Source organism: Coregonus clupeaformis, chromosome 19 (assembly GCF_020615455.1).
Source record: "Coregonus clupeaformis isolate EN_2021a chromosome 19, ASM2061545v1, whole genome shotgun sequence".
NCBI classification, from domain to species: domain Eukaryota; kingdom Metazoa; phylum Chordata; class Actinopteri; order Salmoniformes; family Salmonidae; genus Coregonus; species Coregonus clupeaformis.
Window position 1 is genome coordinate 15,899,285 of NC_059210.1, and position 1,153,433 is coordinate 17,052,717.

General features: G+C 43.4%; 3 protein-coding genes and 2 long non-coding RNA genes across 6 annotated transcripts in view; 2 read left to right on the plus strand and 3 right to left on the minus strand.

Annotated features, from left to right (window-relative positions):
* The first annotated feature begins 60,416 nt into the window (after positions 1–60,416).
* brsk2a (BR serine/threonine kinase 2a) lies at positions 60,417–676,483 on the plus strand. Its single transcript, XM_045227105.1, has 20 exons — positions 60,417–60,729; positions 407,788–407,882; positions 467,544–467,629; positions 475,839–475,979; positions 506,217–506,333; positions 533,290–533,323; positions 535,488–535,556; positions 537,231–537,377; positions 569,078–569,109; positions 585,603–585,767; positions 588,887–588,984; positions 592,262–592,412; positions 621,796–621,856; positions 630,476–630,683; positions 631,002–631,050; positions 632,681–632,719; positions 653,450–653,573; positions 656,049–656,229; positions 656,962–657,051; positions 675,045–676,483. Exons 1-20 carry the CDS (start codon positions 60,636–60,638, stop codon positions 675,197–675,199), a joined length of 2,136 nt encoding a protein of 711 aa, XP_045083040.1. The 5' UTR covers positions 60,417–60,635; the 3' UTR covers positions 675,200–676,483.
* LOC121531991 lies at positions 93,113–97,422 on the plus strand. The gene is made up of 3 exons (XR_005994222.1): positions 93,113–94,350; positions 94,666–94,740; positions 96,553–97,422. It is a non-coding gene; the product is annotated as an uncharacterized LOC121531991 (long non-coding RNA).
* Positions 676,484–686,698: 10,215 nt separating the features above from the next.
* Positions 686,699–833,766, minus strand: abtb2b (ankyrin repeat and BTB (POZ) domain containing 2b). Of its 2 annotated transcripts, none has more exons than XM_041837619.2 (17): positions 832,366–833,766; positions 743,469–743,636; positions 720,394–720,604; positions 703,337–703,489; positions 700,737–700,902; positions 700,391–700,480; positions 698,233–698,334; positions 697,788–697,884; positions 693,341–693,476; positions 691,984–692,249; positions 691,293–691,471; positions 690,693–690,798; positions 690,116–690,218; positions 689,749–689,830; positions 689,330–689,398; positions 688,776–688,889; positions 686,699–688,491 (listed from the first exon to the last, which is right to left on the minus strand). In XM_041837619.2, the coding sequence occupies exons 1-17, from the start codon at positions 833,258–833,260 to the stop codon at positions 688,252–688,254; spliced, it is 3,177 nt and encodes a 1,058-aa protein (XP_041693553.2). In that variant the 5' UTR covers positions 833,261–833,766; the 3' UTR covers positions 686,699–688,251. The 2 variants fall into 2 exon arrangements, with proteins under 2 accessions (XP_041693553.2, XP_041693552.2); XM_041837618.2 differs by having other exon boundaries at positions 697,767–697,884.
* A 16,230-nt stretch (positions 833,767–849,996) lies between these two features.
* Positions 849,997–1,153,433, minus strand: part of b4galnt4a (beta-1,4-N-acetyl-galactosaminyl transferase 4a) — a 476,874-nt gene continuing 173,437 nt past the window's right edge. Inside the window, exons 3-21 of the mRNA XM_045227106.1 lie at positions 1,077,709–1,077,807; positions 1,032,608–1,032,703; positions 1,032,399–1,032,489; positions 1,030,405–1,030,505; positions 1,004,096–1,004,163; positions 950,933–951,011; positions 900,909–900,975; positions 875,526–875,690; positions 874,945–875,054; positions 866,211–866,311; positions 865,792–865,865; positions 864,227–865,698; positions 860,818–860,990; positions 857,819–858,192; positions 853,452–853,605; positions 853,160–853,232; positions 851,705–851,858; positions 851,459–851,585; positions 849,997–851,186 (exon numbers count right to left, since the gene is read on the minus strand). Of these exons, the coding sequence (XP_045083041.1) occupies positions 851,066–851,186; positions 851,459–851,585; positions 851,705–851,858; positions 853,160–853,232; positions 853,452–853,605; positions 857,819–858,192; positions 860,818–860,990; positions 864,227–865,698; positions 865,792–865,865; positions 866,211–866,311; positions 874,945–875,054; positions 875,526–875,690; positions 900,909–900,975; positions 950,933–951,011; positions 1,004,096–1,004,163; positions 1,030,405–1,030,505; positions 1,032,399–1,032,489; positions 1,032,608–1,032,703; positions 1,077,709–1,077,807 (3,699 nt within the window). The 3' untranslated portion in view covers positions 849,997–851,065. The remainder of the gene's footprint in view (positions 851,187–851,458; positions 851,586–851,704; positions 851,859–853,159; positions 853,233–853,451; positions 853,606–857,818; positions 858,193–860,817; positions 860,991–864,226; positions 865,699–865,791; positions 865,866–866,210; positions 866,312–874,944; positions 875,055–875,525; positions 875,691–900,908; positions 900,976–950,932; positions 951,012–1,004,095; positions 1,004,164–1,030,404; positions 1,030,506–1,032,398; positions 1,032,490–1,032,607; positions 1,032,704–1,077,708; positions 1,077,808–1,153,433) is intronic.
* Positions 980,741–986,039, minus strand: LOC121531994. Its single transcript, XR_005994224.2, has 4 exons — positions 985,919–986,039; positions 985,602–985,771; positions 983,534–983,607; positions 980,741–983,336 (listed from the first exon to the last, which is right to left on the minus strand). It is a non-coding gene; the product is annotated as an uncharacterized LOC121531994 (long non-coding RNA).

The window sequence follows — 1,153,433 nt, forward strand, 5'->3', positions numbered from 1 at the left end:
CGTTGTCACGGTTTCGGCCGAGGCTGCTCCTCCTCCTGGTTCGGGCAGGCTTCGGCGGTCGTCGTCCCCGGAGTACTAGCTGCCACCGATCTATGTTTCATGTTCGTTTGGTTTTGTCTTGATGTTGTACACCTGTGTCTTGTTAGTCCTCGTTAGTGTCCTATTTAGTTCTCGTTGGTTGTGTTTGTCTTTGTGTGTGATTGCTCTTCTGTTTTCGTGTTGGAGCTACATACTTCCCTCCAGTGTTTTGGAGAGGTTTTTCGCACATGTTAGTGCGCCGTTTATTTGACGCCTGTGTGCGCCGTGATTTCGCCTTCGGGCTTATTGTGCTTATTTCTCTACGTGAATATTGCACTAAAGTCTTTTGGACTGAGCCTCTGCGTCCTGCGCTTGATTCATGCACCACACCCACCTTCAGCACCCCTGACAGAATCACACACCAGAATGGAATCAGCAGGATCTGCAGTTACGCCTGAGTTGCTCGAGGAGCATGTCCGTGGGCAAGATGACCAGATACGACAACTGGGGACTGCTCTACAGGACGTCATCAACACCTTGCACCGATGGGAGGCCAGCGGGGTACCCACACCTCCACCTACCCTGCCAACCCCATCGGCCGGTCCACCAGTCCCAGGTCCGGAACCCAGGAGGATTCGGCTCTCGCTCCCGAGGGCGTATGACAGAACAGCTGCCGGGTGTCAGGGGTTCCTCCTGCAGGTGGAGCTCTACCTGGCCACTGTACACCCGGTGCCCTCGGGACACGAGAGCGTTTCCGCCCTCATCTCCTGTCTCACGGGCAAGGCGTTGGAGTGGGCTAACGCTGAGTGGAGGAAGATGGACGCCAATACCATCTCCTACGCCGAGTTCTCCCGTCGCTTCAAGGCCGTGTTCGACCATCCACCTGAGGGCAAAGCGGCGGGGGAGCGTCTAGTCCACCTGAGACAGGGGAGGAGGAGCGCACAGGCGTTTGCTCTAGAGTTCCGGACTCTAGTGGCGGACGCAGGGTGGAATGAACGGGCCCTCATCGACCATTTTCGATGTAGCCTACGGGAGGATGTTCAACGTGAGTTGGCCTGCAGGGATACCCATCTTACCTTCGACCAGTTGGTCGAGATGTCCATCCGTCTGGACACCCTGCTGGCCACCCGTAGACGTCCCGAGGGGGGTCCGTCCATTCCGCCCTCCGGCACCTCCAAGCCGAGCCCTATGGAGCTCGGGGATGCCGGCGCTAGAGAAAGGAGGAGGAGGAGCCCGAGGGGGCCTGTCTCCTGCACCAAGTGCGGTCGTGGAGGGCACACTGCGGCCAGGTGCTGGGGAGGGTTCTCCGGGGAGAAGACAACAGGCCACGCACTGGGGGACCTCCCAGGTGAGTAGACGTCCCACTTACCCAGAGCTTTCTGTTGCGCACTTTTGTATACCTGTTTGTTTTCCACAGGTTGCACCTCATTCCCAGCATAAGGCGCTAGTAGATTCAGGCGTAGCTGGGAATTTTGTTGATCGGAAGTTTTGTTTAGATTTAGGGTTCCCTCTCCTACCTGTTGACAAACCTTTTCCCGTTCATGCCTTAGATAGCCGCCCGTTGGGGTCGGGGTTGATTAAGGAGATCACAGCGCCACTTAGGATGTGTGCGCAGGGGGGTCATGAAGAGACTATACAGCTGTATCTGATCGACTCTCCTGCGTACCCAGTGGTGCTGGGAATTCCTTGGTTAAGCACCCATAACCCTGCTATTTCGTGGCAACAGAGGGCTCTCGATGGGTGGTCTGCTCAGTGCGAGGGGCGATGTCTGGGTGTTTCCGTGGGGGCGACTTCGGTGGAAAGTCCAAACCAAGTGCCCGCACTGCACATTCCGCCTGAATATGGGGATTTAGCTCTCGTGTTTAGTAAAACTAGGGCGACGCAGTTGCCTCCTCATAGACAGGGGGATTGTGCGATTGATCTCCAGGCAGGAGCAGCGCTCCCACGGAGCCATGTGTATCCTTTGTCTCAAGAGGAGAGAAAAGCTATGGAGACTTACATAGCCGAATCTTTGAGACAGGGATACATTCGGCCCTCCACTTCTCCCTCCTCCTCAAGCTTCTTTTTTGTGAAGAAGAAAGATGGAGGGTTGCGCCCGTGCATTGATTACCGTGGTCTCAATCAGATTACTGTGAAGTACAGTTATCCACTCCCTCTGATTGCGACCATGACGTAGTAATTGCATGGAGCGCGGTTTTTCACAAAATTGGATCTCAGGAGCGCGTATAACTTGGTGCGCATTAGGGAGGGCGATGAATGGAAGACAGCGTTTAGTACCACGTCAGGTCATTTCGAGTATCTTGTCATGCCATATGGGTTGATGAATGCTCCATCAGTCTTCCAATCCTTCGTAGATGACATTTTCCGGGATATGCAGGGACAAGGGTTGGTCGTGTACATTGATGATATTCTGGTGTACTCGTCTACCCGAGCCGAGCATGTAACCCTGGTGCGTCGTGTATTGAGGAGGCTGTTGGAGCACGACCTATATGTCAAGGCAGAGAAATGTTTGTTTTTCCAGGAGTCGGTCTCCTTTTTGGGTTATCGGTTGTCCGCGTCAGGGGTGAGAATGGAGGTGGATCGTGTGTCCGCTGTGCGTAATTGGCAAACCCCAACCACTGTAAAAGAGGTGCAGCAGTTCTTGGGCTTTGCGAATTACTACCGGAGGTTTATCCGGGGTTTTGGACAGGTGGCAGCTCCCATCACGTCTCTTCTGAAAGGGGGTCCGGTGCGCCTGCAGTGGTCAGCTGAGGCGGACAGGGCCTTTGGGAGACTGAAGGACCTGTTTACGTCGGCTCCGGTGCTGGCGCATCCGGATCCCGCATTACCCTTTCAGGTCGAGGTGGACGCGTCTGAGGCAGGTATAGGGGCCGTTCTCTCTCAACGGTCCGGCACGCCACCTAAACTCCGCCCCTGTGCTTTTTACTCTAAAAAGCTCAGCCCGGCGGAGCGTAACTATGACGTTGGGGACAGGGAGCTGTTAGCTGTAGTTCAAGCCCTTAAGGTGTGGAGGCATTGGCTTGAGGGGGCTCAACACCCTTTCCTCATTTTGACTGACCATCGGAACCTGGAGTACATCCGGGCAGCGAGGAGACTGAACCCTCGCCAGGCTCGATGGAGTATGTTTCTCACCAGGTTCGTATTTAAAATCACGTACATCCCTGGGTCCCAGAATGGTAAGGCAGATGCGCTGTCCCGGCGGTATGACACGGAGGAGAGGTCCGTTGAGCCTACTCCCATACTACCGGAGTCTTGCCTTGTGGCACCGGTGGTGTGGGAGGTCGATGCCGAAATCGAGCGAGCGTTGCATACCGACCCCAGCCCTCCACAGTGTCCTGAGGGTCGGAAGTAGGTTCCGCTCGAGATTCGGGATCGACTCATTTACTGGGCTCACACGTCACCCTCCTCTGGACATCCGGATATTGGCCGGACAGTGCATTGCCTTAGCACTAAATACTGGTGGCCTACTTTGGCTAGGGATGTGAGGGTTTATGTCTCCTCCTGCTCGGTGTGCGCCCAGTGTAAGGCGCCCCGACATCTGCCCAGGGGTAAGTTACAACCCCTGCCCGTTCCACAACGACCATGGTCCCACCTCTCGGTGGATTTTGTGACAGACCTTCCCCTCTCTCAGGGGAATACCACCATCCTGGTCGTTGTGGACCGGTTCTCTAAGGCCTGTCGTCTTCTCCCTATGTCGGGTCTTCCTACTGCCCTACAGACCGCTGAGGCCCTATTTACCCACGTCTTCCGGCATTACGGGGTGCCCGAGGATATAGTGTCTGATCGAGGCCCCCAGTTTACCTCCCGTGTTTGGAGAGCGTTCATGGAGCGTTTGGGGGTCTCGGTTAGCCTTACCTCAGGGTACCACCCGGAGAGTAACGGGCAGGTAGAACGTGTCAACCAGGATGTGGGTAGGTTTCTGAGGTCGTATTGCCAGGACCGGCCTGAGGAGTGGGCACGGTACATTCCCTGGGCCGAGATGGCCCAGAACTCTCTCCGCCACTCCTCTACCAACCTAACCCCCTTCCAATGTGTATTAGGTTACCAGCCGGTTCTGGCACCGTGGCAGCAGAGCCAGATCGAGGCCCCTGCGGTGGATGATTGGATGAGGCGCTCGGAAGAGACGTGGAACGCTGCCCACGTCCACCTGCAGCGGGCCGTCCTTCGTCACAAGGCGAGCGCCGATCTCCACCGCAGTGAGGGGCCGGTGTACGCACCCGGAGATCGAGTCTGGCTCTCTACCAGAAACCTACCCCTCCGCCTGCCGGAAGCTGGGTCTGCGGTTTGTGGGGCCCTTTAAAGTCCTGAGAAGATTGAACGAGGTGTGTTATAGGTTACATCTACCTGTTGAGTATAAGAATATTAACCCCTCGTTCCATGTGTCTCTTCTCAGGCCGGTGGTAGCTGGTCCACTCCAGGACAATGAGATAGGAGAGACTCCTCCGCCCCCACTAGACATCGAGGGGCTCCCGGCGTACACCGTTCGGTCCATCTTGGACTCCAGACGCCGGATGGGGGTCTCCAGTATCTCGTGGAGTGGGAGGGGTACGGCCCGGGAGGAGCGGTGCTGGGTGCCGCGGAGGGACATCCTAGACCCATCTCTCCTGTCGGAGTTCCACCGGGACCATCCCGCGCGCCCTGCTCCGCGTCCTCCTGGTCGTCCCCGAGGCCGGGGTCGGCGCACGGCTGGAGCCGCGCGTCAAGGGGGGGGGTACTGTCATGGTTTCGCCCGAGGCTGCTCCTCCTCCTGGTTCGGGCAGGCTTCGGCGGTCGTCGTCCCCGGAGTACTAGCTGCCACCGATCTATGTTTCGGTGTTTGACTTGTTGTGTCCTGATTGTGTACACCTGTTCCCCATTATGTTGTATTGTATTCCCTATTTAACCCTCTGTCGTGTATTGTGTGTTGTGTGTTATTGTTTGCGTCATCGGCAGTGTGCGGGTTGTTTGTTTTCTCTGTTGTTTGGAGACAGTTTCTTTTCACTGGCGACTTTCATTAAAGAACGGTTTCCAGTAGCTCTGTGTCCTGCGTGTGACTTCGCCTACCGCATTTCACTGTCGCCGTTCTGACAATTTCACCCCCCCCCCCCATTCCTTTTTCCACGCAACTTCATCTAGAATTGTTGAATGAGTTTCCTGTAAACAATAGATATTATATTCCTTCTCTTTGAGCCATGTAAATATTGTTCTTCTTTTGTTATTATCAGCTAAGCCATTACAATTATAACTGGCTATACTTATTTCACCATACACCATAATGAGATATAATTGTCAAGTCTATTTATCATTATATATGTTTGTAAATTTACCAATAAAAAATACCGTAATGATTGAGTGTCCATATAGCTGTACCGTGATATTTGCATTGCTACTAAGTATCCCTTCAATTGTTCTCCATTAATTCCCCCGCTAAAGCCCCTCCCCATCCCAAGTTGAGCCGTCATCCCAGTTATCGGCATCCCACCCACATCCCTCCGGATCCCTAGGGCCCCGAGAGGCCAGGACCCATCCTTCGAAAACAGCACACAGTGCCACGCACAAAACAGAAGCAGATTAACCGCCAAAAGCATTTCCAATGCTGTCACCTCTATATATAACTATTAAAAAATATATATCTATTCAAATATCTTGCGTATCTTATTTTCCATCATTATCAATTAATATGCGTAATAATGTCGGCAGTTCATGCATAGGATTTTAACATATAACCCGGATTGCCATTGTATTACGTTTAATTTATTGACAAACAATTATTATCCGAGCAAATAATTACCGCGGTCATGGAGTAGTCTTTGTGTCTCTGAACATTTGCTTGTCAATATATAGTTTATCGACAACGAGTGCAACACGTTTCCCTTTTAATCTATTTTCCTTGAAGATTGGATACAGAACTTTGCGCCTTTCTGCAATCTCCCTCGGGAACTGATCAGTCATGCCTATTTTTGTGCCAGCAAGCCTTTTACCGAGGCTTTTAACCATTGCTTTATCCTTAAAAAACGCAAATTTGGCAACGATTGGGCAATCATATTTCTGTCCTCTTTGTCCAAAACGGTGTACACGTTCGAGTTGGATTTTATCGACAGCCTCGAGTGGGAGTTGAAGCGCTGTATGCAGGAAATCCTTCATAATATTCTCGGTTATTTCTCCCTCCTTTTCCTGAATACCCGTAAGTACTAGATTTTCTCTCATCGATCTAGTTTGGATGTCTAGTAAGGCTTCTCTCAGAAGGTTGTTCTCCTTTTTAAGTTCCCTAACGTCTGTTTCCATCTTAGAGACTGTCACTTTTAATTTGTTGGTTTCTGTTTCCATTATCGCTGCTTTTTCGTCACTCATTTCAAGACTCGCTTTCAACTCTTTTACGTCCTTACTGACCAATTCTAGTATGCCCAATTTGTCATTTATCGACTTCAACAGGTCGCTTTCCACACTTACCAGACCCAGTGGTGAAAAGCTTATATCATCTGTATCAGTCGACGAGTCACGTTTTCTCTTGGGATTGGTTCTCCTCGTTTATCTTCCGCCATGTTTGGTTGTTGCGTGTTATTGTAATATTTGTCGATATATTTCTCTAGCCTTATGATTTGTTTTGTGTTATTATCCAGATTGAATTTTATTTACTGCGAATATATGAAATGCTAATATTTAGTCTAACTTACTGATTTTGAATATAATGTTTTTATGTTGAGGTGGTTTGTACCGCTTTCTATTCAATACGCCATCTTGCCTCTCTCTTTCTCGCTCCCTCGCTCTCTCCTCTCTCTCCTCGTGTTTCTTGGCTCAAGCAGGTCTCTTCTTCTTATTGGTGTCCTTTAGTAGTGGTTTCTTTGCAGCAATTCGACCATGGCCTGATTCATGCAGTCTCCTCTGAACAGTTGATGTTGAGATGTGTCTGTTACTTGAACACTGTGAAGCATTTATTTGGGTTGCAATTTCTGAGGCTGGTAACTCTAATTAACTTATCCTCTGCAGCAGAGGTAACTCTGGTTCTTCCTTTCCTGTGGTGGTCCTCATGAACTCTGGTTCTTCCTTTCCTGTGGTGGTCCTCATGAGAGCCAGTTTCATCATAGCGCTTGATGTTATTTGCGACTGCACTTGAAGAAACTTTCAAAGTTTTTGACATTTTCCATATTGACTGACCTTCTTGTCTTAAAGTAATGATGGACTGTCATTTCTCTTTGCTTATTTGAGCTGTTCTTGCCATAATATGGACTTGGTCTTTTACCAAATAGGGCTATCTTCTGTATACCCCCCTACCTTGTCACAACACAACTGATTGGCTCAAACGCATTAAGAAGGAACAATTCCACAAATTAACTTTTAAGAAGGCACACCTGTTAATTGAAATGCATTCCAGGTGACTACCTCATGGAGCCAAGAGTGTGCAAAGCTGTCATCATGGCTACTTTGAAGAATCTCAAATATAAAATATATTTTGATTGTTTAACACTTTTGTTGTTGCTACGTGATTCCATGTGTGTTATTTCGTAGTTTTGATGTCTTCACCATTATTCTACAATGTAAAAAATAGTAAACATTTCGAAAAATCCTTGAATGAGTAGGTGTGTCCAAACTTTTGACTGGTACTGTACATCATAATAATAATAATAATAATAATAATTGGTCATTTAGCAGACGCTTTTATCCAGAGCAATTAGGGTTAAGTGCCTTGCTCAAGGGCACATCGACAGATTTTTCACCTAGTCGGCTCAGGGATTAGAACCAGCGACCTTTCGGTTACTGGCACAACGCTCTTAACCACTAAGCTACCTGCCGCCCATAAGGATGTGGTTGCCTAATCCTAATGGTGATGTTAAACACTTCTCCAATCATTGTTGAGATCTGATATTCTGTGCAGAGCAAGACGAGAAGTAGGCCAATGTCATAGGCATATTGTCAACCAATATTTCTCTAATCGTTTCTTATTTCCAGCTAAACTTGGAGAGGACAGTTAGGTCTCCTAGCTACTTACAAAAAGTATGCTTCTGATGAAAAGCTACAAAAGTAAGTAAATAGCCATATTAGACTGAAAGATATTAGGTAATTCCGTTAAATTTATGAGGCTCTCCAAGCTCATTAATTGCTGATTCAAACTATTTGCTGCTACTTCACTCAATCCCTTTTTAAAAGTCTCAAATTCCAACTGTTTTACATTCCCTGAGACCAACCAGAAATGTTTATTCTGCCAAATATTCACAGGTTTTTATAAAAGAGCCACACGTGGTCAAAACATTTACATTTTAGTCATTTAGCAGACGCTCTTATCCAGAGCGACTTACAGTTAGTGAGTGCATACATTATTTTAAAAAATTCATACTCGCCCCCCGTGGGAATCAAACCCACAACCCTGGCGTTGCAAACACCATGCTCTACCAACTGAGCTACATCCCTGCCGGCCATACCCTCCCCTACCCTGGACGACGCTGGGCCAATTGTGCGCCGCCCCATGGGTCTCCCGGTCGCGGCCGGCTACGACAGAGCCTGGATTCGAACCAGGATCTCTAGTGGCACAGCTAGCACTGCGATGCAGTGCCTTAGACGACTGCGCCACTCGGGAGACGTAAAAGAGTTGGCTATGCTTCAATTGCTCGTTCGGTGCAGCAGACTGCAGGGTTGTAGTGCTGCCAGAGCACACCGGGTCTCTCCGCCACTTCTCACAATGGTGCTCATTTAGTAAAGTTAGATGAAAGCTGAATCAATGTCTTGGAAGATCACCTAATGATTAATTAGTATTCTACACAACATAATCAAATATAATAGCATTGTATAACATTACTGTTTCACCAAAAAACACCACCTCGTTTTTTAATGAGATTTAAGGATGGTTAGCTGAATAGTCCCCAAACATTATCGTGGGGCCAAGGCTCAACAGCACGCACCACTAGGCAGAATGTGCTCTGATTGAATCAAAATACAGGAAGGTTATATAGTTTGATAACACCATCTCCTGTAATTTGCTCACAAAACAGTAATTCAAGAAGATCTAAATGCATATGCAAATGCTACCAAATGTTTTTATTCATGTAGGCTACACTGTACCTTGAATGTCCCGCAAAATCATCCTGTTGTCCTGCATTTGGGTATTTAAAATGTGGTCACCCTTTTTGGTGCAGATGTAGGGGAAGAAATAAGGATCTTTAAACAATAGCGGAGGTGCATAAAGATGGCGGCCCACCCCTATTCCTACCCGCCATATTGTACATTGCTGTTCGTTACTCTTTTTTTGTATGGTCATTAGCAAAGTGCTCATGATCCCAATTTTAGCTTGAAGACGCCGGCAATTTGAAATGCCCAAAAAGTTTATTTTGTTGATTTATTGGCACATTGAACCATATACCATATGCCTTACGCCGTAGTTTAAAGGGATACTAGCAGATGCCCATAGACTTCTAGTCATTGTGCTAACGCTAGTTAGATTGGCTCGTGAAACTACTTCTAACTTCCTTCATACTGGACACAGAGACATAAATGGTATCCACGAGTTCATCTGACTCTGGGGAAGTAGATAAAGGGTATAATTTCCAAAATCCCGGAGTATCCCTTAAAAAATTTCAGTGGATGTTGCTAAAACTTTCTTTACTGATTTCTCTGACCTATTGTCTATTGTCCTTGAGAACTATGATAAAATCATTGTGTTGGGTGATTTTAATATTCATGTTGACAAAGAAACTGACTCTAAGGCCACAATGTATTTTTTACTACCTTGTTGCCCATAACACAGGGTAATACTGAACGCATTATAAAGAAACGCTATCTTACATCTGAAGTTGCTGCAGATTTTATTGTGTATGAACAATACTCCATCACCTATTCTGCCTTCCTCATTTGAGCCAATTGTAATTTTCCTAAATCCTTCTTTGTGGCACCTGACCACACGACTGAACAGTAGTCTTGTTGGAGCCAAAGCACAGAGAGAAAATCTGGCCGCACATTTTAATTCACAGGAAATAAAGACAAAACACCAGGTAACAAACATAGGTGTTAATTTAGATTCTGAACTCAGTTTCGAATCACACATTAGGAATGTGACAAAAATAGCTTTTTACCACCTGAGAAACATTGCCAAGGTGCAGCTGTTTCTCTTTCAGCCTCAGTGGCAGCCGGTGCCGTTTAAAATGAGGGAGGACAAAAAATGTTTTCTCATGAGCATGTCCTTATTTCTATTACAGCATATTGGATGACTGTCATTCATATTCCATTCACCCAGTTCGATGTAACAGTGATAGGTTTAGGCTACTACATGATACTGAAATGTTCCCTATACCCATCATGAGGTTGCTACAACTTAGACTATGAATTAAAGTTTACAACTTAGGTGCGCACAGGTCGAGAGAAAAATTTGAATGCACAACACATCAGCTGTATGTGACCAGGCGAAAAAACCTTTCCAAGCCAAACCATATCATAACCGCTACACAGCCTACATCGTTGTCACCATATTAGCTAAAGTAACGTCATAGTCAACATAGCTAATAGAACTAACGCGTTAGTAAACCTGCTACAAACATGCAGTAACGTTACAGTGTACAGTCAGTAAGCAGTTCAGCACTTACACTGGCGGGCCCCGGTGGCAATAAATTAGTAAAACCTAAAGCTTATCTTGACTTGGAGGAGTTCCAGTGTTGTGTTGGAGGGTCATAGCCAGCGAGCTAACATAGCATCCCTCTGTTTGGGCAGGGTGTTTGAGTAGGCTAAACTAGCTAGCTGCATTTGTTAGCTAAGTAAGTGGAACTGAAAGTGAAAAAAAATGACAATCTCTCTCTCTCTTTTGCTTGTCCTTCATTTTGGAATAAATTAATTTGTTCAAAACTGTTCAACTATTGTCTTTCTCTCTCTTTGAGTCAACTACTCACCACATTTTATGCACTGCAGTGCTAGCTAGCTGTAGCTTATGCTTTCAGTACTAGATTCATTCACTGCAAAAGCTCTGATAGGTTGGACGGCGTCCTCTGGAAGTTGTCATAATTACTGTGTAAGTGTATGGAAGGGGGTTATAACCATGAGCCTCCTAGGTTTTGTGCTGTTGAGGCTACTGTAGACCATTGCAAAACAAGTGCGTTTTAATCAATTATTTGGTGACATGTTAATATATTTATTATAGTTTTATACAAAAAGTATAACTTTTATTTTTATGAAATTCACTGAGGAGGATGGTCCTCTCCTTCCTGCTCTGAGGAGCCTCCACTGCTCAGGCTGATACAGAGAGACTCATCCATGCTTTTATTACAAGCAGGCTTGACTACTGTAATGCTCTCCTGTCTGGTCTACCCAAGAAAGCCATTGGTCACCTGTAAAACATACAGAATGCTGCAGCACGGGTACTGACCAAGACCAGACGGAGAGCACACATTACACCATTTTGAAGGTCTCTGCACTGGCTGCCTGTGAGTTTTAGAATTCATTTTAAGATTATTCTATTGGTTTTTAAATCAATCCACGATTGTGCTCCCCAATACATGACAGACATACTTTTAAGTTATGCACCTAGTAGGTCCCTCAGATCTTCTGGCACTGGCCTTTAACTATCCCAAAGCCTAGGACCAAGAGGCATGGAGAGGAAGCCTTTAAATATTATGCCCGAGTGTCGCGGTCGTTGAGAGACGGGTCAGACCAAGGTGCAGCGTGGTATGCGTACATGTTTATTAAGACGAATAAACACTTGACAAAATAACAAAACAACGAAAACGTGAAGTCCTATGGGCTATACACACAACAAGCCTAACAGGAACACAAACAAGATCCCACAACTAAGGTAGACAACCAGGCTACCTAAGTATGATCCCCAATCAGAGACAACGATAGACAGCTGCCTCTGATTGGGAACCACACCCAGCCAACATAGAAATACAAAACTAGATATACACATAGAAATTCACACCCTGACCAAACCAACTAAAGACAACCGGGCTCTCAAGGCCAGGGCGTGACAGTACCCCCCCGCAAAGGTGCGTACTCCGGCCGCACCAACCTGACTCATTAAGGGAGGGTCAGGGTGGGCATTCAGCCTCGGAGGCGGCTCCGGCTCCGGGCGTGACGACCTCTCCCTCTCTGCCTCCCCATTGCACCCCTGGTCTGGTCTGGACCTCGGTGCGATGCTTCCCCTCTCCTTCATCCCACGATGCACCAAGCCCTGTCTGGACCCTAGTGTGGGAGACCCCGAACCTGGAGAGGGGCTGACGTCTGGGCCTGGATCGGCAATCCTCCCGCGATGCACCAAACCCTGTCTGGACCCTGGTGTGGGAGGCCCCGACCCTGGAGAGGGGCTGACGTCTGGGCCTGGAGTGGAGCCGCTGACCGGAGCTGAACTGGACCCCGGTGGAGCGGACTGCTCTGGCTCTTGAGTGGAGCCACTGACCGGAGCTGGACTTGGCACCGGTTGAGCGGACTACTCTGGCTCCGGAGTGGAGCCGCTGACCGGAGCTGAACTGGACCCCGGTGGAGCGGACTGTCCTGGCTCCGGAGTGGAACCGCTGACCGGAGCTGGACTGGGCACCGGTGGAGCGGACTGTCCTGGCTCCGGAGTGGAACCGCTGACCGGAGCTGGACTAGGCACCAGTGGAGCGGACTGCTTGGTTACCAGCCGTACCGGACTGGGAACACGCACCACTGGTCTGGTGCGAGGAGCAGGCACGGGCTGTGCCGGACTGGGAACACGCACCACTGGTCTGGTGCGAGGAGCAGGCACGGGCCGTGCCGGACTGGAGACACGCACCATTGGTTTGGTGCGAGGAGCAGGTACGGGCCGTACCGGACTAGAGACACGCACCACTGGTTTGGTGCGAGGAGCAGGTACAGGCCGTACCGGACTGGATACACGCACCACTGGTTTGGTGCGAGGAGCAGGTACGGGCCGTACCGGACTAGAGACATGCACCACTGGTTTGGTGTGAGGAGCAGGTACGGGCCATACCGGACTGGATGCACGCACCACTGGTTTGGTGCGGGGAACAGGTATGGAGTGTAGCAGGCTGGGGAGGCGCACTGGTGACACAGTGCGTAGAACCGTAGCAGGATATACTGGACCGTGGAGGCGTACTGGAGGTCTGGAGTGTACAGCTGGCACAACCCGTCCTGGCTGGATGCCCACTTAGCACGGCACGTGCGGTGCGCTGGCACAGGACGCACTGGGCTGTGAACGCGAACTGGCGACACAGTGTGTAGGACTGGCGCAGGTTATACTGGACCGTGGAGGCGCACTGGAGACCAGGAGCATTGAGCCGGCACAACCCGTCCTGGCTGGATGCCCACTTTTGCACGACATATGCGGGGCGCTGGCACAGGACGCACTGGGCTGTGAATGCGCACTGGCGACACAGTGCGTATCTCCGCATACCTTGGTTCCTCAATGAACATACGCTCCTTTTGTTGCCTGACCAGCTCCTCTCTCCGTGCATCCACTACTTCCTTCTCCCTACGGGCCTGCTGCAGCACCTCCTCTTGAAGGGAGCTCTCCTGCTCTATTCTCGCTATCAGCCCCCGTAATGTGGTGGCCTCCTCTCTTAAACTGCAGATCCGCAGGTCTTGGAGGACCTCTAAAATAGCGGCCTCCTCCTCTACAGTCAGCCCTTTCACGGCCTCCTGCTGCCTCGTCATCCACCCCATGTGCCCCCCCAAAAACATTTCTTGGGGCTGCTTCTCAGGCTTTCTTCGTGACCGAGTCCTTTTAAGTCGCGTTTCTCCTCCCTTGCTGCCTCTGTCTGCTCCCAAGGAAGGCGATCCATCCCAGCCTGGATCTCTTCCCATGTCTATGATCCCTTACCATTTAATATCTCCTCCCAAGTCCATGATTTCTGCTCCTCCTGGGCACGCCGCTTGGTCCTTGTTTGGTGGGATCTTCTGTCACGGTCGTTGAGAGACGGGTCAGACCAAGGTGCAGCGTGATATGCGTACATGTTTATTAAGACAAATAAACACTTGACAAAATAACAAAACAACTAAAACGTGAAGTCCTATGGGCTATACACACAACAAGCCTAACAGGAACACAAACATGATCACACAACTAAGGTAGACAACCAGGCTACCTAAGTATGATCCCCAATCAGAGACAACGATAGACAGCTGCCTCTGATTGGGAACCACACCCGGCCAACATAGAAATACAAAACTAGATATACACATAGAAATTCACACCCTGACCAAACCAACTAAAGACAACCGGGCTCTCAAGACCAGGGCGTGACACCGAGCCTCTGGAATAGCCTGCCAGAGAACCTGAGGGGGGCCGAAATTGTGGACATTTTTAAAAGAGATCTTAAAACACACCTTTTAACATTGCTTTTCCTTAGGGTTCTTTTTAGTTGTTCAGTTTTTTTTTGTTATTCTTTTGTTTTTTATCCTCTTATGTTTGTTGTGTAGTAAATATTTCAGTTTTTATTTTCATTGTTTTTATTTGTTTTTTTTCCCAGTGAAACACATTGTGTTGCATTCCATGTCTGAAATGTCCTGTATAAATAAAGTTTGATTTGATTTGATTTTAAAACAATTGCATCATATCTGAATTTTGCCATCTTTATGCACGTTTGCCATTGAGATCCAGTTTATTTGTGGGGACCATGTATATGATCTCTCAGCCCTATGTTCCCTCAGCCCTATGTTCCCTCAGCTCTATGTTCCCTCAGCCCAATATTCCCTCAATTACATCTTCTAAACCAGGGATTGGACCAGGGATCGGAGATGAATATACATTTTTCTAATTCTCTCAATGTCTAGTGTTTTTGGAGCTGCACGGAATGTACCCCTGTTTAAGAGGGGGGATGGAAAAGAGGGACATTATACACAAACCTTGATGTTATGTGATAAAAAATATTTTTCACAAACTTTATGTACAGTGGCTTGCGTAAGTATTCACCCCCCTTGGCATTTTCCCTATTTTGTTGCCTTACAACCTGGAATTCAAATGGATTTTTGGGGGGGTTGTATCATTTGATTTACACAACATGCCTACCACTTTGAAAATGCAAAATATGTTTTTATTGTGAAACAAACAAGAAATAAGTAACGTACAAATGTTAATGTAAAAAATGTCATAGTCAACATAAGTAAGTCAATACTTTGTAGAGCTACCTTTTGCAGCAATTACAGCTGCCATACTCTTGGGGTATGTCTCTATAACTTGGCACATCTAGCCACTGGGATTTTTCCCCATTCTTCAAGGCAAAACTCTCCAGCTCCTTCAAGTTGGATGGGTTCCGTTGGTGTACAGCAATCTTTATGTCATACCACATATTCTCAATTGGATTGAGGTCTGGGCTTTGACTAGGCCATTCCAAGACATTTAAATGTTTCCCCTTAAACCACTCAAGTGTTGCTTTAGCAGTATGCTTAGGGTCATTGTCCTGCTGGAAGGTGAACCTCCGTCCCAGTCTCAAATCTCTGGAAGACTGAAACAGTTTTCCCTCAAGAATTTCCCTGTATTTAGCGCCATCCATCATTCCTTCAATTCTGACCAGTTTCCCAGTCCCTGCTGATGAAAAACATCCCCTCAGCATGATGCTGCCACCACCATGCATCACTGTGGGGATGGTGTTCTCGGGCTGATGAGAGGTGTTGGGTTTGTGCCAGACATAGCGTTTTCCTTGATGGCCAAAAAGCTCAATTGTAGTCTCTGACCATAGTACCTACTTCAATATGTTTGGGGAGTCCCACATGCCTTTTGGCGAACACCAAACGTGTTTGCTTATTTATTTTTTTAAGCAATGGCTTTTTTCTGGCCACTCTTCCGTAAAGCCCAGCTCTGTGGAGGGTGCGGCTTAAAGTGGTCCTATAAACAGATACGCCACTCTCCGCTGTGGAGCTTTGCAGCTCCTTCAGGGTTATCGTTGGTCTCTTTATTGCCTCTCTGATTAATGCCCTCCTTGCCTGGTCCGTGAGTTTTGGTGGGCGGCCCTCTCTTGGCAGGTTTGTTGTGGTGCCATATTCTGTCAAATTTTTTATAATCTATTAAATGGTGGTCCATGGGATGTTCAAAGTTTCTGATATTTTTTTATAACCCAACCCTGATCTGTACTTTGTCCAAGACCTGTTTGGAGCGCTCCTTGGTCTTCATGGTGCCGCTTGCTTGGTGGTGCCCCTTGTTTACATTTACACATGCTTAGTGGTGTTGCAGACTCTGGGGCCTTTCAGAACAGGTGTATATACAGTGGGGGAAAAAAGTATTTAGTCAGCCACCAATTGTGCAAGTTATCCCACTTAAAAAGATGAGAGAGACCTGTCATTTTCATCATAGGTACACGTCAACTATGACAGACAAATTGAGGAAAAAAAATCCAGAAAATCACATTGTAGGATTTTTAATGAATTTATTTAAAAATTATGGTGGAAAATAAGTATTTGGTCACCTACAAACAAGCAAGATTTCTGGCTCTCACAGACCTGTAACTTCTTCTTTAAGAGGCTCCTCTGTCCTCCACTTGTCACCTGTATTAATGGCACCTGTTTGAACTTTTTATCAGTATAAAAGACACCTGTCCACAACCTCAAACAGTCACACTCTAAACTCCACTATGGCCAAGACCAAAGAGCTGTCAAAGGACACCAGAAACAAAATTGTAGACCTGCACCAGGCTGGGAAGACTGAATCTGCAATAGGTAAGCAGCTTGGTTTGAAGAAATCAACTGTGGGAGCAATTATTAGGAAATGGAAGACAAACAAGACCACTGATAATCTCCCTCGATCTGGGGCTCCACGCAAGATCTTACCCCGTGGGGTCAAAATGATCACAAGAACGGTGAGCAAAAATCCCAGAACCACACGGGGGGACCTAGTGAATGACCTGCAGAGAGCTGGGACCAAAGTAACAAAGCCTACCATCAGTAACACACTACGCCGCCAAGGACTCAAATCCTGCAGTGCCAGACGTGTCCCCCTGCTTAAGCCAGTACATGTCCAGGCCCGTCTGAAGTTTGCTAGAGTGCATTTGGATGATCCAGAAGAGGATTGGGAGCATGTCATATAGTCAGATGAAACCAAAATATAACTTTTTGGTAAAAACTCAACTCGTCATGTTTGGAGGACAAAGAATGCTGAGTTGCATCCAAAGAACACCATACCTACTGTGAAGCATGGGGGTGGAAACATCATGTTTTGGGGCTGTTTTTCTGCAAAGGGACCAGGACGACTGATCCGTGTAAAGGAAGGAATGAATGGGGCCATGTATCGTGAGATTTTGAGTGAAAACCTCCTTCCATCAGCAAGGGCATTGAAGATGAAACGTGGCTGGGTCTTTCAGCATGACAATGATCCCAAACACACCGCCCGGGCAACCAAGGAGTGGCTTCGTAAGAAGCATTTCAAGGTCCTGGAGTGGCCTAGCCAGTCTCCAGATCTCAACCCCATAGAAAATCTTTGGAGGGAGTTGAAAGTCCATGTTGCCCAGCGACAGCCCCAAAACATCACTGCTCTAGAGGAGATCTGCATGGAGGAATGGGCCAAAATACCAGCAACAGTGTGTGAAAACCTTGTGAAGACTTACAGAAAACGTTTGACCTGTGTCATTGCCAACAAAGGGTATATAACAAAGTATTGAGAAAGTTTTGTTATTGACCAAATACTTATTGTCCACCATAATTTGCAAATAAATTCATTAAAAATCCTACAATGTGATTTTCTGGATTTCTTTTTCTCATTTTGTCTGTCATAGTTGACGTGTACCTATGATGAAAATTACAGGCCTCTCTCATCTTTTTAAGTGGGAGAACTTACACAATTTGTGGCTGACTAAATACTTTTTTCCCCCACTGTATACTGAGATCATGTGACACTTTTTGATTGCACACAGGTGGACTTTATTTAACTAATGATGTGACTTCTGAAGGTAATTGGGGTTGAATACATATGCACGCACCACTTTTCCTTTATTTATGTTTTAGAATGATTTGAAACAAGATATTTTTTTAATTTCACTTCACCAATTTGGACTATTTTGTGTATGTCCATTACATGAAATCCAAATAAAAATCAATTTAAATTACAGGTTGTAATGCAACAAAATAGGAAAAATGCCAAAGGGGATGAATACTTTTGCAAGGCACTGTACAGATGTCTTTTGGTGAGTTGATCCACTGTTGCATAAATGAAAAAATAAGGACCATCAATCAGATCTATGTTTATTGTAATAGATACCTTTTCAATAAACGTGATGGTCAGGCCCTATATAATACACTGAAGAAAAATATAATGCAACATGCAACAATTTCAAAGGTTTTACTGAGTTACAGTTCATATAATTAATTCAGTCAATTGAAATAAATTCATTAGGCCCTAATCTATGGATTTCACATGACTGGGAATACAGATATGCATCTGTTGGTCACAGATACCTTAAAAAAAAAAAGTAGGGGCGAGGATCAGAAAACCAGTCAGTATCTGGTGTGACCACCATTTGCCTCATGCAGCGCAACACATCTCCTTCACATAGAGTTGATCAGGCTGTTGATTGTGGCCTGTGGAAAGTTGTTCCACTCCCCTTCAATGACTGCGTGAAGTTGCTGAATATTGGCGGGAACTGGAACATATCGATCCAAAGCATCCTAAACATGCTCAATAGGTGAAATGTCTGGTGAGTATGCAGACCATGGAAGAACTGGGACATTTTTTGCTTCCAGCAATTGTGTACATATCCTTGCAACATGGGGCTGTGCATTATTATGCTGAAACAAGAGGTGATGACGGTGGATGAATGGCATGACAATGGGCCTCAGGATCTCGTCACGGTATCTCTGTGCATTCAAATTGCCATCTATAAAATGCAATTGTGTTCGCTGTCCGTAGCTTATGCCTGCCCATACCATAACCCCACCGCCACCATGGGGCACTCTGTTCACAACGTTGACATCAGCTACCCGCTCACCCACACAACGCCATACACGCGGTCTGCCATCTGCCCGGTACAGTTGAAACCGGGATTCATCCGTGAAGAGCACACCTCTCCAGCTTGCCTGTGGCCATCGAAGGTTGAGCATTTGACCCCTGAACTGCAGAAATGGGTAGGTTCTGCAAACAGACAGTTTCATCAGCTATCCGTGTGGCTGGTCTCAGACGGTCCCACAGGTGAAGAAGTCAGATGTGGAGTTCCTGGGCCGGTGTGGTTATACGTGGTCTGCGGCTGAGGGAACATAGGGATGAAGGAACATACACTATATATACAAAAGTATGTCGACACCCTTTCAAATTAGTGGATTAGGCTATTTCAGCCAGACCCGTTGCTGAGAGGTGTATAGAATCAAGCACACTGCCATGCAATCTCCATAGACAAACATTGGCAGTAGAATGGCCTTACTGAAGAGCTCAGTGACTTTTAACATGGGTCCGTCATAGGATGCCACCTTTCCAACAAGAGCTGCCCCGGTCAACTGTAAGTTATTGTGAAGTGGAAACGTCTAGGAGCAACAATGGCTCAGCCGCGAAGTGGTAGGCCACACAAGCTCATTGCTTGTGCTGAAGTGCATAAAAATCATCTGTCCTCGGTTGCAACACTCACTACCAAGTTCCAAACTGTCTCTGGAAGCAACGTCAGCACAAGAACTGTTCGTCAGGAGCTTCATGATATGGGTTTCCATGACTGGGAAAACGCACACAAGCCTAAGATCACCATGCGCAATGCCAAGCGTCGGCTGGAGTGGTGTAAAGTTCACCGCCAATGGACTCTGGAGCAGTGGAAACGCATTCTCTGAAATGATGAATCATGCTTAACCATCTGGCAGTCCGACGGACGAACCTGGGTTTGGCGGATGCTAGGAGAATGCTACCTGCCCCAATGCATAGTGCCAACTGTAAAGTTTGGTGGAGGAGGAATAATGGTCTGGGGCTGTTTTTCATGGTTCGGCTAAGCCCCTTAGTTCCATTGAAGGGAAATCTAAAACGCTATAATATACAATGACATTCTAGATGATTATGTGCTTCAAACTTTGTGGCAACAGTTTGGGGAAGGCCCTTTCCTGTTTCAGCATGACAATGCCCCCAGGCACAAAGCGACGTCCATACAAAAATGGTTTTTCGAGATCGGTGTGGAAGAGCTTGACTGGCCTGCACAGAGCCCTGACCTCAACCCCATCGAACGCCTTTGGGATGAATTGGAATGCAGACTGCGAGCCAGGCCTATTCGCCCAACATCACTGCCCGACCTCACTAATGCTCTTATGACAGATTGGAAGCAAGTCCCCGCAGCAATATTCCAATATCTAATCGAAAGCCTTCCCAAAAGAGTGGAGGCTGTTATAGCAGCAAAGGGGGTACCAACTCCAAAATAATGCCCATGATTTTGGAATGAGATGTTCGACGAGCAGGTGTTCACAGACTTTTGGTCATGTAGTGTAGTATTTGATCCCAGGTTTGCAGCCAACATTCATATATTTTTTTTATTGCAGTATATCCCACTGAACCTTCCTTGTTTATCAGTGAACTGATAGAGCTTGACTTTATACTGTAGAGCAGTAGCCAACTTCATATCAAATAACATAAAATAAAATATTATTGGTCACATACACATACAGTGTGTCACGTTCGTTCATAGACGGGACGGACCAAGGCGCAACGTGATATGCATACATGTTTATTTAAACTTAATAAACACTCGACGAAACGAAACGTGAAGTCCAAGGTAGACACAAACAACATACCTTTCACAGAACAAGATCCCACAACCCACTAGTGCCAATAGGCTGCCTAAGTATGGTCCCCAATCAGAGACAACGAGCGAAAGCTGCCTCTGATTGGGAACCACACCGGCCAACATAGATCTAGAACATACTAGATCCAAACATAGAAAATACAACATAGAAAATCACACCCTGACTCAACAAATAAGAGTCCCCAGAGTCAGGGCGTGACACAGTGGGGAAAATGTTTTATTTAGTCAGCCACCAATTGTGCAAGTTCTCCCACTTAAAAAGATGAGAGAGGTCTGTAATTTTCATCATAGGTACACGTCAACTATGACAGACAAAATTTGAGAGAAAAAAATCCAGAAAATCACATTGTAGGATTTTTTATGAATTTATTTGCAAACTATGGTGAAAATAAGTATTTGGTGAATAACAAAAGTTTCTCAATACTTTGTTATATACCCTTTGTTGGCAATGACACAGGTCAAACGTTTTCTGTAAGTCTTCACAAGGTTTTCACACACTGTTGCTGGTATTTTGGCCCATTCCTCCATGCAGATCTCCTCTAGAGCAGTGATGTTTTGGGGCTGTCGCTGGGCAACACGGACTTTCAACTCCCTCCAAAGATTTTCTATGGGGTTGAGATCTGGAGACTGGCTAGGCCACTCCAGGACCTTGAAATGCTTCTTACGAAGCCACTCCTTCGTTGCCCGGGCGGTGTGTTTGGGATCATTGTCATGCTGAAAGACCCAGCCACGTTTCATCTTCAATGCCCTTGCTGATGGAAGGAGGTTTTCACTCAAAATCTCACGATACATGGCCCCATTCATTCCTTCCTTTACACGGATCAGTCGTCCCGGTCCCTTTGCAGAAAAACAGCCCCAAAGCATGATGTTTACACCCCCATGCTTCACAGTAGGCATGGTGTTCTTTGGATGCAACTCAGCATTCTTTGTCCTCCAAACACGACGAGTTGAGTTTTTACCAAAAAGTTATATTTTGGTTTCATCTGACCATATGACATTCTCCCAATCCTCTTCTGGATCATCCAAATGCACTCTAGCAAACTTCAGACGGGCCTGGACATGTACTGGCTTAAGCAGGGGGACACGTCTGGCACTGCAGGATTTGAGTCCCTGGCGGCGTAGTGTGTTACTGATGGTAGGCTTTGTTACTTTGGTCCCAGCTCTCTGCAGGTCATTCACTAGGTCCCCCCGTGTGGTTCTGGGATTTTTGCTCACCGTTCTTGTGATCATTTTGACCCCACGGGGTGAGATCTTGCGTGGAGCCCCAGATCGAGGGAGATTATCAGTGGTCTTGTATGTCTTCCATTTCCTAATAATTGCTCCCACAGTTGACTTCTTCAAACCAAGCTGCTTACCTATTGCAGATTCAGTCTTCCCAGCCTGGTGCAGGTCTACAATTTTGTTTCTGGTGTCCTTTGACAGCTCTTTGGTCTTGGCCATAGTGGAGTTTGGAGTGTGACTGTTTGAGGTTGTGGACAGGTGTCTTTTATACTGATAACAAGTTCAAACAGGTGCCATTAATACAGGTAACGAGTGGAGGACAGAGGAGCCTCTTAAAGAAGAAGTTACAGGTCTGTGAGAGCCAGAAATCTTGCTTGTTTGTAGGTGACCAAATACTTATTTTCCACCATAATTTGCAAATAAATTCATTAAAAATCCTACAATGTGATTTTCTGGATTTTTTTTCCTCAATATGTCTGTCATAATTGCTCCCACAGTTGATTTATTCAAACCAAGCTGCTTACCTATTGCAGATTCAGTCTTCCCAGCCTGGTGCAGGTCTACAATTTTGTTTCTGGTGTCCTTTGACAGCTCTTTGGTCTTGGCCATAGTGGAGTTTGGAGTGTGACTGTTTGAGGTTGTGGACAGGTATCTTTTATACTGATAACAACTTCAAACAGGTGCCATTAATACAGGTAACGAGTGGAGGACAGAGGAGCCTCTTAAAGAAGAAGTTACAGGTCTGTGAGAGCCAGAAATCTTGCTTGTTTGTAGGTGACCAAATACTTATTTTCCACGATAATTTGCAAATAAATTCATTAAAGATCCTTCAATGTGATTTTCTGGATTTTTTTTCCTCAATTTGTCTGTCATAGTTGACGTGTACCTATGATGAAAATTACAGGCCTCTCTCATCTTTTTAAGTGGGAGAACTTGCACAATTGGTGGCTGACTAAATACTTTTTCCCCCACTGTATTTAGCAGATGTTATTGCGGGTGTAGCGAAATGCTTGTGTTTCTAGCTCCAACAGCGCAGTAATATCTAACAATTCACAACAATACACACAATACACACAAATCTAAAATTAAAATAATGGAATTAAGAAATATATAAATATTAGGACGAGCAATGTCGGAGTGGCATAGACTAAAATAAAGTAGAATAGAATAGAACACAGTATATACATATGAGCTGAGTAAAGCAAAAAATATGTAAACATTATTAAAGAGACTAGTGTTCCAATATTAAAGTGGCCAGTGATTCCAAGTCTATAGGGCAGCAGCCTCTAAGGTGCAGGGTTACGTAACCGGGTGGAAGCCACCTAGTTATGACTATTTAACAGTCTGATGGCCTTGAGATAGAAGCTGTTTTTCAGTCTCTTGGTCCCAGCTTTGATGCACCTGTACTGACTTTGCCTTCTGGATGATAGCGGGGTGAACAGGCAGTGGCTTGGGTGGTTGTTGTCCTTGATGATCTTTCTGGCCTTCCTGTGACATCGGGTGCTGTAGGTGTCCTGGAGGGCAGGTAGTTTGCCCACGGTGATGCGTTGGGCAGACCGCACCACCCTCTGGAGAGCCTTGCAGATGCCGTCCAGGCGGTGATACAGCCCGACAGGATGCTCTCAATTGTGTATCTGTAAAAGTTTGTGAGGGTTTTAGGTGCCAAGACAAATTTATTCAGCCTCCTACTGTTATGATTTAACTGGATAAGAACCCAAATGCAGACAAGTACACCAAGCCAGAGAAGTTTTAACAGGTTTATTTACAATGTTCAAAGTCCAGGTTTCCAAATATATGGGAAGAGCAAGTCCAGGTACAGGGAGGGTAACAGATCCAGATCAGGGCAGGTGTGGTACCGTAATGTCCTAGTGTCCGTGGTGAGTCCAAAAGAGAGGTCCGGTAATGGAGAGCAGGATGGTGGTGGCAGGAGTGAAGCGGAGGCAGGAGTCAGGTTCCAAATATCTGTGGCACAGGAGAAAACGTAAATAGAACAGACCAAAAACACAAAGAGCAAAAATAACCAGGTTGAGTCGGCAGCGAGACTAACATGGTCGTCTTGACTATGATCTGACGATGAGTGGTAAGTTTGACCGGGTCTTAAAGGCTGAGGTGATTATGGTGAATGAGCTGCAGCTGGAACCCTGACTCCCGCACACCAGACTTCACTCCTGCAATCAAGGACAGACAGAGGGGAGGGAGAGAGCAGAGAGAGCTACCTATCAGCAGTAGGCCTAACAGTACCCCCCCCTCTACGGACGCCACCTGGCGGCCGACGGGGTTTATCGGGATGTAACCTATGAAACTCTCGGACCAGAGCAGGATCCACAATGAAGCTCCTGGGCACCCAGGAACGTTCCTCGGGACCATAACCCTCCCAATCCACCAGGTACTGGAAACCACGACCTCGGCAGCGAACATCCAGAAGTCGCCGGACAGTGTAGACCGGACCCCCACCCACGATCCTGGGCGGAGGAGGGGGACGAGAGGGCGGGCACAAAGGGCTAACCGACACAGGCTTAATCTGGGAAACATGAAAGGTGGAATGAACCCGTAGGGAGGCAGGAAGCTGTAGCTTGACCGCGCAGGGGTTAACAATAGACAGTATCTTGAACGGTCCTATAAAACGAGGCGCCATCTTCTTAGACTCCACCTTCAATGGAAGGTCCCGTGACTTCAGCCATACCTCTTGACCAGGAGAGTAACCGGGAGCCTGGGACCGGTGACGGTTGGCTTGCCTCTGCATGTACGCCGAAGCTCGGGACAGAGCTACCCTGGCCTTCCTCCAGACCTTGAAGCAGCGGCGCATGTGGGACTGCACCGAGGGTACCGCAAGTTCCCTCTCTTGGGAAGGGAACAGGGGAGGTTGATAACCCAGAGCACACAGAAAAGGAGACAAACCAGAGGAAGCGTTAGTCAAGGTGTTATGAGCATATTCCACCCAGGGGAGCATGGAGCTCCATGACCCAGGGTTAGACCCAGTGACACAGCGAAGAGCGGTCTCCATCTCCTGGTTCGCTCTCTCGGCTTGCCCGTTGGTCTGGGGGGTGATATCCAGAGGACAGGCTGGATGTAATGCCCAAAGCTTTACAGAAAGCTTTCCACACCTGGGAGACAAACTGGGGACCCCTGTCAGAGACAATATCCGTGGGTAGACCATGAGAGCGGAACACATGTTCAACCAAAATATCAGCCGTCTCTCTGGCAGTGGGCAGTTTAGGTAGGGCCAAAAAATGAGCGAACTTAGAAAAACGATCAATCACCGTAAGAATGACAGTCTTACCAGACGAGGGGGGAAGTCCAGTGACAAAATCCATAGCGATATGCGACCAGGGCCGGCTGGGTATAGGTAGAGGTCGTAGATGACCAGCGCTGGCCTGGGTGGAGTTTTTACTTCGTGCACATACCGTACAAGCAGCAATGAAGGCTCGAGTGTCCGCCTCCATCGTGGCCCACCAGAACTTCCGTCGCACAAAGTCAAGGGTCCGCGAAACTCCAGGGTGACAGGTAAGGGGAGACGAGTGAGCCCACTGAAGTACCTGGGAGCGAGCAGACTCAGGGACAAACATCCGGTTAGGAGGACCCCTCCCAGGGTCAGCTTGATGATGTTGAGCCTGTCTAACAATCCCCTCGATGTCACATGTGATGACTGCAATACTGCAGGTAGGAGGCAAAATGGGTTCAGGGTTACTACCAGTATCAACAGCCGAATGAACACGAGACAGGGCGTCAGGCTTGACGTTGCGTGACCCAGGACGGTAAGACAGAGAAAAATTGAATCTCCCAAAAATAGTGCCCACCTGGCTTGACGGGGGTTGAGCTGCTTCGCTGACTGGAGGTAAGCCAGATTCTTATGATCCGTCCAAACGATGAAGGGTTGTTCCGCCCCCTCCAACCAATGTCGCCACTCCTCGAGAGCCAGCTTAACGGCCGAGCAGTTCACGATTTCCAACATCATAATTCCTCTCTGCCTGAGAAAGTTTCCTTGAGAGAAAAGCACAGGGATGCAGTTTGTTATCTTCAGGAGAACGTTGTGACAACACTGCACCTACCCCAGTGTCGGATGCATCCACCTCCACGACAAACTGGCGGTCGGGGTCCGGCTGCATCAGAATGGGAGCCGAGGCGAAGCGATGTTTCAGTTCTTCGAACGCTGATTCGGCCCCTTCATTCCAAGCGAACGGTCGTGAGATGGAGGTGAGAGCGGTGAGTGGCGCCGCAATGCGGCTGTAGTCCTTGATGAACCTCCTATAGAAGTTCGCAAACCCCAGGAATCGTTGAAGTTGTTTGCGGGTAGAGGGAGCTGGCCAGTCCGTGACAGCAGAGATCTTAGCTGGGTCCATCCGCAACTCCCCCTGAGCTATAATGTAACCCAAAAAGAGGTCTCAGACACATGAAATTCACATTTCTCCATCTTCACAAACAGTTTGTTCTCCAACAACCTTTGCAACACCTGGCGCACATGCAGTTCATGTTCCTGGGAGGACTCTGAGAAAATCAAGATATCATCCAGATAGACAAAAACAAACCGATTCAACATGTCCCGAAGGACATCATTGACTAGTGCCTGAAAAACAGCAGGGGCATTAGACAACCCAAAAGGCATAACCAGATACTCAAAATGTCCCAAGGGTGTGTTGAAGGCAGTCTTCCATTCATCACCCTTACGAATGCGCACCAGGTGATACGCATTTCGTAGATCCAGTTTCGTAAAGATGGTAGCACCATGAAGGAGGGGAAAGCAGAATTAATCAAAGGCAGAGAATACTTGTTCTTAATGGTGATGTTGTTAAGTCCACGGTAATCAATACAGGGTCTGAGGGTCTTATCCTTCTTAGCAACAAAAAAGAATCCCGCTCCTACAGGTGACGAGGAAGGACGCATAATACCTGCCGCCAAGGAGTCCCGAATGTAGTTCTCCATAGCCTCCGTCTCCGGCCGGGAGAGATTGTACAGGCGACTGCTGGGGAGCGGGGCTCCTGGCTGGAGGTCAATGGCGCAGTCGTAAGGCCGGTGAGGAGGAAGAGAAGTAGCTCTGTGTTTGCAGAAAACGGATGCCAGGTCATGATACACGTCAGGAACAGCAGAAAGATCCATGGACTCCAGTGGAGGTTGAGGCACAGTACTGGCAGGAGTCTGAGCAGAACACAAACAATTCACATGACAAAATGTGCTCCATGAAACAATGCTACCTGTCACCCAATCAATGTGTGGATTGTGTTTTATGAGCCAGGGGATACCAAGGACCAGGGGAGTCTGTGGGCAGTCGATAATATGGAATTGAATGTTCTCCTGATGATTTCCCGACACTCTAAGACAAACAGGAACAGTCTGATGGGTAATGCGGGTCAACAATTGTCCATTTAGACCCTTAGCCTGCAGCGGACAGTCCATAGGAACAGTCTCCAAATCCATTTGTTGAGCCCACTCTCTATCCAAAAAGCTTTAGTCGGCACCAGAGTCAATCAGCGCACTAACAGAGAAATTCTGAGACTGCCACTGGAGGGATGCCTGGAGCAGAATGCGGGGAGAAGAGGAAGAATCCGCTGCTCGGCTCACCAAAACTTCTCCCATTAATGATGAGCCGGCCCTTTTCCCCGGACGAACTGGGCAGGAAGGAACGAAATGACCAGCTTCTCCACAATACAGGCAGACCCGAGCCTGAATACGACGTGCACGCTCCTCTGAGGACAACCGTGCACGACCCACCTCCATGGCTTCGGGTTCAGTGCTCCTCGTATCGACTCGGGAAGACACGGCTCTCTCCGTAGGGACGATGCAGGGAGGAGTTTGTTGATGACAGACAGGTTGCTTGGAACTAACACTCCTCTCCCGGCGGCGCTCCCGAATCCGATTATCCAACCTGATAGTGAGTGAAATAAGATTATCCAGCGTAGGCGATTCATCATATGACACCAATTCATCTTTTAAGGTCTCAGACAAAGCATTGATGAACACTCCTTGTAATGCCTCGTCATTCCAACCACTCACTGCTGCTAAAGTCCGAAACTCCACTGCCATCTCCGCCACACTACGAGCCCCCTGCCGAAGAGAAAACAGCCGTTTCGCAGCCTCCTTGCCTCGTACGGGGTGGTCAAAACCTTCCTCATCTCCGTGGTGAAGGCAACGTAAGCGTTGCAAATGTCCGACTGACTCTCCCAGACCGCGGATCCCCAGGCACGAGCGGAACCGCTAGTAGAGTTGATAAGGTAGGCAATACGGGCTCTTTCTGAGGCGTAGGTGAGGGGCTGTTGTTCAAACACTAACGAGCATTGAGTCAAAAAATCGCCACAGGTTCCCATGTTCCCGTCATAGCGCTCTGGAGCAGGAACAAAAGGCTCTCTGATCTGGGCTGAAGGGGTAGTAAGGGCAGATACTTGATTGGAGAGTAATTGAACCTGATTAAGCAGCACCTGACTGTCCTCAGCAATCGTTTTAAACAGGGTATCATGTTGGCCAAGTAAAATGCCCTGATTGGCTATGGCAGTCCAAATTTGAGTGCACTCTGGGGTGGTATCCGAGCTACTGTCTGCTGGGTTCATGTTGGTCAGATCATACTGTTATGATTTAACTGGATAAGAACCCAAATGCAGACAAGTACACCAAGCCAGAGAAGTTTTAACAGGTTTATTTACAATGTTCAAAGTCCAGGTTTCCAAATATATGGGAAGAGCAAGTCCAGGTACAGGGAGGGTAACAGATCCAGATCAGGGCAGGTGTGGTACCGTAATGTCCTAGTGTCCGTGGTGAGTCCAAAAGAGAGGTCCGGTAATGGAGAGCAGGATGGTGGTGGCAGGAGTGAAGCGGAGGCAGGAGTCAGGTTCCAAATATCTGTGGCACAGGAGAAAAAGTAAATAGAACAGACCAAAAACACAAAGAGCAAAAATAACCAGGTTGAGTCGGCAGCGAGACTAACATGGTCGTCTTGACTATGATCTGACGATGAGTGGTAAGTTTGACCGGGTCTTAAAGGCTGAGGTGATTATGGTGAATGAGCTGCAGCTGGAACCCTGACTCCCGCACACCAGACTTCACTCCTGCAATCAAGGACAGACAGAGGGGAGGGAGAGAGCAGAGAGAGCTACCTATCAGCAGTAGGCCTAACACCTACTGCCTGGCCATGGTGCTGTAAAGCCTTGCAGAGCTATAGATACAGTACATTTATGAGACTGTGTGAATCTTCTCAACTCTAATCTCTTTTAATGCTGCAAAATATGGGTGAAGTGACCTTGACCATCCACTTGTGCTCAATGCAGGTCTACTAACGCGTACACACACACACGTAGGCAGGCAGGCACACACACTTGCACGGGCACACATGCTCGCACGCTTGCAGACACACTCCAAAGCAGTCCCTTCTTTCTGGTCAGGGAGAATGAGTTTGTTTGCGCTCACGTGCCTGTATGTGTGTAAGCCATTGAGCCATTTTCAAGTGTAGATGCTTTGTACACAGCCTATGTAGGAGGACAAACAATCAGTCGTAAAGGTCACCCATGTAGCCACATGTGCTACTGCTTTACCATCATCTCTTTGGCTGTATGTCCATGTGAAGTAAAGGATTCAATGGGAGGAGGATATAGGCTAAGGAAAGGAGGTCGCCAACGGACGGGGGAGGGGCCAGTGTTATAAAATACAGGAAAGGGGCTATGGGCATAGGGAGGCCAGAGGAAGTCTGTAGGGATTGAAATGGAACTGGCCAGCACCGTATTACTGCTCACAGTGCACTTCATTAATGTAATATCAATACAGCAGTTATAACCGTGGAGTGATAAGCTAACATATGGAATTACTTTTAAAATGTTCATACCATGGATCATTTAGCTATTTGATTTTGAATTTTAGGACCCCTTTTAGGTATACAAACAAAAATGAAACAAATATTTGATCAAATTGAATAATCTGAATAACATTTATAAATGGCAAAAAAGATAGTAAAAAATAAAATATCATAAGGAATAAGATGTGTCCGTCCTATATCTAGGAGATATAAGAAAGCTCAGGAAATATTTTTCTTGGACACATATTTAACCTTTTTGGGGCACAAAACTACCTCCATACTTCCATTCATTTGTATAGGTTACCTTCAGACGAGAACACCATCGTGTTCGTGAGCATCTCCCCTTTCCACAGTGGGGTCATATTAGTTTGTAGGCCAAAACTTTTTCGTGAGAAGACTGATTTTCAGGATCACTCATGGTCTGACAAACACCACTGTAGCTCGGCCACCTTCACCGCAGATGCGGAAGGCAGACATAGGTAGATTTGGTGGATTGAGATGGAAAAAACATATATCTAGCTTAAACTGACAGATTTGATGGGGATCTTTTTATTATGTTACTTAGATTGATACACTGGTGTGTCTCTAGTTGTCCTGCCAACTTTTGAATTTTGAACTACTTATAAAGTTAATGCTCAATAAACAATCAATGTTTTTGTTATGTCAATACTTTACAATCAAGTTGCTAAAAAAGTAATAATTTCTTATCAACAGTTGATTTGACTTTGAATTCAACTTGCTAGAAGTTTGAGGTAAAAAAGCTTTGGGGTTTACAGTGTTGTTAGGGACAGTACATAATTTATAGTAAGTAATTAAAATGGATAACCCTCCCTTACCCCCTGGAGTCGATTGACGCACCGGTATAATATGCCATTTAGAAGATGGTTTATTCCAAAGTGATTTTTCGCATGGGTGGGCCCAGCGGGAATTGAACCTGCAAGCGTGATGTTGCCAATGCCATACTCATACCAACTGAACCACACAGGACCACTCCAGGACCACCACAAATAACATTGATTATTAGTAAGTAATAATCACAGTGATAATAGCTGTGTCCTAACACAGTGATCATAGCATTCTGATTTTAGCAATGAAGCCCTTTATCTACTTCCCCAGAGTCAGATGAACTCATGAATACCATTTTTATGTCTCTGCATCCAGTATGAGGTACTTTTCTGCATATGCTTAAATTTTTGGATATCAAACCAACCACTGGTGTGCGTGGCCAAACAGCTCTATTTTCATATCATCTGACCATAGCACCGGCTGGTGTACCTTTGATAAGAAAGGTCAAGGAACCCATCACACTTGTCTGTAGGCCTGTATCTCATATTGATAGAAAGGTATTGAAAATTAGAAATATTAATGTAAAATCAGTGCAATTAAAAATGGCCATTCTAATGGGTGTACTATGGAGGAGGGATGTCAGTGACCTAACTCAAGTGGTTTTAGATGAATATGTCATTTGGACTGGAAGCTATTGAAAATGAGATCTGTTCTTGAATTAATAACCACAGCTGTAATAGGATAAATATTTGTAGAAAACACAAAGTTGGTTTAAGATCTCTAGATCATTTGAATGAGACAAAAAAATAATAATCTGTAAATACCAGGTTCTGCTGCACTTTTAAGGCGGTCCCTTAGCTGCGAGTGCGTAATATTCCCCCATTGAAACCAACGTAGAGTAACTTTTTGAAAATGGAACAGAGAAAAAAAAGGCGGTACCTTGCACCCTATCATCATCTGATTCTAGATATATCACTCTCATCACCCTAAGGCCTTCCGTCGTAGAGGTATTAACGAGCAAACTCAGAATATCAAATAAATATCCAAACTAAAAACAAATGTACTGCGGTGATGTATTTTTTTGTTTCTGAAATGTCCCTTTAATAATTCTGTTTTACTTGTTGCGGCCCACACACATCCAGACTACAGAGAGGAATCTGTTTTTAATCTTGTTTACCCCATTTGTTTACTTCTACAGGCTGGTGGCAGTGTGTTAACACACACACACATACACACTGATTAATTCCACTGCAGCAGAAAGCGTGTACGAGAGAGAGTGTGTGTTAGGGATTGAGGGACGGTGGGAAGGAGGGAGAGAGGGATGGAGGTGCAGTGAATATGATTTAAAACACCAGGTACAGATGTTTCTAGAAACTTCAAAGTGGTTTGATGCGATTGCTGGGCCATGCATTATTGAGATATCAGTGTGTGTGTGTGTGTGTGTGGGTGTGTACGTGTGTGCATGACTGCGTGTGTGAGTATGTGTGGGTGTGAGCTAGTGCCACCTGGCACCTGGCTATGGCATTATACGCCCACTCCACTTGGCACAGTCACATGGGCACTGCTTAGGGTCACAACCCCAACAGGACGCTTGGCCAGTCACCTTGTCCCATTGGTATAACTGCGTTATGCACGGGCACACCCTCTCTACTCAGAAATGCTAATAAGAGTCTCTATAACATGGGGTATACAAATATTACTCTACGAGGTCTGAACTACTGCTGGTTTTCTGTTCTACCTGATAATGAATTGCACCCACCTGGTGTCCCAGGTTTAAATCAGTCCCTGATTAGAGGGGAATAATGAAAAAAAGGCTCTAGCCTTTTGGGGGCCCTAAGCAAGATGTGGTTGCTGATCGGTATTCGGCCATGACTACTACAAGTTTAGATAGCTGGCTAGACTAACTTAACAATATAAAAATTGTTAGCTGACATGGCTCATTGAGTGACTGTCAGTGACTGACATAACAAGAGAAAAAATGCTGATGCACAACCAAATTTCAAACTTGCACCTTGTGTATTCTACTATTCTAACTTTTAACAGGAAGTTGAGACCTCCGAGCGGGGGTTCAGTGTGTGTAGATGAATTTTGGAGGAGAGATGCTCCATGCTCAAGCCCTCCTCTGTGAGTGACATCTCCACTGGCATTTAAATAGATGGATAAAAGGCCTATAGTAAGTTGCATGGACTCACTCTGTGTGCAATAATAGTGTTTAACATGATTTTATGAATGATAATGTGATGGAAATGTTATTGTGTGTATGAACGTATGTTTAGTTCAATGCTGCTTTTCTAATTACCAACTTGGTTGGGTTCATGCGAGTGACTGATTGATTGTACATGGGAGGAATCCACACTATCACTGATAAGCAATTTGGCAGTACGCCCAGAACATTGTTCTGGGAACTATAAGGAGTATCACAGTTTCAAGGTAAGAAGCCTGGTGTGGTGTCAGTCTCATGCAGGAACCAACCATGCTTATATTACTTGTTTGTGTAGCAGTATAAAGGGACTGAAAAGGGAACACCCCTTTTCAGAGTTTCTTCAAGCTTTTATTGAGTTTGTGAACCTCTCCGGTCATGATAATAAAGATTGCTTCATTTACTTTGAATTTGAGTCCTTAGAGGTGAATTTCCACAACAATTATCTAATCTTTGTACCCCACACATGCAATTATCTGTAAGGTCCCTGTGACGAGTACTGATATACGAAGAGGTAGGACACAGACGCAGGAATTAACAAGGTCAAGGTTTACTTAATAATGGGAAAGAGAATAACAAAGAGAGAGTAAACGACACAACGTTTAACAATCACACACAACACAATACTGAACAGTCCAGGGCTAAATAGGGGTGGTGATGAGATGAAGAGGTGCAGGTGCACTGGAGGTGATTAGGGTGCATTGGGTTTCCATTCCGGTGTTGTCGAGGTGGTGCGCTCAGACCGGTGGCTCAGTAGACCGGCGAATTAGAGCGCCGGAGGAGAGCAACGGGAGGAGACGTGACAGTCCCTCAGTCGAGCAGTGACTTTGAACCACAAAGACCAGGGAGGTTTTCCAATGCCTCGGAAAGAAGGGCATCTATTGGTAGATGGGTATAAAAAAAAATACGACATTGAAAATCCCTTTGAGCATGGTGAAGTTACTAATTACACTTTGGATGGTGTATCAATACACTCAGTCACTACAAAGATACATGCGTCTTCCTAACTCAGTTGCTGGAGAGGAAGGAAACTGCTCAGGGATTTCAGCATGAGGCAAATAGTGACTTTAAAACAGTTACAGAGTTTAATGGCTGTGATAGGAGAAAACTGAGGATGGATCAACAACATTGTAGTTACGCCACAATACTAACCTAATGGAAAGAGTGAAAAGAAGGAAGCCTGTACAGAATAAGGCATTAAAGTTGAGGTGACTAAACTGCAGTTGAGGTGACTAAACTGCTTGGTGTAACCCTGGATTGTAAACTATCATGGTTAACCCTCCCGTTGTCCTCGGGTCAAAATTACCCACCACTGTGTTGAACCAACTTTTATTTTATAATAAAAGTTGGTTCAACACAGAGGTGGGTCATTTCACCCGAGGACAACGGGAGGGTTAAAACATGTTGATACAACAGTAGACAAGATGGGGAGAGGCCTTCTTAACAACACTATCAACAAGAGGTCCTACAGGCCCTAGTTTTGTCGCACCTGGACTACTGTTCAGTCGAGTGGTCAGGTGCCACAAAGAGGGACTTAGGAAAATTACAATTGGCTCAGACCAGGGCAGCACGGCTGACCCTTAAATGTGCATGGAGAGCTAACATCAATGATATGCATGTCAATCTCTCATGGCTCAAAGTGGAGGAGAGATTGACTTCATCACTACTTGTTTTTGTAAGAAGTGTTGACAAGCTGAAATCACAGAGCTGTCTGTTTAACCTCTACTGGATGGGTGTCCCGAAATCGGGACAGTTGTTTCTCAATACAGATAATGTGACTATAATGGCGTTGTAAACAAAAGCACATTTTCAAAGACATATACATGTCTTATATGGGCAGAAAGCTTAAATTATTGTTAAGCTAACTGCAGTGTCCAATTTACAGTAGGTATTACAGCGAATAAAAAATACCATGCTATTGTTTGAAGATAGTGCACAACAACAAAACACTTTTAACAAGGAAACTGGTTTGATACATTCACCTCTGAAGGTAAATAATGTACTTACATAGAGTAATCTTGCTCTGATTTGTCATCGTGAGGGTCACAGAGATAAAATGTAGAGTTGTTTTGTTTGATAAAATCAATTTTCATATCCTAACACGATCCATGTTGTATTCAGCGTTTCGCCTGAATTCTGACTCGTTCAACTTGCAACAAAACATTTCGACATAATATAAACGCTACACCTTGTTTCACCCAGTGAAGTTTTTTTCATCATTCTGCATGACGTATAGGCTACACAAAAGCTATTTGAGCCCAACAAGAACTGACATGATTACGCACCAATGATATGAGCGGTGTTCACTTGATTGACTGTATCTTGGTCCAATGACCATCTATCGTTTTGAAACAAAGCTAGCTAGATAGCCAATGAGCTGGGCTTTACGGGAGTATGAGATGGCCCTTTGTCTTAGGAAAAGCCTGTGTATTCAGCTTGCGCGCAACGCGGTTTAGAGTCCATTGGAAATCTAAACAAGGAAGTGGCGCATCGAGTTACGCACAGTTCGATTTAGTAAACTACGTTTTTCTGCACATTTTGAAGGTACAATATGGCTATTAATACTCGAAAAGCTAAATCAAAGTCCAGGTATACAGATTAGGAAAGTGTCAAAGAACCAGTAGATGAGGACTTAGTGAATATAGTTTAGAGATATGTTTATGGAAGGAGAGGACGCCACTTTAGACTGGTAAGTGATATATGTTTTTTCTACTCATGCTAATGCAGTTGTTTGAATGGTTGCATATTATTCATTTGAGAGATTTTTGAGATTTTTTCTTTGATTGCTATATATATATATATATATATATATATATATATATATATATATATATATATATATATATATATATACACTGCTCAAAAAAATAAAGGGAACACTAAAATAACACATCCTAGATCTGAATGAATGAAATAATCTTATTAAATACTTTTTTTTACATAGTTGAATGTGCTGACAACAAAATCACACAAAAATTATCAATGGAAATCAAATTTATCAACCCATGGAGGTCTGGATTTGGAGTCACCCTCAAAATTAAAGTGGAAAACCACACTACAGGCTGATCCAACTTTGATGTACTGTCCTTAAAACAAGTCAAAATGAGGCTCAGTAGTGTGTGTGGCCTCCACGTGCCTGTATGAACTCCCTACAACGCCTGGGCATGCTCCTGATGAGGTGGCGGATGGTCTCCTGAGGGATCTCCTCCCAGACCTGGACTAAAGCATCCGCCAACTCCTGGACAGTCTGTGGAGCAACGTGGCGTTCGTAGATGGAGCGAGACATGATGTCCCAGATGTGCTCAATTGGATTCAGGTCTGGGGAACGGGCGGGCCAGTCCATAGCATCAATGCCTTCCTCTTGCAGGAACTGCTGACACACTCCAGCCACATGAGGTCTAGCATTGTCTTGCATTAGGAGGAACGCAGGGTCAACCGCACCAGCATATGGTCTCACAAGAGGTCTGAGGATCTCATCTCGGTACCTAATGGCAGTCAGGCTACCTCTGGCGAGCGCATGGAGGGCTGTGCAGCCCCCCAAAGAAATGCCACCCCATACCATGAATGACCCACCGCCAAACCGGTCATGCTGGAGTATGTTGCAGGCAGCAGAACGTTCTCCATGGCGTCTCCAGACTCTGTCACGTCTGTCACATGTGCTCAGTATGAACCTGCTTTCATCTGTGAAGAGCACAGGGCTCCAGTGGCGAATTTGCCAATCTTGGTGTTCTCTGGCAAATGCCAAACGTACTGCACGGTGTTGGGCGGTAAGCACAACCCCCACCTGTGGACGTCGGGCCCCCATACCACCCTCATGGAGTCTGTTTCTGACCGTTTGAGCAGACACATGCACATTTGTGGCCTGCTGGAGGTCATTTTGCAGGGCTCTGGCAGTGCTCCTCCTGCTCCTCCTTGCACAAAGGCGGAGGTAGCAGTCCTGCTCCTGGGTTGTTGCTCTCCTACGGCCTCCTCCACATCTCCTGATGTACTGGCCTGTCTCCTGGTAGCGCCTCCATGCTCTGGACACTACGCTGACAGACACAGCAAACCTTCTTGCCACAGCTCGCATTGATGTGCCATCCTGGATGAGCTGCACTACCTGAGCCACTTGTGTGGGTTGTAGACTCCGTCTCATGCTACCACTAGAGTGAAAGCACCGCCAGCATTTAAAAGTGACCAAAACATCAGCCAGGAAGCTTAGGAACTGAGAAGTGGTCTGTGGTCACCACCTGCAAAACCAGGCCTTTATTGGGGGTGTCTTGCTAATTGCCTATAATTTCCACCTGTTGTCTATTCCATTTGCACAACAGCATGTGAAATGTATTGTCAATCAGTGTTGCTTCCTAAGTGGACAGTTTGATTTCACACAACTGTGATTGACTTGGAGTTACATTGTGTTGTTTAAGTGTTCCCTTTATTTTTTTGAGCAGTGTATATACACTACCAGTCAAACGTATGGACACACCTACTCATTCAAGGGTTTTTCTTTATTTTTACTATTTTCTACATTGTAGAATAATAGTGAAGACATCAAAACTATGAAATAACACATTTGGAATCATGTAGTAACCAAAAAAGTGTTAAACAAATGAAAATATATTTTACATTTGAGATTCTTCAAATAGCCACCCTTTGCCTTGATGACCGCTTTGCACACTCTTGGCATTCTCTCAACCAGCTTCACCTGGAATGCTTTTCCAACAATCTTGAAGGAGTTCCTACATATGCTGAGCATTTGTTGGCTGATTTTCCTTCCCTCTGCCATCCGACTCATCCCAAACCATCTCAATTGGGTTGAGGTTGGGGAATTGTGGAGGCCAGGTCATCTGATGCAGCACTCCATCACTCTCCTTCTTGGTAAAATAGCCCTTACACAGCTTGGAAAGTGTGTTGGGTCATTGTCCTGTTAAAAAACAAATGATAGTCCCACTAAGCCAAAACCAGATGGGATGGCGTATTGCTGCAGAATGCTGTGGTAGCCATGCAGGTTAAGTGTGCCTTGAATTCTAAATAAATCACAGACAGTGTCACCAGCAAAGCATCCCCACACCATAACACCTCCTCCTCCATGCTTTACGGTGGGAACTACACATGCGGAGTTCATCCGTTCACCCACACCGCGTCTCACAAAGACACGCCGGTTGGAACCAAAACTCCAGACAAAGGACACATTTTCACCTGTCTAATGTCCATTGCTTGTGTTTCTTGGCCCAAGCAGGTCTCTTCTTCTTATTGGTGTCCTTTAGTAGTTGTTTCTTTGCAACAATTCGACCATGAAGGACTGATTCCACACAGTCCTGTTTGAACAGTTGATGTTGAGATGTGTCTGTGACTTGAACACTATGAAGCATTTATTTGGGCTGCAATTTCTGAGGCTGATAACTCTAATGAGCTTATCCTCTGCAGCAGAGGTAACTCTGGATCTTCCATTCCTGTGGCGGTCCTCATGAGAGCCAGTTTCATCATAGCACTTGATGGTTTTTGCGACTGCACTTAAAGAAACGTTCAAAGTTCTTTAAATTTTCCGTATTGACTGACCTTCATGTCTTAAAGTAATGATGGACTGTCGTTTCTCTTTGCTTATTTGAGATGTTCTTGCCATAATATGGACTTGGTCTTTCACCAAATAGGGCTATCTTCTGTGTACCCCCCTACCTTGTCATAACACAACTGATTGGCTCAAACGCATTAAGAAGGAAAGAAATTCCACTAATTAACTTTTAAGAAGGCACACCTGTTAATTTAAATGCATTCCAGGTGACTACCTCATGAAGCTGGTTGAGAGAATACCAAGCGTGTGCAAAGCTGTCATCAAGGCAAAGGGTGGCTATTTGAAATATAAAATATATTTTCTTTGTTTAACACTTTCTTGGTTACTACATTATTCCATATGTGTTATTTCATAGTTTTGATGTCTTCACTATTATTCTACAATGTAAAAAATAGTAAAAAGAAAGAAAAACCCCTTGAATGAATAGGTGTGTCCAAACTTTTGACTGGTAGTGTATATATAATCACTAATGAAATTTGTGTATGAATAGCAAGCAAGGCACACGAAAACCTCAGCCACAGCATGTCAAAGTCAACATAAAATAAACATTGGCTATACATATACATAAAAGCCTGTGGGGGCTGGTGACGGGAGGACGGCCCACATCAATGGCCGGAATGGAGTGGAATGGCTGGAATGGAGTGAATGGAACAACACAAAACAGACGATTGCTTGATACCATTCCACTCAGCCCACCCCGGCCACCACTACGAGCCATCCTCCCCTCACCAGCCTTATTTACCATTGATACACACACTTCACCACAGTGATTGTGTTCCTCCTGCTCTATAAAAAATATATGTTTATAGATATGTGTTGTTTATTTGATTTATTTATGCAGGGCTCATCCGTAAAAATAGTCTTACTGATTTTCTTATTTTATTCAGTCCGACCCCTGCTGCTGTCTCTGGATCCACACCTACCCCCGCCCAGCCATCTAGAGGTGTGAAGAGGCCAGCCCAGAAGCGGCACACTGTTTCGACCGAAAAGGCAGCCAGGACCTCAGCTGGACATGACTGGAAAGTACAGCCTCCTTCATCTTCACCTCTCTACTCCTGCACCAGTAGTGTTCACCTGCCAAAATACATAACTTCTGACATGAATGTGCCTCAGGGCTAAAAGAGCACAGCAGGGAGGCGTCGTTGTATTTGTATTTGTATTTATTATGGATCCTGGGGTCTATACAAGTTTATACAATTTTTAAAACATTACAATACATTCACAGATTTCACAACACACTGTGTGCCCTCAGGCCCCTACTCCACCACTACCACATATCTACAGTACAATATCCATGTGTACGTGTGTGTATAGTGCGTATGTTATCGTGTGTGTGTTTGTATGCATGTGTCTGTGCCTATGTTTGTGTTGGTTCACAGTCCCCTCTGTCTTATAAGGTGTATGAATGAGGGAGCTACATAACATTTAGTATAAAGTCACCCAGGTGTCTTCACAAGAAATCTCCCATCACCTGCACTACTTTTTCTGTTACCCTCTGCTTTACAGCAGAAAGAGACTGCTATGGGACATGGCATCAGTAGCACAATCTTGTGTAGAGGACTGAGGGTGTTCTAAATACTGTAATTGTAAATGGTGTGTAAAAAAAAAATATATATATATATACAGTGGGGAGAACAAGTATTTGATACACTGCCGATTTTGCAGGTTTTCCTACTTACAAAGCATGTAGAGGTCTGTAATATTTATCATAGGTACACTTCAACTGTAAGAGACGGAATCTAAAACAAAAATCCAGAAAATCACATTGTATGATTTTTAAGTAATTAATTTGCATTTTATTGCATGACATAAGTATTTGATACATCAGAAAAGCAGAACTTAATATTTGGTACAGAAACCTTTGTTTGCAATTACAGAGATCATACGTTTCCTGTAGGTCTTGACCAGGTTTGCACACACTGCAACAGGGATTTTGGCCCACTCCTCCCTACAGACCTTCTCCAGATCCTTCAGGTTTCGGGGCTGTCTCTGGGCAATACGGACTTTCAGCTCCCTCCAAAGATTTTCTATTGGGTTCAGGTCTGGAGACTGGCTAGGCCACTCCAGGACCTTGAGATGCTTCTTACGGAGCCTCTCCTTAGTTGCCCTGGCTGTGTGTTTCGGGTCGTTGTCATGCTGGAAGAACCAGCCACGACCCATCTTCAATGCTCTTACTGAGGGAAGGATGTTGTTGGCCAAGATCTCGCGATACATGGCCCCATCCATCCTCTCCTTAATACGGTGCAGTCGTCCTGTCCCCTTTGCAGAAAAGCATCCCCAAAGAATGATGTTTCCACATCCATGCTTCACGGTTGGGATGGTGTTCTTGGTGTTGTACTCATCCTTCTTCTCCCTCCAAACACGACGAGTGGAGTTTAGACCAAAAAGCTCTATTTTTGTCTCATCAGACAACATGACCTTCTCCAATTCCTCCTCTGGATCATCCAGATGGTCATTGGCAAACTTCAGATGGGCTTTGGCATGCGCTGGCTTGAGCAGGGGGACCTTGCGTGCGCTGCAGGATTTTAATCCATGACGGCGTAGTGTGTTACTAATGGTTTTCTTTGAGACTGTGGTCCCAGCTCTCTTCAGGTCATTGACCAGGTCCTGCCGTGTAGTTCTGGGCTGATCCCTCACCTTCCTCATGATCATTGATGCCCCACGAGGTGAGATCTTGCATGGAGCCCCAGACCGAGGGTGATTGACAGTCATCTTGAACTTCTTCCATTTTCTAATAATTGCGCCAACAGTTGTTGCCTTCTCACGAAGCTGCTTGCCTATTGTCCTGTAGCCCATCCCAGCCCTGTGCAGGTCTACAATTTTATCCCTTATGTCCTTACACAGCTCTCTGGTCTTGGCCATTGTGGAGAGGTTGGAGTCTGTTTGATTGATTGTGTGGACATGTGTCTTTTATACAGGTAACGAGTTCAAACAGGTGCAGTTAATACAGGTAATGAGTGGAGAACAGGAGGGCTTCTTAAAGAAAAACGAACAGGTCTGTGAGAGCCGGAATTCTTACTGATTGGTAGGTGATCAAATACTTATGTCATGCAAAAAAATGCAAATTAATTACTTAAAAATCATACAATGTGATTTTCTGGATTTTTGTTTTAGATTCCGTCTCTCACAGTTGAAGTGTACCTATGATAAATATTACAGACCTCTACATGCTTTGTAAGTAGGAAAACCTGCAAAATCGGCAGTGTATCAAATACTTGTTCTCCCCACTGTATATATATATATATATATATATATATATATTTCACTTTGTGTGTGGTTTGTGGTGTGTTCACTTATGACATTAGATCAGTGTTGGATGCTAACTTGGCCCTTATCTTAAATTGTTCACTTCTGTGTTGGGAGTCATTGGATCAGCGTTCTCGTCACATCTTCTGTTAGTACCTTTTATGTAGGGAAGCTAATGATCCATCATGTATGACATTCCTGGGAGTGTGTAAACTTGTATTTTTTATTACCATAGCATTTTTGTATGTTCTCCATAGTTATGTACACCCAGGTGTCCCTCACAAGTTTGCCCAAATGTACCCAAGTGGCCTCCAAGTGGCCGAATTGGTAAATTTATACATTTTACATTTACATTTTAGTCATTTAGCAGACGCTCTTATCCAGAGCGACTTACAGGAGCAATTAGGGTTAAGTGCCTTGCTCAAGGGCGGCAGGTAGCTTAGTGGTTAAGAGCGTTGTGCCAGTAACCAAAAGGTCGCTGGTTCTAATCCCCGAGCCGACTAGGTGAAAAATCTGTCGATGTGCCCTTGAGCAAGGCACTTAACCCTAATTGCTCCTGTAAGTCGCTCTGGATAAGAGCGTCTGCTAAATGACGTAAATGTAAAATGTATAAATTTACCAATTCGGCCACTTGGAGGCCACTTGGGTACATTTGGGCAAACTCGTGAGGGACACCTGGGTGACTTCATACTAAATGTTATGTAGCTCCCTCATTCTTGACGGTATCAGTCTGAGACTTTGCACACACACTGTTGCCCTCTTGTAGACAACACCTACATTACCTCCAGCTTCCTCTCTGAATTTATGGCTTTTCTTTTTCATGTCAAATATAAATAAACAAAAATAAAAATAGAAAACATATGTTTTTTTCTTTGTTTTATCTTTTACCAGATCTATTGTGTTATGTTCTCCTACATTAATTTCACATTTCCGCAAACTTCAAAGTGTTTCCTTTCAAATCAAACCAAGAATATGCATATCCTTGCTTCAGGTCCTGAGCTACAGGCAGTTATTTTAGGTGGAAGTTGAAAAGAAGGGTCTGATCAGTAAGAGGTTAAACTAGAAGCACACAGCTCGGACACCCATGCATACCCCACAAGACATACCACCAGAGGTCTCTTTACAATCCCCAAGTCCAGAACAGACTATGGGAAGTGCACAGCACTACATAGAGCCATGACTACATGGAACTCTATTCCACATCAGGTAACTGATGTAAGCAGTATAATCAGATTTAAAAAACAGATAAAAAATACACCTTATGGAACAGCAGGGACTGTGAAGAGACACACACACAAACGCTAGCACACGCACTCTACACACACGTACATTGTAATATTGTTGGATGGTGGTATTATACATTTTGTAGATATGTAGTGGTGTAATAATGTTATATGATGTACTGTTTTATATTTTGTTTTATGTGTAATGTAAGTGCCTTAATGTGTTTGGACCCCAGGAAGAGTAGCTGCTTGTCACGCCCTGGCTCTGGGGACTCTAATATGTTGAGCCAGGGTGTGTAAAATATATGTGTTTTGTTCTAGGTTTCACATTCTGGTATTGTTTGTCTATGTTGGCCAGTGTGGTTCTCAATCAGAGGCAACGTGATTCAGCTGTTGCTTGTTGTCTCTGATTGAGAACTATACTTTAGCAGCCTGTTTCCCCACAGAGTTTGTGGGATCTTGTTTCTAGTCTGTTTATGTTAGACCGTGAACTGTCACGTATCGTTTGTTGTTTTTGATCGTGTCTCTAAATAAAGAGTATGTTTGCCTGCAACGCTGCGCCTTGGTCCTCATCTGTTCTAGACGATCGTGACAGAAGATCCCACCACCACTGGACCAAGCAGCGGGTCGAGGAGCCATCGCCAGGGAAATCCCTAGTGGATATCCAGCGCCTCCTCGACTGGGTCAAGCCGGTTGAGGAAGAGAGGGGCTTGACGTGGAGGCAGAAGGGCGAAAGGCTGGCGAGAAGCATGGAGACCTGGTCCACGGGTAGGAGTGAAGCCCATACATTTTTTAGGGGGGGGCTAACGCCGTGGACGACGGGGCAGCAGGAGGCCGCCAGGTTACGGGAGTCACTGGTCACCAGGAGGAAGGAGGATGTAGAGGCACGGCGAGAGGTACTGGGGTGTGTTGCCAGTCCGGTCCGGCCTGTTCCTGATCCCCACGTAGGGCCAGTGGTGTGTGTTCCCAGTACGGTCCGGCCTGTTCCTGCCACTCGCACCAAGTCTACGGTGCGCGTCGCCAGCTCGGCCCGGCCTGTTCCTGCTCCCCGCACCAAGTCAGTGGTGCGCGTCGCCAGCTCGGCCCGGCCTGTTCCTGCTCCCCGCACCAAGCCTGTGGTGCTCGTCGCCAGCCCAGTCTGGCCCATTCCTGCTCCCCGCACCAAGTCAGTGGTGCGTTTCGTCAGCCCAGCTCGGCCCGTTCCTGCTCCCCGCACCAAGTCAGTGGTGCGCTTCGTCAGCCTGGCACGGCCCGTTCCTGCTCCCCGCACCAAGTCAGTGGTGCGCTTCGTCAGCCCAGTCCGGCCCGCTCCTGCTCCCCGCACCAAGTCAGTGGTGCGTTTCGTCAGCCCGGCTCGGCCCGCTCCTGCTCCCCACACCAAGCCAGTGGTGTGCGTCGTCAGTCCGGCACGGCCCGTGCCTGTTCCACCGGTGGCTGGTCCGGCACCGGTCAGATGCTTCACGCCGGAGCTAGAGCAATCCGCTCCACCAGTGTGCAGTCCAGCTCCGGCCAGCGGGGCCAGACCGGACCAGGGGTACTTTGGGGGGTTGGAGAGGGAGCGGGGATCAGGCCCGGAGCCGGATCCGCCGCCTAAGCGGAGTGCCCACCCGGTCCCTCCCCTGTGGTATTTGGTGGGCGCGGTCGGAGTCCGCGCCTTTAGGGGGGGGTACTGTCACGCCCTGGCTCTGGGGACTCTAATATGTTGAGCCAGGGTGTGTAAAATATATGTGTTTTGTTCTAGGTTTCACATTCTGGTATTGTTTGTCTATATTGGCCAGTGTGGTTCTCAATCAGAGGCAACGTGATTCAGCTGTTGCTTGTTGTCTCTGATTGAGAACCATACTTTAGCAGCCTGTTTCCCCACAGAGTTTGTGGGATCTTGTTTCTAGTCTGTTTATGTTAGACCGTGAACTGTCACGTATCGTTTGTTGTTTTTGATCGTGTCGCTAAATAAAGAGTATGTTTGCCTGCAACGCTGCGCCTTGGTCCTCATCTGTTCTAGACGATCGTGACAGAAGATCCCACCACTACTGGACCAAGCAGCGGGTCGAGGAGCCATCGCCAGGGAAATCCCTAGTGGATATCCAGCGCCTCCTCGACTGGGTCAAGCCGGTTGAGGAAGAGAGGGGCTTGACGTGGAGGCAGAAGGGCGAAAGGCTGGCGAGAAGCATGGAGACCTGGTCCACGGGTAGGAGTGAAGCCCATACATTTTTTAGGGGGGGGCTAACGCCGTGGGACGACGGGGCAGCAGGAGGCCGCCAGGTTACGGGAGTCACTGGTCACCAGGGGGAAGGAGGATGTAGAGGCACGGCGAGAGGTACTGGGGTGTGTTGCCAGTCCGGTCCGGCCTGTTCCTGATCCCCACGTAGAGCCAGTGGTGTGTGTTCCCAGTACGGTCCGGCCTGTTCCTGCCACTCGCACCAAGTCTACGGTGCGCGTCGCCAGCTCGGCCCGGCCTGTTCCTGCTCCCCGCACCAAGTCAGTGGTGCGCGTCGCCAGCTCGGCCCGGCCTGTTCCTGCTCCCCGCACCAAGCCTGTGGTGCGCGTCGCCAGCCCAGTCTGGCCCATTCCTGCTCCCCGCACCAAGTCAGTGGTGCGTTTTGTTAGCCCAGCTCGGCCCGTTCCTGCTCCCCGCACCAAGTCAGTGGTGCGCTTCGTCAGCCTGGCACGGCCCGTTCCTGCTCCCCGCACCAAGTCAGTGGTGCGCTTCGTCAGCCCGGTCCGGCCCGCTCCTGCTCCCCGCACCAAGTCAGTGGTGCGTTTCGTCAGCCCGGCTCGGCCCGCTCCTGCTCCCCACACCAAGCCAGTGGTGTGCGTCGTCAGTCCGGCACGGCCCGTGCCTGTTCCACCGGTGGCTGGTCCGGCACCGGTCAGATGCTTCACGCCGGAGCTAGAGCAATCCGCTCCACCAGTGTGCAGTCCAGCTCCGGCCAGCGGGGCCAGACCGGACCAGGGGTACTTTGGGGGGTTGGAGAGGGAGCGGGGATCAGGCCCGGAGCCGGATCCGCCGCCTAAGCGGAGTGCCCACCCGGTCCCTCCCTGTGGTATTTGGTGGGCGCGGTCGGAGTCCGCGCCTTTAGGGGGGGGTACTGTCACGCCCTGGCTCTGGGGACTCTAATATGTTGAGCCAGGGTGTGTAAAATAGATGTGTTTTGTTCTAGGTTTCACATTCTGGTATTGTTTGTCTATATTGGCCAGTGTGGTTCTCAATCAGAGGCAACATGATTCAGCTGTTGCTTGTTGTCTCTGATTGAGAACTATACTTTAGCAGCCTGTTTCCCCACAGAGTTTGTGGGATCTTGTTTCTAGTCTGTTTATGTTAGACCGTGAACTGTCACGTATCGTTTGTTGTTTTTGATCGTGTCTCTAAATAAAGAGTATGTTTGCCTGCAACGCTGCGCCTTGGTCCTCATCTGTTCTAGACGATCGTGACAGAAGATCCCACCACTACTGGACCAAGCAGCGGGTCGAGGAGCCATCGCCAGGGAAATCCCTAGTGGATATCCAGCGCCTCCTCGACTGGGTCAAGCCGGTTGAGGAAGAGAGGGGCTTGACATGGAGGCAGAAGGGCGAAAGGCTGGCGAGAAGCATGGAGACCTGGTCCACGGGTAGGAGTGAAGCCCATACATTTTTTAGGGGGGGGCTAACGCCGTGTACGACGGGGCAGCAGGAGGCCGCCAGGTTACGGGAGTCACTGGTCACCAGGGGGAAGGAGGATGTAGAGGCACGGCGAGAGGTACTGGGGTGTGTTGCCAGTCCGGTCCGGCCTGTTCCTGATCCCCACGTAGGGCCAGTGGTGTGTGTTCCCAGTACGGTCCGGCCTGTTCCTGCCACTCGCACCAAGTCTACGGTGCGCGTCGCCAGCTCGGCCCGGCCTGTTCCTGCTCCCCGCACCAAGTCAGTGGTGCGCGTCGCCAGCTCGGCCCGGCCTGTTCCTGCTCCCCGCACCAAGCCTGTGGTGCGCGTCGCCAGCCCAGTCTGGCCCATTCCTGCTCCCCGCACCAAGTCAGTGGTGCGTTTCGTTAGCCCAGCTCGGCCCGTTCCTGCTTCCCGCACCAAGTCAGTGGTGCGCTTCGTCAGCCTGGCACGGCCCGTTCCTGCTCCCCGCACCAAGTCAGTGGTGCGCTTCGTCAGCCCGGTCCGGCCCGCTCCTGCTCCCCGCACCAAGTCAGTGGTGCGTTTCGTCAGCCCGGCTCGGCCCGCTCCTGCTCCCCACACCAAGCCAGTGGTGTGCGTCGTCAGTCCGGCACGGCCCGTGCCTGTTCCACCGGTGGCTTGTCCGGCACCGGTCAGATGCTTCACGCCGGAGCTAGAGCAATCCGCTCCACCAGTGTGCAGTCCAGCTCCGGCCAGCGGGGCCAGACCGGACCAGGGGTACTTTGGGGGGTTGGAGAGGGAGCGGGGATCAGGCCCGGAGCCGGATCCGCCGCCTAAGCGGAATGCCCACCCGGTCCCTCCCCTGTGGTATTTGGTGGGCGCGGTCGGAGTCCGCGCCTTTAGGGGGGGGGGTACTGTCACGCCCTGGCTCTGGGGACTCTAATATGTTGAGCCAGGGTGTGTAAAATATATGTGTTTTGTTCTAGGTTTCACATTCTGGTATTGTTTGTCTATATTGGCCAGTGTGGTTCTCAATCAGAGGCAACGTGATTCAGCTGTTGCTTGTTGTCTCTGATTGAGAACTATACTTTAGCAGCCTGTTTCCCCACAGAGTTTGTGGGATCTTGTTTCTAGTCTGTTTATGTTAGACCGTGAACTGTCACGTATCGTTTGTTGTTTTTGATCGTGTCTCTAAATAAAGAGTATGTTTGCCTGCAACGCTGCGCCTTGGTCCTCATCTGTTCTAGACGATCGTGACACTGCTGCCTTGGCAGGAACTAATGGGGATCCTTAATAAATACAAATACCTCGGTCTTGTCTTGATTTAGCTGGAGGAAGTTGTGAGCCATTCAAGTATTTAAATCCCTAAAACAGTCTAATAATAAAATGTGGCAAAGCAATTCACTTTTTGTCCTTAATACAAAGTGTTATGTTTGGGGCAAATACAATACAACATATTACTAAGTACCACTCTCCATATTTTCAAAAATAGTGATGGCTGCATCATGTTATGGGTATTCTTGTAATCGTTAAGGACTGGGGAGTTTTTCCAGGATAAGAAAAGAAACAGAATGAAGCTAAGCACATGCAAAATCCTAGAGGAAAACCTGGTTTAGTCACCTTTCAGCAGGACAATAACCTAAAACACAAGGCCAAATCTACACTGGAGTTGCTTACCAAGAAGACAGTGAATTAGTGGCCGAGTTACAGTTTTGACTTAAATCTACTTGAAAATCTATGGCAATACCTGAAAATGGTTGTCTCGCAATGATCAACAACCATTTTAACAGAGCTTGAAGAATTGTGAAAATAATAATGGGCAAATGTTGCACAATCCATGTGTGGAAAGCTCTTAGACTGACCCAGAAAGACTCACAGCTGTAATCTCTGCCAACGGTGCTTCTGTTGACTCAAGGGTGTGAATACTTAAGCAAATGAGATATTTCTGTATTTCATTCTCAATAAATTTGCAAAAATTTCTAAAACATATTTTCCCTTTGTCATTATGGCATATTGTGTGTAGATGGGGGAGAGAAAACATCTATTTAATCAATTTTGAATTCAGGCTGTAACACAACAAAATGTGGAATAAGTCAAGGGGTATGAATACTTTCGGAAGGTACTGTATTATGCATTTATGTCTCTGGGTGTAGCTATGCATTGTGCAATAACTAGCTAAAAAATATGTGAACTGAATGAGATGCTGATTTGATCGATTTTCCCTTACTGACATCTTGCCTTGCATGTTATGGCCATGGCTACAAAATCATTTAGATTTATAGAATGGCAAACTTGAATAGCTGTTACATGAAATAGAAGCGCTATTAATTATTTTTTTCATTTACCAGTGCAAAAGATACCCAAGTATATGATCTATGAAAACTGCTTCTAACAACGTCTGTGCCACTGAGAAGAATTTGAAGGGGACTGTACTGAATTGTGCCTTCATCATGTCCTAAGTCCCTACAACGGGAGATTTCCATTGCTATTTGTGCTTGAGTCGCTGTCCATTTCAGTACCATGGAGTTTTGTTACTTGATGTCAGCATTAGAGGTCGGCCTTGTTGTGCTTAGCCCGTATTTAGTGGCTCTAATATGCATATATTCGTTTCGTAACATTGTCTAGAAGTTAATGGTTTTGATTTATGAGTAATTTTCCTGTCATTCATTCGATTTATCCAAACAGCATGTCATTGTTCTGAGATACACTTTTTGACGTTTAACTTGTGTTTAACAGAAAATTTGTTTGTTTATATGAAGATTTCGTTAGATCCTTTTACAATATTATTTATGCATATGTGTTTATTAACAAGATGTTTATAGATTTAATACTATTAATTGATTGAATATAATTATTGTTCAAAATAAAACAATGGTTCTTCTAAATCTCCTGACTCCTGTGTGTGTAATTGTGTAGCTCTATTTGAACTGCAAATCTACTCCAGTGACATTCATAGCTGTGACTCAGAGATGCCTCCGCTGTGAGTACAGTGGGAACTGGAGAAGCAAACTTATAGGCAGCACACCCTGCAGTGAATTTGTAGTACCTGGCGCCGACGAGGATGGCGGCCTCGCGACTAGCTCTTAGGAAACTTTGCGGTATTTTGTTTTTATATGTATTATTTTTGACATTATTAGCTCAGAAAGTGTTTTGTATCATTACATACAGCCGGGAAAAACTATTGGTTATCAGAGCGGCGGTAACTCACCAGCATTACAACCAGGAATACGACTTTCCCGAAGCATATCTGTCACAGTTGAGTGTAGAAGTGGTGTGGAATCAAGCGCAGGACACACAGAGGCTTCGTACTGACGTCTTTAGTGAAGACAAAAAGAACAAGCCAAACACGGCTACATACAACCTGGCAGGCAAGCGAACTTTACGCACACCGGTAAAGTACATACAAAGGCACAAAAGTGCGGAGCTCTCTACTACACCGAACAGAGAGACAAAAACGAACTAGCATACCACAGTGACAACGAACAATTACACACAACACATGACAAAACTCAAGAGAACTTATAGGACGCATAATGAACACTAACAAGGAACAGGTGTAACAAAACAGACAAAACCAATCAAACATCGAAACATAGAACGGTGGCAGCTAGTACTCTGGAGACGACGACCGCCGAAGCCTGCCCGAACAAGGAGAAGGAGCAGCCTAAACCGTGACAGTAACCCCCCCCTTGACGCGCGGCTCCAGCCGTGCGCCGACCCCGGCCTCGAGGACGACCAGGAAGACGCGGAGCAGGGCGCGTGGGATGACCACGATGGAACTCGGTCAGAAGAGACGGGTCTAGGATGTCCCTCCTCGGCACCCAGCACCGCTCCTCCGGGCCGTACCCCTCCCACTCCACGAGATATTGGAGACCCCCCATCCGGCGTCTCGAATCTAGGATGGACCGAACAGTGTACGCCGGAGCCCCCTCGATGTCCAGCGGGGGCGGAGGAGTCTCTTCTATCTCATAGTCCTGGAGTGGACCAGCTACCACCGGCCTGAGGAGAGACACATGGAATGAGGGGTTAATATTCTTGTAATCAATTGGCAGTTGTAACCTGTAACACACCTCGTTCAATCTCCTCAGGACTTTAAAAGGCCCCACAAACCGCCGACCCAGCTTCCGGCAGGGCAGGCGGAGGGGCAGGTTTCTGGTCGAGAGCCAGACTCGATCTCCAGGTGCGTACACTGGCCCCTCACTGCGGTGGAGATCGGCGCTCGTCTTATGTCGACGGATGGCTCGCTGCAGATGGATGTGTGCAGCGTTCCACGTCTCCTCCGAGCGCCGCACCCACACATCCACCGCAGGGGCCTCGATCTGGCTCTGATGCCAAGGTGCCAGAGCCGGCTGGTACCCTAACACACACTGGAAAGGAGTTAGTTTAGTGGAGGAGTGGCGGAGAGAGTTCTGTGCCATCTCGGCCCAGGGAACATACCTCGCCCACTCCTCCGGCCGGCCCTGGCAATACGACCTCAGAAACCTACCCACATCCTGGTTGACACGTTCGACCTGCCCATTACTCTCCGGGTGGTAACCCGAGGTAAGGCTCACCGAAACCCCCAAACGCTCCATAAACGCTCTCCAGACTCTGGAGGTAAACTGGGGGCCTCGATCAAACACTATATCCTCGGGTACCCCGTAATGCCGGAAGACGTGGGTGAATAGAGCCTCAGCGGTCTGTAGGGCAGTAGGAAGACCCGGCATGGGAAGGAGACGACAGGCCTTCGAGAACCGATCCACAACGACCAGGATGGTGGTATTCCCCTGTGAGGGGGGAAGGTCTGTAACAAAATCCACCGAGAGGTGAGACCAGGGTCGTTGTGAAACGGGCAGGGGTTGTAGCTTACCCCTGGGCAAGTGTCTGGGCGCCTTACACTGGGCACACACCGAGCAGGAGGAGACATAAATCCTCACATCCCTGGCTAACGTTGGCCACCAGTACTTTGTGCTAAGGCAGTGCACTGTCCGGCCAATACCTGGATGCCCAGAGGAGGGTGACGTGTGAGCCCAATAAATGAGTCGATCCCGGACCTCGAGCGGGACGTACGTCCGACCCACCGGACACTGTGGAGGGCTAGGGTCGGTGCGTAACGCCCGCTCGATCTCCGTATCGACCTCCCACACCACCGGTGCCACCAGACAAGACTTAGGTAGTATGGGAGTGGGCTCAACGGACCTCTCCTCTGTGTCATACCGCCGAGACAGGGCGTCTGCCTTCCCGTTCTGGGACCCAGGGATGTAAGTGATCTTAAACACGAACCGGGCTAGAAACATAGTCCACCGAGCCTGGCGAGGATTTAGTCTCCTAGCTGCCCGAACGTATTCCAGGTTACGGTGGTCAGTCAAAATGAGAAAAGGGTGTTGAGCCCCCTCAAGCCAATGCCTCTACACCTTTAGGGCCTGTACCACGGCTAACAGCTCCCTGTCCCCTACGTCATAATTTCGCTCCGCCGGACTGAGCTTTTTCGAGTAAAAAGCACAGGGGCGGAGTTTAGGTGGTGTGCCGGACCGTTGTGAGAGAACGGCCCCGATACCGGCTTCTGACGCGTCCACCTCCACTTGGAATGGTAAAGCGGGATCCGGATGCGCCAGCACCGGAGCCGAAGTAAACAGGTCCTTCAGTCTCCCAAAAGCCCTGTTCGCCTCAGCTGACCACCGCAAGCGCACCGGACTCCCCTTCAGAAGGGACGTTATGGGAGCTGCCACCTGTCCAAAACCCCGGATAAACCTCCGGTAGTAATTTGCAAAGCCCAAGAACTGCTGCACCTCTTTCACTGTGGTTGGGGTTTGCCAATTACGCACGGCTGACACACGGTCAACCTCCATCTTCACCCCTGACGCGGACAACTGATAACCCAAAAAGGAGACCGATTCCTGGAAGAACAGACATTTCTCTGCCTTGACATACAGGTCATGCTCCAACAGCCTCCTCAACACTCGGCGCACCAGGGCTACATGCTCGGCTCGGGTAAACTGTACACTAGAATATCGTCTATGTACACGACCACTCCCTGCCCCTGCATGTCCCGGAAGATCTCATCCACAAAGGATTGGAAGACTGATGGAGCATTCATTAACCCGTATGGCATGACGAGATACTCGTAATGACCCGAGGTAGTACTAAATGCTGTCTTCCATTCATCGCCCTCTCTAATGCGCACCAAGTTGTATGCGCTCCTGAGGTCCAATTTTGTGAAGAACCGTGCCCCGTGTAATGACTCCGTCATAGTCGCAATCAGAGGGAGTGGATAACTATATTTCACCGTAATCTGATTGAGACCGCGGTAATCGATACACGGGCGCAAACCTCCATCTTTTTTCTTCACAAAAAAAGAAGCTCGAGGACGCAGGGGAAGTGGAGGGCCGTATGTATCCCTGTCTCAGAGACTCGGCAATGTATGTCTCCATTGCCCTCTTCTCCTCTTGTGACAAAGGATACACATGGCTCCGTGGGAGCGCAGCTCCTGCCTGGAGGTCTATCGCACAATCCCCCCGTCTATGAGGTGGCAATCGTGCCGCCCTCGCCTTGCTAAACACGAGTGCTAAATCCTCATACTCGGGGGGAACATGCATTGCGGGCATTTGGTTTGGACTCTCCACCGAGGTCGCCCTCTACGGAAACACCCAGACATAGCCCCACACACTGGGCAGACCACCCCTTAAGAGCCTTCTCTCGCCACGAAATGGTAGGATCGTGAGTAATCAACCAGGGAAGCCCCAGCACCACCGGATACGCAGGAGAGTCAATCAGGTATAGCTGAATCGTCTCCTCATGACCCCCCTGCGTCTCCATCCTAAGTGGCACTGTGACCTCCCTGATCAACCCGGATCCTAACGGACGGCTATCTAGGGCATGTACAGGGAAGGGATTATTAACCGGTAGGAGAGGGATCCCTAACTCTATACAAAATGTACGATCTACAAAATTCCCAGCTGCGCCTGAATCTACTAGCGCCTTATGCTGGGAACGAGGTGCAACCTGTGGAAAACAAACAGGTATGGTTATGTGCACGACAGAAAGCTCTGGGTAAGTGGGGCGCCTACTCACCTGGGAGGACTCCCCAATGTGTGGCCTGCTGTCTCTTCCTCCAGGAGACCCTCCCCAGCACCTAGCCGCGATGTGCCCTCCACGGCCACAGTTGGTGCAGGGGACGGCCACCCTCGGGCTCCTTCTCCTCCGTTCTCTAGCGCCAGCACCCCCGAGCTCCATAGGACTCGGCTCGGAGGTGCTGGAGGGTGGAATGGGCGACCCCCACCCAGGACACCAGCGAGCAGGGTGTCTAGCCGAATGGCCATGTCAACCAATTGGTCAAACGAAAGAGTGGTGTCCCTGCACGCCAACTCTCTACGGACGTCCTCCCTGAGGCTGCAGCGGAAGTGATCTATGAGGGCCCGCTCATTCCACCCTGCATCTGCCGCTAGAGTCCGGAACTCCAGTGCAAACTCTTGAGCGCTCCTCATCCCCTGCCGGAGGTAGAATAGACGATCCCCCGCCGCCTTCCCCTCAGGTGGATGGTCGAACACTGCCCGGAAGCGGCGGGAGAACTCCGCATAGGTGATCGTTGCAGCGTCTATCCCCTCCATTCGGCGTTGGCCCACTCCAACGCCTTGCCAGTGAGACAGGAGATGAGGGCGGAAACGCTCTCGTGTCCCGAGGGCACCGGGTGTACGGTGGCGAGGTAGAGTTCGATTTGCAACAGGAAACCCTGACACCCGGCCGCGGTGCCGTCGTACGCCCTCGGGAGCGAGAGCCGAATCCCACTGGGTTCCGGAAGTTGGACAGGTGGACTGACCGATGGTGATGGTGTGGTAGGTGGGGGCGTGGGTACCCTGCTGGCCTCCCATCAATGGAGGGTGTTCATCACCCTATCCAGAGCGTGCCCGCTCTGGTTGATCCTGTCCTCCTGTCCACGAAGGCGCTCCTCAATAATCTCGGTAGGTGCGGCTGCTCCTGCTGATTCCATAGTAAAGGTGTGTAATTCTGTCACAGTTGAGTGTAGAAGTGGTGTGGAATCAAGCGCAGGACACACAGAGGCTTCGTACTGACGTCTTTAGTGAAGACAAAAAGAACAAGCCAAACACGGCTACATACAACCTGGCAGCAAGCGAACTTTACGCACACCGGTAAAGTACATACAAAGGCACAAAAGTGCGGAGCTCTCTACTACACCGAACAGAGAGACAAAAATGAACTAGCATACCACAGTGACAACGAACAATTACACACAACACATGACAAAACGCAAGAGAACTTATAGGATGCATAATGAACACTAACAAGGAACAGGTGTAACAAAACAGACAAAACCAATCAAAGATCGAAACATAGAACGGTGGCAGCTAGTACTCTGGAGACGACGACCGCCGAAGCCTGCCCGAACAAGGAGAAGGAGCAGCCTCGGCCGAAACCGTGACAATATCCTTTGTTTGCTCTCCCCAGGGCAATTTAACTGATTCCAACGGCTGACCCAAAACATCGCCGGCGGAGGAGAGGCACTCGGAGCGGCCTGCTGGTTCGACTTAGGAGGTGCGCACACCACCCACCGCTTGCAAGTATACTACTCGCTAATGTTCAGTCTCTGGTTAACAAACTCGATGAGCTCCGGGCAAGGATTTCTTTCCAGAGAGATATCAAGGCCTGTAACATACTTTGTTTCACGGAAACATGGCTCTCTGGGGATATTCTGTCGAAATCGGTCCAGCCATTTGGGTTCTCAGTTCATCGCACAGACAGGAATAAATATCTCTCAGAAGGGCGGAGGTGTGTGTTTCATGATTAACGACTCATGGTGTAATTGTAGTAAAATACAGGAACTCAAGTCCTTCTGTTCACCCGACCTAGAATACCTCACAATCAAATGCCGACCGTATTATCTCCCAAGATAATTTTCTTTGATTATAGTCACGGCCGTGTATATCCCCCTTCAAGCCGGTACCACGACGGCCCTCAAAGAACTTCACTGGACTTTATGCAAACTGGGAACCACATATCCTGAGGCTGCATTTATTGTAGGCAGGGATTTTATCAAAGCAAATTTGAGGACTAGGCTGCCGAAGTTCTATCAATATATCGACTGTTGTACTCGCGCTGCTAAAATCCTTAGCCATTGCTATTCGAACTTCCGGGATGGTTGTAAGGGCCTCCCCTGCCCTCCTTTCGGCAAATCTGACCACGACTCCATTTTGCTCCTCCCTTCCTACAGGCAGAAACTAAAACAGGAAGTACCCGTGCTAAGGACTATTCAATGCTCATCTGACCAATCGGAATCCACATTTCAAGATTGTTTTGATCACGCGGACTGGGATATGTTCCGGGTAGTTTGCAAAAAATAATTTCGACAAATACACTGAAACGGTGACTGAGTTTATCAGGAAGTGTATAGGTGATGTTCTGCCAACTGTGACTATTAAAACCTACACTAATCAGAAACCGTGGATAGATGGCAGCATTCGTGCAAAACTGAAAGCGCGAACGACCGCATTTAACCATGGTAAGGTGACTGGGAATATGGCAGAATACAAACAGTGTAGCTACTCACTCCGCAAGGCAAAACATCAGTATAGAGTCGCAATTCAACGGCTCAGACACGAGACGTATGTGGCAGGGTCTACAAACAATCACGGACTACAAAAGGAAAACCAGCCACGTCGCCGACACCGACGTCTCGCTTCCAGACAAGCTAAACACCTTCTTCGCCCGCTTTGAGGATAACACAGTGCCACCGATGAGGCCCACTACCAAGGACTGTGGCCTCTCCTTCTCTGTGGCCGACGTGAGTAAGACATTTAAGCATGTTAACCCCCGCAAGGCTGCCGGCCCAGATGGCATCCCTAGCCGCGTCCTCAGAGCATGCGCAGACCAGCTGGCTGGTGTGTTTACGGACATATTCAATCTCTCCCTTTCCCAGTCTGCTGTTCCCACATGCTTCAAGATGGCCACCATTGTTCCTGTACCCAAGAAAGCAAAGGTAACTGAACTAAATGACTATCGCCCCATAGCACTCACCTCTGTCATCATGAAGTGCTTTGAGAGACTAGTCAAGGATCATATCACCTCTACCTTACCTGTCACCCTAGACCCACTTCAATTTGCTTACCGCCCCAATAGATCCACAGACGATGCAATCGCCATCACACTGCACACTGCCCTATCCCATCTGGACAAGAGGAATACCTATGTAAGAATGCTGTTCATTGACTATAGCTCAGCATTCAACACCATAGTACCCTCCAAGCTCATCATTAAGCTTGAGGCCCTGGGTCTGAACCCCGCCCTGTGCAACAGGGTCCTGGACTTCCTGACGGGCCGCCCCCAGGTGGTGAATCTCCATTTCGCTGATCCGCAACACTGTGGCCCCACAAGGGTGCATGCTCAGCCCCCTCCTGTACTCCCTGTTCACCCATGACTGCGTGGCCAAGCACGCCTCCAACTCAATCATCAAGACGACACAACATTAGTAGGCTTGATTACCAGCAATGATGAGACCACCTACAGAGAGGAGGTGAGGGCTCTGGGAGTGTGGCGCCAGGAAAATAACCTCTCACTCAACATCAACAAAACAAAGGAGATGATCGTGGACTTCAGGAAACAGCAGAGGGTGCACCCCCCCATCCACATCGACGGGACCGCAGTGGAGAAGGTGGAAAGCTTCAAGTACCTTTGCGTACACATCACTGACAAAATGAAATGGTCCACCCACGCAGAGAGTGTGGTGAAGAAGGAGCAACAGAGCCTCTTCAACCTCAGGAGGCTGAAGAAATTTGGCCTGGCACCTTCACAAACTTTTACAGATGCACAATTGAGAGCATCCTGTCGGGCTGTATCACTGCCTGGTACGGCAACTGCACCGCCCACAACCGCAGGGCTCTCCAGAGGGTGGTGCGGTCTGCCGAACGCATTACCAGGGGCAAACTACCCGCCCTCCAAGACACCTACAGCACCCGATGTCACAGGAAGGCCAAAAAGATCATCAAGGACATCAACCACCCGAGCCACTCACTGTTCACCCCGCTATCATTCAGAAGGCGAGGTCAGTACAGGTGCATCAAAGCTGGGAGAAAGAGAATGAAAAACAGCTTCTATCTCAATGCATTCAGACTGTTAAATAGCCATCACTAGCACATTAGTGGCTGCTGCTGCCTATTGAAATCACTGGGCACTTTAATAATGTTTACATATCTTGCACTACTCATCTCATATGTATAGACTGTATTCTATTCTATAATATTCTACTGTATCTTATTCCATGCCGCTCTGTCATTGCTTGTTCATATATGTATATATTCTTAAATTCCATTCCTTACTAGATTTGTGTGTATTGGGTATTTGTTGTGAAATTGTTAGATATTACTTGTTAGATAATACTGCAATGTCGGAGCTAGCACAAGCATTTCACTACAATAACATCTGCTAAACACGTGTATGTGACAAATACAATTTTATTTTATTTAATTTTATTTGTACCTCTCGGAAGCCATTGTCTTCTCAGCCTCATCTGTACAATCAATACACTGACATATATGTAATAACATAAAAATGTTTAAATCTGTGAAGACACCAAGAATGGCAAAGATTCAAACATGTTTCAACTCACAAATCTGATGGAATATTGCTATATGTTCCTGCTTTAAAGCATATGTAATAGCATAAAATGAAAGCATTGACAGGTCAATGGCTTTTTAACATTTAACCTACCTAATGTAGACACAATGAACAATGTTATAGTGTGGTTAATGTGCCGTGTTTATTTAAAGGCATTATAACCCCCACCTTGACAGATGATAGAAAGTGCAGTGGTCCTGTTAGTACAGTGGCTATTATATTCTGGAGTGAATTATATTAACGCAACTGTTAGGAACTGAATTAATCAGACTTTCACAGGTCATGCAGGCATTAGACATGCATTCAATAGTCACACTTTGAGCTGGGAAGTGACAAGATTAGAAAGGGCCAGGTCATCCAGTTCTAGGCTGCGGCTCGATGTATTGGACGGACTTCTCATTTTTTTCAATAAATGTAATGAAATTGAACGTGTGAACGCATGAACGCAGAAGAAAAATGTGAATGTGTGAACGTGTGATTGTTTGATATATATATATATATACTACCGTTCAAATGTTTTGGGTCACTTAGAAATGTCCTTGTTTTTGAAAGAAAAGCAATTTTTTTGTCCATAAAAATAACATAAAATTGATCAGAAATACAGTGTAGACATTGTTAATGTTGTAAATGGCTATTGTAGCTGGAAATGGCTGATTTTTAATGGAATATCTACATAGGCGTACAGAGGCCCATATTCATCAACCATCAGTCCTGTGTTCCAATGGCACGTTGTGTTTGCTAATCCAAGTTTATCATTTTAAAAGGCTAATTGATCGTTAGAAAACCCTTTTGCAATTATGTTAGCACAGCTGAAAACTGTTGTGCTGATTAAAGAATCAATAAAACTGGACTAGTTGAGAATCTGGAGCATCAGCAATTGTAGGTTCGATTACAGGATCAAAATGGCCAGAAACAAAGAACTTTCTTCTGAAACTCGTCAGTCTATTCTTGTTCTGAGAAATGAAGGCTATTCCATGCGAGAAATTGCCAAGAAACGGAAGATCTCGTACTACGCTGTGTACTACTCCCTTCACAGAACAGCGCAAACTGGCTCTAACCAGAATAGAAAGAGGAGTGGGAGGCCCTGGTGCACAACTGAGCAAGAGGACAAATACATTAGAGTGTCTAGTTTGAGAAACAGATGCCTCACAGCACCTCAACTGGCAGCTTCATTAAATAGTACCCGCAAAACACCAGTCTCAACGTCAACAGTGAAGAGGCGACTCCGGGATGCTGACCTAGGCAGAGTTGCAAATAAAACACTGGACTTTTTCCAGCATGGCTACCACAGCATTCTGCAGCGATATGCCATCCCATCTGGTTTGGGCTTAGTTGGACTATCATTTGTTGTTCAATAGGACAAGGACCCAACACACCTCCAGGCTGTGTAAGGGCTATTTTACCAAGAAGGAAAGGGATGGAGTGGTTTTTTAAACACTTTTTTGGTTACTACATGATTCCATGTGTGTTATTTCACAGTTTTGATGTCTTCACTATTATTCTACAAGGTAGAAAATAGTACAAATAAAGAATATTCCTTGAATGACTAGGTGTGTCCAAACTTTTGACTGGTACTGTATATATATATATATATATATATATATATATATATATATATATATATATATCACACGTTCACGCATTCCAAAAATATTCTGTGTTCAGGCGTTCACACATTCAACAAGATGTTAGTTAGGCGTTCAGTCGCCCCCTTCAGTTCATTTATGGCCTTTATCACCCCTAATATCCGATGCTGTTCTGTGTGTGCTTGTGCTTGTGCATATGTGTGTCTGTGTGTGTATGCATGTGCTGTCACACTTGAAAAGCCTGACATTGGAAAGGCGTCCCCTGACACCTGTACCTCTCAGGGTGTCGGGCCAACACAGGACCAGGTCACAGTCACAGGTCTCAGACCAGTGGGTTGTGAAATGAAACCCAGGGCTAACACACAAACACAGACAACACCATTCCCACCTGAACAAGGCTATATTTTTTTTAAAGGAGGACCCTGCTGCTTCATTGAGGTACATTTTCATGGGATGTGGGAATGGTGGGTGGTAAATTAAATTCAAACTGAATGGCAATGCTGGTACTGTGGTAGTAGATTTATTACATTGAATAGCACCTATAGGCCCAGGCTTAGTACACTTTTTCAGATATTGGAAAACATTGACAATACCACACAACAGAAACTTAGAATGTAGCCTACAGTACGATTAATTGATTTACATTTTCAGAGGAATACTGGTCTGAGAGTCTGAGACTCTGAAGTGAAAACTGTGGGGGAAAAATGTGTTACCCTGAGATTTCATTAAATGTCTGCAACTATTTTTGCAAATAGAAGTTGCTCCAGCAACAAGGTGGGTGGTGCGGCAGGGTTTTCGAGCTACGTGTTTGTTCGGATTCCCTGTCAATCATTCTTAAATGCTGCGGACCTTCCCTGGCTGCACTTTCAGCAAGTGTGTTCCAACCGCCTCTACAGCATCCCGACAGGCGAACACGTGCACTGCAGGCTCAACCAACAATGATATTCGGATCCTAGGCTAAAGCACTCTCGGTTCATCTGCAGCAAACCGAGAGGAGAGGGGTAGTGAGAATCCTACGTACCCAAACAGCGAGAGAGAGAGAGAGTCCTAGTGAGAGCAGAGCTAGAGAGAGACGGGAAGATAGGCAAGCGGGTTTGTGGAGTAAAAGAACGGCTGGACCTGCCAAGATCCAAGAGGATTGTGTTATTCTCGGAATAACTGCAACTGCGCTAATTTGTAAAGTGTTTTTTTTTTCGCCAATCACAATGTCATCGTCTGGGAAAGACAACAGTGCTGCTCAACATGCCAATTACGTGGGACCGTATCGCTTGGAAAAGACGCTCGGCAAAGGACAGACAGGTTGGTTGAGCTTTCTCATAACCTAACCGCATCCACCTCTCTCGCCTTCACTAATTGCATAATCGTGGTATAGGCTGGGCTATCGGACCGCTCTCTGCAGTGAGTTAATTTCGCCTGCTGGGTTGACAAAGCTGATGATTGAGTGTGGTTTATTGTGTTTGTGGACAATTCTCTGCCCCCATATTAAACGAATTTGGGTGTTTGTTTTTGGGAGTTGTGCTGCTCACACGATTGTGCTGGAACAGTGTGCGGGATAGGAGAGGGGATTTGGGTGATAATGATGGTGGCTGCTCAGTTGATATGTGTTCTCTCTGTGAATCCCTGGTCGAGATTGGGTGTTTCCAGTCTCCGCACAGCGAAAATGTGTGTGTGTTTGTGTGAGGAAAACGAACTTGTTCCCTGCTCCCTCCTTGTGCGCCTTATTGCCTCACAGTGTGTCCTGTGATTTGAGCACACAACGCAGAACTAATCCTGATCTGCCTTGATACCTTGATCTATTCTTAGTAGGCAACGCAACGTTTCTCCCGGCTGTGTATTTGTCCATGGTGAGCTCTCCCATAGAATGCCTAGCGTATAGGATTGGTCTCAGAAGAAGGCAAACTGTTCAACGGTTTATTTTAAGGGCTATATTCCGTTGTCAAATAGGAGTGGATATCAAGGCTATACACCGGGCATGTTAAAGGATCATATAAGAACGCATTAGTTTGAGTCTGTATAGGCTATACCTGTCATAGACTGCTGCATAGCCTTAATGATCTATTTTGGTGGTCTATTTAGCAGAGATTTACATAAATGACCAGCAGCCTCCTTGTTTTACCAAGGCTTCTGTTTTATTGTCACATTGAAATACACTTATATCATCAGGTTAAGCCTACTGTAGCTATGGATGTTTGCTAGAGTCCTTTGCAGTCAGTGACTGTTGCTACAGCAGCGTAGTGCTGGGGACAGACCCAAAGGCAGGCGCAGACCCTACCCGGCAGAGATGAGAGGAGGAGAGTGATGCAACACCCTCTGTGCGCTGCCCCAAAAAGGAGAGAGAGATTTTCTCTGTCCATCTGTTGTCTAAAGCGGCCACAATAGGCGTCACTTCTCCTACCCAGGCCAGCTGGTCCTGCTGTGACGCTTGATACTGTATGCTATGGCTCCTGGGTTAAGTTTCCCCTATGTACAGATCTAGGATCAGCTTCGACCCACCCATTCATCATCTTTACCATTAGAGGGGGAAATGCAAAACTGACCCAAGACCAGCGTATAGGGCCAACTATACCCTACACCGTAGTCTATGTATATGGATGGATGGATGGATGCCCCTTTCTTAAAAAAGAGTCAAGTAATATTCACTTTGGACTCTTCAGATGTAAGAATGATAAGACTTATTTTATTTCAGCATTTTGGTAGATTTGATATTGCAGATGATATGTCAGTGGGACGTGGGTTATCTTATCTCATATTCTAAGCTTCTGTTTGATGGTTATCAAATATGTAATGGTGATTGTCTTGTCTTATGCAGTTTGATTCTACTACTGTACTTGTGGATATGAAGCTACTCTCTCACAGTGTAAGTGTTTATGTGTGTGTGTGTGTGTGTGTGTGTGTGCGCGCGTGCGTGCATGCGTGCCTATTTGGTATTTGTGTGTATGTGTGTGCGCGTGTGTGACCTGCACTTTTAACATCTTGACATGACTCCTACTGTCCACCCTGTGTTGATATTGAGTTTATATTGAATCATATACATCCAAGTCATCAAAGTAAGGTGCTAGGCAGGTTTACTTTGTGTTTATACAGAATAATGGTAACCAACTATGTAGCAGTGGTCTGCTGGGTGTAAACATAAAGAGAGAGAGAGAGAGAGAGAGAGAGAGAGAGAGTGTGCATTTCAGCATTTCCATGCTGTGTGTCTGTCTGTGCACATGTCTGTGTTTCTGTCTATGTGTATGCATACAGTACTTGCATTCTATGTGTGTGTAACTTTGCACGCATGCATGCGTTGCATGTTTGCAGCAGGACCATGTGTGTGTATGATGGTGTGTGGTTAGCGTGTGGTGTGTTAGCCCATTCAGATAAATGATAGTGTGCTGTTGCTCCATTTAACCCCTCGTTAATCTGTCTCCTCTCTCGGGAAATGCTCACTGGACTGGATTGGCGGCTGGGTTCAGCCAATGGTATTGTTTTTGATGAGGAAGGTGACCGTTTCTGTCCAATGGGATTGTCGGGTCTCTGGTGAGAATAGCGACAGGATTTGACCAATGGGTTGGACTTTGGTGATTGTCCCAGGCTCTGATTGGTGACTGATTGTTCAGTGATTTTGTCTCTGGTGAGATTGACGGTTGTGTTTAGCCAATGAACTTGTCTTTGGTGAGATTGACGGTTGCGTTCAGCCAATGAGCTTGTCTCTGGTGACTCTCCCAGCCAAGCTGTGAGGGGTTGGTATTAATAGAAGAGAGAGCGGATGGGAGGCCTATGGTGTCTTGCCGGCCTGCACTGAGCCATGGAGCTGGTTCCTGTTCATTAAGTGATTAGGGCTGGTCACACGCACACACACACACTCACACTGCTCTAGCTCTGCTTCCTGGCCTAATCCCCTGCACAGCCAAAGTCCCCTCAGCTCTCACTCACGCACTCACATGGTACACAGGGGACCAAGGCTGCTACAAGCTTAGCTACAGTACACTGCTATACTGCTACACCAAACACGCTGATACATTGGCTACAATAATACACCACTAAACTAGTACATTGATACACAGCTACACCCATGACACCGCTCTACAAGAGATCATAGATCACTCTCTCCCACTTTCCCTGTCACTCTTTTCCTCAGTTTTTTCTCTCTCTCTCTCTCTCTCTCTCTCTCTCTCTCTCTCGCTCTCGCTCTCTCTTTCTTTCTTTCTTTTTCTTTCTTTCTTTCTTTCTTTCTTTCTTTCTTTCTTTCTTTCTTTCTTTCTTTCTTTCTTTCTTTCTTTCTTTCTTTCTTTCTTTCTTTCTTTCTTTCTTTCTTTCTTTCTTTCTTTCTTTCTTTCTTTCTTTCTTTCTCTCTCTCTCTCTCTCTCTCTCTCTCTCTTTCTTTCTTTCTTTCTCTCTCTCTCTCTCTCTCTCTCTCTCTCTCTCTCTCTCTCTCTCTCTCTCTCTCTCTCTCTCTCTCTCTCTCTCTCTCTCTCTCTCTCTCTCTCTCTCTCTCTCTCTCTCTCTCTCTCTCTTTCTCTCTCTCTCTCTTTCTCTCCTCTTTTCTCTTCATCTCTCTCAATTTTTCTTTCTCTTTCTTTACCAGCCCTCCATGTAGACATGAGGGTCCTCCTCCAGGTGTATTGCTTTTCTGTGTCCTGAGTACCAGAGCCATTCCGGCTGTAGCCTTTCTGGTTTCTCCAGACTCTATTCTCCCTGCCTTTGTAAGGTGTGCACTGGGGCCTGAAGGATCCATATATGCTGACTTCCTGCATGGCTGGGTCCTGATTGGGGCTGAATCCACAGAATCATGGAAGCCATTTTGAAGCCACTGATACAGTTGTCGTGCTCGAGTGCCGGAACCATGGTGGAATCTAGGGCTAGGGCTGTGGCGGTCATGAAATTTTGTCAGCTTGTGACTGTCATGCAAATTACTTCCGGTCTCATGGTAGTTGACTGTTAATTAACATAAACACATTTAACATCTCCAGGCCTCCACGCATAGAAGCCGCTGATGCATGCCATTGGAACATCTACTTAAAAAGAAAAAGTATAATAAATTAATGTAATATACACCATCATAATAAATCCATTATTTATTTTAGGCCGGTCTAAAGAAGCATTATATCAAGAAAATAAATTTCCAGAAGAACAGAATAGCTTATTCTGAGTCGGCCTAGTGTATGTTATCTGGCAATGCGTCATGCCAATGACAGCCTATGCTGAAGGCTAGTTCATTTAGCAGACAAGATATGCTTATGTATTATGTGCCATTATTTTATATTATATGATTTTATAGTAAGAAGAATATAATTGAACTGAGATGAATAAAATAGAAATGATATTTTTCCTGTTCCCGAGCGCTGTACGCATGTAAAGTGGCTATGTTGAGCGTAAAAGTGATAATTTGAAGCAGGTCCTATATGCTAGAATTAGAGTTATATGGCAACTTTAGTTGTGAATGATACAAACCTTAGAATCTCTTAGAAATCAAAACATATAGGCCTATGGGCTGCATGATGTAACTTGATGATTGAAAAAGTCGCAAAAAAAGCTTGCACTCTGTTCCTTGCCTCTGGCTGCACACACTGTTCTCTCATCAAGTGAGAATATTTGCACCCATCAGATTATTCTCAATTTAATCTTGTCTTTACTAATACACTACATTACCAAAAGTATGTGGACACCTGCTCGTCGAACATCTCATTCCAAAATCATGGGCATTAATATGGAGTTGGTCCCCCCTTTGCTGCTATAACAGCCTCCACTCTTCTGGGAAGGCTTTCCACTAGATGTTGGAACATTGCTGCGGGGACTTGCTTCCATTCAGCCACAAGAGCGTTAGTGAGGTCGGGCACTGATGTTGGGCGATTAGGCCTGGTTTGCAGTCAGTGTTCCAATTCATCCCAAAGGTGTTTGATGGGGTTGAGGTCAGGGCTCTGTGCAGGCCAGTCAAGTTCTTCTACACCGATCTCGACAAACCATTTCTGTATGGACCTCGCTTTGTGCACGGGGGCATTGTCATGCTGAAACAGCAAAGGGCCTCTTCCAAACTGTTGCCACAAAATTGGAAGCACATAATCATCTAGCATGTCATTGTATGCTATAGCGTTAAGATTTCCCTTCATTGGAACTAAGGGGCCTATCCAGAACCATGAAAAACTGCCCAAGACCATTATTCTTCCTCCACTAAACTTTACAGTTGGGCACTATGCGTTCGGGCAGGTAGCGTTCTCCTGGCAGTCCGCCAAACTCAGATTAGTCCGTCGGACTGCCAGATGGTGAAGCGTGATTCATCTCTCCAGAGAACGCGTTTCCACTGAGTCCAATGGTGGCGAGCTTTACATTACTCCAGCCGACGCTTGGCATTGCGCATTGTGATCTTAGGCTTGTGTGCGGCTGCTCAGCCATGGAAACCCATTTCATGAATCTCCTGACAAACAGGTATTGTGCTGATGTTGCTTCCAGAGGCAACATCAGTGTTGCAACCGAGGACAGTGAATTTTTACGCGCTACGTGCTTCAGCACTCAGTGTTCCTGTTCTATGAGCTTGTGTTGTCTACCACTTCTTGGCTGAGCCGTTGTTGCTCCTAGACATTTCCACTTCACAATAACTGCACTTACAGTTGACCGGGGCAGTTCTAGCATGGCAGAAATTTGACGAACTAACTTGTTGGAAAGGTGGCATCCTATGACGGTGCCACATTGAAAGTCACATCTCTTCAGTAAGGCTATTCTACTGACAATGTTTGTCTATGGAGATTGCATGGCAGTGTGCTCGATTTTACACACCTGTCAGCAATGGGTGTAGCTGAAATAGCTGAATCCACTAATTTGATGTCCACATACTTTTGTATATATAGTGTATGTGAAATTAGTTTTAATTTAGAATGTGCCATTATCAACTGGGCAGGAGAAAAAAGTAATCCTTAAGCACTCGAATAGCGAATGGAGGCTGCGCTTTCCCATGGTTCCTTTTTCAATCATGCCGGGTAGGCTAGTCCGGTTTCACAGCAGAGCAATGTGCTTAATATTAGCAGCTGAGAAATATATTAGCAGTAGAAAGCTGAGATCCTTCTCTTTTTGTGGCAACCATTAAAACTCTGCTTTCACACGGGATTGCATATAGAAATGTTGGGTCTTATTTCACTCCACGCGTCAACCACCATTTGAGGAGCAGCCTCTCGCTGCGCACAGGTGATATTCCGCCCAAACTCTGTATGCCATGGGGTCTCCAACCCTTTTCCTGCAGTTACCCAGTGCTTAATTTGTGAAACCAAGTGAAATCTGTTCGGGAACATTTTCACGACAACATATTTCATTAAACTGTTGACAGCTTCTCTCTCTGTGCGCTGGAAAGGTACAGTAGTGAGATATTCTGTAGCTAAAGGTAATGTGTCGGACTATTAATTATAATAATATTTAAAAAAGCCTTATTACTAGGCTATTCAAAATCAAATACATATCGTCTAGAATTGTAGGTTAACTATACTCTGTAAGCTGCCCTGCACAATACAATTGACATTTTAGTAATTTAGCAGACGCTCTTATCCAGAGCGACTTACAGGAGCAATTAGGGTTGAGTGCCTTGCTCAAGGGCACTCGACAGATTGTTCACCTAGTCGGCTCTGGGGTTCAAACTAGCGACTTTTAGGTTACTGGCCCAACGCTCTTAACCGCTAGGCTACCTGCCACCCCACAATAGGCCTATACGTTCTTTCACAGACTCATAGATAGAAAGTTTGGAGCGTAACATAAGGTAACCATTCCATCCAGTATGCATAATAATACAGTCCACACTCTAAGGAAATGACTAGAGTTTGTTTAATTTCTGAGTATAGGCTAGACCAATTCCGTACAAAAGCATCTTTAAAAAAAACTGTTTTATGTGTTTTTGTTGTGCGTATATGCGGTAGGCTATTAGGCTATGCATTTTATAACGGCACAATCATTATTTTAATTTGGGCTTGGGCTCATACAGTATATAATAATATAATAATAATATGCCATTTAGCAGACGCTTTTATCCAAAGCGACTTACAGTCATGCGTGCATACATTTTTGTGTATGGGTGGTCCCGGGGATCGAACCCACTACCTTGGCGTTACAAGCACCGTGCTCTACCAGCTGAGCATAAGCTCTAATATGCGTATGTGTAAATGCAACGTCTCAAATGCTTTGAATTGATCATCACCTTAGAAAGCCCTGTCCATTTCGTTGTGTTTGGCTTTGAAACAAGATCCACAACAACCATGTTTTCCACTCAATTTCAACTTGTTGTTGAACTTCTTTCTTCAAATTGATCACAGTGAGGTCAAACAATGTAGCTGAACGGTGAGCGTTAAAAGCGTGATACTGTTTTGATGATAAGTGTTAGATGATATTTTCGAATGCATTTGCATTGATGTCAGAGTGATTAGTGGGACAATAGAGGGCTGAGTACCAGGCCATTAGCGACCTGACGGTCGTTAGCGAGTTGGGTACTACCAACACATCAGCGGCATTCTTCTGCAGAGCGCATAGGATGAGATTACCGTGACTCAACGGTCACATGAAATTTTACAGCGGTCATGACTAATGACTGCCGGTGTGGCGGTAATACAGTCACCGCCCTACCTAGGGCCATTGTGACCGTGATCTGCACTCCTGTGTGTGTGCGTGTGTGTATGTGTGTTAGAGAGAGATAGAGAAAGTGTGTCTCCATGTCAATCAACTCAATCAAATGTGTTTATAAAGCCATTTTTACATCAGCAGATACAGTTGAAGTCGGAAGTTTACATACAACTTAGCCAAATACATTTCAACTCAGTTTTTCACAATTCCTGACATTTAATCCTAGTAAAAAGTCCCTGTCTTAGGTCAATTAGGATCACCACTTTAGTTTAAGAATGTGAAATGTCAGAATAATAGTAGAGAGAGATTTATTTAAGCTTTTATTTCTTTCATCACATTCCCAGTTGTCACGGAATCTGCCGAGGCTGCTCCTCCTCCTTGCTCGGGCAGGTTTCGGCGGTCGTCGTCCCCGGAGTACTAGCTATCACCGTTGTATGTTTCTATGTTCGTTTGCTTTTGTCTGATTGTTGTACACCTGTGGTTAGTTAGCGTTGATTATGTGTCCTATAAGTTCTCGTTTTGTTAGTCATGTGTTGTGTGTTATTGAGCGTCCTGTCTACGTGTCGGTATTGGTTTTCCCTCCTTGTGTTTAGGAGAGGTTTTCGCACTTTGTGCGCTTATGTATTTTTTCCTGTTTGTTTACGCCTGTGTGCGTATCGCTCGTCTCCGGGCACGTTTGCTCGGATTTAATCACTAAAGACTTTTGTACGAAGCTTCTGTGTCCTGCGCCTGATTCCCGCACCTTCCACATACAGCACACCTTGACACCAGTGGGTCAGAAGTTTACATACACTTAATTAGTATTTGGTAGCATTGCCTTTAAATTGTTAATCTAGGGTCAAATGTTTCGGGTAGCCTTCCACAAGCTTCCCACAATAAATTGGGTGAATTTTGGCCCATTCCTCCTGACCGAGCTGGTGTAACTGAGTCAGGTTTGTAGGCCTCCATGCTCGCACACGCTTTTTCAGTTCTGCCCACACATTTTCTATAGGAATGAGGTCAGGGCTTTGTGATGGCCACTCCAATACCTTGACTTTGTTGTCCTTAAGCCATTTTGCCACAACTTTGGAAGTATGCTTGGGGTAATTGTCCATTTGGAAGACCCATTTGCCACCAAGCTTTAACTTCCTGACTGATGTCTTGAGATGTTGCTTCAATATATCTACATTATTTTCCTTCCTCATGATGCCATCTATTTTGTGAAGTGCACCAGTCCCTCCTGCAGCAAAGCACCACCACAGCATGATGCTGCCACCCCCGTGCTTCACGGTTGGGATGGTGTTCTTCGGCTTGCAAACGTCCCCTTTTTCCTCCAAACATAACAATGGTCATTTTGGCCAAACAGTTCTATATTTGTTTCATCAGACAAGAGGACATTTCTCCAAAAAGTACGATCTTTGTCCTCATGTGCAGTTTCTGGCTTTTTTAAGGCGGTTTTGGAGCAGTGGCTTCTTCCTTGCTGAGCGGCCTTTCAGGTTATGTCGCTATAGGACTCGTTTCACTGTGAATATAGATACTATTACCTGTTTCCTCCAGCATCTTCTCAAGGTCCTTTGCTGTTGTTCTGGGATTGATTTGCACTTTTCGCACCAATGTACGTTCATCTCTAGGAGACAGAACACGTCTCCTTCCTGAGCGGTATGACGGCTGTGTGGTCCCATGGTGTTTATACTTGCGTACTATTGTTTGTACAGATGAACGTGGTACCTTCAGGCGTTTGGAAGTTGCTCCCAAGGATGAACCAGACTTGTGGAGGTGTACAATTTTTTTTCTGAGGTCTTGGCTGATTTCTTTTGATTTTCCCATGATGTCAAGCAAAGAGGCACTGAGTTTGAAGGTAGGCCTTGAAATATATCCACAGGTACACCTCCAATTGACTCAAATGATGTCAATTAGCCTATCAGAAGCTTCTAAAGCCATGACATCATTTTCTGGAATTTCCCAAGCTGTTTAAAGGCACAGTCAACTTAGTGTATGTAAACTTCTGACCCACTGGAATTGTGATACAGTGAATTATAAGTGAAATAATCTGTCTGTAAACAATTGTTGGAAAAATGACTTGTGTCATGTACAAAGTAGATGTCCTAACCGACTAGCAAAAACTATAGTTTGTTAACAAGACATTTGTGGAGGGGTTAAAAAACAAGTTTTAATGACTCCAACCTAAGTGTATGTAAACTTCCGACTTCAACTGTATCAGAAAGTGCTTATACAGAAACCCAGCCTAAAACCCCAAATAGCAAGCAATGCAGATGTAGAAGCAAGGTGGCTATGAAAAACTCCCTAGAAAGGCAGGAACCTAGGAAGAGACCTAGAGATGAACCAGGCTCTGAGGGGTGGCCAGTCCTCTTATGGCTGTGCCGGGTGGAGATTATAAGAGTACATGGTCATTAAGGCCAGATCGTTCTTCAGGATGTTCAAATGTTCATAGATGACCAGCAGGGTCAAATAATAATCATAGTGGTTGTAGAGGGTGCAACAGGTCAGCACCTCAGGAGTAAATGTCAGTTGGCTTTTCATAGCCAAGCATTCAGAGGTCGAGACAGCAGGTGCGGTAGAGAGACAGAGGGAGGGAAAGAGAAAGAGAGAGGGTTCGAAAACAGCAGGTCCGGGACAAGGTAGCACGTCCGGTGAACAGGTCAGGGTTCCATTGCCACAGGCAAAATAGCAGAAACTGGATCAGCAACACGACCAGGTGGACTGGGGACAGCCAGGAGTCATCAGGCCAGGTAGTCCTGAGGCATGGTCCTAGGGCTCAGGTCCTCCGGGAGGGGGGAGAGAGAGTGAGGGGAGAATTAGAGGGAGCATACTTAAGTTCACACAGGATGTATGTATGAGTGTGTGTGTGTGTGTAGGTACATTGTTTCTGTAGGCTTCATAATAACTCCTCCATGCTCTCTCCCCCTGCTTGACCATATCTGTAGCTCCATTGTCTCTCAGACTGTCTGTATGTCTGTGTTGTGTAATGTTCTTTATTAGCTACACCACTCTGTAACCAGAGTTGCATTCAAAAATGGAAAACGTTTGTGAACGCTAACGTTTGCTAACATATTTGTTTTGTGTTAGCCACAAACATTTGTTAACAGTCTTAGAAGGTAGTGTGTGGCAAAGGTAGCTGTTTGATGTTTCACTGTAATATTTAGAATATTAGAACACTTAGAGTAGTTCGATGTCTGCGAGATGCTGGCCTAGGTTCCAGCTACTTCTGTCTGTCGGTTGTCTATGTCAGACTTAAGACACCTGGCCACTTCATGTGTTTTCCACTCGCTCTCTCTCTCTCTCTCTCTCTCTCTCTCTCTCACTCTCACTCACTCACTCACTCACTCACTCACTCACTCACTCACTCACTCACTCACTCACTCACTCACTCACTCACTCACTCAGTCTTACCACAAAACCTACCCACACAAACACGCACATACACTTGGTGTATAGTGTAGGGCCGGGACGATACCAGTATCGCGATACTCATTAGTATCGTGGCAAGGAAACAAAACACGAAGCGGATTTAACTTCTTTATGAAAACAGCCCTTATGTTGGAAACAATCATCATTATGTTGTCATCCAAAGTCACATTTATTTATTTTCCAAGCTATAACACACAATATTATACATACAGCAGGTTTTTAAAGAGTTTTGTGTAAAAAAGAATTACCATGTAAAAACATATTTCAATATGCTATTGTCACAGCCCTAATATATTGACTATCTAAACAGCAGCACGAGGCAACATAAAACCATTAATTTGACATTGATTGAAGGCTGGAGATAGGTGACAGGGTTGGGGAGTAACTGATTATGTTACCAGCATAAATATTGTAATCAGATTACGGATACTTAAAAAAACAAAGATGACTACTTATTGGATTACTTTCAAATTCAGAAAGGATGTTTGCGAGATTTTTGTATTTTTATGAAACCTTTCTGTTTTCTCAATGAAATTAAATTCAGCATTGAAAAAAGGCGCAAGTTTAAGTTTGTTCCACCTGAGCGAGTCAGAGACCACTATAATGACACAACAAATGCGTTTGATGGATATTTTTGGTCTTCTTCTAATGCCTCTTAAGGGGAAAGTAATCCAAAAGTAAGGGCAGGGGGAGGGGGTTGCGTGTGTATGTGTCTGTGTGTGGCTGACAGGTTGACCCATATTCTGGAAACAATATTTTTGTTTTGGATAACAATGAGTTTTTGTTGAATATATATCAGGTGGTTTTGAGCCATATATTTGCAGATTGGACATCTCTTTTTGGCTTGGCTAGCTAGATGGCTAAGGTTTTTGTTTGAAAAAGGCATCTGGACACAGTACAACATTTTTATTTCACCTGGCTGCGAGTTCCTGATCTTTGAGAACATCATGTGAGGAGTCGCTTGAAGTGTGAGAGGAATGGGAGATGGAGGGATACAGTGCTAAGGCAGAGGGCTCGTAGAGAGGACGACTGGCTACTATTCTGAACTTTGTGTGGTGAGCTTTCTGGTATGGCAAATGCACCACCCTCAACCGCAAAACGCTACATACGGTGGTGCGGACAGCCCAGTACATCACTGGGGCTGAGCTCTCTGCCATCCAGGACTTCTATATCAGGAAGTCTCAGAGGAAGGTCAGAAAAATTGCCAAAGCAATAGACTGTTCACTCTGCTACCATCCGGCAAATAGTATCGGAGCATCGGCTCTCAGACCAACAGGCTCCAAGACAGCTTCTACCTCCAAGCCACAAGACTGCTGAATAGTTAATAAAAAATTTGCCCGGACAATCTGCAAGGACCCTATCTTGCACTGACTCTCTCTATGCACACTCACAAGACTATACAGTTCATTCGGAAAGTATTCAGACCCCTTTACTTTTTCCACATTTTGTTACGTTACAGCCTTGTTCTAGAATGGATTAGAAGTTTTTTTTCCCCCTCATCAATCTACACACAATCACCCATAATGACAAAGCAAAAACTGGTTTTTATAAAACAGAAATCTCACATTTACATAAGTATTCAGACCCTTTACTCAGCACTTTATTGAATCACCTTTGGCAGAGATTACAGCCTTGAGTCTTCTTGGGTATGACGTTACAATCTTGGCACACCTGTATTTGGGGAGTTTCTCACATTCTTCTCTGCAGATCCTCTCAAGCTCTGTCAGGTTGGATGGGGAGTGTCGCTGCACAGCTATTTTCAGGTCTCCCCAGAGATGTTTGATCGGGTTCAAGTCCGGGCTCTGGCTGGGCCACTCAAGGACATTCAGAGATTGTCCCGAAGCCACTCCAGCATTGTCTTGGCTGTGTGTTTAGGGTCGCTGTCCTGTTGGAAATTGAACCTTCGCCCCAATCTGAGGTCCTGAGTGCTCTGGAGCAGGTTTTCATCAAGGTTCTCTCTGTACTTTGCTTCGTTCATCTTTCCCTAGGTCCTGACTAGTCTCCCAGTACCTGCTGCTCAAAAACATTTCCACAGCATGATGCTGCCACCACCATGCTTCACCGTAGGGATGGTGCCAGGTTTCCACCAGACGTGACGCTTGGGATTCAGGCCAAAAAGTTCAATCTTGGTTTCATCAGACCAGAGAATATTGTTTCTCATGGTCTGAGAGTCCTTTAGGTGTCTTTTGGCAAACTCCAAGCGGGCTGTCATGCCTTTTACTGTGGAGTGGCTTCCGTTTGGCCACTCTACCATAAAGGCTTGATTGGTGGAGTGCTGCAGAGATGGTTGTCCTTCTGGAAGGTTCTCCAATCTCCACAGTGGAACTCTTGAGCTCTGTCAGAGTGACCATTGGGTTCTGGGTAACCTCCCTGACCAAGGCCCTTCTCCCCCGATTGCTCAGTTTGGCCGAGCGCCCAGCTCTAGGAAGAGTCTTGGTGGTTGCAAACTTCTTCCATTTTAGAATGATGGAGGCCACTGTGTTCTTGGGGACCTTCAATGCTGCAGACATTTTTTGGTACCCTTCCCCAGATCTATGCCTCGACACAATCCTGTCTCGGAGCTCTATGGACAATTCCTTCGAACTCATGGCTTGGTCATTTTTAACTGTTGCGTGAATTTGACACACAATATCTGCGTGCGACATTTCTGAAAATAATGCATGTGCAAGAACAAGAACACTGCGCACACACAAAAATATTGAGATTTATAAACTTGGTGCACGCCATACTTACGCATGTTTCCCGTTATAAATCAGACGTGGTAAAACTGTGCGCGTGTGAACTAGCATTATAACGCAGCTTGAAAATCGTCCATCATTCACCTTTTTATGGTGACAATAATGCCCTTATTTGCTGTAGGCCTATACTTTGGAAGTTGGAATTAGGCCAAGACAGTATCTAAAGGAAATAGCAATGGTGAACTTGATCAAATGTCTTTGGAGGTGTTGGCAGAATGTTTTCTTTTGACATTTGCTGTATCTGACCATTTCTGAAAGACAAAAACAATTACAAATTGTTGTGGACCTGTAAACAGATCGTTTGAATTCAATAATGTTTTACATTGACTTTTTCCCGAACCTAAATATGCTGCACTGCCCGTGAATTATGAGACATTGTCTACTCTGATTTCTTTTTAAACTACAGTAGCCTAGGCCTACTTACAGTGGTAGCCTACACGCTTCAATGCAAAAGATCAACTGTCTATTCACCTGTTAAATTATACTGTATGATATATACCGCGCTCCCTTTTGGATGCATAGATCAAAAAATTTACATTATAATCTAATGAGACCAATTAAATGAGAGATGTGCATGGTCATTTCTTGTATGACTACTTCGGGATATGAACTCATCATAGCCAGAAAAGGTGAGGAATTTATTATTGAATGGTTATGATATATGTATTTATATATGAAATGGTCTAATTGAGAAATTTTACATTACAGTATTCAGACGTAGCCTACAAACATAAATGGAAAAGGTGAACCGTCTGTTCTACCGTTAAACTGCACTTCGGATCAGATCGCATTGAGCAAAATACTGGAAAAAGCGTATCTATTTACTACTATGAAGTGGGTCCAATTAAATGAGAGATGGGACAAATTGTAGCCTATCCTAACTTTTGTAGACCTATAGGCTATTTCGTGAGTATGAAGCCATCACAGACAAAAAAAGGTGAGGAATTGTATCTTGTTATTATATTTAGCTTACAGATTTTTTTATGAGTAAGGGTCATCATATATTCCTGCACAAGGCTACTTTTGCCTTAATTGCAATTCAATACTTCAATCACTAGGAACTGTGCGTACGCATGTTCTAAGCACATTCTCACTTCAAGCGTAGGTTTTTATAAATGCCAACCTTTGGGTGAAAAGTGGTGCACGCATGTTTTGGGGCATATTTTGTACGTACGCAATGTTTATGAATGAGGCCCTTGGCTTTGAGCACAGACACAGAAACAGCCCTGACCTGCTCTCTCCTTTAGCTTGTCACCTCAAGGCCATTGCTGTACTGCTTCACACACACACACAACCACACACTCCTGTCCTGAACTCTCATGCTTTTGCCTCCCTGCATGTTTCTCAGTGAATCTGACCGTAAATGAGCCCCCCTCGCCCTGTCTGCCACTTCATCAGATATTATATAAGCAAGGTCTCTGTCAATGACTGTTACACCCTCTTCCCTCCCTCCCTCCGTTCCTCCCTCCATCCCTCTCCCTTTTCTCAGTCAGGATTCATACAGCAACCCATTGGTGTGTTAAATCAGACAAGGTCTCTGCGGAATAGCATCGATTAGAGTGATTGTATGTAGCCAATGATTCTCCCAGATTAGTGATGGGGAAAGAGGAGTAGGGAGATCGAGGGGAAAGGAGGAGAGAAGTAGAAAAATCTTGGGGCGTGAAGTGGTCTTGATCGTCAGTTCTGACTGCCTGTGTCCCAAATGGCAGTGCACTACATAGGGAAGAGGGTGCCATTTGGGACGCCACTGACTAGCGGATTGGAGGTTATTACTTAGGGCACTTTATTGATCATTTTCTTCATTATTATTTTATCCCTCCTCCCCCCTTATTCCCTTCCTCTTAATATGTCCATCCTTTTGGGTGAAGGTCATAGGAGGAGTTGGAGGCGGGTTAATGTGTGTCTGTGTGTGTGTGTGTATTTGAGAACCCATCAATTCAAGTATCTTCAATGACGTCTGAAATATTTGGGTCCTTTGAAATCACAGTGTTTCATGTGCAGAGTGCGTGTGTGTCTGTGCGTGTGTTTCGGAGGCTTGGTCGCGGTCTACCCCATTGTGTTCTATTTGGGCCCTAACTCAGCGCATCCACAGCTTGTGTTCGTCTCACCTCTTCTAAAGCCAGGCGACTAAGAAAAGAACGAGAAGAAGCTACAAAAAACACACACACACACACACACACACACCCTGTGCTGTGGAGTGTTGTTGTTCAGTTATCGCCTGATGTTATTTGGAATTTTACGGCAGCCGTCTTTGGACACAGCAGAGAGAATGGTAAACAGATACATTGTCTGTGTCCCAATTGGTACCCGATTCCCTAAAGAGTGCACTGGGATCTGGTGAAAAGTTGTGCGCTAAATAGGGAATAGGGTGCCATTTGGGAGGCAGTCACAGTGTTTTGCCTTTCCTTTCTCTGGCAATATGAATTGCTACAATTATTTAGGAGCACACTTTGTTGCCCCAATAAAATATGGCAGGAGTGACAGTCCCGCAATCTGTGTGTTTGAGACCGCCAGTAAGGAAGTTACTGGTATTTCTTTGTGTGTTTGTGTGTGCCATTAAAAACCAGTTTTCAGTCCTTGCTGGTATTTCTCTCTGTGTGTGTCTGTGTGCCAGTCACTGCTAGTTCCTAGTAGCTGGTATATGTTGGCAGTGGGGACATCCAATATTAAATGTCTGTGCACTCAGTAGTGGCATTAATGCCTTTAAGACCCCTATGTCCACACACATATTAACCCTCAAAAGACTTACTGTCTGGGTCTGTGAGAAATGCTGGGTTGGTTGCCGAGGCTGGTTGTCATGGTTTCCCTGCTGATTCCCAGTCTGGCCTCACAAAATCCCTCTCTCTCTCTGTCTCTCTCTCTCTCTCTCTCTGTCTCGCTGTCTCTCTGTCTCTCTGTGTGTATGGGTTTTTCAATATGGTTTTGCATCAGTGTGTCTGTGACTGAGTATTTGTGCGGACGTGTTTAACTATTCTTGTGGGGACCAGAAGTCCCCACAAGAATAGTAAACGAACAAACATTTGGTAAAATGCTATTTCTAGGGGGTTTAGTGTTAGGGTTAGAATTACGTTAAGGGTTAGGAGCTAGGGTTAGTTTTAGGGTTAGGCGCTAAGGTTAGGGTAAGGGTAAGAGTACGGGTTAGGTTTAGGGTTAGGAAAATAGGATTTTGAATGGGACTGAATTGTGTGTCCCCACAAGGTTAGCTGTACAAGACTGTGTGTGTGACAGACTATTTGTGTCTTGTTGCAGATCAAGCTGGCCGGCCCTGCTCTCTGCTCTCTTTCTCAGTGCTGTGTGTTCTAGTTAAAGCCCTCAGATTAGCACATGCGGGGAGCCCAGGCTTTGGCTGCTGTCCTGTCAGCTAGCATTTAGCATTGGCTTGTTACTGATGGCCTGCCTGGCTGTCCTCAGATTGAGGGGTTAGCACAAGGAAGAGGCGAAGGGGAAGAGCTGAAAAGGAGGGTCTGTTATAAGTCAATATTTAATTAATCAATCCAACAATCAATCAATCAATCAATCACATTTTAGTTGTGCAGACCTGGAGAAACAGGAAAACTAAAACGGAACTAAAATCTTGCCTAATTGCGTCAGATGCTCAATTAGGTTCTGGGGGAGATGTATGAGAAAAGATGCTAACGAGACTAGTGAAGTCTCCACCCCCTAAACGAAAACTCTCAGCCAAAGCATGGGCCAAATGTTCCCTTCCTTTCCGAAATGTTAAAGTTCCGAAAACTTTGTTAATCGTGATTTGTCCAAATGTTCAGTGACTAAAAAATCTCTGCACTGCAACAAAGTTCCTCCTTAGTCGTCGCATCCATCAGTCTGTTGACAGTCGCTACAATACCACCCTATGTTACATGCATCTATCCACGAGAGATTACAAATACATAACCATTTGTTGCAAAGTGCACTAGCCTGTGTCAGGGGCATTGCTAGGATTTGAGGACATTGGAGGATTAGCCCAAAGCCAGAGGAGAACCCTAGTACAGTGGGGAGAACAAGTATTTGATACATTGCAGATTTTTGCAGGTCTGTAATTTTTATCATAGGTACACTTCAACTGTGAGAGACGGAATCTAAAACAAAAATCCAGAAAATCACATTGTATGATTTTTAAGTAATTAATTTGCATTTTATTGCATGACATAAGTATTTGATCACCTACCAACCAGTAAGTATTCCGGCTCTCACAGACATGTTAGTTTTTCTTTAAGAAGCCCTCCTGTTCTCCACTCATTACCTGTATTAACTGCACCTGTTTGAACTCGTTACCTGTATAAAAGACACATGTCCACACACTCAATCAAACAGACCCCAACCTCTCCACAATAGCCAAGACCAGAGAGCTGTGTAAGGACATCAGGGATACAATTGTAGACCTGCACAAGGCTGGGATGGGCTACAGGACAATAGGCAAGCAGCTTGGTGAGAAGGCAACAACTGTTGGCGCAATTATTAGAAAATGGAAGAAGTTCAAGATGACGGTCAATCAACCTCGGTCTGGGGCGCCATTCAAGATCTCACCTCGTGGGGCATCAATGATCATGAGGAAGGTGAGGGATCAGCCCAGAACTACATGGCAGGACCTGGTCAATGACCTGAAGAGAGCTGGGACCACAGTCTCAAAGAAAACCATTAGTAACACACTACGCCGTCATGGATTAAAATCCTGCAGCGCACGCAAGGTCCCCCTGCTCAAGCCAGCGCATGTCCAGGCCCGTCAGAAGTTTGCCAATGAACATCTGGATGATCCAGAGGAGATATGGGAGAAGGTCATGTGGTCTGATGAGACAAAAATCGAGCTTTTTGGTCTAAACTCCACTCGCCAAGTTTGGAGGAAGAAGAAGGATGAGTACAACCTCAAGAACACCATCACAACCTTGAAGCATGGAGGTGGAAACATCATTCTTTGGGGATGCTTTTCTGCAAAGGGGACGGGACGACTGCACCGTATTGAGGGGAGGATGGATGGGGCCATGTGTCGCGAGATCTTGGCCAACAACCTCCTTCCCTCAGTAAGAGCATTGAAGATGGGTCTTGGCTGGGTCTTCCAGCATGACAAGGACCCGAAACACACAGCCAGGGCAACTAAGGAGTGGCTCCGTAAGAAGCATCTCAAGGTCCTGGAGTGGCCTAGCCAGTCTCCAGACCTGAACCCAATAGAACATCTTTGGAGGGAGCTGAAAGTCCGTATTGCCCAGCGACAGCCCCGAAACCTGAAGGATCTGGAGAAGGTCTGTATGGAGGAGTGGGCCAAAATCCCTACTGCAGTGTGTGCAAACCTGGTCAAGACCTACAGGAAACATATTATCTCTGTAATTGCAAGGTTTCTGTACCAAATATTAAGTTCTGCTTTTCTGATGTATCAAATACTTATGTCATGCAATAAAATGCAAATGAATTACTTAAAAATCATACAATGTGATTTTTTAGATTCCGTCTCTCACAGTTGAAGTGTACCTATGATAAAAATTACAGACCTCTACATGCTTTGTAAGTAGGAAAAATCAGCAGTGTATCAAATACTTGTTCTCCCCACTGTAGGTCCCCCCAATAAAAAATAAATAAGAAAAATACATTTTCAACAGCTAAATGCATCAATCTGGTGCACTTTGAGATTTAACATTGAGAGATTAAATCTACTAAGAATAAAAAAAGACTAAAATGTCAATTCTATTCAAAAGCCAATACAATATAAATGCAACACAAGCCATTCAGGTAACCTTCCCACCTGCCACAGCAGACACTGCCAGTTTCAATTACATTAGGTACTGTAGATCTTTCTACTCAAAAACCTCCATACCACTCAACAACTTCAAACATAGACACTAACCTGTCCAATTATGAAAACTGCGTAAAAACCACTTAATTGTAATTACATGTCATCTAAAAATATAATCTACGTAATCCCTGAAAGTAATTATTTATCATGAGAGTACCATAAACAATGACTAGTAATGCTGCATACTCCAAGAAAGGTTAAAATCTCACCTTTGTGATAAAAATAGTTATACATTGCTGAGGTGTAGTCACTTTTGAGGACACAAGCTCAAGTACACGGTACAGATATAATACAAACATGAAAATATGAAATATTTTATGACGTATTTCCTATTTAACAAAACTGTATGAATAAGGCTTGAAATTACTTATACAGTATGCTTTCTAAATATAGTATAATCAAATTATAAAACCACTAACTACACTACCCCTCAAAAGTTTTAGAACACCTACTCATTCAAGGGTTTTCTTTATTTGTAGTATTTTCTACATTGTAGAATTTATTAAAGAATCCAACAGTTACCCAAGCACCCTCTCACTCGTTCTCTCTCTCTTACTGTCTGGCTCTGGCTTTCTGAGGAATGCTAGGTTGGTTGCCGAGGCGGTTTGCCGAGGCTGGTTGTCATGGTTTCGCTGCTGATTCTCCTCTCTGGTTCGCAAACTGGCCTCACAAAGGCACAGCTCACTCACTCACTCACTCACTCACTCACTCACTCACTCACTCACTCACTCACTCACTCACTCATATACATATACACACACACTACGGCTGGGCGATATGGCCCACATATCATATCACGATATAAAAATAAAGATGATATATGAAGGGTATTTGACAGTATTTTATTGTTTTTGAATAATACAAGTTCCAAATGTGCTTTATGGGTAGTGCGTGACCCTAGGGTGGCAACACATACATTCTAAGTGATTTCAATATGTATTTCTCCATTCTGATTGTTTTATACTGTTCAATTCAACTTAAACCCAAAATGTATATTTTCATAAATTCTTGTATTTCCTGCACTCATTTGAAATCATTTCCACACTGCCACTTAGGGCTGCACAATATGGGCAAACAATCTAGCCCTTATTTTTTACCAAATGTTGCAATTGCGATTTGACTTGCGATTTAGAGCAAAACACTTGGAATCATGGAAATAGAAGGATTATTCTAATTATATTGTTAGAATGTAATAGTGGGCACAATGAATACAATGTTGTTTGACATGACAACGAATGAAAATGCCAGGGAGGAGTTATTGTGACCGGGTAGGAACCAAAGTGTTGATAAGTGTTTCCAAGGGGACCGTATAATCTTTGTTTACATTGACATCATGTTTTCTCTTAGCTACCTTTTTCTCTTAGCTATTTTATATAGCTAACATATTCATGCTTTGCGTATTCCTCTTTGAATTAGAAGATACTGTTGCACAAACAACATGCTGATTTAGGTCTATACCATCACTGGTATTATCAGACTGTATAGCTAGTTACGTTTGCTCTGCATTAGCGGCTAACACAATTTAAGCCTAACTTGCTAAGAAAAGACAAACTAGCTGTTTGCAGATATAAGAAACACAAACTAATAGTGTAATGATAGAATATAGGATTTATATTAAGACGCAAAGTGAAAACCGCATCATTGTCATCAACATTGTTGCATGTGCTGCATTGACCATGCAGACTAAACGCAAGTGACTTGTGGTAACAACAAATGCGCTCCTTGAGTGACAAGGGGCGGGGCTAGGTCTGTGTGTAAAGCGGTATGGAGAGAGAGATGACTCCAAGTAGTGGAGTAAACTATAAAAATTGACATTACACCCCGCGTATCACATTTAACAAACCAAACATTCAAATACCGTTATAGAAGGTAAAGTAAAAACCCAAACCGGTTTATATCCAACCCCCCCCCACACACACACACACACACACACACACGCACAGTACAATATACATTTCAGTAAAATGTAATAATAACATGCTTACAATTGTTGCCATACTCACAGCACAAGACGATGGGGCTTGGTGTTGAAATTATTATTGAAGATAATATCATATTAGTTATCTTACAAATCAGAAATGTGGCATACAGAAATGTGGCAGACATGCATTTTCTGCACAGTGCATTCCACTGAATACATGCATTTTCTGTACTATATTTACTGCCCTATTAACACATTTGTTTTACAGTAGTGATAACATGGACCATCACACAATTGTATTTTGTATTTTAGGACCCTGGGCGTATCTGAAACAAGAAAAATGTAAAATAAAAATGTATTAAGCTTTTGAATCTGGCCTTAAAAATAACACAAATAACTTCAAATCAGGTAATGCTAAATGTACATCTGAATGAAGTATATTGTCAAGTGATTGAAATGTATCATACAGCTATTGGACTATTCAGGAAACCAGAAAGAAGATCATCAGATAATAATTGTGTATTTAATCTTTCTTAGAACTGAAGATGTGTTTCTGAGAGTCTTAGGGAATTCCCATGAGCACCAACATGTACACACTTCATTAGAATATTTATGAACTGCACATTGTTATATTTGGTAACACGTGTTTATTTGTTCTTGACTCCAACCCCATTCAATGCACTGAACGGATGTGGGTGGACCAATGTCTACATAAGGGTGCAAATTAAAAACAATCACAAAAGCTCTGATGAAGGCCTTGAGGCCAATACGTAAAGCTTAATAAAGAACAGTGAAACTAGCAAGAGCAGCATGTGGGTTTCTCTTTTCTCTCATGTTATTCAATTGTTACCATGCACTTGCAACAAAGATAGCTCAAATGTGCGAGTGCCTTTAGAATTGTCCTAATAAATTACACAAAGATGCACTACACTACTGGTCAAAAGTTTTAGAACACCTACTCATTCAAAGGTTTTTCTTTATTTTTACTATTTGCTACATTGTAGAATAATAGTGAAGACATCAAAACTATGAAATAACACTTATGGAATCATGTAGTAACCAAAAAGTGTTAAACAAATTAAAATATATTTTATATTTGAGATTCTTCAAGTAGCATCCCTTTGCCTTGGTGACAGCTTTGCACACTCTTGGTATTCTCTCAACCAGCTTCACCTGGAATGCTTTTCCAACAGTCTTGAATGATTCCCACATATCCTGAGCACTTGTTGGCTGCTTTTCGTTCAATCTGCGTTCCGACTCATCCCAAACCATCTCGATTTGGTTGAGGTTGGGGGATTGTGGAGGCCAGGTCATCTGATGCAGCACTCCATCACTCTCCTTCTTGGTAAAATAGCCCTTACACAACCTGGAAGTGTTGGGTCATTTTCATGTTGAAAAACAAATGATAGTCCCACTAAGCCCAAACCAGATGGGATGGCGTATCGCTGCAGAATGCTGTGGTAGCCATGCTGGTTAAGTGTGCCTTGAATTCTAAATAAATCACAGACAGTGTCACCAGCAAAGCACCCCCACACCATAACACCTCCTCCTAATGCTTTACGGTGGGAAATACACATGCGGAGATCATCCGTTCACCCACACAGCGTCTCACAAAGACACGGCGCTTGGAACCAAAAATCTCCAATTTGGTTTCCAGACAAAAGGACACATTTCCACCGTTCTAATGTCCATTCCTCGTGTTTCTTGGCCCAAGCAAGTCTCTTCTTCTTATTGGTGTCCTTTAGTAGTGGTTTCTTTGCAGCAATTCGACCATGAAGGCCTGATTCACACCGTCTCCTCTGAACAGTTGATGTTGAGATGTGTCTGTGACTTGAACTCTGTGAAGCATTTATTTGGGCTGCAATTTCTGAGGCTGGTAACTCTAATGAACTTATCCTCTGCAGCAGATGTAACTCTGGGTCTTCCTTTTCTGTGGCGGTCCTGAGCCAGTTTCATCATAGCGCTTGATGGTTTTTGCGACTGCACTTGAAGAAACTTGAAAAATTCTTGAAATGTTCCGTATTGACTGACCTTCATGTCTTAAAGTAATGATGGACTGTCGTTTCTCTTTGCTTATTTCAGCTGTTGTTACCATAATATGGACTTGGTCTTTTACCAAATAGGTCTGTATACCCCCCTACCTTGTCCCAGCACAACTGATTGGCTCAAACGCATTAAGAAGGAAATAAATTCCACAAATTAACTTTTAGCAAGGCACACCTGTTAATTGAAATCCATTCCAGGTTGACTACCTCATGAAGCTGGTTGAGAGAATGCCAAGATTGTGCAAAGCTGTCATCAAGGCAAAGGGTGGCTATTTGAAGCATCTTAAATATAAAATATATTTTGATTTGCTTAACACTTTTTTGGTTACTACATGATTCCATATGTGTTATTTCATAGTTTCGATGTCTTCACTATTAATCTACAATGTAGAAAATAATAAAACCCTTGAATGAGTAGGTGTTCTAAAACTTTTGACTGGTAGTGTACATGACCAAAAGTATGTCGAAAATCTCATTCTTAAATCATGGGCATTAATATGGGATTGGTCCCCTCTTTGCTGCTATAACAGCCTCCACTATTCTGGGAAGGCTTTCCACTAGATGTTGCAACATTGCTGCGGGGACTTGCTTCCATTCAGCCACGAGCATTAGTAAGGTTGGCTACTGATGTTGGGCGATTAGGCCTGGCTCGCAGTCGGCGTTCCAATCATCCCAAAGGTGTTCGATGGGGTTGAGGTCAGGGCTTTGTGCAGGCCAGTCAAGCTCTTACACACCAATCTCGACAAACCAGTTCTGTATGGACCTCGCTTTGTGCATGTGGGCATTGTCATGATTATACAGGAAAGGGCCTTCCCCAAACTGTTGCCACAAAGTTGGAAGCAAAGATTAATCTAGAATGTCATTGTGTGCTGTAGCATTAAGATTTCCATTCACTGGAACTAAGGGGCCTAGCCCGACCCATGAAAAACAGCCCCAGACCATTATTTCTCCTCCACCAAACTTTATAGATGGCACTATGCATTGGGACAGGTAGCATTCTCCTGGCATCTGCCAAACCCAGTGATCCATCACTCCAGAGAACGCGTTTCCACTGCTCCAAAGTCCAATGGCGGCGAGCCAGCGCTTGGCATTGCGGATGGTGATATTAGGCTTGTTTGCGGCTCCTCGGCCATGGAAACCCATTTCATGAAGCTCCCGACGAACAGTTATTGTGCTGACGTTGCTTCCAGACGCAGTTTGGAACTCCGTAGTGAGTGTAGCAACCGAGGACAGACGATTTTGGTGCGCTACGCAGTTCAGCACTCGGCGGTCCAATTCTGTGAGCTTGTGTGGCCTATCACTTCGCGGCTGAGCCGTTGTTGCTCGTAGACGTTTCCACGGCACAATAACAGCACTTACAGTTGACTGGGCAGCTCTAGCAGGGCAGAGATTTTACGAACTGACTGGTTGGAAAGGTGGCATCCTATGGCGGTGCCACTTTGAAAGTGACTGAGCTCTTCAGTAAGGCCATTTTTTTTTTTTTTTTTTTTATTTCACCTTTATTTAACCAGGTAAGCCAGTTGAGAACAGGTTCTCATTTACAACTGCGACCTGGCCAAGATAAAGCAAAGTAGTGCAATAAAAACAACACAGAGTTACATATGGGGTAAAAAACATAAAGTCAGAAATACAACAGAAAATATATATACAGTGTGTGGAAATGTAGCAAGTTATGGAGGTAAGGCAATAAATAGGCTATAGTGCAGAATAATTACAATAGTATTAACACTGGAATGCTAGATGTGCAAGAGATTATGTGCAAATAGAGATACTGGGGTGCAAAAGAGCAAAATAAATAACAATATAGGGATGAGGTAGTTGGGTGGGCTAATTTCGGATGGGCTGTGTACAGGTGCAGTGATCGGTAAGGTGCTCTGACAACTGATGCTTAAAGTTATTGAGGGAGATAAGAGTCTCCAGCTTCAGAGATTTTTGCAATTCGTTCCAGTCATTGGCAGCAGAGAACTGGAAGGAATGGCGGCCAAAGGAGGTGTTGGCTTTGGGAATGACCAGTGAGATATACCTGCTGGAGCGCAGACTACGGGTGGGTGCTGCTATGGTGACCAATGAGCTAAGATAAGGCGGGGATTTGCCTAGCAGTGATTTATAGATGGCCTGGAGCCAGTGGGTTTGACGAGCGAACATGTAGTGAGGACCAGCCAACAAGAGCGTACAGGTCACAGTGGTGGGTAGTGTATGGGGCTTTGGAGACAAAACGGATGGCACTGTGATAGACTACATCCAATTTGCTGAGTAGAGTGTTGGAGGCTATTTTGTAAATTACATCGCCGAAGTCAAGGATCGGTAGGATAGTCAGTTTTACGAGGGCATGTTTGGCAGCATGAGTGAAGGAGGCTTTATTGCGAAATAGGAAGCCGATTCTAGATTTAACTTTGGATTGGAGATTCTTTATGTGAGTCTGGAAGTTGAGTTTACAGTCTAACCAGACACCTAGGTATTTGTAGTTGTCCACATACTCTAGGTCAGACCCGTCGAGAGTGGTGATTCTAGTCGGGTGGGCGGGTGCCAGCAGCGTTCGATTGAAAAGCATGCATTTAGTTTTACTAGTGTTTAAGAGCAGTTGGAGGCTACTGAAGGATTGTTGTATGGCATTGAAGCTCGTTTGGAGGTTTGTTAACACAGTGTCCAATGAAGGGCCAGATGTATACAAAATGGTGTCGTCTGCGTAGAGGTGGATCTGAGAGTCACCAGCAGCAAGAGCGACATCATTGATATACACGGAGAAAAGTGTCGGCCCAAGAATTGAACCCTGTGGCACCCCCATAGAGACTGCCATAGGTCCAGACAACAGGCCCTCCGATTTGACACACTGAACTCTATCTGAGAAGTAGTTGGTGAACCAGGCGAGGCAGTCATTTGAGAAACCAAGGCTATTTAGTCTGCCAATAAGAATGCGGTGGTTGACAGAGTCGAAAGCCTTGGCCAGGTCGATGAAGACGGCTGCACAGTACTGTCTATTATCAATCGCGGTTATAATATCGTTTAGGACCTTGAGCGTGGCTGAAGTGCACCCGTGACCAGCTCGAAACCGGATTGCATAGCGGAGAAGGTACGGTGGTATTCGAAATGGTCGATGATCTGTTTGTTAACTTGGCTTTCGAATACTTTCGAAAGGCAGGGCAGGATGGATATAGGTCTGTAGCAGTTTGGATCTAGAGTGTCACCCCCTTTGAAGAGGGGGATGACCGCGGCAGCTTTCCAATCTCTGGGGATCTCAGACGTTATGAAAGAGAGGTTGAACAGACTAGTAATAGGGGGTAGCGACAATTTCGGCGGCTAGTTTTAGAAAGAAAGGGTCCAGATTGTCTAGCCCAGCTGATTTGTAGGGGTCCAGATTTTGCAGCGCTTTCAAAACATTAGCTGTCTGAATTTGTGTGAAGGAGAAGCGGGGGGGGCATGGGCAAGTTGCAGCAGAGGGTGCAGAGTTGGTGGCCGGGTTAGTGGTAGCCAGATGGAAAGCATGGCCAGCTGTAGCAAAATGCTTGTTGAAATTCTTGATTATTGTAGATTTATCGGTGGTGATAGTGTTTCCTAGCCTCAGTGCAGTGGGCAGCTGGGAGGAAGTGCTCTTATTCTCCATGGACTTCACAGTGTCCCAAAACTTTTTGGAGTTAGTGCTACAGGATGCAAATTTCTGTTTGAAAAAGTTAGCCTTTGCTTTCCTGACTGCTTGTGTATATTGGTTCCTAACTTCCCTGAAAAGTTGCATATCGCGGGGCTATTTGATGCTAATGCTGTACGCCACAGGATGTTTTTGTGCTGGTCAAGGGCAGTCAAGTCTGAGGAGAACCAGGGGCTATATCGGTTCTTAGTTCTGTATTTTTTGAATGGGGCATGTTTATTTAAGATTGAGAGGAAATTACTTTTAAGGAACAACCAGGCATCCTCTACTGACGGAATGAGATCTATATCCATCCAGGATACCTGGGCCAGGTCAATTAGGAAGGCCTCCTCGCTAAAGTGTTTTAGGGAGCGTTTGACAGTGATGAGGGGTGGTCGTTTGACCGCGGACCCGTTACGGACGCAGGCAATAAGGCAGTGATCGCTGAGATCCTGGTTGAAGACAGCTGAGGTGTATTTAGAGGGTATGTTAGTCAGGATGATATCTATGAGGGTACCCATGTTTACGGATTTAGGGTTGTACCTGGTAGGTTCGTCGATAATTTGCGTGAGGTTGAGGGCATCTAGCTTGGATTGTAGGATGGCTGGGGTATTAAGCATATCCCAATTTAGGTCACCAAGCAGTACAAACTCTGAGGATAAATGGGGGCAATCAATTCACATATGGTGTCCAGGGCACAGCTGGGGGCTGAAGGGGGTCTGTAGCAAGCGGCAACAGTGAGAGACTTATTTCTGGAAAGGTGGATTTTTAGAAGTAGAAGCTCAAACTGTTTGGGCACAGACCTGGATAGTATGATAGAGCTCTGCAGGCCATCTCTACAGTAGATTGCAACTCCACCCCCTTTGGCAGTTCTATCTAGACGGAAAATGTTATAGTTGGGGATGGAAATTTCAGAATTCTTGGTGGCCTTCCTGAGCCAGGATTCAGACACTGCTAGAACATCAGGGTTGGCAGAGTGTGCTAACGCAGTGAATAACTCAAACTTAGGAAGTAGACTTCTGATATTTATGTGCAAGAAACCAAGACTTTTGCGATTACAGAAGTCATCAAATGATAGCGCCTGGGGAGTAGGAGTGATACTGAGGGCTGCAGGGCCTGGGTTAGCCTCTACATCACCAGAGGAACAGAGGAGGACTAGAATAAGGATATGGCTAAAGGCTTTAAGAACTGGTCTTCTAGTGCGTTGGGTACATAGAATAAAGGGGGCAGATTTCCGGGTGTTATAGAAAAGATTCAGGGCATTATGTACAGACAAGGATATGGAAGGATATGAGTAAAGTGGAGGTAAACCTAAGCGTTGGGTAACGATGAAAGAGATAGCATCGCTGGAGGCATCAATTGAGTCGGTCTCCACGTGTATTGGGGGAGGTGCAAAGGAGCTATCTAAGGTAGGTTTAGCTAGGCTGGGGGGTCTACAGTGATATAGTACAATTAGAAATAACCGAAACAACAATAAACTAACCATGTTTGGGCTGAGGCTAAACATAAACAGGATGTAGTACCGTAAAAAGGAACAGGTCAGCAGATATCAGCTGTATAGCTGAGTTATCATAAGGTCCGGTGGTGAAGTACTAGTGAGTAAGAGGCCACGGCTAGCGGGCCAGGGCTAGCAGATGGATGGAATCTTCGTGGTTAACGTCGTAACCACATCAGACGATTTCGTCGGCAGACCAGTCGTGTAGGATCGGCGGGGCTCCGTGTCAACACTAGGTGGTCCCGTCCGGTTGACAGAGAGGTAGATAGCCGGGAGATGGGCCTAGCTCAGGATGATTAGCCAGACCACAGCGTCCGTTTTGTTGTAGCTAGCTGGTAGCGACGAATCCGGAGTTAAAGGTCCAGTGATTCAGTGATTCCGGCTGAAAAACTGATATGTTCTGGGTCGATAACGCGCTGTGCAGACTGGCCGAATATCCGGTGATCAATGTCCAGTGATTAAAATTAATCCCGCAGAAAAAAATCCAATGTTCTGGGTGAAACACCGCTAGCTATGGCTAATAGCAAGTAGCTAGTTAGCTGGCTAGCTGGCTAGCTAGTTTCACTGGAGATTCTAGATAAAAGGTAAGTCAATAATAGAATCCGTTCCACATTGAGTGAGGCGGGTTGCAGGAAAGTATATTTTGTAGAAGGATGAAAAGTCTGATAGGGAAATAGGTACGAAAAATACAAAAAAAACAAGGTATTTACAGGCTATTTACAGACACACGACAGAAACAGGACTGCACTACTTCGCCATCTTGGAATCAAGATGCTGCCAATGTTTGTTTATGGAGATTGCATGGCTTTGTGCTCAATTTTATACACCTGTCAGCAACAGGTGTGGCTGAAATAGCTGAATCCACTAATTTGAAGGTGTGTCCACATACTTTTGTATAGATAGTGTTTGTCAAATCAGGTAAAGCCAATTTTACGTCTGAATTAAGTATGTTTTCAAGTGATTGAAATGCATCATACCAGTATTGGATATTTCAGAAAACCAAAAGGAAGATAATCAGGTAGTCATTGTGTATTTCATCTTTCTTAGAACTGAAGATATGTTCCTGAGAGTCTTTGGTAAGTTCCATGTAAAATGACCCATGAGCACCAACATGTGAAGTTCATAGGAGCATGTCAAAATATTTTTGTGAATGAGGAATAAGCCAAGGCTTTGATTTCTTGTCAAACAGATGGAAAAGGAGTCTTAGAAAACATATATCATCAAAAGTCTTAAAAGGTATTAGAAATACATCAAAACACAATAATGTTGTAGTAACGTCCCCTGCCAACTAATATCAACAACTATATTTAGTTCAGGATAAAAGATTCTGCATGCTGTAAGCTTAAAAACATTGCATTGTGCCTTGACAGGATTATGAAAGTTCACAGAAGTAACGAGGAAAGGTAGACCTATTAATTAGTAGGTGATTAAAACCAAATCGGTAACAGAATTTCCCAAAAGTCATTAATGGAATTTCTGCTATTGAATTGGCTACAATAGGAAAACGTAGTAGTCACAAACCACAGTTGGGTCACCAGCTACTTTCCACACTTCTACTGGCATACTGATATGTTCAACTGATAACTGTTTTCTTTCTCTTTCGGTGGTCTGGTGGTCAAAGCAAGAAAAGTGAAAAGTATTTCTCTCTCTTTCTCTCTCACCAATTAATGTCACCTCTCCTGGCTTTTACTGACACCTACCCATGACAGTAACGTAGACAGAAATTTGGTGCTCGGTGGGCCTGAAAATGTTTAATAATTGCAGTTTTATAGCTAATTTCATGTAATTCCACACATTTCGTCATGAGGCTGAGAGGAAATGTTGGTGTTTTAAAGCTAATTTCTACACATTTTGCCATGTGCACATTTTGCCATATCTGATGGTGTTTGCATGTTTAGGTAAAAAGACAAGTAATGTCCTGTGTCTTTTTCTTTTTTTTTTTTCTGCTCAATCTGATTGGATGGGCCTGACTCCCCAGTGGGTGGGCCCGGGCCCACCCGTGCCTATGCGGCTGACCCATGAGCACCCTCTCTTTCCATCTACTGTAACCAGCATCCTCACCTACTGAGCACTGACCGGCACCGGACGTCCATGGACGTTGAAAAGTAGTTGAAATTTGGTTAGTCCGCCCGGAACGGATCAAATCTGAACCAATCATAGACGTCTGTTTCACAAATTTGGACAGCACAGTACAGTACAGTACATTCCAGTACAGTAGAGCACAGTAGAGTACAGTACAGTCCAGACCAACCAACTTTGGTATTGTTGGATGGCGGAGCTCAGACAAATGATAGCCAGTGTGTAGAATATGACCCAAATATGCGCATTTCTACCTTTGTGTACATATGTAGGATACATCACCATGAAGATAATTACTTTCATATCCATAATTATTTATTTCTATGTTAAAATTCTGTTACCACAATTCTGTTACTGGGTGTAAATCCACTTTTTTTCAAACTGAAGGTGTCGTGTCATAGCTGACACCCATTCTTTCTGCAGACATCTTTGAGTCTTAATTCAGAGCAGATACAGTGGGGGAAAAAAGTATTTAGTCAGCCACCAATTGTGCAAGTTCTCCCACTTAAAAAGATGAGAGAGGCCTGTAATTTTCATCATAGGTACACGTCAACTATGACAGACAAAATGAGGAAAAAAATTCCAGAAAATCACATTGTAGGATTTTTTATGAATTTATTTGCAAATTATGGTGGAAAATAAGTATTTGGTCAATAACAAAAGTTTCTCAATACTTTGTTATATACCCTTTGTTGGCAATGACACAGGTCAAACGTTTTCTGTAAGTCTTCACAAGGTTTTCACACACTGTTGCTTGTATTTTGGCCCATTCCTCCATGCAGATCTCCTCTAGAGCTGTGATGTTTTGGGGCTGTCGCTGGGCAACACAGACTTTCAACTCCCTCCAAAGATTTTCTATGGGGTTGAGATCTGGAGACTGGCTAGGCTACTCCAGGACCTTGAAATGCTTCTTACGAAGCCATTCCTTTGTTGCCCGGGCGGTGTGTTTGCGATCATTGTCATGCTGAAAGACCCAGCCACGTTTCATCTTCAATGCCCTTGCTGATGGAAGGAGGTTTTCACTCAAAATCTCACGATACATGGCCCCATTCATTCTTTCCTTTACACGGATCAGTCGTCCCGGTCCCTTTGCAGAAAAACAGCCCCAAAGCATGTTTCCATCCCCATGCTTCACAGTAGGTATGGTGTTCTTTGGATGCAACTCAGCATTCTTTGTCCTCCAAACACGACGAGTTGAGTTTTTACCAAAAAGTTATATTTTGGTTTCATCTGACCATATGACATTCTCCCAATCCTCTTCTGGATCATCCAAATGCACTCTAGCAAACTTCAGACGGGCCTGGACATGTACTGGCTTAAGCAGGGGGACACATCTGGCACTGCAGGATTTGAGTCCCTGGCGGCGTAGTGTGTTACTGATGGTAGGCTTTGTTACTTTGGTCCCAGCTCTCTGCAGGTCATTCACTAGGTCCCCCGTGTGGTTCTGGGATTTTTGCTCACCGTTCTTGTGATCATTTTGACCCCACGGGGTGAGATCTTGCGTGGAGCCCCAGATCGAGGGAGATTATCAGTGGTCTTGTATGTCTTCCATTTCCTAATAATTGCTCCCACAGTTGATTTCTTCAAACCAAGCTGCTTACCTATTGCAGATTCAGTCTTCCCAGCCTGGTGCAGGTCTACAATTTTGTTTCTGGTGTCCTTTGACAGCTCTTTGGTCTTGGCCATAGTGGAGTTTGGAGTGTGACTGTTTGAGGTTGTGGACAAGTGTATTTTATACGAATAACAAGTTCAAACAGGTGCCATTAATACAGGTAACGAGTGGAGGACAGAGGAGCCTCTTAAAGAAGAAGTTACAGGTCTGTGAGAGCCAGAAATCTTGCTTGTTTGTAGGTGACCAAATACTTATTTTCCACCATAATTTGCTAATAAATTCATTAAAAATCCTACAATGTGATTTTCTGGATTTTTTTTCCTCAATTTGTCTGTCATAGTTGACGTGTACCTATGATGAAAATTACAGGCCTCTCTCATCTTTTTAAGTGGGAGAACTTGCACAATTGGTGGCTGACTAAATAAATAATTTTTTTCCCCACTGTATATATGTGTACCTTTATCTAAACAAGGAGTCACCATTTAGACCAGCGGGTATACAATTCATAAGACAAAATGAAATCAAAATCAGATACAATATAAAACAAACTACATCACAACACAAATATTCAAGAAAAACAGTTACATTCCTCAGTACGAAGATCCCCAATCAATATTTTAAATTTCCCGAGCGGCACCATAACATCCAAAGGACTTTTGCTTGGATGTTAAGCAAAAATTGTCAATGTTATTTTGTCCAATTAAGTCTGTATGAACAGTAATGGTGCCAACATATTTTGACATGTGGACTAGTTACCATTTAAAGGCCCAGTGCAAGCAAAAACTGGATTTTCCTGTGTTTTATATATATTTCCACACTATGACTTTGGAATAATACTGTGACATTTTGAAAATTACGATGATGCCCTTTTGTGTAATAGCTGTTTGAAAATACTGTTTGGTGCTGACTTCAGGCTACCAATTTAAGGTAAACTTTGGATTAAAGATCTGAGATGCACAAAATAATACCCTGTTGTGACATTGCTTTTTCGAAAGGGTTGTACAGAGGAGAATCTCAATTGCATTTCCTTGATTCCTCACGTCCCCTTTCCTCCCTTCTGACCTTCTCATCCAATGGGTTTTGAGATGGAAGCAAGGAGAGAGGATGCAGGGAATCAAGGTAACACAATGGAGATTCTCCCCATGACACTCAGAACTTCAAGAAGACATTGGCAAACAGACACCAGTACATGATGACCTCTCCCTATCATCTCTGTGCACCGTCATTTTTCAAACCGTAGACACATACATGTACTGTTAACTCTGTCCCAGTTTCAACACTACCACCTGTAAAGGAGTTCATTGATCTCTGGCCTAGTCTGCACATGGAGTTGCAGGTAAAATTTCATAGAAGTTTTTTTACTCAAATATGACATGCTTTAATATATTAGTTATACTAAATTGAATTGTTAAACTGTGTTGCCGAACTTGTGATAATACTGCTAAATACTGTCCTTTGCGGTCTGTCATTTCCAAATATATCTGTATGCAGAGTTCCGCCGAATTAGGAAACAGAACTTGCCGAACAGCTTCTATGCTGCACTCGACTGTCACACCCCTCGTTTGATAAACAGACGGCATCGAAGACTGGAAGGATCACTGACGCTTTAGATGACATTCTGAGGTGTCAAGATCTACGCTATAGGTAAGACGGAGGACTCAGATCTTTAGGGCACTGCACATAATGCTGGAATCAGATCTGGGTCTAATGCAAAGATAAACTTGTTAAACCTTCAAAGTATAATAATAGTATTTGAAAGGCAATTAAGAGTTTGCCCTTTTGTAACTATTCCATTGGTTCCATTGTACCAGGCAAATTAAACCAAGCCCAGCTAAATATACAAAGGTTTCTCTGGTGGATATTTTGTCAATTTTTAACAATGACATATTGTTGTTTTACCAGGTTATATTAGTAATCCTATGTTTCATAAAATTTATTTCTGATTATTTATATATTTAGGATCTACATGATGTTCTCCGTGCTCTTCCTTTGTTGCTGCGTGAGGAAGTCTTAGGATTTTTCAAAACATGCAAGGTAGGTTTCTTGTCATTCTGGTTACTATTGATTATTGTGCCCATTCCCAATTAACCCACCCCTAGTCCCTATACACCTGTAGTGATCTGAGAGGATTAGATGGGTGAGTATGGTGTTTACTTTATCTAACCAACCATTAGGTCACGGTGGATATATTATTGCAGTGTCTTCAGAAAGTATTCTCACCCCTTGACTTTTTCCACATTTTGTGGTGTTACAGCCTGAATTAAAAATTGATTAAATTGAGATTTTGTGTCACTGGCCTACACACAATACCCCATCATGTCAAAGTGGAATTATGTTTTTTGAAATTTTTACAACTTAATTCAAAATGAAAAGTTGAAATCTCTTGAGTCACTAAGTATTCAACCCCTTTTTTTTATGGCAAGCCTAAATAAGTTCTGGAGTAAAAAATTGCTTAACAAGTCATATAATAAGTTGCGTGGACACACTCTGTGTGCAATAATAGTTTTTAACATGATTTTTGAATGAATACCTCATCTCTGTACCCCACACATACAATTATTTGTAAGGTCCCGCAGTCAAGCAGTGAATTTCAAACACAAAATCAACCACAAAGACCAGGGAGGTTTTCCAATGACTCGCAAAGAAGGGCAACTATTGGTAGATGGGTAAAAGAAAAATGATAACAGACATTGAATATCCCTTTGAGCATGGTGAAGTTATTCATTACACTTTGGATGGTGTATCAATACACCCAGTCACTACAAATATACACGTGTCCTTCCTAACTCAGTTGCTGGAGAGGAAGGAAACCGCTCAGGGATTTCACCATGAGGTCAATGGTGACTTTAAAACAGTTACAGAGTTTAATGGCTGTGATAGGAGAAAATTGAGGATGGATCAACAACATTGAAGTTACTCCACAATACTAACCTAAATGACAGAGTGAAAAGAAGAACGCCTGTACAGAATACAAATATTCTAAAACATGCATCCTGTTTGCAATAAAGCACTAATTTGGCAAAGAAATTTACTTTATGTCCTGAATACAAAGCATTATGTTTGGGGCAAATCCAACACAACACATCACTGAGTACCACTCTTAAATTTTTCAAGCATGCTGGTGGCTGCATCATGCTATGGGTATACTTGTCATCGGCAAGGACTAGGGAGTTTTTTTAGGATAAAAATAAACGGAATAGAGCTAAACACAGGCAAAATCCTACAGGAAAACCTGGTTCAGTCTGCTATCCAACAGACACTGGGAGACAAATTCACCTGTCAGCAGGACAATAACCTAAAACACATGGCCAAATATACATTGGAGTTTCTTACCAAGACAACATTGAATGTTCCTGAGTGGCCTAGTTACAGTTTTGACTTAAATTGGCTTGAAAATGTATGGCAAGACATGAAAATGGCTGTCTAGCAATGTTCAATCAACATCTTGACAGAGCATGAATAATTTTCAAAAGAATAATGTGCAAATATTGTACAATCCAGGTGTGCAAAGCTCTGGGAGACTTACCCAGAAAGACTCAAAGCGGTAATCACCGCCAAAGGTGCTTCTACAAAGTATTGACTCAGGTGTGTGAATACTTATGTAAATGAGATATTTCAGTATTTCATTTTCAATATATTTTAAAAAATGTCTAAAAACATGTTTTCACTTTGTCATTATGGGGTATTGTGTAGATGGGTGAGGAAAACAATACATTTAATCCATTTTGAATTCAGGCTGTAACACAACAAAATGTGGAATAAGTCAAGGGGTATGAATACCTTCTGAAGGCACAGTATATAACGTCTGTCTAGTATTCTCATCTCAAGTGCATTTGTGTATTTCAGGGGGAGGATTCCGACGAGTCAGATCTTGTTGACGCACCGGTATCCCTACTTACAATCGTCAGTGACGACACCGAAAATCAAGTCCATTACAGTCAAGATCTCCGTTGTCCTGGGGAGTGAAGTTGTGGTGACCGACTTCGCCAGACTGGCTGACATTTAACTGGTAATGTTCGGTCTGATCTGTGCTATACATCTCAGTTATTCCAAAGAACTGTCCAACACTTTTGAGTTCAGTCAGAAAATCCTGCTCGCCTTAGAAGATGGGAAACTGAAGCCAAGAATAAAGGGTCTGAATAATGATTTGATGATACATGTGTAGACATTCACCAAATGACAAACATTTTCTGAAAACACCATTTGTCCTTGTTTCAACTTTATGAATGTGGCTTAAGGCTAGAGTTTGCTTTATTTCATTTTTTCTTTCACAAGACATTGGGTTGGATTCCATAAGAACTGTTATGTTGAGCTGTATCTAGAATACAGTACAAAGATAAAGTTGTCAAGAGTATTTGGTTTGAAGTAGGAATAGAAAATGAAGTCTTTGTGAAGCCTTTGTCATAAGTTATTGCCTACATCTATACTTCTGAGGGCCTATAGGAAGGAGAATCTCAATTCCGGTTCCTTGTCTCGCGTTCTCTCTCCTCGTCTTTTTCTCAAAACCCATTGGATGAGAAGGTCAGAGGGGAAGGAACTCTCACTATCTCATTCAATGGGTTTTGAGAAGGAGGCGAGGAGAGAGGGCACAATGAATCAAGGAAATGCAATTGAGATTCTTCCAAGAAGTTGATTTGGTATTCAGATAAGGAGAGACCATATTTATTTTATTTGTAATAACCTATTCTTATTCAATGGGAGAATCTCAATTACATTTTCTTGATTCCTTGTGTCCTCTCTCCTCGCCACATCCTCAAAACCCATTGGGGGATGCGAGGAATCAAGGAAATGCAATTGAGATTCTCCCAATGAATACTGTCTGTGTTCGTATTGCACAGAACAATAGGAGAAGCTTGTCACCATGATGTTTTATTCTGCACAGAATCTATTGTCTTGATGACACTCGGGGACCGAGTGGCGCAGCAGTCTAAGGCGTCACTACAGACCCGGGTTAGATCGGGAGCCCCATAGGGTGGCGCACAATTGGCCCAGCGTCGTCCGGGTTAGGAGAGGGTTTGGCCGGGGTAGGCCGTCATTGTAAATAAGAATTTGTTTTTAACTGACTTGCCTAATTAAATAAAGGTTAAATAAAATAAAAAATTAATATGACCACTGACCTTTTACTGATGCATCTGTATTTTCACTGATCTAGGAAGTGTTGAGAATTTGTAAAATAAATTTAAACTTTATTCTTTAGATAATGTTAATGTTTTCTGATTCATTTAGATGTAATTACTTTGTTTTAAGCACGTTGTCCATTCTCCAAACATGGCACTTGGATAGGCCTACCACTTCCATGCTTGTTCAGGAAACACTGTTTATTGGATATTTTGTTATTGTTACTGAAACAATACATTTATATTATTCATGTTTAGAAGCATGAGCAATATAGAAATTGAATATTGTCTCCTAATAAACAGTTTTATTTAATTAAGACCATGTTGTTATGTCATCTCTCCATTATGCATGTGTTTAAGCCATTTCTGATGAAATTACTGTATGATGAGTTGCCACAACTTAATTGGTTCAAAGCGTGTTAAATCAATCAATCAAATGTATTTATATAGCCCTTTTTACACCAGCAGATGTAAAGGCCCAGTGCAGTCAAAATTCTTCATATTGTAAAACAGCTGACACTGTAAAAGTGAGAACAAATGGATCAGTGTTATTTCCTGATATTTGCTGGTTGAAAATACAATCTACACATTACCTTCTAATCAGCAGGTTTGCATGGGCAGGAGTTTCAGCTTTCCATGGTGACATCACCATGAGGGTAAATTGGTTAATAGACCAATAACAAAGAGAGTTACAAACCTCTCTGCCAACAACAGCTATTTTTCTGTTTTCCTCTCACCACTTAGACCACTCCCAGACAGTCCTAGCAAAATTCTTGCTTGAGAAATAGTTTTTTGCTAAAAAGCTATTTTTGCCAGAAATGATTTGATATTGATATAAAAATGGCTGCATTGGGCCTTTTTAAGCTGTTGCAATTGAACAGGTTTAAGGCAATACTTTTTCCTTAAAGCATTTGAGTATTAAGTGAGCTTAACTCATTTGTGTTTGTCTACTTCACTCACAAGGGTTATGTTACAATAACATAGTATATTCAAGTAAAGTCAACAACATTTAATTAAGCTTCACTCAATGTTGTTTATTCAAGTACCGTTAACAAGAACACTCGTTGTGCTTACTCAAACATTGTTTTTTGCCGATATGACCGTGCATTTGTACATGTGTCTCTAGGCACATAGGCAGGTATGAATCTATTGTAATGTGTGTGCGACACATACATATGTATGCGTCCATGTAGTGTATATGGTTAAGAAATGTATGTGTACTACTGTATGGTACTCTGTTTCCACCCCATTCAACCTGTTTCTCCCCTCCCCCCTCTCCCATAGCCTGTAGGCACAGATCTAGGATCAGGTTTTACTCCCCAAATCCTATTATGGAAAAAATGCCAAACGGACCTTGGATCAGTGTCTAGTAGTGGTGTGCGGGTCAGCTGTTTGTTCACCCACACCCGCTTGCAATTGCTAATAACCCATCCGCAACCGCCGACTATATGTGATAAAGTGAAAATCTGAGGCTGGAACCCGACCCTAACCCACAGAAATATAAAATGCACTGTAGGCTGCAGCCAGAGACGACGGAACGATAAAAAAAAAAGAATCACCCCCGATATACTGTACCAGTCAAAAGTTTGGACACACCTACTCATTCAAGGGTTTTTCTTTATTTTTACTATTTTCTATATTGTAGAAAAATTGTGAAGACATCAACACTATGAAATAACACATATGGAATCATGTAGTAACCAAAAAAGTGTTAAACAAATCAAAATATATTTATATTTGAGATTCTTCAAATAGCCACCCTTTGCCTTGATGACAGCTTTGCACGCTCTTGGCATTCTCTCAACCAGCTTCATGAGGAATGCTTTTCCAACCGTCTTGAAGGAGTTCCTACATAAACTGAGCACTTGTTGGCTGCTTTTCCTTCACTCTGCGGTCAAACTCATCCCAAACCATCTCAATTGGGTTGAGGTCGGGTGATTGTGGAGGCCAGGTCATCTGATGCAGCACTCCATCACTCTCCTTCTTGGTCAAATAGCCCTTACACAGCCTGGAGGTGTGTTTTTGGTCATTGTCCTGTTGAAAAACAAATAATAGTCCCACTAAGCGCAAACCAGATGGGATGGCGTATCGCTGCAGAATGCTGTGGTAGCCACGCTGGTTGAGTGTGCCTTGAATTCTAAACAAATCACAGACAGTGTCACCAGCAAAACACCCCCACACCATCACATCTCCTCCTCCGTGCTTCACGGTGGGAACCACACATGCGGAGATCATCTGTTCACCTACTCTGCGTCTCACAAAGACAAGGCGGTTGGAACCAAAAATCTCAAATTTGGACTCATCAGACCAAAGAAAAGATTTCCACTGCTCGTGTTTGTTGGCCCAAGCAAGTCTCTTCTTCTTATTGGTGTCCTTTAGTAGTGGTTTCTTTGCAGCAATTAGACCGTGAAGGCCTGATTCACGCAGTCTACTCTGAACAGTTGATGTTGAGATGTGTCTGTTACTTGAACTCTGTGAAGTATTTATTTGGGCTGCAATCTGAGGTTCAGTTAACTCTAATGAACTTATCCTCTGCAGCAGAGGTAACTCTGGGTCTTCCTTTCCTGTGGCGGTCCTCATGAGAGCCAGTTTCATCATAGCGCTTGATGGTTTTTGCGACTGCAGTTGAAGTAACTTTCAAAGTTCTTGACATTTTCCGTATTGACTGCCCTTCATGTCTTAAAGTAATGATGGACAGTCGTTTCTCTTTGCTTATTTGAGCTGTTATTGCCATAATATGGACTTGGTCTATTATCAAATATGGCTATCTTCTGTATAACACCCCTAAAGACAACTGATTGGTTCAAACGCATTAAGAAGGAAAGAAATTCCACAAATTAACTTTTAACAAGGCACACCTGTTAATTGACAGCATTCCAGGTGACTACCTCATGAAGCTGGGTGAGAGAATGCCAAGTGTGTGCAAAGCTGTCATCAAGGTAAAGGGTGGCTACTTTGAAGAAACTCAAATATGAAATATATTGTGATTTGTTTAACACTTTTTTGGTTACTACATTATTTCATATGTGTTATTTCATAGTTTTCTTTTTGTCTTCACTACTATTCTACAATATAGAAAATAGTAAAAATTAAGAAAAGTCCTTGAATGAGTAGGTGTGTCCAAACTTTTGACTGGTTCTGTATATATATATATTTTTTATCAATTAGTATATTTGAATTTAACCATAATATTTTCAATAACCGAAAGTGAGAGGTTGTAATCTGAATAAAATGAAAAAGGCAATTTTTGAACACAGGTTGATCCATTCTTACTAATCTACTAGAGAACCAGTTCGGATTTAAGTATAGCTGTTGCATGACTGAAGCCTTTAGTGAGAGGTCCAATGCTTTAATATTTAATCATTTCTGCCCTCCGAGTTCATATTCATTATATAAATAGGCCCGTTTAATTTTGTCTGGCTTGCCGTTCCAATTAAAGTGGAATATTTTTTGCTCATATAATTTAAAAACCAAGTCAGGCAGGGCCAGAAGTAAATAGGTAAACTGGGATATGACTAAAGAGTTATAATTGTCTATACTTAGATAGGCCTAAATGCAGCTTATCTTCTGTCATTATATGTTGCCCTAGAAGCCTAAATAAACCCTTGCTCACCAGAATAATGTCATAAATTAAATGAATGCTTCAATCTAGTTGACATCCGTAAAGTTTTGTTTGTCATCTCTGCTTCTTTCACAGAGCAAAGACATTTAGGGACCGGGGAGAAAATGCAATAGTGTAACAAAAAATTAAAAAGGTTTTAAGGAAATAGGAACTTGTGGAAATGACCCAACATGTTTCTGATAAGATTTCAGTATGGCTTTGATGCATATTTTATGTGGTTAAAATACTATCAGATATTATAATGTTGATTAAGATAGCACCTCTACAGACGGTCCCTAGCTGCGCATTCACATTCTCTTAAGATGCTGAAAGAAAGAAATAATATATGTTTCCGGGTAAAAATGTACATTTGGTGTATTATTTTACTGCAAGAAATGTTTAATTCTCAAGGAGTTAATATTTGACCGACCGGCTCAATTCGGTCTTATGTAGCAAAATTTGAAATAGTGTTTTTTACATTGGATAAAGTTAGAGACTCAGAGCTAGAAAGTGGTATATCAAATACTACAGTTGAGGAACAACGGGAAAGTAATTCTGCTTTGAAAGTTGATAAACTTGTAACTTCACTTTTGAGAAAATGGCCTTTGAATGTTTTGGTACACCCACTGGAGAGCTCTTCTTTGTCTACAACCATTCAGCATCCTTCACACCCTCTTAAGCTATAGCCCTGCCCATAACCTCAGAGTGTTGTCATATTGTCCGTTCGTAAATTCAGAGCGTTTTGCTCTCTGAGCATTCAGATCGCACACTGGATGCTCTGGCCAAGGAGTAGGGTTGATCCGAGCGTTCTGTCCTAACAACAGCAGTCAAGCACCCAAGCTAACTGGCTAACGTTGGCTAGTTACTTCCAGACACAAATGAGAGAACATGCGTTTTTCTGGATTTATTTGTTGTTATTCTGTCTCTCGCTGTTCAAATAAATCTACCATTCAAATTATAGACTGATCATGTCTTTGTCAGTGGACAAACGTACAAAATCAGCAGGGGATCAAATACTTTTTTCCCTCACTGTATATATATACTGTATATATTGTGTATATTTATATTGTATTATAAAGGGCGCATTTGGAAAAGAGACCTAGGTCTCAATATGTCTTCCCTGTTAAAAAATAAAAATACCTTGCACAAAGGTTCTCTCTCTCTCTCCCTCTCTTTCCCTCTCTCTCTCATGGCACGATAGGGACTGTGAAATAACACAGACAAACACACACACACACACTCTATCACACTGTAACACACAATCTACACACACATTATTTTTTAATTGTATTGTTTGTTTATCGTTTTATTTTAAATTTGTGTGACTCCTTGTCTGTCAGTGTATCAGTGTTTTGTTACTTGTGATGTTTTGTGTGGTTCTGCAAAAGCTAACGGGGATACAAATAAATAAATAAATACAAATATCGGCTATCGGCCCTTGAGTATCGGCGCAGCCAATGTCCCCTATGTAGCACTAGCCTTGTGTCAAAGGGTTGCAAGTCTGTACCACTTATAATAATAATAATAATATGCCATTTAGCAGACACTTTTATCCAAAGCGACTTACAGTCATGCGTGCATACATTTTTGTGTATGGGTGGTCCCGGGGATCGAACCCACTACCTTGGCGTTACAAGCGCCGTGCTCTACCAGCTGAGCTACAGAGGACCACTTACATTGTTAGCTGTCACGAGGAACCTCTGGCTGTACTGCATCTTGTTAGCTACCCACTCATGCTGCATATAATTTAGCTTAAGCACACGTCAATAATGACACCCGGCATCTAGACATTAAATTACTGTTCGGCAAAACAATGTCCGTATACAGGCTACAGCACTTTAGTAAGATGGCTCCATACTGTACTGCTGCGTCTTGCGAGTTCCCACCCAACTTAGTTTTTTTGGCGTATATCTTTTTTTTTGTACAAAATGTATCTACTATCGTTTCTTATGAAAGGCAAGAACTTTTGAACTTCAAATCGGCAATTACTAACCTCAATTGCGGCTTCAACTTCGACTCATCTGCCCATGGCTAGCCAAGAGGAAACAGCGGCGTAAAAGAGGCAGGAGAGTCCTGGCGAGATTAAGGGAAAAAGGAAAACGGGCCACCTCTTCCCTCCATTCTATTGGCCTCCGATCGCGGATTTGCTATCAATGGGACTCTGGTCACTGCAATATTCTCTGCTTTTCTGAAACATGGCTTTTGGTCAAGATATCCACCCCCATGTCTATCCAAATCAATGGATTCTACAGTCACCGAACGGACAGAACACTGGATTCAGGGAAATTGAGAGGGGGAGGGGGATGCCTCTTTATCAACAGCAAATGGTCTGCTGACTCAAGCGTAGTGGGAGTCTCCTACCTGTCTTGGAATACCTGATGGTCAAATGCCAACCCTTCTACCCTCCGAGAGAGTGTTCAGCTGTTATTCGTGACTGCTGTATATATTGCCATTAGGGGCAATAAAGTCCTAGACCACTGTTACTCTACCCACAAGCAAGCATACAAAGCCCTCCTTCGTCCCCCCTTCCGCAAATCAGATCATGACTCTATACTCCTGCTTCCTGTCTACAAGCAGAATCTCAAACAGAAAGTACCTGTGAAGCGCTCCGTAGAGAATTGATCCTCTGTATCCGCAGTGGTCTAAGGCACTGCATCGCAGTGCTAACTGTGCCACTAGAGATCCTGGTTCGAATCCAGGCTCTGTCGCAGCCGGCCGCGACCGGGAGACTCATGGGCGGCGCACAATTGGCCCAGCGTCGTCCAGGGTAGGGGAGGGAATGGCCGGCAGGGATGTAGCTCAGTTGATAGAGCATGGCGTTTGCAACGCCAGGGTTGTGGGTTCAATTCCCACGGGGGGCCAGTATAAAAAAAAAAAAAATGTATTCACTAACTGTAAGTCGCTCTGGATAAGAGCGTCTGCTAAATGACTAAAATGTAAATGTATCGGAGGCTATGCTGCAGGACTGCTTTGCTAGTGTTGACTGGAATATGTTCCGGGACTCCACTGATAGCATCGATGAGCTAACCACCTCCGTCACCGGCTTCATTAGGAAATGCATCACCGACGTTGTCCCCACAGTGAAGGTTCGCTGCTTCCCCAATCAACAGCTCTGGATTGACACTGAGGTTGGCACTAAGCTAAAGGACACAGGGCTATCATAGCCAGCCCAGAGGCTACGGCTGAGGACACAAACAAGTTTCAAGTTTTATAAGTCGTACGGGATACGCATGGTATGAATCGTCCAACGAAATGCTTACTTGCAGGTTCCTTCTCGACAATGCAACAAGAATGGCAAATAATAAAAGATAAGAATACAAACATAAAGTAAATGGCTGGGTGTATAATCTGAGCAGTATAATAAGGGTCTGGTAGCAGCAGTTGTGTGTAGCATGAATGTATATATGTGTGTGTATGTCTGTGTGGGTGTGTATGAGTGAGTGCATGTGTGCTAATCTGAGGAGGTGGTCAGTCCAGCTCAAGTTTTCAGCAGTCTGATGGCTTGTAGATACAAACTATGTATCAGACCTCATGCACCAATACCGTCTGCCCGACGGTAAGGGAGAGAAAAGCTTGTGGCTGGGGTGTGTGGGGTCCTTGATGATGCTGCATCTATTCCTCAGGCACCGTTTCGAGTAGATGTCCTGGATGGGTGGGAGCACCCTCTGGAGGGCCTTGCGGTCGTCGACGGAGCAATTCCTATACCAGGTCGTGATGCAACAGTTTAGGATGCTCTCGATGGTGCAGTGGTAGTATTTGGAGAGGACCCGGAGCAGCATGCCGAATTTGTTCAACCGCCTTACGAAGTAGAGATGCTTTTGCGCCCTCTTGACAAGTGTGGTGGTGTTGTTGGTCCAAGACAAGTCCTCTGGATGCCGAGGAACTTAAAACTCATGACTCTCTCTACTGCAGTCCCGTTGATGTGGATTGGGGCATGTTTCCTCCTCTGCTTCTTGAAGAAAACAATCAACTCCTTTGTTTTGCTGATGTTGAAGGAGAGGTTGTTGTCATGACACCAAAATGCCAGTTCACTTACCTCCTCCCTATAGGCTGACTCGTTGTTGTTGGTTATCAGGCCTACAAGCATGGTGTCGTAAGCAAACTTGATGATGGAGTTGGTGTCGTGCAAAGCCACGCAGTTGTGGGTGAACAGGGAGTACAGAACAGGACTGAGGACAAACCCCTGGGGGGCCCCTGTGTTAAGAGTCTGTGTGGAAGAGGTGTTGCTGCCAATCCTCACAGCCTGTGGTCTTCCCGTCAGGAAGTCCACGGTTCAGTTGCAGCGGGTGGTGTCCAGACCCAGGGATTTGAGCTTGGTGTCGAGCTTGGAGCGAACAATAGTGTTGAACGCTGAACTGTAGTTAATGAACAGCATTCTCATATAGGTGTTCCTCTTGTCCAGATGTGTTACGGACGTGTGAATAGAGATGGAAATGGCATCTTCAGTGGAGCTGTAGGAGCGGGTGGAGGAGTGGGTCCAGTGTGCCTGGATGCCATCTGGGCCGGCGGCTTTGTGAGTATTTAGTCTTTTTGGAGAGTTTTCCTCATGTCAGCTTTGGAGAGTGAAAGCACCTCGTCGTCCGGAGCAGCGCAGAGCCTTTCTGGATGGCTCGGTATTGTCTGCCTCGAAGTAAGCATAGGATGTGTTAAGCTCATCTGGAAGGGAGGCTTCGGTGGGCACCGCACAGCTGGATTTGCCTTTGTAGTCTGTGATAGTCTGTAGTCCTTGCCATATGCGACGCAAGTCATACCTGCTTGCCTTGTACGCGGCGTACGCCACCGAGTCATCGGGGTTCGTTCTGCTGACATTGAATGCTGCCGTACGGGCTCTCAGCATTGTACGGATATCTCCGTTCATTCAGGGTTTTTGGTTGGGGTATGTCCAGATTATTATTGTGGGTACAACATCATCAACATATTTCCTAATGAAACCTGTGACTGACGATGCACACTGAGTATACAAAATATTAAGATGCTCTTTCCATGACATAGACTGACCGGGTGAATCCAAGTGAAAGCTGTGATCCCTTATTGATGTCACTTGTTAAATCCACTTCAATCAGTGTAGATGAAGGAGAGGAGACAGGATAAAGAAGTCAGTCACCGGGGGCTGATACTGTCATGGTTCATGTGGGGTCAAATTACATTATGAAGGGCAGCTCAGAACAGTTGAAGATGGATTTTAAAGAACTAATTGGGTCTCTACTTGACACCAATAAACGCCCCATAATATCTGGCCCACTGCCCTCCCTAAATCGTGGCATTGAACAGTTCAGTAGACTTTTAGCCCTCCATAACTGTCTACGAGACTATTGCAGATCTGTGGGTTTAACATTTATTGACAATTTGTATACCTTCTGGAAACAAAGCTTGTATTATAAGGAGGATGGGATCCACCCAAATAATTTGCGTTCCTGGATCCTTTCACATCATTATAAGGCTTCGTTGAGACAATGACTTATCAATGACCCAAGTCCAGCTGTCAGAGTGCTGTGTGTGGATGAGTGAAAGGAATCAAGCGCAGGAACAAGGATGACTTCAACAGACTTTAGTAAGGTCCAATACAGGAAAATGAGTCGCCAACCCAACCGGGCGGCGCGAACAATTACGCACAAATCACAGTGCGGAAAACAAGAAAAGCGCACGCAGTGTGAACTCTCGAAAAATACAACAACGAGAGAGACAAACTCCTCGGAGGCAGGCTGACAATAACAATCACACATAACACCTGACCCAAACAAACGAAACTAAATAGGGAACACAATCAAACACAAACAAGGGACAGGTGTTACAAAGAGACAAAACCAAACGAACATGAAACATAGAACGGTGGCAGCTAGTACTCCGGAGACGACGACCGCCGAAGCCTGCCCGAACAAGGAGGAGGAGCAGCCTCGGCCGAAACCGTGACAGTACCCCCCCCTTGACGCGCGGCTCCAGCCGTGCGCCGACCCGGGGCTCGGGGACGACCCGGACGACGCGGAGCAGGGCGCGCCAGGATGACCCCGATGGAACTCGGTCAGCAGGGACTGGTCCAATATGTCCCTCCTTGGCACCCAGCACCGCTCCTCCGGGCCGTACCCCTCCCACTCCACGAGATATTGAAGACCCCCCATCCGGCGTCTCGAATCAAGGATGGACCTCACAGTGTACGCCGGAGCCCCCTCGATGTCCAACGGGGCGGAGGAGTCTCCTCTATCTCATACTCCTGGAGTGGACCAGCTACCACCGGCCTGAGGAGAGACACATGGAACGAGGGGTTAATATTCCTATAGTCAATAGGCAGTTCTAACCTGTAACACACCTCGTTCAACCTCCTCAGGACTTTGAATGGCCCCACAAACCGCCGACCCAGCTTCCGGCAGGGCAGGCGGAGGGGCAGGTTTCTGGTCGAGAGCCAGACTCGATCTCCAGGTGCGTACACAGGCCCCTCACTGCGGTGGAGATCGGCGCTCGTTTTCTGCCGACGGATGGCCCGCTGCAGATGTACGTGGGCAGCGTTCCATGTTTCCTCCGAGCGCCGTACCCATTCATCCACCGCAGGGGCCTCGATCTGGCTCTCGTGCCAAGGTGCCAGAACCGGCTGGTACCCTAACACACACTGGAAAGGGGTTAGTTGGGTGGAGGAGTGGCGGAGAGAGTTCTGTGCCATTTCGGCCCACGGAACGTATCTCGCCCACTCCTCCGGCCGGCCCTGGCAATAAGACCTCAGAAACCTACCCACCTCCTGGTTAACACGTTCAACCTGCCCATTACTCTCCGGGTGGTAACCCGAGGTAAGGCTTACCGAAACCCCCAACCGTTCCATAAACGCTCTCCACACTCTGGAGGTGAACTGGGGGCCTCGGTCAGACACTATATCCTCGGGTACCCGTAATGCCGGAAGACATGGGTAAACAGAGCCTCAGCGGTCTGTAGGGCAGTGGGTAGACCCGGCATAGGAAGGAGACGACAGGCCTTCGAGAACCGATCCACAACGACCAGGATGGTAGTATTCCCCTGTGAGGGGGAAGGTCGGTAACAAAATCCACCGAGAGGTGGGACCAGGGTCGTTAGGGAATAGGCAGGGGTTGTAGCTTACCCCTGGGCAAATGTCTGGGCGCCTTACACTGGGCACACACCGAACAGGAGGAGACATAAATCCTCACATCCCTAGCTAACGTTGGCCACCAGTACTTCGTGCTAAGGCAGTGCACTGTCCGGCCGATACCCGGATGGCCAGAGGAGGGGGACGTATGAGCCCAACAAATGAGGCGATCGCGCACCTCGAGCGGAACGTACGTCCGACCCACTGGACACTGTGGAGGACTTGGGTCGGTGCGTAACGCCCGCTCGATCTCGGCATCAACCTCCCACACCACCGGTGCAACCAGACAAGACTCTGGTAGTATGGGCGTGGGCTCAACGGACCTCTCCTCCGCGTCATACCGCCGAGACAGAGCATCTGCCTTCCCGTTCTGGGACCCAGGGATGTAAGTGATTTTAAACACAAACCGGGCTAGAAACATAGTCCAGCGGGCCTGGCGAGGATTCAGTCTCCTAGCTGCCCGGATGTATTCCAGGTTACGATGGTCAGTTAGAATGAGGAAAGGGTGTTGAGCCCCCTCGAGCCAATGCCGCCACACCTTTAGGGCCTGTACCACGGCTAACAGCTCCCTGTCTCCTACGTCATAATTCCGCTCCGCCGGACTGAGCTTTTTAAAACGCACAGGGACGGAGTTTAGGTGGTGTGCCAGAACGTTGGGAAAGAACGGCCCCTATACCGGCCTCTGACGCGTCCACCTCTACCTGGAAAGGTAAAGAGGGATCCGGATGCGCCAACACCGGCGCCGAGGTAAACAGGTCCTTCAGTTTCCCAAAAGCCCTGTCCTCCTCAGCTGACCACCGCAAGCGCACCGGACCCCCCTTCAACAGAGACGTTATGGGAGCTGCCTCCTGTCCAAAACCCCGGATAAACCTCCGGTAATAATTTGCAAAACCCAAGAACTGTTGCACCTCCTTCACAGTGGTTGGGGTCTGCCAATTACGCACAGCTGACACCCGGTCTACCTCCATCTTCACCCCTGACGCAGACAACTGATAACCCAGAAAGGAGACCGACTTCTGAAAAAACAGACATTTCTCTGCCTTGACATATAGGTCATGCTCCAACAGCCTCCTCAATACTCGGCGCACCAGGGCTACATGCTCTGCTCGGGTAGGACTGTACACCAGAATATCGTCGATGTACACGACTACTCCCTGTCCCTGCATGTCCCGGAAAATCTCATCGACGAAGGATTGGAAGACTGAGGGAGCATTCATTAACCCATATGGCATGACTAGATACTCGTAGTGTCCGGAAGTCGTGCTAAACGCTGTCTTCCATTCATCGCCCTCTCTAATGCGCACCAAGTTATATGCGCTCCTGAGATCCAATTTTGTAAAGAACTGCGCACCGTGCAGTGACTCCGTCATAGTCGCAATCAGAGGAAGTGGATAGCTGTACTTCACCGTAATCTGATTGAGACCACGGTAATCAATACACGGGCGCAGACCTCCATCCTTTTTCTTCAAAAAAAGAAACTCGAGGAAGCGGGTGAAGTGGAGGCCCGTATGTATCCCTGTCTCAGAGACTCAGCGATGTACGTCTCCATTGCCTTCCTCTCCTCTTGAGACAAGGGATACACATGGCTCCCGCGGGAGAGCTGCTCCTGACTGGAGATCTATCGCACAATCCCCCGTCTATGAGGCGGCAGCTGCGCCGCCCTAGTTTTACTAAACACCAGTTTCAAATCCTCATACTGGGGGAATATGCAGTGCTGTCATTAGATTCGGACTTTCCACCGAGGTCGCCCCTATGGAAACACCCAGACACCGCCCCTCACACTGGGCAGACCACCCTTTAAGAGCTTTCTCTCGCCACATAATAGTAGGGTCATGGGTCATCAACCAGGGAAGGCCCAGCACTACCGGATACGCAGGAGAGTCAATCAGATAGAGCTGAATCGTCTCCTCATGACCCTCCTGCGCCATCATTTGAAGGGGTGCTGTGACCTCCCTAATCAACCCAGACCCTAACGGACGGCTATCTAGGGCATGAACAGGGAAAGGCTTATCAACTGGAAGGAGGGGAATCCCTAACTCTATACAAAACTGGCGATCTACAAAATTCCCAGCTGCGCCTGAATCTACCAGCGCCTTATGCTGGGAACGAGGTGCAACCTGTGGAAAACTAACAGGCAAGGTTAGGTGAACGACAGAAAGCTCTGGGTAAGTAGGGCGCCTACTCACCTGGGGGACCCCCAATGCGTGACCTGCCTTCTCCTCCACCGGGGACCCTCCCCAACACCTAGCCGTGGTGTGCCCTCCACGGCCACAGTTAGTGCAGGGAACGGCCCCCTCGGGTTCCTACTCCTCCGTTCTCTAGCGCCAAGCACCCCCGAGCTCCATAGGGCTCGGCTCGGAGGTGCTGGAGAGTGGAATGGGCGAACCCCACCCGGGACGTCCACGGGTGGCGAGCAGGGTATCCAGCCGAATGGCCATGTCGACAAGTTGGTCAAAGGTCAACGAGGTGTCCCTGCACGCCAACTCTCGCTGGACGTCCTCCCGGAGGCTGCAACGGAAGTGGTCTATAAGGGCCCGCTCATTCCACCCTGCATCGGCCGCTAGAGTCCGGAATTCCAAGGCAAAGTCCTGGGCGCTCCTCATCCCCTGTCGGAGGTAGAACAGACGCCTTCCCCTCTGGTGGATGGTCAAACACAGCACGGAAGCGGCGGGAGAACTCCGCATAGGTAGTGGTAGCGGCGTCCATTCTCCTCCATTCGGCGTTGGCCCACTCCAACGCCTTGCCGGTGAGACAGGAGATGAGGGCTGAGACGCTCTCGTGTCCCGAGGGCGCCGGGTGTACGGTGGCGAGGTAGAGCTCCACTTGCAGCAGGAACCCTTGACACCCGGCAGCGGAGCCGTCGTACGCCCTCAAGCGCAGGAACAAGGATGACTTCAACAGACTTTAGTAAGGTCCAATACAGGAAAATGAGTCGCCAACCCAACCGGGCGGCGCGAACAATTACGCACAAATCACAGTGCGGAAAACAAGAAAAGCGCACGCAGTGCGAACTCTCGAAAAATACAACAACGAGAGAGACAAACTCCTCGGAGGCAGGCTGACAATAACAATCACACATAACACCTGACCCAAACAAACGAAACTAAATAGGGAACACAATCAAACACAAACAAGGGACAGGTGTTACAAAGAGACAAAACCAAACGAACATGAAACATAGAACGGTGGCAGCTAGTACTCCGGAGACGACGACCGCCAAAGCCTGCCCGAACAAGGAGGAGGAGCAGCCTCGGCCGAAACCGTGACACCAGCTCATTTAATCCCTACCATTATGTCACTAAGTTGTCATAATGCTTCAGCAAATGTACATTATCCTAGGGGCATTGGAAGACACAATGTAAGTAACCTAATTTATGTCCCTCTTACTGACCTGAAAGCCTCTGCTGATCCTACAGCTATTGTATGCAGTAATCATATGCATATGAACCAGAGTAATACTGTTAGCAATGAATAGAAGAAGAAACTACACTATGAAACAAAGATAAATGACATAAAGAATGATAGTAAAAATCTTTGGAGCACCTTGAAGACATTTTGGGCAAAAAGGCGAACTCCGCTCCATAATTCATTGAATCAGATGGCTCATTTATCACAAAACCCACTGATATTGCCAACTAAATTCTTTTTTCATTTGCAAGATTAGCAAATTTAGGCATGACATGCCAGCAACAAACGCTCACACCACACATCCTAGTATATCTGACCAAATTATGAAAGACAAGCATTGTAATTTTGAATTCCATAAGGCAAGTGTGGAAGAGGTGAAAAATGTTTTGTTGTCTATCAACAATGACAAGCCACCGGGGTCTGACAACTTGGATGGAATATTACTGAGGATAATAGCGGGGGCGATACTGCCACACCTATTTGTCATATCTTCAATTTAAGCCTATTAGAAAGTGTTTGCCCTCAGGCCTGGGGGGAAGCTAAAGTTATTCCCCTACCTAAGAATAGTAAAGCCCCCTTAACTGGCTCAAATAGCCGACCAATCAGCCTGTTACCAACCCTTAGTAAACTTTTGGAAAAAATTGTGTTTGACCAGAAACAATGATATTTTACAGTAAACAAATTGACAACATACTTTCAGCACGCTTATAGGGAAGGACATTCAACAAGCACAGCACTTGCACAAATGATTGATGATTGGCTGAGAGAAATTGATGATGAAAAGATTGTGGGGGCTGTTTTGTTAGACTTCAGTGCGGCTTTTGACATTATCGATCATAGTTTGTTGCTGGAAAAACGTATGTGTAATGGCTTTACACCCCCTGCTATGTTTTGCATGAAGAGTTGCCTGTCTAACAGAACACAGAGGGTCTTCTTTAATGGAAGCCTCTCCAACAAAATCTAGGTAGAATCAGGAATTCCCCAGGGCAGCTTTCTAGGCCCCTTACGGTTTTCAATCTTTACTAACGACATGCCACTGGCTTTGAGTTAGTGCTGGCCCTTGGATGTACACAGAGAGCTACTTGTATTTGTGAGAGGTATTGACATGTTGAATGCACTGAGCTGTCTGTTTGAACTACTGGCACACAGCTCAGACACCCATGCACACCCCACAAGACATGCCACCAGAGGTCTCTTCACAGTCCCCAAGTCCAGAACAGACTATGGGAGGCGCACAGTATTACATAGAGCCATGACTACATGGAACTCTATTCCACACCGAGTGGCGCAGTGGTCTAAGGCACTGCATCAAAGTGCTAGCTGTGCCACTAGATATCCTGGTTCGAATCCAGGCTCTGTCGTAGCTGGCCGCGACCGGGAGACCCATGGGGCGGCGCACAATTGGCCCAGCGTCGTCCAGGGTAGGGGAGGGAATGGCCGGCAGGGATGTAGCTCAGTTGGTAGAGCATGGTGTTTGCAATGCCAGGGCTGTGGGTTCGATTCCCACGGGGGGCCAGTATGAAGAAAAAAAAACTCACTAACTGTAAGTCGCTCTGGATAAGAGCGTCTGCTAAATGGCTAAAATGCAAAATGTAAATGTAAGTAACTCTGACAACAACTCTGCTGGCATAGCAGTAAAATTAGATTTAAAAAACAGATACAAATACACCTAACATAGACACATGGACACATGTATACAAACACACAATAACATACGCACTATACACACATGTACACATGGATCTTGTGTTATAGGTATGTGGTAGTAGAGTAGATGCCTGAGGGCACACACTTAGTATGTTGTGAAATCTGTTATGAATGAATTGTCACCAGCTAATGGGGATCCATAATAACTACATATACAAATACAAATTGAAGCAAGTCCAAGCAGCAATGTTCCAACATCTAGTGAAAAGCCTTCCAAGAAGTGGACGCTGTTTTAGCAGGAAAGGGGGAACCAACTCCATATTAATGGCCATGATTTTGGAATGAGATGTTCGACGAGCAGGTGTCCACATACTTTTGGTCATGTAGTGTATTCCAATCAGTATTCTCAAAACAATCCTGCAGCATTGAGTCTTTCTCCTCTTTCCAATGCCTCACTATTCTCTGTGTTGGTGGCTCCCTCTTGAGTTGCTGCTTGTAGGCGGGTTGTAGTAACAGAGACTTGATCTGATCTGGGGGATGGCTTTGTACGCATCATGGATGTTTGTGGATACATGGTCAAGCACGCTGGATCGTCTTGTGGGGCAGGATACATGATGGTAATATTTTTGGAAGATTTGTTTTAGACAGGCTTGGTTACAATCACCCGCAACGACATAGTGTCACGATCGTCGAACACAGTGGACCAATACGCAGCGTGATAAGTGAACATACTTTTATTTAGATTCACCACACGAACAAACAACAAAACGATAACGTGACGTCCTTGGTTACAATACAAAATGGCAATTTGCATATACTATGTCATGAAGAGTGATCAGATGAATTGCAATTACTTGCAAAGTCCCTCTTTTTCATGAAAATGAACTTAATCCCCCCCAAAAAATGTCCACTGCATTTCAGCCCTGCCACAAAAGGACCAGCTGCCATCATGTCAGTGATTGTCTCATTAACACAGGTGAGAGTGTTGACAAGGACAAGGCTGGAGATCACTCTGTCATGCTGATTGAGTTAGAATAACAGACTGGAAGCTTTAAAAGGAGGGTGGTGCTTGAAATCATTGTTCTTCCTCTGTTAACCATGGTTATCTGCAAGGAAACATGTGCCATCATCATTGCTTTGCACAAAAAGGGCTTCACAGGCAAGGATACTGCTGCTAGTAAGATTGCAGGGCGCCCAAGAAAGTCCAGCAAGCGCCAGGACCGTCTCCTAAAGTTGATTCAGCTGCGGGATCGGGGCACCACCAGTGCAGAGCTTGCTCAGGAATGGCAGCAGGCAGGTGTGAGTGCATCTGCACGCACAGTGAGGTGAAGACTTTTGGAGGATGGCCTGGTGTCAAGAAGGGCAGCAAAGAAGCCACTTCTCTCCAGGAAAAACATCAGGGACAGACTGATATTCTGCAAAAGGTACATGGATTGGACTGCTGAGGACTGGGGTAAAGTCATTTTCTCTGATGAATCCCCTTTCCGATTGTTTGGGGCATCCGGAAAACACCTTGTCCGGAGAAGACAAGGTGAGCGCTACCATCAGTCCTGTGTCATGCTAACAGTAAAGCATCCTGAGACCATTCATGTGTGGGGTTGCTTCTCAGCCAAGGGAGTGGGCTCACTCACAATTTTGCCTAAGAACACAGCCATGAATAAAGAATGGTCCCAACACATCCTCCGAGAGCAACTGCTCCCAACCATCCAAGAACAGTTTGGTGACGACCAATGCCCTTTCCAGCATGATGGAGCACCTTGCCATAAGGCAAAAGTGATAACTAAGTGGCTCGGGGAACAAAACATAGAAATGTTGGGTCCATGGCCAGGAAACTCCCCAGACCTTAATCCCATTGAGAACTTGTGGTCGATCCTCAAGAGGCGGGTGGACAAACAAAAACCGACAAATTCTGACAAACTCCAAGCATTGATTATGCAAGAATGGGCTGCCATCAGTCAGGATGTGGCCCAGAAGTTAATTGACAGGATGCCAGGGCGGATTGCAGAGGTCTTTGCAGAAAAAGAAGGGTCAACACTGCAAATATTGACTCTTTGCATAAACTTAATGTAATTGTCAATAAAAGCCTTTGACACTTATGGAATGCTTGTAATTATACTTCAGTATACCATAGTAACATCTGACAAAAAGATCTCATAACACTGAAGCAGCGAACTTTGTGAAGACCAATACTTGTGTCATTCTCAAAACTTTTGACAACGACTGTACAGTTCGCTGAGTGCCGCCTTGCTGTTTGTTGTGGCGGTATGTACACAGCTGTGATAATAACACACGTGAATTCCCTCGGCATATAGTGGGGTCGGCATTTTAGCATCACAAACTCCAGGTCGGGTGAACAGGAGCTCATGATGTTTTCAACTTCGGTACACCAGTACAAGAGGACCCACTATGACCTCCGCAGAGCCATAAAACAAGTGCAAATGGATGTTGCATTTTGCTTTATGGGTTGATTATGTAGGCTTCTTCTAACCCATTACTTTCAGCTACAGATAATAAAACGATTAGGCTATATCTTTAAATTACAAACCAAAGTCTGTCAGATTTCCAGTCATTCCAATTAATTTAATACCATCTTCAAGAATATGACATAGAAATATAGATTAGCCAAATTGTTTTACCTGAGCATAACACCAAAACTAAAGACTTATTACCCTACTCTGTTGTTTATGATTTTGTTGTCATGGAGGACTGATTGGGCTCATTGCTTTGAGTTGAAAAATAAATGTTGACCTGTTTGCAATCATATCACGAGAAACAATGCATAGGAGCACTGTCAGGATGGAATAGTCCATTATGATCCAGTCCGTGGGTGATTGACACTTGTTTCTACTATTATGAGAAAAACTTGGATTACATTAATATTGATATGAAATATACAGTATGTAGCATGTTGATTATTTTTTCTTCATTTGGCTGTAGCGTTTGTACAGTTTAAGCTACAAAATATTATGACCCCATTCCTGAAAGCTACGACTCTAAGGAACACGTATTTTTACATTTACATTTTACATTTTTAGTCATTTAGCAGACGCTCTTATCCAGATCCAAACATTTTTTATTTTTTCATACTGGCCCCCCGTGGGAATCGAACCCACAACCCTGGCGTTTCAAACACCATGCTCAACCAAATGAGCTACATCCCTGCAGGCCATTCCCTCCCCTACCCTGGACTACGCTGGGCCAATTGTGCGCCGCCCCATGGGTCTCCCGGTTGTGGCCGGCTACGACAGAGCCTGGATTCAAACCACTTATGTTTCCCACTCTGATACTCACAAGGCCTCGTTAGAAGGGAGTGTGACCAAAAACACCTAATGACTGAGGGAAATGAATTCAAAGCATACTTCCTTCAGACTGGAATTTGGCATTACCTGATTTGACATATTTTTGTGTTATTTATTGAGATGCTTGTTTTCAGGTTATTTTTAAATGACCTAATTACTTTTAGAAGCTTTTAATAGTTGTTTAAAAAGAACACAATAATGGTGAGTGAGCATTGCAACCTTTTCCTTTTCAATGATGTTAAAGATTTTTGATTGCATCCCTACTCACATTGGCTGAGGGCCCTCCACTTCTTCCCTAATTACTTTTAGCAACATTACATTTTAAGAAAAGTGTTGTCACGCGACGTGTATGCGGTCAGCGAAGTCAAACGCAGGACACAGAGCGGCTGGCAACGTACTTTTACTGAACACAGTAATAAACGTACAAAAACAACAAACCTCCAAAACAGGGAGGAAAACACAATACCCGTACACAAGCAACTGCCGGAATGACAAAGAACAATCACACACAATAACCAATGAGAGACAGGGGTTAATATAGGGAATACAATACAACATAATAGGAAACAGGTGTAAACAATAAAGACAAAACAAGACAAACACCGAAACATCGATCGGCAGTAGCTAGTACTCCGGGGACGACGAACGCCGAAGCCTGCCCGAGCAAGGAGGAGGAGCAGCCTCGGCTGAATCCGTGACAAGTGTTTTGTTGGTGGTTGTGCATTGCTTTTTTATACAGTTCTTCCGAAGAATAATCACATGTAGAAAATGTCCGGCCCCCATGCATTTAACCTTTTTTACATCTGGCACCCGTAAGAATATAGTTGAATAGTTCTGGTCTATTACCTAATTTACCACCTGGTGATGTCACCAGGCTGGCTAAAACTTCATCCCACCATAAAAAGCTGAAATTTCAGGCATTATCATCATCTTCACAATTTCACAGTATTACTCCAACTTCATTATGTGGAAATATATATAAAACACAGGAAAATCACGTTCTCGGCCTCTTTGACCCCTAAAAATTGGTATCTGCATCGGCCTTAAAAAACCCATATTGGTAATTCTCTACGCACACACACACACTCACACACACTCACTCCCCCTTCATGTAAAGCCCAGAGCGGACGGCCTGAACTTGTCCTTAAAATGAAATGGGCCAGTAGTGTCCTCAATTCCCCCTCCGCCTCATCCCTGGAGAGCTAATATATCTACTATTCCAGGTTGACTTAAGGAAGAGAGCTTTCCTTCCTCTTCCTTTATCTTCCCTGTCAGCTTTGACCTCCTACCTTTGGCCTCTTTGAAGTCCTCTTTAAAGTGTGCTGCAGCTTATATGTCACGTATGTGCTCCAGTGTGTGAGAAAGGGAAAGGGGGGGAGAGGGGGAGAAGGAGGGAGAGAGACAGGGGGAGGTGAAAGCTCAGCACTAGGGGCTTGCTGAGGCTGGTCTCTTGAGGCCCAGAATGTGTGTCTAGTAGGGCTGTCCCCGACCCAAAAAAATCTTGGTAGACTGAAAGTTGTCTGTTCTTTCGACAAATCGATTGGTTGAAAATTTTAAACGTGTATTTTTCCATATATAGAAACACCCTGTGTGTTTTAAAATCAACTATATGTATTGAGCTTGTCTGATGCTTTAAGCTAACTGTTTGATGAAATAAGACACAAATGACTCAAGAGGGAGCCAGAGATCAAGATAACCAGAAGAAAGAAAACATAACCTGACCCGACCATCCTCCTCACACTCCTGCTGGCTTTCACTGCCATTACTCTCCTGAAGTTGCTGGTAATAGGCTACACAAGGAGTTGGCAACCTTTCTCATGTGGAATGCCAATTAATCTTACAATTTCTACCGATCTGTGTGTCAGTTATGGTTTTCATATGCGTATTTTTGTGGAAAAGTTTTATTGCATTTATAATAACCTATTCCTATCTCAAAATCATTGTCATGTGGTTAATCAAAATTCTATCCAAATCTAAATGAAAATTATACAAACCTAAAAAGTAACTTCTATTGCAATTGCCAACTATGTCAAAATAGCCTACATAAAGCCAACAAATAAAAACTTTGCACCCTGCAGATAGAAAATACAATGATAAAAAGAAATATCCTATAAATCACATTGGCTATGCATGGCCTGTCTGCAACGAACCTGAAACATTGTATCAACTATTGACTTGAGTCCGGCCCGAAGTTTGTGCTAGCAAACTAGTATAAGCTTAGGGCGGCAGGTATTCTAGTGGTTAAGCGCGTTGGGCCAGTAACCGAAATGGTCGCAGGTTCGAATCCCCGAGCTGACTAAGTGAAACATCTGTTGATGTTCCCTTGAGCAAGGCACTTAACCATACGTCGCTCTGGATAAGAGCATCTGCTAAATTACTAAAAAAATAACTTTCAACATTGTATAAAATATTCTGGGCCCTCAGAGTTTCCAGCGCCAGTGTACTCGGGACAGACACAGCTGTAGGCTATTTGCACAAGGGATAAGAAGTAATCAGGTAGGCTTATTTTATGACTTTTCCATTGGATCAGAGCATGACATGTTTCCCTTTCACACTGAGTGGTTATCGAAAGGGAGAGAGCTGGAAAGATTTTTCAAATACATTGAGGAACTATTGTCATTCTCAATGGATGTAAAAACAGACTTTGTTTGCTTGCTGTTTGAGGTGAAGAAAACACTACATTGAGAAGCTCCACAGCTCATTAGTGGTGGTGCATTAAGCCAATCAGAAATACTATCAGATCCCCAAATGGGCACATTTATATGCCTACATTTACGCTCAGGCCAGGTAGCTTATAGGCCTACTCCAAACAAAAGACAATGACTAAATTGCCAAAACTCGTAAATAGAATGAAATAAACCTAAACTTGTTTCTCACAAGTGTAGCATAGGTTGTGCGCTCTGCAAACAAAGTGTCCCCTCCAACAATGAGAACGGTAAAAGACAGGATTAGAGACAGAAATTACTGTAACCAAACAAACATTTTAGATGAGAAATTATAGGAATTAACGGTAAATGTACTACTGGTGATATACAGTGTGTAATGGGGAATTGATAGACACTAACAATCAAACTCAAACAATTGACACAATTAAGTTATGAAACAATGAATGTGCACAAATTGGCGGGAGAGAGCGCATTCTGGAGAGAGATGTGCATCAACGAAACAAGAACGGGCGTGTACATGCTGGAATTAGAATGCAAGGTAGTGAATGACAGAAAAGCATAATGCGCTTCAAATCGTCTACGCGAAGCAATGCTTGTTTGCGTTTCGTTTGATTTGGCCTTCAGCCACCCTCCCCTTCTTCTTGGACTGTGCCATCCCTGTGGCCTCCGCAATGGATAAGTTCACTGAGATGGGCGTGAATAAGACAGGCGTCTCGTGTGCCATAACAAATATATATTTATTTGGTACTGCTCGACCAAAAAATCTTGGTCAACCAACAGCCTATCGACCAGTCGACTAATTGGGGTCAGCCCTAGTGTCCAGACTATGGAGGGATTCATAAGGTGAATCCCAGGGCTCGTATCAGGCCTGTCCTGGTTCATTCAGTTATTATACTGCTACAGTGTTTGCTCTGTCTGCCCCTCACCTCCACCTCACCTCCACGTGCACTCTTATACCCCCTTAGTATCAGGGATAAATGTTGCACTCAGTTGGTAGAGCATGGCGCTTGCAACGCCAGGGTTGTGGGTTCGTTTCCCACGGGGTCCAGTATGAAAAATGTATGCACTCACTAACTGTAAGTCACTCTGGATAAGAGCGTCTGCTAAATGACAAAAAAATAAAATAATGAAGAGCTGGGGAGGGGTGGGACGAGATGAGACCGTAACAGCTGGTAAGGGACTGTGTAGACAGAAAAGTTAGGGACAATGTAGACAGCAGCCCTCAAAAGGTAATCACATTGCTGTCTTGCCTATTTATTTTAAACTGTCTATTTGAATAAATGATTCATTGTTTCATCATTGCATTTCTTTACATTCTTTACATCTGTACTTTCCTCACGTATGTACACACACGCACACACGTACACACGTGTGTGTGTGCAACCTCATGTTTAACTTTGTTCGTGTGTGTAGCCCTCAGACCCTGGCTCTAACTGAACCTGAATCATGTTCATTAAAAAATATATTTTGCGATGGAAACTAAACTTTCTTATTGTAAAACTCCAGGTAATGGCATTTTCTTCCATTACGTGCCTAATGAACACGACCCTAGAGAAGACCTGTGATTATTCCAACAGGTACCAGGGGGTCAGGGGTGACGGTTTGAGCTGACCGCGGAGCTAACGACAGTGATTAAGATATAAGTGGACGGAGCCATTCCGGCTCTACTGAGGCTTAAGAAGTCTGCATGCTTCCCAGCCGAAACGGAAGCCGGAAGAGTTCATGCATATATGTGACCGACCGCCTCGATTCGGTCTTATGTAGCAAAATTTGAAATTGTGTTTTTTACATTCGATTAAAGTAAAGACTCAGTGCTAGACAATGGTATATCAAGCACTGCAGTTGAGGAACAATGGGAAAGTAATTCTGCTTTGAAAGTTGATTCACTTGTAACCTCACTTTTGAGAAAATGGCCTTTGAATGTTTTGGTACACCCACTGGAGAGCTCTTCTTTATCTACACCCATTCAGCATCGTTCACACCCTCTTAAGCCTTAGCCCCAACCATCTCTTTAAGGATTCACGTGAGGCCATGTGGTAAACACACGCTATATCAAATAAAATCTATGTTTATTTGTCACATGCACAGGATACAGAATGTGAAGTGGTTACTTGCATAGTAGCAATATCAAAAACAGAAAGTGTCCAGATAAAAATATTTTATTATTAGATGACTCTTACTCAATACACTTGTCTATATTGATGGGTCATGTGAAGGAAATGCTATAACCACCCCCAGCCACATCTAGTTAAGTGAATCGGTCACTATTGTCTAGACATGTACACATGTTCATGAAATACAATAGATGGCCATAATCACTCCCAGACACACCTGCTAATTTGATTGGTCATGTAATAATCAGGCCGAAGTGGAGTCTTTTGTTTAGACATGTAGCTAGCTAGGTAGCTAGCTAAACAATGAACCGGCATAATCCCAACTCATACTACTACCAATACAAACATTGTCATAGCTGTAGTATGTATCTGCAGATAGCTAAAGCTAACAAACTAGGTTCAATGTTACCTAGCTAACATTAGGCTATAACTAGCAATGCAAATGGATTTCTGATTCAAATAATATTACTACACAGATCATGCATGTAACGTTAGCTAGCGAGCCAGCAAGCTAACATTTGCTAGCTAATTAACAGTACGCTTTAACTTGTAATAAAAATGACTTCCTGACAAAATTAGAATCTTATATCTGAAAATGTAGCTAGACTCTTACCCATATATATTGATGAATGCTTCACAGCAGACTGGAACCATTTAACTCTGTTTTGTTTGTAGCTACATCTTGTTTGGCCAGCGTTGTGTCAAGTCACTCCGGTTCACACTGACCGTGGTGTGTGCAGAAAGTAGCCCATCACTTTTTCCAACTGATCTGTCAATAGCGCCTGCTAAATTCAGGGCATCAATGTTGTTGAGAAAAGTAGGAAAACTTTTGTAGTTCTTGATGGCTAACGTTATATCTTTTAAAAAACGGTGCGGTAGAAAGGACCGTCAAACACATACTGAACAACTCATGTTCCTCCATCCTACAATCCAAACTAGATGCCCTCAATCTCACACAAATTATCAACGAACCTACCAGGTACAACCCTAAATCCGTAAACATGGGTACCCTCATAGATATCATCCTGACTAACTTACCCTCTAAATACACCTCCGCTGTCTTCAACCAGGATCTCAGCGATCACTGCCTTATTGCCTGCGTCCGTAACGGGTCCGCGGTCAAACGACCACCCCTCATCACTGTCAAACGCTCCCTAAAACACTTTAGCGAGCAGGCCTTCCTAATTGACTTGGCCCAGGTATCCTAGATGGATATAGATCTCATTCCATCAGTAGAGTATGCCTGGTTGTTCTTTAAAAGTAATTTCCTCTCAATCTTAAATAAACATGCCCCATTCATAAAATACAGAACTAAGAACAGATATAGCCCCTGGTTCTCCTCAGACTTGACTGCCCTTGACCAGCACAAAAACATCCTGTGGCGTACTGCATTAGCATCAAATAGCCTCCGCGATATGCAACTTTTCAGGGAAGTTAGGAACCAATATACACAAGCAGTCAGGAAAGCAAAGGCTAACTTTTTAAAACAGAAATTTGCATCCTGTAGCACTAACACCAAAAAGTGATGGGACACTGTAAAGTCCATGGAGAATAAGAGCACTTCCTCCCAGCTGCCCACTGCACTGAGGCTAGGAAACACTATCACCATCGATAAATCTACAATAATCGAGAATTTCAACAAGCATTTTGCTACGGCTGGCCAATCTTTCCACCTGGCTACCACTACCCCGGCCACCAGCTCTGCACCCTCTGCTGCAACATGCCCCCCCCGCTTCTCCTTCACACAAATTCAGACAGCTGATGTTCTGAAAGAGCTGCAAAATCTGGACCCCTACAAATCAGCTGGGCTAGACAATCTGGACCCTTTCTTTCTAAAACTAGCCGCCGAAATTGTCGCAACCCCTATTACTAGCCTGTTCAACCTCTCTTTCGTAACGTCTGGGGGGTGACACTCTAGATCCAAACTGTTACAGACCTATATCCATCCTGCCCTGCCTTTCGAAAGTATTTGAAAGCCAAGTTAACAAACAGATCACCGACCATTTCGAATCCCACCGTACCTTCTCCGCTATGCAATCCGGTTTCCGAGCTGGTCATGGGTGCACTTCAGCCACGCTCAAGGTCCTAAACGATATTATAACCGCGATCGATAATAGACAGTACTGTGCAGCCGTCTTCATCGACCTGGCCAAGGCTTTCGACTCTGTCAACCACCGCATTCTTATTGGAAGACTAAATAGCCTTGGTTTCTCAAATGACTGCCTCGCCTGGTTCACCAACTACTTCTCAGATAGAGTTCAATGTGTCAAATCGGAGGGCCTGTTGTCTGGACCTATGGCAGTCTCTATGGGGGTGCCACAGGGTTCAATTCTTGGGCCAACTCTTTTCTCTGTGTATATCAATGATGTCGCTCTTGCTGCTGGTGACTCTCAGATTCACCTCTACGCAGACGACACCATTTTGTATACATCTTGCCCTTCATTAGACACTGTGTTAACAAACCTCCAAACGAGCTTCAATGCCATACAACACTCCTTCAGTAGCCTCCAACTGCTCTTAAACACTAGTAAAACTAAATGCATGCTCTTCAATCGAACGCTGCTGGCACCCGCCCACCCGACTAGAATCACTACTCTCGACGGGTCTGACCTAGAGTATGTGGACAACTACAAATACCTAGGTGTCTGGTTAGACTGTAAACTCTCCTTCCAGACTCACATTAAGAATCTCCAATCCAAAGTTAAATCTAGAATCTGCTTCCCTATTTCGCAACAAAGCCTCCTTCACTCATGCTGCAAAACATGCCCTCGTAAAACTGACTATCCTACCGATCCTTGACTTCGCGATGTCATTTACAAAATAGCCTCCAACACTCTACTCAGCAAATTGGATGTAGTCTATCACAGTGCCATCCGTTTTGTCTCCAAAGCCCCATACACTACCCACCACTGTGACCTGTACGCTCTTGTTGGCTGGTCCTCACTACATGTTCGTCGTCAAACCCACTGGCTCCAGGCCATCTATAAATCACTGCTAGGCAAATCCCCGCCTTATCTTAGCTCATTGGTCACCATAGCAGCACCCACCCGTAGTCTGCGCTCCAGCAGGTATATCTCACTGGTCATCCCCAAAGCCAACACCTCCTTTGGCCGCCATTCCTTCCAGTTCTCTGCTGCCAATGACTGGAACTAATTGCAAAAATCTATGAAGCTGGAGACTCTTATCTCCCTCACTAACTTTAAGCATCAGTTGTCAGAGCACCTTACCGATCACTGCACCTGTACACAGCCCATCTTAAATTAGCCCACCCAACTACCTCATCCCTATATTGTTATTTATTTTGCTCTTTTGCACCCCAGTATCTCTATTTGCACATAATCTCTTGCACATCTAGCATTCCAGTGTTAATACTAATTGTAATTATTTTGCACTATAGCCTATTTATTGCCTTACCTCCATAACTTGCTACATTTGCACACACTGTATATATATATATATATATTTTTTTTTTAGACTTTTTTTTTTACCCCATATGTAACTCTGTGTTGTTGTTTTTATCGCACTGCTTTGCTTTATCTTGGCCAGGTCGAAGTTGTAAATGAGAACTTGTTCTCAACTGGCTTACCTGGTTAAATAAAGGTGAGAAAAAGAAAAAAAAAATTATAGACAGAAGCATGCTACATGGCAGACCAATCCAAACTCATCCATTATCTCAGCCAATCATGGCTAGCGTGAAGGTTCCTGTCTTTTTCCGTGTCTAAACCAACTAGGCTCATAATTTAACAATTGTATTCGTATTTATGGATGGAAAACAAGTTTGTTATTAAGGCACATGAAAGTTCACATGTTCCAGAAGGAATTTTTCTGCTAAAAACATAATTCTTTAATGTTTATGTTGAAATGTTGCTCTTGTGAAGTAGTGACGTGTGACATGCGCCTAATTTCCTGAAATGAGTCACATATTATGATGACATTTTGTGACGTTTTTGTTCATTTTGGACTTATGTAAGGTTTTTCTTCGGTTGTTTGGGCACACTGCATTTTTTTCCCCTTCATCCTTGATTGGTCAACTGTAGGGATTCTTCAATAAAGTATTTGTTGTCATTCAATGAGATACGACTCGTTTTCATGCATATTTTTTCATTGAGAAATACTGCACCAAACATCTTAGTTAGATGTACAATTGCGTAATTAAGATCTCTTCGGCAAAAACGTAAAAAAATTATAACATTTCTTGAGTTATCTTAGATTAATTCTGACTATTTTGAGAAAGTGTTTACTGGCTACGGCGTCTCAAAATGGGCAAACAGTACTTTTGCTATTTTTTCTAGTTTTTCAAGCGAAGGTCTTTTATGGAAGTATGCAAGCATGCTAACCGCCAGCCGAACTGAAGTAAACCTTAACCAGTTTCCCCCCATGCTCTTCTCTTCAGGACTGAGGTAACCATATAAATAGATAGAGGACTCATCTTTGTATCTGTGCCATTGTAGCGTCTGAGACAGCATGGGCAGCGCCATTAAGGTAATCTCCATTTTGAAGTAGTACATTTTCTTCTTCACGATTGGCTGATCACTCCTGTTGACCTGGTTGGACATGACTCCAACAGGGTCACCAGAAGGGAAGCAGCCAATGAAGTTGGAAGTCCCACCCAGTTGACTACATTAAAATAGTGAAACCCGTTAATGTCGCTGCCCATGATAATACAGCCTTTTGGCCACTAGAGGCCTCTAGCATTCTTTATGGAGGTAACCTTATTGCTGGGTGGAAATGATGGTGTTGAAGGCACTGGATCTTCTCTCTTTGAAGTTAAATGGACCTCCATCCCTGCTTTTCTTCGCCTTCCAATACTCCTACTTCTCCTATCTTTTCCCTCCATTCCTCTTCCGTCTCTCCTTTACACTATGATACTGTATGTCTTTCCTTTCTGGGGTTAATATCATGCCTTACCCTCCCTTACCCAGCACTGCTCTGCCCAAACCCAGATACCAAACCCAAGCACAGGGAGAGGGGAATGAGGGATGAGAGAGGAGTCCGTCACCTCTCTCCCTATCGCTCTTACTTTTTTTTTCTCTCTCTCTCTTGCTGCACTCTTTCAATTCAATTTCAATTGAATTTAAGGGCTTTATTGGCATGGGAAACGTATATTAACATTGCCAAAGCAAGTGAAGTAGATAGTAAACAAAAGTGAAATAAACAATAATATTAACAGTAAACATTACACTTAGAAGTTCCAAAAGAATAAAGACATTTCAAATGTCATATTATGTATATATACAGTGTTGTAACAATGTGCAAATAGTTAAAGAACAAATGGGAAAATAAATAAACATAAATATGGGTTGGAATTACAATGGTGTTTATTCTTCACTGGTTGCCCTTTTCTTGTGGCAACATGTCACAAATATTGCTGCTGTGATGGCACACTGTGGTTTTTCACCCAGTAGATAAGGGAGTTTATCAAAATTGGGTTTGTTTTCGAATTCTTTGTGGATCTCTGTAATCTGGGGGAAATATGTGTCTCTAATATGGTCATACATTTGGTAGGAGGTTAGGAAGTGCAGCTCAGTATCCACCTCATTTTGTGGGCAGTGTGCACGTAGCCTGTCTTCTCTTGAGAGCTAGGTCTGCCTACAGCGGCCTTTCTCAATAGCAAGGCCATGCTCACTGAGTGTACATAGTCAAAGCTTTCCTTAAGTTTGGGTCAGTCACAGTGGTCAGGTATTCTGCCACTGTGTACTCTCTGTTTAGGGCCAAATAGCATTCTAGTTTGCTCTGTTTTTTTGTTAAAACTTTCCAATGTGTCAACTAATTCTCTTTTTGTTTTCTCATGATTGGGATGGGTCTAATTGTGTTGTGGTTGTTGTCCTGGGGCTCTGTGGGGTCTGTTTGTGTTTGTGAACAGAGCCCCAGGACCAGCTTACTTAGGGGACTCTTCTCCAAGTTCATCTCTCTGTAGGTGATGGCTTTGTTATGGAAGGTTTGGGAATCTCTTCCTTTTAAGTGGTTATAGAATTTAACAGCTCTTTTCTGGATTTTGATAATTAGCGGGTATCGGCCTAATTCTGCTCTGCATGCATTATTTGGTGTTTTACGTTGTACACAGAGGATATTTTTGCAGAATTCTGCATGCAGTGTCTCAATTTGGTGTTTGTTTCATTTTGTGAATTCTTGGTTGGTGAGAGGGCCCCAGACCTCACAACCATAGTGGGCAATAGGTTCTATAACTGATTCAAGTATTTTTAGACAGATCCTAATTGGTATGTCAAATTGTATGTTCCTTTTGATGGCATAGAAGGCCCTTGCCTTGTCTCTCAGATCGTTCACAGCTTTGTGGAAGTTACTTGTGGCGCTGATGTTTAGGCCGAGGTATGTATAGTTTTTTGTGTGCTCTAGGGCAACGGTGTCTAGATGGAATTTGTATTTGTGGTCCTGGCAAATGGACCTTTTTTGGAACACCATTATTTTTGTCTTACTGAGATTGACTGTCAGGGCCCAGGTCTGACAGAATCTGTGCAGAATATCTACAGTGAGGGAAAAAAGTATTTGATCCCCTGCTGATTTTGTACGTTTGCCCACTGACAAAGACATGATCAGTCTATAATTGTAATGGTAGGTTTATTTGAACAGTGAGAGATAGATTAACAGCAAAAAAATCCAGAAAAACGCATGTCAAAAATGTTATCAATTGATTTGCATTTTAATGAGGGAAATAAGTATTTGACCCCTCTGCAAAATATGACTTAGTACTTGGTGGAAAAACCCTTGTTGGCAATCACAGAGGTCAGACGTTTCTTGTAGTTCGCCACCAGGTTTGCACACATCTCAGGAGGGATTTTGTCCAACTCCTCTTTGCAGATCTTCTCCAAGTCATTAAGGTTTCGAGGCTGACGTTTGGCAACTCGAACCTTCAGCTCCCTCCACAGATTTTCTATGGGATTAAGGTCTGGAGACTGGCTAGGCCACTCCAGGACCTTAATGTGCTTCTTCTTGAGCCACTCCTTTGTTGCCTTGGCCGTGTGTTTTGGGTCATTGTCATGCTGGAATACCCATCCACGACCCATTTTCAATGCCCTGGCTGAGGGAAGGAGGTTCTCACCCAAGATTTGATGGTACATGGCCCCGTCCATCGTCCCTTTGATGCGGTGAAATTGTCCTGTCCCCTTAGCAGAAAAAACACCCCCAAAGCATAATGTTTCCACCTCCATGTTTGACGGTGGGGATGGTGTTCATGGGGTCATAGGTAGCATTCCTCCTCCTCCAAACACGGCGAGTTGAGTTGATGCCAAAGAGCTTGATTTTGGTCTCATCTGACCACAACACTTTCACCCAGTTCTCTTCTGAATCATTCAGATGTTCATTGGCAAACTTCAGACGGGCCTGTATACAGTGGAGAAAGAAAGTATTTAGTCAGCCACCAATTGTGCAAGTTCTCCCACTTAAAAAGATGAGAGAGGCCTGTAATTTTCATCATAGGTACACGTCAACTATGACAGACAAATTGAGAAAAAAAATCCAGAAAATCACATTGTAGGATTTTTCATGAATTTATTTGCAAATTATGGTGGAAAATAAGTATTTGGTCACCTACAAACAAGCAAGATTTCTGGCTCTCACAGACCTGTAACTTCTTCTTTAAGATGCTCCTCTGTCCTCCACTCGTTACCTGTATTAATGGCACCTGTTTGAACTTGTTATCAGTATAAAAGACACCTGTCCACAACCTCAAACAGTTACACTCCAAACTCCACTATGGCCAAGACCAAAGAGCTGTCAAAGGACACCAGAAACAAAATTGTAGACCTGCACCAGGCTGGGAAGACTTAATCTGCAATAGGTAAGCAGCTTGGTTTGAAGAAATCAACTGTGGGAGCAATTATTAGGAAATGGAAGACATACAAGACCACTGATAATCTCCCTCGATCTGGGGCTCCACGCAAGATCTCACCCCGTGGGGTCAAAATGATCACAAGAACGGTGAGCAAAAATCCCAGAACCACACGGGGGGACCTAGTGAATGACCTGCAGAGAGCTGGGACCAAAGTAACAAAGCCTACCATCAGTAACACACTACGCCGCCAGGGACTCAAATCCTGCAGTGCCAGACGTGTCCCCCTGCTTAAGCCAGTACATGTCCAGGCCCGTCTGAAGTTTGCTAGAGTGCATTTGGATGATCCAGAAGAGGATTGGGAGAATGTCATATGGTCAGATGAAACCAAAATATAACTTTTTGGTCAAAACTCAACTCGTTGTGTTTGGAGGACAAAGAATGCTGAGTTGCATCCAAAGAACACCATACCTACTGTGAAGCATGGGGGTGGAAACATCATGCTTTGGGGCTGTTCTTCTGCAAAGGGACCAGGACGACTGATCCGTGTAAAGGAAAGAATGAATGGGGCCATGTATCGTGAGATTTTGAGTGAAAACCTCCTTCCATCAGCAAGGGCATTGAAGATGAAACGTGGCTGGGTCTTTCAGCATGACAATGATCCCAAACAAACCACCCGGGCAACGAAGGAGTGGCTTCATAAGAAGCATTTCAAGGTCCTGGAGTGGCCTAGCCAGTTTCCAGATCTCAACCCCATAGAAAATCTTTGGAGGGAGTTGAAAGTCCGTGTTGCCCAGCGACAGCCCCAAAACATCACTGCTCTAGAGGAGATCTGCATGGAGGAATGGGCCAAAATACCAGCAACAGTGTGTGAAAACCTTGTGAAGACTTACAGAAAACGTTTGACCTGTGTCATTGCCAACAAAGGGTATATAACAAAGTATTGAGAAACTTTTGTTATTGACCAAATACTTATTTTCCACCATAATTTGCATATAAATTAATTAACAATCCTACAATGTGATTTTCTGGATTTTCTTTTCTCATTTTGTCTGTCATAGTTGATGTGTACCTATGATGAAAATTACAGGCCTCTCTCATCTTTTTAAGTGGGAGAACTTGCACAATTGGTGGCTGACTAAATACTTTTTTCCCCCACTGTATGTGCCTTCTTGAGCAGGGGTACTTTGCGGGCGCTGCAGGATTTCAGTCTTTGACGGCGTAGTGTGTTACCAATTGTTTCCTTGGTGACTATGGTTGTTTGTGTGCTGGATTTTACAATGTCGTATGTTTTTCCCCCAACACCACTTTCCATCAATTTGTATAGCAGACCCTCATGCCAAATTGAGTCAAAAGCTTTTTTGAAATCAACAAAGCATGAGAAGACTTTGCCTTTGTTTTGTTTTTGTTTGTTTGTCAATTAGGGTGTGCAGGGTGAATACGTGGTCTGTCGTACGGTAATTTGGTAAAAAGCCAATTTGACATTTGCTCAGTACATTGTTTTCACTGAGGAAATGAACTAGTCTGCTGTTAAGGATAATGCAGAAGATTTTCCCAAGATTGCTGTTGAAGCATATCCCACTGTAGTTATTGGGGTCAAATTTGTCTCCACTTTTGTGGATTTGGGTGTTCAGTCCTTGGTTCCAAATATTGGGGAAGATGCCAGAGCTAAGGATGATGTTAAAGAGTTTAAGTATAGCCAATTGGAATTTGTGGTCTGTATATTTTATCATTTAATTGAGGATACCATCAACACCACAGGCCTTTTGGGGTTGGAGGGTTTGTATTTTGTCCTGTAGTTCATTCAAAGTAATCGGAGAATCCAGTGGGTTCTGGTAGTCTTTAATAGTTGATTCTAAGATTTGCATTTGATCATGTATTTATTTTTTGCTGTTTGTTCTTTGTTATAGGGTCAAAAAGATTGGAGAAGTGGTTTACCCATACATCTCCGTTTTGGATAGATAGCTCTTCGTGTTGTTGTTTGGATAGATAGCTCTTCGTGTTATTCCCCCTCAGGAGACTAAAAGGATTTGGCATGGGTCCTCAGATCCTCAAAAAATTATACAGCTGCACCATCGAGAGCATCCTGACTGGTTGCATCACCGCCTGGTATGGCAACTGCTTGTGCTCCGACCGCAAGGCACTACAGAGGGTAGTGCGTACGGCCCAGTACATCACTGGGGCAAAGCTTCCTGCCATCCAGGACCTATATACTATTTGCACTGCCCCCCCACCCTATCCTTTTTACGCTGCTGCTACTCTGTTGAGTATTTATGCATAGTCACTTTAACTCTACCCACATGTACATATTACCTCAACTACCTCAACTAGCCGGTGCCCCCGCACATTGACTCTGCACCGGTACCCCCCTGTATATATAGCCTCCCTACTGTCACTTTATTTTACTTCTGCTCTTTTTTTTCTCAACACTTTTTTTTGTTGTTGTTGTTTTCTTTTTTTCTTTTTTTTGTTTAAAATAAATGCACTGTTGGTTAAGGGCTGTAAGTAAGCATTTCACTGTAATGTCTGCACCTGTTGTATTCGGCGCATGTGACCAATAAAATTTGATTTGATTTGATTTGTTTAGTGTTTTCCAATTTTCCTAGAAGCGGTTAGAGTCTATGGATTCTTCAATTACATTGAGCTGATTTCTGACATGCTGTTCCTTCTTTTTCCGTAGTGTATTTCTGTATTGTTATAGTGATTCACCATAGTGAAGGTGTAGGCTCAGGTTTTCTGGGTCTCTGTGTTTTTGGTTGGATAGGTTTCTCAATTTCTTTCTTAGGTTTTTGCATTCTTCATCAAACCATTTGTCACTGTTGTTACTTTTCTTCAGTTTTTTGTTAGAGATCTCTCCCACTCTCGCTCTCACTTTCTCCTCTATCTCTCACTCTCTCTGTGGCCTGAGTATCTTCGTTCGTGGCAAGGAAGTTAATGACATTTAGTGCAGGGAGCGACCCTTTTCCCCTCCCCTTCTCTCTTCTCTCTCTTTCTGTCTCTCGCTCTCTCTCATTGTGGTGTTCTTTATTCTTTCTCTTTTCCCTGACTTTGCATTTATATTCCATTCAGTGCAGAGCTGCAAAGCGGGCCAAACAAATTACATTTTAAAGATTTATATTTTTCTCCCTCCACTCTCCTCTGCAGTTAAAATCTGGCTTGCCTACTACTTACTTAAACTGCATACTGTGTACTATTTAGCACACACTGTTTAGTAAAAAGTATGCAGAATGCCACAGCCGAAACATACTACTTTTGGTGCATTCAAGACAACTGGTAATTCTGAAACAAAACGAGCTCGGACTGGGAAAAACTGACGTCGGTCATCTTCAGGTTGGAGAAGTCAGAGCCTGAGTTTCTGACTTGTAATTCTGAGTTCGATGTCGGAGCACATTTCTTGAATCAGTTACAGGAACTGGAAAGGATCATTTGTATAGCTCCAGCAAGTTATCTTCTTTTTTAATTTTTTATTAAATTAAATGTTTTACCAAGTGACCTTTCGTGTTGTTGTTTTGGGCTAATGTTAGCTAAGTAGCTAGCAATTGAAACGACGTATTTGGACTAAACTTGAGTGTACTGTAGGCCTACGCATGTATCAGTTGAAGAGTTACCTGAAGCTTGAGGTGAATGGGAGATGCAGTAGAGGAATGCAGTGCTGAGGCAGAGGGCTCGTAATGAGGACGACTAATTACTACTCTGAACATTTTTTAAATGTTTTACCTTTATTTTACCAGGGAAGACATATTGAGACAGACCTAGGTCTCTTTTTCAAATGTACCCAGCACAATACAACACAAATATATACACAATGTATTCAGACCCCTTCACTTTTTCCACATTTGTGACTCGTTTCAAGAAACTAGGTGTATGTCGCGCGTCACAACTTCACAGGAGAGACATTCGAACGTAAACTTTTTTAAAGCATCAAAATGCGTTTTTGGGCAGAAAAGCCTTCTGGAACATGTGGAATTTCAGTGGAATTTCATGTGCCTTAATAACAAACTTGTATGCCATCTGTAAATATAAATACAATTGTTAAATTATGAGCCTAGTTGGTTTAGCCACGGAAAAAGACAGCAACCTTCCCGCTAGCCATGATTGGCTGAGATAATGAGTGGGCTAGGCATGCCAAGAGATGAGTTCCGATTGGTCTGCCATGTAGCACGCGTCTGTCTATAACATGAGCTGGTCAGTATGTGTAGGTAATCCATTCTAATGTGTCTTTTTTGAAAGTAGAACTGCATGTGTTGATCTCCACTTTCTGGAGGACCGAGTTTTGAAATCAGTGGAATTAGAGTATGATAGCTAAGGAGATGGAGAAAACTCTGGCGTTTGATTGCAAATATGCAGACGGAGTCGAAAAGAGAACACACAGAAGGCTGTTGTATAAAACACCTGTCTCCGGAGAACATCTTCAAACTAAGGGCAACCATGGCATCCGTGACAAGAGAGGGAGAAGCGTCCATCCATGTATACGGGTAAGATAGTTTAGCTAGCTACATTTTCAGATATAACACATTTCTAATTTAGTCAGAAGGTTGTTTTCATTTCAAGTTAATGTGTACTGTTAGCTAGCTAGCTAACATTAGCTGGCTGGCTCGCTAGCAAATGTTACGTGTATGATCAATCAATCAAATGTATTTATAAAGCCCTTTTTACATCAGCAGATGACACAAAGTGCTACACAGAAACCCAGCCTAAAACCCCAAACAGCAAGCAATGCAGATGTAGAAGCACGGTGGCTAGGAAAAACCAAGCTCTGAGGGGTGGCCCTTCTGGCTGTGCCGGATGGAGATTATAACAGTTCATGGTCATTAAGGCCAGATTTTTCTCCAAGATGTTCAAATATTCATAGATGACCAGCAGGGTCAAATAATAATCACAGTGGTTGTAAAGGTTGCAACAGGTCAGTACATCAGGAGTAAATGTCACTTGGCTTTTCATAGCCGGGCATTTAGAGGTTGAAATAGCAGGTGCGGTAGAGAGAAAGAGTTTAAAACAGCAGGTCTGGGACAAGGTCCGGTGAACAGGTCAGGATTCCGTAGCCGCAGCAGAAGTTGAAACTGGAGCAGCAGCACGACCAGGTGGACTGGGGACAGCAAGGAGTCATCAGGCCAGGTAGTCCTGAGGCATGGTCCTAGGGCTCAGGTCCTCCGGGAGGAGAGGGAGAGAGAGAGAATTAGAGGGAGCATACTTAAATTCACACAGGACACCGGATAAGATAGGAGAATACCACCAGATATAACAGACTGACCCTAGACCCCAGGCACATATACTATTGCAGCAGGCTGAGACGGGGGGGTCGGGAGACACTGTGGCCCTGTCCGATGATGCCCCCGGACAGGGCCAACCAGGCAGGATATAACCCCACCCACTTTGCCAAAGCAAAGCCCCCACACCACCAGAGGGATATCAACAGACCACCAACCTACTACCCTGAGACAAGGCTGAGTATAGCCCACGAAGATCTCCTCCACTGCATGAGCCCAAGGGGACGACAAACCAGACAGGAAGATCACATCAGTGACTCAACACACTCAAGTGACACACCCCTCCTAGGGACGGCATGGAAGGCACCAGTAAGCCAGTGACTCATCCCCTGTAATTGGGTCAGAGGCAGAGAATCCCAATGGAGAGACGGGAACCGGCCAGGCAGAGACAGTAAGGGCGGTGTGTCGCTCCAGTGCCTTTCTGTTCACCTTCGCACCCCTGGACCAGACTACACTCAATCATAGGACCTGCTGAAGAGATGAGTCTTCAGTAAAGACTTAAAGGTTGAGACCGAGTCTGCGTCTCTCACATGGATAGGCAGACCATGTTTAGCACTAACTGAAGTTTCTTTAGTGCTTTATCCGGGTAGCCAGAGAGTAGAGCATTGCAGTAGTCTAATCTAGAAGTGACAAAAGCATGGATTAGCTTTTCTGCATAATCTTTGGACAAAAGGTTTCTCATTTGTTCAATGTTAGGAAGATGGAAAAAAGCTGTCCTTTAAATATTCTTGATATGTTCGTCAAAAGAGAGATCAGGGACCAGAGTAAAGCCAAGGTCCTTCACCGTTTTATTTGAGATGACTGTACAACCATCAAGATTAATTGTCAGATCCAACAGAAGATCTCTTTGTTTCTTGGGACCTAGAATTTTCCGCCATCCACTTCCTTATGTCTGAAACACAGGCTTCCAGGGTAGGCAATTTTGCGGCTTCACCATGTTTCATCGAAATGTACAGCTGTGTGTCATCCGCATAGCAATGAAAGGTAACATTGTGTTTCCGAATGACATCACCAAGAGGTAAAATATATAGTGAAAACAGTAGTGGTCCTAACACGGAACCTTGAGGAACACCGAAACGTACAATTGATTTGTCAGAGGACAAACCATCCACAGAGACAAACTGATATCTTTCCAACAGATAAGATCTAAACCAGGCAAGAACTTGTCCGTGTAGACCAATTAAGGTTTCCAATCTCTCCAAAATAATGTGGTGATCGATGGTGTCAAAAGCAGCACTAAGGTCTAGGAGCACGAGGACAGATGCGGAGCCTTGGTCTGACGCCATTAAAAGGTAATTTACCACCTCCACGAGTGCAGTCTCAGTGCTATGATGGTGTCTAAAACCAGACTGAAGCGTTTTGTATATATTATTTGTCTTCAGGAAGGCAGTGAGTTGCTGCACAACAGCTTTTTCTAAAAATGTTGAGGGGAATGGGAGATTCGATATAGGCCGATAGTTTTTTTACATTTTCTCGGTCAAGGTTTGGCTTTTTCAAGAGAGGCTTTATTACTGCCCCTTTTAGTGAGTTTGGTATACATCCAGTGGATAGGGAGCCATTTATTATGTTCAACATAGGAGGGCCAAGCACAGGAAGTAGCTCTTTCAGTAGTTTAGTTGGAATAGGGTCCAGTATGCAGCTTGAAGGTTTAGAGGCCACACAAAATAACTGTCAATCTCCCTCGGCCTGGGGCTCCATGCAAGATCTCACCTCATGGAGTTGCAATGACCATGAGAACGGTGAGGAATCAGCCCAGAACTACACGGGAGGATCTTGTCAATGATCTCAAGGAAGCTGGGACCATAGTCACCAAGAAAACAATTGGTAACACACTACGCCGTGAAGGCCCGCAAGGTCCCCCTGCTCAAGAAAGCAGATATACAGGCCTGTCTGAAGTTTGCCAATGAACATCTGAATGATTCAGAGGAGAACTGGGTGAAAGTGTTGCGGTCAGATGACACCAAAATGGAGCTCTTTGGCATCAACTCAACTCGCCGTGTTTGGAGGAGGAGGAATGCTCCCTATGACCCCAATAACACCATCCTCACCGTCAAACATGGAGGTGGAAACATTATGCTTTGGGGGGACAGGACAACTTCACCGCATCAAAGGGACGATGGACGGTGCCATGTACCGTCAAATCTTGGGTGAGAACCTCCTTCCCTCAGCCAGGGCATTGAAAATGGGTTGTGAATGGGTATTCCGGCATGAGAATGACCCAAAACACACGGCCAAGGCAACAAAGGAGTGGCTCAAGAAGAAGCACATTAAGGTCCTGGAGTGGCCTAGCCAGTCTCCAGACTTAAATCCCATAGAAAATCTGTGGAGGGAGCTGAAGGTTTGAGTTGCCAAACATCAGGCTCGAAACCTTAATGACTTGGAGAATATCTGCAAAGAGGAGTGGGACAAAATCCCTCCTGAGATGTGTGCAAACCTGGTGGCCAACTACAAGACATGTCTGACCTCTCTGATTGCCAACAAGGGTTTTGCCACCAAGTACTAAGTCATGTTTTGCAGAGGGGTCAAATACTTATTTCCCTCATTAAAATGCAAATCATTTTATAACATTTTTGACATGCGTTTTTCTGGATTTTTGTTGTTGTTATTCTGTCTCTCACTGTTCAAATAAACCTACCATTAAAAATATAGACTGATCATGTCTTTGTCAGTGGACAAACGTACAAAATCAGCAGGGGATCAAATACTTTTTTCCCTCACTGTATGAGTTTAAAATAAAATCCATTTTAAAAGAAGGTTGTAACGTAACAAAATGTGGATAAAGTGAAGGGGTGTGAATATTTTTCGAACGCGCTGCATAATATGCCATACATGTTAAAGAATGGCCTTTTCCCTTTTATTCAGATTACAACCTCAATTCCGGTTATTTGAAAAATGCAATTATCCCAAAAATATAGCTATTTTTAAAACAAGCCATAGAAAGTGGGTTACAATTTCAGTTTAATCCACCAGAAAAGACAGAACAAATAATACAGCACATAGTGTTTAAACTGAAATATACTAATTGATAAAAATACATTATTTAAAAAATAAAACAGTTTTAAAAAAGGTATTTGTAAATGATATAAATAGGACTGGTGGAGTTGTCACACATGAGGCTAACAAAAATATGTGGAAATGTTTGCTCTACCCAAAATTACAACCAATTAATTGCAGCATTACCGCAAAAATGGAAGAGGCAAGTGGAAGGAGGAAAAAGTAATTAACTTGTCTGTCGGCCTTGCATTAAAGAACATAATTGGTTAAGGAAAACTGTGATAAATAAAGAATTATATCAGTTTCATTTAAGGACCAAAGGATTGACAGCCGTCCCATATAGATTGCAAAATAGTTGGGAAGAGATTTTTGTCGTACCGATCCCATGGCATAGTGTTTATGAACTGACACGCAAAACGACACCGGATTCAAAACTTAGAATCTTTCAATTTAAATTATTATATAAAATTCTTGCTACCATTAGAATGTTATTTATATGGGGGATACAATCTTCCCAGCTCTGCAGATTTTGCTCTCCAGCTACATGAGGTCTAGCGTTGTCTTGCATTAGGAGGAACCCAGTGCCAACCGCACCAGCATATGGTCTCACAAGGGGTCTGAGGATCTCATCTCGGTACCTAATGGCAGTCAGGCTACCTCTGGCGAGCACAAGGAGGCCCCCCAAAGAAATGCCACCCCACACCATGACTGACCCACCGCCAAACCGGTCATGCTGGAGGATGTTGCAGGCAGCAGAACGTTCTCCACTGTGTCTCCAGACTCTGTCACATGTGCTCAGTGTGAACCTGCTTTCATCTGTGAAGAGCACAGGGCGCCAGTGGCGAATTTGCCAATCTTGGTGTTCTCTGGCAAATGCTAAACATCCTGCAAGGTGTTGGGCTGTAAGCACAACCCCCACCTGTGGATGTCGGGCCCTCATACCACCCTCATGGAGTCTGTTTCTGACCGTTTGAGCAGACACATGCACATTTGTGGCCTGCTGGAGGTCATTTTGCAGGGCTCTGGCAGTGCTCCTCCTGCTCCTCCTTTTACAAAGGCGGAGGTTGCAGTCCTGCTGCTGGGTTGTTGCCCTCCTACGGTCTCCTCCACGTCTCCTGATGTACTGGCCTGTTTCCTGGTAGCGCCTCCATGCTCTGGACACTACGCTGACAGACACAGCAAACCTTCTTGCCACAGCTCGCATTGATGTGCCATCCTGGATGAGCTGCACTACCTGAGCCACTTGTGTGGGTTGTAGACTCCGTCTCATGCTACCACTAGAGTGAAAGCACCGCCAGCATTCAAAAGTGACCAAAACATCAGCCAGGAAGCATAGGAACTGAGAAGTGGTCTGTGGTCACCACCTGCAAAACCAGTCCTTTATTGGGGGTGTCTTGCTAATTGCCTATAATTTCCACCTGTTGTCTATTCCATTTGCACAACAGCATGTGAAATGTACTGTAGCCGGCCGCAACCGGGAGACCAATGGGGCGGCGCACAATTGGCCCAGCGTCGTCCAGGGTAGGGGAGGGAATGGCCGGCAGGGAGGTAGCTCAGTTGGTAGAGCATGGCGTTTGCAACGCCAGGGTTGTGGGTTCGATTCCCACGGGGGGCCAGTATGAAAAATAAAAAAGAATAATGTATGCACTAACTGTAAGTCGCTCTGGATAAGAGCGTCTGCTAAATGACGTAAATGAAAATGTAAATGTATTGTCAGTCAGTGTTGCTTCCTAAGTGGACAGTTTGATTTCACAGAAGTGTGATTGACTTGGAGTTACATTGTGTTGTTTAAGTGTTCCCTTAATTTTTTTGAGCATAGGTTGTATTTTGGGAGCTTTTGGGAAAGAGCACAGTTAGAAAGATATGGCATATAGAAGCAAACCGGATGGACATCATGAAAATGATCGGAGAGGTTGAGAGCAGAAGAAGTTCAGGAGCAAAAACAAATAAAATAGAATTATTGTCAAATTGACTGTGTCCATAAGATGTAGATAGTAAGTAATAGCTGGAAGTAGAGGCCTAAGCATTGTTGTTCACTAATTTACCCCAAGGAGGGAAAGGATGGTGGGGTTGAAAAGTAAAACATTTACATTTACATTTTAGTAGACGCTCTTATCCAGAGCGACTTACAGTTAGTGATTTTATTTTTTATTTTTATACTGGCCCCCCATGGGAATCGAACCCACAACCCTGGCGTTGCAAACGCCATGCTCTATCAACTGAGCTACATCCCTGCCGGCCATTCCCTCCCCTACCCTGGACGACGCTGGGCCACTATTGCGCCGCCCATGAGTCTCCCGGTCGCGGCCGGCTGCGACAGAGCCTGGATTCGAACCAGGATCTCTAGTGGCACAGTTAGCACTGCGATGCAGTGCCTTAGACCACTGCGCCACTCAGGAGTTGGGGGAGTATATATATATAAAAAACATGGGGGATTGGAAGTGATGCAGACAATTACATTGATGGAAGTTACAATCTATCTGCAATTTTAAGCTGATCTACCCCCCAAAAAAAATAATATATATATATATATATATATATATATATATATATATATATATATATATATAATTGGGAGAACAAGTATTTGATACACTGCCGATTTTGCAGGTTTTCCTACTTACAAAGCATGTAGACGTCTGTAATTTTTATCATAGGTACACTTCAACTGTGAGAGACGGAATCTAAAACAAAAATCCAGAAAATCACATTGTATGATTTTTAAGTAATTAATTTGCATTTTATTGCATGACATAAGTATTTGATCACCTACCAACCAGTAAGAATTTTGGCTCTCACAGACCTGTTAGTTTTTCTTTAAGAAGCCCTCCTGTTCTCCACTCATTACCTGTATTAACTGCACCTGTTTGAACTTGTTACCTGTATAAAAGACACCTGTCCACACACTCAATCAAACAGACTCCAACCTCTCCACAATGGCCAAGACCAGAGAGCTGTGTAAGGACATCAGGGATACAATTGTAGACCTGCACAAGGCTGGGATGGACTACAGGACAATAGGCAAGCAGCTTGGTGAGAAGGCAACAACTGTTGGCGCAATTATTAGAAAATGGAAGAAGTTCAAGATGACGGTCAATCACCCTCGGTCTGGGGCTCCAAGCAAGATCTCACCTCGTGGGGCATCAATGATCATGAGGAAGGTGAGGGATCAGCCCAGAACTACACGGCAGGACCTGGTCAATGACCTGAAGAGAGCTGGGACCACAGTCTCAAAGAAAACCATTAGTAACACACTACTCCGTCATGGATTAAAATCCTGCAGCGCACGCAAGGTCCCCCTGCTCAAGCCAGCGCATGTCCAGGCCCGTCTGAAGTTTGCCAATGACCATCTGGATGATCCAGAGGAGGAATGGGAGAAGGTCATGTGGTCTGATGAGACAAAAATAGATATTTTTGGTCTAAACTCCACTCACCGTGTTTGGAGGAAGAAGAAGGATGAGTACAACCCCAAGAACACCATCCCAACCGTGAAGCATGGAGGTGGAAACATCATTCTTTGGGGATGCTTTTCTGCAAAGGGGACAGGACGACTGCACCGTATTGAGGGGAGGATGGATGGGGTCATGTATCGCGAGATCTTGGCCAACAACCTCCTTCCCTCAGTAAGAGCATTGAAGATGGGTCGTGGCTGGGTCTTCCAGCATGACAACGACCCGAAACACACAGCCAGGGCAACTAAGGAGTGGCTCCGTAAGAAGCATCTCAAGGTCCTGGAGTGGCCTAGCGACAGCCCCGAAACCTGAAGGATCTGGAGAAGGTCTGTATGGAGGAGTGGGCCAAAATCCCTGCTGCAGTGTGTGCAAACCTGGTCAAGACCTGCAGGAAACGCATGATCTCTGTAATTGCAAACAAAGGCTTCTGTACCAAATATTACGTTCTGCTTTTCTGATGTATCAAATACGTATGTCATGCAATAAAATGCAAATGAATTACTTAAAAATCATACAATGTGATTTTCTTTTTAGATTCCGTCTCTCACAGTTGAAGTGTACCTATGATACAAGTTACAGACCTCTACATGCTTTGTAAGTAGGAAAACCTGCAAAATCGGCAGAGTATCAAATACTTGTTCTCCCCACTGTATATATATATATATATATATATATATTATTATTATTATTATACCAAAGATGGTTTATTTAGTTTAGTAGAGTAAAAAGCTCTGACGAAGGCCAAGAGGCTGACATGTCATCTTTAAAAAAAGTTATACTAGCAAGAGCAGTGTGCCAGTATTTCAACTTATCTAATCAGATCAAATGTTATTTGTCACATGCTTTGTAAACAACAGGTGTGGTGTAACTGTCACGGTTTACTAAGCCAGAACCCAGAAGCAGACCAGGACAAGGTAGGTTGAAACAAAGGTGAGTGTTTATTTAATAGATCCACGAGTGAGGCTGAATAATCCAGGGAACAGAGCGGGTGGCGTGGATGGGTTGTTGAGGGTGCAGTGGTAGGTCCAGTAATGGCTCGGCAGCCGCCGACCATCAGGCAGAGGTTGGGTGAAGGTTCCGGATGAGTGACTGCAGATGGAACAAAACGGAGGTAAGTACAAAACAAGCAAACAAGGTGCAAAACAACAAAACTAACGCTACATGCTCTAAGGCTGATCCACTGATAAACATACTGTTCATGGCTAACGATCCGGCAGGGAATGGATGTCAGGTCAGAGCTTATGAAGGTGATGATCAGGGCCAGGTGTGCAGATTGCTGATGGAATGCAGGTGTGGAAATCAGGAGAGCTCCCGCCTAGCAACGTAGCCCGGCAACCAGGCAGGGAGCGTTTCCAGAACCCCGGGAAACTGGAGATCCCGAGCAGAAAAACTAATACACAGACAGGAACCGACTCAGACTGCCGGAATCGTTACAGTACCCCCCTCCGACAACGCCACCGGGCGGACTCCCCGGAGCGCCAGGATGGAGGCGGTAGAAGTCACGAATGAGGTCAGCATCTAGGATCTGTCGCCGTGAATCCAACTCCTCTCTTCAGGACCATACCCCTCCCAGTCCACGAGATACTGGAAACCCCGGCCCCGCCGTCTGGAATCCATGATGCGTCGCACCGTGTAGGCAGGACCACCTCCGATCATCCGAGGAGGAGGAGGAGGAGGCGGAGGAGGCAACAGAGGACTGAGGAAAACAGGCTTGAGGCAGGAGACATGAAAGGTGGGATGGACTCTGAGCGTCCTCGGTAGTTTGAGTCGAACTGCCAGCGGATTGATCACCTTCTCCACCACAAACGGACCAATGAACTTCGTAACAACTTCCTAGACTCAGTCCGTAAAGGAAGATCCCGTGTGGCCAACCAGACCCTATCTCCGATGGTATAGGTGGGAGCGGGGATCCGGCGACGATTCGCCTGGAGCTGATACCGGTCCGAAACTCTAAGGAGTGCCTTTCTGGCCCGATGCCAGGTCCGGGTGGCAACGACGAATATGGGCCTGAACAGAGGGCACTGAGAGCTCCTTCTCCTGAGAAGGGAACAAGGGAGGTTGGTAGCCATACAGGCACTGGAAGGGAGACATCCCAGTGGCAGATGTAGGGAGAGTATTGTGGGCATACTCAACCCAAGGCAACTGAGAGACCCAGGAGGTGGGGTTGGAGGAGACAAGGCAGCGTAGCGTGGATTCCATCTTCTGGTTGGCTCTCTCCGCCTGACCATTAGATTGGGGGTGAAAACCAGATGTGAGACTGACTGTAGCTCCAATGGCCAAACAGAAGGACTTCCAGACAGCAGAGGTAAACTGAGGGCCACGGTCGGAAACGATATCACTGGGCAAACCGTGGACCCTGAAAACCTCCTAACCAGGATCTCGGACGCCTCCGAGGCAGAGGGAAGCTTGGCAATTGGCACAAAGTGGGCGAACTTGCTGAATCTGTCCACGATAGTCAGAACGACCGTGTTCCTCAGAAGAGGGCAACCCAGTGACAAAGTCCAGGGCCAGATGCGACCATGGTCGCCGGGGAATAGGAAGGGGGGTGAAGTAGTCCAGAGCTGGGCCGATTGGTACTCTTATTCTGCGCACACACTGGACAGGCAGCAACAAAACCCCGAGTATCCTCGGCCATGGCAGGCCACCAAAAACGTCTGCGAAGAAACGCCATCGTCCGAGCCACGCCAGGGTGACAAGCCATCTTGCTGGCGTGGGACCATTTGAGGACAGCAGGACGAACCGACTCAGGCACAAACAACCGACCGGGTGGACCGCTACCGGGACCGGGCTGCGTCCCGAAGGGCCGCCATCACCTCCTCCTCAATCTTCCACATAACTGCTCCCACGACGCAGTTCCGGAGGAGAATTGTCTCGGTCTTGGACCCACTCTCTTCCGTCTTGGAGAACATCCGGGACAAGGCGTCCGCCTTGCCGTTCTTAGATCCAGGTCGAACGTCAGGAAAAAATTGAATCGTCCGAAAAACAACGCCCACCTGGCCTGACGGGAGTTGAGACGTCTAGCCGATTGCACGTAAGCAAGATTCTTGTGGTCAGTCCAGACAATAAACGGTTGCTCCGCCCCCTCCAACCAGTGGCGCCACTCCTCCAAGGCAAGTTTCACCGCGAGAAGCTCCCGGTTACCCACATCGTAGTTCCTCTCCGCAGGCGAAAGGCGACGAGAGTAGTAGGCGCAGGGATGGAGTTTACTGTCCGTGGAGCATCGCTGCGACAGGATGGCGCCAACTCCCACATCAGACGCGCCCACTTCAACGACGAACTGACGGGCCGTGTCCGGTTGAGAGAGAATCGGTGCGTTGGTGAATCGCCTCTTCAAATCCAGAAACGCTCGATCCGCCTCCGGATTCCACTTGAAGGTCCTGATACTGGAAGTCAAGGCAGTTAACGGAGCGGCCACACGGCTGTAATCCCGGATGAATCTGCGGTAGAAATTCGCAAACCCCAAAAATCTCTGGAGCTGCAATCTCGTACCGGGCTGGGCCCATTCCAGAACCGCTCTAACCTTCTCCTGGTCCATCCTAATCTCTCCCCTGGAGATGATGTACCCGAGGAAGGATGTCGTGTGGGCGTGAAACTCGCACTTCTCGGCCTTCACGAACAGGCGATTCTCCAACAATCGCTGCAGAACCTGCCGGACATGCTGGACGTGGTCGGAAGGTTCCTTCGAGAAGATCAGAATGTCATCCAGGTAAACAAACACAAAGAGACCGATCATATCTCTCAGGACGCCGTTCACCATACTCTGGAATACCGCTGGAGCATTGGTCAGTCCAAACGGCATCACCTGATACTCAAGTGACCCATCGGTGTATTGAAACCCGCCAACCACTCGTCCCCCTCTCGATCCGGACCATGTGATACGACATTGCGTAGGTCTAGCTTGGTGAACACCGTAGCACCCTGTAAGGAGTCGAAGGCAGAACTCATCAAGGGCAGGGGATACTTGTTCTTGACCGTGATGTCATTCAACCCCCGATAATCAATACACGGTCGAAGAGAGCCATCCTTCTTACCCACAAAGAAGAATCCTGCCCCCAGGGGGTGATGACGAGGGACGAACGAGACCAGCAGCTAGGGACTCCTTGATGTAGGTCTCCAAAGCCTCACGTTCAGGTCGGGAGATACTGTATAACCTTCCCTTGGGGTAGACAGCTCCAGGGAACAGGTTGATGGCACAATCATATGGTCGGTGGGGAGGGAGTGACAGAGCCTTCTGCTTACTGAACACTTCCCCAAATCGTGATATGTCTCGGGAACCAGGGACAAATCTGGGGGTTTAGCCTCAATCACCTGACTGGGAACCGAATGGGGACAGGCAGTCTTGAGACAGTTAGCATGACAATCAAGGCTCCAACTCGTTACCTTGCCCGTCACCCAATCGAACGTGGGATTGTGTTCCTTCAGCCAGGGGTATCCAAGGACCAGAGGAACATGGGAAGACGGCAGAATGAAGAATGAAATCATCTCAGAATGATTCCCCGACAACAGCATCTTAACCGGTTCAGTCCTCATCGTGATACGTGCCAGACTACTGCCGTCCAGAGTGGTAGCTTCAATGGCTTCCGGCAATTGCTCCTTGGAAAGCCCCAGCTGTTCCACCAACTCGGCATCAAGAAAGCTTCCATCGGCACCTGAATCGATAAAAGCGTTAATCGCTAAGTTCTGATTCCTGTTCATAAGGGTAGCCGGAAACGGGTCTGACAGAGGTATTGAGAGGTCGAAACTGGCTCGCTAAAAGTCCTCCCAACTTTAGCGAGCCGCGCAGGTTTGACGACCGCCGGGAACAAGTGGCGAGGTAATATCCCGAACCACCACAGTAGAGGCAACAGTTAGTCCTACGTCTGTGTTGGCGCTCCTCCTTGGTTAACCCGTGCCGCCCACTTGCATGGGTTCAGAATCGAGACAGGACCTCTCCACTAATCCTGTGTGGTGGACGATGATCGACGTATTCTGGTCCAATCCCCGACCCGACTGGAACCTGAGAAGCTGATCGGTTGGACGGGACCCATTGCTTCTCCCTCCTTCGCTCTCGGACTCGATTATCCACCCGAATAGACAAGGCTACCAAGCTGTCCAGGTCACTAGGCTCCGGATAGGAGATCAACTCATCCTTGAGCTGCTCCGACAGACCCTGGTAAAAGGCCGCTTGCAGAGACTCCTCATTCCACCCACTCTCCACAGCCAACGTCTTGAACTCGATCACGAAGTCGGCCACGCTGCGAGTTCCTTGGCGAAGCGAAAACAGGCGCCTAGCTGCGTCCCTCCCTCGGACGGAATGGTCGAAGAGCTTCCTCATCTCGGCCGTGAACCCCTGGTATGAAGCCATGCCGGGATCCTGTCGTTCCCAAACGGCTGAAGCCCACTCCAGCGCTCGACCACGCAGCAACTCAATCACAAAGGCTATCCTAGCCTTGTCTGTGGCATAAGAGTAGGGCTGTAGATCGAACACTAACCCACACTGCATAAGGAAGGAACGGCATCTTCCCAGCTCCCCTCATATTTATCCGGCGCCGGAACCTTGGGCTCACGGAAGGACACAGCTCCAGAAGCGGCAGGCGAGATGGGTGAAACCGGTAGTGGATCCTCCACCGAAACTTGCGCTGGTTCTGGACCTCCGTCAGACCGGTAGAAAGGTTCCGAACTGACAACGCGATCTCCTGTAGTACCGTGCTATGATGGCCCAACATCTTCTCCTGATGGGTAATGGCATGGCGAACAGAGTCCAGGTCCGCTGGGTTCATTACTGGCCGGATCGTTCTGTCACGGTTTACTAAGCTAGAACCCAGAAGCAGACCAGGACAAGGTAGGTTGAAACAAAGGTGAGTGTTTATTTAATAGATCCACGAGTGAGGCTGAATAATCCAGGGAACAGAGCGGGTGGCGTGGATGGGTTGTTGAGGGTGCAGTGGTAGGTCCAGTAATGGCTCGGCAGCCGCCGACCATCAGGCAGAGGTTGGGTGAAGGTTCCGGATGAGTGACTGCAGATGGAACAAAACGGAGGTAAGTACAAAACAAGCAAACAAGGTGCAAAACAACAAAACTAACGCTACATGCTCTAAGGCTGATCCACTGATAAACATACTGTTCATGGCTAACGATCCGGCAGGGAATGGATGTCAGGTCAGAGCTTATGAAGGTGATGATCAGGGCCAGGTGTGCAGATTGCTGATGGAATGTAGGTGTGGAAATCAGGAGAGCTCCCGCCTAGCAACGTAGCCCGGCAACCAGGCAGGGAGCGTTCCAGAACCCTCGGGAAACTGGAGATCCCGAGCAGAAAAACTAATACACAGACAGGAACCGACTCAGACTGCCGGAATCGTTACAGTAACAGTGAAATGCTTACTTACGGGCCCTTCCCAACAATGCAGAGAGAAAGAAAATAGAGAAATAATAGAAAAGTAAAACACGTAATTAGGGCTGACCCCACCCGACTGGTCGATTGTTTGGTCGATAATGTTTTAGTCGATCAGTTCTCAAAAGGTTAATAATCTATGGCACGTCTTGATTGACGCCTGTCTTAGTGGACTAATCTATCACGGAGGCCGCACACCGGTATCACCAGTAGTACAGTCGTGGTCAAAGGTTTTGAGAATGACACAAAAACTAATTTTCACAAAGTCTGCAGCCTCAGTTTTGATGATGGCAATTTGCATATACTCCAGAATGTCATGAAGAGTGATCAGATGAATTGCAATTAATTGCAAAGTCCCTCTTTGCCATGAAAATGAACTTAATCCCAAAAAACATTTCCACTGCATTTCAGCCCTGCCACAAAAGGACCAGTTAACATCATGTCAGTGATTCTCTCGTTAACACAGGTGAGAGTGTTGACGAAGACAAGGATGGAGATCACTCTGTCATGCTGACTGATTTAGAATAACAGACTGGAAGCTTTAAAAGAAGGGTGGTGCTTGAAATCATTGTTCTTCCTCTGTTAACCATGGCTACCTGCAAGGAAACACGTGCCGTCATCATTGCTTTGCACAAAAAGGGCTTCACAGGCAAGGATATTGCTGCTAGTAAGATTGCACCTAAATCAACCATTTATCGGATCATCAATAACTTCAAGGAGAGAGGTTCAATTATTGTGAAGAAGGCGTCAGGGCGCCCAAGAAAGTCCAGTAAGCGCCAGGACCGTCTCCTAAAGTTGATTCAGCTGTGGGATCGGGGCACCACCAGTGCAGAGCTTGCTCAGGAATGGCAGCAGGCAGGTGTGAGTGCATCTGCATGCACAGTGAGGTGAAGACTTTTGGAGGATGGCCTGGTGTCAAGAAGGGCAGCGAGGAAGCCACTTCTCTCCAGGAAAAACATCAGGGACAGACTGATATTCTGCAAAAGGTACAGGGATTGGACTGCTGAGGACTGGGGTAAAGTCATTTTCTCTGATGAATCCCCTTTCCGATTGTTTGGGGCATCTGGAAAACACCTTGTCCGGAGAAGACAAGGTGAGCGCTAACATCAGTCCTGTGTCATGCCAAACAGTAAAGCATCCTGAGACCATTCATGTGTGGGGTTGCTTCTCAGCCAAGGGAGTGGGCTCACTCACAATTTTGCCTAAAAACACAGCCATGAATAAAGAATGGTACCAACACATTCTCCGAGAGCAATTTCTCCCAACCATCCAAGAACAGTTTGGTGACGACCAATGCCTTTTCCAGCATGATGGAGCACCTTGCCATAAGGCAAAAGTGATAACTAAGTGGCTCTGGGAACAAAACATCAAAATGTTGGGTCCATGGCCAGGAAACTCCCCAGACCTTAATTCCATTGAGAACTTGTGGTCGATCCTCAAGAGGCAGGTGGACAAACAAAACCCCACAAATTCTGACAAACTCCAAGCATTGATTATGCAAGAATGGGCTGCCATCAGTCAGGATGTGGCCCAGAAGTTAATTGACAGCATGCCAGGGCGGATTTCAGAGGTCTTGAAAAAGAAGGGTCAACACTGCAAATATTGACTCTTTGCATAAACTTAATGTAATTGTCAATAAAAGCCTTTGACACTTATGGAATGCTTGTAATTATACTTCAATATTCCATAGTAACATCTGACAAAAATATCTCATAACACTGAAGCAGCGAACTTTGTGAAGACCAATACTTGTGTCATTCTCAAAACTTTTCACCACGACTTTACAATTACGGTTAATTCCCATAATTTCTAATCTACAATGTTTGTTTGGTTACCGCAATTTCTGTTAATGTATTCAATATATTATTATTACAGTTTTTTACAGTTCTGATTGTCGGAGTGGACACGTTGTTTGCAGAGCGCACAACCTAGGCTACAGTTGTGAGAAACAAGTTATGGCCTAAGGCTGGAAGTACAGGCCTAAGCGTTGTTGTTCACTAGTTTACTCCAATTGGGGAAGGGGTGGTGGGGTTGGAAAGTAATGAAGGGATAAAAAGGATATGTGTGTGTGTGTGTGTGTATGTATATATGTATACATGTGGGGGGAGTTGTCCATTTATTATTGTGTTAATTTTTTTGCGCTCCTGTTAATGTTGTGTAAGAACGCGCACCTGATTACGCATAGAAGTAGGCCTAGGCTACATTTACATTTGTCATTTAGCAGACGCTCTTATCCAGAGCGACTTACAGTTAAGTGAGTGCATACATTTTTATTTATTTTTTCATACTGGAATCGAACCCACAACCCTGGCGTTGCAAATGCCATGCTCTACCAACTGAGCTACATCCCTGTAGGCTACCTGACCTGCGTGCAAATGTAGGCTTATAAATGTGCCTATTTGGGGATCTGATAGTATTTCTGATTGTCTTAACTCACCACCACTAATGAGCTGTGGAGCTTCTCAAAGTAATGTTTTCTTCACTTCAAACAGGAATTAAACAAAGTCTGTTTTTACATCCATTGAGAATTACAATAGTTCCTCAATGTAGCCTATTTGAAAAATCATTCCAGCTCTCTCTCTTTCCAGCTCTCTCCATGCTCTGATCCGGTGGAAACATCATAAAATAGGCCTACCTGATTACTGTAGGTAAATAGTTTACAGCTGTGTCTGTCTGGAGCTCACTGGAGTGGGAAACTCTGAAGGTCCAGAATATGTTATACAATGTTGCAAGTTTGTTAGCACAAGCTTTAGGCTGGACCAAGTTGATAGTTGATACAATGTTTCAAGTTCCTTGCAGACAGGCCATTCGTAGCCAATGTGATTTATTTTTCTCAGGATATGTTCTACCTGCAGGCTGCAATGTTTTTATTTGTTGGCTTTATGTAGGCTATTTTTACATAGTTGCCAATGGCAATAGAAGTGACTTTTCGATTTGTATAATTTTCATTAAGATTTAGATATAATTTGTATTAATCACATGACAATGATTTTGAGATACGAAGACTTTATTATAAAATAAATGAAACTGTTCCACGAAAATGTGCATATGAAAATCATAACTGACAATCAGATCAGTAGAAATGGCAAGATAAATTGGCACTCCAAATGGAAAAATTTAGCCTATTACCGGCGTAATGGCAGAATCTGTGAAGGCCACTAGCAGCGGGAGGAGGAGGTTCGGGATACGTTTTTTTCTTCTGGTTAGGCTATCTTGATCTCAGGTTCTCTCTTGAGTCATTTGTGTGTCTTAATTATTTAATCACAGTGTGCTTAAAGAATCAGACAAGCTCAGTAGCCTACATATAGGCTAGTTGATTTTACTAAAACACATAGGGTGTGTCTATATATGGAAAAATACACGTTTCAAAATTTCGACCAGTCGATTGGTCGAAAGTACCAATTTCTTTTGGCGGGGGCAGCCCTAAACATAATAATAAAAGTAATAATAGATACACAATGAGTTACAATAACTTGGCTATATACAAGGGGTACCAATACCGAGGCAATGTGCAGGGGTATGAGGTAATTGAGGTAGATATGTACATATACTGTAACTAGGAATACAGTAATTGATAGTAAACAGTAGCAGCAGCGTGTGTGACGAGTCAAAAAAGTTTGTGCAAATAGGGTCAATGCACATAGTCCTGGTAGCTATTTGGATAACTATTTAACTATTTAGCAGTCATATGGCTTGAAAAATATGGATGCATCAAACATATACTACATGTAAAGCCCTGTAAAAGGTATTATGCCAATTAGAGTACATTTCACTGGAATTATTGCACCTTTCTTACATGAATGTGTCGGTGAAGCATAGGAAATAGATGGGAAAGTGTTGTTGCTATCAGAGAAAATATGAACTTTATTTGCCAAGTACAGCACAGTAAATAAATGTCAAGATACTGTGTATTTTTGTGCATGACTTTAACCATAACAGGTTATGTGCAATGAAACTAACTAGCTAGCTAACTCGGCTAATGTTAAATATGAAGTTGTCGCTCACCAGCCAGTAACGCTGTAGCTATTGTTACTGTTCGAAAAGTTATAACTTCTAGTCTTACTAAAGCACGTAACAGGCTAAAGGCACGGCAGGCAGCATGCTGCAAATCTGTTTTCATAGATTTACGATGAAATAATCATAATCATTTTAAGGAAAACAAAAACGACATACATTTGAACACCACCGCAGAAGCTTAGCTATTCGCCATCTTTCAAGTTGTTTTAGTTTACTTGAAGAGATCAAGCTATCAAAACTCGCAGCCCCCTTTTCCAATACATTGTGGCTGTGAAATTCCCGAAAAGTGTGCAGCGAATTCTACTTGATGAAAAGACGAAATTAGAATAACATCCTGACATTTAAAGCATACTCGATTTTAGAAATTTCACATACTATAAAACGTTATATTTTCCCATACTGAGAATGCATCAAGCGCCATTACGTTGTTTTCTGCTATTTGTTTATTTCAGTAGCACATCCCCATATCTAATTGACAGCTGATTATCAGCTGTTCTCAAAGCTGAAATTAGTATGACATCCGGTCATTTAAAGTATACTAGATTTTCGAAATGTCACATACTATAAAACTGTATTTTTTGGCGTACTCAAACGGCTTATATGACGCAAGTATGGGTATTCAGACAATACGTCTGGAAATATTTTTCATTTTTCGGAACCCCGCCCTGTTCAACTGGGTTCTGGACTTCCTGACGGGCCGTCCCCAGGTGGTGAAGGTAGGCAACAACACCTCCACTATGCTGATCCTCAACACAGGGGCCCCACAAGGGTGCATGCGCAGCCTCCTCCTGTACTCCCTGTTCACCCATGACTGCGTGGCCACCCATGTCTCCAACTCAATCATCAAGTTTGCAGATGACACAAAAGTGGTAGCCCTGATTACCAACAATGACAAGACTACAGGGAGGAGGGGAGGGCCCTGGCGGAGTGGTGCCAGGAAAATAACCTCTACCTCAACATCAACAAAACGTAGGAGCTAATCGTGGACTTCAGGAGACAGCAGAGGGAGCACGCCACCATCCACATCGATAGGACCGCAGTGGAAAACGTGAAAAGCTTCAAGTTCTTCGGCGTACACATCACTGACAATCTGAAATGGTTCACCCACACATACTGTGTGGTGAAGCAGCTCAACGGTGCCTCTTCAACCTCAGGAGGCTGAAGAAATTTGGCTCCTAAGACCCTCACAAACATTTACAGATGCACCGTTGAGAGCATCCTGTCGGGCTGTATCACCGCCTGACAACTGCATCGTCCGCAACCGCAGGGCTCTCCAGAGGATGGTGCGGTTTGCCCAACACATCAACTGGGGCACACTTCCTGCCCTCAAGGACATCTACAGCACAGGAAGGCGAGGACCTCAGCCACCCGAGCCACAGGCTGTTCACCCACGACCATCCAGAAGGTGAGGTCAGTACAGGTGCATCAAAGCTGGGACCGAGAGACTGAAAAACAGCTTCTACCTCAAGGCCATCAGACTGTTAAATAGTCACCACTAGCCACCCTCCACCAAGTACCCAGCCCTGAACTTTAGTCACTGTCACTAGCCGGCTACCACCCGGTTACTCAACCCTGCACCTTAGAGGCTGCTGCCTATGTACATAGGCATGGAACACTGGTCACTTAATAATGGAACACTGGTCACTTTAATGATGTTTATATACTGTTTTACCCACTTCATATGTACTGTATATACTGTAGTCTAGTCAAGGCCTATCCTATTTAACTATTGCTGTACATATACTATTCTATCCTACGTATTTTTCAGATATACAACACGTCTATATAGGGAAAAAAGTATTTGATCCCCTGCTGATTTTGTATGTTTGCCCACTGACAAAGACATGATCAGTCTATAATTTTAATGGTAGGTCTATTTGAACAGTGAGAGACAGACTAACAAAAAAATCCAGAAAAATGCATGTAAAAAATGTTAGAAATTGATTTGCATTTTAATGAGGGAAATAAGTATTTGACCCCTCTGCAAAACATGACTTAGTACTTGGTGGCAAAACCCTTGTTGGCAATCACAGAGGTCAGACGTTTCTTGTAGTTGGCCACCAGGTTTGCACACATCTCAGGAGGGATTTTGTCCCACACCTCTTTGCAGATCTTCTCCAAGTCATTACGGTTTCGAGGCTGACGTTTGGCAACTCGAACCTTCAGCTCCCTCCACAGAGTTTCTATGGGATTAAGGTCTGGAGACTGGCTAGGCCACTCCAGGACCTTAATGTGCTTCTTCTTGAGCCACTCCTTTGTTGCCTTGGTTGTGTGTTTTGGGTCATTGTCATGCTGGAATACCCATCCACAACCCATTTTCAATACCCTGGCTGAGGGAAGGAGGTTCTCACCCAAGATGTGACGGTACATAGCCCCGTCCATTGTCCCTTTTGATGCGGTGAAGTTGTCCTGTTCCCTTAGCAGAAAAACACCCCCAAAGCATAATGTTTCCACCTCCATGTTTGACGGTGGGAATGGTGTTCTTGGGGTCATAGGCAGCATTCCTCCTCCTCCAAACACAGCGAGTTGAGTTGATGCCAAAGAGCTCGATTTTGGTCTCATCTGACCACAACACTTTCACCCAGTTCTCCTCTGAATCATTCAGATGTTCATTGGCAAACTTCAGACGGGCCTGTATATGTGCTTTATTGAGCAGGGGACCTTGCGGGCGCTGCAGGATTTCAGTCTTTCACGGCGTAGTGTGTTACCAATTGTTTTCTTGGTGACTATGGTCCCAGCTGCCTTGAGATCATTGGCAAGATCCTCCCGTGTAGTTCTGGGCTGATTCTTCACCGTTCTCATGATCATTGCAACTCCACGAGGTGAGATCTTGCATGGAGCCCCAGGCCGAGGGAGATTGACAGATCTTTTTTGTTTCTTCCATTTGCGAATAATTGCACCAACTGTAGTCACCTTCTCACCAAGCAGCTTGGCGATGGTCTTGTAGCCCATTCCAGCCTTGTGTAGGTCTACAATCTTGTCCCTGACATCCTTGGAGAGCTCTTTGGTCTTGGCCATGGTGGAGAGTCTTTTATACAGGTAACAAACTGAGATTAGGAGCATTCCCTTTAAGAGTGTGCTCCTAATCTCAGCTCGTTACCTGTATAAAAGACACCTGGGAGCCAGAAATCTTTCTGATTGAGAGGGGGTCAAATACTTATTTACCTCATTAAAATTCAAATCAATTTATAAAATTTTTGACATGCGTTTTTCTGGATTTTTTTGTTGTTATTCTGTCTCTCACTGTTCAAATAAACCTACCATTAAAATTATAGACTGATCATTTCTTTGTCAGGGGGCAAACGTACAAAATCAGCAGGGGATCAAATACTTTTTTCCCTCACTGTACATCCCATCATATATACAGTGTATATATATATATATATATATATATATATATATATATATATATATATATATATATATATATATATACTCCGGACTCTGACATTGCTCGTCCTAATATTTATATATTTCTTAATTCCATTACTTTACTTTTTTAGATGAATGTGTGATGTTGTGTATTGTTAGATATTACTGCACTGTTGGAGCTAGGAACACAAGCATTTCGCTACACCCGCAACAACATCTGCTAAATATGTGTATGCGTCCAATAAAATTGTATTCGATTTGATTAGACTTTTCCCTTTCGTTCTCTTTTGTTGCTAGCTGTATGGACATCCTACATACATTTCGGAAGTCGGTGTGGTAGTTGTTTTCATTGGGCCGAATGAACTTGATGCAAACAACACTGTGCGCTCAGAAAGCACAAACACCAATACATTTCTGTATCAGTTAATAATTCTCCCTCTTTCTCTTTCTCTCTCTCTCTCTCTCTCTCTCTCTCTCTCTCTCTCTCTCTCTCTCTCTCTCTCTCTCTCTCTCTCTCTCTCTCTCTCTCTCTCTCTCTCTCTCTCTCTATTGTTGTCATGGTGCTAGTTGTAAGGATGTAGTGTTAGCCATGACCCAGAGAAGTAGTGTGTGTGTGTCGGTGGGTATGTGTGCCTCACATGAGGTTGGTGGGACCTTAATTGGGGAGAACGGGCTCTTGGTAATGACTGGAGCGGAATTAATGGAATGGTATCGAATACATCAAACACATAGTTTCCAGGTGTTTGATGCCATTCCATTTGCTCCGTTCTGGCCATTATTATGAGCCGTTCTCCTGTGGTGTGCATGTGCGTGTCTCCTGTGATCTCTCATCTCTTCCTGTCACAAATGTCATGCATGGTGTGGTCCACACAGATAGGCTGTATCACTGATTCATGTATGTGTTTGTGCCTTCGTGTGTGTGCATACGTGCGTTGGTGCGTGCATGTGTTTTTGTAATTTTCTACAACATTGTAATTAGGTACGTTTTATAACTTCCTGAAACATTTTGAAAGATTCCTGAAACATTTTAAACCGCTCCCTTAAAAAATTCCTGAAACATTCCTGATACATTTTAAGCATTTCTTAAACTTATATAATCCATATTCTAATCTTCCAGCAACGTTGCTTGTAACATCTGGAGAACATTATTGGTACCCTGCAATTTTTTTTTTTTACATCTACAACCTTACAGCAACATTTATTTTTAACAGTTGGTACTGTAGGTGATCTATTGTCAGAATTAATAGGGTTCCTTGGTGGTTGAATCTAGGAGTAGACTGTATGTGGGTAAGGTACATTACATTTACATTTTTACATTTTAGTCATTTAGCAGACGCTCTTATCCAGAGCGACTTACAGTTAGTGAGTGCATACATTTTTCATTCTCTCCAGAACCAGGGGAGAAGACCAGTGTCTGTTCAGAGTATGGTTACCTGTCCAATAAGAAATCAACATTTTGGTTTCAGAACATTTACAGTTACGTTCCGACTGTAATGGCACCGACAGAGATGGCTGCCTTGCTTCTAGCTCTTAGGAAACTTTGCAGTATTTCATTTTTTCAACTATTCTTTCTTTCGTTATTAGCCCAGAAAATGATTTGTGTCATTACATACAGCCGGGAAGAACTATTGGATATCAGAGCGACGATAACTCACCAGCACTACCAGCATTACGACCAGGAATATGACTTTCCCAAAGCGGATCCTTTGTTCGCACTCCCCAGGGCAATTGAACTGATTCCAGAGGCCGACCCAAAACAACGCCGGCGGAGGAGAGGTACTCGGAGCGGTCTTCTAGTCCGACTTAGGAGGCGTGCACACCACCCACCGCTTCAGAGTATATTACTCGCTAATGTTTCAGTCTCTGGATAATAAAGTTGACGAGCTCAGGGCGAGGGTTTCTTTCCAGAGAGACATCAGGGATTGTAACATACTCTGTTTCACGGAAACATGGCTCTCTCGGGATATACTGTCCGAGTCGGTCCAACCAGTTGGGTTCTCAGTTCATCGCGCAGACAGGAAAAAATATCTCTCCATGAAGCAGAAGGGCGGAGTTGTATGTTTTATGATTAACGTATCATTAGTGGTGTGAAAGGTTTCTCTCTGGAAATATAGTATATGATTTGTATTTACACAGGTTCATCAGTATTCACAGAAAGAGTGAGACTAATTCTTCATGTCAATGGATGTATAGATGCCTGTGTGCACCTGTGCATTATATGTCTGTGTGTTTGTGCATGTTTCAAGTTTCAAGTTCTATTTGTCATATGCACAAGTACAGTGAAATGCTTAACTTGAAACCCCTACTCAACAGTGCAGTATTCAATATCAACATAGTATAAGTAATATTGAATACAAAAACACTGAGAAATAAGAGAAGAAAAAAACCAAACAGAAGAATGTAAGCTATATACAGGGTCAGTGCCAGTACCAAATGTACAATGTGCAGGGATACTGGAGTATTGACGTAGATATGTATATGTAGGCCGGGATTAAAAGAAAGTGACTGGTAGCAGGATAAATAATAGTAAACAGTATAGTTAAAGGAATGAGACCATAACTCCTAGCAACAACAGAACATCTACATGTCATTGAAAATGTCACATGAAACATGTTTCTTTGTCATGCCTAGTCGCAAGGTCTGTTTGTGCTTTAGTCAACTTATCTATAATTTATACCCATGCAAAATCTTTCAGGAGAATGAAAAAGATAAACAGCATTTATATATATATATATAATGTTTTAATAGTTTATATAATAATTTAATACAATAATACAATTGGTTCTGTCAACAAAATCATTGAAAATAGTAATAACAAATAATGAAATCAGTAAACTCTTCAAGCAGTGTGTGTGTGTGTGTGTGTGTGTGTGAAAACTAGACATCACATTCTTGCTTCCTCTGTCCTCGTTCCCTCCACTCTTTTCCTTACATTTACATTTTACATTTTAGCAGACGCTCTTATCCAGAGCGACTTACAGTTAGTGAGTGCATACATTATTTTATTTTTCATACTGGCCCCCCATGGGAATTGAACCCACAACCCTGGCGCCGCCCCATGGGTCTCCCGGTCACGGCCGGCTATGACAGAGCCTGGATTCGAACCAGGATCTCTAGTGGCACAGCTAGCACTGCGATGCAGTGCCTTAGACCACTGCGCCACTCTAATTGAAAGTGCATTGGAGCCCGAGGGGAGGAACCTTCCCTCCTCTCCCCCAATGTGCTTTGAGAGGGAGGTGAGGAATGGAGGAAACAAGTGGAGAATCTCAATTGCATTTCCTTCATTCCTCACGTCCTCTCTCCTTGCTTCCTTCTCAAAACCCATTGGATATGAAGGTGAGAGGGAGGGACCTATGTCCTTCTCATCCAATGGATTTTGAGAAGGAGACGAGGAGGGAGGATGCAACTAATCAAGGAAATGCAATTGAGATTCTCCAAAGGACAGAGGAAGCAAGTATTTGACAGCTATTAACATTTTCTGACATTGCCAGACTGACTGACTGACTGACTGACTGAGCTACCATAATACGCATGGCCTGTCCAGAAACAACCCCTAGCCCCTACTGCCCAGAGTCTAGACACGTGGAGATCTGAGAGGGATTGATGGGTAGTGACATGGTGAGAGCTCCACCTTACCCTCTGATAGACTTGGTGGATTTTTGGTGGTATTGCTTACACCGGTCCGATTCTCTCAGATCTCCACAAGTGTCCAGGGGTAGGGGCTAGGGGTTGTTTCTGGACAGGACTCCACAACCCTTCCGGTGTGTGGTGGACCTACAGCACGACACTTGAGGCATTGGTTGGATGTTTAATTCCATTGCTATACACACACAGATTTGCACAGGTTTAAGCTGGACACACCCACGGCACCCTATCAGGCTGATCAGACAGGTAGCTGGAGACCTGCTGTAAACAGTGAAAGGATATATTTACATGTCTACTATTCACACCCTTGCTTCATTCCAACTAGTTAGATGTGCAACCACTGACTAACTATAGCTAGGGCATATCTCTAGTCTAGCAATAGATACTGTTGTTTTGGCTGTATAGCATCATTTGATAAGATTATCAATGGTTAGCTAGGTAGCTAGGATATATCAGTCAGCTAACCATTTACAGTAACATCAGTTCATTATTAAGTCAATACACACTAAATCTTACGCAGAAATTGAGAAATCTTACCTTATCTTGGCACAGTATGGTCCGCTATTAATCAATTAATTAATAGGTATTAGATTCATAGAATGGAGTTAGAAGGGTGATCTCCTACTTTGAAAGGACAGGAAGTGTTGGCTGTGCACTTGACCAGGCATTCCACATTTAACCCCATCCACATTTGAACATCGAAATATCAAGTTGTTTTTTGGTATTCTATGCAAAAATGACATTTTTTGAAAACAGACATTTTCAAGTTCCCGATTGTTCCGTTTTAACTCGGGGAAAAAAGTGATAAAAATGTACACGGACTGTAATCTTACCTCAGGAATCTTGATTTAATGTCGTCCACGAAGTAGGCTAATTATCTTGACCACCGTAACAACATAGACACCAAAATGTTCTGTCAATCCCCGAGATCAACATTAATGGCTGTTGTTAAATCACTTGCAGTATCACACGAGCTCTTTATCACTTGACTGTCATTCAGAAAACCCTTTCCTGAATCAGCTAATGTTGTGCGATAACAGCTAGACATCAAACGTGCATCAAACAACTATTATGCGTTATCATTTAAGAACCACGTTAATGACAGTATCGATTTTTGTTTTATTAATCATATTTCAGTTTCTCTTTCTGTTTGAAGCATTGGAATTTGCAATCACATACATTATTTGGGATATGTGTGCCATTGAAAACTGTTTTCACACCGTAACATAGGGAGATACGAAATGTTACAAGGTTACAGTACACTTCCGAGATCTCCATACAAAAAAACAGTCTGAGCAGTATCCAGGAAATTCACAGGGGAATTGAACCCACTACCCTGGCGTAACAAGCGCCATGCTCTACCAATTGAGCTACAGAGGACTACTGTAGATCTTCATTGCTAAACAGTGTGTTTTAATTAATTATTTGGTGACGTGAATATAATTTTATCTAAAAAAGGATTACTTTTTTAATGCTTCACTATTTTTATTTTATGAAATTCACTGAGGAGGATGGTCCTCCCCTTCTTCCTCCGAGGAGCCTCCACTGACACTGAGTATACAAAACATTAAGAACACCTTCCTAATATTGAGTTGCACCCCCTTTTGCTCTCAGAACAGCCTCAATTCGTCAGGGCATGGACTCTACAAGTTGTCGAAAGCGTTCCACAGAGATGCTGGCCCATGTTGACTCCAATGCTTCCCACAGTTGTATCAGGTTGGCTGGATGTCCTTTGGGTGGTGGACCATTCTTGACACACACAGGAAACTGTTGAGCATTGGAAAACCCAGCAGCATTGCAGTTCCTGACACAAACCGGTGCGCCTGGCACCTACTACCATACCCCGTTCAAAGGCACTTAAATATTTTGTCTTGCTCATTCATCCTCTGAATGGCACACATACACAATCCATGTCTTAATTGTCTCAAGGCTTAAAAATCCCTCTTTAACCTGTCTCCTCTCCTTCATCTACACTGATTGAAGTGGATTTAACAAGGGACATCAATAAGGGATGATAGCTTTCACCTGGATTCACCTGGTCAGTCTATGTCAGGGTTTCCCAAACTCGGTCCTCAGGACCCCAAGGGGTGCACATTTAGGTTTTTGCCCTAGCACTACACAGCTGATTCAAATAATCAACTAATCAGCAAGCTTTGATAATTTGAATCAGCTGTGTAGTGTTAGGGCAAAGAGACTTTCAATCTCCATCATTTAAATGTTTTGTTTGTTGTGTTTGTTTTTATGTGCTTTGAGATCCTTTGAAGAGCGCTATACAAGTACCAAAAACAGGAGTAATAGTGACCAGTAGCAGGATAAATAGATACTAATGGTAATGGCAATCAATAATCAATAAGCAGCGTAGTGGTTGTAATAAATCTAATCAATAATCATTTTAGCAACAGCGTAGTGTGTGTGTGTGTGTGTGTGTGTGTGTGTGTGTGTGTGTGTGTGTGTGTGTGTGTGTGTGTGCGTGCGTGCGTGCATACATGTTTGTGTGTATGTGTGTTTATGTGTATGTGTTCACGCCTGTGTGTGTGTATATATTATTCAGTAAGGTAGTGAGCTATATGGCTATAGGCTGGCCCATGGGTTAGTCATTAAGGGATATATCTATACCCTCTGGAAAGGCTGTGTGTCAGAACTCCAAATTACAGTAACTAAATGTCTGTCTATCTGACACACACACACACACACACAGACAGACAGAAAGACAGATAGACAGACAGAGACAGACAGACAGACAGACATACTGTCTGGCTGGCAAACTAGCTCTAACCAGAATAGAAAGAGGAGTGGGAGGCCCCAGTGCACAACTGAGCAAGAGGACAAATACATTAGAGTGTCTAGTTTGAGAAACAGACGCCTCACAGGTCCCGCAAAACACCAGTCTCAACGTCAACAGTGAAGAGGCGATGCTGACCTAGGCAGAGTTGCAAAGAAAAAGCCATATCTCAGACTGGCCAATAAAAGGAAAATATTAAGATGGGCAAAAGAACACAAAAACTGGACTTTTTCTTTGCAACTCTGCCTAGGTCAGCATTCCGGAGTCTCCTCTTTACTGTTGACTGGTGTTTTGGAGTTTCTCAAACTAGACACTCATATATTTGTCCTCTTGCTCAGTTGTGCACTGGGGCCTCCCACTTCTCTTTCTATTCTGGTTAGAGCCAGTTTGCGCTGTTCTGTGAAGGGAGTAGTACACAGCATTGTACAAGATCTTCAGTTTCTTGGCAATTTCTCGCATGGAATAGCCTTCATTTCTCAGAACAAGAATAGACTGACGAGTTTCAGAAAAAAGTTATTTGTTTCTGGCCATTTTGATCCTGTAATCGAACCAACAATTGCTGCTCCAGATACTCAACTAGTCTCAAGAAGGCCGTTTTTATTGCTTCTTTAATCAGCACAACATTTTTCAGCTGTGCTAACATAATTGCAAATGGGTTTTCTAATGATCGATTAGCCTTTTAAAATGATAAACTTGGAATAGCGAACACAACGTGCCATTGGAACACAGGACTGATGGTTGCTAATAATAGTACGCCTATGTAAAAATCAGCTGTTTCCAGCTACAATAGCCATTTACAACATTAACAATGTCTACACTGTATTTCTGATCAATTTGATGTTATTTTAATGGACAAAAATATTGCTTTTCTTTCGAAAACAAGGACATTTCTATGTGACCCCAAACTTTTGAACGGTAGTGTATCTGATGTATATTAATTTGGGTGCCACTCTGTGAGGTGTCTGCTACCTACAGGTACATCGAGGGTGGTGGGAGTGGGAGCTCCAGTTAGACTGACACCCCTTGAACATACATCAGAGAGATGAGGGAAGTGTGCGTGTGTGTGTGTGTGTGTGTGTGTGTGTGTGTGTGTGTGTGTGTGTGTGTGTGTGTGTGTGTGTGTGTGTGTGTGTGTGTGTGCGTGCGTGTGTGCGTGCGTGCGTGCGTGTATGTACAGTATGTGTGTCAAAGCAGTTTGAGCTACTTTTTTGATTGAATACCTTTATTCAAACTTCCCCATGGAAGGTTCAGAAAGATGAGTAATACAAATGGAAATGGGAGTTGAATAAAATTGCTTCTTTATGACTAAATGCTTTTCTATCCTTTGCTACTTTGTGCTGTACATGTTGCACCTGTTTGCTTTGCTTCAAATAGAACACAGAGAGGCACAGTTTCACTTGTGGACATTTCCTACATCCATAGCTACATGTTACATGGTTGCTGCCATAATTATATGATTATATATGTGATTCGTTTTTGATTCCAACTCCACTGTACCTCTCCCCCTACCTCCCATTTACTCTCAATCCATCTCTCACTTTTTCCCTTCTCCCCATCTCTCTCTTTCTTTACCTTCTTTTCTTTCTGTATTGTTTTTTACTTCCTCCTCTTACCTCTTGTTGTCTCCCTCCCTCAGATTGGCTTACCTCGGCCTCAGACCATTTTAAGAATATTGGTTTTGACTTTAACCTGACTCATTGATTGCAAAACCCACACAGATAAATGTAATATAAATCAGTAAACGCCTCACTGAGTGAGGGCAAATCCACAGTAACGGAATTGCGCTGCGACTCAGATCTTTCAGTTAAAATTAATGCCAAACAAAAAACATTGACTTCAAAGTTTAACAAACCATACATTTCTATGCACAAGGATTACTTCTAACAATTTACACTGAACAATTTACAAAAACACATTTACTGGAAGAACAGTGCAGATGCAAAGTTTGGTAACAGAATTGTGTTATTTATGTCTCAATTTTTTTTATTTTTGTTATTGAGTGAATTGGATTTACATCCAGTAATGGATTTGAGGTAACGAATTTCAGATTCAGATCAACTTTATTATCCCACCAGGGGGAAATTCATTTGGTCATGTGCTTAAAAGGATGGTACATAAAACATGAAAACACAGAAACTACACAATATAATTCATTCAAAGTGCTATAGCTACACATATAAAGTGAAAGTGCAATATGCTGTATACACGAGGGACCAACAGACTATGTATTATACAGCATAATGGCTGTTGGAATAAAAGAGGCCCAATATCTATCTGTTTTGATTTTCCCTTTGTCCGGCTGCTGCTGTGACTGAATTTTGATTGAAGGGGATGAGTACTGTCCTGTAAAATGCTTTCAAGTTTTAGGAGGATGAGTTCTGTTTACAGGTTGGTGGCTGATTCTTGATCTAATTATACTAATTATCCTTCCCGCCATCTTAATCAAGCGCTGAAGCTTGACCTGGTCTTGTTTCCAAACACGCATATCAGACCAAAGGACAGTACACTCTGCAGGACAGATTTATAGAACATTTGTAAGATATGGGGGTCGACGTTAAAATGGTCAGTTTGCGTTAAAAAAAAACATTCTCTGTTGCAATTTCTTTATCTTTGCAAAGGCACAGTCATTGAATTTCAGTTTGTCTATTTCAATTCCCAGGTACGTATATGTGGTCACTCTATCGACTGATTCCCCATTGATCTTTGTAGGGGGTAGTGGAGTTTTGTTCCTTCTGATATCAATTTCCATCTATTTTGTTTTCTTAACCTCTTAAGGATCGGACCCTTTTTTTCAATTTTCGCCTAAAATGACATACCCAAATCTAACTGCCTGTATCAGGACCTGAAGCAAGGATATGCATATTCTTTATACCATTTGAAAGGAAACACTTTGAAGTTTGTGGAAATGTGAAATTAATGTAGGAGAATATAACACGTTAGATCTGGTAAAAGATAATACAAACAAAAAAACATGTGTTTTCTATTTATATTTTTGTTCCATCATCTTTGAAATGCAAGAAAAAGGCTTCAACATAATATTGCAGTTTAGGCGCAATTTAGAGTTTGGTCACTAGATGGTAGCAGTGTGTGTGCAAAGTTTCAGATTGATCCAGTGAAGCGTTGCAATACTGGACTATTTTGTATCAAGTCTACAGAGAACATACAACAATGATATGGTAATACAAAATGTAAGTTTTCACACTCCCAGGAATGTCATACATGATGGATCATTAGCTTATACACTAACTTTCACACATCTAGATTACCGGGCGGGGTGGGTGTGGAGCCAGAAACAGCAGGGGTTCAAACTGTAGAACCCAGTTCCTACATTTGAATATAAAAATGGATTTTATCAAACAAAACGATGCTACATTTTATCTATGGGACACTTAGGATGACGAATCAGAGCAATATTACTGAATGTAAGTACATTATTTACCTTCAGAGGTGAATGTATCAAACCAGTTGCCGTGATAAGTTTTTTGTTGTTGTGCACTCTCCTCAAACAATAGCATGGTATTTTTTCACTGTACTAGCTACTGTAAATTGGACAGTGCAGTTAGATTAACAATAATTTAAGCTTTCTGCCCATATAACACATGTCTATGTCCTGGAAAGTTTGCTTTTACTTACAACAGTCATGCTAATCACATTAGCGCACGTTAGCTCAACCGTCCCGTATACAGGACACCGATCCCGTAGAGGTTAACATTTATTTCAAGAACGTTATCTGCGCACAACTAGACGAATGTTGCCATTTCTCTGTCAAAACCTTGAAGAAAGGCTTGGTCTGGGTGGAGGAAACCCACAACAGTGGTGTCATCTGCATATTTAAACCAAGCTGCGTCAGAGGCTTGACAATCGTTTGTGTACGGTATCGGTGAAAATACACAACCTTGAGGGGCTCTCATATTCACCGTTGTAGATGTGGAGTTGCCAAGGCAGCAGCTACTCTTCCTGGTGTCCAGCAAAATTAAGGCAGTTATACATTTTTTTAAACATTACATTACATTCATTACAGAATTCACAATACACTAGTGTGTGCCCTCAGGCCCATACTCCACTACCACATATCTACAACACTAAATCCATGTGTATGTGTGTACAGGTTGTGTACAGTTCACAAGGAAACTTGATCAGTAGAGAGGACACGCAAATGCACCAGCTTATCCACCAGTAGGTGGGGTTGGATGGTGTTAAACGTGCTACTGAATACCATTTTCACTAGGCTGTTTGCCTTTTCTAAATGTTCGTAGAAATTGTTCAGCATGACCGGTAACACATCATCAACATACCTGGAGAAACGTTGAAAGTATTGCTTGATGTCATTCACAGAGATCTGTATATCAACAGCTGGTATGCTGTCTATACTGTCCATGGCCACTTTCTGCTGCGATGTAAAATCACACAAGTCAAACCTACAATAGAAACTGTTCAAATCATTTGCAAAAGCAAGGTCATTTTTGACGCTCATACAATGTCTCTTTGGTTTGGAGCCTGTGATGGTTTGTAGCCCTTGCCAGGCTTTCCTACTGTCCTTGAAAATGTTTTCAAATGTGTCTTTGTATGCTGCCTTGCACTCCTTGATTTTGCTTTTGAGTTGCCTCTGAATATTTTTCCTTTCCTCTTTACTGACACCTGATTTAAACACTCGTCTTTCTGGTTGAGGAGCTCTTTTATTTCCCGAGTTACCAACGGTTTACTATTGGGGAAGATGTTGACTTTCTTTTTGGGAATAACGAGATCCTCACAGAAACGGATGTACTCCGAGACGGTAGCCGCTGCCTCTTCCAGGTCATCGGTGCTGTCCGTCAGGGCCACCCAGTCAGGGGACTCTCTTCCAGGTCATCGGTGCTGTCCGTCAGGGCCACCCAGTCAGGGGACTCTCTTCCAGGTCGTCGGTGCTGTCCGTCAGGGCCACTGAGTCAGGGGACTCAAAACAGTCCTGGAGGGCTTCAGTAGCTTCAGGAGTCCAGCTTTTCATTTCATCATGGGTCCCTGAAAGTCATTCTCTTCATGGTGATGTATCTTAAACAGGTACACTAAGTTAGAAATATTATTCTACACACTGGCTATTATTTTAATGAGCTCCGCTACCGGACCAAATCTGAACCAATCATAGACGTCTATGTTTCACATGTTTGGACATCAAAGTACAGCACAGTAGAGCTTAGTAGTGAAGAGTAGAGTACAGTACAGCACAGTACAGTAGAGTTCATTACAGTAGAGTATAGTCAAGTAGAGTGTCATTCAATAGAGTACAGTACAATACATTATAGTGTACTCAACTCTAGTGTGCTCTACTGTGTACTGTACTGAACTCTACTCGGTAACAATTTATATTAAGGTGCCTTAATAAACCATTTATAAACGGTTTGTAAAGACTTTACTTTCCATTTATTAATTGTTATTCCTACATTTATAAATGTCAATAAGCAGTCTAAATAGTAAATTAGGCATTTATAAACACTATTTTAAATGATTTATTATGTGATCATTAATAAGGTGTTTGGTCATATTATGTTTACAATTTGTAAATTATTACTAATAACGTACTTATAAACCAGTTATAAAGGAGTTAATGTCAACTCTTAATATTATTAAGGTATTTGTTCATGGTTAATTAATGGCTTGACTCAACATTTATATACATATTTGTAAATGTATTTATATATATATATATATATATATATATATATATATATATATATATATATATATATATATATAATGAATGGTGTATTTATTAATTGTTAATGAGTGTATTTATAAATGTGAGTACATGCATTTACTAATACTTCAGTTGATGATTTATGTAGATCCTTATAAACCATTTACTAATTATTAATAAACTATTTTGCAGCCCCTAATCTAAAGTGTGGACTATATATACTTTATACAATTATAAATGACTTGTTACTCCCCAAAAGCTGGCCACATTAGTAGACAGTACCTCATGTTCCACCAATGGCTGAACATTTCCTAAAACATGCAATGGTAAAAGAAGAAGTACATCACACAAGGATTTTAATGGAAAACAGAGCATCTCCAGAATCCCAACAAAAAATATGCACATAAAGTCAGTCAACTAACACATACATTTCTTAACCCAGGTCTGACCCACACTATATGTTTGTTCAAAAGGGTAAACGTAAGGTGGGTGCTTCGAACATCCACTGATCTCCCAACCACTTTGAATATTCTACAATCTGGCCTTAAGGACAGTGGGAAGATCTGAATTGCATACTCCTTGCGCTCTCTCTCCTATCTCCTTTTCAAAACCCATTGGATAAGCTCCAGTGCCGCCTCCTCTGACCTTCTCGCCCAATGGGTTTTGAGAAGGAGAAGAGAAGAGAGGACATGAGGAATATGCAATTGAGATCTTCCCAGTGACTCACTGTGAAAACATGAGGGAGACCTGAGAGAGAGAGACAGAGAGAGAGAGAGTGAAAGAGAGCGAGAGCGAGTGAAAGCGAGCGAGAAAGTGAGTGAGAGATTTCAGTTAAATATTTCATAAGCTTCATAACTGCAGCCATTAACAAAGGTGTAGTTTCGATGAGCCATTATCAACTGGGCAGGCAACTGTCAGTGAATGAGGGGTGGGGGGGGGGGGTAGACATGTTGTCCTAAAACTGCTTATAACACAAATTATGTTTGTGATATCAAAATTCAAACAACACTAGTGTGTTAACAAGACTTATTTAGGAAGAGTGAATGACGAAGGGGGATATGACTTTAAAAATGGCAGAGATATTAGCATTTTAAATTCAAAATACGTTGTTGGTGTCATGGAAAATTACCCCTAAACTTAATAAAAATCAAAGTTCTTTTAGAGTTTTTGTAGAATCAAGATAGACTTTATTACACAACGCAACACAGAATAGCTGGTCTGCAGAGCAACTGAATTCCCAACACTCGGCCCTCAGTTTATATACAGTTCTATTCCTGCACATTTTACATACTTTTTAGCTTAGTCTCCTGAGTGGCGCAGTGGTCTAAGGCACTGCATCGCAGTGCTAACTGTGCCACTAGAGATCCTGGTTCGAATCCAGGCTCTGTCGCAGCCGGCCGCGACCGGGAGACTCATGGGCGGCGCACAATTGGCCCAGCGTCGTCCAGGGTAGGGGAGGGAATGGCCGGCAGGGATGTAGCTCAGTTGATAGAGCATGGTGTTTGCAACGCCAGGGTTGTGGGTTCGATTCCCACGGGGGGCCAGTATAAAAAAATATGTATTCACTAACTGTAAGTCGCTCTGGATAAGAGCGTCTGCTAAATGACTAAAATGTAAATGTAAATCCCTCCCTGTTTGTTTCTTCCACCATTGTCTCCAAATCTTCCTCTTTTGACCGCTCCGCCCACTCTCTTAATTTATGATAGTGGCGAAATCTGACTTCTCCTCCTCCTATCTATTCAGACTTGGAAACAATAGTGGCAGGACCAAGCTTTCTCATGTATAAAAATAACAGAGCCATCTCCTGGCTCTGCTCTGTTTATTCTAAAACATATAAATCGATACTTAAACATGGTTTAAACATGGCAGGTCCATTTTCTGAGCATAATTCTCAACTATATACAGTAACATGCATAGTGTACATTTCCCTCACCATATTGAGATTGCGTTGTCTATGGATCTGTTGAGGGGGTATGCAAATTGGAGTGGGTCTAGGGTGTCTGAGGTGCCATAACCAGCCTTTCAAAGCACTTCATGATTACAGATGTGAGTGCTACAGGGTGGTAGTCATTGTGGCATGAAGCCTTAGAGTTCTTGGGAACAGGAATGAAGGTGGTCAGCTTAAGACATGTGGGTATTACAGATTGGGACAAGGAGAGGTTGAAAATGACCGTGAATATGCCTGGGAGCTGTTCTGTGCATGCTCTGAGAACGCACCCTGGAATACCGTCTGGCCCTCTGGCCTTGCGAGTTTTGACCGCGGTGCTATAGGCATCACTACAGACCCGGGTTCGATCCCAGGCTGTGTCGCAGCCGGACGCGACCGGGATACCCATGAGGCGCCGCACAATTGGCCCAGCGTCGTCCAGGTTAGGGGAGGGTTTGGCCAGCCAGGATGTTCTTGTCCCATCGCGCTAGAGCGACTCCTTGTGGCAGGCCAGGCGCATGCACTCTGACTTTGGTCGCCAGCTGTATGGTGTTTCCTCCAACACATTGGTGCGGCTGGTTTCCGAGTTAAGCGAGCAAGTGTGTCAAGAAGCAGTGTGGCTTGGCAGGGTCGTGTTTCAGAGGACGCATGGCTCTCGAGCCTTCGCCTCTCCCGAGTCCGTACAGGAGTAGCAGCTATGGGACAAGACTGTAACTACCAATTGGATATCACAAAATTGGGGAGAAAAAGGGCTAATAAAAAATTAAAATAAGAATAAACGTACTCACGTCGGCCTCAAAGAGCAAGATCACCCAGTCCTCTGGGTCGGTGGGGGACCTCACGCACAGCACGGTGTTGTTATTGTACACCTTTTTCCTATATTGTCCTTTTGCTGGTTTGATGACTCTGCGGAGGTCCTAGCGGGACTTCTTGTTGTCTGCGATAGCGCTGTGTGTGGTAGCCCTGTCCTTTAGTTTAGCGCCAACCTCAGTGTTAATCCAGGTTTTTTGATTGGGGAAGCAGCGTTATATTCACTGTGGGGACAACGTCACCGATGCATTACCTAATGAAGCCGGTGACCGAGGTGGTTAGCTCGTCAATGTTAACGGCGTAGTCTCGGGAACATATTCCAATCAGCGCTAGCAAAGCAGTCCTGTAGCATAATTCTGATTGCCAGATTGTTATATGTATTTTCCTGAGGTGGAATGTATACAACAGTCACGATAACAGCTGAAAACTCCATTGGGAGGTAGAAGGGTCAGCATTTGACCATCAGGTATTCCAAGACCGGTCGAGACTTCCACTGCGCTCGAGTCAGCACACCATTTGTTGTTGATGAAGAGGCAAACCCCTCCCCCTCTCGAGTGTAAAGTAACAAAACAATAATGCATTGAAGTCGTTTTTGAAGTAGTTTTAGAAGTAGTTTTTTGGGGTGTCTCTACCTTACTTGTGTATTTATCTTTTTCACAGGTAAATATGTACTTTTTTACTCACATACATTTTCTCTGGCAAACAAAAGTACTCATTACAATCTCCCCCGTAGATTTAGAAGGAGCTTGTAACTTGTCTGATCTAGTAACTGGCATATCAGCCATTGCAGTGAGTTATGCGAATGAAAGACAATGAATAGAGGATGTGCATGCTGTGTCCGTGGACCACAACGACTATCTAGGCTTATGCCACATTTTTAAGATGGAAAATGGTTGAAACATTTATCTATGCCTTATTTTCCCAAAAATATAGACTCTCAGCTTTCATTTGACACCCAATTTGATATGCTCCTATGAATGTCACATGTTGGTGCTCATGGGTTCTTTTCGATGGAATTGCCTGTGTATAGAGTAGGGCTAAGGGACAGAAGGTTGAGAGTTAGCCTACAATCACAAACAAGCTCACTGGCCTACCTGTCTTATTACGCTGTTGTCAGAAGTGGGATAAAACAGGTGGGAGAGTGAGCTTGTAGCCCTGTGCCTAATCCATGCCCAAAGTACCACAAACAACCTGACTGATGGAGTATTGACTCCATGTACTAACTTAGGGAGAGTAAACCATATACTTTAGGTTATAGAGGTTGTTTCATCCTAATTTCCAACTACAGTGGGGGAAAAAAATATTTAGTCAGCCACCAATTGTGCAAGTTCTCCCACTTAAAAAGATGAGAGAGGCCTGTAATTTTCATCATAGGTACACGTCAACTATGACAGACAAATTGAGAATTTTTTTCCCAGAAAATCACATTGTAGGATTTTTTATGAATTTATTTGCAAATTATGGTGGAAAATAAGTATTTGGTCACCTACAAACAAGCAAGATTTCTGGCTCTCACAGACCTGTAACGTCTTCTTTAAGAGGCTCCCCTGTCCTCCACTCGTTACCTGTATTAATGGCACCTGTTTGAACTTGTTATCAGTATAAAAGACACCTGTCCACAACCTCAAACAGTCACACTCCAAACTCCACTATGGCCAAGACCAAAGAGCTGTCAAAGGACACCAGAAACAAAATTGTAGACCTGCACCAGGCTGGGAAGACTTAATCTGCAATAGGTAAGCAGCTTGGTTTGAAGAAATCAACTGTGGGAGCAATTATTAGGAAATGGAAGACATACAAGACCACTGATGATCTCCCTCGATCTGGGGCTCCACGCAAGATCTCACCCCGTGGGGTCAAAATGATCACAAAAACGGTGAGCAAAAATCCCAGAACCACACGGGGGGACCTAGTGAATGACCTGCAGAGAGCTGGGACCAAAGTAACAAAGCCTACCATCAGTAACACACTACGCCGCCAGGGACTCAAATCCTGCAGTGCCAGACGTATCCCCCTGCTTAAGCCAGTACATGTCCAGGCCCGTCTGAAGTTTGCTAGAGTGCATTTGGATGATCCAGAAGAGGATTGGGAGAATGTCATATGGTCAGATGAAACCAAAATATAACTTTTTGGTCAAAACCCAACTCGTCATGTTTGGAGGACAAAGAATGCTGAGTTGCATCCAAAGAACACCATACCTACTGTGAAGCATGGGGGTGGAAACATCTTGCTTTGGGGCTGTTTTTCTGTAAAGGGACCAGGACGACTGATCCGTGTAAAGGAAAGAATGAATGGGGCCATGTATCGTGAGATTTTGAGTGAAAACCTCCTTCCATCAGCAAGGGCATTGAAGATGAAACGTGGCTGGGTCTTTCAGCATGACAATGATCCCAAACACACCGCCCGGGCAACGAAGGAGTGGCTTCGTAAGAAGCATTTCAAGGTCCTGGAGTGGCCTAGCCAGTCTCCAGATCTCAACCCCATAGAAAATCTTTGGAGGGAGTTGAAAGTCCGTGTTGCCCAGCGACAGCCCCAAAACATCACTGCTCTAGAGGAGATCTGCATGGAGGACCAAAATACCAGCAACAGTGTGTGAAAACCTTGTGAAGACTTACAGAAAACATTTGACCTGTGTCATTGCCAACAAAGGGTATATAACAAAGTATTGAGAAACTTTTGTTATTGACCAAATACTTATTTTCCACCATAATTTGCAAATAAATTCATTAAAAATCCTACAATGTGATTTTCTGGATTTTTTTTCTCATTTTGTCTGTCATAGTTGACGTGTACCTATGATGAAAATTACAGGCCTCTCTCATCTTTTTAAGTGGGAGAACTTGCACAGTTGGTGGCTGACTAAATACTTTTTTTCCCCACTGTATGTATTTACAGGTTTTCACAGGATCTGCGGTTACGACAGATTGACATGATGACTGATGACATAGCAGGGAGTACAGCAACCTTGTCAAAGATGGCCCAAAAGTCAGAGAGTCCTGTGTGATGGCAATGGAGAAACAGAGAAGACGAAAAGGACGAAGACCGTTCGTGGTCATAGATTAGAACCACTTCAGACACAAAAGAAAGGCATGTACTGTTTTGATAAGTATTAACAGAAGAAAATCCAGCCACCACAACTGCTTCACTTTCGTCGAACCATAGAAGTGAATGACAAAAAAATGACCTCTCATTTCTACTCGCCTCTTTAATTGACCTGAATAAATGTGATCTTTTTTTTTTACCTCAACATATTACGGAAGGGGAAGAATGGCTGGTGGATGAAAGAGGAGGAAGTGGGTGATCGGGATGTTGGGCATGAGACATGGAGGGACGAGGCCTGGAAAACCTTTTCTCCGCTTGGTCGTTAGGAGAACCAGAGGAGAACTGGTTCCACTTATTGCTCACCATGTGAGGAAGGAATCCACCATCATCAGTGATGAGTGGCGGGCCTATCGAGTGTGTCTACCTGAGCTTGGCTACAGACATTTTACTGTTAACCACAGTGTGTCATTTGTAGATGCCCAATAGATAGACCACCTGACTGTAATTGAGTGGTATGAGTGGCTTGTGAATTAACATCGCAATGGGCCCCTAGGGCGGTTAATTCATGACATTAGGAAACAGTTGTCAGTTAGGAGACATTAAAATTGATCCTCCAACGACATCTTTTGAACATCATGTGAATTTAAAAAATGTATATCTCTGCCATTTTTTAAGTCATGTCCCCTACCGTCCTTCACTTTTCCTAAATAAGTCTATTTAACACACTGGTGGTGTTAGAATTTTGAAATCACAAACAGAATTTGTGTGATAAGCAGTTTTAGGAGGACATGCCACTGTCCTTAAGGCCAGAATGTAGAATTTTCAAAGTGGTTGGAAAATCAGTGGATGTTCAAAGCACCCACCTTTGGTTGATCCTTTTGAACAAACAGATAGTGTGGGTCAGACCTGGGTTAAGAAATGTGTGTGTTAGTTGACTTTATACTGACTTAATGTGCATATTTTTAGATGGGATTCTGGAGATGCTCTGTTTTCCATTAAAACATGTTCATATACTTCCTTGCGTGGTGTACTTCTTCTTTTACCATTGCATGTTTTAGGATATGTTTTTGCCTCAGGTACTGTCTACTAATGTGGCCAGCTTTTAGGGAGTAACAAGTAATTTATAAATGTTTATAAAGTGTACAGTGCCTTCAGAAATTATGCATACCCCTTGACTTATTCCACATTTTGTTGTGTTACAGCCTGAACTCAAAATGGATTAAATATATTTTTTTCTCATCCATCTACACACAATAACCAATAATGACAAAGTGAACACATGTTTTTTTAAATGTTTGCAAATGTATTGAAAATTAAATAAAGAAATATCTCATTTACATAAGTATAAACACCCCTGAGTCAATACATGTTAGAATCACATTTGGCAGCGATTACAGCAGAGTCTTTCTGCATAAGTCTCTAATTGCACATTGTTCTTTAAATAATTCTTCAAGCTCTGTTAAGTTGGTTGTTGATCATTGCTAGACAGCCATTTTCAAGTCTTGCCGTCAATTTTCAATCCGATTTAATTCAAAATTGTAAATAGGCCACTCAGGAACATTAAATGTTGTCTTGGCAAGCAACTCCAGTGTATATTTGGCCTGGTGTTTTCGATTATTGTCTTGCTGAAAAGTGAATTTGTATCCCAATGTCTGTTGGAATGCAGACTGAACCAGGTTTTCCTCTAGGATTTTGCCTGTGCTTAGCTCTATATCGTAGCATTTTTCTACGGCTGGCCATGCTTTCCACCTGGCTACCCCTACCCCGGCCACCAGCTCTGCACCCTCCGCTGCAACTTGCTCTGGCAGTCTCTATCGGGGTGCCACAGGGTTCAATTCTCGGGCCGACTCTATTCTCTGTGTATATCAATGATGTGGCTCTTGCTGCTGGTGACTCTCAGATCCACCTCTACGCAGACGACATCATTTTGTATACATCTGGCCCTTCATTGGACACTGTGTTAACAAACCTGCAAACGAGCTTCAATGCCATACAACACTCGTTCTGTGGCCTCCAACTGCTCTTAAATGCTAGTAAAACTAAATGCATGCTCTTCAATCGAACGCTGCTTGCACCCGCCCGCCCGACTAGAATCACTACTCTCGGCAGGTCTGACTTAGAATATGTGGACAACTACAAATACCTAGGTGTCTGCTTAGACCGTAAACTCTCCTTCCAGACTCACATTAAGCATCTCCAATCCAAAGTTAAATCTAGAACTGGCTTCCTGTTTTGCAACAAAGCCTCCTTCACTCATGCTGCTAAACATGCCCTCGTAAAACTGACTATCCTACCGATCCTTGACTTCGGCGATGTCATTTACAAAATAGCCTCCAACACTCTACTCAGCAAATTGGATGTAGTCTATCACAGTGCCATCCGTTTTGTCACCAAAGCCCCATATACTACCCACCATTGTGACCTGTACGCTTTCGTTGGCTGGCCCTCACTACATATTCGTCGCCAAACCCACTGGCTCCAGGTCATCTATAAATCACTGCTAGGCAAATCCACACCTTATTTTAGCTCATTGGTCACCATAGCAACACCCACCCGTAGTATGTGCTCCAGCAGGTATATCTCATTGGTCATCCCCAAAGCCAACACCTCCTTTGGCCGCCATTCCTTCCAGTTCTCTGCTTCCAATGACTGGAACGAACTACAAAAATCTCTGAAGCTGGAGACACTTATCTCCCTCATTAACTTTAAGCATCAGTTGTCAGAGCAGCTTACCGATCACTGTACCTGTACACAGCCCATCTGTAATTAGCCCACCCAACTACCTCATCCCCATATTGTTATTTACATTGTTATTTATTTTGCTCATTTGCACCCCAGTATATCTATTTGCACATCATCTTCTGCACATCTATCACTCCAGTGTGAATACTAAATTGTAATTATTTTGCACTATGGCCTATTTATTGCCTTACCTCCATAACTTACTACATTTGCACACACTGTATATAGATTTTCTATTTTCTATTGTGTTATTGACTGTACATTTTTGTTTATTCCATATGTAACTGTGTTGTTGTTGTTTTTATCGCACTGCTTTGCTTTATCTTGGCCAGGTCGCAGTTGTAAATGAGAACTTGTTCTCAACTGGCTTACCTGGTTAAATAAAGGTGAGAAAAAAAATGGGGGAAAAAATTGTTTATTTTTATCCAAAAAAAAACTCCCTAGTCCTTGCTGATGACAAGCATACCCATAACTTGATGCAGCCAACACCATGCTTGAAAATATGAAGAGTGGTACTCAGTGATTTGTTGTGTTGGATTTGCCATAAACATAACTTATTGTATTCAGGAAAAAGTTAATTCATTTGCCACATTTTATTCAGTTTTACTTTAGTGCCTTATTGCAAATAGGATGCATGTTTTGGAATATTTGTATTCTGTACAGGCTTTCTTATTTTCACTCTGTCATTTAGGTTAGTATTGTGGAGTAACTACAATGTTGTTGATCCATCCACAGTTTTCTACTATGACAGCCATTAAACTCTGTAACTGTTTTAAAGTCACCATTGGCCTCATGGTGAAATGACGTATGTTTCACAAGTTTGGATAGCACAGTGACGAGAGAGAGAGAGAGAGAGAGAGAGAGAGAGAGAGAGAGAGAGAGAGAGAGAGAGAGAGAGAGAGAGAGAGAGAGAGAGAGAGAGAGAGAGAGAGAGAGAGAGAGAGAGAGAGAGAGAGAGAGAGAGAGAGAGAGAGAGAGAGAGAGAGAGAGAGAGAGAGAGAGAGAGAGAGAGAGAGAGAGAGAGAGAGAGAGAGAGAGAGAGAGAGAGAGAGAGAGAGAGAGAGAGAGAGAGAGAGAGAAATTCAAAAAGAAATTATCTCAACTGAGAAAAATGTCCTCCTGTGTGCTACCTATATCCCCCCACTAGAATCCCCATACTTTAATGAAGACAGTTTCTCCATCCTGGAGGGGGGAAATCAATCATTTCCAGACCCAGGGACATGTACTAGTCTGTGGCGACCTAAATGCCAGAACTGGACAAGAACCTGACACCCTCAGCACACAGGGGGACAAACACCTACCTGGAGGTGACAGCATTCCCTCCCCCATATGCCCCCTAGGCACAACTATGACAACATAACCAACAAAAACGGGTCACGACTCCTGCAGCTCTGTCGCACACTGGGTATGTACATAGTCAATGGTAGGCTTCGAGGGGACTCCTATGGTAGGTACACCTATAGCTCATCTCTTGGCAGTAGTACTGTAGACTACTTTATCACTGACCTCAACCCAGAGTCTCTCAGAGCGTTCACAGTCAGCCCACTGACACCCCTATCAGACCACAGCAATATCACAGTCTACTTGAACAGAGCAATACTCAATCATGAGGCATCAAAGCCAAAGGAACTGAATAATATTAAGAAATGCTATAGATGGAAGGAAAGTAGTGTTGAAACCTACCAAAAAACAATTAGGAAACAACAAGTTCAATCCATTCTAGACAACTTCCTGGACAAAACGTTCCACTGTAATAGTGAAGGTGTAAACTTGGCAGTAGAAAACCTAAACAGTATATTTGACCTCTCAGCTTCCCTATCAAATCTAAAAATCTCTAACAGAAAACCAAAGAAAAGTAATAACAGTGATAAATGGTTTGATGAAGAATGCAAAAACCTAAGAAAGAAATTGAAAAACCTATCCAACCAAAAACATAGAGACCCAGAACACCTGAGCCTACGCCTTCACTATGGTGAATCACTAAAACAATACAGAAATACACTACGGAAAAAGAAGGAACAGCATGTCAGAAATCAGCTCAATGTAATTGAAGAATCCATAGACTCTAACCACTTCTGGGAAAATTGGAAAACACTAAACAAACAACAACACGAAGTGCTATCTATCCAAAACGGAGATGTATGGGTAAACCACTTCTCCAATCTTTTTGGCCCTATAACAGAGAACAAACAGCAAAAAAAATATACATGATCAAATGCAAATCTTAGAATCAACTATTAAAGACTACCAGAACCCACTGGATTCTCCAATTACATTGAATGAACTACAGGACAAAATACAAACCCTCCAACCCAAAAAGTCCTGTGATGTTGATGGTATCCTCAATGAAATGATAAAATATACAGACCACAAATTTCAATTAGCTATACTTAAACTCTTTAACATCATCCTTAGCTCTGGCATCTTCCTGAATATTTGGAACCAAGGACTGATCACCCCAATCCACAAAAGTGGAGACAAATTTGACCCCAATAACTACCGTGGGATATGCGTCAACAGCAACCTTGGGAAAATCCTCTGCATTATCATAAACAGCAGACTAGTTCATTTCCTCAGTGAAAACAATGTACTGAGCAAATGTCAAATTGGCTTTTTACCAAATTACTGTACGACAGACCACATATTCACCCTGCACACCCTAATTGACAAACAAACAAACCAAAACAAAGGATAAGTCTTCTCATGCTTTGTTGATTTCAAAAAAGCTTTTGACTCAATTTGGCATGAGGGTCTGCTATACAAATTGATGGAAAGTGGGGTTGGGGGAAAAACATACGACATTATAAAATCCATGTACACAAACAACAAGTGTGCGGTTAAAATTGGCAAAAAACACACACATTTCTTTCCACAGGGCCGTGGGGTGAGACAGGGAGGCAGTTTAAGCCTCCCTGTCTCACCTGTAAGTCGCTCTGGATAAGAGCGTCTGCTAAATGACTAATTATTTATTATTTATTTATTCAAGCCCCACCCTCTTCAACATATATATCAACGAATTGGCGAGGGCATTAGAACAGTCTGCAGCACCCGGCCTCACCCTACTAGAATCTGAAGTCAAATGTCTTCTGTTTGCTGATGATCTGGTGCTTCTGTCACCAACCAAGGAGGGCCTACAGCAGCACCTAGATCTTCTGCACAGATTCTGTCAGACCTGGGCCCTGACAGTAAATCTCAGTAAGACAAAAATAATGGTGTTCCAAAAAAGGTCCAGTTGCCAGGACCACAAATACAAATTCCATCTAGACACCGTTGCCCTAGAGCACACAAAAAACTATACATACCTCGGCCTAAACATCAGCGCCACAGGTAACTTCCACAAAGCTGTGAACAATCTGAGAGACAAGGCAAGAAGGGCCTTCTATGCCATCAAAAGGAACATAACATTTGACATACCAATTAGGATCTGACAGCCATTAAACTCTGTAACTGTTTTAAAGTCACCATTGGCCTCATGGTGAAATGACGTATGTTTCACAAGTTTGGATAGCACAGTGACGAGAGAGAGAGAGAGAGAGAGAGAGAGAGAGAGAGAGAGAGAGAGAGATGACTTTTTCACATTCTTTCTTTGAACCACCAGATTACATAAAGAGAAAGAAAACAGTTATCAGCTGAACATAACAGTATGCCAGTGGAAGGGAGGACGGTAGCAGATGACGCAACTGTGGTTTGTGGCTACTATGATTTCCCATTGTAGCTAATTCAATTGCAGAAATTCCGTTACCTATTTTTGGGAAATTCTGTTACCGATTTGGTAACATAATTTTAAGTATTAATCACTTACAATTTACATCAGTAAAAACACTATAACTAATTGATAGGTCTACTTTTACTTGGATCCTGAAGATCCATCGAAATCTACCCTGATTTGATCTTATTTTGACAAATACTCCAGCTAAATATGTTGCTCGTGGGGTTTTCCCACTGGATTTTAGTGACCATTGCCCAGTTGTCAGAGATGTGAAAATGCATAAATCTAAGCCTTGTGTTACCACTAAGAGGAAGACATGTTTTTTTTGGGGGGCCGATAAATAAAATTGCCACTGGTCAATTGTCCGGAAGAAAAAAATTATCACATTTTTAGCCTATTCATTGATAGAAATATCAGTTGATGTAAATACATTTGACTGGTCATGCTTATCGGTGTATTGGTTAATTTGCATACTTTAGTGGAATTAAATTGCCGCATGTGTATATTCGTTATGTATCTTATTCATCACACGCGGACAGCATACATATACAGAGCCTTTGAGCAGAAAATCTATCAGACAGCGCTATTATAAGCCCAATCATTGCGCAACAATTCGAAATGCAATCGTGCGTAAAATAAAAATAAAATGAGGGCCATGATTAAAAATAGCTACTCTTTTTATAGTTTATTACGCGCCCGATAGATTTCTCAAATGTCCGGTAAATTAAAATGCTGCCGGTCAAATGTCCAGCACCACATTTTCATAACGGAAACCCTGTGGGGATTATGGGTCCTTTTACATAGAAATTACCTTGACCTAATTCTGACAAATAGCCCCCACAAGTATTTGTCCAGTGGTGTCTTTGCTAATGATCTCAGTAATCACTGTCCTATTGCATGTGTTATAGATATCAAGCGGATTAACACTGATCCTTGAAAATAAATCCCCACAAGCTGTTCTTCATTATATGTATTACTATGACTGTTCCTCTATCAGCTGCATCACTGATCCTAAATTAGCTCTAGAATTGAATCTTTTTTTGTCTCTCTGGCAAACAAATACACTCCCTTTAAACACCTTAGAGTACAAAAAAATATATAACAAATCCTTGGTTCTCTATAGAACATTCAGATCTTGTTATGATGAAAAATCAGGCCTGGGCCAAGGCTAGAAAACAGACTATGTAGCTGATTGGCAGTTTTTCAGGCTATTGTGAAATAAATGCACTTCCTCAATCAAGAAAGCTAAATCTAGCTACTTTCTAAATTCAATCTCAGACTCTGCTGGTGATCCGTCCAAATGTTGAAGCGTGGTAATTCCTCTCCTTCCCTGCTTAAGCAAGTTGTGTCAGGGGTGCTGAGGAGTATCTTTTGTTATAATAATGTTAGATTTTTTTGCTTAATCTGATTGGGTGGGCCTGGCAGGGCTCCGCAGTGGGTGTGCTTGATTTTGAGTGATATGCAAAAATAATGCACTAGTGTCTTTTGCAGGTGATGTTGTCTACTGGGATTTTCCCGGGGGACAAATCCCAGAACTAATATCCCTACAGGTGGAGCCTACATGTGAGTCATGTCCCTATAGGTGTAGGCTCTGGAGAGTCATGTTTTGTGGTCATACTGTTGGACATTCTTTGAGAAATGTCAGACTGTAAAGCTAGGTTTAGTAAAAAAAATTATTGGGTTATGCATTAGTGAAGGGTGAGGGGAGTTGAGACAGAGAGAAGAGGATGTGTGTTTGTGTGTGTTTGTCTATGTATAAAAGGACTGTGTGTGTATTTGTGTTTGTTGTATTGAAAGGGGGTGTGTTTTTGAGACGTGTGCTAATATGTGTGGACAATTCTCAGAGCGTTTCCAGCGATACAGTTCAACTCGACATGAAAAGGAGTGAAGGATCAGTGAAGTAGAAGATGAGAGAGAGATGGAGGGATGGAGTCAGAGGAGAGCAGACAGACGGGCCTTCAGGTGGTGGGAGTCTGTTGGCACCAAACCAGGCTGTTGGCATGACGCCAGACTTGCAGATCACACAAACACACACACACACTCACAGGACCTTTGAGGTGTTTCGGGACACTTTGGGGACCTTGAATCTAGACATTTGAATGTCTTTTTGATGGAGTCTTGCTCTTGGACTGTATGTTGACAACTTTGACATTGAGGAGGGCGGTAGAGGACTGTATGAGGGGGATTTTAAGGTGAGACAGATTTAGGATAACCTGGGATTTTTTGTGTGCTTGATATTGAGTGTTATGCAAAAATAATGCACTAGTGTCTTTTGCAGGTGATGTTATCTACTGTAATGAGATTTCAACAACAGAAAGAAACAAAACAAGTGTTTTTCAAAGTGGACTTCTACTAGACGTTAGACTTTTCTACTAGACAAATGCATGCAATCAAACGTGGTGAATTCTTAGGTGTAAGCATTCACTGTCTTTTCATATATCACCTCAATCTCCCTGTCATGTCCCTTGTTAGTGGCAGCTGGGGGTTTATAGAGAAGCCTGTCTCCATCCTCTGGTCCCTACAGGTTTACCGGAAATGCAGGAAACTAATTAGAACTATGAATCCATTACAGATGACACACAGACAGCAGAGGGATTCATCCCCCCCACAGGTCTGAACTTGATTTAGTTTGCCTGTCTGGCACAATGGAGCCAGTGGAAGTCACAAAGTGCAAAGTCCAAGCTAAGTCAAGCTCAAAACCCTTTGTTTTTGAAGTATTTATTGACATCTTGTTGACCATATGAACTCTTATTACAATCTGAGAATGCACAGATGATTTTGCTTCTTGACATGCTTCATATTTTGACCCAGATGTGGGAAGAACATGTTTTAAAGGTGAACTACACGGTGCTCATTAAGAAATGTGGCAGCCATTACTGAAGTCCAAACGAGAGTTGTATTTGGGGTGTGGTTTAATGTGGGGGTTTCTTGGGTGTGTATTTGACATACAATCACAACAAACAAACAAGGGCATTAGTGAGTATGTTGAGGACTTCTCCCCTCCTGACTGACTCGCCATCTGAAGATATTCTAATAATTCAGTTCTAAATCCTGTGCTGACCTTGTGTTAAGCCAACCTGACAGCAGCTAACTAGCTAGCATAGCTTGGGGATAGCTACAACTGGCTAGCCTATCTAGTTAGCTGATATTTCTCTGTCAAATCACAGTAATGCCAAGATAGCAAGTACCAGTGTCTGGAATGTGTTTCATGAGACACTCGTTCTACAACACCTTGCTACGAAAGTAGCTTTCAACTTGAAGTTTTATCACGTCATGTAAAGACATGTTACCTTGCAAACAATATTAAGAACTGCAAGTTGAATGCCCGATCTTCAGTCAGCTCAGCTGTCAACACAATATTCTATAACTGGCTAGTTTTGTCTCATCTCTCCTTATGTCCGCTGTTAGATCTTTCCCAGGGGACAAATCCCAGAACTAATATCCCTACAGGTGTAGGCTACATGTGAGTCATGTCCCTACAGGTGTAGGCTCTGGAGTGTCATGTCTTGTGGTCATACTGTTGGACATTCTCTGAGAAATGTCAGACTGTAAAGCCAAGCTTAGTTTTAAACGTATTGGGCTAGGCATTAGTGAAGGGAGTTGAGACTGAGAGAGAAGAGGATGTGTGTTTGTGTGTGTTTGTCTATGTATAAAAGGACTGTGTGTGTGTTTGTTGTATTAAAAGGAGGTGTGTTTTTGAGACGTGTTGTATCAAGTTTTAGCACGTCATGTAAAGACTGTGCAAACGATATCAACAACTGTGAGTTGAATGCCCGGACTTCAGTCAGCTCAGCTGTCAACACAATATTCTAGAACTGGCTAGTTTTGTCTAGAGTCTCCTTATGTCCGCTGTTAGATCTTATCCGGGGGGCAAATCCCAAAACGAATATCCCTACAGGTGTAAACTACATGTGGACATTGCACAAACATGACCAGCTTGGGTGTAGATGTACACATTTATCAACAACACAAAAATTTATGGGTGTGTTTGTGTTACAAAGACACAACATTTTCTGCTGTAAATAGGCTATCAAATTGATTTGCTTATAAAGACGGTGTGTCTACACTTTACCTATCAAAAGACAATAAGTTGTGTGTAGAGTACAACCACAGATAGTGACAACCACAGATACAGACAGTGACTTTCAACTTGGCACCTTCATAGGATGCAAACTTTCCAACAACTAAGTTAGTCACATTTCTGCCCTGCTAGAGCTGCCCCGGTCAACTATAAGTGCTGTTATTGTGAAGTGGAAACGTCTAGGAGCAACAACGGCTCAGCCGCAAAGTGGTAGCCCACACAAACTCACAGAACGGGACCGTCGAGTGCTGAAGCGCGTAACGCGTAAAAATCGTCTGTCCTCAGCTGCAACACTCACTACAAAGTTCCAAACTGCCTCTGGAAGCAACGTCAGCACAATAACTGTTAGTCGGGAGCTTCATGAAATGGGTTTCCATGGCCGAGCAGCCGCACACAAGCCTAGAATCACCATGCACAATGCCAAGACGTCTGGAGTGGTGTAAAGCTCGCCGCTATTGGACTCTGGAGCAGAGGAAACACGTTCTCTGGAGTGATGAATCACGCTTCACCACCTGGCAGTCCAACGGACAAATCTGGGTTTGGCGGATACCAGGAGAACGCTACTTGCCCCAATGCATAGTGCCAACTTGTCACACCCTGGCTATGGGACTCTAGTTGTTGAGCCAGGGTGTGTTTGTTCTATGTGGTGTGTTTCTATGTTGGGGGTTCTAGTTCGTCTATTTCTATGTTTTGCCTGAGTGACTCCCAATCAGAGGCAACGAGTGTCAGCTGTTGGCTGGTTGTCTCTGATTGGGAGCCATATTTAAACTGTCTGTTTTCCCTTTGTGTTTGTGGGTTTTTGTTCCGTGTTCGGTCATTGATACCGTTGGACGTCACGAGTCGTTTCTTGTTTTGTATTGTGTTTAAACTTTAACTATTAAAGTATGTTTGTTCATCACGCTGCGCCTTGGTCTCTCCCCTGACGATCGTGACAGAAAAACCCACCAAAACTGGACCAAGCAGCGTGAAGAGGAGAGAGGAAGGACTTGGGATCGATGGAGTAGGGGTCTCGACTGGGCTAAGCCGAGTGAAGAGCAGAGAGGGTGGACTTGGGAACAGTGGAGGAAGAGTCTCGACTGGGTCAAGCCTAATGAAGAGCAGAATGGCTGGAGTTGGAGGCAGAAGAGCGAGAGTTGGGCGAAAACTATAGAGGCCTGGCCCACGGGGAGGAGAGACCCCCAGAAAATTTTTTAGGGGGGCTCACGACGTCGGGGCAGCAGGAGGCCGCGAGTAGAGCGGTCCAGCGGGTTGGCAGAGGAGGCCGCCATGTTAAGGGGGCCACTGGTCACTAAGGGGAAGGAAAGTGTGGAGGCACGGCGAGAGGTACTGGTGTGTGTTACCAGTCCGGTCCGGCCCGTTCCTGATCCCCGCGTAGGGCCAGGGGTGTGTGTCCCCAGTGCGGTCCGGTCTGTTCCTGTTCCTCGCATCGAGCCTGTGGTGCGCGTCGCCAGCCCGGTCCGGCCTGTTCCTGCTCCCCGCATCGAGCCTGTGGTACGCTTCGCCAGCCCGGTCCGGTCCGTTCCTGCTCCCCGCACCAAGTCAGTAGTGCGCTTCGTCAGCCCGGTCCGGCCCGTTCCTGCTCCCCGCACCAAGTCAGTGGTGCGCTTCGTCAGTCCGGCACGGCCCGTGCCTGCTCCCCGCACCAAGCCTACGGTGTGCGTCGCCAGCCCGGTAAGGCCCGTTGCTGCTCCACGCACCAAGCCTACGGTGCGCGTCGCCAGCCCGGCCCGGCCTGTTCCTGCCACTCGCACCAAGTCTACGGTGCGCGTTGCCAGCCTGGCCTGTTCCTGCCACTCGCACCAAGTCTACGGTGCGAGTCGTCAGCCTGGTCCAGCCCGTTCCTGCTACTCGCACCAAGCCAGGGGTGCGAGTCGTCAGCCTGGTCCAGCCCGTGCCTGCCACTCGCACCAAGCCAGGGGTGCGAGTCGTCAGTCCAGTGAGGCCCGTTGCTGCTCCACGCACAAGCCAGGGGTGCGTATCGTCAGCCAGGTCCGGTCCTTTCCTGCCTCACGCACCAAGCCAGGGGTGCGCGTCGTCTGTCCGGCACAACCCGTGCCTGGGTCACCGGTGCCTAACCAGGTACCGGTCAACGGCTCCACTACGGAGTTGAAGCTAACCGCTCCTGCTACGTCCAGTCCAGCTCTAGCCAGCGTGGCCAGACCGGACCAGGGGCGCTATGGGGGGTTTGTTGGAGGGTGGTGGGCAAGCCCGGAGCCAGAACCGCCGCCGAGGAGGTATGCCCACCCAGCCCCCCCCTGTTTTGCTCTTTTTTGAGGCGCGGTCGCAGTCCGCGCCTTTAGGGGGTACTGTCACACCCTGGCTATGGGACTCTAGTTGTTGAGCCAGGGAGTGTTTGTTCTATGTGGTGTGTTTCTATGTTGGGGGTTCTAGTTCATCTATTTCTATGTTTTGCCTGAGTGACTCCCAATCAGAGGCAACGAGTGTCAGCTGTTGGCTGGTTGTCTCTGATTGGGAGCCATATTTAAACTGTCTGTTTTCCCTTTGTGTTTGTGGGTTTTTGTTCCGTGTTCGGTCATTGATACCGTTGGACGTCACGAGTCGTTTCTTGTTTTGAATTGTGTTTAAACTTTAACTATTAAAGTATGTTTGTTCATCACGCTGCGCCTTGGTCTCTCCCTGACGATCGTGACACAACTGTAATGTTTGGTGAAGGAGGTATAATGGTCTGGGGCTGTTTTTCATGATTCGGCTAGGCCCCTTAGTTCCAGTGAAGGGAAATCTTAACGCTACAGCATACAATGACATTCTAAACGATTCTGTGCTTCCAACTTTGTGGCAACAGTTTGGGGAAGACCATTTCCTGTTTCAGCGGTACAATGCCCCCATGCACATAAATGGTTTGTCGAGATCGGTGTGGAAGATCTTGACTGGCCTGCACAGAGCCCTGACCTCAAACCCATCGAACACCTTTGGGATGAATTGGAACCCCGACTGCAAGCCAAGCCTAATCGCCCAACATCAGTGCCCTACCTCCCTAATGCTCTTGTGGCTGAATGGAAGCAAGTCCCCGCAGCAATGTTCCAACATCTAGTGGAAAGCCTTAAGAGTGGAGGCTGTTATAGCAGCAAAGAGGGGACCAACTCCATATTAATGCCCATGATTTTGGAATGAGATGTTCGACGAGCAGGTGTCCACATACTTTTGGTCATATAGTGTTTATCGGCATCTAACTCTTTTAGCACTAATAGCAGATGAAGCCCCCAAATGCTAGCTAGCTGGTGCTAACTAACCTAGCCCTTGATCATGAATGCCGCCAGGGCCTGAGATATCGAGAGCAAGTGCTAACCCAAACAACATGCCTGTTCTAATAAAAGTAGATCATTTAAATTAATTGGGTAGCTAGCTAACGTTAGCTAGCATAGGGAGCTTCTTAGATAGCCTGTTTGAATTGTAACATTATCAATAGCAAGCTGGCTAACTTTACATCCTATCAAACCTTATCGTCAGGTGCAACGTTAGCTATGCAAATCTTTGTCTCTAAGACATTACATCACATTACACATTAGGGAGAGGCTATGTATTAAGCTAGTTACTTCACATGATCATAGCTAGCTAGCTACTCACCACACACCAGTCACACTGAATGCATTAGAACGTTGCACCATTACAATGTAATGGACGGCGACATTAAGCGAAGTATGATTGGTGATACATTTAAATGATGGACTGACCAGGTATTATCAGATGTTCACAGACAAAGGGATAAATACATTTGAGAATCTATCAAAAAGGTTCAACCTCCAGAACTCTCAGTTTTACAATTATTTACAAGTAAGAAGCTATCTTGCTAAAGCAGTGGGACCTAATAAAACGTTTAGTGATATACATCCCTTAATTAAATATATAGCAAAGACATATAACAAGGTAAATGCTTAGAATGTGCTGGGGCACATATACAGAATTATCGAAAAATAAACAAAAAATCAGAATATGATTACGGTAACTAATTGGGAAGATGAGCTGCCAGTAGTAATAACCTGGACAGGGAGGACATATCTAGAAACACATCCAAGACAACCAACACTCTACTCTGGAGGGAATACTCTTGATAAATTCAGTCAAGATTTGTATGTTCTATAATACAATCAAAATACAGCTGTGACATCACACCAAGTTGCTGACGTAACTGTGGGGAGAGCAGAGCTAACCATACTCAGATGTTATATTCCTGCCCAGTCCTCAATCATTTCTGGATCGAAGTATACAATTGGATGACACGTTCGAACGTTCGCTTTCTCTAAATCCAAAACACATCATCCTGGGGATAACCCCTCATGCTCTGGTAATGCACTGGTCCTCGAATCGGATAAGTACCAGTTCAGAATTCTGAGAATAACAGCACTTAAACAGATAACTAGAAACTGGCTTAAACTGCTGGCACCACAAATAAACAATTGGAAATAAACAATTAATGTATATATATATATATACAAATATATAATATAGAAATTAGAATAAGAATCCAAATGACTCTATTTGAAACCAAATGTCTATATTTGAGATACAATTAAAAAAAATACAGACATTATAGTATGAAATATTTATAGGCCCCAACAGGAGATCAAATGTACATGTTTTAAACGGTGTGGGTGGAAACGTGTGTGTGTGTGTGTGTGTGGATGCCTGCATGTATGTATGCGAGTGTAGAAGTGCAAGTGTGTGTATGCATGAGTGTGCCATGCACAAAAAGATGGTGAAAATGTAATGTAGATAGGGGATGGCAGGATGCCAACACAACACCAGGTGATTTAACCAACAAAAAAATGAATACATAAATGAAAACATGAACACTTCAGATGCATGTCCACTGTCCAAGCCAACGCCAAACAAAGGATATACATGTTTGTATTATTTTAGTGTTATTATTATTTCTTAGAGTCAACAATGACTTAGTACCAATTGCAGTGTCTTATGAAATGCTGATTGTTGGCCTGTTTTGGTTAAATATTTTCTTTTTAGGTTGGGGGGGGGGGGTAAACGTATATATAATTTGTTGTGATTCTGTTGTGATCTAAAACCAATAAATAAATAAAAATAATTTAAAAAATAAAGAAGATCTTTGCACCAACTTTAGGGAAGCCCATTTTCACTTCTATGCCGAGCAAGTGTGCGTGCGTTGCAGAGTTGACAACATGTCCACAACACATGGCAGCTGGAGGCGTGACGCACTCACTTCCAAATCTCGTTTTGGATGAGACTGACTTTATGACCAAAATTATCTTATTTACACTTTGTAGTCAATTTTGAGACTAGAATTAATGTTTCTGACTCACATCGATGACACATAGGCCGTTTATAACCAGAGAAGTTGGTTCTAGGAGGGAGTTCCCCTTTAACACAATAGTAAGGTCTTTCATCATCTCCCTGTGTGTGAGCTCTCTAGTGGAGGAGGGAGACTTCATTTAGCAGGCCTCTCTGTCCTCCCTCTCTCCCTCCGTCTGACTGCTGCTAGTCTATGCTCATCTCATCTTATTTATAAGTACATACATGCATAAACACATACAGTGAGGGAAAAAAGTATTTGATCCCCTGCTGATTTTGTACGTTTGCCCACTGACAAAGAAATGGCCCATCTGAAGTTTGCCAATGAACATCTGAATGATTCAGAGGAGAACTGGGTGAAAGTGTTGTGGTCAGATAAGACCAAAATCAAGCTTTTTGGCATCAACTCAACTCGCCATGTTTGGAGGAGGAGGAATGCTGCCTATGACCCCAAGAACACCATCCCCACCGTCAAGCATGGAGGTGGAAACATTATGCTTTGGGGGTGTTTTTCTGCTAAGGGGACAGGAAAACTTCACCGCATCAAAGGGACGATGGACGGGACCATGTACCGTCAAATCTTGGGTGAGAACCTCCTTCCCTCAGCCAGGGCATTGAAAATGGGTCGTGGATGGGTATTCCAGCATGACAATGACCCAAAACACACGGCCAAGGCAACAAAGGAGTGGCTCAAGAAGAAGCACATTAAGGTCCTGGAGTGGCCTTAGCCACTCTCCAGACCTTAATCCCATAGAAAATCTGTGGAGGGAGCTGAAGGTTCGAGTTGCTAAACGTCAGCCTCGAAACCTTAATGACTTGGAGAAGATCTGCAAAGAGGAGTGGGACAAAATCCCTCCTGAGATGTGTGCAAACCTGGTGGCCAACTACAAGAAATGTCTGACCTCTGTGTTTGCCAACAAGGGTTTTGCCACCAAGTACTAAGTCATGTTTTGCAGAGGGGTCAAATACTTATTTCCCTCATTAAAATGCAAATCAATTTATAACATTTTTGACATGCGTTTTTCTGGATTATTTTGTTGTTATTCTGTCTCTCACCGTTCAAATAAACCTACCATTAAAATTATAGACTGATCATGTCTTTGTCAGTGGGCAAACATACAAAATAAGCAGGGGATCAAATACTTTTTTCCCTCACTGTACATACTGAATACATACATATTCTAGGGCTGGGGCTGAGATGGTAGGGTCTCACATTTCCTTACTCTCATGGTGCAATGTTTTCCTAACACAAAACAGCACTGAACTGTACAAAAAAAAATTGTTAAACACAATACCCTGCAGCATGATCTAAGTTGTAACTTTCCTTATGAAGGAGTCCATGACCAGGACACGATGATTTAACCATTACCAATCACTAGTTGAAGTATTCAGAACCTACCTTGGATAATGCGCCAACAGTTCTTTTCCTCAAAGCCTGCACTTTGTTTGCAAATGAGGTACACAGAACCCCTATACAGTGTCTCTTCTCCAAAGGAGTCACCACTTCAGTTTAATAAAGATGACAAGCTAAACCTACAGATCCCTAGCACCTAGATCAACCCTTGCCCTGTGTGTGTGTGTATTTTTTATTTATTAGGGATCCCCATTACTCTTCCTGGGGTCCAAACACATTAAGGCACTTACATCACACATAAAACTAAATATAAAACATTACATCATATAACATTATTATACCACTACATATCTACAATAAAAAAAAAAGTATAATACCACCATACAACAATATTACAATGTACGTGTGTGAAGAGTGCGTGTGCTAGCGTGTGTGTGTGTGTGTGTGCGCGTGTGTGCGTATGCGTTTGTGAATCTAAACCTACAGATCCCAAACACCTAGATCAACCCCCCCCAAGAAGTGGCAGACTCCCTAACGTCACAGACACACTCCTGTCTGAAGAAGAGAGAGACCCATTTCAAACAACACCATGACTGAGAGGTTCACCTTGAGTTAAACACTTTGATCATCGCAGTGTGTGTCTGACTAGTGTGTGTGTGTGTGTGTGTGTGTCTTATGTGTCAGTGTTTCAGGGAACTAGGACAAGGTAGAGAGTCATATACTAGTTCAAGAGGATTTAGGATTTAGGAGGTTGCAGTATGGAGAGTGAAGCGTTTGTGAGTGTGTGTGTGTGTGTGTGTGTGTGTGTGTGTGTGTGTGTGTGTGTGTGTGTGTGTGCGCGCGCCTGGAGCGATTCTGCCTGAAAGGTACCATCGTTTGGGTCAATTCGAATTCAAAATCGTTAATTAATGAAGGGATTTAAATTAAAAATGTAAGCCATTGAAAATAGATGCCCTCTTTTCAACTAATAAATTGGAATTTCAGTTTATTGCCTTTAATTCAAAATGACCCAAACCCTGCAAGTTATTATAAAATAAAATAACAGTTTTAACACATTCAATTTAGAAACGTAAAGTTGTCAATCATCTCTCTACTCTGCCTGTATGTTTTGAGCCCTCGCTCTTGCTAGCGAACTTGTTATATTGTGTCAGCTGCGTCTAACACGCGCTCTCGCTAGTGAACTTGTAATCACTTGTGGACAGACAGACTTACCATAAATGGTAGAAGCATCTGTCGACAGACTGTGGGATTCGACGACTAACGAGGGACTTTGTTCTGGTAGACTTTTCGCCACTGATCCTTTGGACAAATTACGATTTTGCAGGTGCTCGCATCTTTAGAATTTTGGAAAAAGAGGGGGCAGAGAATTTCCATTTAGTCTCGTTAGAACACGTCTCACCCCAGAACTTAATCGAGCATCTGAAGCAATTACGGAAGATTTTAGTTCTTGGTGTCCGAGATTAGCGAATTTGCAATACTGTATCAAGTGCGAGGTCCGGTCCGCATTGTTTCCCACCAATTAGTTTGTAACTCATGACAGATACAGCTGTAGTAGGCTTTTTGCGCAAGCCAGGGGTGAAGTGTTCAGTATTTTTATTAATGTTTTGCTAGATTAATCTCCTTAAACGAGAACTGACATAAATGTCATAAAAGTCCACCAAGGAAGAGTATCCTATCTAGATAATTTAAAGCTTACTTCCCTCATCTGCTCAAGTAGTTTAGCTATCTTTAAAATGCTGAAAAGGTGCAAATCAAGCTAGCTAGCTACCTAAGCTAACCAGCCACTGGCATTAACAAGCATGAAAATGTGGTGACGCTGAAACAGAGGATGTTACAATCCAGAGGGACTGAGGGAAACATGCATTGAGCAAGGAGCCAGCGTTGACTTCGTAGGACATCTCTCTCACACACACACACACACACACACACAAAACACACCCACACACACACACACACACACACACACTCGTGGCCGGTGATTTTAATGCAGGGAAACTGAAATGTTTACCAGCTTGTCACCTGTGTAACTAAAGGTGACAAAACTCTAGATCACCTTTACTCCACACACAGTAACGCATAAAAGGCCCTCCCTTTGGCAAAAACTCAAACAGTCAATACGGAAGTGGTCCAATGAGGCGGGTGCTAAACTGCAGGACTGTTTCGCTAGCACAGATTGGAATATATTCCAGGATTCATCCGATAACATTGAAGAGTTTACCACATCAGCCACAGGCTTCATTAATAAGTGCATTGACGACATCGTCCCCACAGTGACTGTAAATATCCCAACCAGAAGCCATGGATTACAGGCAACATCTGCACTGAGCTAAAGGCTAGAGCTGCCGCTTTCAAGGAGCAGGACACTAATCTGGACGCTTATAATATATCCTGCTACGACCTCCCATGAGCCATCAAACAGGAAAAGTGTCAATACAATACAGGACTAAGATTGAATCCTACTACGCCGGCTCTGATGCTCGACGGATGTGGCAGGGCTTGCAAACTATCATGAATCACAAATGGCAAACCAGCCGTGAGCTGCCCATTGATGCAAGCCTACCAGATGAGTTAAATGCCTTCTATGCTCGCTTTGAGAGCACCAGCTGTTCTGGACGACTGTGTGATCTCGCTCTCCATAGCCAATGTGAGTAAGACCTTTAAACAGGTTCACATTCGCAATGCCGCAGGGCCAGACGGAATACCAGAACACGTACTCAGAACATACACTGACCAGCTGGCAAGTGTCTTCACTGAAATGTTCTACCTATCCCTGACCCGGTCTGTAATACCAAGTTGTTTCAAGCAGACCATCATAGTCCCCGTGCCCAAGAATGCCAAGGTAACCTGCCTAAATTACTATCGCCCTGTAACACTCACATCTATAGCCATGAAATGCTTTGAAAGGCTGGTCATGGCTCACATTAACACCATCATCCGAGACACCCTGGACTCACTCCAATTCACATACCACCCCGACAGATCCACAGATCTCTATTCCATTCCACACTGCCCTCACCCATCTGGACAAAATGAATACCTATGGAAGAATGCTGTTCATTGACTACAGCTCAGCATTCAACACCATAGTCCCATCCAAGCTCATCACCAAGCTCAGGACCCTGGGACTGAACACCTCCCTCTGCAACTGGATCCTAGACTTCCTGACAGGCCACTCTAGGCAGTGAGGGTAGGCAACAATACATCTGCCACGCTGACCATCAGCACGGGGGCCCCTCAGGGGTGTGTGCTTAGTCCCCTCCTGTACTCCCTGTTCACTCACGACTGGGTGCGACTCCTACACCATCATCCAGTTTGCTGATGACACGACGGTGGTAGGACTGATCACCGACAACGACGGGCAGCCTATAGGGAGGAAGTCAGAGACCTGGCAGTGTGGTACCAGGACAACAACCTCTCCCTCAACGTCAGCAAGACAAAGGCGCTGATCGTGGACTACAGGAAATGGAGGGCTGTAGTGGAGCGGGTCGAGAGCTTTAAGTTCCTTAGTAACCACATCACTAAGGAATGAACATGGTCCACACACATCCATACAGTTGTGAAGAGGGGACGACAGCGCCTCTTCCCCCTCAGGAGGCTGAAAAGTTTTGGCCCTCAGATACTCAAAAGGTTCTACAGCTGCACCATTGAGAGCATATTGACTGGCTGCATCACCGCTTGGTACGACAACTGCAGGTCAATTGACCGCAAGGCGCTACAGAGGGTGGTGAGTACGGTCCAGGGCTGTGTGCTTCGGCAAAATTGTGAGTGAGCCCACTCCCTTGGCTGAGAAGCAACCCCACACATGAATGGTCTCAGGATGCTTTACTGTTGGCATGACACAGGACTGATGGTAGCGCTCACCTAGTCTTCTCTGGACAAGCATTTTTCCAGATGCCCCAAACAATCGGAAAGGGGATTCATCAGAGAAAATGACTTTACCCCAGTTCTCAGCAGTCCAATCCCTGTACCTTTTGCAGAATATCAGTCTGTCCCTGATGTTTTTCCTGGAGAGAAGTGGTTTCCTCGCTGCCCTTCTTGACACCAGGCCATCCTCCAAAAGTGCAGATGCACTCACACCTGCCTGCTGCCATTCCTGAGCAAGCTCTGCACTGGTGGTGCCCCGATCCCGCAGCTGAATCAACTTTAGGAGATGGTCCTGGCGCTTGCTGGACTTTCTTGGGCGCCCTGAAGCCTTCTTCACAACAATTGAACCTCTCTCCTTGAAGTTCTTGATGATTTAGGTGCAATCTTACTAGCAGCAATATCCTTGCCTGTGAAGCCCGTTTTGTGCAAAGCAATGATGACGGCACGTGTTTCCTTGCAGGTAACCATGGTTAACAGAGGAAGAACAATGATTTCAAGCACCACCCTCCTTTTAAAGCTTCCAGTCTGTTATTCTAACTCAATCAGCATGACAGAGTGATCTCCAGCCTTGTCCTCATCAACACTCTCACCTGTGTTAACGAGAGAATCACTGACATGATGTTAGCTGGTCCTTTTGTGGCAGGGCTGAAATGCAGTGGAAATGTTTTTTTGGGATTAAGTTCATTTTCATGGCAAAGAGGGACTTTGCAATTCATTGCAATTCATCTGATCACTCTCCCTAACATTCTGGAGTATATGCAAATTGCCATCATAAAAACTGAGGCAGCAGACTTTGTGGAAATTAATATTTGTGTCATTCTCAAAACTTTTGACCACAACTGTACTTACAGTACACTGACAACCCAACAGACACATACACACACTACATACACCCACACATGAATACTGACGCAACACACTCACTCACCACATACACTGTTGCTACTGTTCAGTCTATTATCTATCATGTTGCCTAGTCACTTTACCCCTACCTATATGTACATAGTTGGTAGGCCGTCATTGTAAATAAGAATTTGTTCTTATCTGACTTGCCTAGTAAAATATATATTTTACCTTGTACCCCTGCACATCGACTCCAGGAAGAGTAGCTGCTGCTTCTGCAGGAGCTAATAGGGATACAAATAGACTCAGTAATGGTACTCCCTGTATATAGCCATGTTATTTTTACTCATTATTGTTAGTCGTTATTCACTGTGTCACTATTTCTATTATTTTTTTTATTTTTTATCTTTAACTCTGCATTGTTGGAAAAGGACCCATAAGTAAGCATTTCACTGTTGTTTACGAAGCATGTGACAAATAGCATTTTATTTTATTTGACACACACACAAACACACACACACAGTCAAACAAATGTTTGGCCTATTGTTCTATTGGCTTTCTCAGTTTATGTTAACTGACTTGCAATTTCAGAGAGGCATTGGGTGGTTTACTGTGTCCAATAAGGACTAGTTAAATTGGGTGGATTTAGTCTTTTATGGGGGAGTATCCTCTTGTAAGGGATTTGTCTCCTTGTCCGAGATCAAGTGTGTGTGTGTGTGTGTGTGTGTGTGTGTGTGTGTGTGTGTGTGTGTGTGTGTGTGTGTGTGTTTGTGTGTATAAGTGTGTCTATAAGCCCCAAGGCAAGGGAAAAGAGATGTGATGTCTTTCCTGTCAAGACCTGGAGCACCACAGTGATTTAGGGGTTAAGGTTGACCAAGCGTCTAAGCACGGCTCTAGGACTCTAGCTGGGTGATAGAGAGTGTGTGTGTGTCTGTCTATCTGTCAGTTGGGGTGTCAGTGTGACAGTAAATAAACAGGGGGCAAAGCAGTTCAAATGGGGAGGAGAAAGAGATACAGGAGGAAGATAGAGGGAGGCGAGAGAAAGGGACAGAGAGAAAGAGAGAGGAGGATGAAGAGGTAATGAGAGGAAAGAGAAAAGGAGAAAGGATGGTGAGAGAGAGGGACAAGCGTGCCATTGAGGATAGGGGTGAATTAGGAAGCAGAACAATGTGATTTGTTGCCTCAAGGACAGGATTAGGGTTAGAGAGAGTTGCAGTACGACAGAGACTGGCTTGGGGGCAAGGAGAGCCTCTGACTGCCATGGACTTGACTGACAATGACATGGACTTGATAAGGGCTACAGGGAAGGGTTAGTGTGGGGAGCGTGGAGAGTGTCATCACAGTGCTTGTGTGGTGGTGGGGGACTGGTGTGGTGGTGGGTTGGGGATGAGAGGAGAGGGGCAGTGGGGTGTGGAGAATGAGTAGGGTGGCCACATTGAAAATAACCAAATGTTGGGTTAGCATTGGAGTCAACATGGACCAGGATCCCTGTGGAATGCTTTTGACACCTTGTAGAGGTGTTGCAACTCAATATTAGGCAGGTGTTCCTAATGTTTGGGATACTCAGTGTATTTTCAGTCTAACGGATATTTACTTAATTTATTAGCTCTTCGCCAGAAGTCCGCTTTTTGTACGTAGTTACCTGTCCTTGCCAAGTTTAGCTGGATTTTAAACCAAAAGGATTTGAAAATGTGGTTGGCTGACAATATTACATTGGCCTACGTCTCGCCTTGCGCTGCACAGAATATCAGATCTCAACAATAATTGTAGAAGTGTTTAACATCACCAGTCTTCTTGTCAAAAGTGCAACGTGACTGCAAACAGAGATCTGTATATGACAAGATGCTCATGTCTCCATTCTAACTATGGGAGTTGTTGTCCCAAAGGAGGAAGGCAGGTGACATGTCTATGTCCAAAATGGACCTATGGCCTATTTATTGCCTTACCTCCATAACTTACTACATTTGCACACAACTCCCATAGTTAGTTTTGTTTATTCCATATGTAACTCTGTGTTATTGTTGTTTTTATCACACTGCTTTGCTTTATCTTAGCCAGGTTGCAGTTGTAAATGGGAACTTGTTCTCAACTGGCTTACCTGGTTAAATAAAGGTGAAAAAATAAATACAAATAAGCTCATAGAAATTATTTTGGACATATTTGGCGAGTGAAACCTCTCGCTTCGCCTCTTCCTTTCTGCTGCAAAAGATACAAGTTGGAATCTCTGACTGAAGATTGTGGACTACAGGAAAAAAAGAGGACTGAGCACGCCCCCATTCTCATCGACGGGGCTGTAGTGGAACAGGTTGAGAGCTTCAAGTTCCTTGGTGTCCACATCACCAACGAACTGTCATGGTCCAAACACACCAAGACAGTCGTGAAGAGGGCACGACAAAGCCTATTCCCCCTCAGGAGACTGAAAAGATTTGGCATGGGTCCTCAGATCCTCAAAAAATTATACAGCTGCACCATCGAGAGCATCCTGACTGGTTGCATCACCGCTTGGTATGGCAACTGCTTGGCCTCCGACCGCAAGGCACTACAGAGGGTAGTGCGTATGGCCCAGTACATCACTGGGGCCAAGCTTCCTGCCATCCAGGACCTCTATACCAGGCGGTGTCAGAGGAAGGCCCTCAAAATTGTCAAAGACTCCAGCCACCCTAGTCATAGACTGTTCTCTCTGCTACCGCACGGCAAGCGGTACCGGAGTGCCAAGTCTAGATCCAAAAGACTTCTCAACAGCTTCTACCCCCAAGCTATAAGACTCCTGAACAGCTAATCATGGCTACCCGGACTATTTGCACTGCCCCCCCACCCCCACCCCACACCCCATCTTTTTACGCTGCTGCTACTCTGTTAATTATTTATGCATAGTCACTTTAACTCTACCCACATGTACATATTACTTCAACTACCTCAACTAGCCGGTGCCCCCGCACATTGACTCTGCACCGGTACCCCCCTGTATATATAGCCTCCCTACTGTTATTTTATTTTACTTCTGCTCTTTTTTTCTCAACACTTTTTTGTTGTTGTTTTATTTTACTTTTTTATAAAAAATAAATGCACTGTTGGTTAAGGGCTGTAAGTAAGCATTTCACTGTAATGTCTGCACCTGTTGTATTCGGCGCATGTGGCCAATAAAATTTGAATTGATTTGATTTGAAGTACGGGACAAGTCAACTTTTTAGCAAATTAGAGGTGTTTGAATTTGTTGATAAAATGCGGGACATGATTGTTTGGCTGCGGGACGCAGGACAAAGGGACAAAATACGGGACTGTCCCGCACAATCTGGGACATGTGGTCACCCTAAGAACGAGAGTGGGGTAAGGATGGTGGGTGACGGTGGGGAGAGTGTCAGTTTGGTGTTTGTGTCTCTAGGACGGGCAGTAAGAGCTGAGAGGAGGCCTCTTCAGGGAGACTGACAGTGGGATGGAGGAGAAGAGAAGAGGGGGCAGGTTGGGTAGGGTTGATGGGGAGAGTGAGTGAGGGGTAGGGGGTGGAGGGGAGGATTGGTAGGGTGGAGTGGGTGATGGGGCCTGTGACTGAAGTTTGATGTGAGGGGTAGGGGTGGTGGAAAGGAGAGAGGGGGTCATGGGTTTGGGAGGTAGGAAAGGCTTGGTTGATGTGGAGTGTAGGGTTGGGTTGTAGTGGCTTTCTGGCAGGTGGTTGCTGAGCTGATGGTGGTGGTGTGGTGTGTGTGTGTGTAAGTGTTGAGGGGGTTACAAGGTCAACCTATTCTCCATGGTTGGGCAGTCGCACCGCAGGCGGCTTTGAGACATCTGGGATCAGTGTGCTTGTGTGGCTTTGTGTTTGTGTGCATGTGTGTGTGTCAGTGTGTGAAATCCCTGGAAAGCAAGGGGAGGCAGGGGTGGGGGTTGTCACTGGTGTGTGTTTTTTTTGTGTGTGTGACTGTGTGTGTTTGAGTGAAACGTCCTTGATGTCTGTGATTCTCTGTGCGTGTGTGTGTGTGTGTGTGTGCATGTCAAGCAGCTGTGTGTAAAGAAGTAATGAACACCAAATTTCTGTAGGGATAGTAGGGCATTTGTGTATGTGTACGTGTGTGTGATGAAACTGATAAAAGTGTGAATATGCAAATAGTATTTGTTGTTCTGTGTGTGTGTGTGTGTGTGTGTGTCTCTTGAATTAGACTGCTGCTGCATGATTTAAATGATCATGGAGGCATTGACCCTGAGAAGTGCTGCATTTTCTTGAATGCCTTTCTGTTACTATGATGAAGAACAGGAGAGCAAATGCTGTGTGTGTTTGTGTGCGTGTGTGTTTGTGAGTCCGGCTTTGTATGCATGTGTGTTTTCGTTATTTTTCTCCAATAGTGCGCGAAAGAAAGTGTGTGTGTGTGTGTGTGTGTTTGGCTGTATGTTTTTATTGTGCAAACACAAAAATTAACTATTGTGTAGCAGACGGCTGGCTGATATAGTAACACTACAAGCACAATGTTGTTACATATATCAAAACAATCAGTGATGCTGATAGCACAGGACTATTGTGGCGTGTGTGTGTGCATCTCTTTTCTGCTTTGTGTCTTTGGAGTCACACACACTTGCTTTTCTCATTCACCCTTGAAACAGCTTGAACCGTTCTCTCCACTTTCTCTCCCTTTTCTTTCAACCTCTGTCTTGTCTGTCCTTCCTACCCTTTTTTCTCATCCTTCTTCTCCTTTATTTCTATTTTCCATTCATCCGATTCTTCCCCGCTCCACCTTTCATTTGAATATCCAGACTCTGTCTCTTTCCCGTTCCTTTTTTCCCATTGGATGTTTGGACATGACATCATTTTAAGGACTACTCACATTTTCTCTTCCCTCTCTCCATCTCTCAATTCAATTCAAAAGGCTTTATTGGGATGGAAGGTGTTACTACATATAGTGAGGGAAAAAAGTATTTGATCCCCTGCTGATTTTGTACGTTTGCCCACTGACAAAGAAATGATCAGTCTATATTTTTAATGGTAGGTTTATTTGAACAGTGAGAGACAGAATTACAAAAAACAAATCCAGAAAAACGCATGTAAAAAAAATTATACATTGATTTGCATTTTAATGAGGGGAATAAGTATTTGACCCCCTCTCAATCAGAACGATTTCTCGCTCCCAGGTGTCTTTTATACAGGTAACGAGCTGAGATTAGGAGCACACTCTTAAAGGGAGTGCTCCTAATCTCAGCTTGTTACCTGTGTAAAAGACACCTGTCCACAGAAGTAATCAATCAATCAGATTCCAAACTCTCCACCATGGCCAAGACCCAAAGAGCTCTCCAAGGATGTCAGGGACAAGATTGTAGACCTACACAAGGCTGGAATGGGCTACAAGACCATCGCCAAGCAGCTTGGTGAGAAGGTGACAACAGTTGGTGCGATTATTCGACAAATGGAAGAAACACAAAATAACTGTCATTCTCCCTCAGCCTGGGGCTCCATGTAAGATCTCACCTCGTGGAGTTGCAATGATCATGAGAACGGTGAGGAATCAGCCCAGAACTACATGGGAGGATCTTGTCAATGATCTCAAGGCAGCTGGGACCATAGTCACCAAGAAAACAATTGGTAACACACTACGCCGTGAAGGACTGAAATCCTGCAGCGCCCGCAAGGTCCCCCTGCTCAAGAAAGCACATATACAGGCCCGTCTGAAGTTTGCCAATGAACATCTGATTGATACAGAGGAGAACTGGGTGAAAGTGTTGTGGTCAGATGAGACCAAAATCGAGCTCTTTGGCATCAACTCAACTCGCCGTGTTTGGAGGAGGAGGAATGCTGCCTATGACCCCAATAATTAACACCATCCCTACCGTCAAACATGGAGGTGGAAACATTATGCTTTGGGGGTGTTTTTCTGCTAAGGGGACAGGACAACTTCACCGCATCAAAGGGACGATGGACGGCGCCATGAACCGTCAAATCTTGGGTGAGAACCTCCTTCCCTCAGCCAGGGCATTGAAAATGGGTCGTGGATGGGTATTCCAGCATGATAATGACCCAAAACACACGGCCAAGGCAACAAAGGAGTGGCTCAAGAAGAAGCATATTAAGGTCCTAGAGTGGCTTAGCCAACAAGGGTTTTGCCACCAAGTATTAAGTCATGTTTTGCAGAGGGGTCAAATACTTATTTCCCTCATTAAAATGCAAATCAATTTATAAAATTTTTGTTTTTCTCTCACTGTTCAAATAAACCTACCATTAACATTATAGACTGATCATTTCTTTGTCAGCGGGCAAACGTACAAAATCAGCAGGGGATCAAATACTTTTTTCCCTCACTGTATATTGCCAAAGCAAACATATAGAAACATGTTAAATCAATGATGGAAACAAATAATAAGAAACATAATACTCAATTAATAATAATGATTAACATGATGTTAATGTTCTCTCTCTCACCCTCTCTCTTTCCATCTCTCCCTCACCCTCTCTCTCTTCCTCTTTCTTTCTTTCTTTCTTTCTTTCTTTCTTTCTTTCTTTCTCTCTCTCTCTCTCTCTCTCTTTCTCTCTCTCTCTCTCTCTCTCAATTCAATTCAATTCAATTCAATTCAATTTCAATTTAAGGGCTTTATTGGCATGGGAAACGTATGTTAACATTGCCAAAGCAAGTGAAGTAGATTGTAAACAAAAGTGAAATAAAAATAAATATTAACAGTAAACATTACACTCAGAAGTTCCAAAAGAATAAAGACATTTCAAATGTCATATTATGTATATATATATATATTGTGACGTCACGAGAGGCTACACAGCTTTCAGCGGGATTGCTCAAGTAGTGCAAGGAGACAAGGTTCAAACAAAACAAGGATTTTATTATAGGTCTTGGGAAATTAACGAAAATATAACAAAATTCTGTTCTCTTGTGGCTCTTTAAGGGTTAACAGTTCAGGGATGTCTCTTCCACATCCAAAGTCATAATTCTCACTCGCTCCGATAACTTTTCCCCAGCCTTACTGTAGTCCACGTTGCAGCTAGTGGCCAACCCAGCAAAAAGTCCTTCCAAATGTCTCTCACGTATTTCCACAGGTGCATATATCCAAAGGTGAGTATTTCCCAAAGGTAAGTATCTCCAAATCCTTATATTCCTCATGGAAGTGGACGTGCAGCACTCTTGTCCTCCAGAGAGCCCAGGTTGGAGACTGTGTCTCTTCCCTTCCCAAACCTTCAGCTCATCAGCTCCTCATTTGTTTCAGCTGCGTGGGAAGATTGGCCATAGAGGGGTGGAGTTCCCGACCATACCAGCAGATGGAGCCATAGCTGTCTGGGTTTGCAGCCACCTCAGGGGGATGTAACGTCCCTCCAGGACACAGCCTCTCGTGACATCACACATCCCCCCTCCTCGGGACCGACGTCCTCGTCGGGTAAAAGGCAGCGAAGAAGGCATCACGCCGGGAGAGGGCGTCCGCATTGCCGTGGTGCTTGCCAGACTGCTCTCTCTTCAACTCCTCCAACTCTAGGACCAGGGACTCAGCCTCCTGTTGTCTCTCCTTGAGTTTCTTACTGAACGCATCAGCCTTGGTTTTAGCAGAGTTTAGCTTCTGTTGAGCAGCTTTCAGTTCCTTCTCTCTCTCTGCCTCCGCATTCTTCATCTTGTTCTCCAACACCTTGTACTTCTCCTCTGCCTTCTTCTGGACCTCCTTACTACTGCGCAGGGTCTCCTCACACTCCTCGATGGTCCTGCGCAGCCTCTCCAGCTCCTCCTGTTGCTTAGGGAAGGAGCTCTGTTGGAGTTTAGCCTGGAGGATATCTAACTCTTCTGTCTTCATGTCTAACTGTTGCTTTAACAAACGATACCTCTCAGCGGTCCCCTTCAGACCAGACAGTTCTTTGTCCAGATTCTGTAGCTCCGTCTCTGTGTCGGTCTGGCCACCTGCCATCCCTATCAGAGCCCGGGCGGGAGTGAGTAACTCGGAGGATTGCACCGGAGCCTTCCCAGGATGAGTCTTGCCTCTCCGTTTCCGAGGTACTCGGGTTATCCTCTCCTGAGACTCTCTCCAGAGTGGGTAAAAGGCTGGGCAGTCTCGTCCAATTAGGACAGGGACGGGGAGGGAATCAACCACCCCCCGCCGTCGTGTGTATGGTTCCCCGTGTGCTGGTCATTGTAAGTTCAGTAATGGGGTATTCTCTGGTGTCCCCATGGACACAGGAAACTGGGAGGACTTTCCCCGGGGGTCAGACACGTTGGGCCCACCAAATCCTTACGCACCAGGGTGGCCCGGCTACCAGAATCCAGTAAGGCCTCCACATCATGGTGATTCACAGTTACCGGGCAGGTGGGGTCGATCTGGGCCGCCATCTACGACTCCCAAGAGCGAGGCAAAACGGTGTGTGGGTGCTGAGCTGGAGGACTCCGCAGTGGGCATAGGTTCATCGGCTGGTTTCCCACACTGCCAGGAGATATGTCCCATCTCCCCACACCGGTAACACTGTCGAGTTTCCCCCTCCTGGTGTACTCTTCTTGGACCCGTCTGGTTTCTGGCTCCCCCTGGAGCCGGGATAAGTCCTGACGTGGCTGGGTTCGAGACCTTGGGGTCCTTTGGACGGGTTCTTCCCATTTGTGGTGGGGCCGCACTCCTGGGGTCTTTTCGGGAAGCATTCAGCATCTCCGCTGTGGCCTGGTACTTTTCCACAGCTTCCACGGTCAGATCAGCCGTGGTCAAGGCCTGTTGACTGATGAACCGTTTTGCCTCATAAGGCAGGGCGCGTAGGTAACGATCCACCACAACGGCCTCCACCACCGCCGCTGCTGTATTCCTCTGCGGATCCAGCCATTTCCTTGCGATTCGGACAAGTTCATGCATCTGCGCCCGAGGAGGTTGGTCTGGTTGGAAGGTCCAGCTGTGAAAGCGCTGGGCCATACCAAACTTTGTGAGTCCATATCTGCTGAGGATCTCAGACTTCAGGGCATCATAGTCAGTAACCTGGTCAGGGCCCAGGTCCCGGACAGCATTCAGCGATTCCCCGGTTAGAAAGGGGGCTAACAGACCAACCCACTGTTGCTTGGGCCAGGCTTCCCTAGTGGCCGTGGCCTCAAATGCATGCAGGTATGCCTCAATGTCATCGGTAGCTCCCATCTTAGATATAAAGTCACTTGCCTTTATTGGGCGGGTATTTTGGACCACCCTCTGTCTCTGCAACTGCAATTCCTCTGCCTTCAGAAGGTTGGCTTTCTTTTGCTCCTCCAAGAGAGCCACGTTTGCTTGCATCTGGGCTTGCTGGCCAGCAACAAGGGCTTTCAATATGTCCTCCATTTCAGTCGGCGGGAGCCTACGTCCAACTTGGAAAACTGGGTGATCAAACCTTCGGTATCCTCCTCTGACATGCACTATTAACGCTTGAGCGTGCCCGTATTCTCCACCATCTGTGACGTCACGAGAGGCTACACAGCTTTCAGCGGGATTGCTCAAGTAGTGCAAGGAGACAAGGTTCAAACAAAACAAGGATTTTATTATAGGTCTTGGGAAATTAACGAAAATATAACAAAATTCTGTTCTCTTGTGGCTCTTTAAGGGTTAACAGTTCAGGGATGTCTCTTCCACATCCAAAGTCATAATTCTCACTCGCTCCGATAACTTTTCCCCAGCCTTACTGTAGTCCACGTTGCAGCTAGTGGCCAACCCAGCAAAAAGTCCTTCCAAATGTCTCTCACGTATTTCCACAGGTGCATATATCCAAAGGTGAGTATTTCCCAAAGGTAAGTATCTCCAAATCCTTATATTCCTCATGGAAGTGGACGTGCAGCACTCTTGTCCTCCAGAGAGCCCAGGTTGGAGACTGTGTCTCTTCCCTTCCCAAACCTTCAGCTCATCAGCTCCTCATTTGTTTCAGCTGCGTGGGAAGATTGGCCATAGAGGGGTGGAGTTCCCGACCATACCAGCAGATGGAGCCATAGCTGTCTGGGTTTGCAGCCACCTCAGGGGGATGTAACGTCCCTCCAGGACACAGCCTCTCGTGACATCACAATATATATATATATATATATATATATATATATAGTTTTGTAACAATGTGCAAATAGTTAAAGTACAAATGGGAAAATAAATAAACATAAATATGGGTTGTATTTACAATTGTGTTTGTTCTTCACTGGTTGCCCTTTTCTTGTGGCAACAGGTCACAAATCTTGCAGCTGTGATGGCACACTGTGATTTTTCACCCAGTAGATAAGGGAGTTTATCAAAATTGGGTTTGTTTTCAAATTATTTGTGGATCGCTGTAATCTGAGGGAAATATGTGTCTCTAATATGGTCATACATTTGGCAGGAGGTTAGGAAGTGCAGCTCAGTTTCCACCTCATTTTGTGGGCAGTGTTTTCTCATGATTAGGTTGGATCTAATTGTGTTGTGGTTGTTGTTGTTGGCCTGGGGCTCTGTGGGGTCTGTTTGTGTTTGTGAACAGAGCCCCAGGACCAGCTTACTTAGGGGACTCTTCTCCAAGTTAATCTCTCTGTAGGTGATGGCTTTGTTATGGAAGGTTTGGGAATCGCTTCCTTTTAAGTGGTTCTAGAATTTAACGGCTCTTTTCTGGATTTTGATCATTAGCGGGTATTGGACTAATTCTGCTCTGCATGCATTATTTGGTGTTTTACGTTGTACACAGAGGATGTTTTTGCAGAATTCTGCATGCAGAGTCTCAATTTGGTGTTTGTCCCATTTTGTGAATTCTTGGTTGGTGAGCGGACCCCAGACCTCACAACCATAAAGGGCAATGGGTTCTATAACTGATTCAAGTATGTTTAGCCAGATCCTAATTGGTATGTCAAATTTTATGTTCCTTTTGATGGCATAGAAGGCCCTTTTTGCCTTGTCTCTCAGATCGTTCACAGCTTTGTGGAAGTTACCTGTGACGTTGATGTTTAGGTAGAGGTATGTATAGTTTTTTGTGTGCTCTAGGGCAATGGTGTCTAGATGGAATTTGTATTTGTGGTCCTGGCAACTGGACCTTTTTTGGAACACCATTATTTTTGTCTTACTGAGACTTACTGTCAGGGCCCATGTCTGACAGACTCTGTGCAGAAGATGTAGGTGCTGCTGTAGGCCTTCCTTGGTTGGTGACAGACGCACCAGATTATCAGCAAACAGTAGACATTTTACTTCAGATTCTAGTAGGGTGAGGCCGGGTGCTGCAGACTGTTCTAGTGCCCTCGCCAATTCGTTGATATAAATGTTGAAGAGGGTGGGGCTTAAACTGCATCCCTTTCTCACCCCACGGCCCTGTGGAAAGAAATGTGTGTGTTTTTTGCCAATTTTAACCACACACTTGTTGTTTGTGTACATGGATTTTATAATGTCATATGTTTTTCCCCCAACCCCACTTTCCATCAATTTGTATAGCATACCCTCATGCCAAATTGAGTCAAAAGCTTTTTTGAAATCAACAAAGCATGAGAAGACTGTAGTTCATTCAATGTAATTGGAGAATCCAGTGGGTTCTGGTAGTCTCTAATAGTTGATTCTAAGACTTGCTTTTGATCATATATATTTTTTTGCTGTTTGTTCTCTGTTATAGGGCCAAAAAGATTGGAGAAGTGGTTTACCCATACATCTCAGTTTTGGATAGATAGCTCTTCGTGTTGTTGTTTGTTTAGTGTTTTCCAATTTTCCCAGTAGTGGTTAGAGTCTATGGATTATTCAATTACATTGAGCTGATTTCTGACATGCTGTTCCTTCTTTTTCCGTAGTGTATTTCTGTATTGTTTTAGTGATTCACCATAGTGAAGGCTCAGGTGTTCTGGGTCTCTATGTTTTTGGTTGGATAGGTTTTTCAATTTCTTTCTTAGGTTTTTGCATTCTTCATCAAACCATTTGTCACTGTTGTTACTTTTCTTCGGTTTTCTGTTAGAGCTTTTTAGATTTGATAGGGAAGCTAAGAGGTCAAATATACTATTTAGGTTTTCTACAGCCAAGTTTACACCTTCACTATTACAGTGGAACGTTTTGTCCAGGAAGTTGTCTAGAATGGATTGAATTTGTTGTTGCCTAATTGTTTTTTGGTAGGTTTCAACACTACTTTCCTTCCATCTATAGCATTTCTTAATATTATTCAGTTCCTTTGGCTTTGATGCCTCATGATTGAGTATTGCTCTGTTCAAGTAGACTGTGATTTTGCTGTGGTCTGATAGGGGTGTCAGTGGGCTGACTGTGAACGCTCTGAGAGACTCTAGGTTGAGGTCAGTGATAAAGTAGTCTACAGTACTACTGCCAAGAGATGAGCTATAGGTGTACCTACCATAGGAGTCCCCTCGAAGCCTACCATTGACTATGTACATACCCAGTGTGCGACAGAGCTGCAGGAGTTGTGACCCATTTTTGTTGATTATGTTGTCGTAGTTGTGCCTAGGGGGGCATATGGGGGAGGGAATGCTGTCACCTCCAGGTAAGTGTTTGTCCTCTCTCTCTCTCTCTCTCTCTCTCTCTCTCTCTCTCTCTCTCTCTCTCTCTCTCTCTCTCTCTCTCTCTCCCCATCTATCTCCCTCCCTCTCTCTCTATTGTGATGGTTAATCTGTCCTGTTCTTTTGCTGTCCCATGGTATGCAGATGATGCAGATGATGCATTCATTACGATTACCCTGCTCATTGTTCATATAGTGCCCTGCCCCTCCCTCTCCCCCCTCGTTCTCCCCCTCACACACACACACACACACACACCACACAACATCACAAGCAATCAATGGACTAATGACAGTCTCAGACTCCAAACAAAGACATCAAAGACAGTACGCACTAAGGACAGAGGGATAGAGGGAGATGGAGAGATAGGAGAGTGAAGGAGAGTGAAGGTCTGCTCGTGCATGCCTATATGGGAGAGAGAGATAGATTTGTTGACCATTAGGGTTTAATGGCGGAAATCGGGTTACCGAGATTTCCTGCCCAAACCCACTCCCTTTTCCCGGGATAAATAACTGCGAGAAAACGGTAAATTATAATACATTATTTATATGAACAGCGTGATGTGAAATGGAATCCCTCCACAGCCTCATAGAGGATCTAGATACATTTTCTAACCTCTCTGGATTACAACCAAATTATGACAAATGTACTATATTACGTATTGGATCACTAAAAAATACAATTTTTACATTACCATGTAGTTTACTAATAAAATGGTCTGATGGTGATGTGGATATACTCGGAATACATATCCCAAAGGAAATAAATGGTCTCACTTCAATACATTTTAATAGAAAGATCTTGCTACCATGGAAAGGTAAATACCTGTCAATTTGTGGAAAAATCACCCTGATTAACTCTTTAGTATTATCCCAGTTTACCTATTTGCTTATGGTCTTGACTACGCCTAGCGAACAGTTTTTTAAATTATATGAGAAAAAAATATTCCATTTTATTTGGAACGGCAAGCCAGACAAAATTAAATGGGCCTATTTATATAATGAATATGAATTCAGAGGACATAAATTATTAAATATTAAAACATTAGACCTATCACTAAAAGCTTCAGTCATACAAAAGTTATACTTAAATCCGAACTGGTTCTCTAGCAAATTAGTAAGATTGTCTCACCCAATGTTCAAGAATGGCCTTTTTTCCTTTATTCAGATTACAACCTCTCACTTTCAGTTATTTGAAAAGGAAATAATCTCCCAAATATCACTATTTCTAAAACAAGCCATAGAAAGTTGGTTGCAATTTCAATTTAATCCTCCAGAAACGACAAAACAAATAATGCAACAAATATTGTGGTTAAACTCAAATATACTAATTGACAAAAAAACTAATTTTTTTGACAAAATGTAAAAAAAAAGGTATAATCTTCGTACATGATATCATCGGTAGGACTGGTGGAGTTATGTCGCACATGCAGCTAACAAAAACATATGGAAATGTCTGCTCTACCCAAAATTACAACCAAATAATTGCAGCCTTACCGCAAAAATGGAAGAGGAAAGTGGAAGGGGAAAGTGGAAGGGGGAGAAAGTAAGGAACTTGTCTGTCGGCCTTGCATTGAAGACAAACAATGTATACGAAATGCTTCAGTCTGGTTTTAGACCCCATCATAGCACTGAGACTGCACTTGTGAAGGTGGTAAATGACCTTTTAATGGCGTCAGACCGAGGCTCTGCATCTGTCCTCGTGCTACTAGACCTTAGTGCTGCCTTTGACACCATCGATCACCACATTCTTTTGGAGAGACTGGAAACCCAAATTGGTCTACACGGACAAGTTCTGGCCTGGTTTAGATCTTACCTGTCGGAAAGATATCAGTTTGTCTCTGTGAATGGTCTGTCCTCCGACAAATCAACTGTACATTTCGGTGTTCCTCAAGGTTCCGTTTTAGGACCACTATATTATTTTCACTATATATTTTACCTCTTGGGGATGTTATTCGAAAACATAATGTTAACTTTCACTGCTATGCGGATGACACACAGCTGTACATTTCAATGAAACATGGTGAAGCCCCAAAATTGCCCTCGCTAGAAGCCTGTGTTTCAGACATAAGGAAGTGGATGGCTGAAAACTTTCTACTTTTAAACTCGGACAAAACAGAGATGCTTGTTCTAGGTCCCAAGAAACAAAGAGATCTTCTGTTAAATCTGACAATTCATCTTGATGGTTGTAAAGTCGTCTCAAATAAAACTGTGAAGGACCTCGGCGTTACTCTTGACCCTGATCTCTCTTTTGACGAACATATCAAGACTGTTTCAAGGACAGCTTTTTTCCATCTACGTAACATTGCAAAAATCAGAAATTTTCTGTCCAAAAATGATGCAGAAAAATTAATCCATGCATTTGTTACTTCTAGGTTAGACTACTGCAATGCTCTACTTTCCGGCTACCCGGATAAAGCACTAAATAAACTTCAGTTAGTGCTAAATACGGCTGCTAGAATCCTGACTAGAACCAAGAAATTTGATCATATTACTCCAGTGCTAGCTTCCCTACACTGGCTTCCTGTTAAGGCAAGGGCTGATTTCAAGGTTTTACTGTTAACCTATAAAGCGTTACATGGGCTTGCTCCTACCTATCTTTCCGAGTTGGTCCTGCCGTACATACCAATACGTACGCTACGGTCACAAGACGCAGGCCTCCTAATTGTCCCTAGAATTTCTAAGCTAACAGCGGGAGGCAGGGCTTTCTCCTATAGATCTCCATTTTTATGGAACAGTCTGCCTACCCATGTGAGAGACGCAGACTCGGTCTCAACCTTTAAGTCTTTACTGAAGACTTATCTCTTCAGTAGGTCATATGATTGAGTGTAGTCTGGCCCAGGAGTGTGAAGGTGAACGGAAAGGCTCTGGAGCAACGAACAGCCCTTGCTGTCTCTGCCAGGCCGGTTCCCCTCTCTCCACTGGGGTTCTCTGCCTCTAACCCTGTTACAGGGGCTGAGTCACTGGCTTGCTGGTGCTCTTTCATGCCGTCCCTAGGAGGGGTGCGTCACTTGAGTGGGTTGAGTTACTGACGTGATCTTCCTGTCTGGGTTGGCGCCCCCCTTGGTTTGTGCTGTGGTGGAGACCTCTGTGGGCTATACTCGGCCTTGTCTCAGGATTGTAAGTTGGTGGTTGAGGATATCCCTCTAGTGGTGCGGGGGCTGTGCTTTGGCAGAGTGGGTGGGGTTATATCCTTCCTGTTTGGCCCTGTCCGGGGTTTCTTCGGAATGGGGCCACAGTGTCTCCGGACCGCTCCTGTCTCAGCCTCCAGTATTTATGCTGCAGTAGTTTATGTGTCGGGGGCTGGGGTTAGTTGGTTATACCTGGAGTACTTCTCCTGTCTTATCCAGTGTCCTGTGTGAATTTAAGTATGCTCTCTCTAATTCTCTCGTTCTCTCTTTCTCTCTGAGAACCTGAGCCCTAGGACCATACGTCAGGACTACCGGGCATGCTGACACCTTGCTGTCCCCAGTCCGCCTGGCCTTGCTGCTATTCCAGTTTCAACTGTTCTGCCTGCGGTTACGAAACCCCTACCTGTCCCAGACCTGCTGTTTTCAACTCTTAATGATCGGCTATGAAAAGCCAACTGAGAGACCTGAGCCCTAGGACCATGCGTCGGGACTACCGGCCGTGGTGACTCCTTGCTGTCCCCAGTCCGCCTGGCCTTGCTGCTATTCCAGTTTCAACTGTTCTGCCTGCGGTTATGGAACCCCTACCTGTCCCAGACCTGCTGTTTTCAACTCTTAATGATCGGCTATGAAAAGCCAACAGATTTATTCCTGATTATTATTTGACCATGCTTGTCACTTATGAACATTTTTGAACATCTTGGCATGGTTCTGTTATAATCTCCACCCGGCACAGCCAGAAGAGGACTGGCCACCCCTCATAGCCTGGTTCCTCTCTAGGTTTCTTCCTAGGTTTTGGCCTTTCTAGGGAGTTTTTCCTAGCCACCGTGCTTCTACACCTGCATTACTAGCTGTTTGGGGTTTTAGGCTGGGTTTCTGTACAGCACTTCGAGATATTAGCTGATGTACGAAGGGCTATATAAAATAAAATTGATTGATTGATAATTGGTTAAGGAAAACTGTGATAAATAAAAAAGTATACCAGTTTCATTTGAGAACAAAAGGATTGACAGACGTCCCATATAGATTACAAAATAGTTGGGAAGAGATTTTTGACATACCGATCCCATGGCATAGTGTTTATGAACTGATATGCAAAACGACACCGGATTCAAAACGTATTATATAAAATTCTTGCGACCAATAGAATGTTATTTATATGGGGGATACAATCTTCCCAGCTCTGCAGATATTGCTGTGAAGAGACAGAATCATTAGATCATTCGTTTTGGGACTGTCCATTTGTAGCTTGTTTTTGGACACAGGTCCAGGAATGGCTAAAGGATTGCAATATTTACCTGGAGCTAACCTTGCAGATAGCATTACTGGGTGATCTGAAAAGTCATAGTCAATCTATCAATAATATAATAATACTTTTAGCAAAAATGTTTATTTTCAATTCACGATCTGTAGAAACAATGAGAATAGAAAGGTTCAGAACTTTTGTAAAACATCACAGTACAGTTGAAAAATATATGGCAAATATAAATCCAATATGGATGGTGTTAAGAGAAAAATGGGTGGTGTTGAATGGAATTGAAGGATGGGACTAATAACAACTAACAACAAGATAACTAATAATGTAAGCATACTGTGTCCATAATAAGTATATAGGTTGTAGGTTGGGAGCTTTTGTGAAAGAGCACAGTTATATAGAAGCAAACCGGATGGACATCATGAAAATAATTGGAGAGGTTGAGAGTAGAAGAAGTTCAGGAGAAAAAACAAACAAAATATAATTATTGTAAAATTGACTGTGTCCATAAAATGTAGATAATAAGTATAAGCTGGAAGTAGAGGGCTAAGCATTGTTGTTCACTAGTTTACTCCAAGTAGGGAAAGGGTGGTGGGGTTGGAAAGTAATAAAGGGGAATATCTTTTTTTAAAGGATATGTATATATATATATATGTATTTATGTATGTATGTATCTGTGTATGTATGTATGTATGTATGAATGTATGTATGTATGTATGTATGTATGCATGTATGTATGTGTGTATGTATGTATGTGTGTATATATATGTATGTGTGTATGTATATATGTGTATATATATATATATATATATATATATATATATATATATATATATATATATATATATATATATATATATATATATATATATATATATATATATATATTTTTACATGGGGGATTGGAAGTGATGCAGACAATTACATTGATGGAAGTTACAGTCTATCTGCAATATTAAGCTGATCTACCCCTTAAAAAAAATACAAAAAAAAATGAAAAAATACATACAAAGAAAATAGAAATGGAACTGTTCAATTATATGCAATGTCTAAATCTGTCTTTATACGACCTTCTCTGCTCTGCTATCTGCATTATCAATAATTAATGCTCAGTGTGTGTGGGTTGTTGTAGCCTACCGTATTAACTTACACAAAGTTGCCATAAATGCAAAGCGCACGCATTGTTTATGCTGAAACTCTACACACGAAATTGAAATGCAGTTAATACGGTAACAACATTTTCCCTACTTTAGAGCTAACTGTAGGCCTACCTACTTTTATTCATTCAAAAAATGTCTGTAGGGCAAAGCTTTACTAAAATTAATTCCAACGAGGCCGAATACAAAACCAACCTGCTGAAAATCCTGTCTAAGTAACAAACAAAGGTCAAAATGCCTGCAGCACCTGTTTGAGGTGCTTACCAGGATCCAGGCCACCTCTGTGGAGGCCGAGAGAGCCTTCTCAGTCTGTAGCCAATTTGTGACGAAGGTCAGAAAATGCCTTAGTCCGGGAAGCATTGATGCACTGTGCTTTTTGAGAGGCCACTTCAGCATAACATTTTTTTAAACAGCCTATGCAAAAAAAGCATAGGCCTACCAGGTTATTTTACATAGCCTATGGCCTAATTTTGTGTGTAGAACGTTATTCTACATTTATTTGGCTGAGTCTTGAGAATCAGTCAGCTGGGTAAATCCATTTGAATTCAATCACTTTTTGACAGCACCCCTTTTGATTTGAACGAAACGTTCCATACATATTTGCCCATTGTAGAAGTGCTCAGAAAGTGACATTTTGGACCTGAATAAAGGTGCTCAAAGTAGACACATTTTGCATACCCCACAATACCATGAGACATCCATGTCTTCATCACTGGAAAAGATAATCGGTTGAGATTGATATCATTTAAAAGCTTACAAACAGGGTTGTCAAACTATTATACAGTACAGTATAATGCCGGAGTCTGGTCGAACGGTAGTGCTCTCGACTCCCGATCACATATGCTCACTTCGAGCCCTGTCTCGGCCACTTCATGTCTACACCCCTACTATCTGTCTCCTATGTCACTTTACTGCTGTATCTTTAAAAAGAAAAGTATACGTTGTATTGAATTTCAACAGAATTCCATACACAAGAGCCTTACATACAGTGGGGAAAAAAAGTATTTAGTCAGCCACCAATTGTGCAAGTTTTCCCACTTAAAAAGATGAGAGAGGCCTGTCATTTTCATCATAGGTACACGTCAACTATGACAGACAAAATGAGAAAAGAAAATCCAGAAAATCACATTGTAGGATTTTTAATGAATTTATTTGCAAATTATGGTGGAAAATAAGTATTTGGTCAATAACAAAAGTTTCTCAATACTTTGTTATATACCCTTTGTTGGCAATGACACAGGTCAAACGTTTTCTGTAAGTCTTCACAAGGTTTTCACACACTGTTGCTGGTATTTTGGCCCATTCCTCCATGCAGATCTTCTCTAGAGCAGTGATGTTTTGGGGCTGTCGCTGGGCAACACAGACTTTCAACTCCCTCCAAAGATTTTCTATGGGGTTGAGATCTGGAGACTGGCTAGGCCACTCCAGGACCTTGAAATGCTTCTTACGAAGCCACTCCTTCGTTGCCCGGGCGGTGTGTTTGGGATCATTGTCATGCTGAAAGACCCAGCCACGTTTAATCTGCAATGCCCTTGCTGATGGAAGGAGGTTTTCACTCAAAATCTCACGATACATGGCCCCATTCATTCTTTCCTTTACACGGATCAGTCGTCCTGGTCCCTTTGCAGAAAAACAGCCCCAAAGCATAATATTTCCACCCCCATGCTTCACAGTAGGCATGGTGTTCTTTGGATGCAACTAAGCATTCTTTGTCCTCCAAACACGACGAGTTGAGTTTTTACCAAAAAGTTATATTTTGGTTTCATCTGACCATATGACATTCTCCCAATCCTCTTCTGGATCATCCAAATGCACTCTAGCAAACTTCAGATGGGCCTGGACATGTACTGGCTTAAGCAGGGGGACACGTCTTGCACTGCAGGATTTGAGTCCCTGGCGGCGTAGTGTGTTACTGATGGTAGGCTTTGTTACTTTGGTCCCAGCTCTCTGCAGGTCATTCACTAGGTCCCCCCGTGTGGTTCTGGGATTTTTGCTCACTGTTCTTGTGATCATTTTGACCCCACGGGGTGAGATCTTGCGTGGAGCCCCAGATCGAGGGAGATTATCAGTGGTCTTGTATGTCTTCCATTTCCTAATAATTTCTCCCACAGTTGATTTCTTCAAACCAAGATGTTTACCTATTGCAGATTCAGTCTTCCCAGCCTGGTGCAGGTCTACAATTTTGTTTCTGGTGTCCTTTGACAGCTCTTTGGTCTTGGCCATAGTGGAGTTTGGTGTGTGACTGTTTGAGATTGTGGACAGGTGTCTTTTATACTGATAAAAAGTTCAAACAGGTGCCATTAATACAGGTAACAAGTGAAGGACAGAGGAGCCTCTTAAATAAGAAGTTACAGGTCTGTGAGAGCCAGAAATCTTGCTTGTTTGCAGGTGACCAAATACATATTTTCCACCATAATTTGTAAATTCATTAAAAATCCTACAATGTGATTTTCTGGATTTTTTTTCCTCAATTTGTCTGTCATAGTTGACGTGTACTTATGTTGAAAATTACAGGCCTCTCTCATCTTTTTAAGTGGGAGAACTTGCACAATTGGTGGCTGACTAAATACATTTTTTCCCCACTGTATAGGAAGCATGTATGAGCAATATAGTGTGTTGGCCTCTTCACTCAATATGGCCTTGGTAACCAGACAATGTAGAGCCTGTCAGAATCCATTGATTATTTGGAGTAAACACCCACCCTTCGACTCATCAACCCCCACCCCTGAGGCCCGTGTGTGTGTGCGCGTGGGCATGCACGCTTGTGTGTGTGTGACAGAAGACACAAACTCCCCCCTCCCCTCGAGCTGATGCCTACCCGTTAACCCTTTAGAGAATGGTCATCACTGACAACGCGTCGACAGGGTCAGACTCAAAGCATCAGCTGTAGTGAAGACCTGACACTTCTGATGACAATATCAGAGCATCACACCTCCACATGGGGCCATTGACATCCGATCATCATCAGTGTGTGTGTTGCATGCGCCATTGACATTGATAGGGTTGAATCATCATCAGTGCGGGTGTGTGTGTGTATGCATATGAGTCAGTGTTGTGCCATTCACATTGATAGGGTTGGGGCTATCAGTTTGTAGTAAAGTCCATAGAAGCCTCTAGACTAGTCATTGTAGTAGACAGGAGTACATTGGTCTCTTTCTGGCTGGTCAACAATGACGAGGTCCCTGGGAGTAAACCATGGAGCTGTCAATGGAATAATAGTAGAGGAGGGGGTAGGTGGTTGTGTGTTTGGGCAGAGGGATCACTCCAGATCCAAGGTGAAATTCAACGTTTGTGCAGGTCTCCCGGGTCTACAGAGCAGGAGCTCACGGCTAAGACCACTCCACCATCCATCCACAACAATTTAGCAAGCCCATTCAGAATTCATGCCTAAGGTTTTAACCCAATCACAAACCTTAATCCTTAACTTAACAAGTCGGAATTAATGCCTAAACTTAACAGTAGAGTTGTTTCTGGGTGCCTAAATGTAACACATTTGTCACAGAACGTCAGGAGATGAAGTCAGTATACGTTTGTCCAAGGACATCGGGACATGAAATCAGACTGTGATATCTTGTTGGTGTGTGTGTGTGTCATCATGGCAATTCTATTTGTGATACTATACAGTGAACTTCAAATAACCATGTTTTTCGTCTAGTGAATATAAACTGGAATTGGTTTTAGTGAAATGTGTTGTATTGGAATTGGTTGTATATTGGATTCCGTTGTACCAGAATTGGTTATGTGCTGGAATTTTGTTGTACTGGAATTGGTTGTATAGTGGAATTTGTTGAACTAGTGGTTGAGCCAGTGGTGCGTGCCGCTAGCCCGGTACGGCCCTGTTCCTGCTCCTCGCACGAAGCCAGTGGTGCGTGTTCCCAGTCCGGCCCGGCCCGTTCCTGCTCCTCGCACCAGGCCAGTGGTGCGTGTTCCCAGTCCGGCCCGGCCCGTTCCTGCTCCTCGCACCAGGCCAGTGGTGCGTGTTCTCAGTCCGGTCCGGCCCGTTCCTGCTCCTCGCACCAGGTCAGTGGTGCGTGTTCCCAGTCCGGCCCGGCCCGTACCTGCTCCCCGCACCAAGCCAGTGGTGCGTGTCGCCAGCCCGGTACTCCCCGTACATGCTCCCCGCACCAAGCCAGTGGTGCGTGTCGCCAGTCCGGCCCGGCCTGTTCCTGCTCCTCGCACCAAGCCTGTGGTGCGTGTCGCCAGTCCAGCCCGGCCTGTTCCTGCTCCTCGCACCAAGCCAGTGGTGCGTGTTCCCAGTCCTGCCCGGCCCGTTCCTGCTCCTCGCACCAGGCCTGTGGTGCGTGTTCCCAGTCCGGTCCGGCATGTGCCTGCTCCTCGCACCAGACCGGTGGTGTGTGTGTCCAGTCCGGCACGGCCCGTGCCCGTTCCAGCTGCTCCACTCCGGAGCCAGAGCAGTCCACTCCACCGGTGCCTGATCCAGCGTTGTATGGGTTTTGACTGACAGCCGTTCCTAACTTGAGCACTGTGTGTGACAAGAAATTGCCCCATCCCTTCCGGTAATTGGGCAACTTTTATGGGGGAAATGCTGTAAATGTATTTTGAAAGATGAGATGTTGAGGATAATAATAAATACCGCTTTGATGTCATACAAGCAAGCCAAATCCCCATGAGTCCAAATGTGCACTTAACATTTCCAAATCATAAAACTCATATACAGTGTCAATGATCACTGTGTTTTATGTACAGTAACAAAATGACATTGCGTCATACCCTGGGTTGTTCTGAACAGAATGAGGCTATGTTTGCTTATTGTGAAGAACATTTGTGCAGCAAACGCAACTGAATGCACTCATGACTCCGATCTATGTGCACTAAAATTACTTAGCTAGTCATGTTGGCAATAGAACAAGCTTTCAAATCATGCCCACCTGACCTGTTTTTGAATTGCGTAAACAACTAAAGTAATTATGTGATATCGGGGGATGCGGGGTTGTCTGCTTGTTCTTGTTCTAATTCCTCAACGGCACAGCTAGGAGAGCTAAAAAAAAGTACCTTATAGTTGAAGACTTATTTTTGAGTCATAAAAGTGCATTGAAATTGCTTAGTAACTGTGCACACTTTGGAGAGGTGTGTGGCCACTTGGATACATCAGTTAGTCATCTCAGTCAAACCCTTGTAATTTTTTTGTCTACCACACATTTTCCAGGAATAGTCTTATCATGTTACTGAATGTATCAAGAGTATTTTCAGATGTAGTTATCAACAAATGCGGCGAAGAGTACAGTAATTGTAAAATGCACATAAAATAAACAGTGTAATGTTTTGATTCAGTCTTGTGTCAGGTGAACTGTTTTGTTCTCAACTTTGGTCTAATAATTTTTTCTTTATCTCCAAACTGTTCCCTTTCAATTGCTACCATGGTTATGCATATGCTTTTCATATTACTTCTTTAAGGAATATTTCAATTTAGCCCTGTCCATATAGGCCAATTCCCACAAGTGTTTTTTTTTACCTTTATTTAACTAGGCAAGTCAGTTAAGAGCAAATTCTTATTTACATTGACGGCCTACACCGGCCAAACCCGGACGACGCTGGGCCAATTGTGCGCCGCCCTATGGGACTCCCAATCACGGCCGGTTGTGATACAGCCTGGAATTGAACCAGGGGGTCTGTAGTGACGCCTCAAGCACTGAGAGTAAAGGGTGTAAAGGCTCTGGTGTAAAGGGTTAAAGGCTTAAAATTGGATACGCCAGCAGAATATTCAGAGAGCAGTTACACCAACTAAAGAGTGCAGTGAAGAGTGAAGAGTTAATGGGGTAATTTCCGTTAAAAACGGCAGCATGGAACCTGTGTGATAGCGTAGCGTGCTAGGCTAGGCGCTAGCACGGCGGAACGTTAATTAGCTCTGATTTGCTTTACATTTCATCCATTTCCCTGTTCACAAACCTTGATCAGCGCTCATTCATTTCAACCCATTACCATTTCTTCTCTCCCCTCTCTTTCTCTCTATCTCCCCCATCTCTCTCTTTCCTTCTTTCTCTCTCTCTCCTCGCTGTTTTCCCCAAGCTTCTTGAGATGTTAGTCATTACCCTGTTAATTTAAACAAGAGAGGGATATAGGAGGGATAAGGAGAATGAGTGAAAGAGAGAAAAAAAAGAGAAACAGACAGAGAGAGACAGGGCACAGAGACCCTCCTCTGTTCTGTATCCCTGTATGTATCTGTTCTTCCTAATGGGTAAATGTTTCCCTGTCTCGTTCCGCCAGCTCAGGAAGCTCTCCTCGACACCAGCAGTTCAGGATGAAACATAGGAAATTAAGCACCCTTAATCTGTTTTACTGAGTGAAGTAATAAAAGTTTCATTAAGCCATAGATCACAACAGAGGCTATCGGATATGGTGTACGGAGAGAGGGGAATAGTGGGAGACAAACACAAGCGGAAACGAACACACACACACACACATGCATGTATGCACACACAGGCACACACATGGGTGGCACGTAGCCACAAGGTTAGAGCGTAACCGAAAGGTTGCTGGTTTCGAATACCGGAGCCAACAAGGTGAAATAAATCAAATAATCTGTCACTGTGCCCTTGAGCAAGTCACTAAATCCTAATTGCTCCAGGGACACTGTACAATGGTGATCCTGGCTGTGACCCCACTCTCTGCGGGTGTCTCTGGGGAGTTGGTATATGCAAGAAAACACACAGGAAATGATTTTCCTTTTATTCATGCAATTCTACTACACTTTATATGATATGCACTGCTCAAAAAAAATAAAGGGAACACTTATACAACACAATGTAACTCCAAGTCAATCACACTTCTGTGAAATCAAACTGTCCACTTAGGAAGCAACACTGATTGACAATACATTTCACATGCTGTTGTGCAAATGGAATAGACAACAGGTGGAAATTATAGGCAATTAGCAAGACACCCCCAATAAAGGACTGGTTTTGCAGGTGGTGACCACAGACCACTTCTCAGTTCCTATGCTTCCTGGCTGATGTTTTGGTCACTTTTGAATGCTGGCGGTGCTTTCACTCTAGTGGTAGCATGAGACGGAGTCTACAACCCACACAAGTGGCTCAGGTAGTGCAGCTCATCCAGGATGGCACATCAATGTGAGCTGTGGCAAGAAGGTTTGCTGTGTCTGTCAGCGTAGTGTCCAGAGCATGGAGGCGCTACCAGGAGACAGGCCAGTACATCAGGAGACGTGGAGGAGGCCGTAGGAGGGTAACAACCCAGCAGCAGGACCGCTACCTCCGCCTTTGTGCAAGGAGGAGCAGGAGGAGCACTGCCAGAGCCCTGCATAATGACCTCCAGCAAGCCACAAATGTGCATGTGTCTGCTCAAACGGTCAGAAACAGACTCCATGAGGGTGGTATGAGGGCCAGACGTCCACAGGTGGGGGTTGTGCTTACAGCCCAACACCGTGCAGGACGTTTGGCATTTGCCAGAGAACACCAAGATTGGCAAATTCGCCACTGGCACCCTGTGCTCTTCACAGATGAAAGCAGGTTCACACTGAGCACATGTGACAGACGTGACAGAGTCTGGAGACGCCGTGGAGAACGTTCTGCTGCCTGCAACATCCTCCAGCATGACCGGTTTGGCGGTGGGTCAGTCATGGTGTGGGGTGGCATTTCTTTGGGGGGCCGCACAGCCCTCCATGTGCTCGCCAGAGGTAGCCTGACTGCCATTAGTAACAACAGGTTTTTAGACATTTTATTAGCAAATGTATTAACAATAAAAAACGTAAATATCACATTTACGCTCTGGAGCAGGTTTTCATCAAGGATCTCACTGTATTTTGCTCCGTTCATCTTTCCCTCGATCCTGACTAGTCTCCCAGTCCCTGCCGCTGAAAAACATCCCCACAGCATGATGCTGCCACCACCATGCTTCACCATAGGGATGGTGCCAGGTTTCCTCCAGACGTGACGCTTGGCATTCAGGCCAAAGAGTTCAATCTTGGTTTCATCAGACCAGATAATCTTGTTTCTCATGGTCTGAGAGTCCATTAGGTGCCTTTTGGCAAACTCCAAGCGGGCTGTCATGTGCCTTTTACTGAGGAGTGGCTTTTGTTTTTGCTCTGACATGCACTGTCAACTGTGGGACCTTATATAGACAGGTGTGGACCTTTCCAAATCATGTCCAAGCAAGTTGTAGAAACATTTCAAGGATGATCAATGGAAACAGGATGCACCTGAGCTCAATTTTGATAGCGTCATATCTCTCCTCCTCTTTACCATTAGCAAGCGTGCAAAATGTCAGTCACCTATTAACTTCAGCCAATGAGTACAGCACACTAGGCTTCCAACTAACCTATGGGCTCACTAGTGCAATAATACTAGGGGAGTTTTTAAATGTCGACTCACCCCTTGTCTCTCACTTGCTGTTTTGCAGCAACAGTCTTCCAACGATCATCCACCTTCCCACCAACTGAAGGCCCATCATCGGAACCTGTCATTACGATCCGGCTCAGAGGAGCATACCTCGGAGACAAGGCCATACCGCAAACTATTCAATAAAATTCCATATTTCATTCTGTCTTTGTTGTCACTCAGTTAAGCCTGTACTCAATTGAACATCTGTTTGACCAGAAATCAAACCCATTACGTATGCCTAATTTTTAAGATGGTTGCATCCTAGCTACATGTAAATAGTGCTGATAAGGTTTTTGGAAGGAAAGAGGGATGATGCTTTGTTGGTGTTTCTTGGGTGAAGTAAGTCTTCCAGCAGTCAAATTAGTGGGGCTTTTGGAGCGTTTTTATGTTAATGCTGCCAGATACAGTTCCTTAATCTGGTGTAATTCCCAGAGAGGCTGTTATTACTGCTTAAGAATACCCTGACTACTCTCCAGTAGCATACATTAACTTTTACTACCCCTGCGAGCCAGTGGGAGAGAGGTGCCAAGTTTTAAGAGGGAGGGAGAGAGAGAGAGAGAGAGAGACATAGAGGAAAAAAGAGATGAGGCCATCACTAAGAGGAAGAGGTAGTGTCGGAGTCAGAATTGGAGAAGAAGAGAAGACAAAGGAAAGAAGATTGACTGACAAACATGGAAGTTAAAGGGGTTGTGGACTTTTCACCTATAAGAGATTCCTGTTAGCTATAGCTAACTGTATCTCAGTGTGTTAAACGTTATAGGGTAAATCCATTTCAATTCAATCAATTTTTAACAGCATCCCTTTTGATTTAAACAACAGTTTCCATACATGTCTGCCATAGAAGAAGTGGTCAAAAGGTTACTTTTTGGACCTGAATGACAAAACATGCGGGAGATAAAGGTGCTCAAAGTTGACACATTTTGCATACCCCACCATAACTTACAATTAGTGCATTCATCTTAAGATAGCTTGGTGGGCCAGCCACATATCACAGTCATAGTAAGTACATTTTCCTCAATAAAATAGCTATCAGCAAGGTCAGAGCTAGAGAGGGGGAAAAAAGTCAAGTTCAAGTGTTAGTTCACAAAAGTGGGGGGCAGGGGGAGGTGTTGCGAGGGGGAGGTAGGGTTTCAGATGTTTTCGGAAGATGGGCAGGGACTCTGCTGTCCTAGCTTCAGAGGGAAGCTGGTTCCACCATTGGGATGCCAGGACAGAGAAGAGCTTGGACTGGGCTGAGCGGGAGCTGCCCTCCCGTAGGGTTAGAAGGGCCAAGAGACCAGAGGTGGCAGAACCGAGTGCTCGAGTTGGTGTGAAGGGTTTGAGCATAGCCTGAAGGCAGCTCCGTAGGCAAGTACCATGGTCTTGTAGTGGATGTGAGCTTTGACTGGAAGCCAGTGCAGTTCTGGATAAGTTGCAGGGACTTGATGGCACAAGCGGGGAGCCCAGCAAACAGTAAATTGCAATAGTCCAGATGGGAGATGACAAGCTCCTGGATTAGGACCTGCACTGCTTTCTGTGTAAGGGAGGGTCGTATTCTGCGGATGTTGTAGAGCATGCACCTGCAGGAGCGAGTCACTGCTTTGATGTTTGCAGAGAACTACAGGGTGTTGTCCAGGGTCATGCCAAGGTTCATTGCACTCTGGGAGGGGGACACCGGGGAGTGAAATAGTGAGAGAGTTGGTCAGAGACAGCATGCTCAAGTGTTTGGAAAGAAAAGAAAGAAGGGATACCGGTCTGTAGTTTTTTACGCCAGATGAGGCAAGTGTTGGTTTCTTGAGGAGGGGAGTGACTCAGGCCATTTTGAAGTCAGAGGGGATGCATCCAGTGGTCAAGGATGAGACGATGAGTGGAGGAATGGGAGAAGGTCTCCAGAAATGGTCTGGAAAAGGGAGGAGGGAATGGGGTTGAGTGGGCAGGTTGTCGGGCGGCCGGACCACACTAGTCGCAGGATTTCATATGGAGAGAGAGGGGAGAAAGAGGTCAAGGCATAGGGTAGTTCTGTGTGAGTGGGACCATTGGACTCAATAGGCTGAGTGAATGAGGAGTGGATGTCGTCAACCTTCTTTTCAAAGTGGTTGACACAGTCATCTGCAGAGAGGGAGGAATGGTGGAGGATTAAGGAGGGAGGAGAAGGTGGAAAATAGTTTCCTATGGTTAGAGGCAGAAGCTTGAAATTTAGAGTGATAGAAAGTGGATACAGAGGAAGAGAAGGTAGAGAGGAGGGAGTGAAAGTATGATAGGGCTGAGCCGGCAGGGAGGAAAGGGGATAGTGTGAGTCATAGGATGTGGCAAGGGAGGAGATTAGGATCGAAGAGGCAGAATAAGGAGACAGGAGGGAAAAGGATTTAGCAGAAGAGATAATAGGATAGAAGAGGAGAGAGTAGTGGGACATAGAGAGTGAAGATTCGACGTCACATGACCATCTGGGTAGGGGCTGGGTGGCTAGGGTTGGAGGAAAGGGACACAAAAAAGGAAACAAAGTAGTGATCAGAGACCTGGAGAGGGGTTGCAGTGAGATTAGTAGGCGAACAGCCTCTAGTATTTGTATTTGTATTTATTATGGATCCCCATTAGCTAATGCCAAGGCAGCAGCTACTCTTCCTGGGGTCCAGCAAAATTAAGGGAGTTATACAATTTTAAAAACATTACAATACATTCACAACAGATTTCACAACACATTAAGTGTGTGTCCTCAGGCCCCTACTCTACTACCACATATCTACAACACAAAATCCACGTGTGTATAGTGCGTATGTTATCGTGTGTGCCAGGAGAGATTGACATGCATTTTATTAATGTTAGCTCTCTGTGTACATCCAAGGGCCAGCCCTGCTGCCCTGTTATGAGCCAATTGTAATTTTCCTAAGTCCCACTTTGTGGCACCTGACCACACAACTGAACTGTAGTCCAGGTGCGACAAAGCTAGGGTCTGTAGGACCTGCCTTGTTGATAGTGTTGTTAAGAAGGTAGAGCAGCGCTTTATTATAGAAAGACTTCTCCCCATCCTAGCTACTGTTGTATCAATATGTTTTGACCATGACAGTTTACGATCCAGGGTTACTTCAAGTAGTTTATTCACCTCAACATGCTCAATTTACACATTATTCATTACAAGATTTAGTTGAGGTTTAGGGTTTAGTGAATGATTTGTCCCAAATACGCTTTTCGTTTTTGAAATATTTAGGAGCAACTTATTCCATGCCACCCATTCTGAAACGAACTGTAGCTCATTGTTAAGTGTTGCAGTCATTTCAGTCGCTGTAGTAGCTGACGTGTATAATGTTGAGTCATCCGCATACATAGACACACTGGCTTTACTCAAAGCCAGTGGCATGTCGTTAGTAAAGATTGAAAAAAGTAAGGGGCCTAGACAGCTGCTCTGGGAATTCCTGATTCTACCTGGATTATGTTGGAGAGGCTTCCATTAAAGAACACCCTCTGTGTTCTGTTAGACAGGTAACTCTTTATCCACAATATAGCAGGGAGTGTAAAGCCATAACACATACTTTTTTCCGGCAACAGACTAGTGCGTACGGCCCAGTACATCACTGGGGCAAAGCTCCCTGCCATCCAAGACCTCTATACCAGGCGGTGTCAGAGGAAGGCCCTCAAAATTGTCAAAGACTCCAGCCACCCTAGTCATAGACTGTTCTCTCTGCTACCGCACGGCAAGCGGTACCGGAGTGCCAAGTCTAGGTCCAAAAGACTTCTCAACAGCTTCTACCCACAAGCCATAAGACTCCTGAACAGCTAATCATGGCTACCCGGACTATTTGCACTGCCCCCCCACCCCATCCTTTTTACGCTGCTGCTACTCTGTTAAGTATTTATGCATAGTCACTTTAACTCTACCCACATGTACATATTACCTCAACTACCTCAACTAGCCGGTGCCCCGCACATTGACTCTGCACCGTTACCCCCCTGTATATATAGCCTCCCTACTGTCACTTTATTTTACTTCTGCTCTTTGTTTTTCTCAACACTTTTTTTTTTTGTTGTTGTTTTATTCTTACTTTTTTTGTTTAAAATAAACGCACTGTTGGTTAAGGGCTGTAAGTAAGCATTTCACTGTAATGTCTGCACTTGTTGTATTCGGCGCATGTGACCAATAAAATTTGATTTGATTTGATTTGATTTGATTTGATCGATAGTGTCAAAAGCCACACTGAAGTCTAACAAAACAGACCCCACAATATTTGTATCATCAATTTCTCTCAGCCAATCATCAGTAATTTGTGTAAGTGCTGTGCTTGTTGAATGTCCTTCTCTATAAGTGTGCTGAAAGTCTGTTGTCAATTTGTTTACAGTAAAATAGCATTGTATCTGGTCAAACAGTATTTTTGGCAAAAGTTTACTAAATGTTGGTAACAGGCTGATTGGTCCGGCTATTTGAGCCAGTAAAGGGGGCTTTACTATTCTTAGGTAGTAGAACGACTTGTGCTTCCCTGCAGGCCTGGGGGCACACACTTTCTAGTAGGCTTAAATTGAAGATATGGCAAATAGGAGTGGCAATATCGTTTGATATTATCCTCAGTAATTTTCCATCCAAGTTGTCAGACCCCAGTGGCTTGTCATTGTTTATATAGAACAATACTTTTTTCACCTCTTCACACTGACGTTACGGAAGTAGTTGGCAATATCATTGGGTTTTGTGATGAATGAGTCATCTGATTCAATGAAGGATGGAGCTGAGTTTGTCTTTTTTCCCAACATTTCCTTTAAGGTGCTCCAATAGCTATCTTTGTTTCATAGTGTAGTTTCTTCTTCTTTTTATTCAGTTTAGTTACATGATTTCTCAATTCGCAATACGTTTCCCATTCGGTTGTGCAGCCAGACTTATTTGCCATTCCTTTTGCCTCATCCCTCTCAACCATACCATTTTTCAATTCCTCATCAATCCATGGGGATTTAACAGTTTTTATAGTGATCTTCTTAATGGGCCCATGCTTATTAGTGACTGGGATAAGCAATTTCATAAATGTGTCAAGTGCAGCGTCTGGTTGCTCTTCATTACCCACCACAGACCAACAAATAACAAATATTCTTTACATCAACAACATAGGAATCACTACAGAACTTTTTGTCTGACCTCTTATACACTATATTAGGCCCAGCCTTTGGAACTTTGGTTTTCCTAGATATGGCTACTATATTGTGATCACTACATCCGATGGAATTGGATACTGCTTTAAAGCAAATGTCTGCAGCATTAGTAAAGATGTGATCAATACATGTTGATGATTGCATTCCTGTGCTGTTTGTAACTACCCGGGTAGGTTGACTGATAACCTGAACCAGGTTGCAGGCACTAGTTACAGGTTGAAGCTTTCTCTTGAGTGGGCAGCCTGATGAAAGACAGTCAATATTTAAATCACCCAGAAAATATACCTCTCTGTTGATATTACATATATTATCAAGCATTTCACACATGTTATCCTGATACTGACTGTATGCACTTGGTGGTATATAGCAGATTCCCACCAGAATGGGCTTTAGGTGAGGCAGAGGAACCTGTATTCATATTACTTCAACAGTATTTAACATGAGATCCTCTCTAAGCTTTACAGGAATGTGGTTCTGAATATAAACGGACAAACCTCCACCTTTGGCATTTCTGTATTTTCTGTTGATCTTATAACCATGTATTGCTACCACTGTATCATCAAAGGTATTAGTTTCAGAGATTGACAGAATATGAATGTCCTCTTTTACTAGCAAATTATTGATTTCATGAACCTTCTTTCTTAAGCTACATATATTAATGTGAGCTATTTTTTTTAGCACTTTTCTGGGATGTTTGATTGTTTTTATTGCTTTACTGGGAAGCTTAGCAAAGGTAGACATGCTCATGTTATTTATGTTAGTGCAGGGTGAGCTGCACACAGTGGACTTCCTGCTAGGGCACACTGCCTCAGTGCTAACAGTATCACTCTGGTTCATAGGCACATGATTACTGCATACAATAGCTGTGGGATCAGCAGAGGCATTCAGGGGAGTAAGATGTTCATAAATTAGGTTACTTACATTGTGTCTTCCAACACCCCTGGGATAATGTACATTTGCTGAAGTATTATGACAACTCAGCGACACAATGGTAGGGGTTAATTGAGCTGGGCTTGGGTCATTGATAAGTCATTGTCTCAACGCAGCCTTATAATGCTGTGAAAGGATCCAAAAAATGTTTTGGGTGGATCCCATCCTCCCTATAATACAAGCTTTGTTTCCAGAAGGTATACAAATTGTCAACAAATGTTACACCCACAGAGCTGCAATAGTCTCGTAGCCAGTTATGGAGGGCTAAAAGTCTGCTGAACCGTTCAATGCCACGATTTAGGTAGGGCAGAGGGCTATATATTATGGGACGTTTGTTGGTGTCAAGTAGTGACCCAATCTGTTCTTTAAAATCCATCTTCAGCTGTTCTGAGCTGCCCTTCATAATGTAATTTAATCCCACATGAACTATGATAGACTCAATTTCCTGATGCTGGTTTAAAATGTTTGGGAGCAGCTTATTGATGTCCTTTACTCGTGCTCCTGGATAGCACAATGTTTTTGCTAGAGGGACTGAGACATTTCTCACCCTTGAACTGCCCAATACAACGGCTGGAGAAATCGGAATGGCGAAATCCTCCCATTCCGACCTCTCACAAATTCGTTGAGTCTTTCATGGGCTCACGAGATGCAGGATGGCGTACGCCCGCTGCTCCCGGTGTCAAGTCCAGACCTCCCACAGCAGGCAGCGCCCCGTCAGATCCAGAGAGAGGGAAAGGAGCCGAACTCGACGACGAAGCCGCTGTTGGCGTCAGCGTAGTTGGAATCAGCACCGCCATATCAGACACAGGCAATCCCAGCGATGAAGGCGCAGGTAGATCAGGCACCAGTGCATGAAGCTATTCTTTATGTCAATCTGCTCCGAAAAGTAAAGATGAGCTCAAACGTATTGCCTGCCATGTGAATGGGAGGGGACTGGGAAAGGCTGAGGGGAAAGAGAGAGTTGGAAATAAATTAATCGAAGGCGGACATCGGGAGGTTAAAGTCACCCAAGTACGAAGAGCGGTGAGCCATCGTCAAGAAATTAGCTTATGAAGGTGTCAAGCACATTGAGGAACTCTCTTAGGACACCTGGTGGGCAATAGATGATAGCAATGTTAAGCTTGAGTGGACAAGTGACAGTGACAGCATGGAACTCAAATGAGGAATGGACAGGTGAGAGAGGGAGAAAAGACAACATTTCCACTTAAGAGAAATTAGTAGCCCTTTGCCACAACTGCGACGACCAGATGCGAGACTACAGTATGAGAGAAAACCTAGTCAGATGAAGAGAGATCCATTTCTCCGTCAGGGACAAAAAGTCAAGGGACTGAAGGGCAGCATAGGCTGACATGAACTTGGCGTTCTTGACTGCAGATCGGCAGTTCCAGAGACAAGGAATTCCACATGTGTTGTGCGCACAGGGTACACTAAATTAGAAGGTTTGCAGCCAAGAGGTGGGGAGCGTCTGTAAAGTCTACAGGGAGAGGAGCAAACAGGTATAGAAAACACATAGATAGTTGCCAAAGCTATAAAAGAGCAAAATGAGATCTGAAAATAAGATACCAAAGTGAGAGAGTGGTGTGAAACCACTCTCCCTCCAATACAGCCACTGGTTACCAAAACAACAACAGTCACAAATTGCCCTGCCCCTTAATCCTGGTCCTGGTTGATGTGTTGATGTGTCGACAATCATCTGCAAGTTAATAACTGTCAGCAGTTCACACACAGTTTTTACATTTTAAAATTTTTAGTCATTTAGCAGACGCTCTTATCCAGTTAGTGGGTCACAGTTAGTGAGTGCATACATCATTTTTTTAAATAATTTTTTTATACCCCTGTGGGAATCGAACCCACAACCCTGGCGTTGCAAACACCATGCTCTACCAACTGAGCTACATCCCTGCCGGCCATTCCCTCCCCTACCCTGGACGACGCTGGGCCAATTGTGCGCCGCCCCATGCGTCTCCCGTAGGCTGCTGGGAAGACAGGCAGCACTTTAAGTGGATGGCCCTATCTATCAAAAAGACAGTACTAGACAACAACAGATAAAGACTGTCTTCATCAGTGGAAAATATAAACGGTTGAGCCATTTGAAAGCTTACAAACAGAGTTGTCAAACTATTTTGTAATAAAATGTATGTCATTAAAAAATAAAATAACGTCAATTATCTAAAAACTCGTGAACTTAGATTTTTTTCTTATTCACATATGTTGTAGCTTATACCCTATTACACATCATCTGAACTTTTTGTGTTGTGCCGCAATCGTTTGAGACACAACATGCTCTTGAATGCAGGTTAGGTGTAATTTCAATCATAGAAATATAATTCATAGAATGAACCTATCCCTTCAGACTACTGCAATTTAGCTGGTACACCATTGAACTTTAAATCAAATTGCATTTTTTTACTTATAATTATTATCGCAAAGATGACCGCTGGTCCACCCACCGTCGAATGTCAACTTAAATGGTCATGTCTATTCTATTATCTATATGTCTATGATTCCATTAGGTTTCCTATGGAGGACTGACAGTATAATTTAAAACAGCAAATATTCCCATTGAAGTCAAGATTTCTGATGTGTTGACCTCCAAACATCTTTATCATACATTTTGAAAGTTGACATTTCTATTTTATTCCCATTTTAGTACATTTATCAGCCAAAACATGACACCCACCCTGTACTGAAGAGCATGTTGCGTCTCAACCGATGGCGGGCACAACAACAAAAAACTCAGACGATGTGAAATAGGGTCTACGCACAATTTTGTATATGTGAGGAGTGCCTGGGGCACACAGTAATTTGACTGACAACTCAAACTGAATTATTCTGCTGCTGTATGTTTGCTACATACACTTCATGGCCAAATGTATGTGGACAGCCCTTCAAATTAGTGGATTCTGCTATTTCAGCCACAGCCGTTGCTGACAGGTGTATAAAATCAAGCACACAGCCATTCAATCTCCATAGACAAACATTGGCAGTACAGTGGCCTTACTGAAGATCTCAGTGACTTTCAATGTGGCATCGTCATAGGATGCCACCTTTCCAACAAGTCATTTTGTCAAATTTCGGCCCTATTAGAGCTGCCCCGGTCAACTGTAAGTGCTATTATTGTGAACTGGAAACGTCTAAAAGCAACAACGGCTTAGCCGCGAAGGGGTAGGCAACACAAGATCACAGAACGAGACCACCGAGTGCTTAAGCGTTTAGCGCATAAAAATGGTCTGTCCTCGATTGCAATACTCACTACTGAGTTTCAAACTGCCTCTGGAAGCCGCACACAAGCCTAAGACAACCATGCGCAATGTCAAGCATCAGCTGGAGTGGTGTAAAGCTTGCCGCCATTGGACTCTGGAGCAGTAGAAATGTGTTCTCTGGAGTAATGAATCACGCTTCACCATCTGGCGGACTAATCTGGGTTTGGCGGATGCCAGGAGAACGCTGTCTGCCCGAATCCATAGTGCCAACTGTAAAGTTTGGTGGAGGAGGAATAATGGTCTGGGGCTGTTTTTCATGGTTCGGGCTAGGCCCCTTAGGAACAGTGAAGGGAAATCTTAACGGTACAGCATACACTGACATTCTAGACGATTCTGTGCTTTCAACTTTGCGGAAACAGTTGGGGAATGCCCTTTCCTGTTTCAGCATGACAGTGCCCCCGTGCACAAAGTGAAGTCCATACAGAAATGGTTTGTCGAGATCGGTGTGGAAGAACTTGACTGTCCTGCACAGACTCCAGACCTCAACCCCATCAAACACCTTTGGGATGAATTGGAACCCCGACTGCGAGCCAGGCCTAATCGCCCAACATCACTGCCCGACCTCACTAATGCTCTTGTGGCTGAATGGAAGCAAGTCCCCGCAGCAATGTTCCAACATCTAGTGGAAAGCCTTCCCAGAAGAGTGGAGGCTGTTATAGCAGCATAGGTGGGACCAACTCTATATAAATGCCCAAGATTTTGGAATGAGATGTTCGACAAGCAGGTGTCCACATACTTTTGAGTTGACACATTTTTAGATAAAGGTTAAAACATGACATAATAGTTATAAAACAATATTTGTTTCCACAAATTCTGAAATAGTTTTACAACCCTGTTTGTAAGCTTTAAAATGATATCAATTGCTCCAGTGATGAAGTCCTGGATGTCTCATGGTTTGGTATGCAAAATGGGTCAACTTTGAGGACCTTGAATGTTTTGGCTTTCAGGTCTAAAAAGCCACTTTCTGAGCACTTCTACAATGGGCAAATATACAGTGCCTTCAGAAAGTATTCATACCCCTTGACTTATTCCACATATTGTTGTGTTACAGCATGAATTCAAAATTGATTAAATCGTTTTTTTTCTCACACCCATCTACACACAATAACCCATAATGACAAAGTGAAGTCATGTTTGCACATTAGTTTTTTATTAAATACAGAAATACAGGTATTTCATTTACATAAGTATTCACACCCCTGAATCAATCATTTGTAGAAGCACTTTGGCAGTGATTACAGCTGTGCATCTTTCTGGTTAAGTCTCTAAGAGCTTTGCACACCTGGATTGTAAAATATTTGCCTATTATTCTTTTGAAAATGATTCAAGCTCTGTCAAATTGGTTGTTGATCACTGCTAGAGATCCATTTTCAAGTCTTGCCATAGATTTTCAAGCCGATTTAAGTCAAAATGGTAACTCGGCCACTCAGGAACATTCAGTCTTCTTGGTATGCAACTCCAGTGTAGATTTGGCCTTGTGTTTTAGGTTATTGTCCTGCTGAAAGGTGAATTAATCTCCCAGTGTCTGGTGGAAAGCAGACTGAACCAGTTTTTCCTCTAGGATTTTGCGTGACCTTAATTCCATTCAGTTTATTTTTTATCCTGAAAAAATCCCCAGTCCTTTAACGATTACAAGCAACATGATGCAGCCACCACTATGCTTGAAAATATGGAGAGTGGTACTCAGTAATGTGTTGTATTGGATTTGCCCATAACATAACACTTTTTATTCAGGACAAAAAGTTAATTGCTTTGCCACATTTTTTTCAGTATTACTTTAGTGCCTTGTTGCCAACAGGATGCATGTTTTGGAATATTTTTATTCTGTACAGGCTTCCTAATTAGGTTAGTATTGTTGAGTAACTACAATGTTGTTGATCAATCCTCAGTTTTCTCCTATCACAGCCATTCAACTCTGTAACTGTTTTAAAGTCTCCATTGGCCTCATGGTGAAATCCCTGAGCGGTACGACACCTACGAGTTTCCTTTTGTTTAAAAGTTTGTTTCTTAAATCCTTTGTTGTTGTTGTAATGAATTCTTTAGAGTCATGTTTTTTAAAATCATATTTTAAATAACTTGTAGAAAACAAAAACGTTATGACACTGTCATGAAGCATTATGACCATCCTGTGTCACTTTACTTGGACTAACAAAATACACTTTATGACACTGTCAAGAAGCATTTTGACCGTCATAATGCCAGATAGGCCTGTCACGTACATGCCTTTATATCGGTTATCTGTCAAAAATAGGGTGTTTTGTCCTGTTTCTGAAATCTGCTCCTGCATTCATCCCAGTCATCCGCAACAGAGCATTGGAGTAGGTGCATGTCTGACATCAATGTGTGCGCAATTACAATGATAATTTAACATGATCAATTAAAAAAATATATATATATGTAATGGAATGTTTTGCCTTGTGTGGTAGGTTTTGTGGGTTTTGACACTCATTTGTAGGTGTAATAACCAGCCATAAAATAACTATTGTGGTAGGTTTTGTGGGTTTTTACACTCTTAAGTAGGTGTCATAACCAGCCATAAAATAACGCAATATATGTCACAACAGATCTAAATATATGTTTCATGACAGTGTTATGACCATATTATAACAGGTTATGACAAGTTATGTCAGCTGTTATGACATATTATGACATGGTCATAACGTGTTATGACGCTGGCTGTCAAGTAAAGTGTTACCCCTGTTTGCAGAAAGGCACTAAAGTAATACTGAAAAAAATATGGCAAAGAAATTAGCTTTTTGTCCTGAATACAAAGTGTTATGTTTGGGGCAAATCCAACACATCACATCTTCATATTTTCAAGAATGGTGGTGGCTGCATCATCTTATGGGACAAATCCTAGAGGAAAACCTTGTTCAGTCTGCTTTCCAACAGACAATGGGAGACAAATTCACCTTTCAGCAGGACAATAGCATAAAACATAAGGCCAAATATACACTGGAGTTGCTTACCAAGACGACACTGAATGTTCATGAGTGGCCTAGTTACAGTTTTGACTTAAATCGTCTGGAAAATCTATTGCAAGACTTGAAAATGTCTGTCTAGCAATGATCAACAACCAACTTGACAGAGCTTGACAAATATCTTGAAGAATAATGGGCAAATATTGTACAATCCAGGTGTGCAAAGCTCTTAGAGACTTACCCAGAAAGATGCACTGCTGTAATTGCTGCCAAAGGTGATTGTAACATGTATTGATCAGGGGGCTTGAATATTTATCTAAGTGTTTAATATATATCTTATTTTTTCTTTCACTTCGACATTAGAGAGTATGTTCTGTAGATCTTTGACAAACAATGACAATTAAATACATTTTAATCACACTTTGTAACACATCAATATGTGGAAAAAAGTAAAGGGATGTGAATAATTTCTGAAGACACTGTAGGTACGTCTAAAACAAGGTGTTGTCTCTTCAATGTTCTCAATGAGTAACTCTGCTGCATGTGTTCAGTTGGCCCACAGCCATGGTACTGTTACTGACATTGGGATGTGGGCAGAGTGAGAATGGGTGGTGTGAGCTAGTAGGAGTGTGTGTGTTGTGTGTGTGTGTGTGTGTGTGTGTGTGTGTGTGTTTTGTGTTCCGTGTCTGTCCACCCTAATTCAGCTGAATAGTAAGAAAACAGAGCAAAAGCTTCAGAGAGGTTAAGACATGAGAGAAGAGAAAACCTCCCATACTGTGTGCAGACAGCAGTCAATGCAGCTGGGCTTTGAGTGTGTGTGTGTGTGTGTGTGTGTGTGTGTGTGTGTGTGTGTGTGTGTGTGTGTGTGTGTGTGTGTGTGTGTGTGTGTGTGTGTGTGTGTGTGCGTGCGCACGCCTGTGTGTGTGTGTGTGTTATATAGCAGCAGTGTTACTCAGTCGTGGTCCTTATGGTCCTCTCTCCAATCAGCTTCCTGATCCATCTAATCATGGGCTGGATTGAATCAATTTGTCCTCCTCTATCTGTGATTACAGAAGAGAGAAGCAGCAGAGGAGGGAGGGAGGGAGGAAGGGAGAAGTGGGAAGAGATATGAGGGTTAGAGCGACAGAGAGCGAAATAATAAGGGAGGGAGGGAAGGAGGAAAGGGAGAGGGAGAGGGTAGGGAGTAGAGGTCTTCACGGATCCACTTGTACCCGAATACCCGAGACCCGGTCCGGGACCCGAGCGGGTCCGGATCCAGAAATCTTAATAATGACATGGGTCTGGGTCAGATCTGATATGATTGTCACGGGTCCGTACAGATCCAAACGCGACTGCTACAGTAGAGAGAGAAAGATACATTTCATAATTTATGCTGCTGCTCTTGCTTTTCAAAAGAGTGGAGCGTGGCACGTGTAGCTTGTGGTTGGCCAATCATAAGTCATCGAAGCGGCAATAGGCGACAGTCATAGAGCCTCGCTCCATGTGTGGCAAAAGTTAGGAGATATCTAATCAATAGAAAAAGGAATTAAAATGACGGAATTCAAAGTTACAGGAGAAGGATAGGCTACAACGGCCAAGAGCCAACAGGTAGGTTGCTACTTAATATTTGAATGGAGTTCCTGTTATTTGTAACAGTAGGATGAGAAAGTGCATGCACTGCAGCCTCAGTTAACCTAGCTAGCTAACGTTAGCTAGCTTAATTAACTTCTCCCGATTGAATGCAGTCAAGACAGGTACTACATACTCATATTTGCTGATAAATAACCTAGCTATGGTAGCTCGTCTGCTATAGTGTGAGTTGGCTTGGTTAATAAAGTAGCTTCCAAAAATGACTTTTCTACTGATTCCATCACTCTAGCAGGCAAGGGAGGGTCTGTACTGTGAGTGAGTGACACGGTGAGCAGGGAGGAGGGAGGGAGAGATGAGAGACAGCAACCAGGTCTATACGGAACGGGTCTAGTTGTCTTCGGGTCCGTTCAGAACAGGTTTCTATTCTTTTACATCTGTATTTATGCGTATCGAGTCGGGGTGGGAAAGCCCCAGGTCCATTTCAGAACGGGTCCAAAAAGTTGGTGCTGGCAGTACAGTGGTCCTGAGAGAAACATGGCGCTCCGATAACTTTGGTTCCACTTTACAAGGTTGCAGTCTCATTCCGGGCCATATAGGTCTACACCTCAATAGTAGAATGCTCCAAAGCCCATATGAGGTAATATTCCCCAACTCATTTTCAGAGATGGTAGTTGCCATGTTATTATTTACCTATATCTTCATCACTCAAGTTCGAATATGACATATGATGATTGCAAAGCAACATTCAGTTTATTGGACCCATGCATTTGATTGAGTTCCCCCCTCTATCCCAAGTCATCTAATGCCCTTTCTTTCTTCTTCCCTCTCCTCTCCTCCCTTCTCTTACCTTTCCTCCTCTCTCTCCTCTCTCTCCTCCCCTGTGTAGAGGAAAATGTCAGGTCATATATACCTCCCCTCCCTCCCCCCTCCTGCTACCCTGGTTGGACCCCTATCTCTAGCCTGAACTCCAGAGAATGAGGGGGAGGTACTGATGAGTTAACCCAGAGTCGGGGGCACCTTGGCAGGGAGATTATTATGGGATTTATCTACATTTTTATTTTCTAAATGCCATTTATTTAGTGATATGTAGCCTATAAGTAATGTTATTTCGATTTACAGTAGATTGGAAGTCTATTTAACAGACAATGACAATGTTAGTGCCTAAGCAGATCGTCAAATATCTTTTGTGGGTTTTTCTTTTGTTGGTGTTATATGATGTGTGTTTGGTGTGTATATCGGTCAGCACTTGGCTGCATGTGTGTGTTTTTTTTATTTGGGGTGGGGGAAGGTGGGGGTTAATGCCACAGAGAGATGAGAGATGTGAGGGACAGAGAGAGAGAGAGAGCAAGTGTGTGTGTGTGCGGTTGGGTGTATGTGGGTGGATCAGTGGGTGGGTGTGTGAGTTGGTATGTATGTGCTGTGAAGCTAATCAGTCTGCATGACAGAGCCAACGTCCTGCAGAGAGGAGATCTGTTATGTCTGGGGCACACCATGGGGTTCCACTTTTATCCCCACACACAGGCACGCACACACACCCACATACACACACCCACACACAGGCATTTACATATACAACAAAAACAACACACACAAAACAACTCAACTCCCCCCAAACCCTCTACCACACTTCTCACCCCCTCACTTAACTCTCCATGTCTGCCACCTGCCCCCCTCAAATGAAGTTTATTGGTCCCGTAAACAGTTTAGCAGATGTAATAGCGGATGCAGCAACATGCTAATGTTGCTTGCTCCGAACAATGCAGTAAAATGTCAAAAAAGTAAACAAATAATACAATTTAAAAAAACTAAAAATCTTTACATTTCAGAACGAATCCAATTAACAACCCAAATAGCACTGTAACTGTAATGCAAATGCATTCTATAGATACAGCTGTGGAAAAAAATTCAGAGACCACTGCAAAATTATCAGTTTCTCTGGTTTTACAATTTATAGGTATGTGTTTGGGTAAAAATAACATTTTTGTTTTATTCTATAAACTACCGGTACTGACAACATTTCTCCCAAATTTCAAAAACAAATATTGTCATTTAGAGCATTTATTTGCAGAAAATGACAACTGGTCAAAATAACAAAAAAGATGCAGTGTTGTCAGACCTCGAATAATGCAAAGAAAATAAGTTCATGTTCATTTTTAAACAACACAATACTAATGTTTTAACTTAGGAAGGTTCAGAAATCAATATTTGGTGGAATAACCCTGATTTTCAATCACAGCTTTCATGCGTCTTGGCATGCTCTCCACCAGTCCTTCACATTGATGTTGGGTGACTTAATGCCACTCCTGGCGCAAAAATTCAAGCAGCTCGGCTTTGTTTGATGGCTTGTGACCATCCATCTTCGTCTTGATCACATTCCAGAAGTTTTCAATGGGGTTCAGGTCTGGAGATTGGGCTGGCCATGACAGGGTCTAGATCTGGTGGTCCTCCATCCACACCTTGATTGACCTGGCTGTGTGGCATGGCGCATTGTCCTGCTGGAAAAACCAATCCTCAGAGTTGGGGAACAATGTCAGAGCAAAAGGAAGCAAGGTTTTTTCCAGGACAACCTTGTACGTGGCTTGATTCATGCGTCCTTCACAAAGACAAATCTGCCCGATTCCAGCCTTGCTGAAGCACCCCCAGATCATCACCGATCCTCCACCAAATTTCACAGTGGTTGCGAGACACTGTGGCTTGTAGGCCATTAGACAACCAGGTGTTGGGCAAAGCTGAAAATTGGACTCATCAGAGAAGATGACCTTACTCCAGTCCTCTACGGTCCAATCCTTATGGTCTTTTGCAAACCTCAGCCTGGCTCTTCTTTGCTTCTCATTGATGAAGGGCTTTTTTCTAGCTTTGCACGACTTCAGCCCTGCCCCTAGGAGCCTGTTTCGATCCGTCCTCGCCGTGCACTTCACCCCAGCTGCCGTTTGCCATTATTTTTGTAGGTCACTTGATGTCATCCTACGGTTGTTGAGTGACATTCAAATGAGTTGGCGGTCATCCCGGTTAGTAGAGTCATTTTCGCCCTCTGTCAGTCTGTAGCTTTGTTGTCCCCAATGTCTGCTGCTTGACCTTGTTCTTATGAACCGCCGTCTTTGAAATGTTAAGGATGGCAGCAACCTGATGCTCACTGTATCCCTCTGCCAGTAAAGCCAGAATTGAACCCTTCTTTTCCTCACTCAAAACATTCCTTTTCAACTCTTTTGGCATGGTCAATTGTTATATTTGGATTAATATTACTTTTGAGGTACTATTAGCACTGTTTCGGCCATCCAGCTGGTCCTATTGCAAGAGGATAGTGATGACCACAGCAGTGGTTTTTATACTTTACCTCGTTAAATACGTTTTGGTTCAGGTGATCACCTAATCAGTACCTAATTCAGTAGAATGAGGTGTGCCTGTGTTGGAATTCAAAAGACACTGGAATGGAATGGCTGTCATACATGTAGAGATGCTGATTTAAGAACAATTTGCAGTGGTCTCTTAATTTTTTCCACAGCTGTATATACACTGGATGAATATACACAAGATATACTAAGAATGACACGTACAGCAGTAGATACAGTATATTAGAGTGAGCTATGTCAATAATCCACTATATAAATAAATATGTGGTGTATATAAATAAAAATGTAGTAGAAATATTAGAATATTAAAATGAGCTACTGTATGTCGAAAATACTGTATTTAAATACACAGTACATGGCAAAATGGATATAATTGCAGGAAATTAGCTTCCGGACCGGAGTCCGGAATATATGTGAATGGTATGTATGGACAGTATGGACAGTATGTGAATAGAAGGTGTGTACAGCAATGGTTATATAGCAGGGGTACTCAACTACTATTTGAGAAGGTCCAGTGACACACATTTCCTAGTTGGCAAAGGTCCGGAGGGATATCGTCCTTTATCGGTGCTGTGGTACAGTGTAGTAACAAACATAGTTGTCTACGACTTAGGAAACATGTTGTTATATGAAATATAAATTAAATAAATTAAATGAGACCATTAGAAACATTTAAATGAATTACAACTTCTTTCTTTTCAATGTAAACATGCATCATTGCATCAACATTGCTGAAGAACAAACGTGGTTGCATAGTTATCTATGCATGAAGTGCACTGTGAACCATTTTTCATGGGCCTTGAATTATTAAATAATATTTAAATTAAATAAAGTGCATGTCTTCTGGAGAACAAAGGAGAGTTGAAAAAATATATATAATCTGAATGGACATAAATTCACTGTGAGCAATGCAATATTCATGTATGTCACTCAGGGCCTTGTCCTTGCATCAATGAGAGAAATTACAGTTTTTCTCCTGCCAATGCTTTGAAAGTTGGCACAAATGTGACCGACTGGCTCGATTCGGTCTTATGTAGCAAAATTTGAAATTGTGTTTTTTACATTGGATATAAGTAGAGAGAGCTAGAAAATGGTATATCATACACTACAGTTGAGGAACAATTGGGAAAGTAATTTTGCTTTGAAAGTTGATAAACTTTTAACCTCACTTTTGAGAAAATGGCATTTCAATGTTTTGGTACCTACTGGAGAGCTCTTCTTTGTCTACACCCATTCAGCATCGTTCACACCCTCTTAAGCTTTAACCCCACCCATCTCTTTAAGGGTTGATCTGAGTGTTCTGTCCTAACAACAGCAGTCAAGCACCCAAGCTAACTGGCTAACATTGGCTAGCTTGCTAGCTACTTCCAGACACAAATGAGAGAACAGCTCACTCTGACCATTTTACTCGCCCTAGCAGAGCTGGTTAGGCTGTTTTTATGTTATCCAGAGCGTTGGTGACTGCAACTGTGCTGCTGGCAACAATTTACGCTTTTTTGCCAACGTTTACTGACACCGGCCATATTCAACAGGTGTTGAGCGTTCGTAAATTCGTCAGTTATTCTGCACAAATTTACCAGCTACGTCTATCAACAGCTGTCGCAGTGACATCATGAACATTCTATTGAAATGGATACATGCATAGTGGAGTCTTTTGTTAAGACATGTAGCTAGCTAGCTAAACAATGAACCATAATCCCGACTCATGACGTTACTACTGTTAGCTAGCTAACAGTACACTTTAACTTGAAATGAAAACGAATTTCTGACAAAATTAGAAATGTGCAATATCTGAAAATTTAGCTAGCTAGACTATCTTACCCGTATACATGGAGGGACGCTTCTCCCTCTCTGTCACGGATGCCATGGTTGCCCTTAGTTTGAAGATGTAATCCGGAGACAGGTGTTTTCTCCGTCTCGTTAGCTATCATACTTTAACTCCACTGATTTTAAAACTCGGTTCTCCAGAAAGTGGAGAGCAACACTTATGCAGTTCTACCACGCAATATATTTGTAAAAAAGCTGCGTTAGACAGGATCGCCTACACATACTCATCAGCTCATATAGACAGAATTGCGCTTCATGGCAGACCAATCCAAACTCATCTCTCGGCATGTCCTGCCCAATCATTATCTCAGCCAATCATGGCTACCGGGAAGGTTGCTGTCTTTTTCTGTGGCTAAACCAACTAGGCTCATAATTGAACAATTCTATTCATATTTACAGATGGCATACAAGTTTGTTATTAAGGCACATGAAAGTTCACGTTCCAGAAGCCTTTTCTGCCAAAAAAACGCATTTTGATTTAGAAAAAAGTTTACGTTCAAATGGCTCTCCTGTGAAGTAGTGACGCGCGACATACGCCTAGCTTCCTGAAACAAGTCACAAATGGTGTGAGAGCAACTCTGGGACACTGGTGCAGGTGTTCATTGGTGAGTATTTGTTTTTAATAAAGTTCATTGTGGAGAAGGTTGATTCACAGCTGTATGTGGAGCCGAACATGATCAGGATGTGTAGTGCCCGTTTTTTGAGAACAGGGACATTAGCTGCAGGCAGCATCTTTCCCCAGAAAGTGACAGGGTGACAATCACCAGCCTGCTCCTTCAAAATCCACATTTTCTTGCAGCTCAATCAACTCCATTTGCAATGATGCAACATCTACCCATCTGAAGATCTGTTTAGCTTCTTCTGACAACTGAGCAGCAGTAGTTCTCTTCCAACAGTGAAGTCATCAAAGTGAGCCTTGAAGTTATCCATCAGCTTCTGGATGAAATCAACATGGTTGGGAACATCTTTGTCTCCCTGTGTTTGCACCAGAAGATTGGGGACAAGTTCTCCCTGGAGATCATTCTTGAAAAGTTCAATTTTTTTCTGAAAAGCCCGGACTGCCGATATCATATCACACACTGTGTTGTGCCATCCCTGCAGCTTAACATTCAGTTGATTAAGGTGTGATGTAATGTCTGTCAAAAATGTAACTGTTTCCATCTTCTCCTCATCTTCCAAAAACTCAAAAAACTGAGTTGCCTTGTCACTCATTTGCTCTGATAAGAAAGCTTTGATTTATTCCCAAATGGGCCAAAAGCATTCCAAAACCCTGCCTTTGGTGAGCCATCTGAAATCGTTGTGCAGTAGTAAGTAATCAAAGCTGGCGTTGGCCTCTGTCAGAAAGCCTCATAGCAGGCGGTGTTGTGGGGATGATGTTGCTCTCAAAAAGTTGAGACTTTTCATCATCGTTGTCACCACCTCAGAATACTATTTTCCCAGACTGGCACACAGGACAGATTGATGGATGATGCAGTGGTATGATGTCAGGTCAGGGTGGTCCTCTTTCAAACGTTCAGTCCCCTCCCTCTTCCTATCATGGCTGGAGCTCCATCTGTGGTGATGGAGACCACTGACTTCAGCTCTCTCCCGTTTTTGTCAGCATCCCTTTGGTGGTCTCATAGATATCTTCTCCCCATGTGTGTTTTTTTAAGGGCTTTCGTCACCTTGTTGTCTATACCCTGACGAATTGAGGCAAAAGGGGGTGCAACTCCATATTGGGAAGGTGTTCTTAATGTTTTGTACACTGAGTGTATATATACACACACATGCACACATGCTCATCCACCATTCAGGCCCTGGCCTGTACCCCGTGATGTAGTGGTGCCTGGAGAAGTGGCTACACTCTAATTTTGTCATACATTTTCCCAAACGGCCCGCCCAGCAAAAGAAAGGCGCCCTATGCAAAAACATTTATGTTTTCCTATAGTTTTGTCAGGTTTTCACTCTCAAAATCACACTTTTTAATAGAAAAACGACAAAAATGTGATTTTCGAAGTCCACAAGAATGCTTGCACCATATCAGGAGACCATGTTTTAAGTCTGTGAAAAATCAAGGTGCAGTTGACCTTTAATTCAATTGCACACCTAGCAAGAGACCATTTGGCTAGAGGTGTTTTTACTGTACAACAATGTCCTACCGATTTATAAAAATCATCATGATATCATTCTGCCAGGTAGGCCTACTTTGCAGTCAACATTTAATTGGGAAGCTTTTTTGGGAAAGCGTTTAGAAATGTTCATTCAAACAGCGCATGATGACTGAATTGTGCATCGCAAAGATTCAACTAAGACTTCGGAACAAACTTTTTCAATACCTGGGTTGCATACCTATTGTTGCCTTAGTTCGCATTTACTGGTAGATATCATATGTCTTTCGTACTGGCTACCGATGTCGTTCTTCTGTGATGCCTGTCAATGCGACAACCAGTTGAGAGCTGCACAGTCTCAGATGATCAACCTGGACTCGGGCGATATAACATAGTAACATCCGGGAAACTCAAATTAGTATCCAGGCCATGCAGTCATGGGTGGAGTACAGGAGGGGACTGAGCATGCACCCCTGAGGGGCCCCCGTGTTGAGGATCAGTGTGGCAGATGTGTTGTTACCTACCCTTACCACTTGGGGGCGGCCTGTCAGGAAGTCCAGGATCCAGTTGCAGAGGGAGGTGTTTAGTCCCAGGATCCTTAGCTTAGTGATGAGCTTTGAGGGCACTATGGTGTTGAATGCTGAGCTGTAGTCAATGAATAGCATTCTCACGTAGGTGTTCCTCTTGTCCAGGTGGGAAAGGGCAGTGTGGAGTGCAATAGAGATTGCATCATCTGTGGATCTGTTGGGGCGGTATGCAAATTGGAGTGGGTCTAGGGTTTCTGGGATAATGCTGTTGATGTGAGCCATGACCAGCCTTTCGAAGCACTTCATGGCTACAGACGTCAGTGCTACGGGTCGGTAGTCATTTAGGCAGGTTATCTTAGAGTCCTTGGGCACGGGGACTATGGTGGTCTGCTTGAAACATGTTGGTATTACAGACTCAGTCAGGGACATGTTGAAAATGTCAGTGAAGACACTTGCCAGTTGGTCAGCACATGCTCGGAGGACACGTCCTGGTAATCCGTCTGGCCCTGCGGCCTTCTGAATGTTGACCTGCTTAAAAGTCTTACTCACATCGGCTACGGAGAGCGTGATCACATAGCCATCCGGAACAGCTGGTGCTCTCATGCATGCTTCAATGTTGCTTGCCTCGAAGCGAGCATAGAAGTGGTTTAGCTCGTCTGGAAGTGTTGTGTCACTGGGCAGCTCGCGGCTGTGTTTCCCTTTGTAGTCTGTAATAGTTTTCAAGCCCTGCCACATCCGGCGAGCGTCAGAGCCAGTGTAGTACGATTCAATCTTAGTCCTGTATTGACTCTTTGCCTGTTTGATGGTTCGTCGGAGGGCATAGCGGGATTTCTTATAAGCGTCCGGGTTAGAGTCCCGCTCCTTGAAAGCGGCAGCTCTACCCTTTAGCTCAGTGCGGATGTTTCCTGTAATCCATGGCTTCTGGTTGGGGTATGTACGTACGGTCACTGTGGGGACGACATCATCGATGCACTTATTGATGAAGCCAGTGACTGATATGGTGTACTCCTCAATGCTATCTGAAGAATCCCGGAACATGTTCCAGTCTGTGCTAGCAAAACAGTCCTGTAGCTTAGCATCTGTGTCATCTGACCACTTTTTTATTAACCGAGTCACTGGTGCTTCCTGCTTTAGTTTTTGCTTATAAGCAGGAATCAGGAGGATAGAGTTATGGTCAGATTTGCCAAATGGAGGGCGAGGGAGAGCTTTGTATGCGTCTCTGTGTGTGGAGTAAAGGTGGTCTAGAGTTTTTTTCCTCTGGTTGCACATTTAACATGCTGGTAGAAATTAGGTAGAACGGATTTAAGTTTCCCTGCATTAAAGTCCCCGGCCACTAGGAGCGCTGCATCTGGATGAGCGTTTTCCTGTTGATTTATGGCCTTATACAGCTCATTCAATGCAATCTTAATGCCAGCATTGGTTTGTGGTGGTAAATAGACAGCTATGAAAAATATAGATGAAAACTCTCTTGGTAAATAGTGTGGTCTACAGCTTATCATAAGATACTCTACCTCAGGCGAGCAAAACCTAGAGACTTCCTTAGTATTTGATTTTGTGCACCAGCTGTTGTTTACAAATATACACAGTCCGCCACCCCTTTTCTTACCGGAGTCAGCCGTTCTATCCTGCCGATGTAGCGTATAGCCCGCTAGCTGTATGTTATCCATGTCGTCGTTCAGCCACGACTCGGTGAAACATAAGATATTACAGTTTCTAATGTCCCGTTGGTAGGATAACCGTAATCTTAGGTCATCCAATTTGTAATCCAATGATTGAAGATTGGCTAATAGGATTGATGGAAGAGGCAGTTTACTCGCTCGCCGTCGGATCCTTACAAGGCACCCCGACCTACGTCCACGATATCTCCGTCTCTTCCTCACGCGAATGACGGGGATTTGGGCCTTGTCGGGTGTCTGTAGGATATCCTTCGCGGCCGCCTCGTTGAAGAAAAATGCTTCGTCCAATACGAGGTGAGTAATCGCTGTCCTGATATCCAGAAGCTTTTTTTGGTTATAAGAGACGATGGTAGAAACATTATGTACAAACTAAATTACAAATAACGCGGAAAAACACACATAATAGTACAATTGGTTAGAGGGCTGTAAAACGGCAGCCATCTTCTCCGGCGCTTCTCCGGCGCTGTTATCTTCAGCACTCGGCGGTCCGCTTCTGTGAACTTATGTGGCCTACCACTTCACGGCTGAGCTGTTGTTGCTTCTAGACATTTCCACTTCACAATAACAGCACTTACGGTTGACCGGGGCAGCTCTAGCAGGGCAGAAATGTGTCGAACTGACTTGTTGGAAAAGTGGCATCCTATAACGGTGCCACATTGAAAGTCACTGAGCTCTTCAGAATGGGCCATTCTACTGCCAATGTTTGTCTATGGAGATTGCATGGGGGTGTGCTCAATGTTATACATCTGTCAGCAACGGATGTGGCTGAAATAGACAAATCCACTAATTTGAAGAGCTGTCCACATACATTTGGCCATGAAGTGTATGTAGCAAACATACAGCAGCAGAATAATTCAGTTTGAGTTGTCAGTCAAATTACTGTGTGCCCCAGGCACTCCTCACAGATACAACATTGTGTTTTGGCCAAGAGATGGCTCTTTCACTCTAGGAATACCTGGCTAGTCATAGTAAGCGCTCTAGTGGGAGGTCCCAGTGCATCAGCAGTTCCCAGTATAGTTAGACTGTTCTGGTTGGCAGTAATCAGTAAGTCCTTTCTCTGTTCCTGCCAGCCCTTTGATATAGTTAGCTTAGCACAGTGTCAGCTTTTTTTTCTTTTTCTTTTCGTCAGTCCCACATATGTTTTGTTGTTTACTGATAGGAGACAATTAGAGAGGGATTGGGACGGATTCAAACCTATGCTGCAGCGGTATACCACCCTAGCCCATACAGCTTTTAACTACAAAATAATGTTATAGTTTTAACAATGAATAAGTATTTTTAAGTCAATTTCCATTGTCTTCCAGGAGTTGCTGAATATTTTCCTATTTATCAGCTCTCTAAACACATAGGACTTTGGGCACTACAGACTAGAACATAAAAGTATATTCAAGTATATTTATCTGATCTCTCTCTCTGTTACTTTCTGCTCTATTCAGTAGGTTCAATTTTCACAGAAAAGGCATTTCTAAAACAGTGGGATAACTCTAGGGAGGTGGAGTGTAGTGTAGGCCAGTGGTTCCCAACTCCAGTCCTCAAGTACCCCAAACAGTACACATTTTTATTGTTATTTACTTTGACATGTTTGACACTTTTATCAAACCATAGAGCCATTACTTCTGATGGGTAATTCCATGTTAACAGAGTGCTGCTGAGACTCACTTTTTCACTTTAAAATGTATGCCAAACAAAACCATTGATTGCTAAGTTTAACAAACCATACCCCTATATGCAGAAGTCAACTTCTAATTGCCGCTGAACATTTTACTAAAACACATTTACTTAAGGAACAGTGCAGATGCGAAGTTTGGTAACATGATTTTATTATGTGACTGTGCTTTCCCAAAACCTTGTTAAATATCAACTCTGAATTGAGTTTCAAAGACATCTGCAGAAAGAATGCGGTGTCAGCTATGATATGACACCTTAAGTTTGAAAAAAATATATTTTGGTTATTGAAATACAGTAAGTGGATTAACACCTGGTAACAGAGTGATGATAACAGAATGACATCATGGGTCCCTGATCTGTACTATACAGAATGTCATTTTGTACTATATTATGAATGTCATTATCTTCATGATGAATGGACAGTAGTGTCAAAGAATGGAGCAAAAAGAAAATGGTCAAATTGGAGTGGATTTGTTTCTTTTTGGACTGTGTTTTTTGAATAAAGATGTGTATCTGGGAATTCCGTTTGAGGCATCAAAGAAGGTGAAGTAGGTGTTGGGAAAAGTGGACTCAATCAGAGTGACCAGGAGTGGGCTTGTTCTGGTTAATTGTGTTTCTGAAGATCGGAAGAAGACGACTTTGGGAATCACAAGAATAGCAAATTCTGAAGTATCATGCTTTGAACTGCGGAGTAGAGGACCTGTTAAAGGAGTCATCGCCAGGGTGTTGACGGAGGTTGAGATTGAATGCTTCAAGAGAATCAAAGGTGTGGTTGGTGCCGTCACCTGAACCACATGGTGAATGGAAAAAGGAAGAAAGTCTGTCGGTTCTATCGTTTTTTGATAAAGAGCACATGTAAAGCTAGGTTATGTAAAGTATGCAGTAAGAGCATTTGTCCACAATCTCGCGCTGTCACGTAATTAAAGTTGGCCATTTTTTAATGTTCAGACGAAAACTTGTATTTATATATAGCAAAAGTGCTTCCTTACAATCATGCTTACATTTATTTATTTTTGTATTTATTTGAATCTTTGCAGGATGAAATCTCTTGAGATGCACCATCTCGCTTTCAAGTGTCCCCCCAAATAAACATATATATATATTATTAGTAGTAGTATGAATAATAATATGGCAACTACTGTTTAAAAATAATAACAATGAAAAAAATAAAAATAATAATAATAATAATAATAATAATGATAATAATTTGGGCTCCTGAGTGGCGCAGTGGTCTAAGGCACTGGTCTAAGGCACTGCATCGCAGTGCTAACTGTGCCACTAGAGATCCTGGTTCGAATCCAGGCTCTGTCGCAGCCGGCCGCGACCGGGAGACTCATGGGCGGCGCACAATTGGCCCAGCGTCGTCCAGGGTAGGGGAGGGAATGGCCTGCAGGGATGTAGCTCAGTTGATAGAGCATGGCGTTTGCAACGCCAGGGTTGTGGGTTCGATTCCCACGGGGGGCCAGTATAAAAAAAATTATGTATTCACTAACTGTAAGTCGCTCTGGATAAGAGCGTCTGCTAAATGACTAAAATGTAAATGTAATAAAGCTTACAATAACGCCTACAACTAATACAAAGTACTGCTACAACTACTAATAAAACTAATACAAAGTACTGCTACAACTACTAATAAAAATAATGCAAAGTACTGCTACAACTACTAATAAAACTAATACAACTAAGTAGGCTACCTATAATAGGTAGAACAAACAGTTTGTTCTTAACTGGGCGGAGACCGGCTAGTGGTGACTATTTAAGTCTGGCCCCTGGAGATAGAAGCAGTTTTTCAGTCTTTTGGTCCCAGCTTTGATGCACCTGTAACTGTCTCCGCCTTTTAGATGGTGGCTCAGCTGGCTGAGGTCCTTGATGATCTTCTTGGCCTTCCTGTGACACCGGGTGCTGTAGATGTCCTGGAGGGCAGGCAGTGTGCCCCTGGTGATGCGTTGGGCTGACCACATCACCCTCTGGAGAGCCCTGCGGTTGCGGATGGTGCAATTGCCGTACCAGGCAGTGAGATAGCCCAACAGGATGCTCTCAATGGTGCCTCTATAGAAATGTGTGAGGGTCTTAGGGGCCAAGCCACATTTCTTCTGCCACCTGAGGTTGAAGATGTGCTGTTGCATCTCCTTTACCACTCTGTCTGTGTGGATGGACCATTTCAGGTTGTCGGTGATATGCATGCCAAGAAACTTGAAGCTTTTCACCCTCTCCACAGCGTCCCTGTCAATGTGGATGGGGGCGTGCTCTCTCTGGTGCCTCCTGATGTCCACGATCAGCTACTTATTTTCGTTGACGTTGAGGGAGAGTTATTTTCCTGTCACCATTCCACCAGAGCCCTCACCTCCTTCCTGTAGGCTGTCTTGTCGTTGATGATAATTAGGCCTACCACTGTTGTCGTCAGCACACTTGATGATTGAGTTGGAGACGTGCATGGCCACGCAGTCATGGGTGAACAGGCAGTACAGGAGGGGGCCCCGTATTGAGGATCAGCGTGGCGGAGCTGTTGTTGCCTACCTTCACCACCTGGGGTCGGCCCGTCAGGAAGTCCAGGAGCCAGTTGCACAGGGTGGGGTTCAGACCCAGGGCCCTCAGCTTAGTGATGAGCTTGTAGGGCACTATGGTGTTGCAGACTGTGCTGTAGTCGATGATGGATACAGTAAAACCATTCTTATATCTGTATAGTAACCCAAGCTTATGGTTAATTACTTTTCTAATACAATGTCCTCTTTCATATGCTTTTCCCCCTGAGTTGATAGACCCAACTGTTAAATTGTTTTGTCCAAATGTTTGATTACTGTACCAACGTCATAAATCAATACAATTATGACATTTTATTACATTTATGCATATCTTTGCTAATCTTTAGCCAAACTTCAGATCACGGTCCCTCGGTCTCTGAATATCACAGGGAAAACATACTTATATCCTTGTGATCATCATGGATAGATCTTTACTGCACAAAGGTCAAGGTCAGAGGTCAAGGTCAAATTGACTTAAAATATATTTCAGATCAGTGTTGCTCAGCCTCTGAGCATCACCAGGACATCATACTGATATATATGTGATCAGCATGGTCGCCCCATTCCTGTGCAGAAAGCAACTTGTTTCTAGGACACACCGATCAAAGGTTATATAGACCAAGGTCAATGTCAAATTGTGGGGGTCAAATTGTGGGTCAAATTGACTTCAGATCTGTGTTGCTCAGCCTCTGAGCATCATAGGGAAATTGTACTTATATATATGTGATCAGAATGGTTGCACCGTTCCTGTGCAGGAAGAAGCTTGTTTCCAGGACAAACCATTCAAAAGTTATATAGGTCAAATTGCCTGTCAAATTAACCCAGAACATCATGGATGTCACTATTCCGGTACCGGGTCTAATTATTATAATATTGGTTTTTATTACGTGTTTTACAAGTTTGAGACCCATACTTAGGAAAGTAGATGAAGGGCCATGGTGGAACAATTACCTAAAATGTTATTTTAGTGATTTCAAACTCTGTTCTGGGTAAAATTGACCCGGAACATAAGGGACGACTTACAGGTCCTCAACTGGCAGCTTCATTAAATAGTACCCGCAAAACACCAGTCTCAACGTCAACAGCGAAAAGGCGACTCTGGGATGCTGACCTAGGCAGAGTTGTAAAGAAAAGTCCAGTGTCTGTGTTATTTTGGCAATCTTAATCTTTTCTTTTCATTGGCCAGTCTGAGATATGGCTTTTTCTTTGCAACTCTGCCTAGAAGGTCAGCATCCCAGAGTCGCCTCTTCGCTGTTGATGTTGAGACTGGTGTTTTGCGGGTACTATTTAATGAAGTTGCCAGTTGAGGACCTGGGAGGCGCCTGTTTCTCAAACTAGACACTCTAATGTAGTTGTCCTCTTACTCAGTTGTGCACCGGGGCCTCCCACTTCTTTTTCTATTCTGGTTAGAGCCAGTTTGTGCTGTTCTGTGAAGGGAGTAGTACACAGCGTTGTATGAGATCTTCAGTTTCTTGGCAATTTCTCGCATGGAATAGCCTCAGAATAAGAATAGACTGACGAGTTTCAGAAGAAAGTTATTTGTTTCTGGGCATTTTGAGCCTGTAATCGAACCCACTATTGCTGATGCTCCAGTAACTCAACTAGTTTCAAGAAGGCCAGTTTTATTGCTTCTTTAATCAGCACAACAGTTTTCAGCTGTGCTAACATAATTGCAAAAGGGTTTTCTAATGATCAATTAGACGTTTAAAATGATAAACTTGGATTAGCAAACACAACGTGCCATTGGAACACAGGACTGATGGTTGCTGATAATGGGCCTCTGTACGCCTATGTAGATATTCCATTAAAAATCAGCCGATTCCAGCTACAATAGCCATTTACAACATTAACAATGTCTACACTGTATTTCTGATCAATTTGATGTTATTTTAATGGACAAAAAATAGCTTTTCTTTCGAAAACAAGGACATTTCTAAGTGACCCCAAACTTTTGAACGAAGTTTGTATATATACAGTGGGGAAAAAAAGTATTTAGTCAGCCACCAATTGTGCAAGTTCTCCCACTTAAAAAGATGAGAGAGGCCTGTAATTTTCATCATAGGTACACGTCAACTATGACAGACAAAGTGAGGGAAAAAAATCCAGAAAATCACATTGTAGGATTTTTAATGAATTTATTTGCAAATTATGGTGGAAAATAAGTATTTGGTCACCTACAAACAAGCAAGATTTCTGGCTCTCACAGACCTGTAACTTCTTCTTTAAGAGGCTCCTCTGTCCTCCATTCATTACCTGTATTAATGGCACCTGTTTGAACTTGTTATCAGTATAAAAGACACCTGTCCACAACCTCAAACAGTCACACTCCAAACTCCACTATGGCCAAGACCAAAGAGCTGTCAAAGGACACCAGAAACAAAATTGTAGACCTGCACCAGTTTGGGAAGACTGAATCTGCAATAGGTAAGCAGCTTGGTTTAAAGAAATCAACTGTGGGAGCAATTATTAGGAAATGGAAGACATACAAGACCACTGATAATCTCCCTCGATCTGGGGCTCCACGCAAGATCTCACCCCGTGGGGTCAAAATGATCACAAGAACGGTGAGCAAAAATCCCAGAACCACACGGGGGGACCTAGTGAATGACCTGCAGAGAGCTGGGACCAAAGTAACAAAGCCTACCATCAGTAACACACTACGCCGCCAGGGACTCAAATCCTGCAGTGCCAGACGTGTCGCCCTGCTTAAGCCAGTACATGTCCAGGCCCGTCTGAAGTTTGCTAGAATGCATTTGGATCATCCAGATGAGGATTGGGAGAATGTCATATGGTCAGATGAAACCAAAATAGAACTTTTTGGTAAAAACTCAACTCGTCGTGTTTGGAGGACAAAGAATGCTGAGTTGCATCCAAAGAACACCATACCTACTGTGAAGCATGGTGGTGGAAACATCATGCTTTGGGGCTGTTTTTCTGCAAAGGGACCAGGACGACTGATCCGTGTAAAGGAAAGAATGAATGGGGCCATGTATTGTGAGATTTTGAGTGAAAACCTCCTTCCATCAGCAAGGGCATTGAAGATGAAACGTGGCTGGGTCTTTCAGCATGACAATGATCCCAAACACACCGCCCGGGCAACGAAGGAGTGGCTTCGTAAGAAGCATTTCAAGGTCCTGGAGTGGCCTAGCCAGTCTCCAGATCTCAACCCCATAGAAAATCTTTGGAGGGAGTTGAAAGTCTGTGTTGCCCAGCGACAGCCCCAAAACATCACTGCTCTAGAGGAGATCTGCATGGAGGAATGAGCCAAAATACCAGCAACAGTGTGTGAAAACCTTGTGAAGACTTACAGAAAACGTTTGACCTGTGTCATTGCCAACAAAGGTTATATAACAAAGTATTGAGAAACTTTTGTTATTGACCAAATACTTATTTTCCACCAAAATTTGCAAATAAATTCATTAAAATCCTACAATGTGATTTTCTGGATTTTTTTTTCTAATTTTGTCTGTCACAGTTGACGTGTACCTATGATGAAAATTACAGGCCTCTCTCATCTTTTTAAGTGGGAGAACTTGCACAATTGGTGGCTGACTAAATACTTTTTCCCCCACTGTATATATATATATATATATATATATATATATATATATATATATATATATATATCACACACACAGTGCCTTCGGAAAGTATTCAGACCCCTTGACCTTTTCCACATTTTGTTACGTTACAGCCTTATTCTAAAATTGATTCAATTGTTTTTTCACCCCCATCAATCTACACACAGTACCCCATAATGACAAAACCAAAACAGTTTTTTTTTTATATCACATTTACTTAATCATTCAGACCATTTACTCAGTACTTTGTTGAAGCACCTTTTTGCAGCGATTACAGCATTGAGTCTTCTTGGGTATGACGTTACAAGCTTGGTACACCTGTATTTGGGGAGTTTCTCCCATTCTTCTCTGCAGATCCTCTCAAGCTCTGTCAGGTTGGATGGGGAGCGTTGCTGCACAACTATTTTCAGGTCTCTCCAGAGATGTTAGATCGGGTTCAAGTCCGGGCTCTGGCTGGGCCACTCAAGGATATTCAGAGACTTGCCCCGAAGCAACTCCTGCATTGTCTTGGCGGTGTGCTTAGGGTCGTTGTCCTGTTGGAAAGTGAACCTTCGCCCCAGTCTGAGGTCCTGAGCGCTCTGGAGCAGGTTTTCATCAAGGATTTCTTTGTACTTTGCTCCGTTCATCTTTGCCTTGATCCTGACTAGTCTGCCGGTCCCTGCTGCTGAAAAACATCCCCACAGCGTGATGCTGCCACCACCACGCTTCACTGTAGGGATGTTGCCAGGTTTCCTCCAGACATGATGCTTGGCATTCAGGCCAAAGAGTTCAATATTGGTTTCATCAGACCAGAGAATCTTGTTTCTCATGGTCTGAGAGTCTTTAGTTGCCTTTTGGCAAACTCCAAGCGGGCTGTCATGTGCCTTTTACTGAGGAGTGGCTTCCATCTGGCCACTCTACCATAAAGGCATGATTGGTGGAGTGCTGCATAGATGGTTGTCCTTCTGGAAGGTTCTCCCATCTCCACAGAGGAACTCTAGAGCTCTGTCAGAGTGACCATCAGGTTATTGGTCACCTCCCTGACCAAGGCTCTTCTCCCCCGATTGCTCAGTTTGGCCAGGCGGCCAGCTCTAGGAAGGGTCTTGGTGGATCCAAACATCTTCAATTTAATAATGATGGAGGCCACGGTGTTCTTGGGGACCTTCAATGCTGCAGAAATGATTTGGTACCCTTACCCAGATCTGTGCCTCGACACAATCCTGTCTCGGAGCTCTACGGACAATGCCTTCGACCTCATGGCTTGGTTTTTGCTCTGACATGCACTTTGGGACCTTATATAGACAGGTGTGTGCCTTTCCAAATCTTGTCCAATCAATTGAATTTACCACAGGTGGACTTCAATCAAGTTGTAGAAACATCTCAAGGATCATCAATGGAAACAGGATGCACCTGAGCTCAATATCGAGTCTCATAGCAAAGGGGCTGAATACTTATGTAAATAAGGTATTTCTGTTATTTATTTGTAATACATTTGCTAAAATGTCTAAAACCTGTTTTCTCTTTGACATTATGGGATATTGTGTGTAGATTGCTGAGGATTTTCTTTATTTAGTCCATTTTAGAATTTACCTAACAAAATGTGGAAAAAGTCAAGGGGTCAGAATACTTTCCTAAGCACATTCGGAAAGTATTCAGACCCCTTGACTTTTTCCACATTTTATTATGTTACAGCCTTATTCAAAAATTGATTAAATTAATTTTGTTCCTTATCAATCTACACACAATACCCCATAAAGACAAAGAGAAAACAGGCTTTTAGAAATCTGAACATATTTATAAAAAATAAAAAAAACTGAAATACCTTATTTACATAAGTATTCAGACCCTGCCAACATTTTACATTAATCATAAGAATATTTCATATACAAAAAATCAGCTCCTCTCTCGACGTAGATCGGTCAACTTCGCTGTTTTCGGCGTCGGCCCACCACCTAATCTGCGTGATGTCAAATCCCCTGATGAGACTGACGAGACACAAGCAGGGAATAGTGGAGAGGATTGGGAAGACACACACACAGTGGGAAGGTAGAGGGGAGGGAGAGGTGCCATGGGAGATCTGAAGGAATTAGCGACACATCGTAGAGGGTTGGAGTGGTAGGAGATGGCTTGGGGAATTTCGGTAATCGACATGGAGACTTACAGAGTAACGGGTTGAAAGATGGAGCATTGGGAATTCTGTATAGGGAATGTCAGATGTAGGTGAGAGGTCTTCATGATTTTGTTTTTTGCCCTAGCACTACACATCGGATTCAAATAATCAAAGCTTGATGATGAGTTGGTTATTTGAATCAGCTGTGTAGTGCTAGGGCGAAAACCAAAACGTGCACCCAGGGGTGGCCCCAGGACCGAGTTTGGGAAACCCTGCTGTAAGGAATGCCAGAAGTAGGTTGGAGGGAGATTGGTAGGAGACACATCAGATGTGAGTGTGGTGGAGGGTGGAGGGAGTGTAAGAAGACCCTCAGGGACTGTTGATGGGAATTCACTAAAAGGGGCGCTGTGGCTGTACTGAGATCTGTAGGAACCCTATTGACATGGGAAGGGAGTATTGGGAGATCCATAGGGACTGTACCAGGGGCAGGGGTCCAATTCTTACCCGAGAAAGGGGGGCTCTGGATGAGCTCGTTGGATGTGTGATTCCCCAAGGACTTGGTCCATATACTGAACATAATCATTGTGCAGTGAGGATGGAGAGAGGAAAAATATGGGTGATCTTGTAGTTCTTTTTATTGTCTTCTGACTTTTGCCTAAGTAGGGCGTTGAGATAATTCTGTAATGAAAAGTGCCATACAAATTCCACATATTATTTTTATTTATTTTTACCATTGGACTGTAACTTATTGCCTTTCTATTGCTTTCTTATTTGTGATGTTTGGACACCACACATGCATGTCAATATGAAGATACAAATTCGTCAACAGCCATTTTTTTTTTTTTTTGAGAAAGTGGGGGATGTTTTTACTCATAGTGCTGTAACTAATTGTTGCTCTCTCCCTCTCTTCTTTTCCTCTGTTTGGATTGGATCCTTCACCTGCCTGATCTCCTGTCTCTCTCCACAACAGGTAAGACCAACAAGATCTCATAGATTCTCTTCGAAATTCAATGGATGATCGTCTATTTTTTATGCATTAATTCTGCATGGTTACAGGATTAATTCCATGTGGTTACAGGGTTAAAACAGAAACAACTCAACAGGTTAAGTTTAGGTATTAATTCCAAGTGGTTAGGGTTAGGGCTATGGTTTGGGGAAGGGCTTAAAATAAAAATAATTAAAAACAACGTGCTATTACCATCAAGTATCATCAAATATTATTTATGTTTGCTAGAGCATCATGAACTGCGATAGCTCAGTGGTCTAAGCAGAGCTCTCTGGCTCTGAGCATCACGAGTTCGCTCCCAGTGCTGGGCAATTGTTTTTCTTTTATAATTTTTTCACAGAGGAAGGTGTTCTGGGGACCTTTTCAAACGTCTGAAATCTGTCTATTTCTATTGATCAGTCTGGGTAAGACACCATCCTCAATTAGTAAACTATAGAGCCAAAAACAGTAAGAGACATGTTGTGTAAATTTTTGCTATGTGGTGTAGTCTAAAGTGGTTGTGGTACAGTGGCACTGACACAAGATAGTATGTGTCACAGTGCTTCTGAAGTGATCAAGTTCGATAGTCTTTCACTCAATAGTCTTTCTGCTCCATTTGTTTGATTGTTTGTTTGTGTGTGTGTGTGCAGGGCCGGCTTAATGCAGGGGCTTACCGGGGCTGAAGCCCCTGGACCTAGGCCTGTGGGGGGCCCAAGAAGCAGCCAAAAAAATAAGGAAACATATACTGTATATTATATGTAGTATATATTTTGCATTTTTTCACTGCAACCGCCAACCACAGGAAGACTCAGGAGCCAGCTCTCAATGAGTGTAGACCAGCTGCCGCTGTGCTAATCATCAGATGGGGGGAGGAGAGGAGGAAGGGGGCCCAAATCAAATCAAATTGTATTTGTCACATGTGCCGAATACAACAGGTGAAATGTTTACTTACAAGCCCTTAACCAACAATGCAGAGTTTTAAAAAAGTAAGTAAGAAAAATGTGCTAAATAAACTAAAGAAAAAATAGTAACACAATAAAATAACAATAATGAGGCTATGTAGAAGGGGTACCGGTACCGAGTTTATGTGCAGGGGTACGGGTTAGTCGAGGTAATTGAGGTAAAATTTACATGTAGGTAGGGGTAAAGTGACTATGCATAGATAATAAACAGAGAGTAGCAGCAACGTATATGCAGAGTGTGGAGGAATGTGAATGTATGTATGTGTGTGTGTGTGTGTGTGTGTGTGTGTGTGTGTGTGTGTGTGTGTGTGTGTGTGTGTGTGTGTGTGTGTGTGTGTGTGTGTGTGTGTGTGTGTGTGTGTGTGTGTGTGTGTGTGTGTGTGTGTGTGTGTGTGTGTGTGTGGCGTCAATATGCATGTGAGTGTGTGGTTAGAGTCCAGTGAGGGTACATTATACAAATAAAATAAAAAATAAAATGAAATAAGGGGGTCAATGCAAATAGTCTGGGTAGTTAATTGTTCAGCTCTCTTATAGCTTGGGGGTAGAAGCTGTTAAGGAGCCTTTTGGTCCCAGACTAGGCTCTCCGGTACCGCTTGCTGTGCGGTAGCAGAGAGAACAGTCTATGACTTGTGTTGCTGGAGTCTTTGACAATTTTTTTGGGCTTCCTCTGACACCACCTGGTGTAGAGGTCCTGGATAGCAGGAAGCTCGGCCCGAATGATATACTCAGCCGTATACACTAGCCTCTGTAGCGCCTTACAGTCAGATGCCGAGCACTTGCCATACCAAGCGGTGATGCAACCCGTCAGGATGCTCTCGATGGTGCAGCTGTATAACTTTTTGAAGATCTGAGGACCCATGCCAAATCTTTTCAGCGTCCTGAGGGGGAATAGGCATCGTCGTGCCCTCTTCAAAACTGTCTTGGTGTGTTTGGACCATGATAGGTCCTTAGTGATGTGAACATCAAGGAACTTGAAGCTCTCGACCCGCTCCACTACAGCCCGTCGAGTTGAATGAGGGCGTGCTCAAACCTCCTTTTCCTATAGTCCACGATTAGCTCCTTTTTCTTGCTCACGTTGAAGGAGAGGTTGTTGTCCTGGCACCACACTGCCAGGTCTCTGACCTCCTCCCTATAGGCTGTCTCATCATGGTCTTAACTTAATGATGGTCTTGCAGTCGTGTGTGGCCACACAGTCGTGGGTGAACAAGGAGTACAGGAGGGGACTAAGCACACACCCCTGAGGGGCCCCCATGTTGAGGATCAGCGTGGCAGATGTGTTGTTGCCTACCTTCACCACCTGGGGGCAACCCGTCAGGAAGTCCAGCATCCAGTTGCAGAGAGAGGTGTTCAGTCCCAGGTCCTTAGCTTAGTGATGAGCTTGGAAGGCACTATGGTGTTGAACGCTGAGCTGTAGTCAATGAACAGCATTCTCACATAGGTGTTCCTTTTGTCCAGGTGGGAAAGGGCAGTGTGGAGTGCAATAAAGATTGCGTCATCTGTGGATATGTTGGGGCAGTATGTGAATTAAAGTGGGTCCAGGGTTTCTGGGATGATGGTGTTGATGTGAACCATGACCAGCCTTTCAAAGAATTTCATGGCTACAGATGTGAGTGCTACAGGGCGGTTGTCATTTAGGCAGGTTACTTTGGTGTTCTTGGGCAACTGGGGGGCCCTGCCTTGATTGGGTAACTGACTAATAAAACAATTAAAATAAACTGCATAATAAATTCATGTGACTGGTCACTGAGTGTACAAAACACATTTTGCAGCCTTAAAATTAAATATAAAAAGGATTACAAGGATTACATTTGATAATTTTATAGAACATTTTTTCTAATTAATAAACAATAAATTAAAATGTATTGATTGCATATGTCTTCACACCCCAGAGTTAATACTTGGTGGAAGTGCCTTTGGCAGCCATTACAGTTGCGAATACTTTTTTATAAGATTCTACTAACCTTGTACAACTCTTAAGGTAACATATAAATATTTTTTGTCAAAATGACTCAAGCTCAGGAAATTTGGTTGGGAATCATTGATGGACAAAATAATAAATGCTTGTCACTGATTTTTAAGCACATTACTAGACCATTCAGGAACACTCAACACCTCTAGGAATGCCATTCTGGTGTGCTTTTGGTATTCTAATTATTTTCAATAAAATGTTTTGTTATTTAGTAGACACTCTTATCCAGAGCGACGTACAGGACCAATTAGGGTTAAGTGCCTTGCTCAAGGACGCATTTTTTTCACCTAGTCGGCTCGGGGATTTGAACCAGCGATCTGGCCCAACGCTCTGTACCGTTAGGCTACCTGCTACCTGACATGAACTTATTAATCTTTTGTGTGGGTGGGGAGGGGAGTGTATGATGGGGTGTTATTCTCAATTGATTCTATGTACTGTATTTATGTGGAAGCAGCAGCACTCTCTATTGTCCCATTCAAATAAAGTATATAATATGAACTATGGGGTGTGAAGACATAAAGTACGCAATGAAGACATCTTAGATTTTAGAAAACATTTATGTAATTTTTTTGACTTTAGAAATATGGAGTAGACAAATACATCGGTAGAAAAATGTATCAGATTTAATACTTTTTTTTATAAGATTTTAAGGCAACAAAATGTGAAGACTGTTTCTCGGTGCACTCTCCACCCTCCTCTTCATTAACATTCAAGGCACTTTATATCAAAAATGTAATTATTGATATCAAATTTTTTTTTTCTATAGAAAATTTGAATTATTGGTATCCTAAAAGAAGATAAAAAAAAAAAAACTGAATTACCGATATAAAAATGTGTTTCTCCATTGAATCCTATGGGGAATTATTAATCTATAATTACATATAAAAATGTAATTATTGATATCGATAATTCCATTTTTGATATCAACATTGTACTTTTTAAATATTGATAATTAAATTTTTTATATAAAAAATGATATTATGATATGGTTAAGTACTTTTTTTATATAAAACATTTGTATTATTGATATAGATAAGTCTATTAGTGATATAAAAAAATATAATTATTGATATAAACAATTCTATGAAAATATGTTAAAACGGCTTTCTATAGCTTTCCATAGTGTGTGTTAAATGTGGCGGCGGGTTGCAATCGTCACGCTGTAACACAGCATTTCCCATCTCTGCTTTGATTAAGAATGAATGCTCTGGCTCTGATCTTCTCTCTCTCTTAATATCTCTCTCTTTCTTTTTCTCACTCTCACACACTTTCTCTAACTCTCTCACACTCTCTCACAGTCTACCTATTTCTTTCTCTCGCTGCTCTTCCTCACTCTCTATCCCTCACTCTCTATCCCTCACTCTCTCCTCCCCTGCATTCTTTGGGAGCCAGATGATGAGATGAGAGGAGGGGAATGACAGAGAGAAAGAGAGAGAGGAGGAAGGCTCTCTTACATAAACCAGTGAATAATTAAGGTGCAGATGATGTGGCAGAAGCCGTGTGCCAACTCTCAGCCAATCGTATTGCAGCGTGGCTGTATTTAGGTCATAGCTATGTGTTGCTGTCGCCCACCTAGCATATGCATTGTGGTTCTCTGAAATTGTAATTTAGCATACATTTTCATACTTGTCCCCCGTGGGAATCAAACCCACATCCCTGAAATTGCAAGCACCATGCTCTACCAACTGAGCCACAAGTGATCTCTCTCTCTCTCTCTCTCTCTCTCTCTCTCTCTCTCTCTCTCTCTCTCTCTCTCTCTCTCTCTCTCTCTCTCTCTCTCTCTCTCTCTCTCTCTCTCTCTCTCTCTCTCTCTCTCTCTCTCTCTCTCTCTCTCTCTCTCTCTCTCTCTCATGAGCACACACACACAGACAAGACAGGTGAGGGGGCACAGTCAGTGATGTTGGTAAATCCTTAATGGATGAGCAATGGTTTTGTATTGAGTGGTTCTTCCACACTGTAAGATGATCTACTATCCAGCTGCCACACTTGCTCTTTTCAGTTATGTACAGTTTTATATACCTTTGTCTGTTTTCTCTATTTCTACTATATCTCCTTTACTATCTATATCTATAGACGTATCTGTCTCTGTCTCTCGTTCTCTCCATCTCTCTCTCTCTCTCTCTCTCTCTCTCTCTCTCTCTCTCTCTCTCTCTCTCTCTCTCTCTCTCTCTCTCTCTCTCTCTCTCTCTCAGATTCAGACTGGGCAGATGTTTAGCAGGTACAGTGGGATAGACCAAGGAGAGAGAGAAGGAGAGACAGAGACAGAGAGATAACTACAGTATACAGACGGGCAATTTTCTTTCCCAAAATTTGAAACCAAAACAGAAATGGAGAAAATCCAATATCTATTGGGAGAAAAACCCCTTTGTGCCATATTAGCTGCAAAATATGTAGCTTCCTGCCACACCCGTAGGGACAGCCAGTGGAACGAACAACCAGAAGAATAACATTGTCTTTCTCTCTATTACATTCATGTCCTCATTCATTTCTTACTGTTGTGTCCTCTTAATTATTACTACTCATTGAGTATAATTATTTTTCCTATTATAATCTATTTGCGTCAGCATTGATTTGATGTGTCTATATGTTTTCTTTGGCAATGTATGTGGTATCACTTTCCATGCTAATAAAGCCATTTGACTTTTGAGAGAGAGAGAGAGAGAGAGAGAGAGAGAGAGAGAGAGAGAGAGAGAGAGAGAGAGAGAGAGAGAGAGAGAGAGAGAGAGAGAGAGAGAGAGAGAGAGAGAGAGAGAGAGAGAGAGAGAGAGAGAGAGAGAGAGAGAGAGAGAGACGGAGAAATGGAGAGAGAGAGACAGATACAGACAGATAAATATATACACTACATGACCAAAAGTATGTGGACACGTGCTTGTCGGACATCTCATTCCAAAATCATGGGCATTAAAATGGAGTTGGTCCCCCCTTTGCTGCTATAACAGCGCCCACTCTTCTGGGAAGGCTTTCCACTAGATGTTGGAACATTGCTGCGGGGACTTGCTTCCATTCAGGCACAAGAGCATTAGTGAGGTCGGGCACTGATTTTGGGCGATTAGGCCTGGGTCGCAGTTGGCGTTCCAATTCATCCCAAAGGTGTTCGATGGGGTTGAGGTCAGGGCTCTGTGCAGGCCAGTCAAGTTCTTCCATACCGATCTCGACAAACCATTTCTATATAGACCTTGCTTTGTGCATGGGGGCATTGTACTGCTGAAACAGGAAAGGGCATTCCCCAAACTGTTGCCACAAAGTTGGTAGCACAGAATTGTCTAGAATGTCATTGTATGCTGTTGCGTTAATATTTTTAAAGATTATTATTCCTCCTCCACCACACTTTACAGTTGGCACTATGCATCGGGGCAAGTAGCGTTCTCCTGGCATCTGCCAAACCCAGATTCGTCCGTCGGATTGCCAGATGGGGAAGCGGGATTAATCATTCCAGAGAACGCGTTTCCACTGCTCCAGTCCAATGGCGGCGAGCTTTACACCACTCCAGCGCTTGGCATTGCACTTGGTGATCTTATGCTTGTGTGCGGCTGCTCGGCCATGGAAACCCATTTCATGAAGCTCCCAAGGAACAGTTCTTGTGCTGACGTTGCTTCCAGAGACAGTTTGGATTAAATTAATCATGTAACAATTAACTCATTAGGATTTGGGGCACCGCGAGAGCGGTTGTTTAAAGAGTTACCATCTCCTGAATCAAACTCTAGAAGGTCTATACCTATCACATCGATAAACAGACAACTTATTAATCATAACCTCTAATCATATCATCATTCTGAACGTCGTAACCTCCTTGCATCTGCAAAAAACCCAGCCTTACTTATGATTCAGTTCGACAAATTGGTTTAATTATTTATTTACTAGCTAACTAAATAATAACATAGGATAAACACACACACACATTTTAGGTTTTGACTAGAAACTTAATACGATGGTCCCTAGTGGACTGACACAATATGACGGCTTGTTACAAAAGAGATGGGAGAGTGGGGGCAGAGGGACAGAGACATAATACTTCGGTACATTTAAAAAACTACTCTCACAATAACCATATACTTTGCACGCGAACCGCCTCCCTCTTGGAGTAAGAAATCATGAATGTATTTACATGAGAATGCCTTGGTTCTTTGTTTATTTCTGTCGGAACCAATACTTTTTGGAAAGGGGGTTGGTTGGGCCTTTCCGCGGCACACTTGTAAGGCTCTGATTGTCCACAAGGGGTCTCAATATCCTTCTTCTTAGTTGTCCGGTCTCCAATCTTTGTCATTTAGTCCTGAACTGAACTACAGAATAGATTTTTCTTCCCGTCGCTCTTGAAGTTGTGTCTTTGAAGACTTTCTGGTCTGAAGGTTAATTTCTCTACCAAGCCTTTATGCACTCTGGTCGAAAGGGGCTGTTCCGTCAGGCTGACACACTCTCAGACCTCACTCGGGGCGTGGCTACTTACTGTGCGAAGTTTATAGAGAGCCATTATCTCTTTTGGCTCCTAAAATCACATTCCTATCTTAGCTAAAATACTTTCATCATTTTGTATATTTCATACACAACGCATCGGATGAAAACTTTGTATATGCGGGAGGTATAATTACTATGTTACAGTATTTCCTTTATAGCATTTTTAATGGCATCACAAAATAACAACCTGCCGGGAAAAGTCTGTTAACAAAGACATTCCTTTCATTAATACTGATGGGGGAAAGAGAGACTCCTTCTTCTTAAATTTACGACAGGCCGTGTGGTGTCAAAACCCCACAGTTCCCTCCTCCCCCCTCTGCGGGTGGGAGCGGGTCTGGAGGAAGCTCTCCCAGCAAACCTGATCTGCCCATTTGGATCCTCCCAGGACAGTCATGACAGGCTGGAATAGAAGGTATATAAAACTGTACATAACTAAAAAGAGCAAGTGTGGCAGCTGGATAGTAGATCATCTTACAGTGTGGAAGAACCACTGAATACAAAACGATTGCTTACCCATTCATGTTTTACCGACATCACTCATTAGACTTTCTTGTCTGACCTAGTGGTCTACCCATGCTGTAGTTTCACTATCCGACCACTCTGTTCCTTGTGACTGGGCTTTACCACCGTGTTAACTGATCTCAAATGCTCTGTCTAACCACGCTATCCGACTATGAGTGAGGTGACTGCACCCTGAGTGTGTATGGCTGACTGTGCCCTCTCACCTGTTTTGTCTGTGTGTCTATGTGTGTGTGTGTCCGTGACCAGGTGAAGATGGACAGTGAGCCACTCACTCATAGCATGCACATGTAGCGATCAAAGTTGGACTCACAATGTCATAATGAGATCAGTGTAAAATCAGTGTCACCCTCGGCCAGAGGTGGCACAACAGGTTAAAAAGTGACGTGGTACAATTTGTATGTGTCTTTTCTGGGGACTGGAGTTTTTCCTGATCTCATGACCTGGTCCGGTAAAACTCTAGGTCCTATTCCTAGGCTATGACAAAATATTACTATAGCTTCCCTTTTCATCTGGGCTATGACTACAGGGCGGGGGTTTTTCTTGTCGGGCCATGTGAATTGGAAACACTCCTGGCCTAAGCTGGATCAAACACTTTCAAACTACCACAAACTGTGTTATTATTCATTCTGAATCTGTAATCAAAAGAGCCGGAGACAACAACTTCAATGGACAACACTCTGTAGTTTAGTGAAATACTATAGCAGGGCTGAATGTTATGCAAAGAATGGTTCCAATGTATTTAAATATACATTTCACTCTACAGTCGTGGTCAAAAGTTTTGAGAATGACAGAAAGTATTGGTCTTCACAAAGTTTGCTGCTTCAGTGTTTTTAGTTATTTTTGTCAGATGTTACTATGGTATACTGAAGTATAATTACAAGCATTCCATAAGTGTCAAAGGCTTTTATTGACAATTACATTAAGTTTATGCAAAGAGTCAGTATTTCCAGTGTTGACCCTTCTTTTTCAAGACCTCTGAAATCCGCCCTGGCATGCTGTCAATTAACTTCTGGGCCACATCCTGACTGATGGCAGCCCATTCTTGCATAATCAATGCTTGGAGTTTGTCAGAATTTGTGGGTTTTTGTTTGTCCACCCACCTCTTGAGGATTGACCACAAGTTCTCAATGGGATTAAGGTCTGGGGAGTTTCCTGGCCATGGACCCAAAATGTTGATGTTTTGTTCCCCGAGCCACTTAGTTATCACTTTTGCCTTATGGCAAGGTGCTCCATCATGCTGGAAAAGGCATTGTTCGTCACCAAACTGTTCTTGGATGGTTGGGAGAAGTTGCTCTCGGAGGATGTGCTGGTACCATTCTTATTCATGGCTGTGTTCTTAGGCAAAATTGTGAGTGAGCCCACTCCCTTGGCTGAGAAGCAACCCCACACATGAATGGTCTCAGGATGCTTTACTGTTGGCATGACACAGGACTGATGGTAGCGCTCACCTTGTCTTCTCCGGACAAGCTTTTTCCGGATGCCCCAAACAATCGGAAAGGGGATTCATCAGAGAAAATGACTTTACCCCAGTCCTCAGCAGTCCAATCCCTGGACCTTTTGCAGAATATCAGTCTGTCCCTGATGTTTTTCCTGGAGAGAAGTGGCTTCCTCGCTGCCCTTCTTGACACCAGGCCATCCTCCAAAAGTCTTTGCCTCACTGTGCGTGCAGATGCACTCACACCTGCCTGCTGCCATTCCTGAGCAAGCTCTGCACTGGTGGTGCCCCGATCCCGCAGCTGAATCAACTTTAGGAGATGGTCCTGGCGCTTGCTGGACTTTCTTGGGCGCCCTGAAGCCTTCTTCACAACAATTGAACCTCTCTCCTTGAAGTTCTTGATGATTTATGTGCAATCTTACTAGCAGCAATATCCTTGCCTGTGAAGCCCGTTTTGTGCAAAGCAATGATGACGGCACGTGTTTCCTTGCAGGTAACCATGGTTAACAGAGGAAGAACAATGATTTCAAGCACCACCCTCCTTTTAAAGCTTCCAGTCTGTTATTCTGACTCAATCAGCATGACAGAGTGATCTCCAGCCTTGTCCTCATCAACACTCTCACCTGTGTTAACGAGAGAATCACTGACATGATGTCAGCTGGTCCTTTTGTGGCAGGGCTGAAATGCAGTGGAAATGTTTTTGGGGGATTAAGTTAATTTTCATGGCAAAGAGGGACTTTGCAATTAATTGTAATTCATCTGATCACTCTTCATAACATTCTGGAGTATATGCAAATTGCCATCATAAAAACTGAGGCAGCAGACTTTGTGAAAATTAATATGTGTGTCATTCTCAATACTTTTGACCACGACTGTACACTCTTAGAAAAAGGTGCTATCTAGAAACTGAAAGTTATTTGGCTGTCCCCGCAGGGTTCCATGTAGAACCCCTTTGAGTTCCATGTAGAACCCTTCACATAGAGGTTTCTACCTGGAACCAAAAATGGTTCTCCTATGGGGACAGCCACAGAACCCTTTTGGATCCCTTTTTTTAAAGAGTGTATACACACACAATGTTAAGCAGTGCACTTATTTGTTCATCTGTTTACAGTGCTCTTCTGCAATTATTAATTCTGTAAGCTTTATGTAAGGCAGAGTTACATTTAACACTATACACAGTAGACTTTGTAACAACATTTTTAGTATGTGTAAGTCATAAAACCTTGAGTTGTTGTCCTGGGCCCGTATCCACAAAGTATTTCAGAAAAGGTCTTAGGAATCCTGTTAAAACCTGTTTTAAGACAAACTCCCAGCTCAGAGTAGGTTTTAGGATGATGTTAAGACACTGCCCAGACAAAGTCTGAGCCAGGAGTAAAATCAACTCATAAAAGTTTATATCAGCTGGTAATCATAACAGTTTGAGGTACCGCAAAGGAAAGATAGTGATGACGCTCTTTGACATTGTTGCAAATGATGGGGAATAACCAATCGCGATAATGCATCGCCAGCTGTGAACTCTATTGCACGCTTCCGACAACTATTTTGAATGTGACTGTAGGCCTATATCTGATGTTGCAATGAAAATAACATTTGATATAATTTTTCGCCTGACATGATCACTTTGTCTAGGCCTACTCTTAATTATTTCCTAATATATTGGCATGCGTACATTTAATAAAAAAAACAATTCTGATGGTTGTCAAAAGTGGAATTTGGATAATATTACAGGTATATCAAGACTCTAGTCATTCCCGTTTAACAACTCTAAATCACTTTGGCATAGCTAGGCTACTCTAAAGCTAATGTTAGTAGTTTTGTTAGCTAGCTAGAGACTGGATAATTCTAGCTAGTAAAGAGATTTTATGAACTACTTTTATTAACATACCTTGTTTTCCATGAACATTTGTGTTCGCTCTCTCATGAGGCAGGCAACCAGGCAGGCAGGAGAGGATATTTTCTACTAGATAACACAGCCACAAAGTCAGATTACACAGACCGGAGAGGAGTGTGAGCGAAGAAAGAAATTAGATTGCAGAGTCAAACAACGAGGTGTAACCATACATATCTGTTGAGAGGCGTGGTTGATGAGGCTCTGTAGGCTGTAGCTAGGAGACCACTGTGATTGACAAGTGAATCCACCTGTTGCAGCGAGCGTGGGGGTTACTAAGTGAAATCCAGGGGACGGGATTGTATTCACTAGAGAAAACAGGCAAAGGGGCTGAAATTGAGGAAGGTACTATGTCAACTTGTCCAATAAGAAATACCTGCTTTCCTTTTCATTGTAAAACATTTTCCAACATTTTTCTATGACGTGAACTCATGAATATGTCTGCTAAACGTGTCGGTGCTGCTGCTTTGACACTGTCACACCAGGCTACCAGTATCCCAGGGTGCATTGCGGGCGTGTGTGTGTGACTGATTTCTTAGAGAGTGTGTGTGTTGAGCTGGAAAATAATGTCCCCCCCAAAGGCTCCTTTATACAGTTTATTATACATCAGTCCCCTAACAACCTCTCTCTCTCTCTCTCTCTCTCTCTCTCTCTCTCTCTCTCTCTCTCTCTCTCTCTCTCTCTCTCTCTCTCTCTCTCTCTCTCTCTCTCTCTCTCTCTCTCTCTCTCTCTCATATGTTGGAACCACTCCATGACATATACATGCCTCAGCACTCACTCTGGTGGCAAAGATAATGAGCGAGGGAGAGAAGGAGGGAGGGATTGAGGGACTAGCCCTCTGCAGCAGTGACTGCCAAATAGTGCATTAGGCTACAGTCTCACTGACACCGAAGTGTCTGTATGAGATAGCGATTGTGTGTGTACGTGTGTGCGTGCATCTGTGAGTGTGTCTGTGAGTGCATGTGTGTGTGCAGACATACAGTGGGGGAAAAAAGTATTTAGTCAGCGACCAATTGTGCAAGTTCTCCCACTTAAAAAGATGAGAGAGGCCTGTAATTTTCATCATAGGTACACGTCAACTATGACAGACAAAATGAGAAAAAAAAATCCAGAAAATCACATTGTAGGATTTTTAATGAATTTATTTGCAAATTATGGTGGAAAATAAGTATTTGGTCAATAACAAAAGTTTCTAAATACTTTGTTATATACCCTTTGTTGGCAATGACACAGGTCAAACGTTTTCTGTAAGTCTTCACAAGGTTTTCACACATTGTTGCTGGTATTTTGGCCCATTCCTCCATGCAGATCTCCTCTAGAGCAGTGATGTTTTGGGGCTGTTGCCCAGCAACACGGACTTTCAACTCCCTCCAAAGATTTTCTATGGGGTTGAGATCTGGAGACTGGCTAGACCACTCCAGGACCTTGAAATGCTTCTTACGAAGCCACTCCTTCGTTGCCCGGGCGGTGTGTTTGGGATCATTGTCATGCTGAAAGACCCAGCCAGGTTTCATCTTCAATTCCCTTGCTGATGGAAGGAGGTTTTCACTCAAAGTTTCACGATACATGGTCCCATTCATTCTTTCCTTTACACGGATCAGTCGTCCTGGTCCCTTTGAAGAAAAACAGCCCCAAAGCATGATGTTTCCACCCCAATGCTTCACAGTAGGTATGGTGTTCTTTGGATGCAACTCAGCATTCTTTGTCCTCCAAACACGACGAGTTTAGTTTTTACCAAAAAGTTATATTTTGGTTTCATCTGACCATATGACATTCTCCCAATCCTCTTCTGGATCATCCAAATGCACTCTAGCAAACTTCAGACGGGCCTGGACATGTACTGGCTTAAGCAGGGGGACACGTCTGACACTGCAGGATTTGAGTCCCTGGCGGCGTAGTGTGTTACTGATGGTAGGCTTTGTTACTTTGGTCCCATCTCTCTGTAGGTCATTCACTAGGTCCCCCCGTGTGGTTCTGGGATTTTTGCTCACCGTTCTTGTGATCATTTTGACCCCACGGGGTGAGATCTTGCGTGGAGCCCCAGATCGTGGGAGATTATCAGTGGTCTTTTATGTCTTCCATTTCCTAATAATTGCTCCCACAGTTGATTTCTTCAAACCAAGCTGCTTACCTATTGCAGATTCAGTCTTCCCAGCCTGGTGCAGGTCTACAATTTTGTTTCTGGTGTCCTTTGACAGCTCTTTGGTCTTGGCCATAGTGGAGTTTGGAGTGTGACTGTTTGAGGTTGTGGACAGGTGTCTTTTATACTGATAACAAGTTCAAACAGGTGCCATTAATACATGTAATGAGTGGAGGACAGAAGAGCCTCTTAAAGAAGAAGTTACAGGTCTGTGAGAGCCAGAAATCTTGCTTGTTTGTAGGTGACCAAATACTTATTTTCCACCATAATTTGAAAATAAATTCATTAAAAATCCTACAATGTGATTTTCTGGAAAAAAAAATCCTCAATTTGTCTGTAATCGTTGACGTGTACCTATCATGAAAATTACAGGCCTCTCTCATCTTTTTAAGGGGGAGAACTTGCACAATTGGTGGCTGACTAAATACTTTTTTTCCCCACTGTACACTACCGGTCAAAAGTTTTAGAACACCTACTCATTCAAGGGTTTTTCTTTATTTTTACTATTTTCTACATTGTATAATAATAGTGAAGACACCAACACTATGAAATAACACATATGGAATCATGTAGTAACCAAAAAGTGTTAAACAAATCAAAATATATTTTATATTTGAGATTCTTCAAATAGGCACCCTTTGCCTTGATGACAGCTTTGCACACTCTTGGCATTCTCTCAACCAGCTTCATGAGGTAGTCACATGGAATGCATTGCAATTAACAGGTGTGCCTTCTTAAAAAGTCATTTGTGGAATTTCTTTCCTTTTAATGCATTTGAGCCAATCAGTTGTGTTGTGACAAGGTAGAGGGGGTATACAGAAGATAGCCCTATTTGGTAAAAGACCAAGTCCATATTATCGCAAGAACAGCTCAAATAAGCAAAGAGGAACGACAGTCCATCATTACTTTAAGAAATGAAGGTCAGTCAAGAAGGAAAATTTCAAGAACTTTGAACGTTTCTTCAAGTGCAGTCACAAACACCATCAAGTGCTATGATGAAACTGGCTCTCATGAGGACCACCACAGGAATGTAAGACCCAGAGTTACCTCTGCAGCAGAGGATAAGTTCATTAGAGTTACCAGCCTCAGAAATTGCAGCCAAAATAAATGATTCACAGAGTTCAAATAACAGGCACATCTCAACATAAACTGCTCAGAGTATGTGTGAATCCGGCCTTCATGGTGGAATTGCTGCAAAGAAACCACTATTAAAGGACACCAATAAGAAGAAGAGACTTGCTTGGGCCAAGAGACACTAGCAATGCACATTAGATCGGTGGAAATGTGTCCTTTGGTCTGGAGTCCAAATTTGAGAGTTTTGGTTCAAACCGCCGTGTCTTTGTGAGACGCGTTGTGGGTGCCCGGATGATCTCTGCATGTGTATTTCCCACCGTAAAGCATGGAGGAGGAGGTGTTATGGTGTGGGGGTGTTTTGCTGGTGACAAGGTCTGTGATTTATTTAGAATTCACTTACCCAGCATGGGTACCACAGCATTCTGCAACGATACGCCATCCCATCTGGTTTGGGCTTAGTGGGACTATCATTTGTTTTTCAACAGGACAATGACCCAACACACCTCCAGGCTGTGTAAGTGCTATTTTACCAAGAATGAAAGTGATGGAGTGCTGCATAAGATGACCTGGCCTCCACAATCCCCCAACTTCAACCAAATTGAGATGGTCTGGGGTGAGTCGGACCGCAGACTGAAGGAAAAGCAGCCAACAAGTGCTCAGCATATGTGGGAACTCCTTCAAAACTGTTGGAAAAGCATTCCAGGTGAAGCTGGTTGAGAGAATGCCATGAGGGTTCAAAGCTGTCATCAAGGCAAAGGGTGGCTATTTGAAGAATCTCAAATATAAAATATATTTTGATTTGTTTAACACTTTTTAGTTTACTACATGATTTCAAATGTGTTATTTCATTGTTTTGATGTCTTCACTATTATTCTACAATGTAGAAAATAGTACAAATAAAGAAAATCCCTTGAATGAGTAGGTGTTCTAAAACTTTTGACCGGTGGTGTACTTGTGTGTGCATGTTCGTTTGTGTCTTTAGGCATACTGTATCTAAGCATGTGTAGGTGTGAGAGTGCGAGGGTATTGTGTCTATTTATGACTGGTTACTTTAGTATATGTGAATGTGTGGGGGAGGGGGTCGATATAGTTATATATCGGGATATTATTATTTGCGATATATCGTATCGTTTTGACAATATGGTAATATTATTATTAATTCCAGTATTTTTCCTTCGTAGCTTTTTCTTCGTTTTAAATAGGGAGCCAATTTGTTTCCTGCTCTTTTATTTCCATGACTGATAAAAACTCATTCTCATGGCTCTCCCTCGTCCCTCTGCAGCAGCAATATGTTTGGAACATTGAATCGCAATAAAATCAATAGTATCGAAACGCAATACATATAGAATCGCAACAAAAGCTGAGCTACCCAACTCAGTGGAGATCGGTAGCCCGTACATCTATAGGTTAACAATTAGGTAAGGTATGGCGGAAGTTTATGCAAGAGGGCTTTATAGGCAAAAAGAGCGCAATGCAACAATCTACGATACTTCAAGGAGGGCCAGCCCACATTCTGCTACAAAATGCAATGATTTTTACTGAACCTGTCGCCTGTAATAAAATGCAATGCGCTATGATAAACTTCATTCAATGTCTTCAGTACAGTGGCAGCTGCATTCATATCGATATCTGCCATAGTCAATAACCGGAATGAATGTTGACTGAATGATTTGTTCCTATAGAATAGGAAAAAAAGAGGGATAAAAAAGAGGACTAGAGAGGACTTGTGCTCCCTACAGCAGAGGCCCTTGTTTTCCCAATCAATTAGGTTTTTAACAGGAGAGTTGGTGGTGCGATGGGACATATTTGTTTGTTTGTTGTCGTTTTGGAGATGTTAGTATATCTGCTCTTATCTGATGGGCACAAACTGTTCTGCTCACTCCCTCTCTTTTTCTCTCCACCTACTCCCTTCGCTCCTTCTTTTATTCTATTTCTACTTCCCAATCACTGGTGGGTTTTGTTGCGACAGCTTGTGAATACGTGCTGCGAACGTGGGATGAAATTATGCATATAGGTGTGTTTGTGTGCGTGTTTGTGTTTGTGGTTCGGCGTGTCCTTTCATTTTGTTTCGCTTAGCGACAGAGGAAAGGAGGAGAAAAGATAACTAGATCCAAATTAAAACATGGTGTGACATCAAGTTGGGCGACATATCATTCCCGATGCTGTGTCCCTTTTTAATTTGTTTCCTTGAATTGTCACTATTGTGACTCTTTGTGTTGTAGTGGTGTTTTTTGTATGCTGGTGTTTTCTCTTCCTGGTTTTGGTGTGAATATTAAAAGAATGTGGATAGATGAAATGGGTCAAATAAAAACAGGTTTGGTGCTGGCTTGTGGAGAACACACACACACAGGAGTGAGATTAACTCTGACCTTGTTCCCCCCCTCTGGTCACCAGACCCTACAGAGAACAGGAGGGAGAGAAGGAGGGATGGAAGGAGTGAGGGATGGAGGGAGTGAGGGACGAGGGTGGTGGTAGACAAATGCAGACACCATGATGAATGTGTTGCCCTAGTCCCGGTTTCCCTCACTTGCTGGGGTTGGTCAAGTTCACAGCTAGGACAATCTCATGGCCTTGGCCTAGATGTGTGTGAAATCCCTACTATATTCTCTCTCTCAATCTATCCAACTCAACCCCCCATCCTCCATACTCCCCCCTCCTCATTCACCAACCACCCCATTTCCCCCTCTTTACTTTCTATCTTCTATCCCCCTTCTTCCTTTCCTCCCCCATCTTCCTTACTTCCTTTCTCCTTCTCTTTTCTTCCTTACTTCCTCTGTCCTCCCACTTGTTCCTTTCCTCCTTCCTTTCCTCCTTTCCCTTTTTTCCTTACTTCCTCTGTCCTCCCACTTGTTCCTTTCCTCCTTCCTTTCCTCCTCTCCCTTTTTTCCTTACTTCCTCCTCCCCTCTTCTTCCTTACTTCCTCTCTCCTCCCCCTTCTTACTCACTTCCTTACTTTCTCTCCTCTACCCCCTACCATTAAACCCATTGACCATTGAAGGATGCACTTCCCTGCACTGGTTCACTGTTGGGAGGTTATATTTGGTGCTGTGTTATAAGGGCTTGATGATCCAGTGCTACATGGTTGTATTAGACTGGTTCAATTGGTTGACCCAGCTTGAACTGGAGTCTGGCGGAGTGTGTGTGTGTGTCTGTGTGTGTGTGTGTGTGTGTGTGCGTGCATGTGTATGCGTGTGTGTGTGTGTGTGTGTGTGTGTGTGTGTGTGTGTGTGTGTGTGTGTGTGTGTTAGGGTGGAATATTTTCCCTGTTTTTTACAAATGTTCCATCCCAAAAATAAATCACTTTTCTCCCAGGGAAACTGGTATTTCCCTCCAAAACCGGAGGTGTCATTCTAAAGCATATACAGTACATGGTGTATTATACATAAAATCATTCATTATCATTCGTTAGCCTAAAAATATTAAATTAAGTAATTGATAATCACGCAAGGTCTGGTTTTAAAATGTTTATTAATGTTGTTGGGGTTTGAAACAGCCTGAATCAATAAGGCAAAAATAGAACAGGTTCAAATTAACAAACCACTTTATAAAGCATTTAGGGTACATCTGGGCCTTCTTTGCTAATGTAGGCTTAGGCTGTTCATAGGTATGCTATGATAATTAATTACATAAATAAATCAACACCCGACATACAGTAGGCCAAGAAGAAATCAGGCTTTTCACAAAATAAAATGTTGTTGAAAACACATAGTATCCAAATATAGCCACAGCATAAAATCAATTAAACATGAGCCTTCTGGCTACATAAACTTGATGTTGATGTTGAAGAAGATGGGGAGCGAGAAGAAACAGACACCCAGTAGGCTACGAGCTGAGAGTGGAGCTAGCAGCACAGTTGAGAAAGTGAAACTCACAGCTATGCCCTCCGTAAGGCAATCATAGAGGCAAAACGACAGTACAGGGATGAAATGGATTCTCAATTCAACTGCTCAGACACTAGACGTATTTGGCAGGGACTCCAGACAATCACGGATTATAAAGGGAAAGCCAGCCACGGCGCGGATACCTCACTCCCAGACAAGCTAAACACCTTCTTCTTCGCCTGCTTTGAGCCGCCGATGCAGGCCACCTCCACTCACGAGGACTGTGAGCTCTTGCTCTCCGTGGCTGATGTGAGTAAGATATTTAAGCGTGTTAACCTTGCATGGCTGCCGGCCCAGACGGCATCCCAAGCTGCGTCCTCAGAGCATTTTCAGCCCAGCTGGCTGGAGTGTTTACTGACATATTTAATCTCTCCCTATCCCAGTCTGTTGTCTCCACTTGTTCAAGATGTCCAACATTGTTCCTGTACCCAAGAAAGCGAAGGTAACTGTATTTATGGAATAAACTGAACTAAATGTAGCACTCACTTCTGTCATCATGAAGGGCTTTGAGAAGCTAGTTAAGGATCATATCACCTCCACCTTACCCGACAGCCTAGACCCACTACAATTTCCATACCGCCCCAACAGATCCACGGATGACGCAATCTCCATCGCATTGCACGCTGTCCTATCCCATCTGGACAAGAGAAATACCTATGTAAGAATGCTGTTCATCAACTACAGCTCAGCCTTCAACAGCATAGCGCCCTCCAAGCTCATCACTAGGCTCGGGGCCCTGGGTCTGAACCCCGCCCTGTGCAACTGGGTCCTGGACATCCTGATGGGCCGACCCCAGGTGGTGAAGGTAGGCAACAAAACCTCTGCCATGCTGATGCTGAACATGGGGGCCCCACAAGGGTGCGTGCTCAGCCCCTCCTGTACACCCTGTTCACCCATGACTGTGTGGCCACACACATCTCCAACTCAATCATCAGGTTTGCTGACATCACAACAGTGGTAGCCCTGATTACCAACAACGATGAGAAGGTGAGGTCCCTGGCGGATTGGTGACAGGAAAATAACCTCTCCCTCAACATCAACAAAACAAAGGAGCTGATTGTGGACTTCAGGAGACGGCAGAGAGAGCACATCCCATCCACATCGACAGGGCCGCAGTGGAGAGGGTCAAAAGCTTCAAGTTCCTCGGCGTCCATTCACACAGACAGTTTGGTGAAGAAGGTACAACAGCGGCTCTTCAACCTCAGGAGGCTGAATAAATTCATCTTTGCACCTAAGACCCTCACAAACTTCTACAGATTCACCATTGTGAGCATCCTGTTGGGCTGTATCACCGCCTGGTACGGCAATTGCACCGTCCGCAACTGCAGGGCTCTCCAGAAGGTGGTGCGGTCAGCCAAACGCATCACCGGGGGCACACTGCCTGCCCTCCAGGATATCTACAGCACCCGGTGTCACAGGAAGGCCAAGAAGATCATCATGGACCTCAGCCACCCAAGCCACGACCTGTTCACCCCGCTACCATCTATAGGCAGAGACAGTACAGAAACACAGCTTCTATCTAATTAAATAGCCTCTGCCCAGTACCCTGCCCTGAACCTTAGTAACTGTTAGTATCTGGCTATCACCCGGTACTCTACCCTGCACCTTAGAGACTGCTGACCTACAGTACAGTGCATTCTGAAAGTTTTCAGACCCCTTCACTTTTTCCACATTTTGTTACATTACAGCCTTATTCTATAGTCATTGAACACTGGTCACTTTAATAATGTTTACAAACTGTTTTATCCACTTCATATTTATATACAGTACTGTATTCTAGTCAAGGCTCATGCTATATAACTACTGCTGTACACACCTCTTCTATTAATATACTGTCCATACACACCATCTATATTTTATATACAGTGGGGAGAACAAGTATTTGATACACTGCCGATTTTGCAGGTTTTCCTACTTACAAAGCATGTAGAGGTCTGTAATTTGTATCATAGGTACACTTCAACTGTGAGAGACGGAATCTAAAACAAAAATACAGAAAATCACATTGTATGATTTTGTAAGTAATTAATTTGCATTTTATTGCATGACATAAGTCTTTGATAACCTACCAACCAGTAAGAATTCCGGCTCTCACAGACCTGTTCGTTTTTCTTTAAGAAGCCCTCCTGTTCTCCACTCATTACCTGTATTAACTACACCTGTTTGAACTCGTTACCTGTAAAAAAGACACCTGTCCACACACTCAATCAAACAGACTCCAACCTCTCCACAATGGCCAAGACCAGAGAGCTGTGTGAGGACATCAGGGATAAAATTGTAGACCTGCACAAGGCTGGGATGGGCTACAGGACAATAGGCAAGCAGCTTGGTGAGAAGGCAACAACTGTTGGCGCAATTATTAGAAAATGGAAGAAGTTCAAGATGACGGTCAATCACCCTCGGTCTGGGGCTCCATGCAAGATCTCACCTCATGGGGCATCAATGATCATGATGAAGGTGAGGGATCAGCCCAGAACTACACGGCAGGACCTGGTTAATGACCTGAAGAGAGCTGGGACCACAGTCTCAAAGAAAACCATTAGTAACACACTACGCCTGGGAGAGTTCACATGCTTTCCAGACTTCACCAGTGATATTGGATGCCCTGTGCCAACTGCTTAGCAAGGAAGATCCTTAATAGCTGTGTCTTTTGCAGGCTGATGCAAGCCAGACCTGGAGAACAGAAGATGGCCGACCTTCCACAAGATTGCGTATCCCCTGATTTTCCCCCTTTCACCCATGTGGGCATAGATTACTTCGGCCTCATAGAGGTGAAGCGAGGCCACACTCATGTGAAGCAAAAATGACCCCAGCCATTATCACCTTGGCTACAGTAGGTTAATTCACCTCAGTCGATCTACAAACACATAGCCAATTAGCTATACAATTGTAATGTTATACCCCTGAAAGGGGGGAAATATGAGAAATGATTCACACTGACACATAGCATCAGCGACTGTTCATTCAGTTGTAATGATGAATTGCATAAAAGCATCAAGTCTTTACATAGATATCTCTTTTCTCAAAATTGCATAGCATTCACGTTTGTGTTCCTAGGCATTACTAATCAAGTTCTGCACAAACAGACATCAATGGAGAACACAGATGATCTTATTATAACATTTACTGTACATTAATTATTAGAATATAACTTGCGATTCTGTATTAACATCAGTGATAGTGGTAAAACAAAAGTTGGGTCATGGGTAAACAATAAACTTCAGTGGGCGATCGAGATGACGAACAACCACAGATATAAACAAAAACAGAGGACATTTCTAGAACTGTATTGTTTGCATTTTGATTGCATTTTAATGCAGGCCGCTAGGGAAGATAGGCCATGAGGAGATGTTCATATTGAAACATATCTTCATTTTTTAAGTTCTTAACTTGTTTGATAAGATTAGTACAGATTTTCTCAGGGGAACCCACACAGGGCCCAGACCACTGTACTAACCATTCTCTCTGCTTGCTTCCTTTTCTCCGTCTCTGTCTCCTCTGCTTCCTCCTGCATGCATTGCAGCCTGCCTCAGCCTCACCACTGAGCGCCACATCCCTGTCCGTGTCAGTAGCCTACTCTCTATAAAGTTATTATGAGAACTTAGCCTAGTTTTTGCTCCAGCTGAGGTAGGCTCTGTTCAACGTTAGCTTCTTACTTTATCCTTCTAGCTGGCTAAGTAATCCTAGCCAGAGCCCTTTAATGTTACTGCAATAGAAGTCTCTGCTGGCAGCTAGCCACCTGACTGACATATCTATAAGGGACTATTTACCAGTTACCAGTCGGTTTTTGTTTGTTTGGGGGATGTCTTTAGACACGGCAGGTGTCGCGGGACGGTTTTAAAATTGCAAAATGCTTGGGATTGTACAAAATTAACTCTATAACTTAAAAAGATGATCTCCGCTGTCAAGAGGGGGGCTGCTAAAATGTTTTGCTTGCAATGTGGTAGGGGAGGGGGCAATGCACATGATGAGTTCAGATTTTTTGTGGCCCCCACCCCTATCAAAGTTGACCATCCCTAATGTAAACCATATGCCATGGCCGTCTCAGTCACCAGATCTCAACCAAATTGAACAGTTATGGGAGGATTCTGGAGCGGTGCCTGAGACAGTGTTTTCCACCACCTTCAACAAAACACCAAATGATGGACTTTCTCATGGAAGAATGGTGTCTCATATCTCCAGTAGAGTTCCAGACACTTGTAGAATCTATGCCAAGATGCATTGAAGCTGTTCTGGCTCGTGGTGGGCCAACGCCCTATTAAGACACTTTATGTTGGTGTTTCCTTTATTTTGGCAGTTACATGTATTTTGTAACAAGGGCTGTAAAATGAAGTGGTGTCTGTTTCCAGGTAGATTCCAGGTAGATCCCAGGTAGATCCCACAAAACCGACAGCAAATATGTCCGTGATCTTACCCTGTTGTCACATGATACCACCTTAACACTTACAGTGGCTTGCGAAAGTATTCACCCCCCCTTTGGCATTTTTCCTATTTTGTTGTCTTGTATCATTTGATTTACACAACATGCCTACCACTTTGAAGATGCAAAATATTTTTTTTTGTGAAACAAATAAGAAATACGACAAAAAAACAGAAAACTTGAGCGTGCATAACTATTCACCCCCCCAAAGTCAATACATTGTAGACCCACCTTTTGTAACAATTACAGCTGCAAGTCTCTTGGGGTATGTCTCTATAAGCTTGGCACATCTACCCACTGGGATTTTTGCCCATTCTTCAAGGCAAAACTTCTCCAGCTCCTTCAAGTTGGATGGGTTCCGCTGGTGTACAGCAATCTTTAAGTCATACCACAGATTCTTAATTGGATTGAGGTCTGGGCTTTGACTAGGCCATTCCAAGACATTTAAATGTTTCCCCTTAAACCACTCAAGTGTTGCTTTAGCAGTATGCTTAGGGTCATTGTCCTGCTGGAAGGTGAACCTCCGTCCCAGTCTCAAATCTCTGGAAGACTGAAACAGGTGTCCCTCAAGAATTTCCCTGTATTTAGCGCCATCCATCATTCCTTCAATTCTGACCAGTTTCCCAGTCCCTGAGATGAGAGGTGTTGGGTTTGCGCCAGACATAGCGTTTTCCTTGATGGCCAAAATGTCTCATCTGACCAGAGTACCTTCTTCCATATGTTTAGGGAGTCTCCCACATGCCTTTTGGCGAACACCAAACGTGTTTGCTTCATTTTTTCTTGAAGCAGTGGCTTTTTTCTGGCCACTCTTCCGTAAAGCCTAGCTCTGTGGAGTGTATGGCTTAAAGTGGTCCTATGGACAGATACTCCAATCTCTGCTGTGGAGCTTTGCAGCTCCTTCAGGGTTATCTTTGGTGTCTTTGTTGCCTCTCTGATTCATGCCCTCCTTGCTTGGTGGTGCCCCTTGCTTAGTGGTGTTGAAGACTCTGGGGCCTTTCAGAACAGGTGTATATATACTGAGATCATGTGACAGATCATGTGACACTTAGATTGCACACAGGTGGACTTTATTTAACTAATTATGTGACGTCTGAAGGTAATTGGTTGCACCAGATCTTATTTAGGGGCTTCATAGCAAAGGGGGTGAATACATATGCACGCACCACATTTCCGTGATTTATTTTTTAGCATTTTTTAAAACTACTTATTTTTTGCATTTCACTTCACCAATTTTGACTATTTTGTGTATGTCCATTAAATTAAATCCAAATAAAAATTAATTTAAATTACAGGTTGTAATGCAACGAAATAGGAAAAACGCCAAGGGGGATGAATACTTTTGTAAGGCACTGTACGGGATAAAAGGGCTGTAAAATGAAGCTATTACTAATACCATGTAAATACCAAATACCTTAAAGTTTATTACAGTGCAATTTGTCGAAGTGGAAATATTTTACAATTAAGACAAGCACACAACTCGTGAGCGAAGTTTATTTATTGAAAATCAACCAGAGGTAGCTAGCTAGCTAAGGACAAGCACATTGCATTAGTGGGCTATACAATCATATCAAAGAGCTAGCATAACAAGACAAGTGAATTGCATTCATTTCTATGTGCATATACAGTACCAGTCAAAAGTTTGGACACACCTACTCATTCAAGGATTTTTCTTTATTTTTACTATTTTCTACATTGTAGAATAATAGTGAATACATCAGAACTATGACATAACACATATGGAATCATTTAGTAACCAAAAAAGTGTTAAATACTGTATATTTGAGATTTGAGATTCTTCAAAGTTGCCACCCTTTGCCTTGATGACAGCTTTGCACACTCATGGCATTCTCTCAACCAGCTTCATGAGGAATGCTTTTCCAATAGTCTTGAAGGACTTCCCACATATATGCCAGGGTTGTGGGTTAGTTTCCCACGGGGGGCCAGTATGAAAATGTGTGCACTCACTAACTGTAAGTCGCTCTGGATAAGAGCGTCTGCTAAATGACTAAAATGTAAATGTAATATGCTGAGCACTTGTTGGCTGCTTTCCCTTCACTCTGCGGTCCAACTCATCCCAAACCATCTCAATTGGGTTGAGGTTGGGTGATTGTGGAGGCCAGGTCATCTGATGCAGCACTGTATGACTCTCCTTGGCCAAATAGCCCTTACACAGCCCGGAGGTGTGTTTTGGGTCATTGTCCTGTTGAAAAACAAATGATAGTCAAGGTGCAAACCAGATGGGATGGTGTATCATTGCAGAATGCTGTGGTAGCAATGCTGGATAAGTGTGCCTTGAATTCTAAATAGATCACCGTCAGTGTCACCAGCAAAGCACCCCCACACCATCACACCTCCTCCTCCATGCTTCATGGTGGGAACCACACAATACGGAGATCATCCGTTCACCTACTCTGCGTCTCACAAAGACATGGCGGTTGGAACCAAAAATCTCAAATTTGGACTCATCACACCAAAGGACAGATTTCCACCGGTCTAATGTCCATTTCTCGTGTTTCTTGGCCCAAGCAAGTCTCTTCTTCTTATTGGTGTCCTTTAGTAGTGGTTTCTTTGCAGCAATTCAACCATGAAGGCCTGATTCACACAGTCTCCTCTGAACAGTTGATGTTGAGATGTGTCTGTTACTTGAACTCTGTGAAGCATTTATTTGGGCTGCAATCTGAGGTGCAGTTAACTCTAATGAATTTATCCTCTGCAGCAAAGGTAATTCTGGGTCTTCCTATCCTGTGGCGGTCCTCATGAGAGCCAGTTTCATCATAGTGCTTGATGGTTTTTGCGACTGCACTTGAAGAAACATTCAAAGTTTAGAAATGTTCCGGATTGACTGACCTTCATGTCTTAAAGTAATGATGGACTGTCGTTTCTCTTTGCTTATTTGAGCTGTTCTTGCCATAATATGGACTTGGTCTTTTACCAAATAGGGCTATCTTCTGTATACCACCCCTACCTTGTCACAACACAACTGATTGGCTCAAATGCATTAAGAAGGAAATAAATTCCACAAATGAACTTTTAACAAGGCACACCTGTTAATTGAAATGCATTCCAGGTGACTACCTCATGACGCTGGTTGAGAGAATGCCAATAATGTTTAAAGCTGTCATCAAGGCAAAGAGTGGCTACTTTGAAGAATTTCAAATATAAAATATACACATTTTTGGTTACTACATTATTCCATATGTGTTATTTCATAGTTTCGATGTCTTCACTATTATTCTACAATGTCAAAATCCCTGGAATGAGTAGGTGTGTCCAAACTTTTGACTGGTACTGTATATTTTTTTACATTACATACATAATGTTTTTATTCACATAACATGACATCAATATAAAGCATACAAATAGGATTGAATAGAATAACTACATAGTCCTACATTCAAAACACTAGCTAACATAGAAGATTGCTAGCCAATGAAGCAGATGAGAAGGAAAATATCTGTCTATTTCACAAAATTATGATTTATTTATTGGCCCTTATTTTACCAGGTAAGATAACTGAGAACATATTCTCTTGACAGCAACAACCTGGGGAAGAGTGTGGATGAATGAGCCAATTGAAAGCTGGGGATGATTAGGTGGCATGAGGGCCAGATTGGGAATTTAGCCAGGACTCCAGCTTTAACACCCCTAGTATAATGATAAGTGCCATGGGATCTTTAGTGATCACAGAGTCAGGACACCCGTTTTAACGTCCCATCCGAAAGAAGGCACCCTATGCAGGGCAATGTCACCTTCACTGCCCTGGGACATTGGGATCTCCTTAGACCAGAGGGAAGAGTGCCCTCTACTGGCCCTCCAACACCACTTCCAGCAGCATCTGGTCTCCCATCCAGGGACCGACCAGGACCAAACCTGCTTACCTTGAGGTAAGCCAGCAGTGGGATGCAGGGTGGTATGCTGCTGGTGCAGAGTATGCACAAACTATGGGTACATAAAACCTTTCCACAAGCATATTATCTCATAACAAGACAATATCTAAAGACTCAAAAGAGATGTACAAAAACAAGCTAAGTTACAAAACAAGCTAGCTAGCATGCAATGTCAAAAGCCATTTGTTAGCTTAAATGTGGTAGCATGCTAGTGTACTTTCAGATCTAGTATTTACATCATCAAACTCTTATCCAGAGCAATTAGGGTTAAGTGCCTTGCTCAAGGGCTCATCAACATATTTTTTGTTACCGCGTCGGCTTGGGGATTAGAACCAGCAACCTTTCGATTACTGGCACAACGCTCTTAACCACTAAGCTACCTGCCGCCCAAATATAAACATATAAAAAAGTAATTCTGCCATAAATCACTGCTTGTACTAACGAAAGTGTGTTGTTAACTCTCGAAACCAAAAGGTTTGCACTCACAAGCATATATTTTCAAGGCCTGTGAGAAAGATTTGTGGAGCTCATCCATCAATGCTGCAGCCCATGGCCACAACTGGCCACATTTAAACGTCCAGTTTTCAGATTTGGCCTTCAAAATAAAAGTCAGCGGTAAAACACTATGTGTATGATACAAAATCCAAAAAAAATTCAGTGTTGCATAGTGGAAAATGTTAAATTAGGATACACAATTATAATTACATTGGGGGGGAAATTAAGCTAACATTTTTATATATGTTTTTCACACTTTTCTACTATGACAAATATCCAAAATTACGTGACCCGGAAGTGACTCGGTAGTGTTGTGCTTTTACAGGAGTTCAAAGATCGCTATCTACGATCACATTAGCCGTCCATTCAAATTAATGTTGTTTAGCCAGGCAGTTCAGTTTTCACATAGAAATGAATGCAGTTCACTTTTGTTGTTGTGCTAGCTTGTATGATTGTACATGAATACAAAATATGTTGCTACTTACCTCTGGTTGATTTTCAGTAAATAAACTTTACTCTGAGTTGTGTGCTTGTCTTAATTGTGAAATGTTTCCACTTCGACAAAGTGGATCACTTTGTTATATTACATTGTAATACACTTGAAAGTATTTGGTATTTACATGGTATAAGCAACAGCTTTATATTACAGTCCTCTTACCCTGTCCCTACCCTGTAAGTGTAAAGGTGGTATCATGTAACAACAGGGTAACATCACTGACATATTTGCTGGATCTACCTGTAATCTACATTACATGACCAAACGTATGTGGACATCTGCTCATCGAAAATCTCATTCCAAAATCATGGCCATGAATATGGAGTTGATCCCCCCTTTGCTGCTATAAAAGCTTCCACTCTTCTGGGAAGGCTTTCCACTAGATGTTGGAACATTGCTGCGGGGACTTGCTTCCATTCAGCCACAAGAGCCATTAGTTAGGTCGGGCAATGATGTTGAGCGATTAGGCCTGGCTCGCAGTCGGCGTTCCAATTCATCCCAAAGGTGATCAATGGGGTTGAGGTCAGGAGTCTGTGCAGGCCAGTCAAGTTCATCCACACCGATCTCGACAAACCTTCTGTATGGACCTTTCTTTGTGCACGGGGGCATTGTCATGCTGAAACAGGAAAAGGCCTTCCCCAAACAGAATTGTCTAGAATGTCATTGTATGCTGTAGTGTTAATATTTCCCTTCTAAGGGAACTAAGGGGCCTAGCACAAACCATGAAAAACAGCCCCAGACTATTATTTCTCCTCCACCAAACTTTACAGTTGCCACTATGCATTGGGGCAGGTAGCGTTCTCCTGGCATCTGTCAAACCCATATTCATCCTTTGGACTGCCAGACGGTGAAGAGTGATTCATCATTCCAGAGAACGCGTTTCCACTGCTCCAGAGTCCAATGGCGGCTAGCTTTACACCACTCTAGCTGATGCATGGCATTGCGCATTGTGATCTTAGGCTTGTGTGTGGCTGCTCGGCGAACAATTATTCTGCTGACGTTGCTTCCAGAGGCAGTTTGGAACTCGGTAGTGAGTGTTGCAACCGAGGCAGACGATTTTCACTTTTTAATGCAAACATACATGGTAACTAAAGGCAAAGTACATAGAAACCACGTGAGAAAATACCAACGCCAGGATGATTGACTTGAAGATATTTATGTGGTAAGTATGTGATAATAAATGAATAAAATATCACATATATCTTGTGACTAGGTGTTTACATAGTAAGTACCTTCTACTTATAAGGTTCTCAATACTAACCTTTGTGACAGAAAATATACTATGTAATAATTACATTTTGTTACTTTGTATTTACTGTATGTAGTACTTGCTTGGTTCCTAGCAATTACGTTTGGGACTAAATAGTTACTATGTATTTACTTTTTGTTGTGGTCCTCTGTAGCTCAGCTGGTAGAGCACGGCACTTGTAACGCCAGGTAGTGGGTTCGATCCCCGGGACCACCCATACTCAACAAAAAAAATGTATGCACACATGACTGTAAGTCGCTTTGGATAAAAGCGTCTGCTAAATGGCATATTATATTATTATTACTAGGTATTTACCTAGCTATTACCTAGTAATTACCATGCTGCAAAATGAAGGGTTACTGTTTATCCCAAATTTAACTCTATTCCCTATATAGTGCACTACTTTTGACCAGAGCCCTATCAAACTCCAACCTGGATAAAAAACGTTTTATTATTTTTATTCAACAAGGTTTATTTATTTAAATACAGGTTGAATTCATAAGATAAACATTTAGAGGCTTGGAGCTGTATGAGTGTAAAGCAACAGGTTATGAGTGCTGTAACCTTATTAGCGAAACAGCACAACAGCACAACTGATCAACACTCCGACTCTGAGATGGATGGTACATATTGTTATTCTTACAACAGGAATGGGGAAGGGGAATTGGCTTGTTCTGATATTGAAGCATTTTACAGTGCCTGCGTACTTCAGCATTACATTCATGCATTTACATTCCCCTTTCAACTCCCTTCCCCCTCACACCCACCAACGTCTTCTGTATTCCCCTAATTGATTTTGGACGGGCTATTTGTCACCCACTTACTCAAGTCAAATTAGAATGCATTGTACTGCCCCAATAAACAATCAAATTGATTAGAGGCTACGTCCCAAAACAATCAATGTCCCAAATGGCATCATTTTCCCTACATAGTGCACTACTTATGTCCAGAGCCCTATGGACCCTGATCAAAAGTAGTGCACTTTATAGGGAATAGGGTGCCATTAGGGACGCAAACTAAAGGCGTCAGCATGCTTCAGTTTGTCTGGCGGCTAGCCGAAGTCGGCTAGGCGGACCGAACGAGTGTGCTCGCATACTCCCTTAAAAGAAAGACCTTCGCTTGAAAAACGAGAAAAAAGCGACAATAGTACTGTTTGTCCATGACAACCAAGACTTTACTGAAGAATCCCTACTGTTGACCAATGACCGATGAAGGGGTGTAGACTTCAGCTACCGACTTCGGCTTGCCTCAAGAAAAAAATGTCGTGTGCCCGAACAACCCAAAAAAAAAAAAAAAGTCCAATACGAACAAAAACGTCACAAAATGACTAAATTATATATGCTCTTCCGGACTCTTCCGGACTGTTTCTGATGGGAAGGAAGCATTCGGACCCCTTTAGGCCATTGAATATAATGGTTAGAGGTGGGCAAAAGCCCTCATGGATACAGTGGGGTTGTATGGAATTGTGTGTGTCGACTGTTGAAGAAAGGGAGCTATGGAACAGTGCTAGTAGGTGTAATGTACATTAGCACTAGTCAGTGACTACCATGGCCACCTGCACAAACACACACACATGCTCACATACTTATACGCATCACATACAAACAATTCACTTCATAATGCACAAATGCACTGCGTATTATTCATACAATTATGCATATCACACACACATATTTCAAAAAATGTCTCACAACACAAACTCACACTAACATGCTGACCAGACCGGACACGTCATGTGCACGAGCGTCGCAAAATAAATTTACACACATGTTATTCAATTATTGTGCGCGTCAGCGATCGTCTGCGTGGCCAGGCGCTAAAATAGAACTTGGTTCTATTTGTGACGCTCGATGCGCTGCAAGTCCTGCCTCTCCCATCTCCTCATTGTTTTTTAGGAGCTTATACCCATGTGGGTGATTGAAAGATGAACTGAGGTCCACACTCCAGTCCAGTTGGTGGTGGTAATGCATCTTAAAGTTGGTTACCAACTGACATATAAAGTCCAAAGAAGAAGAAGAAGAAGCCTGAAGGAAGCCTGAACTTGGTTTACCGTTTTAACTGTGGATTAATTGTTAGAGTAGAGGACCTTGTGCATTTCAGGTAAAATAACAACCCAATATTTATATCCCAGGACAAATTAGCTAGCAACAGCAAGCTAGCTAGCAAAATTTCCATAAATGTTTAATGCTTTTTGACCTGTCCCCAAGTTAATATAGTTGGTTCAGAGTTTGTTTTGATATTTCAACCTGCGTGTCCTGATCGTGTCTGGTGTGGGAGGAAAAAAATCAAGATGCTCGCGATGGCGCACGCTGACACGCGTGCGGTCTGGTCAGCATGTTACCCTTCAGGTTACAAACGCACACACGCACACATGCACACATGCATGGCACACGGACACACGCAGTCACACACACACCTGACTTGTGTACCATAATTACGCAGATGTGATAATTTGCCATTATACACGGAACCGACTCCAAATTGTATTCCTCACTTACCTTTCACATTTGCATAAGAATATACAGATTTTCATTGAAAAACAAATGAATACCATACTCCATTAAACACAATGACTGAGCAGAGGACAGGCTTTGTCACATTTAACATTCCTTTTACATTTAAGTCATTTAGCAGACACACTTATCCAGAGCGACTTACAAATTGGTGCATTCACTTTAGGATAGCCAGTGGGACAACCACATCTTGATCACAGTAAGTACACACACTACTGTGTGTGTGTGTGTGTGTGTGTGTGTGTTTTACACACACAGTAATATTGGAACACTAGACTAAATATTGTCTGTCATGAGACATGTGTGCTTACTTATGCATGCCATGCACTTTCTCTTACATGCACACACACACACACACACACACACACACACACACACACACACACACAAACAGTCACACACACACTTTTTGTGGTTAAGCAGTGTTAATGAAGCCCTCCATTGGAATGATCGTTGGATAAGCTGTGTCATCCCCCTCTCTCCACTCCTCCAGCCCCCCATCATTATAAGGACCCCATTATAACCAATTAGCCCAACTCTTAGGCCCTAATGGGGCCCATCTCTCACACACACACACACACAGAGACAACACACACACACACTTTCTATCCATACCTCTCGAGTCTAATTTGGGCCTGAAAACCACTGCATGTAATTGGTGCCATTAGTCCTACAATGCACAGTACAATGGATATTTGTATGAATTGATTCCCTGTGTTAACCTTCCCAGGCCAATTTAGTCCAGTTGTGTTATTACTCAGAGTTCTGTGTTGCCATGGTTTTTTATTTTTATTTTTTTATTTCACCTTCATTTAACCAGGTAAGCCAGTTGAGAACAAGTTCTCATTTACAACTGCGACCTGGCCAAGATAAAGCAAAGCAGTGCGATAAAAACAACAACACAGAATTACATATGGGGTAAAAAAACATAAAGTCAAAAAATACAACAGAAAATATATATATATATATAGTGTGTGTAAATTTAGCAAGTTATGGAGGTAAGGCAAAAAATAGGCTATAGTGCAAAATAATTACAATTAGTATTAACACTGGAATGCTAGATGTGCAAGAGATTATGTGCAAATAGAGATACTGGGGTGCAAAAGAGCAAAATAAATAACAATATAGGGATGAGGTAGTTGGGTGGGCTAATTTCAGATGGGCTGTGTACAGGTGCAGTGATCGGTAAGGTGCTCTGACAACTGATGCTTAAAGTTAGTGAGGGAGATAAGAGTCTCCAGCTTCAGAGATTTTTGCAATTCGTTCCAGTCATTGGCAGCAGAGAACTGGAAGGAATGGCGGCCAAAGGAGGTGTTGGCTTTGGGGATGACCAGTGAGATATACCTGCTGGAGCGCAGACTACGGGTGGGTGCTGCTATGGTGACCAATGAGCTAAGATAATGGGGGGGATTTGCCTAGCAGTGATTTATAGATGGCCTGGAGCCAGTGGGTTTGACGACGAACATGTAGTGAGGACCAGCCAACAAGAGCGTACAGGTCACAGTGGTGGGTAGTGTATGGGGCTTTGGAGACAAAACGGATGGCACTGTGATAGACTACATCCAATTTGCTGAGTAGAGTGTTGGAGGCTATTTTGTAAATGACATCGCCGAAGTCAAGGATCGGTAGGATAGTCAGTTTTACGAGGGCATGTTTGGCAGCATGAGTGAAGGAGGCTTTGTTGCGAAATAGGAAGCCAATTCTAGATTTAACTTTGGATTGGAGAGTCTTAATGTGAGTCTGGAAGGAGAGTTTACAGTCTAACCAGACACCTAGGTATTTGTAGTTGTCCACATACTCTAGGTCAGACCTGTCGAGAGTAGTGATTCTAGTCGGGTGGGCGGGTGCCAGCAGCGTTCGATTGAAGAGCATGCATTTAGTTTTACTAGTGTTTAAGAGCATTTGGAGGCTTCTGAAGGAGTGTTGTATGGCATTGAAGCTCGTTTGGAGGTTTGTTAACACAGTGTCCAATGAAGGGCCAGATGTATACAAAATGGTGTCGTCTGCGTAGAGGTGGATCTGAGAGTCACCAGCAGCAAGAGCGACATCATTGATATACACGGAGAAAAGAGTCGGCCCAAGAATTGAATCCTGTGGCACCCCCATAGAGACTGCCATAGGTCCAGACAACAGGCCCTCCGATTTGACACATTGAACTCTATCTGAGAAGTAGTTAGTCTATTTAGTCTGCCAATAAGAATGCGGTGGTTGACAGAGTCGAAAGCCTTGGCCAGGTCGATGAAGACGGCTGCACAGTACTGTCTATTATCGATCGCGGTTATAATATTGTTTAGGACCTTGAGCGTGGCGGAAGTGCACCCATGACCAGCTCGGAAACCGGATTGCATAGCGGAGAAGGTACGGTGGGATTCGAAATGGTCGGTGATCTGTTTGTTAACTTTCAAATACTTTCGAAAGGCAGGGCAGGATGGATATAGGTCTGTAACAGTTTGGATCTAGAGTGTCACCCCCTTTGAAGAGGGGGATGACCGCGGCACCTTTCCAATCTCCGGGTATCTCAGACGTTACGAAAGAGAGGTTGAACAGGCTAGTAATAGGGGTTGCGACAATTTCTGCGGCTAGTTTTAGAAAGAAAGGGTCCAGATTGTCTAGCCCAGCTGATTTGTAGGGGTCCAAATTTCGCAGCTCTTTCAGAACATCAGCTGTCTGAATTTCACATCAGCTGTCTGAATTTGTGTGAAGGAGAAGCGGGGGGGGGGCATGGGCAAGTTGCAGCGGAGGGTGCAGAGTTGGTGGCCGGGGTAGTGGTAGCCAGGTGGAAAGCATGGCCAGCCGTAGCAAAATGCTTGTTGAAATTCTCGATTATTGTAGATTTATCGTTGGTGATAGTGTTTCCTAGCCTCAGTGCAGTGGGCAGCTGGGAGGAAGTGCTCTTATTCTCCATGGACTTTACAGTGTCCCAAAATGTTTTGGAGTTAGTGCTACAGGATGCAAATTTCTGTTTGAAAAAGTTAGCCTTTGCTTTCCTGACTGCTTGTATATATTGGTTCCTAACTTCCCTGAAAAGTTGCATATTGCGGGGGCTATTTGATGCTAATGCAGTACGCCACAGGATGTTTTTGTGCTGGTCAAGGGCAGTCAAGTCTGAGGAGAACCAGGGGCTATATCTGTTCTTAGTTCTGTATTTTTTGAATGGGGCATGTTTATTTAAAATTGAGAGGAAATTACTTTTAAAGAACAACCAGGCATCCTCTACTGACGGAATGAGATCTATATCCATCCAGGATACCTGGGCCAGGTCAATTAGGAAGGCCTGCTCGCTAAAGTGTTTTAGGGAGCGTTTGACAGTGATGAGGGGTGATCGTTTGACCGCGGACCCGTTACGGACGCAGGCAATAAGGCAATGATCGCTGAGATCCTGGTTGAAGACAGCGGAGGTGTATTTAGAGGTGAGTGAAGATTCTTCTTCACTGTGTGTGTGTGTGTGTGTGTGTGTGTGTGTGTGTTTGTGTGTGTGTTTGTGTGTGTGTGTGTGTGTGTGTGTGTAGCGCAGTATGGAATCCCATCTGTGTTGTTCAGTGGGACACACTTGAGCCTCTCTCTTAGCCAATCAGACGCTTCAGATTCAGGTCATGCTCTTCACCTCAGGTGGCCTAGCAACAGAGCTGTAGTGAGGGAGGGAGGTGACGGTAGCCACTCCAAAACTCACTCACACATGCATGCAAACACACACACACACACACACACACAAATGTGCATACATGCACACGCATGCAGAAACACAGGTCATCAACCCGTTTTTCCTCAATCCATCCCTCTTTCCGTCTCTCTCCCCCCCACTCTCTCTCTCTACCTCATCCACTACTTGTAAGTAGTATTCCAGATACAGAAATAATAAACTAGCCATAACAAAAGGTATCTTGTCAACGAACCTCCCTGATTTGTAAGTCATCTGAGGAATAATCTGTAATCGACACTGCGACTCGGCCTTTAATATGGGAATCAGGGGCCGTATGTATTAAAGGGGAAATGCACCCTCTGATTTGGCCTGTTTTCTGGCGGCCATGACAGAAGTTGGCTTGGGGTGTGGTTTGATGTGGGTATTTCTTGGGTGTGTCCTTGCCACCACCAAGACACACCCATCTGTCAGAACCTTGCCCGCAGCTGTTTCCCCCCACTCAATCACAACAACAAAAAACTCCTGCAAGTTGAGTTAAATATCTACAGGCAGATGTATAGTGAGATGCCGGAGGAAGCTTTGAATAGGATGAGTAGCCTACATAGTATATAATATGAGAACAATGCATTTGCTGAATTTATATAGATATTCTAAACTAAGTGTTTTGATAATGTTCAAATGAAGGAACAGGTCCATGTAGAATAAACAACCCTTTACATAATACCATAGAATCAGTGTTCTGTTAATATAACAATGTGCACCTTTCACCTTTCATTGTCATCCCCAGATGATACAGATACTGTGCCTATCTGCATTTTGTCTGGTGATAATGGAATTGTCTTGGCAAACATGTCAGAGTGGTCATACCTTACTGTGTGGTGTCCCGTTTACAACAGGAGTTCCCTTAACCTGGTGCAGAATACACAGGGTTTCTCCCTCCCCATATTGACTAATACCATTCAATTCAATAATTTAAAAAAGACAATACAAGTAAAAGTTGTGTCTAGTAAAATTGTTATGCTGAGTGCCAGGTGTCTCTCTATTTAGAGATATCAGAATCAAGCAAAAGCATCTACAGTCCTCTCCATCTGTAGAAATAGGCAGTTGAGGCAGAGTTCATCAGTGACACATGAAATGAAAAGGGTGTTGCAAATACTGGATATTTCTTCTGTACTGAATTATTAATAATCTTACCAGCTCTCAGTCTCACGTCAGAATTAGATGTTCATCCATGTTTCTCAAACGTCAAATTTCGATGTTGTTCCAATAGTTACATTTCAAAGTGTTTAAAGAGGAATTTCACACAGGCTCTGCCAAGGCATATAGTCATAACTATATTAACAACATTACATTTTTATCATAAACATCACAATTATCCAAACCACAAGCTAGAACACGCACATTTTCATTTCACTGGTAGAATTGGGAAGTTTCGACTCCCTGTGTATTCGTCTGCTCATAGTGAACCACAAAGTCTGGCATTCATAGAGAATGCTGTTACAGGCCGCTAGGTAGAGGGGGCGTGCCCACAAACTGGAATAATGGCGTTGTTTACTTCGAACGACCAACACACAGTCATCTCAGAACTTCTCTAGGCAAGATTATTTTGAAAATGTTTGTTTTTCACTAATGTTTGTCATCATGCCCGTGTGGTGTTCTGTGCCTGGCTGTGCTAATTGCAAACAAGGGCAAAAAATGTGTTGCCTTTTACCGTTTTACCTAGCAGAGATTCACCCCGATTCTGCCAGTGGCTTGCGGCTATCAAGAATAACGAGGTGACCAAAGATTATCAGAGGGATTTTCAGGCTGAACTGATGGGGAATCCATTTCGACGACAGTGGAGAAGTGATGTGATACCATCAATGTTTTTCCTTCAGAACAAAATGGAAGATTCTCAATTAGAGGTAACCTAATGTTAGCTAGCTTGCAAGCCTAGCTGGACTACGTTAAAGTCCTGTGTTGAACTCTGAAAAGCATCAGCTAAATCATATAGCTAATATTTAGGTATACACACTGTTAATCAATTTAGCTTATGTCATGGTAGTCACTGCTAGACTGGTAGCTACCTTCAGCAGCGTAAACATGTTTGTTTGTTCTATCATTGACTGACTTTAGCTAATGTAAGCTAGCTAATGTTGCCCTTATTTGACATCTCAATTTGGTAGCCATCTATTCCACCCTTGTCTGAAAAACACTCTGTTACTAAAAATATAATTGTCGATATAGCTAACTCACTCTCTGTTTGTGTGTTGGTAGCAATGATGAATGTGTATAAATTGTCTATGGTCGGTTAGTTGGTTCTTAGCCAGTCTCTTGCTGCCAATTTAGTGACACTAGTTAGCTAACAGCAAGCCGACAATATTTAAATGTCCATGTTAGGTATGCTTAGCTAGCCAGCCTAATAGAGATCAATACAGTTAGTGGGGTTATTCAATTGTGTATTGTTCTGTATTTTGTTGTAGGTGGTACAGATTCTGATTCCACCAACATGCGCTTCCAACCCCTAGCTCTCCACAAGGTGAAGGTAAGTTGGCCAACATATTTGCAAGCTGACGGCAAAGATAGCTAAATTTACAGTAAGCAGGGAATAAACATGAATTGGGTAGTGTTTGTATGGTTTGTGTTTGTGTTATGGGGGTTACAGGTGGTTAGACGTAGCCTGAGGACCACAGAGTACCTTCCAGACCATGTAATCAATTTAATCTACCCCTCTTCTCTTTTTACAGCAATGGCCACTGAAAGATATAAAATCAAGACTACAATAGTAATGACACAACCACCTCATTCCTCTCTCTGCAGATTCTCTAAACACAATACAAAGACATGTCTACAAAGTTCCCCTGCCAAAGTCAATGGGCTGCGGGAGGTTTACAGACAGTTCTTTGAGATGAGGAAGGGCATTTTGGTTGTGCAGGGTTGTGCTTAGACAGTAAATGTATTGTTGTGTATGACAGTGATTGAGGTACCATTTCTCCTCAATCTCCCATACACAACAATTCATACGATGTAAGAACTACCCTCCTAAGACTTTTCACACCTTCTTTAGCTTCCCAGCCCATTCACTTTGTTGACTGATCTTTCCTCTCAAAAGCAGCTCCCAATGTCCCCTCATTGTCCCTAAACAATACGCTAGCCGGTCCCATTCGGTTGATTCCTTTAGCAACCAAGGCGTGTTGCTCTACATCCCTTCCAAAAAAAGTGTAAAATGCTAACACCACAACCATGTCTTTCTAGGAGACGTGCAGTACCAGCAAATCTTCTGCAAGAGGACCAAACAGTTGGTGGTTAAGAAGCCCTACACCACTTTTGGCAGAGTCTTATCTAGCTGCCCGTTCACCGCAGACAGGACAAGCCCCATCGCCATAAGCACAAAGAGTCTCAGCTTCCTCAGCCCACCATGCCGAACACAATTGCCGAATAAAGGACTGTGGCTACGTTTACACAGGCAGCCCAATTCTAATATTTGTTTCACTAATTGGTCTTTTGACCAATCAGATCAGTTCTGAAAAAGATCTGATGTGATTAAGACCAATTAGTGGAAAAAATATCAGAATTGGGCTGCCTGTGTAGACGCACCCAGTGTGGCTCAGCTTAAGACCATGTAGAACAGGGTTCTCCAACCCTGTTCCTGGAGAGCTACCCAACTCCAGTTGTAACTAACCTGGTTCAGCTTATCAACCAGCTAATTATTAGAATAAGGTGCTAGATTAGGGTTGGAGTGAAAACCTACAGGACAGTAGCTCTCCAGGAACAGGGTTGGAGAGCCCTGATGTAGAACCACCATAAAATAAATATGGATATTTTCTATCAATCTTTGATATAATTCTTCCCTTATGGATTCACATAAGATATTTATATAAGCTGTACAGTGTGCTGTAGCATCAAACACATGCTAGACATTCAGATATCCAAATAATGTTTGTTTATTTGTCAAATTCAAAAATACAGGGAGTGTACACTATTTAATGCTAACTCAAGAGAACTGGGTATTCAACAAGATTGTTATATGATACAATAAAATAAAAATTGTAGGAACAGTGTAGTACAGTTCAGTGTGTCCGAGTGTGTCTCAGGTGTAGAGACACACAAGTGCAGAGAACTGTAGCTACAGATTGTTACACCAGATACACACCAGATGCACTAGATACCCAAAGATGTAAAGTCTTCTCTCATTGATCGAGACAGGTGGATGTCCACCCCAAAGTGCTGCATATCATGATGACAGAGACCTGTCTCGATCAATGTGTGAGAAGACTTGAAATAGACATGATGGTGGCGCACATATTGTTTGATTACTTTACGGAGCAAAACATGTATTTATTTTAATAATGGAGCATTTTCTAAATTCAAATGGACCCCCTGAAACTGGACACTGACATTCTATGAGACTCCTGTTTCCCCGAATTGAGGACGAAGATGGCATCGCTAAGGTTGGTCGAAAATTCTCTGTGCTACACCAAACAGTACCTATCCTGTAACTCCCAGTAATGGATACCAAAAATACTTAGTTAAATCACATTATCTGGCGTAACAAACTGTAGCTAAGAGAACAGGTAATCAGCAGATGATGGGAGAGGTGGTCATGATGAAATTGCTATTCCAAAGAAACATACAGTAAATTCAGGGAATACTTGTAAAGCTGTGGGAGGAAACTTCCATTCAGCTCCTTATGAGTCATCTGCTTGAAATCCAGTATAATGTCTAATCCCTCGAGAGGGACAAAGTTCACGGGAAACAGTTCTGCTACAGTGACACTCGCAGGCAAATGAATTCTGTTTCTGTATCTATAATCCACTCCAGGAAGAAGCCCAGGCACCTCAGAGTATTGTCCGTAAGACCAAAAACTAAAAATATACACTACCGTTCAAAAGTTTGGGGTCACTTAGAAATGTCACTTAGAAGCTGCCAGTTGAGGACCTGTGAGGGGTCTGTTTCGCAAACTAGACACTCTAATGTATTTGTCCTCTTGCTCAGTTGTGCACCGGGGCCTCCCACTCCTCTTTCTATTCTGGTTAGAGCCAGTTTGTGCTGTTCTGTGACGGGAGTAGTACACAGCGTTTTATGAGATCTTCAGTTTCTTGGCAATTTCTTGCATGGAATAGCCTTTATTTCTCAGAACAAGAATAGACTGACGAGTTTCAGAAGAAAGTTATTTGTTTCTGGGCATTTTGAGCCTGTGTCACGATCGTCATAATGATTGATATGTGTACATCTCTTTTTAATAGTGTACTAGCAACACGATACAAAATACAAAAATAACAAAACGAAACGTGAAGTCCTCGGTTAACAAACACAAACCTACACGGAACAAGATCCCACAAAACACAAGTGCACAACAGGCTGCCTAAGTATGGTTCCCAATCAGAGACAACAAGCAACAGCTGATTCACGTTGCCTCTGATTGAGAACCACCCCGGCCAACATAGAAACACATAACCTAGAACAGAACATAGAAAACGAAACAGACACTACACAAAGAAACCAACACCCTGGCTCAACATACAAGAGTCCCCAGAGCCAGGGTGTGACAGTACCCCCCCCCCCCAAAGGAGCGGACTGCGACCGCGCCAACATAAACCCAACAGGGGAGGGGCCGGGTGGGCATTCCTCCTCGAAGGCGGATCCGGCTCCGGGCGTGACCACCACCCTCTAACAACCCCCCCGTAGCGCCCCTGGTCTGGTCTGGCCCCGCTGGCTGGAGCTGGACTGGACATCGGTGGAGCGGATTGCTTAGGCTCCGGTGTGGAGCAGCTGACCGGTACCTGACCAGGCACCGGTGAACCAGGCACGGGCTGTGCCGGACTGACGACGCGCACCACAGGCTTGGTGCGGAGAGCAGGGACGGGCCGGACCGGGCTGACGAAGCGCACCACTGGCTTGGTGCGGGGAGCAGGAACAGGCCGGACCGGGCTGACGACGCACACCATTGGCTTGGTGCGGGGAGCAGGAACGGGCCATGCCGGGCTGACGAAGCGCACCATTGGCTTGGTGCGGGGAGCAGGAATGGGCCGGACCGGGCTGACGGCGCGCACCACTGGCTTGATGCGGGGAGCAGGACGGGCCGGACCGGGCTGACGACGCGCACCACAGGCTTGGTGCGGGGAGCAGGAACAGGCCGGGCCGGGCTGGCGACGCGCACCATTGGCTTGGTGCGAGGGGCAGGAACAGGCCGGGGCTGGGCTGGGGACGCGCACCACAGGCTTGGTGCGGGGAGCAGGAACAGGCCGGACCGGGCTGGCGACACGCACCATTGGCTTGGTGCGGGGGCAGGAACAGGCGGGGCCGGGCTGGCGACGCGCACCATTGGCTTGGTGCGAGGGGCAGGAACAGGCCGGGCCGGGCTGGCGACGCCCATCACAGGCTTGGTGCGAGTGACAGGAACAGGCCGGACCGTACTGGGAACACACACCACTGGCCTTGTGTGGGGATCAGGAACGGGCCGGACCGGACTGGTAATACACCTCAGTACCTCTCGCCGTGCCACTACACTCTCCAACCCTCTACTGACCAATGGCCCCCATAACCTGGTGGCCTTCTCTCCTCGTCCACAAACTCGCCCTTTATCTGCCTCCAGCAGCCCCGTCGTCCATGCCGTGTGCCCCCCCCCAAAAAATGTATTGGGGGTTCCTCTCGCCTGTCCGACGACGGCCCGGTTGGCGCCACTTCTCCTCTCCTGCCTGGGTCTCCCCCTTCATCGCCCTCCGGTAACGGACGGCCTCCTCCTCCGTGATCTGCCCCCAACCGAGGAGGACATCCACTAACGTTACCTCCGGCGTTTGCTCCTGGACACGCTGCTTGGTCCTGTATTGGTGGGATCTTCTGTCATGATCGTCATAATGATTGGACCAAGGCGCAGCGTGATATGCGTACATCTCTTTTTAATAGTGTACTAGCAACACGATACAAAATACAAAAACAACAAAATGAAACGTGAAGTCCTCGGTTAACAAACACAAACCTACACGGAACAATATCCCACAAAACACAAGTGCACGACAGGCTGCCTAAGTATGGTCCCAATCAGAGACAACAAGCAACAGCTGATTCACGTTGCTTCTGATTGAGAACCACCCCGGCCAACATAGAAACACATAACCTAGAACAGAACATAGAAAACGAAACATAGACACTACACAAAGAAACTAACACCCTGGCTCAACATACAAGAGTCCCCAGAGCCAGGGCGTGACAGCCTGTAATCGAACCCACAATTGCTGATGCTCCAGTAACTCAACTAGTCTCAAGAAGGCCAGTTTGATTGCTTCTTTAATCAGCACAACAGTTTTCAGCTGTGCTAATATAATTGCAAAAGGGTTTTCTAATGATCAATTAGCCTTTTAAAATGATGAACTTGGATTAGCAAACACAACGTGCCATTGGAACACAGGACTGATGGTTGCTGATAATTGGCCTCTGTATGCCTATGTAGATATTCCATTAAACATCAGCCGTTTCCAGCTACAATAGCCATTTACAACATTAACAATGTCTACACTGTATTTCTGATCAATTTTATGTTATTGTAATGGACAAAAAAAATGATTTTCTTTCGAAAACAAGGACATTTCTAAATGACTCCAAACTTTTGAACGGTAGTGAATATACTCTATTGTACTGTTTGAACAACAGTTGAACTGTGCCAGCATAACATCAACATTCGGGTAGACTAGTTGAACATGCATACATGTGCACAGGCACAGAGATTACATGTACCACAATATCTAGCCTAATAGAAAGAAATATGGCATAACCCTCAACCTTTGCACAGTGACCAGACCATACAAATGAGCCTAGGTAGGTAGGCAGACAGTATCTACCTACAGTCATGTCTATCAGGCATGCTTAGGCAAATATTTGTGTAGTAAAACCAGCTTCAGCTTTAGAGATTTACAACAGTAAATTGTTGTATTATTGTTTCTCCTCACTGTTTGCTAGTAAACTTAGCTGGATAGCTAGCTTGCTGGATATGCAACACTTGTTATTTACATCTGTTTGGAATCCTATCTTGCGTCATGCCTATAATTTTTTTAGATTAAAAAGCATCCACAGTCATAATCAGAACCAATAACCAATGTCAACATAGCTAGCTAGTAAAAATTGTACAGTTGCTGATGTTACACATTTGCCAACAAGTTACAAATGTGAGGCGTGGCACATAAGTTAGCAGGCACCAGGCTAACTAGCTAGCCAACTCCAGTCATGCAATAACATTTGCTGGTAAACCTAGCTTTAGGTGGCTGGTTGTAACGTTGTAGCTTGCTGTTCAGTAGCTAGCCATATCTACGACTAAAAAGAGAAGAGGTTTTACAATCGAGATACAAAAGATCTCAGATTGTAAAACCTATTCTATTTTCAGTCATAAATATGGCTACCAGTAGTTGTTTAGCTAGCTAACTTAGTTAGTTAGCTAGCTACCTAGCTAGCTAAGTTAGCAAAAATAAATTTTGTTTGATTTCCCCCCACTGTAACACAGTAGTATGTTAGCCAGCAATACACAATATGGGTTTCAGTAGATAAACTAAAGCTAGCTAGGTGGCTTGCAGGGGACAAAAAGTACTTGGGACTCTTGGTGCTGACATTGGCTGTAGCTTAGCTTCTAACGTTAGCTAAATCCAACTCTTTGCTATGTTCTGGTTGAAACATTTATGGTTGAATGGCACCATGTACTGTAGCTAATAGATGCTCCATTGTCAAATTTTTGTTGATGGCAGGAATCACTTGAAGTCATTGCTTCTGGTCATTTTTTTTCAGTTTTGCCCAAAGGATTGTTGTTAGTGTCCTCCTGCTTTTCAAAAAAGCCCACCTTGGAGGAGGGACGGGGGCCAGAGCATGAAGCACCGCCCAACACAAAAAAACATTTGTCTGCTTGTATATTTAGCAGGGAATCTGCCGATACGAACATCGCTGATAGACGTCCAATGGCTCTATTGAACATAGGCAACCATATCTACAACCACAAAAACGTATAGTGCGATCAGTACAACATAGAACCTTCGCAAAAATGGCACAAAGCAGGACTACATTCATTTTTAGAGTGTTGGCTCCATAGATGCATCTGTGAATACATACTGTACACAGTCACTGTTCTATTACCAATGGCAGTTAGGATCAGGGTTGGAACCAAAATGATCTTCCAATAGTTTTGTTCTGAACGGAACCACTATTTTTTTCCATTCTGTTCCAGTGATCCATCTAGCAAAATACAGTTCTGAACCGGTTCAAACCCCAAAAATGTACCGGTTTATATCGTTCCTTTCCCTTTTTTAACTTGTGAAATAAACATTTTTTTATATTTAGCTAATTAAATTACTTCACTAATCAGAGAGGATACAGCAATTAAGCTAGTTGTTTACATGCGTGAGGAGGAGGCTTGAAGCGCTGGGTATCTTGTTATGACATCCATTATCTGAATGAGGCCCATGGAATTATACCTAGGAGGAGCAACTTCTATGGAGGAACTTTGAATGTCCTTTGAGCTAGCTAGCTAACAAGCTTGAGCTAGCTAGCGAACAAGCTTCTGTGTGCAGAGCGGCACCAGAATTAAAAACACGTCTTACCTTTTTGTAGTTGATAAATCCAACGTGAAACGTGATAACTAGGCCTATAGTATCCTTAACTAGCATTGAACAAGTTAATCTATTATTCTCTAGCTAATAAAAAAATCTCTCTCCCTATCTTCAGAATCAGCTTGTAACGTCAGTACAGTAGCTAATGCTTCGAAGGGGGGAGGTGCAGGTAGCCTAAATCAAATCAAATCAAATTGTATTTGTCTCATACACGTATTTAGCAGATGTTATAGTGGGTGTAGTGAAATGCTTGTGCGTCTAGCTCCGACAGTGCAGTAATATCTAACAATTTCACAACATATACCTAATACACACAAAACTAGTAAGGAATGGAATTTAAGAAAATATACATATATGGACAAGCAATGACAGAGTGGCATGGACTAAGATACAGTTGAATATTATAGAATATAATGCAGTATATACATATGAGATGAGTAGTGCAAGATATGTAAACATTATTAAAGTGACTAGTGTTCCATTTCTTAAAGTGCCCAGTGATTTCAATAGGCAGCAGCAGCCTCTAATGTGCTAGTGATGGCTACATAACAGTCTGATGGCCTTGAGATAGAAGCTGTTTTTCATTCTCTCGGTCCCAGCTTTGATGCACCTGTACTGACCTCACCTTCTGGATGATTGCGGGGTGAACAGGTAGTGACTCGGGTGGTTGATGTCCTTGATGATCTTTTTAGCCTTCCTGTGACATCGGGTGCTGTATGTGTCTTGGAAGGCAGGTAGTTTGCCCCCGATGATGCGTTCGGCAGACCGCACCACCCTCTGGAGAGCCCTGCGGTTGTGGGCAGTGCAGTTGCCGTACCAGGCGGTGATACAGCCCAACAGGATGCTCTCAATTGTGCATCTGAAAAAGTTTGTGAGGGTTTTAGGTGCCAAGACAAATTTCTTCAGCCTCCTAAGGTTGAAGAGGCTCTGTTGAGCCTTCTTCACCACACTGTCTGTGTGGGTGGACCATTTCAGTTTGTCAGTGATGTGTACGCCAAGGAACTTGAAGCTTTCCACCTTCTCCACTGCGATCCCGTCGATGTGGATAGGGGGGTGCACCCTCTGCTGTTTCCTGAAGTCCACGATCATCTCCTTTGTTTTGTTGATGTTGATTGAGAGGTTATTGTCCTGGCACCACACTCCCAGATCCCTCACCTGCTCCCTGTAGGCGGTCTCGTCATTGTTGGTAATCAAGCCTACTACTGTTGTGTCGTCTGCAAACTTGATGATTGAGTTGGAGGCGTGCTTGGCCACGCAGTCATGGGTAAACAGGGAGTACATGAGGGGGCTGAGCACGCACCCTTGTGGGGCCCCAGTGTTGAGGATCAGCGAAGTGGAGATGTTGTTTCCTACCTTCACCACCTGGGGGCGGCCTGTCAGGAAGTCCAGGACCCAGTTTCACAGGGCGGGGTTCAGACCCAGGGCCTCAAGGATTTTGGCAGCGTGAGTACAACAGTCGATATGTTGATAGAACTTCGGCATCCTAGTCCTCAAATTTGCTTTGTTAAAATCCCGGCTAAAATAAATGCAGCCTCAGGATATGTGGTTTCCAGTTTGCATAAAGTCCAGTGAAGTTCTTTGAGGGCCGTCGTTGTATCGGCTTGAGGGGTGATATACACGGCCGTGACTATAACCAAATAAAATTATCTTGGGAGATAATACGGTCGGCATTTGATTGTGAGATATTCTAGGTTGGGTGAACAAAACGACTTGAGTTCCTGTATGTTACTACAATTACACTATGAGTCGTTAATCATGAAACACACACCTCCACCCTTCTGCTTCCCGGAGAGATATTTATTCCTGTCTGTGTGATGAACTGAGAACCTCTTTTGGCTGGACCGATTTCGACAGAATATCCCAAGAGAGCCATGTTTCCGTGAAACAAAGTATGTTACAGGCCTTGATGTCTCTCTGGAAAGAAATCCTTGCCCGGAGTTCGTCGATCTTGTTAACCAAAGACTGAACATTAGCGGTAGTATACTTGGAAGTGGTGGGTGGTTTGCGCACCTCCTAAGTCGAACCAACAGGCCGCTCCGAGTGCACTTTCTGAGCTAATAACATCAAAAATAATACTTAAATAAACTAAATACTGCAAAGTTTCCTAAGAGCTAGTTGCGAGGCCGCCATCTTCGTCGGCTACAGGTTGATGGCACAGACACTGGCAAAGATGTTCAGCTTGTGACAGAGTCAGGCTTTGCATATGTGCTTTGTTGCTTTTTTTTTGTGAGACTGGAAAAATATACCTGGAACGTAAAATAACTTTATTAACCAGTTCCATGTTTTTAAAATAACGGTTTTGTTCTGGAACCGTATGGATCACTTTCGTTCCCGGTTCCATTTCTGTTCCTTGAAAAATGTCATTATTTTCCTGTTTTCGGTTCTGTTCCTGAACAGGTTCCAACCCCTGGTTAGGATAGGTGATATCTGACAAACAAACATATACTATGTTGAAGTTTGAACAGGTCAGAGTAAACCTACATAATTGTGGTCTCCACATCGACAATCATTGATGAGCAGGCAAGAGGTGAGGCTGGAGGTAAGGTCTTAGCCAGTGCCCCGTTGATGGGCATGGCAACGTAGATCAGCTCCTGGCCCCTCATCAAAGATACTGGTCAGGCACACGCAAACACACACACAAAGTACTGATTACATTATCAATGGTTGTTATGATTAGATTTCATGATATGAAGTGAAATAGAATGGTAAATGCAGCGATCAGGCTGGCTCTACCAGGCTAGGTTATGAAGGTGAATTGGGACAAAACTCAAAACTGTGACCAAGTAAAATGTCGCCAACCTGATTCAAGTGTCCTCCCTGTTCCATATATAGGAACGCTGACAGGGCATGTCCGCGTGATGTTGAGGTTCCCCTTGCTGGTCTTCTCTATGTTGCATGTTCGGCTGCAAACTGGACATCTCTCAAACAACTGCAGCATGCAATCCTCCTAAACAATATACTTCCTCATGTTAGCAGTTGATGTTATTCTTCAATAACACAGACCCCTAAGAAAATCAGGGGGAGAAAAATAGATTTATTCAAAGAGAACAAATCATAGTTGTTCTGCTGGAAAGTAGATGGTAGATGTTCATTCTTCCCTGTCCTCAATGTTTTCTCCACTGAACAAAGAGACAGGATGTAATTTATAACCTCAAGCCTAGCATGTGGCTGACCAATTAGAATTCTTTGCAATAAAATTGGGCCAATGGCCAAACCCCCAAATATCCTGTTTCATGCTCAATGTATAGACAATTTGGACCAATGAGAACTTGCCACATGTAGCTATGAGTCCCTGGTTGGAACACCTAGACATATTCTAAACAGATGTTGAACTGAAAAACAGTTATTTCCATTGATCGTTAATTCCCTCTTGACTTCTAGTCCTCTGTGTTGTGTATTTATCTTTGAATATTCTTACACTCATCTTATGAGGTGGTGTTGACTGGGAGGGCCTGTGACAGGATGATACAATAGACAGCCAAGTGGTAAATTGCATTTTGTTACAAAGAAAGGAAAAAGCTTTTTGATAATGCACTTCACAACCAAAATGACTCAACTGCTTGCATCTGCTTGGCTGGGTAATTAACCTACTAGTTTATCAAACCGGGTATTTTTTTTATACAACTTTTCACGTAACACACATTACCGTTGTTGATGAAGCCGTCTGTGTCATTAGGAAAGTAACTTGGGTCAAGCTAATTCTAGGTCGTCACTAGTTACCACAGCCACAAAGTCATAAGCCCCACCTATTTCTACATTTTCTCTTCTTAACCTAAGGCTGATGTCCGCGCCCCCGCTGAAATCTAATTAGCATAATAAACAAATCCCCATCAAAATGTGTTAGTTTAAGCTAGAGATATCTCTCTTTTTGAATTGGATGCGTCTCAATCCACCGCATCCGTCTATGTCGCACCTCCGCATCTGCGGTGAAAGGTGACTGAGCTAGAGCTGTGTTTGTCAGACCATGAGATCCCGAAAATCGGTCTTCTCACAAAATTGTCTGTAGCGTCCAAAGGGTTTGGCCTACAAAACTATTATGGTAAGATGAGACTACAAACCCGCTATGGAAAGATGAGACTCTCACGGACATGATGGTGTTCTCCATTTTGCTCTATGACCCCCACAATTTACATTTTAGTCATTTAGCAGACGCTCTTATCCAGAGCGACTTACAGTTAGTGAATACATATCATTTTTTTATACTGGCCCCCCGTGGGAATCGAACCCACAACCCTGGCGTTGCAAACGCCATGCTCTATCAACTGAGCTACATCCCTGCCGGCCATTCCCTCCCCTACCCTGGGCCAATTGTGCGCCGCCCATGAGTCTCCCGGTCGCGGCCGGCTGCGACAGAGCCTGGATTCGAACCAGGATCTCTAGTGACACAGTTAGCACTGCGATGCAGTGCCTTAGACCACTGCGCCACTCAGGAGACTACTCAGGAGACACAATCATTTAGGCTACACACTAATATGTGCAAAGGTGAGACTCTCACGAACACGTGCAGTACCTGTCAAAAGTTTTGACACACCTACTCATTCAAGGGTTTTTCTTTATTTTTACTATTTTCTACATTGTGGAATAATCGTGAAGACATCAAAACTATGAAATAACACATATGGAATCATGTATTAACCAAAAAAGTGTTCAACAAATCAAAATGTATTTTATATTTTAGATTCTTCAAAGTAGCCACCCTTTGCCTCGATGACAGCTTTGCACACTCTTGGCATTCTCTCAACCAGCTTCACCTGGAATGATTTTCAACAGTCTTAAAGGAGTTCCCACATATGCTGAGCACTTGTTGGCTGCTTTTCCTTCACTCAGCGGTCCAACTCAATTGGGTTGAGGTCGGGTGATTGTGGAGGCCAGGTCATCTAATGCAGCACAACGGAGCACCATTCAATGAAGGGAAGTGAAGTGGATGGAGGGGTGATTTGCACGTGGAGTTTGGCAAAATGGAGTAAGATTTGCTGACATAATTGGAATCCAAACCCAACCTTCATTTACTCGTTTTGACACACTGAGGTTCCAAACTCTGTTTTAGACAAGACTGACTTTATGACCAAAATTATCCTATTTACACTTTGTAGTCAATTTTGTCACTAGAATAAATGTTTCTGACTCATATCGATGCTTTTTAGGGGCAGTCTTTAAGTGTCTCAGAGTAGGAGTGCTGATCTAGTTTAAGTTCCTCCTGTCCATGTAAACGTATTCATTGTGATCTAAAGGGAAAAACTGATCCTAAATGAGCACTCCTACTCTAAGATGCTTGATACATACGGCCCCCTGAGACTTTTGTATGTTCTGAACAACAGTGTGCCCCTTTACACTCTGCTAACATAGATACCATCACAAATAGTGTTTTCCTAATGTAAATTTAGCCTATACATTATCATGTCCTCAGATATTGGTTGGCTGGGATAAGGAACTAATTGCTCCCTATCACTTGTTTCCCCCTGAAGGATTAGAGTCTGACGTCTGAAGCCGTTGCCTGGCGATCAGAACAGCCAGGGTTGGATTAATCTCTAAAGAGACATGGCCCAATCCGATTAGACGTGCAATTGACTCATAAAAAAGAAAATGTATGCTTGATTTCAAAGTTTAACAAACAATGCAACTCTATGCACAAGGACTACTTTTAGCTATTTCAAAAACGAATTTAGTGTAAGAACTGTGCAGATGCAATGAAGCAATAATACAAGAGAGGCCATAATACACTCGGCTTCGCCTCGTGGCTAAGACCACGTCACAGCCATGATAAACATTTCCTAACACATGGACTTGAGTGTATTATTGATTTTATACAACGGGTTACCAGCATTAAGAAGCAAGGTTCTTTCCCAAGCATTTTTTTTATTTTTATGCGATGCTACATTCACTAACACTGGTTTTAGGCGTTCTCTGGTCATAAGTTCTATTCGTATTGACTGCTATGTAAAGCAAAACTACCCAAGCACTGGTTGATAGTTCCAGAACTTTGCAGGTTGCTATGGCAAACCAAAATGGTTGCTATGGAGGCTCTTCCCACCTAGCTAGCTAGCCTACTACACAGCTAACGCAATCACTTCAGACTGAGTCTGGAAAGACAGCAAACTTGCTGCATTTCGTTTAGTTTTTCCTGTTGACATTTCTTTTTATAGATCAGGGGTGTCAAACGCATTCCATGGAGGGCCTAGTGTCTGCAGGTTTTTGTTTTTTCCTTTCAATGAGGACCTAGACAACCAGGTGAGGGGAGTGTTTTACTAATTAGTGACCTTAATTCATGAATCAAGTACAAGTGAGGAGCGAAAACCCGCAGACACTCGGCCCTCCGTGGAATGAGTTTGACATATGCGGTATGATCCATAAAAATTATGCTGATTCATGATTTTGACTGGCTAAGAAAAGCTGCCTGTCTGTCTCGTGATGACTCCCGACATGTTCATTACCATGGGACACAGTGGAGATCACATTTCAATATTGCAACAATGTTGCAAATGTCGGAGATACAGTGAGCTCCAAAAGTATTGATTTGGCACTGTACTATAGTACTTTGGATTTGAAATTATACATTAAAGTGCAGACTATCAGCTTTAATTTGAGGGTATTTTCATCCATATTGGGTGAACCGTTTAGACATTACAGAACTTTGTGTACATAGGGGACCTAAAATATTGGGACAAATTCACTTGTATCCCAATTCATATCACTTGTATGTGTATTAAAGTAGTAAAAGTATTTGGTCCCATATTCATAGCACGCAATGACTACATCAATCTTGTGACTTTTTCTTTTTGTTTTGGTTGTGTTTCAAATTATTTTGTGCCGAATAGAAATTAATGGTAAATAATGTATTGTGTCAATTTGTAGTCATTTTTATTGTAATTAAGAATAAAATATGTTTTCTAAACATTTCTATATTAATGTGGACGGATAATCCTGAATGAATAATGAATAATTATGAGTAAGAAAGTTACAGATGCACAAATATCATACCACCGAGACATGCTAACCTCTCACCATTACAATAACAGGGGAGGTTGCAATTTGTGCGTCTGTAACTTTCTCACTCATCATTATTCACGATTCATTCAGGATTATCCGTAATCATTGTAGCATACGCATCAATGTAGAAGTATTTAGAAACATATTATATTCTTACTTACAATAAAAATGACTCCAAAATGATACAATACATTATTTACCAGTCATTTATTTTGGGCACAAAATAATCTGAAACACAACCAAAACAAACAGAAAATGCATCCAACAAATTTGTAGAGCCACAAGCTTGATGTAGTCATTGCTTGCTATGAATATGGGACCAAATACTTAACTTTTTACTACTTTAATAAACATATAAGTTAATTTGTCACAATACTTTTGGTCCCCTAAAATGGGGGGACTATATACAAAAAGGGCTCTAATTTCTAAACGGTTCACCCGATATGGATGAATATATCCTAAATTTAAAGCTGAAAGTCTGCACTTTAACCGCATAGTCATTGTATCATTTCAAATCCAAAGTGCTGGAGTACAGCGCCAAAACAACAAAACATGTGTCACTGTCCCAATACTTTGGGATCTCATGGTAATGTCTAGATGATTTTTACAGTGGAGATCATGTTTATAAATTGAATGGCTGGGCAGTGGATCTGTAAAAGTACTAGTAGCATTAGTAGTGCGTTGCTAGGTAACAACGTAAATGATGGTACTTTTTATGAATGTACTGGCCATGTGTATGTTGTCTGGTATATCATGGGCAGGCTAGCAATGGGAATCCAAACCACCCGTTGTATAAACTTTTGGTAACGTAATTATGGTAAAATCTCCCTCAGGTTTTTATGCAACCACGTTTTCCAAAAGCTCTGTTAAATATCTGCTCTGAATTAAGATTCAAAGATGTATGCAGTAAGAATGGGGTGTCAGCTATGAGTAAGAGAAGTGGATTTACACCCAGTAACGGAATTACGGTAACGGAAATACTTCATGGGTCCCTGATCTGTACTACACAGAAATGGAAATGAATGTCATTCTTCTCATGTTTCACATGTTTGGACATCACAGCGCAGTACAATACAGCACAGCAGAGCAGGGTTCAGTACAGTGCAGTAGAGTACAGTAGGGTACAGTACAATATACTATACTGTACTCTACTATACTGTACTTTTCTTTACTTTACTGTATTGTACTGTACTACTGTACTGTATTGTACTGTACTTTACTGTGCTCTACTCCCTGTATAGTCATGTGCTGTTCTGTTCTGTCCTGTACTTTACTGTACTGTACTGTAATGTACTCAGTACTGTATTGTACTGTATTGTACTGTTCTCTACTGTGCTCTATTCACTGTACTGAACTATGTTATCCAAACTTGTGAAACATCCGTCTATGATAGGTTCAGATTTGGCCCAGTCTGGTTCGTCTGTGGATGTTAACATCAAGGCCAGGGTGGACTTATCATATTTCAACTACTTTTCAAAGTCCATGGATGTCCGGTGTCGTTCGGTGCTCAGTGGGATACTGGTTACAGTAAATGGAAAGAGAGGGGGCTCATGGGTAGGTGTCAGTAAGAGCTGGGAGAGGTGATGTTAACTGGAGAGTGAGAGATAAAGAGAGAGAGAGGAGAGAGAGAGAGAGAGAGAGAGGGATAGAGAGAGAGGGAGGGGTTGTCCAGACTGTTTTAACACTCTTGGTTTGACCACCAGACAACATAAAGACAAAGAAAACAGTTATGAGCTGAACATAACAGTATGCCAGTGGAAAGGAGGACAATAGCAGGTGATCCAACTGTGGTTTGTGACTATTATGATTTCTCATTGTAGCCAATTCAGTTGCAGTAATTCTGTTACTGATTTTTTGGTAATTCCGTTACCAATTTTGCAACGGAATTATGAGTTTTAACAAAAAAATTCATGAACAAAATTTATATCAGTAAAATCACTATTGGTAGGTCTACCATTACTTGTTATTTCTGTGAACTTTCATTATCCTCCCTCCTCATGAGGGAGAGAAATTATAAAATATCTTAAAGATATGTGGGTTTTTGCTAACGGAATTATGAGGCACAAGGCAATAAACAATCAAATACAAATACAAAATGTGTTGATATTAGTTGCCAGGGGTCTTTATGTCAAATGTATTGTGCTTTGATGTATTTCTGATACGTTTTAATACTTTTTCTGTTAGATGTTTTCTAAGACCCCCTTCCATCTGTTTATCCAGAAATCAAAGCCTTTATTTATGCCACATTTTTTTGTGGGGAAAATGGTTGAAAAATGTGTCTACTGAATGCCTTGATTTCCCCAAAATATAGACTTTCATTTGTCACCCGATTTGATATGCTGCTATGAACTTCACGTGTTGGTGCTCATGGGTCCTTTCTTTCTTTCTTTCTTTCTTTCTTTCTTTCTTTCTTTCTTTCTTTCTTTCTTTCTTTCTTTCTTTCTTTCTTTCTTTCTTTCTTTCTTTCTTTCTTTCTTTCTTTCTTTCTTTCTTTCTTTCTTTCCCTCTTTCTTTCCCTCTTTCTCTCTATCTGTTAAAACACAGTGGGGCTTTCTTCTCTTAATTAGTTTGTGTTGTTTCCTCTCTCCCCCCTCTGCCGGGAACCATTCATATTCCAAATAGATCCCATGGATTATTTAATACGGAACCTTTGTTCTTCCCTCCGCGTTGGACTGTGGCCCACATTCAGGGTTGCGTGTTGCGCCGCAGAATACTGTCTGTGTGATGAACAGTTCTGTTTTAATAGAAATGAAGAAGAACAAGAAGAAGAAGGGGGGGGGCAAGCACACTCAATATTAGGAAGGTGTTCGTATACTCATTCATTTTAGTAGAGCTTCTGGTGATTTATGTTGGTGGATGTGTCTGTTCCCTTTCTTTCCTCTCCTCATTTCTGTTTTCACTCTTCCCTGTCTCCTTTCCCATTCATCCTTCCCCCTCTCTGTCCCTGTATTTATTTCCTTTCCTCCTTCCTCCTCTCACTCTCTCCCATCTCTGATTCCTCTCTTCCTCTCCTCCGTCCTCTTCTCCCCAGGTTTTTTTCTCTCCTCTCCTCCCTCTCTCCCCTATCTCTGTTCCCTCCCCTCCCTCCTGCTCTTCCTCGCCTTCCTCTCCATCCTCCTCTTGCTCCTCTCTTTCTTCCATCTATCCTCCCACCTCCTCTCCCTCTTTCCCCTGTCTCTCTGTTCCCTTTTATCTCCCTCCCCCTCTCTCTTTCTCCCCTGTCTCCTCCACTGCCGGCCTGCCCTTGGGGAGGTTGTAAAAGGCGATTGATTTCAGCGGTTTGACCGCACTGTTAAACACTAAATTCTGGCATACGTGGAGATTCTAGGATTTGCGTACGCAACAAATTATTGGTATTTATGAAACTGGCACACAAAACATATACACATGTTTTGATTGATAAATCAGAGCCATACTATATTTTAACACATATGAACAAGTGTTACAGCCCCGCCTGGTAAATGCACTCCATTTACCTTTTATGGTTCCACATGAAACCAATAGAAAATGCATCTGTTTTATCATGATGTGTTCATGTTTTTAATTAATTCCCATGCCTGTCAACACTTCCACTTTCTCAAAAGAACAATATTTGTTTGCATCCACAAGAGGTTGTGTGTACTCATGGTCTAAGGTTGTGTGGAGATATGCACACATTCCCGTCACGTTCAAAATGGATAAATACCAACCTTTGCTGGAAAACATCTCTCAACTATGAGCGAGACGTAGTGCCTTTTCAGCCCTCCAATTGAAGTGAATTGAGTTGCTGACATGCTAGCGAGTGGTACCCAAAATTCCCATGAAGCTCTGTGACCCAAGGCTGGAATGTTGCTTCAGGAATGATGGCTGCCAAAAATACTAGGATGGAAGCAAAAGTAATTCTAACTTCATAACGAATCATGCAAAAAAATGTAAGTTAATAATTTACAGTCGTGGGGATTGGCCTACAGTATCTCAAAAAAGGGAGTACAGCCCTCACATTTTTGTAAATATTTGAGTATATCTTTTCATGAAGAAATGACACTTTGCTACAATGTAAAGTAGTGAGTGTACAGCTTGTATAACAGTGTACATTTGCTGTCCCCTCAAAATAACTCAACACACAGCCATTCATGTCTAAACCGCTGGCAACAAAACTGAGTACACCCCTAAGTGAAAATGTCCAAATTGGGCCCAAAGTGTCAATATTTTGTGTGGCCACCATCATTTTCCAGCACTGCCTTAACCCTCTTGGGCATGGAGTTCATCAGAGCTTCACAGGTTGCCACTGGAGTCCTCTTCCACTCCTCCATGATGACATCACGGAGCTGGTGGATGTTAGAGACCTTGCACTCCTCCACCTTCCGTTTGAGGATGCCCCACAGATGCTCAATAGGGTTTAGGTCTGGAGACATGCTTGGCCAGTCCATCACCTTTACCCTCAGCTTATTTAGCAAGGAAGTGGTTGTCTTGGAGGTGTGATTGGGGTCGTTAACATGTTGGAATACTGCCCTGCGGCCCAGTCTCCGAAGGGACGGGATCATGCTCTGCTTCAGTATGTCACAGTACATGTTGGCATTTATGGTTCCCTCAATGAACTGTAGCTCCCCAGTGCCGGCAGCACTCATGCAGCCCTGGACCATGACACTCCCACCACCATGCTTGACTGTAGGCAAGACACACTTGTCTTTGTACTCCTCACCTGGTTGCAGCCACACACGCTTGACACCATCTGAACCAAATAAGTTTATCTTGGTCTCATCAGACCACAGGACATGGTTCCAGTAATCCATGTCCTTAGTCTGCTTGTCTTCAGGAAACTGTTTGCGGGCTTTCTTGTGCATCATCTTTAGAAGATGCTTCCTTCTGGGACGACAGCCATGCAGACCAATTTGATGCAGTGTGCGGCGTATGGTCTGAGCACTGACAGGCTGACCCCCCACCCCTTCAACCTCTGCAGCAATGCTGGCAGCACTCATACGTCTATTTCCCAAAGACAACCTCTGGATATGACGCTGAGCACGTGCACTCAACTTCTTTGGTCGACCATGGCGAGGCCTGTTCTGAGTGGAACCTGTCCTGTTAAACCACTGTATGATCTTGGCCACCGTGCTGCAGCTCAGTTTCAGGGTCTTGGCAATCTTCTTATAGCCCAGGCCATCTTTATGTAGAGCAACAATTATTGTTTTCAGATCCTCAGAGAGTTCTTTGCCATGAGGTGCCATGTTGAACTTCCAGTGACCAGTATGAGGGAGTGTGAGAGCGATGACACCAAATTTAACACACCTGCTCCCCATTCACACCTGAGACCTTGTAACACTGAGTCACATGACACCGGGGAGGGAAAATGGCTAATTGGGCCCAATTTTGACATTTTCACCTAGGGGTGTACTCACTTTTGTTGCCTGCGGTTTATACATTAATGGCTGTGTGTTGAGTTATTTTCAGGGGACAGCAAATGTACACTGTTATACAAGCTGTACACTCACTACTTTACATTGTAGCAAAGTGTCATTTCTTCAGTGTTGTCACATGAAAAGATATACTCAAATATTTTCAAAAATGTGAGGGGTGTACTCACTTTTGTGAGATTATGTATATGGATAGGGCTAAATAAGAAATGTGAAAAGCATATGCGTAACCAAGGTAGTAATTGAAAGGGAACAGTTTGGAGACACTGTCTGATGCTAAGAAGATACACTGTGGCGTCCCCCAGGGGAGCATTTTGGGGCATTTTTGCTCAACATAAATGACATGGACTCTGCCTGTTCATGCCCTCTGTTCCTGTATGTGGATGATTCTGCTCTCTTGGTTTCACATAAGAATTAGGAGACCGTTGAAAAGACCCTAAGCAGCGAACTAACTAAAGTCAGTAAGTGGTTATCCGACAACAAAATGCCTCAGTTAGAAAGATATGGCATTTAGAAGCAAACCGGATGGACATCATGAAAATGATCGGAGAGGTTGAGAGTAGAAGAAGTTCAGGAGCAAAAAAATTAATAAATATATATATATATATATATATATATAGAATTATTGTAAAATTAACTCTGTCCATAAGGTGTAGATAGTAAGTATAGACCGGAAGTAGAGGCCTGGGCGTTGTTGTTCACTAATTTACTCCAAGTAGGGATGGTGGGGTTGAAAAGTAATAAAGGGGAATATATATATAAAAAATAAAAATAAACATGGGGGATTGGAAGTGATGCAGACAATTACATTGATAGAAGATACAATCTATCTGCAATATTAAGCTGATCCATTCCCCCCCCAAAAAATAATAATAATAATAATAATAATTTGAAAAAAAAATGCCTCTGCATTTAGGCAAGACAGAATGTATCCTGTTTGGTTCCAAACACAAAAAAAGTGAGAAACTCTTCCAACTTCTCGGTCAAGTGTAATGGTGTAGCGGTGAAGGAAAAATGCTCTGTTACATACTTGGGATGTGAAATGGACCAACACATGATAGGTCATTGGCAAGGTTCACTCCAGGGCAAGGTTCCTGGCAAGGGTAGGACATAGACTATGAGGACCCTGGCAACATCTCTGATACAGTGTCACTATGACTATGCTTGTATCTCATGGTTCAGTGGCATAACAACAATTCTGAAGGACAAACTTTGAACGTCCCAAAACAAACTCATGAGAATTATACTCAAGCTCAGCCATAGGATGCACATTGGTCCTAATCAGTTCAGGGAACTGAACTGGCTTCCAGTTGATCTCCTGGTGGTGCAGTTCAAACTGTGGATGGTTTTTAAAGTTATACATGACCTTGCCCCCAGTTATCTGACTCTCATAGTCATCACACCAGAACCAGTGTTGCCAATAACAGACCGCTGTGCTATAGGTGCATGGCTGGAAAAAGCTATTTCCTTAACACTGTTGCAGAGGAATGGAATGGTGTACCAATTCATATAAAATCCATCCCTACGCTAGAGTTTTAAGATAAACCTTAAGAAATGGTTTAAGGGCAAAATTCTTTAAAACTGCAAAGGCTTAAAGAAAGTATAATTGTTTCAATGAACGTAAGTTACTTGGTCATCTATTTGATTCCTTTTACGGTTTCCTCCCTATTGATGAGCTGTATTTAGTTTTCATGTTAGAATCTTGTGTATATGTATTTTCAATGGAAATATACTTTTTTTTTCTTTTTTGTGTCATCCTCAATGATTTTAATGTCATTGTACTGTATCCTCATGTGTTGTTGTATTATGCTTTAAATGGTCAAATAAATACAATTAATAAAAGTACACAGTTCATCTGAAACAAGTATGAATCCAAACATTACACTGTTGATTGTGTGTGCATTTTACATTTACTGTACTTTTCGCTGCATTTGTTGAAAGTGAAAGCTGAACACTACTCTCGGTATATTCAGTAACATGATAAGACTATTCCTGGAAAATGTGGGGTAAGGGCAACATAAGACAAAACAAATACAAGGGTTTGAGTGAGAAAGACTAACTGGTGTCTCCAAGTGGCCACACACCTCTCCAAAGTGTGCACAGTTCCTAAGCAATTTCAATGCACTTTTATGACTCAAATAAGAGTCTTCAACTATAAGGTACTTTTTTGAGCTCTCCTAGCGGTGCGGTTGAGGAACTAGAGCAAGCACACTTGTAGTTGTTTAGTTTGGAACACAACCTTGCATCCCCGCCATCACACAATTACTGTTGTTGTTTACGCAATCCAAATTGTCCATTATGAATCGCATTCTGGCAGAGACTTCTATTGCAGTAACGTTGAAGGGCTCTGGCTAGTATTACTTAGCCAGATAGAAGGATTAAGTAAGAAGCTAACATTAGGAGCAAAAACTATGCTACTAAGTTATCATAATAACTTTGCTTTACTAAGAGTAGGCTACTGAGACAGTGTGGCACTCAGTAGTGAGGCTAAAGCATGCTGCAATGCATGCAGGAGGAAGAAGAGGAGACAGAGAGAGAGAGGAAGCAAGCAGAGAGAGAGGTTAGTACAGTGGTTCCCAAACTTAGAAGAAAATATGTTTCAATATGAACATCTCCACATGGCCTATCTTCCCTATAGGCCTACATTAAAATGCAATCAAAATGCAAACAATGTCATACGCTTTCATTTATATTGGTGGATGTTCGTCTTATCTCGATCACCCACTGGGTTTATAGTTTACCACTACATCACTGATATTAATACAGAATCGCAAGTAATATTAAAATAATTCATGTGAATGTGATAATACCACAGAATTTCTAAACCCAGAGGTGCAAAATCACGAGACATCCGGGAACACTTGCGAGACAGACCAAGCAGACCAGGCCGGGGGTTTGGGGTTTGAGAAGTAAAAAATTATTCCTTAGTTGTTAATTTTCTCGAAATCTAAAGGCACAACCTAGATTTGAGCCAATGTCTTAAGTACATAATTGAACATGTTATTACTCCAACCTTGTGAAAGTGACAAAATGTTTTCATTTTTGTCAAAAACAACTTTATATCGAAGGAGTGACTTCGATTTGACCCGATGACGTATTTCTATGCATGAGCTTAGCTAGCCAACGTCGCCATGACATCGCCTACAAGTGTGATCGGGGATTTCTATTGGAGAAGCAGTTTCTACCTATCTTCATACTGTACTGTCTTTGATAATACGATCATCTAGTGCCCTTTTGATGTATATTTTTGCAGAGCTGGATTAGTAATGCCTAGGAATACAAATGTGAACACTATGTAATTTGAGAAAAGAGATATCTATGTAAAGTTGATGATTTTTTGCAATTCATCATTATAACTGACTGAACAGTCGCTGATGCTACGTGTCAGTGTGAATTATTTCTCATATTTCCCCCCTTTCAGGCGTATAACATTACAATTGTATCACTAATAGGTTATGTGCTTGTAGATGGACTGAGGTGAATGAACCTACAGCGTCCAAGATGATAAAGGCTGGGGTAATTTTTTCTTGCTTTTGCTGTTCTCCAAATAGCATGTACAAAAAAACATTGTATAGAAATGCAGTAAATGGGCTTCAACTTTCAAAAAATGTCCCCCTTCCGGACCTCACTAAATCTAAAACCCTGTTTACGGCCCTGTCATACACTGGTTTATCATTAATCCCCAAGAAATTGCAGAAAATGACTGTTACATGTCAAGCTGCTATTATGGAATGAAAGTACTGCTTCAGGACTACTCCACATTGAACCACAGCCAGAGGATGGGTACTTTACAGGCACATTGTTGTTTTGCTGTTCTCATTTGTTGCTCATTATGGTAAAGATGTATTTGTTTCATGAGACATATAAGGAAAGCTATTACTGCTGCCATTACAGGCATTGTGAAAAACACAACGCTCGTCATCAGTGAATTGCGTGGTATCCGTTGGCAGCTTCTGATGTGCGTGAGTGATGTAGTGATGTCCCATTCCCTAGGGTTATTTACCTCTCCCTACCACTAGTTGCTCCGTTTTCGAGTGCTACTCCACCACCGAGGGACAATCAAAAGCGTGGGGGAGGGACAACGGGCAGTATTGGGACGAAGCCCTTAAATCTTGCCATCACACTGGGAATCCATCGGGTCTGATAGAGGGCAGAACTGCGTGGGCTGAGGTTAGCATGCTAATTAGGTGGGGAAAAGAGCAGAACCTCACCAAAGAAGAGGGGGGGAAACAAACCTGCCACAAACTACAAAAACAACATCTGTGTGGAAACACTCTTTGAAATGGGGAAATCACATTCCGCTCTGAATTCTCCAGTCGGCAAACAGAAGGGGTTGTCATTTCGGAATGAGTGGGGATGTTATGAAAAAAATAAAAAATTGAGTGTAGGGAATGAGGGACTGACAGTGCTACAGAGGGGGAATATGGAGTATTCCCTGTAGTCTAGAGCAGCAATGGGCAACTGGCGGGCCGCCTGTGGCCCCCCTTTAGTAGGTCCGCAGACCAATTAAAAAAAATATATATATATATATATATATATATATATATATATATATATATATATATATATATATATATATATATATATATATATATATATATATATATACAGTGGGGAAAAAAGTATTTAGTCAGCCACCAATTGTGCAAGTTCTCCCACTTAAAAAGATGAGAGAGGCCTGTAATTTTCATCACAGGTACACGTCAACTATGACAGACAAAATTAGAAAAAAATTCCAGAAAATCACATTGTAGGATTTTTAATGAATTTATTGGCATATGATGGTGGAAAATAAGTATTTGGTCAATAACAAAAGTTTCTCAATACTTTGTTATATACCCTTTGTTGGCAATGACACAGGTCAAATGTTTTCTGTAAGTCTTCACAAGGTTTTCACACACTGTTGCTGGTATTTTGGCCCATTCCTCCATGCAGATCTCCTCTAGAGCAGTGATGTTTTGGGGCTGTCGCTGGGCAACACAGACTTTCAACTCCCTCCAAAGATTTTCTATGGGCTTGAGATCTGGAGACTGGCTAGGCCACTCCAGGACCTTGAAATGCTTCTTACGAAGCCACTCCTTCGTTGCCCGGGCGGTGTGTTTGGGATCATTGTCATGTTGAAAGACCCAGCCACGTTTCATCTTCAATGCCCTTGCTGATGGAAGGAGGGTTTCACTCAAAATCTCACGATACATGGCCCCATTCATTCTTTCCTTTACACGGATCAGTCGTCCTGGTCCCTTTGCAGAAAAACAGCCCCAAAGCATGATGTTTCCAACCCCATGCTTCACAGTAGGTATGGTGTTCTTTGGCTGCAACTCAGCATTCTTTGTCCTCCAAACATGACGAGTTGAGTTTTTACCAAAAAGTTATATTTTGGTTTCATCTGACCATATGACATTCTCCCAATCCTCTTCTGGATCATCCAAATGCACTTCAGACGGGCCTGGACATGTACTGGCTTAAGCAGGGGGACACGTCTCGCACTGCAGGATTTGAGTCCCTGGCGGCGTAGTGTGTTACTGATGGTTGGCTTTGTTACTTTGGTCCCAGCTCTCAGCAGGTCATTCACTAGGTCCCCCCGTGTGGTTCTGGGATTTTTGCTCACCGTTCTTGTGATCATTTTGACCCCACGGGGTGAGATCTTGCATGGAGCCCCAGATCGAGGGAGATTATCAGTGGTCTTGTATGTCTTCCATTTCCTAATAATTGCTCCCACAGTTGATTTCTTCAAACCAAGCTGCTTACCTGTTGCAGATTCAGTCTTCCCAGCCTGGTGCAGGTCTACAATTTTGTTTTTGGTGTCCTTTGACAGCTCTTTGGTCTTGGCCATTGTGAAGTTTGGAGTGTGACTGTTTGAGGTTGTGGACAGGTGTCTTTTATACTGATAACAAGTTCAAACAGGTGCCATTAATACAGGTAACGAGTGGAGGACAGAGGAGCCTCTTAAAGAAGAAGTTACAGGTCTGTGAGAGCCAGAAATCTTGCTTGTTTGTAGGTGACCAAATACTTATTTTCCACCATAATTTGCAAATAAATTCATTAAAAATCCTACAATGGGATTTTCTGGATTTTTTTTTCTCAATTTGTCTGTCATAGTTGACGTGTACCTATGATGAAAATTACAGGCCTCTCTCATCTTTTTAAGTGGGAGAACTTGCACAATTGGTGGCTGACTAAATACTTTTTTGCCCCACTGTATATATACACTGAGTGTACAAAACATTAAGCACACCTGCTCTTTCCATGACATAGATTGACCAGGTGAATCCAGGTGAATATATGATCCCTTATTGATGTCACTTGTTAAATCCACTTCAATCAGTGTATATGAAGGGGAGGAGACAGGTTAAAGAACGATTTGTAAGCCTTGAGACAATTGAGACATAGATTGTGTATGTATTGTCCTTAATGTTTTGTACACTCAGTGTATCAGTGTATATATACCCATGAGCCACTGCTGCCCCTCATGATGAGTTCAGATTTGTTTGTCATGATGGAAACATCAACGTTTTCTGGTCTAGAGCATCACAGACCGACAATGCTTTTTGTGGGTTTAGAACTTTAACCCCTGTTTGTCTGCTGGTGTGGTCTTTGGAAAAGCTGCCAAATGTGTTCGTCTGTGTGTCTGTGTGGGTGCAGTCAAGGTGCTGTGTAAGCTTTATACATGATTGATTTGTTGTCAACATTTGTGATTATCCCTTCACCCTAAGGAGATGTCTATAGTCTTTGGCTTCATGGTTTATTGGCCCACACTTCTGGTTTTGTAGCGTGTGGTGGTTGGACGTTGAAGAACAGCCATTTTGAAAAGAGTATAATTGCACTGTAACTAATCCTTCTTGTTTTCTCTCCCTCTTCTCTCTCTTTTCTCCTCTGCCTCTTCTATCTGGATGGGATCCTTCACCTGCCTGTTCTCCTCTCTATCTAACTCAGGTAAGACACAGTCCCCATGAAATTATAAATCCACAGATAGTAAGAAGGTATAATCCCTGACAAGCCATTGAGAATGACAACTTCAGGCTACATGATCGCCAAGCAGACCCAGAGGACGTGGTTCCTCTCACCAAGCTATTACCAGTGGTGGAAAAAGTACCCAATTGTCATACTTGAGTAAAAGTAATAGACTCAAGTAGAAGTGAAAGTCACCCAGTAAAATACTACTTGAGTAAAAGTCTAAAAGTATTTGGTTTTAAATATACTTAAGTATCAAAAGTAAATGTAACTGCTAAAATATACTTAAGTATCAAAAGTAAAAGTATAAATATTTTCGAATTCCTTATGTAAAGCAAACCAGGCGGCACCATTTTCTTGTTTATTAAGTTTACGGAAAGCCAGGGGCACACTCCAACAATCAAGACATAATTTACAAATGTGTGTTTAGTGAGTCCGCCAGATCAGAGGCTTTAGGGATGACCAGGGATGCTCTCTTGATAAGTGTGTAAATTAGACACTTTTCCTGTCCTGCTAACCATTCAAAATGTAACGAGTACTGTTGGGTATCAGGGACAATGTATGGAGTAAAAAGTACATAATTGTCTTTAAGAATGTAGTGAAGTAAAAGTAGTCAAAAATATAAATAGTAAAGTAAAGTACAGATACCAAAAAAATGTGACTTAAGTAGTACTTTCAAGTCTTTTTATTTAAGTACTTGACACCTCTGACTATTATAGAAGACTTTCTCTTCAGTGGTGGCGAAGTGGAGTTTTTGTCAGATTGAGCTCCAAGGTGTTACTACCCCCTCTTTTTTCATTGTCCTTTGCTCCATCCCTCTGTCATTGTTTCTCTCATTATCTACCCCTTCCCCTCTCACTCACTCACTCACTCGCTCTATCCTCATCTGCTTCCATCACTCTCTCAGCCTCTAGCTTTGGTAACATTGAGATACAATCACATATGTCTCTTTTTTTATTTGTGGGAATACTTGGTGAATAGATTTCCTAAATGACATTTAGCTGAGTTCCTGGTGATTTTTGTCTTTTAAAAAAACAAAACAATAACAAATAAGAATCTGTGCATATACATATAGGGTTTGCATCAGTGTATGTATGTTTGTGTGTATAATTACTTGTGTGTGTGTTCTCTGATTCTCTGAAGAGGTGCTGCTTTCTTTCTTTCTTTCTTTCTTTCTTTCTTTCTTTCTTTCTTTCTTTCTTTCTTTCTTTCTTTCTTTCTTTCTTTCTTTCTTTCTTTCTTTCTTTCTTTCTTTCTTTCTTTCTCTGTCTCTCTCTCTTTCTCTCACGATTTCTCTCTCTCGCTCTCTCTCTCTCTCTATCTCCCTCCCATCTATCTCTCTCCCTCCTCTCTGTCTCTCTCTTTTTCTCTCTCTCTTTCGTTCCACTGCAGCAACATCAGAAGCACTGGGATTGCAGTGGATGTAGTGAAAAGGGGAGTGAAAAGAGAGAGATGGAGAGAGAAGAGGTAGTAGTGGGAGGGGGAGAGAGAGTGATGCGGGGGGAAGAAGCCAAGTGTTGGAGGGAGAGGTAAAGAGGGACAAACAGAGAGTGGGATTAGTGAAAGGTGCATGTCAGGGTGAGCCCCCTTCTAGATAGAGCTGGTAGCTGGTAACTCTCTCTCTCTCTCTCTCTCTCTCTCTCTCTCTCTCTCTCTCTCTCTCTCTCTCTCTCTCTCTCTCTCTTTCCATCTCTCCTTGTCTGTGTGTGTGTATTCATAGGACAGATGACACAGTGTTGTGCAAAGTCACAGATTATATTCCCATGCAGATTACGGTCAGGCTTCCTAATCGGAATCTGCTCTACTGAGTGAAAGTGTGTGTGTGTGTGTGTGTTTGTTGCAACTGCTGTATCCTCTTATAATCTCCTATCCTACCAGCTCTCCCTCATCCCTCTCTCTTTCTATATGTTGCGGTGCTGCTTTGTGCTCAGGTTTATAAGGCTGTGCGTCATCAACTCTAGCACAGACTGTGAATGTGTGTGTAACCCTGTGAATGCAGTGCACTGATTGCTTGCTGTAATTCCCACCATTGCAGCAACAGCAGCACAATCACAAACACGCACACATACACACACACACACATACACACACACACACACACACACACACACACACAAACACAAGCCAACCTACTCAGGGGAAAGCAAACTGTCCCACAGGGATTAATACACCAGAGATTTCACAGCAGATCAAGCATGATATTGACACTGTGTGTTTGTGTGTGTGTTTGTGTGTGCGTGCGTGCCTGCGTGCGTGCGAGAGCGTGTTCACCATGAACTAAGCAGCTGTCTTTCTGTGTCCACTGTGTAGTTTGGCTTAGTTTTCTGTACAAACGTGTTTATTTGTTGAGTAATTCATGTGCAGGAATGTGTTGGGATTTGAAGTGATAGTGATATAATGGCAACTGGAACAGAGAAAAGAGGAGAAAGATCAGAAAATATACATCATCAAAGGCAGTTAGGCCAGGGTCCTGTGTGAGAGAAAGTAGTGCCTGGGCAGGGTTACAAGGCTGTGCGTCAGAGAAAGTAGTGTCCACATCCATTCTGTGCTTCGGTGGTCCACCTTCCAGCATCCATCAACAAACTACCTCACCTCACCCACCGCTCTGTCTCCATGGCAACCACTTGACAAACCCATAGCAACCCCATGCTGACCCAGCCAGCCACTGAAGAGGCCCTTGACATGAACCTGGCCCGTCCCCCTGAACCCCTCCATCTGTCACCAATGGCTGAGAGGCCTGTTTGTCAATCACTCTGACACTTTGATTAGCAGCCGCTGCTTACTCATGCACTCCCGAGGCCTCCAGATCTGATATATGGCAGAAGTGTGGGCAGGGGATATTTTTCTGAAAATATCGTAGAGGATATTTAGTATGTGAACATGTGCATGCTTATGAATGTGATCTCCGCAAACGGCAGGGAAATTGCCTTTAAAGGTCAAGTGCACTTTTCTAGTCCTGGACTAAAAAGTATTCTTATTGGAGATGTTCCACTGACCATACATTTTAATTCCAAGGATAGGCTTATGGGTCCAAGAAACCCTGTGCCCTGGACACCATATGTGAATTGATTGCCCCCCATCTATCCTTAGAGTTCGTACTGCTTGGTGACCTAAACTGGGATATGCTTAACACCCCGGCAGTCCTACAATCTAAACTAGATGCCCTCAATCTCACACAAATTATCAAGGAACCTACCAGGTACAACCCTAAATCCGTAAACATGGGCACCCTCATAGATATCATCCTGACTAATTTAACCTCTAAATACACCTCTGCTGTCTTCAACCAGGATCTCAGCGATCACTGCCTCATTGCCTGTGCCCGTAATTGGTCCGCGGTCAAACGACCACCCCTCATCACTGTCAAACGCTCCCTAAAACACTTCAGCGACCTGGCCCAGATATCCTGGATGGATATTGACCTCATTCCGTCAGTAGAGGATGATGTTCTGAAAGAGCTGCAAAATCTGGACCCCTACAAATCAGCTAGGCTAGACAATCTGGACCCTTTCTTTCTAAAATTAGCCGCCGAAATTGTAGCAACCCCTATTACTAGCCTGTTCAACCTCTCTTTCGTATCATCTGAGATCCCCAAAGATAGGAAAGCTGCTGTTGTCAATTTCCTCTTCAAAGGGGGTGACACTCTAGATCCAAACTGTTACAGACCTATATCCATCCTGCCCTGCCTTTCGAAAGTATTTGAAAGTTAACAAACAGATCACCGACCATTTCGAATCCCACCGTACCTTCGCCGCTATGCAATCTGGTTTCCGAGCTGGTCATGGGTGCACCTCAGCCACGCTCAAGGTCCTAAACCATATTATAACCGCGATCGATAAAAGACAGTACTGTGCAGCCGTCTTCATCGACCTGGCCAAGGCTTTCGACTCTGTCAATCACCGCATTCTTATTAGCAGACTAAATAGCCTTGGTTTCTCAAATGACTGCCTCGCCTGGTTCACCAACTACTTCTCAGATAGAGTTCAATGTGTCAAATCTGAGGGCCTGTTGTCTGGACCTCTGGCAGTCTCTATGGGGATGCCACAGGGTTCAAATCTCGGGCAGACTCTATTCTCTGTGTATATCAATGATGTCGCTCTTGCTGCTGGTGACTCTCAGATCCAACTCTATGCAGACGACACCATTTTGTATACATCTGGCCCTTCATTGGACACTGTGTTAACAAACCTCCAAACGAGCTTCAATACCATACAGCACTCCTTCTGTAGCCTCCAACTGCTCTTAAACGCTAGTAAAACTAAATGCATGATCTTCAATCGAACGCTGCTTGCACCCGCCCGACTAGAAACACTACTCTCGGCGAGTCTGGGTTGGAAAATGTGGACTACAAATACCTAGGTGCCTGGTTAGACCGTAAACTCTCCTTCCAGACTCACATTAAGCATCTCCAATCCAAAGTTAAATCTAGAATCGGCTTCCTATTTCGCAACAAGGCCTCCTTCACTCATGCTGCCAAAATAGCCTCCAACACTCTACTCAGCAAATTGGATGTAGTCTATCACAGTGCCATCCGTTTTGTCACCAAAGCCCCATATACTACCCACCATTGTGACCTGTAGTCTCTCGTTGGCTGGCCCTCACTACATAATCGTTGCCAAACCCACTGGCTCCAGATCATCTATAAATCTCTGCTAGGCAAATCCCCGCCTTATCTTAGCTCATCGGTCACCATAGCAACAACCACCCGTTGTATGCGCACCAGCAGGTATATCTCACTGGTCATCCCCAAAGCCAACACCTCCTTTGGCCGCCATTCCTTCCAGTTCTCTGCTCCTAATGACTGGAATGAACTGCAAAAATCTCTGAAGCTGGAGACTCTTATCTCCCTCACTAACTTTAAGCATCAGTTGTCAGAGCAGCTTACCGATCACTGCACCTGTACACAGCCCATCTGTAATTAGCCCACCCAACTACCTCATCCCCATATTATTATTTATTTTGCTCATTTGCACCCCAGTATCTCTATTTGCACATCATCTTCTGCACATATATCACTCCAGTGTTAATACCAAATTGTAATTATTTTGCACTATGGCCTATTTATTGCCTTACCTCCATAACTTACTACACACTGTATATAGATTTTCTATTGTGTTATTGAATGTATGTTTTGTTTATCCCATGTGTAACTCTGTGTTGTTGTTTTTTTCGCACCGCTTTGCTTTATCTAGGCCAGGTCGCAGTTGTAAATGAGAACTTGTTCACAACTGGCTTACCAGGTTAAATAAAGGTTAAATAAAAAATCAAATAAAAAACCCAGAGCCTTAGTTCTGCGAATGTGTGCCTGGATTTATTTTCTGTGAGAAGTTGTGCTGCATCTCGCAGACAAGTGCACCAATGTATGACAGTGATAGATGCATAAATAAATATTGGTGCTCAAAGGAATGGCTTGTACACTGTGTGTACTACCCACATGCTTGTTTTAGACCGTATCTGGTATCTGCAGCAATGTTTAAATGTCAACTGATGCTCTCTTTATATGCGTACCCTAACGCATTCGTCATTTCAGGGCAACATGTACAGTGAGGGAAAAAATTATTTGATCCCCTGGTGATTTTGTATGTTTGCCCACTGACAAAGAAATGATCAGTCTATAATTTTAATGGTAGGTTTATTTGAACAGTGAGAGACAGAATAACAACAAAATAATCCAGAAAAATGCATGTAAAAATGTTATACATTTGGCAACTCGAACCTTCAGCTCCCTCCACAGATTTTCTATGGGATTAAGGTCTGGAGACTGGCTAGGCCACTCCAGGACCTTAATGTGCATCTTCTTGAGCCACTCCTTTGTTGCCTTGGCCGTGTGTTTTGGGTCATTGTCATGCTGTAATACCCATCCACGACCCATTTTCAATGCCCTGGCTGAGGGAAGGAGGTTCTCACCCAATATTTGACGGTACATGGCCCCGTCCATTGTCCCTTTGATGCGGTAAAGTTGTCCTGTCCCCTTAGCAGAAAAACACCCCAAAGCATAATGTTTCCACCTCCATGTTTGACGGTGGGGAAGGTGTTCTTGGGGTCATAGGCAGCATTCCTCCTCCTCCAAACACGGCGAGTTGAGTTGATGCCAAAGAGCTCAATTTTGGTCTCATCTGACCACAACACTTTCCCCCAGTTCTCCTCTGAATCATTCAGATGTTCATTGGCAAACTTCAGACGGCCCTGTATATGTGCTTTCTTGAGCAGGGGGACCTTGCGGGCGCTGCAGGATATCAGTCCTTCACTGCGTAGTGTGTTATCAATTGTTTTCTGGGTGACTATGGTCCCAGCTGCCTTGAGATCATTGACAAGATCCTCCTGTGTTGTTCTGGGCTGATTCCTCACCGTTCTCATGATCATTGCAACTCCACAAGGTGAGATCTTGCATGGAGCCCCAGACCGAGGGAGATTTACAGTTATTTTGTGTTTCTTCCATTTGCGAATAATCACACCAACTGTTGTCACCTTCTCACCAAGATGCTTGGCGATGGTCTTGTAGCCCATTCCAGCCTTGTGTAGGTCTACAATCTTGTCCCTGACATCCTTGGAGAGCTCTTTGGTCTTGGCCATGGTGGAGAGTTTGGAATCTGATTGATTGATTGCTTCTGTGGACAGGTGTCTTTTATACAGGTTTTCAAACTGAGATTAGGAGCACTCCCTTTAAGAGTGTGCACCTAAAATCAGCTCGATACCTGTATAAAAGACACCTGGGAGCCAGAAATCTTTCTGATTGAGAGGAGGTCAAATACTTATTTCCCTCATTAAAATGCAAATCAATGTATAACATTTTTACATGCATTTTTCTGGATTATTTTGTTGTTATTCTGTCTCTCACTGTTCAAATAAACCTACCATTAAAATTATAGACTGATCATTTCTTTGTCAGTGGGCAAATGTACAAAATCAGCAGGGGATCAAATACTATTTTCCCTCACTGTATCACATGCCAGGGCATGTATCACACACACACACACACACACACACACATACACACACACACACACACACACACACACACACACACACACACACAGGCAGAGACACAAAATACAATTCTGATTAATGCAACAGTTGGACAATGGATAAAGATACTCGAAACCATCAGATATTGACTGAATTATAACACATAATACATTGTACTGCCACGGACAAATAATGAATGGAGTTCAGGTATTTTTGTTGGCATTCAGGTATTCAATTTCATTTCAAAGGTTATTTTCTTATAATGCACTCATATATACATTTTCTTAGTATATCAGGTGTTTGTTTATACGCTGTGATGAAACAAAGAAAAGTATATTCACCTCATTTGCATATATACACTGGGTGTATTTGTAGACATTAATACATTTGTATACAGTGGGGGGGAAAAAATTTTTGTCAGCCACCAATTGTGCAAGTTCTCCCACTTAAAAAGATGAGAGAGGCCTGTAATTTTCGTCATAGGTACACGTCAACTATGACAGACAAATTGAGAATTTTTTTTCCAGAAAATCACATTGTAGGAATAATAATGAATTTATTTGCAAATTATGGTGGAAAATAAGTATTTGGTCACCTACAAACAAGCAATATTTCTGGCTCTCACAGACCTGTAACTTCTTCTTTAAGAGGCTCCTCTGTCCTCCACTCGTTACCTGTATTAATGCCACCTGTTTGAACTTGTTATCAGTATAAAATACACCTGTCCACAACCTCAAACAGTCACACTCCAAACTCCACTATGGCCAAGACCAAAGAGCTGTCAAAGGACACCAGAAACAAAATTGTAGACCTGCACCAGGCTGGGAAGACTGAATCTGCAATAGGTAAGCAGCTTGGTTTGAAGAAATCAACTGTGGGAGCAATTATTAGGAAATGGAAGACATACAAGACCACTGATAATCTCCCTCGATCTGGGGCTCCACGCAAGATCTCACCCCGTGGGGTCAAAATTATCACAAGAACGGTGAGCAAAAATCCCAGAACCACACGGGGGTACCTAGTGAATGACCTGCATAGAGCTGGGACCAAAGTAACAAAGCCTACCATCAGAACACACTACGCCGCCAGGGACTCAAATCCTGCAGTGCCAGACGTGTCCCCCTGCTTAAGCCAGTGCATGTCCAGGCCCATCTGAAGTTTGCTAGAGTGCATTTGGATGATCCAGAAGAGGATTGGGAGAATGTCATATGGTCAGATGAAACCAAAATATAACTTTTTGGTAAAAACTCAACTCGTCGTGTTTGGAGGACAAAGAATGCTGAGTTGCATCCAAAGAACACCATACCTACAGTGAATCATGGGGGTGGAAACATCATTACATTTACATTACATTTTAGTCATTTAGCAGACGCTCTTATCCAGAGCGACTTACAGGAGCAATTAGGGTTAAGTGCCTTGCTCAAGGGCACATTTACGTCATTTAGCAGACGCTCTTATCCAGAACGACTCACAAATTGGTGCACTCACCCTATAGCCAGTGGGAAAACCACTTTACAATTTTTATTTTTTGGGGGTAGAAGGATTACTTTATCCTATCCCAGGTAATCCTTAAAGAGGTGGGGTTTCAAATGTCTCCGGAAGGTGGTGAGTGACTCCGCTGTCCTGGCGTCGTGAGGGAGCTTGTTCCACCATTGGGGGTGCCAGAGCAGCGAACAGTTTTGACTGGGCTGAGCGGGAACTATGCTTCCGCAGAGGAAGGGAGCCAGCAGGCCAGAGGTGGATGAACGCAATGCCCTCGTTTGGGTGTAGGGACTGATCAGAGCCCGAAGGTACAGAGGTGCCGTTCCCCCTCACTGCTCCATAGGCAAGCACCATGGTCTTCTAACGGATGCGAAGCTTCAACTGGAAGCCAGTGGAGTGTGCGGAGGAGGGGGGTACGTGAGAGACCTTGGGAAGGTTGAACACCAGACGGGCTGCGGCATTCTGGATGAGTTGTAGGGGTTTAATGGCACAGGCAGGGAGGCCAGCCAACAGCGAGTTGCAGTAGTCCAGACGGGAGATGACAAGTGCCTGGATTAGGACCTGTGCCGCTTCCTGTGTAAGGCAGGGTCGTACTCTCCGAATGTTGTAGAGCATGAACCTGCAGGAGCGGGTCACCGCCTTGATGTTAGCGGAGAACGACAGGGTGTTGTCCAGGGTCACGCCAAGGCTCTTCGCACTCTGGGAGGAGGGCACAACGGAGTTGTCAACCGTGATGGCGAGATCATGGAACGGGCAGTCCTTCCCCGGGAGGAAGAGCAGCTCCGTCTTGCCAGGGTTCAGCTTGAGGTGGTGATCCGTCATCCATACTGATATGTCTGCCAGACATGCAGAGATGAGATTCGCCACCTGGTTATCAGAAGGGGGAAAGGAGAAGATGAGTTGTGTATCGTCAGCGTAGCAATGATAGGAGAGGCCATGTGAGGATATGACAGAGCCAAGTGACTTGGTGTATAGGGAGAAAAGGAGAGGGCCTAGAACTGAGCCCTGGGGGACACCAGTGGTGAGAGCACGTGGTGCGGAGACAGCTTCTCGCCACGCCACTTGGTAGGAGCGACCGGTCAGGTAGGACGCCATCCAGGAGTGAGCCGCGCCGGAGATGCCCAGCTCGGAGAGGGTGGAGAGGAGGATCTGATGGTTCACAGTATCAAAGGCAGCAGACAGGTCTAGAAGGACAAGAGCAGAGGAGAGAGAGTTAGCTTTAGCAGTGCGGAGAGCCTCCGTGACACAGAGAAGAGCAGGGAGGAAAAAGTGGCAAAGAGCTTCCTAGGGTTAGAGGCAGATGCTTGGAATTTAGAGTGGTAGAAAGTGGCCTTAGCAGCAGAAACAGATGAAGAAAATGTAGAGAGGAGGGAGTGAAAAGATGCCAGGTCGGCAGGGAGTTTAGTTTTCTTCCATTTCCGCTCAGCTGCCCGGAGCTCTGTTCTGTGAGCTCGCAATGAGTCATCAAGCCACGGAGCTGGAGGGGGAGGACCGAGCCGGCCGGGAGGATAGGGGACACAGAGAGTCAAAGGATGCAGAAAGGGAGGAGAGGAGGGTTGAGGAGGCAGAATCAGGAGATTGGAGGGAGAAGGATTGAGCAGAGGGAAGAGATGATAGGATGGAAGAGGAGAGAGTAGTGGGAGAGAGAGAGCGAAGGTTGCGGCGGCACATTACCATCTGTGTAGGGGCAGAGTGAGTAGTGTGGGAGGAGAGCGAGAGAGAAAAGGGAAACAAAGTAGTGGTCGGAGACATGGAGGGGAGTTGCAGTGAGATTAGTAGAAGAGCAGCATCTAGTAAAGATGAGGTCAAGCGTATTGCCTGCCTTGTGAGTAGGGGGGACGGTGAGAGGGTGAGGTCAAAAGAGGAGAGGAGTGGAAAGAAGGAGGCAGAGAGAAATGAGTCAAATGTAGACATAGGGAGGTTGAAATCCCCCAAAACTGTGAGGGGTGAGCCATCCTCAGGAAAGGAACTTATCAAGGCGTCAAGCTCATTGATGAACTCTCCAAGGGAACCTGGAGGGCGATAGATGACAAGGATATTAAGCTTAAATGGGCTAGTGACTGTGACAGCATGGAATTCAAATGAGGAGATAGACAGATGGGTTAGGGGAAAAATTGAGAATGTCCACTTGGGAGAGATGAGGATTCCTGTGCCACCACCCCTCTGACCAGATGCTCTCGGGGTATGCGAGAACACATGGTCAGACGAGGAGAGGCAGTAGGAGTAGTAGTGTTTTCAGTGGTAATCCATGTTTCCGTCAGCGCCAGGAAGTCGAGGGACTGGAGGTTAGCATAGGCTGGGATGAAGTCAGCTTTGTTGGCAGCAGAACGGCAGTTCCAGAGGCTGCCTGAGACCTGGAACTCCAGGTGTGGGGTGCGTGCAGGGACCACCAGGTTAGAGAGGCAGCAGCCACGCGGTGTGGGGCGTTTGTGTAGCCTGTGCAGAGAGGAGAGAACAGGGATAGGCAGAGGCATAGTTGACAGGCTGTAGCAAATGGCTACAATAATGCAGAGGAGATCGGAATGAAATGAGCTAAACATCAGGGAGAGGAGAGAGCAGGGCCCTCTCACCAAAAAACTTCTACCTCAGAAACTATAATTGTTTCACTGAACCACCCGAACAAAAACTCGACCAACTTCCACCTTTAGAAATTAGAATTGTTGTGAACCACAGCGGTTCAATGTTTAAAGGAATAGACTCAACCCACTTTATTCAGCTAGCTAACTATGACACCATAGCTAACTAGCATGCTAGCATCCAATAACACACCGTTTAGCACCAACACTTGGTCACAACAAACCACCAATAGTGTGTTAACACACTAAGCAGATAGTTCGTGTCCGTGTCTAGTTCCTATCATAACGCAGCAATGATTAAACGTTGGCTAGCTAGCACAAATATATTGTATTTTAGCTACTACAGTACAGTTAGCTGGTCGTGTTGGCTAGCTAGCAATGGCCACTGTGTTGACCTTGCTTGAAGAACGGCCAGCTTCGTGCTACCCCCGGCACCGCCAAAAAACAATGCCAACCTACAGTAGCTACCCACAACAGCCCACGATGCCTAGCTATGACGCCATGGCTAACTAGCATGCTAGCATCCAATAACACACAGTTTAGCACCAATACTTGGTTACAACAAACTACCAAGAGTGTGTTAACACACTAAACAGATAATTCATGTCCGTGTCTAGTTCCTTTCATAACGCAGCAAAAATTAAACGTTGGCTAGCTAGCACATTAACACTGGAAACAACTCTCCACCGTTGCACTAAACAGATAATTACCAATAAACGTTACCAGTAGCTACCCGCTAGCTAGCTAGCCTCGTGCTTCGCCGTGCTCAGCCGTAAACAATACTTACCTACAATAATTACCTACGGAAACCTACAATAACTACCTAAATAACTACCTAAATAAACTACCTACAACTACCTACCTACGATCTAAATACATGGTTTAAGCTTTACTCAACACCATATGAGAAGCCAAGCTTACCTCCTGCTAGAGAAAACACAACCTCTCCCAACGAAGCTCAGCTTGGTGTGTTGGGGCTGTTTTTCTGCAAAGGGACCAGGACGTCTGATCCGTGTAAAGGAAAGAATGAATGGGGCCATGTATCGTGAGATTTTGAGTGAAAACCTCCTTCCATCAGCAAGGGCATTGAAGATGAAACGTGGCTGGGTCTTTCAGCATGACAATGATCCCAAACACACCGCCCGGGCAACTAAGGAGCACCAAAAACGTCCTCTGTCTATCTCGTTCTCTTGCATAATTCAGCAAGTGTGTCAAGAGAAGGATACCCAGTGATTTAAAATGAAAATGCTTGGCTATAGATTACACCTATCTATACATACTTTACATTGTTTGCGAGATCAGAGATTATTACTACAATACGAGTGTTGCTTTAATTTCAGCTCATCTAATTTGTAAACATTTTAAATGTATTAAATCTTTACTTTTTTCAATTGCACAAATAACCAACACCCACCAAAATAAAGTTATCTTTCTCTTCTTTCTTGTGATATAATTGTTGAGACAGTGTGTTAAATCCCTGACCAAGAATTGGCGTTCTTATAGATGCAATGAAAACATTGTTTTCAAATGAGACGATTTCAGCCATTACCGGAGTCTCTTTGTCAGGTCATTACAAACGTTTCGGATGTCACAACGTTAACGGCAATGTTAACCAGCAAGAGTGGGAAAGAGTCACCAGAGTAAAATGAAAACAATCAATCCAGCGAGATTTAAGTGACAACTGGATTTTGCACCCTTCAAACACTGGAAATAGACAGCTGAAAAGGAGACCCAGCATACCGGGAACATTCCAAGAACATTAGCTAATATTCCCAATAAGTTGTAGTTAGGGTTTTATCTAACATTAGGATGATAACATCCGAACAAAATCTTTAATAACAAAATATATACTTTTTTATGTTTTAAGTGAAATATATTTTGAATGTTCTTCTTCTCATTAGGTTTCCAGATAATGTAATAGCACATTGTACCAGTAATGTTTTCCCATCGAACCAAAACTGGTCATGTGAAAGTTCCCAAAACATCTGTTAGGCCGCAGCAAATGTTCTCATAACACAAAAACTGTCCAGTTGTACTGATGATTATATGCCTGATGTTGCAAGAATGTTCCTAGAACACATTTAATCTGTTATTTAAAGGTTCCCAGAATGTTTCATTAGGGCAACAGGAAGCCTAGCGGTTAGAGTGTTGAGCCAGTAACCAAAAAGTTGTGAGTTCGAATCCCAGAGTCGACTAGGTGAAATCTGTCGATCTACCTTTGAGCAAAGCACTTAACCCTAATTGCTCCAGGGTCTCTGTCAATAATGGCTGATCCCTGGCCGTGACCCCACTCTCTGAGGGTGTCTCAGGGGGAGTGGGATATGCAAAAAAATAAAAAAATAAATCACACCACACACTTTTACAGGTTACACACTTGTACATGTGTGAAACAGGACAGATATAATCATCCCTATTTAACCTTTTAACATTCTGTTGAGAACATTGTGGGGACATCACAAACATCACAAATATATATCTGCTGTTCAAATGTCCTATGAATTAAATAATGTGCAGATTGTCAACACATGACGTCATCAGAGTGCGCTGCTGAACACTGTATGCTGGAAACACTCGGTTTGTTATTTAAACTTAAACATAACCAATCTTTGTTAAACATAAATACCAAACGTTTTTTTGCATGGATTCCGCATCGCTGTTAGCTTTTACCAGCTAGGACCACTATCTCTTGTCCTGGAATCTTGCTTAACTGACAGGTTAAAGTCTGCTTGAAAGAGCAGCTAACCTAGCTAAGCTGCTAGCCATCAAGTGGCAGGTTGAAGCCTGCTTAACAGAGACGCTAAGCTGCTAGCCATCAAGCTAACGAAGTTGGTACCTGATGAGTTTTGCAATGGAGCCCTCTTTGTCTGGAGAACTAAATGAACGGTTCCAACGTTGTAGGAGCTGTTTCTATTACGCTTTGTTTTGGGACAAACCGGATCACTCGGAGTTCCAATGCAGCAATTGTTTACTTACCGAGGATTATAGGCTTGAGGTGGCTTGATCACGCAGGTCGCCAGCCTATGTAAGAAACTGGGGAAAACGCAGAGTGGAATGTTTACATTTTCTACGCCGGTGGCTGGACGGCGTTCACACTTGTTGGATACATCTCCACCTTGTCGTTTGTTGTTATCCGACTGGCCGGTGTTACCCGGAGCTCCACCATTTGATAGCGCCGTTGAAGGAGCACAGCATGAGGAGAAAGGCAATCAACGATGTCGCATGTCACGAGCCGTGGAAGCTGAAGACAGCGACTTCCCGCAAAGCACTCCCAACGAGAGGCCCGGAGCGGATACAAACAACGAATAGTTTTGCCGTACTGGAGACTGATCTTCCTGCACCTTCGTCACTGTGGGTGCCTGTGGCTGCGGCCACAGTGCCTACTACTACGATTTCGAAGTTGACGTCGGCAACCTTCCGTCGTCAACTTCGATCGAGCGGGGCTTCTCCATCTGTCTGAGGCCTGTATCCTGTGAAGCGTGTGAGTGGGCGAATTTCCTCGTCCTTCTCGCCAGCCGTGATTTGGGCAGCTCCATGGAAAGAAATGTGACCGTTCCTGGTGCAATAAAAGTGTCCTATCCCGGAGCTCGAGTAAATGACATTACTAAGCTGCTCCCGAATGTACTATGTCAGGACATGGAAATCGATTATATCGTAGTCCATGTGGGTTTTAATGACATTTTGAAGGGCAGCTCTGAACAGTTGAAACTGGATTTGAAAGAGCTGATTGACTCTCTGCTAAACACTAACAAAAACCCCATCATATCTGGCCCTGTGCCCTCTCTGAATCGTGGCATTGAATGCTTTAGCAGGATTCTGGCTCTTCACAACTGGCTACGTGATTATTGCAGCTCAATGGGTGTAACTTTTGTTGACAAGGAGGATGGGATCCACCCAAATCATTTGGGTTCCTGGGTCCTTTCAGAGCATTATAAGGCTGTGTTGAGACAATGACTTAGCAATGACCCAAGCCCAGCTCAGCTAATCCCTACCATTGTGACGCAGATTTGTCAAAATGCTTCAACAAATGTACATTACATCAGGGGCGTCGGTAGTCATAATATCAGTAACCTAATTTATGTCCCTCTAACTGCCCTGAATGCCACCGCTGATCCTACAGCTATTGTGTGCAGTAATCATGTGCCTAAGAACCAGATTTATACTGTTAGCACTGAACCGGTGTACCCGAGGAGGCAGTCCACTGTGTGCAGCTCACCGTGCACTAACATAAAGAACATGAGCACATCTACTGCTACTAAGCTTCCCAGTAAAGCAATAAAAACAAGTAAGCATCCCAGAAGAAAAGTGCTCAAAATAGCCCACGTTAACATATGTAGCTTAAGAAACAAGGTTCATGAAATCAATAATTTGCTAGTAACAGATGACATTCATATTCTGACTATCTCTGAAACTCACTTAGATAATACCTTTGATGATACAGTGGTAGCAATACAAGGTTATAACCTTTACAGAAAAAATAGAAATGCCAATGGTGGAGGTGTTGCTGTTTATATACTGAACCACATTCCATATTAGAGAGGATCTCATGTTAAATACTGTTGAAGTAATATGGCTACAGGTTCATCTGCCTCACCTAAAGCCAATTCTGGTGGGAAGCTGCTATAGACCACCAAGTGCTAACAGTCAGTATCTGGATAACATGTGTGACATGCTTGATAATGTATGTGATATCAATAGAGAGGTATACTTTCTGGGTGATTGAAAAATTGTATGGTTGAGAGGGATGAGGCAAAAGGAATGGCAAATAAGTCTGGCTGCACAACCAATTGGCAAACGTATTGCAAATTGAGAAATCATGTGACTAGAGTGAATAAAAAGAAATAACACTATGAAACAAGGATAATGATAGTAAAAAGCTTTGGAGCACCTTAAATTAAATGTTGGGATAAAAGGCAAACTCAGCTCCATCATTCATTGAATCAGATGGCTCATTCATCACAAAACCAACTGATATTGCCAACTACTTTAATAATTTTTTAATTGGCAAGATTAGCAAACTTAGGCATGACATGCCAGAAACTATTGCTGACACTACACATCCAAGTATATCTGACCAAATTATGAAAGGCAAGCATTGTAATTTTTTATTCCGTAAAGTGAGTGTGGAAGAGGTGAAAAAATTATTGTTGTCTATTAACAATGACAAGCCACCGGGGTCTGACAACTTGGATGGAAAATTGCTGAGGATAATAGCGGACAATATTGCCACTCCTATTTGCCATATCTTCAATTTAAGCCTACTAGAATGTGTGTGCCCTCAGGCTTGGAGCGAAGCAAAAGTCATTCCGCTACCTAAGAATAGTAAAGCCCCCTTTACTGGTTCAAACAGCCGACCAATTAGCAGTTACCAACCCTTAGAAAACTATTGGAAAAAATTGTGTTTGACCAGATACAATGCTATTTTACTGTAAACAAATTGACAACAAACAATTCAGCATGCTTATAGAAAAGGACATTCAACAAGCACAGCACTTACACAAATGACTGATGATTGGCTGAGAGAAATTGATGATAAAAATATTGTGGGGGCTGTTTTGTTAGACTTCAGTGTGGCTTTTGACATTATCGATCATAGTCTGCTGCTGGAAAAATGTATGTGTTATGGCTTTACACCCCCTGCTATAATGTGGATAAAGAGTTACTTGTCTAACAGAACACAGAGGGTGTTCTTTAATGGAAGTGTCTCAAACATAATCCAGGTAGAATCAGGAATTCCCCAGAGCAGCTGTCTAGGCCCCTTGCTTTTTTCCATCTTTACTAACGACATGCCACTGGCTTTGAGTAAAGCCAGTGTGTCTATATATGTGGATGACTCAACACTATACACGTCAGCTACTACAGCAACTGAAATAACTGCAACACTTAACAAAGAGTTGCAGTTAATTTCAGAGTGGGTGGCAAGGAATAAGTTAGTCCTGAATATTTCCAAAACTAAAAGCATTGTACTTGGGTCAAATCATTCACTAAACCCTAAAACTCAACTACATCTCGTAATGAATAATGTGGAAATTGAGCAAGTTGAGGTGACTGAACTGCTTGGAGTAACCCTGGATTGTAGACTGTCATGGTCAAAGCATATTGATACAACAGTAGCTAAGATGGGGAGAAGTATGTCCATAATTAAGCACTGCTCCACCTTCTTAACAACACTATCAACAAGGCAGGTCCTACAGGCCCTAGTTTTGTCTAACCTAGACCACTGTTCAGTAGTGTGGTCAGGTGCCACAAAGAGGGACTTGGGAAAATTGCAGTTGGCTCAGAACAGGGCAGCACGGCTGGCCCTTAAAAGTACACGGAGAGCTAACATTGATGACATGCATGTCAGTCTCTCCTGGCTCAGAGTGGAAGAGAGATTGACTTCATCAAATCAAATCAAATCAAATCAAATCAAATCAAATTGTATTGGTCACATGCGCCGAATACAACAGGTGCAGACATTACAGTGAAATGCTTACTTACAGCCCTTAACCAACAGTGCATTTATTTTAAACAAAAAAGTAAGAATAAAACAACAACAAAAAAAGTGTTGAGAAAAAAAGAGCAGAAGTAAAATAAAGTGACAGTAGGGAGGCTATATATACAGTAAAATAAAGTGACAGTAGGGAGGCTATATATACAGGGGGGTACCGTTGCAGAGTCAATGTGCGGGGGCACCGGCTAGTTGAGGTAGTTGAGGTAATATGTACATGTGGGTAGAGTTAAAGTGACTATGCATAAATACTTACTTAACAGAGTAGCAGCAGCGTAAAAAGGATGGGGTGGGGGGGCATGATAGCCATGATTAGTCCGGGTAGCCATGATTAGCTGTTCAGGAGTCTTATGGCTTGGGGGTAGAAGCTGTTGAGAAGTCTTTTGGACCTAGACTTGGCACTCCGGTACCGCTTGCCGTGCGGTAGCAGAGAGAACAGTCTATGACTAGGGTGGCTGGAGTCTTTGACAATTTTGAGGGCCTTCCTCTGACACCGCCTGGTATAGAGGTCCTGGATGGCAGGGAGCTTTGCCCCAGTGATGTACTGGGCCGTACGCACTACCCTCTGTAGTGCCTTGCGGTCAGAGGCCAAGCAGTTGCCATACCAGGCGGTGATGCAACCAGTCAGGATGCTCTCGATGGTGCAGCTGTAGAATTTTTGAGGATCTGAGGACCCATGCCAAATCTTTTTAGTCTCCTGAGGGGGGAATAGGCTTTGTCGTGCCCTCTTCACGACTGTCTTGGTGTGTTTGGACCATGATAGTTCGTTGGTGATGTGGACACCAAGGAACTTGAAGCTCTCAACCTGTTCCACTACAGCCCCGTCGATGAGAATGGGGGCGTGCTCAGTCCTCTTTTTTTTCCTGTAGTCCACAATCATCTCCTTTGTCTTGGTCACGTTGAGGGAGAGGTTGTTGTCCTGGCACCACACGGCCAGATCTCTGACCTCCTCCCTATAGGCTGTCTCATCGTTGTCGGTGATCAGGCCTACCACTGTTGTGTCGTCGGCAAACTTAATGATGGTGTTGGAGTCGTGCCTGGCCATGCAGTCATGGGTGAACAGAGAGTACAGGAGGGGACTGAGCACGCACCCCTGAGGGGCCCCCGTGTTGAGGATCAGTGTGGCAGATGTGTTGTTACCTACCCTTACCACCTGGGGCGGCCCGTCAGGAAGTCCAGGATCCAGTTGCAGAGGGAGGTGTTTAGTCCCAGGATCCTTAGCTTAGTGATGAGCTTAGAGGGCACTATGGTGTTGAATGCTGAGCTGTAGTCAATGAATAGCATTCTCACGTAGGTGTTCCTCTTGTCCAGGTGGGAAAGGGCAGTGTGGAGTGCGATAGAGATTGCATCATCTGTGGATCTGTTGGGGCGGTATGCAAATTGGAGTGGGTCTAGGGTTTCTGGGATTATGCTGTTGATGTGAGCCATGACCAGTCTTTCAAAGCACTTCATGGCTACAGACATCAGTGCTACGGGTCGGTAGTCATTTAGGCAGGTTATCTTAGAGTTCTTGGGCACGGGGACTATGGTGGTCTGCTTGAAACATGTTGGTATTACAGACTCAGTCAGTCCCCCCATCGCTGCTTGTTTTTGTGAGAGGTGTCGACGAGCTGAATGTACCGAGCTGTCTGTTTGGAATACTGGCACACAGCTCGGACACCCATGCGTACCCCACAAGACATGCCACCAGAAGTCTCTTCACAGTCCCCAAGTCCAGAACGGACAATGGGAGGCGCACAATACTATAAAGAGCCATGACTACATGGAACTCTATTCCACATCAGGTAACTGATGCAAGCAGTAGAATCAGATTGGAAAAACAGGTAAAAATACACCTTGTGGAACAGCGGGGACTGTGAAGAGACACACACACAGATACATACACACATACATATAGACACTCACTCTACACACACGTACACATGGATGTTGTAATGTAAATATGTGATAGTGGAGTAGTGGCCTGAGGGAACACACTAAATGTATTGGGTAAAGTGTTAAGTAATATTTTTAATTGTATATAACTGCCTTAATGTTGCAGGAGCCCAGGAAGAGTATCTGCTGCCTTGTCAGCAGCTAATGGGGATACTTAATAAATACAAATATTAAGTGTAAAAAATATGTTTGTGTTTGTATGATTAAATGCTGTCCTATGAATGAATTTAGAATACCATGTGTCTCTATATAACTATACAGTCCTCAAATGTGAGTTAACATTAAATATGAAGAGAAACATTATTGGGATGTATTCCAATCTTAGGAGCTAAAAATGTGCATGTTGAGAATGGTAAGGTAAAACTTAAATTTAAAATGTTCTACATTTTCTTAGAAAATTATGAGGACCTCCAAGCCAAGGTAAAATATATATTGCTTGAACATCAATGGAATATTACTTAAAACCTAAAACACATATGCTATGAACATCATAAAAACTGACATAAAGTGGGAAAAAAAAGTATTTAGTCAGCCACCAATTGTGCAAGTTCTCCCACTTAAAAAGATGAGAGAGGCCTGTAATTTTCATCATAGGTACACGTCAACTATGACAGACAAAAATAGATGTTTTTTCTCCAGAAAATCACATTGTAGGATTTTTAATGAATTTATTTGCAAATTATGGTGGGAAATAAGTATTTGGTCAATAACAAAAGTTTCTCAATACTTTGTTATATACCCCTTGTTGGCAATGACACAGGTCAAACGTTTTCTGTAAGTCTTCACAAGGTTTTCACACACTGTTGCTGGTATTTTGGCCCATTCCTCCATGCAGATCTCCTCTAGAGCAGTGATGTTTTGGGGCTGTCGCTGGGCAACACGGACTTTCAACTCCCTCCAAAGATTTTCTATGGGGTTGAGATCTGGAGACTGGCTAGGCCACTCCAGGACCTTGAAATGCTTCTTACGAAGCCACTCCTTCGTTGCCCGGGCGGTGTGTTTGGGATCATTGTCATGCTGAAAGACCCAGCCACGTTTCATCTTCAATGCCCTTGCTGATGGAAGGAGGTTTTCACTCAAAATCTCACAATACATGGCCCCATTCATTCTTTCCTTTACACGGATCAGTCGTCCTGGTCCCTTTGCAGAAAAACAGCCCCAAAGCATGATGTTTCCACCCCCATGCTTCACAGTAGGTATGGTGTTCTTTGGATGCAACTCAGCATTCTTTGTCCTCCAAACACGACGGGTTGAGTTTTTACCAAAAAGTTATATTTTGGTTTCATCTGACCATATGACATTCTCCCAATCCTCTTCTGGATCATCCAAATGCACTCTAGCAAACTTCAGACGGGCCTGGACATGTACTGGCTTAAGCAGGGGGACACGTCTTGCACTGCAGGATTTGAGTCCCTGGCGGCGTAGTGTGTTACTAATGGTAGGCTTTGTTACTTTGGTCCCAGCTCTCTGCAGGTCATTCACTAGGTACCCCCGTGTGGTTCTGGGATTTTTGCTCACCGTTCTTGTGATCATTTTGACCCCACGGGGTGAGATCTTGCGTGGAGCCCCAGATCGAGGGAGATTATCAGTGGTCTTGTATGTCTTCCATTTCCTAATAATTGCTCCCACAGTTGATTTCTTCAAACCAAGCTGCTTACCTATTGCAGATTCAGTCTTCCCAGCCTGGTGCAGGTCTACAATTTTGTTTCTGGTGTCCTTTGACAGCTCTTTGGTCTTGGCCATAGTGGAGTTTGGAGTGTGACTGTTTGAGGTTGTGGACAGGTGTCTTTTATACTGATAACAAGTTCAAACAGGTGCCATTAATACAGGTAACGAGTGGAGGACAGAGGAGCCTCTTAAAGAAGAAGTTACAGGTCTGTGAGAGCCAAAAATCTTGCTTGTTTGTAGGTGACCAAATACTTATTTTCCACCATAATTTGCAAATAAATTCATTAAAAATCCTACAATGTGATTTTCTGGATTTTTTTTCCTCTATTTGTCTGTCATCGTTGACGTGTACCTATGATGAAAATTACAGACCTCTCTCATCTTTTTAAGTGGGAGAACTTGCACAATTGGTGGCTGAGGAAGGCCCTCAAAATTGTCAAAGACTCCAGCCACCCTAGTCATAGACTGTTCTCTCTGCTACCGCACGGCAAGCGGTACCGGAGTGCCAAGTCTAGGTTCAAAAGACTTCTCAACAGCTTCTACCCCCAAGCCATAAGACTCCTGAACAGCTAATCATGGCTACCCGGACTATTTGCACTGCCCCCCCACCCCATCCGTTTTACGCTGCTGCTACTCTGTTAATGATTTATGCATAGTCACTTTAACTCTACCCACATGTACATATTACCTCAACTACCTCAACTAGCCGGTGCCCCCGCACATTGACTCTGCAACGGTACCCCCCTGTATATATAGCCTCCCTACTGTTATTTTATTTTACTTCTGCTCTTTTTTTTCTCAACACTTTTTTTGTTGTTGTTTTTTTATTTTTTATTTTTTACTTTTTTGGTTAAAAATAAATGCACTGTTGGTTAAGGGCTGTAAGTAAGCATTTCACTGTAATGTCTGCACCTGTTGTATTCGGCGCATGTGACCAATAAAATTTGATTTGATTTGATTTGACTAAATACTTTTTTCCCCACTGTATTTGGAAATTGTGGAACGATGTGCAACATTGTGGGAATGTTTTGATTAATATCACAAGAATATTCTTGCAACATCCCAGACAACTCCCATAACTTAATTACATGCTCTGGGAACATTTAAATAACTTAGACTACATGTTCTGTCAACATTCTTACAACATTATAGGAATGTCCTGTACAACCTAACTTAAACATTATATAAATCACAACTAAATATGTGTATGTATGTGTTTTGGGAACTTATCTCTTTTAATGTACCCACACTGTTCCCACAACCTAATGACATATTCTGGGAATATTTAAATAATTCAGAAAGGCTGTTCTGTCAACATTATTGCAACATCAAAATAATGTGTGCACCCTGGCACAAACATTATCTGAATATCAGAACAACTTGATAGTTTTAGTGTTTTGGGAACCTATGTCTTGTCATATCCCCACAATGTTCCCACTACCTAAAGAAACATTCAAGGAACCATTTGGGGAACCTATCTCTTGTCATATCCCCACAATATTCCCAAAACATAAAGAAACATTCAGGGAACATTTAAACAATGTTCTCACCAGACTGTTCCCACAACCTAATGAAACATTCTGGGAACCTTTAAATAACAGTCAGTATGTGTTCTGGGAACATTCTAATAGTATTAGGTGAGTGTTTTTTGTACCCTAAAATAAACATTGTAGAATCATCCGCACAACTGGACAGTTTTTGGGTTTTGGGAACATATCTTTTCTAATGTTCCCACAATGTTCCCACCACACTGTTCCCACAACCTAACCTTTAAATAACAGGTTAATAAATGTGCTCTAGGAACTTTCTTGCAACATCAGGCGAATGTTTTATACAAACATTCTATAATCATCAGCACAACAATTGTTGTGTAATGAGAACATTTGCCGCGACCTATCATCAGGCGAATGTTTTATACAAACATTCTATAATCATCAGCAAAACAATTGTTGTGTAATGACAACATTTGCCGCGACCTAACAAATGTTCTGGGAACTTTCACATAACCAATTTTGGTTTGCTGGGGAGATACTCAGGTAGGTGGGGCATGCATGTTGCTACAGACACACACACACACACAAACACATGTATGATTTACAGCACACTATAAGCGTGTCAAGGATCCATCTCTTCTCTGCTCATATGACACGTGAATAGACATGAATATCTATTAAAACCCATGATCACAACCATCATATTGATTTATACTCCTCCAGTGTTTGCTCTGACAGCAGTCGTGTGTTTGTGTGTTTGTGTGTTTAGGTGTGTGTAGCGTGCTTGTGTATGATCTTATCCATATAAAACACTGAACAAAAGACAGCTCATCAAATGGCAGGGTGACTGTTATGGTACTACACTGTAGGGCCGTGGATGAGGGAAGCTGTATTGTGAGTGATCAATACCTCGTCAGGAGCCGTTATCAAAGTAATGACTGCAGTATTTTCTCTGTTGATGTGCTCTGAAGGAGAGTGGAGAGAGTTAAGAGTAGGACCATATACACTATATATACAAAAGTATGTGGACACCCCTTCAAATTAGTGGATTCGGCTATTTCAGCCACATCTGTTGCTGACAGGTGTATAAAATCAAGCACACAGCCATTCAATCTCCATAGACAAACATTGGCAGTAGAAAGGCCTTACTGAAGAGCTCAGTGACTTTCAACATGTTGGTCAAATTTCTGCCCTGCTAGAGCTGCCCCGGTCAACTGTAAGTGCTGTTTTTGTGAAGTGGAAATGTCTAGGAGCAACAACGGCTCAGCCGTGAAGTGATAGGCCACACAAGCTCACAGAACGGGACCGCATAGTGCTGAAGTGCGTAGCGCGTAAAGATTGTCTGTCCTCGGTTGCAACACTCACTACCGAGTTCCAAACTGCCTCTGGAAGCAACGTCAGCACAATAACTGTTCTTCGGGAGCTTCATGAAATGGGTTTCCATGGCCGAGCAGCCGCACACAAGACTAAGATCACCATGCACAATGCCAAGTGTCGGCTGAAGTGGTGTAAAGTGTGCCGCCGTTGGACTCTGGAGCAGTGGAAACACGTTCTCTGGAGTGATGAATTACAATTCACCATCTGGCAGTCAAAAGGACTAATCTGAGTTTGGCGGATACCAGGAGAACGCTACCTGCCCGAATGCATAGTTCCAATTGTAAAGTTTGGTGGAGGAGGAATAATGGTCTGGGGCTGTTTTTCATGGTTCGGGCTAGGCCCCTTAATTGTTTTGTCGATTGGTGTGGAAGAACTTGACTGGCCTGCACAGAGCCCTGACCTTAACCCCATCGAACACCTTTGGGATGAATTGCAACGGCGACTGCGAGCCAGGCCTAATTGCCCAACATCAGTGCCCGATCTCACTAATGCTCTTGTGGCTGTATGGAACCAAGTCCCTGCAGCAATGTTCCAACATCTAGTGGAAAGCCTTCCCAGAAGAGTGGAGGCTGTTATAGCAGCAAAGGGGGTACCAACTCCATATTAATGCCCATGATTTTGGAATTAGATGTTTGACGAGCAGGTCTCCACATACTTTTGGTCATGTAGTGTACCATATTGAATGGTGTAGCAACCTTATCATCTAGAACCTCATCAAGAGATTTGGATTGCTTGGCGTATTGGCTAAAGAGTAGGCTTGACTGGCGCTGGACCCGAGTTCGAGTTCCAGTCAGAGATATCCACGAATTCGCTGCAATATGAAGCGGCTAACAAATGCAACAAACTACCTGTTTAATAAAACAGATAAGGTTCTACCTGAATTTATATGTAATATTACTTAGATCCAATAAGAACACTTCTGTTCGATTTCCATTCTTAAATGTCCTCTTCAGTCTTTGAATGATTACGAGCTTGTGGCAATAGCTCTAATCATGGATTAATGTAAACAATGATATGATGATCTGTGTGTTCTTGTTCTTTATGTAATGTGGACCTTTATGTAACAACACTGAGTGCTGACAAATGCTTGGATTGCAATCCTCTTACAGTGCTTTTCATGGCCTCGGCCTAGCAGACTGTACTGTACTCTGACTGCATCCCAAATGGCACCCTATTCCCTATGGGCCCGGTTCCAACCCGAGTTAATGGAACGTAATTCCCTTTTCATGCACTTGTCTCTCTATGCATATTCTGACCCTGAATTTAAGCATGAGAATAACATGCTATTCACCCACTATTTGTTTGGGGTGGAGATCGAATAAATGAAGGAGTGGCAGAGGTGTGTCTACAGATACGCTGTATTCTGACCTTGACTTAATTCCATAATAATTCCACCACCTTTTTGCGTGAGTAAACCATGAATAAGGTCTAGCGAGCCTGCCAGTTCCAAGTGGAAAAATATCTACTTTATTATTTCCGATAGAAATACCACCATTCCCCGTGCACTGTAATTTACAACTTGATAAGAGCTATTGATAAGAGCTCGGTAAATGAGTAATCAATTTGGATAAGAGATTTGTAAATATAAATGACACTTGTTTTAGAACTATTTTACCTTATAATTGCTGGAGACAAAAGTGAAACCAGTCATATGGCAGCAAACTGAAGCATATCAACATATCAACTTTCCCACAGTAAAGTTCATGAAATGCTGTGCCATTATGCAGAATTGTAATTGTACAGCCTTTTAACTTGCAGGGATGGGCACCATCGAATGTCTTAATTATAGGCTACCCGACTATCTCTGTCTCCTATTTCTAGCATGTTAAATATTATCAGTGTCGACCGTCAGTAGACCTAATAACCACACATATTCAATAGCCAATTTATTGTTGGTTCCCTTCAGTTGATATAGCCTACATTATCATTCCATTTCATTACATTGTTTCATTTACTTTCATTTTCTTCCTCTGTAAATGCTGTCACGGCCGTGTGGTTGTTGCTGAGGATCATTAGTAACAGTTGATCATATTTAAAAAAAGACATGCAGGCTAATTAAATCGTAATGGAGTGGTGCGCAGTCCAAGCCGTAACTGTTTGAACCCAAGGCATTGTGCAATATTTGGCCGTGTCATCACACAGTTCCGTGGTTAGTGCAGACAATAGACGAGGGTATAGCCTACTATTGAACACTATTCTCGATATTATAATTCTATGTACACTAATCTTCCAACATTACCATGGGTTGAAGAACTGAATGTGGCAATTTTCAGAATGAATCAAACCACAGTTTTCTTTCTTTCGTGCGTAAAGGCTCTCCAAACCTGTTTTTTTATGATTCATAAATACTTTCCTAAACCTAAATCATCTACAAGATCATTATTTTTAAATCTACCAAAGGAAAATGCATATATTTAGATGGCTTTCTTTAATTGATCCCTAATATTCTGAACCCATTCTCTCTATATATTATATTGAGTCTGTAGACAAAATTCTAACTAAAAGGTACACCATATTTAGGGATGGCTTAAGATGAATGTACTGAAAACTATTGAATGAAAACTGTGTTATCCAGCAAGTGGGAGGGTTTTCAGTGGTTAAATTAAATGTATTCAGAGTGCGCAAGGTAGCCACACCTGCAGAGCGTGTTACGCGCCTGAATAAGGTAAGTCTGAATACCAAATACTGAGAAGTGCATAGAAAAGGCGATTCCTAAGTCGGAATCGGCCCCTATGGGCTCTAGTCAAAAGTAGTGCACTATACATGTAATATGGTGCAATTTGTGATTCACATTCTGACTCAGATGTACCAAGTCACAATGACTAACTTTCAAACTGTAGGTTCTGTTGTTGTAATTTAGTTGTTGTTTAATAAAGGATACCATATTGTAGTCTGCTTCCCAAATGGCACTCTATACCTTATATAGTGCACTACTTTTGCACAGGGTCCATAGTGAGTTAGTGTGCCATTTGGGATGCAGAACATAGACTGGCAAACTGGAGTAGTTTACTACTATGAAAAAAAAAAAGGGAAGAGCATTTAATGGTCATTAGCTGGCTCCAGTGGAATTTGTTATGTTGTCTGAGAGAAAAACAGTGTGTGTGTGTGTGTGTGTGTGAGTGTGTGTGTGTGTGTGAGACAGACAGACAGATAGACATCAGAGTGAAAGCCCCCTGAAGTCCTGTTGAGCAGATGTATCTCTCCCTGGTGATAGATTACTCTTTCTCTTTCTTTCTCCCTTCCTCCCCCCTCTCTTTATTCCTCTCTCTCTCTCTCTCTCTCTCTCTCTCTCTCTCTCTCTCTCTCTCTCTCTCTCTCTCTCTCTCTCTCTCTCTCTCTCTCTCTCTCTCTCTCTCTCTCTCTCTCTCTCTCTCTCTCTCTCTTTCTCTCACACACAAACTCTCTCTCTGTCCCCCCCACTTATTTCTATCAATCTTTTCTCTTCCCTCTTTTCCATCATGTAATTTCCTCCCTCCCTTTCTCCATAGAAATCCCTCTCCCTCCCTCAATCTCTCATGTTTTTTACTGTCTCATAATGTTTGTCCTTGTTTCACTCTCAGTCCATCGTCCTCGTATCCTTCCTATCGTTCCTCCTTTCCTCTTCTCCTCTTTTCTCTTTTTATATTTTCTTGTAAACGACAGGTGGAATAAAGTCAGGCTACTATAGTGTTACAGTGCCCCTGGTGCGTGGGTGCGTGTGAGTGAGAAAGACGCGTGAGCATATGTGTACTTTATTTATTTTATTAGGATCCCCATTAGCTGACGCCAATGGCGACAGCTAGTCTTACTTGGGTCTGAGACATACTGAAAAAGACATTACAGACAAAATACTTTACAATTGACATACATTAAAAGAACACACATACATAGTGTGTGTTCTTGGAAGCAGGCTTCCAAACATAGTGACGTGGGCTCAGTCTCTCAGAAAGCTTGGCCAGAGTCCAGAATCCCTTTAATCTCCATTCATCAGTGGGATATTACTCACTGGTGCTGGCACACACACACACACACACACACACACAAGCACACACACACGTACGTGTGAGGGAGGGACAGTGTCCGCCTCTCTGTCTTTCTCTCTGTCTCTGTCTGTCTTTCTTGAAATGAGCTCCTGCTGTCTGTCTAACTTTACCTCATCACACACACACACACACACACACACATCTACAGGTGCACAAAACACTCACTCCCCCCCAACAGAGCCATTCCTATATTATCCCTCTGGAGTGAGAGAGTGGGAGCGTCAGAGAAAGAGAGAGATTGATAGATCAAAAGAGAGAGAGAGAGAGACGGGGGAGAGAGAGAGAGAGAGAGAGGGAGCAGAGTGAGTGAGTAAGAAATAGAGTGATCGTTTTTGTTGATGTTGTTTTTGTTTTTGTTTGTTCTCACTTTTGTGATTGTTTATTTCACTTGCTTTGGCAATGTAAACATATGTTTCCCATGCCAATAACGTCCCTTTGAATTAAATTCACAGAGCGAGAGAGAGAGATGGGGAAAGAGAGAAAGAGAGAGAGAGATGGGTAAATTCGTTTTTAGTAGGAATGAAGAGGTATTCAGAGAGAGAGAGAGAGAGAGAGAGAGAGAGGTAGTTAAGTGGCTATAAGAAATCCCCATCAGGTTTTGTCATTGAGATGCATTGTGATGGTGTTGGTAATTAGAGGAAGGAAGGCCCTACAACTCCAGCCACCCTAGTCATAGACTGTTCTCTCTGCTACCGCACGGCAAGCGGTACCAGAGCGCCAAATCTAGGTCCAAAAGGCTTTTTAACAGCTTCTACCCCCAACCCATAAGACTTCTGAACAGCTAATCATGGCTACCCCACCCCAACCACCTCTTTTATGCTGCTACTCTGTTTATTATTTATGCATAGTCACTTTAACTCTACCTACATGTACATATTACCTCAATTACCTCGACTAACTGGTGCCCCCGCATATTGACTCTGTACCGGTACCCCCATATATAGCCTTCCTACTGTTATTTTATTTTACTGCTGCTCTTTAATTTTTTTATTTAATTTTTATTTTATACTTATCTATTTTTTACTTCCTTTCTTAAAAACTGCATTGTTGGTTAAGGGCTTGTAAGTAAGCATTTCACTGTAAGGTCTACACCTGTTGTATTCGGCGCATGTGGCAAATAAAATGTGATTTTACTTTATTTTATTAGCTTGCCGTAGATGACTTAGCATTGATTTAGCCATGAGAGCCACCAGCACTTATTCTCCATCCCCTTATTCCCTGACCCACCCCCAACCAAGAAACCTTTCCCTCCATCCCTCTTTTTACCGCTTCTCTCCCTTTCCATATTCAAAACAAATCTGAACAACGTGCATGCATTTTTTTTAAGGGACCTGAAGCTAAATAGAAAACATGCAGACGTGTTGTGCCTTTGACAGCGAGCAGAGAGCCATTGAAATGCTATGTGAAGCTCACCTTCTAAGTCAGTCACTCTCTCTTACCTTCTGATCATCAGATATGTTGCTGTTTCATCCAGACAGGTGTCCTTCCTATAGCTGTCTTTTCTTCAATCATGTTCATTATAGTGAAGGTTCTATAGTCTGGGCCAGAGTGCGAATTATACCGTGACATTCGAAAAAAGCTAAAGTTCACAGGACGTCCTATGTGTATTTGTTTATGGATCTAATAGTAAAGATCTCTTTTTGTTATTACCTTTTAATTTAACACAACCAGTCATGATGTTTTCATCTTATTGTCAAACAAATCACTTAAAAAATAGGCTACCTGTGCATGTTCGTCCCCAACTAGCTCTCACAGTCTCACGTCCATGTTTCTCAAACGTCAAATTTCGAAGTTTTTGCAAATGTCATATTTCTAAGTGTTTAAGGTTAAGTTTAGGCATTAACTCAGAAATATTAAGGTTAGGCATTAACTCAGAATGGTTAAGGTAAGGGTTAAGGTTTTGGATGGGCTTAAAACAAAAATCTCAAAAACAACTTAATGTGGCTAGATTCGAACTTGCAACCTTTGGAATCAGAGGTAGAGGCTTTCGGCCATCCCTATCCACAACACCCTAGCACAACCGAAACCTACTTGAAGGTAACAGTGCTCACTGTTGCCCCTAGTGGCCCGTTTCCACGTCATCTCCCGACATCCTCAGACATGGATGGACTTCTAATACTGACTTGTATGACGGGTGACCTGGCTGGTTCATCCACTGTGCACTCCTGCCATTTGATGAATGGAATAAAGAGACATCCTTAACAAAACACCAAAAAGTGTAATGACATTCAGCAATTGTCATTGGGTCTACACTAGAGGGCTGCATTCCCGCTGTAGGTCCGACCCTAATGGTCGACTGTCAAGTGCTCTAATGGGGAGTGGAATGGATTGGGGAACCAATGTAATGCCTAGACTATGTGAAAATGACCTGTCCATAAAGTTTCCAGCTGCGCCTGAATCGACCAGCGCCTAACACTGGAGAACTACAATGTAATCAGGAAAGTGGATGGGTAGGGTACAGTGTGCAGCAGAGGGTTCTGAACGAGTGTGGGTGTTCAATACCTGGGGTGACGCGAGAGTGCCCTGCTTGCCGCCTCCAGACCCAAAAGAATGCTGATGACATAGTGCAGTGAAATGTCCTCTCGTGCCACCAGATTAACACTGGCGCTGTCGTCCTCCACTCTCCCGGATCGCCACTCCACCCAGCTCCATCAGCTGGTGATCCGGGTCGGGCGGGGTTGGAAAGGGCAGGCCCCCTGCAGGACGTCCTCTGGCCGCCAGCAGGTTGTCCAACCGGATGGCCATATGCACCAGTTGAGTGAAGGACAACATGGTGTCCCGGCAGGCTAGCTCCCTTCAGACGTCCTCCCGTAGATGGCACCGGAAGTGGTCAATGAGGGCCCGCTCGTTCCACCCCGACCCACAGCTTTCCCCGAGAGGCAGGAGACGAGGGCGGACACCTTCTCCCGCTCCAATGGGGCTGGGCTGATGCTTGAATAGTAAAGCTCCAGTTGGAGGAGGAATCCCTGGCAGAGAGCAGCTGTCCCGTCGAAATCATGTGGTCGGGATATATGGATCCCTCTGGGTGCTGGGGTGTGGGTGGCTGGATCCGGTCGCCCAGCTGGTTCCGACAGATCGGGTCCTCTCCTCTCCAGGCGTTGGACGACCTGGAGAACCCGATCCATCGCATCTCCCAAGCGGGCTAGCATCGTCGAATGCTCCCGGACCCATGCCACGACTCCAGGCATATGCTCCTCTCCTACTGACTCCATGACGGGTGTGTGATTCTGTGATGGGTGATTTGAAGGAGTCAGGCGCAGGAGGGTAAATCACAGAATAACATAGTGTATTCCGGAATACAGAGTTACACAGTAATGTGTCAAAACAGTCCAGTGCGCAAAACAGGCGCACTGGAACCAACAAGGCAGACGGGGAAATACCCCGGCAATACAAAATACAAGGAGCTCAACCGAGCTTCACTCTCCTCACAATAAACAATCACACACAAAGACAAGGGGGCAGAGGGAACACTTATACAGGTACTGATGACGGGATATTAACTAGGTGTTCAACAAATGGAATGATGAGATGAGGAGCGGCAGTGGCTAGAAGGCCGGTGACGACGAACGCCGAAGCCTGCCCGAACCAGGAGAGGCGGCAGCTTCGGAGGAAGTCGTGACAGATTGCCCATTTATTTGTCTCTGCCTGCAAATCGTCCCGCTCTTAAAAGGTAGGCTAAATCCTATATGCAAAACGTAGCTCAAGAGAAAGTTCAAGTGTCCACTCTAATCATTCAGTTATCGTTCCAAGGAAATTAACTTCCTAAATATGATTAGGCTATAGTTTACTACATTGCCTAGAAATACATATTGATCACCCAAACATAGCTCAAGAGAAAGTGCAATTGTTCCCTCTCTCCAACTCTACTCTCTGCAAACTATGTCTAGCCTATTGGCTGATATAGCCCAGTAATACAAATAAACTAATATAATGGACCACATGAGAATCTCTGATAATTTAACACATTTCTTATGTGGCTCAGTTGGTAGAGCATGGCACTTGCAATGCCAGGATTGTGGGTTTGATTCCCATGGGGGACCAGTACGAATGTAAATGTATGCACTCACTACTTACTACTGTAAATTGCTCTGCTAAATGACTAAAGTTTAAAATTTACAATTTTGCGCATTTTGATATTACCTATAGGACGCAAAATTGATGGGACCATGGCTGGCAAGCGAGCTGCGTCACTTACGTCTACAATAACATTGCGGGATTGCGGTTGGGTTCGGGTCCAGTTCTTGCAGTAGTGGGTGGAAGTTGGACAGAAAGCCAGCTAGTGCGGGCAGGTGCAGTATGAAATGCTGCAAGTGCAGGCGGAAGCGCAGCACAGACCACTACTCTTCACTCTTGTAGCCTGAATTAATTGATTTGTCTTGCTAACAAAAGGACATTTTTTGTAGAAAGAAAAGTTGGGACACGAGAAAAGGGGCTGATATACAGGACTGTCCTGGGCTAACAAGTGCAGCCACATGGATTTTTAGTTTAATTTGGAATGCTTTTACTGTAATAGTAAAAATACCAATCTAAACAAATAGGAGAACGGTCAAATTTGCATTATTTTGAAAGTAACCTACCCAACCCTGTGTGTCTGTGTGCTCACTCAATTGTGTGTTTGTGTGTGTGTGTGCACTCACTCAGTTTTGTTTTTGTTCTCTCTAAGATGTGTCTCAGCTTGTCTTTAATCATGTCTCAGATAGAAAAAGTCATTGGGAGCAGCTCTCTCTCTCGCTCTCTCCCCCCTTTCCCTCTCCCTCTCTATTTTTCTCTCTCACTGTTTCTGTCTGTCTATCTTTCTCTCTCTGTCCAAACTTTCTCATCTCGCCACCTCTCTCTCTCTCTCTCTCTCTCTCTCTCTCTCTCTCTCTCTCTCTCTCTCTCTCTCTCTCTCTCTCTCTCTCTCTCTCGCTCTCTCTCACTGTGTCTCTCTCTTTCTATATTTATCTCTCTGTACAAACTTTCTCATCTCTCCATCTGAGTTTAAATTGAATCCCCTGTTTGGTAATTAAAGCTAATGAAGACAGATTGAGAAAAGAGACAAAACCAATATCCCCTAACACACTCTGTGCAAGGTAGGAATTGACTTTCAATTAAGGACGGCCAAGATGAGGGGAGTGGAAGATGGTAAAACAGCCAACTTCCTCTCTATGACTGCGTCCCAAATGGTACCCTATTCCCCTATTGTGCACTACTTTTGACCAGGGCCCATATGGCTCCGGTCAAAAGTAGTGTAGGGCAATTCCATGGTAACGGAATTACACTGAGACTCATATTTTTCACTTTAAAATGTATATCAAACAAAAACTATTGATTTTAAAGTTTACGCACAAGGACTGCTTTTAACAATTTCCACAGAAAATTTTACAAAAACACATTTACAGGAAGAACAGTGCAGATACCAAGTTTGATAACAGAATAAAACTGAGGGAGATTTTACCTTTATTCTGTTACCAAACATATATTCTTTTTAGGGGGTAGATCAGCTTTAATATTGCAGATAGCATGTGGCTTCTATCAGTATAATTGTCTGCATCAATTCCAATCCCCCATATATTTCTGTAAATATATATATAATATTTCAAATATTTTCTTTTCTTTATTATTTTCCGCTAACCCTGACACCCTTCCCGTAATTGGAGTAAACTAATCGACAACAATACTTAGGCTTCCACTTCCAGCTTATACATACTACGTACATTTCACGGACAGTATATTTTACATTAGTTATCTTTTGTTTGTTTTTAGTCCCAGCCTTCATCTACCCTCAACCCCTCCCATCTACTGTATCTCTGAAGACCATCCAGTTTTGATTTCTAGCTGCCATATATTTGTCTACTGTGCTGTGATGTTTCACGAAAGTTCTGAATCTTTCTATTTTCATAGTTTCTACAGATTTTAAATGAAAGATAAACACCTTTGCTCAGAGTATTATTATATTATTGATCGATTGACTGTGACTTTTCAAAGCACCCAGTAGTGTTATTTGCAGAGATATCTCCAAGTAAATGTTGCAATTTTTCAGCCATTCCTGAACCTGTGACCAAAAACAAGATACATATGGACAGTACCAAAACAAGTGATCTAATCTGTCACTTCGCAGCAAAATCTGCAGAGCTGGGATGGTTGTATCCCCCATATATATAACATTCAAATGGTTGCAAGAATTCGGTGAAAAACGTTTTGAATCCGACGTCGTTTTGTATATCAGTTTATAAACCATGTGCCATGGAATCGGTACATCGAAAATCTCCTACCAACTATTTTGCAACCTGTATAGCACAGCTGTCAATATTTTGGTCTTTAAATGAAACTGGTATACTTTTTATTTATTAAAATTTTCTATAGCCAATTTTGGTCATTAATGCAGGGCCGACAGACAAGTTCCTTACCACTTGCCTCCTGCAATCAGTTGGTTGTAATTTTGGATAGAGCAGATATTTGCATACATTTTTTACATAACTCCACCAGTCCTACAGTGGGGAAAAAAAGTATTTAGTCAGCCACCAATTGTGCAAGTTCTCCCACTTAAAAAGATGAGAGAGGCCTGTAATTTTCATCATAGGTACACGTCAACTATGACAGACAAATTGAGAAAAATAATTCCAGAAAATCACATTGTAGGATTTTTAATGAATTTATTTGCAAATTATGGTGGAAAATAAGTATTTGGTCACCTACAAACAAGCAAGATTTCTGGCTCTCACAGACCTGTAACTTCTTCTTTAAGAGGCTCCTCTGTCCTCCACTCGTTACCTGTATTAATGGCACCTGTTTGAACTTGTTATCAGTATAAAAGACACCTGTCCACAACCTCAAACAGTCACACTCCAAACTCCACTATGGCCAAGACCAAAGAGCTGTCAAAGGACACCAGAAACAAAATTGTAGACCTGCACCAGGCTGGGAAGACTGAATCTGCAATAGGTAAGCAGCTTGGTTTGAAGAAATCAACTGTGGGAGCAATTATTAGGAAATGGAAGACATACAAGACCACTAATAATCTCCCTCGATCTGGGGCTCCACGCAAGATCTCACCCCGTGGGGTCAAAATGATCACAAGAACGGTGAGCAAAAATCCCAGAACCACACGGGGGTACCTAGTGAATGACCTGCAGAGAGCTGGGACCAAAGTAACAAAGCCTACCATCAGTAACACACTACGCCGCCAGGGACTCAAATCCTGCAGTGCAAGACGTGTCCCCCTGCTTAAGCCAGTACATGTCCAGGCCCGTCTGAAGTTTGCTAGAGTGCATTTGGATGATCCAGAAGAGGATTGGGAGAATGTCATATGGTCAGATGAAACCAAAATAGAACTTTTTGGTAAAAACTCAACTCGTCGTGTTTGGAGGACAAAGAATGCTGAGTTGCATCCAAAGAACACCATACCTACTGTGAAGCATGGGGGTGGAAACATCATGCTTTGGGGCTGTTTTTCTGCAAAGGGACCAGGACGACTGATCCGTGTAAAGGAAAGAATGAATGGGGCCATGTATCGTGAGATTTTGAGTGAAAACCTCCTTCCATCAGCAAAGGCATTGAAGATGAAACGTGGCTGGGTCTTTCAGCATGACAATGATCCCAAACACACCGCCCGGGCAACGAAGGAGTGGCTTCGTAAGAAGCATTTCAAGGTCCTGGAGTGGCCTAGCCAGTCTCCAGATCTCAACCCCATAGAAAATCTTTGGAGGGAGTTGAAAGTCTGTGTTGCCCAGCGACAGCCCCAAAACATCACTGCTCTAGAAGAGATCTGCATGGAGGAATGGGCCAAAATACCAGCAACAGTGTGTGAAAACCTTGTGAAGACTTACAGAAAACGTTTGACCTGTGTCATTGCCAACAAAGGGTATATAACAAAGTCTTGAGAAACTTTTGTTATTGACCAAATACTTATTTTCCACCATAATTTGCAAATACATTCATAAAAAATCCTACAATGTGATTTTCTGGATTCTTTTTTCTCATTTTGTCTGTCATAGTTGACGTGTACCTATGGTTAAATTTACAGGCCTCTCTCATCTTTTTAAGTGGGAGAACTTGCACAATTGGTGGCTGACTAAATACTTTTTTCCCCCACTGTATGTATGATATCATTTACAAAGATTGTACCGTTTTTAAACATTTCTTTCCCAAAATAACATTTTTTTGATCAATTAGTATATTTCCGTTTAACCATAATATTTGTTCTAATATTTGTTTAGTATTTTCTGGTGGATTAAACTGAAATTACAACCAGCTTTCTATTGCTTTTTAAATGTTTTATATTGATATTTTGGAGATTATTTCATTTTCAAATAACCGAAAGTGAGAGGTTGTAATCTAATTGAAGGGGAAAAGGCCATTCTTGAACACGGGGTGAGCCATTCTTACTAATCTACTAGAGAACGAGTTTGGATTTAAGTATAGTTTTTATATGATTGAATCCTTTAGTGAGAGGTCCAATCCTTTAATATTTAATACTTTTTCCCCTCCAAATTCATATTCATTGTATAAATAGGCCCGTTTAATTTTGTCTGGTTTGCCGTTCCAAATAAAGTGGAATAATTTTTGCTCATATACAGTACCAGTCAAAAGTGTCACAAGTGTAGAGAGGAGTAGGCAGGAGGCAGTCACAGGTTTAGAACTACTGAATTTATTAAAGCACCATCGCTTAAAGCGGGACGAAACCCATGGTGCAAAATATAAAGTACTCAGGAAATAGTAGGAGAGATTCCTCTCAGGAAAACAAGCAACATATACAAAGACCGACAAAGACAAATGACAGAGGGAGTATATATACAGTGATAGAGTGGAGATTGGAACCAGGTGTGTGTAATGATGAAGAGCCAAGTACGGGGTTGTTGATGAGTGAAGGGCATTTGCCAGCAGCAGGTTTGGCAGCAGCTAAAAGGCTGGCAACGCCGAATGCCTGAGCTGGACAGGAGGGGGAGCCAAAGCGAAGGCTGTGAAAGACTGGGGCCACGCTGCGGTGACGATCGGCCTGCACCTTCTGCCGGAGGACGACGTGCTGGAAACGGGCGTGCGCTGTGTTCCATACCTCCTCGGCGTGCCAGAATCGTCCACCGCAGGAGCCTCGATCTGACTACGGTGCCAGGGTGCCAGGGCTGGCTGATAGCCTAGAACACACTGAAAGGGTGTGAGGTCAGTGGAGGAGTGACGGAGGGAGTTTTGTGCGTATTCTGCCCAAGGCAGAAACGCATTCCACTCCTCCAGCCGGTCCTGACAGTAACTACGAAGTTCCTGATTTACCCTTTCCACCTGCCCATTTGATTGGGGACGGAACCCGGAGGTGAGGCTGACCGTGACCCTCAGTCATTGCATGAAGGCCTGGTGCTGTGTGTGCCCAGGCGAGGAGACGGTCCCGCACATCAGAGGGCACGTAGATACGCCACGTGGCAGAAGTCTTCGAAAAGTATTCGAAAAGAAATGGGAATCGTGGTCTGGCACTACAGTCCTGTTCCTAGGGGACGGTTGTCTAGGGCATGGACTGGGATAGGGGGTTGTAAAGAGACTAGATGAATGCGTAATGATAAGGCCACTGACCGGTCTAGGAAATTGCCTGCAGCACCTGAGTCTACTAGGGCAGGACTCAGTGGGGGACCAGGATAGTCCGGGAAGGTGACAGGGAGGAGGACGGGCTGGGTGGACAGAGAGGAGCAAGGCACATCCACGCCTACCTGGGAAGGTGCAGGAGCGCTCCTCTGCCTGTCGCTTCCTCGCCTGGTTCTCCTTCTGGGACTTGTGTTCCAGGGGTGGTCCGACTCCCCGCAGTAGGAGCAGAGACCCTGTTGACGGCGGCGTTGACGTTCCTCTGGGGGAAGTTGCATCATGCCCACCTCCATGGGCTCAGTCTCGCTGGAGGTTCCTGGGAGAGACCCGAACCCCTGGGAAGGGCGACGTCGGGCACGCAGGAGATTATCCAGGCGGATGGCCATGGCGATGAGCTGTTCCAGCGTGAGGTCCTCATCGCGACAGGCCAGCTTGGTCTGGACATCCGCCTGTAGCCCGCTGCGGAAAACCGTCAACAGGGCCTGGTCGTTCCAGCCAGTGGACGCAGCCACCGTCCGGAAATTCTTGTCTATACAGTTTATCCTGGAACAGGAAGACACTGTTCCAGGATCAACTGCATAGACCTTTTCCCCATACACACACCGAGCCCCCATTGAGCGCTTCAGATAATTTTTTGGTCACATCGTACTGGCGTGTCTTTTTCTACTCATAAGACACGTTTTTTGTGAAAGTATTCAGTGTGGAGTTTGTATTAGTGGGTAGAAAGGTGGACTTAGGTTAGAAGGAAGAGTTTATCTGTGGCTCACTACTAGTGGAGGGCTCACTAGTAATGGAACGGGCAGTCACATTGTAGGGATTTTGGTGGAAGCAGCCCAAACAACGTTACAAGACACACTTAGTTGAACAATAGATTTGTTTCCATGTGTGTTAACAGATCAGGATTTTTAACCTCTCTCCTCAGCCTTAAATTTGTCCACTCACGTCGCCGAATTGCTAGCTTTTCAGTGGTGCAACTGGCTAAGAAAGTTTTAGGAGGGCAGTCACGTGTGTTTACGAGACAGAGGTCCCGGGTTCTAGAAGAAGAATGGCGCCAGAGGAGATGGCTGCCGTTTTACGGGCTCCTAACCAATTGTGCTATTGTGTGTGTGTTTTCGCTTTATTTGTAACTTATTTTGTACATCATGTTTCTGCCACCGTCTCTTATGAGCTTCTGGATATCAGGACAGTGATTACTCACCTCGTATTGGACAAATTATTTTTCTTTAACGAGTCGGACACAAAGGTTTTTCTTCAGACACCCGACAAGGCCCAAATCCCCATCATTCGCATGAGAAAGAGACGGAGATATCGGGGACGTAGGTCGGGAGCCTTGTACGGATCCGACGGCGAGTGGGTAATCTGCCTCTACCATCAGTCATATTAGCCAATGTACAGTCATTGGATAACAAAATAGACTAACTACGATCGCGGATATTCTACCAATGGGACATTAAAGACTGTAATATCTTATGTTTCACCGAGTCGTGGCTGAACGACGACATGGATAACATACATCTGGCGGGATATACGCTGCATCAGCAAGCTAAAACAGCTGCCTCCGTTAAGACAAGGGGTGGCGGTCTGTGTATATTTGTAAACAACAGCTGGTGCACGAATCTAATATTAAGGAAGTCTCGAGGTTTTGGTCGCCTGAGGTCTCATGATAAGCTGTAGACCACACTATTTACCAAGAGAGTTTTCATCTATATTTTTCGTAGCTGTCTATTTACCACCACAAACCGATGCTGGCACTAAGACCGCACGCAATGAGCTGTATAAGGCCATAAGCAAACAGGAAAATGCTCATCCAGAGGCAAAGCTCCTAGTGGCCGGGAACTTTAATGGGAAACTTAAATCCATTCTACCTCATTTCTACCAGTATGTTAAATGTACAACCAGAGGAAAATAAACCCCCAGCTCAATTTTCCCCAAAATGTTTTTACACATTCTGCACGAAACACTCTCTGTATTTGTGTAACACAGTGATCAGTGTGAGCTACCCAGCAGGGTTTGGGAAGTGAGTAGAGAAACTATTGGGTGAATATTGAAACGGCGGAGGCAGCGGGAAGCCAAGACAAGAGTAAAAGAGCCTGAACTATCAGTGTGAACGCTGAAAGGGCTGAGGAAGAGGGAGGCCAAGACAGTAGTGGAAGAGCCTGTGGAAGAAACTTCCTGCAGACACCACTGTGATCTGAATGGCTTTAATTTCATGAAACTATGTGTACTGGCCCGGTTTGCGTGTAGACGGTGAGCAGTGTTTACACACAAAATCTGCACTTTTGCGTTACTTACTTTTGGCCCTGTGTTTGCCTACCTTCCTACTAGGGTTGTCGTGATACCAGAAGTATCATGGCAAGCAAACAAAACATGAAGCAGACTTGAACTCTTGAGGAAAACAGTCCTGATGTTGGAAACAGAGTCTTATGTGTTCACCCAGAGTCACAGATCCTTTTTGCCATTGAAAATCGATATCGTAATATCACGATACTAGTATTGTGACATCCCTACAATATTGCTATAAATTTGCTAAAATATCAAGCTCACCTGAATGTTCCATAATTCATATTTAAGGCTTGTCTAACAAACCGCAGTCAGACAGTAGCAGTAGAAGTCAGACAGTGTGAGTGGTGTCTGGGGGATGCTTCTAGTTTGTCTACTGTATGAAGTCACATGATCATCAATAGGCGTTCTGCTAGACTGACTAGACTGTTAGACTGTTTATAATGTTGATTGATCTTTTGCTCATCTTCTCCTTGGGATGTTTGTGTGTGTATGTGTCTGTGTTTGTGTATTTGTCTGTCTGTCTGTGTGCATACGTGTGTTCGTTTGTGCGTGTGTTTGTGCGTGTGTTCGTTTGTGCGTGTGTTCGTGCGTGTGTTCGTTTGTGCATGTGTGCCTGAGTGAGTATGTGTGTGTGTGTCTGTGGGTATGTGCGTGTGAGTGTTTGTGTGTGTGTGTGTTTTTGTGTGTGGGGGTGTGTACAGGTGTGTGTCTGTGCGTGTGCCTACCTCAATGTATTTAGGCTACATGTTACTGAAGACAGTATCACGTGCAGGTTGAACACACACAACACACACACATGCACAGTCTCAAGTACTGTACCTGTCCTCTCTTGCCCTTCTGTTCATATGTGTGTGTCTATGTCTCTATACATGATTGTGTGTGTGTGTGTGTGTGTGTGTGTGTGTGTGTGTGTGTGTGTGTGTGTGTGTGTTTGTTTATGCCGTCTGGTGTGATGGGTGCTCGGCTAGATAATTAAAGAATCCTGATTGCATATTCATGAGTATGGTAATTAGGAATTCCTTTTGCTGATCCACAGTCAGAGGCATTAAAAATAGATCAAACTGCAAACCCCGCCCCTACAGGCCTCCCACTCCCTCTGTTATGACTGCATCTCTCCATCCTCTCTCAATCTCTCTTTCCATCCCTTCATCCACTAATGCCTCCATCCTGTCTTCTTGTTTGTCCTCACATTCCCTCTGTTTTGGGTGCATCACTCTCTCTCTCTCTCTTTCTCTCTCTCTTTGTCCATCTATCTCTCCATCCTGTCTTATTTCCAGCCCCCACATTCCCTCTGTTCCTCTGTCTCTCTCTCTCTCTTCATCTCTCTCTCACCTTCCGACGTCCCCATTCCTTTTTTTAGGAGATTCCAGTGCCTGTCTCAGTCCTCTCTATCTCCTAGCCCCAGTCAGGACCGATTCTGATAACCAGGAAATTGTTCTACCAATGCTGCGGCACAGCCTCACTTTCTAGTGCCCACAACTGTCCTCTTTCACATTTTTGGTTCTGTTTCAAATTAAGTTACACACATCTGCTCACACTCTTACGTATTTGTCACTTTGTCACATGCCCTGTCAAGTAGCTGCCAATCCCGCTTACCTTTAACTGCCAATTCCCCCTCTCCGTCTCTCTTTTCCCCCCTCTCTCTGATCTTTGGTTGGCATGTGTCAGGTGCACGCCCCATGCAGCACCCAGTCATCAAAGCCTGGGAAACTTATTTATTTGCATCGTCAAGGCAACTTGAACTTCCTGAGTTATTTTCGACTGCATAATTGTGTTTACGTGTACACATGGGTTGCTGTTGATGACAGAGCCCAGTCGCCGTGGCAGCTCAAGGAGAGAGAAAGAGAGAGGAGAGATGGCTCTCAAACAAAGAAAAAAAACTGAATTGGAAAATCCTGGGAGGAGTTGTTGTGACAGGGTAGGAACCATAGTGTTGGTCAGTGTTTTCTAGGGGACCCTCATTATATTTCAATTGATGTTACATTTTTCTCTACCGTCTCTGATTCATGTAACATTTATGCTTTACCTATTCCTCTCTTATTCAGAACATACCGTTACACAAACAACATGCTGATCTAGGCCTACACCACCACTGGTATCAGGCTGAATTAGCTAGACAAGCTAACATTTGCTCTGGCTCAGTTCATTTAGCCAGTTAGCCAGCTAACTAGCGATTATTAGCGTTAACACACATGTTTTGGGCACAACTTGCTAAGAAAATACTAACTAATTAGCTTTCTGCAGATTGTAAGACACACAAACTAATAGAATAATATAGATATTTAGATTAAGAAGCAAAGTGGAAAGCAGCATCATTTTCACTAACATCTTGTTGCATCTGTTGCATTGACCATGAATGCCAAGTGGTTGAGCAATTTCACTGCTAAAGGGTTTGTTGTATGGGAAGCATACTCAAGTAGCAAATGGAGTAAACTATAATGCTGTGTTCATGACATGTCGTAAATTTGTAAATACGAGCATATACAACTCTGAAAAATCCACTTGAACTCCCCTCCAACTCGTAATTACTAGCGGGAAACTGGTTTATCATTCCTGTGCTTCGACTTCTCCCACATGCTGAAGTCTAAGGAAATTACCTTGATGACAGCATTTTTCAGCAATTAAATGCAACAACAAAACATACAGTATTTTATAAAAAACAAGCTATTTATATGTTTTTTGAACACTATAATTTGTTTACGAGCATGATAGCTGTACTTTCCGTTTATGGTTGATACATCTTGTTTGCCATTAGCTGATCAGTGTTTCAAAGCATGTGAATTGTCAGGGCGTGTTGTAGGTGTAGTGTAGGAATCAAACGCAGGACGCAGACTGAATGTTCCAAAAGCTGTATTACTGGCCCAAACACAGGCAACAGGACAACTAAGCCCGACAGCAAAAACACGCACGAAGGCGAAAGGTAAATGCGCACTAACAGGTGCGACAAAATGAAACGGTGCACACACAAGTGCAAATAAGCTCCAGCACAGTGGAGAAATACGCTCAACCGAGCAAGACACAACACTGACGGAAACAATCATATACAACACTAGACAAACACAACGAGAAACCAATAGGACACTAATTACGTCAAAACAGAAACAGGTGTGGAAACAAACAGACAAAAGCAAACGAACATGAAACATCTATCGGTGGCAGCTAGAATTCCGGAGACGACGAACGCCGAAGCCTGCCCAAACAAGGGAGAGAGGCAGCCTCGGCCGAAACCGTGACAGTACCCCCCCCTTGACGCGCGGCTCCAGACGTGCGCCGACTCCGGCCTCGGGGACGACCAGGGGACGCGGCGCAGGGCGCGTCGGATGCCTCCGATGGAACTCCGTCAGGAGCGACGGGTCCAACACGTCTCTCCTCGGCACCCAGCACCGCTCCTCCGGACCGTACCCCTCCCACTCCACTAGATACTGGAGACCCCCCATCCGACGTCTCGAATCCAAGATGGATCTCACGGAGTACGCCGGTGCCCCCTCAATGTCCAACGGGGGCGGAGGAGTCTCCAAGATCTCATCTTCTTGGAGTGGGCCCGCTACCACCGGCCTGAGAAGGGACACATGGAACGAGGGGTTAATACACTTATACTCCACAGGTAGCTGTAATCTATAACATACCTCGTTCAACCTTCTCAGGACTTTAAATGGCCCTACAAACCGCCGACCCAGTTTCCGACAGGGCAGGCGGAGGGGCAGGTTTCTGGTAGAGAGCCAGACTCGATCACCAGGTGCGTACACCGGTGCCTCACTGCGGTGGAGATCAGCGCTCGCCTTCTGACGTCGGAGGGCCCGCTGCAGGTGGACGTGTGCAGCGTTCCAAGTCTCCTCCGAGCGCCGCGCCCACTCATCCACCGCAGGAGCCTCGATCTGGCTCTGCTGCCAGGGTGCCAGAACCGGCTGGTAACCTAACACACATTGAAATGGAGTTAGGTTAGTGGAGGAATGGCGTAGGGAATTCTGGGCCATCTCGGCCCAGGGAACGTACCTTGACCACTCCTCCGGCCGGTCCTGGCAGTATGTTCTGAGAAACCTACCCACATCCTGGTTTACGCGTTCCACCTGCCCATTGCTCTCCGGGTGGTAACCCGAGGTGAGGCTCACCGAGACCCCCAACCGCTCCATAAACGCTCTCCAGACTCTGGAGGTGAATTGGGGACCCCGATCAGCCACAATGTCCTCGGGTACCCCGTAGTGCCGAACACATGGGTAAACAGTGCCTCGGCAGTTTGCAGGGCCGTAGGGAAGACCCGGCATGGGGAGCAAACGACAGGCCTTAGAGAACCGGTCCACAACGACCAGGATGGTAGTATTCCCTTGGGAGAGGGGAAGGTCTGTTATAAAGTCCACTGAGAGGTGGGACCATGGCCGTTGTGGAACGGGCAGGGGTAGCAACTTACCCCTAGGTAGATGTCTAGGCGCCTTACACTGGGCGCACACCGAGCAGGAGGAAACATAAACCCTCACATCCCTTGCCAACGTGGGCCACCAGTACTTGGCACTAAGACAGTGTACTGTCCGGCCGATACCCGGATGTCCAGAGGAGGGTGACGTGTGAGCCCAATAGATCAATCGATCCCGAACCTCGAGCGGAACGTACTTCCGACCCTCCGGGCACTGTGGTGGACTAGGGTCGGTGCGTAACGCCCGCTCGAGTTCGGCATCGACCTCCCACACTACCGGTGCCACCAGACACGACTCAGGCAGTATGGGAGTGGGCTCCACGGACCTCTCCTCCGCGTCATACCGCCGAGACAGCGCATCTGCCTTGCCATTCTGTGACCCAGGGATGTACGTGATCTTAAAAGTAAACCTGGTCAAGAACATACTCCATCTTGCCTGGCGAGGGTTCAGCCTCCTCGCCGCCCGGATGTACTCCAGGTTACGGTGGTCCGTCAAAATGAGGAAAGGGTGTTGAGCCCCCTCAAGCCAGTGCCTCCACACCTTTAGAGCCTGTACCACGGCTAACAGCTCCCTGTCCCCTACGTCATAGTTCCGCTCCGCCGGACTGAGCTTCTTAGAATAAAAAGCACAGGGGCGGAGTTTAGGTGGCGCGCCAGATCGTTGTGAAAGCACGGCTCCTAAACCGGCCTCCGACGCGTCCACCTCTACTTGGAACGGCAAAGAGGGATCCGGATGCGCCAGCACCGGGGCCGAGGTAAACAGGTCCTTCAGCCTCCCAAACGCCCTGTCCGCCTCGGCCGACCACTGCAGACGCACCGGACCCCCCTTCAACAGAGACGTGATGGGAGCTGCCACCTGTCCAAAACCCCGGATAAACCTCCTGTAGTAATTTGCAAACCCCAAAAACTGCTGCACCTCCTTCACAGTGGTTGGTGTTTGCCAATTACGCACGGCCGACACCCGGTCTACCTCCATCTTCACCCCTGACGCAGACAACTGATAACCCAAAAAGGAGACCGACTCCTGGAAAAACAGACACTTCTCTGCCTTCACATACAGGTCGTGCTCCACCAGCCTCCGCAACACCCTGCGCACCAGGGCCACATGCTCGACACGGGTAGGTGAGTACACGAGAATGTCATCAATGTACACCACCACCCCCTGCCCCTGCATGTCCCTGAAGATCTCATCCACAAATGATTGGAAAACTGATGGAGCGTTCATCAACCCGTATGGCATGACCAGATACTCGTAATGGCCCGAGGTGGTACTAAAGGCTGTTTTCCATTCATCACCCTCCCTGATGCGCACCAAGTTGTACGCGCTCCTGAGATCTAATTTCGTGAAGAAACGCGCCCCATGCAACGACTCAGTCATGGTCGCAATCAGCGGGAGTGGATAACTATACTTCACCGTAATCTGATTGAGACCACGGTAATCGATGCACGGGCGCAAACCACCATCCTTTTTCTTCACGAAAAAGAAACTTGAGGACGCGGGGGAAGTGGACGGCCGTATGTATCCTTGTCTCAGCGATTCGTCTATGTAAATCTCCATAGCTTTCTTCTCCTCCTGAGACAGAGGATACACATGGCTCCGTGGGAGCGCAGCTCCTGCCTGTAGGTTTATCGCACAATCCCCCTGCCTATGGGGTGGCAACCGCGTCGCCCTCGCCTTACTAAACGCGATAGCCAAATCCCCATACTCAGGTGGACCGAGGTAGCCCCTACGGAAACGCCCAAACATCTACCCACACACTGAGCAGACCACTCCATCAGAGCCCTCTCCTGCCACGAAATCACTGGGTTATGGGTACTCAACCAGGGCATGCCCAGCACCACCGGATACGCAGGAGAGTCAATCAGGAACAGCTGAATCATCTCCTGATGATCCCCCTGCGCACACATCCTAAGTGGCGCCGTGACCTCCCTGATTAAGCCCGTACCCAACGGACGACTATCTAGGGCGTGAACAGGAAAAGGAACATCAACAGGAATGAGGGGAATCCCTAACGCTAAACAAAACTTTTTATCAATAAAATTCCCAGCCGCGCCTGAATCTACCAGCGCCTTATGCTGGGAATGAGGTGCTACCTGTGGAAAACGTACAGGCATACAAAAATGGGCAACAGTGAGCTGTGGGTGAGTGGGGCGCCTACTCACCTGGAGGGAATCCCCAGTGCGGGACCTGTCGTCATCTCCCCTAGGAGGCCATCCCCAGCACCTAGCCGCGGTGTGTCCTCCCCGACCACAGTTGGTGCAGTGGATGGACCCCCTAGCCTGCCGACTCCTCCTCTCTCTAGCGCCAGCGCCCCGAGCTCCATAGGACAAGGCTCGGAGGCGCTGGAGGGTGGAATGGACGGACCCTCCGCAGGACGTCCCGCGGGTAGCCAGCAGGGTATCCAGCCTGATGGACATATCAACCAGCTGGTCGAAAGTGAGGCTGGTGTCCCTACAAGCCAGCTCCCGACGGACGTCCTCTCGTAGGCTGCATCGGTATAGATCGATGAGGGCCCGATCATTCCACCCTGCATCTGCCGCTAGAGTCACGGAATTCGAGCGCGAATTCCTGGGCACTTCTCCTCCCCTGCCGGAGGAAGACCAGACACTCCCCCGCCGCTTTCCCCTCGGGGGATGGTCAAACACCGCCCTGAAGCGGCGGGAGAACTCGGTGTACGTAATCGTCGTGGCGTCGATCTTCCTCCACTCCGCGTTGGCCCACTCCAACGCTTTCCCGGCCAGGCAGGAGATCAGGGCGGACACGCTCTCATGCCCTGAAGGTGCCGGGTGCACTGTGGCCAGGTATAGCTCTACCTGGAGCAGGAATCCCTGACACCCAGCCGCGGTCCCGTCGTAGGCCCTCGGGAGAGATAGTCGGACTCCTCGAGGTTCCGGCGCTGGAATGGGCGGGCTGGCCGATGGTGCTGGCAGGGCGGGCGGCGGTGGAGGCGAACCCCAGCCTCGGAGTGTGGTAATCACCTCCTGCAGGGCGGTCCCCATCTGCAGGAGCTGCTCTTGCTGGTCCCGAACCTGGGCTTCCAGTCTCGTCTGGGCTGCTTCGGCTCCTGCTGATTCCATTGGTGGTATATGATTCTGTCAGGGCGTGTTGTAGGTGTAGTGTAGGAATCAAACGCAGGACGCAGACTGAATGTTCCAAAAGCTGTATTACTGGCCCAAACACAGGCAACAGGACAACTAAGCCCGACAGCAAAAACACGCACGAAGGCGAAAGGTAAATGCGCACTAACAGGTGCGACAAAATGAAACGGTGCACACACAAGTGCAAATAAGCTCCAGCACAGTGGAGAAATACGCTCAACCGAGCAAGACACAACACTGACGGAAACAATCATATACAACACTAGACAAACACAACGAGAAACTTATAGGACACTAATTACGTCAAAACAGAAACAGGTGTGGAAACAAACAGACAAAAGCAAACGAACATGAAACATCTATCGGTGGCAGCTAGAATTCCGGAGACGACGAACGCCGAAGCCTGCCCGAACAAGGGAGAGAGGCAGCCTCGGCCGAAACCGTGACATGAATGCACACAACTTGTTGCCCCCAGTTTACAAGTAGCCTTTTCCGAGTTTCCCACAACGCATTTCATGCACCAGAGTGGCGTTTCAAAATATTACAGATTTGCAGCCTCTTGGAATATGGATATTGCACATGTCAACATCACAATTTCGATAAGAATTCAATTAATTGTGCAGCCCTAAGCGGGATCATGTGTGGACAGCCAATCAGACAGATGGGTGGATCAGGTATCCAGGGTAAGAGTAGAGAATATGTTTTTTACTCTTCCCTGAGCGGTATGACGGCTGCGTGGTCCCATCGTGTTTATACTTGCGTACTATTGTTTGTACAGATGAATGTGGTACCTTCAGGCGTTTGGAAATTGCTCCCAAGGATGAACCAGACATGTGGAGGTCTACAAACTTTCTGAGGTCTTGGCTGATTTATTTTGATTTTCCCATGATGTCAAGCGAAGAGGCACTGAGTTTGAAGGTAAGCCTTGAAATACATCCACAGGTACACCTCCAATTCACTCAAATTATATCAATTAGCCTATCAGAAGCTTCTAAAGCCATGCCATTATTTTCTGGAGTTTTCCAAGCTGTTTCAAGGCACAGTCAACTTAGTATATGTAAACTTCTGACCCACTGGAATTGTGATACAGTGAATTATAAGTGAAATAATCTGTCTGTAAACAATTGTTGTTAAAATGACTTGTGTCAAACACAAAGTAGATGTCCTAACCGACTTACCAAAACTATAGTTTGGTTGAAAAACAAGTTTTAATGACTCCAACCTAAGTGTATGTAAACTTCCTACTTCAACTGTATGTTCGCCCTCTGGTTGGTATTGAAACATGATTTATCTATTTTACAAGCATTATGTACTATATAAATAAAGTATTTCCTTGTTTACCATGGCAAATCGACTGTGGCAATTTACCCCACACTTTGTATGAATGGAAACTAATTTTGGTGTACTGTTATTTTATTTGTTGACTGCTCATGTTATCCAAAAGTGTCTTGTATGGTCATTTCTTATCAAGAAAAATAAGAAATGACCCTGGACAGTCCATATTTGAAATGTCTAACTACATCAAGTCAATCTGGAGATTGCGTTATTTCTGCCATAAGGGGTTGGGCCAGAATCGAACCCACGCCAACGTGGTAGGCCTATATGTGCACACTGAAGGCAGTGGCCCTAACTGCTAGACCTCCCCAGGCCACAATTGAACTCAATTTTGACAGTAAATTCGTAACCTTAGGATATACTAGACACTTGTATGTCGTAACCTAGTGGAGACCTATAACTATATTGTGTTATTAAGCTATATAAAACAGTGATTATGTTAAGGTCTGACATCTGTACATCTACAACACACACACACACCAGATTTTGGCTGCGGTATGTACATATTAGTGGTGTCTGGCCCGCAGGCTCTCTGGAATCGCCCCTGGTCATTTTGTAATCTGGCGACAGTCTCTGTGGCAGCAGTGTGGTATACCCACGACAGTGGTACGCTCATGGGATATGTGTTTGTGTGTTGGTCTGCGTACATGTTTGTGTGTGTGTGTGTGTGTGTGTGGAATAATGGTAGTGCTGTTGGTAGTCGTCTCATGGTTGAAGCAGTGTAATTGCTGCAACTCTGTTACGCCATAGAACAGAACACTGGAGTAGCGTCCCAAATGGCACCCAATTCCCTACATAGTGAACTACCTTTGACCAGCCCTTGTCAAAAGTAGTTCACTGTGACAAGAAAAAGGTGCCATTTGGGACGCAAGCTGGACCTACAGTACTACTACTACTAGACAGGACTGGAAAGAAATCCCTGATCAGCGGTTGCAGTTAGGCAAATCCACGGTAACAAAATAATGCTGAGACTCAGATTTTTCTGAGCATCTTTCTGTTACTGTGGAATTGCCCAGTTGCGTAGTCGTCATAACATTTAAGTGACTGAGAACATGATGCACATTACATCCATTACATTTCCTACAGTGCTTTACTCAAGCTCAGTAGCAACTCCCTCAATATAGCTTCATCAAGGTTTTTTATCCCCAACAATGAACTGGAATACTCCTGTAGTGCTTATCTAGGATACGTTTTGCCTTTTAAATCATCATGAATAAGAGGTGGGACCTGATCCTAGATCAGCACTCCTACTCTGAGACACTTTGTAAATACGGACCCAGATCTTTTAATTACTTCCCTAAATCTTGAACGTATTGCCCTCCTACTACTAAGCAACAGCAAAAGGAAAGAGAGAAAATATGTGTTGACCTCATTCCTGAGCACTCCTCCTCTGAGACGCTTTATGAGTAGGGCCCCCAGATCCCTGTGTTCAGTCAGGGGGTTAACGACTAAACGTCAGGGTGCTGCTTTTTCCTTTTCACGTCTTCTTTTGTTGTTTTCATACCCTGTTTCATCAAGCCTTAGCACACACCTCCCTCTCCAAGTCAACTTCCTGCTTTTGAAGATATTTCGTTTCGGTGCTGCTGCTGTTGTTGCAGCGTTGCTGGGTGAATTTCAGGCTTGCCTCTTGCCTCACTGAAAAGTCAATGACAGATGGAGAACAAAAAGAGAGAGAGGGGGAGCAATGGAGTAAGAGGGTGAGGGAAAGAGAGGTTGAGCTAGCTAGAAAGAGGGAGAGAGACAGGAATAGAGAGTAGAGAAAGGAAGAGAGAGAGAGAAAGAGAGTAGAGAGAGGGGGAGAAAGAGAGATGGGGAATGAGAGAGAAAAAGACAGAGAGAGTGAGGGCTCTGTTTTTCGGCTGGAGGTAAGGAGGCGCAAGTGTCAAATGCACGTTAGTTTGCAATCTCGGCATGTAAAAACTGCCGCACTGGCATTTTACAGCTCTTACGCCAGGTTTGGCAATTTACCTGTCTAACATCAGCTGGCTTGCACTGACGTGGGAGGGGTATAATTATTTGAGGTATGTCCTTCAAAACGTGCGCCAATATGCCAATTTCAGTGAGCGCAACTAGGGATATTTAAGACCGACCAAAAGCTGGTCTTAGTGGTAACGCAAATGGTTATGTCATTGATCTTGATCCTCTGTAGCTCAACTGGTAGAGCACGGCGCTTGTAACGCCAAGGTAGTGGGTTCGATCCCCGGGACCACCCATACACAAAAATGTATGCACGCATGACTGTAAGTCGCTTTGGATAAAAGCGTCTGCTAAATGGCATATTATATATTATTATTATCTTTCCAGTGGAGGATCGCCAATGTTTTATTAAAATGTCATGAACAGCAAAACAGTCAACAGAATTTCTCATTTTATTTATTTATATTCAACATTATTTTTTTCCAGCTTCTGTGAAACGTTTGGAGTCATTATGTGCAATGCCCATTGCATGAAAGGTATCAGTGATTGTAGGAAGCCTGTTTAGGAACATAAAGTTATTTAAAAAGACTGCTTATTGTTTTTTATTTTTTATTTTAATGCATCCTCCACTTTCCTCTGTTGGACCTTCTGATCTCTGTCAATGGTTGTCACGCCCTGGCCTTGAGAGGCCTGTTGTCTTTAGTTGGTTTGGTCAGGGCGTGAGGATCTATGTTAGAATTTCTATGTTTAGGATCTAGATGTGTATTTCTAGGTTTGGCCGGGTGTGATTCCCAATCAGAGGCAGCTGTCGCTCGTTGTCTCTGATTGGGGATCATACTTAAGTAGCCTGGTTGCCTACCTTAGTTGTGGGATCTTGTTCCGTGTTTAGGCTTGTATGTGTATAGCCTGAGGACTTCACGTTGTTTCTTGTTTTGTTTATGTTTATTGAGTTTATTAAACATGTTCGCATACCACGCTGCACCTTGGTCTGACCCGTCTCTCAACGATCGTGACAATGGTGCTGAATCCGCTATATTTGCCTGTTTGTTTGTTTACCTTTCACATGGTATAGTCTCTACCGGCCATATCAATGGCAATGGTAGGCTATAGCTGTATATATTGTATTCGGAAAGTATTTAGACACCTTCCCTTTTTCCACATTTTGGACATTTTCACTTAGGGGTGTACTCACTTTTGTTGCCAGCGGTTTAGACATTAATGGCTGTATGTTGAGTTATTTTGAGGGGACAGCAAATTTACACTGTTATACAAGCTGTACACTCACTACTTTACATTGTAGGAAAGTGTCATTTCTTCAGTGTTGTCACATGAAAAGATATACTCAAATATTTACAAAAATGTGAGGGGTGTACTCACTTTTGTGAGATACTGTATTGCTAAAATAAAGGTTTAAGGAAATACAGGCAGGCACCACATTACTACAAGACAAAACAGCTTGCTCAATCAAGCATGATGGTCTTGTAAGTATAAAAGCAATGCTTGCTTTCATATAATAAAAAAGCTTAAAGGTAGTGGAATGGGATTAGTGTGATGTGTGAAGAATCCCAATCATTTAACTTGTATGTGGTAAAAATCACATTTTTGTGGGAGCACCTCCTAAGAGTATGAATTAGGCTGTTGAGAAGGTTTGTATCCTAATCAACCTACATAGCTACTGTAGTAAGTCAATGTTCTGTACTGGAAAACCTTGGTAGAGCATGGGTGGAGTAAGCATTGTGGTTCTCATGTGAATTTCCTTTCTTTTTAAGCTTCAGACCAATGCCTACTTCTCACATAAAACATATTTTTTTTGCAAAAATAAAAGACTAAACAGTACATCTTACTTACCTTAGAGTATAATTAAAAGACACTCCAGCACATGGTGATCTTGATCTTAGATGTAATGGAGTTTCTTTACACTATAGTATACTGCTTTTCTTCATGCACCTGGTTACACAATATAACCTTTATCAATAACTTACCTTAGAGTGACAGCTAGTCGTTGCTTTGGCTCTATTGGGGTCCTGTAGTTTGTCGTCTGCTTGGTGAGGTCTGGTCCAACAAAAGACAGAAGAGTCTCCATCACTTCTGCACTCATCCGGAAGTATCTGTGATGTCCAGTACGGTCCAGGAGCAGCTCCTGGACAAGGTAGTAGTTTTCCCCATGCTCACTCCTCAACACATGTATGCGATGCACCCATAACGCCCTCCTTCCCTGTCTGCGCCTCAATAATTCAAGGGCAACCAACTTCTTCTGTCTTAGTAGGTGGCCTCTGTTGATCCACACTGTTTAGAAAAGCATACATAACGTATTGTACATTTTTTTGCTTTGTTTGGATGAGTAGAATGTTACAGTTTCTTATTACATGAGCTTTTGTTCATGAATGCATCATTTACGTCTCATACCAGAGTGGTAAAGTGGTGGTAAGGTGAAAGACACTGGCTAATTATAGTACTCAGTCACAGCCTATCATATATACTACATGCATATGGGAGTCTGTGAGAGGAGAGTGCCTGTGACACACACACACACACACACACACACAGGTATTCTTGGAAGACTAGCTAGCTTTTAGCTAAAAGCCTAAATGTGTAAAACTAATAGCCTACAATGTGCATTGCATATATTATCTTCCTGGCAATAATATCACTACTGAACAATATGCAATCATGTACTTACATATGTTACCACTCCTCAATCGCGGTGAAATCAGAAAATCAAATAAAATGTTATTCTTCACATGCTTTGTAAACAACAGGTGTAGACTAAGAGTGAAATGCTTCCTTACGGGCTCTTCCCAACAATGCAGAGAGAAAGAAAATAGAGAAATAATAGAAAAGTAATAGCATCTAATAATGAAAGTAATTATAAAAACACAATGAGTAATGATAACTTGGCTATATACAAGGTGTACCAGTACCGAGTCGATGTACAGGGGTACGAGGTAATTGAGATAGATATGTACATATAACTAGGAATAAAGGCAACAGGATAGATAATAAACAGCAGCAGCGTCATCAATAAAAATAGTTTGTGCAAAAAGGGCCAATGCAGATAGCCTGGGTAGCTAATCGGTTAACTATTTAACTATTGTCTTATGGCTTGGGGGTAGAATCTGTTCAGGGTCCTGTTGGTTTCAGACTTAGCCCATCGGTACCGCTTGCTGTGCATTAGCAGAAACAACAGTTTATGACTTGGGTGGCTGGAGTCGTTGACCATTTTTAATGCCTTCCTCTGACACCAGAAGTCCTGGTTGGCAGGGAGCTCAGCCCCAGTGATGTACTGGGCCGTACACACTACCCTATGTAGCCCCTTGCAGTCTGATAACAAGCAGTTGCTATACCAAGCAGTGATGCAGCCAGTCAAGATCCTCTCAATTGTGTAGCTGTAGAACTTTCTTGAGGATCTGAGGGCCCATGCCAAATCTTTTCAGCCTCCTGAAGATGACGAGGCATTGTCGTACCCTCTTCACAACTGTGTTGGTGTATGTGGACCATGATGTATCCTTAGTGATATTGACACCGAGGAACTTTAAGCTCTCGACCCTCTCCACTACAGCCAAGTAGATGTGAATGGGGGCATGCTCGGCCCTTCATTTCCTGCAGTCCACAATCAGCTCCTTTGTCTTGCTGACGTTGAGGGATAGGTTGTTGTCCTGGCAACACACTGCCAGGTCTCAGACCTCCTCCCTATAGGCTGTCTCATCGTTGTCGGTGATCAGGCCTACCAGCGTCGTGTCGTCAGCAAATGTAATGATGGTGTTGGAGTCGTGCACGGCCACGCAGTCGTGGGTGAACAGAGAGTACAGGAGGGGGATAAGCACGCACCCCTGAGGGGCCCTGTGTTGAGGGTCAGCGTGGCAGATGTTGTTGTTGCCCACCCTCAATGCCTCCATCAGGAATTCCAGGATCCAGTTGCATGAGTTCAGTCCCAGGGTCCTTAGCCTAGTGATGAGCTTGGAGGGCACTATGGTGTTGAACACTGAGCTGTATTCAATTAGCAGCATTCTCATGTAGGTGTTCCTCTTGTCCAGGTGGGAGAGGGAAGTGTGCAGTGCAATAGAGATTGCATCATCTGTGGATCTGTTGGGGCAGTCTGTGATTTGGAGTGGGTCCAGGGTGTTGATGTGAGCCATGACCACCCTTTCAAAGCATTTCATGGCTACAGGTGTGAGTGCTACGGGGTGATAGTCATTTAGACAGGTTACCTTGGCGTTCTTGGGCAGAGGGACTATAGTGGTCTGCCTGAAACATGTAGGTATTACAGACTGGGTCAGGGAGAGTTTGAAAATGTCAGTGAAGACACTTGCCAGCTGGTCAGTGCATGCTCTGAGTACGCATCCAGGTAATCCGTCTGCGCCTGCGGTATTGTGAATGTTAACCTGTTTAAAGGTCTCACATCGGCTACGGAGAGTGTGATCACACAGTCGTCCGGGACAGCTGGTGCTGTCATGCATGGTTCAGTGTTGCTTGCCACAACGCAAGCATTCAAGGTATTCTATTTTACATTTTAATCATTAGCAGACAGGTTAAGTACCTTGCTCAAGGGCACATCAACAGATTTTTCACCTAGTCGGCTCAGTGATTCGAACCAGAGACCTTTCGGTTACTGGCTCAACACTCTTAACCACTAGGCTACCTGCCCCCCTAACCTCGTCTGGTAGGCTTGCGTCACTGGGCAGCTCGTGGCTGGGTTTCCCTTTGTAATCCATGATAGTTTGCAAGCTTTGCTACATCCAACAAGCGTCAGAGCCTGCATAGTAGGATTTGATCTTAGTCCTGTATTGACACTTTGCCTGTTTGATGGCTCGTCAGAGGTTGTCTCATGATTTCTTATAAGCGTCCGGAATATTGCCTTAAAAGCAGCAGCTCTAGCCTTTAGATATGCAGATGTTGCCTCTAATCCATGGCTTCTGGAAGCAATATGTACGGTCACTTTGGGGACAACAGCGAAACAGTCCTGTAGCTTAGCATCCGCCTCATCGGACCACTTCCGTATTGAGCACCTCACTGGTACTTCCTGTTTGAGTTTTTGCTTGTAAGCAGGAATCAGGAGGATAGCGTTATGGTCATATTTGCCAAATGGAGGGCCAGGGAGAGCCTTTTATGCGTTTCTGTGTGTGGAGTAAAGGTGATCTAGAGTTTTGTGGCCTCCAGTTGTACAGGTGACATCCTGGTAGCAATTAGGTAAGACGGATTTCAGTTTCCCTGCATTTAAGTCACCGGCCACTAGGAGCGCTGCCTCTGGATAAGCATTTTCTTGTTTGCTTATGGCCCTATCCAGCTCTTTGAGTGTGGTCTTAGTGCCAGCATTGGTTGTGGTGGTAAATAGAGAGCTACGAAAAATATAAATAAATAGTATTGTCTACAGCTATCATGAGGGATTCTAACTCAGGCAAGCAGAACCTCAAGACTTACTTAGTATTAGAGATTGCGCTCCAGCTATTGTTAACAAAGAAACACACACCTCCCCCCTTGAGCTTACCCGTGGCTGTCATTCGGTCCTTCCGGTACATAGAAAACCAGCTACATGTATATTATCCATGTCCTTGTTCAGCTATGACTCCTAGAAATATAGGATATTAGAGTTCTTCAGGTCCCGTTGATAGGATAGTGTCGAACGGAGCTTGTCCAGTTTGTTGTCCAGTGATTGTACATTCGCCAATAGAATGGAGGGTAGAGGCGGTTTATTGACTTGCCGACGTAGTTTCGTCAGGGTGCCAGCACGTCGGCCTCTCGTACGCCGTCTCTTCCTTTTCTGAGTCTAAGGGATTAGGGCCTGGTCCGGGGTGAGCAGTATGTCCTGCGCCGCCAACTCATTGAAGTAGAAATATTAATCCAAATCAAGGTTAGTGATCGCTGTTCTGATGTCCAGGAGCTGTTTTCAGTCAGAACTGTTTTCAGTCATAGGAAACAATAGCGGAAACATCATGTGCAAACATTTTTAAGATCAGCTCAAAAACACAAAATAGCAGAATTGGTCAGAAGCCCGTAAAACGGCAACTATCCATTGAAGCGCCATTCCTTTCCACAAATCAGAGTACATTTCAACAGGGCCAATGAAAATTCCGGGAACAAAAGGCGCTAACCACATCATCTTGCACCTAAAGTAATATAATTGGTTCAGAGTTTGTTTTGACATTTCAACCTGCATGTCCAGATCGCGGCTGGTGCGGGTAGACAAAAGCAAGGTGTGCACATTGGCGCACGTGTGTGGCCGGTGTAGTCACCATGTAATATTACCAAGATGTACCGTGTTTTGTACATGACAAGGCCCCTTCTGGCCAGGTGAGATAGTCAAGAAAAACCCAGCACCCTATGGAGAAAAGAGAGCCAATATTCTCTCTTTGAGACAGAACAATCTCCTGGTTGAATCTTCTGCGCATATTGGGCCTAATATTAAGGTACGAGTTATGCATGCAGATATCAGCTTCGTCCCAGGATTCGTAGGATTCGTCCCATTGTGTGGTGGAATGGTAGACTGATCCCAGATCTGTTTGTGCTGTACAACGAACTGGAACCAGGCTAGTGGAGCGATGAGTCTTTACAGGATAACGACTGCCAGCATAAGGCTATAGTGCAAGGTGGTCGTAAATGTCATAAGATACAATCGTTATCGAACCAGTAGTGAACCCAGTAGTGTGTGACCAGACTGTTAAGTGCTCATTACCATATCAATGCGAGCAGATCGCTACATGGCACAGAAGTGAGATGGGCAGTGTCAAAAGGAATTAACAGCTTTGCCGTTTCGTGAGAGACTTGCCATGCAATTTCTAATAGGGCCAGACAACTTTTAAAAACTTTTAAGAACGTTCTGTAACTCCTGCCAAAAACATCTACAAGCTTGTCTGAAGTCTCTGTCTTGTCTTGTCTTCAGTCTTGTCCCTTGTCTGAAGTGACAATTTGGTTTCACAGAAATACTCAAGAGTATACATCACACCTTGAAGCTCAGGTGGATCATAGTCTGTTCTCTTCTGTCGATTTGCTTGATGAGGTCGTCTTGTTTCTCTCCCTCAGAGAACCGAGGTGAGGTAACTGTAGCACAAACAAGTAGTAGCTGGAAGTAGAGGCCTAAGCGTTGTGGTTCACTAGTTTACTCCAATTAGGGAAGGGGTGGTGCGGTTGAAAAGTAATAAAGGGAAATATATTTTTTTTAAGGATATGTATATATATGTATGTATTTATATGTATGTATGTGTATATGTATGTATATATATATATATATATGTATGTATGTATGTATGTATGTATGTATGTATGTATATGTATGTATGTATATATATGCGAGAAGAAAAAAAAACATATGGGGGATTGGAAGTGATGCAGACAATTACATTGATGGAAGTTATAATCTATCAGCAATATTAAAGCTGATATACAAATATATACAATTAAAGACAAAAGAAACAAAACAATTAAATACAAAAAAAGTAGTAGAAATAATAATAGTTGACATTTCCTTCTCAAATCACTCTACCAATATATCAATTCTGATGTTCTGTGCCTTGTATGAATGGCTGCTGGTAACGAATTATTCAGCTCCCATTGTCTTCACATTCTTCTCCATGAATTGTATTATTCCTTTAGGATTTGTCACAGCCAGTGCCTTCGGAAAGTATTCAGACCCCTTTACTTTTTCCACATTTTGTTAAGTTACAGCCTTATTCTGAAATGGATTACATACATTTTTGTCCTCATCAATCTACACACAATACCCCATATGTGACACTCTGGCTCCATGGACTTTGATTATTGAGCCAGGGTTGTTCATTTTCTTTTGGGTGTATTTCTATGTTGGTTTCTAGTTGTTCATTTCTATGTTTGGTGATTAGTCATATGACTCCCAATCGGAGGTAACGAGTGTCAGCTGTCGGCTCGTTATCTCTGATTGGGAGCCATATTTAAACTGTTGTGGTTTCACTGTGTGTTTGTGGGTTTTTGTTCCTGTACAGTCATTTGTCACTGTGGACTTCACTATCGTCATTCGTTTATTTGTTTTCGTGGTTGCTTTGATTAAATAAAGTCATCATGTTCACTCAACGCGCTGCGTATTGGTCCGCTTCCTCAGACGATCGTGACAGAAAAACCCACCATAGAAGGACCAAGCAGCGTGTCCAGGAGCAAGACAGCTGGACATGGGAGGAAGCGCCTGGTAAGGAGATCGAGAGGCTGGCGATGGCCCAGGTGGGCAAATCGTGGTCCTGGGAGGACATGCTCGGGGGCAAGGGACCTTGGGGAAGATCAAGGCCCTGGCGAGAGAGGAGCAACGGCGTCAGCAGGGCCATCATCGTTGGAAGGACGAGAGGCAACCCCAAAAAGTTTTTGGGGGGGCACATGGCTAGGCGGCTGGGCAGCAGGAGGCTGCTACAGGGAGACGTGGAGAGAAGGCTATCGGATTACGGGAGCCATTGGCGAGTAGAGGAAGGGGAAGTTGTTGCGGCATGGCGTAAGAGACTGATGTGTGTTACCAGTCCGGTCCGGCCCGTTCCTGATCCCCAGTTAAAGCCAGTGGTGTGTGTTCCCAGTACGGACCGGCCTGTTCCTACTCCACGCATCAAGCCCACGGTGTGCGTCGCCAGCCCAGCCCGGCCTGTTCCTGCTCCACGCACAGAACCTACGGTGTGCGTCGCCAGCCCAGCCCGGCCTGTTCCTGCTCCACGCACAGAACCTACGGTGTGCGTCGCCAGCCCAGCCCGGCCTGTTCCTGCTCCACGCACAGACCCTACGGTGTGCGTCGCCAGCCCAGCCCGGCCTGTTCCTGCTCCACGCACCAAGGATACGGTGTGCGTTGACAGCCCTGCCCGGCCTGTTCCTGCTCCACGCACCAAGGATACGGTGTGCGTCGACAGCCCTGCCCGGCCTGTTCCTGCTCCACGCACCAAGGATACGGTGTGCGTCGACAGCCCTGCCCGGCCTGTTCCTGCTCCACGCACCAAGCCCACGGTGTGCGTCGCCAGCCCAGCCCGGCCTGTTCCTGCTCCACGCACAGAACCTACGGTGTGCGTCGCCAGCCCAGCCCGGCCTGTTCCTGCTCCACGCACAGAACCTACGGTGTGCGTCGCCAGCCCAGCCCGGCCTGTTCCTGCTCCACGCACAGACCCTACGGTGTGCGTCGCCAGCCCAGCCCGGCCTGTTCCTGCTCCACGCACCAAGGATACGGTGTGCGTCGACAGCCCTGCCCGGCCTGTTCCTGCTCCACGCACCAAGGATACGGTGTGCGTCGACAGCCCTGCCTGGCCTGTTCCTGCTCCACGCACCAAGGATACGGTGTGCGTCGACAGCCCTGCCCGGCCTGTTCCTGCTCCACGCACCAAGGATACGGTGTGCGTCGACAGCCCGGCCCGGCCTGTTCCGGCCACCCGCACCAAGTCTACGGTGCGCGTCGCCAGCCCGACCCGGCCTGTTCCTGCCACCCGCACCAAGTCTACGGTGCGCGTCGCCAGCCCGACCTGGCCTGTTCCTGCCACTCGCACCAAACTGACGGTGCGCGTCGCCAGCCCGGTCCGGCCTGTTCCTGCCACCCGCACCAAGTCTACGGTGCGCGTCGCCAGCCCGGTCCGGCCTGTTCCCTCTCCCCGCACTAGCCCTGAGATGCGTGTCCTCAGCCCGGTACCTCCAGTTCCGGCACTACGCGCCAGGCCTAAGGTGCGCCTCAGACGGCCAGAGTCTGCCGTCTGCCCAACGGCGCCTGAACTGCCCGTCTGCCCAACGGCGCCTGAACTGCTCGTCTGCCCAACGGCGCCTGGACTGCCCGTCTGCCCAACGGCGCCTGAACTGCCCGTCTGCCCAACGGCGCTTGAACTGCCCGTCTGCCCAACGGCGCTAAAGCCGCCCGTCTGTACTGAACCTGCAAAGCCGCCTGTCTGCCATGAGCCTTCAGAGCCGTCCGCCAGACCGGAGCCGCTAGAGCCTTCCGCCAGACAGGAGCCGCTAGAGCCTTCCGCCAGACAGGATCAGCCAGAGCCTTCCGCCAGACAGGATCAGCCAGAGCCTTCCGCCAGACAGGATCAGCCAGAGCCTTCCGCCAGACTGGATCAGCCAGAGCCTTCCGCCAGACAGGATCAGCCAGATCCGTCAGCCAGCCATGAGCAGCCAGATCCGTCAGCCAGCCATGAGCAGCCAGGTCCGTCAGCCAGCCATGAGCAGCCAGATCCGTCAGCCAGCCATGAGCAGCCAGATCCGTCAGCCAGCCATGAGCCGTCCAGCCAGGATCCGCCAGAGCCGTCCAGCCAGGATCCGCCAGAGCCGTCCAGCAAGGATCCGCCAGAGCCGTCCAGCCAGGATCCGCCAGAGCCAGCCAGCCAGGATCCGCCATTCAGTCCGGTGCTGCCCCTTAGTCCGGTGCTGCCCCTTAGCCCGGTGCTGCCCCTTAGCCCGGTGCTGCCCCTTAGTCCGGTGCTGCCCCTGAGTCCGGTGATGCCTCTTAGTCCAGTGCTGTCCCTTAATCCTGTGGGGTTTAGTTGGGGGGTGGTCATTTGGAGGAGGCTACGTAAGCGGGTAGTGACTATGGTGGGGTGGGGACCACGACCAGTGCCAGAGCCGCCACCATGGACAGACGCCCACCCAGACCCTCCCCTAGACTGTATGCTGGTGCGCCCGGAGTTCGCACCTTTAGGGGGGGGTACTGTGACACTCTGGCTCCATGGACTTTGATTATTGAGCCAGGGTTGTTCATTTTCTTTTGGGTGTATTTCTATGTTGGTTTCTAGTTGTTCATTTCTATGTTTGGTGATTAGTCATATGACTCCCAATCGGAGGTAACGAGTGTCAGCTGTCGGCTCGTTATCTCTGATTGGGAGCCATATTTAAACTGTTGTGGTTTCACTGTGTGTTTGTGGGTTTTTGTTCCTGTACAGTCATTTGTCACTGTGGACTTCACTATCGTCATTCGTTTATTTGTTTTCGTGGTTGCTTTGATTAAATAAAGTCATCATGTTCACTCAACGCGCTGCGTATTGGTCCGCTTCCTCAGACGATCGTGACACCATAATGACAAAGCGAAAACAGGTTTTGTATAAATGTTTGCACATTTATACAAAATACAGAACAGAAATACCCTATTCACATAAGTATTCAGACCCTTTGCTATGACACTCTAAATTGAGCTCAGGTGCATTCTGTTTCCACTGATCATCCTTGAGATGTTTCTACAACTTAATTGGAGTCCACCTGTGGTCAATTCAATTGATTGGAAATGATTTGAAAAAACACATTCCTGTCTATATAAGGTCCCACAGTTGACAGTGCATGTCAGAGCAAAAACTAAGCCACGAGGTCGAAGGAATCCTCCTAGACAGGATTGTGTCGAGGCACAGATCTGGGGAAGGGTACCACAAAATGTCTTCAGCATTGAAGGTCCCCAAGAACACAGTGGCCTCCATCATTCTTAAATGGAAGATGTTTGTGACTACCAAGCCTCTTCCTAGAGCTGGCCACTCGGCAAAGCTGAGCAATCAGGGGAGAAGGGCCTTGGTCAGGGAGGTGCAACTTTCCCGCAGATCCCTTGTGGTGGTATACAGCGAAGTACGTCACAGATGGAAACATGCCATCCATAGACATGACATCCATGAGCGCAGGGTGTGCAGTAACTACAGGGAGCTGTCTGCTGAGTTCTTGTCTGGGGGAGAGGAGCAAAACGTGGACTCCCAACTGCTGGACATAGCTCTGAGCTTTGAGGGTACACCGATATAGAGAGAATGTAATGATCACCCATGTAGCTCAGTTGGTAGAGCATGGCATTTGCAACGCCAGGGTTGTGGTTTTGATTCCCACGGGGGGCCAGTATGAAAATGTATGCACTCACTAAGTCGCTCTGGATAAGAGTGTCTGCTAAATGACTAAAATGTAAATGTCACTCTGACAGAGCTCCAGAGTTCCTCTGTGATGGGAGAACCTTCCAGAAGGACAATCAGGCCTTTATTGTAGAGTGGCCAGACGGAAGCCACTCCTCAGTAAAAGGCACATGACAGCCCGCTTTGAGTTTTCCAAAAGGCACCTAAAGGACTCTCAGACCATGAGAAACAAGATTATCTGGTCTGATGAAACCAAGATTGAACTCTTTGGCCTGAATGTCAAGCTTCACGACTGGAGGAAACCTGGCACCATCCCTACAGTGAAGCATGGGGGTGGTAGCATCATGCTGTGGGGATTTTTCAGCGGCAGGGACTAGGAGACTAGTCAGGATCGAGGGAAAGATGAACGGAGCAAAGTTCACCTTCCAACAGGACAATGGCCCTAAGCACACAGCCAAGACAATGCAGGAGTGGCTTCAGGACAAGTCTCTGAATGTCCTTTTGTGGCCCAGCCAGAGTCCGGACATGAACCCGATCGAACATCTCTGGAGAGACCTGAAAATAGCTGTGCAGCAATGCTCCCCATCCAAGCTGACAGAGCTTGAGAGGATCTGCAGAGAAGAATGGGAGAAACTCCCCAAATACAGGTGTACCAAGCTTCTAGAGTCATACCCAAGAAGACTTGAGGCTGTAATCGCTACCGAAGGTGCTTCAATAACGTACTGAGTGAAGGGTCTGAATACTTATGTAAATATATATTTCAGTTTATTAATTTTTTATAGATTAGCATAAATGTATAGAAACCTGTTTTTGCTTTGTCATTATTTTGTGTTGATTGATCAGAAAAAGAAAAAAAAACGATTTAATCAATTTTCGAGTAAGACTGTAACGTAAAAACGTGGAAAAAGTCAAGGGGTCTGAATACTTTCCCAATGCACTGTATCTATGATTGAAACCATGAATCCGACATTGCTTATAACCCAGCAGATTCCAATGCATCTTTTCTCCTCTTCAAAACGCTTTTCTGCATTGAAGCTCACTGAGCCATGCGCTGAAGTTCCCATTCTGTGTCTTACCCAGCACCAGCAATCGCTCCACATCAGATCATTAAAGGGGAACTGCCTCCCAGAACATTTATATTTACATTTACATCATTTAGCAGACGCTCTTATCCAGAGCGACTTACAAATTGGTGCATTCAAGTTATGATAGCCAGTGGGACAAGCACCTTTTATTTTAAAAAAATGTATGGTGGGTGGGGGAAGAAGGATTACTTTATACTATTCCAGGTATTCCTTAAAGAGGTAGGGTTTCAAGTGTCTCCGGAAGGTGGTCAGTGACTCCGCTGTCCTGGTGTCGTGGGGGAGCTTGTTCCACCATTGGGGTGCCAGAGCAGCGAATAGCTTTGACTGGGCTGAGCGGGAACTGTGCTTCCGTAGAGGTAGGGGAGCTAGCAGGCCAGAGGTGGATGAACGTAATGCCCTCGTTTGGATGTAGGGTCTGATCAGAGCCTGAAGGTAAGAAGGTGCTGTTCCCCTCACAGCTCCGTAGGCAAGCACCATGGTCTTGTAGTAGATGCGAGCCTCAACTGAAAGCCAGTGGAGTGTGCGGAGGAGCGGGGTGACATGAGAGAACTTGGGAAGGTTGAACACCAGACGGGCTGCAGCGTTCTGGATAAGTTGAAGGGGTTTAATGGCACAGGCAGGGAGCGCAGCCAACAGCGAGATGCAGTAATCCAGATGGGAGATGACAAGTGCCTGGATTAGGACCTGTGCCGCTTTCTGTGTAAGGTAGGGTTGTACTCTGCGAATGTTGTAGAGCATGAACCTGCAGGATTGGGTCACCGCTTTGATGTTAGCGGAGAACGACAGGGTATTGTCCAGGGTCACGCCAAGGTTCTTTGCACTCTGGGAGGTTCAACACAATGGAGTTGTCAACCGTGATCGCGAGATCATGGAGCGGGCAGTCCTTCCCCGGGAGAAAGAGTAGCTCCGTCTTGCCGAGGTTCAGCTTGAGGTGGTGATCCGACATCCACACTGATATATCTTTCAGACATGCAGAGATGCGATTCTCCACCTGGTTATCAGAAGGGGGAAAGGAGAAAATTAATTGTGTGTCGTCTGCGTAGCAATGATTGGAGAGACCATGTGAGGATATGACAGAGCCAAGTGACTTGGTGTATAGAGAGAATAGGAGAGGGCCTAGAACTGAGCCCTGGGGGACACCAGTGGTGAGAGCAAATGGTGCGGAGACAGATTCTCGCCACGCCACCTGGTAGGAGCGACCTGTCAAGTAGGACGCAATCCAAGAGTGAGCAGCGCCGGAGATGCCCAACTCGGAGAGGGTGGAGAGGAGGATCTGATGGTTCACAGTATCAAAGGCAGCGGATAGGTCTAGAAGGATAAGAGGAGAGAGAGTTAGCTTTAGCAATGCGGAGATCCTCCGTGACACAGAGAAGAGCAGTCTCAGTTGAATGACCAGTCTTGAAACCTGACTGGTTTGGATCAAGAAGGTCATTCTGAGAGAGATAGCAGGAGAGTTGGCTAGAGACGGCACGCTCAAGAGTTTTGGAGAGAAAAGAAAGAAGGGATACTGGTCTGTAGTTGTTGACATCGGAGGGATCGAGTGGGTTTTTTGAGAAGGGGTGCAACTCTCGCTCGCTTGAAGACGGAAGGGACATGGCCAGCGGTCAAGGATGAGTTGATGAGCGAGGTGAGGTAAGGGAGAAGGTCTCCGGAAATGGTCTGGAGAAGAGAGGAGGGGATAGGGTCAAGCGGGCAGGTTGTTGGGCGGCCGGCCATCACAAGTCGCAAGATTTCATCTGAGAGAGGGGAGAAAGAAGTCAAAGCATAGGGTAGGGCAGTGTGAGCAGGACCAGCGGTGTTATTTGACTTAATAAATTGGATGTCGTCAAACTTCTTTTCAAAATGGTTGACTAAGTCATCCACAGAGAGGGATGAGGGAGGGGGAGGAGGAGGGGGATTCAGCAGGGAGGAGAAGGTGGCAAAGAGCTTCCTAGGGTTAGAGGCAGAGGCTTGAAATTTAGAGTGGTAGAAAGTGGCTTTAGCAACGGAAAAAGAGGAAGAGAATGTAGAGAGGAGGGAGTGAAAAGATGACAGGTCCGCAGGGAGTCTAGTTTTCCTCCATTTCCGCTCGGCTGCCCGGAGCCCTCTTCTGTGAGCTCGCAATGAGTCGTCAAGCCACGGAGCAGGAGGGGAGGGCCGAGCCGGCCGGGAGGATAGGGGACATAGAGAGTCAAAAGATGCAGAAAGGGAGGAGAGGAGGGTTGAGGAGGCAGAATCAGGAGATCGGAGGGAGAAGGATTTAGCAGAGGGAAGAGATGATAGGATGGAAGAGGAGAGAGTAGAGAGAGAGTAGAGAGAGAGAGAGAGCGAAGGTTGCGACGGCACATTACCATCGGAGTAGGGGCAGAGTGAGTAGTGTTGGAGGAGAGAGAGAGAGAGAGAGAGAGAGAAAATGATACAAAGTAGTGGTCATAGACTTGGAGGGGAGTTGCAGTGAGATTAGTAGAAGAACAGCATCTAGTAAAGATGAGGTCAAGCATATTGCCTGCCTTGTGAGTGGGGGGGGACGGTGAGAGGGGTGAGGTCAAAAGAGGAAAGGAGTGGAAAGAAGGAGGCAGAGAGAAAAGAGTCAAAGGCAGACGTAGGGAGGTTAAAGTCACCCAGAACTGTGAGGGGTGAGCCATCCTCAGGAAAGGAACTTATCAAGGCGTCAAGCTCATTGATGAACTCTCCAAGGGAACCTGGAGGGCGATAAATGACAAGGATGTTAAACTTGAATGGGCTAGTGACTGTGACAGCATGGAATTCAAATGAGGAGATAGACATATGGGTCAGGGGAAAAAGAGAGAATGTCCACTTGGGAGAGATGAGGATTCCTGTGCTGACCAGATGCTCTCGGGGTATGCGAGAACACATGGTCAGACGAGGAAAGAGCAGTAGGAGTAGCAGTGTTTTCTGTTATAATCCATGTTTCCGTCAGCGCCAAGAAGTCGAGGGACTGGAGGGTAGCATAGGCTGAGATGAACTCTTCCTTGTTGGCCGCAGAACGGCAGTTCCAGAGGCTGCCGGAGACCTGGAACTCCACGTGGGTCGTGCGTGCAGAGACCACCAGATTAGAGTGGCAGCAGCCACGCGGTGTGAAGCGTTTGTATGGCCTGTGCAGAGAGGAGAGAACAGGGATAGACAGACACATAGTTGACAGGCTACAGAAAAAGGATACAACAATGCAAAGGAGATCGGAATGAAAGAACTAAACATCTGGGAAAGCGAGAGAGCGGGGCCTCCCTCACTTACGTTTCGCTGAAACACTCAAATATAACTCTCCCAACTTCCACTTTAGAAATTATAATTTTTGAAAACTACAGCGGTTCAATGTTTTCTAGGAATAGACTCTAACTTAGTTTATTCAGCTAGCTAACTTGGTACAGTATTCTTCTGTGAAAACCGTCCAGGGCACCGAATCCTATGACGCCATAGCCAACTAGCATGCCAGCCTCCAATAACACAGTTTAGCACCAATACTCGGTTACAACAAACCAGTGTGTTAACACGCCAAACAGATCATTCATGTCCGTGTCTAACGTTGTGTAAAGTTTTGGGTTAGTTTTGACAGTTTGAGTGAGTACGTCGTCAACTTATTCAGCCAGTTAGTTAGCTAGAATAGTTAGCATACTAGCTATCCATTGCTCTCTGCCAACAAACCACCCCTCCTCCGACGGCACGAAACACACAGAGAGAGCCAAGCTAACGTTAACTAGTCACCCATGTCCCGAATTCCCTTGAACGACTCTTGCTACCAGTATGTAAAAACAAAACAAAAATAAATGTATCTGGTTATAAACGGCCTATGTGGCATCGATATGAGTCAGAAACATTAGTTCCAGTGTCAACATTTACTACAAAGTGTAAATATGATTATTTTGGTCATAATGTCAGTCTCGTCCAAAACGAGATTTGGAAGTGAGTGCGTCACGATGGGTATGGATGGGTTGGGAATGGATTATTTACATGCTCACTTTTGCCAATGATGTCCAATTGACCAAAGACAACATGGTGTGGCAATAGTTACGGCGTCAGGTTCACTGGCCTGAATCTATTCTGTACTTACAGTCACACTATTAGTATAATGACTTCCAAACTAGAGAAAATTCATTTTTCTCGCTATATGTTTATTGAGTGATGATATTTAATTTAATTCACAGGCTACTTACAAAATGTGGTGGATTTGTTGTTCAGCAGTGGGAACCCCCTACCATATCAGGAGCAAGGCTTTTATTCACAAAGCATCTCAGAGTAGAAGTAGTAGGAGTGCTGATCTAGGATCAGCTTTGCCTTTTAGATCATAATGAACAAAATTACATGGACAGTGGAGACCTGATCCTAGATCAGCACTTCTACTCTGAGACACTTCATGAATATAGGCCCATAAAGCTGAGGCAGTACGTGGCCAGGCACCAGTCCCACTTCAGGTTGGCCACATTTGATCTTGTCATAGGTCAAAATACTCTCACTTGTCTGTCCTGGAATTCACCTAACATCCATTGATAATGTAATAAGTGCTGTGTGTATCAACCAACCTTGTTTTTGTACACATAGAGGACATGAGAGGTGGTTTGTCATGGAGTCCCATGACTAAAAGACAGGTTGATACAGATGTCTGAACTGGCAGAGACATTGCACTCAGCAGTAAAATTATACAAGACACATCCATTTTGCATTGGCTTTTGTTATTATTGAATTGAACTGTAGGTGGGGACCCTGTATATTCTTCAACCATGTCAGGGAACTGTATTATATGGGACACCACACGAAGGGATGACGACTAACATGTACCATCAGACAAAATGCTGATAGGTAGCAGTATAGTAGTAGTTGATAGTATCTGTATCGGCTGTGAATGACAATAGAAGATGAAAAACAAGTGTAATATTTGCACATTGTTATCAAATCAAATCAAATTTAAATCACATTTTATTGGTCACATACACGTACACTACCAGTCAAAAGTTTGGACACACCTACTCATTCAAGGGTTTTTCTTTCTTTTTACTATTTTCTACATTTTAGAATAATAGTGAAGACATCAACCCTATAAAATAACACATATGGAATCATGTAGTAACCAAACAAGTGTTAAACAAATCAAAATATATTTTATATTTGAGATTCTTCAAATAGCCACCCTTTGCCTTGATGACAGATTTGCACACTCTTGGCATTGATTGGCATGATTTGTTTAACACTTTTTTGTTTACTACATGATTCCATGTGTGTTATTTCATAGTTTTGATGTTTTCACTATTATTCTACAATGTAGAAAATAGTAAAAATAAAGAAAAACCCTGGAATGAGTAGGTGTGTCCAAACATTTGACTGGTACTGTATTTAGCAAATGTTATTGCGGGTGTAGCGGAATAATTGTGTTCCTAGCTCCAACAGTGCAGTAGTATCTAACATTTCACAACAATACACACAAATCTATAAGTAAAGAATGGAATTAAGAAATATATAGATATTAGAACGAACAATGTCGGAGTGGCATTGACTAAAATACAGTAGAATAGAATACAGTATATACATATGAAATGAGTAAAGCAGTATGTAAACATTATTAAAGTGACTAGTGTTCTATTATTAAAGTGGCCAGTGATTCCATGTCTATGTACATAAGGCAGCAGCCTCTAAGGTACAGGGTTGAGTAACTGGGTGGTAGCCCGCTAGTGATGGCTATTTAACAGTCTGATGGTCTTGAGATAGAAGCTGTTTATCAGTCTCTCGGTCCCAGCATTGATGCACCTATACTGACCTCGCCTTCTGTATGGTAGCGGGGCGAACAGGCCATGGCTCAGGTGGTTGATGTCCTTGATTATGTTTTTGGCCTTCCTGTGACATCGGGTGCTGTAGGTGTCCTAGAGGGCAGGCAGTGTGCCCCCGGGGATTACGTTGGGCAGACCGCACCACCCTCTGGAGAGCCCTGCGGTTGCGGGCGGTGCAGTTGCCGTACCAGGTGGTGATACAGCCCGACAGGATGCTCTCAATTGTGCATCTGTAAAAGTTTGTGAAGGTCTTACTGGCCAAGCCAAATTTCTTCAGCCTCCTGAGGTTGAAGAGGCGCTGTTGCACCTTCTTCACCACACTGTCTGTGTGGGTGGACCGTTTCAGATTGTCAGTGATGTGTATGCCGAGGAACTTGAAGCTTTTCACCTTCTCCACTGTGGTCCTGTCGATGTGGATAGGGGCATGCTCCCTCTGCTGTTTCCTGAAGTCCACGATCAGCTCCTTCATTTTGTTGACGTTGAGGGAGAGGTTATTTTCCTAGCACCACTCCGCCAGGGCCCTCACCTCCTCCCTCCCTGTAGGCTGTCTTGTCATTGTTGGTAATCAGGCCTACTACTGTTGTGTCATCTGCAAACTTGATGATTGAGTTGGAGGCGTGCATGGCCACGCAGTCATGGGTGAACAGGGAGTACAGGAGGGGGCTGAGCACGCACCTTGTGGGGCCCCTGTGTTGAGGATCAGCGAAGTGGAGGTGTTGTTTCCTACCTTCACCACTTGGGGGCAGCCCGTCAGGAAGTCCAGGACCCAGTTGCACAGGATGGGGTTCAGACCCAGGTCCCCGAGCTTAATGGTGAGCTTGGAGTGTACTATAGTGTTGAAGGCTGAGCTATAGTCAATGAACAGCATTCTTACATACAGTTGAAGTCAGAAGTTTACATACACCTCAGCCAAATACATTTAAATTCAGTTTTTCACAATTCCTGACATTTAATCCTAGTAAAAATTCCCTGTCTTATGTCAGTTAGGATCACCACTTTATTTTAAGAATGTGAAATGTCAGAATAATAGTAGAGATAATTATTTATTTCAGCTTTTATTTCTTTCATCACATTCCCAGTGGGTCAGAAGTTTACATACACTCAATTAGTATTTGTTAGCATTGCCTTTAAATTGTTTAACTTGGATCAAACATTTTAGGTAGCCTTCCACAAGCTTCCCACAATAAGTTGGGTGAATTTTGGCCCATTCCTCCTGACAGAGCTGGTGTAACTGAGTCAGGTTTGTAGGCCTCCTTGCTCGCACACGCTTTTTCAGTTCTGCCCACAGATTTTCTATAGGATTGAGGTCAGGGCTTTGTGATGGCCACTCCAATACCTTGACTTTGTTGTCCTTAAGACATTTTGCCACAACTTTCGAAGTATGCTTGGGGTCATTGTCCATTTGGAAGACCCATTTGCGACCAAGCTTTAACTTCCTGACTGATGTCTTGAGATGTTGCTTCAATATATCAACATAATTTTCCTTCCTCATGATGCCATCTATTTTGTGAAGTGCACCAGTCCCTCCTGCAGCAAAGCACCCCCACTGCATGATGCTGCCACCCACCGTGCTTCACGGTTGGGATGGTGTTCTTCGGCTTGCAAGCACCCCCGTTTTCCTCCAAACATAATGATGGTCATTATGGCCAAACAGTTCTATTTTTGTTTCATCAGACCAGAGGACATTTCTCCAAAAAGTACGATCTTTGTCCCCATGTGCAGTTGTCTGGCTTTTTTATGGCTGTTTTGGAGCAGTGGCTTCTTCCTTGCTGAGCGGCCTTTCAGGTTATGTCGATATAGGACTCGTTTTACTGTGGATATAGATACTTTTGTACCTGTTTCCTCCAGCATCTTCACAAGGTCCTTTGCTGTTGTTCTGGGATTGATTTGCACTTTTCGAACCAAAGTACGTTAATCTCTAGGAGACAGAACGCATGTCCTTCCTGAGCGGTATGACGGCTACGTAGTCCCCATGGTGTTTATACTTGCGTACTATTGTTTGTACAGATGAACGTGGTACCTTCAGGCATTTGGAAATTGCTCCCAAGGATGAACCAGACTTGTGGAGGTCTACCATTTTCTTTCTGAGGTCTTGGCTGATTTCTTTTGATTTTCCCATGATGTCAAGCAATGGATATGGACTGAGTTTGAAGGTAGGCCTTGAAATACATCCACAGGTACACCTCTAATTGAGTCAAATGATGTAAATTAGCCTATCAGAAGCTTCTAAAGCCATGACATCATTTTCTGGAATTTTCCAAGCTGTTTAAAGGTACGTATGTGTATGTAAACTTCTGACCCACTGGAATTGTGATACAGTGAATTATAAGTGAAATAATCTGTATGTAAACAATTGTTGGAAAAATGACTTGTGTCATGCACAAAGTAGATGTCCTAACCGACTTGCCAAAACGATAGTTTGTTAACAAGTAATTTGTGGAGTGGTTGAAAAACGAGTTTTAATGACTCCAACCTAAGTGTATGTACATTTCCGACTTCAACTGTAGGTATTCCTCTTGTCCAGATGGGATAGGGCAGTGTGCAGTGCGATGGCGATTGTATCGTCTGTTATATTAGCAGAACACTGCTTCTACAGTATTATGTGAAGGATGGTTTATTCCACATGGAACTATTACACTTGAAAGTTATCAAAACACTTTGTTTAGAATGTCTACATAAATTCAGCAATTGTGTTCTTCTGTAGGAAGCTTGGTCAGTAGCTACAGAGTGGTATGAGAAAAGTGCCGTCTTCCTGCATCTCACATCTGCCTGTATTTATTGAACTCTACCTGCTGGACCCATGGGTTGAGGCAAACTCTTTTACTATGTAGCCAATTTTGACTTGGTGGCTGTGGAATCTAGGGGAAACCATTTATCACCTGCACACAGGCTTAAAAATCACCACACCAGTTTAAGCACCGCCTTCGCCCAATCCTGATTTCTCAGAATAATCAATGACGAAAATCCAAAACCAGGAACTACTGGTGCTCATAATCACATAGATCTATGTGAGCCTTGACAGATTCTTGCTATTTCATGTCCACTAGAATCTGTCCATTAGAGATTACTCTAACATTGTTGTGAAGGCGAGGGCTTTTGATAGTATTGATCAGGAGGGAGGGTGGAGGGGAGGAGGGATCGATGTACTCACTGAGTCACTGGCGTGGCAAACTAGGGTCAGCTGCTCAGCCTGATTGTCTCTGTGTGTGTGTGTGTGTGTGTGTGTGGGGGGGTGGGTGGGTGGGTATGTTAATTGAATGTGTATCAGTGTTCGTGTGGGTTTGTGTGTGTGTGTGTGTGCATACATTAATTGTGTGTGTGTTTGCCCAGTTAAAATATGACCTTGCCTTGATGTGTGACACTAAGCTCACCGAACCCTGTACAGGGTTCAAAACAACTGCTCAGGTTTAAGGGAGTGCAGTGCCATTCACATGGGACGGAATCAGATTACTCCTACACATTCACTTCATGCTCTCTCACCTTTTCACCTGTAGCACACACACATACACACACACACACACAAACACACACACACACACACACACACACACACACACACACACACACACACACACACACACACACACACACACACACTCTCTCTCTCTCTCTCTCTCTCTCTCTCTCTCTCTCTCTCTCTCTCTCTCTCTCTCTCTCTCTCTCTCTCTCTCTCTCTCTCTCTCTCTCTCTCTCTGTTCCTCTCCCCTGCAGCAGTAATCTTCTCTGTCTCTCCCTGTGCTCTGCTCTCAGTCAGAGTTGAGCGTTTGAAGCTCTGTTCAAAGCCAGCGGTGCCCCTGAGCCCCCAGCGCTCCCTGGTCTTCCCTCTGCACCTTTCCCCTGCCTACTCCTGGTTCACCCTGCCTCTCGCTGCCTCTCCCTGGCTCCCCCAGCCACAGAGCCGGGGCTCACCCAGGGCTCAGTGGAGGTTCACCCAGGGATCAGTGGGCTACCCTGGGAAAGAACACTGACAGGTGAAGGGGGCACCGAAGCTATCACTCTATCGCGCTCATAATCAGGAATTAACTGGAGGGTCTAGGTCTAGTCTAGGTCAGACAGAGAGATGGAGAGAGAGAGAAAAGTGTGTGCGTATCTGAAAATGATGTTGAAAGTGGCCATTTTAGGCCCTTTTTTTAGATCTATACACTGAGTATACCAAACATTAGGAACACCTTCCTAATTTTGAGTTGCACTCCCCCTCTACCCCCTTTGCCCTCAGAACAGCCTCAATTCGTCGGGGCATGGACTCTATAAGGTATCGAAAGCTTTCCACAGGGATGCTGGCCCATGTTGACTCCAATGCTTCCCATAGTTGTGTCAAGTTGGCTGGATGTCCTTTGGGTGGTGGACCATTCTTGAAACACAGGAAACTGTTGAGAGTGAAAAACCCAGCAGTGTTACAGTTCTTAACACAAACCGATGCGCCTGGCATATACTACCATACCCAGTTCAAAGGCACTTAAATCTTTTGTCTTGCCCATTCACCTTCTGAATGGCACACGTACACAATCCATGTCTCAATTGTCTCAAGGCTTAAAAATCACTATTTAACCTGTTTCCTCATCTACACTAATTTACACTAATTTAAGTGGATTTAACAAGTAACATCAATAAGGGATCATGTCCCCTGTAGCTCAGTTGGTAGAGCATGGCGCTTGCAATGCCAGGGTTGTGGGTTCGTTTCCTACGGGGGGCCAGTATGAAAATGTATGCACTCACTAACTGTAAGTCGCTCTGGATAAGAGCGTCTGCTAAATGACTAAAATGTAATAGCTTACACCTGGACTCACCTAGTCAATCTGTGTCATGGAAAGAGCAGGTTTTCCTAATGTTTTGTATACTCAGTGTACATGCGTACTGTAAGATCTTATGATCCTTATATGATACAGACAACATATTGGTGTCATTATACTCCTTATAGTTTGTTCTAAAATATGGAGTATGTGTAGATCCTGAAATATAATATTTCACATGCATTTATTCAACATTCAAAATATCAAAAGTACCCTTTTAGATTTTGTAGATTTATTGACATAATATATTGTTTGGAACAATATTTGTTTTATATTTGTTTTCATTCCGGATCACCATTAGCTGCTGCCAAGGCGGACGAAGAAGGTGTTTAGCTTGTCTGGAAGCGAGACGTCGGTGTCGGCGACGTGGCTGGTTTTCCTTTTGTAGTCCGTGATTGTCTGTAGACCCTGCCACATACGTCTCTTGTCTGAGCGATTGAATTGTGACTCCACTTTGTCTCTATACTGATGTTTTGCCAATTTAATTGCCTTGCGGAGTGAGTAGCTACACTGTCTGTATTCTGCCATATTCCCAGTCACCTTGCCATGGTTAAATGCGGTGGTTCGCACTTTCAGTTTTGCGTGAATGCTGCCATCTATCCACGGTTTCTGGTTAGGGTAGGGTTTAATAGTCACAGTGTGCACAACATCACCTATACACTTCCTGATAAACTCAGGCACCGTTTCAGTGTATTCGTCAAAATTATTTTCGCAAGCTACATATCCCAGTCCGCGTGATCAAAACAATCTTGAAGCGTGGATTCCGATTGGTCAGACCAGCGTTGAATAGTCCTTAGCACGGGTACTTCCTGTTTGAGTTTCTGCCTATAGGAAGGGAGGAGAAAAATGGAGTCGTGGTCAGATTTGCCGAAAGGAGGGCGGGGGAGGGCCTTATAACCATCCCAGAAGTTCGAAGAGTAATGGTCGAGGATTTTAGCAGCGCGAGTACAACAGTCGATATGTTGATAGAACTTCGGCAGCCTAGTCCTCAAATTTGCTTTGTTAAAATCCCCGGCTACAATAAATGCAGCCTCAGGATATGTGGAATAGAGCTTCATGTAGTCATGGTTCTATGTAGTTCTGTGTGTTTCCAATAGTCTGTTCTGGACTCGGGGACTGTGAAGAGACCTCTGGTGGCATGTCTTGTAGGGCATGTATGGGTGTCTGAGCTGTGCGCTAGTTGCTTAAACAGACAGCTCAGTGATTTTAGAAGTGATGCAGTCAATATCTCCTCTATTCTGAGCCAGGAGAGATTGACATGCATATTATTTATGTTGGCTCTCCATGTGCATTTAAGGGCCAGCCGTGCTGCTCTGTTCTGGGCCAATTGTAATTTGCCTATGTCCCTCTTTGTGGCACTTGGCCATATGACTAGAAAGTTGTCCAGGGATGATAAAACTAGGGCCTGTTGTACTTGTTTTGTTGATAGCGATTTCAAGAAAGAAGAGCAGTGCTTTATTATGGACAGACATCTCCCCATCTTAGCTTTTATTTTATTTCACCTTTATTTAACCATGGAAGCCAGTTGAGAACAAGTTCTCATTTACAACTGCGACCTGGCCAAGATAAAGCAAAGCAGTGCGATAAAAACAACAACAACAACAACACAGAGTTACACATGGGATAAACACAACGTACAGTCAATAACACAATAGAAAATCAGTGTGTGCAAATGTAGTAAGTTATGGAGGTAAGGCAATAAATAGGGTATAAAATAGAGTGCAAAATAATTACAATTTAGTATTAACACTGGAATGATAGATGTGCAGAAGATGATGTGCAAATAGAGATACTGGGGTGCAAATGAGCAAAATAGATAACAATATGGGGATGAGGTAGTTGGGTGGGCTAATTACAGATGGGCTGTGTACAGGTGCAGTGATCGGTAAGCTGCTCTGACAACTGATGCTTAAAGTTAGTGAGGGAGATAAGAGTCTCCAGCTTCAGAGATTCTTGCAGTTCGTTCCAGTCATTGGCAGCAGAGAACTGGAAGGAATGGTGGCCAAAGGAGGTGTTGGCTTTGGGGATGACCAATGAGATATACCTGCTGGAGCGCATACTACGGGTGGGTGTTGCTATGGTGACCAATTGAGCTAAAATAAGCCGTGGATTTGCCTAGCAGTGATTTATAGATGACCTGGAGCCAGTGGGTTTGGCGACGAATATGTAGTGAGGGCCAGCCAATGAGAGCGTACAGGTCACAATGGTGGGTAGTATATGGGGCTTTGGTGACAAAATGGATGGCACTGTGATAGACAACATCCAATTTGCTGAGTAGAGTGTTGGAGGCTATTTTGTAAATGACATCGCCGAAGTCAAGGATCGGTAGGATAGTCAGTTTTACGAGGGCATGTTTGGCAGCATGAGTGAAGGAGGCTTTGTTGCGAAATAGGAAGCCGATTCTAGATTTAACTTTGGATTGGAGATGCTTAATGTGAATCTGGAAGGAGAGTCTACGGCAGGGTTCTTCAATTCCGGTCCTGGAGGGCCGAAACACCTATGTTTTTCATCCTCTCCTTCTAATCAGGGGCTAATTCAGACCTGGAACACCAGGTGAGTACAATTAACTACCAGATAGAAATAAAAACAGAAGTGTTTCGGCCCTCCAGGACCGGAATTGAAGAACCCTGGTGTACGGTCTAACCAGACACCTAGGTATTTGTAGTTGTCCACATATTCTAAGTCAGACCTGCCGAGAGTAGTGATTCTAGTCGGGTGGGCGGGTGCAAGCAGCGTTCGATTGAAGAGCATGCATTTAGTTTTACTAGCGTTTAAGAGCAGTTGGAGGCTACGGAAGGAGTGCTGTATGGCATTGAAGCTCGTTTGGAGGTTTGTTAACACAGTGTCCAATGAAGGGCCAGATGTATACAAAATGGTGTCGTCTGTGTAGAGGTGGATCTGAGAGTCACCAGCAGCAAGAGTGACATCATTGATATACACAGAGAATAGAGTCGGCCCGAGAATTGAACCCTGTGGCACCCCCATAGAGACTGCCAGAGGTCCAGACAACAGGCCCTCCAATTTGACACATTGAACTCTATCTGAGAAGTAGTTGTTTAACCAGGCGAGGCAGTCATTTGAGAAACCAAGGCTATTTAGTCTGCTAATAAGAATGCGGTGATTGACGGAGTCGAAAGCCTTGGCCAGGTCGATGAAGACGGCTGCACAGGACTGTCTTTTATCAATTGCAGTTATAATATTGCTTATAACCTTGAGCGTGGCTGAGGTGCACCCATGACCAGCTCGGAAACCAGATTGCATATTAGAGAAGGTACGTTGAGATTCGAAATGGTCGGTGATCTATTTGTTAACTTGGCTTTCAAATGCTTTCGAATGGCAGGGCAGGATGGATATAGGTCTGTAACAGATCTAGAGTGTCACCCCCTTTGAAGAGGGGGATGACCGCGGCAGCTTTCCAATCTTTGGGGATCTCAGGCGATACGAAAGAGAGGTTGGGCAATGATAGAGCCCTGCAGTAGATTGCAACTCCGTCCCCTTTGGCAGTTCTATCTAGACAGAAAATGTTGTAGTTGGGAATGGACATTTCTGAATCTTTGGTGGCCTTCCTAAGCCAGGATTCAGACACTGCTTGAACATCAGGGTTGGCGGAGTGTGCAAACGCAGTGAATAACTCAAACTTAGGGAGGAGGCTTCTGATGTTAACATGCAAGAAACCAAGGCTTTTGCGGTTACAGAAGTCAACAAATGATAGCACCTGGGGAGTAGGTGTGATACTGTGGGCCTGGGTTAACCTCTACATCACCAGAGGAACAGAGGAGGAATAGAATAAGGATACGGCTAAAGGCTTTAAGAACTTGTCTTCTAGTGCGTTGGGTACAGAGAATAAAAGGGGCAGATTTCCGGGCGTTGTAGAATAGATTCAGGGCATTATGTACAGACAAGGATATGGAAGGATATGAGTACAGTGGAGGTAAACCTAAGCGTTGGGTAGCGATGAAAGAGATAGCATCACTGGAGGCACCGATTGAGCCTGTCTCCGCGTGTGTGGGGGGTGGGACAAAGGAGCTATCTGAGGCAGGTTGAGTGGGACTGGGGGCTGTACAGTGAAAAAGTACAGTAAGAAGCTACCGTTGCATCAATTTGTTTTGACCATGACAGTTTACAATGCAGGGTTACACCAAGCTGTTTAGTCTCCTCAAATTGCTCAATTTACAAATTATTCATTACAAGATTTGGTTGAGGTTTAGGGTTTAGTGAATGATTTTTCCCAAATTCAATGCTTTTAGTTTTTGTAATATTTGGGACAAGCTTATTTCTTGCCACCTATTCTGAAACTGACTGCAGCACTTTGTTAAGTGTTGCAGTGATTTCACTTGCTGTGGTAGCTGATGTGTATAGTGTTGAGTCATCAGCATACCTAGACACACAGGCCTTACTCAGTGCCAGTGGCAGGTCATTAATACAGATTGAAAAAAGTAAGGGGCCTATTCAGCTGCCCTGGGGAATGCCTGACTCTACCTGGATTATGTTGGAGAGGCTTGCATTAAAGAAAGAACACCCTCCGTGTTCTGAAATATACTCTACAAATACATCACATTTCCAGAGTGAGGTCTCTGCTACCGCGTTCTGGATTCAGTTCTGGTTGTGTTGTGGTGCATGCAGATTGACTAAACACGGGACACACTGCTGCCAGATCTGGTCTTTTCATTACTGGATGACATAATATAACTGCAGTGAATAAATGCAGTGCAAAGCAATGACATGAAATGGCTAGCCTCTCTGTGCTGCACACACCTTTCGTCAGCAAGCATAAAATCAGACTCAAAATAATAATATATTCATTAGACAACAGTAAAATTATTTCATTAGCATAGGTGTTTTTATTCAAAAGTAATCAACATTAATATTTTCCTATTACATAGTAAAAGAGTTCAGAATGAGAAAAAATACATTCATACATGTTTTATGTGTCACACATTCTACATTCCAAAAGACCACCGGCTAAAATAAATGCATAAAGCAATGGCAAGTAACCCAAAATACCAGTAGGGTCTGGCTCCAGCAGATACCTTCTCAGGGCACAGACTCTTTGAGAAATACGAGCTGAGACAGGATGTTGAGTGGTGCCAGAGAGGATGGTGTGTTACGGCCTCCAACAGCAATGGTGGTGAAATTACATAACTATCTAGCTGGCCCTGGGCCAGAGCTTGTGCAGACCAGAGTTAGCTAGCTATTCAGGCCTTCCTGGGGTGGAATCACTCTTGCTTGAGACCTTCCGATACACGCTTACTTACTAGTGCCTATGCTTAAGTTCAGCGGACTAATAGTTGAGTTGCTGTATTCTTACCTGGTCATTCACATCTTTGAAAGGTATTTTCTGTGCATGTGAAAATACATGACCACTGTTAATGCATTATTACTGTTGATGCATTATCACTGTTGATAGCCTATATTATCAGTGCTGATGCATTACCACTGTTATTACATTATCGTTGATACTACAGGTAACTGCCAAAAATAATGGAAACACCTATATAAAGTGTCTTAATAGGGTGTTAGGCCACCACGAGCCTCCAGAACAGCTTCAATGCGCCTTGGCATATATTCTAGAAGTGTCCGGAACTTCTTTGGAGGGATGCAACACCATTCTTCCATGAGAAATTCCATAATTTGGTGTTTTGTTGATGGTGGAGGAAAACGCTGTCTCAGGCGCCGCTCCAGAATCTCCCATAAGTGTTCAATTGGGTTGAGATCTGGTGACTGAGACAGCCATGACATATGTTTTACATTGTTTTCATACTCATCAAACCATTCAGTGACCACTTGTGCCCTGTGGATGGGGGCATTATCATCCACTCCCATCAGGATATAAATTATTCATTTTAGGTTGAAGGTTATCACTCAGAATGGCTGTGTATTTATTTGCATTTACCTTGCCCTCTAAGGGGTTGAGTGGACCTAAACCGTGCCAGGAAAATCCACCCCACACCATAACAGAGCCACCAGAACCCTCATTTACTCAAGTTTCCATTATTTTGGCAGTTACCTGTACATTATCAATGTTGATGCATTGCCACTGTTATATTTTAGTAATTTAGCAGACACTCTTATCCCGAGCCACTTACAGGAGCAATTAGGATTAAGTGCCTTGCTCAAGGGCACATCGACAGATCTTTCACCTGGTCGGCGTCCTTCGGTTACTGGCCCAACGCTCTTAACCGCTAGGCTACCTGCCGTCCCTATTGATACATTACCACAGTTGTTTTGTGCACTGAAGTACTTCCATATATACTTCCACTCATTTTCTAAACTGGTACCGGGCTAACTTCAGACGAGGCTTGTGGGCGTCCTAGAGAAAAACAACCGACATTTCGGACACTACAGACGTTTTTGTGAAAATACAGATTTTCGGGATGTCTACTGGTCTGACAAACAGCGGCGGATGTGGTGTATTGAGATGAAGCCCATGCAGATATATTTAGCTTAAACACAGATTTTGATGGAGATAAAAAAGAAAAAAAAGAAAGCTAATTAGATTTCCGTGGGGGCGCGGCAATCAAATGTATTAACTATTATTATGCCTCCCGAGTGGCACAGTGGTCTAAGGCACTGCATCGCAGTGCTCCCGCGACCGGGAGACCCATGGGGCGGTGCACAATTGGCCCAGCGTTGTCCAGGGTAGGAGAAGGAATGGCCGGCAGGGATGTAGCTCAGTTGGTAGAGCATGATGTTTGCAACGCCAGGGTTGTGGGTTCGATTCCCACGGGGGGTATGAATAAAAATAAAAATAATCTATGCACTCACTAACTGTAAGTCGCTCTGGATAAGAGCGTCTGCTAAATGACTAAAATGTCAATGTAAAATTATGCCCGTCTCCCTGGCACCCATCAACTTCTGATTACTATCTCTGGCCTAATGGGTTCTCTCCACCTTTGCCTCCTCCCTCCCTGCCTCTCTCCTCTCTCTCTCTCTCTCTCTCTCTCTCTCTCTCTGCCTCATCTCCTCCATGTGTTTGTATTCTGAGCCCCTGTGATCCTCAGGCCCTGGAGTCATCCTCACTCCCACACTCTGCTCTTCATTATTGCTTAATTATCTATGGCCTGGCCATGTATCTTGGCTCCATCTCCTTATCTCTTCTATCTCTCTTTCCCTTTCTTCCATCTCTCTCTCCTTCCCTCTCTTTCTCACGCTCTCTCTCTCTCTCTCTCTCTCTCTCTCTCTCTCTCTCTCTCTCTCTCTCTCTCTCTCTCTCTCTCTCTCCATCCCTTACTCTCTTTCCTTCCTTTCTCGATCCCTCTTTCTCTGTCTCTTACTGTCCACCTCCTCTCTCCCCCTTTTTCCTTGTCATTCCCAGGGAGTCAGAAGAGAACAACACACCACTCTCTCTCCCGCATCTCACAACCTCCTCCCTCCCTCACTTTCTCTCCCTCTTCCCCTCTCTCCCTCGCTCCCTCCAATTAGAACAACAGTTAGCCGTCTCTCTCGCCCCTATCTCACCGCCCAATGACTGTCTTTTTCCGCAGCTTCATAAAATAAATCACACTAACTTTAGTACACTACTTTTGACCAGGGCCCATAGGGAATAGGGGGACCCATAGGGCTCTTGTCAAAAGTAGTGCACTATATAGGGAATAGGGTGCCATTAGCGACAAATAAAAAGTTGTTCAATCCGCAGGCCTTTCTATCATATCCCTTCATAATTTTAGTGTTGGGTTTTGTGTTTCTTTCTGCTCATCGCTCGCTGTCATTCCACCGTACATGTGTCTCTCTCTGGCAATTATGTAGAGATCAAATATTCATTGTCTATGCACACACACATAACCGCAAGGACACATAACTGCACGCACACCCGCAGGAAATACTGTATATCTTCAAGATATTTTCTAATTTCTCTCCCTCATGAGGAGGAATGATATTAAAAGTTCACAGAACAAGTAAAGGTAGACCTATGAATTAGGTATAGTGTTTTTACTGATAACAATTTGGTTTATGATTTATTAAGTGATTAAACACGTCATTATGTTACCAAATCAGTAACTGAGTGACCAAAAAATCTGTAACTGAATGAGCTACAATGGGAATTCATAGTAGTCACAAACCACAGTTGTGTCACCTGCTACCGTCCTTTCCACTGGCATACTGTTTTGTTCAACTCCTAACTGTTTTCTTTCTCGTTCTGTCGCGTGGTGGTCAAAGCAAGAGTGTGAAAACAGTCTGGACAAACCCTCCCTCTCTCTCTCCCGGTCTCTCTTCTCGCTCTCCAGTTAATGTCACCTCTCCCGGCTCTTACTAGAGTTGTGGTCTGACTCCAGTCACACATTTTATGAATTGAGACTCGATAAAAAATATAATACCTTGAGACTTGACTTGGATACTCGGGACTCGACTTTGACTTGAGACTGATTACTTTTGAATTATCTGACCAGGTTTTGTAACGCTTTGTCACTCATTTTGTGGCACAGAGTCTCCGTGGATTAGACTTCTCTCCATCAGCCAGAGACTGAATTGCACTTGCAAAACAACCTGATTGACTAGTGAAACACACACTCGGGCCCTCTGATTGGACCAGCAAACTGTCAATCAACACAGGTCGGATAAACTAGCACAGTGAGAAGGTTTTGGCTATATATAGCCTACCATTTATATTTTATATTCATACCTTTGGTCACTAACATAGGCCTACGGCATTGTACCAAATTGTTGTTTAAAAAACATCTCATCTGTGCTTCAGAACCAAAAAGTGGCACATCTTGACTGTTGACCAATGACCAGTCATCAGCATTGGCGCACAAAGACGGGTGCACATATCCAGATTAGTGACCAGAAAGCGCTTGCCTGGCAAAAACAGAGTATAAAAATCCATATAAAATACAGTTTAGCAATCTACTACGGATGCATCTTTCCCAGAACAATAGGCTACATGGTGATTTCATTGATAATTTTCATATTTCAGATAGGTCTTATTTTGGTGGGTTTTGATTATATACCTCAGTGGTGGTACTGGCTATATGTCTAAAGATAGCTGTAACATTGCAATACCTTCAATACTTTTGTGATGAAGATCAAGATGTAACATATTCTGGTGAATTAATTATGATATTTGTGAGGAAGAAAAAGGCTACAGATACAGAAGTTTACATACACTTAGGTTGGAGTCATTAAAACTAGTTTTTCAACCACTCCACAAATTTCTTGTTAACAAACTATAGTTTTGGCAAGTCGGTTAGGACATCTACTTTGTGCATGACACAAGTAATTTTTCCAACAATTGTTTACAGACAGATTATTTCACTTATAATTCACTGTATCACAATTCCAGTGTTTCAGAAGTTTACATACACTAAGTTAACGGTGCTTTTAAACAGCTTGGAAAATTCCAGAAAATTATGTCATGGCTTTAGAAGCTTCTGATAGGCTAATTGACATCATTTGAGTCAATTGGAGGTGTACCTGTGGATGTATTTCAAGGCCTACATTCAAACTCATTGCCTATTTTCTTGACATCATGGGAAAATCAAAAGAAATCAGCCAAGACCTCAGAAAGAAAATTGTAGACCTCCACAAGTCTGGTTCATCCTTGGGAGAAATTTCCAAATGCCTGACGGTACCACGTTCATCTGTACAAACAATAGTACGCAAGTATAAACACATGGGACCACGTAGCCGTCATACCACTCAGGAAGGAGACTTGTTCTGTCTCCTAGAGATGAACGTACTTTGGTGCGAAAAGTGCAAATCAATCCCAGAACAACAGCAAAGGACCTTGTGAAGATGCTGGAGGAAACAGGTACAAAAGTATCTATATCCACAGTAAAACAAGTCCTATATCAACATAAACTGAAAGGCCGCTCAGCAAGGAAGAAGCCACTGCTCCAAATCCGCCATAAAAAAGACAGATTACGGTTTGCAACTGCACATGGGGATAAAGATCTTACTTTTTGGAGAAATGTCCTCTGGCCTGATGAAACAAAAATAGACTTGTGTAGCTCAGTTGGTAGAGCATGGCGCTTGCAACGCCAGGGTTGTGGGTTCGATTCCCACGGGGGACCAGTATAAAAATGTATGCACTCATTAAGTGTAAGTCGCTCTGGATAAGAGCGTCTGCTAAATGACTAAAATGTAAATGTAGAACTGCTTGGCCATAATGACCATCGTTATGTTTGGAGGAAAAAGGGGGTGAATTGCAAGCCGAAGAATACCATCCCAACCACGAAGCACGGGGGTGGCAGCATCATGCTGTGGGGGTGCTTTGCTGCAGGAGGGACTGGTGCACTTCACAAAATAGATGGCATCATGAGGAAGGAAAATTATGTGGCTATATTGAAGCAACATCTCAAGACATCAGTCAGGAAGTTAAAGCTTGGTCGCAAATGGGTCTTCCAAATAGACAATGACCTTAAGTATACTTCCAAAGTTGTGGCAAAATGTCTTAAGGACAACAAAGTCAAGGTATTGGAGTGGCCATCACAAAGCCCTGACCTCAATCCTATAGAAAATGTGTAGGCAGAACTGAAAAAGCGTGTGCGAGCAAGTAGGCCTACAATCTTGACTCAGTTACACCAGCTCTGTCAGGAAGAATGGGCCAAAATTCACCCAACTTATTGTGGGAAGCTTGTGGAAGGCTACCCGAAACATTTGACCCAAGTTAAACAATTTAAAGGCAATGCTACCAAATACTAATTGAGTGTATGTAAACTTCTGACCCACTGGGAATGTAATGAAAGAAATAAAAGCTGAAATATATCATTCTCTCTACTATTATTCTGACATTTCACATTCTTAAAATAAAGTGGTGATCCTAACTGACCTAAGACAGGGAATTTTTAATAGGATTAAATGTCAGGAATTGTGAAAAACTGAGTTCAAATATATTTGGCTAAAGTGTATGTAAACTTCCGACTTCAACTGTAGATTTCCATCCGATCCTGCAACTTCCGCTGCATACCGGTAGGCCATAATGATCCTGCTTGCTCTGGATTCCAGAGAAATTACAATGTTACATTATATTCCTAGTTGATATTGACTGCTAACATGAATGACTTTCAGCTCAAAATGCAGGTGTAAAACGCAGTTTCCTTCTGTATCTTGCATTCAAAAACTGCATCACCGTTTATGGCTGTAATGACAGCGATTATGCGCGTGTTCACCCTGTGTGTGTGTGTATGTGCGTGCACTGGGGTCGCAAGCTTTGAACCACTCCTTTTTGGTGTTTGCCGGTCAGAAAGGTGACAACCACTGAGCTGACAAATAAATTGCCGATTTGCTGTACAGCTAGAGGATCGGGTGGAGTGCAAATGTCAAAATGTAGGGAAAGAGGATTGCCATAAATAAATATGCAGCTCCAAAAATGTTGGGTGATCAGGAATATTAACTGTTCACTTTGCAAGCTCACAAGTAATGGGACATCAAGCAACAATTACTAGCATAGTCCTACTGGTCTTTTGGTATGTCAAAATTGCTTGAAATTGATAATATACTTATGAAGTTTGGATTTGGAATTTGTTGTTAAAATGTATTATTACATAATCAAAATGTGTTGTAGACAAACTAATAAAAAGGACTATCTGGTAGCCTCAATAAATAGACAAAGATTTGTAGTTGAACAAGTCATTGCATGTCTTTCTTTTTTTACCTTACTTGAAAAAACTTCTCTCGACTTGACTTGCTCTTAGAATGCACGACTTGGACTTGACTCGAGACTCAACCCATTGTGACTCGACTTGAGACTCGGACCTTGTGACTTGAGACTTGCTTGTGACTTCAAAAATGTTGACTTGGTCCAACCTCTGGCTCTTACTGACACCTACCCATGAGCCCCCTGTAACCAGCCTACTCACCCACTGAGCACCGACCGACACCGGACGTCCATGGACCTTGAAAAGTAGTTGAAATTTGGTCAGTCCAAATCTGAACCAATCATAGACATCTGTTTCACAAGTTTGGACAGCACAGTACAGTACAGTGCAGTAAATAAAAAATATATTATAGGTCAGTATAATACAGTACTGTAGAGTAGAGTTTAATACAGAACAGTACAGTACATTAGACTACACTAGAGTAGAGTACAGTGTCATTTACTGTATTGTACTGTTCTTTACTGTACTGAACTATACTGTACTGAACTCTACACTACTATACTGAACTATACTCTACTGTGCTGTGCTGTACTGAACTGTACTCTACTCTACTCTACTGTGCTGTATTCAATCTAATTTTATTTGTCAAATGCTTTGTAAACAACAGGTGTAGACTAACAGTGAAATGCTTACTTATGGGTCCTTTTCGAACAATGCAGAGTTAAAGATAAAGATTTAAAATAATAATAATAATAATAATAATAATAATAGAAATAGTGATACGAGGAATAAATACACAGTGAATAGTGAATAACAATAACGAATAAAAATACTTTGATGTCCGAACTTGTGAAACATAGACGTCTATGATTGGTACAGATTTGGTCCGCTCGGACCAACCACATTTGGTCTTGTTTGGGGAGGAGCTCATTCGAATAATAGCCAGTTTGTAGATTAATACCGAAATATGCAAAGGAGGATATTAAATGTTCCTACCTTTGTGTACCTATTCTGGATACATCACCATGAAGATAATGGCATTCATTATTATGCATTTCTGCATAGTACAGATCAGAGACCCATGACGACATTCTTTTAGAATCATTCTGTTACCGGGTGTTAATCCACTTCACTTACTGTAGTTCAATAACCAAAATATATTTTCTCAAACTCAAGGGTTCATATCATAGTTGACAGCCCATTCTTTCTGCAGACATCTTATCATTTTAATTTGGAGTACATATTTAACAGAGTTGTTTGAAAATGTGGCCACATAAAAAACGGAGGGAGATTTTACCGTCATTCTGTTACCAAACGTTACATCTGTGCCCTTCTTTGAATAAAGTATACATGCAGTATAAAAAAATAAAAAAATAAAAACATTACTGTATGTCTAGTAAATCACTGTGTGTGTTTTTTTTTTCATAAAAATAACTCCAAATATATGTTTTATAATTTATTTCCCTGAGCATCCTTTTGCCATTGAAATGATCAGTCTGATCATGTGGGCGTGTTGATACACATTTAAAACAATTTACATACACAGCTCTGATTGGCGAATAGGATCGTCTAGACTTTAGAGCCTAACACGTTTAACCTTTCAAAGTAGGAGGATACATATGGAAATAAAAGGTGACTGGTCAGAATTATCAGATCAGGTTGTGATGTCATGCTGTGAGCCAAAAACTCCATCCCACCTGAACAGGCTGAAATTCCAGGCATTTTTTTCTCTCCAAAAAGTCACACTAAAATGGCATTATCATAATTTTCACAATTTCAGATTGTTATTTCAACATCATAGTGTGGAAATATCATTACAAAAAAGAAAAGGAAAATCACGTTTTTGACTGCACTGCCCCTTTAAAGGTAATCCTTGTGCATAGAGTTGTATGGTGTGTTTAACTCTGCAATCAATGGTTTTTCTTTGGCATACTATTAAAGTGAAAAATCGGAGTCTCAGCGTCATTCTGTTACGGTGGAATTGCCCATGTCTCATAGTGAGAAATTGGGGTCACACTTTATTTGGACTATCAAAGTGTTACCGAAAATTGAACTATGGAGATAAATGAAAATGGAATTGCTCCCAATATGAGGTTATTCCATTTTACCTTGTTTTTTTGCAAACAACAGATACAGTATAGAGTCGTAAACTTGTGTTCTGCTCTGAGTCTGAGACTCTGGTGAATAGTGGGAAATGGATTGGCTCTGCCAGCATGCTATCCACAGAGAGAACACACATTCCCCTCTCTGTGTATTTCTCACATTGATGATGATTATGTGTGTATCTGCTTGAGTGTGTGTGTGTGTGTGTATCTGTTTGTGTATGTGTGTGTTTATATGCATGTGTGTGAGTGTTTTCCTGTGTGTGTGTGTGTGTGTGTTCTGCTGTGTGTATGTGATAGAACAGAACAAAGATTTCCTTCCCAGTGTAGTTCACAGTTTACAGTTAGTAAACTCATTCAGCAATTCTTACATGTATTGTGTTGTCTGCTTATCTACCTGAGTGTGTGTATTGTGCATGTGTGGCATGTGTGTCGTGTGTGTGTGTGTTTGCTAATTTACCTGATGACATTTGTTTTAAGATGCTGTATTCTCTGCTTGTATTCTGCCAGGGGAAATGTCTCTCTGTCTGGCGGTGAGCGAGGGAATTTGAAATGAAAAGTTTTCTATTCTAACGCTAATGCGTATCTCGAATGGAATATGATGTTGTCTTTGTGAGGAAGTCCCAGTTGCCTTAGCAGAATAGCTGTTGTTGAACGCTTGAGCGCCTCTGGGTATTTGACAAAGAAGCCATAGTTAGTGTGCTTACTTCAGGAAGAACACTATTGTTTTCTGACATAGTCAAGCTTACTAACTTAGATAGCAACTTAGTTTAATGACTACAATGGAAGATACTTTTGGACAGCTGAAGCAAGCACAGCATTTTCTATTGAGGACAATGACCTTTTTGTAGTTTTTCTCCGTTGCTGTAAATGAAACAACACAGTGCTATTTCTGTACAACATTTTCTTTTTGTTTGCTTAGAGAAGGTGAATAGCATAGAATAGAATAGTAATGAATCTGAAAGGGGTATTTTCTTCCTTTATTAACATGGCAGGATGTCGGTCTCTCTCTCTCTCTCTCTCTCTCTCTCTCTCACACACACACACACACACACACACACACACACACACACACACACACACACACACACACACACACACACACACACATACACACCGAAGCCTGTACATAATGCTGAATGTGTGTGTCTCTCCTATAACCTGTCTTTCTTTTCCAGGCCTGGTCAAGCTGGGGATCCACTGTGTCACATGCCAGAAAGTCGCAATTAAGATTGTCAACCGAGAGAAACTCAGCGAGTCGGTACTAATGAAGGTAAGACTACACCCCTGAATATAATCTTCTCTGTTCGGTAGGCACAACATGTAACAAAATGTAGGGATTCAGGGAGGTACTACCTGAACGTGTCCAATAAGAAATGCTTGTTTTCATTTTCCGCTGCAAAAGACTTTGATGTGGTGTGCCCAAATGAACACGATCCAAATCTACAAATCTGTGTGTTGGTACTCTTGCACTCAGGCCTATACAGTATTTGGTCCCAGTTGGTTTCTCTCTCTCGACTAGGGTTGCGAAATTGTGGGAACTTCCAATAAATTCCCATGTTTTCCCTAAATCCCGGTTGGAGATAAGCAGGAAATCCGGAATCCTCCAACCCTTTCATTCTCTTTGGACCTCTCCTAATGTCCTCCAATACCTTTCCAGTGTCCTAGCTTCCTCTATAGCTACTACACAGGTATGGAGCAATACAAATATTCATTTGAAAAATAAGATTAATTACAACCTGCTCACAATTAGACTCTTTCTGGAGGCTTTGCCTATAATTGGCCCCTCTGCTGGTTTCAGGAAGAGGGGGATGGAAAGGGCAGGGAGAGGGCCATGACCTGATAAACTATCATTGTCTTTCCTGGGACACATAGAGAGAGAGGAGCGCCTGTAATTGTTTAGATATTAGGTGTTGAGAGGGGCACGTGAGGGTTTGATTTGCAAATTGAACCAAGTCGATTTACAAATGGAAATGCCTCCCTTTGGCTCCATGTCTGAAGCTGTTGTATTACAAAACCCGAGAGATAGAAACCAGAGTCTTTGATTTTTTTGTTTAATATTTCTCCGCCTGTCTCTCTCTTTCCCTTAGATTTTGTTTTATAGCTAAGATAGAAAGGCCCCTAAAGCAACTGCCAGGGCTGGTCACAAGAACTGTGTAACAGTAGAGTAGACATGGCTGACATAATATGGTCATGGTCAAACACACACACACACACACACACACACACACACACACACACACACACACACACACACACACACACACACACACACATACACATACACACATACACCTGTACACGCACAGACAGTCTCTCTCTCTCTCTCTCACTCACACTCACACTCACACACACATACACACACACACACACACACACACACACACACACACACAAACACATTACACTCTTTCTCATCTCAATTCAATTCAAAGGCCTTTATTGGCATGGGAAACATATGTTTACATTGCCAAAGTAAGTGAAATAGATAATAAACTAAAGTGAAATAAACAATAAAAAATGAACAGTTAACATTATACTCACAAGTTTCAAAGCAATAGACAAATTTCAAATGTCATATTATGGGGAAGAACAGAGTTAAAATGATGTGAAAATAGTTCAAGTACAAAAGGGAAAATAAATCAACATAAACATGGGTTGTATTTACAATGGTGATTGTTCTTCACTGGTTGCCCTTTTCTTGTGGCAACAGGTCACAAACCTTGCTGCTGTGATGGCACACTGTAGTATTTCACCCAATAGATATGGGTGTTTATCAAAATTGGATTTGTTTTGGAATTCTTTGTGGGTCAGTGTAATATGAGGGAAATACTGTATGTGTCTCTAATATGGTCATACATTTGGCAGGAGGTTAGGAAGTGCAGCTCAGTTTCCACCTCATTTTGTGGGCAGTGTGCACATAGCCTGTTTTCTCTTGAGAGCCAGGTCTGCCTATCTTAGCCTCTCTCAATAGCAAGGCCATGCTCACTGAGTCTGTACATAGTCAAAGCTTTCCTTCATTTTGGGTCAGTCACAATGGTCAGGTATTCTGCCACTGTGTACTCTCTGTTGAGGGCCAAATAGCATTCCAGTTTGCTCTGTTTTTTTGGTAAATTCTTTCCAATGTGTGAAGTAACTATCTTTTTGTTTTCTCATGATTTGGTTGGGTCTAATTGTGTTGCTGTTGCTGTCCTGGGGCTCTGTGGGGTCTGTTTGTGTTTGTGAACAGAGCCCCAGGATCAGCTTGCTTAGGGGACTCTTCTCTAGGTTAATCTCTCTGTAGGTGATGGCTTTGTTGTGAAAGGTTTGGGAATCGCTTCCTTTTAGGTGGTAGTAGAATTTAACAGCTCTTTTCTGGATTTTGATAATTAGTGGGTATCGGCCTAATTCTGCTCTGCATGCATTATTTTGTGTTTTACGTTGTACACTGAGGATGCTTTTGCAGAATTCTGCATGCAGAGTCTCAGTTTGGTGTTTGTCCCATTTTGTGAATTCTTGGTTGGTGAGCAGACCCCAGACCTCACAACCATTAAGGGCAATGGGTTCTATAACTGATTCAAGTATTTTTAGCCAGATCCTAATTGGGATGTTGAATTTTATGTTCCTTTTGATGGTGTAGAAGGTCCTTCTTGCCTTGTCTCAGATCGTTCACAACTTTGTGGAAGTTACCTGTGGTGCTGATGATTAGGCCGAGTTAGGTATTGTTTTTTGTGTGCTCTAGGCAATGGTGTCTAGATGGAATGTGTATTTGTGGTCCTGGCAACTGGACCCAGGTCTGACATAATCTGTGCAGAAGATCTAGGTGCTGCTGTAGGCCCTCCTTGGTTGGGGACAGAAGAACCAGATCATCATTCAACAGTATACATTTGACTTCAGATTCTAGTAGGGTGATGCCGGGTGCTGCAGACTGTTCTAGTGCCCTCGCCAATTTGTTGATATATATGTTGAAGAAGGTGGGGCTCAAGCGGCATCCCTGTCTCACCCAACAACCCTGTGGAAATAAATGTGTGTTTTTTTGTCTGTGTACATGGATTTTATAATGTCGTATGCTTTTCTCTCAACACTGCTTTCCATCAATTTCTATAGTAGACCCTCATGCCAAATTGAGTCAAAAGCATGAGAAGACTTTGTCTTTGTTTTGTTTTGTTTGTTTGTCAATTAGGGTGTGCAGGGTGACTATGTGGTCTGTCGTATGGTAATTTGGTAAAAAGCCAATTTGACATTTGCTCAGTACATTGTTTTCACTGAGGAAATGTACAATGCTGTTGTTAATGATAATGCAGAGGATTTTCCTAAGGTTGCTGTTGACGCATATCCCACAGTAGTTATTGGAGTCAAATTTGTCTCCACTGTTGTGGATTGGGGTGATCAGTCCTTGGTTCCAAATACTGGGGAAGATACCAGAGCTGAGGATGATGTTAAAGATTTTAAGTTAAGCCAATTGGAATTTGTGGTCTGTATATTTTGTCATTTGATTTAGGATACCATAAACACCACAGTCTTTAGTATTTGATCCTAAGATTAGTAATTTATCATATATACAGTGGGGAGAACAAGTATTTGATACACTGCCAATTTTGCAGGTTTTCCTACTTACAAAAATCCAGAAAATCACATTGTATGATTTTTAAGTAATTAAGTTAAGTATTTGATACATCAGCAAAGCAGAACTTAATATTTGGTACAGAAACCTTTGTTTGCAATTACAGAGATCATACGTTTCCTGTAGGTCTTGACCAGGTTTGACCACTCCTCCATACAGACCTTCTCCAGATCCTTCAGGTTTCGGGGCTGTCGCTGGGCAATACGGACTTTCAGCTCCCTCCAAAGGTTTTCTATTGGGTTCAGGTCTGGAGACTGGCTAGGCCACTCCAGGACCTTGAGATGCTTCTTACGGAGCCACTCCTTAGTTGCCCTGGCTGTGTGTTTCGGGTCGTTGTCATGCTGGAAGAACCAGCCACGACCCATCTTCAATGCTCTTACTGAGGGAAGGAGGTTGTTGGCCAAGATCTCGCGATACATGGCCCCATCCATCCTCCCCTCAATACGGTGCAGTCATCCTGTCCCCTTTGCAGAAAAGCATCCCCAAAGAATGATGTTTCCACCTCCATGCTTCACGGTTGGGATGGTGTTCTTGGGGTTGTACTCATCCTTCTTCTTCCTCCAAACACGGCGAGTGGAGTTTAGACCAAAAAGCTTTATTTTTGTCTCATCAGACCACATTACCTTCTCCCATTCCTCCTCTGGATAATCCAGATGGTCATTGGCAAACTTCAGACAGGCCTGGACATGCGCTGGCTTGAGCAGGGGGATCTTGCGTGCGCTGCAGGATTTTAATCCATGACGGCGTAGTGTGTTACTAATGGTTTTCTTTGAGACTGTGGTCCCAGCTCTCTTCAGGTCATTGACCAGGTACTGCCGTGTAGTTCTGGGCTGATCCCTCACCTTCCTCATGATCATTGATGCCCCACGAGTTGAGATCTTGCATGGAGCCCCAGACCGAGGGTGATTGACCGTCATCTTGAGCTTCTTCCATTTTCTAATAATTGCGCCAACAGTTGTTGCCTTCTCACCAAACTGCTTGCCTATTGTCCTGTAGCCCATCCCAGCCTTGTGAAGGTCTACAATTTTATCCCTGATGTCCTTACACAGCTCTCTGGTCTTGGCCATTGTGGAGAGGTTGGAGTCTGTTTGATTGAGTGTGTGGACAGGTGTCTTTTATACAGGTAACGAGTTCAAACAGGTGCAGTTAATACATTTACATTACATTTTAGTTATTTAGCAGACGCTCTTATCCAGAGCGACTTACAGGAGCAATTAGGGTTAAGTGCCTTGCTCAAGGGCACATTTACGTCATTTAGCAGACGCTCTTATCCAGAGCGACTCACAAATTGGTGCATTCACCCTATAGCCAGTGGGATAACCACTTTACACATTTTTTTTGGGGGGGGTAGAAGGATTACTTTATCCTATCCCAGGTATTCCTTAAAGAGGTGGGGTTTCAAATGTCTCCGGAAGGTGGTGAGTGACTCCGCTGTCCTGGCGTCGTGAGGGAGCTTGTTCCACCATTGGGGTGCCAGAGCAGCGAACAGTTTTGACTGGGCTGAGCGGGAACTATGCTTCCGCAGAGGAAGGGGAGCAGCAGGCCAGAGGTGGATGAACGCAATGCCCTCGTTTGGGTGTAGGGACTGATCAGAGCCCGAAGGTACAGAGGTGCCGTTCCCCTCACTGCTCCATAGGCAAGCACCATGGTCTTGTAACGGATGCGAGCTTCAACTGGAAGCCAGTGGAGTGTGCGGAGGAGGGGGGTGACGTGAGAGAACTTGGGAAGGTTGAACACCAGACGGGCTGCGGCGTTCTGGATGAGTTGTAGGGGTTTAATGGCACAGGCAGGGAGGCCAGCCAACAGCGAGTTGCAGTAATCCAGACGGGAGATGACAAGTGCCTGGATTAGGACCTGTGCCGCTTCCTGTGTAAGGCAGGGTCGTACTCTCCGAATGTTGTAGAGCATGAACCTGCAGGAGCGGGTCACCGCCTTGATGTTAGCGGAGAATGACAGGGTGTTGTCCAGGGTCACGCCAAGGCTCTTCGCACTCTGGGAGGAGGACACAACGGAGTTGTCAACCGTGATGGCGAGATCATGGAACGGGCAGTCCTTCCCCGGGAGGAAGAGCAGCTCCGTCTTGCCAGGGTTCAGCTTGAGGTGGTGATCCGTCATCCATACTGATATGTCTGCCAGACATGGAGAGATGCGATTCGCCACCTGGTTATCAGAAGGGGGAAAGGAGAAGATTAGTTGTGTATCGTCAGCGTAGCAATGATAGGAGAGGCCATGTGAGGATATGACAGAGCCAAGTGACTTGGTGTATAGGGAGAAAAGGAGAGGGCCTAGAACTGAGCCCTGGGGGACACCAGTGGTGAGAGCACGTGGTGCGGAGATAGCTTCTCGCCACGCCACTTGGTAGGAGCGACCGGTCAGGTAGGACGCAATCCAGGAGTGAGCCGCGCCGGAGATGCCCAGCTCGGAGAGGGTGGAGAGGAGGATCTGATGGTTCACAGTATCAAAGGCAGCAGACAGGTCTAGAAGGACAAGACCAGAGGAGAGAGAGTTAGCTTTAGCAGTGCGGAGAGCCTCCGTGACACAGAGAAGAGCAGTCTCAGTTGAATGACCAGTCCTGAAACCTGACTGGTTTGGATCAAGAAGGTCATTCTGAGAGAGATAGCAAGAGAGTTGGCTAAAGATGGCACGCTCAATAGTTTTGGAAAGAAAAGAAAGAAGGGATACTGGTCTGTAGTTGTTGACATCAGTGGGATCGAGTGTTGGTTTTTTGAGAAGGGGAGCAACTCTCGCTCTCTTGAAGACGGAAGGGACATGGCCAGCGGTCAAGGATGAGTTGATCAGCGAGGTGAGGTAGGGGAGAAGGTCACCGGAGATGGTCTGGAGAAGAGAGGAGGGGATGGGGTCAAGCGGGCAGGTTGTTGGGCGGCCTGCAGTCACAAGTCGCAGGATTTTATCTGGAGAGAGAGGGGAGAAAGAAGTCAAAGCATAGGGTAGGGCAGTGTGAGTAGGACCAGCAGTGTCATTAGACTTAACAAACGAGGATCGGATGTCGTCAACCTTCTTTTCAAAGTGGTTGACGAAGTCATCCACAGAGAGAGAGGAGGGGGGGGAGGGGGGGAGGATTCAGGAGGGAGGAAAATATGGCAAAGAGCTTCCTAGGGTTAGAGGCAGATGCTTGTAATTTAGAGTGGTAGAAAGTGGCCTTAGCAGCAGAAACAGATGAAGAAAATGTAGAGAGGAGGGAGTGAAAAGATGCCAGGTCGGCAGGGAGTTTAGTTTTCTTTCATTTCCGCTCCGCTGCCCGGAGCTCTGTTCTGTGAGCTCGCAATGAGTCATCAAGCCACGGAGCTGGAGGGGAGGACCGAGCCGGCCGGGAGGATAGGGGACACAGAGAGTCAAAGGATGCAGAAAGGGAGGAGAGGAGGGTTGAGGAGGCAGAATCAGGAGATTGGAGGGAGAAGGATTGAGCAGAGGGAAGAGATGATAGGATGGAAGAGGAGAGAGTAGTGGGAGAGAGAGAGCGAAGGTTGCGGCGGCGCATTACCATCTGTGTAGGGGCAGAGTGAGTAGTGTTGGAGGAGAGCGAGAGAGAAAAGGAAACAAAGTAGTGGTCGGAGACATGGAGGGGAGTTGCAGTGAGATTAGTAGAAGAGCAGCATCTAGTAAAGATGAGGTCAAGCGTATTGCCTGTCTTGTGAGTAGGGGGGACGGTGAGAGGGTGAGGTCAAAAGAGGAGAGGAGTGGAAAGAAGGAGGCAGAGAGAAATGAGTCAAATGTGGACATAGGGAGGTTGAAATCCCCCAAAACTGTGAGGGGTGAGCCATCCTCAGGAAAGGAACTTATCAAGGCGTCAAGCTCATTGATGAACTCTCCAAGGGAACCTGGAGGGCGATAGATGACAAGGATATTAAGCTTAAATGGGCTAGTGACTGTGACAGCATGGAATTCAAATGAGGAGATAGACAGGTGGGTTAGGGGAAAAATTGAGAATGTCCACTTGGGAGAGATGAGGATTCCTGTGCCACCACCCCTCTGACCAGATGCTCTCGGGGTATGCGAGAACACATGGTCAGACGAGGAGAGAGCAGTAGGAGTAGCAGTGTTTTCAGTGGTAATCCATGTTTCCGTCAGCGCCAGGAAGTCGAGGGACTGGAGGTTAGCATAGGCTGGGATGAAGTCAGCTTTGTTGGCAGCAGAACGGCAGTTCCAGAGGCTGCCTGAGACCTGGAACTCCAGGTGTGGGGTGCGTGCAGGGACCACCAGGTTAGAGAGGCAGCAGCCACGCGGTGTGAGGCGTTTGTGTAGCCTGTGCAGAGAGGAGAGAACAGGGTTAGGCAGAGGCATAGTTGACAGGCTGTAGCAAATGGCTACAATAATGCAGAGGAGATCGGAATGAAATGAACTAAACATCTGGAAGAAGAGAGAGCAGGGCCTCCCCTCACCAAAAACTTCCACCTCAGAAACTATAATTGTTTCACTAAACCACCCGAACAAAAACTCTCCCAACTTCCACCTTTAGAAATCAGAATTGTTGTGAACCACAGCGGTTCAATGTTTAAAGGAGTAGACTCAACCCACTTTATTCAGCTAGCTAACTATGACACCATAGCTAACTAGCATGCTAGCATCCAATAACACACAGTTTAGCACCAACACTTCGTCACAACAAACCACCAATAGTGTGTTAACACACTAAGCAGATAATTTGTGTCCGTGTCTAGTTCCTTTCATAACGCAGCAATAATTAAACGTTGGCTAGCTTAGCACAAATATATTGTATTTAGCTGCCACAGTACAGCACACAATGGCTACTGTGTTGACTCTGTTCGAAAAACGGCTAGCTAGCTAGCTTCGTGCTACACCGAAGACAATGCCAGCCTACAGTAACTACCCACAACAGCCCACGATGCCTAACTATGACAGGTAATACAGGTAATGAGTGGAGAACAGGAGGGCTTCTTAAAGAAAAACTAACAGGTCTGTGAGAGCCGGAATTCTTACTGGTTGGTAGGTGATCAAATACTTATGTCATGCAATAAAATGATCAGATGGCTCATACCAGAAGCTAGCTAGCTAGCTAGTTTTCTCTCTCTCTCTCTCTCTCTCTCCCCGTCTCTCTCTCTCCCCGTCTCTCTCTCTCCCCGTCTCTCGCTCTCTCTCTCTCTCTCTCTCTCTCTCTCTCTCTCTCTCTCTCTCTCTCTCTCTCTCTCTCTCTCTCTCTCTCCCAGTCTCTCTCTCCCCGTCTCTCTCTCTCGCTCTCTCTCTCTCTCTCTCTCTCTCTCTCTCTCTCTCTCTCTCTCTCTCTCTCTCCCCGTCTCTCTCTCTCCCCGTCTCTCTCTCTCCCCGTCTCTCTCTCTCCCCGTCTCTCTCTCTCTCTCTCTCTCTCTCTCTCTCCCCGTCTCTCTCTCTCTCTCTCTCTCTCTCTCTCTCTCTCTCTCTCTCTCCCCGTCTCTCTCTCTCTCTCTCTCTCTCTCTCTCTCTCTCTCCCCGTCTCTCCTCTCTCTCTCTCTCTCTCTCTCTCTCCCTCTCTCTCTCTCTCTCTCTCTCTCTCTCTCTCTCTCTCTCTCTCTCTCTCTCTCTCTCTCTCTCTCTCTCTCTCTCTCTCTCTCTCTCTCTCTCTCTCTCTCTCTCCCCCGTCTCTCTCTCTCTCTCTCTCTCTCTCTCTCTCTCTCTCTCTCTCTCTCTCTCTCTCTCTCTCTCCCGTCTCTCTCTCTCCCGCTCTCTCTCTCCCGCTCTCTCTCTCCCCTCTCTCCCTCTCTCTCCCGTCTCTCTCTCCCCGCTCTCTCTCTCTCTCTCTCTCTCTCTCTCTCTCTCTCTCTCTCTCTCTCTCTCTCTCTCTCTCTCTCTCTCTCTCTCTCTCTCTCTCTCTCTCTCTCTCTCTCTCTCTCTCTCTCTCTCTCACACACATCAGCTGCTACTGAACTTTGAGTCAGCCGGTCCCTCTAGCCAACTCCAAATGTCACCTTTTAATATTCTAATGAACTCCTGTCCCTGCGGTGCGATTAGAACAGAATGTGACACTCCTGACCAGGTGTGTGTTACAACCCCCAGCTCCTCTAGCCCCCGTCAGCCATCTTCCACCCATCCCCAGGGTCCTGCCTATGACTTCATATGACTCTATGATTGGTCTTAGGGGTCTGGAGGTTTTGCTGACATAAGGAAATTAAGAGGTAAGGGGAAAATGAAGGACAAAGGGGAGGAAAGGAAGACATTTCACTGTCAAGGCTGTAAATTATAGAAACGTTAGACATTTCACTATAAGTGCTGTAAAGGATTCTCCTTACATGGGGCACCATTTCTGTAGGGTATTCACGACACATCACAACAATACTTTTCTGTGGAAAGAGTGCATTGCTGAAACTAAAATGACAGTCACCGTTTTTACCCCATGATTAGTTCCATAAGTGTTTCCCTTTTTTAAATATCATATTTTTTTAAGGTATTTTTTTGTTATTCAGACAGGATATAAAGGGGAGACATATGAGGGAATAGAGGCAGATCAGAAATGATCAACCTAGACCAGGAAACGAATCCCGGTCTCTGGTGCGGGGATAACATGTGGACTAGAGTCAGACAGGGAACCTTCCTACCGCATCTCTGTACTGTATATAGATGGAGAGGTGAATGAAAGGCCTATTGTAATTGCTGCTATGTATGACTTGGTGTGAAACAGAGAGGGAGTGGGAGTGTTGAATGACTGTGAGTAATTAAAGTATTTACTCACCACATACATGAAGTGGAGAACGGATAGTTTGTTTGACTGACATACTGTGTGTGTCAGTGCTCTGGAGTGTGTGTAAGTGGGGTTTACTCTGTGACTAAGCAGATACGGTCAATGTGAGATAGGGATGAGGGGTGGTGTGGTCTGCCGAACGCATTACCGGGGGCAAACTACCCGTCCTCCAAGACACCTACAGCACCTGATGTCACAGGAAGGGCAAAAAGATAATCAAGGACATCAACCACCCCGCTATCATCCAGAAGGTGAGGTCAGTACATTTGCATCAAAGCTGGGACCGAGAGAATGAAGAACAGCTTCTATCTCAAGGCCATCAGACTGTTAAATAGCCATCACTAGCACATTAGAGGCTGCTGCTGCCTATTGAAATCACTGTCCACTTTAAGAAATGGAACACTAGTCACTTTAATAATGTTTACATATCTTGCACTACTCATCTCATATGTATATACTGTATTCTATTCTATAATGTTCAACTGTATCTTAGTCCATGCAGCTCTGTCATTGCTTGTCCATATATGTATATATTCTTCAATTCCATTTGTGTGTTTTGGGTATATGTTGTGAAATTGTTAGATATTACTTGTTAGATATATCTGCACAGTCGGAGCTAGAAGCACAAGCATTTCGCTACACCCGCAATAACATCTGCTAAACACGTGTATGTGACAAATAAAATGTGATTTTATTTGATTTGGGTGAGTTTATGACTGGCATGAGTATCTTACTGTGTGTGTGTGTGTGTGTGTGTGTGTGTGTGTGTGTGTATTATGAGCAATTGTACATTATCTTCTCTTCTCTACTTATCTCCTCTCATCTCCTCTCCTATTCTCTCATTCTCAGAAGATACAACATGTAGACAGAGGCAGAACCTCAGTCTTTACACATGGACATCCCCAAAGTCAGTAGAGGAGAAGAGTAATCCGTAAAAATGCAGACATGCACAATAGTGTGTTTGAAACATTGAACTGAGACAGATCTTTTGCTCTGAACCAGTGCACTGAAAACAATCTCTCTCTCTCTTTCTCTTTCTCTTTCTCTCTCTCTCTCCTTCTCTCTCTCTCTCTCTCTTTCTCTCTCTTTCTCCTTCTCTCTCTCTCCTTCTCTTTCTCTCTCTCCTTCTATCTCTCTCTCTCTCTCTCTCTCTCTCTCTCTCTCTCTCTCTCTCTCTCTCTCTCTCTCTCTCTCTCTCTCTCTCTCTCTCTCCTTCTCTCTTTCTCTCTCTCTCTCTCTGTCTCTCTCCTTCTCTCTTTCTCTTTCCCCCATCTGTCCCTTTGCTCTTTTGCTTCTCATCACTTCTGAGCTATAAACTATGTTGTGTACGTGTGTGTGTGTACGTGTTTGTGTGTGTGTGTCTTTATGTGTTTGAACAGCATGCCTTTATTGTGAGAGTGAGAAGGCTCGATCTCCCTCTGAGTTTGGACTCTGATCTCTTGTCTACCCTTTATGGCAGATACGTATGTCATCTGTTCTGACTAATTAAAATATTGAAGTTGTAAAGACACGCATTAGTAATTGACTAGCTAAGTATTGCAATCAAATTAAAACAATCAAGTAAAAAAAACTATTACAATTGTTAATACTACTCAATTAATTCAGTGACTGAGATGGTTGTATGTTTTGCAATGTATCTCCCCAACAGACCCTACTGTTCTATCATTGGTGTGGGGTCAAGCATGGGAATGACCTGACGTATCACCATAGAGGTGGAGATTAAACGTTTATAAGAGTACATGGCCGTTAAGGCAAAATTGTTCTTCATGATGTTCAAACATTCATAGATGACCAGCAGGGTAAAATAATAATCACAGTGGTTATATAGGGTGCAACAGGTCAGCACCTCAGGAGTAAATGTCAGTTGGCTTTAACCCCCTAGAGTCGATAGGCGCACCGGTGCGTCAATCTCAGTTACTTTTTAAGAAAATCCCCTCAATAATATTATTGCAGAGCGAGAGAGGGAGAGGAGAAAGAATGAAAATAGGCAGAGGGAGAGAGAGGGAAGGGGAGAGATAGAGACAGAACAGGAGAGAGAGAGCGAGAGAGAGAGAGAGAGGCAGTCTACAGAGACTGATATAATTGCCCCCTGAAGCAAATAATTGAAGGAGCTGAAGAGGTTCACATGTGAAATTAGAACATCAAGCATGCCCTCACACACCATAACACACAAGTGCACGTGCAGATGCACCCTCAGACACATACCAGCGTGTACCTGCTCACACACATATGAGCACGTGTGTACGGAAGGTCATTAAGATATGAGGGGTGGATGTGCTTGTCTCTACACCTGCAATTGTGTGTGTTTGTTAGGCACCTTGAAAGAGGTATGTGTTACAGATTATGTGTGTGGAGGTGGTGCAGATATCTGTATATATATGCGTGTGTGTGTGTGTCCATGTGTGCGTCAGGTTGTGTGTGTGTGTTCGAGAGAATGAGAGAGAGAGATAAAAGACATAGAAAAACTGAACGAAAAAAAGTGAAGGTTGCGTTGCAAAGCTTGAATATAAAAACAGAGAGAATAGACATTGTATTGTTGAGGAGAGAGAGCACAATGCCAGGGCTTTAGATGAATTACAGAGAGGTAATCCAGTTACCCAGACCCCACAGTGACAGACCAACATATTTCCTCTCCTCCATCCCTCCCTGCCTCTCCTCCTAAATATTATAGATTGGCTATTCTCCCCCTCCATCACTGGGGAAGGGGGGTTCAAAGAGGGTACAGAGGGCCAGGGGTTTGTGTGTGTGTTTGTCTGCATCTGTGCGTGTGTGAAACCTTGTGTGTGTGTGTGTGTGTGTGTGTGTGTATGTGTGCATGTGTGCGTGTGTGTGTGAGTGAGTGTGAGACACACAGTGATATAAATGGGTCTCATATGTTTCCGGTCTGAGCGTTGATACATGGAGCTTTGTATGGAGCTCAGATAAGAAGCCAGGGCTTAGGACACAGTTTGATCCTGAACAGAGAACACAGCGCTCTCTCTCTGTCTCCCGTTCTCTCTCTCTTCTTCCCTGTCTCCCTGTTTCACCTCACTGTTTTACCCTCTCTAAACGTTCCATTTATGTTGTAAATACATTTTTTTTGCAGTAATACATTTCCATATGATCTAATTGAGAAATGGTCCCAAAACATTTAAAGGGTAGGTAGCATAAATATAAGTACATGTAAAATATGGATTTGCATTAGTATATGCATCAAAAGTCCCAATGTAAAAACATTCACTTGATCTCTTTTTGCTGCAGCTTTCTGCCCCACATATTGCAGAATCGTTAACCTATATGTTTTACTTGCCAATTGTGTCTGGGGTTATCCCTAAGATCTGGAAAACAGCATAAGCCCTCCCCCTACACAAAGGTGGAGATCCTTCTGACTTGGATAACTACCATCCAGTTTCCAAGCTATCTTGCCTTGCCAAAGTTTTAGAACCCTGGCCAACTCTCAGCTTAGAACTTTTTAAACTTCTCAGTCTATTCTTAATGAACATCAATCTGGTTTTAGACCTGGACATAACACTGTTTCAGTGGCTGCACTTGTCTTAGGTGATGTGCTATATTGTTTTGACCATAAAAATCATTGTGCTGCCTTATTTACTGAACTGTCGAAGAAATTTGAGATGATTGACCATTTTGTACTTGTTCAAAGGTTGTCTGAAATAGACCGTGATCAGGCATCTTGCAATTGGTTCAAGAACTATCTAACGGAGAGGACACAATGTGTGCTTACTGACATTATCAAATCTAGTTTCCTCAATATTACAAAAAGTATGCTGCAGGGGGCGATTTTGGGCCCTGTTCTCTTCACTATTTATATAAATAATATTGGTCTATCTGTTAAAAACTGTAACATTCATCTCTACGCGGATGATACAGTTATTTACTCCTGTGCCCCTTCAGTACAGTGAGCCATTCATGATCTTCAGCATGGTTTTGAGTCAATTGACTCAACAATTGCTTACTGATCTTGAACTAGTGCTAAATGCTAATAAAACCAAGTTGATGTTGTTCTCTAGGTCTCGTAATATTGCATATTTGCACATTGAAGGGTGCCCAAATTGAGCAACTTCCCCATTATAAGTACTTGGGTATTTGGATTGACGATAAGCTCTCTTTTAAAACACACATTGAAACACTGACAAAAATGTTCAGAATTAAGATTGGTTTCTTTTATAGAAATAAATCATGCCTCACTTTGGAAAGTAGAAGGACGTTTGTTTAAGCAACGCTTCTCCCAGTACTTGATTATGGTGATATAATCTAAAGTACATGCATGCTGCAGCCTCTGCTTTAAAACCTTTAGATTCAGTCTATCATTCAGCTCTGCGTTTTATCACTGGTGACAATTTTTGTACACATCACTGCATTTTGTATAGTGCTGTTAGCTGGGAGTCTCTGACTACCAGAAGGGCCCAGCATTGGCTACTTTTTGTATATACAGTGCATTCGGAAAGTATTCAGACCCCTTGACTTTTTCCACATTTTCTTACGTTACAGCCTTATTCTAAAATGGATTAAATCGTTTTTCCCCCCTCATCAATCTACACACAATACCCCATAATGACAAAGCAAAAACTGGGTTTTAGAAATACAAAAATACAAAAACAAAAACTTGAAATATCACATTTACGTAAGTATTTAGACCCTTTACTCAGTACTTTGTTGAAGTACCTTTAGCAGTGATTACAGCCTCAAGTCTTCTTGGGTATGACGCTACAAGCTTGCCACACCTGTATTTGGGGAGTTTATCCCATTCCTCTCTGCAGATCCTCTTAAGCTCTGTCAGGTTGGATGGGGAGCGTCACTGCACACCTATTTTCAGGTTTCTCCAGAGATGTTTGATTGGGTTCAAGTCCGGGCTCTGGCTGGGCCACTCAAGGACATTCAGAGACTTGTCCTGAAGCCACTCCTGCATTGTCTTGGCTGTGTGCATAGGGTCATTGTCCTGTTGGTAGGTGAACCTTCGCCCCAGTCTTTTGCAAACTCCAAGCGGGCTGTCATGTGCCTTTTACTAAGGAGTGGCTTCCGTCTGGCCACTCTACCATAAAGGCCTGATTGGTGATGGTTGTCCTTATGGAAGGTTCTCCCATCTCCACAGAGGAACTCTGGAGCTCTGTCAGAGTGACCATCGGGTTCTTTGTCACTTCCCTGACCAAGGCCCTTCTTCCCCGATTGCTCACTTTTGCCGGGCGGTCAGCTCTAGGAAGAGTCTTGGTGGTTACAAACTTCATCCATTTGGAGGCCTCTGTGTTCTTGGGGGCCAGTTTTTGTTTTGTCATTTTGGGGTATTGTGTGTAGATTGATGAATAAAAAAAAAATATTTAAACAATTTTAGAATAAGGCTGTAAAGTAACAAAATGTGAAGGGGTCTGAATACTTTCAAATGCACTGTAAATAAAAGTAAAAAAAGTTACACCTAACTTTTTTATATTTTTTGAGTTATTACACAAAACCGATCTGATTTCCGAAGAATTCATGTCGGAAAATGTTATTCTGGGGTGTGATGTAATATGGAGGACCTGGCAAGCCAGGCTATTCCCTATAATGTAAATTCCAACAGAAGTAACTTAAAATGTGTAACTTCAAATTAAACCAACTCATTTGCACTCATGACTACTGGTTTCAATTACATTTTCAGCCAACTTACAAGAAAATACTTTTTGAATTAATTGTTACAAATCAACTTGCAAGGTTACTAGTCAACTAGCCTGCTAACACTAGTCCTACTAGCCTGCTAATGTTAGGCTAGCACTGAATGAGTCAGCCAGTAGCTATCAACACCTAGCTTACAGCTACATTAAAGTAAAGTTTTGGAAATACATAACTCCATCCAATCAGTATTCAAAGAATGTTAGCTACGTGCAGTTATCTCAACCAGCAAGCTAGCCAGCCAGCTAACGTTAGCTATTTAGCCAACTAGCTATTAGCCTAGCCAGCCATATGATGTTGAAAAATAGTGCATTGTGGGTAGTTTAGAAGTTATCCGGAAATATGTTAATAAATATGTAATAACCCAAAAACATAATGATGTACTTATAGGTAAACAGATCATGACTACAACTAAGTTACTAAGACTTTGACCACACTGTGTAGTTACGTTGGTGATGAAAGACTCATGCTTCCTACCCTTAAAGTTCAGGTGAGTTTTAATGTTAAGCTCCTAAGACTGGGTTGTCTATATACAGGTGTTCAGTCAATACTAAGGTCAGTCATCTTTTTACACCTAATGTTGTTTCCAATTCCTGATCCCCAAATAAATATTTATTCACACACACAAACACACACACACACACACACACACACACAAACACAAACACAAAGCAGACTGAACCAGGTTTTTCTCTAGGATTTTGCCTGTGCTTAGCTCTATTCCGTTAATTTTTATCCTGAAAAACTCCATAATCCTTGCCAATGACAAGCATACCCATAATATGACGCAGCCACCACCATGCTTGAAAATATGAAGAGTGGTACTCAGTGATGTGTTGCGTTGGATTTGCCCCCAAATATAACGCTTTGTATTCAGGACATGAAGTTCATTTCTTTGCCACCATTTTTGCAGTTTTACAAACAGGATGCATGTTTTGGAATATTTTTTCTGTACAGGATTCCTTCTTTTACATTTACATTTTAGTCGTTTAGCAGACGCTCTTATCCAGAGCGACTTACAGGAGCAATTAGGGTTAAGTGCCTTGCTCAAGGGCACATCGACAGATTTTTCACCTAGTCGGCTCGGGGATTAGAACCAGCGACCTTTCGGTTACTGGCACTACGCTCTTAACCACTAAGCTACCTGCCGCCCAAAAATTCACGCTGTGAATTAGGTTAATATTGTGAAGTAACTACAATGTTGTTGATCCATCCTCAGTTTTCTCCTATCACAGCCATTAAACTCACAGCAATAAACTGTTTTAATGTCACCATGGACCTGAGCGGTTTCCTTTCTCTCCGGCAACTGAGTTAGGGAGGTGCCTGTATCTTTGTAGTGACTGGGTGCCCTTCTTTGCGAGACATTGGAAAATCTCCCTGGTCTTTGTGGTTGAATCTGTGTTTGAAATTCGACTGAGGGATTGACATTTTGCGGTCGATGACTGAAGCATGTAAAGCTTGACACTTTAACTTCATCAATACCCTGCTCTCTGGTCCCCTTCCCACTGGGCACAGACGTCAATTCAATGTCTATTCCACATTGGTTCAACGTAATTTTATTGAAATGATGTGGAAACAACTTTGATTCAACCAGTGTGTGGCCAGTGGGTTGGAACACGTTCCATATGGACATGAATGTGTCAATGAGTCTGACAGACACATGCACACACACACTCACATACACACACACACATACACACGCTTCTCGGCCGTGCTGAAGTGGCTTTGCACTCACACACTCAAGCACTGACTTCACCATAGTAACATACAGTGCCTTGGAAAAGTATTCATCCCCCTTGGCGTTTTTCCTATTTTGTTGCATTACAACATGTAATTTAAATAATGTAATGGACATACACAAAATAGTCCAAATTGGTGAAGTGGAATGAAAAAAATAACTTGTTTCAAAAAATTAGGAAAAATAAATAACAGAAAAGTGGTGAATGCATATGTATTCACCCCCTTTGCTATGAAGCCCCTAAATAAGATATGGTGCAACCAATTACCTTCAGAAGTCATAATTAGTTAAATAAAGTCCAGCTGTGTGCAATCTAAGTGTCACATGATCTGTCACATGATCTCAGTATATATACACCTGTTCTGAAAGTCTGCAACACCACTAAGCAAGGGCCACCACCAAGCAAGCGGCACCATGAAGACCAAGGAGCTCTCCAAACAGGTCAGGGACAAAGTTGTGGAGAAGTACAGATCAGGGTTGGTTTATAAAAAAATATCAGAAACTTTGAACATCCCAAGGAGCACCATTAAATACATTATAAAAAATTGAAATAATATGGCATCACAACAAACCTGCCAAGAGAGGGCCGCCCACCAAAACTCACTGACCAGGCAAGGTGGGCATTAATCAGAGAGGCAACAAAGACACCAAAGATAACCCTGAAGGAGCTGCAAAGCTCCATAGCGGAGATTGTAGTATCTGACCATAGGACCACTTTAATCCGTACACTCCACAGAGCTGGGCTTTACGGAAGAGTGGCCAGAAAAAAGCCATTGCTTAAAGAAAAAAATAAGCAAACACGTTTTGTGTTCACCAAAAGGCATGTGGGAGACTCCCCAAATATATGGAAGAAGGTTCTCTGGTCAGATGAGACTAAAGTTGAGCTTTTTGGCCATCAAGGAAAATGATATGTCTGGCGCAAACCCAACACCTCTCATCACCCCGAGAACATGTTTTTCATCGGCAGGGACTGGGAAACTTGTCAGAATCGAAGGAATGATGGATGGCGCTAAATACAGGGAAATCCTTGAGGGAAACTTGTTTCAGTCTTCCAGAGATTTGAGACTGGGACGGATGTTCACCTTCCAGCAGGACAATGACCCTAAGCATACTGCTAAAGCAACACTCGAGTGGTTTAAGGGGAAACATTGAAATCTATGGTATGACAATTTTTAACAGATTGACCAATGGTGTTTATATCAATAGTGAAAAGAACAGGTCCCAAAATTGACCCCTGTGTTACACCTTTATGGACTTCAGACTTAACCCCCTCAATCAGAGTTCTGTCACTAAGCTAATCATGAACAGGTGTCAGAGCTAGGGCTGTTGCGGTGACATTATTACTGCCACACCGGTGGTCACGAGTCATGAAGGCAGTCAAATTCCACATGACCGTTTAGTCATGGTAATTAGGTTCTCCAAGCTCTGATGCTGCTGCTGGTCATTAGTAGCCTACCAAACTTGCTAACTGCCTGGTACTCAAACACTTCATGAGAGCCCGTGAGCTCATGTTGTGAACATTTCTATAGGCTATTGCAGGAGAAAACAGAGTGATGGCCGTTAATAAAAAGAGGATGATCCCATCAGCTTTCTATAGGCTAGGTCTACTATATTTATTTTGCAACTTTCCTAATATTTAGCACATTGCTTATATTTACAACAGGAGTATAGCCTACCGGGCTGGCATGAAAATAAACCACGGCGAAAAGCGTCCTCCATTCGTTATTTAAGTGCATAGATAAATTATTTTTTCCCGCTGCCCCTGTTTCGATACAAGTGCATGATAATGATCCATTCTAAATAAAATTGGCCTATTGGCCTATATGTTTTGATAAGGTTTGTATCACAACTAAAGTGGCCAAATAACTTCTTAAAATTAAGCACATTAATCCGCTTTACAAGGGGTGTAGAGCCTAACTGAAATATACAGTATAAGCATAGAGTGAGTTTCAAGTTTGTGGAAGATACTTTTCACCATAAAAATGCACCTTTATAATAAAAGCATTACATGCATAATTGCATTTGCGGTCACTTTTGATAATGATGTTTTCTGCTAATGGAACATTTGTGCTTATAGCCTACTACCATGTGCGCATTGCTGCGCTAATAATGTGAAGAAATAGCCTAATAGTTTATCAACATTTTAAGCTAAACATTCTGATCTGTTGCGTCGGCCACAGTGCATAAAAAAAGTTTTCTGATGCTAGTGGTTGTATTAATTTGGGATCTATCACATCCCACAACTGTCCCAGACTATGTTTGGAATATTTATTGATCTTGTGGACTCACTAAACACAAATACTCCATTTATAAATATGTCTGAGTGTTGGAGTGTGCCCCTGGCTATCCTTAAATTAGAAAAACAAGAAAATCGGGTTGTCTGGTTTGCTTAATATAAGGAATTTGAAATTATTTATACTTTTACTTAAGTATATTTTAGTAATTACATTGATATTGTTGATATTTAAGTATATTTAAACCAACCAATATATTTTTACTCAAGTAGTATTTTACTTGGTGACTTTCAGTTTTACTTGAGTCTGGTTTTCTGTTCTACCTTATAATTAAATTGTACACACCAGTGGTGGAAAAAGTACCCAATTGTAATTTCTCTCAAATTTTGTGAACACATTTAAATACCAAATGGCCTATAGGCTATGCCTATGCTCATTGTAGGCCCATGCCTCTTTAGTAAATAAGCTGAAAAGTCATTTCAGGCTATTCCGTTTAAAACAACTGGAGCCAGTGGCAACCCGTCATTCAGGGCAGTTTTGAGCACCACATTTTTAACAACAAAAAAATCATTGAGTTAATAAAGCCGCATACAAACCTGGTCTCTTTTTTGCTTTCTTGAGTAAGGCAGCTCCAAAATGCAGGTGTTTCAGCGTAACTCAGTGCTTTCAGTGGTGGTGGGGCAGCCAGTGGAAAATACGGAGCGTAGGTGTTGGTAATGTTCTCTAGTTGCGTCATGACTAGCTCAGTGTTCTGTCACTCGTGGGGACAGTACGTCACCGCCAAGTCTAAGGGTAGAGCTCGAAAATTCAAGCCCCTTGGGTGCTGCCACAGAGTTACATTAGAAGTACCCATCCAAGAAGGCTCAAGGTCATTAGCCACAGATAAAATGACGTCAAATCACCTGATATCTACAGTAGCTTTGATTGGACTGATCATGTCAACATCATACTTTCAAAATCTTACTAGCAGTCATCATCATGAATCAAGTCGACAATCTACTGGCAAATCCTTTTTAATCCTTGTCATATGAAGATAAATAATGAAGATAAATTATAGATAAAACGTATCGGTGCTCATCGGCCATTGGACATAAACATTACACAACAAGTTGGAAATCGCAAATTCAACAATGAGTGGTTTGGAAGGAATCAGTAACAGTGGCTAACTGCAAGCATTGCAAAGCAATCACTAGCCTGCTATTCAGTGGAGTGGCTGTGTGGTCCCAAATATGGGATTAAGGGTCTCTTTTCCAAGTTTAAAATGATAAACATTCAACATTGGCCATGCTGTCAATGAAGCATGATTTGTGCCGCGCTCAAAACAACTGTTAACTCGGAACTGCGAAAACTTGACTTCAGTGAGTTCAAGACAACTGGGAACTCGGGAAAAACGAGCTCCGACTGGGAAAATACATTTTGAACGGTCATCCAACTCAGAATTTTAAATCTAGAGCTACGACCTGAAGATCAATGATAACTATCAATGATAGTTATATTGACTACGTCCGTCCTAGCTCGCTCATTAATGTCTTAATCGAAATTACGGATTGCCTCTAATCCGCTTGTCGTCCCCTTATGCCATAGTTTGTACATCTCAATTGTCATTAGAAACCACATTTGTTTAAGCAAGTCAGCCATATCAGCTATGATTTTTTTTTTTAAAGCAGTAAATGAGGCTGAATGAACTGTTTCGCTGCCAGACAAGGCTCTGCTGATAGCCAGGTGTAGCAGTGGTAAGATGTTGGGACAGCTTTATTTTGGCCCTAACAGTTTGTGGGCACAGTTTGTCACCGTTATAATGCAATGAATGTATTGTTTAGTGTTGTGTTGTGGCTTTGCTGGCATGCATCCCACTTTTTTTTTCTCCCCACCAAGATTTACATGCTAAAATCGCCACTGACTAGAGCATTTGGATATGGGATATGAAGAATAACCTTGTACTGGGGACAATAAAAAGGCCACTCTAAAATATACAGTTTTGTCACACAACACAATGCCACAGATGTCTCAAGTTTTGAGAGAGCGTGCAATTGGCATGCTGACTGCACGAATGTCCACCAGAACTGTTGCCAGAGAATTAAATGTTCTTATGGTAGAGAAAGGAACATGTCGTTTTAGAGAATGTGGCAGTACGTCCAACCAGCCTCACAACCACAGACCACGTGTAATCACACCAACCACATTCTGATTGGCTGGGCCTGGCTCCCCAGTGGGTGGGCCTGGCTCCCAAGTGGGTGGGCATATGCCCTCCCAGGCCCACCCATGGCTGCGCCCCTGCCCAGTCATGTGAAATCCATAGATTAGGAGTTCTACTAAGCTATATGGAATTGTTTTAAGAAGGTCATATGGAAGATAATTTAGCTATTTGATTTTGAATTTTAAGACCACTTCAAGTATAATAATAATAATAATAATAATAATAATAATAATAATAATAATAACAATAATAATAATAATAATAATAATAATGATAATAATTAGATACAAAATGATTTTTGGCCTTACTGGTAATAGCCCACACAAACGCATTGAAGAACAAATTCACTACATAGATGAATAGATATTCCCCTCCCAAAAAATCAAAAATACGTTTGTTCTGAAGTGTCTGTTCGATATCTGAGAGATATAAGAAAGATCAGGAAAAGTGTATTTTTTTATTTTTTTTTACATGCATTTAACGCCATATTTTTGGCACTAAACAGTCTCCATATATATACAGTACCTTCGGAAAGAATTAAGACCCCTTGACTTTTTCCACATTTTGTTATGTTACAGCCTTATTCTAAAATGTATTACATTGTTTTTTTCCCCTCATCAATCTACACACAATACCCCATAATGTCAAAGCAAAAACAGGTTTTTAGAAATGTTTGCTAATTTATATATACCCAGTACACCCCCCCACACACACACATTTACATAAGTATTCAAACCCTTTACTCAGTACTTTGTTAAAGCACCTTTGGCAGCGATAACAGCATCAAGTCTTCTTGGGTATGACGCTACAAGCTTGGCACACTTCTCAGCTAACAAGGAACGTAACTGAGACATTTGTAACATTCCCCTTAAGTCTTCCAGAGGTACTGAATGTCATAGCCCGTTTGGGACATTATAGGCACATTCATAACATTTCTAATAAGTATTATAGAGGTTATAAATATCAGGTCGCTATACAGACATCATGGGAACATTAAAAACGTTCCTTGGTAGTCCATGAAAGGTTCTGAATATCATGTTATTTTGGAGATATCCTAGGAACATTTCATAACGTTAAATTTAGAGCTATGGTTTGTCTTCATGTGACGTTACAATCGGAATGATAGAAATACATTTTTGAACATTGTCTGTAAGTTTCACAATAACATTATTATGACTTATGTGGGGACTAAAATAACTTTGTGGTCACGTCCTGGAACGTAATTTTGTTAGCTGGGTTGTATTTGGGGAGTTTCTCCCATTCTTCTCTGCAGATCCTCTCAAGCTCTGTCTGGTTGGATGGGGAGTGTTGCTGCACAGCTATTTTCAAGTCTCTCCAGAGATGTTTGATCAGGTTCAAGTCCGGGCTGTGGCTGGGCCACTCAAGGACATTTAGAGACTTGTCCTGAAGCCACTCCTGTGTTGTCTTGGCTGTGTGCTTATAGTCGTTGTCCTGTTGGAAGGTGAAACTTCACCCCAGTCTGAGGTCATGAGCGCTCTGGAGCAGGTTTTCATCAAGGATCTCTCTGTACTTTGCTCTGTTAATCTTTGCCTCGATCTTGACTAATCTCCCAGTCCCTGCCACTGAAAAACATCCTCACAGCATGATGCTGCCACCACCATGCTTCACCGTAGAGATGGTGCCAGGTTTCCTCCAGACTTGATGCTTGGCATTCAGGCCAAAGAGTTCAATCTTGGTTTCATCAGACCAGATAATCGTGTTTCTCATGGTCTGAGAGTCTTTAGGTGCCTTTCGACAAACTCCAAGCGGACTGTCATGTGCATTTTACTGAGGAGTGGCTTCCGTCTGGCCACTCTACCATAAAGGCCTGATTGGTGGAGTGCTGCAGAGATGGTTGTCCTTCTGGAAGTTTCTCCCATTTCTACAGAGGAACTCTAGAGCTCTGTCAGAGTGACCATCGGGTTCTTGGTCACCTCCCTGACCAAACCCTTCTCCCCCGATTGCTCAGTTTGGCCAGGCGGCCAGCTGTAGGAAGAGTCTTGGTGGTTCCAAACTTCTTCCATTTAAGAATGAAGGAGGCCACTTGGGGACCTCCAATGCTGCAAAAAAAAATTGTACCATTCCCCAGATCTGTGCCTCGACACAATCCTGTCTCGGAGCTCTATGGACAATTCTTTTGACCTCATGGCTTGGTTTTTGATGATATGCACTGTCAACTGTGGGACCTTATATAGACAGGCACACATTTTAGAATAAGGCTGTAACGTAACAATGTGGAAAAAGTCAAGGGGTCTGAATACTTTCCGAAGGCACTGTACTTCCATAATTTTTTTAAACTGGTACCGGGGGACTTTCAGACGAGTCTTGTGAGGCCTGTGGGTGTCCTAGAGCAAAATAACCAGTCAAAAGTTTGGACACACCTACTCATTCAAGGGTTTTTCTTTATTTTTACTATTTTTTACATTGTAGAATAATAGTGAAAACATCAAAACTATGAAATAACACATATGGAATCATGTAGTAACCAAAAAAGTGTTAAACAAATCAAAATATATTTTATAGTTGAGATTCTTCAAATAGCCACCCTTTGCCTTGATGACAGCTTTGCACATTTTGGGCATTCTCTCAACCAGCTTCACCTGGAATGATTTTCTAACACTTGAAGGAGTTCCCACATATGCTGAGTACTTGTTGGATGCTTTTCCTTCACTCTTCGGTCCAACTCATCCTAAACCATCTCAATTGGGTTGAGGTCGGTGGATTGTGGAGGCCAGGTCATCTGATGCAGCACTCCATCACTCTCCTTCTTGGTCAAATAGCCCTTATACAGCCTGGAGGTGTGTTGGGTCATTGTCCTGTTGAAAAACAAATGATAGTCCCACTAAGCGCAAACCAGATGGGATGGCGTATCGCTGCAGAATGCTGCATCCGTTCACCCACACCGCGTCTCACAAAGACACAGCGTTTAGAACCAAAAATCTCCAATTTGGACTCCAGACCAAAGGATACATTTCCACCTGTCTGTCCATTGCTTGTGTTTCTTGGCCCAAGCAAGTCTCTTCTTCTTATTGGTGTCCTTTAGTAGTGGTTTCTTTGCAGCAAATCGACCATGAAGGCCTGATTCACACAGTCTCCTCTGAACAGTTGATGTTGAGATGTGTCTGTTACTTGAACTCTGTGAAGCATTTATTTGGGCTGCAATTTCTGAGGCTGGTAACTCTAATGAACGTATTCTCTGCAGCAGAGGTAACTCTGGGTCTTCCATTCCTGTGGTGGTCCTCATGAGAGCCAGTTTCATCATAGCGCTTGATGGTTTTTGCGACTGCACTTGAAGAAACGTTCAAAGTTCTTGAAATTTTCCGGATTGACTGACCTTCATGTCTTAAAGTAATGATGGACTGTCATTTCTCTTTGCTTATTTGAGCTGTTCTTGCCATAATATGGACTTGGTCTTTTACCAAATAGGGCTATCTTCAGTTATGTCACAACACAACTGATTGGCTCAAACGCATTAAGAAGGAAATAAATTCCACAAATTAACTTTGAAGAAGGCACACCTGTTATTTGAAGCTGGTTGAGAGAATGTCAAGAGCGTGCAAAGCTGTCATCAAGGCAAAGTGTGGCTATTTGAAGAATCTCAAATATAAAATATATTTTGATTTGTTTAACACTTTTTTGGTTACTACATGACTCCATATGTGTTATTTCATAGTTTTGATGTCTTCACTATTATTCTACAATGTAAAAATTAAGAAAACCCCTTAAATGAGTAGGTGTGTCTTAACTTTTGACTGGTACTGTACGTGTTCGTGGGAGTCTCATCTTTCCATCTGTTCGGACACTACAGACAGAAGTTGGTAGATCGGCTGTACCGACTTCAGACGAGTCCCAAGACGCTTGTGGTGGTCGTGTTCATGAGCGTCCCATCTTTCCATAGAGGGGTCAAAATGATTTGTTGGCCAAACCGTTCGGACTCCACAGACGATTTTGTGAGAAGACCGATTTTTAGGATGTCTCATGGTCTGACAAACATCATTCTAGCTCTATCATCTTTCACCACATATACGGATGTGCGACATCGGCAGATTTGGTGGATTGAGACGCATCCAAAACAGATATCTCTAGCTTAAACTGACACATTTTTATGGGGATTTTTTTCATTATGCTAATTCGATTTCCTCAGGGGCTCTGGGGGGTTAAATCTCCAGTTTGGGAACATTTTGTCTTCCCAGTAGATTACAACAGCGAGGGACAGAGAGTTGTGGATAAAACATTAACAGCATGTCGCCACGCTCAAAGAGAATAGCCTATGCAGCTGCCAGCACCTCAAATATGTTCATACATTTACACTGACATCACCAGAGTATACCGGAGCAAGACGGAAACTTAAAGAAACAACAACACAACATCGCGTCACCTCTGCAATCAATCCAAGGCCTTGACAGCAGATTCTGACCGGGCCAAAGAAATTGCAAGAGCTATAGGTAGGCTATGTTTATATTTTTTACAGTCTTTAGTTTATAGCCACGGATATGAGGCCATTCTCGGTGGTTGAGAATAGGGGGTTTCAGCAACTTGTGAACGTACTCGAGCCACGTTACGAACTTCCAAGCCAAAGCCAACGTTTTCAATGAATTGGCCAATACACACTGTGTTGCGCTTACTTAGCAGCCCATCACATTATTGCTACAGACACGCCCCCTTTATGAGAGTCACAAGTGCGCATCTGATTGATTACTAGTGGGAAACTCGTCTATCATCCTGAGCACCCACTTCTCCCACATGATGACCTCTGACGTCACGTACTAAGGAAATGGCCTCTGTAATAGAATTTTTGGCAACAAAACATGATTTATAACAAACAATCTATTAATGTGGTTTTTGATAGCTGTACTTTTAGTTTATGGTTGATGCAGCTTGTTGGCCATTAGTTCATCGGCGTTTCTCAAAGAGTTCAAATCACATGAATGCATCCAACTGGTATTTACGACTTCACAAATGGTAAATTGCCACCTCCCACATCGTTACAAACGTAGCATCAGAGTGGAAATTTGAGAGGCCCAACATAACAATCTTGTCACAACAGACATTGGCAGGAACATTGTGAATGCTGAACATTGTGAATGGTATTTAATTTTCCCGCTGTCCCGAAAAACTGAAATGTGACCCCAAAACTGCAATATGTACCGAACCATGGGTTTCGTGAACCGTTACACCCCTAGTGTGGTGATTTGGAGGATGTTATGGATTCCTGTGACTTAGTCTGCGTAATTGACGGGTACAGAAATGATGGTTCCAGAACAATAAATAATACAGCTCAGTTGGTAGACCATGGTGCTTGCTACGCCAATATAGTGGATTCGATTCCGGGGACCACACATAAATTAAATGTATGCACACATGACTGGAAGTGGCTTTGGATAAAAGCACATGGCATATATTATCTCACATTGGCCACGACCACCAACCTGTTGGATGCTGAATTTTCCATGGCTGAAATGAAGAAGGCGATTAAAGCAGCCATCTGCTCCAGCCCAGGAGCAGACCAAAAACCCCATGTAATGAACCGACACCTATCAGACAGCTCTCTACAGATTATTCTTAATTTCATAAACAGAGTTTGGGGAACAGGTATATTATCCAAGGCCTGGAAACACACTGTAGTAGTTACCATTGAAAAAAACAGGAAATAACTAACACTTAGAATTGCAATACTGGCCAATAGCTCTCACATCAAACACATGCAAACTCATGGAACATATGGTCACAGACTCTCCTACTATATGTCCTGGAGAGCAGAAACTTGCTACTTGCTACTAGCCAGTCAACGTGGATTCCGAAATGGTCAGTCCACTCTAGATGGAATAATGTGTCTAGAAACAGTTATCCGTAAAACACAGGCCAACAAGGAAGCTGTAGTTGCTGTTTTCTTTGACATGAAAAAAGCCTTCTAATGAACATTATGATTAATAATGATTTGTACTCTGTCGGGCCTGGGATCAAGACATCACTCTACGCTGACGATGGAACAATATGAATAAGAGGCTGCTGAAGAGGCTAAAACCCATAGGAATCCCCACCCACTTTACTACTTTGACTACTTTAAAATGGTGGAAGTATGGTGGAAGCCCTTAATGGTGCTGCCCATGCTAAAACTGCCTTTTGGCCACCAGAAGCCTCAAAATCAAGACTCTTCTTCACCAAGAAGAGGATACCAGCAAATGTGTCCCTCTCATTATATGGACATATTCTTGAGCGTGTACTAGTAATTAAATATCTAGGAATGTGTTTGACAGCAAACGTATATGGAAGCACATAGAACAAGTTATATTATCCTGTAAAAAAGCTCTAAATGCAATGAGATGTTTAACCGGGGATTCATGTGGGGCATCCCAATCCTCACTCATGAATGTTTATTTTGCTCTCGTTAGATCCAAATTTGCTATGGATCTGCAGCCCCAGGGCTATTACAAAAATTGGATGTCATCGAAGCTGCTGCCCTAAGACTAAGCTGTGGTATTGATGGGGAGCCAATTTGTTATCAGCACTTTTATTTCCATGACTGATCTCAAGTAGTTTTCTCATGCTCTCTCTTGTCCCTCTGCAGCAGACATATGGTGTGCAATATGTTTGGAACATTGAATCGCAATAAAATCACAGTATCGAATCGTTTCGCAATACATATAGAATTGTGAGAATTGTAATACATATCATATCGGCACCTACTGTAAGTATTGTGATAATATTGTATTGTGAGGTACCTTGCAATTCCCAGCCTTAACTGTGGCGCATTCAAATCATTCCCCATCTCTTCCCTACAAGTGGAAATGTGTTAGATTACAGTGACAACAACTTTCTATTGCATATTGGGCATCAATTCAAGGACACACAGGGAAGTATATCCTGGAGGTTATTCTTCAATAACACAGACCCCAAAGCAAATCAGGGGGAGAAAAATATATTTATTAAAAGAGAACAAATCATAGTTGTTATGCTGGAAAGTAGATGGTAGATGTTCATTCTTCCCTGTCCTCAATGTTTCTCCAATGAACAAAGAGACAGGATGTAGCCTAGCATGTGGCTGACCAATTAGAATTCCTTGCAATAAAATTGGGCCAATGGCCAAACCCCAAGTATCCTGTTTCAGGCTCAATGTATAGGCAATTTGGACCAATGAGAACTTGCCACATGTAGCTATGAGTCCCTGGTCGGAACCCCTACACAGATTCTAAACAGATGTTGAACTGAAAAACAACTATTTCCATTGATCGTTAATTCCCTCTTGATCTCTAGTCCTCTGCGTTGTGTCTTTGGATGGAAGATCGATAAATGGGCCCAGGACCTAAGGGTAAAATAAACTTACATGGGATCGACTGTACTCATACCTTTAGTATGTACCCATCCCTTTAGTGATCTTGCCATCCCCAAAAGTGGATTTTAGCCTATTCAAGAGGATTCGGGAAGGAGAGGACAAAGGGGGCGGTTGGACTGCTTACGGCAGGGTATGTAGAATCACGATACCACTCAACAACACACACTTACACAGACAGCTCCAATGACCTGGCGACAGGACACGTCTCAGAAGCCTTCACTATCCCAGACATACAGATCACCCAGAAAAAAATACTAACATATAACCTTTCAGTATTCACCTTCAAACTCATGGCCTGTATCTTAGCCCTTGCCTAAATAGAAGAACATAACCCCCCTAGCACACTCATCTGTACAGACTCTACCTCAGTTCTACAAACACTGGACGGGGGTCACACCGCAGCAGGTCAGACCTAGTATAAGACATATTACAGGCACTGTAATCACTCACCAGAATCAGTATCACCTACAAATGGCAAAAGGAGTGAAGGGATCGCATTTACATTCCACCCAATGGTTTCATTTCAACTACAAAAGACAATCAATACGATCAGAAATAATCATAATCCGCCTGTGAATAGGCTCATGTCCCAACTTTCCAGCAGCAGAAACCACATATCACGTCCTCCTTCACTGTCAAGCATACAAACATCAAAGGCAAATAAATACTTTGAAGAAAAACAACATCCTTAAAGCAGAAATGTAGTGTTTTCACTTTGAATGAAAACAAGGGGGTTGAGCCCTGAGCCGCCTTGGGCTGGCCTTCTGGGCTAGGAGTGTCTTTGCGCTAATCCCACCTACTCGAATGACCCTACAGCTGCCAGAAACAAACAGAGCAGACGAAGCCAACAAGCATTATTCTCTCTGTTCTCGACCCCAAAAGAGAAAAAGAAGCGAGAAAAAGACTGCTCATGACCAATCCATAAACCAGATAAACATTTGAATTAATTTTGAAAGGTGGAAGAGTAGCGCCGAAATGGCCACCGTTCTCATGGACTGGTAACGTTAGGTACAGTAAGTGTTGAGTTACGTTTTTAGCCTGCTAGCTACATTAGCTGCTAACCTTAGTGTTTTCAATGTTCAAGTTAGCTAACAAGGCTACTTAGCTAGTTAGCTAGCTGACATCTTCTGTATTCAGACTGTTTTGTACTCAAATGAATCTAACGATAGCATCATGTAACTACACTTCCTAAACCCCATAAGATGCCCAATGCTTTTATTTCAACTAGCTAACGTTATCTAGCTAAACCTAATTATGCAGATTGTTGAGATGATAGTGTGTTTCGTTTGTTGATGATAATGCTAGCTAGCTAGCTAGATGGTCAACAACATTTTCTGACCAGGATCACCCCAAAAAATGCATCTAGCTATAGAATTTGGTACAGTAACATCACACAAACATATATTTCTTTGGGAGATACTGGTGGAGAGGGAACCTGAGGTTGTACATGAAACATTTCCATTAGGTTTTTTAAAATAATCTTTATTCATAATTCATTATGAAAAATATTAATAACATTCCACCCATGGTCATTGACTGCAGGAAAGGGCTACGTGAGTAAAACGTACTAACACAGGGTGGTAAAACTAGCTAGTGTTTCCCCCTTATTCACTAATGTAGCTAGCTAGCAGCTAGCTAAGCCCCTGGCAATGTCAACACAGTTACAAAATCAGCATAAAACTCATTAAACATTTAGTTAACAATGGTAGCATGTCTTCCATTGCCCGGTGTGTGTTTGGTGTTTGTGTGTGTGTGTGTTTGTGTGTGTGTGTTGTGTGCATGTGTGTCTGTGGTATGTGTGTGTGCCTGTGTGTTTGTGTGTATGTGTTTCCCGTTCTATATGTCCTTGACACTGTCAGTGTTGCCCTCATCCATCTGTCTCCATTGGTTACAGCAGTCCGTCTGTCTGACACACATAGCAGAGCTCTGCATCCCCAGGACATGAACAGAGCTATCAGACACACTTTGTAGTGGTTGGATTAATCAACCATGACACCCATCCCTAAACAGGTGCCACAGGCCTTGAAATTATGGCACGTGTGCAAACACACACACACACACACACATTAACACATACACACACACACACACATACACACATTAACACATTCACACACCAGTTGGGCTGTCCCAAAAATCTGTCTGTCTACAGTATATCTCTCTCTGTCTATCTATATCTCTCTATGTATGTATGTCTGTCTGTCTGTCTGTCTGTCTATCTCTCTCTTCCTCTATCTCTGTTTCCTTCATTGCCTATCTTCCTGTTTCTCTTTACGCTTCTCGCTCTGTTTCGCTCTCTCTGTCTCTCTCTCCATCTCTGTCTCTCTATCTCTCTCTTCCTCTCTCCCATTCCGTGTTTCAACCTGTTGCTACCAGTGGCATCATAGTGATAGTGATATGCTAACGTGGACTTCTGTGTGTAGCTGTGGTGACGCCTCTACGACGCACACATACACACACACACACACAGCATTGCAGAGTTTCATCTGAGACATGGCCGTTGTTGCGCTTCCTTTGATCTCAGCATCAAGGCTCAAATCACCTATGCCTGGGGGTGACAAAGAGAGAGGGAGAGGGAGAGAGAGGGAGAGTGGTGGTTGCTTGGAAGAGAGAGAGGGCTGTTGTATATACTGTATATATATATATATATAGAGAGAGAGAGAGAGAGAGAGAGAGAGAGAGAGAGAGAGAGAGAGAGAGAGAGAGAGAGAGAGAGAGAGAGAGAGAGAGAGAGAGAGAGAGAGAGAGAGAGAGAGAGAGAGAGAGAGAGAGAGAGAGAGAGAGATCACACAGTAGCTGTGATCCTATACCCAGGAGACTTGGTTGGTGGCTCTGCTTCATAGTGACATGTGAGGCTGCATGGCTGGAATCCCTGTGTCTTTGTTACTGCGACATGTTACACATCTCCCTTCCAAAGTTCTTTGAACCATGGTGACACAGACAGTGGTAGTGGCTAAATTGTCCAATATAATTGTCCCAATACAATTTCTATTCTAATCCTTTAGCCACAATGGAGAGGGGTGAAATGTTAATTTTGAACCATTCAAATCCAATGTCCAGAGTTTCATTCAAGTTGAAAAATAATAATATATTTATTTGTCATTCTTCTGGATACAAAAATGTAAAGAATTCTACCAACAACATTTTGGATCATTAAAACCAAAGAAACAAACAGCATGGTAAACATGGTCTGGTATGGTCAAAAGACTGTGTGTTGCCATTCCAGTCACTCCCAGTAGGCCTTGGAGCATGTATGTCTTTTAACTGTATTCTCCATTGGCGTGTAGAGGGGGTACACACACTTGACATGGAATTAGTGGAAAACACACATACAACAGAAATGCGTCATGAATTGGAAACATACATATTTACAATATGACCTATTTGGCTCCTACACACCTGCCCCAGTTGTATTTGGTGTTAAATCAAAAACAATTATTTACTTAACTTGAAGGAGCCTTCCTCTTAGACTGCACCTTCTTGCAGCAGGCATATCTTGGAAATTGGTCTTTCTATAATGTTGGTTCTTGTCTTCAGGTGTACTGCACGTACTAACCATTTGGAATCAGGCTTGGTCTCAAGATGCTTTCGAAGTATCCATGCACTACATGGTGCCATGGGGTCCATGACCAGAACCTCATCTACTTCACTGAAGCTGCGTTTCACTTTACTCCACTTTTGTCTCTCCTGCAAGAGTGGCAGGTACTCCTGTGTCCATCTCTTCCAAAATAATTCGGCCATGTACTGGACTTGCTTCCAGGGGGTAGGACCGGCTTAGAATTTAACAGTAAAATGTGATTTGGGGTGAGGGCTTCTAGATCCAGGGGGTCGTTGGTTACTGTGGTGATTGGGTGGCTGTTTAGAATGGCCTCTACTTCACACAGCACGGTGTGCAATCCCTCCTCATCTAGGGTCTGTTGTTTCAGGACAGAATGGACCACCTGGCGAATCATCTGAATGAGCCTTTCCCAGACTCCTCCATGGTGTGACGCCCCAGGGGGATTGAAACTCCATTGTATTCCTTCCTGAAGTAGAGCATGTTGGATCTTGCCTTGGTTTAAAGCAGATCAAGCTTCTCTGAGTTCTCTCTCAGTGCCAACTAAGTTAATCCCATTATCAGATCTTACATGTTGTACTTGTCCTCTTCTGCACATAAATCCTCTTATGCCGTTGATACACGAGTCCATGTCAAGAGAGTAAGCAATTTCAATGTGTATTGCTCTACTGGACATGCATGTAAAGATCACTCCATATCTTTTAAAATTTCCTCTTCCTTTTTTTATTTCTATAGGACCAAAGTAATTCACACCTACGTTGGTAAATGGTGGGATGTCTGGCATGATCCTTTCAAGTGGCAAATCTGCCATCTTCTGCTCACCAATTTGCCTCTTTGCCTTCTGCACACAACACACTCTGAGATGATCTTCATCTGCAGAGTTGGAATTGGTGATCCAATACCTTTGACGGAGAAGTGAGAGCATGCGATTCCTTCCACCATGTCCTATTTGTTGATGTATGTGGCGGAGGATAAGTGTAGATATGTGAAGGTCTTTGGAGAGAATGACAGGGTGCTTGTCTTCTTCAGGCATAGCTGCCTTACACAGCCATCTTCTGACTCTGAGAACTCCATCCACCAACACTGGATCCAACTTATAAGTGCTACTTCCTTTCTTGACTGTAGATGGGGTCATTGTCAAAGTCAATATCTCCTCTGGGAATCTTTGTCTTTGGGTGAAGCGAATGATCGCCTCCTCTGCATTCAACAGTTCGTCCAGACTTACAGTTTGACCACCGCTTGTTGTTTTGTAGGCTTGAATCTTTCACCATCTGGTTCTGTGAGTGTGTGTATGCTGGTGAGATTGAGATTTAACTGGATTGTACTGTAACACTTTATTCACTTTCAGGAACCAAGCCAAGTCTTCAACTTCATCCAAGTGGAGAAATAAGATAGCAGCTTGTTGGTGGGATTTTCAATCTCATTGACAGTAGCACTGCACACAACAATACTATTTTTGATCTCAGTGTCATCAAATGTGAGGGAAACTGAGTTAAAGTGTTCCAGGGGCCATGGATCCACCAGAAATGCTGGGCCATGGATCCACCTTTTGCACTCCAGAAACTTGTTTCCACTCAGTCCTCCTTTAACAAGCATTTCGCTACACCTGCAATAACATCTGCTAAACACCTGTATGTGACCAATAAAATGTGGCTTGATTTGAAAAAGGCATCATCAGCAGGATTTTGCCTAGTATCCACATACCTCCACTGTGATACGGATGTGTTCTCTCTGATAACAAATATCATATTGGACACAAATGTTTAAAACCTTATACACTCATTGGCTATGTACTTGAGCACTGACTGGCTGTCTGTCCAGAACACTGAGTCGTCCAGCTTCAGCTGTGGCTCTATACGTAGCATCTTGTCCACCTTTACACTCAGTATTGCAGCAGCCAGCTCCATGCGAGGAATGGTTATCTGCTTCAGAGGTGCAACTCTGGCCTTCCCCATGACAAGAGATACATGAACATCACCCCTTTGATGAATCAGTCTCACATAGCTTACTGTTCAATAACGTAGCTCACTGGCATCTGAGAAATTGTGAAGTTGAGCTTGAGTGATTGGGCCAAAGTTAGTTGTCTTAATACACCTTTCAATCTTAAAGTTGAATTTTTTTATCCCGATCCCTAGTCCATTTCATCCACTTTTCAGAGAAACATGTGGGGATATTCTTATCCCAGCCACAGCTTCTTCTACACAGCTCCTGTAACAGCAGTTTTGGCAGGCAGGGTGAAGGGAGCGAGGCAGCCCATGGGATCATAGATAGAACTCACCATGGATTAAAAAAGAATAATAATGGCGCCGGAGGGGATGGCTGCTGTTTTACGGGCTCCTAACCAATTGTGCTATTAGATAATGTTGATGCTACCGTCTCTTATGACCGAAAAGAGCTTCTGGATATCAGAACAGCGATTACTCACCTCGAACTAGACAAATATTTTTATTTATTTAATGAGTCTGACGCGAAGGATATAATGCTGCTCCCAGACAAGGTCCAAATCCCCGTCATTCGCATGAAGAAAATAAGGAAATACAGGGGACGGAGATCAGGGTGCCTTGTGATAATTAGTCGGCGAGTGGGTAACCCGCCTCTACCATCCATTTTATTGGCCAACGTGCAATCACTGGAGAATAAATTGGATGAGCTCCGTTCGAGACTATCCTACCAACGGGACATTAAAAACTGTAATATCTTATGTTTCACCGAGTCGTGGCTGAACGACGACACAGATAATATACAGTTGGCTGGGTTTTCCGTGCATGACAGAACAGCTAAGATCCAGTAAGACGAGGGGTGGGGGTGTGTGTCTATTTGTCAATAACAGCTGGTGCGCGATTTTCTAATATTAAGGTAGTCTCGAGGTATTGCACGCCTGAGGTAGAGTACCTCATGACAAGCTGTAGACCACACTATCTACCAAGATAATTTTCATCTATATTTTTCATAGCCGTCTATTTATCACCACAAACCGGTGCTGGCACTAAGACCGCACTCAACGAGCTGTATAAGGCCATAAGCCAACAAGAAAATGCTCTTCCAGAAGTGGTGCTCCTAGTGGCCGGGGACTTTAATGCAGGCAAACTTAAATCCGTTTTACCTAATTTCTGCCAGCATGTCACATGTGTAACCAGAGGAAACAAATATCTAGACAACCTTTACTCCACACACAGAGACGCATACAAAGCTCTCCCTCACCCTCCATTTGGAAAATCTGACCATAATTCTATCCTCCTGATTCCTGCTTACAAGCTAAAACTAAAGCAGGAAGTACCAGTGACTCGCTCAGTACGGAAGTGGTCAGATGACTGTTTTGCTAGCACAGACTGGAATATGTTCCGGGATTCATCCAATGGCATTGAGGAGGATACCACCTCAGTCACCGGCTTCATCAATAAGTGCATCGACGACGACGTCCCCACGGTTACCCTATGTAAATATCCCAACCAGAAGCCATGGATTACAGGCTAGAGCTGCCGCTTTCAAGGAGAGGGACACTAATCTGGACGCTTATAAGAAATCCCACTATGCCCTCAGACGAACCATCAAACAGGCAAAGTGTCAATAGAGGACTAAGATTGAATCCTACTACACCGGCTCTGACGCTCATCGGATGTGGCAGGGCTTGCAAACTATTACGGACTACAAAGGGAAACCCAGCCGCGAGCTACCTAGTGACATGAGCCTACCAGACGAGCTAAATGTATTTTATGCTCGCTTCGAGGCAAGCAACAATGAAGCATGCATAAGAGCACCAGCTGTTCCGGACGACTGTGTGATCACGCTCTCCATAGCCAATGTGAGCAAGACCTTTAAACAGGTCAACATTCACAAGGCCGTGGGGCCAGACAGATTACCAGGACGTGTACTCACCCTGACCGAGTTTGTAATACCTACATGTTTCAAGCAGACCGGCATAGCCCTTTGCCCAAGAAAGCGAAGGTAACCTGCCTAAATGACTACCACCCGTATCACTCACGTCTGTAGCCATGAAGTGCTTTGAAAGTCATGGCTCACATCAACACCATCATCCCGGAAACCCTAGACCCACTCCAATTCACATACCGCCCCAACAGATCCACAGATGACGCAATCTCAATCGCACTCCACACTACCCTTTCCCACCTGGACAAAAGGAAGAGCTATGTGAAAATGCTGTTCATTGACTACAGCTCAGCGTTCAACACCATAGTGCCCACAAAGCTCATCACTAAGCTAAGGACCCTGGGACTAAACATCTCCCTCTGCAACTGGATCATGGACTTCCTGACGGGCCGCCCCCAGGTGGTAAGGGTAGGCAACAACACATCTGCCGCGCTGATCCTCAACACGGGGGCCCCTCAGAGGTGCGTGCTCAGGCCCCTCCTATACTCCCTGTTCACCCACGACCGTGTGGCCCAGGATGACTCCAATACCATCATTAAGTTTGCTGACGACACAACGATGGTAAGCCTGATCACCGACAACGATGAGACAGCATATAGGGAGGAGGTCAGAGATGCCAGGACAACAACCTCTCCCTCAACGTGAGCAAGACAAAGGAGATGATCGTGGACTACAGGAAAAGGAGGGCCGAACACGCCCCCATTCACATCGACAGGGCTATAGTGGAGCGGGTCGAGAGTTTCAAGTTCCTTGGTGTCCACATCACCAACAAACTATCATGGTGCAAACACACCAAGAAAGTTGTGAAGAGGGCACGACAACGCCTTTTCCCCCTCAGGAGACTGAAAATATTTGGCATGGGTCCCCAGATCCTCAAGACCATCGAGAGCATCCTGACTGGTTGCATCACCGCCTGGAATGGCAACTGCTCGGCATCCGACCGTAAGACGCTACAGAGGGTAGTGCGTACAGGCTAGTACATCACTGGGGCCAAGCTTCCTGCCATCCATGACCGATATACGAGGCGGTTTCAGGTAGGCTCAGAAAATTGTCAAAGACTTCAGTCACCCAAGTCATAGACTGTTCTCTCTGCTACCGCACGGCAAGCGGTACCGGAGCGCCAAGTCTAGGTCCAAAAGGCTCATCAACAGCTTCTACCCCCAAGCCATAAGATTGCTGAGTAATTAATAAAATGGCCACCCGAACTATTTACATTGACCCCCCCTATTGTTTTTACACTGCTGCTACTCACTGTTTATTATCTATGCTTAGTCACTTTACCCCTACCTACATTGAATTCTGAAGTTTACATACACTTAGGTTGGAGTCATTAAAACTCGTTTTCCAACCACTCCACAAATTTCTTGTTAGCAAACTATACTTTGTGCATGACACAAGGAGTTTTTCCAACAATTGTTTACAGACATATTTTTTCACTTATAATTCACTGTATCACAATTCCAGAGGGTCAGAAGTTTACATACACTAAGTTGACTGTGCCTTTAAACAGCTTGGAAAATTCCAGAAAATGATGTCATGGCTTTAGAATCTTCTGATAGTCTAATTGACATCATTTGAGTCAATTGGAGGTGTACCTGTGGATGTATTTCAAGGCCTACCTTCAAACTCAGTGCCTCTTTGCTTGACATCATGGGAAAATCAAAAGAAATCAGCTAAGACCTCAGAATTCTTTTTGTAGACCTCCACAAGTCTGGTTCATCCTTGGGAGCAATTTCCAAACGCCTGAAGGTACCACGTTCATTTGTACAAACAATAGTACGCAAGTATAAACACCATGGGACCACACAGCCATCATACCGCTCAGGAAGGAGACGCGTTCTGTCTCCTAGAGATGAACGTACTTTGGTGCGAAAAGTGCAAATCAATCCCAGAACAACAGCAAAGGACCTTGTGAAGATGCTGGAGGAAACAGGTACAAAAGTATCTATATCCACAGTAAAACGAGTCCTATATCGACATAACCTGAAAGGCCGCTCAGCAAGGAAGAAACCACTGCTCCAAAACCGCCATAAAAAAACCAGACTACGGTTTGCAACTGCACATGGGGACGAAGATCATACTTTTTGGAGAAATGTCCTCTGGTCTGATTAAACAAAATTAGAACTGTTTGGCCATAATGACCATCGTTATGTTTGGAGGAAAAAGGGGGTTGCTTGCAAGCCGAAGAATACCATCCCAACCATGAAGCACGGGGGTGGCAGCACCATGCTGTGGGGGTGCTTTGCTTCAGGAGGGAATGGTGCACTTCACAAAATAGATTGCATCATGAGGAAGGAAAATTATGTGGATATATTGAAGCAACATCTCAAGACATCAGTCAGGAAGTTAAAGCTTGGTGGCAAATGGGTCTTCCAAATGGACAATGACCCCAAGCATACTTCCAAAGTTGTGTCAAAATGGCTTAAGGACAACAAAGTCAAGGTTTTGGAGTGGCCATCACAAAGCCCTGACCTCAATCCTATAGAAAATTTGTCGGCAGAACTGAAAAAGCGTGTGCGAGCAAGGAGGCCTACAAACCTGACTCAGTTACACCAGCTCTGTCAGGAGGAATGGGTCAAAATTCACCCAACTTATTGTGGGAAGCTTGTTGAAGGCTGCCCAAAACGTTTGACCCAAGTTAAACAATTTAAAGGCAACGCTACCAAATACTAATTGAGTGTATGTAAACTTCTGACCCACTGGGAATGTAAAATGTAAAAGCTCTCTACTATTATTACATTTTACATTCTACATTCTGAAAAACAGAGTTTAAATGTATTTGGCTAAGGTGTATGTAAACCTCTGACTTCAACTGTACAAATTACCTCGACCAACCTGTACCCCCGCACATTGACTCGGTTCCGGTACCCTCTGTATATAGCCTCATTATTGTTATTTGAATGTGTTATTTTTTATTTATTCTTACTTTAATTTATTTAGTAAATATTTTATTAACTATATTTTATTAACTGCATTGTTGGGTAAGGGCTTGTAAGTAAGCATTTCACGGTAAGTTCTACACCTGTTGTATTCGGCACATGTGACAAATAACATTTGATTTGATTTGATTTGACTCCTGAGTGGCGCAGTGGTCTAAGGCACTGCATCGCAGTGCTAACTGTGCCACTAGAGATCCTGGTTCGAATCCAGGCTCTGTCGCAGCCGGCCGCGACCGGGAGACTCATGGGTGGCGCACAATTGGCCCAGCGTCGTCCAGGGTAGGGGAGGGAATGGCCGGCAGGGATGTAGCTCAGTTGATAGAGCATGGCGTTTGCAACGCCAGGGTTGTGGGTTCAATTCCCACGGGGGGCCAGTATAAAAATATATATATATGTATTCACTAACTGTAAGTCGCTCTGGATAAGAGCGTCTGCTAAATGACTAAAATGTAAAATGTAAATTTGATTCCTCTAAGTGTGTGGGGTTGGTCTTTGATGGTAACATTAAAGGTAAATGTGTCACTCTCCACACACCATTGTACTCCCAATGCTCTTTAAATGGGAAGTTTGTCTCTGTCCAAATTCAAGCTCTGTCAGCTTCTAAGATGGAGGCTAGTACAGTTCGGCTATTGCTCACCCACTCGGAGAGATGGAATCCTCCTTTATGACAAGTAGCTGTTATATTTTTGGCAAGTTGCACTGCCTCCTCTTCAGCGGACACTGATTTCAGGCAGTCATCAAAATAAAAATGATTTCTAATTGTGTCAACCACGTCCGGATGACAACATTCCTCTGCATTATTCTTTAGTGCATAGCTCGCACAGCTCGGTGACGAGGCAGCTCCAAACAGATGTACAGTCATGCGATACTCAACAGGTGAGAGGTTAGTGTCACCTCCAGGCCACCGCAACAACTGCAGGAAATCAACATCACTGTGTGATACCTTTACCTGGTGAAACATTGCTTGTACGTCAAACATCATTGCTACAGGCTCCTGAGCACACCTACGAGACTGTTAGTCAGATCTTGGCCTTGAAGAAGCTCTGAGTTCAGTGATGTGCCCTTATATGAAGCAGCACAGTCAAAAGCAACTCGGATTGTCCCCTTCTTTGGGTGATATACCCCATGGTGTGGAATATACCAAACTTTACCATCTGTACACTCTAGCTGCTCTTCTGGCACTCTCTCAGCGTACCCCTTGTCAATGACATCAGAGAGGAAACCTTTGTATTCCTTATGGAAGTGTTCATTTCTCTTGAACTTTCATTTCAGGTTTAGGAGGCTCTGTTCAGCAACATGACGGTTGTCAGGTAAGGTGACGTCATCCTTCCTGAAAGGTAACCTCAGGCTGTAACTTGACAGAATCATTCATTCTCTTCATAAACCTTTTGTCTTCCAAAGACATTTCCTTTTTCTCCTCGTTAGACTTCTCATTGAAATCTGTGTTGTATTGACTTATCAACATCTCTTCCAGATTTGAAACTGAGATTATGTTAGCTGTAACAGTAGGAAGGCGACTTGTCCTCATTATCATGGCTAATAAGGGTTCAATAAGGTCCTCACAGCATATGGTTAATTTTCACAGCTGTTAACCACCTCCCATGGTTCCATGAGCTTGGGAACATTGGTTCCTATCAACAGCTCCACTTCTGCAGTAATTTCAGGAATCTTTACATTACTCAGGTATGGCCACTTGGACAGGTATTTTTCTGTGGGGATGTTTTCTGTACTCACTGGCATGTTGTTCTGAGTGTAGACTTCAGGTAATTCGATGAAGTTGTGGCTGTGCTACCTGGGTCTAGGAAGGCGTATGTCCCCGGCCCCAGTATGCCCATACAGTATGTGTTCAGAGAAACCAGTGCACTGCTCACTGGTGCTTCTGATGACTGCTCTGCTGTTCCTCTGTCTCTCTGATCAATATGAAGCACACTTGGGTGGGTTTGGTTACATACACTGCATTTGAGACGCCTATTGCAGTCTCTTGACATGTGCCCACTTGAAAAGCAACCAAAACAAATTCCCTTTTCCTTTAGGAAACCAATCTTCTCCCTGTGGCTCCTTTTTCTAAGTTGTGGACACAGCTCCAATTTGTGACCGCTGTTACAGAACAGACATCTGATGTATTGGGTTTGGGGGGTTTGCTGTGGTGATGACACACTGGTAGCAAAGCTGCTCTCTGTGGATTTGTGAATAGACATGTGAATGAGCCTTAACTGTATCCTTTGATCCTTGCTTCTGGATTGTGTAGGACCTTGAATATCACCGAAAACTGGATGTGTGGCTATTCTCACCAGTTTTTCAATGAACAGGATGAGATCAAGGAGTCTAGCACGCCTGCCATGGCGCTACTCCTGTAACTCACAAGCAACCGACCTCCACCTCTCCCTGAGTTTGTAGGGTCGTTTCAGGATGATGCTCTTTAAGCTGGAGACCAGATCCATCTCGTCCATATCTTCCATTGCATTACAACAACCTCTGAGGTGTAATGCATAAGCCTGTAATGCCTTGTGGTCTTCGGATTTGATGCCAGGCCAGCTAAAAGCCTTCTCCCTGTATGCATTGGCGATCTTGTAATCATTACCGTAGTGCTCCTTTAATAAAGCCCTTGGTTTTCTGATAGCCCCTATCTGGAGCCATATGTTGGCAGCTCCTAACTAGCTCTCATGCCTGCCCTCTGGTGTACTGTTCGAGGAAGTGCAGTTTGTCTTTGCTAGTTTGGGCTCTATTCTCTATACCAGGGGTGTCAAACGTACGGCCCGCGGGCCGGATCAGGCCCGCAAATGGGTTTAATCCGGCCCGCGAGATGATTTTGAAAAAAAAGGAAAAAAAAATTGTAAAGTATAAATATGCGCTGCAATTTTTCAATAATATAAACTGCTGTTCCAATTGCGTCCACTGGATGGCGCAATAGCAATTGTGTTAAGCAAGCAAACTGTTTATACCGGGGCAGAGCAAGTAGGTCAAGCACGTGCAGCCAATGAGCTACTTTGTTTGCCCGCAATATTTATTACGGCTTCTACTTTTAACATTATGTGCTTTGGCACCCTCATTGCCCCAATATGTCTCTGTCAAAAAAGAGAAAAGTGGACGCAGAGTGCAGAGTGTTCCAAGAAAAATGGTCATCCTATTTAATCACGGAATTGAATGGGAAAGCTGTATGTTTGGTGTGTTCAGAGCATGTTGCAGTGCTGAAAGAATATAACCTTCGTCGCCACTATGTGAGTCTTCATGCCGACAAATATGACAACTTTCAAGGACAGCGGAGATGAGAGAAGGTGAATGAACTGTTGGCGGGTCTGAAGAAACAGCAGTCTGTGTTTACTCACTGCCGAGACATCAGTGACGCTGCAGTGAAAGCTAGCTACCTCATTGCTAATGAAATCGCAGTGGCTTCAAAACCATTTAGTGAGGGTGAATTTGTAAAAACATGCATGATGAAGGCAGCGGAGATTGTGTGCCCTGAAAAGCGGCAGGCTTTTTGCAAATATCAGCCTGACAAGAAACACAGTTGCAGACAGGATTTCCGATCTTTCAGTGGATTTGGACAGCCAGTTGAAGCAAAAAGTAAAGTCATTTATTGCATTTTCGGTTGCAATTGATGAAAGCACGGACATTACAGATGTTGCACAACTGGCCATTTTTTCATCCGCGGAGTTGATGACACATTGACCGTCACCGAGGAGTTCGTGGAGTTGGTGCCGATGACAGATACAAAGACAGCAGCTGATATTTTTACCGCACTCGTCGGCGCGCTGGACAGGGTCGGAGTGGACTGGTCCCGCGCTGTCAGCCTGGCTACAGATGGTGCGCCCTCAATGATCGGGAAAAAGCAGGCGTTGTGACAAAGTTCAGAGAGAAAGTGCAATCTGCAAATGGAGGACGTGATTTTTTGACTTTTCACTGTATTTTGCACCAGGAGGCTTTGTGTTGCAAGTCATTAAAGATGGATAACGTCATGAAGGTGGTCATCCAAACTGTTAATTTCATCGATCCAGAAGCCTGAATCACCGTCAGTTTGACAGCCTTCTCAGAGAGAAAGACCACATCTATGGCCTGCCATACCACACTGAGGTAAGATGGTTAAGCCGAGGTGCTGTGCTGAGGCGTTTCTTTGATTTACGAGAAGAAATTGAACAGTTAATGGAAGAAAAGGGCAAACCAGTGTTAGAATTTCATTCCGCAGAATGGATGCCGGACCTTGCATTTATGGTGGATGTTACAGAGCACCTGAATAACTTGAACATACAGCTGCAAGGGCGCAACAAAGTTGTCACGCAGTATTATGACAGCATACGTTCTTTCAAGTTGAAGCTGTCATTGTGGGAGACGCAACTTGCCGGTGGTGATGCAGCTCACTTCTCCTGTCTGTAAAATGTGTGCGCGACCCAACATGTGGCAGACATGAAGCGGTTCAAAGATAAAATAACGGGACTGTTACGGGAGTTTGAGCAACGCTTTCAGATTTATGTTTATATGTTTTTATGTTGATGTGCTATTGTTTTTAATTGTTTTTATTTTATTTGTATATTTAACCTATTCTTGACTCTGTGGTTCTTGCACTTGTTTGGGGAACAGGATTTCATTATTTTTATCTACATTTCTGCCTGAGAAATGACACCCTGATATAGTTCTGTGATCTGTGAAACAGTTCTGTTAATCACTGAGGCATTGTGTGTTTGTGTGTTCTTTGTCCTCAGAACTTTCAAATAACTTGAGGTGTTTTATGATTAATAGTGATGTTGTGCTTTTGGACACTGTCCTCAGGCTCCAGCTTTATGTTTATATGTTTTTATGTTGATGTGCTATTGTTTTTAATTGATTTTATTTTATTTGTATATTTAACCTATTCTTTACTCTGTGGTTCTTGCACTTGTTTGGGGAACAGGATTTCATTATTTTTATCTACATTTCTGCCTGAGAAATGACACCCTGATATAGTTCTGTGATCTGTGAAACAGTTCTGTTAATCACTGAGGCATTGTGTGTTTGTGTGTTCTTTTTCTTTAGAATTTTCAAATAAACTTGACGTGTTTTATGATTAATAGTGATGTTGTGCTTGTACTATTTTGGACACACTGTTCTCAGGCTCCAGCTTTATGTTGTATGTTGATCGTATTAAAACAAAGAAAACAATCTGAAGTTGTTGTTTTTAAGTTATATATACCATGATTTTTCCGGTCCGGCCCACTTGAGAATAGATTTTCCTCCATGTGGCCCCTGAGCTAAAATGAGTTTGACACCCCTGCTCTATACCATGTTAAAATGACTGAATGAAGGACCTGTACTGTAAAATTTCACCATCAAAAACTGTAATGTCTCTGGGTGTGTCACGATCGCTTACAGACGGGACGGACCAAGGCGCAGCGTGATATGCGTACATGTTTATTATAATGAATAAACAACCGACAAAACAATAAACAAACGAAACGTGAAGTCCAAGGTAGAACACAAAACATACCTACACGGAACAAGATCCCACAACCCACTAGTGCCAATAGACTACCTAAGTATGGTACCCAATCAGAGACAACGAGAGACAGCTGCCTCTGATTGGGAACCAAACCGGCCAACATAGATTTAGACGATCTAGATCTAAACCTAGAAAATACAACATAGAACATAACCACACAGAAAATACACACCCTGACTCAACAAATACCAGTCCCCAGAGTCAGGGCGTGACAGTACCCCCCCAAAGGTGCGGACTCCGACCGCACAACATAAATATAACAGGGTAGGGGCCGGGTGGGCATTCCGCCTCGGAGGCGGATCCGGCTCAGGGTGTGACGACCTCTTACTCTCCGCCTCCCTGTTGCGCCCCTGGTCTGGTCTGGACCTCGGCGCGCTGCTTCCCCTCTCCTTCCTCCCACGAAGTACCAAGCCCTGTCTGGACCCTGGTGTAGGAGACCCCGAACCTGGAGAGGGGCTGATGTCTGGGTCTGGACTGGAGCCGCTGACCGGAGCTGGACCGGGCACCGGTGGAGCGGACTGCAGAGGCTCCGGACTGGAGCCGCTGACCGGAGCTGGACTGGCACCGGTGGAACGGACTTCTCTGGCTCCGGAGTAGAGCCGCTGACCGGATCTGGACTGGACCCCGGTGAAGCGGACTGCTCTGGCTCCGGAGTGGAGCAGCTGACCGGAGCTGGATCAGGCACCGGTGGAGCGGACTGCTCTGGCTCCGGAGTGGAGCCGCTGACCGGAGCTGGACTGGATCCCGGTGAAGCGGATTACTCTGGCTCCGGAGTGGAGCAGCTGACCGGAGCTGAACTGGGCACCAGTGGAGCGGACTGCTCTGGCTCCGGAGTGGAGCAGCTGACCGGTGCCGGACCAGGCACCGGTGGAACAGGCACGGGCCGTGCCGGACTGGAGACACGCACCACTGGCTTGGTGCGAGGGACAGGAACAGGCCGGACCGGGCTGGCGACGCGCACCACTGGCTTGGTGCGAGGGGCAGGAACAGGCCGGGCTGGCGACGCGCACCACTGGCTTGGTGCGAGGGGCAGGAACAGGCCGGGCCGGGCTGGCGACGCGCACCACTGGCTTGTTGCGAGGGACAGGAACAGGCCGGACCGGGCTGGTGCCACGCACCACTGGCCTGGTGCGAGGGGCAGGAACAGGCCGGGCTGTACTGGGAACATGCACCAATGGCTTAGTGCGGGAAGCAGGAACAGGACGGGCCGGACTGGTGACGCGCACCACTTGCTTGGTGCGAGGGGCAGGAATGAGTCGGGCCGTACTGGGAACACGCACCACTGGCTTAGTGCGGGAAGCAGGAACAGGACGGGCCGGAAATGCGACGTGCACAACTGGCTTGGTGCGAGGGGCAGGAACGGGTCGGGCCGTACTGGGAACACGCACCACTGGCTTAGTGCGGGAAGCAGGAACGGGCCGGTCCGGACTGGCGACACGCACCGCTTTCTTGGTGCGTGTCCTCCTTCTGCTGCCTAACCAACTCCTCTCGCCGTGCCGCTACACTTTCCTTCTCCCTTATAGCCTCCTGTAGTGCCTCCCTCTGACCGAATAACTCCTGCTCCCTCTGAACCAATAGCCCCCGTAACATGGTGGCCTCCTCTCCTAACCTGCAGATCCGCCCTTTAACGGCCTCCTGCTGCCTCGTCGTCCACACCGTGTGCCCCCCAAAAAATTTTTTATTGGGGTTGCCTCTCGGGTCTCCGTCGTCGGCACTGTTGGCGCCGTTTCTCCTCTCCTACCTGGGCATCCTCCTTCATCGCCTTCCTGTAACGGACGGCCTCCTCCTCCGTAATTCTCCCCCAACCGAGGAGGACATCTACTAATCTAAGCTCCTGTTGAATTCCCGGCGTTTGCTCCTGAACACGCTGCTTGGTCCTTGTTTGGTGGGATCTTCTGTCACGATCGCTTACAGACGGGATGGACCAAGGCGCATCGTGATATGCGTACATGTTTATTATAATGAATAAACAACCGACAAAACAATAAACAAACGAAACGTGAAGTCCAAGGTAGAACACAAAACATACCTACACGGAACAAGATCCCACAACCCACTAGTGCCAATAGGCTACCTAAGTATGGTCCCCAATCAGAGACGACGAGCGACAGCTGCCTCTGATTGGGAACCAAACCGGCCAACATAGATCTAGATGATCTAGATCTAAACCTAGAAAATACAACATAGAAGATAACCACACAGAAAATACACACCCTGACTCAACAAATACCAGTCCCCAGAGTCAGGGCGTGACAGGGTGGCAGAAAGGAATGATGTTGCTGTTTGACTAACATAGCAGTAACTTCATTCTGTCTTTGGAGAATGGCGATGCCAGGGTTTTCTATGTTTTCCTGTGAAATGTCCTTAGCACCGTCCTGTGAATTGGAAAGTATTGCCTGTTCTCCCCGTGGCCCTCTATGTGAGTTGGTCAGCATAGATGGGTCTACTTCTGTATAGGCCTGCAGACTTGTGTTAGAGTCTTGTGCAGCAGTGTGCTCTCCATGAGCTGCTGTCGGAATCACACTGTGTCCTGACTGTTCTGATTGAGCTGAAACACCGTGAGCCTGGGCTGATTTATTGTCAATATGCTCAATGACTTGGGATCCTTCTTTGGGACGCACACTTGGTGCATGTCTGGCAGAAGTGCCCCTCCGCCCTGTGTGAAATTCAAGGTCTGAGATCCTGTATCTCTCTGCCATTTCCTCAAAGTAGTCATTCATGTCATCTATTATTGTTGAGTTGGCCTTTCTTTCTTCCCCTGCAGACCGTGAGCTTTGCTGAGGCAGCTGCTATTTCAATTTGCAGCTCAAGAGTCTCCCTTCTTTTCCTCAGTTCCATCTTTTGTTGGTTTAATTCCTCCTCCTTATCCTCTAGATGGTGTTTGAACATTTAGAGCAGCAGCCTTTGTTATTAATGCTGCTCTTTCAGCCTCTGCTCAGATGCAGGCTGAGGATGTGGAGGATACACCTGAGCGTGAACTCCTGTTAGACCTGCGGCTGGAGGTTTGGGACACACTGTCAGTAGGTTTAACATCATCTTTCTCATCAGTGCATTCATCAGGTTTCTCTGGTACTGGGGCTGCACCTGAGATCCATTGGGACACAGTAACAGGAAATACCTTAATATGCTACCATTTGGCACTATACCAATTCAACATATCATTTTTTATTTCATCCTCAGGTATCATGTGATGATAGGACTCAATAAATTATTTGAATCCATTCAACATTTCATTGAACTGGAGCATGTTTTTTTTTTTACAACTTCCATATACTTATTGTCAGTCATCAGATCAGTAACAATGTTTATTTTGCAAGTCAGCTTTCCCAGTTTACCCCTTCTGGATTTGCGCATTTGGGAAACTTCTTCAAGTCCTCTTCTGATAAAGGCTCCTCCACTAGCACCATGTTGCCCCCATACATAACGCTATCTGCAGTGGTAGAATTCTCTTCAGCCATATTCCCTCAATAGGCTAACACAATATCTATATTTCAATATGCAACCATGAACATGGATCAATAAGCACACCAGTGTGCTGCACTCCTTTAACAGTGTCACTATATCATTAATCTTCACACTTCAATCAATTAGGCAATGGAGATTGGAAATCGGGTTCTGTGCATTCAATCCTTTGTCCAAATAAGTCACTCCAATAGCAAACTTTCCATTACTTTGAATATTAAATGTAGCCATACACTTGAATGTACCCATGAATCAATCCAAAAGTTGTGCGCTTGTTAGGCTACTTTACATACCCAAGTGCATATTTTCTACACTGTAGTCTTGAGGCTGCGCGAGTCCTTTGTTCCTTGGTTACGCTTCTTTCCAAACAATCCAGTTTTTCAATTCCAATGAAGTCTTTTCCAGCAAAGTCTTTTGACTAAATGTAGTGGCTAAATTTCCCAACATAATTGTCCCATTACAATTTCCATTATAATCATTTAGCCACAATGGAGAGGGGTGAAATGTTAGTCTTGACGCGTACAAATCCAATGTCCAGAGTTTGATTCAAGTTGAAAAAGAATAATACATTTATTTGTCGTTCTTCTGGATACAAAAATGTAAATAATTCTACCAAAACGAATTATGGTCATTATAACTAAAGAAACAAACAGTGTAAGGGTTGGTATGAGGTGTGACCCAGGTGTGGTGCAGGATAGACATTAGGCAGTAGGCAAAGATGGCGAAACAAGGATCTTTACTGGTGGTCCCATAGCCAGGATACAAAATAACGATGATTCAACCCTATACACTTCAGCAACCACAGCTAGTGAAATCACTGCAACTCTAAACAGAGAGTTGCAGTTAGTTTTAGAATGGGTGGCTAGTAATAAACTAGTCCTGAACATCTCTACAACTAAGAGCATTGTGTTTCGTACAAATCATTCCCTAAGTTCTAGACCTCAGCTGAATCTGATAATGAATAATGTGGCTGTTGAGCAAGTTGAGGAGACTCAATTACTTGGTGTTACCCTGGATTGTAAACTTTCATGGACAAAACATATTGGTTCAATGGTTGTGAAGATGGGGAGAGGTATGTCAGCGATAAAGAGCTGCTCTGCTTTTTTGACACCACACTCCATAAAGCAAGTCCAGCAGGCTCTAGTTTGATTCTATCTTGATTATTGCCCAGTCATATGGTCAGGTGGTGCAAATAAGGACCTAGAAAAACTGCAGCTGGCCCAGAACAGAGTGGCACATCTTGCTCTTCACTGTAATCAGAAGGCTAACATCAATACTATGCATGCCATTCTCTCGTGGCTAAAAGTAGAGGAGAGGACTGACTGCATCACTTCTTGTTTTTATAAGATACATTCATGTGTTGGAAATTCCAAATTGTTTGCATAGTCAACCTACACACAGCACGGACACACACACTTACCCCACCAGACATGCCACCAGGGGTATTTTCACAGTCTCCAAATCCAGTTCAAATTCAAGAAAATGTACAGTATTATATAGAGCCATGATTGCATGGAACTCCCTTCCATCAAATATTGCTCAATTGAACAGCAAGCCTGGTTTAAAAAAATAGATAGAACAAAACCTCACAGCACATCACCTCTCCCCTATTTGACATAGATATTGTGTGTATGTACTGATATGTAGGCTATGTGTGATGTTTTAAATGTATGTAGTTATGTCCTTGAGCTGTTGTTGTCTATTAATGTCCTGTATTATTTCATGTTTTGTGTGGACCCTAGGAAGAGTAGCTGCTGCTATCACAACAGCTAATGGGGATCCTAATAAAATACCCCAAATACCAAACATGCTGTTTCTAATGTAAGAGCCAGGTTGAGAGAGCTGCTATATTGGAGCTGCATGTTGGTGTTACATTAACCAACTCACTCTGGGATTCAATACACACTTCACAACACTGAGATCCTTTTAAATCACACATTTGTTCATTCATTTATGATTTATATTTGAGTTCTATATGTAATTCTATGCTTCACAACAACACAAAGTACTGGCCGAAGTCCCTGAGTGGTAGTGTCAGTACTTCAGGGTCATGTACGATTAGCCGCCACCACCATTTCCTCTGCCACAGACACAGACCATTCCAGTTATCAGCTCATCCATTCATAGACCAGCAACTGTGTAGGAAGCATCCAGCCATCGACCATGCTGGCTTAATTTCCCCAAGCATGGAGCCAAGGGGTCCATTGCAGTTTCCGGCCCATTGATTAATTTAGTGAGACAGGATATGACACTGATAGCAGAGCCCCCTAGCTGACCAATGCCAATCAGTTATTCCACAGCCAGGCTTCCTCCACTGACCTCCATGGCTAATGATGGCCATTAGATAATGATAACCACGCTAATCGACAAGACAAATTATCTCCCTGTCAAATAACCAATTTGGATTAGTGTCAGTCTCACCCCTCTGCTGACCTTGGGGTTTCTGGCGGGCGGGAAGAAAGAGTTGAGGTTTTTATTTTCCTTCTCTCTCTCTCTCTCGCTCTCTCCCTCTCTCTCTCACCCTCTCTCACCCTCTCTCACCCTCTGGCCGGGTTACTTCCCCTCCCTCTCTGTTGTAGTTGGAAATTAGGTGTATATTGCGGTCCATTAGATATATGACGGTCCGTTGTTACATTAGTGGTAATTATCAGAGTTGACCAGCGAGAGTGGCAACAGAGGTGAGAACCACCCTCCTGGTTTTTAATGGTACTTTTCAGTTGATTACCCCCATGCCCAACTTTTGTTACTCTTGTTTACTCTCTCTCTCTCTAACCCCCCCCCCCTCTCTCTCGCCATCCCTCACCTTTCTTTGTCTCTTTCTCCAATCGCCCACCTCCCCTACTATCGCTCACCTTCTCTCTCTCTCTCTTTCTTTCTCTTTCTTGTTCTCGCTCGCTCTCTCTCTCCTTGTTTTACCCCTTTCACCTTTTCTCTTTCCCTTCCCCCCTCTCTCTCACCTTCCCTCCAAATCCTCCCTATCCTCACCCCCTCCTCCCCCTCTCTCACGTCGGAGCATGGCCAAGTGGCCCTGCAATAAAGCCTTAATTAAGTGCTATGGAGAGGAGGTTGGAAGGGTGTAACACACACAGATGTAGAAGTTAAAGAGAGTGGTGGTGGGCTGTATACAGGAGGGAGGGCGAGTGGGAGGGAGGGTGGGTGGGAGGTAAGGAGGAATGAAGCATGGACAGGAAGGAGGAAGAGAGGGAGGGAGCGAGAGAGAGACACAGTGGGAGGGTGGGATGGTGGGACGGACAGAGGGAGAGAGAGAGAGTGCGCTACATTTTAGAAAGTGGGTCGCCACTATAGTACTTTGGATGGAGAGGTGGTAGAGGAGAAGGGTTGTGGGAAGATGAGGGATGGAAGAAGAGCTCAGAGTTAATGGCCAACAATGTTTTTTTTTTCCCAACAGAAGCCATTTTCAACACCATCCATTGAGTTACTGGTCTCCTGGTAAGAGGCAAAAGCTCTTACGCAGAAAAGAGTGAGATGGAGAGCCATGGTGGACTCCCTATGCTGCTAAGGGATCTGAGAGTACTAATAAAACCTTGACGTACATTTGAGCATTAGCGCCTAAGGCCGGGATCATGTAGCAACAGAATGGAAAATGTAGAGTGTAGTATAAGGGAGTGTCCCAAATGGCCCCTTATTTTATTGTACACTATTTTTGACTAGCGGTCATTGGAAATAGGGAATAGAGTGCCATTCAGGACGCAGATATGTTACATTAAGGCGTTGCTTACTTCTCTCATTTCAATTAACTGAAACGGCGAAGCTGTTCGGCTTAAGCTAAGCAGTCTATTTCTCCGACAGCTCATCTTTCACAGTCATAAAAGAGTGGGGAACCAAGTGTTACAGGGAGCTAATACTCACACTACACCCCAGCCTCAGGTGGGGAAGGGCAAGGTGTAGCGCTGCTGATAGAGCCCATTAGCAACAGGATTAGCCCTGATTAGCCTAGCCCAAATTCCCACTGATACGGCATGAGTCCAATAAGTGACACCACTTTCGCAAGATGTTCGCAAAAGCTGGCTTCCTATTGTCCTGAATGGCTTCCTATCCTTGTACTGGTTGTTGTTTTTCCCTCACCTGCACTAATAACTATAGAAATGTCCATGAAGTCAACTGTGTGACACAAAGTGAAGGCAACGTTGCAGGGGAGAGGCAGAGTGAAAATGACAGCAGAGATAGAAAAAGGGGCATGGACAGCAGCACAGCATGAAACTATCCTTCTTTCCCTTCCCCTACCTTAAACCTGTATCAGAGAAGCAGGAGAGTAGGATAAGCAAGGGGGAGAGGATGGAAGATGAGGAGGGGATGAGAAACAAGGGGACTAGGAGAGAAGGGAGGGGTACACAGGGCAGAGGGGAGACAACTAGAGGGTAGTAATGGAGAGACGAAGGGAGGGGAGGCGAGGGAGCACCAAAGCAGGGTCATAGGGTCACAGAGGCGAGGGGTGAGTAGGCGAAAGGCCAAAGATGCGAGGGGAGCGTTCCAAATCCGTCCGGCTCTGTGCTTCCATGCTGATCGCCCATGGCAGGTGCACACGCTGCCTCCGCCCTCACCCTTCTGAAACGCTGACACAAATCTGACTTGAGCACCGCGGTTACAGCGGAAGCAAATTCAGCCGCCTCCAAATCCAGCCCATGTCTCCAAGACTTCGCTTTGCAAGTAATAATGACCAAATAACCAAACACAAGCATTTCTGCTTCTACACTGCTGTCAACTTTCTCCTCATGTTCCATGAAGTTCTTCTTTGTTGTTTGTACAGAGTTTGTCTCCTGTAGTGTACAAGGAATAGCCTGCTTGGAGGTTTGACGAGGTTGAATAGACCTAGGTGGACATCTGGACCTCTCTTCAGCCATAGCCTGTACTATACATAAACAGTTTGATTATGGTGGAGCATTGAGTTAAGAATCTACTGGGTGCTTTGTGTTTTGGTTTGTTTGACCTGCATTTGCAAATGTATTAGACAGCATAGTCAGAAATGTGAGAGTGTGGAGGGATAGACAGAAGAGAAGGGCTGAGACAGGATCTGTACCCACGTCGCCACTGGTAAGTAATGTGTTCTGGAGTCGATGGGGCTAACCGCTACATCAGACTCTGGCACATTTGCACAATTGCCGTTCAGCTACCTTTCAGTTTCAGTTAAATCGAACCAACAGAAGATTTGTTTGGGCAAGGGATATTTCAGGAACTCCTGCGTTGTCGTTTTGTGTGGAAGACCGCAGCGTTGTCACATAGATGTGCTTCTACATCTGCATTGCTTGCTGTTTGGGGTTTTAGGCTGGGTTTCTGTATAGCACTTTGTGACATCTGCTGATGTAAAAAGGGCTTTATGAATTACATTTGATTGATTGATTGACATAACATGAGCTAACTCCCAAGATTTGTTTCGACAGAGGTTATTTGAGTAACCCCTGTATTATCGCTTCGTGCAGGAGACCTTGTGACATAAGACAAACTAACTCTCTTTGTCTCTTTACTCTTTAACTCCACTGTCAACACCACTTTTATGTTTGATGCCGTTCAAGCCATTAGCCTACAATGAGCCTGTCTTTCCCATTTCTCCCAACACCAGCCTCCACAGGTACACCACAGTTCCCTATTTCCCGTTTTAATTAAGGCTGCGGATCTGTAGGTAACCGCCCTGTACTGGATCTCTTTTCCCCAGAGCTGAAGATCCAAATCATGTTCTGTGCATGTTTCTTTACCTCTACTTTATGCACACATTTTTATGGTCACCCTCCATTCACATTTCCCACTGTCAATCGTAAATTATAATTAGTCAAGTTTTACTGGTGAAACGTTCATACAGTATCTGCATGACAACCATTTGATCTCAATCAGTTTCATGTGGATATGCATTTAGATCGTCTTGAGATCTTTTCCGTGACACAAAGGTGTGGGAAAATATTAGTTGTGTTGTACTCTGTTATATTATATTCTTACTATAAAATATGTGTGTGTGGACTGTGATCGGGTAGGTGTGTCTTGTCTGTTTAATGAACAAAATAACAAACTATTGATTTCATTTGGATGGTGCAGCCATGGCTGCACTGACCCATAACATAGGCGTAATTGGTCCTCTGTAGCTCAGCTGGTAGAGCACGGCGCTTGTAACGCCAAGGTAGTGGGTTCGATCCCCGGGACCACCCATACACAAAAATGTATGCACGCATGACTGTAAGTCGCTTTGGATAAAAGCGTCTGCTAAATGGCATATTATATTATTATTATAATTAAACTCAGAAATGATGCTCTTCTATTGTTTTGAAAATACATTTTTGTAGTCTTATAAAGTTTCTTAGGACTTGCCTAAACGAATGAATGGATTTATTTTTGATGGTGTATATTTTCAATGGATTTATTAAAATAGACGCCCACCCACATCTGCACACATCTAGGTCTACTAAGCTACCACTCATCCCCGACATGCATGTGCACGTGAGGTAGAAAAGGCATATGCAGGCAAAAATTTGCTAAAAATTAGCATGTTTGTAAGGGGTTCATATAAACATTGCCCTTTTTTTTTTTTACAGGCAAAATACCATCAATTCTATGTGGAAGCCAGCGCCGTTTAAGATGAGGAAGGACTATTTTTATTTTCATGAGCATGGCCTTATTTCTATTACAGCATATTGGATGACTCTCATTCATATTCCATTCACCCAGTTCAATGTAACAGTGATAGGTTTAGGCTACTTCATGATACTCTAATTTTCCCTATACCCATCATGAGGTTGCTACAACCTAGCTTATGAATGAAAGTTTACAACGTAGGTTCACACAGGTCGAGAGACAAATTTGAGGTGACAGACAGTGACATTCAATGCCGCCTTGCACACTCGTGCCTGCATCTAGCTGATATAGGGTGTAATCATTAGTCCAACAGTTGTTTATCCCCGTTTTGTTCAGTTTGCTTCCGTTTAAGAAACGTTTTTCAACAGAATCGGCGGAATGAATACACCCCTGATCACGCATAAACAGAGTTCACTCTCATAACAGCCATGTTGTATTCCTTCGCTTGTGGACTTCAATGCACAACACATCAGCTGTATGTGACCAGGCAAAAAAAAACTTTCCAAGCCAAACCGCTACACACAGCCTACATCGTTGTCACCATTTAGCTAAAGTAGCGTCATAGTCAGCATAGCTAATAGAACTAACGCGTTAGTAAATCCGCTACAATCATGCAGTAACGTTAGTGTACAGCCAGTAAGCACTGGCAATACATTTGTAATACCAAAAGTTTACCTTTTGGTTGTGTTGGAAAGTCATAGCCAGCTAGTTAACATAGCATCCCTCTTTTTGAGCAGGGTGTTTCAGTAGGCTAAACTAGCTAGCTGCATTTGCTAGCTAAGTAAGTGAAACTGAAAGTGAAAAAAAATAGCAATCCCTCTCTCTCTCTATTTCTTTCTTCCTTCTCCTTCATTTTGGAAGAAATTAATTTGTTCAAAGCTGTTCAACTATTGTCTTTCTCTCTCTTTGAGTCAACTACTCACCACATTTTATACACTGCAGTGCTAGCTAGCTGTAGCTTATGCTTTCAGTACTAGATTAATTATCTGATCCATTGATTGGGTGGACAACATGTCAGTTCATGCTGCAAGAGCTCTGATAGGCTGGAGGACGTCCTCCGAAAGTTGTCATAATAACTGTGTAAGTCTATGGAAGGGGGTGAGAACCATGAGCCTCCTAGGTTTTGTATTGAAGTCAATTTACCCAGAGGAGGACGGAAGCTAGCTGTCCTCCGGCTACACCATGGTGCTACCCTACAGAGTGCTGTTGAGGCTACTGTAGACCTTCTTAGCAAAATAGTGTGTTTTCATCAGTTATTTAGTGACGTGATTATATTTAGTATGGTTTTATCTAAAAATGATAACCTTTTTAATGTTTTACAACTTGAATTTTTATGAAAATCACTGAGGAGAATGGTCCTCCCCTTCCTCCTCTGAGGAGCCTCCACTAGTGGAAGCAGTACTACAGTGTTGTTTTGACTTATGTAGAGTGAGTACATTTTTGAGCAGATGGTGTTAACAAACTGTAGCATACCTGTGTTTAGTTTCAATGAAATCACATACAGTGTTTTGCCTAGTCATGCATGCTTTTTTGGGTCTTACAGTTTAACGTTATACTATGCTATTATATTTGGTTATGTTATGTAGAATACTATCATTATTTGATCTTGCAGACATTGATTCAGCTTTGATCTAATTTTATTAAACAAGCACCATTCGCCAGATTAGCCTGTTCTCTGAGCAGCCACACTAGTATAGCAAAGACTGTGAGTAAAGTAGAGAATCCCACACATGCACAGAAGCTGTCGGGAAGAGGGGTGCAGAGAAGTCGGATCCACAGCCACTCCGTTTAATAAAATAGTTATGTTTTCTAACCTGGTGGCCTCTATCTGCCATTTCCCAGCCTCTTTTGTCAGCTGATTGTGTATGCCAGTCAACCCTTTTCTCTGATCCTTGAACAGTCTTTAAAACTCTGCTCTGTGGCGCTGTGCCCTGTTTAGCTGACCTAAGGCCAGTTTTAGCTACAGCATTATCTCTGTTCAAACATATGGTTTGATATGCCAGTCAGCCCATTCCCATGTAGCTCTGTGTCCTACTCACATGATCCTGGAACAGCCCTTAAAGTAGCCCTCCAGCAGTGGTGTAGCTCAGTTTTGCGCAAGGTCCGAGCAACCCCCCCCACCCCCTCCCCCCCAATCTCATTTCGATTTACACATTTTGCCATGAGGCTGAAAGAAAAAGTTGCTGTTTTAGAGCTAATTTCCTGCTATTCTACACATTTTGACATGAGGGTGAGAGAACATTATGCAGTTTTAAAGCTAATTTCGTGTGCTACACCAGTGCCTTCCAAGATCCTTTTCACCTCTCTATTACGTGATTTAACTGACAATAGCACCTTGCGGTAGGTACAAGGTCAATCATTACGTGGCACAAGTGAGCGGTGGGCGTATACATGAGCCTTTGTTTCCACTGGCCACTGGATTTGCGAAAACACAACACCCGTGGAACCATGGTACACACAGACCATAGTGACAGCAAGAGCAGCTTTGTGTCTGACTACATCCCTGAGAGAAACTCACTTCCCTTGGAAGGTGAGGAGAGAGTCAACAGATCCAACCTTATATGTCCGAGCCGTTGACTTCTATTGACGAAGAAGATAAGCAAAAGGACACCGAACCCTGTGGGCATATTAGGCTATAGCACACATTCATCTAGCCTAATCACCTGATATAGAATGGCGTTTTGCTTTCAGATTTCAAAAACAAGATTCAGAAAAGAACACTATAGGAAGCATAGCCTACTCACCAAACACGTCATATGTCTTGTGGTAAAAACTCAATCATCGTGCAATTGTCAATGTGGAATTATCAATTAATTTAGAAATGTCCAAAGAATAGGCCAAATCCAAACATGTCACAGATGAAAGTCCATTTAAGCAATGTTTTTAATTAGTTATATGAACTGTTTTTATTTTTATGGTACTTTGTCAAGTACTTTAGAAACTCAAAAATGAAAGAAAAGTAATTTCTCGAAAGATGTGCAGATGGAGAAATGGGCCCCATTTGGGGGGTTCTAAATGACGAACTGTTTGGACATTAATCATCGACAATGTGCATAACCTTCAGTGGCAGCAGAGGTGATTTCTCAGATTTGTTGAAATTACATAGTACATTTTAGAGCTATTGATTATGTCGTTTAAAAATATATTTATCTACTTTTTCATACTTTGGTACTATCATTAAAAGCCTGGCTACGCTACTGGTTACGGCCGATGACGTAACAAACAAATCACCTTTGTAGACCCTTCGTTTTGGCAGAGGTATTTTTAGAATGCGCAGATAAAGTAAAAAATAACTATTTTGCTCAAAGCATTTTATTTTATTTTATTAAGTGTGTATACATTACTGTATTTATACTTGGGGTATAGTTTTTCTACGGGAAAAGTAAAAAAATACCTGTGGCACTGTGCCCCCCTGTGCCTGTTCAGCTGATTTCAGAAACCAGTCTCTGTGCCCACTGACCTGAGAGCAGTGTTTAGGTGCAGTGTGAAATTAACCCTATAGGTGTGACCTGACTAGTGGATAATCTGGGATCAGAGACAGCAGAGCAGCAAAAGGATAGCTCGACACTATCCAGTGGAGCGATTAAGAAAGGGACTTTGTGGAGTTGGTAAAGTTTTCAGTAATGTGTTTACACTGAGTATACCAAACATTAGGAACACCTTCCTAATATTGAGTTGCACCCCCACCTTTTGCCTTCAGAACAGCCTCAATTTGTCGGGGCATGGACTCTAAAAGGTGTCGAAAGCGTTCCACAGGGATGTTGGCCCATGTTAACTCCAGTGCTTCCTACGGTTATGTCAAGTTGGCTGGATGTCCTTTGGGTGGTGGACCATTCTTGATACACACGGGAAACTGTTGAGTGTGAAAACCCAGCAGCATTGCAGTTCTTGACACAAACTGGGGTGCCTGGCGCCTTCTACCATACCCCGTTCAAAAGTACCTAAATCTTTTGTCTTGCCCATTCACCCTCTGAATGGCACACTTACACAATTCATGTCTCAATTGTCTCAAGGCTTAAAAATACTTATAACCTGTCTCCTCCCGTTCATCTACACTGATTGAAGTGGATTTAACAATTTACATCAATAAGGGATCATAGATTTCAGCCGGATTCACCTGTTCCTAATGTTTTGTACACTCAGTGTATATAGTCCTGACAACTTGTCTGTACCCTATAAACATACATATTATTTTTGTTTATGGTCAGGTGAACAGCTTTATTTGATGCTGTCAAGAAACAGTATCGCATAATGTCGGGTGAATTTCTCGACAGTTTCATAGCTTCCCGAAAATGTTTGTAGGCAATGGAGTAAAAATTATCTTAAAGGGATAGTTTTGCATCATCATCACCATTTTTGCTCTGTACTGAAAGTGCATGACTGGTGACAATTTTGGGGGGATTGTTTTAACAGTGGAGTAATAAACAGTGGACTATTAACTCAAATATCCCTTTAATGCTATGACGTTTTTGGGAAACTCATCTCTGGTACGAGTCATAATTCAGCTCTGATGATTACTGAAGCCTATGTGCTCAGTTGTCAGTCCCCTGTACAGGTTTGATGAGGATAAACTATTTTTTCTGATTTTTGTTTTTCTCTTACAGGTTGAGCGGGAAATAGCGATTCTGAAGCTCATAGAACACCCTCACGTTTTAAAGCTGCACGACGTCTACGAAAATAAGAAATACTTGTGAGTATCGTCATCGTCTCTATGAATTCAATCTAATTGTTATGTTCCTATATGGGGGAGGGTATTAGCATCTGAAGTCTACTTAGTGTCCAAATCGCTAATTGTATTGGTATTGTAATATTGAAGGTAACAGAAGTGATACACCACATGATACAATGATACACCGTGATACACCTCTTCATCCTTGAGAGTCAGGGGCTACTTCCTGTTTTACCAGCCAATGTGTCGGTCCCGGTCATCTGTAATAGTACTGGATATGACAGCGAATGACATTAACTGTATGTCTCCCCCAACACGTGACAGTCAATAACATCAAACCCTCTGAGTTTGACAGCCAAACAGCCAATTAGGGCTAACCCTTTCTGTTAGGCTCCGCCCTTAGAGATCAAAGCGAACCATCTGATTGGTTACAAGCAACACTGAATGTGACAGAATGGTTGATGGCCCATTAGCGTGAAGCTAGTCGTTTATACACGCTCGTTTGAGAGTTCGCTAATAGGGCCAGAAAGCCTCTATTATGTAAACACTAAGACGGCCTTATCAGAGTCTGCCTCAAAAATGGCACCCTATTCCCTATACAGTGCACTACTTTTGACCCGAATCCTATGAGCCCTGTTGAAAATAAGTGATCTTAATAGAGAAAAGAGTGCCATTTGCGACACAGTCCACGACGCCACTGCATTAGCGAACATTAGCCATGGAGAGTGACAGCCTCATCAGTCTGGGCCTGCAACATACACACACACACTCACACACATCCAATGCGTGCGAACGTGTGCATGCACAGACAAACACTAACACGTACACGCGCACACACATAAGCTAATATTAGCTATGGTGAGTGACAGGGCCATCAGTCTGGTGCTGTAGCTGTATTCTCCAGAGGACACCTCTGCGTCCCAAAAAGTAATTGCCCCCTTACACACAATAACTGACTGTACCACCTTTAGCTGCAATGACAGCAACCAAATGCTTCCTGTAGTTGTTGATCAGTCTCTCACATTGCTGTGGAGGAATTTTGGGCCACTCTTACGTGCAGAACAGCTTTAACTCAGCAACATTTGTGGGTTTTCAAGCATGAACTGCTCATTTCAAGTCCTGCCTCAACATCTCAATTGGGATTAGGTCTGGACTTCCAAAACTTCAAATGTGTTGCTTTTTAACCATTTTCATGTAGACTTGATTGTGTGTTTTGGATCATTGTCTTGCTGCATGACCCAGCTGCGCTTCAGCTTCAGCTCACAGATGGATGGCCTGACATTTTCCTGTAGAATTCTTTGATACAGAGCATAATTAATGGTTCCTTCTATTAAGGCAAGTATTCCAGGTCCTGAGGCGGCAGGTAGCTTAGTGGTTAAGAGCGTTGTGCCAGTAACCGAAAGGTTGCTGGTTCTAATCCCCAAGCTGACTAGGTGAAAAATCTGTCGATGTGCCCTTGAGCAAGGCACTTAACCCTAATTGCTCCTGTAAGTCAGAGCGTCTGCTAAATGACTTAAATGTAAATGAGGCAGCAAATCATCACTACCATCACCATGCTTGACCTTTGGGATAAGGTTCTTACTGTGGAATGAGGTGTTTGGTTTTCACCAGGCATAATGGGGACCCATGTTGACCAAAAAGTTGACTCAAGTTTGACAAAAAGCACTTGGAAGCACCTGGATGATCATCAAGACTCTTGGAAGAATGTTCTATGGACACATGAATCTATGCAATAATATTACATTTTTTATTTTAGTATTAAAGATACCCTGCATTGAATAAAGATGTATACATGGAGAAAATTTAACCTCCACCTCTCAAGACTGAGGGTACGTCCCAAATGGCAACCTATTATCTACATCAGGGTTTCCCAAACTCTGTCTGACTTTAATATTAATACAGTATATACATATGAGATAATGCATGTGTTCCATTTCTTAAAGTGGCCACGGATTTCTAGTCTATGTCTATAGGCAGCAGCCTCTAATGTGCTAGTGATGGCTGTTTAACAGTCTGATGGCCTTGACATAGAAGCTGTTTTTCAGTCTCTCGGTCCCAGCTTCGATGCACCTGTACTGACCTCGCCTTCTGGATGATAGTGCGGTGAACAGGCAGTGGCTCGGGGTGGTTAATGTCCTTGATGATCTTTTTGACCTTCCTGTTACATCGGGTGCTGTAGGTGTCCTGAAGGGCGGGTAGTTTGCCCCCGGGAATGCTTTGTGCAGACCGCACCACCCTCTGGAGAGCCTTGCGGCTGCGGGCGGTGGAGTTGCCGTACCAGGCGGTGATACAGCTCAACAGGATGCTCTCAATTGTGCATCTGTAAAAGTTTGTTAGGGTTTTAGGTGCTAAGCCACATTTCTTTAGCCTCCTGAGGTTGAAGAGGCTCTGTTGCGCCTTCTTCACCACACTGTCTGTGTTGGTGGTCAATTTCAGTTTGTCAGTGATGTGTACGGCAAGGAACTTGAAGCTTTCCACCTTCTCCACTGCTGTCCAGTCGATGTGGATAGAGGGGTGCACCCTCTGCTGTTTCCAGTTTTTCAAGTCCATGATCAGCTCCTTTGTTTTGTTGACGTTGAGTGAGAGGTTATTTTCCTGGCACCACAATCCCAGAGCCCTCACCTCCTCCCTGTAGGCTGTCTCGTCATTGTTGGTAATCAAGCCTACTACTGTTGTGTCATCTGCAAACTTGATGATTGAGTTGGAGGCGGGCTTGGCCACGCAGTAATGGGTGAACAGGGAGTACAGGAGTGGGCTGAGCCTTGTTGGGCCCCAGTGTTCAGGTGTTGTTTCCTACCTTCACCACCTGGGGGGCGGCCCATCAGGAAATTCAGGACCCAGTTGCACAGGGCGGGGTTCAGACCCAGGACCTCGAGCTTAATGATGAGCTTGGAGGGTACTATGGTGTTGAATGCTGAGCTATAGTCAATGAACAGTATTCTTACATAGGTATTCCTCTTGTCCAGATGGGATAGGGCAGTGTGCAGAGTGATGGTGATTGCATCGCCTGTGGATCTATTGGGGCGGTAAGCAAATTGAAGTGGGTCTAGGGTGGCAGGTAAGGTAGAGGTGATATGATCCTTGACTAGTCTCTCAAAGCACTTCATGATGACAGAGGTGAGTGATACAGGGCGATAGTCGTTTTATGTTCAGTTACGTTTGCTTTCTTGGGTACAGGAACAATGGTGGCCATCTTGAAGCATGTGGGGACAGCAGAGATTGAATATGTCCGTAAACACACCAGCCAGCTGGTCTGTGCATGCTCTGAGGACGTGGCTAGGGTTGCCGTCTGGGCCGGCAGCCTTGCGAGGGTTAACACATTTAAATGTTTTACTCACATCGGCCATGGAGAAGGAGAGCCCACAGTCCTTGGTAGCGGGCAGTGTCGGTGGCACTGTGTTATCCTCAAAGCGGGCGAAGAAGGTGTTTAGCTTGTCCAGAAGCAAGACGTCGGTCTCGACGATGTGGCTGGTTTTCCTTTTGTAGTCCGTAATGGCGCTAAATACAGGGAAATCCTTTGTCGGTGGCACTGTGTTATCCTCAAAGCGGGCGAAGAAGGTGTTTAGCTTGTCCAGAAGCAAGACGTCGGTCTCGGCGATGTGGCTGGTTTTCCTTTTGTAGTCCGTAATGGCGCTAAATACAGGGAAATCCTTGAGGGAAACCTGTTCCAGTCTTCCAGAGATTTGAGACTGGGATGGAGGTTCACCTTCCAGCAGGACAATGACCCTAAACATACTGCTAAAGCAACACTCAAGTGGGAAAACATTGAAACATCTCTGAATGGCCTAGTCAAAGCCCAGACCACAATCCAATTGAGAATCTGTGGTATGACTTAAAGATTGCTGTACACCAGCGGAACCCATCCAACTTGAAGGAGCTGGAGCAGTTTTGCCTTGAAGAATGGGCAAAAATCCCAGTGGCTAGATGTGCCAAGCTTATAGAGACATACCCCAAGAGACTTGCAGCTGTAATTGCTGCAAAAGGTGGCTCTACAAAGTATTGACTTTGGCGGGGGTGAATAGTTATGCACACTCAAGTTTTCTGTTTTTTTGTCTTATTTCTTGTTTGTTTCACAATAAAAAATATTTTGCATCTTCAAAGTGGTAGACATAAATGTGTAAATCAAATTATACAAACCCCCAAAAATCCATTTTAATTCCAGGTTGTAAGGCAACAAAATAGGAATAATGCCAAGGGGGGTGAATACTTTCGCAAGCCACTGTAATTATCAAAGTCAGAAGGATCTCCACCCTTATGTAGGGACTTTCCAAATCTTAGGGATAACACCAGTAGCAATTGTTAAATTAAAGATACAGGTTAAAGGTTCAACAATGAGTGGGGCAGAGATCTGTAGTAGCTCAGTGAATCAGCCCCTATGGATTTTTTACATTGATCTTTTGCAAGGCACTTAATACATCAAATGGTTTAAATGAAAATAAAGTATATGAGTCTGTTAGAGCATCATTCTCTGCAATCTAGTGGAATTATATAACTTTTCATAGACAATCCTTTCAAATAGGTGGCCAGCTGAAGCAAAATGGTTATTTGCATTTTGTCTAGTATGGGACCAGAGGCTATCAAAACCTGCTTGGGCACACATCTCTGATACACAATTCAATAAATATGTTGATTTTGCTTTTCTAACCAGAGATATATATCTATTTCTCAAACAACAAGACAATTAATGTGTGAACCAAGGATCAGATGTGTCTTTTGTCTTTTATCCTTAGTTAATGTAAAATAACATTTGCAACAGAAATAAAACAATTAAGGGCCTGATCCGAGACATTGATAGTTGACCCAACCCTTTAGTCACTCAACCTCAGACAAAAAAATAGCAGTGAAATTCCTTTAATTTCTCTTTGTAATAATCTGTGAGCGAGATTTAGGCATTTTAACATCTCTTATGCATACAATGGGACAATGGTCACTGAACTCGTTAGCAAATATCACATTGGCTGTAAACTTATGAGGGGCATTTGTTAGAATATTATCTAAGAGTGGATTTTTCAGGGTGTTGAGGCGAGTTGGTTTAGTTATCAGCTGAGTTAGATTTAGCTCAGTACAAATATATTTCAGCCTATCAGATACTGGGATCAACCAATACAGATTAAGATCATCCACTATTTATAATTCGGATTTAGCATAGTTAGACAGCAGGTCAGACAATTTGCTAAGAGCACGTAAGGAGGCCAAAGGAGGGCGATAAATTCCCACTAGCGTCAGATTGGCATTATTACCAACATCCACATTTATGACTAGACATTCAAATTGCTTTGGTACAGACGTGATAATGGATACAGAAACATTTAAATTGCTCTTTATGTATATGAAGACACACCCTTCTCTGCCAAATCTAAAAACATTATAACCAGTCAGAAACACATCACAGTCCAGCATAGACTTCTTTAGCCAAGATTAAGTTATAACCAGAATGTCCGCATTGGTTTGAGAAGACAGAGTTACAATAAAATACATTTTCGAAATCAAACCTCTGGCATTTACATGAATCAGTCCAAGGCTGTGGGATTTCAGATCAGAAGTAGTTTCTAATATGAATACGCCATGTTCAGAGTATATGGACTAATTGGAGAGATGAGGATAAAGAACAGGGACACAGTTGTGCACTATGTAGGGGATAGGGTTAGGGCTAGGGTTGCACACACACAAACACACACACACACACACACACACACACACACACACACACACACACACAAAGAACAGGAGGTGGAGGAGAAACAGTGACATTTCTACCCACTGTTACTCCCTCTTGTGGTTATTTACTATGGACATGCTCAGTGGGCCAATGGCAGGTCAGGTGGAGATGGTCTAACCAATACAAGAGAAGAGGGAGTAACAGTATGGATACGACTTGCTTTTAAATTATATGAGCAAAACATTTTCAATTTTATTTGGAATTGCAAGCCAGACAAAATTTAACGGGCCTATTTATATAATGAATATGAATTCGGAGGGCAAAAATATTTAAAAAATATAAATGGTGGATTGAAAATGATGCAGACAATTACATTGATGAAAGCCACAATCTAAAAATGTAAATAAATTAAAATAAAAGTATGGTTACACATGCACACACACACGTACATGCAGTGCATGCACATACACACACACAGGTGAGATTAATCTTCCCCTCTCACTGTGGAGCCCCAGAGGACAGTAACACAGTCAGGATGAGAGACTGCCCCGCAGACACGCAGGCCATATGATCACTTGAGCAAGGATTGTGATTGTAAACGAAAGCCAGTGGGTAATAACATCTCCTCTACATCTAATGGGAAATAACTGATCCAGGGTCCGTGTAAAAGTATCTACTCCACATCTAAGGGCTGTCAGGTAGTCAGAACACTGATCTATGGACTGTATAAAGTATATACAGTGCCTTCGGAAAGTATTCAGACCCCTTGACTTTTTCTACATTTTGTTACGTTACAGCCTTATTCTAAAATGGATGAAATAGTAAATAAAAAAATTCTCAGCAATCTACACACAATACCGCATAATGACAAAGCGAAAACTGGTTTTTAGAAAACAGAAATACCTTATTTACGTAAGTATTCAGACCCTTTGCTATGAGACTCGAAATTGAGCTCAGATGCATCCTGTTTCCATTGATAATGCTTGAGATGTTTCTAGAACTTGATTGGAGTCCACCTGTGGTAAATTCAATTGATTGGACATGATTTGGAAAGGCACACACCGGTCTACATAAGGTCCCACAGTTGATAGTGCATATCAGAGCAAAAACCAAGCCATGAGGTCGAAGGAATTGTCCGTAGAGCTCCGAGACAGGATTGTGTCGAGGCACAGATCTGGGGAAGGGTACTAAAAAATGTCTGCAGCATTGAAGGTACCCAAGAACACAGTGGCCTCCATCATTCTTTAAATGGAAGAAGTTTGGAACCACCAATACTCTTCCTACAGCTGGCCGCTCGGCCAAACTGAGCAATCGGGGGAGAAGAGTCTTGGTCAGGGAGGTGACCAAGAACCCAATGGTCACTCTGACAGAGCTCCAGAGTTCCTCTGTGGAGATGGGAGAACCTCCCAGAAGGACAACCATCTCTGCAGCACTCCACCAATCAGGCCTTTATGATAGAGTGGCCAGATGGAAGCCAAGATTGAACTCTATGGCCTAAATGCCAAGCGTCACGTCTGGAGGAAACCTGGCACCATCCCTACGGTGAAGCATGGTGGTGGCAGCATCATGCTGTGGGGATGTTTTTTAGCCGCAGGGACTGGAAGACTAGTCAGGATCGAGGCAAAGATTAACGGAGCAAAGGGCAGACAGATCCTTTATGAAAACCTGCTCCAGAGCGCTCAGGACCTCAGGCTGGGGCGAAGGTTCAACTTCCAACAGGACCACAACCCTAAGCACACAGCCAAGACAATGCAGGTGTAGTTTCGGGACAAGTCTCTGAATGTCCTTGAGTGGCCCAGCCAGAGCCCGGACTTGAACCCGATCTAACATCTCTGGAGAGACCTGAAAATAGCTTTGCAGCAATGCTCTCCATCCAACCTGATAGAGCTTGAGAGGATCTGCAGAGAAGAATGGGAGAAACTCCCCAAATACAGGTGTGCCAAGCTTGTAGCGTGATATCCAAGAAGACTCGAGGCTGTAATTGCTGCCAAAGGTGCTTCAAGAAATTACTGAGTAAAGGGTCTGAATACTTATGTAAATGTTATATCCGTTTTTAAAATGTATTTTATTAGCAAAAATGTCAAAAAAACACTTTTTGCTTTGTCATTATGGGGTATTGTGTGTCGATTTGATGATATATATATATATTTTTAATCAATTTTAGAATAAGGCTGTAACGTAACAAAATGTTGAAAAGGTCAAGGGGTCTGAATACTTTCCGAATGCACTGTATCTAAAGGCTGTAGTTAAATCAAATAACTCATCCAGGATCTGTGTTGGATCAATTCTAAGGGCCATTTGGAAACTAACCTCTCCTGATCCACTTTCTTCAGTCAAGTTCAGATATACATTTTCGTATTATTCTAGGTCATAAGGGTTCTTTGAAAAGTTTCCCTGAGGAAAACATTGATCCTTTGGATGTCTCTCAAGTGTGATGTTTAAAAAAGGCCCCACTTCTTAATTATCTCTCTTTCTCTCTCCTTAATTTATTTCCTTATTTCTTCCCCCTTACTTTTCCAATCTCCCTTTTTTCATTCATCTTTCAAATGTGTCTGTCCCCCCACCTCCCAGGTATCTGGTGTTAGAGCACGTCTCAGGGGGAGAGCTCTTTGACTACCTGGTAAAGAAGGGACGGTTAACACCCAAGGAGGCCAGGAAATTCTTCAGACAGATCATCTCTGCGCTGGACTTCTGCCACAGTCACTCCATATGGTAAGCACTTTCTTTATTCATATTATCCATAACACTTACTGAGAACCCTTTTGGTTCCAGGTAGAACCCTTTTGGGTTCCATGTAGGATCCTTTCCACAGAGGGTTCTACATGGAACCAAAAATGGGTTATCCTATGGGGACAGCCGAAGAACCAGTTTGGAAACCTTTTTTTCTAAGAGTGTATGGAAGCAATATTTTTGTTGATTTCTCATCATTGGAGACACATGATGTTGCAAATACCAATTGGAATGCCATAAAAAGAAGCAGTCCTTAGCCCAATGGGTGTTGTTGTTTGGTTGCCAGTCCTTCTCTTTTAATATCATGTACGAATTTCATCTTCAGTAAAAATGTCCCCTAGAGGCACCAATTCCTCAAATCTTAGAGTGCTTTGGATATCATTACACACGTAAGGTGCAAAAAACTAAAAGCAGATCCACCCAACTCAGTGGAGATCGAAGGGATCTCCAGAGTTAACCATCCCTGTGATCAGGTCTGGTGACTTGTATGTATTTTATTTAACAATGAAGTAAGGTATGCACTCTTAGAAAAAAGGAGGGATAGGGTTCTACCAAGAACCGTTTTGATCTGAAGATTCCTTTTTGGAAGACAATGGTTTTTTGTAAGGCAAAGGGTTCTACCTAGAACCTTTAACATCCTAATAACCGTTTTTAGAGGAAAGTGTTCATGAATTATTATTTGGAATGCAAGAAAGATACTTTAGAAGGCAAGAAGGGTTCTATATAGAACCATATATCATATTTCCCAGCGTGCTCTAATTCGCAGTGTGATTTTCAGAATTGTTTTGTTTTAATATCTGTATTTTTGCATGTACATTGATTGGTTGATACATTTTATGCTACACAAAGATACTGTATATAATATACACTACCAATCTAAAGTTTGGACACACCTACTCATTCAAGGATTTTTCTTTATTTGTAAAAAAAAAAATGTACATTGTAGAATAATAGTGAAGTCATCAAAACTATGAAATATCACATATGGAATCATGTAGTAACCAAAAAAGTGTTAAACAAATCAAAATATATTTGAGATTTGAGATTTTTGAAATAGCCACCCTTTGCCTTGATGACAGCTTTGCACACGTTTGGCATTCTCTCAACCAGCTTAATGAGGTAGTCACCTGAAATGCATTTCAATTAACAGGTGTGCCTTCTTAAAAGTTAATTTGTGGAATTTATTTCCTTCTTAATGCATTTGAGCCAATCAGTTGTGTTGTGACAAGGTAGGGGGGGGTATACAGAAGATAGCCCTATTTGGTAAAAGACCAAGTCCATATTATGGCAAGAACAGCTCAAATAAGCAAGGAGAAACGACAGTACATCATTACTTTAAGACATGAAGGTCAGTCAATACGGAATATTTCAAGAACTTTTAAAGTTTCTTCAAGTGCAGTCGCAAAAACCATCAAGTGCTATAATGAAACTGGCTCTCATGAGGACCGCCACAGGAATGGAATACCCATAGTTACCTCTGTTGCAGAGGATAAGTTCATTAGAGTTATCAGCCTCAGAAATTGCAGCCCAAATAAATGCTTGACAGAGTTCAAGTAACATACACATCTCAACATCAACTGTTCAGAGGGGACTGTGTGAATCAGGAGACATTAGCAATGGACATTAGACCGTTGGGAATGTGTCCTTTGGTCTGGAGTCCAAATAGGAGATTTTTGGATCCAACCACCGTGTCTTTGTGAGACGCGGTGTGGGTGAACGGATGATCTCTGCATGTGTATTTCCCACCATAAAGCATGGAGGAGGAGGTGTTCTGGTGTGGGGGTGCTTTGCTGGTGACACTGTCTGTGATTTATTTAGAATTCAAGGCACACGTAACCAGCATGTCTACCACAGCATTCTGCAGCGATACGCCATCCTGTCTGGTTTGGGCTTAGTGGGACTATCATTTGTTTATCAACAGGACAATGATTCAACACACCTCCAGGCTGTGTAAGGGCTATTTTACCAAGAATGAGAGTGATGGAGTGCTGCATCAGATGACCTGGCCTCCACAATCCCCCGACCTCAACCCAATTGAGATGGTTTGGGTTGAGTCGGAGAGCAGAGTGAAGGAAAAGCAGCCAACAAGTGCTCAGCATATGTGGGAACTGCTTCAAGACTGTTGGAAAAGCATTCCAGGTGAAGCTGGTTGAGACAATGCCAAGAATATGCAAAGCTGTCATCATGGCAAAGGGTGGCTATAAAATATATTTTTATTTGTTAACACTTTTTTGGTTACTAAATGATTCCATATGTGTTATTTCACAGTCTTGATGTCTTCACTATTATTCTACAATGTAAAATATAGTAAAAAATAAAGAAAAACCCTTGAATGAGTAGGTGTTTCCAAACCTTTGACTGGTACTCCACATTTTTCTACACTAATCCAATATGTAAGTAGTTACTGAGATGGTTGTTCCAGTTTAGATGATTGTTGTAGTCTCAGTATTCAATTACTTTGGCAGTCATTGTGAATACGGTTTGCGGGTGATTTATTAGATATCCTAATTCTGGCTGGATTCCAATAGGAATTACACATCACTTTGCAAGCCAGCATTTTTACATTTAAGTCATTTAGCAGATGCTCTTATCCAGAGCGACTTACAAATTGGTGCATTCAACTTAGGATAGCCAGTGGGACAACCACCTTTTTTTTTTTTTTTTTTTATGGGGGGTTGGGGTTTCAAGTGTCTCCGGAAGGTGGTCAGTGACTCCACTGTCCTGGCGTCGTGGGGGAGCTTGTTCCACCATTGTTCCACCATTGGGGTGCCAGAGCAGCGAATCATAATTGACTGGGCTGAGCGGGAACTGTGCTTCCGTAGAGGTAGGGGGGCTAGCAGGCCAGAGGTGGATGAACGTAGTGCCCTCGTTTGGGTGTAGGGTCTGATCAGAGCCTGAAGGTAAGGAAGTGTCATTCCCCTCCGTAGGCAAGCACCATGGTTTTGTAGTAGATGCGAGCTTCAACTGGAAGCCATTGGAGTGTGCGGAGGAGCGGGGTGACATGAGAGAACTTGGGAAGGTTGAACACCAGATGGACTGCAGCGTTCTGGATAAATTGTAGGGGTTTAATGGCACAGGCAGGGAGCCCAGCCAACAAGTGCCTGGATTAGGACCTGTGCCGCTTTCTGTGTAAGGTAGGGTCGTACTCTGCAAATGTTGTAGAGCATGAACCTACAGGATCGGGTCACCGCTTTGATGTTAGCGGAGAACGACAGGGTGTTGTCCAGGGTCACGCCAAGGTTCTTTGCACTCTGGGAGGAGGACACAATGGAGTTGTCAACCGTGATGGTGAGATCATGGAGCGGGCAGTCCTTCCCAGGGAGGAAGAGCAGCTCCATCTTGCCGAGGTTCGGCTTGAGGTGGTGATCCGACATCTACACTGATATGTCTGCCATACATGCAGAGATGTGATTCGCCACCTGGTTATCAGAAGATGGGAAAGGAGAACATTAATTGTGTGTTGTCTGCGTAGCAATGATAGGAGAGACCATGTGAGGATATGACAGAGCCAAGTGACTTGGTGTATAGAGAGAATAGGAGAGGGCCTAGAACTGAGCCCTGGGGGACACCAGTGGTGAGAGCACGTGGTGCGGAGACAGATTCTCGCCACGCCACCTGGTAGGAGCGACCTGTCAGGTAGGACGCAATCCAAGAGTGAGCAGCGCCGGAGATGCCCAACTCGGAGAGGGTGGAGAGGAGGATCTGATGGTTCACAGTATCAAAGGCAGCGGATAGGTCTAGAAGGATAAGAGGAGAGAGAGTTAGCTTTAGCAGTGCGGAGAGCCTCCGTGACACAGAGAAGAGCAGTCTCAGTTGAATGACCAGTCTTGAAACCTGACTGGTTTGGATCAAGAAGGTCATTCTGAGAGAGATAGCAGGAGAGTTGGCTAGAGACAGCACGCTCAAGAGTTTTGGAAAGAAAAGAAAGAAGGGATACTGGTCTGTAGTTGTTGACATTGGAGGGATCGAGTGTAGGTTTTTTGAGGAGGGGTGCAACTCTCGCTCTCTTGAAGACGGAAGGGACATGGCCAGCGGTCAAGAATGAGTTGATGAGCGAGGTGAGGTAAGGGAGAAGGTCTCCGGAAATGGTCTGGAGAAGAGAGGAGGGGATAGGGTCAAGCGGGCAGGTTGTTGGGCGGCCGGCCGTCACAAGTCGCAAGATTTCATCTGGAGAGAGAGGGGAGAAAGAAGTCAAAGCATAGGGTAGGGCAGTGTGAGCAGGACCAGCGGTGTCATTTGACTTAATAAATGAGGACCGGATGTCGTCAACCTTCTTTTCAAAATGGTTGACGAAGTCATCCACAGAGAGGGAGGAGGGAGGGGGAGGAGGAGGAGGATTCAGCAGGGAGGAGAAGGTGACAAAGAGCTTCCTAGGGTTAGAGGCAGAGGCTTGAAATTTAGAGTGGTAGAAAGTGGCTTTAGCAGCGGAAACAGAGGAAGAGAATGTAGAGAGGAGGGAGTGAAAAGATGACAGGTCCGCAGGGAGTCTAGTTTTCCTCCTTTTCCTGCTCGGCTGCCCGGAGCCCTCTTCTGTGAGCACGCATTGAGTCGTCAAGCCACGGAGCAGGAGGGGAGGATCGATCCGGCCAGGAGGAAAGGGGACATAGAGAGTCCAAATATGCAGAAAGGGAGGAGGGTTGAGGAGGCAGAATCAGGATATCGGAGGGAGAAGGATTTAGCAGAGGGAAGAGATGATAGGATGGAAGAGGAGAGAGTAGCGGGAGAGAGAGAGCGAAGGTTGCAACGGCACATTACCATCTGAGTAGGGGCAGAGTGAGTAATGTTGGAGGAGAGCGAGAGAGATAAGGAAACAAAGTAGTGGTCGGAGACTTGGAGGGGAGTTGCAGTGAGATTAGTAGAAGAACAGCATCTAGTAAAGATGAGGTCAAGCGTATTGCCTGCCTTGTGAGTAGGGGGGGACGGTGAGAGGGTGAGGTCAAAAGAGGAAAGGAGTGGAAAGAAGGAGGCAGAGAGAAATGAGTCAAAGGCAGATGTAGGGAGGTTAAAGTCACCCAGAACTGTGAGGGGTGAACCATCCTCAGGAAAGGAACTTATCAAGGTGTCAAGCTCATTGATGAACTCTCCAAGGGAACCTGGAGGGCGATAAATGACAAGGATGTTAAGCTTGAATGGGCTAGTGACTGTGACAGCATGGCATTCAAATGAGGAGATAGACAGATGGGTCAGGGGAAAAAGAGAGAATGTCCACTTTGGAGAGATGAGGATTCCTGTGCCACCGCCGCGCCGTTCAGATGTTCTCGGGGTATTTGAGAACACATGGTTAGACAAAGAAAGAGCAATAGGAGTAGCAGTGTTTTCTGTGGTAATCCATGTTTCCGTCAGCGCCAAGAAGTCGAGGGACTGGAGGGTAGCTTAGGCTGAGATTAACTCTTCCTTGTTGGCCGCAGAACGGCAGTTCCAGAGGCTGCCAGAGACCTGGAATTCCACGTGTGAAGCGTTTGTATGGCCTGTACAGAGAGGAGAGAACAGGGATAGACAGACACATAGTTGACAGGCTACAGAGAAACGCTACAATAATGCAAAGGAGATCGGATTGAAATGAACTAAACATCTGGGAAAGCGAGAGAGCGGGGCCTCCCCCACTTACGTTTCACTGAAACACTCAAATATAACTCTCCCAACTTCCACTTTAGAAATTATAATTGTTGTAAACTACAGCGATTCAATGTTTCTAGGAATAGACTCCAACTTAGTCTATTCAGCTAGCTAACTTGGTACACCGAATCATATGACGCCAAAGCCAACTAGCATGCCAGCCTCCAATAACACGGTTTAGCACCAATACTTGGTTACAACAAACCACCAGTGTGTTAACACGCCAAGCTGATCATTCGTGTCCGTGTCTAACGTTGTGTAAAGTTTTGGGGTAGTTTTGACAGTTTGAGTGAGTACGTCGTCAACTTATTCAGCCAGTTAGTTAGCTAGAATAGTTAGCATACTAGCTAGCCATTGCTCTATGCCAACGAACTTACCCCTCCTCCCATGGCACGAACACACAGAGAGCCAAGCTAACATTAGCTAGTCACCCATGTCCCGAATTCCCTTAAACGACTCTGGTTACCAGTATGTAAAAACAAAACAAAAAGAAATGTAGGTTATAGCTTACCCTTAGTAGCTACTGTTAGCCAGTTAAGTGCAAATCTAGCCACTGAATCGATTCAGCCAGTTCGCATCTGTCCCAACGGAGAGAAAGCGTCTCCAAATATTAATGTCAGGTCATTCCAGCTATTGTTTAGTTAGCTATCCAGGTAGCTACATTTCGAGTACAGTAGCTACTAACTACCTAGCGTTAACGCTTCAGATAATGAGGTTAGAAAAACAGCTGAATGGTAGGTAGCTAGCTGGCATAATTAAAGGTACTCTTAAGCGTGGAATAACATTGGAAACTATCCACAGTTGCTAATAGTTACCAGTAGCTACCCGCTAGCTAGCTAGCTTTATTGGTCCAGGTAGTGAGTTAGCTAGCCTCGTGCTTCACCGGGCTCAGCCGAATACAATACTTACCTACAATAACCTACAATAACTACCTAGATAAACTACCTACAATACCTAACTACAATACCTACCTACCTACAATCTAAATACATGGTTTAATCTTTACTCGACACCATATGAGCCAAGCTTACCTTCCGCCAGAGAGAGACACAACCTCACCCGTCGCTGTCCCGTACTAACCATTTAAAGGGTGCGTGTGTGTCTGCCATAGAGAAAATATTTTGATGCAAACAGTTCTAGAGATAATTCAGTCAGGCATGCATCTGATAGAGGAAACTTCAGAGTAATACATTAGGAAAAGCTTGTGGGGATTTAAAATAATAAATGATTATCTTCATACTTATTCAAGGATCAGTGTTAATCTGTTTGGTATCTCTAAAACATGCAATAGGAAAGTGATCACTGAGATCATTAGCAAAGACACCACTTGTGGGAGCTATTTGACAGAATTAGGTCAATCAGTGAGGAGGTGGCTGGATTTTTTACATTAATCTGTGTGGGTTTTGCAAACAAAGTTCAGTCAGGTTAAAATCAAGACATATATTCTTTAAATGGTCTGAGGCCGGGGTAAGCCAATGGGTCATTCCATTTTGGACATGCAAACATAAAATATATACATTGCATTCGGAAAGTATTCAGACCCCTTGACTTTTCCACATCTTGTTACGTTACAGCCTTATTCTAAAATGGATTAAATAGTTTTTTCCCCCTCATCATTCTATATACAATACCCCATAATGGCAAAGCAAAAAGTTTTTTTTTTTTTTTTTTGGCTACAATAAAATAAACTGAAATATTAAAATTTTTACATTTACGTCATTTAGCAGACGCTCTTATCCAGAGTGACTTACAGGAGCAATTAGGGTTAAGTGCCTTGCTCAAGGGCACATCGACAGATATTTCACCTAGTCGGCTCGGGATTTGGGCCAGTGACCTTTCATGTTAGTGGCACAACGCTCTTAAACACTAAGCTACCTGCCGCCCCGAATATCACATTTACATAAGTATTCAGACCCTTAACTCAGATTATTATTATTATTATTATTGAAGCACCTTTGGCAGCGATTACAACCTCAAGTCTTCTTGGGTATGACACTACAAGCTTGGCGCACCTTGATTTGGGGAGTTTCTCCCATTCTTCTCCTCAGATCCTCTCAATCTCTATCAGGTTGGATGGGGAGTGTCGCTGCACAGCTAATTTCAGGTCTCTCCAGAGATGTTCGATCAGGTTCAAATCCGGGTTCTGGCTGGGCCACTCAAGGACATTCAGAGACTTGTCCCAAAGTCACTCCTGGGTTGTCTTGGCTGTGTGCTTAGGGTCATTGTCCTGTTTGAAGGTGAACCTTCGCCCCAGCCTGAGGTCCTGAGAGCTCTGGAGCAGGTTTTCATCAAAGATCTCTCTGCTCTGTCAGAGTGACCTTCGGGTTCATGGTCACCCTCTGACCAAGGCCCGTCTCCCCCGATTGCTCAGTTTGGATGGACAGGTGTGTGACTTTCCAAATCTTGTCCAATCAATTTAATTTACCACAGGTGGACTCCAATCAAGTTGTAGAATCATCTCAAGGATGATCAATGGAAACAGGATGCACCTGAGCTCAATTTCGAGTCTCATAGCAAAGGGTCTGAATACTTATGTAAATAAGGTATCTTTTAAAATATTTTTTTTATACATTTGCTAAAATGTCTCAAAACCAGTTTTTGCTTTGTCATTATGGGGTATTGTGTGTAGCTTGATGAGGAACATTTTTATTTTAATCAATTTTAGAATAAGGCTGTAACGTTACAAAATGTGGAAAAAAGGGAAGGGGTCTGAATACTTTCCGAATGCACTGTATTTTTCATAAACATCCTCTTTATTATGTGCTTATTGATTAACCATTGATATGTTTATTTTGAGACCTGACGGAACATCAGGTACTGCTGGAATGTCTACCAATGGCATGTCCATCTTTTTTTGAGACATTACACTGGTCACTCAAAACATTTAGAAAGCATTTACAAAGTAGATGAGGCCATGCAAAATAATTAACTAATTATAAGTACATGGTTTATAAAGACCTATATTAAACATCTCATGAATAATCTTATGAATTATTAAATACTTTAATAGTTGTTAATAAATGTGTGAATAACTAGGTTACTAACATTTACAAATGTGGGAATAATTATTAATAAATGATGAATAAACTATTTACTAATCCATTATAAATGCTTTATTATGTGGAGTTATTATAAAGTTATTTTTTTCCCTATGGTTGCACATTTAACATGCTGGTAGAAAAAAAAACGGATATAAGTTTCCCTGCGTTAAAGTCCCCGGCCACTAGGAGTGCCGCCTCTGGATGAGCGTTTTCCTGTTTGCTTATGGCCGTATACAGTTCATTGAGTGTGGTCTTAGTGCCATCATCGGTTTGTGGTGGTAAATAGACAGCTATGAAGAATATAGATGAAAACTCTATTGGTAAATAGTGTGGTCTGCAGTTTATCATGAGATTACCTCAGGCGAGCAAAACCTTGAGACTTCCTTAGATATCGTGCACCAGCTGTTGTTTACAAATATACATAGACCACCACCCCTTGTCTTACCAGAGGCTGCTATTCTATCCTGCCGATACAGTGTATAACCCACCAGCTATATGTTATTAATGTCTTCATTCAGCCACGACTCGGTGAAACATAAGATATTACAGTTTTTAATGTCCCGTTGGTAGGATATTCGTGCCTGTAGTTCGTCCACTTTATTATCAAGCAATTGTAAATTGGCCAATAGTATCGATGGCAAAGGCAGATTAGCCACTCGTCTCCGGCTCCTTACCAAGCACCCGATCTCCTTCTGCGATATCTCCTTTTCTTTCTACTGCGAATGACGGGGATGAGGGCCCTGTCGGGTGTCTGGAGCAAATCCCTCTCTTCTGACTCATTAAAGAAAAATAATTAGTCCAGTTCAAGGTGAGTAGTCGCTGTTCTGATGTCCAGAAGCTCTTTTCAGTCATAAGAGACGGTAGCAGCAACATTATGTACAAAATAAATTACAAACAATGCAAAAAAAAAACACAAAATAGCACGGTTGGTTAAGAGTCCATAAAACGGCATCCACCCCCTCTGGCGCCGTTCTTAGCGACACAGGATGTATCTCAGGCCACATTCAAGTTTCCCCTTTGTATTATATGTTAGCCCTAATACCCTGTGTCCTGTAAGCCTGCTGACTACCCAAAAAAGGGGTTAAATTTGTGTAAAAAAAAAAATAATAATAATGTTTTGCCATTTATGAATGTTTTATTCAATGCATTTCTCTGAGCTATAGTAGTAAAGGCCAAATTCAATATTTTATCAAAACATTGTATTTATTTATTTATTTTTATGCCTAAAGGGGTTTACAATTCAAAATCACACAGCTAAATGATCCATAGTATGACCATCTTAAAACAATTCCATATGTCAGCTTAGAATAATTACATATTTTGTCTTGCCCATTCACCCTACATGTCTCAATTGTCTCAAGGCTTAAAAATCCTTATTTAACCTGTCTCCTCCCCTTCATCTACACTGATTGAAATGGATTTAAGAAGTGACATCAATAAGGGATCATAAGTTTCACCTGGATTCACCTGGTCAGTCTATGTCATGGAAAGAGCAGGTGTTCCTAATGTTTTGTACACTCGGTGTATGTAGCCTTAGAAATAAGGTTTGTGAAATCAACTTGCTAAAATCAGATAACATTAATATATTGGCAATCTCTGAGACTCACTTAGATCATTCCTTTGATGATACAGCAGTAGCAATAGAGGGATATAACATCTACAGAAGAGACAGGAATGCCTATGGTGGAGGTGTTGCAGAAAATGTTCAGAGCCATATTCCTGTAAAGCTTAGAGAGGATCTCATATCTAATGCTGTTAAAGTGTTGTGGTTGCATGTTCACCTGCCTCATCTAAAGCCTATTTTTAGGGGTACTGCTATAGACCACCAAGTGTTCACATGAATTATCAGGATAAGCTAAAATCACATGCGCGCCACGCAAGCCTAGTTTCAGCGGAATATCATCTGCAGGCTTCAAGAGTGTGCAGCGCTCAACTGGTTTTGGCATGGAGCAGATCACAGAAGAATGGCATCGGTAGCCGGTAGGGTAGGAAAGATGTTTCAACTTATAATATCTACCAGTAAATGCTAACTAAGGCAACAATGGTTATATAAACCAGGTATTTAAAAAGTTTAGTCCGAAATGTTGGTTAGTAGGCTATTTGTGATGTTCAAATGTCATCATGTGCTGTTTTTTCACACAGGGTGCCTTTGCTTCACTGGGCAGGCTGTTTGGGAATTATTTGGCAAAATTAGAGTATACCCACTTCTCCAGGCACCACTACACCACTATTTAAGTGCCGATGGAAAGACAGTAGTAGTGATGAGGTGGTGTTAAAGGAGTCAGGCGCAGGAGGGTAAATCACAGAATAACAGGCTTTAATCCGCAAAAATACAGGGTTACGCAGAAATGCGTCAAACACACTCCAGGGCACAAAACAGGTGCACTGGAAAATACAAGGCACACAGGAAAATACTCCCGTTGAACAAAATACACAAGCTTCACTAACCTTCACAATAAACAATCACCCACAAGGACAAGGGGGCAGAGGGAACAATTATACACGGACTAATTAGGGGATTAGAACCAGGTGTGTGTGATAACGAGACAAGACAATTGTGATGATGATTGGGGCGGCAGTGGTAATACTCCGGAGACGACGAACGCCGAAGCCTGCCCGAACAAGAAGGGGAGGCAGCCTCGGCAGAAGTCATGACAGTAGTCACACACAGCATGATGTTAAAGGATAAGCAATCCATAAACTCTGACATAATAAGCCAGTAGGTCCCAATCATAAGAATACAAAAACACAACCATTAAGCATTTCCCAATCGAAATGTACAACTATTACTTCCCATTGCAAATAAAAAAAATGTCATGTTTAGCGCACAAAGTAACCGGTGACCTACATTTTAAAGTGCAACTGACAGCGTTTTAAGTACGTTGCAGATATGAAACAAATAGACAATCATAACATCAGTAAAAAAATATAAAACTCCCAGTATATGCTACAAAACCAACTTTATAAGGTTTTAAAAGTATGTTATACACTGCTCAAAAAAATAAAGGGAACACTAAAATAACACATCCTAGATCTGAATGAATGAAATAATCTTATTAAATACTTTTTTCTTTACATAGTTGAATGTGCTGACAACAAAATCACACAAAAATTATCAATGGAAATCAAATTTATCAACCCATGGAGGTCTGGATTTGGAGTCACCCTCAAAATTTAAGTGGAAAACCACACTACAGGCTGATCCAACTTTGATGTCAAAATGAGGCTCAGTAGTGTGTGTGGCCTCCACGTGCCTGTATGACCTCCCTACAACGCCTGGGCATGCTCCTTAACTCCTGGACAGTCTGTGGTGCAACGTGGCGTTGGTGAATGGAGCGAGACATGATGTCCCAGATGTGCTCAATTGGATTCAGGTCTGGGAAACCGGCGGGCCAGTCCATAGCATCAATGCCTTCCTCTTGCAGGAACTGCTGACACACTCCAGCCACATGAGGTCTAGCATTGTCTTGCATTAGGAGGAACCCAGGGCCAACCGCACCAGCATATGATCTCACAAGGGGTCTGAGGATCTCATCTCGGTACCTAATGGCAGTCAGGCTACCTCTGGCGAGCACATGGAGGGCTGTGCGGCCCCCCAAAGAAATGCCACCCCACACCATGACTGACCCACCGCCAAACCGGTCATGCTGGAGGATGTTGCAGGCAGCAGAACGTTCTCCATGGCGTCTACAGACTCTGTCACGTCTGTCACATGTGCTCGGTGTGAACCTGCTTTCATCTGTGAAGAGCACAAGGTGCCAGTGGCGAATTTGCCAATCTTGGTGTTCTCTGGCAAATGCCAAAAGTCCTGCACGGTGTTGGGCTGTAAGCACAACCCCCACCTGTGGATGTCGGGCCCTCATACCACCCTCATGGAGTCTGTTTCTGACCGTTTGAGCAGACACATGCACATTTGTGGCCTGCTGGAGGTCATTTTGCAGGGCTCTGGCAGTGCTCCTCCTGCTCCTCCTTGCACAAAGGCGGAGGTAGCAGTCCTGCTGCTGGGTTGTTGCCCTCCTACGGCCTCCTCCACGTCTCCTGATGTACTGGCCTGTCTCCTGGTAGCGCCTCCATGCTCTGGACACTAAGCTGACAGACACAGCAAACCTTCTTGCCACAGCTCGCATTGATGTGCCATCCTGGATGAGCTGCACTACCTGAGCCACTTGTGTGGGTTGTAGACTCCGTCTCATGCTACCACTAGAGTGAAAGCACCGCCAGCATTCAAAAGTGACCAAAACATCAGCCAGGAAGCATAGGAACTGAGAAGTGTCTGTGGTCACCACCTGCAAAACCAGTCCTTTATTGGGGGTGTCTTGCTAATTGCCTATAATTTCCACCTGTTGTCTATTCCATTTGCACAACAGCATGTGAAATGTATTGTCAATCAGTGTTGCTTCCTAAGTGGACAGTTTGATTTCACAGAAGTGTGATTGACTTGGAGCGTGAGTTACATTGTGTTGTTTAAGTGTTCCCTTTATTTTTTTGAGCAGTGTATTTGACTCAACGTTCCATGACGTATACTAATGCATTGTTGGCAGAATAGATGGATGCAGTTCAATGCATGATTAATATAATTCACCAATACATTTCTTGGTAGTTGTAAATCACAGCTGGCCAGGTACATTGTTTGCTGCCTCCATTCGGGATGGACTGTTTCAGTTTCAATGACTCAATATTCTGGACAAAAACGGACGAATGTAAGTAAGGTTGGGAATGTCAATACAATCAAACTAGCAAGGGCAATGATCACAAGTCAGTCATAATGTGGCTAATAGGCTAGCTTATCTATTTATGTAGCAAGCTATAAACACAGAGCCTAACACTAGCTAGATAGCTAGCTGCTAGGAGGATGTCAGTTCTAGCCATTGGAGGAGTGGGTGAGTAACTTTTTCCCCTCATATCGTTTTTTGGTGGCTATACACAGCTAGAGATGCAGGTGTCATTTGGTTAGCTAGCAAAAACTTTTACGAATGTTATCCAGTTAGAATGTCTCTTGCGTTTGCAAATTCATTCTGACTATCTACTCCGATTTCAGAACACTCTCGTCTGAGTTTGCTAGACCGCAACACCCGCTGAATATGACCGGTGTCAGTAAATGTAGGCAAAAAAAGTAATAGTTAGTCAAGAACGCTCTAGATAACATGAAAACAGCCTAACCAGCTCTGCTACAGCGAGTAAAATGGTCAGAGTGAGGTGTTCTTTGTGTCTGGGAGTAGCTAGCTAGGAAGCTAGCCAACTTTAGCCAGTTAGCTTGGGTGCTTGTTTGGGACAAGCATGCATTGGAAGGCAAGCTGCAGAAGGACGAGGCTACAAATTCCCCAACGTTTATCAGTGCAATTTTGACGGCCAACTAGATGAACAAGTTTGAGAGGGTTTATTTAATGTTCCTTCGTTAGATTTTAGCTCATCTTGCTCTGGCTAGCATTAGTTGTTGATCTTGCTGTTGTTGATATGCATAACTGAGGGAGAGAGAGGCTCCCTTTTCATGGTTGTTTGATCAATAGGACCAAATGTAAGAGGACCCCCTTGGTGTTTACATTCACTATATATACAAATTAGTGTATTTGGCTATTTCAGCCACACCCGTTGCTGACAGGTGTATAAAATCGAGCACACAGCCATGCAATCTCCATAGACAAACATTGGCAGTAGAATGGCCTGTACTGAAGAGCTCAGTGACTTTCAACATTGCACCGTCATAGGATGCCACCTTTCCAACAAGTCAGTTCGTTACATTTCTGCCCTGCTAGAGTTGCCCCAGTCAACTGTAAGTGCAGTTATTGTGAAGTGGAAACGTCTAGGAGCAACAACGGCTCAGCCACGAAGTCGTAGGCCACACAAGCTAACAGAACGAGACCGCCGAGTGCTGAAGCGCGTAACGCGTAAAAATCATCTCTACTCGGTTGCAACACTACCAAGTTCCAAACTGCCTCTGGAAGCAACGTCAGCACAAGAACTGTTCATCGGGAGTTTCATGAAATGGGTTTCCATGGCTGAGCAGCCGCACACAAGCCTAAGATCACCATGTGCAATGCCAAGCGTCGGCTGGAGTGGTGGAAAGCTCGCCACCATTGTTCTCTGGAGTGATGAGTCACACTTCACCATCGGCAGTCTGACGGACGAATCTGGGTTTGGCGGATGCCAGGAGAACACTACCTGCCCGAATGCATAGTGCCGACTTTAAAGTTTGGTGGAGAAGGAGTAATAGTTTGGGGCTGTTTTTCATGGTTTGGTCCAAGCCCCTTAGTTCCAGTGAAGGGAAATCTTAACGCTACAGCATACAATGACATTCTAGATGATTCTGTGCTTTGTGGCAACGGTTTGTGGAAGGCCCTTTACTGTTTCAGCATAACAATGCCCTGTGCACAAAGCGAGGTCCATACAGAAATGGTTTGTCGAGATTGGTGTGGAAGAACTTGACTGGCCTTCACAGAGCCCTGACCTCAACCCCATCGAACACCTTTGGGATGAATTGGAACGGCGACTGCGAGCCAGGCCTAATCGCCCAACATCACTGCCCGACCTCACTAGTGCTCTTGTGGCTGAATGGAGCAAGTCCTCACAGCAATGTTCGAACATCTAGTGGAAAGCCTTCACAGGAAAGTGGAGGCTGTTATAGCAGCAAAGGGGGGACCAACTCCATATTTATGGCCATTATTTTGGAATGAGGTGTTCGATGAGCAGGTGTTAACATACTTTTGGTCTTGTAGTGTATTTGGTAGAAATCTATTCAGGTGTATTTTGTGGCTTTTGGCGAATATCGTTTAATGATCTAAAGTCGCGCTGTTGCAACTGCCTGTAAACGCACAGTCCAGTTCAAAGTGAATGATGGCAGGCCCTTGTGGCAAATGGCTTGTTTGTATAAAGGCCTACAGTAGCTCTGATTGACTATAGCGCACCGGTCTGTGTAGACTCCAGTTCTGGAAAATACAGTTGTTTTTATTCGGTTTTATATACTGCAGTGTCTATAATTGTCCAAACGCACTGCCGCTTTCCCACTCTATATTGCTATACAGTTTTCACAAATGCCTTAGCATACATAATTCCCAAACATTCTAAGAATTTATGAAAACATGAAAATGACCATGTCTATGTGGTCGCTTGTCAGATTTTTTTTGTTTTTTAAGTGTCATATTATTCCTGGGGGTGTATATGAACAGATTTTAATACGATTTCATGTTGCTAAAATGTTGTCAGTTCCACTTTAAATGCAACGGTGTTTCATACACATAAGTTATTTTCAAAGAGATGGATAACAACAGCAAGCGTGCTGCAATAAATAACACAGTTCCACTCCCCAGATGATGATCATTTGAAACTTAACTTCTTGTTGAAAGATATTCAAATTAGCAACATCATCCTCTTTGAGAACACCTGCTACAGCCGCTGCAAATTAGCCAACAACAAAAGCTAGCAAGCTAGACCGTGGGAAAACTACTGCTCGCTATTGCGCAGTGACCTGTTGGCCTTCAAGAAGGCAGAAGTTTCCATATGTTTTTGTAAAAACGGTACCCCCCATTAAGTCAAAATGTGATAGGTTGATTCCACTGTCACTCCAAAATTCTGCCCTAATACAGTTGAATGGCGGATGCCTTTATCTCACTTCTGATGGCCTAGCCAATGGCTGACTTAGCTAGATTGAACTCCCCAGAGACCAGCAAAGAAAAATCCTGATTGGATATTTTTTTCTCTTCAGTCTTAACCCTTTCCTTTCCAACAAAAACTGAAAATAATAAATCAGAACATACTGAAAGTAATAACATAATTCTAAGGATTATTATATTATTATAATAATTATGTTATAAATCCTTAGCCCTTCTCTGAAGGCGTAGAGGGCCCTTTGTTCCCCATTGTGTTTGTGTTAGTAATAATTTGTAAAGTGGCTCTATTTTCCCTCAGCATGCATTTTTTCACTATTCGTAATGTCTAAAGAATCCATATGTTGTTCTGAAATATGAACACAGAAATACTGGACATTTTGAACTGTTGTTGAAAAAACCTTGTGGATTCATATTGTGGATTCAGAGCTACCTATCTAATAGAACACAGAGGGATTTCTTTAATGGAATATTCTCTAATGTTGAACATGTAAAGTGTGGTGTACCGCAGGGAAGCTCTCTTTGCCCTCTACTCTTTTCTATTTTTTACTAATGCCACTGGCATTAAACAAAGCCTGTGTGACTATGTATGCTGATGATTCAACCCTATACACATCAGCAACCATAACTAGTGAAATCACTGCCACACTAAACAAATAGTTGCAGACAGTTTTAGATCAAACTAAGAGCATTGTATTTGGTACAAATCATCCCAAAGTTCTAGACCTCTGATAATGAATAATGAATCTGATAATGAATAATGTGGCTATTGAGAAAGTTGAGGAGACTAAATTACTTGGTGTTACCTTGGATTGTAAACTGTCATGGTCAAACCATATTGATTCAATGGTTGTAAAGATTGGTAGAAGTTTGTAAAGATTGGTAGAGGTCTGTCCGTGATAATGAGCTGCTCTGCTTTTTTGACACCACACTCCACAAAGCAAGTCCTACAGGATCTAGTTTTATCTTATCTTGTTTATTGCCCATTCATATGGTCAGGTGCTGCAAAGAAGGACCCAGAACAGAGTGGCACATCTTGCTCTTCACTGTAATCAGAGGGCTAATATCAATACTATGCATGCCAGTCTCTCTTCGCTGAAAGTAGAGGAGAGGACTGACTGCATCACTTCTTTTTATAAGGAACATTAATGTGTTGAAAACTCCAAATTGTTTGCATAGTCAATTTACACACAGTTCTGACACACACACTTACCCCACCAGACATGCCACCAGGGGTCTTTTCACAGTCATTAAATCCAGAACAAATTCAAGAAAACATACTTTATTATATGGAGCCATGATTGCATGGAACTCCCTTTCATCTCAGATTGCTCAAGTGAACAGCAAGCCTGGTTTAAAAAAACAGATAAAGCAACACCTCACGGCACAACGCCTCTCCCCTATTTGACTTAGATATTTTGTGTGTATGTACTGATATGTAGGCTATGTGGGACATTTTAAATGTATGTAGTGCTGTGCTTGTCTATTAATGTTCTGTATTATGTCATGTTTCATGTTTTGTGTGGACCCCAGGAAGAGTAGCTGCTGCTTTTGCAAAAGCTAATGGGGATCCTAATAAAATACAAAAATACCAAATACTATCTCTTTGTTGTTCCAGACAAAAAGAGAGATAGAGAGCAAGAGAGAGAGACACATAAACATAAACATGCACACACACGTACAGGTTGTAGAGACTGAGAGACAGTGGAGAGGGTGGAAATAAAGCTATCAGTCACCTGGTGGACTCTGACATCACAGCTGACCCCTTGCAGACAAGACCGGCCAAATGTGCAAGCATGAAAGTGTAGGTACACACACACGCTTGCACGCACTTACACACACACACACACACACTTGGGGCCAGTAATCAATGAGGGGTTTCTCCCTGCCTCTAACATGTCTGTTGTGTTCTCCCGCGCCTCCTGACTGTGGACTGTGTGTGTGTGTGGGTGGGTGGGTAGGTAGGGGTGTGAGTGTGACGCACAGGGAGTGTGTATGGGTGTGAGATAAAGAACATCCGTCACACAGAATGGCTCCCGGCATTCTTCTACCCGGTGAAGTAGAGATGGCCACTGAGCTCTGGAATGGAACCCTGTCCCTAAAGCTCATTGACAGGCTCTCTGGACACACACACACACACACACACTAGAGGAGGCTGGTGGGTGGCTTTAGGAGGATGGGCTCATTGTAATGGCTGGAATGGAATCAGTGGAATGGAGTCAAACATGGTTTCGATATGTTTGTTGAGTTTGAAACCGTTCCATTAATTACATTCCAGCCATTACAATGAGCCTGTCCTCTTATAGCTCCTCCCACCAGCCTCCTCTGACACACACACACACAAACACACACACACACAAATTAACGAAGACACACACAAACACACACACACACACACACAGACACACCTGAAAAAAAGACAAAATGTCCCGGAGTTGACATCCACGCAAAGCAGCACCCCTCACCTCATCTGCATCTCTCTCTCTCTCTCTCTCTCTCTCTCTCTCTCTCTCTCTCTCTCTCTCTCTCTCGCTCACTCAATCTCTGTCTCTCTCTCTCTCGCTCTCTCTCTTACTTCCTCCCCCCCTCCCTCCTCCCACCCATTGACTCCATATTGAGCCAATCTATGGTGCCTCTGTCTTTGAGTGGTAGATAGGTAAAGCAATGCTGACTTTGTTGACGGTGGAGGTTTTCTCCCTGGGTGCATGGCTGCAGAAGGCCTGTGTTTATGTCCTATCATCATTACCTCTGATAAGCCGCTGAGAGCCACATAATGGGAAATCATTTTCCCTGTTGTTTCCTTTCCCCCTTCCTTATCTTCCTTCTCCCAGAGCGCCTGTTAGGGCATCATGGTGGAACACATGGAGGATGAGTGGTGGTTGAAAGGAGGGATGCAAGGGAGGGAAGTTGGGGGGAGGGGTGAGAGAGGGGTTATTGTAGGGGAAGGGGAGGAGGGAAGATGGAGTTGGTAATGGGGTTTTGTGTAAGTAAGAGGACAAGGACAGGTTGGGAGTCAGGTTGGGTGGAGGAATGGGGAGAGGACAAGGACAGGTTGGGAGTCAGGTTGGGTGGAGGAATGGGGAGAGGACAAGGACAGGTTGGGAGTCAGGTTGGGTGGAGGAATGGGGGAGAGGACAAGGACAGGTTGGGAGTCAGGTTGGGTGGAGGAATGGGGAGAGGACAAGGACAGGTTGGGAGTCAGGTTGGGTGGAGGAATGGGGAGAGGACAAGGACAGGTTGGGAGTCAGGTTGGGTGGAGGAATGGGGAGAGGACAAGGACAGGTTGGGAGTCAGGTTGGGTGGAGGAATGGGGAGAGGACAAGGACAGGTTGGGAGTCAGGTTGGGTGGAGGAATGGGGAGAGGACAAGGACAGGTTAAATGTAAGAGATGATGAGGAAGGGATCCTCTGCACTGAGCACTGAGCACAAAACAAGACAGAGAGAAGGGCTGAAGATGAATCAAATAATCAAATATATCAATAAAAAAGGAAGTAGCCTAATTAAAAAATTACGACAGTGATCATACTGACCAGTGGCACATAGTGACATTGAAACACCAAACAACTCTAGCTCTAACTGCAAGCTTAAGCCTTGCTTTCATTTTGTTTTAACACAAGAGAATAGTCTCTACCCTGGTCCCAGATCTGTTAGTGCTGTCATGCCAACTTAGTGTGGCAGTGACCATAGGGGTTGGCAAGACAGCACAAACAGATCTGGAACCAGGCTAAAGAGTCTTGCCACTCATTCACTCAATCCCCCGCTCCCCTGACAGTTAATTCTCCTGTTTATACTGAGTTTTTGTGGAGAGGCTGTTGGTAGCTCCTCTCATTCCCTCTAGTCAATCTCTGATTCCCTCTACATTGAAAAGAGAGCCTATGAGGCATGTACTGTATACAGGAAGGCCTCAGTCAGACACAGCTAGCACTAGGTTTGCAGAATTCTGGTAACTTTACCAACATTTCTAGTTTTCCAAAAATCCTGGTTGGAGGATTCAAGATTTCCTGCTTGTTCCCTCCTAATTCCGTGAATCTTCCAACTGGGATTTCTGGAAAACCTGAGAATTTTGGTAAAGTTGCAAGAAATCTGCAACCCTAGCTAGCACGCTGACTGACTGATCTGACTAGCTGGCTGGAGGTCCTCTTAAGCAAGATGCTGCTTTGTAGACTGGCTAATATGGTGGCTAATATTGTGGGTTAAATGGTTCAATATAGATCCATGCAAACACAAAACAGGGAGTAATGTTGATCAATGATGTCTCCATCAGGGATGGGGTCAGTTCCAAATGCCCACAAACCACGGCCAATCTAGCCTGGAGAGAAATAAACGCAAAACACATTGTAAATGCCAACATCCTGCTGTAGTAACGGACACTGCCAACACCATTAGGCAGCATGTGAAAAACTTCATCTTAATCATATTTCAGTGCGCTTAACACACAATTAACCTGGTCTGATAATTAATGCCTATTGAGCAGACTGCTATTCTCTGTTGGCTAATGCTAATGCTATGGGATAACACAGCTAGTGTTTTGATGTGTGCTTCTTCCTCCTCTAACTGGGTCAATGGGAGCCATAAAGTTTGAGAGGGAAAAGAGAAGATAGGAAGAGGAAGATGTCAAGGGTGGGGTAGTGGAAGCCAAGTGCTAAGTTTTAGCCGCTAATGAAGTTAAAAACCCACTCCAACTCACAGAGGTGCACTGCTGGCTCCATTTCCTGAACGAGCGAGAGCGAGTGAGCTAAACCTGTGCTCAGAGCCAGCGATGATGACTTGTCCAAACCAGCACTTTTCAGCCATTAACGGAAGTTTTAAGTGTCTAAAGTTGACTTCACTTTAACTAATTGGAGCGATACTTCAAATGCTAATAACAGTCGATTTACATTCGGGACATTTTTAAAACAAGTTGTCACCATGGGGGAAATTAATGTAATTTCCTGGGCTGGAAAACCAGGGGCTGTAAAGCAACCATTGACATAAACATGTCATTGATGTTATATCAGCTTCATCCCCATGAGAAAATAGGAATTATTTATTTGTATTTTTGTATTATTATTATTATTTATTTTTTAGGGGGTAGATCACCTTTAATATTGCAGATAGATTGTAGCTTCCATCAATGTAATTGTCTGCATCACTTCCAATCCCCCATATATTTTTTGCAAATATATACAGTACCAGTCAAAAGTTTGGACACACCTAATCATTCAAGGGTTTATTTTTATTTTTACTATTTTCTACATTGTAGAATAATAGTGAAGACATCAACACTATGAAATAACACATATGGAATCATGTAGTAACCAAAAAAGTGTTAAACAAATCAAAATATATTTGAGATTCTTCAAAGTAGCCCCCCTTTGCATTGATGACAGCTTTGCACACTCTTGGCATTCTCTCAACCAGCTTCATGAGGTAGTCACCTGGAATGCATTTCAATTAACAGGTGTGCCTTGTTAAAAGTTCATTTGTAGAATTTCTTTACTCTTAATGTGTTTGAGCCAATCAGTTGTGTTGTGATAAGGTAGGGGTGGTATACAGAAGATAGCCCTATTTGGTAAAAGACCAAGTCCATATTATGGCAAGAACAGCTCAAATAAGCAAAGAGAAACGGCAGCCCATCATTACTTTAAGACATGAAGGTCAGTCAATCCAGAAAATATCAAGAACTTTGAATGTTTCTTCAAGTGCAGTCGCAAAAACCATCAAGTGCTATGATGAAACTGGCTCTCATGAGGACCGCCACAGGAAAGGAAGACACAGAGTTACCTCTGCTGCAGAGGATAAGTTCATTAGAGTTACCAGCCTCAGAAATTGCAGCCCAAATAAATGATTCACAGAGTTCAAGTAACAGACACATCTCAACATCAACTTTTCAGAGGAGACCGTGTGAATCAGGCCTTCATGGTCGAATTGTTGCAAAGAAACCACTTCTAAAGGATACCAATAAGAAGAAGAGACTTGCATTGGCCAAGAAACACAAGCAATGGACATTATATCGTTGGAAATGTGTCCTTTGGTCTGACAAGTCCAAATGTGCGATTTTTGGTACCAAACACTGTGTCTTTGTGAGACGCAGAGTAAGTGAACGTATGATCTCCGCATGTGTGGTTCACACCGTGAAGTATGGAGGAGGAGGTGTGATGGTGTGGGGGTGTTTTGTTCATGACACTGTCAATAATTTATTTAGAATTCAAGGCACACTTAACCAGCATGGCTACCACAGCATTCTGCAGCGAAACGCCATCCCATCTGGTTTGCCAGAGTGGGACTATCATTTGTTTTTCTACAGGACAATGACCCAACACGCCTCCAGGCTGTGTAAGGGCTATTTGACCAAGAAGGAGAGTGATGGAGTGCTGCATCAGATGACCTGGCCTCCACAATCCCCCGACCTCAACCCAATTGAGATGGTTTGGGGTGAGTTGAGAGTGAAGGAAATGCAGCCAACAAGTGCTCAGCATATGTGGGAACTCCTTCAAGACTATTGGTAAAACATTCCAGGTGAAGCTAGTTGAGAGAATGCCAATAGTGTGTAAACCTATCATCAAGGCAAAGGGTGGAAACTTTTTATTATTTAATATTTTTTGTGGGGTAGATCAGCTTTAATATTTCAGATAGATTGTAACTTCCATCAATGTAATTGTCTGCATCACTTCCAATCCCCCATGTTATATATATATATATATACAGTTGAAGTCGGAAGTTTACATACACCTTAGCCAAATATATTTAAACTCAGTTTTTCACAATTCCTGACATTTAATCCTAGTAAAAATTCCCTGCCTTAGGTCAGTTAGGATCACCACTTTATATTAAGAATGTGAAATGTCAGAATAATAGTAGAGAGAATTATTTATTTCAGCTTTTATTTCTTTCATCACATTCCCAGTGGGTCAGAAGTTTACATACACTGAATTAGTATTTGGTAGCATCGCCTTTAAATTGTTTAACTTGTGTCAAACGTTTCGCGTAGCCTTCCACAAGCTTCCCACAATAAGTTGGGTGAATTCTGGCCTATTCCTCCTGACAGAGCTGGTGTAACTGAGTCAGGTTTGTAGGCCTCCTTGCTCGCACACGCTTTTTCAGTTCTGCCCACAACTTTTCTATAGGATTGAGGTCAGGGCTTTGTGATGGCCACTCCAATACCTTGACTTTGTTGTGCCATTTTGACACAACTTTGGAAGTATGCTTGGGGTCATTGTCCATTTGGAAGACCCATTTGCGACCAAGCTTTAACTTCCTGACTGGTGTCTTGAGACTTTGCTTAAATATATCCACATAATTTTCCTTCCTCATGATGCCATCTATTTTGTGAAGTGCACCAGTCCCTCCTGCAGCAAAGCACCCCAACAGCGTGATGCTGCCACCCCCATGCTTCAAGGTTGGTATGGTGTTCTTCGGCTTGCAAGCAACCCCCTTTTTCCTCCAAACATAACGATGGTCATTATGGGCAAACAGTTCTATTTTTGTTTAATCAGACCTCAGGACATTTCTCCAAAAAGTACGATCTTTGACCCCATGTGCAGTTGCAAACTGTAGTCTGGCTTTTTTATGGCAGTTTTGGAGCAGTGTCTTCTTCCTTGCTGAGCGGCCTTTCAGGTTATGTCGATATAGGACTAGTTTTACTGTGGATATAGATACTTTTGTACCTGTTTCCTCCAGTATCCTCACAAGGTCCTTTGCTGTTGTTCTGGGATTGATTTGCACTTTTCGCACCAAAGTACGTTCATCTCTAGGAGACAGAACGCGTCTCATTCCTGAGCGGTATGATGGCTGCGTGGTCCCAAGGTGTTTATACTTGCGTACTATTATTTGTACAGGTGAACTTGGTACCTTCAGGCGTTTGGAAATTGCTCCCAAGGATGAACCAGACATTTTTTCTGAGGTCTTGGCTGATTTCTTTTGATTTTCCCATGATGTCAAGCAAAGAGGCACTGAGTTTGAAGGTAGGCCTTGAAATACAACCACAGGTACACCTCCAATTGACTCGAATTATGTCGATTAGCCTATCAGAAGTTTCTAAAGCCATGGCATCATTTTCTGAAATTTTCCAAGCTGTTTACAGGCACAGTCAACTTAGCGTATGTAAACGTCTGACCTACTGGAATTGTGATACAGTGAATTATAAGTGAAATAATCTGTCTGTAAACAATTGTTGGAAAAATTACTTGTGTCATGCACAAAGTAGATGTCCTAACCGACTTGCCAAAACTATAGTTTGTTAATAAGAAATTTGTGGAGTGGTTGAAAAACAAGTTTTAATGACTCCAACATAAGTATATGTAAACTTCCGACTTCAACTGTACATATATACAGTGGGGAGAACAAGTATTTGATACACTGCCGATTTTGCAGGTTTTCCTACTTACAAAGCATGTAGAGGTCTGTAATTTTTATCATAGGTACACTTCAACTGTGAGAGATGGAATCTAAATCCAGAAAATCACATTGTATGATTTTTAAGTAATTCATTTGCATTTTGCATGACATAAGTATACAGAGACTCTTGCTGCTCTAGTAGGTCTCTGACCACATTTATCTTTCTGTTTTGGCTGCATATAGGCAACTTACAGCAGGCCCATAAAACAGATAGGGACTTCTCTTTGGTGTTTGGGTCGCTCAGGTGGGTGTCTAGGGTATAGGGTGGGGACTGTTCCATCATGATAGGACAATAAAAACATTAATGAGATGTATACTTTATTTTAAAATGTATATCCCTCATCTGCACAAAATTGAAAGCTCTCTCTCACAACCCCTGCTCACAGATACATATTGGTTCTGGGATATGCAACCATTTCCTTTCTCACTCACTTAACACCTCACTTTTCCAAACAAAAAAACACATGCCACACCTTCCATCACAATACATCCACACATACCAACATACTGTGCCTTCTATGTCTTCTGTTTGCTGTGTTTTTATCTCCACCATGTTGATTGAGTACTTTTGTGTTCCAAATAGTTATATTTGAAGATGTATTATTTTGCTAGTTATCCTTTCTTCTAATGCGGTCTTATCCATTTATAAAATACTATAAATGGAAAATTGAATACTAATTATTTTACATCATTCCCTACCTTGAAAGGTACAGTGTAGTTATACTATATTTTATTTAACAATTGTTTTATTTTATTGCTTTTATATCTATATATTTTTATTATTATTACAATCCCTACCATGGCTAGTATTGGGTGTTCCATTATTCGACTCCTCTATGAGAACTTTGTAATTTTTAGAATAGCCATGGAGTAGTCTTTGTGTCTTTGAACATTTGGTTGTCAATATACAGTTTATCGACTACGAGAGCTACACGCTTCCCTTTTAATCTATTCTCCTTGAAGAATGGGTACAGAACTTTGCACCGTACTGCAATCTCCCTCGGGAACTTATCATTCATGCCAATTTTCTTGCCAGCAAGTCTTTTACCCAGGCTTTTAACCATTACTTTATCCTTAAAGAAAGCACATTTGGCAACGATCGGACGCTCATATCTCTGTCCTCTTTGTCCAAAATGGTGTACACGTTCGAGTTGGATTTTATCGACAGCATCGAGTGGGATTTGAAGCGCTGTAAGAAATAATTCCTTCACTACATTTTCGGGAACTTCTCCTTCTCTTTCTTGGATACCCAGGTACTAGATTTTCTCTCATAGATCTAGTCTGTATGTCTAGTAAGGCTTCTCTCAGAAATATGTTCTCCTTTTTAAGTTCATTAACATCCGTTTCTATCTTAGTGACTGTCCCTTTTAGCTTTTTTATTTCGTTCTCCATTATCGCAGCTTTTTCGTCACTCATTTCAAGGCACCTTTACATCCTTACTGACTAATTTAAGGAAGCCCAGTTTGTCATTTATCGACTTTAACAGATCGCTTTCCACACTTACCAGTCCCAGTAAAGCATAAATAATTTCTATCCGTCAAGGAGTCGCGTTTTCTTTTGGAAATTGATTCTCCTCGTTTTACCTCCGTCATGTTTGAGTGTTGCTTGTTTTCATAATATTTGTTGATACATTTCTCTAGCCTTATGATTTGTTTTATTATCCAGATTGAATGTTATTACCCACGAGAATATGAAGTGCTAATATTTAGTCTAACTTACTTGAATGTTAAATTTTTATCTTGAGGCGATTTGCACCGCTGTGTTCAGTACGCCATCTTGTCGTCTCAGGGACCGCACAGGCAGAAAAGAGCCATTGACTGTCATAATAAAGAAGAATGGATCAGCATGCAGTGGGTTGTACCACTAATAATTGCATGGGGGAATTATATTTAATAGCAGGGATTGTGTACAAGTTTGCATGGAAAGCCTATAACAGCTCCACTGGGGTGTAAGCCCCTTTTATAAACATATTGTAGCGATTGGCAGGGCAGGGAACCGAACCTGTGGTCGCTAGTGTGAAAGGCAAACACCCTACACATCGCGCCAATAAGGTTAACCCACTTTGTGGGAATTGTAATGTGATTCATATAGTGAGGAGCGCCACACTGCACTCTCCAAACGGGAAGGCACGTCCCCGGTGCTTCGAATAACCTCAGCCCCCTCACACGTCCGGGCCGTGCGTTCCGATGGCCACCATAACACTTCTGTTAACAATGTAGCGAATGGCGGGGTAGGGAAGCGAACACGGGTTGCTGGTATGAAAGACGAACAACCTTCACATCGCGCCAAAAGGATTAACACACTTGGTGGGAGTTGTAAAGTGACTCATATAGCCAACTAGCTCTCACAGTCTCACTTCAGAATTAGACATTCATCCATGTTCCTCAAACATCACATTTAAAAAAATGTCAAACTTCAAATGTAGAAATGTTTAAAGATAAGTTTGGGCATAAACTCCGAATTGTTAAGGTAAGAGTTAAGGTTTGGGATAGGCTTATCAAAAACTACTTTCACTGGATTTGAACTTGCAACCTTTGGAATCAGAGGCAGATGCTTACGCCCATCCGCCATCCCCGTCGACAACTAAAACCTACTTGAAGGTAACAGCGCTCACTGTTGACCCTAGGGGCCGGTTTTCACGTTATCTCCCAACGTCCTCAGACATGGATGGACGTCGAATACTGACTTGTATCAAGGGTGACCTGGCTACATACAGCTAGGATCACTACAATATGTACCGACGATAGGCTAATTCCATGTAAATCATATAGCCTAATACACTATGCTTACTACAAGCCAGCTGAGGATTCTTATTAGAATATAATATAAATAGAATACAAAATTATTGTCGATTGGTTAGAACAGAAATGTGTCTCCTACCTTTCCCAACACTCCCAGATATACACACACGTTGAGAGGCACAGGGTCAGCAACAGTGCAGCACCCCTGGATGGAGAGCAATTGTGGGGGGTTAAGTGCCTTGCTCAGGGGCACAACAGCAGGAGATGGTACATGGGATCAGGGACCAGCAGCTTTCTAGCTGCCATTTCAGTTCCATTCCCATCAACATCAGTTCCATTCCCATCAACATTGTTCTTATCTGCAGCGACCTGTAAACCTAGCAAAACCTAGCAAACTCATCAAGAGGTTTGGATCTCTTGGCGTAGTGGGTAAAGGGTTGGGTTGACAGTCGTTTGACTCGGGTTTGAGTCCCAATTGAGGCCACCCCCTGAATTAATTGCCGTCATTTCTAATACACCTGATCCCATATGAGTAGAGGTGAGCAGACTCGGTTTGAGATTTAGAACCCTAATAATGGGATTTTTATTCAGTCTAGGCTGTTATTTACCCATATAGCTTACAATAATAATCTGCTTTAAACAAAACAACCAATCATTCTCGCAAATCTGTGACTTCAATGGCCGCAAATAAGATATTACAGTGTATGGGTATTACAATGTTATTTCCATGCAATATAGAGTCCGACTATCATAACGCACCAAATAGATACATAAAAACTGATGAGCTGTGCTACAACTCTGGGTTTATGAATGAAGCACGATCCAGCTAACACAGAACGTTCCCGTAACGCTCCCTAAAGGTTTCCTTTGGTTGAAGAAAACATTTTCCCTGACTGTTCTTGGAACAATAATGTGTTAGCTGGGAAAAGTTTTGACAGCAGAATAAATCCCCTCTTGGATTCACCCCAGCCTGAAATGATGTCATAGGAGGTTAAACGTCCATTTTGATGAGCCACTCTTCAAAGAGATTTGTCAGGCAGCCATGGCAGCCATTGTTGCTCCCTCTGTCATTAGCCCAGGAAAAGATGAAAGCACTTCCATGAGACCCTGACATCCTGTCCTGTGGCAGTATCTCTCACTATCTCTCTGATCTCAGCAAAGATACATATCTGTTCAAGTGTCCAGACCAGCCTAGACAGAGAGAGAGCGGGAGAGAAAGAGAGAGAGTGTGTGTGTGTGTGTGTGTGTGTGTGCTTGAGTGTGTTTTGTGTGTGTGCCACACACATACAGTCTGACAGCCCTCAGCGGTGGCTTGGCAGACATCCTCACAGCAGCACAGTATGATGTCGTGTCGGGAAAAATGCTAACCAGGAATAGATGCTAAACGGATGATCAAGAAACGTCTCACTGCCTTTTAACGTTCTCATCAAAATGTCTCTTTAACCTCAAGACAACATCATCTAACACTATGGCCACTCAATCCCAGTCCTAAAGGGATTCAATGTCTACTGTGCTTCATATCTACTTACACTGAGTATACAAAACATTTAGAACACCTGCTCTTTTGTGACATAGACTGACCTTGTGAATCCAGGTGAAAGCTATGATCCCTTATTGATATCACTTGTTAAATCCACTTCAATCAGTGTAGATGAAGGGGCGAGAGAGGTTAAAGAAGGATTTTTAAGCCTTGAGACAATTGAGACATGGATTGTGTATGTGTGCCATTCAGAGGGTGAATGGGCAAGACAAAAGATTGATGTGCCTTTGAACAGGGTATGGTAGTAGGTGCCATGTGCACCAGTTTGTGTCAATAACTGCAACGCTGCTGGGTTTTTCACGCTCAACAGTTTCCTGTGTGTATCAAGTATGGTCCACCACCCAAAGGACATCCAGCCAATTTGACACATCTGTGGGAAGCATTGGAGTCTCTCTCCCTGTCTGTCTTAAGGCCTGTTTAGAGATGAGAGAGAGGGACACAGCAGGGAGCTAGCTGTATGCTCTGTCGTCTCCCACACCAGGTTTGAATTCACTAGGAACCAATTGGGCTGAAACCGGGAGGTACCTAGCTGAATTGTCCAATAAGACATGTTTTTTTTCGGTTTCCATTATAAAACGTTTTGCTATGGGGCAAAACGTTTTATTACGGTGTGCACTAATGAATAAGACCCTGGGTTCCATTCAAATTGCTTAGAAGTGCATCCCTCCCTCCCCCCTTCCTTGTACAAATCACTGATTAAACATGGCATTTGCCAGTCCACTCATTTCTAATCAATGATTACTTTAGTAGTAGTGGAAAGTTTAATTGGTTCCTCGTACCCATGGACTGAATTAGTCTGATTATCCCAGACTCCTTGCTCCGGCCAAATGCAACGCCACGCTCACGGACATTAGTTTCTTCTCCACAATTAATCTGGATCTGAGTACCTCCCCGACCCTTCACTGAATGTGAATAAATTCTGGGCTGTCTGATTGGTCCAGAAACCGATGGGTTGGGCCAGAGCCAGAACATGTGGGTAAAGAGGCGGTTTGAAAATTCATCATTGGCTTTGAGACTCTGATTGGTTAGAGACGATCCAATCACTGATGCCTTTGTTTTGTACAATGCCCCTCATCACCACAAACAACTTCAATGATGGCAGTCACGTGTATGCGTGTGTGTGTGTGTGTGTGTGTGTGTGTGTGTGTGTGTGTGTGTGTGCACTAATCCACATATGTTTGATTAATGCCAAAGCTGAAACATCATTGGCTCATACTAAATGTATTTCAGAATTATACATTTGCTAACAATTTGCTCTCTTTCTGTGTCTCCCTCCCCGTCCTTCATCCCTCTCTCCCTCAAAGCCACAGAGATTTGAAGCCAGAGAACCTGTTGTTAGATGAGAAGAACAACATCAGGATAGCAGACTTTGGCATGGCCTCTCTACAGGTCGGGGACAGTCTGCTGGAGACCAGCTGTGGGTGAGTACAGAATTAAGAGTTAGTACAGGAGTACAAGTACAGAGCATCACAGGAGTCTAAAACAATTAAAAACAAAAATACAGTTGACAGTGCATGTCAGAGAAAAAACTAAGCCATGATGTCGAAGGAATTGTCCGTAGAGCTCTGAGACAGAATTGTGTCGAGGCACAGATCTGGGGAAGGGTACTAAAAAATGTCTGCAGCATTGAAGGTCCCCAAGAACACAGTGGCCTCCATCATTCTTAAATGGAAGAAGTTTGGAACCACCAATAATCTTCCTAGAGATGACCGCCCGGCCAAACTGAGCAATCGGGGGAGAAGGGCCTTGGTAAGGGAGGTGATCAAGAACCCGATGGTCACTCTGACAGAGCTACAGAGTTCCTCTGTGGAGATGGAAGAACCTTCCAGAAGGACAACCATCTCTGCAGCACTCCACCAATCAGGCCTTTATGATAGAGTGGCCAGACAGAAGCTACTCCTCAGTAAAAGGCACATGACAGCCTGCTTGGAGTTTGCCAAAAAGCACCTGAATGACTCTCAGACCATGAGAAACAAGATTCTCTGGTCTGATGAAATTAAGATTGAACTCTTTGGCCTGAATGCCAAGCGTCACGTCTGGAGGAATCCAGGCACCTCTCATCACCTGGCCAATACCAACCCTACCATCCCTACGGTGAAGCATTGGGGTGGCAGCATCATGCTGTGGGGATGTTTTTCAGCGACAGGGACTGGGAGACTAGTCAAGATCGAGGCAAAGATGAACGAAGCAATGTACAGAGAGATCCTTGATGAAAACCTGCTCCATAGTGCTCAGGAAGGTTCACATTCCAATAGGACAACGACCCTCAGCACACAGCCAATAGAATGCATGAGTCATCTCTGAATGTCCTTGAGTGGCCCAGCCAGAGCCCGGACTTGAACCCAATTGAACATCTCTGGAGAGACCTGAAAATAGCTGTGCAGCGACACTCCCCGTCCAACCTGACAGACATTGAGAGGATCTGCAGAGAAGAATTGGAGAAACTCCCAAATACAGGTGTGCCAAGCTTGTAGCGTCCTACCCAAGAAGACTCGAGGCTGTAATTGCTGCCAAAAATGTATCAACAAAGTATTGATTAAAGGGTCTGAATGCTTATGTAAATGTAACATTTCAGTTTTTATTTTATTTTATACATTTATTTTGTCATTATGGGGTATTGTGTATAGATTGATGAGGAAAAAAAGCTATTCAATCCATTTTAGAATAAGGCTGTAATGTAACAAAATGTGGAAAAAGTGAAGGGGTCTGAATACTTTCCGAATGCACTGTAGTTCTGTGCTGTGAGTGTCACTGAGTAGGCTGATACCCCATTTCATGGGTGCACAGTCTCTAGCTTAGGCTGTACAATGTACCCAATGCAATGTTAAAGTCTATTACATCCACAGTGTAATTTCAACAGATATTTTATTTTTTGGTGTAAAATTAACAAATTATTGTATTTTCTTGAATTTATATAACAACATCCCGACCTTGTTTATCATTAGTCCAAATATGGCATGATTCCACTATTTGTATCCGTTTGAATCACTTTCAGTGGGGGACTTTTATTTTGAAGGCAACCCGCAAATTCCACTTATGGCTAATCCTTATTGTAGCTAGCATCACATAGGTATGCACAGCAGAGTTGTTGACAAATATCCAACACATGGCAGAGTTGTTAGTTTGGCACTGTTAATCAGCACACATTTTGATTAAAATGTGAAGACGACAGGAACAGAAGCGCACCGGAATGTATTTTGGATATGAGAAACTGGGGAGTTTTCTGATCCAAGCAAGTATGGATTTGCACACTGCGGTCAGTGCCCAACAGAGCCAGAGGCACTGTTTGTTTACATTTATACAGCGGGTGGGTCTTATCCTGAATGCTTATCGTTTAAAACCGCATTACAGACGGTTTCTATTCCTCAAGTTACCACCGGCTATATCTATGACGTGAAAATTAGTATTTGCTCTGTTCCATCTGACCGCGCAATCCACTGTCTCATCAGCCCAGTCAGGCAACTTATAAACTTGCATAAAAAAGCATCTAGACATTATCTAACAAAAAATGTTGACTAACATTTAGTTTTCAACAGTGGAGATTTGTATAAACCTTGCCTGTTTCTCCGACATTTGCAACATTGTTTCAATATTCAAATTCGATCTCCAGATGTCCCATAGTAATGAACGTGATGAGACAGACAGGCGGCTTTTCTCAGCCAACCGAAGTCATGAATCAGCATAATTTTTATGTATAAAATACAAAAACTATCAATAGAAAACAGGTAAAACGAAACAAAGTGCAGCTAGTTTGCTGTCTTTCCAGCTTCAGTTTGAAGTGATTGTGCTAGCTGTATTGTTGGCTAGCTCCTCTGAACAAGTGTCCCGACGAGAGAGCACATTTTCTACGCCAGGCGAAATCACGCAACATTAGCTCATTGTTATGGATGTATCCAGTGCTAGCTGCATCGCAGTGCTAGCTGTGCCACTAGAGATCCTGGTTCGAATCCAGGCTCTGTCGTAGCCGGCCGCGACCGGGAGACCCATGGGGCGGTTCACAATTGGCCCAGCGTCGTCCAGGGTATGGGAGGGAATGGCCGGCAGGGATGTAGCTCAGTTGGTAGAGCATGGCGTTTGCAACGCCAGGGTTGTGGGTTCGATTCCCAAGGGGGGCCAGTATGAAAAAATTAAAAAAAATAAAATGTATGTATGCACTCACTAACTGTAAGTCACTCTGGATAAGAGCGTCTGCTAAATGACTAAAATGTAAATGTAAAATGTAAATGTCACTAGAAAACAGCTTAAACAAACGCAAATGCAGCTACTTTGCTGTTATTCTGGCTGCACTGTTTGACGTGACTGTAAATTAGTCGTAGTTGGCTAGCTAGCAAGCAAAGGATAAGAACGTTGCCAGCAAGTATGGCAATGGAACATTTAGAACGAACGACTGGGTTGCGTCCATAGATACAGAACAAAAACACTGAATGACTTCGTCTCAGGCCTAACAACACCCGTGCCAATATATCCTCCAAACACCGGCTTCTCAGGCATTATCACTTAAGTAACGTTAGTTAGCAGTTTGAGTCGTGTCCTGTCTGACAGTGAAATGTGGTTAGCTCTTACCGTAGCTTGGACTGTGGAGTAGCTAGCTAGCTAGTGTTGCAAAAGCCCATTGCATGCATTGTAAGGTAGCAGCATGACAATTTGCCCAAAGTCTGGTGTTGTTTTTGAACTGATGTACGTTAGCTAGCTAGCTAGCTATTTGACTTTGGGAAAACAAACTAACGTTAGCTAACAGCAGCTGGGTTGTTGCCGAGCAACCGAGTTGCTGACCCAGTTAGATAGAAATCTGAGATTTGGCTAAAAAGATGTTAGCATTGTCAGAAATTTTACAAAAAGGTAGCACATCATTGGTTATTAATGGACAGAAATGTGCACGTGAGATGTGCACTAAAACCGCTGGGCCTTGATGGACCCCCCTCCCTTAAAGCTAAAGAGCAGTCTTTCTGACTGCAACATTCTAATGGTGTAATTAATATATTTCATATATCCTATAGCAAATAATAATTTGGTTTTGTTTATGAAGGTCTTGGGTAACATTAGAATACCATTTGTATTTCATTTCAAGTAACACAATAGCATTTTCATTAGTTTATGTTGCTGTAGGCTATTATGTAAAAAAAAATGAAAATAAAAAAAAGGCTAAATACAAGTGTTCAATACATTCGTGGAGTGCTTTTGTTACAACTATGAAACAGAATGTCACGCCCTGGCTCTGGGGACGCTTTTATGTTGAGCCAGGGTGTGAGTTTTCTTTGTTTGTTCTAGTTTTGTATTTCTATGTTGGCCAGGGTGGCTCCCAATCGGAGACGGCTGTAGCTCGTTGTCTCTGATTGGGAGCCATACTTAGGTAGCCGTTTGGCATTGTTTTATGTGGGATAATGTTCCAGTGTAGGTTTGTGTTTGAACCGAGGACGTCACGTATCGATTTGTTGTTTTTGTTCGGGTGATTATTCTAATAAATAAAAGTATGTTCGCCTTCTACGCTGCGCCTTGGTCCTCTGTATCCGACGATCGTGACAGAAGATCCCACCAAGACTGGACCAAGCAGCGTGTCCAGGAGCCAACGCCAGAGGTATCGCTAGCGGATATCCACCTCGACTGGGTCAAGCCGCGGGGGAGGAGAGAGGCTGGACTTGGAAGCAGAGGAGCGAAAGTCTGGCGAGAGCTATTTTAATTAAATTTTTAGGGGGTGGCTCACGCCGTGGACGACGGGGCAGCAGGAGGCCGCCAGGTTATGGGAGTCACTGGTCACCAGGGGGAAGGAGGATGTAGAGGCACGGCGAGAGGTACTGGGGTGTGTTGCCAGTCCGGTCCGGCACGTTCCTGATCTCCGCGTAGGGCCAGTGGTGTATGTTCCCAGTACGGTCCGGCTTGTTCCTGTCCCTCGCACCGAGCCTGTGGTGCGCGTCGCCAGCCCGGTCCGGCCTGTTCCTGCCCCTCGCACCAAACCAGTGGTGCGCTTCGTCAGCCCGGTCCGGCCCGTTCCTGCTCCCCGCACCAAGTCAGTGGTGCGCTTCGTCAGCCCGGTCCGGCCCGTACCTGCTCCCCGCACCAAGTCAGTGGTGCGCTTCATCAGCCCGGTCCGGCTCGTTCCTGCTCCCCGCACCAAGTCAGTGGTGCGCTTCGTCACCCCGGTCCGGCCCGTTCCTGCTCCCCGCACCAAGCCAGTGGTGCGCGTCGTCAGCCCGGTCCGGCCCGCCCCTGCTCCCCGCACCAAGTCAGTGGTGCGCTTCGTCAGCCCGGTCCGGCCCGTTCCTGCTCCCCACACCAAGCCAGTGGTGTGCGTCGTCAGTCCGGCACAGCCCGTGCCTGTTCCACCGGTGCCTGGTCCGGCACCGGTCAGCTGCTCCACGCCGGAGCTAGAGCAATCCGCTCCACCAGTGTTCAGTCCAGCTCCGGCCAGCAGGGCCAGACTGGACCAGGGGTACTTTGGGGGGTTAGAGAGGGAGTGGGGATCATGCCCGGAGCCGGATCCGCCGCCAAGGCGGAGTGCCCACCCGGTCCCTCCCCTGTGGTGTTTGGTTGGCGCGGTCGGAGTCCGCGCCTTTGGGGGGGGGATACTGTCACGCCCTGGCTCTGAGGACGCTTGTATGTTGAGCCAGGGTGTGAGTTTTCTTTGTTTGTTCTAGTTTTGTATTTCTATGTTGGCCAGGGTGGCTCCCAATCGGAGACGGCTGTAGCTCGTTGTCTCTGATTGGGAGCCATACTTAGGTGGCCGTTTGGCATTGTTTTATGTGGGATCTTGTTCCAGTGTAGGTTTGTGTTTGAACCGAGGACGTCACGTATCGATTTGTTGTTTTTGTTCGGGTGATTATTCTAATAAATAAAAGTATGTTCGCCTTCCACGCTGCGCATTGGTCCTCTGTATCCGACGATCGTGACACAGAAAGCATGTGTTGGAACATGGTAACAGATTATTTGTATAAAGACAAAATTAAAACCAAAAATACCCCAACCACCAAGACACACAGTCAAAAGAAGCGTGGTCAAATGATGAAAATGTCAGTAGCCTAAACATCATTATAAGCGCCAAGTGGCCTTGATAAATAGTGAAACTCGGCACAAAAGCAATAAAGACATTATAATGATATGACAGCAGTAAAAGAAAAAGTCAATTATTGTCAGCTCGTGCTTGTGTGCATCTTCACACAATGGCATCAGTTGAATTTTATTTAGCTATTATACTTTGTCGTAACAGTTGACACAATGTTTGTAACTTTCAGTTGCTTTACTCACTTTGACATACCTTTGTTTGGTTGTAGTGCATAATAGTCTCCGGTTTTCTCTTTGTGTCCTGTTGTCTTGTCATTCTTCAGCACTGTTGTACCACAATGGCTGTGCAGCTGCCTTAGTTTGCGTAGATGGAGGGAGCTCCCATCTCACTTTGTTCATGGTGCCGGCCAGACTTGTTTTATTTGCAAGCAACTTGTTCGCCAATGACAGTGAAGTGAAGAAATTGTCCATGGTGACATTGCTCCACTTGCCAACGTAAGGTTCCACAAGCCTCATCACCACATTCTCCGACACTCACGCCTGTTGCCCGATGTGGATATTTTCCCAGATATTGAAAGCCATTCAGTAATACGCACACTCTCACTGTGTAGCCTACTGCAAGTAGGCCAAAGTAGACTGATAAGACTGCTTTGACTCTGTGAACTAACATAGGGTAAATACCATTTTAAGATTAGGCTTGTAATTAAAATGGATCAATACAATAGAATGGCCCGCCTGTTCTTCATTCACAATTGGTGATTACATAATTATGCATTGTTCGCTTCCCCTCGCTTATCAACTCACCCATTCTCCCCCATCATACTTTACTTCATTTATTTCATCTGTTGTAATATGTGTGAAATTAGTTTTGGTATAGTTTAGATTCAGTTCTAAGGCAATTGTCAGGGTGATTATCAGCTGGGCACTGCACTTTCAACTGTCTGAAGAAGGAGCGGAGTAGGCCCTACTGTTGGAAGAAGGAAGGGCAACGGGGTAAAACCATTTTAAAAAATGACATGCCTTCCGAAAACTGGTTATAAATCCAGTTCTGTTTGTGATATTAAGAGTCTGACAATGGCGGTGTGTTACATAGACTTATTTAGGAAAAGTAAAGGACGGAGGGGGGAATGAGTTAAAAAATGTAATAAAATAAAATATATAATGAGCAGTCAAAATGACTGCTTTAGTGGTTCTAGTGTTAAGTCCAATGCTCACTTTATAGATAATCTGACGTCTAGAATTTGAGCTAGGTGGGCGCAGACAATACTCTGAAAAATCAATTGCTAATGACCCTGTTAGAATCCAGTATGTGGTTCTCTGTAATAATAATATATTTAACACTTAGCTGGGGAGTTCATATAGATATTTAATAGGTACCATGGTTCGTTATAACAAAAGGACAGTGCTTTGCCTCTTGCCATTCCGAACTACTGAACAAAGAAACCCTCTCATTTATATACCCTCTATTACACGTTTCTTCAACCACATCTGGTAACCATCAGTGGGCACTCCCTTGTCTGATGTTATTCCCTTGTACTTTTTGAAGGAGTCAGGCGCAGGACGGTAAATAACCAAATACAGAGTTTATTCCGTATGTACACAGTTACGCTGGATAGCGTCAACAAAATACAGGGACACAGGGAACAATATCCCCTGAAATACAAGGTACGGATAGCTCAACCGAGCTACAATCAACTCACAAATAACAAGGGGGGCAGAGGGAACACTTATACATGTACTAATGAGGGGATATGAACCAGGTGTGTGTAATTGACAAGACAGGACAAATGGAATTATGAGATATGGAGCGGCAGTGGCTAGTAGGCCAGTGACGATGAACGCAGAGGCAGCTTCGGAGGAAGTCGTGACAAAAGGTATCAATTCTCAGTCATCTATCTTATGCCCTATCAAACCTCTCAGACCGTCTATGGACTCAGTCTGAGTAAAAGATAGACACATGAATAACTATTATATACTGCTCAAAAAAATAAAGGGAACACTTAAACAACACAATGTAACTCCAAGTCAATCACACTTCTGTGAAATCAAACTGTCCACTTAGGACGCAACACTGATTGACAATACATTTCACATGCTGTTGTGCAAATGGAATAGACAACAGGTGGAAATTATAGGCAATTAGCAAGACACCCCCAATAAAGGACTGGTTTTGCAGGTGGTGACCACAGACCACTTCTCAGTTCCTATGCTTCCTGGCTGATGTTTTGGTCACTTCTGAATGCTGGCGGTGCTTTCACTCTAGTGGTAGCATGAGACGGAGTCTACAACCCACACAAGTGGCTCAGGTAGTGCAGCTCATCCAGGATGGCACATCAATGCGAGCTGTGGCAAGAAGGTTTGCTGTGTCTGTCAGCGTAGTGTCCAGAGCATGAAGGCGCTACCAGGAGACAGGCCAGTGCATCAGGAGACGTGGAGGAGGCCATAGGAGGGCAACAACCCAGCAGCAGGACTGCTACCTCCGCCTTTGTGCAAGGAGGAGCAGGAGGAGCACTGCCAGAGCCCTGCAAAATTACCTCCAGCAGGCCACAAATGTGCATGTGTCTGCTCAAACGGTCAGAAACAGACTCCATGAGGGTGGTATGAGGGCCCGACGTCCACAGGTGGGGGTTGTGCTTACAGCCCAACACCGTGCAGGACGTTTGGCATTTGCCAGAGAACACCAAGATTGGCAAATTCGCCACTGGCGCCCTGTGCTCTTCACAGATGAAAGCAGGTTCACACTGAGCACGTGACAGACGTGACAGAGTCTGGAGATGCCGTGGAGAACGTTCTGCTGCCTGCAACATCCTCCAGCATGACCGGTTTGGCGGTGGGTCAGTCATGGTGTGGGGTGGCATTTCTTTGGGGGGCCGCACAGCCCTCCATGTGCTCGCCAGAGGTAGCCTGACTGCCATTAGGTACCGAAATGAGATCCTCAGACCCCTTGTGAGACCATATGCTGGTACGGTTGGCCCTGGGTTCCTCCTAATGCAAGACAATGCTAGACCTCATGTGGCTGGAGTGTGTCAGCAGTTCCTGCAAGAGGAAGGCATTGATGCCTTGGACTGGCCCGCCCGTTCCCCAGACCTGAATCCAATTGAGCACATCTGGGACATCATGTCTCGCTCCATCCACGAACGCCACGTTGCACCACAGACTGTCCAGGAGTTGGCGGATGCTTTAGTCCAGGTCTGGGAGGAGATCCCTCAGGAGACCATCCGCCACCTCATCAGGAGCATGCCCAGGCGTTGTAGGGAGGTTATAAAGGCATGTGGAGGCCACACACACTACTGAGCCTCATTTTGACTTGTTTTAAGGACATTACATCAAAGTTGGATCAGCCTGTAGTGTGGTTTTCCACTTTAATTTTGAGGGTGACTCCAAATCCAGACCTCCATGGGTTGATACATTTGTGTGATTTTGTTGTCAGCACATTTAGCTATGTAAAGAAAAAAGTATTTAATAAGATTATTTCATTCATTCAGATCTAGGATGTGTTATTTTAGTGTTCCCTTTATTTTTTTGAGCAGTGTATATTCATACTAAAAATGTAGTCAAAACCTTACTTATATAAGGAAAAATCCCACATAGACACTCCCCATTTTTTTTTAAATGACCCCTTTTGTATACATACTTATCAAACATACCCATCATCTTAGACATGCTACCAAGAAAAAATACATATAAATAATTCTTAACATAATGACATCATCCATACAAATACAATTATACCTGACCCTTTCTAGTTTACATGGATATTATAATATGGTCAAATGAATACAGCAGAAGTCGGAAGTTTACATACACTTAGCTTGGAGTCATTAAAACTCGTTTTTCAACCCCTCCACAAATGTCTTGTTAACAAACTATAGTTTTGGCAAGTCGGTTAGGACATCTACTTTGTGCATGACACAAGTAATTTTTCCAACAATTGTTTACAGACAGATTATTTTACTTATAATTCACTGTATCACAATTCCAGTGGGTCAGAAGTTTACATACACTAAGTTGACTGTGCCTTTAAAAAGCTTGGAAAATTCCAGAAAATGATGTCATGGCTTTAGAAGCTTCTGATAGGCTAATTGACATCATTTCAGTCAATTGGAGGTGTACCTGTGGATGTATTTCAAGGCCTACCTTCAAACTCAGTGCCTCTTTGCTTGACATCATGGGAAAATCAAAAGAAATCAGCCAAGATCTCAGACCTCAGCCAAGACCTTTTTTTTTTACCTCCACAAGTCTGGTTCATCCTTGGTAGCAATTTCCACGTTCATCTGTACAAACAATAGTACGCAAGTATAAACATCATGGGAGCACACAGCCGTCATACGGCTCAGGGAGGAGACACGTTCTGTCTCCTAGAGATGAACCTACTTTGGTGCGAAAAGTGCAAATCAATCCCAGAACAACAGCAAAGGACCTTGTGAAGATGCTGGAGGAAACAGGTACAAAGTATCTATATCCACAGTAAAACAAGTCCTATATCGACATAACCTGAAAGGCCGCTCAGCAAGGAAGAAGCCACTGTTCCAAAACCGCCATAAAAAAGACAGACTATGGTTTGCAACTGCACATGGTGACAAAGATCGCACTTTTTGGAGAAATGTCCTCTGGTCTGATTAAACAAAAATAGAACTGTTTGTCCATAATGACCATTGTTATGTTAGGAGGAAATAGGGGGTGCTTGCATCCAATGCTATGCGATTATCAATTGCATATTGTCTAATTAGTGACATTTCAGACCCAATTGCTTGAAAATCCAAGACTGTTAATAGATAAAATGTTCAATTCTGACTTTGTTCTCCTAATATGCCTGAGAAGACATACACAGTATAACACTCTGTTCTCACTCCCTATTAAATCAGTACAGCCTTGAACTATATATGTATATAGGCCTCCCGAGTGGCGCAGTGCCACTAAAGATCCTGGTTCGAATCCAGGCTCTGTCGTTGCCGGCCGCGACCGGGAGACCCATGGGGCGGCGCACAATTGGCCCAGCGTCGTCCAGGGTAGGGGAGGGAATGGCCGGCAGGGATGTAGCTCAGTTGGTAGACCATGGCGTTTGCAACTCCAGGGTTGTGGGTTCGATTCCTACGGGGGGCCAGTATGAAAAAGAATGTATGCACTCACTAACTGTAAGTCGCTCTGGATAAGAGCGTCTGCTAAATGACTAAAATGTAAATGTAACTAGTTATGCTTTAAGAATTCAACCAAAATCAGATCATATGAAAATAGCATAAACATTCCTATGTCTCAAATACCAAAACCCCATGATAGGAACCATTTCAGTATTTGCCTAGCAACATAGATATGTACCACTCTAAACATCCATATCAATATCACTCAATACTTCAAGTGTATGTAGTGACTAATCTGTTAATACGGTACCTTAATAATACCTTACCATAATGTATCACTGTTTTAACCTTAATATCTATATAAGACAGTTACATACTAATGATGTACTTAAATCACTCAGTCATCTTATAAATTATAACCAAACCCAAATTACTTAATTAAACCAAATTTAGAATGACAATTCTTATTGATTCACTTGGTCCTTATCAATCAAAATTAAAACCCTCAACTTTATCACCCATTACACCTGTCAGAATGTACACGTATATTACCATACAGTATAAATATCCATAATTATATTATGACTTTCCTCATCCTGATAATAAATACAAATCATTATCTCAATGCATTCTTAATACTATTAATTTAGCAGTGTATATACCTACTACCCAAATTAGCTAATTTAGATAAATCAAATGTTGTTATCCACCCAGCTAAGCAAACCCTTTTTTTCTCCAGCACGTAAATCTTCTGGCGTCTCTTCATTATGTTCTTCAGACAGCTTCATACTTCAAAATGAATTGCCCATGACAATATCACAACTACAATGTCTCATCCGAGTCACCACCAACTCTACAACCTCATTGTCTTGTCCATTTGCCAACCATTATACCCACAACATTAGAAATGTTGTATCTGAACATATATTTCTCCCTTCTCACTCAATGGTGGACTCCTGTCCCACTCCCTTGGTATAAAAACATGAGAAAATCAGTTGACAGCTTCGATTGGCTGTTGTACTCCGGTTGCATGTAGAAGTGGTACTTTACAGAAACGTCTTCAACGCCTCTTATATTCATCTTCAACCGGTTCATAGGTTGTTTCTTTTATTTAAGTTCACACCATTCTAGGCCAAATTATCCCTGCTATGCATCAAGACACCATCTGTATTTACCTCACTAGAAGACAAACATAACAGTTTAATTGATTTAATTTCTAATCCAATAAATCCATATAAGCATTCACTATATGACCAATTATTATGTTTTAACAATTATTCTTAATACCAATTTCTAATATACTCCCACATTTCTATTAGGTAAACCCTCCAAATACATAGAACTGAATGGTGTGCCAGTCAGGTGATTCTTGAAATTCTGGAAGATCTTGAAGTACTTGGACGTCTGTGCCTCCACCGGGGGAATCACCCAGAACATGTAGCTCATCAGTAGCATTCCTCTTGACATTGTCTCCCATCACCTGATCCTTGTCATCTCCAGCATCCTCAGCTCCCTTATCTTGAGGTCGCCGGGGTCCTCCTAGTAGTCTGTAGCAGTGGTTGACATGATACCAGGTCGATCTCCCCTCTATCCATACCTCCGTTGGTGTAGACTGGGTGACTATGTATGGTCCTGTTATCTCTGAATCTTTTTCCGTCACTATGGTCTCTATTCATCCATAGTCCTTCTCCATTTATCAACATCACTCTGTGGAGTGTGTCCTTCTTGCATCTTACCAATAGGGAAGTTGAAAGTCCCCGCTACAAAAACACACAGACACAAACACAAAAACAATGCTCCGCAGTGGCGATGCCATCTTCCTCCTCTAAATTAGAATAGTCTTACAGTGGGATACATAGATCTAGGAATCTGTCTCTGCTACTTTCCCCTCCATCGAGGTAGCCAGCAACACCTATTACTGACCTCTCCACCTAGATTCTGTCCAGCTCTTATTTTTGTAATCCTTTACTGCCACGTAGTCTCCAAGGCGTAGAAAATGCCCAGATTCTCCTGTTAGTTCTGGCAGAGAAGCCTTCACCTTTTGAAAGAAAGTCTTCAAAACATTGTTAGGTGAGACACAGTATGCTACTTTACCCTTTTTCTTATCAGTCAGGAGAAGCCTTGATTAGGAAGCGCACATTTTTGCAGCTTGTTGGAGTCCACTCATTCCATAGACAGGCCTCCTCTACATCTTGCTTCCATACCACAAATACACTTTCACCTAAAACATTTAATCTAATCCATAACACATGAATTACTACTGCGATCAGTACTTCTCCCCTTTCGACACATTGTGATTCATGCTTTCAAAAACAAAACAACAACATTGTTTGTTAAACCAAAATAATAAATGAAATTAAAATGACATTTGATAATATCTTAACTTACTTTTATCCCATAAAGTAATTCAAGAATAGTAAAATTGACTAGCGACAGTTATCCCTCATTCAGGGATAGCTCTCTCTCTCTGTTCTTGTCATGGTCCAAATCATATATATATATATATATTATTACCAAATTATAAACTTTGTCTTAATTATCCTTATTATAAATAATCCCCAATTCTGTATTATAAATCACCTTAAATTCCTCATCCCATGCCTCTAGGATTTCCAGTGTGGGTGATCAAATCACACTAGAAAGTCAAGACAGAGTTCAGAGGTCATTAAAATCCTTCAAATAATTGTTCCATTCTATAGTATAAACTAATCATTAACAACAGTCAAAACATTTCATAAATGTAAGTTATCCTAAGTGTACATTAAGTCCTCATGACATTTCTTCTAAAAAAATAATCACGTGTGTACCCAAAACTCACTCAGAAAAGAAAAAAAACGTAATAAAGCTCAGTGTGTGCTCCTTTAATACCTATCATCTTTGACCTGTTAAAACTCCTTATAATCAAAATAAGAACCCTATATAAACATCATACTAGGTGGGTTGTGTGTGGTTATTTGAAAAACCCAATTGGAAAACAACAAACAAAAATAGCCAGGCCTTTTGTAATTTGGTAGCCCTTTTTTTTACGACCTAAGTATAAAACTGCCGGATTTTACTAACTGCTCTCCCCAGCCCTGGGAAACATTCCAATGAGAGATAAGGAAATCCCCTTTCTCCTGGAAGATAAATGATATATTTCGTTAACATTCAATTACAATCAGTAATCCAAAGATAGTAATTACACACCAAAACATGATACAGATATACACTTTCCTATCTCATCAATAATTGTTTGTATAAATCTAATTCCTCATAACTACTCCATAAAAATATTATATAAAATCTCTCAAAAGATGAAAACCACTCAAAGTTCTTTGAGTTTACAATGAGTATTTTTTTATTGATTACCCTTCAGACTTCATCCTCTGTAATTCTCACAATGATTATTGAACCCCTAAATCTGCTCCATGTGATCCCATATCAAATTATCCTAGAATTGTTACTTGATCAACAACATAGGAAATATCTGTTTCCCCTTATATTGTTCCTGTCACCCCTCTAAATGTCATATTTCATTCATTTGCCAATATAATCACTTACTCCACGTCAGTAAGCCGTGATATTTTATCCCAGGCATCTATTAAAAAGGTTGTTTGATACGTTGTCTCCTACTTTCCCTTAAAATATACTGTAGGGGATTTCCATCAATCCTGGAAAAATACTCCCACTCAGAACATATCAGATAATACCACGTTTCATTAAGTTCACCGCACCTTCTACTATAAACCTATAACCCCTTTCTAGTAATTTAATCATCGCAACCTGTTGCATTGATGTTTTTAAAATAACAACCTATTGTTTAATAACTTAATAACTTACAAAAAAAATGTGTACTGCCCCATCAGCCTAATAGTAAAAACAACCTCCCATTGTTCAATGTACCCTAAACAGATTATCGTTTGTAGAATTAATGAACTTTCTGCGTAACTCACTGTTGTCTAAACAAACTACATAATTTAAGTATAATAATTAAAAATAGTCAAAGAACGTTCCATATTCAACTATCTAGACATGTGCTCCACATTGCCCTCTTACTAAATCATGGCATTAGTAAATTCTATCCACAAACTACTACTACCTAATAACATATTTTCATTAACCTTACTATAAATAATTATTTTAATACCATTCTATTCAAACAATCCAATTCAACATTTCTCATCACCCAATTAACCTACTTCCTTCTAATACAGAAAACCCTCTACAATCTCTATTATCCTCTATCACTGACTTTCCATCTAACAGTGCTTTAACAGATGACAAATTATTGTGAAGTTATAGTAAAAACAAATAAAACATCTATTCATAGAAATGCAACTTTAATTACTATGTTATACTATCCGCTATGTGTTGGTAAGACAATCCCTTTCATATAATGTTATCAATTAAACCAGTTTTCTAGGTCAATAGCCTCTATGTAAAAGTTTTGCTTACGTCCCTACCTGGGCTTGAACCATGGACCCTCTACACACATCGACAACATTCACCCTCGAAACACCGTTACCCGTCGCTCCACAAAATCTGCGGTTCTTGCAAAGCTAATGGTAAACAACTACTTACATGTCGCAGAGCAAGTTACGTCACCACTCTAAACGCCACTAGTTTGCACCACTAACTAGCTAGCCCTTCCACACCGGTAACATTCAACCCCCTTTGACTACCTTCTCCTCAGCAACCATTGATCCTTGTACACCAAACGTAACCCATAATGTCCCTTACAGATCTCTCATGTTTCAGCGAGCCCCAAATGGCTAACACCCGCAGACAAAGACATGGAAACTCTTCCATTTTTTACTAGTAGACCAAATAAAACACATTTTCAAACAGCGTTCTCTATCGTAGGGTTTAAAAACTAACTTGACAACATTAACAATCCTAAATTGCTGGAGTAGCTTCATGTTTGGTTCAGTTGATCTTTTACGATATTGTGTCAGTAATACTTCTGTAGTGACCTCAGCCAAAAGTTGCCATATTCCACAGTCAATGTTATCTTTCATACTCTGCTTCCTTCCAACACTGCTTCATTATCCCTAGTGTTTGTTTCTAAGATCATAGCCACAGCTCTTCTGAAACCACTAATCCTCCATTATTAGAATACAGCAGATCTAGGTAACTGTCCTTTCTAAGTAGGCTACAAGCAATAAACCAAAGACTTGCTGTAGTTGACCAGCATATATTGAATTTATATCCATAGTATCAATATCCCATTTATGGATTGCCATTATGCCACCATTCTCAATCGTTTAATCTAGCAAACCCTTAGGCAACGCAAAAAAATGACTACCATGAAATTGTCTCGCTATTACTGTTAAATAAGTGAGTCTTTCCATTTCAACCACGCACACTTCAAACCTTCCATTCTACATCACCAAACCAAATACTCTGTAATATCTGTTCAAGCAACACATACCAGCAGTTGAATTACACTCATAAACCCAGATTTGTTTACTCTATGCCATTTCCCCAATGCTATTGAACTGACACAGACATCCCACAAATAGCGCAATTACAATGGTTTGTCATCTTAACCTCTGATACAAAATGAAGTACCTTCACTTCACCAACTTAGCTCCACACTGATAATTACAGTGGTGAAAAAAAGTATTTAGTCAGCCACCAATTGTGCAAGTTGTCCCACTTAAAAAGATGAGAGAGGCCTGTAATTTTCATCATAGGTACACGTCAACTATGACAGACAAATTGAGAAAAAGAAATCCAGAAAATCACATTGTAGGATTTTTATTGAATTTATTTGCAAATTATGGTGGAAAATAAGTATTTGGTCAATAACAAAAGTTTCTCACCCCCACGGGGTGAGATATATACCCTTTGTTGGCAATGACACAGGTCAAACGTTTTCTGTAAGTCTTCACAAGGTTTTCACACACTGTTACTGGTATTTTGGCCCATTCCTCCATGCAGATCTCCTCTAGAGCGGTGATGTTTTGGGGCTGTCGCTGGGCAACACGGACTTTCAACTCCCTCCAAAGATTTTCTATGGGGTTGAGATCTGGAGACTGGCTAGGCCACTCCAGGACCTTGAAATGCTTCTTACGAAGCCACTCCTTCGTTGCCCGCGCGGTGTGTTTGGGATCATTGTCATGCTGAAAGACCCAGCCACGTTTCATCTTCAATGCCCTTGCTGATGGAAGGAGGTTTTCACAAAAAATCTCACAATACATGGCCCCATTCATTCTTTCCTTTACACGGATCAGTCATCCTGGTCCCTTTGCAGAAAAACAGCCCCAAAGCATGATGTTTCCACCCCCATACTTCACAGTAGGTATGGTGTTCTTTGGATGCAACTCAGCATTCTTTGTCCTCCAAACACGACGAGTTGAATTTTTACCAAAAAGTTATATTTTGGTTTCATCTGACCATATGACATTCTCCCAATCCTCTTCTGGATCATCCAAATGCACTCTAGCAAACTTCAGACGGGCCTGGACATGTACTGGCTTAAGCAGGGGGACACGTCTGGCACTGCAGGATTTGAGTCCCTGGTGGCGTAGTGTGTTACTGATGGTAGGCTTTGTTACTTTGGTCCCAGCTCTCTGCAGGTCATTCACTAGGTCCCCCCGTGTGTTTCTGGGATTTTTGCTCACCGTTCTTGTGATCATTTTGACCCCACGGGGTGAGATCTTGCGTGGAGCCCCAGATCGAGGGAGATTATCAGTGGTCTTGTATGTCTTCCATTTCCTAATAATTGCTCCCACAGTTGATTTCTTCAAACCAAGCTGCTTACCTGTTGCAGATTCAGTTTGGAGTGTGACTGTTTGAGGTTGTGGACAGGTGTCTTTTATACTGATAACAAGTTCAAACAGGTGCCATTAATACAGGTAACGAGTGGAGGACAGAGGAGCCTCTTAAAGAAGAAGTTACAGGTCTGTGAGAGCCAGAAATCTTGCTTGTTTGTAGGTGACCAAATACTTATTTTCCACCATATTTTGCAAATAAATTCATTTAAAATCCTACAATGTGATTTTCTGGATTTTTTTTCCTCAATTTGTCTGTCATAGTTGACGTGTACCTATGATGAAAATTACAGGCCTCTCTCATCTTTTTAAGTGGAAGAACTTGCACAATTGGTGGCTGACTAAATACTTGTTTTTTCCCACTGTATGTGTTATTTCATAGTTTTGATGTCTTCACTAATATTATACAATGTAGAAAATAGTAAAAATAAAGAAAAACCCTTGAATGAGTAGGTGAGTCCAAACTTTTGACTGGGACTGTATATACAGTGAGGGAAAAAAGTATTTGATCCCCTGCTGATTTTGTACGTTTGCCCACTGACAAAGAAATGATCAGTCTATAATTTTAATGGTAGGTTTAATTGAACAGTGAGACACAGAATAACAACAAAAAAATCCAGAAAAACACATGTCAAAAATGTTAGAAATTGATTTGCATTTTAATGAGGGAAATAAGTATTTGACCCCTCTGCAAAACATGACTTAGTACCTGGTGGCAAAACCCTTGTTGGCAATCACAGAGGTCAGACGTTTCTTGTAGTGGCCACCAGGTTTGCACACATCTCAGGAGGGATTTTGTCCCACTCCTCTTTGCAGATCTTCTCCAAGTCATTAAGGTTTCGAGGCTGACGTTTGGCAACTCGAACCTTTAGCTCCCTCCACAGATTTTCTATGGGATTAAGGTCTTGAGACTGGCTAGGCCACTCCAGGACCTTAATGTGCTTCTTCTTGAGCCACTCCTTTGTTGCCTTGGCCGTGTGTTTTGGGTCATTGTCATGCTGGAATACCCATCCACGACCCATTTTCAATGCCCTGGCTGAGGGTAGGAGGTTCTCACCCAAGATTTGACGGTACATGGGCCCCGTCCATCGTCCCTTTGATGCGGTGAAGTTGTCCTGGCCCCTTAGCAGAAAAACACCCCCAAAGCATAATGTTTCCACCTCCATGTTTGATGGTGGGGATGGTGTTCTTGGGGTCATAGGCAGCATTCCTCCTCCTCTAAACACGGCGAGTTGAGTTGATACCAAAGAGCTCGATTTTGGTCTCATCTGACCACAACACTTTCACCCAGTTCTCCTCTGAATCATTCAGATGTTCATTGGCAAACTTCAGACGGGCATGTATATGTTCTTTCTTGAGCAGGGGGACCTTGCGGGCGCTGCAGAATTTCAGTCCTTCACGGCGTAGTGTGTTACCAATTGTTTTCTTGGTGACTATGGTCCCAGCTGCCTTGAGATCATTGACAAGATCCTCCCGTGTAGTTCTGGGCTGATTCCTCACCGTTCTCATGATCATTGCAACTCCACGAGGTGAGATCTTGCATGGAGCCCCAGGCCGAGGGAGATTGACAATTATTTTGTGTTTCTTCCATTTGCAAATAATCGCACCAACTGTTGTCACCTTCTCACCAAGCTGCTTGGCCATGGACTTGTAGCCCATTCCAGCCTTGTGTAGGTCTACAATCTTGTCCCTGACATCCTTGGAGAGCTCTTTGGTCTTAGCCATGGTGGAGAGTTTGGAATCTGATTGATTGATTGCTTCTGTTGACAGGCGTCTTTTATACAGGTAACAAGCTGAGATTAGGAGCACTCCCTTTAAGAGTGTGCTCCTAATCTCAGCTCGTTACCTGTATAAAAGACACCTGGGAGCCAGAAATCTTTCTGATTGAGAGGGGGTCAAATACTTATTTCCCTCATAAAAATGCAAATCAATTTATAACATTTTTGGACATGCGTTTTCAGGATTTTTTTGTTGTTATTCTGTCTCTCACTGTTCAAATAAACCTACCATTAAAATTATAGACTGATCATTTCTTTGTCAGTGGGCAAACGTACAAAATCAGCAGGGGATCAAATACTTTTTGCCTCACTGTATATATATATATATATATATATATATATATATATATATATATATATATATATATATATATATATATATATATAACAGTGGGGAGAAAAAGTATTTGATACACTGCCAATTTTGCAGGTTTTCCTACTTACAAAGCATGTAGAGGTCTGTCATTTTTGTCATAGGTACACTTCAACTGTGAGAGACGGAATCTAAATCAAAAATCCAGAAAATCACATTGTATGATTTTTAAGTAATTAATTTGCATTTTATTGCATGACATAAGTATTTGATCACCTACCAACCAGTAAGAATTCCGGCTCTCACAGACCTGTTAGTTTTTCTTTAAGAAGCCCTCCTGTTCTCCACTCATTACCTGTATTAACTGCACCTGTTTGAACTCGTTACCTGTATAAAAGACACCTGTCCACACACTCAATCACACAGACTCCAACCTCTCCACAATGGCCAAGACCAGAGAGCTGGGTAAGGACATCAGGGATACAATTGTAGACCTGCACAAGGCTGGGATGGGGTACAGGACAATAGGCAAGCAGCTTGGTGAGAAGCCAACAACTGTTGGCGCAATTATTAGAAAATGGAAGAAGTTCAAGATGACGTAAATCACCCTCGGTCTGGGGCTTTTAGATTCCGTCTCTCACAGTTGAAGTGTACATATGACAAAAATGACAGACCTCTACATGCTTTGTAAGTAGGAAAACCTGCAAAATCGGTAGTGTATCAAATACTTGTTCTCCCCACTGTGTGTATATATATATATATATATATATATAGTTGAAGTCGGAAGTTTACATACACTTAGGTTGGAGTCATTAAAACTAGATTTTTAACCACTCCACACATTTCTTGTTAACCAACTATAGTTTTGGCAAGTCAGTTAGGACATCTACTTTGTGCATGACACAAGTAATTGTTTACAGACAGATTATTTCACTTAGTGGCGCAGTGGTCTAAGGCACTGCATCGCAGTGCTAGCTGTGCCACTAGAGATCCTGGTTCGAATCCAGGCTCTGTCATAGCCGGCTGCTACCGGGAGGCCCATGGGGCGGCGCACAATTGGCCCAGCGTCGTCCAGGGTAGGGGAGGGAATGGCTGGCAGGGAAGTAGCTCAGTTGGTAGAGCATGGTGTTTGCAACGCCAGGGTTGTGGGTTCGATTCCCACGGGGGGCCAGTATGATTTAAAAATAAATAAAAAAAAATGTATGCATTCACTAACTGTAAGTCGCTCTGGATAAGAGCGTCTGCTAAATGACAAAAATGTAAATGTATCACAATTCCAGTGGGTCAGAAGTTTACATACACTAAATTGACTGTGCCTTTAAACAGCTTGGAAAATTCCAGAAAATGATGTCATAGCTTTAGAAGCTTCTGATATGCTAAATGACATCATTTGAGTCAATTGGAGGTGTACCTGTAGATGTATTTCAAGGCCTACATTCAAACTCAGTGCCTCTTTGCTTGACATCATGGGAAAATCTAAAGAAATCAGCCAAGACCTCAGAAAAAATTGTAGACCTCCACAAGTCTGGTTCATCCTTGGGAGCAATTTCCAAATGCCGGTAGGTACCACGTTCATCTGTACAAACAATAGTATGCAAGTATAAACACCATGGGACCACGCAGCCGTCATACCGCTCAGGAAGGAGACGTGTTCTGTCTCCTAGAGATTAACGTACTTTGGTGCGAAAAGTGCAAATCAATCCCAGAACAACAGCAAAGGACCTTGTGAAGATGCTGGAGGAAACATGTACAAAAGTATCTATATCCACAGTAAAATAAGTCCTATATCGACATAACCTGAAAGGCCGCTCAGCAAGGAAGAAGCCACTGCTCCAAAACCGCCATAAAAAAGCCAGACTACGGTTTGCAACTGCACATGGGGACAAAGATCGTACTTTTTGGAGAAATGTCCTCTGGTCTGATGAGACAAAAATAGAATTGTTTGGCCATAATGACAATCGTTATGTTTGGAGGAAAAATGGGGTGGCTTGCAAGCCGAAGAACACCATCCCAACCGTGAAGCACGGGGGTGGCAGCATCATGCTGTGGGGGTGCTTTGCTGCAAGAGGGACTGGTGCACTTCACAAAATAGATGGCATCATAAGGAATGAAAATTATGTGGATATATTAAAGCAACATCTCATGACATCAGTCAGGAAGTTAAAGCCTGGTCGCAAATGGGTCTTCCAAATGGACAATGATCCCAAGCATACTTCCAAAGTTGTGGCAAAATGGCTTAAGGACAACAAAGTCAAGGTATTGGAGTGGCCATCACAAAGCCCTTACCTCAATCCTTTTGAAAATTTGTCGGCAGAACTTAAAAAGTGTGTGCGAGCAAGGAGGCCCACAAACCTGACTCAGTTACACCAGCTCTGTCAGGAGGAATGAGCCAAAATTCACCCAACTTATTGTGGGAAGCTTGTGGAAGGCTACCTGAAACGTTTGACCCAAGTTAATCAATTTAAAGGCAATGCTACCAAATACTAATTGAGTGTATGTAAACTTCTGACCCACTGGGAATGTGATGAAAGAAATACAAGCTGAAATAAATAATTATCTCTACTATTATTCTGACATTTCACATTCTTTAAATAAAGTGGTGATCCTAACTGACCTAAGACAGGGCATTTTTACTAGGATTAAATGTCATGAATTGTGAAAAACTGAGTTTAAATGTATTTGGCTAAGGTTATGTAAACTTCCGACTTCAACCGTATGTTCCAGTTTTATGGTATCTTAACCATAAAAGTCTCTGGGGCGGGGGGTTCTACTACAGGCAGGTCACCCATGATACACGTCAGTAATAGACATTCATCCATGTCTGAGGAAGTCGGGAGATTATATGGAATCCAGCCACTAGGGGCAACAGTGAGCGCTGTTACCTTTGAATAGGTTTCGGTTTTGCTAGGGCGTTGTGGATGGGCGTAAGCATCTGCCTCTGATTCCAAAGGTTGAATCCAGCGATATAAAGTAGTTTTTGATATTTTTGGTTTAAGCCTATCCCAAACCTTAACCCTTACCTTAACCATTCGTGGTTAATGCCTAACCTTAAGAATTAGGAGTGAATCCCTAAACTTAACCTTCGAAATGTAAAGTTTGGTACAACTTCGAGATTTGATGTTTGAGAAACATGAATGAACATCTAATTCTGACGTGAGACTGTGAGAGCTTGTAGTTCTACTAAGCTAACATATGGAATTGTTTTAAGATGGTCATACCATGGATCATTTAGCTAATTGATTTAGACTTTTAGGACCCCTGTAGGTATAAAAAAAATATATATTAAAAAGTTATTTTATAAAACATTGAATTTGTCCTTTACTACTAAATCCCATAGAAACGCATTGAATAGCATTCATATATGGCAAAACAGACAAACAAAAAATCATAAGGAATAAGATTTTAAAGTGTCTGTCCTATATGTAGTAGATATAAGAAAGCTCCGGAAAAATGTGTATTTTATTGGACACATATTTAACCCCATTTTTTTTGTTTGCACAAAACTACTTCCATACTTCCGTCAATTGTTTTAACCGGTACCAGGTTACCTTCAGACGAGTCACGTTACACTTGTGGGGGTTGTATAGCAAAACTGAGAAAAATGGTATCTCCCCTTTCTATAGTGGGGTCATATTAGTTTGTAGCACCAACAACTCTGACGCTACAGAAGTTTTCTTGAGAAGCCGATTTTTGGGATGTCTCCTTGTCTGACAAACAACGTTGTAACTCTGCCAATTTCCACCGCAGATGCGTAAGGCCGACAAAGGCGGAGGCGGTGGATTGAAACGCAGCTCATGCAAAAAAACATATCTCTATCTGAAATTGTTATGGGGAATATTTTATTATGTTAATTAGATTGACGCACGGGTGGGTCAAATGACTCGTAAGGATTTTAATAAACGAAAACTGCAAACACCGCCCATCTGACACTCCAGGCAGACTCAAGCAAAAGCTCAAAGTTTTTGAAAATATTTTTAATGTATTTCATCCCAGGCCTGGAGAGAAGAGTGGAGATGAGTGGACACAGAAAAATTCCATAGATAACCCGCTGTCCTTTTATTGACAAATTAATATCCATCTCAAAAACAAAAATACAAATTATTTGTACTTCTGTCTTTGTTCCTTAGCTTCCTTGCAAGCCACCTACGTAAATAACCAGCTCCCATTCACCCAGGCATCTCCGATGTTTTGTTTGTTTTGACATTCGCCTCGGCTTAACAAGAGTGTATCAGCGAGCGAGTGTTCTCTCTCACTCATTTGCATAATGCAGTATGACATCTGCAATCACGACAGAAGTAGGGAGGGCAAACGTCACCTAGACGTCACCTCACTGGGTTGTGTTCATTAGGCACCAAACGGAAGAAAACAGACTGAATTAGGGAGTAATCAAAACATTTTTGTTAGGCCTACTGCTGCTAGGTAGCTCCCTCTCTGCTCTCTCCCTCCCCTCTGTCTGTCCTTGATTGCAGGAGTGAAGTCTGGTGTGCGGGAGTCAGGGTTCCAGCTGCAGCTCATTCACCATAATCACCTCAGCCTTTAAGACCTGGTCATCGTCAGATCATAGTCAAGACTACCATATTATTGGAACCTGACTCCTGCCTCCGCTTCACTCCTGCCACCACCATCCTGCTTACCACTACCGGACCTTCCTTTTGGACTCACCACGGACACTAGGACGTTACGGTACCACTCCCGCTCTGAACCTGGATCTGTTACCCTCCCTGTTAACCTGGACTTGCTCTTCCCCTATTATTGGAAACCTGGACAAATTGAACTTTTGTAAATAAACCTGTTAAACCTTCTCTGGCTCGGTGTAGTTGTCTGCATTTGGGTTCATATCTAGTTAAATCGTGACAATTTTCTGTTGCGTGCCCTAAAAAGCAAGGCCCTAGTTGAGGTCGCATGAGTCTGTTTATTTAACATCGATACGCAAGCCCTATTCAAATACAGTACACTAATATTCTCTGACAATGCATACTTCTTTCTTCCGCTCCTTGATTGTGTAACTAGTCTGACTTGACCAGATTGTTGGAAAAATCTGTATAGTGAAACCCTTGTTTATAGTGTAAGAAACCGTGGCCCTTTTTAAAAATGCATCCTTTCTTCCTTCCTCCCTTCCTTGGAGACTGTAAGAACAAACATTTCCTCAAGCAACAAATGAAGGATGCATTTTCTACTCATACATATACATTACATACATTGCATATACAGTACATATTAATAGAAAGTGCTACCACTATATTCCTAGAAAACTGACTGACATTGCTCTGCTCTGCTCATTGACGGCCATTGGTTTGGTCAATTTTCAGCAGCTAGCTGGGTCGCATCACCATCAATCTAAATATGATATGGATGTGTCAATGCAGTCATTGGGTTTGCTGTCAGCCTATCCAGCTGGTGTAAAGATTAGTGGAGCTGCTCAATGCTTAATTGCTCAGAGAGTGGACAACCAAGAGTAGACTACAGTAAGGGACAGTTCGACATTTTCTGGGGGATTGTACTTCCCTTTGCGCTACGCTTTTCCAAGCACTAACTATACCCCAGATCAATATAGTCTACCAGTCTAACTGTATATCCTGCCCTCTATCCACCATTCATAGTGACAATAGTGGTAGGTGGATTGTTTGTCCAGATCTGCAATAGGCTAACTAGCATCATACCACACGTTTTATTTATTTACGATTATTTAACCCTCTAGAGTTGATGTCCGCGCCCCTGCGAAAATCTAATTAGCATAATAAACAAATCCCCATCAAAATCTGTTTGTTTAAGCTAGAGATATGTTTTTTTACATGGGCTTTGTCTCAATTCACGCATCCGCCAATGACTGCCTTCCGCACCTGCGGTTGAAGGTAGCGGCAGGTAGCTTAGTGGTTAAGAGCGTTGTACCAGTAACTGAAAGGTCGCTGGTTCTAATCCCCAAGCCGACTAGGTGAAAAATCTGTCGATGCGCCCTTGAGCAAGGCACTTAACCCTAATTGCTCCTGTAAGTTGCTCTGGATAAGAGCGTCTGCCAAATGACCAATTTATTTTAATTTTTTATTTTAAGGTGGCCGAGCAAAACAGTGTTTGTTAGACCATGAGACATCCCAAAAATGTGATAATGTATTTTCAGATAAGTGAGGGTAGCCTATCCATTTGGCATGTAGCTAGCTAAGCAAACAACATGTGTCATTTAGCTTGCTTCATCAGAGATTAGGTTTTTGGAAAGAGCTTGACATTGGCAAGTCCTCGTCCTGGTAAAGTTGTTAGTCGGACCACTATAGATGGCAAGCAAAATAGCCATCTAGTTTATTCCCTGAAAGTTAGCTTGTTAACTAGCCATATTGACGTAATCTGTTAGCTATCTAGCTAGCCAATTTGACGTGGTCCATCAATCAATGTAGCCTATCGTGTCTCTCATCAGCAATCGTGATTAAACACTCTTAAAAACAATGTTGAAAAGGGGTTCGCTAGGTAGGCCTACAAAGTTTCTACTGGTAGGTTGTAAAGTAAACATTATCAGCTAACAGTACATCGACAAATGCGCCCTTCTGCACATTCTGCTGCTTGACAGGCAGAGCCTACAAAGGATGGGAAATTAACCTAAACCACTCATAGTTGTCAGGTATAGTTCAGTTTTATTTTATATCCAATTAACCCTCACGTATCTGAAATTACATGATCATGAAAAGCATGCAGTTACTCTGATGATAGAGCTAAATTTGATGTTTTATTGATAACGACCTATTATATGTTGACATCATAATAAACATTTCTGATGCAATCCCCATTGGCCAGAAATGGGGACAAGACCATGATGTATAATGATGATAATGTTTTTATTCTTTTTTTATTTTACAAATCGTTGTAAAATAAAATAAGCAACAGGCTGAAGTACAAAGAAATGATTAAATACAAATTATTACACATTTACAAAACACCGTAAATATACAAATAACACTGAGACTTTCTATAGGGCATTGAAAGTATAGGTGCCAAGAATGGTTTCTGTTGGTTGTAATCTGTGTGTGTGTTTATGCGTAAGCCATCATATAAGTGAGGTTACGACCCTGCAAAGTGTAGACTGTACAATCCAAATCGGAATTCTGTGTAAACTCCCAGTAAAGATCACAGTAAAGACTTACTGATGAAAGATGGTGTCTATAAAATCACTGTTTTCTTCTTTCACAATCACATACTACCTGGGGTAATAACAAAGTGAAAGCGATGGATGTCCCAAATGACACCCCTATTCAATATATACTGTAGTGCACTACTTTTGACAAAAGTAGTGCACTATATAGGGAATAAAGTGCAATTTGGGACGCACATATTGTGTCAGAAGCCCCCTGATAATTCTGGAGCGAAGGGGGCCTGATTTTAAGTTTCTAAGCACAGTTTTTTAGTAGGAATTCGCATTGAAGTTGCTACATAGAATTTTGCCAATAAAGATTGTTTTCTGTGTCTCTTCACAGATCTCCGCACTACGCATGCCCAGAGGTTATAAGGGTGAGTATGTTTTAGTTTACTCTTCAAGGGCCCGATTCAGTCTTAGGAATTGTATGCCTTTCCCATGCACTTCTCAGTAGTTGGTATTCGGACTTAGTTGGTATTCAGACTTACCTTATGCGCGCGCTGAATACATTTAATTAAACCGCTGAAAACCCGATCCAGTCGCCATGAACCGTGCGCCAGGCTCCAGGTTTAAACTGCTAGGTATGGTCAGCGTTCCATAATGATTCAAATAGGCTACATGTCCCAAATTATTGCACAACTTGTAGTACGTTAGCCTAATATGATCCCCTTTTGCTAGGGATCCTCAGGAACAACCACACGAACGTGACAGAGGAAAGAAAGGTTAACTAACACTGGAATGGAATGATGCAAAATGTAAGGAAACTAACACTAAAGTGACAGTTATAAATGTAGGCTATGTGGGTATAACTGACCGTGGCTTCCGATAGTGGCTAATTTTTAACACATACAAATAGTAGAAAATAGTCTGGGCATATAATTAATTAACCATTCTAGAAATCATAAATCAACTCGGTAGGTTTGGCGCTATACTGTCATTTGCACATGGCTACAGAAACCTATAGCTTGGGTCTCCAAATTTCACCCCTGCAAGTTATAAGGCCAGCATGTAATAAACTGATGTTGATATGCTTCTGTTTGCTGCCATATAATTGGTTTCACATTTCTCTCCAGCGATCATAAGGTAAAATAGATCTAAAACAATAGTCATATATATTTACAATCCCCTTATCAAAACAGCTTACTAAACTGAACATAAATATCAATGCAACATGTAAAGTGTTGGTCCCATGTTTCATGAGCTGAAATAAAAAATCCCAGAAATTTCCCATACGCACAAAAAGCTTATTTCTCTCAAATTTGGTGCACACATTTCTTTACATCCTTATTAGTGAGCATTTCTCCTTTGCCAATATAATCCATCCACCTGACAGGTGTGGCATATCAATAAGCTGATTAAACAGCATGATCATTACACAGGTGCACCTTGTGCTGGGGACAATAAAAGGCCACTTTAAAATGTGCAGTTTTGCCACACAACACAATGCCACAAATGTCTCAAGTTTTGAGGGAGCGTGCAATTGGCATGCTGACTGCAGGGATGTCCACCAGAGCTGTTGCCAGATAATTTAATGTTCATTTCTCTAACATAAGCTCCCTCCAACGTCGTTTTAGAGAATTTGGCAGTACGTACAACCGGCCTCACAACTGCAGACCACATCAGCCCAGGACCTCCACATCCGGCTTCTTCACCTGCGGGATCGTCTGAGGGAGGGGTGTGGGGGGGGTGGGTGCTGAGGAGTATTTCGGTCTGTAATACATTTACATTTGAGTCATTTAGCAGACGCTCTTATCCAGAGCGACTTACAGTTAGTGAGCGCATACACTTTCATACTGGCCCCCCGTGGGAAACGAACCCACAACCCTGGCATTGCAAGCGCCATGCTCTACCAACTGAGCTACAGGGGACTCTTTTGTGTGGAAAAACTATTTCTGATTGGCTGGCCCTGGCTCCCCAGTGGGTGGGCCTGGCTGCCAAGTAAATGGGCCTATGCCCTCCTAGGCCCACCCATGGCTGCACCCCTGCCCAGTCATGTGAAATCCATAGATTAGGGCCTCATTAAATTGACTTATATGAAGTGAGTAAACTCAGTAAAATCTTTAAAATTGTTTCATGTTGCATTTATATTTTTTTCAGTAAAATTGACCTAGCTCTTATCAATAGCTCTTATCAATTTGTAAATTACAGTGCATGGAGAATTGTGTAATTTCTATTTTGAAAAAGAAAGTAGATGTTGTTCGACTTGGTACCGACAGGTTGCTCGACCTTATTCATCGTTTCATCGCGCGTAAAGGTGGTGGAATTATGAGAGAATTAAGTCAAGGTCACCTCCGCCACACCGTCTTTTGTTTGATCTCCACCCCAAACAAATAACGGGTGAATAGCATGTTATTCTCATGCTTAAGTTCAGAATACGCGTAGAGAGAACAGTGCATGAAAAGGGAATGACATTCCATTTAGCTTAACTCGGAATTCCCCCAAATGAGGTTGATCCATGATCTTCCTCTGAGAGAGCCTTCACTTAAAAATTCCTATATTTCTCTTTCTTTTTTCTCTTTGTCTTTCTCTCTCTCTTAGGGGGAGAAGTATGACGGCAGAAAAGCAGACGTGTGGAGCTGTGGGGTCATCCTCTTCGCCCTATTGGTGGTGAGTGTCAACTTTCACCCTTTGAATTGAATAAACTCTATTAATCCCACAAGGGGAAATTGGATTTGCCACCAGCAAGAGGCATACAGCAACAACATACGCTTGCATACATCAGAGACACATTGACAGTGCACTGATGGTTGGTGAAACAAGCACAACGCATGACTTCCCCCAAAAAAGCCAATGGATTACTGGATCGGACTAATAGAATTGACTAAGATCCTGACCCCAACCTTAGATATACTAGCGCAACAACAATATCAACTGGCCACTTTGGTCCTTTCTAGCATGACCATGGTGACTACTTCATTTGGCCACAGTCAGCCTCCCATTATCTCCCTGTGTTTTGGCTATAATATAGAAGGCCCTGCAGCCTGGTGCCTAATTTCATCATCTAGGACTGTAGTTTCTCTACGTCCCTCCACTATGAATAATGGATACAGCCATACAGACACATTGCTTCCTAAAATAAATACTAACTCAGACTGACTGTTTTTTGGCCACAGGCCACTGTGTGTGTGTGTGTGTGTGTTTGTGTGTGTGTGTGTGTGTGTGTGCGTGCATATGTGTGGGTGGGTTGGTGTTAGAGTGCACGTGTGTACGTGCATATGTGTCTGTGTGTGTGGGGGGTTGGTGTGTGTGTGTGTGTGTGTGTGCATGTGTGCATACACACACACACAGGCCACATAAACAAAGAATGACAAGTGCCGATGCATCCTCTAAGTCCCGTTCTCTTTCCATTCACATATGATTTGGTTTATCATTATCTTGATCAATTTCTTTACTTTCCACCTTCCGAACAAAAGTTTATTTCCATTTGTTTGACTGTAAATAAATGCTCTCCCTCCTGTCGAGCTTTGTTTACTCTCTGGGCTCCCTCTGTTCTGTTGCTGGCTAGGAGAGCACGATTTGTTGGATTGGATGAGACACTCTCACTCCCCTGCAATTAGGCTCTATTCTGATCATATGTTACACAAGTCTTCCCCATCTCTCTCTTTCTCTCTCTCCTTCCTTCCTTCCTTCTCTCTCTCTCTCTCTCTCTCTCTCTCTCTCTCTCTCTCTCTCTCTCTCTCTCTCTCTCTCTCTCTCTCTCTCTCTCTCTCTCTCTCTCTCTCTCTCTCTCTCTCTCTCTCTCTCTCTCTCTCTCTCTCTCTCTCTCTCTCTCTCTCTCTCTCTCTCTCTCTCTCTCTCTCTCTCTCTCCCACTCTCGTATTCTTGATATTCCTGTTGTTTATCAAACAACCACATCTGCAGGGTGTCAGCCCATCTTGATAAATGATTGTGATGTGAGTGTGTTAAAGTAGGGAGGTGGAGCGAGAGAGAAGGCAGGGTAATTATTAACACCACAGCCCTCTTCTCTGTTTACCCCTGTTTATTATTTAGTTAGCATCACGTTGGAGGGCAAATCTCACTAATAGGAGTGTTGCTGCATCATGTCAGAAACTCTGTTGTTTTTGTTTTGGGGAGTCTTTTTGATGAACTCTCAACCGTTGTGTTCTAAATTAACACTTGTTTGGTCTGATGGCAACTTTGCCTCATAACTCTGCCACCCTCTACTTCTCTCTTCCTCTTCTCTCTCCCCCGACTCTCTTTCTGCTCTCCCTCATCCCTGCTCTCCCCCCCCCTCTCCTCCCCCTTCCTCCCTCCCCTCACTCTCCCCCCTCCCCCTCTAAGGGCGCCCTACCGTTCGACGACGACAACCTGAGGAACCTGCTGGAGAAGGTGAAGCTGGGAGGGTTCCATATGCCCCACTTCATCCCCCCAGACTGTCAGAACCTCCTCCGGGGCATGATCGAGGTAGACGCCACCAAACGGCTAACGGTCAGTTAAATGCGTGGTTGTTTAGACACGGGCTGAGAGAGATTTTTTGCTTTGGCCTAATGATTTTGCTGTCACAATAGGTCAGCAGCTTCACACAACGAACATGCTAAACTGGGATTAGCACAGCATCAGCTGCAGAGCAATTGTAGGGGTTACAGAAATCAGCCCAGGCCTTTCTAACCAAGTTCTTCCTCTCAAGGCCCCCACACTGACCCATTTCCCCCCTTGAAACCTTGAAACCCCCACTATTAAATAATGGCCATTCTGGGCCAAAAAAGCAAACAAACAATTTCAACAGCCCACTTGGCTAAAGAGGGACCAGCCCATCTGGCATTTGGCAGAACTGCCCTTTGGCCAGTCCGTACCTGAGGGGTTAGCTGCCTTGATCAAGGGCACAGTGACATTGAATGGTACCTGTGAACAGTAGCCCTCTGGTTGTCAGTTCAGTTCCCACTGTTTATCACTCAGCCTAGGGCTTGAACCAGCAATCCCCCCGGCTATTGTTCCACCTCTCTAACCTCTAGGCTACCCCACCAACCCATGCTTTGATTCGGAGGGAAACATGATGTCAGTAGTCGTTCACTAAACTTGCTAATACAAACGTCATGCTGCCAAGCAAACCTTCTTTCTTTTGTTTTGTTGTTTTGTTATTCTCCCCAACCTTCACATTGGATTTGTCTCATTCGATATTCTGTTTGAGCCCTCTATTGCAAAGTTGGGAAACTGTTTGAGTCTATTCCCTTAGTTTGAGGAAACTCCCTAGTCCACAACTTAATGTACACATCACAATGCAAGTCCCTCTTGGTTTCTCTCTCAGCAGGACAAACTGATCACCTTGGCAGGGAGAGGGAGAGAAAGACGAGGAGATGATAGAGAGAGAGAGAAGAGGTAGAGAGAGAGTTTGAAAGAGAGAAACAGAGGGAGAGATGGAGAGGAAGATAGAAAGGAATGAAAATATAAATAATGAATGTGGTAAGTGAGTTCAAAGTGTGAGCGCTACACAGAGGGAGAGAGAGATAGAGAGAGAGGTGGATGAGGGTCTTTCTATAAATAATGGGGCCAATGTGTGACATTTGGATAAAAATGTCAAAATGATTTGAAACAAAATTAAAAAGGATTTTCATGCAGTTCGATATCTGTACTTAGAGGAATAAAAGCTAATAAATATAAATTCACCCATAACTAGGACTATAAATCATTTAAGCAGGGTTCCTACAGACATTTGTAAGTCAAATTCAAGGACTTTCAGGGACTTTTTCAACCACTTAATTGTAATTTTGAAGGACCTAAATGTTATACAATTGTATAATTTATATAATTCTACATATAGGGCCTAATATAGAACCCCGCAAAAGCGTGCAAAAAGTGTTTAAAAAAAAGTAGGTAATTACCACTTTAAGAATACTGAATTGTTTTTGTCCTTGCCAATGCATTGATATTCAAATTATTATTACATTCAAAAATATGTGAGAATAATGTGGTCATTGTCTGACTAAATAGATTGGATGCCTTTTTCTGTTGCTATGTGGCCGACGCAGACACACATAATAAAGCCATGAATAGTGGTAGCATTAATCTCACCATTTGAATCTCACCATCACTGTTTTTATAATGAGAAAGTGACCAAAAACCAGGTTCCTTTTTTAATGGAAGGATTTGTATGGAAATCCAAGTTGAAGCCAACATTAGATGTTGTTGTCTTCATAATAACCGCCCATGGTTTTACCGCAACAGAGTAGCACAACACTTTTCAATTGAAGCAGTGGGAAACAAACGAAAGTGGCCACATCTCACAAAAACGGATTAAAAATGAAATCACAGATAATTAAAAGAGAGCAGAAGAACTTATAAATTGGCTACAATAATTACAAGGACTTTTCAAGCACCAAATTGAGGAAATGTCTGATTTTCAAGGTAGGCCTATTACAGTACATTAATTTCTGAGCTCCAAATTCAAGTAGGCTACCTCAAGCCCCTGGTATTGTTTAAAATTGCGGGTGTAACATGGAAAATAACATCTATTTGTCATGTTATTTTATTGCCAGGTCATATTGTGAACAAGCCCACAAGGCTATGTAATTTGTTGTCATTATATGCACAATAGTCTATCCTACACAATTGCGCACAGTAGACTCGGTGTCCAATCCGAGGCACAAAAACATATGAAAACATGAACACATTACCTTCATGCTTTATCTGTTAAATCGAATGAGACCCTGCTGTAAATCAAGCAGACAACAGCAGATGATCAACATCAATTCGCTAGGGATATTAGATCCAACATGGATCCAGGCACAACTGTCTTCACCGGTGTAATGAATGAGACACCAAAATATTCTGGATATTCCTCTCAAACACCTTTTTCCCAGCACTTGGGCTGTTGTTGCATCGCATGCTCTATCACAACAGTTTTTCGTCACATGACTGTCATTCGGAAAATTCCTTCCTGGATCAGATGATGATCTGTAAAAAATATCATTGCATAACTATTATGGATAATTATTGAAGAACCACATTAATGACCGTATTGATTTAGGTTTTAAGTATCAAGGTAAGGTGACTCTTTCGGTTAGTAGCATTCGATTTTGCACTCATATTTATTATGTTGGATTTGTGTGCCTATGAAAACTTTTTCACCCCCATAACATAAGGAGACACACGAAATGTTACGTAGTAACGCTGCATTTCTGAGATCTCTATACAAAAAAACAGTCCGACAGCTAGATTCAGGACTCTTACAGGGTTCAAGTTTAATGTCTAATTTAACAGATTCATGATTAATATATGATGTAACGACAACTTACACTGCCATAAATGCAAGGACAGAAAAGTAGTGTTTTATGTCACATGATTTTGGACAACTCCATCAAGACACCAACCATGATAAAGGGTTAAACATACACGGAGTGTACAAAACATTAAGGACATCTTCCTACTATTGAGTTGCACCCCCTTTTGCCCTCAGAACAGCCTCAATTCTTCAGGGCATGGACTCTACAAGGTGTTGAAAGCGTTCCATAGGAATGCTGGACCAAGTTGACTCCAATGCTTCCCACTGTTGTTTCAAGTTGGCTGGATGTCCTTTGTGTGGTGAACCATTCTTGATACACAAGGGAAACTATTGAGTGTGAAAAACCCAGCAGCGTAGTAGTTCTTGACACAAACCGGTGCGCTTGGCACTTACTACGACACCACGTTCAAAGTGTGACGTCACGAGAGGCTACACAGCTTTCAGCGGGATTGCTCAAGTAGTGCAAGGAGACAAGGTTCAAACAAAACAAGGATTTTATTATAGGTCTTGGGAAATTAACGAAAATATAACAAAATTCTGTTCTCTTGTGGCTCTTTAAGGGTTAACAGTTCAGGGATGTCTCTTCCACATCCAAAATCATAATTCTCACTCGCTCAGATAACTTTTCCCCAGCCTTACTGTAGTCCACGTTGCAGCTAGTGGCCAACCCAGCAAAAAGTCCTTCCAAATGTCTCTCACGTATTTCCACAGGTGCATATATCCAAAGGTGAGTATTTCCCAAAGGTAAGTATCTCCAAATCCTTATATTCCTCATGGAAGTGGACGTGCAGCACTCTTGTCCTCCAGAGAGCCCAGGTTGGAGACTGTGTCTCTTCACCCCCCACACACTCCCCTCAGTGTGTCTCTTCCCTTCCCAAACCTTCAGCTCATCAGCTCCTCATTTGTTTCAGCTGCGTGGGAAGATTGGCCATAGAGGGGTGGAGTTCCCGACCATACCAGCAGATGGAGCCATAGCTGTCTGGGTTTGCAGCCACCTCAGGGGGATGTAACGTCCCTCCAGGACACAGCCTCTCGTGACATCACACATCCCCCTCCTCGGGACCGACGTCCTCGTCGGGGTAAAGGCAGCGAAGAAGGCATCACGCCGGGAGAGGGCGTCCGCATTGCCGTGGTGCTTGCCAGCCTGCTCTCTCTTCAACTCCTCCACCTCTAGGACCAGGGACTCAGCCTCCTGTTGTCTCTCCTTGAGTTTCTTACTGAACGCATCAGCCTTGGTTTTAGCAGAGTTTAGCTTCTGTTGAGCAGCTTTCAGTTCCTTCTCTCTCTTTGCCTCCGCATTCTTCATCTTGTTCTCCAACACCTTGTACTTCTCCTCTGCCTTCTTCTGGACCTCCTTACTACTGCGCAGGGTCTCCTCACACTCCTCGATGGTCCTGCGCAGCCTCTCCAGCTCCTCCTGTTGCTTATGGAAGGAGCTCTGTTGGAGTTTAGCCTGGAGGATATCTAACTCTTCTGTCTTCATGTCTAACTGTTGCTTTAACAAACGATACCTCTCAGCGGTCGCCTTCAGACCAGACAGTTCCTTGTCCAGATTCTGTAGCTCCGTCTCTGTGTCGGTCTGGGCACCTGCCATCCCTATCAGAGCCCGGGCGGGAGTGAGTAATTCGGAGGATTGCACCGGAGCCTTCCCAGGATGAGTCTTGCCTCTCCGTTTCCGAGGTACTCGGGTTATCCTCTCCTGAGACTCTCTCCAGAGTGGGTAAAAGGCTGGGCAGTCTCGTCCAATTAGGACAGGGACGGGGAGGGAATCAACCACCCCCGCCGTCGTGTGTATGGTTCCCCGTGTGCTGGTCATTGTAAGTTCAGTAATGGGGTATTCTCTGGTGTCCCCATGGACACAGGAAACTGGGAGGACTTTCCCCGGGGTCAGACACGTTGGGCCCACCAAATCCTTACGCACCAGGGTGGCCCGGCTACCAGAATCCAGTAAGGCCTCCACATCATGGTGATTCACAGTTACCGGGCAGGTGGGGGGTCGATCTGGGCCGCCATCTACGACTCCCAAGAGCGAGGCAAAACGGTGTGTGGGTGCTGAGCTGGAGGACTCCGCAGTGGGCATAGGTTCCTCGGCTGGTTTCCCACACTGCCAGGAGATATGTCCCATCTCCCCACACCGGTAACACTGTCGAGTTTCCCCCCTCCTGGTGTACTCTTCTTGGACCCGCCTGGTTTCTGGCTCCCCCTGGAGCCGGGATAAGTCCTGACGTGGCTGGGTTCGAGACCTTGGGGTCCTTTGGACGGGTTCTTCCCATTTGTGGTGGGGCCGCACTCCTGGGGTCTTTTCGGGAAGCATTCAGCATCTCCGCTGTGGCCTGGTACTTTTCCACAGCTTCCACGGTCAGATCAGCCGTGGTCAAGGCCTGTTGACTGATGAACCGTTTTGCCTCATAAGGCAGGGCGCGTAGGTAACGATCCACCACAACGGCCTCCACCACCGCCGCTGCTGTATTCCTCTGCGGATCCAGCCATTTCCTTGCGATTCGGACAAGTTCATGCATCTGCGCCCGAGGAGGTTGGTCTGGTTGGAAGGTCCAGCTGTGAAAGCGCTGGGCCATACCAAACTTTGTGAGTCCATATCTGCTGAGGATCTCAGACTTCAGGGCATCATAGTCAGTAACCTGGTCAGGGCCCAGGTCCTGGACAGCATTCAGCGATTCCCCGGTTAGAAAGGGGGGCTAACAGACCAACCCACTGTTGCTTGGGCCAGGCTTCCCTAGTGGCCGTGGCCTCAAATGCATGCAGGTATGCCTCAATGTCATCGGTAGCTCCCATCTTAGATATAAAGTCACTTGCCTTTATTGGGCGGGTATTTTGGACCACCCTCTGTCTCTGCAACTGCAATTCCTCTGCCTTCAGAAGGTTGGCTTTCTTTTGCTCCTCCAAGAGAGCCACGTTTGCTTGCATCTGGGCTTGCTGGCCAGCAACAAGGGCTTTCAATATGTCCTCCATTTCAGTCGGCGGGGAGCCTACGGCCAACTTGGAAAACTGGGTGATCAAACCTTCGGTATCCTCCTCTGACATGCACTATTAACGCTTGAGCGTGCCCGTATTCTCCACCATCTGTGACGTCACGAGAGGCTACACAGCTTTCAGCGGGATTGCTCAAGTAGTGCAAGGAGACAAGGTTCAAACAAAACAAGGATTTTATTATAGGTCTTGGGAAATTAACGAAAATATAACAAAATTCTGTTCTCTTGTGGCTCTTTAAGGGTTAACAGTTCAGGGATGTCTCTTCCACATCCAAAATCATAATTCTCACTCGCTCAGATAACTTTTCCCCAGCCTTACTGTAGTCCACGTTGCAGCTAGTGGCCAACCCAGCAAAAAGTCCTTCCAAATGTCTCTCACGTATTTCCACAGGTGCATATATCCAAAGGTGAGTATTTCCCAAAGGTAAGTATCTCCAAATCCTTATATTCCTCATGGAAGTGGACGTGCAGCACTCTTGTCCTCCAGAGAGCCCAGGTTGGAGACTGTGTCTCTTCACCCCCCACACACTCCCTCAGTGTGTCTCTTCCCTTCCCAAACCTTCAGCTCATCAGCTCCTCATTTGTTTCAGCTGCATGGGAAGATTGGCCATAGAGGGGTGGAGTTCCCGACCATACCAGCAGATGGAGCCATAGCTGTCTGGGTTTGCAGCCACCTCAGGGGGATGTAATGTCCCTCCAGGACACAGCCTCTCGTGACATCACAAAAGGCATTTAAGTATTTTGTCTAGCCCATTCACCCTCAATGGCACACATACACAATCAATGTCTCAATTGTCTCAAGGCTTAAAAATCCTTATTTAACCTGTCTTCTACCCTTCATCTACACTGATTGAAGTGGACTTAACAAGTGACATCAATAAGGGATCGTAGCTTTCACCTGGTCAGTCTATGTCATGGAAAGAGCAGGTGTCCTTAATGTTTTGTACACTCAGTGTAGGTTTTAAATCAACTCGTGAATTTTATTAAATATAGCTTTGATCTCCCCTTATATCTTAATGTAATGACATTATATATTTTTTGCAGATTACTATCAATGACTCATCAACAGCTTTAACAAGTTGTCCAGCGTAGGAAACCTTCACTGGTACCCTAGTTTATATAAAGATCCATGAGCCCTTTGTTCTCACCCTGGGTTGTCACATTCAGCCTGCTCACAGAGATGCAGAGGACGCCACGAAAGTGTCACCCAGGCTCCCAGTGTTTTAGTGTGAGGATTGGGGAGGTGTGTGTGTGTGCGTTTGTGCGTGTGTGTGTGCATGTATGTGTGAAGCAAGACACACTGCCCTTGAATGGAAGCTAATATCCCATTCGCCCATGCCTGAACTCAACAAGCTCTCACAGTCTCACTGCAGAATCAGACGTCCAAAACCTTGTCCATAAACGTCAAATTTTGAAGGTTAAATGTAGGCATTAATTCAGAATGGTTTGAAATAGGGTTACAAAAAAACAACGCCACAGTTAAGTTTAGGCATTCATTCAGAATGGTTAAGGGTTCAAGTTTGGGATAGAGTTAAAACGGTGCCTAGGATTGAACATGCAACCCTCAGAGTCAGAGCACACAGCTTATGGCCATCCGCCATCCCCGTCCACAATGCCCTAGCAAAACCCAAGCCTACTTGATGGTAATAGCTCTCGCCATTGTCCCTAGTGGCCGGTTTTTAAGTAATCTCCTGACGTCCTGCTTACCTGGACGGACGTTTAATTCCACAGTGGCTCTTGGGCGACCTGGCTTCTGAACTATCCATCACGAATAGTTCAGAATACTACACAGGAGCCTCACACCAGCCATATAACACTAAGAGAGAGAGAGAGAGTGTGTGTGTGTGTGTGTGTGTGTGTGTGTGTGTGTGTGTGTGTGTGTGTGTGTGTGTGTGTGTGTGTGTGTGTGTGTGTGTGTGTGTATGAGAGTGTGTGTGTGTGTGTGTGTCTGCTCTGAATTCTATATCCCAGCTCCCTCCATCTGCCTCCATCTCCCAGCAGCCATCAGCATCCTCCTGTCCCTGTGTCCTGAGATAAAGGGTCAAACAGAGAAGAGCAGAAGTCACACAATACTGATGAGAGAGAAACCACTGTATCTCTCTGTATCGCCAACCTAGCACTTGCTCTTTGTATCTCTCCCCTCCCTGTCTCCATCGGCTGCTGTAGTTCTTGTTGTGGTTAAGGGTACAGTCACCAAGCAGAGTTTTTTGTGAGAATAATGTTTTGTGACCTAGCAGAATGTCAAATGGTCCTCAGAGGTTGTGTTCCTAGTTATGCTGCATGGTCCTGCTCTGCAACATTCGGCCAATCAGGTTGCAAGAACAGTAAGCCTTAAGAGAGGGCCATTATGACATCATCGATCCATCACTGCACGCATGCATGCACCCACACACCAACTCATCAATTTAACTGGTGACAATAAAGCTAAATAGATCTTACACTGGGTTTCCCAGGAAAATGTTGTCCAAGGTTGCAACAGTAACCAAGGGGGGCGGGGCTTAGCGTAGGGTAAATTAAAACAGTCCAAACAGTCTAATTCCAATTCCATAACTTGAAGATAGTTGAAATTCAAATTGAATTCTATATAAATTCTCCACTTCATGAGTCAATTCAATAATTCCAACTTAAATTGGAGTTCAACCCAACTGTGACACACACACACACACACACACACACACACACACACACACACACACAAAACCACCCCTTCAGATCCAGGTGGGGGCACTTACATGGACTTGAAGATTGTTGAAATTCAAATTGAATTCTAAATAAATTCTCCACTTCATGAGTCAATTCAAGAATTCCAAATTAAGTTGGAGTTGACCCCAACTGTGACACACACAAACCGCCCCCTTCAGATTCAGGTGGGGGCACTTACATGGACTTTAAAGCTTAGACAAGTAAGGCATTTCTTCCAAAGCAAAAAAATATATATACTAATGTATACTTAACCCTTTGACACGTACCAGCACACGGGTGTGATCATTCGACAGTGGTCCCTGCAGCGTACGCTCAAACTGGTGAGATTAGAATGCTTATTTAGAACGTCCAGTTTCGATTGACGCAACAGTCAGTGTTTGAGCTGGCCACACTGTTTTTCAGAGAAACATTTTGCACAAACACAGTCCTTGCAAAGTTATGTCCTGAATATGACCAGTTTATTTTTGGATGCAATGTTTAGACATCCACAGAAGTGGACTCCATAACACAATCATCCAAAACGGAAAATGTAGGCTACATTAGTCCTAGCGCTAACTGAGGAAAGATTGACGTAACACAAGTAGCCATATTTAGCAAACTTTTGGCTGACAGAAACCATAATATGAATTACCTAATAACAATTACTATTTACAATTTATCACATTACAGGTGAGATCACTATTGATCTAAATAATTGAGTAAAACACTATATAAAAAACAAAAGTAATCCAACGATGGGTAGCTTGTGCGTGCCACCATGTTCTCGTCAACCAAAGATGAGAAGATGAGTTTGGTATGTTTGCAGTATGCATTGTGAAGGAGGTGTGCTGTCTACCATCATTCACTTCCCTTCATTCACTTCCAGAAGTTTATCCTTTCACCACATTTTGTTATAACATCTTTGGTCTGACAGGCGTTTACGTGACACCCAGAATGCAGTGTATAATGTCAACAAACATGGCGCCACACAGTTAGGATCACCACTTTATTTTAAGAATGTGAAATGTCAGAATAATAGTAGAGAGAATGATTTATTTCAGCTTTTAATTATTTCATCACATTCCCAGTGGGTCAGAAGTTTACATACACTCAATTAGTATTTGGTAGCATTGCCTTTAAATTGTTTAACTTGAGTCAAATGTTTCGGGTAGCCTTCCACAAGCTTCCCACAATAAGTTGGGTGAATTTTGGCCCATTCCTCCTGACAGAGCTGGTGTAACTGAGTCAGGTTTGTAGGCCTCCCCTTTGCTCACACACGCTTTTTCAGTTCTGCCCACACATTTTCTATAGGATTGAGGTCAGGGCTTTGTAATAGCCACTCCAATACCTTTACTTTGTTGTCCTTAAGCCATTCTGCCACAACTTTGGAAGTATGCTTGGGATCATTGTCCATTTGGAAGACCATTTGCGACCAAGCATTAACTTCCTGAGATGTTGCTTCAATATATCCACATAATTTTCCTTCCTCATGATGCCATCTATTTTGTGAAGTGCACCAGTCCCTCCTGCAGCAAAGCACCCCCACAGCATGATGCTGCCACTCCCGTGCTTCACGGTTGGGAAGGTGTTCTTCGGCTTACAAGCAGCCCCCTTTTTCCTCCAAACATAATGATGGTCATTATGGCCAAACAGTTATATTTTTGTTTCATCAGACCAGAGGACATTTCTCCAAAAAGTATAATCTTTGTCCCCATCTTCCAGTTGCAAACCGTAGTCTGTCTTTTTATGACGGTTTTGGAGCAGTGGCTTCTTCCTTGCTGAGCGGGCTTTCAGGTTATGTCGATATAGGACTCGTTTTACTGTGGATATAGATAATTTTGTACCTGTTTCCTCCAGCATCTTCACAAGGTCCTTTGCTGTTGTTATGGGATTGATTTGCACTTTTCGCACCAAAGTACATTCATCTCTAGGAGGCAGAACGTGTCTCCTTCCTGAGCGGTATGATGACTGCGTGGTCCCATGGTGTTTATACTTGCGTACTATTGTTTGTACAGATGAACGTGGTACCTTCAGGCGTTTGGAAATTGCTCCCAAGGATGAACCAGACTTGTGGAGGTCTACATATTTTTTTCTGAGGTCTTGGCTGATTTATTTTGATTTTCCCATGATGTCAAGCAAAGAGGCACTGAGTTTGAAGGTAGGCCTTGAAATACATCCACAGGTACACCTCCAATTGACTCAAATGATGTCAATTAGCCTATCAGAAGTTTCTAAAGCCATGATATCACTTTCTGGAATTTTCCAAGCTGTTTAAAGGCACAGTAAACTTAGTGAATGTAAACTTCTGACCCACTGGAATTGTGATACAGTGAATTATAAGGGAAATAATCTGTCTGAAAACAATTGTTGGAATGTGTGTTGTGTCATGCACAAAGGTGATGTCCTAACCGACTTGCCAAATCTATAGTATGTTAACAAGACATTTGTGGAGTGGTTGAAAAATGAGTTTTAATGACCCAACCTAAGTGTATGTAATCTTCCGACTTCAACTGTAAGTACACATTTACAGAAGTATTCAGACCCTTTACTCAGTACTTTGTTGAAGGACCTTTGGCAGCGATTACAGCCTCGAATCTTCTTGGGTATGACGCTACAAGCTTGGCACACCTGAAATTGGGGAGTTTCTCCCTTTCTTCTCTGCAGATCCTCTCAAGCTCTGTCAGGTTGGATGGGGAGCGTCGCTGCACAGCTATTTTCAGGTCGCTACAGAGATGTTTGATCGGGTTCAAGTCTGGGCTCTGGCTGGGCCACTCAAGGACATTCAGAGACTTGTTCCGAAGCCACTCCTGCGTTGTCTTGGTTGTGTGCTTAGGCTTGTTGTCCTGTTGGAAGGTGAACCTTCACCTCAGTCTGAGGTCCTGAGCGCTCTGGAGCAGGTTTTCATCAAGGATCTCTCTGTACATTGCTTCGTTCATCTTTCCCTCGATCCTGACTTGTCTCCCAGTCCCTGCCGCTGAAAAACATCCCCACAGCATGATGCTAACACCACCATGCTTCACCGTAGGGATGGTGCCACGTTTCCTCCAAAGTGACACTTGGCATTCAGGCCAATCAGTTCAATCTTGGTTTCATCAGACCAGGGAATCTTGTTTCTCATTGTCTGAGAGTTCTTTAGGTGGCTTTTGGCAAACTCCAAGCGGGCTGTCATGTGCCTTTTACTGAGGAGTGGCTTCCGTCTGGCCACTCTACCATAAAGGCCTGATTGGTGGAGTGCTGCAGAGATGGTTGTCCTTCTGGAAGTTTCTCCCATCTCCATAGAGGAACTCTAGAGCTCTGTCAGAATGACCATTGGGTTCTTGGTCACCTCCCTTGCCAAGGCCCTTCGCCCCGATTGCTCAGTTTGGCCGGGCGGCCAGCTCTAGGAAGAGTCTTGGTGGTTCCAAACTTCTTCCATTTAAGAATGATGGAGGCCACTGTGTTCTTGGGAACCTTCAATGCTGCAGACATTTGTTTGTACCCTTCCCCAGATCTCTGCCTCGACACAATCCTGTCTCTGAGCTCTATGGACAATTTTTTCGGTTTTTGCTCTGACATGCACTGTCAACTGTGAGACCTTATATCGACAGGTGTGTGCCTTTCCAAATCAATTTAATTTACCACATGTGGACTCCAATCAAGTTGTACAAATATCTCAAGGATGATCAATGGAAACAGGATGCACCCAACCTCAATTTCGAGTCTCATAGCAAAGGGTCTGAATACTTATGTAAATAAGGTATTTCTGTTTTTTATTTTTAATAAATGTGCAAAAATGTCTAAAAACCTGTTTTCACTTTGTCATTTTGGGTTATTGTGTGTAGATTGATGAGGAAAAAATTTAATTTAATCAATTTTAGAATTAGGCTGTAACATAACAAAATGTGGAAAAAGTCAAGGGGTCTGAATACTTTCCGAATGGACTCTACATATGGTATGCTACAGTAGAAACAACAACACAATATGCAGAAAATAAGGTACTTACTTTGATAGGAATGCACACATGTCCAAAGTTATTATTTGTAAGGAAAACAGCAATGAAGGCAATGCGAGTGCCGGCAGAAAATGTGCCACAGGGAAAATGTTTGTGCAAGACTGTGCAAATATCTGCATACTTGATCTCAGGAAACACTGTGGAAGTGTTTGGGCTCTCATCGAATAGAGAAGTTTGTCCGGCTCAGTAAAGCCTCAAACATAAATTGTCCGCAACAGTGAAATGGGCTACTTCTATGTACATGAATGAGGCGGAACACACCTCAAGTCAAACTGTTGTCAGAAATTAAAACTTGTTAGAGAATATTTTGAAGTTGAAACATAGCCCTTAGAAAATTAGCAGACAGCGTGTCTTGGTTTGAGGGTGGAGCGGGTTATCTGTCCTGTTGGTAACAATAACATTTTGGAACCGTGAGTGCATAACACATCACGCGCATAACAAAACGTACACTTGGGTCGACCGTTAGAGATACAGTGGCTTGCGAAAGTATTCACACCCCTTGGCATTTTTCCTATTTTGTTGCCTTACAACACCTGGAATTAAAATGGATTTTTGTGGGGTTTTTGTATAATTTGATTTACACAAAAATGCCTACCACTTTGAAGATGCAAAATATTTTTTATTGTGAAACTTGAGTGTGCATAACTATTCAACCCCCCAAGGTTAATACTTCGTAGAGCCACCTTTTGCAGCAATTACAGCTGCAAGTCTCTTGGGGTATGTCTCTATAAGCTTGGCACATCTAGACACTGGGATTTTTGCCCATTCTTCAAGGCAATCTTTAACTCATACCACAGATGTAAGATGAAAAACATCCCCGCAGCATGATGCTGCCACCACCATGCTTCACTGTGGGGATGGTGTTCTTGGGGTGATGAGAGGTGTTGGGTTTTCGCCAGACATAGCGTTTTACTTGATGGCCAAAAAGCTCAATTTTAGTCTCATCTGACCATAGTACCTTCTTCCATATGTTTGGGGAGTCTCCCACATGCCTTTTGGTGAACACCAAATGTGTTTGTTAATTTTTTTCTTTAAGCAATGGCTTTTTTCTGGCCACTCTTCCGTAAAGCCCAGCTTTGTGTAGTGTACAGCTTAAAGTGGTCCTATGGACAGATTCTCCAATCTCCGCTGTGGAGCTTTGCAGCTCCTTCAGGGTTATCTTTGGTCTCTTTGTTGCCTCTCGGATTAATGCCCTCCTTGCCTGGTCCGTGAGTTTTGGTGGGTGGCCCTCTCTTGGCAGGTTTGTTGTGGTACCATATTCTTTCAATTTTTTTATAATGGATTTAATGGTGCTCCATGGGATATTTTTCTGATCTGTACTTCTACACAACATTGTCCCTGACCTGTTTGGAGAGCTCATTGGTCTTCATGGTGTCACTTGCTTGGTGGTGCCCCTTGCTGCTTAGTGGTGTTGCAGACTCTGGGGCCTTTCAAAACAGGTGCATATGTACTGAGATAATTTGACAGATCATGTGACACTTAGATTGCACACTGGTGGACTTTATTTAACTATTTATGTGACTTCTAAAGGTAATTGGTTCCACCAGATCTTATTTAGGGGCTTCATAGCAAAGGGGATGAATACATATGCACGCATCACTTTTCCGTTATTTATTTTTTTGAATTTTTTGAAACAAGTAATTTTTTTCATTTCACTTCACCAATTTGGACTGTGTTTTGTATGTACATTCGATAAAATCCAAATAAAAATCCATTTAAATTACAGGTTGTAATGCAACAAAATTGGAAAAATGCCAAGGGGGAAGAATACTTTTGCAAGGCACTGTAGTTGGAACTGTTGTGGAAATTCCAACCAAAAGGAAGAGAGACTGTAGATTTTTCAAACGACTTTATTATAAGATTTGCATAAATGGAGCGGTTAACTATCACTCAATGGTGCAGAGTTAAGAGCCTAACGAACAGAGTTGGGTCTCAGCTTTTATATGAAAGTACAACCTCTTTGTTTAGGTGGCAGTTAGCAGACGTTTGGAAACAGGGGCGGGGAACATAGTGTAAAAGGTGATTAGCTTGTCTTTGCAGATTAAGAAGCTGACGTTGCCACCATTCTTTGTTCCTTCCTGCAAGTTTCCACATGGCTAAATTCCTGCAGATTATGAAAACAGGATGTCACATACTGCGGTCGCACCCAAACAGCTCTTATCTGTATGTCTAGACTTATGACTAACTCACACAAGACAAGTTTGTATCAGTAAAAAACAGCGGCAGCCCCAAAACATCACTGCTCTAGAGGAGATCTGCATGGAGGAATGGGCCAAAATACCAGCAACAGTGTGTGAAAACCTTGTGAAGACTTACAGAAAACGTTTGACCTGTGTCATTGCCAACAAAGGGTATATAACAAAGTATTGAGAAACTTTTGTTATTGACCAAATACTTATTTTCCACCATAATTTGCAAATAAATTCATTAAAAATCCTACAATGTGATTTTCTGGATGTTTTTTCTCAATTTGTCTGTCATAGTTTCCGTGTACCTATGATGAAAATTACAGGCCTCTCTCATCTTTTTAAGTGGGAGAACTTGCACAATTGGTGGCTGACTAAATACTTTTTTCCCCCACTGTAAAACAAAACCCTTACTATCAGTGTCCCCATCATGGTTATACAACCCAAATTTAGAAGGACAGTCCTTAGTGCTTCACGTTGAGTCTATCACTCAAATGCAAGACCCTCAATTTAGCACACACCGACACAGTTAGAATGTACATTTACAAACAGGGGACCAATAATAGACAGTATGTATATTACCAGTATTAACTTTTCTCAGTACGGCCCCCGTTTATCCCTGCCTTACACTGTCGCGAGTGGCATGTTAATGACAGATCAGTATCTCAATGCATTTTTTTACCTAAATGACCATGTATTTCCCAGTGTGCAGACCTCCACAATCAACCTGATACCTCAAATAAACAGTTTAGGGCAACCCTAAATCAATTTACGGACACAGTTGACCACCTCCCTCCTTCCTGGCACTCTTCTTCTGGCGTTTCTTCATGTTCTGCTTCAGATAGTGTTTCAGTTCATCCTCCCAATGGCACATGTTCAAAGTGGATGGCCCTTGAGGATGTCTCTCACCTGAGCCGCCACTGTCTTGTACAGTCCATTATGTCTTGTCCATTTTCCTACCAGTACACCAGCAGCATGAGAGAAGTTTGGACGGGATCTCTCTCCATGCTCACTCCACGTGGACTCATGTCGCACTCCTGCGAGAAAAGGCATGAGAGAAAAGGCAGTTGATGAATTCGACTGGATGCTGTGTACAGGCTGCTGGCTCGGACTCAGGTCTCACGGTAGAAGTGGTGAAGGACAGGGCCATATTGAACGCCATTGTCGCCATTACTTCAGCCGGTTAGAGGGGGTGAGGTTCACACTCGGCCGAATTATCCCTTCCATGCATCTAGATACCATCTGTGGTCACCTTCGCTATAACCTCAAGAGAGGACAGACCAGAACAACAGTTTAGCTTAGAGCATTTATTTTTCAGGAAATCCAGACAAATTATTTATTGTATGACAAATGATTACTACTACCAATATTCTGAATACACTTTTCTAAAACCAATGTCAAAGAGAATAACAACACATTGTTGAAACCATATTTTTTTCTTCAACTTGCTTATACTCCCCTATCATCTTGGCGTCTCACTGCAAAGTGATAGGGTCAGGGAGTTAGAGGGCTAATCCTAAGGGAGACATCCCGACCATACAGCAGACCCAATCTGGTGAGATTTGTATCGAAACATAGACAAAAACAAGAACAACCAAAACAACAGCAATACACTTCTTCACACATCTCACCCAATGTCTCTATCATTTCTAGAGAGGTTGATCAGGCCTCACCAGAAAGTAAGGACAAAGGTCATTCAACACCATTAAGTATTTTCTTTCCATTTTCTTTCCCTGTACTTCCGAACCCATTAAAAAATATTTCAAGCATTTCCATCATTCTGCTTACCCAGTTTACAACCAAATTAAAAAGACCACACACAATACAGTCCCAGTCAAAAGTTTGGACACACCTACTCATTCAACGGTTTTTCTTTATTTTTACTATATTCTACATTGTAGAATAACAGTGAAGTCATCAAAACTATGAAATAACACATATAGAATCATTTAGTAACCAAAAAAGTATTAAACAAATCAAAATATATGTTATATTTGAAATTCTTCAAATAGCCACCCTTTACCTTGATGACAGCTTTGCACACTCTTGGCAATCTCTCAACCAGCTTCACCTGGAATGGTTTTCCAACAGTCTTGAAGGAGTTCCCACATATGCTGAGCACTTGTTGGCTGCTTTTCCTTCACTCTGCCATCCAACTCACCCCAAACCATCTCAATTTGGTTGATGTCGGGGGATTGTGGAGGCCAGGTCATCTGATGCAGCACTCCATCACTCTCCTTCTTGGTAAAATAGCCTTTACACAGCCTGGAGGTGTGTTGGGTCTTTGTCCTGTTGAAAAACTAATTATAGTCCCTCTAAGCTCAAACCAGATGGGATGGCATATCGCTGCATAATTCTGTGGTAGCCATGCTGGTTAAGTGTGCCTTGAATTCTATCACAGACAGTGTCACCAGCAAAGCACCCCCACGCCATAACACCTCCTCCTCCATGCTTTATGGTGGGAACTACACATGCAGAGATAATCCGTTCACCCACACCGCGACTCACAAAGACATGGCGGTTGGAACCAAAATTCTCAAATATGGACTCCAGACCAAAGGACACATTTCCACCTGTCAATTGGCCATTGCTCGTGTTTCTTGGCCCAAGCAGGTCTCTTCCTCTTATTGGTGTCCTTTAGTAGTGGTTTCTTTGCAGCAATTCGACTATGAAGGGCTGATTCACACAGTCCCCTCTGAACAGTTCATGTTGAGATGTGTCTGTGACTTGAACTCTGTGAAGCATTTATTTGGGCTGCAATTTCTGAGGCTGGTAACTCTAATAAACTTATCCTCTGCAGCAGAGGTAACTCTGTGTCTTCCATTCCTGTGGCGGTCCTCATGAGAGCCAGTTTCATCATAGCGCTTCATGGTTTTTGCGACTGCACTTGAAGAAACTTTCAAAGTTATTGAAATGTTCCGTATTTACTGACCTTCATGTCTTAAAGTAATGATGGACTGTCATTTCTCTTTGCTTATTTGAGCTGTTCTTGCCATAATATGGACTTGGTCTTTTACCAAATAGGGTTATCTTCTGTAGAAATTCCACAAATTAACTTTAAAGAAGGCACACCTGTTAATTGAGATGCATTCCAGGTGACTACCTCATGAAGCTGGTTGAGAGAATGGCCAAGCGTGTGCAAAGCTGTCATCAAGGCAAAGGGTGGCTATTTGAAGAATCTGAAATATAAAATATATTTTGATTTGTTTAACACTTTTTTGGTTACTACATGATTCCATATGTGTTATTTCATAGTTTCGATGTCTTCACTATTATTGTACAATGTAAGAAATAGTAAAAATAAAGAAAAACCCTTGAATGAGGTGTGTCCAAACTTTTGACTGGTAGTGTAAATCAAAACACGGTATTAACACCACCAAATTGGTAGAATGCTCTTGCGTTTCTTTTAGCGCCTCTATGGCTTTTCTATAGTTGACCTCTTCTATTCCCCCTTTGACGGGTGTGTCAGAAACAACAGATGACATTTCAATGATGGTTATTTCTGCGCCTCTCTCGACGGTGTCCAGAGTGTTTAGATTTCCTCACTCACGGCCTAATATATGTCAATTTTAACCATTTTCCAAGGTAGTGATACCCACTTCCCCGGAGAGTAGTTATGGTATTTGTGCCTTTTAATTGGTCACGGCACCTGGCACCTTGTATTAGAACCAATACTAAAGCGTATGCCAATTTACTACTGGAGAATATGGTAGACCCGATGTCTTCTGCCAGTGTCACTCTTCAAATATCACTGTTGTTGATGACATATATTACCAAAATTAGGGTCCATCGTCCATCCATAAAATAAATTAAATATCTCGTCAATACAGACACTCTCAGGAAACAAAAACAAACACACAAAACAAACAGTATTTGGTTAGGAACGTCTGACTTTCTTATAATTTTAAAATTGTAATTTCTTCTCTATCAAATTATTTTTTAATTACTCTATGTTATTAAACATTTTGTACACACATGGTAGTTCCTCCTATGCACAATTCTGTGTAGGTTTAAAATGTATAGCTGGTTTCCCAATCATAGCCAACTGATTTACCAGTCCACTGATTAATTCATGTTTTTCGACCCTGTCCTGGTATCTCTATAGTACCTCCGGATCTTATCCTGGAATCACTTTCATCAGGACTCTGTCCTGGTATCTCTAACACGCGTGACCTATTCCCAGAACAGGATTTTCTAAAAGTTCCCAGAACTTTCCCCAATTGGAGGTTGCGTTTAAGAAAATCAGTCTCACCCTTAACTCTGTCTGTTCGGGATGGCGTATCCATCCACTGACGCTCCCTTCCGGGTCCGAGGCAGGTCCCTTTCTACTCCGCTTAATCGGAGTGTGGGCTCCCTGAGCCATGTCTACTGTAGCCCCCCTGCACAGTTAGCCTTGGTCTCCCCAGGAGCGATCAGCAGGCGGAGTTAGCCATCCCATCCTCGTCGCAAAATTGTAGTGGAAATTCTAATCAAAAGGAAGAGTGACTGTAGAATATTCAAACAACAACCTTATTATAAGATTTGCAAAAATGGAGCGGAGTTAAGAGCCCTACGAACAGAGCTGAGTCTCAGCTTTTATAGGAAAGTAAATACCTCTTTGTTTATGTGGCAGTTGGCAGATGTGTGGAAACAGGGGCACAGAAATCTGTCTGTGCAGATTAAGATAGCTAACATTGCCACCATTCTTTGTTCTTTCCTGCAAGTGTCCACACAGCTAATTTCCTGCAGATTGTGAAAACAGGATGTCACATACTGCGGTCACACCCAAACGGTTCTTATCTGTACGCCCAGACTCATGACTAAGTCACACAAGACAAGTTTGTATCAGTAAAAGACACTAGCATGTAACAATGGACAATTCTCTAAGTAAAAAACAGCATAGTATGTCTAATTTGTCATTTTTCCCACCATAGAACTCACATGTGAAAAGGCTAAATATACAAAACATGCAAATAATATACTTCAAATATGAGACTTTTCTAGTATGTCTTAATATATATACTATAAATATACAATCATTAAACTTCAACACACTTATTAAAAGTGTACTTCATATTAATTATTTTTTCAGTCTTTTAGTATACTATAAATGTGCTATCATCACAATTCAATACACTTATTAAAAGTGTACTTTAAATTAATTGTTTTAGTATTATAGTCATTGATTGATGCTTAGTGTTAATCTCAAATCTCCCTACCATCATATCTAAGACAATATGACACCAATATCGATGAAAATTCGCAAGTCAACTTGATTGGAGGTACACAACACACTCCCCACCTCCCTTCATGAGCCGTCTAGCTGTTACTGAGAACCACATACCGGATTTTTGAACAGGGTTGTTAGCAATTGATTTTTAACAGTATTTATTGCTCCTACCTAGCTCAGATTCTAGACATTGGATTAAAACTAGTCCACAAAGTGACCATTGCCGGATTGACTAAATTTGTAGGTGGAACAGTTTTTATTAAATATATAATTTATATGGTATTCAATCTGAAGTTAATCAATAAATGCAAGCAAATATTTTGATTAGCTAGGTAGCTAACTAGCTAGCGTTACGTAGCTAACATTAGCTTGCTTGTACAGTCCAGCAGCTAGCCTCTATAGCTAACTAACACCAGTCAGCTGGAACCTAGCTAGCTAACAAACAGGCAAATAAAGGTAGCTAGCCAATGAATGTGATTTTGTTTTGATTACCTAGGTAGCTAGCTAGCTAGCTAACATAACATTATACCAGTCAGATGAGAGCTAATGTTGGCTAGGTAGATAACCACAAGCAAGGAAGGCTAGCTAGCTATATTTAGCCTAATAAGGTTTTTCACATAAGGCTGAAGTCATCATGTGTAAACTGTTGATCTAGACACTTGCATGTAATCGGAGCACAAACAAATATGCACAAATAAACTAGCAATCGTCCTTGGCTGCTACGATAACCAATGAACTTTAGCTAGGTAGGTAACCTTAGCCAACGTATGATTCTAATGTCAGCTAACATGTACTGTATGGCCAGTTCATGCACCATAAAATATTTTCAGTGTGTTCACAGGAAATCTGAAGTCGCCATTCAAAAGTGAAAAGTATTCAGGGGGCTGCACATGGTACAACAACAATATCACTCAGAATCACTGCTTGCACGACATTCCGTGTGCCAGCCTGGTCTCATAGACTCGACAGGACGCTGTTTTTAGTATAATATGTTAGGTTTGGTATGGTATGGTTACATAAGACAGAACGTTACTTAAAATCCTTTCCTGCAGCCAAATGTCCAAATCGCCCTCTAGTGGCCTCATGGGTGGAATGTTATTCTTACTTTGGAATGCAGTGTTTGGATTTCGCCAGGCATAATGGGACCCATGTCGTCCAAAAAGTTATACTTTTGAATAATCCGTCCATAGAACATTCTTCCAAGAGTCTTGATGATCATCCAGGTGTTTCCAGGTGCTTTTTGGCAAACTATAGTCAACTTTTTGGACGACATGGGTCCCATTATGCCTGGCGAAAACCAAACACTGCATTCCACAGTAAGAACCTCACACCAACGGTCAAGCATGGTGGTGGTGGTGTGATGGTTTGGGGATGCTTTGCTGCCTCAGGACCTGGCCGACTTGCCTTAATTGAAGGAACCATGAATTCTGCTTTGTATCAGAGAATTCTACAGGAGAATGTCTGGCCATCCGTCTGTGAGCTGAAGCTGAAGTGCAGCTGGGTCATGCAGCAAGACAATAATCCAAAACACACAATTAAATCTACATGAAAATGACTACAAAGCACGAAAAACGAAATACAAGTGCAAACATAACTTTAATCTACATGTTATTTTGACAGAGGCAATGAACTGCCCATTGATCAGCACAGCAATTGATAAAACAGGACCATGTTTGAAACACAAGTGGTTCTGAGCTTAATTCAATATTACACAGGTAAGCTAACAGTTACTGAAATCAGGAATGCAGACAGGCTCTATCTATCTGAGCTACTGTGTCCAACACACCACCACCGGTTGTTGTGTTGGGCACCTACTTTTCCAAAAAATGATGTTATTTTGTGATATTGTTTTCAATTAAATGTTTTGCTAAAATAAAGGTTTAAGGAAATACGGCATGCACCACATGACTACAAGACAAACCAGCAAAGCTTGTTGTCACGATCGTTAACGGAAGATGAGACAGACCAAGGCGCAGCGTGATAAGCGTACATTTTATTACGTACTTAACACGACACAAAACAACAAACAAACGATACGTGAAGTCCTAGGTTACACAAAACAAACCTTAACGGAACAAGATCCCACACCGACTAGTGCCAAACAGGCTGCCTAAGTATGGTCCCCAATCAGAGACAACGAGATACAGCTGCCTCTGATTGGGAACCACCCTGGCCAACATAGATCTAAACGATCTAGAACATGAGCATAGAAAATATAACACAGAACCTACACACCCTGGCTCAACATTTCAGAGTCCCCAGAGCCAGGGCATGACAGTACCCCCCCCCCAAAGGCGCGGACTGCGACCGCGCCACACAAACACAACAGGGTAGGGGCCGGGTGGGCATTCCGCCTCGGAGGCGGATCCGGCTCCGGGCGTGACCACCACTTTCTCTCCACCTCCCCGTTGCGCCCCTGATCTGGTCTGGCACCGCTGACTGGAGCTGGACCCGACGACGGTGGATCAAACCGTACAGGCTCCGGACTGGAGCCGCTGGCCGGAGCTGGACTGGACACCGGTGGAGCGGATTGCTCTGGCTCCGGAGTGGATCCGCTGACTGGAGTTGGACCAGACCCCGGTGGAGCGGATTGCTCTGGCTCCGGAGTGGAGCAGCTGACCGGTGCTGGACCAGGCACCGGTGGAACAGGCACGGGCCGTGCCGGACTGGACACAAGCACCACTGGCTTGGTGTGGGGAGCAGGAACGGGCCGGACCGGGCTGACGACGCGCACCACTGGCTTGGTGCGGGGAGCAGGAACGGGCCGGACCGGGCTGACGACGCGCACCACTGGCCTGGTGCGGGGAGCAGGAATGGGCCGGACCGGGCTGACGACGCGCACCACTGGCTTGGTGCGGGGAGCAGGAACAGGCCGGACCGGGCTGGCGACGCGCACCACTGGCTTGGTGCGAGGGGCAGGAACAGGCCGGACCGGGCTGGCGACGCGCACCACTGCCTTGGTGCGAGGGGCAGGAACAGGCCGGACCGGGCTGGCGACGCGCACCACTGGCTGGGTGCGAGGGGCAGGAACAGGCCGGGCTGGACTGGGAACACGCACCACTGGCTTGGTGCGGGGAGCCGGAACGGGCCGGGCCGGACTGTGGAGGCAGACTGGAGGTCTGGAGCGAAGAGCTGACACAACGCGTCCTGGCTGAATGCCTACTTCCACACAATACGTGTGAGGCATCAGCACAGGACGTACGGGGCTGTGCACTCGTACTGGCGCTACAGCACGTGGTACTGGCGCAGGATATACGGGACCGAGGAGGCATACTGGAGACCACGAGCGTTGAGCCGGCACACCCCGTCCTGGCTGAATGCCCATCTTTGCACGACACGTGCGTGGTGCTAGCACAGGACGTACAGGACTGTGCCACTCGCGGCACAGTACGTGGCTCCGCATAACACGGAGCCTGCCCAGTCACACGCTTCCTAGCCTGAGTACGGGGAGTTGGCTCTGCTCTAACCCTAGGCTCCGCCAACCACCCTTTTAGCCCCCCAAATTTTTTTTATTGGGGCTGTCTCTCGGGCTTCCTCCTCGGCCGGTACCCTCTGCGTTGCCGCTGCTCCTCTCTATAGCGCGCCTCCACAGTCTCCTCCCGAGGACGGCGATCCATTCCGGCCTGAATCTCCTCCCAAGTCCAGGATCCCTTCCCGTCCAGGATCTCCTCCCAGGTCCAGGCTGTCTGTTCCTGGACACACTGCTTGGTCCTCTTTTGGTGGGATCTTCTGTCACGATCGTTAACGGAAGATGAGACGGACCAAGGCGCAGCGTGATAAGCGTACATTTTATTACGTACTTAACACGACACAAAACAACAAACAAACGATACGTGAAGTCCTAGGTTACACAAAACAAACCTTAACGGAACAAGATCCCACACCGACTAGTGCCAAACAGGCTGCCTAAGTATGGTCCCCAATCAGAGACAACGAGATACAGCTGCCTCTGATTGGGAACCACCTGGCCAACATAGATCTAAACGATCTAGAACATGAGCATAGAAAATATAACACAGAACCTACACACCCTGGCTCAACATTTCAGAGTCCCCAGAGCCAGGGCATGACAGTACCCCCCCCCCAAAGGCGCGGACTGCGGCCGCGCCACACAAACACAACAGGGTAGGGGCCGGGTGGGCATTCCGCCTCGGAGGCGGATCCGGCTCGGGCGTGACCACCACTTTCTCTCCACCTCCCGTTGCGCCCCTGATCTGGTCTGGCACCGCTGACTGGAGCTGGACCCGACGACGGTGGATCAAACCGTACAGGCTCCGGACTGGAGCCGCTGGCCGAGCTGGACTGGACACCGGTGGAGCGGATTGCTCTGGCTCGGAGTGGATCCGCTGACTGGAGTTGGACCAGACCCCCGGTGGAGCGGATTGCTCTGGCTCCGAGTGGAGCAGCTGACCGGTGCCGGACCAGGCACCGGTGGAACAGGCACGGGCCGTGCCGGACTGGACACAAGCACCACTGGCTTGGTGTGGGGAGCAGGAACGGGCCGGACCGGGCTGACGACGCGCACCACTGGCTTGGTGCGGGGAGCAGGAACGGGCCGGACCGGGCTGACGCACGCGCACCACTGGCCTGGTGCGGGGAGCAGGAACGGGCCGGACCGGGCTGACGGCGCGCACCACTGGCTTGGTGCGGGGAGCAGGAACAGGCCGGACCGGGCTGGCGACGCGCACCACTGGCTTGGTGCGAGGGGCAGGAACAGGCCGGACCGGGCTGGCGACGCGCACCACTGGCTGGGTGCGAGGGGCAGGAACAGGCCGGGCTGGACTGGGAACACGCACCACTGGCTTGGTGCGGGGAGCCGGAACGGGCCGGGCCGGACTGTGGAGGCAGACTGGAGGTCTGGAGCGAAGAGCTGACACAACGCGTCCTGGCTGAATGCCTACTTCCACACAATACGTGTGAGGCATCAGCACAGGACGTACGGGGCTGTGCACTCGTACTGGCGCTACAGCACGTGGCACTGGCGCAGGATATACGGGACCGAGGAGGCATACTGGAGACCACGAGCGTTGAGCCGGCACACCCCGTCCTGGCTGAATGCCCATCTTTGCACGACACGTGCGTGGTGCTAGCACAGGACGTACAGGACTGTGCCACTCGCGGCACAGTACGTGGCTCCGCATAACACGGAGCCTGCCCAGTCACACGCTTCCTAGCCTGAGTACGGGGAGTTGGCTCTGCTCTAACCCTAGGCTCCGCCAACCACCCTTTTAGCCCCCCAAATTTTTTTTATTGGGGCTGTCTCTCGGGCTTCCTCCTCGGCCGGTACCCTCTGCGTTGCCGCTGCTCCTCTCTATAGCGCGCCTCCACAGTCTCCTCCCGAGGACGGCGATCCATTCCGGCCTGAATCTCCTCCCAAGTCCAGGATCCCTTCCCGTCCAGGATCTCCTCCCAGGTCCAGGCTGTCTGTTCCTGGACACACTGCTTGGTCCTCTTTTGGTGGGATCTTCTGTCACGATCGTTAACGGAAGATGAGACGGACCAAGGCGCAGCGTGATAAGCGTACATTTTATTACGTACTTAACACGACACAAAACAACAAACAAACGATACGTGAAGTCCTAGGTTACACAAAACAAACCTTAACGGAACAAGATCCCACACCGACTAGTGCCAAACAGGCTGCCTAAGTATGGTCCCCAATCAGAGACAACGAGATACAGCTGCCTCTGATTGGGAACCACCCTGGCCAACATAGATCTAAACGATCTAGAACATGAACATAGAAAATATAACACAGAACCTACACACCCTGGCTCAACATTTCAGAGTCCCCAGAGCCAGTGCGTGACACTTGTGTCCATTTAATTAAAAAAAGCATGAAAGGTAGCGTAATGGGATAATGTCTTACTGTGGTGTGTGAAGAATCCAATACTTTACCTTGTATGCGATACAAATCACATTATTGTGGAAGCATCTCCTCTAAGAGTATGAACTAGGCTGTTTGAGAAGGTTTGAATCCTAAGCAACCTGCCTACACATAGTTTGAAGTACAATACCAACATAGCTCCTGTAGTAGGTCAAAGCTGTGTGCTGTAAAACCTTGGTAGAGCACAGGTGGAATAGGCGTTGTGGTGCTCATGTGAATTTCCTTTCTTTTTCGGCATCAGACCAATGCCTATTCTCACTTAAAACATTGTTTTTTGTTTTTAATACTATAGACTATCATCAACCTTCAATACACTTATTAAAAGTGTACTTCAAATTCATTGTTTTTCAGTCTTTAAGTATAATATATGTTCACTATCATTCAACTTAAACACACTCATTAAAACTGTACTTCAATTTCAAACACTTTACTTGTAATTTAGTATATTCATTCAAAATACACCTGGAGTTGTTTTTAAGTTGAAGCATTGATTTTACTTTATGAAACTCTGCTTGTGAGTGATCAAGTACACTATAAGTATACAGTGCCTTGCAAAAGTATTCATAGCCCTTGTATTGCTTCAAATGTTATTGTGTTACAAAGTGGGATAAAACTTTACTTAATTGTGATTTGTTGTCAACAATGAACTCAAAACAATTTGTAATGTCAAAGTGAAAAATATATATAATAATAGTAATACTTAAGAATTGTTAAAAAATGATAATATAGATAATATAGTTGTTGCATAAGTATTCAGCCCCTTTGTTTAGGTAAGTCTAAATTAGTTCAGGAGTAAAATTTGGCTTAACAAATCACATAATATGTTACATGGACTCTGTGTGAAATAATAGGGGTTGACATGATTTTTGAATGACTAACCCTTCCTCTGTCCCCAATACATACAACATCTGTAAGGTCCCTCAGTATTGAATTTCAAGCAAATATTCAACTACAAAGACCAGGGAGCCTTTCGACAGCTTCATAAATAAGGGCAGTGATTGGTAGATGGGTAACAATATCAAATCAGACATTGAATATCTCTTTAAGCATGTCAAGTTAATAATTATGCTGTGGATTATGTATTAAACCACCCAGACACATCAAAGATAGTCATCCTTCTGAACTGAACTGAACTGAGCTGCAGGACAGGAATACAACTGCTCATGAATGTTACCATGAGGCCATTGGTGATTTTAAAACAGTTACAGAGTTCAATGGCTGTGATGGGAGAAAACTGAGGATGGATCAACAATATTGTAGTGACTCCACAATAATGACTTAAATGACAGTGAAAAGAACAATACAAATATACAGAATAAGAATATTCCAGAAAATGCATCTTGTATGCGACAAGGCACTAAAGTAATACTGCATTAAAAAAACATGGCAAAGGAATACACTTTGTGGCCTAAATGCAAAGCCTTATGTTTGGGGCAAATCCAACACAACACATCACTGAGTAACTGCTGCCTTATTTTCAAGCATGGTGCTGGCTGCATCATGGTGTGGGTATGCTTGACATAGGCAAATACTGGGGATCTTTTCCGGATAGAAAGAAAAGGGATGGAGCTAATCACAGGCAAAATCCTAGTGGAAAACCTGCTTCAGTCTGCTTTACATCAGACAGTGGGAGAGGAATTCACCTTTCAGCAAGACAATAACCTAGAACCTACAGCTCAAATCTCCACTAGAGTTGCTTACCAAGAAGACAATCAATGTTCCTAAATGGCCAAGGTACAGTTTTGACTTAAATCTGCTTGAAAATCTATGGCAATACTTGAAAATGGCTGTCTAACCATGATCCACCAACATCTTGACAGAGGTTGAGGAATTATGAAAAGAATAAAGGGCTAATATTGCACATTCCAGGTGTGTAAAGCTCTTAGTGACTTACCCAAGAAGACTCACCGCTGTAATCGCTGCCAAAGGTGCTTCTAACATTAATTGAATCAGGGAGCTGAATACTTATGCAACAATTATATTTTTGTTATTTAATTTCAATCAATCTAAAAAATAAAATGTAAATTGATTGTTGACAAAGAAATTGTAACAATCCAAGGGGTATGAATACTTTGCCAGGTACTGTACTTTCAGTGCCAATAATGTGTTTTGAAGTACTTTCTGAATTCCTGATGACATTGATAACGCTTGTTTAGTCCACATAAGGAAACATGCACAGCTATGGAACATGCTTCCTGAGAGTATACTTTTTCATATCTCAAGAAAATATACTTAAGTATACTTTCAAAAAAGTATATTTAATTTAAATGTCCACAAAATATATTTCAAGTATACCTTCAAAAACACAAAAAATCCATATTACCCAGAATCCTTTTCTGCAGCTGAAGGTTTTGGCTGTTATTTTTTGACCTTACTGCTATCAGCCCATACAAACGCGTTGAATAACAGATTCACTACATGGAACAACAGATAGTCCCCCCAAAAATCTAAAGGAAGTTTGTTCTGAAGTGTCTGTCCTATATCTGAGAGATACAGTTCTTAAATATATTAAAATATATGAATGAAGTATGATTTAAGTATATTTAACATTATCTAAATTGGCACTGAAGCAAACATCCTACCGTCTCTTCCAATCATCTCATCCTGTCTGTCTGTTCACCCAAATTAAGTGTTTGTGTGTGACTGCATGCATTTGTGTATGTGTTTCTGTGTGTGTGTGTGTGTGTCTGTCACCCCTCATAGACCTCCTCCTATTCATCCCTCGGTAATGAAGAAGTGAAGGGGGTTGACAGACTTAATAGACTATCATATTAAAGAGTGGTTCATTATGGGTGGAATAATACCCTCATAAAGATGACAGGAGAATTAGCAGACACACACACACACACAATATTTCCTAGATTTGACAGTGTTTCAGTTTGAAATGCAGGGTCAAATCAATCAGTTAATCCAATGAACCCAGCTGCTCTTAGTCAATCACTTACTCAACGTACAGTTGAAGTCGGAGGTTTACATACATTTAGGTTGGAGTCATTAAAACTTGTTTTTCAACCACTCCACAAATTTCTTGTTAACAAACTATCGTTTTGGCAAGTCGGTTAGGACATCTACTTTGTGCATCACACAAGTAATTTTTCCAACAATTGTTTACAGACAGATTATTTCACTTATAATTCACTGTATCACAATTCCATTGGGTCAGAAGTTTACATACACTAAGTTGACTGTGCCTTTAAAAAGCTTGGAAAATTCCAGAAAATGATGTCATGGCTTTAGAAGCTTCTGATAGGCTAATTGACATAATTTGAGTCAATTGGAGGTGTACCTGTGGATGTATTTCAAGGCCTACCTTCAAACACAGTGCCTCTTTGCTTGACATCATGGGAAAATCAAAAGAAATCAGCCAAGACCTCAGCAAAAAAATGGTAGACCACCACAAGTCTGGTTCATCCTTGGGAGCAATTTCCAAACGCCTGCAGGTACCATGTTCATCTGTACAAACAATAGTATGTAAGTATAAACACCATGGGACCACGCAGCCGTCATACCGCTCAGGAAGGAGATGCGTTCTGTCTCCTAGAGATGAACGTACTTTGGTGCGAAAAGTGCAAATCAATCCCAGAACAACAGCAAAGGACCTTGTGAAGATGCTGGAGGAAACAGGTACAAAAGTATCTATATCCACAGTAAAATGAGTCCTATATCGACATTACCTGAAAGGCCGCTCAGCAAGGAAGAAACCACTGCTCCAAAACAGCCATAAAATAGCCAGACTATGGTTTGCAACTGCACATGGGGACAAAGATTGTACTTTTTGGATAAATGTCCTCTGATCTGATTAAACAAAAATATAACTGTTTGGCCATAATGACCATCGTTATGTTTGGAGGAAAGGGGGTCGCTTGCAAGCCGAAGAACACCATCCCAACCGTGAAGCACGGGGGTGGCAGCATCATGCTGTGGGGGTGCTTTGCTGCAGGAGGGACTGGTGCGCCTCACAAAATAGATGGCATCATGAGAAAGGAAAATTATGTGGATATATTGAAGCAACATCTCAAGACATCAGTCAGGAAGTTAAAGCTTGGTTGCAGATGGGTCTTCCAAATGGACAATGACCCCAAGCATACTTCCAAAGTTGTGGCAAAATGGCTTAAGGACAACAAAGTCAAGGTATTTGAGTGGCCATCACAAAGCCCTGACCTCAATCCTATAGAAAATGTGTGCGAGCAAGGAGGCCTACAAACCTGACTCAGTTACACCAGCTCTGTCAGGAGGAATGGGCCAAAATTCATCCAACTTATTGTGGGAAGCTTGTGGAAGGCTACCCGAAACGTTTGACCCAAGTTAAACAATTTAAAGGCAATGCTACCAAATACTAATTGAGTGTATGTAAACTTCTGACCCACTGGGAATGTGATGAAAGAAATAAAAGCTGAAATAAATCATTTTCTCTACTATTATTCTGACATTTCACATTCTTAAAATAGTGGTGATCCTAACTGACCTAAGACAGGGAATTTTTACTAGGATGAAATGTCAGGAATTGTGAAAAACTGAGTTCAAATGTATTTGGCTAAGGTGTATGTAAACTTCCGACTTCAACTGTATGTGTATGTTCATGTGTGTGTTGGTCTGTCACCTCCAGCCCTTTAATAACCCAGTGAGAGAGATAGGTGAGCCACTGTCTTAACAGCAACCAGTCAGTCAGTCAGTTAGAGTGCCTGGTGTCAATAATATTAATGGGAAGCTATCACCTCTCTCTCTATGGAAGCTGTCATACTTACTGACTGTCTCTGTGTCAAACTGTCCCTGTGTTTGTCAACATTCAATTCAATTCATTTGAATTAAATGCAAGAAGACTATAATTCCAGAGGGGCAATAAAAAAGACATTGTCAATTTACCTCTCAGGGGATTGTTTTTGTGCTTCAACATTGAGACACTCTTTCTCTAGTTCGCTCTTTGGATTTGATCACTGTGTGAGGGAAAGCAACACGTTCCTTGAGAGATTACTTCATAAGTTCCTTGATCTGAAACCTTAGTATAGCAAGTTGCTATATTGAACTATGTCCCCTTCTAAGTCTATGGCAGCAGCAGTTGCTATAACAGAGAATCAGACAAAAAAGCTATTCAAATTGACAATGACATTCATATTCCACTGCACAGGTCACACCTTGGGTTGATTCTTTGGGTTGTCTTTTCTTTTTATTGTTTTCTTCTCTGTTTATCTCTTTGTCATGGGACTTTCAGACAATGAGCTGTAGCCTTTCTGCCCACGGGGCACTGGGCAGAGGCCAACTCATGGCACTGCTCGCCAGCGCAGAATGAGAAATAGAGAAAGAAAGATAGAGACCCCCTTTGAGCCAAAGGGCTTGGCAGGGATAGAGCAGTGTGTATGTGAGATGGTAGAACTGTGTACTGCTCTGGTCTGACTTCATTTCTCTCTCTCTCTCTCTCTCTCTCTCTCTCTCTCTCTCTCTCTCTCTCTCTCTCTCTCTCTCTCTCTCTCTCTCTCTCTCTCTCTCTCTCTCTCTCTCTCTCTCTCTCTCTCTCTCTCTCTCTCTCTCTCTCTCTCGCTCTCTCTCATAGCTGTAGGGCTGGGATAGATCAAGAGACCTGCCATCTCCCATATTGTATTACTGTGTATTATTATTGTGTCTACGTAACGGATCTGAGTCCAGAATGCTGTGGTGACTATTGGCCTATCGAGTTCTTATGTACTGGAGGAAGCAATTTAATATTGATTTAATATCAATATTGTATTGTCTTTGAAAATCTATCATTTTGTGTTTGATTATGACTCGTGAAATGGGTAGTGTTTTTTAGGCAACAGTCTGAAACAGGGAGCTACTTGTCCAATAAGAAATGCAAATTTTAGTTTTTTAAATCATTTTGCTACCGTGTGCCCTGATTAACATGACCAGACTTGTATATGTGTAAATGGCTTGAAGCAGGTGTTTTTGTGTCTTGTGTGTTTACATTTCTCCTTTCTTTCTCTCCTACAGTTAGAGCAGATTCAGAAGCACAACTGGTACATGTGAGTGTACTTTTCTTTTCTCTCTTTTCATCCTTCTGTTCTCTCTGTGATTGGGGATTTCAAAGGGACGAAGAAAGATTTAGGATAAATTGGATGAAAGTTGTCAAAGGTGGGGAGACTAGGGTGATGGGAGGGAGGGATGTCTCAGTTAAACAGCAGGAAGCAAGGGAGCGGGGCTTAAGAGGCAGAAGCAAGGGAGCGGGAAATGCGCTTGAGAGAGAAGTCTGTGTTTGTGTGTGTGCATGTGCGTGTGTTTTCTGATGAATGGCCTCACCATATCAGCAGCAAGGACAGAGATCCAACTGCCTAGAGGGACAACTGTCTCCTCACATACACATCTACTGGCTTCCTAGAGAGAGAGGGAGAGAGGGGAGGGGAAGATAGGAGAGAGATGGAGAGAGAGAGAGAGAGAAAGGGGGGTGGCTTGAGAGAGGGGGGAGGGGGGCGAAAGCAGAGGAGCGATAGAGAGAAAGAAACACTAGAAAATTGTAACAGTCTAATAATACATTTCATATATGCTATCAGAAAAATAATATTTTGCTTGTTTCTAAAGGTCTTGGGTAAAAAAAAAAATATTCAAAAAACACAATAGCATTTTTATTATTTTATGTTACTGTAGGCTATCTGCTGCCTCACATGTGGAGGGCATGGAACAGTGGTTATTCTTGGATAAAGTTATATTTTGAAATATAGTTCATTTCTTCAATTTTGAGAGTTACTTGACAAAGGTAAGTGTTTTGGAAACCTCAGAATTTTCTGTTTCTGATACCATATAGGAATCAAAATGTCTTACCTGAATATGACTCTGTAAGAATTTAAAATCACTGAAAGTGGCGATGAATGAGGGGCGTGGCGTAATATTTTTGTTCCTCTTAAAACTGCTTATGACACTAATTCTGTTTGTTATATCAAAATTCGAACAGCATACAGGGCTTTCAGAAAGTATTCACACCCCTTGACTTCTTCCAAATTTTGTTGTGTTACAGCCTGAATTTAAAATGGATTCAACTGAGATTTTGTGTCACTGGCCTACACACAATACCCGATAATGTTAAAGTGGAATTATGTTTGTAGAAATGTTTACAAATGAATTACAAATGAAAAGTTAAAATGTCTTGAGTCAATGAGTATTCAAGCCTAAATATATATGATAATAATATTAATATATTAATTAATATTAATATTAATATAAATAATAAGTTCATGAGTCAAAATCTGCTTAACAAGTCACATAATAAGTTGCATGGACTCACTCTTTGTGCAATAATAGTGTTTAACATGATTTCTGAATGGCTAACTCATCTCCGTACCTCACACAGACAATTATCTGTAAGGTCCCTCAGTCGAGCAGTGAATTTCAAACACAGATTCAACCACAAAGACCAGGGAGATTTTCCAATGCCTCGCAAAGAAGGGCACCTATTTGTAGATGGGGCAAAAACAGACATTGAATATCCCTTTGAGCATGGTGAAGTTATTAATTACACTTTGCATCCTGTATCTTTGTCGTGACTGGGTGTATTGATACACCATCCAAAGTGTAATTCATAACTTCACCAGTTGCCGGAGAGGAGGGAAACCACTCAGGAATTTCACCATGAGGCCAATGGTAAAACAGTTACAGAGTTTAATGGCTGTTATTGGAGAAAACTGAGGATGGATCAGTAACATTGTAGTTACTCCACAATACTAACCTAAATGACAGAGTGAAAAGAAGGAAGCCTGTACAGAATAATAATATCCCATCAGGGGGGTCAAGGCTACGTATAAAGCCTTGCGACAAGTGGCATATGGACAGGATGTGGTGCAGTACGTAAGGGGATGCTTAATCTGTTGCCAGTTCCAACCTTCCAAACCGCTTCCCAGAGCACCCTTACAACGCAAGAGTGTATCTTATCCCTGGAGTTTAATCCAGATTAGCATGGGATTCCTTAGGCTGATCCTGGCACTCTGTGTCCTTGTTGAATCCAACCAACCATACGTACTAACAAGCGGACCCCCAGTGGATATCTTCCTGCGCGACGATCCAGCACTACTAATCACCAACTATACGTCCGCCTAGACGCTGAGAATGTGTAAGGCAAACACATTCCCCGCAGTGCACACCTGAGTTGAGCCGGGACTGATTGGACTGGCCAGGCAGTTAAAGGTTCACCCATTTTGAATGTTATATTGTTTTTGTGCATCTCTAAGTGATGTTCTATCGATTCCCTGTTTCACTTCATGTTTTCATGTGTATCTGAGTTATTGTCATTCAAGCAGGCAGAAATCCGTCCAGTATGACGTAGCACTGTGATACAGTCGCTCTCAATACACTGGAAGTTAATAGGAATCAAATCAAATCATATCAAAATATATTTGTCACATGCGCCGAAAACAACAGGTGTAGACCTTACCGTGAAATGCTTACTTACAAGCCCTTAACCAACAATGCAGTTCAAGAAATAGAGTTCAGAAAATATTTACTAAATAAAATAAAGTAAAAAATAAAATAAAAAGTAACACAATAAAATAACAATAACGAGGCTATATACAGGGGGTACCGGTACCGAGTCAATGTGCGGGGGTACAGGTTAGTCGAGGTAATTTGTACATGTAGGTAGGGGTAAAGTGACTATGCATAGAAAATAAACACCAAGTAGCAGCAGTGTAAAAATGTAAATAGTCCAGCAGTCCTATGGCTTGGGGGTGGAAGCTGTTAAGGAGCCTTTTGGACCTAGACTTGGCAGAGAGAACAGTCTATGACTTGGGTGACTGGAGTCTTTGACAATTTTTTGGGCCTCCCTCTGACACCGCCTAGTATATAGGTCCTGGATGTAGTGGGCTGTATGCACTACCCTCTGTAGCACCTTACGGTCAGATGCCGAGCAGTTGCAATACCAGGCGGTGATGCAACCGGTCAGGATGCTCTTGATGGTGCAGCTGTATAACATTTTGAGGATCTGGGGACCCATGCCAAATCTTTTCAGTCTCCTGAGGGGGAAAAGGTGTTGTCGTGCCCTCTTCATGACTTTCTTGGTGTGTTTGGACCATGATAGTTTGTTGGTGATGTGGACACCAAGGAACTTGAAACTCTCGACCCGCTCCACTACAGCCCCGTTGATGTGAATGTGGGTGTGTTCGGCCCTCCTTTTCCTGTAGTCCACGATCATCTCCTTTGTTTTGCTCACGTTGAGGGAGAGGTTGTTGTCCTGGCACCACACTGCCAGGTCCCTGACCTCATCCCTATAGGCTGTCTCATCGTTGTCGGTGATCAGGCCTACCACCGTTGTGTTGTCAGCAGACTTAATGATGGTGTTGGAGTCGTGCTTGGCCACGCAGTCGTGGGTGAACAGGGAGTACAGAAGGGGACTAAGCACGCACCCCTGAGTGGCCCCCGTGTTGAGGATCCGCGTGACAGATGTGTTGTTGCCTACCCTTACCACCTTGGGGTGGCCCGTCAGGAAGTCCAGGATCCAGTTACAGAGGGAGGTGTTTAGTCCCAGGGTCCTTAGCTTAGTGTTGAGCTTTGTGGGCACTATGGTGTTGAATGCTGAGCTGTAGTCAATGAACAGCTTTCTCACATAGGTGTTCCTTTAATCCAGGTGGGAAAGGGCAGTGTGGAGTGCGATTGGGATTGCGTCATCTGTGGATCTGTTGGGGCGGTATGCGAATTGGAGTGGGTCTAGGGTTTCCGGGATGATGGTGTTGATGTGAGCCATGACTTTCAAAGCACTTCATGGCTACCAACGTCAGTGTATATGTCAAGAAACGTGCCTATTTTCCTTGAAAGTACGTAATGTCAGAATTCCAAAGCTATACGATATTACAGAGAGCAAGTTGATTATCTCACATCTCTGAAAATATTTATAATGTTGTACTTCTTGTTGACGAAATCTGTGCTAATGTTGGGTTTTTGAGCTAGCGCCCAATAGACTCCCATTCACTCCTTGAAGGGGCGCTCTCCTTGTCCCAGAATCGCCCAGAATGCACTGCGCGGCCCATTGACGTAGCATGGGCAACGTTTCCCATCTCCTTAAAAGTATATCTGCCGTTGTGAATATCAGACCCTCTGTGAGGCACATCGATCTGCCGGTTGAACATGTTGAGATTGTACTCCTAATTTGATGGTGCAGTTTGTTTAGAAGATTTTACAGTCAACTAGCTACTTACATGCTGATATTGTCTTTGGTATTATTGTGTATAGCTACGTTTGCTTGCTAGCTAGCTAGCTAGCTATCCAGCCAGCCCATAGAGAGAGCATTGCATTGTGGATTTTGTAGTCGACTTGAGCTGCAACAGATTTCCACATTTTTCATATATTATTATAATGCTAAAATTATAAAAAATATTGTTCTCACATGTTAGTGTTATTTGGCACTGTACATTAAAGGAATGAGTGGTTTTTGGGTGGATTTCTCCTTTTGGCACGCCCTGCTAGACACAGCTCACATGTTGGCCAACTCCAAAAATTCACCAGAATTAGCAGAGCGCAGACGGCAGACGCGATTCATTGGAGCCTCAATGGGGGCAGCGGTAGGATCACTACTCTCTTTAGGTACCACCGCCGTCAAAACAGTCAGTCTGGCCACTGTCAAAAAGAATGTTAGAAAACTAACAGATGAGATGCCCCTAATCCAACAACAGATGAAGGCCCAGTCACTTAGGTTGCAACATGTGGGAAAGACTCTCCAAGACACTGAGATCGAAATTCCTGATGCCTTTGTGTAGCGCACTCTTGAATTAGAACCTACCATTCAAGACCAAATTCTTTATGAGGGACAGATGGTTGTTGATCTTATTCTACTTAATGACAGCCTGGTGATCAATCCCGTTGACTATAAGGCCAAAGACTAGTCCATCACCCGTTTGTGGACAATGCCTGACAGTATTTTTAATGCTACCATGATCCTTGGTTTCATTGCCCTCGGCATGTGCTCTTTCTACGTGCATAGGCACACATGCGCAATGGGGACTTATACTAGAATCACTAGTGTCAGCCCTGAGTCAATACCAATCTTTGGTATGCTGCCGTGGGATCCCGAGACCCCTATAAACGTTACAGCTTCTGCTTCCCCAGTTGCTTCCCCAGAGGTCTCCAGGTCAGCCCTGTAGGCCTCCCTAAGCTGATGCCCCTAGGGCCTTATGACCTTATAAGTAATCTACAACTTATATTTATGCCTTACAGCCAGGCTCAACAGGCTGAAATGACATTTTTGCATCTACCTATCAATTTTGAGATTTGTTGGTGTTTGGTCCATTAATATTAGTATTTTCAAAAAGTAAACATAAAATGTAAAAAGGTTGATGAAAATGTATATTTTCTTTAGTTTATCATACTACCGTCATCAACATTTAAATTAATTGTATCCACTTTAAAATTGACATTCATCAATAATTTCAAAGCTCACTACATTAAATTATGCATAATTTAAAAACCCATTTCATAGAGAGTGTTACAAACTGGACTATATTTCGTAAGTTACCTTAAAGAGATGATTATTGGGTCTAAATAGGTGTTTGGCAATCTGAATTCAGTGTACTTGTCTTTAACTGCCATTTCCCAAAAGTCAGACTCTTCCCACATGCCAACTCATTTTTCTCAGCTTCAGAAGAATCTGCATTCACCAAATGTTGTGTGGTTATCCTTAGATATATTCGCCAGACTTGCCCATAGGGGATTGTTGATATGTTGCAAATTTTTTATTCTAGATAACATTTTCTTTGAAAAAATGTAGTATTTAACAGATTGAAAGTTTAAAAAAAGTATTAATCCACAATCTGCTCTGAACAAGTCCAGTCCTGGAGTGTCTTAACAAATTGAAACCAAAAAATGTAGGCTGACTTCATCCAGTCTCCAGAAAAATGTATTTGCGCGATATGCAAATATGCACATATTTAATAGAATAGTGCCTCATTTGCATATTTTGATACAATATTTCAGAAAAGTTATAATACAAACAAGTATTATACTTGAGTCTACATTCAACTGGTAAAAGTTGATTGTGATATGAATTACGGAAAACATTGACCTTACGAGGCTACATACAGTTGAGACAATATTATTTCCCCCTCCTCCCAATACAATCTAGATTCTATTGTCCCCAAGTACACTGAACAAAAATATAAACGCAACATGCAACAATTTTTAAGATTTTACTGAGTTACAGTTCATATAAAGAAATCAGTCATTTGAAATAAATTCATTAGGCCCTAATCTATGGATTTTACATGACTGGGAATACGGATATGCATCTGTTGGTCACAGTTACCTTTAAAAAAAAGTAGAGGCGTGGATCAGAAAACCAGTCAGTATCTGGTGTGACCACCATTTGCCTCAGGCAGCGCAACACATCTCCTTCACATAGAGTTGATCAGTCTGTTGACTCTGGCCTGTGGGATGTTGTCCCACTCCTCTTCAATGGCTGTGCAAAGTTGCTGGATATTAGCGGGAACTGGAAAACGCTGTCGTACACGTCGATCCAGAGCATCCCAAACATGCTCAATGGGTGACATGTTTGGTGAGTATGCAGGCCATGGAAGAACTGGGACATTTTCAGCTTCCAGGAATTGTGTACAGATCCTTGCAACATGGGGTCATGCATTATCTTGCTGAAACATGAGGTGATGGCGGAGGATGAATGGCACGACAATGGGCCTCAGGATCTGGTCACACTATCTCTGTGCATTCAAATTGCCATCGATAAAATGCAGTTGTGTTTATTGTCTTATGCCTCCCCATACCATAACCCCACCGCCACCATGGGACACTGTTCACAACGTTGATATCAGCAAACCGCTCGCCCACATGACGCCATACGCTGTCTGCCATCTGCCTGGTATAGTTGAAACCGGTATTAATCCATGAAGAGCACACTTTTCCAGTGTGCCAGTGGCCATAGAAGGTGAACATTTGCCCACTGAAGTCAGTTACGACGCCGAACTGCTGTCAGTTCAAGACCCAGGTGAGGACGACAAGCACGCAAATGAGCTTCCCTGAGACGTTTCTATTAATTTATTTTTTTATCAACATTATAAAACACACAAGGCAGGATCACGTTACAAATATTAGCCGACATGACAACACTAACATACAATAAAACTATTTACATACAGCCAAGAGTCAATTATTTGAGAGCACAATACGACATTTACAGAAAGGAAGTAGAGTTTACAATAAAAAATATTCTATATTATTCTCAGAAAAGAAAATGTCATCCCCCCACTACCTTACCATGGAGGTCCATTGCTTGGTCAAGAGTTGTTGATATCTGATAGAATGTTGCATAATACATCCCATGCATCAACTGTATTTGCCCGAGCTTTGTTTATCACAGCGACTGATCGCTCTATACAAACAATATCTTGAAAATATGATAACCATGTTTGAGGCGAGAGGATTGTAGGGGTAATCCAAGCACTAAGAATAACCGTTTTTGCTGCTGTTAACCCCACATAAATGATTATTTTCTGAACCAGTTGCAGTACAAATGAAGAGTCATCATTCAACAAAAATAAAGGTGGATCTTTGTCCACAGGTAAACCCATAATTTGTGTAAGGAAATCTGGAACATGTGACCAGAACTGGGACACAACAGGACATTCCCAAAACACGTGCATTAGTGTTCCAACAGCATTCATACGGCATCTATCACATATTGGAGTAGGAATCAGTTTAATCTTAAAACGTCTAAAGAGGGTTGCATAATTTCTATGTAAAAACTTATAAGGTATAAGCTAGTGTGCTGGGTTTTTAGAGGTAACAAATACATTTTCCCAAATAGTATCCCAGTTCAGGTCGTGCCCCAATCCCTGCATTTTGCGGTTCCATACTAGAGTGACACCCAATGTAGAGTATTTAACAGACAGTAGGCAAACATAAGTGGCAGAGACCATTTTAGAAGTTAATGAAGGGTCTATCCATGTAAGCATTATGTGGGATGTTAACGGAGAATCCCATGGTACACCATACGTTTTTAACGAAGATCTTAACTGTAGGTAAAGGAACCATGAAAAGCCTGGAAGTGAATACATTTGTTTGAGGTCCTGGAAAAGTATTAGCGCTTATCATTATACATGTCTCACAAGGTATGCACACCCTTATGCACCCACACAAAAGGCTTATTGTTTGTCAGCAGGTTATGCCATATAGAAGATTCACATAACTTCTTAGTGTTGGCTATATGTTTCTCAGCGTAGTACCATACTTTTTATTTAACCAGGCAAGTCAGTTAAGAACAAATTCTTATTTACAATGACGGCCTACCGCGGCTGACGCTGGGCCAATTGTGCGCAGTCCTATGGGACTCCCAATCACCGGCGGATTGTGATACAGCCTGGAATCGAACCAGAGTCTGTAGTGACGCCTCTAGCACTGAGATGCAGTGCCTTAGACTGCTGTGCCACTCGGGAGCTCTGTAGTGAGTTGGAAATAATTGAACCACATTTTTTGAATGCCGTTTTAACCTTGATACTGGAAAAAACTAGATCTGTAAGTCTATGCGGTGCATCAAGTGCTTCCGCTATGCCTCTCCAAGAAGCTGCAATAGAATCATCGGACCATACTCTCAAGGATTTTATTTGGAAAGATCAGTAATATAATTTGTAATCTGGATGAGACAAACCTCCTGTTCCCTTTAACCGCATAAGAGTATCATATTGAATGCGTGGTTTTTTATCATTCCAAATAAACGTTGAGGTCATTGACTTTAATTCCTCAAAGTATTTTGGCAAAGGAGGTATAGGCAGCATAGAGAAAATAAAATGTTGTCGACCGATTACGTTCATTTTTACTACAGCAATCCTACCATGTAATTAGATTTTAAGAGAGGACGATCTCTGCAAATCAGAGGTGATCTCCTCTTTTAGTTTGACATAGTTCCCTCTGAAAACTTGGGAAAATTTGGTGGGTATGCATATGCCCAAATAAATCAAGTCTGCCTCATTCCACTGCACTGGAGATGCAGCAGGCAAAGTAAGCAATTTCGCAGGGCTATTAAGGGGCACCAGTATATATTTTTCCCAGTTTATTTTATATCCAGAGAATGAACCGAAAATAGTAAATAATTTCAGAATCTGTGGAAGGGAAATTGAGATGTCTGAGAAATACAATAAGGTGTCATCAGTATAGAGTGACACTTTATGCTGAGTACCTTTAATATTGATGGGTGAAATAAGTCGGTCCAATCTAATCGCTTGAGCAAGGGGCTCCAAAGACTGGGCAAAGAGCGATGGTGATAATGGACATCCTTGTTTTGTGGAACATTGTAAACAGAAAGTCTTGGATAGAATGTTTCCCGTCTGCACAACTGCTTGGGATTCAGAACACAATGTTTTTAACATGGAGATAAATCCTTTACCAAAACCAAAGGACTCCGAAACACACCATAAATTGTTCCATTCTAGCCTATCAAAGGCTTTTTCTGCATCCAAACTAAAAAGTGCAGCAGGGACTAGGTCGTTTTCGGACTCATTTATGATATGGAATAGACATCTAATATTGTCTGAGGTTAAACAACCCTTTATAAACCCAGTTTGATCATCGCTAATTAGATTTCCTACAAGCAGTTCCAATCTGATGGCATGTACCTTTGCAAACAGATTGTGCACTGTTGTAATAAGGCTTACGGGCCAATAGCTTTTACAGTCTAGGGGAGATTTGCCCTTTTTTAACAAAACTATAATCAGTGAGGTGTTTTGGTCTCTATGCAATTCTCAGCGTTTTAATGCATTATTGATAGAAACAAGAATTAGTGGCCTGACAATATCCCATTTTGAGGGTCCGCCTCTGACGTATATAATTAGGAATAAAACTGCCTTAACGTATCATTAATTTCTGTTTATATTGTATTGTATTGATACTGTCACGCCCTGGCTCTGGGGACTCTCGTATGTTGAGCCAGGGTGTTCATTTGTTAATGTTCTAGTCGTTGTATTTCTATGTTGGCCAGGGTGGCTCCCAATCAGAGAGGGCTGTAGCTCGTTGTCTCTGATTGGGAGTCATACTTAGGTAGCCTTTAGGCATTCATTGTTTGTGGTTTCTTGTTCTTATTTGGTTTGTGTTCAACCGTAGACATCACGTTTTCGTCTGTTGTTTTGATCGTGTGATCATACTCTAATAAATATAAATATGTTCACCTTCAACGCTGCGCATTGGTCCTCCTCCTTAGACGAGCGTGACAGATACAAGAAAAAGCCTCATTTTGCTTAAGCCTTGCAGCCAAAGGTCTACTAGCTTTCTCCCCCTCAGAATAGTATGTTACTCTTGTCGATGCATTATACATTCTGCTTTAGATTGTAGTAAAGTGTTATACTCGTGTTTTAATGCTGTTAAAACCTTCCCCTTTTGCTCTGTACATTTTTGTTTCTGCTCATTTTCAACAAGAGCAATCTGTTTTTCCAGGTCTACTACTTTTTTACTGCGAGTTGAATTAAAATGTGAGGCAAACGAGGTACAGTTTACCCTAAAAAAACATTTTGTCACCTCCCAAAGTGACTGAGGGGATGTGGCTGTATCTGTATTAAACAATAAAAATGATTTGAACTTTGCTGAAAGTTGTGTCAAAAAAGCCTTATTCTTCAGCAAAGTTGTGTTAAAGCGCCATCTTCTGGCACCTTTCTGTTTGGAGCTGTCAAGTAAGATACTATACAGGACAGCTCCATGGTCAGCAATGACTATGGGGAGCAGCTCGGTTATCTGAATACACCTGTTTATATAGGGAGAGACAAATATGTCGTCTATCTGTGAAAATTATTATGTCTTGAAGAAAATAAAGTATAATCTTATACTTATAATATTAAGCTCTGCAGCAAGTGAGATGAGATCACCAGAGGCCTGATCAGTTTGAGAGTGAGATGAAACATGAGACCTATCTAACTGAGAATTACATACCTGATTAAAATCTCCTCCCACAACAAGTTGGTATTCTGAGAGATCTAATAGTCTTTTAGAAATATAACTAAATAAATTAGAATCAGGTATGTTTGGACAGTAGATTGAGGTGAAACACATCTTAGTGTGATTTATAACCATAGTTACAAATACAAAAAGTCCTGCATCATCATTATCAGAACCCTCAACCTGAACATGTAGTTTTCTATCAAATAATATGAAAACACCTTTCATTTTGTTAGTGGCTGAGGAGTGAGCAAGACATTTATAATATCTGTTTTGGAATATATAAACATCAGAATGTTTTATGTGGGCTTCTTGTATTAGGGTGAATACAGCGTCTGATGTATTCTAAGCATTTGGTATGCTTGATAGTGGAATTCAAACCATGGGAATTTAACGAAAATACGATGAGCTCACGGTTCATTTAAAATCTTTGTCATATAGAATGTATGGATAAGTGTATGACAAAAATAAACAATCAATGAAATAAAACACCTAATTCAATATAAATAGGAAAAAAATATTTTTGCACCATTATACATATTTGTGAACAAACTCTGACAGCTGGTTTTTAACAATAATAGAAACAAAACAGTAACCACCCGCAAGAGAGGAAGTCTATAGCTTCTACCGCTCTCTTTGGCTGGTAGGAACTCAAATTCGCTAACATCTGGAGGCTCCCAAACAGCGACGCACGTCCCAAGTCCAGTCACATTATGTCAGCCTCTTGCTTTTTTCCAACATGACATGAATACATGGCAAAATTACTTTTCACAGAACACGTTCATACCAAGCTGAGCGCTCTGTATGTTAATCGCCATAAAGTTTACCCTACCCCAGGACTGCTGTACTGACGGCTAAATATTTTAGCCAGCTAACGTTTGCAGCCTGAACCAAATAATTGTCCAACCAGCTAGCCTAGCCAGCTTGCCAACTCAGCTAGCCAGCCACGTGCCAGCCAGCTGCATCTTAGCAATATAACCAGAAGGCCAACAGCCAAGTTAACAAATCCACCAGGCCTCTCATACCAAATTAACTAAATTATGTCGCTGAATAACAAATAAACATGAGTGACGTTAGCTAGTTAGCTTAGCATTATTGTGTCCATCTAATTAGTTCATGTTTAATTACACCAATAAAAAATGCACAAAGTGACAGAGTTTGGAGAATGAACAGAGCGCATCTTCTGGACCTGGAATTTATGAAATATGTAAACGAAAAAATAAAAACCTTTACCATTACAAATGTAGACATACACTGAGTATACAAAACATTAAGAACACCTGCTCTTTCCATGAATCCAGGGGAAAGCTATGATCCCTTATTGATGTCACTTGATAAATCCAATTCAATCAGTGTAGATGAAGGGGAGGAGACAGGTTTTAAGCCTTGAGACAATTGAGACATGGATTGTGTACTGTATGTGTGCCATTCAGAGGGTGAATGGGTAAGACAAAATATTTAAGTGCCTTTGAGCGGAGTATGGTAGTAGGTGCCAGGCGCACCGGTTTGTGTCAAGAACTGCAACACTGCTGTTTTGTTAACGCTCAACAGTTTCCCTTGTGTATCAAGAATGGTCTACTACCCGAAGGTGGGTGGGGGGGTGGTGGTGTTTTGTACACTCAGTGTAGAGGACAGAGAAAAGCCGACCCCCAATATAATTGGGGATGCCTTTAAGGCGTACATTAGGGGGATGATAATCTTATACTCGGCAAAAGCAAAATATGATTTAGAAATTAAAATTAAAGAAAAATAAATCACTATCTTAGAAAAAGCCCATTAAAAATATGAACAAGATAAGAAGAAAATTAAAGTTCTGAACTTAGGCACGAATACAACATTTTACTTTTGAAGAGAGCCAACAACTAAAGGTTAAACTCAAATAAAGCATAATACTTAATTGCAAATAAAACTGGTAACTACGTACAGTGAGGGAAAAAAGTATTTGATCCCCTGCTGATTTTGTACGTTTGCCCACTGACAAAGTCATGATCAGTCTCTAATTTTAATGGTAGGTTTATTTGAACAGTGAGAGACAGAATATCAACAAAAAAATCCAGAAAAACGCATGTCAAAAATGTTATAAATTGATTTGCATTTTAATGAGGGAAATAAGTATTTGACCCCTCTGCAAAACATGACTTTGTACTTGGTGGCAAAACCCTTGTTGGCAATCACAGAGGTCAGACTTTTCTTGTAGTTGGCCACCAGGTTTGCACACATCTCAGGAGGGATTTTGTTCCACTCCTCTTTGCAGATCTTCTCCAAGTCATTAAGGTTTCGAGGCTGACGTTTGGCAACTCGAACCTTCAGCTCCCTCCACAGATTTTCTATGGGATTAAGGTCTGGAGACTGGCTAGGCCACTCCAGTAAATTAATGTGCTTCTTCTTGAGCCACTCCTTTGTTGCCTTGGCCATGTGTTTTGGGTCATTGTCATGCTGGAATACCCATCCACGACCCATTTTCAATGCCCTGGCTGAGGGAAGGAGGTTCTCACCCAAGATATGACAGTACATGGCCCTGTCCATCGTCCCTTTGATGCAGTGAAGTTGTCCTGTCCCCTTAGCAGAAAAACACGCCCAAAGCATAATGTATCAACTTCCATGTTTGACGGTGGGGTTGGTGTTCTTGGGGTCATAGGCTGCATTCCTCCTCCTCCAAACACGGCGAGTTGAGTTGATGCCAAAGAGCTCGATTTTGGTCTCATCTGACCACAACACTTTCACCCAGTTCTCCTCTGAATCATTCAGATGTTCATTGGCAAACTTCAGACGGCCCTGTATATGTGCTTTCTTGAGCAGGGGGACCTTGCGGGCGCTGCAGGATTTCAGTCCTTCACGGCGTAGTGTGTTAGCAATTGTTTTCTTGGTGACTATAGTCCCAGCTGCCTTGAGATCATTGACAAGATCCTCCCATGTAGTTATGGGCTGATTCCTAACCGTTCTCATGATCATTGCAACTCCACGAGGTGAGATCTTGCATGGAGCCCCAGGCCGAGGGAGATTGACAGTTCTTTCGTGTTTCTTCCATTTGCGAATAATCCCACCAACTGTTGTCACCTTCTCACCAAGCTGCTTGGCGATGGTCTTGTAGCCCATTCCAGCCTTGTGTAGGTCTACAATCTTGTCCCTGACATCCTTGGAGAGCTCTTTGGTCTTGGCCATGGTGGAGAGTTTGGAATCTGATTGATTGATTGCTTCTGTGGACAGGTGTCTTTTATACAGGTAACAAACTGAGATTAGGAGCACTCCCTTTAAGAGTGTGCTCCTAATCTCAGCTCGTTACCCTATATAAAAGACACCTGGGAGCCAGAAATCTTTCTGATTGAGAGGGAGTCAAATACTTATTTCCCTCATTCAAATGCAAATGAACTTATAACATTTTTGATTTTTTGTTGTTATTCTGTCTCTCACTGTTGAAATAAACCTACCATTAAAATTATAGACTGATCATTTCTTTGTCAGTGGGCAAACATACAAAATCAGCAGGGGATCAAATACTTTTTTCCCTCACTGTATCTCGCAGCTCTCACAAAGCGAATACATGCTAAACCAGTTATAATTTTAAAAGATAAAGATACAAAATTAGAAATAACAATATGATTAATTACAATTTTTAAAGCACCTATGAAAATGTACAGTACCAGTAAAAAGTTTGGACACACCTACTTCTTTAATTGACTATTTTCTACATTGTAGAATAATAGTGAAGACATCAAAACTATTAAATAACACATATGGAATCATACAGTAACCAAAAAAGTGTTAAACAAATGAAAATATACTTTATATTTGAGATTCTTCAAATAGCCACCTTTTGCCTTTATGGCATTCTCTCAACCAGCTTCACCTGGAATGCTTTTCCAACAGTTTTGAAGGAGTTTCCACAAATGCTGAGCACGTGTTGGCTGCTTTTCCTTCACTCTGCCGTCCGACTCATCCCAAACCATCTCAATTGGGTTGAGGTCGGGGGATTGTGGAGGCCAGGTCATCTGATGCAGCGCTCAATCACTCTCCTTCTTGGTAAAATAGCCCTTGTCCTGTTGAAAAACAAATGATAGTCCCACTAAGACCAAACCAGATGGGATGGCATATCGCTGCAGAATGCTGTGGTAGCCATGCTGGTTAAGTGTGCCTTGAATTCTAAAGAAATCACAGACAGTGTCACCAGCAAAGCACCCCCACACCATAACACCTCGTCCTCCATGCTTTACGGTGGGAACTACACATTCAGAGATCATCCGTTCACCCACACCACGTCTCACAAAGACACGGCGGTTGGAACCTAAATCTCCAATTTGGACTCCAGACCAAAGGACAAATTTCCACCTGTCTAATGTCCATTGCTCGTGTTTCTTGGCCCAAGCAGGTCTCTTCTTCTTATTGGTGTCCTTTAGTAGTGATTTCTTTTCAGCAATCAACCATGAAGGCCTGATTCACACAGTCCCCTCTGAATAGTTGAAGTTGAAATGTGTTTGTGACTTGAACTCTGTGAAGCATTTATTTGGGCTGCAATTTCAGAGGCTTGTAACTCTAATGAACTTATCCTCTGCAGCAGAGGTAACTCTGGGTCTTCCATTCCTGTAGCGGTCCTCATGAGAGCCAGTTTCATCATAGCACTTGATGGTTTTTGCGATTGCACTTGAAGCAACGTTCAAAGTTCTTGACATTTTCCTGATTGACTGACCTTCATGTCTTAAAGTATTGATGGACTGTTGCATAATTGAGCTGTTCTTGCCATAATATGTACTTGGTCTTTTACCAAATATACCCCCCCACCTTGTCACAAAACAAATGATTGGCTCAAACGCATTAAGAAGGAAAGAAATTCCACAAATTAACTTTTAAGAAGGCACACCTGTTAATTAAAATGCATTCCAGGTGACTACCTCATGAAGCTGGTTGAGAGAATGCCAAGAGGGTGCAAAGCTGTCATCAAGGCAAAGGTTGGCTATTTGAAGAATCTCAAATATAACATATATTTTGATTTGTTTAACACTTTTTTGGTTACTACATGATTCCATATGTGTTATGTCATAGTTTTGATGTCTTCACTATTATTATACAATGTAAAAAATAGTAAAAATAAAGAAAACCCCTTCAATGAGTAGGTTTGCCAAGCTTTTGACTGGTAGTGTATATAAAAAAGATTCACGTTGGGGGACCGTTAGAGATATTTGAAACTCACGTGTGAAAAGGTTAAAGGATTCCGATATGATACTTGGAATAGTCCAACCGGGATTTCTGGAAAACCTGGGAATTTTGGGAAAGTTACAGAAATGTTGTGACCGTAGTCCTCCAATATTTTCCTAATCTTCATTTTGCACATTACCATTTCTATTCAGGTAAATCACTTATTGATGTCAATTGTATGGGTTGCATCCCAAATGGCACTGTATTCCCTATATAGTACACTTATTTTTGACCAGCTCTGGTCAAAGGCAGTGCACAATAGAGGAGAAGGGTGCCATATGTGATGCAGCCATGATATTTTTTACTTATGTTGAACTCCTGTTCAACCAACCATCCTTCCCATCAGGGAATTGAACCCTAGACTCCCGCGTACCAAGCAGGGACACTCACCAATATACTAACACTTCCCTCTATGCTGTTTCCTTAGAGGGGGTAAGAATGAACCCGAGCCAGAGCAGCCTGTTCCCAGGAAGGTGGCTATACGGAGCCTGCCCTCTACAGACGACATAGATCCGGACGTACTGGACAGCATGCACTCTCTGGGCTGCTTCAGAGACAAGAACAAACTGATGAAGGACCTGCTCTCGGACGAGTGAGTAGTGAAGAAGGGATGGATGGAGTGGTGAGGAGTGAGGAAGGGGGGCAGGGAGGGTGGGAGAGATGCATGGAAGGGATGGGGAAGAGGGAGTGAGGAAGGATGGAGGTGGGAGAGAGGAGGGAGGAGGGAGGGATGGATGGATGGAGGGAAGGAGGACAAATTAGGAAATTGTGGGAGGGGAGACATTGGAAGGACAGCGGGGGAGAGAAGCTTAGAGAACGATTGGTTGGTGAATGGGGGAGTGAAAATTGTGGAAGGTAGGCGGAGGAGAGGGAGAAAGGGAGGGGGGAGAGGGGGACAAGCTCCAGAGTCCTTGGGTTCTTATGAAATCCTTTGAACCTGTCGCTTTGGATGTCAGCAGCCATACATCACTTTGCTGTTATCACACAGCATTGGCAGTGGTGCTTTAACCACCTGCTTCACACCTCCGTCTAACAAGCTCCTGGGTCACATTGTTTCTGCACTGTCGGGATTGTGTGTGTGTGAGTGGGCGCAGGAGAGAGATAGTGTGAATGTGACTGTGCTCACCTTTATGCATTTGTGATAGAGAGTATAGTGTGTGTGTGTGTTTGTCTCACTGTTGGAGCATTTAAGAGCGTCACACATAAAGTAAAGCGACGATGCCTTTAGGGAAGGGGTTGTGTGTTGAGATTGTGTTACCTATGACCTTCCTAAAGGTCTGTAAAGGTTGCAGTATGGGTCTCTGAAGGTTCAGTTATGATTCGCTGTGAAGGGTCCATGCATCATCCCTATTTGTGACTATTTTCAGATTTTAAGTGCTCTTCAGTTTTCTGTTATCTCTCTTAGTCATTTAGCAGACGCTCTTATCCAGAGCGACTTACAGTTAAGTGAGTGCATACATTTTTCATACTGGCCCCCGTGGGAATCGAACCCACAACCCTGGCGTTGCAAATGCCATGCTCTACCAACTGAGCTACACGGGGCCCTTTCTCTCCCCTTTTCTTATTTGCCCTCTCTCCTTCGTTTCTCACCCTTTCTTCTGTCCTCTCCTCTCTTTCCTTACTCTTCCCTTTCTTTATTTCCCCTCTCTCCTCTAACTCTCCTCTTCTTATCATCTCTCTACTCTATCTCCTCGTTATTCTCCTGTCTTCAATCTCTCCTCTCCTCCTCCAGGTCTGAAAGCAAAAGAAAGTCAGAAGCTTTAATTCCATTTATTCCTCTCTTCTCTTTTAGCTGAAGTTGCAGGTTTTCATCTATCGCTGCATTCCCTAGACCCTTCTGTTTTACATGCCGTATTGCGAGCGGGGCACCGAGTTTCACAGCCAGAGGAAATCGATCATTCGTCTGGATAGGCCAGAAAATGTCACGTGCCGCTCCCTATGCAAATGAGAAGTTAGATTTCACTCCATCTCAGCTCAGGACGTAGAAGCAGGACAACCAGCTCTTTCACAGAGTGTACAGCATTTGATGTTGCACCATTCACAGAGCGTTCTGTACATGAAAATGTCAGTCAGAACCGGTCCAGAATCGCCTAAAAAGTCCCCTAAATCAATACATTTTCGGATTATTTTTTATTTAACTGTTATATGGTCATTGCTGTAGTTGTTTCAATGTGCTAATTGCGTTTGAAAAGGACAAGCATGAAATTGACAGATGAATTAATTAAATGTGCGTTGAATGCTTTGGACGTAATGAGCTTGGAGTGGCTGTAATGTTATTTTGATATATACAGTGCATTCGGAAAGTATTCAGACCCCTTGTCTTTTTCCACATTTTGTTACATTACAGCCTTATTCTAAAATTGATTAAATACATGTTTTTCCTAATCAATCTACACACAATACCCCATAATGACAAAGTGAAAACAGGTTTTTAGACATTTTTGCAATTTATAAAAATAAAAAACATAAATACTTTACTTACATAAGTATTCAGACCCTTTGCTATGAGACTCGAAATTGCGCTCAGGTGAATCCTGTTTCCATTGATCATCCTTGAGATGTTTCTACAACTAGGGGGGGGGGGAGATTTAATCCATTTAATAATAAGGCTGTAACGTAACAAAATGTGGAAAAAGTCAAGGGGTCTGACTTTTTCCACATTTTGTTACGTTACAGCCTTATTATTAAATGGATTAAATCTTCCCCCCCCCCCTAGTTGTAGAAACATCTCAAGGATGATCAAAAATATACTTTGATTTATACAGGGTGGGTCACCATTTTGACCAGGGTCTCATTTGCAAGGGAGTCCTGTGAACATGAACATACAATAAATAAGATTAATTCAAACGCGATCTAAACTGTCCAATGGAGACCGCCGAGTCTAATTTCAAAGTGGCCTGAAGGCTATTCCATGAGCTGGGGGCATAAAAACTAAAATAATTTTTCCCCAGGTCAGTGGAGACCTGCGGGACCTCCAAAACCAGCCAGTCCAGAGAACAGGTCTGAAAATTGCTGGATCTCCAGTTAATACACGAGCTGAGGTAGTGCGGGACTCTCTGAAGAACCACTTTATATAGTAGCCAATGCTTGGCCCTTCTGGTAGTCAGAGACTCCCAGCCAACAGAAATATACAAAATGCAGTGATGTATATGAAAAATGTCCCCAGTGTAAAATGCAGTGCTGACTGATAGACTGAATCTAAAGGTTTTAAAGCAAATGGTGCCGCATTCATGTAGATTACGGTATATCACCATAATCAAGTTCTGGGAGAAACTTTGCTTATACAATCTTCCTTCTACTTTTCAAAGTGATGCAGGATTTATTTCTATGTATAAAAGAAACCAATCTTAATTTTACTTTCTTTTTTTTTCTTTTTTTTTTCTTTTTTGCTTAAGGTTTTTGTTGTTGTTGTTGTTGTTGTTGTTGTTGGTACTGAACATTGTTCCAATCCTGTTCTTCTCAAAAGAAGAAGGTATAACTTTTGCTTGTTTAAAAATTGATAATTTTATCGATGTCTAATGAGGTAATACACATTATTTTTAAGCTGTCATGGAGCATGAAGTCTTTAAAGGAATGACAGTTGCTCCACTGAGATTATTGGCTGCTATTAGCTACAAACTATTAGTGTTGGTTTATGTAGTATCAACCAACCTGATCTCCCTCTTCTTGCTCAGATCACTCACCCTTTGTCATCTTTCATCTGCTCTGCAGAGATAACCAGGAGAAGATGATCTACTTTCTGCTGTTGGACCGTAAGGAGAGGTACCCCAGCCAAGAGGACCAGAACCTGCCCCCACGCAACGAGATTGGTAAAATAAAACGACTAAGCCCCAAAGTCACAAGACAGTAGCAATTGTAAAATCTATGTTGATGGTGAATCTTCTGTGTGTCAAGTCACGGAAATGTATCAAATCAAGCACTGTGAGAAGGCCTCCCCACCTGATTCAACTAGTCAAGGGCTTGATAATTAGTTAAGTTAAGTCAGGTGTGCTAGATCTGGAATATATTAAATACATGGAATGACTGGGGAACCAGGGAGAGGTTTGAGTGTGAGCTAATGTATGTGCTTGACTGGCAAACTGCACTGTAGCTGGAGTGTGATCCTCTCACTCTCTTTCACACTCTCTCTCTCTCAATTCAATTCAATTCAATTTAAGGACTTTATTGGCATGGGAAACGTATGTTAACATTGCCAAAGCAAGTGAAGTAGATAGTAAACAAAACTATAAATATTAACAGTAAACATTACACTCAGAAGTTCCAAAAGAATAAAGACATTTCAAATGTCATATTATGTATACATACAGTGTGGTAACAATGTGCAAATAGTCAAAGTACAAATGGGAAAATAAATAAACATAAATATGGGTTGTATTTACAATGGTGTTCGTTCTTCACTGGTTGCCCTTTTCTTGTGGCAACAGGTCACAAATCTTGCAGCTGTGATGGCACACTGTGGTTTTTCACCCAGTAGATAAGGGAGTTTATCAAAATTGGGTTTGTTTTTGAATTCTTTGTGGATCTCTGTAATCTGAGGGAAATATGTGTCTCTAATATGGTCAGGAGGTTAGGAAGTGCAGCTCAGTTTCCACTTCATTTTGTGGGCAGTGTGCACATAGTCTGTCTTCTCTTGAGAGCCAGGTCTGCCTACGGCGGGCTTTCTCAATAGCAAGGCTACGCTCACTGAGGCTGTACATAGTCAAAGGTTTCCTTAAGTTTGGGTCAGTCACAGTGGTCAGGTATTCTGCCACTGTGTACTCTCTGTTTAGAGCCAAATAGCATTCTAGTTTGCTCTGTTTTCTTGTTAATTCTTTCCAATATGTCAATTAATTATCTTTTAGTTTTTTCATGATTGTTTGGGTCTAATTGTGTTGTTGTTGTTGTCCTGGGGCTCTGTGGGGTCTGTTTGTGTTTGTGAACAGAGCCCCAGGACCAGGTTAATTAGGGGACTATTCTCCAAGTTCATATCTCTGTAGGTGATGGCTTTGTTATGGAAGGTTTGGGAATTGCTTCCTTTTAAGTGGTTATAGAAGTTAACGGCTCTTTTCTGGATTTTGATAATTAGCGGGTATCGGCCTAATTCTGCTCTGCATGCATTATTTGGTGTTTTTCGTTGTACACAGAGGATATTTTGGCAGAATTCTGCATGCAGAGTCTCAGTTTGGTGTTTGTCCCATTTTGTGAATTCTTGGTTGGTGACTGATTCATGGGTTCTATAACTGATTCACGTATTTTTTGCCAGATCCTAATTGGTATGTCAAATTGTATGTTCCTTTTGATGGCATAGAAGGCCCTTCTTGCCTTGTCTCTCAGATCGTTCACAGCTTTGTGGAAGTTACCTGTGGCGCTAATGTTTAGGCCGAGGTATGTATAGTTGTTTGTGTGCTCTAGGGCAACGGTGTCTAGATGGAATTTGTATTTGTGGTCCTGGCAACTGGACCTTTTTTGGAACACCATTATTTTTGTCTTACTGAGACTTACTGTCAGGGCCCAGGTCTGACAGAATCTGTGCAGAAGATCTAGGTGCTTCTGTAGGTCCTCCTTGGTTGGTGACAGAAGCACCAGATCATCAGCAAACAGTAGACATTTGACTTCAGATTCTAGTAGGGTGAGGCCAGGTGCTGCAGACTGTTCTAGTGCCCTCGCAAATTCGTTGATATATATGTTGAAGAGGGTGGGGCTTAAACTGCATCCCTGTCTCACCCCACGGCCCTGTGGAAAGAAATGTGTGTGTTTTTTGCCAATTTTAACTGCACACTTGTTGTTTGTGTACATGGATTTTATAATGTCGTATGTTTTTCCCCCAACACCACTTTTACATCAATTTGTATAGCAGACCCTCATGCCAAATTGAGTCAAAAGCTTTTTTGAAATCAACAAAGCATGAGAAAACGTTGCCTTTGTTTTGTTTTGTTTGTTTGTCATTTAGGGTGTGCAGGGTGAATACGTGGTCTGTCGTACGGTAATTTGGTAAATAGCCAATTTGACATTTGCTCAGTACATTGTTTTCACTGAGGAAATGAACTAGTCTGCTGTTAATGATAATGCAGATGATTTTCCCGAGGTTGCTGTTGACGCATATCCCACGGTAGTTATTGGTGTCAAATTTGTCTCCACTTTTGTGGATTGTGGTGATCAGTCCTTGGTTCCAAATATTGGGGAAGGTGCCAGAGCTAAAGATGATGTTAAAGAGTTTAAGTATAGCCAATTGGAATTTGTGGTCTGTATATTTTATCATTTCATTGAGGATACCATCAACACCACAGGCCTTTTTGGGTTGGCGGGTTTGTATTTTCATTTTCCATTCAATGTAATTGTAGAATCCAGTGGGTTCTGGTAGTCTTTAGTAGTTGATTATAAGATTTGCATTTGAGGCCAAAAAGATTGGAGAAGTGGTTTACCCATACATCTCCGTTTTGGATAGATAGCTCTTCGTAATGTTGTTTGTTTTCCAATTTTCCCAGAAGTGGTTAGAGTCTATGTATTATTCAATTACATTGAGCTGATTTCTGACATGCTGTTGCTTTTTTTTCCCGTAGTGTATTTCTGTATTGTTTTAGTGATTCACCATAGTGAAGGCGTAGGCTCAGGTTTTCTGGGTCTCTATGTTTTTGGTTGGATAGGTTTCTGAATTTCTTTCTTAGGTTTTTGCATTCTTCATCAAACCATTTGTCACTGTTGTTACTTTTCTTCGGTTTTCTGTTAGAGATTTTTAGATTTGATAGGGAAGCTGAGAGGTCAAATATATAGTTTCGTTTTTCTACTGCCAAGTTTACACCTTCACCATTACAGTGGAACGTTTTGTCCAGGAAGTTGTCTAAAAGGGATTGAATTTGTTGTTGCCTAATTGTTTTTTGGTAGGTTTCGACACTACTTTCCTTCCATCTATAGCATTTCTTAATATTATTCAGTTCCTTTGGCTTTGATGCCTCATGATTGTGTATTGCTCTGTTCAAGTAGACTGTGATTTTGCTGTGGTCTGATAGGGGTGACAGTGGGCTGACTCTCTCTCTCTCTCTCTCTCTCTCTCTCTCTCTCTCTCTGTCTCTCTCTCTCTCTCTGTCTCACTCCCCCTCCTATCCTCAGACCCCCCCAGGAAGCGTGTGGACTCCCCCATGCTGAACCGCCATGGCAAGAGGAGACCGGAGAGGAACTCTATGGAGGTGCTGAGTGTCACAGACGGAGGCTCCCCCGTACCCGCCAGGAGGGCCATCGACATGACACAGCACGGACAGAGGTACACAAACACACAGGAACAGAGGTACACACACAACCACACCCACACACACACGCACACACACCATTTGACTATTAACCCCATGTTTCTCTATCCCATCCCATCACACCAGCACCCATCAACTTTGCATGGCACCTTCGAGACACCATTAGTCTCTTACCACCTCCACTCTTCTATATTTTGGATATTCTACCAGGGCAATCCATTCACCATTTGTCTTATGCTCTAGATTGACAAGATAATACAGTGTTCAGAGTGTAGTGGGGTTAGTGGTAAGACAGCAGACAACAGGGCTAGTTATGTCAGTGAGCAGTGTTGTGGTCTGACACACAAACATGCACACAAGCATGCTCGCACACACGCGCACACACACACACACACACACACACACTGACTGTGTATTCACGCTGTCTCCCGTCGCTGTGTAGTAAGACTGTGTTCAGTAAAAGCTTGGATATCACTGATACCAATCCCAAATGCAGCAAGGAAGAAAGGTATTCACTCCCCCTCACCCCCCTACCGTCACCCCATCACTATACCCCTACTCTCACCCCCTTACACCTAAGACACTTGGAAAGATGCAGTGGTACTTTTCTTACACACGCACGCTCATACACACACACACACACACACACACGCACGCACACCGACGCACAGTGGTGCTTTTCTCATACAATGCTTTCAATGATACAATAAGCCAGAACATATACAGAGTGTGAGAAAATGTAGAAGATGTTTTCATTTTCACTTGTTTCAGAAGAGCATTACATAGAAAATGTAATTGCACAATGTTGAGTGCAATATATATTTTAAAAAATGCAATTAACATCAGCACTCCAACCAAATATGTCCTAAATTTGGAGAGTTTAAACAGTTTCTGAATGTAGTTGGAACTGAGTACAGTACAGATCAAGGAAATGGATAACAGTGGATTTGATTTTGACTCGATTTGTGTGCTATATGCAGCACTCTCAGCCCACAGTTTGTTAGCTGAATAGTTATCAAACTTGTTACATTCTATCTCCAAACGGCTATCCCCCCGCTCTCCCACCCTGTCTCACCCATTTTCTTTGATGCAAAATAATTCATATAAAAAATACAGTATCTAAGCCAACTCTAAAACTACATCACCATCCAGAACAGTGTACTGTACAACCTCATCTTAGAAAGCAAGATCATTTGGTTTACCATGGCAATTATAGCCATTCCTGTGAATTTTTTCAGTTATACAGTGCCTTTGGAAACTATTCAGACCCCTTGACTTTTTCCACATTTTGTTACGTTACAGCCTAATTCTAAAATGGATTAAATCAAAAAACATCCTCAGCAATCTACACACAATACCCAATAATAACAAAGCGAAAACAGGTTATTAGAAATGTTTGCACATTTATTAAATATCAAAAACAGAAAAACTTATTTACATAACTATTCCGACCCTTTCTTATGAGAATCGAAATTGAGCTGAGGTGAATCCTGTTTCCATTGATTCCCCTGGAGATGTTTCAACAACTTGATTGGAGTCCACCTGTGGTAAATTCAATTGATTGGACATGATTTGGAAAGGCACACACCTGTCGATATAAGGTCCCACAGTTGACAGTGCATGTCAGAGCAGAAACCAAGCCATGAGGTCGAAGGAATTGTCCGTAGAGTTTCGAGACAGGATTGTGTAGAGGCACAGATCTGGGGAAGGGTACCAAAAAATATCTGCAGCATTGAAGGTCCCCAAGAACACAGTGGCCTCCATCATTCTTAAATGGAAGAAGTTTGGAACCACCAAGACTCTTGCTAGAGCTGGCCGCCCAGCCAATCCGAGCAATCGGGGGAGAAGGGCCTTGGTCAGGAAGGTGACCAAAGAACCGAATGGTCACTCTGTCAGAGCTCTAGAGTTCCTCTGTGGAGATGGAAGAACCTTCCAGAAGGACAACATTCTCTGCAGCACTCCACCAATCAGGCCTTTATGATAGAGTGGCCAGACGGAAGCCACTCCTCAGTAAAAGGCACATGACAGCCCGTTTGGAGTTTGCCAAAAGGCACCTAAAGACTCTCAGACCATAAGAAACAAGATACTCTGGTCTGATGAAACCAAGATTGAACTCTTTGGCCTGAATGCCAAGCGTCACTTCTGGAGGAAACCTGGCACGATTCCTACGGTGAAGCACGGTGGTGGCAGCATCATGCTGTGGGGATGTTTTTCAGCAGCAGGGACTGGAAGACTAGTCAAGATCGAGGCAAAAATGAACGGAGCAAAGTACAGAGAGATCCTTGATGAAAACCTCAGACTGGGGCGAAGGTTCACCTTCCAATGGGACAATGACCCTAAACACACAGCCAAGACATCGCAGGAGTGGCTTCGGGACAAGTCTCCTAATGTTCTTGAGTGGCTCAGCCAGAGCCCGGACTTGAACCCGATCGAACATCTCTGGAGAGACCTGAAAATAGCAGTGCAGCAACGCTCCCCATCCAACCTTACAGAGCTTGAGAGGATCTGCAGGGAAGAATGGGAGAAACTTCCCAAATACAGGTGTGCCAAGCTTGTAGCGTCATACCCAAGAAGACTCATTGCTGTAATCGCTGCCAAAGGTGCTTCAACAAAGTACTGAGTAAATTACTTTTATAAATGTGATATTTAATATTTTGTATTTAATAAATTAGCAAACATTTTGAATAACCTGTTTTTGCATTGTCATTATGGGGTATTGTGTGTTGATTTGAGATTTTCAGATATTCCAATTTTAGAATAAGGCTGTAACGTAACAAAATGTGGAATAGGTCAACGGTTCTGAATATTTTCCGACGGCACTGTAGGTTGTATTGTATGTTTGTTTGTTTATGATCTGCCTCCCTCAGCCTCGATCTCTGAATCATCTCTTTGAGTTTAACCTCATATACAAAACTAGTCTGCTTCCCAAATGGCACCCTATTCCCTATATACAGTTGAAGTCGGAAGTTTACATACACCTTAGCCAAATACATTTAAACTCTGTTTTTCAAAATTCCTGACATTTAATCCTAGTAAGAATTCCTTGTCTTAGGTCAGTTAGGATCACCACTTTATTTTAGGAATGTGAAATGTCAGAATAATAGTAGAGAGAATGATTTATTTCATATTTTATTTCTTTCATCACATTCCCAGTGGGTCAGAAGTTTACATACACTTAATTAGTATTTGGTAGCATTGCCTTTAAATTGTTTAACTTGGGTCAAACGTTTCGGGTAGCCTTCCACAAACTTCCCACAATAAGTTGGGTGAATTTTGGCCCATTCCTCCTGACAGAGCTGGTGTAACTGAGTCAGGTTTGTAGGCCTCCTTGCTCGCACACGCTTTTTCAGTTCTGCCCACAAATGTTCTATAGGATTGAGGTCAGGGCTTTGTGATGGCAACTCCAATACCTTGACTTTGTTGTCCTTAAGCCATTTTGCCACAACTTTGGAAGTATGCTTGTGGTCATTGTCCATTTGGAAGACTAATTTGCGACCAAGCTTTAACTTCCTGACTGATGTCTTGAGATGTTGCTTCAATATATCCTCAAGATGCCATCTATTTTGTGAAGTGCACCAGTCCCTCCTCCAGCAAAGCACCCCCACAGCATGATGCTGCCACTCCCGTGCTTCACGGTTGGGATGGTGTTCTTCACCTTGCAAGCAACCCCCTTTTTCCTCCAAACATAACGATGGTCATTATGGCCAAACAGTTCTATTTTTGTTTAATCAGACCAGAGGACATTTCTCCAAAAAGTATGATATTTGTTCCCATGTGCAGTTGCAAACTGTAGTCTGGCATTTTTATGGTGGTTTTGGAGCAGTGGCTTCTTCCTTGCTGAGCGGCCTTTCAGGGAATGTCGATACAGGACTTGTTTTACTGTGGATATAGATACTATTGTACCTGTTTCCTCCAGTATCTTAACAAGGTCCTTTGCTGTTGTTCTGGGATTGATTTGCACTTTTCGCACCAAAGTACGTTCATCTCTAGGAGACAGAACGCGTCTCCTTCCTGAGCGGTATGATGGCTGCATGGTCCCATGGTGTTTATACTTGCGTACTATTGTTTGTACAGATTAACGTGGTACCTTCAGGCGTTTGGAAATTGCTTCCAAGGCTGATTTATTTTTATTTTCCCATGATGTCAAGCAAAGAGGCACTGAGTTTGAAGGTAGGCCTTGAAATACATCCACAGGTACACCTCCAATTGACTCAAATGATGTCAATTAGCCTATCAGAAGCTTCTAAAGCCATGACATAATTTTCTGGAATTTTCCAAGCTGTTTAAAGGCACAGTCAAGGTAGTGTATGTAAACTTCTGACCCACTGGAATTGTGATACAGTGAATTATAAATGAATGTATTATAATGAATATTCTGTCTGTAAACAATTGTTGGAAAAATTACTTGTGTCATGCACAAAGTAGATGTCCTAACCGACTTGCCAAAACTATAGTTTGTTAACAAGAAATCTGTGGAGTGGTTGAAAAACAAGTTTTAATGACTCCAACCTACATACACATGTAAACTTCCGACTTCAACTGTACGTAGTGCACTAGTTTTTGACCGGAGCCCTATGGGCCCTGGTAAAAAGTAGTGTGGTAATGGAAAGAGGGGCCATTTTGGCTCAGACTTAGCCTCACTATAGCTTTTAATTGTGGATGCATAATGCCCTCATAAACATAGCAGAATAGATTCATTAATTCATAAACGATAGGTGGGCCTCCTTTGAAAGGGTGACCTTATAGGCCTTCTGTAGTCACATGAATCTCAATCTCAATAAGATCATCTGCTATACCACTTGGGTAATAACTAGAAAATAGAAAATAGATTATTATCTTAATGGGGACTTCCTGGTTTAGATAAAGGTTACTGAAGTCAAACACATCCAAAGTATACACACACACACACACACACACCATGCACATGCAGGCAACATTTTACACACTAAATATATTTTGTGCACGCATCGACGAAAGCAACACAGAGCCCTGCATAAGGGCCCCCGCTGATCCGGAGGACTGGGTGATCTCTCTCTCCGAGGCTGACATGAGTAAGGTTTTTAAACGGGTCAACACTCGTAAGGCCGTAGGGACAGATGGTTTTCCAGGGCGTGTCCACAAGCGTCTTCACTGACATTTTCAACCTCTCCTTGTCCCAGTCTGTAATCCCCACATGTTTCAAGCTGACTACCATCATTCCTGTTCCCAAAAACCGTTAAGGCATCCTGCCACAATCACTACCGCCCTGTAGCACTCACATCTATAATAATGAAGTGCTTTGAAAGGCTGGTCATGGCACACATCAACTCTATCATCCCAGACACCCTGGACCCACTCCAATTTGCATACCTTCCCAACAGATCCACAGACTACACAATCTCAATTGCAATCCACACTGCCTTCTCCCACCTAGAAAAGAGGAATACATATGTGAGTATGCTGTTCATCAACTACAGCTCATTGTTCAACACCATAGTGCCCTCCAAGCTCGTCACCAAGCTCGGGACCCTGGGACTGAACACCTCCCTCTGCAACTGGATCCTGGACTTCCTGATGGGCTGACTCCAGGTGGTAAGAGTAGGCAACAACACCTCCACCACGTTGACCCTCAACACGGTGGCCCCCCAGGGGTGTGTGCTTAGCCCACTCCTGTACTCCCTATTCACCCACGACTTTGTGGCAACGCACGACTCCAACTCTATCATTAAGTTTGCTGATGACACAACGCTGATAGGCTTGATCACCAACGTCGATGAGACAACCTACGGGGAGGAGGTCAGAGACCTGGCAGTGTGGTGCCAGGACAACAACCTCTCCCTCAACATCAGCAAGACCAAGGAGCTGATCGTGGACGACAGCAAACGGGTGTGTGCACATCCCAATCCACATCGACGGGGCCACATGGGGAGAGGGTCAAGAGCTTCAAGTTCCTCGGTGTCCACATCACTGAGGACTTAACATGGTCCTTCCACACCAGCACAGTCGTGAAGAAGGCACGCAATGGCCTCTTTTCCCTCAGGAGGCTGAAACGATTTGGCATGGCCCCTCAGACCCTTAGGAACTTTTACAGCTGCACCATCATGAGCATCCTGACTGGTTATATTTCATTCTGGTATTGCAACTGCACCGCCCTAGAGCCGGCGGTGGTGCGGACACCCAGCGCATCACTGGGGGTCTGAGAAAGGCCCGAAAAATTGCCAAAGACTCCATACACCAGAGACATCGACTGTTCTACATGCTCCCCTCCAGCAGGCGGTACAGGTGCATCAAGGCTTAGACCAACAGACTCCTAAATTGCTTCTATCTGTGGCCATAAGACTGTTAAATGGCTAACGACTACTGCTCCCCCTCAAACATACGCTGTTGCTAAAAGTATTATTGATTTGATGTAATTACTACCACTACGCTGCTGTTCATTGATTATTGATTGACATGAACACTACTATCTATCTATTTATCCTTCTTCTGGTCACTCATACTCCTGTTTACAGTGGGGGAAAAAAGTATTTAGTGAGCCACCAATTGTGCAAGTTCTCCCACTTAAAAAGATGAGAGAGGCCTGTAATTTTCATCATAGGTACACGTCAACTATGACGGACAAAATGAGAAAGAAAAATCCAGAAAATCACATTGTAGGATTTTTTATGAATTTATTTGCAAATTATGGTGGATGACACTGACACAGGTCAAACGTTTTCTGTAATTCTTCACAAGGTTTTCACACACTGTTGCTGGTATTTTGGCCCATTCCTCCATGCAGATCTCCTCTAGAGCAGTGATGTTTTGTGGCTGTCGCTGGGCAACATGGACTTTCAACTCACTCCAAAGATTTTCTATGGGGTTGAGATCTGGAGACTGGCTAGGCCACTCCAGGACCTTGAAATGCTTCTTACGAAGCCACTCCTTCGTTGCCCGGGCGGTGTGTTTGGGATCATTGTCATGCTGAAAGACCCAGCCACGTTTCATCTTCAATGCCCTTGCTGATGGAAGGAGGTTTTCACTCAAAATCTCACGATACATGGCCCCATTCATTCTTTCCTTTACACGCATCAGTCGTCCTGGTCCCTTTGCAGAAAAACAGCCCCAAAGCATGATGTTTCCACCCCCATGCTTCACAGTAGGTATGGTGTTCTTTGGATGCAACTCAGCATTCTTTTTCCTCCAAACACGACGAGTTGAGTTTTTACCAAAAAGTTATATTTTGGTTTCATCTGACCATATGACATTCTCCCAATCCTCTTCTGGATCATCCAAATGCACTCTAGCAAACTTCAGACGGGCCTGGACATGTACTGGCTTAAGCAGGGGGACACGTCTGACACTGCAGGATTTGAGTCCCTGGCGGCGTAGTGTGTTACTGATGGTAGGCTTTGTTACTTTGGTCCCAGCTCTCTGCAGGTCATTCACTAGGTCCCCTTGTGTGGTTCTGGGATTTTTGCTCACCGTTCTTGTGATCATTTTGACCCCACGGGGTGAGATCTTGCGTGGAGCCCCAGATCGAGGGAGATTATCAGTGGTCTTGTATGTCTTCCATTTCCTAATAATTGCTCCCACAGTTGATTTCTTCAAACCAAGCTGCTTACCTATTGCAGATTCAGTATTCCCAGCCTGGTGCAGGTCTACAATTTTGTTTCTGGTGTCCTTTGACAGCTCTTTGGTCTTGACCATAGTGGAGTTTGGAGTGTGACTTTTTGAGGTTGTGGACAGGTGTCTTTTATACTGATAACAAGTTCAAACAGGTGCCATTAATACAGGTAACAAGTGGAGGACAGAGGAGCCTCTTAAAGAAGAAGTTACAGGTCTGTGAGAGCCAGAAATCTTGCAGAGTCTGTAGGTGACCAAATACTTATTTTCCACCATAATTTGCAAATACATTCATAAAAAATCCTACAATGTGATTTTCTGGAGAAAAAAAATCTCAATTTGTCTGTCATAGTTGACGTGTACCTATGATGAAAATTACCGGCCTCTCTCATCTTTTTAAGTGGGAGAACTTGCACAATTGGTGGCTGACTAAATACTTTTTTCCCCCACTGTATATATTACCATTAATATATTGCCATAAGTATGTATATATTCCTGCTACCAGTCAATTTTCAGCCCTGTTTACATGTACAGTACCAGTCAAAGGTTTGGACACACCTACTCATTCAACGGTTTTTCTTTATTTTTACTATTTTCTACTTTGTAGAATAATAGTGAAGACATCAAAACTTTGAAATAACACAAATGGAATCATGTAATAACCAAAAAAGTGTTAAACAAATCAAAATATATTTCAGATTTTAGATTCTTCAAAGTAGCCACCCTTTGCCTTGATGACAGCTTTGCACACGCTTGGCATTTTCTCAACCAACTTCATGAGGTAGTCACCTGGAATGCATTTCAAATAACAGGTGTGCCTTGTTAAAAGTTAATTTGTGGAATGTATTTCCTTCTTAATGCGTTTGAGCCAATTAGTTGTGTTGTGACAAGGTAATGGTGGTATACAGAAGATAGCCCTATTTGGTAAAAGACCAAGTCCATATTATGGCAAGAACAGCTCAAATAAGCAAAGAGAAATGACAGTCCATCATTACTTTAAGACATGAAGGTCAGTCAATCCGGAAAATTTCAAGAACTTTGAAAGTTTCTTTAAGCGCAGTCGCAAAAACCATCAAGCGCTATGATGAAACTGGCATTCATGAGGACTGCCACAGGATAGGAAGACCCAGAGTTACCTTTGCTGCAGAGGATCTTCATTAGAGTTAACTGCACCTCAGATTGTAGCCCAAATAAATTATTCCCAGAGTTCAAGTAACAGACACAGCTCAACATCAACTGTTCAGAGGAGACTGCGTGAATCAGGCCTTCATGGCCGAATTGCTGCAAAGAAACCACTACTAAAGGACACCAATAAGAAGAAGAGACTTGCTGGGGTCAAGAAACACGAGCAATGGACATTAGACAGGTGGAAATCTGGAAGTCCAAATTTGAGATTTTTGGTGTCTTTGTGAGATGCAGAGTAGGTGAACGGATGATCTCCGCATGTGTGGTTCCCACCGTGGAGCATGGAGGAGGAGGTGTGAGGGAGTGGGGGTGCTTTGCTGGTGACACTGTCGGTGAGTTATTTAGAATTCAAGGCACACTTAGCTCAGCATATGTGGGAACTCATGAAGCTGGTTGAGAGAATGCCATGAGTGGGCAAAGCTGTCATCAAGGCAAAGGGTGCCTACTTTGAAGAACCTCAAATCAAACATCTATTTGGATTTGTTTAACACTTTTTTGGTTACTACATGATTCCATATGTGTTATTTCATAGTTTTGATGTCTTCACTATTATTGTACAATGTAGAAAATAATAAAACCACTTAAATGCGTTGGTGTGTCCAAACTTTTGACTGGTACTGTATATCCGCCTATCACGCCTACACTGGCACTCTTGCACACACACACACACACACTCACACACTTACACTTACATACACAAACTCACCACCACGCACACACACACCCACGACTTACGCTGCTGCCATACTCTTTACTATTATCATTATTATTTATCCTGCTACCAGTCACTTTCCCCTAATCCCTACCTACATGCATAACTGCAGCAACAGAGACATGACATGGCTGGCCGTATTAATTATGCAGTGTGGGGCTGTCTGTGGTGCTGTCTATAGATAATGCACTGTGTGGCCATTTTAACTACGTCATATGTTTACGTATGTTAGCTGTCAGTCGAAGTGAAACCGAAACTTAACTTGACGGTTAAGTTTAGGCATTAATTCCGAGTGGTTAAAACTCTCAAACTACCAACTGGGGTCCTTTTGACCCCAGAGGCATAATTTTGATCATAGCCCAAAGGTGGTTTATTAAATTCTTCTTAAATGTTACTTTGTCAATCAACTTGTTCTTAATAAATCTAAATAATTGTTTAGTGTTTGTGTATCAATATGGACTTTAAAACAATTCAAGCCCTTGGGGTCATTTTGACCCCAGCCAAAAACACCTAATTCTGCCTATAGTAATTTAATAGATATGAGCTTTATTTGAATCTAGATTTCTGTGGAGACATAATAACAAGTTATCCAGACCACCAGAGGGTGGAGGGGGGCCTGTATCAGTGATTTTGACCAGATAGACGGATCATCTGCACAGATATACAGTGGGGAAAAAAAGTATTTAGTCAGCCACCAATTGTGCAAGTTCTCCCACTTAAAAAGATGAGAGAGGCCTGTAATTTTCATCATAGGTACACGTCAACTATGACAGACAAGATGAGAAAAAAAAATCCAGAAAATCACATTGTAGGATTTTTAATGAATTTATTGGCATATGATGGTGGAAAATAAGTATTTGGTCAATAACAAAAGTTTCTCAATACTTTGTTATATACCCTTTGTTGGCAATGACACAGGTCAAACATTTTCTGTAAGTCTTCACAAGGTTTTCACACACTGTTGCTGGTATTTTGGCCCATTCCTCCATGCAGATCTCCTCTAGAGCAGTGATGTTTTGGGGCTGTCGCTGGGCAACACAGACTTTCAACTCCCTCCAAAGATTTTCTATGGGGTTGAGATCTGGAGACTGGCTAGGCCACTCCAGGACCTTGAAATGCTTCTTACGAAGCCACTCCTTCGTTGCCCGGGCGGTGTGTTTGGGATCATTGTCATGCTGAAAGACCCAGCCACGTTTCATCTTCAATGCCCTTGCTGATGGAAGGAGGGTTTCACTCAAAATCTCACGATACATGGCCCCATTCATTCTTTCCTTTACACAGATCAGTCGTCCTGGTCCCTTTGCAAAAAAACAGCCCCAAAGCATGATGTTTCCAACCCCATGCTTCACAGTAGGTATGGTGTTCTTTGGATGCAACTCAGCATTCTTTTTCCTCCAAACATGACGAGTTGAGTTTTTACCAAAAAGTTTTATTTTGGTTTCATCTGACCATATGACATTCTCCCAATCCTCTTCTGGATCATCCAAATGCACTTCAGACGGGCCTGGACATGTACTGGCTTAAGCAGGGGGACACGTCTCGCACTGCAGGATTTGAGTCCCTGGCGGCGTAGTGTGTTACTGATGGTTGGCTTTGTTACTTTGGTCCCAGCTCTCTGCAGGTCATTCACTAGGTCCCCCCGTGTGGTTCTGGGATTTTTGCTCACCGTTCTTGTGATCATTTTGACCCCACGGGGTGAGATCTTGCGTGGAGCCCCAGATCGAGGGAGATTATCAGTGGTCTTGTATGTCTTCCATTTCCTAATAATTGCTCCCACAGTTGATTTCTTCAAACCAAGCTGCTTACCTATTGCAGATTCAGTCTTCCCAGCCTGGTGCAGGTCTACAATTTTGATTTTGGTGTCCTTTGACAGCTATTTGGTCTTGGCCATTGTGAAGTTTGGAGTGTGACTGTTTGAGGTTGTGGACAGGTGTCTTTTATACTGATAACAAGTTCAAACAGGTGCCATTAATACAGGTAACGAGTGGAGGACAGAGGAGCCTCTTAAAGAAGAAGTTACAGGTCTGTGAGAGCCAGAAATCTTGCTTGTTTGTAGGTGACCAAATACTTATTTTCCACCATAATTTGCAAATAAATTCATTAAAAATCCTACAATGGGATTTTCTGGAAAAAAATTTCTCAATTTGTCTGTCATAGTTGACGTGTACCTATGATGAAAATTACAGGCCTCTCTCATCTTTTTAAGTGGGAGAACTTGCACAATTGGTGGCTGACTAAATACTTTTTTTCCCCACTGTACAGTAGCTCCCCATGTACTTGCCTAAGAATGTAATTGTCTATGCCACGTATTGTATGACTATGTACAAAACCAAAAAGATTACCTTATTTTTGTACATATAAAAATCTGCCAATAGTATACAAAGTCTGGCAATGGTATAAATACTTGATGCAACTGTAATACAGAACTATGATATGCTCTGAATCTACACAGAGAGCCTTATTGGTGTGTATTCTCAGAATAGTGGTTATTCTAGGGCAAATAAAAAAAATGTTTTATTTGAATCCAGGTTTCTCTGGAGACATAATATTAAGTTATGCATATCCTCAGAGGGTGGAGGGGGACCTGTATGAGTGATTTTGACCAGATAGACAGATCCCCTGCAGAGATGGAGCACCTTATGTACTCACCTATGGTTATAACTGGCTAGGTATGACCATGTACAACAACAACAAAAAAATACATATATGCTGAGTTGGAGTGAAAACAGCTCATTAAAGTCTGTCAGTCGTATGAATACTTGGTACAACTGTAATACAGAAACCAGCTACCTTCTAAATGTACACATAGTGCTATATTGGTGTGTATTCTCAGAAAAAAGTTATTCTACAGGAAATTGTATTTAAATTCCAGAATTCCTATAATATCCTCCAATACTCAGCGGCCAGTTTATTAGGTCCTTAACAAAAATGGTTAGTTCCTACAGACGTTGCCATGGTTTGCTATTTAAATGGGCAGACAGACCTCGAGGCATTCAGTTACTGTTCAATTGAACATTATAATCGGGAAATGAGTGACCTAAGAGACTTTTAGCGTGGTATGATCATCGGTGCCATGCGTGCCGGTTCCAGTATCTGAGAAACGTCCGGCCTCCTGGGCTTTTCACATATGACAGTGTCTAGGGTTTACCAAGAATGGTGCGACAAACAAAAAACCTCCAGTCAGTGGCAGTCCTGTGGGCGAAAACAGCTCGTTGATGAGAGAGGTCGAAGGAGAATGGTAAGAATCATGCAAGCTAACAGGCGGGCCACAAACAGGCAAATAACGGCGCTGTACAACAGTGGTGTGCAGAATGACATCTCAGAACGCACAACTCGACGGTCCTTGTCACGGATGGGCCATTGAAACAGATGACCACACCGGGTTCCAGTCCTATAAGCTAAAAACAAGAACAAGTGGCTCCAGAGGGCACGCGATAACCAACATTGGACAATTGAGGGGTGGAAAAATATTGCCTGGTCTGACGAATCCCTGTTCCTGTTGCGTCATGCTAATGGCAGAGTCAGGATTTGTCGTAAGCAGCATGATTCCATGGCCCCATCCTGCCTGGTGTCAATGGTACAGGCTGGTGGCAGTGGTGTAATGGTGTGGGGAATGTTTTCCTGGCACACATTAGGTCCCTTAATACCAATTGAGCAACGTTTGAATGCCACAGCGTATCTGAACATTTTTGCTGACTAGGTGCATCCCTTTATGGCCACAGAGGGGTCCGACCCAGTACTAGATGGGTGTACCTAATTAACTGGCCACTGAGTGTATGTGCAACTTGTTATGGTATTTGGGTTGCTGTAACATTTGGTTTTGAAGCATCCTGCCATAGGTCCTACCACTCCCATTGTTTCACTAGCGTTGCCTGTGTGGTACGTAAATAAAGAAAACAAAGACACATTTTTGGTCATTGTCTCTCAGGATGAATGGATGAATCACCTTTGTCAATAAAATAAGTATATTTTAAATTTGAGTGTACTGCCCCTTTAAATGGCAGTCGTTTTCACCACATAAAATGACACAATTAGTATTTACTTCAGAATTCTTAAATCTAAATTATCTTAAAATCAAATGATGTTAAATCCGTTTTTTAGTACTTATGTGGATTGTACATTGGAAAAAAGCTGCACATTATTAAGGGAAAAATTGATATTTTAGTTATACAGAAATGCTAATTAACTGTAATTTGGATAACATCTGTATTAGTTATTTTTTATTTCAGATAGCATTATATACACATGTCTAATAACGTATTGATAAGAAATAAGTTGATATTTTGCTATGATTGTTGCTTTTTCCAATAGTTTCTTCTTAATCCATGTATGAAAAATATGTTGGTAGTATGAGGTTAATAAGGTAAGGTTTAAAGTTTGGGTTAAAACTGAGGGGAAAAAACGAGTGCCTAGCACTGAGATTGAACCCGCTATCCTTGCAACAAATCTGCCCAATTAGCTGTTCGCTTTCCATACACCCACTTGTGTTGATATGCCTGTTAATGTTGACACACCTATGTTCCGGCAGCCATGTTGAGTTGCAGTTACCCCTGACTCCACTCTTGATTGATTTCAAACCCCATCCCCAAAGTTGATTTGATTTTAGATTTGACTCCTCTCCCTAGCCGTACATCCTTCTCCCTCTATGGCATGTATTACAGGGCTGAAGCTAAGCTGGGCTGTGTATGGGGAGAAGGATGTTGGTGAGAGAAGTCAGTGTGGGTTTCTGGTTTATCTATGCGTTGTGCTTTTTCTCATGTCCTTGATTGAACTTTTTGAAGTATTCTCTGCTGGGGGAGGTGTGTGTTTGTTAGTTTGTTAGTTTGTGCACAAACGTGTGTGTGTGTGTGTGTGTGTGTGTGTTTGTGTGTGTGTGTGTGTGAACGTAACCTTATCTCTCCCCGGCAGCAAACTTTTGTCGAAAGTTTTGAGAATCAGGAGAACTTTACATCAGAAGGTGTCAGAAAGAAGACTTTGGCTTTGAAACATATATTATGACAAGCCAATCTCGGATTGTACACTGATGGAAGGGAAAGATACGTATTTTGGAATGGAATGCATTTTAACTCACGCTACATAGACGAAACATGTAAACCCCAGTCACTGTCCAGCATTATGTCATTATGTCTAGTTTGGTTTCCCAAAATGGTAAAACTTTTTTTCTTTCTTTCTTTTTTATTGACAAATATTCTACCACACATAGGGGGCAAATGTTGTCATACAACGTCATAAGATGTACAGTGGCTTGCGAAAGTATTCACCCCCCTTGGCATTTTTCCTATTTTGTTGCCTTACAACATGGAATTAAAATTGATTTTTGGGGGGTTTGTATCATTTGATTTACACAACATGCCTACCACTTTGAAGATGCAAAAAGACATAAAGCTTGAGCGTGCATAACTATTCAGCCCCCCCAAAGTCAATATTTTGTAGAGCCACCTTTTGCAGCAATTACAGCTGCAAGTCTCTTGGGGTATGTCTCTATAAGCTTGGCACATCTAGCCACTGGGATTTTGTTTCACATCCCCACAGCATGATGCTGCCACCACCATGCTTCACTGTGGGGATGGTGTTCTCGGGGTGATGAGAGGTGTTGGGTTTGCGCCAGACATAGCGTTTTCCTTGATGGCCAAAAAGCTCAATTTTAGTCTAATCTGACCAGAGTACCTTCTTCCATTTGTTTGGGGAGTCTCCCACATGCCTTTTGGCGAACACCAAACGTGTTTGCTTATTTTCTTCTTTAAGCAATGGCTTTTTTCTGGCCACTCATCCGTAAAGCCCAGCTCTGTGGAGTGTACAGCTTAAAGTGGTCCTATGGACAGATACTCCAATCTCAGCTGTGGAGCTTTGCAGCTCCTTCAGGGTTATCTTTGGTATTTTTATTGCCTCTCTGATTAATGCCCTCCTTGCCTGGTCCGTGAGTTTTGGTGGGCGGCCCACTCTTGGCAGGTTTGGTGTGGTGCCATATTCTTTCCATTTTTAATAATGGATTTAATGGTGCTCCGTGGAATGTTCAAACTTTCTGATATTTTTTATAACCCTGATCTGTTTGGAGAGCTCCTTGGTCTTCATGGTGCCGCTTGCTTGGTGGTGCCCCTTGCTTAGTGGTGTTGCAGACTCTGGGGCCTTTCAGAACAGGTGTACATACAGTGGGGAGAATAAGTATTTGATACACTGCCAATTTTTCAGGTTTTCCTACTTACAAAGCATGTAGAGGTCTGTAATTTTTATCATAGGTACACTTCAACTGTGAGAGACGGAATCTAAAACAAAAATCCAGAAAATCACATTGTATGATTTTTAAGTAATTAATTTTCATTTTATTGCATGACATAAGTATTTGATCACCTACCAACCAGTAAGAATTCCGGCTCTCACAGACCTGTTAGTTTTTCTTTAAGAAGCCCTCCTGTTCTCCACTCATTACCTTAATTAACTGCACCTGTTTGAACTCGATACCTGTATAAAAGACACCTGCCCACACACTCAATCAAACAGACTACAACCTCTCCACAATGGCCAAGACCAGAGTGCTGTGTAAGGACATCAGGGTTAAAATTGTAGACCTGCACAAGGCTGGGATGGGCTACAGGACAATAGGCAAGCAGCTTGGTGAGAAGGCAACAACTGTTGGCGCAATTATTAGAAAATGGAAGAAGTTCAAGATGACGGTCAATCACCCTCGGTCTGGGGCTCCATGCAAGATCTCACCTCGTGGGGCATCAATGATCATGAGGAAGGTGAGGGATCAGCCCAGAACTACACGGCAGGACCTGGTCAATGACCTGAAGAGAGCTGGGACCACAGTCTCAAATAAAACCATTAGTAACACACTACGCCGTCATGGATTAAAATCCTGCAGCCCACGCAAGGTCCCCCTGCTCAAGCCAGCGCATGTCCAGGCCTGTCTGAAGTTTACCAATGACCATCTGGATGATCCAGAGGAGGAATGGGAGAAGGTCATGTGGTCTGATGAGACAAAAATAGAGCTTTTTGGTCTAAACTCCACTCGCCGTGTTTGGAGGAAGAAGAAGGATGAGTACAACCCCAAGAACACCATCCCAACCGTGATGCATGGAGGTGGAAAAATCATTCTTTGGGGATGCTTTTCTGCAAAGGGGACAGGACGACTGCACCGTATTGAGGGGAGGATGGAAGGGGCCATGTATCGCGAGATCTTGGCCAACAACCTCCTTCCCTCAGTAAGAGCATTGAAGATGGGTCGTGGCTGGGTCTTCCAGCATGACAACGACCCGAAACACACAGCCAGGGAAACTAAGGAGTGGCTCCATAAGAAGCATCTCAAGGTCCTGGAGTGGCCTAACCAGTCTCCAGACCTGAACCCAATAGAAAATCTTTGGAGGGAGCTGAAAGTCCATTTTGCCCAGCGACAGCCCCGAAACCTGAAGGATCTGGAGAAGGTCTGTATGGAAGAGTGGGCCAAAATCCCTGCTGCAGTGTGTGCAAACCTGGTCAAGACCTACAGGAAACGTATGATCTCTGTAATTGCAAACAAAGGTTTCTGTACCAAATATTAAGTTCTGCTTTTATGATGTATCAAATACTTATGTCATGCAATAAAATGCAAATTAATTACTTAAAAATCATACAATGTGATTTTCTGGATTTTTGTTTTAGATTCCGTCTCTCACAGTTGAAGTGTACCTATGATCAAAAGACCTCTACATGCTTTGTAAGTAGGAAAACCTGCAAAATCGGCAGTGTATCAAATACTTGTTCTCCCCACTGTATACTGAGATCATGTGACAGATCATGTGACACTTAGATTGCACACAGGTGGACTTTATTTAACTAATAATGTGACTTCTGAAGGTAATTGGTTGCACCAGATCTTATTTAGGGGCTTCATCACAAAGGGGGTGAATACATGTGCACACACCACTTTTCCGTTATTAAAAAAATAAATAATTGTGAAACAAGTTATTTTTTTTATTTCACTTCACCAATTTGGTCTATTTTGTGTATGTCCATTACATGAAATCCAAATAAAAATAAATTTAAATGACAGGTTGTAATGCAACAAAATAGGAAAAACGCCAAGGGGGATGAATACTTTTGCAAGGCACTGTATTAATTCCACAACGGAGCGACGGCAAAACTGCATCTTCACAGCAATGGGAATCATAATTTTTCAGCTTTTGTGAATTTTGATTGAGTAGATTTGGGATAAATGCTTTGCAGTAGCTGTACCATGCAGATAATATGGTACGTATTATAATATGGTCTGGGTATATTTTTCTTACATGAATGACCAATTCATCTTGTATATAATAAAGGAGAATGGCCTGAAAAAGACAACTAAACTTCACATCTCAGAACAAAAACACAGATTTATCTTAATCCTGAAGGTGTGCGAGGAGAAATGGAGGAGAGGTTAATGATATGGAAATTAAATATGTGGAAAAATCTATCCCTGCAATTGATGGAATATATCAATGGATGTTTTTGCTGTTTCGTTCCACCATTTCTTATGTAACATTGCTCTGGGGAGGCGATTGAGTGTGTTGGACTGATGTTAAAGTGCCCTTAATATGTATATAAACACAAATAAACACACAAATAAACACAAATAAAACACCTGTAGCATACAGCACAAACAGACCTGGGTCTCATTCATTAGGGCACACAAAATGTTAAATGCTTAGCAACATTTTGCAGTGGAGAACGAAAATTAACTTTTCTTATTGGACAAATCCACCATGTCCCTCAGTGTTTCTGTCAGCTTTCTTCCATTTGGTGCCGAATGAACATGACCCATGTCTTGGTTCATTAGGAGGTTTGTTGAGGTGAATAGTGAATATTAGCATTCACTCTGTGTCAGATAGAGTCTGGGAGAAAAATAGATAGATACGGAGAGAATGAGACAGAGAAAAGGGTAGCTAGCAGACTCTCTTCCCATTTTACTTGAGGTCCCAAGTCCCCTCAACTCGAACTCTCACACACACATGCACACATGTACACAGACAGACATAAACAAACACAAACACACCCTTACTGGCTGGTTCCAGCCCTCAATATTCCGGACCCACTTGTCTCAGACCTTCTTTGGTCCTATTACCACTGGCCATTTACTTTGGTTCTGTTGTGTTTTTGAAGACTCCATTTCCCCTTCCCAGACCCCCCACCTGTACTCATTCCATCCCCCACAGTGCACCACTGCACCCCCTGGGTGTGTTGGATGGACCTCAGATGCAGCGATTTGTCACAATCGTACATACATACACACACACACCTCCACAAAGAGTTTATGGGAAAAGTTTGGACTTGAGGAGTTTCCCAGACAAGGTATCAACACAAAGCCCAGCCACACACACACACATTCTTTCTCCAGTATATGCTCTAGCTTTCCATACATTGGCCCTTTGTTTCCATTAGGGAAATGACAGATGATTGGTTACCTATACACACACACACACACACAAACAGGAAATCATTTTGTACAGAAGTGGATGTAACGCCCAGACAGCGTGAGCGTTACTACATTACCAAACCATCTGTAATGTTATCTTTATATAATGTTGGGTCTAACAGACACAGATGCTATGCTACTACCACACTTGTTTAGGCCAGATGGGACTGCTTTTTGGCTGTGGTTAAATATACCTGTATGGCTATTAGATATACAGGCTCCATCCCAAATGGCACCCTATTCTCTATATAGTACACTACTTTTGACCAGAACCATATATATGGAATAGGGTGCCATTTGAGACGCAGCCACAGTTTCTGTAGCTAGCAAATGCATGCATGTTAAAGTGAGGTTTTTCCCTCGTCATTTCTCCATCAATACTCCATTTTACGGAACAAGATTTGGCACACCAGTTGAGAACTCAATTCCCTAAATGGTCAGCAGATGGGGGAAGGATGCATAGAAATGTACCATTTTCCCGTAGGGATTCTCTAAGAAGACATTTAAGAAATTCCACTAAGTTGTCAACATTGATGCTCAAATGACCGAGAAAGATTACATATCAGAAGTGCCATCCGTTTGAATATCCGAGAAAGGTGTTGTTGATGTAATACATTTTACAGCAAATCATGAAGGAAAGCTAACTAATTGCATGGGGACTAACAGGCTAATATTTTATTTTTGTTGAAGGAGAAACAGAAAAAGATATCATTAGGATTACAGATCATACAGTCTCATTCAAAGTGAATAATACAGCATGTCCTCATTGGCGATCTATCTGTTCTATATACCGAGCTGTGACGCAAAACTGAAACCTAGCCACTCTCTCGTATCTTAGCAACAGTAGCTAGCTAGCTGGCAAAGAAGCTAACTAACATTGACGCTCAATGTATTTTTGTTCTCAGCCATATTCAATAGAATTCAAGTGAGATAGCCTACATTATTGAAATTGTATCTGTTTAGTAAGTTGACATTGTAACCCAGTCTCGTCCGAGCAGCTAATTCATTGTGACAACATTTACCCTCAACGTACTTATTTTGTTCTATTATCGCAGCCATATTCAAAATTAAATTCAAGGCAGATGAACTATCTAACATTCAGGCATGAGCTCAGATCGGGTACAAACATTCATTTTGTTGCATCAAATCGACCTTTCCTCCGTAGCTTGCTAGTTAGCTACGTTAGCTAATCAAACCAATGCTCAAACTAGAAAAGTACATTTCCTGAAGAAAATGTGGTGTGCATGCTAGCTTGTGAAAGAAGGAATGATTGATAGGATAGCCTAAACATGTGAAAGTTGGTTTGGTGTCTCTAGCTTGAACAGTTCAAGAGTTACTGTTGGTGAGTTATTTATGCAAATGTATGTGCATGTATATAATTATAGTTAGTTTCTATAATAGTTAAGTTCTATAATTTATAGTTAATAAACGTTTTTAAGAATTTTAAGTTAGGATAGCCTGAACATGTGAAAGTTGGTTTGGTGTCTCCATGGAATGAGTTTCACATGTGTGGCTTAAACGGTGTAAGAGCAGTGGTGAATCCAAATACTTCCCATTCAAGCCTATGGAGCTTATATTAACATTTACAATGGTTATAGTTCAAAAAGTATAAATGTTATAAAAAAACGATAAACACAAGCAATCTAAGTTGGGTCAGTCTGGACATCTCAATGTTGGTTTGTCGTTGATAGCTTAAATGGTGTAGGAGGAGATACACGGCCAAATTGAAAAAATGTCCCCATGTAAGTCTGACACTTTAATTGCAATTGAAATGTATTGGGAGCTTGTAAATATTGTTGTAGAACAAAAAGTAGAAATAATATCCAAACGTTTTTTTCAAGCAATCTAAGTAGGGGCAGTCTGCACGTTTGGAAGTTGGCTTTGTGTTAATAGCTTGTCATTTAAGCCCTAGCGCAAGCGGAAGAAACCAATTGTTAATAATATGACTATGTAAGAAATCTAGAGTTGTGCATTGCTTTGCATGCACACCTAATTACATACAATAGCATAATGCCATGACAATTTCATCAAACAGAAGTAGAACATTATAGCTATGTCTATTCTTACCTTGATCGTCATTATTAGTTACTCTATTATTTGGAGTCTCATCACAAAATCATACAAGTGTCCAGGCAATGTTGCTCTGCACTAAGATGGCTGTTGACTGATGTTGCAGTATCTTAACCTGATTTATCCTCACTTTCTGACAATTGTGTAATTCATAAACAACTTAGTTATTGAAATGCAAACAGCAGGTGATGAGACCAGTTACAGAAAGTATCTCAATACCAAAACATAACAATATTTCACTCAAGTCAACCTTACCAACATGATTGTAATACAGTCATCAGTACAACTCATATTAACCTACTGGACCTAGCACAAACAACAATATGAAAAAAATATTATTCACTTTATTTTAAATGATGTAATGGTGAATGAATCACACATTGTTAAATGTGGTAGCTGCAAGCTGTCTGTGTTTACATCCCTCTCAGTCCAACCACTGCAGCAACACTGAAACTTTTTAAAAACAACAAAGAAAGCAAACAGGCACACCTAACAAACATTCATTGAAGTATAGTCAATGTGTTCAGAGTCGGATCATGTCTACATACGGTAGCCAGGGAGAGGTAAGGTGGGGAATGTGTTTAGTCTAGATAGAACAGCATTTCTTAATCCTGGTCCTGGGGACCCAAAGGGGTGCACATTTTTGTTTTTGCCCTAGCAATACACAGCCGAAGCAAATTATCCGCTTATCATCAAATGTTGATGATTTGAATCAGGTGTGTAGTGCTAATGCGAAAACAGTATATCTTCCTCCACTGTCTCTGTCCCATACTGGGCTCGAACCAGTGAGCCTCTGCTCGCAAACACACATAACTGTCCTCCTTGACAACGTACAAATGCTTTGAGCCCCCCAACAGGTACCAATTGGTTTGCTCCATCTGCGACATCTCAAGCTACACGTTTGTACGCGATCATGTATTAGCATATGTCGGTTATTGCTCTCGTGACCCACCTGCCCTCGGCACTATTCATTCATGTCACCTCTACCTCTTAGACCATGGTACTCAGTCTTGCTTTCATCGTTCTTCAGTGAGACGAGGTGGTGGAAATGGGTGGGTTGCCCTCGGTCTCGTTTATCCGAGGCAGGCCTTTCCAGGGGAACACTGTGGGGGTAAAGAGGGATACAGTGCATTCACAGAGTATTCAGAGCCCTTTACTTTCTCCACATTTTGTTATGTTACAGCCTTATTCTAAAATGGATTAAGTAAAAATAAATCCTCATCAATGTACACACAATACCCCATAATGACTAAGTGAAAACAGGTTAAGACATTTTAGCAATTTTATTACAAATTTTAAAAAACAGAAATATCTTATTTACATAATTATTCAGACCCTTTCCTATGAGACTCGAAATTGAGCTCAGGTGCATCCTCTTTCCATTGATCATCCTTCAGATTTTTCTACAACTTGATTGGGGTCTACCTGTGATACATTCAAATGATTGGACATGATTTGGAAGGCACACACCTGTCAATATAAGGTCCCACAGTTGACAGTGCATGTCAGCGCAAAAACCAAGCCATGAGGTCGAAGGAATTGTCCGTAGAGCTCAGAGACAGGATTGTGTCGAGGCACAGATCTGGGGAAGGGTACCAAACATTTCTCTAGCATTCAAGGTCCCCAAGAACACAGTGACCTCCATCATTCTTAGATGGAAGAAGTTTGGAACCACCAAGACTCTTCCTAGAGCTGGCCGCCAGGCTTACTGAGCAATCGGAGGAGAAGGGCCTTGGTCAGGGAGGTGACCAAGAACCCAATGGTCACTCTGACAGAGCTCCAGAGTTCCTCTGTGGAGACGGGAGAACCTTCCAGAAGTACAACCATCTGCAGCACTCCACCAATCAGGCCTTTATGGTAGAGTGGTCAGATGGAAGCCACTCCTCAGTAAAAGGCACATGACAGCCCGCTTGCAGTTTGCCAAAAGGCACCTAAAAGACTCTCAGACCATGAGAAACAAGAATGTCATTAATTTTAGAGTAAGACTGTACTGTAACAAAGTGGAAAACGTAAAGGGGTCTGAATACTTTCCGAAACACTGTAGATGGGAAGGAGAGAAAATTGACATGGTGTTATCAGTAAGTAACCAGTATAAATACAGGTATTCTGGATGGAAAAGGGGTACTTGTCGAGGAAAATAATGCATTACTAAACCTTCTAAAAAAAGACATTGAGGAGACATTGAAGTGCTGAGGGGAGGATACTCACGTGTACATGGAGAGGAAGCCATAGGTGGAGTTGACTCCGTACGTCTCCTTGTTGAACATCTCACTGGCATCCCAGCCAGTAGACTAATGGAGAGAGATACAAGGGAATGGGGGTTAGTGTGTGTGTGACTCAATGTGTGTCACCAAAGTGGTACACTTTGGCGCAGTGGTCTAAGGCACTGCATCTCAGTGCTGGAGGCGTCACTACAGACCCTGGTTCGATTCCAGGCTGTATCACAATCCAGCTGTGATTGGGAGTCCCATAGGGTGGCACACAATTAGCCCAGCGTCGTCCGGGGTAGGCCGTCATTGTAAATAAGAATTTATTCTTAACTGACTTGCCTGGTTAAATTTACCAATTGGTTCTTAAAGGGGCAATCTGCAGTTCAAACAACAAAGCACACCCCGCCACTGTTTTGGTAAAAAGCTGAACAATTGGGGGCGGAGAAATGTAACCACTCTCGAATTAATCGATAGAGCTCTGGATACAAAATGACAATTTTAACCATAATCAGAGGCTAACTTTCTTTCTTAAAAATTACATTGCTTACAAACAATTGAGTTGAACAAGTAAATGTTTTTGGTTCTGATTGGGTATGACAATTGGACTAAGCTCATGAAGCATTTATCATATAAGTTATATTCTTCAAGAATCAATGGGTGTGTGTAAATAATTGAAAAGTCAAAAAATGTATGAAGCAATCACAGATTGACCCTTTAAATACTATGATTTATAAATGTCTCAAGAGCATAGCGCAACTGTCTTGTATGTATTAGGCTTGGTCAAATGTAGGGTTAAGGAGCGGTTTCGCAGACACAGATTAAACCTAGTCCACGACCAGAAATAATTTTGGCTGGAGATTTTCCACTGATCATGCTTTTTAGTCAAGGACTAGGCTTAATCTGTGTCCGGGGAAACCTTCCAATAATGTTTAAATGAGTGGAATGGGATGATGTCTTACATAAAAAACACATTTATATTAAAGTACATTAATGGGATGAACCTACTTTAAGTGTATGTATTAGGCCGTTGAGAGAAGGTTTGAATCCTAATCAACCCATCCAATGTGAGTACATCTGTTGTTTAAGTACAGGAGATCAATGAAACTACAGCACTCTAGCAGTAGTCAAGTTGCTTATGCTGAAAAGCCTTGTAAGTGCATAGGTCAAATTAGCTTTAGAATTTTCTGTCTTTGTCGGATTTAGTCAAAAGCTAATATTTCACGTAACTTTTATTTGTATTAATAAGTAGATGATTGGAACTGTCAGGGTCAGCTGTTTGAATGAAGCAGAAAAGGGCATCTTAGCTGACAAGGTCTCATCCCCACCCACTCATACACAGATATACACTCAGAAACGGACACATATGCACACACACACGCACGCGCGCACACACACACACACACACATGTTTGTTTTACTATCCTTGTGGGGATCAAACAATTGAAAATCCTATTTTCCCTAATCCCTAACCTTAAACCTAACCTTAACTGTAACACTAACCCAAATCTTAACCCTAAACCTAACCTTACAGTGCCTTGCAAAGGTATTCATCCCCCTTGGCATTTTTCCTATTTTGTTGCATTTCAACCTGTAATTTAAATGGATTTTTATTTGGATTTCATGTAATGGACATCAACAAAATAGTCCAAATTGGTGAAGTGAAATGAAAAAAATAACTTGTTTAAAAAAATTCTAAAAAATAAACTACGGAAAAGTGGTGTGTGCATGTTTATTCACCCCCTTTGCTATGAAGCCCCTAAATAACATCTGGTGCAACCAACTACCTTCAGAAGTCACATAATTAGTTAAATAAAGTCCACCTGTGTGCAATCTACAGTATTTGATACACTGCCGATTTTGCATGTTTTCCTACTAACAAAGCATGTAGAGGTCTGTAATTTTTATCATAGGTACACTTCAACTGTGAGAGACGGAATCTAAAACAAAAATCCAGAAAATCACATTGTATGATTTTTAAGTAATTAATTTGCATTTTATTGCATGACATAAGTATTTGATACATCAGAATAGCAGAATTTAATATTTGGTACAGAAACCTTTGTTTGCAATTACAGAGATCATACGTTTCCTGTAGGTCTTGACCAGGTTTGCACACACCGCAGCAGGGATTTTGGCCCACTCCTCCATACAGACCTTCTCCAGATCCTTCAGGTTTCGGGGCTGTCGCTGGGCAATACGGACTTTCAGCTCCCTCCAAAGATTTTCTATTGGGTTCAGGTCTGGAGACTGGCTAGGCCACTCCAGGACCTTGAGATGCTTCTTACGGAGCCACTCCTTAGTTGCTCTGGCTGTGTGTTTCGGTCGTTGTCATGCTGGAAGACCCAGCCACGACCCATCTTCAATGCTCTTACTGAGGGAAGGAGGTTGTTGGCCAAGATCTCGCGATACATGGCCCCATCCATCCTCCCCTCAATACGGTGCAGTTGTCCTGTCCCCTTTGCAGAAAAGCATCCCCAAAGAATGATGTTTCCACCTCCATGCTTCACGGTTGGGATGGTGTTCTTGGGGTTGTACTCATCCTTCTTCTTCCTCCAAACACGGCGAGTGGAGTTTAGACCAAAAAGCTCTATTTTTGTCTCATCAGACCACATGACTTTCTCCCATTCCTCCTCTGGATCATCCAGATGGTCATTGGCAAACTTCAGACGGGCCTGGACATGCGCTGGCTTGAGCAGGGGGACCTTGCATGCGCTGCAGGATTTTAATCCATGACGGCGTAGTGTGTTACTAATGGTTTTCTTTGAGACTGTGGTCCCAGCTCTCTTCAAGTCATTGACCAGGTCCTGCCATGTAGTTCTGGGCTGATCCCTCACCTTCCTCATGATCATTGATGCCCCACGAGGTGAGATCTTGCATGGAGCCCCAGACCGAGGGTGATTGACCGTCATCTTGAACTTCTTCCATTTTCTAATAATTGCGCCAGCAGTTGTTGCCTTCTCACCAAGCTGCTTGCCTATTGTCCTGTAGCCCATCCCAGCCTTGTGCAGGTCTACAATTTTATCCCTGATGTCCTTACACAGCTCTCTGGTCTCGGCCATTGTGGAGAGGTTGGAGTCTGTTTGATTGAGTGTGTGGACAGGTGTCTTTTATACAGGTAACGAGTTCAAACAGGTGCAGTTAATACAGGTAATGAGTGGAGAACAGGAGGGCTTCTTAAAGAAAAACTAACAGGTCTGTGAGAGCCGGAATTCTTACTGGTTGGTAGGTGATCAAATACTTATGTCATGCAATAAAATGCAAATGAATTACTTAAAAATCATACAATGTGATTTTCTAGATTTTTGTTTTTAGATTCCGTCTCTCACAGTTGAAGTGTACCTATGATAAAAAATGACAGACCTCTACATGCTTTGTAAGTCGGAAAACCTGCAAAATTGGCAGTGTATTAAATAGTTGTTCTCCCCACTGTAAGTGTCACATGATCTCAGTATATATACACCTGTTCTGAAAGGCCCCAGAGTCTGCAACACCACTAAGCAAGGGGCACCACCAAGCAAGCGGCACAATGAAGACCAAGGAGCTCTCCAAACAGGTCAGGGACAAAGTTGTGGAGAAGTACAGATCAGGGTTGGTTTATAAAAAAATCAGAAACTTTGAACATCCCACACAGCACCATTAAATCCATTATAAAAAAATGGAAAGAATATTGCGTCACAACAAACCTGCCAAGAGAAGGCCGCCCACCAAAACTCACGGACCAGGCAAGGAGGGCATTAATCAGAGAGGATACAAAGAGACCAAAGATAACCTTGAAGGAGCTGCAAAGCTCCGCAGCGGAGATTGGAGTATCTGTCCAAAGGACCACTTTAAGCCGTACACTCCACAGAGCTGGGCTTTACGGAAGAGTGGCCAGAAAAAAGCCATTGCTTAAAGAAAAAAATAAGCAAACACGTTTGGTGTTCACCAAAAGGCATGTGGGAGACTCCCCAAACATATGGAAGAAGGTATTCTGGTCAGATGAGACAAAAATTGAGCTTTTGGGGCATCAAGGAAAACGCTATGCCTGGCGCAAACCCAACACCTCTTATCACCCCGAGAACACCCTCCCCACAGTGAAGCATGGTGGTGGCAGCATCATGCTGTGGGGATGTTTTCATCGGCAGGGAGTGGGAAACTGGTCAGAATTGAAGAAATAATGGATGGCGCTAAATACAGGGAAATTCTTGAAGGAAACCTGTTTCAGTCTTCCAGAGATTTGAGACTGGGACGGAGGTTCACCTTCCAGCAGGATAATGACCCTAAGCATACTGCTAAAGCAACACTCGAGTGGTTTAAGGGGAAACATTTAAATGTCTTGAAATGGCCTAGTCAAAGCCCAGACCTCAATCCAATTGAGAATCTGTGGTATGACTTAAAGATTGCTGTACACCAGTGGAGCCCATTCAACATGAAGGAGCTGGAGCAGTTTTGCCTTGAAGAATGGGCAAAAATCCCAGTGGCTAGATGTGCCAAGCTTATAGAGACATACCCCAAGAGACTTGCAGCTGTAATTGCTGCAAAAGGTGGCTCTACAAAGTATTGACTTTGGGGGTCTGAATAGTTATGCACACTCAAGATTTCTGTTTTTTTGTCTTATTTCTTGTTTGTTTCACAATAACAAATATTTTGCATCTTCAAAGTGGTAGGCATGTTGTGTAAATCAAATGATACAAACCCCCCCAAAACTTTCGCAAGCCACTGTCTCTCCTAACCCTAATTCTAACCCTAATCCTAAAATAGCCTTTTTCCTGGTGAGGACTTCTGGTCCCTACAAGGATGATAAAACCAAACACACACACACACACACACACACACACACACACACACATTCATTCACTCTTAGGATACCCGTCGTTTTTCTCTGTGTTATTTTCGTCAACAGTGTTTAGTATTATTCACCGAAGGTCACCAGTTTGTGTGTGGGTGTTCGCTGGCTTTTCCCTCCACTTTACTATACCATCAGGCAGCCTAGCCGGTATGAGGGGGAGGTAGGGTTCTTCTGACCCTAGTCCTGCCAGCTCACCACTACACACTCACACACACGCACACACACAGCCATGTTTGTGTTACTTGTCAGGACTTTTTGGGGAGTGAAAATGTATTCCCATTCTAAATCAAATTTTTCAGAAACGTTAAACCTAACCCTTACCCTATCCTTGATCCTACCCCTAACCTTAACCCTAAACCCTACACTTTTAACCCTAAAATAGCATTTTTACTTTTCAGGACATGCCTGACTTTTCAGAATGGGGGGGGGGGGGATACAGTGTCTGCATGGATATATCCATGCATGAAGCCTTCCCTGAGGGACGGTACGTCTGAGCAGTCTCCCTTTCCTCCCTTTCTTTGGTTCAGCTCCAGTCCTCCAATGTAAAAAAGTTCAATTCGAAATGTCTTCTCCCCTCCACAACACTTGATCCTACCTGTGCTGTGTAGATTTCTGTCTAAACTAACTGATGAGGCTGAAAAGGAGGGAGGGTGAGGAAAAATAGAAAAAGGAGAGGGTGGAAAGGTACAGAGTGAGAGAGAAAGATAGTGGGAGAAAAATAAAAGAGACAGACATTCTTCTGACAGAACATGAACAGCTGTGTTGTCTGGGAGGTGATAGAGTTGTGTGTGATGGAGACAGATTGTCCTGTTCTTGTTCATTTCGGAGCGCATCTGCTGGAATTTGGTGAATAACAACAACAAGACAAATGGAAACCAAACAAATGGATGAGCTCTACTTCCTATGTGCCCCAGGAACTTTTTGGACTGCCGCTGAGAGAAATAATATTAAAAACAGCTTTGATTTGTTTGATCGGTCAAACAGCAAACACATAGGGGATACATTCGAGATAAATGTCGGAGTGTTTCTGTTTGTGGAAAGCACCCTAATAATAAAACTGAAGATATGTGGGGAATGTTTTTGTGCAAATGTCTAATTGACGTCAAAAGTTGAATGTTAGGTTTGAGTGAAGTTCACCTTCAATGTAACCTTCTATGAATGTCCTGGTGTGAACCTGTTTGAATGGTTCAATGCTTCTAGAGGGCTTCGTAGCATCCTAGCTGTAGTGCTTAGTCTCATGTAATGCTTTCGCCAACTCCTTACCCTCTCACCTCAAACACTGTCGTTTTCCATGTTTCTGTCTCTCTTAACACTGATAATTTGCTGTGTGTGTGTCTGTCTGTGTCTACGTGTTTGTGCGTGTGTGTTTCTTCCACAGGTCACGGTCCATAAGTGGAGCATCTTCCGGTCTCTCCACTAGCCCTCTCAGCAGTCCACGGGTAAGTACCTCTCCCCCAATCCCCCCTGTCTCACCCCCTTTATCAGGACCCCTGTGTTTTCCCTCAGGCATCACACAGGCCCCCCTTGAACCTGCTGCCTGTCTATGCCTTGATTGGTATTTGTTTTTATGTCATCACATGAGACACACACAGTCAGCGTGGCTAGAGGCTCCTGACCAGGATAACTGAGGATAGGAGCTTGGCCTGAAACAAATACAGGATCTACACTGGAATTACTTAGGCATTAGTCCTACAACATGGAAGAACAATAATGGTGTCACTGCTAATGCCTGTGCCAGAGGCTGGTCTAGTGGTACTGCTGCCGCCCCTGGACCACATCAGGTGACAGTGGTTTGATTCCTTGTTCTGCTACTCTAGGGTTGCAAAGCTACCAGTAATTTACCAACATTTCCTAAATCGTATGGCAATCTATGGTAACTTTGGTAATTTACACAAATAACTTTACAAAATGTATTCATATATAGTATAATTTTGTATATATCTGTGTCCATATTGTCCATGAATTTCTAGTGGATAGACCATATGGTTCAAGAAAAAATAGCCTGATCAATAAAAAAGCATCTAAAAAACAATGGCATTATTTTCTTAAACTAGGCAAGTCAGTTAAGAACAAAATCTTATTTACAATGACAGCCTATCCCTCTCCTAACGCAGAAGACACTGGGCCAATTGGGACTCCCAATCATAGCTAGGTGTGATACAGCCCGGGATCAAACCCGGGTCAGTAGTGACACTCCTAGCACTGAGGTGCCATAGACCGCTGCGCCACTCGGTCCCCCAAACTCTGCAACTCTTCCAACTATTGACTTTTTGCACAACTGCCACCAGTTTGGCACCAAAACATTTACAATAAAGACATATTGACATAGTATGAATAAAAGTGTGTATTTTTTTTTTATTGGGGATATTTAATGCTAAAATCCTCATTAAACATCAATGGTATTCACTAAATTTATGGATAATATTTAGGATAATGTTTTACAACTTCGTCATTCTATTTTATTATTTGATCTTAATTGATTATTTTATATATTTTATATGTGATAAGGCAACACAGAGGGCCAGAGATAATTACAGACACCTATGATAATCTGAAGTCCCCCAAAAGGCCACTAGATGTCATCTGATATAAAAATTAAAGAAAGTTACCAAGATTCTGGTAGTTTACTGGTAAACTTCGAAAGTTTCCAGCTCCCTTTGCAACCCTACGCCACTCACTTCCTGTACTATTTCCCTCTCTTCTATCTCCCGATTGAAAATAAATAAATGACGCCAAAGGGCAATAGCAAAGAAAATATTTTTGGATATACATCGATATTTGCATTACGTTTTTAGATTATTTTGACATAAAGTGTTTGCAGTATTTGCATATGACGTCTTTTCACACAATACTTTTATTGACACCCTAAATGTATTTTCATAATCGAGATTCAAGATGGACATTGAAGTTAACAGAGAGCTGTGTCACTGGGTTTCGCTCTGTGGCTTACCATTCACTCCATTAGGCTTTGTGTGAGGCCTGCTCTCTCCCACCAAGTTGAGATAAATCCCCTAGGGCAAGGAGCCACACACACGCGCACCCTTGCATGCTTGCATGCACGCACACACACACACACACATACACACACACACATGCTTGCATGCATACACACACACACACACACACACTAAAGATAACCAAACTCTTTCCCGTCAAGCTTCTTCCGTTATTATCCTGTCTTCTGAGACCCGTGGAACTGAGACCCGTGGAAATCCAGCTCAGGGAATTCTGAAAAATACAAAATCCCAGTTTTTCCTGATTAGCACAAGCAGAAGGCTTGTGGCGAAACTTTTTTGTCCGACTAGACTGAGGCTAGAAGATTATCCAGACTACCAGGATGAGCTGCTCGTGCCCCAAACACACACACACACACACACACACACACACACACACACACACACACACACACACACACACACACACACACACACACACACACACACACACACACACACACACACACGTGTTAGCAAGCACACATGCACACACACACACAGCCTCTCAGGGAAAGGGAAATTGATTCCTGAAATCCAGCCTAAAGCTGGGGAACTGGTTTCATCAAGTGATTCCATGTAAAGGCTTTTCAAGGCATTTGCTCAAGTTCCTGTTGGGCTGTAAGGCAAGGGTTTCGTCAATTAAGTTGGGTATCAGCTTAGGCAGACAATCTGACAGGTCTGTCTATACTGCTAGTCCCTCCCCCAACATGTAGAGTCAATATGGACTAGTTTGTCCTGGCTGATAATGATACGCCCAAGAAAGTGGTATCAAACCTTAAGCCATCTACATGTCCTCTTGACCCTATCCCCACATAATTTTTCAAAATGGTATTTAACTGTGTAGATGCGGAGGTATTCCCTGATCACAGGCACTTTTCCAGCTGCACTTAAAATTGCTTTAGTGAAACCACTTCTTAAGAAAAGCACATCCTTCAGCCCTCATCAATTATAGACCAATTTCTATCCTCCCCTTTCTAATCAAAATTCTTGAGAAACAGTTTTTTAAACAGCTCAAAGACTTCCTTAGTAAAAATAGTATTTATTTTAGATTTTCACAACACAGAGACTGCACTAGTCAAGGTGGTGAATGACCTCAGAATCAGTGGTGTAAAATACTTAAGTAAAAATACTTTAAAGTACTACTGTACTTTACTTTACTATTCATATTTTTGACAACTTTTACTTCACTACATTCCTAAAGAAAATGATGTACTTTTTACTCCATACATTTTCCCTGACACCCAAAAGTACTTGTTACATTTTGAATGCTTAGCAGGACAGGAAAATGATCAAATTCACACACTTATCAAGAGAACATCCCATGTCATCCCTACTGCCTCTGATCTGATGGACTCACTAAACACATGCTTCATTTGTAAATGATGTCTGAGTGTTGGTGCGTGCCCCTGGCTATCCATAAATGTAAATAAACAAGAAAATGATGCCGTCTGTTTTGCTTAATATATGGAATTTGAAATGATTTATACTTTTACTTTTGATACTTAAGTATATTTCAAACCAAATACTTTTAGACTTTTACTCAAGGAGTATTTTACTGGGTGACTTTCACTTTTACTTGAGTCATTTTCTATTAAGGTATGTTTACTTTTACTCAAGTATGACAATTGGGTACTTTTTCCACCACTGCTCAGAATGAACACAGATGCTAAAAATCTCTCTGTCCTCGTACTCCTTGATTTACGTGCAGCCTCGACATTGTAGATGATGTTATCCTCCTGGATAGACTCCAGAATCGGGTTGGCCTGTCAGGCTCAGTACTGAACTGGTTTAGGACTTATCTGACAGAGAATATTTTGTTGCCCTAGGTGGAAATGTGTCTGAAAACTTATAAATCTCATGTGGTGTGCCTTAAGGTTTGATTTTGGGTCTTGGGTCTTTACATGTACTAAATTAGCTTTTTATCATGTAAGAAATACTGACAAAGTGGGTCTTTTTATCTGCCAGGCCAACACTGAGAGACTAGGGCGGCAGGTACCCTAGTAGTTAACAGCATTGGGCCAGTAACCGAAAGGTCAATGGTTTGAATCCCCGAGCTGATTAGGTGAAAAATCTGAGCAAGGCACTTAACCCTAATTGCGCCCATAAATTGCTCTGGATAAGAGCGTCTGGTAAATGGAGTGCAGGCTTGATTATTGCAATGCTCGCCAATTAATTCAGAATGCAGCAGCACGTGTGCTAACGAAGACCAGAAGGAGAGCACAAAAACACCTATTTTAAAGTCCCTACATTGGTTGCCTGTTAGTTTTAGATATTTTTTTTTGCTTTATTGATTTTTAAAGCACTTTGTGACTTTGCACCCGATTATACAGTACCAGTCAAAAGTTTGGAAACACCTACTCATTCAAGGGTTTTCTTTATTTTTACTATTTTCTACATTGTAGAATAATAGTGAAGACTTCACAACTATGAAATAACACATATGGAATCATGTAGTAACCAAAAAAGTGTTAAAAAATCAAAATATATTTAAGATTCTTCAAAGTCGCCACCCTTTGCCTTGATGACAGCTTTGCACACTCTTGGCATTCTCTCAACCAGCTTCATGAGGAATAATTTTCCAACAGTCTTGAAGGAGTTCCCACATATGCTGAGCACTTGTTGGCTGCTTTTCCTTCACTCTGCAGTCCGACACATCCCAAACCATCTCAAACCAGGTCGGGTGATTGTGGAGGCCACTTTCTTTGGTTACTACGTGATTCCATATGTGTTATTTCATAGTTTTGATGTCGTCACTATTATTCTACAATGTAGAAAATAGTACAAATAAAGAAAAACCCTTGAATGAGGAGGTGTGTCCAAACTTTTGACTGGTACTGTATGTCTAATATGCTTTTAATCATTCTACAATTTCCACCCCCCCGTGAAAATCTAATATAATAAAAAATCCCCATAAAAATCTGTCTGTTTAAGCTAGAGATATCTGCAAGTGCTTCATGTCAATCTAACGCATCCGCCGATATCGCCCTTCCGCATCTGCGGTGGAAGGTGGCAGAGCTAAAGCGGTGTTTGTCACATCCCAAAAATCGGTCTTCTCACAAAAACATCTTTAGCATCCAAATGGTTTGGCCTTGCTCTACTACCCCCACAAGTGTCATGGGACTCTTCTGAAGTCGGTACAACCTCTTCTGCCAACTTCTGTCTGTAGCGTCCGAACAATTTGGGCTCCACACTAATATGACCCATCTGTGGAAAGGTGAGTTTCTCACAAACACATACATGTCAGTTTTGCTCTAGGACGCCCACAATCCTAACAAGACTCATCTGAAGGTCCCCGGTACCAGTTTTTAAAAATGAATGGAAATATACAGTGCATTCGAAAGTATTCAGACCCCTTGACTTTTTCCACATTTTGATACGTTACAGCCTTATTTTAAATTGAATTAAATAAAAAACTTACCTCATCAATCTACACACAATACCCCATAATGACAAAGCGAAAAACAGGCTTGTAGAAATGTTTGCAAATACTATCATTCAACAAAATAATTAGGATTTCTATCAGCCTAATCGAGGTGTAGATGACATCTCACATTCCAGTGTTCGAACTTGTAAACAAGGCTACATGGGATTTCTCTAAATGCGACTCTGTACAGCCAATGTCAATGTCCGCTTTAGGTATAATGCCGCGAGGTGCTTGTGGATTTGACAGCTCTAACACAGTTCCAACTCTGACACCGTCAAAACATCAGCTATGCAGTGGCTTGCGGAAGTATTCACCCCCCTTGGCATTTTTCCTATTTTGTTGCCTTACAACCTGGAATTAAAATTGATTTTTGGGGGGTTTGTATCATTTACTTTACACAACATGCCTACCACTTTGAAGATGCAAAGAAATAAGACAAAAAAACTGAAAACTTGAGCGTGCATAACTATTCACCCCCCCAAAGTCAATACTTTGTAGAGCCACCTTTTACAGCTGCAAGTCTCTTGGGGTATGTCTCTATAAGTTTAGCACATCTAGCCACTGGGATTTTTGCCCATTCTTCAAGGCAAAACTGCTCCAGCTCCTTCAAGTTGGATGGGTTCCGCTGGTGTACAGCAGTCTTTAATTCATACCACAGATTCTCAATTGGATTGAGGTCTGGGCTTTGACTAGGCCATTCCAAGACATATAAATGTTTCCCCTTAAACCACTCGAGTGTTGCTTTAGCAGTATGCTTAGGGTCATTGTCCTGCTGGAAGGTGAACCTCTGTCCCAGTCTCAAATCTCTGGAAGACTGAAACAGGTTTCCCTCAAGAATTTCCCTGTATTTAGCGCCATCCATAATTCCTTCAATTCTGACCAGTTTCCCAGTCCCTGCCGATGAAAAACATCCCCACAGCATGATGTTGCCACCACCATGCTTCACTGTGGGGATGGTGTTCTCGGGGTGATGAGAGGTGTTGGGTTTGCGCCAGACATAGTGTTTTCCTTGATGGCCAAAAAGCTCAATTTTAGTCTAATCTGACCAGAGTACCTTCTTCCATACGTTTGGGGAGTCTCCCTCATGGCTTTTGGCGAACACCAAACGTGTTTGCTTATTTTTTTTCATTTAGCAATGGCTTTTTTCTGGCCACTCTTCCGTAAAGCCCAGCTCTGTGGAGTGTATGGCTTAAAGTGGTCCTATGGACAGATACTCCAATCTCCACTGTGGAGCTTTGCAGCTCCTTTGGGGTTATCTTTGGTTTCTTTGTTGCCTCTCTGATTAATGCCCTCCTTGCCTGGTCTGTGAGTTTTGGTGGGCGGCCCTCTCTTGGCAGGTTTGTTGTTATGCCATATTATTTCAATTTTTCTATAATGGATTTAATGGTGCTCCGTGGGATGTTCAAAGTTTCGTATATATTTTTAACCCAACCCTGACCTTTTTAACCCAACCCTGACCTGTTTGGAGAGCTCCTTGGTCTTCATGATGCCGCCCCTTTCTTAGTGGTGTTGCAGACTCTGGGGTCTTTCAGAACAGGTGTATATATACTGAGATCATGTGACAGATCATGTGACACTTAGATTGCACACAGGTGGACTTTATTTAACTATTTATGTGTCTTCTGAAGGTAATTGGTTGCACCAGATCTTATTTAGGGGCTTCACAGCAAAGGGGGTGAATACATATACATGCACCACTTTTCTGTTATTTATCTTTTAGAATTTTTTGAAACAAGTAATTTTTTTCATTTCACCAATTTGGACTATTTTGTGTATGTCCATTAGATGAAATCCAAATAAAAATCCATTTAAATTACAGGTTGTAATGCAACAAAATAGGAAAAATGCCAAGGGGGATTGTGATGAGGTGGTGTTGAAGGAGTCAGGCACAGGAGGGTAAATCACAGAATAACAGGCTTTAATCCACAAAAATAAAGGGTTATGCAGAAATGAGTCAAACACACTCCAGGGCACAAAACAGGTGCACTGGAAAATACAAGGCACACGGGAAAATACTCCCGTCTACACAAAATACACGAGCTCCACTAACCTTCACAATAAACAATCACCCACATGGACAAGGGGGCAGAGGGAACACTTATATACGGACTAATTAGGGGATTAGAACCAGGTGTGTGTGATAACAAGACAAGACAATTGTGATGATGATTGGTGTGGCAGTGGTTAGTACTCCAGTGACGATGAACGCCGAAGCCTGCCCAAACAAGGAGGGGAGGCAGCCTCGGCCGAAGTTGTGACAGGGATGAATACTTTTGCAAGGCACTGTAGGCTAAAGTGGATCTGATTGAATTGGGCCCTAATATTTTGGGTTCTGATGGGGTACAACAGTTGAACTAAGCTCATGAGGCACTAGTAAGTTATATTCTTCAAAAATAAATGACTACATATTCATTTATATGTCCAAAAATGGATGTAGCAACTGCAGATTGCCCCTTTAAAGAATTAAATGGTTTACCTGGCCAAGTGTCCATCATGTTTTTCACGTCTCAGCCAAAGCCTCACTCACACAGCTAGCCTGCCTTCTCTTTCACCTTTCTGTGTGTGTTTGCTTGCTTTGGCCACTGACAGCACATCACCTTATATCACATGCCAATATAAAGTCAAGCTTTTCATGTTTTAATTTTGCACTTTTGTTAATGTCTGTCTGTTTTGAATGCTTGCAATGTTGTTGTTTTGGTTTTTTGTTTACATTGTTTTGTCCCATGGTCTTGTTGTCTTTCTACTTGGCTGATTGGCTAAATTAGCTAACCGACTCCATGTTTGTTCTTCTTTTGTCTATTTCTTTTTACACCCCTCCCTCCATCCCTCCATCATTACTGTATCACACCTCACCTGCCTCTGTGCCTTGGCTGTCTCTCTCGCTGCTGGCTTTGTGGCTGTTTGCTCTGTGTTGCATCTGCATGTGTGTGTATTCATGTGTGTATTTGTCTGTGTGTGTTGTGTGTATCTGTGTGTCTTTGTGCACCCCCTGCTTTCGGTACTGTTCATATTATGTGTATGCTCCCTTCTTTCTACCCAAAACGTAGCCTCTCAGAAAGTTCTGTGTACCCCCCCAGTCTCCAGACTTCTCCCAGTCGCCCAACTCCAGCCCCTGCCCCTCCCCCGAGCCCCTTGCCCCCCACACCAACCGGACAGTCGCCCACCGTGCCCCCACCCCCAACTCCCTGGCCCCGGACAGCGGGCAGCTGCTCCCTCCCGACCCCAGAACCCAAACACTCCCGGCCAAGCCCAAACTGCCCCCCAAGCCCCTTGCGTCCACCCACTCCAACCCCCTTCCGGAGACCCCCTCCCTCGCCCCAGCTATGGCGCCCCCCAAGTCGGAGACCTCTACCCCCTGCCAACCCCCATCCCCCTCCTCCTCCTCCGCCACCTCTGTCACCTCTCTCCGAGGCCCCCCGAGCAGCCCCATGGGGCAGCGACGCCCTGCTCTCACCACATCCTCCCCCACACCCCCCCAGCTCTCTGTCACCCCCGCCTCCGCCGTGGTGCCCCTCTCGCCCATTCGGCTGCACCACTTTCACCCAGTGGTGCCCTGGCCCTCACCTGCCCCCTCGCCCACTCCCTCTCCCTCTCACTCGGGCACTGACTACGGTCCCAAATCTATCCCCCTCATACAGGTTACCCCTCACCCCCCCCCCCCGGGCAGCCCCCCCCCCACCCCCAAGGGCACCCCTGTGCACACACCCAAGGAGAGCCCGGCGGGCACGCCCAACCCCACGCCACCCCCCAGCCCGTCTATCGGCGGCATGCCCTGGAGAACACGCCTCAACTCCATCAAGAACAGCTTCCTGGGCTCGCCGCGCTTCCACCGCAGGAAACTACAAGGTACTGAGGGAGGAAAAAGCACAGAGCCTTTAAAGTTAAAGTAGTGATTCATTTCTGTTCACAACCCAGCTGCACAGCTGCGAGAAAACAATTATAAAATCAATGTTTGACAGTCAATCTTCTGTGAGTGAATGAACAACAGTCGTTAAATGAAGAACTTTGTTGTTCTGAATATAGATCTACATGATAAATAAAGTACTACTTTAGCTATGAAGGCTTTGGGAAACCCAGCTCAGATTGCTACTTTATGATAGCAGGCTGCATGCAACAAGCTTTTGATCCCCTCTCTAACCTGAGACCTTGCTTCTCTCCACCCAGTTCCCACACAAGAGGAGATGTCCAGCCTCACACCAGAGTCTTCCCCAGAGTAAGTACCGTTACCTGCCCTCTCCATCTCAATACAACACAGTACACACACACCAACAAAGTAGTATCAATAGGTTACCCTTAGGAGTAACAGTAGATCATCAACAAGATTCAGCTGTGGACCAAACTTTTCTTGAGTGGATGGTCGGGTGGCCGGACCATAATTACAAATAATTTGTAGACCGCAAATTCACTGAAATAAGACAGATATAATATTTGACTAAAACGCAATGATTTCAAACCTTACTTACATTTGTATACAATCACGTGTCTCTCGATTATGTGTGGGAATACTTGGGAACAGATTTCCAAAATTAAATCACTTTCCTGGTGTTTTTACAGTCCTTTCTGTCCTACAATGAACATTTAAAAAAGTTATATATATATATATATATATATATATATATATATATATACTACAATTCAAAAGTTTGGGGTCACTTAGAAATGTCCTTGTTTTCGAAAGAAAATAAAAAAAATTGTCCATTAAAATAACATCAAATTGATCAGAAATACAGTGTAGACATTGTTAATGTTGTAAATGGCTATTGTAGCTGGAAACGGCTGATTTTTTATGTTATATCTACATAGGCGTACAGAGGCCCATAATCAGCAACCATCAGTCCTGTTTTGCGGGTACTATTTAATGAAGCTGCCAGTTGAGGACCTGTGAGGCGCCTGTTTCTCAAACTAGACACTCTAATGCATTTGTTTTCTTGCTCAGTTGTGCACCGGGGCCTCCCACTCCTCTTTCTATTCTGGTTAGAGCCAGTTTGCGCTGTTCTGTTAAGGGAGTAGTACACAGCGTTGTACGAGATCTTCAGTTTCTTGGCAATTTCTCGCATGGAATAGCCTTCATTTCTCAGAACAAGAATAGACTGACGAGTTTCAGAAGAAAGTTATTTGTTTCTGGCCATGTTGAGCCTGTAATCGAACCCACAATGCTGATGCTCCAGATACTCAACTAAGGAAGGCCAGTTTTATTGCTTCTTTAAGAAGGCCAGTTTTATTGCTTATTTAATCAGCACAACAGTTTTCAGCTGTGCTAACATAATTGCAAAAGGGTTTTCTAATGATCAATTAGCCTTTTAAAATGATAAACTTGGATTAGCAAACACAACGTGCCATTGGAACACAGGACTGATGGTTGCTGATAATGGGCCTCTTTACGCCTATGTAGATATTACATAAAAAATCAGCCGTTTCCAGCTACAATAGCCATTTACAACATTAACAATGTCTATACTGTATTTCTGATCAATTTGATGTTATTTTAATGGAAAGAAAATGCTTTTCTTTCGAAAACAAGGACATTTCTAAGTGACCCCAAACTTTTGAATGGTAGTGTGTATATATATATATATATATATATATATATATATATTATTTATTTATTACCTTAGAAAACTTGGGGGGGGTCAAATAAATCTAGCTGGGGAACCCTGCCTTAGGAGCAATAGAAGACAGAAATTTGGACCAATAAAATACCCCTTAAAAGTAATAGTAGATCTCTTATGTAACAGTAGAGCCTTTAGGAACAATAGAAGATACCTTAGGAGTGATAGTAGAGCCCTCAGGAGCAATGTAAGCGTAAATAAAATATAAAAATGCTGTTGTATATCCTACCCTAGGAAATACAAAGGCAGCATCACACCAGACTCTTCCCCAGAGTAAGTATTTGTTCTCTCCACTTCAGTACACCACAGTACTCTCTCTCTGTCTCTGTCTCTCTCTCTCTCTCTCTCTCTCTCTCTCTCTCTCTCTCTCTCTCTCTCTCTCTCTCTCTCTCTCTCTCTCTCTCTCTCTCTCTCTCTCTCTCTCTCTCTCTCTCTCTCTCTCTCTCTCTCTCTCTCTCTCTCTCTCTCAATTCAATTCAGTTCAATTCAATTTAAGGGATTTATTGGCATGGGAAACGTATGCTAACATTGCCAAAGCAAGTGAAGTAGATAGTAAACAAAGTGAAATAAACAATAAAAATGAACAGTAAACATTACACTCAGAGTAAACATTACACTCAGAAGTTCCAAAAGAATAAAGACATTTCAAATGACAGTGTTGTAACAATGTTCAAATAGTTAAAGTACATATGGGAAAATAAATAAACATAAATATGGGTTGTATTTACACTGGTGTTTGTTCTTAACTGGTTGCCCTTTTCTTGTGGCAAAGGTCACAGATATTGCTGCTGTGATGACACACTGTGGAATTTCACCAAGTACATAAGGGAGTTTATCAAAATTGGGTTTGTTTTCGAATTCTTTGTGGGTCTGTGTAATCTGAGGGAAATGTGTGTCTCTAATATGGTCATACATTTGGCAGGAGGTTAGGAAGTGCAGCTCAGTTTCCACCTCATTTTGTTGGCAGTGTGCACATATCCTCTCTTCTCTTGGCTATGCTCACTGAGTCTGTACATAGTCAAACATTTCCTTAAGTTTGGGTCAGTCACTGTGGTTAGGTATTCTGCCACTGTGTACTCTATGTTTAGGGCCAAATAGCATTCTAGTTTGCTCAGTTTTTTTGTTAATTCTTTCCAATGTGTCAAGTAATTCTCTTTTTGTTATCTCATGATTTGGTTGGGTCTAATTGTGTTGTTGTCCTGAGGCTCTGTGGGGTATGTTTGTGTTTGTGAACAGAGCCCCAGGACCAGCTTTCTTAGGGGACTCTTCTCCAGGTTCATGTCTCTGTAGGTGATGGCTTTGTTATGGAAGGTTTGGGAATCGCTTCCTTTTAAGTGGTTATAGAATTTAACTGCTCTTTTCTGGATTTTGATCATTAGCAGGTAGCGGCCTAATTCTGCTCTGCATGCATTATTTGGTGTTTTCCGTTGTACACTGAGGATATTTTTTGCAGAATTCTGCATGCGGAGTCTCAATTTGGTGTTTGGCCCATTTTGTGAATTATTGGTTGGTGAGCGGACCCCAGACCTCACAACCATAGAGGGCAATAGGATCTATAACTGATTCAAGTGTTTTTTGCCAGATCCTAATTGGTATGTCGAATTTAATGTTCCTTTTGATGGCATAGAAGGCCCTTCTTCCCTTGTCTCTCAGATCGTTCACAGCTTTGTGGAAGTTACCTGTGGCGCTGATGTTTAGGCCGAGGTATGTACAGTTTATTGTGTGCTCTAGGGCAACGGTGTCTAGATGGAATTTGTATTTGTGGTCCTGGCAACTGGACCTTTTTTGGAACACCATTATTTTTGTCTTACTGATAATGACTGTCAGGGCCCAGGTCTGACAGAATCTGTGCAGAAGATCTAGGACTGTTGTAGTGCCCTCGCCAATTCGTTGATATATATGTTGAAGAGGGTGGGGCTTAAACTGCATCCCTGTCTCACCCCACGGCCCTGTGGAAAGAAATGTTTGTGTTTTTTGCCAATTTTAACCGCACACTTGTTGTTTGTGTACATGGATTTTATAATGTCGTAGGTTTTTCCCCCAACACCACTTTCCATCAATTTGTATAGCAGACCCTCATGCCAAATTGAGTCAAAAGCTTTTTTGAAATCAACTGCATGAGAAGACTTTGCCTTTGTTTTGGTTGGTTTGTTTGTCAATTAGGGTGTGCAGGGTGAATACGTGGTCTGTCATATGGTAGTTTGGTAAAAAGCCAATTTGACATTTGCTCAGTACGTTGTTTTCACTGAGGAAATGTACTAGTCTGCTGTTAATGATAATGCAGAGGATTTTCCCAAGGTTGCTGTTGACGCATATCACTTGTGCGTTGGGGAAAGTAGAAGAAGCTTTTTCTATCACTCCCTTGAGTGCTGTGGCCACCATTTCCTGCTGTGTTCTCAGGTCGTTTGTGCCTCTGTGTATTATTATGTGGCTGGGTGATATTAGTTGGTCCTCAGACAGAAAGTCTAGGGTGTGCTGGGTGTTTGGACACCATAGTTTAGACACTGTGTGTTTGGGAAAAAGTGTATTTTCTTGTATGTATTTCCCATTTTAGTCCATAAGGAGTACAATCTGTGGCTTGTGTATGTCCTTAGTGGGTGTGGGGGGGTCGTCAGGATGGCTATCAGGGTGGCTAAACAGGGGGGGTGCTCAGAGAGGTTGGGATCCCCTGGGCTTGGGGTTCTTCATTTGCTTGTCCGGCTGTGATGTCGAGGCTATGGTCAGGGTCTAGGGTGGACTGTTCTGCTGCGGTGTCGAGACTTTGGTCAGGATCTGAGGTGGGCTGTTCTGCTGGCTTCTCTGGGGGGGTGGCCAGCTCTCTAACGGGTTGTTCTCTGTCACCCGTCATTGTTCTCACCTTCTCCTCCAGCACTCTGATCCTCTCCTCTAGTGCTCTGTTCTCTCTCTCTCTCTCTCTCTCTCTCTCTCTCTCTCTCTCTCTCTCTCTCTCTCTCTCTCTCTCTCTCTCTCTCTCTCTCTCTCTCTCTCTCTCTCTCTCTCTCTCTCTCTCTCTCTCTCTCCCCCCCTCGCTCTCTCTCTCTCTCTCTCTCTCTCTCTCTCTCTCTCTCTCAATTCAATTCAATTCAAAGGGGTTTATTGGCATGGGAAACATATGTTTACATTGCCAAAGCAAGTGAAATAGATTTTAAAAAAAAAACTGGAATAAACAATATAACATTAACAGTAAACATTACACTCACAAAAATTCTAAAGGAATAGAGACATTTCAAATGTCATATTATGGCTATGTACAGTGTTGTAATGATGTGCAAATAGTTTAAGTACAAAAGGGGAAATAAATAAACATATATATGGGTTATATTTACAATGGTGTTTGTTCTTCACTGGTTGCCCTTTTCTTGTGGCAACAGGTCGCTAATCTTCCTGCTGTGATGGCACACTGTGGTATTTCACTCAATAGATATGGGAGTTGGATTTGTTTTCGAAATTCTTTGTGGATTTGTGTAATCTGAGGTAAATATGTGTCTCTAATATGGTCATACATTTGGCAGGAGGTTAGGAAGTGCAGCTCAGTTTCCACCTCATTTTGTGGGCAGTGTGTACATAGCCTGTCTTCTCTTGATAGCCAGGTCTGCCTACGCCGGCCTCTCTCAATAGCAAGGCTATGCTCACTGAGTCTGTACATAGTCAAAGCATTCCTTAAGAGGCAAGATGGCACCAACAGACATGACCGCTCTGCTTCCAGCTCTTAAACAACTTTGCAGTATTTCGTTTTTTTGTGTTATTTCTTACATTATTAGCCCAGAACATTTTTTGTGTGTTATTACATAGAGCCGGAAATAACTTTTGGATATCAGAGTGATGGTAGCTCACCAGCATTACGACCAGAAATACGACTTTCCCGAATTGGATCCTTTGTTCGTACCCCCCAGGGCAATTGAACCCAGAGGCTGCTCCAAGACGCCGTCGGCGGAGAAGAGTCCGACTCAGGAGGCGTGCACACCAGCCACCACTTCCGAGTATAATACTTGCTAATGTTCAGTCCCTGGACAATAAAGAAGATGAGCTCAGGGCGAGGATCTCCTTCCAGAGAGACATCAGGGACTGTAACATACTCTGTTTCACGGAATCATGTCTCTCTCCGGATATACTGTCCCCATCCATACAGCCAGCTGGGTTCTCAGTACATTGTGCAGACAGGAATAAAGAACTCTCCGTGAAGAAGAAAGGCAGTAGTGTATGTTTCATGATTAACTACTCATGGTGTGATTGTGATAATGTACAGGAACTCAAGTCCTTTTGTTCACCTTGAGCTAGAATACTTCACGATCAAATGCCGACCGTATTACCTCCAAAGAGAATTATCTTCGGTTATATTTACAGCCGTGCATATTCCCCCTCAAGGTGATACCACAACGGCCCTCAAGGAACTACACTGGACTTTGTGCAAACTGGAAACCACATATCCGGTGGACGCATTTATTGTAGCTGGGGATTTTAACAAAGCAAATTTGAGGAAAACACTTCCGAAGTTCTATCAACACATTGCCTGTAGTTCTCGCGCTTCAAAAACTCTCAACCAATGTTACTCTCCCTTCCGGGATGGCTACAAGGCCCTCCCCCGCCCTCCCTTCGGAAAATCTGATCACATCTCCATTTTGCTCCTCCCTTTCTATAGGCAGAAACTCAAACAGGAAGTACCCATGCAAAGGTCTATTCAACACTGGTCTGACCAATCGGAATCCATGCTTCAAGATAATTTTCATCACGGGGACTGGGATATGTTCCGGGTTGCCTCTGAGAATAACATTGACATATACACGGACAGAGTGACTGAGTTCATCAGGAAGTGTATAGGGGATGTCGTTCCCACTGTGACTATTAAAACCTACCCAAACCAAAAACCGTGGATAGATGGCACCATTCGCGCAAAACTGAAAGCGTGTACCACCGCATTTAACCACGGCAAGGTGACTGGGAATATAGTTGAATACAAACAGTGTAGTTATTCCCTCTGTAAGGCAATCAAACAGGCAAAACGTCAGTACAGAGACAAAGTGGAGTCTCAATTCAACGGCTCAGACACAAGACATATGTGGCAGGGTCTACAGACGATCCCGGATTACAAAGGGAAAACCAGCCACACTGACCTTTTGCTCCCGGACAAACTGAACACCGTCTTCTCCCGCTTTGAGGATAACACAGTGTCACTGACGCAGCCCGCTCCCAAGGACTGTGGGCTCTCGTTCTCCGTGGCCGACGTGAGTAAGACATTTAAACGTGTTAACCCTCGCAAGGCTCAGCACATTTGGCTGGAGTGTTTACGGACATATTCAATCTCTCCCTATCCCAGTCTGCTGTCCCCCCTTGCTTCACGATGTCCACCATTGTTCCTGTACCAAAGAAAGCAAAGGTAACTGAACTAAATGACTACCACCCTGTAGCACTCACTTCTGTCATCATGAAGTGCTTTGAGAGGCTAGTTAAGGATAAAATCACCACCACCTTACCTGACACCCTAGACCAGGTGTGGGCAAACATTTTGGCTTAAGGGCCACATTGAGTTTTTGAAACCAAGTGAAGGGCCACATACTATATGCGTGACAAAACATGTGAAGAATGTATTCATTGTCACATTGACACGCAACTACTAGTGTACTGTAGATGTACATATGCTTGCAGAACAATTATACCCTTGTACCATCTCTACACTTGTTTTTTGTGAACACATTTTTCATAAATGTTTCACAAACATCACAGACACAGTCAAACACACACACACAGATCCTGCATCTCTACCTTGGTAATGTATGATCAAACTTACAGTCACAACTTAAAAATATATATACAGCTCTGGAAAAAATTAAGAGACCACTGCAAAAATATAAGTTTCTCTGGTTTTACTATTTATAGGTATGTGTTTGGGTGAAATTAACATTTTTGTTTTATTCTATAAACTACTGACAACATTTCTCCCAAATTCCAAATAAAAATATTGTCATTTAGAGCATTTATTTGCAGAAAATGACAACTGGTCAAAATAACAAAAAAGATGCAGTGTTGTCAGACCTCGAATAATTCAAAGAAAAAAAGTTAATGTTCATTTTTAAACAACACAATGCTAATGTTTTAACTTAGGAAGAGTTCAGAAATCAATATTTGGTGGAATAACCCTGATTATCAATCACAGCTTTCATGCGTCTTGGCATGCTCTCCACCAGTCTTTCACATTGATGTTGGGTGACTTAATGCCACTCCTGGCGCAAAAATTCAAGCAGTTGTTTAGCATGCTTGCTTGAAAAATGACGATTGAGATTATATTCCTTAATAACGGCAACACTTTCTTGGCCTATCAGACAATACCGCCTTATGTCCAATATTAGTAAAAAAGTATTTTGCTGTCCATTCTTCTTTAAACACACGACATTCAGAGTCCACTTTTCTAATTTTCTCACCATGTAGGCCCAAATACAGAGCACGCTGCCAGGCTACAGCGCCATCTATTGGAGGTTGTTTGTATATCACAGAATGAGTAATTTTAGGCCAAAACTCGTAACTCAAAAATTATAATATTTAATACATTTTTAAAATGTATCACGGGCCGGATTGAAGTACTTTGCACCCCCCCCCCCCCTTACCCTAGACCAACTTCAATTTGCATACCGCCCCAATAGATCCACAGACGATACAATTGCCATCGCACTGCATACTACCCTATCCCATCTGGACAAGAGGAATACCTACAGTATGTAAGAATGCTGTTCATTGACTATAGCTCAGCCTTCAAAACCATAGTAACCTCCAACCTCATCATTAAGCTCAGGGCCCTGGGTCTGAACCCCGCCCCTGTGCAACTGGGTCCTGGACTTCCTGACGGTCCGCCCCCCAGGTGGTGAAGGTAGGAAACAACACCTCCACTTCGCTGATCCTCAACACGGGCCCCACAAGGGTGCATGATCAGCCCGCTCCTGTACTCCCTGTTCACCCATGACTGCGTGGCCACGCATGCCTCCAATTCAATCCTCAAGTTTGCAGACGACACAACAATAGTAGACCTGATTACCAACAATGACGAGACAGCCTACAAGAAGAAGGTGAGGGCTCTGGCGGAGTGGTGACAGGAAAATAATCTCTCCCTGAACATCAACAAAACGAAGGAGCCGATCATGGACAGCAGAGGGAGCACACCCCTAACCACATCGACGGGACCGCAGTGGAGAAGGTGAAGAGCTTCAAGTTCCTCGGTGTACACATCACTGACAATCTGAAATGGTCCACCCACACAGACAGTGTGGTGAAGAAGGCGCTGTATCACCACCTGGTACAGCAACTGCACTGCCTACAACAGATGTGCTCTCCAGAGGGTGGTGCGGTCTACCCAACGCATCACCGGGGGCACACTGCCTTCCCTCCAGGACACCTACAACACCCGATGTCACAGGAAGGCCAAAAAGATCATCAAGGACATCAACCACCATGAGCCACGGCCTGTTCACCCCTCTATCATCCAGAAAGAGAGGTCAGTACAGGTGCATCAAAGCTGGGACCGAGAGACTGAAAAGCAGCTTCTATCTCAAGGTCATCAGACTGTTAAATAGCCATTCACTAGCCGGCTACCACCCGGTTACTCAGCTGCAGCCCTATGTACACTACCGTTCAAAAGTTTGGGGTCACTTAGAAATGTCCTTGTTTTTGAAAGAAAAGCAAATGTTTTGTCCATTAAAATAACATCAAATTAATCAGAAATACAGTGTAGACATTGTTAATGTTGTAAATGACTATTGTAGCTGGAAACGGCTGCAATATCTACATAGGCGTACAGAGGCCCATTATCAGCAACCATCAGTCCTGTGTTCCAATGGCCCGTTGTGTTTGCTAATCCAAGTTCATCATTTTAAAAGGCTAATTCATCATTAGAAAACACTTTTGCAATTATGTTAGCACAGCTGAAAACTGTTGTGCTGATTAAAGAAGCAATAAAACTGGCCTTCTTGAGACTAGTTGAGTATCTGGAGCATCAGCAATTGTGGGTTCGATTACAGGATCAAAATGGCCAGAAACAAAGAATTCTTCTGAAACTCGTCAGTCTATTCTTGTTCTGAGAAATGAAGGCTATTCCATGCGAGAAATTGCCAAGAAACTGAAGATCTCGTACAACGCGGTGTACTACTGCCTTCACAGAACAGCACAAACTGGCTCTAACCAGAATAGAAAGAGGAGTGGGAGGCCCCGGTGCACAACTGAGCAAGAGGACAAATACATTAGAGTGTTTAGTTTGAGAAACAGACGCCTCACAGGTCCTCAACTGGCAGTCTCAACAAGTCTCAATGTCAACAGTGATGATGCGACTCCGGGATGCTGACCTTCTAGGCAGAGTTGCAAAGAAAAAGCCATATTGCAGACTGCCCATCTTAATCTTTTTTTTTTTATTGGCCAGTCTGAGATATGGCTTTTTCTTTGCAACTCTGCCTAGAAGGTCAGCATCCCGGAGTCACCTCTTCACTGTTGACGTTGAGACTGGTGTTTTACTCAAGTAGTCTCAAGAAGGCCAGTTTTATTTATTCTTTAATCAGCACAACAGTTTTCAGCTGTGCTAACATAATTGCAAAAGGGTTTTCTAATGATCAATTAGCCTTTTAAAATGATAAACTTGGATTAGCAAACATAACGTGCCATTGGAACACAGGACTGATGGTTGTTGATGGTTGCTGATAATGGGCCTCTGTATGCCTATGTAGATATTACATACAAAATCGTTTCCAGCTACAATAGCCATTTACAACATAAACAATGTCTACACTGTATTTCTGATCAATTTTATGTTATTTTAATGGACAAAAAAATGCTGACATTTCTAAGTGACCCCAAACTTTTGAATGGTAGTGTACATAGACATGGAATCACTGTTGACTTTAATAATGGAACACTATGTATGTCGAATTTTAGATTCCTTTTGATGGCATAGAAGGTCCTTCTTGGCTTGTCTCTCAGATCGGTCACAGCTTTGTGGAAGTTACCCCTGAATGCTGATGTTTAGGCTGAGGTATGTATAGTATTTTGTGTGCTCTAGGGCATCAGTGTCTACATGGAATTTGTATTTGTGGTCCTGGCAACTGGACCTTTTTTTGGAACACCATTATTTCTGTCTTACTGAGATTTACTGTCAGGGCCCAGGTCTGACAGAATCTGTGCAGAAGATTTAGGTGCTGCTGTAGGCCCTCCTTCTTTGCGGACAGAAGCACAAGATCTTCAGCAAACAGTAGACATTTGACTTCAGATTCTAGTATGGTGAGGCTGTGTGCTGCAGACTGTTCTAGTGCCCTCGCCAATTCGTTGATATACGTGTTGAAGATGGTGGGGCTCAAGCTGCATCCCTGTGTCACCCCACGGCCCCTCTGGAAAGAAATGTGTGTGTTTTTACCAATTTTGATCACACACTTGTTGTTTTTTGTACATGGATTTCATAATGTTGTATGATTTTCCCCCACCCCGCTTTCCATCAATTTTTATAGCATACCCTCATGCCAAATTGAGTCAAAAGCTTTTTTTTAAATCAACAAAGCATGAGAAGACGTTGCCTTTGTTTTGGTTTGTTTGTTTGTCAATTAGGGTGTGCAGGGTGAATATGTGGTCTGTCTTCCAGTAATTTGATAAAAAGCCAATTTGACATTTGCTCAGGACATTGTTTTCACTTAGGAAATGTATGAGTCTGCTGTTAATGATTAAAAAAATGTCCCCAAGGTTGCTGTTGATGCATGTCTCCACTTTATAGATTTGGGTGATCAGTCCTTGGTTCCAAATATTGGGGAAGATGCAAGAGCTGAGGATGAGTTTAAGAATAGCCAATTGGAATTTGTGGTCTGTTTATTTTATCATTTTATTGAGGAAACCATCAACACCACAGGCCTTTTTGGGTTGGAGGGTTTGTATTTTGCCCTGTAGTTCATTCAATGTAATTGGAGAATCCAGTGAGTTCTAGTAGTCTTTAATAGTTGATTCTAAGATTTGTATTTGACTTTTTTTGCTGTTTGTTCTTTGTTATAGAGACATAAAGATTGGAGAAGTGGTTTATCCATACATCTCCATTTTGGATAGATAGCTCTTCATATTGTTGTTTGTTTAGTGTTTTCCCATTTTCACTGAAGAGGTTAGATTCTATGGATTCTTCAATTAAATTGAGCTGATTTCTAACGGGCTGTTCGTTCTTTTTCCATAGTATATATCTGTATTGGTTTAGTGATTCACTTTAGTGAAGGCGTAGGCTCAGGTTTTCTGGGTCTCTATGTTTTTGGTTGGATAGGTTTCTCAATTATTTTTTGTAGGTTTTCAAATCAAATCAAATCAATTTTTATTCGTCACATAAGCCGGTGACTCTCCCTTCTGGGATGGCTACAAGAAATGCTTACTTACAAGCCCTTAACCAACAATGCAGTTCAAGAAATAGAGTTAAGAAAATATTGACTAAATAAACTAAAGTAAAAAATAAAATACAAAGTAACACAATAAAATAACAATAACGAGGCTATATACAGTGGGTACCGGTACCGAGTCAATGTTCGGGGGTACAGGTTAATCGAGGTCATTTGTACAAGTTGGTAGGGGTAAAGTGACTATGTATAGATAATAAACAGCGAGTAGCAGCAGTGGAAAAACAAAGGGTGGGGGGTCAATGTAAATAGTCCGGGTGGCCATTTAATTAATTATTCAGCAGTCTTATTGCTTGGGGGTAGAAGCTGTTAAGGAGCCTTTTGGACCTAGCCTTGAAGCTCCGGTACCACTTGTCATGCGGTAGCAGAGAGAACAGTCTATGACTTGGGTGACTGGAGTCTTTGACAATTTTTTGGGCCTTCCTCAGACACCGCCTAGTATATGGGTCCTGGATGGCAGGAAGCTTGGCCCCAGTGATGTTTTGGGCCGTACGCACTACCCTCTGTAGCGCCTTACGGTCAGGATGCTCTCGATGGTGCAGCTGTAGAACTTTTTGAGGATCTGGGGACCCATGCCAAATCTTTTCAGTCTCCTGAGGGGGAAAAGTTGTTGTCGAGTCCTCTTCACAACTGTCTTGGTGTGTTTGGACCATGATAGTTTGGTGGTGATGTGGACACCAAGGAACTTGAAACTCTCGACCCGCTCCACTAAAGCCCCGTCGATGTTAATGTGGATCTGTTGGGGCGGTACGCAAATTGGAGTGGGTCTAGGGTTTCTTGGATGATGGTGTTGATGTGAGTCATGACCAGCCTTTCCAAGCACTTCATGGCTACAGACATGAGTGCTACTGGGCGGTAGTGATTTAGGCAGGTTAACTTCGCTTTCATAAGCACAGGGACTATGGTGGTCTGCTTGAAACATGTAGGGATCACAGACTCGGTCAGGGAGTGCTTGAAAATGTCCATGAAGACACTTGTTAGTTGGTCCGCACATGCTCGGAGTACACGTCCTGGTCATCCGTCATTTTGCATTCCTCATCAAACCATTTGTCTGTTGTTAATTTTCTTTGTTTGTCTGCTTAACATTGTTATATTTGAAAGGAATGGAAGAGGTCAAATATACTGTTTTTGTACTGTCAACTGTACACCGTCACTATTACATTACACATTTTGTCCAGGTAGTTTTCTAAAAGAGATTGAATTTGTTGTTGCCTCATTGTTTCCACACTGCTTTCCTTCCATAATCGCTACCGGTCAAAAGTCTTAGAACACCTACACATTCAAGGGTTTTTCTTTATTTTTACTATTTTCTACGTTGTAAAGTAATAGTGAAGACATCAAAAATATGAAATAACAGATATGGAATCATGTAGTAACCAAAAAAGTGCAAACCTCATATGGATCGGACCCTTTTTTTCAATTTCGCCTAAAATGACCCAAATATACAGTGGGGGAAAAAAGTATTTAGTCAGCCACCAATTGTGCCAGTTCTCCCACATAAAAAGATGAGAGAGGCCTGTAATTTTCATCATAGGTACAGAAAATCACATTGTAGGATTTGTTATGAATTTATTTGCAAATTATGGTAGAAAATAAGTATTTGGTCAATAACAAAAGTTTCTCAATACTTTGTTATATACCCTTTGTTGGCAATGACACAGGTCAAACGTTTTCTGTAAGTCTTCACAAGGTTTTCACACACTGTTGCTGGTATTTTGGCCCATTCCTCCATGCAGATCTCCTCTAGAGCAGTGATGTTTTGGGGCTGTCGCTGGGCAACACAGACTTTCAACTCCCTCCAAAGATTTTCTATGGGGTTGAGATCTGGAGACTGGCTAGGCCACTCCAGGACCTTGAAATGCTTCTTACGAAGCCACTCCTTCGTTGCCCGGACGGTGTGTTTGGGATCATTGTCATGCTGAAAGACCCAGCCACGTTTCATCTTCAATGCCCTTGCTGATGGAAGGAGGTTTTCACTCAAAATCTCACGATACATGGCCCCATTCATTATTTCCTTTACACGGATCAGTCGTCCTGGTCCCTTTGCAGAAAAACAGCCCCAAAGCATGATGTTTCCACCCCATGCTTCACAGTAGGTATGGTGTTCTTTGGATGCAACTCAGCATTCTTTGTCCTCCAAACACGACGAGTTGAGTTTTTACCAAAAAGTTCTATTTTGGTTTCATCTGACCATATGACATTCTCCCAATCCTCTTCTGGATCATCCAAATGCACTCTAGCAAACTTCAGATGGGCCTGGACATGTACTGGCTTAAGCAGGGGGACACGTCTGGCACTGCAGGATTTGAGTCCCTGGCGGCGTAGTGTGTTACTGATGGTAGGCTTTGTTACATTGGTCCCAGCTCTCTGCAGGTCATTCACTAGGTCCCCCCGTGTGGTTCTGGGATTTTTGCTCACCGTTCTTGTGATCATTTTGATCCCACAGGGTGAGATCTTGCGTGGAGCCCCAGATCGAGGGAGATTATCAGTGGTCTTGTATGTCTTCCATTTCCTAATAATTGCTCCCACAGTTGATTTCTTCAAACCAAGCTGCTTACCTATTGCAGATTCGGTCTTCCCAGCCTGGTGCAGGTCTACAATTTTGTTTCTGGTGTCCTTTGACAGCTCTTTGGTCTTGGCCATAGTGGAGTTTGGAGTGTGACTGTTTGAGGTTGTGGACAGGTGTCTTTTATACTGATAACAAGTTCAAACAGGTGCCATTAATACAGGTAACGAGTGGAGGACAGAGGAGCCTCTTAAAGAAGAAGTTACAGGTCTGTGAGAGCCAGCAATCTTGCTTGTTTGTAGGTGACCAAATACTTATTTTCCACCATATTTTGCAAATAAATTACTTAAAAATCCTACACTGTGATTTTCTGGATTTTTTTCCCTCATTTTGTCTGTCATAGTTGACGTGTACCTATGATGAAAATTACAGGCCTCTCTCATCTTTTTAAGTGGGAGAACTTGCACAATTGGTGGCTGACTAAATACTTTTTTCCCCACTGTAACTGCCTGTAGCTCAGGACCTGAAGCAAGGATATGCATATTCTTGATACAATTTGAAAGGAAACACTTTGCAGTTTGTGGAAATATGAAATTAATTTAGGAGAATATAACACATTAGATCTGCTAAAAGATCATTCAAACAAAAAAACATGCGTTTCCTATTAATTTTTTTGTTCCATAATCTTTCAAATGCAAGAAAAAGGCCACAATATATTATTGCAGTTCATGCGCAATTTAGATTTTGGCCGCTAGAAGGTAGCAGTGTGTGTGCAAAGTTGCAGATTGATCCAGTGAATTATTGCAATTCTGGACTATTTTGTATCAAGTCTGCCTAAATGTGCCGAATTGGTAAATTAATACATTTTCAAGTTTAACTATAGAGAACATACAAAAATTATATGGTAATGTAAATGTAAGTTTACACACTCCCAAGAATGTCATACATGATGGATCATTAGCTTATACACTAACTTTCACACATCTACATGGCCGGGCGGTGTGGATGTGGAGCCAGATACAGCAGGGGTTCAAAATATAAAAAAATGTAGAAAACCAAACTCTGCATTCCACAGTAACAACATCATACCAAAGGTCAAGCATGGTGGTGGTGGTGTGATGGTTTGGGGATGTTTTGCTGCCTCAGGACCTGGACGACTTGCCTTAATAGAAGGAACCATGAATTCTGCTCTGTATCAGATAATTCTCCAGTTAAGTGTGCCATGAATTCTAAATAAATCACAGACAGTGTCACCAGGAAAGCACCCCCACACCATGACACCTCCTCCTCCATGCTTTACGGTGGAAAATACACATGCGGTGATCATCCGTTCACCCACACCGCGTCTCACAAAAAGACGGTGGTTGGAACCAATTTGTACTCATCAGACCAAAGGACAATGTCCTCCGGTCTAATGTCCATTGCTCGTGTTTCTTGGCCCAAGCAAGTCTCTTCTTATTATTGGTATCCTTTAGTAGTGGTTTCTTTGCAGCAATTCGACCATGAAGGCCTGATTCACACAGTCTCTGTCACGCTCGTCGAAGGAGGACCAAGGCGCAGCGTGGAATGCGAACATATTTAATAATGATGATCACACGAACAATACAACAAAACGAAAACGTGACGTCCCTGGTTACATTCACAACCAACACGGAACAAGAAACCACACCAAATGAATGCCTAACGGCTACTTAAGTATGGCTCCCAATCAGAGACAACGAGCTACAGCCGTCTCTGATTGGGAGCCATCCTGGCCAACATAGAAATACAACAACTAGAACAAACACAAATGAAAACTCACACCCTGGCTCAACATACTAGAGTCCCCAGAGCCAGGGCGTGACAGTCTCCTCTGAACAGTTGATGTTGAGATGTGTCTGTTACTTGAACTCTGTGAAGCATTTATTTGGACTGCAATTTTTGAAGTTGGGAACTCTAATGAACTTATCCTCTGCAGCAGAGGTAACTCTGGGTCTTCCATTCCTGTGGCGGTCCTCATGAGAGCCAGTTTCATCATAGCGCTTGATGGTTTTTGTGACTGCACTTGAAGAAACGTTCAAAGTTCTTGAAATGTTCCGTATTGACTGACCTTCATGTCTTAAAGTAATGGACTGTCGTTTCTCTTTGCTTATTTGAACTGTTCTTGCCATAATATAGACTTGGTCTTTTATCAAATAGGGCTATCTTCTGTATACCACCCCTACATTGTCACAACACAACTGATTGGCTGAAACGCATTAAGAAGGAAATAAATTCCACAAATTAAGAAGGCACACCTGTTAATTGAAATGCATTACAGGTGACTACCTCATGAAGCTGGCTGAGAGAATGCTAGGAGTGTGCAAAGCTGTCATCAAGGCAAAGGGTGGCTATTTGAAAAATCTCAAATATAAAATATATTTTAATTTGTTTAACACTTTTTTGGTTACTACATGATTCCATATGTGTTATTTCATATTTTTGATGTCTTCTCTATTATTCTACAATGTAGAAAATAGTAAAAATAAAGAAAAACCCTTGAATGAGTAGGTGTTCTAAAACTTTTGACCGGTAGTGTATATAATTTCTTAATATTATTCCGTTTCTTTGGCTTTGATGCCTCATGATTGAGTATTGCTCTGTTCAAGTAGACTGTGATTTTGATGTGATTTGATAGGGGTGTCAGTGGGCTGACTGTGAACGTTCTGAGAGACTCTGGGTTGAGGTCAGTGATAAAGTAGTCTACAATACTATTGCCAAGAGATGAGCAATAGGTGTTCCTACCGTAGGAGTCCCCTCGAAGCCTACCATCGACTATGTACATACCCAGCGTTCGACAGAGCTGCAGGATGTGTGACTCGTTTTTGTTAGTTATGTTGTCATAGTTCAGTCTAGGGGGGCATATGGGAGAGGGAATGCTGTCACCTCCAGGCAGATGTTTGTCCACCTGTGTGCTGAGCTTGTCAGGTTACTGTCCAGTTCTGGCTTTTAGGTTGCCACAGACTAGTACATGTCCCTGGGCCTGGAAATTATTAATCTCCCCCTCTAGGATGGAGAAGCTGTCTTCATTAAAGTATGGGGATTCTAGTGGGGGGATATAGGTAGCACACAGGTGGACATTTTTCTCTGTTGAGATAATTTCCTTTTGAATTTTTAGTAAATGTAACATGTTCCTGTTTTGATTATTTTAATAGAGTGAGTGAGGTCTGCTCTATACCAAATTAGAATACCCACTGAGTCTCTTCCCTGTTTTACTCCTGTTAGTTTGGAACTACCAGCTCTCTGTAAGCTAGAGGGAAACCAGTGGGTCCATCTCCTCTATACCATGTTTCTTGTAGGATGACAATGTCTGTATTTCTGATTTATTTGATGAAGTCCAGGTTCCTGCTCTTTAGGAACCTGGACTGTTTGCCTGCTCACGGCGTGGACGTATGAGTAACTTTCATGATGAGGCCCTCCTTACGGTAGTGGGGGGCAAGGCATGGGCAGGAGGGTCATAGGTCTGATCTGAGGAGGTCTATATGGCAATTGGGAATGGTTGGTTTGGGGGGATATTGATTGGTTGGGGTGGGGTGGGGTGGGGTGGGGGTGTGGATGTGGCTGGTGGTGCTGTGGTCTGGATGTAGGTCCTCCCGGCGTGGGTCCTCTAGGTGTAGGTCCGGTGGGGGGGTCCCGCAGGTCTGGGAGAGTGTCTCGCTGGTCTGGGCAGGGTGTCCGTTGATCTGTTGCGCCTGTGTGAGGTGTTGAGGCTGCGGTTAAGGGCGATGTCCTTTAGTCTCTTTCTCTCTCTCTCTTTCGCTCTCTCAATTCAAATGTCTTTATTGGCATGATGTAACTATGTACATATTGCCAAAGCGTACTTTGGAGGTTAAGTGATACATTTACAATATTAACATAAGAATAGTAATCAATAATGTCAACGGGACAATCAGTAACAACAATAATCAAGGGTCAAAATAATCATACAATGGACAATAACAATAACAATGGCATTGAGGACATGTGCAGGTTGGTTGGTCTGTCAGACACTGTCCCTCAACTTATGGCAGGCAGCAATGTAGTGCGCTGCCAACCCACAGCTCACTGTGTCTTCCCCCAACAGGACGGGTAGCCTATTCTCATCAGAGAGGTCTTTGAAACCTTGAATAAGGGTGTCAAATTTAGGGAAATGACACTAATTGTTTTATATTTTTAACATTTTATCAGGAAATGCGCCTCTGTCTCAGGTTCTGCTGTGATGCAGTGGTTGCGCAGCCTTTCCTCTACAGGGAGCCAAGTTTCCCTTTGTCTACCCTTCTCAATGGCAAGGCTGTGCTCACTGAGCCTGTACTTTTCAAGGTTTTTCTAAGGTTTTGATCAGTAACCGTGGTCAAATAGTTTGCCATGGTGTAGTGTCAATTTAGGGCCAGATAGCACTGCATTTTGCTTTGTGCTTGTGCTTGTGTTTCCTGTGTTGTAATTTGGTATATTCTGATTGATTGGATGTTTTGGTCACTGTATTTGAGATGTTTTCAAAACTTAATTGCCCTTTTTTGAGTTTTTATTATTAGCCTAATTCTGCCCTGCATGCATTGTTTGTAGTTTTCCTCTGGACATGTAGGAGAATCTTTCAGAACTCTGCATGCAGGGTTTCAATGGGGTGTTTGTCCCATTTGGTGAAATCTTGTTTTGCAAGTGGACCCCACACTTCACTGCCATAAAGTGCAATTGATTCAATGACACATTCAATTAGTTTTAGCCTAATTTTAATAGGTATTTCAATTTGAATTTGTTTTTTAACGGCGTAGAATGCCCTGTGTGCTTTCTCTCTCAGTTCATTCACTGCATCATTAAGGTGTCCAGTTGAGCTTATTTTTAAACCTAAGTAATTGCAGTGTTTGCAGTACTCTATATATTTTGTACCAATTGAGAACTTTGGTCTAATTCCCTGAGATCTGGATCTTCTCTGGAAAATCATTATTTTAGTCTTTTTGGGGTTTACTGCCAGGGCCCAGGTCTGACAGTACTGCTTTAGCAGGTCCAGGCTCTGCTGTAGGCCATGTGCTGTGGGTGACAGCAGGCATAAGTCATATGTGAAGAGCAGGCATTTAACCTCTGAATTGTGGAGACTAACACCAGGGGCTGGGGATTTTTCTAGAATAGTGGCCAATTCGTTGCTGTAAATATTGAAGAGTGCAGGGCTCAGATTACAATCCTGGCGAAGGCCCCACCCCTGATTAAAGAATTCTGTTATTTTCTAGCCGATTTTGATGCTGCACGTATTAAATATGTCATATGTTTTACCTCCTACACCACTTTCAATAACTATGTAGAACAGTCCTGTATACCAAATAGAATCAAATGATTTTTGGAAGTCGATAAAGCAAGCGTACATTTTGGTATTATTTTGGTGGACATGTTTATCTATCAGGGTGTGTAGGGTGTAAATATGATCAGTCGTGCGATGTTTTGGTATAAATCCAATTAGGCTTTTACTCAATACATTGTGCTTATTAAGGAAATTTAGAACTCTTACATTTATAATACTACAGAAAACCTTCCCCAGGTTACTGTTCACATAAATGCCTCTGTAATTGTTAGGGTCAGATTTGTCTCCATTCTTAAAGATTGGGGTTATGAGTCCTTGATTCCAGATTTCAGGGAAATAACCTACACTCAGGATCAAATTAAACAGTTTTAATATAGCCAATTGACATTTTGCACTAGTGAATTTGAGCATCTCATTTAGGATGCCATCAAGTCTGCATGCTTTTTTTAATTTGAGGGCCTGAAGTTTCTTATAGAGCTCCTGGTCAGTAATTGGGGAGTCCAATGGATTTTGATTGTCCTTTATAGCTTTTTCTAATCCATTCAACTTCTCATGAATTTGGCATTGTACTGCGTTTGTGTTAATTTGAACGGTGTTGTAGAGTGTTTTAAAATGTGTTGTCCATATGTCACCATTTTGTATCGCTAATTCCTCTTGTTTTGATTTTTTTTCAATTCTTTTCAATTTTGTCAGATGTTTGTGTTTATGGACACCTCAGTTAGTGTCAGCTGCTTTCTGTTGTACTGTGCTTTATTGGTTCAATCCGGCCGTGATTGGGAGTCCCATAGGGCAGTGCACAACTGGCCCAGTGTCGTCCGGGTTTGGCTGGGGTAGGCCGTCATTGTAAATAAGAATGACTTGCCTGGATAAATAAAAACCTGACACAAGACTGAATCCAAACATTACACTGTTGATTTTATGTGCATTTTACATTTACTGTACTTTTTGCCGCATTTTTTATAACAAAATCTGAAAATACATTAGGTAACATTACAAGAACATTCCTGGAAAATGTGGGGTAGGTGCAACATAAGACAAAAAAACTGGTGTCTCCAAGGGGCCACGCACCTTTCTAAAGTGTGCGCAGTTCCTAAGTAAAATTTACTTTTATGATTCAACTATAAGGTGCTTTTTTGAGCACTCCTAGCTGTGCCATTGAGGAACTAGAACAAGCACACTTGTAGTTGTTTTGGTTGGATCCCTGCATCCCAGCCTTCACACATTACTGTTACTGTTTACGCAATCCAAAAACTGCCATTATAAATCGGAATCTGGATCAAGCGGCATCATTTGAAAGCTTGTTCTACTGCCAACATGACTAGCTACACTGAACAAAAATATAAATGCAACATGTAAAGTGTTGGTCCCATGTTTCATGACCTGAAATAAAATATCCCAGAATTTATCATACGCACAAAAAGCTTATTTCTCTCAAATTTTGTGCACAAATTTGTTTACATCCCTGTTAGTGAGCATTTCTCATTTGCCAAGAGAATCCATCCACCTGGCAGGTGTTGCATATCAAGAAACTGATTAAGCAGCATGATCATTAAACAGGTGCACCTTGTACTGGGGACAATAAAAGGCCACTCTAAAATGTGCAGTTTTGTCACACAACACAATGCCACAGATGTCTCAGATTTTGAGGGAGTGTGCATTTGGCATGCTGACTGCAGGAATCCACCAGAACTGTTGCCAGATAATTGAATGTTAATTTCTCTACCATAAGCCGCCTCCAATGTCATTTTAGAGAATTTGGCAGTACGTCCTACCGGCCTCACATTCGCAGACCATTTGTATTGCGTCGTGTGGGCGAGCAGTTTGATGATGTCAACATTGTGAACAGAGTGCCTCATGGTGGGGGTGGGGTTATGGTATGGGCAGGCATAAGCTATGGACAATGAACACAATTATAATTTTATCAATGGCAATTTGAATGCACAGAAATACCGTGACGAGATCCTGAGGCCCATTGTGAGGCCCATTTTTTTAAGGTATCTGTGACCAACAGATGCATATCTGTATTCCCAGTCATGTGAAATCCATAGATTAGGACCTAATGAATTTATTTCAATTGACTGATTTCCTCGTATGACCTGTAACTCAGTATAATCTTTGAAATTGTTGCATGTTGCGTTTATATTTTGTTCAGTATCATTTATAAAATACGATCTTACTGTGTTAAGCTTTCACACGGCAATTCAGAGAAAGATCGTAATTTTGTCATGAGCGCATTCAGGTGAGTGTTCTGTGGCAAATTCTCTTCACAATAGAATAACATAGGGTCATTCTGTTCAGAACATCCCAGGGTATGACACCATGTCATTTTGTAACTGTACATCAAACATAGTGATCCATAAATGTTGACGAGTTTGAGGACATGTAAATGTGAAGTGCACATTTGGACTCACAGGTGTTTGGCTTGCCTGTGTGACATCAAAGCAGTCTTTGTTATTCTTCTCAACGTCTCATCTTTCAACAAATCAAAAGTTGGGGACAACTTGTTTTCGCGTGCGGTGCTCAAGTTCAGAACAGCTGTCAGTCAAAACCCATACAGCACTGTGAAGCGCAGAGCCTGAGCTCTGGCGTCTTTTAAAGCATATTACTGTACAGCCACGGCGTTCCAATTTAGCAGCTTGTCAGTGCCCAAATCTGCCATTTTCAACCCATATACAGGTAGAAGTGTAAAGGGTTAAATGTATGTAAAATGTGCAAACAGTCCAAATTTGAGGTTATGAATCTTCAGCCCATAGGTATTTGTTTCAATAAAACATGTAATGTGATCAACTGTGTCAATCTAACGTTTTCTCCCCTCCTTGCAGACTTGCCAAAAAATCCTGGTTCGGTAACTTCATCAACCTGGATAAAGAGGAACAGATCTTTATCTTGATCAAAGACAAGCCTCTGAGCTCTATCAAGGCTGACATCGTCCATGCCTTTCTCTCAGTACGTACACCCTCTCTACCCCTTTCTCTCACTCCTTCTTTTTGCTCTCCTCCCTCTTTAGTTTCTCTCTCTCTCCTTCCTCAAACCTTTCTCTCGGTCTTACTCTACCTCTCCATGTCTCTTTCCCTCTCCTTTACTGATTTTATTTTCTGCTCTCTGCCACTTCTCATTCAGTCATTCACCACATTTTTTCACTCCTACTTTGCTATCCTGCCTCCTTCCTTCTCTCCGGCCTCCCTACCTCTCCACCTCTTTTCCTCACTCTCACTCCCCTCCACTCTGCTCTCCCTCTCTCTCTCCTCCTCTCCTCTTATTCCCTTCTTCTCCTTTCTACAGAATGTATTTCCTATATCATTATGGATATACACTGAGTGTACAAAACATTAGGAACACCTGCTCTTTCCATGACATAGACTGACCAGGTGAGTCCAGGCGACTGCTATGATGCCTTATTGATGTCCACTTCAATCAGTGTAGATGAAGGGGAGGAGACAGGTTAGAGAATATATTTTAAAACCTTGACACAATTGAGACATGGATTGTGTATGTGTGCCTTTCAGAGGGTGAATGGGCAAGACAAAAGATTTATGTGCCTTTGAACGGGGTATGGTAGTAGGTGCCAGGCGCACCGTTTCGAATGTGTCAAGAACTGCAACTCTGCTGGGTTTTTCACGCTCAACAGTTTCCCATGTGTACCAAGAATGGTCCACCACTCAAAGGACACATCCTGCCAACTTGACACAACTGTGAGAAGCATTGGAGTCAACATTGGCCAGCATCCCTGTGGAACGCTTTCGACACCTTGTAGAGTCCATGCCCTGACAAATTGAGGCTGTTCTGAGGGCAAAAGGGGGTGCAACTCAATATTAGGAAGGTGTTCCTAATGTTTTGTACATTCAGTGTATATGCGTGTGTTGCAGGTATGTTGCAGTTTAGCCCCAATACCTGCTATCAGCCTAAGAAGGTATTTTACCATTATAACACCAATGTTGATTGGTTTAGCCTAGAGGCGCGTGTGTGTGCGCGGATCTGTGAGTGTGTACGTGCATATGTATGTGTGTGCGCATGTGTACATGTGTGAGTGTGTTTGTGTGTGCTTACATGTTTCTGATTTATCTAGCCATTCAGTAAGCTGATTGTGTTGCTATCCCTCCCATTTTCCTTCTGAATGGCACTCTGTAGTCCAGGGGGATGTCCCAAATGGCACCCTTTCCCCTACATAGTGCACTACTTTTGACCAGAGCGCTGTGGGTCCTGGTCAAAAGTAGTGCACTATATAGGGAATAGGGTGGTATTTGGGACACATACCAAGTCAATAGAAATCAACAAGGACCACTGATCATTAGCATATAGATGCTTTGCCCCGAATGCCGTGTATCGAGGAGATGTGTGTGTGTGTGTGCGTGCGTGTGTGTGCATGTTTGTGTGTGTGTGTGTGTGAGACTACAGGCAGCATTGAGGTCTCTCTCTCTCTCTCTCTCTCTCTCTGTGCTTCACTGCATCTCCAAAGCCAGTGAGTGAATAGTAAAAGACGGTTTTCAGTGCAAGCCAACAGAGAAGCACATTTAACATTTTACTCACAGCTTTAACAAGGTCTTATAGCAAATGGAAACTCTTGCTCCACTGTAGGTCAATGGCAAACGAATCTTCTATTCCTAAGAGGTAGCTATTTTCTCCCCTAGCGTATGCTTGTTGTCCTAGACAGTAGATTGGCACCTGAATAGGTGTGATTATACTCCTCAGCACTCTAGCATTAATCAAACTCTTGGCAGCAGTTTAGTGAAACATGACAATTTGGGATAGAGCTGAGTGTTGGCGGGGTTGACTGAAGCATTAGCCTGAAGTTGCGTTCCAAATGGCATCCTATTCCCTATATGGTGCACTACTTTTGACAAGAGCCCTATGGGCCCTGTTCAAATGTAGTGCACTATATGAAATAGGGTGCCATTTGGGATGCAGATAACGTCACTGTCAGATGTACTGACGTTGTAATCTGGTTAGAGTTTAATCTGTGCTTGGTTGCATCAGGGTAATTTGAATGACGTTTTATTCAACCTGTCATTTATATAAGAGGTATGTGGCAAAAAGCTGAAAGTAATTCTCGATTTGTAATCGCTTCACTCACTTGAGCGAGTGAGTCGTTCTCTGTGACACTTTCTCCCTCTCTCTATATGCTCCTCACTCTCTATTCCCTCTCTCTGATTCTCTATCCCTATTTCTTTCCTCAGGAGCCACACAATGTCTCTCTCCACCTCTTCCTCTCTCTGTTTCTCTCCCCCATGTATTTATTCATTTTATTTTAGTCATTTTAGCAGATCTCTCTCTCTCACCCTCCCTCAACTCTCTCTCCTTTTCTTCAGTCTCTCTTTCCTCTCTCTCTTCTTGATTCCCCCTTGTATTTCTTATCTCTTGATTCAGAATGTCCACTTCATAACTATAAAATAAAACTATAAAAAATATGTATCGCTCTTCCAGATCCCCAGTCTCAGCCACAGTGTGATCAGCCAGACGAGTTTCCGGGCAGAGTACAAGTCCACAGCCGGCCCCACGGTCTTCCAGAAGCCAGTCAAGTTCCAGGTGGACATCACCTACACAGAGAGCACTGCCGCCACCAAGGGGAACGGCATCTACTCTGTCACCTTCACCCTGCTCTCAGGTACACGGACATGCACAAGCATGCATGCACACATACACTCATGCACACAAACACGCGCACACAGGCAGGTATTTAGACACACATGCAGGCAAGCAACACACACAGATATAGACAGCACACACACACACACACACAGATGCACACACACATGCAGACAAGCACAAACACACGTGTGTTTGTGTGCACATGTTTGTGTGTGCATGTATGTGTGTGTTTGTGTCTTTCACAGTGTGTGTGTGTGCTCCATGGGACCAGATTGGAGGGAGAGGACCCTTTCCCTGGTAATAATCATAGGCCATTTGGATCCCGCTGCTTTTCTGATGGTAGTGGTTACAGGAGACCGCACGCAGCCACACTCTCTTTTTCCTCTCCATGATCTATCCTAACACTCCTCCCTCCTCCTCCACTCTAACCCCCTTGTTTTCTTACACTCATCCCTACTCTTTCCCTCTCCTCTTTTGACCCCTCCTTTGTTTTTTCCTATTCCTTTCCTTCCTTCCTTTTCCTCTTCATTCCTTTCTCCTTTTTTCTCCGCTTTCTGTCTTTCTCTGCTTTCTGTCTTTCTCTTAATTTGTCTCCTACCCTGTTCGGCCTTTTTCATGTTCCTGTGTACCTTTGTGTGTGTGTGAGTACAGAATGACTAACCTGGTTCTCCCCTTGTCTATTGCAATCATGTGTTTGTGTGCCTGCGTGTGTGTGTGTGTGTGTGTGTGTGTGTCTGTGTGTGTGTAGGACCCAGCCGGCGCTTCAAGCGGGTGGTAGAGACGATTCAGGGCCAGTTGCTAAGCACACATGACCAGCCAGGAGTTCAGCAGCTTTCTGGTGAGTTGAATACCTCCCAACCCCCCCTCCCTTACCAAAACCAGCCTCGCCCTCTCCTCCTACAACCCCTCACTGCTAAAGCTAAACTAGAACTCCTCCCCCACTCTCACCCCCTTTCCTTCTCTCCCTCACCCCCTCTCTGCTACAGCTTCCGTATATTGCATGGGCCTCGCGCCACCAAGTATAGATAGAGGTTGTTCCCTAAGTACTGATCTAAGGTCAGATGTTGTTTTTTTGGTCCCCTAATGGTTATAAAGGATCAGGGGTAGGATAATCTGATCCTAGATCTGTTGTTTTGGGCAACTTATATCTTGAGCCCTAACCACCACTGCTCCTCGCCATTACAACATCAAAGCGACCACAATGCACCTCAAAGAATTGCACTGCCACTACATTGAGATGTAGAGGGAGCACACTCTCTAGCTCTGTCTTTTTTGAAACCCTTGTCACTCAAAATCCCCCCTTCTCTTGTAACCCTTTTTGCTGCCCATACCTGCCATTGGCCAGACCGCAGATATCTGGTTAGATAGTGAACTTAGAGGACAGGTCAAGGTTGCGTCATCATCTAGACTTTGACCTTTGAATTCCTCTTTCATCCTGGTGCTAGGATCTCCTCCTCTACCTCCTCCTCCCTCATCCAGAGAGGTTTTACTCCGCCCAAAATCTGTCCATGAAGTGAATCATTTTTTGTCTGGAGGTCAATGAGAGAGTGTCGAATTTGGTCAACAAAAAATGGAATTGCTCATTTGCTATGTGAGGCTTATTTGATGGAATAGAAGTTTCGTAATGGTTCGGTTGTTACGAATACACGGATATAAGTGGACGCACGTGGCATTTCAGCAACATAAACTAAACATACTTTATATCGGAGTTGTGCCTGTTGTGATAGAGATAGATAGAGGACTCATCATGGATATAACCCATTTTAGCATGGACATTGCCATGGAGGGCTTCCACCACTTTAATGTAGTCAACTGGGTGGGGGTTCCTATGAGTTGGGAGCAATCAGCCAAAGAAGAAGAAGAAAATGGTCTACTTAAAACTGGAGATAGCCTCAATGGCACTGCCCATGCTGTCACAGATGCTATAATGGCACAGATGAGTCCTCTATCTATCTCTATGGCCTGTTGTTCTAACGCGTATCTGCCCCCTCATTGGCTAGAATGGCCCCACATGATCTCGCCTCCCCCTGTATTTCCATTGTTAGAGCGGTCACTTGAATATCTTGTCAATATAATAGACAATCTTTGCTCATCCCTTGTTTTATCCATGAGCCATTTGGCCAATAATAAGTAATCCTGTCCCGAAGAGCCTACAACATAGATCTCTTATAGACAATGGAGATGTCTATAAAGATGGAGAGAATAAAAATACACACCTCTGTCCTCCTACTCACCCTCCTCATGGCCTTCTTCATGTCTTATCCATCCATCCATCCATCCATCGCTCTCTCTATTGTGTGTGTGTGCGCAACAAAGTATCACAGTTTGAATTAGAAATGTAATGTTTGTCCACGTTTTTCCAAACGTCTATGGGTGAAGTCAAGGTAAATGTTGGTTTTTGACGTTTAGGTTGAGACACTGTTACTTAACTCCGCAAAAGTGAAACCAAAAACACTGCAGTCGGGCTGGGGGTTTCACATCTCCTTAAGTTAAGGGTTAAGTTAAGGTAAAATTGGTTAAAGAAAATTGTGATGAATAAAAAAGTATAGGCAGGTAGCTTAGTGGTTAAGAGCGTTGTCAGTAACCGAAAGGTCGCTGGTTCTAATCCCCGAGCCAACTAGGTGAAAAATCTGTCGATGTGCCCTTGAGCAAAGCACTTAACCCTAGTTGCTCTGGATAAGAGCGTCTGCTAAATTATTAATTTAAGGACCAAAATATTGATAGCTGTGCCATATAGATTGCAAAATTGTTGGGAAGAGATTTTCGATGTACCGATTCTTGAATGTTATATATATTGGGGATACAACCATCCCAGCTCTGCAGATTTAGCTGTGAAGAGACAGAATCATTAGATCATTTGTTTTGGTACTGTCCATACAGTGGGGAGAACAAGTATTTGATACACTGCCGATTTTGCAGGTTTTCCTACTTACAAAGCATGTAGAGGTCTGTAATTTTTATCATAGGTACACTTCAACTGTGAGAGACGGAATCTAAAACAAAAACCCAGAAAATCACATTGTATGATTTTTAAGTAATTAATTTGCATTTTATTGCATGACATAAGTATTTGATCACCTACCAACCAGTAAGAATTCCTGTTAGTTTTCCACAGACCTGTTAGTTTTCCAACTGTGTCATAAAATGTACAGTGCCGTCGGAAAGTATTCAGACCCCTTGACTTTTTCCACATTTTGTTACGTTAAAGCCTTATTCTAAAATGGATTAAATAAATAAAAATCCTCAGCAATCTACACACAATACCCCATAATGGCAAAGCGAAAACAGGTTTTTAGAAATGTTTGCAAATTTATTAAAAAATACAAACAGAAATACCTTATTTACATAAGTATTCAGGCCCTTTGCTATGAGACTCGAAATTGAGCTCAGGTGCATCCTGTTTCCATTGATCATCCTTCAGATGTTTCTACAACTTGATTGGAGTCCACTTCTGCAGCATTGGCCTCCATCATTCTTAAATGGAAGAAGTTTGGAACCACCAAGACTTTTCCTAGAGCTGGCCGTCACTCTGACAGAGCTCTAGAGTTCCTCTGTGGAGATGGGAGAACATTCCAGAAGGACAACCATCTCTGCAGCACTCCAACAATCAGGCCTTTATGGTAGAGTGGCCAGATTTGTTTTGTTTATTTATTTCACCTTTATTTAACCAGGTAAGCCAGTTGAGAACAAGTTCTCATTTACAACTGCGACCTGGCCAAGATAAAGCAAAGCAGTGCGATAAAAACAACAACACAGAGTTACATATGGGGTAAAACAAAACATGAAGTCAAAAATACAACAGAAAATATATACAGTGAGGGAAAAAAGTATTTGATCCCCTGCTGATTTTGTACGTTTGCCCACTGACAAAGAAATGATCAGTCTATAGTTTTAATGGTAGGTTTATTTGAACAGTGAGAGACATAATAACAACAAAGAAATCCAGAAAAACACATGTCAAAAATGTTATAAATTGATTTGCATTTTAATGAGGGAAATAAGTATTTGACCCCTCTGCAAAACATGACTTAGTACTTGATGACAAAACCCTTGTTGGCAATCACAGAGGTCAGACGTTTCTTGTAGTTGGCCACCAGGTTTGCACACATCTCAGGAGGGATTTTGTTCCACTCCTCTTTGCAGATCTTCTCCAAGTCATTAAGGTTTCGAGGCTGACGTTAAGCAACTCGAACCTTCAGCTTCCTCCACAGATTTTCTATGGGATTAAGGTCTGGAGACTGGCTAGGCCACTCCAGGACCTGAATGTGCTTCTTCTTGAGCCACTCCTTTGTTGCCTTGGCCGTATGTTTTGGGTCATTGTCATGCTGGAATACCCATCCACGACCAATTTTCAATGCCCTGGCTGAGGGAAGGAGGTTCTCACCCAAGATTTGACGGTACATGGCCCCATCCATCGTCCCTTTGATGCAGTGAAGTTGTCCTGTCCCCTTAGCAGAAAAACACCCCCAAAGCATAATGTTTCCACCTCCATGTTGTACGGTGGGGATGGTGTTCTTGGGGTCATAGGCAGCATTCCTCCTCCTCCAAACACGGCGAGTTGAGTTGATGCCAAAGAGCTCGATTTTGGTCTCATCTGACCACAAAACTTTCACCCAGTTCTCCTCTGAATCATTCAGATGTTCATTGGCAAACTTCAGACGGCCCTGTATATGTGCTTTCTTGAGCAGGGGGACCTTGCGTGCGCTGCAGGATTTCAGTCCTTCACGGCATAGAGTGTTACCAATTGTTTTCTTGGTGACTATGGTCCCAGCTGCCTTGAGATCATTGACAAGATCCTCCCGTGTAGTTCTGGGCTGATTCCTCACCGTTCTCATGATCATTGCAACTCCACGAGGTGAGATCTTGCATGGAGCCCCAGGCCGAGGGAGATTGACAGTTCTTTTGTTTCTTCCATTTGCGAATAACCGTACCAACTGTTGTCACCTTCTCACCAAGCTGCTTGGCGATGGTCTTGTAGCCCATTCCAGTCTTGTGTAGGTCTACAATCTTGTCCCTGACATCCTTGGAGAGCTCTTTGGTCTTGGCCATGGTGGAGAGTTTGGAATCTGATTGATTGATTGCTTCTGTGGACAGGTGTCTTTTATACAGGTAACAAGCTGAGATTAGGAGCACTCCCTTTAAGAGTGTGCTCCTAATCTCAGCCCATTACCTGTATAAAAGACACCTGGGAGCCAGAAATCTTTCTGATTGAGAGGGGGTCAAATACTTATTTCCCTCATTAAAATGCAAATCAATTTAGAGCATTTTTGACATGCGTTTTTCTGGATTATTTTGTTGTTATTCTGTCTCTCACTGTTAAAATAAACCTACCATTAAAATTATAGACTGATCATTTCTTTGTCAGTGGGCAAATGTACAAAATCAGCAGGGGATCAAATACTTTTTTCCATCACTGTATACAGTGTGTGCAAATGTAGCAAGTTATGGAGGTAAGGCAATAAATAGGCCATAGTGCAAAATAATTACAATTAGTATTAACACTGGAATGATAGATGTGCAAGAGATTATGTGCAAATAGAGATATTAGGGTGCAAATGAGCAAAATAAATAACAATATGGGGATGAGGTAGTTGGGTGGGCTAATTTCAGATGGGCTGTGTACAGGTGCAGTGATCGGTAAGGTGCTCTGACAACTGATGCTTAAAGTTAGTGAGGGAGATAAGAGTCTCCAGCTACAGAGATTTTTGCAATTCGTTCCAGTCATTGGCAGCAGAGAACTGGAAGGAATGGCGGCCAATGGAGGTGTTGGCTTTGGGGATGACCAGTGAGATATACCTGCTGGAGCGCATACTACGGGTGGGTGTTGCTATGGTGACCAATGAGCTAATATAAGGCAGGGATTTGCCTAGCAGTGATTTATAGATGGCCTGGAGCCAGTGGGTTTGGCGACGATTATGTATTGAGGACCAGCCAACAAGAGCGTACAGGTCACCGTGGTGGGTAGTATATGGGGCTTTGGTGACAAAATGGATGGCACTGTGATAGACTACATCCAATTTGCTGAGTAGAGTGTTGGAGGCTATTTTGTAAATGACATCGCCGAAGTCAAGGATCGGTAGGATAGTCAGTTTTACGAGGGCATGTTTGGCAGCATGAGTGAAGGAAGCTTTGTTGCGAAATAGGAAGCCGATTCTAGATTTAACTTTGGATTGGAGATGCTTAATGTGAGTCTGAAAGGAGAGTTTACAGTCTAACCAGACACCTAGGTATTTGTAGTTGTCCACATACTCTAGGTCAGACCTGCCGAGAGTAGTGATTCTAGTCGGGTGGGCGGGTGCCAGCAGCGTTCGATTGAAGAGCATGCATTTAGTTTTACTAGTGTTTAAGAGCAGTTGGAGGCTACTGAAGGAGTGTTGTATGGCTTTGAAGCTCGTTTGGAGGTTTGTTAACACAGTGTCCAATGAAGGGCCAGATGTATACAAAATGGTGTCGTCTGCGTAGAGGTGGATCTGAGAGTCACCAGCAGCAAGAGTGACATCATTGATATACACGGAGAAGAGTGTCGGCCCAAGAATTGAACCCTGTGGCATCCCCATAGAGACGGCCACAGGTCCAGACAACAGGCCCTCCGATTTGACACATTGAACTCTATCTGAGAAGTAGTTGGTGAACCAGGCGAGGCAGTCATTTGAGAAACCAAGTCTATTTAGTCTGCCAATAAGAATGCGGTGGTTGACAGAGTCGAAAGCCTTGGCCAGGTGGATGAAGACGGCTGCACAGTACTGTCTATTATCGATCGCGGTTATAATATCGTTTAGGACCTTGAGCGTGGCTGAGGTGCACCCATGACCAGCTCGGAAACCGGATTGCATAGCGGAGAAGGTACGGTGGGATTCGAAATGGTCGGTGATCTGTTTGTTAACTTGGCTTTCAAAAACGTTCGAAAGGCAGGGCAGGATGGATATAGGTCTGTAACAGTTTGGATCTAGAGTGTCACCCCCTTTAAAGAGGGGGATGACCACGGCAGCTTTCCAATCTCTGGGGATCTCAGATGTTACGAAAGAGAGGTTGAACAGGCTAGTAATAGGGGTTGCGACAATTTCAGCGGCTAGTTTTAGAAAGAAAGGGTCCAGATTGTCTAGGCCAGATGATTTGTAGGGGTCCAGATTTTGCAGCTCTTTCAGAACATCAGCTGTCTGAATTTGTGTGGAGAAGGAGAAGCGGGGGGGGCATGGGCAAGTTGCAGCGGAGGGTGCAGTGCTGGTGGCCGGGGTAGTGGTAGCCAGGTGGAAAGCATGGCCAGCCATAGCACTCTCTCTCTCTCTCTCTCTCTCTCTCTCTCTCTCTCTCCATTGTAGGGTGGAATGTAGAAAAAAGGGTTATTCGGCTGTCCTCATAGGAGAAACCTTTTTGGTTCCAGGTAGAACCCTTTTGGGTACCATGTAGAATCCTCTGTGGAAAGGGTTCTGCTTGAAACCCTTTTAGGTTCTAGATAGAAACTTTTTTGCTAAGAGTGTGTCTTCTGATTTAGTATAATTTTTGTATCATTAGTAATTCAGTTCTGATCCTTATCACACCTGAAACATCTCAGTGGTTAGAATGTCAGCTGAAAACGTACCTTGAAGTTAACATGAGTAGATTCAATGGGATAGGACAAAAGTGTGTGTGTGTGTATAGATCCTCACCATCCCAAACAGAGAGTGTGGAAGTATTTTGGAGTGACTGAGGAGATAAAACGTCTGAACGTCTCTTCCCTCAGTTGACCTGTAGACAACACCCAGTGCACGGATGTGCCCAAAGGCAAGCACTCAAAGTGTGGTAATAGTCTGTCAATTTTCACTGAAAGTAGACTTTACTTTGACACCTTTCACACCTGGTGCTACCTCTCAAGTAAATGCACTCCCACTTTTCTAGTCATCACACACACTTAGAATACTCTTGGAAGAACTGATTTGATTTAATATTTAGCACAGTTAGTAAAATACTTCAAATTGTACAGAATGCGAACAGATGACTGACGTTTAGACTCTGAGGAGGACGTCAGCTTGACGTCTAAAACATCAGTCATCTGTTCACATCCTGTACAATGGATTAAAGTGAGCAAAATTAAATCAATCTCTTCTTTTTTGTGTGTATTGCTCCAACTCCTTTTTACCTCGAATTAGTAATTTTTTAAGTTTTACTTGGTAATCCATTCTCAGAGAAATAGTACTATTTGATGCCATAAAACAATTAATACAGAATACATTTTTTGCCAGCACTTTACTAGTAGCATTTGATAGCAGTGGTATTACTGGGCTTAGGCTGCGTCCCAAATGGCACCCTATTTCCTATTTATTGCACTACTTTTGACCAGGGCCATTTGGGACTCACCATAGGTTTAGTAGAGCCACTGGGTCAGTGGCGCTATGTAAAGTGGTAGGGGGCGTGGCTTTGCATAACAATAGGTGGCGGACAAAATACTTAATCAAGGCAGCTCGTTTTGTCTGTTAATCACCAATAACAGCAGTCCGACGAGTGTGTGTTTGCGTGCGTGCTTGTGTGTGTGTGCAGCATACCTGGCAGGGATTGAATGTGTTTCTCAGAACAGAGGGTGATAAAAGGGGGAAAAGACAGGGATGGAAGGATGAGGGATGGTGTTGAAACAATTAACTGTCCTGTCTGTCTGATGCAAGCCTCTCTCCTTTCATCATTTAGATCGGCATGAGCGAGAGCGAGGAAGAGAAAGAGAGAGATGAAGGTTGAGCAGACAGAACACAGCACAAGTTCTATGCTCAAATAAAATGTTATTGGTTGCATACACATATTTAGCAGATGTTATTGCAGGTGTAGTGAAATTATTGTGTTCCTAGGTCCAACAGTGCAGTAGTATCTAACAATTCACAACAATACACAAATCTAAAAGTAAAATAATGGAATTAAGAAATATATAAATATTAGGACGAGCAATGTCAGAGTGGCATTGACTAGCATACAGTAGAATACAGTATATACATATGAAATGAGTAAAACAGTAGGTAAACACTGTTAAAGTGACCAGTGTTCCATTATTAAAGTGACCAGTGATTCCATGTCTATGTACTGTACATAGGGTATTGGTATTTGGTATTTTATTAGGATCGCCATTAGCTGTTGCAAAAGCAGCAGCTACTCTTCCTGGGGTCCACATGAAACATGACATAATACAGCACATTAATAGACAAGAACAGCTCAAGGACAGAACTACATAAAAAAAAATGTAAAGGCACACGTAGCCTACATATCAATAAATACACACAAACTATCTAGGTCAAATAGGGGAGAGGTGTTGTGCCGTGAGGTGTTGCTTTATCTGTTTTTGAAACCAGGTTTGCTGTTTATTTGAGCAATATGAGATGGAACAGAGTTCCATGCAATAATAGCTCTATTCAATACTGTATGCTTTCTTGAATTTGTTCTGGATTTGGGGACTGTGAAAAGACCCCTGGTGGCATGTCTGGTGGGGTAAGTGTGTGTGTCCGAGCTGTGTGTAAGTTGACTATGCAAATAATTTGGGATTTTCAACACATTAATGTTTCTTATAAAAATAAGAAGTGATGCAGTCAGTCTCTCCTCAACTCTTAGCCAAGAGAGACTGGCATGCATAGTATTTATATCAGCCCTCTGATTACAATGAAGAGCAAGACGTGCCGCTCTGTTCTGGGCCAGCTGCAGCTTAACTAGGTATTTCCTTGCAGCACTGGACCACACGATTGGACAATAATCAAGATTAGACAAAACTAGAGCCTGCAGAACTTGCTTTTTGGAGAGTCTCTTTATTACGGACAGACCTCTCCCCATCTTTACAACCATTGAATCTATATGTTTTGACCATGATAGTTTGGAATCTAAGGTAACGCCAAGTAATTTAGTCTCCTCAACTTGTTCAACAGCCACACCATTCATTACCAGATTCAGCTGAGGTCTAGAACTTAGGGAATGATTTGTACCAAATACAATGCTCTTAGTTTTAGAGATGTTCAGGAACAGTTTATTAGTGGCCACCCATTCCAAAACAGACTGCAACTCTTTGTTAAGGGTTTCGGTGACTTCATTAGCTGTGGTTGCTGATGCATATATGGTTGAATCATCAGCATACATGGACACACATTTAATGCCAGTGGCAGGTCATTGGTAAAAATAGAAAAGAGTAGAGAGCCTAGAGAGCTGCCCTGTGGTACACCACACTTTACGTTTGACATTAGAGAAGCTTCCATTAAAGAAAACTCTGAGTTATATTAGATAGATAGCTCTGAATCCACTATATGGCAGAGGTTGAAAAGCCATAACACATACGTTTTTTCAACAACAGGTTATGATCAATAATATCAAAGGCTGCACTGAAATCTAACAGTACAGCTCCCACAATCTTCTTATTATCAATGTCTTTCAACCAATCATCAGTCATTTGTGTCAGTGCAGTACATGTTGAGTGTCCTTCCCTATAAGCATGTTGAAAGTCTGTTGTTAATTTGTTTACAGAGAAATAGCATTGCATTTGATCAAACACAATTTTTTCCAACAGTTTGCTAAGAGCTGGCAGCAAGCTTATAGGTATACTGTTAGAACCAGTAAATGCCGCTTTACCATTCTTGGTTAGCGGAATTACTTTGGCTTCCCTCCAGGCCTGAGGACAAAGACTTTCCTCTAGGATAAGATTAAAATATAACAGATAGGAGTGGCTATAGAGTCACCTACCATCCTCAGTAGCTTTCCATCTAAGTTGTCAATGCCAGGAGGTTTGTCATTATTGATCGATAACAATAATTGTTCCACCTCTACCACACTAACCTTACAAAATCTGGATGCTCCTTATTAATCACACCAGACTAACAAATATTTTTTACATTATCCACATATGAGTCACAGCAAAATCTTTTGTGTGATTTCTTATACACTATTTTAGGCCCAGCTGTTGGAACTTTGGCTTTCCTGGATATAGCCACCATATTGTGATCACTGAATCCAATGGGTACGGATAGAGCTTTAGAACAAAGTTCTACAGTATTAGTAAAAATGTGATCGATACATGTGGATGATCTTCTTCCTGTAGTGTTTGTAAACACCCTGGTAGGTTGATTAATAACCTGAACCAGATTACAGGCACTGGTTACAGTAAGATGCCTCCTCTTGAGTGGACAGCTTGATGAAAACCAGTCAATATTCAGGTCCCCAAAAAAGTAGACCTCTCTGTTTACATCACATACACTATCAAGCATTTCACACATATTATTTAAATACTGACTGTTCGCACTTGGTGGCCTATAGCAACACCCGAAAAGAAAAGGCTTTAGATGTGGCAAGTGAACCTGCAACCACAACACTTCAATAACACTTGACAGAAGATCTTCTCTAAGCATTACAGGGATATGGCTCTGAATATATAAGCATTTCTGTCTCTTCTATGGATGTTATATTCTTGTATTGCTACTGCTGTATCATCAAATGAATTATCTAAGTGAGTCTCAGAAATGGCTAATATATGAATGTTATCTGATGTTAACTAGTTATTTATTTCATTAACCTTATTTCTAAGGCTTCATATATGAATATGGGCTAATTTCAGCCCTTTCCTGGGTAGCTTATCAGAGATAGACAAAATACTGGAAAGAGCAAACAAAGCAAGATAAAAAAATATATACATTCAGCAGTCCATTAATCAATTGGTGTGTGTGTGTGTGTGTGTGTGTGTGTGCTGCGGGGTTGAAGCTACGAACCCATAGGCTTGGCTCTCTCATCCCTTCCAGGCTTCTGGGAGGGACGGTGGACAATGAGCCTGTCATAGCAGATGTAAGCAATGTCCCCACGCGCTCTGGCAGCTTTCATGGCTGGGATAAGTTCTTTCCTCTTCTGGCGCACAGCTTCAGGATAGTCCTTGTTGAGAAAGATATACGTTCCTCTCAAGTTATTGGCTCTTTCCAGAACAGCTACCTTGTCCTTGAACCTCAGGAAATTGACCACTATCGGCCTGTCACCTGGGCCGGTGGTGGGTTTTCCTGTCCTGTGGGCTCGCTCCACCTTAATCTTTCTGTGGTTCATCTTCAATTTCTCAGAGATCATTTCCCTCACTTTGTCCTCAGACTCCGTCCAGGTCTCATGTGGAGATTCTGCAATTCCGTCCACAACCATGTTGTTACGCCTTGATTGTCCCTCGGCTGATTTATCCGTCATTGTTATCATGGATTCACAGACAGAACTGATGTCCTCTCTCAATGACTTACAGATTGCTGTAATCTTGCTGTTCTCCTGTTTCAACTCATCGAGCTGACCCTGGGAGAACTGCAAACTGTTCTTTAGGTCCTGGACCTCTCTGGTCAGGTCGTCCATTCTTCTATTAGTCGAATCCACCAGTATTTGGACAAAGCACTTGAAGATATTTTCTTTGTTTGTTTAAAATATCCTTCACGTGTGATAGAGAGACACTACTGTCCTCGACAATGGTACTCCCGCCAGCTTTGGTCTTTGTAATGGTAGTTAGCAACGTAGGTTACGCTGTTACTCCTCGCAGTTCCAGACAGGGCAGGTCACAGGGAAGATTGAAAACAACAAACAGCAGGGATCTAAACAGCCACAAACCCGGGACAATCCGCGGTCCCAACCACAATGGCTACAGCGTCGCAGGCTGCGTTCAAGCCCTCAAGAAACCCTGCTTGCTTGATATGCTGCTAGCTAGCAGCTAGGCTAGCTGCAACGCCAAATAGCTCCTCAGACCCGTCCTTGGTCGGCAGGATCACTGGACAGAGACTAGCAATCCCAGCAACTGATGCCAACTGTGTCGCGGGATCCAAACTAAAAAGTTAGCTAGCTATGAAGGTGCAAGGTTGAGTAACCGGGTGGTAGCCAACTAGTGACAGTGACTAAGTTCAGGGCAGGGTACTGGGTGGAGGCCGGCTAGTGATGGCTATTTAACAGTCTAATGGCCTTGAGATAGAAGCTGTTTTTCAGTCTCTTTGTCCCAACTTTGATGCACCTGTACTGACCTCACCTTCTGGATGATAGCGGGGTGAACAGGCCATGGTTCGGATGGTTGATTTCCTCCCATCAGCCATGGCTCGGATGGTTGATTTCCTCCCATCAGCAGCCTACAGGGGTAGCCATCCCTGAGTCCAGGTCTGGTAACTTATACGTCTGAAGGTTAATTTTATGCAAAGGGCTTTATAGGCAAAAGGAGTGCAATGCATCGATCTACGAGACTTCATAGAGGGCAAGGCTACTTTTTGATACAAAATGCAATGATGTGTACTGAACCTATCGCCCGTAATAAAGCGCAATGCACTATGATAAACTGCATCCAATGGCTTCAATACAGTGGCAGCTGCATTTATATCGATGATATTGCCATAGTCAATTACCTGAATGAATGTTGACTGAATTCGTTTTTTTCTGTTATTTAACGAAAGACAGGACCTGTTCCCATAGAAGAAGCCTATTTTAATTCTTAATTTCTTAACTAATTCATCAACATGCTTTTTGAAAGATAGCTTTTCGTCAATTCAGATGCCCAGATATTTATAAGCGGGGACACGATCAATGAGGGCACCATCCAAAGTACGTATGCATAAATCATCAGATACTTTTTTTTAACGTGATTTGGAAAATAACATATACTTGGTTTTACCTGCATTAAGTACCAATTTCAATTCAACAAATGCTTTCTGCAGGGCAATAAAGGCAGATTGAAACTCTGACAGAGCCTAGTCAGCTGTGGTGGCAATAGCATACACCACAGTGTCATCTGCATACAAGTGAAAGTTATTTTTTATATATAGATAAACCAATATTGTTAATGAAAATAGTGAAAAGAACTGGACCAAGAATCGATCCTTGTGGGAAACATTTTGTTATGTCCAGAAAACCTGATTTAACACAGTCAGTAAATACACACTGTGTTCTGCCCTTTAAATAATGTTCAAACCAGCTACACACAGCCTGGTCCAGGCCAATTGATTAAATCAGGGCGCTCCAACCCTGTTACTGGAGAGCTAACGTCCTGTAGGTTTTCGCTCCAACCCTAATATAGCACACTTGATTCTAATAATTAGCAGTTAATAAGCTGAATCAGGTTAGTTACAACTGGGGTTGAAACAAAAACCAGGAGGGTAGCTCTCCAAGAACAGGGTTGGAGAGCCCTGGATTAAAGCCTCCGAATAAGCAATGAGTGATCCACAATGTCGAAGGCTTTAGAGAGGTCAATAAAAAGGGCCACAGTGTTTATTTTTATCCAAACAATTAAGAACATCATTTAAAACCAAAGAAGTAGCATAGATGGTGCTATAACCTTGTCTAAAACCTGACTGGTGTACATTTAGAACACATTTCTTAGTTAAAAAAGGATCTAAGTAATTTTTGCTAGGCAAGAGAGTTTGAAAATTGGGTGATAGTTATGGGCCATCTTCCAGACCCTGGGGATGGTACCAGAAATAATTGTAAAGTAAAACAAAACACTATATATACAAAAGTATGTGGACACCCCTTCAAAATAGTGTATTTGGCTAATCCAGCCACACCCGTTGCTGACAGGTATATAAAATCGAGCACACAGCCATGCAATCTCCATAGACAAACATTGGCTGTAGAATGGCCTTACTGAAGAGCTCAGTGACTTTCAACGTGGCATCGTCATAGGATGCCACCTTTCCAACAAGTCAGTTCGTCACAATTTTGCCCTGCTAGAGCTGCCCCGGTCAACTTTAAGTGCTGTTATTGTGACGTGGAAATGTCTAGGAGCAACAATGGCTCAGCCGCGAAGTGGTAGGCCTCACAAGCTCACAGAAAGGGACCACAGAGTGCTGAAGCGCGTAAAAATCATCTGTCCTCGGTTGCAACACTCACTATCGAGTTCCAAACTGCCTCTGGAAGCAAGGTCAGCACAATAACTATTCGTCGGGAGCCGATCAGCCACACACAAGTCTAAGATCACCATGCGCAATGCCAAGCATCGGCTAGATTGGTGTAAAGCTTGCTGCCATTGGACTCTGGAGCAGTGTGAATGGAGTGATGGCAGTCAGATGGACTAATCTGGGTTTGTTGGATGCCAGGAGAACGCTACCTGCCCGAATGCATAGTTCCAACTGTAAAGTTTGGAGGAGGAAGAATAATGGTCTGGGGCTGTTTTTTAATGCTCGGGCTAGACCCCTTAGTTCCAGTGAAGGGAAATTTTAACGCTACGGCATACAATTACATTCTAGACGATTCTGGGCTTCCAACTTTGTGGCAACAGTTTGGGAAAGGACCTTTTCTGTTTCAGCATGACAATGCCCCTGTGCACAAAGCGAGGTCCATACAGAAATGGTTTGTCAAGATCGGTGTGGAAGAACTTGACTGGCCTGCACAGAGCCCTGACCTCAACCCCATCGAACACCTTTGGGATAAATTGGAACGCCGACAGCGAGCCAGGCCTAATCAGCCAACGTCAGTGCCCAACCTCACTAATGCTCTTGTGGCTGAATGTAAGCAAGTCCCCCAGCAATGTTCCAACATCTAGTGGAAAGCCTTCCCAGAAGAGTGGAGGCTGTTATAGCAGCAAAGTGGGGACCAACTCCATATTAATGCCCAATCAAAGGAGCAGAAATCTGCAGCAAGAAAGGATCAAGCAACATTTGTTTACATCAACCTTGCACAGAACTTCCATTGAGCCAACTAGAGGCTGGGAGAGGGGCATGCAGTAGACTTGCTGACCAGGGTCAATTAAACCACAATTTATTTCAAATAAAAAGCCTGCTGAGATAAAATGCTGATTAAAAGCATCACTTATCTAATTTTTCTCAGTAATGGTGCCAGAGTCTTACACAACTTGCTTAGGCAGTTGTGTAAGACGCTTCAGTGCATTAACTGTTTTCCAAAATGTAGATGTATCACCAGAAGAGTCTGAGATAGAAATAAGTATGTAGATTTAGCTTTCTTGATTGAGGAAGTGCATCTATTTATCAATTGCCTGAAAAGCTACCAACACCTACAGAGTCAGTTTTTCTAGCCTTGGACCAGGCGTGATTTCTCATCATAAGATCTGTAAGTGCTATAAAGGATCAAGGATTTGTTGTATTCTTTACTCTAAGGCATTTGAATGGTGCGTGTTTGTTTGCCAGAGTGATAAAAATAGATGAGAACAATTCTAGAGCTAATTCAGTGTCAAGCATGCAGCTGTCAGAGTAAAACAAATCATGAAGAAGAATGTTTGGGGATAATGTTTAAAATTACTTTTCATAATTATATGAGGATCAGTGTTAATGTGTTTGGTATCTCTAATACAGTGGGGGGGGAAAGTATTTAGTCAGCCACCAATTGTGCAAGTTCTCCCACTTAAAAAGATGAGAGAGGCCTGTAATTTTCATCATAGGTACACATCAACTATGACAGACAAATTGAGATTTTTCTCCAGAAAATCACATTGTAGGATTTTTAAGGAATTTATTTGCAAATTATGGTGGAAAATAAGTATTTGGTCACCTACAAACAAGCAAGATTTCTGGCTCTCACAGACCTGTAACTTCTTCTTTAAGAGGCTCCTCTGTCCTCCACTCGTTACCTGTATTAATGGCACCTGTTTGAACTTGTTATCAGTATAAAATACACCTGTCCACAACCTCAAACAGTCACACTCCAAACTCCACTATGGCCAAGACCAAAGAGCTGTCAAAGGACACCAGAAACAAAATTGTAGACCTGCACCAGGCTGGGAAGACTGAATCTGCAATAGGTAAGCAGCTTGGTTTGAAGAAATCAACTGTGGGAGCAATTATTAGGAAATGGAAGACATACAAGACCACTGATAATCTCCCTCGATCTGGGGCTCCACGCAAGATCTCACCTCGTGGGGTCAAAATGATCACAAGAAAAATCCCAGAACCTGTGAATGACCTGCAGAGAGCTGGGACCAAAGTAACAAAGCCTACCATCAGTAACACACTACGCCGCCAGGGACTCAAATCCTGCAGTGCCAGACGTGTCCCCCTGCTTAAGCCAGTACATGTCCAGGCCCGTCTGAAGTTTGCTAGAGTGCATTTGGATGATCCAGAAGAGGATTGGGAGAATGTCATATGGTCAGATGAAACCAAAATAGAACTTTTTGGTAAAAACTCAACTCGTCGTGTTTGGAGGACAAAGAATGCTGAGTTGCATCCAAAGACACCATACCTACTGTGAAGCATGGGGGTGGAAACATCATGCTATGGGGCTGTTTTTCTGCAAAGGGATCAGGACGACTGATCCGTGTAAAGGAAAGAATGAATGGGGCCATGTATCGTGAGATTTTGAGTGAAAACCTCCTTCCATCAGCAAGGGCATTGAAGATGAAACGTGGCTGGGTCTTTCAGCATGACAATGATCCCAAACACACCGCCCGGGCAACGAAGGAGTGGCTTCGTAAGAAGCATTTCAAGGTCCTGGAGTGGCCAAGCCAGTCTCCAGATCTCAACCCCCATAGAAAATCTTTGGAGGGAGTTGAAAGTCCGTGTTGCCCAGCGACAGCCCCAAAACATCACTGCTCTAGAGGAGATCTGCATGGAGGAATGGGCCAAAATACCAGCAACAGTGTGTGAAAACCTTGTGAAGACTTACAGAAAACATTTGACCTGTGTCATTGCCAACAAAGGGTATATAACAAAGTATTGAGAAACTTTTGTTATTGACCAAATACTTATTTTCCACCATAATTTGCAAATAAATTCATTAAAAATCCTACAATGTGATTTTCTGGAGAAAAAAAATCTCATTTTGTCTGTCATAGTTGACGTGTACCTATGATGAAAATTACAGGCCTCTCTCATCTTTTTAAGTGGGAGAACTTGCACAATTGGTGGCTGACTAAATACTTTCTTTCCCCACCCCACCTTTTCCCCACATGCAACAGGACAGTGATCACTGAGATCATTAGCAAAGACACCACTGGACAAGTACTTGTGGGGGCTATTTGTCAGAATTAGGTCAATCAGTGATTAGTTTGTTGGATTTGTTACATTCATCTGTGTGGGTGTTACAATCAGTTGAGTCAGGTTAAAGTCATGACAAATATTCTTGATCATATTTTGGTTATAATAGTTAAATGTATCGTTGGTCTGCTCAATAACAAGGTTTAATTTTTACCGATGATAAAACCCACACCCTCTGGACATGGACAGATGCCTAATTTCGAATCAATCTTGAGCGATCTGGTTAAGGATAGCACTCAGTATAGCCTGAAGGGCTGGCTTTGCTAATACGTAAAAAAAAAGAAAAAGATGTTTAAAAAAATATTGCTTGTGTTAAAGAAAATACACTGCAGTTGTTCAGTCATGTACAGAGAGCTTTTGGTTTTATTTGAAATTATATTTATCACATAAATTATTGATTCAGGCTCTCATTCTCTGGCATGCTTCGGAATGTTGTTCACGTGATCACCTATTTTGTTAAACTACTGCTAAAATATGAATGTGAGGGAATTTTGTATTTATAATTACCATTGTATTGTACAGTATTTGGTAAATAGCAGTCCAAAATGCTGCTTTCTCTATAAAGCTCCAAGCTTTACCACTGACCTCTATTGACCTGCATCCTGCTTCTCATTGGCTAGACCTGACAGTGATATCATAAAGTGCCATATTGTGCTGTCTTTTATATGTTGAACACACACACACACAATCACCCGACATGGCTGTCACAGTGGCCCTCACCCTCCCTCCATCTCTCTCCCTCTTTCTCTTCCCCACCTTCTCTGTCAGTCTCTCTAGTCACCTCTCCTCGCGTAAACCCTAATGTTCATTGTTTGTTCTCTCTCTCTCTTCCTCTCCCTCTCTCCCCGTTTTCTTTGCTTCCCATTTGTGTACCTAGGCAGCCCCTTGAATAACTTCTTTGACGTAATTGAAAAACTTTTTTCAGAGGAGAAGAACGGCCAGGTGCCTCAACACCACCCCCCCGCCACCCCAACCGCCCGACATTGCTCCTCTTCCATGCGAGAAGACACAAAATGTCCGCCCGCCACGGGCCGAGACAGAGTCAGGATGGCGTCCATTGGGACACTGGAGGAATCCTAGACCAGGAAACTGTAGTAGCAGTAGAGCCAAAATGTTAGTTAGAGCTAACGTGAAGCATTAAAGATCCAAACCCGAGTATCACTTTATCCATTCTTATCAGGGGTTTTGGAAAAGTGGTAAGAGACTTGACAATGACAAAGCTAGCAGTACTGTAACTGAACATACCCTCTTTGGACTCAATATACTTTTTGTATGAAGGAATGACTGTGTACATATAGAGAATATGAATCAAACAGATATTTTACCAAACACAAACACACCTCACATCACCCCATCTAAGTGTCTGTGCCATTTTGTGTGCTCCCCTCCCCCACTCTGTCAATCACATATTGGCCCAGTTCGAATACTTCGGAAATACATCCTTGAAGTAATCACAGATCTGAATTGGTTGGATTGGTGAAAGTAGTAGGGTGGTAACCTTGCTTACATCTATCCAATCACGGTGATTACCTCAAGGAAACGAGGAAGGAAGGATCCATTTCTGTATTAGAACAAGGCCATTGTGTCCTCTCTCCTCCTCTGCTCACCTGTGTGATGACTTGACTTGTTTCTACTACCAGGAATTATCCAGAAAACCTATTAGATCCTCCTCCTGCCTCCCTGCTCCACTCCACCTGTCCTGTTCCTCCTTGGCCATCCCTTCAACCCCCCCGTCTGCACACCAAGAGATGGACATTTGTTGACTGAGCTGGGGACCGCTTTTCAAGGGCCCTCCTTCGCTACCTCGAGCAGCAGTCCCTGAGAGAGAAAACAGCTATCCATACCCCTCTGACACACGCATGTTATACACACACACACACACACACACACACACACACACACACACACACACACACACACACACACACACACACACACACACACACACACACACACACACACACACACCTTCCACCCGCTCCTATCCCCTCATATAACTGGAGATTATTAAGCATTTAACAGCACACAAACACACACTGTCATTACACAAATAAATACACACACCTTCTCACACACTATTGCACAGTATGCACAAACTCTGGGATGTAATAACAAGGACAAAGAACAAGAAATGGACAGAACAATGAAGTGACCAGGAGGAGGAGAAGCGAAGGAGGAGGAGTTTGTGGATATAGTATCAACAGCCGACGCGGACGCTTGCTGGATTGTATCGTTTCTCTTTTTAATGTACTTCCTCTTTCTTTGTGAAGAAACTGGGTTTAAAAACACTAAAATGGACGTTTATTAGACTCAATACCATTGCTGCAAATGGACTGGAATTGCTATTTCAGAAAGGGGGTGTAGGCAGTATGAGTTTGGAGGGGGTGGGGGGGTACGACAGTATCTGGGGTTGTGGGGAAGGGTGGAAGGATTCATGGTGGGGGGGGTATCGGTGGTTATCTAAATGAATGATCTATTCTGTTGTACAGACTGAATTCATTTCTTATGTAAAAAGGAAATGTCTAGTTGTGACACTATGGTTAGAGATACCCGTAGGACCAGGTTTTTTACAAACTTGCGACTTCTCTTTTTTAAATTGTTTTCCTTTATTTCTCTCCCTTTGTCATTTATGATTATGAATTTGTCTGATTTGATCTGAATAAGGTGTCATGGTACAAACGTTACTGTATTCACCCTGTTTCTACCCCTTTTCCCCAGAGCACTTTGTTTCATTTGTCATGTATACCTATTTTAGTCTTAACTACCAGCAGTAGGGGTGTGAGGAGAAAACAAAATGTTAAATGCAATTGTGGATATTTTTGTATTTTTCCTTATTTATTCATATTTGTTCCTTTTCTCTGTTCCGTTTCCTAATTTGTTGTTGTAACCTCGCTATTTATATGAAAGAGAAGCTGTTAGATCAGTTGAATGTTATTTATTTATTTACCTTCGTGTATGTTTGTAAACGAGGCAACAAGCTTGTGTTCAGTCGAAGAACAAAATATATTTTTTTCTTTCCTTTGTCTGACTTTTAACAGAATGATGTGAACATTGATGAACAACAAGTTATAATTTCTTTCTTTCCTCGCGTTCAAAAGGGAGGGGGGGAAAAGCTTGTGGTATAGGTTTAAAGGTCCAATGCAGCCGTTTTATCTCAATATCAAATAATGTCTGGGCAACAACCTTACTGTGATTGTTTTCAAAAATAGCTTCTTAGCAAAGATAAATCTCTCAAGCAAGAATTTTGCTAGTACTGTCTGGGAGTGGTCTGAGTGGGGTGGTAAAAACTGAAAACTAGCTGTTATTGGCAGAGAGGTTTGGTTTCTTATTGGTCTATTAACTAATTTACCGCATGGTGATGTCACCAGGCAGGCCAAAACTCCATCCCACCAAAAAAGGCTGAAATATCAGGTGGTCTTTTCAAACAGCTCTTACACTAAAAGGGCATTATCATCATTTTCACAATTTCACAGTATTATTCCAACTTCAGTGTGGAAATATATATAAAACACAGGAAAATCACGTTTTTGACTGCACTGGGCCTTTAAGAACAATTATTTTACCAGTAATTTAAGAATGTAGACTTTAGCCTCTTTTGGGGAGAAATATTGCTTCTATTGATATTTGTCAGTTTAATCTAATCATCGTGTGTGTAGGCCAGTCAGAGGTGTTGAAAACGACTTCCTCATCCACTCTTCTTCTCTTGTACATAGACAAACATGGGGGTTGAAATTCTTCTTCTTATTCTACACTGGGGATATTCCTGCTCTTATGCTTTTATCTTGTATTGCTGTGTGCATGTAAACATGAGCTTTTCTTTGCATGGCTTTAGTGTTAATGCTCCATACAACTCTCTCTTTCTGCCCTCAGCCTAACACTTCTCTCTCTTTCTCTCCTTACGTTCCGTCTCCTCCACTTCTTCTTCTCCCCTCTCCTTTCTTCTTTTCCCCCCTTCTCTTCTATCTTGCGCACAACATTTTGAGTGACGCTTCCTCTTGCTCTGTCCGTCTCTCTGTAAGGCTGTAAGGGAGGGAGCGCTGAGGGCACCGGGTGCTAGGGGAATCACACATTCCTGTGTGGTGTCCCAAATTGCACCCTGTTCCCTACATAGTGCACTACTTTTGACCAGATACCTATGGGGCCTTGGTCAAAAATCGTGCCCTATATAGGGAATAGGGTGCCATTTGGGACGCAGTCCCTAAAGTGTTAACCGGTGACAAGCGACACCCGCATAGCTGATGTTTTGGCAGTGTCGGAGGTGTAACTGAGTTGGAGCTGTCAAATCGGTGAGCAGCTACTCTTGATCATTGTCACGAAGCCACACCCATCCGACTCGCGTTAGAAGTTCAGAACGAGAAAGTGTAGGCTATAGAGAAATAATGACTCTCAAAATAATGAGTATTTCTAGCAGCCTAATAGAGGTGTAGATTACACCTCACATTCCAGTGTTCAAACTTGTAAACAAGGCTGTAGACCTGGGCAGATATTAGTTTAATTTTTTTGTTTATTTGAAAATACCAACTTTTGAAATTCTCAAGATAGTCGAATATACTGTAGGTTATATAGCGTTTCAACTAAAAGGCAACTATTGTCTTTGCTATTCAAATAGATGTCTCAGAAAAACAAATTATATTTGAAAGTATTTTAAATACCTCTCAGAAAACCAAATAATATTTGAAGGTATTTGAATATATGCAAGTTATTTGAAAACCAAAAAATATTGATTTCATGGCTGCCAAATATTTGATGAACTAAAAACTACAACAGTTAGTGGAATTAGTATAAATATATGATCATAAGCACATGGTTTGGGGGGCTCATAGATATTCATCTTAATATAGCCTTTAGCCTAGAATTAAATACACGAGGGACATGGAATCACCTCATCATTAGAGTAGACCACTTTTGTGGCTTCAAAATGACTAACAAATATATTTTCAGAATGAGTGAGACATACGGTAATACAGTAACACTTGACATCAAGTTCTTATACATGTTTATACAACGGGTGGTTCTAATCCTGAATGCTGATTGGTTAAAACCGCATTCTAGCCAGTGTCTAATCCACAAGTTCTATGACGTTAAAATGCCTATTTACTCTGTTCCAGCTGACTGCGCAATCCGCTGTCTCATCAACCCAGCCAGGCAATTTAAAAAACCGATTTCCACTATAAAAAGCATTGAGACATTATCTCACATTCCTTTTAGACTAACATTTAGTTTTCAACAGCGGATATTTGTATAAACCTTGCTGTCTGTCTCTCCGACATATGCAACATTATTTAAATATTCAAATTCGATCTCCAGCTGTCCCATAGTAATTAACGTGTCGAGAGTCAGGATGAGACAGACATGCAGGAAGCTTTTCTCAGCCAGTCGAAATCATGAATTAGCATAATATACAAAGAACTATCAATAGAAAACATGTAAAACGAAATGAAGTGCAGCTAGTTTGCAGTCTTTCCAGCTTCAGTTTGAAGTGATTGTGTTAGGTGTGTTCTTGGCTAGCTCTCGAACAACAGTGTCCTGACAAGAGAGCACATTTTCTATGTTAGGTGAAATTGCGCATCATTAGCTCATGGATGTATCCAAATAAATGTCACTAGAAAACAGCTAAACAAATGCAAATGCAGCTACTTTGTTGTTATTCTGGCTGCACTGTTTGACGTGACTGTAAGTTAGCCGTAGTTGGCTAGCTAGCAAGCAAGGGATAAGAACGCTGCCAGCCAGTATGGCAATGGAACATTTAGAACTAATGACTGGGTCGCGTCCATTGATACAGAACAAAAAGACTGAACGACTGGGTCTCGTCTCTGGCAACCGATCCGATAGAACGAACAACCAGCTGGCTTGGGTAGCAACCCTAGATTTGTGTCTGAACTATATCTTGCGAAAGGATAAAATAGTATAAATAAATTCATCAAAATAATGTTTTTAATGAAAATATGTAAATCAATATTTGAATATGTTGGTAACCCCGTTGTATAAAAGGGATAATGCCCTCCAAGCCGGTGTCACTATTTCTTGTGTACAGTAGTTACAAATCTCTGAACTCATTGCTATGCAATTAAAATGCAATTACCAAAGTATTATGTAACACAATGCTAATAAAACGTTGCTCCAAAAGTAAGTAAAATGTTTTTACACAGGCACAAGAACAGTTTCATGTTAAGTGTTATTGAGAATGCTAACACTAACATAAACATTGCTATTAAGTGTCGAAACTAAATAGTCCAAAACTGCCTTCTTAAATCATCTATAGCCAAGGTATAGCCAAGAAAATCATGTTAGTTTGTATTCTGCGTAAACTACCTCTTTAAAGATGGTACATTGTGTGTTTGAAATAAGAACACACCCTAAGATGGACAAAGAGGTTCAAAGTTGTTTTTGCTAAGCATCCAACTTGCTGTTTGCAAATGGCTTTTCAGCAGTATTTTCAGGTATCATAACATTTATTGCAGTTTTCAAGCTTTTCAGTGGCATGTTGAAAGAGTCATACCCGAGTTGAAAGTCACAACTTATTTACACTATTTCGATCTTCAACATGCAGTTCCAGATACAGCCCTGCCCTTAGTTGAAGGTAGCCAATCCAATATTTCCTGAGATCTGTATTATAATATTTGTTTAAAGTTGCTGCTTTCGCAGATTGGCAAAATTTTTTGAGGAGCTGTATTCAAGTAGTTTTAATCACCTCCAAATAAACTATTTGTTCCCCTGGATTTTTTAAAACTTTCCACAAAGCATAGTTGAAACTATAGTTATCTCAGGTCTGCAAGGGATTTCTGCACGCAGACATAAAAACGGTATCTTCGAGTTCATCTGACTCTGGGTAAATGACTGAATCTTGCAGTATCCCTTTAATGTGACTCCGTGCAGCCAATGGCAATGTTCACTTTAGGTATAATGCCAAGAGCCACTTGTGGATTTGACAGCTCTAAAGCAGTTCCACCTGCGACACCGCCAAAACAACCGCTATGCTAAAGACACTAAGCAATACCCTGCTGTTAGTTACTTCTTCAAACTCCCTATTTTCTACAGTGGAAAAACTAGCGACATTAAGGTCATCCAATAATACCAGATATGGTTACAGAGCATTATGGGTAATGTAGTTCTCATGCTACACTGGGGCCGAAAGCGCTCCTTTTATTACCAGAGTGGGAAACACATAAACAATGTCATCCTCCTTGTAACATAACTGTGAGCAACTTCAGTATGGAAAACACCAATAAACTCAGTTAAGGGTTTTGTGTGTTGCCTTGTGTGTGCGTGTCTCTTCATGCAGTACCTTTACACACCAGCAGAGAGAGCCAGAGCACTTCAATAACATCTACCGGACCTTTTCTCAGGTAAGCTATCTCCTGTGGGGTTGTTGGGTGTCAAACATGTCGTCCTAAAGCTTACATACATCCTAAAACACACACACAAACTCCAATCTACCAAAACTATTATTCTCACCATCTCTGTGAACCTTCCATATAGTTTTCTGCATTGCTTATATTCTGTTGGAATTCCAAGCGACGGGACACTACGGGGATGATCCCGTCTTCTCTCCTCTCTCGTCTCCTTCTCAAAAACCATTGGATGAGAAAGCCAGAGGTCCCTCCCTTCTGACCTTCTCCTCCAATGGGTTTTGAGAAGGCGATGAGGAGAGAGGAGGACACAAGGAGTATTCAATTGAGATCTTCCCATGTTAACAATCGTGCAATTGCAGGTAGCTTAGTGGTTAAGCGCGTTGTGCCAGTAACCGAAAGGTCGCTGGTTCTAATCCTCGAGCCGACTAGGTGAAAAATCTGTCGATGTGCCCTTGAGCAAGGCACTTAACCCTAATTGCTCTTGTAAGTCGCTCTGGACAAGAGCGTCTGCTAAATGACTATTTATTATTCAAAAGGGGCATAAGTGACACTTTGGGTCAAATGTAGTACTTTGTAGTTGAACATTATATAATTTTCTGTTATTATATGAGTATTATATTTAAATAGTAATCTAGAACAGGGGCTCAATTGAATCCGTAGCGCCGAAGTTCAGAGCTACAGTCAGAAGTTTACATACACTTAGGTTGGAGTCATTAAAACTCGTTTTTCAACCACTCCACACATTTCTTGTTAACAAACTATAGTTTTGGCAAGTCGGTTAGGACATCTACTTTGTGCATGACACAAGTAATTTTTCCAACAATTGTTTACAGATTATTTCACTTATAATTCACTGTATCACAATTTCAGTGGGTCAGAAGTTTACATACACTAAGTTAACGCCTGAAGGTACCGCGTTCATCTGTACAAACAATAGTACGCAAGTATAAACACCATGGGACCACGCAACCGCCGTACCGCTCAGGAAGGAGACGCGTTCTGTCTCCTGGAGATGAATGTACTTTGGTGCGAAAAGTGCAAATCAATACCAGAACAACAGCAAAGGACCTTGTGAAGATGCTGGATGAAACAGGTACAAAAGTGTCAATATCCACAGTAAAACGAGCCCTATATCGACATAACCTGAAAGGCCGCTCAGCAAGGAAGAAGCCACTGCTCCAAAACCGCCATAAAAAAGCCAGACTACGGTTTGCAACTGCACATGGGGACAAAGATCGTACTTTTTGGAGAAATGTCCTCTGGTCTGATGAAACAAAAATATATATTTATTATGGCCATTGAGATGTTAGCTATTAAAATCATATCCAACAATAATATCAAGGGATTAGAAATCCAGGGCTTAAAAACAAAGGTGTCATTGTACGCTGATGATTCATGTTTTCTTTTAAATCCACAACTTGAATACCTCCACAGCCTCAGAGGATCTAGATAACTTTTCTAACCTCTCTGGATTACAACCAAATTATGATAAATGTACTATATTACGTATTGGATCACTAAAAAAGAAAACATTTACATTACCATGTAGTTTACCAATAAAATGGTCTGATGGTGATGTGGATATACTCGGAATACATATCCCAAATGAAATAACTGATCTCACTCCAATACATTTTAATAGAAAGTTAGCAAAAATAGATAAGATCTTGCTACCATGGAAAGGTAAATACCTGTCAATTTGTGGAAAAATCACCTTGATTAACTCTTTAGTATTATCCCAGTTTACCTATTTGCTTATGGTCTTGCCTACGCCTAGCGAACAGTTTTTTAAATAATATGAGAAAAAAAGATTCAATTTTATTTGGAGCCAGACAAAATTAAATGGGCCTATTTACACTGCTCAAAAAAATAAAGGGAACACTTAAACAACACAATGTAACTCCAAGTCAATCACACTTCTGTGAAATCAAACTATCCACTTAGGAAGCAACACTGATTGACAATACATTTCACATGCTGTTGTGCAAATGGAATAGACAACAGGTGGAAATTATAGGCAATTAGCAAGACACCCCCAATAAAGGACTGGTTTTGCAGGTGGTGACCACAGACCACTTCTCAGTTCCTATGCTTCCTGGCTGATGTTTTGGTCACTTTTGAATGCTGGCGGTGCTTTCACTCTAGTGGTAGCATGAGACGGAGTCTACAACCCACACAAGTGGCTCAGGTAGTGCAGCTCATCCAGGATGGCACATCAATGCGAGCTGTGGCAAGAAGGTTTGCTGTGTCTGTCAGCGTAGTGTCCAGAGCATGGAGGCGCTACCAGGAGACAGGCCAGTACATCAGGAGACGTGGAGGAGGCCGTAGGAGGGCAACAACCCAGCAGCAGGACTGCTACCTCCACCTTTGTGCAAGGAGGAGCAGGAGGAGCACTGCCAGAGCCCTGCAAAATGACCTCCAGCAGGCCACAAATGTGCATGTGTCTGCTCAAATGGTCAGAAACAGACTCCATGAGGGTGGTATGAGGACCCGACGTCCACAGGTGGGGGTTGTGCTTACAGCCCAACACCGTGCAGGACGTTTGGCATTTGCCAGAGAACACCAAGATTGGCAAATTCGCCACTGGCGCCCTGTGCTCTTCACAGATGAAAGCAGGTTCACACTGAGCATGTGACAGACGTGACAGAGTCTGGAGACGCAGTGGAGAACGTTCTGCTGACTGCAACATCCTCCAGCATGACCGGTTTGGCGGTGGGTCAGTCATGGTGTGGGGTGCCATTTCTTTGGGGGGGCCGCACAGCCCTCCATGTGCTCGCCAGAGGTAGCCTGACTGCCATTAGGTACCGAGATGAGATCCTCAGACCCCTTGTGAGCGGTTGGCCCTGGGTTCCTCCTAATGCAAGACAATGCTAGACCTCATGTGGCTGGAGTGTGTCAACAGTTCCTGCAAGAGGAAGGCATTGATGCTATGGACTGGCCCGCCCGTTCCCCAAACCTGAATCCAATCACACATCACACAACCAGCACATCTGGGACATCATGTCTCGCTCCATCCACCAACGCCACGTTGCACCACAGACTGTCCAGGAGTTGGCGGATGCTTTAGTCCAGGTCTGGGAGGAGATCCCTCAGGAGACCATCCGCCACCTCATCAGGAGCATGCCCAGGCGTTGTAGGGAGGTCATACAGGCACGTGGAGGCCACACACACTACTGAGCCTCATTTTGACTTGTTTTAAGGACATTACATCAAAGTTGGATCAGCCTGTAGTGTGGTTTTCCACTTTAATTTTGAGGGTGACTCCAAATCCAGACCTCCATGGGTTGATACATTTGATTTCCATTGATAATTTGTGTGTGATTTTGATGTCAGCACATTCAACTATGTAAAGAAAAAAGTATTTCATAAGATTATTTCATTCATTCAGATCTAGGATGTGTTATTTTAGTGTTCCCTTAATTTTTTTGAGCAGTGTATAATAATACTTTTAGCAAAAAAAAATATTTTCAATTTACAATCTGTAGAAACAATGAGAATAGAAGGGTTCAGAACTTTTGTAAAACATCACAGTACAGTTGAAAAATATATGGCAAATAGAAATCCAATATGGATGGTGTTAAGAGATAGATGGGTGGTGTTGAATGGAGTTGAAGGATGGGACTAATAACAACTAATAACAACAAGATAACTAATAATGTAAGCATACTGTGTCCATAATAAGTATATAGGTTATAGGTTGAGAGCTTTTGTGAAAGAGCACAGTTAGAAAGATATGGCAAACCGGATAGACATCATGAAAATGATCAGAGAGGTTGAGGGTAGAGGAAGTTCAGGAGTAAAAACAAACAAAATAGATTATTGTAAAATTGACTGTGTCCATAAAATGTATATAGTATGTATAAGCTGGAAGTAGAGGCCTAAGCGTTTTTGTTCACTAGTTTACTCCAATTAGGGGAGCGGTGGTGGGGTTGGAAAGTAATAAAGGGAAATATATATTTTTTTAAAGGAAATGTATGTGTATGTATATATGTATATTTGCGAGAAAAAAATAAACATATTAGAAGTGATGCAGACAATTACATTGATGGAAGTTACAATCTATCTGCAATATTAAAGCTGATCTACCCCCTAAAAAATAAAAAATAAAATAGAACTGTTTGGCCATAATGACCATTGTTATGTTTGGAGGAAAAAGGGAGTTCGCTTGCAAGCCGGAGAACACCATCCCAACCCTGTAGCACGGGGGTGGCAGCATCATGCTTTGGGGGTGCTTTGCTGCAGGAGGGACTGGTGCACTTCACAAAATAGATGGCATCATGAGGAAGGAAAATTATGTGGAAATATTGAAGCAACATCTCAAGACATCAGTCAGGAAGTTAAAGCTTGGTCGCAAATGGGTCTTCCAAATGGACAATGACCCCAAGCATACTTCCAAAGTTGTGGCAAAATGGCTTAAGGACAACAAAGTCAAGGTATTGGAGTGGCCATCACAAAGCCCTGACCTCAATCCTATAGAAAATGTGTGGGCAGAACTGAAAAAGTGTGTGCGAGCAATGAGGCCTACAAACCTGACTCAGTTACACCAGCTCTGTCAGGAGGAATGGGCCAAAATTCACCCAACTTATTGTGGGAAGCTTGTGGAAGGCTACCCGAAACGTTTGACCCAAGTTTAAATTGTTTAAGGCAAATACTAATTGAGTGTATGTAAACTTCTGACCCACTGGGAATGTAATGAAATAAATAAAAGCTGAAATAAATCATTCTCTCTACTATTATTCTGACATTTCACATTCTTAAAATAAAGTGGTGATCCTAACGGACCTAAAACAGGGAATTATTACAAGGATTAAATGTCAGGAATTGTGAAAAACTGAGTTTAAATGTATTTGGCTAAGGTGTATGTAAACTTCCGACTTCAACTGTATATAGCGCAATTGAAATTTAAAGGCAATGCTCCCTTGTTTGAGGAGACTGCGTTCACAGTAAACGCTGCATATGTCAGCGCAATCGGAAATTGCCTTTAAATTCTAAGCGCTCTATAGCGCTGAACTTCAGCGATAAGGAATTAATAGAGCCCTAGACCTATCTAGTGGCAAAATAACCTACTGAAATCTACCCTGGTCCCAGATCTGTTTGTGCTCTCTCCATTGCTGTCAATGGCATGACAATTCCATAAGGTGTTAGCAAAAGAGAAGAAACAGACTGGCACCCAGGCTAACTGAAATACTTACCTGCATTGAAATATAAGTAAAAACATAAAGACCCATTAAAACCAATTGCTTGCTAGGCTTGATGCTTTATTACAGTATTTATTACAGTATTGCGCAGTAAAGCAGAGTTTACGCAGGAGGTTGCAGTTTCAAATCCCATGTTGGCTACTGTTATATCCATTTCATACTACTGTGCCTAACCAAGCCAAGCTGTACTGCACTGGCCTGGATTCCCATCCACCATAGTTGCTGGAACTGTGCTGAAAATGAGAAAAATTAAATATCCTGGGCCAGCACAGTGTGTGGTTCAGGTCAGCACAAGAGTGTGAAATGTTATTATTGTACCATGCCAAGGTTTTGTTCATTAGGGCACGTGACGGAAAATGTTTAGCAATGGAAAACTAAACATTTGCATTTCTCATTGGACAAGGCCAGGTAGTCCCTACCTGTTTCAGTCTGGTTTCTTCCGTTTGTTACCTAATGAACATGGCCCAGTTTACTTAATGGTTAGTGTGTACAAGGGCTGGAATTGTCCAGCTACACAAAGCTTTATCTTATAATAATAATAATAATAATAATAATAATAATAATAATAATAATAATAATAATAACTCCCTGTTAAATACTCTCACGCCTTTTTTTCTTCTTTAAATAGAAAATGTCCATTCCATTCTTTACTAAGTGTTTTTTTCCCCCTCTTCTCTCTGTCATACTAAAAAATAAAAAGACTACTACGTATAAAGAAGATACACTTAGTAAAACCCACTTCTTTGAATCCACTGAATCCACTTCTAACATCCACCTCTTCTCTCACAGTCTTCGCCACTCTGAAAGGGGCTGAGAGAAAAGAGAAAATGACAGCCCCTTCATATCACTGGTCCTTTAAAGTAACGTTCCACGTTCCAGACTTTCTGTCTATCATCAGAACCTTTTTACCTTTATTTGAGTCATAGAAATATAATCTAGTCACTCTTTCTATAATATGAGGCCTTTACAGGCTTTGTCCACTGGGAGGCAGCAGTGTTCTATAAATCCCACATTTTAAAAGTTCTCACTGCCTCATTCCTCTGTTTTATCCTTCTCTCCACACAAGCTTCCAGAGCCTTGCAGACAAACAGAAAGACAGACAGGTAGACCATTCTGTCCACTCTTCCACTGCGTATATATAGCTACTGTAATAGACAGCTAGAGGTGGGTACTGCAGGTCAAAAACTTGAATTGTCCATGTAGCAAAATAAATTGTCCAAGAGTCAAATTTGGGAACAGGCCATCACGGTACCCATCCTGTACCCATCACACCCACTCTCTGTCCAGCCTTACCTCTTTCCTCCTCCTCTTACCCTCCTTCGAGAAATAATGACTAAGGATGAAGATGCCCTTAGATGCTGAGCTAAGGTCAGTTTCAGTGGTTTTCCACTCTAATGGTTCAGGTTAAGATCACAGGATGGCAATCTGATCCTAAATCTGTATCTAAGGGCACTCGTGACATCCTCGGACACTTGAGATGTCCTCCTCCCAGGAGGAAGAGAGTGTGCACCAATTGCACACTCTCTTCCTCCTTTTCTTCTCCTCCGCTCCTCCTCTGCATTCCCTCCTTCTCCTTTCCTTGTCAGACACGGGAGGTGATGTAGAGAGAGCGTAGCCGGCGAGCCAGGGTGGTCTCGAGTTCCTCCAGTGGCGAGTCTCCCCTGGGAGGCCCCGTCTTGGGCCCTGAGCCCATCTCCGTCACCCAGCGGGCCCCCAGGGGCCCCAGGAGCAGGGACCGGAAGGCCTCTCTCTCCAGGAGCCCTGCCATGTGCTGCAGGAAGAAGCCCTCACAGAACGAACTCAGCACTGACGCACCGTGGGCCTGGGGTGGACAGAGAGAGACACACACACACACACACTTAAGGCTCAATTCGCTCCAAAACCATATTGCAGTATTTACGCAGTAGCTCTTTTCCCCATGGTACTGTTTAAAAAACTACTACCAGGTAGACTCCAGTCACAGGTATTCTTTCACTTTTCAGAATAAGAAGTGTGTAGGGTGACATTTGGGTGAAATTTGTAAACTGAGACTCTGAATACATGACGGTATCCAACAAACAACGGAGATCCAGAATACACAGAGAGAGTCTATTTCTAGGGCCTCACCTTGGCCGTCCTGTAGATGCTGACAGCATTTTCGAGATCGATGCTCTGGGAGCAGATGATCTCACAGTGTCTCTGTAGAGCCCCCAACTGAAAGACGCTGGCTGCTGAAAGCAGCTGGAGAACACCAACCATATAACAAGATACAGCAGATGATTAGATCATTATTAATACAGTTCTCAGGGCTGCGATCCAGTCAAAGCCTTTTTTGCCCAACAAATCAAGCAAATTATGTGATTTCAGTATGAATATGTGAACAAGAAAAAACAACATCATTACAGTGAGGGAGTGATTGACTGCTATGGTGAACTTGGTTGTAGATTTAGTACAAGAACCTCTGAATGACATACAGTATGGCTCTATTTCAATGTCTTCCAAATCTCTCCTCATCTACTCGCCTTCATCTGCACTGATTGGAAAATACTTGACAGGCTTTTAACCTGATCAGTGTTTTCAGATCAGTGCAATGAATGAGAGGAGGCGTGGAGAGGATCCATAATTGGGAAGGAGTCCGTCTTTCTATGAGCATTTCAGAAACAAAATGGCTGAATCCTCACCTCCAACAAGTCAGACACGTTGGTCTTCAGTGACTCTGTCCCTCCGCAGTACAGGTATGACATCATCATCTGGACAGAGGTCAAAGAAATGTCAGATCTACCATCATCCAATATTCCATCAACTCTTTGGTCATACTCTGGTAAATTCCAAGATGATTTTAGATCATTGGTTAAAGGTAACAAGGATAGGAAACACATAGAGAGAAACTGTTTTATTGCCTATGAGGAAACAGTTTGGAGTAAAAGGACATGGTACCTAAAATGGTTTTGGAGTCTAAAGTCCCGCCAAGCTAATTACATAAATTCTGGGATTCTCTAGTCAACATGGGGCTATGTAGACACACATAACAAATATCTATATGATACTCAACAGTGAGAACTAAGATTCAGGTTGAGAGCTCAGCATCTGATTCAGTTACCTGGAAGACGTTGTACTTGACGTCACTGATCTCAATATCTTTAGTTCCGTCTGGGCCTGATGAAGCCAGCAGAGACTTGAACCTGCGTACCACAGAGAAAAGTTCAGGTTAGACAATGGTCTTCAATACAAACTCCATGGTTGTAATTCTTTCGCAAACACATATTCAAAAACCTTTCCGTAATCCCTCCTCTCACCAGTTATAACCAATATACTCCCCTCTCTCTTCTCCCCTACCTTCCAACATAAACATTATCCGCACGAACATCACCTCTACCCCTTTCCCCACCCCTCTCACCCATCTACTAACCCCATCTTACATTTCCTCACCCATTCTCCCCCATTCCCTCCCCCCTTACTCGTCTCACCTGTCTGAAGCAGTGATCAGTAGGACTTTGTGGGCGTAGAAAGGTTTCCCCTCCACCAAAAACGTCACGTCTGACATCTCCGTGTTATTCAGAAAATGGGGGTCTGGTGGATCAGGAAAGAAACGTTCATTTCAGCTTACTGTTATCCACTCTCTTGCAAATAGAAAACTAAAACAATGAAAAACTAACACAGGAGTCGTTGGCCGGTTTGGCTTATGTTTGCTTGCACAATAAGATAATTCTTATACACATTTCATAACATTACATTACATTTTTGTTAATTTATTACATCTATTTGACAGGAACAATGCATCGGTCAACATTTCTGTAAATGGGCCAGAGTTAGCCAGCTAACTAGTTTTCAACTGTAGTCCCAGTTAGATAAAAACATTTAAAACAGTACACAAAGAGCTGCTTAAAAATATCTAAAAACTGACATTTGTTTAGACATTAGAAATTACATTTCTTAATACAAATTCGAAATGATTACAATTAGATTCAATGTCTGGTGGCGCTAATATCACTCCATAGTAACGGCTGTTTGCACAAACATAATTAAAAAGGAGAACTCCATTACCCAGCTGCGCTGAGAGGGTGGCCTTCATCTCCGGAATGGCTGGTGGTGGAGCCGGGCCGAAGCAGTGGCTAAAGATGGCTGCAAGCTGCTGGATGATGGCATCGTTCTGAGGGGGAGAGAGGAAACTGGTTAGACTAGATCCAATAGCCTACGCATGGAAAGAACAATGTATTACAGTACCGTTATTTATTTATTTATTTGCTTGTTCATTTCTTTCATTATTTCCTTGTTGAGTTGTTCGCTCATTCGTTTGTTTGTTCACTTTGTCTTTACTATGAAATCTGACTCAAGTACATCAAGAGGCATGTGAAAGCACATTGATGCCACCAGAGCAAACAGATTTGGGACCAGGCTAGAGAGTAGAGAGTAAATTGAAAAAGCACAGTGACCAGACCCGGATTCAAATACTATTCGAAATCTTTCAATTACTTTGAGTCATTGCTCTAGTCTGCCTGGAGTAACAGATGGGCAGAGTTTGCAGTTTGGGGACTATTCTATTGGTCCATTAAGCCAGACCAGCTCAATCAAGCACAGATAAAGTATTTGAACCCAAGTCTGAGAGTGACATAAAGTTGACAAAGTGAAGTAAGGTGGCCCTACCTTGGTGGTTCGTAGGATGGTGAACATGAGGGGTAGGCCCAGAGAGACTAGCTCCTGGCAGTAGTCTTCCTCCCTGATGGAGGTGAACTCTCGAAGGAGGGACAGAGTGACCGAGGCCCTAGACTGCTGCTGGGCCACCCGCAGAGACTCCAGCCACACGTGCAGCTTCCATGGGACACCTGGACAAGTCACATGACATATGTTGATAGAATGAGTAGAAAGGGCATTTCCATCCATCTTGTAAAAAGAACAAAAAGGCCAGCCAGCACACTATGATCCTGTCTGACTTGACCAAGATCCAATGCGAATGGGAAAACTATAAAAAAATGCATAATAGGAGCATAATAGTTTGCCTCTTAGTCTTTTTCGTGTACAGTATATTCATTTGCCCAGCATCTAAGGGCTCTATTCAATCCGCATCGCGGAAATTCAGCTTTACAGCGTGATTAAAATGTTTTAGCGGAGACCGCATTCACGGTAAACGCTGCTTATGTCAGCTCAATCGGAAATGACCTTAAAATGTATATAGCGGAATCTGTAACGCTTCAGTTTTATAGAGTGTTATGAGATTCCCATCCATAACGTGACTATTTGGATTGATTGATGAACTGATGCTTAACACAGCCTCTTTCATGTCACCATTTTGAGGCGTTCTACACATTTTCTATCTGTGGTCCCATTCTCTACTTACCCAGTGCCCGTAGCTCCATGGTGACATCCAGGTAGCCGTGCTCAGCGCTGTAGTAGCTAGCCTCCTGGAGGGCCTTCATCCTGGCCTTGCACAGCCGGGGGATGCCCCCCTCAGACGGGTACCCAGGGGATGGAGGAAGCAGGCCGGGGAGAGAGGGGAGAGGGCAGGCGTCCTCCCCTTCCACCCCTTCAGCTAGGATCTCCTCGAGGGAGAGGACGTCCTCTTTGACCTGCTGGGGCTGGGTGAGCAGTTTGCGCAACACGTTCCTGTAGGAGAAAGAGGGGGGAGGGAAGGAAGGGAAGGAAGGAGCGTGAGAAAGGGAGAGAGGGACGGAGGGAGGGAAGATGAGCGGGACGGAGAGAGGGACAGAGGGAGGGAGAGAGGGACGGCGAGAGGGACGGCGAGAGGGACGGCGGGAGGGAGGGACGGAGGGAGGGAGGGATGGCGAGAGGGACGGCGAGAGGGACGGCGGGAGTGAGTGAGTGAGTGAGTGAGGGAGGGAGGGAGGGAGGGAGGGAGGGAGGGAGGGAGGGAGGGAGGGAGGGAGGGACGGACGGACGGACGGACGGAGGGAGGGAGGGAGGGAGGGAGGGAGGGAGGGAGGGAGGGAGGGATGGAGGGAGGGAGGGAGGGAAGATGAGCGGGAGGGCGAGGGAGAGAGAAAGAGAGTGAGTCACTAAGTGGAGGTTGTCTAAGGTTTACTTGGGCAAAAGCTATATGCACACATAACTACATTCATGGAACCCCCTACACATGGCCACATTTTCCACTCAAAGTAACATGAAATGCAGTGATATAGCTTCTCTTAAATGACATAATCTGTCACACTTATACAGGCATCCATGCGTTGAGTCTACATCCTGATACCCTAACACACACTCACAGTGAACAGGTGGAGCGCTCTACACTCTTCAACAGTTGGTTTCTGACAGATGGGCTATGAATGGAATGAAGCCCCTGATCCCACCCCTACACCCCATTACACACACACACACACACACACCCTTCCTTTGCCTCTAACCCCCTTATCCCATATGCCAGGGGTAGTAAGTCAAGTATATGACAAATAACAGGGCTAGTATGGTTAACATAGGCTACGTCCGACTACTCTCAAGTGTTTCCTTCCTACCCTTACTTAGAGTGTCGCTTTCACTTATTCAAACAATGGCTTTTTACACTACTGAGCCAAACCAAGCCGAGCCAAACCAAGCCGTAAAGCAGTACTGAGCTTGCCTGGTTACGCATTCACCATAGTTGCTGTGAAAAGAACATATCTGAGCCAGCATAGTTTGGTTGGGTTGGCAGAATAGCGTGAAAAGGGTGTAAGTGTGTGTTCTTCAGACGGTACTCCTCGTACCTGTGTCCGTGCGCGGCGGCGTGACTGAAGCAGTTCATGTCCTCATAGAGTGATGACGTCAAAGCGTTGCCATCATGGGTCTTGGATAGAGGATCAGCCCCCCTGGTGAGGAGCAGGCTCACCATCTCATAGTTCCCTGGAGACAAGGAAATCAAAGGGTTAATACCGCAAAACAGACTTTTGCAACTCTGATCTGACAAACACAGTGACACACTTTTGAATTAGAATCAGGGATGATGAAATATCACACTTATAATATATGACTTACAGACTAGCTTGTGCACACAAACAAACGCAAACGCACATACTTGTTGGGAGCCTACAGACTGTCACAAGCTGTGTGTGGTTTGTGTGTGTCCCTCTCTCTGCAGCTTCTCAGATAGCTGTGTGGCTTCTTAGATATGTAACACAGGAATGTGTGGCCCAGAGGCTTCTAAACACCCACAGACACACACATCTAACGACAGACAGTGTGTTAATTCACTCCTAAACACTCATTCCCTCCCTACCTAATTCCTTCCATCCCTTATTAATTCATTCCTCACTATCCCTCCTCCTTCCCTCATATTCCTCCCTGGCACTAGTAACTGACCTCAGTAAGTCAGAGCCAGGTGAACTTCTGTTGCTGTACTGAGTTACTGTACTGAGCAGAGCCCTATTCTACGACTGAGGTTTGAGGAGTTAGCGAGGTAACTTTTGTCAACTCTGAGTTCAACTCAGGATAACTAGTGACATGAAAGTGGTTCACCTTTTAGCAAGGAAACGAATACTTCAGAACAGGCTAACTCAGGGCTAACTCCATTTATCCTGAAGTGTCTGAGCCATGAGTTGAGGACCAATGAAATCTGATTCCCTCCCTCTCGCAAAGATGGTGTCATCATCCCCTTCATTTGAATGCAGTTTGAGGAAGATGACAGATTCAATATTTTATTAATCAAATGTGGTTGTTTTTTGTGTTAAAAATAGTCATGTTAAAATACCTATCACATTACACATTTAGTAATGACAGAATGCATTTGAAACTTTGGCACAGTAAAACTTGTCTGACTTCATACAATTATTTTATCGATAGGAGTGGGAAAAAAGGTGTTTGTTCATTTATAAGCACAACAAAGATGGCATTAACGATACGTAATAAAAGTAAGACGCCCTATTTCACACCATAGCCTGCGCTGAATTTGTAAGATAACTTCTTTCATTTTGATTTCAGCACAAATAAAAATGTGGCACTGTCTCGCCCATGGATTGATGTTTCAGCATCGTCTCAATGAAGAGTTTGGCGTTCGACTAGCCACGTGTGACATGAACGCGCAGTTACAAGCCCAACTCGAGCATGCTCGAATAAGTGGCGGGTGCACGATCCATATCCATCTTTGTAACATTGATGAAGCCTAAGCTGGAATGTGAAGCTAACTGAAGCTGGCTAGCTATATAAAACACTGTGTAGATTTAGCCTCCATCGTAGTATACCTCTCAGGTCTCACATACAGTACCAGCAAAAGGTTTAGACACACCTACTCATTCAAGGGTTTCTCTTTATTTTTACTATTTTCTACATTGTAGAATAATAGTGAAGACATCAAAACTATGAAATAACACATATGGAATCATGTAGTAACCAAAAAAGTGTTAAAGAAATCAAAACATATTCTATATTTGAGGTTCTTCAAAGTTGCCACCCTTTGCCTTGATGACAGCTTTGCATTCTTGGCATTCTCTCAACCAGCTTCATGAGGTAGTCACCTGGAATGCATTTCAATTAACAGGTGTGCCTTGTTAAAAGTTAATTTGTGGAATTTCTTTCCTTCTTAATGCGTTTGAGCCAATCAGTTATGTTGTGACAAGGTAAGGGTGGTATACAGAAGATAGCACTATTTGGTAAAAGACAAAGTCCATATTATGTCAAGAACAGCTAAAATAAGCAAAGAGAAATGACAGTCCATCATTACTTTAAGACATGAAGGTCAATCCGGAAAATGTCAGGTACTTTGAAAGTTTCTTCAAGTGCAGTCGCAAAAACCATCAAGCACTATGATGAAACTGGCTCTCATGAAAGGAAGACCCAGAGTTACCTCTGCTGCAGACGATAAGTTAACTAGAGTTAACTGCACCTCAGAAATTGCAGCACAAATAAATGCTTCACAGAGTTCAAGTAACAGACACATCTCAACATCAACTGTTCAGAGGAGACTGCGTAAATCAGGCCTTCATGGTCGAATTGCTGCAAAGAAACCACTACTAAAAGACACCAATAATAAGAAGAGACTTGCTTGGGCCAAGAAACACAAGCAATGGATATTAGACCTGTGGAAATCTGTCCTTTGGTCTGATGAGTCCAAATTTGAGATTTTTGATTCCAACCGCCGTGTCTTTGTGAGACGCAGAGTAGGTGAACGGATGATCTCTGCAAGTGTGGTTCCCACCGTGAAGCATGTAGGAGGAGGTGTGATGGTGAGGGGGTGCTTTGCTGGTGACACTGTCAGTGATTGATTTAGAATTTAAAGCACACTTAACCAGCATGGCTACCACAGCATTCTGCGGCGATAAGCCATCCCATCTGGTTTGCGCTTTGTGGGACAATCATTTGTTTTTCAACAGGACAATGACCAAACACACCTCCAGGCTGTGTAAGGGCTATTTGACCAAGAAGGAGCGTGATGGAGTACTGCATCAGATGACCTGGCCTCTACAATCACCGGACCTCAACCCAATTGAGATGGTTTGGGATGAGTGGGACTGCAGAGTGAAGGAAAAGCAGCCAACAAGTGCTCAGCATATGTGGGAACTCCTTCAAGACTGTTGGAAAAGCATTCCAGGTGAAGCTGGTTGAGAGAATGCCAAGAGTGTGCAAAGCTGTGGCAAAGGGTGGCTACTTTGAAGAATCTCAAATATTTTCAAATCAAATCAAATGTTATTTGCCACATGCGCCGAATCCAACATGTGTAGACCTTACAGTGAAATGCTTACTTACAAGTCCTTAACCAACAATACAGTTTTAAGAAAAATAAGGGATAAGTAAAAAATAGATATGTAAATAATAAAAAATTTATAAAAATAAAGAGCAACAGTTAAATAATATAAGAGTAGGGAGGCTATATACAGGGGATACCGGTACAGAGTCATTGTGCGGGGGCACAGGTTAGTCGTTCAAGTGACTATGCATCGATAATAAACAGAGAGTAGCAGCAGTGTAAAAGAGGGGGTGGGGGGACAATGCAAATAGTCTGGGTAGCCATGATTAGCTGTTCAGGAGTCTTATGGCTTGGGGGTAGACGCTGTTAAGAAGCCTTTTGGACCTAGACTTGGCGCTCCGGTACAGCTTGTAGTGCGGTAGCAGAGAAAACAGTCTATGACTAGGGTGGCTGGAGTCTTTGACAATTTTTAGGGCCTTCCTCTGACACCGCCTGGTATCAATGTCAGCCATTCTATCCTGCCGATGTAGCATATATCCCGCCAGCTGTATGTTATCCATGTCGTCGTTCAGCCACGACTCGGTGAAACATAAGATATTACAGTTTTTTATGTCCCGTTGGTAGGGTGTCTGTGATCATAGGTTGTCTATTTTGTTTTCCAATGATTGTACGTTTGTTAATAGGATTGATGGAAGAGGCAGTTTACTCGCTCGCCGTCGGATCCTTACAAGGCACGCCGACCTACGTCCACGATATCTCCGTCTCTTTCTCATACGAATGACAGGGATTTGGGCCTTGTCGGGTGTCTGTAGAATATCCTTCGCGTCCGACTCGTTGAAGAAAAAATCTTTGTCCAATACGAGGTGAGTAATCGCTGTCCTGACATCCAGAAGCTCTTTTTGGTCATAAGAGACGGTGGCAGAAACATTATTTACAGAATAAATTACAAATAACACACATAATAGTACAATTGATTAGGGGCAGTGTATCTCCTCCAGCGCCATTATTTTGTTTATTTGTTTAACACTTTTTTGGTTACTACATGATTCCATATGTGTTATTTCATTTACATTTTTTTACATTTTTAGTCATTTAGCAGACGCTCTTATCCAGAGCGACTTACATGAGCAATTAGGGTTAAGTGCCTTGCTTAAGGGCACATCGACAGATTTTTCACCTAGTCGGCTCAGGGATTAGAACCAGCGACCTTTCGGTTACTGGCACAACGCTCTTACCCACTAAGCTACCTGCCGCCCCACTATTACTACAGTGTATTTCTACAATGTAGAAAATAGTAAAAATAAAGAACAACCTTGGAATGAGTAGGTGTGTCCAAACTTTTGACTGGTACTGTATATTTCCATCACACACTTTTTAATGGGTGGTTGTGTGTAAGAGTGTATGTGTGAGTGTTGAGTTAGTTCTATAATGTGGTTTGTGTGTGTGTGTGTGTGTGTGTGTGTGTGTGTGTGTGTGTGTGTGTGTGTGTGTGTATGCCATGTGGCTGTGCCCACCCGTGCCCGTGTGGTGCCCACCTGCTGCAGATGCCAGCTGGAGAGGGGTGTCTGCTGTGCTCTCCTGTCCATTTCGGATGGCTGCCCCCTCCACGTTAGCCCCTGCATCCAACAGGAGCTGCCAACACACACACACACACACAGGGTAAGGGTTAGGCACAACATCTGCTACAGTATACACCCTGTCTGTTGAGGTGGAAGATGGTGAAGCAAACCACTGCAAAGGGATGATACGTGTTTCTGTGAAAAAAAGACATAGGCCAAGATGCTACAAAATTCAGATGGGTGCTGATTGGCTGAAACAGCATTTCAGCCGTGTGTATGTCAGACAATATACCACGGATATGACGCAAAAATATTTGTTCATCTGTATTGGATTGAATCCTTGCCTTTGAAGTTAAATTAATTTAGGTTTTCCCCTTTCCTCATCTGGAACTACATAAGGTGTCTTTTCAGTCATTCCTACCTGTACCACAGAGATGTGTCCGTGCAGCACAGCGAAGGTAAGAGCCGCCCAGTGGCGACTGTCTGGGTGGACAGAGGGTTGTTTGGAAGAACAGGCAGGCACCTGGGCAGAAGAGACAGAGGGAGAAGAGGTTAGGTATCAATGTCATGATAGATGTTTACTGTAATTCATTGTTCACTTAGGGCTCGATTCAATATATAGCGCTGAAGATCTAAGTTGTAGCACGATTGACCTTCAGCGATACAGATTGAATCGAGCCCTTAGTCTTACAGTCCTATTCAGAGTGACTTACAATCAGTACATTCTACTGAGGTACATAAAACAACCACATATTAAATAGCCGTTATCAGCCGCTATAAAATCAGTGCTAGTAAGAAAAGAGTGAGGGCATGAACGACAAATAAAACAGTCATAAACTTAAAGCTGCAATATGTAACTTTTTGAGCGACCCTACCAAATTCACATAGAAATATGAGTTATAGATCTGTCATTGTCATTGAAAGCAAGTCTAAGAAGCGGTACATCGGTTCTATGTGCGCTATTTCTATGCTTCCAGTTCTTAAGTTTAGTTTTTGCGTCTTTTACTTCCGGTTTAGTACACCAGCTTAAAACAGCTGAAAATGCAATATTTCTGGTTATGGAAAATATATTTCACAGCGGTTTAGATGGTACAATGATTTTCTACACTATATTTATCTTCAAGCTTTAGTGCTGTGCTTAAGTGCAGTGCTGGAAAATAAATATATACTGTAGCTCTTCAGAACCAGGGTTGGAGACCAAATAGAATACATGTGTCTCTAGAGCAGGGTTTCCGGAAATTTGGCGCCATACAACGTGAACGGCATTTGAGAAATTTACTGGACATCCATATGCATTGGGTGCGTAACGCATTAGTGCGTCCACTCATGGTGCTCAAAATCAACATGACAGGTTTTATTGAAAAATGAAACATTGGTCATTGCGTCTTCATTTATTTTATACCTTTATTTAACTAGGCAAGTCAGATAAGAACAAATTCTTATTTACAATGACAGCCTACACCGGCCAAACCTGGACGACGCTGGGCCAATTGTGCGCCGCCCTGGAATCGAACCAGGGGGTCTGTAGTGACGCCTCAAGCACTGAGATGCAGTGCCTTAGACCGTTGCGCCACTCGGGAGCCCATCCTGGCAATACATCTTAAATTAATATCTTCTTTTTTTTATGGAGGAAAAAAACATTTACCCTAGAAGAACAAGTCGCCTACAAATAACTTCAAAATATATTTTAAATTAATAAATAACAAAACACAGCTGTTTTCAAATACAATCTAGGCGTCTCTAATTTAATTTAATATATGTAATGCTAGGGCAAAAACTTAAATATGCAACTCCTTAGGTCCCCAGGACCAGGATAAAGAAACACTGCCCTAGGCTGCCACAAAATGAAGAAATTATAAAACTGATGTTGGACGATCAAATTCGATATGTAAATAAACTAAATTCGTTAAGGCTGGTTCATTGAGAGAAAGCTTATTTTACTATGCTCCTGTGAAACGAGGCCAACGCCATGCATTTATGAAATCACTTGTTTCTAAAGCTCAAATTATATCTCACTCTTTTTACAGTTTTGCTGGATAATGTTAACAAATGTTATGTTTATTGTAATTCGAACTATCGTGGGGTCGCGACTCGTGTCATGTGTGATATACGTGGTTTATTGATAACAACTATGTTCCCTACTACAGGCAGTTGGCTGCGTAGTGATTTCAACATTGTAACTCTCCGATGTGACTAGTTGGCAAAGATGTTTCATTTATAAGTGCTACTGAATAAGCACCAATTGCACACAATACACTGCCTCGTTACTTTGTCCTCAAGAAGTCGTGATCTTGAGGCCGTCTTTACTCTGTTTTGGAGAAATAATTATCTCTCGGTGGGCACACTGGAAACGGGGATAATCAATTCAATCTTCTCCAATTTTGCCCAGTTGGGGTACACTTAGCTGAAGTCCTTTCTGAGGACCTCACGTCTTTTGCGTCAGTAAAAATAGAAATTCACACAGCAAAAATTTTATTTATCGTCTTATAATATTTTTTATCAGCCTAAAGCTGGCATTTACCGGCTAACAGAAACGCTGCTCTAGAGTAACCAATCAGAGCAGGGAAAAAAAGCCTTACCGCCACGTCTAGGTTGGCCCCGGCGTCAATCAACATCTGGACCAGAGCTTCGTCTCCTGCTGAGCACGCATACATCAGAGGGGTCATACCCTGCAGAGAGAGAGAGTGAGTGAGAGACAGAGGGAGAGAGAAAGAGATGATGTAATGCTTTGTTTAGAATATGATCTACCAACTACAGCACGTTAGACCTCAACTCAGCAGTTGAGTTCACACAAAATGCACACACCCACACACCTCCATTCAGCACTATAAACCCGCACACACACACACACGCACACAGCACCCCCCGATCCCAACTCACACACACCCTGCTCACCCCTCTCACTCTCTCTCTCTCTCTCAATACCTGGTCGTCCATGCTGTTTACCCCGTCAGGCCCCAGTAGGTCGATGGCCTGGCCAATCAGGTCGGTGCGTCCACAGTTGAGCATGCGGAAGCCCAGGTCCAAGTGAAACTTATCAGTGGCTGCCTTGGAGTCCAGACGCCTGAACGAACTAAAACAACACTCAGGCCTTGGGGAGAAACAGGGGGAAGAAGAAGAAGAAGAAGAAGAAGAAGAAGAAGAAGAAGAAGAAGAAGAAGAAGAAGAAGAAGAAGAAGAAGAAGAAGAAGAAGAAGAAGAAGAAGAAGAAGAAGAAGAAGAAGAAGAAGAAGAAGAAGAAGAAGAAGAAGAAGAAGAAGAAGAAGAAGAAGAAGAAGAAGAAGAAGAAGAAGAAGAAGAAGAAGAAGAAGAAGACAAATTGAGGAGAAAGAGGTTAGCGTTAGGTTATATATATATATAATTTTATTTTTTAATAATGACTAGCTCAAGAATAAGTGAAAATTGACAAATTACATTTTCTGGTAAAAATGTGGAGTCATACACGTAAGTTTGCACTCCCAATTTTAATTTGCTCTATGGTTCAGGTGGCCAAGTGTAGGCTACGGCGAAAATCTGTTTGGCTCAGTCGTGACTTGCGAAGAGGAAGAACTTTGCAGGTGTTTCTGATTAATAAACATGCTGGTGGGTGATAACATTCAAATAAAACCCAGCCCTTAAAATAAACGTAGACTACAAAGTATTAGCACGTCATAGAGGGGAAACACAAGGCATTGACATTTTAAAAATCTGAAGTCCCCACTTCGGATTTCCCACTTCAAGCCCAAATACACTGAACAAATATATAAACGCAACATGTAAAGTGTTGATCCCATGTTTCATGAGCTGAAATAAAATATCCCAGAAATGTTCCATTTGCACAAAAATCTTATTCCTCTCACATTTTGCGTACAAATTTGTTTACATCCCTGTTAGTGGGCATTTCTCCTATGCCAAGATAATCCATTCACCTGACAGGTGTGGCATATCAAGAAGCTGATTAAACACCATGATCATTGGACAGGTGCACCTTGTGCTGGGGACAATAAAAGGCCACTTTAAAATGTGCAGTTTTGTCACAGATGTCACAAGTTTTGAGAGAGCGTGCAATTGGGATGCTGACTGCAGGAATGTCCACCAGAGCTGTTGCCAGATAATTTAATGTTAATTTATCTACCATAAGCCGCCTCCAACGTCATTTTAGAGAATTTGGCATTAAGTCCAACCGGCTTCTCAACTGCAGACCACACGTAACCCCGCCAGCCCAGGACCTCCACATCCAGCCTCTTCACCGTGCTGAGGAGTATTTATGTCTGTAATAAAGCCCTTTTGTGGGGAAGAACTCATTCTGATTGGCTGGGACTGGCTTCCCAGTGGGTGGGCCTGGCTGCCAAGTGGGTGGGCCTATGTCCTCCAAGGCCCACCCATGGCTGCACCCCTGCCCAGTCATGTCAAATCCAGAGATTAGGGCCTAATGAATTTATTTCAATTGACTGATTTCCTTATATGAACTGTAACTCAGTAAAATCTTTGAAATTGTTGCATGTTGCTTTTATATTTTTTTTCAGTATATATCATACTCTGACTAAAACGATGACTTATTGACTTCAACCATTGTCCAACATCATGGGTAAGCTCTGGGCATCGTCTTTCAGTTGAAAGAAAGTGAATTTCCGCTCTTGTGGTACTTTAAACCACATCATGCGACCACTTTTGAGGTCTGGGAAAAATCCCCCCAAAACGTTTTTGGGAGGGTATATCTGCCCTTTAATTCAATTGTGCAGCAGCAAGAGGCCATTTATTTGGCTAGCGGTGTTTCTGTACTGTACAATAGTGTACATATGATGGCAGAGTTTGCAAAAACGAATTACCACCCCATTGATAGGCTACAAATCATCATGATATCATTGTGCCAGTTAGGCCTACTTTGGAGTAAAAATCTTATTTGGAAGGTTTTTGGGGAATGTCTTAGAAATGACTGTTCCGGCATGCTAACTGGCTACACAACACACACGGGCGCACACAAACAGGCCTTACTTCTTCAGAAAGTTGCAGGAAATACAAATCACTGATTTCATGAATTATGAGAAACTAGTTCAATTTAACTACCCTACCGCTGTCGTTCGCCTGTGAGCTGCTCCACGGGACAACCAGTTGTTTTAGCTGCGCACTCTTGCTGCCCGACCGATGATATTCTGCTCAAACTATGAGTGCGGTGCGTGTGTATGTGTGCAGCACACATAGCAAGGTGTATGTTGATTGGCTACTGTGCCACAATTCCCCCTTTTCTCCCTCCCTCCTCCCCTTCTTTCCATCAGACCCGGCTGTCGTTTTTGTTTCCGGAGTGCCTCTGCTAAGGATTTCAGAGATTTGTTATATGTAAAAAATGACAAATATCTTAAGCTGACAAGTGGTACGCTTTTTGCCTTTTTCTAACAAGGGGTACGGCCTACCCCCGCGCACCCACTCAATTCGAGCCCTGGATGTAGGAGTGTGTTTCAAAGAGCACTCTTTTTGGACACGTCAGAGAGTGATCTACCTGCATCTCTACTATGTATTTCACTGTGTGTGTGTGCTCTCTCTCTTACGTCAGTTGTCTGGGTTCACAGTCCAGGCCTGGGAGGAGCTGTCTGGCGGTCTGTCTGACATCATCGCTGTCCACCAATAGGCTGCGGCGGTGCTCAGCGTGCACAATGGCCACGCGCATCCACTCCATCAGGGGCGGCAATAGCAGGAAGGGCCTATAGAAGACACAGAATGTGGTTACAGAAAAATTCACACCCCATAAAGGGGCTATGGCGAGAGAAGGTTTGCATCCAAAATTCCCAATTCCCTATTTAGTGTAGTACTTTTGACCAGGGCCCATAGTGCTCAGTGATAGGGTGCAATTTGGGACGCTTGTTATTATACAGCTCCCTTATAATGCACTCCTAATCTTGTATTTTTCACCAAATATGAGTTGCAGGAAGGAAAGAAGGGCTTGTGTCCAAAATGTGTAAAACAGGGCTTGTGTCCCAAATGGCACAAATAGGACTCTGGTCAAAGGTAGTGCACTATATAGGGAATAATGTGCCATTTGGGACACATCCTGTTTTGAAAGAGGAACTCCAACTTTCCACTCAGCAGTCTAAATATGCATTTACTAAATGTAGCAAGTGATTTAGCTACCCAGGAGAGTTCAGGGAGAGAGAGAGAGATAGTCTATTCTTTCCTTTTTGAGTTTCTCTGGCTCAGAGTATCTCTGGCTCAGATCTGAAGACAGGATGACTTCTCCTGACCCTGAACACCACTTGTGTGTGTGTGTGTGTGTGTGTGTGTGTGTGTGTGTGTGTGTGTGTGTGTGTGTGTGTGTGTGTGTGTGTGTGTGTGTGTGCGTGCGTGCGCGCGTCCTTGAGCATCTTCCACCTGCTAGCCATGTAATAGAGGTGGAAGAGGGGAAGGGGGTGAGACCAGTATAGAACAAAGTTGCCATTGATCCCCACCCCCTTTCGTCACCCGACCCTCCACTCATCTCCTCCTCCCCCTAAACCTGAGCCCTAGGGGCCTGTCAGCAACTACCAACTCCCCCTAAACCCTTTAAAATCCCACCGAACCCCTACTTCCTCATCAGCAAACCTCTCTCAACTGCTAGCCCTGGGTGACAGCATCAGAGACCTTCCCTGTCCTGTCACTCTATGTGAATGCACTGGAGCTCTATCTCCTCTCCCTCTTTCTGTCTCTGTCACTAGAGGTTGATAAGACAACCGAATGACAGTAGCAATGCTAGCTAACAATGCTAATGAAGTTTAAGAGTGCTAATGATGCTAACAATGCTAATGAAGTTTAAGAGTGCTAATGATGAGAACAATGTGAATGAGAGCACCTTGGAGTTGCCTGCTGTGCCTCGCTCAGTCTCATTCACAGATGTGTAGATGCGTGAATGACACCACAGGTGTTCAGGTGTCCATTATCCACAGTCAATATACACTACGGAGACGGTGTGTGTGTTTGTGTGTGTGTGTGTTATCTCCAGGGCGTTGCTCAGCATAACATCACAGCAGGAGTGTGTGTGATTACACAATCAATAGAGATGAGGGAGACAGTGTTCAAACACTTATTACTATCCCTGTTGCTGCTTCACACAATCAGACTACAATAAAACAATACAACTCCTCCTATACTCATGTTTTATTGTCACATACACCGGATAGGGGCAGTAAAATGAGTTGTTTTACAGGGTCAGCCATAATAGCATGGCGCCCCTGGAGCTAATTAGGGTTAAGTGTCCTTGTCGGCTTTTCGAACCAGTGACCTTTTGGTTACTGGCCAAACCCTCTAACCACTAGGCTACCTGCCGCATATACTCCTTTTGTTTACTACTGGCACTGTGATCCCATCTATATTTAAATAGAACAGCAAACACATAGACAAGAATAGACTACAACAAGTAGTGATATTGTTGCTGTGTTTGTGAGTGAGGGAGGGAGGGAGGGAAGAAGGGAGTTAGGGACAGAGAAAGAGCGAGAGAGAGAGAGAGAGCAAGAGAGAGAGAGAGAGAGAGAGAGAGAAAGAGAGAGTCATTTGTTTAATATTTGGAACCAAGGACTGATCACCCCAATCCACAAAAGTCGAGACAAATTTGACCCCAATAACTACCGTGGGATATGCGTCAACAGCAACCTTGGAATAATCCTCCGCATTATCATTAACAGCAGACTTGTACATTTCCTCAGTGAAAACTATGTACTGAGCAACATCAAATTGGCTTATTACCAAATTACCATATGACAGACCACATATTCACCCTGCACACCATAACTGACAAACAAACAAACCAAAATAAAAGCAAAGTCTTCTCATGCTTTGTTGATTTCAAAAAAGCTTTTGACTCAACTTGGCATGAGGGTCTGCTATATAAATTGATGGAAAGTTGTGTTGGGGGGGGAAACAAACAACATTAAAATATGTATGTACACAAATAACAAGTGTGCAGTTAAAATTGGCAAAAAACACACAGATTTATTTCTGTAGAAATGTAGTATAATATGCCATTTAGCAGACGCTTTTATCCAAAGCGACTTAGTCATGCGTGCATACATTTTTACGTATGGGTGGTCCGGGGGATCGAACCCACTACCCTAGCGTTACAAGCGCCAAGCTCTACCAATTGAGCTACAGAGAACTACAGTCATTGACAAGGTTAGAAATAATGATTTTTAATAGAAATAATAATTGTGTCCTTCAAACTTTGCTTTCGTCAAATAATCCTCCATTTGCAGCAATTACAGCCTTGCAGACCTTTGGCATTCTAGTTGTCAATTTGTTGAGGTAATCTGAAGAGATTTCACCCCATGCTTCCTGAAGCACCTCCCACAAATTGGATTGGCTTGATGGGCACTTCTTACGTACCATACGGTCAAGCTGCTCCCACAACAGCTCAATAGTGTTGATATCCGGTGACAGTGCTGGCCACTCCAATATAGACAGAATACTAGCTGCCTGCTTCTTCCCTAAATAGTTCTTGCATAGTTTGGAGCTGTGCTTTGGGTCATTGTCCTGTTGTAGGAGGAAATTGGCTCCAATCAAGCGCCGTCCACAGGGTATGGCATGGCGTTGCAAAATGGAGTGATAGCCTTCCTTCTTCAAAATCCCTTTTACCCTGTACAAATCTCCAACTTTACCACCACCAAAGCACCCCCAGACCATCACATTGCCTCCACCATGCTTGACAGATGGCATCAAGCACTCCTCCAGCATCTTTTCATTTGGTCTGCGTCTCACAAATGTTCTTCTTTGTGATCCGAACACCTCAAACTTTGATTTGTCTGTCCAAAACACCTTTTTCCAATCTTCCTCTGTCCAGTGTCTGTGTTATTTTGCCCATCTTAATCTTTTATTTTAATTGGCCAGTCTGAGATATGGCTTTTTCTTTGCAACTCTGCCTAGAAGGTCAGCATCCCAGAGTCGACTCTTCAATGTTGACGTTGAGACTGGTGTTTTATTATTTTTTATTTATTTATTATGTTTTATTATTTAATGAAGCTGCCAGTTGAGGACCTGTGAGCCATCTGTTACTCAAACTAGACACTAATGTATTTGTCATTTTGCTTGTTTTCAGTTGTGCTAACATAATTGCAAAAGGGTTTTCTAAAAAAATATAATTGCAAAAGGGGGTCAATTAGCCTTTTAAAATAGCCATTTACAACATTAATAATGTGTACACTGTTTTTCTGATCAATTGTATGTTATTTTAATGGACATAACAATTGCTTTTCTTTCGAAAACAAGGACATTTCTAAGTGACCCCAAACTTTTGAACGGTAGTGTATATATCAAGGAATTAGCGAGGGCACTAGAACCATCTGCAACACCCGGCCTCACCCTACTGGAATCTAAAGTCAAATGTATACTGTTTGCTGATGATCTGATGCTTCTGTCCCAAATCTACAACATCACCTAGATCTTCTGCACAGATTCTGTCAGACCTGGGCCCTGACAGTGAATCTCAGTAAGACAAAAATAATGGTGTTCCTAAAAAGGTCTAGTTGCCAGGACCACAAATACAAATTCCATCTAGACACCGTTGCCCTAGAGCTAACAAAAAACTATAACTACCTCGGCCTAAACATCAGCACCACAGGTAACTTCCACAAAGCTGTGAACGATCTGAGAGACAAGGCAAGAGGGGCCTTCTATGCCATCAAAAGGAACATAACACTCAACATCCCAATTAGGATCTGGCTAGAAATACTTCAATCAGTTATATAATCCATTCCCCTTTATGGTTGTGAGGTCCACTCACCAACCAAAAATTCACAAAATGGGACAAACACCAAATTGAGACTCTGCATGCAGAATTCTGCAAAAACATCCTCAGTGTACAACGTAAAACACCAAATAATGCATGCAGAGCAGAATTAAGATGATACCCGCTAATTATCAAAATCCAAAAAAGAGACATTCAATTCTAAAACCACCTAAAAGGAAGCGATTCCCAAACCTTCCATGCCAAAGTAATCACCTACAGAGAGATACACTTAGAGAAGAGTTCCCTCAGCAAACTGGTCCTGGGGCTCTGTTCACAAATACAAACAAACCCCACAGAACCCCAGGACAGCAACACAATTAGACCCAACCAAATCATGAGAAAACAAAAAGAAAATTACTTGACACATTGAAAATAATTTACCCAGAATAAATGTGCAAATTGGAATGCTATTTGGCCCTAAACAGATATATACCTGACCACTGTGACTGACCCAAAATTAAGGAAAGCTTTGACTATGTACAGACTCAGTGAGCATAGCCTTGCTATTGAGAGAGGCCACCGTAGGTAGATCTGGCTCTCAAGAGAAGACAGGCTATGTGCACACTGCCCACAAAATGAGGTGGAAACTGAGCCGCACTTCCTAACCAAATGTATGACCATATTAGAGACACATATTTCCCTCAGATTACACAGACCAACAAATAATTTGAAAAATCTAATTTAGATAAAGTCCGATATCTATTAGGTGAAATAGCACAGTGTGTCATCATAGCAGCAAGATGTATGACCTGTTGCCACAAGAAAAGGGCAACCATTGAACATCATTGTTTTTTATTTTCCCTTTTGTACTTGAACTATTTGGACATTGTTACAACACCGTACCTAGCCATAATATAACATTTGAAAGGTCTCTGTTCTTTAGAAACTTTTGTGAGTGTAATGTTTACTGTTCATTTATGTTTATTATCTATTTCAGTTGCCATGGCAATGTAAACATGTTTCCAATGTTTCCCATGCTAAAATACCTTTGAATTGAGCGAGAGAGAGAGAGAGAGAGAGAGAGAGAGAGAGAGAGAGAGAGAGAGAGAGAGAGAGAGAGAGAGAGAGAGAGAGAGAGAGAGAGGCAAATATATACAGATAGATTGTGATGACAGCATGACAGAAGAGGAGAGGGGGATATAAAGGTGTGTGTGTGTGTGTGTGTCTGTTCGTCTGCTGTGGATAATTTCTATCCAGTAATCCCAGTGACTTTTAGAAGACCATGCACACAGGTAAACACTCCTGCTACCAGACCACGCACACAGTGCTCTCCCTCTCGCTTTCTCTATTGCCTGTCTCTGACCCCTGCCATGACAACCAAATGAAATCAGAATGTAGCAAATACATGTTTTGTTACAGCACTTGGGCTACAGTCAGCAAAGGTGAGTAGTTAAACAGATAGCGCCTTCTAACTAAAATTCTCATCTGATAACCTGTTCGTCCTCTCCCTGCCTTAACATGGGCGGTGCTCTCTCTCTCACTCGCTCTACTGCCTTTCTTCGACTCCTGCCATAATCATATGACCAAATACCATTATCATATGACAAAAATGGCTGGCCTTAACAATGATGGGGTTAGCTTATTAATATTAATTAGATTCTGCTTTTATTAGCTAAATAATGTATTTACTGGCTGGCAATATGTATAGCTAGCTAGCTGACTACATAGTACCATAGTATGAATTATACAGTGTAGTTAGCTAGCTAGCCATTCATTAATTTACTTACAGTCCTCTGCACTCCCAAAAATGAACTTATGTCATGCACTTTTCTCCTCTTTGGTGATGGAACTTCTATTTAGGGTACTAGCTACTTTTTCCATTCATCCACCGCCATCACCTCATGTTTCAGCATGATAATGCACGGCCCCATGTTGTAAGGATCTGTAATCAAGACCAGACATGTCACCCATTGAGGATGTTTGGGATGCTCTGGATCAACGTGTACGACAGTGTGTTCCAGTTTCCGCCAATATCCAGCAACTTCTCACAGCCATTGAAGAGGAGTGGGACAACATTCCACAGGCCACAATCAACAGCCTGATAAACTCAATGCGAAGGAGATGTGTAGCGCTGCATGAGGCAAATGGTGGTCACCCCAGATACTGACTGGTTTTCTGATCCACGCCCATACCTTTTTTTAAGGTATCTGTGACCAGCAGATGCATATCTGTAGTCCCAGTCATGTGAAATCCATAGATTAGGGCCTAATGAATTTCAATTGACTGATTTCCTTATAAGAACAGTAACTCAGTAAAATCTTTTAAATTGTTGCATGTTGCATTTATATTTTTTGTTCAGTGTACTGTAGCTACCTCTCTTTAGCAAACACCACAAAGAGAAAGAGAGAGAGCGGGTAGTGCGCGCTGCTGAACTGTTACTGCAGGCCAAAGCAATACATTGCAGACCGATGAGAACGGAAAGAGGTTTCCAGCTTTTTCCAGCGCGTTTCTCCAGTTCTCCTTACAAGCTGTGCTCAACTCTTTTTCCGGTTTTACAGTTGGTGGTTCAAATCATTGCTGCCTGGCGCTTTACAGTGGGACAATCAATCAAACTCATCATGGTATATTATTGGAGGGGTCAAATTGACTGTTTCTAATATTGGAGGGGTCATGATCTACCCCCCCCAGCAAGTTAAGCACCTGCGCAACTAATTAACATTTTAAAATTTTAGTCATTTAGCAGATGCTCTTATCCAGAGCGACTTATAGTTAGTGAGTGCATAAATTTTCATACTGGCCCCCCGTGGGAAACGAACCCACAACCATGGCGTTGCAAGCACCATGCTCTACCAACTGAGCTACAGGGGGGCCAGTATGTGTGTGTGGGTGTCTGCAACTAATTCTAAAATCCATCTATATAACATAAGACACTGCGATAACGTTCACCCTTCCCACTGCCGCACCTCACAATTCTCTATCAGATATAGAAGTACCATTCTCTGGAATTCTTATCTTCACATTGCCAAAATATCATCATCCCTCAATAACTTCAAACGAAGACTGGGGGTCAGACTGATGAACCAAACTAATCAGTAATCTCCTCCATGAAGACTGGCGGTCAGCCTGATGAACCAAACTACTCAGTAATCTCCTCCATATAGCCTAACTCTCACATGCACATACACATTTAAACAAAACAAATATTATTATATTTTTTACAAGATACATTGATAAATTAATTTATACATTTATAATTAGTTGGTTTTGCTATCTGTTTTAACATACCTTTTTTTTTTTTTTGTACTTATGTATATTGTTTTTTTGTGGTGTGGTTTTCCTATAAACCCTTCAACTTCCAACCACACCTGCACACCTTCATTACTTGTATTTTCATTTTCTTGTTGTCTATCACTTGTTTTCTTTGGTGCAAATACATAAACTGTGCATGTGTGTGTATCCATAATTGTAACCAGGATCACTCTACTCTGTGCCACTTTACAGCATATTAGATATAACAGCACAAACAACACTCTGGCTCTCAGCCCAGAGCCATTTCAATCAAGCATTTTCATCTCCAATACTAAACACTCTTATTGATTCACCAAAAAACTGCTCTCTAGATTAAACCAATCAGAAACCTGTTCCACATTCCCACGGGTGTGGTATAAAAGGAAACAAATCCCACTATCCTGGTTTATTGAATGTTCTGCTTCATTTATGGCCCTCTCGTATCTGAACCAGAGGCCCGAAACTGGACACTCTCAGCAGTTTTAAGACAAGAATGGTGTGTGTGTGTGCACGTTTGTCCTTGCACGCGTGAGTGTGTGTGTGCGTGCATCGGTGTGTATACACACCCCTGCCAGTGACCCACACAGGAAATTAGACAGAGCGTGTCTGTCTGTATGTACCCCACCCATCATCACCCTCCCAATCTGTCCCCATCACCATGTTACCCCAGAACAACACACATATATACACACACACACACACACACACACACACAAACCAGCCCCCAACCTTTCACAGTAACTGGTGTGCCCTCTGTCTGACCTGTGTATTTGATAGGGGCTCAAGTTCACCCCCGACCCCAAGGCCTGATGCCCGCTTTGGACTGAAACTAGATAACATGACGGATACTCCACTGACCCGCTTGCCTCCAAACACTACCCCCCACACTAGTGTTGTCACGATACCAGAATTTCGACTTCGATACCATGTTTAGTATCACGATACACGATACCATCACGATACTTGATACCAAAACAAAGAAAAATAAGACATTAGCCAAAGTCACAGAATGGCACTTGACCCAGACAGATAACCTCAGCTACTGCTCTGTTCAATCGTTGGGCATCTTTTGAGTTAAATATCATTACATTTGACAATTTGTATGTATATTTTTTAGAGACAGTCTTGTATGCATTAATGAATACATTATACAATCAATTTGACTTTGTTTTTACCAATCTAACTACAAAACAACATAATGGTAATCATTTATTTGAATGGTAAATCTCTATTGATAAACTGGGTAAATCGAGATGTAGCCTAGGTCTATACAAAATACAGGTGAATGCATATTATTCAAAAGGATTGTGTTATTGAGCTCGTTTTAGCTGATTTCATGGGGCTACAGATGACAGCCTCGAAATCAGCATATTTTGCGTTATGGTTAGCATATTATGTTTGCTTCAGCTGTAAGCTAGCAAGGAAAGGTAGCCTACAATTAAAGCTGAAAGCTACCGGTATCGTCTTGCAATGTAAAGTGTGCTAGCCTGTATGGCCATTGTTTTGCGAACAGTTTCAACATTTCTACATGCCGTGTTGCATTATTCTAGTGTGTTAACTTCTGTGCAGCATGAATGGGGAGCTAACACAGACTCTGAGCTCCTTTAAAATTGATAGACCTAAAGGCCTTTCTCTTTAGGATGGCTTTCTGTTGATAGATGTGCTCCTTGGTGTCCTTGTCTCTTGTAAAGTCACCTGTGTTCTTTGTGTCAGATGCCCTGTCTAGTTGTGTCCCAAAAAAAAAAAAAATGATTATTTTAAATGCTATGCACTGAGATTATTCTATATAATGAAAAGTGCTTTACAAATGTAATAATTAATAATTAATAATAATAATAATAATAATTATTATTATTATTATTATTATTATTCACAATGCAGACCAGATTACATTAATTTTTTTCCTCATCGATCTACACACAATACCCCTTAAGTATTCAGACCCTTTACTCAGTACTTTCTTGAAGCACCTTTGGCAGCGATTACAGCCTCGAGTCTTCTTGGATATGACACTACAAGCTTGGCACACCTGTATTTGGGGAGTTTCTCACATTCTTCTCTGCAGATCCTCTCAAGCTCTGTCAGGTTGTATGGGGAGCGTCGCTGCACAGCTATTTTCAGGTCTCTCCTGAGATGTTCGATCGGGTTCTAGTCTCTGGCTGGGCCACTCAAGGACATTCAGAGACTTGTCCCGAAGCCACTTCTGCGTTCTCTTGGCTGTGTGCTTAGGGTCGTTGTCCTGTTGGAAGGTGAACCTTCGCCCCAGTCTGAGGTCCTGAGCGCTCTGAGCAGGTTTTCATCAAGGACCTCTCTGTACTTTGCTCCGTTCATCTTTGCCTCGATCCTGACTAGTCTCCCAGTTCCTGCCGCTGAAAAACATCCCCAGAGCATGATACTGCCACCACCATGCTTAACCGTAGGGATGGTGCCAGGTTTCCTCCAGATGTGACGCTTGGCATTCAAGCCAAAGAGTTCAATCTTGGTTTCATCAGACTAGAATCTTGTTTCTCATGGTCTAAGAGTCCTTTAGGTGCCTTTTGGCAAACTCCAAGCAGGCTGTCATGTGCCTTTTACTGAGGAGTGGCTTCCGTCTGGCTACTCTACCATAAAGGCCTGATTGATGGAGTGCTGCAGAGATGGTTGTCCTTCTGGAAGGTTCTCCCATCTCTACAGAGGAACTCTGGAGCTCTGTCAGAGTGACCATCGGGTTCTTGATCACCTCCCTGACCAAGGCCCTTCTCCCCCGATTGCTCAGTTTGGCCGGGCAGCCAGCTCTAAGAAGAGTCTTGGTGGTTCCAAACTTCTTCCATTTAAGAACGATGGAGGCCACTGTGTTCTTGGGGACCTTCAATGCTGCAGAATTTTTTTGGTACCCTTCCCCAGATCTGTGCCTCAACACAATCCTGTCTCGGAGCTCTACGGACAATTCCTTCGACCTCATGGCTTGGTTTTTGCTCTGACATGCACGGTCAACTGTGGTACCTTATATAGACAGGTGTGTGCCTTTCCATATCATGTCCAATCAATTGAATTTACCACAGATGGACTCCAATCAAGTTGTAGAAACATCTCAAGGATGATCAATGGAAACAGGATGCACCTGAGCTCAATTTCGAGTCTCATAGCAAAGGGTCTGTATACTTATGTAAATAAGATATTTATGTTTTTTATTTTTTATAATTTTGCAAACATTTCTAATAACCTGTTTTCACTTAGTCATTATCGGGTATTGTGTGTAGATTGATGAGGAAAGTGTTTTATTTAATCCATTTTAGAATAAGGCTGTAACGTAACAAAATGTGGAAAAACGGAAGGGGTCTGAATACTTTCCATTATCAGTGTATTTTACATTGTAATAAAGCCAATGCAGGCTTATCAGAGTAAGTTGTGTGCTCATCCTGACTCCTCATCCTACCCCTCCATCCTACCCCTCCAGGGCTGATCTTAGATCAGAGATCCTAGATTTAGAGCCAATCTGTACACAGCCTGAGAGTGGGCTTCACTGTAGCTAAGACTGATCCCAGATGAGAGTTCTGAGACTGCCTCTGAATGAGATGGCAATACAAATAGGGCCGAGTTTAACTGGCTTCTGATCTGTACACGGCACGTGTCTGGACTTATGTAGAGCTGTGTCCATTACAACTACAACAGATCTGAGCGCAATCTAATAACGAGACAGACTCAGATCTTGGGGTTAACCATATTAAGATTCCCTCAATCACAGATCTAGGATCAGATTACCTTGCTCCCACACATAAATGTAACCATTACAAGAATGACAAATATTTGACCCTGTATTAGTGTTTAGAGGCAACTTTTTCTCCCCACTCTTTATCATCAATACACATTGTCCAATTAGACACACTCATTTTGTACAGCTATAGCCTGTGTGTGTGTGTGTGTGTGTGTGTGTGTGTGTGTGTGTGTGTGTGTGTGTGTGTGTGTGTGTGTGTGTGTGTGTGTGTGTGTGCTAGGGTGGTCTGGGGAGTGGAATTACTCACGCTTTGGAAGCAGACATGATTGGTTTGGGAGGGGAGGGGTAAAGAAAGGGTACAGTAAATTAGTCATTAACATCTCTCACTGATGAAAGTTGTTGTTGACATTAAAGATATTTAATGGGATGACTCAGTGTGGTAGTAAACTATACCACACACACACACACACGTACAAAATAATGCACTAACAAACACACACACACACACACACACACACACACACACACACACACACTTGTAATAGACGCACACAAACACACACACACACATTACAGTTTTTCTGAATTGCTAAAACACTAAACCCCATTCTCTGAACCAAATGCTCAGTGGCCTAAACCCATTTGTCTTTATGCAAAAGTCTAAACACACTCTCACTCACTAAAACACATTTCGCACTGTGATGCACTTATGTTACAAAATGGTAAACACAGGCAGCAAAAGTTAAACACAACTACAACACAGTTGTCATCGTTTACACACAACGACTCCAAATTGTTCACACTTGTTTCTGATGATGTGATCAAACCAATTGTACAGAATATAAGCCAGTTCAGAGTGCACAGGTGGCACAGGTGCGTTGAATGTTGATACCAACAATGGATGGAAACAATCTGAGAGGCAGAGGAGGAAGAGTACGTGTAAGAGGTGGTGGACGAGGAGGAAGAGTACGAGGACGAGTACGAGGACGAGGAAGAGCAAGACCAAGAACAGTAATTTCAGAAGACATTCGAGCAACTGTGATAGATCATGTTGTTGTTCATGGAATGACAATGAGGGAAGCAGGACAAAGACATGATGCTGAGGCAGAATGAATCTCTCATTGACTTTGATTTCACAGTTGCACAACATTTTTGAGTGTACTGTAATGTGCTTTTCATTTAGAGAGTTCTTTGTTCTTTGGGCTTTTGCCGTTGGACTACTGTATTTTTATGCTAGTGCTGAATATACAGACATTCAATACTGTATTACTTGCAGTACTTACAGTATACAATATATTCACTGTACTAAGCTGTGATTACTATACTTTTTGTTTTAATTGCAAAATGTGTTTACTATATACAATGTAAAAATAAAATCTGTAAATACATGCCCTGGACGCTGTGTTCTCCATTTTTTGATGTAGTGTCTAATGAACGCTCTGTAGTGTTTATATATTGACTGGCTGTGTGTATGATCTGAAATAATTGTTTGATTTTGAGCACAGATTAAATGGTTTTGAGGCGATTGTTTGATTTTGCCAGAAGAGTCAGGGGTATTATGAATGTAGTTTGAAGATTTGGCTTTGTGTTTAAAGTTTTGAGAAAATGGGTGAAGGTTTCAAGAAATGTGTCTTAGCAATCGAGAAAAACTGTAACAGCCTTTCTCCTCTGAAGCACACAAACCAATGCTTTCACCGCATTGTCTGTTGAATGTTGAATTAATTATGTTCCTGTGATAAGAAGACGTGTTGAGTAGAGTTGGGGTCTGCTCAAATGTCTTGGGCCACACAGAGTTATGGTTAGAGTTTACAACAAAATGCTTCGAGAGAGAGAGAGAGAGAGAGAGAGAGAGAGAGAGAGAGAGAGAGAGAGAGAGAGAGAGAGAGAGAGAGAGAGAGAGAGAGAGAGAGAGAGAGAGAGAGAGAGAAAGAGAAAGAGAGAGAGTGAGAGAGAACGAGAACAAGCGAGAGAAACAGAAAGAGAGAATTATGGTGGCATCACACTATAATTATTGAGAGGTACTAATTGTACACACACACACACACAAAGCCCTAGGTATGGGGAGTTGTGTGTGGTGTTCCTTTCTCTTTGATAATAATGAGGAGAGCATATGTGCTCTTTCACAGTGTGTCTGTTCACTATTAACACACGCAGGTACAGTATGGGAGACAGCTGGAGCAGATGTGTGTGTGTCTCAGGGTTGCAAAGCTACTGGTAGTTTACCAAAGTTACCAGAATCTACAGTACATTTGGTAATTAGCAGAAAATATATGGCTATCGTAACTTTGGTAATTTGTATATATAAAATCATATAAAGTGTTCATTTATTATGTCTGTGTCCATATTGTCCATGAGTTTCTAGTAGATAGACCATACTGTTCAAGAGAAAATAGCCTAATTAATGGGAAAAGCATCTAATCAACAATGCCATTATTTTCAACTAACTTTGCAACTCTTCCAACTTTTTCCACAACTGCCACCAGTCTGATGACAAAACATTCACAACAAATACATATTGACATAGTAAAATAAATAAACGTTTTTTGAAGGAGATTTCATGCTGAAACCCTCATAGCTGCCGCTTTCAAGGAGCGGGACACTAACCTGGAAGCTTATAAGAAATCCCGCTATGCCCTCCGACGAACCATCAAACAGGCAAAGCGTCAATACAGGACTAAGATCGAATCGTACCACACCAGCTCCGACACTCGTCGGATGTGGCAGGGCTTGCAAAATATTACAGACTACAAAGGGAAGCACAGCCGCAAGCTGCCCTGTGACACGAGCCTACCGGACGAGCTAAATTACTTCTATGCGCGCTTTGAGGCAAGTAATACTGAAACATGCATGAGAGCATCAGTTTTTCCGGACGACTGTGTGATCACGCTCTCCGTAGCTGATGTGAGTAAGACCTTTAAACAGGTCAACATTTACAAGGCCGAAGGGCCAGACGGATTACCAGGACGTGTACTCCAAGCATGTGCTGACCAACTGGCAAGTGTCTTCACTGACATTTTCAACCTCTCCCTGTCTGAGTCTGTAATACCAACATGTTTCAAGCAGACCACCATAGTCCCTGTGCCCAAGAACACTAAGGTAACCTGCCTAAATGACTACCGACTCGTAGCACTCACGTGCTTTGAAAGGCTGGTCATGGCTCACATCAACACCATTATCCCTGAAACTCTAGACCCACTCTAATTTGCATACCGCCACAACAGATCCACAGATGATGCAATCTCTATTGCGCTCCACACTGCCCTTTCACACCTGGACAAAAGGAACACCTACGTGAGAATGCTATTCATTGACTACAGCTCAGCGTTCAACACCATAGAGCCCTCAAAGCTCATCACTAAGCTAAGTACACTAGGACTAAACACCTCCCTCTGCAACTGGATCCTGGACTTCCTGACGGGCCGCCCCCAGTTGGTAAGGGTATGTAACAAATGTCCGCCACGCTGATCCTCAACACGTGGGCCCCTCAGGGATGCGTGCTCAATCCCCTCCTGTACTCCCTGTTCACTCATGACTGTATGGCCAGGCACGACTCCAACACCATCATTCATTTTGCCGATGACACAACAGTGGTAGGCCTGATCACAGACAACGACGAGACAGCCTATAGGGAGGAGGTCAGAGACCTGGCCGTGTGGTGCCAGGACAACAACCTCTCTCTCAACGTAATCAAGACAAAGGAGATGATTGTGGACTACAGGAAAAAGGAGAGGACCAAGCACGCCCCCATTCTCATTGATGGGGCTGTAGTGGAACAAGTTGAGAGCTTCAAGTTCCTTGGTGTCCACATCACCAATAAACTAACATGGTCCAAGCACACCAAGACAGTCGTGAAGAGGGCACAACAAAACCTATTCCTCCTCAGGAGACTGAAAAGATTTGGCATGGGTCCTCAGATCCTCAAAAGGTTCTACAGCTGCACCATCGAGAGCATCATGACTGGTTGCATTGCCCCCCCAGTAATATTCCAGTAATATACCCTCCCTTTACAACCCTACTCAAGGAGCACACACACACACACACACACACACACACACACACACACACACATACTGCTCCTACCATACCCAAACACAAACACTCCCATGGATGCATGTACAATCATAAACACAAATAAAAAACACACACAGTCCCCTAGGCACAGACATCAATTCAACATCTATTCCACGTTGGTTCAACAAAATTGTATTGAAATGATGTTAAAAAACAACACTGATTAAACCAGTGTGTACCCAGTCGGAGATCGACACGCCTAAAAACACTAGAGTAGTGAGTGAGAGCAGCATCCACTTTGTATGCATGAGTGCATCGAAACCTTTACACAGCTCACCATACAACAGTCTTAAGTGTGTCATTAACCCTTGAACATACGGGAGCAATTTCTCCGGACATTTTAAATATACACACACACGTGGCAGGCCTCACCTCTATAGCATAGAAATACTTAGGAAGGACACTTGTACGTATGAAGACATGAACACATACACTCACACACCATCACACCTCCCACCCTAAAATGTACCAGGTTCAAAACGTTGTCTTTCTAATTTCACCCATTATTTCCCTAACATATCCATGAACCCTGGAAAACCAACCTAAGGGAACCAACATGTAGTTTAATAATGACCACATGAGCAACGCGAGCTGATATTTATACAGCCTTTTATCACGTCTTACTGGAGGACAGGAAATAGTGGACTCAGTAGTGAGTCAGTCCTAGTCGACGCCCTGTTTTCAGTGGCACACGTACAACACAAGCAGTAACCTCCAGAGAGAACCACAGCTCTACAGGGCCTATTTGAGCAGTGATTATCTTATTTTTCTTTATTTAGTCTCAACCTAAATGACTAAAACCAGGTATAAAGTGTGTATAAAATGTACCTACATTATTTATTTTTTTATTACAGTATTTTCAATATAGACTATTATCAGCACTTTTTGGTTGATTTTGTGGTCTTAAACCAGTGAGCTTACTAACAATCGTCATCAAAAAAAGGTGTTCTCTTGTCATATACTTCCTACATTTACTATCAATATAGTATTAAAAATAGTTTTCCAGATTGCATTTTGGCAGGGCTTTTCACAGTGCGAATATTGGGTCGTGACTGAGACAACCAGGTTTAATTTGAGTCCTGAGGCAAAACCAGATGAGAAATGTCCAATAAGCACATACCATTCAGCTCTGCCTGCGTTCAATTTATCAACATGGTCATGGAACCTCTAATCTCTCACAAATCAGCTATAGGCCTATACCTGTTCAGACACTACTAATAAACTAAATCAGACACTACCAATTAGATAACTCTAAAAACATACAATTACCTTGACCTCAACTTCAAAGCCGGGAAGCCAGCCATAAGAGATGAAAAGAGCCACTGACAGGGTTAAAACCCATTAGCACCTCTTAAAATACACTAACCCTTCCTCTAATTCACATCTTTCAAATAGTCTACAGTAGACTAACATTTACACCTGTAATGACTACCTGTCCCTCCCATCTAGCATTAGCACCTGAATAAAAAGCTTGTAGACTCTGTTGTGAATGGTTGGTGGGAAGAGGAGGGGTTATCAGAAAGTTAATGACAAGTTGATTAGAGCTCTTTAATAAAGTGCTGTACTTTGTGAATGTGAGCTGTGTAAGAGAGAACTGTGGGTAGCCATCTTTGCCTTTTCTCAGTTCTTAATGAAACAGTGTCAGTCACAGACTCATATGTTTATTGTTGTACTCATATGTTTATTGTTGTATTTCTGCATCTAGATAGCTCTGTTTTGAAATGTCCCTAACTTTTTGACAGTGTGTATCTGAGAGAGAAAGAAAGAAAGAGAGAGTGTTTGCATGAAACGTGTGTCTCTGTGTGTGTGTGTGTGTGTGAGAGAGTGCGTATACAAACGTCCATCCTCCATTTTCTAACCCCTACCTCTCCTTGCTGAGGGCCATCCTGGGTGGATCTAGGTTGGGGTTCTCCATGGACTCCATCTGTGGGCAGCGGAGGAAGTAATAGAGGGTGTGTAGGGCGTCGGGCAACCAGGAGACAATCTGTTGGGGCCGGGTGTGGCGGGCCGGGCTGAGCCCCGGGCGTACGGAGCTCAAACGCTGCATGTGGTGCATGGCTCTGGACACCAGGTCACCTAGGAAAGAGACATGGGGAGGGAGATGATGAGGGTGAAGGTGATATAAGGGCTGTTGCGTTGACCGTATTACCGCCACACCGGCGGTGACGAAGGCAGTCAAATTCCAAGTGACCGTTTAGTCACGATAATTAGGCTTCACCAAGATCTGATGCTGCTGATGGTCATAAGTATCCTACCAAACTTGCTAACTGACTGGTACTCAGCACTCTATTGTCCCTCTAATAACTCTGACATCAATGAAAATGTCTCGAAAATCTAATCAAACACTTAATGAGAGCCCATGAGCTCTTGTTGCGCAAAATTTTTTACATTTACATTTTACATATTTAGCAGACGCTCTTATCCAGAGCGACTTACAGTGGGGGAAAAAAGTATTTCGTCAGCCACCAATTGTGCAAGTTCTCCCACTTAAAAAGATGAGAGAGGCCTGTAATTTTCATCATAGCTACACGTCAACTATGACAGGCAAAATGAGAAAAGAAAATCCAGAAAATCACATTGTAGGATTTTTAATGAATTTATTTGCAAATTATGGTGGAAAATAAGTAAGTACATCTACCACCACAGCAGTACTCAGCATTGGCCCCCAAAGCCACGCCATCCAGCAAGGATTTCCCCTTTCTTTCCTTAACCCATTACATTCCTTTCTTTCCTTAACTGATTAGTAGTGCCATTACCAGTAAGCACAGCCAGACCAACTCAGTCTAAACAATCATTCATCACTAGTGACGTACACACTTAATGGACTAGTCAGACAATGGACTAGTCACACAACACTGAGCTGAACTGAGTGGTGCCAAACTAAGCTGTACTGAGCTGGCCTGTTTACACACATCCATCATATAGTTGCTAGAACTGTGCTGAATAGGACAATGTGAAAATAAACTATCTGAGCCAACAGAGTTTGGTTTGGGTCAGCGTGATAGTCAGTACTCCCATTCCCTGGCTAAGTGCAGTGAGACTACACCAGTCACCAGGGTCAAACACTTCCAGAAGACCAGCGCCGGAAGAAGATGGCTGCCGTTTTACAGCCCTCTAACCAATTGTACTATTATGTGTGTTTTTCCGCGTTATTTGTAATTTATTTTGTACATAATGTTTCTGCCATCGTCTCTTATAACCAAAGAGAGCTTCTGGATATCAGGACAGCGATTACTCACCTCGCGTTGGACGAACACTTTTTCTTCAACGAGGCGTTCGCGAAGGATATTCTACAGACTCCCGACAAGGCCCAGATCCCCGTCATTCGCGTGAGGAAGAGACGGAGATATCGTGGACGCAGATCCGGGTGCCTTGTAAGGATCCGACGGCGAACGAGTAAACTGCCTCTCCCATCAATCCTATTAGCCAACGTTCAAGCTTTGGAGAATAAAATGGACGATTTAAGATTACGGTTATCCTACCAACGGGACATTAAAAACTGTAATATCTTATGTTTCACGGAGTCGTGGCTGAACGACGACAATGATAACATTCAGCTAGCAGGCTATACGCTACATCGGCAGGACAGAACGGCAGACTCGGGTAAGACGAGGGGTGGCGGTCTCTGTATATTTGTAAACAACAGCTGGTGCACAAAATCAAATACTAAGGAAGTCTCAAGGTTTTGCTCGCCTGAGGTAGAGTATCTTATGATAAGCTGTAGACCACACTATTTACCAAGAGAGTTTTCATCTATATTTTTCATAGCTGTCTATTTACCACCACAAACCAATGCTGGCATTAAGATTGCACTGAATGAGTTGTACAAGGCCATTAATCAACAGGAAAACGCTCATCCAGATGCAGCGCTCCTAGTAGCAGGGGACTTTAATGCAGGGAAACTTAAATCCGTTCTACCTAATTTCTACCAGCATGTTAAATGTGCAACCAGAGGGGAAAAAACTCTAGACCACCTTTACTCCACACACAGAGACGCATACAAAGCTCTCCCTCGCCCTCCATTTGGCAAATCTGACCATAACTCTATCCTCCTGATTCCTGCTTATAAGCAAAAACTGAAGCAGGAAGCACCAGTGATTCGGCTAATAAAAAAGTGGTCAGATGACGCAGATGCTAAGCTACAGGACTGTTTTGCTAGCACAGACTGGAACATGTTCCGGGATTCTTCAGACAGCATTGAGGAGTACACCACATCAGTCACTGGCTTCATCAATAAGTGCATCGATGATGTCGTCCCCACAGTGACCGTACGTACATACCCCAACCAGAAGCCATGGATTACAGGAAACATCCGCACTGAGCTAAAGGGTAGAGCTGCCGCTTTCAAGGAACGGGACTCTAACCCGGACGCTTATAAGAAATCCCGCTATGACCTCCGACGAACCATCAAACAGGCAAAGAGTCAATACAGGTCTAAGATTGAATCATACTACACTGGCTCTGACGCTCGTCGGATGTGGCAGGGCTTGAAAACTATTACAGACTACAAAGGGAAGCACAGCCGCGAGCTGCCCAGTGACACAAGCCTACCAGACGAGCTAAACCACTTCTATGCTCGCTTCGAGGCAAGCAACACTGAAGCATGCATGAGAGCACCAGCTGTTCCGGACGACTATGTGATCACGCTCTCCGTAGCCGATGTGAGTAAGACTTTTAAGCAGGTCAACATTCACAAGGCCGCAGGGCCAGACGGATTACCAGGACGTGTACTCCGAGCATGTGCTGACCAACTGGCAAGTGTCTTCACTGACATTTTCAACATGTCCCTGACTGAGTCTGTAATACCAACATGTTTCAAGCAGACCACCATAGTCCCCGTGCCCAAGAACTCTAAGATAACCTGCCTAAATGACTACCGACCCGTAGCACTCACGTCTGTAGCCATGAAGTGCTTTGAAAGACTGGTCATGGCTCACATCAACAGCATAATCCCAGAAACCCTAGACCCACTCCAATTTGCATACCGCCCCAACAGATCCACAGATGATGCAATCTCTATCGCACTCCACACTGCCCTTTCCCACCTGGACAAGAGGAACACCTACGTGAGAATGCTATTCATTGACTACAGCTCAGCATTCAACACCATAGTGCCCTCAAAGCTCATCACTAAGCTAAGGATCCTGGGACTAAACACCTCCCTCTGCAACTGGATCCTGGACTTCCTGACGGGCCGCCCCCAGGTGGTAAGGGTAGGTAACAACACATCTGCCACACTGATCCTCAACACGGGGGCCCCTCAGGGGTGCGTGCTCAGTCCCCCTCCTGTACTCTCTGTTCACCCATGACTGCATGGCCAGGCACGACTCCAACACCATCATTAAGTTTGCCGACGACACAACAGTGGTAGGCCTGATCACCGACAACGATGAGACAGCCTATAGGGAGGAGGTCAGAGATCTGGCCGTGTGGTGCCAGGACAACAACCTCTCCCTCAACGTGACCAAGACAAAGGAGATGATTGTGGACTACAGGAAAAAAAAGAGGACTGAGCACGCCCCCCATTCTCATCGACGGGGCTGTAGTGGAACAGGTTGAGAGCTTCAAGTTCCTTGGTGTCCACATCACCAACGAACTATCATGGTCCAAACACACCAAGACAGTCGTGAAGAGGGCACGACAAAGCCTATTCCCCCTCAGGAGACTAAAAAGATTTGGCATGGGTCCTCAGATCCTCAAAAAATTCTACAGCTGCACCATCGAGAGCATCCTGACTGGTTGCATCACCGCCTGGTATGGCAACTGCTTGGCCTCTGACCGCAAGGCACTACAGAGGGTAGTGCGTACGGCCCAGTACATCACAGGGGCAAAGCTCCCTGCCATCCAGGACCTCTATACCAGGCGGTGTCAGAGGAAGGCCCTCAAAATTGTCAAAGACTCCAGTCACCCTAGTCATAGACTGTTCTCTCTGCTACCGCACGGCAAGCGGTACCGGAGTGCCAAGTCTAGGTCCAAAAGACTTCTCAACAGCTTCTACCCCCAAGCCATAAGACTCCTGAACAGCTAATCATGGCTACCCGGACTATTTGCACTGCCCCCCCCACCCCATACTTTTTACGCTGCTGCTACTCTGTTAAGTATTTATGCATAGTCACTTTAACTCTACCCACATGTACATATTACCTCAACTACCTCAACTAGCCGGTGCCCCCGCACATTGACTATGCAACGGTACCCCCCTGTATATATAGCCTCCCTACTGTCACTTTATTCTATTGTATATATAGCCTCCCTACTGTCACTTTATTTTTACTTCTGCTCTTTTTTTCTCAACACTTTTTTGTTGTTGTTTTATTCTTACTTTTTTGTTTAAAATAAATGCACTGTTGGTTAAGGGCTGTAAGTAAGCATTTCACTGTAATGTCTGCACCTGTTGTATTCGGCGCATGTGACCAATAAAATTTGATTTGATTTGATTTGGAATGTAGCTTCATGGTTATTGAGATAATTCAACCAACAAATGGTAGGTGAGAAGTCAGGTCTCACTGGTGGATTTCAACTTCCCACTATCCCTTTGATTCCATCTTGAGAGTGTTGGCTAGAGAGACATCGTTTTTTAAACTTTATTAATCTGGATTTAGGTGGGTTACAAGCAGTGCAAAACGGTGTTTGGGAAGTACAGTGAAACAGTACTTCCCTCCTGCAGTCCGCTGCAGAAAACGGTGACCAGAGCCGACTCGTTCCATCCGGTGGAGGCCGCAATGGTCCGGAACTCCAGGGCGAACTCCGAGGCGGTCCTAGATCCCTGGCATAGTCAGACTAGACGCTCACCCTCCTCTCGGCCACCACAGGATGATCAAACACGATCAAAAACTTTAGACGACATTGCAAGTTGGCCCTTTTTTGGCCATTAGGCTACACTTTACAATAGGACTCAACTCTGACTGACTGACTATCGGTAGTCTAAACTTTGTCACCAATTGGGGGATTTTTCACACCTAGCCGAGCTATTAGACTATCCTTTTGTAAATGAATGGAGGTGTGAATATTTCAATCAGTCTCTCTCCTATCGCACTAGAGTCCTGCATCAGGCAAAAAAAAAATCAGCCGGTGGGTGGTCCCGGAGTTGAGAGAGAACTTGGGTAATTACAATGGCGCAATTACACTTGACATGTGGACTGACGATTTTCGAAAAGTAGGATACTTGTGCCTTACAACCCATTACATGTTATCCACCACGGAGTGGGACAGTGCAGCTCAAAACTGCAGATAACATAAGGCCAGCTATTGTGGAAGAATACTTGTGGATCTTGTTGAGTTTCTCTATTGCTTCAAGAGGCCTACTGTCCATCTGGTAATTGTGTGGTTCCAAAAGATAAAGCATCACCTACAGATGGATGTGTGGTTTCAGAGAGAAGCCAGCTGCGAGCCTGCAACCAGGCACGGTGGGTGACATCCTTTTCCTGCACAACAATTTGAAGAAATCCAGTGATGAATGGACTGTTTTTGAAGTTATTGTTTTAGTATATTTATTTGTTATCTAATATTAGAAGGCTCTTCAAAGCGATTTGAGTTGTCAATGCGCCACATTGCATTGTGAAAAAATTATAATATCGTTCTTAATTCATGGCATGGTTTCTTTTTAGCCAAATGTTGAATAGACATGCAGACAAATTAATTAAAGCAGGAAAATAGGAATAATAGCCTACTGTCTGTAGTCATAAAAACAATTAGGCTAAATACATTTATATTATTTTGTTGGTTAACGTATCGGCTCTCGGAACTCATTAAGAGGTGGCTTCTATCTTCAATATAATCATTCATTCAGAAGGTTAAACACATAGGTCTTAGGCCTGCAGTAAATTAAATTAGATTAGCAGGTTCATTTTAAATTAGGTTACAATAATCCATGCCTTCTGGGAATGTTATAAAGTCCAAAAGTTATGGGTAGAGTTAGAAATTTGTCCGTCAGAAGTATTACAATGGAAATAAACTTTTAACCCGCCTGTCTGCATATTTCAAGACATGGCAAATAAGTGTGCAGTGAGATACCCTATGGGTTAGATGATACTTTTCTCATCAATCATCTTGAAAAAACGTATACTTAAAAACTGAAAATCAACCAATGTCAGCCTTTAAATGCTTTATTATCCACATGTTGAAAGTGTGTGTGGGCGACGGAGAGAAACAAAATGGGGGAGTTTGAGGCCATGTGGCGGAGAGTGATGCGGGCGCTGGAGATGGGGCTGTGAGCAGGTGAGTCTGGGCAGGTGTGATGTAGTTGTCATTTGTATGTGTATGTGCCGAGGCTATATGACTGCGCTATCAACTTGCTTATTTAGCAGACATCATTTGCTGCTTATATTCAGTCAACACATATATTTTAAGAATATCATGGAATATAACTGAACATTTTCGTTTCACTTAGAATAAAAACCTTAGTGTAACAACAGTTTTAGTAAGTAATATGCTACAGTCCAGTTACAGCTTCTTCTGATGAAGTAGAAACAGAAAAATATGTGTATTTTTTCAGGTGTGCGTGTGGGAGAGTGGAAAAGCAATTCTTACACTATTGTTCTATGTTCAATCACCCTCTTCTTCTTAATCCTCATCATTCAGTTAATTAAAATTCATTTTTGACGTCATGCACAATTATCCGTTTCTATCTGGTTTATATTGCCCATTAATTGACAGCATTCATTCAGGTAGAGACACATTAGCGCCTTGGGACCCAAAAGCATAATCAGCGCTCTAACTCCCCATTGTGGTGGTCTGGAGCAATGAAGCAGTGACGCAGGGTAACGTACTAAACCACAAATTACCTCTAAGTCCTGCGGCACAATCTCAAAACTGTTAATTGAGGAATCACTGTACATATGGAAGTAGTATCTTTTTTTTTTTTAAGTTATTTGTCCGCCCACGTTCGGAGCTGAGTAGGCATAAACCGCCACATGGAGACGGTTCATTCAGTAGCTGATGACTTTCCCCTGTGTGTGTACACTGTGAAACTCACAGAGACCCACACACATACACAGGGATACACAGGTATCAGTGGCGGTCAGTGCCATTTAAGATGAGAGGGAGACCATTTTTTAAAATGAGCTGTAATACATTTTCCATTCACCCAGCTCAATGTAACATCGATAGGTTTAGGCTACTACATGATACTCAAATGTCCCCTATACCCATCATGAGGTTGCTACAACAGGTCGAGATAAGAAATGTTGTAATCCATACAGTGACCCATTCAATACCGTCTTACACACTCTTTCTTGCATCTAGCTGATTTAAGGCATAATCATTAGTTCAACAGTTGCAAATGAGAGTTTCTATTGGACAAATTCAGGTATGTTAATCCCCATTTCGTTCCGTTTGCTTCCGTTTAAGAAACGTTTTTCAACAGAATCCGCGGAATGAATACACCACTGATCACCGCAAACACAGTTCACTTTCATAGCAGCCACATGCTCGTTGTATAATTCCTTCTCGCATCTACGCGCTCTCCTCCTCTCACCTTTTCCCTTCGCTTGTGGACTTCAGTGCACAATACAACAGCTGTCTCTGACCTGGCGAAAACCTTCATACCATAACTGCTAACCGCTAACCACTGCCTACATCATTGTCACCTAACTTCATAGTCAACATAGCTATCTACTAGAACTAACGTGTTAATAAACCCACTACAATCATGCAGTATAGTGTACAGCAAGCAGTTACACCGGCGGGCCCCGGTGGCAATAAATTAATAAAACCAAAAGCTTACCTTGACTTGGAAGAGTTCCAGTGTTGGATAGCCATAGCCAGCTAGCTAACATAGCATCCCTCTCTGTTTGAGCCAGGTGTAGGCTAAACTAGCTAGCTGCATTCACTAGCTAGGTAAGTGAAAGTAAAAATAAATACTACGAAATATAGGAAGCTTTCTCTCTCTCTCTTCTCCTTCAGTTTTGAAGAAATGTATTTGTTCAAAACTGTTCAACTATTGTCTTTATCTTTCTTTGAGAAAACTACTCACCACATTTTATGCACTGCAGTGGTAGCTAGCTGTAGCTTATGCTTTCAGTACTAGATTCATTCTCTGATCAATTGATTGGGTGGAAAACATGTCAGTTCATGCTGCAAAAGCTCTGATAGGTTGGAGGACGTCCTCTGGAATTTGTCATAATTACAGTGTAAGTATGTTTATTTATTTTTTATTTTACCTTTATTTAACTAGGCAAGTCAGTTAAGAACCAATTCATATTTACAATGACGGCCTACACCGGCCAAACCCGGACGATGCTGGGCCAATTGTGCGCTGCCCTATGGGACTCCCAATCACGGCCGGTTGTGATACAGCCTGGAATCGAACCAGGGGGTCTGTAGTAACGCCTCAAGCACTGAGATGCAGTGCCTTAGACAGCTGCTCCACTCGGGAGCCCAAAGTCTATGGAAGGGGGTGAGAACCATGAGCCTCCTAGGTTTTGTAGTCAATGTACCCAGAGGAGGACGGAAACTAGCTGTCCTCCTGCTACACCATAGTGCTACCCCAGAGTGCTTTTGAGGCTAATGTAGACCTTCATTGCAAAACAGTGAGTTTTAATCAATTATTTGGTGACGTGAATATATTTAGTATAGTTTTATCTAAAAACTATTTACATTTTGATGATGGTCATCCCCTTCCTCCTCTGAGGAGCCTCCACTGACAGGCATACATACACAAAAACCCACACATGTGCACACACAGACGCACGCACACACACACCAGATAACCTCCCCGGTAGTACCCAGAGTAGGGGAACGAGATAACATCCTAGTGCATGACCAAGGAGGTGGGCGTCTAAGGGAAGAGGGGACTGGTGAAACTCACGCCACAGTAGGCCAGGCGTCGTGAGGGGGAAAGGGAAGGGGAGAGAGTAATGGGGGGTGGGAGGCAGGGTCATGTTTTGGATCATGTAGCACACATTTAACATAATTACCCCTATAGGTTAATCTCTAACCTGATCACCGTTGAGTGGGAGGATGCCTGGAGGCCAGGAGGAGAGGGGGGCTGGGGAAGGGGTACTATAGGGAGGCAAGTCCTCCAAAAAAAGCCAGAGCCTACTTGTAGCTGAAGGGCTCAATTGTGTTCCCACCAACCGGCCCCCTCCATGGGGGCTCGGAGGAATTCTACCTCAGAATGGAGAGCGTCTCCTTGGCTTCCCAGCCCTGATATATCCCCTGGGGCTCCAGGGCTCAGCTCCACAGGTCTGGAGGATATGAAATACAGCATTCTTGGATTCCAAGTAATATTGGATGGATTCCTGCCTCAGAACGTGGGAGCCAATGAGGCTGTTTCTGTTCAAAACATGTCAACAACCCAACCCACCCAGTAACAGTAGGGTAAAGGAGTATGGTGCGGTAGAATCTTATGTTGTACCGCTACTAGGATACTAGTTCACAATGTTGTGGCTGTACTAGATATAATGGTAAGGAAATAACAACATAAGGTATTTGTTGATGTGAATTCTCAATTAAAGACATGTAAGCCACATGTAGCCTAAATCTCTGTGATCCTATGTTTTACTTGTAGTGCAAAAGCATTGTGCAATGTCCCAAAAATACCATAAACATCATTATAATCTGGCAGTGTGATCATTTGAAACTTGTCTTCAATAATGTGCATTATAAGGAGGCTTTTATTTCACTAAAGTTTAGTAAACTAAGTTTATATGGCACATTGTTGAATAAAAGTTTGTAATTAAATCACTCTGCCAGATTATATTGAGGTTTATGGTCATTTCTGTAGTATGAAAATATAGCCCATAGTCTATCCCTTTAGCGTTTGCCTGTGTCAAGCACGCCATGTTCCACTAACAAAGCCATTCTCTTATACAAACACCAGTGTTTACCAAATGGTGGATTGGAGAACCAGTGGTGGGCCACAGCTAAATCCCTTTGGGTTGCCGCTGGTTTACAACTGGGATTCTGGCTACAACAATTACTTCTGTTTGTTTACTCAGTGGCTCGCAAGAACATTCTAGAAGATTTAGGGGGATTATGAGCTACTACCCCAACCTACCTCATTATGTTATTCACTTTGCCTCTCTGTGTCTCTCTCCGTTTCTGTCCCTGTCTCACCCTCTGCTTTTGTCATGTTAAGCTTACTACAAGCTTTATGCAGACGCAATATTCGGAGTGTTGCAGAATCCACCCAAAATTGTATTTTGTTTAGAAGTAATAACTAGTGATTACAGGCTACTGTGAAATGGTAGAATCTGCTGTAGCCAACTAGCTAGCCATGTGTTTTTTTCTCCGTGACCAAAACAAGATGACGTTCTAGTTTTACCTGATATGGGAATGACTACACAAGCAGCATATCAAACTGGGATAATGTTTAAGGTTACACCGGCAGAATAAATCAGATATTTCACATGGAGATGTGGGAAGCTAAAAAGGCTAGCTATCTTGCTATATTTTTTTGCCAGGCTGCCAGCTAGCTACTAATAGCAAGAGAAGATGACTCTTCCTTGCTTTCACAAAATTAAAATACACATCTTTTTTTTGTTGCTGCTATATCATGTTACCAAAAGGTGTCCACTACTCCAAAAAATCCCACTCCACCCACGTGCTCGCACACACATAGACCAACGGAGTGAAGCTTGTAGTAACCTTTAGGATCATGCTTTAACTTATGGTTGCCATCGTACTCTATCCTAGTATACTGGTATACGCAAATATACCATGAGTTATTAACCTTTTTTGAATTGTGGCATACCCTTAAATACAATATAAAAAACAACTATTTCCCCTATCCACCAGCTTTTTTATTTTATTTCTCACTGGTTGAGAAAAAAAAAAAACACTGCCCTCCACAAGGCTCCATGTTTAGTTTGTGTGTGCGCCCGCTCGGTCAGCCAAGTCCAATTCAGTCCAGCCCAGGACTCCAGGAGGGCTGGCTGCTTCCATACAGATGTCCCAGTGTCTGCCCTGTCTCCTGGGCAAGGCGTGCCAACCCCATGTGTGTGTGGAGGTCTGTAGAGTGCCAGCCGAGAGCTCAGACCAGCGCCGTAGCACAGGAGATACATTACACAAAGAGTGCACTCAGAGAGGGAAAGAGTGTGTGTGTGTTTTTTTCTTAAATACCCGACTAACAGCCAGAGTGTGTGTGTGTGAGTATGTGTGTATGTGTGTGTTTCAAGTTGTATTGTCACATGCACAGGATACAGTACAGTGAAATGCTTAACTTGCAAGCTCTTTCCCAAAAATACACAATAAAGGTAGTAATATAGAGAATAAATAAAACTTATGTGAACTGCGAGAGAAGAACCACGAGAACGCAGTTACAGGTCTTACAGTATATACAGGTCAGAACAGTGCCAGTACTGTTATTACAATGTGTAGGGGTAGGGTTGCAAAGGGAGGGTATATTACCAGTAAACTACCAGGATTTTGGTATCACAAGACATCAAGTGGCCCTTTTGGGTACTTCAGATTTTCACAGGTGTCTGCAATAAATTACCAAAGTTACGATAGATTGCCATAGATTTTCTGTTAATTACCCAAATTACTGAAGATTCTGGTAACTTTGGTAAATTACTGGTAGCTTTGCAACCCTATGCGCGGGTACTGGAGTGATTGAGAGTGTGTGTATGTGGGTATGTGTGTATGCGTGAATGTGAAGAGTGTCAGTGTAGGTGTGTGTGGCTGAGAGGTAGAGACCTGAGTCCGTGCAGGTAGTCAGTGCAGATAGTCTGTGGGAGAGAGGGAGGGCAGGGGTCGTCAGCTATTCACCAGTTTTATGCTATTCAACAGTCTTACGGCCTGGGGAAATAGGCTCTTTCGGAGTGCTGGTCCTCGACCCGATGCTCCGGTACCGCCTGCCGGATGGGAGCAGAGAGAACAGCTCATGGAAGAGAGCTTGCCCCTAGTGATGCGCTGGGCCGTCAGCACCACCTTGCGGTTGTGGGCGGAGCAGTTGCCATACCAGGCGGTGATACAGCCAGTCAGGACGCTTTCGATGGTACACCTGTAAAATTAATTGAGGATTTGAGGTGCCATGCCAAATCTATTCAGTCTCCTGAGGGGGAAGAGGCGCTGTCGTGCCTTCTTTACGACTGTGCTTGTATGAGAGGACCATGTTAAGTCCTCTGTGGTGTGGACGCTGAGGACCTTGAAGCTCTTGACCATCTCCACTGCACCTGCTCCCCCTGCAGTCTTGGGTAAACAGGGAGTACAGAAGGAGGCTAAGCACACACACCTGGGGGGGTCCCCGAGTTGAGGCTCAGTGTGGCGAAGGTGTTGTTGCCTACCCTCGATATCTGGGGTCAGCCCGTCAGGAAGTCCAAGGGAGGTGTTCAGTCCCAGGGTCCAGAGCTTGGTGACGAGCTTGGAGGGCACTATGGTGTTGAACGCTGAGCTGCAGTTGATGAAAAGCATTCTCACATAGGTATTCCTCTTATCTAGATGGGAGAAGGAATTGTGGAGTGCAATTGAGATCGTGTTGTCTGTGGATCTGTTGGGGCGGTATGCAAATTGGTGTGTGTCCAGGGTGTCTGGGATGATATAGTTGATGTGTGCCATGACCAGCTTTTCATAGCACTTCATGATTACAGATGTTAGTGCTACAGGGCGGTAGTCTTTGTGACAGGTTGCCTTAGAGTTTTGGGGAACAGGAATGATGGTAGTCAGCTTGAAACGTGGGGATTACAGACTGGGAGAAGGAGAAGTTGAAAATGTCAGTGAAGACGCCTGCCAGCTGGTCAGCACATGCCCTGAGGACACGCCCTGTAATATCGTCTGGCCCTGCAGCTTTACGAGTGTTAACCTTTTTAAAATGATTTACTCAGAGAGCGAGATCAAATCGTCTGGTAGAGAGCCATCGTTTGGTAGCTCACGGCTAGGTCCTCTTTTATAATCCATAATAGAATGTAGTCCTTGCCACATGCGACGAGCGTCGGAGCCGGTGTAGTAGGATTTCACCTTTTTCCTGTATTGTCTTTTTGCGTGTTTGGTGGCTCAGCGGAGCTCTTGGAGTAACTTCTTGTACGCGTTCGTAGCATCGAACTGTAGACTCAGGGTTAGCTACTATAGCCTTATATGCGCCGGCCCTGTCCTTTAGCTTGGCACATATCTCAATATTAATCCAGGGTTTTTGGTTGGGAAAGCAGCTAACGTTCACTGTGGGGACAACATTGTCAATGCACTTCCTTATGAAGACGGTGACGGAGGTCGTAAGCTCGTCAATGTCATCGGCGGAGTCACGGAAAATATTCCAGTCCGTGCTAGCAAAGCAGTCTTGTAACCTAGCCTCTGCCTTAACGGACCATTTCTCAATCAAGCACGCCACGGGTACTTCCAGCTTGAGCTTTTGACTGTAAACAGGAAGTAGCAGTATCGTGATCAGATTTACCAAAGGGGGGTTGAAGGAGGGCCTTGTAAGCTTGCTAGTGTGTCGTGCAACAGTGGTCTAAAACTTTAGCGCCTCTCGTGGCGAAGGAAACGTGTAGGTAAAAGTTCGGCATCACGTGTTTCAGTGACGCAGCGTTAAAATCCCCAGATACAATCAGAGCAGCCTCTGGGTGCGCAGTTTTCCTGCTTGTTTAGAGCCTCGTACAGATCATTGAGAACCAGCACAGTGTCGGCCTGAGGTTGGATATAAACAGCTGTGACTATAACAGATGAAACCTCTCTCGGGAGATAGAAGGGTCGACATTTGACCATCAAGTATTCCAGGTCGGCTGAACAGTAGGATGAGACTGTCACTACGCTAGAGTCTGCACACCATCTGTTGTTGATGTAGAAACACACATCTACCCCTCTGGATTTCCCTGAAGCCAAAGTCCTGTTCCCTTGATGCATTAACAATTTGTTGAGTGTGAAAGCCATGGGGATTGACTCATCCGAGATCCAAGTTTTAGTTGAACAGATGATATTGCAATTACGAATGTCTATCTGTGAGCAAAGGTCATCCATCTTGTTGTCAAATGACTGAATATTGCCCAGTAAAATGGACTGAAGTGGTGGGCGGTTTTCCCTTCACCTTGGGCTCACCAGTACTCCCAATCTCCTGCCCCTTTTCCAGTCGGCGCTCGCAAGACTGTAACCCATAGGATATGGCGCCATCTTATTTTGTGTTTGTGTGTGTGAGCATACATTTTTTTCCTATGTGTGTATGAACGTAGCCTTGTCTTGTAGGGACAAACAGCAGAGTGTTCAGTCAATTACGAAAAGGAAACCTACCCCTCCTCACCCTCAGCCCCCCTACACTCTCAATCCTCACCCCTCCACCTTTCCATCACTTCCACTCCCTCACTCTATCCTTCCCTTCCTCCACACCCCCATCCTCTACCTTTCCATCGCCACCCCTCCCTCACTCTATTATTCCCTCTATACACACACCCCCTTCTCCATCTTCTACCTTTACCCCTCAGCCTTCTATCCCCCCTCCTCTCCCCTCCATCATTATCCCTCTACTCCTCAGTCTTCCACTTTCCCATTCCCGTCCCTCCCTATGGACTCTTTTCACCCCTGCCAGCCCTGACTCTAAACAAACCCCCACAGGTACAGTAGAGTACAGTATGTGTGTGTGTGACGTTTACTGCCAACAGAGAGAGCCCTTCACACACTGTATCACATTCAAGAGCGCCTTGAAATAGCCAATGCCTGGAAAAATCGCAACTCAACGTCCTCAGTTTAAATCTCAACAGTTCTTCTAGATTTCCCTCACAGCTCACACTGGTTCCATAGATTGAGCTGGTTTTCTGCTGACACCAGCTATATGAGAAAAGGGATGTTCCAAATTGGCATCGAAGGAAAGATGAACGGAGCAAAGTACAGAGAGATCCTTGATGAAAACCTGCTCCAGAGCGCTCAGGACCTCAGACTGGGGTGAAGGTTCACCTTCCAACAGGACAACGACCCTAAGCACACAGCCAAGACAACGCAGGAGTGGCTCCGGGACAAAACCCTGTTTTTGCTTTGTCATTATGGGGAATTGTGTATAGATTGAAGAGGGGAAAAAACTATTTAATCAATTTTAGAATAAGGCTGTAACGTAACAAAATGTGAAAAAAGTCAAGGGGTCTGAATACTTTCTGAATGCACTGTATACACTGTAAAGACAAATATATACATACATTGAGATTCAGTCAAAATGACTCGTTATATCTAGCTAGGTCAACTAAATTTGTTGAGTTTTTATTTTTATTTTTTATTTTTTTTACTTCAACTGACTCAAAATGTAAAAACATATTAAATAAAATTAAGTTAGCAAATAACTGGGTTTACCCAACTTTAGAAATTCACAACCATGAAGCCAAATCATCTGAAGCAACATAACAGTTGTTGACAAAAAATGTCAAGATAACTACAACAATATAACAGTGTCTTAATTTATGAAATAAAGTTGAATCAGCTAAGAACAACATGTTTACTCAACTTAGAAATTTACAACCAAGAAGTCAAATCAACTGAAGCAACATAACAGTAGTGTTGACTGAAAATGTAAAGTTCAGATGACTTCAACTTATTTTAGGGGGGAGGATCTTATTACAATAATACCCAGCACTCTTTTATCCAGAGCGACTTCAGTTAGTGCATTCAACGAAGGTAAAAAAACAACCACATGTAAATAATAATAATAATAATAATAATAATAATAATAATGCACTAGGATAGAGTAATAATACAGTATAAGCATAGTTATAGACACACATAAAGACTCATATAGACCCATAATTCCGTATACCAATACTCCTAAAGCATTATAAGTATACTCATATTTACTTATAATGTACAGCAACATAGTGCTTCATAATTGCTGGTCACTTTTTCCTCAAGGATCATACTGCATTATAATGACCATCAGTGTGACGCATTTCTAACGTTTTGTCAACGAGCATCACATCCTTATTACTTCATCATAATCTTTGTTATGGTGTGTTATAGCATACTTATAATCCACTATAGTTATATTTGATTGCTTTAGTTAAAGTGATGAAATGCCTAAGGAAGATATACAACACACCATAAGCTGTTACTCTACAATTATAAAGTCACAGCAAATTGCCCCCCCAAAGTCAATACTTTGTAGAGCCACCTTTTGCAGCAATTACAGCTGCATGTCTCTTGGGGTATGTCTCTATAAGCTTGGCACATCTAGCCACTGGGATTTTTGCCCATTCTTCAAGACAAAACTGCTCCAGCTCCTTAAAGTTGGATGGGTTCCGCTGGTGTACAGCAATCTTTAAGTCATACCACAGATTCCACTTAAACCACGTGAGTGTTGCTTTAGCAGTATGCTTAGGATCATTGTCCTGCTGGAAGGTGAACCTCCGTTCCAGCCTCAAATCTCTGGAAGACTGAAACAGGTTTCCCTCAAGAATTTCCCTATATATAGCGCCATCAATCATTCCTTCAATTCTAAACAGTTTCCCAGTCCCTGCCAATGAAAAACATCCCCACAGCATGATGCTGCCACCACCATGCTTCACTGTGGGGATGGCGTTCTCGGGGTGATGAGAGGTGTTGGGTTTGCGCCAGACATAGCATGTTCCTTGATGGCCAAAAAGCTCAATTTTAGTGTTATCTGAACAGAGTACCTTCTTCCATATGTTTGGGGAGTCTCCCACATGCCTTTTGCCGAACACCAAACGTGTTTGCTTATTTTTTCTTTAAGCAATTGCTTTTTTCTGGCCACTCTTCTGTAAAGCCCAGCGCTGTGGAGTGTATGGCTTAAAGTGGTCCTATGGACAGATACTCTAATCTCAGCTGTGGAGCTTTGCAGCTCCTTCAGGGTTATCTTTGGTCTCTTTGTTGCCTCTCTGATTAATGCCCTCCTTGCCTGATCCGTGAGTTTTGGTGGGCGGCCCTCTCTTGGCAAATTTGTTCTGGTGCCATATTCTTTCAATTTTTTAATAATGGATTTAATGGTGCTCCGTGGGATGTCCATTTTTTTTTATAACCCAACCCTGATCTGTACTTCTCAACAACTTTGTCCCTTACCTGTTTGGAGAGCTCCTTGGTCTTCATGGTGCCTCTTGCTTTGTGGTGCCCCTTGCTTAGTGATGTTGCAGACTCTGGATCCTTTCAGAACAGGTGTATATATACTGAGATCATGTGACAGATCATGTGACACTTAGATTGCACACAGGTGGACTATTTAACTAATTATGTGACTTCTGAAGGTAATTGGTTGCACCAGATCTTATTTAGAGGCTTCATAGCAATGGGGGTGAATACATATGCACGCACCACTTTTCCGTTATTGATTTTCTAAACTTTTTTGTAACAAGTAATTTTTGTAATTTCACTTCACCAATTTGGACTATTTTGTGTATGTCCATTACATTAAATCCAAATAAAAATCCATTTAAATTACAGGTTGTAATGCAACAAAATACTATTATTCTACAATGTAAAAAATAGTAAAAATAAAGAAAATCCCTGGAATGAGTAGGTGTGTCCAAACTTTTGACTGGTACTGTGTATATATATATACCAGAAAATTGTATTAGTCAATTTTCACTTATTCTTGAGCTAGTCATTATTTAAAAATAAAAGTATATATATATATATTTAATAATGACTAGCTCAAGAATAAGTGAAATTTGACTAATACAATTTTCTGGTATATATATATACACAGTACCAGTCAAAAGTTTGGACACACCTACTCATTCCAGGGATTTTCTTTATTTTTACTATTTTTTACATTGTAGAATAATAGTGAAGATATCAAAACTATGAAATAACATATATGGAATCATGTAGTAATCAATAAAGTGTTAAACAAATCAATATATATTTTATATTTGAGATTCTTCAAATAGCCACCCTTTGCCTTGATGACAGCTTTGCACACTCTTGGTATTCTCTCAACCAGATTCATGAGGTAGTCCTCTGGAATTCATTTCAATTAACAGGTGTGCCTTCTTAAAAGTTAATTTTTGGAATTTCTTTCCTTCTTAATGCGTTTGAGACAAACAGTTGCGTTGTGACAAGGTAGGAGGGGTATACAGAAGATAGCCCTATTTGGTAAAAGACCAAGTCCATATTATGGCAAGAACAGCTCAAATAAGCAAAGAGAAATGACAGTCCGTCATTACTTTAAGACATGAAGGTCAGTCAATTTCAAGGACTTTGAAAGTTTCTTCAAAGTAACTTCATTAGAGTTACCAGCCTCAGAAATTGCAGCCCAAATAATGTTCAAGTCAGAGACACATCTCAACATCAACTGTTCAGAGGGGACTGTGTGAATCAGGCCTTTATGGTCGAATTGCTGCAAAGAAACCACTACTAAAGGACACCAATAAGAAGAAGAGACCTGCTTGGACCAAGAAACACGAGCAATGGACATCAGACCGGTGGAAATGTTTTATTTTCTTCTGGCATCCAAATTGGAGATTTTTGGTTCCAACCGCCGTGTCTTTGTGAGACGCGGTGTGGGTGAACGGATTATCTCCGCATGTGTAGTTCCCACCGTAAAGCATGGAGGAGGAGGTGTTATCGTGTGAGGGTGCTTTCCTGGTGACACTGTCTGTGATTTATTTAGATAGGATATGCCATCCCATCTGGGTTGGGCTAAGTGGGACTATCATTTGTTTTTCAACAGGACAATGACCCAACACAACTCCAGGCTGTGTAAGAGCTATTTTATCAAGAAGGAGAGTGATGGAGTGCTGCATTAGATGACCTGGCCTCCACAATCCCCCAACCTCATCCCAATTGAGATGGTTTGGGATGAGTCGGACGGCAGAGTGAAGGAAAAGCAGCCAACAAGTGCTCAACATACAGTTGAAGTCGGAAGTTTACAAGTTTACATACACTCAATTAGTATTTGGTAGCATTGCCTTTACATTTTTGAACTTGGGTCAAACTTTTCAGGTAGCCTTCCACAAGCTTCCCACAATAAGTTGGGTGAATTTTAGCCCATTCCTCCTGACAGAGCTGGTGTAACTGAGTCAGGTTTGTAGGCCTCCTTGCTCGCACACGCTTTTTCAGTTCTGCCCACAAATGTTCTATAGGATTGAGGTCAGGGCTTTGTGATGGCCACTCAAATACCTTGACTTTGTTGTCCTTAAGCCATTTTGCCACAACTATGGAAGTATGCTTGGGGTCATTGTCCATTTGGAAGACCCATTTGCGACCAAGCTTTAACTTCCTGACTGATGTCTTGAGATGTTGCTTCAATATATCCACATAATTTTCCTTCCTCATAATGCCATCTATTTTGTGAAGTGCACCAGTCCCTCCTGCAGCAAAGCACCCCCACAGCATGATGCTGCCACCTCCGTGCTTCACGGTTGGGATGGTGTTCTTCGTCTTGCAAGCGACCCCCTTTTTCCTCCAAACATAACGATGGTGATTATGGCCAAACAGTTCTATTTTTGTTTCATCAGAACAGAGGACATGTCTCCAAAAAGTACGATCTTTGTCCCCATGTGCAGTTGCAAACCGTAGTCTGGCTTTTTTATGGCGGTTTTGGAGCAGTGGCTTCTTCCTTGCTGAGCAGCCTTTCAGGTTATGTCGATATAGGACTCGTTTTACTGTGGATATAGATACTTTTGCACCTGTTTCCTCAAGCATCTTCACAAGGTCCTGTGCTGTTGTTCTGGGATTTATTTGCACTTTTCGCACCAAAGTACGTTCATCTCTAGGAGATAGAATGCGTCTCCTTCCTGAGCGGTATGACAGCTGTGTGGTCCCATGGTGTTTTTACTTGCGTACTATTGTTTGTACAGATGAACGTGGTACCTTCAGGCATTTGAACATTGCTCCCAAGAATGAACCAAATTTTTTTCTGAGGTCTTGGCTGATTTCTTTTGATTTTCCCATTATGTCAAGCAAAGAGGCACAGAGTTTGAAGGTATGCCTTGAAATACATCGACAGGTACACCTCCAATTGACTCAAATGATGTCAATTAGCCTATCAGAAGCTTCTAAAGCCATGACATCATTTTCTGGAATTTTCCAAGCTGTTTAATGGCACAGTCAACTTAGTGTATGTAAACTTCTGACCCACTGCAATTGTGATACAGTGAATTATAAGTGAAATAATCTGTCTGTAAAAAAAATTACTTGTGTCACGCACAAAGTAGATGTCCTAACCGACTTGCCAAAACTATAGTTTGTTAACAAGACATTTGTGGATTGGTTGAAAAACGAGTTTTAATGACTACAACCTAAGTGTATGTAAACTTCCGACTTCAACTGTATGTGTGAACTTCAAGACCGTTGGAAAAGCATTCCAGGTGAAGCTGGTTGAGAGAATGCAAAGAATGTGCAAAGCTGTCATAAAGGCAAAAGGTGGCTATTTGAAGAATCTTAAATATAAAATATATTTTCATTTGTTTAACACTTTTTTGGTTAGTATATGATTACCATATGTGTTATTTCATAGTTTTGATGTCTTCACTATTATTCTAAAATGTAGAAAATAGTAAAAATCTAGAAAAACCCTTGAATAAGTAGGTGTGTCCAAACTTTTGACTGGTACTGTATATATTGTATTTTTTTTAATCACACAGGGCTTTTACTTATTCTTTTTTGGACTATTTATGTTAATACAATGTGCAGGAGTGCCAAATTGCCAATAGTAAGATCTTTAGGCAAAGCATCAAGTTCACTCAACAAGTTATTCAATCAAAATGTGTCAGTTTCACTTACTTTACTAGGTTGAAGTAACTTTAGATGAAGTGAACTCCACACAAAATCTGTATTGGACTTGACAGCAGCCTGCTAACAAACTATTGTAAGTTGAATCAACACATATTTTTTTACAGTGTAGGGCAGTGTTTCCCAACCGTGGTCCTCGAGTACTAGTGTAGGGAATAGGGTGCCATTTGGGACGCAGCCAAGGTTTCATTATTGGGCCCATCTCAGTCTGAGCATTTTCTATGTGGTTTGATGGGTTGGGATGTGGGACAACCAGGAGACAAACTCCAGATGTCTTTTATTATCAAGGATAACCTGGTTGTCATCACAATGGAGTAGACACAGACTCCTTCCTCTATGTATTTTAATTTGATTTATTTAACCTTTATTTAACTAGGCAAGTCAGTTGAGAACAAATTCTTATTTACAATGACGGTCTACTATGTAGACTTAATACTATCTCGCTGAGGCCCCGTGCTTCCTTCCATCTCTGATAAGGGGGATACAAAGAGCAGGGTTCAATTCCATTTCATTCCAGGAATGTCCAATGAAATTCTGATTGAAAAGTGTTATTCATTTTCAACAAGGAACTTTTTAATTCCTTGAAATTAAATGTTATTTACTCAGAAAAACAAAATATATAGAGATTGAAAAACAGAGCGACAGAGAGAGAGAGAGGGAGAGAGAGACAGCGAGAGAGAGACAGAGAGACAGAGAGAAAGAAAGAAAGATGGACAGACAGGCAGAAAGACACAGACAAGACAGACCCGTCTTACAGTATGTGGGAATGTTGTGGGAAGGTTAGCAATATCCAAACACTGTATCCTAGGCGTGGGCAGTATCCAGATTTTCATATCGTCATTCCGTCCTTCTCTCATCCCGGGATTTACGGTATTATCAGTATAGCACACAAGGGGGCGCTAAAAACGCAAGAAAATCCCATGGGGTCTATATTACCAGAATGCTAACAAAATTAGGACAAACTAATAGCGAAATCACAGCTAAATGCTAAAACCATAAACTAATTGCAAAGACAGGAAAATCCAGCTCATGAACTTATACAAGCATAGCTAGCAGCTACCAAATGTCATTTTCGGTTAGCGTGGACATTTACAAGAGAGAAGTGAACGAGACAAATTGTGCAAATGAACATGGTTGTGATGCATGCTTTTCTGAAGGAAGATCAGCATGTGTACACAGAGCAGAGGGGAGAAGAACGGGGGAGGAAAGAAATGCTAGTAGGAAGCACATGGAAAAAAATGGCAAATGTACAGATAACTCATCTAGAGCTCTTTGACTTCTGGCGGAAAGCCATTATCAGATATCTGATGGCAAACATTTAGTAGTGAATTGCTTACAAGTGTGACTTCATCACCTCATGTGCGCCGCACAACAGTGACTCGCCGATAGATACAGTATAGAACGCTATAGTATAGAAGCTCGCACTTTCTCCAATTGTGCTATTTACAAACAAACACGTGACTGGCTCAACCTTTCTGGGGAACTATGGAAAGCTTCATAATGTAAAATAATGAGACAGCTGAAATGAAGAACGCAATCTGCTTTATCTCGTAACGTATTGCACAAGTCGACTGCAGGTATTAACTTCAAAAATAGGTACAAATATTCACATTTATTTAAAAACTTAAAATAAATAGTTTTGAAGGTATTGACCGTATTGAAAAACCATCCCGTGGCTTTCTTCAAATACCCCGGTATACGATATATACGGTACACCGCCCAAGCCTACTGTATCCCTTCCATTTCATTCCTCATGACAAGAAAGCCTTTAAACCACACCATCTGTGGAGACTAACCATGTACAGTAGACTGCTTCCTCTGTACAGAGATATGATGGGGCTAATCTAGAGTCAGTGATAAATGTGTCTATAGTATCACTGTTCTCCGTTTCCCACACGTTGAATGGCTAAAATAACAGTTGATCTGGCACAAGGAATGCCCATATCTGGTTATTGTCCTCCCGAGTTAGAGCTAACGGCAGGAAGAGGGAATGTTAAGCAAATGTTAGGAATGTTAAGGATTTATCCAAATAAAAGTGTGATTTATATTATTCGTTTATTTTATCTACTTGATGTTTGAGTGTTCCGTCTTAAGTGTCCGAATCATTTAATAAAGCATTTTTTTTTGCTTTGGAGAGAGCTATATTCCCTGATAGATCATTTTTTCGGAAAAAATAAAGTACTTATAGTTTCCCAAAGAGTTTTAACATTGTATAAAACTTCAAAGAAATCTCATCACGTGAATAGAAGGAAATTAAACACACACACACACACACACACACACACACACACACACACACACACACACACACACACACACACACACACCCTTCTTTCCCCACACTTACTGAGCTCGGAGATGCTGCCAACGCAGGTGGCCAGGAGGGACTGTTCCAGGGTGCGGAGCTCCAGTTGGGCGTAGGCGTCCTCTCTGCTCTCCACCCCAGCCTGGCCCTGCCCCTGCTGCCCCTGGCCCTCTGTGTAGGGACTGAAGTGGGCAGGGAGGGACAGCACCCCTATGGAGGAAGAGAAAGAGGGATGTGTTTAAATCACCAATGGATCACAAATCAATCAAGTGTCATCTGCTGAAACTGGGCGATATACGAGGTCCTGTAACGCTACTGTACAGCCCAAACCGCAGAAGATAAATAAACACATGAACGTGAGGCCTGCCCTGGCTGGACACATCCAGAAATAATAAGCAGAGCTAACTGCAAAAACCAGGTGAACAGATAAATACACTAACACAGGCATACACACACAAACTCAGTCATCTTTTTCAATTGAATCCTACTCTCAAATACTGCCATGCACAGAGCAGGATTGAATTACATATGTAATAAAATAGGCATTGGCAAATCAGTTCTGACGAAACTTGCTCCAAGTCCTTTGGCAGTTTCATGGGCCCTGCTCAAAAGTAGTGCACGATATAGGGAATAGGATGCCATTTTGGATGAATGCCATGTGAAATACTGAACTTTAAAGAAAAGATGAGGCAATGGGCATACAGGGGAATACCAGCAGTAAAACAAGCTTTGGTAGTTGTGTTAGTGACTGTCGAAGGAAGTTTATCTGGAAAAAACATTGTTTTTATGGAAAGCTTGGTCATATCTTATATTGCCCGTCATTTCATACCGATGTGTGAATTCTGAATCCTTTACGTAAGAGAGGGTAGCTTAAGACAGTAGTTATATATTTATTCATTAGCATCTTAGGCCCATAGAAATATAATTACAGAACATTGTCACCACTCAGTGTCAGCTACCCACAGTCCCTCAGCGGGGTTACACAGTGGTAGGGTGCGGGTTTAGAGACCACCTGACCTAAACTTTAACAACCCCTATCCTGCCATTATGTTCCTAGTGCACACACACTGGCACATGCACCTGCTCACACATGAATTGTACACACGCTCATGCACATACACACACTGCCTTCACTGCCTGAGATAGCTGGGGTCTTTACGGGACATGACTGGCATTTCCTCCTAACAATGACCCTCTAGGGACCACATCCACTCTGGTGTGTGTGTGTGTGTGAGAGAGAGAAAGAGAGTGCGCTCACCATCAGCACAATTAAGAAGGGGAGGAAAGCATAGTTGTCATGGAAATGCAACACTTCCTGAGTATGTAACCACTTGTTTAGTCAAAGAAGTGAGAGCATCCCAGCCACACCCACTAAGAGTTTACTGACTAACTGGGTGAGAGAGAGAGAGAGAGAGAGAGAGAGAGAGAGAGAGAGAGAGAGAGAGAGAGAGAGAGCGAGAGAGAGCGAGAGAGAGAGAGAGAGAAAAGAGAAAGAGAACATTCCTCGTCCCCTCCTTCAATTCAATCTTCTCACCACATGTCAACGAAGCAGTTGTTATGATCGAGTGAAGTCATTACATAACCCTTACCCCATAGAATTCATTTTATTCTACATGACAGTGAAAGACGTCAAGCTAATCCTGGTTGAAAAGATAATATCCTGGTTGCATAATATTGAAATGTCACCCTTATTCCCAAATGGTACCCTTTATTCCATATTCGCCCTGGTCAAAAGTAGTGCATTACATATGGAATGGTGTGCCATTGGGGACACAGCCCTGGTCTTTCACTACCTGGCTCCCACTGGCTGATTGCAAACTTGAGGAGGAGTGACAAAGAAAAGTGATGGGTAAAATTGAACACATTGTCCTCCTGCCTGCAAAGATCCACTGTCTTGTAACTGCTTTTCTAGGTTCATCAGTTTGAGTTCGATCCAGGATCGGTTCCAGGACCTGTGACTGCTTAGGCAATTGCTATGATGGCTGCTAGCTTTAACCTGCTCATTGCCAGAGCAAAAGCATTCATGATGCGATTAGACTCTTCTGCAGTGGTACTCAAATACAATGAATGACACTGATTGGCCAGAGGTTCCACTGACTTTGGTCGTGTTCATTAGCCACTAAATGAAACAAAACGGACTGAAACATGGAGGGACTACCTGGACTTGACTAATAAGAAATACACTTTTTTTTTTTTTCAGTTTCCGTTGCCGGCCCTAATGAACACAACCTAAAGGTTCTACAGACCTCAATGTCCAGTTTGAGAAAGGGGGCTGGCTCTATTATTTATGGCTGTGAGTTTGTCCAACTCTATGGCTCTTGGACCTGTCTCTGTGTGTGTTGTACCTCTTTTCTCAGAGCCCCAGGGAAAAACCTTTACTTTGGCACCAGAGCAAGCCCAGAGGAAACGAGAGGAGCGAGGGATGGCTAACGAAGGAAAAGAGAAGGACCGAACGAAAAGATGATCAGTGCAGGTTTGTGATTTATGAACGCAGCCCCGAGCAGAAATAAAAGATATCCTCCTCATCCCTCTCTCTTTCTCAGGAGGACCAAAGGAGGATTCGGATGGGCTCCCATTTCCAAAACGACATTCCCATGTGCTTCCGGCATGCATGCGGAACGCTGGCCAGTCACCCTGGAATATTGGAAGGCACGTCGGTGAAGGATGTTTGGAAAAACCTGCTGATCCTGATAAAAAAACTCCTGAATCCTTCTAAAGCTGATGTCCTTTTCTATTTTTCTTTCCTGCTGCTTCTACGAGAGGAACCAAGGATCTGTCCCAAATGCCACCTATGTAGAGCACTAATTTTGGAGTCCCCTTTTGACCAGGGCCCATAGTGATCTTGTCAAAAGTAATACACTATGTAGGGAATAAGAAGCCATTTGGGACGCAGACCAATACTCTTGAGTCAATCATCAGGACATGAAATCTGCTTATAGGAGGAGAGAAAGTGGAATATTTAAAATGCCCAGTTAAACCACTGAGAGGAAATACTGCCATGTCCGCAAACGGGTTCCTGAGTCGTAAATATGAGGGAGAGGGGCTAAACGCTTGCTTACTGTAAACACTCCCTTTACGGGGTTCCGAAAGCCAACATGATTTACATTTATAATGCTGCGTTTATGACCCAGGGAGAAGAAGGCTCTATCGAATATGGCACAGTGCTGTCATTTACACGCGCGCACACACACACGCATGTTCCCAAATATACTCGCACGTACACCGGCAAGCGTCCAATCACACACACAGGGGCTCTATTTCGGTTGCCGCTAAGGAGGTGCAAGTGTCAAACGCATGTTAGTTCGCAATTTCGTCATGTAAAAACTAGCGCTCTGGCATTTTTCAGCCCTAATGGCAGGTTCGGCAATTTACCTGTCTAACATCAGCTCGCTTGAGCTGAAGTGGGTGGGGTGGCAATATTTGAGTTGTCCTTAAAAACAAGCGCAAAAGTGACCATTTCATGCAGCACTAAAGGGAAGTTTTAAGACCTACAAAAAGCAGGTCTTAACAGTAACAGTTGATAATGGCATGGCTTTTGAGTGCGGAAGCGCAGCCTGTCCAGTCATGACGCACAGTGCCAATGGAAGAGAGATGTGCCTTTTGTGCTGGTGAATCTCGTATTTAGAAACATGAAAAAACTATTGTAGCTAATTTCATTTATTTTAATTAAAAACCAAGCATAGCCTACCCTTTATCAAGGCTGGTTTAGCAGCATCACATAGGTGTGTCTTTTTATGCTGGCAATTAGCCAAGTAGCCTATGAATAAAGGGGTTATTTGAATATCTACTGAGAGGTTTTTGCCCTCATGCTTTTTCATTATTCACAACTCCCATACCTACATACTTAATTTCGCTTGGTAAAGTGGGCTATCCAATCCCATTTTCAAAGAGCGCCCCTGGTCTGATTACCAAAGACACGCTCCTCCAAACGATTCAGTCCTCATATAATGCCATATCAACGGCAGATTTTGAGGCCTACGTGTGTACACAGCGTCATGGAATGGGAGAAGCGATTTATGACATCATAATTCAGACCCCATTCTGTTTTCCATTTCATATCAAGCACTCCATAGGCTACCCTTACCCTAGGCTACTAAGGCTGGTTCAACAGCAATGTGTCTTGTCTTTTTTTATCCTGGCCTTGCAAAGTAGCCTATCCATAAAATGTGTTTAAATGGTTTATTCATCAGAGTGCCTTGAATTGAAAATATACTGCCCATCCTAAAACATCCATATGCCTACCTGTACACTTCATTTCACTTGTTCAAGTATCAATCACCATCTCCAAAGAGCGCCTCTCATCCGTTTACCAAAGACGTACTCCTCCAAAAGTGTTTTCATTATTCAGTCCTATAATGCAGTTTCAACGGCAGGCCTAAGCTATATTTCGCTTATTGAGAATGTGCCTCACACATACAACACAATTTACGGGAGCCTAGTATTTTATTTTATTTTAGGAGAAGTGTGATGCTTGTTGAAGCCAATTACACCGTTGACTGCCAACACTCCAAACATAGGCTATTGAGCAAACACTGTATGTTTTATTTTTTACTATTGCTATTACTCATTACTGTAGCCTATTCTATTTAATAAACTGTAGTATCAATCCACAATGGACCAGGACGAGACTATTCCGTGCTCCCAGCCAAATTGGAGTTGATGACAATGCAAAGACCGTCAAAAACCTACAAAACTTGAGAAAAATGCATGCAGTATTAAGCCATAGAACACGTTGATTGGCCAGTGAGTGGCCAAGCCCTCATCACACCTACAACTTCTTTATTCATCAAAACCAGGCCCTTTAGCTCCATCGCTAGCTATTGCACTCGTAATTCCGGCTGTGAAAATAGCAAAAATATTTCTGACACACCCAGCAGACCTTATCAGGCAGAGCTCTCTCTCTCTCTCTCTCTCTCTCTCTCTCTCTCTCTCTCTCTCTCTCTCTCTCTCTCTCTCTCTCTCTCTCTCTCTCTCTCTCTCTCTCTCTCTCTCTCTCTCTCTCTCTCTCTCTCTCTCCCTCTCTCTCTCTCTCTCTCTCTCTCTCTCTCTCTCTCTCTCTCTCTCTCTCTCTCTCTCTCTCTCTCTCTCTCTCTCTCTCTCTCTCTCTCTCTCTCTCTCTCTCTCTCTCTCCTCCTCTCTCTCCTCTCTCTCTCTCTCTCTCTCTCTCTCTCTCTCTCTCTCTCTCTCTCTCTCTCTCTCTCTCTCTCTCTCTCTCTCTCTCTCTCTCTCTCTCACACACACACACACACACAATGGAAACAGCTGCCTCTAGCAGTGTTCTAGGCTGTTCAAAGGACAGACACTGGACAGCATGTTCTCTACTACACAAACACATGCATGCATGCATGCCAGCTCACACGCAGACACACACACACAAAGCTCAGCTCACTTCAACCTGTCAATCCAGGCAGTTTAATTAAGCCCAGATAACGAGCCTTAAATCAGCCGAGCCCAGAGCTCAGAGACTCATCCGTTACAATGCCTGTTAACGTTAGCATGGCTGAACCCTATAGAGCTGGAATCACTTTAATAGACCTGTGTGTGTGTGTCCGTTCGCTTGCATGTGTTTATGTGTGTGTGTGTATATATGCATATATAGCTATACTTCCTCTAATAGACCTCTCTCTCCCTCCCGTGGCTTGACTTCTCATGCAGCTCTCAGAGAGATAGCGAGGGTAAAAACTCATTAAATGGATGAATGGTGCACAGCCACACTACTGTCTAAAGACCTTTCAGTTATTAGGTTTTGATCTGTCCTATGTGTGTCTGTAGAGACGGTATTCTGTGGTGGCCTCAGAAACAGAGGAGGAGAGGTGACGGACAGTCTTAAATACTTATAGGATTCAGTCATTGGCTTCTTTTTACGATAGCTTCAAGATAAGGATGACGTTAGCCTGCCTGGACATAGATTGGTTGGTGCTGTTTAGGCAACTACTATGGTATTGGTGATCTAAGGTCAATTTTGCGTTTTAGACCACTAATGGTTAAGGTTAGGATTGGGAGAGTGTAAGCTGATCCTGGATCTATGCCTAGGTGACAACTTCTACTGCTTAGCTTTATCTGGTCTTCTTCACGTGACAGACAAATCTGATGAGGTGTGACATCCATTCTTAAAGGAGACATCTCGCTAGTGTGAACAAAATTATTCTCACTCTTCACACTATATGACTCATATTGATGTCACTCAGGTCTCACAACAGATCTTACAGTACATACTATACCATGCAATTAGTAGGCGTATTTGAGATCCTATTCACAAACTGTAAGATTGCTGCTCATGATTGTTCAGTGATACTGTCACTTAACGTTCACATAACATTCACTTCTGACAGTGTTTAAAGTATTTTTATTTTAAACTTGACACTTTGGGACTGTTCTGGCTTCAAAGCTCACTGTGATGTCTTGGGCTCAAACAAAATGTTGTGTTCTTAAAATACAGTGCCATATCTGTCCAGATAAAGCACATTGTTGACAATTCCTTTTCTTATTCTTCTTTATTGAATCCTCTCCAGAGGAATAACATTGTAGACGTTTCCTTTCTTTGGCTCGCTGAAAATATCCTAAATAATCACAATGTAGATGTGCCCTATTTTTAACAATCTTAATATAGTCACCGGCTCAGGGACGTTCTTTTGTTCTTTCTTAAGCTCTCTCTCTTTCTCTCGAATATTTATTGTAATACCGAAGTAATGTGAGTTAACACATGGGACTGGACTGCAGTGATGCATACTTGACCTAAAGTGTGACCTCTCTGGGATTTGGTCCATATAGGAAAAAGGAGGAGTGTGTGTGTTCACACAGGGAGAGGGCCCACACACACACACATGCATACAAACCTATGTATACACTCATATGTGCACTGCACACACACACACACACACACACACACACTCCTGGCCTTTCCCACATCCCACCCCTGGTCGCCTTCACCACTGAACCCCAGCCTGCGTCATCCCTGCCGAGCTAGACCGTATCCCCAATACCACCACCACCACTACCATCATCATCACGACATGGACCATTTCACACTGGGACCGAGAGGGGGTGGGGAAGAAATAGGGAGTCTGTGTGTGTATATGTTTGTGTGTGTGTGTGTGTGTGTGTGTGTGTGTGTGTGTGTGTATGTGTATGTGTGCGTCAGGCTGCATGCAATGATTACTGGATGAAGAATATGTAGAATATGCTGGGGGACTATTGGAGACGGGGGGAGGAGAGGGGGGAGGTTGTGTATCACTTTGTGCTCCAGCTGCCATTGTGGCCACACATTGAGGTTAACCTGCAAACGTCATGTGGGGATCATAGCTACAAATCACAGCTAAACATCACCGCAGTGCCTGAGACAACTCCACAAATCCAGTCCCCAAAACTTCTGCAACTCTGTACAAAGCTGGGAGGGGAGCTTGGCTAGAGGGTAAAGTTTAGAGTGCAGAGGTATTCTTTGGAGGCTGGATGAGATACAGAGATGATGTCATAAGAGACCAGGAAATATGGATGGAGACAAGTGCCCCCAATTACAAGAATCTTGAGATAAATACTGAACAAACATATAAGCAAAACATGTCAAGTGTAGGTCCCATGTTTCATGAGCTGAAATAAAAGATCACACAAATGTTCAATACGCACAAAAATCATTTCTCTCAAATGTTGTGCACAAATTTGTATACATCCCTGTTAGCTAATCCACATGACAGGTGTGGCATATCAAGAAGCTGATTAAACAGCATGATAATTATACTGGTGCACCTTGTGCTGGGGACAATAAAAGGCCACTCTAAAATGTGCCGTTTTGTCACACAACACAATGCCACAGAAGTCTCAAGTTTTGAGGGAGTGTGCAATTGGCATGCTGACTGCAGGAATTTCCACCAGAGCTGTTCCAGATAATTGAATGTTAATTTCTATACCATAAGCCACCTCCAACGTCATTTTCGAGAATTTGGCAGTACGTCCAACCGGTCTCACAACCACAGACCACATGTAACCAGCACAGGACCTCCACATCCGGCTTCTTCACCTGTGGGATCATCTGAGACCAGCCACCCGGACAGCTGATGAAACTGTGGGTTTGCACAACCGAAGAATGTCTGCACAAACTGTCAGAAACCGTCTCAGGAATGCTCATCTGTCTGATCTGCGTGCTCGTTGTCCTCACCAGGGTCTTGACCTGTCTGCAGTTCGGCGTCGTAACCGACTTCAGTGGGCAAATGCTCACCTTTGATGGCCACTGGCATGCTGGACAAGTGTGCTCTTCACGGATGAATCCAGGTTTCAGCTGTACCGAGCAGATGGCAGACAGCATGTGTATGGCATCGTGTGGGCGAGTGGTTTGCTGATGTCAACTTTGTGAACAGAATGCCCCATGGTGGCGTTGGGGTTATGGTATTGGCAGGCATAAATTACAGACCACGAACACAATTGCATTTTATCGATGACAATTTGAATGCACAGAGATACCATAACGATATCCTGAAGCCCATTGTCGTGCTATTCATCCGCCACCATCACCTCATGTTTCAGCATGATAATGCACAGCCCCATGTCGCAAGGATCTGTACATATTTCCTGGAAGCTGAAAATGTCCCAGTTTTTCCATGGCCTGCATACTCACCAGACATGTCACCCATTGAGCATGTTTGGGATGCTCTGGATCGACGTGTACGACAGCGTGTTCCAGTTCCCACCAATATCCAGAAACTTCGCACAGCCATTCAAGAGGAGTGGGACAACATTCCACAGGCCACAATCAACAGCCTGAGCAACTCTATGCGAAGGAGATGTGTCGCACTGCATGAGGCAAATGGTGGTCACACCAGATACTGACTTGTTTTCTGATTCATGCCCCTACTTAAAAAAAAAAAAAGGTTTCTGTGACCAAGATATGCATATCTGTATTCCCAGTCATGTGAAATCCATAGATTAGGGCCTAATGAATTTATTTCAATTGACTGATTTCCTTATATGAGCTGTAACACAAAAAACCTTTGAAATTATATTTTTGTTCAGTGTAGTTTGAGGGGAAAGAACAACATTATAATCTCCTGTTTGTTTTTTTGTCATTTAGCAGACGCTCTTATCCAGAGCGACTTACAGTTAGTGAGTGCATATATTTTCCATACTGGCCCCCCGTGGGAATCGAACCCACAACCCTGGCGTTGCAAGCGCCATGCTCTACCAACTGAGCTACAGGAGGCCATCTTGTTCATCTTTCTAACCATTATAATTTACATCAAAACGGGTCAGAAAACTCTAATCAATGACATCACAATAGGTCAGAACACTGAAGACAGTGTTGTAAAAAGTCCCTCCAGTTTTATCTGTCTTACCATTGTTTGAGGGTGAGGGAGGTTTTTTTTTTTTTTAAGTGAACTGGAAACAGTCTGGATCTCTGTTCCCATCACCTCTCAGCCCCAGCCCTGATAAAAACACATTCCTGGAGACTAATTGGTCTGTGTTTGCTGAACTGTTGTGTCTACAGTAGAGAGTGTGTATGTATGTATGTGTGTGTGTGTGTCTGTGTCTGTGTGGTTTGTTCCCACCTATGTCCGTAGGCGTGAGTATCACAGTATCACAACCCCTAAGGACAAATGCCTAACAGGGGTTCTCAAACACACACACACACACTGGAGTGGACACCTGCCTCGCCCCCATAACAACCTAACAACCTCTTCATTCATCACAGTGCACAGGGATTAGATAAAACAGGGAGCCGAGGCTTCAAAGCCACTTCCCCTCTCCAGAAAGAGCTCGGATTTCTGGGCCATGAGGCTGGGTCTCTCCCCCTGCAGAAGCTGGAGAACCACACAATGATACAATGTTTCATTGGACTGATATTGTGAGTCTATCACCCCTTCCTTTGGATCCCACACACGTATTCACTAAAGAATGCACACACACACACAAACACCCTGTCCCTGCCTAAGATCTCTACAAAAGGGCATTTAGAAAGGTCCAGAGTGACAGAGGACAATTTAACACAGGGGTCTCCAACCTTTTATAGCATTAGAGTTACTTTAAAAATAATTATTTGAAGTTTTTCCAATACATTATAAGATTTGTAATTACTTTTTAAATAAATACCTGCAGTCAACTTGTGCAATACGTTACGAGATGAAGCAGATCACGTTCTTCATTTCCCCTGTCACATTATTTTACATGATGAAACGTACTGTAGTTCCCCAAAACAGTTGAGCCAGTCATGTGTTTGTTTGTAAATACCACAATGGGAGAAAGTGGGAGCAGGTGAAATCTGCGTTTTCAAAACGAAGACAATACAAAAATCTGTGTTTTAAACCATTTCACCTGCGTTTTATATTGAAAGTCAACAGTGATTTTTTTGCTTCAATAGGGTGATCAGGTGTGTGCAATAATTTCTTCCCTAACAGAAAATATATTAGTGCAACACATTCAGCAGAAAATAGCTTCATTTTCATCAGATGATAACAGAAGTGCAATGCTATTTGGCTGGCAGCCACACAAGTAAATGAGCTTACAATGAAAAAGCAAAGCGCTTTGGATGAGTTATCTGTACAGCTGCTACTGCTATCTTGATTTCATTGCGTTTTTTCTCTTCTCCATTCTCGGCCCGTCTGCTCCTCCCACCTCTTCTCCGAGCAGAGCAGGCAGGCCCGGTGTCCTAGTGACTCCAGACTCCACACAGAGCCAGTACTGATCTTCCTTCAGACAAGCATGCGTCAAAACTTTGTTCATTTGCACAATGTCTCACGTTCCCATTCACTTGTAAATGTCTAACCTCACCAAAATGACATTTGGTAGCTCCTACCTATATATGTATAACTTTATGAGCTGGATTGTCTTTGCAATGAGTTTATTTTCGTTTGTGCTTATTAGCATATTTATATTGCGCTTTTGACAATGATTTGACATGAGGCCTAATTCACATGATATGCGTGATTACTACACACTTTTCACGAATTTAACAGTCACAATACATTGGAAGAGGGGGGCTGCGAGTTTTGATAGCTAGACCTCTTCAAGTAAACAACTTGGAAGATGGCAAATAGCGAACCTTCTGCGGTGGTGTTCAAATGTAAGTAGCTAGCTAGTTATTGTTCTCCTTAAAATAAATCACCACTATTTCTTCAGAACGTCTTTGAAAACAGATCTGCAGCCTTCTGCCTGCTGTGCCTTTAGCTAGCTACATCCTTTAGTAGGACTAGAAGTTATATCTGTTCGAATAGTAACGTTAGCTACAGGGTTACTTGCTTGCTGTTGAGTGACTTCATATTTAACATTAGCCTAGTTAGCTAGCTAGCTACTCGTTGTAAATAAATAATAATAATATGCCATTTAGCAGACGCTTTTATCCAAATCGACTTACAGTCATGTTTGCATAAATTTTTACGTATGGGTGGTCACGGGGATTACACTACCCTGGCATTACAAGTGCCATGCTCTACCAATTGAGCTACAGAGGACCACCAATAAATACAATAATAAATAAATACCAAGGCTTGTGTTCAAACTGTTAAAGGGTCTGATGACAATACCAGGCATTTAATTCAGTGGCAAACATGGCAGAAGAAATGACGCAAAAAAAGGTTTCAGTAAGTCATGTGGCCATAGTTAGCTCTCTTGCCACTAGTTACAGCTAACGTTAGCCCGGTAGGCTACATTCCTATTTTCCTGGTCCCAAAACGTATCTTTTGTTCTAGTTCTCCTGATTTCTCACATCGGTTTATCTGTGTTGAACTGATTGTACCTGAACGGTTACAACCTGAATGGGTCTAGCTAGTTTCATTGCACATAACCTGTTATGGTGAAGGTAAATGGTAAACTGCACTCGTTACTGTTTCACCTTGGCACTCCAATTTGATAAAGTATGTGGCAGTCTAGCTATCTACAGACAGTTCACACAACTCTACTTTGCTCATGTTTTGGTTAATGTTGTACTTCCTCTTACAGTGGGGAAAAAAGGTATTTAGTTAGCCACCAATTGTGCAAGTTCTCCCACTTAAAAAGATGAGAGAGGCCTGTAATTTTCATCATAGGTACACGTCAACTATGACAGACAAAATGAGAAAAAAAAATCCAGAAAATCACATTGTAGGAATTTTTATGAATTTATTTGCAAAATATGGTGGAAAATAAGTATTTGGTCAATAACAAAAGTTTCTCAATACTTTGATATATACCCTTTGTTGGCAATGACACAGGTCAAACGTTTTCTGTAAGTCTTCACAAGGTTTTCACACACTGTTGCTGGTATTTTGGCCCATTCCTCCATGCAGATCTCCTCTAGAGCAGTGATGTTTTGGGACTGTCGCTGGGCAACACAGACTTTCAACTCCCTCCAAAGATTTTCTATGGGGTTGAGATCTGGAGACTGGCTAGGCCACTCCAGGACCTTGAAATGCTTCTTACGAAGCCACTCCTTCGTTGCCCGGGCGGTGTGTTTGGGATCATTGTCATGCTGAAAGACCCAGCCACGTTTCATCTTCAATGCCCTTGCTGATGGAAGGAGGTTTTCACTCAAAATCTCATGATACATGGCCCCATTCATTCTTTCCTTTACACGGATCAGTCGTCCTGGTCACTTCGCAGAAAAACAGCCCCAAAGCATGATGTTTCCACCCCCATGCTTCACAGTAGGTATGGTGTTCTTTGGATGCAAATCAGCATTCTTTGTCCTCCAAACACGACGAGTTGAGTTTTTACCAAAAATTTATATTTTGGTTTCATCTGACCATATGACATTCTCCCAATCCTCTTCTGGATCATCCAAATGCACTCTAGCAAACTTCAGACGGGCCTGGACATGTACTAGCTTAAGCAGGGGGAGACGTCTGGCACTGCAGGATTTGAGTCCCTGGCGGCGTAGTGTGTTACTGATGGTAGGCTTTGTTACTTTGGTCCCAGCTCTCTGCAGGTCATTCACTAGGTCCCCCCGTGTGGTTCTGGGATTTTTGCTCACCGTTCTTGTGATCATTTTGACACCACGGGGTGAGATCTTGCGTGGAGCCCCAGATCGAGGGAGATTATCAGTGGTCTTGTATGTCTTCCATTTCCTAATAATTGCTCCCACAGTTGATTTCTTCAAACCAAGCTGCTTACCTATTGCAGATTCAGTCTTCCCAGCCTGGTGCAGGTCTACAATTTTGTTTCTGGTGTCCTTTGACAGCTCTTTGGTCTTGGCCATAGTGGAGTTTGGAGTGTGACTGTTTGAGGTTGTGGACAGGTGTCTTTTATACTGATAACAAGTTCAAACAGGTGCCATTAATACAGGTAACGAGTGGAGGACAGAGGAGCATCTTAAAGAAGAAGTTACAGGTCTGTGAGAGCCAGAAATCTTGCTTGTTTGTAGGTGACCAAATACTTATTTTCCACCATAATTTGCAAATAAATTCATTAAAAATCCTACAATGTGATTTTCTGGAATTTTTTTCCTCAATTTGTCTGTCATAGTTGACGTGTATCTATGATGAAAATTACAGGCCTCTCTCATCAAGTGAGAGAACTTGCACAATTGGTGGCTGACTAAATACAATTTTTTCCCCACTGTATGTCTTTTCAGTATCTATCTGAAGGAGTATGAACTGGAGGTGCAGCTGTTACTTGCATGGGTGAAAAAGAAGTGGATGAACCATAAGCAAAAATACACGGAACGCTACTGTATGTTATCTTGACATTTATTGCTGTGATGTACTTGGTAAGTGGTGATGGATGAGATGATGCAGGGGCTGTCACTCCATCACCCCAACGGTCATCATCTCCTCCTCTGCCTCCCAGAAGGGTCCAGAGGTGGAGGCGAGAGAAAGTGACTACCAGGGAGGCATGCCTTCTGGCCATTTTAGAGGCCAATATTAGGTAGTTTTTTTGTATTTTGTATGCATTTTATTTATAGCTATTCATTTATTCATTTATACTATTTTTGATGAAGTCTTTTTTTTTTTTTTACCGAAGTCGATTTCTGTTTTCTCATTGAAAAGTGTTTCTTGTTTGTAATAATGTGTTTTACTTTCAACATTTCAACATTCAAAAAATCTCGCACATCTGAGCTACAGTGTCTTGTTGCAGGTGCATGGTAACAATTAGAAGTTGAAAGAAAAAATAAACCCGCACACTGTTCTTGCTAGTAGGCCTTAGTCGACCGAAAGTCATCTGTTATCTCGACCAGTCGATTGGTCAAAATTTTTAAACGTGTATTTTTAGATATATAGACACAACCTAAAAAATTTATGCACTCACTAACTGTTAGTCGCTCTGGATAAGAGCGTTTGCTAAATGACTAAAATGTAAATGTAAGTCGGAAGTTTACATACACCTTAGCCAAATACATTTAAACTCAGTTTTTCACAATTCCTGAGATTTAATCCTAGTAAAAATTCCCTGTCTTAGGTCAGTTAGGATCACCACTTTATTTTAAGAATGTGAAATGTCAGAATAATAGTAGAGAGAATGATTTATTTCAGCTTTTATTTCTTTCATCACATTCCCAGTGGGTCAGAAGTTTACATAGACTCAATTAGTATTTGGTAGCATTGCCTTTAAATTGTTTAACTTGGGTCAAACGTTTTGGGTAGCCTTCCACAAGCTTCCCACAATAAGTTGGGTGAATTTTGGTCCATTCTTCCTGACAGAGCTGGTGTAACTGAGTCAGGTTTGTAGGCCTCCGTGCTCACACACACCTTTTCAGTTCTGCCCACACATTTTCTATAGGATTGAGGTCAGGGCTTTGTGATGGCCACTCCAATACCTTTACTTTGTTGTCCTTAAGCCATTTTGCCACAACTTTGGAAGTATGCTTGGGGTCATTGTCCATTTGGAAGACCCATTTGCGACCAAGCTTTAACTTCCTGACTGATGTCTTGAGATGTTGCTTCAATATATCCACATACTTTTCCTTCCTCATGATGCGATCTATTTTGTGAAGTGCACCAGTCCCTCCTGCAGCAAAGCACCCCCACAGCATGATGCTGCCACCCCCGTGCTTCACGGTTGGAATGGTGTTCTTCGGCTTGCAAGCTCCGCCCTTTTTCCTCCAAACATAACAATGGTCATTATGGCCAAACAGTTCTATTTTTGTTTCATCAGAACAGAGGACATTTCTCCAAAAAGTACGATCTTTGTCCCCATGTGCAGTTGCAAACCGTAGTCTGGCTTTTTTATGGCGGTTTTGGAGCAGTGGCTTCTTCTTTGCTGAGCGGCCTTTCAGGTTATGTCGATATAGGACTTGTTTTAATGTGGATATAGATACTTTTGTACCTGTTTCCTCCAGCATCTTCACAAGGTCCTTTGCTGTTGTTCTGGGATTGATTTGCACTTTTCGCACCAAAGTACATTCATCTCTAGGAGACAGAACGCGTCTCCTTCCTGAGCGGTATGACGGCTGCGTGGTCCCATGGTGTTTATACTTACATTTACGTCATTTAGCAGACGCTCTTATCCAGAGCGACTTACTTGCGTACTATTGTTTGTACAGATGAACTTGGTACCTTCAGGCATTTGGAAATTGCTCCCAAGGATAAACCAGACTTGTGGAGGTCTACAATTTTTTTTCTGAGGTCTTGGCTGATTTTCCCATGATGTCAAGCAAAGATTCTCTGAGTTTGAAGGTAGGCCTTGAAATACATCCACAGGTACACCTCCAATTGACTCAAATGATGTCAATTAGCCTATCAGAAGTTTCTAAACATTTTACATTTTAGTCATTTAGCAGATGCTCTTATCCAGAGCGACTTACAGCTAGTGAGTGCATACATTATTTATTTTTTTCATACTGGCCCCCCGTGGGAATCGAACCCACAACCCTGGCGTTGCAAACGCCATGCTCTACCAACTGAGCTACATCCCTAAAGCCATGACATCATTTTCTGGAATTTCCCAAGCTGAAAATTCTATCCAAATCTAAATGAAAAGATACAAACCTACAAAGTAACTTAACTTCTATTGCCATTGCCAACTATGTAAAAATATGCAGTCCGCAGGTAGAAAATATCGTAATAAAATTATCCTATAAATCACATTTTGCTACGCATGGCCTGTCTGCAATGAACTTGAAACATTGTATCAACTATTAACTTGGCCCTGAAGCTTGCACTAGAGAACTTGCAACATTGTGTAAAATATTCCTGTGCCAGTGAGCTCCGGACAAACATAGCTGTAGGCTATTTGCGCAAGGGATAAGAAGCAGTGCTTGACTTGGGCAGGAGCTCACCAGAGCTGACTACTGGCACCTCACATTTTCTACTGCTTGAGCTCCTGTTCCTCTTATAGAATATTAGCTCATAAGTATTGTGGAGCTCCTGCACCTAAATATAAACAGTACCAGCACCCAAAATGAGTACCAGAACCTATTTCAGTCAAAGTCAAGCACTGATAAAAAGTAACCAGGTAGGCCTATTTTATGACGTTTCCATTGATCAGAGCATGACATTTTTCCCTGTTACGCTGAGTGGTTATCGAAAAGGAGAGAGCTGGAAAGATTTTTCAAATACATTGAGGAACTATTGTCATTCTCAATGGTTTGCTTGCTGTTTGAGGTGAAGAAAACATTACTTTGAGAAACTCCACAGCTCATTAGTGGTGGTGCGTTAAGCCAATCAGTAATACTATCAGATCCGCAAATGGGCACATTTATATGCCTACATTTGCGCACAGGCCAGGTAGCCTATAGGCCTACTTCTAAGCGTAATCAGGTGCACATCCTTACTCAACATTGTCAGGAGAGCTCCAAACAAAAGAAATATACTACATTTAATTGACAAAACTCGTAAATGGAATGAAATAAACCTAAACTTGTTTCTCACAAGTGTTGCATAGGTTGTGCGCTCTGCAAACAATGTGTCCACTCCGACAATGAGAACGGTAAAAGACTGGAATAATAATATATTGAATGCATTAACAGAAATTAACGTAACCAAACAAACATTGTAGATTAGAAAATATAGGAATTAAAGGTAAATGTACTACTGGTGATATATGTAATGGGGAATTGATATACACTAACAATCAAAGGCAAACAATTCACACAATGAAGTTATGAAACAATGAATGTGCACAAATTGGCAGTAGAGAGCACATTTTGGAGAAAGAAGTGCATTGTTTTCTGGTTGCTGCATGGTCAATCCGACCTCTGAATTGGCCATGCAGCATTTTCAGTGATATGTTCTCTGCAGAAGTCAAGGCATTCATACTTCTTGCGCTTCGCAGAGCAGTGTAGAGCTGTTGTGAAGGAAGTTGTCAAGGAAGGGAGTTTGTGTTTATACAGGGCATCATCCTAGAGCTCCAACTTCTCCGACCTGAAGATCCCCAGTCTGAGCTCCTTTTGTTTCCTAATTCCCAGTTGTCTTGAAAAAGTAGAACGTGTCGGCCGTGGCATACTGCATACTTTTTACTAAACGTAGTACGATTAGCACACAGTATGCAGTTTAAGAAAGCAGTAGGCAAACCACATTTTGGACACGGCCTCTCTCTCTCCCCCCTCACTCGCTTTCTCCCCTGCCCTCACCCTCTGTCCCTCTCCCTCTTCATGTTTTACATTCCAGCCTCACTGTCGAGCCTGTGGTCTTTTCAATCTCCTTCGACATTCCTTGTTTTGAAACAGAATGCCACTTCACATTACACACACACACACACTGAACAGGTCTGGGGGACAGGGGTGGATAGTAACACAGGCCGCTATTGGATAGCAGGCTTTTATATTTTATAAACTCAGCAAAAAAAAGAAACATCCTCTCACTGTCAACAGCGTTTATTTTCAGCAAACTTCATGTGTAAATATTTGTATGAACATAACAAGATTCAACAACTCAGGATGAGCCTGCAGGAAGGGTACCACATGAGGGAGGATGATGTCTTCCCTGTAACGCACAGCATTGAGATTGCCTGCAATGACAACAAGCTCAGTCCGATGATGCTGTGACACACTGCCCCAGACCATGACGGACCCTCCACCTCCAAATCGATCCCGCTCCAGAGTACAGGGCTCGGTGTAACGCTCATTCCTTCGACGATAAACGCGAATGGGTTTGTGCCCATAGGCGACGTTGTTGCCGGTGATGTCTGGTCAGGACCTGCCTTACAACAGGCCTACAAGCCCTCAGTCCAGCCTCTCTCAGCCTATTGCGGACAGTCTGAGCACTGATGGAGGGATTGTGCGTTCCTGGTGTAACTCGGGCTGTTGTTGTTGCCATCCTGTACCTGTCCCGCAGGTGTGATGTTCGGATGTACCGATCCTGTGCAGGTGTTGTTACACGTGGTCTGCCACTGCGAGGAAAATCAGCTGTCTGTCCTGTCTCCCTGTAGCGCTGTCTTAGGCATCTCACAGTACGGACATTGCAATTTATTGCCCTGGCCACATCTGCAGTCCTCATGCCTCCTTGCAGCATGCCTAAGGCACGTTCACGCAGATGAGCAGGGACCCTGGGCATCTTTCTTTTGGTGTTTTTCAGAGTCAGTAGAAAGGCCTCTTAAGTGTCCTAAGTTTTCATAACTGTGACCTTAATTGCCTACCGTCTGTAAGCTGTTAGTGTCTTAACGACCGTTCCACAGGTCATTAAAAGCATGGGAAACAGTGTTTAAACCCTTTACAATGAAGATCTGTGAAGTTATTTGGATTTTTACAAATTATCTTTGAAAGACAGGGTGCTGAAAAAGAGATGTTTCTTTTTTTGCTGAGTTTATGTATCCCTGACATATTGCACTGGAAACTGGAGTCGGCGTGGAGACACACTAGGCTGTTTTTGTTTTCCCTAATGATATACAGATACACTCACACGCATGTAGGTTCACACATTCATGTGCGCACACACTACACCCCCTCCCCCCAGTCCCCACCACCCCACCGCCCCACACACACATAAACATTTAAACTCAAACACACCCAGTCCGCCTACTCATAATTAAATCAACTTTTTATTATTGGAACGATGTAGTCACTGAAAAATACTGCCAAGAGGGATGAAGTATTTGACAAACAAAAATATCAAAATGCCCCCCATGGTGGAAAAACAAGAAAAAGTTACTCAGCTTAGTTCAAGAGCGCTAATCTAGGATCAGGCACCCCCTGTCCAGGCGATCATATTTATTGTGATCGAAAAGGCAAAACTGATCCTAAAGCAGCACTCCTACTCTGAGATGCTTGACACATAAGACCTAAGTTCTTTATTTTTCATTGTGAGAAGAACAATTCCCTTTAGTGGCATCTCCTCCTCTGTGACCCTCAGGACCCCTGGCCTCTTTCTGGCCATCGTAAAAGGATGTAGCTCATTGGCTGGAACATATCAAGGGGTGTCTGTTTTATTTGCCTGTTTGAAAAGGAACAGTGACCCCTCTCCCCTGAGAACCAGTGTCTCTCTATTCAGCCATATAACGAGTGACACTGGGGAGTGCCCTGGACAAAGCACAAATAAGAACTACACAGGTCATTTCATTTAGTAATCCGTGTGTGTGTGTAATTTCACGTGGTAATTTCTCTCGCTCAATCTGTGTGATCAGTTCATTCTCCCCCAGCTGGAGGCCTGTAGAACAGAGGGGCAAACAACACCCCAATTGAATCAATTGACCTCCACTCTCTTCTCTCTTCCCTCTTCTCAACCCCATTATAGCACCCTGTAACGGTCCCACTCACCCCCTCCTCACCCGTCCTTACTATTCCCCTTTCTCCACTCCTATTCTCCAGGCTTAAAACCCCTTTCTCTCACCCTTTATTGGTGCATTTGATGTATAGGTCTGGAATGAATGAATGAATTCATTATTAAACTGACAAACAAACAATTGAATGAACAAACTAGTGTGTAGGTCTGTTCTCTATGGATGACACACCACAGCTGAGATGGATAGGAGGTACATAGACCTATGGTACACAGTCAGAGGGCTTCAGGCCTTGCAAAGCTTTCACTGAGTCAGATTCTCTCCAACACATTTGGAGAACACTTTTTTAGTCCTCGGGATGAGGCGGCTGAGAAAGATGGAAATAATTGTGAGAAAAGACAACGCCGTCTGTCGACTGGCTGGGAGTGTGTGTGTGTGTTCCATTATCACTTCAACTATGTGACTTCCTTCCAATAGTGCAGTGTGTGACTCACCATTTACTGCTACACACACACACACACACACACACACAACCACAACCAACTAGGGACCCAGGGAATAACACCAATTACAAGTTTTCAGACAGCATCCTACACATGAGACATTGTGAACTGACATCAACAGACGTCACAGGTACTTTTGTCGATTAAGGCAGGCCCCCGCACCTCTCTGATTAAGAGAGGTTAAATGCGGAAGACACATTTCAGTTGAATGCATTCAGTTGTACAACTGACTAGGAATCCCCCTTTCCATTTCCCTTTACAGAGCAAAACTAGAGGACACAAGATCAAACACAACTCCCTCTGTTGTTAGGCGAGACTCTCTTTTTTCTCACGGGGGAAATAACAAGTCATTTGGATGACTTAGACTTAGTCTAGCTAGGCGTTTCAAAGACCACGCCCAAATTTCTCTGCTGCAAATCTAAAGAAGCTTTTTCATGATTAACATTCACTGTGTCTTGCTGGGTAAGATCTAAACCAATGACACAGAGCAGAGCTTTAAAGTAAGTGAATGCACTTACTGTAAAGCCTGTCGCATGCTTCCCAGTCGTTCATATAATATGCCCAAAAAATGTGACGTTCGGCTGTTCGAGTACACGATGAACAAGATGACTGTCAGTATGGTACCGATGTGGATGTGATGAGGAGTCAGGCGCAGGACACAGAGGTTTAGTCCAACAAACTTTACTATTAGTAAAGTGTACAATAATCCATACACGACCTCGAAAATACAGAGGCGAGAAACAGTACGCAACATGCGTAAAACAAATACCATGAAGAGCGCAAAACACGCAGCTCAAAAGACACGCGGACACCAACACACAATATAACTAACACAAAACAGGGAACTTATAGGACACGTAATTAGGACACAAACAGACACAGGTGTACCAGACAGACCAAAGCAATCAACACACGAAACATACAACGGTGGCAGCTAGTATTCCGGGGACGGCGAACGCCGAAGCCTGCCCGAACCAGGAGGAGGAGCAGCCTCGGCCGAAACCGTGACAGTACCCCCCCCTTGACGCGCGGCTCCAGCCGTGCGCCGACCCCGGTCTCGGGGACGGCCAGGAGGACGAGACCCGGGCGCGTGGGATACCCACGGTGGAACTCTGTCAGGAGGGATGGGTCGAGGATGTCCCTCCTAGGCACCCAGCACCGTTCCTCCGGACCGTACCCCTCCCACTCCACGAGATACTGGAGACCACTCCTCCGGCGCCTCGAGTCCAATATAGTCCGGACCCTGTACGCCGGTGCCCCCTCGATGTCCAAAGGGGGTGGAGGGGTCTCTCCTATCTCCTCCTCTTGGAGTGGACCAGCTACCACCGGCCTGAGAAGAGACACATGGAACGAGGGGTTAATATTTTTGTACTCAATAGGCAGTTGTAATCTGTAACACACCTCGTTCAATCTTCTCAGGACTTTGAAGGGCCCCCACAAACCGCCGACCCAGCTTCCGGCAGGGCAGGCGGAGGGGCAGGTTTCGAGTCGAGAGCCAGACTCGATCTCCCGGTGCGTACACCGGCCCCTCACTGCGGTGGCGATCGGCGCTCGCCTTCTGTTGACGGATGGCACGCTGCAGATGGACATGGGCAGCGTCCCACGTCTCTTCCGAGCGCCGAATCCACTCGTCCACCGCAGGGCCTCGGTCTGGCTCTCGTGCCACGGTGCCAGGACCGGCTGATACCCTAAAATACACTGGAAAGGTGTTAATCCGGTGGAGGAGTGGCGGAGAGAGTTCTGGGCCATCTCTGCCCAGGGGATATACCTCGACCACTCCTCCGGCCGGTCCCGGCAATAGGACCTCAAAACCTACCCACATCCTGGTTCACATGTTCAACCTGCCCATTGCTCTCTGGGTGGTACCCGAGGTAAGGCTAACCGAGACCCCCAGGCATTCCATGAAAGCCCCCCAGACTCTGGAGGTGAACTGGGGACCTCGGTCGGACACAATATCCTCGGGGACCCCATAGTGCCGGAACACGTGGGTAAAGAGGGCCTCGGCGGTCTGTAGGGCAGTAGGGAGACCCGGCAGTGGGAGGAGACGACAGGCCTTAGAAAACCGATCCACAACGACCAAAATGGTGGTATTACCCTGGGAAGGGGGTAGATCGGTCACAAAATCTACCGAGAGATGGGACCATGGTCGTTGTGGAACGGGCAGAGGATGTAACTTACCCCTGGGCAAATGTCTAGGTGCCTTACACTGGGCACACACCGAGCAGGAGGAGACATAAACCCTCACATCCCTGGCTAACGTTGGCCACCAGTATTTCACGCTAAGGCAGTGCACCGTCTGACCAATACCAGGATGTCCAGAGGAGGGTGATGTATGAGCCCAAGAAATAAGCCGATCACGAACCTCGAGCGGAACGTACGTCCGCCCCACAGGACACTCGGGGGAGTAGGGTCGGTACGCAGCGCCCGCTCGATTTCCGCATCGACCTCCCATACTACCGGAGCCACCAGACAAGACTCCGGCAGTATGGAAGTAGGCTCAATGGACCTCTCCTCCGTGTCATACTGCCGGGACAGTGCGTCTGCCTTACCGTTCTGGGACCCAGGGATGTATGTGATCTTAAAAACAAACCGGGTCAGGAACATGTTCCACCTAGCCTGACGAGGGTTCAATCTCCTAGCTGCCCGGATGTACTCCAGGTTACGGTGATCAGTCAGAATGAGAAAAGGGTGTTGAGCCCCCTCAAGCCAATGCCTCCACACCTTTAGGGCCTGGACTACAGCTAACAGCTCCCTGTCCCCAACGTCATAATTGCGCTCCGCCGAGCTGAGCTTCTTGGAGTAGAACGCACAGGGGCGGAGCTTAGGGTGGCGTGCCGGACCGTTGTGACAGGACTGCCCCAATACCGGTCTCGGACGCGTCCCACCTCTACTTGGAAAGGCAAAGAGGGATCCGGATGCGCCAGCACCGGGGCCGAGGCGAACAGGTTCTTCAGCTTGACAAATGCCCTGTCCGCCTCAGCTGACCACTGCAAGCGCACCGACCCCCCCTTTAGCAGGGACGTAATGGGAGCTGCAACCTGTCCAAAGCCCCGGATAAACCTCCGGTAGTAATTAGCAAAACCCAAGAACCGCTGCACCTCTTTTACGGTGGTTGGAGTTTGCCAATTACGCACAGCCGATACCCGATCTACCTCTATCTCCACGCCAGACGCGGACAACCGATAACCCAAAAAAGAGACGGACTCCTGGAAGAACAGGCATTTCTCTGCCTTGACATACAAGTCATGCTCCAACAGTCGTCTCAATACTCGGCGCACCTGGGCTACATGCTCGGCTCGTGTAGAAGAATACACTAGAATGTCGTCAATGTACACCACTACACCCTGCCCATGCATGTCCCGGAAAATCTCATCAACAAAGGATTGGAAGACTGAAGGAGCATTCATTAACCCGTACGGCATGACGAGATACTCGTAATGACCCGAGGTGGTGCTAAATGCTGTTTTCCATTCATCCCCCTGCCTAATGCGCACCAAATTGTACGCGCTCCTGAGATCCAACTTTGTGAAGAACCGCGCTCCGCGTAATGACTCCGTCATCGTCGCAATCAGTGGAAGTGGGTAACTGTATTTTACTGTGATCTGATTGAGACTACGGTAATCAATACACGGGCGCAATCCCCCGTCCTTCTTCTTCACAAAGAAGAAACTCGAGGAGACCGGAGAAGTAGAGGGCCGTATGTATCCCTGTGCCAAGGACTCGGCTATGTAAGTCTCCATAGCCGCAGTCTCCTCTTGAGACAGGGGATACACATGACTCCTGGGAAAAGCTGCTCCGGTCTGGAGATTTATCGCACAGTCCCCCTGTCTATGAGGAGGTAGCCGTGCTGCCCTCGATTTGCTAAACGCTAGTGCTAAATCCTCATACTCGGGGGAATGCGCAGTGCGGGCACTTGGTTCGGACTCTCTACCGAGGTCGCCCCTATGGAAACACCTAGACATCTCCCTACACACTGGGCAGACCACTCCATAAGAGCCCTCTGTTGCCACGCTATGGTAGGATCGTGGGTGCTTAACCAGGGAAGCCCCAACACCACTGGGTACGCAGGAGAGTCAATCAGATAGAACTGAATGATTTCCTCATGACCCCCTGCGTAGTCATTGTCAGCGGTGCTGTGACATCCCTGATCAGACCCGACCCCAACGGCCGGCTGTCTAATGCATGGACAGGGAATGGAACTTCTACCGGCCGAAGGGGGAATTCCTAACCTAGCACAAAATGCCCGATCAATAAAGTTCCCAGCTGCGCCTGAATCTACTAGCGCCTTATGCTGGGAATGAGGTGCCACCTGTGGAAAACGCACAGGAATACTCATGTGACCAACAGAGAGCTCTGGGTAAGTGGGGCGCCTACTCACCTGAAATGACTCCCCAGTGCGTGACCTGTTGTCCCCTCTCTCAGAAGACCCTCCCCAGCACCTGGCCGCGGTGTGTCCTCCACGGCCACAGTTGGTGCAGGGGTTGGCCCTCCTCGGGTTCTCCCTCCTCCTCTCTCTAGCGCCAGCACCCCGAGCTCCATAGGAATTGGCTCGGAGGTGCTGGAGGATGGAATGGACGACCCCCACTCGGGACGTCCCGCGGGTGGCCAGCAGGGTGTCAAGCCGGATGGAGATGTCCACCAGCTGGTCGAAGCATAGGTTGGTGTCCCTGCAGGCCAGCTCACGACGAACGTCCCTCTCGCAGGCTACACCGGTACTGGTCGATGAGAGCCCTCTCATTCCATCCCGCATCCGCAGCTAACGTCCGGAACTCCAGTGCGAACTCCTGTGCGCTCCTCTTCTCCTGTCGGAGGTAGAACAGACGCTCCCCCCGCCGCCTTCCCTTCAGGTGGGTGATCGAAGACTGCCCGGAAGCGGCGGGAGAACTCAGCGTAGGTGATGGTAGCTGCGTCTATTCTCCTCCATTCGGCGTTGGCCCATTCCAACGCCTTACCGGATAGACAGGAGATGAGGGCGGAGACGCTCTCGTATCCCGAGGGCGCTGGGTGTATAGTAGCCAGGTATAGTTCTATCTGCAGGAGGAACCCCTGACACCCGGCTGCAGAACCGTCATATGCCCTCGGGAGCGAGAGCCGAATACCACTGGGTTCCGGCGCTGAGAGAGGAGGATTGACCGGTGGCGATGGGATGGTGTATGTGGACGTGGGCACCTCTCCACTAGCCAAACGGTGCAGAGTGTTGGACACCTCGCCTAGAACGGCCTCCAGTTGCCGGATCATGGAGTCCTGCTGACTGAGCCGTTCTTCTAGTGACCAGGCTGTCGTCGCTGATCCTGCTGACTCCATAAGTGGTGTGTTGTTCTGTCAGTATGGTACCGATGTGGATGTGATGAGGAGTCAGGCGCAGGACACAGAGGTTTAGTCCAACAAACTTTACTATTAGTAAAGTGTACAATAATCCATACACGACCTCGAAAATACAGAGGCGAGAAACAGTACGCAACATGCGTAAAACAAATACCATGAAGAGCGCAAAACACGCAGCTCAAAAGACACGCGGACACCAACACACAATATAACTAACACAAAACAGGGAACTTATAGGACACGTAATTAGGACACAAACAGACACAGGTGTACCAGACAGACCAAAGCAATCAACACACGAAACATACAACGGTGGCAGCTAGTATTCCGGGGACGGCGAACGCCGAAGCCTGCCCGAACCAGGAGGAAGAGCAGCCTCGGCCGAAACCGTGACAATGACGCTGACAGACACTGTTTCTAACTCCTAGCCAGCTTTGCAGTATTTCGTTTTTTTGTGTGATATTTCATCAGAACATTTAGTATGTTATTACCTACACAGAGGCTGAAGAAATTTGGCTTGGCCCCTAAGACCCTCAGAAACTTCTACAGATGCACCATTGAGAGCATCCTGTCGGGCTGTGTCACCGCCTGCTGCAATTGCACTGTTTGCAACCGCAGGGCTGTAGTTGCACTACAGCACCCTGTGTCAAAGGAAGATCATCAAGGACTTCAGTCACCCGAGCCACGGCTTGCTCAGCCCGCATCTACTATCTCTAGAAGGCGGAGACAGTACAAGTGCATTTAGTAGCTCTGGATAAGAGCATCTGCTAAATGACAAACATTTCACATATAAATGTTTGACATCCAGCTCTCAAATTACCTTATTAAATTATTTGTGTAAAATGTTTTTAAATATTGATGTCACAAATGTATAATTTGTACATGTCTTTATACATTTTTTATTTATTTGTTAATTTGGTGGTCCTCTGTAGCTCAATTGGTAGAGCATGGCGCTTGTAACGCCAGGGTAGTGGATTCGATCCCCGGGACCACCCATATGTAAAAATGTAAGCACACATGACTGTAAGTCGCTTTGGATAAAAGCGTCTGCTAAATGGTACCCAAAAAATTCTGCAGCATTGAAGGTCCCCAAGAACACAGTGGCCTCCATCATTCTTAAATGGAAGAAGTTTGGAACAACCAAGACTCTTCCTAGAGCTGGCCGCCCGGCCAAACTGAGCAATCGGGGGAGAAGGGCCTTGGTCAGGGAAGTGACCAAAAACCCGATGGTCACTCGGACAGACCTCCAGAATTCCTCTGTTGAGATGGAAGAACCTTCCAGAAGGACAACCATCTTTGCAGCACTCCACCAATCAGGCCTTTATGGTAGAGTGGCCAGACGGAAGCCACTTCTTAGTAAAAGGCACATGACAGCCCACTTGGAGTTTGCCAAAATGCACCTTTAAGGACTCTGACCATGAGAAACAAGATTCTCTGGTCTGATGAAACCAAGGTTGAACTCTTTGAATCCCAAGCTTCACGTCTGGATCGAGGGAAAGATGAACGGAGAAAAGAGAGAGAGATCCTTGATGAAAACCTGCTCCAGACCTCAGACTGGGGCGAAGATTCATCTTCCAACAGGACAACGACCCTAAGCACACAGCCAAGACAACACAGGAGTGGGTTCGGGACAAGTTTCTGAATGTCCTTGAGAGGCCCAGCCAGAGTCCGGACTTGAACCCGATCGAACATTTCTGGAGAGACCTAAAAATAGCTGTGCAGCGACGCTCCCCATACAACCTGACAGTGCTTGAGAGGATCTGCAGAGAAGAATTGGAGAAACTCCCCAAATACAGGGATGTATCCTGAATAGGTACACTAAGGTAGAAAGATGTTTGGGTATTATTCTACACACTGGCTATTATTCGAATGAGCCCCAACCCCAAACAATACCACATTTGGTTTGTCTGGACCGGAACAAATCTGTACCAATCATAGACATCTATGTTACACAAGTTTGGACATCACAGTACAACACAGTACACCACAGTAGAGTACAGTACAGCACAGTGCAGATTATAGTGATGCAGATACCCCCCTCTATACACATACGCACACAGTCACACACACATCTCCCCCTGTGTTTGCATTGTTGGCACACTTGGGCTCAGGAATGTCTGAACAGTTGCCCCTCAGAGAAAGACACGCACACACACACACACACACACACACACACACATACAAGCGCATGCACACTCACACATACATACACACACACGCACACGCTATGTGTGCACTTATATTTCCTGTCAGAAGCCCAGGTGCCTCTCATTCTGACTGGTAGTGGTAAAGTGAGACATCTTAACTATGTTTACCATGGAGCCCGTGGTAAATATCTGTCCTTAGCAGATAATTTCAGGTGAGAGTCAGAGCTTCAAAAAGGCTAATGGATTTACATTAGACACTACTGCTCTATCTGGGAACACAGATCAATGTCTCCGTCTGTCTGTTCGGGCCAGTACCAATACTATAGACAGCAGCCAGTTTACTCTTCATTCATATACTGACTCGAAACACAAGGACACACACACACACATCCACACATGCACACACACAGACCACTTATTGAATCAGCCAACTTTCCAAAGGAAGTAGAGGGATGGGTGATAATTGTATCCATGTTTTATCAAAATGACATAATAAAGACAACACAGATGGCTCTGTAACCCACAGCCGGACATCCCACAGAGGGACTGGCCATGTCCGAATACCCATACTTGCGCCCTAAATAGTAGGCCGTTTGAGTATGCAAAAAAAATAAGTCTAATAGGATGTGGCATTTCGAAAATCTAGTATACTTTAAATGCCGGAGGTCATACTCATTTCGGCTTTGACAAGAGCTGATCAATTACAGTGGGGAAAAAAAGTATTTAGTCAGCCACCAATTGTGCAAGTTCTCCCACTTACAAAGATGAGAGAGGCCTGTAATTTTCATCATAGGTACACGTCAACTATGACAGAGAAATTGAGAAAAAAAATGCAGAAAATCACATTGTAGGATTTTTAATGAATTTATTTGCAAATTATGGTGGAAAATAAGTATTTGGTCACCTACAAACAAGCAAGATTTCTGGCTCACACAGACCTGTAACTTCTTCTTTAAGAGGCTCCTCTGTCCTCCACTCGTTACCTGTATTAATGGCACCTGTTTGAACTTGTTATCAGTTGATCACAAGAACAGTGAGCAAAAATCCCAGAACCACACGGGGGGACCTAGTGAATGACCTGCAGAGAGCTGGGACCAAAGTAACAAAGCCTACCATCAGTAACACACTACGCCGCCAGGGACTCAAATCCTGCAGTGCCAGACGTGTCCCCCTGCTTAAGCCAGTACATGTCCAGGCCCGTCTGAAGTTTGCTAGAGTGTATTTGGATGATCCAGAAGAGGATTGGGAGAATGTCATATGGTCAGATGAAACCAAAATAGAACTTTTTGGTAAAAACTCAACTCGTCGTGTTTGGAGGACAAAGAATGCTGAGTTGCATCCAAAGAACACCATACCTACTGTGAAGCATGGGGGTGGAAATATCATGCTTTGGGGCTGTTTTTCTGCAAAGGGACCAGGACGACTGATCCGTGTAAAGGAAAGAATGAATGGGGCCATGTATCGTGAGATTTTGAGTGAAAACCTCCTTCCATCAGCAAGGGCATTGAAGATGAAACGTGGCTGGGTCTTTCAGCATGACAATGATCCCAAACACACCGCCCGGGCAACGAAGTAGTGGCTTCGTAAGAAGCATTTCAAGGTCCTGGAGAGGCCTAGCCAGTCTCCAGATCTCAACCCCATAGAAAATCTTTGGAGGGAGTTGAAAGTCTGTGTTGCACAGCGACAGCCCCAAAACATCAATGCTCTAGAGGAGATCTGCATGGAGGAATGGGCCAAAATACCAGCAACAGTGTGTGAAAACCTTGTGAAGACTTACAGAAAACGTTTGACCTGTGTCATTGCCAACAAAGGGTATATAACAAAGTATTGAGAAACTTTTGTTATTGACCAAATACTTATTTTCCACCATAATTTGCAAATAACTTCATTAAAAATCCTACAATGTGATTTTCTGGAGAAATTTGTTTATCATAGTTGACGTGTACCTATGATGAAAATTACAGGCCTCTCTCATCTTTTTAAGTGGGAGAACTTGCACAATTGGTGGCTGACTAAATACTTTTTTCCCCCACTGTAGATATAGGGATGCGCTACCGAAATCAACGAATAGCAGGAAACAACGCAATCGCGCATGGCGCATTCTCAGTATGCGAAAACAAAAAGTGTTATACACTGAACAAAAAAATAAACGCTACATGTAAAGTGTTGGTCAAATCAAATCAAATCAAATTGTATTGGTCACATGCGCCGAATACAACAGGTGCAGACATTACAGTGAAATGCTTACTTACAGCCCTTAACCAACAGTGCATTTATTTTAAACAAAAAAGTAAGAATAAAACAACAACAAAAAAGTGTTGAGAAAAAAAGAGCAGAAGTAAAATAAAGTGACAGTAGGGAGGCTATATATACAGTAAAATAAAGTGACAGTAGGGAGGCTATATATACAGGGGGGTACCGTTGCATAGTCAATGTGCGGGGGCACCGGCTAGTTGAGGTAGTTGAGGTAATATGTACATGTGGGTAGAGTTAAAGTGACTATGCATAAATACTTAACAGAGTAGCAGCAGCGTACAAAGAATGGGGTGGGGGGGCAGTGCAAATAGTCCGGGTAGCCATGATTAGCTGTTCAGGAGTCTTATGGCTTGGGGGTAGAAGCTGTTGAGAAGTCTTTTGGACCTAGACTTGGCACTCCGGTACCGCTTGCCGTGCGGTAGCAGAGAGAACAGTCTATGACTAGGGTGGCTGGAGTCTTTGACAATTTTGAGGGCCTTCCTCTGACACCGCCTGGTATAGAGGTCCTGGATGGCAGGGAGCTTTGCCCCAGTGATGTACTGGGCCGTACGCACTACCCTCTGTAGTGCCTTGCGGTCAGAGGCCAAGCAGTTGCCATACCAGGCGGTGATGCAACCAGTCAGGATGCTCTCGATGGTGCAGCTGTAGAATTTTTTGAGGATCTGAGGACCCATGCCAAATCTTTTTAGTCTCCTGAGGGGGAATAGGCTTTGTCGTGCCCTCTTCACGACTGTCTTGGTGTGTTTGGACCATGATAGTTCGTTGGTGATGTGGACACCAAGGAACTTGAAGCTCTCAACCTGTTCCACTACAGCCCCGTCGATGAGAATGGGGGCGTGCTCAGTCCTCTTTTTTTTCCTGTAGTCCACAATCATCTCCTTTGTCTTGGTCACGTTGAGGGAGAGGTTGTTGTCCTGGCACCACACGGCCAGATCTCTGACCTCCTCCCTATAGGCTGTCTCATCGTTGTCGGTGATCAGGCCTACCACTGTTGTGTCGTCGGCAAACTTAATGATGGTGTTGGAGTCGTGCCTGGCCATGCAGTCATGGGTGAACAGAGAGTACAGGAGGGGGACTGAGCACGCACCCCTGAGGGGCCCCCGTGTTGAGGATCAGTGTGGCAGATGTGTTGTTACCTACCCTTACCACCTGGGGGCGGCCCGTCAGGAAGTCCAGGATCCAGTTGCAGAGGGAGGTGTTTAGTCCCAGGATCCTTAGCTTAGTGATGAGCTTAGAGGGCACTATGGTGTTGAATGCTGAGCTGTAGTCAATGAATAGCATTCTCACGTAGGTGTTCCTCTTGTCCAGGTGGGAAAGGGCAGTGTGGAGTGCGATAGAGATTGCATCATCTGTGGATCTGTTGGGGCGGTATGCAAATTGGAGTGGGTCTAGGGTTTCTGGGATTATGCTGTTGATGTGAGCCATGACCAGTCTTTCAAAGCACTTCATGGCTACAGACGTCAGTGCTACGGGTCGGTAGTCATTTAGGCAGGTTATCTTAGAGTTCTTGGGCACGGGGACTATGGTGGTCTGCTTGAAACATGTTGGTATTACAGACTCAGTCAGGGACATGTTGAAAATGTCAGTGAAGACACTTGCCAGTTGGTCAGCACATGCTCGGAGTACACGTCCTGGTAATCCGTCTGGCCCTGCGGCCTTGTGAATGTTGACCTGCTTAAAAGTCTTACTCACATCGGCTACGGAGAGCGTGATCACATAGTCGTCCGGAACAGCTGGTGCTCTCGTGCATGCTTCAGTGTTGCTTGCCTCGGCGAGCATAGAAGTGGTTTAGCTCGTCTGGTAGGCTTGTGTCACTGGGCAGCTCGCGGCTGTGCTTCCCTTTGTAGTCTGTAATAGTTTTCAAGCCCTGCCACATCCGACGAGCGTCAGAGCCAGTGTAGTATGATTCAATCTTAGACCTGTATTGACTCTTTGCCTGTTTGATGGTTCGTCGGAGGTCATAGCGGGATTTCTTATAAGCGTCCGGGTTAGAGTCCCATTCCTTGAAAGCGGCAGCTCTACCCTTTAGCTCAGTGCGGATGTTTCCTGTAATCCATGGCTTCTGGTTGGGGTATGTACGTACGGTCACTGTGGGGACGACATCATCGATGCACTTATTGATGAAGCCAGTGACTGATGTGGTGTACTCCTCAATGCTGTCTGAAGAATCCCGGAACATGTTCCAGTCTGTGCTAGCAAAACAGTCCTGTAGCTTAGCATCTGCGTCATCTGACCACTTTTTTATTAGCCAAATCACTGGTGCTTCCTGCTTCAGTTTTTGCTTATAAGCAGGAATCAGGAGGATAGAGTTATGGTCAGATTTGCCAAATGGAGGGCGAGGGAGAGCTTTGTATGCGTCTTTGTGTGTGGAGTAAAGGTGGTCTAGAGTTTTTTCCCCTCTGGTTGCACATTTAACATGCTGGTAGAAATGAGGTAGAACGGATTTAAGTTTCCCTGCATTAAAGTCCCCGGCTACTAGGAGCGCTGCATCTGGATGAGCGTTTTCCTGTTGATTAATGGCCTTGTACAACTCATTCAGTGCAATCTTAATGCCAGCATTGGTTTGTGGTGGTAAATAGACAGCTATGAAAAATATAGATGAAAACTCTCTTGGTAAATAGTGTGGTCTACAACTTATCATAAGATACTCTACCTCAGGCGAGCAAAACCTCGAGACTTCCTTAGTATTTGATTTTGTGCACCAGCTGTTGTTTACAAATATACACAGACCGCCACCCTTTGTCTTACCAGAGTCTGCAGTTCTGTCCTGTCGATGTAGCGTATAGCCCGCAAGCTGAATGTTGTCATTGTTGTCGTTCAGCCACGACTCCGTGAAACATAAGATATTACAGTTTTTAATGTCCCGTTGGTAGGATAACCGTAATCTTAAATCGTCAATTTTATTCTCAAAAGATTGAACATTGGCTAATAGGATTGATGGGAGAGGCAGTTTACTCGTTCGCCGTCGGATCCTTACAAGGCACCCGGATCTGCGTCCACGATATCTCCGTCTCTTCCTCACGCGAATGACGGGGATCTGGGCCTTGTCGGGAGTCTGTAGAATATCCTTCGCGAACGCCTCGTTGAAGAAAAAGTCTTCGTCCAACGCGAGGCGAGTAATCGCTGTCCTGATATCCAGAAGCTCTCTTTGGTTATAAGAGACGATGGCAGAAACATTATATACAAAATAAATTACAAATAACGCGGAAAAACACACATAGTAGTACAATTGGTTAGAGGGCTGTAAAACGGCAGCCATCTTCTTCCGGCGCTGTTCTGTTCTCATTTTGGTCCCATTTGGTCCCATTTTTCATGAGCTGAAATAAAAGATCCCAGAAATGTTGCATTTGCACAAAGCTGGCGCTGTGTGGGCGAGCGTTAAAGGGTCCGAATACTTATGTAAATGTAATATTTCCGTTTTCTTTTCTAAATACATTTGCAAAAATGTCTAAAAACCTGTTTTCGCTCTGTCATTATGGGGTACTGTGTGTAAATCAATAATACTTTAATCAATTTTAGAATAAGGCTGTAACGTAACAAAATTTGGAAAAAGTCAAGGGTTGAGAATACTTTCCGAATGCACTGTGTGTGTGTGTGTGTGTGTGTATATATATATATATATATATATATATATATATATATATATATATATATATATATATATACACATACATACATACATACATACATACATACATACATACATACATACATATACATACATACATACATACACACAGTACCAGTCAAAAGTTTGGACACTCATTCAAGGGTTTTTCTTTATTTTTACTATTTTCTACATTGTAGAATAATAGTGAAGACATCACAACTATGAAATAACACATATGGAATCATGTAGTAACCAAACCCTTTGCCTTTATTACAGCTTTGCACATTCTTGGCATTCTCTCAACCAGCTTCACCTGGAATGCTTTTCCAACAGTCTTGAAGGAGTTCCCACATATGCTGAGCACTCGTTGGCTGCTTTTCCTTCACTCTGCCGTCCGACTCATCCCAAACCATCTCAATTGGGTTGAGGTCGTAGGATTGTGGAGGCCAGGTCATCTGATGCAGCACTCCATCACTCTCCTTCTTGGTAAAATAGCCCTTACACAGCCTGGAGGTGTGTTGGGTCATTGACCTGCTGAAAAACAAATGATATCCCATCTGGTTTGGGCTTAGTGGGACTGGCATATTGCTGCAGAATGCTGTGGTAGCCATGCTGGTTAAGTGTGCCTTGAATTCTAAATAAATCACAGACAGTTTCACCAGCAATGCAATCCCACACCATAACACCTCCTCCTCCATGCTTTACGGTGGGAAATATACATGTGGAGATCATCCGTTCACCCACACCGCGTCTCACAAAGACACAGCGGTTGGAACCAAAAATCTAAAATTTGGACTCATCAGACCAAAGGACAAATTTCCACCGGTCTAATGTCCATTGCTCGTGTTTCTTGGTCCAAGAAGGTCTCTTCTTTTTATTGGTGTCCTTTAGTAGTGGTTTCTTTGCAACAATTCGACCATGAAGGCCTGATTCACACAGTTCCCTTTGAACAGTTGATGTTGAGAGGTGTCTGTGTGTCACGCCCTGGCTCTGGGGACTCTTTAATGTTGAGCCAGGGTGTTAGTTTCTATGTTTTGTGTTTCTATGTTGGCCGGGGTGGTTCTCAATCAGAGGCAACGTGAATCAGCTGTTGCTTGTTGTCTCTGATTGGGAACCATACTTAGGTAGTCGTTTGGCATATGTAGAGGGTGGTATCTTGTTCCGTGTAGGTTTGTGTTGGTGAACCTGTGGACTTCACGTATCGTTTGTTGTTTTTATTTGTGTGTTGTACATCTAATAAATCATGTACGCGCCTTGGCCCGTTTCATCTAATGACGATCGTGACACTGTGACTTGAACTCTGTGAAGCATTTATTTGGGCTGCAATTTCAGAGGCTGGTAACTCTAATAAACGTATCCTCTGCAGTAGAGGTAACTCTGGGTCTTCCATTCCTGTGACGGTCCTCATGAGAGCCAGTTTCATCATAGCGCTTGATGGTTTTTGCAAGTGCACTTGAAGAAACTTTCAAAGTTCTTGAAATGTTCCGTATTGACTGACCTTCATATCGTAAAGTAATGATCGACTGTCGTTTCTCTTTGCTTATTTGAGCTGTTATTGCCATAATATGGACTTGGTCTTCTGTATACTCCCCCCTACATTGTCACAACACAACTGATTGGCTCAAATGCATTAAGAAGGAAAGAAAATCCACAAATTAACTTTTAACAAGCACACCTCTTAATTGAAATTTATTCCAGAGGACTACCTCATGAAGCTGGTTGAGAGAATGCCAAGAGTGTGCAAAGCTGTCATCAAGGCAAAGGGTGGCTATTTGAAGAATCTCAAATATAAAATATATTTTGATTTGTTTAACACTTATTTGGTTACTACATGATTCTATAGGTGTTATTTCATAGTTTTGATGTCTTCACTATTATTCTAAAACGTAAAAAAATTAAAAAAGAAAGAAAAACTCTTGAATGAGTAGGTGTGTCCAAAAACCTGTTTTCGCTTTGTCATTATGGGGTATTGTGTATAGATTGCTGAGGATTTTTATTAATTTAATCAATTTTAGAATAAGGCTGTAACATAACAAAATGTGGAAAAAGTCAAGGTGTCTGAATACTTTCTGTAGGCACTGTACATTTAAAATGGGTGAAACAGTATGTAAACATTATTAAAGTGACCAGTGTTCCATTGTTAAAGTGACAAGTGATGCCATGTCTATGTACATAGGACAGCAGCCTCTAAGGTGCAGGGTTGAGTAATCGGGTGGTAACCATCTTGTGACAGTAACTAAGTTCAGGGCAGGGTACTGGGTGGAGGCCGGCTAGTGATGGCTATTTAACAGTCTGATGGCCCCAAGCTTAATGATGACCTTGGAGGGTAATATGGTGTTGAAGGCTGAGATGTAGTCAATGAACAGCAATCTTACATGGGTATTCCTCTTGTCCAGATGGGATAGGGCAGTGTGCATTGCGATGGCAATTGCCTCGTCTGTGGATCTATTGGGGCGGTATGCAAATTGAAGTGGGTCTAGGGTGTCAGGTAAGGTGGAGGTGATATGATCCTTAACTAGCCTCTCAAAGCACTTCATGATGACAAAAGTGAGTGGTACGGGTTGATAGTCACTTTGTTCAGTTACCTTTGCTTTCTTGGGTACAGGAATAATGGTGGACATCTTTTACAGGCCTTTACATGTAGTATGTTTGATGCTGAAAGCTATCCTTTTCCATATTTTTCAGGAGTTGAAAGCTCCCCCACCGGAGTCAGCACGGAAGGAGGGGAGGCCTCAGCCACATACTGGAAGTGGTGCTGCAGGGGCTGCCACTCCATCACCCAACCGGTCATCATCTCCTCCTCTGCCTCCTAGTAGGGTCCAGATGTGGAAGCGTGGGAAGGAGGTGACTGCCAGGGAGGCACGCCTTATGGCCATTTTAAAATCACACATTTTTCAATAGAAAAACAACACAAATTTGATGTTCTAAGTCCACAACAATGCTTAAAGCACATAAGGAGACCATTTTGGAGGTCTGGGAAAAATAAAATAAATCTATATTTTTGGGGGGTGGGGGAGAGTGCTGAGGAGTGTTTTTATAATAATAATGTATGATTTTTTTGTTAATTATCTTTGGTATAATAATTGATTACATTTCTATAGCGCTTTTCATAATCTCAAAGCGGATCAAAAGCCAAAAACAAACAAGCAATACATCATAAGTAGCCTAGCTATAGTTGGTTGGCTAGGTCAACCAATAGAGGCCAAGTCTTAGTACATGCATCCTCCAAAGATGTTGAGGGACAGTTCATGACTTGATCAGAGGAAGGTGGTCAGGGAGATGGTTGATGAAGATGGAGTCTGGTTATGATCTTGTAGAGGGCTATTCTGGGAACCAGCCTGAGTTGTGTAGTCACTGGATTCCTTCACAATGTATGGCACCCACTTGGGTGATGCCTCCGCAGCTCTGGGCGCCAGAAAGCTCACCACACACAGTTCAGACTATTAGCCAGTCGTCCTTATTACGAGCCCTCTGCCTCAGCACTGCATTCCTCTACTGCATCTCTCATTCCTCTCAAGCTTCAAGTAACTCTTCAATTGATACAGGCGTAGGCCTACGGTACACAAGTCTAGTCCAAATACGTCGTTCCAAATGCTTCCTAGAGCTCTGACTTCTCTGACCTTAAGATCACCAACATCACAATTTTTCCCAGTCTGAGCTCGTTTTGTTTTCGAATTGCCAGTTGTCTTGAACGCACCAAAAGTAGTACGTTTTGGCCGTGGCCAACAGCATACTTTTTACTAAACAGTATGTGCTAAATAGTACGTAGTATGATTAGTACACAGTATGCAGTTTAAGTAAGTAGTAGGAAAGCCAGATTTCGGACACGGCCAGTGTATGTCTGTGTTTGTTTGTGTGTGCATATCATCTGAAATCAGCTGCTAAGGATATTTACCACGTGGTCCAAGGTAAACATAGTTAAGATGTCTCACTGTACCACTACCAGTCAGAATGAGAGGCCCCTTGGCTTCTGACAGGAAATATAAACATGTGCAAACATAGCGTGTTTGTGTGTGTGTTTGTGTGTTTATCTCCGGGGGGCACCTGTTCAGACATTCCTGAGCCCAATTGTGCCAACAATGCAATCACAGGGGGTATCTGCATCACTATGTGGACCCAGCTGTTACAGTACAGGTGTCGAGTAGTGTGACTCACTATATATTGTGTTTAGTTACCCAAAGACAACTATGTAACTCCTCACGTCTCACAATACGTCTATACCAACTCTAAGGGTTGCAATACTTAGCACTGCAGGCCATTTGGGCTACTGTTCATGTTCACATGACTTCAGTCCCTTCCCCTCTCTTCTCCCCTCTCTTCTCCCTTCCTAACTATAAAACCAGAGCACATTAACAAAACAGCACTCTCAGTATCACTAGTGATGTATCTGCCAAAGTCCATTTGCCTTTTTACTGTTTCCCAAGGTGTGTGTGCGTGCGTGCATATGTGTGTGTGTGCATTTCCTGCTGTTTAAAGCTATAAAAGGCTAAAGCCAGGTCAGCCCACTTGATCTGACTGGCAACCTCTCAGCTCTTCCCAGAGCCACAATGGCTAAATAATAGCTGACAGACTGCTTTCTTTAACACACGTACGCACACCTTTTTTTTTTTTGACACACAGCTTTCTTTAACACAAACACACACACACACAGCTTTCTTTAACACACACGAACACACACTGTGTTTTAACAAGCTGTGATGCCTGTCAGAGAAGGCCTGCCCAGAGTGTAACCAAATAAGTCAGTTTTCAGAAATGAATCCAAAATCCTGCAGTGGACAGCATCTAATAAATCACAGAGACAGATAGTCTTCCATCCCTTATCCTTCCAGCCTAATCTTCAGTCAGAGTCTGAAGAGAGATTCAACATGACTTGTAAGTCATGTCCCTGTCAATTCTATGATTCCATTATGGGTTATCTAGCTAAGGGCAATTCCATGGTAACAGAACGACCCTGAGACCCTGATACTCTAAAATGTATACCAAACAAAAACTATTGATTACAATGTTAAACAAACCATACAACTCTATGCACAAGGAGTACCACAGACATTTTACAAAAACACATACTTGAAGAACAGCGCAGATGTAAAGTTTCGTAACAGAATTACAGTAAATTCTTCCTCAGTTCTCCGGTCCCCTCCACCGCTAAAACTGTCAAATCCTAGTTTGACCAGCTGTTTTCAGCAACTGATATTTTTGAATTCGGTTATCATATTCTAGCCTAGTGTTTGATATGCAATGTGATCTCCTCGTAATTAACAATCAGTGTTGACGAGTGTCCTGACGAGAAGGCAAACTTTTCTAGCTATGCCAGGCAAAATTGGGCATTATTAGCTCATTGTTATGTATGTATCCAAATGAATGTCCATAGAAAACAGCTACTTTGCTGTTATTCTGGCTGCAGAGGTTGTGACTGTGTTAGCCATAGCTAGCTGGCTAGCTAGCAAGCAAGGGATAAGAATGTTGCCAGCGAGAACGGCAACGGAACATAAAAAAATTAACGACTGGGTCGCATCCACGAATATCAAACTAATCGAACAAAAGACTGGGTTGCGGTTCTAGCAACCAAAAGATGAGAAAGTATGCTTATATAAATGAAAATATCAATGGGATAAAAAGTATTTATACAGGTAAATGTGTGCTTTCATATTGGTTTCATTGGCAACTGTGGTATAAGCGGGATAAACACCTCCGTTCTGTATATTACCACTGCATCACCCATTATTTCCAAGGTAATGTACAGAATGTCAGCGTTTAATAACGGTAACAAAATGACATCATGGGTCCCTGATCTGAACTTACATGAATGCATGATTTTGGATGTGATGTATCCTGAATAAGTACACAAAGGTAGAATAATGCAATATCCTCCTTTGCATGTTTGGGTATTGTTCCACACATTGGCTATTATTCTAATGCTCAGTGGGTTAATGACGCTGGTTACAGTAAATGGAAAGAGAGGGGCTCATGGGTAGGTGTCCGTAAGAACCGGGAGAGGTGACAATAACTGGAGAAAAAAATTGAATAAAATGTTATTTGTCACATGCTTCGTGTATACTAACAGTGAAATGCAAAGAAAAAGCCATATCTCAGACTGCCCATCTTAATCTTTTATTTTTATTGGCCAGTCTGAGATATGGCTTTTTCTTTACAACTCTGCCTAGGTCAGCATCCCGGAGTCGCCTCTTCACTGTTGACGTTGAGACTGGTGTTTGTGGGTACTATTAATGAAGCTAACAGTTGAGGACCTGTGAGGCATATGTTTCTCAAACTAGACACTCTAATGTATTTGTCCTCTTGCTCAGTTGTGCACCGGGGCCTCCCACTCCTCTTTCTATTCTGGTTAGAGCCAGTTTGCGCTGTTCTGTGAAGGGAGTAGTACACAGCGTTGTACGAGATCTTCAGTTTCTTGGCAATTTCTCACATGGAATAGCCATTTCTCAGAACAAGAATAGACTGACGAGTTTCAGAAGAAAGTTATTTGTTTCTGGCCATTTTGAGCCTGTTATCGAATCCACAATTGCTGATGCTCCAGATACTCAACTAGTATCAAGAAGGCCAGATTTATTGCTTCTTTAATCAGCACAACAGTTTTCAGCTGTGATAACATAATTGCAAAAGGTTTTTCTAATGATCAATTAGCCTTTTAAAATGATCAACTTGGATTAGCAAACACAACGTGCCATTGGAACACAGGACTGGTTGCTGATAATGGGCCTCTGTACGCCTATGTAGTTATTCCATAAAAATTCTGCCGTTTCCAGCTACAATAGCCATTTACAACATTAACAATGTCTACACTGTATTTCTGATCAATTTGATGTTTCTTTATTTATACTATTTTCTACATTGTAGAATAATAGTGAAGACATCAAAACTATGAAATAACACATGTAGTAACCAAATAAGTGTTAAACAAATCAAAATATATTTTATATTTGAGATTCTTCAAAGTAGCCACCCTTTGCCCTGATGACACCTTTGCACACTCTTGGCATTCTCTCAACCAGCTTCATGAGGTAGTCACCTGGAATGCATTTCAATTAACAGGTGTGCCTTCTTAAAAGTTAATTTGTGGAATTTCTTTCCTTCTTAATGCGTTTGAGCCAATCAGTTGTGTTGTGACAAGGTAGGAGTGAAATACAGAAATTAGCCCTATTTGGTAAAAGACCAAGTACATATTATGGCAAGAACAGCTCAAATAAGCAAAGATAAATGACAGTCGATCATTACTTTAAGACATGAAGGTCAGTCAATACGGAACATTTCAAGAACTTTGAAAGTTTCTTCAAGTGCATTCGCAAAAACCATCAAGCGCTATGATGAAACTGGCTCTCATGAGGACCGCCACAGGAAAGGAAGACCCAGAGGATAAGTTCATTAGAGTTACCAGCCTCAGAAATTAAAGCCCAAATAAATGCTTCACAGAGTTCAAGTAACAGACACATCTCAACATCAACTGTTCAGAGGAGACTGTGTGAATCAGGCCATGGTCTAATTGCTGCAAAGAAACCACTACTAAAGGACACCAATAAGAAGAAGAGACTTGCTTGGGCCAAGAAAAACGAGCATTAGACCTGTGGAAATCTGTCCTTTGGTCTGATGAGTCAAAATGTGAGATTTTTGGTTCCAACCACCATGTTTTGTGAGACACAGAGTAGGTGAATGGATGATCTCCGCATGTGTGGTTCCCACCGTGAAGCATGGAGGAGGAGGTGTGATGGTGAGGGGGTGCTTTGCTGGTGACACTTTGTGATTTATTTAGAATTCAAGGCACACTTAACCAGCATGGCTACCACTGCATTCTGCAGCGATAAGCCCATCCCATCTGGTTTGCGCGTAGTGGGACTATCATTTGTTTTTCAACAGGACAATGACCCAACACACCTCCAGGCCGTGTAAGGGCTATTTGACCAAGAAGGAGCGTGATAGAGTGCTGCATCAGATGACCCGACCTCAACCCAATTGAGATGGTTTGGGATGAGTTGGACCGCAGAGTGACGGAAAAGCAGCCAACAAGTGCTCAGCATATGTAGGAACTCCTTCAAGACTGTTGGAAAAAGCATTCCAGGTGAAGCTGGTTGAGAGAATGCCAAGAGTGCGAAAAGCTGTCATCAAGGCAAAGGGTGGCTACTTTGCAGAACCAAAAATCAAAAATATATTTTGATTTGTTTAACACTTTTTTGGTTACTACATGATTCCATATGTGTATTTTATAGTTTTTATGTCTTTACTATTATTCTACAATGTAGAAAATAGTAAAAATAAAGAAAAACCCTTGAATGAGTAGGTGTATCCAAAGTTTTGACTGGTACTGAATATATTTATTTACATCAGAGTGAGTCAATGGAACTTATTATGTGACTTGTTAAGCAAATTTCTACTCCTGAACTTATTTAGGCATGCCATAACAAAGGGGTTAAATACTGTACATACTGACCCAGGACAATTCAGCCTTTTCATTTTGAATGACTGTATAAATAAAACAATTATACAAAATAAAAAATATATGAAAACATATTTCCACTTTGACCTTATGGGGTATTGTGTGTAGGCCAGTGACAAAAAATCTCAATGTAATCCATCTTAAGGCTGTTCACATTCAGGCTGTAACACAACAAAATGTGGAAAAAGTCAAGGTGTGTGAACACTTTCTGAAGCCTCAGCAGTTACAGACAGGGTCAGGGAGAGGTTGAAAATGTCAGCGAGGACACTTGCAAGCAAATCAGCGCATGCATCTGTCCCATCGGCCTTGTGAATGTTTAAAGGTCTTACTCACATCGGCTACGGAGAACGAGATCACACAGGTTGCTTGCCCTGAAGCAAGCTTTGAAGTCATTTAGCTCGTCTGGTACGCTAGCGTCACTGGGCAGCTCGCAGCTGGGTTTCCCTTTGTAATCCGTGATAGTTTGCTGTTATCGGATGAATCCCGGAACATATTCCAGTCTGTTCTAGCGAAACAGTCCCGTAGCTTAGCATCTGCTTCATCGGACCACTTCTGTATTGAGCGCGCCACTGGTACTTCTTGTTTGAGTTTTTGCTTGTAAGCAGGAATCAGGAGGATAGAGTTATGGTCATATTTGCCAAAGAGAGGGCGAGGGAGAGCCTTCAATGCATTTCTCCAAAATATAGACTCAGCTTTCATCTGACACCAAATTTGATGTGCTCCTATGAACTTAACATGTTCAAGAGGAGGGGGTTGACCAACATTGTAACAGCTCTCAGACATCCCTCTTTAGGGAGTAGTAGAATGAAAACATATTGCCAAACAGAGTTGTCACCCCAAGTCTGGTCCCAAATGGTACCCATATGGCTCCAGTCAAAAGTAGTGCACTATATAGGAAATACAGTGCCATTTGGGACGCATCCGTGTGTGTAAAAATAAAAATAAAACTAGCCCCCAGACCCTCTCCCACCCACCCCACTCTCCCCCCTCTCCTGCCCCACCCTCAGGTCTCCTTTTAGGGCTTTGTTGGGTAGAGGGCATGGTTACTGTTCTGGAAACACCACTTGTGTGGTCTGGATGTGGCTAGCACCTCTCAGAAGGCTCTCTAGTCATGATTTACTAAGTAGACCCACAGTGGACCTATAGCACATAGTTCTCAGATTATTCACCAGCGTCGTGTTCATTAAGCACCAAACGGAAAAAGGCGGCCTGAAACGGGAATTCTCAAGTTCCATTGCAAAACATTTAGATTTTTTCCCCCATTATGTGCCCAAATAAACACAACCCATGTAAAGCGCTTGTTACAGTTGAAGTTATATTCTCACATTTCCTCACCAACCGAAACATGGTACTGTTGGCTCTGCCAATCACCCAGCTCTTTCTCTTCTCCCGTCTCCCTTTCACCTCACCCCACGTCTGGTCACTCCCAAGTCAACGCCAGCCTCTGCTCCCCCTTTGGGGAATTCCCACATCCGCTGAGGGCTAGACAGAAGCTGAGGCTCATGGGACAGCTCTCTCAGCACCAGACCAAGTGGTCAGGGTTAAGGTTTGGGCTGCCCTGAGTCTCCCCTAACGTGCACACACAGACACACAGGTAGGCACATGCACAGACAGACAGGCACCCACACACAGACACACACAAATTGGGCTGAACAGGCTAGGGCCAACACCCATTCCTATTTCCACCCTCAATTTCTAAAATAATTCTACCAGAGGCCTAGTTTAACCAGGCATAGGATAAAGTGATCAGGTCACAGTTGTAAATGAGAACTTGTTCTCAACTGGCTTACCTGGTTAAATAAAGGTGAAATAAAAAATACAAAAATTTAAAGGAATGGAGCATGTGTGTGTACAGTATGTGTGTGCATGCGTGCGTAGGCAATGTAGTTCTGTAAAATTGAAGGTGACAATTGGCTACGATTCATTCCAAGGAAGAGAGCGATATAGAGAAAGAAAGGAGATTGAGAGCTGAAGAGAATGTCAGACCATTGGACGACACACAACCTGCCTCAACATCACAGCCAGGCATTCCTTGGTGACAGGAGGATGAGAGAGAGAAAGAGAGAGATAGAAAATAGAAATATATCATGCCAATGAAGCACCTTGAGAAAAGGTTTGATACCCAAAGATTAGTTTCCCATTCTACACACACACACACACACACACACACACACACACAGTTCCTATCCATCTTTAATAATGTCTTCCCCATACTAGTCCTGTGAAAATCTCCTCTCTCGCCTCTGTATTTTCCCACGAGTCGGAGAGCAGCACTCTGGGCCAGTGTGGTTAGACCTGGGCCAGGAGAGAGAGGGTGGAGAAGAGAGAAGGAAAGAGAGGGAAAGAAAATGAAAGAGAGAGGGGGATAAGAGAAGTAGAGCAAGAGAAAGTGTGTGTGTGTGTGTGTGTGTGTGTGTGTGTGTGTGTGTGTGTGAGAAAGAGGTAGAGAGAGACACCACACACACACACACACACACACACACACACACACACACACACTGTACAACACACTGATTGGTTTTTCAGACCCGTGCTGCCTGCTACCCACACACGCTAGCCAGGTCATACATAGTCCTTGACCTCACTGTAGTTAACTACACATCTCCATGGCGGTCAGAGGGTAATTATGAGATGTGGCCCGCTGCCTGCAGCTGCAGGTTGAGATGGAGTTTTGCTTGGTCCCTCTCTCCCTCTGTCACTTTCTCTTCTCAAATTAAAATTGCTTTATTGGCATGGCTTACATTTTATTCAGAATCGCACCTCTATCTCTCACTTTACTTTTTTCACACACACACACTCCCTTCTTACCTCTACAGTGAGCCAGAAGGATGTTCTTTGACTAATCTGCACACCTGGTAGCAGTAAGCAGTGATCAACATGTCGCCAAAAGAATCCAATCTCACGCTAATGACATCAGCACTAACATATACTGTATCTCCCAACTGGTAAAGAAGATAGCTTACCCTCTCACTTAGAAGGCTGTAGTCCAGACTTTGTAAAAGGTCTGTTGGATGCTTGTAAACGTTTGGAAAACGTTTGCAGTTTGGAGAACCCTGGTCGGTTTGGAACGTTACAGAGCTTTGATCTATTCTAAACCCTGGAGGGGAGAGAATCTATGCTAGAAATGGCATGCTGTCCATCTGTTATTATGATAAACACACACACACACACACACACACACACACACACACAGTAATTCGCCTGCTCCACTCGGGGAAATGATGATGGCATTTCAAGACTGGCGTAGCGTAGAAAGGGATGCAGGGGTGGTGGAACAAGGGATGTGAGGGAATGATGGAACTCCAGGGAGGAATTCTAAATTCCATAGGGTCAGGATAAGAAGAGGCCTCCTCAAAGTTTGTCTCCGGCAGCAGGAGACTGGATGTGATAGCTATCCATGAGGGAGCCCCCCCCACACATACACACGTGCACACACACATACACGTGCAAACACACACATGCATACACATGCACACTCACGCACACACACATTCACAGGCAGACACGCACACACACCAAAAGTCACACAGAAACACTAACACGGACACACACCATAAGGTGATAAATATCAACTCTCACACCTAGCGTTAATCAAAGCACTATAGGCACCATGCAGAGGGTGAGAACTAATTCCTGTCAGTCTCTGTCTGCTAGATATCAGTCTGAGCTTCTACCCCATGTGTGTGTGTCAGACCTAGGATAACTATAGTTTTAACTATACTTTGTGGAAATTAAATATTTTTCCGGGGGAACTATTTGAATACAGATGCCCAAAAATATTTTTATTGTGTATTTTACCCCTTTTTTCTCCCCAATTTTGTGATATCCAACTACGATCTTGTCTCTTCGTTGCAACTCCCCAACGGGCTCAGGAGAGGCGAAGGTCGAGTCATGCGTCCTCCGAAACATGACCCGCCAAAGCGCGCTTCTTAACACCCGCCCGCTTAACCCAGAAGCCAGCCGCACCAATGTGTCGGAGGAAACACTGTCCAACTGACGACCAAAGTCAACCTGCAGGCACCCGGCCCGCCACAAGGAGTCACTGGTGCAGTATTTCTCAGGTGAAAGAATGTGCACGAAAATGAGTCGTCTCTCGTTGAATGACAACAAACACTTAATTGAAGAATCCCTACTGTTGACCAATCACCGACGAAGGGATGTAGTTTTCGATTTCCAAACTCCGGCTTGCCTCGACAAAATGTTTTGTGGCATGGACAGCTGAAAAAAACCTTGCAGGAAGACCAAAACGAACAAAAAAGTAACAAATTGTCCTCACAATATATGCACAAACGGTTCCGAACTATTTCGGATGGGAAGCATGCAGACGCCTTTACTAGGCTATTTACGATCCGCTAAGCCTCCAGGCATAGTGTGCATCCCCTCCACGCCTCTCTGCCCCCCTCCACCTCTCCACCGCCCCAAACACACCCCTAAACCGTTACAGGGCTGCTGAAAGGATCCCTCTGTAGGCTACTTCACTAGGAGAAGTTTTCCCTGGTAAACCAGGCCACTAAATGCGTCACAGACAAAGCGAGACTTGTTGGGCCACTCAGTTAGCGGTCAAAGGGTATGGCGACCCCTCCACCTCCACTATTTCCTCCTCAGTGACCTCTGTCTTAGTGAGTGTGTGGTGGGGCTTATAATATATATTTAACTATGGCACCCTATTCCCAATGTAGTGCACTACTTTTGACCAGTTCCATAGCGCGCCGGTCAAAATTTGTGCACTATATAGGTACAGTAATAGGGTCTAATTTGGGACACAACCTATATTTAACAAGTGTCAGGCTGCTCATTTTAAAGCACCATAACAGAAGGATATAAACAGGGCTTTAACACTTACACAGATGTGCATCGACCGTAAACTGTGTCGCATAACATAAAACAATGTGAGCAATAATGAAAACATATGTTATATGCTTCTGTTATGGTGCTTTAAAATCTACCATATACATTATTTGTGCATCATAAATGGCACCCTATTCCCTATTCCCTTTGGGCCCTGGTCAAAAGTAGTGCACTATATAGGGGATAGGGTGCCATTTGGGACACACACATACTGTATATGGTACTGTGAAACAGCCAGAGTGGAACTTATGTAGTGAATTACGAACTGCAAGCTTACTGTTCCGTCATTGGACATGCTTCCTATTCAGGCTTTATGAGTACAAACACTTACTTTTAGTAAAGTGTGACAGGAGAAGGCCTGTTTGTCACAATTGTAGGTCAAGGGCGTAACTTTTATTTGAAATGTGGGGGGGACAACATTAGGGTTGGGTATCCAGATTTCCATACCTTCATACCGTGCCTGTGCCATCCTGGGATTTACGGTATTACCGGTAGTACACACAAGGTGCGCTATATATTTTTTTCAACTGTAAAAAAAAGCCCCAAAAACATCACTTACCAGAATTCTAACAAGTACTATGGAATTCTCATAGCGGATGATAGGTAAATGCTAACGAGCGCATGCAAACATTTACTACTAGGAAAGACGACCCAGCTCATAAAGTTATGCACGTATTCTTTTTTATTTGGGGTAATTTACCCCCTTTTTCTCCCCAATTTCATGATTATGATCTTGTCTCATCGCTGCAACTCCCCAATGGGCTCGGAAGAGGCGAAGGTCGAGTCATGCGTCCTCTGAAAACCCGCCAAGCAGCGCTTCTTAACACCCGCTAGCTTAACCCGGAAGCCAACTGCACCAATGTGTCGGAGGAAACACCATTCAACTGATGACTGAAGTCAGACTGCATGGACCCGGCCCGCCACAAGAGGTCGCTAGAGCGCGATGAGCCAAGTAAAGCCCTGTAGTGACGCCGCAACACTGCGATGCAGTGCCTTAGACCGCTGCGCCACTCAGGAGGCCAAAACCAATATTATCTTAATCCAGGAGGGGATTGGCTCTATTGCTGTTACCAAGAAGCTTGATCTTGCAAGCTAACGTTAGCCACTTAGCTAACATTAGCAAGTTAGCAAAACCCAGCTGGAGAGTATTTATTTGGCAGATCCTAGATAGTTAACTTAATAGTTGTGTAGGTATATATATATATATATATATATATATATATATATATATATACACATACATATATTTGCAAGAAAAAAACATATGGGGGATTGGAAGTGATGCAGACAATTACATTGATGAAAGTTACAATCTATCTGCAATATTAAAGCTGATCTACCCCCTCCAAAACAAAACGTAATAGTTATAAGATATATTGCTGGCAAACAATTGTGAATTTCATACAAGTGTAACTTGATCACCTCACTTAAGTTGTGCTGCAGAGATGACTCACCTTACGAAGTACCCATTTTGCTCGTTGTGCTTCTTTGTAAACAAACACACGTGAATGGCTCAAACTGCTGTTTTGGGAAACTAGTACCAGTAAGCTTCATAATGAAAAAGCTTCATAATGAAAAATTATCTAATTGGCTAACACAGCTAATGCCTGCTGGACTGTTCCTTTACACGGTACCCCATCCTGTATATCTGTTTAGCCTCAGCCCAAAACTTTTATTGCCATCACCAGTTGTTTTCTTAGCCCTCTCGAATAACTCCTGTGATTGCATTATGCCTCTCTCCCATGTCAATATGCCTAGCCTATTGCGGTTTGGGTTAGTTCTTATTATACAATTTCACTGTAGAGCCCCAAGTTCCGCTCAACCAGCCTCAGAGAGCTCCTTTGTCCCACCACCCATACACGCAGAGACCGGCTCAATCGGTACCTCCAGAGATGCTATCTCTTTCATAGTTACCCAATGCTTAGGTGTACCTCCACTGTACTCATATCCTTCCATATCCTTGTCTGTACATAATGCCCTGAATATATTCTACAACGCCCGGAAATCTGCCCCTTTTATTCTCTGTACCCAACGCACTAGAAGACCAGTTCTTAAAGCCTTTAGCCGTATCCTTATTCTATTCCTCCTCTGTTCCTCTGGTGATGTAGAGGTTAACCCAGGCCCTGTAGCCCCCAGTATCACTCCTGCTCCCCAGGCGCTATCATTTGTTGACTTCTGTAACCGTAAAAGCCTTGGTTTCTTGCATGTTAACATCAGAAGCCTCCTCCCCAAGTTTGAGTTATTCACTAAATTAGCACACTCTGCCAACCCTGGCACACTACTTATTTCCCTAATTAAAATGCAAATCAATTCATAACATTTTTGACATGCATTTTTCTGGATTTTTTTGTTCTTATTCTGTCTCTCACTGTTCAAATAAACCTACCATTAAAATTATAGACTGATCATTTCTTTGTCAGTGGGCAAACGTACAAAATCAGCAGGGGATCAAATACTTTTTTCCCTCACTGTAGCCCCTGTTTCATCCCAGACTTGACTGCCCTTGACCAGCACAAAAACATCCTGTGGCATACTGTATTAGCGTCGAACAGCCCCCGCGATATGCAACTTTTCAGGGAAGTCAGGAACCAATATACACAATCAGTTAGGAAAGCAAAGGCTAGCTTTTTCAAACAGAAATGTGCATCCTGTAGCACTAACTCCAAAAAGTTTTGGGACACTAAAGTCCATGGAGAATAAGAGCACCTCCTCCCAGCTACCCACTGCACTGAGGCTAGGAAACACTGTCAACACCGATAAATCTACGATAATCGAGAATTTCAATAAGCATTCTGCTACGGCTGGCCATGCTTTCCACCTGGCTACTCCTACCTCGGCCACCAGCTCTGCACCCTCCGCTGCAACTTGCCCATGCCCCCCCCCGCTTCTCCTTCACCCAAATTCAGATAGCTGATGTCCTGAAAGAGCTGCTAAATATGGACCCCTACAAATCAGGTGGGCTAGACAATCTGGACCCTTTCTTTCTAAAATTAGACGCCGAAATTGTCGCAAACCCTATTACTAGCCTCTTCGACCTCTCTTTCGTATCGTCTGAGATCCCCAGAGATTGGAAAGCTGCCTCGGTCATCCACCTCTTCAAAGGGGGTGACACTCTAGATCCAAACTGTTACAGACCTATATCCATCCTGCCCTGCCTTTCGAAAGTATTTGAAAGCCAAGTTAACAAACAGATCACCAACCATTTCGAATCCCACCGTACCTTCTCCGCTATGCAATCTGGTTTCCAAGATGGTCATGGGTGCACCTCAGCCACGCTCAAGGTCCTAAACGATATAATAACTGCGATCGATAAAAGACAGTACTGTGCAGCCGTATTCATGGACCTGGCCAAGGCTTTTGACTCTGTCAATCACTGCATTCTCAGATAGAGTTCAATGTGTCAAATCGGAGAGCCTGTTGTCTGGACCTCTGGCAGTCTCTATGGGGGTGCCACAGGGTTCAATTCTCGGGCCGACTCTATTCTCTGTGTATATCAATGATGTCGCTCTTGCTGCTGGTGACTCTCAGATCCACCTCTACGCAGACGACACCAATTTGTATACATCTGGCCCTTCATTGGACACTGTGTTAACAAACCTCCAAACGAGCTTCAATGCCATACAACACTCCTTCCGTGGCCTCCAACTGCTGTTAAACGCTAGTACAAGTAAATGCATGCTCTTCAATCGAACGCTGCTTGCACCCGCCCACCCGACTAGAATCACTACTCTCGGCGGGTCTGACTTAGAATATGACTATTAAATACCTAGGTGTCTGGTTAGACCGTAAACTCTCCTTCCAGACTCACATTAAGCATCTCCAATCCAAAGTTAAATCTAGAATTGGCTTCCTATTTCTCAACAAAGCCTCCTTCACTCATGCTGCTAAACATGCCCTCGTAAAACTGACTATCCTACCGATCCTTGACTTCGGCGATGTCCTTTACAAAACACTCTACTCAGCAAATTGGATGTAGTCTATCACAGTGCCATCCATTTTGTCACCAAAGCCCCATATACTACCCACCATTGTGACCTGTATGCTCTCGTTGGCTGGCCCTCACTACATATTCGTCGCCAAACCCACTGGCTCCAGGCCATCTATAAATCACTTCTAGACAAATCCTTGCCTTACCTTAGATCATTGGTCACCATAGCAACACCCACCCATAGTATGCGTTCCAGCAGGTATATCTCACTGGTCATCCCCAAAGCCAACACCTGCTTTGGCCGCCATTCCTTCCAGTTCTCTGCTGCAAATTACTGGAACGAACTGCAAAAATCTCTGAAGCTGGAGACACTTATCTCCCTCACTAACTTTAAGCATCAGTTGTCAGAGCAGCTTACCGATCACTGCACCTGTACACAGCCCATCTGTAATTAGCCCACCCAACTACCTCATCCCCATATTGTTATTTACATTGTTTTTTATTTTTCTCATTTGCACCCCAGTATCTCTATTTGCACATCATCTTCTGCAAATCTATCACTCCAGTGTTAATACTAAATTATAATTATTTTGCACTATGGCCTATTTATTGCCTTACCTCCATAACTTACTACATTTGCACACACTGTATATAGATTCTCTATTGTGTTATTGACTGTACATTTTGTTTATTCCATATGTAACTCTGTGTTGTTGTTGTTTTAAAAACGCACTGCTTTGCTTTATCTTGGATAGGTCGCAGTTGTAAATGAGAACTTGTTCTCAACTGGCTTACCTGGTTAAATAAAGGTGAAATAAAAATGAAATAAATGCTTAGTGATAGGAGCAGAAAGTAAAGTTGTGTTTCAGAGGCTGTGACAGAGTGGAGGGCTACACACTTTTTAGGAACTTCTTTGTTTAACTACTGTCTGAGTGACTTCCTCTGCTGTCTCCCCCCTCTTCTCTTACACATACACACACACATTCGGAGTCAAGTTTCACCATCCCCAGAGTCCCTAGTTAACCCCTATACACATTCTACACGTGACAAAAATAGGGCAACATTTTTCATTCAATTCCCGTAATAAAACAATAGTCTTCATTCATCCGTCTCGGGATGATGATGTCATAAACGGACTCACCGAGTATCATCCTCTTCTCTCACTCAATGGTCATCTCTTTCTATTTGAGACTAAAGGAAACTTGGCCTGCTCCACTGGCATTGACACTCTTTTCTAACTGGACCACAGCACAGACACACAGATGGCCCACACAACACACAAACAGACAGAGAGAGGGATGGGGGAGACAGAGAGGGATACAGCAGATGTGCAAGAACAGGAGGAACAAACAAAGCCACAAACACATTCCAATAGGCCTACAAAGACACTTGCATAAACACAGTCACACACACACACAGTCACAGGGAAATTCTTAAGAAGACACAGGGAAAACGAAGACTGACAAATTCAGAGACACTTGGGGATCTGTCTCTCTCTCACACACAACATAAGCGCCTTGTCCTTATCAGCCTTAAGTGTGTGTAGTCAAGCAACACGTGTCCCAACCCCAGCCAGCCTCCACACATACACACACACACACACACCTCAGTGTTTTGGGAAGAGAAATTAGACTAATCGGGGCTCAGTGAAGTATTCACAGGAAACAGTGGGGGACTGTTGGTGGCCAATGGCCATGCTAGCTGTCGATATCCCTGTCCCCAAACTATTAACAGCTAAACACTCCATTATTCACATCTAAATGCGGAACAGGAACCAGGCTAAGGACATCTCTGACCTGAATGAAGGATGTGACTGTTCGATGCAACAAATGCTTTTGATTTATATGGATGTAGTGCACATAGTGTAACAAAATATCCAGCATTATTAAACTGGTAGTTTGGAGCTTTTTTAAATAAAAGCAATAAGGCACGCGATATCCTGCTATATCCTGCCTTAATGCTTCATTAATTACACTAGCAGTTTCACTGACTAGGGGCCAACCCTGTACTGTCCTGTCTTCTGTCCATTGTATGTGGATGAGGCTGGGCTGGCATTTCCAGTGACAACACATTGGCATGTGGAAAAAACGACTGACAAACAAAAGCATATATGCACACACACACTCTCACACAAACACACACCGCCTGGAAACCCCATGCCCCATGAAAACCCAATGTGCTGAGGAGATACAAACTGCAACCATAGTCATTCCACCCTAACATAAAGTCTGTAGCGCTACATGTGTGTTCCATATGCCCTGGGTTCCAAACATTTCACTCTACCACTGGGGAATTCCAGCTATATGTGCTGCCCCGTGGTGCTAGACTAGCTCAGTACGCTGTGGTTATTTCTGTCCCTCTAACCAGACAACCACCACAAAGCAGGTGCTGTTTTGGAGTAGATCAGGGTCATGTTCAATAGGCTTCAAAACTGATGAAAATGGACTGAAACAAGGAGGAACTACCTGTACTCGTCCAATAAGAAACAACGATTGTATGTTTTTTTGTGTGCAATGTTTAAAAAATGGTTTCTGTTGTGTGCCCTAATGAACACAGCCCTTGTGATTCAGCATGTTACTGGTTAGAAAGACAGGAATCAACACAATAGAAGCAAGGAATAAATAAATAGATGAACGGTAGATAGATAGGTAGGTAGATGAAGATAAAAAGGGAGGAAAGGATGTGGGGTTTTATGGGAGAAAAATAAAATATAGAAGTTTAAGAGAGAAGAGGGTGTGCTAAAGATTGGGGTGATCACACATCTGTTGCCAGATCTGGAGGAATGGATGAAACGTGTTTCGGAGGCAGAACGAGAGAGCGGGAGAGAGGAGAGAGAGATGCTAAATCCAGGTCAGCTACCTAAATGACCACACTTACACACACACAGACACACACACTTTCAAACATGCCCCAGACAGAGACAGACAGAAAGAAAAGAGAGGGAGAGAGAGAGAGAGATGGGAACAGATCAAGCAGAGGAATGCAGAGAGAACCAGACTTCCATGCCCTACATACGGTAATGGTAGCCAAAATATAAACGCAACATGTAAAGTGTTGGTCCAATGTTTCATGAGCTGAAATAAAAGATCCCCGACACTTTCCATATGCACAAAAAGCTTATTTCTCTCTTAGTGAGCCTTTCTCCTTTGCCAAGATAAACCATCCACCTGACAGGTGTGGCATATCAAGAAGCTGATTAAACAGCATGATCATTACACAGGTGCACCTTGTGCTGGGGACAATAAAAGGCCACTCCAAAATCTGCAGTTTTGTCACATAACACAATGCCACAGATGTCTTAAGTTTTGAGGGAGCATGCAATTGGCATGCTGTTTGCAGGAATGTCCACCAGAGCTGTTGCCAGATAATGTTAATTTCTCTACCATAAGCTGCCTCCAACATCGTTTTAGAGAATTTGGCAGTATGTCCAACCGGACTCACAACCGCAGACCACGCGTATTGCGTCGTGTGGACAAGCAGTTTGCTGATGTCAACGTTGTGAACAGAGTGCCCCATGGTGGCGGTAGGGTTATGGTATGGGCAGGCATAAGCTACAGACAACGAACACAATTACTTTTTATTGATGGCAATTTGAATGCACAAAAATACAGTGACGAGATCCTGAGGCCCATTGTGAGGCCCATTTTTTTAAGGTATCTGTGACCAACAGATGCATATCTTTATTCCTGGTCATGTTAAATCCCTAGATTACTGCCCAATTGATTTATTTTAATTGACTGATTTCCTCATATGAACTGTAACAGTAAAATCAATTAAATTGTTGCATGTTGCGTGTATATTTTTGTTCAGTATAAATTAGTAGCTTATAAACTGCACATGCACCAATATATATCAAGCGGTCACTCAAGACTAGAATTGATTAGTTTGTTCTACTGTAATCAAAATAGTGCGTGCAACTTAATCACTCACATCGATATTTTATTGAAATCAATGTAACTGGGAAAATAACAGCGGCGACATGTACCATTTGCGCTCTTCTAACAGACAAACCTCAATGAACTTGGGTATACTACATATATCTGTCGATAGATGACAACCTGTCGTAGTCATTTAGCAAAGAGTTTTGGGTAGATGGCCAATACGGAAAAGAAAACAACACTTTTTTGACAGGATAATTTCAACAAATCACCACCTCACATCTGTTTCTAAATAGTGACAGGGGTTGGCTTTCATTTGAATGGTAGCTTAACCCTCAAATCCTTGTGTGGTGAAAACATTAGTATGTGTAATGTAGTAACACGTTAGGGCTTGTAAGTAAGCATTTCACTGTAAGGTCTACACCTGTTGTATTTGGGGCATGTGGCAATAAAAATTTGATTTGATACCATTTGTGTCTCTGCATGCAGTTTAAAAGGAAGTTGAAGGTAGTTTTGCGGGCCATTGGTAACTAGCGTTAGTGCAATGACTGGAAGTCGATGGGAACAGCCCATCGACTTCCAGTCATTGCACTAACGCTAGTTAGCAACTTCCTTGAAACTGCACACAGAGACATACAAATAGTATCCATGAGTTCATCTGACTCTGGGTAGGTAGAAAATGGGCTTGATTATCCCTCTAAAAGCTTGTCTCAGCAGAAATCATAGTTTCTGGAGTGACACTAAAAGTCTGTGTGTGTGTGTGTGTGGCCGGCACACGTTTGACAGGGCTCAAGTCCATCACGGCCCAACTCTGTTATTCATAGCCTCCTGCCAATAGACTAATAATGTCCTGCCGAGAACTTGCTTACTTTGACTCTTTGCACATGCGCACGCGCACACACACAAAAAAAAACGTACACACTAGCAACACTATGCCTTATACACTCACAGGTATTCCCATCATGGAGGAAAGAACATTGGCTTTTTCTGATGCCGTTTGCTCACTCCACCCTAAGTCTCCTATTACAACCGTTCAAGTCACTAACTTTTCCTGTGGCCCTTTAACGTGACAAAATGACTCATATTCTCATCGTTCTGTGGTATTCTGAGAGCAGTGTGAACAGCTACCAGTGAGGCTACAAATGAATGTGTATTTGCTTTACCAGTGTGTGTGTGTGTGTGTGTGTGTGTTTATGTGTGTGTGTGTGTGTTTGCTTTTCCAGTGTAGTATATCTAGGCCCGTGCATTGAGCTCCACATACTTCTGCTCCGACCAGACAAAGAGGTCACTGATACTATCACAAAAGCCCACTCATTCTGACCGTTTACAAAAAAAGACTTTAGGCTTGAAAGAAGAGAGCGAAAGACATCACTCTCCCCATCCAAAAGAAACCAGGGTGCTTTTTGGTTTTCTCCAGCACTGGTTGGTGAGAAAGATTGTAGTCTGTCATTACACACCCACACATAAAGACATCCACGCTCGCATGCACAAGCATACACACACAGAGAGAGCCAGTGTTCAAAAGCATTGTGGTTGTTGCTTGCTCCACATCCCAGTCAGTAAAGGCTACCTAATAGACAGGGTTGAAGTAGGGGGTGGGGTGCCTGTGATCCCTCTCTCCTGCCAAACCTCTCTTTCTACTATCTCTCCATCCATCCCTCTGTCCCTGCTCTGTCCGAACAGACTCAGAGATTTCATCAGAGGGCACAGCGAGGGGCAATTAGTGTGAATCCCCTAGACACGCAGATCTGTTTCCACTTATACAGCACACTCCCCTCTCGCTCTCCCCCTCAATTATACAGCACACTCCCCTCTCCTTTCTCCCCCTCTCTCACACAGCACACTGCCCTCGCTCTCTCTTTTACAGCACATTCCCCTCTCTCCTACTCTCCCTCTCCCTCTCATACAGCACATTACCTTCCATCCTCCTCTCCCTTCCCCTTTCATTGAATTATTATAAAAAGGTTGAATCGTGCCAATAACAAATTCCCTTTTACGGCACACTTCCCTCTCCGCTTTCTTCCTCTCACTTATACAGCACACAGCCCTCTCCGCTCTCACTTCTACAGCACACAGCCCTCTTTCCTCCTATCTCACTCTCTACTCCACTCTCCGGTCTGAGTTGTAATAAAATATTATAGCCATGCCGTCCACAAAATGGGCCCCTATTGACAGTAGTAACTGGCTGGGGTTTGGTTTAAGCACACACACACACACACACACACACACACTTGCAAAAACGCACATACACGTAAACACATAAACACACACTGAGACACACACACGTAGACACACGCACAGAGACACACACACACACACACACACACACACACACACGATCATGCCCATCAACAATTAGATCTGTGATGGTTGGCATTAATTGTTCATAGTGCAGCAAATGAGAAGGTCAATATGGGGTATAAAGAAAGACTTGTATTAAATAAAATAAATGTGTTATTTTTGTAGAAAATCATGAAGACATGCGTGAAAACCCTGCTGTAAGGGTACAAATGCTTGAGTTACATTATTTGAATAATCTACGTTAGTCAAACTCAAATCTGGACCTCAAGTCCAGTAACAAATTGGATTCTAATTTGTTTCTGGTGGTTCATTGCACTCATCCAGTGCCCAAGGTTTAAATCAGTCCCTGATTAGAGGGCAATAATGAAAATCAACAGTGGAACTGGAGTATCCCTCATCTAGGTGGTTCCATTATAAAGAGCTAACAACCTTTTAGGTGCTGTCCGGTTCACATTCAAGTGTCCACCCTCCATCTAAAGCTAGTGCTAAAAGCAGAATGTGATGAGGCACTTAAAACATAACGACAATTCTCAGAATTCTCAAAAACATCTAATTAAATGGTTTCAATCCGTTACATAACAGCTTGCACAGGAAAGCTGTGTGAGCTTATGGGGAGAAACGGGGCTCTCTTACAACAACAGTACTCATACAGAGGAGACGTGTGGAGGGGTGGATGAGGGTCCACCTGGTTTATGTAAAGAACTGAACCCATATTTTTATTTTCTCTTCCGCCCTGGAAGCGCAAAATGAATGGCACACGAGCATAAGGAACAAACGGCTAAAGCTATACGAAGAGAAGCGTGATTATGCTTTCATCCTCTCTCCGTCTTTCTTTCCCCCCTATCTACTTCCCTTCATCCCTCTTTCCACCCCCTCTAAGCAGTGAGGACAGATAGCCTTTTCTCTCTCGTGCGCGCTCTGTTTAGAACTTGTTCAAACTTCAAACCAAGGGTTGTGTATGTCATTGTTGGCCATCTTCCCATGCTGCCCCTGATTTCCTGTCTGGCTGGAGTTGCCATGGTGACCGGCGGTGGGCGAGAGGGGGCGGGGGACAAAGAGGTCTCTGGTAGTTGTGGGTAACGAGGGCCAAGACCGAACGGCAAACGCCGCGACAGGTTGCATGACACTTCCGGTTCCAAGATGACCCCTAACCTGTGACCCGAGAGGAGATATTAAATTACTTACTCCATCACCTCCTACAGATGGACTACAGAGTGGGCTTCATCTGGGAGTGAGGGGGCTGATGGGGGAGAAAGATGGAGACAAATGTGGAAAAATTTGAGTTGTGTGTTTTTTGGGGGGGTAGGTATGGTCCTCCCATTGCAGGAACTCTTGGCGAGCACATACAGGCACATCTGTCCCTCTCTTCCGTCTCTCTCTTCTCCTTCACTCCCAACACAGGTGTCTCAGTGGCAGCCCTGTCTCCCAGCCAGCCTCCACACTGAGGTTATGGGATACTCAGTACAAAAGTGTCAGTTGAACCATACTGACATCCAGGAAAAATCCAACCAGCCAGCCAGATTCCAATCCAGCCCCTCTGCTTCTTCCATTAGCCATTAGCATCTGATCCTGAACGTGTGTGCGTGCGTGTGTGTGTTGAACCTGTCTTAAACTGCTGCTGCAGAGAACTCTCTAGAAATGGGACACTATGCCTTCCAGTTTTCCATTCACATAAAGTGAGCAAAACAACATGCAATTGCTATTAGCTCTCTTTCTTGGGTCTCTCTCTCTCTCTCTCTATTTCTCTATCTTTTAAGGAGGGGGGATGTTTCACCGGGAGTATTGTGTTTTTTAAGTAAGTGAGAATGTCTCAATAGAAAGCATCACAATTATCTTTCTCTCGCTGTGTCTCTGCCCCACACCCTCCTCCATGTTTTTTTCTCTCTCTCCCCCTCTGGCCTATTGCTCACTCTCTTTCCCTACCTCCCTCTCTCCCTAGTTCATCAGCGTTAGTTTTCCTGTAGTGTAAACAGTGTTCAGGGTGAGTCATGGAGTCGTTATTTGATGGGAGGAAGAGACTGGTGTGAGATGAGAATAAACTAAACTGCTGGATAGCATCATAGGAAACGGAGAGTAAGACCAAGTCTGCGTCCCGAATGATCCCTATATCTATGGGCCCTGGTCAAACATTGTGCACTATATAGGGAATAGGGTGCCATTTGGCACGCATCCCAAATAACATCAGAGGGCAATGGGAGGGTTCAGCTAGAGAGTGGAATATGAGAGAGTTTACGAGTGAAAGTTTATTGTCTACAACAATGGGCTGCTTGGACAAATAATGAACATTTTAGACAAGTAGAGGGAATAGGTTCTCAACTGACAGACAGGGCTAAATAATGGCTGAGTTTGTCATTGAATCAAAATCCCCTGTTCACTGACTGCTGGTGGCTCTCAAAAAACACAGTTGATTACACACACACATACTCATGGACGGACAGAGAGACGCACCCATGCATGCGCAAACACACTGAGACTCCCTGAAACTTTGGGCCAGTGTTTCACAGCTGAGATCAGTCAGGAAGCAAGTATAAACAGTGACTATGTGTACATTTGCATGTGCTTCTATTTGGAAATACCTACGGTATGATTTTCAATACCGTAAAAAAAATAAGTGCTACGCCACTGCTTATAACTAACTATAAATTAACTATAAGAAATCAAAGATGTGTCAAATAAATTATATCCAGCTCAGGGCTCCAGCTATGAATTTGGTTTGCTAACTTGCTAGCTAAGTGTCTAGATGTCAAGATCAAGCTTCTTGGTTACAGCAGAGACATTCAATCCCCTCCTGGATCAAGATCCCTGTTGCCTAAATTGTTTTGTGCGTTACAAATAAATAAATAATAATATTTGTATTTTTTGAAATAGCGGCCCTTGTGTGCACATTCGGTAATACCGTATACCCCGGTATGGTACAGAAAATGTATGACGTATGGAAATCTGGATATCACCCAACCTTACCATAGAAGGACATGCACAGACAGAGAGAGAGAACAGCAGGAATAACCCTTATTACCCACTAAAGCTAGATTACTTACAAGCTTAACTCTGTACACACTGGTCTGGTGACACTGTTTATAAAGTTAGTCTAAATTCATCTGCACAAATATTGGCTCTGAGGGAGAAATTGTCCCATAGTAACAGACCTCAGATCACCTTCCCGTCCACAATCCAATCATTAACCATTAGTAGGGAAAATGCAAAACTGACCCAACATCAGCGTCTAGGGCCAACTTCACCCTACTCCCAAATATTGAGGCCAAACTAAAAGCCATGTTAATACCTGGTGTGCAATGTACTGTATGTATTCACCAGGCACAAACATACAGTGGGGAAAAAAAGTATTTAGTCAGCCACCAATTGTGCAAGTTCTCCCACTTAAAAAGATGAGAGAGGCCTGTAATTTTCATCATAGGTACACGTCAACTATGACAGACAAAATTAGGAAAAAAAATCCAGAAAATCACATTGTAGGATTTTTAATGAATTTATTTGCAAAATATGGTGGAAAATAAGTATTTGGTCAATAACAAAAGTCTCTCTATACTTTGTTACATACCCTTTGTTGGCAATGACACAGGTCAAACGTTTTCTGTAAGTCTTCACAAGGTTTTCACACACTGTTGCTGGTATTTTGGCCCACTCCTCCATGCAGATCTCCTCTAGAGCAGTGATGTTTTGGGGCTGTCGCTGGGCAACACGGACTTTCAACTCCCTCCAAAGATTTTCTATGGGGTTGAGATCTGGAGACTGGCTAGGCCACTCCAGGACCTTGAAATGCTTCTTACGAAGCCATTCCTTCGTTGCCCGGGCGGTGTGTTTGGGATCATTGTCATGCTGAAAGACCCAGCCACGTTTCATATTCAATGCCCTTGCTGATGGAAGGAGGTTTTCACTCAAAATCTCATGATACATGGCCCCATTCATTCTTTCCTTTACACGGATCAGTCGTCCTGGTCCCTTTGCGGAAAAACATCCCCAAAGCATGATGTTTCCACCCCCATGCTTCACAGTAGGTATGGTGTTCTTTGGATGCAACTCAGCATTCTTTGTCCTCCAAACACGACGAGTTGAGTTTTTACCAAAAAGTTTTATTTTGGTTTCATCTGACCATATGACATTCTCCCAATCCTCTTCTGGATCATCCAAATGCACTCAGCAAACTTTAGACGGGCCTGGACATGTACTGGCTTAAGCAGTGGGACACGTCTGGCACTGCAGGATTTGAGTCCCTGGCGGCGTAGTGTGTTACTGATGGTAGGCTTTGTTACTTTGGTCCCAGCTCTCTGCAGGTCATTCACTAGGTCCCCCCGTGTGGTTCTGGGATTTTTGCTCACCGTTCTTGTGATCATTTTGACACCACGGGGTGAGATCTTGCGTGGAGCCCCAGATCGAGGGAGATTATCAGTGGTCTTGTATGTCTTCCATTTCCTAATAATTGCTCCCACAGTTGATTTCTTCAAACCAAGCTGCTTACCTATTGCAGATTCAGTCTTCCCAGCCTGGTGCAGGTCTACAATTTTGTTTCTGGTGTCCTTTGACAGCTCTTTGGTCTTGGCCATAGTGGAGTTTGGAGTGTGACTGTTTGAGGTTGTGGACAGGTGTCTTTTATACTGATAACAAGTTCAAACAGGTGTCATTAATACAGGTAACGAGTGGAGGACAGAGGAGCCTCTTAAATAAGTTGTTACAGGTCTGTGAGAGCCAGAAATCTTGCTTGTTTGTAGGTGACCAAATACTTATTTTCCACCATAATTTGCAAATAAATTCATTAAAAATCCTACAATGTGATTTTCTGGATTTTTTTTCCTCAATTTGTCTGTCATAGTTGACGTGTACCTATGATGAAAATTACAGGCCTCTCTCATCTTTTTCAGTGGGAGAACTTGCACAATTGGTGGCTGACTAAATACTTTTTTCCCCACTGTATGCCTCCAACATAATATTTACAGTGCCTTCCGAAAGTTTTCAAACCCCTTGACTTCTTCCACATTTTGTTGTGTTACAGACTGAATTTCAAATGGATAAAATTTCAATTTTGTGTCACTGGCCTACTACACACAATACCCCATAATGTTGAAGTGGAATTATGTTTTTTTGAAATTCTTACAAATGAAAATGTCTTGAGTCAATAAGTATTCAACCACTTTGTTATGGCAAGCCTAAATAAGTTCTGGAGTAAATATTTGCATAACAAGTCATATAATAAGTTGCATGGACTCACTCTGTGTGCAATAATAGTGTTTTAACATGATTTTTTAATGACTACCTCATCTGTGTTTTACACATACAATTATCCCTCAGTCAAGCAGTGAATTTCAAACAGATTAAACCACAAAGAACAGGGAGGTTTTCCAATGCCTCGCAAAGAAGGCCACCTATTGGTAGATGGGTAAAAAAACACCAAAAAAACCACATTGAATATCCCTTTGAGCATGGTGAAGTTATAAATTACACTTTGGATGGTGTATCAATACACCAAGTCACTACAAAGATACAGGCATCCTTCCTAATTTAGTTGCCGTAGAGGAAGAAAACCACTCAGTGATTTCACTGAATCACCAATGGTGATTTTAAAACAGATACAGAGTTTAATGGCTGTGATAGGAGAAAACTGAGGATGGATCAACAACATTGTAGTTACTCCACAATACTAACCTAAATGACAGAGGGAAAAGAAGGAAGCCTGTGCAGAATAAAAATATTCCAAAACATGCATCCTGTTTGCAATAAGGCACTAAAGTAAAACTGCAAAAAATGTGGCAAAGAAATGAAGTTTATGTCCTGAACACAAAGTGTTGTTTGGGGCAAATCCAACACAACACATCACTGTCCCACTCTTTATATTTTCAAGCTTGTTGGTGGCTGCATCACGTTATGGGTATGCTTGGCATCGGCAAGGACTAGGAACTTTTCTATGATAAAAACAAACGGAACAGAGCTAAGCACAGGCAAAGTCCTAGAGGAAAACCTGGTTCAGTCTGCTTTCCAACAGACACTGGGAGACAAATTCACCTTTCAGCAGGACAATTACCTAAAACACAAGGCCAAATATACACTGGAGTTGCTTACCAAGATGACATTGAATATTCATCAGTGGCCGAGTTACAGTTTTGACTTAAACTGGCTTGAAAATCTATGGCAAGACTTGAAAATAGCTGTGTAGCAATGATCAACAACCAACTTGACAGAGCTTGAAGAACTTAAAAAATAATAATGTGCAAATATTGTACAATCCAGGTGTGCAAAGTTCTTAGAGACTTACCCAGAAAGACTCAAGGCTGTAATCGCTGCCAAAGGTGATTCTAGCATGTATTGACTCAGGGGTGTGAATGCTTATGTAAATTAAATATTTCTGTATTTCATTTTCAATACATTTGCAAACATTTCGAAAAACATGTTTTCACTTTGTCATTATGGGGGTAATGTGTGTAGATGGGTGAGAAAAAAAATATGTAATCAGTTTTGAATTCAGGCTGTAACACAACAAAATGTGAAATCAGTCAAGGGGTACGAATACTTTCTGGAGGCACTGTATTTGTGGCTATTTTTGTAGCGCTGGTTTTTCCATCTGTGTGACCACAGAGCTAGACCCACTTTGCCTCTCTCGCTGCCATACTGTTCCCACGCCACTCTCAACACAGAGTACATGTACACTAGACTAGGCTAAATACTTATCTAGAGCAGCAAGGACTAACATTCCGTTAGCACAGAACACTTTTCACTCACAACTGTGGACTTTTGTAAGACACTGAAATTAACATACCCTTATCGAATGGTTCAGATACTGTATCGCCCTGCCCACATGAAACAATACTATAGTACAGTGGGGAAAAAAAGTATTTAGTCAGCCACCAATTGTGCAAGTTCTCCCACTTAAAAAGATGAGAGGCCTGTAATTTTCATCATAGGTACACGTCAACTATGACAGACAAATTGATATTTTTTCTCTCCAGAAAATCACATTGTAGGATTTTTTATGAATTTATTTGCAAATTATGGTGGAAAATAAGTATTTGGTCACCTACAAACAAGTAAGATTTCTGGCTCTCACAGACCTGTAACTTCTTCTTTAAGAGGCTCCTCTGTCCTCCACTCGTTACCTGTATTAATGGCACCTGTTTGAACTTGTTATCAGTATAAAAGACACCTGTCCACAACCTCAAACAGTCACACTCCAAACTCCACTATGGCCAAGACCAAAGAGCTGTCAAAGGACACCAGAAACAAAATTGTAGACCTGCACCAGGCTGGGAAGACTGGATCTGCAATAGGTAAGCAGCTTGGTTTGAAGAAATCAACTGTGGGAGCAATTATTAGGAAATGGAAGACATACAAGACCACTGATAATCTCCCTCGATCTGGGGCTCCACGCAAGATTTCACCCCGTGGGGTCAAAATGATCACAAGAACAGTGAGCAAAAATCCCAGAACCACACGGGGGGACCTAGTGAATGACCTGCAGAGAGCTGGGACCAAAGTAACAAAGCCTACCATCAGTAACACACTACGCCGCCAGGGACTCAAATCCTGCAGTGCAAGACGTGTCCCCCTGCTTAAGCCAGTACATGTCCAGGCCCGTCTGAAGTTTGCTAGAGTGCATTTGGATGATTCAGAAGAGGATTGGGAGAATGTCATATGGTCAGATGAAACCAAAATAGAACTTTTTGGTAAAAACTCAACTCGTCGTGTTTGGAGGACAAAGAATGCTGAGTTGCATCCAAAGAACACCATACCTACTGTGAAGCATGGGGGTGGAAACATCATGCTTTGGGGATGTTTTTCCGCAAAGGGACCAGGACGACTGATCCGTGTAAAGGAAAGAATGAATGGGGCCATGTATCATGAGATTTTGAGTGAAAACCTCCTTCCATCAGCAAGGGCATTGAAGATGAAACGTGGCTGGGTCTTTCAGCATGACAATGATCCCAAACACACCGCCCGGGCAACGAAGGAGTGGCTTCGTAAGAAGCATTTCAAGGTCCTGGAGTGGCCTAGCCAGTCTCCAGATCTCAACCCCATAGAAAATCTTTGGAGGGAGTTGAAAGTCCGTGTTGCCCAGCGACAGCCCCAAAACATCACTGCTCTAGAGGAGATCTGCATGGAGGAGTGGGCCAAAATACCAGCAACAGTGTGTGAAAACCTTGTGAAGACTTACAGAAAACATTTGACCTGTGTCATTGCCAACAAAGGGTATGTAACAAAGTATTGAGAAACTTTTGTTATTGACCAAATACTTATTTTCCACCATAATTTGCAAATAAATTCATTACAAATCCTACAATGTGATTTTCAGGATTTTTTTAAATAATTTTGTCTGTCATAGTTGACGTGTACCTATGATGAAAATTACAGGCCTCTCATCTTTTTAAGTGGGAGAACTTGCACAATTGGTGGCTGACTAAATACTTTTTTTCCCCACTGTATACTATAGCATAAATACCACTGCAGTGTTTTTGCTAACTTTACTGTAGCATTCACTGTAATATTTACTGTACTATACTGTAGTATTTACAGTGAACTATAGTATAAATACTGTAGTAAAAGAAAAGTGTAGTATATACTATAGTAATGAATGTAGTGTTTTCGCAGACATAAAACTCAAGGGTTTGTCCATGCTTCGTCACGACCGGCGTGGACTCGGGCAAAACCAAAGGGGGAGGGGTGTGCCTCTTTGTAAACAACAACTGGTGTGCTGCTTCAAGTGTGAAGGAAGTCTCAAGCTTTTGCTCACCTGAACTAGAATACCTTATGGTAAATTGCAGACCTTATCTACCAAGAGAGTTTTCCTCTGTAATCAACACTGCTGTCTACATCCCACCACAAAATGAGAATGGCACTAAGCATGCATCCAACAAGCTATACAGGATCATAAACAAAAAAAGAAAATGCACACCCAGGGGCAGCGTTTATAGTGGGCAGAGACTGAAATGTGTTTTACCCCACTTTTAACAACACGTCTCCTGCGCCACAAGAGGCGCTAACACTCTGGACCACTTTAATCTACCCACAGAACAAGGCTCTCCCTCGCCCTCCCTTCGGCAAATCAGAGCAGGACTCCATCCTCCTGCTTCCTGTTTGCAAGCAAAAACTCAAACAGGAAGTACCAGTACGGAAGTGGTTCGACAAAGCTGACGCTAAGCTACAAGACTAGCACAGACTGGAATATTTTCAGGGTGAAAGAGAACGACTCTCCGTTTGGGCTGATCTGTGACCCACTAGCACCTCCCCCGTTAAGAGGGGAATCAGGCAACCTCAGAGTTACACACAAGGATACTTTATTGACACACACAAATGAAATTCTACACCGCTTCGTCCGTGATTGGTTAACTGTAGGGGTGATGCGAGTTTCTGCTTCTTGGCGATTCAGCCCGAAACTCAGTGTGAATTTAACATGGTGAAAACAACTTCGAGCATCGATTGACCGAGAAGGTACAGTACGATTCTAGCCATGCATTATATAAAGACCAGCATGTAAATGCCAATTCATGGAGGGAGATCGCGGAGACGCTGGGGTCCGACCCAACTACTTGTTCGAAGAAGGAAAGGCTACTCCAGAAATGTTGCTGCTGGCTTGTTCGGCACGTGAAGCATGGGAAGACTGAAAGCAACATGCCATCTTCACCAAATTATGGGGTATGTTGTATTGTAGTCAACGAAAAGAGTAGCAATGTTTTGCTAACAATAGCTAGCCAGCTAGTGCTAGCTACTTGTCTGGCTAGTGGCTAGCTAGCCTAGCAGCATACTCATGCAGGGAAAGCAAGTCAACCAACTAAACTAAAGATCTTTACAACTTTTGATCAAACATAATTATATCATAGAAATAAAATCTTAAGCTTCCCACATTGGTAACACCAAAGTAAAAGTTTGGTAGCAAGGTCCAGCTAGTCAAAATGTTGCAAACATTTGAGCAGTTGAGTAGCTAGGCCAGGCCTACTCAACTCTGCTCAAACGTTTGCAACATTATATAGTCTATTGTAGTCTCGGTTAATGATATTTGATGTTCATTCATGTTTTGGATATGTGTACTAAATAGCCATCTACTTTTTTATTTTCAAGGCACAAACACCAGTGAATGGAGACAGCACCTGGTTTTGTTCTCTGCACCCCAGCACTGACTGTTCACCGGCCCCAAGCACTACCTCTGCCCCCAGTACTGACTGGTGACCGGCCCCAGCCAATCTCCATGCAGGACCTGGGAAGCTCCATCCTGGGCCCACCTCCAAGACCTACTCCACTGGCTTGCTCCTCACCGATGCCACAGAGCAGCAGCAGTAGTAGCAGGGGTGTGAGAAGAAAGGAGAAAAGAGCTGCAGACTCAGTCCTTGACACATCACTCATAAAGGCATTGCAAATGATTGAAGACATATCTCAAGATCTGGAGAACGTCATGCTCTGAGCCACCAGCTTGTCCCAGAGGTAAATAAAAAATAAAATCCCCTTTCCCCTCTTCTGTTTTCCTTTTTCCTCCTCTCCTCACCATCCACACTGCTCTCCAGACACTCCTCTTCTCATCCTCTCCACAGGGTCCTGGCACCTATAGCTGATTTCATGGATGAAGTCTCGCCAAAACTCCGGGAGGAATTCGATCACCCGCTGCATGAGTTCACGCATGACGAACATGGAACAAACGACTGGGACCAAAGTGAAATTAACAACTTGTTCGGTTGTTGATCAGACATCTCAAGAGTCAGACACCAGACACTTTCATTTTATTCCACAGACACTTTTGTTATTTACATGTCTTTCATAAGACACTGTTTTAGTACTGTTCTGAAATATTTATATTGCTCATAAATATTTGTAACTACACTGACACATTTTATTACATAGAGACTTGTTCACAAGTCTGTTCTCAGCAAGAATAAAGGTTTATTTGTGTGCTGAAAAAGCTCTGTTGACATTTCTTTATCTCAATAGAAGGCGTTTAAATGAATTCTATATGAACATCAAGTGCTGACAACGTACAGAAGAGCTGTGTGGCACAGACTTTAGAGGCTTTCTTCTACTTGTGGTGTACTTCAATCTAATCTAAATGACTGCACACTGAGACATCCCAGAATCAGGTTTAATTTTAATTTTATTAACAAGATTAAAACTCTGGTTCACAGTGCACACAAAGAACTGATCGTGTGTCCATCAAGAATCCTCATCCTTGCAGCCATGATGCCGAATGCATTCTCTGACTCTCCGACAACGAGAGAGGTGGTAGTCCCAGGTATGCCCATGTTTATTGAGATGGACACCTGTAAATGAGAGGTAACAAGAGACTGTCATATACAGTACCAGTCAAAAGTTTGGACACACCTACTCATTGAAGGGTTTTTCTTTTTTTTACTATTTTCTACATTGTAGAATAATAGTGAAGACATCAAAACTATAAAATACACATATGGAATCATGTAGTAACCAGAGCATATGAGCGGAGTGGAGCGGGAGCGAGCGTGGAGCGTGAGCGGACGGATTTTGAACAGAGCGCAGAGCGGCATTTTTAAAAGGACGGAGCGTCGCCCTATGTCCCGCTCCAATTTCGCTCGCTCACACCAAGAGTCTGAAGCATGCTCAAGCCTGACCCAGAATCCATCTGTTTAATTTAATTTGTGTCGTCCAAGAATTTGTATTTTATAGAGCGAGGAGCAGCAGCAGCAACAAGAGAAAAGCGTTGAGGAATTCAAAAGTTTATTCACTGCAGGCAAAGGCCCAACCATAACAAGGGAGAGAAAAAGAGAGCTGGATGTAGCATTTTTTAAAAATGATTTTCATGGACTATGAACCGCTGAGTAAAGGGAGAACGCGAAGGGATGCAACACTTCGCCAGCGCAGCTCAACCGGCTACACCCCCCAAGAAACTATGATAAATCAGTACTTTACTTTGTCAAATGTACATCTGAGATGCCCCATTCACATGCTTCAGCTGGCGATCAAAAACGCCGTTAACGAGCACGACAACATTAATAGGCTGTTAGTGAAAGTCGGGCACCTGGTGAAAAGTGTACGCAAGAGCACAGAGGAAACCGACCAATTAGGTGTCCGCCCCACAAATGCCTGCGCCATTCGATGGAGCAGCCAGCTGCGGATGATTCAGTCGTTCATCCGGTTGTTCCAAAAAAGACCCGTTATGGCAAAACAAACTCAAGTCTAATGTTGCTAACATCACCCTGAATCAAGTACCGCAGCTGACGCACCTTGTCCGTGTGCTGACACCACTAGCAGACCTCACAGACAAAATGCAGAAGGAGCTGGGGAACCTGGGGATGATCCTCCCTGCTGTCACAGAAATCAAATCCCTGCTCACCGATTACACTCACGCTGCACTTCCAATGGGCATCGCTGCTTTTGCAGAAACATTGGCAAACAACGTGTCAATTCGCTATGGAATATACTATACTGATTAACATCTCATTTTAGCGTCAGTGTTAGATCCCCGTTTCAAGACAGAATGGATAATCCAAGATGAGTCTGTATGCAACAAATTCGGGGAGATAAAGTAAGGCTGTGGTTTAAGCTAAAAGTGAAATACATGCAGATTTCGTTCCTTTTTTGGAGTGAGCGGGGGCGATTTGAGTGGAGCGCGATGCAAACTGCGTTGAGCGCTGAGCGATAATGAGCGGACTGGCCTGATGTGGCTTTGAGCGGGGGGAGCGGAGGGGTGAACAACTCCGTGAGCGAGGAGCTGAGATTCTCACCGCTCCACTCCGCTCATATGCTCTGGTAGTAACCAAAAAAGTGTTAAACAAATCAAAATATATTTTATATTTGAGATTCTTCAAATAGCCACCCTTTGCCTTGATGACAGCTTTGCACACTCTTGGCATTTTATCAACCAGCTTCATGAGGTAGTCACCTGGAATGCATTTCAATTAGTTATTTTGTGGAATTGATTTCCTTCTAAATTCGTTTGAGCCAATCAGTTGTGTTGTGACAAGGTAGGGGCGGTATACAGAAGATAGCCCTATTTGGTGAAAGAACAAGTCCATATTATGGCAGCTCAAATAAGCAAAGAGAAACGAAACGACAGTCCATCATTACTTTAAGACATGAAGGTCAGTCAATACAGAACATTTCAAGAACTTTGAAAGTTTCTTCAAGTGCAGTTGCAAAAACCATCAAGCGCTATGATGAAACTGGCTCTCATGAGGACCACCACAGGAATGGAAGACACAGAGTTACCTATACTGCAGAGGATAAGTTCATTGGAGTTACCAGCCTCAGAAATTGCAGCCCATATAAATGCTTCACAGAGTTCAAGTAACAGACACATCTCAACATCAACTGTTCAGAGGGGACTGTGTGAATCAGGCCTTCATGGTCGAAATGTTGCAAAGAAACCACTACTAAAGGACACCAATAAGAAAAATAGACTTGCTAGGCCAAGACACATGAGCAAAGGACATTAGACTGGTGGAAATGTGTCCTTTGGTCTGATGAGTCCAAATTTGAGATTTTTGGTTCCAACCGCCGTGTCTTTGTGAGACGCAGAGTAGGAGAACGGATGATCTCCGCGTGTGTGGTTCCCACCGTGAAGCATGTAGGAGGAGGTGTTTAGGTGTGGGGGTGCTTTGCTGGTGACACTGTCAGTGATTGATTTAGAATTCAATGCACACTTAACCAGCATGGCTACCACAGCATTCTGCAGCGATACGGCATCCCATCTGGTTTGCGCTTAGTGGGACTATCATTTGTTTTTCAACAGGACAATTTCACCAAGAAGGAGAGTGATGGAAAAGCAGCCAACAAGTGCTCAGTATATGTGCCTATGCTACCCTCCAGTCCCTCGTCTTCTTGGTGCTGACGGAAACATGGATTAACATCCTTGTCATTTATCGCCCTCCAGGTTCCCTTGGAGAGTTCATCAATGAGCTTGACAAGTTCCTTTCCTGAGGATGGCTCACCCCTCACAGTTCTGCGTGACTTCAACCTCCCTACGTCTACCTTTGACTAATTTCTCTCTGCCTCCTTCTTTCCACTCCTCTCCTCTTTTGACCTCACACACCCCCCCCTACTCACAAGGCAGGCAATACGCTTGACCTCATCTTTACTAGATGCTGTTCTTCTACTAATCTCACTGCAACTCTCCTCCATGTCTCCGACCACTACTTTGTATCCTTTTCTCTCTCGCTCTCCTCCAACACTACTCACTCTGCCCCTACTCAGATGGTAATGCGCTGTCGCAACCTTCGCTCTCTCTCTCCCGCTACTCTCTCCTCTTCCATCCTATCATCTCTTCCCTCTGCTCAATCCTTCTCCCTCCAATCTCCTGATTCTGCCTCCTCAACCCTCCTCTCCTCCCTTTCTGCATCCGGAAATGGAGGAAAACTAGACTCCCTGCGGACCTGGCATCTTTTCACTCCCTCCTCTCTACATTTTCTATTTCTGATGCTAAAGCCAGTTTCTACCACTCTAAATTACAAGCATCTGCCTCTAACCCTAGGAAGCTCTTTGCCACCTTCTCCTCCCTGCTGAATCCTCCTCCCCCTCCCCCCCTCCTCCCTCTCTGTGGATGACTTCGTCAACCATTTTGAAAAGAAGGTTGACGACATCCGATCCTCGTTTGTTAAGTCAAATGACACTGCTGGTCCTGCTCCCACTGCCCTACCCTATGCTTTGACTTCTTTCTCCCCTCTCTCTCCAGATGAAATCTTGCGACTTGTGACGGCCGGCCGCCCAACAACCTGCCCGCTTGACCCTATCCCCTCCTCTCTTCTCCAGACCATCTCCGGTGACCTTCTCCCTTACCTCACCTCGCTCATCAACTCATCCTTGACCGCTGGCTATGTCCCTTCCGTCTTCAAGAGAGCGAGAGTTGCACCCCCTTCTCAAAAAAACCTACACTCGATCCCTCTGATGTCAACAACTACAGACCAGTATCCCTTCTTTCTTTTCTCTCCAAAACTCTTGAGCGTGCCGTCTTTAGCCAACTCTTGCTATCTCTCTCAGAATGACCTTCTTGATCCAAACCAGTCAGGTTTCAAGACTGGTCATTCAACTGAGACTGCTCTTCTCTGTGTCACAGAGGCTCTCCGCACTGCTAAAGCTAACTCTCTCTCCTCTGCTCTTGTCCTTCTAGACCTGTCTGCTGCCTTTGATACTGTGAACCATCAGATCCTCCTCTCCAACCTCTCCGAGTTGGGCATCTCCGGCGCGGCTCACTCTTGGATTGCGTCCTACCTGACCGGTCGCTCCTACCAAGTGGCGTGGCGAGAATCTGTCTCCGCACCACGTGCTCTCACCACTGGTGTCCCCCAGGGCTCAGTTCTAGGCCCTCTACTATTCTCGCTATACACCAAGTCACTTGGCTCTGTCATATCTTCACATGGCCTCTCCTATCATTGCTACGCAGACAACACACAACTAATCTTCCCCTTTCCCCCTTCTGATAACCAGGTGGCGAATCGCATCTCTGCATGTCTGGCAGACATATCAGTGTGGATGACGGATCACCACCTCAAGCTGAACCTCGGCAAGACGGAGCTGCTCTTCCTCCCGGGGAAGGACTGCCCGTTCCATGATCTCGCCATCACGGTTGACAACTCCATTGTGTCCTCCTCCCAGAGTGCTAAGAGCCTTGGCGTGACCCTGGACAACACCCTGTCGTTCTTCGCTAACATCAAGGCGGTGACCCGATCCTGTAGGTTCATGCTCTACAACATTCGGAGAGTACGACCCTGCCTTACACAGGAAGCGGCACAGGTCCTAATCCAGGCACTTGTCATCTCCCGTCTGGATTACTGCAACTCGCTGTTGGCTGGGCTCTCTGCCTGTGCCATTAAACCCCTACAACTCATCCAGAATGCCGCAGCCCGTCTGGTGTTCAACCTTCCCAAGTTCTCTCACGTCACCCCGCTCCTCCGCACACTCCACTGGCTTCCAGTTGAAGCTTGCATCTGCTACAAGACCATGATGCTTGCCTACGGAGCTGTGAGGGGAACGGCACCTCCGTACCTTCAGGCTCTGATCAGTCCCTACACCCAAACGAGGGCATTGCGTTCATCCACCTCTGGCCTGTTGGCCTGCTGGCCCCTCTACCTCTGCGGAAGCACAGTTCCCGCTCAGCCCAGTCAAAACTGTTCACTGCTCTGGCACCCCAATGGTGCAACAAGCTCACTCACGACGCCAGGACAGCTGAGTCACTCACCACCTTCCGGAGACACTTGAAACCCCACCTCTTTAAGGAATACCTGGGATAGGATAAAGTAATCCTTCTACCCCCCCCAAAAAAAAAAAAAAAAACATATTGTAAAGTGGTTATCCCACTGGCTATAAGGTGAATGCACCATTTTGTAAGTCACTCTGGATAAGAGTGTCTGCTAAATGACGTAAATGTAAATGTGGGAACTCCTTCAAGACTGTTGGAAAAGCATTCCAGGTGAAGCTGGTTGAGAGAATGCCAAGAGTGTGCAAAGGGTGGGTACTTTGAAGAATCTCAAATATAAAATATATTTTTATTTGTTTAACACTTTTTTGGTTACTACATGATTCCATATGTGTTATTTCATTGTTTGGATGTCTTCACTATTATTCTACAATGTAGAAAATAGTAAAACTAAAGAAAAACCTTTGAATGAGTAGGTGTGTCCAAACTTTTGACTGGTGCTGTATATTAAGTAAACAAAAACACCATACCATTTTTCAGGAACCATATTCCAAAAGACATGATAAAATGGCACTTCTCATATAGAGGTGCATACATGTATGCAGTAACAAGGAAAATTAGAAACAGAAAAAGTGAAATTGATTCCAACATTCTATTATCAACATACCTGGATGAGGGTGCATGAGGTTCTCATGTAGGGGGAAAGCTGCATCGCCCAGGAAAACATGAGGACTTGGCGTTGTGGTAAATCGAGAGTCTTCTGCAGCTTCTCCGTCTCTGTATCTGGGCCTATTATATGTGTTACTAGGCACATCAAATCTAGTACACTATTTTTCCTCCCGCACATCTCTTCCTTGTTTGGGTGTGTCGTCACTTCCTTGTTTGGCCGTAGATGACTATTACCAGCTCATCACCCTCTACTGTCCAGGTGGAATACGAGCTCCTGAGTGGCGCAGTGGTCTAAGGCACTGCATCGCAGTGCTAACTGTGCCACTAGAGATCTAGAATCCAGGCTCTGTCGCAGCCGGCCGCGACCGGGAGGCTCATGGGCGGCGCACAATTGGCCCAGGGTAGGGGAGGGAATGGCCGGCAGGGATGTAGCTCAGTTGATAGAGCATGGCGTTTGCAACGCCAGGGTTGTGGGTTCGATTCCCACGGGGGGCCAGTATAAAAAAATATGTATTCACTAACTGTAAGTCGCTCTGGATAAGAGCGTCTGCTAAATGACTAAAATGTAAATGTAAAATGAATATTGCTGCTTTTTAAAAACCTTTCTTTAAGCGAACGTCTTTTCGGCTGTCCGAACACTCCGACCTAAAGCATGCTGACGCCTTAACGCCAGAGGTGTTAAGGGCCAGTTTACGACCCATAGCCTAGCCTGCTAGGCTCCAGAGGGGGAGAGGGGTGCCAACTGCAGGAGTTAGAAAGTTGTAGAGTTTGTGTCCCTGAGAGAGGGATGTGAGAAAGGCAGGGAATTCATAACACAGGGATTCATACGATAACAATAAGGAGTTTACCACATCACGGACTTCATGAATAAGTGCATCGACGACGAAGTCCCCACGGTGACCGTATGTATGTACCCTAACCAAAAGGTAGGCAAGATCTACAGCTGCACCATTGAGAGCATCCTGAGTGGCTGCATCACCGCTTGGTATGGCAACTGCACCGCCCTCGATCGCAAGGCGCTACAGAGGGTGGTGTGGACGGCCCAGTACATCAATGGGGCCGAGCTCACTGCCATCCAGGACCTCTAAACCAGGCGGTGTCAAAGGAAGGCCCAGAAAAATGGCAAAAACCCTAGCCACAGACTGTTTACTCTGCTACCGCACGGCAAGCGGTACCAGAGCTCCAAGTCTGGGACCAAAAGGCAACTGAACAGCTTCCCCCAAGCCATAAGACACACTCAAAAATATTTACACTGACATTCCAACACACAAACACACAATACATATGATCACACACACACACACAAAACACACACATGCATATTGATGCCATACACAGCTGCTGCTACTCTGTTTATTACCGATCCTGATTGCCTAGTCACTTTTACCCCTACCTACTGTACATATTGCCTCAACTACCTCGTACCCCTGCACATTGACTCTGTACTCTTTGTACAGTGCATTCGGAAAGTATTCAGACCCCTTGACTTTTTCCAGATTTTTTTTCTTATTCTAAAATAGATTACATTGTTTTTTTCCTCATCAATCTACACAAAATACCCCATAATGACAATGCAAAACGTTTTAAAAAAAAACATTTTTACAAATGTATTACAAATAAAAAACGGAAATATTATATTTACATAAGTATTCAGACCATTTACTCAGTACTTTGTTGAAGCACCTTTGGCAGCGATTACAGCCTTGAGTCTTCTTGGGTATGACACTACAAGCTTGGCACACCTGTATTTGGGGTGTTTCTCCCATTTTTCTCTGCAGATCCTCTCAAGCTCTGTCAGGTTGGATGGGGAGTGTTGCTGCACAGCTATTTTCAGGTCTCTCCAGAGACGTTTGATCAGGTTCAAGTCCGGGCTCTGGCTGGACCACTCAAGGACATTACGAGACTTGTCCCGAAGCCACTCCTGTGTTGTCTTGGCTGTTGGAAGGTGAACCTTTGACCCAGTCTGAGGTCCAGAGTGCTCTGGAGAAGGTTTTCATCAAGGATCTCTCTTTACTTTTCTCCGTTCATCTTTCCCTCGATCCTGACTAGTCTCCCTGTCCCTGCCGCTGAAAAACATCCCCAGAGCATGATGCTGCCACCACCATGCTTCTCCAGGTTTTCTCCATACGTGCCTTTTGGCAAACTCCAAGCCGGCTGTCATATGCCTTTTACTGAGGAGTGGCTTCCGTCTGGCCACTCTACCATAAAGGCCTGATTGGTGGAGTGCTGCAGAGATGGTTGTCCTTCTGGAAGATTTTCCCATCTCCACAGAGGAAGTCTGGAGCTCTGTCAGAGTGACCATCGGGTTCTTGGTCACCTCCCTGACCAAGGCCCTTGTCCCCCGATTGCTCAGTTTGGCCGGGCGGCCAGCTCTAGGAAGAGTCTTGGTGGTTCCAAACTTCTTCCATTTAAGAATGACAGAGGCCACTGTGTTCTTTGGGTCCTTCAATGCAGCAGAAATGTTTTGGTACACTTCCCCAGATCTGTGCCTTGACACAATCCTGTCTCGGAGCTCTACGGACAATTCCTTCAACCTCATGGCTTGCTTTTTGCTCTGACATGCACTGTCAACTGTGGGACCTTATATAGACAGGTGTGTGCATTTCCAAATCATGTCCAATCAATTGAATTTACCACAGGTGGACTCCAATCAAGTAGTAGAAACAGGCTGTAACGTAACAAAATGTGTTTCCGAATGCCTTGTTGTTGTTATTTATTGTTTTTTTCTATTGTTATTTGCTAATTTTCTTACTTTTTAACTCTGCATTGTTGGGAAAGGGCTCATAAGTAAGCATTTCACAGTAAAGTCTACACCTGTTGTATTCGGTGCATGTGACAAATAACATTTTATTTAATTTGAAACAGTCCATCCAACAATGCAACCAACCTTGCCACTCATCTAGATCAATGCTCCAACAGCCTCCATTTTCCAACAATCAATACTCCTATGCAACATGCACACAAACACACTGAACGCTACGCACACACACACTAAACGCACCAGACACGTCGATACCAATTATAATGGAAGGAAAGGCTTACTCATCCCATTTTGCTTGTGATAATAGCAATACAATTGATCACATTGGGATGCCATATCGTCCAGCAGTGGAATCAATTAGTGCAAATGGTCAACCTATTACAGAGCAGACAAGCCAGCAATCTATGGCAGAACATGTGTGAATTTGTGTGTGTGTGTGTTCGTGTGTGTGTATACCTGTCTGTCTGTCTGTGCAGTATATTTCAATGCCACAGAAGGCCACATAGCTCCAACAGGACGGATGGGGGGAGTGGTGAATGAAATTAATGAATAAATGAAAGAAAGTATGAATAAGATTAGGATTCTGACTAATGGACTCTGAATGAGACGAATAAATAAATAAATAAATAAAAGAAAGGCCCTGAAAGAGAGGAGAACAGAGAGAGCAAGAGAAATGAGAAAGGGAGGGGATGTTATTGGAGCCGTATAACTCATTTCTGCCTTAAAGAGTTCCAGATGTGGGATGAGAGAGAGAGAGAGAGTGGGGGGAGACGGGCAGAGAAGGGGTGATGAGATGAGGGGCAGGTGGGAGAGGTGTGTGTGTGTGTCTTTTTTTCCATCTTTATTTTACACAGTTTGGACTTAGGCGACCCGAAAAAAACGCTTGGCGGCCTGCCCGAAGATTTCACTGGCAGAGAAATCCCTGAGATTGGCACCATTATTGTTGTGACAAACTGTGACTTTTAACACTTGCTGAGGTAACTGGAACAGACACGACAGACATTGATTAAACCACTGACTGTGGTTCATGCTGTGTGTGAAGTGTGTGTGGATTGTGAGTGTGTGTGTATGTGAGATATACAGTTGAAGTCGGAAGTTTACATTCACTTAGGTTGGAGTCATTAAAACTCGTTTTTCAACAACTCCACAAATTTCTTGTTAAACTATATTTTGGGCAAGTCGGTTAGGACATCTACTTTGCGCATGACAAGTAATTTTTCCAACAATTGTTTACATACAGATTATTTCACTTATAATTCACTGTATCACAATTCCAGTGGGTCAGAAGGTTACATACACTAAATTGACTGTGCCTTTAAACAGCTTGGAAAATTCCAGAACATGATGTCATGGCTTTAGAAGCTTCTGATAGGCTAATTGACATAATTTGAGTCACTTGGAGGTGTACCTGTGGATGTATTTCAAGGCCTACCTTCATACTTAGTGCCTCTTTGCTTGACATCATGGGAAAAATCAAAAGAAATCAGCCAAGACCTCAGGAAAAAAATTGTAGACTTCCACAAGTCTGGTTCATCCTTGGGAGCAATTTCCAAACGCCTGAAGGTACCACGTTCATCTGTACAAACATTAGTATGCAAGTATAAACACCATGGGACCACGCAGCCGTCATACCGCTCAGGAAGGAGACGCGTTCTGTCTCCTAGAGATGAATGTATTTTGGTGCGAAAAGTGCAAATCAATCGCAGAACAACAGCAAAGGACATTGTGAAGATGCTGGAGGAAACAGGTACTAAAGTATCTATATCCACAGTAAAACGAGTCCTTTATTGACATAACCTGAAAGGCCGCTCAGCAAGGAAGAAGCCACTGCTCCAAAACCGCAATAAAAAAGCCGGACTACGGTTTGCAACTGCACATGGGGACAAAGATCGTATTTTTTGGAGAAATGTCCTCTGGTCTGATGAAACAAAAATAGAACTGTTTGGCAATAATGACCATTGTTATGTTTGGAGGAAAAAGCGGGTTCTTGCACGAAGAACACCATCCCAACCGTGATGCACGTGGGTGACAGCTTCATGCTGTGGGGGTGCTTTGCTGCAGGAGGGTCTGGCGCACTTCACAAAATAGATGGCATCATGAGGAAGGAAAATTATGTGGATAAATTGAAGCAACATCTCAAGACATCAGTCAGGAAGTTAAAGCTTGGTCGTAAATGGGTCTTCCAAATGGACAATGACCCCAAGCATACTTCCGAACTTGTGGCATAATGGCTTAATGACAACAAAGTCAAGGTATTGGAGTGGCCATCACAAAGCCCTGACCTCAATCCTACAGAAAATGTGTGGGCAGAACTGAAAAGGCGTGTGCGAGCAAGGAGTCCTACAAACCTGACTCAGTTACACCAGCTCTGTCAGGAGGAATGGGCCACAATTCACCCAACTTATTATGGGAAGCTTGTGGAAGGCTACCCGAAACGTTTGACCCAAGTTAAACAATTTAAAGGTAATGCTACCAAATACTATTTGAGTGTATATAAACTTCTGACCCACTGGGAATGTGATGAAAGGAATAAAAGCTGAAATTAATCATTCTCTACTATTATTCTGACATTTCACATTTTTAAAATAAAGTGGTGATCCTAACTGACCTAAGACAGGGAATTATTACTAGGATTAAATGTCAGGAATTGTAAAAAACTGAGTTTTAATGTATTTGGCTAAGGTGTATGTAAACTTCCGACTTCAACTGTACATTGACAGTGCTGTTCGATCCTGACTGAGTCTCTTAACTGCCTAACCTGACAATGCAGTGTCACAATGGAGTCGACAAATACCACTGCAATCATCATCACCGTCATCAGGGTCAAGGTCATTGATCCTGACTTTCAATGGCAAATACTACAATCATCATCGTAATAATAAATACCATATATCTGAATTGTATCCAAAGCCAATAACATTAGTATCAATCTACCAACAGCCACACAGGACCATCTCAGGAGCAAAGGACCATCATCATAATGATCACTGCTTGTACCACAATGGCTGTTGGCTCCAGTCCCAGCTAGCCACTGTGCTGCTGATGGTGTCTAACCCCTGACCTGCTTTCATCAATAGGCTCAGTCAAACGAAACCCTATTCACTACAAACAGAGAAAAAACTATAATGGTAGTTGTATTGGCAGCTGTTCGGTCCAGCAATGCTGTGTGTGTGTACCTGTGTCCTCGTGCCTACGTCTGTGTGTGAGTGTGTGTGTTCATGCCTACGTCAGTGTGTGTGTGTGTGTGTGTGTGTGACAGTGTTTTCTCTCCCTCCGCGTTGGGCTAAGCTGCGGAGGCTCACAGAAACAAAGGGCTATTGTGTGGATGTGAAAAGAGCCATGCTCTGGAGAACTGGTCGAGAGCCACAAACAAAACCTCATTACAATGTCCCAACACTGGTCCAACACTGGTGATCAAACACCGGACCGGCCTTAGATCAATGAGTTTACTGGACAGGGATGAGAAAAAGGAGACGGCAGAGAGAGAGATGAGAGAGGAGACAGAGAGAGACACAGACAGACAGAGAGAGAGAGACACACACAGACAGACAGTGAGAGAGAGAGACACACACAGACAGATAGTGTGAGAGAGAGAGAGAGAGAGAGAGAGAGAGAGAGAGAGAGAGATGGGTGAGATGAAGGGATGAGGGGAGAGAGAGAGTAGAGCAGACAGCTGGAGAGGAGGAAGTTGACTCAGTAGCACAAACACATAACTGTTTTTCAAACGACTGTCTGCTACCTGCTCTAACACTGATCTCCAATCAGGCCTAATAATAAACAGTCCTGCAGAGATAACAGGATTTCCACAAACAAACACTGATCACCAATCAGATCTTAAAAAGGTCCAATGCAGCCGTTTTTATCTCGATATCAAATCATTTCTGGGTAACAATTAAGTACCTTACTGTGATTGTTTTCAATTCAAATTGTCAAAATAATCCAAAATAGCTTCTTGGGAAAGAGCAATTTCTCAAGCAAGAATTTCGCTAGGACTGTCTGGGAGTGGGGAGGAGAAAACTGCAAACTAGCTGCTATTGGCAGCGAGGTTTGAAACTCTATTAGGGTAAATCCATTTAAATTCAATCACTTTTTGACAGCATTCCTTTTGATTTAGAAAAGACTTTCCTATACATGTTTGCCTATGGAAGAAGTGGCCAGAAAGTTACTTTTTGAACGTGAATGCCAAAACATTCAGCAGATAAAGTGCTCAAAGTTGACTCATTTTGCATTCCCCAATATACCATGAGACATCCATGTCTGGAAAGTATAAATGTTTGAGTTTGATATAATTAAAAAGCTTACAAACGGGGTTGTTTTTAATAAAAATGCAGTTTTTTTAACCTTTAATGTAAATTATATATTTGCATATGTTGTAGCTTAGACCCTACTTTACATCATCTGAGGTTTTTGTGTTGTGCCCGCCATCGATTGAGACACAACATGCTCTTAAATACAGGGTGGGTGTCATTTCAATTGTAGAATGGACCTATCCCTTCAGACCACTGCAATTTAGCTGGTACACCATTGACATTTTAATTGAATTCAAATTTTAACTTCTCCTAATTGCTTAGAAAGCCAGTATGAGGGTTTGCGCTCAGGCTAGAATGACAGGCGGCCGGTGCATTCTCAAGCCGCAGATGCCGCAATACGAATGAGCGTCTTCTCCAGTGCGATGCCCAATGGATCTTCTACTTAAAAACACTACACCCCCAAGGGTTTAATGAGGAACTGGACCTTGTATGTTTCCTCTAGTCTACATGCACCAGAAGTCCCCCCCCCCCGACACTTTTTAGCTTACTTGAGTATTTCATATCTATTGCTTCTGATATTGTTATGTAGCCCAGACTGTTGTCTCTTTCCAATTATAGTGCATTCGGAAGGTATTCAGACCCCTTGACTTTTTCCACATTTTTACGTTACAGCCTTATTCTAAAATGGATTAAATTATTGTTATCCCTCATCAATCTACACACAATACCGCATAATGACAAAGCGAAAACAGGTTTTTATAAATTTTTGCTAAGAAATGAAACAGAAATACCTTATTTACATAAGTATTCAGACCCTTTGCTATGAGACTCAAAATTGAGCTCAGGTGCATCCTGTTTCCATTGATCATCCTTGAGATGATTCTACAACTTGATTGGAAACCACCTGTGGTAAATTCAATTGATTGGACATGATTTGGAAAGGCACACTCCTGTCTATATAATGTCCCACAGTTGACAGCGCATGTCAGAGCAAAAACCAAGCCATGAGGTCGAAGGAATTGTCCATAGAGCTCCTAGACAGGATTGTGTCAAGGCACAGATCTGGGGAAGGGTACCAAAACAATTCTGCAGCATTGAAGGTCCCCAAGAACACAGTGGCCTCCATCATTCTTAAATGGAAGAAGTTTGGAACCACCAAGACTCTTCCTAGAGCTGGCCGCCTGGCCAAACTGAGCAATCGGTGGAGAAGGGCCTTGGTCAGGGAGGTGACCAAGAACCCGATGGTCACTCTGAAGGAGCTCCAGAGTCCTTCTGTGGAGATGGGAGAACCTTCCAGAAGTACAACCATCTCTTCAGCACTCCACCAAATCAGGCCTTTATGGTAGAGTGGCCAGACAGAAGCCACTCCTCAGTAAAAGGCACATGACAGCCCGCTTGGAGTTTTCCAAAAGGTAAATAAAGAACATGATTCTTGTAGCATCATACCCAAGAAGACTTGAGGCTGTAATCGCTGCCAAAGGTGCCAAAAGGTGTTTCAACAAAGTACTGAGTAAAGGGTTTGAATACTTAAATGTGATATTTCCGGGGGTTTTTTTGCAAAAATGTCTAAAAACCTATTTTGCTTAGTCATTATGCGTTATTGTGTGTAGATTGATGAGGGGAAAAAAACAATTTAATCCATTTTAGAATAAGGCTGTAACGTAACAAAATGTGGAAAAAGTCAAGGGGTCTGAATACTTTCCGAATGCACTGTATATGTGACATTTGAATTGTCCGTTTTTGATAGTCTTCTATATATTCCTTAATATGCATTAACTCCCGATTTGCCAGTCTCTAATCAACTATATGCCTGCACCTGTTGCACCTGTTACGCTGTGTCTTCTTAAGTAAGTGTGTTCTTAATTTGTTTGTACAGCACTGATGAAGGCATAAGGCTGAAACGTGTTAATCAAATGTTATTCTGCTGCGGTAGTACCATTTTGAGTGTGAGTACTTTTTAAACTCTAACTTGTAATTACTACAAATGTACACTTAAAGGCCTCCCGAGTGGCGCAGCGGTCTAAGGCACTGCATCGCAGTGCTTGAGGTGTCACTACAGATCCGGGTTCGATCCCGGGCTGTGTCGCAGCCGGCCGCGACCGGGAGACCGATGAGGCGGCGCACAATTGGCCCAGCGTCGTCTGGGTTAGGGGATGATTTGGCCGGGGGCCGGGCGCATGCACGCTTACACGGCTGCCAATTGTACAGTGTTTCCTCCGACACATTGGTGCGTCTGGCTTCTGGGAAAAGCGAGCAGTGTGTCAAGAAGCAGTGTGGCTTGGTCACATTTTGGAGGACGCATGGCTCTCGATCTTCGCCTCTCCCGAGTCCGTACAGGAGTTGTAGCGATGGGACAAGACTGTAACTACCAATTGGATATCACGAAATTGGGGAGAAAAAGGAGTAATAAAATAAAAAGGTAAACTTAAATGGTCATTCTATTATCTATATTTCTATGACTTCAATAGGTTTTTTATGAAGGATTGACAGTATAATTTAAAACAACAGATATTCCCTGATGTGGACCTCCAACCATCTTTGTGGTACCATTTCAAAGTTGAAATTTCAATTGTATTCCCATTTTAGTACATTTATCAGCCAAAACATGACACCCACAAATTCAAGAGCATTTTGTGTCTCAACCAATGGCGGGGAAAAACCTCAGATTATGTCAAATAGGGTCTGGGCTACAACATATGGGAATATGAAAAAAAACTGCCTTGATGCATTTTTAGATAATTGACGTTTAAGGTTAAAAAGTTACAATTTGTATAATAAAATGTTTTTAAAATAGTTTGACAACCCTGTTTGTAAGCTTTTAAATATCAGGGTATGGTGGGGTATGCAAAATAGGTCAACTTTGAGCACCTTTATCTCTTGAATGTTTTGGCATTCAGGTCCAAAAAGTAACTTTCTGAGCACTTATACAATGGGCAAATACTGTATGTATGGAACGTTTTTTTCACATCAAAAGGAAATCAAAAGGGGTGCTGTCAAAAAGCTATTAAATTCAAATGGATTTAACCATTAACTAATTAACCCCCTGGTGATGTCGCCAGGCAGGCCAAAACTCCATCCCACCAAAACAGGCGCCCTTTTCAAAACGCTCTTACACTAATATGGCATTATCATAATTTTCACAATTTCACAGTATTATTCCAACCACACAGTGTGGAAATATAGATAAAACACAGGATAATCAAGTTAATGACTGCACTCGGCCTTTAAAACATTAATACAAAAAACGGTCCAAAAAGGATTAAACTGTTTGCTCAAACCCTGATCTCTAATCAGATCTAATAAAACAGTCCTACAGGGTATAACATTTGGGCTTCCTGTAACACTGATCACAAATCAGTTCTAGAAAAAAGGATGGGTGAGGTGGGTATGGTCCTTGCAGAATGTCTGATTAAGTCACTCTGGATGAGAGTGTCTGCTAAATGACCAAAATGTAAAATGTAAAACGAGTCAGTCACTATACTTTAAATATAAAATCCTAATAGGGTTATTTTTCCTCGTAAAAAAATATGACTTGATTAGTGAAGAAAAAAATGCCTTTCTTAAGATTTAAAATGCTACTTTTACTGCCTTTTCCCATCCTGACAAGTGAAATCACTTTGGACACATCTCAAGCCTTCTCACACGTCTCAAGCCTTCTCACACAAAGCAGACTCATTGTATCCTACCACAGGTTTGAGTGACGCATTACACCTTTTCCATCACATGTAGACATGAGTGAGTGGAAAGGGGTGTGTATGTGTTGATCACTGGTGCTCTTAGCTCAGGTGAGAGTTTGACTGTGAAAATGACTTTCAGTCAGAGTGGATAAATGTTCTCCTGTCCAGATTCATGCACACATGCTCGTGCACACACACACAAACCCCAACTGAAATTGCAGCAGCCATATACATACACACAGCACCAGTCAAAAGTTTGGACACACCTACTCATTCAAGGGTTTTTCTTTATTTGTACTATTTTCTACATTGTAGAATAATAGTGAAGACATCAAAACAATGAAATAACACATATGGAATCATGTAGTAACCAAACAAGTGTTAAACAAATCAAAATATATTTTAGTAGCCACCCTTTGCCTTGGGGACAGATTTGCACACTCTTGGCATTCTCTCAACCAGCTTCATGAGGTAGGCACCTGGAATGCATTTCAATTAACAGGTGTGCCTGGTTAAAAGTTCATTTGTGGAATTAATGCGTTTGAGCCAATCAGTAAGGTAGGGGTGGTATACACAAGATAGCCCTATTTGGTAAAAGACCAAGTCCATATTATGGCAAGAACAGCTCAAATAGGCAAAGAGAAACGACAGTCCATCATTACTTTAAGACATGAAGGTCAGTCAAAACGGAACATTTCAAGAACTTTCTTCAAGTGCAGTCGCAAAAACTATCAAGCGCTTTGATGAAACTGGCTCTCATGAGGACCGCCACAGGAAAGGAAGACCCAGAGTTACCTCTGCTGCAGAGGATAAGTTAATTACCAGCCTCAGAAATTGCAGCCCAAATAAATGCTTCACAGAGTTGAAGTAACAGACACATCTCAACATCAACTGTTCAGAAGAGACTGCGTGAATCAGGCCTTCATGGTCGAATTGCTGCAAAGAAACCACTACTAAAGGACACCAATAAGAAGAAGACACTTGCTTGGGCCAAGAAACACGAGCAATGGACATTAGACTGGTGGAAATCTGTCTTTTGGTCTGATGAGTCCAAATTTGAGATTTTGTCTTTGTGAGACGTAGAGTAGGTGAACGGATGAACTTTCGTATGTGTGGTTCCCACCTTGAAGCATGGAGGAGGAGGTGTGATGGTGTGGGGGTGCTTTGCTTGTGACACTGTTGGTGATTTAATTAGAATTCAAGGCACACTCAACCAACATGGCTACAACAGCATTCTGCAGCGATACGCCATCCCATCTGGTTTGCACTTAGTGGGACTATCATTTGTTTTTCAACAGGACAATGACCCAACACACCTCCAGGCAGTGTAAGGGCTATTTGACCAAGAAGGAGAGTGATGGAGTGCTGCATCAGATGACCTGGCCTTCACATTCACCCGAACTCAACCCAATTGAGAAGGTTTGGGACCGCAGAGTGAAGGAAAAGCAACCAACAAGTGCTCAGCATATGTGGGAACTCCAAGACTGTTGGAAAAGCATTCAAGGTGAAGCTGGTTGAGAGAATGGAACTCAACCCAATTGAGATGGTTTGGGACCGCAGAGTGAAGAAGAAGCAGCCAACAAGTGCTCAGCATATGTGGGAACTCCAAGACTGTTGGAAAAGCATTCCAGGTGAAGCTGGTTGAGAGAATGGAACTCAACCCAACTGAGATGGTTTGGGACCGCAGAGTGAAGGAAAAGCAGCCAACAAGTGCTCAGCATATGTGGGAACTCCAAGACTGTTGGAAAAGCATTCCAGGTGAAGCTGGTTGAGAGAATGCCAAGAGTGTGCAAAGCTGTCATCAAGGCAAAGGGTGGCTACTTTGAAGAATCTCAAATATATTTTGATTTGTTTAACACTTTTTTGGTTACTACATGATTCCATATGTGTTATTTCATAGTTTTGATGTCTTCACCATTATTATACAATGTAGAAAATAGTAAAAATAAAGAAAAACCCTTGATTGAGTAGGTGTGTCCAAACTTTTGACTGGTACTGTATATATACAGTACCAGTCAACATGAAACAATTTCAAAGATTTTACTGAGTTACATTTCATATAAAGAAATCAGTCAATTGAAATAAATTCATTTGGCCATAACCTATGGATTTCACATGACTGGAAATACAGATATGCATCTGTTGGTCACAGATACCTTATAAAATAAAGGTAGGGGCGTGTATCAGAAAACCAGTCAGTATCTTGTGTGACCACCATTTGCCTCATGCAGCGCGACACATCTCCATCACATAGAGTTGATCAGGCTGTTGATTGTGGCCTATGGAATGCTATCCCTATCCTCTTCAATGGCTGTGCGAAGTTACTGGATATTGGCGGGAACTGGAACACGCTGTCGTAGACGTCAATCCAGAGCATCCCAAACATGCTCAATGGGTGACATGTCTGGTGAGTTTGTGGCCATGCAAGAACTGGGACATTTTCAGCTTCCAGGAATTGTGTACAGATCCTTGCGATATGGGGCCGTGCAATATCATGCTGAAACATGACGTGATGGCGGCGGATGAATGGCACAACAATAGTGCTCAGGATCTCATCACGGTATCTCTGTGCATTTAAATTGCCATAGATGAAATGCAATTGTGTTTGTTGTCCGTAGCTTATGCCTGCCCATGTCATAACACCACCGCCACCATGGGGCACTCCGTTCACAAAGTTGACATCAGCAAACCACTCACCCACATGACGCCATCTGCCCAGTACACTTGAAACCGGGATTAATCCGTGAAGAGCACACTTCTCCAGCGTGTCAGTGGCCATCGAAGGTGAGCATTTTCACACTGAAGTCGGTTACAACGCCGAACTGCAGTCAGGTCAAGTCCCAGGTGAGGACGACGAGCACGCAAATGAGCTTCCATGAGATGGTTTCTGACAGTTTGTGCAGAAATTCTTTGGTTGTGCAAACCCACAGTTTGTCCGGGTGGCTGGTCTCAGACGATCCCTCAGGTGAAGAAGCCGGATGTGGAGGTCCTGGGCTGGCATAGTTACACTTAGTCTGCGGTTGTGAGGCCGGTTGGCCAAATTCTCTAAAACGACGTTAGAGGCGGCTTATGGTAAAGAAATGAACATTCAATTCTCCGGCAACATCTCTGGTGGACATTCCTGCTTGCCAATTGCACGCCTCCTCAAAACTTGAGACATCTGTGGCATTGTGTTATATGCCACACCTCTCAGGTGGATGGATTATCTTGGCAAAGGAGAAATGCTCACTGACAGGGATGTAAACAAATTTGTGCACAAAATTAGAGAGAAATAAGCTTTTTGTGCTTATGTAAAATTTCTGGGATCTTTTACTTCAGCTCATAAAACATTTTGTTTAAAGTAAATTTTTTGAAGGAACTCGGCTCATTTGCATTTAACTATCTGTATCGATAAAAACAGCTGGATTTAATGATGTCACACACAAAAACCTACAGTGTCGAATAAAAATGTGGTGGTTGAAGTGTTTCCATTACCCATTTAGGCAAATTGCACATTAATACATTGCTTACATCCTGTATGGCCTCCCATCTATCTGTTTCATGTCGCAGGTAGCCAGCATGGATAGCATGCAATAATTGACTAATATTTGCCATATTCTAATAATTCTCATGTGCCACCGACAATCCGTGCCACGGTGAAACTTGCACTGCTGTCTATCTGAAATAGTTGGATGGTGAAACTTGCCAGCCAACCAGAAAAGCAAGGCGAAGCGATTCAGGCATTCTTGAAAGTCAGGACAATCCTTGTCCTACAATGAAACATTATCATTGGTCCTCTGTAGCTCAATTGGTAGAGAATGGCGCTTGTAACGCCAGGGTAGTGGGTTCGATCCCCGGGACCACCCATAAATAAAATGTATGCACACATGACTGTGCTTTGGATAAAAGCGTCTGCTAAATGGCATATTATATTATTTTTTTTAAGTTTGTAGTTGACAAAATTGATTTTTGCAAGCAGTAGGCATTTAGAATTAAATGTGGAGTGGAGCTTATTAGTTACGTGATGACATAATGTGCACCGCTTACCTTCAGAAGTATTCAGCAATCATAATTTACTCGAAAAACTATTCCCATAATCATTTGTCGCTACAAAGGAAGTTTGACAAAAGAAAATCCACCCCTGTCGAACGGATTAAAATGTTGTCGATCTTTAGAAAGTTTCTCCTATATCTGCCATTTCCATTACACATTAGGCAAAAAAAAATAATTCAACTTTGCTTCTGTCTAATAAACCTGGGTCAATGGAAACCTGCCTAGTGACAGTCACACAATTAGCCATGTCAGAAAACATGCTTTAAGGCAAAAATGTATCTCTTCCCCATGGTAAAATAAGTAGAATTACATTAAATGTGTTATAAAATTGCAAAATGTTCTCTCTGCCCCATGGCAAAATGTGTAGAACTGCAGAAAACGTGCTTTACATGTTTACAAAAATGTCTAATGCCCATGGCAAAGTGTAGAATTGCAGGAAAGTAACTTAAAAACGTACATTCATCTCTCCACTGTCAAGAGGGGGGCCACAAAAAATAAAAATCCTGCTTGGTTGGAAGGCAACTTAATTTATAAGTCCATAATTTTGTTCCCACATTTATGCATTTTACAGTCACCTTCCAACATTCAGTACAAATTAGCCTGGTCTACTTTTTGGGCACTTTGACAAACCCCTCTTGCTTTGAAGTGATAGAAATATTCTTACCGTTGGCGTTCTTCCCGCAGATGAGATGCTCATAGTGCTGCAGGACCCCCCACAGCTCCGGGTCATTGTTCACCACCCCCTCCAGAGCTTCAGCCGACACTGGGGCACAGCCTGACCCCGTGTCCACCCTGGAGTGCCCTCGCTCGGCCATCATTACCCGGGCGCCGGCCTCTTCCACCAGCGCCTCCATGCAGGCAGTAAGACATATAGCCGCGTACTCGTGGATGCGCACCGAAATGCGGGTGTCCACCATCCATCGAAAGAACCTTCCCACGGAGAAGGAGAGGCCGCAGCGGGCAGACTTGCCCTTCCTCAGGAGCTCCCCGGCGCTCATACTGTACATGGAGATGGCCTTGACCGTGGCCGATATGCAGTGGTCGGCCAGAGCCCAGCTCAGAACCAGCCTCATGGCGCTCTGCACCTCGAAGCGCGTGCAGCGGCAGTGCATGACGCTCAGCCGCTGAGCCTCCCTCGAAATTCGGATGAGGGCTCTGCGAAGGAGCGCGGACAGCCTCCGGACTGCCTCATTGGATAATGTCGGCACCGGAGACGCTTTGGGACCGGTAACGTTCCCGGCTACTTTACGCAATATCTTCCCCACCTCATCTTCGGTCCAAGGGAACTCCTCGAGCTCCGGTAAACGGGGACACTTGGAGAAGATGTCCTCGGGATCCTCGGGCAGCACCGTGTTGACCGTGTCCCAGCTGTTGTTGCGACTGTTCATGGAGCCAGAGTAGTACCACCAGTTGCCCCGATGCTGAGCGGTCATGAATGGCTGTGAGTTGGACTTCGAGGACGAGAGGCTCAGGGACTTGCAGGAGTCCCCTGCCCCGTAGCCCGAGTCCAGAGTCAGGTCCTCCAGGGTCTTCATGTGGGCATTGCTCATCCCCGCCATAGTTATACTGCTATTTTATATAACAAGGATGAGGTTGTGAAGAATTGAATGGTTTACCTGGGAGTGACTGTATACGACTCCAGTCGAAACTCACACGCAATCTGGTTCTACTGGTTTATGCAGAACTCTTTTCATGCATGTCCATGCATGTTAATTTGATCGTAACGCTAAAAATTGAATTTATCAGAAGTATATTCTGTAATTTTTATGTTTTAAAGATATCGAAATCCTTTCATAAGTCATAGATGGTATAGAGAATTAAATCATACCGTACGCACACCTCGCTCACCTCTCCGTGTCGCGCAGTGATATAAACTTTCCTCTCGGACTCCGCGGTACTTCCAAAATTGTAGTCGAATTGTTCCAATCCCTGGTAAAATCTGTTAATTCGGTAGTCCGTCAACGGAAACCAGAAACTGCAAATCCGTTGAGAGAAAGGAACGGGTTTTGGAAGGCTTAAAAATAAGAAAATAGTCTGAAACTACCATCGCTCGCAGCAAGCCTCGTGCCCCACCAGAAACAGACTACTGCCGCACAGATGTGCAGTCATTAGGGGCTGGGATACACGCCTGGAAATTCCCAAGCACCAATCAGCTGCCGACAGAATTCTGAGATCCAATCAGCGATTGTTATTCAGTACATTCACCTTTGGGTAAATACAGTATAAACGTTGTTTTTGCAACATATCACAATATCTGAGCCAGGGGTAAACTAACATAAAGTAGCAGGCGTAAAGGAAGTAGCATTTCTAGGTATTAGCCACTTTAGCATGGTGGTGGAAAATGGTGTTTCATAAAGAAAGTATATAATATTTATTAATTTAGCAGATGCTCTTATCCAGAGCGACTTACAGTTAGTGAGTGCATACAATGTTTTATTTTTTTAACATTATATTTTTTTATACTGGCCCCCCTGTGGGAAATGAACCCACAACCCTGGCGTTGCAAACACCATGCTCTACCAACTGAGCTACATCCCTGCCGGCCATTCCCTCCCCTACCCTGGACGAATTGTGTGCCGCCCCATGGGTCTCCCGGTGGCGGCCGGCTACGACAGAACCAGGATCTCTAGTGGCACAGCTAGCACTGCGATGCAGTGCCTTAGACCACTGCGCCACTCGGGAGACAGTACACATACTTTCCCAGTTTTTTCAGCCTTCTCACCATTAAATCTAGTTAAGGAGGAAATCGAAGCCTTTGCAGCCTGAATAGAGAATGTTTTATGTACGAACCGGGGACATGAGCTGTGCAAAGGCTGATAGTGGAGATCACAGGAGGTTGCTGGCACCTTAATTGTGGAGGACAGACCACTGCCCAGGCTAGGTCAAGCTACAGTGCAGCCCCCCTGGATGGAGAGCATGTTGTGGGGTTAAGAGCTTGCTCATGGGCCCAATGGTAGGGGAATGTCTTGAGAATAAGAACCCAGCAGCCCTCCCTTTTTCTATCACCTTGGAATTGAACCAGCCGGCTACAGGTTCAACTCCTTAACCGCTGGGCTACCACCCCCAATTTATTGTTTTCAATGTTTTTTTTAAACATTAAACTGAAGAAAGCATACACCAAATCAGAACAATATGGGAACACTATTGCGCCACAAAAATACCTCAATATGCCATTAGATGTTACCTTTGAAATTACTATTTCCTCTTACAAAGCCTCTGTATAATATACAAGACTCTCTGAACCGTTTATGATTTCATATGATCAGTGGCGACCCGTCATTCAGGGCAGGTGGGGCTGTTTTGAGCCCCACCTCTGCCCCAGCTGTTTTGAGCCCCACCTGTAATATATATGTTTCTTGAGGTTGTTGTTGTTGCCTGTTTTGCATATTATTTTGGCATTAATACGTGTCACACATCAGTTTTCCAACAATGTAAAAAAATATATATATATTATCATTGAGTTAATAAAACATCATACAAACATAGTCTCTTTTTTTTCCTTTCTTGAGTAATGCAGCTCCAAAATGCAGGTGTTTCAGCCTAGCTCAGTGCTTTCTGTGGTTGTGGGGCAGCCAGCGGAAAATACGGAGTGTAGGGGTTGGTAATGTTCTCTAGTTGCGCCGTGATTGGCTCAGTGTTCTGTCACTCATGGGGACAATACATCACCACACAATCTACGGGGAGAGCTCGAAAATTGAAACCCCTTTGATGCTGCCATAGAGTTACATTAGAAGTGCCCATCCAAGAAGGCTCAAGGTCATTGGCCACAGATAAAATGACGTAAAATCATGTTATATCTACCGTAGCTTTGATTGAACTGATCATGTCAACTTCATACTTTCAAAATCTTAGCAGCAAGCTAGATAAGCAGTCCTCATCATGAATCAAGTCAACAATCTACTGGCAGCATTACTTCTGCCGCGTTCAATACAACTGGAAACTCAAAACTGGGAAATCTCAAACTTCAGTGAGTTTAAGATAACTGGGAACTCGGAAAAAAACGAGCTCCGACTGGGAAAACACATTTTGAACGGTCATCCAACTCGGAATTCCAAGTCGGGAACTCAGGCCTCTTTCTAAAGCTCCGACAGGAAGATCACTGACGTCATGATTCAACCTCGTTTTTTTCAGAGTTCCCAGTTGTCTTGAAAGCACCATAAATCCAGAGAATGCCAGACTTTGATGACAAAATTTGCCCACAAGAAGGACCGCCGCGCCACCTTCCTGTTCAAGTTAGCACAGCACAACAAGGTGAGTCCAACAATGTCTTGTATGCTGCTGCATAAATGATGTAATATGCCAGGGAAATATGTATACTGTAGCTAAGAAAGTAATACTAAGTGCATGTTGTGTAGTAAGCTGTTAGTAGTCCATGTGCTTCACCCTAATAATTTGGTCCCTTTCCCTCTCATAATTTAGCCTACTGTTCTAACTTGGTGGTGCACATGTGGCCAAAGCCTGTTTTAGAGAAATGTAATCATCAAATATTGTAAGAGTTTTCATTGTCTTTATTTATCCTACGGTTCTGACTTGGTGTACAGGGAGAATACTGTAAGAACGGCCCATGTTCGGAATTCTGTCGCTGTACATTTCAAAAGTGCTGAACAAATAGTTATATTGACTACGTCCATCCTAGCTCGCTCATTAATGTCTTAATCGAAATTACAGATAGCCTCTAATCTGCTCGATGTTTCCTTATGCCGTAGTTTGTACATCTCAGTTGTCAGAAGAAACCACATTTGTTTAAGCAAGTCAGCCATACAGTATCAGCTATGTTTTTAAAAAAGGCAGTAAATGAGGTTGAATGAACTGTTTCGCTGCCAGACAAGGCTCCGCTGATAGCCAGGTGTAGTGGTGGTAAGGATTAATTCCATGGTGCTGAAAAGAAAGCTCTGCTGTTGTGTAGTGGCTTTGCTGTCATGCATCTAAGACATCTTTAGGGAGTTTGCCCCACCAACATTTACATGCTAAAATCGCCCCTGCATATTATTAGGATGAAATGGAAGTTGCTGTCATTCTGCTGCCTGAGGGGTAATTAATAAAAAAGAATGTCACTAAACTTAAATGGTCAATAATTCCCTAACCAGGTTACTTTTCGTGACTAAATAAATCCTCAATTATTTCCTGATTACATTTTCACTCAACTCACGCCTGAACCAATACAAAGCAGCACACTTCAGTTATTTCACTTTGCAGGCTTCTTGGGGGTGTTGGCTAGCTGCCAAAATATTATATTAGCAGTTCCTTCAGCAATATAGTCAGCAATATAAACCGAATTTACAAATCCCTTAGTAAGAAGAGTATGGGGGATATATAATTTTTCAAATAGGCCTATCTTAAAATGAACAAGGTTTTAGTCCTGATCGAAATTGCATTTAAATGATTTTAAGGATTACAAGGAAAGGAGAGGTCTTCCACGAGAAAGGTATTCTTAATTTTAGAATGTTAACAGACATCCTTGACTGCTCAGAGTACCTACATGAGCACTTCATGCCTTTGCTGCTTGGTTTCATCTTAATTCTAGACGGTAAGTTCAGGAGTTTAATACCATTCATACAATGCATTTGGAAAGTATTCAGACCCCTTCACTTTTTCCACATTTTGTTACGTTACAGCCTTATTCTAAAATGGATGAAATTGTTTTTTCCCCTCATCAATCTACACATAATACCCCATAATGACAGAACAAAAACAGATTTTTAGACATTTTTGAAAATGTATTAAATATAAAAAACGGAAGTATTGTATTTACATAAGTATTCAGACCCTTTACTTTGTTGAAGCACCTTTGGCAGCGATTACAGCCTTGATTCTTCTTGGGTATGACACTACAAGTTTGGCACACCTGTATTTGGGGAGTTTATCCCATTCTTCTCTTCAGATCCTCTCAAGCTCTGTCAGGTTGGATGTGGAGAGTCGCTGCACAGATATTTCCAGGTCTCTCCAGAGATGTTCAATCTGGTTCAAGTCCGGGCTCTGGCTGGGCCACTCAAGGACATTCAGAGACTTGTCCCGAAGCCACTCCTGCGTTGTCTTGGCTGTGTGCTTAGGGTCATTGTCCTGTTGGAAGGTGAACCTTCACCCCAGTCAGAGGTCCTGAGCGCTCTGCAGCAGGTTTTCATCAATGATCTCTCTGTACTTTGCTCCGTTCATCTTTCCCTCGATCCTGACTAGTCTCCCAGTACCTGCCGCTGAAAAACATTCCCACAGCATGATGCTGCCACCACCATGCTTCACTGTAGGGATGGTGCCAGATTTCCTCCAGACGTGACGCTTGGCATTCAGGCCAAAGAGTTCAATCTTGGTTTCATCAGACCAGAGAATCTTGTTTCTTTAGATGCCTTTTGGCAAACTCCAAGCGGGCTGTCATGTGCCTTTTGCTGAGGAGTGGCTTCAGTCTGGCCACTCTACCATATAGGCCTGATTGGTGGAGTGCTGCAGAGATGGTTGTCCTTCTGGAAGGTTCTCCCATCTCCACAGAGGAACTCTGGAGCTCTGTCAGAGTCACCATCGGGTTCTTGGTCACCTCCCTGACCAAGGCCCTTCTCCCCCGATTGCTCAGTTTGGCCGGGCGGCCAGCTCTAGGAAGAGTCTTGGTGGTTCCAAACTTCTTCCATTTAAGAATGATGGAGGCCACTGTGTTCTTGGGGACCTTCAATACTGCAGAAATGTTTTGGTACCCTTCCCCAGATCTGTGCCTCCACACAATCCTGTCTCGGAGCTCTACGGACAATTCCTTCAACCTCATGGCTTGGTTTTTGCTCTGACATGCACTGTCAACTGTGGGACCTTATATAGACAGGTGTGTGACTTTCCAAATCATGTCCAATCAATTGAATTTACCACAGGTGGACTCCAATCAAGTTGTAGAAACATCTCAAGGATGATCAATGGAAACAGGATGCACCTGAGTTCAATTTCGAGTCTCATAGCAAAGGGTGAATATTTATGTAAATAAGGTATTTCTGTTTTTTATTTGTAATACATTTGCTAAAATTTCTAAAACCTGTTTTTGCCTTTTCATTATGGGGTATTGTGTGCAAATTGATGAGGATTACAACAAAAATCATTTTAGAATAAGGCTGTAACGTAACAAAATGTGGTAAAGTGAAGGGGTCTGAATACTTTACGAATGCACTGTATATGGATGAATACCATGTCCAATTCAACTCATAGGAATGGAACATAAATTGATCCCATCCCTTATCTATGTCTTAGCAAAATATGTTCCAAAATGTCTATAGAAAATCCCCTGTTTTGGAATTTACCTCATAGGAGTCCTATTCCAGCCTAGTCCCAGATCTGTTTGGCCTTGCCAACTCTTACAGCAATTAGCTATTGTGAGATGGCTGGCCGATGCCCTCTCACATTGAAGTGACAGAGATGTTATAATAAATAGCTTTCTTTTGTTAAAAACTTGCAGACACACCAAGAGTAACCTAATCACACAACACAATCCTAAATTTAAACAAACTGAGCACTTGAGGCAGGATGCCACAGGTGTGATCAATCAGCTAATTAACAGTGATACCTACTCCTTCACAGCTATATAGTACAAACAGATTTAGGACCAGACTAGGCCTATTCTCTGGTAATGCTGTATACAGTTGAAGTCAGAAGTTTACATACACTTAGGTTTGAGTCATTAAAACTCGTTTTTCAACCCCTCCACAAATGTATTGTTAACAAACTATAGTTTTGGTAAGTCGGTTAGGACATCTACTTTGTGCATGACACAAGTAATCTTTCCAACAATTGTTTACAGACAGATTATTTCACTTATAATTCACTGTATCACAATTCCAGTGGGTCAGAAGTTTACATACACTAAATTGACTGTGCCTTTAAACAGCTTGGAAAATTCCAGTAAATGATGTCTTTAGAAGCTTCTGATAGGCTAATTGACATCATTTGAGTCACTTGGAGGTGTACCTGTGGATGTATTTCAAGGCCTACCTTCAAACTCAGTGCCTCTTTGCTTGACATCATGGGAAAATAAAAAGAAATCAGCCAAGACCTCAGAAAAAAATGTGTAGACCTCCACAAGTCTGGTTCATCCTTGGGAGCAATTCCCAAACGCCTGAAGGTACCACGTTCATCTGTACAAACAATAGTACGCAAGTATAAACACCATGGGGCCACGCAGCCTAATACCGCTCAGGAAGGAGACGCGGTCTGTCTCCTAGAGATGAACGTACTTTGGTGCGAAAAGTGCAAATCAATCCCAGAACAACAGCAAAGGAGCTTGTGAAAATGCTGGAGGAATCAGGTACAAAATTATCTATATCCACAGTAAAACAAGTCCTATATCGACATAACCTGAAAGGCCGCTCAGCAAGGAAGAAGCCTCTGCTGCAAAACCGTCATAAAAAAGCCAGACTACGGTTTGCAACTGCACATGGGGACTACTACTTTTTGGAGAAATGTCCTCTGGTCTGATGAAACAAAAATAGAACTGTTTGGCAATAATGACCATCGTTATGTTTAGAGGAAAAACGTGGTGGCTTGCAAGCCGAAGAACACCATCCCAACCGTGAAGCACGGGGGTGGCAGCATCATGCTGTGGGGGTGCTTTGCTGCAGGAGGGACTGGTGCACTTCACAAAATAGATGGCATCTTGAGGAAGGAAAATTATGTGGATATATTGAAGCAACATCTCAAGACACCATTCAGGAAGTTAAAGTTTGGTTGCAAATTGGTCTTCCAAATGGACAATGACCCCAAGCATACTTCCAAAGTTGTGGCAAAATGGCTTAAGGACAACAGGGCTCAGTTCTAGGCCCTCTCCTATTCTCTCTATACACCAAGTCACTTGGCTCTGTCATATCCTCACATGGTCTCTCCTATCATTGCTACGCAGATGACACACAATTAATTTTCTCCTTTCCCCCTTCTGATAACCAGGTGGCGAATTGCATCTCTGCATGTCTGGCAGACATATCAGTGTGGATGTCGGATCACCACCTCTAGCTGAACCTCGGCAAGACGGAGCTGCTCTTCCTCCCGGGGAAGGACTGCCCGCTCCATGATCTCGCCATCACGGTTGACAACTCCATTGTGTCCTCCTCCCAGAGTACAAAGAACCCTGGCGTGACCCTGGACAACACCCTGTCATTCTCCGCTCACATCAAAGCGGTGACCCGATCCTGCAGGTTCATGCTCTACAACATTCGCAGAGCACGCCCCTACCTTACACAGAAAGCGGGACAGGTCCTAATCCAGGCACTTGTCATCTCCTGTCTGGATTACTGCAGCTCGCTGTTGGCTGGGCTCCCTGCCTGTGCCATTAAACCCCTACAACTTATCCAGAACGCTGCAGCCCGTCTGTTGTTCAACCTTCCCAAGTTCTCTCATGTCACCCCGCTCCTCCGCACACTCCACTGGCTTCCAGTTGAGGCTCGCATCTATTACAAGACCATGGTCCTTGCCTACGGAGCTGTGAGGGGAACGGCACCTCCTTACCTTCAGGCTCTGATCAGACCCTACACCCAAACGAGGGCACTACGTTCATCCACCTCTGGCCTGCTAGCTCCCCTAACTCTACGGAAGCACAGTTCCCGCTCAGCCCAGTCAAAGCTATTCGCTGCTCTGGCACCCCAATGGTGGGACAAGCTCCCCCACGACGCCAGGACAGCGGAGTCACTGACCACCTTCCGGAGACACTTGAAACCCTACCTCTTTAAGGAATACCTGGAATAGTATAAAGTAATCCTTCTTCCCCCACCCCCCATAAAATAAAAATAAATAAAAAGGTGGTTGTCCCATTGGCTAACATAAGTTGAATGCACCAATTTGTAAGTCGCTCGGGATAAGAGCGCCTGCTAAATGATGTAAATGTAAATGTAACAAATTCAAGGTATTGGAGTGGCCATCACAAAGCCCTGACCTCAATCCTATAGAAAATGTGTGGGCAGAACTGAAAAAGCGTGTGCGAGCAAGGAGGCCTACAAACCTGACTCAGTTACACCAGCTCTGTCAGGAGGAATGGGCCAGAATTCACCCAACTTATTGTGGGAAGCTTGTGGAAGGCTACCCAAAACATTTGACCCAAGTTAAACAATTTAAAGGCGATGCTACCAAATACTAATTAGGTGTATGTACACTTCTGACCAGCTGGGAATGTGATGAAAGAAATAAAAAGCTGAAATAAATCATTCTCTCTACTACTATTCTGACATTTCACAGTCTTAAAATAAAGTGGTGATCCTAACTGACCTAAGACAGGGAATTTTTACTAGGATTAAATGTCAGGAATTGTGAAAAACTGAGTTTAAATGTATTTGGCTAAGGTCTTCAACTGTATGTTATTCAAACCCAGTAATCAGAAAGTAAACAACAACATGCCAGCTGCTGTCTGTTTAACGCACATGTACTAACCTGTTCCTCACTCATCATCCTGAATGAGCACATCCAGAGACAAACAGGTTGGGTGGGGCACACAGCTAACATAATGAGTCTGTAGAAACTGCACTAGACACTTAGTGGCTGCACTCAGAACAGTAACATTTGTTCGGAGTCAACTGTGTATGAATTGAACAGGGAGTATGCAGCATAGACTAGTATCCAGGAACTGCAGTGTTACACATTTATGATAGTGATAACTGAATCACACCTTGAGGTCAACTGCAACACGTAATGCATGCATCATGCAATTTTGAACCACACTGGGAGTAACTGGGAGTAGCTAATCACTCACACATACAAACACCCACACACACGCACGCAGGCCAGCACGAACATACACACACACACGCACACATGTTTTAAATACTTTATTTGAATCCACAAATCACATTACATTTGAGTAGGATTCAAACAATTCAAACGACACGGATATCTGGACACTCATGGATACAGAAAGCACCTTCTCCAAACTGCTAAGTTGCCCATGACAGCTGACACAGAGCAGTACATTGCTAGCTGCTTTGCCTTTGTCCTATGCAGGAGTGCAATCTGAAGGCCACATACTGTCAGCCTACATGGTGGAGAATCCCAAATATCAGCACTACACGTTTGCACTGATAACCAAGGCTGTTCAGGCGTGACTTGAGGTCCTGGTATTTCAGCAACTTGTCAGCAAAGGCCTGCTCCATGTAGGAGTCAAAAGAGCAACCCACTTCCAAAATGAGCACCTCACACACACACACACACACACACATATTTGTGAGGACTTTTTGGGGACCAACAATTGATTCCCATCCAAAATTCTATTTTCCCTAACCCCTAACCTTAACCCCAAACCCTAAACCTAACCCCAACTCCTAACCCTAAACCTAACCCTTAATTCTAACCCCTAAGCCTAAAATAGCCTTTTTACAAGTGAGGACTGTCAAAATGTCCTCACTTCTCTGAATTTTAGTTTGTTTACTATTCTTGTGAGGACTTTTGTACATAAAAAGTGTACACACCAACCTACAGGCACATGCACCTGCACACGCACACACACACACACACACACACACACACACACACACACACATCACAAACACACTAATCCTAGACAGTGACACACTGCGTCAGACGCTGAATCAGACTTTACAGTGCACACCAGAGCCCATTCAGTAAAAAAAATAATATTTGCATGTTAAATTAATTACTAAACTATTTTCCCTAGTAAGTGGTTCCTTCCCAGGTGCACCACAGAGCAAAGATATGCTAGGCAGGACAAAAGATACTCTAGTGTGTGCAGACAGTATCTTCAGTGGAGGAGGAGAGAGAGTGTACAGTGACACTCACAGCGTTTGATTTGATTTTAGCTGCCGGTGATGGGAAGGACTCGCAAGAGGTATAGGATGTTGATCAAGCTACGTAGCCTTTTAATTCCTTCTTGATGAGTAAATAAAACAAAATTGTGTTGTTGTTTCTCTGTCATACTAGCCAGCTAACCATTTTACGAAGTTGGCTTTAGCTAGCCAGCTAGATAGGTTCCCAATATCTCAATCTTATAACGAGCTACCAAGCCATTTGAGGCTATCAGAGTACGTTGTTTAACTATCTTAACTATCTTTAGAAAAGCAAGCAATTAATACATGTACTGAATAACACTCACATTCCTTCGAGTTTTTTTTACCCAGATTTTAGCAGAGATGCAGAGAAGCATATTTAATGTATTTTAAAAAAGAACCACCAGTCAGGAGGATACAGACAGCTCAAGAGGTATACTTATATATGCAGAAAAATGCTTGGTTTAAATGAAATCTGGCACCTTATGTTAATATCAATATATTTGTGTATTAATTATGATGCCATGATATGTGCCTGATGATGTGTGTTATGATCCCATGGACTGTGTTGTAATTTGGGTGTAATATCCTAGGCATGTTAGTGCAGTATATTGAGATGTGTGATTTACAACAGTCAGAATGACACCCTCATTAAAATGAAAATTGAACAGGTAAAGAGGTATGCTTAGATAACCTATACAGAAAAATATACATATTTTTTACATAGAATTAGGCATATTGATTATGGCTCTAGTTTGCAGGAAAAAGCCATTTCAGGTGTTTGAAAAATGCTAACCACCCCCCTTCATCATCACGTACTTCGTGCCCCCTCTAAAATAATGGCTGTATGACACCCCTGGTACACACACACACAGGGAGTGAGAGTCATGTGGTGGTTAGTCAAACCAAACCCTAGCCAGCCTGATGATGAGATCACAGAGCACTAGGAGTTGAGGAGATCAGAGGAGGTTAGCACTTGCCTCATGCAGCCTATTGGTTAAAAAAAACGCACTTACCTCATCTTTTCAGTTCAGGGCAAGTACAGTTGAGCATCAGGGTCGTGTTCACTAGTGCAGACAATGGAGCATTTCTTATTGGACAAGTCTTGGTAGTCTCTCCCTGTTTCAATCTGTTTTCGTCTGTTTGGTGCCTAATGAACTCGAGCCAGTTGAGCATCAGGCCAAGTCACTCTGAGCAGAAGGACACATGGGGAATCAGATTCAAAACACAATGTGTGAATGATTAGATTATTTTAATAGCATTTCAGCTCTGATTGGGAAGTTGTCAGTAAAACTGACATTCTGAGTAGATTTCTTTCTCTCTGCATTGGTCTTTCTCTATCAAGGGTGAAATACACTATACTGGTCCCAGATTTGTTTGTGCTGTCATTGGCATTAAATGACCAGGAGTTGGCAAACATAAACAGATCTGGGACCAGGCTAGAAATACACTGACATAAAGTGAAATACATTTAGACTTAATTTGAATGTTCCCCAATGTCATTGGATCTCCCAAATAGGAAACAGGACCATTTACCTCTTAGATGTTAAGTCCCCTATATGAGGCACTTTGAGGTGTTCTGGACCGGTTCCAGCTGACATTTTGGTGTACAAAGCACTCTTTGAACATTGTGGGGTCCAGTGCCTTATAATACCAAAAAGCCCCATCTGTCTGCTCTCTGCTACCACTCTGTCAGCCGAGGTGACTTGAAGTGTCAGGTTTCACACCCCATATTTACATAGGGAGTGACGTGTCACATTTTCTTGCCTATTCAGACAAATAATCAGTTTGCTCTCCCTCTGAGCGACGGAGCCCAGCCTGGGAGATGGCATATGAAAGGGGACAGTCTAGAGATTTCAGCAGTTGTGGTTTCATATACAAACGTTTTGGTATGTCTATTTAGGTGGAAATCTACATTTTGCACTATCATTCAAGAGGTTTAAGAATAAGAACATAATCATAATCGTAAAGGTAGTAATAATACTGTAATCATGTTTATGGACAGTTTAAAAGCTGAATGTTAAATTGGTTGTAAAAAGTGGGCACTTGAGGCAGAGGTGAGTGGTAATGATAGGAGTTGCTCATGTTCAAAACATAACTATGGAGATATCAGTGTATAGTTATATAACCAAATTGGTTTGAATGAATGGGTATGTATCTGGAGTGTACAAACATAAAAGAATGATAAATGTTGATATTTATGCATTGTGTTATTACCATGTGTTACAGGAGGGGGTCGCAGTTCCGGAGCGACCCACTAGGTGTCATCCTCCGACAACCTTAGGCACCTCCTCACTCACAGTCTGGACTAATCATTATCCTATTGGGGTCACCTGTGTCTACCTGTTCACCTGTGCATTTATGCCCTCACTCCCTGTGTTCCCTTGCTCTGTTTTCTCTGCTAGTCTCTCGATGCCAAACAGTACTAATCAGTGTCTGATCCCTGTTTCATTGTTGTTTTCAGTCGTAGTTAGTATTTTGTATGTTTGCTGTCAGCCTGTTTTTGGAGACCAATTTTCTCCTCCTTTATTTTATTTATTTTAAGTCCGTTATTTTGTATCCTGGTTTTGGGACCACCAGTAAAGATCCTTGTTTCACCATCTCTGCCTACTGTCTATCCTGCACCTCACCTGGGTCACACCTCACACCAACCCTTACACCATGTTTGTGATATGTGGTTAACATACCTGCTTTAGTTCAATACACTGATTGTAAGTCGCTCTGGATAAGAGCGTCTGCTAATTGACTAAAATGTATGTTTGTTTCAGGCCTAGGATTTGGTGTGAGAGAGGAGGTGAGATTTACTTTGACAGAGCAGATGTTACATAATGTGTTATTTGCATGTTTAATCTGTTAGGTTTGTATGAAGCCTAGGAGCGGGTGGGAGATGGAGGTGAGAGTTGCTGTGATAGTGCAGAAGGCATGGCATGCCTCGTCCTGTATTACATTGAGCTGTTAATGGCTAGGTTGATTAAACACATACAGTAACACACATACAGTCACACACATACAGTCACAAGGATCTCCTGGAGTGTCAGATGGACGAGGTTTACAGTCTTGTGACTTTTTTATTGGGTCAATTGCCCCAGAAAAGCTCATTCAAGCCCAGCTAAAGTATTTTAAATGGATTCAAAAAGTATTTGAACTGTGTGTGTGTGTGTGTGTGTGTGTGTGTGTGTGTGTGTGTGTGTGTGTGTGTGTACCTGTTTAACTATACCAGTAGTCCCCACAATACTAGTAAACTAAGAATTTTTTTACCAACTGGGGACATTTTGCTAGTCCCCTCAAGGAAAAAGGCTATTTCTAGGGTTTTATGGTTAAGGTTTTAATTTGTGTTAGGGTTAGAATTAGGGTTAGGGGTTAAAGTTTAGGTTTAGGAGTTAGGGTTAAGGTTAGGTTTTTGGGATAAGGTTAGGTTAGGGTAAGGGTTAGGTTTAGGGAGGGTTAGGGTTAGGGGTTAAAGAAAACAGGATTTTGAATGGGAAACAATTGTGTGTCCCCACAAGGTTAGGTAAACACGACTGTGTGTGTGTGTGTGTATATGTATACAGTCACACAGATATCCCGTGCGTGTGTGTGTGTGTGCCTTTATTTGATAAATGCAAATGCTTTCACAACCCACTTTAAAAAGGGACGTGGGTAAAACATTTATTTTTGACCAAGTTGTAATCTACTGCATTGTCTTTCCAACTACATTTTATATTCTTTCCCTTCCAAAATAAGTGTGTAGATACAGCGCCCCTCAGTGTTCAAATATGGAACAACATTGTCATTAAGTATATAACCAATACAAGTGGCAGGGCTGCAATTTTACTGAAATATGATTCCCAGATTGTCGCTTTAAGAGCCACAGCTGTTCTTGTAGGAAGGTTTTGACCGGACTGCGATAGCAACTCCTATCTATTTCTGAACATCCCTGAGAGGTCGAGAGAAACATCCCGACAATGTGGAGACTTTAGCATAACATTTTATTTGCAAATACAATACATTCTTAAAACTTTTTTCTCTACAAAACAATTTCACAGAAATTACCTTGGAATGTATATTCCTGTTTTTAACTTATATATGTATATATTTTTATGTTTCATTTTTAAATAGTCCTGTGTCAATGCTAAATGATGTACAGTAGACCTTTCTTTATAGGGGGAGAAGAGGGATGGGCAAAGAAGAGAGATTTTAACAATCAAAAGCAAGCTAATGCCCATTTATGGCCATTGTGAAGCCTTCCAGTCTATCCCCCTGTCACAATAAGTGCTGGGTAAGTACACAAATTGGCCTCCAGTCATTCTGATGGGAGCAGGTGGCTTCCTGTTACACAACAGCAGCTGTCAGTGTCTCTCCATCACACCTCAAATACCCTTTAGGTCAAAGACCACCCCACCCACCCACAGACCACCCTGGTCCTCACAGTTTCTATAGCTTTACACCCCCCCTCCCCCCTCTCTCTTTCTCTCTCTCTCTCACGATCCCTCTTTCTTTCTCTCCCTCTCTCTCTCATTCTCTCTGTATCTAGGACCTTGTTTGTTCAGTTTATCAAGCTTTTTGAGTAGGATGTAACATTTATAGAAGGTTCCAGATATAAATGTAATGTACAGAACTGACACGATTCCATCATTCTACCTGACAGGACATCATTTTTGTTCTACAAAATGTATTTCTAGCTGACCCTTCTGTAATGTCACCCCTCTTGAATAAGCCCCTGGTATTCTTTGCAGTTGATGCCCCCCTCTTCACTGCCTAAACTATAGACTCCCACAAATCCTAGGATAAAAGGCACACATTGTAAAATGGCCTTGCAATGTCCCAAATCTCACCCAAATAAATTCTGTTTGACTTTATGTAGATCCACGTCTTCAGGGAAGAGTTTCAGAGCTCTGAGTAACTCCCTCTGTCTCTGTGTGTGTTTCTCTGTTAGTATTCCTATGTAGCTAAAGGAATATGAAGCTTCATCCCGAAACCCAGTCATCCTTTGATAAACCAAGTTCAGCTCAGCATCTGTTTAAAACATCACGGGCATTAAAGCATTGCCATAAATGTAAAATAAAATGAAAAAAACAAACAGTATCAAAGTCTACCACTTATCACTCACAGTCCACTGCTCCCTTCCCAGTGCACTTCTTGGTTCGTTACAGTTATATCTGAGGGGGTTTCAGAGAACTCTGGGGAATGGAGCATACCATCAGCATGATGAACGAGAGATCAGGGGATAAACCATGTGCTGATTCAGTGTCTGAGAAAAATAATAGTACACCCCAACCCAATATTAGTGCATTTACGCAACCCACTCATCAGTATGACCTGAGCCATGATAGGTAGGCATCCATTTTCTGATATACCCCTGTAGGGGATGGTAGATCAACCTGGAATATTTTAATACAATGAATCAAGTAATAAATCAAGTAATTCATTAGTGTTGGCTAGCCTGACCATGAACGCAGCACAATATCATCATCTGTAAATAGTTAGGGGAGAGTGGGGTAAGTTGAGCCATTTTTCACATTCAGCATCACTCCATCAAGGAAAATACAGTATTATTTCTAACAAAGATATCTACATACATTTCAGGATGTTGTGTAATCCTGGAAATAATCAGAATTCCTGTAAACATTACAGTTATGAAAACATAGCTTGTCCAAAAAAAAAAGGGTCTCTTGGCAAAACTTACCCCAGGTATGGGGAAAGTTGAGCCCCGGGACAGGGTAAGTTAAGCCGCCTACAAATTTCTGTAATGAATGAAATATTACCAATACCTTTTTAAAACCATGTCTATCTTTATTTCCCAAACACAATTCAACACAATCACAATCACTTTTTTGCCTTTAAATCATTTAAATCTTTAAATCAGGCTTAACACCTAACAAACACTTTGTACTTTTTTTTAAACACGTTTAACATAGGCCAGGCCCTGTTGTTACCTCATATCCCAGTGATAATGCCTTGCATTATGCCTGGGAAGAAACTACTTCAATTTGCCATTGGCTAACTTACCCCATGGCCATTGGCTGAACTTACCCCAAAGCAAACATTTGGACTATATTAGCCCACACAGCTACAATGATGCACTTTCATACTAGGTTTAGGACCTCATATTGAAGTGTATATAGACCCCAAATGATTTATAGAACAATCTTAAAATTATCTACCTTGGTTTAAATACAAGCATCATGAAACCTCTAACACAATAAATTAATTTGACTTGGTGAAAACCCGTTTTCTTTTTACCTAACTTGCTTACCACTTTTTCGATGTGGTTTCTTCCTTCATAGACTTCATGAAGTGATGACCTCTTCCTAAATGTTTGGTCAAATTATTAATTTTGTGTATGGTTTCCTAGAAACAAGGTTGGCTCAACTTACCCCTTAGGCTCAACTTACCCCACTCTCCCCTAAAATTCTTCCAACAAAACAGCAGCGAGGCTATGTACAATGTTAGAAAAGATACAAGGAATCCATGTCAATGCCAGAACGAGAGAGAAAGAACGAGAGAGAAACAGAGAAAGAGAAAGCGAAAGAGAAAGAGAGAGAGAGAAGAAAAGAGAGAGAGCGAGAAGAAAAGAGAGAGAGAGAGAGAGATGGTACAGAAAGAGAGGAATTGATAAGAAAAGAGAAAAAGAGAGAGAAAGACAGACCAAAAGAAAGCAAGATAGACTGTGAAATTAAGTACGTTTTTCAAAGCACATTGTTAAATCTGATGCCTTTGCCGAAATCTCACCGTGGATCCCCCATTCCATACTCCATACTGTCCAGTATCTGTGTCCTCTTCCCATAAAACTGTACACACAACAGAGCTTATATTTAATATGCAACAACTTAGGGTTGCAAAATTCTGGGAACTTTCCCAAATTTCCGAGGTTGGAAGATATCCCTGTTAAAAGATATCCGGAATCAGGAGTAAATAAGCAGGAATTTTGGGAAAGTTACCCATACTGCATCATATGCCTCTATAGTACATTTGAAGCACCCCGGTTAGATTTATATGAAGAAGCACATCAGGTAGAACCACTACACACTGTTACTTTCAACACCCAGACATCTCGTTGCAATACTAATATCTGAAATTTGACACCAGAGTGACGGAACGCATTTCCGGAACGACTATTGTTGGCACGTACCTGAACACAAACAAACAAACATTCTGTCATCAACACAAAGTCCTTCTAATGTTCCTCAGACGTCTCCTCACGTGGATGTTTTTGTAGAAAATCTTAGGTTGTCTTTACAAATGCCTCGCTAGAAAAAAAGGCGCTTCCTCTGAACAAAACAAACAAAATACAAATAAACAGTCTGTCAGGTAACATTGCACCAAAAAAGAAAAAGAAGACATCGTCTCTACATTGAGTTCTGTTAGTGAGGTGAAAGGTCAAGTCTAGTCGGGTAGACGTCAACACCAACATACAAACAGATTCCCTCCATTTTCCCCCTTCAATGTCCTCCATTGACGGAAAAAACATACTCAGGGAAAAGAGGGTTCCTCAGATGGGTCCTCGGAGGAGCAAGGACGGGCATCCCTGAAAAGTGCCTATCTAAAAAAGGCAAAGTCAGGCAGTAAGTGAGCTCATTCAGGGTCTCTCCTCACACACAGTGGAGCTGCAGGTATAGGCCATGTGTTTTGGGTCGTCCAGGCCCATGGGGGTGGCGTTAGCTATCCCCCTCCCTTGGGGGTTTTCTTGTTCTGAGCGTTCCACATGCCCCTTTTGGAGTGGTAGTAGTGGAAGAAGTTCCTCAGTCTCAGTCTCTCCACCTCCAGACCGTTCTGTAGTACCCTGGAAGAAGGGAAGAGAGGAACAATCAGGTTAGGAGCCAGCGATTGCCCCCCCCAAAAAATCACTCCTTTTCTCGTCGCCTCCAATGATTAGAAATTACTTAACAGATGAAAACAATGTGGTGGAAGCTCATCATTAGCCGCTTTCAAATCAGTGCAATGAAGAAGAGAAGGTATAATTTTAAGACAATTGAGAAAGAGCCCGGATAGAGGGGAAAGAGGGTTAGGAAGCAGAGAGTGTTGTGTTTGCAATGGTGAGGGTTGCCAGGTTACCTGTCCAGTAGTTCCCAGTCCTCTCCTCCCCAGCGGTCTTTAAACTCCTCCGTGTTCATCCCTCCGATCTTATCAAAGTCCGACTTATAAATTCCAAACAGGCCAAAGCCATTCACCTCCCAGTAGCCTGCAGAGGGAAAGGTAGTCTGACTTAGTAAATCCCAAACATGGTGTGTGTGTATGTGTGTGTGCATGCTGCGTGCGAGATGTGTGTGCGTGTGTGTGTGTGAATCATGTGTGTATTACCGTCAGGCTCTAGTGGGGAGCTGCCACAGCCCAGTCTCATGACAATAGGGGCGAAGGCCAGACGTCCCTCTACACAGTGCTTCCTGATGCTCTCCAGGATGTTGAGGGGGAAGTGGATGTGAAGGTCACACAAGAACGCTATACTGTGGTTGTCCTGTAAAACACACATACACACAAATACGGTGTAATCAAAACTAAAGTACACACAATCATGGTTACAGACCCCCAACATACTCAGTCCCACAAACTCAAACGCCACCCAAAAACAGCCAATCGAAATGTTCTACTCTTCTGTGTGTGTGTTGTGTGTGTGTCTGTTTATGTGTGTGTGTGTGTGTCTGAAGCATGCGCTCGTGTGTCTGTATGTGTGTGAAGGGGTTTGATATAAAACACCCACAGTCATTCAACTGTGAGTGACACCCCAGTCTTCCCCATGTGACAGGTCTGACACTCAAATGACAGATAACTGTTTACCCAAATCCCTGTTGCATTGAGAGAGAGAGAGAGAAAGTGAGTGAGAGAGAGAGAGATAGAGAGAAAGTCTATGTGACAGTCATGACACTCCAATGATAAATAACGGTCTGCCCAAATCCCTGTCGCACAGAGAGAGAGAGCGAGACAGATAGAAAGAACAAGAGAGACAGAGTTGAGAGAAAGAGAGAGAACGGAGAGAGAGATAGAGGGGAGGGTAGTAGTAGGAGAGGGAAAGAAAAATAGAGAAAGTCTACGTGACAGCTTTGACACTCCAATGACAGATAACTGTCTGCGCAAATCCCTGTCACACACACACAAAAAGAGAACACCATTGAATAAAACATTGAATACATATCTGTCTGCCTGTCTGTCTGTCTATCAATCTGTCAGGCTATGGGGTCACAGAGAACTGGACAGTTTGAATAATAATAATATGCCATTTAGCAGACGCTTTTATCCAAAGCGACTTACAGTCATGCGTACATACATTTTTGTGTATGGGTGGTCCCGGGGATTGAACCCACTACCTTGGCGTTACAAGCGCTGTGCTCTACCAGCTGAGCTACAGAGTCTGTGACTCTCTTGGGAGCATCTGAGACCGCTTGACCTCTTGCCAGTCTTCACAGTCAGAAACGAACCAATACTGCACCTCACGATTTCATGGCATATACCGTGACTATCTCACTGTATTAAAAAATACCTCCTCACTGAGGTTGAGTTACAGTTACAAGAGTTCCAACATCAATTGTGCTGCAGCTTTTTATATTACTCAACCTGTCTATGTGAAATGCTATGGTTAGTATGCTCATGGCATGTGCCATTGTGATAGCAAAATGTCGTCTAGAAGCTTCAGCCTGCTCTCTACTGAGTGTGAATGTGTGTCACCTCAATCAGTGAATTTGCAAATGTATTGGCTGTATATGAATTCAAATAGAGAGATACCTTCTCTCTTTCCCTTCCTGTAGGTCTGCTATCTCTCACCTCGATAGTGTCCACTCCGATCTGTAGTCCTGCTGAGCGCTCAAAGTTCCCTTCTCTTCTCAAGTACTCATACCTAACAAAACACACAGACAATCACATCAGTTAACTCCAGGGTTTGGTCCAATTACATATCCATTATGTGTTTGTGTCAGTTGGAATTGCTCCATAGGACTGTTTTTAAATACCTGAATCCATTCAATTCCTGTAGTAATTAAAATGCACTCCTATGGAGCTTTGGATTAAGTCTGAGAAACACACACACCCACACACGCACACACACACACACACGCACCTAGGCACAGTGCTCTCTCGGAGGGCCTGCTCCACGTCCATGTCGGTGCTCTCGAAGTCGACAATGATGATGCTGAAGTTGTCGTCCTTAGTCTGCCGGTGAAGCTCCTCCATGTCTGTGATGAACTGCTGCACCCAGCGAGCCTGGTTCTTCACTAGAGACACACAGAGAGAGTGGTAAGTGCTTTAACTTTCCATGCCAATATTGAAATGAATTGAGAGGGAAAAATTGTGTTTCAACACAACACTAGCTAAATCAGATATAGCAATCTTCAATTCCCAAGCTTTCCTTTCAGATCTACAAGAGTGTCTGTGCTGCATTTTCCAAACCTCTCCTCAGGGACCCCCAGCCGTTTCATGTAGTTGATCTATTCCAGAGCTAGCACACTTTCCAGGGCTACAAAAAAAATTGTGAAACGTGTGGGAGTCCTTGAGAAATGGTTTGAGAAACACTACTGTTGGAGAAGGGACTAGTGACCTAACGATAGGTCCACCCCTCCAGTACTGGGGCCTCATTTATAACCGTTGAATACATTGAATACACAGTCCCCTGTAGCTCAGTTGGTAGAGCATGGCACTTGCAACGCCAGGCTTGTGGGTTCATTTCCCACGGGGGGCCAGTATGAAAATGTATGCACTCACTAACTGTAAGTCGCTCTGGATAAGAGCGTCCGCTAAATGACTAAAATGTAAATTTCACACAAAATGTCTGCGTGCTCCATTTCTGAAAAGTCTGCGCACGTACAAAAATATTGAGATTTATAAACTTGCCACACGCCATACATACGCATGTTTCCTGTTATAACTCAGACCTGTCGAAGAACAAGCACTAAAACACCGCCTGGAAAACACCTCCGTTCACCTTTTATGGTAACAACTACACCCTTTATTTGCTGTATAATTTGGAACAATTGGCATTAGGCCAAGGCATGCAAAAGACAAATTGTTGTTCAATATGTCGTTTATCAATAGATTATTGGGTTTAAATGTCCTGCCTTGGTATAGGCTCTGAGATTAAAAAGGAAATGATTACGCGCTCTTATCGCACAGCAATACTGTAGCCTACACATACTGTCAAATATTTTACATGGAGTGCATTCGGAAAGCATTCAGACCCCTTGACTTTTTTCACATTTTGTTACGTTACAGACTTATTCTAAAATTGATTAAATAAATGTTTGTCCCCATCAATCTACACACAATACCCCATAATGACAAAGCAAAAACAGATTTTTAGAAAACAGAAATACCTTAGTACATAGGTATTCAGACCCTTTGCTATGAGACTCGAAATTGAGCTCAGGTGCATCCTGTTTCCATTGATCATCCTTGAAATGTTGCTACAACTTGATTGGAGTCCACCTGTGGTAAATTCAATTGATTGGACATGATTTGGAAAGGCACACACCTGTCTATATAAAGTCCCACAGTTGACAGTGCATGTCAGAGCAAAAACCAACTCTGAGACAGGATTGTGTCGAGGCACAGATCTGGGGAAGGGTACCAAAAAATGTCTACAGCATTGAAGGTCCCCAAGAACACAGTGGCCTCCATCATTCTTTTTATTTTTATTTTTCGAGAGGGTAGATCAGCTTTAATATTGCAGATAGATTGTAACTTCCATCAATGTAATTGTCTGCATCACTTCCAATCCCCCATATGTTTTTTTTCTCTCGCATATATATATATATATATATATATATACACACACACTCATACATATCCTTTAAAAATATATATATTTCCCTTTATTACTTTCCAACCCCACCATCCCTTCCCTAATTGGAGTAAACTAGTGAACAACAATGCTTAGGCCTCTACTTCATGCTTATACATACTATATACATTTTATGGACACAGTCAATAATTATATTTTGTTTGTTTTTACTCCTGAACTTCCTCCGATCATTTTCATGATGTCTATCTGATATGCTTCTATATGCCATATCTTTCTAACTGTGCTCTTTCACAAAAGCTCACAATATATAACCTATATACTTATTATGGACACAGCATGTCTTACACTAGTTATCTTGTTGTTATTAGTTGTTGTTATTAGTCCCATCCTTCAGCTCCATTCAACACCTCCCATCTATCTCTTTACACCATCCATATTGGATTTCTATTTGCCATATATATTTTTCAACTGTACTGTGATGTTTTACAAAAGTTCTGAACCTTTCTATTCTCATTGTTTCTACAGTTTGTGAATTGAAAATAAACATATTTGCTAAAAGTATTATTATATTATTGATCGATTGACTATGACTTTTCAGATCACCCAGTAGTGCTATCAAGAACACAGTGGCCTCCATCATTCTTCAATGGAAGAAGTTTGGAACCACCAAGACTCTTCCTAGAGCTGGCCGCCCGGCCAAACTGAGCAATAGGGGGAGAAGGGCCTTGGTCAGGGAGGTGACCAAGAACCCGATTGTCACTCTGAAGGAGCTCCAGAGTCCTTCTGTGGAGATGGGAGAATCTTCCAGATGGACAACAATCTCTTCAGCACTCCACCAAATCAGGCCTTTATGGTAGAGTGGCCAGACAGAAGCCACTCCTCAGTAAAAGGCACATGACAGCCCGCTTGGAGTTTGCCAAAAGGCACCTAAAAGACTCTCAGACCATGAGAAACAAGATTCTCTGGTCTGAAGAAACCAAGATTGAACTCTTTGGCCTGAATGCCAAGCATCACATCTGGAGGAAACCTGGCACCATCCCTAAGGGGAAGCATGGTGGTGGCAGCATTATGCAGTGGGGATGTTTTTCAGCGGCAGGGACAGGGAGACTAGTCAGGATTGAGGGAAAGATGAACGGAGAAAAGTACAGAGAGATTCTTGATGAAAACCTGCTCCAGAGCGCTCAGGACCTCTGACTGGGGAGAAGGTTCACCTTCCAACAGGACAATGACCCTAAGCACACAGCCAATACAACGCAGGAGTGGCTTCCGGACAAGTCTCAATGTCCTTGAGTGGCCCAGCCAGAGCCCAGATTTGAACCCAATCGAACATCTCTGGAGAGACCTGAAAATATCTGTGCAGCGACGATCCACATCCAACCTGACAGAGCTTGAGAGGATCTGAAGAGAAGAATGGGAGAAACTCCCCAAATACAGGTGTGCCAAGCTTGTAGCGTCATACCCAAGAAGACTCGAGGCTGTAATCGCTGCCAAAGGTGCTTCAACAAAGTACTGAGTAAAGGGTCTGAATACTTATGCAAATGTGAAATTTCCGTTTTTTATTTGTAATAATTTTTGCAAAAATTTCTAATAACCTGTTTTTGCTTCGTCATTATGGGGTATTGTGTGTAGATAGTTTTTTTTCTATGTAATCCATTTTAGAATAATCCTGTAACATAACAAAATGTGGAAAGTCAAGGGGTCTGAATACTTTCCGAATGCACTGTAAGCTACTGGTCTATTTACTGTGTTGGCAGAATGTTATAATCTTTAGCAGTAATTTATGCTGTATCTGGAAAAGGACTGCGTCAGTTTCCTAACAACATTGTCGTGGACCTGTCAGCAAAACGTTTGAATTCAAAAATGTTTTATACCGACTTTTTCCCCCAACCTAAATATGATGATGGACTGTCCACAAATTCTGAAACATTGTAGGGCAGACTACTCAAAAAAATGCAGTAGTTACAGTTATTTCTTGTGTGTTTTTGTTCTACTTGACTTTTTTATTTATTTTCTATAGTACTACTGATATTCATTACTGCATTGTTGGGAAAGGCATTTCACTGTAGGCTACTTGTGCACATGACAATAAAAACAATAAAAACATGAATCTTGAAACTTGATACCAAGGCCTACTTCAATGTAAAAGATCAGCTGTTAAATTCGCCTGTATACTGGTATTATAAACCGTGCTGCCTATGATATTGCAAAACTTGAAATACATATAGCCTATCTATTTACTAGGCTACTAGGTCCAATTAAACAAGAGATGTGCATGGTAATTTGTTGTATGGCCCCTTAGGAATATGAACCCATCACGGCCAGAAAAGGTGAGGAATATATTCTGCAATGGTTATGAAAATAAAATAGGAAAAATATTATAAGATTATTATATGTAACTATTTCAGATTCTCACTAATGGCAAATGGTTGCATTCTTGTTAATAAGTGTTCCTGTTTTAATTTATTTATGAATAAGCCTTTCATCATATCCCCCATTTGCACAAAATTCTTACTTGCCAGCTTGCAATACAATATTTCAACCACTAGAAGATGCGCGTACACATGGTCTAAAGTTTTACGTCAAGCAAAAAATAAATAAATGCCAACTTTTGCGTGAAAACTGGCGCACACACATTTTGGGGTATATCTTCTACGTACTCACGGTTTCTAAATGAGGCCCCTGGTACCTACCTGGCACCACAAAATGCACCATAACATCCTTCCGCCACTGCAGCATGACCGGCTGGCACAGCAGGGGGTTGGCATAGGCCGTGCCCCACTGGGTGGCCCCGGGCTGGGCAGAGGGGTGCGTGGAGGTTGGGGGTGCGGGGGTGGTGAGGATGAGACCAGGGGGGGACCTAGCAGGGGCCGAGGCGGGGACGAACTCCGTGTTCTCCAGGCTGTCCGCGCCCAGACGGCCACGGTGGAGCAGAAGGTAGATGTATTCCGAGAGGCGCACCACATTCCGGCCGCGCTCCATCAGCTCCAGCTCCACCAAGTAGCGGTTCCCACGGGCCGAGTCTCGCCTCTTCTCCACATTGATGATCCGCAAAAGGGTGTAGATACTGGGGGAGGAATGGGAGGGTGGGTTTAGTAAAACAAACGTACAACTTCAACATATTCACCACATTGCTTCTTTCCCCTACCCAATACACATGCACGCGCAAACACACGCAAACACACACACAGTTCAAATACTTTAGCTGGGCTTGATTGAGATTTTCTGGGGCAATTGACCCAATAAAAAAGTCACAAGACTGTAAACCTCGTCCATCTGGCACTCCAGGCAGGATAAAGCAAATGCTAAAAGTATTTACAGTTGAAGTCGGAAGTTTACATACACCTTAGCCAAATACATTTAAACTCAGTTTTTCACAATTCCTGACATTTAATCCTAGTAAAAATTCCCTGTCTTAGGTCAGTTAGGATCACCACTTTATTTTAAGAATGTGAAATGTTTCAGCTTTTATTTCTTTCATCACATTCCCAGTGGGTCAGAAGTTTACATACACTCAATTAGTATTTGGTTGCATTGCCTTTAAATTGTTTTGGGTAGCCTTCCACAAGCTTCTCACAATAAGTTGGGTGAATTTTGGCCCATTCCTCCTGACAGAGCTTCTGTAACCGAGTCAGGTTTGTAGGCCTCCTTGCTCGCACATGCTTTTTCAGTTCTTCCCACACATTTTCTATAGGATTGAGGTCAGGGCTTTGTGATGGCCACTCCAATACCTTGACTTTGTTGTCCTTAAGCCATTTTGCCACAACTTTGGAAGTATGCTTGGGGTCATTGTCCATTTGGAAGACCTATTTGCGACCAAGCTTTAACTTCCTGACTGATGTCTTGATATGTTGATTCAATATATCCACATAATTTTCCTTCCTCATGATGCCATCTATTTTGTGAAGTGCACCAGTCCCTCCTGCAGCAAAGCACCCCCACAGCATGATGCTGCCACCCACGTGCATCACGGTTGGGATGGTGTTCTTCGACTTGCAAGCGTCGCCCTTTTCCCTCCAAACATAATGATGGTCATTATGGCCAAACAGTTCTATTTATGTTTCATCAGACCACAGGACATTTCTCCAAAAAGTACGATCTTTGTGCAGTTCCCCATGTGCAGTTGCAAACCATAGTCTGGCTTTTTTATGGCCGTTTTGGAGCAGTGGCTTCTTCCTTGCTGAGCAGCCTTTCAGGTTATGTCGATATAGGACTCGTTTTACGGTGGATATAGATACCTTTGTACCTGTTTCCTCCAGCATCTTCACAAGGTCCTTTGCTCTTGTTCTGGGATTGACTTGCACTTTTCGCACCAAAGTACGTTAATCTCTAGGAGACATTTACATCATTTAGCAGACGCTCTTATCCAGAGCAACTTACAAATTGGTGCATTCAACTTATGATAGCCACTGGGACAACCACCTTTAAAAAATAAAATACAAAAAATAATGGGGGGTGGGGGAAAAGAAGGATTACTTTATACTATTCCAGGTATTCCTTAAAGAGATAGGGTTTCAAGTGTCTCTGGAAGGTGGTCAGTGACTCTGCTGTCCTGGCGTCATAGGGGGAGCTTGTTCCACCATTGGGGTGCCAGAGCAGCGAATAGCTTTGACTGGGCTGAGCGGGAACTGTGCTTCCGTAGAGGTAGAGGAGCTAGCAGGCCAGAGGTGGATGAACGTAGTGCCCTCGTTTGGGTGTAGGTTCTGATCAGAGCCTGAAGGTAAGGAGGTGCCATTCCCCTCACAGCTCCGTAGGCAAGCACCATGGTCTTGTAGTAGATGCGAGCCTCAACTGGAAGCCAGTGGAGTGTGCGGAGGAGCGGGGTGATATGAGAGAACTTGGGAAGGTTGAACACCAGACGGGCTGCAGCATTCTGGATAAGTTGAAGGGGTTTAATGGCACAGGCAGGGAGCCCAGCCAAAAGCGAGTTGCAGTAATCCAGACGGTAGATTATAAGTGCCTGGATTAGGACCTGTGCCGCTTTCTGTGTAAGGTAGGGTCGTACTCTGCGAATGTTGTAAAGCATTAACCTGCAGGATCGGGTCACCGCTTTGATGTTAGCGGAGACAGAATGCGTCTCCTTCCTGAGCGGTATGACGGCTGCGTGGTCCCATGGTGTTTATACTTGCATACTATTTTTTGTACAGATGAACGTGGTACCTTCAGGCATTTGGAAATTGCTCCCAAGGATGAACCAGACTTGTGGAGGTCTACAATTGTGTTTCTGAGGATTTGGCTGATTTCTTTTGATTTTCCCATGATGTCAAGCAAAGAGGCACTGAGTTTGAAGGTTGGCCTTGAAATACATTCCCAGGTACACCTCCAATTTACTCAAATGATGAAAATTAGCCTATCAGAAGCTTCTAAAGCCATGACATCATTTTCTGGAATTTTCCAAGCTGTTTAAAGGCACAGTCAACTTTGTGTATGTAAACTTCTGACCCCCTGGAATTGTGATACAGTGAATTATAAGTGAAATAATCTGTCTTTAAACAATTATTGGAAAAATTACTTGTGTCATGCACAAAGTAGATGTCCTAACCAACTTGCCAAAACTATAGTTTGTTAACAAGAAATTTGTGGAGTGGTTGAAAAACGAGTTTTAAATGACTCCAACCTAAGTGTATGTAAACTTCCGACTTCAACTGTATAACAGTATCTGAACCCAGGTCTGGCACAAACACACACTAACCCTCCGTTGCGCTCGTTGAGCTTCTCCATGTACTGTGCCAGCACATCCACCACCTCGCTCTCGGCCAGCTGCAGGTTCCCAGACACGTTGCAGCGCAGGTCATTCCAGTCGGAGCGCAGCAGCTCAAAGTCCATGGGGTTGACCGAAAATGTCCTCTGCCAGTTGATGCTCTCCTATTTATTCATTATTATGTTTATTTGACAGAGTTTGTACACTTAAAACATACATTTCACATGAGGTTGTATGCATTGTACTAGATATAGGTAAACAGCAAATTGTTTCCAGCTAATTGTCTTTAAACATGAGCTCCAGTCCCTGGGCAGATGAACAATAAAATCATTCACCATTAGAGCCTGAGCGATAGGCTATGGCAGGGTTCTTCAATTCCGGCCATGGAGGATTTCTACCTGGTAGTTAATTGCACTCACCTGGTGTCCCAGGTCTGAATTAGCCCCTGATTAGAAGGAGAGGATGAAAAACAGAGGTGTTTCGGCCCTCCAGGACCGGAATTGAAGAACCCTGGGCTATGGGATTTTTGTGTCTGACTTCGATTTTTTGTAAGGCGAAATACACTGATTCTGATATACTGTGTCTGCCGATAAGTTGTTTTTCAGTGCTAGGATGAAAAATAGACGTGTTCTGCACAAATTGAGTTTCAAATGAAAAACAGCTCTACAAAGATACTTTGAATGCTGATTTCTTACATTTGAAAAATAAACTACTCAGATTAGCATGACTGTTTATTGTAGGGGAGAGTGGGGTAAATTGAGCCAAAGGGTTAGTTGAGCCACCCCTTGTTTCGAGGAAACCATACACAAAATTAATCATGTGACCAAATATTTAGGAAGAGGTCATCCCCGTACCCGGGGTAAGTTGTACCGAGAGACCACTTTTTTGGGACAAGCTACAATGAGGGAAAAAAGTATTTGATCCCCTGCTGATTTTGTACGTTTTCCCACTGACAAAGAAATGATCAGTCTATAATTTTAATGGTAGGTTTATTTGAACAGTGAGAGACAGAATAAAAACAATTTTTTTTCTCCAAAATGTTATAAATTGATTTGCATTTTAATGAGGGAAATAAGTATTTGTCCCCCTCTCAATCAGAAAGATTTCTGGCTCCCAGGTGTCTTTTATACAGGTAACGAGCTGAGATTAGGAGCACACTCGTAAAGGGAGTGCTCCTAATCTCAGTTTGTTACCTGTATAAAATACACCTGTCCACAGAAGCAATCAATCAATCAGATTCCAAACTCTCCACCATGGCCAACACCAAAGAGCTCTCCAAGGATGTCAGGGACAAGATTGTAGACCTACATAAGGCTGGAATGGGCTACAAGACCATCGCCAAGCAGCTTGGTGAGAAGGTGACAACAGTTGGTGCGATTATTCGCAAATGGAAGAAACACAAAAGAACTGTCAGTCTCCCTCGGCCTGGGGCTCCATGCAAGATCTCACCTCGTGGAGTTGCAATGATTATGAGAACGGTGAGGAATCAGCCCAGAACTACACAGGAGGATCTTGTCAATGATCTCAAGGCAGCTAGGACCATAGTCACCAAGAAAACAATTGGTAACACACTACGCTGTGAAGGACTGAAATCCTGCAGCGGTACCCCTGCTCAAGAAAGCACATATACAGGGCCGTCTGAAGTTTGCCAATGAACATCTGAATGATTCAGAGGAGAACTGGGTGAAAGTGTTGTGGTCAGATGAGACCAAAATTGAGCTCTATGGCATCAACTCAACTCGCCGTGTTTGGAGGAGGAGTAATACTGCCTATGACCCCAATAACACCATCCCCACCGTCAAACATGGAGGTGGAAACATTATGCTTTGGGGGTGTTTTTTTTTTGGCGAAAACCAAACACTGCATTCCACAGTGAGAACATCATACCAAAGGTCAAGCATGGTGGTGGTGGTGTGATGGTTTGGGGATGCTTTGCTGCCTCAGGACCTGGATGACTTGCCTTAATAGAAGGAACCATGAATTCTGCTCTGTATCAGAGAATTCTACAGGAGAATGTCAGACCATCCGTCTGCGAGCTGAAGCTGAAGCGCAGCTGGTTCATGCAGCAAGACAATGATCCAAAACACACAATCAAGTCTACATGAACATTGCTAAAAAGCAACAAATTTGAAGTTTTGGAATGGCCTAGTCAAAGTCCAGACCTAATCCCAATTGAGATGTTGTGGCAGGACTTGAAACGAGCAGTTCATGCTTGAAAACCCACACGTCACTGAGTTAAAGCAGTTCTGCATGGAAGAGTGGGCCAAAATTCCTCCACAGCGACGTGAGAGACTGATCAACAACTACAGGAAGCATTTGGTTGGCGTCATTGCAGCTAAAGGTGGCACAACCAGTTATTGAGTGTAAGGGGGCAATTACTTTTTCACACAGGGGAATTGGGTTTATGAAATAAATATGTAATTGTTGTGTTATTTGTTCACTTATGTTCCCTTTATCTAATATTAGGTTTTGGTTGAAGATCTGATAACATTCAGTATCACAAATATGCAAAAGTAGAGAAAATTAGAAAGGGGGCAAATACTTTTTCATAGCACTGTAGGTCTCATGGGAAGTAGACTACAACTGCACACTTTTTTTTAGGACATTACATTTACTGTTGGATGGATACATGGCTACTAGCAGTAGGTATTGTATTTACAGTTAGAAATCTAGTTCATGTGTTTTGAGTTTCCACTTCCTCAGGTGTTGAACCCCAAATTCATTACCCTATGATATTAGTTAGTGCACATAAAGATGTATGTTTTGAGGAAAGGAGTCCTATTTTGACAGTAAAATATAGCACTATAGTCTTAATTGTCAACCCAAAATTCATGACAATCCCTGGATTAGGTTGCACAAAATATCTTGAGTAATCCCTTCCTGCTTGGATATGTTAGATTAAACAACTTTTTTCTTGAATACCTCGGTAGTCTATTTATTACATTCTTAATAAAGCACTATGAAGGACTTTATTTGGTCGGGGGTTACCAACTGTAAAAGCTAGTGGCACCAGTGACACCAGGGGAAAATATCTGGAGCCCTGTAATAGTAATTCAAATTTAGGGTAGGTGTTGATTCAGGGGAACACATATGACAGGCACTCATTTGCATTTTAAACTGGGTGGTTCGAGCCCTGCTGATTGGCTGACAGCCGTGGTATATCAGACCATATACTGTACCACGGGTATAACAAAATGTATTTGTAGTGCTCTAATTACATTGGTAACCAGTTTATAATAACAATAAGGCACCTCAAAAAAATAAAAATGGCTCAACATACCCTCCTCTCCCCTATGTAAATACAATCGGTGGTTTAAAGACCAATCCGATATGTCAGTAAAAGGTCAATATCGGTCTGGCTCAATTCAATACAATCAGAAGCAGATAAATCACAACAAACCTCAGCCCAGCCTGGACGCGCCTCTTCAGCCTCGTAACTGTAGTCGGACACCCCACCCTCCTCTGGTTCTGGTTCCGGGTCTGGGTCGGGTTCTGGATCCGCGTTCGAGCGGATTGGGTCAGGATCTGGGTTGGGTTCTGAGGGTTCTTGGTCTGGGTCGGGTTGTTTTTGCTGCGACTCAGTGATCTCTGAGGTTTTGAGGTACGAGGTGACCCTGGTTTCTAGCCTGCTTTCTAGCCTGCTCTCCATAGGAAGGGCATTCTCCAAGGAGTTGGGGGGAGTGGGTGAATGAGGTGGCGGGGGCTGGAGGTGCTGGGGCAATGGGGTGCCTCCTCTACTGGGTAAGGCGACACCTGCGGCAGCCTCTCTATCTGGGGGTGCTTGGTGCTCCCTTCCCCCTCCTCTAACTCTCCTCTTCTCTCTGTCTCGGAGCCTCACTACCGCCACCCTGCTGGCTGCCCGGGGAACTGTACCTTGTCTGCTAACACTAGCATTAGTGCCACGTGGGGGAGGTTTGCCGTCTCTCAGAGGGGGTTTGGGCCAGAGTTGGGGGGCACTGACGAGCCCCCTGCCCCCCGCTCCCCCTCCCCCCCTGGATCGAGTGCTCTGGAGGTTGACCAGTCTGGTGGTCTTTCCACTCTGGTACAGAAACACCCCAGGGAAGACTTCTCTCGGGTGACGCGATGCCGGACCCCTGCCCCTCTCCCTCTCCCTCTCCCTCTCCACCCTCCTCTCCTTCTTCTCCTTCTCTCGCTCCCTCTCTTTGACCGGCCGCGGCCTGGTGATGTAGATCTTGTTCTCATCCTTCTTTTCATTGTTGTTGTTGTTGCCGCCGGCTGCGGCGTTATTGTCGTTGCCGCGGTTACGGGCGGCGTTATCATGGAGACGGGCATTAGCAGCGGCGTTGTTGTTGCCGGGGGCGGAGTTACTATGAATCTGCTTGGCGCGGCTGGCAAGGGCCGAGAGAGAGGTCTTCTGGGGGAAGAGCAGGGTCGACTTGCTCAGTTTGGGAGGGGTCTCCCCTCCTGCACCCCCTCCTCCTCCTACCTTCCTGCCCGGCCCCCCTGGTCCTAGCTCAGAGGGACCCATCCTGATCCAGGAGAGGGAGCGACCGTGGACCACATCGTCCGACCGCGGGTGAAGCTCCTCGCTCTCCGCCTCGGGCCTCTCTAGAAGTCCCCTCCTGGAGGTCTGTCCCCCTCTTCTCCTCGGCCTGTCCCTGTCCCACTCTCTGTATGTCTGTCCATCGCTCTTGAGGAAGTGTTTTTTCTCTCTACGGACCACAATGCTGTTCTCCTCTTCCTCCTCCCCCTCTCTTTCTCCAAGGGTGGGCCTGGAGGTGTGGATGGAGAGGCTGGGGTGAGAGGTCCTCTTCGTTGATTGGCTAGGCGAAGCGGTCCTCTTTGGTGATTGGGTACCTACGACCTCAGCCTCATCTTCCGGGTCCACCCCTTCCTCCTCTTCTGGAAAATCTGTGGCAACAGAGAAAGTTAATCGTTAAAGGGTATGTATGTGTGTTGTGTGTGTATGTGTGTGTGTGTGTGTCAGTGGGTGTGTGTACCTACCGTCTGGGTTAGGGAAGAAGAACGGTCTATCATCGTCCTCCTCATCTATCTTCATGTACTTGTAGAAGCCAAACCTGTCAGAGAGAGAGAGAGAGAGAGCGAGAGAGCGAGAGAGCGAGAGAACGAGAGAGTGAGAGAGCGAGAGAGCGAGAGAGAGCGACAATTAGCACACAGATATACACAGCCGTCTAATAATACACCCAACTAAGTGTTTGTCTTTTTCTCTTCTCTCTTTTCTGTTTTATATATTTTTTTGTTTGTATTTCTCAATCTATGATTTTGAGAGCGGTTACATTTCTCCATCTTCATCCTTCCAAACCGAGTGGCGGAGCTGCAGGCATATTCAACTTGATTTGCTTCCATCTGTGAATTACAATATAATAATCAACTGAATGTGGAAAATAGCCAACAGTACTTACTTCTCCAGGTAGATGGGTGACTCCCTGTAGAAACACTTGTTCTCTCTCTCCATGTGTGTCAGACGTGTAAAGTCATTGGGATAAATAAAGGACAGGTACACCTGAGGAAGAGACAAACAGGGACAGGTCAGTGAATAAAGACAAAATAAAAGTACAGAACTAATAGATACAGTGCTAATAACATGGATGGATAAATACTGATACAGGGTCCTGTTCATTAAGGCAAACGTTTGCAAAGGAAAATGAAAATGAGCATTTCTTATTGGACAAGTCCAGGTAGTCTGTTTTTATCCCTTTGGTGCCCAATGAATATGACCCTGGTATTCCTTCCTCTAAAAATATGATCTTTATCTGTTACTAATCTTTTGGTGTAAAACACACTTTGACCTAAAGAGAGCAACACCCAGCCCTAGGGGTTTTGTTCAGAGCAGTCTTCAATACAGAAGAGGAAGAAGAGAAGCTTTAAATGCCACACCAGTAGAAATCCACTTTTTCGAGCTGAAAGACGATGGCCAGAGCTTACCCATGATGTTGCACAACAATGTAAGTCAATAAGTAATCATATTAGTGAAAGTATGATATATTTGGGCTTGAAGTGACAAAACCGAACTGCCTGCTTCATGCACATTCGTGCCAATGACGTGCCTTTTCCTCTGAAATTATGTATACATTATTTTTCGTCTACGTTTCGTTTGAAGGCTGGGTTTTATTTGAATGGTACCACCCACCAGCATGGCATTGTTTATTAATCAGAAACACCTGCAAAGTTTGCGAGTCGCGACTGAGCTGAGCAATATAATAGATCATCTTTGGCTATAGCAAAGATGGTGGATAAATGAAGATAGTTCACTTTTAACATTTACCAAATGTTAAGTTCCGGACTACTTAACGGGGTGGGTCTCCCAAAGACACCAATGCAATAGCAGCTGGGTCTTGTCTACTTAGTTCATTGACTTTCATTGAACCAGAAACAAACTGTATCGCTTCCTCTTCAGTCTCTGGCTACAGCTTTTCGCCTTAGCCTACACAAAAACTAATGTTTTTGCACCTCCCCTTTTTTAACAGCAAAACCATTATCATAATATATTGGAAAAGTTGTCAAATGTAACTGATTTTTTAGCTAGTCTGCATGAAAAAAATATAAGACCATTTTAGAAATAGTAAAATTGCGTGGTATGATTGCATTTTAGAACCCCGCTCCCCCCGTCGCCCCAAGATGAATGGTTTTGACCACAAATGTTTTAGGCAAATTCATTTTGCATGGCCCGGTGCCCCGGGTGTGCATGGTTTGCTCATTTTCGACCAATCCGTTGATCCTAAAGAGAAATCTCCCCCCACCCGGGGCATTGGGCCAATGGTTCAATAGTTAGTCTATCCATATTACCAGAGTTCACAGTATATTTTCTTACAATTTAGATAATCTGGTAATATCTGAAACTTGGTTAAATAAATAAGACTGTGCCGGATACTGCTGTGTCTCTGATTGGTTATAATGTTTATACAGTGCCTTGCAAAAGTATTCATCCCCCTTGGTGTTTTTACTATTTTGTTGCATTACAACCTGTCATTTAAATTGATTTTTATTTGGATTTCATGTAATGGATATTCACAAAATAGTCCAAATTGGTGAAATGAAAAAAATAAAAAAAATAACATGTTTCAAAAAATTCGAAAAAATAAATAACGGAAAAGTGGTGCGTGCATATGTATTCACCCCCTTTGCTATGAAGCCCCGAAATAAGAGCTGGTGCAACCAATTAACTTCAGAAGTCACATCATTAGTTAAATAAAGTCCACCTGTGTGCAATCTAAGTGTCACATGATCTCAGTATATATACACCTGTTCTGAAAGGCCCCAGAGTCTGCAACATCACTAAGCAAGGGGCACCACCAAGCAAGCAACACCATGAAGACCAAGGAGCTCTCCAAACAGGTCAGGGACAAAGTTGTGGAGAAGTACAGATCAGGGTTGGGTTATAAGAAAATATCCGAAACTTTGAACATCCCACGGAGCACCATTAAATCCATTATTCAAAAATGGAAAGAATATGGCACCACAACAAACCTGCCAAGAGAGGGCAGCCCACCAAAACTCATGGACCAGGCAAGGAGGGCATTAATCAGAGAGACAACAAAGAGATCAAAGATAACCCTGAAGGAGCTGCAATGCTCCACAGCGGAGATTGGAGTATCTGTCCATAGGACCACTTTAAGCTGTACACTCCACAGAGATGGGCTTTATGGAAGAGTGGCCAGAAAAAAAGCCATTGCTTAAAGTAAAAAATAAGCAAACACGTTTGGTGTTCGCCAAAAGCCATATGGGAGAATCCCCAAACATATGGAAGAAGGTACTCTGGTCAGATGATACTAAAATTGAACTTTTTGTCCATCAAGGAAAACGCTGGCACAAACCCAACACCTCTCATCACCCAGAGAACACCATCCCCACAGTGAAGCATGGTGGTGGCAGCATCATGCTGTGGGGATGTTTTTCATCGGCAGGGACTGGGAAACTGGTCAGAATTGAAGGAATGATGGATGGCGCTAAATACATGGGAATTCTTCAGGGAAACCTGTTTCAGTCTTCCAGAGATTTGAGACTGGGTCGGAGGTTCACCTTCCAGCAGGACAATGACCCTATGCATACTGCTAAAGCAACACTCAAGTGGTTTAAGGGAAAACATGTAAATGTCTTGGAATGGCCTAGTCAATGCCCAGACCTCATTCCAATTGAGAATCTGTGGTATAACTTAAAGATTGCTGACCAGTTTCCCAGTCCCTGCCAATGAAAAGCACCCCCACAGCATGATGCTGCCACCCCCGTGCATCACGGTTCGGATGGTGTTCTTCGGCTTGCAAGCTGCCCCCTTGTTCCTCCAAACATAACGATGGTCATTATGGCTAAACAGTTCTATTTTGTTTCATCAGAACAGAGGACATTTCTCCAACAAGTATTATCTTTATCCCCATGTGCAGTTGCAAACCGTAGTCTGGCTTTTTTATGGCGGTTTTGGAGCAGTGGCTTCTTCCTTGCTGAGCGGCCTTTCAGGTTATGTTGATATAGGACTCGTTTTACTGTGGATATAGATACTTTTGTACCTGTTTCCTCCAGCATCTTCACAAGGTCCTTTGCTATTGTTCTGGGATTGATTTGCACTTTTCACACCAAAGTACGTTCATCTCTAGGAGACAGAACGCGTCTCCTTCCTGAGCGGTATGACGGCTGCATGGTCCCATGGTGTTTATACTTGCGTACTATTGTTTGTACAGATGAACGTGGTGCCTTCAGGCGTTTGGAAATTGCTCACAAGGATGAACCAGACTTGTGGAGGTCTACAATTTTTTTTCTGAGGTCTTGGATGATTTCTTTAGATTTTCCTATGATGTCAAGCAAAGAGGCACTGAGTTTGAAGGTAGGCCTTGAAATACATCCACAGGTACACCTCCAATTGACTCAAATGATGTCAATTAGCCTATCAGAAGCTTCTAAAGCCATGACATCATTTTCTGTAATTTTCCAAGCTATTTACAGGCACAGTCAACTTAGTGTATGTAAACCTCTGACCCACTGGAATTGTGATACAGTGAATTATAAGTGAAATCATCTGTATGTAAACAATTGTTGGAAAAATTACTTGTGTCATGCACAAAATAGATGTCCTAACCGACTTGCCAAAACTATAGTTTGTTAACAAGAAATTTGTGGAGTGGTTGAAAAACAAGTTTTAATGACTCCAACCTAAGTGTATGTAAACATCCGACTTCAACTGTATATCCATAAAAATTATGCCAGCTGATTCATGACTTTGACTGACTGAGAAACGCTGCCTGACAGTCTGTCTCGTCCCAACTCCCGTCCCAACTAACTAAATGTTAGTCTAAAAGAAATGTGAGATAATGTCTAGATCAGGGTTCTTCAATTCCGGTCCTGGAGGGCCGAAACACCTCTGTTTTTCATCCTCTCCTTCTAATCAGGGGCTAATTCAGACCTGGGACACCAGGTGAGTGCAACTAACTACCAGGTAGAAATAAAAAACAGAATTGTTTCGTCCCTCCAGGACCGGAATTGAAGAACCCTGGTCTAGATGCTTTTTATAGTGGAGATCAAGTTTATAAATTGCCTGGCTGGGCTGAAGAGACAGTGAATTGCCCAGTCAAATGGAACAGAGTAAATAGCATTTTAATGTCATAAATTTAGCCGGTGGTAACTTGTGGAATAGACACCGGCTGGAATACAGTTTTAACCAATCAGCATTCAGGATTATACCCACCCGTTGTACAATATACAGCATTTCACACATTTAGTCCAAATACTGACTTTTAGCACGCAGTGGTCTATAGCAACTTCCTACGAGAATAGTCTTTAGCTGAGGCAGATGAACCTGTAGCCATATTCCTTCTACATCATCTGACATGGAATATGACTCTGGACATACATAGCAACACCTCTTACATTTTTACTATATATTCTATAGCCATGTATAGCTACTACTGCATCATCAAATCAATGATCTAAGTGTGTTTCAGAGATGGCCAGAACATGAATGTTTTCTGATGTTAATAATTTGTCAATTTCATGAACCTTTCCTGAAATTTCATGGGCTCCCGAGTGGCGCAGCAGTCTAAGGCACTGCATCTCAGTGCTTGAGGCGTCACTACAGACCCCCTGGTTCGATTCCAGGCTGTATCACAACCGGCCGTGATTGGGAGTCCCATAGGGTGGCGCACAATTGGCCCAGCGTCGTCCGGTGTAGGCCGTCATTGTAAATATTAATTTGTTCTTAACTGACTTGCCTAGTTAAATAAAGGTTAAAAAAAAACTTGTTTCTCAGGCTACATATGTTAATATGGGCTATTTACAGTCCTTTTCTGGGTTGCTTGTTCGCTTTTAGTGCTATTCTGAGAGGCTAATCCGAGGTAGACATGTCAGTGACATTTACATTTGAGTACTGAGTGGGCTGCACACAGTGTGCTTCTTCCTAAGGCAGACAGTTTCAGTGCAAACAGTGGAATTCTATGTGCATATGGTTATTGCAGACAATACCGTCGGAGCCTAACAGTTAAAGGAACATAAATTAGGTTACTTACATTCACTGCACTTCTATTTCTCTGGGATATAATACGATTAGCATGTTCTCTGTTGCTTGTTATGACGGCGAGGCCTGGAGCGCTACCAAACCCAGACCGTACGTCTCTTAAGCAGTTCGCTATGGTGATGGAGATAATCCTGGAACCCCTGTGGTTAGGGTGAATCCCATCTCTTATGAAGAGTGTTGGTTGCTCCCACAGCAAGTCAAAATTGTCACAAAAGGAGACATTCCTGTCTTTGCAGAGTTTCTTCAGGAACTCGTTTAGGGCAGTGACGTTCCAAAGCCCTTCTATAGCACGGCAGGGGGCCAGAGATGACCGTTCTCTTCCCTGTGCCAACAAGGGTGTTCAAGAGAATGTTGTAGTCCTTCAGTTTCTCAGATTGCCGAAAGCGAATGTTGTTAAATCCAACATGAGTGACAATGGTGCCAATATTAGAGTAGTTGGCTAGAACTGTGGGCAGGAGGGAGGAGGTGTGCTTCGACTCATGCCAGCCTGACTCACCGCACATGTACCAGTAGCAGCGGATGGCGTCGGAATCCTCGGGGAGGTGGAGGACGGCTCAACACCTTGCTTCCTTTGGTCAGCGACCGGCTGAGCTGTGGAGGAGGGTGCCCCTGGACGGCTGCTAGCTGTTGGTGTACTCCCAGAATCAGAGATGACTGCCAGGGCTGGTATGTCCGCCTCAAGCGGGGCAAAGCTGTTTAATAGCTGGATCGGATCTTCTAGGCTATATGGAGGCCACCCAGACTGCCTCCCACCCGACCTCCTACGCGTTACCAGTGTCTAGTCTCCCACTGGCCGCGGAGTTGAGTTTACCATCTGTCCAGTGGATTGGAGCAGGTCAGCACCTCCTGACTCATCGACCCATTGGCTATAGGAGGCCTTCAGAACTGAGATTCTGTGTGCCTGAGCTACTTAGAAAGCACATCTGGTTTTCAACTTTGATTGAGAAACTATTTCATATAAGCATTTTCCGTAAAAACAAACCAAGTGTAGGAGACACCCTATCTCTCTCACAAACAAACAATCGCATACACACCCATTCACAGCATGTTTCAAGCTCTCATGTTTCTAGCATGTTTCACAGGGAATACTCACACCCACACACAGACACGCCCACACACAGAAACATACACAATGTGTGACCATCTGTCTACCATCTGTCTACCATCTGTCATCTGTCTACAGCTTATTTGAGCTGTTCTTGCCATAATATGGACTTGGTCTTTTACGAAATAGGGCTATCTTCTGTATACCACCCCTACCTTGTCACAACACAACTGATTGGCTCAAACGCATTAAGGAAAGAAATTCCACAAATTAACTTTTAACAAGGCACATCTGTTAATTGAAATGCATTCCACGTGACTACCTCATGTAGCTGGTTGAGAGAATGCCACGACTGTGCAAAGCTGTACTGCTATGCCCTCCGACGAACCATCAAACAGGCAAAGAGTCAATACAGCACTAAGATTGAAATCGTACTACACCGGCTCTGACGCTCGTCGGATGTGGCAGGGCTTGAAAACTATTACAGACTACAAAGGGAAGCACAGCCGCGAGCTGCCCAGTGACACAAGCCTACCAGACGAGCTAGATCACTTCTATGCTCGCTTCGAGGCAAGCAACACTGAAGCATGCATGATAGCATCAGCTGTTCCGGATGACTATGTGATCACGCTCTCTGTAGCCATTATGAGTAAGACTTTTAAGCAGGTCAACATTCACAAGGCCGCAGGGCCAGACGGATTACCAGGACGTGTACTCCGAGCATGCGCTGACCAACTGGCAAGTGTCTTCACTGACATTTTCAACATGTCCCTGACTGAGTCTGTAATACCAACATGTTTCAAGCAGACCACAATAGTCCCTGTGCCCAAGAACACTAAGATAACCTGCCTAAATGACAACCGACCCGTAGCACTCACGTCTGTAGCCATGAAGTGCTTTGAAAGGCTGGTCATGGCTCACATCAACACCATTATCCCAGAAACCCTAGAACCACTCCAATTTGCATGCCACACTGCCCTTTCTCACCTGGACAAGATTAACACCTACGTGAGAATGCTATTCATTGACTACAGCTCAGCGTTCAACACCATAGTGCCCTCAAAGCTCATCACTAAGCTAAGGACCCTGGGACTAAACACCTCCCTCTGCAACTGGATCATGGACTTCCTGACGGGCCGCCCCCAGGTGGTAAGGGTAGGTAACAACACATCTGCCACGCTGATCCTCAACACGGGGGCCCCTCAGGGGTGCGTGCTCAGTTCCCTCCTGTACTCCCTGTTCACCCATGACTGCATGGCCAGGCACGATTCCAACACCATCATTAAGTTTGCCGACGACACAACAGTGGTAGGCCTGATCACCGACAATGATGAGCCTATAAGGAGGAGGTCAGCGACCTGGCCGTGTGGTGCCAGGATAACAACCTCTCCCCCAACGTGATCAAGACAAAGGAGATGATTGTGGACTACAGGAAAAAAAAGAGGACTGAGCACGTCCCCATTCTCATTGACGGGGCTGTAGTGGAACAGGTTGAGAGCTTCATGTTCCTTGGTGTCCACATCACCAACAAACTATCATGGTCCAAACACACCAAGACAGTCGTGAAGAGGGCACGACAAAGCCTATTCCCCCTCAGGAGACCGAAAAGATTTGGCATGGGTCCTCAGATCCTCCAAAAGTTCTACAGCTGCACCATCGAGAGCATCCTGAATGGTTGCATCACCGCCTGGTATGGCAACTGCTCGGCCTCCGACCACAAGGCACTACAGAGGGTAGTGCGTATGGCCCAGCACATCACTGGGCCCAAGCTTCCTACCATCCAGGACCTCTATACCAGGCGGTGTCAGAGGAAGGCCCTAAAAATTGTCAAAGACTCCAGTCACCCTAGTCATAGACTGTTCTCTCTGCTACCGCACGGCAAGTCTAGGTCCAAATGTCTTCTTAACAGCTTCTACCCCCAAGCCATAAGACTCCTGAACAGCTAAACATTGCTACCCAGACTATTTGCATTGCCTCCCCACCCCACCCCACCCCACCCCAATCCCCTCTTTTACGCTGCTGCTACTCTGTTTATTATTTATGCATAGTCAATTTAACTCTACCCACATGTACATATTACCTCAATTACCTCGACTAACCGCTGCCCCCACACATTGACTCTGTTCCGGTACCCCCTGTATATAACCTCCCTACTGTTATTTTATTTTACTGCTGCTCTTTAATTATTTGCTATTTTGATTTGTTTAACACCTTTTTGGTTACTACATGATTCCATATGTGTAATTTCATAGTTTTGATGTATTCACTATTATTCTACAATGTAGAAAATAAATAAAAAATAAATAAATATGCCATTTAGCAGACGCTTTTATCCAAAGCGACTTACAGTCATGCGTGCATAAGTTTTTTTTTTTTGTGCATGGGTGGTCCCGGGGATCGAACCCACTACCTTGGCGTTACAAGCGCCGTGCTCTACCAGCTGAGCTACAGAGGACCATCTGATTAGTATAAATAAAGACAAACCCTTGAATGAGTAGGTGTGTCCAAACTTTTGACCAGTACTGTAGGTGGACATGCGCACACCCACACGCACATGCACACAGGCACGCACAGTGCTGGAGGGCTGACTTACAAACTGTAGGCCCTGGTATCTGGCTATGGGGAAGTCTTTGACGACGTAGGTCGGGGAGTAGAGACAGGCTGGCAGCACGTTCTCCAGACGAGATGCCTGGATCATAGGGGCTAGAGAGAGGGAGGGAGGGAGGACGAGAGAGAGGGAGAGGTGAGCAAATAATATTTTGAATATGCATATATGAAATGTATTTTTAAAAAGACAGAGACTGCGTTCCACTGTCTATACTAGAATGCATACTCTAAAAACACTTTTCTGAACCAACACTTGCACTTGAATCCCCCCCATTTCTAACTCTGACTTTGCTAATAGCTACTTTATTGAGGAAAAGTGTACTTACTATGCCTGTGATATGTGGTTGTCCCACCTAGCTATCTTAAGATGAACTAACTATAAGTCACTCTGGATAAGAGCATCTGCTAAAATGTACAATTGCTTCATTGTAAGTGGTATGCAAATGGATACTGGAATAGAGCCATGATGGTGTTTCTAGAAAAATGAAAAATAGGGTAAGATAAAGAGAGAAACAGACCGTCAGAGAGAGATGTGCATGGCTGTCTGGTGCTATACTCTATACTTACTGCTATAGAAAGTGTCTCGGGGGTCTGGTTTGAGCATGTCCGCTCCATGCTGGCTGTTGAAGTGACTGTGTCTCTGTGACTGTTCCTCTACTGATGATGGTCTACTGTGACTGGCCAGGGTCTGAGGGATGTGGTCCACACTGTTCATCTTCAGACTGGATTCATCTAGGACAGAGAGAGAGAGAGGGAGAGGGAGATCAAAAATATATTTGGATTTGTTGAACACCTTTTTGGTTACTACATGATTCCATATGTGTAATTTCATAGTTTTGATGTATTCACTATTATTCTACAATGTAGAAAATAAATAAATATGTGAAATAGAGAGAGGGAGAGGGAGGGACGTACATAGGCACCTGAGCAATAAAGAAATGGAGAAGCTGCACCACCACTTTCAAAATAGGGGTGCAAATGATTTGTAATGTTTTAAGCTAGTCTGTATTAAAATAGATATGTCCATTTTATATATGATATAATAATCAACAGATTGCATTTTGCACCCACTCCCCCTGTCGCCTCAATTTTTGCTTTGCTCGTACGCACCACTGTTTTGGTTCCGTGCAGTTAGAAAGCTAGTTGCACCACTGGTGTTTAAAATGAAAAGACACCTGCAAAATAAAATTGTTTATCTATTGTTTTTAGCTGTTACATTTGTATCGTTGTTTCATGTGCAGTGGTGTTGGTCCATTGGTGTTGTTACACCATTACACCATCATTTGAGCTGCATGCACCACAAGCAAATTCTTTGTATAATTGGAATTTGCCTGTAAGAACCATGATGAGCATGGACATGTCTGATTCGCAGTAGAGCAGACTCTGACTCTGAGTAGCCTTCCATCAGCCTACCAAAAGTTGCACCTGAGCAGGAACTGCATGTCCGGTAGCTCGCGGGCTGTCAATGAGTAGCTTGCAAGTAGATAGTGAGAAATAATCAGTAGGCCTAATATTAGATCATTAAATATGTGAAATAATTTTCCTCCCCAAGCAGTTTACAGACATTTAACACTATTATGCATTTTTGCCATCTATTTTCCCAACTTCAATCGGCTAAATGACATTGTTAAAATGTTTACATTCAGTTACAAAGTAACAGTCCTGGCTGGGCGATCTGGTCTCAGAGCATTATGTATTATTCTGTACGTAAATCCGAGGTGCTCCATTCAGTATGATATGTTACGAATTACAATTCATAGGATATGTTAAAATTTGCGAAAACGTACAATATGTTACGAATTTGCAAAACGTATGATATGTTCCAATTTGTTGTGGCTAATGTTAACTAAGTGGCTAGGTGCCTAACGCTAACGTGGGGTTAGGGTTAAGGTTAAGGTTAGGTTAAAGGGTTAAGGTTAGGGGAAGGGTTAGCTAAAACGGTTAAGGTTAGCATTAGCGTTAGGGGAAGGGTTAGCTAACATGCTAAGTAGTTGCAAAGTAGCTCAAAAGTAGTAAGTAGTTGAAAAGTTGCTAATTAGCAAAAATGCTAACATTTTCTGTGATGACATTCGAACACGCAACCTTTGGGTTGCTAGAAGTTCACCTTATACATAATAACAAAATGTGCAGGCTGTGTATGAGTAGCTCGTGAATGTTTTTGTTGTTGTATGAAGTAGCCTTTATGAAAGAAAGTGTTGGAAACCCCTGCTCTAGCCCAAACTGTTCAAATATGACTCATATTGCAGATTTGGGGCCGCAATTTATGGATATATATAACTGCAAAAAACAACATTTGATAATGATAAATTAATATGTTTGCAATATTATTTTTATGTAAACATTATCAATGACCGAATTTAAATGCGAATTTAAATCCAGTTTGCCTTTTAAAGTTGACAGTTCTTCTTCAATGCCCTACCAGATAACACTGCCATATTGAGAATGACAATTGTTACAAGGTTAATCAAAGTTCACATTTGTAATTTACTACATTATTGTGATCACATTATTTGTGACAAAAATAAGATGAAAATTGCACTTAATGTGCAATTTAACAATGCTTTTCCTTAACCTACCAAGTATAAAATTCAAAATCAAATCCTTATTGGGAAATTAAGCAATAAGGCATGAGAATCCGGGGATTATTCAAATCAAATCAAATTTTATTGGTCACATACACGTGTTTAGCAGATGTTATTGCGGGTGTAGCGAAATGCTTGTGCTTCTAGCTCCGACAGTGCAGTAATATCTAACAAGTAATATCTAACAATTTCACAACATATACCCAATACACACAAATTGAAGTAAGGAATTAACTAAGAATATATACACTACCGCGCAAACGTTTGGGGTCACTTAGAAATGTCCTTGTTTTCTAATTGAATTTTCCTTAAATTGATCGGAAATAAAGTGTAGACATTTTTTATGTTGTAAATGGCTATTGTAGCTGGAAACAGAGTTGCAAGAAAAAGCCATATCTCAGACTGGCCAATAAAAAGAAAAGATTAAGATGGGCAGTCTGAGATATGGCTTTTTCTTTGCACCTCTGCCTAGAAGATCAGCATCCCGTAGTCGCCTCTTCACTGTTGACATTGAGACTGGTGTTTTGCGGGTACTATTTAATGAAGCTGCCAGTTGAGGACCTGTGAGGCGCCTGTTTCTCAAACTAGACACACTAATGTATTTGTCCTCTTGCTCAGTTGTGCACCGGGGCCTCCCACTCCTCTTTCTAGGCTGGTTAGAGCCAGTTTGCGCTGTTCTGTGAAGGGAGTAGTACACAGCGTTGTATGAGATCTTTAGTTTCTTGGCAATTTCTGGCATGGAATAGCCTTCATTTCTCAGAACAAGAATAGACTGACGAGTTTCAGAAGAAAGTTATTTGTTTCTGGCCATTTTGAGCCTGTAATCGAACCCATAATTGCTGATGCTCCAGATACTCAACTAGTCTCAAGAAGGCCCGTTTTATTGCTTCTTTAATCAGCACAACAGTTTTCAGCTGTGCTAACATAATTGCAAAGGGTTTTCTAATGATCAATTAGACTTTTAAAGTGATAAACTTGGATTAGCAAACACAACGTGCCATTGGAACACAGGACTGATGGTTGCTGATAATGGGCCTCTGTACGCCTATGTAGCTACTCAATCAAAAAATCAGCAGTTTCCAGCTACAATAGCCATTTACAACATTAACAATGTCTACACTGTATTTCTGATCAATTTGATGTTATTTTAATGGACAAAAAAAATACATTTCTTTCGAAAACAAGCACATTTCTAAGTGACCCCAAACGTTTTAATGGTAGTGTACATATATGGACGAGCGATGTCAGAGCAGCATGGACTAAGATACAGTAGAATAGTATAGAATATAGTATATACATATGAGATGAGTAATGCAAGATATGTAAACATGATTAAAGTGGCTAGTGTTCCGTTTCTTAAAGTGGCCAGTGATTTCTAGTCTATGTCTATCGTGGTCCTCTGTAGCTCAGCTGGTAAAGCACGGCGCTTGTAACGCCAAGGTAGTGGGTTTGATCCCCGGGACCACCCATACACAAAAAATGTATGCACGTGTGACTCTAAGTCGCTTTGGATAAAAGTGTCTGCTAAATGGCATATATTATAGGCAGCAGCCTCTAATGTGCTAGTGATGGCTGTTTAACAGTCTTTTGGCCTTGAGATAGAAGCTGTTTTTCAGTCTCTCAGTCCCAGCTTTGATGTACCTGTACTGACCTCGCCTACTGGATGATAGCGGGGTGAAAAGGCAGTGGCTCGGATGGTTGATGTCCTTGATGATCTTTTTGGCCTTCCTGTGACATCAGGTGCTGTAGGTGTCCTGGAGGGTGGGTAGTTTGCCCCCGGTAATGCGTTGGGCACACCGCACCACCCTCTGGAGAGCCTTGCGGTTGCGGGCGGTGCAGTTGCCGTATCAGGCGGTGATACAGCCCGACAGGATTCTCTCAATTGTGCACCTGTAAAAGTTTGTCAGGGTTTTAGGTGTCAAGCCAAATTTCTTTAGCATCCTGAGGTTGAATAGGCTCTGTTGCGCCTTCTTCACCACACTGTCTGTGTCGGTGGTCCATTTCAGTTTGTCAGTGATGTGTATGCCAAGGAACTTGAAGCTTTCCACCTTCTCCACTGCGGTCCCATCGATGTGGATAGGGGGGTGCACCCTCTGCTGTTTCCTGAAGTCCACGATCATCTCCTTTGTTGTGTTGACATTGAGTGAGAGGTTATTTTCCTGGCACCACACTCCCAGAGCCCTCACCTCCTCCCTGTAGGCTGTCTCGTCATTGTTGGTAATCAAGCCTACTACTGTTGTGTAATCTGCAAACTTGATTGAGACAGCCGATTGATTGAGTTTGCTTGGCCACGCAGTCATGGGTGAACAGGGAGCACAGGAGTGGGCTGAGCACGCACCCTTGTTGGGCCCCAGTGTGGAGGTGTTGTTTCCTACCTTCACCACCTGGGGGCAGCCCGTCAGGAAGTCCAGGACCCAAATACACAGGGCGGGGTTCAGACCCAGGGCCTCGAGCTTAATGATGAGCTTGGAGGGTACTATGGTGTTGAATGCTGAGCTATAGTCAATGAACAGCATTCTTACATAGGTATTCCTCTTGTCCAGATGGGATAGGGCAGTGTGCAGAGTGATGGCGATTTGCATCGTCTGTGGATCTATTGGGGCGGTAAGCAAATTGAAGTGGGTCTAGGGTGGCAGGTAAGGTAAAGGTGATATGATCCTTGACTAGTCTCTCAAAACACTTCATGATGACAGTGAGTGCTACGGGCGATAGTTCGGTGCTTTCTTCGGTACAGGAACAATGGTGGCCATCTTGAAGCGTGTGGGGACAACAGACTGGGATAGGGAGATATTGAATATGTCCGTAAACACACCAGCCAGCTGGTCTGCGCATGCTCTGAGGACGCGGCTAGGGATGCCGTCTGGGCCGGCAGCCTTGCGAGTGTTAACACGTTTAAATGTTTTACTCACGTCGGCCACGGAGAAGGAGAGCCCACAGTCCTTGGTAGCGGGCCGCGTCGGTGGCACTGTGTTATCCTCAAAGCATGCGAAGGAGGTGTTTAGCTTGTCCAGAAGCAAGATGTGGCTGGTTTTCCTTTTGTAGTCTGTGATTGTCTGTAGACCCTGCCACATACGTCTCATATCTGAGCCGTTGAATTGTGACTCCACTTTGTCTCTATACTGACATTTTGCTTGTTTGATTGCCTTGCGAGTGAATAACTACACTGTTTGTATTCTGCCATATTCCTAGTCAGCTTGCCATGGTTAGCGCTTTCAGTTTCGCTCAAATGCTGCCATCCATCCATGGTTTCTGGTTAGGGTAGGTTTTAATAGTCACAGTGGATACGACATCTCCTATACATGTCCTGCTAAACTCAGTTACCGTATCAGTGTATTCGTCTAAATTATTTCCGCAAACTACGCTGAACATATCCCAGTCCGCGTGATCAAAACAATCCTGAAGCGTGGATTTCGATTGGTCAGACCAGCGTTGAATAGTCCTTAGCACAGGTACTTCCTGTTTGAGTTTCTGCCTCTAGGAAGGGAGAAGCAAAATGGAGTCGTGGTCAGATTTGCCGAAAGGAGGGCGGGGGAGGGCCTTGTAAGCATCCCGGAAGTTTGAATAACAGTGGTTGAGTGTTTTAGCAGCGCGAGTACTACTGTCGATATGTTGATAGATCTTCGGCAGCCTAGTCCTCAAATTTGCTTTGTTAAAATCCCCAGCTACAATAAATGCAGCCTCAGGATACTGTATGTGGTTTCCAGATTGCATAAAGTCCAGTGAAGTTCTTTGAGGGCCGTCATGGTATCGGCTTGAGGGGGGATATAAACGGCCGTGGCTATAACGGAGGAAAATTGTCTTGGGAGATAATACGGTCGGCATTTGATTGTCAGGTATTCTAGGTCGGGTGAACAAAAGGACTTGAATTCCTGTATGTTACTACAATTAAACGATGAGTCGTTAATCATGAAACACACACCTCCGCCCTTCTGCTTCCCGGATAGATATTTATTTATGTCTGTGCGATGAACTGTGAATCCCTCTGGCTGGACTGATTTCGACAGAATATCCAGAGAAAGCCGTGTTTCCGTGAAACAAATTATGTTACAGGCCCTGATGTCTCTCTGGAAATAAATCCTTGCCCTGAGCTCATCAACTTTGTTATCCAAAGACTGAACATTAGCGAGTAATATACTCGGAAGCTGTGCGTGGTGTATGCGCCTCCTAAGTCGAACCAGCAGGCCGCCTCGAGTGCCTCTCCTCGGCCGGCCTCTGGAATCAATCAATCAATCAAATTATTTATAAAGCCCTTTTTACATCAGCAGATGTCACAAAGTGCTATACAGAAACCCAGCCTAAAACCCCAAACAGCATGCAATGCAGATGTAGAAGCACGGTGGCTAGGAAAAACTCCCTAGAAAGGCAGAAACCTAGAGAGGAACCAGGCTCTGAGGGGTGGCCAGTCCCCTTCTGGCTGTGCCGGGTGGAGATTAAACATGGCCATTAAGGCCAGATTTTTCTCCAAGATGTTCAAACATTCATAGATGACCAGCAGGGTCAAATAATAATCACAGTGGTTGTAGAGGTTGCAACAGGTCAGTACATCAGGAGTAAATGTCACTTGGCTTTTCATAGCCGGGTTGAAAAAGCAGGTGCGGTAGAGAAAGAGAGTTGAAAACAGCAGGTCTGGGACAAGGTAGCACGTCCGGTGAACAGGTCAGGGTTCCATAGCCGCAGGCAGAAGAGTGGAAATTGGAGCAGCAGCACGACCAGGTGGACTGGGGACAGCAAGGAGTCATCAGACCAGGTAGTCCTGAGGCATGGTCCTAGGGCTCAGGTCCTCCGGAAGGGGAGGGAGAGAGAGAGAATTAGAGGGAGCATACTTAAATTCACACAGGACACCGGATAAGACAGGAGAATAACACCAGATATAACAGACTGACCCTAGCCCCCTGGTGCATAGACTATTGCAGCATAGATACTGGAGGCTGAGATAGTGGAGGTCGGGAGACACTGTGGCCCCGTCCGATGATACCCCCGGACAGGGCCAACCAGGTAGAATATAACCCCACCCAAAGCACAGCCCCCACACCACCAGAGGGATATCAACAGACCACCAACCTACTACCCTGAGACAAGGCTGAGTATAGCCCACAAAGATCTCCTCCACTGCACGAGCCAGAGGGGGCGACAAACCGGACAGGAAGATCACGTCAGTGACTCAACCCACTCAAGTGACGGAGATCTCCTAGGGATGGCATGGAAAGCACCAGTAAGCCAGTAACTCAGCCCCCGTAATAGGGTCAGAGGCAGAGAATCTCAATGGAGAGACAGGAACCGGCCAGGCAGAGACAGCAAGGGCGGTTTGTCGTTCCAGTGCCTTTCCGTTCACCTTCGCACCCCTGGGCCAGACTACACTCAATCATAGGACATACTGAAGAGATGAGTCTTCATTAAAGACTTAAAGGTCGAGATCAAGTCTGCGTCTCTCACATTTATAGGCAGACCATTCCATAAAACTGGACCTCTATAGGAGAAAGCCATGTCTCCAGCTGTTTGCTTAGAAATTCTATAAGGAGGCTTGCGTCTTGTGACCGTAGCGTACGTGTAGGTATGTACGGCAGGACCAAATCGGAGAGATAGGTAGGAGCAAGCCCATGTAATGCTTTGTAGGTTAACAGGAAGCCAGAGGCTAGCACTGGAGTAATATGATCAAATATTTTGGTTCTAATCAAGATTCTAGCAGCCGTGTTTAGCACTAAACAAAGTTTATTTAGTGCTTTATCCGGGTAGCCGGAGAGTAGAGCATTGCAATAGTCTAATCTAGAAGTGACAAAAGAATGTATTCGCTTTTCTGCATCATTTCTGGACAACATGTTTCAGAGTTTTGCAATGTTACGAAGATGGAAAAAAGCTGTCCTTGAAATATTCTTGATAAGTTCGTGTCCAGAGTAACGCCGAGATCCTTCACAGTTTTTTTTTTTGAGACGACTGTACAACATTCAAGATTAATTGTCAGATCCAACAGAATATCTCTTTGATTCTTAGGACCTAGAACTAGCATCTCTGTTTTGTCCGAGTTTAAAAGTAAAAAATGTGCCGCCATCCACTTCCTTATGTCTGAAACACAGGCTTCCAGGGTAGGCAATTTTGGGGCTTCACCATGTTTCATCGAAATGTACAGCTGTGTGTCATCCGCATAGCAATGAAAGTTTACATTGTGTTTCTGAATGACATCACCAAGAGGTAAAATATATAGTGAAAACAATAGTGGTCCTAAAATGGAACCTTGAGGAACACCGAAACGTACAATTGATTTGTCAGAGGACAAACCAACCACAGAGACAAACTGATATCTTTCCGACAGATAAGATCTAAACCAGGCAAGAACTTGTCTGTGTAGACCAATTAAGGTTTCCAATCCACACAGCGCCGGAAGAAGATGGCTGCCGTTTTACAGCCCTCTAACCAATTGTACTATTATGTGTGTTTTTCCGCGTTATTTGTAATTTATTTTGTACATAATGTTTCTGCCATCGTCTCTTATAACCAAAGAGAGCTTCTGGATATCAGGACAGCGATTACTCACCTCGCGTTGGACGAAGACTTTTTCTTCAACGAGGCGTTCGCGAAGGATATTCTACAGACACCCAACAAGGCCCAGATCCCCGTCATTCGCGTGAGGAAGAGACGGAGATATCGTGGGACGCAGATCCGGGTGCCTTGTAAGGATCCGACGGCGAACGAGTAAACTGCCTCTCCCATCAATCCTATTAGCCAACGTTCAAGCTTTTGAGAATAAAATGGACGATTTAAGATTACGGTTATCCTACCAACGGGACATTAAAAACTGTAATATCTTATGTTTCACGGCGTCGTGGCTGAACGACAACAATGATAACATTCAGCTAGCAGGCTATACGCTACATCGACAGGACAGAACGGCAGACTCTGGTAAGACAAGGGGCGGCGGTCTGTGTATATTTGTAAACAACAGCTGGTGCACAAAATCAAATACTAAGGAAGTCTCGAGGTTTTGCTCGCCTGAGGTAGAGTATCTTATGATAAGCTGTAGACCACACTATTTACCAAGAGAGTTTTCATCTATATTTTTCATAGCTGTCTATTTACCACCACAAACCAATGCTGGCATTAAGATTGCACTGAATGAGTTGTACAAGGCCATTAATCAACAGGAAAACGCTCATCCAGATGCAGCGCTCCTAGTAGCCGGGGACTTTAATGCAGGGAAACTTAAATCCGTTCTACCTCATTTCTACCAGCATGTTAAATGTGCAACCAGAGGGGAAAAACTCTAGACCACCTTTACTCCACACACAGAGACGCATACAAAGCTCTCCCTCGCCCTCCATTTGGCAAATCTGACCATAACTCTATCCTCCTGATTCCTGCTTATAAGCAAAAACTGAAGCAGGAAGCACCAGTGATTCGGCTAATAAAAAAGTGGTCAGATGACGCAGATGCTAAGCTACAGGACTGTTTTGCTAGCACAGACTGGAACATGTTCCGGGATTCTTCAGACAGCATTGAGGAGTACACCACATCAGTCACTGGCTTCATCAATAAGTGCATCGATGATGTCGTCCCCCACAGTGACCGTACGTACATACCCCAACCAGAAGCCATGGATTACAGGAAACATCCGCACTGAGCTAAAGGGTAGAGCTGCCGCTTTCAAGGAACGGGACTCTAACCCGGACGCTTATAAGAAATCCCGCTATGACCTCCGACGAACCATCAAACAGGCAAAGAGTCAATACAGCACTAAGATTGAATCATACTACACTGGCTCTGACGCTCGTCGGATGTGGCAGGGCTTGAAAACTATTACAGACTACAAAGGGAAGCACAGCCGCGAGCTGCCCAGTGACACAAGCCTACCAGACGAGCTAAACCACTTCTATGCTCGCTTCGAGGCAAGCAACACTGAAGCATGCATGAGAGCACCAGCTGTTCCGGACGACTATGTGATCACGCTCTCCGTAGCCGATGTGAGTAAGACTTTTAAGCAGGTCAACATTCACAAGGCCGCAGGGCCAGACGGATTACCAGGACGTGTACTCCGAGCATGTGCTGACCAACTGGCAAGTGTCTTCACTGACATTTTCAACATGTCCCTGACTGAGTCTGTAATACCAACATGTTTCAAGCAGACCACCATAGTCCCCGTGCCCAAGAACCTGCCTAAATGACTACCGACCCGTAGCACTGACGTCTGTAGCCATGAAGTGCTTTGAAAGACTGGTCATGGCTCACATCAACAGCATAATCCCAGAAACCCTAGACCCACTCCAATTTGCATACCGCCCCAACAGATCCACAGATGATGCAATCTCTATCGCACTCCACACTGCCCTTTCCCACCTGGACAAGAGGAACACCTACGTGAGAATGCTATTCATTGACTACAGCTCAGCATTCAACACCATAGTGCCCTCTAAGCTCATCACTAAGCTAAGGATCCTGGGACTAAACACCTCCCTCTGCAACTGGATCCTGGACTTCCTGACGGGCCGCCCCCAGGTGGTAAGGGTAGGTAACAACACATCTGCCACACTGATCCTCAACACGGGGGCCCCTCAGGGGTGCGTGCTCAGTCCCCTCCTGTACTCTCTGTTCACCCATGACTGCATGGCCAGGCACGACTCCAACACCATCATTAAGTTTGCCGACGACACAACAGTGGTAGGCCTGATCACCGACAACGATGAGACAGCCTATAGGGAGGAGGTCAGAGATCTGGCCGTGTGGTGCCAGGACAACAACCTCTCCCTCAACGTGACCAAGACAAAGGAGATGATTGTGGACTACAGGAAAAAAAAGAGGACTGAGCACGCCCCCATTCTCATCGACGGGGCTGTAGTGGAACAGGTTGAGAGCTTCAAGTTCCTTGGTGTCCACATCACCAACGAACTATCATGGTCCAAACACACCAAGACAGTCGTGAAGAGGGCACGACAAAGCCTATTCCCCCTCAGGAGACTAAAAAGATTTGGCATGGGTCCTCAGATCCTCAAAAAATTCTACAGCTGCACCATCGAGCATCCTGACTGGTTGCATCACCGCCTGGTATGGCAACTGCTTGGCCTCTGACCGCAAGGCACTACAGAGGGTAGTGCGTACGGCCCAGTACATCACTGGGGCAAAGCTCCCTGCCATCCAGGACCTCTATACCAGGCGGTGTCAGAGGAAGGCCCTCAAAATTGTCAAAGACTCCAGCCACCCTAGTCATAGACTGTTCTCTCTGCTACCGCACGGCAAGCGGTACCGGAGTGCCAAGTCTAGGTCCAAAAGACTTCTCAACAGCTTCTACCCCCAAGCCATAAGACTCCTGAACAGCTAATCATGGCTACCCGGACTATTTGCACTGCCCCCCCCACCCCATCCTTTTTACGCTGCTGCTACTCTGTTAAGTATTTATGCATAGTCACTTTAACTCTACCCACATGTACATATTACCTCAACTACCTCAACTAGCCGGGTGCCCCCGCACATTGACTATGCAACGGTACCCCCCTGTATATATAGCCTCCCTACTGTCACTTTATTTTACTGTATATATAGCCTCCCTACTGTCACTTTATTTTACTTCTGCTCTTTTTTTCTCAACACTTTTTTGTTGTTGTTTTATTCTTACTTTTTTGTTTAAAATAAATGCACTGTTGGTTAAGGGCTGTAAGTAAGCATTTCACTGTAATGTCTGCACCTGTTGTATTCGGCGCATGTGACCAATAAAATTTGATTTGATTTGATTTGGAATCTCTCCAAAATAATGTGGTGATCGATGGTGTCAAAAGCAGCACTAAGGTCTAGGAGCACGAGGACAGATGCAGAGCCTTGGTCTGACGCCATTAAAAGGTCCTTTACCACCTTCACGAGTGCAGTCTCAGTGCTATGATGTGTCCTCTGGGTCTAAACCCAGACTGAAGTGTTTCGTATTAAATTTTTTGTCTTCAAGAAGGCAGTGAGTTGCTGCACAACAGCTTTTTCTAAAATGTTTGAGAGGAATGGGAGATTTGATATAGGCCAAAGGTTTTTTACATTTTCTGGGTCAAGGTTTGACTTTTTCAAGAGAGGCTTTATTACTGCCACTTTTAGTATGTGTGGTACACATCTGGTGGATAGGGAGACATTTATTATGTTCAACATAGGAGGGCCAAGCACAGGAAGTAGATCTTTCAGTAGTTTAGTTGGAATAGGGTCCAGTATGCAGCCATGACTATTTTCATGAATGTGTCAAGAAATATAAGATTAAAAAACTTGAGTGTCTCCATTGATCCAAGGTCCTGGAAGTTTTGTGCAGACACAGGACAGCTGAGCTTTGGAGAAATACGCAAATTCAAAGAGGAGTCCGTAATTTGCACTGTTCAAACTTCCAGTTTGGTGGAGCGCCATTTCCGTTCCAATTTTCTGGAGGCTTGCTTCAGGGCTCTGGTATTTTCTGTATACCAGGGAGCTAGTTTCTTGTGACAAATGTTTTTTTGTTTTTAGAGGTGCGACTGCATCTAGGGTTAAATTTAGATCCTCAGTTAGGTCGTTAACAGATTTTTGTACTCCGACGTACTTGAGGAGGTGGAGGGAGTCTGGAAGGGCCTCTAGGAATCTTTGGGTTGTCCGAGAATTTATAGCACGGCTTTTGATGGTCCTTGGTTGGGGTCTGAGCAGATTATTTTTTGCGATTGCAAACGTAATAAGATGGTGGTCCGATAGTCCAGGGTTATGAGGAAAAACATTTAGATCCACAATATTTATTCCACGGGACAAAACTAGATCCAGGGTATGACTGTGGCAATGAATGTTGGACAAAACCCACTGAGTCGATGATGGCTCCGAAAGCCTTTTGGAGTGGGTCTGTGGACTTTTCCATGTGAATATTAAAGTCACCAGAAATGTGAATATTATCTGCCATGACTACAAGGTCTGATAGGAATTCAGGGAACTCAGTGAGGAACTCTGTATACGGACCAGGAGGCCTGTAAACAGTAGCTATAAAAAGTGATTGAGTAGGCTGCATAGATTTCATGACTAGAAGCTCAAAAGACAAAAACGCAGTCATTTTTGTGGGGGTAAATTGACATTTGCTATCGTAAATGTTAGCAACACCTCCGGATATGGTCACTAGTGTAACCAGGAGGAGAGGCCTCATTTAACACAGTAAATTCATCAGGCTTAAGCCATGTTTCAGTCAGGCCAATCACATCAAGATTATAATCAGTGATTAGTTCATTGACCATAACTGCCTTGGAAGTGAGGGATCTAACATTAAGTAGCCCTATTTTGAGATGTGAGATATCACAATCTCTTTCAGTAATGACAGGAATGGAGGAGGTCTTTATTCCAGTGAGATTGCTAAGGCGAACACCGCCATGTTTAGTTTTGCTCAACCTAGATCGAGGCACAGACACGGTCTCAATGGGGATAGCTGAGCTGACTACACTGACTGTGCTAATGGTAGACTCCACTAAGCTGTCAGGCTGGCTAACAGCCTGCTGCCTAGCCTGCACCCTATCTCATTGTGGAGCTAGAGGAGTTAGAGCCCTGTCTATGTTGGTAGATAAGATGAGAACACCCCTCCAGCTAGGATGGAGTTCGTCACTCCTCAGCAGGCCAGGCTTGGTCCTGTTTGTGGGTGTCCCAGAAAGAGAGACAATTATCTACAGATTCTATATTTTGGGAGGGGCAGAAAACAGTTTGAGTTGTGAGACTCTGCTGTAGAACTCATCACTCACCCTAACTGGGAGGGGGGCAGAAACAATTACTCGATGCCGAAACATCTTTCTAGCTAATTTACACGCTGAAGCTATGTTGCTCTTGGTGACCTTTGACTGTTTCATCCTAACATCGTTGGTGCCGACGTGGATAACAATATCCCTATACTCTCTACAATTGCCAGTTTTAGCCTTAGCCAGCACCATCTAGCAGATTAGCCTTTACGTCGGTAGCCCTGCCCCATGGTAAACAGTGTATGATCGATGGATGATTCTTTTTAAGTCTAATATTGCGGGTAATGGAGTCGCCAATGACTAGGGTTTCAATTTGTCAGAGCTAATGGTGGGAGGCTTCGGTGGCTCAGACCCCGTAATGTGTGGAGGAGAGACCTGAGAAGGCTCGGCCTCTGACTCCGACTCGTTGCTTAATGGGGAGAACCGGTTGAAAGTTTCTGTCGGCTGAATGAGCGACACCGGTTGAGCATGCCGACAGCATTTCTTTCCAGAAGCCTTGAGAAAATTGTCCAGCTGTACTTACTGGTGGCACAGATGCTGTTTCATCCTTTCCTACACTTAAATTGCCCTTGCCTAACAATTGCATCTGAAGCTGGGCTTGAAGCACATCTATCCTCACCATAAGGCGATAGTTTTCCTGTATATTATGAGTACAGCGACTGCAATTAGATGGCATAGTGTTAATGTTACTACCTAGCTTCGGCTGGTGGAGGTCCTGTAGAACCATGTCCAGATAAAGCGTCCGGGGTGAAAAAGTTGAATGAAAAAAATTGAGCGAAAAATAAAATAAAATAAAAAATAACTAAGACGTTGGTAAAATGTGTAAAATGAAGATAGATGAAACGGTCAAGTTTGCCAGGTAGCCGAGCAACAACAAACCGCACAGCACGGAGACAAATGACACGCTCAAACGGAAGTGACAGTAAATCAGTTCAATTGCTCTGGGGAGAGCAAACAAATTATCTGCTTCGGGGAAGTCGTATTCCTGGTCATAATGCTGGTAGTTCTGGTGAGTTACCGCCGCTCTGATATCCAATAGTTCTTCCCGGCTGTATGTAATGACACAAAACATTTCCTGAGCTAATAATGTAAAAAATAATACATAAAAAAACGAAATACCGCAAAGTTTCCGAAGAGTTCGACTAAGGGCTGTTCTTAGGCCCGAGGTGAAGATAAGTTTCTGTTCTGTTAAGAAATAATGTAGAATTGCACTTCCAGCATTGATCAAAGCTCAGAACGCTTACATTCTTGATCGGAGTTCTAAACGCGCCTGCCTCATTGCGAACGACTGGAATCATGAACAGTTGTTTGTTCGTTGTGTTAGCCTGCGCCCCCCGAATTGGCCTTATTAGCAGCACATTCACCACTCTCTCAAACGGCTAACTCCGCCCTCTCACGAGTCGTGGCACAGGCCGAGAGCCAGTGAGATGTGAAATGAACTACCCCAGCTCGGAGTCGGGCTCAGCAGACCAATGACAAGTGGCTATACAAGTAGGCAACTAGAGACGCAGCTGACAGACTAGTGGGTTTGAGAGATGCCGGACATAAGGCCATTTTTTTAAACAACCGCGACTGCCTGCCATGTCTACAAATCAATGACTGTATATATGAATGGACAAAGCCATTGATCACGTGCCACCATTCATTCCTATGTGAAGACTCAATAGCGCATTGAAGCCAAATGAAGTCGGTTAAGATGGTGTCTCATGGAGATATAACATGCGTAGTTTGAGCTACTCCAGGTAGTGACGTTGAAATCTAGCTCAGTGCTGCCCCCTCTCATTGAGTAACTTAAGTTGAAGGCCGACTGGGATACTGCAGGCTGTCATTAGCAACTAAATTATCTTTATAACTTCAAGTAAAAAAAATTATTCACACAAAGATTAATTTACAGCGGTTGGCCTTGAACTTCCGTGGTTTCAATGAGAGAGGGCAGTCGTTCTCCCCTGCTACAAACATCCCCCAAACAAAAAAACCTGACTCTTGTAGAATGAGTGCACAACTGGTAATTAGTCGCTTATACTGTCACTCAGTCAGTCAGGTGGCTAGCTGCCGGCAGAGACTTCTATTAGTATTGCAGTAACATAAAATGTCTCTGTCTCGTGTTAGCCAGATAGCTAGTTAGCTGGCTAGAAGGATGAAGTAAGAAGCTAGCGTTAAACGGAGCCTGACCTCAGTAGGAGCAAAAGATAAGATACTAAATTCTCATCATAACATTGCTTTACAGAGAGTACTAGTGAAACAGACAGTGGTGAGGCCGAGGCAGGCTGCAATGCATGCAGAGGAGACAAAGAGAGAGGAAGCAAGCAGAGAGAAAGGTTAGTACATTGGTTCCCAAACGTGGGGTCGGGGCCCCATGTGGGGTCCCCTGAGAAAATATGTGCTAATCTTAGCAAACTAGATATGTTTCAACATGAACATCTCCCCATGGCCTATCTTCCCTATAGGCCTACATTAAAATGCAATCAAAATGCAAACAATACAGTTCTAAAAATGTAATATGCTTTTGTTTATAATCAGTGGTTGTTTGTCTTATCTCGATTGCCCATTACATCACTGGGTATTGTCATTATAGCAACCTTGGATCTCGACAAGGTGTTGGGTTGATAAGAAGACGAGAAGACGAGAGGGGAGAAGAGAAGAGACGATACAAAACGAGATGAGGCAAGTCAAGGCAAGGAGATGCAGGACGAGGAAAGGAAAGGAGAGATGGACGAGAGGAGAAGAGAAGAGAGGTGAGACGAGAGGGTATAATTACACCAATCAATGGTGGGGCAGGAAGGGGCAAGTGCCAGTGATTTATAGAGTGTCAGTAGCAAGACCTGATAGGAGGAATGCTTTATAATTAACAGGGCAGCCCACGTCGTTTCCCCCCCCCCACGGGATTGTGGGTAAAGCAGAGGGGTACTGTATGAAGCATTTTCTCGGGGGAGAAAGTAAGAGAAAGTGTTTGTGTGTGTGTGTGAGAGAGAGAGAGAGAGAGAGGGAGAGACCCAATGAAGAGTAGCTGTTGGTAAAGGATTAGCTTGATTGAATAAATGCAAAAAGCTGGCAGGTGTCCCCCCACCTCCTGCTTGTTTCACCTGCTCTTGGCGCCATGTGCTGAAGGGCAGGTTCAGGGAGTGTGTGTGTGTGTGTGAGTTTGGACTGAGGGATAGAGCTGGATGAGAAAGGCTTGGCAAGAGAGAGTTCACATTGAGTTGAGCATCAGTTTCAGAGCCGGAGAGTGACTTCAGTGTGTGTGTGTGTGTGTGTGTGCGCTGCATACTGTAACAGCTGGGCCCTTCCTGAGCCAAGAAGAAGCAGTGAGGTATAAGTGCAAAAAATCAGTAGGGCACTTCATTAAGTTTGCACCAACGACACGCACACACGCACACATGCACACACACTTCCCTTATCACTTATTTGATGGAGCGGTCAGAATGGAGAGGATTAACAGGATGCCAGCCTCTGACATCATGGTTGCCAAGCGAACAGTTGCTAGGCAACAATCTGCCTCTGAGACCCAGTGATATGAAACTTGTTAGTTATCGTTAATGATCTTGAGATCATAGATTCATCGACCTTCCGTTACAACGCTGGAATAAAGTGTTTTCATACGGGGTGTTAAGTTTCAAATGCATGTCTTAAAATTAAGGTATTGGAAAACTTTGGACATCCATGGTGACGCTCGATGCTTCTAAGGGGGCCAAGGGACTGTAACATACTCTGTTTTACGGAATCATGGCTCACTCCGGATATACTTTCCCCGTCCATACGGCCAGCAGGGTTCTCCGTACATCATGGGGACAGGAAGAAGTAACTCCGGGAAAAAGAAAGGCAGAGGTGTATGTTTCATGATTAGCTACTCATGGTGTGATTGTGGTAACGTACAGGAACTCAAGTCCTTTTGTTCTCCCAATATGAAATAACTCACTATCAAACGGCGACCGCATTATCTCCAGAGAGAATTATCTTCGTTCATCGTCACGGCCGTGTATATTCCCCCTCAAACAGACACCGACTGCGACGTCGCTCAAGGAACTACATTGGAAACTGGAAACCGCATATCCTAAGGCCGCATATATCGTAGCTTGGGACTTTAATAAAGCAAATCTGAGGAAAAGTTTTATCAACACATCACCTGCGCTACTCGCTCATTAAGAATTATTGACAATTGCTACTCCCCCTTCTGGGACGGCCAAATCAGATCACGCCTCTAATCTGCTCCTTCCTTCCTATAGGCAGAAACTTAATCAGGAAGTACCCGTGATAAGGACTGTTTACGTCATTTAGCAGACGCTCTTATCCAGAGGGCATACATTTTCATACTGGTCCCCCGTGGAAATCGAACCCACAACCCTGGCGTTTCAAGCGCCATGCTCTATCAACTGAGCCACATGGGACTTCACGATGGTCTGACCAATCGGAATCTATGCTTCAAGAATGTTTTGATCACGTGGACTGGGATATGTTCCGGGTTGCCTCTGAGAATAACATTGATGTATACACTGACTCAGTGACTGAGCTCATCAGGAAGTGCATAGAGGATGTTGTTCCCACTGTTACGATTAGAACATGGATAGGGTGAACCACTGCATTTAACCATGGCAAGGTTACTGGGAACATGGACGTGTACAAAAAGTCCAGCTATGCCCTCTGTCAGGCAGTCAAACAGGCAAAAGGTTAGTACAGATACAAAGTGAAGGGCTCAGACACAAGTATGTGGAAGTGAGTAAGACATTTAAGCGTGTTAACCCTCACAAGGCTGCCGGCCCAGATGGCATCGTTCTCAGAGCATGTCCAGACCAGCTGGCTGGAGTGTTTACGAACATATTCAATCTGTCCCTATCCCAGTCTGTTGTCCCCACTTGTTTCAAGATGTCCACCATTGTTCCTGTACCCAAGAATGTGAAGGTAACTGAACTAAATGACTATCGCCCCATAGCACTCACTTCTGTCATCATGAAGTGCTTTGAGAGGCTAGTTAAGGATCATATCACGTCCACCTTACCCGACACCCTAGACCCACTACAATTTGCATACCACAGATGACGCAATCACCATCGCACCGCACACTGCCCTTTCAAATCTGGACAAGAGGAATACCTACAGTGAGGGAAAAAAGTATTTGATCCCCTGCTGATTTTGTACGTTTGCCCACTGACAAAGAAATGATCAGTCTATAATTGTAATGGTAGGTTTATTTGAACAGTGAGAGACAGAATAACAACAAAAAAATCCAGAAAAACGCATGTCAAAAATGTTATTAATGTATTTGCATTTTAATGAGGGAAATAAGTATTTGACCCCCTCTCAATCAGAAAGATTTCTGGCTCCCAGGTGTCTTTTATACAGGTAACGAGCTGAGATTAGGAGCACACTCTTAAAGGGAGTGCTCCGAATCTCAGCTTGTTATCTGTATAAAAGACACCTGTCCACAGAAGCAATCAATCAATCAGATTCCAAACTCTCCACCATGGCCAAGACCAAAGAGCTCACAAAGGATGTCAGGGCAAAGATTGTAGACCTGCACAAGGCTGGAATGGGCTACAAGACCATCGCCAAGCAGCTTGGTGAGAAGGTGACAACAGTTGGTGCGATTATTCGCAAATGGAAGAAACAAAAAATAACTGTTGATCTCCCTTTGCCTGTGGCTCCATGCAAGATCTCACCTCGTGGAGTTGCAATGATCATGTGAACGGTGAGGAATCAGCCCAGAACTACACGGGAGGATCTTGTCAATGATCTCAAGGCAGCTGGGACCATAGTCACCAAAAAAACTATTGGTAACACACTACGCCGTGAAGGACTGAAATCATGCGGCGCCGCAAGGTCCCCCTGCTCAAGAAAGCACATATACAGGCCCGTCTGAAGTTTGCCAATGAACATCTGAATGATTCAGAGGAGAACTGGGTGAAAGTGTTGTGGTCAGATGAGACCAAAATGGAGCTCTTTGGCATCAACTCAACTCGCCGTGTTTGGAGGAGGAGGAATGCTGCCTATGACCCCAAGAACACCATCCCCACCGTCAAACATGGAGGTGGAAACATTACGCTTTGGGGGTGTTTTTCTACTAAGGGGACAGGACAACTTCCCGGCATCAAAGGGACGATGGACGGGGCCATGTACCGTCAAATCTTGGGTGAGAACCTCCTTCCCTCAGCCAGGTCATTGAAAATGGGTCGTGGATGGGTATTCCAGCATGACAATGACCCAAAACACACGGCCAAGGCAACAAAGGAGTGGCTCAAGAAGAAGCACATTAAGGTCCTGGAGTGGCCTAGCCAGTCTCCAGACCTTAATCCCATAGAAAATCTGTGGAGGGAGCTGAAGGTTCGAGTTGCCAAACGTCAGCCTCGAAACCTTAATGACTTGGAGAAGATCTGCAAAGAGGAGTGGGACAAAATCCCTCCTGAGATGTGCGCAAACCTGGTGGCCAACTACAAGAAACGTCTGACCTCTGTGATTGCCAACAGGAGTTTTGCCAATAAGTACTAAGTCATGTTTTGCAGAGGGGTCAAATACTTATTTCCCTTATTAAAATGCAAATCAATTTATAACATTTTTGACATGCGTTTTTCTTGATTTTTTGGTTGTTATTCTGTCTCTCACTGTTCAAATAAACCTACCATTAAACTTATAGACTGATCATGTCTTTGTCAGTGGGCAAACGTACAAAATCAGCAGGGGATCAAATACTTTTTTCCCTCACTGTATGTAACAATAATGTCCATCGACTACAGCTCAGCCAACTGGGTTTTGGACTTTCTGACGTGCGGACCCCAGGTGGTGAAGGTAGAAAACAACACCTCCCCTACGCTGATCTTCAACACGGGGGCCCCACAACGGTGCATGCTAAGCCCCCTCCTGTACTCCCTGTTCACCCATGACTGCGTGGCCACGCACGTCTCCAACTCAATCATCCAGTTTGCAGATGACACCACAGTGATAGGCCTGATTACCAACAACAACGAGACAAGCCTACATGGAGGAGGTGAGGGCCTTGATGGAGTGGTGCCAGGAAAATAACCTCTTCCTCAACGTCAACAAAACGAAGGAGCTGATCAGGGACTTCAGGAGACAGCAGAGGGAGCATGCCCCCATCCACATCGACGGAGAGAGTGAAAAGCTTCAAGTTCCTCGGCGTGCCCATCACTGACAACCTGAAATGGTCCAAGCACACAGACAGTGTAGGGAAGAAGGCGCAATAGCACCTCCTCAACCTCAGGAGGCTGAAGAAATCTGGCTTGGTCCCTAAGACCCTCACAAACTTCTACAGATGCATCATTGAAAGCATCCTGTCGGGCCATAAAACCGCTAGGTGACTGCATCATCCGCAACCACAGGGCTCTCCAGAGAGTGGTGCGGTCAGACCAACGCATCACCGGGGGCACACTGCCTGCCCTCCAGGACATCTACGGTGCCACAGGAAGGCCAAACAGATCATCAAGGACCTCAGCCACCTGAGCCACGGCCTGTTCCCCCCCCACTACCATCTAGAAGGCGGAGAGTACAGGTGCATCAAAGCTGGGACCGAGAGACTGAGAAACATCTCCAGACCATCAGACTGTTAAAAAGTCACCCCTAGCCGGCCTCCGCCCAGTACCCTGGCCTGAACTTTAGTCACTGTTACTGGCCGGCTACTCAACCCTTTACCTTAGAGACTGCTGCCCTATGTACATAGTCATTGAACACTGGTCATGTATATACTCAAATCAAATCACATTGTATTGGTGACATACACATATTTAGCAGATGTTATTGCGGGTGTAGCGAAATGCTTGTAATGCTACTGTATTCTAGTTAAGGCTCATCCCATATAACTACTGCTGTACACACCTTTTCTATTTAGATACTGTCCATAATGTCTATGCACACCATCATATACATATACAGTGCATTCGGAAAGTATTCAGACCCCTTGACGTATTCCACAATGTGTTACGTTACAACCTTATTCTAAAATTATTTTTCCCCTCATTAATCTACACACAATACCCCATAATGACAAAGCGAAAACATATTTATGAAAAATAAATTACAACAGAAAAACCTTATTTACATAAGTATTCAGGCCCTTTGCTATGAGACTCAAAATTGAGCTCAGGCGCATCCTGTTTTCATTGATCATCTTTGAGATGTTTCTACAACTTGATTGGAGTCCACATGTGGTAAATTCAATTGATTGGACATGATTTGTAAAGACACACACCTGTCTATATAAGGTCCCACAGTTGACAGTGCATGTCAGAGCAAAAACCAAGCCATGAGGTTGAAGGAATTGTCGTAGAGCTCTGAGACAGGATTGTGTTGCGGCACAGATCTGGGGAAGGATACCAAAAAATGTCTGCAGCATTGAAGGTCCCCAAGAACACAGTGGCCTCCATCTTTCTTAAATAGAAGAAGTTTGGAACCACCAAGACTCTTCCTAGAGCTGGTCGCCTGGCCAAACTGAGCAATCGGGTTAGAAGGGCCTTGGTCAGGGAGGTGACCAAGAATCTGCTGGTCACTCTGACAGAGCTCCAGAGTTCCTCTGTGGAGATGGAGAACCTTCCTGAAGGACAACCACCTCTGCAGCGGTCCACCAATCAGGCCTTTATGGTAGTGGCCAGACGGAAGCCACTCCTCAGTAAAAGGCACATGGTGGCCTCCTGAGTGGCACAGCGGTCTAAGGTATTGCATCACAGTGCTTGAGGCGTCACTACAGACCCGGGTTCAATCCCAGGCTGTGTCAAAACCGGCGGTGACAGGGAGTCCCATAGGGTGGCACTCAATTGGCCCAGCGTCGTCCGGGTTTGACCGGGGGATTTGGATTGTGTCCTACCTGACAGGTTGCTCCTACCAAGTGGCGTGGCGAGAATCTGTCTCCGCACCACGTGCTCTCACCACTGGTGTCCCCCAGGGCTCAGTTCTAGGCCCTCTCCTATTCTCGCTATACACCAAGTCACTTGGCTCTGTCATATCCTCACATGGCCTCTCCTATCATTGCTACGCAGATGACACACAACTAATCTTCTCCTTTCCCCCTTCTGATAACCAGGTGGCGAATCGCATCTATGCATGTCTGGCAGACATATCAGTGTGGATGACGGATCACCACCTCAAGCTGAACCTCGGCAAGACGGAGCTGCTCTTCCTCCCGGGGAAGGACTGCCCGTTCTATGATCTCGCCATCACGGTTGACAACTCCGTTGTGTCCTCCTCCCAGAGTGCTAAGAGCCTTGGCGTGACCCTGGACAACACCCTGTCGTTCTCCGCTAACATCAAGGCGGTGACCCGATCCTGTAGGTTCATGCTCTACAACACTCGGAGAGTACGACCCTTCCTTACACAGGAAGCGGCACAGGTCCTAATCCAGGCACTTGTCATCTCCCGTCTGGATTACTGCAACTCGCTGTTGGCTGGGCTCCCTGCCTGTGCCAGTAAACCCCTACAACTCACCCAGCATGTCGCAGCCCGTCTGGTGTTCAACCTTCTCAAGTTCTCTCACGTCACCCCGCTCCTCCGCACACTCCACTGGCTTCCAGTTGAAGCTTGCATCTGCTACAAGACCATGGTGCTTGCCTACGGAGCTGTGAGGGGAATGGCACCTCCGTATCTTCAGGCTCTGATCAGTCCCTACACCCAAACGAGGGCATTGCGTTCATCCACCTCTGGCCTGCTGGCCCCCCTACCTCTGCGGAAGCACAGTTTCCGCTTAGCCCAGTCAAAACTGTTCGCTGCTCTGGCACCCCAATGGTGGAACAAGCTCCCTCACGACGCCAGGACAGCGGAATCACTCACCACCTTCCGGAGACACTTGAAACCCCACCTCTTTAAGGAATACCTGGGATAGGATAAAGTAATCCTTCTACACCCCCTTACCCCACACCAAAGAAAATAAAAAAATAAAACATATTATAAAGTGGTTATCCCACTGCCTATAAGGTGAATGCACCAATTTGTAAGTCGCTCTGGATAAGAGCGTCTGCTAAATTACGTAAATGTAAATGTAAATGTAATATTTCCATGTTTCTTAATTCCTTTCTTTATATTTTTGGGTATATTTGCGTGTATTGTTTTGTATTGTTTTGTATTGTTCGGTATTACTGCACTGTTGGAGCTAGGAACATAAGTGATAACATCTGCAAAACGTGTACGCAACCAATACAATTTTATTTTATTTGAAGAGGAATATGTCAAGTAAGACATTGGAAAATTGTGATCCAATGGAAAGTGACAATTTTCAAAAAAGCTGTGTTTCTGACTAAGTCAGTCAAACTTAACCATAGGTGAAAAACTGCAGTTGTGTGTGTCCATGATAGAGAATCTTTTGGAAAATTGTGATGCAACAGATTCAATGAATATATGTCTGCGTCCCAAATGTCACCCTATTCCCTATATAGTGCACAAATTTTGCCTAGGGCCAATAGGGCTCTGGTCAATAGTAGTGCACTATATAGGGAAGAGGGTGCCTTTGGGGACGCAGGCCATGTTTCCATTATTGAATGTTTACGAGAGATTAAATCCACTCCTCCAGTATGTCTCAAAATTATAGCAGTGTAGAAATGAAAGGATGGCGGAAAGAAAAGAAAGATAAAGAGATGGAAATAGAGAGTGACCTCGTTGAATAGATCATAGCTTAGATTCTTGCCATCTCTCTGGCCATCCGTAACATCACCATAAAGATTATACATAATGTTGTCGAGCTTTTCTCCTGTGTCTATGTCTATGGTGGTCACCCTGGTCTCTATGGTAACAAAGGGGTCAGTGTTGTGTTTCCCTGTGTCCAAAATGTGTCCCTACAAAAAAATATGTTTCTTTGAGCTTGAGCCTCATAAGTTTATGAAAGGCAGGGTGAATGACATCAACAATATGGCAGCAATTTGGGCGTAGCCTGGACCGGGATTAAAAATCCGGAACCACTGACTGTCATTCCAACACCTGAGCCGTTACGCCAGAGCTCCAATCATTTACATTTTAGTCATTTAGCAGACGCTCTTATCCAGAGCGACTTACAGTTAGTGAGTGCATACATTCTTTTTTTTATACTGGCCCCCCCTGGGAATCAAACCCACAACCCTGGCGTTGCAAACGCCATGCTCTATCAACTGAGCTACATCCCTGCCGGCCATTCCCTCCCCTACCCTGGGCCAATTGTGTGCCGCCCCATGGGTCTCCCGGTCACGGCCGGCTACGACAGAGCCTGGATTCGAACTGCGCCACTCGGGAGTCAATCCTCTTGCAAGGTTGGGTTAAGGTTGTTACAAAATGATTGACACAACCATGAATCACAAGACTCCCTGATATAGTATTTCTAGTCCATTGGTCCAGAGCTAGGGGACTGCACTTTCAAGGTTGGGTTAAGGTTGTTACAAAATGATTGACACAACCATGAATCACAAGACTCCCTGATATAGTATTTCTAGTCCATTGGTCCAGAGCTAGGGGACTGCACTTTGTTCCTTAGGTCTGCCTTCCTGTCTGCTGTGAAACAACAGGGCAGTGCAGCCTGGAATAGCATATGTGCTCCCGTCTACCTCTATCACCCTAATCAACCCCAGGGAACTGTGTGTGTGTGTGTGTGTGTGTATACCACAACTACAATGAAAGCAGCAAGACTCGTTCTTTCGCCATTAGGTAGATACAGTATGTGCCTAAGGGAAAATTCTAGCCAGACCATTACGGCCAGAGCCAACCAAAAAACAACAAACCCAGCTTACCTGTGTAGAGAGAGATGTAGGCAGAATCGATGACCTCATACTTCAGACCTGGCAGGAATGGACGCCACTGAAAGAGAGGAGAGAGAAAGAGCAGGTGAGACAAACCGCTTGAACGTACGATTTCACTTCATGTGACATAGGCTGCGTACCAAATGGCATCGCAAAAGGGCCCTGGTCAAAAGTAGTGCACTATATAGGAAATAGGGTGCAATTTGGGATGCACCCATAGTACAAGATATGCCCTGTTCATTCTCACACTCAGTAGTACTTATGTAACCCTCCGACCGCAAGGCACTGGGTCCAAGCTTCCTGCCATCCAGGACCTCTATACCAGGCGGTGTCAGAGGAAGGCCCTAAACATTGTCAAAGACTCCAGCCACCCTAGTCATAGACTGTTCTCTCTGCTACCGCACGGCAAGCGGTACCGGAGTGCCAAGTCTAGGTCCAAAAGGCTTCTTAACAGATTCTACCCCCAAGCCATAAGACTCCTGAACAGCTAATCATCTATTTTTTACTTAACACTTAGTTTTTTTGTAAAGATAGATTCAGGATCAATGTCTGCCTCTGTACTCACTTCACCATAGAAAGGAGAGGGGAGGAGAAGATAAAAAAGGAGAGGAGGAAAGTCTGAACCCCTGTCTTCTCTCAGAACAGGGCCAAATGTTGTTGGTTCGAATACCCGAGCCGACTGTGAAAATACACCTATCCGGTATATGTGACAATAAAAAATACAATAAAAAACAAAGTTACCCTCAAACTTCAAGCGTCACTATGCCCAGAGGTCTAACACTACCAGAGAGAGGGAGAGGGAGATATGCAGAGGAGAGACAGAGATTGATGCAGAGGAGTCACAGAGAGACACAAAGGATAGAAAACCAGACATAAGTATCGATAGACACAGAGAGATAAAGGCGGGGGCAACAAAAGAAAGAAGAAATACAGCAGTGGGAGAAAGAGGCAGACAGACCAATGAGTAGACAAAGTGAAGCAAGCAAGGAGAGTGCTTGTTATGTGAATCCTGTGCTTGGGTAATACGCAGAGTGCTTGCAGCAGCACATACAGAGCCTGCGTCCCAAATTGTACCCTTTTCCCAAAAAAAGTCAAAAGTCATGCATTGGAAATAGGGAGTCATTTGGGACACAGAGAGAGAGAGACAGGCTACAATTATTTTAAAGAGATTCTGCATTTACCACGTCACTTCTGGTTACCAGCACTGTATTCATGGGAGGCAGGTCATTTTCTACATTTCTTTTCTTTTCTTTATTTTTATAACTTTTATGTCATCAGGGGAAACCCATTGAGACCCGGGGCTCATTTTTAAAGGTGCCCTGAGCACAGCAATACAACAGTACAAAATGATACAACAAAAAAAAGTTACAACTTTCAACATTACAACCACAACAATCTCTTCATTCAATCAAAACAACTGCAACTCTCATTATACCCATCTTATACTAGAGTCTTAAACTGATGCAAGGAGTTCTGTAGACTATTCCAAGAATGGGGGGCATTAAAACGGAAAGCAGATCTACCTAGATCGGTATGGACTAGTAGAACCTCGAGAGTTAACCATCACTGTGAATGGTTTTGGTGTCTCATATTTTTACATTTTAACAGTGGGTTGGAATATTTTTCCAGCAGAGCTTTGTAAACAAAAAGGGAGTAATGAAGTGATCAACAGGACTTTATTGAGGACTATCCAACCTTCTGATACAGGATGCAGTGATGAGTGTTAAACTTGTCACCTGTGATAAAGCAAAGTGTGCTATGGTAGACTGCATCCAAAAGTTTTAGAGTGGTGTCTGCTGCATTTTGATAAATTGTCACACCCTGATCTGTTTCACTTGTCTTGTGCTTGTCTCCACCCACCACCAGGTGTCTCCCATTTGTCCCCATTATCCCCTGTGTATTTATACCAGTGTTTTCTGTTTATCTGTTGCCAGTTCGTCTTGTCTCGTCAAGCCTACCAGCGTTTTTTCCGTGCTCCTGTTTTTCCAGTCCCTGTTTTCTAGTCCTCCCGGTTCCGACCATTTCTGCCTGCCCTGACCCTGAGCCCGCCTGCCATACCATTCTGCCTGCCCTGACCCTGAGCCCGCCTGCCATACCATTCTGCCTGCCCTGACCCTGAGCCCGCCTGCCACACCATTCTGCCTGCCCTGACCTCGAGCCTGCCTGCCGTCCTGTACCTATCTGACTTACCAGGTTTATGAACTTCTGCCTGTCCTCGACCTGCCTCTTGCCTGCCCCTTGTCTATTAATAAATATCAGAGACTCAAACCATCTGCCTCCTGTGTCTGCATCTGGGTCTCATCCTGTGTCATTATATAAATGGTTTCACCATAGTCCAAAACTGGCAGGAAACGTGATTGTACAATCTACCTCCTGCTGTTTAGAGAAAGGCAAGATCTATTTCATATTTATTTTTTTCAGGCCACTTTAAAATGTAGCTTTTTTTACTTTATCCATCCAGCCCAGATATTTATACCTGCTCGATGAGAGAACCATCCAATAAGTAAATATGTAGCCCATCTGAGACATTTTACTTTTGCCCGCACAAGTTTTAAATCAACAAGGGCTTTCTGCTAAATCTGATTGCAGCTCTAACATAGCTTGGTCAACAGCATATATAACCGCATCGTCTGCATACAGATGAATATTACAGGATTTAATAGATAGACCAATATTATTTATATGAATAGTAAAGAGAAAAGGTCCCAAAACCGACCCCTGCGGTAAACCTATCGAGGAAAATAGACTTGACAACATCAGAAAGCACACATTGTGTCCTGTCTGTCAGATAGTTCTTAAACCATTTGCAAGACTCCCGATCCAAGCCCATTTCAGACAGTCTTTGAATGATTAGGGAATGGTCAATGGTGTCAAAGGCCTTGGAAAGGTCTATAAATAAGGCAGCACAATGATTTTTATTATCGAGGCAATTTAACACATCATCTAAAACAAGCATAGTGGCTGAAACAGTGCTATGTCCAGATCTAAAACCAGACTGGTGCACATTTAGAATAGTGTGAGAGTGAGAAGTTAACAAAGTTATTAGCTGGGAGTTGGTCAGAGATTCTAATACCTTGGCTAGGCAAGATAATTTGGGAGATTGAGCGGTAGTTATCTAAGTCAGAAGGATCTCCGCCCTTATGTAGTGGGAGGACATGCCGCTTTCCAGATCTTAGGGAAAACACCAGTAGCAATTGTCAAGTTAAAAAATACAGGTTTAAGAGTCAACAATGAGTGGGGCAGAGAGCTGTAGTAAGAAGGGGTCAAGTGAATTTCAAATACTATTTTCAAATACCTGGGTTAAATGCATGGGAGTGTATATGAGTCATTGTATTTTCAAATACTTTCCAAGTGTATTTCCAAATAATACCAATATTCAACTACTTGTCTTTTCAAAATCAAAATACTTACTTCCAAATGTCTTTAAAGGTAATTGAAATACTCTAAATAGTGTTTGAACCCAAGTCTGCTTTCACTCCTAACCTTACCACACTCTTCTTCACCATTTCAACCCCCTTTCCCATTCTCATCTCCCAAGTCTCTCTCTCTCTCTCTCTCTCTCTTTCTCCAACCTCCTCTTTCAGCCTCTGTTCAGAACAGACAAGGTGTCGAATATACAGTGTGACAGCAGTTTAAAGGTGTCCGCATGCTTCCAAGCCGAAACAGTTCGGTAGAGTTCGTGCATATATTATGATGACATTTTGGGACGCTTTGTTCGTTTTTCGGCTGTTCGGGTACACAAAATTGCAGAAGTTCGGAGCCGAAGTCTATGCCCCTTCGTCTGTGATTGGTCAACAGTAGGGATTCTTCAATTAAATCTTCGTTTTCATGCACATTTTTCCATTGAAAAATACTGCACCAAACATCTTATTTAGATGTAAAATTGCACTACTATGATCTCTTTGGCAAAAACGTCAACATTTATGACAGATTTCTTCAGTTATCTTAGATTAATTCGGACTATTTTGAGGAAGTGTATACTGGCTACGGCGTCTCAAAATGGACAAACTACTATTACTATTGCCGCTTTTTTATCGTTTTTCAAGCTAAAGTATTTTAAGGGAGTATGTGAGCACACTTGTTCGGCTAGCAGAGTTCACACTAAAGAACTTAAAAATCTTGTTCCAGCCAGCCTAATAACCTTTTCTTCTCATCTCCTCTCCTGTATAACTACTTCTGAAAAAGCTCTACTCCTCTCCTACTGTCCTGATCAGAAAAGGTCAGAGGTAAAAAAAAAGAAGAAGAAATGTAACGGCTGAAACTTTTAAAGTTCTTTCACCAGGGCATGAGAGGAAAGAGAAGGCCTTTGAATGGAAAAGGACAGTCCAGTGGAAAATCCCAGGCAGACAGTTTACTCAGTGAGGTCAGAGTGGAGAGATTTACTGTACTTTCTCCACACACACACACACACACACACACACACACACACACACACACACACACACACACACACACACACACACACACACACACACACACACACACACACACACACACACACACACACACACACACACCTGGCTAAAATCTGTAATTGGCAGAGCTGTAAATAGTGAGAGCCCTCTGGCAGAGTGGACAGCAGAACAAGACAGATGTTACAACCACTGTGGGGGAACAAGGGAAGACTACAAGACACTATTTAAAGAGCCACTGAACACGCCGATTGGCACGTGTGTTTTCTGTTGCTCATTAGAAAAATGAGTTTTCAGTCTTGGAGGTGGGTTTCCTGACCGATTCCACATTTGGTTAATGATGTTCGTCCCCCATGAGACACTGTAGACACGGAAGCCTATTTCACTTCCTCAAAATCCCCAGAATCAATCTAAGATAACTCAAGCCAATGGTTTAGTGGTTGAATATTTTATGGAATGGAGGGGACTAGTTTGTATAAATGATGGTTGGAGGACATGGGTAAATGTGACTAGAAGTACATTGTCATGTTTAGATCTTACATTGGTGTCCTCCTCCATTGCTAGTATATGTGAGTGAAGATATAATCCACAACAGGCAGTGATCTTCCCAGTTATGTGCATCATAGATCTTGACATATGTTTTCAGAAAATGGAACTGGTTTCAAATTGGTGCTTTGACAAAGCAAACTGGGAACTTTTTTACACTTTGTGTGAAAAGGAGGGTCATAAATTGTCCATGGAAGGGTCGGTAGAATACTGTGCTGTATCTGTGAATTCAGTCATATTGGATGCTGTCTTATTGGCTATTCCAATAAGGGGGGGATGGTAGACGAAAGATAGTTCCTTGGTGGACTGAAGAATGTAATAAGTCCATCATTGATCGTGATAATGCTTTTAAAACTTTGAAGAATAATTTGACATTTGATAGCATGATAGTCTTTCAGAGAAAGAGAGCGTTGGCTAAGAAATTAATTAAGAATGCAAAGAAAGGTGCTTGGCAGGAATTCTGTTCTTCTATAGGAAGGGAAACACAGCTGGAGGATGTGTGGAAAATGTTAAAGAGGATGATGGGGAAAGAGTAGACAGTACAGATATCTATGTTAGCAGAGGAAGATATTATGGCTGTTTCAAACAAAGAAAAAGCAGATGCTCTAAGAAGAGCTTTTGCAGCAGTGCATAAAGTTGACAATCTAAGTGATGAACGTAAAAGACGTAAGGAAGAAAAGCTAAGAATGCATGAAGATGTATACCGTAAGAAGTGTGATTCTCGAGAATCACTGGATGCTGAATTCACCATGTTTGAAATATCGAGGGAATTATAGAATTATAGAATTATATATTATTGGATGTAATGTATTTGTATTTTGTATTGTTTTAATGAGTATTTGTATTGTGGCTGCCCTGGGACTACGGGTGCAAATTAGCTTTTGGCTAACCCCAGCACATTTACATGGAATGTTGCATTATTGTAATATTGATGTTGATTAATGTGCATGGTCCCCTATAAATAAATAAATACGATTCAGAAAAGGACGGACTACTCTTGATGAATTGGTTACAGTTAGTACTGAGGTGGCAAAGCTTTGGCAATGAAGGAAGTGATGTCAATAATATATTTTGACATTGAAAAAGCATATGCTACAATGTGGCGGGAAGGTCTACTGATGGAATGGAATGGGTATTAGTGGGAGAATGTACAACTGGATTATGGATTTCTTGTTTGACCGAACCTTCCATGTCAGGGTGGGATTGGAGTAATATGAGGTGGAAAATGGAACTCCACAGGGTACTGCTATTAGTCCTATCTTATTCACGTTGATGATTGATGATACTGTATCTTTGGGGATATCGGACAGGGTATAGGGACGGCCTTATATGCAGATGATGGTGCCATTTGGAAAAGGGGAAGGAATATTCCTTATGTAATAGAGAACATGCAAGGTGCTGTTGTAGCAGTAGAAGAATGGTCCTTATCATGGGGTTTCAAGTTATCTGTATTAAAATCCTCATGTTGCCTCATGTTGTTCGCTAACAAAAAGATAAAGGAAGATGTCAGTGTTTGATTATATGGAGAACGAATGAAAAAGGTAACATAATTTAAGTATTTGGGGTTATGGATTGATGAAAAGCTGGAGACATCATATTACATGTATTGAGACTAAATGTAAGAAAGTATTAAATATTATGAGGGCAATAGTTGGGCATGATTGGGGGGCAGATAGGCAATCTTTACTGAATATTTATTGTACTTTGATGAGATCATCCATAGATTATGGGTGCTTTGTATATGGTTCTGCGGCTTTTACATTGTTGTTGCGCCTTGAAAGGATACAAGCGAGGGCACTCAGGATGTGCGATGGTGCATTTAAAACTACACCAGTTGAGGCTTTACAAGTAGATACTGGGGAAATGCCTCTATCCCTTAGAAGAGTTAAGCTAGCCCTGGCATACTGGGAAAGACTGAAGGGTAGTATGGTAGATCATCCTACACTGACAGTATTGGAAGACTGCTGGTACTATGAACAATATCAAAAGAGGGGTTTTGGCCCAGAGATTAGGAAAAGTGTTGATGAATATGGACTCAGGGACCTTGTTATAGGGTCATCTGTGGAAATAGGAAATGTGCCACTGTGGTTTTATACAAGACCACATGTTGAATTTAGCCTGATCTAAGAAAATAAACAGTGTTGTGAAGAAGATAATTTAGGAACAATAGTGGATCAATATATTAGTAATCAGCTTTATTCTTGCCTTGCAGTGTATACAGACGATTCAAAGGAGTTCGATGTTAATCTATGCAAGAGACTAACAAATGATTTATCTGTATACTGTATATTGCGATAATTGTTTGATTGCAATGGATAGAGCAGGTGCAACCAAGAAGAGTAGTAATATGTTCAGACTCTGCATCTGTTTTGTGTAGTTTAACATCTGGAAAGTCAGAACGTGAGGATTTATGGATATAAATAATTATGCTGTTGTTGGGCTTACAAAGAAATGGTATTGAAATTCAGTTCTGTTGGATTCTGGCTCATACAGGAGTTTATGGAAATGATATAGTAGATATAATAGCAAAAAAAGCAGTGAAAAATAATATTGTGGATATACAGATGCAGTTGGGTAGGGGGGGAATTAAAACATTGATTCGGAAAAATGGGTTATATTGCTGGCAGAGATAATGGGATGAAAGCAGTAAGCGCAGACATTTTTAAAGTACAAGGAAATATGTATGGGAGATAGTGTCATATAAGGGGAATGGAAGGGAGGAAGTTTGTTTTTGTATTTATTATGGATTCCCATTAGGTCCAGCAAATTTAAGGCAATTATACATTTATACATTTTATACATTCATAACATATTACGTTTTTTATTTATTTATTTATTTTATTTAACCTTTATTTAACCAGGTAAGCGACCTGGCCAAGATAAAGCAAAGCAGTGCGGTAAAAACAACAACAACACAGAGTTACATATGGAATAAACAAAACGTACAGTCAATAACACAATAGAAAGTCTATATACAGTGTGTACAAATGTAGTAAATTATGGAGGTAAGGCAATAAATAGGCCATAGTGCAAAATAATTACAATTATAATTTAGTATTAACACTGGAGTGATAGATGTGCAGAAGATGATGTGCAAATAGAGATACTGGGGAGCAAATGAGCAAAATAAATAACAATGTAAATAACAATATGGGGATGAGGTAGTTGGGTGGGCTAATTACAGATGGGCTGTGTACAGGTGCAGTGATCGGTAAGCTGCTCTGACAGCTGATGCTTAAAGATAGTGAGGGAGATAAGTGTCTCCAGCTTCAGAGATTTTTGCAGTTCGTTCCAGTCATTTGCAGCAGCGAACTGGAAGGAATGGCGGCCAAAGGAGGTGTTGACTTTTGGGATGACCAGTGAGATATACCTGCTGGAACGCATACTACGGGTGGGTGTTGCTATGGTGACCAATGAGCTAAGATAAGGCGGGGATTTGCCTAGAAGTGATTTATAGATGACCTGGAGCCAGTGGGTTTGGCGACGAATATGTAGTGAGGGCCAGCCAATGAGAGAGTACAGGTCACAATGGTGGGTAGTATATGGGGCTTTGGTAACAAAACGGATGGCACTGTGATAGACTACATCCAGTTTGCTGAGTAGAGTGTTGGAAGCTATTTTGTAAATGACATCACCGAAGTCAAGGATCGGTAGGATAGTCAGTTTTACGAGGGCATGTTTGGCAGCATGAGTGAAGGAGGCTTTGTTGCGAAATAGGAAGCAGATTCTAGATTTAACTTTGGATTGGAGATGCTTAATGTGAGTCTGGAAGGAGAGTTTACGGTCTAACCAGACACCTAGGTATTTGTAGTTGTCCACATATTCTATGTCAGACCCACCGAGAGTAGTGATTCTAGTCGGGTGGGTGGGTGTAAGCAGCGTTCGATTGAAGAGAATGCATTTAGTTTTACTAGCGTTTAAGAGCAGTTGGAGGCCACGGAAGGAGTGTTGTATGGCATTGAAGCTCGTTTGGAGGTTTGTTAACACAGTGACCAATGAAGGGCCAGATGTATACAAAATGGTGTCGTCTGCATAGAGGTGGATCTGATAGTCACCAGCAGCAAGAACGACATCATTGATATACTCAGAGAATAGTGTCGGCCCGAGATTTGAACCCTGTGGCACCCCCATAGAGACTGCCAGAGGTCCAGACAACAGGCCCTCCGATTTGACACATTGAACTCTATCTGAGAAGAAATTGGTGAACCAGGCGAGGTAGTCATTTGAGAAACCAAGGCTATTTAGTCTGCCAATAAGAATGCGGTGATTGACAGAGTCAAAAGCTTTGGCCAGGTCAATGAAGACGGCTGCACAGTACTGTCTATTATTGATCGCGGTTATTATATCGTTTAGGACCTTGAGCGTAGCTGAGGTACACCCATGACCAGCTCAGAAACCGGATTGCATAGCGGAGAAGGTATGGTGGGATTCCAAATGGTCGGTGATCTGTTTGTTAACTTGGCTTTCAAATACATTCGAAAGGTAGGGCAGGATGGATATAGGTCTGTAAGAGTTTGGATCTAGAGTGTCACCTCCTTTGAAGAGGGGGATGACCGCGGCAGCTTTCCAATCTCTGGGGATCTCAGACGATACGAAAGAGAGGTTGAACAGCCTGGTAATAGGGGTTGCGACAATTTCGGCTGCTAATTTTAGAAAGAAAGGGTCCAGATTGTCTAGCCCAGCTGATTTGTTTTTGGAGTTAGTGCTACAGGATGCACATTTCTGTTTGAAAAAGTTATCCTTTGCTTTCCTAACTGATTGTGTATATTGGTTCCTGACTTCCCTGAAAAGTTGCATATCGCGGGGGCTGTTCGATGCTAATTCAGTACGCCACAGGATGTTTTTGTGCTGGTCAAGGGCAGTCAAGTCTGGGGTGAACCAGTGGCTATATCTGTTCTTAGTTCTGAATTTTTTGAATTGGGCATGCTTATTTAAGATGGAGAGGAAAGCACTTTTAAAGAACAACCAGGCATCCTCTACTGACGGAATTAGGTCAATATTTATCCAGGATACCCGGGCCAGGTCAATTAGAAAGGCCTGCTCGCTGAAGTGTTTTAGGGAGCTTTTGACAGTGATGAGGGGTGGTTGTTTGACCGCGGACCCATTACGGACGCAGGCAATGAGGCAGTGATCGCTGAGATCCTGGTTGAAGACAGCGGAGGTGTATTTAGAGGGTAAATTAGTCAGGATGATATCTATGAGGGTTCCCATGTTAACGGATTTAGGGTTGTACCTGGTAGGTTCCTTGATAATTTGTGTGAGATTGAGGGCATCTAGTTTGGATTGTAGGATGGCCGGGTTGTTAACCATATCCCAATTTAGGTCACCAAGCAGTACGAACTCTGAGGATAAATGGGGGGCAATCAATTCACATATGGTGTCCAGGGCACAGCTGGGGGCTGAGGGGGGTCTGTAGCAAGCGGCAACAGTGAGAGACTTATTTCTGGAAAGGTGGATTTTTAGAAGTAGAAGCTCAAACTGTTTAGGCACAGACCTGGATAGTATGATAGAGCTCTGCAGGCTATCTCTACAGTAGATTGCAACTCCACCCCCTTTGGCAGTTCTATCTAGACTGAAAATGTTGTAGTTGGGAATGGACATTTCAGAATCTTTGGTGGCCCTGCTAAGCCAGGATTCAGACACTGCTAGAACATCAGGGTTGGCAGAGTGTGCTAACGCAATGAATAACTCAAACTTAGGGAGGAGGCTTCTGATGTCAACATGCAAGAAACCAAGGCTTTTGCGGTTACAGAACTCAACAAATGATAACACCAAGGGAGCAGGAGTGATACTGGGGGCTACAGGGCCTGGGTTAACCTCTACATCACCAGAGGAACAGAGGAGGAGTAGAATAAGGATACGGCTAAAGGCTTTAAGAACTGGTCTTCTAGTGCGTTGGGTACAGAGAAAAAAAGGGGCAGATTTCCGGGCGTTGTAGAATAGATTCAGGGCATTATGTACAGACAAGGATATGGAAGGATATGAGTACAGTGGAGGTAAACCTAAGCGTTGGGTAACAATGAAAGAGATAGCATCACTGGAGGCACCGATTGAGCCGGTCTCCGCGTGTGTGGGGGGTGGGACAAAGGAGCTATCTGAGACAGGTTGAGCAGGACTGGGGGCTCTACATAGAAAAAGTACAGTTAGAACTAACCGAAACAGCAATAGGCAAGGCATATTGACATGGGAGAGAGGCATAAAGCAGTCAGCTAAGACAACAGCTGGTAATGGCGACGAAAGTTTGAGCTGATGCTAAACAGATAAACAGGATGGGGTACTGTATAAAGGAACAGTCCAGCAGGCATCAGTCCAGCAGGCATCAGCTGTGCCCTCAGGCCCCTACTCTACTCCCATATATCTATAACACAAAATCCATGTGTACATGTGTGTATGTTATCGTGTGTGTGTATGCATGTGTCTATGTTAGTGTTGCTTCACAGTCCCCGCTGTTCCATAAGGTGTATTTTTATCTGTTTTTTAAATCTAATTTTACTGCTGGTATGAGTTACTTGATGTGGAATAGAGTTCCATGTAGTCATGGCTCTATGTAGTTCTATGCGCCTCCCATAGTCTGTTCTGGACTTGGGGACTGTGAAGAGACCTCTGGTGGGATGTCTTGTGGGGTATGTATGGGTGTCCGAGCTGTGTGCCAGTAGTTCAAACAGACAGCTCGTGCATTCAACATGTCAATACCTCTCACAAATACAGGTAGTGATGAAGTCCATCTCTCCTCCACTTTGAGCCAGGAGAGATTTACATGCATATTATTAATGTTAGCTCTCTGTGTACATCCAAGGGCCAGCCGTGCTGCCCTGTTCTGAGCCAATTGCAATTTTTCCAAGTCCCTCTTTGTGGCACCTGACCAATGACTGAACAGTATTCCAGGTGCGACAAAACTAGGGCTTGTAGGACCTGCCTTGTTGATAGTGCTGTTAAGAATGCAGAGCAGCGCTTTATTATAGACAGACTTCTCTCCATCCTAGCTACTGTTGTATCAATATGTTTTGACCATGACAGTTTACAATCCAGGGTTACTCCAAGCAGTTTAGTCTCCTCAACTTGCTCAATTTCCACATTATTCATTACAAGATTTAGTCGAGGTTTAGGGTTTAGTGAATGATTTGTCCCAAATACAATGCTTTTCGTTTTTGAAATATTTAGGACTCATTTATTCCTTGCCATCCATTCTGAAACTAACTGCAGCTCTTTGTTAAGTGTTGCTGTCATTTCAGTCACTGTGGTAGCTGACATGTATAGTGTTGAGTCATCCGCATACATAGACACACTGGCTTTACTCAAAGCTAGTGGCATGTCGTTAGTAAAGATTTAAAAAACTAAAAGGGCCTAGACAGCTGCCCTGGGGAATTCCTGAATTTACCTGGATTATGTTGGGGAGGCTTCCATTAAAGAACACCCTCTGTGTTCTGTTAGACAGGTAGCTCTTTATCCACAATATAGCAGGGGGTGTAAAGCCATAACACATTTGTTTTTCCAGCAACAGACTATGATCGATAATGTCAAAAGCCGCACTGAAGTCTTAAAAAACAGCCCCCACAATCTTTTTATCATCAATTTATCTCAGCCAATCATCAGTCATTTGTGAAAGTGCTGTGTTTGTTGAATGTCCTTCCGTATAAGCGTGCTGAAAGTCTGTTGTAAATTTGTTTACTGTAAAATAGCATTGTATCTGGTCAAACACCATTTTTTCCAAAAGTTTACTAAGGGTTGGTAACAGGCTGATTGGTCGGCTATTTGAGCCAGTTAAGGGGGCTTTACTATTCTTAGGTAGGGGAATAACTTTTGCTTCCCTCCAGGCCTGAGGGCACACACTTTCTAGTAGGCTTAAATTGAAGATATGGCAAATAGGAGTGGCAATATCATCCGCTATTATCCTCAGTAATTTTCCTATCACAATCGCCGGAATGATCCGGCCTGAAGCAGATTGCGGGGCCAGAGCCACAGAATGGCACAGCGGAGGTGGTCCAGGCTGTGCCCAGGTAGTTGATTGACGAGGACAGGGAGAGGTAGCTGGAGGGGCATCCACAGCCATGGATGGAACACCCAAGCCCCCGGCAGAAGACAGCTGGTACAGGGGCTCAAAGCGATTTGAATGTATTAAGTCCGGACGCGAGTGAAGGAGGCAGGCGCTCCAAGAACAATTATTCTCCTTCTTTCTGGTTCCGACACGCTAGTAGAGGGGTGCAGTGGCAGAAATAGATCATAGTCCTGGTAGGTCCCATTATGATCCTCTTGGATGTTTTGATAGGAAACATTTAAGGATGCCGATAGTCTCATAGAATCCTTATTCAGTTCAAGGCACTTGGTCAAATTTTAGTAATAGTAATAATCCTAACAGTAATAATCATTTCTTTAGCTGCATCAAGTTCAATAAATGTTTCACAAATGAAGGTGTCCATCGGACCTTTCCCCGTGACAACAACAAACATGTCGCAGATTATACATTTAATAGCACGCGAGTCACCAGCAGATTCAAATGAGTTTTCACTGCTGCACGCCAACAGTCCAAAGGTACAAACATTTCCAGGCTCCGCCGGGGACTTAGATGCTCCCTCCATGGCCGCGGACGCCCCCACCAGCACCCTGCACAACTGTGTTGTTGTCTGTCTCTCGTTGAATGTGAAGAGCGAGAGAGAAGCGTGGGGGGCGGGTGATGTCTGGGTCGGTTGTCAGTGGCAGTTCACCGGCTGTTCCTCGCTATGCACCGGCCCGGCTGCGTGTTAGTGTTCAGTGTTCGGTGTAGCCTCTCAGAGAAGTTATGTTTTGTAGGATGAGATGAAGGCGTACGGATTGAATTTCTCTTTGAAATTGATAGGGAAACTACTGGTACTGGAATGTGTAATGGCTGTATGGTAGAGGAAATGGTTGATTGGTGAAATGTATGATGTAGAAAGGGAGAGGTTGTTTGACAGGGTCAGATAGGTTGGAATGGAATGGGGAGTGGGTGGTATTTTGGGTGGGGGTGATGGGAATAGTGAGGTTTGTAGGGAATTATTTTATTTTACTAGAAATTCAGAGTTAGTTAAAATAATATTGTGGTATATATATATATATATATATATATATATATATATATATATATATATATATATATATATATACATATACATATACTTAACAAAAATTTAAACGCAACATGCAACAATTTCAAAGATTTAGCTGAGTTACAGTTCATATAAGGAAATCAGTCAATTGAAATAAATTAATTAGGCCCTAATCTATGGATTTCACATGACCAGGCCCATGGGTGGGCCTGGGAGGGAATAGACCCACCCACTTGGGAGCCAGGCCGACCCACTGGGGAGCGAGGCCCAGCCAATCAGCTTTATTACAGACAGAAATACTCCTCCGTACCCCCTCTGACTATCCTGCAGGTGAAGAAGCTGAATGCTGCCGTGGTTACACGTGGTCTGCAGTTGTGAAGCCGGTTAGACGTACTGCCAAATTCTCTAAAACGACATTGGAGGTGGCTTATGGTAAAGAAATGAACATTCAATTATCTGGCAACAGCTCTGGATGGACATTCCTGCAGTCAGCATGCCAATTGCACGCTCCCTCAAATCTTGAGACATCTGTGGCATTGTGTTATGTGACAAACTTTTAGAGTGGGTTTTTATTGTCCCCAGCACAAGGTGCACCTATGTAATGATCATGCTGTTTAATCAGCTTCTTGATATGCCACACCTGTCAGGTGGATGGATTCTCTTGACAAAGGATAAAATGCTCACTAACAGGGATGTAAACAAATTTGTGCAAAACATTTGAGAGATCTGGGATCTTTTATTTCAGCTCATGAAAAATGGGACCAGCACTTAACATGTTGTGTTTATATTTTTGTTCAGTGTAGTAAATTCTACATCTAACTAAGGTGTTTGGTGCAGTATTTCTCAAGTAAAAAAATTTGCGATGTGTTGTCTTATGTAAACAAAGTCGGGCTGCTGGGCAGGTCTGTCTCACTGTCTATGCTATTGGATAGAGAGCAATCACCGCAGCTGTTCACCCCATGTTAGTGGGCAAATGTACATTGCCAAATCAAAACCCAACCTTCATTTACCCATTGTGATGCACGGATGTTCCAAACTCTGTTTTAGACAAGACTGACTTTATGACCAAAATTATTCTATTTACACTAGAATAACTGTTTCTGACTCATATCGATGCCAAATAGGCCATTTTCAAAGGGATTCGTTGCTGAGTCTGAAAAGAGAGAGCCAGTGAAAGAAAGAGAGCGTGTGGAGCTAGGAGAAAAACAAAAACACAACTCATCACACAGGACATTTTTAAAACAAAAATGATTGATTCGAAGAACAGCACATATAGAGTCTAGAGTACAGGAGGTTGGTGGCAAATTAATTGGGGAGAACGGGCTCGTGGTAATGACTGGAGAGGAATCAGTGGAATGGTATCAGATACATCAAACACATGGTTTCCAGGTGTTCGATTCCATTCCATTTGCTCCCGTCTGGCCATTATTATAAGCCGTTCTCCCCTTAGCATCCTCCTGTGGTCTAGAGGATAAGTGACAACCCCTATTTCCTATCATAGAGCGATGAAGTGAAAACATTCACTTGTAATTTGGGAATGCGAGAATGATATTCCCAGAAAGAGGGAGAGGTAGGGATGCAGGGGGTTTGATTTAGTTTCTATGTTGAACTTCAGCCAAAGTGTTTCAGAGGAGCTGTTTCAGGGCCTGACAAATGAGAGCAATATCCATAGCAATTACTGGAGCAGAATCAATGGGCCAATTGAAACCATCGTAAATCACCAGATTATCGCCAGCTGATCTCTTGTTAAACCATCACCTGCACAGCTTATCTCAATTGCAACCAACATTGGCCAGCGATTTACCACTTCCTAACACGGATGTTGAGGTTATCTTTTAGTCTTGATTGCAGCCAACATTTTTCAAGACTATTTTGCCCTCTGGTTGGTATTATCATCGGAAGAACTTAGTCCTACTGTTACAGTATCCCCCTGCCAAGGGCGCTGTGGGACAAATTTTCAGCATGTGTGTTGTTGTTTATGTCTGGCTTGCGCCACATAGTCTAACTCCCCCCTCACGTGAAAGATATCGATCACCTCCAGCTTGTGGCTTCAGCGAATCAGACTGTCCCCATGCACCCCACACTCTGCCCATGCACTGATCATGCATCCTGTGATTGGTCAGATGTTCCTAGCTAGCCCAGCACTGGCCAGTCGGGTTCGTTGCATGCTCTATCAACTGTATAAGTATTACCAGGGCCTGAACGATTAGTTACCGGAGTGTAACTCCAGTTCTATGAGTGGAGCGGAGCCCCATAGGGGAGCTCTGCTCCTAATGGTTTACCCTCTGCCCTAAGGCAGCAGCAGCCTGAGACAAAATTATGCACACACCTACAGCCAATAGGAGTACAGGTGTCCCTATAAGAGGGGACGCTTCCCCTCACTCAGCCTCCCGAGATATTTTTCTTCAGCGAGACTAGAGAGGGTCGGCAGGGCCTTAAGTCCTATGGGGCTCCGCTCCACTCATAGAACTGGAGTTACACTCCGGTAACTAATCATTCTATATCGTGGAGCTCCGCCCCATAGGGGAGCTCTGCTCCTGCCGAGCCTAACACTTCCCATCAAAACGAGAAAGTCAGGCCCAGCAATGGCTGTAACCGAGTCCCGCAGTACTGCAACTAAAAACCCCTACGGGCGTCACAATATACCGCGTCATCGGTTAAAAGACCCGCCCCACCTAGTCCAATGGCAATGCCAATGACTAGTGGGCAGATCACCAGAATAGAAGCCATACTAATCTGTACTAGCAGATAGATGTGCCTCAATATCCTGTGAAAACACTACCGACCACTAATGGAATGACATCAAATGTCACTCTACATTATGAACGCGGTAGACCGCCTCACTCACTCAATGGAATCCCAGAGATTAGTGGGCAGGAACAAAAACATGAGTCATACTAACTGAACGAGCAGATAGATGACCTCATATTCTGTTAATCCATGCATGCCTCTACTGTACTGAGCTTGTCAGTCAGGATTCATGCCACAAAATATGTTTTCTCATCCAAAGCGGACCTGATGGAAACCCAGTCCATAGTCCTGCTTTTCCCTCTCCTCCTAGCTCCAGATCTCCCTTCAGCTATGCTGAGTACAGACCGAGCCAAAGAGTTCGAAAACACATCTGTTAAAGACACGTCTTCCTAACCAAAAGCGGACCTGATGGAAACCTGTGTCCACAGTCCTGCTTCTCCTCTCCTTCTTGCTCAAGATCTCCCTTCAGCCACGCTGAGTACAGATCGAGCCAGAGAATTGGAAGACATATCTAAGAGATAGAAACGGATAAATGGAGACGGCGTCGACCAGGATGCTGCTCTACAGATATCCTCTACTCCCGTTCCTCTAAAAGGGCAGTAGAAGCCGCTACTCCACGAGTGGAGTGAGCTCTGATACCCTGAGGCAATTGCCGCCCTGCTACCTCATAAGCTGTCTCAATGCCTTCGCAAAGCCAGTGAGACAGCCTCTGTTTTGAAAGTGGTCTACCTAGTGCAGCCGCACCGTGACACACAAACAACTGAGGCGATGACCTAATCGCTGCTGTGCGCTCGACGTAACACGCCAAAGCGCGTACCGGGCACAGGCGATGGAGCTTTTTCCTCACTCCTCTCTCTATGAGGAGGAGGAGAAAAAGCCCACAGCTCCACGGTCTGTGACCTATATGAACTCTTAATAACCTTCGGCACAAATGCCGGGTTAGGACGTAACACTGCTCTGCTCAGGTCACCATTGATGGCCAGGCAGTCAGGTCTCGTCGAAAGAGCACACAAATCACTGACCCGCTTAGCTGTAGTCAAAGCGAGCAACAGTGCTGTCTTGATAGACAGCATCTTGAGGGGTATTTGATTTAATGGCTCGAACGGCGACTTACATAGCGCTTCGAGTACCAAAGCCAAATCCCACTGAGGAAGCGTGACTCTAGGTGTTGGCCTAAGTCGGCGCGTTCCTAATAGGAAGCGTTTCACTAGAGGGTGACTAAAGACATTGTCTCTGCCAAAACCCTCATGACAAGCTGAAATCGCTGCTGCAAACACTCTAATCGTGGCAGGCGATTTTTGCTTATCAAACATGAACTGCAGAAAAGAGAGAATACTCTCCACCTGACAGCTCATGGGGTCCACACCTTGTGTGACACACCATCGTGAAAACACGTTCCATCTACTGGCATACATCTTAGAAGTGGAACTGGCACGTGAACCCTGTATGGTCCTGATCACCGCATCAGATAACCCACGGCGCTCTAGCCTGTCCCTCTCAGCAGCCAGGCCTTCAGTGGTTGGCCGATTATGGGCAATTTCCCTATCGTGCCAGCCGCCTGAGACAACGCGTCCCGTCGATGTGGAATTGGCCAAGGTGGCGCAATCAACATCTGACTCATTTCCGCAAACCACAGAGCCCCCGGGCGATCGGGCGCTATCAGTATCACTGACAGCCCCCCTGACCTCACCCTGGCTAGCAGTGGGAGAATGCAGGACAGCGGAGGGAATGCATACAGGAGAACTCTCGGCCACGGTTGGTGTGCAAAAGCGTCCCTTCCCAGTGGCGGTTCGTCCTGTTCCCTCAGAGAGAACCACAGAGGACATTGCGCGTTCACGCGTGACGCGAATAGGTCCACCTCGGCTCTCCCGAATTGTTCCCAAATCTGGAGAACAATGTCTGGATGCAGACACCACTCATCGTCTCGAGGACCCCCTCTTGACATGAGGTCTGCTCCTACGTTCAAGTAGCCCGGAATGTGTGCTGCTCTCAATGAGCGAAGGTGCTCGTGAGCCCACAGCCACAATTCCTCTGCCGCCCGATGGAGAGCAGGAGACCTGACTCCTCCCTGGCGATTTATGTGGGCTACTGTGGTTCGGTTGTCTGACCAGACCAGCACATCGCGACCCCGAAGGGTAGACGCGAAGTGGGTCAGAACCAGTCGTACCGTTTCCAACTCCAGGAGGTTGATGTGACGACCTGATTGAGGCCACACACCTCCTATCGCTTGTGTCTGACATGTCCCTCCCCATCCCGTCAGGGACGCATCCGTGAATACTGGGATGTGAGAGGACACCATTCCTATCGGGACTCCGTGCGTGAGAACGCGCAAGTTTCTCCAATAGTTTAGGTCTGCACTGAGCGAGAGGGGAACCACCACCAACCGATGACGTTGACGCAATGGGTCTAGTCTTAGTTGGCGAACCATCGCTGCGTCCTGCGCATGTGCAGGAGTCCCAGCGGAACCACAGAGTGGGCTGACGACATGAGACCCAAAAGTGACATGATCGACAGCGCCGTCACCGTGTGATTCGGACGGCACTTCCTTAGGGCTAGCAACAAGGCTACCCTTCGGGGTCCGAATTGAGCCCTCATCCTCACAGTGTCTAGCTGTATCCCCAGGTAGACAATCTGATGAGTGGGCCAGGCGCGCTCTTTTTCCAATTCACAGCAAACCCCAGACTTGTGAGATGCATCACTGTCTGTGTTGTGTGAGTGATCGCCAGCTCTGCTGACGGGCGAGAACCAGTAGGTCGTCCAGGTAGGCTAGTAGCCGTATTCCCTGACGATGCAACGGTTCCAATGCCGCCTCCACACACTTGGAAAATGTGCGAGGTGCCAGGGCATACCCAAATGGCATCCTCGTGTATTCGTACGCCACCCCTTGAAAAGCGAACCGCAGGAAACTTCCTGTGACGCGGCTGAACCGGCACATGAAAGTCACGCGTCCTTTAGGTCTATGCTCGTACAAAAATCCCCTTTCTGGACACATTCCAGCAGGCGTTTTGTCGTTAGCATTCGGAAGGGCCGTTTGGTTATGCTCTCGTTGAGAATGCGTAAATCCAAAATCGGCCTCACTCCCCCGTCTTTTTTGGGCACTAGGAAATAAGGTGAATATAGCCCTTTGTTCCTTTGCTCCCGGGGAACTACTGTCACCGCCTCCTTCGCCAAAAGTTCCGTAATCTCTGTCATCAGAGCGGCCACTTTGTCTGGCGTCTTCATCACCGTCTCCACCACTCCCCTGAACGGGGGTGGGGTCCGGTGGAATTGGAGAGCATAATCCTTCTGCAACGTCTGTTCTAGCCAGCGTGAGAGGGTGCAGCTTCTTCGCCACTGCCAGCAATGCAGAGAAAGTGGCTGGGCGCGAAGCTGTGGTGCATCCAGTAGGAAGGACCTGTATTCCTCTATGGCCCTTACCGCCACTGTTCCCCGACATTGAAGTGGTGGAACAGCCCAAGGTGGGCCTCCCGTGAAAGGGGAGAGGAAATGCGTTCTGAGAAAGAAAGAGGAGTAGGACGTCAGTTAAACCCGTAACCGTCGTATTCCTGCCCTCCTTGAACGCATCGCGGGTCTGAATTGCGCTGACCGAGGCCACAGCCTGCGGCAGGGCACCATCCCCAGCGAGCGATTGCGTCATCTTAGGTGACTGCAATTCGCTATCAGAGCCCTTCACTACAGTACTCCTAGAAGTCTGTAGTATGAGGTCTCTATGAGGTAAAACAAGACGGCGCCTTGATACCTTCTTAACTTTCACCTTCTGTGTGTGTTCAACTCTGCACCCCTGGTGGGTTGATTCACGCTCAGTGTGGTGAGTACTGGCTCGTTCTGTCAGGGGAGCTGATACTTTGGTTATATCCATAACGCTAGTAATCCTGCCCTCCGTGAACGTAGCATGGGTCTGAATCGCATTAACCGAGACCTTGGTCTGCGATAATGCGCCGTCCCCAGATAGCTGCTGTGTTACGCCTGGGGGCGCCGATACTCTGGGCACCTTGGTGACCGCGGTAATCGGGCCCTCCGTGAACGCAGCATGGGTCTGGCTCGTACTAGTGGAGACCTTAGTCTGTACTAGTGCGCCATCCCCAAATAGCGGCTGCGTCCTCATGTCAGAATCTGACCGGGACTGCTGCCTTCTATGTAAAGCACTTCTTATACGTGAAGTGTGATGTGACGACCTGATTGAGGTCTTCTGGATACCTACTCTTAGTGCCTGTTCAGCAACGCACCCTCGGTGGGCTGAACGGCTCTTAGAGTGGTAAGGAAGAGAGGGTGAGATTTGAACGCTCTCGGACGTATTATGGAAAAGAGGCTCTTTTTGACAAAGTCAGGTGGAGCCAACTCTTTATTAAACACATCAACAAAAGCATTTACATCAGCACCCGTCCCTTCAACCGAAGGGTGGGGGGAACAGTGGGCGCGTTCGACACCATCGATGCGTCCTCCATCCTCTCCCCGCGTCCCGTCACGTACGCCTCCTCTTGCCTCCCTTGGAGGGCCAGGTCGGGCGTCTCGTCACCTCCCTCGCCGGCTGTAGTGGGGCTACCGTAGCTGCTGGGAGGGCCGAGCCCGCTCCCTTGCTGCTCGTGGCCGCCGGATGACGCCGATTACGCCGCCTCGTCGTAGATCCCGGTCTACTTAGAGGGGCGGAGGTAGATGGCCTTTGGGGAGGAGGGGGCCGAGTCGTCCTGCCAACGGCAGGTGCTTGGCCAACTGCTTCTTCTCCTCCTCCAACTTCGAAAAACGCTCCGTCGCCTCTTTGACTGCGACCCCAAAGAGGTCGTCGTCAGAGAGGGGGGCGTTCAAGAGAGACGTCCTGTCTGCCTCTTTCATGGAAGTCAAAGACAACCAGAGGTGTCGTTCCCCGACCACCGAAGTGGCCATGGATCTCCCCGCGCAGACTGCGGACGCCTGTGTAAGGTGGAGTATGGCGCCAGAAATCCTGGACGCCTCCTCCACCTCCTCTGGTGCCATCTCTGTCTTACCCGTGGTTAAACGGGACAGAGAGGCCGCCAAGAGGGCAATGTTGTTAGCTGCTGCTACAGCTTGGGCTCCCAACCCAAAAGACTTCTCCAACAGCGACGCTGTGAGTCGGTCCTTCTGGGATGGCAACGTGGCCTTCTTGGAAGAGGGCCAAGGGCTCGAACCCGGTACGAGATACGCCGCCATGGCGCTCTCTAACCTGGGGATCCCCTGACCCTGGAACCTTCCTTCCACTCTCGTGAATGGGAGATACGCTTTTACAGGCGAACGCGCCGCTAAAGGTGCCTCCCACGAGCCTCCAACGTACCTAGCCAAAGAAGGCATGGCAGGAGCCACTGGCTCTGCCGCCTTCCTCGGCCTGGAATAAGGACCGCCCTCCATCATATCAACCTCCGGTGCGGAGGGAAGAGGGGGCAGGCTTATTGCCAGCCGTTGAGCAGCTCTCTCAATGAGACCCGGAAAATCCGCTCTCAGAGAGGCTGCAGCGAAAGAGAGCTTCTGATCTCTCAGAGCTCGTATCCCCCTTCGCTATAGGGACTACAAGCCCTCTCGCTCTCCAGAGGAAAGGGGGGCTTGAAAGTATGAGGACGGGGTCCGACTGTTCCATTGGAATGCCAGACCCTTCCTCAAAATCCCCATCTTCCCCCGAGTCTGCGCCGTCGGACGACGCCTCTGAAGCAGAGGCTAGTATCGACAACACATCCTCAAGGGGGATGTCCTCCCTGAAAAACGCCCAACGCTGCTTCCTCTCCTTTAAAGAAAGGAGGGCGCAGGAGGCGCAATTCGGGGGACTGCAGACGCCCTCCTTGGCATGCTGGGATCCCAAACACACGAAACATAAGTCGTGGTGGTCACCGGCCGCCATGGAGGTGCATCTGCACTGAGCTCTGAAAAGAGCTTTTGGGGGGGGGAAATCACCCGGTGTGCTCATTTAGACGACGTTGATGACTGGAATATCAACGGCGTTTTCGTCCTGAGTCTTCGTGCTTCGTCTCTTCTTGGCTCTTCAGTCTAGTCATCCAGTCGCTGAAGAAAAAGGGAGGCTGAGTGAGGGGAAGCGTCCCCTCTTATAGGGACACCTGTACTCCTATTGGCTGTAGGTGTGTGCATAATTTTGTCTCAGGCTGCTGCTGCCTTAGGGCAGAGGGTAAACCATTAGGAGCAGAGCTCCCCTATGGGGCGGAGCTCCACGATATAGAACTGTGTTTTCCCATCTGAGAACGCTGGTGGACATGTGTTCATGGGATGCGTAAACAAAGTAAGTTGTTGTCGCTGTTGTCAAATTGCAGTATGTGCGAGAGCTCTTTTGTGGTCCTCTGTCTGGCCGGATTTGTGACTTTGCTGACACGGAGCAAACTAAGGGTGATTTATGTATTTGACAATCATTCCGTACAACAAATAAAGTATTTCCTTGTTTACCACGGAAAATCTACTGTGGAAATTTACCCGACACGTTGTATGAATGGAAAACTAATGTTGAGGGTGTACCCTACTCTTATTTTTTCAATTTCCAATTTATGTAATCCATTAAATACAACTGTCTTTAAAAGAAAATTGTCTGATATGGTCATTTCTTATCAGGATCGGAGGTAAAATATCCCTGGACAGTCCATACTTGAAATGTGTAACTAAATCAACTAAATAGTGATTGAGTTATATAATCTATATTTTTTTTATCAAATGAAAATGTAGTCTATAAAGTTAATTTGAATGGCATATATTATATTATTTTGCCATTTAAGGTGAAAGGTTTGAATAAAAATATAGGCCTATACTTCTATATTCTTATACTCAAATAAGTATTTTTACATTCATCAGCCTTACGGTTACCGATGCTCCTGATAGGTCGATATTTCATTGGGGGAGGCAGTAGAGAATCTAGACCACCTTCCAGGTATCATAATCACTTGACACGGTAATAATAATAGATAAACTGATCTGCTGGTTTATCCTTGTGGGTTTTTCGTTGCAATGTGCATTTAATCTCCCGTTAGTAGCGTTTTAAGAAATTCAGCGGTAACCTGCAGGAGCGCGTTAAGTTCTGCCTGTTTGTGGCAATCAAGTGTCTACTCCGGCAACAGCCACTGAGGTAGAGCAAACAGAATTGGGCTAAGCTAAAGCTAATTCGATGAAGGTGGCTAACAACACACAATGACATAACCTATCATTACGACTACATTAATAAAATCTAATAAAATCTAATTTTATTTGCCACATGCGCCGAATACAACAGGTTACTGAATACCTTACAGTGAAATACTTACTTAAAAGCCCTTAACAAACAATGACGTTTAAGAAAAAAAGTGTTAAGTAAAAAATAGATAAGTTAAAAATATAAATAATGAAAGAAGCTAGGCGTATGTTGCACCTCACTACTTCACGGGAGAGGCATTTGATAATTCTTTTTTGCAAAATGCGTTTTTGCGCAGAAATGCCTTCTGGAACATGTGAACTTTCATGTGCCTTAATAACAAACTTGTATGCCATCTGTAAACACAAATAAAATGGTTAAATTACGAGCCTAGTTGGTTTAGCCACGGAAAAAGAACCTTCCCGCTAGCTATGATTGGCTGAGATAATGGATGGGCTGGACATGCTGAGAGATGAGTTCGGATTGGTCTGCCATGTAGCACGCTTCGGTCTATAACATGAGCTGCACAGGATGTGTAGATAACCCTTGCTACTGCAGCTTTTTGGAAATATATAACCTTAGCCATAGCTACTGCTCGCAACAACATTGCTGCCCAGAATTTAGCAGGCGCTATCGACAAAGATCAGTGGAAAAAGTTGTGATGGACTACTTTCTGCACACGGTCAGTGTGAACCGGCGTGACTTGACATAACAATGGGCCAAACAAGCTGTAACTAGCTACAAACCAAACGGAAAAGAAGTGTTCATCCATGTATATGGGTAAGAGTCTAGCAACCTTTTCAGATATTATACGTTTTTTTCATTGCAAATTAAAGTGTACTGTTAGCTAGCTAGTGAAATTTAGCTTGCTGGTTTGCTAACATTACGTGTATGATCTGTGTAGTAATATTATTTGTATCTCATAAAATCATTTGCATTGCTAGTTATAGCCTAATGTTAGCTAGCTAACATTGAACCTAGTTACTACAGCATTTAATGCACGGTGGCTAGCTATGACAATCAGTTTGTATTGCTAGTAGTATGGGTTGGGATTATGGTTCATTGTTTAGCTAGCTAGCAAGCTACATGTCTAAACAAAATACTCTTCTTCGCCAGATGATTACATGACCGATCAAGTTAGCCAGGTGTATCTGGGGGTGATTATGGCCATCTATTGTATTTCATGAACATGTGTACATGTTTAGACAATAGTGGCCCATCCACTTAGCTAGATGTGGCTAGCATTTCTTTCACATGACCCATCAATTTAGACAAATGTGTCTGGTAGGGGTGTGCCGACATGGCCATACTCGTATTCGTAATCCACTAAAGGACATTCAGAGACTTGTCCCGAAGCCACTCCTGCATTGTCTTGGCTATCTGCTTAGGGTCGTTGTCTTGCTGGAAGGTGAATCTTCGCCCCCAGTCTGAGGTCCTGAGCGCTCTGAGCATAAAAGGATCTCTCTGTAATTTTAATCTGTTCATCTTTCCCTCAATCCTGACTAGTCATCCTGTCCCTGAAAAACATCCCCACAGCATGATGCTGCCACCACCATGCTTCACCGTAGGGATGGTGCCAGGTTTCCTCCAGACGTGATTCTTGGCATTCAGGCCAAAGAGTTCAATCTTGGTTTCATCAGACCAGATAATCTTGTTTCTCATTGTCTGAGAGTCCTTTAGGTGCCTTTTGGCAAAGTCCAAGGGGGCTGTCATGTGCCTTTTACTGAGGAGTGGCTTCCGTCTGGCCACTCTACCATAAAGGCATGATTGGAGGAGTGCTGCAGAGATGGTTGTCCTTCTGGAAGGTTCTCCCATCTCCACAGAGGAACTCTGGAGCTCTGTCAGAGTGACCATCGGGTTCTTGGTCACCTCCCTGACCAAGGCCCTTCTCCCCCGATTGCTCAGTCTGGCCAGGTGGCCAGCTCTAGGAAGAGTCTTGGTATGATTTAAGAATGATTGAGGCCACTGAGTTCCATTGTTTTCTTGGGGACCTTCAATGCTGCAGAAATGTTTTGGCACCCTTCCCCAGATCTGTGCCTCGACACAATCCTATCTCGAGCTCTACGGACAATTCCTTCGACCTCATGGCTTGGTTTTTTGCTCTGATATGCACTGTCAACTGTGGGACCTTATATAGACAGGTGTATGCCTTTCCAAATCATGTCCAATCAATTGAATTTACCACAGGTGGACTCCAATCAAGTTGTTGAAACATCTCAAAGATGATCAATGGAAACAGGATGCACCTGAGCTCAATTGTGAGTCTCATAGCAAAGGGTCTGAATACTTATGTAAATAAGGGATTTCTGTTTTTTATTTTTAATACGTTTGCAAACTTTTCTAAAAACCTGTTTTCGCTTTCTCATTATGGGGTATTGAGTGTAGACTGCTAAGGATTTTTTTTATTTAACCCATTTTAGAATAAGGCTGTAATGTAACAAAATGTGGAAAAAGGGAAGGGGTCTGAATACTTTCCAAATGCACTGTAGATTGTAATGGACACATATGTTTTTTTTTTTTTGAAGGTTATACTGATTATGATGAGCTAATGCTAAGCCAATTTCCAGCTATATGTGGTGCCATGTTTGTTGACATAATACAATGCATTCTGGTTGTCACGTAAACGTCTGTCAGACCAAAGATGTTATAACAAAATGAAGTGAAGGGATAGTTCACTCGTCTTTCGAGAAAACTTCCAGAAGTGAATGATGGAAGTTAATGATGGTAGACGACACACACCCTTCAACTGCAAACAGACCAAACTCATCTTGTAACCTCTTATCTTTGGTTGATGCGAAAAAACAAACATGGCGGGGCACACAAACTACCCATCGTCGGATTACTTAACATTTTTAGAACGTTTTTTACTCAATTATTTAGATCACTGGTGAGGTCACCCGTGATGTGAAGAATTGTAAATACTAATTCCTATTAGCTAATTCATATTATGGTTTCTGTCAGCTGAAAGTTAGCTAAATATTACCGCTTGTGTTAGGTCACTCTTTCCTCAGTTAGCGATACGACTAATGTAGCCTACATTTTCTGATTTGGATGAGAATAGTGTTATGCTGTTTCTACTTCTGTGAATGTCTGAACATTACATCCAAAAATAATCTGCTCACATTGAGGACATAATGTTATAAAGACTTCTGTGAAAAAACAGTGTGGCCAGGTCAAACGCTGACTGTTGCATCAATCGTAACTGGACGTTCTAAATAAGTGGTCTAATCATACCGGTTTGAGCGTACGCTGCAGGGACCACTGTAGAATGATCACACCCGTGTGTCCGTACGTGTCAAAGGGTTCATCTGATGGGTAAATGCTAAAACTACAGGAAAAAATATTGCGCTACCAAAACAACTCCATGCTTAAGTTCACAATGAGGTCATATAACATCTAACATAACACAAATACTGTATGATGGGGCTAATACTGGATGATATAGCTAACCTGACCTGAAAATTACAGGAAACTAACATGACATGATTGAAAAGGACTAGAATATGCTGCAGCTTTGGTACATAACAACGGCTAAATACTTAATGCATAACAGAACTGAACTAACCTAAATCTAAAATGACTAGTGTAACCGGTGTGAAATGGCTAGCTAGTTAGCGGTGCGTGCTAGTAGCGTTTCAATCGGTGACGTCACTCGCTCTGAGACCTTGAAGTAGTTGTTTCCCTTGCTCTGCAAGGGCAGCGGCTTTTGTGGAGCGACGAGTAACGGTGCTTCAAGGGTGACTGTTGTCGATGTGTGCAGAGGGTCCCTGGTTCAAGCCCAGGTGGGCGAGGAGAGGGACGGAAGCAAAACTGTTACACTAGCATACAGCTAACACAATTGAAAAATGCTACGGCTAGCGGGACAGGGAATGCTAAATGTTTCATGCATGACAGAACTGAACTAACCCCATATAACATGTCAACATATGCTTCTGTTAGTGGCAGTACTTTTAAGGTTGGAAAGCTGTTGAAGCTAACATGATAGGAACACACACTATGAACTGAATTTCATGTAACATGACAATAATATGCTAAAACAACTAGAAAAGGCTACAGCTGATTTAACCCAAACATTGTGTAGCCAACATGCTAGGAAAAGCGTTCATGTTAAGGCAGAGTGCGAATTATACCGTGACATTCTGAGGGTCTCTATTCTTTTTCACGGGACTTCCTATGTGTGCACGCTCATGCACAAAATGTTTTAACCTTTTAAAAAAGCGTGTTACCTTTAATTTGCCATGAATACAACCAGTCATGACGTTTTCATATTATTGTCAAACAAAAAACCAATCACTTCAAAAAGTAGACCACCTGCACATGTTCATCCAGCATCCAAACAGTGCACTGTACACACGCACCATTTGATGAATGGAAAGAGACATCTGTTACAAAACACCAAAAAGTGTAATGACATTCGACAGTTGTCATTGGGTCTACACTCTTTTAGCCTGAATTAATTGATGTGTCTTGCTTACAAAATGAACTTTTTGTAGAAGGAAAAGTTGGGACACAGGCTGAGATATGGGACTGTCCCTGGATGACAAGTGTAGCCACATGGGAAAAAATAGTTTAAACCATGACACAGAGGTGCCCCAGTTAGAAGGTTTGGAGGGAAAAGGAAGTGAACTATAAGGCCACTTCCCAGTGTCCATACTACTAAAGCATATCCACATGCAATGCTTCATACTAAGTGGTATTTTACAGTAGTGTTGTCTTTGCCTGGAACGCTAACACATTCTATCTATTCTGATCTGTCCCAGAAACCGATGGGTTGGGCCAGAGCCAGAACACACGTGGGTAAAGCGTGGCTTTGATACTCTTGATTGGTTAGAGATGATCCAATTGCTGATGACTTTGTTTTGTACAACACCCCTCATTTTGACGTCACCACAAATGACTTCAACGATGGCAGTCTCAGACTGAAGTATGAAGCGGACACAGAGTAGTGGAAGAATTCAGTTTGAATCGTCAGGCAAGTGTTGTCTGGTTGGTTTCATCACAATTGGAACAGAGCCTAAAAAGCTGTTTATGTTTCAAGTCTGGATGGATGGATGGATGAGGTCACTTTCTCTTACAATGTAAAGCGCTTTGAGCACCTTGCAATAGCACTTACTCTAAGCACTAAGTAAATCGAATGATGAAATTCAAGCCATTATGTATGTACCTAACATATTTACATTAACACTGTTTGCCCAGAGCTAGAGCTACGTATCAATCCCTATGGGATAGATATAAACCTCTTACTGAATGGAATTGAACACAAACATTAGCTGGCTAATGGTTTTGTTTGAAAAATCCATCTGGACACAGTACCAGCTTTTTTGTTTCACCTGGCTTCTGAGAACATCATTTGAGGAGTGGCCCGAAGAGGAATAGATGCTGTAAAGAGGTCAATGGAATGTAACTCTGTGTTGTTGTTTTTATCGCACTGCTTTGCTTTATCTTGGCCAGGTCGCAGTTGTAAATGAGAACTTGTTCTCAACTGGCTTACCTGGTTAAATAAAGGTGAAATAAAAAAAAAAAAAAAAAAAAAGACTGTGGGGAATAGAAGGAGGACGCTGGATTGGTGCACCTATTTTTTTTGTTTATACTGTATATATATTTGCGAGAAAAAAAACATATGGGGGACATGTTTTTTTTTCTCGCAAATACATATATATATATATATATATATATATATATATATATATATATATACACACATACATATATACATACATACATATAAATACATATATATATCAGTCGTGGTCAAAAGTTTTGAGAATGACACAAGTATTGGTCTTCACAAAGTTCGCTGCTTCAGTGTTATGAGATATTTTTGTCAGATGTTACTATGGTATACTGAAGTATTATTACAAGCATTCCATAAGTGTCAAAGGCTTTTATTGATAATTACATTAAATTTATGCAAAGAGTCAATATTTCCAGTGTTGACCCTTCTTTTTCAAGACCTCTGCAATCTACCCTGGCATGCTGTCTATTAACTTCTGGGCCACATCCTGACTGATGGCAGCCCATTCTTGCATAATCAATGCTTGGAGTTTGTCAGAATTTGTGGGTTTTTGTTTGTCCACCCGCCTTTTGAGGATCGACCACAAATTCTCAATGGGATTAAGGTCTGGGGAGTTTCCTGGCCATGGACACAAAATGTTGATGTTTTGTTCCCCGAGCCACTTAGTTATCACTTTTGGCTTATGGCAAGGTTCTCCATCATGCTGGAAAAGGCATTGGTCGTCACAAAACGGTTCTTGGATAGTTGGGAGAAGTTGCTCTCGGAGGATGTGTTAAGCAACCCCACACATGAATGGTCTCAGGATGCTTTACTGTTGGCATGACACAGGACTGATGGTAGCGCTCACATTGTCTTCTCCGGACAAGGTGTTTTCCGGATGCCCCAAACAATCGGAAAGGGGATTCATCAGAGAAAATGACTTTACTCCAGTCCTCAGCAGTCCAATCCCTGTACCTTTTGCAGAATATCAGTCTGTCCCTGATGTTTTTCCTGGAGAGAAGTGGCTTCTTTGCTGCCATTCTTGACACCAGACCATCCTCCAAAAGTCTTCGCCTCACTGTGCGTGCAGATGCACTAACACCTGCCTGCTGCCATTCCTGAGCAAGCTCTGCACTAGTGGTGCCCCGATCCCGCAGCTGAATAAACTTTAGGAGACGGTTCTGGCGCTTGCTGGACTTTCTTGGGCGCCCTGAAGCCTTCTTCACAACAATTGAACCTCTCTCCTTGAATTTCTTGATGATCCGATAAATGGTTGATTTAGGTGCAATCTTACTAGCAGCAATATCCTTGCCTGTGAAGCCCTTTTTGTGCAAAGCAATGATGACGGCACGTGTTTCCTTGCAGGTAACCATGGTTAACAGAGGAAGAACAATGATTTCAAGCACCACCCTCCTTTTAAAGCTTCCAGTCTGTAATTCTAACTCAATCAGCATGACAGAGTGATCTCCAGCCTTGTCCTCGTCAACGCTCTCACCTGTGTTAACAAGAGAATCACTGACATGATGGCAGCTGGTCCTATTGTGGCAGGGCTAAAATGTAGTGGAAATGTTTTTTTGGGGATTAAGTTCATTTTCATGGCAAAGAGGGACTTTGCAATTAATTGCAATTCATCTGATCACTCTTCATGACATTCTGGAGTATATGCAAATTGCCATCATCAAAACTGAGGCAGCAGACTTTGTGAAAATTAGTATTTGTGTCATTCTCAAAACGACTGTACATATACTTTAAAAAAAAAATGTATTTCCCTTTATTACTTTCCAACCCCACCACCCCTTCCCTAATTGGAGTAAACTAGTGAACAACAATGCTTAGGCCTCTACTTCCAGCTAAGACATATATATACATTTTATGGACACAGTCAATTTTACAATAATTATATTTTGTTTGTCTTTACTCCTGAACTACCTCTACCCTCAACCTCTTTCTAACTGTGCTCTTTCACTAAATATCTCAACCTATAACCTATATACTGATTATGGACACAGTATGCTTTGCATTAGTTATCTTGTTGTTATTAATTGTTGTTAATTGTTATTAGTCCCATCCTTCAACTCTATTCAACACCTCCCATCTATCTCTTAACACCATCCATATTGGATTTCTATTTGCCATATATTTTTCAACTGTACTGTGATGTTTTACAAAAGTTCTGAACCCTTCTATTCTCATTGTTTCTACAGATTGTAAATTGAAAATAAACATTTTTGCTAAAAGTATTATTATATTATTGATCGATTGACTGTGACTTTTCAGATCACCCAGTAGTGCTATCTGCAGGGTTAGCGCCAAGGTAAATATTGCAATCCTTCAGCCATTCCTGGACCTGTGTCCAATAACAAGCTACAAATGGACAGTACCAAAACAAATGATTTAATGATTCTGTCTCTTCGCAGCAAAATCTGCAGAGCTGGGAAGATTGTATCCCCCATATAAATACCATTCTATTGGTAGCAATAATTTTTAAAAATAATTTAAATTGAAAAATTATACGTTTTGAATCCGGCGTTGTTTTGCTTATCAGTTCATAAACACTATGCCATGGAATCGGTACTTCAAAAATCTCTTCCCAACTATTTTGCAATCTATATGGGATGGCTGTCAATCCTTTGGTCCTTAAATGAAACTGGTATACTTTGTTATTTATCACAATTTTCTTTAACCAATTATGTTTTTAATGCAAGGCCGACAGACAAGTTCCTTACTTTTTCCCCCTTCCACTTTCCTCTTCCATTTTTGCGGTAATGCTGCAATTATTTGGTTGTAATTTTGGGTAGAGCAGACATTTCCATATGTTTTTGTTAGCTGCATGTGCGACATAACTCCACCAGTCCTGCCTATGATATGATTTACGAAGATTATACGTTTAAAAAAAATATATATATATATATATATATATATATATATATATATATATATATTTGTTGCATTATTTCTTCTGTCGTTTCTGGAGGATTAAATTGAAATTGCAACCAACTTTCTATGGCTTGTTTTAGAAATAGTGATATTTGGGAGATTATTTCGTTTCCTAATAATTGAAAGTGTGAGGTTGTAATCTGAATAAAGGGAAAAAGGCCATTCTTGAACATTGGGTGAGACAATCTTACTAATTTGCTAGAGAACCAGTTCGGATTTAAGTATAACTTTTGTATGACTGAAGCTTTTAGTGATAGGTCTAATGCTTTAATATTTAATAATTTCTGTCCTCCGAATTCATATTAATTATATAAATAGGCCCGTTTAATTTTGTCTGGCTTGCCGTTCCAAATAAAATTGAATATTTTTTTCTCATATAATTAAAAAAAACTGTTCTCTAGGCATAGGCAAGACCATAAGCAAATAGGTAAACTGGGTTAATACTAAAGAGTTAATCATGGTGATTTTTCCACAAATTGACAGGTATTTACCTTTCCATGGTAGCAAGATCTTATCTATTTTTGCTAACTTTCTATTAAAATATTATTTGTGTTCCTCCCTCCCTGCTGCTACAGCGGGAGCCATTTTCTTTAATTCATTAACGAAGAAGGAGCAAAACAGACGGCCCCGTGTAGCTCAGTTGCAACGCCAGGGCTGTGGGTTTGTTTCCTACGGGGGGCCAGTATGAAAATATATTCACTCACTAACTGTAAGTCACTCTGGATAAGAGCGTCTGCTAAATGACTAAAATGTAAAATGACAGATACAGTGCATTCAGAAAGTATTCACACCCCTTTACTTTTCCCACATTTTGTTGTGTTACATCCTGATTAAATTTAGATTTTGTGTCACTGATCTACACACAATACCCCATAATGTCAAAGTAGTATTTTTTTTGTACTACATTTTAGAAATTAATAACAAATGTAAAGCTGAAATGTCTTCAGTCAACACGTATTCAACCCCTTTCTTATGGCAAGCCTAAATAAGTTCAGGAGTAAAAATGTGCTTATCAAATTGTATAATAAAGTTGCATGGACTCATTCCGTGTTCAATAATAGTTGTTAAGAAAAATGTGTAATGACTACCTCATCTCTGTACATCACACATACAATTATAAATCCCTCAATCGAGTAGTGAATTTCAAACACAGATTCAAGCACAAGGACCAGGGAGGTTTTTCAATGTCTCGCAAAGAAGGGCACCGATCGGTAAAAAAGCAGATGCTGAATATCCCTTTGAGCATGGTGGAGTTATTATTTAGGCTTTGGACAGTGTATCAATACACCCAGTCACTAACTCAGTTGGCGGAGAGGAAGGAAACTGCTCAGGGCTTTCACCATGAGGCCAATGGTAATTTTAAAACAGTTTAATGGTTGTGATAAACTCTTAGAAAATAAGGTGCTTTCTATACAGAACAAAAATATAAACGCAACATGTAAAGTGTTGGTCCCATGTTTCATGAGCTGAAATGAAAGATCCAAGCAGTGTTCCGTATGCACAAATAGCTTATTTCTCTCAAATTGTGTGCATAAATTTGTTTACATCCCTGTTAGTGAGCATTTCTCCTTTGCCAAGATACCTGACAGGTGTGTCATATCAAGAAGGTGATTAAACAGCATGATCAGTACACAGGTGCACCTTGTGCTGGGGACAATAAAAGGCCAATCTGAAATGTGCAGTTCTGTCACACAACACAATGCCACAGATGTCTCAAGTTTTGATGGAGCGTGCAATTGGCATGCTGACTGCAGGAATGTCCACCACAGCTGTTGCCAGAGAATTTAATGTTCATTTCTCTACCATAAGTCGACTCCAACGTCATTTTAGAGAATTTGGCAGTACGTCCAACCGGCCTCACAACCGCAGCCTATATCAGCTAGCTGCAGGCAAGAGTGTGCAAGGCGGTATTGAATGTCACGGTCTGTCACCTCAAATGTGTCTCTCTGACTTGTGTGCACCTATGTTGTAAACTTTCATTCATAGGCTAGGTTGTAGCAACCTCATGATGGGTATAGGGAACATTTGAGTATCATGTTGTAGCCTAAACCTATCGCTGTTACATTGAACTGGGTGAATGGAATATGAATGAGAGTCATCCAATAGAAATAAGGCCATGCTCATGAAAAGAAAATAGTTCTCCCTCATCTTAAACGGCATTGACCGCCATTGTACTGTACTATGCTTTTGCTCATGAGGGTGGGGAGGTCTGTAATTTTCTACCCAATAAGGTCATTTCTGCACAATATTTCTGTCCATTTAGCGGGCCCCTTTTGGCTCAAGAGTACCCACATGGGCAAAAGTTGCACATAGCCTCTAACTCCTGAAACGAATGCTAACAAAACATCTCAACTGATCTACAGCTCCCCAGAGGGACATTATACCTTTAGCCATGGTATCGTGGGCATTTCAGTATGAAGACAAGTGTGATCCCATTTCTATCTTTTCCTTAATAAATCAGTGTCTGGGCTTCTGCGATTTATCCCGCCCGTTGGCTAATGTGGCGGTGGCCTAGTCACGGTAAATCTGCTGTTTCTGACAAGGTGTGAAATGAATTCCGCTATTAAATCCAGCACAGGGGCCTTGCTAAGGCAGTGTGACCAGAAAGATAACACACACACACACACACATAGACTCAAATACACATACAGCTATACACACACACACACTCTCTTGATTTGCAGCGTGTCTTTTCTATGCAGTTCAAACCCACTTTTACAGCCTCTGGCGTTGGTTTCCTATTCTCTTTGCAGTCTCAGGCTGCATCCCAAATGGCACCCTCCATCCTAGTCCCTATGTAGTGCACTACTTTTGACCAGAGCCCCATGGGCCAAGGGCCTTGTTAAAAGTAGTGCATTAAATATAGGGAATTGGGTGCCATTTGGGACACATTTGAGAGGAGAATGGAGACGGATGCCCATATGACCTTGCTACTATAGATATAATCAGGTTCTTCAAAATAATGGCTGCCGTCTTTATGACACTGATGATGTCATAAATTGAATGGCGCCGGAGAAGATGGCTGCCGTTTTACAGCCCTCTAACATATTGTACTATTATGTGTGTTTTTCTGCGTTATTTGTAATTTATTCTGTACATAATGTTTCTGCCATCGTTTCTTATAACCAAAAATAGCTTCTGGATATCAGGACAGCGATTACTCACCTCGTATTGGACGAAGATTTTTTCTTCAACAAGTCAGACGCGAAGGATATCCTAGAGACACCCGACAAGGCCCAAATCCCCATCATTCGCATGAGAAAGAGACGGAGATATCGTGGACGTAGGTCGGGGTGCCTTGTAAGGATCCGACGGCGAGCGAGTAAACTGCCTCTCCCATCAATCCTATTAGCCAATGTTCAATCATTTGAGAAAAAATTGGATGACCTAAGATTACGGTTATCCTACCAACGGGACATTAAAAACGTATGTTTCACCGAGTCGTGGCTGAACGACGACATGGACAACATACAGCTAGCGGGCTATACGCTACATCTGCAGGATAGAACGGCTGACTCCGGTAAGACAATGGGTGGCAGTCTGTGTATATTTGTAAACAACAGCTGGTGCACAAAATCAAATACTAAGGAAGTCTCGAGGTTTTGCTCGCCTGAGGTAGAGTATCTTATGATAAGCTGTAGACCACACTATTTACCAAGAGAGTTTTATCTATATTTTTCATAGCTGTCTATTTACCACCACAAACCAATGCTGGCATTAAGATTGCACTGAATGAGCTGTACAAGGCCATAAGTGAACAGGAAAACACTCATCCAGAGGCAGCGCTCCTAGTGGCCGGGGACTTTATTGCAGGGAAAATTAAATCAGTTCGACCTAATTTCTACCAGCATGTTAAATGTGCAACCAGAGGGAAAAAACTCTAGACCACCTTTACTCCACACACAGAGATGCATACAAATCTCTCCCTCGCCCTCCATTTGACAAATCTGACCATAACTCTATCCTCCTGATTCCTGCTTATAAGCAAAAACTAAAGCAGGAAGCACCAGTGAATCGGTTAATAAAAAAGTGGTCAGATGACGCAGATGCTAATCTACAGGACTGTTTTGCTAGCACAGACTGGAACATGTTCCGGGATTCTTCAGATAGCATTGAGGAGTACACCACATCAGTCACTGGCTTCATCAATAAGTGCATCGATGATGTCGTCCCCACAGTGACCGTACGTACATACCCCAACCAGAAGCCATGGATTACAGGCAACATCCACACTGAGCTAAAGGGTAGAGCTGCCGCTTTCAAGGAGCGGGGCTCTAACCCGGACGCTTATAAGAAATCCCGCTATGCCCTCCGACGAACCATCAAACAGGCAAAGAGTTAATACAGGACTAAGACTGAATCATACTACACCAGCTCTGACGATCGTCGGATGTGGCAGGGCTTGAAAACTATTACAGACTACAAAGGGAAGCACAGCCGCGAGCTGCCCAGTGACACAAGACTTACAGACGAGCTAAACCACTTCTATGCTCGCTTCGAGGCAAGCAACACTGAATCATGCATGAGAGCACCAGCTGTTAATGATGACTATGTGATCACGCTCTCCGTAGCCGATGTGAGTAAGACTTTTAAGCAGGTCAACATTCACAAGGCCGCAGGGCCAGACGGATTACCAGGACGTGTACTCCGAGCATGTGTTGACCAACTGGCAAGTGTAATCCAAGATGGCGTAGTAGTGCAGTCCTGTTTTTGTCGTGTGTCTGTAAATAGCCTGTAAATACCCTGTTTTTTTGTATTTTTTGTACATATTTCCCTATTAGACTGTTCATGCTTCTACAAAATATACTTTCCTGCAACCCGCCTCACTCAATGTGGAACGGATTCTATTATTGACTTACCTTTTATCTAGAATCTCCAGTTGAAACTAGCTAGCCAGCTAACTAGCTACTTGCTATTAGCCACAGTTAGCGGTATTTCACCCAGAACATTGGATTTTTCTGCCGGAATAATTTAATCACTGAACATTAATCACCGGATCGCAACTAGCTAGCCGCAACCAAATGGATGTTGCTGTTTGGCTAATCACCACTGCCCCCGATGCAAGGACCAGTTAGCCTCAAGCTAGTCTAGAGCCAGGCCCATATCCCGGCTATCTACCTCTCGGTCTACCGGACGGGAGTAGCCAGCTAACTAGCTACTTGCTATCAGCTACCGTTAGTGGTTTTTCACCATTGTCCGTGGCCTGCACCACCTACCAGCCAGCTCTAGCCTGGACTATTATTCGGCCAGTCTGCACTGTCTACACAGCGCGTTATCGACCCAGAACATATCAGTTTTCTGCCGGAATCACTGAATCACTGGACCTTTAACTCCGGATTCATCGCTACCAGCTAGCTGCAACAAAATGGACGTTGTGGTTTGGCTAATCATCCTGAGCTAGGCCCATCTCCCGGCTATCTACCTCTCTGTCAACCGGATGGGACCACCTAGTGTTGACACGCAGCCCCACCGATCCTACACGACTGGTCTGCTGACGAAATCGTCTGATGTGGTTACAACAGGCTTCCAGTTACGACGTCGACCACGAAGATTCCATCTGCTAGCCCCGGCCCGCTAGCACACGCTATCCGTGGCCTATTGCTCGCTAGTGCTTTAGCAGCCCCCAAACAACCTCCGAACTATCCTATTGCTGTTCACCGGACCTTATGATAACTCAGCTATACAGCTGATGCCTGCTGGACTGCTCCTTTTTACGGTACCGCATCCTGTTTATGTTTAGCCTCAGCCCAAACTGTGTCGTCATTACCAGCTGTTGTCTTAGCTCTCTCAAATTACACCTGTGATTGCTTTATATCTCTCTCCCATGTCAATATGGTTAGCTTATTGTTGTTTCGGTTATTTCTAATTGTACTATTTCACTGTAGATCCTAAACCTGCCTTAGATAGCTCCTTTGTCCCACCCCCCATACACGCGGAGACCGACTCAATTGGTGCCTCCAGTGATGCTATCTCTTTCATTGTTACCCAACGCTTAGGTTTACCTCCACTTTACTCATATCCTTCCATATCTTTGTCTGTACATAATGCCCTGAATCTATTCTACATCGCCCGGAAATCTGCCCCTTTTATTCTATGTACCCAACGCACTAGAAGACCAGTTCTTAAAGCCTTTAGCCGTATCCTTATTCTAGTCCTCCTCTGTTTCTCTGGTGATGTAGAGGCTAACCCAGGCCCTGCAGCCCTCAGTATCACTCCTACTCCCCAGGCGCTATCATTTGTTGACTTCTGTAATCGCAAAAGCCTTGGTTTCTTATATGTTAATATCAGAAGTCTACTTCCTAAATTTGAGTTATTCACTGCGTTAGCACACTCCGCCAACCCTGATGTTTTAGCAGTGTCTGAATCCTGGCTTAGGAAGGCCACCAAAAATTCTGAAATTTCCATCCCCAACTATAACATTTTCCGTCTAGATAGAACTGCCAGAGGGGGTGGAGTTGCAATCTACTGTAGGGATAGCCTGCAGAGCTCTATCATACTATCCAGGTCTGTGCCCGAACAGTTTGAGCTTCTACTTCTAAAAATCTCTCACTGTTGCCGCTTGCTACAGACCCCCCTCAGCCCCCAGCTGTGCCCTGGACACCATATGTGAATTGATTGCCCCCCATTTATCCTCAGAGTTCGTACTGCTTGGTGACCTAAATTGGGATATGCTTAACACCCTGGCCATCCTACAATCCAAACTAGATGCCCTCAATCTCACACAAATTATCAACGAACCTACCAGGTACAACCCTAAATCCGTAAACATGGGAACCCTCATAGATATCATCCTGACTAACTTACCCTCTAAATACACCTCCGCTGTCTTCAACCAGGATCTCAGCGATCACTGCCTTATTGCCTGCGTCCGAAAACGGGTCCGCGGTCAAACGACCACCCCTTATCACTGTCAAACGCTCCCTAAAACACTTTAGCGAGCAGGCCTTCCTAATTGACCTGGCCCAGGTATCCTGGATGGATATAGATCTCATTCCGTCAGTAGAGGATGCCTGGTTGTTCTTTAAAAGTAATTTCCTCTCAATCTTAAATAAACATGCCCCATTCAAAAAATACAGAACTAAGAACAGATATAGCCCCTGGTTCTCCTCAGACTTGACTGCCCTTGACCAGCACAAAAACATCCTGTGGCGTACTGCATTAGCATCAAATAGCCCCCGCGATATGCAACTTTTCAGGGAAGTTAGGAACCAATATACACAAGCAGTCAGGAACTTTTTCAAACAGAAATTTGCATCCTGTAGCACTAACTCCAAAAAGTTTTGGGACACTGTAAAGTCCATGGAGAATAAGAGCACTTCCTCCCAGCTGCCCACTGCACTGAGGCTAGGAAACACTATCACCACCGATAAATCTACAATAATCGAGAATTTCAACAAGCATTTTGCTACGGCTGGCCATGCTTTCCACCTGGCTACCACTACCCCGGCCACCAACTCTGCACCCTCCACTGCAACTTGCCCATGCCCTCCCCGCTTCTCCTTCACACAAATTCAGACAGCTGATGTTCTGAAAGAGCTGCAAAATCTGGACCCCTACAAATCAGCTGGGCTAGACAATCTGGACCCTTTCTTTCTAAAACTAGCCGCCGAAATTGTCGCAACCCCTATTACTAGCCTGTTCAACCTCTCTTTCGTAACGTCTGAGATCCCCAGAGATTGGAAAGCTGCCGCGGTCATCCCCCTCTTCAAAGGGGGTGACACTCTAGATCCAAACTGTTACAGACCTATATCCATCCTGTCCTGCCTTTTGAAAGTATTTGATAGCCAAGTTAACAAACAGATCACCGACCATTTCGAATCCCACTGTACCTTCTCCGCTATGCAATCTGGTTTCCGAGCTGGTCATGGGTGCACTTCAGCCACGCTCAAGGTCCTAAATGATATTATAACCGCGATCGATAATAGACAGTACTGTGCAGCCGTCTTCATCCACCTGGCCAAGGCTTTCGACTCTGTCAACCACCGCATTCTTATTGGCAGACTAAATAGCCTTGGTTTCTCAAATGACTGCCTCGCCTGGTTCACCAACTACTTCTCAGATAGAGTTCAATGTGTCAAATCGGAGGGCCTGTTGTCTGGACCTATTGCAGTCTCTATGGGGATGCCACAGGGTTCAATTCTTGGGCCGACTCTTTTCTCTGTGTATATCAATGATGTTGCTCTTGCTGCTGGTGACTCTCAGATCCACCTCTACGCAGACGACACCATTTTGTATACATCTGGCCCTTCATTGGACACTGTGTTAACAAACCTCCAAACGAGCTTCAATGCCATACAACACTCCTTCAGTAGCCTCCAACTGCTCTTAAACATTAGTAAAACTAAATGCATGCTCTTCAATCGAACGCTGCTGGCACCCGCCCACCCGACTAGAATCACTACTCTCGACAGGTCTGACCTAGAGTATGTGGACAACTACAAATACCTAGGTGTCTGGTTAGACTGTAAACTCTCCTTCCAGACTCACATTAAGAATCTCCAATCCAAAGTTAAATATAGAATCGGCTTCCTATTTCGCAACAAAGCCTCCTTCACTCATGCTGCCAAACATGCCCTCGTAAAACTGACTATCCTACCGATCCTTGACTTCGGTGATGTCATTTACAAAATAGCCTCCAACACTCTACTCAGCAAATGGGATGTAGTCTATCACAGTGCCACCCATACACTACCCACCACTGTGACCTGTACGCTCTTGTTGGCTGGTCCTCACTACATGTTCGTGGTCAAACCCACTGGCTCCAGGCCATCTATAAATCACTGCTAGGCAAATCCCAGCCTTATCTTAGCTCATTGGTCACCATAGCAGCACCCACCCGTAGTCTGCGCTCCAGCAGGTATATCTCACTGGTCATCCCCAAAGCCAACACCTCCTTTGGCCGCCATTCCTTCCAGTTCTCTGCTGCCAATGACTGGAACGAATTGCAAAAATCTCTGAAGCTGGAGACTCTTATCTCCCTCACTAACTTTAAGCATCAGTTGTCAGAGCACCTTACCGATCACTGCACCTGTACACAGCCCATCTGAAATTAGCCCACCCAATTATCTCATCCCTATATTGTTATTTATTTTGCTCTTTTGCACCCCAGTATCTCTATTTGCACATAATCTCTTGCACATCTAGCATTCCAGTGTTAATACTAATTGTAATTATTTTGCACTATAGACTATTTATTGCCTTACCTCCATAACTTGTTTTTTTTTTGGGGGGAATGGATCAGCTTAGTATTGCAGATAGATTGTATCTTCTATCAATGTAATTGTCTGCATCACTTCCAATCCCCCATGTTTTTTATATATATATTCCCCTTTATTACTTTTCAACCCCACCATCCTTTCCCTACTTGGAGTAAATTAGTGAACAACAATGCCCAGGCCTCTACTTCCGGTCTATACTTACTATCTACACCTTATGGACAGAGTTAATTTTACAATAATTCTATTATATATATATATATATATATATATATATATATATATATATATATATATATATATATATATATATATAATATTTATTTTTTGCTCCTGAACTTCTTCTACTCTCAACCTCTCCAATCATTTTCATGATGTCCATCCGGTTTGCTTCTATATGCCATATCTTTCTAACTGTGCTCTTTCCCAAAAGCTCCCAACATACAACCTATATACTTATTATGGACACAGTATGCTTACATTATTAGCTATCTTTGTTATTATTTGTTGTTATTTGTTATTAGTCCCATCCTTCAACTCTATTCAATACCTCCCATCTATCTCTTAACACCATCCATATAGGATTTCTATTTGCCATATATATTTCAACCGTACTGTGATGTTTTACAAAAGTTCTGAACCTTTCTATTCTCATTGCTTCTACAGATTGTGAATTAAAAATAAACATTTTTGCTAAAAGTATTATTATATTATTGATTGATTGACTATGACTTTTCAGATCACCCAGTAATGCTATCTGCAAGGTTAGTTCCAGGTAAATATTGCAATCCTTTAGCCATTCCTGGACCTGTGTCCAAACACAAGCTACAAATGGACAGAACCAAAACAAATGATCTAATGATTCTGTCTCTTCACAGCAAAATATGCAGAGCTGGGAAGATTGTATCCCCCATATAAATTACATTCTATTGGTAGCAAGAATTTTATATAATAATTTAAATTGAAAGATTCAAATTTTTGAATCCGGTGTCGTTTTACGTGTCAGTTCATAAACACTATGCCATGGGATCGGTACGTCAAAGATCTCTTCCCAACTATTTTGCAATCTATATGGGACGGCTGTCAATCCTTTGGTCCTTAAGTGAAACTGATATGCTTTTTTATTTATCACAGTTTTCCTTAACCAATTATGTTCTTTAATGCAAGGCCGACAGACAAGTTCCTTACTTTCTCCCCCTTCCACTTTCCTCTTCCACTTTTGCGGTAAGGCTGCAATTATTTGGTTGTAATTTTGGGTAGAGCAGACATTTCCATATGTTTTTGTTAGCTGCATGTGTGACATAACTCCACCAGTCCTACCGATTATATCATTTACGAAGATTATACCTTTTTTAAACATTCTGTCAAAAAATAAAGGTTTTTTGTCAATTAGTATATTTGAATTTAACCACAATATTTGTTGCATTATTTGTTCTGTTGTTTCTGGAGGATTAAATTGAAATTGCAACCAACTTTCTATGGCTTGTTTTAGAAATAGTGACATTTGGGAGATTATTTCCTTTTCAAATAACTGAAAGTGAGAGGTTGTAATCTGAATAAAGGGAAAAAGGCCTTTTTTGAACATTGGGTGAGACAATCTTACTAATTTGCTTGAGAACCATTTCGGATTTAAGTATAACTTTTGGATGACTGAAGATTTTAGTGATAGGTCTAATGCTTTAATATTTAATAATTTCTGTCCTCCGAATTCATATTCATTATATAAATATGATCTTTTAATTTTGTCTGGCTTGCCGTTCCAAATAAAATTGAATATTTTTTTCTCATATAATTTAAAAAACTGTTTGCTAGGCGTAGGCAAGACCATAAGCAAATAGGTAAACTGGGATAATACTAAAGAGTTAATCAGGGTGATTTTTCCACAAATTGACAGGTATTTTCCTTTCCATGGTAGTAAGATCTTATCTGTTTTTGCTAACTTTCTATTAAAATGTATTGAAGTTAGATCATTTATTTCCTTTGGGATATGTATTCCGCGTATATCCACATCACCATCAGACCATTTTATTGGTAAACTAAATGGTAATGTAAAATCTTTATTTTTTAGTGATCCAATACGTAATATAGTACATTTGTCATAATTTGGTTTTAATCCAGAGAGGTTAGAAAATGTATCTAGATCCTCTATGAGGCTGTGGAGGGATACTAGTTGTGGATCTAAAAGAAAACATGAATCATCTGCGTACAATGACACCTTTGTTTTTAAGCCCGGTATTTCTAATCCTCTGATATTATTATTGGATCTGATTTTAATAGCTAACATCTCGATGGCCACAATAAATAGATATGCCGATAGTGGACAACCTTGTTTCACTCCTCTTGACAGTTTAAAACTTTCTGAGAAATAGCCATTATTTACTATTTTACACCTAGGGTTACTATACATGATTTTGACCCATTTTATAAGAGATTCTCCAAAATTGAAATGCTCCAGGCATTTATATATAAACCCCAGTCGAACTTTATCAAATGCCTTTTCGAAGTCTGCTATGAATAGCAGGCCTGGTTTCCCATATTTTCCATAGTGTTCTATTGTTTCCAATACTTGCCTTATATTATCTCCAATGTATCTTCCATGTAAAAAACCTATCTGATTAGAATGAATAATATCCGACAATACCTTTTTAATTCTATGCGCTATACATTTTGCTAGGATTTTTGCATCACAACACTGAAGTGTAAGGGGCCATCCCCAAAGCCAACACCTCCTTTGGCCGCCATTCCTTCCAGTTCTCTGCTGCCAATGACTGGAACGAATTGCAAAAATCTCTGAAGCTGGAGACTCTTATCTCCCTCACTAACTTTAAGCATCAGTTGTCAGAGCACCTTACCGATCACTGCACCTGTACACAGCCCATCTGAAATTAGCCCACCCAATTATCTCATCCCTATATTGTTATTTATTTTGCTCTTTTGCACCCCAGTATCTCTATTTGCACATAATCTCTTGCACATCTAGCATTCCAGTGTTAATACTAATTGTAATTATTTTGCACTATAGCCTATTTATTGCCTTACCTCCATAACTTGCTACATTTGCACACACTGTATATATATTTTCTGTTGTATTTTTTGACTTTATGTTTTTTTACCCCATATCTAACTCTGTGTTGTTGTTTTTATCGCACTGCTTTGCTTTATCTTGGCCAGGTCGCAGTTGTAAATGAGAACTTGTTCTCAACTGGCTTATCTGGTTAAATAAAGGTGAATAAATAAATAAAATAACTGACATTTTCAACATGTCCCTGACTGAGTCTGTAATACCAACATGTTTCAAGCAGACCACCATAGTCCCCGTGCCCAAAGACACTAAGATAACCTGCCTAAATGACTACCGACCCGTAACACTGACGTCTGTAGCCATGAAGTGCTTTGAAAGGCTGGTCATGGCTCACATCAACACCATTATCCCAGAAACCCTAGACCCACTCCAATTTGCATACCGCCCCAACAGATCCACAGATGATGCAAGCTCTATTGCACTCCACACTGCCCTTTCCCACCTGGACAAGAGGAACACCTACGTGAGAATGGTATTCATTGACTACAGCTCAGCATTCAACACCATAGTGCCCTCAAAGCTCATCACTAAGCTAAGGATCCTGGGACTAAACACCTCCCTCTGCAACTGGATCCTGGACTTCCTGACAGGCCGCCCCCAGGTGGTAAGGGTAGGTAACAACACATCTGCCACACTGATCCTCAACACGGGGGCCCCTCAGGGGTGCGTGCTCAGACCCCTCCTGCCCTCCCTCACCCCCCCTTTGGCAAATCAGACCATAACTCTATCCTCCTGCTTTCTGCTTAAAAGCAAAAATTCAAACAGGAAGTACCAATATGGAATTGGTCCGATAAGGCGGATGCTAAGATACAGGACTGTTTCCCTAGCACAGATTGGAATATGTTTCTGGATTCATCTGATAACATTAGTCACCGGCTTCATTAATAAGTGCATTGACAATGTCATCCCCACAGTGACTGTACGCGCATACCCCAACCAGAAGCAATGGAATACAGGCAACATCCGCACTGAGCTAGAGCTGCCGCTTTCAAAGAGCGGGACAGTAATCCGGACACTTGTAAGAAATCTTGCTACGACCTCCGATGAGCCATCAAACAGACAAATCATCAATCATCTTACTACGCCGGCTCTGACGCTCAACGGATGTGACAGGGCTTACAAACTGTCACAGATTACAAAGGGAAACCCAGCCCCGAGATGCCCAGCGACGCAAGCCTACCATACTAGCTAAATGCGTTCTATTCTCCCTTCAAGGCAAGCAACACTGAACCATACATGAGAGTACGAGCTGTTCCGGACGACTGTGTGAACTCGCTCTCGATAGCCGATGTGAGTTGGACCTTTAAACAGGTTAACATTTGCAAAGGCTGCGGGGTCTGACGGACTACCAAGACTAGATGTATTCACGGGTCTAAAAAGTTGGACCCGTTCCGAAATGGACTTGGGGCTTTCCCACCCGGACCCGATATGCATAAATAAAAAAATTATAATATAGAGACCCGTTCCGAACAGACCCGAGCACAACTAGACCCGTTCCATATAGACCTGGTCGATCCAGACCCGATGCGAGAGGAGGGAGAGACGTGCCGCTCTAGCAGGCGGGGGAGGGACCGTACTGTGAGCGAGTTATTTATAATCAAATATGATTATGTAGTACCTGTATTGGACTGCATCAAACCGGGAGAAGCTAGTTAAGCTAGCTAACGTTAGCTAGCTAGGCTAACTGAGGCTGCAGTGCATGCATTTTCTCATCCTACAGTTACAAATAACAACAACTCCATTTAGAATATTAAGTAGCAGCCTGCCTACCTGTTGGCTCTTGGTCATTGTAGCCTATCCTTCTCCTTTAACTTTTAATTTTGTCATTTAAATTCCATCTTCCATTGATTAGATATCTCCTAACTTTTGCCTCACACGGAGCGAGGCTAAGTGACTGTTAATATTGCTGCTTTGATGACTTATGATTGGCCAACAACAAGCTACATGCTCCACTCTCGTGAAAAGCAAGAGCAGCATTCGCGTACGGATCAGTACGGGCCCTTCCCGACAAGTCAGTTAAAATTACACATACCAGAGACCCATGACAATCATATCAGATCTGACCCAGACCCGTGATATTATTTAGAATTCTGGATCCGGACCCACTCGGGTCCCAGATCGGGTCTCGGGTATTCGGAAACAGGTGGATCCGTGAAGACTTCTAACCAGGACGCATACTCAAAGCATGCACGGACCAGCTGCAAGAGTCTTCACTGACATTTTCAACCTATCCCTGACACGGTCTCTAATACCAACTTGTTTCAAGCAGACCACCATAGTCCCAACAGATCCACAGATGATGCAATCTCTATTGCACTCCACACTGCCCTTTCCCACCTGGACAAGAGGAACACCTACGTGAGAATGCTATTCATTGACTACAGCTCAGCGTTCAACACCATAGTGCCCTCAAAGCTTATCACTAAGCTAAGGACCCTGGGACTAAACACCTCCCTCTGCAACTGGATCCTGGACTTCCTGACAGGCTGCCCCCAGGTGGTAAGGGTAGGTAACAACACATCTGCCACGCTGATCCTCAACATGGGGGCCCCTCAGGGTTGTGTGCTCAGTCCCCTCCTGTACTCCCTGTTCACCCATGACTGCATGGCCAGGCACGACTCCAACACCATCATTAAGTTTGCCGACAACGCAACAGTGAGACAACGATGAGACAGCCTAAAGGTCGGAGGTGAGAGACCTGGCCGTGTGATGCCAGGATAACAACCTCTCCCTCAACGTGATCAAGACAAAGGAGATGATTGTGGACTACAGGAAAAGAAGGACCGACCACTGCCCCATTATCATCGACAGGGCTGTAGTGGAGCAGGTTGAGAGCTTCGTTCCTTGGTGTCCACATCACCAACAAACTATCATGGTCCAAACACACCAAGGCAGTCATGAAGAGGGCACGACAAAGCCTATTCACACTCAGGAGACTAAAAAGATTTGGCATGGGTCCTCAGATCCTCAAAAAGTTATACAGCTGCACCATCGAGAGCATCCTGCCTGGTATGGCAACTGCTCGGCCTCCGACCGGACCACAAGGCACTACAGAGGGTAGTGCGTACAGCCCAGTACATCACTGGGGCCAAGCTTGCTACCATCAGGACCTCTATACCAGGCGGTGTCAGAGGAAGGCCCTAAACATTGTCAAAGACTCCAGCCATCCTAGTACTAAACTGTTCTCTTTGCTACCGCACGACAAGCAGTACCGGAGCGCCAAGTCTAGGTCCAAAAGGCTTCTTAACAGCTTCTACATCCCAAGCCATAAGACTCCTGAACAGCTAATTAAATGGCTTCCCGGACTATTTGCATTGTCCCCCCCAACACCCCCCACCCCTCTTTTACGCTGCTGCTACTCTCTGTTTATTATCTATGCAGAGTCACTTTAACTATACCTACATGTACATATTACCTCAATTACCTCGACTAACCGGTGCCCCCGCACATTGACTCTGTACCGGTACCCCCTGTATATAACCTCGCTACTGTTATTTTTACTGTTATTTTACTGTTTATATTTTTTACTTATCTATTGTTTACTTAACACTTATTTTTCTTAAAACTGCATTGTTGGTTAAGGGCTTGTAAGTAAGCATTTCAATGTTAATCGACACCTGTTGTTTATGAAGCATGTGACAAATACATTTGATTTGATTTGACCATACAGTCCACTTGGGTCTATGTGTCTGGATGTAGGCAGCGGAGCATCACAGAATAGACAGACAGTGTTACTGTATAGGAATAGTAAGAGAGAGAGAGAAGGTGTGAGGGAGAGAGGGAGAGAGAGAGGAGAGGAGAGAGAGGGGTGAGGGAGGGAGATGCAGAGAGGCGTGAGATAGAGAGATAGAGGAGGAGAGAGGGCGAGGGTGGGAGATGCATAGAGAAGAGATAGAGAGATACATCTATACAGTATATGTATGTAGAGAGAGGGAGATGAGGAGATATAGATAAAGAGAGACAGAGACCCTCTGGATAGTGTGGAAAAAAAGGGAATCCAATGTGAGATAATAAAGCACATTTTCAGAGACAACACACCACACCATGTATTATCACGAGCCCACTCACCCAGTCACTCACACACACACCAGGCGTGTGGACTACTTTCTGGAACTTTACCCTTAAGTTAGCTCTCTCCATTACATAAAGAGTGAACATTGAGGCTACAAAACAACTGTAGGAGTGAAAAAGCGAGACAGGGGGAAATGGAGAGAAAGAGAGAGAGAGGGACAGATGCAATAGTTATACTCAAAAGTCCTAACTAGGGTTGCAAAATTCTGGTACATTTCCCCCAATTTTCCAGAAATACTGGATGGAATATTCGTGGACTCGGGAGTGAATAACCAACTGAACTTGGCCCCAGACCGAGGCAACAACAACAACAAGGTGAGACCATATGATCTCTATGACCATATGATCTAATGTAACCTTTTCTCTCTCTCTCTCTCTCTCTCTCTCTCTCTCTCTCTCTCTCTCTCTCTCTCTCTCTCTCTCTCTCTCTCTCTCTCTCTCTCTCTCTCTCTCATTTAAGGGCTTTATTGGCATGGAAACGTATGTTAACATTGCCAAATCAAGTGAAGTAGATAGTAAACAAAAGTGAAATAAACAATAAAAATTAACAGTAAACATTAAGCTCAGAAGTTCCAAAAGAATAAAGACATTTCAAATGTCATATTATGTATATATCCAGTGTTGTAACAATGTGCAAATAGTTAAAGTACAAATGGGAAAATAAATAAACATAAATATGGGTTGTATTTACAATGGTGTTTGTTCTTCACTGGTTGCCCTTTTCTTGTGGCAACAGGTCACAAATCTTGCTGCTGTGATTGCACACTGTGGTATTTCACACAGTAGATAAGGGAGTTTATCAGAATTGGGTTTGTTTTCAAATTCTTTGTGGATCTGTGTAATCTGAGGGAAATATATGTCTCTAATATGGTCATACATTTGGCAGGAGGTTAGGAAGTGCAGATCAGTTTCCACCTAATTTTGTGGGCAGTGTGCACATAGCCTGTCTTCTCTTGAGAGCAGGTCTGCCTACGGCGGCCTTTCACAATAGCAAGGCTATGCTCACTGAGTCTGTACATAGTCTCTCTCTCTCTCGGCATTCCTCCACTTCAAACACAGCCTGTTCCCTCCCTGTACCCTGCCCACCTGTCTGCATTCAGTGGGAAGGGATTGGAGAGGGAGAGAGAGAGAGAGAGAGAGAGAGAGAGAGAGAGAGAGAGACAGCAAGAGAGAGAGAGAGGGAGGGGGGTAAGGGAGGGAGGGAGAGAGGGACAGATACCTAGTCTTGAGTGAGTAAAGAGAGCATGCCTGGCACTAGTTTAGTAGTTTCGTACTTAAACAACTTCCGCTAGTAACCTACCTCCCCATAAATGAATAAAGTTGTGTGGACTTACCCCAACCTCCACGTGGTCTGACCCCTTGTCATCCTGCTTGTGAAGGATCTCAAAGTAGTACCGTCTGGATGAGATAAGGCTAGAGAGAGGTAGAGAGAGAGAGAGAGAGAGAGAGAGAGAGAGAGAGAGAGAGAGAGAGAGAGAGAGAGAGAGAGAGAGAGAGAGAGAGAGAGAGAGAGAGAGAGAGAGAGAGAGAGAGAGAGAGAGAGAGAGAGAGAGAGAGAGAGAGAGAGAGAGAGAGAGAGAGAGAGAGAAAAGGTTACATTAAAATTAGAATTTAAAAGATTTGGGATATGCTATTTGTCCACCTCATGAGTGGGCTAGCATGGAGGGTACAAAGGTTATGTGGCTGCTAGGAGAAAGGTGGAAACAGAAAATGTAGGCTACAGTGATGGTTAATGCTGAGGAACCCAAGACTACTACAAGTCCTGTCGATATTGTCCTGTGCGTAGTCACAATAAACAGTATGCTCAATAAAACACACAGAGGCACACGCACACATACTGGGCACCACCCTGTGATGAGACTAATCAAAAACACATGTCATCTAAATGGCCAAAATTTGCTGGGTGAAGCGGAGAGGAACGCCTCGGTACAGGCTGCTACACATGATTAGCTCTCAATACTATTATTCTATTGACCTATGGTCAGGGCAATCTTAAATTGCGATTGTAACGACTGACACCAATGCGTCATTGGTAGGAGTGAGCAAATTGTCTGTGGTATTGAGTTTTGGATAAAATACCAGGCCTCGAATTTCCAGGCGGCATCCCCCTTGTGTGGCCGCGAAGAGTGAATAGAAGAGTGAGCAGTGGACGACGAAAATGGCAACAAGTAATTCAAACGTGAATTGTATCCCCAGGCTGTACTAATTGCTACAAAACAATCCATGTGTAAGCTACTATCGGCTACCCAAGGACCCACAATGATGGGAAAAAGTGGCTCCAGGTCCTGAAGAGGGAGGACGTGCCAGCTCAAGGCAAGGTCTGCAGCGAGCACTTCACCGAGGAGGGCTAGTTATGAAGGGCACTTTTGAAGTTTTTGAATGGAAAGAAGTCAAACATTGAAGCCCTCCATTTGCCCCTCCATCTTCAACTTCGAGGGTTATGGACCGACCATCATCGACAACATCGATGACTTCAGTGTCAAGGATGAACGGAGGAGGTGGCACGAGTCAGTGAAGGTAAGCTTAGCTAGTTTGTTTTGGCGCAGCTAATGTTAGCTAGTAACGTTAGCTGTCAACAAGTGTTGCTAGCTAGCTAGCTAGCTGGTTTTGTTAGTGCCACCTTAGATAAATGTGTTATGCATCACAATGACCCACAAACATAAAAAGTGGAATCATTAAACAGCCATCACATATTATACAGTAGGCACATAGCCCAGTGTTCAACAGTATGGATGGAGAAGGTCAGTTAGACGGGAGCTCATCTGCTGGCTGAGATGAAATGACCAAAAATGATTTGTGTAACACCTATCTGGCTGTAGGACAATTGCAGCGGACCCTCCTGAGTGCCCAAAGATAGAGAAAATCAGTCATCTTAAGGGAGTGGGCTAGGGTTCAGAAAATGGAGATGGAGCTGGCCATTCATGTCCGAATCCAAAGACACACCCGTCCATAGAGGGAATCACAGTATAGAAGTCTCGTAGATTGATCGCTATGAAATATTTGTATATTTGAATGTTTGAATATTATGTTATGTGGTACTTTTACATAATTACATTTGTGTGTATTAGTCAGTGTTGTGTGTTATGATGATTTATGGTACGTTCCAGGATGGCCCTGTTTTAGGTGGCAATTCAGTTCTGTTTTGGAAAATTGACTGGGGAGGCTGCTTTAGCCTGGTAAGCCCCAACCTGTCTAGCTAAGGTAACAACAGGGTAAGCCTGCTTGAGGCTCGGTTTCTTCGTTTTTTTATCACCAGTAAGTCTATTCATCCAGTTTGTCTTTGTAAATATCTTTACTGGGTACCACTACTTGAACACTGTAAATATATGTCAACACTTATGCACCCGGACCTTCTGCCTCCTGCTGAATATCTGACTGCATTTCTACACTACTTATTTTACATGGTTTGTTTGTTTTTATTTATGACACCTTTGTAATGTATGCTTTTTGTCAAACAAAGTGGCAACTTGAGTGTCTTAAGATCTCCAACTAGCTGCTCAGTGTAGTTACCATTGCGTTCCACTAGATGGCAGCCTAAGCTAGATGAAGTCACCACTCTAGCAACCGGGCCAGTTCTTCGCAGTTTTATCTTCCAAGCTAGTTTCTCTAGTTACACTTGAATCTGTTGTTATAGTCGACTATGCGAACTTATAATATCTTTCGAAACCTTGTCTTAGAATTATAAGATACAAAATCTTATAGCAGGTCAGATTGTCTCGTTGTTTTACGTAAGGTGTTATTACATGAGGCGCTAACATTATGTCTTGAAAAATAATGACCGCAGACAACTGGAACAAACTCCATGTATAGTCATTTTATTTGGTAGTAGAGGCTAGATTTTATTAATGCTCAAACCAGTGGAGGCTGCTGAGGGGAGGACGGCTCATAATAATGGATGGAACGCAGCAAATGGAATGGCATCAAACACATGGAAACCATGTGGGTTTGATACCACTCCACAATTTCCGCTCCAGTCATTACCATGAGCACGTCCTCCCCAATTAAGGTTCCACCAACCTCCTGTGGCTCAAACCCTATGTAGATGCCACTTGATTCTGGGTATGTGGGCATAATAGAAGAGACCACACACGAAGGGATGACGTGCCGTACACCTCTTCCAAGTCTCCCTTGTGCCCATAGGGTGAACTGGCGGTAAGAAAAAAACATCAATTAGTTTGATAGTACTTTAATCCACCATCGAAACGACATCTCAATGTATTTATGAAGTTACATTTTGCAGGCTGCGATTCGAACCCCGGTCGTGTAATCAAAATGTAAGAACGTTACCATCAGTAGTGATAGTAATTACCGTTGGCTGTATTCTAGTTCTTACATTATCCTCCCCATTATTGGTTGTCATTAACTGGTTTACCGGCTGCTGACAGGTCGAGTAACCTCTTCTGCCAAGTCCTTCATAAGAATTAGTGACACATCACCATCCAGACATACAGAAACCTCTGATTGGATGTAATACATCACCATCCGCTTGGACTTTGTGCTGTATCGCCGCCATCTCTCTACAACACACACTCATGCTCCCTGGCCATTGTCTGGCAGCATCCGCACTGACACCAGTTTGTGTTACAGGCCGAGCTACTGTATGTTGCTATTCTTGCCACGAGAACAAACTTTTCGACCTGGGGCAATGATCGGCTCAATCATGAAAGGTTTCAGGTTGTTTATTGAAACCCTAACTATTTCCCCCTCTGCCATTAATTCATTTTCAGACTCAGAGCTACTGCTGTCTCGGGTAAACACAGCCATTTTTGGTCATTCCAAAATGTTCTCTCCTACCACTGACGCGACAATGGCAATATGGTGATTTACAGATAGCTGGCGTTCTAAAGCCTAGTGTTTCCCTTCCCCTTTAAACATATTCATGACTGTTCATGAATATGATTCACTGATTCACTGAAAGTTTATTTTCTTTCTCTCTTTTCCGTGATGCTTTCCTTCCTTTTATTGAGTTCCCTCTTGGAGAGAAAAAAATATACAAGCTATCTGTTTTTTCTCCTCTTTACACATGTAAAAACATTGGATTGTGTTATGTACGCTCGTATGTGTGTATGCCTGTACAGTGCCTTCAGACAGTATTCATACCCCTTTAATTATTTCCCATGTTGTTGTGTTACAGCCTAAATTCAAACACCCCATAATGACAGTAAAAACATGTTTTTAGAAATATCACAATACTTTGTAGAAGCACCTTTGGCGACGATTACAGCTTTGAGTCGTCTTGGATATATCTGCATCAGCTTTGCACATCCTGGATTTGGGGATTCTTCCCTGCAGATTTTCTCCAGCTCTGTTAAGTTAGAAGGGGAGCGGCGGTGAACAGCAATCTTCAAGTCTTTCCATAGATTTCCAATGGGATTCAACTCTGGGCTTCGGCTGGGCCACTCAAGGACTTTCACGTTCTTGTTTTGAAGCCATTCCAGTGTTGTAATGGCTGTATCTTGGGGTCATTGTCTAAGGTCGTTTGCACTCTGAAGCAGGTTTTCATCAAGGATTTGTCTGTATTTGGCTCCATTCATTGTTCCCTCTATCCTTACCAGTCTCCCAGTCCTTGCCATTGAAAAGCATCCCCATAGCATGATGCTGCCACCACCATGCTTCACGGTGGGGATTCTGTTAGACGGTGATGAGCTGTGCCTGGTTTTCTCCAGACATAACACTTTGCATTCAGGCCAAAGAGTAAAATATTTGTCTCCTCAGACCACAGAATATTTTGCCTCATTCTTTCACTTGCTTTTTTTGCAAACTCCAGGAGTGCTATCGTGCCTTTTTCTCAGGAGTGGCTTCCGTCTGGCCACTCTCCTATAAAGTCCAGATTGGTGACGTGCTGTAGAGACTGTAGTCCTTCTGGCAGGTTCTCCCATCTCAGCCAAGGAACTTTGTAGTTCTGTCAGAGTGGTCATTGGGTTCTTGGTCACCTCCCCAGCTGTATGCCTCATCACAAGTCTATCTCAGAGATCTACGGACAGTTTCTTGGACTTCATGGTATAGTTTCTGCTCTGACATGCACTGTCAACTGTGGGACCTTATATAGACAGGTGTGTTTCTTTCAAAATCATGTCCAAACAATTTAATTGGCCACAGGTGGACTCCAATCAAGTTGTAGTGAAATCTCAAGGATTATCAAATAAAATTGGATGCACCTGAGCTCAATTTGGAGTGTCATAGCAAACTTGTTTTCTAAAAACATGTTTTCACTTTGTCATTATGGGGTATTCTGTGTAGATGGGTGAGAAAAAAAGTATATGAATTCAGGCTTTAACACAAAATGTAGAATAAGTCAAGGGGTATTAATACTTTCTGAAGGCACTGTATGTATGTGTGCATGGTTGCGCATGTGTATGCATGCACACATACATGTAGCATTGCGTGTGTTTGTGTGTACATTTGCTGTATGTTCCTGGTGATAGCAATAACATGGACAGAGTATGACGTTCACTGGAGGGGGACGATGACATTTCCATGTTGCCTGCTGGTACACAAACTGTCTCCTCAGGCCAGGATGCCCAGGGCATTTGTATTTATTATGTATCCCCATTAGCTGTTGCCAAGGCTACTCTTCCTGGGGTCCAGCAAAATTAAGGCAGTTATACATTTTACAAACATAAAAAATGTGTGTGTGTGTGTATGAGAGAGAAGAAGAGTGTGTGTGTGTGACTGTGTGTGTGTGTATATAGACGGGTTAGCTGACAACGTTACGAAAACGATGCACACGCTTCAATGGGGAAGAAGACCGTGTGTTGTTGAAATTCTGGATGGCCAGATAGCAAGCAACAATGACAAAAAACTGCAATGTGGGGAATCATAGGTGGCTCTTTTCAGCTAATTTTATCATTCTTGATACCATGTCTTGTTTTGAGGTGTTTTGACTGATGTCACGTCTATGATTATATGGCAAGAATTCGCTAGCTTCTACTGTAGCTAACCAACAACTGTAATTATGTATTTAAGAGACAAGTGCTCATTGTGCACATTTATTTATGTTTTTAATAAACATTAGAGACAAAATATAGTTTACATTTTGTCAACAATCTTAGCCAACCATGTCTGTTTTGACCCATAGTTGCGCACGCGTCGGTTTTGTTGCTAAATAACCAACCCATCTATGCCCGTCATACTTGAGTTTGTGCGTGTGTGTCTGTCTGTCTCCGTGTGTGTCTTGCCTATGCGTGTGTGTGTGTGTGTGTGTGTGTGTGTGTGTGTCTTGCCTATGTGTGTGCAAGTCTGTATGTCAGTGAGATACAGTATAAGGTCACTCATGAATGGAACATTTCTACAATGCTGTGACAATGTATACATAAGTGTTTTATACACCCTTATGTCTCGGGCCCTGTTTCAATACAGCAACAATACAATACAAATGTAACACAACGCAATACAAACATACCTCATTCCTACTGAAGACTGGTGCCCGGTTTGAACATATACAATACAAACGTAAATCATTTCTGCCATTCTTTGACGTAATCACCTGAACTGACATTGGGGAAAGTTGTATGTAGTGAAAAGCACTTGTTTTCACCCATCATGTTGAATCAGTATTCACTTCAAAGGAGGAAGTGGGGGACAGATAGACAGACAGCTAAATGAACAGACACTGAACTGTTTGTGTGTGTGTCTGTGTGCGTGCGTGCGTGCGTGCGATAGATTCTCCTAAATAACAGCGAGAAGAGTGGTTTTCTATTTCCCAAGGAAACATTTCATTTCCTGTCTATGTTTGGTGAGCTGGTGGTTTAGAGGTGTCTGACTCACTCTGCCACCTACACACACAGGTGCTGTCTGACATTTCACACAGCTCCTGTCTGAGCCTCCTCTAGTGATAGATCACCTGCCTTGTCTCCTCTCTCTCCCTCTCTCAACTCTCCTATAAGTGTGTGAGTGCATGCTTGTATCCGTGTGCACATGGTTCTGCATGCGTGAGTTGGGAATTGACTCCCACAGTGACTGTTTCCCCTTTGACATTTGCGTTGGGGAAAAAGGCACGGCTGATATCAGATCCAGGTTGTGTTTGATGTTACAGCTGGCATTTGGTCCAGGAGGAGTGGCTTTCTGCTGAACTGCAGGAAGGGGCTGACATTTTCCCCAATCCTGGCTTGGAGCTGTCAGTGGAGGTGTCGGGTATGTGTGTGCTTGTGTGTTAGAGAGAGAGAGAGAGAGAGAGAGAAGGAGAAAGCTAGAGAGAGACTGGTAATGTGTGTATGCATTGGTAGAGACCTTTCATGGATCTTCATTGAATAATTTAAAATAACCTAAACTGATCATTAAAGAAAAACGATATCCCTTTAGATAATCTTAGAATGTTCAGAATCCTCTCCTCTGATTGTTCCTGTCCTCCTCTAAGCCAAACCCTTAGCTGACAGTGCTGCTGTCATATTAAAATGCATAAGCTCCAATCAGATAATTCATGGTTGCTATCATAGTCTTTCACAGCCCCAGTGTTTCACTTTTGCCTCAATGTCATCTCCATTTCAAATGCTACAGTTTATACACTCGGCGAAGCCTCGTTCTCCGCTAACCTCTTTCTCATCATTCTGTTAAACATATACTAGAGTAACATGCCTGAGGGGAGGCAGCAGAGTTTCACTCAAAGCCTCATTCAAGCTTTCAGGCTCCAGCTTCATTAACATGCTGCATGAAGCAAATTACCTTGAATGGATACAGGTCTGAGGGTAAAGGAGGCTAGCGTGAGTTAAGTGGATTGATGCATATTGGCATGTGCAAGTGCATACACACACACGCTGCTCACGCATACAGTCACACACGGTCACACTTATGGTCACACACATGGCCAGACACACACACACACACACACACACCTATATAATGAGCGTACATGCCACTTTCCACTCATACCACTCTTGGTGAGTGCAGTGTAAGAGGTGAGTCCCCTCCATCAGAGGAGACTGGACAGGACAAGACAGAAGAGGAAAAGACCAGAGGCGAGGAGAGTGGCGAGTTTACCTTCTTAGGTACAACATAAAGATTTGTCTATCTATGGCAGTGAATAAGAATGCAGACATGTTTTGCTGAAGCACCACAAGCTAATAACCAAGAATGGCTGAATTAATTCAACTTTGTGTCAAAGTAAATCTGAAACTGCTCTATTCACAAGTTCACAACCGATGCAGCGAAATGCAGTAACATGCAGTTCGTAATATCACCACAAGGTGTTTAGCATCAATATTTATATTGAGTCGATTCTCCCGAGTGGCGCAGCGGTCTAAGGCACTGCATCTCAGTGCTTGAGGCGTCACTACAGACCCCCTGGTTCGATTCCAGGCTGTATCACAACCGGCTGTGATTGGGAGTCCCATAGGGCGGCGCACAATTGGCCCAGCGTTGTCCGGGTTTGGCCGGTGTAGGCCGTCATTGTAAATAAAAATTTGTTCTTAACTGACTAGTTAAATAAAGGTAAAAATTCACTACAGTACTTTACAAAGGTCATGTAAATAAAGCACTTTATGGCAACCTTGCAATGAGATTTTGTTATGACAAGAATACGCTAGCTGTTCATTACGACTGTGTTTTCTTACTGAAACCATAATGTAAATTACACTGTTATTCAAAACAAAATGTATTGGCTATATATTTAAACTGCAAATGGCATGCGCTGATGACTGAAACTGTTCATGCAGGAAAATGTTTGCCACACAGGTTTTAGTCACACACGTTCTAATTTAGCTAGCTAGCTAGCCAACAATCTTATCTCATCATGAATGCAAGCACATGGCTTGAATAATAGATCTGCGCCAACTGTCCTGCAGATTGCATATTTTGGAAAACTAACTAACATAATAAGCTCAGACAGTAACAGTGTTATTTTAGTTTCAAGGATGAGTGTTCACCAGTCCAGTGTTCAAACTTAAGTAACTCAGATTGCTAGCTAGCTTGGCTAACTACCTTGCTGGCTAGCTAGCTAACTTTAACTAAGTGAGAATGTGATGAGGACAGGGCTGCTGTGCCCCTATGCCTGGCTGTGCCCCTCCCCTCTCCCTCTCCCTTTCTTTGCTGTGAAAGATGCGAGAGTTTGTGTTCTAGGAAGTAGCTTACAACAACTACTCAGTCTCCTCCGTTGCAAAAATACTGAATCTTAGGAGTCGAGGAATCGATTCCACCCTGAAATGTGAGTAGACACCGGGAGTCGAGGAATCAATTATTTTGGAGTCGACTCTCCACCACTATCTCTCATTCAACTGAGTCAGTGAGACTAGGCAGGCTAGCGCGAGAGCCACTGTAGAGCGAGAGTGTGTGAAGTAACCACTAGAGCGAGTGTCTCTCTGTGGGCTAGGCTACCATACATCTCATTCTCCCACATTTCAGGTTGGTAACACAGGGAAGCCAAACATGAGCAAAAAACGGTACTATTAATACATAAAGTATTACCACTTTTTGACACAAACTCTTTCCCTTTTTCTTTGATGTTACAGACAAGCTAGGACCAACAATAGTAGCCTAATGCCTCTGACTTTCTCAGAAACCTACCCATATTGGCATTTAAATGCATCAATATAATACCAACCAACCTCTTTTGACCTTGGGGGCTTTATTTATTTAATGCATTATACTGCCATTGTACAATGTTAATGCACAATTAGTAATGATATGATCATTTTCGGTACCATTTATCATAATTGTGCATTACCATGGTAGAATGTATAATGCAGGTAAAAACCATGGTATTTCCATGATCCATAACATGGTATGAATGATGCAATACCATGGTATTATTTAGGTGCATGGCAGTACCATCATACTTCAAAGCTAAACCATGGTACATTTCCGTGATTCAGATTTATACTATGGTGTAAATGATGCAATACCATGGTAATATTTAGGTACAATGGCAGTACAATCATACTTCAAGGCTAAAACCTAAAACCATTCTACATGTCCATGATTCAGACAATACAATGGTATTAGTGAAAGTACAATAGTAGTACCATGGTATAAATGAAAGTACCACAATAGTAGCATGGTACATTTTTGTAAGGGTGCTAGCAAAGACACATTGGCTACTAGCTACACTGTCACAATGATTAGAGCAGCTTGAGTGACCTCATTACCACGGTAACCTCCCACCCTTAAAGGGGCAGCTGAACATTTCTGTCTCATTTGTGACATTTTGGTTAAAAGATTCAGGTCACAAAAAATTTAATAACATTGAGCAATATACCACATCACTTCTTACTAGTTTGGTGTAACTATGGCGGAAAAAAATTGACACCATTTGTCTTTGGGGGCTTATGTAGAATTTACATGATTTGCAGTTTTGAGTAAAAGCCTTTCAACGTTTTTCACTTGCCAGAGAGCTGTTCTTTGTTAAAGCCCATTCAGCATTGTTCACACCCTCTTAAGCCTTAGCCCCACCCATCTCTTTAAGGAATCATTTTTTACATTTTAGTAGACGCTCTTATCCAGAGCGACTTACAGGAGCAATTAGGGTTAAGTGCCTTGCTCAAGGGCACATCGACAGATTTTTCACCTAGTCAGCTCGGGGATTAGAACCAGCAACCTTTCGGTTACTGGCACTACACTCTTAACCACTAAGCTACCTGCCGACAAGTGTCTGTCTATGGCCTTGTGCTAAACTGAGTGCGAGTGAAAGTGGTGAAAGTAGTAGCCTATAATAAGGAATAACATACACTTTATCTAAAAATACACTTGATCTAGTCCTTGCCCTATACCCTAATCTGACTTTGGTGCAGGTCATGTTGGTCTTCACATTATTGTCTCTAGTAAACACACACTATATCAAACCAAATCAAATTAAAGTTTATTTGTCACATGAATAGGATACAGCAGGAGTAAAGGGCTTACTTGCATGATTTTCCTCAACAGTGCAGTGTCAACGTATCAGTATACATTTTTTCTTTAAGTGTCAATGCCAGTAGACAAAGAACACAACATTTACATTTTAGCAGACGCTCTCATCCAGAGCGACTTACTGTAGTGAGTGCATACATTTTCATACTGATCCCCCGTGGGAATCGAACCCACAACCCTGACGTTGCAAGAGACATGCTCTACCAACTGAGCAACACGGGACCACAATAATTTAAACTATGTACAAGAACAATACCAATATCAATAATGATGGAATTGATACTGGTAATAGATGAGGTAGTTACAGTGGGGAAAAAAACTATTTAGTCAGCCACCAATTGTGCAAGTTCTCCCACTTAAAAAGATGAGAGAGGCCTGTAATTTTCATCATAGGTACACGTCAACTATGACAGACAAAATGAGAAAAAAAAATCCAGAAAATCACATTGTAGGATTTGTAATGAATTTATTTGCAAATTATGGTGGAAAATAAGTATTTGGTCAATAACAAAAGTTTCTCAATACTTTGTTATATACCCTTTGTTGGCAATGACACAGGTCAAACGTTTTCTGTAAGTCTTCACACACTGTTGCTGGTATTTTGGCCCATTCCTCCATGCAGATCTCCTCTAGAGCAGTGATGTTTTGGGGCTGTCGCTGGGCAACACGGACTTTCAACTCCCTCCAAAGATTTTCTATGGGATTGAGATCTGGAGACTGGCTAGGCCACTCCAGGACCTTGAAATGCTTCTTACGAAGCCACTCCTTTGTTGCCCGGGCGGTGTGTTTGGGATAATAATAATATGCCATTTAGCAGACGCTTTTATCCAAAGCGACTTACAGTCATGTGCGCATACTTTTTTTTAAACGTATGGGTGGTCCCGGGGATCGAACCCACTACCCTGGCATTACAAGCGCCATGCTCTACCAATTGAGCTACAGAGGACAACAATATCATTGTCATGCTGAAAGACCCAGCCACGTTTCATCTTCAATGCCCTTGCTGATGGAAGGAGGTTTTCACTCAAAATCTCACGATACATGGCCCCATTCATTCTTTCCTTTACACGGATCAGTCGTCCTGGTCCCTTTGCAGAAAAACAGCCCCAAAGCATGATGTTTCCACCCCCATGCTTCACAGTAGGTATGGTGTTCTTTGGATGCAACTCAGCATTCTTTGTCCTCCAAACACGACGAGTTGAGTTTTTACCAAAAAGTTATATTTTGGTTTCATCTGACCATATGACATTCTCCCAATCCTCTTCTGGATCATCCAAATGCACTCTAGCAAAGTTGATTTATTCAAACCAAGCTGCTTACCTATTGTAGATTCAGTCTTCCCAGCCTGGTGCAGGTCTACAATTTTGTTTCTGGTGTCCTTTGACAGCTCTTTGGTCTTGGCCATAGTGGAGTTTGGAGTGTGACTGTATGAGATTGTGGACAGGTGTCTTTTATACTGATAACAAGTTCAAACAGGTGCCATTAATACAGGTAACGAGTGGAGGACAGAGGAGTCTCTTAAAGAAGAAGTTACAGGTCTGTGAGAGCCAGAAATCTTGCTTGTTTGTAGGTGACCAAATACTTATTTTCCACCATAATTTGCAAATAAATTCATTAAAAATCCTACAATGTGATTTTCTGGATTTTATTTTCTCAATTTGTCTGTCATAGTTGACGTGTACCTATGATGAAAATTACAGGCCTCTCTCATCTTTTTAAGTGGGAGAACTTGCACAATTGGTGGCTGACTAAATACTTTTTTTCCCCACTGTATATGCATACAATCGGGTAAAGTGGCTGAGCAGCAGGATAAATATAATAAATAGTAGCAGCAACGTGTGTGTGTGTGTGTGTGTGTGTGTGTGTGTGTGTGTGTGTGTGTGTGTGTGTGTGTGTGTGTGTGTGAGTGTTAGGAGAGAGTCAGGTGAGTGTGCATAATCAGTGCAAATAGTCAGAGAGTGCAAGTAGAACGCCATTGATTAGCCATTCAGCAGTCTTACTGTAGTGATGGACTGGGTCATCTGTATCATGCATCAACAAGGGGATCTATATTCTGAGAGCCTGTTTCTGTACTACCCTCAATTTTGGTTCAGGGCATGTGATGTCTATGGCCTCTTCATTGCAAAACGTCCTGATCTTCTCAAAAAGATATGCTCTTGGAGCTGTGTCCAGTCCAGGTGGTGTTTGTACAGACATACCATCTCTGGGAGGAAGGACATCCGCGTTGCACAGCAGCTGAAACCTGGTCCCGACTGAGTCCGAATGCTCCTTGGCGTCAACAACACCAGGCTCCAGAGCATCGAAGCTGTAAAACAGGAAAATAGACAAAAAATAGACATCTAGCTAAGTGGACGGTTTCTATTGCCTAGACATTACACATGTTCATTAAACACGATAGATGGCCGTAGTCACCCCCAGACACACCTGGCTAAATTGATGGGTCATGTAATAATCTAGCGGAGTGAAGTATTTTGTTAAGAAATGTAGCTAGCTAGCTAAACAATTAACCATAATCCCAACCCATACAGTATAGCTATACAAACCTATCATTATAGCTAGCCACCATGCATGAAATTATGCAGTATTAATAATATTACTACACAGATAGTACACGTAGATAGCTAGCTAGCTAACTAACAGTAGGCTTTGTTTAATTTGCAATGAAAACAACTTTCTGTATCTGAAAATGTAGCTAGACTCTTACCCGTATACATGGATGAGTGCTTCACGGGAGACGGGAACTCCTTTGACTAGCTAAGTAAGAAGTCCTCTGTCGTTTGCGTTTTATTTGTACAGCTTGCTTGGGCCGTTGTGTGAAGTCACTTCGGTTCACACTTATAGTGTGCAATGCCATAAGAATTCTGTGTTCTCTTTTCAAATCTCTCTGCATTTGCAATCAAACTTCAGAATGTTCTCCATCTCCTTCTCATTCTCCGCTTTCTCTGGGCATACATGCGGTAAATAGGTCAATCAAACTCGACCAAAACAATGGAAATGCATGGGGGAAAGATCCCGAAACTCCTCCCAAATCTCCTCATTGTAACATTTAGGCCAGTGTTAATTTCATCAACAAGAATAGTGACTAAAATATTTGTCAAACACCTATTTTTCAGTGGCAACTGACGAGACTCTATCTAACTAAATAGACCCAGAAAAAAACGAACTCAACAATTATGATTTCTCATTTCAGTTGACTAAAACGAGACGAGATGAAATTGTGTCTGTGACTAAAATCTGAGTACTAATGTGACTGGACAAGACTTTTTGGAGCAATTGAGAGCTTTTCAGTGATAAGCACAATTAATATTAGCAGTACAGATGCACAGCACCGTTCTGTTCAGTGGAAAGGATGCGCCACACCCGGCACACACAGCCTACTTCAGCTGGTGAGCTGCGGGTGAGCAAGCGGTGAGTGTGGGCAGACAGGCTCCGCTCTGGCTCCGCCTCCGATTATACACATCGTGCAGGTGACTCTCTTGCTTCCCCGTGGCTAACCAGTCACCGCCAGCCTTCTAGTTAGCTACCTTATGCCTGGTTAAGAAACACAAGCTGCTTTATGAAATTAAAAACTATAGCAGCTTTGAGTTTAATAGTAAAACAACAGTGTAGCTATGTGTTTTTCTCCCTTGTGTGTAGAAAAGTATGCCATCTTTGAATTTGTAGTCTCACTCAACCTTCCCATTTTCCCCACTGCATTTCATAGCCAGGTTATATGGCCAACTTAGCCAAGTCTCCCTCTTTTCCTCAGAGAAAACTTATTGATTCTAGCCCTTACCATTCAAAAGACATTACCCATAATACCGGCGCAAATTATTTTATTTCTATGGTGCATTGGCGGGCCACATTTTACATTCATATGTGGGCCGTTCTAAAACTAGGCTACTTGCAGACCGGACCATTAACCATTTGTTCAGGCTACACCTTGTTCAGTCCTGTTAACTCATTAGCTAGCTATAGCTAACAACCCGGGGCGCGTTCAGCAGGACGCAACGTTTTGGAAAGTTCAGATATAAATATTCTATGTCGAACAAACATGCCTCTCTGACATGTTGAATAAGGAATAACGTCAGCTCTATTCACTACCAGTAGCCAACAAAAAACACGTGCAAACATTTGGTGGCAGAGAAAGAAAGGAAAAGGGATAGCCAACAATTTATTGACAAAATTCCTCTTGCCATTGCACTATATCTGACTGGGTAAATAACTTTATTTTGAGTTAATGTGGTCCCAGTGACTTGAGCACTTGGACCAGGACTCGAGCACTGGGACTCAGACTTCAGCCATAGGGACTGGTGACTCGACTCTTGACTCGACCATTGGTGACTCGGACTTGGACTCAGACTTGAGCACAGGGGACTTGGGACTTGATTCAGACTTGAGGTTTAGTGACTCGACTACATCACTGGGCGAAACAGTCATTAGCCCCTGTTCTACTTTTGGACATCAATGTAGCTGCGGCGTCTGTGGAACGTTGATAACAATGGCAATGAAGCCACCGAGTGACGGAGGTGCAACCCATAATACTTTGCCAATACTTTGCAGAACCATCTGGTGATTGTGCTACTCTCTCTATCTCTCTCTATCTGTCGCTCTCTGTCCCTCTCTCTCTCTCTGTGCTTGTGTGTGTCTGTTTGTTTTGTATGTAATGTGCAATACCTATGTAGGCTGAATTAGGAATTTACATGGCCAGATAATTCCTATTCAGTATATTATTATATATGTTTGTCATATTTCTGCTGTTGGGAAAATAATAAGATGTTATACGGAATCATATGTTGGTAGGACAAGGCTATATATGTTTGTGCACATGGAAGTCAGTAGTTTATGTTAACTATAGGTTAATGAGGCAATACAAATGTGATGTGACTAAAATGAAAGGGCATTTAGTTACAAAACTGGCCCAGTATTTTTGACAATAACTAGACTAAATCATTATTCAAATTACAAAAATGTGACCTAATGATATTTTAGTCAAAATGACTAAGACTAGACTAAATAAAATTAACACTGATTTAGGCTATTATTTATATGTGTACTTCACACTATGTTGAAGTAAAAATCTGAGAACAATGCTTGTTGAGCGCTGTAGCAACACTTTTGCAGTTCTCCATGGCTGTATCTTTCAAAAAAGCACGTGAAAGTTCACGTTCAAGAAGCCATTCCTGCAAAAAAACTAAAAATGTTGTGTTTTTTTACCTTTCAAATGCCTCTCCTGTAAAGTAGTAATGTCTGTCAACTGCCCCAGTTTGCGTGCTGCTGTGTCACAAATACAGTATTTTGTCTGGTAAAATATCTGAGTACCTGGTTGATTCTTTAATCTACTGTACCTGCCACAGTGGCTAGTGGACCAAAAAGTTAGTTTCATGCCCTGATTATAACGCATAACCATGTTGAATCTGGATTCTTGGTTTTATATAGTTCTGTACATTAGCTAATTAGCTAACAAGTATTTGATACACTGCCGATGTTGCAGGTTTTCCTACTTACAAAGCATGTAGAGGTCTGTAATTTTATCATAGGTACACTTCAACTGTGAGAGACGTAATCTAAAACAAAAATCCAGAAAATCACATTGTATGGTTTTTTTTAATAATTAATTTGCATTTTATTGCATGACATAAATATTTGATGCATCAGAAAATCTGAACTTAATATTTGGTACAGAAACCTTTGTTTGCAATTACAGAGATCATACGTTTCCTGTAGGTCTTGACCAGGTTTGCACACACTGCAGCAGGGATTTTGGCCCACTCCTCCATACAGACCTTCTCCAGATCCTTCAGGTTTCGGGGCTGTCGCTGGGCAATACGGACTTTCAGCTCCCTCCAAAGATTTCCTATTGGGTTCAGGTCTGGAGACTGGCTAGGCCACTCCAGGACCTTGAGATGCTTCTTACGGAGCCACTCCTTAGTTGCCCTGGCTATGTGTTTTGGGTCGTTGTCATGCTGGAAGACCCAGCCACGACCCATCTTCAATGCTCTTACTGAGGGAAGGAGGTTGTTGGCCAAGATCTCGCGATACATGGCCCCATCCATCCTCCCCTCAATACGGTGCAGTCGTCCCGTCCCCTTTGGAGAAAAGCATCCCCAAAGAATGATGTTTCCACCTCCATGCTTCACGGTTGGGATGGTGTTCTTGGGGTTGTACTCATCCTTCTTCTTCCTCCAAACACGGCAAGTGGAGTTTAGACCAAAAGCTCTATTTTTGTCTCATCAGACCACATGACCTTCTCCCATTCCTCCTCTGGATCATCCAGATGGTCATTGGCAAACTTCAGACGGGCCTGGACATGTGCTGGCTTGAGCAGGGGGACCTTGCGTGCACTGCAGGATTTTAATCCATGACGGCGTAGTGTGTTACTAATGATTTTCTTTGAGACTGTGGTCCCAGCTCTCTTCAGGCCATTGACGAGGTCCTGCCATGTAGTTCTGGGCTGATCCCTCACCTTCCTCATGATCATTGATGCCCCACGAGGTGAGATCTTGCATGGAGCCCCAGACCGAGGGTGATTGACCGTCATCTTGAACTTCTTCCATTTTCTAATAATTGCGCCAACAGTTGTTGCCTTCTCACCAAGCTGCTTCCCTATTGTCCTGTAGCCCATCCTAGCCTTGTGCAGGTCTACAATTTTATCCCTGATGTCCTTACACAACTCTCTGGTCTTGGCCATTGTGGAGAGGTTGGAGTCTGTTTGATTGAGTGTGTGGACAGGTGTCTTTTATACAGGTAACGAGTTCAAACAGGTGCAGTTAATACAGATAATGAGTGGAGAACAGGAGGGCTTCTTAAAGAAAAACTAACAGGTCTGTGAGAGCCTGAATTCTTACTGGTTGGTAGGTGATCAAATACTTATGTCATGCAATAAAATGCAAATGAATTACTTAAAAATCATACAATGTGATTTTCTGGATTTTTGTTTTAGATTCCGTCTCTCACAGTTGAAGTGTACCTATGATAGAAATTACAGACATCTACATGCTTTGTAAGTAGGAAAACCTGCAAAATCGGCAGTGTATCAAATACTTGTTCTCCCCACTGTATGTGTATTCCCAGGGAAAAGCTACAGGAACCTGTCCTACCTCTTCCTTGTGGGGTTGTCTACAATTCGAGGAAATGTCCCTGAAACCTGTCACCACCATAGTCATTCATGTGGCATGTACAATCTAAGAACTTTATGCTGTAAATTATGTTTTGCTCAGTAAGTGTACACATTTTTCACTTCTGTGCTGGTGTTTAAGTTGGTTGAAAGCTCTGCGAGACAATTTTCTTTTTAACAAACTGTGCTTCTGGCTTGTGTAGTTTATTTATGTGTAGTTTATCATCACATACAATATGTCCTAACTGTACACACCACTGATCACAGATTGAGTAGACTGATCTACAAATCACATTGACTTCTAAATAACTAGATTAAACCTTGAATCCATCATAACTAGTCAGCCTAATGAATGATTACAGTGTGTATTATGATCTAATTAGGCATGTTCCCCCTTCATCTGAAACAACTGACTAACCAGGCAGATCTTAAAAATAGTTACATTGAATCCATGCAAAAGTCTGAGCTTATTATATTGTGATAGCCTAAGTAATTTAATAGAGACATTGAGTGGTATTAAGTCATTTTTAATTGTGAAAAAATGAAATAACGCAAAGGTAAATATGAAATATACACATGCATTAAGAGCAACTGTGTAAAGTAACGCAATAGAAATACTTTGTTACTGTTTCTATTTCTGTTGACTTTTACTTCATTACATTTTCAAAAGAAAATGTACAGTCGTGGTCAAAAGTTTTGAAAATGACACAAATATAACTTTTCACAAAGTCTGCTGCCTCAGTTTTTATGATGGCAATTTGCATATACTCCAGAATGTTATGAAGAGTGATCAGATGTCTTTGCCATGAAAATGAACTTAATCCCCCAAAAAAACATTTCCACTGCATTTCAGCCCTGCCACAAAAGGACCAGCTGACATCATGTCAGTGATTCTCTCGTTAACACAGGTGAGAGTGTTGATGAGGACAAGGCTGGATATCACTCTGTCATGCTGATTGAGTTAGAATAACAGACTGGAATCTTTAAAAGGAGGGTGGTGCTTGAAATCATTGTTCTTCCTCTGTTAACCATGGTTACCTGCAATGAAACACGTGCCGTCATCATTGCTTTGCACAAAAAGGGCTTCACAGGCAAGGATATTGCTGCTAGTAAGATTGCACCTAAATCAACCATTTATCGGATCATCAAGAACTTCAAGGAGAGAGGTTCAATTGTTGTGAAGAAGGCTTCAGGGCGCCCAAGAAAGTCCAGCAAGCACCAGGACCATCTCCTAAAGTTGATTCAGCTGCGGGAATCGGGGCACCACCAGTGCAGAACTTGCTCAGGAATGGCAGCAGGCAGGTGTGAGTGCATCTGCACGCACAGTGAGGCGAAGACTTTTGGAGGATGGCCTGGTGTCAAGAAGGGCAGCGAGGAAGCCACTTCTCTACAGGAAAAACATCAGGGACAGACTGATATTCTGCAAAAGGTACAGGGATTGGACTGCTGAGGACTGGGGTAAGGTCATTTTCTCTGATGAATCCCCTTTCCAATTGTTTGGGGCATCCGGAAAAAAGCTTGTCCGGATAAGACAAGGTGAGCGCTACCATCAGTCCTGTGTCATGCCAACAGTAAAGCATCCTGAGACCATTCATGTGTGGGGTTGCTTCTCAGCCAAGGGAGTGGGCTCACTCACAATTTTGCCTAAGAACACAGCCATGAATAAAGAATGGTACCAACACATCCTCCGAGAGCAACTTCTCCCAACCATCCAAGAACAGTTTGGTGACGAACAATGCCTTTTTCAGCATGATGGAGCACCTTGCCATAAGACAAAAGTGATAACTAAGTGGCTTGGGGAACAAAACATCAACATTTTGGGTCCATGGCCAGGAAACTCCCCAGACCTTAATCCCATTGAGAACTTGTGGTCAATCCTCAAGAGGCAGGTGGACAAACAAAAACCCACAAATTCTGACAAACTCCAAGCATTGAGTATGCAAGAATGGGCTGCCATCAGTCAGGATGTGGCCCAGAAGTTAATTGACAGCATGCCAGGGCGGATTGCAGAGGTCTTGAAAAAAAAGGGTCAACACTGCAAATATTGACTCTTTAATATAATTGTCAATAAAAGCCTTTGACACTTATGGAATGCTTGTAATTATACTTCAGTATACCATAGTAACATCTGACAAAAATATCTAAAAACACTGAAGCAGCAAACTTTGTGAAGACCAATACTTGTGTCATTCTCAAAACTTTTGACCACGACTGTATACTTTTACCCCGATACAGTTCCCCTGACACCTTCGTTCCTCGCTACAAAATCAAATCAATCTGAAGAAAAAACGAATAATGTAGGACAAAAATGCTAGCAACGTCGGTGAGTCGGCGCACTCAATGGGTGAACTTACTTTGCAAGGCAGCAGGCGACAGCATGCAAGCAGAGTTGATCCAATCCTCATCCGTTTGAGCAAATCAAAAGGTCCTAAAGTGTTAATCCCACCCACTGGGAGCCTGTCACTTGCAAAACAGTCACCCACTCAGCAGCACTTTGCCCAAGCGTGTCCGAAATCGCACAATCATGTCCGACATCGCTCTACCACCACCACCTCCTGATGAGGACGAACACCCTTGGCCATATCTAATATAAATGTTTTATTTTCTCGGAATGAAGGAGTCATCCTACCGGATGAAATGTCTGTTATGTTTACCAAAAGTTCAGGAAATACTGTCGTTCAAGAACTCGCCGTCAAATCTGAAAAAACTTATGGTAAGCCTACTGTTAGCTTGATAGCAAGCTAGACTAACGTTAACATGTTAGCTAATGATACTTATATTCACCTGCTAGCTAAAGTTAGCTAACCTAGCTAGCTAGCCCACGTTTGCTAATGCAACAAGCAGTGTTAGTTGATGCTAACTAATCCTATACCTAAATATTTTGCTAGCTAGTAGCTACCTACTTTAGCTGGCTAAAATGTGCCCATATTTGGAAGCTACTAGCTTGCTAACAAGCTCCTTAGTAACATTAGTTAGCTGGTAAGCTTTGTTAGTTAACGCAATCTAACTAAATTAATGTGAGCCAACTAGCTAGCTTGTTAGCAAGCTAGCTAGCTAGTAGTTTCCGAAACTGTGCACATTTTATTCAGCTAACATTAGTCTAGCCATATACCTTTTCTCTAAACACCTCTGGTCTAGCTAGCTAGCGAATGTTAGCTTGAATTTCAGCTAACACCCACTAGCTTAGCTAGCTAGCCATTGTATTCCCTGTGTTGGTTGATAAAGTTGTTATTCTTACCTAGATAATTAGACTTAAGCTATTGACATAACCAATTAGCTAGATCAATTAACATAGTTCTTTCTCATTGTAATATTAAATGGTGGTCACAAACTCTCACTTAACTAGTGTTGTTTATAGCTTTAAAATTAGGATCCTATACCTTAAGTATTTGGTGATGGTAGTTATCTAGCTAAATAACTAATGTCTTTCTCTTTCTCTCTTCCTTTTCTTATTGTTTCAGAGAAAGCATGTACACCATCTTAAAAAGTAAGGAGAACTGACAGCACACTGAAGAGAAAACATGCCCCATCAAGCAGAGCACATTACTGAATCAGCTTGTTACCAACACTTAGTAAACTTTTGTTTGTTTGACCAGATACAATGCTATTTTACAGTAAACAAATTGACAACAGACTTTCAGCACGCTTATAGGGAAGGACATTCAACAAGCACAGCACTTACACAAATGACTGATGATTGGCTAAGAGAAATTGATGATAAAAAAATAGTGGGGGCTGTTTTGTTAGACTTCAGTGCGGCTTTTGACATTTTCGATCATAGTCTGCTGCTGGAAAAACGTATGTGTTATGGCTTTACACCCCCTGCTATATTGTGGATAAAGAGTTACCTGTCTATCAGAACATAGAGGGTGTTCTTTAATGGAAGCCTCTTCAACATAATCCAGGTAGAATCAGGAATTCCCCAGGTCAGCTTTCTAGGCTCCTTACTTTTTTCAGTCTTTACAAACGACATGCCACTGGCTTTGAGTAAAGCCAGTGTGTGTATGTATGCGGATGACTCAACACTCTACACGTCAGCTACTACAGCGACTGAAATGACTGCAACACTTAACAAAGAGTTCGTTTCAGAATGGGTGGCAAGGAATAAGTTAGTCCTAAATATTTCAAAAACTAAAAGCACTGTATTTGGGACAAATCATTCACTAAACCCTAAACCTCAACTAAATCTTCTAATGAATAATCTGGAAATTGAGCAAGTTGATGTGACTAAACTTATTGGATTGTATACTGTCATGGTCAAAACATATTGAAACAACAGTAGCTAAGATACCCTGGCGGGTAGGAGCGTTGGGCCAGTAACCAAAAGGTTGCTGGATCGAATCCCCAAGCTGACAGGGTAAAAATCAGTCGTTCTGCACCTGAGCAAGGCAGTTAACACACTGTTCCCCTGGCGCTGATGACGTGGATGTCGATTAAGGCAGCCCACCTCTCTGATTCAGACGGGTTGGGTTAAATACGAAATACACATTTCAGTAGAATCCATTCAGTTGTACAACTGACTAGATATCCCCCTTTCCCTAAAATGGGGAGAAGTCTGTCCATAATAAAGCGCTACTCTGCCTTCTTAACAGCACTATCAACAATGCAGATCCTAGTTTTGTCGCGGATGACAACTGTTCAGTTGTGTGGTCAGGTGCCACAAAGGGGTACTTAGGAAATTGCAATTGGTTGAGAACAGGGCAGCACGGCTGGCCCTTGGATGTACACAGAGCACTAACATTAATAATATGCATGTCAAGCTCTCCTGGCTCAAACTGGAGGGGAGATTGACTTCTTCACTACTTTTATTTGTGAGAGGTATTGACATGTTGAATGCACAGAGCTGTCTGTTTGAACTACTGGCACACAGCTCAGACACCCATGCATACCCCACAAGACATGCCACCAGAGGTCTCTTCACAGTACCCAAGTCCAGAACAGACTATGGGAGGTTCACATTACTACATAGAGCCATGACTACATGGAACTCTGTTCCACATCAAGTAACTCATGCAAGCAGTAAAATTAGATTTAAAAAACAGATAAAAATACACCTTATGGAACAGTGTGGACTGTGAAGCAACACAAGCATAGGCACAAACACATGCATACACACACACAATAACATACTCACTATACACACACGTACACATGGATTTTGTGTTGTAGATATGTGGTAGTAGAGTAGGGGCCTGAGGGCACACACTTTGTGTTATGAAAGTACTGTAATGTTACTTGATATTTTTTAATTTGTATAACTGCCTTAATTTAGCTGGACCCCATGCAGCAGCTAATGGGGATCCATATTAAATACAAATACAAATACTGAAGACAGTGTCTCAAAAATCCATTGAGAAAACAGTTGTGAAGTATGTGGTCCAAGGGCTCCAACCATTCGCTTTTGTAGAACAAGAACCGTTCAGAGAGTTTGTCCAGGAGCTGCAGCCTAACTCAAAGATCATATCAAGGCCCACACTGCGCTCCAGGATTGATGAAGCCTCCAAGGAAATTTAGAAGAAGGTGACTGAGGCGATGAGAGGAGTTGACCATATCGCCACCACCACCGACTGCTGGTCTGCAAAAAGACAGTTACAGCCCATTGGCTAGAACCTGACAGTCTCAACAGATGCTCTGCAGCCCTGGCCTGTAAACGGTTAAGAGGCTTGCACACCTTTGATGTGTTGGCAGGTGCCCTAAATGACATCCATTCTGAGTTCGAAATCCGGGGTGAGATTGTGAGACAAGAACAGACAACGGCTCTAACTTCTTGAAAGCTTTCCAAGTTTTTGGAGAAGATGAAAACAACTACCAGGCAGTCAAAGCAGTGGGTGGTGGTGGTGAAGCAGCTCAGCCCGGACAGGAAGATGGTGAAGAGGAACAAGAGGAGAGTGAAGAAGTGGAATTTGTTGATGTGGCAACAATTCTGAATGAAGATGATGGTTTCGAGTAAAAGCTGCCAAAGCACCAGCATTGTGCTTGCCACCTACTCAACTTAGTATCTACAGTTGATACCCCAAAAGCAACATCCAGTGAGGCTTACAAAAAAGTGTCCTGTTCAACATTTGGCAAGTGTCAAGCACTTGGAAGAAATGCGGAAGATCCACACTTGCAGCCGAAACGGTTGAGGATGTTTGCGACCTCCAGCTGCTGCGCCCGAATGCTACAAGGTGGAACCCCTGGTTCATGGCTGTAGAGAGACGCCTGAGGATCGTCAAAGACAAAGGAGAGGAGGCCGTCAGAGTTCTCCGCACAGACTTATCATAATGTAAGGTTTAGAATTGTATCTAAATCTGTTGCAGTACTTTCCTGACCCTTTCCTTGGGGACTAATAACTGTTTCACATATTGTAGCCATACACTATCATCACAGGAGGTTGGTGGCACCTTAATTGGGGAGAACGGGCTCATTCTTTACATTCTTCCCCTGTAGCTCAGTTGGTAGAGCATGGTGCTTGCAACGCCAGTGTTGTGGGTTTGTTTCCCACGGGGGGCCAGTATGAAAATTGTATGCACTCGCTCTGGATAAGAGCATCTGCTAAATGACTAAAATGTAAAAAATTTAATTCTAATGACTGGAGTGGAATGGTATCAAACACATGGTTTCAAGGTGTTTGATGCCATTCTATTTGCTCCGTTCCGGACATTATTATGAGCCGTTCTCCCCTCAGCGGCCTCCTGTGACTATCATTAATCCATTTAGTCAACTACTCATCCAGCCATTGATTAAATCAGGTGAAATGGTTAGTGGTCCCCTCCTGTAGCTCAGTTGGTAGCGCATGGCGCTTGCAACGCCAGGGTTGTGGGTTCGATTCCCACGGGGGGCCAGTATGGGGAAAAAAATGTATGCACTCACTAACTGTAAGTCGCTCTGGATAAGAGCGTCCGCTAAATGACTAAAATGTCAATGTATAGGGTTAGGAAACACAGAACTATTGTTTTGTTTTTGTCACAGTTTCAATCCCGCTGAACTCGCTTGAGTATGCTGACTCCATGAGCCCAGTCGCAAAGGCCATCAACATCCTGCAGGCTGAAACCAATGTCCAGATGGGGTGGCTACTTCCAACTATCAACCTGCTGATCACAAGACTTGACCGAATCAAGTTGTCGCTGAAGTACTGTAAGCCTCTGGTGGATGCTCTACAGCTGGGACTGAAGAAGAGCTTCAGTCAATTGTTTCAAGAACCTGAGCTGATCGCAGGTGCAATCCTTCACCCCAAATTCACAATAACGTGGACAAAGGATGACGCCACCATCAGAATGGGTAAGACAACATGTGGTTAATGAACAACATTTTATTAGATTTGAGAACCGCCCATTTAAACTACAATCCTGACTTGTGGTTCAGTCCAATGAGTAGCCTACTTAGCCCTGTTGCTTGGTTTATATAGATGGGGGATGGGGATGGAGTAATGTAGGCTCACAAAAATCATAACTTCATGATTTCTATTGTCATCTCCCTTGTATTTCAGCAATGGACTACATCAAGGACCACATGAAAGAACCCTTGCTGCAGCTAGGGGATGGCACCAGTTCATCAGATGAGGAGGACTTCTTCTCTGCCATGAAGACATCTCAAGCACAAGAAAGCTCCAAACAGCTGGCCTGTTCAGCTGATCATATGGAGTTGCTCAAGTCTTTCCCAGCAGTCTGTAAGCTGTCTCTGAGGCTAAACACACCCTTACCTGCCTCAGCTGCCTGTGAAAGAATGTTCAGCATTGCATGACTTGTATTCAGCCCCAGGAAAGCAAGGATGGATTTCAGAACCTTTGAAAAACAGCTGCTACTGAAGATCAACCGCATATTCTTCAACTTCAAGTACTGACAGCTTAACGGTAGCAAGCCCAAGGACAGGGATGCCTTATGCGTTCTGTTAATTTATGTTTAAAATTCACAAGTTATAGGTGTCCTTGTTACAAAGGCATGACCTGACACACTGATTTCTAATACAGTTCCATCAGTGGTGATGTCCTCATATTCCTACAGTGAGGTTGTGTGCAGTTCTGTACATGTACTTTTGATGAGCTCATCATCAATTTTTTTATTATGGGATGTTTTGCTAAAGCTAAGTGACTGTGATTGTAAGTTCTTACGTTTACTGGCTATATGTGACCCGTTTCAAGAAGCTACGTGTATATCGCATGTCACTACTTCATAGGAGAGGCATTTAAATAAATAAAACATTTGTGTGCATTTTCTTGGCAGAAATGCCTTCTGGAACATGTGAACTTTCGTGTGCCTTAATATCAAACTTGTATGCCATCTGTAAATACGAATACAAGTTTTAAATTACGAGCCTAGTTAGTTTAGCCACGGAAAAAGATAGGAACCTTCCCGCTGGCCATGATTGGCTAAGATTATGGATGGGCTGGACATGCCGAGAGATGATTTCGGATTGGATTGCCATGTAACACGCTTCTGTCTATAACATGAGCTGGTCAGTATGTGTAGATAATCCTTGCTACCGTGGCTTTTTTGAAAGATATAACGTTAGCCATGGAGAACTGCAGGGTTGCTACTGCTCTCAACAACATTGCTGCCCAGAATTTAGCATGCACTATCAACAAAGATCAGTGGGAAAAAGTTGTGATGGACTGCATTCTGCACATCGTCAGTGTGAACTGGAGTGAGTTGACACAACTGGCCAAACAAGCTGTAGCTAGCTACAAACCAAACGTAAAAGACACGCTGCCGTGAAGCGTTCATCCATGTATACGGGTAAGAGTCTAGCTACATTTTCAGATATTATACATTTCTAATTTTGTCAGAAAGTCGTTTTCATTGCAAGTTAAAGCGTACTGTTAGCTAGCTAGCAAAATGTAGCTTGCTGGCTCGCTAACGTTACATGCATGATCTGTGTAGTAATATTATTTGTATCTCAGAAAGCAATTTGCATTGCTAGTTATAGCTTGATGTTAGCTAGCTAGCTAACATTAAACCTAGTTACTACAGCATTTCATGCATGGTGGCTAGCTATGACAATCAGTTTGTATTGCTAGTAGTATGGGTTGGGATTATGGTTCATTGTTTAGCTAGCTAGCAATAGTGACCAATCCACTTAGCTAGATGTGGCTGGGGGGTGGTTATAGCATTTATTTCACATGACCCATCAATTTAGACAAGTGTGTCTGGTAGGGGGGTGCCGACACGGCCATAATCGTATCCGTAAATTGACAGTTGATAGTCGGCTCGAATGATCCTCGTGATTGGGAAAAAAAGTGTTTTAATATGCCTAAATAGATGTTGGCAAAATACCTCCCTGCCATGTTCTCACTGCAAAAAAGCTGCAGATTAAAAGTAGTGCGCGGAGGGGAGTGTGTGTGTCTGTATGTCCTCAATTTGCAGCAGGCAACCAAGTTTGCTGTCACTCAGTCAGAATGTGCATTAGCGTTTTATATTTTTTCCCTAGCCTTGCCCCACTTGTTAGATATTATGCACATTGATAGCTTGATAGTAAATGTCCTCGCCATGTGATTTATCATCGTAGCAGGCAGCAGAAATGTGTGGGAAAGGGCAGAGTGGAGTGCGATTGATATTGTGCCATCTGTGGATCTGTTGGGATGGTATGCAAAAGTAGGTCTAGTGTTTCCGGGATGATGGTGTTGATGTGAGCCATGCCCAGCCTTTCAAAGCACTTCATGGCTACCGACGTGAGTGCTACGGGGCGGTAGTAATTTATAATATAAAAATAATATGCCATTTAGCAGACGCTTTTATCCAAAGCGACTTACAGTCATGTGTGCATACCTTTTTACGTATGGGTGGTCCCGGGGATCGAACCCACTACCCTGGCGTTACAAGCGCCATGCTCTACCAATTGAGCTACAGAGGACCACAATTTAAGCAGGTTAACTTCGCTTTCTTGGGCACAGGGACTATGGTGGTCTGCTTGAAACATGTAGGTATTACAGACTCGGTCAGGGAGAGGTTGAAAATATCAGTGAAGACACTTGCCAGTTGGTCCGCGCATGCTCTGAGTACACGTCCTGGTAATCCGTCTGGCCCTGCGGCCTTGTGAATGTTGACCTGTTTAAAGGTCTTACTCACATCTTCTACGGAGAGCGTGATCACACACTCGTCCAGAACAGCTGGTGCTCTCATGCATGCTTCAGTGGCCAAAATCTAAATTGCAATATTATATTGTGGCCTTTCTCTTGCATTTCAAAGATGATGGAACAAAAACAATAATAGAAAAAGCATGTCATCTTTTACCAGATCTAATGTGTTATATTCTCCTACATCAATTTCACATTTCCACAAACTTCAAAGTGTTTCCTTTCAAATGGTATCAAGAATATAAATACCCTTGCTTCAGGTCCTGAGCTACAGGCAATTATATTTGGGTATGTCATGTTAGGCTAAAATTTAAAAAAAGGGTCCGATCTTTAAGCGGTTAAGCAATAAGGCCAGTTGCAGCCCTTGTGTTTATATCTTACAGGTGACGTCTCTATTTTCTCTAAGCGTGATTGTTGAACACACCGGGTTCTATTGTTCCAGCCAACCAAACATCTACCCTGGAGGGAGAGATTTCATTACAGCACTGCATGGCTTTGTCGGACTGATCTATACACACACACAAGTGCATACACACACACACAAACGCACACACACACACACACACACACACATCATTGTCAATGTTCCTGCCATATTCTGCCTGCACGGTTGGTTTTCCCTGGTGTTGTCTTGTTACTGCCAGGTATGGTGTCGCTTGTCAAGCAGGGAGTTAAAACAGAAAACCTTTCCGCCCCCTCGTCCGACTCCTCTGACTCTTTTTCTTTCTGCTGTCTGTCTGTCTGTGCTGCTGCTGCTGAGCTAACAAGGTCTGCCTTCAAAGAATCAGCAGACACATACACCATGGTGTGTTCCCGTTGTGAGTGTGTGTCAGAGTGACAGAGAGCTGTTAATGTGTGTTTCGGGTGTGTATGTTCTGTTTGCATTTCTGTAAGATTGGGTGCACTGACATGTTTTTGATTGTATCTGTGTCTAATCGGTGTAACAGCAGACTCCACTGTTTAAAAAGAAAAGCTGACATTTCAACTTTTTTCAGGGTTGTTTCTTCCTTGAACAGAAAGTGAAGGGAAGAGAGGAAAGGAGGAGTACACAGCCATAAGCCAGTGTTATGTTAGAGAATGGCCTGCTGTATTCCACAATGTACAACCTGATAAGTTAAGTTTACACAAATGGTTTGAGGAAACCTATTGCATTGAAACATTTGAGTTTGAAAATGAACCATTTGAGCATACTGTACTGTCAATGTTTGAGTAAGCACAACAAGTGATGATTTGTCTCCACAGATGGTTTGTTTACAAAGCAGGTTAGAATAATTAACGTGGCATTTTAGGAAAACTAACACAGCAGCTTAGGTGAATTAAACTAGGAGGTTAAGAGAATGAGGTTAAGATTAAGAAAAGTGTTTGGGTTAGGCTTAGCTACAATGCTACAGTTGTCAACAACTGTTGTCCCTGATGCGACCACTAGATAGATGGAGTAGCTAGGTCCACAACAACTCTAACGCACATGTGTCAAACTCATTCCACGGAGGGCCGAGTGATGCGGGTTTTCGCTCCTGTGGCGAGTGATTTGAAAGGAGTCCGGCGCAGGAGGGTAAATCACAGAATAAAAGGGTTTATTCCGAAGGCACAGCAGTACGCAGCAATGCGTCAAACACTCCAGAGCGTTATCAGGTGCACTAGGAAACAAGGCACACGGGTGAAATATCCCGGCGATACAAAATACAAGGAGCTCCACCGAGCTAAACTAACCTCCACAATAAACAATAACACACAAAGACAAGGGGGCAGAGGGAACACTTATACAGGTACTGATGAGGGGATATGAACCAGGTGTGTAATAAACAAGACAAAACCAATGGAATGATGAAATGAGGAGCGGCAGTGGCTAGAAGGCGAACGACGAACGCCGAAGCCTGCCCGAACAAGGAGAGGAGGCAGCTTCGGAGGAAGTCGTGACAGCTCCACACTTGTACTTGATTGATTAATTAAGGTCAATAATTAGTAAGGAACTCCCCTCAACTGGTTGTCTAGGTCTTAATTGAAATAACAACCAACCGATCTAGCCAAAACGGTAGAAAAGTAAACAAACCCTCTGTGGCGACAAAGCATTAGCATAACACCTGCACGCACCACTTGTATCAATAAAACGATCCGAAAATGGTTTGTGTGGTAATACTTTCTTTATTTACTGTTTTATTCACGTTTTCAAGTACTGTTGACAAATCATGCATTCCGATTCTTGCATAGATTGTAATGGACATTTTTGAAGGTTGTACCGACTATGATGAGCTATTGCTATTCTATTTGCCGGCAATGTATGGAGCCATGTTTGATGACATCATTCAATGCATTCTGGGTGTCACGTAAATGTCTGTCAGACCAAAGACGTTATAGCAAAACAAGGTGAAGGGATGGCTCACTCGTCTTTCGAGTAAACTTCCGGAAGGGAATGATGGGAAGTGAATGATGGTAGATGACACACCCTCTTCGCCTTCAACATTCATACTGCAAACAGACCCAACTCATCGAGGAAGATGGCTGCCACCGCATGGGAAGCGGAAGCAATGTTTGAGTCGGATGGCACATTGAGTAAAGTTAATGGAAATTTGCGGAAAACATTGAAGGATGGAGCAAAACGGGCTAATGTTGTTAATGAAGATAGGCCATTAAGATGTATAATAATGCCTTGTTCCTTGTTGGAGTACGTTTCAAGGATAAGGATGTGTTTTTGGGAGATCAATTTGCATTCAAGGAGACGGTGGAGGACACACTGGGAAAGATGGAGTCAATCAAAGTGACCAGGAGTGGTATGGTGTTGATTTATTGTATTTCAGAAGAACAAAAGGAAAGTGCATTGTGTCTCAGAGAATTATCTGAGTATGAAGTAGAAAGCTTTCTGAACAGGGCACTGGTAAAAGGTGTCCTCTCTGGCGTCGCGGTGGAAATTGAGGCTGAAAATCTAAAGCACCACGTACCAGGATTAGTGGAGGCACATCAATTGAACCATATTGTGAATGGAAGGAAGGAGGAAAGCCTATCAGTGCTCTTGCTATTTGATGAAGAGTATCTTCCGACACATGTAAAGCTGGGGTATATGAGATACGCAGTGAGAGCTCATGTGAATGGATCGTTGCAGTGTCTTAAATGTAAAAAGTTGGGCCACGTGGCAAGTGTGTGCATATGGAATAAATATGTTGTGGAAGAGTCAGTGGATACACGGTGCTGCAATTGTGGTGGGAACCGTTCTCAAGTTAAAGGAGTGCTGTGTAAGGGTGAAGAAGGTCGAAATAGCAATAATCTGGGCTGTCGAACAGGTCTCCTATGCAGAGGTAGTACAAATAGCTGAAGGAGCCAGTGCAAATGAGGAAGAAATGGCAAAGGATGCCTGCAGAAGGTGTTGTTCATCAGTTGAAGGATCCTGAAGTACTGATAGGGAAGAAGGTGGATTTTGTTGCATTTATTGCGCAGGTGATAATTTGTACAAGTCAAACTAACAAGATATCAAAGAAACTTTACATAATTGTGAATGTGTCAAAAAGGTTTCTGGACCTCCAGGACTTTACAGCTGAAACGTTGCAGGGAATAGTTTCTGAAGATGGACTTTTCTCTCAGGCCCCAGAGCCTGTAGTGATCGAAGTAGAGATTTGAATCTGATTAAAGAAGTACATAGATTTTTGGTTTTGTCGATTTTGGGGTGAATAAATGTTTGTAACATTTGTTTTACCCTTTACCTATTTCACCGTGTTTTTCTGCGTTAATGATTTTACCCCACACAGTAGGTGGTGGCATGCACCTCTAACGTACAGTATGTTTGCGGACCACCATAATACCATAGAAGAAGAAGAAGCAGAAGAAGAAGAAGAAGAAGAAGACCCACCTCATCTTGTCACGTCGTCTTATCTTCGGTTGACGCGGGAAACAAACATGGCAACAAGCACATATGCTACCGTCGGATTACTTTCGACTTTTAGAAAGTGTTTTACAAAAAAATATTTGATCACTGGTTAGCTCACCCCTCATGATAAATTGTAAATAGTCATAGCTATTAGCTCATTCATAATATGGTTTTTGTCAGCTGAGAGTTACAGTGCCTTCAGAAACTATTCATACCCCTTGACTTATTCCACATTTTCCAATATCAATTCAAATTTTCCTCATTGCCTCTTATGAGAATTTAAATAAAATTGCAATTGGACTTTCAGTTTACTTCCTGAAATGACTGAATTGGAATTGACCCCAACCCTGAACTCCACTGATACATTGCTCCATATGTAAGCCCCAAAATCATTTTGGCAGTGGTAGGCCTCTCCAAGTGCCATGTTTTACAAACAATGGACAACATGCTTGGAACAAAGTAACTATATGTCAATGAATCAGTAATAATGAACATTATCTAAAGAGTAAAGTTGACCCCCACAGTAAAAGGTCAGTGGTCATCGAGACAATAGAGTCTGTGCAGAATAAAACATCATGGTGACAAGCTTCTCCTATTATTATGTGCAATACGAACACAGACAGTTTTCATTGGCGTAATTTCAATTGCATTTCCTCGATTCCCCGCATCCTCTCTCCTTAATTCCTCGTGTCCACCAATGGGTTATGAAAAGGAGGGGAGGAGAGAGGACACAGAATATAAAAATATGGTCTATCCTCCCTCTGATTCCCATAGTCGGTCACCACAACGGAAATCTTGACCGGATTGTAGTGGTCTTGATTTTCGGCGCTGTCACTGACGATTGTTAAGTAGGGCTACCGGTGCGTCACCAAGCTCTGGCTAGTCAGAATCCTCCACCTGAAATACACAAATGTACTTGAGATGAGAATAATAGACAGACATGTTATGGAACAATATATCCACCCTGACCGATGGTTGGCTGGATAAAGTTAACACCATACTCACCCATCTAATCCTCTCAGCACAGGTGTATAGGGACTAGGGGTGGGTTAATTGGGAATGGGCCCAATAATCAACAGTAACCAGAAACCTACCTTGCATGTCTTCACGCAGTAACACAGGAAGAGCACGGAGAACAGTGGTATGCCTTGTGGACATCATGTAGTTCCTAAAAGGATAAATAATCAGAAATACATTTTATGACATAGACTTACTAATCAAACCTGGTACATCAACAATTTTTTTTAACAAATTATCCACCAGAGAAACATTTGTATATTTAGGGCTCTATTTTCGGCTGCCGTTAAGGCTGCGCTAGTGTCAAATGCACGTTAGTTTGCAATTTCGTCATGTAAAAACTGGCGCACTGGCGTTTTCCAGCCCGAACGCCAGGTCCAGCAATTTACCTGTCTTATATCAGCTCGCTTGTGCTCAGATGGGCGGGGTGGAAATATTTGAGGTCCAAAGTGCTAATTTCAGGCAGTGCTGATATGGATATTTAAGAACAACCAAAAGCTGGTTTTAGCGGTAACGCAGTTGGTTATGGCATGACTTTTGACAGCGGAAACGCAGCCTATTCAGCCGTGACACACACTGCCTGTATGCGCTTGGAACAAGAGTAGCCTAATGTGCTTTTGGTGCCTGTATACTTCATATTTAGAAACATTTAAAAAAAAGTTTTTCCCCCATTTCACTTTATTTGATTAAAAACCAAGCATAGCCTCCCCTCCTCTCAATTAAGGCTTTTTGTCTGCCCAATGCAATCGCGAAGTAGTCAAGGACTGTCGATAAAGAGTTTGGCTGCTGTGACTGTTTGGAAATACATCTTAATCACCAAAGCTTTATTAAAAAGGTGATTCTCATTGAATACCAGTGAACCTCGTATTTAGAAGTTATCTGTAACCTGTAAAATGTGTTGTTTTCCATTTCATACGTTCAAAACCCAAGCCCTCCCTTAGGCATACCATAACGAAGGCTGGTTCAACATCAATGCGCATCTTTTTTATCCTGCCAATTTTATGATATCATTACATTTTACATGTATTTATTGTTGTTATTTTTAACTGATTGCTTGCTTTTCGCAAAATGTTATTACAAGCAAACTTATTAGAATGATTCACCTTCTGTGGCGCGCTTGCGATGCAACTTCTGGAGATGTATGAATGCGATCTGATCTGTAAGATGGTTCCGATTATGTTCATAAAACATAGGCCTATTTGGGAGCTGTATAAAGGTGAGTGGACATTCTCCCTTTCTATTTATATTGGATCTTTGTTCAGCTACTGTGAAAAGTTTGGATGTGCGTAAAACCCTCCATAGTCTGCGTTGTTTTAATATTATATGCCCACGGGGTGAAATGATGGTGCCTGTAAGTGTGACATAGCCTATTTAAAACAAGTTGTTGTTTTGTTTAGAATTTGATTATAAATATTTGTTCTCGTTTTAGGCCTTATCAATTATTAATTGAATCTTGCTTATTGACAATGTTTGGCAATGCAAATTACAGTAGGCCTAGCCCACATGAGTGTGAATGCTATTGAAGCCATGCATTTACTTAGAACAATATGGACTGCCAATGGGTTCAAGTCTTTAGCAAAGATAGGTCTACATTTTGTTATTTCGTTTCTGTAAGCCATTTAAAAAACTATAATGGACTAACATTGGAATTGGAGTTGATTCCAAGGCAATACATAAAAGACCGTAAATACACAACTTGAAGCAACCACATACAGCATTTCGCCATGGAGCATGTTCTGATTGGCCAGTAAGGGGCCAAGCCTCGACACACCCACAACTTGTTTATTCATCAAAACCCAGCCCTTTCACACCAACGCCAGCAAGTGCGCCGATAATTGTGATAGTGAAAATAGTGAAAATATTTCTGACACACCCCTGAACCTATAGCGATACCGCCTGCGCTTAGATTTACCATTGCGTTAGGTTTGTTAAAATAGAGCCTTAGCCTAAAATCACATAAGTGCTGGGCTTAGTTTAATTTGCCTGGAACAATGGAACCAATGGAATAGACAAAAAGGGGCAAACTCGTAGCTGATTTTCAAATACTATTATTATTCTTTGAAGGCTTAACAACTAGTTGAAATCCAGCTAGTTGAAATCCAGCGTTATGCCCAGTGCCCTAAAGATCCAAGTGTTCCGTCTTACCTGTAGCCTAGATCATGACCCCTCAGAATGTCAACTAAAGCGTCAGCGATCCTTCCACTCTTTGGATGTCCTCTGTCATTACAAGGTCATCAAACAAGGGGTGTGACGGTCGAGCACAGCACAGAATGTGTTCGGCAAGTTCCGATTCATGATTCTCCAGAACTCTGCATCTACATTTGGAAATGATAGACAGGAAAGGACAGTATTTAGCTGTATTATCACAAGTTTGGCAACACAGTATCACAATTGAATTCAGTATAACTAATATATTAAAGCAGGTCATATTTGTGTAAAGAAAAACTGCTGTGCAATTTTACCTGCAACTCCATGCGCAGAGGTGGTCAGAGATCAAGGAACTCCTTTACAGGTGGGCTGCAGGTGACTATTCCCTGGTCCCGCAGGGCAAATGTGATCTGCGTCTAGGCTGTACTTGAGATACTCTTGGTAGTGTTGAAACTGGGACAGAGATTACAGTACATGTATTTGTCTACGGTTTGAAAAATGATGGTGCACAGAGATGATAGGGAGAGGTCATCATGTACTGGTGTCTGTTTGCCAATGTCTTTTTGATGTTCTGAATGTCATGGGGAGAATCTCAATTGCGTTTACGATTCCTCGTGTCCTCTCTACTCGCTTCCATCTCAAAACCCATTGGATAAGAAGGTCAGAAGGGAGGGACCTTTTACCAATGGGTTTTGAGAAAGAGGTGAGGAGAGAGGATGTGAGGAATCAAGAAAATGCAATTGATATTCTTCCCTGTACAACAGTTTTGACTAGGTGGAATACAGCTACGACCGGAAGTGACTTTTTTGTAGCAGGTTAGGAGAACTTACACAGCAGGTTAGGATAATTACCATAGAAGGTTAGGGTAATTAGGTTAAGGTTAGGAAAATGGTTAGGGTTAGCTAAAATGCTTTCCTAACCTGCCACGAAAAGTCACTTCCCGTTGTAGCTATAGTCCATCTAGTCACAACCTTGTACAACACTTTTGAAAAATCTATGTCACAACAACAGGGCATTATTTTGTGTATTTCAAGATATTTAATGCAAAGCTTACCTTTAATTGGTAGCATGAAGCCTAGATGAGTGCCATCATCCGTCAGTATGGTCTGTAGAGGGAAATTGTCAATATAATGAGTGTTACTCGGGCTCCCGAGTGGCGCAGCGGTCTAAGGCACAGCATCTCAGTGCTAGAGGTGTCACTACAGACCCTGGTTCAATTCCAGGCTGTATCACAATCCGGCCGTGATTGGGAGTCCCATAGGGCGGCACACGATTGGCCCAGTGTCGTCCGGGTTTTGCCAGGGTAGGCCGTCATTGTAAATAAGAATTTGTTCTTAACTGACTTGCCTAGTTAAATAAATATAAATATACAGTCAGCTTAAATGTTAAGAAGTAGTCTATATTGGCCCCATACTGTTCATACAGACTTAATTTGACAAAATAAAATTAAAAATTGTATCTTAAAGTTTCACACCCAAGCAAAAGTTATTTATGCCCACTTCAGAAAATAAGCCTATTTCATTAGAACGTAAGCATCCAATTCAGAATTGGTTTGTAACCTCATGTCTTTTCTTCTCTAAATGTGCAATTAAATTCCCTTACTGTAATGCTGGCAGTACTACAATGTAGTCAGGCAGCATTGCACTCAGAGCTCCGCCATTTTGTGCACCTCCGCACCAGATAGCTTTCTAGCCTGTAGCCAGCAAGCTAGCTAAGTGGCATAGTTAGCTAAGTGGCATAGTTGCCAAAAAGCATGGTTAGGATGAGAATATCATTTATTTCTCAAAGCCATACTTCCATCATCACATATCGAACCAATAACCTTCAACACTGTATTTCAGGGCGTGGGCTAGCTAGCTAGCTTGTTTATTGGTTAGCTAGCTAACCTGAAAACATAGTGCTTGGCAGGAGGCGTGTTGTTGCACAATTCGGATAGGGAATTGAATCCTAACACTGTAGGAATTATTCAAAACTATACCACACACAAATAACGGACAAATATGACATCCTGTAACTATCTAACGTTAGCCAAGTAAAGCAATTGACTCACCGTGTGAAACCTTAGGCAGCAGTGCGCACTCCCGTGTTTGTAGCTTGTTGTGTATGGAAAACAAAACCATGCTTAGCATCCTTTCAAGTCCAGTTAGCTTCACATCGTCACACGTAGTCACAGCAGAACTTGGCTTGCCGGCATTTAATTTCCAGCTTTCATTCATAAAAAAAAAAAATACTGATATAATGGCCGTAGCTTAACTTCATTTAAACTGTTATGACGTAATGTTAGCATGAGAGAATATGCTTCAAAATTCGACAGATTAACACACGATACAAATGAACAATTAATAACTTTTTATCATTGAGAAAGTATCCACTGTTGTCGACAATATTTGATAAAAGCATGTTACGGAGACAATATCAATTTGATTAATTGCGGAGATTGTGCCGCCATGTTGGAAATCATTTTAGAGGAACCTGAAACGTGCCTTTGGGGAACGTCAATGTAGATGACATCAGACGTAATCAAGGTCAAACTATTGCACAATTGTACATACTAATCTGTTCTATCAAATTACACTCAATCTGATTGAGTACAATCTACAATCATTAATAATTGAGTAATAATTTCTGATTGGAAGTTAGTCATTTAACTTATAGTAACCTTGTACTTAATTTGTTTAGCAAGTTATACTGTTAGGTTTTAGTGTGTGTGTGTCTCTCAGCTTGCATTTGGCTCTCATTAGTCTGGCTATAGGGCCACGGGGCCAATGAGTCAATTTAGCCAAATTAACCAAATTCCTCACAACTTGGATACACTATTCTTTGAATTAAAAAGCCGTAATCAGCCAAGTCCAATTTGTGTGTGTGTCTGTCTGTCTGTCTGTCTGTCTGTCTGTACGTGCGACAATGTGTCTGTGTATGTGTGTGTGTGTACAGTTTAGAGCCAATTAAAATATTCAAAAACCTGTACACAAACACTCACTTAACCACTGGCGGTGTGTGTGTGTTAGGGTTATGGCGGTCATGACATTTTGTCAGCCGGTGATTGTCAAGTAAATAACTGCCGGTCTCACGGTAATTGACTGTTAGTTAACATAAACATGTTTAACATCTCCTAGCTTCCATGCATAGCCTACACGCCACTGATGCAGACCTTTGGAACATCTATATTTTAAAAAGTCTAATAAATCCATTTAATATAGCCTACACCATCACAATAAATCCATTATTTATTTTAGACAGGTCTAAAGAAACATGATATGAAGAAAATTTAGTCTATTTCAGAAGAACAGAATAGCATACTCTGAGTTGTCCTTATGTTAGGCTCTGATATGGCTATGCCATATGGCTGTGGGCTTCACTAGTTCTGTGGCATTATTGTTTTTATTATTTTATAGTTTGAAAAATACAGTTGAACATAGCTTAATAAAATATAAACAATATTTTTTCCAAACGATTTCAAAAGGAAGTGCGCACATGTGGCTATTCTGTGTTGAGCAGTTAACAAAGAAACTGGTCCTTCTATATGCTTAATTTAGAGTTATTTATGAAACTTTAGTTGTGATACAAATGTTGGGCTATATGTTTTGATTTTTACCTTCTAAGGCTCTAATGGGGCTCTAATGATGATTTGAAAAAAGCTGCAAGCTGCACACACTTCATCAGTCTCTCATTCACAATTTGACAAGCACTTGATAATATTCTCACCAGGCCTTGAATTTCCCGGCTGCATCCCCCTTGTGTGACCATAACGCCCCCTAAAAAATCCATGCCTTTTGCAGCCAAAGTAGCCATTGTGCCCTTGGGCTGAATACAATAATTATAATTCCCTTCTCCCTTCTCACTCACATGGCTCTCTCAGATGTAGCCAATGCCCGTCATGTGACCGGGTCCTTCTCACATGCATTTCAGCTAAGAAGTAGGCTACAAGTGAATGAAGAAAGACACGTCAAATTCCGAAGAGCTTATTGAAGATGTTAGAACTGTCCACATTTAGCCAACTTTTTGTCTGCCAACAAGATGAGTCAACTTGTCCTTCTGTGCAATAAATAAATATTCCAAACATACAGTTGTGGGATGTGATAGATCCCAAATTAATACAACCACTTGCATCAAAAAACCTTTTAAAAGCAATGATGCTGATGCAACAAATCAGAATGTTTAGCTTAAAATGTTGATAAACTATTAGGCTATTTCTTCACATTACAAGTGCAGAAACACGCACACGGCAGTAGGCTATAAACGCAAATGTTCCAAAATGCAATAAATTAGTGGGAAAACACTGTTATCAAAAGTGATGCCAAATGTGATTATGCATGTAATGCTTTATTATAAAGGTGCATTTTAAAATTGTTTACATTTTTGTCATTTAGCAGACACTCTTATCCAGAGCGACTTACACTTACAGTGAGTGCATACATTTTCATATTTTTATGGTGAAAATGATCTTCCCCAAACTTGAAACTCACGTGCAGCCTATGTATGTCACTTAGGCTCTACACCGGTTATAAAGCGGATTAATGTGCTTAATTTTAAGAAGTTATTTGACCACTTTATTTGTGATACAAACCTTATCAAAACATATAGGCCTATGGGCTAGGCTACATGAGGTGTGCGACTATGATTTGAAAAAGTCGCAAAAAAAGCCATTGGCTGTTTCTTGCCTTACTGCACAAGTTGGGCATCATTCACAAGTGATAATACATAATCCACAAGTGATAGACTAATATGTGACCGACCGGCTCTATTCGGTCTTATGTAGCCAAATTTGAAATTGTGTTTTTTACATTGGATAAAAGTAAGAGACTGAGCTAGAAAATTGTATATCATACACTACAGTTAAGGAACAATGGGAACGTTTTGGTACCTACTGGAGAGCTCTTCTTTGTCTACACCCATTCAGCAGCGTTCACACCCTTTTAAGCTTTAGCCCCACCCATCTCTTTAAGGATTCACATGTGAGGCTATGTACTAAACAACCAAAGATTTCAAGACTAAAGGCTGGCTTATACTACAGGTGTGTTCGTAAATGTAATCTGGAGTGCCAGAGTGTGCTCTGGGCGTTCGTAAACTCAGAGCGTTGTCAGATTGGCCGTTCGTAAATTCAGTACGTTTCGCTCTCGGAGTGTTCAGAGCGCACACTGGACGCTCTGGACGAAAAGTAGGGTTGATCCGAGCGTTCTGACCTAACAACAGCAGTCAAGCACCCAAGCTAACTGGCGAACGTTGGCTAGCTTGCTAGCTACTTCCAGACACAAATGAGAGAACAGCTCACTCTGACCATTTTACTCACCCTAGCAGAGCTGGTTAGGCTGTTTTTATGATATCCAGAGCATTGGTGACTGCAACTTTGCTGCTGGCAACAATTTAATTACGCTTTTTTGCCAACGTTTACTGACACCGGCCATATTCAATGGATGTTGAGCGTTCGTAAATTCTTCAGTTATTCTGCGCTCTGGCACACTCATACGAGAGTGCTCTGAAATCGGAGTAGATAGCCAAAGCGAATTTACCAGCTACGTCTATTGACAGTTGTCGCAGCGACATCATAAACATTCTATTGAAATATTTACTTGCATAGTGGAGTCTTTTGTTTAGACATGTAGCTAGCTAGCTAAACAATGAACCATAATCCCAACTCATAACGTTACTACCCTGCATGAATCTGCAGGTACCTAACCAACCAGGTTCACTGTTAGCTAGCTAACATTAGGCTATAACTAGCAAAGTAAATGGCTCTGAGATACGAGTAATATTACTACACAGATCATCCATGTAACGTTAGCTAGATAGCAGCCAGCTAACGTTAGCTAGCTAGCTAACAGTACAGTTTAACTTGAAATGAAAATGACTTTCTGACTAAATTAGAAACGTGTAATTTATGAAAATGTAGCTAGCTAGACAGACTCTCTTACCCGTATACATGGATGGACGCTTCCCCCTCTCTGTTATGGATGCCATGGTTGCCCTTAGTTTGAAGATGTAATCCGGAGACAGGTGTTTTATACAAGAGCCTTCTGTGTGTTCTCTTTTCGACTCCGTCTGCATATTTGCAATCAAACGGCAGAATTTTCTCCATCTCCTTAGCTATCCTACTCTAATTCCACTGATTTCAAAACTTGGTCCTCCAGAAAGTGGAGAGCAGTTCTACTATGTGATATCTTTTTAAAAAGCCGCATTAGAAAGGATTACCTATACATACTGACCAGCTCATATTGTAGACAAACACACACTACATGGCAGAACAATCCGAATTCATCTCTCGGCATGTCCAGCCCACTCATTATCTCAGCCAATCATGGCTAGCGGGAAGGATGCTGTCTTTTTCCATGGCTAAACCAACTAGGCTCATAATTCTCATAAACTCATAATTGAACAATTGTATTTGTATTTACAGATGGCATACAAGTTTGTTATTAAGGCACATGAAAGTTCAGATGTTCCAGAAGTCAATTGTGCCAAAAAACGCATTTTGATAAAATAAAAAAAGTTTACGTTCAAATGGCTCTCCTGTGAGTAGTGACCTAGACCTAGACCTAGTTTCCTGAAACAAGTCACATATTGTCACACATCTTAATTTAATTTTGTCTTTACATATACTAAATAATATATGTGTGAAATTAGTTTTGATTTAGAATGGACCATTATCATGCACCTGTCTCAGAACAGGGGCATGGGAAAATAAATACATGTCATCTATGCACTTAAATAGTGAATGGAGGACGCTTTTCCTGTGGTTCATTTTCATGGCAGCCAGGTAGGCTATACTCCTGTTGTAAAGCGAAGCAATGTGCTTAATATTAGGAAAGTTGATAAATAAATATAGTAGGCCTAGCCTATAGAAACCTGATGGGATCCTCCTCTTTTTAAGACGCCATCAAAACTCTGTTTTCTCATGCAATTGCATAGCCTATAGAAATGTTGCACAACATGAGCTCATGGGCTCTCATTAAGTGTTTGATAGATTTTTGATGTCATTTGCATTGATGTCAGAGTGATTAGAGGGACAATAGAGTGCTGAGTACCAGGCTGTTAGCAAGTTTGGTAGGCTACTAATGACCAGCAGCAGCATCAGAGCTTGGAAAAGCCTAATTACCGTGACTAAATGGTCACGTGGTATTTGACTGCCATCATGACTCGTGACGGTCACCGTAATAGCCCTAGTGTGTGTGTTTGTGAATAGTTTAACGAGCTATGCAACAGTTACAGCTCTATGCATCTCACTGTATAAAAATGCATTTTAGAAAGGGTGGAGGAGGAGGAAAGAGTAGAGGAAGACAGGAAGAAGGGTTGAAGAGGAGCGAGGGGAGGGGAGGGAGAGGAAGAACGGTGGAAAAGGAGAGAAGGCAGAGGGAAGTCTTAAACTGGATCTAATATTACACTTCAAGTGTCACATAAATAACACAGAGACAGAGAAACATATGAGAGTCTGCACTCACAGTCTCTGTCACTCTCTCTCACACACACACACACACACACACACACACACACACACAGGGGTATAGTGCTGCCGGAGCGCGGAGGAGCGGCACTTTTTTAAATTTGAGAATACATGATGCTGGTAAAACTATTTCTGGTCAATTTTAAATAAATTATATTTAATTGCCACAAAAATTCCATGAAAAACTATAGAATGAAAAACCAAATAAATATGCATAGCAGCCTAGAGGTAAATGCTGGTTTCTTCCCTGTCTTCTCTCTGGCGGTGGTGAGAATGATGAAAAACTGTATAGGCTATGTGTGTGCACTGCGGAGGCCCATTGGATGCTTGACTACTTTGGCAAATCAGAATGTTGGAAACAAAAATCTAATTAAACTGTGTATCTGTCTGCCATGATGTTAATAAAACTCCACGGACCCCTTCTTGCACAGTGGAACTGAGAATGATATGTGACCACTTGGTTACGGTGACACCGTTCTGCCAAGGACACCCAAACTAGAGTGGCCACCACAAAGCCCAAGGAACTTGACTCTCTGGAAGTTGCTGTAGCCCTGCGTGGGATATTTAGCCTATATTGGCTATTGGGTGAGACGCAAGGCCCGTTCTACCTTGGTATGTCAGGGTGGTAAATTGGACATGTGAATTGGGCCAAGTTGGAGGTAATAATGCATTTAGGTTATATTTTATTGAGATGCATGAATACAACACACCAACATTTTGATTTTATGGCTGTTTTAAAACAGATTTCCTGCAATTCTGCATAGTAGGTTAATGATTTATGTTCACTAGGCCTATTTGGTCAATTGATTTGTATTGATAGTTCACCTCTCTGTTTTCTTTTATTCTGTAATAGGGTATATTGTATTCAAGCTAATCAAATCTAAGTTTATTTATGATACAGCGTAATACAGATACACAATACAATTAAATGCCTACTCGCAACTAAAGCTCTCATCGCAAACAATGCAATGAGATTAAACTATATGTATTTTTATTTACAGTGTATTCGGAAAGTATTCAGACCCCTTGACTTTTTCCAAATGTTGTTACATGACAGCCTTATTCTAAAATTGATTAAATCCTTTTTTTTCTCATCAATTCACACACAATACCCCAAAATGACAAAGCAAAATCAGGTTTTTAGAAGTTTTAGCAAATGTATTAAAAATAAAAAATGGAACTACCTTATTTAGATAAGTATTCGGACCCTTTGCTATCAGACTCGAAATTGAGCTCAGGTGCATCCTGTTTCCAGTGAGCATCCTTGAGATGTTTCTACAACTTGATTGGAGTCCACCTGTGGTAAATTCAATTTACATAAGTATTCAGACCCTTTACTCAGTACTTTGTTGAAGCACCTTGTAGTATCTAAACAGTTTATGATTTTGCTGACGTTTGCAAATGGTGTGTTAGAGGAACTTGGCTCTGCTTGCGGAAACATCTGGAAAACATTATTATAGGGGCCCCCTAAAACAGAGGAGAGTCTGCTATGTAGAGGCCAGGGATTGGTCTATTAAAATCACGCCATATTATGTTACATAGGATATAAATACCATGTTTTGAACAAAGGACGGAGAGAATAACATATTAGAGATTGGGTCAGTTGTTCTCCAGATTTCTGCAGGAGTCTGTAAATTGATACTGTAATCTTTGATGTAATAAACCATTATAATCAAGGACAGTGTCAGCGGATTTCTTGTCATCACAGCATATCAGCATCGTTGTCTTGACACCACAGAATGGCGGCAAGGATTTTTGGGACGTGTTGCGTCTCCTCAGCGTTCCATTCATGAGCTACGAAGTGACTCCCGCTCAAGACGCCGGCAGATAAGGTGCGCTTTCTCACAAACTTTGGGCGCTGGTCGGTTCGTGTGCTGTGTGTGTGCGTTGAGGAGATGTACCGTTTAAGAACTTGTGTGTGCACCTTGCTCTTATTTGCTGTGTGATGAGAATCTGTTCTAAATTTCTAAATTTGTTTGCGTTGGGAACAACGCAAACATAGGGGAGTGTCTATAGGAATTGTTAACACTGGGCACACGGATATTTGGCTTGAATAAAAATTAAAAGGAGTGTCCAGGGATAGCATGAAGGAATAAGGCCAGGAAATAAGGAAAAAATATACTTTTAGAACGTCGCTGATTTAAGGAAGCCCTCAAACGAGGCGATCATTAAGATGGGCCATAAATCCTAGGAGAGTCACTAGGTTGACTTTCGGGTCAGTTCTGGGAACTGTGAGTTTGTGGAAGATACATTTAATTGTACGTTACCTCTCGACATATAGTTGACGAGGTATGTGTTCGAAGTAACCTCTCATTGAATATCTGCAACTCGAGGTAGCAGAAATTTAGGAAGGAACAATGAGAAATAAGGAGCGACGGTAGCATGCTTAGTGTATTGTATGAACGGATGCATTCCTCTTGAATTGTGTGTGTGTGTGAGAGGAAGAGAGCCTATGCGTGTGTGTGAATGGGGAGGTCTCTGCTGTGTGTCGACTAAGGCTATGACAACAGGGGTTTTAGTTTTTTGTAAGGAAAAATGTTAGTTAAGGTTAAAATCTTATGAGTCTCCATTAGAGAGAACGTTAATACTTGTTAACTATATATGAGCCCCTGGGAGGACGTTACGGTTAAAACCTTATATGAGTCTCTATAGAAGAGAACGTTTAATAATTGTTAAAAAAACTATGAGCCCCTGGGAGGACGATTATTTATAAATACCATGTTTTGAACAAAGGACGGAGAGAATAACATATTAGAGATTGGGTCAGTTGTTCTCCAGATTTCTGCAGGAGTCTGTAAATTGATACTGTAATCTTTGATGTAATAAACCATTATAATCAAGGACAGTGTCAGCGTATTTCTTGTCATCACAGAATATCAGCATCGTTGTCTTGACACCACAACCTTTTGCAGCGTTTACAGCCTTGAGTCTTCTTGGGTATGACGCAACAAGCTTGGCACACCTGTATTTGGGGAGTTTCTCCCATTCTTCTCTGCAGATTGTCTCAAGCTCTGTCAGATTGGATGGGGGGCGTTGCTGCATAGCTATTTTCAGGTCTCTGGCTGGGCCACTCAAGGACATTCAGAGACTTGTCCTGAAGCCACTCCTGCATTTTCTTGGCTGTGTGCTTAGGGTCGTTGTCCTGTTGGAAGGTGAGCCTTTGGCCCAGTCTGAGGCCGAATCTTGTTTCTCATGGTCTGAGAGTCCTTTAGGTGCTTTTTGGCAAACTCCAAGCGGGCTGTCATGTGCCTTTTAGTGAGAAGTGGCTTCCGTCTGGCCACTCTACCATAAAGGCCTGATTGTCCTTCTGGAAGGTTCTCCCATCTCCACAGAGGAACTCTGGAGCTCTGTCAGAGTGACCATCGGGTTCTTGGGGCACTTCCCTGACCAAGGCCCTTCTCCCATGATTGCTCAGTTTGGCCGAGTGGCCAGCTCTAAGAAGAGTCTTGGTGGTTCCAAACTTCTTCCATTTAAGAATGATGGAGGCCACTGTGTTCTTGGGGACCTTATGCAGAAATGTTTTGGCACCCTTCCCCAGATCTGTGCCTCGACACAATCCTGTCTCGGAGCTCTACGGACAATTCCTTCGACCTCATGGCTTGGTTTTTGCTCTGACATGCACTGTCAACTGTGGGACCTTATATAGACAGGTGTGTGCCTTTCCACATCATGTCCAATCAATTGAATTTACCACAGGTGGACTCCAATCAAGTTGTAGAAACATCTCAATGATGATCAATGGAAACAGGATGCACCTGAGCTCTATTTCGAGTCTCATAGCAAAGGGTCTGAATACTTATGTAAATAAGGTAGTTCTGTTTTTTATTTTTAATACATTTGCAAAAACATATAAAAACCCGTTTTCGCTTTGTCATTATGGGGTATTGTGTGTAGATTGATGAGGAAATGTTTTCATTTAATCAATTTTAGAATAAGGCTGTAACATAACAAAATGTGGAAAAAGGTAAGGGGTCTGAACACTTTCCAAATGCACTGTACATTAGGCTATAGCCTACAAATAGCTATACCACGTAGTTGTAAGCCTATTAGGCAGTACTGCAAATTAGTGCAGTACTGCCTAATTAGCCTAAATTAGTTCGTTTTTTCCTGAACTGGCCAAATGGCAGAGCTAACATTCAGCTATCCTTCAGCACCACAAGCTGCTTCAACTTCTTTAACATCATTGCACGGTCCTGGTGCTGTCCTTTAAGAACAATGATGGGCCAATCCAATCGTTTAAAATAAAACTCTTCAAGATCTGTTGCCTACACCTAATAGTGATATTCATGTATTATTAGTATTACAAATAGAATATTATCACTTCTTACAATGGTGGTCGTTTAGTAAAGTTAAATCAAAGCTGAATCAATGTCTGGCAAGGTCACATAATGATTAATTAGGATTTTACATAACAAAACCAAATATAATAGCATAGTAGGCCTATAACTTTACTGTTACACCAAAACCACCTCCTCATTTCAAATGAGATTGTAGGATGGTTAGCTGAAGCTGAATAGTCATCCCCCCCCCCCAAAAAAAAACTCAACAGATCGCACCACTTGGTAGGATATATGGCTATGCTAGGTATTACTGCACTGTTGGAACATACGCATTAAGCTACACCTGCGATAACATCTGCTAAATATGTGTATGGGACCAATACAATTTGATTTGATTGAAACATAATACAGGAAAGGCTTATAGTTTGCTAGCACCATCTGCTCTAATTCAGCTCACGAAACAGTAATTCAAGAAGATCGAAATGCATAGGCTATTCCCATGAAACTGATTGAGATCAATCAAATGATTGGCATGTAGATGCAATTTCACCGGTAAATCGTGGATAATTATCATTCACAATTGACAATGGTGATGGCCTATTTTGATATTAAGTATGCCTAGGTTGAAAAATATATGAAAATTGAAAAATAAAATAAAATATTGAGACAATATGTGTGGGTATAGGCAGACGTTGCAATTGGAGGATGCATTTTTTGCATATTCTTTCGGTACAAACTTTGATTGAGGAAATTGTGCTCTCTCACTTAAAAAATACACCACTGCACACACACAAACACCCCCCCCACTGAGGAACATATGAGAGTCTGCATACACTCACACTCTCCGTCTCACTCACACACACACACACACACACACACAAACACGCACTCACACAAACACACACAACCCTCCACCCCCCTCCCACACACACACACTTCTATCAAGTATCCAGTCAGCACTCCAACACAGTGCTGCATCCTGTAAGAGCCACTCAAGTAGATCCTCTTTCAGCAGAGACAATGTTATGTGTCCCAAATGGCACCCTATTCCCTAAATAGTGCACTACTTTGGGCCATGTGTCCTGGTCAAAAGTAGTGCACTATAAAGGGAATAGGGTGCCAGACTCTGGCCTGATTTATGTAGGAACCGACAGAAGGCTACTTCACACAGGGAACACTCACAGAAGGGCACTTCTGTGAGTGTTATGGTAAGACCGAGGGGCCTCTTCAATGGGATCAATAAGAACAAAAGTACAGATAGAGAGAGAGAGGTCATGAGCAGATGAGCTCCTGAATAGATTGATTTTGAGTTAGATAAACTTCAATTTTTCCACAAGATCATATACAGGATAATACCCTCCACAACATAACCTTCACTGCAAATCAAAACTACAAACCTACAACCTGATTTTGGACAAAATTACCTGGAAGGATTCCTGCTACCAAAGATTCTTATTCTCAAGGACTATACAGCAGATGCTCTGGGAAACCAATGACCAGCAACAGAAGCACAACAGAAACCTGAAAATACCATCCAACCTGGTGAGTAATGTTTAGTCTGAAGCTACTTTTAAAGCCAAGAAGAAAAATAAATTACAATCAACTATTTTACTTTATAAGGACTGAATGCTAAGTTAAGGCTACCAAGCTTGCTAGGACAGAACAGATCCTGCTGGAACTTCAATTAACACTGAGGTGTGAAGTGAGAGGTGGTCCTCTGTAGCTCAGCTGGTAGAGCACGGCGCTTGTAACGCCAAGGTAGTGGGTTCAATCCCCGGGACCACCCATACACAAAAATGTATGCACGCATGACTGTAAGTCGCTTTGGATAAAAGCGTCTGCTAAATGGCATATTATTATTATAAAGCCCTTGAGCCCACAGGCACAAACAACCTGAGAGCACAGCAGGAAAGGGTGGCCACAGCACTCAAGGGAGTGATTTGAAAAAGCTTCTTCTACTTTCCCCAACGCACAAGTGGTTTTTCTCCACCCTGCTACCAAGAAGATACTTTCACCCTGCTACCATACAGCGGGTAAACACAAGTATTTCCCATGACTGTGCCTCAAAACCAAATGTTTACCTGGCCCACCACTCCACCCTGGACTTGAACAGCCTTTACGATCAGGTCCTCCTATACAACGCAGCAGTGTCCACCTTCGCCAGGACCCTAAAGGACATCGCCCTCAACCGCAGCCCCAACACCTCACACAGGAGCAACAAATCAACAGACACCCCGCCCAGACCAGCGAGACACTCTCCCAGACATGCGGGAAACAAACAGGCCCAACCCCCACTCTTACACTAGCCTAAGCCAATGGCATGCTCAGCAGGCTCTTCTCACACTTACTGGACTTAGGCCAAACCACACGACTAACAACATTGAACACTTTATAGAACACAAACCTTCACTATCTCATCCTGGAATATCCAAGGCCTGAGGTTATCTGCCTTTGGCCTAAAGAGCAGGAACCTGGACAGAAATACAGACATTGTCATCCTACAAGAAACATGGTATAGAGGAGATGGACCCACTGGTTGCCCTCTAGGTTACAGAGAGCTGGTAGTCCCATCCACCAAACTACCAGGTGTGAAACAGGGAAGGGACTCAGGGGGTATGCTAACTTCGTATAGAGCAGACCTAACTCACTCTATTAAATTAATCAAAACAGGAACATTTTACATTTGGCTAGAAATTCAAAAGGAAATAATCTCAACAGAGAAAGATGTCCTCCTGTGTGATACCTATATCCACCCACTAGAATCCCCATACTTTAACAAAGACAGCTTCTCCATCCTAGACGGGGAAATCAATCATTTCCAGAGAGCATTTCATAGTCTGTGGTGACCTAAATGCCAGAACTGGACAAGAACCTGACACGGTCAGCACACAGTGGGACAAACACCTACCTGGAGTTGACAGCGTTCCCTCCCCCATATGTCCCCCTAGGCACAACTACAACAACATAACCAACAAAAACGGGTCACAACTCCTGCAGCTCTGTCATATGCTGGGTATGTACATAGTCAATGGTAGGCTTTGAGGGGACTCCTACGGTAGGTACACCTATAGCTCATCTCTTGGCAGTAGTACTGTAGACTACTTTATCACTGACCTCAACCCAGAGTCTCTCAGAGCGTTCATAGTCAGTCCACTGACACCCCTGTCAGATCACAGCAAAATCACAGTCTACTTGAACAGAGCAATACTCAATCATGAGGCATCAAAGCCAAAGGAAGTGAATAATATTAAGAAATTATATAGCTGGAAAGAAAGTAGTGTGGAAACTTCCTGGACAAAATGTTTCACTGTAATAGTGAAGGTGTAAACTTGGCAGTAGAAAACCTAAACAGTATATTTGTCCTCTCAGCTTCCCTATCAAATCTAAACATTTCAAGCAGACAACCTAAGAAAATTATCAACAATGACAAATGGTTTGATGAAGAATGCAAACACCTAAGAAAGAAATTGAGAAACCTATCCAACCAAAAACATAGAGACCGAGAAAACCTGAGCCTACTCCTTCACTATGGTTAATCACAAAAACAATACAGATGTCACGACTTCCTCCGAAGCTGCCTCCCCTCCTTGTTCGGGCAGGCTTCGTGTTCGTCGTCACTGGCCTTCTAGCCACTGCCGCTCCATATCTCATCATTCCATTTGTCTTGTCTTGTCAATTACACACACCTGGTTCATATTCCCCTCATTAGTACGTGTTTAAGTGTTCCCCTGCCCCCTTGTCCTTGTGGGTGATTGTTCATTGTGAGGATTAGTAGCTCGGTTGAGCTCAGTATTTTTTATTGGCAGGGTATTTTCCCCGTGTGCATGTTTGTTCCAGTGCGTCTGTTTTGCGCACTGGACTGGTTACGCTGGATTACGGAATAAACTCTGTATACTGTGATTTACCCTCCTGCGCCTGACTCCTTCAAATCACGCATCACAACAGAAATACACTGCAGAAAAAGAAGGAACAGCATGTCAGAAATCAGCTAAATGTATTTGAATAATTCATTGAATCTACCACTTCTGGGAAAATTGGAACACACTAAACAAACAACACAAAGAGTTACCTATCCAAAACGGAGATGTATGGATAAACCACTTCTCCAAGCAAAAACATATACATGATCAAATACAAATCTTAGATGCAACTCTTAAATACTACCAGAACCCACTGGATTCTCCAATTACATTGAATGAACTACAGGACAAAATACAAACCCTCCAACCCAAAAAGGCCTGTGGTGTTGATGTATCCTAAATGAAATGATAAAATATACAGACCACAAATTCCAATTGGCTATACTTAAACTCTTTAACATCAACTTTAGCTCTGGCATCTTCCCCAATATTTGGAACCAAGGACTGATCACCCCAATCCACAAAAGTTTAGACAAATTTGACCCCAATAACTACCGTGGGATATGCGTCAACAGCAAGCTTGGGATAATCCTCCGCATTATCATTAACAGCAGACTTGTACATTTCCTCAGTGAAAACTATGCACTGAGCAAACGTCAAATTGGCTTTTTACCAAATTACTATACAACAGACCACGTATTCACCCTGCACACCCTAATTGACAAACAAACAAACCAAAACAAATGCAAAGTCTTCTCATGCTTTGTTGATTTCAAAAATGTGGCATGAGGGTCTGCTATATAAATTGACGGAAAGTGGTGTAGGGGGAAAAAACATACAACATTATACAATCCATGTACACAAACAACAAGTGTGCGGTTAAAATTGGCAAAAAACACACACATTTCTTTCCACAGGACAGTGGGGTGAGACAGGGATGCAGCTTAAGCCCCACCCTCTTCAACATATATATCTACAAATTGGTGAGGGTACTAGAACAGTCTACAGCACCCGGCCTCACCCTACTAGAATCTGAAGTCAAATGTCTACTGTTTGCTGATGATCTGGTGCTTCTGTCCCCAACCGAGGAGGGCGTACAGCAGCACCTAGATCTTCTGCACAGATTCTGTCAGACCTGGGCCCTGACAGTAAATCTCAGTAAAACAAAAATAATGGGTGTTCCAAAAAAGGTCCAGTTGGCAGGAGCACAAATACAAATTCCATCTAGACACTGTTGCCCTAGAGCACGCAAAAAAAAACGATACATACCTCGGCCTAAACATCAGCGCCACAGGTAATTTCCACAAAGCTGTGAACGATCTGAGAGACAAGGCAAGAAGGGCCTTCTACACCATCAAAAGGACCATAAAAATCAACATACCAATTAAGATCTGGCTAAAAATACTTGAATCAGTTTCTATAACTATACCCATTGCCCTTTATGGTTGTGAGGTCTGGGGTCCGCTAACCAACCAAGAATTCACAAAATGGGACAAACACCAAATTGAGACTCTGCATGCAGAATTCTGCAAAACTACCCTCTGAATACAACGTAAAACACCAAATAATGCATTCAGAGCAGAATTAGGTCAATACCCGCTAATTATCAAAATCCAGAAAAGAGACGTTAAATTCTACAACCACCTAAAAGGAAGTTATTCCCAAACCTTCCATAACAAAGCCATCACCTACAGAGAGATGAACCTGAATAAGAGTCCCCTAAGCAAGCTAGTCCTGGGGCTCTGTTCACAAACACAAACAGACCCCGCAGAGCCCCAGGACAGCAACACAATTAGACCCAACCAAATTACGAGAAAACAAAAAGATAATTACTTGACACACTGGAAATAATTAACAAACAAAAACTGAGCAAACTAGAACGCTATTCAACCCTAAACAGAGAGTACACAGTGGCAGAATACCTGACCCCTGTGACTGATCCAAAATTAAGGAAAGCTTTGACTATGTACAGACTCAGTGAGCATAGCCTTGCTATTGAGAAAGGCCGCCGTAGGCAGACCTGGCTATCAAGAGAAGACAGGCTATGTGCATACTGCCCACAAAATGAGGTGGAAACTGAGCTGCACTTCCTAACCTCCTGCCAAATGTATGACCATATTAGAGACACATATTTCCCTCAGATTACACAGACCCACAAAGAATTTGAAAACAAATCCAATTTTGATCAACTCCCATATCTATTGGGTGAAATGCCACAGTGTGCAATCAAAGCAGCAAGATTTGTGACCTGTTGCCGCAACAAACGGGCAACCAGTGAAGAATAAACACCTTTGTAAATACAACCCATATTTATTACATTTACATTTTAGTCATTTAGCAGACGCTCTTATCCAGAGTGACTTACAGTTAGTGAGTGCATACATTTTTCTTACTGGCCCCCCTGTGGGAAACAAACCCACAACCCTGGCGTTGCAAGCACCATGCTCTACCAACTGAGCTACAGGGGTTTTATGTTTATTTATTTTCCATTTTGTACTTTATTTGCACATTGTTACAACACTGTATATAGACATAATATGACATTTGAAACGTCTTTATTCTTTTGGAACTTTTGTGAGTGTAATGTTTACTGTTCATTTTTTATTGTTTATTTCACTTTAGTTTATTATCTATTTCACTTGCTTTGGTAATGTAAACATATGATTCCCATGCCAATAAAGCCCCTTACATTGAAATGTAATTTAATTGAGAGGCTCATTGTCCTGATTAGCTGTGTTTGGTGTTGTCATTGTTGGGGCTGTTATTGTTGACAGCATGCCCTTCCAAGTGCTGCATGGTCAGCATCAGACGCAACAAGATGTTGGTGAAAACGATGCTGCTTTCCACTTTTCTGTGCATCACTCTGTGTATCACTCTGTGTGTGTGCATGTGTATGTTGTCCCAGGTACTTACTGCACAGACTTTGAGGACTGGGACATAAACTTGCTGAACTCCCCTGGAGCAGTCCACTCAGTCCCCAGCTGTAACACACAGGAGTGAGAGATTAAAGAGTGTGAGAGAGGGGGAGGAAAGAAAGGCAGAAGAGAGATCGAGCGGGAGAGAGAGAGCGACGGAGAGGGGGGAAGGAAAGAGAGAGAGAGGGAGAGAGAGGGGGAGGAAAAAGAGGTAGACAAAAAATAAAAATAAAGAAGAAAACGATCGAGCAAGCATGTGAGCGAGACATAAAAAATTAACATAATATACAGGTTGTACACTGAGTATAAAAAGCATTAAGAACCACTACTCTTTCCATGACATAGACTGACCAGGTGAATCCAGGTGAAAGCTGTAAACCTTTTTTGATGTCAGTTGTTAAATCCACTTCAATCAGTGTAGATCAGGGATGGGTAACTGGCAGGCCGCGTGCCCCCCTCCCCCCTTTTGCCCTCAGAACAGCCTCAATTTGTCGGGGCATGGACTCTTCAAGGTGTCGAAAGCCACAGGGATGCTGGTCCATGTTGACTCCAATGCTTCCCACAGTTGTGTTGTATTATTATTCACACACACACAGTGATGGAGGAATGAAGGTGTATTAGTTAAAGCACAGAGCTCTCTTAAGCTCCTCTCGAGCATTCACTCTCTGCATCCCAAGTGGATCTCTATTCCCTATATAGTGCACTACTTTTGACCAGGGCCCATACCTCTGTCTGTGTCCTTGATGGCTTAAAGCTGATCGCCAGTCAGGGCTTGGCATCTTTAATGAAAACGTCATTACAAGGCCGAGAATAAAGAATTGTGCAGCTAGTACAACCAAGTTACATGAACGGAAGAACAAACTGGAGGGACAGATACTCCAATCTCCGCTGTGGAGCTTTGCAGTTCCTTCAGGGTTATCTTTGGTCTCTTTGTTGCCTCTCTGATTAATGCCCTCCTTGCCTGGTTCGTGAGAACGTTTTCTGGCCACTTTTGGAGGACAGTGAACCGGTCAATATCAAAAATACTTTTCCATGCATGCATTTGTTATTGGGACCCCATTCACTCCCTATAAACCGGTATGCTGTCACTCCTAGCAGTAGCTCTGTTATAAAATTGTTATAGCAATAGCATAAAATTCATAATAGCAGTTATAGTATGCTTTTATTTGCAATCCTCTCCACCAGCTCTCACTAGCACTGTTATAAAATAGCATGTAATTAAATAGTAATAGAATAATAGTAGTATATCAGCTAAGAGCCCATTCCCTCCCTCCCACCTTTCCTCGCCTTTAGCTCATATTCTGCACCAATGAGAGCTGCATCTAAATATGAGAGGGAGTGTGACGGAGAAGAGTAGAGAAAACCACAGGGGATCACTTCTTCCTCCAGCACAGTGACTAAAATATTTATTTCATTTATTTATTTATAGTTCCATTTTCCAACTCCGATCCCATCCTGACATGGAAGGTTCGGTCAAACAAGAAATCCATAATCCAGTTGTACATTCTCCCACTAATACCCATTCCATTCCATCAGTAGACCTTCCCGCCACATTGTAGCATATGCTTTTTCAATGTCAAAATATACTATTGACATCACTTCCTTCATTGCCAAAGCTTTGCCACCTCAGTACTAACTGTAACCAATCCATCAAGGGTAGTCCGTCCTTTTTTGAATCGTATTTATTTATTTATAGGGGACAATGCACATTAATCAACATCAATGTTACAATAATGCAACATCCATGTAAATTTGCCGGGGTTAGCCAAAAGCTAATTTGCACTCGTAGTCCCAGGGCAGATAAGGGCAATTACACAGCCACAATTCAAATACTCACTAAAACAATACAAAATACAAATACATTACATCCAATAATATATAATTCTAACAACAACAACAACACTATCATTAACTGTCGTCTTACATATGAGGAACCACAGATAACTCATGAGTACAGGTTTGGATAGATTTGAGCCATGTTTTCAATTTAAATGTAAAAGTACAATAATCAGTGTAGCTTCTCAAGTACATGGGCATTGTATTCCAGTATATTGTAGATCTAACAGAGAAGGCCGATTGAACCAAATTTACTGTGGAGAGAGAGCTAGAGAGAGAGGGAGAGAGAGAGAGATACTGGGACGGAGAAGTGATGGCGAGAACATAGAGAAAGAATGAGAGAAGGAGAAAGGGAGAGAAACAAAGGAGAGATAGAGAAGGAGAGAGTGAGATGATGAGCAAGAGGAAAGAGAGACAGAGAGACAGACAGACCGAAAGAGAGAGACTGACAGAACAACAGAGAGAGAGAGAAGTGAAACATAACAAATGAGATTAAACAGATGAGAAATGAGAGAAAGAGAGAGCATCCCTGCCAGGAGCCTCTACGAGACGCTGGACTCATCAGGCTCCACAGTGCCTCCTCTCTGCCCTGCAGTCGAATCCCAGCCCATTAATTTCCTCACCCAGCCAAAGCAACTAACTAGAACCCCTGCTGTTGCTGATCCGTAATGAAAGAATAAGGCCAGGATCACAGCGGGCTCAGCTTTAATTATTAGTGTTGGCCATCTCTCTGGTTTGGAAGCAGGGGAGGGCACATTGTGTGGTGTAGTAACTGATCACCCCCTTCTCAGTTTGTATACAAAGAGAGAGAGCTTACTTCTGGGCCGCTTTGTTGGTCTGACAGGAAATACACAGAAACACATAGAAAGAATTCACGCAGGCACACACACACACACACACACACACACACACACACACACACACACACACACACACACACACACACGCACACACAGTATGAGACACGCACACACATGCACACACACACACATACACACACGCACACACATACTTCCTAGGAGGGATGTACAGACTGTCCCTTCACACTCTCAGGAGCCGGTAGAACTGTGGAGCAGCAGCTACAATGCCTTGCAAAAGTATTCATCCCCCTTGACACTTTTCCTATTTTGTTGCATTACAACCTGTAATTTAAATAGATTTTTATTTGGATTTCATGTAATGGAAATACACAATATAGTCCAAATTGGTGAAGTGAATCGATAAATAATGGAAAAGTGGTGCGTGCAAATGTATTAACCCCCTTTACTATGAAGCCCCGAAATAAGATCTGGTGCAACCAATTACCTTCAGAAGTCACATAATTAGTTCAATAAAGTCCACCTGTGTGCAATCTAAGTGTCACATGATCTCGAGATATACAGTATATATACTCCTGTTCTGAAAGGCCCCAGAGTCTGCAACACCACTAAGCAAGGGGCACCACCAAGCAAGCGGCACCATGAAGACCAAGGAGCTCTCCAAACAGGTCAGGGACAAAGTTGTGGAAAAGTGCAGATCAGGGTTGGGTTATAAAAAAATATCTGAAACTTTGAACATCCCACGGAGCACCATTAAATCCATTATTAAAAAATGGAAAGAATATGGCACCACAACTGTCACGATCGTCGTAATGAGTGGACCAAGGCGCAGCGTGAAATGCGTACATCTTTTGATTGAGTACTATTAACAATAACAAAACAACAAAACGAAACGTGAAGTCCTCGGTCATAAACACAAACCTACACGGAACAAGATCCCACAAAAGACAAGTGCACAACAGGCTGCATAAGTATGGTTCCCAATCAGAGACAACGAGCCACAGCTGTCTCTAATTGGGTACCACCCCGGCCAACATAGAAACACATAAACTAGAACAAGAACATAGAAAACGAAACATAGAACCTAACACCCAGAAACTAACACAGAAACGAACACCCTGGCTCAACATATAAAAGTCCCCAGAGCCAGGGCGTGACAGTACCCCCCCCAAAGGCGCGGACTGCGACCGCGCCAACTTAACCCAACAGGGGAGGGGCCGGGTGGGCATTCCGCCTCGGAGGCGGATCCGGCTCCGGGCGTGACCACCACCCTCTAACTAACCCCCCGTAGCGCCCCTGGTCTGGTCTGGCCCCGCTGGCTGGAGCTGGACTGGACATCGGTGGAGCGGATTGCTTAGGCTCCGGTGTGGAGCAGCTGACCGGTACCTGACCAGGCACCGGTGAAACAGGCACGGGCTGTGCCGGACTGACGACGCGCACCACAGGCTTGGTGCGGGGAGCAGGAATAGGCCGGACCGGGCTGACGACGCGCACCACTGGCTTGGTGCGGGGAGCAGGAATGGGCCGGACCGGCTGACGACGCGCACCACTGGCTTGGTGCGGGGAGCAGGAACGGGCCGAACGGGCTGGCGACGCGCACCACTGGCTTGGTGCGGGGAGCAGGAACGGGCCGGACCGGCTGACGACGCGCACCACTGACTTGGTGAGGGGAGCAGGAACAGGCCGGACCCGGGCTGGCGACGCGCACCACTGGCTTGGTGCGGGAGCAGGAACAGGCCGGACCGGCTGGCGACGCGCACCACTGGCTTGGTGCGGGGAGCAGAAACAGGCCGGACCGGCGGGCGACGCGCACCACTGGCTTGGTGCGGGAGCAGAAACAGGCCAGACCGGGCTGGTGACGCGCACCACTGGCTTGGTGCGGGGAGCAGGAACAGGCCGGACCGGGCTGGCGACGCGCACCACAGGCTTGGTGCGAGGGACAGGAACAGGCCGGGCCGGGCTGGCGACGCGCACCACAGGCTTGGTGCGAGGGACAGGAACAGGCCGGGCCGGGCTGGCGACGCGCACCACAGGCTTGGTGCGAGGGGCAGGAACAGGCCGGGCCGGGCAGGCGACGCGCACCACAGGCTTGGTGCGAGGGGCAGGAACAGGCCGGGCCGGGCTGGCGACGCGCACCAAAGGCTTGGTGCGAGGGGCAGGAACAGGCCGGGCCGGGCGGGCGCACCAAAGGCTTGGTGCAGGGGCAGGAACAGGCCGGGCTGGGCTGGCGACGCGCACCCCAGGCTTGGTGCGAGGGGCAGGAACAGGCCGGGCCGGGCTGGCGACGCGCACCACAGGCTTGGTGCGAGGGGCAGGAACAGGCCGGGCCGGGCTGGGAACACGCACCACTAACTTAGTGCGGGGAGCAGGATCGGGATGACTCTAAGCATACTGCTAAAGCAACACTTGTAAATGTCTTGGAATGGCCTAGTCAAAGCCCAGACCTCAATCCAATTGAAAATCTGTGGTATGACTTAAAGATTGCTGTACACCAGTGGAACCCATCCAACTTGAAGGAGCTGGAGCAGTTTTGCCTTGAATAATGGTAAAAAATCCCAGTGGCTAGATGTGCCAAGCTTATAGAGACATACCCCAAGAGACTTGCAGCTGTAATTGCTGCAAAAGGTGGCTCTACAAAGTATTGACTTTGGGGGGGATAGTTATGCACGCTCAAGGTTTCTGTTTTATTTCTTGTTTGTTTCACCCCCAAAAATATTTTGCATCTTGAAAGTGGTAGGCATGTTGTGTAAATCAAATGACACAACCCCCCCCAAAATCAATTTTAAATCCAGGTTGTAAGGTAACTTGTAAGGTCTTGACATCAAATGTTTCAGACCTGAATAGTGGAGTTTCAAAACATATCAGTTTGAAATGTGTCAGATTCTATGTCCGTTTCTGATAAATAGTGGCAGTGTTTGACACAATGAATCCAGGTTCATAGATATATCCTGACACATTTGACACATTGTGTCTGATAGTTTACGGTAATGTCATTATTCTCTCAAAGTAACGTCATTGGCTGTTTGTGAGACGGTCAACGTTGACTCTGGTATTTGTCAAGGCTCTCCACAAGCAGTGACTTGATTTCAACAAGAAGACTTTAATGGACCCAACAAAGTCGACGAAGGATTTCAATAAAGAGCTCAGTATAGGTCCGTATTAACAAGATTAGGGTGGGAGGTCCAGTAGAAACACAAAATCACTTCCTTGACAACTTCCTTCACAACAGCTCTGTACTGCTCGGCGAAGCGCAAGAAGTATGAATGCCATGACTTCTGCAGAGGCCATATCACCGTAAATGCTGCACGGCCAATGCAGACACCGGATTGACCATGCAGCGCCTTTAACAGTAGTTTAGGGTTTTTGCTAGCTAGTTAACTGGGAGTGTTTGTCTGGGAGTTCCATTTGTTGAGGAAGCTAGCTAGCTAGCTGGCTGGCTAGTAAGCTAGTAGCTAACAACCCTAGCTATCTATCTACAGCTCCTCCCTCATTCATCAGACAGTTGTATCGCAGCCAGCCAGGAATAGGCAAGCCCATGGGTAGCCTAGGCAGCCAATTGTGTGCACTAGATCTGCACTATCGTCTAGGATTGATTCAGGCTACAAAGGCATAATTTACCTTTAATGGCTGGCTGTTGAAAAATAAACTGGAAAAATATTTGTACTGTCTTAATAAAACAACATTTTTCAATACATGTTTTTTTTCTGATCAACTTAAGATGTTGCACACCCTTGACTGAACGCGGTGTGCAACATCCTATTTGTCCAAAAATCAGAAAATGGTGGTGGAAAATTGTGTTTTATTAAGACAGTACACATATTTTTCCAGTTCTTTACCGACCCGCCATTAAGGGGAATTTCACCCTGGGGGAATCTGGGCTTGTTTTCATCATGTCCAATGCATTTCTAGGTCAGTGAGATGTGTTTCACACATAATTGCCCAGGAGGAAGGCAGGTCTGGGCTTCGCACGCTGAATGATACACCCTTTGACGGCTTATATATAAGCTGACACATTTTTTCCAGTCTCTGAAAGACTACAACTCGTGTGGGGCAGTGCGTTGTGCTCTGGCCCTGTCCCTCCCCCTCCCCCAAGGCAGTCTTTTTTTAAAGGGAGACGGACACTAACAACACAATCCTATGGGCAAAACTTAAAGAACTGACCAGACCACAATGGCTTCAAGTGATTATGGAGCATTTTTTTGCTACATGGAGAATTTCAACCACACATGTTTCAACCTGAATATAGCGAAGAGGATTCGAAACAAATATTGGATTTAGCTAGAAGCTTAGCTACAGCCGATGCCAGTACCAAGAGGGCAGATGACAAGTAAGTTATTTTTCCTGAAAGCCACCTAGCTAACTTTAGTTTATCTACTGAAACCCATATTGTGTATTGCTGTCTAACATACTACTGTGTTACAGTGGGGGGGAAATTAAATTATTTTTCTGTTTGCTAACTTAGGTAGCTAGGTAGGTAGCTGAGCATCTAGCTAAATCCAACTCTTTGTTTTGAATCCTCTTCACTCTATTCATTACATTTTTACATTTTAGGCATTTAGCAGACGCTCTTGTCCAGAGCGACTTACAGTTAGTTAGTGAGTGCATACATTAATTTTTTTCTATATTGTTTTTCATACTGTCCCCCCGTGGGAATCGAACCCACAACCCTGGCATTGCAAGCGCCATGCTCTACCAACTGAGCTACACGGGGCCCTATTACTGTTGAAACATGTATGGTTATAATAATAATAATATGCCATTTAGCAGACGCTTTTATCCAAAGCGACTTACAGTCATGCGTGCATACATTTTTTTTTTTGTGTATGGGTGGTCCCGGGGATCGAACCCACTACCTTAGCGTTCCAAGCGCCGTGCTCTACCAGCTGAGCTACAGAGGACCACGTTGAATGTCACCAGAAGAGGTTTTACAATTGGAGATCTATTGTATCTTGATTGTAAAACCTCTTATCTTTTTAGTCATAGATAAACTAAACAGCACGCTATAACATTACAACCACCACCTAAAGCTAGGTTTACTAGCAAACGTTATCACATGACTGAAGTTGGCTAGCTAGTTAACCTGGCACCTGCTACCTTGTTACTATGCGCCAGGCCTCCCGTTTGTAACTTTTTAGCAAATGTGTAACATCAGCAACTGTAAATAGTTTTACAGCTAGCTATGTAACATAATTGATGAGGTTTTGGTTATGATTCTGACCGTGGATGCATTTCAAAATCACAAAATGATAGGCATGAAGCAAGATAGAATTTCAAAGAGATTATTGGCTATCCAGCAAACTAGCTAGCAAAGTCTACTAGCTAACACTGAGGAGAAACAATAATACAACAATTTAACTGTTGTAAATCTCTAAAACTGCTAAGGTGGTTTTACTATAAAAAATATTTGCCTAAGCATGCCTGTCAGACATGGCAGTAGCTAGATACTGTCTGCGTACCTACCTAGGTACATTTGTATGGTCTGGTCACTGTGCAAAGGTTGAGGGTTATGCCATATTTATTTTAATTAGGCTAGATATTGTTCTAAATGTAAATGTATGCATGTTCAACTAGTCTACACAAATGGTGTTATGCTGGCACATTTCAACTGTCGTTCAAACTGTGCAATGGAGTATAATTTATTAAAAATGTTTGTCTTAGAGACAATACCGTGTGGTGCCTGGGCTTCTTCCTGAAGTGGATTCTTGGAGAGAAACAGCATTCCTTGGCCTGCGTGTGTCATTGTAGCAGAACTGTATCCTGTGAACTGTATCCTTCTCAATGGATTGGACATTATGCTGGATTTCAAGCAGAAGATGACTCAAGAGGAGCTGAATGGCAGTTTGATCATGACAATACTCCTCCCACAGCTGTACAAGTGTTCCCTGAACTTACTGTTTCTTTGGAATGGCAATTTTATCATGACCACCTCTCCCATCATCTGTTGATCACAAGTTATCTTAGCTACAGATTGTTAAACCAGATAATGTGATTTAACCCTCCCGTTGTCCTAGGGTCAAAATGACCCGCCACTGTGTTGAACCAACTTTATTTAATTTTTATATTTTGGGGATCATTTGTGAGAAGGAGGCAGTGAGACTTTAAAGAAAGTATCACTGCCTCCTTCTCACAAATGATCCAAAATATATAAAAATTAAATAAAGTTGGTTCAACACAGTGGCGGGTCATTTTGACCCTAGGACAACGGGAGGGTTAAGCAAAGATTTTTGGTATCCATTACTGGATAGGTACTGTTTGTGCTACACCAGACTTTTCGACCAACCTTAGCTTGGCGATGCGGTCTTCGTTCTTAATTAGTGGAAACATGAGTCTCATAAAATGTCTGTGTCAAGTTGCAAGGGGTCAGTTTGTATTTAGAGAATGCTCAGTTATTAAAATAAATACTTGTTTTGCTCCATGAAGTAATCCAACAATGTGTACGCCACCATCTTGTCTATTACAAGTCTTCTCTCATTGATCGAGACGGGTGTCTGTCATCATGACATGGGGTGGACACTCACCAATGAGAGAAGACTTGAAATAGACAAGAGAGGGAAAAGGAAAGGGGGATTCCTAGTCAGTTGTACAACTGAAACGTGTCTTCCGCATTTGAATTATTATTATGATTATATTATTATTAGCATCATGAATCAGAGAGGTGTGGGGGCCAGCCTTAATGGACATCCACGTCATCGGCGCCCGGGGAACAGTGGGTTAACTGCCTTGCTCAGGGGCAGAACGACAGATTTGTACCTTGTCAGTTCAGGGATTCGATCCAACGACCTTTCGGTTACTGACCCAATGCTCTTACCCACCAGGTTACCTGCCACCCCGTACATTGTTGAATTACTTCATTGAGAAAAACAATTGTTTATTTTAACTACGGAGCATTTTTTAAATTCAAATGGACCACCTGCAACTGGACATGGACATTTTGAGACTCCTGTTTTGACAAATTGAGGACGAAGACAGCATCGCCAAGCTAAGGCTGTGCTTCACCAAACAGTACTCCCAGTAATGGATACCAAAAATATTTGGTTATCTGTAACAATCTGTAGCTAAAGTTCTCTGCACTTTACTACACCTGAGACACACTAAACTGTACTGTTCATACTGTATTTTTGTTGTATGTTACATTTACGATATAACATTCTTGTTGAATACCCAGTTATCTTTTTGAGTTAGCATTAAATATTGTACGCTCCCCTGTACTTTAGATGTTGACAAACATTCTTTGGATATATCTGAATGTCTAACATCTGTTTGATGCTACTGAGCCCTGTACAGCTTATATAAATATGTTCTGTGAATGCATGAAGGCAGACACATTTTTAGGAGATTGATCGAAAAGATCCATGTTTATTTCATGGTCCTTTATACAGCTTCGGTACACTGGCAATGGTGTTTGGCATGCTGGGCTTTGAAAGCAGAGTGCTTGTGGTGAGTGGTCTTGTCCCGTCTGCGGTGTATGGCCAGCTGGATAAGACTGCTGGAGTGGTGTAGGGCTCGTAGACCTTAACCACCAAGTGTTTGGACCTCTTGCATAAGATTTGCTGGTGCTGCACGTCTCCTGGAAAGACATGGTTGTGATGTTACCATTTTACAGTGCATTCGGAAAGTATTCAGACCCCTTCACTTTTTCCACATTTTGTTACGTTAGAGCCTTATTACAAATTGATTACATTGTTTTTTTCCTCATTAATCTACACACAATACCCCATAATGATGAAGAAAAAATACGTTTTTAGACATTTTAGCAAATGTATTCTAAATAAAAAATGGAAATATCAGATTTACATAAGTATTCAGATCCGTTACTCAGTACTTTGTTGAAGCATCTTTGGCAGTGATTACAGCCTTGAGTCTTCTTGGGTATGACGCTACAAGCTTGGCACACCTGTATTTGGGGAGATTTTCCCATTCTTCTCTGCAGATCCTCTCAAGCTCTGTCAGGTTGGATGGGGAACATCACTGCACAGCTATTTTCAGGTCTCTCCAGAGATGTTCGATCGGGTTCAAGTCCGAGATCTGGCTGGGCAACTAAAGGACATTCAGAGACTTGTCCCGAAGCTACTCCTGCGTTGTCTTGGCTGTGTGCTTAGGGTCGTTGTCCTGTTGGAAGGTGAACCATAGCCCCAGTCTGAGGTCCTGAGTGCTCTGGAGCAGGTTTTCATCAAGGATCTCACTGTACTTTGCTCCGTTCATCTTTCCCTCGATCCTGACTAGTCTCCCAGTCCCTGCCACTGAAGAAAATCCCCAAAGCCTGATGCTGCCACCACCATGCTTCACCGTAGGGATTGTGCCATGTTTCCTCCAGACATGACATTTGGCATTCAGGCCAAAGAGTTCGATCTTGGTTTTATCAGACCAGATAATCTTGTTTCTCATGGTCTGAGTCCTTTAGGTGCCTTTTGGCAAACTCCAAGCGGGCTGTCATGTGCCTTTTACTTAGGAGTGGCTTCCGTCTCGCCACTCTACCATAAAGGCCTGATTGGTGGACTGCTGCAGAGATGGTTGTCCTTCTGGAAAATTCTCCCATCTCCACAGAGGAACTCTGGAGCTCTGTCAGAGTGACCATCGGGTTCTTGGTCACCTCCCTGACCAAGGCCCTTCTCCCCCGATTACTCAGTTTGGCCTGGCGGCCAGCTCTAGGAAGAGTCTTGGTGGTTCCATTTACATTTTAGTCATTTAGCAGACGCTCTTATCCAGAGTGCATACATTTTTTTTTTTCATACTGGCCCCCCGTGGGAATTAAACCCACAACCCTGGCGTTGCAAGCGCCATGATCTACCAACTGAGCTACACGGGTTCCAAAATTCTTCCATTTAAGAATGAAGGAGGCCATTGTGTTCTTGGGGACCTTCAATGCTGCAGAAATGTTTTGGTACCCTTCCCCAGATATGTGCCTCGACACAATCCTGTCTCAGAGCTCTACAGACAATTCCTTCAACCTCATGGCTTGGTTTTTGCTCTGACATGCACTGTCAACTGTGGGACCTTATATAGACAGGTGTGTGCCTTTCCAAATCATGTCCAATCAATTGAATTTACCACAGGTGGACTCCAATCAAGTTGATCAATGGAAACAGGATGCACCTGAGCTAAATTTCGAGTCTGATAGCAAAGGGTCTGAATACTTATGTAAATAAGGTATTTTAGTATATATATATATATATATATATATATATTTTAGCACACATTTCTAAAAACCTGTTTTTGCTTTGTCATTATGGGGTATTGTGTGTACATAATTTAATCAACTTTAGAATAAGGCTGTAATGTAACAAAATGTGGAAAACGTCAAGGGGTCTGAATACTTTCTGAATGCACTGTACACTTTTTGTGGAAAGGACGTAGGGCAACACACCTTTGTTGGTAAAGGTGTCAACCGATTGGGACCCAAGAGTTTAGAGACTAGTGTATTGTTTAGGGACAATGAGGGACATTGGGAGCTGCGTTTGAGAGGAAAAATCAGTCAACAAAGTGAATGGGCTGGGGGGCTGCAGAGGTGTGAAAAGTCTTAGGAGGACAGTTCTTACACAGTATGTATTGTTGTGTATGGGAGATTGAGGAGAAATGGGACCTTTCAATCGTTCTCATAAACAACAATACATTTACTGTCTATAAGCACAACCAAAACCCCCTTCCTCATGTAAACCTCCCCCAGCCCATTGACTCTGACAGATCATTCTTGTCAATAGTAGCAGGGCTTTTTGTAGACATGTCTTTGTATTGTGTTTTGAGAATCTGCAGAGAGAAGAATGATAAATATTTTTTGCCAATTTAGCTTCACCTTGTGCAGAGCCTAGTGTTGGAAACACATGCTTGTGGAATCAGATAATGTACCACCTACAACAAAACATTCAATGCACAATTTAACCACCCCACTAATTGTATTGCTCTCTATTAGATTGACTATCTTAGCACACCTAACATGGACATTTCAATATTGTCAGCTTGCTGTTAGCTAGTTAGCATCACTAAATAGGCAGCAAGATTGCTAACCAGCTGAGAACCAACTAACCAACCATAGACCATTTATACACATTCATCATTACTACCAATTCACAGAGTCGTGGCTGAACGATGACATGAATAACATACAGCTGGCGGGTTATACACTGCATCGGCAGGATAGAACAGCAACTTCTGGTAAGACAAGGGGTTGTGGTCTATGTATATTTGTAAACAACAGCTGGTGCACTATATCTAAGGAAGCCTCAAGGTTTTGCTTGCCTGAGGTAGAGTATCTCATGATAAGCTGTAGACCACACTATCTACCAAGAGAGTTTTCAGCTATATTCTTCGTAGCTGTCTATTTACCACCACAAACCGATGCTGGCACTAAGACCACACTCAATGAACTGTATAAGGCCATAAGCAAACAGGAAAATGCTCATCCAAAGGCGGCACTTCTAGTGGCCGGGGACTTTAATGCAGGGGAACTTAAATATGTTTTACCTCATTTCTACCAGCATGTTTATTATTATATTAATTTTTTTAGGGGGTAGATCAGCTTAATATTGCAGATAGATTGTAACTTTCATCAATGTAATTGTCTGCATCATTTCCAATCCCCCATGTTTATATATATATATATATATATATATATATATATATAACAGTGGGAAGAACAAGTATTTGATACACTGCCGATTTTGCAGGTTTTCCTACTTACAAAGCATGTAGAGGTCTGTAATGTTTATCATAGGTACACTTCAACTGTGAGAGACGGAATCTAAAACAAAAATCCAGAAAATCACATTGTATGATTTTTAAGTAATTAATTTGCATTTTATTGCATGACATAAGTATTTGATCACCTACCAACCAGTAAGAATTCCGGCTCTCACAGACAGACCTGTTAGTTTTTCTTTAAGAAGCCCTCCTGTTTTCCGCTCATTAAATGTATTAACTGCACCTGTTTGAACTCGTTACCTGTATAAAAGACACCTGTCCACACACTCAATCAAACAGACTCCAACCTCTCCACAATGGCCAAGACCAGAGAGCTGTGTAAGGACATCAGGGATAAAATTGTAGACCTGCACAAGGCTGGGATGGGCTACAGGACAATAGGCAAGCAGCTTGGTGAGAAGGCAACAACTGTTAGCGCAATTATTAGAAAATGGAAGAAGTTCAAGATGACGGTCAATCACCCTCGGTCTGGGGCTCCATGCAAGATCTCACCTCGTGGGGCATCAATGATCATGAGGAAGGTGAGGGATCAGCCCAGAACTACACGGCAGGACCTGGTCAATGACCTGAAGAGAGCTGGGACCACAGTCTCAAAGAAAACCAATAGTAGCACACTACGCCATCATGGATTAAAATCCTGCAGCGCACGCAAGGTCCCCCTGCTCAAGCCAGCGCATGTCCAGGCCCGTCTGAAGTTTTCCAATGACCATCTGGATGATCCAGAGGAGGAATGGGAGAAGGTCATGTGGTCTGATGAGACAAAAATAGAGCTTTTTGGTCTAAACTCCACTCGCCGTGTTTGGAGGAAGAAGAAGGATGAGTACAACCCCAAGAACACCATCCCAACCGTGAAGCATGGAGGTGGAAACATCATTCTTTGGGGATGGTTTTCTGCAAAGGGGACAGGATGACTGCACCGTATTGAGGGGAGGATGGATGGGGCCATCTATCGCGAGATCTTGGCCAACAACCTCCTTCCCTCAGTAAGATTATTGAAGATGGGTCGTGGCTGGGTCTTCCAGCATGACAACGACCCAAAACACACAGCCAGGGCAACTAAGGAGTGGCTCCGTAAGAAGCATCTCAAGGTCCTGGAGTGGCCTAGCCAGTCTCCAGACCTGAACCCAATAGAAAATCTTTGGAAGGAGCTGAAAGTCCATATTGCCCAGCGACAGCCCCGAAACCTGAAGGATCTGGAGAAGGTCTGTATGGAGGAGTGGGCCAAAATCCCTGCTGCAGTGTGTGCAAACCTGGTCAAGACCTACAGGAAACGTATGATCTCTGTAATTGCAAACAAAGGTTTCTGTACAAATATTAAGTTCTGCTTTTCTGATGTATCAAATACTTATTTCATGCAATAAAATGCTAATTAATTACTTAAAAATCATACAATGTGATTTTCTGGATTTTTGTTTTAGATTCCGTCTCTCACAGTTGAAGTGTACCTATGATAAAAATTACAGACCTCTACATGCTTTGTAAGTAGGAAAACCTGCAAAATCGGCAGTGTATCAAATACTTGTTCTCCCCACTGTATATTCCCCTTTATTACTTTCCAACCCCACCACCCTTTCCCTAATTGGAGTAAACTAGTGAACAACAATGCTTAGGCCTCTACTTCCAGGTTATACTTACTATATACATTTTATGGACAGAGTCAATTTTACAATAATTATATTTTGTTTGTTTTTTTCTCCTGAACTTCTTCTACTCTCAACCTCTCTAAACATTATCATGATGTCCATCCGGATTGCTTCTATATGCCATATCTTTCTAACTGTGCTCTTTCACAAAAGCTCCCAACCTACAACCTATATACTTATTATGGACACAGTATGCTTACATTATTAGTTATCTTGTTATTAGTTGTTGTTAGTTGTTATTAGTCTCATCCTTCAACTCCATTCAACACCACCCATCTATCTCTTAACACCATCCATATAGGATTTCTCTTTGCCATATATTTTTCAACTGTACTGTGATGTTTTACAAAAGTTCTGAACCTTTCTATTCTCATTGTTTCTACAGATTGTAAATTGAAAATAATTTTTTTTGCTAAAAGTATTATTATATTATTGATCGATTGACTATCACTTTTAAGATCACCCAATAATGCTATCTGCAAGGTTAGCTCCAGGTAAATATTGCAATCCTTTAGCCATTCCTGGACCTGTGTCCAAAAACAAGCTACAAATGGACAGTACCAAAACAAATGATCTAATGATTCTGTCTCTTCGCAGCAAAATCTGCAGAGCTGGGAAGATTGTATCCCCCATATAAATAACATTCTATTGGTAGCAATAATTTTATATAATAATTTAAATTGAAAGATTCTACGTTTTGAATCCGGTGTCGTTTTGCTTATCAGTTCATAAACACTATGCCATGGGATTGGTACTTCAAAAATCTCTTCCCAACTAGTTTGCAATCTATATGCGACGGCTGTCAAACCTTTGGTCCTTAAATGAAACTGGTATACTTTTTTATTTATCACAGTTTTCTTTAACCAATTATGTTCTTTAATCTCCGCCTTCCACTTTCCTCTTCCATTTTTGCGGTAAGGCTGCAATTATTTGGTTGTAATTTTGGGTAGAGCAGACATTTCCATATGTTTTTGTTAGCTGCATGTGCGACATAACTCCACCAGTCCTATCGATGATATCATTTACGAAGATTATACCTTTTTAAAAATTTTGTCAAAAAATAAAGTTTTTTTGTCAATTAGTATATTTGAGTTTAACCACAATATTTGTTGCATTATTTGTTCTGTCGTTTCTGGAGGATTAAATTGAAATTGCAACCAACTTTCTATGGCTTGCTTTAGAAAAAGTGATATTTGGGAGATTATTTCCTTTTCAAATAACTGAAAGTGAGAGGTTGTAATCTAAATAAAGTGAAAAAGGCCATTCTTGAACTTTGGGTGAGACAATCTTACTAATTTGCTAGAGAACCAGTTTGGATTTAAGTATAACTTTTGTATGACTGAAGCTTTTAATGATAGGTCTAATGCTTTAATATGTAATAATTTCTGTCCTCTGAATTCATATTCATTATATAAATAGGCCTGCTTAATGTCTGGCTTGCCGTTCCAAATAAAATTGAATATTTTTTTCTCATATAATTTAAAAAACTGTTTGCTAGGCGTAGGCAATACAATAAGCAAATAGGTAAACTGGGATAATACTAAAGAGTTAATCAGGGTGATTTTTCCACAAATTGACAGGTATTTACCTTTCCATGGTAGCAAGAACTTATCTATTTTTGCTAACTTTCTATTAAAATGTATTGGAGTGAGATCATTTATTTCCTTTGGGATATGTATTCCGAGTATATCCACATCACCATCAGACCATTTTATTGGTAAACTACATGGTAATGTAAATGTTTTATTTTTTAGTGATCCAATACATAATATAGTGCATTTGTCATAATTTGGTTGTAATCCAGAGAGGTTAGAAAATATATCTAGAACCTCTATGAGGCTGTTGAGGGATTCAAGTTGTGGTTTTAAAAGAAAACATGAATGATCAGCGTACAATGACACCTTTGTTTTTAAGCCCTGGATTTCTAATCCCTTGATATTATTGTTGGATCTGATTTTAATAGCTAACATCTCGATGGCCATAATAAATAGATATGCCGATAGTGGACAACCTTGTTTCACTCCTCTTGACAGTTTAAAACTTTCTGAGAAATAGCCATTATTTAATATTTTACACCTTGGGTTACTATACATGATTTTGACCCATTTTATAAGAGATTCTCCAAAATTGAAATGCTCCAGGCATTTACAGTGAGGGAAAAAAGTATTTGATCCCCTGCTGATTTTGTACGTTTGCCCACTTACAAAGACATAATCAGTCTATAATTTTAATGGTAGGTTTATTTGAACAATGAGATACAGAATAACAACCGAAAAATCAAGAAAAACGCATGTCAAAAATGTTATAAATTAATTTGCATTTTAATGAGGGAAATAAGTATTTGACCCCTCTGCAAAACATGACTTAGTACTTGGTGGCAAAACCCTTGTTGGCAATCACAGAGGTCAGATGTTTCTTGTAGTTGACCACCAGGTTTGCACACATCTCAGGAGTGAGTTTGTCCCACTCCTCTTTGCAGATCTTCTCCAAGTCATTAAGGTTTCGAGGCTGACATTTGGCAACTCGAACCTTCAGCTCCCTCCACAGATTTTCTATGGGATTAAGGTTTGGATACTGGCTAGGCCACTCCAGGTCCTTAATGTGCTTCTTCTTGAGCCACTCCTTTGTTGCCTTGGCTGTGTGTTTTGGTACATTGTCATGCTGGAATACCCATCCACAACCCATTTTCAATGCCCTGGCTGAGGGAAGGAGGTTCTCACCCAAGATTTGACGGTACATGGCCCCGTCCATCGTCCCTTTGATGCGGTGAAGTTATCCTGTCCCCTTAGCAGAAAAACATCCCCAAAGCATAATGTTTCCACCTCCATGTTTGACGGTGGGGACGGTGTTCTTGTGGTCATAGGCAGCATTCCTCCTCCTCCAAACACGGCAAGTTGAGTTGATGCCAAAGAGCTCCATTTTGGTCTCATCTGACCACAACACTTTCACCCAGTTCTCCTCTGAAACATTCAGATGTTCATTGGCAAACTTCAGACGGCCCTGTATATGTGCTATCTTGAGCAGGGGGACCTTGCGGGCGCTGCAGGATTTCAGTCCTTCACGTAGTGTGTTACCAATTGTTTTCTTGGTGACAATGGTCCCAGCTGCCTTGAGATCATTGACAAGATCCTCCCGTGTAGTTCTGGGCTGATTCCTCACCGTTCTCATGATCATTGCAACTCCTTGAGGTGAGATCTTGCATGGAGCCCCAGGCCGAGGGAGATTATGTTGTGTTTCTTCCATCTGTTGTCACCTTCTCACCAAGCTGCTTGGCGATGGTCTTGTATCCCATTCCAACCTTGTGTAGGTCTACAATCTTGTCCCTGACATCCTTGGAGAGCTCTTTGGTCTTGGCCATGGTGGAGAGTTTGGAATCTGATTGATTGATTGCTTCTGTGGACAGGTGTCTTTTATACAGGTAACAAGCTGAGATTAGGAGCACTCCCTTTAAGAGTGTGCTCCTAATCTCAGCTCGTTACCTGTATAAAAGACACCTGGGAGCCAGAAATCTTTCTGATTGAGAGGGGGTCAAATACTTATTTCCCTCATTAAAATGCAAATCAATTTATAACATTTTTGACATGCGTTTTTCTGGATATTTTTGTTGTTATTCTGTCTCTCACTGTTTAAATAAACCTACCATTAAAATTATAGACTGATCATTACTTTGTCAGTGGGCAAACGTACAAAATCAGTATATATAAACCCCAGTCGTACTTTATCAAATACCTTTTCGAAGTTTCTACCAGCATGTTAAATGTGCAACCAGAGGGCAAAAAACTCTAGACCACCTTTACTCCACACACAGAGACACGTACAAAGCTCTCCTTCGCACTCCATTTGGCAAATCTGACCATAATTATATCCTCTTGATTCCTGCTTACAAGTAAAAACTAAAGCAGGAAGCACCAGTGACTCGGTCAATAAAAAAGTGGTCAGATGAAGCAGATGCTAAGCTACAGGACTGTTTTGCTAGCACAGACTGGAATATGTTCCGGGATTCTTCCGATGGCATTGAGGAGTACACCACATCAGTCACTGGCTTCATCAATATGTGCATCGATGACGTCGTCCCCACAGTGACTGTACGTACATACCCCAACCAGAAGCAATAGATTACAGGCAACATCCGCACTGAGCTAAAGGATAGAGCTGCCACTTTCAAGGAGCGGGACTCTATCCCGGAAGCTTATAAGAAATCCCGCTATGCCCTCCGACAAACCATCAAACAAGCAAAGCGTCAATACAGGACTAAGATCGAATCATACTACACCGGCTCCGGCGCTCTGTCGGATGTGGCAGGGCTTGCAAACTATTACAGACTACAAAGGGAAGCACAGCCGCGAGCTGCCCAGTGACACGAGCCTACCAGATGAGCTAAATTACTTCTATGCTCGCTTCGAGGCAAGTAATACTGAAACATGCATGAGAGCATCAGCTGTTCCGGACGACTGTGTGATCACGCTCTCTGTAGCCGATGTAGGTAAGACCTTTAAACAGGTCAAAATTCACAAGGCCACAGGACCAGATGGATTACCAGGACATGTACTCCGAGCATGCGCTGACCGACTGTCAAGTGTCTTCACTGACATTTTCAACCTCTCCCTGTCTGAGTCTGTAATACCAACATGTTTCAAGCAGACCACCATAGTCCCTGTGCCAAAGAACACTAAGGTAACCTGCCTAAATGACTTCCGACCCGTAGCACTCACGTCTGTAGCCATGAAGGGCTTTGAAAGGCTGGTCATGGCTCACATCAACACCATTATCCCAGATCCACAGATGATGCAATCTCTATTGCGCTCCACACTGCCCTTTCACACCTGGACAAAAGGAACACCTATGTGAGAATGCTATTCATTGACTATAGCTCAGCGTTCAACACCATAGTGCCCTCAAAGCTCATCACTAAGCTAAGGACCCTGGGACTAAACACCTCCCTCTGCAACTGGATCCTGACGGGCCGCCCCCCAGGCGGTAAGGGTAGGCAACAACACATCTGCCACGCTGATCCTCAACATGGGGGCCCCTCAGGGATGCGTGCTCAGACCCCTCCTGTACTACCTGTTTACTCATGACTGCATGGCCAGGCACGACTCCAACACCATCATTAAGTTTGCCGATGAAACAACAGTAGTAGTCCTGATCACCGACAACAACGAGACAGCCTATAGGGAGGAGGTCAGAGACCTGGCCGTGTGGTGCCAGGACAACAACCTCTCCCTCAATGTGATCAAGACAAAGGAGATGATTGTGGACTACAGGAAAAAGAATAGAAGACCGAGCACGCCCCCATTCTCATTGACGGGGCTGTAGTGGAGCAGGTTGAGAGCTTCAAGTTCCTTGGTGTCCACATCACCAACAAACTAACATGGTCCAAGCACACCAAGACAGTCTTGAAGAGGGCACGACAAAAACCTATTCCCCCTAAGGAGACTGAAAAGATTTGGCATGGGTCCTCAGATCCTCAAAATGTTATACAGCTGTACCATCGAGATTATCCTGACTGGTTGCATCACTGCCTGGTATGGCAACTGCTCGGCCTCCGACCGCAAGGCTTTTAAGAGGGCACACCTGTTAATTGAAATGCATTCCAGGTGACTACCTCATGAAGCTGGTTGAGAGAATGCCAAGAGTGTGCAAAGCTGTCATCAAGGCAAAGGGTGGCTATTTGAAGAATCTCAAATATAAAATATATTTTGATTTGTTTAACACTTTTTCGGTTACTACATGATTCCATATGTGTTATTTCATAGTTTTGATGTCTTCACTATTATTATACAATGTAGAAAATAGTAAAAGTAAAGAAAAACACTTGAATGAGAAGGTGTATCCAAACTTTTGACTGGTACTGTATCCTCAGACTTTTTTCAATATGATGGCTCTTGTTACCTCCAACGCCAGGGAAAAGCGATGGGATTCGCTCCAAATGATGGTAATTTGTTTATGGGTTTCTGGGAAGAAACATTCATTAACCTTTTCACATGTGAGTTCCAAATATCTCTCTAACGGTCGCCCCAGCATGAGTTTTTATATGCGCGTGATGTAAGAATGTTCCAAAATGTGATTGTTTTACTAAAAACAGGACAGTTAACCCGCGCTGCCCTCAAACCAAGACACACGCTGCCTGCGAATTATCTATAGGCTATATTTCAACTTTCTAACAAGTTTTATTTTCTAACAACAGTTTGAATTGATGTGTGTTCATCAAGTCACATAGAAGTAGCCCATTTTACTGTTGTGGACAATTTATGTTTGAGGCTTTACTGAACTGGATGAACTTCTCTCTTTGATGAGAGCCCGAACACCTCCCCAGTGTTTCCCCAGATGAAGTTTTCAGACATTTGCACAGTTTAGCACAGACATTTTCACGCACATTTTCTGTCTGTCTCTCGCATTGCCTTCATTGTTGTTTTCCTTACAAATAATAACTTTGGACATGTGTGCGTTCCAATCAAAGTAAGTGCCTTATTTTCTGTTTATCGTGTTTTCATTTCTACTGGAGCATAATGTATTTACTGTTTTATTCACGTTTTCAAGTACTGGTGACAAATCATGCATTCCGATTCTTGCCTAGATGTGTGTAAAATACTTTTTTGAAGGTTGTACTGATTATGATGAGCTAATGCTAAGCTATTTGCCAGCTATGTGTGGCTCCATGTTTGTTGACATTATACAATGCATTCTAGGTGTCACGTAAATGGCTGTCAGACCAAAGATGTTATAACAAAATGAGGCGAGGGATTGTTCACTCATCTTTCGAGTAAACAGAAGTGAATGAAGGAAAGTGAATGACATACCCCTTTCAACATGCATACTGCAAACAGACCAATTGTCGGATTACTTTAGATTTTTAGAAAGTGTTTTACTCAATTATTTTGATCAATGGTGAGCCCACCCGTGATGTTATGAATTGTTATGCTGTCACCACTTCTGTGAATGTCTGAAAATTGTATCAGAAAATAAACTGGTCACATTCAGGACATATCGTTGTAAGGAATGTGTTTGTGCAAAATGTTTCTGTGAAAAAAACTGTGTTGCCAGCTCAAACGCTGACTGCTCAAATCAAAACTGGACGTTCTAAATAAGCATTCTAATCACTCTGGTTTGAGCGTACGCTGCAGGGACCTGTAGAATGATCACACCCATGTGTGGTGTGCGTCAAAGGGTTAACAAGGCTGTATCTAACCTGTTTCTAATATTGTCCTGTGGCGCCGATATATTCATGCTATTCTGTTAGTCTGGAGGGGCACAGATGACCTGAGTAGATTTATGTTGTATGCCAACTCTACTAATGCCCATCTATCATTTACATAAGAGTATTGCACTTCTTCTGTCAATTTCCTTGACCTCGCTATTTTTAAAGGTGACGTTGATATGCATGAAACAACTATCTTTCGGCAAACCTCTCAATAGGAACACGCTCCTAAGGTATGATTGTAATCATCCTAAGTCTCTAAAACGCAATATTCCTACTGGTCATCAAATGATTTTGAGACTAAAGCTTAAAGAATGAAAAAGAAGTTCCTCGAATGCAGCTACAGTGATAGTCTCCTTAAAATGGCTCATAAGCGAGCACAAGACTGATAAAACTGACCTCCTCACCAAAAAAGACAAACATGAGAAATCTACTAGGGTTTATTTTTCCTGTCTGCAGGGCAGATAAAAAGCATGATCCTCACGTGACCCCTCGCTCAAAGACTTTGCGTCTAACCCTCCCCTGATATGCTTTTCGAGGGGTCGTAAAATCAGTGACCGCGTCATGCACAGTGTGCTCCCGAATCCTGCCCCTGCGCTCTATACCTGGCTCCCAGTGCGGTCATTGTACACATTGCTCCAACTCAGGTAACACAAAAGTATTCTACCACCCACACTCAAGCAAAGAATACAATATAAAATACTTCAAGTTGTAGTACAACACATGTTGTTCACATGCTCAAATGCCCATGTGGGCTTGTTTACATTGGTCAAATTAAGAATAGCTGAACACAAAACAGCTATTCACACCAGAAAATATGGAGTATGCGATCACGCGGCACTACTATGTCTCAGCCTCAACCTCGACATTTTGTTGAATAGATAAAGTTGAACTTTCCTCCAGAGAGGGCAATATTGTGAGGAAAAGTTGACAGAGAGAGGCATTTTGGATCGACTACTTAAATCACGCCGAGCCAAATGGTCTGAATGAATAGCTCTCTTTATTAACTTTTTTGTAAATAAGTTTTTCTTAGTTTATTTCTCTTTCTTTTGTTATTCAAGTGGGAAGTACGTGTAGGAATCTTAAATGATGATATACTCTTGTTTGAATAACCTGTCTAGTTGCTACTACCTACTGACAGTACTGACAAGTTTGATTGACATGATGAGTAGGACACTCCCCTGAGAGGGTATATAGGTGCCTCCCACTCTTTTTCTACGCTGATGAAGGCGATTCATGCCGAGACGTTAGTCTATAGTTTCCAGTTCGGTTATTAAATAAATCATCACAATTTTCGATTTCATTTTCGATTCTTTTTTAAAACAAATGCATTATGAAATAATGACATTAAATTATTTTAGAGCTTTTAATGGAAATTCCAAAACCAAAAATAGTGAACATTCAATTGTTTCTGTCGTTGGTAGACATCAAATGTAAACCAGGGAGAAAACGCACTACCCTCCCCTGTGCTCAATAAAAATCCACACAACCCTCCCTAACCCAAAAAAAATGTTTGACAACCCTCCTCTATTTTGGACCACCCCAGTAAATTCCAATCTGTCCCTAACTTAAATATTGTATTATTATTACCGGGTCTGGCTCTCCACCCAGAACCTGCCCCTCCGCTTGCCCTGCCGAAAGCTGAGCCCGCGGTTTGTGGGGCCGTTTAAAGACCTGAGGAGGGTTAATGAGGTAACGTGCCGTTTGCAACTCCCTGCTGATTACCGCATTAACCCGACTTTTCATGTGTCTCTCCTCAGGCCAGTGGTGCCTGGTCTCTTCGCTGAGGCTTGACCGGGTGATGCCCCGCCTCCTCCTCTGGACATCGAGGGAGATCTGGTGTACTCGGTCCGTGAATCGAGGCATTGGGCGGGACGTCTCCAGTACCTCATCGACTGGGAGGGGTACAGCCCAGAGTAGCCGTGCTGGGTTCCTGCGGTGGACATCCTGGCCACTTCGCTGACCAGAGATTTTCTACGTCACTGACCTGGTCCATTACCACCAACCCCGGACTGTCTTGTCTAATTACGCACAACTGGTTCCCCCTTGTCCTTGTCGATTATTGTCCCGTGTTCGTTGGTCTCGTGAGTACATTGTATTACAATTTACATGCCGAGTAATTGTGCACTTGTTATTATGGGTCCCATCCCGTGTATTATTTAGATGTTTACACCTCACTCTTTTGTTTGGGTTACAGCCCTGTGTTAAATATATATTATTCTACATTGTAGAATAATAGTGAAGACATCAAAACTATGAAATAACACATATGTAATCATGTAGTAACCAAAAAAGTGTTAAACAAATACAAATATATCTTCAAATAGCCCCCCTTTGCCTTGATGACATCTTTGCACACTCTTGGCATTCTCTCAACCAGCTTCAGCTGGAATGCTTTTCCAACAGTCTTGAAGGAGTTCCCACATATGCTGAGCACATTTTGGCTGCTTTTCCTTCACTCTGCCGTCCGACTCATCCCAAACCATCTCAATTGGGTTCAGGCTGGGGGATTGTGGAGGCCTGGTCATCTGATGCAGCACTCCATCACTCTCCTTCTTGGTAAAATAGCCCTTACACAGCCTGGAGGTGTGATGGGTCATTGTCCTGTTGAAAAACAAATGACAGTCCCACTAAACCCAAACCAGATGGGATGACGTATCGCTGCAGAATGCTGTGGTAGCCATGCTGGTTAAGTGTGCATTAAATTCTAAATAAATCACTGACAGTGTTACCAGCAAAGCACCCCCACACCATAACACCTCCTCCTCCATGCTTTACGGTGGGAACTACACATGCGGAGATCATCCGTTCACCCACTCCGCATCTCACAAAGACACGGCGGTTTGAACCAAAAATCTCACATTTGGACTCCAGATCAAAGGACAAATTTCCCCCGGTCTAATGTCCATTGCTTGTGTTTCTTGGCCCAAGCAGGTCTCTTCTTCTTGTCAATGTCCTTTAGTAGTGATTTATTTGCAACAATAAAACCATGAAGGCCTGATTCACACAGTCCACTCTGAACAGTTGATGTTGAGATGTGTCTGTGACGTGAACTCTGTGAAGCATTTATTTGGGCTGCAATTTCTGAGGCTGGTAACTCTAATGAACTTATCCTCTGCAGCAGAGGTAACTCTGGGTCTTCCATTCCTGTGGCGGTCCTCATGATAGCCAGTTTCATCATAGTGCTTGATGGTTTTTGTGACTGCATTTGAAGAAACTTTAAAAGTTCTTGAAATTTTCCGTATTGACTGACCTTCATGTCTTAAAGTAATGATGGACTGTCGTATCTCTTTGCTTATTTGAGCTGTTCTTGCCATAATATGGACTTGGTCTTTTACCAAATAGGGCTATCTTCTGTATACCACACCTACCTTGTCACAACATAACTGATTGGCTCAAACACATTAAGAAGGAAAGAAATTCCCCAAATTAACTTTTAAGAAGGTACACATCTTAATTGAAATGCATTCCAGGTGACTACCTCATTAAGCTGGTTGAGATAATCCAAAGAGTGTGCAAAGCTGTCATCAAGGCAAACGGTGGCTATTTGAAGAATCTTAAATATAAAATATATCTGTTTAACACTTTTTTGTTTACTACATGATTCCGTATGTGTTATTTCATTGTTTTGATGTCTTCACTATTATTCTACAATGTAAAAAAATGTAAAATAAAGAAAAACCCTTGAATGAGTAGGTGTGTCCAAACTTTTGACTGATAGTGTACCTTATGTTGGGTTGAGTAATAAAAACCCTATTACGTATTGCTGTGCCTGTCTGCTATCAGTATACAATGTGACACATCTACACTGACTTGAAGTGGATTTAACAAGTGACATCAATAAGGGATCATCACTTTCACCTGGATTCATAATTTTAAAGAGCAAGTTTTCATAATGTTTTGTACACTCAGTATACTGTACATACACATACATACACACACACAGATGTGTCTTGGTCACTAGATTAATGACTACATTTACATTTACATTTATGTAAATGTTATATCCTAATCTTAATCTGGAAAACTATCCCTTTAAGTGTGAATAGAAACTAAATTAAACAAAAACAATAGAAAACAATAGAATAGAATAGTTTGTGTTTGGTGCAGTCCTTACCTGTCCAACGTAGACCAGTAGTCTGGCATTGAGAGGGCTCTCGTCAGGACTCACCCAGAACTCAGAGTTATCATCTGACGACACCGAAAACTGGAAATCACCTGAGGAATAGAAATACTGTCAAAATGGTCCGGGTGGGTGTGTGTGTGTGTGAGTATGCAGGATGTGCATTACTGGGGTCACACCTAGAGCCAGGCCCCAGCCTTCAGTAACTCTATATAACTTTATATAACACTCTGTCAGTTGCTGTATGGGGATTTGGGGCCTGGTTCTGTAGCTATATTTATACTGCTGACCTCACTAAGAGAGAGAGTGTGTCTGTGTGTGTGTGTGTGTGTGTGTGTGTGTGTGTGTGTGTGTGTGTGTGTGTGTGTGTGTGCGTGTGCACGTGCGTGTGCATGTGTGTAGCAAGGGAGTAGCAGGGACACAAGTACACAGTATACTTCTGCTCTGGAGTTAAAGCTCAGAGGCCAAGACAGGATTGGCCAAAAACCACGAAGACTGATAGAAACAGTACAGCATACAAGAGTGGTTTGATACTATTGGGGTTATGGTGTGTGTTGGGTGACTCTTAAAGGGACATTCCACTCATAAACGGAAAGTAATGTCAAGATGAAACCACGTCCCATGACATCGATAGTGTAGATCCAGCTGTTTGTCTCAATCTCAAATGAATGGAAAAGTTAAGCCGTCTACTTTCTTGTTTTTGGGAAAGTATATTTTCAATTCATTTGGAATAGAGGAATATAGTATGGATTTACACAACTGATGTCATTGGACAAGGTTTCATCTTGACATTAGACAACTTTAGAGGTCTGAAAAAGTCTGGAAAAACGTTCACTACGAGTGAAATGTCCCTTTCAATAATTCTATGGGAGTTATCCATCTAACCTTTTTTGCAGTAGCACTTGAGAGGGTCTGAGAACCTCTGAGAGGGTGCTACTCGGGGAATTTGTCAAAGGCCTCTTAGTGGATGACATTTAGCCCAAGTTGGATTGAGGCACTTGGTAGGGCACCCAGTGAGCTACAGGAGGCCTACGTCACATGGCCTCTCCTGTCATTGCTACGCAGACGACACACAATTCATTTTCTCCTTTCCCCCTTCTGATAACCAGGTGGCGAATCGCATCTCTGCATGTCTGGCAGACATATCAGTGTGGATGTCGGATCACCACCTCAAGCTGAACCTCGGCAAGACGGAGCGGCTCTTCCTCCCGGGGAAGGACTGCCCGCTCCATGATCTCGCCATCACGGTTGACAACTCCTTTGTGTCCTCCTCCCAGAGTGCAAAGAACCTTGGCGTGACCATGGATAACAACCTGTCGTTCTCCGCTAACATCAAAACGGTGACCCGATCCTGCAGGTTCATGCTCTACAACATTCGCAGAGTATGACCCCTACCTTACACAGAAAGCGGCACAGGTCCTAATCCAGGCACTTGTCATCTCCCGTCTGGATTACTGCAACTTGCTGTTGGCTGGGCTCCCTGCCTGTGCCATTAAACCCTTACAACTTATCCAGAACGCTGCAGCCCGTCTGGTGTTCAACCTTCCCAAGTTCTCTCATGTCACCCCGCTCCTCCGCACACTCCACTGGCTTCCAGTTGAGGCTCGCACCCTACTACAAGACAATGGTGCTTGCCTACGGAGCTGTGAGGGGAACGGCACCTCTGTACCTTCAGGCTCTGATCCTACACCCAAACGAGGGCACTACGTTCATCCACCTCTGGCCTGCTAGCCCCCCTACCTCTACGGAAGCACAGTTCCCGCTCAGCCCAGTCAAAGCTATTTGCTGCTCTGGCACCCCAATGGTGGAACAAGCTCCCCAACGACGCGAGGACAGCGGAGTCACTGACCTCCTTCCGGACACACTTGAAACCCTACCTCTTTAAGGAATACCTGGAATAGTATAAAAGTAATCCTTCCAAGGGAACTTAATCTAATGGGACTCAACCTCTAGGGTGTAAGTAGACAGTATGATTAATGGGTACTCACCATCTCTGTACGGGTGGAGGAACCCAAATATTCGGAGGCCGTAGTTCTTCCATTTTGGAGCCACAGCCAGCTTCTTCACCGTAGTTCTCGTCTGGAACGATAGATGTGACCAAACCATAAAATGAAGACCTGAATATGTCTGACGGCTGGACGGACAGACATAGAGAAAGGCAGACAGACGGACAGACAGAGCTCCACAGTATACTCACATGGGGATATAGAGGGAAGTGCAGGTTCTTTCGAAGCTGGGCTACAGACGAGCCACACCAGTCCTCAAACACATGGAGGTTGGCCTGCCCTTTGAACTGTGGATAGAGAGAGACCAGAGAGAGGAAGGAAGTTGTTAAAATATATAATAGCAATACTGTATTGCCACTCAACAGTCACTTTTATCCTGACTTATAGTGCAGTGAGTGTATATATTTTCAGTGTGTGATCCTTGCGGGAACTGAACGGGCTGCATTGGCATGGCAAGCACCACACTCTTACCAACTAAGCACCATAGGTTCCCTTTCTGTTCATATCTGACCATGCTGAGAGAGCTGATAGGGTTGTTAGAAAGTCAAAGTACATCACATCAAATGGTTTGATGATCAAGCCATTACTGTTATTTCTACCGATCTATAATACCATGGATTCTAGCATAGTGATCTCCTCCACTTCCCTCAGGGGCGGGCATCAGAGCATCTGACACTGACAAAATAAGAGAAAATCAGAGCTGAGCCTGAACAGTACGTGTCTAAGACTGCTCGGCAGAAAAATACCAGCCCTAGAGTTTGACATTTGTCTGCATTAGCTAGGCTGCATGGCGGGAAACGGGGGACGCTCCGAGGACAAATAGTTTGGAGAAGACAAATCAGAAGACATAACAGACTCAGAAGGGTTGTTTGTCAACAGAACGTAAGGGGAAATTAAGGGTGACTGGTTTGAGTCACTTGCATACACTGCAGCCTATGGGTAAACAGCAGGGGGTGGTGAAGCACACACACACACACACACACACACACACACACACACACACACACACACACACACACACACACACAAACAGAACACACAGACGCACACATGGACTCACAAACAGACGCACACACATACACAAGCATGTAGACATGTACAGACACACATCCGTTCACGTGCAAACACACACACAAATGCACACATTCACAGCCACATCCCCATACACACACACACAGAAACACACACATACACTAACGTGAGCACACGTATGCACGCACAGACAGACAGACAGAGACAGACAGAGACAGACAGACAGAGACAGACAGAGACAGACAGAGACAGACAGACAGACAGACAGACAGACAGACAGACAGACCCCATACAGAAAAATAATATATTGACATATACAGTATATACATGTATTTCCATATATGTAAATTACAGCTATCAAAATATACAGCACCAGTCAAAAGTTTGGAAACATTACTCATTCCAGGGGTTTTCTTTATTTTTTATATTTTCTACATTATAGAATAATATGAAGAAGTCAAAACTATGAAATAACACATATGGAATCATGTAGTAACCAAAAAAGTATTAAACATTGCATTCTCTCAACCAGCTTCATGAGATAGTCACCTGGAATGCATTTCAATTAACAAGTGTGCTATATTAAAAGTTAATTTGTGGAATTTCTTTCCTTCTTAATGCATTTGAGCCAATCAGTTGTGTTGTGACAAGGTAGGGTGGTATACACAAGATAGCCATATTTGGTAAAAGACCAAGTCCATATTATGGCAAGAACAGCTCAAATAAGCAAAGAGAAACGGCAGTCCATCATTACTTTAAGACATGAAGGTTGGTCAATCCGGAAAATTTCAATAACTTTTTTTCAAGTGCAGTCGCAAAAACCATCAAGCGCTATGATGAAACTGGCTCTCATGAGGACCGCCACAGGAAAGGAAGACGCAGAGTTACCCCTGCTGCAGAGGATAATTCATTAGAGTTACCAGCCTTAGAAATTGCAGCCCAAATAAATGCTTCACAGAGTTCAAGTAACAGGCACATCTCAACATCAACTGTTCAGAGGAGACTGCGTGAATCAGGCCTTCATGGTCAAATTGCTGCAAAGAAACCACTACTAAAGGGCACCAATAAGAAGAAGATATTTGCTTGGGACAAGAAACATGAGTAATGGACATTAGACCGGTGGAAATCTGTCCTTTGGTCTGATGAGTCCAAATTTGATATTTTTGGTTCCAACCGTTGTGTCTTTGTGAGACGCAGAGTAGGTGAACGGATGATCTCCGCATGTGTGGTTTCCACCATGAAGCATGGAGGAGGAGGTGTGATAGTGTGGGGGTGCTTTTCTGGTGACGATGTCAGTGATTTATTTAGAATTCAAGGCACACTTAACCAGCATGGCTACCACAGCATTCTGCAGCGATACGCCATCCCATCTGGTTTTGGCTTAGTGGGACTATCATTTGTTTTTCAACAGGACAATAACCCAACACACCTTCAGGCTGTGTAAGGGCTATTTTACCAAGAAGGAGAGTGATGGAGTGCTGCATCAGATGACCTGGCCTCCACAATCACCCTTCCTCAACCCCATTGAGATGGTTTGGGATGAGTTGGATGGCAGAGTGAAGGAAAAACAGCCAACAAGTGCTCAGCATATGTGGGAACTCCTTCAAGACTGTTGGAAAAGCATGCCTTATGAAGCTGGTTGACAGAATGCCAAGAGTGTTCAAAGCTGTCATCAAGGCAAATGGTGGCTACTTTGAAGAATCTCAAATATAACATATATTTTGATTTGTTTAACACTTTTTTGGTTACTACATGATTCCATATGTGTTATTTCATACTGTTGATGTCTTCACTATTATTCTACAATGTAGAAAATAGTAAAAATAAAGAAATACCCTTGAATGAGTAGTTAAACTTTTGACTGTGAAAGTTATGACCCCTTTTTATGTCACTTGTTAAATCCACATCAATCAGTCTAGATGAAGGAGAGGATACATTTTAAATAAGGATTTTTAAGCCTTGAGACAATTGATACATGGATTGTTTATGTGTGCCATTGAGGGTGAAAGGGCAAGACAAAATATTGAAGTGCCTTTGAACGTGTTATGGTAGTAGGTGCCAGGCGCACTGGTTTGTGTCAAGAACTGCAATGCTGCTGGGTTTTTCACGCTCAACAGTTTCCCGTGTGTATGAAAAATGGTCCACCACCCAAAGGACATCCAGCCAACTTGACACAACTGTGGGAAGCATTGGAGTCAACATGGGCCAGCATCCCTGTGGAACGTTTTCGACACCTTGTAGAGTCCATGCCCCTACGAATTGAGGGCAAATGTGTCCATCAGAGACAACGAGCTACAGCTACCTCTGATTGGGAACCACCCTGGCCAACATAGATCTAAACGATCTAGAACGAAAACATAGAAAATGTAACAGAAATTCCACACCCTGGCTCAACTTTTAAGAGTCCCCCGAGCCAGGGCGTGACAGTACCCCCCCCCCAAAGGCGCGGACTGCGACCGCGCCACACCAACACAACGGGGTAGGGGCCGGGTGGGCATTCCGCCTCGGAGGCGGATTCGGCTCCGGGCGTGACCACCACTCTCTGTCTACCCCCCCGTAGCGCCCCTGGTCTGGTCCTGCTGGCCGGAGCTGGACTGGACACCGGTGGAGCGGATTGCTCTGGCTCCGGTGTGGAGCAGCTGACCGGTGCCGGACCAGGCACCGGTGGAACAGGCACGGACCGTGCCGGACTGACGACGCGCACCACTGGCTTGGTGCGGGGAGCAGGAACGGGCCGGACCGGGCTGACGACGCGCACCACTGGCTTGGTGCGGGGAGCAGGAACGGGCCTGACCGGGCTGGCGACGCGCACCACTGGCTTGGTGCGGGGAGCAGGAACAGGCCGGACCGGGCTGGCGACGCGCACCACAGGCTTGGTGCGAGGGACAGGAACAGGCCGGACCGGGCTGACGACGCGCACCACAGGCTTGGTGCGAGGGACAGGAACAGGCTGGACCGGGCTGGCAACGCGCACCACTGGCTTGGTGCGGGGAGCAGGAACAGGCCAGACCGGGCTGGCGACGCGCACCACAGGCTTGGTGCGGGGGACAGGAACAGGTCGGGCCGGACTGGGAACACACACCACTGGCCTTGTGCGGGAATCAGGAACGGGCCGGACCGGACTGGTGACACACACCACTTGCTTGGTGCGAGGAGCGGGACTGGGTTTCCTCATAAACCTCCGCTCCCTCTGCTGCCTAACCAGTTCCTCTCGCCGTGCCTCTACACTCTCCTTCTCCCTCGTGACCAATAGCCCCCGTAACCTGGTGGCCTGCTCTCCTAGTCCGCCGATTCACCCTGTAGCTGCCTCCAGCAGCCCCGTCGTCCACGGCGTGTGCCCCCCCAAAAAAAAATTACTTGGGGTTGCCTCTCGCGTGTCCGTCGTTGGCACGGTTGGCGCCGTTTCTCCTCTCCTGCCTGGGCATTTACTGTTGCCCATGGCCCTCTGCCCGCGAATATGTCCTCCCAAGACCACCATTCGCCCAACTGGGACATCGCCAACTTCTCCTCCTGGGCACGCTGCTTGGTCCTCTGTTGGTGGAATCTTCTGTCACGATCGTCGACAGATGAAGCGGACCAAGGCGCAGCGTGATAAGCGTACATTCTTTATTACGTGTAGTACACAACTCACTAACAAAAAACAATAAACCAAACGATACGTGAAGTCCTAGGTTATAGACAAAACCCTACGGAACAAGATCCCACAATAAACTAGTGAAAACAGGCTGCCTAAGTATGGTCCCCAATCAGAGACAACAAGCTACAGCTGCCTCCGATTGGGAACCACCCTGGCCAACATAGATCTAAACGATCTAGAACGAAAACAAAGAAAATGTAACAGAAATTCCACACCCTGGCTCAACATTTAAGAGTCCCCCGAGCCAGGGCGTGACAATAAACATATGTTGCCATGTATTTTCATGAATGGAACATTGAGCTTTTTACCTTACATACTGTTGTCATGACTGTCCATGAGAATCCAAATAGGTCAGGTCAGGTTTGCAATGAATAACTTCAATCAGACCCCCTCTCACCCGTAGAGGGGGGTTAATAGCTCACACCCTGTTGTAATCAACAAAGAAGGACAGGCTCTCCCTTTAAAGATCCCCCAAAGGAATGTCTTTGTTTCAACATACTTTTTCCCACTGAAACTTTAACACGTTCAAAAGTGAATACTGGAATAATATTCCTAACGTAGAACGTGGGGAATGGTCGGAGGCGATCTATAGAACACAAATGTCATATTGTTTGTTATTTTGTGATGTCATTAAAAATGTTATAAAGGAAATACTGTAACTTGGAAAGTATACCCACTACATGTACAAAGTGTCCATCCTATACGTTGTGTATGTAATATGAAAAATGGTGAAAGTATTTTTGTTAAGAGAGGGATGTAATTTGAGAAGCTATAAGAGATAATTGTTTTCCATAAGCTTTCCACAGGGACAAGTCACGCCCCGAGTGAGGTCAGAGAGCATGTCAGCCTGACGGAACTGCCCCTTTCGACCAGAGTGTATAAAAGACGGGTAAGGAAATGAACATATCAGACCAGAAAGATGAGAAGCGGCCGCTACACGTTTAAAATGGTTGGAACTCTGAATTGCAACATGAGGAGGAGATAATAAACTCACCTCCCGGACAATTACTGGTACGGCTGGTTAGCTGTCCTAAGTAAAGTATCTTCGAAAATGAATTTAAGTAGGCCCATCCTATTACTCTGCTCAAGCCATCCTGTAAGCTATGCCCATCACCCCACTGGGAATCATCGATACAGCTGGCTAGCTATCTTCAAAGAAGCATCAAGAGCGAATGGAAAGAAAATCAACTCTGTAGTTCTGTTCAGGACTACACGACAAGTCATCGGAGACCGGACAACTACAAAGAGGAGAACAACAGTAGAAGACTTGTTGGAACCTATTTGGACAATCAGAGCCTTACAAGCATGCCGTGAGAAGGCCCAAGTCCCTTTCCAGGGCGGTCCTGTCCACCGAGAGAGATACATGGCGAACCAGGCATTTCACGTAAATACATTCATGATTTCTTACTCAAAGCGGGCGGCGGTTCGTGTGCCAACTATGTAATTACAGTAGGTGAGAGTAGTTTCTGAATGTATCAAGGTTAAGTGTCTCTGTCCCTCTCTTTCTTCCTCTCCATCTCTTCTATTTAAAAAGCAGCCATGTTGTTGTCATTCCGCTAGGGACCTGTTTTCTCCAGTCAATTACCGGTGCAGAGTGTGTATGTTCATCCTGTGTTCCCATTTAATTAGCTAGTAAATAAATAATTTAACCAATTTGTGTAGTACTGAATCATAAGTAAGGCTTGGGTTTTTGCAGATGCAAGGAGGTTACGACTTTCAGAATGATGATATGATACGAGGTTATGATTAATAAGTTGACTGTTTATAGATGTGGTAGGTAAAAACCTTTTAGAGTTTAAATAGGAAGATGGTAACTCTTTAATGAACCGCTCTTGTGGTGCCCCAGATACTAATGAGTTAATTGTTACATGATGAATTTAATCGCGTAACAATTAAGCATAGTTAGTTAATTAGATATAACAGTCTTCAGATTACTGTTAAAGTCACGTCACGACACTGTAGCTAGGCTACATAAAAATGTAATGCAAAAACTACAAAGTTCAGCACTAAATCACTTTGCTTTGGTATACTTTGAAAAGTTTGAATGACTGACAACTAAAAGAGTGGTTTTAATAATCTTTATTTTTTGCTTAAATAACTTGTTCCATTGTTGAATTGTGGCATGGAAGTCACTGGAAGGTCACATCTGAAACACAAAACAGAATGTACAAAAGACCTCTGTGCACTTAACTCTGTATTTGAAAATAATGTATTTTAACATCAAATTGACACTGACAATGCAGATTCCTTCACCAGTGTTCATTTTCAGACACACAAGTTGACAGTTACACTTTGGATAATGCAGAGACAGAGTCGGTGAAAACATTCAACACAAGATGAAAAATTAGGGGTTAATGTTCATGAACATCAATCAACTTGTTACTTACAATGCATACTCCTTTATCTCCAGTGCCCATTGTAGACTCACAAGTGCACAGTTACCCTGTGAATAACGCAGAGAAAGAGAGTCAGTGAAACAATTCCACACAAGATGAAGAATAAATAAGGGGTTAATGTTCATGAACACATTTTAATCATTTAACTAACTAGCTAAATTATTTAAAAAATACTACTTACATTGGCTGGGGTCTGTCCATAGGCAATTGAGGCTCCAGACTAGAAGGATCCACAGCAGGAGGGAACAATATATTATTTATAGCAACAAAATATATATATCTAGCTAGCTAGCCAGTTCTATCAGAGAGACCAACCCTCACTAAAGTTAGCTAGCAAGAGCCATGAACATTTAACAATAGCTTTAGCAATTAAATTATAACTAATACATACATAATAATAATATGCCATTTAGCAGACGCTTTTATCCAAAGCGACTTACAGTCATGTGTGCATACATTTTTACGTATGGGTGGTCGCGGGGATTGAACCCAATACCCTGGCGTTACAAGCGCCATGCTCTACCAATTGAGCTACAGAGGACCACATGACATTAACTCTACTCAACTTTAATTTTGAAAACAATTCTTACCTTGGTCAGTCACACTGCACGTTGCTGGCAAGCTAAAGAAGGGGCTAGCTAGGTAGCTAGCTGTGTTAGCAAGATCGATGAAATCTCTTGCTTGGAGTTGAAGAAATTATCTTCTTCCTCGGTCACCCACCAGGATAAAAACAGATTTGATTAAATGTTATGAATGTATAATCAAATAAAATGCCATTATCCACGAGAAAGCTTTTTGGCGGTGACAGCTGCTCTTTTCCTTCTTTTTAAGAAAATTCTAAATTGTAACGGCTGCCCTGTCAGCTGGAGGTGGGACTGGGGGCGGGACTCTGGAAAATATCAAATTATGATCGCCAGCTCAGGGAAATATATATTTAAAAATATATTTACAGATATGTTCTATGTTCAAGTGTCTTTCTCGAAATAAACACTTCATTTATTTTGACTATGTTTCATAAGTGGCAGGTAAGCTATACCTTAATAGGTGCAGAATTTATATTCTAACATTAACTACACCTCAATGATCAAACTTTTGCATGCAAAATGCCACTTCGGGAACCTAATACTAAGGTACCAGAGGTCATTGAGACTCAACATTATCATCGGGTACAAAAGGTTGTGAGGTGTGAGTGTATATTTTATATATGTACATATATTTTATTTATTTACATATTTTATTTTATTATTAAAAATCCCCAATATATAGTTGAAGTCGGAAGTTTACATACACCTTAGCCAAATACATTTAAACTCAGTTTTTCACAATTCCTGACTTTTAATCCTAGTCAAAATTCCCTGTCTTAGGTCAGTTAGGATCACCACTTTATTTTAAGAATGTGAAATGTCAGAATAATAGTAGAGAGAATGATTTATTTAAGCTTTTATTTATTTCATCACATTCCCAGTGGGTCAGAAGTTTACATACACTCAATTAGTATTTAGTAGCATTTCCTTTAAATTGTTTAACTTGGGTCAAACTTTTCGGGTAGCCTTCCACCAGCTTCCCACAATAAGTTGGGTGTATTTTGGCCCATTCCTCCTGACAGAGCTAGTGTAACTAAGTCAGGTTTGTAGGCCTCCTTGCTCGCACACGCTTTTTCAGTTCTGCCCACACATTTTCTATAGGATTGAGGTCAGGGCTTTGTGATGGCCACTCCAATCCCTTGACTTTGTTGTCCTTAAGCCATTTTACCACAACTTTGGAAGTATGCTTGGGGTCATTGTCCATTTGGAAGACCCATTTGCGACCAAGCTTTAACTTCCTGACTGATGTCTTGAGATGTTGCTTCAATATATCCACATCATTTCCTGCCACCCCCATGCTTCACGGTTGGGATGGTGTTCTTCGGCTTGCAAGCATTACCCTTTTTCCTCCAAATATAACGATGGTCATTATGGCCAAATAGTTCTTTTTTGTTTCATCAGACCAGAGGACATTTCTCCATAAAGTATGATCTTTGTCCCCATGTGCAGTTGCAAACCATAGTCTGGCTTTTTTATGGCGTTTTGGAGCAGTTGCTTCTTCCTTGCTGAGCGGCCTTTCAGGTTATGTCGATATAGGACTTGTTTTACTGTGGATATAGATCATTTTGTACCTGTTTCTTCCAGCATCTTCACAAGGTCCTTTGCTGTTGTTCTGGGATTGATTTGCACTTTTCGCACCAAAGTACGTTCATCTCTAGGAGACAGAACGCGTCTCCTTCCTGAGCGGTATGACGGCTGCGTGGTCCAATGGTGTTTATACTTGCGTACTATTGTTTGTACAGATGAATATGGTACCTTCAGGGGTTTGGAAATTGATCCCAAGGATGAACCAGACTTGTGGAGGTCTACAATTGTGTTTCTGAGGTCTTGGCTGATTTCTTTTGATTTTCCCATGATGTCAAGCAAAGAGGCACTGAGTTTGAAGTTAGGCCTTGAAATACATCCACAAGTACACCTCCAATTGACTCAAATGATGTCAATTAGCCTACCAGAAGCTCCTAAAGCCATGACATCATTTTCTGGAATTTTCCAAGCTGTTTAAAGGCACAGTCAACTTATTGTATGTAAACTTCTGACCCACTGGAATTGTGATACAGTGAATTATGAAATAATCTGTCTGTAAACAATTGTTGGAAAAAATACTTGTGTCATGCACAAAGTAGATGTCCTAACCGACTTGCCAAAACTATAGTTTGTTAACAAGAAATGTGTGGAGTGGTTGAAAAACGAGTTTTAATGACTCCAACCTAAGTGTATGTAAACTTCCGACTTCAACTGTATGTTTTTAATGACTACCCCATCTCTGTACACCACACACACAATTGTGACTAGTTTCAGGAAACTAGGTGAATGTCACGCGTCACTACTTCTCAGGAGAGCCTTCTGGAACATGTGAACTTTCATGTGCTTTAATAACAAACTTGTATGCCGTCTGTAAATACAAATAAAATTGTTAAATTACAAGCCTAGTTGGTTTAGCCACTGAAAAATATAGCAACATTCTTGCAAGCCATGATTGGCTGAGATAATGAGTGGGCTGGACATGCCGAGAGATGAGTTCAGATTGGTCTGCCATGTAGCAGGCTTCTGTCTATAACATGAGCTGGTCAGTATGTATAGGTAATCATTTCTATCGCAGCTTTTTAAAAAGATATCACATAGTAGAACTGCATAAGTGTTGCTCTTCACTTTCAGGAGGACAAAGTTTTGAAATCAGTGGAATTAGAGTATTATAGCTAAGGAGATGGAGAAAATTCTGCCGTTTGATTGCATATATGCAGACGGAGTCGAAAAGAGAACACACAGAAGGCTGTTGTATAAAACACCTGTCTCCGGATTATATCTTCAAACTAAGGGCAACCATGGCATCCATAACAGAGAGGGAGAAGCGTCCCTCCATGTATATGGATAAGATAGTCTAGCAAGCTACATTTTCAGATATTACACGTTTCTAATATTGTCAGAGAGTCGTTTTCATTTCAAGTTAAAGTGTACTGTTAACTAGCTAACATTAGCTGGCTGGCTCGCTAGCTTACGTTACATGTATGATCTGTGTAGTAATATTATGCATATCTCAGAGTCATTTGCATTGCTAGTTAAAGCCTTGAACCTGGTTGGTTAGCTATCTGCAGATTCATGCAGGGTAGTAATGTTATGAGTTGGGATTATAATTCATTGTTTAGCTAGCTAGCTACATGTCTAAACAAAAGACTCCACTATGCAAGTAAATATTTCAATAGAATGTTCATGATGTCACTGCAACAACTGTCGATAGACATAGCTGGTAAATTTGCTCTGGCTATCTACTCCGATTTCAGAGCACTCTCGTCTGTGTGTGCCAGAGCGCAGAATCACTGACGCATTTACGAACGCTCAACACCTGTTGAATATGGCCGGTGTCAGTAAACGTTGGCAAAAAAGCGTAATTAAATTGTTGCCAGCAGCACAGTTGCAGTAACTAACGCTCTCGATAACATAAAAACAGCCTAACCAGCTCTGCTAGGGCGAGTAAAATGGTCAGAGTGAGCTGTTCTCTCATTTGTGTCTGGACGTAGCTAGCAAGCTAGCCAACGTTTGCCAGTTAGCTTGGGTGCTTGACTGCTGTTGTTAGGTCAGAACGCTCAGATCAACCCTACTCCTCGGCCAGAGTGTCCAGTGTGCGCTCTGAACACTCCGAGAGCGAAACACTCTGAATTTAGGAACGGCCAATCTGACAACGCTCTGAGTTTACTAACGCCCAGAGCACACTCTGGCACTCCAGATTAAATTTACGAACACACCGCGTGCTATAAACCAGCCTTTAGTCTTGAAATCTTTGGTTGTTTAGTACATGGCCTCACATGTGAATCCTTAAAGAGATGGGTGGGGCTAAAGCTTAAGAGGGTGTGAATGATTACTGTTGTGCCTCATCTCTTACAAAAGCTTTCCAGAACTTGCAAACTGCTTTTTATACTGTTCAACATACCTTGTGTCAATTGAAGCTTATCCTCAATACTGACAAAACTAAACTAATGGTGTTTTCTAATGCAAGAAATAGACCTCTGAACCTTTCACCTGTTACTACCTGTCAGGGCAAGGAGATTGAGGTTGTAACCTCATATAAATATCTTGGAATTCTAATTGATGACGGCCTCTCTTTTAAATTGCATATTCAACAACTTACAAAAAAATTGAAGCTGAAATTGGGATTTTATTTTAGGAATAAGGCCTGTTTTTCTTTTGAAGCCAGAAGGAGGCTAGTATCAGCTACATTTATGCCTTTACTAGACTATGGGGATATTTTATATATGAATGCTTCCGCTCAGTGTTTGAGATCAATTGACACTCTTTATCATGGTACTTTGAGATTTATTTTAAACTGCAAAACCCTTACGCACCACTGTACTTTGTATACCAGGGTTGGCTGGCCTTCTCTAGTCACTCGTAGGCTCAGTCACTGGTATACTTTTATTTACAAAGCCATTTTGGGTTTACTACCTTTTATTTGGGCATTTTTATTGTTCAGAAATGTGGTGGGTACTCTCTTCGTTCACTGGACTTTATCCTGCTAACTGTTCCAAATGTCCGAACTGAATTTGGTAAAAGGTATTTTATGTACTCTGCGCCATCGTCTTGGAACACCTTACAAAATAATTTTAAACTGGAAGAACTTGTCCCGATTGGTGTTTTTAAATCTCTGATGAAGGATTTGAGGCTGATTCCCTGACCTGTCAATGTTTTTAATTTGCTGTTTTTGATATTGTTATACTCTTGTGAATTCATGAATGGTTTTTACTAGATTACTTGTAGTTTTTCATGTTGTCTGTCTGTAATTTTTTGTAATGACTTGGTGCTGCCTATCTTGGCCAGGACGCTCTTGAAAAAGAGATTTTAAATCTCAATGAGCCCTTCCTGGTTAAATAAAGGTTAAATAAAATAAAAAAAATAAAAAAATGATGGTGAATGGGTGTAGACAAAGAAGAGCTCTCCAGCATGTGTACTAAAACATTTTCTCAAAAGTGAGGTTACAAGTTTATCAACTTTCAAAGCAGAATTACTTTCAAATTTTTCCTCAACTGTAGTGTATGATATACAATGTTCTAGCTCTGAGTCTACTTTTATTCAATGTAAAAAACACAATTTAAAATGTTGCTACATAAGACCGAATCGAGCCGGTCAGTCACACTTATCTGTAAGGTCCCTTAGTCAAGCAGTGCATTTCAAACAAAGATTCAACCACAAAGAATAGGGAAGTCTTCCTCGTAAAGAAGGGCACCTTTTGGTAGATGGGTAAAAAAAAAAAGAAGCAGACATTGAATATCCATTAGAGCATGGCAAAGTTATTAATTATACTTTGGATGGTGTACCAATACACCCAGTCACTACAACGATACAGGCGTCCTTCCTAACTCAGTTACCAAATTGGAAGCAAACTACTCAGAGATTTCACCATGAGGCCAATGGTGACTTTAAAACAGTTACAGAGTTGAATGGCTGTGATTGGAGAAAACTGAAGATGGATCAACAACATTGTAGTTACTCCACAATACTAAGCTAATTGACAGAGTGAAAAGAAGGAAGCCTGTATGGAATAAAAACACAACAGGCTTAGAAACAGTTTCTATTTACAAGTCATCAGACTGCTGAACACTTGAATTGGACTGACCACCTGCTCTGATTCTATGCACCGTAGCACACATGCACTCTCTCACGCACACACACACACACGCACACACACGCACACGCACACACACACACACACACACACACACACACACACACACACACACAATCACAAATGCTGCTAGAAGACTCTTATTATGATTGCTAAATACTGCACAATTTAAATGCTTGCCCCCCCATCCCCCCTTCCCCAATACACGTATAAATATTGGACTATAAATTGTGCCTTCCTGTATTCTACTTATGCTAAGAATGTATATTCTATTCTACTGAGACATTTACTTTATGTTCATATTCTTATCTTTTATTATTTCTCATTTATTTTTCAAGTAAGCATTTAGTTGGACGGTATATACCATGTGTTTACCGTACATACGACTAACAAAACTTGAAACTTGAAACACACACACACACCACACGCCGTCTAACTCTGTGATGACGGCAGTCACTAAATCCTGCGTCTCTCCTCTGACAGAAGATCAAGAAGGGCAGAATTGTAAATAATCGCAGAGTGTTTCAGCTACAACTGATATTCACCGGAGATGGGTTGGCACCGGACATTAAAATCTGAGTTGTCTGTACAATTTGGGGAGCTAACGTAAGTCTTCAAGTCTCAAACAAGGTTATTCATGATGCTTGGGATATTCACTGAACAACCTCTGTTACAGGAAGTAATTGGCCCCAGGATTTAATGCCATATTTCCACCTACACTCGTCAAGTTACAGATACAAATCACTAGTAAACTGCAATTATAAACTGTTAACCTATAGGACCAGTTTCCCAAACAGCCTACTGACTTGGACTCACCATTGAAAGTACTTATTAGCGCAAAACTACACTTAATCTGTATCCAGAAAAACTTTATGGTTCAGGTGTAGCAGTTACTTCAGCTCTCAGTGAAGGTGACATCACTCCATGCAAGGCCCTACTACACCTAGTTTGACTCTACTCTGCCCGGCGACACAGAAAACAAACAAACAAAACCAACAATCAAGAAAGGTTGGAGAGGCCAAACGGAAGGGTAAACCTCCCTTTCTGATTCCACATTCCTGCCCATGGCGACTGCTGCTGTTGATGGTAAAAGTCACGTTTGATTAGTGTCACACAGGCATTCTCGTGGACGGCCTGACCAGGGTCCTACTCCTTTCTGTACAGGCGCTGAATGCTAGCCACCCCACCCGGTAACAGCCAAGCAGCGATTATGAATCATGAATAAAGCATAAGATATTTGTGTACAAATCTGCTGCACTCTAGTCCTTTAGTGAGTGTGTGGTTGTGTGTGTGTGTGTGTGTATGAGAGAGAGAGCAAGAGAGAGAGAGAGAGAGAGTGGTAGAGAGAGGTGAGTGTGGTAGAGAGAGGGATGGGACAGGGATGGGATGGGAGAGGAGGAGGGAGGTAAGGGATTTAGCTGTCACCAGGATGTTCCAGTGTAAATATGAACCATGCAAAGCTTTTAATAGATTTCCTGTGGCTTTTTAAAAGTAATCATTTTTTAGGCTTTATTTTTTACCCTGCCTGACCAAACATGAATAAGCCACTACTTTTCACTTTATCTACAGCAATTACATTAAACCCAATGCAATTCTGCACAGGCTAGAGGATATATTAATATGTTTTGGGATGCTAAAACACTGGGATGCTAAAATACTATAGAATACTTACAGTATAGCTTTTCTGGTCACACACTGTATACTTGTTTACTAAAACTAGTAAACAAGGGTGGGAGGTAAAGATGGGAGAGATGGAGGGAAAAGAGAGAGAGAGAGAGGGAACATAATATATTTTCACCATTATCAGAGTCACTCAAGGATCTGTCATACATTATTGGGAAACAGACACATTCTTTATTCAAGGTCAATATATATTTCAATTGGTACAGAAAGCGGTTTTCAGACTGCAATTTTCAGAAGTGCGTTTGAGTAGCCCAGCAGTGTGTCCTGGATAGAGTGACTTGACACTTGATTCAGGAATCGGAAGTCACATTTGTTAATAACATTATATTATGCCACATTATCCAAAAGTGTATACATTTGTTGCATGTGAATGTGATCCCTGCGGGAATTGAACGCACAAGCTTGTCATTGCTAGCACCATGCTCTTACCAACTGAGCTACACAGGACCAAATGCTGAATGTAGTTTTCTACTGACAAATCTAAATTGTAACACATTGAGCCCATCATGTCTGTTTTCTCCAGTACCATGTGTAGAGAGAGGTATTACTATAGCAGATCCCACATTGAGGTTACATCCCAAATTGCACCATATTCCCTACATAGTGCATACATAGGGAATAGGGTGCCATTTGGGACACAGCCTGACCCTATTTCTGCTATGCTTCCATGCACACCATGACGGGTATGAGTGTGTTTATCTCTGTCTGTCAGTAGGCACTCTGATGCTTCCCCATCTCTCTCCCTTTATCGCTCTTTCCTCTCTCTTCCGTCTCTTCCTTCCCTCCCTCCCTCTCAATTTCTCTTTCCTCTCTCTTCTATCGCTCTCTTCTTCACTCTCTCTATCACCATCTATATCCCCTCTCTCTTTTTCTATCCCTCCCTCCCGCTCTCTCTCACATCAGTGATCCCACCAGGATCTATCCTATATATAGCCCTAAGCTACAGTCCTCTCACAGCAGCTCACACACGCACAAACACACACTATGCCTAGTGTGGATTTAGAGAAAATTGAGAAATATTTGAAGGCTCTTCCTATGGATTTGGCATATACTGTATGTCTAAAAGAAAGACAGAAGGAGAGCGAGAGAGAGAGAGAGAGAGAGAGAGAGAGAGAGAGAGAGAGAGAGAGAGAGAGAGAGAGAGAGAGAGAGAGAGATAGAGAGAGAAGGAGAAAGAGAAAGAGAAAGAGAAAGAGAAAGAGAAAGAGAAAGAGAAAGAGAAAGAGAAAGAGAGACAGATTAACAATAACGGTTAAATAAAGAGCTTTTCAAAATCAACGTCTCCTCTCCATTCTGTTATCAGCACCAGTATACAGCAGCCCATCTCCTACGGGACATAAATATCTTTCTGGGAATGCTGCTGTTGCATTGTTGGAAGCCTCAGCCAGCCAGTCGGCTTGGCACTGACAAATGGCTCAGCGTCGCTCCAGCTGACGAGCCAGTCGCACCGGCTGACATTGAAAATCCCCTTGGGAGGAAGAAACTGAGACGCGATGTTCCCGACAACAGCCCATCAGTGTATACCTAATACCACAATCCCTGAGGCAGTGGAGAAAAGTGGAGAAAAGTACGATATTTGTCCCCATGTGCAGTTGCAAACCATAGTCTGGCTTTTTTATGGCGGTTTTGGAGCAGTGGCTTCTTCCTTGCTGAGCAGCCTTTCAGGTTATGTCGATATAGGACTTGTTTTACTGTGGATATAGATACTTTTGTACCTGTTTACTCCAGCATCTTCACAAGGTCTTTTGCTGTTGTTCTGGGATTGATTTGCACTTTTCGCACCAAAGGACGTTCATCTCTAGGAGACAGAACACGTCTCCTTCCTGAGGGGTAAAGGCTGCGTGGTCCCATTTTGTTTATACTTGCGTACTATTGTTTGTACAGATGAACGTGGTACCTTCAGGCGTTTGGAAATTGCTCCCATGGATGAACCAGACTTGTGGAGGTCTACACATTTTTTTTCTGAGGTCTTGGCTGATTTCTTTTCATTTTCCTATGATGTCAAGCAAATAGGCACTGAGTTTGAAGGTAGGCCTTGAAATACATCCACAGGTACACCTCCAATTGACTCAAATGATGTCAATTCTCCTATCAGAAGCTTCTAAAGCCATGACATCATTTTCTGGAATTTTCCAAGCTGTATAAAGGCACAGTCAACTTAGTGTATGTAAACTTCTGACCCACTGGAATTGTGATCCAGTGAATTATAAGTGAAATAATCTGTCTGTAAACAATTGCTGGAAAAATTACTTGAGTCATGCACAAAGTAGATGTCCTAACCGACTTGCCAAAACTATAGTTTGTTAACAAGAAATGTGTGGAGTGGTTGAAAAACACGTTTTAATGACTCCAACCTAAGTGTATGTAAACTTCGGACTTCAACTGTAAGCAGACAATGAAATCTCTTACAATATTCAATAATTACATTTCTCTAAACCAGGCTATAACTACATGTGCACCACCAAATTATTAGGGTGAGGCTACTAACAGCTTACTACACAACATACAGTTAATATTACTTTCTTAGCAACAGTATACATATCTCCCTGGAATATTACATAATTTATGCAGCAGCATACAATACATTTTTGGACTCACCTTGTTGTGCTATGCTCACTTGAACAGGAAGTTGGCGTGGTGGACCTTGTGGGCAAATGTTGTCATCAAACTTTGTCATCAAAGTTTGGCATTCTCTGGATTTATGGTGCTTTCAAGACAACTTGGAATTTGGAAAAAACAAGGTTGAATCATGACGTCAGTGATCATCAGGTCGGAGCTCTAGAAAGAGGCCTGAGTTCCCGACTTGGAATTCCGAGTTGGATGACCGTTCAAAATGTATTTTCTCAGATGGAGGTCGTTTTTTCCGAGTTCCAAGTTGTCTTGAACTCACTGAAGTCTGAGATTTCCCAGTTCCGAGTTTCCAGTTGTTTTGAACGTGGCAGAAGTCATGCTGGATTGACAGCATGGCCAATGTATTCAACCTTTTCTGTCCCATAGTGTTATATGTGAATGTTTATCCTTTTAAATTTGGAAAAGATACTTTTTAACCCAGATTTGGACCACACACCCACTCCACTGAATAGCAGGATAGTGATTGCTTTACAACACTTGCAGTTAGCCACTGATTCCTTACACATTGCTGAATTTGCGATTTCCAACTTGTTGTGTAATGTTTATGACCAAAGGCCGATGACCACAATACATTTTATCTATCATTTATCTTCATATGACAAGGATTGAAAGGGATTTGCCAGTAGATTGTCGACTTGATTCATGATGATAACTGCTTGTCTAGCTTGCTAGCTAAGATTTTGAAAGTATGATGTTGACATGATCAGTCCAATCAAAGCTAAGGTAGATATAACGTGATTTGACATAATTTTATCTGCGGCCAATGACCTTGAGCCTTCTTGGATGGGCACTTCTAAAGTGAAACTGATATGTGACACATATTAGTGCCAAAATAACATGCAAAACAGGCAAAAATAATTTATACACAGTACCAGTCAAATGTTTGGACACACCTACTCATTCAAGGGTTTTTCTTTATTTTTACTATATTTTACATTGTAGAATAATAGTGAAGACATCAAGACTGTGAAATAACACATATGGAATCATTTAGTAACCAAAAAATTGTTAACAAATAAAAATATATTTTATATTTGAGATTCTTCAAATAGCCACCCTTTGCCATGATGACAGCTTTGCATATTCTTGGCATTGTCTCAACCAGCTTCACCTGGAATGCTTTTCCAAAATTATTGAAGGAGTTCCCACATATGCTGAGCACTTGTTGGCTTCTTTTCCTTCACTCTGTGGTCCAACTCATCCCAAACCATCTCAATTGGGTTGAGGTCGGGTGATTGTGGAGGCCAGGTCATCTGATGCAGCACTCCATCACTCTCCTTCTTGGTCAAATAGCCATTAGATAGCCTGGAGGTGTGTTGGGTCATTGTGCTGTTGAAAAACAAATGATAGTCCCACTAAGCGGAAACCAGATTGGATGGCGTATCGCTGAAGAATGCTGTGGTAGCCATGCTGGTTAAGAGTGCCTTGAATTCTAAATAAAACAGACAGTGTCACCAGCAAAGCACCCCCACACCATCACACCTCCTCCTCCATGCTTCACGGTGGGAACCACACATGCAGAAATAATCTGTTCACCTACTCTGCGTCTCACAAAGACACGGCGGTTGTAACCAAAACTATTGAATTTGGACTCATCAGTCCAAAGGACAGATTTCCACCGGTCTAATGTCCATTGCTCGTGTTTCTTGGACCAAGCAAGTCTCTTCTTCTTATTGGTGTCCTTTAGTAGTGGTTTCTTTGCAGCAATTCGACCATGAAGGCCTGATTCACGCAGTCTCCTCTGAACAGTTGATGTCGAGATGTGTCTGTTACTTGAACTCTTTGAAGCATTTATTTGGGCTGCAATTTCTGAGGCTGGTAACTCTAATGAACTTATCCTCTGCAGCAGAGGTAACTCTGGGTCTTCCTTTCCTGCTGCGGTCCTCATGAGAACCAGTTTCATCATAGCGCTTGATGTTTTTTGCGACTGCACTTGAAGAAACCTTAAAAGTTCTTGAAATGTTCCATATTGACTGACCTTCATGTCTTAAAGTAATGATGGACTGTCATTTCTCTTTGCTTATTTGAGTTGTTCTTGCCATAATATGGGCTTGGTCTTTTACCAAATAGGGCTATCTTCTGTATACCCCCCTACCTTGTCACAACACAACTGATTGGCTCAAACGCATTAAGAAGGAAATAAATTCCACAAATTAACTTTTAACAAGGCACACCTGTTAATTGAAATGCATTCCAGGTGACTACCTCATGAAGCTGGTTGAGAGAATGCCAAGAGTGTGTAAAGCTGTCATCAAGGCAAAGGGTGGCTACTTTGAAGAATCTCAATTATATTTTGATTTGTTTAACACTTTTGTGGTTACTTCTTGATTCCATATGTGTTATTTCATTGTTTTGATGTCTTCACTATTATTCTACAATGTAGAAAACAGCAAAAATAAAGAAAAACCCTTGAATGAGTAGGTGTGTCCAAACTTTTGACTGGTACATTGGCCCTCCTGTAGCTCAGTTGTTAGAGCATGGCGCATTCAATGCAAGGGTTGTGGGTTCGTTTCCCACAGGGGGCCAGTATGAAAAATGTATGCACTCACTAATTGGAAGTTGCTCTGGATAAGAACTAGTCCCACCATCTTTTCCCTGCAGCAGGGAGACTTTTCACACAGAGGGAAGGACAACTAAGTATGTCGGCATAAATTAATAAATTAAACTTTTGGATTGGATTGTCCCTTTAAGACTAATCAGCCATTACATGACTCACTGTAATCTCCCATTATAAATTATAATAAAATCCTGTACACAAGATTACCTCTAACTACCTACTATGTTGTTTATTGTCAACATTTCCATCCGTCTGGGTTTATATAACTGTATTAAAGGCACTGAGATGACTGTGTACTGTAAAGTCAAGTGTTCTGGAGGGAATAGCCTAGCGTATCCAGATATCATACAGTAGACTAAGTTTGACTCTGAAGCTTGACTCGTGAGGCTACTGAGGGAGTATGTTTGTGCATCCCAAATAAGGTAGCATTTGTCTTTGGATTTAAATAAATCAGATGTATTATTGACATAGGAGAGATGGAAAGCTCTCTAGTCCCACAGCTGCCTGTCTACAGAGCACCAACGGGAGACAAGGTGAGGCACAGAAAACTAACCAACCACATGACATCCTAACTATCTGCCTCTTATGGATTTGGAGTTTGTCTATGAGACAGAAAGAGAGAGTGGGGATAAGAGAGAGAGAGAAAGAGAGGAAGGGTCGGGAGAGAAAGACGAGAGGGAGCTGTTTCACTCCTCCTTACCCCCATACTCATCTTCTTTTTCCTCCTCCTCCTCCTCCTCCTCCTCCTCCTCCTCCTCCTCCTCCTCCTCCTCCTCCTCCTCCCCGTCACTCTGTATGCCTCTCTGACAGCACTGCTGTGATCTGTCTCTTTGTGTTCCCCCTGAGTATCTCTGTCAGAGTACTGGCCAGGCCTGCAATAACTTCCTCACTGGCCCACCAATCACAGCCCTATAAATAACAGCCAGCCTGTCCAGCCTGGCTGCCATAGACCCACAGAGACCGGACAGAGACCACCCAGCAAACCAAAATTCCCAGAACAGATCAATACTGCCTCCACGACGCATGACAAATAAACGTCATCCTGCATGTTTTATCCAAACGTTGTATAATAATCAGCACGACTGGACAGTTTTTGTGTTATGAGAACATTTGCCGCAACCTAACGAATGTTCTGGGATCTTTCACAGAAACAATTTTGGTTTGCTGGGAAAACATTACTGGTACATTGTGTTATTACATTACCTGGAAACCTAATGATAACTTTTGGGGAATGTTCTGTGGCGGTTGTTCTAGATGTTGTGCACAAGATTTTAGTGAATGTTAGCAGAACATTCCAAGGATATTTGATAATGCTATCAAAAAAAATATATTTGAATGTTTTTGGGATGTTATCAACCTAATGTTAGATAAAATCCTAACTTAATGGGAATCTTAGCTAATGTTCTAGGGAATGTACCCAGTCTCTCTCTCTCTTTCTCTCTGTCTCTCTCTCTTTCACACACACACACACACACACACACACACACACACACACACACACACACACACACACACACACACACACACACACACACTAGATGGAGTGTCTGGTCTAGCTCCATCTAGCTCCTCTCACCTGTTCCAACCCAATACTGCTAAAGAATGGATACTCCATCTCTCCCCAGCTTCCAAACAGAGCCAGATATATACTTTTGAATTAGTGCACCATTTGATTGATATAACTAGCTAAAAGCGAAGAACTTTAGCACTGACGAAGGAGCTTTCTCCAAAACGTGTCAGCTTTAAACATTACTGAAGTCAATTAAGGTGCTGTCCTGAACCAACGTTCAGGGGTGGGTAGTAATGCGCTACAACTCACGCGTTACATGTACTTAAGTACATTTTTGGAGGAACTAGTACTTTTCTATTTACTCTCTGTGGTCTGTACTTTTACTCAAGTAATTTCTTTTTACTCCGCTACATTTTACCAAATGTCTTTAGTAACATAGATTTATATTAGGCTATTATACAGTATATTATCGCAGGTCTCGGGGAGGCTGGCTCAGGGAGGTTTTGGAAACCCTCCAGGCCAGTCAATCATCCAAGTCAGGGGGCCGCTTGGACCAGTGGAATTATTTAAGTAATAATGCTATTTTCAATCTAGGCTATATAATCGATGAAAAAACAGACGACTTCCGGAAGCTGTTAGTTCGTTATATAGATTATTTATCACGCACGGGCTGCATACATAGCCTGAGCGGGACAGTCTATCATCTGTCTGGCAGCAAGAGCGCAGCTCCCAACTGGTTGTCAGTGGAGCAGCTCACAAAATAATGACAGCAGTAGGGTACAGTGCCTTCAGAAAGTATTCAAACCCCTAAACCTTTTCCACATTTTGTTATGTTACAAGGTGGGATTAAAATTGATTTAATAGCAATTATTGGTCAACGATCTACACAAAATACTCTGTAATGTCAAAGTAGATTTTTTTGGTTGAACAATTGTAATATATATATATATATAACACAGTTGAAGTCGGAAGTTTACATACACTTAGGTTGGAGTCATTAAAACTCGTTTTTCAACCACTCCACAAATTTCATGTTAACAAACTATAGTTTGGGCAAGTCGGTTAGGACATCTACTTAGTGCATAACACAAGTAATATTTCCAACAATTGTTTACAGACAGATTATTTCACTTATAATTCACTGTGTCAAAATTCCAGTGGGTCAGAAGTTTACATACACTAAGTTGACTGTGCCTTTAAACAGTTTGGATAATTCCAGAAAATGATGTCATGGCTTTAGAAGCTTCTGATAGGCTAATTGACATCATTTGAGTCAATTGATGGTGTACCTGTGGATGTATTTCAAGGCCTACCTTCAAACTCAGTACCTCTTTGCTTGACATCATGGGAAAATCAAAAGAAATCAGCCAAGACCTCAGAAAAATAATTGTAGACCTCCACAAGTCTGGTTCATCCTTGGGAGCAATTTCCAAACGCCTGAAGGTACCACGTTCATCTGTACAAACAATAGAACTGTTTGGCCGTAATGACCATCGTTATGTTTGGAGGAAAAAGGGGGCTTCTTGCAAGCTGAAGAACACCATCCCAACCGTGAAGCACGGGGGTGGCAGCATCATGCTGTGGGGGTGCTTTGCTGCAGGAGGGACTGGTGCACTTCACAAAATAGATGGCATCATGAGGAAGGAAAATTATGTGGATATATTGAAGCAACATCTCAAGACATCAGTCAGGAAGTTAAAGCTTGGTTGCAAATGGGTCTTCCAAATGGACAATGACCCCAAGCATACTTCCAAAGTTGTGGCAAAATGGCTTAAGGACAACAAAGTCAAGGTATTGGAGTGGCCATCACAAAGCCCTGACCTCAATCCTATAGAAAATGTGTGGACAGAACTGAAAAAGCGTGTGCGAGCAAGGAGGCCTACAAACCTGACTCAGTTACACCAGCTCTGTCAGGAGGAATGGGCCACAATTCACCCAACTTATTGTGGGAAGCTTGTGGAAGGCTACCTGAAACGTTTGACCCAAGTTATACAATTTAAAGGCAATGCTACCAAATACTAATTGAGTCTATGTAAACTTCTGTGTGATGAAATAAATAAAAGCTGAAATAAATCATTCTCTCTACTATTATTCTGACATTTTCACATTCTTAATATAAAGTGTTGATCCTAACTGACCTAAGACAGGGCATTTTTACTAGGATTAAATGTCAGGAATTGTGAAAAACTGAGTTTAAATGTATTTGGCTAAGGTTTATGTAAACCTCCGACTTCAACTGTATATATACAAAACACTAATACATAAGTATTCAACCCCCTGAGTAGAATCACCTTTGGCACCTTTGGCAGTGAGTCTTTCTGGGTAAATCTCTAAGAGCTTTGCACACCTGGATTGTACAATATTTGCACATTATTATTTTTAAAGTTCTTCAAGCTCTATCAAGTTGGTTGTTAGACAGCCATTTTCAAGTCTTGCAATAGAATTTCAAGCTGATTTAAGTCAAAACTGTAACTAGGTCGCTCAGGAACATTCAATGTCATCTTGGTAAGCTACTCCAGTGTATATTTGGCCTTGTGTTTAAAGTTATTGTCCTGCTGAAAAGAGAATTAGTCTCCCAGTGTCTGTTGGAAAGCAGACTGAACCAGGTTTTCCTCTAGGATTTTGCCTGTGCATAGCTCTATTAAATTTTTTCCCCCAAAAAAACTCCCTAGTCCTTGCCGATGACAAGCGTAACAATAACATGATGCAGCCACCACTATGCTTGAAAATATGAAAAGTGGTACTCAGTGATGTGTTGCGTTGGATTTGCCCCAAACATAGTGCTTTGTATTCCGGACATAAAGATAATTTCTTTGTCACATTTTTGGCAGTATTACTTTAGTGCCTTATTGCAAACACAATGCATGTTTTGGACTATTTTTATTCTGTACAGGCTTCCTACATTTCACTCTGTCATTAAGTTTAATATTGTGGAGTAACTACAATGTTGTTGATCGATCCTCAGTTTTCTCCTATCACAGCCGTTCAACTCTGTAACTGTTTTAAAGTCACCATTGGCCTCATGGTGAAATCCCTGAGCGATTTCCTACCTCTCTGACAACTGAGTTAGGAAGGACGCCTGTATCTTTGTAGTGACTGGGTGTATTGATACACCATCCAAAGTGTAATTAATAACTTCACCATGCTCAAAGGGATATTCAATGTCTGCTTTTCTTTTACCCATCTACCAATAGTTGCCCTTCCTTGCTAGGTATTGCAAAACCTTCCTGATCTTTATGGTTTAATCTGTGTTTGAAATTGACTGCTTGACTAAGGGACCTTACAGATAATTATATGTGTGGGGTACAGAGATGAGGTAGTCATTCAAAGATCATGTTAAACACTATTATTGCACAAATAGTGAGTCCATGCAACTAATTATGTGACTTGTTAAGCATATTTTTACTCCTGAACTTATTTAGGCTTGCCATAACAAAGGGTTTGAATACTTATTGACTCAAGACATTTTAGCTTTTCATTTTTTATTAATTTGTAAACATTTTGAAAAACATAATTCCACTTTTACATTATGGGGTATTGTGTCTGTGTGTGTGTGGGGGGTTGCGTGTGTGTGTGTGTGTGTGTATAAATATGTGTCTGTGTGTGTATGTTTGTTTGTTCGTGCATGTCTACGTGTGTCGGAATGTGTGTCGGAATGTGTGTGTGTTCAGCAATCCCTGCTGTGTGACAGTTGGCATACGGCAGCAGTCTGGTTCTGTGTGTTAGATTGCGTGCCACTGACAGTGCCAGCCTGGTGCCCCTCAGACCTCTGCCATTATGCCCTGGCACCTGGGAACCCAACATGGCACAGTGGTGCCTGGAGAGAGGGGCTAATAAGACCAGAAAACTGAGAGAGCAGAGCTAAGGCCCCGGCCACACAGAGACGGATGCACAAAGAATGTACTACGCCTCTGTTTAATACATTTGACATTTTAGTCATTTAGTAGACACTCTTATCCAGTGTGACTTACAGTTAGTACATTTGTCTTAAGATAGCTAGGTGGGACAACCACATATCACAGTCATAGTAAGTACATTTTAGCTCAATAAAGTAGCTTCCAGCAAAGTCTGAGCTAGTAAGAGGGGAAAAAGTGTGAGTGTTAGTTCACGAAAGGCTTAATTCAAAAAATTTCTACTTTTGAGAACAAAAAATACTTTTAAAAGTGACGGATACATTACAGACAGCAATTTCATAGTAAAACGTTTCCTTGGTATTAAATGCAGTCTGTGAACAAATGTAAAATGTATAAATTTAGGGTTCGGATTATGTGATGCCAAGGCCATATTCTTCTATATTCTGTTCCAGTTAAAGGGTTGTTCAGATTCACTTAGATCTGTAGACTATACTTTTTTAATGGCTAGCTTTCCAAAAGTTGTTTATATATTATAGAAATGAGTGCTTTTGGGAGCCCATTTTGATTCCCAGTTACATTCTTTGAAAATGTTGCACCAAATAGAGATTGTGTGAGCAATAATAGGACCAAAGTGTAGTTTACATTGTTTAATGGATATATCAGTGAAGACCACCTCTTATAGGGCAATACACTGTAATCCCAAACAGTTGTACTAGCTCATAAGTAATAAGGTCATAACAGTCAAATGTCGTTATGCAGTTGACCAAACTATAAAGTGATTTATGCCACTTCAATTGAAGAGGGCTCAATATTTTATAGGTAATTTGTGTGGAACGCTCAAAAAGTTTAGGTAGTGTCATGACGTTATCGAAAGCTGAGTCAGCCATCTTGAATTTGCCTTGATGCGGGGATGTTTGGGCCGCCCGTGTGGATGTGGAACACAGTTTAATTTGTTTTAATTTGTTTGCAATGCGCACTTTTATGCTGCCCGCTTGAAACCACCACCACCTCCGTTTTTATCATTAGTCTTATTGCCCTCGTTTTCTTCTGTTCAAATATTTTTTATTGAACACACACAAGAATGGTGTATAGGTATGAAAGACATGTGTACAGTTCTTATCTAAACATAAGAGAACAGACATGAACAACAAGACCCAGAGTTCTGGACACAAAACAAATATTACAAAACACGACATACAGAACAGGGACAGGTAGAAAGAAAAAGGGTAGATGTAACCCCCCACTTATACCCCCCTTTATCCCCCTCCTATTCCACCCTATTCCCCTCCCGACTGCTCGAGTGTCGGGGCCAGCACACGCTGCCCAAAGGTATATATAAATATGACAATTGAGAGTGCGTTAAAAAGTACAAATTCACAGCACCGACTGGTCCAGGTAAGAGAGGAAAGGCTGCCAGATTTGATCAAATGTTGATAATTTATTGTTCAGAATATATCTAATTCTTTCTAAGTGTACAGTTTTTGCCACTTCGCTGAGCCATAATTTGGTAGAGGGCGCTTCCCTCCTTTTCCAAAACAACAAGATTAATTTTTTTGCCGAGATGAGACTGTAAGAGATGAGTTGTTTTTGGGAGTTGGTTAATCCGTTTAGGGAGTTGGACACTCCCAGGATTATCAGAAGCGGGTCTGGGTCTATTGAAGTCTCCAGAACTTCAGAGAGGACCCCAAATATTCCACACCAATAACCATACAGACTAGAGCATAGGGCAAAGCAGTGGAGTAGTGTACCCTGCTCAGTCTGACATTTATCACACATAGGGGATGTATCAGGAAATATCCTATGCAGTTTAGTTTTGGAATAGTGTAATCTGTGTAATACCTTAAATTGTATGAGACGATGTCTGGAGTTAATGGAGCAGGTGTGGATATACTCCAAGCTATCCTCCCAGTCTGCCACCGAAATATCAGTCCCTAGTTCTTCCTCCCATTTTGCCTTAATGGCATCTGTAGAGGGTGCGCTAACAGATTGAAAAGCGTCATATAGACGAGATGAGGGATTCCTGGCAACAGGGAGCATGAATGATATTGGTCTAAGCTCAAAGTGGACTTTAATTTGCTTCCAGATTCGGACTGTGCTATGTATAATAGGATTGTTATGGTAAAGTGACATCTCCAGATTAACAGGTGACAAAATCACGGCACCAATAGAGAAGGGGTGACACTCCTCCCGCCTCCATGCTAAGCCAGCTGGATGGCGGGGTTGCGTCATCCAGCAAAAAACGTAACAGCGTGAGGTTAGCGGCCCAATAGTAAAATATAAAATTTGGGAGAGACAATCCTCCTTCCATCTTGGATTTACATAGGTGTTTTTTACCTATCCTGTGTGTTTTATAATCCCAGATGAAAGGATTGATAATAGAGTCCAGTTGTTTATGAAATGATTTAGGTATGAATACTGGGATGTTCTGGTATAGGTAGAGCAGTTGTGGGAGGAAGACCATTTTAATGGCATTAATTCTTCCGAGCAGAGAAATTGGGAGAGTTCTCCAAAACTGTATGTTTGCCTTGAGATTTTGCATCAGAGAAGGGAAATTCTCTTTAAATAGTAAGGAGTATTGTTTGGTAACTACAATTCCAAGGTAGATACATTTTTCTGAAGATAACTTAACTGGAAGATGTTCTAGCCAGGAGGTGTTTTGCAACCGTATGGGCATTAATTCACTCTTGTTCCAATTTATTCTGTATCCCGAGAAGGTACCAAACAAATTAATCACCTCAAGAATAGCTGGAATACTAGCTTGGGGTTCTGTTACATAGAGGAGAATATCATCTGCATATAGGGAAATCTTATTTAGAGTATCTTTAGTATTATAGCCGTTTATTGCTGAATTAGATCTGATCGCTTGAGCGAGAGGTTCAATAATTAGGGCGAAGAGCATAGGCGACAGCGCACAACCCTGCCTTGTCCCTCTGTGAAGGTTAAATCGGGGCGACATTGATTGGTTAGTGAGTATTCTCGCACAGGGGTTCCTATATAAAAGCTGGATCCAATTTATGAACCCATCTCCAATATTAAATTTCTGTAGGACATTGAATAGATAGGGCCACTCAACTTGGTCAAAGGCCTTTTCAGCGTCAAGAGATATAACGGCAAGGTCCACGTTAGGTAACCTCTGAGAATACATAATGTTGAAGAGGCGCCTGAGATTGAAGAATGAGTTTCTATTAGGGATAAAGCCGGTCTGGTCCGAATGGACCAATTTGCCAATTAAAGTGCTAAGCCTGTTAGCCAGAGTTTTTGCTAAAATCTTTTGGTCTGTATTAAGGAGGGATATTGGTCTGTATGACCCTACCTCTTCCGGATCTTTACCCTTCTTATGTATAACTGTAATAAACGCCTCATCCAAAGTAGATGGGAGAGCTCCATCCTCATTGGCCCGAACCAACATTTTGTGCAGGTAGGGAGATAGCATGTTGCTGAATGTTTTATAGAATTCACCAGGGTATCCATCTGGGCCCGGGGTCTTGCCACTCTTTAGAGATTTAATTGTTTCTCTAATTTCTTCAAGAGATATTTCCTTATTCAGGAAGTTAGAGTCTTCCTGGTTCAGGGCAGGAAGATTACAGTCCTCCAAAAAGTTTTGCATAATTAAGGAGTTAGGATCCGCTTTAGATGTATATAGAGTCTAATAAAACTGACGGAATCTGTCATTGATGTCTTTGGGGGAGGAGAGTAATTCCCCAGATGCAGATTTAACTTTGTGAATCATTCGGTCACTCACGTTTTTTCGAAGTTGTCTGGCGAGTAATTTGTGTGGTTTGTCACCAAACTCAAAATATTTTTGCTTGGCATAGAGAAAATATTTAGCAATTTTAGCCGAGAGGATCTGATTGTATTTAAATTTTAAATACATAATTTGTTTATGTTTCTCCATAGATGGATGTCTAGCATTCTCCCTATCCAGTAAGTGAATTTGTCCCTCCAGTTCTACCAATTTTTTTCTGTTTTGCCTACTCCTGGCAGTCTGAAAGGAGATGATACAGCCTCTCAAATAAGCCTTCAGCGTTTCCCACAATAATGCTGGGGAAGTCTCTGTGTTGTCGTTGGTATCAAAGAAAAATGTAATTTGGTCTTTAAGATGTTCACAGAATGTTGGTTCTGTGAGGAGCTGAGGATTCAACCTCCAGACCCTCTCGTTTGGTACGATGTCACCCAATCTCAGGGAGAAGGTGAGTGGACTATGGTCAGAGATTATAATATCATGATATCTCACATTACAGGTATAGGGGAGTAGTTTAGCATCAACCAAAAAGTAGTCAATTCGAGTATATACATTGTGAACATGAGAGTAAAAGGAATATTTCCTACCCGTAGGATTAGAGATCCTCCATATATCAAATAAGTTAGAATTTTTTATGTAGGTATTCAAGAATTCGCTTGAATGGGAGGTAGGGGTTCGCCGGGTAGAGGATCTATCCAAATATTGGTCTAGTACACAGTTAAGGTCCCCTCCAATGACCAGATTAGTATGGGAGATATCTGGAATCAGGGCAAGGACTCTTTTGAAAAAGAGGGGTTATCAATGTTTGGCCCATAGATATTTAGTAGAGTTACAGAAGTAGAATGGATCTCTCCTATTACGATCACATAACGACCCTCTTTATCCACAATAGTGGTTTTATGTAGAAAGGGAATTCCTTTCCGTACCAGAATCGCTGTGCCTCTCGTTTTGGCAGAGAAGTTAGAGTGATACACTTGTCCCACCCACTTACATTTAAGTCTGTTATGAGATTTGTTTTTCAGATGGGTTTCTTGCAAAAATATAATATCAGACGAAAGTGCTTTCAAGTGGGCTAGGACCCTGCCTCTCTTAATTGGTTCGTTTAAACCCTTGACATTCCAGGAAGTGAATGTAAGTCCGCCCTCCTCTCATTTGTAGTTCCTATGGTGGCCTGCATAACATGTAACTCACTAAAAAGGTAAGAAAGCGCACCAAACCATCACGATCAGCATATGTAGCACCTACACCCGAGCAGTATCCAACCCACCCTCCCCCGCAAGCACCTTTACTCTCCACCCTGTTCCCCTACTTTCCCAACCTTTACCCCCCCCATCAACCCACATTTAACAGGCATACACACATAGGACAGAAAAAAATATGAAAATAAAAATAACAAACACATTGTCTGGCCGATGCCAAAAAAGCACGGCGCGACCTCGAACAAGAGGTAAAACACAAATAAAATCCCAACTATACGCTCACCTCTCACTATCCTAGAACTTCTACTAACATATGAACTGAGGAGGCTCCCGCACTTAAAGTGTTCAATTAGCATCTAATAAACCTAAACAGAATAAGTTGCAACTTAAACATATTGCGCACTTAAGGTTCATCTTTGGTCAATCCCTGAGATAAGCAAGATGTATCATCACAAGATTCTATTGCTAAGCAATGCCGGTCTAAACATAAACCATCAGTAACCGACATAGACAGCAGGACAGTTACATATTGTGGGTTAGGAGAAGGGAACAAGGATTTTGATAAATTGAACGTACCCCCCAATCAAAATAATAACAAAGTAAATAAAAATGTAAAAAAATAAAAATACATATGTGCACACATACACATATACACATCCACACACACACATACATACATACATACATACATGTGCATACCTACATACATACACACACACACATATGTATATATATACGCACACACACACACATATACACACGTATACACGCACACATACATACACACACCCAAAAAAAATATACATATAAAATAAATATTCTTAAATATATACAGATACATACACACGCATACACACATACATCCATACACACACATCTACATACACAAACATGCATACCCCAGAATAATAATCTATACAAATTTAAAATATACACATACATAATACTAAAATGCTAAGAGAAAATAATAATAAAGTACAAATAATTATTATTATATGTACGCACAGGAATAATGTAAGAATTGAAAAATAAATAACGAAACAAAACAAAAATGGGGGGAATATAAGTATATCCATCCGAAAGTGTCAATGATCCGACCTGGAAGGCCTCCCAAACAGGCATCGCTCTAAACCCAGTCGGAATGAAAGTGAAATTAACGTTAAGTGAGAGCTCTGACCACCCTCCATTGGTCAGCTCATCGTATTACATGTTCGGTAGCCCTTGCTGAGACCGTTGAATACGGTTTCACCCGTTATGGTATGGTATGGATTCGAGTCTGTGAGCAGACCTTAACACACAATGACAAGGCACTCTAACCTGTACTGGGGATTGGTGTATATTCCCGGACAAACTTCTCTGCGTCCAGAACCGAGGAGAGCCAGATCTTCTCCCCGGAAGGCGGGGTAATTCTTAGTCTTGCAGGGAAGAGCAAGGCTGGGCGAAGATGGAGTTTGTAGAGTTTGGTCATGACATCTCTGTAGCCAGCGCGGTGCTTTGCCACATCGGGCGCATAGTCCTCATAGACACGAAAGGGGTGCCCTTTATGTAACAGGTTGCCCCTCATTCGAGCCTCGCGCAGGATAAGATCCTTGGTCTTGAAACTGTGACAACAGATGATTACTGGGCGAGGACACTGGCCCGGTCCAGGCACTGGGACAAGGGCGCGATGTGCACGGTCCAGTAGGGGATCCGACGCCAAAACATCCGGTCCCATTGCATCCTTCAGTAGCTTGGCGAAGAAGTCGGTGGGGCGAGAGCCCGCCTCCACCCCTTCTGCCAGACCCACCACGCGAAGGTTATGACGCCTGGATCTGCCCTCCAGGTCGACCACTTTCACAGAAAGCCTCTGCACATTATCCTGCAATGACGTGCATAGCTTCTCTAACTCGTCGATCCTACCAGCGTTGAATTCAGAAGCTTTCTCAAGGTCCACAATACTCTGGCCCTGCGAAGCGACCGTTCGAATGGTGCTCTCGATTTTAGTGTCCAGTTCAGCAATAGTAGCCTCAAGATCCTCCGCTATAGCAACACGTAGTTCTCCCAAAGCACGGGTAAGTTCTGTAAGTGTCACGTTGTTACCTGTGCCTTCCGCCATGTTTGTCTCGTTGTTTGGTGGGGAGTAGGCCTCTGATGTGGATTTATTGTCCTTTGGTCGCTTATTACTAGGCATTTTCACATAGAAAGTTACAATATTGTATTAGAAAGAAAAGTTTGTTGTAACAAGTGCAATAAAGTAAGTTAGGTTAGATTATTTCGCAAAAAAGTTGCGGGAGCCTCTCACACACAGCCGTTCACTCCAACATGCTAGCTCCGCCCATTGCCCTCGTTTTCTTAAGCGCCATCTTATCATCACCTCTGATTTGGTAAGTAACTCTAATGTTGTTTTTGTTGTTTTTTTAAAAATTGAATTTCGATAGTCTTAAATGTGGAACTGGGAATACATTTGTACAATGTGCACAGTGAATATTTGTTGTAAATAGTTTAAAAATCCAAGTAATTGTAACTTTAGAAGTTGTTAAATATGTGACAAATACGTTCACGTTACTTCATCTTACAACGGTGTAACGTTATCAGCGGGTTTCCTGGATGAACTACATTTCCCATAATGCATGTTTGCCCGGGACATTGACGGTGGAGGAAGGTCCATGAGTTTTCGCTGTTCGCGGTAATGCAAGTGCGTACTGTGAGTATACTTATTTCAATAAGTGTCTGCCTTACACAGTAAATATTTTACGTTATCGAGCTGTGTGTACGTGTGTGCTAGCGTGAAACGAACAATGCTAAACAACATAATGTGAGTGTGTTATCATGATGCTAACCAGGCCTGTGTTTGTATTTCTTCCTAGGCTCAAGTGTGTGGTTGTGAGATCATCTCGAAATCCTTTTAACAGTTCAGGTAGGATGTATTATGAAATAGTGTTACTAATAATTGGTTTTATTTTATGTGTTTCCACAGTCATTCTTTTGCTATTTCTCTAAATGTTTTTATCTCAACTGTGGGGTCAACAGTTGATCACTTGAACCCCTTTATTAATACTTTGTTAAATACAAAGAACAACAACAGAAATAGCAGATCTATAAGCACACAACTTTGATGCTTTGCTTGTTAATAACTAACTTGCTTATCTTTTAACATTTTCATTTTTACTATAATTAGTGTACAATGAATGTTTTTGATAGATTTGGAAACTTTTTATCTATATATTCACATTATTATTTTAAAAATGTTTTTGAACATTAACAAATCATCTTTGTGCGCATGTTGTGTACAGATATCGGACTACAAAGAGTGCTACAGAGAGCCAGCGTTTCCCCATCAGACAGGTGCTAATAGGTGAGTTTTGTAAATTGTGTACTAATTAAAAAATAAAAATAAAGATTTTCGCCTTGAGTTATTTACAATGTTTAGATTTTTTTTTTTTGCAGCAGAACAGATTTAATCAAATTACTGATGTGTTAACTGGTTGGCATCATTTTTATTTTTTTATTTTTTTTTAATCAACTTTTGAATAGCCAAAAGTGCAAAACAGGGCTGAAATGGTTTAGACTTTAATCGAAAATATTTAAATTGCAGGCTGAAGTTGGCCCAATGGAGTGGAAGTGCAAGTTGTGTTCTGCAACTTCAAATACCCGGGGACAATTATTTTGGCACTATACTGTACTGCATAGCCAATATTCAAGAGTGTCCCCCTACCATGTCTCTACGACAGTTGCATTTGTACTTTTCCATCATTCAAGCGATGAAAGCTCATCTGTCAAGATGTCATAATGATTCATGTAGAGTAGATGCAACTGAAGGAGCATGTGGTTTTTTTACATGTCCTTTGTGTAACTTCAAGCAGCCCTTTTCTGAGGAAATTCTATTGGGTCATTTGAGAAGTCATTTACGAAGTCATGAGATGGTAGCATGCCCATTCAATAATTGTAATTACAGAACAAATAGCTACTCAGCGTTTAATGCACACAAAAGTAGAAAACATGGTGGTGATTCAGACTTTGGTGAATGTGTTGTATTGGCAGACAATGATAGTGCCCCAGTTGTAGTTGCAGCAGAAAGTCTTGGGGAACACGCTGAAAGTCACAGTGCAGGGTCTGCGGACACATTTGATCTTGATGAGGTGAACGGTCAGTGTGACACAGACACTTTAAGAGCCCAGTTGAAGCATTACTTGGCATCGTTATTCCTAAAGATGCAATCTATTCTTCATGTATCTGACATGGCATCTCAGGAGATAGTGGAACATTTGACTCAGATATTTTCCTTGTCCCAACCGATACTCAAACAAGATATTAGAGAGGTCTTACAGAGTCATGACATCACTGTCAGTGAAACACTTCTAAATGATGTTGTCAGTACTGTTATGGACAGTAATATTATTGTCAGTGCCACAGCTAAGGGGAAGCAGTTATCCTCAACCAAGAGAAGGAAAACCTTCATCGAAAATAATTACCCTGTGGTAAAGCCTGTACAGTATCTACTACAGCCAGGACACACAGCAGTGCATGTTCCCATTCTGGAGATGATACAAAAAATCTTCAATCATACAGATATTCTGGACAAAATTAAAGAAACAAAAGTGGCACAAAACAGTCATTATGTAAGCCACCAAGATGGCTTGTACTTCAAAGAGAACACATTCTTGTCTTCAGATGAGTTAACGATAACACTCATTTTGTACATTGATGATTTGGAAATAGCCAATCCACTTGGAACATCACGGAAAATACACAAAATCTGTTCAGTATACTGGACTCTTGCTGATCTTGCCAGTAAATACCGATCAGCCCTGCATGTAATTCAGCTTGCAGCTTTATGTAAAGTGGCTGACATACAGACATTTGGCTATGAAAAAGCACTTGGTCCTTTGTTGAGAGACCTCCGTACCCTTGAACAAGATAGGGTATTCATTGAGTCTATTGGTAAGGTAGTTCAAGGAACAGTCATGTGTGTGGTGTCTGACAATCTTGCAGCCCATGATTTGGCAGGCTTTTCAAAGTATTTTAGAGCAGAATATTTTTGCAGATTCTGCACAGCGACACAAGCTAAACTTCAGACTCATGAAGTTGCAAGTGGCGAGTTCAGTCTTAGGACAAAAGACAGCCATAATAGTGATGTGCATGCTGTAATGCATGGAGGTAGTCAGAGTCAGAATGGTGTTCAGGCAGATTGTGTCCTGAGCCAGCATCTAGAGCATTTTCATACGGCTTTCCACCTGATGCCCTCCACGATCTTTTTGAGGGCATTGTGCCCGTAGAGCTCGCCCTGTGTATCGGAGAGATGATCCGTTGCAAATACTTCACCCTTGAATATTTGAACGAGATAATTCTATCGTTTCCATACCAGCACACAGACAAGCTTGACAAACCTCATAAAATACCACAGACCTTCGCTGTAAAGAAAAGCATTGGTGGTAACGGCCATGAAAATGCCACATTGCTTAGACTGCTCCCTTTGATTATTGGGACTTCAGTTCCTGAAGAGGATGGAGCATGGACTGTGCTAATGGACTTAAAAGAGGTAGTAGAGTTATCGCTGTGCACAGAATTCACAGAGGAGTCCATCCAGTATTTACAGTCCAAGATACAGGATCATAGAGATATGCTGAAAGAAGCCTTTCCAGATTTCAAACTCCGTCCTAAGCATCACTACATTGAGCACTATCCTGACCTTGTACGCCGTTTTGGGCCCCTTGTACACTTGTGGACAATGAGGTTTGAGGGTAAACACCGTTTTTTCAAGAGAGTTGTACACGACACACAAAACTTTAAAAATGTGTTAAAAAAACTTGCAGACAGGCATCAATACATGGTAGCATACCATCTCAGTGCCTCCGGATTCTTCAAACCTCACCAGCAGACATCAAATGTCTCTTCTGTACTGGTATCAATGCTTCCAAATGTTGCCAAGACATACATTGAACAAATAACAGCAAGCAATGTTATTTACAGCACATCAAAGGTCTGCATTGATGGAACTGATTATGATGTAGGAATGTTTTTGTCCGTGGGACAAGAGGGAGGACTGCCTAATTACTGTAGAATTGAACAGGTTCTCCTGGTTAACAGTAGTGTTGTCTTTCTTTGCCAAGAGCACACATCACACTACATTGAACACCTGAGATCTTACGAACTTTTCCCAAACAATCTGGCTGTTCACACCCCATCAGAGCTAAATGACAAAACACCTCTCTGCGCTTACAACATAGATGGAAGATTGCTCTTAACACCCAAACGTTTCATATTATTACACTGAAGATTAATATGTTACACTGTTTGCCTCTTCTACCTCAGATTTAATACATTGATTGTTAATAGATAAATATCACAACATTGACGTATTGCCAAGCCCAAGTTTTTGTACTGTACTTGTGGAAACGACTGTTGAATTCATGCACTATACATGTTTAATGTTGTGTGACCTAATGCTTACCTTGATGTTGCCAGTTGAAGTACGGCACAGTAGAAACCAGTACTTTTATTTGAATGTTTTATTTTAAAAAAGTGAGTTGCAGCCTTCAAGGTACAGTAAGTGCCAAAACGTTTTAAATGGCTCCACATTCTAATAGTTGTCATTGCTGTTGAGGATGGATTATAATTAGAATCTTATTGAATTTTATCATGAAGCCTTTGTGAGTTTTTATCATAATGTTTACTGAATAATGTGATATGGAGACCCAAAATACTGAATCTACCCTCTGTAGCAATGACCACTATCAGAATATGGAACTATTAACACTTAATGTACTTTAAAACACATTTTGTTTTTATGGGAGTCATTTCCTTTTCCTTTTTTGTTTTAATTTATGACAAGCACTTTGTTTTGACTGAGCTCCTTTTGATTCATGCCTTTTTAAAAGCACATTGTGTTGAATAAAAAAAAAAGTTAAATTGTCACTGTTGTGTCACTTTCATGTTTTCTAACATTATTCGCTGATTATAATTGTGTAATGGACCGACATTTCAGTTTAGAATTAATTTTGATTGCATGTCCCACATTATGAGTTGAAGAATATTGAACATTTTGAGTGTATTTCACACATTATATGAGTTGAAGAATATTTAATATTTTGAGTGTATTTCCCACATTTATGAGTTGAAGAATATTGAACGTTTTGAGTGTATTTCCCACATTATATGAGTTGAAAAATTGAGTGAATTACTCCCTAATTATAAGTTGAGGAATATCAATATTTATAAGATAACATTGAGATAATTTAAGGCAACTGTAAATGTAATTTTTATTTTATGTAAACTTAAAACATTTAAAAACATCACTAAAATATTTTTGTGTAATCTGTTACAAAATAATTTTTGAGTTATGTGAACTTATTAGGGTTTACAGTGTAGGAGACACCATATTTTTCACTATACTCAGCCATGTCTAAACAAATTTAGGATGGGCTAAAGCCTGGAAATACAATTTAAAGTTTGGTACAGATAGTCCTCTTACGTCTTTGCCTCTTTGTATATTTGATAATTTGTTATTGAGTTGTGGCAATATATTCATTTTGACAATAGATATTCTGCCTGTTAAAGCAACTGGGATGTTAGTCCGTCTACTGAGGTCGGATTTAATTGATTTGAGAGTTTTGTTAAAGTTTCTGGCAATGGTTTTTATCTAAGGAAAAAAATGTATCTACTTCCAAATAATTAAAGTGGGAAACGATTAGGATTCCATAAGTAGAGATGGAGTTCTCCATCGGGGTCTTGAGAGGCAGTAGGGCTAATTTGGGTAAGTAAGTCTCAAGACGGGATGACAACATTTTGGAAAAAAAGTTTAATATCTGCATTTATCAAAGATAGGGGGCGATAGTGAGAAACTGGGTGGCATCCCAGAAGCGAAATTAACCTTTGTGAATGGCTGTGTTAATCATTTCGAGCAATAATGTACCTAATTGATTCAAAAATTGAAATAGACCTCAGGAGGAATACCGTCCCATCCAGACGATTTTCCTTTCTTCATGCCAGCCAATGCCCTTTTGAGTTCATTGAGAGAGATTTGGGCTCCCAGAGAGGCGGCTTCCTCTGTTGAGAGAAGAGGAGTTCTTAATTCTTTTAGAAAGGACTTAGCCTGGCTTGGTGCAGATTTACAATCTGAGGTGTACAGTTTTTATAGAAGCGGGAGAATCTTTGATTGATTAATTTGGGTTCTGATAGAAATTCCCCATGCTTCAAATTCAATAGTTGCTATATTAGTTAATTGATCATTACTGAGCAGATTGTTGGCCAGTAAACGACTGGGACGATTACCATGGAAGTAATGGTTTAGTCGAACTCGATGGATGGCATATTCTGCTCTCTGTCTTATCAATAAATTAAGTTATGTCTTGAATTTAGAAAGAGTAATAACTACCTGGTCTGAAGAAAGTGTTTGCTGAGAACGCTCTAAAGCAGTTAACAACATTTTCAATTCCGATATCTTCTTTAACCTTTTCACACGTGAGTCACAAATATCTCTAACTGTCGCCCGAGCGTGAGTTGTTTTATGCACGTGATGTCAGAATGCACTCACTGTTCCAAAATGTGATTGTTACGCAACAGGACAGTTAACACGCACTGCCTGCTAATTATCTATAGGCTATGTTTCAAAAAGTATGATTCTTTTCTAACAAGTTGTATTTTCTAACAACAATTTGAATTAAGGTGTGTTGCGCCTCCTCATTAATTCACATAGAAGTAGCCCATTTCACTGTTGCAGACAATTTATGTTTGAGGCTTTCCTGAGCCAGACAAACTTCCCTCTTTGAGGAGAGCCCTTCCCCATTTATTCCACACATCAAGTATGCAGACATTTGCGCAGGCTTGCACGAACTGGCACATTTTCTGTCTGGCGCTCACATTGTTGCATTAGTGTGCGGTCCTATCAAAGTAAGTGCCTTATTTTCTGTATATCGTGTTGTCGTTTCTACTGTATCATACAGTATGTATGTATGTATGTATGTACAGTGGGGAAAAAAAGTATTTAGTCAGCCACCAATTGTGCAAGTTCTCCCACTTAAAAAGATGAGAGAGGCCTGTAATTTTCATCATAGGTACACGTCAACTATGACAGACAAAATGAGAAAAAAACATCCAGAAAATTACATTGTAGGATTTTTTATGAATTTATTTGCAAATTATGGTGGAAAATAAGTATTTGGTCAATAACAAAAGTTTCTCAATACTTTGTTATATACCCTTTGTTGGCAATGACACAGGTCAAACGTTTTCTGTAAGTCTTCACAAGGTTTTCACACACTGTTGCTGGTATTTTGGCCCATTCCTCCATGCAGATCTCCTCTAGAGCAGTGATGTTTTGGGGCTGTCGCTGGGCAACACGGACTTTCAACTCCCTCCAAAGATTTTCTATGGGGTTGAGATCTGGAGACTGGCTAGGCCACTCCAGGACCTTGAAATGCTTCTTACGAAGCCACTCCTTCGTTGCCCGGGCGGTGTGTTTGGGATCATTGTCATGCTGAAAGACCCAGCCACGTTTCATCTTCAATGCCCTTGCTGATGGAAGGAGGTTTTCACTCAAAATCTCACGATACATGGCCCCATTCATTCTTTCCTTTACGCGATCAGTCGTCCTGGTCCCTTTGCAGAAAAAACAGCCCCAAAGCATGATGTTTCCACCCCCATGCTTCACAGTAGGTATGGTGTTCTTTGGATGCAACTCAGCATTCTTTGTCCTCCAAACACGACGAGTTGAGTTTTTACCAAAAAGTTATATTTTGGTTTCATCTGACCATATGACATTCTCCCAATCCTCTTCTGGATCATCCAAATGCACTCTAGCAAACTTCAGACGGGCCTGGACATGTTCTGGCTTAAGCAGGGGGACACGTCTGGCACTGCAGGATTTGAGTCCCTGGCGGCGTAGTGTGTTACTGATGGTAGGCTTTGTTACTTTGGTCCCAGCTCTCTGCAGGTCATTCACTAGGTCCCCCCCGTGTGGTTCTGGGATTTTTGCTCACCGTTCTTGTGATCATTTTGACCCCACGGGGTGAGATCTTGCGTGGAGCCCCAGATCGAGGGAGATTATCAGTGGTCTTGTATGTCTTCCATTTCCTAATAATTGCTCCCACAGTTGATTTCTTCAAACCAAGCTGCTTACCTATTGCAGATTCAGTCTTCCCAGCCTGGTGCAGGTCTACAATTTTGTTTCTGGTGTCCTTTGACAGCTCTTTGGTCTTGGCCATAGTGGAGTTTGGAGTGTGACTGTTTGAGGTTGTGGACAGGTGTTTTTTATACTGATAACAAGTTCAAACAGGTGCCATTAATGCAAGTAACGAGTGGAGGACAGAGGAGCCTCTTAAAGAAGAAGTTACAGGTCTGTGAGAGCCAGAAATCTTGCTTGTTTGTAGGTGACCAAATACTTATTTTCCACCATAATTTGCAAATAAATTCATAAAAAATCCTACAATGTGATTTTCTGGATTTCTTTTCCTCAATTTGCCTGTCATAGTTGACGTGTACGTATGATGAAAATTACAGGCCTCTCTCATCTTTTTAAGTGGGAGAACTTGCACAATTGGTGGCTGACTAAATACTTTTTTTCCCCACTGTATGTATGTATGTATGTATGTATATATGTATGTATGGAGCATAATGTATTTATAGTTTTATTCACATGCTTTCAAGTACTGATGACAAATAATGCATTCCGATTATTGCATAGACTGTAATGGACACCTATGATGTGTGTAAAATAATGTTTGGGTATTTTGTTGTACTGATTATAATGAGCTAATGCTAAGCTATTTGCCAGCTATGTGTGGCACCATGTTTGTTGACATTATACAATGCATTCTGGGTGTCACGTAAACGTCTGTCAGACCAAAGATGTTATAATGAGGTGAAGGAATGGTTCACTTATCTTTCGAATAAACTTCCGGAAGTGAATGAAGGGAAGTGAATGATCGTAGACGACACAACCCCTTTAACATGCATACTGCAAACAAACCAAAATCATCTTGTCTCCTCTTATTATCTTTGGTTGACGCGGAAAAACAAACATGGCGGCGCGCACAAACTACCCATCGTCAGATTACTTTTGATTTCTAGAAAGTGTTTTACTCAATTATTTCGATCAATGTTGAGCTCACCCGTGATGTGATGAATTATACATAGTAATTGCTATTAACTAATTCATATTGTGGTTTCTGTCAGCCAAGAGTTCTCTAAATATGACCGCTTGTGTTACGTCAATCTTTCCTCAGTTAGCGCTAGGACTAATGTAGCCTACATACTCCGCTTTGGATGATTGTGTATGCTGTCACTACTTAATGTGAATGTCTGAACATTGCATCCAAAAATAAACTGGTCACATCAGGACATAACTTTATAAGGACTGTGTTTGTGCAAAATGTTTCTGTGAAAAAAACAGTGTGGCTCGCTCAAATGCTGACTGTTGCGTCAATCGAAACTGGATGTTCTAAATAAGCATTCTAATCACACCGGTTTGAGCATACGCTGCAGGGACCACTGTAGAATGATCACACCCATTTGTTGGTGCGTGTGAAAAGGTTAATTGTGATTTATTCAACCCAGATGCAGTTTCATTCTTTTTAATAAAACCTTTTGTGGCATCCCATAGAATCCGGGGGTCATTGACTGAATTTTTCATTTAACATTATGAATTAATTTAGTTCAATTTCAAATCGATCACAGAATGTAGGACATTGTAGTAATGAAACGTTGAAACGCCATCTTGTGGCTCTTTTAGGAGATTCTGAAATTTGTAGTTGGCAGTAGTAAGTGTGGTGTTGATCAGACAAGCTCATACTGTATGTCTAATTTCTATTTTCTCGGTGAAAGAAAATAGTGTAGACAATAGTATAAAATGGATTTGTGCAATGCCTGTTTGAGTAGAAAGTGTACACTTTTGTTTTCGGAGGTTGTAATCAGAAAGTATATGTTGGAGAGCTTTGGTTAGGGGTGGATTGAGGTTGGTCTTACTAGATTTGTCCTGCATGTCCAGAATGCCCCAACAGTTAATACAAAATATTGCTCATGAAGGAAGATGGGTTGCCGGGCCAGAGTGCAAATTATACCGTGACATTCGGGGGTCTCTATTTTTTGGGGTTTATGTGTGCACGCGCTTGCACATGCATTTCTTTGAATTATGGGCCTAATAGTAAAGACATGTCATTTAACGTTAAAAAAAATGTGTTACCTTTTAATTTGGCATGAACACAATCATGATGTTTTCATCTTATTGTCAAATACATAAGTTCAAAAAGCAGACTACCTGCGCATGTTTGTCCACTCCAAAATAATTCCAGCATCCAAACAGTGCACTGTGCACTCACGCCAATTGATGAATGGAAAGAGACATCTGTTACAAAACACCAAAAGTGTAATGACATTTGACAGTTGTCATTGGGTCTACACTCTTGTAGCCTGAATTAATTGATGCGTCATGCTGACAAAATGACCTTTTTTGTAAAAAGAAAAGTTGGGACACCTGAAAAGGGGCTGAGATACGGGACTGTCCCGGGATGACAAGTGCAGCCACATGGGAGAATTTTAAAAAATCATCACACAGAGGTGGGGGTGCAGTTAAGTGAATCTGATTAGGAACACATTAGGAACACCTGCTCTTTCCATGACATAGACTGACCAGGTGAATCCAGGTGAAAGCTATGATTCCTCATTGATGTCACCTGTATAATCCACTTTAATCAGTGTAGATGAAGGGGAGACAGGTTAAAGAAGGATTTTTAAGCCTTGAGACAATTGAGACATGGATTGGGTCCCGTGTGTCTCAGTTTTTAGAGCATGGTGCTTGCAATGCCAGGGTTCTGGGTTTGATTCCCACGGGGGACCAATACGAAAAAGTATGACCGATGTATGCACTCACTACTGTATGTTGCTCTAGATAAGAGCATCTGCTAAATTACTCAAATGTAAATGTAATTGTGTACGTGTGCAATTCAGAGGGTGAATGGGCAAGACAAAATATTTAAGTGCCTTTAAATGAGGTACGGTACGGTATTAGGTGCCAGGCGCACCGGTTTGAGTGTGTCAAGAACTGCAATGCTGCTGTTTTTTTTTACGCTCAATAGTTTCCTGTGTGTATCAAAAATGGTCCACCACCCAAAGGACATCCAGCCAACTTGACATAATTGTGGGAAGCATTGGAGTCAACATGGGCCAGCCTCCCTGTGGAATGCTTTCGAAAGCTTGTAGAGTCCATGCCCCGATGAATTGAAGCTGTTCTGAGGGCAAAAGGGGGTGCAACTCAATATTGGGAAGGTGTTCCTAATGTTTTGTACATTCATTTATCAAGACACACATAGAGCCTGCAGCAGCACTCAGAAGTGAACGACAGAGAAATTGTTTGTGAGTTGACAAATCATGAGGCAAATTGGTTAAAAAAATAATAATTTTCCCCTCTTTTTAAAGCTTTTGCCTCAATATTTTGTATTAAACTAAATCAAAAGTGATTGAAAAGTGCTAGGGGAAAATGTCAGCTCGCCATATGTTTTTTTTCCGGTGGCCCTGATTCATCCTATGTTTACTTATGAAGTGTGACCATAGGCATATTTCTGAATGGTCAGTAACACTCTATTTTGTATTCTAACACTGCTAAGTCCATAGCTGTGCCCATATGCATGTTCTACACACCCAATGATTCTGGGTCCCTGTCTTGTGGACTCACTCTGTATGCTGAATACTATTTTGGATACCCCGAGGGAACAGAGGTGGAATAACTCAAGAATGAGTAGCCGGGGAGAACATGGATGGAATTACTATACAGATTTTACAGTATCCAACCCACTGCATTCTGTCATATTTTAATTATAGTCTTTTGTGGAGGAAGTAGGATGTTGACGTGTGTCTTGATCTAAGGGTAGTGAAGGTTGATCATGTGATGAGTAAACTTTCTGAGAACTGGAGACTTGCTTAAGCACATTCCATCACACACCCTTGAATGACCTTGTCTGACACACACACACACACACACACACACACACACACACACACACACACACACACACACACACACACACACACACACACACACACACACACACACAAAACTGACACTAAAGAGCCATAGAGCCATTGAGCTAATAAATGCTAAATTGTCTTCTCGCTTGACAGTTCACAGATTAGGTCCTCTGAGACACACAGGGCCTCAGCGGACTGAGTTCATTACACTGTGCTGAGCAGGTTACACATCGAGCACTGCTCTTCTTATCACACTTTCTCTGCTTAATTGGCCTGCCTTCTGTTCCCTATTGTTATAGCAGTTAGATGTGTGTGTGTGTGTGTGTGGGTATAAGTGCGTACATGCATGTCCGTGTGTGTCCGAACTGCTTACTGCTTGGAAATTAGAGTGCTTTCTCATGCTGAGGTCTAAGGTGACATTTTAGAAGGTGACAACACACACACAAAATGGTGTTGGATTAAACGTCCTCATCCACAAGCTAATGCAAAATAGATGGAGAGTACTGTATATTTCCACTACTCAGGCTCTAATGTGAGGAAATGACAGTTTAAGTCTGCATACCAAATGCACCCTATTTCCTATTTAGTGCACTACTTTTGACCAGGGCCCACTAAAAAAGGACAACATGGAGAGAAAACGTCTTCTCTTTAATTAGAGTGTAAAAAACACCTATGGTAGCACTCATTTACTGACCAGGGCCTCAGATAAGTTTCTCAGATACTAAGAGGGAGAGAGTTCTGATCAGTTCTTTTTATCTTTAGATCATAATAAATAATATCACTGGGGTAGGTGGCACCTGACTCTAGATCAGCACTCCTACTCTGAGATGTTTCGTTAATACGGGACCTGGTCTCAGAGCGGATTCAAATACACTGCAGAGAGACCAAACACTAAATCCTATCCTGTGGACTTACCTCAGGTTTCCATGGCAACTTCTTGTGGCGCTGGCTAAGAAACTTCCTGATGTGGGCATGGTCTCTGGGGTCAGCTCCACCAGCATTGGACTCATCCTCCTGGAGAAGGACAGAGAACATGGTCAGTGGGGGGGTTGATACAGTGATGACAGTTATGGAGAAAAGAGAGAGAAAGAAAAAGCATCCAAAGGAACTAGAAATGGAAGAAAGTACAGCCCTAGATGAAAGTAGAGAGATGGATTATGGTAAAGAGGAAGAGGGAAAAATATGCATGTTGTACGACATTAAAGCAGATAAAAAAGAGTGAGAATATGCGAGAGGGGTTAAAGTGAAAAGAGTCTACCGTTACTCTTTCACTGTATAAAGTAAAAAGTGCAACAATAAAATGTGGTACCACTTGCAATGCATAGAAATAATAATTTAACCACTCATCCATCCATCCATCCACAGGTATAGCCTCCTGTGGCCATTTCAACAGAAACCACATAATTAATCATTGTTGTGTCCCAAATCACATCCTATTCCCTATAGAGTACATACATTTTGATCAGAGCCCTATTCATTTAACCTTTAATTTGACAGGGAGTCATGCTGAGACCAATGTATATATATATTTTTTTTTACAGATGAGCCCTGTATCAAACATACACATAAACATCAATCCACACTATTGTTGGATTCTAGCTTGAAATACACTTATTCATGTTACCATACTAGAACCTATTGATTACTTTACATGTATAATGAATATATATGTTGGGGTCAATGGAGGGTGGATAAGAACTAGGTGTATGGAAAGTTACTGAGTGAGACAATGGGGGGATGCAGGAAGTTTACATTCTGTCAAACATGTTATTGTTCAATCTCATGGATCCTATACAGGGAGGCAAACGGCAACAGTCTGGTTTCAGTCACTGATAAGGTAGGCCAGCCGTGGAGTAGGGAGGAGTGAGGAATTCGGCCCGAGGTCAGGTCAGATGAAGTGACAAGGAACAGTCCTGTTACACACATATACTTACATGCACACGAAGGTTCTAGCAGGAGGTGGGGCCATGACTACACCAGTGAGAGGAACAAATTAAGCTACTGACTAGCAACAGAGATGTATTGGCTGTCTAGATGTGCAAGGAGTTGACTCTGCCTCGTTGGAGGGTATAAATATATGTGCTTGTGTAAACATGTCTTTGTCTTTGCAGGTGTTTGACTCAGTGGGTGAATAAACTTGGTTTGAGCTTTTCCTAGTCGTCCGTTTGAGTTTTTACTCTGTTTTTAATTAGAACCTAACACTATACACATCAATATACACATCAAAGGAGTGTACAAAACATTATGAACACCTTCCTAATATTGAGTTTCAACTCACCACCACTTTTGATTTAGTTTAATACAAAATATTGAGGCAAAAGCTTTAAAAAGAGGGGCGAAAATGCAGATTTTTGACCAATTTGCCTCATGATTTGTCAACTCACACACAATTCCTCTGTCCTTCACTTCTGAGTGCTGCTGCAGGCTCTATGTGTGTCTTGACAAATGATGTACACTGAGTGTAGAAAACATTAGGAACACCTTCCTAATATTGAGTTGCACCCCCTTTTGCCATCAGAACAGCCTCAATTTGTTGGGGCATGGACTCTACAAGGTGTTGAAACCGGTCCACAGGACGCTGGCCCATGTTGACTCCAATGCTTCCCACAGTTTGTCAAGTTGGCTGGATGTCCTTTGGGTGGTGGACCATTCTTGATACACGCAGGAAACTGTTGAGCATGAAAAACCCAGCAGCGTTGCAGTTCTTGACACACTCAAACCGGTGTTCTTGACACACTCAAACCGGTGGCACCTACTACCATACCCCGTTCAAAGGCACTTAAATATTTTGTCTTGCCCATTCACCCTCTGAATGGCATACAGTGCATTTGGAAAGTATTCAGACCCCTTGACCTTTTCCACATTTTGTACATTACAGCCTTATTCTAAAATATATTAAATTACTTTTTTTCTAATCAATCTACACCCAATAACCCATAATGACAAAGCGAAAACAGGTTTTTAGAAATCTTTGCAAAAAAACAACAACCCTGAAACATCACATTACATAAGTATTCAGACCCTTTACTCAGTACTTTGTTAAAGCACCTGTGGCAGCGATTACAGCCTTGAGTCTTCTTGGCTATGACGATACAAGCTTGGCACACCTGTATTTGGGGAGTTTCTCCCATTCTACTCTGCAGATCCTCTCAAGCTCTGTCAGGCTGCACAGCTATTTTTCAGGAAAAAAAAACAATTTAATTTCTTTTAGATCCCCTTCATCTACACTGATTGAAGTGGGTTTAATTAGTGACATCGATAAGGGATCATAGTTTTCACCTGGATTTACCTGGTCCGTCTATGTCATGGAAAGAGCAGGTGCTACTAATGTTTTGTACACTCAGTGTACACATCAATACATGAAAAGCAAAACAAAATAATATAAAACAGACACATTCTTCAGTTAAAAGGTTCTCAATCAGCCGTCTGAATTTCTCTACAGGCACCAACTCTTCTAATTTTAGAGCGGATTGTAGATTATTTCACAAGTATGGTGCAAAAGAACCAAAAGCAGATTTACCTAATATCAAAGGGATCTTCAGAGTTAGCCATCCCTGAGACTGGGTCTGGTAGCTTGTACGTCTATAGGTTAACAATGAAGTAAGGCACTGGTTCCCAAACTATAGGGCCGCCAACAAGAGGGGTGTGAACAGTTTGTGTCATGAACAGTGCTTGTGCCCATAGAGATAGACGTGGCATGTGCGCGCGTGAATGTGGGCAGAGGGGTCATGGGATGTTCCCCAATGATAGAAGGGGGGCCTGAGTGAAAAAGTTTGGGAACCCCTGAAGTAAGGTACAGCAGAAGTTTATGCAAGAGGGCTTCAAAAACAAAACGAGTGCAATGCATCAAAGAGGGCCAGCCTACTTTCTGAAACAGAAACCATTGTTGTGTACTGAACCTGTCGCCTGAAATAAAGAGTAGTGTGCTATGATAAACTGCATCCAATGGCTTCAATACAGTGGAAGCTGCATTCATATAAACGATATCACCATAATCTATAACCGGTATGAATGTCTGCTGAATTATTTGTTTTCTGCTATTTAATGAAAGCCATGCCCTATTCCTATAAAAGCCCATTTTAATTCCTAACTTCTTAACCAACCAATCAATATGCAGCAGATATGAAACCAGACTGATAGACACTTAAAATACATTTTGAAGCTACAAAATATCTAAGCTGAGTGTTGATAAAAAATTCTAGAGATCAGGCGATTATTATTCATGTCAAAGGGGTCACCACCTTTGTGGAGAGGGAGCACATGGGCAGACTTCCAGACCCTAGCACCAAGATAATTGTCAGGTACAAAATGTGTCACTAACCAGGTTTCCATCCAACCTTTTTATGCGAGTAAAGTACATGTCGGATAAATTTTTTATTACAGGCCTGACATTAAACTTTACAAATGTGAACATAACTAAATATGCTAGATAAGGTGAGATCTTTTTGTGTGGGTAAAAATGAATTATGCGAGAAATGTCGGAGGAAACATTTTTATGTGCAAATATTGATATAATAACCATCATATCGAAGTAAACTTGGAGTCATGTGATGACGTGTGGTCCTCCCACTACAACTCATTGGGAAAGCATGCAGTTTATTAGGCTACGGATTAAATAAGTTATGATGAACTTCACAGGGTGGTGAAAGTGCAAGGTGATGAGCTTGATGCTCCTTTCCAATAAATATTGAGGGTCTTATTCTGGTGACATGATGATCGATGCTTGGCTGCCGTTTGACAAATAAAGATTGTCTGCTGCCCACTGTTGGCTAGAGCACACATGCCAATACCAGAGTGTGCCCACTCGCTACATAACACAAACATTTTTGTGAGAAAACCATCAGTAGAGTTGAAAATGCGATGGAAACCCTTTCAACTATTTTTTTCGGTACATGGTAATTTAACAAATAGTATTTTTATGTTCACTACGTCATCATGCACAACCTTTTATCTGCAACATATTGTTTTTATGCAGATTTGTGAATATTCGCATGACAATCTGTCGCCAATTGGATGGAAACCTAGCTACTGATTCCACAATTAGGGGACTAGAAAGCTGCAGCAAGAAAGGATCATGTGCCCTGATCAAAAGTAGAGCACTACATACTGTACAGTAGGGAATAGTGTTGTCACGATACCAGAATTTTGACTTCGATACCAATACAAGGTATAGTATCATGATACACGATACCATCACGATACTCGATACCAAATCGATACCACAGCCAAAAAAAGAAGGTGCATTGGCCAAAGTAACAGAATGGCAGTTGATCCAGACAGATCTTTTATTCAAAAATATATATAATATGCATACATTCGAAAAAATCTAATCTAATTAATGAATCAATTATATAATCATACAATCAATTTGACTTCGTTAAAATAAAAATAAATCTTGTTTTACAAATTTTAACTACATAACATCATAATGGTAATCATTTATTTGAATGGAAAATCTCTAGGCTAGTGATAAACTGGGTAAATCAAGATGTAGCCTAGGCCTATCCACAATACAGGTAAATGCATATTCAACAGGAGTGTGCGCATGCATTGAGTTATTGAGCTTGTTTTGGCTGATTTCATTGGGCTACAGATGATAATATGTTTCCCTTCCATTTGGAACTTATTTTATTTTATTTTAAGACCCATGACTTCATTCACACACACATTCAGTTTGAGGTTTAAGCAAATACTGTATGATCTTGACTGGGAAAGACATGAGGCGGGGGAGACGACGGGAAGTAGAGACAACGGGAATTAATAACGTTTTTGATGACAATCAGCTTTAAAATCAGCAATATTTTGCGTTATGGTTATGGTTCACAAACAAGGTACGGAATTAATGTTAGCTTCAGCTGTAAGACAGCAAGGAAAGTTAGCCTACAAAGCTGGAATGTACCGGTATCTTCTTGCATTGTAAAGTGTTCTAGCCTGTATAGGACATTGTTTTGCGGACAGTAATGAAGAGTTTCAACATTGCTACATGTCGTGTTGCATTATTTCAGTGTGTTAAGTGGTGATGCAGCCCAGACTCCCATTTAGTGCAGCGTTTTCTCAGGCTAGAGCTAGCAAGTGGAGCAGGCACGGTGTTCTCGCGCTATAAGGACACATCGGCTGCGGAGCTATACAGACTTGATCCTCTCTCAATCAGTAGATGATGTCAAAGAAGTAGCAAAAGTAATACAAATTATAGTACTGAACTGTTTTTCATGTTCTAGTATCAAAAAAGTACCGACGTTTCGGTATACCTTGCAACACTAGTCGAGAATAGGGTGCCATTTGGGTCAAATTCCATATTACCCCACAGTCATCTATCTCTAATTCATGACGCTATGCCTTTTTACAACATACTGTGCATTATGCAATGCTGACGTTTAGTAATATCTCAACATCTCAATTACACTCTGGCAGCATGGCTCGCAGTTTCATTTTGGGTTGGTAGGAGCTGTAGTGGTGCTTTTATGTACTTAGTGGAGTAAAATACGTGCACAGACAGGCGTACACGCACATACACACGTGCATGCGCATGAACACAACACACACACACTCAAGCACCCCTCATACATGCATACACACTCCCTCGCCAGTGTTCGCCTTGCCAGGGCTAAGCCTGCGGGCCACAATTAAAGTGCCAGTGGAATCTGCTTTCACTATTCATGCCCTTATCCCACATTTGACTTCCTAAAGTCTAATCTCTGACATACATCTGCCTTATTGGCCAACAAACCACTTCCTAGTGCCCCTGAAGTCCTTCCCCTGATCTACTACGGCCGGAATACCGTGTCTCTTTTCTCGGCAGCTCTGGTAAAAATAATGTTAAATGGTAACGTCGTCGGAAAGGCAGTCCAACAGGAGTAGCTAAGCGGATATAAAAAAGGAATGGTGCTCAGTTCCCTGAGGAGAGAGGGAGTGTGAGTCGGAGTGCTGTTAAACGAGCCTCCTCCATTTGCCGGGGATGTTGGAGAGAGAAAGGTACAGCCCCGGAGAGATAGATCTATTTAAACAGGCGCCTGCCTCACACGCGAAACAAGAGAAGAACAACTGCTTTGTCACGAAGGCTTATGAGAAAAGGGAGAAAACCCCAAAAAATAAGAGAAAAGTTGGGTGCCAAACTTGATGACCTTTTTAACTTCCGATAGAATGAGACGAAAGGGGAGGGAAGAGCTTTTGCACACACACAATGTGCAAACATGCATGCATGCGCATAGGCTTCTCTGAACAACTAAACTCTTCATTGTGGAATAATGGAGTGATTATGAAGGTTATGAAGGAACCATCAGGGAGAGAGATGTAAACTTCCCTTTCAGGGTAAATGGAGCATGGGAGGAGAGAGAGGGTAGTATATAATTGCTGCTTTGTAATTCTCTACCCTTCTCCTGAAGTGTGCACTCGTACAAATTAAAAGGAGTAGACTGGTGTGAGGAATATAGTGGAAACTCCCTCCAGTCATGCTTGCACCAATCCAATGCTTTTAAATACATGAGGCGGAGTGAACGAGTGCACACTTCTGGAGAAGGTTAGAGAATTGGAACACAGAGGTGCGTTCAGTTAGCTTGAACAGATAGAGAGAGAATGACAGAATGGAAAGTGAGAGGGAGAATGTGTCAGAAGGCAGTAAGTGGGATTCAAACCCATGCCAACATGTGTGCCGGAGGCTGCAGCCCAAACTCCTAGACTACCCAGGCCACATGCTACTGTATCTCCAAATCGTTCCGGAACAATTTGTACTGAACGTGTTTGAGGTACGTTTGCTCCCATTTGGTGGGTGTGGCGAGATGTAGTTTGAAGCAATGAATGACACATTAAAATAGTCTTGTATTGACCTGAGATTGTAGAATTATGCCCATTCAATATGAATTAAAGTACACATTAAAATAGTTCTGTACTGACCTGAGATTGCAGAATTATGTTTTTTCTATGGCACATATTTCGTTTCAGCATCTGCTGTGTTGACTCTCTCGCTGACCAGGCCTGGATGATACCACTATGTATTCTGTGAATGTTTAGCCTGTTTGAAATCAGTCATTATTTTGTATTTAAAATATTAATTTATTTCTCAACCTATTTTATCTGGCAGTGGGCCCGATGCTTGTGTTATCACATTTCACTTTGAATTAAGGAGTGCGTCCCAGATGGCACCCTATTCCCTATATAGCCCATAGGGATCTGGTCAGAGTAGTGCACTATGTAGGAAATAGGGTGTCATTTGGGACGCTATCAAGGTTTGTGTCCGCCAGAAAGCCTCATGCATTAAACATGATGGTAGTGAAAGTCGTCGTGGAATATCAATCAAATACTGACTAGACTGGTGATTTATTCAATGTTTACATTACCTTGTTGACTTTAAATCGGTGACTATGATAAGCGATCGACTATTTAAGAGCTTATGGTAGGGAAAAAATTATGCTATATGCAGGAAATGCATCGTAAATTACTTTCCACATCCGTTACCATAAAAGTGTAAGCCATAAAGTAGAACCCAGGGTGTCAGGAAAATTATGTAAAGATGTATGTCTGTCTGTCTTTTTGCATTACCTTGTTGACTTTAAATCGGTGACTATGATAAGCGATCGACTATTTAAGAGCTTATGGTAGGGAAAAAATTATGCTATATGCAGGAAATGCATCGTAAATTACTTTCCACATCCGTTACCATAAAAGTGTAAGCCATAAAGTAGAACCCAGGGTGTCAGGAAAATTATGTAAAGATGTATGTCTGTCTGTCTTTTTGCAATGGAAAACTAAAAAGACCCTCCCTGTTTCAGTCTGCTTTCTTCCATTTGGTGCCTTATGAACACAACCCTGACTTCTCAATCTGATGGGTTTTGTTGTTTTAAACAACTTAACCAGATAGAATCCTCTCTTCCATACATTTCCTCTCTCCCTGTCTTCCATTTCATCCCTCTCTCCTCCTCTTCCGCTCAGCCACTTTTGAAACGAGTGGGGAATAATAACCCTGTTGATCCCAGCCCGGAGAAACAGCTGGAACCACATCCCCTGAATACCAATCATCTTAATTAATTCCCCTCGTTAAGCACAAACATGCCCCAGTCTGAGAGAGCAGAGAGAGAGAGCAAAGGGGGGAAGGGAAGGAGACAGAGGGAGAGAGCAAAGGGGGAGAGATTAAAGGGGGAGGGAGGGAGAGAAATAGATAGAGAGAGAGTAGGAGGGAGGGAGGGAGGGAGCAGGGAGAGAGAGAGTCCACAAATCATAGTTTCAAATCCAGCGACCCAGCGACAATGTGCAAGTTAATAACCGGCATGGAATAATTGCATTATTCTCCATCCTTCATCCTAGTTATTGTCATGACTCAACATCATTATTGTTGTAGTCCTTCATGGTGTTGCATTGATATACACTACCGGTAAAAATTTTAGAACACCTACTCGTTCAAGGGTTTTTCTTTCATTTTGACTATTTTCTACATTGTCCAATGATAGTGAAGACATCAACACTATGAAATAACACACATGGAATCATGTAATAACCAAAAAATAGTTAAACAAATCAAAATGAAAGGGGGGGTATACAGAAGATAGCCCTATTTGGTAAAAGACCAAGTCCATATTATGGCAAGAACAGCTGAAATAAGCAAAGAGAAATGACAGTCCATCATTACTTTAAGATATGAAGGTCAGTCAATACGGAACATGTCAAAAACTTTGAATGTTTCCTCAAGTGCAGTCGCAAAAAACCATCTAGCGCTATGATGAAACTGGCTCTCATGAGGACCGCCGCAGGAATGGAAGACCCAGAGTTACCTTTGCTGCAGAGGATAAGTTCATTAGAGTTACCAGCCTCAGAAATTACAGCCCAAATAAATGCTTCACAGAGTTCAAGTAACAGACACATCTCAACATCAACTGTTCTGAGGAGACTGTGTGAATCAGGCCGTCATGGTCGAATTGTTGCAAATAAACCACTACTAAAGGACACCAATAAGAATAAGGGACTTGCTTGGGCCAAGAAACACGAACAATGGAAATTAGACTAAATTTGAGATTTTTGGTTCCAACCGCTGTGTCTTTGTGAGATGTGGTGTGGGTGAACGGATGATCTCTGCATGTGTGGTTCCCACCGTGAAGCAGGGAGGAGGAGGTGTGATGGTGTGGGGGTGCTTTGCTGGTGACACTGTCTGTGATTTATTTAGAATTCAAGGCACACTTAACCAGCATGGCTACCACAGCATTCTGCAGCAATATGCCATCCCATCTGGTTTGTGCTTAGTGGGACTATCATTTGTTTTTCAACAGGCAATGACCCAACACACCTTCAGGCTGTGTAAGGGCTATTTTACCAAGAAGGAGAGTGATGGAGTGCTGCATCAGATGACCTGGCCTCCACAATCCCCCGACCTCAACCCAATTGAGATGGTTTGGGATGAGTCTGAAGGGAAGGAAAAGCAGCCAACAAGTGCTCAGCATATGTGGGAACTCCTTCACGACTGTTGAAAAAGCATTCCAGGTGAAGCTGGTTGAGAGAATGCCAAGAGTGTGCAAAGCTGTCATCAAGGCAATGGGTGGCTATTTGAAGAATCTCAAATATAACATTTATTTTGATTTGTTTAACACTTTTTTGGTTACTACATGATTCCATATGTGTATTATTCTACAATGTAGAAAATAGTAAAAATAAAGAAAAACCCTTGATTGAGTAGGTGTGTCCAAACATTTGAGTGGTACTGTATATAGCCATGTTATTTTTACTCGTTATTCACTTTGGATTTATTCCTTGTGTCACTATTTCTATTTTATATCTTTATCTTTAACTCTGCATTGTTGGAAAAGGACCTGTAAGTAAGCATTTCACTGTTAGTATACATCTGTTGTTTACAAAGCATGAGACAAATACAATTTGAATTGAAGGACCAACATTTGCTACATACATTTTAGTCGTTTAGCAGACGCTCTTATCCAGAGCAACTTACAGTACTGAATGCACATATTTGTGTACTGGTCCTCCATGGGAATCGAACCCACAACTCTGGTGTTGCAAGCGCCAAGCTCTACACACTGAGCCACATGATAAACAGAGCATAAACAATTGTAAAGGATGCACTGCATAAATCAATATTTGTGAAAATATTGCATAAAGAAAGTGAAATATTCATGAAAATACACTGAACAGAAATATAAACGAACATGCAACAATTTCAAAGATTTTACTGAGTTATAGTTCATATAAGGAAATCGGTCAATTGAAATACATTAATTAGGCCCTAATCTATGGATTTCACATGACTGGGAATACAGATATGCATCTGTTGGTCACAGATACCTTTAAAAAAATGTGAGGAAGTGGATCAGAAAACCAGTCAGTATCTGGTGTGACCACCATTTGCCTCAAGCAGCGTGGTACATCTCCTTCGCATAGAGTTGATCAGACTGTTGATTGTGGCCTGTGGAATGTTGTCCCACTCCACTTCAATGGCTGTGCGAAGTTGCTGGATATTGGTGGGAACTGGAACACGCTGTCGTACACGTCGATACAGAGCATCCCAAACATGCTCAATGGGTGACATATCTGGTGTGTATGCAGGCCATGGAAGAACTGGGACATTTTCAGCTTCCAGGAATTGTGGGGCCATGCATTATCTTGCTGAAACATGAGGTGATGGCGGCGGATGAATGGCACGACAATGGGCCTCAGGATCTCGTCATGGTATCTCTGTGCATTCAAATTGCCATAGAAAAAATGCAATTGTGTTCGTTGTCCGTAGCTTATGCCTGTCCATACCATAACCCCACCGCCACCATGGGGCACTCTGTTCACAAGTGGCCATCAAAGGTGAGCATTAGCTCACTGAAGTTAGTTAACACGCCGAACTGCAGTCAGATCAAGACCCTGGTAAGGACAACGAGCATTGTGTTGTGTGACAAAACTGCACATTTTATTTATTTTATTATTATTGTCCCCAGCACAAGGTGCAGCTGTGTAATGATTATGCTGTTTCATCAGCTTCTTCATATGCCACACCTGTCAGGTGGATGGAGATGATCTTGGCAAAGGAGAAATGCTCATTTACAGGGATGTAAACAAATTTGTGCACAACATTTGTGAGAAATAGGCTTTTTGTGCGTATGGAACTTTTCATGAAACATGGGACCAACACTTTACATGTTGGGTTTATATTTTTGTTCAGTGTATGTCCATGAAAAGTTATAAAAACATAGATAGAGTCAAGGATTGTTTTGCATTATTCTACAAAGGCATCCTGCAACACGTAGGCCTCACCTATTTTCGTTTCTCTTACAATAAAAACATTACAGTGTAATACATTTGATACTTTTTATTTGTAGATTCGATTAATACTAGTGTTACAGTAAGTAATACAGTCCAGTTACAGCTTCTTCTGACAAAGTAGAAACTAAAAAGAGGTGTCTTTTTCCCAGGTGAGAGCTTTTTCCCAGGAAGAGCAGGATGCGCTGCTGCCACAATTCTTCCACTATTGTTCTAAATTAAATGACCCTCTTCACCCTTCTCTCTTCATCCTCATCATTCAGTTAATTCAAATTCAATCATGAAGTAATGTGCAGAATTATTGAGGAGAGAGACACATTACCACCTGGGTACCAAAGCCTTACTTCGCATTTGCCTTGGCCTTAATGTAGTAATAGATGTATAGGAAAACAGGTAAATGGCCTCTACATACTTTTCTGCTTGTGATTTTAAAAGTCTGACAACTTAGCAATGTAAAATACAAATATTTAGGAAATATGTGGGGGTGCAAAGATAATTTGTTTTCAGTGAAGAGGCTGGCCGATAAAAATAAAAGATGGGCAGTCTGAGATATAGCTTTTTCTTTGCAATTCTGCCTAGAACGTTGAGACTGGTGTTTTGCAGGTACTATTTAATGAAGCTGCCAGTTGAAGACCTGTGAGGCGTCTGGTTCTTAAACTAGACACTATAATGTATTTGTCCTCTTGCTCAGTTGTGCACCGGGGCCTCCCACTCTTCTTTCTATTCTGGTTAGAGCATGTTTGTGCTGTTCTGTGAAGGGAGTAGTACACAGCATTGTACGAGATCTTCAGTTTCTTGGCAATTTCCCGAATAAAATAGCCTTCATTTCTCAGAACAAGAATAGACTGACAAGTTTCAGAAGAAAGTTATTTGTTTCTGGCCATTTTGAGCCTGTTATCGAACCCACAATTGCTGATGCTCCAGATACTCAACTTGTCTTAAGAAGGCCAGTTTTATTGCTTCTTTAATCAGCACAACAGTTTTCAGCTGTGCTAACATAATTGCAAAAGGGTTTTCTAATGATCAATTAGCCCTTTAAAATGATAAACTTGGATTAGCAAACACAACGTGCCATTGGAACACAGGACTGATGGTTGCTTATAATGGGCCTCTGTATGCCTATGTAGATATTCCATAAAAACTCAGCCGTTTCCAGCTACAATAGCCATTTACAACATTAACAATGTCTACACAGTATTTCTGATCAATTTGGTGTTATGTTAATGAACAAAAAAAATCATTTTCTTTCGAAAACAAGGACATTTCAAAGTGACCCCAAATTTTTGAAAATTTTTACATTTTAGTAGACACTCTTATCCAGAGCGACGTACAGTTAAGTGAGTGCATACATTTTTCATACTGGCCCCCCGTGGGAATTGAACCCACAACCCTGGCGTTGCAAGCGCCATGCTCTACCAACTGAGCTACACTGTAGTGTTTATAAAAAAATATTGCATATCTTAATTCATTCCCACAATTGACAAATAATATGTAGACTCTTTCTTGCCTACTCCGATCTCTCGATCATCTTCTAGGTTCAAAACTATATGGCTGTAGTCTGGTGCCTTATTGACAAAAGCAACCCACTCGTAACACAGCCACCTGGTGCAGCCAGGCAGTCAATGGTGCAGTGTTCCAAAATTGTTCACCTGTTTCTACTCTAAGCAAGCCCCCTTTACTTTGTTTTATAATTTTATTTTTTTATAAGTGTTTGTGTAAACACCTGCTACCAACTTGCCAGCTAGCTAGCTAGCTAGGTTGCAATGGAGCCCGCTTGCCTGGAATAGCTAATAAACGTTTCCAGCGCTGTAGAAGCTGTGTTTATTACGCTCTTGTCCGGGATAATATTGACAAGCCGGAGTTCCAATGCGGCAATTGTTTGCTAGCGGAGGATTATAGGAATGAGGTGGATATGTTTAGCAAGCAAATCTCAATTCTGTGCGAACTTTCTCGTTCTCAGCTCCTGTGGCTGGACGCCGCTCTGGCCTGATGGATGTTTCCCCGCCTTGTCATTTGTCCCTATCCGAATGGTCTGTGCTACATGGAACTTGCCTGCCAAGGAAGTCGTCTCCATCTGCTTCTCCTCCATCTTGTAATGAAGTAGACAGAGAACAGCAAGAATATTGTTCCAATCAGCGCTGGTGCCATGTCACAAGTTGTGTAAACCGAAGGCAGCGGCATGCTGCTAAGCAGACGGGAGTGACTGCGACAGGTTCAGAGCAGATTAACATAAGGAATAGCTTTACTGCATTGGTGCCTGATCTACCTGCGCCTTCATCGCTGGGACTGCCTGTGTCTCCAACTACGCTGACTCCAGCAGCAGCTTCGTCATCGAGTTCTTTCCCTCTCTCTGGATTTGACGGGGCAATGTGAAAGGTTCAACAAATTGTGTGAGGGATAGGAATGGGACTTTTAGCCCTCCATAACTGGCTACGAGACTATTGCAGCTCTGTGGGTGTAACATTTAGTGACAATTTCGATACCTTCTGGAAACAAAGCTCATTTATAAGAACGATGGGATCCTTTCACAGTATTATAAGGCTGTGTTGAGACCTGGGACACCAGATGTGTGCAATTAATTATAATGTAGAACAGACACCCAGCAGGCTCTGGACCTTGTAAGGTAAGAGTTGAATACCCCTGCTCTACAGGAATGACGGAGTCCATCCAAATCATCTTGGCTCCTGGACCCTGTTAGCGCATTTCAAGGCTGTGTTGAGACAATGACTTATCAGTGACCCAAGCCCTGCTCAGATAATCCCTACCATTGTGTCGCTGAGTTGTCGTAGTGCTGCTGCAAATGTACATTGTCACAGGGGCGTTGGCAGTCATAATGTAAGTAACCTAATTTATGTCCCTCTAACTGCCCTGAATGCCTCTGCTGATCCCACAGCTATTGTATGCAGTAATCATGAGCTTATGAACCAGAGTTATACTGTTAGCACTGAGGCAGTTTTCCTTGTGTGCAACTCACCCTGCACTAACATAAATAGTATGAGCATGTCTACCTCTGCTAAGCTTCCCAGTAAAGCAATGAAAACAATCAAGCATCCCAGAAAAGTGCTAAAAATAGCCCACGTTAACCTATGTAGCCTAAGAAACAAGGTTCATGAAGTCAATAACTTGCTAGTAACAGATGACATTCATATTCTGACATATCTCTGAAACTCACTTAGATAATACCTTTGATGATAGTGGTAGCAATACATGGTTATAACATCTACAGAAAAGACGGAAAAGACCGCCAATGGGGGCGGTGTTGCAGTCTATATTAAGAACTACATTACTGTAAAGTAATATGGCTACAGGTTCATCTGCCTCACCTAAAGTCCATTCTGGTGGGAATCTGCTACAGACCACCAAGTGCAAACAGTCAGTATCTGGATAACATGTGTGAAATGCTTGATAATGTATGTGATATCAACAGAGAGGTATATTTTCATCAAGCTGCACACTCAAGAAAAAGCTTCAAACTGTAACCAGTGCCTGCAACCTGGTTCAGGTTATCAGTCAACTTACCCGGGTAGTTACAAACAGTACAGAAATGAAATCATTAACATGTATTGATCACATCTTTACTAATGCTGCAGAAATTTGCTTTAAAGCAGTATCCAAATCCATCGGATGTAGTGATCACAATATAGTAGCCATATCGAGGAAAACCAAAGTTCCAAAGGCTGGGCCTAATATAGTGTATAAGAGGTCATACAATACGTTTTGTAGTGAATCTTATGTTCATGATGTAAAGAATACTTGCTGGTCTGTGGTGTGTAATGAGGAGCAACCAGACGCTGCACTTGACACATTTATAAAATGGCTTATTCCAGTTACTAATAAGCATGCACCCATTAAGAAAATGACTGTAAAAACTGTTAAATCCCTTACGATTAATGAGGAATCGAAAAATTCTATGGTTTAGAGGGATGAGGTACGGCAAATAAGTCTGGCAGCAAAACCGATTGGCAAATGTACTGCTAATTGAGAAATCATGTGACTAAACTGAATAAAAAGAAGAATAAACTATACTATGAAACAAAGATAAATGATATAAACAATGATAGTAAAACACTTTGGAGCACCATAAATTACATTTTGGGAAAAAAGGCAAACTCAGCTCCATCATTTATTGAATCAGATGGCTCATTCATCACAAAACCGACTGATATTGCCATCTACTTTAAGGATTTTTTCATTGGCAAGATAAGCAAACTTAGGCATGAAATGCCAGCAACAAACGCTAACACTACACATCTAAGTATATCTCACCAAATAATGAAAGATAAGCATTGTAATTTTGAATTCCGTAAAGTGTAGAGTAAAGCAGAGTGTCTATGTATGAGGATGACTCAACACTGTACACGTCAGCCACTACAGCGACTGAAACGACTGCAACACTTGACAAAGAGCTGCAGTTAGTTTCAGAATGGGTGGCAAGGAATAAATTAGTCCTAAATATTTCAAAAAATCGAAAAGCAATGGGGACAAATCATTCACTAAACCCTAAGCTTCAACTAAATATTTGTAATGAATAATGTGGAAATTGAGCAAGTTGATGTGACTAAACTGCTTGGAGTAGCCCTGGATTGTAAACGGTCATGGTCAAAACATACTGATACAACAGTAGCTAAGATGGGGAGACGTCTGTCCATAATAAAGCACTGCTTTGCCTTCTTAACAGCACTCTTAACATGGCAGGTCCTATAGGCCCTAGTTTTGTCGCACCTGGACTACTGTTCAGTCATGTGGTCAGGTGCCACAAAGAGGGACTTAGGAAAATTGCAATTGGCTCAGAGCAGGGCAGCACAGCTGGCCCTTGGATGTACACAGAGAGTTAACATTAATAATAATATAATATCTATTCCACATGAAGTAACTCATGCAAGCAGTAAAATTTGATAAAAATACACCTTATGGAACAGCGGGGACTATGAAGAGACACAAACACAGGCATGGAACAGGTTGAGAGCTTCAAGTTCCTTGGTGTCCACATCACCAACGAACTATCATGGTCCAAACACACCAAGACAGTCGTGAAGAGGGCACGACAAAGCCTATTCCCCCTCAGGAGACTAAAAAGATTTGGCATGGGTCCTCAGATCCTCAAAAAATTCTACAGCTGCACCATCGAGAGCATCCTGACTGGTTGCATCACCGCGCCTGGTATGGCAACTGCTTGGCCTCTGACCGCAAGGCACTACAGCAGTGGGAGTGCGTCGGCCCAGTACACATCACAGGGGCAAAGCTCCTGCTGCCATCCAGGACCTCTATACCAGGCGGTGTCAGAGGAAAGGCCCTCAAAATTGTCAAAGACTCCAGTCACCCTAGTCATAGACTGTTCTCTCTGCTACCAGACACGGCAAGCCAGTACCGGGTGCCAAGTCTAGGTCCAAAGACTTCTCAACAGCTTCTACCCCAAGCCATAAGACTCCTGAACAGCTAATCTATGGCTACCGACTATTTGCACTGCCCCCACCCCATACTTTTTGCGCTGCCTACTCTGTTAAGTATTTATGCATAGTCACTTTAACTCTACACACACGATAACATACAAACACGTACACATGGATTTTGTTTTGTAGATATGTGGTAGTAGAGTAGTGGCCTGAGGGCACACACTTAATGTGTTGTGAAATTTGTTTTGAATGTATTGTAATGTTGTTTTTTAAATTGTATAACTGTCTTAATTTAGCTTGACCCCAGGAAGAGTAGCTGCTGCCTTGGCAAATACAAATACAAATATACAATATATGTTGCAATTGTCTCAAAGCTTAGAAATCCTCCTTTAAACTGTCTCCTCCCCTTCATCTACACTGATTGAAGTGGATTTAACAAGTGACATCAATAAGGGATGATAGCTTTTACCTGGATTCACCTGGTCAGTCTATGTCATTGAAAGAGCAGGTGTTCTTAATGCTTTGTGCATTCAGTATATATGCACTACACATTATTGTTTGGGGGATGCTAATGTGACACATGGCCTTTAAATGTTGAACACTGTTCTGTCATACTGAACACACCCCAGGCAAATGCACTCGAGCAACGTGCATGTGGTATTGATCAACCAATCATGTGTTAGATACCACCCACATATGTTTGCTTGACACCCCCTCATCATATTGGAGGAAGAAATACAGAACTAAATGAAGAAATAATATAAATTAATAAAATGAACGAAAGTGGGATAAATTACAGTGCCTTCAGAAAGTATTCATACCCCTTGACTTTTTCCACATTCTGTTGACTTACAGCCTGAATTTAAAATGGATTAAATTGAGATATTTGTGTCACTGATCTACACACAATACCCCATAATGTCAAAGTGGATTTATGTTTTCATAAATGTTTACATATTAATAAAACATAAAATAATGTCTTGAGTCAATAAGTATTCAATAAGTATTTGATATGGCAAGCCTAAATAAGTTCAGGAGTAAAAATGTGCTTAACAAGTCACATAATAAATTGCATGGAATCTGTGTGCAATAATAGTGTTTAACATGCTTTTTAAATGACTACCCTGTACCCCACACATACAATTATATGTAAGGTCAGTCGAGCAGTGAATTTCAAGCACAGATTCAACCGCAAAGACCAGCGAGGTTTTCCAATGCCTCGAAAAGAAGTGAACCTATTGGTAGATGGGTAAAAAAAAGAGCAGACATTGAATATCCCTTTAAGCATGGTGCAGTTATTAATTACACTTTGGATGGTTTATCAATTCACCCAGTCACTACAACGATACAGGCACCCTTCCTAACTCAATTGCCAGAGAGGAAGGAAACCACCTAGGGATTTCACCATGAGGCCAATGGTGATTTTAAAACAGTTAAAGTTTAATGGCTGTGATAGGAGATAACTGAGGATCGATCAACAACATTGTAGTTACTCCACAATACTAATATAAATAAAGGAAGCCTGTACAGAATAAAAATATTCCAAAACATGCATCCTGTTTGTGATAAGGCACTAAAGTAATACTGCAAAAAATGTGGCAAAGAAATTAACTTTTTGTCCTGAATACAAAGCGTTGTTTGGGGCAAATCCAACACAACACATCACTGAGTACCACTCTTCATATTTTCAAGCATGGTGGTGGCTGCATCATGTTATGGGTATGGTTGTCATCGGCAAGGACTAGGGAGTTTGTTAGGATAAAAATAAATGGAATAGAGCTAAGCACAGGCAAAATCCTAGTGGAAATCTGGGAGACAAATTCACCTTTCAGCAGGACAATTACCTTAAACACAAGGCCAAATATACACTGGAGTTGCTTACCAAGACGACATTGAATGTTCCTGAGTGGCCTAGTTACAGTTTTGACTTAAATCAGCTTGAAAATCTATGTCAAGACTTGAAAATGGCTGTCTAGCAATGTTCAACAACAAATTTGACAGAGCTTTAATCATTTTTTAAAGACTAATGGGTAAATATTGCACAGTCCAGGTGTGCAAAGCTCTTAGGGACTTACCCAGAAAGACTGACAGCTGTAATCTTTGCCAAAGGTGATTCTAACACGTATTGACTTAGGGGGTTGAATACTTCTAATCAAGATATATTTGTGTTTTTATTTTTTAAGTTATAATATTTCTTCCACTTTGACATTACAGAGTATTTTGTGTATTTTACAATTCAATCCATTTTAATCCCACTTTAAGTTAGGGGTGTGACTACTTTCTAAAGGCACTGTATTTAAATAATTATTTATTTATTTGTGTGTGCATTTATTAATTAATTTATTCAGGAACCTTCCCGCTAGCCATGATTGGCTGAGATAATGGGTGGGCTGGACATGCAGCGAGATGATTTCGGATTGGTCTGCCATGTATCACGCTTCTGTCTATAACATGAGCTGGTCAATATGTGTAGGTAATCCTTTCTAACGAGGCTTTTTTGAACAATATCACGTAGTAGAACTGCAAGTGTTGCTCTTCACTTTCTGGAGGACCGAGTTTTGAAATAAGTGGAATTAGAGTATGATAGCTAAGGAGATGGAGAAAATTCTGGCGTTTGATTGCAAATATGCAGAGGGAGTCGAAAAGAGAACACTCAGAAGGCTGTTGTATAAAACACCTGTCTCCGGATTACATCTTCAAACTAAGGGCAACCATGGCATCCGTGACAGAGAGGGAGAAGCATCCATCCATGTATACGGGTAAGATAGTCTAGCTAGCTACATTTTCAGATATTACACGTTTCTAATTTTGTCAGAAAGTAGTTTATTTCAAGTTAAAGTGTACTGTTAGCTAGCTAGCGTTAGCTAGTTATAGCCTAATGTTAGCTAGTTAGCTAATATTGAACTTGGTTTGGTTAGCTACCTGCAGATTCATGCAGAGTAGTAACGTTATGAGTTGGGAATATGGTTCATCATTGTTTAGCTAGCTAGCTATCTACATGTCTAAACAAACTGCTCCACTATGCAAGTAACCATTTCAATAGAATGTTCATGATGTCACTGCGACAACTGTCGATAGACGTAGCTGGTAAATTCACTCTGGCTATCTACTCCAATTTCAGAGCACTCTCGTCTGAGTGTGCCAGAGCGCAGATTAAATGATCCATTTACGAACGCTCAACACTCATAGACGTAGGTAAAAAAGCATCATTAAATTGTTATGGTCACCAATGCTCTGGATAACATAAAAACAGCCTAACTAGCTCTGCTAGGGCGGGTAAAATGAGTGAGCTGTGAAATGGTTACTTGCATAGTGGAGTAGTTTGTTTAGACATGTAGATAGCTAGCTAGCTAAACAATGATGAACCATAATCCCAACTCATAACGTTACTACTCTGCATGAATCTGCAGGTAGCTAACCAAACCAAGTTCAATATTAGCTAACTAGCTAACATTAGGCTATAACTAGCAATGCAAATGGCTTTGAGATATGAATAATGTTACTACAGAGATCATATACATAACGTTAGCTAGCAAGCCAGCCAGCTAACGCTAGCTAGCTAACAGTACACTTTAACTTGAAATAAACTACTTTCTGACAAAATTAGAAACGTGTAATATCTGAAAATGTAGTTAGCTAGACTATCTTACCCGTATACATGGATGGATGCTTCTCCCTCTCTGTCACGGATGCCATGGTTGCCCTTAGTTTGAAGATGTAATCCGGAGACAGGTGTTTTATACAACAGCCTTCTGAGTGTTCTCTTTTCGACTCCCTCTGCATATTTGCAATCAAACGCCAGAATTTTCTCCATCTCCTTAGCTATCATACTCTAATTCCACTTATTTCAAAACTCGGTCCTTTTTGTGTCTGGAAGTAGCTAGCAAGCTAGCAAACGTTAGTCAGTTAGCTTGGGTGCTTGACTGCTGTTGTTAGGTCAGAATGCTCAGATCAACCCTACTCCTCGGCCAGAGCGTCCAGTGTGCACTCCGAACGCTCCAAGAGTGAAAACCTCTGAATTTATGAACGGACAATCTGACAATGCTCTGAGTTTACGAATGCCCAGAGCGCACTCTGAACGCACTCTGGCACTCCAGATTGAATTTACGAACACACCCGTAGTATAAACCAGCCTTTAGTCTTGAAATCTTTGGTTGTTTAGTACATGGCCTCACATGTGAATCCTTAAAGAGATGGGTGGGGCTAGGGCTTAAGAGGGTATGAACGATGCTGAATGGGTGTAGACAAAGACGAGCTCTCCAGTAGGTGTACCAAAACATTCAAGGACCATTTTCTCAAAAGTGAGGTTACAAGTTTATCAACTTTCAAAGCAGAATTACTTGCCCATTGTTCCTCAATTGCAGTGTATGATATACTATTTTCTAGCTCCGAGTCTCTACTTTTATCCAATGTAATAAACACAATTTTTTATTGTTCATTTTTTCCCCCTTGAGATTCCAGTGTTCAAGACCAATTGTTTTTTGGGCAGAGTAACTTTTTGTGTCTTGTAATTTCACAGGCTTTGGCCAAGAGGCCTAAAAGAGCTCTCTGCTGAAGAATGGCGGCGAATTGAGGGGGCAACTGAAGACATGACGTCTGATGTGGAGATTGACCCAGAAGTCCTCAGTGCATTTTTAGTAACCTCTCCACGCTGGCGCTCCCCTGAGTTTGAGGACCGGATTGCGTCAGCAGAAGAAGGGTCAAGCACGCTTATCGGGAGAAAAAGAGCTCTCAGAATAAAAACCGGAGCAACTGTCCACGTCCACCACAGCCCTAACCAGAATATCTGGGAAATAGACCACAGACAATCAGCTGCACTTTCGAGACTATTTACACTGACTCTCTTCACACCTGCTTCTCAAGAGACTTTTTGCACTGACTCTCACTCACTCACCCACCCATACACACACGCGCATGCACGCACACCCACACGCACACACACACACAGGCGCCATTGCTGCTACTAGTTATTGTTTTTTTTATATAAGCTGCCCATTTCATAGTCTATACCAGGGGTGTCATTCCATGGAGGTCCTAGTGTCTGCGGGATTTTAGTTTTTCCTTTCAATTAAGACATAGCAACCAGGTGAGAGGAGTTCCTTACTAATTAGTGACCTTATTTCATCAATCAAGTACAAGGGAGGAGTGAAAACCCGCAGACACTCGGCCCTCCGTGGAATGAGTTTGACACGTGGTCTATACTGTATGTTCTTATTATGAGTATATATTTTCAAACATTACCCTCTTCTTTTTACTACTCTTTATTGTAATATTTGTAGTATACATTTCTTTAGAATGTTTTTCATTTTTTAAAATATAATTGTGTGTTTCACTGTTGATGAGAGTGTAACAATAGTGTGAGTGTCAGGATAACTTAATGGCATGTCTCAGGCTGGATACATTGTCATTCAGGATCTTCAATTTCCACCAAGTGTTGTTAACACCCCATGTTCCCCTTATCCTACAATCGGTGGAGAAACCAACTTTTGAGTGTTCAGAGATAAAACACTTAACTGGCATGGAAGTGGCTAGTGTCTTCAGAGGTAGGCAGTTACCTGTATGTCTCTCTATGGATCCACATTCCAACTGACTCAAAGGTCATGTTGGTTAACCCAATGTAATGTAAACTAAAAATGGTGTGTATGTGTTTCACACCAGTGCTCAACAACAAACGGCATATGCTGCTCGCAAGTGCTGTCATTTAACCGCCATTATAACGCAGATACTGTTTTGGCCGCAATAGCCTTAGCCAGGTAATATCAAGAACAGATCAGAGACCTGCCTCTGGCTATGGTTCAATGAAATATGGGGGTAAGATATGAATATGAGAATATGGGCAGAATACTAGGGCCAGTGTGTGAATGCAATATGCAACACTATGCTTAAGGCGACTTGACATGTAAATAAATAACTTTTAATTAATTCATCCATTCAACCATTCATTTATTAATTCACTGTGTTTGTAATCTCTTTTTGTTGAGGTATTTTATGGTAATCATCAACTATATAAGTTGTATGGCTTTGTTATGTCTGATTCATCTATCTGTCTGTGATCCTATCTGCCCATCTTTGCCATTGTTTCACTGTTCTGTTCAGGACCTCAAGAATTGTAAGGCAAATTCCTACCAAGAAGGCAAATAAATTGACCTTCACCATGAAACTATGCTAATTAGAACTATGCTACCTAGCTCAACTAGATACTACTCGTGAGCTCACGACTCCCTTAGCCACTATTACTGTACGAAACTCCTGTACTACTCTCGTACACAATGTTATTCATTAGAGCAATGATACTCTCCATTCGATGATATGATGGTAGAATAGCATGCAAACCATGGAATCCATTTATTATATTTCTACACTGTGCTATATACTCCATAAGGACCACTACTACACATAATATTGTAGCACATAGCAACACATAGCAACCTCTGGAGGATTGGATCTCTTGGCGTAACAGCTAGTAGTCAATCATTGGACCAGGGTTAAAATCCCAGTCTGGACTACCCCCTGAATTCACTGCAATATCAGGTTGTACAGTCATGGTTCTTCAGGTTGGTTTTAAATGTTTGTTTTTTCATCTATCGAAAGGGAGGATTTTAACAAGGCAAGCGAAAACCTGTATGACAACATTCTCTGTGTTCATTTGGGTAAAAACCTACACTATTGAAAAAAAAAATACTATTCTGATTCAAATCATCCTGTTGATACATAACTGTTAACGTTAAGATATAACTATGCCGCAGAAGAAAGAATATAGCACAATTGAAGATTGCTAGAAAGAGGGTAACACAAAATAAATATAAAAAGTCATTGTGTACAGAAAGGGAAAATGTGATGAGTACAAATTGTGGTGCTTGGCAAGTTGACTTCTAAGGGCCTCATTTGTTAACAGGGATAACAGCGAGTGGAATTCATGTTTTTCAAAGCACTTGGAAGAGAATGAGAGAAAGACAGAGACAGAGAGAGAGAGAGAGAGAGAGAGAGAGAGAGAGAGAGAGAGAGAGAGAAAAGAGACAAAAGAGAGGACTGTGAGCTCTCGTTCTCTGTGGCTGACGTGAGTAAGACATTTAAGCGTGTTAACCCTCACAAGGCTGCCGGTCCAGACGGCATCCCTAGCCACGTCCTCAGAGCATGTGCAGACCAGCTGGCTGGAGTGTTTACAGACAATCTCTCCCTATCCCAGTCTGTTGTCCCCACTTGCATCAAAGATGTCAACCATTGTTCCTGTACCCAAGAAAGTGAAGGTAACTGAACTAAATGACAATCACCCCGTAGAACCCACTTCTGTCATCATGAAGTGCTTTGAGAGGCTAGTTAAGTATCACCTCCACCTTACTTGATACCCTAGACCCACTTCAATTTGTATACCACCCCAACAGATCCACGGATGGCGCAATCGCCATCGCACTGCACACTGCCCTATGACATCTGGACAAGAGTAATACCTATGTAAGAATGCTGTTCATCAACTACAGCTCAACCTTTAACACCATAGAGCCCTCCAAGCTCATCACTAAGCTCGGGTCTGAACCCCACCCTGTGCAACTGTGTCCTGGACTTCCTGACGGGCCGCCCCCAGGTTGTGAAGGTAGGAAACAACACCTCCACTTCGCTGATCCTCAACACAGGGGCCCCGCAAGGGTGCGTTCTCAGCCCCTCCTGTACTTCTTGTTCACCCATGACTGCGTTGCCATGCACGCCTCCAACTCAATCATCAAGTTTGCAAACGACACAACAATAGTAGGCCTGATTACCCAACAATGACGAGACAGCCTACTGGGAGGAGGTGAGGGCCCTGGAGTGTGGTGCCAGGAAAATAACCTCTCACTCAATGTCAACAAAACAAAGGAGCTGATTGTGGACTTCAGGAAACAGCAGAGGGAGCACGCCCCGATCCACATTGACGGGACATCAATGGAAAAGGTGGAAAGCTTCAAGTTCCTCGGCGTACACATCACTGATGATCTGAAATGGTTCACCCACACAGACATTGTGGTGAAAAAGGCGCAACAGAGCCTCTTCAAACTCAGGAGGCTGAAGAAATTTGGCTTGGCACCTAAAACCCTCACAAACCTTTACAGATGCAAATTTGAGAGCATCCTGTCGAGCTGTATCACCGCCTGGTACGGCAACTACACCGCCCGCAACCGTAGGAGGGTGGTGCGGTCTGCCCAGCGCATCAACGGGGGCAAACTACCTGCCCTCCAGGACACCTACAGGACCCAATGTCACAGGAAGGCCAAAAAGATAATCAAGGACAACAACCACCTGGCCACTGCCTGTTCACCCCGCTATCATCCAGAAGATGAGGTCAGTACAGGTGCATCAAAGCTGGGACCGAGAGACTGAAAAAACACTTCTATCTCAAGGCCATCAGACTGTTAAATAGCCATCACTAGGCGGCGTCCACCCGGTTACGTAACCCTGCACCTTAAAGGCTGCTGCCCTATAAACATAGACTTGAAATCACTGGCCAATTTAATAATGGAACACTAGTCACTTTAATGATGTTTACATATTTTTGCTTTACTCGTCTCATATGTACACTACCGGTCAAAAGTTTGGACACACCTACTCATTCAAGAGTTTTTCTTTATTTTTACTATTTTCTACATTGTAGAATAATAGTGAAGACATCAAAAATATGAAATAACACATATGGAATCATGTAGTAACCAAAAAAGTGTTAAACAAATCAAAATATATTTTATATTTGAGATTTGTGAAATAGCCACCCTTTACCTTGATGACAGCTTTGCATACTATTGGCATTCTCTCAACCAGCTTCATGAGGTAGTCACCTGGAATGCATTTCACTTAACAGGTGTGCCTTCTTAAAAGTTAATTTGTGGAATTTATTTCCTTCTTAATGTGTTTGAGCCAATCAGTTGTGTTGTGACAAGGTAGGGGGGGTATACAGAAGATAGCCCTATTTGGTAAAAGACCAAGTCCATATTATGGCAAGAACAGCTCAAATAAGCAAAGAGAAATGACAGTCCATCATTACTTTAAGAAATGAAGGTCAGTCAATCTGGAACATTTCAAGAACATTTAAAGTTTCTTCAAGTGCAGTCACAAAAACCATCAAGCGCTATGATGAAACTGTTTCTCATGAGGACCGCCACAGGAAATGAAGACCCAGAGTTACCTCTGCTGCAGAGGATAAGTTCATTAGAGTTACCAGCCTCAGAAATTGCAGCCCAAATAAAATAAAAGTCACAGACACATCTCAACATCAACTGTTCAGAGGGGACTGTGTGAATCAGGTCTTCATGGTTGAATTGCTGCAAAGAAAACACTAGTAAAGGACACAAATGGGCCAAGAAACATGAGCAATGGACATTAGACCAGTGTCAATTTGTCCTTTATTCTGGAGTCCAAATTGGAGATTTCTGGTTCCAACCACGTGTCTTTGTGAGAAGCGGTGTGGGTGAACGGATTATCTCTGCATGTGTAGTTCCCACCGTAAAGTATGGAAGAGGAGGTGCTATGTTGTGCTTGCTTCTACAGCACCAACTTGCGAGTTGATCATCTTCTGCTCGTATAGTGCATGTGCAGCCAGGATCCATACAGTTAATGACTCCTCTGCTTTCTCTCTGTTTGCTGTACTGGTGTGTGGCTCGGGTGTGTGTTGCTTGTGTGTTTGCCATTTCACTTGCTGTGCTTGTTTCGGGAGGTGGGGTGCGGGCTGTATTTTTGAACCCACTGTAGCTCATAGCAAACATTTTGTAAATTCCTGTCAAGAAGAGAGACACGGAAGTCCAGCTAGACTAGCTAGCCTGTAGTTTCAAATGGAGGTCACTAACGGACGTTTTCAATGCAACAGGAGCTGTGTTTATTTTGCTCTTTTTCGGGACAATGTGAACCGGCCGGACATGCAATGTAGCAACTGTTTTCTTGCAGAAGACTACAGGGTCGAAGTGGCTACTTATAGCAAAGAAGTAGCGAACTTACACAAGCTACTGTGGAATCCACGCCCGCCTACTTTCGCTTTCTCCTCTACTCCAATAGCTGGACGCCGCTCTGGCCTGGTGGGAGTGTCGGCGCCGTGTCGTCTCTCCACAGCTGACTGGCCGGTGCTCTGCAGGGATCCCTCCCCGAAGGGTTCTCTCCCTTCCCTGGTGAATGGAGTTAGTAGGTTGCTTCTGGATGACTTAGTGTATATTCCTATTCTTGACCCTACCAACCAGCCATGGAGGCACGTCGCTCGCCGTGGAAGTCGAAAGCATCAGCCTTTGGTAATTGGAGCCTCCTTGGCGATGTGAAGCCCGGACTTGTTCCAGAGGTTCCAGCGCCTTCATTCCTGGAGGCTTCCGCTTTGAGATCGGATCCGGAGTTACCTGCGCCTTCATCCTCTGTTCTGTCTCCCTTTCCGGTGGCTTCTACCTTGGGTTCAGATCTTCAGAGCTCCCCCCTCATCAGACCGTGGGGGTGTCTGAGACTCCGGCCCCTTCATCAGCTACAATGGATTCTACGGCTGGCTCGGGTCCATTGGGCCCCACCTCCCATCAGTCCTCGAGAGGTCTTCTAAACCACTCGAGGTGAAATAACGGCCAGATGCCCTCAGCCATTTCACCAGCTCGGAACTGCTGAAGATTGATTTTGAAGAACTGATTCTAGCTCTGAAAGATTCCAAAAAGGCCCGGTACCATCGCTGGGCCACGGCTGTGAAAGATTCAGCAGGCTACTGGCATTACACACCTGGCTAAAAGACTACTGTAGCTCTCTTGGCATAACGTTTATAGATAACTTTGAAACATTTTGGGAAAAAAAGATGCTCTACAGCCTTCAAACTCAACTCTGGACCTCAAAGCCAGTTCCATTACATTTTTTTATTGCTCCCCTCTAATCAGGGACTGATTTAGACCTGGGACACCAGATGTGTGCAATTAATTAACAGGTAGATCAGAAAACCAGCAGGCTCTGGACTTTGTAAAGTAAGAGTTGAATACCCCTGCTCTACAGGAATGACGGAGTCCATCCAAATCATCTTGGCACCTGGACCCTGTTAGCTCATTTAAAGGCTGCGTAGTGACAATGACTTATCAGTGACCCAAGCCCTGCTCAGATAATCCCTACTATTGTGTTGCTGAGTTGTCGTAGTGCTGCTGCAAATGTACATTGCCCCAGGGGCGTTGGCAGTCATAATGTAAGTAACCTAATGTATGTCCCTCTAACTCCCCTGAATGCCTCTGTCAGTATGATAAATGTATGCACTCACTAAATGTAAGTCGCTCTGGATAAGAGTGTCTGCTAAATTACTAAAATGTAAAAAAAAAAAATAATCCTACAGCTATTGTATGCAGTAATAATTCACATATGAACCTGAGTTGTACTGTTAGCACTGAGGCAGTTTGCCCTAGTAGGAAGTCACCCTGCACTATCAGCTCGAACATAAATATCACTGTCAAGTCTACCTCAGATAAGCCTCCCAGTAAAGCTATAAATACCATTGGGAATTCCCGAAAAGTGCTAAAAAATTAGCCCACATTAACATACTGTATGTAGCCTAAGAAACAAGGTTAATGAAATAGAAAGCTTGCTAGTAACAGATAACATTAATATACGGTGCCTTCGGAAAGTACTCAGACCCCTTGACTTTTTCCACATTTAGTTACGTTACAGCCTTATTCTAAAATGGATTCAATAAATAAAAATCCTCAGCAGCTACACACAATAGCCCCATAATGAAAAAGTGAAAACAGGTTTTTAGAAATGTTTGCAAATTTATAAAAAATTTAAAAACTGAAATATATTATTTACATAAGTATTCAGACCCTTTGCTATGAGACTCGAAATTGAGCTCAGGTGCATCCTGGTTTCCATTGATCATCCTTGAGATGTTTCTACAACTTGATTGGAGTCCACCTGTGGTATATTCAATTGATTGGACATGATTTGGAAAGGCACACACCTGTCTATATAAGGTCCCACAGTTGACAGTGCATGTCAGAGCAAAAACCAAGCCATGAGGTTTAAAGGAAAATCCTCAGAGACAGGATTGTGTCGAGGCACAGATCTGGGGAAGAGTACCAAAACATTTCTACATAATTGAAAGTCCCCAAGAACACAGTGGCCTCCATCATTCTTCAATGGAAGAACTTTGGAACCACCAAGACTCTTCCTAGAGCCGGCCGCCCGGCCAAACTGAGCAATCGTGGGAGAAGGGCCTTGGTCAGGGAGGGGACCAAGAACCCAATGGTCACTCTGACAGAGCTCTAGAGTTCCTCTGTGGAGATGGGAGAACCTTCCAGAAGGGCAACCATCTCTGCAGCACTCCACCGAAGCCACTCCTGCACATGACAGCCAGCTTGTTTGCCAAAAGGCACCTAAAGACTCTCAGACCATGAGAAACAAGATTCTCTGGTCTGATGAAACCAAGATTAAACACTTTGGCCTGAATGCCAAGCGTCACGTCTGGAGGAAACCTGGCACATTCCTATGGTGAAGCATGGTGGTGGCTGCATCATGCTGTGGGGATGTTTTACAGCGGCAGCGACTGGGAGAATAGTCAGGATTGAGGCAAAGATGAACGGAGCAAAGTACAGAGAGATCATTGATGAAAACCTGCTCCAGAGCGCTCAGGACCTCAGACTGGGCCGAAGGTTCACCTTCCAACAGGACAACAACCCTAAGCACACAGCCAAACAACGCAGGAGTGGCTTCGGGACAAGTCTCTGAATGTCCTTGAGTGGCCCAGCCAGACCCAGACTTGAACCCGATCGAACATCTCTAGAGAGACCTGAAAATAGCTGTCCAGAAATGCTCCCCATCCATCCTGACAGATCTTGAGAGGATCTGCAGAGAAGAATGGGAGAAACTCCCCAAATACAGCTGTGCCAAGCCTTTAGCGTCATGCCCAAGAAGACTCGAGGCTGTAATCGCTGCCAAAAGTGCTTCAACAAAGTAATGAGTAAAGTAATGTTCAGAGTCTTATTCCTGTAAAGCTTAGAGAGGATCTCATGTCAAATGCTGTTGAAGTAATATGCCTACAGGTTCACCTGCCTCACCTAAAGCCCATTATTGTGGGAAGCTGCTATAGACTAACAAATGCTAACAGTCAGTATCTGGATAATATGTGTGAAATGCTTAAAAATGTATGTGAAATCGACAGAGAAGTATATTTTCTGGGTGACCTAAATATTGACTGGCTTTCAGTATCCAAATCCATCAGATGGTGTTATTTAATGGAATCCTCTCCTACACAATCCAGGTAGAGTCAGGCATTCCCCAGGGCAGCTGTCTAGGCCCCTTACTGCAACACTTAACAAAGAGTTGTAGTGAATTTCAGAATGGGTTGTAAGAAATAAGTTTGTCCTAAATATTTAAAAACTAAAAGCATTGTAATTTGGACAAATCCTTCACTAAACCCTAAACCGCAACTATCTCTTGCAATGGATGTGGAAATTTAGCAAGTTGAGGAAAGTAAACAGCTTGGAGTAACCCTGGATTGTAAACTGTCATGGTCAATATATTAACACAACAGTAGCTAAGATGGGGAGAGGTCTGTCCATGATAAAGCGCTGCTCTGCCTTCTTAACAACACTATCAACAAAGCAGGTCCTACAGGCCCTAGTTTTGTCTCACTTGGACTACTGTCCAGTCGTGTTGTCAAGTGCCACAAATAGGGACATAGCAAAATTACAATTGGCCCAGAACAGGGCAACATGACTGGCCCTTAAATGTACACGGAGAGCTAACATTAATAATATGCATGTCAAATTCTCCTGGCTCAAAGTAGAGGAGAGATTGCCTTCATCACTAATTGTATTTGTGAGTATTGACATGTTGAATGCACCGAGCTGTCTGTTGAAGCTACTAGCACACAGCTCAGACACCCATGCATACCCCACAAGACATGCCACCAGAGGTCTCTTCACAGTCCCCAAGTCCAGAAGAGACTATGGGAGGCACACAGTACTACATAGAGACATGACTACATGGAACTCTATTCCACATCAAGTAACTCACGCAAGCAGAAAAATAAGATTTCAAAAACTGATAAAAATGCACCTTATGGAACAGCAGGGACTGTGAAGAGACACACACAGGCACAGACATACACATACACATGATAACATATGCACTATACACACACGTACAAAATGATTTTGTGTTGTAAATATGTGGTAGTAGAGTAGTGGCCTGAGAGCACACACCTAAATATTTTGTGAAATATATTGTAATGTTTTAAAAATTGTATATAACTACCTTCATTTTGCTGGACCCCAGGAAGTGTATCTGCTGCCTTGGCAGCAGCTAATGGGGAACCACAATAAATACAAATTTAACCATGGAAGCACGGACACCGTTGGAGGTGTGAAGACTGATGAAAACTTTTATTGACTAAATAAATGTTACTGTGTGAATTAAATTGTCATGTTTGGATTGTTTCAAGAGTTCATAAAGAGCTATGAATTTTTATATGTTTTATTGTACTGTAAGTGATATGGATTTATTGTTAAAGGGAAACTGTGTTATTCTGTTAATCGGATGGCGGATAGTTCAAAGAGGAGCAACACAGGGGTGTGCTCTTATCATACAGTTTTGAGGTGTGGTGATTAGATGAGAGAATTCATATTAAGTTTTATGCCTTTTGTGTTAATGTTTTGGGCCATGCAAAGTGATGTTAATTTGACTACGGAATATACTAGGATTTAGCTCTCTCTGAATAATAAAAGCTGAGTTTAAACTTTGATCAAGGAGTCATTGGTAATTGGTAGTGTTGAATTTTCTATGTTGTTAAGACGTAGAATATTTTGTGTTATTTTTATCGTGAAGATTTCTGGTATGCACCATTTGATAATTGTATTCTTATTGCATAACTGTAATACATCTGATTACTTTTAAATGGAAACAAACCGTAGTACTTACATTTCTGAGTAATATTCCTTTAATTATTGTTTGGTGTATTTTCTTATGGTAAATGTTATTCACAATACACATAGCAATGTATGCTTGGCCTCTTAACTGTGCAGCTCTGAGCTAAGGTTAACTCAATCATTTAATTCTAGGACATTTACTGCAAGATATTAGCTCCTTGTCCCTTAGCCTCTTAATAATTGCATAACAGTAAACCTAGACACGTGCATCTGATAGTATTCCGAGTGGTGGCGCAAGGCTCCCTACCTTAACTAGTTTCATTGGATACGATTATGGGCCTCTAGCATTCACACGATAATGGAGTCAGATGGTAGTATGGTCATATTCCCCTACACCAATTCTCTGTCATCCTCAGAGTAAGGGGATTTTCACTAATCTACACTCTCACCATGGAAACAGAGGGTCTGTCGACACGAACGTGCGTCGCTAAAACATTCCTATATCAACGCCTTTTTGTTCCAACATTGACGGAGCCAAGTCTATCGGGACTTGTAACTGCCTGTAACTCACGTTCATTAGAGAAATGTTCACACTAATTGCTTCTCTCCCTGTGTGTGTCTCTGTCTGTCTGTGTGTGTGCGTGTGTGTGTATGTGTGTGTGTGTGTGTGTGTGTATGCATGTAAATTTGCATGCTCGAATATACACTGAGTGTACAAAACATTAGGACCCACTGCTCTTTCCATGACATAGACTGACCAGGTGAATCCAGGTGAAAGCTATGATCCCTTATTGATGTCAGTTGTGAAATCCACTTCAATCAGTGTAGATGAAGGGGAGGCGTCAGGTTAAAGAAGGATTTTTAAGCCTTGAGACAATTGAGACATGGATTGTGTATGTGTGCCATTCAGAGGGTGAATGGGCAAGACAAAATATTTAAGTGTCTTTGAACGGGGTATGGTAGTATGTGCCAGGTGCACCGGTTTGAGTGTGTCAAGAACTGCAACGCTGCTGGGTTTTTCACACTCAACAGTTTCCCATCCACCACCCAAAGGACATCCAGCCAACTTGACACAACTGTGCGAAGCATTGGAGTCAACATGGGCCAGCATCCCTGTGGAACGGCTTTCGACACCTTGTAGAGTCCATGCCCTGACGAACTGAGGCTGTTCTGAGGGCAAAAGGGGGTGCAACTAAATATTAGGACGGTTTTCCTAATGTTTTGTCCACTGTGTACAGTATGTGGGCTCTATTTTAACAAACCTAACGCAATGGTAAATATTAGCGCTGGCGGTAGCTAGGTCTGGGGGGGATGTCCAAAATATTGTTGCTATTTTCACAGCAGGAATAATGGGCGCAGTAGCTTGCGGTGGCGTGAAAGGGCTCGGGTTTTGATGAATAAATAAGTCGTAGGTATGTCAAGTTGTGTATTTACGGTCTTTTATGTATTGCATTGTCATCAACTCCAAATTGAACGTTAGTCCGTTATAGCCTAGTTTGATAAATATCCTACAGAAATATAATAACTAAATGGTCTATGCCTAACCAATCTTTGCTAAATAATTTTCACATGTTTACAGTCCACATTGTTCTAAGTTATTGCATTGCTTCAAAATGGAAATGTATTGTTAAACATACCATTCACACTGATATAGGGGCCAGGCCTACTGTAAATTGCATTAGGCCGAAGTCTGAGCCATGGACATACCAAACGTCAATAAACAAGATTCAATTCACAATTGATAAGGCCTAAAAAAAGTTAATAATTCTAGAAAAAGTTTCATCTAAATGAAACACCAACTTGTTTTAAATAGGCAATGTCTAAATACAGTTATAGGCACCATAATTGCTCCCTGTGGGCATATGATATAAAGGCAACGTAGAATATGGACGGTTTTATGCACATCCAAACTTTTCACAGGAGCTGGACAAAGATCCAATATAAAGAGAAATGTGGAATGTCCACTCACCGTTATTTTATAAACATCATGGAACCATCTTACAGATCCCATTCGCACAAGCATGATATCATATTTCACATCTCTTGTTCCATGAGCATAAGGCAGTGTGCACACATATGCCTAAACGTCTTTACGCATAACTTTCACACGTCTATACAAATTACTAGGCTCCTGTAAATTCTGTCATTGCTTATGTGTGAAGCACATTACCTTAATAAGCAATATACATCTACCATTGATATGGCATTATAGGAGGACTGAATAATTTAAATAAGTTTGGAGGAGCGCGTCTTTGGTAATCGAACGAGGGGCGCTCTTTGAAAATGGGGATGGATACTTGAACAAGCGAAGTATGCAGGTATTTGAATTGTGAATCATGAAAAAGCACGAGGGCAAAAACCTCCAAAATATTTCAAAGCACTCTCAGTAGACAATTATAAACCCCTTTATTGATAGGTTTACTTGGCTAATGCATGGCCAGGATAAAAAGGGGAGGGGACGGTAGCCTACGCTTGGTCTTAAATAAAATTAAACTAAATGAGTTTGAGGGAAAATAGTTTCTTATGTTTCTAAATACGAGGTTCACCGGCACAAAAGGCACATCTCTCGTTCTATGGGCACTGTGCGTCACGGCTGGATAGGCTCCACTTCCGCTCTCAAAATCCATGCCATAACCAACTGCCTTAACTCTAAGACCAACTTTTGATTGGTCTTAAATACCCCCACCAGTGCTGCCTGAAATTGGAACTTTAGGGCTAGTTTTAAAGGACACACCTCAGATATTGCCACCCCTCCCACCTCAGCATAAGCAAGCTCATATAAGACCGGTACATTACATTTAAGTCATTTAGCAGACACTCTTATCCAGAGCAACTTACAGTTAGTGAATACATATTCTATTTTTTATTTTTTTTCATACTGGTCCCCCGTGGGAATCGAACCCACAACCCTGGCGTTGCAAACGCCATGCTCTATCAACTGAGCTACATCCCTGCCGGCCATTCCCTCCCCTACCCTGGACGACGCTAGGCCAATTGTGCGCCGCCCATGATTCTCCCGGTCGCGACAGAGCCTGGATTCGAACCAGGATCTCTAGTGGCACAGCTAGCACTGTGATGCAGTGCCTTAGACCACTGCGCCACTCAGGAGAGAAAAGTACCAATCCTAGTGCAAGCGTTGGTGAAAAATATGGGTTGTTTATTAATTTAAAGGACCAATAAAAAGGGATAAAAAACGTAGCTGCTTGATTTTAGGCAGGTAGCAACCACCACAGGGTGTCCGTTCAGAACATGAGGAAGCAGTAGTTCCAGTTCAAGGTTTAATGAAGAGCCACACACACACATACAACACCACTCTCTCTGATACTAATTGTGGTTCTGTAAAGAAAAGATGAGAACATAGGCTATAGCACAGTATGGGAAAAATATGCCTATTTTCATGTCAACAACTAAACATGCTTTGTGGACCCAAACACATGATAGATGCACAAAGAACAATAGAGAAATGTAGAAATAACTACACATTATAAAACAACATAATAAGCATGAGCGATCTACAACCGAAAATAGCCTAGCACCACAGACAAATGCTAATAATTGCTAATCAGCATGCTAAATAGTCATGCATTCCAGATGACAATGCTAATGCTAACGCCAGCGGGAGTACTTCAAGTTCTGCTTGCTTGAAATCGTCGGCTGAAGGGCTGTTGGCACTACTGGCCGCCCCGTGTAGCAACTGCACTGTGGCTTCCACCAGCTCATGGAAAGTGTTGAACTGGGCAACATCAGGGAGAGACAACTTGGTGTCCACAGAAGGTACAATTTTAAATTTTTAGTCATTTAGCAGACACTCTTATCCAGAGCGACGTACAGTTAGTGAGTGCATACATTATTTTTTATTTTTCATACTGGCCCTACGTGGGAAACAAACCCACAACCCTGGCGTTGTAAACACCATGTTCTACCAACTGAGCTACATCCCTGCCGGCCATTCCCTCCCCTACCCTGGACGACCCTGGACCAATTGTGCTTCGCCCCATGGGTCTCCCGGTCGCAGCCAGCTACAACAGAGCCTGGATTAGAACCAGGATCTCTAGTGGCACAGCTAACACTGCGATGCAGTGCCTTAGACCACTGCGCCACTCGGGAGGTTGCTTCCACAGCTCCTCTGCTTCGTCAGGAGGTACTTGGTCTGGTCTTCTCGGCCAGGAAGACTGCGACAGCGTCTTGCCACGTGTGATATCGTCAGCCGGATTTCTCTCCGTGTCCACGTAATGCCAGGCCTGGGGGTCTGTTAACTCCTGTATTTCTGTGACTCTTGCGCCTACAAATACTTTGTACCTGCAGGAATCTGACTGGAGCCAGGTTAAGACTGTTGTAGAATCCGACCAGTACGTGACCTCATGGATTTCCAGGGTGAGTTATTTTCTGATGACCACGGCCAGCTGGGCACCGGTGAGTGCAGCGCAGAGCTCGAGTCTTGGCATCGACTGTCGTGGTTTTGGGGCCACTCTTGATCTTGCTGCAAGGAATGCTATTTGGATCCGTCCATTGGTGTCTTCAGTAAGGACGTATGCAACGGCACGGTACGCACGTTCTGAGGCATCACTGAAGACGTGAACGCTTCTCGTGCTGGTTGGGAGGTCCATGTCGTGGCTGACATAACACCTTGGCAGTGTGACCTGAGACAGCTGTGGAAGTTCGTTCTCCCAAATAAGCCACGCTTGGAGAAGATCTTCAGGTAGGTCTGGGTCATCCCACTCTCTTTTCTTATTCCAGAGCACAACCTTGGCCCGTGTGGTGTATGGGACGATGAAGCCGAGTGGATCATACTGGCTGGCAAGGATCCAATATATGTTGCGCATGGTGGGTTCAACTTTCTCCATGTGACCTTGCTTGTAGCCAGGAGTGTCAGACAGACATTGCCATCATAATCCAAGGGTGTGCTCTTGGGGTTCCACGCCATCCTGGGTGAACCACAGCCGTTCTCCAACCTGGACTCTTGAGGTAGGTGTTTCGATGACTGCTGGAAAGTTGCTGGCCCAATGGCATAGATCGAATCCTCCCTCAGCAAGAATGTGCTTCAGCTTGTCCACCAGTTTCTTGGCTTCATCCGCAGAGGGGAGGCTTTGTAGACAGTTGTCTACATAGAAACAGCGTTGTATAGAAAAGCGCACATCTTCTTCGGGCTCACTGTGGTCGAACACATGCTTCTGAAGGGCAAACGTGGTGCAGCAGGGGCTACATGTCGTCCCAAAGGGAAGAACCTACCACTCATAGACATCAGTGTAATCATCACGGTTTAGGTCTCGCTACAGAAACCGGAGAAGAGGCTGGTCTTCGGGTAGCAGGTGGACATGATGGAACATCCCCTTTATGTCACTGCTGACGGCCACAGAGTGTTACCGGAAACGGATAAGGACTCTAAGCAGAGTAGCTCCCAAGGTATGTCCGGGAAAGAGTTGTTCGTTCAAGCTCTTGCCCCTGTAGTTGAAGGAAAGGTTGAAGGCAACTTTATTTTTCCCATTGTGATGGACCATATGATGGGGAATGTATCAACCTTGGTACTCGTCGACTGCTACTGGGGATACCTTCTTAACGTGGCCGGACTCCACCAGCTTGTGAATCTCTGTGTTGTACACTGCTTTCTCTGGATCCTTGGACAGACACTTCTCTGTCCCTCGCAGATGAGCCAGTACTGCTTCCTTTGGAGCTTCCAAGGGAGGAAGGTTCTTCTTCCACAGAAGAGGAGTGTCGTACCATTGAACCCCGTCCACTTTGACACTGACTGTCTTTTCCTCCAGTAGATGCATAGCTTCTACATCTTGTCTGGACCGTGTGATGAACTTCTCACTCCTGTACGGTAGCGTATCCAACTGCCAGAGCTTCTCTACATGGCTGAAGAGCTCTCCAGATGGAGAGACAAGGGATGTATGAAGGCACTGTTGTGGAGCAAGACTTTGCTGCAGGAACTTTGAAGGACCTTGAAGGGTCCATCCGAGCTGTCTTGATGGCGGCATGTCCGCCAGGGGGATCCAAACACACTGGATCCGTCTGGGTGATTAGATGGGGCTAGTCTGATCCGATAAGCAGTAACGGCTGTGCCTGGTTCAGTGGTTGAAGGAGTAGACCTTTGAGGTGCCGATATAATTTCTTAAGGGCTTCGACTGGGTAGGTATGTGGTGCAAGGCCCAACTCTTCAGCTGTGAAGGCTCTGTGGATGTCAAAGGACCTGTTTGGTTGAGTAACAGGGGCCACAGAGAATGACACAGAAGCTCCATGGACGACTCAGCTATCTTGACGCACTATACGAAGTGCCAAGTCCTCAGGATTTCCTTGGAGGCCTTCCCATCGTCCAACAGGGCATACGTGTCAAGTGACTTGTTGCTGCTCCGCAAGATGACTCGACTCATCTTCAGCAGCACCTTGCTGCTGCCGGAAGGTCGAAGGTCGATCAACATAGGCAAATGCTCTCTGTTGACGCCTTTGTGCTGGCGGTCTTCATAGCGTTTATGCTAGCGTTCTTTGTAGCAGTCGGGCTAGTGTTGACTTCGTGGAGAATCTCAAGATGCTTCTTCTTGCACTTCTTGCACTTAGCCTTGAGAGTACACTGAGCTGCTTGGTGTTCGCGCACACACTTCCAACATCTTTCATTTGTCTTGATCCAGGATTGTTTATGTTCTTTGGAAAGGAGCTGAAAGTTGGTGCATTGATTCATATAATGCTGCGTGGTGTTGCAGAACGGACAATACTTATTTGGCTTTTCCCGTGACCTTTCCTCTGGAGACTGGTTCTGTGCAAAGAGTTTGACTTCGTCCTTTCTCTGCTCACCTCCATGGAGGATGGTGATGGTCTTGGGGAATGATTTGTCTTTACACTGATCTCAGCGTGAACTAGGGTGGTCCCTGCTTTGTTTGCAACGGAACTGCGTGGCATCTAATTGCACTCTCACCTCTTACTCGAGCCACTCTGCCAGGTAGAGGCAGGTTGGAATGGGTGTCTTAATGGGGTTCACACATCTCTTGAAGCTGGCTCTTCAGTATGTCCATTAGTCCCTAGCTGATCCAAAATGCCAACCAAGGCATGCACCCTCAGAGCGAATCTTCGGAATGCCTTGGTGTCACCACTCTTGATGTTGGGGCCATCCATTAACACTGGCTGGCCATACAGTTCTGTGAGGGACTCCATGGTGGCACTGTATGGGTACCTGCTGTTGCTGTAGGAGTTGGCAATTAGCAAAGCCTCTTCCAACTTCAGGTGGTCCACCAATATCTGAAACTTGAAGCACCCTGTTGTATGTATTATGATAAGCTGTAGACCACACTATTTACCAAGAGAGTTTTCATCTATATTTTTCATAGCTGTCTATTTACCACCACAAACCAATGCTGGCATTAAGATTGCACTGAATGAGTTGTACAAGGCCATTAATCAACAGGAAAACGCTCATCCAGATGCAGCGCTCCTAGTGGCTGGGGACTTTAATGCAAGGAAACTTAAATCCGTTCTACCTAATTTCTACCAGCATGTTAAATGTGCAACCAGAGGGAAAAAAACTCTAGACCACCTTTACTCCACACACAGAGACGCATACAAAGCTCTCCCTCGCCCTCCATTTGGCAAATCTGACCATAACTCTATCCTCCTGATTCCTGCTTATAAGCAAAAACGGAAGCAGGAAGCACCAGTGATTCGGTTAATAAAAAGTGGTCAGATGACGCAGATGCTAAGCTACAGGACTGTTTTGCTAGCACAGACTGGAACATGTTCCGGGGATTCTTCAGACAGCATTGAGGAGTACACCACATCAGTCACTGGCTTCATCAATAAGTGCATCGATGATGTCGTCCCCACAGTGACCGTACGTACATACCCCAACCAGAAGCCATGGATTACAGGAAACATCCGCACTGAGCTAAAGGGTAGAGCTGCCGCTTTCAAGGAACGGGACTCTAACCCGGACGCTTATAAGAAATCCCGCTATGACCTCCGACGAACCATCAAACAGGCAAAGAGTCAATACAGGTCTAAGATTGAATCATACTACACTGGCTCTGACGCTCGTCGGATGTGGCAGGGCTTGAAAACTATTACAGACTACAAAGGGAAGCACAGCCGCGAGCTGCCCAGTGACACAAGCCTACCAGACGAGCTAAACCACTTCTATGCTCGCTTCGAGGCAAGCAACACTGAAGCATGCATGAGAGCACCAGCTGTTCCGGATGACTATGTGATCACGCTCTCCGTAGCCGATGTGAGTAAGACTTTTAAGCAGGTCAACATTCACAAGGCCGCAGGGCCAGACGGATTACCAGGACGTGTACTCCGAGCATGTGCTGACCAACTGGCAAGTGTCTTCACTGACATTTTCAACATGTCCCTGACTGAGTCTGTAATACCAACATGTTTCAAGCAGACCACCATAGTCCCCGTGCCCAAGAACTCTAAGATAACCTGCCTAAATGACTACCGACCCGTAGCACTGACGTCTGTAGCCATGAAGTGCTTTGAAAGACTGGTCATGGCTCACATCAACAGCATAATCCCAGAAACCCTAGACCCACTCCAATTTGCATACCGCCCCAACAGATCCACAGATGATGCAATCTCTATCGCACTCCACACTGCCCTTTCCCACCTGGACAAGAGGAACACCTACGTGAGAATGCTATTCATTGACTACAGCTCAGCATTCAACACCATAGTGCCCTCTAAGCTCATCACTAAGCTAAGGATCCTGGGACTAAACACCTCCCTCTGCAACTGGATCCTGGACTTCCTGACGGGCCGCCCCCAGGTGGTAAGGGTAGGTAACAACACATCTGCCACACTGATCCTCAACACGGGGGCCCCCTCAGGGTGCGTGCTCAGTCCCCTCCTGTACTCTCTGTTCACCCATGACTGCATGGCCCGGCATGACTCCAACACCATCATTAAGTTTGCCGACGACACAACAGTGGTAGGCCTGATCACCGACAACGATGAGACAGCCTATAGGGAGGAGGTCAGAGACCTGGCCGTGTGGTGCCAGGACAACAACCTCTCCCTCAACGTGACCAAGACAAAGGAGATGATTGTGGACTACAGGGAAAAAAAAGAGGACTGAGCACGCCCCATTCTCATCGACGGGGCTGTAGTGGAACAGGTTGAGAGCTTCAAGTTCCTTGGTGTCCACATCACCAACGAACTATCATGGTCCAAACACACCAAGACAGTCGTGAAGAGGGCACGACAAAGCCTATTCCCCCTCAGGAGACTAAAAAGATTTGGCATGGGTCCTCAGATCCTCAAAAAATTCTACAGCTGCACCATCGAGAGCATCCTGACTGGTTGCATCACCGCCTGGTATGGCAACTGCTTGGCCTCTGACCGCAAGGCACTACAGAGGGTAGTGCGTACGGCCCAGTACATCACTGGGGCAAAGCTTCCTGCCATCCAGGACCTCTATACCAGGCGGTGTCAGAGGAAGGCCCTCAAAATTGTCAAAGACTCCAGCCACCCTAGTCATAGACTGTTCTCTCTGCTACCGCACGGCAAGCGGTACCGGAGTGCCAAGTCTAGGTCCAAAAGACTTCTCAACAGCTTCTACCCCCAAGCCATGACTCCTGAACAGCTAATCATGGCTACCCGGACTATTTGCACTGCCCCCCCACCCCATCCTTTTTACGCTGCTGCTACTCTGTTAAGTATTTATGCATAGTCACTTTAACTCTACCCACATGTACATATTACCTCAACTACCTCAACTAGCCGGTGACTCTGCAACGGTACCCCCCTGTATATATAGCCTCCCTACTGTCACTTTATTTTACTTCTGCTCTTTTTTTCTCAACACTTTTTTTTGTTGTTGTTTTATTCTTACTTTTTTTGTTTAAAATAAATGCACTGTTGGTTAAGGGCTGTAAGTAAGCATTTCACTGTAATGTCTGCACCTGTTGTATTCGGCGCATGTGACCAATAAAATTTGATTTGATTTGATTCGATCTACAGGCAGCACATTGTTGAGGGCCACCTTCAGCCTTGCAAACTCTTACGGGTCTTCATTGATGAAGTTGGGGATGGTAGGAGTTGGTCCACCGTAGACGCGCTCCCGGCTGGGTGGAGAAGGTGTGCGGTGACGGTCAGGCGAGTAGTCGCAGTGGCGATGGTCAGGTAAGGGGTGATACAATACAATACAATACAATATGCCATTTAGCAGACACTTTTATCCAAAGCGACTTACAGTCCAAGTTAATATGTACAGTGCTGAAAACGGATTTCAGTGGGAATTCCATTCATTCACTGTGTCAACAGAAAAAAAGTGAATACTGAAGATCATGCTCTGCTCTGATCTTTGTAAAGTAATAAACAAATGTAAAAAAATAAATATAATTTGGCAACTAGATATATCTGTGTCATACTGTGTTCATTACGCGAGAAACTCTTTGGAAGAAGACCGATATTGCGGTGAAACAAAAGTGTGTCTTCATTGGCTCCCACCAACACAGCATTGTCTTTAGTACATTTTGTATTATTGTCCACATTGCACCTGAAATACTGCTCCTCAGCTGACCCTCTTTGGGATATGGGATGCATCTCCCCACCACACTCTTTTGACTAACTATAGGTTAGTCTCATGCTTATTGGGTACACAATAAACCAATGGGGATCTGAGACAATTCGTGCAGTAGGCAATAAAAAAAGAATGAAAAAGGAAACATTGCATGGATGAAGAACTTCCTATCTATCAAGCAGCCTGATGCACATGTGGAGTTAAAGACATCCTCAAAGAAAATATGACCAATCTTTGCCATCTTTGGTTAATAAAATTATAAAATCTTATAAACAAGATTTAAAACATAACTATTCCTTTAAAATGAAAGAAAAGTTCAGGAGGAGGACTGCAGCAGCAGGCAGTGGTCCTTCAGGGCATTGTGTGGGATAAGGGGGTATGATTGGTCCTGACAGGGAGAGAGGGTGTTTGGAGGGGGTCAGGTGAGTAGTCGCGGCGGCTATGGTCAGGTGAGTAGTCGCGGTGGTGACGATCAGGTGTAGGCTGACCGTAGCGGTCAGGTGAGTACTCGCAACGGTCAGGTGAGTAGGCGCGGCGGCGACGGTCAGGTGCAGGCTGACGACGGCGATCAGGTGTAGGCTGACCGCAGCGGTTAGGTGAGGGCTGACGTTGGCGATCCTGTGAAGTCAGCCCTCTAGGTGGCGCTGTAGGGATATGAGTTCTGCAATAAGAAGTCGACCGGTCTCGCTGGTGCGATGGCTCACGACATCGAGGGGTTGACTGGTCTAAGAAGGAGAGCCCTCTGATTTTTAATGAGCTGCTCTATCTTATCACGCTGCCTTTGTGACTGCAGTTTATCATCTCTGGCTGTCACCAGCTGTGCCCGCTCAGGTTGACTTTGATGATGACAATCTCTAGTCGAGGTGCGCCTGCTATGGGGGGCCGGTGAGTTGGCCATTGATGAAGATGAGGCTCCATCCTCACTGTTGCGGGTCAACCTGGGTAGTGACTTGAACTGTTGGGGACCTATTGAAGCGGATGAATTTGGCTCTTCCGATAGCTCCAGTATCTCCCGTGTCAACTTCTCAGTTTTCCTCTCCTATCAGATTCAGGCACGTTACGACTGTTCTGGAAGAAGAATGGGTAATTAATTCCACTCACAGCGCCCTCTGCTCATGGTCCCTCGTTGGAGTGGTGTGTTGGTGTGTGTGGTGTCTGCCTTGATTCGTAGCTTATAGTCGACCTGACGATGTGGGGGGCGAGTCTGACGGCGGGGACGAACCACAACTTGTGGAGGATCTTCTCTGGAGACTGGCATCCTTGAACTCTGGCAGTTACTGAATCCGGCTCGAAGGACCATGAAAAATATGGGTTGTTTATTAATTTAAAGGACCAATAAAAAGGGATAAAAAACGTAGCTGCTTGATTTTAGGCCGGTAGCAACCACCACAGGGTGTCCGTTCAGAACACGAGGAAGCAGTAGTTCCAGTTCAAGGTTTAATGAAGAGCCACACACACACACACACATACAACACCACTCTCTCTGATACTAATTGTGGTTCTGTAAAGAAAAGAGGAGAACTTAGGCTATAGCACAGTATGGGAAAAATATGCCTATTTGCATGTTAACAACTAAACATGCTATGTGGACCAAAACACATGATAGATGCACAAAGAACAAAAGAGCAATGTAGAAATAACTACACATTATAAAACAACATAGAAGCATGAGTGATCTACAACCGAAAATAGCCTAGCACAACAGACAAATGCTAACAAATGCTAATCACTAATAAGCATGCTAAATTGTCATGCATTCCAGATGACAATGCTAACGCTAGCGGGAGTACGCAAGCAAACAAGTTTAAGACAAATGGTACATATTTACAACAGACACTATTTAGCTCCAAACAACAATACATCAGGATTTTGGTACTTACATTTAGCTGCACGCACAATAAACATCAGAAAGAAAAGCAATTTCTTCTAAGGAGGTAGTATAAGCAGGAGAGAAAAACAGGTTGGTCATCAGAATGGAAACTATAGACTGCCTGAAGCCCTGCCTGGTCGGGTATTAGGCTAAGTCCTGGGGAAAAAGGCTGCTGATTGGCTAATAAAATTATGATGTTTGGCATGACCTTATTCCAATAGAAAAACCAAAATAAAGTTGGCGTGTTGGAAAGGAGATGAGCTGGCCGTTTCTACAGTTGGAAAAAAGCAGAGCGCTGGCTTTGACAGGTCCAAATTGCCAACAAGCGTGAGTTTGACAATTGTGCTGGCTTTTCACTAATATAGTCACAATATCGGCATATTTCAGGTCATTCAGGGATTCAGCCCTCAGTGGTCACTTTACCACCTTCCCTAAACAACAGCCATATAAATATACTTACTAGATGGGACAAAGTGTCTCAGCCTGCAACAACTTAACTGGAACACTTATGGGTACACTTTTAGTCTCATCCTAGTTTTATACCTATGGGTCCACCCAACACATGACATTGACTTGAATGGGAACATCCATTCTACTAATTACATTTCAATGGGATGAGCATTCCCTACCACAGTCCTAATATTAACACAAAAAATATGTGAAATACACACACTGCTCTCAAATAGGGGGTTAGATGGCCCAGACAAAGATATCTTGAAAACAACATACACTACATGATCAAAAGAATGTGGACACATTCCAAAATCATTGGCATTAATATGGAGTTGGTACCCCCTCTGATGCTATAACATCCTACACTCTTCTGGGAAGGCTTTCCACTAGATGTTGGAACATCGCTGTGGGGACTTGCTTCCATTCAGCCACCAGATCATTAGTGAGGTCATCCCAAAGGTGTTCGATGGGGTTGAGGTCAGGGCTCTGTGCAGGCCAGTCAAGTTCTTCCACACCGATCTCAACAAACCATTTCTGTATGGACCTCGCTTTGTGCACAGGGTCAGTTTCATGCAGAAACAGGAAAGGACCTTCCCCAAACTGTTGCCACAAAGTTGGAAGCACATAATCGTATAGAATGTCATTGTATGCTGTAGCGTTAAGATTTCCCTTCACTGGAACTAAGGGGCCCAGACTATTATTCCTCCACCAAACTTTACAGTTGGCACTATGCATTGGGGCAGGTAGCGTTCTCCTGGCATCTGCCAAACCCAGATTAGTCTGTCAGACTTCCAGATGGTGAAGCATGATTCATCACTCCAGAGAACGCGTTTCCACTGCTCCAGAGTCCAATGGCGGCGAACTTTACACCACTCCAGCCGACGCTTGGCATTGTGCATGGTGATCTTAGGCTTCTGTGCGGCTGCTTGGCCATGGAAACCCATTTCATGAAGCTCCCGACTAACAGTTATTGTGCTGACGTTGCTTCCAGAGGCAGTTTGGAACTCGGTAGTGAGTGTTGCAACCGAGGACAGACGATTTTTACGCACTACGCGCTTCAGCACTCAGAGGTCCCATTCTGCAAGCTTGTGGGGCCTACCACTTCGTGGATGAGCCGTTGTGGCTCCTAGACGTTTCCACTTCACAATAACAGCGCTTACAGTTAACAGGGGCAGCTCTAGCATGGCAGAAATTTGGTTAAATGACTTGTTGGAAATGTGGCATACTATAATGATGCCACATTGAAAGACTGAGCTCTTCAGTAAGGCCATTCTACTGACAATGTTTGTATATAGAGATTGCATGGATGTGTGCTCAATTTTATACACCTGTCAGCAACGGTTGTGGCTGAAATAACCAAATCCACTAATTTGAAGGGATGTCCTCATACTTTTGTATATACAGTGCATTCGTAAAGTATTCAGACCCCTTCCCTTTTTCCACAATTTATTACGTTACAGCTTTATTCTAAAATTGATTAAATCATATTTTTTCCTCATCAATCACACACAATACCACATAATGACAATGCACAATCACACACAATACCACATAATGACAACGCGAAAACAGGTTTTTAGAATACAAAAAAACAAACACAAATACCTTATTTAACTAAGTATTCAGACCCTTTGCTATGAGACTCGAAATTGAGCTCAGGTGCATCCTGTTTCTATTGAGCATCCTTGAGATGTTTCTACAACTTGATTGGAGTCCACCTGTGGTAAATTCAATTGATTGGACATGATTTGGAAAGGCATACACCTGTCTATATAAGGTCCCACAGTTGACAGTTTATGTCAGTGCAATAACCAAGGTTGAAGGAATTGTCCGTAGAGCTCCGAGACAGGATTGTGTTGAGGCACAGACCTGGGGAAGGGTACCAAAACATTTATGCAGCATTGAAAGTCCCAAAGAACAGTGGCCTCCATCATTCTTAAATGGAAGAAGTTTGGAACCACCAAGACTCTTCCTAGAGCTGGCCGCACAGTCAAATTGAGCAATCGTGGAAGAAGGGCCTTGGTCAGGGAGGTGACCAAGAACCCGATTGTCACTCTGACAGAGCTCCAGAGTTCCTCTGTGGAGATGGGAGAACCTTCCAGAAGGACAACCATCTCTGCAGCATACCACCAATCAGGCCTTTATGGTAGAGTGGCCAGACGGAAGCCACTCCTCAGTTAAAGGCACATGACAGCCCGCTTGGAGTTTGCCAAAAGGCACCTAAAGGACTCAGACCATGAGAAACAAGAATCTCTGGTCTGATGAGACCAATATTGACGTATTTGGCCTGAATGCAAAGCGTCACGTCTAGAGGAAACCTGGCACCATCTCTACGGTGATGCATGGTGGTGGCAGGGACTGGGAGTCTAGTTAGGATCGAGGGAAAGATGAATGGAGCAAAGAACAGCGAGATCCTTGATGAAATTTGATTTATTTTTTATACATTTGCAAACATTTCTAAAAACCTGTTTTTGCTTTGTCATTATGGGGTATTGTGTGTAGATTGATGAGGGAAAAATACAATTTAATCAATTTTAGAATAAGGCTGTAACGTAACAACATTTGGAAAAGGTCAAGGGGTCTGAATACTTTCCGAATGCACTGTATTGTGTACTTCTGAGAGAAAATTCAATTTAACGGTGCATGATGCTAAAATCAAAAGTTGCCAAGTGTGAAAAAGAGAAGCAATGTGTTCTCTTTAGTACATTGAACTTCACAGTAGGGCATCACTCCAGAACCATCTACATTACAATACATCTACAGTACGTTATATACTCTTATATGAGAAGAGTAGCTCTTAAGGCTGTGCAATAACTACATGCTTCACTTCTCAATGTGTTAGCCAGAATACTATACCACTGCACGGAAGGCTAACCCCAAACCGATCTACTGTATCTCATCATCTGTAGTCCTATGTGCTTGACTTTGCCATTGTCTCAATGCTCATCTGTGATGTGTGAAGTCACAGAGCTCGAGAAACACAAGTCAAATCCAAGTAAAGGGCTAGCAGGCTAACACGGTGAATGATCTTACACACAGTCTTCAGATGAAGAAGCCCTAAACACTGTCACTACCGTGACAGACCAAACCTAGAAGCCAGGAGAAGAGGTTTTGGTCTCTTCTCCTGCGTTATTCATGCAGAATGACGTACTCGTCGACAGGAAGAAAGAGAAAAAGAGAGAGATGGGGGAGGGATAAAGAGAAAGGAGGAAGAAGTGATCGAGAGAGAGAATGGGGAAAGAGATAAAAAGGGAGAGGTAGAGGGGAAGAGAGGGAGTGAGGGAGTTAACTAACTACGAGTGAGCTGCAGTCGATAATACTTCTGATTGAAAGGCTCTGATTCATTTGCTGAAATATAAATGAGCCAGTGGTAAGAATGAGGAGAGAGACAGTCAGACACTATGGACCGTATGTGTGTTTGTTTGTGTGTGTACAAGTATTGCAGGGAGAGAGGGGCAAGGGAGAGAGAAGGGAGGAAAAGAGGGAGAGAAAAGGGAAAGAAGAGAAGTGAGGTAAGAGCAATTAGCGACTACATATGTCGTTACACACCATCGAGTGCAACATGATTAATGTGATAATAGGGGCGCGTGTTTTGTGTCTGTGTGTGTGTGTGTGTGTGTGTGTGTGTGTGTACGAAGGATGTACATGCAAGTATTTAAGGGAGAACTATTGAACTATCGACTGATCCACAGGGTAACATGATAGATCTGTCATCCTTGGGACTTGGTCAATATCTCCCGTTTAAAGCCAAAGGACTGTGAGTATATCTGGAGTGATCTCTCTAGAGATCGATGGAAGCTTTCACAGAAACACAGCTTTCTCTGGGACTGTGTCACAAATGGCACCCTATTTCTTATTTAGTATACTATTTTTGACCAGGGCCCATAGGCCTGTATTTCCCCTGTGCTGTGACCTGCACACTGAACACCAGATGGGTCGTGTTTATTAGGACATGCAATGGAAAACATTTAAAGATGAAAATGAGTGTTTCTTATTGGACAAGTCCAGGTAGTCCATCGCTGTATCAGTCCATTTTCTTCCGTTTGCTGCCTATTGAACACGACCCAGGTCTTTCGTACAGTCCAAGGATGTAGTGATGTAAGGAAGATAAGTGGGAGAGAAGGAAGGAAGGGGAGGTAGAGAGGACATAGTTTAGTAGGCCATCTGTGTCCGAAACCTTAGTGTTTTTTTTTCTGATTAGCTCTGATTGGCTCTGATTTAGACCGGCAGGAACACTGAGCTGTCAATCACCTTTTGTTGCCCTAGGTTGCCTGCTGCTCACTGCTCAGCTCAGGCCTCATCAGTGGCTTACATACGGTAAATGATCAAATACAGTTCACACAGTGTGTGTGTGTACACAGAGAGAAGTGTGTGTGGGTTGGGGGGGATGTTCCTGCCTGTGTGTGTGTTCCTGCCTGCTATGTGTATATATGTCTGTGTGTGTATGTTTCTGTGTGTGTGTGTGTGTTTGTGTGTGCGCGCGCATGTGTGTGTGTATGAGTGGGTGTGTGTATGTGTGGGTGTAAGGGTGTGTTATGCCTGCCTGTGTCTCAAACCCGATCGTGGATGAGAATGGTGGATTAAAAAGTATAGAAATTGCAGTTAAACGCTAGTTGGCTGTGTAATCTCAAAGGGTAATATTAGCTATTAACCAGTCACTCTCCACCCACACTGGTCACTCCAGGTTAACACAGCTAAATATTATGGTACACACACACACACACACAAAACAAAACAAGGATTTAGCCTGCAGAGAGAGACAGATATATAACCAAAGAATACCACTATGTACTGTAGTAATACTGTAGAACGTTATTACAGTGAATATATTAAAGAGGCTAAATTATGAATGAATGAAATATAGGCCGGGAGTAGAAGATTAATTACATGGAAACAGAATGAGCTACTCCAGAGCCTCTGGCTGGGGTTGAACTCCTCTAACCTCCACCTCTACTACACATACACAGACGACTGAGACACACACACACTTACGTGCATCACACACACGCATATGTAACAACCTGGCGCTGACGAAGATGGCGGCCTCGCGAACTAGCTCTTAGGAAACTTTGCAGTATTTTGTTTTTTTATGTATACATTTTTACATTATTAGCTCAGAAAGTGTTTTGTATCATTACATACAGCCGGGGAAAACTATTGGATATCAGAGCGGCGGTAACTCACCAGCATTACGACCAGGAATACGACTTTCCCGAAAGAGATCCTTTGTTTGCTCTCCCCAGGGCAATTAAACTGATTCCAGCAGCTGACCCAAAAAACCTAGCCGGCGGAGGAGAGGCACTCGGAGCGACCTGATGGTTCGACTGAGGAGGCGCGCACACCACCCACCGCTTCCAAGTATACTACTCGCTAATGTTCAGTCTTTGGTTAACAAGATTGACGAACTCCGGGCAAGGATTTCTTTCCAGAGAGATATCAAGGCCTGGAACATACTTTGTTTCACGGAAACATGGCTCTCTTGGGATATTCTGTCGAAATCGGTCCAGCCAGAGGGGTTCTCAGTTCATCGTGCAGACAGGAATAAATATCTCTCCGGGAAGCAGAATGGCGGAGGTGTGTGTTTCATGACTCATGGTGTAATTGTAGTAACATACAGGAACTCGAGTCCTTTTGTTCACCCGACCTAGAATATCTCCCAATCAAATGCCGACCGTATTATCTCCCAAGATAATTTTATTCGGTTATAGTCATGGCCGTGTATATCCCCCCTCAAGCCGATACCACGACGGCCCTCAAAGAACTTCACTGGACTTTATGTAAACTGGACACCACATATCCTGAGGCTGCATTATTGTAGCCTGGGATTTTAACAAAGCAAATTTGAGGACTAGGCTGCTGAAGTTCTATCAACATATCGACTGTTGTACTCGCACTGCCAAAATCCTCGACCATTGCTATTCAAACTTCCAGGATGGTAATATCTGACCATGACTCCATTTTGCTCCTACCTTCCTATAGGCATAAACTCAAACAGGAAATACCTGTGCTAAGGACTATTCAACGCTGGTCTGACCAATCGGAATCCACGCTTCAAGATTGTTTTGATCACACGGACTGGGATATGTTCCGGGTAGCTTCCGAAAATAATTTAGACGAATACACTGAAACGGTGACTGAGTTTATCAGGAAGTGTATAGGTGATGTTGTGCCCACTGTGACTATTAAAACCTACCCTAACCAGAAACCGTGGATAGATGGCAGCATTCGCGCCAATCTGAAAGTGCGAACCACCGCATTCAACCATGGCAAGGTGACTGGGAATATGGCAGAATACAAACAGTGTAGCTACTCACCCCGCAAGGCAATTAAACTGGCAAAACATCAGTATAGAGACAAAGTGGAGTCGCAATTCAACAGCTCAGACATGATAAGTATGTGGCAGGGTCTACAGACCCCCCTATCCACATCGACGGGACCGCAGTGGAGAAGGTGGAAAGCTTCAAGTTCCTTGGCATACACATCACCGACAAACTGAAATGGTCCACCCACACAGACAGTGTGGTGAAGAAGGCGCAACAGAGCCTCTTGAAATTTAGGAGGCTGAAGAAATTTGGCTTGGCACCTAAAACCCTCACAAACTTTTACATATGCACAATTGAGAGCATCCTGTCAGGCTGTATCACCACCTGGTACGGCAACTGCACCGCCCGCAACCGCAGAGGCTCCAGAGGGTGGTGCGGTCTGCCGAACGCATTATCGGGGGCGACCTACCCACCCTCCAAGACACATACAGCACCCGATGTCACAGGAAGGCCAAAAAGATCATCAAGGACATCAACCACCCGAGCCACTGCCTGTTCACCCCGCTACCATCCAGAAGGCGAGGTCAGTACAGGTGCATCAAAGCTGGGACAGAGAGAATGAAAAACAGCTTCTATCTCAAGGCCATCAGACTGTTAAATAGCCATCACTAGCACATTAGAGGCTGCTGCTGCCTATTGAAATCACTGGCCATTTTAAGAAATTGAAAACTAACATGTTTACAGTCACTTTCATAATGTTTAAATTTCTTACACTACTCATCTCATATGTATATACTGCATTCTATTCTATAATATTCTACTGTATCTTAGTCCATGCCGCTCTGTCATTGTCATTTATTGTCCATATATGTATATTTTTTAGTTTTGTGTGTATTAGGTATATGTTGTGAAATTGTTAGATATACTTGTTAGATATTACTGCACTGTCGGAGCTAGAAGCACAAGCATTTCGCTACACCCGCTATAACATCTGCTAAACACGTGTATGTGACAAATTAAATTTGATTTGATTTGATATGAAACATACACAAATAAGTGCATCACACACAGGGCCGCACGACAATGTGCATTTTCCCCAGCAATTTTAAATCACTTTTGATTTAGTTTGATAAAAAATATTGAGGCAAAAGTGCAAAGTGCTGTTTTTTTTACAGATTTGCCTTTTGATTTGTCAACTCCTGCACAATTTCTCTGTCCTTACACTGGAGTGTCTTAACCAATTATTTATATTGACCAATCAACTTCACATAAATCGCAGATCGCGTGGACACAGCACACAAAGATCAAGCCGTGCTCTCCACTTTCCTCCGGTATTTATTTAGCAAACGTGATAATACATCACTCCGGACAGACACAAGCAAAATATTTTTACATAAATGATGTAGCAGCCTACACCTAAACATTATGAGACAATTTTTCAGTCTGATCAACTGTAGCAGCTGCATAGAGTCTACTACGCCCTCTGGCCAGGGTACACCAAGCGGTAAAGTTGTGTATTTATAGCCCATTTGTTTGTGTAAGGAGACAATGTGAATGGGATCAAATTTGGTTTATATTCAAACTGGGGCTGAATAGGCTACCTATACTTTTTCAATGCAAATATAATCACTGGAATGAATAGCTGACATAGATTGTGAGTTAAACAAATTAGCAGGACAGTTTCATAGGGCAGGCCTACAAACCTGCATAAAGCAAGATCAGCCCTGTGAGTTATATTGTCCAATCATGTTGCTGTCTCTGTGTGTGTTTAGAGGAAGCCTCCCCTGTTAGTCTAGCTTTAAAATATAATTCATATGAACAAGTACAAGGTTGCTGCAGTTTGACAGCGTTTTTATCCTCTCCAAGGCCAGGAGTTGTTCCAGGAGTTTTTTTAAACCATGTGACCTGATTAGAAAAAACTCTGATCCTTCATAGCCAATATTAAACCTATTTACAACTGAATAATTACGTCATACCATATAAGGTCCAGAGTTTTACCTGGTTAGGTTACCAGATCAGGAAAATCTATGGTCACTATAGAAAAAAAATACCCCACCACTCTGAGATATGTGGTGCCAACTCTAAATACACATGCACATACACTCATCAAACACACACACACACACACACACACACACACACACACACACACAAACATCAAACACACTCATATATAGACACTTGAGCAAACACACAAACAGACACACACACAAAGCTGTCATCAAGGCAAAGGGTGGCTATTTGAAGAATCTCAAATATAAAATATATTTTGATTTGTTTAACACTGTTTTGGTTACTACATGATTCCATATGTGTTATTTCATAGTTTTGATGTCTTCACTATTATTCTACAATGTAAAAAATAAAGAAAAACCCTTGAATGAGTAGGTCTGTCCAAAGTTTTGACTGGTAGTGTAAGTGTATACACTACGACGCACACACTTGCACATAAACACACACACAATCAAACACACTCAATAATCTTCCATGTCAGTGAAAGGGCTTCTCATCAGAAGAATGGAAAAGCACAGATGAGTGTAAAGACACTGGCAGCTGGTGCCAAAGCCCTGGTATTACAACCAGCTAAACACACACACACACACACAGTGTACGGTGAGTTGTGTGTGAGCTGAAGACTAGGCAGAACACTTAAGATTGACTTTGAAAGTTGACATCTTTCCATGTCCTGAGGACGTTGGGCAATGCGATACAAAATGTCCACTAGGGGCAACAGTGAGCGCTAATACCATCAAGTAGGCTAGGGTTTTGCTAGGGTGTTGTGGACAGGAGTGGCAGATGGACGTAAAGGTTGTTTGTTCAATCCCACTGGTAGAAACTATTTCTTTGTTTTACCCAATCCCAAACCTTAAAGGCCGTTTGCACTTCCTCATTTGGCCTTGTTTTTCATCAATGTTCATAAAAGAAATGTTAGCGGCCATTACTGAAGACAAACAAGAGTTGTCCTAGGGGGGGTGGTTTGATGTGGATGTTTCTTGGGTGTGTCTTTGCCATTCAATCCCAAGAAAGGGCAGTAGTGAGTACAGCGAGGTAAGCTAAGCTAGCTTTGCTATGGAGAGAACATCGCTTTTAAGTTGAGGACTACTCCCCTCCTGACTGACTCGCCACCTCAAGATGGTCTGCTAATTCAGTTCTATGTGTAGGCTAAACCTTGTGTAGAAATTAAAAATACGTTGTGTGTAGAGTACAACTTCAGCTGTCTGACCAGAACTAGAATGGCATTATATTTGTCCATTTGGCCAAATCTAAGGATTTGGCTGTCTAACCACACACTGACATGCACAGCACTGACATGCACAGGTTCGGTACTCAAGTGGGTGATGAAGTCCCTTCCATCTATTTAATGTATTACAGGTTATGGACAGGAGCAGTCAGGTAGCAGGAGGGGTGGATTGCATGACACTCCATCCTAGATAGAGTTTACCTCAGACCATGGGTCCAGCAGGCAGAGTTCAATAACTACAGGCAGGTGTGAGATGCAGGAGGATGACACATTAGGGTATCGACCAATTAAAAGCTTCATCCAGGGGGAAGCTTTGCATCGGCCAGTAGCCTACAGAGTCATATGAGAAGAGTATAATTGCTGAACTTATGTAGATATTCTAAACAGTGTTTTGATGACGTTGAAGTGTAACAGTTCCATGTAGAATAAACCATCCTTCACACAATACTGTAGAAGCAGTGTTCTCAAATCAAATCAAATCTAATTGTATTTGCTACATGCACCGGATACAACCGGTGTAGACATTACAGTGAAATGCTTACTTACAAGCCCTTAACCAACAATGCAGTTTAAGAATTGTTTTTAAAAAGCAAATAATTAAAGAGCAGCAGTAAAATAAAATAACAGTAGGGAGGTTATATACAGGGGGTACCAGTACAGAGTCAATGTGCGGTGGCACCGATTAGTCGAGGTGAGCTAATATAACAATGTGCAAATATTATACCTTCCTGTTTGGTGCCCCATATAAGACAGGAGTTCCCTGACATGTTTGAAGAATACACATGGTCCCCACCCTGAGCCTTGTTTTGGGAACAGTCTTGAGCCTGGCTGTGAGAATAGTTTTTTGTGTTCCCAAAACACAAAAAACTGTCCAGTTGTGCGGATGATTCTACAATGTTTCTTTTAGGGTAAAAAAAAACATTCACCTGATGTTACAAGAACGTTCCCAGAACACATTTCACCTGTTCTTTAAAGGTTCCCAGAATGTTTCTTTAGGTTGTCGGAGCATTGTGGGGATATGACAAGAGATATGTTTCCAAAACACTAAAACTGTCCAGTTGTGCTGACATTCAGATAATGTTTGTATCAGGGTGCACAAAACACATCGGATAGGTGCAGTGAAATGTGTTATATTACAGGGTCAGCCATAGTAGTATGCCGCCCCTGGAGCAAATTAGGGTTAAGTGCCTTGCTCAAGGGCACATCGGCAGATTTTTCACCCTGTCAGCTCGGGTATTCGAACCAGCCACCTTTTGGTTACTGGCCCAACGCTCTAACCTTAAATGTTCCCAGAACATTTAATTAGGTTGTGGGAATAGTGTGGGTACATTACAAGAGATAGGTTCCCAAAACACAAATTATGCTCTGTTGTGATGACATTCATGCAATGTTTAAGTTAGGTTGCACAGGACATTACTATAATAACACCTGGTCTAAGTTCTTTAAAGGTTCACAGAACATTTAGTTACGTTATGGGAGATGTCTGGGATGTTGCAAGAATACTATTGTGATATTCACATAGGTTGCACAGAACATTCCCACAATGTTGCACAATGTTCCACAATTTTCAAATAAGTATGTTTTATGACGTTCATAGCATATTTGTTTTAGGTTTAACATAAGATTCCATTGATGTTCACGCAATATAAAGTTTACCTTGTCTTGGCAGTCCTCAGAACATTTCAAGAACATTTAGAAAATGTTATATTTAAAGCTACAATATGTACCTTTTTGGGTGACCCGACAAAGTTCACATTGAAATGTGAGTTATTGATATTTTATTCTCATTGAAAGCAAGTCTAAGAAGCGGTAGATATGTTCTATGTGTGCTATTTTTATGCTTCATGTTCTTAAGTTTTGTTTTTGCGTCTTTTATACACTAGCTTCAAACAGCTGAAAATACAATATTTTTGGTTATAGAAAACATATTTCACAGCGGTTTAGATGGTACAACGATTCTCTACACAATGACTACTTGTTTTGTCAGATAGTGCATCTTGAAATGTTACTTAATATTACTGTTCTGCCTCTCATTCGGGGTATGCATGCACTTTGGGAATTAGCGCCATTTGCTGGCCATGCCATTTATTGCATAGTTAATGGTACCTTTTGTGGTCCTACTGTATAAGCAGGAAGCAGGAAGTGTTTCATTTCATTAAGCACATTTTCTTAGGACAGATATGCACTAATGATGCTCTGTTGTCATAATTTTGTTATGCATGACTAGTTCTGTTAGCCCTTTGCCCTCCAGGGTGCAGATGCTAGCTAGCATGGTTATAGCCTGTTATTTTACTCCAGCAGAGTGCTGTATTTTGCATTTTACGTGCTGAACAAAAATCTAAACGCAACATGCAACAATTTCAACTATTTTACTAAGTTAGAGTTCATATAAGGAAATTCATCAATTGAAATAAATTAATTAGTCATTAATCTATGGATATCACATGACTGGGAATACAGATATGCATCTGTTGGTCACAGATACCTTAAAAAAAAAGGTAGGGGCGTGGATCAGAAAACCAGTCAGTATCTGGTATGACCACCATTTGCCTCATGTAGCGTGACACATCTCCTTTGCATAGAGTTGATCAGGCTGTTGATTGTGGCCCGTGGAATGTTATCCCACTCCTCTTCAATGGCTGTGCGAAGTTGCTGGATATTGGCGGGAACTGGAACACGCTGTCGTACAGTTGGTGAGTGCATACATTTTTCATACTTTTTTCATGTCTGGTGAGTATGCAGGCCATGGAAGAACTGGGACATTTTCAGCTCCAGGAATTGTGTACAGATCCTTGTGACATGGGGCCGTGCAATATCTTGCTGAAACATGAGGTGATGGCGGTGAATGAATGGCAAGACAATGGGCCTCAGGATCTCGTCACAGTATCTCTGTGCATTGAAATTGCCATAGAAAAAAATTTAATTGTGTTCATTGTCCGTAGCTTATGCCTGCCCATACCATAACCCCACCGCTACCAACGGGCACACTTTGACATCAGCAAACCGCTCGCCCACACGACACCATACGTCTGCCATCTGCTGGGTACAGTTGAAACAGGGATTCATCCGTGAAGAGCACACTTCTCCAGTGTGCCAGTGGCCATCGAAGTTGAGCATTTGCCCACTGAAGTCGGTGACGACGCCGAACTGCAGTCAGGTCTAGACCCTGGTGAGGGCGGCGAGCACGCAGATGAGGTTCCCTCAGACAGTTTCTGACAGTTTGTGCAGAAATTCTTTGGTTGTGCAAACCCACAGTTTCATCAGCTGTCCGGGTGGCTGGAATCAGATGATCCTGCAGGTGAAGAAGCCAGATGTGGAGGTCCGGGGTTGGCGTGGTTACATGTGGTCTGCAGTTGTGAGGCCGGTTGGACGTACTGCCAAATTCGCTAAAACAACTTTGGAGGCGGCTTATGGTAGAGAAATGAACATTAAAATTCTCTGGCAACAGCTCTGGTGGACATTTCTGTAGTCAGCATGCCAATTGCACGCTCCCTCAGAACTTGATGCACCTGTGACATTGTGTTGGGTGAAAAAACTGCACATTTTAGAGTTGCCTTCTATTGTGCCCAGCACAAGGAGCACCTGTGTAGTGATCATGCTGTTTAATCAGCTTCTTGATATGCCACACCTGTCAGGTGGATGGATTATCATGGGAAAGGAGAAATGCTCACTAACAGGGATGTAAACAAATTTGTGCACAACATTTTAGAGAAATACGTTTTTTGTGCATATGGACCTTTCTGGGATCTTTTATTTCAGCTCATGAAACATGGGACCAACACTTTACATGTTGCATTTATTTTTGTTCAGTATAAATACAGGCTCAGTACCTTCAAACTAAATAAGAAAACAATTTGACCTTTTCTCAATTTCAATCAAAACACATACAAATAAATGCATGCAATACCCATTCTGAAAAATTATGTTTAATGTGAAAAAAACTAATTAATGTGCAATAAATGCAATTATCTTTCATTGATATAAAGCTCCAATGCAGCTATTTCTGGGTAACAATTAAGTACCTTACTGTGATTGTTTTCAATAAAAAGTATCACCCCCCAAAAAAGCATTATCAAAGAGCAAAATCATTAAATACAATGTTACAAGTACACAGCACATGAAGAGGATGGGAACACTTTAATAACTCTGAAATTGTGTCCAGATTTACCATATTGGACAAAACAAAAAATGCAATGCCTATAGCTATCCCCTGGTGTAGCAGGAATTGGCCTACAGTGAGGGAAAAACGTATTTGATCCCCTGCTGATTTTGTACGTTTGCCCACTGACAAAGAAATGATCAGTCTATAATTTTAATGGTAGGTTTATTTGAACAGTGAGAGACAGAATAACAACAAAATAATCCAGAAAAACGCATGTCATATACATGAAAAAAGTATTTAGTCAGCCACAATTGATTTGCATTTTAATGAGGGAAATAAATATTTGACTCCCCTCCAATCAAGAAAGATTTCTGGCTCTCCAGGCCTGTAACTTCTTCTTAAGTAACGAGGCTCCTTGTTACACACTCTTAACTGTAGGAGTGCTCCTAATCTGAACTTGTTATCAGTATAAAGACACCTGTCCACAACCTCAATCAGTCACACTCCAAACTCTCCACTATGGCCAAGACCAAAGAGCTGTCCAAGGACACCAGAAACAAGATTGTAGACCTACACCAGGCTGGGAAACTGAGCTACAAGACGTCCCAAGCAGCTTGGTTAGAAGGAATCAACAGTTGGTAGCGATTATTCGGAAATGGAAGACACACAAGACCACTGATCAATCTCCCTCGACCTGGGGCTCCACGCAAGATCTCACCCTGTGGGCAAATGATCACAAGAACGGTGAGGAAAAATCCCAGAACTACACGGGAGGATCTAGTCAATGATCTCAAGGCAGCTGGGACCATAGTCACCAATAAAACCACATTAGTAACACACTACACCAAGAAGGGACTGAAATCCTGCAGCGCACACAGGTCCCCCTGCTCAAGAAAGCACATATTTACATTATTTGCAGACGCTCTTATCCAGAGCGACTTACAGTTAGTGCATACATTATTATTTTTCTCATACTGGCCCCCTGTGGGAATCGACCCACAACCCTGGCGTTGCAAACACCATGCTCTACCTCCCTGCCGGCCATTCCCTCCCCTACCCTGGACCAATTGTCCGCCCCATTGGTCTCCCCGGTTGCTGCGGCTACAGCAGAGCCTGGATTTGAACCAGGATCTCTAGTGGCACAGCCAGCACTGCGATGCAGTGCCTTAGACCACTGCGCCACTCGGGAGGTGACATTGTATTCTCCATACAGGCTCGTCTGAAGTTTGCCAATTGACATCAGAATGATTCAGAGAGACTGGGTGAATGTCAGATGAAACCAAAATAGAACTTTTTGGCAACAACTCAACTCGTCGTGTTTGGAGGACAAAGAATGCTGAGTGCACCCAAAGAACACCATCCCCACCGTGAAGCATGGGGGTGGAAACATTATGCTTTGGGGTGTTTTTCTGCAAAGGGGACAGGACGACTGATCCGCATCAAAGGAAAGACGATGAAACGGGGCCATGTACCGTCAGATCTTTGAGTGAGAAACCTCCTTCCATCAGCAAGGGCATTGAAGATGAAATCGTGGCTGGGTCTTCCAGCATGACAATGACCCAAAACACACGGCCAAGGCAACAAGGAGTGGCTTCGAAGAAGGCACATTTCAATGTCCTGGAGTGGCCTAGCCAGTCTCCAGACCTCAATCCCATAGAAAATCTTTGGCGGGGAGCTGAAAGTCCGTAGTTGCCCAGCGACAGCCTCAAAATCATCAATGACTTAGAGAAGATCTGCAAAGAGGAATGGGCCAAAATCCCTCCAGATGTGTGCAAACCTTGTGACAACTTACAGAAAACGTCTGACCTCTGCCGATTGCCAACAAAGGGTTTTGTCACCAAAGTACTAAGTCATGTTTTGCAGTCAAATACTTATTTCCCTCATTAATCTGCAAATCAATTTATTAAAAATCCTGACAATGCGATATTCAGGATTGTTTTTTTTCTTCTCTCATTGTTCAAATAAAGGCCTACTATTAAGTATAGAACTTGCCATCATGCTTCTTTGTCAGTGGACAAACTATCCACAAAATCAGCATTAGAGGAAATCAAATACTTTTTTCCCCTCACTGTATATGCATAGAGCTAAATTGAAATGTTTCTTACAGAAGAAATATGAAAATGCATAACCATGGTAGCAATTGAAAGGGAACAGTTTGGAGATTATGAAAATTATGAAATTATTAGACCAAAGGTGAGGAGGACACAACAGTTCATCTGACACAAGACTGAATCTAAACATTACACTGTTGATTTTGTGCCTTTTACATTTACTGTACTTTTAGCTTCATTTGTTTATAACGAAATCTGAAAATACTCTGGATACCTTCAATAACATGATAAGAATATTCCTGGAAATGTTGGGTAGGTGCAACATAAAAAATATATATAATAATTACAAGGGTTGGAGTGAGAGGACTAACTGGTGTCTCCAAGTTGCCACACACCTCTCCAAAATGTGCACAGTTCCTAAGTCACTTCAATGCACTTTTATGACTCAAAGAAGTCTTCAACTATAAGGTACTTTTTTGAGCTCTCCTAGCTGTGCCGTTGAGGAACTAGAGCAAGCACACTTATAGTTGTTTAGGTTGGAACACAACCTTGCATCCCCGCCATCACACAATTACTGTTGTTGTTTACACAATCCAAAAACGGTCCATTATAAATTGCAATCTGGGCCAGGTGGGGTCAAGCTTGTTCTATTGCCAACATGACTAGCTAAGTTATAAAATAAGATACATACAAAAGTATATGGACACCCCTTCAAATTAGTGGATTCGGCTATTACAGCCACACCCATTTCTGACAGGTGTATAAAATCGAGCACACCGCCATGCAATCTCCATAGACAAACATTGGCAGTAGAATGGCTTTATTGAAGAGCTCAGTGACTTTCAACGTGGCACCGTCATAGGATGCCACCTTTCCAACAAGTCAGTTTGTCAAATTTCTGCCCTGCTAGAGCTGCCCCGGTCAACTGTAAATGCTGTTATTGTGAAGTGGAAACGTCTATGAGCAACAACGTCTCAGCCGCAAAATTGTAGGCCACACAAGCTTACAGAATGGGACCGCCGAGTGCTGAAGAGCATAGCGCGTAAAATTTGTCTGTTCTCAGTTGCGACACTCACTACCGAGTTCACTACCGAGTTCCAAACTGCCTCTGGAAGCAACGTCAGCACAATAACTGTTCATCGGGAGCTTCATGAAATGGGTTTCCATGGCCGAGCAAGATCACCATGAGCAATTCCAAGAGTCGGCTGGAGCGGTGTAAAGCTTGCAGCCATTCAACTCTGCAGCAGTGGTAGGTGATGATCTGGCAGTCCGACGGACCAATCTGGGTTTGGCGGATGCCAGGAGAACGCTACCTGCCCGAATGCATAGTGCCAACTGTAAAGTTTGTTGGAGGAGGAATAATGGTCTGGGGCTGTTTTTCAAGGTTCGGGCTAGGCCCTTTAGTTCCAGTGAAGGGAAATCTTAACGCTACAGCATACAATGGCATTCTAGACGATTCTGTGCTTCAACTTTGTGGCAACAGTTTGGGGAAGATCCTTTCCTGTTTCAGCATGACAATGCCCCCGTGCACAAAGCGAGGTCCATACAGAAATGGTTTGCCGAACACTTTTTTGGTTACTACATGATTCCATATATGTTATTTGATAGTTTTGATGTCTTCACTATTATTCGACAATGTAGAAAATAGCAAAAATAAAGAAAAACCCTTGAATGAGTAGGTGTGTCTAAACTTTTGACTGGTACTGTATAGATATATTTTTTGTGATGAAATGTTTTTATTATTTTTAATACAGAAAACACGTACACATGGACAGAAAAAACAAGTGACAAGACCAAACAAGACAAACAGTTCCCAACCCACCCCCCACCCACAGGACTTCCCCAACCCAAAGTTATATTAGTGGTTCACAGTCATATGTTTATGTTTATTGTACTCGCCCCATGCATGCATCCTACAGATATTTCCATGTTTATAATGTCCATGAATGATAGCAGCCACTGGTGTCTGCTTAAAGAATGAGGAGCCTGCCAACGTGAGACTATCATTTCTTTTTGCTGCTGTTAATACAGCCAACCAAATACGTAGCTGTTTGACAGATAGGTCTAGAGTAGTGTCATAATTGAACAGTAAAATAGACGGTGAACATGGTATATTTCTACCCATTATATCAGAAAGACAGGATGAGACACAACTCCAGAAACGTAAAACCCCTGGGCACTCCCAAACCATATGAACAAATGTGCCAGGAGCCCCCTTAGGGCACAGTGAGCAATTTGGGGTTTGTCTAGCTTTTATCTTAAATAGTTTGCATGGTGTGAAGTACGTTTTATGGGCAGAATTGTAACGTATCATTTGGTGGTTGGGGTTTCTTGATGAAATTTATATTTTAATCTCGCTAGTCCAATTAATCACAGTACTACATACAGAAAGGTCTTTCTTCCATGATGCATGGGAAGGGATACGTTTATGAGTAATTTTAAGTAGCAGAGAATGTAATTTAGAGACCAGTCCATTACTTTGAATAAATAATTTGTGCATAGGATGGATAGACCATTCTTGCCCCCAAGGAACTCCATATGCACGCAAAGCAGAACGGAGTTGTAAGTCAAAGAAAAAGGAAGTGCCAGGTAAGTTCAATTGCTTTTGGAGGTCTTGAAATGCAGAAAGATAGTAGCCTTCAGTGATATCTGACATAGTATGAATCCCTCTTTCAGATCATTGATAAATAGAGATAGGATGACCACCTAGGTGGAGAGCGTGGTTGTGAAATAAAGGAAGGTAAGGATGGTATTTGAGATTGGTTTTGGTATGTTTACCAACCAGGTGTCAGACTGAAAAAATTTGAGTTTGCGTTGTTTGAGTGGGATTTCAGAATGGAGTCTGTGACGGGCAACTTGTTTTTCCTCCAGGGGGCGCAAAGATACAGCTGTATCAGGATTTAACCACGAGTACAGAGGGCGTAAAATGAAAGACAAAAAATATAATTTGAAATTTGGGAGGTTTTGGCCACCTGTACATTTTTCACGCTGAAGTGTAGAAAATTTAACACGAGGGCGTTTCCTGTTCCAAATGAATTTAGCTAATAAAGAATGTGGCCTATCCCCATATCCTGTTGGCATTGAAAGAGGGATCATGGAACTATAAACGTTAATTATTGGCAATATATTCATTTAAATTATCTAGACTTGAGCCTGGAAGGAGTTTGGGATTTGCTCCCATCTTTCCACATCAGACTCTATGCTTCTTAAGATGGTGTTGAGGTTGTTTTTAGCTATTGATTGCAAAGAAGGGTAGATTTCTATTCCCAGATAGTGGAAATGTTGGACTCTGGGGATGTTTAGGGGCAGCTGTGAATTACACATTACCTCGTTCAGGGGCAATATAGCGGATTATGTCCAGTTGATTTTATAACCAGATATAGAGCTGTAGTTATTAAAAATGCTGAGAAGGTTAGGTAATGACTGAGGTGCATTGCCCACATAGAGCAGTATATCGTCTGCATACAGAGATATGTGGTGGTCTGTGCCAAGTACAGTAATGGGGTTCTAGGGATAGATCAAAAAGCATTGGACAAGCATTGGACAAGCATTGGACAAGCATTGGACAATCCTGGCGGCTAGATCTGCATATGTTAAATTGGGATGAGCATATGTTGCTAGTTTGTACCATGGCAGTAGGATTGGATATAAATTGCTTCCCCATTCCCATACGCTGTAGAACAAGCCATAAATATTGCCACTCTAGGCGGTCAAAGGCTTTTTCTGCGTCCAATGACAATATAGCTGACGGAGAGTCAGTATTCATGGTCCCATCAATAATATGGAGCAGACGGTGGATGGTATCTGCTGCAAGTCGGGTTTTGATAAACCCTGTCTGGTCTTGGTGTCCTAAAAAAGTAATATAATGTTGAAGAAGACGGGCGAGAACCTTTGCATACAATTTGATATCAGCGTTCCAATTCGATAGGGGACAATAATTCCCACATTCTGTGGGGTCCTTATCTTTTTTCAAGAACAAAGAAATTATAGAAGTGTTCACGTCTCTATTGAAGGAGCCCTTCCTTATTAATGTTTAGAAGTAGTTGACCTAAAATTGGCCAGAAGGATAAAAATAACTGATTTCCCAGTATTCATTGTTTGGATTGATTATTTTAGTTCCATCAGACTAATAGGGGCCTCAAGTGTTGAGGGCTGCTGCAACATGTGGGATCTCAGATCTATACAAATTACCATACAAATCCTGGCATGTTGAATTTATTAATACTGGATCAGAATGTATAGTGAATGTATAATGACATTGCTCATCCATATATTTACATATTCTTATTCCATTCCTTTGCTTAGATTGTGTGTATTTGTATTGTGTGTAATGTCATTTCAAGTTATTTCAAGTTGTGATAATTTGGCTTCTGATTCCGGAATGTTGCGTTGGCGAGATTTGTTTAAATTGGATGAAAACAAGGTAGGATATGATCTAATAAAGCTTTTTACTGCATCCCATAGTACTCGAGGATCCTCATCAAAGTCTTTGTTTATATCAATGAATTCAGATAATTGCTCCTCCATCTGAGACATGAACAGCATATTCTGCAATAAAGTAGTGTTGAAGTGCCATCGTGTCGTGCGATGCTTCTCTCTACTAAGAGAGGCTTTGCATAAGATACCATTGTGATAGACCAGGCAAAAAAAAATTTTGGAACATTATCAAACAGATCTTTAGAATAAAAAATATAGTCTACTCTTGAGAACGACTTGTGCCTAGATGAATAAAAAGAAAAATCTTTGGCTGTGGGATTAATAGAGCGACAGAGGTCGATAACTGCAATTTCCTCAGACCAGCGCCGTAGTGCCATATTTGCCAGTCGTTGATCTCTCACCTCTGTTTATCCAGTTCTATCACACACATGATGCTGCACCCACTGACAAAGACATGATCAGTCTATAATTTTAATGGTATGTTTATTTGAACAGTGAGAGACAGAATAACAACAACAAAATCCAGAAAAACGCATGTCAAAAATGTTATAAATTGATTTGCATTTTAATAAGGGAAATAAGTATTTGACCCCTCTGCAAAACATGACTTAGTACTTGGTGGCAAAACCCTTGATGGCAATCACAGAGGTCAGACGTTTCTTGTAGTTGGCCACCAGGTTTGCACACATCTCAGGAGGGATTTTGTTCCACTCCTCTTCGCAGATCTTCTCCAAGTCATTAAGGTTTCGAGGCTGACGTTTGGCAACTCGAACCTACAGCTCCCTCCACATATTTTCTATGGGATTAAGGTCTGGAGACTGGCTAGACCACTCCAGGACCGTAATGTGGTTCTTCTTGAGCCACTCCTTTGTTGCCTTGGCCGTGTGTTTTGGGTCATTGTCATGCTGGAATACCCATCCACGACCCATTTTCAATGCCCTGGCTGAGGGAAGGAGGTTCTCACCCAAGATTTGACGGTACATGGCCCCGTCCATCGTCCCTTTGATGTGGTGAAGTTGTCCTGTCCTCTTAGCAGAAAAACACCCCCAAAGCATAATGTTTCCACGTCCATGTTTGACGGTGGGGATGGTGTTCTTGGGGTCATAGGCAGCATTGAGTTGATGCCAAAGAGCTTGATTTTGGTCTCATCTGACCACAACACTTTTACCCAGTTCTCCTCTGAATCATTCAGATGTTCATTGGCAAACTTCAGACAGCCAGATATGTGCTTTCTTGAGCAGGGGGACCTTGCGGGCGCTGCAGGATTTCAGTCCTTGAGATCATTGACAAGATCCTCCCGTGTAGTTCTGGGCTGATTCCTCACTGTTCTCATGATCATTGCGACTCCACGAGGTGAGATCTTGCATGGAACCCCAGGCCGAAGGAGATTGACAGTTATTTTGTGTTTCTTCCATTTGCAAATAATCGCACCAACTGTTGTCACCTTCTCACCAAGCTGCTTGGCGATGGTCTTGTAGCCCATTCCAGCCTTGAGTAGGTCTACAATCTTGTCCCTTGACATCCTTGGAGAGCTCTTCTGTCTTGGCCATGGTGGAGAGTTTGGAATCTGATTGATTGATTGCTTCTGTGGACAGGTGTCTTTTATACAGGTAACAAGCTGAGATTAGGAGCACTCCCTTTAAGAGTGTGCTCCTAATCTCAGCTCGTTACCTGTATAAAAGACACCTGGGAGCCAGAAATATTTCTGATTGAGATGGGGTCAAATACTTATTTCCCTCATTAAAATGCAAATCAATTTATAACATTTTTGACATGCGTTTTTCTGGATTTTTGTTTTGTTATTCTTTCTCTCACTTTTCAAATAAACCTACCATTAAAATGATAGTCTGATCATTTCTTTGTCAGTGGGCAAACGTACAAAATATGCAGGGGATCAAATACTTTTTTCCCTCACTGTACATATTGATTGTAGTTTAAAAAAAAGGTTATTCTACCCTCAGAGTCACTAAGATAGTGAATTGTAAATTCTGCATCGCTACAATAATTACCCCTCTTGTTTTTTTGTTGTACGAGGATGAAGATAGCACATGATATTGCTTGTTGCTGAGTTGATTCACAACAATGGAATTAAATATGGTTCTGCAACATTTTAATGACTTCATGAGAAGTCCTGTCCCTCCCCCCAGTCCCCCCAGTCCCCCCCAGTCCCCCCAGTCCCCACACAAACCCCAAAATAGACACAGTGGGCAAGCTCGTTTAGCATGGCCCGGCGCTCCGGGAAGGCGGACACCCCACCCCAGGAACAATGGAATGGTCGAAAATGAAAATCACCTGGGGCACCGGGCCATGCAAAACAAATCCGCCAAATGACAAGACAAGTGTATACACTGCCCCACCCCACTCCCACAAGTAACTACGTAAAAACACAGAGAACAAGACAACAACAATCCATTACTTGCCCTCCAAAAAAAGACGGTTGAGGAAAAAAACACACTCAACCACTCCCAGTAGGCTGCTGTTCAAGTTGTCATACACACTTCCGAAAGTCAACTTTAGCATGCCCCTTTGCTTGCAAGCTTAATTATAGGCTAAGCAAATTAGCCTGTTTATAAGCTATGTTAGGAAGCGGTCTGTTTCGGCTGGGTCATCGAAGATGTGATGTCCGTGTCCCCGAGTTAGTTAGATTTTCGCAGGGTAGAGTAGGAACGCCTGGAAACCAGCTTTGCGGGTGTAGGCACTGAAGTCGGGGTGAATTGGACTTGTTGACCCGTTATCTATAGCGGGGGATCAGGTCGCGGTCAGTGTAGTGCAAGCACTTCAGGATGAGGATTCTTGGTTGAGAAGAATTTCGGGGCTCGCCGATACGGTGGGCTTGCATGATCTCCAGTGGTGGTCTGTGGTCCCCAAGCTCAGAGAACCCCTTTGGGATCTGGGAGGTAAGAAACACCTGGGAATTGCCCCCATCTTCATCCTCCTTCAGTCCAAAAAGTAAGACATTGTCCCTCCTTTCCCTGTCCTCTAACAAAGATAGTTTTAATCCTGGTTGGTAGATTATTTTCTTGTTGTTGTTTGTGCGCGCATCAGCGGCTTTGGATAGATTGCTGATGGCTGTGACTTTAGTCTTTAGTTTCCTGATGTCTGTGTTGCATTAAGCAACATATGCTTGCATTTCTTTAAGATTAATGTTCAAAAGTGAAAATCATTGTTTAGATTCTTGAGACCAAGCCTGATTCCAAATGGTTAGTACGTGCAGTACGCCTGAAGACAAGAACCAATATTATAGAAAGACCAATATCCAAGATATGCCTACTGCAAGAAGGTGCAGTCTAAGAGGAAGGCTCATTCAAGTTAAGTAAATAATTGTTTTTGATTTCAAACCAAATACAATTGGGGCCAGTGTGTAGGAGCCAAATAGGTAATATTGTATATTTGCATGTTTTCAAATCATGATGTATTTCTGTTGTATGTGTGTTTACCCCCTCTACAGGCCAATGGAGAATACAGTTAAACGGCATACATGCTCCAAGGCCTACTGTGAGTGACTGGAATGGAAGCACACAGTCTTTTGACCATTCTAGACCATGTTTACCATGTTGATTGTTTCTTTAGTTTAATGATAAGAATTTGTTTTGGTAGAATGTTATGAATTTTTGTATCCAGAAGAACAACACATGTTGGTGCGCATAGAATGGAGTCATGAGTGCATTCAAGTGTGTGTTCCACAGCTAACTTTCTTCACAATACGACAAACATAGGCTCATTCTGTTCAGGACAACACAGGGTATTACGCATGGCATCCTTGTAACTGTGGATCAAACATTGTGATCATAAAAATGTTGATACTGTAAATGACATCAGTTTTATGATTTAATTAAATGTGAAATGCACATTTGGATCAGACAACAACAAATCAAATCAAACTTTATTTGTCACATGCACCGAATACAACAGGTGTAGACCTTACTGTGAAAGTAAGAAAAGTTAAGAAAATATTTATTAACACAATAAAATAACGATAACGAGGCTATATGCCCTATTTGGTAAAAGACCAAGTCAATATTATGTCAAGAACAGCTCAAATAAGCAAAGAGAAATGACAGTCCATCATTACTTTAAGACATAAAGGTCAGTCAAAACGGAAAATGTCAAGAACTTTGAAAGTTTCCTCAAGTGCAGTCGCAAAAACCATCAAGCGCTATGATGAAACTGGCTCTCATGAGGACCGCCACAGGAATGGAAGACCCAGAGTTACCTCTGCTGCAGAGGATAAGTTCATTAGAGTTACCAGCCTCAGAAATTGCAGCCCAAATAAATGCTTCACAGAGTTCAAGTAACAGACACATCTCAACATCAACTGTTCAGAGGGGACTGTGTGAATCAGGCCTTCATGGTTGAATTGCTGCAAAGAAACCACTACTTAAGGACACCAATAAGAAGAAGAGACCTGCTTGGGCCAAGAAACACGAGCAATGGACATTAGACCGGTGGAAATTTGTCCTTTGGTCTGGAGTCCAGATTTGAGATTTTTGGTCCCAACCGCAGTGTCTTTGTGAGACACGGTGTGGGTGAACGGATGATCTCCGCATGTGTATTTCCCACCGTAAAGCATGGAGGAGGAGGTGTCATGGTGTGGGGGTGCTTTGCTGGTGACACTGTCTGTGATTTATTTAGAATTCAAGGCACACTTAACCAGCATGGCTACCACAGCATTCTGCAGCGATATGCCATCCCATCTGGTTTGAGCTTAGTGGGACTATAATTTGTTTTTCAACAGGACAATGACCCAACACACCTCCAGGCTGTGTAAGGGCTATTTTACCAAGAAGGAGAGTGATGGAGTGCTGCATCAGATGACCTGGCCTCCACAATCCCCAGACCTCAACCTAATTGAGATGGTTTGAGATGAGTCGGACGGCAGAGTTATGGAAAAGCAGCCAACAAGTGCTCAGCATATGTGGGAACTCCTTCAAGGTCTGTTGGAAAAGCATTGCAGGTGAAGCTGGTTGAAAGAATGCCAAGAGTGTGCAAAGCTGTCATCAAGGCAAAGGGTGGATATTTGAAGAATTTCAAATACAAAATATATTTGGATTTGTTTAACACTTTTTTGGTTACTACATGATTCCATATGTGTTATTTCATAGTTTTGATGTCTTCACTATTATTCTACAATGTATAAAATAGTAAAAATAAAGAAAAACCCTTGAATGAGTAGGTGTGTCCAAACTTTTGACTGGTACTGTACATGTAAGTAGGGGTAAAGTGACTATTCATAGATAATAAACAGCGAGTAGAGGCAGTAAAGAAAAAAAAATTAATGCAAATTAATGCAAATAGTCCGGGTAGCCATTTGATTACTGTAACTGTTCAGCAGTCTTATGGCTTGGGGGTAGAAGCTTATGGCTTGGGGGTAGAAGCTGTTAAGAAGCCTTTTGGACCTAGACTTGGCGCTCCAGTACCGCTTGCCATGCGGTAGCAGAGAGAACAGTCTATGACTAGGGTGGCTGGAGTCTTTGACAATTTTTAGGGCCTTCCTCTGTCACCGTCTGTTATAGAGGTCCTGGATGGCACGAAGCTTGGGCCCAGTGATGTACTGGGCCGTACGCACTACCCTCTGTAGTGCCTTGCGGTCGGATGCCAAGCAGTTGCAATACCAGGCGGTGATGCAACCAGTCAGGATGCTCTCAATGGCGCAACTGTATAACTTTTTGAGGATCTGAGGAGCCATGCCAAGACTCCTGAGGGGGAATATGCATTGTCGTGCCCTCTTCACGACTGTCTTGGTGTGTTTGGACCATGATCATTTGTTGGTGAACTTGAAGCCCTCGACCTGCTCCACTACAGCCCAGTCGATGTGAATGGGGGCGTGCTCGGCACTCCTTTTCCTGTATTCCACGATCATCTCCCTTGTCTTGATCACGTTGAGTGAGAGGTTGTTGTCCTGGCACCACTCTGCCAGGTCTCTGACCTCCTCTCTATAGGCTGTATCATCGTTGTCGGTGATCAGGCATTCCACCGTTGTGTCGTCTGCAAATGTAATAATGGTGTTGGAGTCGTGCTTGTCCACTCAGTCGTGGGTGAACAGGGAGTACAGGAGGGGACTAAGCACACACCCCTGAGGGGGCCCCAATGTTGAGGATCAGCGTGGCAGATGTGTTGTTGCCTACCCTTACCACCTGGGGGCGGCCCGTCAGGAAGTTCAGGATCCAGTTGCAGAGGGAGGTGTTTAGTCCCAGGGTCCTTAGCTTAGTGATGAGCTTTGAGGGCACTATGGTGTTGAACGCTGAGCTGTAGTCAGTGAACAGCATTCTCATGTAGGTGTTCCTTTTGTCCAGATGGGAAAGGGCAGTGTGGAGTGCAATAGAGATTGCGTCATCTCTGGATCTGTTGGGGTGGTATGCGAATTGGAGTGGGTTTAGGGTTTCTGGGAGGATTGTGTTGATATGAGCCATGACCAGCCTTTCAAAGCACTTCATGGCTACAGACGTGAGTGCTACAGGTCGGTAGTCATTTAGGTAGGTTACCTTGGCGTTCTTGGGCACATGGACTATTGTGGTCTGCTTGAAACATATAGGTATTACAGACTTGATCAGGGACAGGTTGAAAATGTCAGTGAAGACACTTGCCAGTTGGTCAGCGCTTGCTCTGAGTACACGTCCTGGTAATCCATTTGGCCCTGCGACCTTGTGAATGTTGACCTGTTTAAAGGTCTTACTTACATACTCCTATATGATTAATTTAGAGTTATTAATGTAACTTTAGTTGTTCTACAAACGTTGGACTATATGTTTTGATTTTTAATACATTGTAAGGCTGCATGATGTGACTCTAATGATAGGACATTAGACAGCCAATAGGACAGATGGTAGAGGCTGGTTACCCACTCGCCGACGAATTCTCACAAGGCACCCATATCTGCGTCCCCTGTATCGGCGTCTCCTCTTCATGCGAATGACGGGGATTTGGGCCTAGTCCGGTAGTAACAGTAAATCCTTTGCGTCCGACTCATTAAAGAAAAAATCTTTGTTCTGTTCGAGGTGAGTAATAGCTGTTCTGATATCCAGAAGCTCTTTTCAGTCATAAAAGAGGGTTGCAGAAACAAAATGTACAAAATAAGTGGCAAACCACACAAAAAAAAACAGACAAAATAGAACAACTGCTTAGGAGCCTGTAAAACAGCAGCTATCCCCTCTTGCCACATTCTGCTCAGACAACAACAAATACTCCAAAGTAGCCCAATCAACAGGAGGGATGGGGTGCTCAAAGTTAGATCGTCTGTCAGTCAAAACCAATACAGCGCTGTGAAATGGAGACCCTGAGCTCTGGCGTCATGTATGGCATGTTAATGTACAGCCACTGCGTTCCAATTTCGGTGCTTATCAATGACCAAATATGCCATTTTCAACATCTTTAATGACGACTTGCGGGCAGTGGGTTCAGAACAAAAATGTATTAAAAAATCCATTTTGGGGAAATTATACTACCACTGAAAAGGGCATTTTGGAGACTGGAAGGACAAAGGGGCATGTGCTTTGCACTGGTAGAGCCCTATCTGTGCACGTGCCTGGTCGTATGTGAGCTGAGGACAGGGATAGGCTGCTTAAGACACACACACTTACACACACACACACACCACACATAGACACAGACACATGGAAAGTCATATGTGAGAGAGAGAGGGAGGGAGGGGGAGAAAGAGCAGGGAGAAAGATAGGGGCGAGGAGAGGGAGGGGGGGAGAAAGGGAAAGAGAGGGAGCTGCAATGAGATTCAACTGAGCCAAGATCTCTAATCAATGCACACCATTTTATTCATCCCATTCTTATAGATCAAATACATAAAATAGCACTTCACACAGCCAGAAGTGTATTCCAGTTCACCAGCGGCTCTGTGAACAAATTATACACACATATACTCGCACGCACGCACACACACACACACTACATTAGTACAGTTGAAGTCGGAAGTTTACATACACCTTAGCCAAATACATTTAAACTCAGTTTTTCACAATTCCTGACATTTAATCCTAGTAAAAATCCCCTGTCTTAGGTCAGTTAGGATCACCACTTTATTTTAAGAATGTGAAATGTCAGAATAATAGTAGAGAAAATGATTTATTTCAGCTTTTATTTATTTCATCACATTCCCAGTGGGTCAGAAGTTTACATACACACAATTAGTATTTGGTAGCATTGCCTTTAAATTGGATAACTTGGGTCAAACATTTCGGGTAGTCTTCCACAAGCTTCCCACAATAAGTTGGGTGAATTTTGGCCCATTCCTCCTGACAGAGCTGGTGTAACGGAGTCAGGTTTGTAGGCCTCCTTGCTCGCACATGCTTTTTCAGTTCTGCCCACACATTTTCTATAGGATTGAGGTCTGGGCTTTGTGATGGCCACTCCAATACCTTGACTTTGTTGTCCTTAAGCCATTTTGCCACAACTTTGGAAGTATGCTTGGGGTCATTGTCCATTTGGAAGACCCAATTGCGACCAAGCTTTAACTTCCTGTCTTGAGATGTTGCTTCAATATATCCACATAATTTTCCTTCCTCATGATGCCATCTATTTTGTGATGTGCACCAGTCCCTCCTGTAGTTGAGTTGGTAGAGCATGGCGCTTGCAACGCCAGGGTTGTGGGTTTGTTTCCCACGGGGGGCCAGTGTGAAAAATGTATGCGCTCACTAACTGTAAGTCACTCTGGATAAGAGCGTCTGCTAAATGACTAAAAATGTAAAATGATGCTGCCACCCCCGTGCTTCACGTTTGGGATGGTATTCTTCGGCTTGCAAGAAGCCCCCTTTTTCCTCCAAACATAACGATGGTCATTATGGCCAAACAGTTCTATTTTTGTTTCATCAGACCAGAGGACATTTCTCCAAAAAGTACAACCTTTGTCCCCATGTGCAGTTGCAAACCATAGTCTGGCTTTTTTATGACGGTTTTGGAGCAGTGGCGTCTTCCTTTCTGAGCGGCCTTTCAGGTTATGTCGATATATAGGACTTGTTTTACTGTGGATATATATATACTTTTGTACCTGTTTCCTCCAGCATCTTCACAAGGTCCTTTGCTGTTGTTCTGGGATTGATTTGCACTTTTCGCACCAAAGTACGTTCATCTCTAGGAGACAGAACACGTCTCCTTCCTGAGCGTTATGACGGCTGCATGGTCCCATGGTGTTTATACTTGCGTACTATTGTTTGTACAGATGAATGTGGTACATTCAGGCGTTTGGAAATTGCTCCCAAGGATGAACCAGACTTGTGGAGGTCTACAATTATTTGGCTGATTTCTTTTGATTTTTCCATGATGTCAAGCAAAGGCCTTGAAATACATCCACAGGTACACCTCAAATTGACTAAAATGTTGTCAATTAGCCTATCTGAAGCTTCTAAAGCCATGACATCATTTTCTGGAATTTTCCAAGCTGTTTAAAGGCACAGTCAACTTAGTGTATGTAAACTTCTGACCCACTGGAATTGTGATACATTGAATTTTAGTGAAATAATCTGTCTGTAAACAATTGTTGGAAAAATTACTTGTGTCATGCACAAAGTAGATGTCCTAACCGACTTGCCAAAACTAGTTTGTTAACAAGAAATTTGTGGAGTGGTTGAAAAAAATGAGTTTTAATGACTACGACCTAAGTGTATGAAAACTTCCGACTTCAACTGTATGCATACACACACGTTGTACAGAGTCTACTACCTTCACTTCACTCCATTCTCTCTTCCTTTTCCTCACCTATCTTCCCCTCCATCCACTCAACTTTCCCTCCTCTGCTCCTCTCCTCCTAATCACTCCATCTCCACTGTACACCTGAATAGAATGTCTCAAACGTTCTCTCATGGGTCCTCCCTCTCTCTCCCTGTAATATCTACTGTGGGTGTGTAAGACTGTGGTTTATAAAAAGGGAACCTTATTTTACTGTTGCTTGAACAAAAATCTAAACTTTATTTACTGCAGATTTTCTTTCATTGAATCATGTTTGTTTGCTTTTGCAAGCTTGGATCACTTACAAAAGTAAACTCACACTATAAAAAATAGCTAACCACTAGCTGCAGGTATAAATAATACCATATCAAAACTTGGTTAACTGTGTATATGACTGGGCTGAGGAAAGAAAATAAAGGGGAAATAGAGGAGAGAGAAGCTAGCGGCCATTGTTATCTCAATAAATAAACTCTGCAGTCTGCCAGTAAAGCCTTTGGCGTCAGGGGACATCTTTCCCTCCTTTCCTCCTCGCACCTTTTCATTCTCCCTCTCTCTGTCTTTTAACTTCCCTTGTCACCCTCAGGCCCGGGGAGAAGTCAGGCACCATCTCTCATCTCAGATGAGGTGTGTGTGCATGTGTGCGTGCGTACAGTGGGGAAAAAAAGTATTTAGTCAGCCACCAATTGTGCATGTTATCCCACTTAAAAAGATGAGAGAGGCCTGTATTTTCATCATAGGTACACGTCAACTATGACAGACAAATTGAGAAAAAAATACCCAGAAAATCACATTGTAGGATTTTTAATGAATTTATTTGCAAATTATGGTGGAAAATAAGTATTTGGTCATCTACAAACAAGCAAGATTTCTGGCTCTCACAGACCTGTAACTTCTTTAAGAGGCTCCACTGTCCTCCACTCGTTAAATCAAATCAAATCAAATTTTATTGGTCACATGCGCCGAATACAACAGGTGCAGACATTACAGTGAAATGCTTACTTACAGCCCTTAACCAACAGTGCATTTATAAAAATAAAAAAAAGCAAGAATAAAACAACAACAAAAAAAGTGTTGAGAAAAAAAGAGCAGAAGTAAAATAAAGTGACAGTAGGGAGGCTATATATACAGTAAAATAAAGTGACAGTAGGGAGGCTATATATACAGGGGGGTACCGTTGCAGAGTCAATGTGCGGGGGCACCGGCTAGTTGAGGTAGTTGAGGTAATATGTACATGTGGGTAGAGTTAAAGTGACTATGCATAAATACTTAACAGAGTAGCAGCAGCGTAAAAAGGATGGGGTGGGGGGGCAGTGCAAATAGTCCGGGTAGCCATGATTAGCTGTTCAGGAGTCTTATGGCTTGGGGGTAGAAGCTGTTGAGAAGTCTTTTGGACCTAGACTTGGCACTCCGGTACCGCTTGCCGTGCGGTAGCAGAGAGAACAGTCTATGACTAGGGTGGCTGGATTAATGGCACCTGTTTGAACTTGTTATCAGTATAAAAGACACCTGTCCACAACCTCAAACAGTCACACTCCAAACTCCACTATGGCCAAGACCAAAGAGCTGTCAAAGGACACCAGAAA

What these genes read in the sequence shown, in the direction of transcription:
- brsk2a (XM_045227105.1), top strand. Translation starts at nt 60,636, where the DNA reads ATGTCATCGTCTGGGAAAGACAACAGTGCTGCTCAACATGCCAATTAC. An exon ending in ACGCCACCAAACGGCTAACG is followed by an intron (nt 537,378 to 569,077) that starts GTCAGTTAAATG and finishes TCTCTCCTACAG; the next exon opens with TTAGAGCAGATTCAGAAGCA. An exon ending in TCGTCCATGCCTTTCTCTCA is followed by an intron (nt 653,574 to 656,048) that starts GTACGTACACCC and finishes TCGCTCTTCCAG; the next exon opens with ATCCCCAGTCTCAGCCACAG.
- abtb2b (XM_041837618.2), bottom strand. Translation starts at nt 833,260, where the DNA reads ATGGCGGGGATGAGCAATGCCCACATGAAGACCCTGGAGGACCTGACT. An exon ending in GGGCCAACCTAGACGTGGCG is followed by an intron (nt 698,335 to 700,390) that starts GTAAGGCTTTTT and finishes TCTTCTGCCCAG; the next exon opens with GTGCCTGCCTGTTCTTCCAA. An exon ending in CCATCCTACGAACCACCAAG is followed by an intron (nt 690,799 to 691,292) that starts GTAGGGCCACCT and finishes TCTCCCCCTCAG; the next exon opens with AACGATGCCATCATCCAGCA.